The 1,153,433-nt window shown below is 37.5% G+C and overlaps 4 protein-coding genes, 3 long non-coding RNA genes and 1 pseudogene across 14 annotated transcripts; 3 read left to right on the top strand and 5 right to left on the bottom strand.

Annotated features, from left to right (window-relative positions):
• The first annotated feature begins 39,549 nt into the window (after positions 1-39,549).
• On the top strand, positions 39,550-676,264 carry CEP128 (centrosomal protein 128). Of its 7 annotated transcripts, none has more exons than XM_063644064.1 (27): positions 39,550-39,656; positions 47,178-47,307; positions 149,147-149,245; positions 256,220-256,381; positions 258,661-258,747; positions 266,546-266,672; positions 267,701-267,819; positions 272,681-272,772; positions 276,911-276,983; positions 305,800-305,916; positions 331,077-331,163; positions 333,414-333,488; positions 335,345-335,477; positions 340,385-340,536; positions 379,540-379,890; positions 387,127-387,777; positions 394,640-394,804; positions 413,037-413,213; positions 417,732-417,791; positions 431,855-432,047; positions 591,315-591,364; positions 602,758-602,847; positions 612,621-612,644; positions 641,746-641,823; positions 645,688-645,801; positions 667,457-667,565; positions 675,156-676,264. In XM_063644064.1, exons 3-27 carry the CDS (start codon positions 149,177-149,179, stop codon positions 675,257-675,259), a joined length of 3,459 nt encoding a protein of 1,152 aa, XP_063500134.1. In that variant the 5' UTR covers positions 39,550-39,656; positions 47,178-47,307; positions 149,147-149,176; the 3' UTR covers positions 675,260-676,264. The 7 variants fall into 7 exon arrangements, with proteins under 7 accessions (XP_063500134.1, XP_063500137.1, XP_055144530.1 ...); XM_055288555.2 differs by lacking the exons at positions 39,550-39,656; positions 47,178-47,307; positions 149,147-149,245 and adding exons at positions 231,038-231,169; positions 233,200-233,355; positions 252,855-253,001; XM_055288557.2 differs by lacking the exons at positions 39,550-39,656; positions 47,178-47,307; positions 149,147-149,245 and adding exons at positions 231,368-231,500; positions 233,200-233,355; positions 252,855-253,001.
• Positions 49,956-217,975, bottom strand: TSHR (thyroid stimulating hormone receptor). Its single transcript, XM_055288570.2, has 11 exons — positions 217,674-217,975; positions 217,036-217,363; positions 127,994-128,065; positions 121,919-121,993; positions 101,950-102,024; positions 98,840-98,914; positions 97,262-97,339; positions 93,132-93,200; positions 81,400-81,477; positions 56,414-56,602; positions 49,956-53,319 (listed from the first exon to the last, which is right to left on the bottom strand). Exons 2-11 carry the CDS (start codon positions 217,203-217,205, stop codon positions 51,906-51,908), a joined length of 2,295 nt encoding a protein of 764 aa, XP_055144545.1. The 5' UTR covers positions 217,206-217,363; positions 217,674-217,975; the 3' UTR covers positions 49,956-51,905.
• Positions 189,780-190,892, bottom strand: LOC129487306 (G protein-coupled receptor associated sorting protein 3-like; annotated as a pseudogene).
• LOC129487597 (non-histone chromosomal protein HMG-17-like) lies at positions 349,172-349,546 on the bottom strand. The gene has a single exon (XM_055288575.2). The coding sequence runs from the start codon at positions 349,537-349,539 to the stop codon at positions 349,267-349,269; it is 273 nt and encodes a 90-aa protein (XP_055144550.1). The 5' UTR covers positions 349,540-349,546; the 3' UTR covers positions 349,172-349,266.
• On the bottom strand, positions 512,582-571,643 carry LOC134737298 (uncharacterized). The gene is made up of 3 exons (XR_010122040.1): positions 571,542-571,643; positions 513,554-513,730; positions 512,582-512,653 (listed from the first exon to the last, which is right to left on the bottom strand). It is a non-coding gene; the product is annotated as an uncharacterized lncRNA (long non-coding RNA).
• A 262,212-nt stretch (positions 676,265-938,476) lies between the features above and the next one.
• LOC129487600 (uncharacterized) lies at positions 938,477-944,471 on the bottom strand. The gene is made up of 2 exons (XR_008659384.2): positions 944,325-944,471; positions 938,477-939,650 (listed from the first exon to the last, which is right to left on the bottom strand). It is a non-coding gene; the product is annotated as an uncharacterized lncRNA (long non-coding RNA).
• Positions 944,341-958,253, top strand: DIO2 (iodothyronine deiodinase 2). Of its 2 annotated transcripts, XM_055288583.2 has the most exons (3): positions 944,341-944,562; positions 949,470-949,577; positions 952,523-958,253. In XM_055288583.2, exons 1-3 carry the CDS (start codon positions 944,341-944,343, stop codon positions 953,120-953,122), a joined length of 930 nt encoding a protein of 309 aa, XP_055144558.1. In that variant the 3' UTR covers positions 953,123-958,253. The 2 variants fall into 2 exon arrangements, with proteins under 2 accessions (XP_055144558.1, XP_063500140.1); XM_063644070.1 differs by lacking the exon at positions 949,470-949,577.
• Positions 958,254-1,007,542: 49,289 nt separating this feature from the next.
• On the top strand, positions 1,007,543-1,009,885 carry LOC129488890 (uncharacterized). Its single transcript, XR_008659742.1, has 3 exons — positions 1,007,543-1,007,607; positions 1,009,586-1,009,626; positions 1,009,721-1,009,885. It is a non-coding gene; the product is annotated as an uncharacterized lncRNA (long non-coding RNA).
• Positions 1,009,886-1,153,433: the final 143,548 nt, after the last annotated feature.

The raw sequence follows: 1,153,433 nt of genomic DNA on the forward strand, positions 1-1,153,433 counted from the left end.
CATTGACTTCTCTGTGTTGACAGAACCTCCATGCTAATGATGCATAGGTTAGGGTGACATTGCTGAGTGGGGCAAATAGGGCCAGGAAAACTAAAGTTCACCCAGGTTAGTTGCAAGAGATGAAGAGAGTAAAGTTTTTTTTTTTTTTTTGAGACAAGAGTCTCGCTCTGTCGCCCAGGCTGGAGTGCAGTGGCGCCATCTCAGCTCATTGCAAGCTCCGCCTCCCGGGTTCACACTATTCTCTGGCCTCAGCCTCCCAAGTTAACTGGGACTACAGATGCCCGCCACCACGCCTTCCTAATTTTGTTTTTGTATTTTTAGTAGAGATGGGGTTTCATCGTGTTAACCAGGATGGTCTCGATCTCCTGACCTCGTGATCCGCCCGCGTTAAGAAGTCACCTGTCACTGGATCCAGAAACAGGGACCAAAATCTGAGAGGTGATCAGACTGAGGCTTACACTCAGGACTTTTGAGTCTTAAGAGCATGAAACAAAGTTGCAGGATCAGTCAGAGGTCCTATATATGTTCAGGTCTGGTGGTGTGATAGTGACTGGGGCAAGAGTGCTATTGGCAACCTCTTAAGCAGACTTTTGCTGCAAACTACTGTACCCTTCCAATCCCTTTTCTGCTTAAAATAAGTCTGTTTCTGTTGTTTGCAACCAAGAAAGAAAAGCATTATTCATGCAAAGTATGTCTTAAGAATCACCTTTCCCTTGTAGGAGTCTTTTGCCTTCACAATTAGCCCCTTCTTCCCATTAGACATTCAATATCCTATTCAGAAATCTTCAGTGAATTACCAAAATAGCAATACTTGTAATATCAGCATCACAATTGTGGTCGGCTGATTATCTTTGAACATAAAGGAGTTTGTCGCATTTAAGCCCATTATATTTTGTGTAATTCATGTATTCCGCAAATACTTGAATACCTCCTATGTGTACCGTGACAACCAGACCCATATTCAAACTCCCTACAGTCTTGATGAAGTGACTGATTGGTAGAATTGGCAGAGTCCCTTCAAGATTCTTCATCCCTTGCATAGCCTCTCTCTGGGGGCCAATTGGGGCCTCAGTGGATGAGGCCACTGGAGGTCCATTTGTAGGAGTTGAAAGAGCACAGATTCCAAAGTCCTTGACATCTTCATGAACTTGTTCTAGCACAAGTCTGCTTTGATCGACTTTCCAAGACTTCCTCTCCTTGGTGTGTGAAATTTATAAAGACCCTGTGCTCTATCTTGAGATGGCACTCAGTTTTTAAGTTCTACATTATAAAGAGGGTGTGTGATATATATACTTAGTGTTACTTTCATGTTCTTAAAGCCTCCTTTTTGACATGCTCCATGTGTTCTGGAGCCTTTCCATAGAATTCGTCTCCCACAACCAAGAGTTCCTGTTCTCAAGGAGGGTATTAAAGGTAGAAGAAGGACACTGAAAGATTTTACAGACACAGTTTTTGTGGAGCAGAGAGAAGTGTTTGGAAATACTGGTTTTGAAGTATGCAAGTATGCAGCAAGTATGAAGAAAAGGGGGATGGGGACTCGGAATAAATACTTGTTGAGTGCCAAATGCATTGCCTATTTTTTTCAGATACACACGGTAGCCTTGAGGGTGGTTATTTTTATCTTCATTTTACAGATGAGTTGATGGAGCTTTGTGGAGGCCAAGTAATTTGCCTAAGGCCACACAGCAAGACCATAGTTTGAAGCTAGGGCAGATTGGCAGAGTGAGGTCAAGATACTCCATCCCTAGCTTAGGATGGGATGGCTCTTTTCATCACCTCAGTTTCCAGGAACAAATGGTTTCCATCTTAGCTACACCTGTTAATAAGAGGCTGTGGGCTTGCAGCAACCTGGTCTCTTGTTTCTGTTCAGAGGAGATATTCTGGGGACAGTTCTTCACTCTCCACTGTCTGTACTCACCACTCCGAAAAGACAGAGAGACAAATGAAAACACTGGCTGGGACCATGACAGCAAAGTCCTTCTAAAGAGTCTTTCAGTGAAGACTTGGGGATTGGCAAAGTAGTCAGTTCTGTTTTTGCTGTCTCCTAGTTCAATGAGTTAAAGGAAAAGAACATTTTCACGGAAAAAAAAAAAATCAGTATGTTTGTTTGCCTGAAGGAGATCTGTCTAGCCTCACCTCATATCACTTCTCTTCTGGTGAATCTGATGGTGAAATAAGTTTCTTCCTAAGAGAGCTCCCTAATGCAATTAAGGTGGGCGTGGCTTCCGTGGGTTTTTAATGGCAGGATGCATCAGGAATATAGAAACTAATAAAATATTTGTTAGCTTGTTTTTTTACATTTCACATACATGAAATAAGCCAATCACAAAAAGATAAATACTACACAATTCCACTTAAATGAGGTTATCTACAGTGATCACATTCTTAGAAACAAAAAGTAGAATGGTGGTTACTCTGGACTGGAGGAAGCAGGAAATGAGAAATTTTTCAATGGATACAGAGATTGAGTTTTGCAAGATGAAAAAGTTCTAGAGATCTGTTGTACAACTATGTGAATGATCTTAACACTACTAAACTGTACAGTTAAAATTGGCTAAGATGGTAAATTTTATGTTGTGTGTGTGTGTTTTGTTTTTACTACAGTAGTAAAAAGAATAGCTTATTATTATTATTATTATTATCATTTTTTAAGACATCATCTTGCTCTTGCCCAGGCTGCAATGCAGTGGCATGATGATAGCTCACTGCAGCCTCAACCTTCTGGGCTCAAGTGATATTCCTTCCTCAGCCTCCAGAGTAGCTGGGACTACAAGAACATGCCACCATACCTGGCTAATTATTTTTTAGTAGAGATTGGGTCTTGCTATGTTGTCCAGGCTAGTCTCAAACTCCTGAGGTCAAGCAATCCTTCCACCTCGGCCTCCAAAGGTATTGGGATTACAGGCGTGAGCCACTGTGCCTGGCCTACATATATTTTAGTGAACATTGTGTTCAGTGTGGAAGTTAATTCAGACAACTCCTAGTTATATAATCAGACCCCAACATGAGGGCACAGCTGCATTAGTTTGTTTCTAGAGTAGATTCTTGTAGGTTTAGAATTGTTTCTACTCACTTAGGGCTCAGCTCATGCCTCCAACTTCTGTGGTAGTGTCTATTTCTGTGTTTAAGCAGTAGAATAAAAAGGAAGAGTTAGAGCACAACGGCTGTAAGGAAAGAAACAAAATGTAGTTCTTCAATTACATCCTTCTATGTGACCACTGGGAATTTTTATTTCTGCTTAATAATGAAACAATGAAACGTGTGGACTGTGAAGTGCAATCATTTTGTTTGGTAAATGCAAATTTTAGTCCATACATGAAATACATTCATTTCATTTTATGATTATTATTGAAAATAATTGTGTCATATAAGAGAGGAAGAACTTGTTAAGAAATGAAGTGTTCTGGATGTCAAATATGCTAAAAACCAGAAATCAGAGAATCAGAATCAGATCCTATTCTTCTTTTTTTTTTTTTTTTTTCAGACAGAGTCTCGCTCTGTTACCCAGGCTGCAGTGCAGTGGTGCCATCTAGACTCACTGAAACCTTTGCCTGAAACTTCCACCTCCTGAGTTCAAGTGATTCTCCTGGCTCAGCCGCCCTAGTAGTTGGGATTACAAGTGTCCACCACCACTCCTGGCTAACATTTGTATTTTCAGTAGAGACGGGTTTTCACCATGTTGGCCAGGCTAGTCTCTAATTCTTGACCTCAAGTGATCCACCCACCTCGGCCTCCCAAAGTTCTGGGATTACAGGTGTGAGCCACTGTGCCTGGCCAGATCGTATTCTTTAATTATTTGAAAACAAACATTTTATTAACTGCAGAAATAGTGGCATGCTGGAGAAAGCATGGGCTTCAGAATTGGGTAGACTTGAATTTGAATTCAGGCTCCACTCTCTCCTCGGCAGACCTTGGACTAAGCAATTAAGCCCTTTGTCTGTTAAAAAAGGATAACAGTACCTCCCTTGTAAGGATGTTTTTGTCATGAATAAGGAGTGCAGAGCACATAGCACAGGTTTAAGCACAGAGCAGGCATGATGTGGGCTAGTGCATTAGTTTCCTATGGTTGCCATAACAAATGACCACAAACTGAGTGGCTTAAAACAACAATAAATTTTGGCTCTTTGTCTTCTCTTCACTACTTGGTTCTGAGAACTGGTTAGACTTTAGAAGCTGCTCAATTTCAGTATTTTCTTGCCCCTAGGTCTTAGCAACAGAAATAAAGTATATCAACGGGAATGGCTTCACTGCGTATGAGGAGGTCTTTTTTTCTGATGAACCCTGGACGTAAGGGAACACATGACGAGAAGGTGAGAACTCTGGTGGGAGATGCTGTCCCTAAGCGAGGAAGTTTAAGGGAAAGGAATAGGTCCCTGACAGGTTATAAGCATATTCAAGAAAAGGATGAATTAGAGTGAGAAGTCAGGTGGCCCAGTCAAGTGCTAAGTGGAGAGATAAGGACTTCACCTCTCTTGTATGAATTTTGCTGAACATTTTCCTGCCTTTTGCTACGTTTTTCTTTTGAGCTTTAAAGTACTCATTATGAATTGTTCTGACTCTGGCCTTGGCAGAAAAGGTTTTGTTTTGCAACCAGCCAGGCACAACCAACCCTACTGATATCATTACTATCTCTTTTCCTAAAGGAGTAGAATAAGGAAGCCAGCCACAGCTCTGTGATTTGGCATAAGATTTCAATTTGCCTCTCATCTGGACCTGGACATTGGGAGGAGGAGTGGGGTTGGCGGAAAGGGAGGAAGGGTCATAGCCATTGCCAATGCTATTGATGATCTAATCTGGAACAAAGGATCTTTTTCAGAGTGGGTCTGGGGTGGGAGAAAGAAAAGTTACCCTCCATTGACCATCAACCTTTCTCCTTGTTGCTTAATGAGGAGTGAAAGAAAGGGAACCATGGCAGGACCTCTCAAACAGCATGCAGCTGCTCCGAAACAGGGAGTAGACTTGTAGCTGTCCTCTCTCAAGCTCAATTTTTGAACTGCACTCCAGGATGCCATGGCTGTTGCTTGGTGTTGCTATACTTTAGTCTTTCATTTGGCAGAGAGAAGGAGAAAACTTGGGAGTTACCTGTGTGAAGCACATACTCATAGTCAGGACTCTTAGTTGCGTGGTACAGGAACTCAACTCAATCTGGCTCGAGCAAAAATAGAAATGTAGTGACCCACTGAACTGTGATACCAGCTTCAAGCAAGACTAGAAACCAGGTTTAACTGAAGTTATCAAAGCGCTCTTTCTAGCTTCATCTCTTAGCCCAGCTTCACTTTAAGTTTTAATCTCACGTTTGTCTACCCTTGACAGACCCTTTATGTTTCAAAAGAAGATGGTGGCTACCCATGGCCCTACATACATATCCTTAAAGTTTGTGAGCCAAGATAATTTCTTATTTTAATTTTCTATTTTGAAACTTTTGTAGAAGTGCACCAATTGACCTGGTTAGGACCTGTGCACAATCCTTGGACTAATCACTGTATTCAAAAGAATGTAGGTTCATAATTGTATTAGTCCATTATCACACTGCTATAAAGAACTACCTGAGACTGAGTAATTTATAAAGAAAGGAGATTTAATTGACCCACAGTTCTGCATGGCTGGGGAGGCCTCAGGAAACTTACAATCGAGCAAGGCGCATCTTACTATGGCGGAGGAGAGCACGAGAGCAAACTGGGAAGTGCCACGCTTATTTTATTTTATTATTTATTTTTAAGTTCCTGGGTACATGTGCAGGATGTGCAGGTTTATTACATAGGTAAACGTGTGCTATGGTGGTTTGCTGCACCTATCAACCCATTGACTAGGTATTAAGCCCAGCATGCATTAGCTCTTTTCCCTAATGCTCACCCTCCTGCCTTCCCCCGGCAGGCCCCAGTATGTGTTGTTCCCTTTCCTATGTCTATGTGTTCTCATTTTTCAGCTCCCCCTTATAAGTGAGACTATGCGGTGTTTGGTTTTCTGTTCCCACATTAGTTTGCTGAGGATAATGGCTTCCAGCTTCATCCATGTCCCTGCAAAGGACATGATCTTGTTCCTTTTTATGGCTGCATAGTATTCTATGGTATATATATACCACATTTGCTTTATCCAGGCAATCATTGATGGGCATTTGGGTCGATTGTGCCATACTTTTAAACCATCAGATCTCGTGAGAACTCACTCACTGTCATGAGAACAGCAAGGGGGAAATCCACCCCCATGATCTAATCACCTCCCACCAGGCCTCTCTCCTGACACATGGGGATTACAATTACATATGAGATTTGGGTGGGGACATAGAGCCAAACCATATCAAGAATTGTCCCAAGTTGGATTACATGCCTACCTCTACCCAAAGAAGGCAGGGTACACACCATTATTGTCAGCTTGACAAGGACCACATCAGGGAAAGAACATGTAAAGCAAAAGTAGTTGCAGTTTCTTTTATTCACTCATTGATTCATTTGCTAATTCAGTGTATCCAAATAACCAAGAGCCTACAATGTGACAGACACTATTCCAGGTGCTAGGGATATGATGGAGAGCATAACAGGCCAAGCCCCTGCTCTCACAGAGCTTACATTCTAGCTGGGAAAGACAAATGCTTAGTAAGTAGAAATTTAAAATTAAATAAGTAGATAAATACGTAAACAATAAGTGCAATTGAGACCAGAAAAGGACAATGAAATATACAGTGTCCAGGGGAGTGAGTGCTACTCCAGGAAATGTGGCTGAGGAAGTCTTTTCCGAGGAGAAAACATTTAAGCTGAAACTTAAATGATGAGGAGGAGGTCTCATATAGAATAAAGAGACAGAGGAGGGGCAAATTCTCTCTCTCATCTCGAGCTAAAATATCCATCTTCTGCCCCTGAACATCAAAGCTCCCGGTTCTTCAGCCTTCAGACTCTGGGAGTTATACCATTGGTTTATCCAGTTTTCAGGCTGCTGGACTCAGACTCAATTCCACCATTATCTTTCCTGGTTCTCCAGCTTGCAGACAACATATTGTGAGACTTCTCAGTCCCCATAATTGCATGAGCCAATTTTCATAATAAACCTATTATCTTTCTCTCCCTCTTTCTGTCCATATATATAATTGATCTAGTGGCTGGACCAATTTACATTTCTCCCAACAGTGTATAAGTATACCTTTTCTCCACAGCTTCGCCAACGTCTGTTATTTTTTTGACTTCCTAACAAAAGCCCATTCTGAGTGTTGTGAGGAGATATCTCATTGTGTTTTTTATTTGCATTTCTCTGCTGATTAGTGATGAGGAGCACTTTTCACATGTGCGTTGGCCTCTTGTTAATCTTTTGAGAAATGTCCATGTCCTTTGCCCACCTTTTAATGGGGTTGTCTTTTTGCTTGTTCAATTAAGTTCCATATGTATATTCTATTAGTTTTGTTTCTCTGAGAACCCTGACTAGCAAAGACCTGAAAACCTACATCTTTAACATTAACAACAACAACAAAAAACTCCTGGGTTAAGCAACAGATTGCTCATAACTGAAAAAATGAAAGTAGTCCTAAGGAAATTACCTGAAATACAGCACAAATAAGTAAAGATATAAAAAATAGGAGAGGTTGCTGCATGCTGATTATAGTGAAGAAGGCAATCACACATTAATTAGGAGTTCCCATAGAAAAAGATGAAAGAAAGGCAATATTTGAAGAGATATTAACCATGATTTTTCTTTTTACTTTTTCAACTTTTATTTTAGGATCATCAGGTTCATGCACAGGGTTGTTACAGAGGTATTATGCTGTGTGATGCTGAGATTTGTGGTATGAATGAAGCCATCACCCTGGTAATGAGGAGAGTATCCAATAGGTAGTTTTTCAACCCATGCCCCTGTCCTTCTCTCCCCATTCTAGTAATCCTCAGTGTCTGTTGTTCCCATTTTATGTTCATGTGTACCCAATGTTTAGCTCCCACTTATAAGTGAGAAAACGTGGTATTTGGTTTTCTGCTTCTGCATTAGTTCACAGGATTTCATTCTTTTTTTTTTTTTTTTTTTTTGAGACAGAGTCTTGCTCTCTTGCCCAGGCTGGAGTGCAGTGACGCCATCTCGGCTTACTGCAAACTCTGCCTCCTGGGTTCACGCCATTCTCCCGCCTCAGCCTCCCGAGTAGCTGGGACTACAGGCGCCCGCCACCATGCCTGGCTAATTTTTTTGTATTTTTAGTAGAGACGGGGTTAGCCAGGATGGTCTCAATCTCCTGACCTCATGATCTGCCTGCCTTGGCCTCTCAAAGTGCTGGGATTACAGGCGTGAGCCACCACACCCGGCCGGATTTCATTCTTTTTGATCACGGCATTGTATTCCATGGTGTGTACCTACCACATTTTCTTTATCCAGTCCACTGTTGGTGGGCACCTGGGTTGATTCCATGTTTTTTCTATTGTGTGTTGTGCTGCAGTGAACACACAGGTATCCTTTTGGTAGAACAATTTGTTTTTCTTTGCATATACACCAAGTAACGGGATTGCTAGGTTGACTGGTAGCTCAACTTTTAGTTCTTTGAGAAATCTCTAAACTGCTCTCCGCAGTGGCTGGGCCAATCTACGTTCCCTCCAACAGTGTATAAATGTCCCTTCCCTGGAGCCCCCAACAGCTTCGCCAACATCTGTTATTTTTTGACTTTTTAACAAAAGCCATTCTGACTGTTGTGAGATGGTATCTCATTGTGGTTTTGATTTGCATTTCTCTGATGATTAATGATGATCATTTTTTCATATATTTCTTGGCTGCTTGTAAGTCTTCTTTTGAGAAGTTTCTGTTCATGTCCTTGCCCACATTCTAATGAGGTTATTTGTTTTTTGTTTGTTCAATTGTTTAAATTCCTTATAGATTCCGGATATTTGACCTTGGTCAGATGCATAGTTTACAAATATTTTCTCCCATTTTGTAGGTTATCTGTTTATATTTTTGGTAGTTCCTCTTGTTGTGCAGAAGTTCTTTAGTTTAATTAAGTCTCACCAACATTTGTTTTTGTTGCAATTCCTTTTGGGGTCTTAGCCACACATTCTTTGCCAAGGCCGATGTCAACAAGGGTGTTTCCTAGGTTTTCTTGTAGGATGTTTTTATAGGATTTTGAGGTCTAACATTTAAATCTTTTTAATTTTTGTATATAGTGATAGGTAGGAGTCCAGTTTCATTCTTCTGCATATGGATAGCCAGTATCCCAGCATTTATATTATTAATATTATATTAATAATATAATATATAATTAATATAAGAATATAATATATTATTTATATAAGAATATAATATATATTATTTATATAAGAATATAATATATTTTATTAATAAAGAATATATATTATTAATATAAGAATATAATATTATTAATATAATAATATTATATATTATTAATATATAATATATTATATGTCATTAATATATGAATATATAATATAATATAAAATAATTATTAATTATATTAATTATAATAATGCAATAATTATATATTATTAATTATATTAATAATATATAATATATTAATTTCAATAAATAGTGGGATACTGGCTATTGTAATATAATATAATATAAATAATATTATATAATATATAATTATTATATATTATATAATATATATTATATAATTATATATAATTAATTATATATAACATAAATATAAATAATTATATATAATATATAATTAATTATATATAATTATATAATATATAATATAATATATAATAATTATATATTATATAATATTATTTATATTATATTATATTACAATAGCCAGTATCCCACTATTTATTGAAAGAGAGTCTTTTCCCCATTGCTTATTTTTTTGAGTTTGTCGAAGATCTGGTGGTTGTGTGTGGCTTTATTTCTGGGTTCTCTATTCTGTTCCGTTGGTCTATGTGTCTGTTTTTGTACTAATGTCATGCTGTCTTGGTTACTGTATCCTTGTAGTATAGTTTGAAGTCAAGCAGTGTGATGCCTCTGGTTTTGTTCTTTTTGCTTAGGATTGCTTTGGCTATTCAGGCTCTTTTCTCGTTCCATATAAATCTTAGGATAGTTTTTTCTAATTTTGTGAAAAATGATATTGGTAGTTTGATAGAAATAACATTGAATCTGTAAATTGCTTTGGGCAGTATGACCATTTTAATAATATTGATTGTTCCAACCCATGAACATGGAATGTTTTTCTCTTTATTTGTGTCATCGCTGATTTCTTTCAGCAGTATTTTGTAGTTCTCCTTGTAGAGATCTTTCAGCTCCTTGGGTAGATTTATTCCTAGGCATTTCTTTTTTGTGTGTGGCTATTGTAAATGAGATTGTGTTCTTGATTTGGTTCTCAGCTAGAATGTTATTGGTATATAAATGCTACTAATTTTTATGCATTGATTTTGTGTTCTGAAACTTTACTGAAGTTGTTTATCAGTTCCAGGGGCCTTTTGGCAGAGTCTTTAGGGTTTTCTAGGTATAGAATCATATCATTAGTGAAGAGAAATAGTTTCGCTTTTTCTTCTCCTATTTGGATGCCTTGTATTTTTTTTCTCTTGCCTGATTGCTCTGCTTAGGACTTCCAAAACTATGTTGAATAGGTGTTTGAGAGTGGGCATGCTTATCTTATGCTGGTTCTCAAGGGGAATTCCTTCAGCTTTTGCCTGTTCAGTATAATGTTGGCTGTGGATTATGTTCATTTGATGCTAAGTTTGTTGAGGAGGTTTTTTTTTTTTATCATGAAGGGATATTGAATTTTATCAGAAGCTTTGTTTCCATCTATTTAGGTGATCATACGGTTTTATGTGGTGAATCACATTTATTGATTTGCATATGTTGAAACAGCCTTGCATCTCAGAAATAAAGCCTACTTTGTGGTGGTGAATTAACTTTTGATGTGCTGGTGGATATGGTTTACTAGCATTTTGTTGAGAATTTTTGTTTCTGTGTTCATCAAGAATATTGGCCTGAGGTTACTTTTTTTGTTGTTGGATCTGTGCCAGATTTTGGCATTAGGATGATGCTGAATTTGTAGAATAAGTTAAGGAGGAGGCCTTTCTCGATTTTTTGGAATAGTTTCAATAGGATTGGTACCAGTTCTTTGTACAGCTGGTAGAATTCAGTTGTGAGTCCATCTAATCCAGGGCTTTTTGTTTGTTTTTGTTAGTAGGCACTTTTTTATTGCTGATTCAATTTTGGAACTTGTTATTGGTCTGTCCATGTTTTTTGCTTTCTTCCTGGTTCAATCTTGGGATGTTGTGTGTTTCCAGGAATTTTTACATTTCCTCTAGATTTTCTAATTTGTGTGCATAGAGGTGTTCATAATAGTCTGAGGATCTTTTATATTTCTGTGGAATTAGTTGTCATGTCATTTTTATCATTTTGGATTGTGTTTCTTTGGATCCTTTTTCTGTTGTTAATCTAGTTACAGTCTATCGATCTCATTTATTCTTTTGAAAAACCAACTTTTGCTTTCATTGATCTTTCGTATGCATTCTTGTGCCTCAATTTTGTTCAGTTGTTTTCTGATTTAGTTATTTTTTTTCTTCTGCTAGCTTTGGGGTTGGTTTGCTCTTTTTTGTTCTAGTTTCTCCAGGTACAATGTTAGATTGTTAATTTGAGATCTTTCTAACTTACTGATGTAGGCATTTGGGGCTATAAACTTTCCTCTTAACACTGCTTTAGTCATAGCCTAAAGATTTTGGTAAGTTTTAATTAGTTTCAAATATTTATTTTTTGATTTCTGCCTTAATTTTATTCTTCACCCAAGAGTCATTCAGAAAAAGTTGTTCATGTAATTTGTGTAGTTTTGAAAGATCTTCTTGGTATTGATTTCTATTTTTCTTGCACTATGGTTAGAGAGTATGGTTGGTATGATTTCAATTTTTTTTAAAATTTATTGAGACTTGCTTAATGGCTGAGCACATGGTTGATCTTAGAATATATTATATGTGGAGATGAGAATAATTTATGTTCTATAGTTGTATAGTAGAGCATTCTGTAGATGTCTATTAGGTCAAATTGTTCAAGTGTTGAGTTGAAGTCCAGAATTTCTTTGTTAGTTTTCTGCCTTAATAATCTGTCTAATGCTGTCAGCGAGGTGCTGAAGCCTCCCACTATCGTTGTGTGGCATCTAAGTCTTTTTGTAGGTCAGGAAGATCTTGTTTTATGAATCTGTGTGCTCCAGTGCTGGGTGCATATATCCTTAGGATAGTTAGGTCTTCTTGTTGAATTGAACCCTTCATAATTATGTAATGCTCTTCGCTGTTCTTCTTCTTGATTGCTGTTGTTTTAAAGTCTGTTTTATCTGATATAAAAATAGCAACTCCTGCCCTTTTTTGTTTTCCATTTGCATGATAGATCTTTTTCCATCTCTTTACTTTGAGCCTCTCAATGTCATCACATGGAAGATGAGTCTCTTGAAGACAACAGACATTTGAGTCTTGTCTTTTTTCCAACTTGCAAGTCTATGCCTTTTGGATGGGGCATTTACATTCAAGGTTGGCATTGATATGTTAGATTTTGATCCTGTCATTGTGTTCTTAGCTGGGTGTTTTGTAGACTTGATTGTGTAGTGGCTTTATAGTGTCTTTGGGTTATATGCTTAAGTGTGTTTTTGTGGTAGCAGGTGTTGTTCTTTCATTTCCATGTTTACCACTCCCTAGGACTTCTTGTAAGGCTGGTCTAGTGCTAATGCATTCCTTTAGCATTTGCTTATCTGGAAATAATTTTATTTCTCTTTTGCTCCTGAAGCTTACTTTCGCAGGATATGAAATTCATGGTTAGAATTTCTTTTGTTTATGGATGATAAAAATAGGTCCCCAGTTTTATCTGGCTTGTGATGTTTCTGCTGAGAGGTCCACTTCTAGCCTGTTGGGATTCCCTTTATAAGTGAGCTGACCCTTTTCTCTAGCTGCCTTTAAGATATTTTCTTTAATGCTGACCTTGGTGAATATGATAGCATGCCTTAGGGATGTTCATCTTGTATCTCACAGGGGTTCTCTGTATTTCTTGAATTTGCATCTCAACCTCTCTAGCGAGATTGAGAAACTTTCCATGGACTATGTCCTCAAATATGTTTTCCAAGCTGCTTACTCTCTCTCCTTCTCTCTTAGGAATGCCAATGAGTCATATATTATGCCATACTTCTCTGAAGATTTGTATATTTAAAATTTTTTTTTCTTTATTTTTATCTGATTGAGTTGATGTGAAGAATCAGTTTTTGAGCTCTGAGATTCCACAGCTTGATCCATTCCTCTGTTAATGCTTCCAACACTATTATGAAAATTTTGTAGTGAATTTTTTTTTTTTATTAATTTTTTTTGCATACAAAAACAATAAACATTTTCTAAAAATACATACAAACAAAAAGATGCGTATCAAACATATTAGGAAGGTTGCACATGGGAAGTCGGGGAATAGAAATGGGGGTGGGAGTTAAAATAAATGAGAGAGGGACTTTATATGGATCAGTGATAATAACTCAATCCTCTATTTGACAAAGAAGAGGGAGAAGGAAGAGGAAGAAAAAGAAAGTGGGATAAAGAATCAGAAAGGGAGGAAAATAGAAAAAATTAGAGTATGACTCCAGGGTAGACCTGTTTTGTTGTCATTGAGTTGGTTGGTTGGTTTGTCTGTTGTATACTTCATGTTTCGCCAAGTTGGCCAGACTGGTCTCGAACTCCTAGCCCGAAGTGATCAACCCGCCTCGCCCCCCAGAGTGCCGGGACCACAGGCGTGAGCCACCACGTCCAGTCCCCACATTGCTTCTGGCCTCCGTGGTAGACCTCCCTGACGGAGCGGCCAGGCAGAGGAGCTCCTCACTTCTACCCAGACACGGGGCAGCCGGGCAGAGGGGCTCCTCACTTCCCAGACCGGGCGGCCAGGCAGAGACGCTCCTCACTTCTTCCCAGACGATAGGTGGCCGGGCAGAGGCGCTCCTCACTTCCCAGACGATGGGTGGCCGGGCAGAGGCGCTCCTCACTTCCCAGACGGTGGTGGCCAGGCAGAGGCGCTCCTCACTTCCCAGACGGTGGGTGGCCGGGCAGAGGCGCTCCTCACTTCCCAGACGGTGGGTGGCCGGGCAGAGGCGCTCCTCACTTCCCAGACGGTGGGTGACCGGGCAGAGGCGCTCCTCACTTCCCAGACGGTGGGTGGCCGGGCAGAGGCGCTCCTCACTTCCCAGACGGTGGGTGGCCGGGCAGAGGCGCTCCTCACTTCTTCCCGGATGGGGCGGCCGGGCAGAGGCACTCCTCACTTCTTCCCGGATGGGGCGCCCGGGCAGAGGCGCTCCTCATTTCTTCCCGGACGGGGCGCCCGGGCAGAGGCGCTCCTCACTTCTTCCCAGATGGGGTGGCCGGGCAGAGGCACTCCTCACTTCCCAGACGGGGCGGCCGGGCAGAGGCGCTCCTCACTTCTTCCCGGACGGGGCGGCCGGGCAGAGGCGCTCCTCACTTCTTCCCGGACGGGGCGGCCGGGCAGAGGCGCTCCTCACTTCTTCCCGGACGGGGCGGCCGGGCAGAGGCGCTCCTCACTTCTTCCTGGACGGGGCGGCCGGGCAGAGGCGCTCCTCACTTCTTCCCGGACGGGGCAGCCGGGCAGAGGCGCTCCTCACTTCTTCCCGGACGGGGCGGCCGGGCAGAGGCGCTGCTCACTTCCCAGACGGGGCGGCCGGGCAGAGGGGCTCCTCACTTCCCAGACGGTGGGTGGCCGGGCAGAGGCGCTCCTCACTTCCCAGACGATGGGTGGCCGGGCAGAGGCGCTCCTCACTTCTTCCCGGATGGAGCGGCCGGGCAGAGGCGCTCCTCACTTCTTCCCGGATGGGGCGCCCGGGCAGAGGCGCTCCTCATTTCTTCCCGGACGGGGCGGCCGGGCAGAGGCGCTCCTCACTTCCCAGACGGGGCGGCCGGGTAGAGGCGCTCCTCACTTCTTCCCGGATGGGGGCGGCCGGGCAGAGGTGCTCCTCACTTCTTCCCGGAGGGGGCGGCCGGGCAGAGGCGCTCCTCACCTCTTCCCGGACAGGGCGGCCGGGCAGAGGCGCTCCTCACTTCTTCCCGGACGGGGCGGCCGGGCAGAGGCGCTTCTCACTTCCTCCCGGACGGGGCGGCCGGGCAGAGGCGCTCCTCACCTCCCAGACGATGGGAGGCCGGGCAGAGGCGCTCCTCACTTCCCAGACGATGGGTGGCCGGGCAGAGGCGCTCCTCACTTCCCAGACGGGGCGGCCGGGCAGAGGCGCTCCTCACTTCCCAGACAGGGTGGCCGGGCAGAGGCGCTCCTCACTTCCCAGACGGTGGGTGGCCGGGCAGAGGCGCTCCTCACTTCCCAGACGGTGGGTGGCCGGGCAGAGGCGCTCCTCACTTCCCAGACGGTGGGTGGCCGGGCAGAGGCGCTCCTCACTTCCCAGACGGGGCGGCCGGGCAGAGGTGCTCCTCACTTCCCAGACGGTGGGTGGCCGGGCAGAGGCGCTCCTCACTTCCCAGACGGTGGGTGGCCGGGCAGAGGCGCTCCTCACTTCCCAGACGGGGTGGCCGGGCAGAGGCGCTCCTCACTTCCCAGACGGGGTGGCCAGGCAGAGGTGCTCCTCACCTCCCAGACGGGGCGGCCGGGCAGAGGCGCTCCCCACCTTCCAGATGGGGCGGCGGCCGGGCAGGGGCTGCAATCCCAGCACCCTGGCAGGCCAAGGCAGGCGGCCGGGGGGTAGAGGCTGCCGCGAGGCCAGACCACGCCACCGCACTCCAGCCCGCGCAACACCGAGCACTGGGTGAGCGAGACTCCGTCTGTAGTCGCAGTACCTCGGGAGGCTAAGGCGGGCAGAGCACTCGGCGTCAGGAGCTGGCGACCAGCGTGGCCAAGATGGCGAACGCGTGCCTGCATCCAAAGGAGAAAAGGCAGGCAGCGGTGGCGCGCGCCGGCAGACCCAGGCAGTTTGCGGCGCGGGCAGCAGCAAGCCGAGTAGATTGTAGCCTGGGCCAGAGAGGGAAAGGAAGGAAGGAAGGAAGGAAGGAAGAAAGGAAGGAAGGAAGGAAGCTGTAGTGAATTTTTTAACTCCACTTCCGTTTGGTTCTTTTTTAAAATGGCTATTTTGTCTTTCAATTTTTGGGTCATTTTTACTGGATTCCTTGGATTGGGTTTCTACTTTCTCTTGAATCTTGATGAGCTTCTTTGGCATCCAGATTCTGAATTCTATGTCTGTCATTCCAGACATTTCAGTCCTTGCTGGGGGGTTAGTGTGCTTATTTGACGTTTTGAATCGCCAGAGTTCTTGTGCTGACTCTTTTGAGAGGGCTGGTGTTCCTTTGTCTTCTTGTTTTTATATTATTCATTTACCTTGAGGGCTTAACTGTGGTATATGTTGAGTATAGTCAATTGGCTTCATTTCTGGATACTTTCAGAGGGCCAAGGCTCTGTATGGGATCTTTATTTGTGGCTAGATTCTTGCTCTGGATTTTACAGGCGCTCTATACTGACACAATATTTTTGAAATTGTAATTTCGGCTGCAGACCAGTAGATGGCGCTTGAGAGTAATGGCCGGCAGGCTCTTACTCAGCGCTGGCTCTTTGGTATTTTGTATTCGCAGCCATGCTCCATAGTTCAGGTGAGAGAGATGATCCTTTTGCCAAGTCCTCTCCTGGCCCTTAGAGGAGCCCCCTCCAATCACTGGAGCTGCACTTACGTTTCCTTTGTTAGGTGTTCGGAGCTGTGGGGGCTCTTTCCGGCAGAGGCTAAGGCTTGCAGACAGGCCGCACCCTTCCCTGAAAGGCCCTCAGAAAGGCAAGTCTCATCCCGCGCTGGCCCACGAACTGCTTCTCACTCCTCTCAGTGTTCTGAGAGTGGAGGCTCCTCCCCCGCGCTTGCGCACCAGCCACAGATCTCAGCAGGGCACTCCTGAGCTCTGTGCTGCAACCTTGGGGCATTGGGCTCTGTCTTTCGGCCCCTCGGGGTCAGACACCTGCTGTGTTGGGGGATCCGAAGTGCTCCCAAGCTGCCTGGAAAGCATTCAGGCGGAGTCACTAGCAAGAACTCAGGCTGGGCAGCGGAGGCGGCACGGTGCACACACTCCTGCAGGAACAACCAGACAGGGGCTTTGGGCCGCGTGCAGGGGGTCCCGCAGAACATATGAGCCCCAGTCCCGCAGGAAGGACAGCCCTGCTCTCTCTTGGCCCACTGGTAAGTTGAGGTCAGATGGGGAGCCTTGGGGGATAGGCGCCTATAGCCACCTTCCTCTGGAGCTGCCATGCACACAAAACCCCCTGGGCTCCCTGCAACCTGGAGCTATGTCTCTGCCTACTCCCTGGGCAGATCCCCCTGCCAATTCAACTGTCTGTGGGGGTCATAGGATCTCTTATAGCTGGGATCCCAGAAATACGTGAGGAGAGTGGGCTGCCCCACTGTCACTTTACTCACCCCTTCCCTAGGAAACGTCCTGGGCCGGGAACTAGTCCTGGCACTCACCCCGCGCAGGGTTCCCAGCTTCCTTCCTCTTCAGCCTCGTGTCTGTGTGGCCGCTCTGTGGACTCAGTGTTTTCACTGCGAAGATCCGCTCAGAGTATGTTGGTTTACGGGATATTTTGGTGTCTCAGTGGGAGCAGCACTTATTGACTGCATCTGTTATTTTTCTGGGAAAAATCGTCTAATCAAGATGTTTCTGGGAGCAATGTAACACAACAATTCAAACGCAAGAAGGCATCTCATCTTGAGCAAATAAATAGGAATAATGCCAAATGCTTTTTATGTCTCAGACACTACACATGTATGAATCTTTAAATAACCGAAGGCACTATGCTTTAGACTTCTCCTCATTTTACAGATAGGAAAACTGAGTCACAGAAAGATTGTAGACTTTGCCCAAAGTCACACAGCAAGTGAGTGGCGGAGTCAAGTTGGACCCAGTCTGACTTCGGAGATGACTACTTACTCACTAAGAGCAGGTTCTTCATTAAAAACCTCTTTAATAGCCTTGAGGATAAAGGCCTTATTAGTGTATTCAGAGTACTAAGGGGAAATAATTCAATCTAGGAACCTAGACCCAGCTAAAAATATTATTTCAGTCAGGATGAAATAAAGATATTTTAAAATAAAAACTGAAAGTGTTTATTATTTACAAGTCCTAGCCAGGCAGAAAAACCTAGTAAACAATAAACTTTAGAAAAAAGATTATGGAAATTCAAAAGGGGACGAAAGAAGAAATGGAAAACAAAGAAATTGGTAAGCATGAATAGGTCAAAATATTGACTGTGAGAGAAAAATTAGAATGGTAAGTTTTAAAAGAAAGTGAAACAAATATAACGCATAACAACATTAAATTACTTCATGAATTGTAGACAATAAGGACTTCTGTGGAAAAAAACCACACTCAAACTCAAAGTGCTTTTTCTATTCTCTCTCTCAACAACAATCAACAGAGAAGATGTCTGTGACCAAACTGGGGTGGAGGTGTTCTTCCTGCCACTAAGCAAGCAACAAATTCTACGATTCTGTTGTGGCTTACCTGGAGATAGCATCAGATCCCACATGTTGAGGATTCATTCCCACAAGGCTGCCCCTACTTCACATGTCAGTTGCAACTCCAGGCCTCCAGAATTTCTGACCAATCAGCTTCAAGTTGGGGTTTTCATAACTCCATCTTTGGGTTCAATTAATTTGCTGGAGTGGGTCAAATAACCCAGGGAAACACTTATGTTTACTGGTTTGTTATAAAAGATGTTAGAAATGATACAGATGAAGAGAGGCAAAGGCAAGGTAGCGGAGAAGGGGCATGGAGCTTCCATGACCTCCCTGGATATGCCACCCTTTAGGAACCTCCATGTGTTCAGCTATCCAGAAACTCTTTGAACCTTGGTCTCTTGCTTGAGCCTTTCTTGGGAACATCATTGAATAGGCATGACTGACAACTGTAGAAATATGATCGGACAAAAAGGCTATGGCCTAATACTCATAGACTGAGAGGGGAAACCCATTAGGGCCTGTCTGTTCAGATTCCTTTTGGCCCCTCTGTGTAGGACTCCTTCTTTTAGGGCATGGGGCAAGATTGCTTCTGAAATGAGGGTCTTACGTCCCACTATCAGACAAGGTAGGTCAGAGAATTCCTTTATGGCCAGCGCCAATATAGAAAAACAAGTAAGATTCCTCACTTGGGGAGAAAAAGGAGCAGGTGCAAGGAGGGCAGGAGGGGAGCAGAGAGAGATTCTGCTTTCTCAGTCCTGCTTCTGAGCCCTAAAGTGCTCCAATATTGTACTAAGAGCTATTGGAGTTACGAGCCAGGAACATGGATGGAAACCTATATGTAAAACCACAAACACACAATAATAACAATATACCAGGATCCTTTAAAGAAACAAAGACATCTTTAAGCTTTTATTTCAGTTTAGTTGTCTGTCTTCAGAGGGATGGCCCAATAAAACTTCCTTACATATAAAGATAAAGCAAAAACTCAAAGAATAAAATAATGATGCCAAAAATACATTATGTTGATGCCACTATTATTACCCTCCTAACCGAAGTTGATTCTACTTGGAAAATGCACACTTTGCTTATTTCATTTTTGGTTTTTTACCTTGCACTCGTGGAAATCTAAGATGACAAAGACTGTGTTCCTATCTCTTTATCCATTTTCACTTGTATTCATTGATTTAGTCCAGGTAATTCTTTTTTTTTTTTTTTTTTCTTGAGACGGAGTCTCACTCTATCTTGCCCAGGCTGGAGTGAGTGCAGTGAGGCAACCTCGGCTCACGGCAACCTCCGCTTCCCAGGTCCAGGTGATTCTCCTGTTTCAGCCTCCTGAGTAGCTGGGACTACAGGCGTGTGCCACCACACCCTTCTAATTTTATATTTTTGTATTTTTAGTAGAGATGGGCTTTCACTCTGTTGGCTGGGCTGGTCTCCTGATCTCAGGTGATCCACCAGCTTCCGCCTCCCAAAGTGCTGGGATTATAGGCATGGGCCACTGTGCTCAACCTAGTCCAGGTAATTCTCATAATTTTATTAGTTAGATAGCATTAATACAGGTGTCAAAAATGTCAGAATTATTTCTTTTAAGAAAAATGTGTTTTGGAGGTTTCTTTATTTTCTTTTCTTATACGTTAGGCATTAACAGTGATTTCCTATGTAATTTGGGAATGTTTATTGACAGTAATGTGTATTACAGGAAGATAAATTCTATTTTTTCATGAAATGGCCGTCGTAGAATTATAATTATTATTATTTTGTTGTTGTTTTTTAATTTTATTATTATTATACTTTAAGTTTTAGGGTACATGTGCACAACGTGCAGGTTTGTTACATATGTATACATGTACCATGTTGGTGTGCTGCACCCATTAACTTATCATTTAGCATTAGGTATATCTCCTAATGCTATCCCTCCCCCCCACCCACCCCACAACAGTCCCCGGAGTGTGATGTTCCCCTTCCTTTGTCCATGTGTTCTCATTGTTCAGTTCCCACCTATGCGTGAGAACATGCGGTGTTTGGTTTTTTGTCCTTGTGATAGTTTGCTGAGAATGCTGGTTTCCAGTTTCATCCACGTCCCTACAAAGGACATGAACTCATCATTTTTTATGGCTGCATAGTATTCCATGGTGTATACGTGCCACGTTTTCTTAATCCAGTCTATCATTGTTGGACATTTAGGTTGGTTCCAAGTCTTCGAAATTGTGAATAGTGCTGCTATAAACATACATGTGCATGTGTCTTTATAGCAGCATGATTTATAATCCTTTGGGTATATAACCAGTAATGAGATGGCTGGGTCAAATGATATTTCTAGTTCTAGATCCCTGAGGAATCGCCACACTGACTTCCACAATGGTTGAACTAGTTTACAGTCCCACCAACAGTGTAAAAGTGTTCCTATTTCTCCACATCCTCTTCAGCACCTGTTGTTTCCTGACTTTTTAATGATCGCCATTCTAACTGGTGTGAGATGGTATCTCACTGTGGTTTTGATTTGCATTTCTCTGATGGCCAGTGATGATGAGCATTTTTTCATGTGTTTTTTGGCTGCATAAATGTCTTCTTTTGAGAAGTGTCTGTTCATATCCTTTGCCCAATTTTTGATGGGGTTGTTTGTTTTTTTCTTGTAAATTTGTTTGAGTTCATTGTAAATTCTGGATATTAGCCCTTTGTCAGATGAGTAAGTTGCAAAAATTTTCTCCCATTGTGTAGGTTGCCTGTTCACTCTGGTGATAGTTTCTTTTGCTGTGCAGAAGCTCTTTAGTTTAATTAGATCCCATTTGTCAATTTTGGCTTTTGTTGCCATTGCTTTTGGTGTTTTAGACATGAAGTCCTTGCCCATGCCTATGTCCTGAATGGTATTGCCTAGGTTTTCTTCTAGGGTTTTTATGGTTTTAGGTCTAACATTTAAGTCTTTAATCCGTCTTGAATTAATTTTTGTATAAAGTGTAAGAAAGGCATCCAGTTTCAGCTTTCTATATATGGCTAGCCAGTTTTCCCAGCACCATTTATTAAATAGGGAATCCTTTCCCCATTGCTTGTTTTTGTCAGGTTTGTCAAAGATCAGATAGTTGTAGATATGCGGCATTATTTCTGAAGGGCTCTGTTCTGTTCTATTGGTCTATATCTCTGTTTTGGTACCAGTACCACGCTGTTTTGGTTACGTAGCCTTGTAGTATAGTTTGAAGTCAGGTAGTGTGATGCCTCCAGCTTTGTTCTTTTGGCTTAGGATTGACTTGGCGATGTGGGCTCTTTTTTGGTTCCATATGAACTTTAAAGTAGTTTTTTCCAATTCTGTGAAGAAAGTCATTGGTAGCTTGATGGGGATGGCATTGAATCTATAAATTACCTTGGGCAGTATGGCCATTTTCATGATATTGATTCTTCCTACCCATGAGCATGGAATGTTCTTCCATTTGTTTGCATCCTCTTTTATTTTATTGAGCAGTGGTTTGTAGTTCTCCTTGAAGAGGTCCTTCACATCCCTTGTAAGTTGGATTCCTAGGTATTTTATTCTCTTTGAAGCAATTGTGAATGGGAGTTCACTCATGATTTGGCTCTCTGTTTGTCTGTTATTGGTGTATAAGAATGCTTGTGATTTTTGTACATTGATTTTGTATCCTGAGACTTTGCTGAAGTTGCTTATCAGTTCGAGGAGATTTTGGGCTGAGACGATGGGGTTTTCTAGATATACAATCATGTCATCTGCAAACAAGGTCAATTTGACTTCCTCTTTTCCTAATTGAATACCCTTTATTTCCTTCCCCTGCCTGATTGCCCTGGCCAGAACTTCCAACACTATGTTGAATAGGAGTGGTGAGAGAGGGCATCCCTGTCTTGTGCCCGTTTTCAAAGGGAATGCTTCCAGTTTTTGCCCATTGAGTATGATATTGGCTGTGGGTTTGTCATAGATAGCTCTTATTATTTTGAGATACATCCCATCAATACCTAATTTATTGAGAGTTTTTAGCATGAAGGGTTGTTGAATTTTCTCAGAGGCCTTTTCTGCATCTATTGAGATAATCATGTGGTTTTTGTCTTTGGTTCTGTTTATATGCTGGATTACATTTATTGATTTGCGCATGTTGAACCAGCCTTGCAACCCAGGGATGAAGCCCACTTGATCGTGGTGGGTAAGCTTTTTGATGTGCTGCTGGATTCAGTTTGCCAGTATTTTATTGAGGATTTTTGCATCAATGTTCATCAAGGATATTGGTCTAAAATTCTCTTTTTTGGTTGTGTCTCTGCCAGGCTTTGGTATCAGGATGATGCTGGCCTCATAAAATGTGTTAGGGAGGATTCCCTCTTTTCTATTGATTGGAATAGTTTCAGAAGGAATGGTACCAGCTCCTCTTTGTACCTCTGGTAGAATTCGACTGTGAATCCATCTGGTCCTGGACTTTTTTTGGTTGGTAAGCTATTGATTATTGCCTCAATTTCAGAGCCTGTTATTGGTCTATTCAGAGATTCAACTTCTTCCTGGTTTAGTCTTGGGAGGATGTATGTGTTGAGGAATTTATCCATTTCTTCTAGATTTTCTTGTTTATTTGCATAGAGCTGTTCATACTATTCTCTGATGGTAGTTTGTATTTCTGTGGAATCGGTGGTGATATCCCCTTTATCATTTTTTATTGTGTCTATTTGATTCTTCTCTCTTTTCTTCTTTATTTGTCTTGCTAGCGGTCTATGAATTTTGTTGATCTTTTCAAAAACCAGCTCCTGGATTCAGTAATTTTTTGAAGGATTTTTTGTGTCTCTATTTCCTTCACTTCTGCTCTAATCTTAGTTATTTCTTGCATTCTGGTAGCTTTTGAATGTGTTTGCTCTTGCTTTTCTAGTTCTTTTAGTTGTGATGTTAGGTTGTCAATTTTAGATCTTTCCTGCTTTCTCTTGTGGGCATTTAGTGCTATAAATTTCCCTCTACACACTGCTTCGAATGTGTCCCAGAGATTCTGGTATGTTGTGTCTTTGTTCTCGTTGGTTTCAAAGAACATCTTTATTTCTGCCTTCATTTCATTATTTACCCAGTAGTCATTCAGGAGCAGGTTGTTCAGTTCCCATGTAGTTGAGCGGTTTTGAGTGAGTTTCTTAATCCTGAGTTCTAGTTTGATTGCACTGTGGTCTGAGAAACAGTTTGTTATAATTTCTGTTCTTTTACATTTGCTGAGGAGTGCTTTACTTCCAACTATGTGGTCAGTTTTGGAGTAGGTGTGGTGTGGTGCTGAAAAGAATGCATATTCTGTTGATTTGGGTTGGAGAGTTCTGTAGACGCCTATTAGGTCCACTTGGTGCAGAGCTGAGTTCAATTCCTGGGTATCCTTGTTAACTTTCTGTCTCGATGATCTGTCTAATGTTGACAGTGGGGTGTTTAAGTCTCCCATTATTATTGTGTGGGAGTCTAAGTCTCTTTGTAGGTCACTCAGGACTTGCTTTATGAATCTGGGTGCTCCTGTATTGGGTGCATATATATTTAGGATAGTTAGCTCTTCTTGTTGAATTGATCCCTTTACCATTATGTAATGGCCTTCTTTGTCTCTTTTGATCTTTGTTGGTTTAAAGTCTGTTTTATCAGAGACTAGGATTGCAACCCCTGCCTTTTTTTGTTTTCCATTTGCTTGGTAGATCTTCCTCCATCTCTTTATTTTGAGTCTATGTGTGTCTCTGCACGTGAGATGGATTTCCTGAATACAGCACACTGATGGGTCTTGACTCTTTATCCAGTTTGCCAGTGTGTGTCTTTTAATTGGAGCATTTAGCCAATTTACATTTAAAGTTAATATTGTTATGTGTGAATTTGATCATTATGATGTTAACTGGTTATTTTGCTCGTTAGTTGATGCAGTTTCTTCCTAGCCTTGATGGTCTTTACAATTTGGCATGTTTTTGCAGTGGCTGGTACCGGTTGTTCCTTTCCATGTTTAGTGCTTCCTTCAGGAGCTCTTTTAGGGCAGGCCTGGTGGTGACAAAATCTCTCAGCATTTGCTTGTCTGTAAAGTATTTTATTTCTCCTTCACTTATGAAGCTTAGTTTGGCTGGATATGAGATTCTGGGTTGAAAATTCTTTTCTTTAAGAATGTTGAATATTGGTCCCCACTCTCTTCTGGCTTGTGGAGTTTCTGCCAAGAGATCAGCTGTTGGTCTGATGGGCTTCCCTTTGTGGGTAACCCAACCTTTCTCTCTGGCTGCTCTTAACATTTTTTCCTTCATTTCAACTTCAGTGAATCTGACAATTATGTGTCTTGGAGTTGCTCTTCTCGAGGAGTATCTTTGTGGCGTTCTCTGTATTTCCTGAATTTGAATGTTGGCCTGCCTTGCTAGATTGGGGAAGTTCTCCTCGATAATATCCTGCAGAGTGTTTTCCAACTTGGTGCCATTCTCCCCGTCACTTTCAGGTACACCAATCAGACGTAGATTTGGTCTTTTCACATAGTCCCATATTTCTTGGAGGCTTTGTTCGTTTCTTTTTATTCTTTTTTCTCTAAACTTCTCTTCTTGCTTCATTTTATTCATTTCGTCTTCCATCAGTGATACCCTTTCTTCCAGTTGATCGCATTGGCTACTGAGGCTTCTGCATTCGTCACGTAGCTCTCGTGCCCTGGTTTTCAGCTCCATCAGGTCCTTTAAGGACTTCTCTGCATTGGTTATTCTAGTTATCCATTTGTCTAATTTTTTTTCAAAGCTTTTAACTTCTTTGCCATTGGTTCGAATTTCCTCCTGTAGCTTGGAGTAGTTTGATCATCTGAAGCCTTCTTCTCTCAACTCATCAAAGTCATTCTCCGTCCAGCTTTGTTCCATTGCTGGCAAGGAGCTGCATTCCTTTGGAGGAGGAGAGGTGCTCTGATTTTTAGAGTTTCCAGTTTTTCTGCTCTGTTTTTTCCCCATCTTTGTGGTTTTATCTACCTTTCGACTTTGATGATAGTGACGTATAGATGGGTTTTTGGTGTGGATGTCGTTTCTGTTTGTTAGTTTTCCTTCTAACAGACAGGACGCTCAGCTGCAGGTCTGTTGGAGTTTGCTAGAGGTCCACTCCAGAGCCTGTTTGCCTGGGTATCTGCAGCGGTGGCTTCAGAACAGCAGATATTGGTGAACCGCAGATGCTGCTGCCTAATCATTCCTCTGGAAGTTTTGTCTCAGAGGAGTACCCGGCCATGTAAGGTGTCAATCCGCCCCTACTAGGGGGTGCCTCCCAGTTAGGCTACTCGGGGGTCAGGGACCCACTTGAGGAGGCAGTCTGCCCGACCTCAGATCTCCAGCTGTGTGCTGGGAGAACCACTACTCTCTTCAAATCTGTCAGAGAGGGACATTTAAGTCTGCAGCGGTTACTGCTGTCTTTTTGTTTGTCTGTGCCCTGCCCCCAGAGGCAGAGCCTACAGAGGCAGGCAGGCCTCCATGAGCTGTGGTGGGATCCACCCAGCTTGAGCTTCCCGGCCACTTTGTTTACCTAATCAAACAACTAACTCAGCAATGGTGGGCGCCCCTCCCCCAGCCTCGCTGCCTCCTTGCAGTTTGATCTCGGACTGCTGTGCTAGCAATGAGCGAGACTCCGTGCGCGTAGGACCCTCCGAGCCAGGTGCGGGATATAATCTCCTGGTGTACCCTTTTTTAAGCCCTTTGGAAAAGCGTAGTATTACAGTGGGAGTGACCCGATTTTCCAGGTGCCGTCTGTCACCACTTTCTTTGACTAGGAAAGGGAATTCCCTGACCCCTTGCACTTCCCAGGTGAGGCAATGCCTTGCCCTGCTTCAGCTCGCACATGGTGCGCTGCACCCACTGTCCTGCACCTACTCTCTGGCACTCCCCAGTGAGATGAACCTGGTACCTCAGTTGGAAATGCAGAAATCACCCGTCTTCTGCGTCGCTCATGCTGGGAGCTGTAGACCTGAGCTGTTCCTATTTGGCCATCTTGGCTCCTCCTCTGTTGTTGTTGTTTTGAGACAGAGTCTTGCTCTGTCATCCAGGCTGGAGTGCAGTGGCACAATCTCAACTCACTGTAATCTCTGCCTCCTGGGTTCAAACAATTCTCCCACCTCACCCTCCCTAATAGCTGGGATTACAGCCTCACATGACCACGCCCGGTTAATTTTTGCATCTTTAGTAGACATGGGGTTTTGGCAAGTTGGCCATGCTGATCTCTAACTCCTGGCCTCAAGTGATCCACCTGCCTTGGACTCCTAAAGTGCTGGGATTACAGGTGTGTGCCACTTCACCCGGCCATCAAGGAATTATTAAAAAGAAGGAATCTAAGACTATTTAAAAAATTTCTCTCAATGATTTAATATTTGGGTTTTATGTATTTTATTCCATTTTAGCACAGCAAGATAGCATGATTACCTAAAGGACTGTATTAAAGATGATTGCACAGTTCTGTCTTATTTGTCTGCTGTCAAGTTGTTTCGACACAGAAGAAAGTCAAGTAACATTGACAAAGAGGTAAAGTATGCTCTAACTATGGAAAAAATAAATATAATTTGTCCATAGTTGCCCAATTTCTGAAGTAAAAGGAAAGACTACAGTGTAAAACTGTGAATAACTTCAGGAAGGTAAACTTATGTAATGTTTATTTAACTTCAAGATTTCAGTGGCTTAACTCAACAAAGGTCTGCTTCTTCTGCATGTCACAGGACAATGCTGGTTGGTATGGGTGGCTCTTCTCCATGCAGTAATTCAGAGACACAGGCTTCTTCCATCTAGTGATTTATTTTTCCCTGCATCTTCAGATACTCTTTTTCCTTCTATCTTCAGATACTCTTTTTCCCTCTCTCTGGGATCCTTTGCATCTGTCTGGCAGATATGGAAGACAGAAAGCACAAGAGGATTGTGTGAGAAGTCTTAAGGGCCTGGATGTGACACTCCTTGAAAGGGAAGCTGGGGAATGAATATGTAGGTGTGTGCCCAGGATGTAGGGAAAATGGGTTTGGTGAGTTTATATGCTGGTGTTTGGTATAAGAGAGCTAATCATGACTTTGTTTTGCAAGTATGAAAAGTGTGAAAAAGATAACATGAATGATAAAATTAGGCATGGTCACATTTATAATTGATCATCGATGTTTTTTCCAAGTTAATTACTTCTGTGATTTCTTGATAGCTATCAGCATGAGTCCCATTGCGTAAACATGATCTCATTTATTTGTTTGAACAATTCATTTTTTTTTATGTTTGTAGAGATGGGATCACCATATGTTGTCCAGGCTGGTCTCGAACTCCTGGCCTCAAGTGATCCTTCCACCTTGGCCTCCCAAAGCACTAAGATGACAGGCCTCGGGCACATATATGTGTATTTTTAATATTCAGCTTGCTTCTTATTTATGTGATGAGAAGAGAATACATTTTACATTATTTTAGTTGAAGAAGTTTGTCAACATTTTGTCTTTTAAATTTAATTCACCTATAAGTTTTTATCATTTCAACCCTGTATTTAAACACATAACATTCTTTAATAGAGACCTAACAATTTACAAACACTTCATGCTCCTCCATGTGGCCTGGGGAGAGCACGATGATACTGGCCAGCACTACGTTCTTCCACCTATGAACTTTGAATTCTGCCTTTGAGCTTTCATAAATGAAGAGAGCTATCCAGCAAAGCAGATGTTGAGCAACTCTTCATGTCTGCCTACTCTCACAGGGGGTGACAGCACTTCCTGGAATAACGTTGCTTTGGATTTAACAACATTTGGGCAAAGGAGGTCAGTATACAGATACGGGACAAGAGTGGTAGTGTCAAAGGGAGGCTAAATCATTGGTTCTGGCTTCATCTAAGGAATTCTTATGAGAAATTGAGGGAGAGACTGTCCTGGGAAGTCTGATGAAACATGTAAGTTGATAGGCTGCAAGAATCATTTCTATCTGGTGTGTTTCTTTCCTTACATTTATTTCTGCTCCTTGACTGTTCACAGGTGACTTGAAATCAGATTGCCCCATCTTTTTTGAAAAGGGAAGCTTGTTTTCAATCCTCTGAGTAGTTTGTAATGATGTGAGGGCAGGGAGGTGGTACAATCTACCACTTTCCAACTTTTTACTTTTTTAATTTTTAAAATAAAAAAATTCTTTTTGAGACAGAATCTCACTCTTTCACCCAGGCTAGAGTTCAGTGGCACAATCTTGGGTCACTGCAACCTCTGCCTCCTGGGTTCAAGTGATCCTCCTGCCTCAGCCTTCCAAGTAGCTGGGACTACAGGCGTGCGCCACCATGCCCAGCTAATGTTTAAATTTTTAGTAGAGAAGAGGTTTCACCATGTTGGCCAGGCTGGTTTCAAAATCCTGACCTCAGGTGATCCACCCACCTTAGCCTCCCAAAGTGCTGGGATTACAGGTGTGAGCCACTGCACTTGGCCTACCACTTTCCAATTTAACGATCATCAAATGGAACAAGCAATATTGGAGAGTTTTAACTAAAACAAGAAGGTGCTGCTGGGTCACATAAAATGTGGAAAATTCCATTAGTTGGTGTTTTCTGGTTGTGCTGGGGCCATACTCACATGGATGGGTATGACATGTTACTTATGTTAGAGATCAGTGCAAAAAGGTAAAGAAGCATGACCAAGTTCCAGGCCCACACATTGCCTGGCAGTGGTCTGTGAATCAGCAGCAGAGCAATGAGTCATTATCACAATGTGCTGGCTGAGAGGTATAGGGACATGTCAGTTACAGAGGCACTGCTGTGGAGAGAGGCCTTCCTTGTGTTGCAGCTGTGCTGCCTGTAGAGGGAGACACTGCTCCTCAGGTAAGGATTTAGAGTGTGGCATCAGCCAACCGTGAATATGTCGAGTGGGCCCTAAGTCTCTGGCAAAAGGAAAAGGGGGAAAGATAGGTTTTCAAGCAGCTCTAGCAAGGAGTCTGTGCCACATGTCTCAGATCAAAACTACTTATCTTTCCTCCTCCTTCTTCTCCATTTGTTTTGTTCCATTGGTTGACAATGACCCTTCAGTTTGGCAGGTTCTTGGCCTCACTCACTGACCTAACAGACTTACTAAGTGTCTGTAATAAGCACCTAATGACGCAGGTGTATTTCATTAAGATTCTTTTTTTTTTTTTTTTTAAATTCTTCACAGGAAGGTCATTTCTATCTGGCAAAGAACAGAAGAGCTTTGTTTTTAGGTCATGTTAACCTTCATCATGTTTGAAAGAAAGGTTCGTCCCTTTGCCATGTTTTGACTTTGAGGATGAGTCTGCTCTGTCCATTTTGGGCCATTACTGCAGAGCTCAGCTGCCCAACAACTGGACTTATCTAGGTCACAGGGGAGAACATAGATGTATGTAAATAAAACACGTAACTGGTCAATATTCATGTTAATAGCTTCAATCCTAGTGTGAAGACATGTGTATTTGACTCATGGGAGAACCTCTTATGCTTACTTTACACACAGTAAAAACTAAAATGATCTGTTGATTTACTAATAAAATCAGGCCCAGATTCAGGTTGGCCAAGAAGCTAGACACTCCATAAAGAGAAGGGTGCCTAAACTTTAAAACTTGAACTTCTAGTCTTCTCTTTCTAGTCTTCTCTATTGCCAGCCTTTGAAGGCAAGGGATTGACATTGATAAGGTCACCAATACTATACATTATGCTTAGTGGGTTGTGCTGTTGGATTAATGGGATTAACATGGCTACTGGCTGATGGTGGCCCAGATGCAGAAGTAGGAGCAGAAATTTCAAGAGAGAAATCACAAAACTTGTCAAACTTCCATAAGATATTGGGTATCACCAAGACAGATGTTAAGTCTCCCAGTACAACATTGGAGGTTGGAAACATATCACAATAGGACAGGACAGTCACTTTCCCAGCTAAAGAGTCATGAGGACAGAGTGACTCACAGGAGAGCCAGAAAGGTTCCCAGCAAGATAAGGAGGCAGCCTTGATGTGGGCCCCAATGCCCCAAGCGTGACTAAGGGCATTTTGTAAGACCAAGTATTGAGTGGTGTCACTTCCTCTTTATTCTATAATCCCATGAGTTTTTGAATATTCTTAATCATGGCTGGTGGCTGTTGTACCCTGGTGCTTGGCAATGTCCATCCAGGGCAAGGGTACCTTCTTCTAATTTGTGCAAAGTTTCAATATGGGCTAGCTGTGACCCTACCTGTGACTTCAGAGAATCAGAGAGGAGTTATATGCCCATAATGGGGTCATATGGTTGTTAATTTTTTTTAAAGATATGGGGGTCTCCCTCTGTGGCCCAGGCTGGAGTGTAGCGGCACAATCATGGCTCACTGAAGCCTCAAACCCTTGGGCTTAGGTGATCCTCCTGCCTTAGCCTCCTGAATATTTGGGACTACAGGGGCATGCCACCACACCTGGCTAATTCTTAAATTAATTAATTTTTTTTAATAGAGATAGGGTGTTACTGTTTTGTTCAGGCTGGTCCTTGAACTCCTGGCCTCAAGTGGTCCTCCAATCTCAGCCTTCCAAAGCATTAGGATTACAGGCATAAGCCACCATGACGGCTTTGGGTCAAATGTTAAAAGGGGACCAGGGCTTGCCTGAGGTCATTGATAGTTCATGAGAGAGTCCCACGAGGATGAGACTCTTGTGCAGATGGAGTTGGAGCTCTAAGGCAGAACTTCACACCTTGAACTCTAAGTCTCAAGTGTGTTGCAAGTGTGCCTTGAGGAAGCTGGCCAAGGTCTGGGGAAGCCAGAGCCTCTGTACTGGTCACCTCTGGCTGGGAGTACCCTTGTTCATTTACCTAGTGTGTGTGCAATATGATTATATTCTCAGAATGCCACGATGTGAACAAATTTGGGGAGCACTGCTATAAGATATTACTTTACAAAGGACTTGGGTTTGATATCTTGAAGGAAATGTGTGGTCTTCCTTATACTTGGTTATCTGGTTTCCAGAACCAGCACACTAATATTAGAAAATGATAAAATGGGAAAATGTTTGCTGAAGAACTTTGAGCTACAACTGGCTTCTAAGCCAGAAGTCATGGAGGACCCTGCAGTGAATGGGCACTGGTTGCTGCAAAGAGTGGCTCTGGAACATAGGACAGAATATGATCTGTTTAACTCAGAGCTAAGTAGCTTTGATAGTCTCTAAAATGGACCAGACCACTACTCACATTTCAAATGTGCCATAGCCACACATAGCTCATGGCTATCACAGTGAATAGCACAAGTTTAGAGCAGGGACTGTCAAATATTTTCTGTAAAGGGCTAAAGAGTAAATATTTTGGCCTGGCGCGGTGGTTCACACCTCTAATCCCAGCACTTTGGGAGGCCTAGAGGGGGCGGATTGCCTGAGCTCAGGAGTTCGCCACCAGCCTGGGCAACATGGTGAAACCCCGTCTCTACTAAAAAATACAAACAAAATTAGCTGGGCATGGTGGCATGTGTCTGTAGTCCCAGCTACTAGGGAGGCTGAGGCAGGAGAATTGCTTGAACCCGGGAGGCAGAGGTTGCAGTGACCCTGTGCCACTGCACTCCAGCCTGTGTGACAGAGCGAGACTCCATCTCAAAAAAAAAAAAAGTAAATATTTTAGGCTTTGCAAGCCATAGATGTCCCTGCCCTAGAGGACTCCGCTTGAGGGGTCAAAGAAATCTTTAAGAAGGTCACCTCTAGGCTGGGATTTTAAAGATGAGTAGGATTTCAAATGTGTAAGTATAAGAGGATGCAAGAAAGAGCATTCCATACAGAGGCCTAAGCATGAACAAAATGACAGAGGTGTGAAGGCTGTGGTACTGCTCGGAGAAGGAATCAGCATACAGGATGAGAGGGCTGGAAGGAGGGAAGGCAATGTGCTAGTTACTCTCCCTGTAATTGACCCAATTACAGGCATTCTCCAACTTTTCTGCCCTGTAGGGACTGACCACTATAGACTGCATCGTGCATGCCCTTTTGTCCTCTGTGTTCCAATGAGTTTGGCCGCAGGGGCTCTGGCTTGAGATCAGAGTACAAGGGCAGAGATACTTGGGCATTTATCCCCGTTTCCTTCCCTGCTTCTTGACTGCTACGGCAGTGTTAGCTCCATAGTTATAGCTCCTGTCTTCTGTGACTCCAAGTTCCCTCTGGGGTTCAGTATCATCCCCTGTTTTTTCTGTCCTTTCAGCCTTAACAGTGGTAACCACTTTGCTGTGGCTAATTCCTAAGTGTTTCACCATCCCTGTTTGGTTCCTCTCGCTCCACCCACCTCTTTGTAAATAGTCTGTAAATTCTCCTCAGTTAAACTCTTTGAGGAGACCATTTGTTTTCTGCCAGCTTCTTCACTGACTCAGATAGACTGAAGCTGCATCATCCAGGATCTTACATGACAGGCTATCAAGTTTGACCTGTGTTCAGTAGACAGTACAGAGCATCAAGGCTCTTAGCACAGAGTTGTGTGGGTTGTGCACCGCACAACTATCTATAGCACGTATTTATTGAGCACATACTATGTGCCAGGGATTGTTCTAGGCTCTTGGGATGCACCAGTGAATATAACTGACAAAAATGTCTCACTTTGTGGAGCTTATGTCCCATTATGTGTATTATAACATGATAAATAAACCAGTATATTAGGAAGTGATAAGTACAGTAGAAAAAAAGAGGAAAATAGAGCAGGGTGAGAGGACCAGGAATACAGCATGGAACAAGTAACGAATTTAAGTTAGGGTGGTTAGGGCAGGCCTCACTAAAAGGTACCATTTGAATAAAGCCTTGATGGGGGTGAGGGATTTATCCATACAGCTATCCAGGAGAAAAGCATTCCAGACAGTGATGAGCCAATGTCATGGGTCTGGTTGGGGAGTTCGTAGGGATGACCAAGGAAGAGCAGGAAGGCAGAGTAGCAAGAAGAAGTCAGCAGGGAGGAGATGTGTAGGAGATTAAAAAAAGAGAGAGGCAACTTGGACCAGATCATATGGGTCTTGTTTAAAGACTTTGGCTTTTTTTTTTTGAGACAGAGTCTTGCTTTGTCACTCAGGCTGGAGTGCAGTCGCATGATCTTGGCTCACTGCAACCTTCACCTCCCGTGTTCAAGAGATTCCCCTGCCTCAGCCTCCTGAGTAGCTGGGACTACAGGTGCCCACCACTGTGCCCAGTTAATTTTTGTATTTTTAGCAGAGATGGGGTTTTGCCATGTTGGCCAGGCTGGTGTCGATCTCCTGACCTCAAGTGATCTGCCTGCCTTGACCTCCCAAAGTGCTGGGATAACAGGCGTGAGCCACCATGCCCGGCCAACTTTGAGTTTTGATATGAGAGAACTGGAGAGCAGAGGAATGACCTGATCTGACTTCAGTTTTAAGAGAACCACTGTCACTGATCTGTTGAGAATACACTAGAGGTTGACAAACTGTTCTGTAAAGGGCCAGAGCATTTAGGCTGTGTAGGCTATACAGTTTCTGTCAGAACTATTCAATGATTATAGCACAAAAGTAGCCATGCATAATATGTAAATTAACGAGTGTGGTTTTGTTCCATTAAAACTTTATTTATGAGCACTGAAATTTTATATAATTGTCATGTCCCTCAAAAGATTTTTTATTTTGATTTTTTTTCCAACTGGTTTAAAAATATAAAATCATTCTTAGCTTTTAGGATGTACAAAAGCAAGCAATGAACCCAATTTGGCCACTGGGGAGTAGTTTGTCAACCCCTTGAATAGATTGTAGGGGGACAGGAGAACAATGGAGACTATTTAGTAATCCAAAGAAAAGAGATGGTGGTAATCCAGATCAGGATAATGGTAGTGCTTGTGTAAGAAAGGGCCATATTCTAAATATATATTGAAGGTTAAGCCAAAAAGATACGTTGGTGGTTTGGATGTGGAGTGTAAGAGAAAGAGAAGAAACAAGGAAGACTTCAAGATTTTTGGTCCGAGCACTTTGAAGGATGTATTGCCATTGACCAAGATGGAGAAGGCAGTAGATGAAGTGGGTTTTGGAGTAGAAGATTAGGAGTTTGGTTTTGGACATGTTAACTTTGAGATTCCTATTAGACATTCAAGTGGAGCAGGTGAGGAGGCAGATGGATATACAAGCCTAGAGTTTAGAGAAGGATCTGGTCTGGAGATAAGACATTTGGGAAGCATTGCATGTAGATAGCATTCAAAGTCTTGTGATTGCATGAGATCACCTAGGGAATAAGTGTTGACAGAAAAGGCTACAGAGAGCCAAGGACTCAATCCCAGAGTATTTTAGGAGGTTGATGCAAAGAAAAGAAAGCTGCAAAGGCCATTGAGAAGGAGTGGTCAGTGAGGTAACTAGAAAGCCAGGATACTGTGGTGTCCTCAAAGCCAAGGGAAGAAAGGATGTCAATGAGGAGGGAGTGAACAATTGGATAAAGTATTGCTGATAAGTAAGATGAGGCCTGAAAACTGACCATTAGATTTAGCCATATGGATTCCCAGATGCCCTTAACAAGATCACTTTCCATGAGCTATGGGATTGAAAAACTAGTTAGAGTGGGTTTAACAGAGAACAGAAAGGAAGTACTTTGCAAAAGTGAATAAAGATAACTCCATTTTTTTTTCTAGTTTTGTTGCAAAGGTGCCAAAGAAATAATGGGGGAAGAGTGAAATCAAGCCAAGATTTTTTTTTTTCTAAACATGAGAAAAACGTATGCTGATTGGGGGTACCAATAAAAAAGGAGAATCCAAGTACAGTAACTTTATTATTTTATAATAACTCAAAGAGGAAAATCTATACTCCATTTACCCCAGGAAATGGGCATCAATGTCTACAATAATCACACCAGGTATATTATATACACATAACATAAAAATACTCCAGTCCAGTTAGACTAGCTATAAAAAGTTTTTAATGTTTAATTTACAGTTTTGCTTGCCACCTTAGAATTTACAAGACCTTTTTGGTGATGGATTATATTACCCATTTCTGTTAAAGAAGCTGACCTGATAACTTGATTTTCCTTTTCATTAAACTTCCCCCTAACAGAGGCATTCAGTATCATTTTACTGACCATAGAGCTATCATCATTAGTCTTATTTATCAATAATTTTATTAGCAACAAAGTTGACGATGATTCTTCCCTTAAAAAATATTTCTATATGTATCGCTAATACCAGTTTCTCCATTTCATCCTCCTTTTCCTTCTTAGTTTATTTAGAGCAAGCACAATCAGAGGAAATATAGGTTACTAGGAAAGAAATCAGTGGTGGTTTTTTTTTTTTTTTTTTAGAGACAAGGTCTTGCTTTGTTGCCCAGGCTGGAGTGCAGTGGCGCCATCTTGGCTCACTGCAATCTCTGCCTCCCCTTCTGCCTCAGCCTCCTTAGTAGTTGGGACTACAGGTGAGTGCCACTACACCTGGCTTTTTATTTTTATTTTTTTTTTTGTAGAAATGGGGGTGTGCCATGTCGCCTAGGCTGGCCTCGAATGCCTGGACTCAAGCATTCTGCCCGCTGCAGCCTTCTAAAGTGCTGGGATTACAGGTAGGAGCCACCACACCCAGTCAAATCAGTGGCTGGTAAGTCATTCAACTTACAAGTTTCAGTGTAACCTTTTGTTGACAGCTATCATAGGACTTTGTAATTGAAAAGACAGAATCACAGAAACGGTAATCAGGTTCTCAGCAGACTTTTCAAAAGAAGTTTGCAAACATCCCTGTGGAATTAAGACCAACATTAGACAATCTACTGATTTTTCAGCCTGCTGGTGTCTCTCTGTGCTCAGATTTTGAATAAATGAATGAATTGATTTTTGTTTTTCAATTAATTGTTATTTAATTTAAGACATCTTAAGAGATGTACGTAAAAGTACTTTGTATAAGACAAAGGTGATGATTGCCTTAGGCATATTTGAGAAGGTTTGTTCAATAAAAACTTAAGAAAATTAGTGAATTAGATGTTTCTGGACAGTTCTTTAAACCACTGATTTTGTTGTGGTTGTTGTTAACTTACCAAAAAGTTACAGAACCTTTTTCTAGAACTCGTGGATAATACCAAGCAATTGCTCTAAGAGTTAGCTATGTAAGTATGAAATTCTTAGCCCTTACGTTTCCTTTTCAGCTGACTGGGACAGATGAAAAGCAGCACCAGCCACAGGCTTCTTTCTCATTCTGTGTAATTACCATCTCTAATCCTGAATCACTCAAACTTTCCTACCACTATACTCTGCACCTATTCTCTGTTTCATATCCTAGCTGTGATGATGATTCTTGAAAAGCTTCTCAAAATATCCTAGATGCAGCATCAACCGCCACTGGCCCTTTTCGCCCTTTTGATGGTGGCAATGGGGGCATAGAAACTGTACTTTTTAGGAGTTGGACAGGGACAGAATGAAATAGGTTGGACAAAGTATATTGGGATTAGGATAAGATGGAGGGGTTGGTGTAGGTTGAGGGTCTTCCAGATGTAATACAGGGCGTGGCTGCAGGGTGAGTGGGTTTGAAGAGAATTTATGGGTACCAAAGAGGCTGGATGGGCAAATAGTTAAAAAAGCAGAAGAAAATACTTTAACTTTCTACGAGTATTGCTCCCATGAGTGGCTCAGCTGTACTAATTAAAATGAAATCAAGTAGCAACTTGGATGTCTGGGAAGACCTCTGAATGCCAAAGGTGTGTGCTCACTCTTTCCCTTTCACCAGAGTTGGCCTGCAGATGATGAAAACAGGTATGAGGTCAGGCATCTCTTCTTTCATCTGGACCATGGCATTGATTGCTCAGGGAATCTCATTTCTCCAACATTTGCTGAAGCTATTAATACTTCCCCTAGTTTCTTTCCTGTCAGAGTGCTTGAGGAACACTTTGAGAAATCAGAAAAATATTTGAGAGCAAATAGTGTGAAATGGTTCTCTTTGTTATTAATAACAAATCATAGGAGTCCCATATTCCCACAGATCTACAAATCATGTGTCAATATCTAGTTTGTAAGTGTCTCCATTTGTCCTCTATCATTCCAGAAGTCTTTTTCATATGATGTCAGGGGAACTGAAATGGAATGTAATAAAATTTAAACCTGGGATTTGCTAAAAAGAAACAGAGGTGGTATTAATCTTGTTTTTCTGAAACTTTTACCTCATTTCTTTAATATAGCTCTTGCTGAGCAACTTGAAAATTCTCCTATAGAATTGAGGCTTGGACTTTTTGCAGCTGCCCTTGAGGTCAATCTTTTAACTGCAGTGTCTATGGTGAAAGAGAAAATTGAGTCACAGGAAGGAGTAAGTTATGAAGAGATTTTTGTCAAAATATTTCCCTTCCAATAGGCAGATAGATAGTGCTGCTCTTGACAGCAAATTTCTTTTTATTTTTTATTATTTTTATTTTTATTCAGATGGAGTCTTACTCTGTCACTCAGGCTAGAGTGCAGTGGCATGATCTCGGCTCACTGGAACCTCTGCCTCCCAGGTTCAAGCTATTTTTGTGCCTCAGCCTTCTGTGTAGGTGGAATTATAGGCATGTGCTACCATGCTCAGCTAATTTTTTGTATTTTTAGTAGAGACGGGGGGTTTCACCATGTTGGCCAGGCTGGTCTTGAACTCCTGACCCCAAGTGATCTGCCTGCCTCAGCCTCCCAAAGTGCTGAGATTACAGGCATGAGCCACTGCGCCCAGCCTTGACAGCAAATTTCCTAATGACTAGAATTCTGTGTTTAAACCTCATTATTGTAAATAATGCTGCAATTAACATAGGAGTGCAGATACCCCTTTGACATGCTGATATCAAGTCCTTCCAATATATTCCAGAAATGGGATTACTGGATCATGTGGTAGTTTTGTTTTTAGTTTTTTGAGGAACCGCCATACTATTTTCCATAATGATTGTACTGATTTACATTCCTACCAACAGTGTACTAGGATTCCTTTTTCTCTGTATCCTCGCCAACACTTGCTATCTTTAATCTTTACACAATGAAATACTGTTCAGGCTTAAAAAAGAGCAAAGTCCTGTCATTTGAGACAACATGGAAAAATCTAGAAGACATTATGCTAAGTGAAATGAGCCAGGAACAGAAAGACAAACAGTACATGATCTCACTTATATGTGGAATCTGAAAAAAGTTGAATTGATACAGGTAGAGACTAGAATGATGGTTACCAGAGGCTAGGGGGAAAGGGGTGGAGGGAGCAGGAATGGGGAGTTACTAGTCAAAGGGTATAAAGTTTCAGCTAGGCAGGAGAAATAAGTTTTGCTATCTCTTGCACAGCAGGGTAACTATAGTCAATGATAAAGCATTGTATATCTCAAAATAAGTAAGAGAGTAAATTTCAAATGTATCAACACAAAAAATGTCAAGTGAAGTGATGAATATGTTAATTAGCTTGATTTAACCACTTCCCGTGTATACATACATCAAAACATCACATTGTACTGTGTAAATCTAATATGATTTTTCCAGTTAAAATAATATAAAATTTTAAAAATCCCATTACAGGCTGGGCAGGGTGGCTCATGCCTGTAATCCAGCATTTTGGTAGGCTGAGGCAGGCAGATCACTTGAACCCAGGGCAACATGGTGAAACCCTGTCCCTACAAAAATTAGCCAGGAGTGGTGGTGTGCACCTGTATTCCCAGATACTTGGGAGGCTGAGGTGAGAGGATCACTTGAGCCAGGAAAGTTGAGGCTGCAGTGAGCAGAGATGGCACCACTGCACTCCAACCTGGGCCACAGAGTGAGAGTCTGTCTCAAAAAATAAATAAATAAAATAGAGAATAAAAATCCCATTATGGTGAATTACTAATACATCATTACATGGTTTCCATACCATGGAGCTGTTTCTACAGTGCTTCATGACTTGAATCCCCCCAAAATTGGTTACAAAGAACCATGTTATTGTTTTTTAAGACTAACAGGCATAGGACTGATATATATATAGACTTTTAATTGTGTGTTGTTAAACAATGATGGCTATTACCTTCTTAAGCCCTCTCCATCTAAAATACTTCAACAAATGAAACAGAATACTCCAAAATATTTCTAAATTCCCAGGAGAAATTTCAAAATTATACTAAATGATTGAGGGTGACAGATTTGAAGTTGCTTATACAAAGAACTGTTTCTCTATTCTGTTGAAAGCTTTTTACTTACTAAATTCATATGAAGAACAACAATTGGTTGCTTAATTTTCCTTATGCAACTTATAGCTATGCATTTATGGGAAACAAATATTCTGACAAAATATGAGTATGCTGCCCAATGTAATAAATTATACAGGGGTTTCACCTTCATAGTGTTCAGCTCACCAGATGTTGCTACAAGATAAGCACTTTAAAACTCACTGGCTTGGGGGGTGGAGCCAAGATGGCTGAATAGGAACAGCTCCAGTCTCCAGCTCCCAGCCCGAGCGACACAGAAGACTGGTGATTTCTGCATTTCTGCTTGAGGTACCTGTTTCATCTCACTAGGGAGTGCCAAACAGTGGGTGCAGGACAGTCGGTGAAGCACACTGTGCGCGAGCCGAAGCAGGGCGAGGCACTGCCTCACTCGGGAAGCGCAAGGGGTCAGGGAGTTCCCTTTCCTAGTCAAAGAAAGGGGTAACAGACGGCACCTGGAAAATCGGGTCAGTCCCACCCTCATACTGCGCTTTCCCAACGGGCCTGGAAAACGGCACACTAGGAGATTGTGTCCCGCACCTGGCTCGGAGGGTCCTATGCCCACGGAATCTCGCTGATTGCTAGCACAGCAGTCTGAGATCAAGCTGCAAGGCGGCAGCGAGGCTGGGGGAGGGGCGCCCGCCATTGCCCAGGCTTGCTTAGGTAAACAAAGCAGCCAGGAAGCTCGAACTGGGTGGAGCCCACCACAGCTCAAGGAGGCCTGTCTGCCTCTGTAGGCTCCACCTCTGGGGGCAGGGCACAAACAAAAAGTCAGCAGGAATCTCCAGAGACTTAAATGTCCCTGTCTGACTGACAGCTTTGAAAAGAGTAGTGGTTCTCCCAGCACACAGCTGGAGATCTGAGAACGAACAGACTGCCTCCTAAAGTGGGTCCCTCACCCCTGAGCAGCCTAACTGGGAGGCACCCCCCCAGTAGGGAAAGACTGACACCTCACTGGGCCGGGTACTCCTCTGAGACAAAACTTCCAGAGGAACTATCAGACAGCTGAATTTGTGGTCTCACGAAAATCTGCTGTTCTGCAGCCACCACTGCTGACACCCAGCCAAACAGGGTCTGGAGTGGACCTCTAGTAAACTCCAACAGACCTGCAGCTAAGGTTCCTGTCTGGTAGAAGGAAAACTAACAAACAGAAAGGACATCCACACCAAAAACCCATCTGTACATCATCATCATCAAAGCCCAAAAGTAGATAAAACCACAAGATGGGGAAAAAACAGAGCAGAAAAACTGGAAACTCTAAAAAGCAGAGCACCTCTCCTCCTCCAAAGGAACTCAGTTCCTCACCAGCAATGGAACAAAGCTGGATGGAGGATGACTTTGACGAGTTGAGAGAAGAAGGCTTCAGACGATCAAACTACTCTGAGCTACGGGAGGAAATTCAAAACAATAGCAAAGAAGTTAAAAACTTTGAAAAAAAATTAGAAGAATGGATAACTAGAATAACCAATGGAGAGAAGGGCTTAAAGGAGATGATGGAGCTGAAAGCCAAGTTTCGAGAACTACGTGAAGATTGCAGAAGCCTCAGTAGCAGATGCGATTAACTGGAAGAAAGGGTATCGCTGATGGAAGATGAAATGAATGAAATGAAGCGAGAAGGGAAGTCTAGAGAAAAAAGAATAAAAAGAAATGAACAAAGCCTCCAAGAAATTTGGGACTACGTGAAATGACCAAACCTACGTCTGATTGGTGTACCTGAAAATGACGGGGAGAATGGAACCAAGTTGGAAAACACTCTGCAAGATATTATCCAGGAGAACTTCCCCAATCTAGCAAGGCAGGCCAACATTCAGATTCAGGAAATACAGAGAACGCCACAAAGATACTCCTCAAGAAGAGCAACTCCAAGACACATAATTGTCAGATTCATCAAAGTTGAAATGAAGGAAAAAATGTTAAGGGCAGCCAGAGAGAAAGGTTGGGTTACCCACAAAGGGAAGCCCATCAGACTAACAGCTGATCTCTCAGCAGAAACTCTACAAGCGAGAAGAGAGTGGGGGCCGATATTCAACATTCTTAAAGAAAAGAATTTTCAACCCAGAATCTCATATCCAGCCAAACTAAGCTTCATAAGTGAAGGAGAAATAAAATACTTTACAGACAAGCAAACGCTGAGTGATTTTGTCACCACCAGGCCTGCCCTAAAAGAGCTCCTGAAGGAAACACTAAACATGGAAAGGAACAACCGGTACCAGCCACTGCAAAAACATGCCAAATTGTAAAGACCATTGAGGCTAGGAAGAAACTGCATCAACTAATGAGCAAAATAACCAAGTAACATCATAATGACAGGATCAGATTCACACATAACAATATTAACGTTAAATGTAAATGGGCTAAATGCTCCAATTAAAAGACACAGACTGGCAAACTGGATAATGAGTCAGGACCCATCAGTGTGCTGTATTCAGGAAACCCATCTCACGTGCAGAGACGCACATAGACTCAAAATAAAGGGATGGAGGAAGATCTATCAAGCAAATGGAAAACAAAAAAAGGCAGGGGTTGCAATCCTAGTCTCTGATAAAATAGACTTTAAACCAACAAAGATCAAAAGAGACAAAGAAGGCCATTACATAATGGTAAAGGGATCAATTCAACAAGAAGAGCTAACTATCCTAAATATATATGCACCCAACACAGGAGCACCCAGATTCATAAAGCAAGTCCTGAGTGACCTACAAAGGGACTTAAACTCCCACACAATAATAATGGGAGATTTTAACACCCCACTGTCAACATTAGACAGATCATCGAGACAGAAAGTTAACAAGGATATCCAGGAATTGAACTCAACTCTAAACAAAGTGGACCTAATAGACATCTACAGAACTCTCCACCCCAAATCAATAGAATATACATTTTTTTCAGCACCACACCACACCTATTCCAAAATTGACCACATAGTTGGAAGTAAAGCTCTCCTCAGCAAATGTAAAAGAACAGAAATTATAACAAACTGTCTCTCAGAGCACAGTGCAATCAAACTAGAACTCAGGATTAAAAAACTCACTCAAAACCGCTCAACTACATGGAAACTGAACAACCTGCTCCTGAATGACTATTGGGTACATAATGAAATGAAGGCAGAAATAAAGATGTTCTTTGAAACCAACGAGAACAAAGACACAACATACCAGAATCTCTGGGACACATTCAAAGCAGTGTGTAGAGGGAAATTTATAGCACTAAATGCCCACAAGAGAAAGCAGGAAAGATCCAAAATTGACACCCTAACATCACAATTAAAAGAACTAGAAAAGCAAGAGCAAACACATTCAAAAGCTAGCAGAAGGCTAGAAATAACTAAAATCAGAGCAGAACTGAAGGAAATAGAGAGACAAAAAACCCTTCAAAAAATTAATGAATCCAGGAACTGGTTTTTTGAGAAGATCAACAAAATTGATAGACTGCTAGCAAGACTAATAAAGAAGAGAAGAGAGAAGAATCAAATAGATGCAATAAAAAATGAAAAAGGGGATATCACCACCGATCCCACAGAAATACAATCTACCATCAGAGAATACTACAAACACATCTATGCAAATAAACTAGAAAATCTAGAAGAAATGGATAAATTCCTCGACAAATACACCCTCCCAAGACTAAATCAGGAAGAAGTCGAATCTCTGAATAGACCAATAACAGGTTCTGAAATTGTGGCAATAATCATAGCTTACCAACCAAAAAGAGTCCAGGACCTGATGGATTCACAGCTGAATTCTACCAGAGGTACAAGAAGGAACTGGTACCATTCCTTCTGAAACTATTCCAATTGATAGAAAAAGAGGGAATCCTCCCTAACACATTTTATGAAGCCAGCATCGTCCTGATACCAAAGCCAGGCAGAGACACAACCAAAAAAGAGAATTTTAGACCAATATCCTTGATGAATATTGATGCAAAAATCCTCAATAAAATACTGGCAAACCGAATCCAGCAGCACATCAAAAAGCTTATACACCATGATCAAGTGGGCTTCATTCCTGGGATGCAAGGCTGGTTCAACATACGCAAATCAATAAATGTAATCCAGCATATAAACAGAACCAAAGACAAAAACCACTTGATTATCTCAATAGATGCAGAAAAGGCCTTTGACAAAATTCAACAACCCTACATGCTAAAAACTCTCAATTAATTAGGTATTGATGGGACGTATCTCAAAATAATAAGAGCTATCTACGACAAACCCACAGCCAATATCATACTGAATGGGCAAAAACTGGAAGCATTCCCTCTGAAAACTGGCACAAGACAGGGATGCCCTCTCTCACCACTCCTATTCAACATAGTGCTGGAAGTTCTGGCCAGAGCAATCAGGCAGGAGAAGGAAATAAAGGGTATTCAATTAGGAAAAGAGGAAGTCAAACTGTCCCTGTTTGCAGATGACATGATTGTATATCTAGAAAACCCCATTGTCTCAGCCCAAAATCTCCTTAAGCTGATTAGCAACTTCAGCAAAGTCTCAGGATACAAAATCAATATACAAAAATCACAAGCATTCTTGTACACCAATCACAGACAAACAGAGAGCCAAATCATGAGTGAACTTCCATTCACAATTGCTTCAAAGAGAATAAAATACCTAGGAATCCAACTTACAAGGGATGTGAAGGACCTCTTCAAGGAGAACTACAAACCACTGCTCAGTGAAATAAAAGAGGATACAAACAAATGGAAGAACATTCCATGCTCATGGGTTGGAAGAATCAATATCGTGAAAATGGCCATACTGCCCAAAGTAATTTATAGATTCAATGCCATCCCCATCAAGCTACCAATGACTTTCTTCACAGAATTGGAAAAAACTACTTTAAAGTTCATATGGAACCAAAAAAGAGCCCGCATCGCCAAGTCAATCCTAAGCCAAAAGAACAAAGCTGGAGGCATCACGCTGCCTGACTTCAAACTATACTACAAGGTTACAGTAACCAAAACAGCATGGTACTGGTACCACAACAGAGATATAGATCAATGGAACAGAACAGAGCCCTCAGAAATGATGCCGCATATCTACAACTATCTGATCTTTGACAAACCTGACAAAAACAAGAAATGGGGAAAGGATTCCCTATTTAATAAATGGTGCTGGGAAAACTGGCTAGCCATATGTAGAAAGCTGAAACTGGATCCCTTCCTTACACCTTATACAAAAATTAATTCAAGATGGATTAAAGACTTAAATGTTAGACCTAAAACCATTAAAATCCTACAAGAAAACCTAGGCAATACCATTCAGGCCATAGGCTTGGGCAAGGACTTCATGTCTAAAACACCAAAAGCAATTGCAACAAAAGCCAAAATTGACAAATGGGATCTCATTAAACTAAAGAGCTTCTGCACAGCAAAAGAAACTACCATCAGAGTGAACCGGCAACCTACAGAATGGGAGAAAATTTTTGCAACCTACTCATCTGACAAAGGGCTAATATCCAGAATCTACAATGAACTCAAACAAATTTACAAGAAAAAAACAAACAACCCCATCAAAAAGTGGGCAAAGGACATGAACAGACACTTCTCAAAAGAAGACATTTATGCAGCCAAAAAACACATGAAGAAATGCTCATCATCACTGGCCATTAGAGAAATGCAAATCAAAACCACAGTGAGATACCATCTCACACCAGTTAGAATGGCCATCATTAAAAAAGCAGGAAACAACAGGTGCTGGAGAGGATGTGGAGAAATAGGAACACTTTTACACTGTTGGTGGGACTGTAAACTAGTTCAACCATTGTGGAAGTCAGTGTGGCGATTCCTCAGGGATCTAGAACTAGAAATACCATTTAACCCAGCCATCCCATTACTGGGTATATACCCAAAGGTCTATAAATCATGCTGCTATAAAGACACATGCACACGTATGTTTATTGCGGCACTATTCACAATAGCAAAGAGTTGGAACCAACCCAAATGTCCAACAATGATAGACTGGATTAAGAAAATGTGGCACATATACACCATGGAATACTATGCAGCCATAAAAAATGATGAGTTCGTGTCCTTTGTAGGGGCATGGATGAAACTGGAAAACATCATTCTCAGTAAACTATCGCAAGGACAAAAAACCAAACACCGCATGTGTCTCACTCATAGGTGGGAATTGAACAATGAGAACTCACGGACACAGGAAGGGGAACATCACATTCTGGGGACTGTTTTGGGGTGGGGGAGGGGGGAGGGACAGCATTAGGAGATATACCTAATGCTAAATGATGAGTTAATGGGTGCAGGAAATCAACATGGCACATGGATACATATGTAACAAACCTGCACATTGTGCACATGTACCCTAAAACCTAAAGTATAATAAATAAAATAAAATAAAATAAAATAAAATAAAAAAATAAATAAAACTCACTGGCTTAAGCACAATTCAAATTTGCAAAATTGTGGAACCAAACCAAAAGCCCATCAATCAACGAGTGGATAAAGAAACTGTGGCACATGTATAAGATGGAATACTACACAGCCATAAAAAGGAATGAATTAACAGCACTTGCAGTAACCTGGATGAAACTGGAGACTATTATTCTAAATGATGTGACTCAGGAATGGAAAATCAAACATCATATGTTTGATATGTGGGAGCCGAGCTGTGACGACGCAGAGGCATAAGAGTGATACAATGGACTTTGGGGACTTGGAGGAGAAGAGTAGGAGGGGGGCGAGAGAAAAAAGACTACAGATATGGTGCAGTGTATACTGCTTGGGTGGTGGCTGCACCAAAATCTCACAAATCAGCACCAAAGAACTTATTCATGTAACCAGATACCACCATACTCCAATAACTTATGGGGAAAAAACCCCAACTCACTGGCTTAGATTTATCACATCCTAAAAAAATCTAAATTTCATAATAGCTAAATTATTGTTCACGTCACATCACTGTGATATCTGACTCCCCTAATACAGCTGTAAATACACAATAACTCAATTAGCCATTCTGCAAATTTCTTTAAATGCCACATCTTTTATTGTTAATTATTTAAAACATAATATTATGATAATTTCCAATCCAATATTTTTAAAAAGTATGTACTTATTTAAAAATCAGTAGTACAGAAGAGTACCAGTTGAAAAGTTTCTACTTATATTAGTCTGCTTGGGCTGCCATAACAAAATACCACAGATTGGGTGACTTAAACAACAGAAATTTATTTTCTTACAGTTCTGGAAGTTAGAAGTTCAAGATCAATGTCCTGTGAGGGTTGATTTCTGGGGAGACTTCTCTTCTTAACTTGTAGACATCTGCCTTCTTGCTGTGTGAATGGGAGTGGGGAGGAGGGACAGCTTTTTAAAAAAATTTTTATTTTCAATTATTGTGGGTACATAACAGATATATATATTTATGGGGTACATGCGATGTTTTGATACAGACATGCAATGTGTAATAATCACATCAGGGTAATTGGGGTATTCATCCTCTTAAGGACGATAGCGCTACTGGTTTAAAGTCCCGCCCTTGTGATACCATTTAACCTTAATTGCTTCCCTAAAGGCCCTACCTCCAAATATAGTCACATTGGGAGTTAGGGCTTCAGCATATAAATTTAGGGGAGACATAAGTCAGTCCTGATATCACTCAATCCCTAAGTCCAAATTCCAGAGAAAACCACTTCGAGCTATTTTCTGATTTTAGTCACTGTCATTGTGTTATATACTTATGTACTTGTTTTCTGAATGATAAATATTTAGACATATCTTTTGGCTGCATATAATGAAGATTAGGAAATTACAACTGACCTTTGAACAATACGGGTTTGAACTGTGTGGGTCTACTTACAGGCAGATTTTTTTCTACCTCTGCTACCCCTGAGACAGCAAGACCAACCCCTCCTCTTCCTCCTCCTCCTCAACCTGCTCAGTGTGAAGACGATGAAGACCTTTATGGTGATCCACTTCCACTTAATTAATAGTAAGTATATTTTCTGTCCTTATGATTTTCTCAGTAACATTTTCTTTTCTCTAACTCACTTTATTGTAAGAACATAGTATGTTATACATATACAAAATATGTGTTAATCAACTGTTTACGTTATTGGTAAGGCTTCTAGTGATCAGTAGGCTATTAGTGGCTAAGTTTCTGGGGGATGAAAGGTTATATTCAGATCTTCAACTCCAGTTGTTTTCTTTTTTTTATTCTGGAGGCATTGATGATGTTGCTCTGTTGTCTTCTAGTTTATACTGTTATTAACATATTTTCCAATGTCTACTTTTCTTTCTTGATTCTCCCTCAAGCATTTAAGGTTTGCCCTTTACTTTCGGTGTTCTGACATTTTATAAGCGCTGTTCTGCCCATGTGCCTTTTCATTCATCGCCTTTTGCACTAAGTGGACACTCTCAATCTTTACCAGCTTTGGAAAATTTTCTCCTTCTGTTTCCTTGATGATTTTGCCTTCTATGTTTTCCTTAGGACTCCTCTTGGACAGATGTTTGGCTTGGAGATGGATCCTCTGCATCTTTTAACTTTTGTCTTATATTTCACACTTTGTTTACTTGTTCAACATCCCAAGAAATTTCCTCACTTTAACTTCCACTCCTTCTGGTAAAGCTCTTGCTTTGGCAATCTCATTTAAAATTTTCCAAAACTCTTTCTAATTTTTGATTACTATTATTTTGATAGTAATTTTGATTGTTTTTGGGTCTGATATTCTCTCCAATTTCTCTGAAATTATTAAGTGAAATTAAACAACAATATTCTGTTTATGAATGATCTATTTTCTTTGGAGAAATGTTCTTTTGTTCATTCTGGCCTTGTGTGTGTGTGTGTGTGTGTGTGTGTGTGTGTCTATGTCTGTGTGCTATTGATGTGCAGTTTATTTCTCTCAAATATTTGGCAATTCTTGTGTCTCATTTATATTTTTGAGTGAAGAATGAGAGCAGCTAATGTCAGCAGATTGTATAGATCATTTTCCCCAAGATGTTTCTTCCTGACTTCAGGTGGGGGTAGTGGGGGGTGCTGATGGTAACACCTCAATGATCAGGCTTCACTTATGTGTGAGGGCAGGGAGGGCAGGAAGTGGGCCAGTGGGAGGAGTTCCCTGTTTACAGGAATCATGCACTTTCTTTGAGATATTAATTGCAGCAAACACTGCATATGTCAGTTATTCTAACTGAATGGAGTGATGGCAGATGGGAGGGTCCAAGTGACACAGACTTTCAATTAATTGCCCTAATTAACCCTCAGTCCTGTAACCTTCAGGCTTGGGAGGCTCACTGGGACTCTGCAGCTGCAGCCTTATCCTGTCAGTGTGTTCTAGGCTGTAACCTCCTGTACAGTTAGTTACCATAAACTCAAGGCCATAGACCTTCCATCTTTCAGAAAGCTATCAACATGTTTGCTTTGCTGGTGGTTCTCTTTCTCCTGTTCACCATGCAGTTTTGGCTTGGTCTCATTTTAAATTTCTTCCCTGTCATGTCAGTGGGATTTGAAAGAAAGTCAGTCTACCACTTGGAGCTGGAACTTTTATAGCTTTTAAAACAGAATGCATTGATGCCAACAAGTTTCTATGGCACACTTAAGGTACTCAGGATGAATGAGAATCACTCAATTACGTTATGAAACAGTTTTCTCCTAAAGTAGGAGCATTTGTTCTCAAACTTTTATTGTCTTTTTTTTTTTTTTTTGAGACGGAGTCTCGCTCTGTCACCCAGGCTGGAGTGCAGTGGCGTGATCTCGGCTCACTGCAAGCTCCGCCTCCCGGGTTCACGCCATTCTCCTGCCTCAGCCTCTCCGAGTAGCTGGGACTACAGGCGCCTGCCACCATGCCCGGCTAATTTTTTGTGTTTTTAGTAGAGACGGGGTTTCACCATGGTCTCGATCTCCTGACCTCGTGATCCACCCGCCTCGGCCTCCCAAAGTGCTGGGATTACAAGCGTGAGCCACCGTGCCCGGCCAAACTTTTATTGTTTTAAAAAAAGTATTGTGTTTATAGTTTTCTTCTTTTTGCCCCGACTTTTACTTTATTGCCACTCTTATGGTGCTGCCCTGTAAGACCCTCTCCTCATTGGCTGCTTCTTTGATGCAGTAGACTATCCTTAAAGCAAGAGTCAATAAACTTTGGGGGTGTTTTAAGAGACAGTCTTTCAAGAAACATGCATGAGCTTTAGAGAATGAATTGTGTGACCTCCACTGCGACTAGTTTGTGGCCATTTATCCTCACTGATTTGGGTTTATCTTCAGATAATTGAAAGGTGCTAGATAACATGAACTCTGAACAGGACTTAGAGGTTTATTGTCTTCATTAGCGCACTATTTAAATTTCTAGTGTCAATACCAATCATTTGCTTGATATATTTGGTTTTATTGTTTTTTCTCTTAGTGACCCGTCAATTAATCATAATTCAGTTCACCAGCAGTAAGTTTTTTCACATAAAGATCACTTATGATCAAGACACAATGTTATACTTACGTTATTAATTGACAGAAAACAATTTGTTTATTAATATGGATCCATTAGCAAATGTGCCAATTATTTTTCTTCAGTTTTAAAACATATAATAGTAACCCCCAAAGAAACTCACAGATTAACAAAAAAGAACCACACTCTAGGACTTGGCACAATTATTCCATAGGAAGAAAATTTATTTCATGTTGTGAGTGCAAATTTTAGTAACAATTCTGTTGAAGTCACTTTTCTAGGACTCTGTTTCCAAAGCATTAGTTCAGCTATTCAAGATGAAACACATTATTTATCAAGATGTGATATTTTGAAATGTGACAGGAAAGAAACACATGACAAAAGGCAACACATTTGTTTAATTTCATTAGTTACAAGTGAACTTCTAGGTGAGTCATGATTTTAGATGTTTATAATATTTCTATTAAGATGTGCAGGTCTCAATGATAGTGATGAATGGGTATGGCTGTGGAGAGATTCCAGGTGAGTCCAGCAGGGACCATCTGTGGGGACCTATTAACCACACTCCACAATCTTAAAACAACAAAGAGCTTTTATTTCATGGTGTGGTTTATGAGCATTCAGAAGTAATGTCATCTCTGCTTGGAGACTTTTCTAGCAGGACATTAGGGGGCTATCATCACAGATAACCTGGAGAGTACATCTGTAGATAAAGATCCTGACTATTTTAAGTAAAGAAGAATTATTGGGGAAAAGAAGTTTTATGTCCAGTGATCAACAGGGCTGGAAAGAGCTGGCAATTTCAGAAAAGAAGAAACCTCTCTTGACAGCTTTAGTATCATACCGTGGGCTGGAAATGGCAAAAATCATCCCTAAAGACAAGCGAAGTGTTTTGAAGTGACTCTTCATAGTGAAGTAGCAGCTCTAAATAACCAAAATTTGCAACCATCATTTACTCTTTTATATAAACACGAATCTGTTTTTGGCCTGATAATTATAGCTGGGTAGATCTAGTAATTAAATGAATGATTCAGATCCAGGCGAATATGTTTACTTAATTGAATTTTTGGTTCAGACATCATAATCAAAAGTGAAACAAAGGAAAAATTTCCTGGGTCATATGTCTAGGCTTCAAGGACTGGGAGTCAGCAGCCCTACAAAATAGGAAAAACAGAATCTACTTACTTAGTGTTCTTCTTTCTCTTTCTCTTAGAAATATATATTTGAGGGAAAGGGATGTACTAGAGTTTTAAAATTGGAAGAAGCTATTGGACTCCTTCATTTCTACAGATTTAAGTCCCATAGTTAATTAGTGTCCAGCCTGTTTTATTAATCAACAAGGGATTGAGAGTGCTCTGCCCATAATTCCCACTTATTGCTACTCAGAAAGACTTCCTAGAGTTCATATCTTTTATGCTATGAGGCTGGCCAAGAAGAGCAATTCTTAGTTTGCTAGGCCACATAAGCTGAAATCTTGCCAGTTTTTCCAGGCAACACATAATAGCTTGGTCACATCAGGTGGATTCTTGTGAAGAGATGATTAATAGGTTGAGTTAAGAAACAAAACAAAGCAAAACAAAACTTAAAGCTAATTCTTATCCTCCTTCATGTCTCATAATAGCTGTTTCTTGTACGACAGCTAGCTGTGTTTGGCTTTTCCATTTTAAGGAAATCAAGTTCTCTTTGTATCAGGGAACATCTAGTTGAACTGAGCCAACATGGGACTAATTTTATCTTGTGGTCACCAACCAAATTAATAGCATTTTCCATTTGCTGAATCTTTAGTATGAAATGTTATACAAAACTGAGAAGCTCTATATTGACATGGCTCAGTTAATATTTACTGAACATCCTACACAATGTCATCTCGGGACTTGGTATCAAGAAAGTCTCCTAGACCGTATAGATTATTTTGATACCTGGCATTCAAATATGCTGGTAGCCTAACTTCCTTCTTGGGGGCAATGATTAGGTTAATACTAATCACTCTCCAGAGATAAACTCTTGCCCCATGAAACATTGAAACATCGAAACATCGCCTGCACAAGAGTGAGCGCAGCTATGTGTTGGGGGTGTCATGGGATTAGAATGCATATTCAAGAAACTATTATTTTGTAAGTTCCCCTACCATTGTGAGTAGTGTAGTGTTAACTTACAAAACCGTTTGCATATACTCTTCTGAGATTTGGCCCTGCTTCTTTGGGGTTAGATGGGAGTTTTCGAGCAGTTCATAGACATCTTGCATGTTGTGGAGACCCTGCCTCATGTCATGGGTAACCTTTTGAACCTGAATATCAGTGCTGTTCTTTGGAGGAACCCTCTGCTCCCGGTATGCCTGAGCCTGGCGTTTACAGATGCCAAACTTGCTGAGTAGGATGAACACATCCCTCTGGAAGGCTTTGGTGAAAATAGCATAGAGGAATGGATTGGCACAGGAGTTAAGTGGGTAGAAGAGTACCAGCAAGATTTTGGAGTTGCTAACAGTGATGAGAGGCTTGTTCAGAATTGCTGACAGAGCATAGAACGAGATTGGGGCCATGCACATGAAGTCGGTGAAGATCAGCACAGCCATCCTCTTGGCAATTTTGCTATCTTTGTCCCCTGGGTTGTACTGCGGATTTCGGACTGTGATGTAGATCTTCACATAACAGCAGCAGACGATGACGAAGGCAACTATGTTGAGCGTCAGAACAAAAACAATATATGCCAGAGCAAGAGGGGTCTCGGTGTCCATGGGCAGGCAGATGCTGACTTTGGCATAGCTACTTATTCCCACCAAAGGGAGCAGGGCGAGAAGGAAGCAGCAAACCCAGCCCCCAACCATGATGGCACATGCGTGCCTGAGGCGGATCTTCCTGTCCAGGCGCATGGCGAAGGTGATGGCATACCAGCGCTCCAGGGTGATGACTGTCAGTGTATACACTGACAACTCGCTCGCAAAGACAGTGAAGAAACCAGCCGTGTTGCACCCAGGGCCTGTCTGCCAGTCGATGGCATGGTTGTAGTACTCAGAGTGAGTGTAGAGGTCTACAGAGGCGATGAGGAGCAGGTACATCCCCATGCAGAAATCCGCAAAGGCCAGGTTGCACATGAGAAAGCGGGGGACGTTCAGTTTGTAGTGGCTGGTGAGGAGAATAAGCAGGACAAAGACATTGCCCAGGAGAGCCAGCAGACTAACGAACCACACCACAATTCTCAGGAACTTGTAGCCCATTATGTCTTCACATGGGTTGAACTCATCGGACTTGGGGGTACACACCATGTCTTCATTGTCCCCACACACGGTGTAGTCATAATGGCTGTCAAAAGCTTGTAGAGTCTCTTCCTGGGGGTTTTTGAGCTCCTGGCCAAAACCGATGATCTCATCCTCTTGTTCTTCAAAGAAGACGTAATAATGAGCGTTGTTATGAGTATCCTGGAACTTGGACTTTTCCTTGTATCCAACAATGCTGTCACCCAGATTCTCTTCATATTCCTGGTGGAGGGGGCTATTCAAGGCATTCACAGATTTTCTCTGGCGCAAGCTCTGCATACTGCTCTCATTACACATCAAGGACTCAAGTATTCTGCAAGGCAACAGAAAAGAGTCAGTGCCAGGCTGGGCGCAGTGGCTCATGACTGTAATCCCAGCACTTTGGGAGGCCAAGGCAGGCGGATTGCTTAAGCCTAGGAGTTTGAGACCAGCCTGGGCAACATGGTGAAATCCCATCTCTATAATAAATGAAAACATTGGCTGGGCATGGTGGTTTGTGCCTATGGTCCTAGCTACTCGGGAGGCTGAGGTGGGAAAATCACCTGAGCCTGGGGAGATCAAAGCTGCAGTGAGGCGAGATCAGGAGGCCACTATACTCTAGCCTGGGTGACAGAGTGAGACCCCGTTTCAAAAAAAAAAAAAAAAAAAAAAGGGTGCTTGCTTAAAACCCACGAATGGTTCCCACATTTACAAAAATGTGCAAACTACTTACTATGATGTACATAATTCTATAAGGTTCTACAGGATCCGGGCAGGCCTGTTTCTGTGACATCATTTCTATGACTTCCCCTCCCCTACTGTGGTCCAGTGGCATTGGTCGTATTTCTCTTCTGCGACCACTTCAAGAATAGTGATTAAAAAAAAAAAAAAGTGGCCAGGTGTGCTGGCTCACGCCTGTACTTGGCCGGGCACAGTGACTCAATCCCAGCACTTTGGGAGGCCGAGACAGGCAGATCAAATTGAGGTCAGGAGCTCAAAACCAGCCTGGCCAACATGGTCAAACCCTATCTCTACTGAAAATACAAAAATTAGCCGGGTGTGGTGGCACGTGCCTGTAATCCCAGCTACTTGGGAGGCTGAGGCAGGAGAATTGCTTAAACCTGGGAGGTGGAGGTTGCAGTGAGTCAAGATTGCACCACTGCATTCCAGCCTGAGTGGCGACAGAGCAGAACTCTGTCAAAAAAAAAAAAAAAAAAAAAAAAAAAAAAGATGTGGATGCTGGAGCCAGTCGCCTTGGTGGGAACCTGGCTCTATTATTGACTAGCTTGGGTAGGCCCATGAAGTTTGGTTAACTTATTTGTTACATGGGGCAATGGGAGTGACTATTTCATATAGGGTTATTAAAGGATTCAATGAATTTATCTTTTTAAGGCTCTTACAATAGCCCCTGTAGCTTTGTGAGTACCATATGGTGGTTATTGTTATTATTATTTTTTTATTATTATTATTTTATTCCTATTCAAAGCTCCAAAACCCTATGTTCCCATTGCCTGAAAAACCCATGGCTGCCTCTACTCATCATTATTTAGTTTCAAACTGAATATTTTAAAAATAAAAAATTTTTGTATTTTTAGTAGATACAGGGTTTCACCATGTTGGCCAGGCTGGGCTCAAACTCCTGACCACCTTGGCCTCCCAAAGTGCTGGGATTACAGAAGTGAGCCACTGCCCCTGGCCAGCCTATTTTCTGACTTCCTCCACTAGACAGTAAGCAAAATACAAAAGGGAATTCTTGTCTGTTCTATTCACAACAGCCAGGCACATAGAAGGTGCTCAGTAGATATCTGTTTAACAAATGAATGAATGGACACTACCATACAGGCATGCTTGTGGAGATAAGATTTAGTTTTTTCCTTGCTCACCAGACAAAACGGATTCTTTAACTCAACTCAGCTGCTGAGCATATTTTGACTGAGCTCTTGGGTTCTGGTTAAAATGTCCAATGGACTTGCTCTTCTCAACTGTTTGGAGGCTAAGGAGAAATCTAGACCCTGACCCTGAGGTACACTTAAGCCTCCCACCCAGCCTTTGTCCAGTCCTCAATACTGCGTGGCATCAGTGTAGAATCCACTATCACCATCCTCTACCCCACTCTTGGCTGTTTGCAGTTATGATGCCCATATTGGCATTCTGCATGTGTGTGTGTGACGGAATCTCAGAATCTTGCGTTGTCGTCCAGGCTGGAGTGCACTGGCACAATCTCGGCTCACTGCAACCTCTGCCTATGGGGTTCAAGCAATTCTTCTGCCTCAGCCTCCCCAGTAGTTGGGATTACAGGCACCCACCACCACATCCAGCTAATTTTGTTTTTTGTATTTTTAGTAGAGATGGGGTTTCACCATGTTGGCCATGCTGGTCTCGAACTGATCTAAGGTGATCTGGCTACCTCAGCCTCCCAAAGTGCTGGGATTACAGGCATAAGCCGCCGTGCCAGGCTGCCATATTGGCCTCCTTTGTATGGCTGTTTTAGCTTCTGCCCTCACACCTAGATCTGATATTTTCCTGACTGCAGTTATGTGTGTAGTAAGTCAATCAGTAAATACATAGAAGCTGAGGAGGACTGAATAGAGACATTGAAGGTGGATTAGGAGAACATGAGATTGTACAAGACACAATGGGGGAAATAATGCAGAGTAAAAGGGAAAAAGTAAAAGAATCAGAGAAAGCCTGGAGAGAAAATGAAGGCAATTACTCCTTCGCAGGCTCATAAGCAGCCTGATGTGCACATACTATATATCATAGTTAATATTAATGAAGATCTTATAATATCCCAGGCCATTCCATTCCAGTGTTTTCCATTCAGTTTCTCATTTAATCTTCTCAAAACTGCTATGAATGATAGCATTACGATCTCCATTCCCAAAGACTCAGAGTGGTTAAGTAAGTAGGCTGGGATAACACAGCTTGAAAAATGGCAGAGCTGCGGTATAAACCCAGCTGACTCCAAAGTCTGCAGGCATGTAACCAGGGAGCTATGACATTTGCAAGGCCCAAACCGAGCAGGTAACCCAACTGTTTGTGTTGTTTATAAGTCTGTTCTCATGGTTGTGGTGTCTGGGGTCTAATATGTGTTGCAGTATCTAATTATGAATTGTACCTGGAAACCGGACATCATGTCTACATAACCTCTACAAGATTCTATGACATCTGGTTGTGTTTCTGTCTCCTGTGCCATCTGTCACCTCCTCTGCTCTACAGCTATCCAGCAACATTTGCCTTATTTCTCAGCTGCACCCACTTTGGGTCCGCAGGGTCACTGTGTCCCATGGATTTCCTGTTTCATATGGATGCTTCCAATTTCCTCTCCACCTGGTTTTCAAACCAGGAAGCATCTTCCCCAAAACCAAGAAATGAATTCCACTTCCACCAAGGTCTTTTGTCACTTATACTGGGTCCCTGCCACTTACCCTCTGATTTTCTTCTGATTCTTAAAAGCACAGCAGTGGCTTGGGTAAGAAAGGTCAGCCCGTGTGAGGTGAAGGAAACTCAAGGAAAGTGGAAGTTTCTTAAGAGTCCAGGTGTTTCTTGCTATCAGTTCCTTCAGGTGCTCCAGGCCTTTGGATGGAAGGGCAGTGACACTGGTTTGAGACACGTCCCTGGGAGGCAGAGAACAGAAAAATGCAGAGAGGCAGTGAGCAGCCAGGGCCTTCTCAGCCTTGGCCAGAAAGTCAAACAGGCCTGAGGTTAATTGGGAGATGACATGCTCCTTTCTTCTACTGAGTACATAAGCTGAGCTCCTGGTCTAAGGAGGGATGGATATGAGGCTTCTAAGTCTGTTACGGGAACTCCTTAGAATTCCAGTATCCAGCAGTACAAATGCTATTTCCACAGTCATTTTATTCTATCCATCACAATACACGCAAACTCATGGAATCAGAGAGAGATGTCAATTTTACTCTGCAACATGCCACCATGTGACTTTGAAAGGGTCTCAAGACGCAAGAGAATTAAAGTAGAACAGAGACAAAGGGGCCTACCTTGCTATCAGCCGCTGTGGGGACTAGAGTTTGGGGACTGATAAACTGCTCACTGATATGAATCAACATCAGTAACATGAAAATCTGATAATGATGCAGACCTCGGAGTCATAACCAGTTACATTGGGAATTCATGACTGACAACAATTCCCCCTCCCCCCACCCCCACCACTCCAGTGTCTTTAGAAGACTGTAAATCAGTTCTTGGAAAGAAAACTCAAGTGTTGATATTAACAATGTGAAATCAGATTCAAATCACTTCCAAGAACAATGGGATGAGGGGGGTGGTGGTCAGGCTGGGAACAGTGTAGACATCAGTGTTAGTTACTAAAGTAGAATGAATTCATGGCATTAGTGTGGCATTCTCTGCTCTTTTCTGAATCCCAGAGAGTCCAGGTTCCATGTCTTGCTCCATCATTTTTATTGGCACCATTAATAGCTTGAATAAGGCCACGAATATTTAACCTAATATCCCTCTTATTTTATATTTTGTCAATTAAAATATTCCTCATAGAAGATAATTCCATTTAAAATATTTAATATAATTAATAGTATCCAATTAGTGAGTGAATTCCATTATTTTCAATTTCTTACCCCACATCATTGTAATTGGACTTAGCTGGAATTTACATACTCAAGGTTCAAGGCTGTCAGAACATGAAGCTCATGTATTAACCCCATTCTCACCACAGGACTGTGACTCTTGTGAGGAAAGGGTTGGTGCGGTTGCTATTTTGTTTTGTATTTAACTAAAAAAATATAAATCTAGCATTTCCCAAACTTGCCTGGTGGTAAGAATTACCCTTGGCGCTGCCGGGTGTGGTAGCTCACGCCTGTAATCCCAGCTCTTTGGGAGGCCGAGGCAGGCGGATCACGAGGTCAGGAGTTCAAGACCAGCATGGCCAACATAGTGAAACCCCATCTCTACTAAAAATACAAAAATTAGCCCGGTATGGTGGCACTGCCTGTAGTCCTAGCTACTCAGGAGGCTGAGGCGGAAGAATCACTTCAACCCGGGAGGCGGATGTTGCACTGAGCTGAGACCACGCCATTGTACTCCAGCCTGGGTGACAAAGTGAGACTCTGTCTCAAAAAAAAAAAAAAAAATTACCTTTGGCGCTTGTTCCTGTATTATTCCCAGGTGATTTTTAACATTAGACATTTATAAACTGGCATAAATAAACATCTTTGTGGTTAGTGAGAGACTGGAGGGACTTTTGAGCCAGACTTCAGCACAGTTGTGAAGAAAATGAATCTGGGTTTGCTCTCCTGCCTCATCTGTCCTTTTTGAGGCATGTCTTTCTCTTTTAGCCATGCTGTCTTCAAGGTGTGGCCATCTTTCAATTCCAGCTTTCTGGAAGCATCTTACGTTGCTCTTCCCAGTGAGGCTTTCACGTCAGTGAAACGGGAGAGCATCTCATGGCTCATTTCCCTGCTTTGTTGTCTGCTAGATACACTGATTGTGTGTGTTCATCTGAAAGAGTTGATCCAAGTAATGTGCTTGCATTTTAATACATATTTCTTGAGAAAACATGTTAGTAATTATTTCAGTTACTGCGTGACAAAACGTCCCAAAACTAAGCGGCATAAATCAACAATCTTTTTATTATGAGCATAGGTTTTATGGATCATGAATTTGAACAGGGAATGGTGGGGATAGGTTGTCTCTGTTCTGTGATGTCTGGGGCATCAGCTGGGAAGATCTGGAGTCTGGGATGACTCAATGCCTGGGGGTTGGGCTTATCTGCAATTTCCTTCACTGGCATGTCTGGTGCCAGGGCTGAGGTGACTCAAAGACTGAGCTCAGCTGAGACTGTTGCTGTGGCTACTCCCTGTGGCTTGACCTTCCCACATTACGTCAGCCAGATTCTAAGAGAACTATCAAATTCAAGGGCAGAGGACATACAGTCCACCTCTTAATGGGAAGAGTGTTAAAGAATTTGGTGACTTCTTTTAAAACTGCCCTAATGTTCTAAGTGATAGAGACAGCATTGAGGCAGATAATTTGGGGAAAAACTGGCAGTTAATCACTCTGCAAATCAACATTTCTAGTCCAGGGATCACTCTGCACCAGCATCAGAATCACCTGTAATACAGATTGAGACACATCCCAGACCAAATGAATTATAATCTCTGTTTGTGGAGCCTGGGAATCTGCATTACTTAAGATGCTCTCCAGGTGATTCAGAAGCTGGTTTCAATTCTCAAAGCATTTTTATGAAGCAGGAAGATACTAAAATTCAGACAAAGAAAGAAAGGATGTTGTGTCCAAAATGATACAGTGAGCCAAGGGTGGAGTCATGACTATCATTTGGGTCTGGAGTTCTCAGCTTCAGTGTCCCAGGAGCTAGCATTCACTTTCGGGTCTTTGGAGTCTTTGAACACAGATCCAGGTGCAGTAACTCTCCACAGACCCATTAGGAATCTGGGAGGGAAGATTTGATTTCAGTTTGTCCGAGTATGTGTAATGACGTATCCCAGGTGGCCTCTAAGTTAGGTCCCACTCTGGCTGAACTGGGAGGGTGCTTGGGCAGGCAAGGAGAAAGTAGATGTTGGGAAATGTGGGTGCTTGGCATATGGTAGGTGCTCAATAATTGTTAATTTCCTCTTTGTCCCAATTTGAAGTTTATCTGAGCTCAAGCCAAAAGCAATGAAGTTTGGCAAATACAGCTCCAGTCCAGACTTCAACTTGTATATCCAACTGCTTATTTGATATCTCCAGCTAGATGCCTCACAGGCATCTCCAACTTAATACGGGCTTTCAAAACTTAGCTTTCCATCCCTTGCCCTTAGCTCAACCTGCTCCTCCTCTATTTCCCCCTAACATGGTAAATGACACTCTCATCCACTTGATTGCTCAAATTAGTAACTTTGGAATCACTACAACATGTTGGATTTCCTCAAGACCATTGTACCATCCACATTTAATCTTGCAAAACACCTATGATTCTGCACTCCAAAGGAATCTCAAATCCATGTATTTGAATCTCCAGTGTAAGCTTTCTAGTCCAAGCTAACATTATCTCTTACTGCAATATCTTTCCTGTCCACTTTTATTCTTTTTCACTCCATTCCTCACATAGTAGCCAGAGTAATCATAACATATGAATTGAGTAATGTCACTTTCCTGCCTAAAGGCCTACCTACAGTGACTTCTCAACGTACCATGAATAACATCAATGCTTCCTACCATGCCCTTTAAGGTCTTGCAGATCTAGCACTGGACTACCTCTGTAGTCTCATCTCAGAGCTCTAAGGCCACTTACAGACAAAATTAGAATCTATTATACTTGAAGACATCTTAATCCTCACTTGTCATCGTTGTAAGTATCCATTAGGCATGCTGCACCTTAAGTGCTCCTGTGCACTCCACCCACACTATCTCTGCACTTACAGGGTCAAGCAGGGGGAAAAACTGCCTTTTTTCTTTTTTGATTTAACCACCCTTGCATGATCTGCAGTTTTAATCATATAGTCTCGTTGTTATCAGACAGAAAGGTAGGAGCTCCTCTATACTTCTCTATGGATCTAGCACTGCCTCTTCACTCAAAATATCTCAAATAGAATGATTCTTGCCTCGAAGCCTACTGGAATTTCTTTATTTCTTGTTTTCCATCTACCATTTTCCAGGGCTTGAAGCTTCAATGACCTTGTGGAGTCTCTCTTGCCCTTGCCCTACATTCATGCCGTGAATATTTACAACAACATGAAATTGTGCTAAGAACCCCCCACCCGATCAGATGTCAGCCCAGCTGTTGCACATCTACAATTTCATGGTTCTCATTGCTACCGCCTTAGTTTAGGTCTGAACTACATTTCACCTGAGTTTTGCAAAAACTGCGTGACTGGTCTCAGAAATCTTCCACTATTCCAATCTTAGGAATTTAGGAAAGAATGTTTTTTCTAAAGGACATTAGGAAAGACTTAGGAAAGAATGTCCTTTCTAAAACACAGATCTTATCATATTTCTTTCCAGTTTGAAATCCATGCCTCCTCTAATATCTACAGAATGAAGTTCAAGCTTCTTAGGAGACTATTTCCCCTCTCCCCAGTGGGAGTCTCTTTCTGAATCTTGTGTCATCTTTTTTCTTGATTTTCTCTCCTAGGGCACATTTTCAAGTAATTTCTTAGGCCGTGTGAAGGAGATATTTTCTGAGTCTTTGCATGTCTGAAAATGACCTTATTTTTTTCTACCCTTATATTCAATTGGTACTTTAGCTGGCTATAAAATTTAAGGTTGCAAATCGCCTTTCTTCAGAATTTTAAATGCTTTATCCTATTCTAGCACCCTGTGATGCTTTTGGTAAGTATGACACCATTTAAATTCTTATTCTTTGGTCATTGACTTGTTATTACTTCTGGAAGCTTCTCAGACCTTCTCTTTATCCCTGGTGTGACATTTCATCAAGGTGTACCTTGATAGGAATCTTTTTCCATTTATTATAATGGGCACTGGGGGAAGAGAGGCCCCTTCAATCTGAAGACCTTTGTTCTTCACCGCTAGGAAATTTTCTTGTATTGTTTCTGGAATAACTTATTCTCATTTTATCTGTTTTGTCTCTGGAATTCTTAATAAGAGGAAAAGGCACCTCCTGGTCCCTCAGACGTATCTCCATTTTTTCTTAGAATTTTCTCCTATTACTTTTATTAAATTGCCTGGTGAAATTCCTTGAGTGCATCTTCCATCTCTTCTATTAAATTTTTAATTTTAGCTTCATGAGAGCTGGAATACTGCCTGTTCTGTTTATTGCCATATTTTTGGTACCTAGACTGGTGTTTAGCCAACAGAAGACTCTAAACACATACTTGTCAAATACCTGAATAGATTTTTTAAGAGCACTTTCTTGTGTTCTGTTCCTTTTAAAAACAGCGTATTTGGTTGGGTGCGGTGGCTCACATCTGTAATCCCAGCACTTTGGGAGGCCAAGGCAGGTGGGTCACCTGAGGTTGGGAGTTCGAGACCAGCCTGACCAACATGGAGAAACCGGTATCTACTAAAAATTCAAAATTAGCCAGGCATGGTGGCACATGCCTGTAATCCCAGCTACTCAGGAGGCTGAGACAGGAGAAAATCACTTGAACCTGGGAGGTGGAGGTCGCGGTGAGCCGAGATCGTGCCATTGCACTCTAGCCTGGGCAACAAGAGCAAAACTCTTTCTAAAAATAAATAAATAAAAAAGAATAAAAAATAAAATAAAATAAAACCAGCATATTTGAGGAAGCATACCCCTTTGTTTAGGAACATGGGTTTTAAATTCACACTATCTGGACTTAAATCCTGGCTTCTGCACTTACTATCAGTCACTTAAACTTTGTGTGCTGCAGTTTCCTTGTCTTGAGTTTGTTGAACAGTAGCCCTTAGTGTGTTCTCAACAAATATTAGCTATTATTTTTATTATTATTATCATGACTGTTATCGTAATAGGGATGAAATGTGTTCTCAGATTTATCTGAAATCCTTTATTATTGCTTTGTTAAAGGTTCCTTTCTCTTTTCTGTGATGTCTTTGATTTCTCCAGGCTCATTTCCCCTGCATTTGTGTATCTTGGTTTTGATCTTCCATATTAGGAGCATTCTTTGACTGGACATCTCTGGTTGCACACATTCATATTTAAGAGGGTGCTTTTCTGTTGACAGACTTTGCTTTAGGGTAATTGTGTAGGGAGCTGGTCATTATGTTGGTAGACCCTAAAGTGTCAGAATGTGAATGTCTTTTTTGTTTTAGGATTTCTCAACTTCTTCAGCTTAGTGGGGAGGTACTTGGCTATTGGAATTTTGCATAAATAGAGTACAGGATTAATGTTTCCAGATATAAACTTTCAGTTAACCCTTCTGTTTTCAGTCCCATGTCTTACTCTTATCACATGCCATACCTGTCACCTCTAAGTTCCATTCCTCCCAGAGATTTTACAGAGCAAGACAGCAGTCTGTGACTACACTCCCTCTGAGTACTGTGAGTTTTGCCTTCCTTCTTTTCTATTTTTCTTCATTCTGAATTCTGTAGCTCTTCAGACCATGGATAGTCTCCCAATTCTGGAGTTGTTGGAGAATAAATCTCAGTCTGAAGAGATCCTCAAACTCAACAAGTCAGGAATCATTTTAAATTATTTGAGGCTGTATTTTTTCCTACTCACCCAAAGTTTTATTTGGTTACTTCAAATCCAGGATTTTTAAATAGTTTGTACCTTCTTTCCTAAAATAAACCTGTCAACATGCAGTAATTTTTTTTTTTTCTGAGTAAGAAGAATATAAAGAGTTGTTATGGGTGATGAAGGGGTCTGAAATCACTTGTGGATGTAGCCATATGGATAGAAAGCTACAAGCTGGAGGGCTTCCCTCTGTTTTGTTGACTCTGGCACTCTCTTCAAAGAGCTCATCAAGCAATGGGCATTGAACTCCATGAGAGTTTGTCTCTAGCAAGTATTTTCTCACAAATTAGAATGCAGCTGAGCTGAGTCTGGCAGATGGTTTGAAGTCTAATTGCCTAGGTCGTGGGAATAATCTCGAGTTAAGTGTCTAATGAAAGTAACAGGACCTGAATTTGGAGAGAGTGAGTCCTGCAGCGTTATATACAGAGAAGAATATCATGAGATTTTAATGATGCCAGGAAAAAAAAGAGCTAACTACGTTTAATGTCATAGGAAGAGCAAATTGCACCTCAAAAGCAATTATACCTTCTAGTATCCCCAAACATTGGAACTATTTTTATTTTTTGAGAGATATTTTGTCATTGATTATTATTTACGATTAACATGATAAATTCAATTGCAAATTAAAGAAGCACTAATTGGCTTGCCAATGTTCCAAAAGCAATTGCAAGTGTCTTTTCTGTTTGCTTGTCATGAAAGTAGGTTTTCCCAAAGGTCAATATGTGGAAGCTGCTCCATTATAAATGTAAAGTTACATCTGTAAATTGGTAGATGAAATGCATCTAAGAGCAGAAAGATTAATTTACTGTTTAAAACACAATGTAATTAATTTATTAATATTGAATTGAAAAATAAGTTAAAGGTTTAAAAGGTATAAATTCAAGACAGTGAGCTTGTCTATTAAGTTTAAATAATCTAGAAATGCAATATGCATTTATTTAGCAAGTACAGAATGTATTGTATTGATTGCTGTATACGTCTCAAGTATAGTTCTAGAAGCTAGGGCTATAGTAGTAAACTAAACAGGCAGAAATTCCTGCTCTCCTCATGCTTACATTCTAGTGGAGAAAAAGGTAATTTTTTCTTAAAAAAGTGAAGACATACAGTATGTAAGAGATAATGATAAGTACTATGGGGAAAAGGAGAACAGGGAAGAGAAAAGGCAGAGACCAGGAGTGGGTCACAATGAGAGATGAGGGAACAGTGTCAGGGAAGGCCTCATTGAGGAGATAGTTGAGGAAATGTCTGAAGGAGGTTAGGGAGACAGCCAAGCTGATATCTGGAGCAAAAGCATTGCAGGCCAAGGGACCAGCAGTGTAAAGACTGTGAGGAGTGCACCTGGTATGTTTGAGGAAGCAAGGAGGCCAGTGTTGCTGGTGCTGAGACAGTGAGGGCATAGAACATGTGGGAGAAGTCAGCGGAGGTATTGGGAGCCAGATCATGTGTGGCCTTGTAGGCTGTCGAAAGAATATTGCATTTTCATGGAAGTGAGATCAAAAGGCTGCAGAGGAATGGTATAATCTGACTTATTTAAAAAGGATCATGCTGGCTGCTGCTTTGAAAGTAACCAAAGTGAGTAAGAGGTGGAAACAGGGAGACCAAAAATAGAGAGGATGGTGTTTGGACTAGGGTGGTAGCAGCGGAGATACTGAAAATGGTTGGAGTTTGTAGATATTTGAAAAGTAGAGCCATTGGGACTTTCTGATGGATTGGATATGGGGTATGTGAGAAAGAGAAGGGTTGAGAATGACTCCAAGATTTCTAGTCTACAGCTAGGAGAATGAAGTTGCCATTTCCTGAGATGGGGAAGGCTGCAGGTGAGGCAGGTTTGGAGGGAATGATCAGAAGTTCACTTTTGGGCATGTCAAGTTTGAGATGCCTATTGGACATCCAGATGGTGACGGCAGTCAAGCAGTGTTTTATGAGTGTGGAATTTGGGAGAATTGTCTGGACTGGAGATTTCTATTTGGGTATCATAGGCATTAGGTAAAGCCATACAAGTGGATAAGATCACCAAGGAAGTGAATGAAGATACAGATAAAAAGAATATCAAAGATGGATCCCTGGGGCACTCCAACATTAAGAGATCAGGAAGAAGAAGAAGAGCTAGAAAAACAGAGTAGGAAGGAACAATCAGAGGTATGGAGAAAAACCAAGAGAGAGTAGTGCCTTGGAAGCTAAAAGAAGAATACATTCCAAGGAGGATGGAGTCAGCAACTGAGTCAAATGCCTCTGAAATAAGTACTAATTGGCCATTTGATTTAGCAACTGTGGAAGTCACTGTTGACCTTGTAAAGGGAGTTTAGTGGCATGGTGGGAAGTGAAAACCTGATTGGAGTGAGCATAACAGAAATTGGGATAGTTGCTGCAAAAAGACACAGATAAATAGGGCAGTAGGTGGAAGTAGATACAAAGGAAGGGATATTTTAAAATTATAAATATTTCAATATTTTCTAAGAATTAAGGAATCTTTTAAAAATCAATAACATCTAAAACAATAACTCTTTAAGGCCATGTAATATTCAATCAGTTTTCCAAGAAAGGCAAGGTAGTTCTTACCTTGTTTAAGTCAGATCCAAATAGACCCAGACATGGCATTCAGTTGATGTCTCTTAGGTGTCTTTTAATCCATATTCCTGAAATATTGTTTTAAGATGGAAGAAACTACAGCATGTTTACACACTGATGGGGGATAATTTAGTAGGGAGGGAAATACAGATGATTAGGGAAGAAGGGAGAGGATTGCTGAAGCGATGCCCTTGAGTTTTTGAGAGGGGATGGGATCTAGGGCCCCGGTGAAGGGGCCAGCTTTAAAAAGTGACTTAAAATACAGAAGAGAGGAGAAAGAATATGGGCATAGACACAGGAAGATGGGTATATGTGGTAGTGGGACATGAGGAGTTCTTTTTGGATTGATTTTATGCTCAGTGAAATGGAAATCAAGGTGATCAAGTGGACATGAGAATGAGGGAGAGGACTAGAGAACTGAAGAGAGGGGAGGTCATAGGACATGGTCATCCAACAGAGTGGGAGAGGGAATGGGGAAGTGGGATGTGATTGCTGTGCAGCAGGTAGAGCCTGCTTGGGGTGAATGATTTAAAGGGAAACCACTTGCCATGTTCAGCTGCAAAAGCCCAGGCCTGTAGCAGGTGGGTGGTTAGACCTAACCAGGGTTGGGCTTGGCCAGAAGAGGCTGGTGAGACAGAGAGGCAAGGTAGTTAGTTGGCTGCGTATACAAGTCAGTGTTTATAATGACAGAACATGGCATTTAAGCTGCATAAGGAAAGAGTGAGGATATGAGAGAGGTGAGAGACAGTGAAATGTTAGTAACAGACTGTAGATCCTGGCAGAACCAAAACATTGAAGAATTAATGTATTCTAAGGAAAGAGATAGAAAGAGAGTAGGATGTTTAAGATTCAGGTTATGGAGGCTTTGTAGTCATTGGTCATGACAGGTCTAGTGAAGCCTGGAAGTACAATGGAGGGCAGGCTTATTGGGGGAGTGGAGCTCAGAGGTCAAGGTATAGGAAAAATAATCCATGTGGATATTGAAATAACTAAAGTTAGGACAGGAGCAGTGTTGGAGGAAAATATGGTGTATATAGGGTTAGGGACTATCCTCTGTTTCAGTCATCCCCTGCGGGTCTTGGAGCATATCCTCCATGGGTAAAGGGGGTACCACTGTAGGCAAATGTCTAGAATGTCAGATGGTAATAAGTATCATGGGGAAAAATAAAACAGGAAAGTGGGATGAAGAGTGGTGGGCAGCTTGCAAACTTAAATAGGGCATTCGGGGAAGATCTCAATGAGAAACTTACCCTTAAGCAAAGACTTGTATCAGACAAAGGAGCCAGCTATGGATATCTGGGGAGAGGGCTCTCTGGCAGAGAAAACAACTAGTGCCCAACCCCTAAGGTGGGAACATGCCATGTGTCCTATTCAGTGTGGCTGGGGTAGAACCATGAGGAGGGAAGAAATAGGAGGTAGGATGAGAGACTACGTGGCATGGGTGGGAGACAAACAGCATAGGTCTTTGAAGGCTATTTGTGAGGACTTTGTCTCTTTAAAAATGAAGATGATGAACCACCACTGGAGGCTTTTAAGCAGAAATTTAAGAAAATGATCAAGTAAAGTTGCAGAATTACAACAGGTGCAAGAATAATCTTACATGAAAGGGGTTGACCTGATGTACCAGGAAGAGATTGTGTTTTGGAGTTAGTTAATACTGAATTTCTATCCTAGTATTTCCCTTATGGCCAGGTGACCTCGGGGGACTTACTTGGTATCTCTGCACCTGTTTCCTTATTTGTTAAATAGGAATAAGAATACTTTCTATTGAATAGTTAGGCCCAAAGTGATAGACTATCTGTAAAGAACCCAGCACAAAGCTAATGCTCAAAAATGACTTATTATTAATAAGAAAATTCGTGTCTGACTATTCAGAAAATTGATCAGAAATTATGAATCTTTTCTTAAAGTCTATGTGTACAAATAAAATTGCTTTATAACTCAGATATCACTATGATCATTTCTTATAAGCCTATACTTTCCATGATCTATGAAATCTTTCAGTGTTTACTATTGCAACATAATGGACTCTGCAATGGAAAATTGCCATATCCTGTAAGTTGGTGAGTCAGCATTCTACCACACAGTGACAAAAGGAAACCAGGGCAATTTTTAGTCCATTTTCACACTGCTGATAAAGATATACCAGAGACTGGGTAATTTATAAAGTAAAAGAACTTTAATGGACTCACAGTTCCATGTGGCTGGGGAACACAGTTCCCCAATGTGGACTCACAGTTCCACGCTGCCTCCCGCCTCACAATCATGGCGGACGACAAAAGGCAAAAGGCACGTCTTACATGGCAGCAGGCAAGAGAGGGAATGAGAGCCAAGTGAAAGGGGGAACCCCTTATAAAACTGTCAGACTTTGTGAGACTTATCCACGAGAACAGTATAGGGGAACCGCCTCCATGATTCAATTATCTCCCACTGGGTCCCTCCCACAACATGTGGGAATTGTGGGAGCAACAATTCAAGATGAGATTTGAGTGGGGACACAGCCAAACCATATCAACTGCCAATGGTCAGAAGCTGAAACACAAGCATAGCCTCCTCCTCAATGTTGAATCCCCTCCCTTCTCAACCTCACAACTCCTACACACACACAAAATAATCATCATCATACTGGCAAAAGGGTCAGGCTCAATGCTACTTGTGGGAGATAAAAGGTCCACTTTTTTTTAAGTGTTTATTTCTTTTAGACTCAGAGGCAGAATGTAATTAACAAAATGGATTTCCATGTCCTGGCAGAGATAGTGTGTCAGATGACAATGCTTGATTATTTCCTCCCACCTGATCCAGGAGTAAACTCACAGAAGAGTGAAAACATTTAGCACCCATCCACATTTACTTGGGAAGAATTGTGTGCCTAATTCTACATGCTAAAAGCTGCTTTTTGTGTTTGTTTGTAGGTTATTTATTCAAAAATTTAATCCAAGATTGATTTATACCTTTCATTATTTAGCCTGTTGCCAGCATCTTCCAATTGATTGTAAAATCACAAGTAAAACCTGCTACAGAACATAGTATACATGGCTTTTGCCTTTACTATTTGGTCCTATGCAATCTTGTTTCTCTTCTTTCATTATACAGATAATTGAGACTTGAAATGGGCAAATCACCCAAAATTGAGAAGAGTGGTGTAGAGAAGTCAGAATCTTTTGGGGTTGGAAGGCTGAAATCAAATTTATGTAAAAATAGCACAGAGCCTAGCAGGCACTCACTAAAATGTAGAGTTATTTGTACATAAAATTGCAAAGAAGGAACAGTGAAGAAGTAATTATCGTCCTACTTGCTCAACATAGAACAAACTTCAGATTCTTTACTGTAACGAGCTCCTGGCTAAAGAGGGATAATTAGTTGATAAAATGGTTCAGAATTTATAAGGTTTAGAACATTTTGGCAGTGTTGTTTTCCTAGTATTCATTCTCAGCAAAAATTATTTTATGTTCTACCAGTTTTTGTCAAGGTAAAAAGCCCTTACTTAAATAAGTAACTTTAGCAAAACCATGCTAAAGAAATATTTTATGAATTTGCAAATTATTTTTAGAGAAGAAAAGCTCTTCTAGTTTACTTTTTGGCCTGGCATAGATAGGAAACATTTACTCAGACTGAATCCCCTAATATAAAATGCATGACCATTTGAGGCCATTGCTCTAGACAGTGGCTCCCGGTGTTTTGGAGAACTTTTATTTAAACTAAAAGTCTTTCGGGGATGATAGTAGTTGCACTGTTAGTCAGTTGAAGAAGTACAAAGGTTTGTATGATTTCGAGGATCTTTGCACTAACTGCTTTATCCCTCTCCCACCAGCAGGCAGCCCGCTAGTTGGGGACTGCTCTGCAAACAATTTCTCAATAGTTATGAAAGTAACCTTGCCAATATAGATTGCTGTGATTTAATGTATTAATTCTTTTTTCTCATAATAGTGGCTATGGTAGTAGGAGATGCTACCAATCAATAAATTAGGATTTTGGGGGAAACCAAGTATCCTGAGTTGTCAATGTGACTCTTCTGTTCTGAAAATTCCTAGGGCTGAAGCAGGCCATTCCTTGCTCTTGTCAAGAAGTCAGCATGCACACCATTCTGCAAAGATCATTGCCTACTCTCTCTCTCTTCAAATTCTTTCATGACCTTCCTCACAGTCCCTTTGCTGTGCCTCTGGAGATGTGGGCATGTGACTTAGGAGGGATGACCTACTTCAGTTGCTTCCCCAACAACTCGGCTCCTTTGGCATGGGTCTGGCTTGGTGCCCAAGCTAGGTGTGCAAGACGTCAGTTTGTCTTGTGTTTGCAACTCATTTCACAGTCGGTGAGCAGGGCAGCCTAGCATGCAAGCCTCCCCTGGTTTTGCATCTGCAGGAGGTTCCCTTCTCCAGGGGAGCTGCACCAAGAGCTTCACTTGGTAAGCACAGAAAGAAAGTCAAGGAGCTCCAGGCTGATGAGGTATTTGGGGCTCAATTTCCCTCCCCTCAGAGGGAGATCCAGTCGCTGTCAAATTGCCAGGAGGTGCAGATTAGCGGTCCCAGCTCAGTGGCTGTGACAGAGGTATCCAGGAATAATATAGTCAGGGCTGAGGTGAGTTGAGGGCCACAAACTTTAATCTGTTATGCAACTATTACTACTACTTCCACAGGGGCCATCCTTACCTGCTGAGTCAGATTAGGTTGTCCATAATATGATTTCAACACAACATTCCAACACTATCCTTTTGCCTGATTTATGCCATTTTTTTTCCTCTGAACACATCCCATGTTTTCCTATAGACGTGCCTTTGTTTTCTGTCATAACTCTATCACTGTCTGTTGCAATTCTGCCCCTCACATTAAGCCCATCTCAAATACTGTCTCCTTTAATAAAGCTTTTGCTGATCTCCCTAACTAGAAATGGCATGTTCAGTCTCTAAATATCTCCTATGGCTTTTTACATTAAACTTATGTTACAGTTACTTATTTACATTTCTCCTAAATTTGATTGTAACCTTTTTAAAGCAGAGGCTGTGTCTTATCTTTGTAACTACTGGAGCTCAGTAGGTGCTTAGTAAAATGCCTGTGGAATAAGTGAGTAAATGGACCATTTGCACTAGGGTTGGCAGAGAGCAGGTAGCCAGGATCAAAATTTTATTTAGGTCAAAAATTTTATCCTGGAACACAATTGAATAATAAAAAGACAAAAATCCAATAAAAATGGGCAAAAAATTTGAACAGAAACTGGGTAAAAGAAAATACACAAATAGCTGACAAGTGCATGAAAAGATGCTTAACATCATTAATAATCAGGGAAACACGAATTAAAACCGCAATGAGGGACCCACTAGAATGGCTAGAATAAAAAAAAAAATGACAATTAAAAGCATTGGCCAGTATAAAATGCTCAGACCTTGCTGGTGAGAATAGAAAATGAGACAACCCTTTTGGAAAACAGCATAGCAGTATTTCCTATAAAGTATACATAAAGACATATATATAGAGATATACATCTATCCTATTACCTGTCAATCTTACTACTAAATTTTTATATTAGAAAAATAGCTTGACTATGGGAGGTAGGGTGAGGCATGAGGGAACTTTCTGGATGATGAAAATGTTCCAAGTCTTAATCAGGCTAGAGTAACATAGTTTTGTCAAATCGCGTCAACCTGTACACTTAAAAAATTGTGCATGTTATTGTACGCAAATTATATTTAAAATATGTTTGCTTAGGATCATCCTAGAAAATCATGTATTCACCTGTGTTCTTCAGGCATGCCAGAAAGGACTCTGCCACAAATTTTCAGCCACCTAATAGTATTATCTTGTGAAGATCATGAAGAGTTTAAAAAAAAAAAGAAAGAAAAAGAAAAAAAAATGGAAAAAATATGACAGTGCCATGACCCTTGAATTAATTTGATCATCTAAAAACAAGAAAAGTGTATTTTTGAAGTTTATTTATGTTGATACCTGTAATGCAAACTCAAGGATATGATTACAGAGATTTCCTCTTCTTAGGAGGTAGTTACTCAACAATATGCTAAATGCTATGTTAAAGTTGGTTACATAATCTAGAATTTAGAGAACTCTGATTATTATGAAAGGCATTGCATTTCAGTGTGTTCTTTTCTCTGAGATTAAAAACACCAAGCGCTTCTCTTTCAAAATAAGATAAAAAGAAAACAAGGTAATCAAAAATGGAAAGTATAAAAATGGAAAATGAGATTGCATATCTTGATTAAAAATCAATCAATAAAAAACGTTATTATACTTCCAAACTAAATTTATAAGTCTTTTTGAAAAACAGTAAATATTGGATAATAGATCTTCTGACTCTAGATATTGCACCTGTTTTAATTAGATTATCTTTTGAGAAGTGACCTTGAAAAATGCTGATTAAGTGGGTAAGTTTTTTTTGTTGTTGACTATTAGACATGACTGTATTCTCCCTCAAAAACCTTTATAAGGCAGAAATATATATGGCATCTGATTCTCTTTTCTTTAGATGGAGTTTACGATTTTCCATGTTTGGCTTTGACAACAAATGACAATGAAATCATGGCTATTTGATATTTAGTTACAATTCATCCAATATTTATTGAGCACTTTCTGTCTTCTGTTTTGAGGCAGGAAGGTTATAAAAAGTATAAGACACCGCTTATTTCCTCTGGGATCTTAAAATCTAATTATGGAAAGAAGATATGTGGGAAAAAATAATGGAGATTTTGACAAAAGATCAAGACAAGAATTAAAGAGACATCACACATCCATGTATGATTAGTTAACAAATTCATTTTCAGACAACAACTATGCTTGGAAGCTCAGGAATGAGACTGGACTCTTCTTTGTTCATTTCTTACTTTTCTCCTATTGACCTCTCACATGCTGACATCTCCATTGTCTTCTCTTCCTATGCTTTTTGGCTTTGTTATTAAATTAAGTGTTAATTTTTTTTTTTTTCTTAGACGGAGTCTTGCTCTGTGCAATCTCGGCTCACTGCAACCTCCGCCTCCCGGGTTCAAGCGATTCTCGTGCCTCAGCCTCCCGAGTAGCTGGGATTACAGGCGCCTGCCACTGCGCCTAGCTAATTTTTGTATTTTTCAGTAGAGACGGGGTTTCACCATGTAGGCCAGGCTGGTCTTGAACTCCTGACTTCAAGTGATCCACCCCCCTCAGCCTCCCAAAGTGCTGGGATTACAGGCATGAGCCACCACGCCCATCCTAATTTTTATTAAAATAATGCATGGACCTATTTTTAAAAAGCAAATTATACTGGAAGCTTGATAATACAAGAGGCAGCCCTTCCCTGCAGTCTGGTGTCTGATGTCCCAGAAGCAACCCCTTTTAACTTCTGGTATTTCCCTCCATAAGTGTAAGTATTTCTTGATTTATTGTTTTTAGATTTTATCCACTGACTCTCTACTATAGAAGATGAGGATTTGGCTTTCTTTTATCATCCCTCACCCTTACACATTTCCTCTCCTGACACACTCCTCTACTCTCCTGAAATAGTTTTGTAACATATTTGGTTAAACCCATATTCAGTACTTTGGTTATTGCAACTTTGCATATTGCACTTTCATTTCCTTTGTCATGTAACTGTTTATTTTCTTTCATAAGATGTCCATCTGTTTCTCTCTTTTTATTTGGGTATCTTGGTTTGAACAAACCTCTTGCTAAGTTTTCTACATGCTCCAATGTTCTTTAAAACACCTGTCAAGGCCAGGAGCCGTGGCTTACACCTATAATCCCAGAACTTTGGGAGGCCTAGGCAGGTGGATCGCCTGAGGTTAGGAGCTCGAGACCAGCCTGGCCAACATGGTGAAACCCCATCTCTACTAAAAATACAAAAATTAGCCAGGTGTGGTGGTTGGCACCTGTAATCCCAGCTACTTGGAAGGCTGAGGCAGGAGAATTGCTTGAACCCGGGAGGTGGAGGTTGCAGTGAGCTGAGATAGCACCATTGCACTCCAGCCTGGGTGACAGAGCAAGACTTCATCTCAAAAAAAAAAAAGGAAAAGAAAACACATCTCAAACCAGTTTTTCACACAATGGATTCCATCAAATAATCTATCAGTCCTTTTATTTTTTTGAGACAGAGTCTTGCTCTGTCTCCCAGGCTGGAGTGCGTGGTGCGATCTCGGCTCACTTGCAGCCTCCAGCTCCTGGGTTCAAGCGATTCTCCTACCTCAGCCTCCCGAGTAGCTGGGACTACAATTATGCACCAAGATGCCTGGCTAATTTTTGTATTTTTAGTAGAGACGGAGTTTCACCATGTTGGCTCGGCTGATCTCAAACTTCCGACCTCAAGTGGTCCGCCTGCCTCTGCCTTCCAAAGTGCTGGGATTACAGGCATGAGCCACTGTGCCCAGCCAACTCTCTTTTATTTCTAGAAGACCTTCCTCTTGGAGTCTTCATTCTTCAGCTCTGATGTAGACGTCATGTTCTCAAGACTCCTCGGACCTCCCTCTGTGGTCATCCTGGGAATTCTATTTGCTTCTTTCCTGTGTTGATCACTGTTTTAACAAAGTCCTCATTTTTCTCTTTCCTGGTTTATTCTCCAAGAAAAGGTGAATAGGAAATCAAGGTTTTGAGACTTTGCATGTGAGAAAATGTCTTTATTTTATCAATCATACTTGATTGGTAGTTTGGAAAGGACTTTCCCTTCAGAATTCAAAAGGTGTATTCTATCTATGGTCTTCTTCAATGTCGCCATTGAGAAGGCTGATGGCATTCCGATTCTCCCGCCTGCACAGGCCACATGATTTCTCTGTCTAGATGCCTTTAATTTATTATTTTTATCCCATTGATTTCATGTTTTATGATGTACCTTCATGCCTCCCCACTTTTTTTTTGCCATATGGGTTCTCTGTGGGTCTTTTTATTCTGAAAATTCATTTTCCTTATTAATGGGAAATCTGCTACACTATTTTCTTTTTCAGTTTTTGTTTTCTCTTCCTAAAACTTTTGTTAGTTGGGTTGTGGACCTCGTGGCTTGAATTTCTAATTTTCATGTTTTTTCTTTCCTCTCATATTTTTTTTGCTCTCTCTACTGAGTACTGTTTTTCCCTTTATCTTTAACAACTTCTGCTTACTTTTTTGGTTTTGGCTTTCATGTTTTTAATTTTCAAAACTCTTTTATTGTTTTCTGAATATTCTTGTATAAGGAATTATTTTGCGCCTGTAAAACATTGTCTCTCTGAGGATATTTGTTATAACTTTCATGAAAGTTTTCTTCTGGTTCTTGCATTGTTTCTGTTCCTTCCAAGTTCCGTTTTCTGTTTATTCTAGTCTTTGTATTTCATGTCACCACATCTATTCAACATAGTACTGGAAGTCCTAGTTAGAACAATTAGGCAATACAAATAAAAGGCATCCAAATCCTAAAGAAAGAAGAGAACACATGGACACAGGAAGGGGAATATCACACTCCGGGGACTGTTGTGGGGTGGGGGGAGGGGGGAGGGACAGCATTAAGAGATATAGCTAATGCTAAATGACGAGTTAATGGGTGCAGCACACCAACATGGCACATGTATACATATGTAACAAACCTGCATATTGTGCACATGTACCCTAAAACCTAAAGTATAATAATAATAATAATAATAAAAAAGAAAGGGGAGAAACTGTTTCTGAGTGCAGATGACATTATCTTATACAGAAAACCCAAAAGCCTCCACCAAAAAACTGTTAGAACTAAGAAGTGAATTCAGTAAAGTTACAGGATACAAAGTCAACCTACGAAAATCAGTTGTGTTTCTATAAACAAACAATAAGGTATCAGAAAAAGAAACAAAGAAAACAATTCCATTTATAATGGCATCAAAACAAAACAAAAAATAGGAATAAATTTAAACCAAGGAGGTGAAAGATCTGTACACTGAAAACTCTTAAGACATTGACGTTTTTCATGTCAATGGATTTCCTCAAAGGTCTGCTGGTTCTTGGATGTCTGTTCTTGTTTGTAAGGGAGGCCTATGGAAAGCTCTGTGTGTGGAAGCTTATTGGCTGGTGGGCATTACTATGGTGACTTTGGGAGACTATCAGTGATTCTTTTTGTAGGTTTTTTTTTTTTTTTCTTTTCCTTGGGCCTGTCAGCTTCCTCAGTACTCTCATCTCTTACTTGGAGGGTATACATTTTGATGCCAATATTCTATGAGGTGAGTGAGTGGATAAGAGGATTGTTGTTCTTACATTTTAGAATGTAAATTTTCATATAATCCTGTTTTCAGAACAGTACCTGCCTTCTAACCCCAACTGTGCTTATTCTCCTTGAGTCTTGGTGATGACATTTTAACAGAAAGCAAATTCTAGTCTTTTTTTCTGGGATGAGTAAGAAGTAGTGCTTGACTGTGCAGAATGAGACCGACCAGCTTCAGTGTCACCTATATTCTCATTTGCAGAACACTTAAGATTTAATTGATAAAATATTTCCTAGATTTTGTGATTTGAATTAGCTTGCATTTTATTGATTTCACCCATGCAAGTACTTAGCGTGCAGCTCTCAATTGGTTTTTGAAGACACTCATCATTTACTCACATGATCACCTTTCCTACTCTTTGTCATTAAAAATACATGCTTTTTAATGTATTTATATTTTCTCAGAAGTACTGTCATTTTAATGTTGTTTAAAAAAGAATCAGGGAAATCACATTGGTGGGGAGAGTTCAGAAGTCTCAATTCTATTCATTTTTTGAGATTTCTTCTATACCCGTATCCCCTCATCACCAGCTACATTCCAAAGAGTCTCAAATATATCTCTAGCCCTGACCCCTACTGTAACTTTTGAACCCACATATATCACTGCCTGCTTGCATGCGTCATGGGACCTCAAACTAACTTTCCCTATCTCAGGAAATGGTGATCTCGTTCTCCTAACTGCTCAGTCAAAAATAATTACAGTTCTCCTTGATTCCTTCCTTTCTCTCATCTGCTATATCCGATCCATCAGCATGTCCTGTTGGCTTTACCTTAAAAAATATAGTCAGGATCAGATTATTTCTCATCATCTCCACTGCTACTGTCTTAGTGCAAACTACTTTCACCTCATGCCTATATTATTTTGACATATTCCTAAGTGGTCTTCTTGCTTCCATACTTGGCAGTTTATTTTCAACACAACAGCCGGCATGTTCCTGTGAAACTTTGAGTCAGATTGTGACACACCTATGCTCAAAATGCTCCTATGGCTTCCCCTCTATCTAAAGAGCAAATCAAAAGACCCGATGATGGCCTCTAAGACCATCTGCAAGTTGCTCCTCAACCCTATCATCTTTATGATCACAACTTTTACTCCCCCCACCGCCGCCCCCGTTTACTTCACTCTGTTTGAGCAGCAATGGCCTCCTTGCTATTCCTCAAACGCACCAGGTATATTCTCACCTGGGGGTCTTTGCAATTGTCTAAAATGCTCTTTCTTCAGATTGTCCCCAGGCTTGCCCCTTTGTTTCTTTCGGATATTTTCTGAATTTCCACCTTCTTGATGAGGCTTTTCACTCACTGTTCTTTAATGTAGTGACCCTCCCCTATTGGTAGCTCCCAGCGAAGAATCCCAAGCTTAGCAAGTCCTCATCAGAAAATGCTTATTGTACATTTTCAAAGGCTAGCTAGGGAGAGTTTAGCCAGATTGATGGGATTGGAGAGGAATGAGAAGGAGCAAGGAGAGAATTTCAGCTGGGTGAATGGCCAAATAAGAGCTAAGGTATGAGGCCCTAAACTTAGAAATCATTCAAATTCTCATGATACTTGTGAGCAGATGATTTAACCAAAGGAGAAGATATAGAGGAAAAAGAGCCAGGACCCAGGATGGAACCCCATTTTGAGGAATGATGCAGTGAGCTAAGGAGAGAAATGGGGAAGGAGTGATCAGAGAGGTTAGAACAGATCAGAATAATGAAGTGTCAAAGTTCAGGAAGAAGTGAAAATAATCATAATAATGTCTAACATTATTGAGGATATATTTAGTTCCTTTATTATCTTATTTAAACTCCATTATCTTACTTTACCCTGTTTTGACAGATGAGAAAACTGAGAGTTGGGTCTTACAGTTAGTAAGTGATGGGGCTGGGAGTCAACTCCAGGTATAACTCCTCATCTTTGTCACTTTCTACAACCTGGAATGCCACCAAGAGGCAGGGAAAGCATTTTCAGACAGTTGCACAAATCCTCTTAACTTGATGGGAGAGTCTTGTAGAAAATCTTGCCATAAATATAAAAAACAACATCTAGGCAGTACAAGCAGGTAGTTTAATTGACCACTTCCAAAGAAGTAGAAATGGACACATTGCCTTGAGGACAACAGACTAAAATATCTTTAAAATATGATTGCTCTTTAAATGCTATAGTGTTTACAGAAGAGTGCTTTAATTATTTGTTGGGTACCATATTAATTTCACAAATATTTATTAAGCTCATACTGTGTTTCAGGCATTATAATATGAACCAGAATTGTAGAAATACAATTCTGCCCTCTAGGGCAGAATTAAAATGCCAGCAGGTGCTCATCAGAAAGATAAGATTATAGCAGGGTTTTCCAGACAGTAGGAAGAGTAAGAGTTTAGCATAACAGTATAAGTAGGTTGGAGAATTAAGGGAGCTAAGAGGTTTGATATGGATGGACCACTGATCAGAGGCGTAAAGTAGTGTAAAAGACAAAGCTGAAGATTTTGGCAATGCCTTGCATGCCACACCAAGACCTCTATCCTGAGGGGAATGGGAGGCCAGTATTGGGTTTAACATTCTATTTGCATGTGAACCCAAAGAGGTTTGGGGAGGGTGGATTTGAGAGGAACCAAGACCAAATAAAGGCAGGAGCCAGATTTGGAGACGCTAATCATCTAGACTACTGCTACTCAAAGTATGGTGCCCATTGGCCAATAGCTTCTTACCAATCCAAGGATAAGAAGCGTATGCTGGATGTAAGCCAGCTACTTCAACTAAACACGCGGTTGAGTTTGGTTGACTTCATTTTCATGACAAGATTTTCTCCAAAAAAGAAGCTGTGCTTTGCTGTACATCCTGGACAGCAACTTACCTTGTAATGAACTCACTTTGAGTGGTTCTGGTCTACACTATTGGTCTTCAAATTCTTTCAATATTCTTCAAATTCTCACATATTAATAAGTAAAAATTATGAGTATGTACCACTAACATATGAATAGTCATGAACCCTATACATGTATTTTCATAATACTATATAATATATACCATAACACACTAAACATACATTTTAAAATAATGCAATGAGGATAAGTAATATATATTTTTTAAAGTTTCACAAAAGCAAAAGCAATGTTATCAAATATGCTTAATTAGTTTTGAAAATTATTTTTAACTCTTCTGGCTATGGCTGTTCAAAGTTTGCTTTTGGTTCAGTTTATTTTGATTTTGGTTTAAATGGCCGTCCTAGTTGAAAAAATTACCAAAGACGGGTATTTCACCAAGAATAGAGCAGGCTTAACTGCGTTTATTAAACTAAGATTCTCATTTTTCAATCTAATTCAGTAATTAAATACATGTTTTTAATGAAATTTTATATTTTCTGATGTCAATCAGTTGTTTTTGCAAAGTGATCTGGAGGTGTTTCATTTTCACATTTTATACACATGGATTTTAAACCTATTTCAACTCTGTATTACTTTGCTAGAGCTATGGTAACAAAGTAACACAGACTGGCTGGTTTAAACAACAGAAATGTATTTTCTTATAGTTCTGGAGGCTGCAAGTCCAAGATCAAAGTGTCAGCAAGTTTGGCTTCTCCTGAGGCCTCTCTCCCTGGCTTGCAGATGGCCACCTTCTTGCTTTTCCTCTGTGAGCACCCATCCCTGGTGTCTCTCTGTGTGTCCCAATCTCCTTGTCTTATGAGGACACCTGTCAGATTGGATTAAGGCTCACCTAACAGCCTCATTTTAATTTGATTACCTCTTTACAGACCCTATCTTCAAATACAGTCACATACTAAGATGCTAGAGGTTAAGGCTTCAGCATTTGAATTTAGGAAGACAGATACAATTTAGTTTTTAAAAACAGGTTAAAATTCTATCTCTGATTTGAACCAAACAGAATTTTTATGACATTGACAATTTTTAATCAGGAAAATCACATATGTGAATGTTCCCAAATACCTGTTTCTAAAGCCTTTCTCTAAAGCATACATTTCTTTCAAGAAGCAATGACTTTTCTTATTACTTGGTGAAACAGTACCTTAATCTCGAAGAAGCAGATATAAAAGTGTTATTGAAAAATATCTTCCAGGTTAAAAATTACTGACAGGGACTTTATCACAGAAAAGGTTAATACATTTTTTCCCCACTTGTCTTCTTGTAAAAAGAAGAATGCATAATAATTTTAAGTACTTTGCCATGAATTAACAGCGAACCCCCACGTGGCACAGCAGATTTTCGAGATCACTCTGACCTCTTATATGGATGGAGCCTGTGTGTTAAGAGAACAGGACCTTAAATGCACTGGGTGCATTCAATCTGAAATGGAAATAAAATTGTCAAAGGTGAAAGAGTGAAGGTATCCAGTGCTCAGGACTGTGGATCACTCACCCTTCTCTAGGGGGGATCCACCCCTACCTGACACCTGAGGGACAGTGGCTATCTATAAATAAAAGATTAATAAAACTTAATTTGTTCTTATTTAAAAATAAGTATAAATAGAACCTCTAATATTTCCTCTCGCCCCTAACAGATTATCTTGTGTATCTCTAGGGTGCTGTGTTCCACTTTGTTTTTTGTTTTGTTTTGTTTTTATTTTTATTTTTATTTTTTTTTTGAGACGGAGTCTCGCTCTGTCACCCAGGCTGGAGTGCAGTGGCGCGATCTGGGCTCACCGCAAGCTCCTCCTCCTGGGTTCATGCCATTCTCCTGCCTCAGCCTCCCAAGTAGATGGGACTACAGGCGGCCGCCACTACACCCAGCGAATTTTTTGTATTTTTAGTGGGGACAGGGTTTCACCATGTTAGCCAGGATGGTCTCGATCTCCTGACCTCGTGATCCGCCCGCCTCGGCCTCCCAAAGTGCTGGGATTACAGGCGTGAGCCACTGCGCCCGGCCTGTGATCCACTTTGGCAAGGACTAGAGTGGATGTTCAATGATGAGATTCTAAACTGTGGCAAAACCAAGGGAATGAGGAAGGTGGCGATGATACAGAGGCTTCAGGGAAGCAGAATCAATAGAACCTAATCACTGATTGGATGTGGGGGTGTAAATCAAAGGAAATGGACAAATAGGTATGTTTTCATGCTGTTTAAAAAATGTCTTTAGTCCATCTTTCCCCATGATTGTAAGTTCTTCCAGAGATGAGTCGAGCTATCATTTATATTCTTCCATCTTTGTGCCAGGCATTGTGCAATGTACATTCAGGTACATTTTCTCTGCAAAGACTAGAATGCCTTCCATCTAGTTGTGGACCTTGCATTTCAAAATTTTTCAAACAGTAGCTGCTCCATGAACAGAGCCTCTGTGATCATGTACACCAAGGTGGCTGCCTTAGCAGGCATCAGGATGGCATACTGGAGCTTGGGGCCTTCTGAGTCTCAAAGGACAAGGACTTTCTTCCAAGAGGTAGCCTATACAGCCAGGAAAAGAGGGACTTGCAGAAGCCTTTACCCGAGACAGCAACATTTTCTACCCTTGAATATAAGGTTCTCCCCTTAATATCTCCATCTGTTCCAAAAAAATTAAAAAAAAAAGACTAAAATATTTTTTTGTATGTCTTACTCACAGCAAGCTTGGTCCACTGTATACTCCTCCAAATGCATCTTTGTCAATAACTGTCAGGTATTTATTCTTGTTTAGGTAACTAGAGAGAGAGAGAGAGAGAGAGAGAGAAAGAATTAGGTGATTTTAAGAAATCATACCAAATTAGTACAGATATCAGAATAAAATGTGACCATAGTATGGACTGATTTCAAGAATTTAGAAGACACTTTATCTTCTTCTGGCTTAAGCACTTAAAACATTCTAGGTTTCAACTGTATAAAGTTTTACACATTAATTACGGCAGAAGTTTTTGAAAATGAGCATGTTTATGATCTAGTTTGCATACTTAAATTTCTTAAAAGTTGCTTTAATTCCCTATTTTTCAGGCCAGTGGCAACTGTATTTTTTAATTCTCTTTAATGCCAATCCTCTGTAATACCAAATTTTGTTTGTTAGTATTAATTAATATTCCAATTTAACTTTGAAGACTAGGCTTAAATTAGGAATGGAATGAAGATGGTGAGGGTGGCGAGTGATGCTGAGGACTGTCAGAGATTCAGATCTTTTCTTTGGATAAGGTTGTCAGATTTAGCAAACAAAAATACAAGATGCCAGTTAAATTTGAGTTTCAGATAAACAATGAATAATTTTTTGGTAAAAATATTCCCCATGCAATTTAAAAAATATTTATATTAAAAGTTATCTGTTGTTGATCTGAAATTCAAATTTTATTGGGTGGCCTGTGTTTGATCTGACCACCCGATGGTGTGTGTGAGGAGTGTTTAGGCAGATGAGATTACAGAGTAATCTCATCAACCTTCCATGGAAGAGGTTTGATGGGCACATTGGCCATTCCATTTTAAAAACACACTGGGCATTAGAGGGTAAAATGTTTTTGGAGCAATTTAAGTTACAAAGTGATTTTGAAATAAAATTCCCTCCAAATGGATAAAATCTTCCAAGGATTTTGAAACTGGCTGTTTCCCCATAACTTTATTACACAACAAAATTATCTAAAAAGAAGCATAGCACATATATATCCTTGTTACAAATGCTCCCAATTTACACATTTAGAATAACTCACAACATAACCTAGTCCACTTAAACATTAGTGAGTGGCCACCTGTTGATGCAAAAGAACATAGCAGAGACCCTTAGAAGGTCTGCTTAGATATGGCTAATGCTTCCATTATTCTACTTATGGGGTGTGCTCTTCGTGGTGGAACATTTTTAAGGATAATGGTTAATAATAATATTAAGCCTTCAGTCAGAAGGATTTCTTCTCCAGAGCCCTCACAGAGAAACTTCCCTCCTGGTTAACTGGACCCAGGCATGAGTCTTCATTGGAGCTGTGGGAGGAAGAAGAGTTTTACCAATCACCAGTGCTGAAGAAATCTCTCCTTTCTGGGCAGGATGAGGGAATCACTAAATGATGATTAAGTGCTGAGACTCCACAAAATAAATGACATGTCATAAATAGGTATATATTTTTGGGTTTTTCAATTTTCTTCTTCTTCTTTTTTTTTTTTTTTGAGATGGAGTCTCACTCTGTTGCCCGGTCTGGAATGCAGTGGCACGATCTCTGCTCACTGCAACCTCCTGGGTTCAAGCGATTCTCCTGCCTCAGCCTCCTGAGTAACTGGGACTATAGGCGATTGCCATCATGCCTGGCTACTTTTTGTATTTTTAGTAGAGACAGGGTTTCACCATGTTGGCAAGGCTGATTTCGAGCTCCTTACCTCAACTGATCTGCCCAACTCGGCCTCCCAAAGTGCTGGGATTACAGGCATGAGCCACCGTGCCAGCCCAGTTTTCTTCTTAAATAGAGATTGAGAACTAGCTAATCTAAAGTAGCCATTAGCATTTTGCCTCCATACACTCTTTATTTCTTTCACAGCATTATCACAATCCATAATTGTTACCTTGTTTATTTACTTGTTTACTTTATTGTTTGTCTCCCCAACCAGAATGAAAGTTCTATGTCTACCCAGTGCCAAGTTCACCATCTCTATAACTATTTGTTGGATGAATGTGTGAATGAGTAGAAAATAAATCAACATACTTTTTCATCAAGACACTGAAGTGGGCAGTGTTAAACTCTTAGGGTGACACAGACGATTGCTTTAAAGAAAAAATAATGAAGAGTGAAACAATAGGAGACTTGGCTTATGGTGTGGTGGCATTTGACCAACTGTTCTTGTTGAGGTAGTGATTTTTGAGGCATCTGGTTTACAAACACCTCAAGGGTATAGCCCAAACTTGGCCTCTTCTGGTAGTGGCTGAACACCCAGTATTCAGGGCATTGTTAAGTGTGACACAGGGGGAGTCAATAAATCTCAAATGCATTCAGAGACCTGGCTAAGATGCTAAAACAGCCAATCTGTGCCTTCCCAGTGGCTTCAATCACAGTCCCCACTTGATCATTGTTGGACTCTCCTTCAACCCACTATGTCCAGGGAATTCCTTTGGTCAGTGACACCTGGAGTGGGCAAAATCCACCTTGGAAAAAAATAACTGCAGAGAAGATATTGAACAGCATGATTTTGCAAAAAGACAACTAAGCTCAGTACAAGGGCTGACTGGCTTGCATCTCTTTTTGTATTCTCTGGACAATGCAGCTTACAGATCACATTCTGTTCCCAGGCTGTTGAAACTCAAGTAAGAGCCGGTGAACTCATCTCAGTTTTTCCTCTTCATCTCTAACTGCTGCAAGTGAAATTCAGCTTGTTCTTTCTAATCATTAGAAATTATTGTAAAACTAAATTATTGCTTGTCCAATTCTGCAGTGTTTTCATCTGATATTTAATATACTCCTGAGGATAAGGAGCCTAGTTGATAAGCATTGCAGTTTACCAGAAACTCTGCAGAAGACTTCAGACTGGAAAAGCCAGCCAGAGTCCAGGAGGCGAGGAGAAGGATGCAGAGGAGCCCTGGCCAAGCTGAACAGAGATGAACGGACACTTCAGGAGACTGTGTTCTCTAAAACCAGCACGGCTGTTTGGGTACTTTACCTCTTAGAGATAATTAGATGCTTAAAAGTGAAACCATCACTCTGCCTTCAGCAGATTTGAGGGCTGCCTCATTTAGCTTTTCAATCTTGCTTCAGCTTGCTGCTCTTGCCTTCCATCTGAAGTCAAGAGAGTGGGGAGGGAAAATACATATACAGAAGGCTTGATATCCAGGAAGAAAGTGCTTTCATCAACCTCATTTATCACATGACATTTCCCGGGATTATCAGTCTGGTTAAACTGATTCCTTGACCATAACTTAACTTGATTCTTCTGAAATCCACATTTGAAACCAGTCACAAATCTTGGTAGGCTATCTGGTTAACCTAGTCTAGAAAATGATTATTTTAGATAGGAGTGATAAAAACTATCCCTTGCAAGGAGAAGATGAACATAAAGTAGCTTAAAAGAGACTCAAAAGGCTTGTAGTAAGAGATGAAAGGAAATACTTTTTGAAAGTCAGGTTTTCTAAATATCTATACTGGAAAGGGCTTATGAGAAAAGAACTGGTATTTCCTTTAAAAATAAGATAGACATGGCTACATCTCTATGTGTTCGACAGCTTTTCACTGCTTGGGGTCTTATTCCTCTCTGAGAACCTGTTGGAAGAAATGAAGTTCTTCTGAGAAAAGAGATGTTAGCTTTTCCATACATGGAGTTAAGAAGCCCTGCCCTGATTTAAGATTGTGAATAGTTCACAGTTAGGGAAGACCAATGCAGTCAGGAAAATGAAGGTGGTGAGAAATGAGCTGAGGAAAATATTCAGTTGACAAACTCAGTATTATGTGTACAGTATGTGTGTGTATGTACGCCCTTTTCTGTTGGACTCACTCTTGGCACATAGCGGCCATTCAATAAAGACTTGCTGGAGGAAGGAATGAAAGCCCGCATGTTGGGTGACTCCTAGAAAGAGGCACCCTCTACACCAAGTTTAGAAAGACATGATCTATGCCAGAGAGAGGAGTGTGATGTCGTGGCAAGAGAATTTGCTATTGCTGCTGAACTTGGCTCTCTGGGGAGTTTTAGGATATGTTGCAGCTCCAAGATGGAATTTCAGCCTGTGCTCTCACAGTCCCTTTAGGGGGAACTTGGGCTGGCCCCTGATTATGTTGTGAGACTCTCATGGGAACACTTCCGTGGGGAACCATGTTTTCCTCCCACAGCATTGGTAATTCAGAAAATTAAAGAGACCCCCTGCCTACTTCTCATGTTAGTTTAAAGAGAAGCTGGATTGCTCTATGGAAATCCTTTTGTAGCAGAAATCAGGACAGCTGTTTTTAAGTAGTAACCCGTGAGAAAATACTCAAGCTTTCAATAGGCAGAGGGAAAAGTGAGCCTTGGAGTATATCCTACAAGCTGTTCAAATACTTACCCCATGATAAATAATAGCCTTCTTAATCCTATACTCTTCTCTATCATTGTCTTTTCCCAGTGTGCCAAGATGTGGTGTTTTACTTTGAATCAGCTAATGCATGATGCTAATTAGCGCATTAATTGTGTTGACTCTGTTTATAATAATTAGTGTATTGGTGGGCTCTTAGCATATCAAAATGGTATTTTTATTTCTGCCTCAATGTTTACTGTCAGATAGTAGCTAGTTACTAGAGTTTGACAACAGGAAATGTGATTCAGAGAATCAGATGTTCTGTGAGAAGCAACATATCCCCACGCAGATTGCATGGAAAGAGGATGGAAAAGAGATTCCAAACAATGAATGTGTGACTTAACTTTTGACCAAGTACAGTTCAACTTCTGTTGAGCAAGGGATGCTTGTATTATTATTAATTTCACCTCTGAGTGATGACAACGTTCTTGGCGCCATAGGAAGTCATAGGACAACGTGCTTTTATACATCTGCCATCATTTTCATAAAATCCTAACTAATTACTTGACTGCTGCTGAGGCATCAGCACTTGCACTTGAGGTGGAATTTGTCCAACTTGGCTGTAATTGTATTATTCAGTTACATTTTAAAAAATGAGTGTAAATGAGGTCGATCTGCTAATTTCAGTAAATTGTCATGAAGTGGAATGATGGGGGATGATTGTTCTTTTGGATAACACATTGTTTAAATGAGAACCTAATGATATCTGGATAAACTTCTGGAGAAATTACCAAATTGCTAACATGCCATGTGCAATCCTTGAACACTATTAAGATAATTACAGGAGATTGATGTGTTTGCCTTAGTTTAAAATCATAATTAGCATTGAGACCAAAAGCAACATCCCTATGTTAAAAACACAATGTGAATACTATTTTATTATTACCATGGAACCTTGACCTTTCTTTCCTTCACCTATAGCTCAATCCTTGTCTTCCTCCAGTCCCAGGGCTCCTTATCACAACCATCATTTTGATTTTACACTGGATTTACATGATACCTTTTATTGAAGTGCTTAAATTTAGGAAAGAATAAATTTCTATTGACTAGGAATCAGAAACTTAGGGTAGAATGATGGAGCATTGTTTTATAACAGGAGCAGTTTCCAGCTTGGATTCAAAATACTGATTAAAAAAATTGTTTTCTATTATGATTGGATCTGTACTTTCTAACGCCAAATATTTTAATCCAGATGCTTTTTATCTTGATCCCACGCTTGCCCTTTAACCTTTACCAGAAATTCAGAGAAACAGAGTACATATTTCGCCACACAATGGTCATCCTCACTGAATACTTTTATCCAGAGGTCTACAAACTATGACCCTCCAGTCAAATCCTGCCTTGCCCTTGTTTTTGTAAATAAAGTTTTATTGGAACTTAACCATGCTCATTTGTTTATATATTGTCTATGGCTGCTTTCACACTACAAAGGCCGACTTAAGTAGTACAACTAAGACCATATGTCCCATAAAGCCCCAAATATTTGCTATCTGGGCTCTTCCCAGAAAAAGTTTGCTGACCCCTGATCTAGACTTTTAGAAACCAAGACACAAAGATTCTTAACAAAGAAATAGTTTCCACATTTGTTAAACTCTTCCAAATAACTTTAATAGTTAACATAAAAATGTCAAGAAAGTATTGTGAAATAGTACACTGATTTCTTTCCTATGTTTCAAGGGATAGTTAGACAGTAAGTCATGACACCAGCGAATTGAAAATCCATTGTCTCTGACAGAATATCTCTGCCGTCAGCTAAGCCTCCCACAGAATCCATGATATGGTCTGAGGAGAAAGCTGGTGTGAAGGTACAGAGAGTCTCTATATATACAGCAGATCCTCTAATAATATTGTCTCATTCACTATTGTTTATTTTATTTTATTTTTTTCTGAGATGGAGTCTCTCTCGGTCGCCCAGGCTGGAGTGCAGTGGCACTATCTCGGCGCTCACTGCAAGCTTGCCTCCCGGGTTCACTCCATTCTCCTGCCTCAGCCTCCCGAGTAGCTGAGACTACAGGCGCCCGCCACCACACCCGGCTAATTTTTTTGTATTTTTAGTAGAGACGGGGTTTCACCGTGTTAGCCAGAATGGTCCCAATCTCCTGACTTCGTGATCTGCCTGCCTCGGCCTCCCAAAGTGCTGGGATTACAGGCGTGAGCCACTGCGCCCGGCCTGCTTGGTTTTAATAAGAAAAAAATCCTTTCCAGGCCGGGGCTACTGTTTGTATGAAGTGTGCACACCCTCTCCATGTCTGTGTGGGTTTTCTCCAGGTATTCCAATTTCATCCCACACCCCAAAGATGTGCATGTCAGGTTCCTTGGTGTGTTTAGATGGTGCCAGTCCGAGTGAGTGTGGCGGTGTGTGTGATTGTGTCCCATGTTGGGGTGATGTCCTGTTCAGGGTTGGCTCCCACCTTGTGCCCTGAGCTGCTGGAATAGGCTGTGGCCACCTGTAACCTTGAACTGGAATAATTGGGCAAATAATTCTCTTATTTGTTTTTTATTAACCTACCTTAAATGTATGTATAGCTCATATTTGTTTCCATATTTAACATTAGAAGCATTTTGGTCCTTATGAAAAGTTTGGTTGTTTTTGTGACCAGAAATATGCTATAGAAACTCAACTCCTATTTATGTCAACTAGCCTATGGTAAAATCGGTTCCATTATACATTGTTTGTACTTAAAGTTGTAGTTTTCAAGACCCTATCTGGGATGCTAAGTGAGGACTTAGTGTACTCTTTCCATAGGGTTAATTTCAGAAGGCCATCTGATCATTTGAAATCTTTACTAGTTCTTAGAATCTCCACAGGCTGTCTCTAGAATAAACCTTCTTGAATTTACCTGCCTCCCAAGCAGATGGTATATCAAAAGATTCTTCTTCAGTAGTGTAATATTGTGGAATATGTATTTGGTCTTATCTGTTTCCTGGCACACAGCTCCTAAAACTCTTGGAATTTCCAGAGTGACAAGTGTCTTTTGTATGCTGATGAGATGACTGTTGACTGTTAATCCCTAGATAGCTTCAGGATGAGGGCTGGTCACCAGAAAGATCAATAAATAATTAGAGGGTTGGACTTTCAGCTCCACCTTCTCACCTTCAGGTAGGAGACAGCGGCTGAAAAGATTGAGATGATCATCAATGGCCAGTGGCGTAATCAATCATGCCTATGTAATGAAACCTCCATACAAAGCCCTAGAGGAGACAGTTTGGATGAGCTTCCAGGTAGCTGGAAGGTGGTCAAGGCACATGTGGAGCTGATGGGAGGGTGTGTGCCCAGAGAGGGCATGGAAGCTCTGCACTCCTTCCTACCTCTCACCCTATGCATCTCTTCCACACAGCTGCTCCTTTGTAATATCCTTTAAAATGTTTCCCTGAGTTCTGTGAGCTGCTCTAGCAAATTAACTGAACTGAGGAGGGGACTGCGGGAACCCTCATTTATAACTGGTCAGTCAGAAGCATAGGACACAACCTGGGAGATGTGACTGGCGTCTGAAGTAGCAGGCAGTCTTGTGGGACGGAGCCTTTAACCTGGGGATCCGATGCTATCTCCAGGTAGAGTATCAGAACTGAGTTAAATTGTCAGACATCCAGCTGGTGTGCATGGATAATTGATTACTTGCTGTGTGGGGGAAAAAAACCTCCAAACATTTGGTGTCAAAAGTGTTGTACTGAGTGTGTGACGGTAGAAAAACACCTTGATTTTTTTCCTACCTCTCAGAGGCGGTATTGCCCTCAAAAGTCTGTAAAACACCAGACCAGAGAGATGCTCCTGTAACTGAGAACTGCTTGAGAAGCTCTGCAAACTAAGGCCCCCTCTTTGATATGAATAATTCAGATGATTTTATTAGAAGATCTGAAAAGTCCACTTATATTAACTTTATAATATCATAAATTTCTTTTAAAAAGTAATACCCATTAATTTACTATGGAAAGAGAGTTGAAGAAATATAGTTTAAAGGAATATAGCTCCCCCTCTCCCATCCCTTCTCTTATCACAAAGGCTGAGGAGAAGCTCAAAGAGAAATTATTGTTCACTTGTTTGTTTTTCCATCCTTTCAATAGAAAATGTCTCTAAACTCCTTTGATATTCTGTGGCTAATTTTATGGCTGGTCATAAGATAATAAGCTGCTAGACCTACACTGAGATCCACTTAGCACACTAACACTTCCCGATTGAAGAAGACCTCTTTTGAAAATCTCTTGAAGTCTTTGCAGAGTTCTCTAAACATGACCAGGAGGCCGATCATGAGGAGGAGTGAGATGTTTTGCAGGAAAATAGTCAATATACGTAAACTAAGTTCAATACCAATTCTTTGACTTGAATAACATTTTATCATCCCAGCCTTTTTGTCAGGTTATCGCCGACCTGACTTCATCTGGAAGCTCATGAATGGCCTTGCAGCATTGGTAAAGTCAGGTTCTCATGGACTAATGGCACTGTTTCTTGATGTGGTTGTCCTCTGAAACTTCTCCTGATTATGCCTTGAGTTTTGAGTTGCCTTCTTTCTCTCACATGATCTCATTCTTTTCAGGATCAAGATACTTTAACTTCTGTATTTAGTGCCTTTAATAGATTGAGCTAAGAAGCCTAAGCAATCTTCAGGGCTAAGAAACAAGCTGCACTTGCCAGAGTTGGGTGTCCATACCTTGGTGATGGCTGGTAAGTCAGCCATGATGAATCCCAGCAGAGGGCAGGGAAAGAGTCCTGAACCAGGGGACCCAGATCTCAGCTTTGACTGGCCACTAGGCAGCTTTATCAAATTAAAACAGCCACGTTAAAAAAAAAAAAAAAAAAAAAAGCCATGTGTTCTTGTTGGGCTTCATTCCCTTCATATGTAAAATGTGACAATTGTACAAGAAGACTGATAATGTATTTTACAGCAGTAGTTCTTGACTTTTGCTCTGTATTGGACTCACTTGGAGAGAGTTTTAAATCCCCATGATCCTGCTACATCCAGAATGTCTGATGGCAAAACCTAGGCATTAGTGCTTTGAAAACTCCCTAATGTTGAGAACTATTGCTCTGTAGACCTTAAGGTCTGAATTTTTACTCTATATTGAATAAATGATAACTGATAGTGTTTGAGGGTCATATCTTCCAATGACTAAATATGGCAGGAAAAACAGGCAGATAATTTGAAGCATAGATTCTTATCTTGGGCTCCAAAATCTTTTGCTTGTGGAAAAATGAATGTTTAAGAAATCAATTACCCAATATCCCAGGTTTCAGATTCTTTCTCTAATCCACCATTCTGGAAAGGCAGTTTTAGTTCAGGCAAGAGTCAGTTGAACACGCTGAATTCAGGATCCATATTAACAGCTCTGGTTTCCCTGGTTGAAGATTTCCTTACTATCTCCTATCCCTGCCCTTGCTAATGTGAGTCTTTGTTGCCTTAATGCTAACTAAACTTTTGGTGTACTCTATGTCTAGAACTGTGTGACAGTCATCTGAAATCTTTATACCCTAAGTACCTACAAACTATCTTCATTATTTTAAGAACTCTCCATACTCCATTCATAGAAAATTTGAGTTTGAAGTTCATTACCCTAAGAGTCATAGCTTTCTAGGAATAGTTGAATCAAAGAGGAAAATATTTGGTGAAATTCATACAATATTAAAATCAAATGCCACCTTTCCAGAATGCTGGATTAGAAAAAGAACTTGAAACCTGGAATATAGGGTAATTCATTTCTAAAACATTAATTTTAATAATGATTTTAAAAACAATGGGATAAATCTAGAAAAAAATCTAGCTTGTATCTCCAAAGAAGGAAAGCAATGTTATTCGATATTTAGGCTTCAGTTATTTTCTATCTGAGATGCATATTTTGGATTGGGTACACTTCTCCCTAATGTACTTTGCCCTTTGATATTGCTGCCCTTGAGCTGACCCCCACCAGAATGTACGCTCAGTGTGGGCAGGGAGCACATGGCTCCTGTTCCTCTTTGTTTTCCCAGTGAATGGCACAGGGCCTGGTACATTGCAAGTGCCTAATAAATATGCTGAAAAGTAGATGAAAGATTGTAAGAAGTTAGTATCATAAAGTTAAGATGGAAGGAGGGTCTCTCCAATTCTGTAAATAAATTTGAGGAGTAAGTATCACCTTACTCAACAGAGTCTTTTTAGACTTTGCCTATAATTATGTATTTAAAAAATAATGGAAATGAACCGTTATGACTCCACAACCAGACAATCGAGAGAATGGTGCTGTAACTCTTCATTTCATAAAGACTGGTATGAAGCACAAAAGCCAGCAAAGAGTGAGACTTCACTTCAAACAGAACTCAGAGAGCCTTGCCTCAGTATAATGAGTTCAAACACCTTTTTACCATTTACCATTTAAAAATGGAATTGTTCCAGAACCTACCACCTAATCCCTAAACCAGAACATCAACTAAAATCACATAATCTACATGTGTATTCTTCTCCATCCAGAGCCACTGCATAGGGTTAGACAGCTTATTGACCTCACCCTTGCTACTTAAAGTGTGGTCTATGAACAGCAGTGTCAGCATCACCTGGGAGTTTGTTAGAAATACAGAATCCCGAGGCCAAATCCAGAGCTATGGAATCAGACTATGTATTTTGATAAAACCCCTCAGAGGGTCTGATGCCCAGGAAAGTTTGAGAAGCCCCGTACGCAACAGATTTTGAGTCACAAGGCCTTCAGAGTTTGCAGGGATCATTTCTAGAACATAAAATTACTATGTATGAAATGTTTAAAGTGAAAAAAAATAATAGAATTGCAAAAATGAATATATAACAAGACACTACCAAAAATGAGCAGGTAAATTTGAAAAAAAAAAACAACAAATAGAAAAAGATGAAATAGAAAAAATATATCATCTGTAAAGAAATACTCAAAAAGTGTTACAAAACACATCAAACACAAAGTCTATTGTTTGCTGTTTCAGCTGTTCCCAGCACTATTTATTTTTTGAAAAGGCAAAAGATGGATATGATTTTTTAGCTATTTCTGAGTGAATCAAACATAAACTGACATCTTTCCCAAAAACATGTCAGAAAGGACTAAAAGAGAAACCACCTTATTTTCTGAACAGCTTTCGGCTTCATTAAAGATATCCGTTTACTTCATGTACATAATAGATGAACATTTACACACACACTCATACACACACATCAGGGAGAAAACCCTTGGAACTTACCATTGGAGCTAATGTAAGTGTCCACTAAAGTGGGCCCCTGCCAAGTTCCTTGACCTCATTTCCGTGTTGGTCACACTAACTCTGGGGTGGAAGATGCTCTGGTAGAACCTGTCTCTCAACAGAATTCTGCCCCATTGGATGGTTCTTCTTAGGGTAAGGGGAAGTGACAGTTTTCATGGCTACCCTTGACTTACACAGCATCCAGCTTTGTCCCATTGAAAGCATATGCTTGGATTGAAGTAAAGCCATTGTTGTACAGCTTCCTACAACCAACAGAGAGAAGAGAAATCAGTGACTGGTGAGAAGTGGTGCTGGCCTGTTTCTGGAGAGTTGCACTATATTTCTTCAGTGTCATAAATGTGCATAAAGGTTTTTCAGGTCCCACATATGTATCCCACAAGGAAACTTTCCAGTACAAGTTTTTGGAAACAAGATAATATTTCTCAGTTTGAATGCCCGTTCTCCCGGCTTAGCTCCTAGTAAATTTAAGCTGTTTCTCAGAATCATATTTACTTTGAGTAACAAATTTGTTACCATTAAAGATTTTAAAAGAATATTCCACATACATTCAGAAAAAGGGATTTGAGGTAATAGTTAACCCAATATTAATAGCGGAGGAGCAACTGCAGTCTCTTAAGATAAACATTTTGAAAGACATCCATCTAAATGCATATGTTTTTATTTTTCTATTAATATTTAAATGTTATTTCACCTTTGTATTTTATCCATCTTTTTATCCTCAGAGCTTATCATAGATTAAATGTTTAAGGGTTATAGGCTGAATTAAATTAAACCTCACAGACGAATCTAAGAAAGTAGATAGACCATGTCCTCTTACGGAATTTTTTTTTTTTTTTTTGAGACAGGGTCTTTCACTCTGTCACCTAGGTTGGAGTACAGTGGCTCAATCACGGCTCACTGCAGCCTTGAATCCCTGGGCTTAAGCGATCCTCCCACCTCAGCCTCTCAAATAGCTAAGACTACAGGCATGTGCCACCATGCCTGGCTAATTTTTGTATTTGTTGTAGAGATGAGGTTTCACCATGTTGCCCAGGATAGTCTGGGCTCAAGTGATCCGCCTGCCTCAGCTTCCCAAAGCACTGGGGATTACAGGTGTGAGCCACTGGGCTGGAAATGTTAATGTTTTAACTTGTTGCTATGTTTCTATGACTAATTAATTCGTTTAATGATTCAGGGAGCCAGTCTGAAATGTTATTACTTCTATTTCCTATTGAAGTTACTGAGACATGAGGGTGACTTGCCAAAAACACATTGGTCTAGGACTGTTGAGACTTAGGATCCCTGACTTCAAATATCATTTTTTTTTGACACAGAGTCTGGCACTGTTGCCCAGGCTGAAGTGCAGTGGCATGATCTCCGCTCACTGCAACCTCTGCTCCTGGGTTCAAGCAATTCTCCTTCCTCAGCCTCCTGAGTAGCTGGGATTACAGGCGCCTGCCACCAGGTCCGGCTAATTTTTGTATTTTTCAGTAGAGATGGGGTTTCACCACGTTGGCCAGGCTGGTCTCAAACTCTTGACTTCAGGTTATCTGCCTGCCTCGGCCTCCCAAAGTGCTGGGATTACAGGCTTGAGCCCCTGCGCCTGGCCAACCTCAAATATAATTATTTTCATCTACCAAAAGCAGCCCCCCTTTCTGCAGGAGAAGGAGCCCCAGCCTTGGGAGCTCTGAGCTATATGGGAATGTCAGAGGTTATTGGTGGTTATTGGCATGAAGATAAGAGAAGACAGCTATAACCACATTCAGGCACTGCTAGTGGGAACTCCTAGTGGCAGTTGTAAGGGAACTTTGAAAACTACAGTAATCTACCACATGTGAACTTTGGGAACACATTAAGAAGCACACAGGAAAGTTCAAATTTGGAATTAGACCTGGCTCTGCCACTTAATAGCTGGATGATCCTGAGAATTTCTCAACCGGTCTTATCCTCAGTTTATCTCTAAAAATGTGATAAATAAGTACATAAATGTAATACCCAATCAAAAGGTTGCAGAGAGGATCAAATAACTATATATTTAACCAAGTGAAGAACACTTATTAGGTGACCATGTTAAAAGGAGTTATTCGGGAGGCTGAGGCAGGAGAATTGCTTGAACCTGGGAGGCAGAGGTTGCAGTGAGCCAAGATTGCACCATTGCACTCCAGCTCTGGGTGACAGAGTGAGACTCTGTCTCACAAAAAAAAAAAAAAAAAAAAAAAAAAAAATTAAAAAAATAAATAAATAAAAGGAGTATCCTAAAACTTGGATTTATCCTATATAGTTGTGGGAAACTGAGCAAGATTCTCATGGCTTTGTTGTCGATGTTGATGTGTTTGTTTTTGTTTCATCTTAAATAATTACATAGCGAGTTTAATTCCAGCTACTAACATGTCCTGGGTGAGAATTGCAATATCCCAGGAATATAAGCACAATGGCTGAGAAAACTCTGTGGATAAGTAAATTTTTCCTAAACTGTATGAACTGTTTTATGAAGAACTCTTTTATGAAGATGTGAGAATTGTGCATATGGCATTTTAATTTTCCTAAATTTGTTGAGAGTCCTGGACATTAAAAATACTTGTTTGAATTGCATTTCAGATATTAAATAGAAATCTTAATGAAAAAATCAGCCTCAAAAAGGGAACATGGTGAAGAAAGACAAAAGAATTACAAACTTTGATTGAAACTTTCTCCTACCAGGAATATGGGTACAAAGTCAGCTGTTGGAACATGTATCCTTTCATGTTGATAGTTTTTTGAGCCTGAGCTTTGAAGAGGCAAGGACTTTTGCCAAAATGTAGAAATAATCATCTGAAAAGATCATGAATAATCCATACCATCCTCTCCTCTACATTTTAGGAAATATGGGCTTCCCTCACTCAGATGTTTCTAGAAACACATGCTGGGCTCCATGCTGGGTGTGGGACAATGAGCTTTCACTTGAGGGGGGTGCTTGAGATATGGGGGTTTTAGAAAAATGGTGTCAAGGGATAGAGGTAATATTCTATAAGGAAGTTTAGCATGTAGGAGTTTCCTTATGATGAGCACTATATGGCGCAATGGAAAGCTTTACTGAGGAAGTAAATGGCTTTGAAGTTTGGAGCTGAGCAGGCTAAGAGCCTGGGCCTTTTCTGCATGGTAAGAAGAAATTATGACTGAGAAGGAGCCTCCTTTGTCTTTTCAAGAGACCGCTCACCAGGTTGTGATGAGAAGGATCATCTGAAATGCTCCACTGCTCTCAGAAGTTGACGTAACTTCATTGGGCCCAAACTGATAAACTAGGAATGGCTCAGAAAATAGCCCCCTAGAAGAACTGCATGAAGCTTGGATCCATTTTTCTGGGTAGTAATTTCATCAGGTTTGTATCTGATAAAGACCCCCACCCCAACTTTAGTGTGAGCAGAGAAATGAAACTGGGGTGACAATCCAGACAAAAACTTCACCAGGCTTGAACTTGGGCAGTGGTCCTGAAAATAGAGAGGAGACCCTGCAGAGGTAGCTGCAACTCTACTTTGTGACTTATACAATGAGAGAGGAACTTTCTACCAGCTTGGAGAATTAACTTATCCTTTATACCTCTATTAGATCTTCTCCTTTAGAACATTTTGTGAATATCCCTAATTAAGCATCTACTTTTGACCATCTAAAGGGCTTTGCCCCGATTCAAGCTCTGGAAAAATGCTGACCTATAGCAGCACTATGCTTTCTATGTAATATCCCCTTATAGGAGCTTAATAACAGTTTGTGATTACTGAGTAAAAGTGTGAGTGCAGAATTTATAAAGTTCTTAGTGGCGCCACTTTTTTTTAACTCAGTGATCTTGGGTAAGTCACTTCAATTTGCTTGAACCCTAGTTCTTCTTCTGTAGAATGGGAACACTTGGATACAGATGATTATTCCATAAGGCCTGCAGGCCAAATCTAGTCCACTGCCTGTTTCTATAAATACAGTTTTATTGGAGAACACAGACATACTCATTAGTGTATGTACTGAGTACGGCTGTTTTTGCCACAGAATGCCAGAGTTGACCATTTCCTACAGAGGTTGCATGGTCTGTAACGCCTAACTGGTCCTTCACGTGAAAAATGTACCAATCACTCAATCACTGCCGTAATGGAATCCTCTTACCTTGTTACCTAAACTCTTTTGTAGTCTACAGAGTACCATCCCATGAGACAATACTCTTATTTAATTATGTAAAACACTTTGTACTCTGTAGAATATATATGATAAGGCAGTATGGCTCTTCGATGGCCTGTAAACATATGAAAATGGCTCAAAATAGAATTTAGTTGGTGGGGGGAGTAGAACTGGTAATACTCACAGTGTCAAGGTTTCATTGCATAGTCCCTGAAAAGCATTCGCAGGGATTGATGTCATGTAAGGGTTGTCTGTAATTTCACTGCAAGAGAGAGGGACAAAAACACTTAATGAAACAATGCTTTCCTCCTGGAGCAGGGGTCTTGCTGCACATATGCACTTAAATAAATAACAGGACACAATATAGCTCAATCTTATTTCTTTTTTATTTCTTTTTATTATTATACTTTAGGTTTTAGGGTACATGTGCACAATGTGCAGGTTTGTTACATATGTATCCATGTGCCATGTGCAAGAAATCTTATTTCTTTTTAAGTTTCACTGACCCTTCTTAACCACTAGTGGCTCAGAGGTCTGGTGAGGTGGTGAGAGCTGTCCTAGATGACATGCACCTGGAGCCCAAGTGTGGGGTAAGCGAGGGAGCTTTAGGTGTGAGTGGAGGTCCCTGACTTAACCCTCATCGAGGGAGGCAGATGGATTTCAGAGGCTTCTCTGAATCTGCAACACTTTTTCCACAACAACTAGAGTTTTCTACACGCATGGAGGTTTAAGAAGGTCAGAATAAAAGGATTAAAGGATTTCACTTAATGAGTATTTCTAAAATGTCCTGCACTTGCCAAACTTCGCCAAGCTCCTGGAGAACCTTCCTACGCCATTCTAGTTTCTGGAAGATTGCTTACATTTTGAACTAAGCTCTTTTGCAACAAAGAAGTATGATCAATTTTTTTTTTTCTAGCAAAACCCCAAGAGTTTGAAGCTTATCATTCTACCTTTTGCTGACTCTTTAATGCAACTCAACTTGTGATTCTCTCTGCCCTATGTCCTTTCATTCCTATACAATTAGTAAGACAACTGACCCATGTCACCAGCTTTGAAAAAGGGCACATGGCTGCCAATCAAAGGTCTCAGGCAGTAATTTGAGTACCACTCATGACTGTTCCTTGAGACACTGCTCAGATAAAATCACTTGAGGTTTCTATTCCTCAGTTCCCTCATTCATAAATGGAAAAGCAATAACTTTGCTTTACACCTTATAAGGTGGCTGAGAGGAGCAAATGTCATGTGTGGGAAAGTATTTAGAAAACTATTAAAACTCTATGAAAAATAAGGTTATCACAGTTATCATCAAATATTCCTTCTATTCAACCATTCCCATTGGCAAAGAAACATTGCATAATTTCTTCCATTTAAGAACAAAAACACACAAACAAAATCTTTTCTCCTGACTCAGTATCTTCCAATTACTGAGCTATTTTCTGCTCCTTTTAATAGTAAAACTTCTCAAAAGAGTTAATTATGGTAACTCTTTTCTAATTCTCTCTACCCAAATCTCTCTTGAGCCCACTCCAACCAGCACTCCACTGGAACTCTTCTTGGCAGAGTCGCCAACAACCCACATTGCTAAAGCCAGTGGTTATTTCTCAGTCCTTGCCTTGCTTCATGCCAGTGTAGTCACAGCTGATCACTGCTTACTTCTTGAAACAATTGCTTTACTTAGCTTCAACCAACTCCCATGACTGTATTCTAGTTCTTGTCAGTGACAAACAAAATATTGTCAAACATGGCGTGTGTGCATACTTACAGTATAAAGAATATATCAGTGGAATAAACTTTGGTCAGGTCAGGGAACATTTTAAGTCCAGTGTTGAAAATGCCACTAAATTAATGAAAAAAAGAGTAAAAAAAAGCATATAATTTAGGTAAAAAAAAATCAACACATAGGAAGGAAAATAATGTAATAGCTGAAAGCATGAGTTCTGAAGACAGCTTGCGGTCAAACTCCCAACACCTTCACTAAATATCTGAGTAACTATGGGCAAGTAGCTGATGGTTGGAAGAGATGATATTCCCTCAAGGCACAATAATTTAATCCAGTCCACCGGTGTCAATACATCTGCTCAGTTTCGAATACTCTGGAGATTGTTTTAACCAAGTGGAATTACTAGAAATATAAATTCAGTTTTCGTGTGTGTGTGTGTGTATGTTGTGATTTTCTTGTGTAATTGGAAAAAATTATGTGTGTGTTAGTGAAGGGCTAAGAAGAGGATGGGACAGGAAGATATGATGACTTTAAGCCAGCTGCCTCTTTCAAGCTCTACATTATATTGTGCTGTTATTTTGCCAAAACTAGCTTTCCTACAGCAGTGACCTGAGAGTACCATTATAACAGTACCATTTAACAAAATATGTCCAGAGAGCCGGGCACGGTGGCTCATGCCTATAATCCCAACACTTTGGGAGGCTGAGGTGGGTGGATCACTTGAATTCAGGAATTCAAGACTAGCCTGACCAACATGGCGAAACCCTGTCTCTACTAAAAATACAAAAATTAGCTGCCTGTGTTGGCGTGTGCCTGTAATCCCAGCTACTTGGGAGGCTGAGGCATGAGAATCACTTGAACCTGGGAGGTGGAGTTTGCAGTGAGCGGAGATCACGCCACTGCACTCCAGCCTGGGTGACAGAGCGAGACTCTGTCTCAGGAAAAGAAAGTGTCCAGAAAAGGAAGGAAACCAATCAAAGACAATGTCTTTACCTTCTGAAGTTTATATCATCTACAGAAAAATGTTAAGATTAAAAGACATGCAGAAAACACCATGAATACAAGAATTCTCAGGCTCCTGATGCCTCCCAGATTTAGTTGTTTTAACATTTGTTGCAGCTACTTGAATGTAATTAGAATTTTTTTTTGAGAATTTGGCATGGCATAGAGTGAGATCTAGACACGACTCAGTAAAGCTTTAGAGAAAGTCTTCTGGTAGAAAAACTATATCCGTTGATACACCTTCTGAGGCAAATTCAGACTTGACTCCTTCTAGAGAAGAAGGCATAGGATTTGAAGAGGCAGCAGGAGCCAGAAGTCTCAAAATGAGCAAATGGGAGGGACATTCCAGATAACAGAGGAGAGAGGTGAGATTCCATAAGGTATATTTGAAATACAGTAAACAAACTAGTTCAATTGCAGTAGGTGCTCATGAAGAATAGTAGGAGGGAAAAAGGTCCAAGAGTCAAGTGGGGTCCATATACTTAGATCAAGATCTTTCTATTCTTCAAAAATCTCAAACAAGTCCCTTAAAACCATCCTGTGGGTCTTCTTTCTGATGTCTTCTCTAATTACCTGAACCCCCAAACACTGTATATGTCTCTCCTTTGTCACTTTCCATTATTCTTCTGTAGGAGAGGCACTTTTCAATTTCATACACATCTCCTCAACTAGATTGCAGGCAAGGACAATGTCTTAGAAACCTGTATGTTCCCCACAGAGCATATAGTGGGGGATCATCACATCAAAGGGTTATTATATTATTTGAAACTCAGAGTCCATAAGAAGAGCGATTGTCTGGTCCCATACGTTTTCATGGCTTTCCAGACATCCTTTCATCTTCATATCCCATCAGTGTCTTCTATTCCCCTGGCATCTCTCACACCCACCTCTTCAATATACAACTATTGGCTGGGCACGGTGGCTCATGCCTGCAGTCCCAGCACTTTGGGAGGCTGAGGCGGGTGGATCATCTGAGGTTGGGAGTTCGAGACCAGCCTGGCCAACATGGTGAAACCCCATCTCTACTAAAAATACAAAAATTAGCTGGGCGTGCTGGTGCACACCTGTAATCCCAGCTACTCGGGAGGCTGAGGCAGGAGAATCGCTTGAATGCAGGAAGTGGCAGTGGCAGTGAGCCAAGATCGCACCACTGCACTCCAGCCTGGGCAATAGAGCAAGACTCCATCTCAAAAAAAAAAAAAAAAAAGCAACTATTTTTAGTTCCCCAAAGAAGCTGTGTGGTTCCCTACCTTTGTGTCTTTATCATGCTATTCCATCTAATCTCTCCCCATTCTTGTTCAAGATACCCTCTATTCATCCTTAAGGGCTTATCTCATAAAATATCTATGATTACATAAGTTTGTTTTGAAGGTCTGGATGAAGATGAACTGAAATGTTAATAGTGCTTATTTTGGGGTATTAGGATTAAGTTTTTTTAAAAAATTCTTCTTCATACTCTTTGTTTTCTAATTTTTATAATGCATGCAAGTAGGAAAAAGGACTCTTCCACCTGGTATCCAGGGGGCCTGAGGTCATACAGACGCATCCACCGAACACATTTTTACTGAGCACCTACTCTTTACTAGGCAGTAAAGATTCAACAGAGAAAAAAAATGCTGTGGTCCCTGGATTCATGGAGCTTATGGTCAGTTCATAAGGTGTTTTCAAAGCAAAGCAGTGAGTGCTGGACACTTGAGTACTGGAGTGGGAGGTTGAAACTGTTGTCCCTTCTGTTTTCCCTCCACTCCCCACAAAAATGTGTTTTACTCTTTGTGGGTTTTTTTCCTGTGTAACAGCCACTCTAATAATATTGTTGTGATACCCATTTTCAAACAAAATTGACCAACTGGCTCTCAGAATTTTGTTTTGTTTTGTTCTGAAATACTACATTTAAGGACCACATATACATGATAGCATTTTCTCTCTCCTGTTTCTTGGAGCAGGTCTCTGGTCCCAGCACTATGTGCTGACTTTTGAATAGGTTTTTAAAAATATGGACCATTTCACCCAATACCTTGCCCTGACCCAGGCTATACACCATTAAAATGAACCTGGACCGCATCATCCTAGGGAGATTCCTGGGAGACAACAGCATTAAATCTGACCCCCTCCCCCCAGAAAAGTAGGATGGGAGAGGATTTAATACTTACAGGAACTTTAGGAGGGGGAGCTCTTTGAGGGCATCAGGGTCTATGTAAGTTAAGTTCCTGGTATTCCGAATTTCTCTGTATAAGTTACAAGGAACACAGTCACTATAATACATCCGTATCTGTTCTTATCAAAGACAAAACAACATAAATCAGTTTTAACAAATGTTCATGAGAAAAATATGCATTTATGCCACAGGGTACCACAGGGACTGTAGCTGCCAGGGGTCCCATCAACAACAAACTACTCCTGTCTCCTCACGGGGACCCAATGGCTGGTCAGCTCTTTTGCGTCGTTGGCTTGGTTTCCGTCCATTTTAATTTATGGGCTACATTTTTCTTAATTGTAGTATCAGAATTTTTTTTTCTTTTAGATTTAGAGAAAAAAGAAAAATCCCTCCAATGATTTGGTGAGGAGTTGAAGGCAAATATCTTTATTATTTATAAGTATTCTGGCCAAGACAATGAGTGTTGGAGTGGGAGGTTGAGGGAATTTTATGATGAACGACAGCACAGCAAGATGGACAGTAAGGCTCTGTCATTGCCATACCAGATGTACAGAAGTGGTAAGTCTTCACAGTTTACTTGGGTTTATTTTGTCATGTCAGCAATTGAAGACTCTTCTGCATGTATAGTGCAATATCGTGTGTCAGTAACTTATATACTTAGGCTTATATAAATGCTGATCAAGAATGCACAGTTAGCATTAGAGAAATAAGTAACTGCTAGAAATGAACTCTCACTGGTTAAATTAAACATATTCAACATAGTTTGATTGGCTAAAAGAGTTTAAGGCATTCCTTATGCTTACATGAAAAGTATATAAGAACCCAGTAAACCTTTAGCATTTCTCCTTAGGAGTGGCACCTAAAAGAACCAGCATCTAGTCATCGGTGGTACCAATCAGAAAGCTTAGAATGCGACCTCTGTAATTTTTAAAGTTTTATTGAAAAAGAATTTACATTCCATAAACTTCAAACATTGTATGTAGGCATACAGTTCAATGATTTTTAGTAACATTACATAATTTTGAAACCATCATCACAGGTTAGAACATTTCTATCAATGATAAAAGTAACCATAGGCCCATTTGCAGTTTGTCTCCACTTGCTCCTTTATGCCTAGAAACCACTGATTAGTTTTCTATCTTTATAAATTTGCCTTATCTGGACATTTCATATAAATGGAATCATATAACAGGTAGTATTTTGTGTCTGCCTTCTTTCATTTAGCATAATGTCTGTGAGGTTTATCTAGTTGTAACATGAATTGGTAGTTCACTCCTTTTTATTTCCGAATAGCCAGATGGACTTGAGATAGAGTCTTGGCTCTGCCACTTCTGATTATATGACCTTGGACAAGTTTCTTGGCCTCTTTGAGCCATAGTTTTCCTGTCTGTAAAATAGGAACAATTAACAATACCTCTTTTGTGGGGCTCTTGTGAAGATTAAATAATATTCATGAGGGATTTTATGTTTGGCCTTCACATATTTAGGGCTCTATAAATAATGCTTTTATCATTGTTAATTTCATAAGTACAATGAAAGCTAGAAGAGACATCAGGGACTTGGGACTGGAGATGTTGCGACATTCTTGCAAAATTAGAAAAAACTCTCTGGTTTTTTCAACTAGGTATTTCAACTAAGGACACTGAATATGAAACAGATCTTGGAAAAGAGGATGCAGTTAACTCTGAGAACAGAAATCACCTACCCCTCTCCTCCCTAAACACACAGCTTACTGTCTATAATAATATACCCTTACTGGTCCATTGTCCTCATTAACATAACTACTATTCCAGGAGACTCTTGCCCACGCAAATTGCTTTATTGTTCATTACAGAGAGTTTTTGAAACACAGAACCATCAATGCTTCAACAGAAAGCATCAACAGTTTATACCCCAAGATCTTAGAACTCCTCACTTCCAAATCCTCACTATGTTAATCCTAAACTATTATGCCATGATTTTTACCTAAACAAGACCCTGCATGGAAAGACCCTCCTTATACAATCTTTCATTTTTTATCCTGGCTTTAAAATGCAAAGCCCATATCCTTGAATTCCCTGTCTTGGGAAAAGTGTGACACTTGGCCACCCTACTCCAAAATCTCATAATTTTCCCACCTTGCCCCTCTAGAGACAATCAATCTCTGTTGAGGTCATTCTCTCTTTCCAGGGTGAGCAATAAACTCCTTGCCAGAGCTTTCCATTGGGGGAGGAGGGTTTGAACTTCTGCCAGAGACAAACAGATGTAAACTAGATGCAGGAGTTTGGAAATTAAGCGGAGTTTGCAGTCTGGAAAATTGCTCCACAAGAGACCGTCTTTGAACAAGTAGTCTTGAGTGAGTGGTCTAAGAGAACGTCACAGTGAAAGAAAATGCAGCCCACCTGGGTCAGCTGAAAAGGTAGAGAATAAAAGGGAAATGAAATGCAGCTGCTAGTAACTGTTGATTAAATGAGGCTGGCAACTTACATGGAGGCTGGAAGAGGAGAAATGTGGGAGAGGCAGCAAGGAGAGAGAAGGAAACATGAAAGAGGAGAAGATTTCTGGAAGAGAATGTAAGAGCTACAAAGGAGAAAGATGAATGAGAGACCCCACAAGAAAACAGCAGGGAAAAGAAGCTGCTTTCTGAGGTAAGGCAACAGCTCACCACTTGCTCACAAGTGACTTTTGAAAAGTATCTCCTGAAGCAGAGAGGGGGTGGAGTGGTCGTAGACTGCCGGTAGTTTAGCTAAATGGAGAAAGATAACAGCTGAGTGCGGTGGCGCATGACTGTAAGCACTTTGGGAGGCCGAGGCAGGTGGAGTTGAGTTTAGGAGTTCAAGACCAGCTGGGCAACATGGCGAAACCCTGTTTCTACTAAAAATGCAAAAATTAGCCGGGCATGGTGGCTTATGTCTGTAATTCCAGCTATTTGGGAGACCAAGACACGAGAATCGCTTGAACGCAGGAGGCAGAGGTTGCAGTGAGCTGAGATTTTGCCCCTGCACTCCATCCTGGGTGAAAAAGCAAGACTCTGTCTCAATCAATCAATCAATCAATCATTAAATAGAGAGGTAACATAAGAAGCAAATGCAGCTAGTAAAACCTTTTCAAAGATAGGAAGAAAGGAAGGGCAAAAGTGAGTACAAAAGAACATCTAATCAGAGAAGGGTGAAAGAGGCATTCAAATTTGAATGTCTTCAAGCATGCCTGTGAGGGTGAATTTGAATCACACCATTTTGAGTTAAGCGATTATGGCCTGAGTGTGCAGGAGGCTAGCTATGCTGCCAGAAAGCTGGAGACATTGGAAGAAAGAAAAGCTGTTTGTAATACAGCACACTAGGAATGGAGATGCCCTCCAGAGCTGAAGATGGCTGTGCCTCCAGCAACCTGAGGCCCTGAGTGACTGCCTGAAGGTGGCTGCTCTGCGCTCCCACTCATCCGTCCAGTACTGTCCCATGAGCAAGCAGTAAACCTCACTCATTAGGGCTGTTAAATGTCTGTGCCTCCAGCAACCTGAGGCCCTGAGTGACTGCCTGAAGGTGGCTGCTCTGCGCTCCCACTCATCGATCCAGTACTGTCCCATGAGCAAGCAGTAAACCTCACTCATTAGGGCTGTTACATGTCTGTATTTTTGTCTATTTCTTATAGTAATTCATCTACCCAAACTAATAAGCATAAATAAAATTCCAAAAATATAGAGTACTCTGTTCACAGTGGTCACGTCTAGTAGATAGGTTTTAAAAGAAGGAATGTGGAATTTTCACTTTTTATTTTATCTCAGTCAAAAAAAAGTAATAAAGAGGATGCAAAAAATCTCAAACTTTAAAAACAAAAAAGTAAAGCTTTATATATTCTCTATAAAAAATAACTTTAAAATATGTGCCAGATACGCTGCTTAAGTATGCTGTTTTATGGAACGAGGCTCTTTTTCTTTGTTGGGGAAATATACAAGGCTCTTAAAGCGTATTGATTAGAAAAATTCAGCTTTGGAAGATGATATGGTCTGGCTCTGTGTCCCCACCCAAATCTCATCTTGAATTGTAATCCAGGTTGTAATCCCTATGTGTTGGGAGAGGGACCTAAATCTCATCTTGAATTGTAATCCAAATTGTAATCCCCACGTGTTGGGGGAGGGACCTCGTGGAAGGTGATTACATCACAGGGTGCTTCCCCCATGCTGTTCTCGTGATAGTGAGTGAGTTCTCATGAGATCTGCTGGTTTTATAAGGGGCTCTACCCCACTTTGCTCTGCATGTCTCTTCCCTGTTGCCATGTGAGAAAGAACCTGTTTGCTTCCCCTTCTGTCATTATTGTAAGTTTCCTGAGGCCTCCCCAGCCATGCAGAACCGTGAGTCAATTAAACCTCTTTCCTTTATAAATTACCCAGTCTCAGGTATTTCTTCATAACAGCATGAATACAAACTAATACAGAAGATTAAAGGGTGAAAAGAAACAGTCTACTTTTTTTTTCACCTGAGGGAGGGTGTGAATTTCCTCCTAGTGAGGGAACAACATAACTGACTCATGTGATGCAGGTAAGGATCATCCTCATTTTGCAGACAAAACTATGGAGACATGTTTTGAAAGGGCAAGTGAATAATCTCCTGTTACACACTTAGAGGCAACACTGGGCCTTTATCTAGGACTTACGACTTCAAATACAGCCTCTTTTTTTTTTTTTTTAAATGAGGTTTCAAGGAGATCATCCGGCAAAACTAAAAATATATGTAAATATTCATTATCTAATTCTCCTTCATTAGATTTCAAATAAAATAAACATTTAGATGAAAAGTGTAACATTGCTGTCCAATGGCAGTTTTCACAAATCAACAGATCAATAATTCGGCATGCAGTTAGGTTCACTTAATCACATGTCTACATTCTGGGTTTTTTTTCTTCCTCTAAGAAACATTTATTAATTCTCAATAAAAGCCTAGCACAGGACAATTGGCTTTCCCGTTACAACTAGCATTGCAGCAGGCACTCAGTCCCTGAGTCCACACCTCAAAGAGTATATCGGAAATCAGCAGGATGAGAGAAGAGAGTTCTCAGGCAAGGGAATGGGGAACAGAAGAAGGGGAAAAGAAGACTTGAAGTCTTCTGTTAAGGAAGACTTTTTTTTTTCCAACCACTAATTTCCTTCCATTTTCCTAGTGTCCCCCTTCCTACCTCAATTATTCAACAGGCATTGGATTGTGGCATTTCACTGTGCTCCTCACCCTTGGAGATATTTCCCCACACCCTAAACTGCCCCAGTTAATGAGTAAGAAGCACGCCAAGCCCGGAAACAATTTGAGGGCAATCAAAAAGCTGACTTTGCATTTCATCTGCAAAATTAGATGGGGCCAAGGGAGATGGGAACACTTCAGACCAGCATAAACCAAGGAGACTCAGTTAGACTCAGATGTCAGAAGAGAAGCTGCCACAGCCAATTTATTGTTACCCAAAACAATAAACTGAACAAGAATATTAGCCAAAAGCCTAACTCTCCACCAGTCCCCTTCTTTTTAACTCTTGTTTCAATTTGATTTTCAATTTTTTTTCCGTTTACTTTTAAGTGCCTATGTTGTGGGATCAGGAGGACCAGAGAGAGAGCTTGGGGTATATACAAGAGGATATCTTTATTATTGACTGCACTCGGATTTAGCAGACTCAACGTCCAAAGACTGGGCCTAGAACAAAGACAGCACTTGACTTTTATACACATTTCACAAAAGTGGGTGGGCTAGCTTGAAGCAAGCTTACAGTGGTGTGAAAGCAGGGATACAGAGGCAGGACAAACTCAGGATTGCACATGACCATTGCCAAGCAACTTAGACGTTCATTATTTAGGTTTTGCACTAAAGAGCCTTGCACTGGTTTATCTTATAACCTTCACTATGGTGCCCAGGCAGCTGTAGTTCAGGCCTACTCAGGCTTCTTATGACTTTTGTTGTACTTCTTAGATAAAACAGAATACTTGAAGTCACTAGTGACAGAAAACAGGAATCTATAAACTTATTCCATAAAACAAAGGAAAATTTGTTTTTCTTCTCCCTATGTTGAGGAAGTGCTGGGAGGGTCTCCAGAGCACATTAGATAGTATTATCAAGACTTTTCCTGGGTCTGGGCTGTGCCTATTGCTGCCTCTGGGACAAGTCAGCCTAATATAGGAAAGCTTATTTCTCTTTCTTTTTAATTTTATTTTTCTTTAATTTCCCGCCTCACCTATAGTTCAAAAAAATGGAAGGCAGTCACTTTGATTTTGACTAGGTTTGCTCACTCAAGTGGGTAGAGTGGGAAGAGATTAATTAGAATATAAGTGAATAATTACTGGACATCTATTAGGTGCACTTTACTGCATACTCTGGGTGGTATAAGGAAATAGATACTATTTATTTTAAAAATAAGATGTGTATATATTGCCCAGGCCATCATTTTGTTACTATAAATTTTTTAAGTGCTATACAATCCCTAGGTGAAAACTGAGACTAATAAATAGGTAAATTAATTTTAAGGTAACATTTAGGACAGGGTTCTATCACATAATACATTACTGATGTATCTTGACATCAAGTATTAATTTCAAGTTTAATGCATATTGATCTTTTTTTTTTTTTTGAGACGGAGTCTCGCTCTGTCGTCCAGGCTGGAGTGAAGTGGTGTGATCTTGGCTCACTGCAAGCTCTGCCTCCTGGGTTCACCCCATTCTCCTGCCTCAGCCTCCCGAATAGCTGGGACTACAGGCGCCTGCCACCACACCCAGCTAACTTTTTTGAATTTTTAGTAGAGACAGGGTTTCACCGTATTAGCCAGGATGGTCTCGATCTCCTGACCTCATGATCTGCCCGCCTAGGCCTCCCAAAGTGTTGGGATTACAGGCGTGAGCCACCGTGCCCGACCTGCATATTGATCTTTAAAAAGTTAATTTCATCTGACTACAGAGGTAATACATATTTATTGTAAAAAACTTTGAAACACATTCATACAAAAAGGAAATGAACTTTCGGACAGCTGACCATCCTCCTGGAGGGTGGTGTGCCAAGGGAGGGGGTAGAAGCTCTGCGCCCCTCCCCCATACTTCACCCTATGCAATCTTCATCTCTATCTTTTGTAATATTCTTTATAATAAGCTGGTAAATGTAAAAAAAACTCCCACCATTTGATAATACAGAGAAAAACTATTTTTTTCTGTTAAGTATATATATATATATATATATATATATATACATATATATATATATATATATATACATATATATATATATATATATATACATATATATATATACACACACACATATATTTTAAATAACATAATGACAAAAGCTTTTCTTATGTGATTAAATTGTCTATAGCAACAGATTTTCTCTTTACAAGTCGGGGTCATGCTGTGCTGCCAAGGCTGGCGTGCAGTGGCTATTCACAGGCAGGGTCACAGTGCACTACAGCCTCAAATCCCTGACCTCAACCAATCCTCCCACCTCAGTCTCCGAGTAGCTGGGACTAAAGGTTTGTGCCTCTGTGCCTGGCTTAGTATTTCATATTTGACCATTCTCTTAGCTAAGCATGTAAGTCCTTTCCAAATTCTCTCTAATATAAATAATTAACTCCGAAACAAATGGCTTTTTACATTAACTTTTTTTCACTACTCTATTTTCTTAGGGAAAATTTATAGAAATGGAATTACTGGGTCAAAAGTTAAAAGTCTGTCAAAGCTCTTGCTATAGATTAGACCTTAGTTTCTAAAGCCCTGATTGTTAGACTAGCACCTACTTTTCATATTAATCTATAATATGAAAGTTCACAGAATAAATTATTTCCTACATTATCGAGGATTTTCAATGAGAGAAGTCTTAATCTTTGATAATTATTAATGAATTATTATTAACATTCCATATGTAACTGGAGGAAAGAAATAATCTATAACCAAAAGGCAATATTCATGATTTGATGTATCTTTTAATTTGTTGAGAAATTAAAAAATAAGAGATATCAAGGAGATTTTATAAGTATTCAGATTTTTAAAGCAGATTGAGGAAACTTTAAATTTATCAGCATATTTTTCCACTAAAAATAGAACATTATAGAAGTGATTCTCTAAATTGCCTGGCAGGTGCATACAGCTACTTTCACGATTATTTAAGGATTGGTGCTAAAGCTGGTGATTTTGAAACCTCTGATGAATCCACTTGATTCAACTTAGTGGCTCAGCAAAATAAAGTCTTATTATACTATAAGGCATAAATCACACATTTCATCTATCCCAGTTGTAAACTTTTTAACTAATTTTTGGTTTAAAAAGCTCACATAGGCCAGGCTCAGTGGCTCACACCTGTAATCCCAGAACTTTGGGAGGCCTAGGCGGGAGGATCATGAGGTCAGGAGATTGAGACCATCCTGGCTAACATGGTGAAACGCCATCTCTACTAAAAATACAAAAAATTAGCCGGGCATTGTGACACAAGACTGTAGTCCTAGCTACTTGGGAGGCTGAGGCAGGAGAATCCCTTGAACCACCAGGAGGCAGAGGTTGCAGTGAGCTGAGATCGCACCACTGCACTCCAGCCTGGGCGACAGAGCAAGACTCTGTCTCAAAAACAAACAAACAAACCCACAGACTCACATAAAAGTAAACACATTCTTCTGAGGGCAACATTTCTTTTTCTTTGCTTTTTTTTTTTTTTTCTTTTGAGATAGGGGTCTCATTCTGTTGCCCAGGCTGGAGTGTAGTAAAATGATCATGGCTCACTACAGCCTCGACCTTGTAGGCTCAAGTGATCCTCCTGCCTCAACTTCCTGAGCAGCTGGGACTATAGGCAAGTGCCATTGTGCCCAGCTAATTTTTAAAAATATTTTACATAGAGATGATGTCTCACTCTGCTGCCCAGGCTGGTCTCAAACTCCTGGGCTCAAGCCATCTTTCCACCTCAGTCTCCCAAAATGCTGGGATTATAGGTGTGGGCCACCAAGCCTGGCCAGCATTTTCTTTAATTATTGCAGATATTTTAATTAAAGAGATTTTATGGCATTGCAGTAGTTTTGGAGGAAGACACTTTTGGGTTCAAATTCTCACTTTGAAATGTCTTAGCTAAGAAAACTTTGGCAAGAGCTCTGCAAGGTATGTATTACCATCTTCATTTGACATAGCAGAAACTAAGGCTTGGTAAAAACTAGTGAGATAGTGTGTGTGAAGTACTTTTAGTGGAGTGCTGGCCCACAAAAGGCATTCAGAACTTGGTCACTATTCTTACTAGGAGTAACAACAGCAGCAATCTATATTTCTTATAGAGAAAGTACAATAGAAAATGGAAGTGTCTAGTGTTTCATCATTTTGCAGATATAAAGCTTTATTACATGCATACTTTTCGGTCCAAACAGTATCCTAGCTGAAGTTACAACCCAGGAGAAATGATTTGTATCCACTTAGGATCCTGAATAACTCAGGGAGAACCTACCATTCTTGTATTTTTTTCTTACAAATCCTCAATGCCTTTACCCATTGTTAACTGATACATAATTGCTACTTCCTCTGGCTACCTATTGTTGCATAACAAATTACCCTAGATTAAGTGGTTAAAATAACATTTTATCCTAGCTCACAATTTTGTGGATCAGGATGCCAGGCAGTGCTAAGCTGGGTGATTCTTCTGCTCTATGTAGCCTCCACCAGGATCACTGGGTGTTATTCAGCTGGTGTCTGGAACAATTTGGAGGGTCCAAAAGGGTGTGCTTACATGCCTGGCTTTTTGATGGGAATTGCTAGAAGGTTGGGCTCAGCTAGGCTCTTCTCCATCCCAGGATCTCAGGATCTTCCCACATGGTCTCTCCATCAGTGCAGTTGGACATCTTACATGGTTGTTCAGGGTTCCAAGAATATAAATTGAAAGCTGCCAGTTCTTTTAAAGACTGGGACTAGAACTGGCATTGTATCACTTCTAACATACTCTATTGAAATAGTAGACAAAAATGTCCAAATTTAAACAAAACCAGCAACCCATAAATCCACAAAGTTCAGCAAACCTTAAGCAGATTAAATATAAAAAAACTCACCTAGGCATATTATGGCTAAACAGTTGAAAAGTAAAGACATAGAAAAAGTTTTACAAGTAACCAGAGGGGACAAAACACATTACCTACAGGAGAATAATAACATGAATATGACCACTCATCAGCAAAAAAGAAGGCCAGAAGACATTGAAGGATATTTTCAAAAGGATAAAACAAAAATGGCTTTGCTACAATTCTATACTCAGCAAAAGTGTTTTTCAAATATTAAGGTAAAATATATTTTCAGTAAATGAAACCTCAGAAAGTTTGCTGCCAGTAGAACCACACTGAAATACTAAAAGTTTTTTGGGCTAAAGGGAAATAATTGGACCTACAGAAGGGCATGGACACTGGAAATATTAAATATGTTGAGTGTACATAAATGACTATTTTTTTCTTTACTCAAATTATGTAAAAGTTAATTGAATCTTTAAAGTTAACATAATAATGTATTATGAGGTTTATAATATATATAGGAATAAAATATATGACAACGATAGCATGAAAGATAGAAGAAGGTAAATGGAATTTTAATTTCAAAAGGTTCTTACATGATATGTGGTGTAATATAATATTATTTCTAAGTAGACTGTGATAAGTTAAGGATGCATGTCATAATTTCTTGAGTAATCACAAAAAATTTGCAAAGGACTGAAAAGCCAATGGAATACAATACTAATAAACAAAAGCAAAAACAACTAGATTAATCCAAAAGAAGACAAAGGAGAAATACAGGAGGAAAGAACAGAGAAGACAAAGCAAATAGGAAAATGGTAGACTGAAATCCAACCATATCAATAATTACAATAAATGTCATGGATTAAACACTCCAATTAAAAGGCTGAGATTTTCAGGCTGGATATAAAAACAAGATCCAATTCTGTGATGTTTACATGAAATGCATTTTAAATATAAAGATGTAGTTATTGAATCTCAGTTGTTTTGGCTGTAAAATGATAGTAACTACTTTAGAGAATTGTTGTGAGGATTAAATGAGTACATATGTGTTGAGCAATTAGTGTAGTGCTTGGGATATGGTAAATGCTCAATTAAGGTTGGCTAAACATATATGTGTGCATAAGTGTGTGTACACACATATACTAAACATTCTGTCAATCAGATTTTTCATTAATTCAGACTAGCCTACTCTTCCAATTCATTATTTTTAAAAGGCATGTTCAGAATACATTGTTTCATTTTTTGTTTTAGTTTGATTTCCTCACAGCTTGGTGTAGGTGAATGGCACACAAAGCATCCTGCCTTATGAAGACTTATTATTATCAAACATCTGCATTGTTATAATAAATTTTAGTAAGTTCTAAACCAAAAAACATCCGAGGATAGATTCAAATGGGGATCTAACTTAGATGCAAAAGTGGGCTGAAGGGTATGTGTCTCTGTGTAGGTCATAATTAGGCTGAAAAAATAATCAGTAGAGTTAACTAGGCAAAGAGAGAGAGAGAGAGAGAGAGAAATAAATTTCTAGGCAGAGGCAAAAGCATGTGAATACCCTGAGGTGAGAAAGATCTTGGACTGTTCAAAAAAACCAAAGAACACAGGTGTGCAGGAGTGAAGCATGATGAGAATACAGAGGTGGGCAGGAACCCAGCTGAACTTGTGGGCCTGGCTGTTTATGTTAAGATATTTGGATTTTATTCAAGAAAAATCATTCTGGCTGCTGTGAAGATACTGAATTAGAGGAAATCAATTGGAAATACCAGTTAAGATATAAAATTATTATAGTTCAAACAAGAGATGATGGTGGCTTAAATAAGGGTGGTGGCAGTGGAGAGAAAGAGGATACATTTTCTGTGTATTAGGGTAGCAGAATCAACAGGACATGGTGAAGGAGTAGAAGTGGGTGATGAGGAAAGAAGGTATAGTGATACCTCTCAGGTATCTGGGATTTGCATCAGGGTGAAGGAAGTTGCCATTTATTGGCTCAACATACACAGGAGTAGTAGATTTCAGGAGGACAATCAAGATTTCAGTTTTGGATATAAAATGTGAGATATGTGTAATACGTCTTGGAAGACAGGTCAAGTAGACCAATAGGTATATACCAACACGAAGAAGGAGGGCCTGAACTAGATATATAAATTTGGGAATTGTTAGACAAGATCACATAGCAGGAGAAGGTAGAGTGAAAAGAGAAGACGACACAGGATTGGGCCATGTGAAAGCCCAATAATTATAAGTGGGGAAGGGGAAGCAGCCAGCAAAAGATCATAGGAAAGACTGACCAGCATGGTAGGAGTCCAGCCAGGATTGTGGTATCACAGAGGCCAAGGGAAGAGGGTACGAATAAGAACAGAATGATCTACTATTTTGAATCTTGCATATAGCCTTTTAAGATGCAGTGGTCACAGGTTTAACTGTGTTAAACATACTGTATTTATTGAACGAATAGCTTTTTGATTTTGGAATGACAGTTCTAGGTCACAGACCCAATGTCAGTACCGTTAAGATGAAAATGTTAGATAAATTTAACAGTTTAATTGAGCAAAGAATAATTCATGAATTGGGCAGCCCCCTAACCAGAATAGGTTCAGAGAGACTCTGGTGCTGCTGTGTGATAGAGAATTTCTGGAGCTGGGGGGGATGGAAAGAAGGTGATATACAGAAAACAGAAGTAAGGTATAGAAGCAGCTGGATTGATTATAGCTCAGCATTTGCCTTATTTGAACACTGTTTGAACAATTGGTCACCTGTGACTGGCTGAAACTCGGTGATTGGTAAAAAAGTTAAGTTATGGTCTGTGGTCTGTTCACATATCCAGTTAGGTTATAGTTCACTGCATACAGAGAGGCCTTTAGGCCAAATTTACAAGGAGGAAGCTTTAGGCTAAAGAGTGCTTATGTTCTAATACTCTAATTCATATCACAGAACAAAATCTAAACATGAATTGGGAAGCCATCTCAGAGGATGTATATAGAGCTCTGTAAGACTGGACAGGTACTAGCAGGAATAATTAAAAGTGGCAATGGTAAACTAACTGCTCAGCTTTCTATTTACCAAATCACATGACCAAAAAAAGTCAGTTTTGAAGGGCAGCTTAGAAAGAAAACACACTTATGAAATGGAATAACATTGTTATTTTACTGCTGATGTAGTCCTCATTGGAGCTTTCCAATAAATGCTGGCAATATGCATTGGCATTTGAAATGTGTATTCATAAGTTTAGTATCTACATATCTATCCTGCAGCAAATCCAACACAATAAAGAGCTCTCTTTCCTAAACAAATCAGAGGGCTTTAATTCTATACTGAGGAATCCCAGGAAAGTTTGGTTGATGGTACTTATGTGGTGTATAAATTAAAGAAATCATTCTATATTGATACTCAGTTTCATGCCTTATACCCACAAAACCATTCTCAATTCCTCAAGCAAAGATGAGTGATCTTTCAGCTCTATTTTTCTCATGCAAGTTATAATGCTTTGTATATAGTCGCTGCTTAATAAATGATTATAAAACAAATATATTAAACATTTGGGTGGCATGCATGCAAAAATCTTCACTAATCTTTTCTGCTGACCAAAACCATTTGCAGACAATAATGTCCGATACATATTAGAAACATTTGAAAAATATAAGGTGCATTATCCTTTAAATTTTTAAGATATTAGACTCTTAGTATCTGAAGTATATAAGCAAATTGTCTTTTAATAATTTATTTTTAAACTCATTCTCTTTTTAATTACTGTATTTAATAATTTCCTTTGGTTTAGGAAGTTAACACTTTTGCTCAGAGTAGAGAACTGAATATTAGTTAAAAAAACTTATAAATAACAACCGGAATCTTTGTGAGAAAAAAGATCATAATACAAACAAAACGACTGCTTTTAAGATCAATAGGGTTTATATAGGACTTCACTAAAAATTAATTGCTTTTATTTTTGGTGAGGGGGCAAAGAAACAAAATGGTTTGATAAATGGATATCACATTTGGAGTCAGAAGATTTGGTTTTCAATTTTGAAGACTGTTGTTGTCTTTACTGTACTGGATTCTCAGCCTTCCTGGGCCTCAGTGTTATTTTACTTTCTTTGGTTTTAATGTACTGCTCTATTATATAAACTTCTTATGAAGGATACATAAATGATTTATTTTTAGCCTTCTTTTCTAATATATGTTGTCTTAAGGCTATATGTTTTCTTCTAAGCATGACTGACTACATCCCACAGGTTTTGATATGTCATATTTTTAGTATCATTTAGTTAAAATTATTTTCTAATGTTTATTATGATTTCTTCCTTAATCCTATGGTTAATTAGAAGTCAGAGTTATTTAGAAGTTAGGTTATTTACTAGTTAGAGAACATGCTGATTTTAATTTTTTTTGTAATCTATTGAGCCTTGCTTTTATGTCCCCACATGTGGTCAATTTTAGTAAATGTTCCATGTGTCCTTGAAAAGAATATATACTCTGCAGTTGTTGGATACAATATTTTTTATAAGTCAATATGACCAAGTTTGTAAATTATGTTCAAATCTTTTAATTAACTTTTTATCAGTATATTTACTATTTTGGTATGCTTGTTCTATCAATTATTGATAAAACTATATTACAATAAGCTCTCACTATGATTGCCAATTATTGTTTATCTTTTCAGTTCTACCAACTTCTGCTTTATATGGTTTGAAGCTATGCTCTTATAGACATTAAAATTAGAATCACTATATCTTATATAGTAATTCCTTTAATCATTATGAAGTGTCCCTTGGAGTAAGACTTTATGCTTTATATGTATGTATATTTACATCAGTTTTCTTTTAGTTACTGTGTGCATTTTATATATTTTTATCTTTTCACTTTCAGCCTTTCTATATAATGTTTAAAATGTCTCTTGTAAGCAGCATACAAGGAGTATTAAAAATTCACCAATCAATCTTTATATTTTACTTAGAGTATTTAGTCCTTTTACATTTAATGCAGTTAATGTAAATGCTGATTATTTGGAGTTAAATCTACTATTTATTCCAGAAACTCTCTATTTCTTCCAATTTCTTGCTTTTTTGTATTAATCAATTAATTTATTCCATTCCCCACTACTATTAGCCTGTTAGTTATCCAGTCTTCTACAAGCATTTTAGTAGCTGCCCTGTAGTTAAAACATTTATTTATGATTTATAAAAGTTTAATTTCAGATTTATAAAAGTTTAATTTCAGTTAGTACTTTTACCACTTCTCAGATAATTCAAAGACCTTTAGAACATTTTAACATTGTTTATAATGTCCTATACTTTTTTTAAAAAGCTACTGCATATTTTAATTCTATGCATACAAGCAGTTCTACTTTGCATGGCTCCAATACACATGAAGTTCAGTTACCATGATTTAATCAAATGTAAATAATAACTGTCCTCAACACATCCCTCAAGATTCAGTTACCATAGTATGTTAACTATTAATCGTTGAATAAAGTACAAACTTTGTTGCTAGCTCTTCAGTCCACAAATCACTATGTAAATAACAGATGCACATTATAATAGGTGACCAACTACGTCGCTCCTTTCAAAGTCATTGATGGTTGCTCACTGGGCATCTCTTGCTCAGTTCATTCACAAACAATAAAGCATGTCATTGTGTTTTCTATGTGTTTCCCAGCAATCACCTCATATGACATTTCCTAAAAATGGCTAATTGAAAGAGTGAATTTACCAATAAAGATGAAAATGAAGCCAAGAAATGAAATGTAATGTTACCGAAAGGAAAATTCAAACAAAATGTAAATGGAGATATAGAATAAATCACTGGCATGAAAATGTTGATACCACCATCATCTGAGACTTTATTTATTTATTTATTTTAGAGACCAGGTCTTGCTCTGTCATCCAAGCTGGAGTGCAGTGGTGTGATCATAGCTCACTGCAGCCTTGAATGCCTGGGCTCAATTAATCCTCTCACCTCAGCCTCCCATGTAGCTGGGACCACAGGTTTACACTACCATGCTCAGCTAATTTTTTTTTTTTTGGTAGAGACAGGATCTCATTATGTTGTCCAGGCTGGCTGAGAAACTCTAGATATTAACCAGAGAAACTTAGTGGTGGGAGAAAAATGGATGCAAAGGATGAAGATGTCCCAAAAGAAACAATGATGGTAAAAAAATTTTACATTAAAGAAACACTTGAAAATATTTTATAATATTTAAAAAGCAAAGGATAAAATGATGAAAGCTAATCTAGACTTAGAAAGAAGTGTGACAATTTGCCAGGGTATTGAAACGATATTCTCTTGTAACTTATATAATAAAGATAAAAGGTCAAGCACTGTCTAAGCTACTCTTGATAAGCTTTTACAAAGCAATAAAGCATTTTACTTCAAAGTGTTTCTAATGTTGACACTTACAGTATGTGAAATATTAGTTTTATTTTTTCCTTTCCATTTATAACTGACAGAAATTTTAATGTTTTCATAAAAGCTTTTAGAAGTCACAACACAATTTTTCTTATTATTAAGACTGCTTAATACAGTTTCAGTCTGCACAATTTTATGATCCCACACTATCATGCAGAGCAAAGAACAGTATTTTAAATCCCCTAAGACATTATTTCATTTTGTGCAGTCAGGGTTCATTTATATTTACCCATATATTGACCTTTTCTGTTGCTTTTCATTTCTTCCTGCCCAGGAATGTGTTAGCATGTGGAATCGCTTTCCTTTTGTCTTAGTAATTCCCATTAGTAGCTCCTTTAATATGAACCTAATGGTAATAAATTCTCTCAATTTTTGTTTGCTTGAAGTATCTATCTTTTTCTAATTTTAAATAATCTTTTGGTTGGGTTGGCAGATATTTGCTGTTTTACTGTTCTCAAATATCTTTCCATTGTTTAATAAGTTCCATGATTTCTGTTGGAAAGTCAGCTGTCAGTCTTGTTACATCCTTGAAAGTATTATTTATTATTTTCTTGCTGCTTTTTTTTTTTTTTTTTGAGACGGAATCTCACTCTATTGCCCAGGCTGGAGTGTAGTGGCACGATCTCAGCTCACTGCAACCTCTGCCTCCTGGGTTCAAGCGATTCTCCTGCCTCAGCCTCCCAAGTAGCTGGGATTACAGGGACACACCAACATGCCCAGCAAATTTTTGTATTTTTAGTAGAGACGAGGTTTCACCATGTTGGCCAGGATGGTCTCAATCTCCTGACCTCGTGATCCACCCGCCTCAGCCTCCCAAAATGCTGGGATTACAGGCATGAGCCACCGTGCCCAGCCTTGCTGGCTTTTATAATTTTCTTTTTGTCTTTGGTTTTTAGCAATTTTACTATGATGTGCCTTGATGTAGCTTTCTTCATATTTATCCTTTTGGGGTTTGCAGTACTTCTAACATAAGTGACTTGATGTCTCTTAAGAGTTTTGGAAAGTTTCTTTCAAATATTTCTTTTCTCATTCTTTCTCTCTTTTCTTGGGATCTAATCATAGGTATGCTAAACTTTTTATTGTGCTATATATTTCTTATTTTCTCTTTCTCTCCATGCTTCAGACTGATTATAGTCTTCTGATTTATCTTCCAGATTACTAATCCTCCTTTGAGCTATGTCCAATCTCTTGTTAAACTCATGTATTTAGATTTTTTATTGACTTTTTAGATTCTAGAGTTTACAACTGATCCTTCTTATCATTTTCAGTTTTATTTTGAAATTCTCTCTTGTCATTTACATTTTTGAACATGCTAGTTATTTTAAAGTCTGTGTCTGATAACCAATATTTGAATTTCCTATGGATCATTTTCTGTTGTCTATTTTCTTCTCTTGATTTTTTTGCCCCACAAACTTTTGAGTTATTTTTTATTGATTCAAAGCTAGGCTTTAGTCTTTGCAAGGGCTGATCTATTCACAGTTTTCCTATACTTCTAGGATGAAGCTCTTTAGTGATCTCAAACAAATTCCTGGATTGTTTACTAGGAACAATCCTTCTTAGCAAGCCCTGAACTCAAATTTTTATTTTCCTAGCCCTAATAGATGCCTAAACCTCTGTTCAGCTTCTTAGCCCTTAAGCTTTTGCCTACAATTCAGGAAATACCTCAAGGGGAAAATAACCAAATGATGTTTTTGGGATTTGCTTATTGCCCATTGAGTTCTTACTGTCTTCATAACACTCTGATACTTTCAAACATTTTTAAAAAAATTCAGCTCCTTAAGTTATTCTCAGACTAATCGTTGATCTGATGTAAGGTAGCCTACCATACTTGGAAGCAGTATCTTGGACCTCAGTATTCTTGAAAGCATCTTAATGTAGTGGATAGGGAAGAATTTTTAAGTCATACATTTATGGTATAAAGATCGTGGCCCTATCCCATAGTAACTGTGTGACCAAGGAAAACATATTTAGCCTCTCTGCATTTACGTTTTTCTTACATAAATAATGGAAATAATTGTATCTACTTCACAGGGTTGTTTTAAGAGTTAAATAATAACCAAACAAATAATATTCATACAATGTTTAATGTCATGTTAGGATATACTAAGTATTTATAGATAAGTATTTTTGTTTCTTCATCAAGAAAATAGAGTTAATGGACACAGGAAGGGGAACATCACACTCCGGGGACTGTTGTGGGGTGGGGGGAGTGGGGAGGGACAGCATTAGGAGATACATCTAATGCTAAATGACGAGTTAAAGGGTGCAGCACACCAACATGGCACATGGACACATATGTAACAAACCTGCATATTGTGCACATGTACTCTAAAACTTAAAGTGTAACAATAATAATAAAAAAAACAAAAAAGATATTAAACAAGAGTTTTCAATATAAACTTGGATTGATATTTATTATTTTATTCAACAAATATTGTAAATGTATAATAATTTTCTAAATTACATTTATGTTCTGAGTACTAGTCCTCCAAGAAGTGCAAATTTTTGAGAAAAATGTAAACAGATATATTTATACAAGGAAAAAGACATATTTCTTGATAAGATAAGAAACAAATTGTCTTTTCTGTTAGTAAAAACATTGGTATGTGAGAATAACTTTAATTTGTAAAACAAAGTGAAATACTAAAAAGCAGATAAATCATTCTGTTGCTTTCACAAATATAAACTATAATTACTGTTAATGGGCCCTGTGGCCCTGAATAAAGTAGATGGAATGAAACATATTAAGGATTATTTTGAGCTCTGGAAAATTACTATACATGTGAGATAGCTTCAGAGTTTTACTTTCACTGTAATGAAATTTTGCAATTTGAATAATAAAACTATCAATTAGTATTAAAAAAAGAAAATAGAGTTAATGATTAGTAATACATAGCTGCTTAAAATAATGCAGCATGATTATTTATGTAACACTTTTTATAGATTGTAATCTACTAGAGAAATAGAAAAATTATTCTATTTTTGACTGGTATATTGACTGATTTTCATTTGCTAGATATTATATAATTCAATATTTATGATAAACATGAAGTTGCAGCTCTTATTACACTTATTTTGCAAATGAGACTAGGAAAGATTATGTGACTTGTCCAAGGGTAGATAATGAGTAGGCAGAGATGCCGGTGTTCAAATCCAACTCTGACCAACTCTAGAACTAGGGTTATTAAATTCCCTACTGTTCTAATCTCACTAAGCAACTCTTCTCTTTCCGAATTAAGGAAAATGTGTGAGCTTTGTAGAATCTTGCACAGACCATAGAATCAAGTAGTTACTCAGTAAATACTTACTGTCTCACTGACATTCACATCAATAAAATATGCTGACACAGTAGTAATAGAACAGATAGTGGTTCAAGAACAGAACTTCTAATGTTGTCTTTAACTTCCAACCATGGAATTGAGGTGTAATGAAGATGAATTAACATAAACTGAGAATGAGAACAGGTTAATAATTTAATCATAAACAGAAGTTTTGACTCACAATCTAGAAACCGGCTCTCATTGCCATCTGGAGCCCCAAGATTATCAGTCAAGAGTGGTTGTGGCTTAGGTCTATGCTGCACTTTTCCTTGTACTTACATGTGAGTCACTTTACTCAAATTGTGGAAGGAGTGTGATTCCAGCTGCTGCAGAGTCACATCTATAGATATGTAGCTGAATGTCAGAAAAATATAAGACAAAATAGAAAGTTAGTAGGGTTGTAAACTTCAAACATACTATTTTTGACATAACTTTTTGTTATGCGCTTCCCAGATCATGCAACACGTACAACCCTCATGGATTCTGCCAAATTATGTTAAAATTACTACTTCTTTTTTCAGATCTTGTGATACCTGAATTCCTCCTGTATATTAACTCCTATTTATCTGAAGTTATCATTTAACTGTCACTTCCTTCAGAAACTTTCCCCAAACTCCCTGATTAAAATTTCCCATATGTATATTTAGGGATATATATGGTGTCACCCTGTGGAATGTTCCACTGGAAAATCACAGTTTTCTCTTCATCTTCTTTGAAACTATGTGTCTAATTCCGTGTTACTAGACATTCCGTTAAAAATGCTTCTTATTTTCACTCTGGTATTCTTTTCTGATGCTTGCTTTTTCTTTTTTTAGCTATTTTGAGGAACTCTTCCATTTTAAAGGAACTCTTCTATTTCCTTTAAAATACACAGATGTCTAAGACCTGGTCTAGGATAATTAAATCAGAGTTTATGAAGGATGAGTCAAGTACTTTTATTTTTCAAAAGCTTCTTAGCTGATTCTAATGTGTAGGCAATGTTGAGAACCACTGAACTATAGTTTGAATTGAATCTGCCATACATATGTATATATGGTGTATATATAGGGATTATATATAGCGATATATCACTATCTATATATATATATATAAAACTATAAACTCCTTTCACTAATTATCACAGTGCAAATTTCCAGTTCTTTGGGTGATATTTATGTTGTCTCACTAGACTGTAAGTTCTCTGAAATGCAGAACTGTGTCTGTTTTTGGCCACTGAATCTTGAGTGCCTTTCAGAGTGCTTGGCATGTTGTTGACTCTTATTAAACAACTGAATGAATAGAAGAGTTTCTCAAAATAGCAAAAAAAAATGAGCATCAGGAAAGAACACTAGAGTCAATAAGAAACATTTTTAATGGAATGTCTAATAACATGGAATTAGACATGTAGTTTCAAAGATGAAGAGAAAACCGCAATTCTCTAGTGGAACATTCCACAGGGTGACTACATACTCCCTTAAGACTTCTCTTCATGATTTTAAATGAAGCTGAAAATTCAGGTTCCGTCTTAAACTTTGTAAGCAAAAAGTAATTCAAATAAAAGCTTCAAGTACTGAAAAAGGAAAACAGAGAAATTCCTAAATACAACTTGTGAAGAACATATAAGGAATATTTCAAATAGTTTCCTCAAATTCCATCTTGTAATGAGAATGACTAATGCGGCCAAATTCAGTGACCACTTTCTATTGAGAGGTATTTCTATGACATTTGGGAAAATGAACAATTGACAGATGGTTTCCAGCCATAGCCATGGCAGAGATTCTCAACCCTGGACATGCAATTAAACCACCTGAAGGGCTTTAAAATACGCAGATGTCCAAGATCCGGTCTAGGATAATTAAATCAGAGTTTATGAGGGTTGAGTCAAGTACTTTTATTTTTCAAAAGCTTCTTGGCTGATTCTAATGTGTAGGCAATGTTGAGAACCACTGACCTATAGTTTGAATTGAATCTGCCAGTAAAATATCCTCATCGATGCAATGTTTACAAGAGGAGTGCTGATTGTTCCATTCTGAGTTTTTATCTTGGTTATTACGAGTATTCTAATGGCTCTGTGCTTTCTATTTTGAATTACCCATTCTCTAAATAATTATCCTTTGATTTACCCAGTCTCTTAACCCTTTGCCTCTTGCAGATAATAACATTACATAAATTTTCTTGACACAAATATATTTCTAACATAAAGGAAACAATGGAACAGATTGAAAGGAACTAATTTACCGTGTAGAGACTGTGGGGATTTATCATGGATGAAGCTGAGCCAGCTAGCAGAGCAAGATTCATTTTTCAAGGCTGCCAACTTGCTTCCCTAAGCATCTTTTCCATTGCTCCAAATCTTCTACTGAATTTCTTAGTTAAGAAGTATGAGTCTTTCTCAAGGTTCCAGAAGGATAGTCACTCGGCCCATATTATCAAATGGAAGTTCCAGTTTCTCCAACCTAATGACACCTTTTTGGAGGGCTGTGATAGCTTGGTTGTGAAGACAACTGGCAGGAATCATTTATTCAGGGGGATAAAAATTGTGATTCCCTGCTTACTTATCCCATTTTTATAACTAGGAAAAATCAGATCCTACTTCCTCTTTGCATTTAAACATCGTATAATCATTACAGTCACCATATGACTTATCATTCAAACTGGGATAGTTTTGTGAGTTAAAGCAAGGTGCCATTAACAATTATGCCAGAATACCAAGGGGGAATTTGAACCATCTCAGACAAACCTAGCATCATCCTATTGATCTATTTCTTCTCCCCAAGATATATCAAATCTTTAATTATTATTCAGGTATGTGTATATGCTTTTATTCCACAAATATGTATTGAACATTCATTGTATGACAGATATCCTTCTGGACAATGACAAAACAGCCCTGTTCCCTACCTTCAAGGAATTCACAGTACTCAGAGATACAGATTAATGTACAAGGTAAATGGGATTAACACAAGGTGTTAACACAATGGGATTAACACAAGGTTCAGGGAACCCTCTCACTTAACCCAGACTGGAGAATCCAGCAGTCTCCCTGGGGGAAGCCTCAGTGGAGCCTTCCGATCTACCTGGGTGTCTCCTATATCTCAGTCAACCAACCCTCTTCTTATTGCTCACCACTTTTATTTCAAATCTTCTCATCAAATTTCTAACTCTGTCACCCCCATCTTCCATCTTCTTAGATGTCCTTTAATAATTTGATAAGTCATAGAAATGTTTGAAACTTTAACACGAGAATGCCTTGAATTCCACACCAATAAGCCTACTAGTTTACCTGCATCTGTCCCATCTTTTCCTACAACTGAGACAGCTAAGTAAAAAAGGGCTCCCTAGCAGAACCTTCAATTGCCTGTGCCCTGGGAGAAGTGTGTACTGGGGTGGAGCTTCAGGAATTTCATTTATAGCTGGGAGGAGCCTGGCCTCTCCTGTTCTGGAGTGGTACCTGGGATTCAATCTGTGAGGCGGGAAACGGGCTGGGAGGACTCTCGCTTTGCTGAGAGTCCCTGTTTCCCTCTTTTCCTCTTTCACCCAATAAATTCTATTTTTATCACCCTTCAAAGTGTCTGTGAGCTAATCTTTTATGGCCATGTGACAAGAACCTGGCTTTTAGCTGAACTAAGGAGAAAGTCCTACAACGTGACTTCCTCGTTATGATGTAAAAAGTGACGATCTTCCTCTAGAAGGCCAATCCCTCTATTTGGGTCTCATCCCCTCCTGCCTCTTCAGGGACCACATGCTCTTAAAATTGTTCTTTCTTCACTCTCTTTAGCTTCTCCTTCTCTGCGGATGCCTCCTCCTGGTCCCAGTTACACTCACTTGTTTGTGACTCTCAATCTCTACCTGAATCTCTCCCCTGAGTGTCCCCATATACCTAGAACTCCCAATCCTCTTTACTCTAATTTACTTTTTTTCCCCATATACTTATCTCCTTCTAAATTAGTATCTAATTTACTTATTTATTGTGTTTTTTGGTTCATTGTCTATTTCCTCCCATTCAAATGGAAACTCCATGGGGACATGGATCTTTGTCTGCTTGTTCCCTGATGTATCCCCAGCTCTCAGAGCAGTGATTGGCACATAGTAGAGGCTGAACAAATATTTATCAAATGAATGAAAAAATTCTATGTCCTGATGTGTACTCAATATAACTGCACCTCAAATGCCATATGCCCCAAAATGAATTCCTAACACACCCCCTGACCCTCCACAGCAAATACACAAAACGCTTCTCTGCCTAAATGAATGTGCCGATCAACCACACAGATGTCCTAATCAGAAACTTAATCAGCCCTCCCTTATTTATGTCTCAAATCTCTGTCCTTTTTCATTATTCCCACTCAATGATCATCCTTCAATTTGCCGTCCCCTGTACTTTGGGCACTGCATCAGCCTCTTCACTAGCTTCCTGCCTACAGCCTTGCTCCTTCCACCCCTCACCCCACTGCAAAGCCAAGGGAATGTTTCTCAAATGAAAATCTGACCATTTCACTTGCCTGCTTAAAACCATTGAATGGCTCAGCCCTTAGGGAAGATTTTAAACTCATTCACATGATTTACAAGACCCTGTACTAACTTAGACCTAAGTGTTTTTTCTACTGCCCACCTCCCTGCCTAAGCTCTACCTCCAAGAAACTTATTATATTTCAATTCTTCAGAAAGCCCAGGCTTTTCCCTTCTGCTTTTTGCTATATAATGCAGATCACAGGTCAGGTGCTATTTTTTCTTTTCAGGAAGTCTTCCCCAACCCTTCTCCCTGCTCCTGTTTAGGTAATAGACCTCTTATGTGAGTTTCCATATCACCCAATAACTGACCCCATCATGACTCTCATCACTCGCTTAGGAATAAAACTGAACCGCTGTGAGTTTTGTCTACTGTTGTATACGGAACACCTAGCAAAGTGCCAGGCACAAAGTAGGGCTCAAATATCTGTTGAATGAATGAAGTAATGGCCAAGCTGTTGGGACATGCAAGTAGAGACACCAAATAGGCAGTTGTATAAGGTAGATAAGGCAAAAGGAAGAGCTAAAGGAGAATTCAAGGTTTTTAGCTTACAGGATGCTAAAGTGGTGCTGTTAAAAGAGAAGGAACAGCTTGGGAGGAAAATGATGTATTTATTTTGGATATGCTGGTTTTGAAGAGCCTGTGGGACATCAAAGTGGTAATATTTGGAAATTAGCTGTATTAGGAAATAGTGCAGCCAAAGGAATGGGAGTGTTTACTCAAGGAGAGTGGGGTATAGAGGAATTAGAACAAAATATACAAAGAAAGAGCTGGTGATTAAGTAGCTGGCAAAAATAAAACAGGAAGTCAGAAAAGGAGACTGAGGAAGAGTAGCCAGGTGAGACAAGAAGAAGAATGAGAGAGGAATATCAAGGAAAACAAAGAGGCAAGAATTTGAAAGAGGAAGGACTTGTTAGCAACATAAAAAACTGCAGAGATGTTCAGTAGGATGGTCTCTCAACCTCAGCACTGCTGACATTTTGGACTAGATAATTCTGTTGTGGGGACTGTCCTATGAACTGTGGAATGTTCAGCAGCAACCTTCACTTTTACCCACTAGGTGCCAGTAGCAGCCCCCTCTCTAGTGGGCATTTAGCAACCAAAAATGTTAAATGCTTCTAGGGGTAGAGTCGACTGTGGTTGAGAACTACTGAAATGACAGAAACACTAAGAAAATGGCCACGGATTGAGTACATTTGGCCAAAAACTGTACAGGTTGCTCCTGGTTATATTATTTCACATGCCTGAACTATCTGGATTGCCTGTCAAAATCAATTAAATGAAATAAAGACCTGCTTCATTTCATTCACTCTTTCTCAACCCAGTATGGAAAATCCCTTTTCTCCTTACTCTAAGTGGATAGCAATTCAATTTTTAAGGTTTAGAATTATTTTTAATTCTCTTTTAACGTGAGAGAGATCTGAAACCACTGGCTACATTTATAACAAAATGTAAATATTTGTATTAGTAGTGAAAGGTGATTCAAGACTTGGTGACTAGGACAGATGGATGTGTGTCTATCTGTCTATATGTTTATCTTATAAACTATGAGATGTTTATAGGAGAGATTTACAGCTAAGGTTTTGCCATATCCCAACATATATTAACATACATCGAGAATTATGAACTTCTCAAAATCAAATGAATTTAAATTTGATTTAGGTTTTAAAAAATCATGTAGGAATTAGGGAGTGGAGATATAGCAAAATGAAATAAAATTCATGTACATAAAATTGTCATATACATTGAAAATGTAACCGCCATTGATTTATGCAAGTATAATACCAAGTATTTTTCTTGATAGAACACGTTTAGAGAATAACATATCACAAATGCAAACTATTCTTTATATTAAAAAAACTTACATTCTGGAAATATTGGGCAGATTAGAAAATGCATGACTTGGAATAGTTCTCAGGTGAGTCTCAACAAGCTTCCTGTGAAAATAACAGTTACATAATTAGAGTTTTAATCATTGGGCTTTTCTAATAATTCACCTTAATTATAAAAACACATTATTAAAAAGCATGAGTTTTCACAATATGTTTCCTTACACATAATCAACAAAAATAATACTCAACAAACATACCAAAGAACCATATGTACACATTTTTTTCTCCCAATAAGAATTGTTAGATTCAGATGCAGAAAGTAAATCATCAGACTTCATCTATGAATTAGCAGTAAACTAATATGTCTTGCCCCGCATCACACTTTATTTGTTAACTGAAGGGCAACATTTTTTTGGGGGTCTTTTTATTAAATTGAAAAAACATGATTATTTTACCTTTTAATTTAGGTTTGGGGGTACATGTGCAGATTTGTTATATAGGTAAACTGGTGTCAGGGTTTTTTTTGTACTGATTATTTCATCACCCAGGTACTAAGCCTAGTACCCAATAGTTATTTTTTTCTGCTCCTTTCCCTCCTTCCACCCTCCACCTTCAAGTAGGCCCCAGTGTCTGTTTGTTCTGTTTGTGTCCATGAGTTCTCATCATTTAGCTCTCACTTATAAGTGAGAACATGTGGTATTTGGTTTTCTGTTCCTCTATTAGTTTGCTGAGGATAATGGCCTCCAGCTCCATCCAAGTCCCGGAAAAGGACATAATCTTGTTCTTTTTTATGACTGCATAATATTCCATGGTATATATGTACCACATTTTCTTTATTCGATCTGTCACTGATGGACATTTAGGTTGATTCCATGTTTTTGCTGTTGTGAAAAGTGCTACAATGAACATTCGTGCAAACAACATAATATATTCATCAGTATATTAAGACTACTGAATTTATAGCATGTACTTGTCAATGGAAATGTCTTGGAATGCTATTAGAATATACATTAAGTACATATTTAAAAGAATTAAATGCATGTTTTAAATCTTAAGGATTAAAAATAGTAGCATGGTTACTACCTTCTTGCACAAGTAAAAGTCTCTTCAATCATATCTTGATCTTATCATCTACGTGCTGCAGTCTGGAAATAACTGACTGGCAAGGAGCAAATTCTTCCTCAGAATCTTGAGACATCTTTGTTGGATTTGCACCTTAAAGGTGTGACTTTTCCTCTAGTTTGCTTCTTTGGAGACTCTTCAGAAGGTGGAGACTGTTCTCATTATACACAATGAAACACCTTCATGCATTTCAGTATGTCTCTCCACCTAGGCACTCCATTTTTTGAGTTATGCTCTTTTTTTTTTTTTTTTTTTTTTTTTTGAGACAGAGTCTTGCTCTCTCCCCCAGGCTGGAGTGCAGTGGCGCAATCTCGGCTCACTGCAAGCTCTGCCTCCCGGGTTCACGCCATTCTCCTGCCTCAGCCTCCCAAGTAGCTGGGACTACAGGCACCTGCCACCGCACCCGGCTAATTTTTTGTATTTTTTTTAGTAGAGACGGGGTTTCACCGTGTTAGCCAGGATGGTCTCGATCTCCTGACCTTGTGATCCACCCGCCTCGGCCTCCCAAAGTGCTGGGATTACAGGCTTGAGCCACCGCGCCCGGCCGAGTTATGCTCTTTACTATAGTTACTACTTGAGAATCTTGTGTGGAAAACAGTGTGTGTAGTGTATTAACTTGGGAAAAAGACAATGCCTCAGCACACTACTCAGCTTCTCCATGTGTCTGTTTTTGCCATTTAATCACACTGGTAACCACACATCATCCAGTTAGTACCTCATTTATAGATATTAGAATAACATTGTGTATTTTTTCTTCTCTAAGCTGAGGGGTTACTTCTCAACAATCTATTTCCTTGGTCTATGCTTTCTTCGAACTATTCATTTTTGCAACGATTAAAATATATCTGTAACTTGCCTAATCAAAGCATCAGCAAGACCAAATTAGTTGGTAAAAGGACCTATTAAAATGGAGGGAGGGAGGTGATGTGAATGACAAAAGAGTAAGTCTTCAGCTCTTTCCAACCTCTGGAGTTTTGCCATGAAGCCCAATGTTGCCTTAATATTATTTCAGAAATTCAGGTCCCATAAATTACTTGTTCTCCTTTGAAGGTCTCCCACTTATATTTCCTTAATTGAGTTATCTGGATTCTGAAGCTAAAAAGATAAGAACAAGTCATTCTACCAAAATCTCTGTGTAAAATTGGGCCATGCCAAAGGAAAACAAAACATACACACCTGTTGAGTATCACCCAAGGCAATTGAGTTTAAGCTCAAAGATAGTCTTACTCACAGAGCTGTCGTAAGGCAAACATTTTGTGGGCGTACTTATGGTGAGATTGTAGGCAATACGGGTCTAAACTGTAACTTTCACTGGCTAAAATTTTTTGAGTTTAGCTCGTGTTCAAAAGTAAATTAATGTATATAAAATTAAATAGGAAACTAGAATAAGATTACAATGGTTTCTAAGAAATTGACTTGGAACAGAAATAGCATCTAAGTGCAATTTAATAGCCTTTGGGCTAAAGGTTCAAATAATGTTTCTATTCTTTCCCAAAGTATGAGTTTCTGAAATATATAATACCTGTTTCTTGAATTCTGTCTCTCTTTTACACATGTACAGTTCTGAACAAAGATCTTTTTCTCACTATTGAGTTAGTTGTCCCACAAGGTGTTTTAAAAGACAAAAAGATTTGAAATGTTAATGTTTTGCTTAATTCCACAAACAAGATATTTTTCCCAGCCAGATTTTTTTTTTTTTACCAAAGAAAGCTCACCAATATTTATAGACCAATAAGGATTATGTGTCTCAGAACATCTGTCTTAGTAATAATACAATATGCACAGTAAATCAAACAAAATTGAAGTTGAGGGTGCTAGCAATCAGCCGGAGATAAAAATAATGTCTCCTTGTTGAATAAATTCAGTTAATATCATGATTATAACACACGCTGGGACAAAATACTGATTTCAATAATGTTAAATGAATTATTAGAATGACAACTAGTTGTATAGATTGCCAAATTCAATTGCAATTTAACAGTTCATACATTTTGCCTGGATATTTTCATAGTAATGTGCACATAATCTAAAAAAAGACATAATTGAGTTTGTGTAAATTTTCTTGACTTTTGGCATAAATTGTCTTGGTTGCCTCTCTAAAATTCATCATATTAGCTTAAGCTCTCCTTTAATTTCTTTCCTAGCTTTTAACATGTGATTAGTCTGATTGAGCTTATGAAAACATTCAAGAGGAGTTTTCTTCTAAGGTATCTATTTCCCTTCAAATAAAGAAGAAAAATAATTAGTGAGGGCATGGCATCTAGGAAATTAAATAAAGACATCCTATTTATTTAGAGAGCATCTGCTCCATTTTTCCCTAATAGTTCAACCTTACAATAAGGATTGTGGGGAAAATTTATTGTAATATTGTGAATGCCTCACGACCCCCAGACACATGTGCTCCAGCACGCACATAACCTTTGTGGAGGTTTTGTGGTTGTTTTGATTTGCAATAGCTTTGTAGCTAGAGTTAATTTATAGAATGTTTGTCATCTATCTGCTTTTATCCCTCCATCTAGGGGCAAGGGGCTGGATGTTCTTTCTATTATCTACCTTTTCAAGAGAAGGCCTTTTATTCAAAGAATCTTGTGATATTGTGATTACTGCTTTAAATGCAAATGAAAGAAAAAACACAAAGTGAATGTGTTTATTTTATCAAAATATTTTATTTTAATTTCAGAATACATTTTGAATATTTATGGAAAAGGCAAAGTATACATCTAAGTGTGTATTCTTTTGACAAAAATATTAGAAAATCTTCAAAATGCTTCACTTTTGTCCAAATAATTTGCATCACAATAGTATTTGTTTCTAATGAACATATGCTAGGTACTGAAGAGGCTGTTTTTTATTTGCCTTTGATAATTCACAATAAGAAGAAAATGATGATTCTTTCTAAAACATGACAAAAAACCTCACCTCATACAAATAGTACATCTATTTACTATTAACGATTAAGGCATCATATGTAACTCATTGGGAAAATAGTTCACAGCTATAGTCTTGTATCCTATGTAGAGAATGTACATTAAATAGTTAAAGAAGTTGGCTTCAAGATATAGAAATTATGTGAGAGAAAAGATATAAGCTGAGTTTGCAATTTCAATTTGTTTTTCTGTGATTTCTTTAATCAAGAATGACCATTGGAGATATGACAAATGTTTCCTTTGGGCCTTGCTGAGGCAAGATTTATATCTGTCAAATGTCTGCCTTAGGAAAATATAGTGTAGAAATTGACATGCATGTGAACCATGACTGATTACCTTGCAGATTTTGCAGGTACAACCCAGTTTTAAGTACTCTCTTTTTGGTTCTTGTAGTAGCAATGGGGGAGAGAAATATGGTTAATGTAAAGAGAGCTGACAGTTCTTTGTTCCAAACAAGAGCAGTTGGTGCAATTAGACTTTTCACAGTAATCTTGCATGATACTAGGCTTAGTTCACTGAAATCTCATCAACATGTAAATCCAATCAACATTCCAACATCTTCTTTCTTACACAGTTTCTGGAATCTTAAACACATAGCTTGTGTTGCATATGTGCATATGTAGGTGTGGGTTCTAACACATTTCTCACTATAGCCCCTACCTCATGACCATGTCGGAGTTGTACTGAGTTGAGGAGGCTGGCTGATCTTCTTTGCCATGGCAGAGACTGTGTGGTCCAGAAACACCAAACTTCCCACTTGTGTGTCCTATTTGCCTCCTGGCAAACAGGCTGAGATCATTTTGTGATTCTGCGTGTTTGTTTAATATTAATGTCATCTTCATCTTAAGGGCCTCTTGTTGTATTAACCACCTATGTCAATCAATCAGCCAGTATTTCACTGAGGTGTGCCAAGTATATTTCACTGAACTATTCTATGTGAGTATAGAAAGTATTCATAGTAGAAAAAGAGGGAATTGGTAAAAATAATCCAGATTTTTTATATTGTGAAGTTGTGGATTACAAATTAGGCAATATTAATACAATTTAATGTGGACATTTATCATTTGCCTGGTGTTCTTATTTTGGCAAGAATAAATTTTTTTTTCTTTTCTTTTTTCTTTTTGAGATGGAGTTTCACTCTTGTCACCCAGGCTGGAGCACAATGGTGCAATCTTGGCTCAGTGCAACCTCTGCCTGTGGGGTTCAAGCGATTCTCCTGCCTCAGGCTCTTGAGTAGCTGGTATTACAGGTGCCCGCCACCACACCCAGCTAATTTTTGTTTTTTCAGTAGAGACAGGGTTTCACCATGTTGACCAGGCTGGTCTCAAACTCCTGACCTCAAGTAATCCACCTGTCTTGGCCTCCAAAAGTGCTAGGATTACAGGTGTGAGCCACTGCACCCAGCCAAGAATAAATTTTCATTGGTGAATTCATTTTACTGTTGTGCATTAAAAAAATACTCTGTGGCAAACTGTGAAAGAATACAGCAAGCATAGGATTTAAAATCAGGGATGTAGACCTACAAAGATCATGCAGTTAAACACTTGAGACTATTTGCATATAGACTATTTTTTAAAATAAAATAACTTTAACTCGTCATTCTCTTGTGTTTTCTATTTTGGGTGGTATAGTAAATTTTAGTCAGTGTTGCTGCTAAATTATTTACAAATAATACAAAAATTCAGGTGATATGATGTCTACAATGCAAGCTGTGACACTGCTGCTGAAATAGAATGGCATACTGCCCTGAATCCAGGTGGACTTGTGAGTTATTATGTAGGGTCAAACAAGAGTTTCGATTTGGGCTTTTTTGTGTGTGGTCTGAACCCCAGAAACTCAAGCAATAGCTTGACAAGTTTGACTTATGGAAATTGCTCAGTTTAGGTCATCTGGGAGAGAGTTGTCTATTCACAAGTATTGGTTTAGGTCTCCAAATTGTTGAAAATTTAAATTTGGTTTCATTTCATTATTTGGCATAATTTTTTGTATTGAAAGTATTTTTTCACAGTTCTTTATTAAGGCATATTTTATACCCAGTGAGATGCACAAATCTACAATGCATATTTATATACTTCAGTGTATGTAAGTATACTTATACTTTACATATATGTATGCATATATGTACACATAAACCCATGAGACCAGTGCCTGGATCAAAATATAAAATATCTCCATCACCCCGAAAGTTTCCTGTGTAGTTTTCCAATCAGTAATTGTATTAGTTCATTTTCACGCTATTGACAAAGACATACTCGAGACTGGGAAGAAAAAGAGGTTTAATGGACTTACAGTACCATGTGGCTAGGGAAGCCTCATAATCACGGCAGAAGTCAAGAAGGAGCAAGTCATGTCTTACATGGATGGCAGCAGGTAATGAGAGAGAGCTTGTGCAGGGAAACTCCCATCTTTAAAACCATCAGATTTCATGAGGCTTATTCACTATCATGAGAACAGCACAGGAAAGACCTGCTCCCATGATTCAATTCCCTCCCACTGAGTCCCTCCCACAACATGTGGGAACTCGAGATTTGGGTGGGGACACAGCCAAACCATATCATTCCACCCCTGGCCCCTCCCAAATCTCATGTCCTTATGTTTCAAAACCAATCATGCCTCCCCAACAGTCTCCCAAAGTCTTAACTCATTTCAGCATTAACTCAAAAGTCCACAGTCCAAAGTCTTATCTGAGACAAGGCAAGTCCCTTCAACCTATGAGCCTGTAAAATCAAAAGCAAGCTAGTTACTTCCTAGATACAATGCAGATACAAATATTGGGTAGATACAGCCATTCCAAATGGGAGAAATTGGCCAAAACAAAGGGGCTACAAGTCTAAAAAGTCAGCAAGTCTGAAATACAGCAGGACAGTCAAATCTTAAAGCTCCAAAATGATCTCCTTTGACTCCATGTCTCACATCCAGGTCACACTGATGCAAGGGTTGGGTTCCCATGGTGTTGGGCAGCTCTACCCCTATGGCTTTACAGGGTACAGCCTCCCTCTCAGCTGCTTTCATGGGCTAGTGTTGAGTGTCTGTAGATTCTCCAGGCACATAGTGCAAGCTGTCAGTGGATCTACCATTCTGGGTTCTGGAGGATGGTGGCCCTCTTCTCACAGTTCCACTAGGCAGCACCTCAATGAGGACTCTGTGTGGGGGTGCCCACCCCAAATTTCCCTTCTGCACTGCCTTAGCAGAGATTATTCATGAGTGCCTCACCCCTGCAGAAAACTTCTGCCTGGACATCCAGGCGTTTCCACATATCCTCTGAAATTTAGAAGGAGGTTCCCAAACCTCAATTCTTGACTTCTGTGCACCCACAGGCTCTATACCATGTGGAAGCTGCCAAGGCTTGGGGCGTTCATTCTCTGAAGCCATGATCTGAGCTGTACCTTGACCCTTTTAGTCAAGATTACTATAGCTACAACAAGTTGTTAAAATATGTACAGGATATGAAAAAATACAAAGTAAGCAACAAAGTTATAAATTTGGTGGAGGAGGCCAGGCACAGCAGCTCACGCCTATAATCCCAACACTTGAAGAACTTCCTTTAATGTGTTTTGTTTTTAGTACAGGTCTGGTGGAAATGACTTCACTCAACTTTTGCTTATCTGAGAAAGTATTTTTACTTTTAATATGGGAAGATACTTTTACTGGATATACCATTCTATGTAGACAGGTCTTTTCCAATACTTTAATGATGTTATTCTGTTGTATTCCAGCCTGTGAAGTTTCTGACAATAAGCCTGTTTCCCTTTTAACCTTCATTCCTTTGTAGGTAATGTGTATTTTTTAAATCTGGCTACTTTTAAGATACTCTCTTTATCACTCATTTTCAGCAATTTGATTATGATATGTCCTGGTATCATTTTCTTTATATTTATTCTTCCTGAGATTCATTGAGAGGTTCTCAGATTTATGGGGTTAGAGTTTATATCAAATTTGGAAAATATATGATTATTGTTGCATTAAAATTTTTCTTTATGTTTTTTTCTCTCTCATTTCCTTCTGGAACTCCACTTATGTGTAAGATAGATTACAAGATAGATCACTTAATGTAATCATATGGGTAATTGATGCACTCAATTTTTTTTTAATTTTTTTTCCTCTCTGGGCTTAATTTTGGATAGTTTCTATTGCTAAGTCTTTAAGTTCTAATTTTTTCCTCTTCCGTAGTATTCAATTATGTTAATCTCATCCAGTTAATTTTTCATTTTTTATATTTTTAACTTTAGAAGTTCCTTTTAGGTCTTCTTTATGTCTTCCATTTTTCTCATTATTAATATGCATTCTTTTATTTTTTTGAGGTTGTTTAGAAGACTTAGATGTTTTAATGTCATTTCTTGTTAATTCCATCACCTCTGTCATTCTGGGTCTGCTGCTACTAACTCATTTTTCTCTTTGTTCTGGATCATATTTCCTGCCCTTCTCCCTGACCATGGAAGTAAAAACATGGCCACCAATTTCCCTCTTTGGGAATCTGGGCTGGCTTTGATCATTTGCTTGATTATAGAATGTGGCAGAAGTGTGTTCTGAAATTTTGAGGTTACATTAGAGGAAGCCTTGCAGCAAAGTTCCACGTGAGACTAGCATTCACCCATCCTTATCAAGGCAGCAGACAAGTGAATAATGCCATCTTGGACTCTCCAGAAAAGCCCATTTGTCATGTGAATACCAGTGAGTAAACTCTGATGATGCCATGAGAATGACTTAGCTATCTCTTACCCCAATTCCTGATATGCACTATCAGAAATGTTAAATTGGTAGTTGTTTTAAACTTTTATATTTTACAGTAGATACTTACGTAGCCATAGGTAACCAAAATACCCAGTATATATCTGATATTATTTAGGTAGGTATTTTGTATTTGTGTAATTACCCTGTGGGTTTCTAGCTTCCAAAATTATTCAGTAAATGTGAAATTGGTTTGAATTTATGTTTTCATTGAAACAGCAGTGATGATGAAAAAAAACGAAGTGGGAGCTGAATGATGAGAACACATGGACACATGAGAGAGAACGATGTACACTGGGGCCTGTTGGGGGCCATGGGAGGGAGAGCATGAGGAAGAATAGCTAATTGATGCTGGGCTTAATACCTAGCTGACAGGTTGATAGGTGCAGCAAACCACCATGGCCCCCATTTACCTGTGCAACAAACATGCACATTCTACACGTGTATCACAGAACTTAAAATAAATAATAATTCTTTCATTGAAGAAAACCCCAGGATCAGATGGGCTCCCTGTGGAATTCTACCAAATGTATAAAGAACTAATACCAATCTTCCCAAAGTGTTTCTAAAAATTGAAGAGGTGGCAATTATCCCTAATGCATTGTACAAGGCCAACATTACTCTGTTACCAAAACCAGACATGGACATCAGCCCAGCTCTTTTTTCATCTTTCAGCTCCCACTTATAAGTGAGAACATGTGGTGTTTTTGTCATGAAATCTTTGCCTGTGCATATGTCCTGAATGGTATTGCCTAGATTTTCTTCTAGGATTTTTATAGTTTTGGATTTTACATTTAAGTCTTTAATCCATCTCGAGTTAATTTCTGTACATGGTGTAAGGAAGCGGTCCAGTTTCAATTTTCTGCATATGGCTAGCCAGGACTCTCAGCACTATTTATTAAATAGGGAATCATTTCCCCATTGCTTGTTTTTGTCAAGTTTGTTGAAGATCAGATGGTTGTAAATGTGTGGACTTATTTCCCAGTTCTTTTTTCTGTTCCATTGGTCTACATGTCTGTTCTTGTCCCAGTACCATGCTGTTTTCATTACTGTAGCCTTGTAGTGTAGTTTGAAGTTAGGTAGTGTGATGCCTCTAGCTTTGTTCTTTTTGCTTAGGATTGTCTTGGCTATTTGGGCTCTGTTTGGTTTCATATTAATTTTAAAATAGTTTTTTTCTAATTCTGTGTAGCATGTCAATGGTAGTTTAATGGGAATAGCATTGAATCTATAAATTACTTTGGGCATTATGACCATTTTCACAATGTTGATTCTTTCTATCCATGGGCATGGAATGTTTTTCCATTTGTTTATGTCCTCTATGATTTCTTTGAGCAGTGGTTTGTAGTTCTCCTTGTAGAGACTTTACACCTCCCTGGTTAGCTGTATTCTTTGGTGTTTTATTCTTTTATAGCAGTTGTGAATGGGAGTTCATTCGTGATTTGGCTCTCTGCTTGCCTGTTGTTTGTGTACAGGAATGCTAGTGATTTTTGAACATTGATTATATCCTGAGAATTTGCTGAAGTTGCCTATCAGCTTAAGAAGCTTTTGGGCTGAAACTATGGGGTTTTCTAGATATAGGATCATGTTATCTACAAACAAAGATAATTTGACTTCCTCTCTTTGAATCTGAATACTCTTTATTTCTTTCTCTTGCCTGAGTGCCCTAGAACTTCCAATACTATGTTGAATAGGAGTGGTGAGAGAGGGCATCCTTGTCTTTTGCCAGTTTTCAAGGGGAATACTTCCAGCTTTTGCCCATTCACTATGATATTGGCTGTGGGTTATATATGGCTCTTATGTTTGTTTTGTTTTTTACTGACACATTATAATTGTACATATTTATCAGGTACAGGGTGAAGTTTCAGTACATGTATACTTGTGTAATGACCAAATCAGGGTATTTAACATATCAATCATCTTATACATTTATCATTTCTTTGTTGTGAGGACATTGAAATGCTCTATCCTAGCTTTGTTGAAATATACAATGCAATATTGTTAACTATAGTCACCCTACTGTACAATAGAGCACAGAACATATTTCTCCTATCTAACTGTAACTTTGTACCCATTGACTAATCTCTCCCCATCCTCCTCTTACCCCTACACTCTTCTGCCTGTGGTCACCACTTCCCTACACTCTACTTCTATGATGTCAACTTTTTTAGATTTCACATATGAGTAAGATCATACAGTATTTGTTTTTCTCTTCCTATCTTATTTCACATAATATAACATCCTCTAGATTAATCCATATTACCCCAAATGACAAGATTTCCTTCTTTTTCATGGCTAAATATCATTCCATTGTGTGTATTTGTGACATTTTCTTAATTCATCTCTTGATGAACACTTAGGCTGATTCCGTATCTTGGCTATTGTGAATAGTGCTGCAATAAACATGAGAGTGCAGATATCTTTTTGACATACTGATTTCATTTCCTTTGAACATACACACAATAGTAAGCTTGCTGGATCACATGATAGTTCTAGTTTTAATTTTTTGAGGAAACTTCATACTGTTTTCCATAATGGCTGTCCTAATTTATCACCAAAAGTGTATGAGAGTTCTCTTTTCTCCACATCTATACTAGCATTTGTCATTTTTTGGTATTTTGAGAATACCCATTCTAACTGGGGCAAGGTGATATCTCATTGTGACTTTTATTTGTATTCCTCTGATGATTGGTGATGTTAAGCATATTTTCATATACCTGTTGGTCATTTCAGAAATGTCTATTTAGGTCTTTTGCCCATTTTAAAATCAGGTTACAGTCATGCATCACTTAAGGGTTGGAATACATTCTGAAAAATGCGTTGTAACGCAATGTTGTTATTGTGTGAACATCACAGAATGTACTTACACAGACCTAGATTGTATAGCTTATTGTTCCTAGGCTAGAAACCTGTATAGTATGTTACTGTACTGAATACTGTAGACAATTGTAACATGATGGTAAATATCTGTGTATCTAAGCATATCTAACCATAGAAAAGGCAAAAAAATACAATATTGTGATCTTATTGAATCACTTTTATATATGCTATCATTGACCAAAATTTTTCTTTAACTTTTAAGTTCAGGGGTACAAGTGCAGGTTTATTCCATAGGTAAACTTGTGTCCTGGGGGTTTGTTGTACAGATTATTTCATCACTCAGTTATTAGGCCTAATATCCATTAGTTGTTTTTCCTGATCCTCTTCCTCCTCCCACCTTCCACCCTTCAATAGGCCCCAGTGTGTTTTTTTCCCCCTGTGTGCCCATGTGTTCTCTTAGTTACCACTTATAACTGAAGACATGCTGTATTTGATTTTCTGTTCCTGCATTTGTTTGCTAAGGGTAATTGCCCCTAGCTCCATCCATGTCCCTGCAAAGGACACAATTTCATTCTTTTTTATGGCTGCATAGTATTCCATAGTGTATATATACCACGTTTTCTTTATCCATTCTATCATTGATGAACATTTAGGTTGATTCCATGTCTTTGCTATTGTGAATAGTGCTGCAATGAACATATATGTGCCATGTCTTTATAAGATAATAATTTATATTACTTTGGGTATATACCCAGTAATGGGATTGCTGGGTTGAATGGTATTTCTGTCTTTAGGTTTTTGAGAAATCGCCACACCTTCTTCCACAATGGCTGAACTAATTTACACTCCCACCAACAGTGTGAAAGCATTCCTTTTTCTCTACAACCTCACCAGCATCTGTTAAGTTTTTACTTTTTAATAATAGCTATTCTGACTGGTCTGAGATGGTATCTCATTGCGGTTTTAATTTCTATTTCTTTAATGATCAGTGATGTCCAGCCTTTTTTCATATGATCATTGGCTGGATGTATCTTATTTTGAGAAGTGTTTGTCCATGTCCTTTGCCCACTTTTTAATGAGGTTGTTTGTTGTTTTCTTGTAAATTTGTTCAAGTTCCTTTTAGATGCTGGATATTAGACCTTTGTCAGATATATTATTTGCAAAAATTTTCTCCCATTCTGTAGGTTGTCTGTTTACTCTGTTGATAGTTACTTTTGCTGTGCCAAAGCTCTTTAGTTTACTTAGATCCCATTTATCATTGACCAAAATATTATGTGGAACATGACTGTATTTGTTTTTTTGCTATTGTTTGGGTTTCTTTTGTATTCTGTATATTAACCTTTTATCAGATGTATGCTTTGCAAATACTTTCTCCCATTCTGTATGTCATCTCTTCACTTTGTTAATTGTTGGCTTTGCTGTGCAGAAGTTTTTAGTTTGATGTAATCCCATTTATCAATTTTTGCTTTTGTTGCCTATGCTTTTCAGATATTATCAAAAAAATCTTTGCCTAGGCCAGTGTCATGAAGGGATTTCCCTATGTTTTATTCTAGTAATTTTATCGTTTGTGTTGATTTAAGCTTCTAGTCAATATTGATTTGATTTTTTGTATATGATGAAAGACGGGGTCTAATTTCATTCTTCTGCATGTGGATATCCAGTTTTCCCAGAACCATTTTTTGAAGAGACTCTTCTTTCCCCAATGTGTATTCATGGCATGTTTGTTGAAAATCAATTGGCTTTAAGTACCTGGATTTATTTCTGTGATCTCTCTTCTGTTCCATTGGTCTATGTGTCTATTTTAATGCCAGTACCATGCTGTTTTGGTTACTATAGCTTTGTAGTTTATCTTGAAGTCAGCTAGTATGATGCCGTCAGCTTTGTTCTTTTTACTCAAAATAGCTTTGGATATTCAAGATGTTTTGTGGTTTCATGTGAATTTAGGATTTTTTTCTATTTCTTTGAAAAACTGTCACTGGAATTTTGATAAGGATTTCATTGAATCTGTAGATGTTTTAGGAGTAGTATGGACATTTTAATAGTAATTCTTCTAATCAATGAACTCAAGATATCTTTATCCATTTACTTGTGTCCTTTTCAATTTCATCATCAATGTTTTATAATTTCCATTGTAGAAATTTTTCACCTTCTTGGTTAAAGTTATTCCTAAGTATCTTTTTTCTTGTAACTGTTGTAAATGGGATTGTTTTTTTGGTTTATTTTTCAGATAGTTTGTTATTGGCACATAGAAGTGCTACTGATTTTTGTATGTTGGTTTTGTATCCTGCAACTTTACTAAATTTGTTTATTAGTTCTAATAGTTTTATGGTGGAGTCTTTTTTTTTACTTTGTCATCATGCCATCACCAAGTGTGTCTTTATTATACTATTATAAATCCAGTGTAAATAAAATACCTTATTCATAGAGCATATAATAATTCTTATTTCTTTTTTTATTGTATTTTATTTTATTATGATTATACTTTAAGTTTTAGGGTACATGTGCACAATGTGCAAGTTTGTTACATATGTATACATGTGCCATGTTGGTGTGCTGCACCCATTAACTCATCATTTAGCATTAGGTATATCTCCTAAAGCTATCCCTCCCCCCTCCCCCCACCCCACAACAGTCCCCAGAGTGTGATGTTCCCCTTCATGTGTCCATGTGTTCTCATTGTTCAATTCCAATATGGCGGTGTCTTTAGGGATTTTTTTATATATAAAATTATATTATATGAAAACAGGGACAGTTTGAGTTCCTCCTTTTCCATTTGGATACCCTTTATTTCTTTCTCTTGCCTAATTGCTCTGGGTAGATGAAAGTGTTGAAAGTGGGCATATTGTCTTGTTCCAGATCTTAGAGGAGAAGCTTTGAATTTTTCCATGTTCACTATGATGTTAGCTGTGGAATTATCATATTTGGCTTTTATCATGTTAAGGTATGTTCCTTCTATACCTAATTTGTTGAGAGATTTTATCCTGAAGGAATTTTAAATTTTATCAAATGCTTTTTTTGCATCAGTTTTATCATTGAGTTTGTTAATGTGATGTACGATGCTTATTGATTTGCATATGATGAATCATCCTTCCATCTCCCAGTTGATCATGGTGAACTCTCCTTTTAATTTGCTGTTGAATTCGGTTTGCTTGTATTTTGTTGAGGATTTTTGCCTGTAGTTTTCTTTATTTGTTGTTTCCTTGTCTTATTTTTGTATTAGGGTAATACTGGCCTCATAGAATGAATTTAGATGAATTAACTCCTCTTCAGTTTTTTGGAATAGTTTCAAAAGAATTAGTATTAATTATTCTTTAAATATTCAGTAGAATTCAGCAATGAAGCCATCAGGTGCCATGTTTTTCTGTGATCAGAAATTTTTATTACTGATTGAATCTTGTTACTCATTATTGGTCTGTTCATATTTTCTATTATCAATTTTGGTAGGTTATATGTGTCCAGGAATTTATCCATGTCTTCTAGATTTTGTTTTTTTATTCTTTCTATTTCTTTCTTTTTATTTATTTATTTATTTTTAAATATATATATATTTTATTATACTTTAAGTTCTAGGGTACATGCGCACAATGTAATTGTCTCTTATGATTCTCTGTATTTCTGTGGTATCAGGTGTAATGGCTTCTTTTTAATCTCTGATTCTATTTATCTGTGTCTTATCTCTTTTTTCTTTGTCTAGCTAAAGGTTTGTCAATTTAGTTTATCTTTTAAAAAAATAATTCTTTGTTTCATTGATGTTTTGTATTTTTTAGTCTCTATTTCACTTATTTCTGCTCTTATCTTTATTATTTCCTTCATTCTTAATTTTAAATTTAGCTTGTTCTTGTTTTTTCTTTTTTCAGTTCCTTGAGGTACAATGTTAGGTTGTTTATTTGATACCTTTCTATTTTTTTGATGTAAGCATTTATTGCTATAAACTTCCCTCTTAGAACTGCTGTTGCTATATCCCATAGATTGAGGTGTACTGTGTTTCCATTTTCATTCATTTCAAGAAATTTTAAATTTTCATTTTAAATGTTTTGATTGGCCCATTGGTTGTTCCAAGAGTATGTTGTTTAATTTCCATGTATTTGCACAATTTCCAAAATTCTTCCTGTTATCATTTTCTAATTTTATTCCATTGTGATCAGAAAAATACTTAATATGCTTTTGATTTTTAAAAATTTGTTGAGACTTGTTTTGTGGCCTAACATATAATCTATCCCAGAGAAAATTCAATGTACTTTTGAGAAAAATGTGTATTCTGTAGGTTGCTGGTGGGCGAAATGTTCTGCAAATGTCTGTGAGGTCCATTTGGTCTAGAGTGCAGTATAAATCCAGTGTTTTTTTTTTTTTTTTTTTTTTTTTTTTTGCTTATTTTCTGTTTGGATGATCTATCTATTGCTGAAAGTAGGGTGTTGAAGTCTCCTACTATTATTGTATTGCAGTCTGCATCACTCTTTAGATGTTATAATATTTGCTTTATATATGCTTCAGTGTTGGGTGCATATCTATTTAGAATTGTTATAATTGGTTGCTAATCGACCCCTTTATTATAGATTTACCTTCTTTGTCTCCCCTTTCAATTTTTGACTTATCTAAGTATAGCTACTCTTGTAGTATTTTGGCTTCCATTTGCATTGAGTATCATTTTTCATCCCTTCGCTTGCAGTCTATATGTGTCCTTATAGGTAAAGTAAATCTCTTGTAGGTAGCATATAGTTGGGTTTTGTTTTCTACCCATTCAGCCACTCTGTATCTTTTAATTGGAAAATTTAATTCATTTATATTCAAGGTTATTATTGATAAGTAAGAACTTACTCTTGACATTTTGTTAAATCATTTTCTGTTTTTTTTGTATTTCCTTTTTCCTTTTTCCCTTTTTTATAGTTTATCTGTGTGGTTTGGTGATTTTTTTTGTAGTGATAAACTTTGATTTTTTTTTTCTTTTTCATTGTGTATCCGCTGTAATTTTTTTCTTTGTGGTTACCATGGGGCTTACATTTTAAAAACTGTGTAGTTATAATAGACAATTTAAGTTGATAATAACTTAACTTTGGCTACATACAAGTATTCTAGACTTACCTTCTACCTCCCAAATTTGTTTATTTTTTATTAAAAACATTTTTTTTGAGACAGATTCTTGCTTTATTGCCCAGGCTACTGTGCAATGGTGCAATCTTGGCTCACTGCAACCTCGGTCTCCTGGATTCAAGCAATTCTCCTGCCTCAGCCTCCTGAGTACCTGGGACTGCAGGCGCACACCACCACACCCAGCTAATTTTTGTATTTTTAGTAGAGATGGGGTTTCACCATTTTGGCCAGGCTGGTCTCAAACTCCTGACCTCAGGTGATCCCCCCACCTCGGCTCCCAAAGTGTTGAGATTATAGGCATGAGCTGCTGCGCCTGGCCTCCCCCATCAAATTTATAACTTTGTTGCTTACTTTGTATTTTTTCATATCCTGTACATATTTTAACAACTTGTTGTAGCTATAGTAATCATTGACCATTTTGACTTTTAATCTTCGAACTAGACAACTGAAAGTTTATATACCACCATTACAGTAATGGAGTATTCTAAATTTGATAATAAATTTACTCCTACCAATGAGATTATGCTTTCATTTTTTTCATGCTAGTAATTATTTTCCTAATACATCCAGTTGAAGCACTCTTTCTAGCATTTCTTACATGGCTGGTCTAGCAGTGATGGATTCCCTCAGCTTTCTCTTGCCTAGAAACACTATTTCTCCTTCATTTCTGAAGTATCAATTTTCTGGGCATAGTGTTCTAGGTAGACAGTTCTCCTGCACCCCCACCTCACCTCTTTAAGCACTTTGAATTTATTATCTGGTTCTCTCTTGGCCTGCATGGTTTCTGTTGAGAAATCTGCTGATAGTCTAGCGGGGATTCCCTTATATGTAACTTGATTCTCTTCTCTCGCTGCTTTTGGAATTCTGTCTTTAACTTTTGATGATTTGATTATAATGTGCTTTGGAGAGAATCTCTTTGGGTTGAATCTGTTTGGGATCCTTTGTGCTTCGTGGAGCTGGATGTACATATCTCTCCAAAGACTTGGGAAGTTTTTAACTGTTTTTTTTTTTTTTAAGTAACCTTTCTGTGTCTCTCTTCATCTTTTGTCCTGTGGAAATCCCATAATGCAAATATTTGTTGCTTAGTTGGTGTCCCAGAAGTCCAGCTGGCTTTGGCTGTTCTTTTTATTCTTTTTTCTTTTTGATCTCTGACTAGGTTATTTGAAAAGGCCTGTCTTTAAGTTCACAAATTTTTGTCTTCTGCTTAATTTAGTCTGCTATTGAAGCTCTGAATTGTATTTCTTCATTTTATTAGTTAAATTTTTCAGCCCAAAAATTTCTGTTTGGTTCTTTTTATTTTTATTATTTTTATTTTTTTGACACTACCACAAAGCCTCTCCATTCATCTGAAGGAAGATGCCAATAAATGACTTTTATTGCAGGTTTGTTTGCTGCATTCAAATTATGCAATGTAAGGGGTAAAGTGTACAACACATAAAACCCTCAGCATCAAACAAACAAGCAAAACAAAACACAAGCATTACACATTTCCTCTAAATTCACAGTACAACAGCCAATTATGGAAATGATGTGGTAGGGAATAAACAATGGCATATTTTCTTCACATCAGTCATTAATATTTATTCCCCTATGAAGTTCATTGTTCTAATTTCCATTATTCAAAGGGGAAGTTCTATCCTTGAGGACACCCAAAAGTATGCTATTACATGGCAGCATCAGCAGCAACCTCAGCATTGGAAGAAAAAGCCAAGCAGCTCGTTCTCTGCACAAAGTTGTTGCTCCATAAATAATATAACAATAGAATCATTTCACCATTATCAGGTCTCCTGCAAGGGTTACCACATGCCTTGTCCAGTGAGGTCCTGAGGTCAGTAGAGTCACAGCTGAGCAGGGCATGGGCACTTCTAAGTAGGAAGGCATGACAGTATGAGAGAATTTTCTAGCATTGGAACCTTTCTGCAGTTTACACAACACTTCAGATAAACTATGTATTGTTTACCAGAAGAAATCAAAGTTCAATTCTTATAGCTTCTTCTTGCTCAATCATTACTTTTCAGGGCTGCTTCAACTCTTAAACTCCAAGAAGCTAAGGAGGAGAAAAATAACTCTTATCTGTAGGATTTGAGATTCCAAACTTTCATTCACTTGGCAGATGGATCCTGAAAGCTGCTAGGTGTCAGGCTTTTCACCCTCCCTGTTTTTGAGAATTGGCCCAAAGCCTTTAGTAAGAGTAAGTTGGGAGCTGAAGCACATATATTTACTTAACTTTATTTAACATTTTTATTTTTTAAACTGTAGATTCAGATCTGACTATACAATTGCACATATCTAAGTATTTTTTTCTTCTGGAGTTACAAACCCTTCATCTGGGGTGGTGTAGGAATGAAATAGAAATTGCAAAAAGGCAAATTATTATATTTTCACTAGAAATTTAACTTTAGTCCTGTTTCTATCATAGGACAATTTTCACAAACCCCAAAACGATTCTATAAGAAGCTATTTCTGGTCTTTCTGGTTTAGCAATTGGTAAAACTTCCACAAGATTTTAATCAGGGGAAAACCATGTAACAAGCATGTATCTTTAACATGAAGCTGTGACTAATTATTCAAGAATACTTTTGGTTAAACTTCATACAAAAGGACAAGAAGAAAAAAATATGAGAAAACAGACCCTTTTTCTGCTTAAATTCACAAATGGCAGATTCACAGTTGGCTGGAACAGAAACAGCAGGGCCCTTCAGAAACTTCAGAGTTTTTAAAAATGAGTTCTCACTATTTTGCCCAGGCTGGTGTCAAACCCCTGGGCTCAAGCAATCCTTCTGCTCCAGCCTCTCAAGTAGATGGGACTACAGAGCATGTGCCACTGCACCCCACTTAGATCTTCTGATTAAGCTATCAATAAAGGCTAAGAGCATTCAGACATAAAATCCTTGAATAGACTTCTCATTCTCTGAGATTCTCTCAATTCAAGGTAGCATGATGTCAACTCTGAAGTTGTTCCTGAAGATAAAGAGAGGGTGGATGACCAAGGCTAGAGCATGACCTATAACAAGGAAAAGTGACTGTGTATAAAGTATAAGGCAGCAGCTCTCTGCCTCTGGTGGGCATCAGAAAACTTGCATACCTTTCTAAACATGTGACGGCTTGGACTTCACTCCCTACTTCTAAAGATGAAGCTCCAGGCAGATAGGTCTTGCCAAACTTTAGTCAGCAATTGTGATGTGTGCCACACAGAACTAACTATTGGTACGATGTTTCTGCCAGGCATATGCACAACCTTTATTTTGCATAACTGAGGATGATTTATCAATGTTGCATTTTAGAAGATCACCACTGTAAGAATTCCTTCCTTTGTCTACCCTAGCTGCAGATTTCCCACAACAGGCATGCATAAAATGTCAATTCTCTTCATAACCTAAGTTAGAATTTTAAATGAACTTTTGCTTTTCACACTTTGCTTCTTTTATGTGGTAGAGTTAGGCTGTACTTTTTGACTTCTTATTTGTAGCTAGTTTCATTGAAAATTCTTCTGGTTTTTGTGTGCTGCTAATCTCTTGTTTTAAAGATACAGAGAATTGTACTTTTTTTTTTTTTTTAGAGAAAGGCCATATGGAAAACATTCATCTTAGCAACTTCTGATAAAAATAAAAAAAAAACCCTGATTTTAACTTACCACTGATTTTTACTAAACTTTTAATCTTTATGCAACAGGACCACAATTTCTTTTCCCAGCTGTTAACACCCAGATGGTTTCAAACATTAAAAGGAAAGTGCAAAACATCATGCTGTAGAATTTCTATGCCTTAGCTTCTGCAGTGTGTATCTGTAAAGTGGCCAGGATGACCCCAACATTCCTGTCTTCACTCTTGGAGCTGTACAAATTATGCTTTTGATGTATTCTTGGACAAGATCTAGTACCAAGTAGTGGATGCTCTGGCCCCTTCTGAGGGCTCTCTGGATTTTTGTGGATGAGATATCATTAGTAATCCATTCATTCACCACATGAATGTTGCTCCAGTGTTTCCATAGCACATCAGATTCATAGATGAATTTCTGAGCAGCATTTCCAGCTTAAGTAATGCATATGAGCCCATAGTCTGCCATGATTTGGGTGATGTCTTCACTCTTCCAGAAATTGGAAACACCAAAGGACTCCAGTAAATCTGCCCCACACAACAGCGTGACCTTTGGTGCACCTTTTGTTTTTGGCTCTAGGGATTTCTTTTGACTAGAATCTTGTCTTTGTTCAGCTCATGGAATTCCTCTTCCATCCAGCCTTTCTAGTGTAGGTGAGTTCTGCTGGTGATCACAGTCACCAGCCTCTAGTTTATCTTGATAGTGTCTTAGCATCTTAACAGTCTCTATCCACTCCTTCTGAAAATTTTTCCGTGTATCAGCTTCCACCAATTTGGAATTCTTGGTGGCAAGTTCTGCCATGATGACCTGGTGATGGTCAGGAATGAGTCCCTTCTTCTTGTATGCATCACCAACAGGAGAGATTATGTCTTTGACAACTCTCTATCTTCCTGTTCAATTCATGCAGCCTTCGGCCAGTTCAAACAACCTGAGGTGCATGTTGGTGACAGGATTGAAGGAGCCACAAGCAAGGAGAACCACTACAGTCTTCTCTGAATTTTCCATGGTAAGAACTTGAATTTGTTGATCTAAATGGAAAAGTGTGACACCTCCCTTGTTTTTACAAAGGAAATTCTTTGAACCTGAAGTGTCTTGCAAGGTAGGTGATTGGAACCATTTTGACTAGTGTGTCAACAGTCTTCTCTAAGGTGGGCTAGAAAAATGGTTTCATATCCAAATTGTAACTCTTTTCCATACTCCTGCATTTGACACCTTCCTTCAAGGCATGTCTGGACACAGTTTTCCTCAAAGACCCTCTTGGCCTCCCTAGGAAAAACCTCAGAAAGGCTGTGGTAGGAGCAGTTGAGGGAGAAAATGCCCCCACTCATGGATGTCTCGGGCTGCTCAAGTGGAAGTTTGTTTGGTTCTTTTTAATGATATCTATCTCTTCGTTCAATTTCTCATACAGATCATAAATTATTTTCCTAATGTATTTGAAATGTCAATCTGTGTTCTCTTGTATCTGAGTTTCCTTAAGATTCATAAATTTCTATTTCTTTGTGTTAAGTAATTGGAGAATCACTGTGCTTATTTGGCAGTATCATGTTTCTTGTGTCCCTCTGTTGATATCTGTGCATCTGGTGGAAGAATTGCCTCTTCCAATTTTATACAGTAGCTTCCAGAGGGGAAGACTTTCACCTGAAGATGTGTCCTAGGGAGTCAGTTGGGTAGAGTGCATTGGCTTTGGCTCTGGGTGAAGACAGTAGTGTAGTCTCTCTGAAGTTTTTGTAGTCAATGTCAGTGATAACTATAAGTGCCTCTGTGACCTAGGCTGCTAGAGTTTGTATGGATAGTTTGCTGGATCTGGTGCTGCTTCCCTGTGGGCAAAGTGCCAGGCTGGTTCATGCAAGGGAGCATGGGATAGATCCACTGGCTCTGTGGTTGCTCTCCTGGGGTCAGGTTGCTAAGCTAGTTTGCACACAAAGGATCACAGGGATAATACCTACTTTTAAAATTTGAAACAAGACATCCTAATAGTGTTCTAGAGTACCAAAGTATAATTAAATAAGAAACAACAGAGATTTACCCTGAAAATCTATTTATTTCTTCAAGTTAAAGCCTTATTTTTTTCTAAATATTAAATAATAATTCCTAGACAATATATATTTTTACCATGCCTCAAATTACTGTTCAATTAAAAATAAGTTTTTCCATAAACTTCTTTATCAAAATATAAACAAAGATACCCAGTCAGAGCCTAGGGTCACGCTATCTCCTATGTGTGTAGTTCCTTCAAATGTATGGCTGTAGGATCACAAACTATGATTTCATGCCAAGAGTAGGATGGTAGCATGGAAGAAACCCATACTTTTCTAAGCATAATGCTGTGTATGTCACCAACAGGCCAGCTTTCCATCTCCCCTTCCCCTGGTGCAAGAGGGTGAACAGACTTATAAGAACTAATGTTTATGCAGGTCATCAAGGGATACTCAAATCTGTGGAAGGAAACCCTCGAGATTTCCTGATTGTTTTATTAATTGAGGCAACCAGTCAGAGCATGCTAGTTCCCATTATACCTCAGCTTTTACAGAGAGGTCTAAAGTCTTATCTTGTTGTGATTTTATATGTAAAAGGCATTAAAACATGGTATATGCCCTGGCAAACTGCCAATATAATGAAAAAATGTCATGACCAAAAAGGAACATTTACTCCCTGTGTGCTATATTCAGAATGCATTTCCTACTGACAATCTTGTTGGTTAAAATAAAAATAAAGCCACATACATATTTTCTCCTGACAATCCTCTCAATTAAAAAAAAAATGAAACCGCATGATTTTCCAGTTTGAATGAAAAAGACTAAGTGGATGAGAAGTCCAAATGCATCTGTATCTGGGAGGTCATACTCAATTCCATTCAGCATTATCAAAAACACTCGTCAGTAAAGTCTATCAAATTTAGAAAAGTTTGTTTCACAAAATGAAAAACTACTGGTAAGAGAATTTAATTAGCATTTATTTCCCTGCCTGATTTTTAAAAGGTGCTTGTATTTGTCTTAATTCATTGAAAGAGAGAGAAAAGGATTAATACTCAAATATTTCATCCCATGTAATAATTCAAGTAGAATTTACTTTAAAATTCAAGACCAAACTTCAGATTTTTAAAGAAAATATATTTTGATGTGATAACCTTAGGCTTAATCCTTGAAGTAAAAAATGGATTTCACCAAAAGCAATACAATTTTTGCTTGAAATTAAGTGAAGGATCAGTTTTCTGTGGTCTTTTAGCCAAGAGACAAGAAAAAAAAATGAACTTGGTTCATTTTTAAAATTCTGTTTTAGTATCAGAGAGCAGGCAATTGAAAGTTCTTTGTGAAAATGACTTCTTTGTTTTCCCTAAGGGCTCTTGAATGTTCATACTGGAACATTAGTGACCTTGTTTATACCAATGTTGTATCAGCCACCATCAACTCCCTTCTGTGCTGCAATAAATATGCTCCAGTAATTGTAGGTCCTAAGTTTCTAGGGCCTATCAACACAATTTCTTAAACATCAAGAGCCTGGTAGTTATGGCAAAAGAGGCTTTGTGCAGAACTCTCACTGAACCCAGCATAATTCCTAGCATATCCATCCCATACTGTAGTCCAAAGCGCAGTGTTAAGTAATTACACAATATAAATTATTTTGACGCTGTTCTAGTGAATTATTTTTATAGCGCTGAGGCTTGGAAATTCCAGACAATGTTGGGCAGTCTCAACAAACTATGTAGTAGACAACTGGCAAGGATGCAGAATCCATGGGTATATTTTTTTAAGAAAGGCCAAGTTATTATTTCACCCTCTTTTCTTTAGAGAAAATGTCAAAGGCTTTGATTAACTGATAGGTCACCAGGTAGTCTGAAGAACAGTTTCCCAGAATGGCCCACACTCATTTCTACCACATAGTACAGAAAATTTTTATTTCCATAAAGTAAGCATAAAGAATTAGGTTGATTTGGGTTTTTTTCTCATTAACACATTTTCAAACTAAAAATCAAGTCACATATATTTTTACTTATTTTCTCTCCATCATAAATAAACTGCTGAGGGTGCAGATACGGAACTGTAACAATCCAAATCAGGACAGCTCTCTTTTCACTCCCCTTCCATGTCTCCCTCTTTTCTCCCTTTCTCCCTTCACTATCATGCTATATGATCTAAACTCCTAGGGTATGAAATATATGAGAAACTAATATATATAATCCTCAAAAGTAAATCATAGAACGGTTTTATAACACTGAGTTAAATAAGATGAGGAAGGGAAAATATGTCCTCATAATTAAAAAAAAAAAACCTGAAGATTCCTATTGCTGAAATAAGGAATGCCTTCTCAAAGATTTGGAAGTAAATTTTACATGGGAAAAGGGAGTTAAATAACTCTGGGGAAATCACGATGGACTTTGTTATGGTTTTTAATTCCTTTAAAGGTTACAGAATGATTCATATTTTCTATTTCTTCATGTGTCAGTTTTGGTAAATTGTTTTTTATAGAAATTTATCCATTTTATTAAAAATTTCAAATTTAGAGACATAAAATTAATATATTTAAATAATATAATTAAAAAATATCTATAGGCTCTGTGATAATAGACTCCTTTTTTATTTCTGATTCTTTATTTCCTCAATCAACCTTACCAAAGGTTTATCAATTTTATTAGTCTTTTCAAAGAATCCATTTTGGGTTTAAAAAAATTTTCTCTATTAAAAAGTGTAAAATGTCTGATTATTCATATTCTGAATCTCTTGTGCATTCATTTCTGTTGCTGGTGTTTCTCTCAATTTTTTATTACATCATCTTCTCTTCTCATTTGTCTGGTTACGTTTTGTTGTGTGCAAGATGTTGTATACAAAAAGTGTTGAAATCATTTGAAGCCTAAAATTGTATTTCCTGGTAGGATTTCCATTTGCTCATGGCAGTTGGTTAGGGGGACTAGCAATCTTATATTACTGTAATCCAATTAGAGGAACTAAGATGGTTGGAAACTGGACTTCTGTCCCAAGTTTTTTTTCCAGCTACCCCTTACTACTAGATGGAGCCCTCCGGGATCTCAACTCAATGTAGGGGGTTTATCAGAGATCCCTTCTTGATAGATTTTTTTTTCTTACTGTCTATAGTGCTGCCAAACCTCTGCTCAACTATTCCTTGAATCACATTCCTAGGATTTACCTCTCTGATTTCCCTTTTTCTCCTCTTTGTTTCGTAATTCTTTACTATTTTGTGATTAAATTTTTTTAATCCTGCTTTGCTAATTTTTCTTACCAGGAGTGGTTTATGTGATGTAAACCAGCATTCCTGGAAGGATAAGTTTATTACACTTTGTTTCTAATATTTTACCATTGGTCTGTGATTTCTAAGGTCAATTTTTCATAATATGAAAGGCTTATGATCTACTTGAGTTCCTCTAGTAATTTGTTACTTTGTAAGATATAACTTTATGTAATATCATAAAGTGTCTCTTCCTTTAAACAATACCTATTAATTTCTCACTCTGAATGATGCTTTTAGAATATCTCCAGTTACTTCCATCTTCTTACTTTTCTTTTCTTCTACACTCATTTTGGTTAGTTATGTGCTTAATCTTAGATCAGCCTTAGTCTCAGATCAGCCTTAAACAATATATTTAAAAATGAGAAGATTGGTTCTTAAATTATCTCCCGTTTTCATTTCCCTCTTGCTCCTGATTTTTGTTAGTAATATTATTTTTATAAAGGGATAACTTATTACATTTCTATTCTGTTCTGTACACCCCAATTTCTTGAAGTCATTTTAACCTTAGTTTTAAATTTAAAATGACTTAATGCTCATAGCTCATCATTTATATCTTGGTTGACCTAGTTGTCTAAGAGCTTTTTTAAAGCTCATGTAGGTTTTTTTCCCCTACATTTTACACATTTGAAAAAGGTATTGCACAGATGGACAGAATAAACAAGGCTGGTGTGTCTGGGTATATAATTTAGGGGTCATACTTTGTTACCCTGAGAACTTGATGATTTCATTATTCCTAGCACGGAATGGAGAGAAATTTGAGGCTAGCTTAATCCTTTTGCTTTTCAGATAAGATATTTATGCCCTCACCTTTTTTAGATACTCTTGGGTTCTTTATTTTTATTTGAAGTTCCTTAACTTTACTAGATTATGCATGGAAATTAATAGATATTTATGTTTGCTAGAATATTGTGTGTCCTTTAATTCTACAGATTCAAATCTCTTATTTCAGAAGGGTTTTTGATATAACTTTGGATATTTTTGTTCTTTATTTTTTTCTGATTTTGTCTTTAAAAACAAGAATGTTGAATGTTTTACATATAATTTCTAATAAAAATCCAATGTGTTGTACCTGTCCAATTTCCCCTGTGTTCTCGATCTACAATGTTTTCCTACTCTCGTCTTTATTCTTTTCTATTTCATTTTGCTCCACTTTCTCAAGATATCATGAATGTCTTCACTTATATTTTCAACATGGGTAACATTGCTGTTCCCATTAAAGCCTTTCTTTTTTTTTTTTTTTTTTTTGAGATGGAGTTTCACTCTTGTTGCCCAGGCTGGAGTGCAGTGGCGTGATCTCGGCTCACTGCAACCTCCACCTCTCAGGTTCAAGTGATTCCCCTGCCTCAGCCTCCCAAATAGCTGGGATTATAGGTGCCCACCACCACACCCAGCTAATTTTTGTATTTTTAGTAGAGATGGGGTTTCACTGTGTTGGCCAGGCTGGTCTCAGACTCCCGACCTCAGGTGATCTGCCTGCCTCTACCTTCCAAAATGCTGGGATTATAGGTGTGAGTCACTGTGCCCAGTCCAAAGCTTTTATTTCTTTGATGCTTTTATTTTGCTCTTTTACTTCTATCCCAAGATCTACCAAATAATTTTTTTAACATTTTTTATTGCCTTACCTTTTTTTGAAATTTGAGACTTCTTATCTTCACTCTGGAGTCCTAATATAGAAAGGTCACCTTATTCATTAAGTTTTATGAACTCACAGATAACTTTGGTCACAAGTTTTACCTGCTCTAGGGCAATAAAAATATTTTTGGTGGTTACCCTTTTTATGATTTTTGTTTTGTTGCCTTTATTCTTTATGTAAATAGGGTTATTTTTGCATAAATCCTATGTTAATTCTTTTTCAATAATGAGGGGATTTTTCTCTAGAGGTGATAGAGTAATGTTTGCATGTTTGCATGTGTGTGCACACACACACACACACAAGTATGTTGATTGTGTGGTTTAGCTGTAATCTTTCTTTACTCATCCATCCATCATACAAATATTTATTGTGCACCTACTTTGTGCCAGGTACTGCTCTAGGTTTGGAGAATATAGCAATAGATAAATCAGAAAAAAAGTTTCTGCCTCCATGGAGTTTACATTCAATGGCGGATAAAGATTGACAGCCTCAAGCTGCTTATCATTCAGTTTCTCATCTGGTCTTCCAAACAGATAGTTTCTTGCAGAGTTAGCTTGTCTGCATGTGTCTTCATTTGTCATCACATCCCCTGCATTGGAGGGGTTTCTTGTGGGGTTTCAGGAGCTCCTTGAGGCCAACCATCTTGTTCTATTGTGTCTTACCCCTTGATGTGTATCACCTACTTCAAAGAACTCTGCACTGTCATCCTTTGAGCTCCAGTAACCATCTTCTTTCAGTTTCTTGCCTCTCTCTGGTCCAAATTCACTATACTTGCCAATCTTTCTTCATATATATTATGGTTGAAGTTAATGAAGATTTTCTAATAATGACAGATGGGAGTGTGTATTGCTAAATTTCCTTGTTGCTTTTGGCTTTTTTCCAGAAAGCAGTTTAGGGATCAAGATGTCTTTAGTATCCTGAAACTAAATATTTCATCCTTTCACTTTCAAAGTGAGGGAACTCAAGCCTAGAAGGTTCAGTGATTTGTTGAATGTCTCACGTTCAAACCAAAGTTTCTGGGCTCCCAGTTTAATATATTGTCTATTATATTTTATTTTTTTGTGAAAGATACATAAATATCAAGGAAACAAATCAATATTATAGAATATCATAGAAACAGCTTCAGATTTGTCCAAAACCAACTTCCCATCTCTTCTCATGTTAAAAAAAATAACTACATATTTATACTGATTTATCCATTGGAATAATTAGGGTTCAAGTCTACCTTTGAATTGCTAGTTTAATTATACACAATTTTAAAAAATAAACATATTGAATCCTTTTTTGGAGATTTGCAACAATTTTTAAAAACTTGCAGTTGAACCATATGGCCTGAAAATATAAAAAAAAAAAAATTAAGAAAAAAGCTAGGTAGATACTCATCTATTTTATCATTTATTATGATAAAATACATACAAATCTATCATAAAAAGTTAAAATTTATCAAAACTTTCAAACCCAAATACAGACTGCACATGCACCATTCACAGTCAAAAGAAATGTGAGCAAACATAAAGTATTAAATCATTACTGCATACAATTAACTGTACATACTGTACTACTGCAAAACTTTCATGGCCAGCTCCTGTTGCTATTGTGCTAAGCTCAGGTGTTGCAAGTATCTGCTTAAAATTTCATGTCACTAATTATCTCTGTATAAGCAGTTTGTGTCTCCAGTAAATTCCATATGACAGTAAAAAGTGACCTCTCACTGTTCTCACATATTTCTCATGGTATTTAGTGCAACACTGTAAACCTTGAATAACACCATGGGATCTATACAAAGTGCCATTAGTGTTGCTGAAAGTGCTCCCAAGAAGCAGGGAAAAATCATGACAAGAAAAAGTTGAACTGCTTGATATTTACCATAGGCTGAGGTCTGCAGCTGCGATTGCCTGCCGTTTCAAGATACATGAATCTAGTGTAAGGCCCATTATTAAAAAAGAAAGAAAAAATTCATGAGGCTAATTCCCCACAGTCTTTTAGAACATTTTGGCTATTTCTAGCACCTGACACATAGTAGCTGCTCATTCAGTCATTTATCCATTCAACAATGTTTGTTAAATATCTTTTATGTGCCTAAGTGTAACACACACAGATAGAAACACATGTTTAATAAATACATGTTATTTTTTTACACTGTTGGTGGGTGTGTAAATTAGTTCAACCATTGTGGAAGACAGTGTGGCAATTCCTCAAGGATCTAGAACTAGAAATACCATTTGACCCACCAATCCCATTACTAGGTGTATACCCAGAGAATTATAAGTCATTCTACTATAAAGACACATGCACATGTATGTTTACTGCGGCACTGTTCGCAACAGTGAAGACTTGGAACCAACCCAAATGCCCATCAATGATAGACTGAATAAAGAAAATGTGGCACACATACACCATAGAATACTATTCAGCCATAAAAAAGGATGAGTTCATGTCCTTTGCGGGGACATGGATGAAGTTGGAAACCATCATTCTCAGCAAACTAACACCAGAACAGAAAATCAAACACTGCATGTTCTCACTCATAAGTGGGAGTTGAACAATGAGAACACATGGACACAGGGAGGGGAACATCACACACCGGGGCCTGTCGGGGGGTGGGGGGCTAGCAGAGGGATAGCATTAGGAGAAATACCTAATGTAGATGATGGGTTGATGGGTGCAGCAAGCAGCCATGGCACATGTATACCTATGTAACAAACCTCCACATTCTGCACATGTACCTCAGAACTTAAAATACAAAAAAAAAAAAAAAAAAAGAATTGATGATTTGCTTTCACTAACATATCCACATTTTCTTGCCTGTTCAATCTTGCTTATATCTTGGCAAAACTGGAGTCACCATCACTATATATTGCTCATGCAACCATTTTTTTTTTTTTTTGAGATATAAAGTCTTGCTCTGTCACCCAGACTGAAGTGCAGTGACATGATCTTGGCTCACTGCAACCTCTGCTTCCTGGGTTCAAGCGATTCTCCTGTCTCTGCCTCCTGAGTAGTTGGGACTACAGGTGCCCACCACCAAGCCCAGCTGATTTTTGTATTTTTAGTAGAGATGGGTTTTGCCATGTTGCATGCCACCAATTTGAAGGGGGCCTATTCATGTTATATGATTTATCATATGTCTGGGGTTCAGGAAATTTGGTCATTCTGTTACAATTGCTTAAAAATGTTCATGTGCCTTTTTCTTTTTGTTTCTTCTGCCTTTCAATCCACATCAAGTTTCCTTCTCATAAAATATTTCTTGTTATGTCTCTAGGGTCCTGACTTTTGTCTTCACGAGTAACATCTGCTTTCACTAAGTTGATCTACAAGACAAATCTAATCTTGGCTTTGCTCAATTTCTGAGTTGGTTGGATTCCAAAAGTTTTGAAATGTTTTCTGGGATTTTGCATGCATTTTTTCATAGGGTGATCAACTTCTCAGACTAGTTTCTCAAAGCCTATTTCACTTACTCATGTAGTGGGATTAGGATGACCTTGAGCGCTATGTTCAGGAACTATGAGGAGGTCACAGCCATCGAAGGAGGAGGGGTGTTTTCTCCCACCATGACCCCGAGTGCAGGTTCATTTCTAGGTAAAATTTTTAGATAAGTAGGTTACATCTTCCTTTTCTTCCCTGTCCCCTGTACTCCCTTTCATGACTCCCTGGGGCTTTCCCTCCAACTCTTTGGTGCTCAGTGTCCCCCACACAGCACTTACCCATTTATTGTATGCCTGCATCCAGAAACAATTTAACTCTAAAAACTGTGTTTCAAAATTACTTCCATCACTGCTTCCTCATTCTCTGTGTGTAGTTGCTCTACAATCTTTGGGAAAGCAAAAGTGGAATTAATTGACTCTACTGGATAACTGACTGATTTTATTATTTAAACTAAAATTCTCAGATATACCAAATGAAATAATAGGCAAAATGAAGTGAAAGTATTCAGGCAGGTTAAGGAGTATATTTTGGAACAGCAAGACATGAAGTCGTTTATTAATTTAAAGAACATTTATTGGGCGGCTTTCATGAACTAAGCTCTTTGTTATGCAGAGGAGATGAATGACACTGGCTTCCATGGGCTAAAGAGAAAGAAAAGCCAGCAATTCAGAAGAGTGTGTTAAGTACTATTGTAATTCCTGCACTTTGGGAGGCCGAGGTAGGTGGATCACTTGAGGTCAGGAGTTCAAGATCAGCCTGGCCAACATGGTGAAACCTCATCTCTACTAACAATACAAAAAATTAGCCAGGCATGGTGGTAGGCACCTGTCATCCCAGCTACTCAGGAGGCTGAGGCGGGAGAATCACTTGAACCCAGGAGACGGAGCTTGCAATGGGCCGAGATCATGCCATTGCACTCCAGCCTGGCAGACAGAGTGACACTCGGGCTCAAAAAAAAAAAAAAAAAAAAAAAGATTATGCAATGTGGCATTTGGGGTGATCAGGCTTCCCGGGGAAGTGACAGCACAAATGAGATGTGGAGGCCTGAGCAGTGGCTATTTTTGTGTATGGTGCTTATAAATTCCTTTCTAACTTATACTTTCCACTCTTTGGTGCAGAGGTTGAATCACGAGAGTACCTAAGAATTGCCTAGGCTATTTGTTTGAAATGCATCTTCTTAGACCCCATTCCCAGTGTTCTGATTCCACTGGTTTAGAGTGTCTTCTGGGAACTTAAATTTTTAACAGACCCACAGGGCATTTGGGTACAAGCTGTTCTGGGGCCACGTTTTGAGAAATAAGACTCTGAAGTGCCAGGCGGATTGACATTAGCTTAAATTATGAAGTGGGTCAAATTTTTCTTTGTGCACTCTCTCCACTCCTTACATAGTCCTGGTGCCCTTGAGGTACTGGGCGCTCTACCGAGGTCCCTGTGGCCATTATCCTGGTGCCCAATCTAATCTTCCACCACGCAAACTTACCATCTTGTAATCACAGAATGTTAGAAGAACATCAGAATTAGTTGAAATTTTTAAAATGGGCAAAAGCAAGGCATTGGCCATATTTAATCCCTTTCTAAGCTTTCATCTGTGACCCCAAGTGCCCTTAAGCCCATTTATGCCTAGTGTTCCATTATTGGAACGCTAAGCATGGGAATTATTATATCCTACTGCTCAAGGTCATTGCCAAGGTCTGCTTGCAAAAATGCAAAAAATTGCAACCTCTGGCATAAATGTGTTAATATATCATAGATTGTTAAATCCTATGTTCTGTTTATTTCCTCATCCCCTTGCTGTTCGCATCCCTTCTGTTGTTAAAATTTGTTGAGGTGACATTCACATGCTGGTTTCCAACACACATCTAACATTGTAAATGTGTTTGGATAAGACAAATCAAAACTTTTCTTTAATAAATTGATAGTCTTTTCAATAAGTGGTGTTAGGAAAAGTGTATATCCACATAGCAAAAAAATGAAACTAGACCCCTATACTAGACACAAAAATCAACTCAAAATGGATTAAAAATCCAAACGTAAGATCTCAAACCAGAAGAAAACAGAAAGGAAAACTACTTTGACATTGATCTTGAAGAAGACAAAGGGGAAAAGCTGCTTGATAATAATATTTTTAGATATGACCCCCAAAGCACAGGCAATAAAAGAAAGCAAACAAAAGGTGGAATTACGTCAAATTGAAAAGCTTCTGCATAGCAAGGGAAAAAACAAAATGAAAAGGCAGCTCATGGACAAGGAGAAAATATTTGTGAACTATATATCCAGTGAGGGGCTAATATCCAGTATATATAAGAAACTCAAACAACTCAATAGCAAGAAAACAAATAACCCATTAAAAATGGGCAAAGGACCTGGAAACACTCCTCAAAAGAAGACATACAGAAATACAAATAACCAACAGAAACATTTAAAAATGCTCAACATCATTAATCAACAGGGAAACACAAATCAAAACCATAGTGAGAGATCACCTCACATCTGTTAGGATGGTTATCAACACAAAGACAAGAGATAAATGTTGGTAAAGGTGTGGAGAAAATGGAATACTTGTGGACTGTTGGTAGGATTGCAAATTGGTACAGCCACTATGGAAAACAGCATGGAAGCCCCTGAAAAACTTAAAAATAGAACCACCATATGATTCAGCAATCCCTCTTATGGGCATATATTCAAAGAAATGACATCAGTATGTCAAAGAGATACCTGCATTCCCATGTTCATTGCAGCATTATTCACAATAGTCAAGATTTGGAATCAGCCAAAGTGTCCATCTACACATGAATGGATTTTTTTTCAAGTGGCACATATACACAATGGAATACTACTCAGCCTTAAAAAAGAAAGAAATCCTGTCATTTGAAACAACATAGATGAAACTAGAGGATGTTATGTTAAGTGAAATTGGCCAGGTACACAAAGACAAATACCGCATGATCTCACTTATATGCAGAATCTAAAAAAATTGAACTACAGAAGCAGAGAGTAGAACGATGGTTACTGGTGGGGAGTGGGGAGATGAGGGGTTGGGGAAATGTTGGTGAAAGGGTACAAAATTTCAGTTAGACAGGAGGAATAAGTTTAAGATATCTATTGTACAACATGGTAACTGTAGTTAATAACATTGTGTACTTGTAAATTTCTAAGACAGCAGATTTTAAGTGCTCTCACCACAAAAAATGGTAAGTATGTAAGGTAATGCATATGTAAATTAGCATCATTTAGCTATTCTACGATATATACATATTTCAAAGCAACATGTTATACACCATAAATACATATATTTATTTGTCAATTTAAAAAATTAAAAAACTTTTAAAGGAGTGATATTCACATGCTGGATTTAGAACACATATCTAATATTGTAACTATATTTGGTTAAAACAAACCAAAACTCTTGCCCATCTTGAAAATTATGAATTAGAAATTTAATATAAAATGTTAAGTGGACAGCAATTACTTTTCCCCCTCCTTTTGTTCCCCCTTGCCACAAAACATAATTATCATTTTCCCTTCAACTAGCCAACTTCTTTGTCAGCCTTAGGTTTACAGAGGAATTTTTCAAAGAAACTTTCTAGATACAGTGTAAAACTTCATGGCAAGAAAACTCAATGCTTATTTAGAGTTTCTCAAACAAAAGGATTTAGGTTGTTTGCAAAGTCCAATTTCTATGTTTCAAAAAATAACACGTGGCTTAGTGAGGTTTTGAGTTTATATCAAAACTCTGATCATGATCCTAATACTCAGAATCAGACCATTTCTGTATTCATACCACATAAACAGATTCTAAGAACTCTATCCCTGACACTCAAAGCACCAGCCCATGGAATTGAAATGAAAATAAGAATCAGGTGAAGGTTTATTTTTAAGGAACATTCAATCCAAAACAAAGTTAAACTTAAAGCATAAATTCTGTTCTTCTGGACACTCTTGAGTTTCTCACTGCCATTACAGTTGGCCAAAACTATCTGCATGAAGAACCAAGGCTTTGGAAGGCATTTAGGAAATAACTTTCTGAGACTGTGTTCTGCTAACACACCATGACTAATAGCTGCAGGAACTATAGTCAGGTCTCTAAGTTATTTTATGCTTCCTACTTGGTGTGGGAATTCTAGGACAAAGTCTGTTAGCCTTGGTTTGGTTGCCATTCTGCTCCCATTCAATGAAATTGTGGCAAACAAGGCATGTTAAAGAGTCTGGTAGCATTGACCATACAGTGCCATTGTTCAATCAAACTCTCAGGGTTTGTACTGACAGGTCCAGGGGAAAGCCAAACCTGAGATGGAGAAGGGGTGAAATTGGAGAATGAATCTACTGAAGGCTATTACTACATTTCAGGCACTCTACTCATCTGTTTGCATATATTATCTCATTCATTTTCTTTTATATCCCCTAGATACAAATTTCCCACCATTCTGGATTCTGACACCCAACAGAAAGACTGTTATTTGGCATCATGTAAATTAGCCAGGAGACCTCTAATTTCCAGCCATTTCCTCTGGTCTGACCCCTAAACTCAGCTCATCTGGTTTCTCATTTCTGAAGGGACAAACACTTCCTAAAAGGCAGACCCTCTAGGGTTCTGAGGAGACCATCCCTGACATTGTTTTTACTTCAAGACTACAAGCGAATGAAAAACAGCTCCCTCTCACAAGAGGGCTGGAGCCCTTGTTGCAGAACAGATCTCCAACTGGCTTTTGGACTAAAATAACTGAACCAACAAGATATTTTAGAGGTGATTATTTGTTGCATTTCTCAAATTATGATGAATTTTATAGACCCATATCTCATAGGTATATCTGTCTTAATCCTATATTAGGGATTAGTACACTTTTTTTTTTCACAAATCATTTTAAGGGTGGAAATAATCCCATAAATCCCATCACCCCATAAGGTTAACTCATCAAAATCCTTTCGTCGAGGACTAGGATTATATTCTATCCCAAGTCAAGCCAAGTAAATATAGATGATGCCAGACCACTAAACAGTATTTTCTAGAACTCTAAAAGTGCAGAGTAAATATTCCTCCTTGGGCCACATGTGTGGTCTGGTATGAAGAAAGAGCTTTGGAGGACGGAATATAAGCACTAATGCTCACTGGCTGTGGGGTCCAGGTGAGTCACTTATACTCCCAGGAAGTCAGTGGCCAATGTCATGAGAACTTACTAAAGCCCATGGCTCGTAACAGAGTATGGTGGACAATAGAGAGTAGCTGTAAATTTTTATTGGCTGGAAAACTCTTAGAGAACAGAGCATGTGTATTTATCTTTGTAGTTTATCATAATGGCATGTACAAATCCTTTATAAACATCTGTTTATTGGGGAAAAAACCTACTTATATGTCTCAAAAATTGTGTACATCTGTTAAGATTTTCCTTGTAAAAACTAGATAGGAAAAAGCTTGCTTTTATTTATTTATTTATTTATATTTATTTATTTATTTATTTATTTTGAGGCAGAGTCTCATTCTGTCGCCAGTCTGGAGAGCAGTGGCGCGATCTCGGCTCACTGCAATCTCCTCAGGAGAAAACACTTAATTCATATTTTCCAGGGGACTTTTTAATGTAATTAAAACAGAAAAATAAACTTTTTCCTAGTAGTTACTACATATGACTAAAAATGATAATTACTATTCCTTTTAGGCCATAAATATTGCAGCATAATTTTTAAAACCTGATGAACTAGTATAAAAACTGGTTTGAAAAAACTAATAAAAATAGATAAACACCTAGCAAAATTGATCAAGCAAAAGAAAAGAGAAAGCATGATACATAATTGTACTGGGAATGAAAAAGAAGCGACAACTATAAATACTGTACAAATTGGAAAAAATAAAAGAATACTGTGAATAGCTTTATCTTCAAAGCTTTTAAAAATTAAAAGAAACTGATGTATCCAGAAAATATAAATGACCAAAATAGAAATAGCAAAGCCTGAACAGACAACTAATAATTGAATAAATTATTTATTTTTGTCTATCTTTTTTCCCTGTCCCTAAAAAAGCACCAGCCGGAATGGTTTTACAATTTACCAAACTTTCAAAAAACTGATACATTTTTCTTAATCAATTTCAGAAAAAAAAGAAGAAAAGAAGGGAAGAAAGGAAGGAAGGGAAGGAAAAAGAAAAGTGCTTCAATTCATTTTATGAAGCTAGTACAATCTTGACACCAAAACTGGGCCTGGATAATACAAGAAAGGAAAAACCCAACTCGATCATGTTAGTTCCTAGCACCAGCTAATTGAGTGCTGTCATCTAGGCCTTTGACTCTCAAGAGAGCGACAGCAAGATATAAGAACAGTGGAGAAGTTTTTCTGGTAGCTATGGAAGTGAGAACATGATGGAATTAGTGCTGAGTACCAAGAAGCAGTGATGTCCATAATGGAGTTCTCAGCAGCGACCTAAAGCATCAGATTTACCCAACTTCCATTTAAGATAGTTGGGGTGAGTTTCTGTTACCTCCAAATCTAAATATTGACTGATACATCTTACATGTACATCTTTTGGCCATATACCAAAAAATATAGCAAATTTCATATTTAATAGGGAAACTCTAGAAGTATTGTCTTTAAGGTTAAGAAGACAGAATGTTGCTATTCAGCATTGTACTGGAGTTTCTAATGAATGCAATAAGACAAAAAATAGGAATTAATTTTGAAAGGGAGAAAAAAATTGTTATTTTTCTATATTTTCCTTTAGAGAAAAAGCAAGAGAGTTAAGCAATGTTGCTGCATATAAAGATTAATGTACAACCATCCATAGTGCTCATATATACCAGCAAAAAATCATTTAGAAAATGTAAATTTAAAAAGGTCATTAAAAAATAAAAACAAAAACTATAATATAGTTAAAAATAAATGAAACTCATACAAGATCTCAGTTGAGAAAATTATTAGAGCTGACTGAAAGACAAAATGAAAAGAAACTAGACATATATATGGCTGTTCCAAAATTTAAATTAGACATATATATGGCTGTTCCAAAATTTAAATTATCTATAGAATAAAAAATTACATAAATTTAAATGACTAGTATATAACTTCTTAGTCAACACATATTTAAAAAATTAAATTAAAAGGCAAGTGATAAACTGGGAAGAGATATTTACTAGTTGCATACCAAAGCATTAATACCCAAGATATATAAAGAACTCTTATGAAGAAATAAAAAGATAAGGCAATAAATAATTTACAGAAAAAGAAGGTAAAGTGAAACAAGAAAAAGCATGAAAAATGCTCAATCTCAGTAGTCATCAGGAAAATGAGAGCAAGAAGAATACTTATCAGATTGGTAAATATTTAAAATGTCTGAGGATATGGTGAGGATATTTGGAAACAGAAATTTTCATTTACTTGGGAGTGAATTCTGCTACAATCACTCCAAAGAATAATTTGGAACTATCTGGTAAAATTGAAGTTAACTATGTCTTCCAACCCAACAAGTCCTCATCTAGGTATATTCTCCCCCCAAAACTGGCACAGTTGATGTATACAAGAATACACAAGGATGTTCAGTCTAGCAACCTTTGCAAGACTCAACTTTGTGGAACAACTTAAAGCTCATCATAGGGGAAATGGATAAACAAATTCTGATTTATTTACACGCCAAAATACTAGATAGCCAAAAATATAAACTAGACTACATGCATCAACATTAAGTTCTCTTGAATTCACATATGGAGTCAAGAAAGTAAGCTGTAGAATGATACACAAAATATGATACAGTTTAAATAAAATGTTGAAAGACAAAACACAGTCCTATGGCATTTGTGGTTGTGGGCAGATATGAGAAAACGAAGAGTAAAATGCACATCAGCTGCAGCACACCGATAACTCCTGAGGAGCAAAGAGAATGAAGATGAAACAGAGGAACTCCAGTATGATGTTTTATTTTTTAAAAGCACAATTATTACTTTTCTTGGAGGTGGGCACATAGGCATAATTATTATAGTACACTGTGTATCTTTGTGCATTTTAAATATTCCATAATAAAGAAACTGCAATTAATATGCAGTGTAGCCAGTATATGAATCAATGTGGTCTACAAACCAAATGATGATACTGACAAACGTTTCGCCAACTTGGAAACCCTAGAAAATTCATTTTAAAAGATCTTCTTATACATAGGACAAATCATTTGTTTCCTTTTCCACAAATGAAGAGGACATAAAAGCATGATTACATTGACATGATTTTAAAAATCTGAGACTATTGAAGCTATTATTAGCTGAAGAGTAAAGAATCACTGTCTCTGAATTAACACTGTAGGCCTCTCCTTTAAAAATATGGGTGTTTTGACAATGTAATCAAGTTTAATGTGGGTTTAAATTTTATTTAAATTAGCCAGTAAGCAAGAAAATTGTGTGTCTTGCTTGAAGACTGTTTATGGGTAAAATACAATTTCATATTGTATGGGTACATTGCTATATGTCATGGACAGATAAGCTTTTATAATCATTAAAAAGGAAATCCTGTTAAAGAACAACAAATTAATGTTCTGGTTATTTAAAGAGAAAAATTTCCATTATTCATACAGTAATTGGAAACTTTTAAGAATTTCTTAAGGACAGTATGTTTCAAACTGGTGCAGGAAATAAGTTGGATATAAAACAGCTAGCAATTCTTCACATTTTAAGGATAATTCACATAGATAAAGCTTAAAGACCTTAATTTCCTTTTGAAATTCATTTATTTTGCCTTATTTTACATATTTATATTGGTAGAATCTCAATGCATGCACTATATGCTAGAATAAGAAATGTAAACTACCTAGAGTCCGCGTCCAAGATAAAATTTCTAGTAAATTTTACCTGTTGGTTCTAGAAAATGGTCTACAAAGCCGGGCGCAGTGGCTCACGCCTGTAATCCCAGCACTTTGGGAGGCCAAGGTGGGCAGATCACGAAGTCAGGAGATGGAGACCATCCTGGCTAACAAGGTGAAACCCTGTCTCTACTAAAAATACAAAAAATTAGCTGGGTATGGTGGGGGGCGCCTGTAGTCCCAGCTACTTGGGAGGCTGAGGCAGGAGAATGGCGTGAACCTGGGAAGCGGAGCTTGCAGTGAGCTGAGATCGCGCCACTGCACTCCTGCCTGGGCGACAGAGCGAGACTCCGTCTCAAAAAAAAAAAAAAGAAAAGAAAGAAAATGGTCTACGAGTTTGTGTTTGAAGTAACTTATCAGCAATCAACAAAATTATTGAGGATTGCTTTATGACCAACACTGTCATCATCATCAGTGTTGTTAGGTGAAGAATAGACGTACCCCTCCTCTCCAACCCTCCACGAGTTTTCAGAATTGAGTCTGGACACAGTGATCTGTCCAAGGCTGATCAATACATAATATGAGTGCCAACTTGCAAAAAAGTAGATCATTAAATTGATACATTCACAATGGTTTTTTGTAGTCCCTCTGTTCAGAAAGAGCGCTAAGACGGTTAAAACTAAGGGTTTGAACCTAAGTGATCCTGCTCTCTCACCCTGTTCTGTGAATACAGATTTCCTTTTCAATCAGGACAGTACTTCTCATTGATTATAAGGAACAAACTAGAGATGACTTAGAAATGGACTAATCCAGTCCTGCTGTTTTACAAATAACATATATGAAGTCCTATAACTTCCCATTCTGTAAGTGAGAATACAGTATGGAAAGGAGGAGAAAAGAGTAACGTTATGGGAGAAAGTGGAGAAACCTGATAAACAGCATCTCAGCCAGGTGATCAATGTCAACCACATCAGTGATAGGACATGTGGATAGTGTAAACCCATGGTACGAAGTGATGAGAATGACATTTCACCTTGCTGGTCTTCCTCCCCCAAACTCATAACCGCAGTCTATTAATGAGAAAAAAAGAGACAAATCCCAGTTGAGGGATGTTCTACAAAATATCTAGCCAGTACTCCTCAAAACTCTCAGGGTCATCAAAAACAAGAAAACTGTAAGACTGTCAGAGTCAAGAGTTGCTCAGGCAGACCTGATGACTATCTTAGTCTGCTGGTACAGCAAAATGCCACAGACTGAATGGCTTAAGCAGCAGACGTTTCTTTCTTACAGTTTTGCAGGCTGGAAAGTCTGAGATCAAGGTGTCAGTATAAATCAAGCTCTGCTTTCTCTTCCTCTTCTTATAGGACACTAATCCTCATGACCTCATATAAATCTAATTCCCTCCAAGGACCCCATCTCCAGATAGCATCACATTAGGGTTAGAACTTCAACATGAATTTTGAGAGGACGCAAACATTTAAATACATAACAATGACAAAATGTAATGTGGTATCCTGGATAGCATCTGGAACTGAAAATGTTTGTTAGGTAAAAATGAAGGAAATCTAAATAAGATGTGGACCTCAGTTAATAACAATGTATCAATATTTGTTTATTGATTGTGACAAACATAGCATACTAATGTAAAGCATCAATAATAACGTGTTAGGGGCTAACTTGTGTCCCCATCCTAATTTATATATTGGAGTCCTAACCCCAGTACCTCAGAAAGTGACTATATTTGGGGCCAGGAACATTAACTCACGCCTGTAATCCCAGCACCTTGGGAGACCGAGGCGGGCAGATCACGAGGTCAGGAGATGGAGACCATCCTGGCCAACATGGTGAAACCCCATCTCTACTAAAAAAATACAAAAATTAGCTGGGCGTGGTGGTGCGTGCCTGTAATCCCAGCTACTTGGGAGGCTGAGGCAGGAGAATTGCTTGAACCAGGGAGTCAGAGGTTGCAGTGAGCCAAGATTGCATCACTGCACTCTAGCCTGGTGACAGAGCAAGACTCAGATTAAAAAAAAAAAATTGACTATATACGGAAATAGGGCCCTTAAAGAGACAATTTAGTTAAAATGAAGTCATTAGGGTGGGCCCTAATCCAATATAACTGGTGTCCTTGATAAGAAGAGGAGATCAGGACAGGGATGAAACACAGACATGAGACAACCATGTGAGAACACAGCAAGAAGAAGGCTATGGGCAAGACAAGGAGAGAGGCCCCAGAAAAGCCTCTTGATCTTGGTCTACATCTTGATCTTGGACTTGTAGCATCCTGAACTGAGAGAAAATAAACTGTTGTTGTTTAAGCCACCCAGTCTGTGTGGCTTTGTGACAGCAGCCCTAGCAAGCGAATATATAGGGGAAAATGCATGTAAAGCATATGGAAACTACCTGGACCATCTTCACAACTTTTTTTAAAACCTAAAATTGTTCTAAAACAGAAAGTTTATTTTAAAGGCATGAAGCCCAAAGAGGTTAAGCAAGGTAAGATAATACATGAGTCAAAAATACCATTGTGAAGCCCAGTTATGCCTCTTACTGTGTGGGTAGGTCATTTACTCTCTTTAAGATTTTGCTCATTTATGATATAAAATTAAGGGCTAGTACCAGCCATGCTTACTTCATAGGGTTTGTATCATATCAGTGGAATTAATATTAAATACATGCAAAAGCAATTTAATCAAAGGACCCGTTATTATTAAATATTTTGTTCAAGGCCCATCGCTATTTTAGGCAGAGGTCAAATTATTTAGAACTTTTATCTGCTGTTAATCCAGTCCTCCTTTCATCACTCCTTACTGACATCATACCCGAAAACTTCGGTAGCTCCGTGGTTCCAAGAACACATTAGTCAGATTATAACCTGTGGTGGCAGTCCACTTTCCTAATTAGAATTAGCCATCTCAAAACTGCAAATGCTTGTCTTGAATGGCGTCCTGGGGGATATGACATTCAGACAACACCACAGCTTGAGAAGCAACCCTGTGAACAATATTGATTGTGGATCAGTATTTTTCCTGTATATGAAAGAAAATATATTTTTCTACTAAGTATGATACTTTATGGCAGGTCTCCAAAATACAGTATCCAAGGTAATACACTGGGAGGTGCAGAAAAAATACTAGAACTTTTTCTTATGATTTTAAAAATTCATGCTTTTTGAATTTATGGTTGTGTGTGTTTGTTTTATAATTTATATGGTATATTATACAGTAATATGTGCCTATAAAACATGCATAAATATACATATATTTCAGAGTGCCAATATATTTTAGAGTGCTGATTGAGAGTACACACACAGAGATACATGTGTGCACGTGCGCGCGCGCACACACACACACACACACATACAAAGGCTTCAGTCCCCTTCATGAGAAGGCAGGAGAAACAGGACCAGTGCATAGACAAGTACAAATTGGATTTGTAGTCTTTTTCCCTTAAATATTATAGGAGAGAAAAGGAGCATATTTTCATCTCTAGAGATGTTTTCAAACTATAGGCTCTGCTACATATTGGTTAAGTGCCTTGCAATAATCACTCAATCTCTTTATGCCCCGGTTCCCTCACCCTTAAGGTGGGGATCCCAACAGTGCATCCTCATATTATATTTCCCAGGTAGGAGAGAAGTGAGGAGAAAACCATGAGTATCCAAGGATGGAAACTTTCTTAATCAGAAGGCCATGTGGTTGTAACACCTGTGGGGCATCCCGCTCAGACATATCTTTTTCCTTGTTTAAATAAACCATGGATGTGAGTTCCAGTATTTCTGAGTCAGCAAGTCAAAGAGTGAGGGGCAGGCTATTGTGACAGACTTTGTGGAGTGAGCTGGCAGCAATGACCATGGCGGTTGCTGGGACCATTGTGACCAGGAAACAGAGTAACTGGAGAGGCACATAAACTGGGCCCAGTACCACTACTACCCCACTGCCACTTAACTGTCTTTGGTAAAGAAATAGATTTTTATATACATTGCTACAAGTGGGCATTTGCCTGATGAAAGGGAGTATGGAGGGCACTCTGGACAAGGGGAATAGTATGTGCAGTGTCAATGGAGGTGTGAAAATACATGGAGCGTTAAGGGCTTTTGAGGATTCCAAGTTCAGGTAAATGTGAGTGCCAAATCAGTGAGCCATGCTTATTTGAGCCACAGTTGTGTGCTTTATGTATAGTACATATCTAAGAAATATTCAGTGTTGTCTTGATAACTGAGTAGAACATATAGGAGATATCAGAATCATCTTCTTGGGAGCATTTTCTTTGGCAGATTACAATCCCCGCCTTTAAGCGTTTTGGTACACAACCTCTGAAGTGTTATCTATTGACCCACCATTACAGACATAGCGGGGTTGGGAGTGGGGAGATGAGTAAAGTGCTATTATTTGAGGTCAGGGTGTTTTAAACTGCAAATTGTAACCCATTGGTAGATTGTAAAATCAATTTAGGGTATCATAACCATAATTTTAGAAAATTGAAATGAAATAAAATAGAGCACAGATGTACATAAACATGTCTATATCCCAGGGCACAATGTAAAATATATTTTACACCATGGGTTATGGGCAAAAAGGTCAAGCCACTGGTCTACATGATAGTTAGTACATGCCCTTAGTAAATCAGTAGGCAGGTTCTGGCGATGTTACTAAAAACAAATTGGCGGGATTTAGTGACTGATTGAATGTGGAAGTTAAAGACGAATGAGGATTCAACATTTCTGGCCTAAGCTAGTAGGTGAAGCATGCAATGCCATTAAAACTGAGATTAAAAATGAAAAAATTTACACGTTGTGAGATTATTTTGGGGGCTGGAATGGGGGTTAGGGGCAGGATGTCAGGGAGAAGATCATACATTTTGTTGGGATATGTTACATTTGAGATTCCTGCAGGTCATCCAAGTGGAGATGGATCTGTGAAAATGGTTTGCTATTCACTCGACCCAGAAAACCCCTCAAAATCAGGCAAATCAAGAGTTTCAAATACTTGTGTTTCCCTTAAGAACACTTGTGAAACTGCCCAGGCCATCAAGGGTATGCCGACACGAAAAGCCACTAAGTATCCGAAAGATATCACTTCACAGAAACAGCGTGCATCATTCCGACATTACAATGGGGGAGTTGGTAGTGCCCAGGTCAAGCGGTGGGGCTGAACACAGGAGGCAAACGGGAAATGTAGTCTGAAGCACAAGGAAGAGGTCAGGGCTAATGATAAAATGTGGCAGTCATTATTATCCAGGTGATAGCTGACACTTCATATTGGATGAGACTTTTCTAAGGAGCATGTGTACTGTACAAAAAGGACAAAGGATGAAATACGTGGGGAGGTCAACCTTTAATGAGTGAGTCACCGGAGCAGTAGAATGAAAATTCTACTAGTAGAGGGAGAACTGAGTCTATTTGTCACAGAATATTATATGTTGCAGAAATATCAGCACAAAAGAAACTAAAGAGCAGTCTTTTAAATTGGCAGTTAAGAGGCATTAGGGACCTTAATGAGAGAAATTACCATAGAGTTGAGAAATAGGAGAGCAAACCAGATTTCAGCCAGTTGAAGAGTAGTCAATGGTAACTAATGACAAATGTTTTTGTGTTTATGGCATGAGTGGAAAAAAATGGATAGAGGGTTAACTATGGAGGGAATAGGGCGAAGAGCAGGGATTTTATAATTGGGACGTTAGGTAATATTTTTGGGTAGAGTGAAGGATTAAGGTTGATGATAATAGCAAACCTATAGTGCTTACTATGTGCTAGAGATTACTCTAAGCACTCTCCATAGATTAACTCAATTAAATCTTCACAACAACACTGAGATAGGTAATACTATTATCCCTATTTTACAAATGGGGAAACTGAAGCACAGACGGGTTAAGTAAACAGAGCAAAATCACACACAACTGATATTAGAGATAGGATTTGAATTCAGCTCGGGTTACCAAAGTCTATGCTCTTTTACACTTAGCTAGAAAGAGAAAGATGTAGGAAAACAGGAAATAAAGGGCTATAATCCCTTACCCAGAAAATTTGGGGCCAGATGTATTTCAGAATTCAAAGTTTTTCAGATTTTAGAAAGGTAATATACATATGTCTGATTATACTCAAGCAGGATCTGGGGCTGTACTTTGAAACAATCACATTGATAATTGATGTTTTTGTAGTAAATATGTGAGTAAATAAAGATGATATCACCTCATGTCAGTTTGGGCCAAATTCTGCTGCAATGTAGGTTGTCAAAAAATTTCAATGTTCAGAGCTGTTTGAATTTTGGACTTGTGTTTAAGGAACTGTGTTTCTGCAATAGCCAAGTGTGTCTTAGAAGGGGAGGAAGAGAAACGAATGATGGTGAAAGATTGGCCTTGGGAAGGGTTGAGAACATCTGTTCCTTTGTGAAAAGAGAAGGCAGGCAAAAGCAAGATCAAGAAAGTTAGTCCTACTCTTCCCCTAAGTGGCCTGAGGTGATCTGTGAAAATGGTTTGCTATTCACTCGACCCAGAAAACCCCTCAAAATCAGGCAAATCAAGAGTTTCAAATAGTTGTGTTTCCTTTAAGAACACTCGTGAAACTGCCCAGGCCAACAAGGGAGTGCCTATACGAAAAGCCACCAAGTATCTGAAAGATGCCACTTCACAGAAACAGCGTGTACCATTCCGACGTTACAATGGGCGAGTTTGTGGTGCCCAGGCCAAGCAGTGGGGCTGGACACAGGGTTGGTGGCCCAAAATGAGTGCTGAATTTTTGCTGCACATGTTTATAAATGCTGAGAGAAATGCTGAACTTAAGGGTGTAGATGTAGGTTCTCTGGTCATTGAGCATATCCAGGTGAATAAAGCACCTAAGATTTGCTACTGGCCTTATAGAGCTCATGGTCGGATTAACCCATGCGTGCACTCTCCCTGCCACAGCAAGATGATCCTTACTGAAAAGGAACAAATCGTTCCTAAACCTGAAGAGGAGCAACCTGGAACAATTTGTTCCTTTTCCATAAGGATTCAGTAAGTTTCTTTTGTGCTGATATCTCTGCAACATATGATGTTTCTGTTGTACAGAAGGAAAAAAGATATCTCAGAAGAAACTGAGGAAACACAAACTTATGGCATGGGAATAAATTCAGCATAAAATGAATGCAATTAAGAGTTAAAAAAAAATAAAAGTTAGTTCCCAACTTCTTACTCCCAACTCCCACGGAGAAGTCCTGTTCTGTGTTCTCATCAAAGGTCAGATGTCAGACCTACCTCACCATCTTTCCCTTAAGGCCTAGAATAGCCTGTCCTTGCTTTTCCTTGAAAAGTTGGTGCATTTTACTCAGCCCACAAGTAGCACCTGCAGGTGATTCTGCCTCTCCCTGCCAGCTGTAAGTGAGACAGAATTGGAGAGATTGAGAGACAGAGGCTGCCACTGGAGAGATCCTTTATAGACCCCACTTCCCTTTTGCAACTAGCAATATTCCCTTCTTAATTAATTCATTAGCTACCCAGCAGGAGAAAAACAAACCTTAGAAAACTGTTAAAGCATTGGAGGGTGCTTAAGGGATAAGTGAAACAAAACTGGAAGATTTTGTCATGACCCCCGAGGAAGAGAGAAGAGGAGGAGAGAGCGAGAGAATGAGTGTGAAGAGGCCATGAATCAGGCTGACGTGGAGGGAAAGAGAGAATGGGAGTCCGACTGGGACCCATGAAGACTGAGGAGTGTACCCCAACGGCAGGCAGGCTTTCTTCCAGAAGCTCCGTAGCATCTATCACTGCGTCTTACCTTCCCAGCCACCACCAGATTCAGGCCACAAGGATCCCAGTTTTCTTTATTCAGCAGATGTGGGGCCAGGGATCCTTAACTCAATTGGGTAGGAGAATAAAAGCATGAAAATATTCCTGGTGTTCCCAGCAGTGATCCTGGTCATCCGAATCCAGAAAAACATTGTTAAACATTGTGCTAGATGTCAAAATATTTCTAGTGGTGCTTATGGTACATGTTCAGTTAAAGAACCTGAAATGACATTCTGGTTTGCAACTGATTTCTGGGGTGGTATTACAATGTCAGTTGTCTTAGGAGTTAAAGATTTTGGCCGGGTGCATTGGCTCATGCCTGTAATCCCAGCACTTTGAGAGGCCGAGGCAGGCGGATTACCTGAGCTCAGGAGTTCGAGACCAGCCTGGGCAACATGGTGAAACCCTGTCTCTACTAAAATACAAAAAATTAGCCAGGTGTGATGGCATACACCTGTAGTCCCAGCTACTCAGGAGTCTGAGGCTGGAGAATTGCTTGAATCCGGGAGGCGGAAGTTGCAGTGAGCTGAGATCATACCACTGCACTCCAGCCTGGGTGACAGGGCGAGACTCTGTCTCAAAAAAAAAAAAAAAAAAAATTTGGTAGTCTTCCCCCAAAATTTAATACTCATGTGAAATACATTCCAAACAACTGACTTCTGCAGTGTATCCCTGTAAGTTGGAGATTGCTTGTTTTTATATTCCTTTTGCCAAAGTTACTAAAATTACTGGTCTAACAGAAATCAAAAATAATATATTCTTTTGACTCAACAGCATGGCAGCATCTTCAAATCCAGAGCTTGATTTTAGAGTCAATATGACTTCATTGGGCATTTTCCAGACCCAAAGAGAATGAGTTGGCAAGTCATCCTATCTGGCAATGTTAATGGAAAAAAATCCACTTTTAGCTTTATAATTAAAGTAGCCCTGTATACTTTAATTATCAATGTGAATTGCAGCACAGGTGAAATACTGATCAAACCTGCTAATGTTACAAAACTGAGAGAAAGAGCAAATATGTTAGATAACACACACTAACATTTTGATCTTCCACTTCCTCAAGCTCCATCATCCAAAATGGGAGCAATTTGGAGGATCATGTTGTATACAGAATGGAGGAAACACCTGGAATGTTTAGCCTAGGAGAGAAAAGACTTGTTAGTGGTGAAGAGGAAGAAAGTCTTTAAGTACAAATGATTACTTCTGATTTGGTCCATGAGGGCTCTGGTGAACATATCTAAGACTAATGGTGGTAGATTTTCTCCAATATAAAAAAGAATAACAGAATTCTTCAAAAATGAGAAGTGAGCTCTTTTTACCGTATGTATTCAAAAGATGAATATCATGAATCAGGTACAGGAGATTCTTATACTGGATGTGAGGTTAAAGTACATGATATCCAAGTCTCTAAAACTCTGTAAGTCCATGAAAATTACAGTAACTACGGCCTCTTTCTTCTCCAAGCAATATGATATCCTCAAAATTGGATGCCAATGAGAAAATGCAAGTTGATGCTAAGACCCCAGTTGGTTTTACAATTGTGCAATCAAGTTTTAAGTGTTCTTGATGGAACCAGCCAACCTGAGACAGCCCATTTCCTTAGTCATGGAGATGTACTTTTGGAAGGAAAAATCTGTAGCAGGCATAAATCAGTCCAAGCCAGTGGCTTTCCAAGAGGGTATGATTACAAAAGAGACAAAAAATATTATAGCCCAGAAGGGGAAAAGAAAGCAGAACTCATTATTCTTATAAAATATGTCCTTTGATTCTTCCTTCTACTCTATTTCACACACTGTTTCTTAGGCTATCTAGTTGTCAGTGAGGTCAAGATAATGTTGTGTATCACTCATTTTCTTTATATTGGCTTTAGAGAGACAGCCAAGATTAGCCATTCCAATTTCTTTTTATAATAACTACTACTTAAGAAATTCAAGTTTCTCGATGTTGGAAATCATTTAAAGTTCTCTAGTGTGCAGCAGTAGCTTCTGCTTGATTTTTATAAGTAATAACTTCAAGATATTGCATTGTGATTACGTAAGGGGTCATAATGGAAGTCTGTTTTTCTCCTTTGTAACACCCACCAAACGTGTAATTATTTGATCATTGTTGGCTGTCTTTCTAAAATACAAATTCCATGAAAGTGTGGGCAACTTATCTGTTCTGTTCAGCATTGCATTTCCAGCACCTAGCACAGTGTTAGCACTCAAACAATATTGATTTGAACAAAGAAATCTAGCATATGAATGATTGCCTGCCCCAATACTCTTCTTATTTCCCACATAACAACACACACTGTGACTTTTTTCAGGCGGTGTCTTAAAAGAATAGAAGCAACCAATATTTTTTTCCCTCAAATTTCAGAAAGAAATTTTTTTTGTCCCTTTGTCTTGGATCAGGGCAAGGATTCTATTTCTTCCTTTTAAATTACTTCATTAATCCTTGTTATTAACTATATCAGATGGGCACTGGGATGGTTCATAATGATGTAATAACAGCTCTCACTGTTGTACAATGAGAATGCTTCCAAGTCCCAAATGGGAGAATGAGCTTCCCAAGTAGGTAAATACCACCTCATGGGACGGTGCAGACAACAGCCTCATCCAAAAAATCAAGTAAATATGAACAATCTCCTGTCTCTTAAGTATCTTCTGATGCCTTTTCAGGCAACAGCTACCTGGGGATTGGGAGGTAGGCAGATTAAACACTAACCTGGCCTGTCCTGTAATTTTGCCAGAAGTCAGACATAACCTAGTTTCTAACCCAGGATAATCTTACAATAGAATTATATTTGTCTGTATATTATTTGCTTATTTTATAACTATATACATGTTTCATTTGATCTTTGTGAATACCATGAGGTTGTTAACATAAGTATTAATTAGTATTGTTATTCTCATCTATTTTGTATAGCAAGAACTCCAGGGTTTAAATGATCATTTTAGGGTAAAAGAGCTAGTTGGAGGCAAAGCTGGGTCTCTTCCTCTCTATGTGGCAAAGCAGCATGATGTGGCAACTACAGGAATAAACCATTTAATCCCAAATCCATTTTTCATCTATGTGACCTTAGAAAAATCCCTTACATGTTGTAAGCTTTAGTTTCCTTAATTACTTTTTTTAAAAAATGGGAGCTAAAGAGGTAAAGAGAGATAGGGAGGGGTGAATGTTACTATTGGTCTGTGTTTAGCTCACAGAATTATCCTGAGGTGGGGATGATAAAGGTTAAACTGCTTTGTAATGTATAATATAACTGTGATATGGTATTATTCTTTTTATTACCAACACAGATGAAAAGCATGGAGCTTTGGAATCAGAGACATTTTGTTCAAGTATCCTTTCTAGTTGCTTGACATTGGTTGAGTTCTTCAATCTCTTTAAGCCTCCAGTTCCTCATCTGTAAAATGGGAGCAATAAAATCTACCTCTTAGGGCTGATATGCTGAATAAGGGAGATTAAGTAGAGAAAACAGAAGTCACTAAATGGATAGTAATGGTGGTAATGGTGGTGGTGGTAGTAGTAGTAGTAACAATAATAACAGCAATAATTGTCTTCTTTACGGTTGAAGAAACTGACATTCAGTAGCTTAATGATTTCATATTAGGTTTCCTAGAGAATAGAGCAGCAAGAGACTTCATACACCACTGCTAAGTCTTGTATTTTCTCTGGGAGAAACAGATTTGGAGTGGAAGCTAGATGAGAAGAAATTTTTGTTTCCTCTGCATCCCACCTTCCGCACCCACCTCAGTCCACGGGCTCAATTTCTTTAAAATTTAAGGAGGAACTAGTACAATAGAGAGTCCCCCCTCCCCCACTGCTATAGGAATTCCAAGTAATCTTGGAAGAGAATAAATTCGTAGTGGTGCCACTGCTTAAAGCCCAGATTTTCCTGATTGCTCGAACAGTGCTTCTTGCCGTTGAGGACCAGATCTGAATGTGCGGGAGTTCTTCGTCCACTTAGTAACTAGACTCCCTGTACACTGAGATGAAACCAGTGCGTCTCTTTGTGCTCCCTCTGCTGGTTAGCTGAAAGTTTAATATGACAGAGCAAAGTGATTCAGAAAATTTTGCAATAAACCAGTCATCGTCACTTACTAGATCATAGACGAAAGTTTAAAAAAAACGAATACTAATCATGGAAACTGTGGCATCATATCAGATAATGCTCATTTAAAGGTAATCCAAATCTCTGAGGAAAGAGGGAGAATCTAGAAGCAAAGGGCATCTAGATATTCCAACAAGCTGCTAGGTTTGTGTTGGGACTCTGGAATGTAATTGAAAGCTTGACAGGAATAAGAATGATTGATCCGGTTACTGCTCATGCATTCATTTAAGATGATCACTTCAACAAAACACTCTGCAGTTGCGATTTTGTAAAATGTATTATAAGGGAACAACATCTGTTTTGGAAACACAAGGTAGAAAAATTCTATCACAATCATGCAGGGTCAACAAAAAACTGACATTTAAAAATATTTTCATAAAAAGACTTACAAAAACACATACAGTTCACCCTTGACAATGCAGGGGTTTAGGAGTGTCGACAATTGCATAATCAAAAATTTGCACATAACTTTTGACTCCCCCAAAACTTAACTACGAATAGCCTACTGTTTTATTTTTTTCTTTTGTAGCAAGAAGGTGTGTTTGCTACCCTTTCTTCCTCTTTTTTTTTAACTTTTATTTAAAGTTCAGGGATACAAGTGCAGGTTTGCTGCACAGGTAAACTTGTGTCATGGGAGTTTGTTGTACAGATTATTTCATTACCCGGGTATTAAGCCTGGTACCCATTAGTTGTTTTTCCTAATCCTCTCCCTCCTCCCATCCTCCAGCCTCTGAAAGGCCCCAGTGTGTACTGTTCCCCTCTATGCATCCATGTGTTCTCATCATTTAACTCCCACTTATAAGTGAGAATATGTGGGATTTGGTTTTCTGTTCCTGTGTAAGTTTGCTGAGGATAATGACCTCCAGCTCCATCCATGTCCCTGCAAAGAACATGATTTCATTCTTTTTTATGGCTGCATAGTATTCCATAGTGTATATGTACCACATTTTCCTAATCCAGTCTATCATTGATGGACATTTAGGTTGACTCCATATCTCTGCTATTCTGAATAGTGCTGAAATAAACATATGCATGCATTGTCTTTATAACAGAATGATTTATATTCCCACGAGTATATATCCGGTAATGGGATTGCTGGGTTGAATGGTATTTCTGTCTTTAGGTCTTTGAGGAATCACCGCATTGTCTTCCACAATGGCTGAATTAATTTACACTTCTAACAGGGTAAAATCATTTCTTTTAACTTTTAATAGCCATTCTGATTGGCATGAGATGGTACCTCATTGTGGTTTTGATTTGCATTTCTCCAATAATCAGTGACGTTGTGCTTTTTTTCATATGATTTTTGGCCACATGTATGTCTTCATGTCCTTTGCCCACCTTTTAATGGGGTTATTTATTTTTTCTTTGTAAATTTAAGTCTGTTATAGATGCTGGTTATTAGACCTTTGTCAGATGCATAGTTTGTGAATTTTTTCTCCCATTCTGTAGGTTGCCTGTTTACTCTGTTGATAGTGTTTTTTTTTATACTCTCAACAAAGTAAATTGAAGCACTTTAGTTTAATTAGATTCTATTTGTCAATTTTTGCTTTTGTTGCAATTGCTTTTGGCATCTTTGTCATGAAATCTTTGCCCGTGCCTATGTCCTGAGTGGTACTGGCTGGGTTGTCTTCCAAGGTTTTTATAGTTTTGGGTTTTACATTTAAGTCTTTAATCCATCTTGAGTTAATTTTTGTATATGGTGTAAGGAGAGGGTTCAGTTTCAATCTTCCGCATATGGCTAGCCCGATATCTCAGCACCATTTATTGGACAGGGAATCCTTTCCTCATTGCTTGCTTTTGCTTGGTTTGTCAAAGATCAAATAGTTGTATGTGTGTGGTCTTCTAGGTTCTTTATTCTGTTCCATTGGTCTATGTGTTGGTTCTTTTACCAGTATCAGGCTGTTTTGGTTACTCTAGCCCTGTAGTATAGTTTGAAGTTGGGTAGCGTGATGCTTCCAGCTTTATTCTTTTTGCTTAGGATTGCTTTGGCTATTTGGTCTCTTCTATGGTTTCATATAAATTTTTAAATAGATTATTTTACTAATTCTGTGAAGAATGTCAAAGGTAGTTTAATGGGAATAGCATTGAATCTATAAGTGGCTTTTTAAAACGATTACTAATAGCCTACTGCTGACTAGAGCCCTTACTGATAACATAAACAGTCAGTGAAGACTTTTTTTGCATATGTATTGCAAACTGTACTTTTACAATAAAGTAAGCTAGAAAAAAAACGTTATTAAGAAAATCATAAGGAAGAGAAACTGTATTTACTATTCATTAAGTGGAAGCGACTCATCATAAAGGTCCCCATCCTTGTCATCTTCATGTTGAGTAGGCTAAGGAGGAAAAGGAAGAGGAGGGTTGGTCTTGCTGTCTCACTGTGTCAGAGATGGAAGAGATGGAGGATGTGCAAGGCGATGCAGAAGAGGCAGCATACTCAGTGTTACTTTTATTGAAAAAAAATCCTCATATAAGTGGACCTGTGAAGTTCAAACTTGTGTTGCTCAAGGATCAACTGTATAGAAATGGTAGAACATCACTTAACTTTTTTTTAATTCTGTTTTTGTCTACATGGGAAAAGAGAAGTGAAAAAATTAAGATAGATATGTAGATCATTCAGACTCAGAAGGGCCTAAAATATCCAGGTATTTGAGACAGATATTAAATCCCTTAATTATAGACCAGTGCTCTGCAAAGTGGGATGGCCATGATGATCCATTGGTGTGCAGAAAGAAAACACATTAACATTTATTTTTCTTTATCTCATATTTTTGCCTTTATATTATTTGTGTTTTATAAACGTGTATTCGGTGTGACAATTAATAGAGTAGTATAGTATAGAATTTGTAAATAAATGTATATATTAGGAGTACCTTTTCAAAAACTTTACTGATAGGAGTATACAATGAATTAAATCTGGAGATCACTAATCTAGATCTCTAGTTCAATACTAAACATTACTGGGCAGAGTAGGCATATACTCATAGTTAAATATTATTATTTTCCCTAGCATCAATCTGTGAAAAATATTTAGTGACTATGGATTGTGTATCCAGAGCTATGCTAAGTACTGACAGGATTACAAGAAATGTCTAAGCCCCAGGTATTGTGTGACACAATCTCTCTACCGTCCAGAGGAGTCCATTCCATTGTTGAACAGCTGTGATCTTTAGAACAGTTCTTCTTACTGAATCCAAATCTGATATGTGATAATCAAATTTGGGAGTACAATTTTTTTTGATCTAAGTTTTGCCTACTAGGACAACACTGGATCTCCTTTAAATAACTGAAGACAGCTCAAATCTATGTTTTATTTTTCTCTTCCCCAGAGCCCTACTTGAGCTCTTTCAACTCGTTTTGGTATAGCATGGGGTACTGTCTATCCTATTAGATGGAGTCACCTGAATTTACTCTAGTTTATCAATTCCTCTTAAAATGTGATTTGACCCACAAGCAACGCAGTGAGACTATCATTTCTCTTGGTTCCAATCATTTCCCATGATTCTATGCTAGTATTAATAAGTTAATATTAATATTTTTAGAAACTGCATCTGTCTCTTGTCTCTTTTTATAGTTAACTGCAGCTCTCAGATGTTTTTACCATGACCTCTGGACTAGGACTTTACAATCCAATAATTGTGCAATTTATTATTTAGAGTCAAATGTAGGGTTTATATTTATCTTAGTTAGGTATCATCTTGCAATTCTGTTTTGCAGCACAGTCTGCTGAGATTATTTTTTTAATCTTGCTGCATTCAGCAAGTATTTGTTAAGCACTCATTAAATGCTAATCCTTGTTTTGGGTTTGGGGGGGTCATATGAAAAATAAGTTGATGTCTGTCCTCTTGAGTATTTCACATTCCAGTTGGGAAACTGGACATAAACCTCTCCACCATGCAACACAGTAAGATCTACAACAGTAGCATGTGTAAAGTGCAATGAAAATGCAAAGAAGAAAGAGACTTAAATAGTCACTCAATATCTTTTTTTTGATATAGAGTCTCTCTGTCGCCAGGCTGGAGTGCAGTGGCATGATCTCGGCTCACTGCAACCTCTGCCTCCTGGGTTCAAGGGATTCTCCTGACTCAGCCTCCCAAGTAGCTGGGACTACTGGCATGTGCCACCACGCCCAGCTAATTTTTGTATTTTTAGTAGAGACAGGGTTTCACCATGTTGGCCAAGATAGTTTTGATCTCTTGACCTCGTGATCTGCCTGCCTCGGCCTCCCAAAGTGCTGGGATTACAGGCGTGAGCCACCACGCCCAGCCCATTTTTATATTGATTTAGAATTTATGATTAGCTTGCATATCTTTTTTTAAAATTATCAAAACAATTCTGGTAGATAAATGGGGCTAGTAAATAGTCCCCAGTTTATAGGAGAACCAGAGGCTTAGAGCATTTAAGTGATCCAGCAAATGAAAAGCACCTTTTATCCTTTCAAAGTAAACCAGAACAAAGTGGTCCTATCTTTCTGGTCCGACACTTATTTTCCAAGATTCTCCAGAAATTTCACCTAGTGCCCTCAGATATGTATGACTGAATCACTTTAGCATCAAGAGACGTAATCCCTCCAGGCTTGCCGGTGTGAATTCATTTAAGGCAACTTTGCCACTGCTAGGTCAGCAGGTCTTGGTCTGCAGGACACCTTTCCAAGTTTGAAGTCTATGAACAGAACGTCCCTAGGCCCTTCTATTATCCCTTGTTGTTATCTGGTAACTTTACAATGTCTTTTGGCAGTCAGCTTAGCCATCACTCTTCCTTTCCTCTTGACTAGGATTTAAAATGTCTCCTTTATGTTGAATTTTATCTCTAATTCCCAGACTTTTTTCCTCTCTCTTCTCCAATATCTGACGATAAAATTTGGAAAGAATGGTTGCGTTCATAATAAAATGAAGCAAAATTCTTGGACATGTCACCATTAATTGCTTTCAAATTTTGCCCTTTCTTTACAAAAATTTGTTTCTTTATTTCCTCTTTTAAAACAAACCTGAGTTATTGAACATCTGGGCTGGAATTTCTGCTGAATAAAAATATTCAGAGGCTCTTGAAGGGTGTCCAAGTTTTCAAGGCTTTTTTTAAGTAGGTAAAACCACTTGTCTGAAAGAAAGAATTCTTCCCCCCACTTAGGTGTTTTTTGTCATGTGCACTGGTGAACAACTTGCATTTCGGGTGTGAGTTATATTTGAGGACAAAGAGTCATGGATTCTTTTGCCCTATCTTGAGTAATTTAATTAGAAGAGTTTATAGTTCTTTTAATGTAGAATCATAACATCATATGAGAAAACATTGAAATCTGATGATTTTTAAAAGTCATATATGGATTTGCACATTATTCTTAAGAGAGAAAAATCAGAACTTATTCAAGCTGTACTTTAATCATTCTCTTCATGAATATCACTGTTAACTTGCACAAAACATTTAAAAATTATCTGTTTTGGCCAGGCACAGTGGCTCATGCCTGTAATCTCAGCACTTTGGGAGGCCGAGGTGGGTGGATCACCTGAGGTCAGGAGTTCGAGACCAGCTTGGCCAACATGGTGAAACCCCGTCTCTACTAACAATACAAAAATTAGCCAGGAGTGGTGGTGGGTGCCTGTAATCCCAGCTACTGGGAAGGCTAAGGCAGCAGGTGGAGGTTGAGACTGTGCCATTGCGCTCCAGCCTGGACAACAAGAGCGAAACTCCGTCTAAAAAAAGAAAAAAATTTCTGTTTCAGCCTGTCTCTTAAAGAAAGCCACCACCAGTTTTGTGTTTCCAGCATCAATGGATTTCAAAAACCAACATAGTAACAATCTCAAGTAACAGGGTTAAGTAACAGGTGTAGGTTCAAAGCTTTTTTTATCGGACATATCTTACTTGCATCCTCTTCCACTCTGGACTCAACCAAGGAACCTTCCCACAGGGCATGGAATCTGGCTTTCCAAAGAGCCATCAAAGGGGCCAGATGACAGAACTGGAAGTGCAGGGGAGTAACTTTGATGGGTGGGAAAAAGGATATGAGAAGATATGGGGACAGTAAATTGCTTATTATGAACTGCCCCAAGGCATGGGTCCATATAGCCTGTCCACAGATACCTTGCCTGGATGTACAGACCACTTGCCACATTCTCTGCTGGGTTTCCAGGTTCGCTGGGAAGCAGTAGTCACTGTATTGTCCCTTAGCCCTTCCTGCCTTTTGTTTCTCCTTACTCTCACATCAGCAAGTAATCTCTGCCTCACACTGTTTTCCAGGGAACTCTGGCTAAAAATATCTATTCACCAGTACATTAAATGTTCATTTCAATCCAGTATAGCTTTTGTGAACCTACTATATGAAAGGCGCTACATTGGATATTATAAGGGAATTAAAGCTGAGTAAAATTTAATCCTTGACTTTTGGCACTAATGGTCTGGAAGAGAAGCTAAAACAATTGCATAGGCGGCATAGCTCTGGAAAACAATTCAGGAGATTTGGGTTCTAGGTCTGGCTCCATTGGCCACTGGCTGATATTTAATCTTGAGCAAGACATTTACTCTTTCTGGGTCTCAGTTCCCTTAGCTGTAAAATATAGGGTTGTCTTAGGTAACCTCTAAAGTGTCTTCCACAACTAAAATCCAATGATTTTATAAATTTAGTCGAACAGAAGTGAGACTAAAGTGCAATCCACATGCTGTGGGAACCTAGGACTTAAGGATTTGGGAAGCCTTTGGGAAGAATAAGGCATTTGATCTGAGACTTGAAGGATTTGTATGATTTTGATAGGCAGGGAGCAGATGAGCATTTCAAGCAGAAAGAAAAGCATAAACAAAGAAGTATAAAAGGAAGATTGCAATGTGCATGCAGGAGAGCTGTGAATTGTCCAGTTTGGTTGTGGCAAGGTGTAAATTAAGTTATCTAAATTAAAGAGGTAAATCAGAAATGGAAGATGTCGACTGCCATGTTAAAAATTTGAGCTTTAACAGATATTCATTGACCCAACATATCTATGGAATACCTACTATGAGAGAGTGAGTGAGGTGCCGAGAACATAGAAATAAAGAAAATATAGTTGCTGCCCTCAAGAATCCTCAAGGGGCTTATGAGCGGTGGGCAGGGAAGTGGTAACCACAAGTGAAGCTAGTGTAAAAAATACTGTAACAAATGAAACTGAAGTGGAGGGAAGGGAAGTGTGGGGCATTTCAAGGTGCAATTAACATAAAAGAGGCAGAGGAGGAGTCAATGATAACAGAAGGAAGGACAAAGGGAAAAAGAGAAGCATAAGTAGTTTTGTTAACAGAAAGGTGAGTTCATTTTGGATGCTGAATTTGAGATGCTCCCAGACAACTAGACAGAAATGTCTAACTGGTAGAAAAAATACTGGTGTGTGGCTAGCTTGAGATGTTGGCGCAAGTGATCTGAGTATATTCTGTGAGTGACTCATAGGTCTGGAGAGATGTGTCAGGAAAGAAAATATAGACAGAAAAGAAGATCAAGGGGAGTAGTTTGGGGGAATGCCCACATTAAACAGTCAGAAAAAGTAGGAGGCGTGGACCAAGAAGACAGATTCGAACTATCAGAGATGTTCGACAGTCAGCACAAAGGATGTCGAAAGATGAAAGAATTTCAAGGAAGATGAGAGGGGTGAATTAAATCAGAGGCTCCTCAAGCTTAGCAGACCAAATGTATCCAAATCAGTTGAGACATGTATTTAGAATATGGAATTTGTGCCTACATGGATCCTTAAGAAACTGTTAACAAGGATTGCCTTAGGAGAGGAAATGTAAGGAAACTAAGGGGAAGTGATATGGTTTGGATCTGTGTCCCTGTCCAAATCTCAGGTCAAATTGTAATCCTCAATGTTGGAGGTGGGGCCGGGTGGGAGGTGATTAGATCATGGTGGGTAGATATCCCCTGTTGTGCTGTTCTCATGATAGTGAGTGAGCTCTCATGAGATCTGGTCATTTAAAAGTGTGTGGCACTTCCCCACCCCCTTCCTCCATGCCTACTTCCCCTTCACCTTCTGCCATAACTGTAAGTTTCCTGAGGCTTCCCCAGAAGCCAAGTAGATGCCAGCATCATGCTTCCTGTACAGGTTGCATAACTCTGTGCCAAATAAACCTCTTTTCTTTATCAATTACCCAGTCTCAGGTATTGCTCTATAGCTTGTAAGAACACTTATACAGGAAGGGTGGATTTAAGTATTGTTTAAATTTTTACCCAATGCATGATTTACCTAACTGAATAAATACATTTAAATTAAAGTTCAAATGGGAGTTTGGATTTTAATGCTGACAATAGGTCAAAAGAGACCTCTACCTCAGACCTAAAAGGTGAGCATTTTCAGGAAGGGGGCCCAGGAAACGGTATTTTTAAGTTGTTCTGGCAATTTTAATCTGTTGTCAAATTTGAAGACTCCTAGAGTAGATAATTTCTAATAGAACTTCAAGTTCTTAGAATAAAGTGTTGTGGCTAAGTAGGAAAGGGAAGGGCAATATTTTCTTATACAGAGATCATCCAGAAGACTTGAAAGGCCCTTGTATCAATGGGATGGCAAGTTTTGGTAGAAGGCTGGAGGCAGCAGAAGTCAGTCTGAAAGGAATGAGGAAAAAATAGATGATGAAGAAACAGCGGCAGTGAAGAATATAAGAAAGAAAGGAAGATACTAGTATCTGAGGCATAGCAACATCAAGCAACAAGGTTAACATTGACGATGTAAGCTAATTGAGGAACTAGTCTGCCAGCTACCAGAAGGGGGCAATAGAGAGCTTTCAGAGCTGCGTGACCCGATGGAGAAATCCCAGGGGTGAATTGAGCTGTCAATTAAAAGCATGGGATGCAATAAAACGGTTTTGTTTTTTATTTTTTTAAAAAGTGTGGGATGCAGAATAAGACTTGAATCAAGCCTAAAACATAATTAATGTTTAAAACATAATTAGTGTAAGAAAATCGAAATAGGGTTGAAGTATAGAAACAAGCAAGGGATTCAGGGAGTCACTGGGAAATAATCAAATCAGCCATGAGTCATAAGTGCAGACATCAGGAAAGAGCCAGAGTGCTTTAGCAAATTGCCTCATGGGGGACCAATATTCCTATGGAACTGGCATCTGGGAAGCACCAGGATTGCTTTGGCTGGCTTTTAAAAGAGCTTATAAATGCAGGAATGGTAAACTGTGTAATATTTGACAGAAGGAGTTATAGAATACAATCCTTAGATCCAGGAAACTAGGGAAGGTATTACTGTTTCCTTTTTTTCCTTGTTTTTAAGGATACAGGAGGCTTGAGATAATTTACATACAGAGGAGAACAAACTTGAGAAAAAGGAAAGGTGGATAGTGCATGAATGTTGGGAAAAACAGGCTGATAATTGAATTTTCTTAAAAGATACTGACAACTCTCAAGTACTTTCTGAAGCAACTGTGTTCAGCAATAATAATCTTGTTTCTGCAATGTGGTGGACTTTGTGCAAGACACTGTGGAATAACTAATCAGAAGGACATGCTTTACCATTTTCTCATAACTTACAATCTTGAAGATGATACAGACAAATTAACATATAATTAAAATAGTGTGATAGAATGATAGAATGAGGCCGGGAGTGGTGGCTCACGCCTGCAATCTCAGCACTTTGGGAGGCCAAGGTGGGCGGATCACCTGAGGTCAAGTGTTTGAGACCAGGCTGGCCAACACACTGAAACCCCATCTCTACTAAAAATACAAAAATTAGCAGGGAGTGGTGGTGGGAGCCTGTAATCCCAGTTACTTGGAAGGCTGAGGCAGGAGAATTGCCTGAACCCAGGAGGGAGAGGTTACAGTGAGCCGAGACTGTGCCATTATACTCCAGCCTGGGCAACAAGAGCGAAACTCTGTCTCAAAAAAAAAAAAAAAAAAAAAAAGAATGATAGAATGAGGAAATATACAATGAGTTAGCTACGTGTAATAGCTAATTTTGAGATTTGAGAAAAGTTAGAGAAAGCCTGGAGAAACCAATGTCTACTTTTATCGTAAAGTTAACAGTGTAGGATCTATTTCTATCTCTCTCTCTCTCTATCTATATTTTTTACCAACTCTCTTCAATACCCAATATAGTCCCCAAGACAATAAATATCTGGACAATGAATAATCTAGGAACTGAAAGATGAAGTCTGCATAATCCCCAAACCTTCCCACTTTGACCACCAATAAATGTTAGATAAAACATAACAATTATTTCAAACGAATAGCTGAACTCTCTAGAACTCCAAGAACTCCCCAGATATTATGAAAGAACTGAAAACAGTAACAAGCTCTGTGAGTGCTCAAGAGGTAGAAAGATGATCATGGAGAAGGAATCGCCAGCCGCAGGATCCTGGGTGTTTGGATTTTAATGCAGACACTAGGTAAGAAGAGATGTCAGCACATGTGACAGGCAGAGTTGGAATTAAGATATTGCTACAAAATTAGGAATGTCAAAGTGCTATACACTTAATGAAAATGTGAGTCAGCAAAAATCTTCCTACTGACCAAAGTTTGTATATCCCTTGTATATATTCTATTTTGTTGTTGTTGTTGTTGTAGAGGCATATTTATTGACATGCAAAGATGTTTACAATACACAACTGGGGGGAAGCAAGTTACATACATATTTACAGTATGATCTTGTTTTAGTTTCTTAACTGTCAGAAAACCTCAAAGATGTTTCATTAATAAACTCTTGGGCAAATGGGTGAACGTTATGGATACCCATTGCAATCTGTGCTCTCTTATGAACAAGAGGATCAGTAGTTGACTTAAGTAAGCTAACAAGTTGTTCAAATTCCTCAGAGTCCACATAGCGTTCCATTTTGCAAGGGCAAGCAAATGGCTTAATCCCATTTACCTCTCTAATCCTGATTTGGCTCTAATCTCATCTGTGGTCTGGATGCAAGGGTTGGAACCAAAAGGACACTCAGGGATGGGCTGTGAGCATGAGTGAGTGTTCCTAGAAGGGCAGGCTGTTGCCACAGGCAAAGAATAGGCATTTTCTTCAGCTGAGGCCAAAACAGTATATGAAGGAGGGCTTGCCTCAGGTGCCTGGGATCTAATCCGAACACTGCTGGAGTTACAGCAGGGGCTTTGGGCCAGATAGTTACCTCAGGCCAGTCCTTGGGCCTATTTTTTTTTTTTCATTAATTTCATCCACAGGCTGAGATCTAACTATCCTACTCACAGATTTAGGATTAGGGTCAAAACTAGCATCATCTCCTTCCCAAAACCAGTTCCCAATGACATTCTCTTCCTCCTCTTCCTCAGCCCCAGACCTAGGTTTGCAACTGGCCCCAGCCACAGGCTCCAACTCCTCAGCACAGACCTGGGCACCAATTTCAGGTTTGTCATTCTTAGCACCGGAGTGATTACCAGCCTCTTCTCCATTTCCAAACCAGGAATTGATAGTGGCCTCTTCCTCAGCCCAGACCCAGGTGTCAATACCAGCCCCATTTTTACATGTGGAGCTGGTGGACTCATTCCCAGCCTTGGGACTGAAATCTCCAGTGGCTTTGCCCAGAGCCTTAGGCTCTGACAGGGGCTCCTTCCTTCATCTCGGCACCGACCTTGTTCTTAGACACTGCCTTCATCTCTGCCACTGCATCTGTCGGAGACCCTGGCTTGTCTTTTGCTTTGGCCCAGGTATTGGCTACAGGCCTAACCACACCTGTAGCCTCCCTATCTTCTCCAGCTTTAGCTTGTATAGCAGCCTCTTTTCCGTTTTGGCCTGGGCTCTTGTCTTATTCTTAGTCCCAGTCATGGTCGAAGCCCAGTTACTTGGCCCTGTCCATCTTGGCCTTGGTTCTCAACGTGTGCTAGGTTGATGTCTTAATACTCTTTCACTGGGTCAGGGAAAAGCTTGGTAGTGAGAGTTAGAGTCAACTTTCAGTTCAGCAGTCACTATGTTCTCTTGCCAAGCATGCAGCCTCTGTCAATGATACAGAGGGCAGAGGCACGCTTGGGCTAGGGAAGAATGATTGTTCGCTAGTGCAGACCTGCTGAAGCTGATGGTGTTCCGACAATCCAAAGCCACCACAGCCACCAGCAGTGATGGGCCTTGGATCCAAGTGAATAGTTTTTGTTCTCTTTCTTAGTTAACTTCCTAGTGAACAGCTACCTACAGATCTCTACAGGAACCTAGAAAGGAACAGACCTCATCACCACGTATGTCAGCCTGCTCACCATAGCAGGGGTCCTCAGAAGATGCTATCCTTCCCATAGAAGAAGAGTCCTCTAGCTAGAGAAGAGTCCCAGCCTTCACAGGCCCAGGGCCCAGGTCGTCAGCCTCCCATCCTCTCCTCTGTTGTCCTCTGGCTGCTCCTCACTTGGATTCCCACTGCTTTCCCCATGATCTAAATGGCAAAGAGGAGTCCCTCCCCCGACGCCACTGCATCAAACTCAATATTCTATTTTTAAAAAAGCCTTCTTGAGAATCTGGAACCATGCACTTGCCCATAAACTTGTGTGTTTTGGTTGGCATTTAAACTACTGGATGGCTGAGACACCTCCCAAGCTGAGATAGTATCATAAAATATATCCCTGAGCAGTGAAATCCCTGATGTTGCTATTGGAAACAAATGTGGAACTCCCCTTGAGCCATTTTCTCAACGATAAATGAGTTTATAATCCTAAATTATAAAATAAAAAGGTAACAATTCACCATGAAAGAGCCATTAAGATCTCACAATTTTCAAACTGACACCCCAAAGAATTACAGAGAATAGAATGATTTCAAAGTGATTACAAAATAAGTTTTTTTAAAGTAATTCAAGACATAAAAGACATGATCAAAACCACAAAAATGAACAGATATATGAAACAGAACAGACAACTGAAATATAACATAAATGGATTAGACAGAAGAGTAGTTAGCTGAAGAATAGTGGCCTGGAAATGTATGTAAAGCTAAGAAACTAGATAAAATGTAGCACAGAGAGATATCACATTAGAAAACACAAAAAGGAAGTTAAAAGGCAAGAATGAAAGATGGATGATCCAACTTACATCTAATAGGACTCACATGAGAAAAGAATAGAGAAAATGAGGACAGACAATATTAAAGAGATAATGGCTAAGAACTTCTCATTCAAACTAGAACAATGAATTCAAAGCAGGGTAAATAAAAATTCATCAATATCTACACATATTACAGGAAAACTGTTAAACATTAAAGACAAAGAGACCTTAAAAGCAAATAAAAGTCAAAGATGAAAGCATCAAGAGAAAGATAACTGAGCTGGTGGCAGATTTCTTAACAGCAAGAGAGGGTACAAAAACAATAAAATTGTATCTTAATCCCTGCGTGGGGAGAGAAGGAAAAAGTGGGTAGTGGCAGAGCTTTAGCTGTTGCTGTAACATTTTATTTATTTAAAAAATAAAAGGGAAAGCTAAGTTAAAGCCAATTGTTAACTTCTGGTTAATTTTGATGATAGCACATAGTTATCTGTATTGCTATTTTTGTGCTTTCATATGCATTAAAGATGGAAAAGGGTTAATTATAGAAAAAAAACAAGAGTGGAAATAAAGAATGTTCCCATAAAAAGGAATAGCTTGTGCAAGCAATAAGAGCAGCAGAGTGAATGACACATTCTAGGATGTAAAAATAGTTCGAAGTGGCTGAAATAAAATTCTAGAATATAAAAATAGTTCAAAGTGGCTGAAATAATAGAAGTGACTGAAGTGGAGGGAAACTAGTAAAAGATCTGCCTGCAAAGAGGAGCAAGTAGGGCCAGATCACGGGGCCTTCATAAACCATGTGAAGAGTCTGAAATTTTCTGAAGAGCAATGGAAGCCAATAGCGTAATTTACTCAAGAGACCGAGACCCCATCCGCAGTACAGGCTGATCACCCTGACTGCTATGTTTAGCAAGAACAAAAGAAACTCCATTTCCATTCAGGTGGAAAAAAATGTTAGTGGTGAGAACTCAGATGAAAACAAATGAAATGGAGAGAGATTCAAGATATATTTAGACTAGAAATAATTAATAATGGATTTGATATTAGGGATGAGTGAGAAGAAAGTATCAAGAATAATCCTATGTGTCTGTTTTTCTTTGTCTTTAAATACTGATTTTATGTTTTTAGTTTTCTCTTATTTTTAATTAGCACATATTTTTGGAACATGGTATGCTGTTTTGATACATGTATACATTGTGTAATGATCAAATCAGAGTAATTCGCAAATCCATCACCTCAAACATTTATCATTTCTTTGTGGTGAGAACATTCAACATCATCTCTTCTAGCTATTTGGAAATATACAATACATTATTGTTAACATAGTCACCCTACTGTGCAATAGAACATCAGAATTTATTCCTCCTACCTAACTGTAACTTTGTACCTGTTGACCAACCTCTCCTCATTTCTTCCTCCCCTTACCCTCTGCACAGCCTTTGGTAACCACTATTCTACTCTCTGCTTCTATGAGATCAATGTTGTTAGACTCCACATATGCATGATGTTAGACTCCACGTATGCATGATGCTTCTATGAGATCAATGTTGTTAGACTCCACATATGCATGAGATCATGCAGCATTTGTCTGTCTGTGTCTGGCCAATTTCACTTAACATGATGTCCTCCAGGTTAATCCATGTTGTTGCAGATGACTATGCTGCTTTGAGCATCTGGGTAACTGATGGATCCATTCACTGAGATGGGTATACAGATAGCTTTGGCCAAGAAGATAATAATGTCACCTTTGGAAATGTTAAATATAAGGACACTGTATGATATTTTAGTGAGCAATTGGATGAAATAAGTTTAGTGCTCAGAAAAGAGACCTGGCTTAGAGATCTGAAATTCAAATTCATTAGAATCTCATTAGATGTATGAATGGGAGTAGGTGAGGCTGGAGAAGTGTGGCATGAGATAAGAACCTCAAACCATCCAGCATCATTCAAATGATAGGTAGAGGAAGAAAGAGAAGCTGGTACAGAAAGGAAGATGTGCAAACAGAGAAGATGAAAAAGAAAATGGGTATGGCAGCCACAGACATGCACCACTCAGATCTCCCTCCAGGAAACAGCTTTCTGTGTAACTGTCAGGAGGCAGTTAGCTGCCAGCCTCCATCTGCAGCACCTGCAGGAACTGTCACAGTGTTTTAACCAAGGCTCTACTCTTCCTGGGAAGCCCACAGCCCAGGGCTGAGCATGGCAGCGGCTCTAGAGACTGGCCTCTATGCCCAATGTGGGTTCCTCTAACAGGCAGTCTTTGCTCTAGAGCTCCGCATTGGTTTGGCCAAGACTTTGTCAGATCTGTAGCACAGTCTGGGGCTCTCCCCCTTTATCTTTCACAGATGTTATCTTTCAATGAACCACTTGCCCTCCTAACTCTGTCTGAGCATCTGCTTCCCAGAATAACTGAACTGACACAGTTGGTACTGGAATTGGTCTGAGAAAGCAGGGAGGTAAAATGGGGTTTTGGGAGCAGATCACTTCCTGAAAGCTGGTAATGAGGATCCTGTTCTGGGTGGCACAGGGGGCACAGATAGTCTGTGGCACAAGGTGGCAGCCCAATTACTAAAAACTTTAATCAATGATGGCGTGGAAGAAAGTTCTGTGAGAGAACTTTCCTGGCCTGTGCAATGTTCATGCTTTAGAAAAGTGTATGTGTGTGTGTGTGTGTGTGTGTGTGTGTGTGTGTGTGTTGGAGGGATGTTGTTGAGGGGGAGGCAAGGAAGATGAAGGAAAGCAATGAATACAAGGATGAAGAAATTAGCTGGGTTTTTGTGAAGTCTGAAGCTACTACAGACAGCTAATGCTGAGATAAAGTTGACAGCAACTGACAAACAAGTGAACACTGTATGAGAAGGCCTATATCTGGTCCAAGGGGATATTAGAAAGAGCTGAAGACTAAACTCAGAACTTACAGTTAAGAGTTGTTATACTTTTGTTTATATCTAAGAAAATGGACAAATAAGCTGTGATTTATTCATTGAATCGAATACTGTAGAAAGATTGCTTCGCCCATGTATCAGTTAACATGGAAGTCTGTCAACTTGGAATAGGGCCTGAGCAGGACTTTGCAGCACCAGGCTGTGGTACAAGCAGCCCTGCCTCTTGGGCCATATGATCTCATAGACTCTATTGTGTTGGAAGAGTGAAAAGTGAAAAAAGAGGTAGTGTGGTGTGGAGTTTATGGCAAGCCTTCATAGAAGAATCAAAATACAGTACTCTGGAGTTCTAGAGTGAGGCCACACCATCTGCAGTGCAGAAAAACATCTCTTGGGGTGCTACTGAGCCCTATTTGAGACTGAATATTTGACCCTGGAAGCCAGTAACTATGCATTCTAAACTGCCCCTTGTGAGCTGAGCTCTGCAGAACACATTAAGTCAGCATGTCAGGCAGACTCAGCAGCAATTTGTCTAGTGGAAAGTGGTATACCAGGGATCAAACCTGAGCAGTACAACAGGGATCACATGGCCACTTTATGACACCTTGAGCCATTTCTTCCTGGAAGGGCCTGTGAATTATTGTCATGGTAGTAAACATTTATTCTCGATAACTGTTTGCCTTTCTTACCTACAAAGTCCCAGGCAGCACTACTAGCTGGAGGATTTGAAAGTGATCCACAGACATAGAATTCCATATAACACAGCATCCGACCATGAGAGACACACTTCACAGAGGAGGAGACGAGTGAGCCTGTGACCATGGGATCCTCTGGTTTTATCACATACCACATAATCCAGAGGCAGGTAGCTCTACAGAGCAACGCAAGAGCCTACCAAAGGCACAACTGGAATGCCAATTTGTAGGCAATTGCCTACATCATGGCATCTGCTATGGTGGGGTATCATCACGTAGGCTAGACACTGAGTCACAAACCTCTATATGGATGTTATCCCAATTAGGAAGAATATATGGGTCTGGGAACCATTGGGCAGAAGCAGGAGAGAGTCCACTTATCACATTCGATGATTCGCTGAAAGAGTCTGTGTTTCCTCTTCCTATAATACTAGGCTCTGTGGAGAACTCAGGCTATGACTGCATTCAGGGCTTCTTGTATACAGAGACCAGCAGGCTGAAGGAGAAGTCAGTATCTTGTTAGGAGTAACTGACCCTGATCAGGAGCAAGAAGCAGGGCTGCTATTACACAATGAGAGCAGGGAGAAATATATTTGGAACTCAGATGATCCAGTTGGACATACTTGCTCAATTGTGACTATAGACAAACAAGTCCAATAACCCCAGCCTAAGAAAAGTGTGGTTACTATGGGTTCAGGCCCTCAAAAATAAAAGCTTTGATCATATCAGCAGATAAGTCATCAAGACCAGCAGAGGTGAAAGCTGAGGGGGAATTTAAAATGAACAGTGGGAGAGAGATGATAAGTACCAACTGTGATCCCAGACAGACCAACTACAGCAACAGGGGTCCGACTACTCCCTAAGTTACCTCTTTCAAGTTTCTCCTCAGGAAGACAGGCCCACTGGAATCCTGGATAATCTGTTCCCCAAAGGTATGTGGAGAAGCAGATCTATATCTTGCAAGGGGTGGGCTGTGGCTGTTGTGGAAGTGAGGGCTTCGTTTAAGAATGTACTTGCTCACGCCTATAATCCCAGCACTTTGGGAGGCCGAGGCGGGCAGATCACGAGGTCAGGAGATTGAGACCATCCTGGCTAACATGGTGAAGCCCCGTCTCTACTAAAAATACAAAAAATTAGCTGGGTGTGGTGGCGGGTGCCTGTAGTCCCAGCTACTCGGGAGGCTGAGGCAGGAGAATGGCGTGAACCCGGGAGGCGGAGCTTTCAGTGAGCCGAGATTGTGCCATTGCACTACAGCCTGGGCAACAGAGTGAAACCCTGTCTCAAAAAAAAAAAAAAAATGCACTTGCTGTTAAGCTGCAAGGAGTGCAGTTGGCACACCTAACCAGCTCAGTATCCACCCCATTATGCAACGGCAGCCCTGCCTCCTGTGCTGCTCAGAAGACCCAAACTAAGGCACCAGGCAATCGAGCAGTGTGATGTGGAGAAAACCAAGGGAAGCAGTCAGCAGTGACAAAAGCTACTGAGCATTTGACTTAGGAAAGGATCTAAAATGTCCTTTGGATTTTCAACAAAGGTTGTTAACATGACTTTGGCAAGAACTTTTTCAATTGAGTAATAGGGGCAAAAGCCAGATTGCACCAAGCTAAATGGTGAATGGGGAGTAAAAAAATCAGAAGAGCAACATGAGGAAGCTCCTTATGAACATTTAGCTGTGAAGGGAAGGATAGAGGCAGGGAAGGAGTGGTAGGTGGACGCAAATGTGAGAACTATGGAGTGAAATTTTTTTTAGAGGGAAGATACTTGAGTGTGTTTAGATAGCTGTGAAAAGCATCTGAGCGAGTAGGAGAGGGAGGAGAAAGTCAAAATAGGGTGAGGAAACCAAAAGAATATGGATGTAGGTGGAGGGACTCATCTTGTATTGCTACAAAAGTGTAGAAGAAAAGGATGGGTGTAGATTCTTTTAAACGAAATACTTCATTTGTGTTGCTTTGTTTTATAGTCAAGTTCTTTCAGAATCCCTGTACAATACATTTGTGTTCTTCAAAATATGTGACAAACAATAACCTCCCATAGTCTTACTCTGCTGAATGGGGAAGATTATCCCTGAATAGGAAGAACTTCAGGAACATTTGAACAATGATGTCCTTGCTCTTCCTAACAGTTCTCTGAAATAGGACAGGACCATCTTACAGTTTTCCTTTAATAGATACAAAAGGTAAGACACAGAATGATTAAGTGCCTTGCTAAGATACTTAGGACTTATGGAAGGTCTCCTGAATTCCACTGTCCATTTCTACTTACCACTCTTACTGTGAAGTGGTCTTTTCACATAGTCACGCAATAATTTCCCTGAATTCAGTGGAAAACTGTCCTCTGCTCTTCACCACGACTTTTAGCTGACATAGCTTTATACCAGAAATTTTTCCTCTCTATTTTGCTGCTGTTGATACTGAAGATATTGGATACAATACAAAAAGAAAGCACAATCCCTCCAAGCCACCCTATTTTTTTGGTCGTGAAATACATACTTTCTGTAAAGTGCCAAGTTTCTTACTAGTAAAAGGAATCCTTCATAAGTACATTAGACCTTCTATCATCACACAGAACTGAATCAGACAGAGCCTTGAAAGATTCTTTCATGCTTCGTAAAGCACATTTCAGAGCTTCTGGCTTTGTTGTTTTAGATTCCAGGGATTGAGGGTGGTTGGGAAATGGCAATTTGGTTATGCTACCTAAGGCCAACCAAGCATTAAATATGGGCATCTGGAGGGTTTGGCAATACTAACAGGATTTTCAGCCAAACTCTGACACAGAACAGATAAATCCTTCTTACAGATTTATGGGCTGTATTGGCACAGAGACCCCCCTAGTTAGAATTTCAGTCCCTTTACCCTACTGGGAATGAATATATCTGGAAGAAGATGAGAACTCTTGGAAGTCTTTAAAATGTCCCCTTTGAAAAGTAGACAAGTGTTGCTCTTCCTAATAAAGCTGTGCCACCCTGATGCCAAACAGCTGCTGGATGGTCCCTGCATGGAAGCTTGCCCTCCACAAATTGATATAATGCTCACACCGAGGGTTAAATCAGGCCACATCTGACAGGCTCTCAGACCTACTACTGCATTCATAATAATAGCTAACCTGCGATCAAGGTGTATTCTGTTACATCATGCTACCAGCATTAGCTCATGAGCTCCGTACAATCACTCAATGTGGGGAGAGCAGATTTTACAGATCTTACTAATTTGTTCATCCTGTGAATTGTGTAAATAGAATCTCCCACACAGGGCGACAGTGGGAGATAAGAATTATACCACACCTCTTCTGCCTCCACATCTAAAGCAGGTTGGGGAAAAATAACTGAGAAGCAAGCTCTGGTAAACATAAGGTGAAGAATAATTTATGTCTCTCATTTAAACGTTTTCTAATTCACAGCAAATTTTCTTTCTTGGCACATTGGTTAAATTTGTTAATGGAGATAGAAAAAAGGTATAGAAGCCAATATTATTATAAGAAACATCGATAGAAATAGGATATTGTTTGAATTGTTCTTCAGCTTCCTTATAACAGAGAAAAGCCCTTTGCATGAATATCGACTCATAAGAATGTTATGAATAATGGCTTCATGCATTGCTATTAAGTCACCACTTTCTAGAAATGTTGCCTAAGATTGCCATGAGATCCAGAAGGGATAAATGCATAGTGCTCCTCTGCCAACTGGCTAGAAACAGCCTCCTTCACAAGATGGGAACTCTTAAAACCTTTCGACGCGGGAAAGTATGTTTTGTAGCTTTAAGCCTCTGAGAATAAGCACACAGTTTTTTTTTTGTTTTTTTTTTGAAGCAGAGTCTTGCTGTTGCCCAGGCTGGAGTGCAGTGGCAGGATCTCGGCTCACTGCAAGCTCTGCCTCCCGGGTTCACACCATTCTCCTGCCTCAGCCTCCCGAGTAGCTGGGACTACAGGTGCCCGCCACCTCGCCTGGCTAATTTTTTGTATTTTTAGTAGAGACGGGGTTTCACTGTGTTAGCCAGGATGGTCTTGATCTCCTGACCTCGTGATCTGCCCGCCTCGGCCTCCCAAAGTGCTGGGATTACAGGCGTGAGCCACCGCATCTGGCCAAGTACATAGACTTTTTGATGTTCAGATTTTTGTATCTAAGGTATAAGGTATTAGAGCATGGAATGGGGCTGCTATCTACATTGATGTGTTAGAAATGAATCTGTCCAAAAATTGCTGCAAGCTTTAGCCAGGCCTGTTTACATCTGTTTTCCCTTTGGGTCACTTGTCTGATTGCCCATATTCTTTGTCAGCCTACAATGTAGATGAAACTTGAAAGCATTATGCTAAGTGAAAGAAGTCATATACAAAGGTCACATATGGTAGGATTCCATTTACATAAAATATCCAGAATAGGTAGACCCATGTGTACGGAGAGCAGATTCCTGGTTTCCAGGGGCTGGGAGGAGTGGGGAATGGGGAATGACTGCTTAATCGGCATGAACTCCCCTTTGAGATGATGAAAATAGTTTGGAACTAGATACAGGTGCTGGCTGTACACTATTGTGAATGTACTCAATGCCACTGAATGGTAGGTATACTTGAAAATGGTTAATTTTATGTTGTGTGAATTTCACATCACCTGAGAGAGGAGGAGGGGAGGGAGAGGGAGAGAAAATCGACCAGATTTAGCAAGATAGCCATGGAATAGTAGAAGGAGGTTTGGATTTATAGTTAGGAGACATGAATTTGAATTCTTACTCTTTCACTTACTGGCTGTGACATAAAAGTCAAAAAAGATGACATTTCTGGGTCTCAGTTTTGCATCTAAATGAGAGTCAAACACCTCCCAAGGAAGACCACTGTGAGCACTGAGATATTATATGTGAAGACATATAGTATGGGTCTGGGCATAAAGCTGATACAAACACATAACTGAGCAAAAAAACCCCACAGAACAATGATAGGTTATTTTAAGGTAGTACAAAAAGCAAAAACGAAAACCCATGGAATTTGTGTTATAGCTAAAACTGTTAAAATGTAATAAAAGTAACTTGGATTAATAACTCACAATAGATAACAATCATGGCAATTTTCATAAATCCAAACACTGAAGAACTAAGTGTTTTGTAATTATAGCTTGTACTTCATTTATCTGGCTTCAAGGCATGATTTAAATCTAAACATTTGTGTTATGGAAAATTCTTCCCTCTAGTACTGTGTATAGTAACCACATCAAGTTACTATATTTCATCATCTTAAGAGGCACATATTTTAAAACTTTAATGTCTCAGGAACCAGGAATCCATTGATTAAAAGTGTTGCTGGATTCCCCTAAGGAAGTGTAGGGAAAGTGTATTGGTTAATGTCCCCGAGTCGTTCCTAAAAGGGACCTGTGGCCAGTTGCCAAAGTAACTGTCAACTGGTGAACAGAAATCCAAGACTTCTTGAAGATCATTGGATACAAGGTTTGAGCTTATACTGATAGGACTATGTCCCAGGATAAATTGCAGATATTAGCGTCAACTTGAAAGACTTAAAGGATGCAGAATGGTGGCCGCTTCACATCCTTTCAATTCACCTATCTACCCTCTGTAAGAAACAGAACCAACAAAAACCCCAAACAAATAGATTAAGGTGAATGACAATGCACTTTAACAAACTTAACCAATAGGTAGGTTCTATCATAGCTGCTGTGCCAGATGTCTTCACTGGAACACATCAGCACAGCCTCTAGCACTTTATATGTGATTATCGATCTGGTGAATGTGTTCTCTTCTTGATTCCTATCAATAGAGAGAATCAAAAGTAGTAAACCTTCATCTAGGAACAATAGCAATACCAATTCACTGCTTTGCCCCAGGGGCTCCATTTCATAAGAGTTTGCAGGGATGGATAGTCAGGACATCACACACATCATCATACTGGTTTGCTACCTGATGATATGCTAATTAGAGTTGGTGGGCAAAAAGCAGAAAGAAGCCTAGATATTATAGTAAGAAATCTGAAGGTCAGAAGGCAGGAGATAAATCCCACAAAGATTCAGGGACCTCTTCCATTAGCAACGTGCTTAGTCTGGGGCATTCTAAAAAATCCCTTCTGGCCAGGTGTGGCGGCTCATGATTGTAATTCCAGCACTTTGGGAGGCCAAGGCGGGTGGGTCATTTGAGGTCAGGAGTTCAAGACCAACCTGGCCACCCATCTCTACTAAAAATACAAAAATTAGCCGGGCGGTAGTGGCACGTGCCTGTAATCCCAGCTACTCGGGAGGCTGAGGCAGGATAATTGCTTGGGCCTTGGAGGCAGAGGTTGCCATGAGCCAAGCTAATGCCAGCCAAAAAAATGAACTACTGCTGCACTGCAGTCTGGGTGACAGAGTGAGGCCCTGTCTCAAAAAAAAAAAAAATCCCTTCTAAGGTATAGGACACATAGTTGTATCTTGCCCTTTCTACCTTTTACAAAGAAGTACATCACTTGCTGGGCGTCTTGGCTTTTGGCAGCAGTGTAACCCGTTTTCCCATTTATCAGATAACTCAGAAGGCTGCAGGTTTCAGGTAGGACATACAGGAGTCTATAACAGATTCAGGCTGAAATGCCAGCTTCCCTGCCATGTGGGCCACAGAGCCCAGCCCAGCAGGTCTTACAACACTACAGATAGATATTCTGTGGATTCGCCAGCAGGTCCAATGAAAGCTCAGGCTCTTAAAATTTTGGAGCAAGGATCTCCCTTCTGAAGGACAGAAATACTCTTTATGAGAAAAATCATTCCTGACATTCTATTCTGCCCTAGTAGAGACTGAGATCTCTTCAGTGGGACACTAAGTGACTCTGTGACTACAGCTGCCCATTGCGAATTGGGTATTGCCGGTTCTACTGAGTCATAAAATAAGGTGAGCACAGCAGCAACTGATTTTATGATAGAAATTTTACATTCTGGATCAAGAAAATCTAGAAAGGGAAGGTAAATTCATGGATAGGTGGCCTAGACTCCCACTTCACTTATCTCTGCTGCACTCTCACTGAAATTGGCTTCGTGGAGAGCTCCATATGACCACTTGATGGAGTTCATAGGTTGGTGTCTGCTTTACAGATTGGCACAAGCTAATGCCAGCCAAAAAAAATGAACTACTGCTGCATTACGGCCCCACTCAAGGGTGGCCCTAAAGGATAGTGGTGAAAGGAAATCTTCACAGTCAGTTGATCTGTGAGCATTAGAGCAATCATTCTCTTTGTATGAAGGGAGAAAGAACCGTGGCAAGGGTATACATGGAATACCAAGAAATAGCAAGTAACTTACCTGGTTGACCACTCGCCTAGAAAGAATACTATTGGAAAACAGAGAACAAGAAAGTCTAGGAAACAAATATGGATATATCTATGGGAGTGGGAACAAATTCTGTGGACCTTTGTGTCTCACTTTAATGCTCATCAGAGAGTATCCACTGATTACTCTGGTTTGCGGTGAATCTCGACACCCAGGTAGACTAGATGACTCATTTTATAAATGCCATCCAGTTTTGGGGAAATGAACATGAATGAAGTGGCCATGGTGATAGGAATGGAAGCCAAGCATGGACCCAATGGCTTGGGCTCCTTTTCATCAAGTCTAATCAAGATACTTCTCCTGTAAATGACCAACCTTTCAGCAGTATAATCCATTGCTGCACCCTTGATAAGGCACATTTCTTTAAAGAGAACAGCCAGACATTTGGTGGCAGTTTGATTATACCCTTTCCACCCTGTAAGAACTAGTAATTCATTTAAAACCTCATGGTTACTTTGGATTTGGCCTTCTCTGACTTCAATGTCTCCACCGGCACCACCATTTAAAGGTTTATAAAATACCTGATGTACCATTATGAAAATGTGTATAGCATTGCCTCAACCAAGGGATGCATTTCACGGCAGAGAAGGTGCAACAAAGGGCATATGAACACTATATCCACTAGTCTCACTATGTGCCCTGTCATGAAGAACCAGACTGCCTACGAGAATGGTGGAATGAATTAAAGACTCAGCTAAGGTGCTATCTTGGGGACAAAGCCCTGCAGGATTGGGGATCTGACCTAAGAAAGGATATGAGCTGAATCAATAGCCAACATATGCTATTGTGTTCTATGTAGCTAGGATACACATGTCTGAAAACCCGGGGGCAATGATAGAATTGGCTCATCTCACCATCACCCTAGTAACCTAACATCAAATTTTGACCTTCCTGTCTGTATTCCTGCCCAATTAACGGTACTAGTTCCTGAGGAGAAAGATTACTTCTTCCAAGTAAAAAATACAGGGAGGTTGATACTATAATGACCACCTGGTCATTTGGGCTTCTCATGCTAGTGGACAAATAGGTAAATAAAGGAGTTTCTCTATTGAGAAATATTAGGCCCTCTTTACCATGAGAAGCTAGGGCAGCTGCTACACATTAGGAAGAGTGAGGAGTGTGTCTAGAATGCAGGGAATTCACTGGGGGCATCTCTTGGTTCTTTTGAGCCCACAGATAATGGTGAAGGAGAAAATACAGCAGCTACATATGACAAGAAAAAGGCAACTAAGCTTTCATAACCCTTGGAGCTGAAGTCTGGGTCTTTCCATCAGGCAATCAACTCAACCAGTCAGAGTGCTGGGCAAGGGTGAGACAAATCTAGGATTGGAGTCAAAGAGAGATGAGGACTATCAACGGCATCCTTAAGATCAGCTGCAGCAGGGCAGACTAGTTTATTTCACAAACCCTCTTGCATTATGTCTTTGCAAGGACTGCATCTTGAAGGAATCTCTGTGGAAGACGGGGCTTGTATCCCCCTTTCTTGTAAAAATAAATAAAAAAAGTAAGGACATCTCATTTTTACAAAATCGGAGGCCCTATATTTTATTAGGGGAGCTAGACATAATGAAAAGCTTGGGCAGGTCTGAGTTGTGCAAAGGCTAACCAACCCTGGGTACCTGTTTTACATCATTTTAGATTCTCTCAGCATGCCTCTTATATTAGCTCTGCTGCAGCTACCAGTTCTGTATGAGCTCTGACTAGCTTCAGGCAGGTACAACTCGACAGGACTGCATCTCAGCCCTGCACCACACACCTCTCATCTCCCACCCAGGGACTTTTTTGTTAATATCAGGAAATTCTCTCATCAACCAGGCACAAGAAACCTGGAAGGTCAGTAGAATTAAATCCCTGACTTATGGGAGCCAAGAACTGATGGATAGATGTTTTACCTTTCCTCCTTCCTAAAGCAATGGTCCTGAGATGCAAGTCATCTGAATTCTCAGGTGGTCTCAGGGGTTTCAGCAACCATTTGTTTCTAGCAGCAGCAAACTCTCCCTCTCTCTCTGCTTCACTTCCCCATCCTACCTTCTGCTCCTGGGATCATACTCCCCAACAAGAATTCTCACGTGGGCTCTACTTTCTGGAGAATTCAGGCTAAGATATCACTGACTCCTCTCTTTTACTCGAAGTCCACATAATCTATTAGAAAATCCTGTTGGGTTAACCTCCAAAATAAGCCCAGGAAATTCCTTACCACATTCCTGCGATTAAGCTGGTTCAAGCCAGTATCATCTCTCACCTGATTAAGAAACATAGTAGCCAGGGTGATCCTACTAAAATGTAAGTCAGGTCAGGGCCGGGCAGGGTGGCTTACACTTGTAATTCCAGCATTTTGGGAGCTGAGGCGGCCGGATCCCCTGAGGTCAGAAATTCGAAACCAGCCTGACCAACATGGTGAAAACCCATCTATACTAAAAATACAAAAATTATCCAGGTATGGTGGCACATGCCTGTAATCCCAGCTTCTAGGGAGGCTGAGGCAGGAGAATTGCTTGAACGCGGAGGTGCAGGTTGCAGAGAGTCGAGATGGTGCCACTGCACTCCAGCCTGGGCAACAGAGCAAGACTCCATCTCAAAAACAAAACAAAACAAACAAAAAAAAAGCGAGTCAGGTCTTGCTTTTGTGTGTGTGTGGCTCAAAATCCTTGATAGCTTCTTATCTCATTCCAAAAATAAGCATATATATATATATATATATATATATATTTTTTTTTTTTTTCCTCCAAATATTAGCCTGGATTCCTTTTTTAGCTCCTTCAGGGCCTTATTCAAATGTCATTTTCTCAGTGAGGCCTTCTGTTACGGACTGAATGCTTGTGTGTTCTCCAAATTCATACGCTGAAATCCTAACCCCTGATGTGATAGTATTAGAAGATGGGGCTTTTGGGAGGATATTCATTTATGAATATGGAACCCTTACGATGAAATTAGTGCTCTTATAATAAAAAACACAAGAGAGATGAGCTTGGCTTTTTGCTATGTGAGGATACAATGAGAAGACGGTCAAGTGCAAACCAGGAAGCAGCCCTCACAAGAAAACACATCTGCCAGCACCCTGATCTTGGACTTCCAGTCTCCAGAATTGTGAGAAGTAAACGGTTGTTGTGTAAGCCACTCAGTCTGTGGTATTCTGTTAGAGGAGCCCAAACTAAGACACCTTACTGACTATTTGAAATGCAACTTCCAGTACTCCTTCTCCCTCTTCCTTCATTTATATTTCTCCATTATACTTTTCACCATCTGACATTCTCTGTTTTACTTTTTAAAATTTTTTAATTTTTATTTTTTTTTGCTATTTTCTCCTGTTAGGATGTAAGATCAATGGGGTCATTTATTATATATCAATGCCTTGAATAGTACTAGTGTATGATAGGTGATCAATAAATATTTATTTAAAATATAAAAAAGGAAAGAAGGAAGAACATTTTACAATAAAATGCCACCTGTCTAGAGGTAGTATTTCTGATCATCTCAAATCTTTGGACCATGTCCACAAACCCACAAATAACTGCAAAGGGTGTTCAGACGGAAATACTGCCATCTTAAAGCCCGCTAAAGACTTTCTCATGGAAGAGTGTCTCATTTATGCCCGTCCTTACATCCTCTTTATTCTCATGCACAGAGCCCTTTCCTAAAAGTAGCCTTCTAGTTTCTTGGCTTAAAAAAAGATTGAAATAACAAAATATAAAGTGACAATACCTGGCAATAAGAGGAGACAATTTCAGTCTCTTCTCTGGAGTTGCATAATTATGAGAACACACAGGCATGGGTAAGATTAAGTTAATGCCTACAAAATATAAGCCAAAAGCTTCATGTGTCATATAAATACAGAGATCATGTTTTCTTAAAGAAAAATTTGTACATAAGGAAGCTCTTTCTAGGTGCACAAGTGATGTGGGAAGTTTAGATTAAAATGATGAAATATTTGAATTTATGGAACATTCTAATGGCAGTCTTTTCAATGGGACTGTGCCATAAAAATCCAGAGCACATATACCTGTCACCACATATAATAGAACAATATTTATAAGATGTCTCAAAAATCACAAGTGCCAGCTTTGTAGTTAAAAAATTATTTTGAAAATTTCTGGAATACCCTAAATGTTCTTAAAGGTTCATACAGAAATGAAGCCAAGTAAGTAGGGTCTGATATTTAAATGCAACACTTTAAAACTCAATCTATAATTTTGAACAAATGGGACATTTTGCTCATTCTTAAAATTTTCAAATGCTATTTTTTAATTAATGTAATGAAAGAGGGTAATAAAGTATGTTGACCAGCTTCAGTAAAAATGGAAACAGAGTCAGTATGAAGAATTTAACATCATGTAGGAGGCATTAGAAACTTGAAAAAATCTGTCAACTATTGACTTGAAAAAGTGGCAACATTCAGTGAACTTCCGTGTGAAGAGCCTATCAAGGGACAGGCTAAATGTGAGCCATAAAGAAAGTAATCACCACAATAACATATTCAGAAGGAAAATCATCACATTCAAAGGTGTTGCAGGCTGAAAGAGTGAGGGTCGTGATCAACTCACTATACCACTGGAGGCTCTATGAGTAAACAGCAAACTGTTCTCATAAATGTAGAATGTTGGCAAACTGACAAAGTGCGTCTGCCACCCAGAAGGAATGCTGAGGGCAGTCACACCCCAAGTGCAGTGTTTCTTGTAATTAGGTACATCTGAAGCCTGTTAGTAACAATATGAACCCGTGATCAATTAAGCAGCTGACCAATCGTTACCTCCTCCTCCCTGCCCTTGCTACCCAATAAATACAAAGGGCTGTGGACGCTCAGGGGCTGCCTTTGCTCACTAGAAGCAGGGAGCTCTCTCCTTCTTCCCCTGGACACTTTCTTTAAAACAGTTTCTTTTGTCTTACTTTTTCATTTCTATGTTCATTCCTTTGTTCAGTCTCATAATGACGGTCTCAAGTAGTAACAGTAGTAACTGTCCTAGTGACGGTCACAAGTAGTAACAGTAGTAACTGTTGAAATGACAGTCTCAAGTAGTAACCAACTGTGGCAGCTCACCACACAAAGGCCAGGCAGTTTTCATTTATTGTTAAAATATATCTGTTAGGGTTGTTTGTAATATAATAAAAAGATTGAGTCATAGTGAGTACACTTACAAAATGCCAAATTATTCCAAAGCAGAATTTCTTAACTTGTGAGGGGTCAAGGACACCTTTGAAGATCTAAGGAAAGTTATAGAGTCTCAGAAATGCACTGAAGGGCACAAATTTTCACATAACCACAGATTCCTAAGAGCACAACCATGAACTTCTGGAGGCCCATGAACTTTTGTCTAATAAACCTTAGTCTGAAGGGTAACAAACACACTTTGTATAACCAGGAAACACTGAAATAATCAAATAGATCAATTCAACTTAATTTCTCAGCTCTGGACAAAAAACAACTACTCTAGTAAATTGACTGATAAATTCAGACAAAACTAATTCATTTAACAATATGTTTTATGCATTACGAATTAGTTTTCTATGCTTACTACTTCATCAGAGGTTATCTAAGAAAACAGACTTAGGCCCCAGGATAGCTAGTTTGTTTACACAGACGAAAATAACTGGACATTCTGGATCTAGGCCTCTGATATCATGTCTGAATGGGCTTGGCCTCACCAAAACTGATCTGATTGTTGAGGTTGGACTTTTAAACACAGGGTTTCACCGTGTTAGCCAGGATGGTCTTGATCTCCTGACCTCGTGATCTGCCCCCCCTCTGCCTCTCAAAGTGCTGAGATTACAGGCATGAGCCACCCCACCTGGCTGAGACCAACCTTCTTTTAAGTGATAGACTCCCACCTACGGCAATGAAACACAAGGCTGAGCATGTCCCACGGGCCTCTGGACTTCATGGTCTAATAGGAAGATCTATTAATATTAGTAATTTCTCCCCCAAATTGGGACACCTTTGAGAATGAAAGGAATGCTATTAACTACACTTGAATGACAGATGTAATGGGGTTCAAGACATTCTATCCCCAAATGTGACACCTTGGCATTTGAGAAAACAACAGAAGCAGAAGGTCTCTCTGACTTTTTCCTGCCCTTCTCCCCTGAATCAGGTCATAAGACAATTCTCTGGTCTTCCTCTAAAGTAGGTCTTAAGACCCTCATTTCAGAGGGGCTCTCCCTACACCAGGAGAAAAGGAATGAAGACACAGAGACACCAAGATGAATTTGAACAAATAAGACTTGCTAAGATCTGCCCCACAGACCACAGTTTATTACCATTCGATCATATCCTTTTGTCCTCCAATCTGTATGACTGTCCATAAAAAGATATGGTTTTCTCTGTTCGTTTGGGTCTTTATTACTGAAGACTCCTGTGTCATGTAAAACTTATATTTAACAGTTGTTTAATGTTTTTTTCTTGTCAATCTGTTTTTTGTTGTTGTAGAGTCTCAGCCATGCCCCATGTGATGGGTAAAGAAAAGATATTTTCTGCCTTACAGATGTAAGAGGAGGGTCTGCTTGGATAGGGCAACCTTAACTATATGGAACCTGGAAACCAGTGGATGGTTCCATAAAGAACCTGGAGTTCATTAGGGGATGAAGATCAATTTTTAAAGTTAATAAACATTTTTTAGCTTGGGAAAATTTAGAGTTAACAGTAGAAATGAGAATCTAAATCAGACCCATAGTATTAATATGTTTGTGTTGAGTTTAAGAATAATCAATATATATTTGGTATTTTGAGTATTTGTATTAACAGAAGTTGTTGACCTAGTTGGAATACCTAATAGATTGGTCTTGCTATTGCAATTTAAAATGTATAATTGAGTAATTTATTTTTACTTGTGATTTAAGTTGAAAAGGAAATTAGAGGTTTTAATAAGTTTACCTGTATAGTGCTCACTGGGAAGTGGTAACTTTTCTATAATTTTGCATGTATTACTGGGGAAAAATGTGTTTCAATGAAAAGCTGTGTATTGACTAGAGCACACCCTTCCAAGTTTCTCAGTCTGATTCTATGGGAATTATTTTACAGCTTTCTAGATTGCAGATAATTGTAGCAATGCAAAACAATTTTGTCTACGGATTGTAAATTCTGTCCCGTATGGAAAAGCTTCTGTGAACTTCCCTCCCCGACTGGGGAAGAAGCTAGTTTGGCCTCCATCTGTATAGTCACTCTGATATTCCTAATCTATAAACATGCCTAGTTTGTGGGCTATCCTTTAAGCCAGTTGTAATATCTTACCAGGTTCTTCATTATGGTGGGTTAAAGCAAGCCCCCAAAATTCATATCTGCCTGGAACCATAGAATGTGATTTTACTTGGAAATATGATCTTTGTAGATGTAATGAGTTAAGTTGAGGCCATAGTGAATGAGGATGAGCCTAAACCAATAATTGGAGTGATGCAGGGAATGCCATGGATTGCCAGCAGCAACCAGCCCCTAGGAAGAACCAGAAAGGATTTGTCCCAAGAGTCTTCAGAGGAAGCATGGCCCTGCCAATACCTTGATTTCCAACTTTTAGCTTCCAGAACTGTGAGAGAGTAAATTTCTGTTGTTTTAAGCCACTCAGTTTGTGGTACTTTGTTATGGCAATCTTAGGCAATTCATATACACTCATCAATGAGTTAATTAAAATCTTTAACATGTGTTCAATTTATAGGTGTATGAGAGTTACAATTTTACCTTTCTGTGAAAATTATCTGTTGGCAGTATTAACTCATTCATACCACCCAGGAATCTGATGAGTCAGGGACTATTATTACCCTTTTTTTTTATAGATGGAGCAACTGAGGCCCAGAGGAACTAAGCAATGTTCCCAAAAGCATATTTAGGAAATAGCAGACCAAGGCATTCAACCCAGAGGATCTCACTCCAGAGTTTGACTGTCTAAAAACATAGGATTCCTGGTACTTATAAAGTTTAATATAATAGATGCTTTTGAATTTTCTAAGGATTGGGAGAGTTTCATCAAGCATTCAAGTACTTCAAAATAAAATACATTAAATTTGTTTTCATTTAAATTATTCATTATTTTATGAAACTATATGGGAAATCAGTTATTAAAATATTATTAAATGATAAAATACTCCTCAAAGTAATTGTCACGATTAGATTTCCAAACAAAATAATAAATACATAGAAAACTCAATAAGGAACTAGGTTTTACATTTATTTCTTTAACAAACCAAATATTAATTTATGAAGCCAGCTACCCCCATTAACTGTTTTTTTTGTGTGTGCGTAGAAACTGCTCCAAAGGACATCAGAATTCACCTCGACCTGTACTGAGTTATGAAGGGAGTAGTAACAAATTTTATTGTCCATTAATATGTTCATCCCAAGTGAATAAATCAAACCCCTTCAGCTTTCAGGTCAGAATTCTTCAAAGCTCTTGGAACACCACGTCTCCACCTTCTACCTGCTCCCCTGAAACTTCTTACACTCAACTCCTACTGGTTCTTCAGGAGGTAGCTCAAAGCCTTCCCTGAACCACAGTTTAAGTAAGTATCCCTCACCCCTACTAAAAGCACACTCAAGCACACTTACACAATTATAACTCTGTATTTATGTAATTATTTGATTAATATGCAGCTCCCACACTAGACTGTAAGATCCCTGCAGACAGGGACATGTTGGTGGTGTTCTCCATTAAATCCAGAGTGTGACACAGTGTCTGGGATATAGTTAGTCCTTAGTAAAGATTTGCAGAATGAAGGAAGTGATGAGAAATGTAGAGGGCATATGGCCCCTCTTCAGTGGGAATTCCCTGTTGTGTGGAATATTAGAAGGACCCAGTTCTGCGTCTCCTATTTCAGACACCAAAAGTGGGCAGGTGACCCCCTTCCTCTTCCTACCTCCAGCAGCTATGGCTTGCCAGCCAATCAAATGCTCCCATACAGGATACCACTCTCAGGTAGGATATTTAAAGAGACAGGGACAGTTGGGAAATTATTGATGGCAGCACGTAGACAGTCTGGCAGCTACAAGACCGCGGATGTCCAGTGGCTGTGGTTTCTATATTGCCCATGGAATTGTCCTAAACAGATGATTCACTGTGGCTCCAGCTCCTTGCCCACAGTAGGCCTTGGCCTATTTTCAAACCTGGTCCTACAGTAATTCTGTAAATTACATGTTCTTTCAAAATATTTTTTTCTTCTTTAACCTAAACAGAGTTGGTTTTCTGTTACCTATCATCAGAAAACTTGACTGATTTCAATACACACATATATATCTGTCTAAATGTATATACATATAGGTGTATAGATATATTCCCTCTCTATATATATTCTCTCTCATATATATATATATATATATATATATGATGGACACATTTTATTGTTCATTATTATTTTCATTCCAAGTGAATAAATCAAATCCCTTTAACTTTCAGGTCAGAATTCTTCACTCCTCTTAAAACACTGTTTCATATGTATGGGAGAGAAGAGAGAATGGAAAAGAATAATTCACAGAGCCTGGATATATGAAATGAAGTCACCTTTATGTGTGTGGGGCTGTGTTTGGGGAGCACATGGGTGTTGAAGCAGAGGGCTTTTCTTTAGGTTGGAAACAATTGTTATTCAGATTACAACCACTGATTGTGACTAAAACCATTGTGAAATATACAAAACATCCACATTTCTTTAAGTGTGGAACAAAGATGACTTGGAGGTACATGAGATTATTTTAGGTGGAGTGGCCACCTGGCATTAAATAACAGTGAATCACACCGTGAGAAAGTAATTCCTTTTTCTATTGTCTTTCCATCCTTTTGATACTACCAAGGACACCGTGCCAGATTGTTATCTCTTTAATACTTATTAACATTTACTTCGCTTCCTTTTTAACAAAGAGAAGGCAGCTGTAGGCTCAGTGTATTCACAGACAATAGTCTATAGCTAGAATTTAATTATATTTTTGTTTTCGCTGTCTTTAGTTTTCTGGCTACCTCTTATTTGTACCAAGTCATGCTAATTTTCCACTTGTAACCTTTCTAAATAAATTTCAGTTAGAGAAGTGAGTCAACTTAAAAATACTGAGTAAATAACAGCACAGATGGAACACAGGGTACAAATGCCAAAGATGATGAATGATTGTCTTCCGTTTAGTAAACAGTAGGAGAGTCCATCAATTAGAGCCACAGATGCAGAATGCAAATGAGTAAAAACAGAACCTGAAAACAACAGCTCCTTCCGAAACATATCTGAAGGCACACAGGTGTCCAAACCACTTACTTCGTCGAAACCCAAGACCACAGATGGCAGTGGGGTTGGAGAAGGCAGAGGTGGCAGTTACTGTCATAATGAAACTGAAAGCAGGTAGGTTAAAACAACATAGTAAGGTGTGTCAGCACTTTCTGGAGGAAGAATCCATACAAATACATAGAATGGTGCAGAATGGTTGTCAAATCCTTTCTACCTCCTTATTCAGAGAAGGAAGGATCTTCTCATGCACAGAGGAAACAAATGGCAACTTTCTGAGTAAGAGAGGGTGATGGGTCAATCTTGTTATCCTTGGTTTTGAGATAATATGATCTATAACTATATGTCAAATTTAAATTTTTAATTTTATTCTCTTGCTTAAGTTTCCTTAAATCAGTAATTTTCAGTTGAAAAGAGTGATTTTTTTCAAACTACCTATACATCAAAGATTCTAGAATGTTCCACTGGCAGTGGGGGAAGTAGGCATCCCAGCTCTCCCTCACCTTCCACTCAGGTAAAGCATCATACCCTTCTGGAGGGGAGGAGTGAGGAAAAGATACAGCATCACTTCTTCAGTGAGGGCCACAGTCCGTAACTGTCTCCCTTCCATCCATAAGACCACGGGGCTGGGATATGGGTAGTAGGGCAAGAGAGCTGTTTACTTTTCTGAACAATAATCTTTGAGTAGAAGATAAAGTTTAGAAAGAGTTGTTCTTGGCACCATCATAATTTGTAAAATGTCTAAGAAGTGGTTATACAGCATCTTGATGAAGGTTGCAGAAGTAATGCAAATAACTCTACAAGAACAAAATACCTTACATTTTAAACCGGTGTAAGCTCTTCAAAAACTTTAAAAAGAGGTACACTCTGAATAATATAAAACTTGTGAGAGAACATGCCTCAGTGGTAGATCCTGTATAATTTAAGTAGATTCCAAAAAGAGGTCACCACCCAAAATGGCTTTTTAATGACGAAAACTTAGTTTATTTCAGCAAGGAATACCTTCCATAACTTAGATATTTCTTGTCTAGAAAGATCTAAACAAAGATCTAGATCTTTCTTGTCAAGAAAGACTAACTTAGTCTTTCTTGTCAAGAAAGACTAACTTAGTCTTTCTTGTCAAGAAAGACTAACTTAGTCTTTCTTGTCCTCCTTGCCTCTCTTCCACTCTCTCTTTCTTCCTTCCTTCCTTCTTTCCTTTCCCTGCTAACCTCCTGCTTTCTGAGTTCTTACATCTGATGAATAGCCCCCGAGGTTATCAGTCGGTTTATTGAATGTGACTTGTTTTCAGACTTTTTTTCTCCAAAGCCTATGACCATCAGGGGAACGCTGGTATGGTGAGACACACTTTTCATCTGAGAGTGGTGGCTTAAGGGTGCAGGCTCCATAGTTGTTGATATGATATTTCAAATCCTGACTTTACCACTTACAAGCTGTGCAACATTGAGCAAATTACTTCATTTTATTTTTGTGCCTCAATGTCCTCATCTATAAAATGAGGATAATAACATCACCTACTTAATTGGATTTGGTGAGGATTCACTGGGTGAGTTCATGCAAAGTGCTGAGAACAGAACCCCCCCCCCCGTTAGTAAACACAATATAATTGTTAGCTTTACATGTTTTACTTCTCTCATATGCTTTCCTTCATCAGAAGAGTTCTACCAACCCCAAAAGATTTAAAAATCATTTTTCTACTGTTGCAGATGTTTGTAGCCATTGTTCAAAGGAGACTACCATTTGGTTTTACCCACGCTTTTCATCAGGTTTCTCTTCTCCATCTCAGAATAACTTTATTCTTCAGGACATACTACTTCCCTCTCCATTATTCTCAAGGTCAGATCCTCCTTGCCACTGTCTTTATGTCTTTTTCTTGTGATTCAGTGCCTTCCCTCAGACTATTCTCATCAGCATCATGTCATCACCTAGAAAGCACCTAGTTGAACCTTCTCTTTTACCCAGAAGGAAATTTGGCTCCTTCCAAATCAGTCATCTTACACAATTTCATGGTTAGTAAAGAAGGGCTGAAGAGAATGCTGGCTTCCTGACTCCTGTTCCAGTGCTCATTCTCCATTACCCTTTGTTTCTCAACTTTTGGTGGAATTTTAAACAGGATGTCTACGAGTTCTTTTCACTGTCAGAGCCACATCTCTCTTCAATGACTTGAATTTCTGCCACCGTTAAGTCTCTGAAGAAGTGATATCTTTGGATTTCTTTCTCCCCAACATACAGTGGACATTCAGAGACCTGGCATATTCATTTGTTCATTTATTCACTTAAGCTTTTTTTTTTTTTTTTTGAGTGTCTAAGTAGTTCCAGGGTTTCAGGAATTCAGGGTTGAATGGCAGCGTCCCTATGTTAGAGAAGCTTGTGTCCTGCTTGGGTGGGCAGGCAAATAAATAACAAGTTACAAGAAAATAAACAATGTCTAAGGGCTAGGGTTAGGTTCATGCACAGAACGCTGTTGGGAAGGAGGGTATAGCTTACCCAGCCTAAAGGTCATGGGTCAGGAGAAGCTTCCTGCAGGGTTGATCCAGGATCTGGATCTGGGAGTAGGCATTAGCGGGGTGAAGAAATGGGGGAAATGTGCTTTAGGCAGAGGGGCCAGAAAGTGGGAAGAAAGGCAAGGGCAGCTGTAACAGCAGGGACCTTTGGGGAAGGGCCAGAAGTTCTTCTCAGCAGGAGGGGGAAGTTAGAGAAATTAGGAGCAATGAGGTTGGAAAGACTTGACGAGGTCTGGAAAGATCTGGTAGGCTGCACAAAATAATTTTATTCTAGAGGTGACAAGCAACCCATGTAGAGGAGTAATCAAGAGGCCATTACACCTTTTACACATTTTATTCTGTGGCGACATGGAGAATGACTACCACACTGTTTGGAGGCTATTGAACTAATTAATTCAGGTGTGCTAAGAAACTAGGATATCTCTGAGCACAGAAATATATCTCTGTGCTGAAATATTCATCTACTGTTAAATAGTCTTCATGAGCTAAATTCTTGAGAAAATCTAGAGGTGTAACTTTCCCATTTCTTTTCATCTATCGACATTTTCTTTAATAACCTGCACTTTCTTATCTTAACTGGATTTAACCAGCCTAGGTTGTTTCACTATCTTTCTGTTCTATTTTTAACCAATCAAGAGAGACCTTTATTCCCTTGGTTTTGTCTACAATTTCAATGATCACTGATTTAAATTGCTGTTAAGAAACAGGTTGTGTGTGTATAATCTTATTTAACATTAGGTTTCTAATTTGGTAACATTTAACATGCAGATAAATGTACTATACTTTCATGAAATTTCATTTCTTTATACCTCTATCATGCCTATCACAAAGCAGGGTTCTGGATGTACTATTTCACTGGCAGTTCACATTTGAGTAAGTAACTTACAGACACTGTACAGACAGTTCATTTTAAAAAGGGCTCCTGATTAAACCTTTGTCAACAATTTGGTGAATCAGCAGAACTGCTAAGATAACCTGCCATCTAGAGAAACAAAAAGGAGAAATACATATTTTTGCAATTTTTTATTATCCAAGATAAGATCAAAAAGGTCAGTTCCTGAGATGCCATTATCCTTATTAATTCAAATGAAACAGATTCAACCAGGGTTAGGCAAAGTGCTGAATAGCAGCTTGTTGGAAAGAACAGCTCTCACGGTCATTGTACACCAAAGTTTTGTAACCTTTTCCTGTGTTGGGAATGAGGATGTCAACAATGATACCTTCCCAAGTGTGGGCGATTAAGCTTTTAGCACACACACACTTCTACACACACACACATCCACACACACACACACACACACACACACTACTTCGGGCTGTTATTGAGCTGCTTCTGTGCACTTCGGGCCACCTCTGCAGATGCCCTTGGTCTCTGGGTCCTACCCTGATCTCTCCCGGGTACTCACAGAGTCTGCGTACTGGGCGGTAAGCTGGGGATGCGTTGAATATCCTTGCAGGTGACTCTGAAGTCCTCCTCCTGATGGCACTCGCAGGGTGGAGACGAACACCCCTTTCCGCCCAGGTCCCTGGGCAGGGCGAGCAGCAGCACCAGCTGCAGCAAGTCCGCCGGCCTCATTTTCCACGGGACTCGGGGCTATTTCTCCATCCTCCGAAATCGCCTCATTCTCAGCTCTCTGCACCTCGGGTTACCCCAGGCCAGAGGAGACCCGGGAGCGGGAGGGGTGGGAAGAGGGAGGGCTCCAACGGGCTGTGACCTCACCACTGTAGAGGAGGCTGAAGAAGGGGAAAAAGAGGCACTTAAGTGCTCCGCTTCCCTAGGCAACCTTCACCCAAACAAGCCTGCTTGCTTCACTTTCCTTGGCTGGACCCACGCAGTCCGCTCCGTCTGTTCCCTGACACCCAACACCAGTCCTGGCTGTCCCCTCTGTTTTCCAGCCCGCCCCACCCCGCGCCGCTCCCATTAGTTCTCTCCAAAGCCTAGTTTAGATGCCCTCTCCTTTCCTCGTCTTTAAATCCAAGGAGCCACCTTCCCTTGCTTGTAGCCTTCTAGACACCTGACTGCCTGGGAGCCACTCGCACGCACTCCTTATCCAGAGAAAGTCCCCGCGGAGTGGATTGTCCCCGGGCGGACCAATGTCCTGCAGAACTTCAACTCCTCCTGGCCAGAGACACCTCTGCTGGGAGTCAGAGGTGGGCACGCAGCCCTGGCCAGCCTGCGGTGCGGCCGAAGCCGTCGCCCTGCACCCCTGGAGGATTCTCGTTGCTACCCAACTGCAGGGGCAACTCTGGTGCTAGAGTCGACTGGCAGCGGCCGCCTCACAGTGCAGCCCGCGGCTCCGCGAGGCAATTCAGGAAGTGAACTTCAGGGCCATCTGCTGGGAATAATCGGGAATGGCAGAAATAGTTCCAGGTTCCCTGACTGGGTCCAGTATGGAAATTCTGGTCGACCCAGGAATTTTATGGAGCCATATTCCCCCTGGAAGATGGGAAGAAAAATAATACTTAAGTGGCATACTCACCATTCTTCGCACAGTAGCCAAAAAGATCATTACAAACATAAATCAGATTGTGCCTATTTCCTTCTTAAAAGTCTTCAATCACTTATTCCTCTTGGGATAAAGGAATGTCAATTCCTTCTATACTGCATAATTCCTTTTATATGAACTTGGCTGGGACAGAAAGGAAAAAGCTGTGGTGATGGAAATCAGAATAAAGGTTAAGAAAGATTGACTAGAAAAAGACAGGAGGGAACACCCAGGGTTTCCATATCTTAATTAGGCTGGAGGTTAAGTGGATGTGTACATTTATCAAAATTCATTAAACTGTACATTTAAAATATGTGTATTCCAAATTTTACAGAAGCTTTATTCATAACCACTAAACGAACCAAGTGTCTCGCGACTAGATAATGGATAAACAAACTCTGATACCTACACATTGGAATACTATTCTGCAATAAAAATGAATGAACTGCTGATACACCATGCACAAATTTTTTTTCTTTTGAGATGGAGTCTTGCTCTGTCGCCCAGGCTGGAGTGCAATGGCGTGATCTTGGCTCACTGCAACCTCTGCCTCCCGGGTTCAAGCAATTCTCCTGCCTCAGCCTCCCGAGTAGCTGGGACTACAGGTGCACGCCACCACGCCTGGCTATTTTTTTCGTAATTTTGGTAGAGACGGGGTTTCACTGTGTTAGCCAGGCTGATCGGCTGGTCTTGATCTCCTGACCTCGTGATCCGCCTGCCTCGGCCTCCCAAAGTGCTGGGATTACAGGCTTGAGCCACCGCACCCGGCCTTTTGTTATTTTTTAAAAATCACCATGGTATTGTTATGGAACAAATCTTGAATGCATAATGTTAAGTGAAAAAAGCCAAACTCAAAATATTATGTATTTATATGTAATCGTTCATATTAATGATTCATTCATATAACTTTCTCAAAAAGGCAAAACTATAGGGACAGGAAAAAGATCAGTGGTTGCAAAGGCCTGGGGTAGGGCTGACTACAAATGAACACCAGAGAATTTTGTGGGTAATAAAACTGTTTTAAATCTTGTTTGTGTTGATGGTTCCATGGTAGTTTATTAATGTTGGTGAATCATAGTGATCGATTTTCGAATGTTAAACCCACCGTGAATTACAGGGATAAATCTCACTTGATCATGATGTATTTATCTTTTTTTTTTTTTTTTTTTTTTTGAGACGAAGTCTCGCCCTGTCGCCCAGGCTGGAGTGCAATGGCACTATCTTGGCTCACTGCAACCTCCGCCTCCTGGGCTCAAGCGATTCTCCTGCCTCAGCCTCCCGAGTAGCTGGGATTACGGGCGCCCGCCACCACGCCCGGTTAATTTTTTGTATCTTTAGTGGAGACGGGGTTTCACCATGTTGGCCAGGCTGGTCTGGAACTCCTAATCTTGTGATCTGCCCACCTCAGCCTGCCAAAGTGCTGGGATTACAGGCATGCGCCACCATGCCCGGCCGTATTTATCATCTTTTTAATATACTCCTTCATTGGATTTGCTAAAATTCTGTTTAAAAGTTTTACATAGACGTTCACAAGGGATAGTAGTCTGTTATTTTCTTTTCTGTAACTTCTTTGTCAAATTTTGGTATGAGGGCAATTAATTCTTCCATCACAGAATAAGCTGGGAAATATTCCTTCCTCTTTAAATTTCTACAGGAGTTTGTGTAGAACTGATATCATTCCTTTCTTACTTATTTGGTAGAATTCACCAGTGAAGCTGTTGGAACCTGGCATTTTCCTTATTGGAAGGTTTTTAACTATAAATCCAATTTTTAAACATATATATATTCAAGTCATATAATTCTTCTTGAGGTAGCCTGGGCAGTTTGTGTCATATAATGAATTTGTCTATTTCATCTAAATTGTTGAATTTATTGGCATGAGTTTGTTCATATTCTCTTATCCTCTTATATTTATATAATCTATTCTAATGTCAACTGTGTCATACCTGATATTGATAATTTGTATCTTCTTTTTCTCTCCTAAGTACTTTATCCAGAGGTTTATCAATTTTATTCATATTCTCAAAGAAGCAAATTTTTGTTTCTTAGATTATTATTTTTTCATGTTCTATTTCATTGATATATGCTCTGATCTTTATTATTTTATTACTCAGCCTACTTGGGGTTTAATTTGCTCTTCTTTTCTTTACTTCTTAAGGTGAGGTTTCTTAAGACTGAGGTAACTGATTTGAGGCCATTTTTCTTTTATAATATTGTATATGTGTACTGCTGCAGACTTTCCCTATACTACTTTAGAGACATCCCACAGGTTTCGATATCTTGTAATTTCATTTTTATTCAGTTTAAAATACTTTTTAGCTTTTCTTTTAGATTTCTTCCTTGATTCTTTAGAAGCATGTTATTTAGTTTCCAAATATTTGAGGAATTCTCAGATATTCTGTTATTAATTTCTAATTCTGTCATACACAGGGAAAATAGTTTGTATAACTTGAACACTTTTAAATTTAGTGAGACTCATTTTATGATTCAGAATATGGTCAATCTTGGTAAAATGTTCAGTGTGTACTTGAAAAAAAAATAAGTGATCAGCTTTTGTGGAGTTGTGTATTCTACAAATGTCATTAGGTCAAGTTGTTGATAGTATTGTTTAAGTCTTTTGTATTTTTGCTAATTTTAAAGTCTACTTGTCATATCAATTGTTGAGATATGGGTACTGAAATTTTTTACTACAATTGGGGATTTGTTTTTTTTTCCCCCTCATTGCATTTCTATCAGGTTTTTCTTCATGCAATTTGAAGTTCATGTATTTTGAAGTTCTATTATTAGGTAAATACGTGTTTGGGACTATTATTTTCTTGTTCCCTTTATTGATATTAATTGGCCTTCTTTATACCTTGTGATATCCTTTGCTCTTCAATCTACTTTTCTGTTATTGGTAGAGCCAATCCAACTTTCTTTTGATCAGCGTTATCATGGTATGCTTTTTTCGTACTTTAACCTCTTTGAGTTTTTATATTTAATGTGCAGTTCTTACAAATAACATAGAGTTGGGTCTTGCTTTCAGTCTCACCATCTCCACCTTTTGTTTGGGTTGTATAGATCATTTACATTTAATGTCATTATTCACATTAGGTTTAAGTGGATAATCTTTCTATTAGTTTTCTATTTTCTCCATTGTTATTTGATCCAATTCTCCTTTTATTTTAAACATGTTTGGACTCATTAAGGAACTTTTATGATTCCGTTTTATCTTCTTTGCTGAATCTTAGCTATAACTGGTTATTATACTCATTGCGTTAAGGTTTATAGCATGTACGTTTAAGTTATCATAGTCTACATTCAGTTGATACTGTATCAATTTATATGTGGTTTAAAAGAACCCTTCAACACTATACTTGTTGAATGCTTGTTTATACTCCATTTCTCCTCTCCTGCCTAACCTTTATGCTTCTGTCGCCATACATTTTACTCATGCATAGGTTATAAATCCCATAATACAGTTTTATTATCTTTTAAAGGGATTCAAATAATAAGACAGTTACCCCTTCTGGTCTTTCTCATTCCTTAGTATTGATCCATATTTTTCACTGCTGTCACTTTCCTTTTGCTTGAATGACATTCATTAATTTTTTTGTCAGACATATCTGCTGGTTATAAATTATTCCAGCTTTTCTGTGTCTGAAAAAGTATTAATTTTGTCTTCTTTTTAAAAAAGGATATCATCGCTACGTGTAAATCATAGATTGACATTATTTTTAACTTTCATTACTTAAAAAACATTGCTTCATTTTCTTGTTGCTTGCATTGTTTACAAGGACAAATCTTATGTCAAAGTTTTCTTTGCTCCTTTATAATCTGCCCTTTTTTTTTTTTTTTTTTTTCTTACTCAGGCAACTTTTCAGATTTTGTCACTGGTTGAGAGCAATTTGACTGTAATGTGCCTTGATGTAATTTTCTTCAAGTTTCCTGTGCTTGGGGTATTTTGAGATTCTTGATTTGTGTGTTTATGGTTTTCATCAGACTTGGAAAATTTTTAGCCATTGTTTCTCCATTTCCGCATATATGTTTTTCCCCCCTTATCACTTTCCTCTCCTTTGAGCATTCCAATTATTGCACTTATTAGGCTAATTGAAATTGTCTCACGAAGAGAATATTGATGCTTTTCTCAGTAAAAAATTATTTTTCTTTTTGTCTTTGATTTCTTTTGCTATGTCTTCAAGTTCAGTATTCTTTTTTGTCCTCTCGTAATATTTAATTGGCCACTAATCCCATCCAACGTCTTTTTTATCTCATAAATTGGATTTCCATCTCCAGAAGTTCAATTTGGGGCTTTTTTCATATTTTCCATGTCTCTTTGTATAATACTTTTTGAACATCTAAAATACAATAATTGCCTTGATATTTATCTTAGTTTCCTAGGGCTGCTGTAACAAAGTACCACAAACTTGATGGCTTTAAACAAGATAAATAAATTTGTTCACAGTTCTGGAGGCTAGAAGTCTAAAGTTAAGGTGTTGGTGGGGCCTACTTCCTCTGAGAGTTCTGTGGGTGGATGTTTCCTTGACAGTTCCTAGCTTCTAGTGGTCGCTGGGAATCCTTGACATCCTTTGGGTTATATCACTGCAACCTCTCCTCTGTCATCATCAGGTGTTCTCTTTGTGTGTCTCTGTGTCCAAATTTCCCTCTTCCTACAAGGACATCAGTCATTGTATTTGGGTCCGTGCTAATTCATTATAACTTCAACTTAACTTAAATATCATTAAAGATGCTATTCCCAAATAAGGTCACATTCACAGATACTGGGCATCAGAATTTCAAGATATCTTTTTGGGGAACAAAACTCAACATACAACAGTGTCCTCATTTGATAATTCGAATATATATATATTTTTGTCAATTCTGGGTCAGTTTAGATTGGTTGATTTTTCTCCTGAAAATGGGTTGCATTTTCTGTTTCTTTGTATGCCTGATAATTTTTGTTTGGATGGCAGATATTGTAAATATTACCCTTTTTGGCACTGGAATTATTGCATTCATGTAAATATTCTTGAGATTTGTTGTCAGATGTAAATTACTTTGAAACAATTTGGGATTTGTGGATCTTGGTTTTAAGCTTTATTAGGTGGGACTAGCACAGCATATAATCTAGGGCTAATTATTCCTCATTCCTGAGGCAAGACCCTTCTGATTACTCTACCCAGTGTTCCAAGAATTATGAGATATTTCAAATCTGACTGGTGGGAAGAGTCACTCTTCCTGGTCCCCTGTGAGCAACAGACAATTTTACCTCCAATCTTGCTAGTTGCTTTTTTTTCCAGCCTCATTTTTTTCACGTGTGTGTAATGATTAGTACTCTGCTGAATCTTCCATGGAGACCATTTATATTTCTCTGAAGTTTTCTCTACATAGCTCTCTACCTCCTGTAGTTTGTCCTGCAAACTCCACCTACCTGCATCTTCCCAAACTCTCAGCTTTGTCTCCCCAATTAAAGAATCCACTGGACTCTGCCTGGGTTCCCTCTCCTTGCACCATGACCTGGAAACTCTCTCAAGGCAGTAAGTTGTGGCAATCATAAGGCTTGCTTTATTTGTTTCCTGTCTTTTGGGGATCATGGTCTTTCTTGGTACGATAACCACTGCCTTGAAAAGCATTGCTTCTTATATCTTGCCTGTTTTTTGGTATAATTCTGGTGGGAGGGTAAATCTGGTCTCTGTTACTCCACCTTTGCTGGGAACAAAAGTGGTATGCTGAAATCTATAACATTTTATATCAAGATTTAGACAGCATGAAATTGGCTTAGTGGCAATTATAATGTAGGCAAAAACTCTCATGCTTACAGTTTCAGTTCAGCAAATTGGAACATGGCTTAGGGCTAACAATGTTCTAATAGTCTGCTCAACAAATTGCTCAACAAATTGCAATGACAATTAATAAGACAGTTTTCTTTCCTTAGCATAACTTTTAAAATGGGGCAAATAAACACATGAGATAAGACAATGACCAATCTTTGTGATCAGGTTAAATAAAGAGAAAAGCGCACTCAGGTCCCTTAAACACATGCACAAAATCCTTTTAAATGTAACAAATGGCTATAAAACACTACTTTTATAGTGTTATAGAATAGCTATAGAACACTACTTTTTCCTTCTTGTAGAAGAATTATTAGCATGGTTCAAATATTAGAAAGTGGTGCTTGGCAATTTATGCCTCTGTGTGTTTTATCTTTTTTCAAAAAGTACCCATTAAAGGGGAGCGTTCCACTAGCCCCATTCCATAACCTCTTTATTGATTAGTTATATCGCCTAACTACAGAAATGTTTTGCAATTTTGGTTTAGTACATTAATAGTGGCTCACTTTGACCTAAATGCATATGAATTACTGTGTTTTATATCTGTGATGCTCTTGGCAGTGATAATTACCTATAATTAGTAAGTGTGTGGCTGAAAAGAACTTCATGGGATCAACAGGACTTCAGCACAAAGAATGGCTAAAGATGATTCCTTGAGTAGTAGGCAATATTATCCTTGCAATATCTTGTTTTTTCATCTTGACTCTTCTTAAACTTGAAGGTAACTTGCAAACTTGATGTAGAAAAAGTCAACAACCATTTATGATTGTTTTCTGCCGATGTAAAGAGAGTGAATTTCACCACTGACTTGACTGAGAGAGAATTTTGAGTAGTCCTATGTAGTCCCACCTAATCAAGATTTGGGGGATTTCCCTTTTACTTACCTATAACATCATACTTGGTGTCTTCTGTCTTACGACTTGTAACTGTGCAGTGATACTATAAGGGAGCTTGACCATCTCTGTTGGCTAGAGGGAACGAAGCAAAATCCAGTGATATAGATGGTCATCACTTGTGCTGGACAGTCACCAAGAACAATGCAGGCTGCTTTTGAAGTAACATAATACTCTGATGCCTATGGGCAGCACAGGTAGGTTCAAGCTATGAATAGTGGTTGCTTGAGTGGACGCTAGGCACTCTGTCAACATAGACTTTCTCCCTACGCCCGCCGGTCTGCCTCCCCAACCTCCTATTCCTCCATTTCCAGGACCCTCTTCTTCTCTGTTATCACATTCCTAGTCAGGAACCTCTTTTTTCTTGGGGGGAATCTCTTTTCTTTTTGTTCATGGTATTTCCTTCCAAATCATTTGTTTATAGCATGACTCTTTTGTGACAGCAGGCTTGGCTTCATGGGTTTGTGACCTGTGCAATCACTCAGGGCCCTGTATTCAGAAAGGCCCAGTGCTTAGTTTAATGCTGTGTTGTTGCCATTTTGACATCTTAATCAGTTTTGCAAAAGGGCTTAACATATTCGTTTTTCACAGGGCCCTACAACAAATTATATAGCCTGTCCTATCTGAGAATGTTTGTGTTTAATATTCAAAATCCAGGAAGAAAATGCTTCATTTTCTTCTTCTTTTTCTTTCTCAACTCCCCTCCCTTTCTGCTTTCTGTGGTCACATCCCATCTCTAAGGCCACGAGTGCAGAACAGTGTAGCTGACAGAAATGGAGATAAGGAGAGAGCTAAGGTGAAAAAAAAACATTTGAGGAAAATTTTGGTATTTCAAATACATTTTTGTGTCACATGGACATAGTTAGTGTGCTGTTGTATTAGTCCATTCTCACACTGCTGTAAAGAAGCACCCGAGACTGTGTAATTTGTGAAGAAAAGAGGTTTAATTGACTCATAGTTCCATAGGCTGTACAGGAAGCATGGTGAGGGAGGCCTCAGGAAACCTACAATCATGGTGCTTTGAAGGGTGAGGAGGAAGCAAGCACCTTTTTCACATGGCAGAGTGGGAGAAAGGGAGAGTGAAGGGGGAAGTGCTACACACTTTTAAACAACAGTTCTTGTGATAACTCACTCACTATTATGAGAACAGCAAGGGGGAAATCCACAGCTGTGATCCAATCACCTCCCACCACGTCCCACCCCCAACATTAGGGATTGCAATTCCATGTGACATTTGGGTGGGGACACAGAACCAAGCCATATCAGCTGTTGTTGTTTCATAGTTGTATAAATTTCGAAGTTATTGGTGAAATAAAACTTCTGTCCCTTCTCCTTGAAACAGCACTACCTCTGTCTGCCACCCACAGCTTCTTACATAATAGCTGTCTTCTCTTCTCTACATCTATTCATTCTAGATGAGCTGGGTTAGGATGGTCATGTCAATGCTTTTAGACTAGCCCCATTCCAGAACCTTTTTATTGATTAGTTCATCTAGGTATTTAATGTTTCGTATGGTTCAAAAGTGTTTCTGATGAAACTGCTCAAGAAACTAGATCTAGAATTAGCATCTTGGATCTTACAGGCTGGTGATCTCTTTAGTATAACCTTAGTCAAGGCTCTTTAGATTTCAATCAGCAGAACTAATCTTAGGCTTCAAAAGGGAAATCATCATGAGGCAACAAGGTATTAATAAATTCTTTGTTCTCAGTGTCTAGAACAAAATAATAGAGTACCAATATTCATGGAACTAACATTTTTAGGATGTCATAGTATTTGTCAGCTTACATATAATGTCAGCTTACATTCAATAATGCTTACCATGAATTAGACACTAGGCTTAGTGCTTTACACACATTAATTTATTTTATCCCCCAAACACCTCTACACATGAAGTGCTATTTTTATTGTCCACATTTAGAAGAGGAAGAAATGAAGGCACAGAATGATTAAGTAACTTGTTTGAAGTAACATTGCTGATAGGTATTATAACGGACTTGAATCCAAAGTGGTTTGGGTCCAGAATCTGTGCATTTAACCACCTCCAGTTGCCACTAGTGTATTGTGGAAAACAAGTACAGGAAATACAAGTGGGAATAACAAGGCTTGGATCCAGGAACTTGGAAGTTGTCAGGAACCGGGGCTGCATTCTCTTGGGCTTATTTCCTCGTGGTTGTGTAGTTTATTTCCTTTCACTGCTTTACTCACTTCTCTCTGTCTCTGCAGGTTAGCATTATCAGCTGCTTCTTGAACACAGGTGAAGATGGTCACCTCTCTGTGGCGGCCTCAGCTCTTACCTGTACATCAAGACTATTCTAGCAACCAATTGGGAACTTGAGTCCCCATTTTAAATTCTCAAAGGATAAAGAGGCTGATTGGCCCAAATTGTCTCAGGTGTCTGTCTACTCCTTGTCTAATCAGCCGCGGTGAGGCAGGTAGGGGCTTTGTATAACATAAACAAGGCTATAGGGGCCCAACACTGTGGGTAGAATCATTCCCAGCTAAGCGGTGATGTGGGTGAGGCATATCAAAAATATCTCCCACATCTACCTCAATCAAGGTATTACGTAATGAGAAGATCATTGATGACACTAATCCTGAATAGGTACAATTTTGGGGAAAACATGTTGAAACCTTAACCCTCCATGTTTCTGTTTTTGAAAATGGGACCCTTAAGGAGGTAGTTAAGTTTAAATTAGGCTATAGTATAAAGTTCTAATTCAATACAATGGGTGTCGTTACAAGAAGAGAGAGGAACCATGTATGTGCTCATACAGGGAAAAGCCTATCTGAGGATACAGAGAAAAGATGGATCTCTGCAAGCCAAAGGCAGAGACCGTAGCAGAACCTAAACTTGCTGACACCTTGATCTCAGACTTGGAGCCTTCAGAACTGTGGGAAATAAATTTTTGTTGTTTAAGTCACCCATTCTGTGGTATTTAATCAAATCCCTAGTAAACTAATATATCATGTAACCTCTGTGTGCCCCTATCTATAATACATGGTTTGCAAAAGAAGGGTGCTGCAAATGATACTTGTATTAGTTTGTTTTCACCCTGCTATGAAAAACTACCTGTGACTGGGTGATTTATAAAGGAAAGTGGTTTTTTTGTTTTGTTTTGTTTTTGAGACAGACTCTTGACTCTGCCGCCCAGGCTGGAGTGCAGTGACGCGATCTCGGCTCACTGCAAGCTCTGCCTTCAGGGTTCACGCCTTTCTCCTGCCTCAGCCTCCCGAGTAGCTGGGACTATAGGCAGCCACCACCACGCCTGGCTAATTTTTTGTATTTTTAGTAGAGATGGGGTTTCACCGTGTTAGCCAGGATGGTCTCGATCTCCTGACCTTGTGATCCGCTTGCCTCGGCCTCCCAAAGTGCTGGGATTACAGGCTTGAGCCACTGCACCCGGCAAAGGAAAGTGGTTTAATTGACTTACAGTTCTGCATGGCTGGGGACGCCTCAGGAAACTTACAATCATGGCAGAAGGGGTAGCAAACACATCCTTCTTCACATGGTGGCAGGAGAGAGAAGTGGGCAAAAGCCTCTTATAAAACCATCAGATCTCCTGAGAACTCACTCACTATCATGAGAACAGCATGGGGGAACTGCCCCATGACCTAATCACCCCTCACAAGGTTCCTCCCCCAACATGTGGGGATTAAAATTCAAGATGAGATTTGGGTGAGGACACAGAGCCAGACCATATCAATACTCTTTGTGGGTTTTTCCAAATCTAAGCTCAGATGATTCTGCTTGAGTATGGTATTGTGTTTGTATAATGTGTGTTGGCCATACTGATTAAAAGTAATACATATCCTTGGGAGTTATGAGTCAATTTCATGTAAAATCTATTTTGTTGGCTTTAACTCATTTTGTCTATTTTGTTAAGACATAAAAAATGAAGATTCGGTGATGTGACTTCACTACTTTTTTTTTTTTTTTTTTGAGATGGAGTCTTACTCTGTCACCAAGGCTGGAGTGCGGTGGCACCATCTCAGCTCACTGCAACCTCTGCCTCCCGGGTTCAAATGATTCTCCTGCTTCAGCCTCCTGAATAGCTGGGATTACAGGTGCCCACCACCACACCTGGTTAATTTTTGTATTTTTAGTAGAGACGGAGTTTCACCATGTTGGCCAGGCTGGTCTCGAACTCCTGACCTCATGTGATCCACCCACCTCGGCCTCCCAAAGTGCTGGGATTACAGGCGTGAGTCAGCACTCCCGGCCTGACTTCACTACATTTTTTTGGGATGCCACATCTGTTGACTGAGAGCACACCACAGCTGACAAACAGCTGCTATGAATTTAATAACATATTTAAGCATTTCTTGATCAAAATGAACTAAAGTATCTGATTTTTAATCCTTTGGTCCCAGTTGTGTCCTGTAATGTTTGATTTATTTGGTTAATATCACTTTGAAAAATAAGGCCTCTAGAATAGAATTCAATCCTCTAAATATGGTTGAACCAGGGAGGAAAAGCTGTGGACAATCAGTTTTTATTAGTGTAGATCGTGATTACATTAGCTCTTTTCGTAGACATTTCTCCTGCAGTTGGTCTGCTTATCACTTCTTCAGAAAGTTTCTCTTTTATGTCTTTCCACAGAAACCTATGCAATATTCTATTACACAGAGATTTGTAATCATTTATTTTCTTTTTCTCTCACATGGCTCTGAGCAATTTGAAAGCAAGGTCTATGTTATTTATTTTCACTGCACGTTCAGTGTCTAAAACAATGTCTGGATCCTAGAAATATCCAGCATACATTTGCTGAATTACATGAATGAATAGAATTGTTTTGAAAGTTAAAATGTTTACAAATAAACAGTTATTATTATGCTTCTGCATGCATATGGGGCAATTTTATGGTTGTTCTGAATTATCTTAAAGTCTGTCTGGTGGAGTGTATTCTTGAGGAACAATTTCAAGTAAGCAGCTTGAAGATAGTTGCAAATGCATAGGAGGTCTTTAGAAGAATTATTTTATATTCAAACCAATATGAGATAGTTTTATGTCTCACTGTTGGCCAGAAAAAAATATTTGAATAATTCGACTATATCAAATTTATGTGCTAATTATTTATGACTCTGCCTGTTGGGAGGGAGGGGTAAGGAGGGATGGAAGGAAAGGGGGAGAGAGAGAAAGAAAGAGAGAGAGGGATATGAACGGAGAAGGGCAAGTGAGGAAAGGGTGAGAAGAAAGATAAAAATTTAAAAAAAAGGTTCGGTCCCTTTGAAGGGCTAATAGAGGGCACCAACTGGGAAATGGATTATAGAGCACAGAATTATTAAATTAAGGAACCCTTGTTATTAAACATGATCTAGCTCTTCTTCACGTAGCCAGGAAAGCTTTCACAGATCAGGTAATATTTGAGTTTAGCCTCAAAGAAGGAAGGGGAAGTGGTCTTTTTGGCAGAGAAGAAGGGCAATTCACATGACTAATTTAATTGTTACTTCTTAGCTTTCCAAAGCTCAGTTTTTTATTGAAGTTTTCATTCTCTTCGTGACTGAAACCAACTCCCCTGAGTGGAAAACATTTCTTTTATGTTCTAGAGTGAGGAGATGACACCCAGACTGAAGTAGCAGCAGTAATGAGTTGACAGCCTCACATCTACTTTTGGCGTGCCGTGAATAAGCCATATGATCTTAGGCAAGTCCCTTACTCTTTCCAGGCCAAACAGGTTGGACTACATAATCTTCTCTGTTCCCGTCCGCTTCTAAGAATTTGTGAGTCGTTGGAAAAATATACTGGACCCTGGTATTAAGGGGATTTTTACATTTCAGTGCTAGAAATTGTCTTTCCCTGTCCTCCTACCGCTCCCTTGCCCTTTTTCTACTACTTCCCCATCTTACCGTAGTCCTGGGGGACTCCTTTTGTTCCCCAAGGAGTAAAATTACAGTCAAGGCTAACGAAGCATTTTTATTCACTTTCTATCTGCAGTTTGTCTCCTACAAAGGAGACTGGTCCTTTAAAAAAAAAAAAAAAATAGATCAGGGCAAGAGGGCGCGGCCGAGGGATCAGGCTTTTTTCCGGGAAAGTTACCCGAAGGCCTGCTATATGGCATCCTGGGATTTGCAGTTCCTTTTCAGGACGCTCTCCCTTAGTAACTCCTTGATCGTGAGGCCGAGATGGACTACAACTCCCAGAGGGCCAAGCGGCGGCAGCGGGGTCCTGCACTCTCGCTGTGGCTGGGCGGCTAGTTTAAGTTGCCATAGCTGCGAGTCTGGGGAGAGCAGAGTCGGTTGAGCAGCTGCGTTTGGTCAGTTGCACCTTCTGGGTCACTGGTAGCCGCGGGAGCCGGGTGGAGCCTAGGCGATGATCCGGCATTAAGGAGCTGGGGTCATCCTCCGTCTCAGGTACCTGCCCCCACCTCCCCCTTGCCCTTTTTCGACCACTTCCCCGTCTTACTGTAGACGTTTTAGTCCCACTTCCCCTAGTCCCTGGGGTGGGGACCTCAGAGCGGCGCGGGATCTGGGGTGGGGCAGTGGATGGGTGGAGTATGTGCAGAGGTGAGGGGAGACGGCGCGCTTGTCATCCCGAGGCCTCCCTCCCTCGGCAGGGGTGTCCGCGGTCAGGTCCTGGCCAGGTTACCCAGCGAATCTGGACTACATTGTCCTTCCTTTGGGAGCAGCTTACTCTTCCGCTAGCATCTTGAAGCTTTAAGGGACAGGAGATTGGACTCATTCGGTAGGTCCTCCAGAGAACCGTCTGACATTTGCTTGCCTGTCCTGCTATAGAACTTGATTTTTTTTTTTAATACCTGTTTTGTAGTCACAGAAAGCTTGCTACTCTAGGGAACGCTGTATTAGTGACCTCTCTTTCCCGTGCCATCTTGGGAGTTGCCCCAGCCTTAGCTGTTAGCAGTCCCTTAATTGAATTATTTCGTAAAAATACCTGACATTTAATCCCAGCTGCATCTTTTATTGGTTTGATGGAGCCAATCTGTTATGTAGGCGTCTGGTAAAACCTTACCATTAATTGCAGCATTGATTTGAGTATTATGTAAAGTATCTAACACAGTGCCTGCACCCTGAAAGTGCTCAGCATTTGTTGTTTATTTTTATTAATTATACAGATTAGTGTTGTCTAATACAAATAGAGTGTGAGCCATTCAGGTGAATTTAAATTTTGTAGTACCCACATTAAAAAAGTAAAAAGAAACTGGTGAAATTAATTTTAATAGTTTATTTAGCACAATATAGAAAAATGTTTTCAATGGAGTAAATATAAAACTTACTGAGATTTTTACTTTTTTTTTGAGAAGGAGTCTGGCTCTTTTGCCCAGGCTGGACTGCAGTGGCGCTGTCTGGGCTCACCGCAACCTCCACCTCCTGGGTTCAAGTGATTCTCCTGTCTCAGCCCCCGGAGTAGCTGGGATTACAGGCACTTGCCACCATGCCTGGCTATGCATTAAAAAAATATATTTTAAGTCATCAAAATCTGGTGTGTATTTTACATGTATAGTACATGTCTGTTTGACCTGGCAAGAGCTAGAGCTCAGTAGCCATGTGTCTAGTGACTGCTGTACTGGACAGCACAGAGATAAGGTTAAAACTTGGCAGTTTCACATTGGCACACATAAATTTGGTTGTGCCTGTGACTCATGGGTGATGGTGGCTGTTTTGTTAGAAGAGTGAAGTGTTCACTGTGCCTATGTTCTCTCACTGTATCTTGTCTGCCATTGCATAACCTAGGTCTCATTGAACTGTTTCTTGACAGTTTATTTTGATTAACTTTTTCAGAATACCATTTTTTTTTCTTGAAATGGTTTATAGATGTATTCCCAGATCTACCTTTTATGTAGACAACTCCCAGTTCTCTGGATCACTTCCTGTGGGTTCCTACAGATTGCTTTGAAAGTAGTCACAATTAATTGAAAATATTTCTGTCCACAGCTCTTTTCTACAACCAAAGACATTTTATTCTTATTTATTTAATTGTAGCGCTGAGTATGGGAAGAACTGGGCAGCTTATAAAATATTTCCTTTAGGAGTGTTAGACTGGCTTGGAAGTACAATTGGGTCACCACATTCAGCAGTAACATGTTAACTGTATTACCTGAGTTAGTTACCAACTTTTAGACATGCTCATGTGTAGTACTTTTGGCTAGACTTGGGCTGCGGTTCACACTGGAGCATGCACTCTCTGGCAAGCCCCAGGGATGACCAGGCATGGATGGAAGTCACCAGTGACAATATGTTGGCTGGGCACTTGGATGTGAGGAATTGTAGTGAGGTCACTTGGGCTTTTGAATGATTCTAGGAGCATTTTCTTTATTCTGTGTTATGCCACAGTCTGTACATAGGGACCTAATTTTCATATTTCATTATTTAAAAATGTTTAAAGTTGTAGGTATGTCTTACCCCCTTGTTTCGTTTATTTGTAGGTGGTTTGGGGAAAGTGTAGGGGCAGCCAAAGATCATCTGCTTGACTAGGCCCTTTGCCCTGAACCTCATGAAGAAATGATAGGAGGCAGACATATGTGCCTAAAAAGAGCGTCGAGCTCAGAGAAGAGCAACTCGGAGTTTTGGGAGTGTGCTTTGTAAGTATGCTTTCTCCCTGAGTTTCTGAGATAACACATTTTTTGCATATTTATGGTAGAAAAGACTATGCCAAGAAATAGAGTTTTGGGAGCAAGAAGCCCCTTCTAATATAGAGTTTAAAAATACACTATCGAATGGTTGTGTGTGCAATGTTACAAAAATTAAGGTGAACAAAGTAGATAATTTGAGATATCCTTTATAACCTTAACAAAAGCAACAGTGATGTACCTGTTTCTGTTAAACAAGGAATTGAGAACCTATTTTGTCTCAGTACTCTGTCAGACACCTTTTACAGGCATTATATAATTCCTTTACCATGCTTATCTTTTACAAAGGAGGCAGTTGAGTCTCAGGTTATTTGATTTGCTTGGGATTCTGGAGCCAAAAGAGTGATCATTGTTCCCAGGTCCTCTGACTCCAAATTTCAGTCCCACCCACTGCCAAGGGGCTTCATTGCTGTTTATAAGTGCCCTCTAATAGAATTTGATTCACACTCAACATTTTTGGATTAAGTGGACCATATATGGCACAGCGTGCACTTATTCATCTCTTTCAATGTTCAGAAAGTTCTATTATCTTTCTTAGTTTTTTTTTTTTTTTAAATATAGTGGTCCTTATATTACTACTGAGGTAAGAGATCATTATAATTTGTGATTTCCATAAATAAATTCAACATGAATTATCATTGATAATTAAGGGTGTCATGTTAAAAGTTTAAATTTGCAACATAGATATAAAAATTCTGGACCTTTTTTTGGAGGTCATATTGTGCTTCGATAGATAAAAGGCCCTGAAACATAGAGGGGAGACACACTGTGGCCTTGCAGTACTAATACTGTGTGGCTGGGCGCAGTGGCTCACGCCTGTAATCCCAGTACTTTAGGAGGCCGTGGCAGGTGGATCATGAGGTCAAGAGATCGAGACCATCCTGGCCAACATGGTGAAACCCTGTCTGTACTAAAAAATACAAAAAAATTAGCCAGGCGTGGTGGCAGGTGCCTATAGTCCCAGCTACTTGGGAGGCTGAGGCAGGAGAATGGCATGAACCCAGGAGGCGGAGCTTGCAATGAGCGGAGATCACACCACTGCACTCCAGCCTGGGCGACAGAGTGAGACTCTGTCTCAAAATAAAAAAAAATACTGTGTATAAGATCAGTGGTGTACAAAATTTATAGGATTAGGCCAGGTGCATTGACTCATGCCTGTAATCCCACACTTTGGGAGGCGAAGGCAGGAGGATCGCTTGAGCCCAGGAGTTTGAGAACACCTTGGGCAACATAGCAAGACCCCTTCTCTACAAAAAAATAAAAAAATTAGCCAGGCATGGTGGCATGTGCCTTTGGTCCCTGCTACTTGGGAGGCTGAGGTGGAATGATCACTTGAGCCCAGAAGGTCGAGGCTGCAGTGAGCTGTGATCACACTACTATACTCCAGCCTGGGTGACAGAAGATGCTGTCTCAAAAAAAAAAAAAAAAAAAAAATTCTTAGGATTAAAGAATTTTAGGACTGGATGGGGGACCTATTGGGGTAATCTGGTCCAGAAATTTTGGAAATAATATAAAAATAATCTAGATTTACTAGGTTATTAAAAACTATATTAGCATGTATATTATAGAATACACTATCCATGTAATATCTCTGGGTTGATTCTGATGTCGTTTCAATACATTCATACTATTGTATAGTATGTTTTTCTTTTTTTGTAAAATGTGTCGTTACAGGTCAGCACTTACCATTCAACCTTGTCTCTTTTAACAGATACATAGTATCCCAGAGATTAGATAATTTATCGTATTCTTGTCTAGTGGATTTATATTTTTTTCTTATTCTTTTACAACTGTAAAAAAATTCATTCACTCTGTTGCCCAGGCTGGAGTGAATGAATGTGCTCATGGATGAATGGATGAATGAATTAAAATTTCTGAAGAATTTCTACAGTGAAATTCTTATGCATATGTCTATACATAAAATGTATCTATATATCTGTATAAATATATTCTTTTATCTTCCTAGGTTAATAGTCACAGAAATAGATTTTCTGGGTCAATGTCTATGTATATTACAGATTGATTGATTGAGACAGGGTCTCACTCTGTCACCCAGGCTGAAGTGTAGTGGTGAGATCTTGGCTCACTGCAGCCTCTACCTCCTAGGCTTGAGAAATCATCTCACATCAGCCTCCCGAGTAGTTAGGACTACAGGTGTGCACTACCACACCTGGCTAATTTTGTTTTATTTTTTTGTAGAGACAAGGTCTCACTATGTTGCCCAGGCTCATCTGGCTCAAGCAATCCTCCTACCTTGGCCTCCCAAAATACTGTGATTACAGGCATGGGCCACTGCGCCCGGCCCATATTATTTATTTTTACTTGTATTGCCAGGTTGTTCTCCAGAAAAGCTAATGTGTTTTTTTTTTTAATTTTTAATTTTTGTGGGTATGTAGTAGATATACATGCTAATGTAGTTTTTATAGTTAATACTCTTACAACAAGGTATAACCTTGCTAACCCTGCGAGTGAGAGGTTTTTTCATCTGTATAAAACAGATAGACAAGAATATCATTTTATTATTTTAATTTGTAATTATTTAGTGAAATAACAAATAACATTTGTTAGGGTCATTTGATTTCTGTGAATTGTTTGTTTATATATCTTTTGAGTCTTTTACAACTGGACTGTTCTTTTTCTTGTGTTTTTGAAAGAGCTGATTAACCCTTTGGTTCCCATATAATGCAAATATTTTTGTGAGTTTTTCTTTTAGTTTTTAAAGCTTGTTTCTAGTATCTTGTTATCACTAATTGTGAATGACTCAGACTTATCAGGCCTTTATCAGATATGCACACCTCTGAAATTTCTATAATGCTGGTGCTTGGAGTATTTGGGAGATGGGATTATTTGTGGTTACATGAATCCATTTAATTCATTCTGATAAACATTTTCCCATCCCTCCCTCTCTCCCTCCCTCTCTCCCTCCCTCCCTCCCTTCCTCCCTTCCTTCCTTCCTCTCTTTCTCTCTTTCTTTGGAGATGAAGTCTTGTTCTGTAACTCATGCTGGAGTGCAGTGGTGTGATCTTGGCTCACTGTAGCCTCGACCTCCCAGGTTCAAGTGATCCTCCCACTTTGGCCTGTCAAAGTGCTGTGATTGCAGGCATGAGCCACTGTGCCTGGCCTGATAAACATTTAGAATCTACTCTGCATACAGGGTTTGCTATGAAACAGCTGCTCGTGAATGGATGAATAAGTGCTTGTGAACGAATGTGCTCATGGATGAATGGATGAGCTTTAATTCTCTGCTTCCCAGGCACTGGTCCATTTGATTCTGCCTCCTGCTCTGAGGTGCTGGACCAGGGTGCACTCCTGATGAAATTAGAGCAAAAATACAGCCTGGAACTGAGCCTGCTAGGTTTTGGTTGTGGAATAGAGATGTCTGTGTGTAAGAAAGCTTTCTACTTTTTTGAGTCTGGGCAAGTTAACTTTTGGAAGTTGTTTCCTTACCTGTAATATTGGTTATAGCTATGTTTACTCTAGGGCTATTGTTGGGGTTACATTAGTTAATACAAGTAAAGTGCCTAGAACAGAGCCTGGCACAGAAAAGGGCCATTTAATTGTTGAGTTATTAGTATTAATTGCTTATTTTGGCTTCTACCATGATGACTACCACCACCACTACCATCATTACTGTATTCTTTAAAAACGATTAATTTCTGTTTCACTTAAGCTAGCTCATGTGTGTTCTGTTTTTTTTTTTTTTTGGCGGTAGGACTCACAGCCTTAAATACAACAATAAGTACTTTATTCTTTTTTTTTTTTTTTTTTGAGACAGAGTCTTACTGTGTCTTACTCCAGAAGGCTGGAGTGCAGTGGTGTAATCTCGGCTCACTGCAACCTCTGCCTTCTGGGTTCAAACAATTCTCCTGCCTCAGCCTCTCAAATAGCAGGGATTACAGGCGCTCAGCACCACATCCAGCTCATAATTGTAGTTTTAGTAGAGACGGGGTTTCACCATACTGGCCAGGCTGGTCTTGAACTCCTGATCTCAAGTGATCCACCCACCTTGGCCTCCCAAAGTGCTGGGATTATAGGCATGAGCCACTGTGCCCAGCCAAGCACTTTATTCTTATCAGCTTATTTTGCTTTTAGGGAAGAGTACCTTTACTTACTGGTACACCTGTTTTTTTTTTGTTTGTTTTTGTTTTTTGCCTTCTTGCCACTGCCATTTACATGTAACAAGTGTATTGATTAAAAAGTTGGGTTTCAGAAATAGTCTTCTTGCCTGGATTTGAATCCTGGCTCTGCCACTTAAGTTACTTTGCTTCTTTAAGCCTTAGTTCTGTTTTCTATAAAATGGGGATGATAATAATAATGTTATGAGGATCAAATGAGAGAGCATACATAAAGCACTTAGTACAGAAATTAGTCCATAGAAAACTGTAAATCAATAGCTATTATTATTTCAATAAAGTTGAACATTATTATGCCTTTGTATAAATGTGAGCAAGTAATATACCAGTTACAGTCTCATAATTTTACAGAAAAGCAAATTAAAACAAATGTTCTTTTTTGTCTTGGTTTATGTATGTTTCCAGTTGTGGGGTCTCCTGTTTATTTAGAAGGTTGCTTTAAGATTATGTTTTGAATCCAGGCTTTTCTAGCTGCTTAACTACTGGGAGCCTCAGTAGTTCTTCATTTGCGAAAAAAGGGACTACTTTGTTCATTTAAGAAGTAAATATTGAATGTGCCAGACACTCAGACACTATTCTGGGGCCTGGGAATAGATGAACAAGAGCTAGTATCTGCCCTCAGGGAGGTTAGAAATCCTGCCTTGTAAGATTGGCCTGAGGTTAAGCCAAGCTTTGCAGAGATACTTTACTGTATGCAAAGTATCTGTCATACCTAGGTGCTCATTAAATGGTGGTTCTCGCGTTTGTACCTCTGATGTTCTGATTTCCAGCTATGTGCTCCAATCGTTAAATCCAGTATGTTTCTACTTTATCGATGTTTTAAAAAACATTTCCTATCGACCTTTAGTTTTAAGGTCTGCTCAATAAACTTTTGCCAAACGATGGTCTTTGAGTTCTTAGACAAGAAATCATTATCTTCTTCCTGACCCTTAAAATTGGCTGTGCCATAGTTTGCTGAACCATCTGGTACTGCAAAGCACTTTTAGGATGAAGGCCATTATTTGTGTAACTTATTAAGACAGGAGGCTTGAAAGCTGGGAATTAACTGCAGAGAGTGGGGGAAGTGTGTCACAGTGTTTGCAGGAAAGATGTGTAGCACATCCTCAGCCGGTGGTGGCATAGGACTCTCCGCAATAAGTGACTTGCTTGCATGGATCCTAATGGTAGGTAGGGCTTGTCTGAAGTCTGCCATCTTATTTCTTGTATATTGGACCTGCCTGGCATCAGAATCTCAAATCTTTTGCAATGTGAGGCTTATTTCCCACACATAAATATTCCTTTCTAGCTACTAATCTCTTTCTTTCTTCACATATCCAGACTTCCTAAAAGAATGATTTATACACAATGCTTCTGCTTTTTCACCTCCTATTTACTCCACAACCTGGCATCATCCTCACCTAAGCTGTTTTACTGAGACTGCTTTTGATACAGTCACTAGCACTTCCAAAGGATACTTTCTGTTCCTTTTCCTAGTTGACGTATTTGTTGCATTTGTCTCTCAGAGTTCACTCAGCATTTACCCCTAAACAGGTGAGAGAGATGTCCCACAGTAATTTTAACAGGGAAAGTTTAACACACTGCAGCAGTTGATAAGCCATATCCCACGGGCTAAATTTAGCCTACCACAGGTCAAATCAAGCTACCCCATTCGTTTATAATTGTCTGTGCTTTTGTGCCACAGCTGGCAGAGGCTCATAGTTGTGGCAGAGAAAAAAAATTTGCTGACTCCTGATATAATTAACTGTAAGGGGATTATCTGTAAAAGGACAGAGATGACTCTAAAGAATCCTCTGGGCTGAGAGACAGTGCCCAAAGGAGATATAAACTTGGAGGGGGCTCTCTGCAAGGCTGAGATTCAGACCTTGTTGGAGAAGGTGTGTCTATAGCCCCCTGAATGGTGGAGAGACTTGCTGAGTTACTGGGGCCATAGCTGATCCGCAATTGCTGGGCAAGGAGGGAACACTTCCTAATTAAAGGCAGAATGATGCTGGAAGGCAGGGAACCACACCATGGATGATGGGCAGGAAACACCTCTCCAGGATGCTGGTAGGGTGAAACTGGGGGATTGACTGTGAGGGTGTCTGTCAGATTCAGTAAGAATCTGAGTAGGGGGTGGGGCTACTGAAACTTGATGGGAAGCTGCCCAATGTGGGTACTGCTGAAACTTGATGGAGTTGAGTACCACTGGATATCCCTCACACAGGATGCTGAAATGAAAATACAACAAATGGAAAACATGGAACCAGAAAGAGAAGCCCCTTTCTCCTGCAGTGTTCTCTTAAAAAAATCATTATTATTGTTATTATTTTTTGATTTCAATAGCTGTAGGGCAGGGGTCCCCAAACTTTTTGGCACCAGAGGCACTTTTCATGGAGGACAATTTTTTCACAGACTGGGAGGCAGAGAGAAGGATGGTTTTGGGATGATTCAAGTGCATTACATTTATTGTGTACTTTGTTTCTGTTATTATTACACTGTAATATATAAAGAAATAATTATGCAACTCAACATAGAGTCAGTGGGAGCCCTGAGCTTTTTTTCCTGCAACTAGACAGTCCCATCTTGGGGTGATGGGAGACAGTGACACCCAAAGTGTGTTGCTTATGTCCATTCTACTCTGTAGCCTCATTTTTGTTGCTGTCACTGCAGAAAACCCTGCTTCACAAAGATAAGATGTTGGAAATGGAAGCAGGCTTTTTGGTGCACAAGGCAATCTCAGGATATTTTGCCTTGACTTAAATCCAGAACATACAGAGGTTTGAAGTTGTCTCAGACATACTTTTAAGGCCGGAGTCATTTGCAATCTCAAGAAGTTGATCCTCTTCTAGCATGGACAAAGTTGATTCACCTGGTTTATTTACAAGTGTGTCGCAGAACCGTTTCTTCCCAATTTGGGGATCTTTGGTGGTTGAGAAGTATGTTGGTCCATTCTCATGCTGCTATGAAGAAATATCCGAGACTGGGTAATTTATAAAGGAAAGAGGTTTAATTGACCCATAGTTCTGCATGGCTGCGGAGGCCTCAGGAAACCTACAATCGTGGTGGAAGGGAAGCAAACACATCCTTCTTCACATGGCATCAGGAGAGAGAAGTGCCAGGCAAAGGAGGAAAAGCCTCTTATAAAACCATCAGATCTTGTGAGAACTCACTACTGTCACGAGAACAGCATGGGGGTAACTGCCCCCATGAGTCAATTACCTCCCACCAGTCTCTCCCACGACACATGGGGATTATGAGAACTACAATTCAAGATGAGATTTGGGTGGGGACAAAGCCAGACCATATTAGGAAGTAATACTCAAACTCCTTTGAAAGCTGAGATAGATGATCATACACCAGCTGGGAGAAAGAAGGCCCTGGCTCAGTCTCTTTCAAAATCTCTGCTAATATTTGAAACATGTCAAAAATCCCAGTGTTCACTGGTTGCCCCCATAATTCTAGTTTGGCTTTGAATGCATCCACTTTATCTGCTGACTTGAACACAGTTGTCGTTTTCCCATGAAGTGACAGATTGAGTTTGTGGAGCAGGTTGAATTTGAATATGTCACACAAGTAAACAAGTTTTACAGTCCATTCCATGTCACTGAAATGTGCTGCCAGTAGTGACTGTATTTCTAAAAGAACTCTCTGGAGCGGCTGTTGTAACTCAAAGTCTCTGGCCAGTGATCTACCTTTAGAAACCCATCTCACTTCTGTGTATAAGAGATGACATGTGTACTCTGCATCTCCTCACAGAGCTGCAAGAACAGACATGAGTTAAGGGCATGTACTTAAATGTGGCTGATAATTTTAATCACATCCTGCAAAACGTTGTTAAGTTCAGGTGACATTGTTCAGCTACCCAGCATTTCTCCATGGATAACACAGTGCATAGACTCATTCAGAAGCACCCTCTTTGACTTGAGTAGTGAAACCAGCAAGCCATTCAATCATGGCAGCAGCTTCGTCTGCGCACATACTGACACAAAATGACCAATGTGGTTTTCCTGATAGGTAATCATTCAAAGACTTTAATAGATCTGCAGTTGTGGTGTTGGTTGGCAACAAAAGTATGCATATCATATCCTCATGCACATCTTCCTGAAAAATATATCGCGTAAAAACAAGCATTCTTGCCTTACTGTCAACATTGATAGGCTCATCAACCTGGATTGCATACCACGATGACTCATTAATCCTCTTTAACAATTGTACCTCACTATCTTCTGTTATTTCATCAATTCATCTAGTTATAGTGCTAGCCAAAAGAGGAACAGGTGCCACCTTTTGAATGGCAACCTCTCCTAAAAGTTCATGACAAATGTCCTTAGCAGCAAGCAGGTCAACTCTTCACCAATAGTAAAGGACTTCTGAGCTTTAGCAATGTGGTTTGCCACTAAGAATGATGCTCGCAGTGCAGATGCATTTGATGAAGTGGTGGCCTTCAATAATTCCTTCTGTTCTTTGTGTTCATGTTCTTTTCTTTTGAAAAACTCCAAAGGCTTGTCTTTTAATGCAGTGTGCATGGTCTCCATGTGGTGATGCAGTTTTGAAGGTTTCATGGCTTTATCGCATAGCTGGTCATCACATATACAAAGCAGGCTTGGAGAAGGTGAATCACTTGTTGCAATGAACTCTTAATTTAAGTAGGACTCTTGGTAATTTTTTTAAATGTAGTTTTCTTTTTGTTGGCACTTTTAGCATCTTCTGCTGTCCCATCATTGGATCTTTCCCCCTTTTCAAAGAAGCTCTCCAGTGACATTTGTTTTTTACTCATTTTGGCTAGGGTTAGCTTGCGGGCTTACCAAAACAGTGACTGAGACAAGTGTATAGTGCAGGAAAGAGGCATGGACAGAAGTGGTAAATAAAATAATGAGCGGGCCATGTACAGACTAAAGTATCGGATTCTGACTTAAAGCCTGCCGCCAGGTGCAGCTTGTCACTTGCCACTCACTGATAGGGTTTTGATATGAGTCTGCAAGCAATAGATTTACTATGGTCTCTGGGCAGTCAAACCTCTCTGCTAATGTTAATTTGTATTTGTAGCCACTGCCTAGCACTAGAATCACCACCTCAGCTCCACCTCAGGTCATCAGACATTAGATTCTCATAACGAACACACAACCTAGATCCCTCGCATGTACAGTTCACAGTAGAGCTTGTGCTCCTAGGACAATCTGATGCCACCGCTGATCTGACAGCAAGTGGAGCTCAGGTGGTAATGCAAGTGAAGGGGGTTGGCTGTAAATACAGATGAAGCTTTGCTCACCCGCCCACTGCTCACCTGCTGCTGTGCATCCCGGTTCCTAACAGGCCATGGACTGATAGTGGTCCTTGGCTCATGGCTGGAGACCCCTGCTTTAGGGTGTAAGTGGTTTTCGGTTACGTGGATGAATCGTATAGTGGTGAAGTCTGGGATTTTAGGCACCTGTCACCTGAGAAGTGTACATTGTACCCAATAGGTAGTTTTTCATCCCTCAACCCCCTCTCACACTGCCCCCTTCCAAGTCTCCAGTGTCCACTCTACCACTCTGTATGTCTTTGTGTACTCATAGCTTAGCTTAGCTCCCACTTATAAGTGAGAACATGAAATATTTGGCTTTTGATTTCTGAGTTACTTAGAATAATAGCCTCCAGTTCTAACCAAGTTGCTGCAAAATACATTATTTTGTTCTTCTTTATGGCTGAGTAGTATTCCATGGTGTACATATATACCACATTTTCCTTATGCACTTATCAGTTGATGGGCACTTAGGTTGATTCCATATCGTTGCAATTGTGAATTGTGCTGTGATAAACATAGATGTGCGGATGACTTTTTGACATAGTGGCTTATTTTCCTTTGGGTAGATACCCTCTAGTGGGATTCCTGATTCAAATGATAGATCTACTTTTAGTTCTTTGAGAAATCTCCATACTATTTTCCATAGAGGTTGTACTGATTTACATTTCCATCGGTAGTGTATAAGCATTCTCATTTCATTACATCCATACCAATATCTATTGTTGTTTGACATTTTAATAATGGCCATTCTGCTGGGATACGGTAGTATCTTATTGTGGTTTTCATTTTGATTTCTCTGATTAGTGATGTTGATCATTTTTTTCATGTTTGTTGGCCATTTGTATATCTTCTTTTGAGAAATGTCTATTTATGTCATTTGCCCACTTTTTAATAGGATTACTTTTTTCTGAAATATTTGAGTTCCTTGTAGACTCTGGATATTAGCCCTTTGTTGGATACATAATTTGCAAATATTTTCTCCCATCCTGTAGGTTGTTTGCTTTGATGATTATTTCTTTTGCTGTGCAGAAACTTTTTAGTTTAATTAGGTCCCATTTATTTTTGTTTTTTTTTTTTTTGCATTTGCATTTGTCTTAGTCATAAATTTGTCGCCTAGGCCAATGTCCAGAAGAGTTTTTCCTAGATTTTCTTCTTAAATTTTTTATAGGTTTAGGTCTTAGATTTAAGTCTTTAATCCATCGAGTTAATTATGTATATGGAGAGTGACAGGGATCTACCTTCTTTCTCAGGAACACCTGTGATTCTTAGGTTTGGCCATTTTACATAATTCCATATTTCTTGGAGATTTTCTTCATATATATTCATTCTTTATTTTTGTCCGATTGGGTTACTTAGAAAGCCTTGTTTTTGAGCTCTGAAATTCTCTTTTCTTCTTGGTCTAGTCTACTATTAAGATTTTTCGCTGCATTTTGTAGTTCCCTAAATGTGTCTTTCACTTCCAAAAGTTCTGGTTTGTTTTACTTTACCATGTCTGTCTCTTTAGAACATTTTTCATTCATGTCCTGAATTGTTTCATTAATTTCTTTATGTTGGTTTTCACCTTTCCTTTTTATCTCCTTGAATAATTTAATAATCAACCTTTTGAATTTTTTATCTGGTATTTCAAAAATTTCATCTTGGTTTGGATTCATTGCTGGAGAGTTAGTGTGATCTTTTGGGAGTGTTATAGAACTCTGTTTTTTCATATTGCCAGAATTAGTTTTCTGGTTTCCTTCTTATTTGGGTAGACTGTTTCTTCTAATTATTTTTGAATTTGTTTTTGATTGGACAGGGATTTTTAAAAACTTTCTTCTCCCCGCTGCCCCATCTTGAGGATGTGACTTTAATGTTTATAGTTGATTGTCACCTAGTTTTGGCTTTGGGTACTTTCAGTGGCAAAGACTCTGTGTGAGTTTCCTGGTTATAGAAAATCTTTGTGTGATGGCTTTCTCTGATGCTGGTTGTAGTAGCGATGTGCTGGGTGTGTGAGCAGGTTTACTCTCTGCTGTGGGGCTAGAATGGTAGAAATCTTATGAAGCTTATCTCATTCCTCAGTGGTATGCACTTAAAATTTTATTTTCCTATTGTTTTATTTACTGGGTTGAACAGTTCGGGCTTCAGGCCAGTAGGGGGTGCCCGTGGTGAAAAACAGTTACAACTAAAGCCTTCGGGTAAATGCAGTATCCCAGTGGTGGGCAGAGGTCACAGCCTTGACAGAGATGGCTGGGGAAGCTCTCAGTGAAATGCGCTGAGGTCTTTTTGTGGGCAAGGGAGGGAGCCACCACAGCCTCCCTTCTGGGCCACCGGGAAAGCGATCCACCTCCCAGTCACACTCTGCTCGAAGTGCTCTGGCTATTCAGATCAGACAGGCACCTCTTTTCACGCATGTAGAGGGGGATTGTGACTCTAGCTCTCTTGCAAGCCTGAACCTAGGGAACGTTCCTCTTGTGGGGATTCAGCCACCCTGAAGTGTTATGGAAAGGCTGTCTACAGATGCACCCATGCCATGCTCCTGTGGGAGGAGCCCCAGCTGTGTCTGCAGTGCCGAGTGAGGGGGAGAAAAAGTCCCCTTTTCCAAGATCCTTCATGATGAGCACCAGGGCTGCCTGACAATTAGGGTAGAGCCACATACTTTTCCTACTGAGCCCAGCACTGCCCCTGTGCCTCTGCTGAAAGAAACTTCCCACAAGTGGAAGGTTCAGGGACTCAGAGCCTGCAGTCTGGTTTCTTTTGTCCGATGGGGTGTCTGCCCTCTTAATGTGGTACACTCCCCCTTACCCTAGGAGCAGCAGTTTCTGAGGGCCAGACCACTGTGAATCTTGCTGCTGCTCTGGGTCTAGCCACCTAGTGGGGCTGCCAAACTCTAGGCTGGTGCTGGAGAATGTCTAAAAGGGATCCACTGCTGTGAACTGTCCTCCAGTTTCCCAACAGTGAGTACTAGCATGGCTCTAGTGGGGGTGAGAGAAGAGTGACATAGACTCTGTGAGATTTCCTTGGTTATAAATAGCCTTAGTATGTTGACTTTCTCAAATGCCAGCTGTAGTAGTAATGTCCTGGGCCTGTGGACAGACTCAAGGCCTCCTGGTTAACCAGGGTGATGCAGGCAATGGTGGTAGCTGAGGTCATGCAGAAAGTTTTCACCTTCCTGAGCACTATGATGTGCCTGCAGATATCGTAATGGGCTGTGCTGGTTTGCTTCCAGCCTGGAGGTGGTGCTTGCAAGAGAGCACCAGTTGCAGTATAAGGTGGTGGGATTTGTGCTTGCCTTATGTTACCCAGGGGAGGTACTCTAGTGTCTCAGGCAATGGGTGGGGCCATGGAGCATGCAAAAGTCTCTGTCTGTTGTGTTAGGCTACCAGAGTAGGTGGATGGGCAAAGCTAGTTGGGGCTGGGTCAGGCAAGTCCACACTCTGGCTCCCCACATTCGAGTGCAAACAGTGGCTCCAATGGGGATTAGAGGGCAGTTCCCTGGTCGCAGGGGTAATGTTCCAGGGAGGAGCACAACTACGTCTGCTGCACAGAAGAATCCACAAGGGGAAGGGTGTGGTAGCAGGTGGCAGTAAGCCCCACTCAGCTCCCATGAACTTGGCAAGGCAGGTCTCATACCCACAGTGTTGTGCTAGCAGTAGCTAGCTGGGTTCCAGGCAGCCCTCAAAACTGTCCTAAGCCATAAGTGTTCCCAACTGACACAGAAACCAGCTTTTAGGTCGTGCCCCTCCTGGTCAGCCCGTGAAGTAGAGGCACCCAGGTCCTGTGCCTATGGCTATAGCACACTTTCTGCCCACCCCTCGGTTCTGACCAAGGGCATTTGTCCCCACTAAAGATTATATCACAGGTCTCAGTTGGGAGCTTCTCTCAACCTTTATATCACAGGTCTCAGTTGGGAGCTTCTCTCAACCTGTGACCACTGCCTCAGTTAACCAGCAGACTTCAGGTGAGGTCCCCTGTGAGGTAGGATCAGGAATGGCTTCCCTCTGTCCCTGCTTGGGTCTGGGAGTAAACACGGTTCGATGCTGCTCCTTTTCATAAAACCTCACTGCTCACTAAGTCAGCACCAGCGCTAGGTAGGGTTAAGGTGTTCCCCTGTGGCCTGGATTGCTTGGCTCCCCAGTGGGAGAGTGTATCATGGAGGCAGTCTCTCCTCCCCACTCATGCTCTGGCAACTCCCAGTTTTCCTCCTGGTTTATCATGTAGACTACTGCCCACTGCTTCTTTCAAAGGGTTTGTGGTTTCTTTCAGTGTTTTTAAGTTCTTGTGTTGCTTCTTGGAAGAAAGTTCATAGCATGACTTTCTACACACTATTTTGTTTATCCCAGTGGGAGAGACATGCCGATAATGCTACATTCCACCATCTTGGAGAAAAAAAAAAAAAAAACCCTTCCAACACTTTCTATGACAAAGATTAACATCATGCTAGCTACAAAGGAGAAATATTTAAAGGCCTCAGCTCTGTTTGCAAAGAGCAGACAATGAAGGATGGATTTGGAGTTGAAAGAATTCATTGATTACTGGGAAATTGTAACAGTTTTTTTCTCACTTTTTTGAAACACTTCTTTTCATAACTTCTGTTGTACAATTTCCCCTAGTTTTCCACGTACTTCTCATGTTTCTTCTCGATCTCACTGGCCACCTCCTCTGTCTGCCTTTTGTATGGTGGAGTTCTTGTGGGGTTTTCTTTGGTTCTACTTCTTTTCTCACTGTGCATTTTTTCTTGGTGGTCTTATCCACCCCTATACTGATGATTATCAAATATTTCCTTAGACTCACATATCCAGTTGCATATTAGACATGTTTAGTTTGATATTTCCTCCCATGAAGCACAAATTGATCCTCTCTTTCTAATTGAAGCTTAGACAAGTTCAGTTTAGAACATATGTTCTCCTAAAAGCTCTTTCTTTTCATCGATTTCTTTGCTCAGTTTAATAGTTCAGGATCCATCCAGCTACCAATACCAGAAACTTGTGATTCATCTTTTACTCTTTTACCTTGCCCTCAGAGTTAATTCATCCCTGCTACACTTCATCTCCACTGCCATTGTCTTAGGTGCTCACCATTCATTACCTAATAGATTGCAACAGCCTCCCAGCTGTTCTACTGTTGATGTGCTTATTACCATGTCACTCCCCACTCAGGATTCTTCAGTTTTTTTCCTTTAGTTATAGTAGTGGCTTTCAAATGTTTTTATTTTTTCAAAATAGTAGAATCATTAAAAAAACCCCATGAAACCATAGAATGAAAATCAGATGAGGGCAGAACTTCCCTGGTAGAAGGATGCAAGAGCTCAGCTTATTTGGATCCTGTCTACTTTTCTCTAGACAGGTTTTAACTGGATCCTATTTCCTTGTCTCATCCACCTGTCAAACTTATGTGCATCCTTCAAGATGAGTGGGAAAATCCTAACCTGACTCCCCAAGGATTTTGTTGTATTACTTAGCTCACCATTTATAATACACTTAAACGTCCTTCTCTCCCATCAAGACTATGACTTATTTATTTACTTTCATCTTTCATTTCTAATATAGTGACAACTCATTAAATGATGAAAAATCAATTTAAGTATCTGATTCTGTTTCCTAATGTATTATGTTCACTAACATAACATAACATAACATAACATAACTAACATAACAGACTGACTGGTGGACTGGACGGTTGATTTTGATCTTTTATAAATTTACCAAAAGACTTTGAGGAGATGAAGTTACAGAAGAGCACTGATGTAAAGAAGACAGGTACAATTGTTAATTGTTTCTACATGGTAATGTCTCCTGGCTTATTAACTTTTTCACTTGAAGGATGAGGCAAAGCTCTCAAGTCCTACAGCTACTGAAACTCTTTTAGTCTATTTTCACACTGCTATAAAGATATGACATGAGATTGGGTAATTTATAAACAAAGAGGTTTAATTGACTCACAGTTCCGCATGACTGGGGAGACCTCAGGAAACTTAAAATCATGGTGGAAAGTGAAGGGGAAGCAAGCTTGGACCTTCTCATATGGTGGCAGGAGAGAGAAGAGTGAGGAGCAAAGAGGGAAGGGCCCCTTATAAAACCATCAGATCTTGTGAGAACTCACTATCATGATAACAGCATGGAGGAAACTGCCTCCATGAGCCTGTCACCTCCCATCAGGTCTCTCACTAAATGCATGGGGATTATGGGGATTACAATTTAAGATGAGATTTGTGTGGGGACACAAAGCCTAACCATATCAGAAACAGTGAGAAATACATAAAATTTGAATTTTGTTAATGACTAAGTGTAAAATACACTCCCAGTTTTCCCTTACCCCCCTAAATATCAACACAATTACCTTGAGCATCTTCTTTGAGGATGATTACCTTGGACAGGGACAGCTGAGGCACTTGGAGGCCACAGAAGCAATCACCTACTTAACATGCACTAGTCAGTCTTTGTGAAATATCACCCCTGATGCTGGGTGCTTATCTTTTATGGAACAGCTTGCAAATCCTAATTGTTTTAAACTGGCTCAGAGGAAAGGAGGTTTGAGAATCAATAAATTACAGCTCTCATACATACTAATGTGCATCATTATAACGAAGACAATGTGATGGCTCTTTAGGTCAAATAACAAAAGAGGTGGACTTGAGTTTGTAAAGGCTCATTGCCAATCCTCTTATTACAAAGGTTGAATTCGGTTTCACTATCTCTAGTTGCAGTATTCAAGTTTGCATATGGGCATTTGTTTTAGATGGATAGATCCTCAGTGGGAGTGAATTGATGAGGATTCGTTATTTGCTCTGGTGGCTGTATTTCTTCTTTATAAGGTTCATTAAGACAGAAACAACAATATTTATGCCTTTAAATACTGATTTGTTGGGAGCAGCTAAATAAGCTATTCTAAGAATTGTAATATCAGACCCAGAGCTTGCTCTAAGATTCCAGAGACTTTCCCTCAAGGTCACCCATCTTAGTCTTCTCTAGAGATTTGGAAAAAGCTCACGTCTGAAAAGCAGACAGCACAAATATTGTTGCTTTCTTGTTAATAAGAAATTTTGTTGCACCAGCAGGTGGTAGTAAGCTGCAGAAGAGTGTTTACTGCTTTTTCTCCAATTGAAAGAAATAGCTTTCTCAGCTTTAACCAGAATTTAGATATTTCTGTTTCTTTAAATTGTTATTGAAGAGTTTGGTCATTCTTCAAATTTAGCAGTTCTTCCTTTTCTTTCATCAATGTGTCATGCTAAAATTTCTTATGATAACGAGGGTAAATTTCTTATCTAATTGAACTTTTTTCTTTTAAATCTTTAAAGACAGTAATGAAGATTTTCCTTGAGCATACATAAATGTTTTTCTTCTGCTACTCTTAATAATTCTTCTTTGCGCTTCAAATTATAATAGTGATTAAATATAACTTGTGAACCATTTTTAATTTGTTCTCCAAAGTAGAATTTGATGCATAACTGATGTTGGTACACATTAATATATTTTTATATCCTCCGATTTTTACGTTCATTCTAGTAGTTTAGAATGTTTCTTTGAGTCATCTTTGAATCTAGTAACTGCACTTCAGTAAAACTACAAAGCGAAAATAATATATGATTAAAATAAATTTTCTTTTAGTTCATAAACCATGATAAATGTTTCCTTTGGTCAGTGAATGTTCTTCAGTATGAAATAGTAGAGATTGGCACTGTGATCGCATTTCTTCAGCTCATCAGTTGGTGAGAACTAGTGGCATGGCCCTACCTAGGTAGATGTCAGGGGACTAGGAAATAAGGTCAAGAAGTTGCCAGGGAGGAAAAGGACACAGTTATCAAGAAAATGGAAGTTCTGAATATAGAGCTTTTATTTAATAAAATTTTCCAGGTCGACAGCTTGTTAATCTGCTGTCAGCCTATTAATCGGCTATCTCTGAAGAGGTCTTTAAATTTGTTTTTGTTTCTTTTGAGCACACATTATAGTTTTCTTTCTGATTATACTTCATTTGCATTAATGTATATTAATGCAAATCATTGTAGAAAATTCATGAAATGTAGGATTTTTTTTTTTTTTTTTTGAGACGGAGTCTCGCTTTGTCGCCCCAGCTGGAGTGCAGTGGCATGAACTCGGCTCACTGCAACCTCCACCTCCCGGGTTCAAGTGATTCTCCTGTCTCAGCCTCCTGAGTGGCTGGGATTACAGGCGCACACTGCCATACCCAGCTAATTTTTGTATTTTAGTAGGGATGGGATTTTACCACGTTGTCCAGGCTGATCTTGAACTCCGGACCTCAGGCAGTCCGCCTGCCTTGGCCTCCCAAAGTGCTAAGATAACAGGCATGAGCCACCGCGCCCGGCCGGACTGTTTTTGAAAAAACAAATCAGCTATAAACTCTGGATAGTAGATATATTTTTGTTCTGTTTCTCCCCACTCCCCCTTTGTCTCTGCCTGTTGCCACACCTCTAAATTTATATATTGGTTGTCTTAGCTCATTTTCTGTTGTTTATAAGAGAATACCTGAAACTGGGTAATTTATAAAGAAAAGGATTTTATTTCTTTCAGTTACGGAGGCTGAGAAGTCCAAGGTTGAGGGATTGTATCTAGTGAGAACCTTCTTACTGGTGAGGACTGTCTGCAGAGTCCTGAGGCAGCACAGGGTATCACCTGATGAGGGGGCCAAGCATACTTATTTGGTCTCTCTTCTTATAAAACCACCAGTGCCCACTAATCCATTACTCTGTGAATAGATTAATCCATTCATAAGGGAGGAGCCTTCATGACCCAATCACCTTTTAAAGGTCCCACCTCTCAATACTGCCTCACTGGGGATTAAATTTCAACGTGAATTTTGGAGGGGACATTCAAACTATAGAACTGGTAATTTATATACACATACAGATAACATTTATTATGAAATTGGAATTCATGCTTTTATCCCGTGCTTTGTCATTAAATGTTCTTCAGAAACAAATTTTTTAATGTTTGTGTTCATTGTATAGATGTACCATAGTTTAACCATTCTTGTATTTTGAAATTTGAATTGTTTTTATTTTCCCTCTATTACAGTAAATATTCTTGTATATAAATTTTTGTATGTATTCTAAATGATGTTATTAGGAGAAATTTTTGGAAGTGTAATTACCAGGGCAAAGGTATAAGCTCTTCTTGATACTTATTACCTGCTGACATCTAGACAAGTTATTCAAATTTACATGTTCCCATTAGGAAAGTGTAGGAGTGCTCCTTCCCCTACAACCTCGCTAACCATAGACATTACCATTTAAAAGAAAACAATTACATAGTCTAGAAAAGCATCTTATTGTTTAAGTTATATTTCTTAGATTATTAGGTTAAATGTTTTTTCATGGCCCTGAATATTTGTTTCCTTATGTGACCACTCTCAATATGTTTTTATTAACATGGAATGAAATAATGGGTAAACTTTGAGGAAAATATTTTCAGAGGCCTGGTCAGTTTTCGTTAATGCCAGTGATATTACTATTTACCATTCTTTTATAAAATTAATTTTTAATTATACTATAAAATAATCCATTGTTGATGACAAAAGAAGAGTGTATAATTGACGCTTATTGCTTTGTACTTTTCTTTTTGAGTCAGTTTTATTAAGGGGCTCTCAGAATTTTCATGGCCCTTCATGCATTCTACTGTAGGTTCTGATTATGTGGTGTGAGCCTCTTGCCAACTTCAGTGGCCACTCCATTCTCATCTGTTTCTCCCTCCATCAGTCCTGTGTCTGGGGTGTGGTGGTGTTGGCTGATGATAGATTGGAGATTCTTGGTAAGGATGGATTTCTGCCACTATAGCTGCCTTCTGTGTTGTGGCACAAAGAGTTAGTTAGGTGCTCTGTTAGTTAGCTATGGGAATCATGTTTGACCTTGTGTTGTCAGTAATGGTGGAAGAAAATGCCAGATTTTTATCAACAATGAAAATAATCTAACTTCTATTTTTTATTATAATGAGATTTTAAAATTTTACTTAGTTTAGGAAACTTATGTAATTAAAGTCCTTAGATAGTTGCTGAATGTTTCATATGCTTAAAAAAAAGCATGCAAATTTCTCAGATATATCTCATCTTAAATCTTGATGTCTCTGCAGGAGTTCCATCAAATGCAGGAGTTTGGACATCTTTTATTGCTCACAGTAACTTAACTTTATAGCTGAAGACTTTGTGTGTGTGTACTAGTGAAACTCATGCCAGAACGTGTGATTCTGTCTTAGTAAAAGTATGTAATCCTAGTGGGGGTAAGTGAGAGATAATTGTTTTTTCTTGTATTATATGACGATTGGAGATAGTTTATGTTGTTCTTAATTTTATTTAATACCAGTAAGATTTTCTGCTTTAGAGTTAAATTCAGATGCCCCCATATCTTTACTTGTTAATATTTATCAATTCAGTGCAGTGTGTGTTTTATAAAAAAAGATTGTGAGGTACCCATGCCTGTGGGAATAGTATAAAAACATAGCCTGAAAAGTTATATATGAAATCATGCTAGTGATTATCCCTGGAAAAATGGGGCAGGAGTAGTACCGGGTGAAGGAGGGGTGGTTGGACAGTACTAAGACTTTATTTACAGTGTTCTAAATATTTTACTAAAAACTCTCAAAGGTACATATGTCAGAATGATAATATTTATTAGTTCTTGGTGGTAGATACATGCATGTTTATTTTATTAGTCTGTACTATTTTATATCTTAAATATTATCCCCAAATTTCAGTTATAATTATTTTTAGTCATGTTGAAACTCAAATTGTCTACATATTAGAAGTGTCTGACATGCCATTTTTATCTGGTGAAGTTGTCTTCAGATAACTGATTATTATTAAAATTCTGATACTCTTAGAAATATCAAGTTATCTCAAAGACAGTTATTTTGTTCCTTGTTCTCATTAACAACTATTATAGTAAGCACATTGTCTTTTTCAATTCTTAACTTTTTATTCTGCCTGATTTCTTAACTTCAGTGATTTCTTAACTTCAATCAAGTTTCCAGAATTATGACTTGCTAAAATGAAAATCATTATGCTTTAAGCTATAGAATTTTGGTATGAAAGAGACAGACACCAGGCATAATTATTATTTTCTCTTATATAAGAGATAAAAGGAATAAGGAAACAAAAACCCCTTAATCTGGGACCAGTGGATTGATTTGTTTTAGGGCTTTTTATTAAATGCATTAGTATAGATATGTCACTTAGTTTTTTTCCTGGTGCTTAGTTAAGATTTTATATTATTACTTGATATTTCCCTTTTTTCTTGATATTTTTATGCTGACATGAAATGAGAGGGAGTTGAGGAGATTATACACACATGTAGGCTCTGGCCTGCACCTGCTGTCTTTAGCATTCTTTGTTAATTGTTAAGATTGTTAACTCTTAGGATAAACGGACAGCAGAACACAGTGGGAAGAGCATAGTGTTGAGGACAGAGAAAGCCAGCTGAATCTTGGGTTTGCATTCTACTTATAATTACTGTATGGAGTTGGATATTATTTAATACTTTTTAGCAGTAGCATCCTCTATGAATTAGGGGTTAATAGTGTTCACTTTATTAAGTTGTTATGAGAATTAAATTGGGTTGTCTTATGTAAGCATCTGCATAGTACTTGGCAGAATAGCAGGCTCTTAGAAAATGTTGATTTTTCCTGCTTTCACTAATGGAAAACGCTTGATGGGAAGTACTGTAACTTAGAGTAAACGATATTATGTTACGTGGCATAGATTTATGAGATGCATACAAGTGATTTCCTAAGTTTAAAAGGTGAACGTTTTATGTAAGATGTTATATGTAAGATGTCTTGTCTTCTAAAGAAAATACTTTTTTCCTTTGGACTTAAGCAATTGTGAGCCAGGAAAAGCAAAGCCAAACAATTGCTTCAGTCTTAGTTTCTTGTTCATGTTTCCTTATGGTGGGAGGAGTGACATCATGGGTACTATACCTTTGGACTTATACATGGGAGAAGACAGGCAAGAACCAGAGAAGATAGGTGCAGAAGGAAGTTAAGAGCCCTGGGCAGAGGAGAAGCATGGGTGTTCAACAGGATGTTCTCTAACCCTGTCTTAGCTAGTGTGAAGAAGTTGGCTATTTCATTGATTCTTTTTTTGATAGCAGTAACAGACTGTATTTCATTTTAAAAAACCTAACCTTATGGCAAGAGTTCTTGCTTCTTTATTTATTTGTTTAGTTATGTTTCATCCAATATTTTAAAAACTTGCTTTCATTAAATGCTGTAGGACATGTATACATCTAGCACATTCTCTTTATTGTCTTCTTAAATGTATGATCAGTGTACTTCTAGATACATTCAGAATAAAGATCTCCTGGAAGTCTAAGATACTCTGTCATTCAAGAAATGTTTTCTTGGGAGGCTGAGGCAGGACAATTGCTTGAACCTGGGAGGCGGAGGTTGCAGTGAGCCAAGCCGAGATTGTGCCACTGCACTCCAGCCTGGGTGACAGAGTGAGACTCTGTCTCAAAAAACAAAAGAAAACAAAACAAAAAAGAAATGTTTTTATCACACTATATTTAATCAGCCAGCAAAATGGCCATATAAATTTTAGGGAGATTCTAGCAATTAATGTTAAAATAACGTTAACCCACCATTAAGTAGAAAATGAAATTATTGGGATACTCAATACACTTTCACTTTTTATCAGTTGAGTTTCTCTGATGCTTCTTTGTTCTGAACTTACTTAGTTTCTTCAACTTCTATTAAAAGGTTTCCTGAAACTTTTGAGATTCCTTTGCATGAAATAATTTTTTTAATGCATTAAATAGAAAACTGAGGTAAGGATGGAAGAAAAGCATGTTTAGAGAATTATCTACTGATGCATATACTCAGGATGTCCGGCTTTCTATTTTGGTGGAGATGTTGAAGATGTCACCTTCTCATGTATCTGTTATTGTAGAATTTGTACCTGTATTACAGCATTTGTTTAATTCTACTCTATTTTAAATCAAGGTACATGAGAGTTGTCAATGTACACTGAATGAGACTTTCTTATTGTAGGTCATGCTATGTGTCTTTACCTGTGTTCTTATAGTAGAATGGACATCAGACGAATATTAAGATACTTGCTGGTCCTAACTTTAGAGAATATCTGTGTTTTTCTCATCTACCTTATGATGTTGTTGGTACGATTAAGTGAGGTACTAAATGTGACAATACTTTTAAAATTTGGAAGCATTGCATGAATCTAAGGGATTATTATCACTGGAGTTGTAAACATGACCAAAATCGTATCTGAGGAATCGCTCCCTTAAAGCAGAGAAAACAAAGGAGGGAGAATTACATGGGGAAGTGACTTCTTGTGTTTTTAAGCTATGTATGTAGAAATTACAGTGTGCAAAATTACTAATGTATTAAACATAGAAAAGAGATCAAAAGCAAACAGTTCTATTAGTCTTTTATTTCCATGCTTTTTACTGTTTCATTAACTTTGACCTATATTTATTTAAAAGGATTTGTGTATATCAATGGCAGAATCATCCAGCGAATCAGATCACTTCCGCTGTCGTGACCGATTGAGTCCATGGGCTGCCAGATCAACTCACAGGGGAGCTCGAAGTCTTCCTACAGTAGAAGTTACCGAGAAGGTCAACACTATAACAAGTACTTTACAGGTTAGTTTAACAATGGTTGCATTTAAGAGAATTTAAATAGTTTGAGTTGCTTAATAGTTTCAGTCAGTGGATTAGTTTTCTTGCTGCTGTAACAAATTACTGCAAAGCTAATGTCTTAAAACAACACAAATTTATTATCTTAAAGTTTTGTATGTCAGAAGTCAACACTGGTCTTACTGGGTCTCAAAGTGTTGGTAGGGATGTGTTCCTCTCTGCAGGCTCTAAGGGAAAAATCTATTGCCTTGCCTTCTCTGGTTTCTAGAGGCTGCCCACGTTTCTTGTCTTGTGGCTGCCTTCCCTCATCTTCAAAGCCAGCAGGGAAGGGTCAAGCCCTTCTTACATCTTATGATTCTACTTCTCCTGCCTCCCTTTTCCTCTTTTACAGATGTTTATGATTTCATTGGGTCCACCCAATAATCCAGGAGAATCTCTCCATCTTAAAGTCTTCAGTGTAATCACATTTGCCAAATCCCTTTTGCCATGTAAGGTATACATACACAGGTTGCAGGGATTAGGACTTGGATATCTTTGAGGGCCATTATTCTGCCTATGACAGTCAGTAAAGATATTTGAAATATGTGATAGGTGGTGGAGAGTGTTTTAGGATAAAGCAGTATTTCCAAATTAAATATTGTGAGAGTGAAACCAGTAGAAATGATTGTAGTTTAGCTTCTCATGGGCATGTGCCTTTAGAGAAATTGCTCATGTTTTGGTGAGGTAGATTATTTGTGGATGAAAATAAAGAGATGCCATTTTGATTTAAAGGCTAATTTTTGCCAGTATTTGGAGGTTTGAGTTGAGGCATTTTGCTTCCTTTCCTTAGAAAAGGCTTTAGAAAAGAGGTGGGGGAAGGGTAACACAGCTATAGGGGAAAAAAGAAAACTCAGAAATAGAATGTATTTCCTACCCATCAATCCCTTAGCTTTGCCTTAGCCTGGCTAAGAATGGATTTTGGCTTTTAATTGCTTTGGATTAGTATGCTTAGATAAGAAGAGGGTAATTTCTGGTGGCGAAGCCATGTGTTGATTTGAAAACCAGAAGACCTACCTTTTTTTTTTTTTTTTTTTTGTTTTTGAGACAGAGTCTCGCGCTCTCACCCAGGCTGGAGTGCAGTGGCGCGATCTCGGCTCACTGCAAGCTCCGCCTCCCGGGTTCACGCCATTCTCCTGCCTCAGCCTCTCCGAGTAGCTGGGACTACAGGTGCCCGCCACCATGCCCAGCTAATTTTTTGTATTTTTAGTAGAGACGGGGTTTCACCATGGTCTCGATCTCCTGACCTCGTGATCCGCCTGCCTTGGCCTCCCAAAGTGCTGGGATTACAAGCGTGAGCCACCGCGCCTGGCCAAGACCTACCTTTTTAAACTTATTTAAAGTAACATAATGGGCTGGGCATGGTGGCTCATGCCTGTAATCCTAGCACTTTGGGAGGCTGAGGTGGGAGGATCACTTGAGCCGGGAGTTTGAGACCAGCCTAGGCAACATACTTAGACTCTGTCTATACACAAATTAGGAAAAAAAAAAATTAGCTGGGCATAGTGGTGTAGAATTCCTTAAGCCCAGGAAGCTGAGGCTGCAGTGAGCCATGATCATGCTACTTCATTCCAGCCTGAGTGGCAGAGCAAGACTCTCATCAATAAGTAAGTAAGTAAAGTAAGTAAAATGTAAGTAAAGTCAGATAACAATGGAATTTTGTAGTATGAATTCTTGCACTCTCCCAACAATGAGACACGTTAATAAGTACATATTTTTGAAAGAAATACGTTGATTAATCTCCCAGGTCAAATCTAGAATATTTAGATGAGAACCATTTCTTCTGTGATTAAAATTAAATTTGTTGTTTTTCTTCTCGTCAAGTTCTGAGGTAAAAAAATAGTCGAAATAATATTGATCTTAATGATTTTCTTCTCTTGTACATAGTCTATTAGATTTGCTCTTTCAGAATTCCTTTTCTATAAAGAGGGTGTGAATTGGTTGACAGGCACAAATTGAAAATTATGATTCTGAGAATTTATGGTTTTGTTGCCAACTTACTAGGGAATCTTGAATACGGATTTACATTATGTGCTGCAGATTTTACACAAGTAAATTGCAGTTGGATTTGAGTTTCTCAGTGGTGTTAAGATTTACTTAATATGTATGAAGTACATTGATATTCAACTTAGCCATGATAAAAGTTGTACATTTTACAAACTGTTGACTTAGTTGATTGACATACTACTAAGATTGATTAGGAAAAAAAGTATGTGGAATAATTAACTCAGTCCATTTTCTTTCTCAAGGATACCAGTCGGAACCTGCGACAAGTGGACCAGATGCTTGGACGATACCGAGAATACAGTAATGGACAGGCGGGTGCGATAGAACATGTGAGAAACTACATTTGTTTGCATTTTCTCCTACCCACCTTTTTGGGAATGAAGTGTTTTGGGGAATAGGGATGTGAACTAAAGGAAATAACCATTGTGAAGCGCTTTAGATTTTAAACTAATTTATTATTTTATTGTTTAAATTTAGGTTAGCTTGTCAGATGGATTGCTAACTAGCTTATATAAATTAGATTCTATTGAATTTGAAGGCTTTACATCAGAGAGAGAAGAATTCAAGACATGAATTTAATGGAGACTTGGTAAACTTGGGCCATGGAGAGACCCCTCATGTAGAGTTAAGACTTTTAAGGATGGTTTATTTTAAAGTAATACGTGTTCATTGTTAAAACAAAAAATGAAAAACTCCTCTCTCAAAGCCCCTTTTTAATTTTTTAAAATTTCAATTGCTGTAGTGGAACAAGTGGTTTTTTGGTTTCATGGATGAATTGTTTGGTGATGAAGTCTGGGATTTTAGTGCACCTGTCATCCAAATAGTGTACAATGTACCCAATAGATAGTTTTTCATCTTTTACCCCACTCCCAACCTCCTCCCTTCTGAGTCTCCAATGTCCATTATACCGCTCTGTATACCTTTGTGTCCCTTCTGAGTCTCCAATGTCCATTACACCACTCTGTACACCTTTGCGTACTCATAGCTTAGCTCTCATTTATAAGTGAGAACAAGTGGTATTTGGTTTTTCATTCCTTAATTACTTCACTTAGGATAATGGCCTCCAATTCTATCCAACCTCCCTTTGAGCCCCACTCAAAAGAGGTAACAATTTTGAGAGTTTCTTGTTTCCAAACATTTTCTATGTATTTACAAGCATATGTGCAATTTGCTTTAAGAATGGAATCATATTAAATATAATGTTATGCAACATTTTAAAATTTAATAATGTATATCACTTTCCATATAACTTTGTGTAGCATTACTTCATTGTTTTGAACAGTTATACCCTATTCCGTAGTATGAATGTATCTAGTTTTTCTTTTTGTTATAAACATAGCAGTGACCATTATTGTACACACACATATACATGTTTTTGTAATCCTGTAGGATTGCTGGAAGTAGAATTGCAGGGTTAAAGGATATGTGCACTTAAAAATTTGCTGGATATTTCAAAATTGCCCTTTCAAGGATGTTCCAGTTTATATTTACCTTACATGGGGATGTAAGAAAGAAATGTACTCCAGAGTTCTGGAATAAAGTTAATAATGTATTTTTAATTAATGTGTTGCCAATTATATCTTCTACTTTTCTTTCCTTTGGAATTGCTTACTCCTATCCTGTAAACTCTTGGAAAACCAATTAAATTTATTCCTTCATGTTTCCAATGAGGGGTATATATACAGTGTGATGAAAACACTAAAATCACATTGTATGTGTACCTATCATTGGAAACATGAAGGAATAATGACTGTTTTATACATATCTGTGTTGTATTGAATTGTCATGTAACTCCCAAGTTGTAATTGACGGCTTGTTATTATTATTATTTTTTTTTTTACAAAGTAAAGGTGTAGTTGTCATTAATCACTTGTAATTGCAAGCTAATGGGTGCAGGGAAACATATCTTCTTTCGTAAGGGTTTCTACTACTATTTTTATTTAGAAAATGAGTTTGGACATCCTTGTATTTACAGGATTTTTGATTTATGATGTACTTGACTGATGGAGCTCTATAGACTTTGTTATATTTTGGTAGCTCATGAAATGTTTCAGATTCATTACCTTACTAATAATGGGAATTGAGTCTTTGCTTTTTAATTTATTAGTGAAAAATTGAAAACATTATTGTTAACCATTAGCTGAGTATAGTCCTACTTTGTAAAGTTGAATATTAGATCCCTACTTAGGGTAGCAAATTTCCTTTGAATTGGGCGGTTGGGAAATTAAATTATGTATACCCAATTTTAGGTATGATATGTTCCATAGCAGTATATATTGTAATGTTAAGAAAGCAATTTTCAATGAGGGACCCATTGTCATCAAGTCTCTGTGGTAGGCCTAGAGTTAAATAATGCTGAATTTTCTGAGGGAGTAGGTTGTTTTTTTTTTTTTTTTTGAGATGGAGTCTCGCTCTGTCGCCAGATTGGAATGCAGTGGCGCGATCTCAGCTCACTGCAACCTCCGCCTCCCAGGTTTAAGTGATTCTCCTGCCTCAGCCTCCCGAGTAGCTGGGACTACAGGTGCATGCCACTACACCCAGTTAATTTTTCTATTTTTAGTAGAGATGGGGTTTCACCATGTTGGTCAGGATGGTCCCTATCTCCTGACCTTGTGATCTGCCTGCCTTGGCCTCCCAAAGTGCTGGGATTATAGGCATGAGCCACCGCGCCCTGCCCGGGAGTGGTTTTATAAATGGGAAGTAAATAAACTCAACAGATATTTCCATCTGAGTTGTAAATACATTTTTAGGGAATGACAAACTCTTTTAAATAGCTTCTCCAGATTAAAGCATTCTATTTCATCATTCTGTTTATTTCTTACTTTTATTGTCATTGCCTTTAATCATAATGATAAAAAGTATCATTTACTGAACAACCAAATCTGCCTCAGGCATTGTTCTAATTATTTTACATAGATTATCTTATTTCATCCACAAAATAAAACATGTAAGAAAGTTATCTGATGGGGTGTGAAAGATGCAGACAGGAGCGGGGGCAGAAGTGAAAGTAGTACAGCTGAGGAAAGCAAATGAAGCTTTTCTTTGGTCCTTCTGAATCATGATATTTCTATTTTTAAAATTTTATTTATTTACTTATTTTGAGACAGAGTCTCACTGTGTTATCCAGGCTAGAGTGCAGTGGTACAATCACAGCTCGCTGTAGCCTTGAACTACTGGGCTTAAGCAGTCCTCCCACCTCAGCCTCCTGAGTAGCTGGGACTACAGTTGTGTACCACCACACCTGGCTACTTTTTTTTACTTTTTTAGTAGGGATGGGATCTTATCATGTTGGCCAGGCTGGTCTTGAACTCCTGGGCCCAAGTGATCCTTCTGCCTTGGCCTCCCAAAGTGCTGGGATTACAGGCGTGAGCTGCCATACCCGGCCTGAATCATAATGTTTTTAATGATCACTTCTGTTATTTGGAGTACCCATTGTTGCCCAGATGATCTCCTTTCATAGATTTAGGTTGCGGTGTAGTCAATCCTTTTGCGTTTTATATGCATTCTTTTTCAGTTCATTAACCTTGAGTTAAATTTTGTCTCTAATCAGAGTTTTTCCAAATAGAGACATCAAAAGGCTTTCAGAGATCTCTGTGAGAATTTTAAAATTTTTAAATTTTATTTTCATGGTAATCTAAACTCATCTACAGTTATTTTTCAGTTCATTTATATATCAGTTTCCATAATAATTGGTTTCCTACATCTTCTTGTGGTGACCAATGACTTTTTTACCCCTTGAGTATCATTATTAACTGACAATTATATGTATATTTAAAGTGTTTTAGTCCATTGCAGTTAATATTTTTATTTATGCTCAAATTGTTTTATCTTTGGGTAGAGGGAGCCTACTACATGCTTACATCTGAAAAAGCATGTCTTGATGATTTGGATAAACTACCTTTGTTAGTCCATTCTTGCATTGCTGTAAGAACTACCTGAGACTGGGTAATTTATAAAGAAAAGAGGTTTAATTGGCTCATGGTTCCGCAGGCTGTATAGGAAGCATGATGTTGGTATCTGCTCAGCTTCTCGGAGGACTCAGGAAACATACAGTCATGGCGGAAGGCAAAGGGGAAGCACACATGTCACGTGGCCGGAGTAGGAGCATGGGAAGGAGTGGGGAGGTGCTACACACTTTTAAACAACCAGATCTCATGATAACTCACTATACAGTACCAAGCGGGGATGGTGCTAGACCATTCATAAGAACTCTGCCCCCATGATCCAGTCACCTCTGACCAGGCTCCACTTCCAACACTGGGAATTATAATTGAACATGAGAATTAGGTGAGGACACAGATCCAAATCATAGCCATTCAATTCCAGTGCCCAAATTTTATTTGCATTTATACTGGTACACAGTAGTTTCCATTGTTTCAGTCTAATATCAAAAGAACAGAGGTAAAAGAATAGATCTTTTTTTTTCTTTTTTTTTTATTATTGTTATACTTTAAGTTTTAGGGTACATGTGCACAATGTGCAGGTTTGTTACATATGTATCCATGTGCCATGTTGGTGTGCTGCACCCATTAACTTGTCATTTAGCATTAGGTATATCTCCTAATGCTGTCCCTCCCCGCTCCTCCCACCCCTCAATAGTCCCCAGAGTGTGATGTTCCCCTTCCTGTATCCATGTGTTCTCATTGTTCAGTTCCCACCTATGAGTGAGAACATGCGGTGTTTGGTTTTTTGTCCTTGTGATAGTTTACTGAGAATGATGGTTTCCAGTTTCATCCATGTCCCTACAAAGGACATGAACTCATCATTTTTTATGGCTGCATAGTATTCCATGGTGTATATGTGCCACATTTTCTTAATCCAGTCTATCGTTGTTGGACATTTGGGTTGGTTCCAACTCTTTGCTATTGTGAATAGTGCCGCTATAAGCATACGTGTGCATGTGTCTTTATAGCAGCATGATTTATAGTCCTTTGGGTATATACCCAGTAATGGGATGGCTGGGTCAAATGGTATTTCTAGTTCTAGATCCCTGAGGAATCACCACACTGACTTCCACAATGGTTGAACTAGTTTACAGTCCCACCAACAGTGTAAAAGTGCTCCTATTTCTCCACATCCTCTCCAGCACCTGTTGTTTCCTGACTTTTTAATGATGGCCATTCTAACTGGTGTGAGATGGTATCTCATTGTGGTTTTGATTTGCATTTCTCTGATGGCCAGTGATGATGAGCATTTTTTCATGTGTTTTTTGGCTGCATAAATGTCTTCTTTTGAGAAGTGTCTGTTCATGTCCTTTGCCCACTTTTTGATGGGGTTGTTTGTTTTTTTCTTGTAAATTTGTTTGAGTTCATTGTAGATTCTGGATATTAGCCCTTTGTCAGATGAGTAGGTTGCATAAATTTTCTCCCATTCTGTAGGTTGCCTGTTCACTCTGATGGTAGTTTCTTTTGCTGTGCAGAAGAAAGATGCCATCCTCTAGAACTTTAAATTATCTCTACAGCTTCTCATATAAAATGTCTATCACATGATAAAGAATACACAGGCATAAGAGAATATAAAAGGTGTCTGAAAACCAAGGGAAGAAGCAGACAATAGAAACATATATGGGACTATAAGGTAACCATGAATAACATGTTTAAGAAATTAAAAGAATAGATTAAGAGTTTTGGAAAATAATTGAAAACTAAAAGGAACCAAATGAAAATTTCAGAAGCTGAAAAATAAGATAAATAACCAACTGACCTTTAATGAATAGAGTGAACAACAGCTTGTGTATAGTTGAAAGAGAATTCATGAATTGAAAGATAAACCAGCATAAGATATACAAAAAGAATGGAAGAATGAAAGATTGAAAAAATATAGAAGAGAAAAGAAGACATACAGCATTTCATAAAAAGGTATAACTTAAATGCAGTTGCATTTCCAGAAGTAGAGGGGAGAGAGAATGAGGCAAAAACAATGTTTGAAAAGATAATGCCTGAGAATTTACAACATATGAAATTTATTAAGCTATGGATTTTGTGATCTCTATGGGTTAAAAATGGGATAAATACAATAAAACTGTACATAGTGATACATAATAAAATCACTGACAAAAGTAAAGGGAAAAATCTTAAAAATAGCCAGAGCTAAAAAGGCAGATTACCTTCAGAAAGAAGCAGTAGTAGGGAATGATAGCTGACTCTGCTTTCAAAAGGATACTGAAATTGAGTTTAGCTTGAAAGATGGAAATAATAAACACAGCAAAAGTTAAGAGAGCTGATTTTACATTTTATTTCTGACGCTAATTTGTATGATCTAAAGTCACTTTAGTGACTTTTCTAGTCTGTTTCTCATGATATAGTTTGAATTTGAGCTTTTTAGCTTTAACATTGTTTAGTTTTATTCTGGTAATTTTGTCGTAGATTACTGATATACTACTTTGTGATCGCTACATAAGACTTCTGGTCTACTTATATGTTATTTTACTTATATGTAAATTACTCTCAAGGTAAACCTTGGTTTTCCTGGGCCTCATAGTATGTTTTGTGGATTGATGCTGAGGTTTTTTTTTTTTTTTTTTTTTTTTTTTTGGAAGACAGTCTTGCTCTGCCACCCAGGCTGGAGTGCAGTGGTATGATCTCAGCTGGCTGCAACCTCTGCCTCCCAGGTTCAAGCAGTTAAGCAGTTCTCCTGCCTCAGCCTCCCGAGTAGTTGGGATTACAGGCACCTGCTATCACACCCGGCTAATTTTTTGTATTTTAGGAGAGATGCGGTTTCACCATGTTTGCCAGGCCGGTCTCGAACTCCTGACCTAGTGATTCAGCTGCCTCAGCCTCCCAAACTGCAGGGATTACAGGCGCAAGCAACCGCGCCTGGCCAATGCTGCGTCTTATAGCTGGCTGGTGAATACTCAAGGCAGGATGGTCTTATACATATCCCAGTTTAGGTAAGGAGGAGACAGAGGGATGTGGAAATCCCTCTTTTTTTTTCTTTCAGAAATGAGAGGGACAAAAGAAGCAGATTCCTGAAATTCTAACTCTACTTCTTTTAATACAGGTTGTTTCAATTAGAGCAGGCAAATCCAAATAGCCAGACTGAAAAAGAGTTTGCTTCATTTGTGACTCATATTCTGTTTCATGTGTTCTTTTCCTTCAGTTGAGGCTCCTTTCTTTCTGCTCATTTCCCCAAATAAAGCAACTTGTTCTCCCCATAAAAGGTGTTCTACCTTTTAATGCTGGCTGAATTTAGGAAACCATGTCTTCTGAATTAATCGTTTTGTTTTGACATTCTACTTAAAGAGTTATAGATGACTTGTTCCATGGATCGATGCATTATGTTTAAAATTATTACTTTCTATTCATCCTTGAATAAGATATCTAGACCCAAAGTTTCCCAGCAATTCAGGGTGTATGGATTTTCTTCAGCTTTAATTTTTTTCCCCTTGGGTCTTAGTTAAATCCTCTTCTCAGGTCTGTAGTTGTGTACGGCTCTGGATATTATTCTCGGTATTTAGCATGTTTTTATTTAATGTAGCTCTTTAAGTCTAAATATATGTTTTTATATGTCCCCTGTTGGCTGACTCCTTAATAAACTGAATAAATCATTTGGACAACTGTAGTTCTTAGTGTGTACTGGCAGTCTAATATCTGACCTAATCATTTTCTGGGATTTGAAGTCTTTGAATGACTGAAAGAGGTATTCTGATAATGGAGTTGGACAGTGCACATTGTTTCAGTAGCAGCTGTCACTGTGACAGCTGTTTAGTTTCCTATTTGTTGTAGACCTGGAGTTTCCGAAGGAATGTTTAGAAGGGAGGAAAGCTTTCTCTCTTCTTTCAGTTGTGTTGACCTTGTTATGTTTCTTCGCATGAGTGGTGCACCAATTAGACATTTGAATATGGTTTTGTAAGCCCTTACACAGTAGACATCTCTTCCACATCTGGCAATAAAAAATGGAATAGGTAGTGACAGATGCCTTTTAAAACCAGATTTTAGCACTGGTTCTTAAAATATTTGTATTTACTATTTTTATATTTTAAACGTAACTTAGTTTAAAATTTTCTGATACATTTTTTTGGGGGGAACCCAGATATTTCAGAAATAGCTTTGAAAATCTGTGGTCTATTTGTATTTGGAAGTTGTTTAAGAAGAATAACACTTTATTCATTAAATTCTTTAAAATTAGTTAAAAGAAAGCTTGGAACAGTCAATCGACCAACTCCGGAGTCAACGTTTATTGAGAAACTCAGGAGGGAGAAGTATTTCTGTTACAAGTTTGAGTGCAAGTGACCTTGATGGTGGCACTGGGCCAGGTAAACACTTCAAATGTTCTGAAAAACATTAAAAATATTTTTGAAGTAGATATTGAATACATTTAATTTTTGGAGAAATATGACCCACACATAACTTCATGCAGATTGGATGATAGGACATGTAGTTGCCGAGGATTTTATAGTACATACTTTGAAATATATTGAAGGGTCTTTGTTGTTATATTGTTTTTTTTTTTTTTTCTCAGACTCTGTAGACCACATTAGAACTTTACCTGACAAAAACTTGAATTTAGTTGTCTGCTGCCAAAAAATCAAAACAAATACATAAATAAAATTCGCTATGTGATACACTTTTTAGGTTAGGTATCTTGTCCTAGCATAATAGATTTTCACATGTTTTATGAAATACCCTGAGATGCTTGTTAAGACCAGGTGAATTTTAGTCTTGGCATGCAGGTAGATATGAATGGCTAGCTTAAAGCTTATGACAGTTTGTCTTAATTAATCTTACTTACACTTTTGTATAGCACTGAGATTCATGTTTGAATTGAAAAGCCTGCAGTGAAGGGAGGTGATTTAGATAATTGAACATTGGTACCTTACATTGTTAATATTACTGTTGATTATGATAACAATGATTAAAAATTGGGCACTATTGTTTTATGTAGTTTTTGTTTTTATATGCTGTTCAGATTGTAGACTACGTAGTTTGAAAAATTGTGTTTTTTAGTATTAAGTTATATTAAGGGGTCATATGAGTTTTTTATTTAGCAATTTATTATTTTTATATGAGAAAATATGTTGCTTCTTTGGAAAGTATAACAAATTGAAACTTTTGAGTGTTCTATTTCCAGGTTATTTCTGTTGTTCATTTTATCTGCTTTAAGAGCACGATTAATGCTAATTTGGTGGAACTTTATGGCCATAGCAAGATACTTGGGAAACAGTCTGGGTTAGGGACATGAATATATGTATATCCATGTCTGCCATGTTTGTACTGAGTAAAATTTTAGATTGTCTCTTCTCATGCAGTGTTTTAATACCTTCCCTTACTTTCACTTGTGAAGAGATCCATCGTTTTCCACCTACCTCACCTCTCAAGGACTATGGGGATCCACAGGGTATTAAACGAATGAGATCAAGAACTGGCGTCCGGTTTGTTCAAGAGACTGGTGATATGACTCAGGTACTTTGTACCATTCTGTAATTTGTGTGCAGTATTTCCTTATGCTTCTATTGTATATAAATGACTAACACTTGAACTTTAAGGCTATATTTTAACCAAGAATTAGATCATTAGACTGATCCTCTTTTTTTGGAACCAAGTAAATGACTTTTACTTTTTATTATTTTTTTCTTGCTGAAAAATCATAGTTGTATACATTTATGGGGTATAATATGATGTTTTAATATATGTATACAATGTGGCATGATCAAATCAAGTTAATTAACATCTATCACCTTGCTTATCTATCATTTTTTATGGTAAGACATTTGAAATTTATTCTCTCAGTTATTCTGATATATATAATACATTATTAGTGACACTGATGTACAATACATCTCAAACCTATTCCTCCCGTCTGTCTGAAACTCTGGACTGTTTGATCAACAACTCCCCTTTCTCTCCCTCTTCACCCCCTCTCCCCGCCACCCTCTGGTAACTATTATTCTACTCTATATTTCTATGAGTTCAACTTTATTAGAGTTCATACACAAGTGGGATCATATAGCATTTGTCTTTCTGTGCCTGGCCTTTTTTACTTAACATAATGTCTTCAGATTCATCCATGTTTTTGCACATGACAGGATTTCTCCCTTTTTAAAGGCTGAATAGTATTGCATTGTGTATATATACTACATTTTCTGTATCCATTCATTCACTGATAGATGCTTAGGTTGTTTGCCGATCTTGGCTATTGTGAATAGTGCTGCAATGAACGTGAGAGTGCAGATATCCCTTTGACATACTTATTTCAGTAGCTTTGGGTATATATCCAGAAATGGGATTAATGGGTCATATAGTAGTCTTATTTTTAGTTTTTGAAGACCCTCCATACAGTTTTCCATAATGGCTGTACTAATTTACATTCCCACCAACAGGGTACAAGGGGTCCCTTTCCTCTATGTCCTGTCCAACACTTATCTTTCATCTTTTTGATAAAAGCCATTTTAACAGGTGTGAGGTGATATCTCATTGTTGTTTTAACTTGGATTTTCCTAAAGTTTACTGATGCTGAATATTTTAAAAAATGTACCTATTGACCATTGTATGTCTTCTTTTGAGAAATGTCTGTTCAGGTCCTTTGCCCATTTTTAATTTTTTTTTTTTTTTTTTTGCTATTGAGTTGTTTGGGTTCTTTATATATTTTGGATATTAACGCCTTGTCAGACATATGGTTTGCAGATATTTCTCCCATCCTGTGGATTGTCTCTTCACTTTATTAATTGTTTCTTTTGCTATGCAGAAGCTTTATAGTTTCATGTGATCCCATTTGCCTATTTTTTGCTTTTGTTGCTTGTGCTTTTGGGGTCATATCCAAGAAATCATTGCCTAAACCAAAGTCATAGAGCTTTTCTCCTATGTTTTCTTCTAGTGGTTTTACAGTTTCAGGTCTTATATTTAAGTGTTTCATCCATTTTGAGTTGACTTTTTGTGTGTTATAAGGGCCTAATTTCATTATTCAGCATGTATATGCAGTTTTGTCAACACAATTTATTGAAGAGACTATCTTTTCTCCATTGTGTGTTCTTGGCACCTTCATAAAAAATCAGTTGACCACAAATGTGTGGGTTTATTTCTGGATTTTTTTCTCTGTTCGTAGGTTGATGCATCTGTTTTTTTCCAGTACCATGCTATTTTGATTAAAATCGCTTTATAATGTTTTGAAATTAGGGAGTATGCTGCCTCCAGCTTTGTTCTTTTTAGCTCAGCATTGTTTTGGCTATATGGGGTCTTTTGTCATTCTATATGAGTATCAGATTGTTAACATGGGATTTTTCAGATAAACTAGTTTATTTTCAATGTACAAATTATCTTCCCTTTGTTTTGAGTTTTGTTATGGAGGATTATATCTTGCAGAACATTTAAAAGTGAGCTTATCATTTTTTTTTTTATGATAAGCTCATGATGAGTTCGTGTCCTTTGTAGGGACATGGATGAAACTGGAAAACATCATTCTCAGTAAACTATCGCAAGGACAAAAAACCAAACACCGCATGTTCTCACTCATAGGTGGGAATTGAACAATGAGAACTCATGGACACAGGAAGGGGAACATCACGCTCCGGGGACTGTTGTGGGGTGGGGGGAGGGGGGAGGGACAGCATTAGGAGATACACCTAATGCTAAATGACGAGTTAATGGGTGCAGGAAATCAACATGGCACATGGATACATATGTAACAAACCTGCACATTATGCACATGTACCCTAAAACCCTAAAGTATAATAAAAAAAAAAAAAAAAAGTGAGCTTAATTGGACGTGTTTTGTTTCCTTGTTCAGCACATTTTTCTGTAAGCCCTGCTAAGTCAGCTACTTTCTATTTTACTAAGTTTGGTTTAGTATGAACAAGTTAATCTTTGTGTGATTGATCTACTGATTTTTCTACCATTAGTGTTTTTTCTGATTGTTGAATCATTGATAGAGCCATTTTCTATTAAGTAAGAAATTCCATACTTTATTCACTAAAGATTTCTGAAGTATTAGTTGTGTGGAAATATTTTTCTGCTTCTTTAAAGTTCTCTGCAGAGCTGTAATTTTTCCTTTTGTTGTCTTAAGTAGCTAAATTAAATAGAAAAGGGCTGGGGGAGTTCTGCACTTTGACCTCTTTGTTTTGGTAGTTTTAGGATTAGGTACTCAAAGTGTATCTTAAGATACTCATCTGTAGCTGTCATTTGTTACTGCATAATGAGACAACAAAATCAAATGCATTAGGAAACACCCTGTGGAAACTTTTCCTTGACTATGTTATTTTTTTGATAGTTGCACCTTGCTAGCATGGACTATATGATGAAGCCCAGAACAGAGAACAGTATCTTAACATTATTCATTTACTCTTTCCTTCTGTTTATTTAATGTCTCTGTCATTGGGATAATGCTTACACTTGAAACAGTGATGAGCAGAAACCTTGTCTTTTAATAAGTTTTATATTCTAGAGGAGGAGCTAGATATTAATCAAATAAATACATAAATACAACCTTGTTTATGAACTGAGATGCATGCAAGTGCAAAGATGCATAGGGCTACAGAATTGTATGGTAGAGGACATGCCCCGGTCAAGGAGGGCTTCCTGAAGAAAGGGGGACTGAGCTGAGATCTGAAAATTGAGTAAGAGTCATTCCAGGTAGAACAAATAGCTTGGCAGGAGGGAAGATAGCCCCTGTGAGCAATTTAAAGAAGGCCCACGAGGCTAAAGAAGTATGAAGGGCTGAGATTATGTAGAGCCATGTAACAGGGCTGACAAAATTATTTTGAAAAGATCACTCTGGCTGTAGTGTGGAAAATGGATTCAATGTGGGTGAACCAATTAGAAGGATATTACTGTGTTCTGGATGTGAATTGATGGTCACTTGGATTAGGATAGATGGAGTTGGAGAGAAGGAGGTAGAATTAAAAGCATTTTAGTGGATAAAATGGAAAGGTCTTGAAAATTAGCCATGTGGGGAAGGTAAGAATGAGTGAAAAGAAGGTGTCAAGGATGCATCCCTGGATTCTGGTTTGCTAAATTGGAAAATCATGATGGCAAAACTTAAGTTTTTCATTCACTATAGTACTTCACTCCTTTTTATGGTTCTTCCTCATTAAGTTCATTCTCAAGGTTACCCTTAGCTCCACTTGACTGTGTACTTTCTTAATGCCCCCGTAAAGAATTTGTGGTTTGTTTACATATCTGGCTCTTGTATCAGATTGTGAGCCACTTCTCAGTAGCTGGCACTGATAAATTGCTTAATGTGCATTTTGTTGAAATGAATCAATTTGTTGTTTCTGCAAGTCTGTTTAACGTTGTTTTATTATAAATCATACTATTTATATTCAGCATATATATTTACAGTTGAAGTTACAATAATGAGAATGAACACCATATAACCCCCACGGAGGCCACTAAATAAAGCATTATCATACTCCCAAGCCTCCTTTATACTCCATCTTTTCACAAAGGGTATCCACTGTCCTGACTTCATACATATCCTGACACTGTTCCTGCTTTAAAAAACAACTTTTTTACTTTTTTTATTTTTACTACCTACATCTTATTTAGTGTTGCTTGCCTTTAAACTTTATGTAAATGGGATACTACTGTAATCTTTTGTAACTTGCTTATTTTACTTGGTGTTATGTTTTTGACATTCAACTTTCCTAATGCATAGGTATCTATGATTGTTTCATTTTCACTGCTATATCATACTCCAGTGGAGGAATATACCACAATTTATTTATCTTGGTGTACATTTGGTTTCTCATGTTCTCATTATGAATAATGCTGCACCATACTTTCTTGTACATGATTCCAAGTGTACATGAGGAAGAGTTTCTCTACAGCAGGAGTTGGCAAACTAAGGCATTATGGGCTGATATAATAAAATTTTACTGTAATTCAGCCATGCTTATTTGTTTACAGTTACTTTTGCACTACAGTGGCAAGATTAACTGTGACAGAGACCATGTAGCTTGTAATCCTGGAATAGTCGCTATTGGGCCCTTTACAGAAAAATTGGCAGACCGGTTTTCTCCTTTCTCTCTCTGTCTTTTTTCTTTTTCTTTTATTCTGATTAAGGAAGAAGCAGACCCCTGCTAGAGGGGTAGAATTCTGGAGGAGTAGAATTGTACTGTAGAAAATGTGTTGGTAAATGTTATATACAGCTTTTAAAAATTTGTTTTTCTTGGGAAATTTTTTTCTTTCAGAATAGGTGTTTTCTTTCATAATAATATTACAGAATCTGGTTATTATTGCAAAGAACAAGATCTTCTTCTTACCTTTGGTGAATCTTCATGGAAGAATTCAACAGAATTCTAAATGGATAACTGTGTTTTGCCTTTACTAGCTTCATGGTTTTCATCAGTCTCTTCGAGACCTCAGCAGTGAACAAATTCGCCTTGGAGATGATTTCAACAGGGAGCTTTCCAGGAGGAGCCGGTAAAAGCAGCCTATGGTTTTTATGAGAGGGATAAATTATGAGGAGAATAAATTAGCTTCTGTAATTGACATATTTATCTAGATTTTTAAAAAGTGTTGTGTTTTTATACAGTATCTTAAAATTCATTATTAACAGTTTACAGCCCTTTGAATTTAGAATATATCATGACTCAATGTTAGACAAATTAATTTCCTTTTTCTAAAAACACTTTAACTTAATACAATGGAATGCTGATATTATGGAGGGATACATTGTGAGACTTTTGCAAAGAGGTAGATTTGCAAATACGTTGGAGAGAGAGACACAAAGACTGACTTGCTAGCTGACTGACTTTTGGCATTGCACACACAAAGAAGAAGTGTAACATGGAGTTTGTCGGTGGACATAAGCCATTGTAGAATCCAATACTTTAGCTTTTAGTTGAAATCTTTGAGGGTCAGTGGTTAACATCTGCCCCATCTTCGCAATTTTGTCAATTCTGGATAGTCCCCAAGAGCTGTTATTTAATTTAAAACTTCTTTACTGTCTTTTCATTTTTATCATCACCAGTGGCAGGTGGCTTTCTTTTGGAGGCCATGTTTTGCTGAAAAACAAAGATTTTTATGCCTTCTTAAGAATTAGAATCCATATACAGCAAAGATTAGGAACAATAAAGCTGAATTGAAATTTGTTTACCATATTTGCTTGCTAACTCCAGCTATCTAAATCATACCACGCACCAGTTCTGTGTTGCTGCAACAAAAATAGTCAAAACTATAAATGTTAAATCTATGACTATCAAGTATAGGCTGTAATGAGAATGAAAGATTCTACCATTATTACTAGTTCTATTAGCTAATATTATTGAGCCCTTATTTCATGATTTAACTTTAATTCTAGTAACTACCCTTTGAGGTAATCATTGTTTTTTTCTCTATTTTATGGATGAGGAAATGGGCACAGAGAGATGAAATAACTCAGCCCTCTAGAGATCAAACAGGAGGGTTGTAGTGGAGTCAGAATTAAAATCTAGGCAGTAAGATCCCAAAGTCTCTGTTCTTTATCGCTTACAGTATATGGTGGTTCAAAATCATTTTCACATGTGGCTGATATGAATAAAGCATTTAAATTCCTGGATTGTGAGATATATTATTGAGCTATATTGCTAACCTTTTAAACTGGTAAGACTTAGTTAATTTAATATTTAGGTTGTTTTTTTTTTTTTACAAGTTGATAAAATTAACAAAATGACATTAACACTTTAATGTATTGTAGGAATGGTTTTATTACATAACCATTACCCATTTCAAGGAAGGGTATACATTAAGCACTGGGAACATGAGTTATAGGGAATAGTTATCTTGTAAGAAGATACAGGGGAAGTTGCAGGGATGATTTAGTTGATTAGTTTAAATGGTCACTTGAGTAACCAATATTGGACTGGGCTGTTAGTATCTGGTAATAGTTTTTGTGATCTCTAGGCTGGTAAGATCTGGTAATAGTCTTTGTCACCTAGAGGCATGTTTGAGGCAGAAAACTTTGTTTAACCCAAAATAGGAGTTAGGTTTCTTGGGAAATGAGGTGGCTTACCTTTGTGAATGTGTAAAGTTTCTGGATGCCGCTCTGCTTTACTTGTACTACAAATTCTTACTTCATGTTTATAAAAATAATGGACAGGAAGTTAAAAAGTTTAACTTTCTATTTGATGTTGAAAGGTTGGTATTCTCATTTAATTACTGATTTTTCACTTTTGACATTTATTACAAAACATACATTGAATAATAAAAGTACACTGGGAAGCAAGCTTTTGGAAAGGATTAAGTAAAGTTTAATTCAGAAATCACCTACTTTGGATGCCATATGAAGAATTGATTTGGGCCGGGCACAGTGGCTCAGACCCATAATCCTAACACTTTGGGAGGCCTAGGCAGGTGGATCATTTGGGCTCAGGAGTTTGAGACCAGTCTGGGCAACATGGTGAAATCTTGTCTACTAAAAATACAAAAAAATTAACCTGGCATGGTGGCACATGCCTGTGGTCCCAGCTACTTGGGAGGCTAAGGTGGGAGGATTGCTTGAGCCCAGGAGGTTGAAGCTGCATTGAGCTGAGATGAGTCACTGCACTCCTGCCTGGGTATCAGAATGAAACCTGTCACAAAGGAAAAAAAAATTGATTTGAGGAGGGCGAGGTAGAAGTCTGTTGCACTAGTATATGAGAGTTGATGATGGCCTGACCCAGGATTATGGCAGGAGAGAGATGGTCAGGGGTGTGTTTGAAGATACTGTTTTTGGAAATCAAAGAGACAGGATTTGGTAATGGTGGGTGAGGGAGAATAAACTAAGGATGACTCTAAGATTTTCAATTTGAATAACTAGGTAGATGGTAATTCCACTTCCTGAGATATGGAAGACTGGTTTGGGTAGGTGAGGTGTAGAGAGTTTGGCCTTGGATATATTATGTTTAAGATGCCTGTGAGACATTCAAATGGAAAGTAAAATATTCAGCTGGATATTTACTATGGAGCTCAAAGGAAAAGTCTCTGTTGAGGTAAAGTTTAAGAGTGGTCAGCATGGAGAAGTGTCATTTGGAACCATGGGAATGCATAATACCAAGAGAGAAACTATAGGGAGGATATCAAGGACAGGACTGAGTTGTAAGGAGCTATAATATTTAGGAATCTTACGATAGAAGGAGGAGCTGACCTGAGATGGAATAGCTAGTGACATGGTGAAATTCTAGACAGCATAGAACCACAAAAGCCAAGAAAGGGGCTGTAATATTTATGGGTGTTTTGTCAGGTTTTTGCAGTTTGCTGATTTTTATTATTCTTTGGTATTCCACTGTGTGGATATACAGCAATATATTTTAACATTCTATACATACATACAGAAATACATTTTCAGAGGTTTAAGGTCTTCGAAAATTTATCTTTCTAAGGTAACTTCTTTTTGAGGAAATTACCTAAGGATATACAAGTTAAATAAGATTGTAACCAAGAAATAGAAAGATAAGGATATTAAGAAACAGTAAAATTAACCTAGGGATTCAATGAAAGTAACCCTGGAATGACAATCATGGAGCAGGCCCAGGAAGTATTTACTCTAAATTATAGCAGAAAAATAAGTGTCCTTTGAGAAGAAGGTCATCAAAAAGAGTGAAATAGATGGTTTGTTGACCATTCAGCAAGAAGTGGGAGGAAAATATCAATGATGTGATAAGTAAGGCCCATGTAAAGCCAAAAGATAATGAGAAAGCTTGGAAAAAACAAGAACACAAAGTTATGATCCAAGTGTGAAGCTGACTAAAATGTGAGCCTGACAGAATGTGAGCAGAAAGCATCAATTCAATTTCATAGGATGGAATAATTCATAAAATTCATAAGATGTATAAATATATTACATAAAACTCTACAGGTAACCAATAGAACTAAAAATGGTAATAACATAATCTGAAATTAGAGAATGAGCTAAATATTTCAAAACAGTCAATCGAAAATGCCTCGAGTTGAACATGATGAAGGCAACCAACAAAATAATTAATAATGGAAATGGTTGTGCATGATTCACAGAGGGAAGTGCAGCCAGAAGTAAGATAGTGCAAGACAGAAGGGCTTTTTCTTTTCTTTGTACATCTTTCTATACGATTTGTTTGTTTATCATGTATGTTATTAATTTGATGAGAAACAAGGTAATGGGAGGTCGGTTAGTGAGGATAGAGTTTGTACAGCACATTTTTCTTTATGAATTGCTAGAAAGAGGGTGTAAGATCAAGAGTTTTTGTTTTCTTTTGTCCCTTTCTCTCTTTTTTCTTAATTTAAAATGGGAGATATTGCAACATGTGTGTTTATTGAGAGTGATGTTCCAGTGTAGCAGCGATTCTCAAAGTTTGGTCTCCAGACCTGCAGACCTCTGTTCCTGCATCACTTAGGAATTTTAGAAAGGCACATTTTTGGGCCTCATCTCAGATTTGCTGATTTGAAATCTGGGGGGCGGGATCCAGCAGTCTGTGTTTTAACAAGCGTTCCATGTGTTTCAGATGTTTATAACAGTTATAAAGTAGAATATTTTGTAATAACATAATTATCATGTTATACATTTCACTAGTTCTGTGTATTTTCTAAATATCCAAGTTTAAATTTTTTATTTTTTTTTTCCTAGGTTGGATGCAGAAACAAAAAGGGCTTTGGAAGAATTGACTGAAAAACTTAATGAAGCCCAGAGACAAGAAGTGGTGAGACCTTTTTTTTAATAAAAAGTTTTATTTCATGTATAGAGGCTGGGTGGGCTGGTCATAATCACAGTGAGGTTTAGTAGAGTTTAACCTTTTGGGTGGTATGTCCCATTTTGTCTAAAAGTGTGTTCTTGTAGCTCTTATAAAATGTTCATGAATTTTGGGTATTTATATTTGGTATATTTATATTTAGGTCTATTTATTTGGTATTTATATTTAGGGATTTACATTACAGTATTAGCATATTAGAGTCAACATTTGTTTTAACTAGGTTAGAGTTTATGATGACTATTTGAAAGATAATTTAAGTTTTACTGGCTCTGATTTTTCTGTAGTTTTTATGAAATGGTATTTGAGAAGTGCAGAATTCTTTCACAGTGGTTTTGTAGCACTTCCCATTTTCAGGTCATCTCACATGTGTATAATTACAATTGCTACAAGACCTCTTTGCTGTCTGTTTTTGTCTGATATGGTTCCACTTGAAAATACTCCTAATTCCCAAGCTTTATTATCTCAAAGTCATATTGTTGACACCCACTGTTCAGTGATTTATTTTTATCAAATCACTATCCTTGGTGGAATTAAGGTAAAAAAATACAGTCTATATAGTGTTTGTTTCTTTATATTATCAGTTTTTCTTTTTAGGAGGAAACCGTTAATGGTCACTAAACTGTTGCAAATTTGTCACCTTCAGGAGTGTGTTTATTCATTTATTTATTTCTCATAATACCTTTTTTCAAAGAAAGTTAGCAAGATTTTTTCTTAATATATTTTATTCAAATTGAAAGTTTCCTAGTAAAATAGATAATTTTTCTCCAGTTGTTAATTTGTTTACAGTTCCTTACATAAATATGTTGAGTTCATTTTGGAGTTTGAATTTATTGGCTGAATGTGCTAGGAGATAAAAAGATCAACTAAGTTGATCTTTTTGAAAATAGGGTATTTGAAAATTTCTCTTGTAGTGAAATTTGCTTATTTTAAAAATGAATAAACACTTGGCTACATAAAAATACTTTTGTGTTTTTGGTATTAAGTTTTTTGTGAAGAGCCTTGGAAAGGTGAAGATACAATGCCTGTCTTCTGCTGAAGTAGACAACATCTTTCCAATTAATGTGTGGCAATGTGGTATCTAATGTGTAATATCAAGATATATATTTCTTTTGCATAAAGTTCTAGATTTTTTCAGATGTACCAAGGGCACCTTCAATTTAAATTGTACCAGTCTAAAATATCTAAAACATCACATACTTCAAAAAAAGGACTTTTCTGAAATTAACAGATTGGTGCTTTTCTTAGTTAATTGCAATAGTTCACACAGTATGAAATCTGTGCTATTGCCTGATTTACATACTAAACAAGAACTGAAGTACACATTTAAGAATGTTGCTCTAAGGTCCTCTGTAACTTACTAAGTAATATGCTGTCTCTTGTCATAAATTCTAGAATGGAACCTGTTACTTGACAAAGGAAACTGCTGAAGCTCTATCTTCTTTTTTTCTTGTTTCTTTTCATTTTTATAATGTTCTTAATGGGACTGTCTATTGAATTTGAATCCAGTTTAATTTTCCATCTTTTCTTTTGTGGTTAGTACTTTTTTGACCTGTCTAAGAAGTCATTCCCTATACTTAGATCACGAAGATGTTCTCTTATGTAATCATTTAGAAGCTTATGGTTTTACCTTTCACATTTAGATGTGATATTTACTTGAAATTGGCATTTGTGGTATGAATTAGGAGGAATACATTTTATATGAATGTTTAATTGATTAACTTCCATTTATTAAAAGGACTACTCTTTCCCCACTACTTTACAGTCGTATCTTTGTCATATATCAAATGTTCATATGCAGAAGCATCTGTTTCTGGACTCTTTGATCCCCTAGTTTATTTGTCTATCCAAGTGCCAATATTCCACTATCTTGATTACTGTTGCTTTATATTTAGTCGTGATAGGGATAGAGTAACTCCAAGATAAGGACACACCCATCATCCCCAAAATTTCTTACCCACCCTGCCCTGATTTGCCCTTTCCCTGCCCCTAAAACTCTGAAACTCAAGTTTAAATGTAACTATACTTTTTTTTTTGTAAATTTTATTTTGTGCATTTAAGCTATGCAACGTGATGTTATGGGATATATGTAGATAGTATAAAGATTATTACATTGAAGTAAATTAACATATCTGTCATTTCACAGTTACCCATTTTTTTTGTTTGTTTGTTTTGGTTTGTGGCAAGAACAGCTAAAATGTACTTATTAGCATGAATCCCATATATAGTACAGTTTTATTATCTATAGTTCTCATGTTCTACTTTAGATCTCTAGACTTGTTCATCCTACATATCAGCTACTTCGTATCCTCTGACCTGAATCTTTCCATTTCATCCCCTCTACCGCCTCTGTCCCTGGTAACCACTGTTTTGTTTTCTATCTCTGTATATTTGATTTCTTTTTGTAGATTCCGTATTTAATTAGTGAGATCATGCAATATTTTTCTTTTTGTGTCTGGCTTATTTCACTTAGCATAATGTCCTCCAGACCCAGCCATGTTGTGGTAAATGAAAAAATCTCATTCTTTTTTAAGGCTGAGTAATATTTCATTGTATATATGTACCACAGTTTCTTTATTCATTTGCCTATCAACAGACACTTAGGTTGTTTCCATGTCTTGGCTATTGTGAGTAATGATGCAATGAACATAGGAATGCAGAATCTTTACAAGGTGATGATTTTATTTCCTTTGGGTATATGCTCAGCAGAGGGATCACTGGGTCATATGGTAGTTCTATTTTTAATTACTCTTTCTGTATACTCTTGTCAACATTTGTTATTTTTTGACTTTTTAAAATAATAGCCACCATTACAGCTGTGATGTGATATCTAGTAGTGGCTTTGATTTGCAGTTCCCTGATGATTAATGATGTTAAATACCTTTTGATATAGCTGTTGGTGATTTTTGTCTTCTATGGAGAAATGTCTATTTAGATTCTTTGCCTGTTTAAAAAAATTGGATTATTTGTTTTTCTGCTATTGAGTTGTATGAGTTCGTTGTAAATTTTGGGTATTAACCTCATCAAATATATTGTTTGCCAATATTTTTCTCAATTCGTAGGCTGCTATTTCATTTTGTTCATTATATATTTTGCTGTATAGAGCCTTTTTAGTTTGAAGTAGTGCCATTTATTTATTTTTGCTTTTGTGGCCTAAGCTTTTGGTTTGATGATACCCAAAAATCATTGCCAACGTCAGTGTCCAGGAGATTTTCCCCTATATTCTCTTATAGGAGTTTTATAGTTCCTAGTCTTACATTTAGGTCTTTTATCCATTTTGAACTTATTTTTATGTATGGTATAAGGTTCAGATTCTTTTGTGTGTGAAATTCCAGTTTTCTTAGCACCATTTATTGAAGAGACTTTTCTTTCCTCATTGTGTCCTGTTGGTGCCCCTGTCAAAAATTAGTTGACCATATCTGTTTGGGTTTGTTTCTAGGTTTTCTGTTCTGTTCTATTGGTGTATGTGTCTGTTTTTATGCCGGTACCACACTGTTTTGATTACTATAGCTTTGTTATATAATTTTAAATCAGGAAGTATAATTCCTCCAACTTTGTTTTTCATTCTTGGAATTGTTTTAGGGTCTTTATGTTTCCATACAAATTTTAGGATTTTTTTTTTTCCTGTGAGGAATGCCATTAGGATTTTGATACGGATTATGTCAAACCTATATATTGCTTTGGGTAGTATGGATAATTTAAGAATATTAATTCTTCTGATTCATGAGGATGGAATATCTTTTCATTTATTTTTTCATTATTTTGTCTTCAGTTTCTTTCATCAGTGTCTTACAGTTTTCCGTGTACAGGATTTTCACCTTTGTTAAATTTATTCTTCAGCTGTTTTTTAATTTTTAAAACATGAAATATACATATTTCATGAAATATTTTTATTCAGGCATGCAATGTATAATAATCACATCAGGGTAAATGGGGGTGTCTATCACCTCAAGCATTTATTCTTTGTTACAAACAATTATACTTTCAGTTATTTTAAAATGTACAATTAAATTCTTATTGACTATGGTAGTGCTGTCAAATACTATGTTTTATTCATTCTTTCCAGCTATTTTTTTTTTTTTTTTTTTGCACCTAGTAACCATTCCATCTCCTCCTCACCCTTCAACTATCCTTCTCAGCCTTTGGTAATCAATTCTTGTACTGTCTGTGAATTTGACTGTCTTAATTTTTAGCTCCTACATGTGTTGTTTTCCTTTCTGTGCCTGGCTTATTTCACTTAACATAATGGCCTCAAGTTCTATTCATGTTTTTGCAAATCACAGGACCTCATCTTTTTTTTTGGCTGAATAGTACTCCATTGTGTATAAACACCACATTTTCTTTATTTATTCTTCTGTCGATGGACACTTAGATTGTTTCCAAATCTTGGCTATTGTGGATAGTGCTGCAATAAATGTGGGGGTGCCCATATATTTTTAATATGCTGACTTCCTTTGTTTTGGGTATATACCTAGCAGTGGGATTGCTGGATCATGTGGTAGCTCTGTTTTTAGTTTTTTGAGGACCCTCCCTACTGTTCTCAAAATAGTGCTTATACTAATTTACATTCCCATCAACAGTGTGAGAGGGTTCTCTTTTTTCCACACCCTTGCCAACATTTGTTACTTATTGCCTGTCTTTTGGATAAAAGGTATTTTAACTGGGGTGAGGTGATGTCTCATTGTAGTTTTGATTTGCATTTCTCTGATGCTCATTGATCTTGAGCACCTTTTTGTATACCTGTTTGCCATTTGTATGTCTCCTTTTGAGAAATGGCTGTTTCTTTTGCCGATTTAAAAATAAGATTATTAGATCTTTTCCTATAGAGTTGTTTGAGCTCCTTATGAATAATGGTTATTTTGTCTTTATTTTTATTTTTAATTAAACTTTAAGATCTGTGATACATGTGCAGAACCTGCAGGTTTGTTACATAGGTATACATGCGCCATGGTGGTTTGCTGCACCCATCAACCCATCATCTAGGTTTTAAGCCCCGCATGCATTAGGTATTTGTCCTAATGCTTTCCTTCCGCTTGCCCCTCACCCTGCAACAGGCCCCAGTGTATGATGTTCTCCTCTCTGTGTCCATGTGTTCTCATTGTTCACCTCCCACTTATGAGTGAGAACATATGGTGGTTGGTTTTCTGTTCCTGTGTTAGTTTGCCCAGAATGATGGTTTCCAGCTTCATCCATGTCCCTGCAAAGGACAAGAACTCATTTTTTTTTATGACTGGATAGTATTCCGTGGTGTATATGTGCCACATTTTCTTTATCCAGTCTATCATTGATGAGCATTTGGGTTGGTTCCAAGTCTTTGCTATTGTAAATAGTGCTGCAATAAACATACATGTGCATGTGTCTTTATAGTAGAATGATTTATAATTCTTTGGGTATACACCCAGTAATGGGATTGCTGGGTCAAATGTTATTTCTGGTTCAAGATCCTTGAGGAATCGCCACACTGTCTTCCACAATGGTTGAACTAATTTACACTCCCACCAACAGTGTAAAAGTGTTCCTATTTCTCCACATCCTTGCCAGCATCTGTTATTTCCTGACCTTTTAATGATCACCATTCTAACTGGCATGAGATGGTATCTCACTGTGGTTTTGCTTTGCATTCTCTAATGACCAGTGATGGTGAGCTTTTTTTCACATGATTCTTGGCCGCATAAATGCCTTCTTTTGAGAAGTGTCTGTGCATATCCTTTGCCCAGTTTTTGATGGGGTTGTTTTTTTCTTGTAAATTCGTTTAAGTTCCTTGTAGATTCTGGACATTAGCCCTTTGTCAGATGGATAGATTGCAAAAATTTTCTCCCATTCTGTAGGTTGCCTGTTCACTCTGATGATAACTTCTTTTACTGTGCAGAAGTTCTTTAGTTTAATTAGATCCTATTTGTCTATTTTGGCTTTTGTTGCCATTGCTTTTGGTGTTTTAGTCATGAAGTCTTTGCCCATGCCTAAGTCCTGAAAGGTATTGGCTATGTTTTCTCCCAGGGTTTTTTGGTTTTAGGATTTATGTTTAAGTCTTTAATCCATCTTGAGTTAATTTTTGTAGAAGGTGTAAGGAAGGGGTTCAGTTTTAGTTTTCCACGTATGGTAGCCAGTTTTCCCAGAACCATTTATTAAATAGGGAATCCTTTCTCCATTGCTTGTTTTTGTCAGATTTGTTAAAGATCAGATGGTTGTAGATGTGTGGTGTTATTCGTGCAGCCTCTGTTCTGTTCCATTGGTCTGTATATCTGTTTTGGTACCAGTACCATGCTGTTTTGGTTACTGTAGCCTTATAGTATAGTTTGAAGTCAGGTAGAGTGATGCCTCCAGCTTTGTTCTTTTTGCTTAGGATTGTTTGGCTATGCAGGCTCTTTTTTGGTTCCATATGAAATTTAAAGTAGTTTTTCTAATTCTGTGAAGAAAGTCAATGGTAGCTTGATGGGAATAGCATTGAATCTATAAATTACTTTGGACAGTGTTGCCATTTTCACGATATTGATTCTTCCTGTCCATGAGGATGGAATGTTTATCCATTTGTTTGTGTCCTCTCTTATTTCCTTGAGCAGTGGGTGTAGTTCTCCTTGAAGAGGTTCTTCATGTCCCTTATAAGTTGTATTCCTAGGTATTTTATTTTCTTTGTAGCACAGTTGAATGGGAATTCACTCATGATTTGGCTCCCTGTTTGTCTATTATTGGTGTATAGGAATGCTTGTGATTTTTGCCCATTGATTTTGTATCCTGAGACTTTTCTGAAGTTGCTTACCAGCTTAAGGAATTTTGGGGCTGAGACAATGGGGTTTTCTAAATATACAATCATGTCCTCTGCAAACGGAGACAATTTGACTTCCTCTCTTCCTATTTGAATGCCCTTTATTTATTTCTCTTGCCTGATTGCCCTGGCCAGAACTTCCAATACTATGTTGAATAGGAGTGGAGAGAGAGGGCATCCTTATCTTGTGCTGGTTTTCAAAGGGAATGCTACCAGCTTTTGCCAATTCAGTATGATATTGGGTATGGGTTTGTCATAAATAGGTCTTATTATTTTGAGATACGTTCCCTCAATACCTAGTTTCTTGAGTGTTTTTAGCATGAAGTGCTGTTGAATTTTGTCAAAGGCCTTTTCTGCATCTATTGAGATAATCATGTGGTTTTTGTCATTGGTTTTGTTTATGGGATGGATTATGTTTATTGATTTGCATATGTTGAACCAGCCTTGCATTCCAGGGATGAAGCCAACTTGATCATGGTGGATAAGCATTTTGATGTGATGCTGGGTTTGGTTTGCCAGTATTTTACTGAGGATTTTCGCATCAACGTTCATCAGGAATATTGGCCTGAAATTTTCTTTTTTTGCTGTATTTCTGCCAGGTTTTGGTATCAGGATGATGCTGGCCTCATAAAATGAGTTAGGAAGGAGTCCCCCTTTTTTCTATTGTTTAGAATAGTTTCAGAAGGAATGATACCAGCTCCTCTTTGTACCTCTGGTAGAATTCAGCTGTAAATCGGTCTGGTCCTGGGCTTTTTTTGGTTGGTAGGCTATTAATTACTGCTTCAGTTTCTGAACTTGTTATTGGTCTATTCAGGGATTCAACTTCTTTCTGGTTTAGTCTTGGGAGGGTGTTTGTGTCTAGGAATTTATCCATTTCTTCTAGATTTTCTAGTATATTTACATAGAGGTATTTATAGTATTCTCTGATGGTAGTGTGTATTTCTGTGGGATCAGTGGTGATACCCCTTTTATCATTTCTTATTGTGTCTATTTGATTCATCTCTCTTTTCTTCTTTATTAGTCTGGCTAGCAGTCTATCTGTTTTGCTAATTTTTTCAAAAAACCAGCTCTTGAATTCCTTGATTTTTCGAAGGTTTTTTTTTGTGTCTCTATCTCCTTCAGTTCTGCTCTGATCTTAGTTATTTCTTGTCTTCTGCTAGCTTTTGAATTCTTTTGCCCTTACTTCTCCAGTTCTTTTAATTATGATGTTCGGGTATCGATTTTAGGTCTTTCGCCTTTCTGATGTGGGCATTTAGTGCTATAAATTTGCCTCTAAACATTGCTTTAGCTGTACCCCAGACATTCTGCTATGTTGTGCCTTTGTTCTCATTGGTTTCAAAGAACTTCTTGACTTCTGCCTTAATTTTGTTGTTTACCCAGTAGTCGTTCAGGAGTAGATTGTTCAGTTTCCATGTAGTTGTGCAGTTTTGAGTGAATTTCTTAATCCTGAGTTCTAATGTGATTGCACTGTGGTCCGAGAGACTGTTTGTTATGATTTCCATTCTTTTGCATTTGCTGAGGAGTGTTTCACTTCCTATGATGTGGTCAATTTTATAATAAGTGCTATGCAGCACTAAGAATGTATATTCTGTTGATTTAGGGTGGAGAGTTCTGTAGATATCTATTAGGTCTACTTGGTGCAGAGTGGAGTTCAAGTCCTGAATATCTTTGTTAATTTTCTGTTTCATTGATCTGTCTAATGTTGACAGTGGGATGTTAAAGTCTCCCACTATCATTGTGTGGGAATCCAAGTCTCTTTGTAGATCTCTAAGTACTTGCTTTATGAATCTGGATGCTCCTATATTGGGTACATATATATTTAGGATAGTTAGCTCTTCTTGTTGCATTGATTCCTTTACCTTTATGTAATGCCCTTTGTCTTTTGTGATCTTTTTGTTTTAAAGTCTGTTTTATCAGAGACTAGGATTGCAACCCTTGCTTTATTTTTTGCTTTCCATTTGCTTCGTAAATATTCCTCCATCCCTTTATTTTGAGCCTATGTGTGTCTTTGCATGTGAGATGGGTCTCCTGAATACAGTACACCAATGCGTCTTGACTCTTTTTCCAATTTTCCAGTCTGTGTCTTTTAACTGGGGCATTTAGCCCATTTACATTTAAGGTTAATATTGTTATGTGTGAGTTTGATCCTGTCATTATGATGCTAGCTGGTTATTTTGCCCATTAGTTAATGCGGTTTCTTCCTATTGTCAATGGTCTTTACAATTTGGTATGTTTTTGCAGTGGCTGGTACTGGTTTTTCCTTTCCATATTTAGTGCTTCCTTCAGGAGCTCTTGTAAGGCAGACCTGTTGGTGACAAAATCCCTCAGCATTTGCTTGTTTGTAAAGGATTTTATTTCTCCTTAGCTTATGAAGCTTAGTTTGGCTGGATATGAAATTCTGGATTGAAAATTCTTTAAGAATGTTGAATATTGGCCCCCACTCTCTTTTGGCTTGTAGGGTTTCTGCTGAGAGATCTGCTGTAGTGTGATGGGCTTCCCTTTGTAGGTAACTTGGCCTTTCTCTCTGGCTGCTCTTAACATTTTTTCTTTCATTTCAGTCTTGGAGAATCTGACAATTTTGTGTCTTGGGGATGCTCTTCTCAAGGAGTATCTTAGTGGTGTTCTCTGTATTTTCTGAATCTGAATGTTGGCCTGTCTTGCTAGGTTGGGGAAGTTCTCCTGGATAATATCCTGAAGAGTGTTTCCCAACTTGGTTCCGTTCTCCGCATCACTTTCAGGTACATCAATGAATCATAGGTTTGGTCTTTTCATATAGTCCCATATTCCTTGGAGGCTTTGTTTGTTCCTTTTCATTCTTTTTTCTCTAATCTTGTCTTCATGCTTTATTTTATTTAGTTGATCTTTGATCTCTGATATCCTTTCTTCCGCTTGATTGATTTGGCTATTGATAACTTGTCTATGCTTCATGAAGTTCTCATGCTGTGTTCTTCAGCTCCATCAGGTCATTTATGTTCTTCTCTAAACTGGTTATTCTAGTAAGCAGTTTCTATAACCTTTTATCAAGGTTCTTAGCTTGCTTGCATTGGGTTAGAACATTCTCCTTTAGCTTAGAGGAATTTGTTGTTACCTGCCTTCTGAAGCCTACTTCCATCAATTTGTCAAACTCGTTCTCTGTCCAGTTTTGTGCCATTGCTGGAGAGGAGTTGCGATCATTTGGAGGACAAGAGTCATTCTGGTTTTTGGAATTTTCAGTATTTTTGCACTGGTGTTTCCTCATCTTCATGGATTTATCTACCTTTGATCTTTGATGCTGATGGCCTTTGGATGGGACTTTTCTGTGGGCATCCTTTTTGTTATATTGATGTTACTGCTTTCTGTTTGTTAGTTTTCCTTCTCACAGTCAGACCCCTCTTCTGCAGGTCTGCGGGAGTTTGCTGGAGGTCCACTCTAGACCCTATTTGCCTGGGTATCACCAGCGGAGGCTGCAGAACAGCAAATATTGCTGCCTGCTCCTTCCTCTGGAAACTTCATCCCAGAGGGACACCTGCCTGATGCCAGACGGAGCTCTCCTGTACGAGGTGTCCATTGACCCCTGCTGAGAGGTGACTCCCAGTCAGGAGGCACGGGGGTCAGGCATCCACTTGAGGAGGCAGTCTGTCCCTTAACAGAGCTTGAGTGCTGTTCTAGGAGATATGCTGCTCTCTTCAGAGCCAGCAGGCAGGAACGTTTAAGTCTGCTGAAGCTGTGCCCACAGCCACCCCTTTCCCCAGGTGCTGTGTCTCAGGGAGATGGGAGTTTTATCTATAAGCCCCTGACTGGGGCTGCTGCCTTTCTTTCAGAGATGTCCTGCCCAGTGAGGAGGAATCTAGAGAGGCAGTCTGGCCCCAGGTACTTTGCTGTGCTGTGGTGTTACTCACGGTCAGTGTTAACACTATGAGGGGAAAACTGCCTACTCTAGCCTCAGTAATGGCGATGCCCCTCCCACCACCAAGTTTGACTTTAGACTGCTATGCTGGCAGCAAGAATTTCAAGCCAGTGGTTCTTAGCTTGCTGGGCTTTGTAGGAGTGGGACCCACTGGGTGAGACCACTTGGCTCCCTGGCTTCAGCCCCTTTTTAGGGGAGTGAACAATTCTGTCTCGCTGGGGTTCCAGGCACCACTGGGCTACAAAAGAAAAACTCCAGCAGCTAGCTTGGTGTCTGCCCAAACAGCCACCCAGTTTTGTGCTTGAAACCCAGGGCCCTGGTGGTGGAGGCACACAAGAAAATCTCCTGGTCTGTGGGCTGCAAAAACCATGGGAAAAGCATAGTGTCTGGGCTGGATAGCACAGTCCTTCACAGCACAATCCCTCACAGCACAGTCCCTCACGACTTCTCTTGGCTAGGTGAGGGAGTTCGCCAGTTCCTTGCACTTCCCTGGTAAGGCAATGCCCCACCCTGCTTCTGCTCATCCACTGTGGGCTGCACCCACTGTCTAGCCAGTCCCAATGAGATGAACTCGATACCTCAGTTGGAAATGAAGAAATCTCCCACCTTCTGTGTTGGTCTCTCTGGGAGTTGCTGACTGGAGCTATTCTTATTCAGCCATCTTGACAGCTCTCTGTTTAATGGTTATTAATCCCTTGTCAGGTTGATAGTCTGCAAAATTTTCTGTCATTTTCCGGGTTGTCTCTTCATTTTGTTGATTGCTAACTTTGCTGTATGCAAACTTTTTAACTTGATGTGATCCCATTTGTCCATTTCTGCTTTGGCTACCTGTGCTTTTTGGATTGTTACTCAAGAAATCTTTGCTCACTCCAATGTCCTGGGGAGTTTGGTCCCCAGTATTTCGTTGTAATAGTTTCATAGTGTGAGGTCTTAGATTTAAGTCTTTTTTTTTTTTTTTTTTTTTTTTTTTGAGACGGAGTCTCGCTCTGTCGCCCAGGCTGGAGTGCAGTGGCACGATCTCGGCTCACTGCAAGCTCCGCCTCCTGGGTTCACGCCATTCTCCTGCCTCAGCCTCTCTGAGTAGCTGGGACTACAGGTGCCCGCCACCACGCCTGGCTAATTTTTTTGTATTTTTAGTAGAGACGGGGTTTCACCGTGGTCTCGATCTCCTGACCTCGTGATCCGCCCGCCTCGGCCTCCCAAAGTGCTGGGATTACAAGCCTGAGCCACCGCGCCCGGCCCTCAGTTTTTTTTTAATGCTATTATAAATGGAACTATTTTCCTGATGTCTTTTTCAGTTAGATAATTGTGTATAAAAATGTAGTAATTTTTATGTGTTGATTTTGTATCCTTTACTGAACTTATTATTATTATTATTATTATTTTTTGAGACGGAGTCTCTCTCTGTCACCCAGGCTGGAGTGCAGTGGTGTGATCTTGGCTAACTGCAATCTCCACCTCCCAGGTTCACGCCATTCTCCTGCCTCAGTCTCCTGAGTAGCTGGGACTACAGGCACCTGCCACCACACCTGGCTAATTTTTTGTGTTTATTTTTAGTAGAGATGGGGTTTCACCACGTTAGCCAGGATGGTCTTGATCTCCTGACCTCGTGATCCGCCCACCTCGGCCTCCCAGTGAACTTATTATTTTTAATAGTTTTTTTGTGTGTGGAATCTTTGGAGTTTTTGATGTGTAGGACCATTTTCTCTGCAAATAGAGATAACTTTACTTCTTTTCCAATTGGATGCATTTTATTTCTTTTTCTTGTCTGATTGTTCTTGCTGGTACTTTTAGTACTATGTTGAATAGAAGGAGAGGGGGCATCCTTGCCTTGTTCTGGATCTTAATGGAAAAGCTTTCAGTTTTTCTTCATTTTTATAATGTCCACTGTGGGCTTTTCATAAATGGCTTTTATTATGTTGAGGAACTTTCCTTATATGCCTAAATTGTTGACAGTTTTTATCAAGAAAGTATGTTGGACTTCGTTAAATGCTTTTTTTTTCTCATCAGTTGAGATTATAATGTGGTTTTTATCTTTTGTCCTGTTAATATGATGTATGACATCAATTTGCATATGTTTAATCAGCTTTTCATGCCAGGAATAAATACTATCTGGTCATGGTGTATAATTTTTTTGATGTGTTGTTGGCTTTGGTTTGCAAATATTTTATTGAAGATTTCCATAAGTGTTCTTCAGAAAGATGGTCATAGCTTTCTTTTCTTGTGATGTCTTTATCTGGCTTAGGTTTCAAAGTGATGCTCCTTTATAAAGTGTGTTTTGATGTATTTCTTCTAGCTCCATTTTTTGGAAGAGTGTAAGAAATTTTGATATTCTTGCTACTCTTAAAAATTGTCTTTGATTTTTGACGGTGTGATTATAGTATGACTTGAAGAGGATCTCTTTGAGTTGAATCTGTTTGGGAACATTTGAGCTTCATAGATCTGGGTATCTGTATCTTTTCCAAGACTTGGGAGGTTTTCAGCAATTATTTCATTAAGTAAACATTGCTTTCTCTGTCCTTTCTCTATGAAATTCCCATAATGTGAACATTTGTTTGCTTGATGGTTTTTTGTAAGTCTTTACTCTTTTTCAATCTTTTTTTCCCTCTGGTTGAGTCATTTCAAAATACTCATCTTCAAATTCACAAACTCTCTCTTCTGTTTGATCTAGTCTGCTGTTGCAGCTCTCAATTTTTTTCTTATCTCATTGATTGAATTCTTCAGCTCCAAGATTTATGTTTGGTTCTTTTTTTAATGACATGTATCTCTTTGCTGAATTTCTCATTCAGATCATGAATTGTTTTCCTGTTTTTATTGAATTGTCTATTTGTATTTTCTTGCATCTCACTGGAGTTTTTAGAGTATTATTTTGAAATTCCTTTGGGGCAATTTTAAATTTTTGTTTCTTTGGGATCAATTACTGTATAATTATTGTGGTCCTTTGGTGGTGTCATATTTCCTTGGTTTATCATTTTTTTGTGTGTCCGTGTGTTAATTTCTGCCTATCTGGTGGTACGGTCACTCCTTCCAAACTTTAGAGTGGCTTTTGTAAGGGAAAACATTTAGCTGCAGATGGGCCTGAGGGTCCTGGCGTGGCAGAGTGTGGTGGCTCTGCTTCTGTGTTAGTGCAGTGTTGTAGTCTCTGTGAAGTTTTTTCAGTTGTGATCAATGTTAGTGATACCTGCAGAGCCTCAGTGGTCTAGGCTGAAGGAATTTGTGGTAGTGACAGTGACTGTGTAGGTTATTAGAGCAAGGGTTTTAGGGATTCTCCTGTTTTTGTCTTCCTTAGAGTGGGGATTCTCAACTGAGAGGATCTCTCTTGAAGCTGGATCTGATATGGTTCACAGGCAGCTACAGTGGCACTGGGATCCACAGCACAGATGCTCAGAGTGGTCGTGAGGTCAGGCTCTTGCACACATTGTCTTCTGAAACTTGTAGCAGCTGGGACTTGAGGCACAGAATCACTCTCCAAGGCATGAGTGGATGCAGTTCTTCCAGTAAGCTAAGGTTTGTTGCTCTAAGGGACAACCTGGTAGCTCAGGCCCAGGGGGTTGGGAAGCAGCTGTGGTTCTTACCCATGGGAGCAGGGCACCACACTTGTATGACTCCAACGAGGAAGAGGTGCTCCAGAAGCTCAGGCCCTGGGGTTGGGCACAACTGCAATTTGGGAGCTAGAACCAACAGGGCACAGTAGAAGGCTGGACTCCAGGATATGAGGAACCATGCACTGGTGACTCTGTACTCTAAGATGGTGGGGTGCCTGAGTAGCTTAGACAGTAGAGGGCTAATCTAGTTCCAGGTAGATGGGGTGTGTTCTGGTTCTTGGGCATGGAGGGTGGAGTGGCACAGCTCAGCCATGGCTCTTATTCCCTGGGATGTGAGGCACTGCTAAAAGTACAGCTACATTAGTCAGTAGAGCCTCTGGATTCCTGGGTATGTGGTGTCATGTCACCTGTGTGCTTGGGGGGCACAATTGCTCTAATATGCTGGAGGACCAGAGTCCCTGCTGGGGGAGGGGCTGCTGCCTCACCAATGGCATAGTGTTGAAGGAGACTTCTCTGGTGTGTAGGAGGCCAGAGGTCCCTGTGTGACAGAGCACTACCTCGGCTGTGCAATGCGGGTTGCCACTTCTCTGGTATGTAGGAGGTCTGAGCAGATGGTAGGGTGCCACATCTGCTCTGGCTCCAGAGGCATAAATTCTCCAGTGTGCCAGAGGCCTGAGGTACCTGTGGTGGGGGGTGGGTATTGCCTTGTCTGTGGCAACTGTTGTGAGACTGTTCCCGCACTTTAAGGCTCTGGGTCCCTGGGAGTGGGGCATCCCTTCAGCTTGGTCTTAAGGGGAGGATATAGCAGTGACTGAGATGGGGATATGCAGTGACTGAAGTAGCTTGCCCCTAGGTGGGTAGAGCTGATCCCAACTGGGGGATGAGGTGGTGGAGGCAAGGTGATTCCTTTCCTTCCCTGTGCAGCCATTCTGGCTTTTTGTGCCCTATAGAACTTCTGTTGCTACTTTGCTGTTCTCATTGCTCTCCTGTAGTTATTTTGGTTCAGAATGTGGTTTTTGTGTGTGTGCGTTTTCTTGTGGTAGAGAAAAGTGCTAGGAGCTTTTAGTTGGCCAGCTTGCTGACGTCACTCTAAGACGTTTTATATCTTAGACATTTTTTTTACAATGTATTTCTTGAATTTGATATCTTTCATGCTATTTTATAGGGTATCATTAAATATTTTTTTTAAAGGTCAGTGTAATAATGTTTCGATTTGGAGGATTTGCTGTATTACATTTAATGTAAATGTTGATTTCATTTGTTTAAATCTACCATCTTACTATTTGCTTTCTCTTGGACCCACTTACTATATTTCCATTTTTTTGTGTTTTTTTTTTGGTTTTATTAGTTTTCATTTTTCTGTATTCCATATCTATTAGCTTTCTAATTATATCTTGTTATTCCTTTGTTAACCTAGGGATTGCAACATGTGTCTTTGAAATATCAAAACTAATATATATTAATTCTTGTAGCTCTTTTCAGAAAATGCAAAGATCTTATAGCACCTCAACTCCATAAACCCCGCCTTTCACTTTTATGCTATTTTGTTATTTAGTTTTGTATTTAATTGAGCCTTAGAAGACATTACTATTATTTTATGCAATAATGGTTTATTTAGGTTTACCTTTAGATTTACTGTTTTTTGTTCTTCAGTCCTTTCTGCATTTTTCAGATTGCACATCTACCATAAGAACATATTTTAACATTCCCTTTAGGGTGAGTGTGCATATACCTGAAAGTATCCCATCTAGAATTTCCTTTAGAAAGGAAATTTTTATTTCTTTTTATTTAGTAACTTAATCTCTCTTCAACTGAGGCAAGCCTATTAAACCTACTCACTGATTTTCATTTTAAGTCATTGCAAGTTTCAGTACTAGAATTTTCATTTGACTGTTTTTAACTTTGTAATTGTTTTCCAAAATCATCAGTCTGTTTATCTGTGTCTCATAGCTTCATTATCTAAATCTTCAATATGTCTGTTTCGATTGTCTGTTATCCTTTGCTTTTCTTGGACTTTGATCACATTGTTTTGTCCTACTGTTTATTTTTGATTCTCTAGTTATTTTTGTTTGATGACAGAAAACCTATTTTATTTTCTGCCAACAAAATTTGAATAGATAATTTGAGGCCTAGGACATTATTACATATGAGAATATAGGCATTTACTTTTTGTTATAGGCTAGGGTCAGTAGCAATCTTGGATTATCTTATTATTTGTTGTTGAGATACTTAATAAACTTTGGTACTGGGTCTTAAGTATTTCTGGTTCACCCTTACTGCTTGTGTATAGCCCTTCAGGATTCCAGTCCAAAGGCTAAGAGAGTGATTAATCAGGGACCCATTACTTGCAAGTCTCTCAACTCAACTCTTTTTCTCATTTAAGAATCTGGTAAAAACTCTGTTCAGCTTCTCAGTGTCTCAGCTGCCTTTTCTGAAATGAGCTGATATTTCAGGGGAAAAAGTTGTTCTAAAGGATAGACCATTCTCTCCGGGTTTCTTTCTTCTGCATGTTATTCTTATATTTCCTTACTACTTTTTAACTTCCGAGTGTTTTAAAAAACAATTATATTTGGCTGGGCGCGGTGGCTCACACCTGTAATCCCAGCACTTTGGGAGGCCGAGGCAGGTGGATCACGAGGTCAGGAGATCGAGACCATCCTGGCTAACACAGTGCAACCCCGTCTCTACTGAAAATACAAAAAAATTAGCTGGGTGTGGCGGTGGGCGCCTGTAGTCCCAGCTACTCAGGAGGCTGAGGCAGGAGAATGGCTTGAACCTGGGAGGTGGAGCTTGCAGTGAGCCGAGATGGCACCACTGCACTCCAGCCTGGGCAACAGAGCAAGACTCCGTCTCAAAAAAAAAAAACCAAAAAATATTATATTTAAGATATTCTTTCTAGCTTTCTAGTTACTTTCATCTAAATTATCTAGTCTGTTATTTCTGGAATTGAAACTCCTTTAATCTTTTTTATATATCCGATATCATTACTATGTCTGCTATTTCCTTTCTTTCTTTTTTTTTTTTTTTTTTTTTTTTGGAGACAGAGACAGAGTCTCACTCTGTCACCCAGGCTGGGATGCAGTGGTGTGATCTCAGCTCGCTGCAACCTCCACCTCCTGGATTCAAGTGATTCTCCTGCCTCAGCCTCCTGAGTAACTGGGATTACAGGTGTGTGCCATGACACTTGGCTAATTTTTGTATTTTTAATAGAGACAGAGTTTCGTGATGTTGGCCAGGCTGGTCTCGAACTCCTGACCTCAGATGGTCAGCCTGCCTCAGCCTCCCAAAGTGTGGGGATTACAGGTGTGAGCCACCCCACTGCACCCAGGCTATGTTTTCTAATGCACAAGATTTGACTAAGTTTTTCAACTGTTGCCTGAGGCTTCTTTCACTTGCTGTATAGATATACATCTTGTGAACATGCTTGTTGTATTAGTTTGTTTTTATGCTGCTGATAAAGACATACGAACGGGGCAGTTTACAAAAGAAAGAGGTTTAATGGACCTACAGTTCCACATGGCTGGGGAGGCCTCACAATCATGACGGAAGGCAAGGAGGAGCAAGTCACGTCTTACATGGATGACAGCAGGCAAAAAGAGAGAGCTTGTGCAGGGAAACTCCCATTTCTAAAGCAATTTTATTTAAAATATTCTTATTTTATTTAAAACATTTTATTTAAAATATTCGTGATATTAAAAATATCACGAGAATAGTGCAGGAAAGACCCGACCCCATAATTCAATCACCTGCCACTCGGTTTCTCCCATGACATGTGGGAATTGTGGGAGTTACAATTCAAGATGAGATCTGGGTGGGGACACCGCCAAATTATATTACTTCTAAACGGGCTTTGATCTAAATTCAGATATCCTTAATATTCTACTGAGGTCCCTGTAAACCTGAGTGAGCCATGGTCATATCAAGTTGTACTGTCATGCTGCTTTTTGAAACTGTTAGATAGTTAGGATGGTTTCAATTTGGGGTTTAATAGTACTAATTTGCATAGTGCACATTACATTTATTGTTTCACCTTTCACCATGTGACAAGAGAACCCATAATAAACAGTTATCATTTTATTTGGATTTCTTTCACATAGCAAATAAAACTAGTAAGTATTATCTATATATAGTCTACAGTTTTACTTTGTGTTTAAAGTGTAGCCACTGAGTAAAAAGTTAGCAGTTAGCTGCATTCAGAGAGAGCCCAAACTCTCTCACATAATTATTGCCATGCATCAAGAATGACTCCATATCACATAAAGTGCAACTGGATGTCACACCTCACTAGTGCCCAGCTCATTGGTGTAATTGCTGTATAAAACTTGCTAGTTTACCCAACTATCCACTCTGCCCAGCTCATGAGGACACAGCCTTTTATATTGTCTAAACCCAGAAAATTGTGCCCACATAATTGTACACTCAGTTGAATTGTTCATGTGCCAGTTCCTTACATCAAGTTGTGATGTTACACCTTGTTTTGTGCTTTCTGTAATTTGCTGTCAATGTAAGATTGTCTCATAATTGCACGAAGGGCATCTCAAATTTCTTGTGAGTGTGTATAGTCCTGATTAAGAAAAAAATGTCCAAAGCAAAACTTAATAATAACGTTGTTGGAATTAAGAAGGTCTTCTGAAGGCCATATGATGAATGTTTCCAGGGCTTAATATAGACTTTGTGACTCACTTATTTCAATTGAAGTCAACATTTATGTTTTATAACTGGTTGACGTATTGTGTTGTATTTGTGAATTCATAACCTGCTGTCAGAGAAGCTGGTTTCATTATTTGAGTGTTAAGCTTCTCAGAGAGTGCAGCTGTTTCCCTCGCTTCAGATTTAAGTTTAAAATAAAATTACCAAAATGATGCACATTCACTGTGGCAAACTTAAATATTGTACATATATATAAAGTGAAAACAAATGGCTGCCCCTATTTCTTGCCGATTTCACTTTCTACTGGTAAGCACTGTTAATCACATTTATTGTGTATTATTCTGAGGCTACAGTTGTTTATCATGCATTTTCTCAGTGACTAAAATATATCTTGAAAGCTTATGGAACACATTTTTCTTTGAGAGACAAAAGGTTTTGGTTGCTGTCATATATGTCAGTATTAGATGTGTTAATCTTTTGTGAATCATAAATATTTTTTGCTAATGTCAAGTTGTCCATTGGAAGGGAAGAGTTATTGTTTATAGTATGATGTCATGGAAAATATTTTCTATTAACACTTAATTGTGGTGATACGCCATCAATATTGCATAGGCCTTATACCATAGGGGAAACTTCAGTTTATTAGTTGTCTAGATTTTATTGAGTTGAGTGTGATATGACTGCATGTTGTTTGATTATTTTTGGAGGAAAAAGTCATTTCTGTTTTAGTTTTCTATAGGAGGATCACTATTAAAAATAAAAATGTAAACATGGATCCAGCTGTTTCTGGAAGGGTTGAGCATTAATAGAGTTTATAAAAATTCTGTCAATACTGCATTTAGAATAACATGATTATTGCATAGATTACAGCAGCAGGATATATAACATATTTATTTAAGCGGACTTTGAAGCACCAGGTATTGTTAAAGCTCTGAGGAATCAACATATTGAAAAGCGAGAATACCATCTTTTAAACAGAATGCATTTTCTTTTGTTTGACCTTTCATTAAATACTAATCTTAAAAGCCATTCTCATTTTTATTCTTGTTATTTTGCTATTTTTATAACCAAATATGGAGATTTAGGAATTTTTGGTATTCTAGTATTAAACTTAGTTGATAATGGCATCCTGATAAATATTAATTTTTTAGTATTGGATTACATTTCTAATATTTTCCCTTAGGTCTCAGAGAAAGAAAAAATAAAGAAGTTCTAAAATATACTTTCTTTAAAATAATTCTTATTATTAGGAATTATGTCATCACTCAAAAGCTATAAATATATGTCTTTAGGTTAAGGTCCACAACCTTCATTTAGGGCTGTTTTTACTTACTTTGGTCTTCACTGTCTCAGGAAATGGCATCATATTCCATCCAGCATGTTAAGCTGGTCACCAAGGATTCATCTAGATCCATTTCTTTACACCATACTTCCAATCCATTTCAAAGTCTTGTCCCTTTAATTTCTGAAATCTTCCTCAATTCCATCGAGTTCTAATACTACTTTTCAAGCTACCAACTCTTCTCAGTGGGTTTACTGCAGTGGCATCCATTGAAGTTGGTCCGTCTGCTCCCATACCTGCCTTTATCTGTGCTTCTCACTGCAGGCAAATTATTTTTTTAATTATGTTTACTTATTCCTCCAGGTTTAAAAATCCTACCTGGGTTTCTTTTGTTCCAAATCTTTTACCATGGTCTATAGTGCCTACATTATGTGGCTTTCTCTGTATATCTTGATTTTTTTTTCCACTGGCTGTTTTCTTTTACCAAGATTTTACATTGCTGACTTCCTCTTTCTTTAATATTTTATTATTTTCAGAGTACAAATCTTTCATCTCCTTAGGTAAATTTATTTCTTCGTATTTTTTGGGTGCTATAGTGAACAGGACTCTTTTTTGAGTTGTTATGTAGAGAAATGCTGCTGATTCTTGTATGTTGAATTTTGATTTCTGCAACTTTACTGAATTTGTTTATTCTAACAGTTTTTTTTAGGGGCCTCTTTAGGGCTTTCTCTATATAAGATCATGTGATCTGAAAACAGGGACAATTTTAACTTCTTCCTTCCTCATCTAGATGCCTTTTATTTCGTTTTCTTGCATACTTGCTTTGGCCAGGACCTTCAGTACTACGTTGAATGGAAGTGTTCATACTGGGCATCCTTGGCTTTTTCTGATCTTAGGAAAAAGCTTTTAGATTTTTACTGTTGAGTACTATATTAGCTGTTGGCTTTTTGTATATGGCCTTTATTATGCTAAAGTAAATTCATTCTATGTCTAATTTGTTGGAAGCTTCTCTTTTTATCATGAAAGGATGTTGAATTATATTAAATGCTTTTTCTGCACCTATTGAGAAGACCATATGATTTTTATTCTTTATTCTGTTAATGTGGTATATTACACTTATTGATTTGCAGCTTTGTATTCTGGGGATAAATACTAAGTGATCATGGTGTAATAATTGGTGTAATGATTCTTTTAATGTGCTACTGAATTTAGTTTGCTAGTATTTTGCAGAGGATTTTTACATCTGTGTTCATCGGGGATATTGGCTTGTAATTTTCTTTTTTAGTAGTGTCTTTGGTCTCAGGGTACTGCTGGCCTCATAGGATGAGGTTGGACATATTCTCTTATCTTCAGTTTTTTGGAAGAGCTTGAGAAGGATTGGCATTAGCTCTTCTTTACATGTTTGGTATATTTTACCAGTGAAGTAATCAGGTTCTGGGCTTTTCTTTGTTGGGAGGTCTTTGATTACTGATTCAATCACCTTACTCATTATTAGTCTGTTTGGATTTTCTGTTTCTTTGTGACTCAGTCTTGGTAAGTTGTAGGTTTTTAGGAATTTACCCATTTCTCCTAGGTTATCCAATTTGTTGGCATAAAATTGTTCATAGTATTTTCTTATAAGACTTTGTATTTTTGTAGTATCATTTGTAATGTCTCCTCTTTTACTTTTGATTTTATTTACTTGAGTCATTACTCTTTTTTTTCCTTATTCAGTCTAGCTAGCATTTTGTCAGTTTTCTTTATCTTTTCAAAAAACTAAGCAGAGAAAAATAACTCCTGAGTATTAGGCTTACTACCTGGGTGAAGAAATAATCTGTACAACAAACCTCTGTGACACAAATTTACCTATGTAACAAACCTGCACATGTACCCCTGAACCTAAAATAAAAGTTTACCCAAAAAACTGTTAGTTTCATGGATCTTTTCTATTGTTTTTCTAGTCTATTTCATTTATTTTTGCTGCAATCTTTGTGATTTCATTTCTTCTACTGACAGTGGCTTAGTTTAGTTTAATTTTGTTTTTTAGTTTCTTGAGATATAGTTAGATTATTTATTTGAGATCTTTTTCTAAATGTAGGCATTTATTGCCATAAAACTCCCTGTTAGAACTGCTTTTTTGCATCCCATAAGTTTTAGTGTATTGTATTTCTGTTTATATTTGTTTCAAGGAATTTTTTAATTTTCTTTTAAATTTTTTATTTGACCCATTGATTGTTCAGAATTGTGTAGTTTAATTTCCACATATTAGTGAATTTTCCTGTTCATTTATATCTAGTTTTATACCACTATGATCTAAAGAGATACTCATTTTCTTAAATATGTTAAGACTTGTTTTGTGGCCTAACATGATCTATCCTGGAGAATGTTCTGTGCATGCTTGAGAAGCATGTGTATTCTGCTGCTGTTTGATGGAATGTTGTGTATATGTTTGTTAGGTCCATTTGTTCTAAAGTGTAGATCAAGTCTAATGTTTCTCTATAGACTTTCCATCTGGATGATATGTCCATTGTCCATAAAACTACTATCGTATTTCTGTTTAATCTTTTTCTTCAGATCTATTAAGATTTGCTTTATATATTTAGGTGCTCTGATTAGGTGCATATACATTTACAATTATTATATCCTCTTGATGAATTGACTCCTTTATAATTATTTAATGAGCTTGTTTCTTTTTACATTTTTTGACTTATAGTGTATTTTCTCTGATGTAAGTATAGCTACTTCTGTTTTCTTCTAGTTTCCATTTGTGTAGAATACCTTTTTCCATCCGTTCATTTTTCAGCCTATTTGTGTCTCTAAAGTCTATTTATGAGTCTTTTTAGGCAGCATACAGTTGGGTCATTAGAAAAAGTATATGTAGCTACTTTATGTCTTTTGATTGGAGAATTTAATTTGTTTACATTTAAAACATTTATAGGTAAGAACTTGCTACTGCCGTTTTCTTAATTGTTTTCTGAATGTTTTATAGTTTCTTCATTCATTTTTTTTCTCTCTGTCTTCCTTTGTGATTTGATAATTTTCTGCAGTGGTATGCTTTGACTGCTTTCTCTGTCTTTTAAATATGCACAAGTTTTTTTCTTTGTGGTTACCATGGTATTTACATAAAATATCTTGTAACAATCTATTTTAAGCTGATAACAACTTAACTTTGACTGCATAGAGTCTACACTTTAACTTCCCCTCCCATTTTACATTATTGATGTTACAGTTTACCCCTTTAAATATTGTGTATCCATTAAAATTATAGTAGCTATAGTTATTTTTAATACTTTTGTCTTTTAAACTGGAGTTAAAAGTAACTTAAACACTACCATTGTAAGTATTAGAGTATTATAATTTGAGTATATTCATACTTTTACAGTGAATTTTATACTTTCATATGCTTTTATGTTATTAGCATTCATTCATTTCGTCTTGAAGAACTCCCTTTTATATTTCTTGTAAGGCAAGTTAATGGTGATTATATTCTTGGTTGGCAGCACCCGCCTCCCCCCACCCCCTGCCAGGACTTTGAATTTATCATCTTGTTCTCTCCTGGTTTCTGCTGAGAAATTCACTGATAGTCTCATAAGGTTTCCATTGTATGTGATGAGTTGTTTTTCTCATGCTGCTTTCAGCATTTTCTCTTTGTTTTTTCCTTTAGAGAATTTGATTATTATGTGTTTCAGTAAGATCTCTTTATATTTAATCTATTTGTGGTTATTTGATCTTTGAGGATCTGGATGTTCTTTTTCCAGATACAGGAAATTTTCTGCTATTATTTCTTTAAGTAAACTCCTCTCATTTCCTTTTCTTTCTTTGCCCCTTCTGGGACTTCCATAATGAGTAAATTTCTTTACTTGATGGTATCTCATAAATTCCATAGTCTCTCTTAATTCTTTTTCTTTCTTCTTTTTTTGTTTCTCTGAGTGGGCAATTTCAAATGACTCGTCTTTGAGCTGATGATCTAGTTTGCTTCAAGATTGCTCTGGAATTATTCAATTCAGTCATTGTGTTATTTAGATGAAGAATTTCTGTTTTGTTCTTTTTCATGGTTTCTATCTCTGCTGAATTTCTAATTTTGTTCATGCAACAATTTTCTGATTTTGTTGTCTGTACGGAAGCTTGTTGTTTCCCACAGTTTTGCTCTCTATGGTTTCAGCTTCCCGTGGTCAATTGCAATATAAAAATAGTAAATGAAAAATTCCATTAATAAACAATTCATAAGATTTAAATTGCATGCCATTCTGAGTAGAGCAGTGAAATCTTCAGTGGTCTCACTTCATCCCTCCTGGCACATGAATCATCCCTTTATTCATTATATCCATGCTGTAGACACAACCCGCCCATTAGTTGCTTAGCAGTTATGTCAGTTATCAGGTTCACTGTCTCAGTAACATGATAGTGTTTTTGTTCAAGTAACCCTTATTTTACTAAATAATGGCTTCAAAGTACAGAGTAGTAAGGTTGACAGTTTGGCAATGCCAAAGATAAGCCATAAAGTGTTTCTTCTAAGTGAAAATGTGAAAGTCTCAATAAGGAAAGAAAAAAATGTATACTGAGATTTTTAATTTCTGTGATATGAACAAATTTGCTGTCTGTGAAATTATGAAGGGAAAAATTGTTCATGGTATATATAGGGTTTGATACTATCCTCGGTTTCAGGCATCCGCTGGGGATTGTGCAGTGTATCCTGCATGAGTAAAATGGGACTACTGTATTCTCTTGTAGCTCACTGAACTTATTTAAGATGATTATTTTGTATGCTTTGTTAGGTGTTTGAAGATCTCCATTTCTTTGGGATTGCTTGCTGGTGCTTTATTTTATTCTCTTGGTGATACCATGTTTCCCTGATCATTTATGATCCTTATGGCCTTAGTTTCTGTGCATTTGAAGAAGCAGGCACTTCTTCCAGACTTTATAGACTGGCTTTGGCAGGGGATTCCCTTTACTTAATGAGTCTGTGCAGAGATTTTTGGTAGGCTCTCTAGCAGGGTTCATTAATGAGCTTTGCTGCTGGTATCTTTTTGGGAGCTGGCCTTGTGACTGGGTCAGCAGATGGCCTGAGCTGGTTTCTGGGTCCCAGAGGCTAGCCTGTTGTCTGGGCTTATGAGTTTGAGCCTGGAGCCTGTATTCACTGGGGCAGATGTTGACTTTGGGTCTTCTGTGGGGGGGCCTGGATCCTGGCTCCTCTGGGGCTGGCCTGGTACCAGGGTCTACTGGTGTGGGCCAAGTTGATTGGGTCTGCAGGGGTGTCCCTAGTGCCTGGGTTCTTAGGGGTAGGCTTGGAGCTTATGCCCATAGGAGCCGGTCTGGCACTGTGGTGAGACTAGAGCCTCAGTCTGTTGGGGTCTGCCTGGTGCTGGGATGGGCCTGGTACCTGAGTCCACGGGGGAAGGCCCAGAGCCTGTGCTTACAGGGGCCAGTCTAGTACTAGTACTGAGGTGCCCCTGGAACCTGAGTTCCTGGAGGTGGGCCTGGTGCCTGCATCTGTGGGGGCTGGCCTGTATACTGGGTCCATAGGGGATGGTCGTGGTGTCTGGGTAGGTACAGTTAGCATTTAATGTTAACATATTTCCCCTAACTTGCTGGCTTAAAACAGCACTTCATTTGGCAGTTTCAGTGGGTTGAGAGACAGGTGTGGCTTTGCTGGGTCCTTTGGCTCTGGGTCACTTGCAGGCTGCATTTTTCTCAAGGCTTGACTGAAATGACAAGCCATTGTCAGGATTCAGTTCCCTGTAGGTTACTGGATTTGAGACTTCAGTTTGTCATGACTTGTTAAAAGGCTTCTTTTATTTCTTTGACATGTGGCCTCTCCGTAGACCATCTCATAACATGGCAGCGTGCTTTATTAGAACAAGCAGACAAGAAGATGACTGGCAAGAGAGAAGATGCTAGCAAATTGGAAGTCAGTTTTTTGCAACCTAATAATAGAAGTGACATCCCATCACTTCTGCAGTGTCCTCTTTATTAGAAGAAAGTCCTTAGGGCTAGCCTACACTCAAGGGTAGAGGATTACACAAGTGCATGAATACCAAGAAGCATGGATCATTGGGACCTATTTCAGAAGTTGTGTAAGAGAAACAATATCAAAATTAAGAATAAAACTACCAAATGATCCAGCAGTCCCACTTCTGGATACATATCCAAAGGAAATCAGTGTCTTGAAGAGACATCTGTACATCCCATGTTCATTACAGCATTATTCACAATAGTCAAGATATGGAAACAATTTAAGTATCTATTGACCAAAAAACAGATAAAGAAATACACATACAGACGTACATACACCCAATGGAATATTGTTCAATTTTTAAAAAGAAGGAAATCCTGTCATTTGCAATAACAAATGGATGAACCTGAAAGACATTATGCTAAATGAAATAAGGCAGATACAAAAATATAAATACTGCATTATCTTACTTAAATGTGGACTCCAAAAAGTCTAGTTCATAGAAGCAGAGAGTGGAATGGTGGTTGCTAGGGGCAGGGCAGGGTTGGGAGGGGTCAGGAAAATGGGGATATGTAGTACAAAGTTTCCCTTATGTAGGATGAGTAAGTTCTAGAGAGCTAATGTACAAAATGATGACTATAGTATTGGCAAAAATAATGTTAGCTAAGTAAAGTGATAGATATGTTAATTAGCTTGACTATAGTTATTTCACAATGTATGTGTATATTAATACATGAAATTATGTTTCAATAAAACTTTTACTTAGGAGGAATCAAAGGCTGGGCACGGTGGCTCACGCCTGTAATCCCAGCACTTTGAGAGGCCAAGGCGGGTCGATCACTTGAGGTCAGGAATTCAAGACCATCCTGGCCAACATGGTGAAACAACATCTCTCCTAAAAATAAAAAAATTAGCCAGGCGTGGTGGCAGGTGCCTGTAATCCCTGGTACTAGGGAGACTGAGGCAGGAGAATCGCTTGAACTCGGGAGGCGGAGGTTGCAGTGAGCTGAGATCACACCACTGCACTCCAGCCTGGGTGACAGAGTGAGACTGTCTCAAAAAAAAAAAAAAAAAGTGAGAAACAATCTTCCAAGTATAGTAACTCTGTATCATCACATGTATTAGCTATGGTGGCAAAGTTGCTGATGTCTAAATAATTTTGGATATTGATTTCAGTATGTGGTTACCTGGATTGCTTTAATTTTGATAGGATTCTAATAAAAACAGCCTTTTCTGAAATATAGAAGTCATTCAACTCATTGAATTTAATCAGAGAAATTTTAACTACTCATTCATTGTCAGTCTTCAATAGATAGCAAGCTAATTGAAGGCAGAGTCTGGGGATACAGTATAAATTTGGACTCCCCCAGAACTTAACTACTAATAGCCTACTGTTGACAGGAAGCCTTGACAATAACATAGTCAATTAACACATATTTTGTATATGTATTGTATATTGTATTCTTACAATAAAGTAAGCTAAAGGAAAGAGTTATTAAGAAAATTATAAGGAAGAGAAAATATATTTACCATTCATTAAGTGGAAGTTGATCATCATAAAGGTCTTCTGCCTTCAAGTTGAGTAGGCTGAGGAGGAATTGGTCTTGCTATCTCAGCAGTGGTAGTGGCAGAAGAAAATCCCCTCATAAGTAGACCTGTGCAGTTAAAATCCCTGTTGTTCAAGAGTAAACTAAACTTTTGCTCTGCCTAAGTAAACTTATGTTTATTTTTTAAAAACTTGGTTGAGCTATAATGCACCATAAAATTAATGCTTTAAGTGTACAATTCAATAACTTTTTTTCCCATACATTTACTGAGTTATCCAGCTACCTCCCTAATTCAGTCTAGAACATTTACACGACCCCAATAAGGTTCCTTGTCAGGACTTTTCTTGATTCTTTGTCATATAAATAATTGGTGACAAAAGATTTCTTATAACAGAGCTGTGTTTATTGCTTCTCATATGAATACAAATGTCTTCTGTGTCCTTCTGTACCAAATATAGACATTGTCAATAGTGTAAATTTTATTTAGTGGGCTGTATAATGAAATACATGAGATGTGTTTGAATTTATGCAACTTTTAGTGAGGAAAATTTTGTGTCAGAGAGAAAAATTCTTTCATGTTTAGAGTCCCAGTTAAACATTTTCAGTTTGACTTTAGTTTTTGATCTTTTATAGCTTGTTTTATTTTTAGCAGATTGCAGTAGAAAAGATTGATAAGCTAATGTAAAGCCCTCTTAATTATTTACTACAAATAAACATCAATACCTTCATAGGCAGGTCATGCTCATGGATAATAAAAATAGAAAAGAACTAATTAGGTCGAACAATTTATCATTAATTGGCTAACAAATGCAATTTTTAGCAAAATTGGTATTTTCATTCTAACTCACCAGAGGGCACTCTTTTCTAGTGTATTACTTTTAACTCTGATCTACTGAATTATTATATCATACCTCAAAAAATTTGAGGCATTTATTGGGATCCAGGTGTAGATTATTTGGAGATCAGTGATGACTTTCTTTTGTAACTTTCAGTAAGTTTTTTGGCCAGCTATTTCATGTTAGCGTCATTAGAAAGGGCTTTGCAAACAAAACAATCTTAAATGCTTTAAGCAGTAGTGTATCTGCTATAAAACTATCTTCTCAATTTAGTCAGTTTTGCTTGCTAGCTCTATAATGCTGCTGTTTCTCTGAATTCTTATTAAGGTTTCAGATCGGGTGGAGCGGCGGCTTCAGGAACTAGAGAGAGAGATGCGCACAGAAAGGGAGCTGGTGGAAAGACGCCAGGATCAACTGGGACTCATGTCCCTGCAGCTACAGGAGGTTTGTGAAAAACACTTTCATGGAATGTAAATCTTGAATTTGGATGTTTATTTAGCCATGTTAAAATGGTTATTGCCTGTGACAGTATAATTCAACCCATCTGAGAAGTATTAATATCACATATTGGTTATAGTTCAGTGTATAGAATCAGACCTCCCTGGTTTCATACTTGGCTGTCCATGTGACGTTAGTTGGGCAAGTTTCTTAACTTCCCTAGGCGCTAGTTTTGTCTGTGGAAAATGGAAATAATAATAGTATTGACCTAATTAGATTAGTGCAAGGATAAATGAATTAATGCCAATAAAGCTCTCAACATACTGTTTGTCATATGCTCGGAAAATGTTAACTGAAAGTATAATTATTCTGATTAATTTTTCTGGGCATAGACTAGACCAGGGGTCATCAAACTATGGCTCACAGGTCAAAGCTGGCCCATTGTCTATTTTTGTAAGTAGTTTTATTGGAGCACAACCACTCCTATTCATTGATATATTGTCTGTGGGTGCTTTTGTGACACAATGGCAGAGTTGAGTAGTTGTAGTCCGCAAGTATATATATGGCCCACGGAGTTTAACGTATTGGCAGTTTAGCCCTTTACAGAAAAAGTCTGACAACTCCTGAATTAGGTTATTATCAAACCAATTTAAAATGGAGAATAGTTACCCTTAAGGTACTCTTTTTAATTTGAAATTTCAGATATAGGTAAAGTTGAAAATTTAGAATAAAGAATTTCTGTATAACATTTACCTAGATTCCTTTATTATTCATATTTTACCAGACTTCCTTCATCATTTATTCTAGATACATCCACATATATGTAATTTTTTGTGAAACATTTTTAATTTGCAGACATGATATACATACTTATCTGTGAATCTTAAAGTCAACTGATTAAAAAATAAATCATTTTTCATCTAAATGATATGTATGTTTTCTTTTATAGTTACAGTATAACAATCAAAATTAGGAAATTAAAATCAGTAAAATACTATGGCTTAATCTATACGTTTTATTCAAATTTTGCTACTACAGTAATGTCCTTTCCTGATCCAGGATAAAATATAGGTTCACACATAGCATTTAGTTGTCACGTCTCTTTAGTTTCCTTTAATCTGGAACAGTTTTTCAGTCATCATGAGTGATGACTTCTCAGGGTGTAAACAATTTATTTTGTAGAATGGCTTTCATTTTGGGTTTCTTGATGTTTGTTCATGACTAGATTCAGGTTATGGACTTTTGGCTTGAAACTCAGATAATTGGAGTTATGTCCTTCCCATAGTATCATATGAGGAGTCATATAATGTTGATTTGTTACATTACTGGTGAAAGCTGAACACTTGATTATTGTGTTGCCTACTGGGTGGGTTTATCTGCTGTAAAGTTATAATTATTCTCTTAAAATTATTTAAATAATTTTAAGTTATTTAAATTTAAGTTATCCTATAAAATAATTTTATTTTATAAATAAAATATTTTTATATTTAAAATAAATAAGAAAATTTTTATATTTAAAATAAAAAATTATTTATTTTATACGATAACTCTTTGGGACTTGAACATATCCTATTGTACTTTTCTATTGTACTTTTCTATTAGACTTTCTTTTGTAAGTTTCTATTGTACTTTTGCTCACTCTAATTTTAGCATCTATTATTGACTCATATGAAACAATTACTACTATAAGTAGTGCCAGATAGTGATTTAAAAATTTTTTATGATTCCTTCTACATTTATAGAATCCTACTGTAAGAAAGAACTTTTTGTTATGTGCACTCATGGATTCTTATTTTATTATATTGGTTATATTTTGTTACTATCATTTTAGAATATTAATTTGTTGAAATTCCCTTTAAGTGTTTCTTTGGTCTATACATAAAATATAAAAAGTAGAAACAACAAGAAACCCAAAAGATTCAAAACAAATGGGAATTCTTTTCATTTATGAAATGATTTTTCTAAGAGTTCTAAAAATACACTTATGTGTGCTTGTAGATCATTAATCTTTATGAATCGACATATTTTTTTAAAGTTTTTTTTCGCTGTTAATTGAAGATTAGGAACAAAAATTGCAACACTGAAATTTAATGTAAGCTGATAGAAAAATCTGCTTTTATTTTCTGAAATTCCATTTCCTTCCATTTCACAAAAGAAGGCATACCCTTGTAAGTTGGTAATTACTTTGAAGAGGATATGTTGTTGAATAATTAGATACAGCATGTGGGTAGGCTTTTTTTTTTTAACCTTGATTTTTATACATTTGTTCTCAAAGCAAATTACATCTGGTGAGCATAAGAATAGTACTAAAGAGACAATTGTTCTTTTCTGCAAGAGAAAATTAGAGAAATTTTCTGTACTTATTTTCTTCTCTCTTTGCAGAATGCACAAAATTACAAAGAAAGAGGGAGAAAAAGATTGCTTCCCACCCCTTTTCTTAAGATACCAGAGCCTGGGTATTTGCATTGAAATTGTCAATTTGACTAAAAGCTTCAGCTGTGATTTGGAATTCCATCTCTGACAATACAATAGGAGATCACTATTTATAAGAACTATTTAATTTCATATTTTGTCACTTTAATATAAGCAGTGACCTATACGTTTTTAAAAAGTGGTTTTAGATTATAAACAGAGTAGTGGAAGCTAGGAAAGATTAAGCTGATGTATTTTCCTGCTCCCATGTTAAATGGCTTAGACTGTTCCAGAAAGGTCATGTTTAAGGAGAGGAAACACTTTCCCTTCTTTTTGATTATTAAAAATACTTATGGAAATTCCTATACCATATGATAATAGTAATTGATGCATTTTTTTCCTGTTTATGGTGAGAAATTAAATCCATAGTTGAGCAGGTGGGCCTGAACTTCTAGCCACTGTGCTCTTTTGCCTTCTTAAAATGTATCTTTCAATGTTAATAAAAAATATGACATTTAAAACTTAAGACATTAAGAGTTTTCATTTGAAATTACAGGATGCAGAGATTTGAAGGTATAATATATTACAGGGAGGCATTCTGTGGTTTTGGCTAAAATCTGCTGCTGTTTAGTTATCTCACGGGTCCTTAGGTCCTCAGAGCTTTACCTATTCCCATTTAATGAAAGGGCACAGTGTTAATCTTTGGAAATTGGTCAAGGGAAAGCCATTTTCCTTTTCTGTAGGGTTTTTAAAGAATTGTTCACTCATTTCTGTTTCTTGTCCTGATTTGAACAAAAGGGCCATGCACGCCCAGGAATCCACTTCCTTTTTTGAGCCTCAGCTACTCATGTGCTATTGAAGTCACATGAATGCCAGATTTTCTTTATTTGGTAAGGACCTTCATATATTGTATTTTAAACAACCTGGTTTGGTATCTCATGGAAGTCTCTTCTTTAAGAGAGATGAGTATTTTATATGGGTTGTATGACAATATTCTTTTAATATTATCTTTTTTAAATTGTAGATGATACTTTGAACTTTACTAATTCAATTCAAGTGTTTTTTTTTTTTTTTTTTGCGACGGGGTCACTCTGTTGCCCAGGAGTGCAGCAGCATGATCTCGGCTCACTACAGCCTCGAATTCCTGGGTTCAAGAGATTCTGCCATCTCCACCTCCCTTGTAGCTGGGACTACAGGCAGGCGTCACCATGCCCAGCTGATTTTTTGTTGTTGTTGTATTTGGGTAGAGATGGGGTTTTACCATATTGCCCAGGCTGGTCTCAAACTCCTGACCTCAAGTGATTTGCCCGCCTTGGCCTCCCAAAGTGCTGGGATTACAGGAGGGAGCCACCATGCCCGACCTAAATTCAAGTGTTGTTAAGCCTATACCCATCAGCCTTTTCTGTGTACACAGTCAAGTATATAACATTGAGGTAAATTATCATACTATAAACTCCTTTTGATGAGGTGCTTGATAGTATCATAACTTTGATTGGTTAGTTTAGTGGAGTGGGGGTAGGCTTAGTAGGTTGTAGTGTTGGTAAAGAGGTATGTAGACTGTAAACACAAAACAAAAAAAAACTGTAAAAAAAAAAAAAAGCCAAAACCACTTTTTTGCAGGTCCAATATTTACATAAAATCCTAGATAAAAATTTAAACTTCTGGTTTGCATCCTGGAAACTCCTGACTCATTTTTTACTGGCTGTTTCATATACATTGAATATTATTTCTTCATCTTCAGCTGAATTACTTAAAATGAAAAACATGGCCGGTCATGGTGATTCACCCCTGTAATTCCAGCACTTTGGGAGGCTGAGGTCGGCAGGTCACTCGAGGTCAGGAGTTTGAGACCAGCCTGGCCAACATGGTGAAACCCCGTCTCTACTAAAAATACAAAAAACAAACAACAGCAACAAAAAAATTAGTGTGGTGGTGCACACCTGTAATCCCAACCACCTGGGGGTCTGAGGCACGAGAATAGCATTAACTCGGAAGGCAGAGGTTGTAGGGAGCTGGAATTGTACCACTGTACTCCAGCCTGGGTGACAGATTGAGACCCTGTCTCAAAAAAAAAAAAAAAAAAGAAAAACATGAGATAAATGCTAGACACACACACACACACACGCGCACACACACATGCAGGCACACTCCAGAGCATTTTTTTGAGGCAGGGTCACACTCGCCCATGCTGGAGTGCAGTGGTGTGATCATGGCCCACTCAGTCTCAACCTCCCAGGCTCAAGCGATCCTTCTACCTCAACTTCCCAAGCAGCTGGAACTACAGGGGCACACCATTACACCCAGCTAATTTTTGTATTTTTTGTAAAGACAGGTTTCGTCATGTTGCCCAGCGTGGTCTCAGACTCTGGACTCAAGTGATCTGCCTGTCAGCCTCCCAACTTGCTGGGATTACAGGTGTGAGCCACCATGCCTGGCCCTCTTCAGAGCATTTTATAGCATATTAAGTCACTAGTTTCTCCCTTATCTGCATCAACAATATTCTATGCTTACATGTGATCTAGATGCCTTAAAATTAAAAGATGTTTCATGGGGAAGTCTGTGGGATAGGCAAGGGCATGGAATCTTAATAGACGATGGTGAAGTTTAAGTGAGAAATTAAGTGTTTAAGATAGGAGCTCAGCTCAGTTGCTTTTAGTCTGTTCTGAGGGACAACCAGGTATGTGAAGCTCATCAATAAACTAAGGCCATATGAACAAAAATTTAAGTAATCGATACTTTTTTCCCACATTTTTCCTCATTTTTTTGGAAAAACCTAATGAAGAAGTAGCTATTCATTTTTGTCCGGAAATGTAATTATGGCCCCAGAGATGCTGAGTAATACAGATACCACATAAGAAAAGCCTCGGGTACTCTTTATTAATGTATTTAGTTTGGACTCATTAAGGGAGAAGCTTCCATGAAACCTGGGATGTTTTTCTAATGTGTTCTTAATAGCTTTTGCGTGTGCCTTGAGGCTTCTGTGATATTTCGAGTATCACATAGCAGGGGAGAACCTAGTCAGGCAAATATTCCAACCTGGCTTCATTAACCCCTTTTCCTGCACTTCCTTTCCAGACTCCCCTACTTTCTTTGGAGTTGTGGAGGCCTTTCCAAAGCTGGCAGATCTTGCACTCACCTTTACTTATCTTTTCAAGGTTCAATTGTAAAACTTTTGTTTGATCACTCACTTTGCCTCCCTCTTGTTTCCATAACCAATGCCCCCCTTTTTTGAGGTCGTCTCGTACATTTTTGCATGCAGTTATTCATATTCATATTTTGCATACAGTTATTCATAAGTTTTCCTTTCCCTATGATATTGTTAGATGTTATAAATGCCCATTAAAATCACCCTCACATTGATCATCCCAGCAGCCTCTCTAATCTTTGAGAAGGACCAATAGAGTTTACAAGTAAATGAGAGTTTAAAAGTCAAACACAATCCTGTGGAAAGCAGGAGGAAAACTCAGAGGATATACTTTATTTTTCTTATTCTTCGGACATAAGCCCTAGAATTGAGTCCTTGGGCAGGACTGTGTGAGCCCCATGGGGCTTGGTAAGCAAAGAGTAACACAGGCAGGGTGTCAGAGCCCTCAAACCACCAAGAGGCTGAAAGCAGTATCACAACAGGACAACCACACATGTACTACTTTGTTGGAAAATGTGTGTAGCAAGTGAAAATCCTAAAACTCCTACTCCAGTGTTTATTCTTCAGGGGGTAAAGTTGTGTGTGTAGTATAAATCGGGGCTTATTTTGAGCCACACTTTTTATCTTTTAGCCAGCTTTAATCCTGTTGACTATTTTTCTTCTTTTGTAAAGATGGCATTTTTTTTTCTTTCACTGTCCAGTTTCTGGTAATACATATTATTTGAGAGCTTTGTCCCCGATTATTTATGTTACTGATTCTTGATATGTTGTCTCTTTTAATTTTACCTATTTTGAACACTTTGCATTTCTAGTATTTGAAGATAATACTTACTAAATATTTGTTTAATATGTTAAGTAGTGACCACATTAATACACTGTTTTGGTCCTGTGTTTAACTAGGTTTATTTCTCACATAATTCTTTTAACATTTCATTATTAAATATCTAGTATAAAAAGTATTTTTAATATAACTAAATGTGGTCATATGAAATATTCAAACATTCTCTTACAATACAGGCTTATTTATTTATTTACATGGCTAATTTTTTCCCTACATCTCTTCCAACTCTGTTCTTTCATCATGAACCACTTCTCTTACCCTTAAAAAAAGGAACTAATGTTGACGGCCTGGAAGGTATCCCTTTAATTTTTTCTGTTTGCTTTTAATTACCTGGACTGATGTATATAGACTGTATACACCTTTGCATATATGGGGACTTTTTGATCATGTATTCGTTTTTAGAAAATGAGATCACATTTTGTATACATTTCTGCTTCTTGTTTTTTCCTTTTTTTCACCAGTGCTTTCTGGAAATTCATCCAGCTAGCTGACGTCGTTCCAATGTAATCTTTTATTGCCATTGGTAGATCTTACTTTTCCAGAGGTTCTGAAACTGCACATTGTTCTGCCAGCAATGGTTGAGTGTAGCTCTTTCCCCCACATTCTTACCAGAAGTAGTGGTTATAATTCTTTAAGTTTTTGCCACCTGATGAGTATAAAGTGTTAACTCATTTTTATGTTTATTCACATTTCTCTAATAGTGAATTTGAGCATCTATTCACACATCTCTTGGCAGTTTGCATTTGTGCTTACATAGAGTGCCTATGTATGACTTTTGCTCATTTAAAAATATTGGATTATTTGGGATTTCTCTCTTTCCCCTGGGGATTTTTTTTTTAATAGGAGAGAGGAAGGAATCTAATTCGCTTTTTATATGACTCATCAGTTGCTTCAGCATCATGTTTGAATAAAAATTGGTTCTTTCTACTCTAATTTAAATGCCACATCTGTTGTATATCTAGTTTCCTACAATATATATCTGACCTCTGTATGCTTTGCATTGATTTGCTTGTCTATCCCTATACTAATATCATTCTTTCTTAATTATTATAGGCTTTATTATCTTTTGGTAAATGATAATGAAAATCTCTTGTCCTATTCCATGAAAAATCATGCTGGCATTTTTATTACAATTGTATTAAGTATAGACTAATTTAAAGAGAAGATCTTTTCTAATGTTTTCCAGTAATGTTTTATAATCGTCTGTATAAATATCTTAGACCTCTTTTGTTAGACTTATTTTTAGGTACCTTATGGTTTTTCTATTTGGAATGGGATTTTTTTTTCCATGAAAATGTCCTATAATTGGTAACATAGGTATAATTGCATCTCTAATTGGTTATTTGTAGTATACAGGGGTACAACTGGCTTTACATATGGTTCTTGTATCCAACAGTTTTGCTCAATGCCCTTATTAGTCCTTATAATTTCTTAATAGCTTTACTGACATACTGTCTTAGTGTATAGATAATCATATCATTTGAAATTAAAGGCAATTTAGTCTCTTTCTTTATAATTCTTTTCTTTTTTTTTTTAATCTTATTGCACTGGTTAGAACCTGAAGTCTAATATTAAATAGAAGCAAAGATAGCAAGAATTCTTGTGTTACTTCTATATTTGTGAGATTCTTAAGTGTTAAACGTTGTTGTATGGTGTTTGCCCCTACTTTTTAGTGCTAACCTTTGTAGCATTAAGAACATTGCCTTCTATTTCTAGGTTGCCAAGATATGTTTGTTATTGTTTATTTATTTATTTTAAAAATCATGAATGGGTTGTGAAATTTATCAAATATTCTTGCTGTGCACTTAACTTTGGATATTTAAATATGTTGATTTAAATATGATTGATTCCATGAATAGATATTGAGCCCTCCTTGCATTCCTGAGAACTTTATTTGATTATAATGGTTTTTTTAAATACATTGCTGAATTAACTTGCTATTTTTTTCTTAGGATTTTTATATTTGTGTTTATGATTGAGATTAGTTTTCCTTGCACTGACGTTTTTGGTTTTAGAAGCATGGTTACATTAGTGTCATAAAATGAATTAGGTGGATTCCTTCTTTTCCTATTTCGTGGTTTAGTTTTGTGTAAGAGAGGGATTGTCTATTTCTTGGATGTTTGTTGAAACTTACCCATAAAACAATTTGTGCCTAATATCTTTTTGGTGCTGCAAATTACTAATTTTTTTGATGTTTATTGGCTTGTATAGCCTATTTATTAAGTCAATTTGGTAATTCATGTTTAAAGTCTTGCTAGAAATAGTATTATTTTATTAGTTTTCTTTTTGACCAGCTTTGTTTATTGCTTCATTAACTTCTCTTAACTCTGTTACTCTCTCTTTCTCTTCATTTAAAGGATTATTCTGTTTTATTTTTTAGGCTTGAAAATTGAATGCTTGATTGATTTTTCTGTTTTTTTTTAAATGAATAATGAAAATTTAACCAAATTACCATATGCTTTGTTATACTTTTATGGTAATTTTTTTCAAAATCTTTTATAATTTGTTACAATTTTCTCTATAACTCAAGACTTATTTAGGAATGTCTTTTGGTATTTTTCAGAGATGTATTTATGCTTATTTTTACACTCTTTTTATTGTTTTTAATTTAACTCCTTTGAAAGTTGTTGAAACTTCCATTTTGACCTCATTCTATGACCAATTTTTTGTAAGTACTCCAGAGTAAGAAACAAATATTTTTCTGTGTTTTGGATGGAGAATTTTATGTGCTTGTGCATGTCATACATGCATACATACACACATATAAGTTTAATAGGTCATTTGTGAATTTTGTTCTGTTCTTCTGTTTTCTTAGTAAATATATAAGTCTAAAGCTTCTCGTTATTATAAAGATTATCAGTTTCTCCGTGTGATTTGTGTCAGTTTTCTTTTATCTGTTTTGTGCGTGTGGTATCTTATGTATAATTAAATTATTTCTTGGTCAAGTATTTAAAAAATATTACCTAGTGTGCCTCTTGATTTTAACATTCTTAAGATTACTTTATTCATGGCATATCATTTTCCCTCTTTAATCTTTCTATTTTTCCATGTTTCTTACAAAACACCTTATAGCTTAAGTTAAAAATAACTTTATCTTATAAATTAATGGTTGCATTAGTCATTTTATACTTACTGTGATTATTGGAATATTTTAAAGTGTTTTTATCATTTTATTTGTTTTTTTTTAACTTCTCTTTTTGTTTCTTTTTCCCATTTCTATTTGGAGTGGAGTATATTATATATTCATTTTTATACTTTCTGTTTGCTTTGGAGCTGTAGATTATATTTCTGTTCTTTTGATAGCTGTTCTAAAATTTTAAACATACAGTACTTATTAGTCTAAGATATCTATGTTCCAGCTACACCGGATTCTTCTCACTGTCTTACTGGAACATTTTTCTTCTGACTCAGTATAACTTCTCCCTTCTCATTCCTCAGGCTCAATTGTCACCTCTTTAGGGAAAACTTTCCCGTTCCTCCTCCCCTTCTAAAATCGTCCCTTCAGCTCCATTGCTCACTATCATGTATCGTATTACTCTATTTTTGTTGTTGTTGTTGTTGTTTTTTTTGATATGGAGTCTCGCTCTGCCGCCCAGGCTGGAGTGCAGTGGCGCAATCTCGGCTCACTGTAAGCTCCGCCTCCCGGGTTCACGCCATTCTCCTGCCTCAGCCTCTCCCAGTAGCTGGGACTACAGGCGCCCGCCACCACGCCCGCCTAATTTTTTGAATTTTTTTAGTAGAGACGGAGTTTCACCGTGGTCTCGATCTCCTGACCTCGTGATTCGCCCGCCTCGGCCTCCCAAAGTGCTGGGATTACAAGCGTGAGCCACCGCGCCCAGCCATATTACTCTATTTTTAAAAATAGCATTTAACACAAATTATAATTATTGTTTATTTACTTTTGCTATTATATGCCTTTTGCCAAAGAATGTAGACTCCATTGGAGGGGCTTTGTGCATCCATTTACCCTTGTTTCTGGGACATGTAGTACAGTGTTTATCACACAGAGCTCACTGAACAGGTGCTAAAGAAATTGATGTTTCCAGATGTAAATGATTGTTCAGCCACATATAACGTTCTTGGTAAATTTCACTCCAAGATTTTTATACTGTGTGTTACTCTACTGCTCTCATTCCTGAAGACAGAAAGTAAAAGTTAAACAATTTTAACTTATTTGGAGTTTAATTATATAGTAATTACAATGATATATTCAAAATTCCATAATCATTCTTCAAGAATTCAATAGTAGTTAAATTAAACATAATTCAACTCTATAAAAATAACATTTTCGTATAGTGGGTTACTGGTTTTCAAACTATACTGACAACTTAATAAAGACAGCTGGATTTTTGATATCTTTGTGTTTAACAAAGTTTGAAAAAGAAATTTAGAACGGAGATGCCCAGTACATGCATTAAATGTAGGCCTCTTTGAAATACTAATTATGGATTTATGAAGAATGTTAACATAGCTGTGTGAGCGTGAATAAAGTGACGCTTCATGGAACTGTTTCCTTTGTGAGTTGACAGTAAATGCTGATTGACTTTTGAGATACTGCAAATAATGGACAGAAAGAATTTTTAAAGAGACTTTGTAGATACAATTCCTTTTGTGTTTTTCTGAATGTTTGTAAGGGCAAGATCTTTTTAATTTAGATTTTCACATAATTTGCATTAAATGTTTTAAATAAATTGATAAAGGTCATAAAATACTTGATAGGGAATTACTACATGTTTTGACCACTAGTCGTCAGTATTGAACCATTAATTGTGAAGTAGTAGACACTGTTTATTAAAGTTGGCCAAGTTTATTGAAAAACAATTCTTTATAGTGTGTATACTCTCAACTCTTAGGGCTTTCTGAAAGTGTACTTGGCACTAGCCTCACAAATGAAAAAATCTAATTAACTATCTTATTAAAAATTTAAATTTGAAACGGTGTTACTCTCCACTGTTAAAAAATATGACACATTGTGTATTTTATATGAAGACACCTGCTGTATTTATCATGAAAACTGTCATTTCTGTGCCTTTGTATTATAGTTTCATGCTTCCTCTTCAGGATTACAGGTTTTTCCCCTCTTCCTTCCTCCTTCCCTCCCTCCCTCTATGGAAGAAACTATTTATATCTAGTAAAACAGATTATAATTTGATATGAGCATTTCTTTCGCGGGAATCATATGTTCCCATTCCCTTTTCCACTTTTAATATTTCGAAGCTGTGCATGCAGAATTTTCCCAAAGATACTTTCTCTAAATATTCATCTTATATAGACCCAAACCTCTTTCTCCTAATTATTATTTTCTTGTTTTTGGTGGTGATTTCCTTTTGTACACTGTTGTCCATCTACCCAGTTATATTTATTTTCTATTGGTGTTCTGTTGGATAGTTTATCCAACAATAGATTATCCTTTGCCTATTTTTTCTTTAGTTGTTAGAAAAGCATTTTTTATAACTCTCATGACTCATTGCATTTCTAGCTAATTTGTATTTCTATTAAGAACCCAAATCCCTTTTTAAAAAATATTAAAGTTGTGGTATTAATTATTTATTGCTCAAAAAATGAGAAACTGTTAAGGTTATTTCTAATATATCTTTGTCCATACTGTGGTCAAGTATTAGGATAGTATTTAGAACTATAACCTCATTATCTCATCATTTAATGGATCTTGTATGGTTGTGAGAAAAAAGTTACAGTTTTATGTTTATTATCCGAGAATGAGATCCTGAAGTATTCCTCGCCAGTGTTAGTCTTGGATGGGGAATCAAGTTACAGTGATGCTGTGATTCAAAGCCACAAAGTGTGGGCAAACTTGGGCCTCTGGAGGTCCCAGTTTCCAGTTCTTTCTCCTCCTGACCTGTGAACTTGTTTGGAAGGTGCAAAATCTTATTCTTTTTGTGTGGTTCATTGAAATAAGTAGCTCATATGTTTCTTCTTAAACAGATGGATAACCATCTTGATAAAATAATTTGTTTTGTATTTTAAAACCTTTATATGTTTCCTTTATGTCCTTGCCTCTCCTTTTCTCCTGTTCTTTATACCAAGTCTGTCATTAAATTTTGTCAGCTCTATTTAAAAAATATTTTTTTAAATTGGAAACTGTTCATTTCGTACCACTACATCTCCTCTCTTGCTGGGGCTAATGCTGTAGCTTCCTTGCTTCCATTCTTACCTCCTTGTGGTCTTTTACAGAATCAGATAATGTCACATCTTTCTTCAAGACCCTTCAATGGTTTCTTTTCTTTTTTTTGAGACAGTCTCATTCTGTTACCCAGGCCAGAGTACAGTGGCATGATCTTGGTTCACTGCAGCCACCACCTCCCGGGTTCAAGTGATTCTTATGCCTCAGCCTCCCGAGTATCTGGGATTACAGGCATGTCCCACCATGTCCGGCTAATCAATGGTTTATTTATAGACACGAGAGCCCCTCTGATCTGGTTTCTGAATTCCTCTCACCCTAATTTTCTTTCTTTCTTCTTCTTCTTCTTTTTTTTTTTTTTTTTTTTTTTTTTGAGATGTAGTCTCACTCTGTCTCCCAGGCTGGAGTGCAGTGGCACGGTCTTGGCTCACTGCAGCCTCTGACTCACAGGTTCAAGCGATTCTCTGCCTCAGCCTCCTGAATAGTTGGAATTACAGGCATGCGCCATGACACCCAGCTAATTTTTTGTATGTTAAGTAGAGATGGAGTTTCATCATGTTGACCAGGCTGGTCTCAAACTCCTGGCCTCAAGTGATTCTCCTGCCTTGGCCTCCCGAAGTGCTGGGATTAAAGGTGTGAGCCACCATGCCCAGCCCTTAATTTTCTATTGTTGTTCTTCTTGCCAACTCTAGGCCAACCATCCTGGCCGTCTTGCTTTTCCATGGATATACCAGGTACCTCCTGTTCCTGGACACTTGTATTTTCTGTTCCCACAGCTAGGAATTTTTAGCTGTGAAACAATTGTACGGTTTGTGCCCTCATGTTCAGAACTCTACTTCAGAAAGCTCTTATTGACTATCATAGATAAAACACTTCTTCATTCCTGAGCCCCTTGCACTGTTGTATGTTTTCTTAACACTTTCATTATCTGTCAACCATCTGTCCCCTTGAGCAGAATGCAGGCTTTATGAAGGCAGGGACTTACCTGCTTTGCTTGTTGCTGCATCCCCAGTACCAAGACCAGTACTTGGCACAGAGTAGGGGCCCGGTAAGTGTTTCTTGAAGGAATGAATGAATAAATATTGCATACTATATAGTAACTGTTCATTCAGTAAAATATTCATTTGGCCAATACTGTTATGTACCTAATATAATTCAGGTACTGTGCTGAGGACTAGGGATTTAAAGATACCTAAAATACTATCTCACCTTTTAGGGACCCCTAATTTAGTTGAGGAAATAGAGATGTTAACTATCTTTGCAATGCAGTAAGGGCATTATTCCACATTTGTGTAGTCTACAGAATATCTCAGAGAGGAAATAATTACCTCTTTATGGCCCCTTGGGGAAGTTTGGGTCAGAGAGGTGGCATTTTTGCTAAGACTGTATTTTCACATTATTTTAGGAAATTGTTCATAAATGTGATTCTGCCCCATTGCATGTTGTTACATGTCAAGCACTTTACCAGTCAATGGCTGAAACACTTACATAAAGTTTGACTTACTATCATTTTTATTCATACCATTGCTCTTTGTCCTATTATCATACACCATGCTAATTATTTTCTTATGTTTGTTACTTGTGGTAACAAATAACAAATTTTTTCTTTGCAAGGATGAAATAAACATTGTTCTCTATAAGACTGTGAGAGAACCATTAATGTCAACATGCTGATAAAAAGAAAATGGATGGTGAAGAATGATTGACTATTATAGGATTTAGTTTTCAAAGGCGTTTGAACACTGTTTGGCACAGCTCGAAACATGCAGGTCCGAGATACATCATGCTCTTCAGTCGCCTTCCTTAGTCTTTTTCTTGATTTCCCTCCTTGCCCTGTTATTCAGCCTCTTACAGATGACACTAAAACACTTTTAGTATTTTTTTCAGTGAAAGATATTTTTTCCCCCAAAGCTTCTATAGAAGAGAATTCTGAAGAGACCTTGGAGAGTGTCTCTTTCAACCTTGTACTTGATAATTGAATTTCCATTTACAGAGCAAGCTAGCTACTTAGATATTGTAGACAGTCTCTACAAGCTATATTATCTTTCTGGTACTGGGAAATAGTTGGCTGGATTAAAGAATATTCCAGTTTCATAATGTATTTCAGTAGCCTAGTATTGAATAATGATAAAACAAAAGTTGAAAGTTTAGAAATGTATTCTACATCACAGAAGTAGTAGCATGCCAGCTGTTAGCTTTTGGATTCATTGAAGGGTGCAGTTTTACGAGATGATGTATAAATGTGAGTTGTCATGAAATTCTTATAATCTGATTTCTATATAATTAACATTTATGTCATGTCTTCTGAAGCTTTTTACTTTATTAAGAAAATAATACTAAAGGCTATTAATTATTAAATGTTTGCAATGTACTTTCTGCTCCATTCAGTTCCTCATTTTAACTGTCTTTCTCCAAAATTCTACCATATATGTTATCTTACACTTTCTTATTTAAGTATTTTTGTAAAATGTATGTTTTTCGGGATGTCTTCCTGGGTTGATCAATTTGCTTATAGCTTCCTTGATCCTACTGTCCCACTAACCGTGAGCTAGTGCCCATATGCCTTTTTTGTTCTTCTTTTTTTTTTTTTTTTTTTTTTTATTATACTTTAGGGTTTTAGGGTACATGTGCACAATGTGCAGGTTTGTTACATATGTATCCATGTGCCATGTTGATTTCCTGCACCCATTAACTCGTCATTTAGCATTAGGTGTATCTCCTAATGCTGTCCCTCCCCCCTCCCCCCACCCCACAACAGTCCCCGGAGCGTGATGTTCCCCTTCCTGTGTCCATGAGTTCTCATTGTTCAATTCCCACCTATGAGTGAGAACATGCGGTGTTTGGTTTTTTGTCCTTGCGATAGTTTACTGAGAATGATGTTTTCCAGTTTCATCCATGTCCCTACAAAGGACACGAATTCATCATTTTTTATGGCTGCATAGTATTCCATGGTGTATATGTGCCACATTTTCTTAATCCAGTCTATCGTTGTTGGACATTTGGGTTGGTTCCAACTCTTTGCTATTGTGAATAGTGCCGCAATAAACATACGTGTGCATGTGTCTTTATAGCAGCATGATTTATAGTCCTTTGGGTATATACCCAGTAATGGGATGGCTGGGTCAAATGGTATTTCTAGTTCGAGATCCCTGAGGAATCGCCACACTGACTTCCACAATGGTTGAACTAGTTTACAGTCCCACCAACAGTGTAAAAGTGTTCCTATTTCTCCACATCCTCTCCAGCACCTGTTGTTTCCTGATTTTTTAATGATGGCCATTCTAACTGGTGTGAGATGGTATCTCACTGTGGTTTTGATTTGCATTTCTCTGATGGCCAGTGATGAGGAGCATTTCTTCATGTGTTTTTTGGCTGCATAAATGTCTTCTTTTGAGAAGTGTCTGTTCATGTCCTCTGCCCACTTTTTGATGGGGTTGTTTGTTTTTTTCTTGTAAATTTGTTTGAGTTCATTGTAGATTCTGGATATTAGCCCTTTGTCAGATGAGTAGGTTGCAAAAATTTTCTCCCATTGTGTAGGTTGCCTGTTCACTCTGATGATAGTTTCTTTTGCTGTGCAGAAGCTCTTTAGTTTAATGAGATTCCATTTGTTGATTTTGGCTTTTGTTGCCATTGCTTTTGGTGTTTTAGACATGAAGTCCTTGCCCACGCCTATGTCCTGAATGGTATTGCCTAGGTTTTCTTGTAGGATTTTAATGGTTTTAGGTCTAACATATAAGTCTTTAATCCATCTTGAATTAATTTTCGTATAAGGTGTAAGGAAGGGATCCAGTTGCAGCTTTCTACATATGGCTAGCCAGTTTTCCCAGCATCATTTATTAAATAGGGAATCCTTTCCCCATTTCTTGTTTTTGTCAGGTTTGTCAAAGATCAGATAGTTGTAGCTATGCGGCATCATTTCTGAGGGCTCTGTTCTGTTCCATTGATCTATGTCTCTGTTGTGGTACCAGTACCATGCTGTTTTGGTTACTGTAACCTTGTAGTATAGTTTGAAGTCAGGTAGCGTGATGCCTCCAGCTTTGTTCTTTTGGCTTAGGATTGACTTGGCGATGCGGGCTCTTTTTTGGTTCCATATGAACTTTAAAGTAGTTTTTTCCAATTCTGTGAAGAAAGTCATTGGTAGCTTGATGGGGATGGCATTGAATCTATAAATTACCTTGGGCAGTATGGCCATTTTCACGATATTGATTCTTCCAACCCATGAGCATGGAATGTTCTTCCATTTGTTTGTATCCTCTTTTATTTCATTGAGCAGTGGTTTGTAGTTCTCCTTGAAGAGGTCCTTCACATCCCTTGTAAGTTGGATTCCTAGGTATTTTATTCTCTTTGAAGCAATTGTGAATGGGAGTTCACTCATGATTTGGCTCTCTGTTTGTCTGTTATTGGTGTACAAGAATGCTTGTGATTTTTGTACATTAATTTTGTATCTTGAGACTTTGCTGAAGTTGCTAATCAGCTTAAGGAGATTTTGGGCTGAGACAATGGGGTTTTCTAGATATACAATCATGTCATCTGCAAACAGGGACAATTTGACTTCCTCTTTTCCTAATTGAATACCCTTTATTTCCTTCTCCTGCCTGATTGCTCTGGCCAGAACTTCCAGCACTATGTTGAATAGGAGTGGTGAGAGAGGGCATCCCTGTCTTGTGCCAGTTTTCAGAGGGAATGCTTCCAGTTTTTGCCCATTCAGTATGATATTGGCTGTGGGTTTGTTGTAGATAGCTCTTATTATTTTGAGATACGTCCTATCAATACCTAATTTATTGAGAGTTTTTAGCATGAAGGGTTGTTGAATTTTGTCAAAGCCCTTTTCTGCATCTATTGAGATAATCATGTGGTTTTTGTCTTTGGTTCTGTTTATATGCTGGATTACATTTATTGATTTGCGTATGTTGAACCAGACTTGCATCCCAGGGATGAAGCCCACTTGATCATGGTGGATAAGCTTTTTGATGTGCTGCTGGATTCGGTTTGCCAGTATTTTATTGAGGATTTTTGCATCAATGTTCATCAAGGATATTGGTCTGAAATTCTCTTTTTTGGTTATGTCTCTGCCAGGTTTTGGTATCAGGACGATGCTGGCTTCGTAAAATGTGTTAGGGAGGATTCCCTCTTTTTCTATCGATTGGAATAGTTTCAGAAGGAATGGTACCAGTTCCTCCTTGTACCTCTGGTAGAATTCAGCTGTGAATCCATCAGGTCCTGGACTCTTTTTGGTTGGTAAGCTATTGATTATTGCCACAATTTCAGAACCTGTTATTGGTCTATTCAGAGATTCAACTTCTTCCTGGTTTAGTCTTGGGAGGATGTATTTGTCGAGGAATTTATCCATTTCTTCTAGATTTTCTAGTTTATTTGCATAGAGGTGTTTGTAGTATTCTCTGATGGTGGATTGTATTTCTGTGGGATCGGTGGTGATATCCCCTTTTTCGTTTTTTATTGCATCTATTTGATTCTTCTCTCTTTTCTTCTTTATTAGTCTTGCTAGCGGTCTTCTTTTATCTCTTCTTACCCCACTGGTAACTATTGAGATTATATTCACCTTCTAGGTTCTTGAAGAGTCATTACTTATTCTATTATGGACTCTGACTTCTTTCTTTCTTCTACTTAATCTTTCAGCATATGTGTAAGTGTTCTTGTAAAGCACCTGTAATTCTATTGGGAAATAGTAGAAGTTTATATGTTAAATAAATACTCTTATTGCTACTGTGAGTTGTGTTTAAGCCTGACACGTATTTTATGTTCACATCAACTATTACTAGATCTCAAATTATGTTTAACCACTTTTACTTTGCTATGTGTACTTATATGTTCTTGCCAATATTGTCATTGTAAATTATAACAAATAAGGCTAGCATAAATCTGTGTGAGTCACTTTGTGCAGCACCATATGCAAATAGACATTTAATGCTGTTAATGCTATGATGATGATGAAAAATGTCTGCTGACTCTGTTGACTGAACAGCTGCCTAACAATAGACTGAGATTTTCTGTGTGCAGGACTTGTTCAATTTCTATGTTATGTTTTTCTTGAAGAGTGGAATGTTTCTATCTATGTTTTCAGTGAATTTATGCTAGGCCATCTGTTTATAAAGCCCATTTCCATCATTATCAATTAATATTTATTGGGCAACTACTGAGTGCATAGTAATATTGTACAAACAAAAACCATTTTGCTACAGATGGACTTATTCATTGGCTTAGTACTGTTTTATTTTTATTAGAAAATAGTGAAAAACAAAAAAAACCCTTCTAAACCCAAAGGCATAAAATAACATCCTTTAACTCTGGACACTGAAAGATGTTGTATATTTACAGAGCTTTCTGTTCAAAGATATACTACTTGAGAAATTCTAAATTAAATTTCCATAATTATCTATGATCTTCTGTTTGTCAACAATCCTAACTCAGTGGTCCTGCATTTAGAAAGTCAAATGAAGTATTATATTACTCTGGATTTCTAATAAAACTATGCGTCTCTTTTTGAGAGGAAACTACTCGGATAAAAACAGACCTTCTACTAGGAGCATTTGTTTTTTGATTTTGAAGGAAATCCTGGAAAGTGCACTTGTTGGGCTCACATTTAACTTTACTTGCAAGATTTTATTAAGTAAAAGATTGCATAAAAATATAATCTGTTCCAGTAAAAGCAATGGCATGTTAGGGAATAATACTCATTACCATTGTTGCTTTTGAATTAAAGAAGTTAAAAGATTTGTATGTCTTTTTAGCATACTGGCTTTTTTATGAAGTAATTAAGGTTTCGTTTTGCAGATTGGCAAATTTATAATGTTTGAAGAATGAAATCCTGACACTAGTCAACAGGGGTTTTACCTTTATTTTTGCAGTCATGGTATTGAATTTTTGCTGATTCATTCATCGTCTCTGGTCTAGTTAGCCTTCTATGAGGCCGTTGGCTAGGTTTAGGGTAAAGATTGTGTCCACAAAACAGAGCAAAGGGAATTGGTGATTAAACTCATGACCTCGTTTTGGTTCATTGGCACTGGATGCCCTAAACAGTGGTAGATTCCATAGGTATGGGCATAGTGGAACCAAGAAGTTTGTTTCTTCATTGGAGAAAGTAGGTCAGTAAAAAGCATCCATCTCTTCCACCAAGATGATTTGTATAAGAGCCCTTGTGGATTCTTGGGATTCTTGAAATAATAAACATCTTATAAGAAGAGAAAAATGAAAAAAAAAAAACACATCTAGGACATTCTTAAAATAAAACCTTGAGCTTTATGTTTAAATACCATAGGTATCTTTAAGGAATGTTATTAAGGATTACTATTACTATTAGAAATAGTATTTAACATATGATCAATCCTACTTTACTACATGATATTGGATATTACCTTTTGAAAAAGAGGAATTGTTGTATTTTGTGACTTAACTGCTTACCATTTCCATCGGGAAAATACACACATTTCAATTTGTACCAAGTTTTTTGAATTTCTCCCTTACTTTGATATCCCTCAAGTATGTATGGTATCATAATAGTATCAATATTGAGTTCCTTTTGGACTTTTATCAAGCATTTCTACTTTTCACCTACCAAAGTGTGTGGTGTGTGTGGTTTGTTTTATTTTTTATGTTTTAAGCTGTAGTTGTTGGTATAGAATTTCCTTTCCTTGGTCATGGCTGAAAAATAAATTTCTTTGAACAATTTAAGTAATATCCACCTAGCTATTTTTAAATTAGATATTGGTTCAGGGATTTAGAGTATGAATGCGTTGTTTTGTTTTTTTGCCTTGAAAAGAAACTTAATTTTTTTCGTTTTGGTTTTTGTTGGCACAGATAATCCCCAACTGGATGAACTTAAAGGCTAAAATTTTCCATTACTTTAGCTAGTTCTCATGGGGGAGGAATCTCTAATTTGATTTGAGAAAAAGCATAACTTAGAAATTCAAAGAACATGACAAAAAAAGTATGTGTTAATATAAATGAGTAGTACATGTTCTGAGCAATAAAATCCTGCTGTATTATGCATATAGAGTCCTTTTAAAAATATGTATTATTTTATTGATGTTTGATGGCTTTGGAGCTGTGTTTCAGCGTCCAAAAAGAATTTTAGAGATAGACATCAGATTTCCATCTTAAAAAAATTTTAATTAAATAAAGTTTCCATGATAGTGTTTTATACATACTCAGTACTTGAGTTTTTGTTTGATTGAAAATGTCCCTAAAGCTACCTCAAAATTTTAATATACATAAATATAAACAACTTGTAACTTCAATTTATAGCTCATGTGGTCTAATTTGGATTGGAATCACATTATATTCTGTTAAGCTTAAAATATTTTTTCACTGGCTTTTGTTTTCTACCCATGTGAAGAATTTAATTACAAAATATAGTAAGAACAATGATTTTCTAGTTTTCAGTGATATAACTTTTTCATTCTTTATTACTGGAAAAAAAATCTGATTTGATAGTTTGTACCTTCAAGTAAATGATACTGACTGTTTAATATGAGCACAGACTTGTTTTTCTATAGTGTTGTTAGTTTATCAGTGAATAATCTACATGTTCTTGCCCTTGTGACCAAAGGTGTGCAATTGTAGCACTGCTGAGTGATTAGGAGAACTTGGGATAGGTTATGTTTATAATTTTTCTCCGGAAATTTCATTGGCCTGTGTGGGAATTAACAAGTGATTTTTATTTCATTCCCATGCCATCATTCTTAACCAAGCTTGCTGGTCCATTTAAAGCAGACAAAGGGCCTTTAATTCCCTATTTGTTCTACATCTTGGAGTGTGTTATCTGTTAGAGCCTCTTGATAAACATGCTTGTTGTCAATGTTGTAGAGATTTTTATGGTTAAGTGAGAGGTCTACAAACATTTTTCTTTTCCCCTTTTTACTACTCTCTAAAAGGAAAAGCTACCTTTCTTTTTTTTATTATATACAACTATGAGAGTTTAGAATCACCTACCTCTAAGGAAAGGCAGTACAATACACGATATGACACACTTAAGGGAAAGAAGAAAAATTGTTGTTATTAAAGATTTAAATGTGCCCTGGGGACCCTCTATTAAGGCTCATTGTTGTTGCTGTGATCTTAAACGTGTAAAAGACGATCTAAATCCTGGAGCAAGGCACATGATAGTTTTTAGCTAAGCTGCTCTTAGGAGACAAACAAGCTTTAACGGACAAAATAACATAGTTATTGAAATTCATTGGCATGTGATTTTTTTTTTTCTTCTTTTATAACTGCTTTTACTGGGTCAGTTTTAATATAATTCTAAGTTACTTGATTTAAGTCAAATGGAAAAGAAATCCAGTGCAGGCTTACACCCTTAAAAAAAGGTAGTAAATTAGTTAACATTTATTATTAAGGTTTAAAGAAATGGCTTGTAATTTTGATTTGGTTGATTTAAAAATGTCTCTCTTTGAGTATTATCTGTGTTTTTTTTTTTTATTATACTTCAGGTTTTAGGGTACATGTGCACAATGTGCAGGTTTGTTACATATGTATCCATGTGCCATGTTGTTTTGCTGCACCCATTAACTCGTCATTTAGCATTAGGTATATCTCCTAATGCTGTCCCTCCCCCCTCCCCCCACCCCACAACAGTCCCCGGAGTGTGATGTTCCCCTTCCTGTGTCCATGAGTTCTCATTGTTCAATTCCCACCTATGAGTGAGAACATGTGGTGTTTGGTTTTTTGTCCTTGTGATAGTTTACTGAGAATGATGTTTTCCAGTTTCATCCATGTCCCTCCCTACAAAGGACATGAACGCATCATTTTTTATGGCTGCATAGTATTCCATGGTGTATATGTGCCACATTTTCTTAATCCAGTCTACTGTTGGACATTTGGGTTGGTTCCAAGTCTTTGCTATTGTGAATAGTGCCGCAATAAACATACGTGTGCATGTGTCTTTATAGCAGCATGATTTATAGTCCTTTGGGTATATACCCAGTAATGGGATGGCTGGGTCAAATGGTATTTCTAGTTCTAGATCCCTGAAGAATCACCACACTGACTTCCACAATGGTTGAACTAGTTTACAGTCCCACCAACAGTGTAAAAGTGTTCCTATTTCTCCACATCCTCTCCAGCACCTGTTGTTTCCTGACTTTTTAATGATGGCCATTCTAACTGGTGTGAGATGGTATCTCACTGTGGTTTTGATTTGCATTTCTCTGATGGCCAGTGATGATGAGCATTTTTTCATGTGTTTTTTGGCTGCATAAATGTCTTCTTTTGAGAAGTGTCTGTTCTATACTACAAGGCTACAGTAACCAAAACAGCATGGTACTGGTACCACAACAGAGACATAGATCAATGGAACAGAACAGAGCCCTCAGAAATGATGCCGCATAGCTACAACTATCTGATCTTTGACAAACCTGACAAAAACAAGAAATGGGGAAAGGATTCCCTATTTAATAAATGGTGCTGAGAAAACTGGCTAGCCACATGTAGAAAGCTGAAACTGCATCCCTTCCTTACACCTTATACAAAAATTAATTCAAGATGGATTAAAGACTTATATGTTAGACCTAAAACCATTAAAATCCTACAAGAAAACCTAGGCAATACCATTCAGGACATAGGCGTGGGCAAGGACTTCATGTCTAAAACACCAAAAGCAATGGCAACAAAAGCCAAAATTGACAAATGGGATCTAATTAAACTAAAGAGCTTCTGCACAGCAAAAGAAACTACCATCAGAGTGAACAGGCAACCTACAGAATGGGAGAAAATTTTTGCAACCTACTCATCTGACAAAGGGCTAATATCCAGAATCTACAGTGAACTCAAACAAATTTACAAGAAAAAAACAACACCTTCAAAAAGTGGGCAAAGGACATGAGTATTATCTGTGTTTTCAGTGTTTACAGGTACATCAATATATATTTAATGGCTCTTAAGTGCTAGATTTTCCTTCTTTGTCTTTCATTTTAAACTAGATAATGTAGAAAAACTGGTTCAATATTCTATGCTAGGATATTGCATTTGTGTTTACTTGTTGACTGACTCATGGTATATAGAAAGCAGAGCTAGTGTTCAAACTTATTGGCATTTCTAGATGACACAGTGGAAATGTAGTAATTTGCTTTGGATTGTTCCTTAGTATCTCACTTTTGCTTCTTATTGAAAACAATAGAATTTAAGTTTTCACTGACAAAAATTTTTTAAGACTTACATATACTTAGAGTAAAAGGAGAAATTGAAAAAAGGAGACTTAAATAAAGTTTTAGGCAGCAAGTAGAGCTATAATAGAAAAGTACATTATTTTAGAAAATCAATATTATAAACAATATTATCAGATGTTCTAAGGGGAAAGTAAGGAAGAAAGGAGTAGCCCAATACTATTTTAGCAAATTTCTAAGTATCCAAGAGAATTAGAGTTTCTTTTATTCAACCAACTTAAACATAGAAATTTGGATTTTTTTAATTTAATTTTTGTGAGGGTCTCACTCTGTTACCCAGGCTGTTATTATTACCAATAATAATAGTTGCATTTTATTGCACATTTGCTAGGAGCCAGATATTGCTTTATGTGCTCTACAGATATCAAACCATTTAGTTTTCACCACTACCCTATAAGTTTGGTATTATTATTTCAATATGAAGAAGCAGTGCACTCAGTTGTTAAGAGGCAGGCAGCCAGAATCTGTATCCTGTCTCTGTCACTAAGTAGGTGAGTGACGTTAGGCAAATGATTCAACTACTTGTGCTCCAATTTCCCCTTTAATAAAATGGGCTTGGAATAATCATCATGGAGTCATCATGAGGAGTAAATGTATATTTTGAATATATGTAATATATTTATTTATTATAGGTAAGAAGAAGAAGAATGCCTGGACATACTAAACACTATAAAAGTGTGATAATGTTATTCGCAAATCAAAATTATTTTTCATTTTGTTGATGCTTCTCCACCTCTTTACTCAATTTCTATTTGAGAGTAGGAATTATGGCAGAGGGAGCTGAAATTGACTGAGTATACTTGCATCAAAGCAGTTTTTAACATATTTTGCTGTTTGCCTAAAAATTGTTTTTCTGTTGCTCTTGTTGGAAAAAGCTTCTGGCAGCTTGGCTTTTCACAAGCTGTATGGACTTTACACATACACCTTGCTAAGTCTAAACACTAAAATTTTTAAAAATATTTTTTAAACAAATGGAATGCATTTCAGATATTACGAAAGACAGTTCCAAGTATAATTTTCCCCTTTAAGTTTAATTTTGTTCTAACATAGAAACAAACCAAAGCAAACACTTTTATAGTTAACTTTTGAAATGTGTATTTTCTTAACTTTCTTTTTCCTCATTTTATTAAAGAGGGGAAACTGTAGAAAAGAATATTTGTTTCCAAGAAAACTGTTAGCTATCTAGGCCCTCTAAATAATGTAATAAAATTCCCAAAGATGGGGAAAAAAGGGAAACGAAGTGAATATTAATTCGGATGATCAGGATTTGTTCATATTTTATCCCCACTGAAGTGTTTTTGGGGTTACAGTGAATGAGCAGGTTGTAATTTATAGATTTTGTGTAACTCATATCCATGTCTTCCTCAGCCCTAATACATAATAAAGTCTAGGAGTGACTTTCAGTTTTGTACATATTTTGGAATAATTTTTTTTCCATCTCTTTCATTCCAGGCACTAAAGAAGCAAGAAGCTAGAGCAGATGAGCATGAGGGGACGATAAAAAATAAGCTAAGACAAACTGAAACTGAGAAGAATCAAGTAAGATTTTAAAAGTTATCTTTCAAAGAATAAAGTGGTTTGGGGCCAATGGTATTTGTTGAGTGCCTGGAAAAGTGTCCCAGGATCCTTTAGAACACTGTGAGTTCTTTATCTTTTTATGTGGAGTCAGTTGATTCAACAGCTCTTCTACTTGCTGGGACTTGCTCTTGGAGACAGATAAGCAAGTTGTTTGCTCCCTTGTCATCTGTGACCACTCTCCTTTGTGAGAGGTGAATTAAACTTTACTTTTTCTTGTTGGAAACATTTAAAGAACTTGACTTCGTTGCAGGGTTACAAGAGACCTGTCGTTTGGAGACTGAATATTTTGGTTATATTCATTTTCTTTATAGTGGACAGATATAGTAAGCAGCCAGTTCTGAAAACATTCTCTATTTCTATTAAATGTCAATGACCTTTGACATATGTTCATGTTTGTGAACTGTGTGTTCATGTCTATGAACACGTAGAGCTTAGCACTTTAGAGTTAGAAAGGAATTCAGAGGCCAAACAACTCTTCCTTAACTTGGGAATAAGTAGATTTAAGGATGAGCTCAAAATAATGAATGATGAAGTGAAAATTTGCCCTGTTCTTTACTCTGTATTGCTTTTTTCTACCTACCATTGCCTCTATTTTATTTCACCAACTTATGTAAAGGCAGCTTCCCTGCTGCTTTTAGGGTGAGCGAAGTATGTTAGGTCATCAAATTTGCTCTTTGGGAGTTGCAATGTTGAAATTACACAGAGATTATGATCAATATGGGCTTTGGTTGATTTCAAAGTCATTTTGCTTCAAGTATGATTTCTTCACTCTATTTCTCCATAGAGACTGAAGAACAGGACAGTATTTTATGTGGATTCTGTAATCCCCACATATGCTTTACTTTTTTTTTTAGTATGACATTTGTTTTATGAGCCACATGTATAATTTTTAAAAAATTGTATTTTGGGATTTAAAGATATATTTTGAAATAATTATAGATTTATAGCATATTGTAAAACAAGATGCACAGAGCAGTCCCATGCACCCAGTTTCCCTCAATGGTAACATTTTGCATAATTGCCATTCAATATCAAAACCAGGAAGTTGGTGTTGGTACAATCTACTTAGTTTATACAGATTTCACCAGCTTTATATATATATAGCTAATTTGTATTTGTGTGTGTGTGTGTGTGAGTGTGTGAAGTTCAATCCATTTTTATCTTGTATAGATTCGTTACCACTACCACCATCAGGATACAGAACTGTTCAATCACCACAAGGCTCCCTCATGTTCTTTCATAGGCACACCTACCACATGTACAATTATTAAAGGATTAATATACAGATAGCAGTTGTTCAATTGAAATGATAATTTAGGATAAGTATTACAAATCTAAGCACCTACGGGTGTCTTAATATAAATGTATGATTTTTATAAAACTATCTTACTGTTACAAAATGCAAACAAGTCTAGCACATATAAGCTCTGAATTGTTAAGAAACTTGTGTTCTATCCTATTACATATTTCAACTTGAAATCATCTAGGCATGTTAGGAGTTTGTAGAATATTTAGTCACTTAACTGGTCACATTTTTTTGAGATGGAGTCTCGCTCTGTCACCCAGGCTGGAGTGCAGTGGCGTGATCTCTGCTCACTGCAAGCTCCGCCTCCCAGGTTCACGCCATTCTCCTGCCTCAGCCTCCCGAGTAGCTGGGATTACGGGTGTCCGCCACCACACCTGGTTAATTTTTTGTATTTTTAGTAGAATGAATATTAGAAATATTAGGAAGGTAGGAAATCACCAATTAGATGAAACTTTTGAGTTATTGGGTCCGTGCAGTTTTTATTCTAATTTAGTTAATTTGACACTATATATTCTAATTTAAAGAAAAAAATTGCCTTAGAATTTAGATTAAAGAGATTTAGAACTGGAAGGGATCTTAGAGACTGTTCAATATAAATTTCTTATTTTAGAGATGACAGAATGGAGGCCAAAGGAGAAGAGACTTGGTCTGGCTCACAGTTGAGATGAAACTTAGTAGATCCCAGACTTCCTGAGGCCTGGTCTAGTTCACTTTATGTTATACAATTAACATTATTTTAATGGAAGTATCGATATATGTTCATAGTGAGACATTTATTCTTTTATATTAGCTGTAAATGTCTTCTGAAAACTTTTCCACTTTTCTCCTTTTAAACTGTGCCCATAATAATTTAGTTACCTTCTGCTCCATTGGACATTTTTCTTTATCCTTTGTTGAAACTCTAGCTTGAACAGGAATTGGAGCTATCTCGAAGGTTATTGAATCAATCAGAAGGCAGCCGAGAAACACTTTTGCATCAGGTAAGTCTATGCAAGTTATTAAATATACTTTTACATTAAATCAGGATTGAGTAGCTCTATTTAAATGTCTTCGTGAAAGGAAAAAAAAAAAAAACTAGGTCTAGAAAAAATGTTTTCCTAAGGAATGTATATTAGCACACCTAAGCAAAAGACGAAATTCTTTCAGGGAAATTCAGAGAAAGCTAGTACAAACACCAGCCAAAGTCCCTACTGTGACAGTGTGTCTTGCTAATTGCTGCTACAACTTACTACTTATCTCTCTTAGCATGAGCAGTGTAAAAGTAAGACTGAATGTATAAGATAAGATTTTCCCAGGAGCTTAATTTTATTCCAGGAGGCATTGGGAAGTAAAGGAAGAAGTAAACTACATAAAACAGACCTTTGCATGTTTATGTTACTTTGAATAACATCATTGTCTTTAATTCATGTTTTCAAGGTACTACTTGACCCTTTTAAACCAAAGATAAGGCTTATTTTATTTTATTTTTTTTGAGACACAATCTTGCTCTGTTGCCAGGCTGGAGTGCAGTGGCGCAATCTTGGCTCACCACAACCTCCGCCTCCCGGGTTCAAGTGATTCTCCTGCCTCAGCCTCCCAGTAGCTGGGATTACAGGCACGTGCCACCACACCTGGCTAATGTTTTGTTTTTTTAGTAGAGACGGGGTTTCACCATGTTGGCCAGGTTGTTCTCGATCTCCTGACCTCATGATTCCCCACCTCGGCCTCTCAAAGTGCTGGGATTATAGGTGTGAGCCACCACGCCTGGCCGGTAAGTCTTAATTTTAAAGTATAACGTTTTGCATTCCATCAGCCCATAATGGGAGTTTGGCGCTTCTAATGTTTAAAGTTCAGTAACTTTAAATAACCATCTTACATGCATTGGGTAAGGGCATATGGGTTTCTAACTGCCTCTCTGTGTTTGATACAAACTGCAATTATACTTTCTTCTGTTTTGAAGTGTATGTTATATAACACACCTTCAGAATATGCTAAGGGTAGGCAAAGATGTCAAGCATTATAGATGTTCAGAAGGAGTATTACATTCTGACAATTGGTGCTGAAAATACAAGATAGCACCTGTTTTACAAAACCTTTGAAAATATTCGCTGACTTTGTTCTGTAGCCAGTGGTCACATGAAATTAATTTTGGCAGAGTTCAAACTTTCCTTTTTGGAAGTTTATATTTGTATTTAATTCCATTCTGATTTGTTTGGAACTCTGACTTATAATCTCCAGTTTCAGTTATGGAAGCAAGATATTTCTTTGTTTAGATTGTCATTGTGATTTTAGCTGAATCTTTTTGCCACTGTTAACTTGTTTAATATTCATTTGGAAGTACCTGCTATGTGCTAGGTAATTTGGCAGTCTAAGGATAGAAAGATAAATCAGTTTCTGACTTCAAGGAGTTTAGAGTTTATTCAACAGCTCTATTACATACTTATTTTGAGCATGATTTTAATATCAAAATATGCTCAATCATGATCATTTATCTTGAATTTAACAACCAATAGACCATGTTCACATGAAAGCAAATGGGTGAAAATAGAAAAATATAAAAAGTATAATACTTAATTGAAGTTGATTTGGGTTAATAGTAATGGAGTAGACGGAGGACAAAATAAGTGATTAAAAAAAATCTGGTCACATTCTTTGCCTCAATGGACACAGAGAAGCAAAAACCATTCATTTATTCTTGTGGAAGAAGTGAGAGGAATGAGGAAATGGAGCAGGAAACCGTTCCACTATGGTTGGAAGGAGATTAACCCGGATTCAACTTGTGTTTACAATAGCCCATTTGAAGTAGGTCTTTCTCTGATTGTGAAAACCGATGTTTGATTTTTGACCATGTGTTTAGGTAGAAGAACTGCGTACACAACTTACGAAAGCAGAGGGTGATCGAAAGGGTTTACAGCATCAAGTATCTCAGATTTCCAAGCAACAGTCAAACTATCAGGATGAACAAGGGGAGGACTGGAGGTTTAGGAGAGGTAAAAGTAGATTTGTACCTAATAATGTGATAATTTGTGTGGGGGCGTTTTGGTTTTTCTTAGAAAATACTTTTCATCCTCAGAATTGCATTCCTTTGTGATGCTCATGTCATACTATTTCTTGATCTATTAAAAATTTTCTGATAAGTTGATAACAATTTAGCATCATCCCATTTTAATATCTTCCCTGCTTGGTTCAAACCCATTTGGGTTATTACACCTACTTAACCATGGGGCTTTCTCTTAGAAAGAGCCTGCAAAAGCAGTAGTTTTTCCAGCCTCCTATTCCCATGCCCAAATGTATGTGCATATGTGTAAGTGTGTACCAGTCTTGGTACTTAAATTGTAAATGTCGCTCTGTCTTTCATATTCTCTTATCTCAATTTTCAATATAAGAGAAATTAAAGTCAATACCCTATCTTTTTTGTTATCTGGAGTTGGTGACAAAAATTAATCACAACTCAGAAGTGGTCATGAGCTGTATCACTGGCTTTTTATGTGGATTAGGAATACTTTGTGTTTGAAAAATATTAGGATACCTTCTCCGTGGAGGTGTTAATTTAAATTATGGAATTTAATGACTGGATGTATGTTCAGGTTTAATAATGATAATATTGAGATTATATAATTGTTTCTATTAGGTGAGTTCACATTGCTCAGCTTCTGTATTATTCCAATAATGAGGCTTCCTACTCAAATGCTCAAAGTATTGGTGAAATTTTTATAAGTGTTTGATGTACTGTTAAATTTTGATGTACTGTTAAATTCAGGGAAGGTAAACATTGCTCCAGGCTTTCCAAATACACCTCCATATGTTGCCTAAGCTAGAATTTCCACATTGCCAGAAAATCTTCAATGGATGACAAATTTTGACAAAGCTATTCTAATATATTTTCTTAGTCTGTTCTGTGTTACACTAAAGGAATACCTGAGGCTGGATAATTTACAAAGAAAAAAGCTTTATTTAGATCGCAGTTCTGTAGGCTGTACCAGAAGCATGGCTCTAGCATCTGCTGGAATTCTGGGGAGGAGTTTTGTGCTCCATCCAAACAATGCAAAAGAGGTCAAATGGGGAGTGGGGATGTGTAAAGGGGGACCAAATTCAAGGGATGTCCTGGCGTTCTGGCAACCCACTCTAGTCTGAACTAATCAGTTCCCTTGAAAACCAATCCAGGAGAGCAAGAACTCACTCCTACTACAAGAAGGACACCAAGCCGTTCATGAGGGACCTGTCTCTGTGACCCAAACACCTCCCAGTAGGCCCCATCTCCTAACAGCCATAGTGGGGATAAAATGTCACCATGAGATTTGGTGAGGACAAATAAACTATATCCAAACCTTAGCATATTTTTATTTGTATGCCATTAAGTTTCATTAAGTTTCATGTGATATAATTTAAGTATCATTTGACCCAGAATATCGCTTATTTTTAAACAATTCTAAGCTGTTAGCTTCTTCATCAAATTTCATAAAGATACACATAGGAATTGTTGGAAAAAAGACCAACACATTTGTTATGTTTTGATACCTCATAAAATGTAATTATTTCTGTTTTAAGTCTTTGAGGACTAAAAATATTGAGCTTTTCTTAGCTACTTATCAGGTACGAAAAAAATTTTGGAAGTTTTTTTATATATGTGATAATGGACTTCTTCACCTTTTAACAATTGTGGAGTTTTTCATCTTTACAGAATACTTACATTATTTAAAGACAGTTCTACATTAGAAATCATACTTATCACATTTTCAGCTGGTATTTCTTCCTCTGCCCACTGCAAAATGGGTTCCACCTCTATTTGTAAAATTGACTTTGCATGATTTGCTAGAAATCTCCTCTGTCAATTCCAAGGATGTCGTTGCATTACTTATTTTACTGTTACCTGCTTATTTCTTCTTCCTTCTTGAAACTCTTCCTCTGACTTCTATGCCCCTTGCCCTTCCTAATTCTTCTGCCTTAGTTATTTACATTCTTTGTATTTGAATCTTTTCGCTGTGTTCACAGTTTGTCTTTTAAATGTTGGTTTTGCCTACTATCCTATTCATGGCTTTTGTTACATAGTATTTCTGCCTGGGAATTGATTAAAAATTATCACCTAAAGGTGATAATTCCTAAATCTAGCTCTATTTGCTCTCCTAACCATTGGCCCTCCAGATGGAGTTGCTCATTGGATATCTCCATATGCTGTTCCTCAGAATGCATGTTGATACACAGCTGAATTCATCGTCTCAAAACATGTTTTTCTTTCCTGTCTCAGTGTGGCATCATCCTCCATCCAGACATCCAAGCCTAAAATGCAAAGAACATAGAAATTATTTATTCTCTCCTCCATATAATTAGTTTCTACCTCATGCCTATTTATACATCCTGATATCTCCTGAATTTGCAACATTCTCTTTCTTATTCCCACTGCCCCAGCTTCAGCATGCTTGGGTCAGTATAGGACACGTAGTACTCTCTTGTCTTACCTATTCTGGCTTCTCTGTAATCTATTTCCTTTTCTACTACTAAAGGGCACTATTCTTATTTCTTATTTCTATATTAATGATTATAAAAAGGACCCAAGAATAAAGAGGTTGAGTTACTTGCCCAAGATCACACATGAGGGAAGTAGCAGACTCCAATTTTTTTTTTCCCCAAACTTGAGATCTTAACTGCTATCCTATACTGACCAAGCATTCTGCAAAATGGAGTGTTTGTAATGCTGTTTATATTTTATACTTTTTGTTTTAAATATTTTAACTTTTTTGGGAAATGTTTCATTACATATATTTCATGTGTATGTATGTATAGATGTGTGTGTATATTTATCTTCACTAGTATATATATATATGTAAACATACCAAAATATATCTCCATATCAAATATATATGTTTCATAAAGTATACATGTATGTATACATACATGCCTTCATATTTTATATAATATATATTCATTCTAATGTTACATCCATGTGTATATATCAAGAAACGTATCAATACATATTATTGAGACATGTTATATGCACACAAATATACACATATATATAAAATAAAATACATATATTTATAAAATAAACAAATACATTTACAAATAGATAAATATGTACATTTGCAGGTTGGATACCTATCAGAAGTAGGGAAAGTAGGGCTCATGGGCCAAATCCAGACTGCCACCTGTTTTTGTAAATAAACTTTATTGGAACACAGCTACTGCCATTCATTTATGCAATGTCTAGCTACTTTTGCAATACAGTGGTTGAATTGAGTAGTTGTGACAGAAATCATATAGCTAAGATATTTATTATCTGATCCTTTATAGAAAATGTTTGCTGATGCTTGGTTTGTAGGATAAATTCTTCTAAGTTTCCTAGCAACACATAAACTCTGTTGACACTCCCTCCTCCCACCCTCATAACATATGAGATGTATTAGCTACTTGAAACTACTGTATGTGCAATTACCTGAATGTTAAATTCAGTTTTGTACCTGTATGCTTTATGGTATGTGCTTTCCCTAAAAACACCCCAACTCCTTCTCCTTTGCTTGGTAAAATTTTGTATTCATTCTTTAAGCCTGACTTAATTCTCTGTTCTTCCTACTTTAGTTCCTTACTGAGACAGAGCTAATCCCTTTTACTGTTTGTACTGTTTCTGTATTATCCACATGTATCTATCAGTGCTCTTATCATCCTATTGAAATGCCCATATGTCTTCCATTCTAATATGTACAGTTTTGAACACTAATATTCTGAAGTTGGAATGTATTTTATGAATGATGTATAAATTTAACATATTAGTGTTTTCTTCTTTCATTCCCTCCTTTTTTTTTTTTTTTTTCTGGAAAGGAAACCACTAGAAAGATAGTAGTTTTAAAATGACAGACAGTATATATTCCAATTGTTGACATTTTAGACTCCATAAAGTACTTTATATTTTGTCTCTGTTCTTGGGATATGTATTAGTCTGTTCTCACACTGCTAATAAAGACATACTTGAGACTAGGTAATTTATAAAGGAAAGAGGTTTAATGGACTCACAGTTCCACATGGCTGGGGAGGCCTCACAATCATGATGGAAGGCAAAGGAAAAGCAAAGGCATGTCTTACATGGTGGCAGGGAATAGAGCTTGTGTAGGGGAACTCTCCTTTATAAAACCATCAGATCTCATGGGATTTATTCACTATCATGAGAACAGCATGGAAAGAGCTGCCCCCATGATTCAGTTACCTCCCACTTGGTCCCTCCCACAACATGTGGGAATTATGGGAGCTACAATTCAAGATGAGATTTGGGTGGGGCAGAGCCAAACCACATCAGGATGTAAGCTCATTGAGGATGAAGTTTTGTTATTTGTCCTTATATTAGAAGAAGGTATTATAGTCCCCTGTGTAGCACAGGTCAAGTATTTCATGTTGATTTAAATACTAAATCAACTTATATTGTTAATGATTTATTAATTTCAGGTAATAATCTCCAGATGAGTAAGGATTAGTAAATTGGTTGGTCATAGACAATCAGAGATTTAATAGCATCATTTGTTGTTTATGTTGCAAAAAAAAATATTTTGTAGATGAAGTAGCTTAGTTGAAAACTCTTTTTGCATTTTTGTTTTACTGTTTGGAGATAATGTAGAGATGTGAGGAAAATTTAAAAATGTGTATGATTTTCTTGAAATAAATTGCAGTAGAAATCAGGTAACATTTTAAGTTTTAGTATCAAACTGGAATAATTTTTGATGACATAGCAATGTATATGTTTTTGAAAGCTATAAAACTTGGAACAACAGGCTGGCAAAGTCTGTTGAGTAACAGTGTCAATAAATGGATTATGATAGCTAGAATATTGAAACATCAGGGCTCAGTACTATTTGAAAGTACATTCTTCTGTGAATAAAGAACAACCCTTGAGCCTTACATTTTGTCTTTTAAGGGGCTGAGCAGGAAAAACAGGACCTGGAGAAGCAAATGTCAGATTTGAGAGTGCAGCTGAACTTCAGTGCAATGGCATCTGAGTTAGAGGAAGTGAAACGGTGCATGGAGAGAAAAGACAAGGAGAAAGCACATTTGGCATCACAAGTAGAGGTGACTTTGCTCTTTTTAAATCATATTTGAAATATTTTAATTTTATCTTTTTTTAAAAATTTTTTTATTTTTAAAATTTTTTTATTATACTTTAGGTTTTAGGGTACATGTGCACAATGTGCAGGTTTGTTACATATGTATCCATGTGCCACGTTGATTTCCTGCACCCATTAACTCGTCATTTAGCATTAGGTATATCTCCTAATGCTGTCCCTCCACCCTCACCCAACCCCACAACAGTCCCCGGAGTGTGATGTTCCCCTTCCTGTGTCCATGAGTTCTCATTGTTCAATTCCCACCTATGAGTGAGAACATGCGGTGTTTGGTTTTTTGTCCTTGCGATAGTTTACTGAGAATGATGTTTTCCAGTTTCATCCATGTCCCTACAAAGGATATGAACTCATCCTTTTTTATGGCTGCATAGTATTCCATGGTATATATGTGCCACATTTTCTTAATTTTATCTCGTGGAATTGCTTCATGAAATTTTAATATAAAGATGTGTTATTTTATGAACTCTAGTGTGAGCATTGATAATATAAAGTTATATTACTGACTAATTTATTTATATGTAGAAATTCCTATGGATTCATTTCTCTTTCATTCAGGACCCCAAAGCCAGGAACCTGGATGATTTTCCTTTATTATTTTACAGAGAAATCCTTTACTATTTTTAAATTTGAAAATATTTTTGTTCTAATAGCAATTGAACCCTTTCTACAGACAGAGGGACCTTTTTTGTTTGAGAGAACAGTGAGTTATTATTTATTTTGCGGGTGAAACTGGCAGAATGCATAGTGAAAAGGTGTTACTGATAATTCTTCTTTGGAACCATAAGGGTTTTCAGACCTTTAGTTGTTCTACATGAGGTGGAATTGCAATGCCTCCATTAATTTAGAGTTGTGTAGCAATCATGGATGATGTGGTAACTGTGAATGAAGTATAACTAGGCAGCTACCATTTCCTGCTTTTATCTAGCATAGATGAGGTAATTATCAGTATATATTAAAAATCAAAGGAAAGGACCTCATAAAAAGAAATGGTTTAGTTGAAATTACAATTATGCAAATTAGATTAAACATGGATGACACATTTGGAAATAGATATGTATCAATCCTCCCTGTATCTGTTTTTATAAGTGAAGTTGTGTTCTAATTTCAAGTATTTCCAAAATTAAAATGAAAGGTAGAAAATTAGTGTTAAAAGCACCTAATTTTATATAACCCAAAGGAAATATTTAATGTTACTCGTCTGCGTTTCTCTTTCATCTTGTCAGCACATCAATAGAAAATGTCTTTTAAATTTGGTTCAAGATTCAGATTGTAAAGATAATGAAATATTGACATACTCTTTACAAAGCCCTCTACATGTTTAATAAAGACTTACTTGAAATTGTCTCAGAGCAATGGTAATTATACAACTTTTAAAGTTTGCTTCATGGGTATTATTTTAGCCCTTGATCCTGCTGATGAAAATGCTAAAATATGATTATTTTGCTGAAGTCACATATTTAAAAAACTATGCTGGATAGATCTAAAAGGTAGAAAAATCCCTTTGCTCTATGTTCATAACCACACGTTGGTCCTCCCTCCCTTCTTTCCTTCCTTCACATTGTTTCTTTTCACTTGCCATCATGGTATACGTTGGAAAAAAATCTCATATATGTGAGCACTAAAAAAATTATTTGTAATAGCCTAATAATGCTCTTACTCAAGATTCCTGGCTTTCCCCTTGTCCTAACTTAATAGTTCTTTTACAATTTCATATGGGTTAGGTTGAGTCCTCTTGGGTTAGTTTGGTTTGGTTGTATAGAGTTTGGGTGTGAAAAACAATTGGAGGAAAGGTTTTTACAACACAGCAAATATTATTGACTGCCTGTTACATGCCAGACACTGTTCTAGGTGCTGGCAACATAGCAAAGAACACAAATGCAGCCGATTCCTTGTTTCTCACAGTGGATCTAAAATTGATGCAGGCTGGGAGCAGTGGCTTGTGCCTGTAGTCTCGGCTACTCAAGAGGATGAGGTGAGAGGACTGCTTGAGCCAGGAGTTCAAGGCTGCAGCGAGCTGTGATTGTGCCACTGCACTCCAGCCTAGGCGACATAGTAAGACTCTGTCTTTAAAAAATAAGTAAATAAAAATAAAATTGGTGCAGAAAGTTCTTTGAGTTTGTCTTGCTTCTGAGAATAAATTTCTTTTTGAGAATGAAATTTTTTTTCCAGTTGCCATTGCAAAGGACATCACAAAGACAGTGTTTATCCCTGTAAGACATTAGCATTAACTAGTTTTATTTTTTCTGATTTTCTTATTTTGAACAATAAAATAGTCAATTAAATTTGCAGCTGTTTCTGATTTAGTGACACTTCCGATTTTCCTTTATTTTTCATTGTAAAAGAACTATTAAGTTAGAACAAGTTTATTGTCTGTATCACTAATGTTCTTATGGCACCTTTTGGAGGCCATTTGAATATCTTTGTTCCCAAGCTATTCTCAAAGTGATGTCTCGTGCAGACTTTGTGAGATATTAGGTCATAGATTACTCGATTGTAACCTCTAACAATTGAGAATTTTCTTGAAATTTAGTCTCTGCTTTATTTTTGGAAAATATTGGGTAGTATGAAGCTGTTGCCTTATACATTCTATTAAAAAAGAGAGATTAATCTTCTTTAGTTGCTTTTCAGAGACCAAATATGAATAAAAATGATGCACAAAATGAGATCATTGGTCAGGCCCAAGAACATATATATAGTAACAGTTCTTATGATTTATTCAATCATTAATGTCTTTCTTTTTAACCTTCACTTTCTGACACCTCTCCTACAGAACCTCATATGTGGTCTTGTCAAATAATTCCTTTTTTCTTAAACTTCCCTACTCAGCTCCATCATTTTTTCCTTTGTGCCAGTCGTTCACTGTTTCTGTGAACAACTTTGAATGTCTTTTCTTTCTTTTTGTGGAAATCCTAAACTTTTTCCACCATGAAGCCTTTTTGGATTATATCAGCTGTAAGTGATTGTTCTTCTTTCTGAATAATCCTTTTGTCCATATCACTAATATTCTTATGGTACCTTTCCCACACTCTCTTGAAGTAATCTGGGTACGTTTTGTTAAAAATTTCAAAGTGGGGCCAGGCACAGTGGCTCATGCCTGTAATCCCAGCACTTTGGGAGGCCAAGGCAAGCAGATCACTTGAGGTCAGGAATTCAAGACCAGCCTGGCCAACATGGTGAAACCACATCTCTACTAAAGATACAAAAATTAGCCAGGTGTGGTGGCAGGTGCCTGTAATCCTAGCTACTTGGGAGGCTGAGGCAGGAGAATTGCTTGAACCTGGGGGCAGAGGTTGCAGTGAGCCGAGATTGCACCACTGCACTCCAGAATGGGCGACAGAGTGAGACTCCATCTCAAAAAAAAAAAAAAAAAAGCAAAGTAGGCCAAAATAAAGTAGAAAAAGAGACTCAGGAAAGAGCCAGCTGCCCTGTCACCAAGACAGAGTGAACTTTGGTGCTCTTATGTTGGTGGAGACATCATGTTTCAAGGTCTTGTCCTCACATCTGGAAACTTGAGTTTTCTGTGTGTGACCCAGGAGACTGGCTCATATTAACAATGAAACTCAGAAGAGAGAAGCATAGGTCAATGCAAAAGTAATTGCAAAAACTGAGATTACTTTTGCACCAACCTAATATACAAAAGATTACCACTTCACTGATTTACCCTGTGGGAGCCCTATACAGAACGAAAACATTATTCTCTTATGCAGGGCACCAATCTCCTCATTTTCTGGCTTTAGAATTAGTAACCAAAAAATTGCTTAATGAACACAGAATCAGAGAATAATGATGTCTTAAGGGTTGTTTTTCATAATTATAGTAGAACTTCTCAACCTCCCACCTCCCTTTTTACCGAGTCCTTACAACCAGAGATACTGTATACTTCAGCTAGATTCTATGTCTTGATTCCTGGGGTGTGTTGAACTGACATCTCTTCTCATTCCAGCAGTCTTCAATGCTTTCGCTCTGATGCTCAGTCTTATGTTTAATTTTTCTTTTGATATGTTGCTGTGCACAGATTTTGCCCTGGGCCACTTACTAGTATGCACTGATGTTATAATTCAGAGTTGTGGCATTCTGGGAGCCACTTATGAATTTAAAGCTTCTATTCCTGTTGAGATTATAAATGGGTTAAGTGCCAAGTTTTATCTCTGTGTCCCTATGTGTTCCCACACAGTCTTACCTATACTAGGTGCTTAATTAGTATTTGTTGAATGAAGTAATAGGTTGTAAAAAATTTATTTTTTTTAAGCTAATATTTGCTATCTAGTCATTTCTTAAAAGCACATCCATTTCTGGAAGATTTGTCAGTATTTAAGGGGACCTTTGCTATATCTTACTAATTGCATTAGTTTTTGTTGATCCAGAATATATATTTCAAGCAGTTGTTTTACATTAGAGAAAAACAGTAAAAATGGCTCTTGAAAAAACAATGGAAGGAAGCTACATTTGAGTTTGCATAATTTACCTTTTAAATTGTACCTAAGATCTTAAATCTGTATATGCATAGAAAATACTAAGTACACTTTTCCCTTCTTCTAAACTCAAGTTGAACCTCATTAACCTTGATAGCCTATTGGTATTCATAAGAATTCCAAGCATCCTTGATCAGTTATTTCCCCTGATTTAATCTTTGCCTCCATCTTCCGTCAACTTACTCTTCTTGAAAAAAAATTTGACTTTTAAATTCAAGGAAGAACTTCAAAGAAAGAAAAAAACAAGGTACTGAACATAATTTAGATTAAATGTTGAAAGTGATAATTGAGTGACGACTGACATGATAATTCATTAGCAGAAACTTGGGACTATAATGGCAGATTTCATTTCTTTTAAAAAAGAGGATGGTAGAAAAAAGAAAGTATAATCAATAATAGCTTATTTTTATGATTAGTACACTACAAATAGAAGGAAGGTTGTTTCTTTTACCATAAACTCTTGATTCATGCATGTCTTTCATAAAGCTGACCATTTTACTGTATGCTCGCTTTAATATTACTTTTAATAATGAGATTAAACCCTTTTTGGAGACCAAAGGTCTTAGAGACCTTAATTATGCTGGTTGTAATTTCATGTTCTACTTCATTTTTAAAATCTTAATTTCTTCCTTATCTAAGTGCATATTGTAAAATATGCTATTACCTGAATAGCAAGTAATTTTTAATACCTAGATTAGATTATAAAGAAAACAAACATTGGCCACAACTTTGTAGACAGAAGCTATTAAGAAGTTATTGTATCTAGTGGAAAGGAGGTCTGCTTCTATTATTAACCAAATTTACTCTGATTTGTGGGCTGATTACTAAATGCTCTATACTTCTGTATTTTTCACAAAGATGACTATTGGCAGAGCTGCTTTTTTTTTTTTTTTTTTTTTTTTTGAGACAGAATCTCACTCTGTCACCCAGGCTGGAGTGCAGTGGTGTGATCTCGGCTCACTGCAACCTCCGCCTCCTGGGTTCAAGCGATTCTCCTGCTTCAGCCTCCTGAGTAGCTGGGATTACAGGTGTGTGCCACCAGGCCTGGCTAATTTTTGTATTTTTAGTAGAGATGTGGTTTCACCATGTTGGCCAGGCTGGTCTCGAACTCCTGACCTCGTGATCCGCCCGTCTTGACCTTCCAAAGTGCTGGGATTACAGGTGTGAGCCACCATGCCCGGCTGAGATGTTCTGCAAGTAAAAACCCTATAACTAAATAAGCCTTTATACCTATTAGAAGACTTGGTTTAATTCTCAGATCTTTCATCTGTATGAAAAAATGAATTTTGGGAGTTATGAGAAAAGGTAGTTTTTCTGTTTTCTTTAACTCTTTGAGTTGCAGAAAGCAGAAGTGGACTGAATATTTTGATTTTTTTTTGAATGTATTACTAATACATTAGCTTGTATTTATTACTAATTACTAATTAGTTTGTATTTATTACTAATTACTAATACTTTGTATTTATTACTAATACATTAGTTTGTCATTTGAGTGTGGTCAGTAAAACAGTTTAGAAATAAAATATCTATTTTCAAGTTTCTTTGTTTTCTGAAACCATAATAATTTCTGCCTTATGTTTTTTACATATAAATTAAATTGGGCTGGGAATGATGGCTCATGCCTGTAATCCCAGCACTTTGGGAAGCTAAGGCTGGAGGATTGCCTGAGCTTAGAAGTTCAAGACCAGCCTGGGCAGCATAGTGAAACCCCATATCTACAAAAAAGTACAAAAAATAGCTAGGCATGGTAGCATGTGCCTCTAATACCAATTACTTGGGGGGTGATATGGTTTGGCTGTGTTCCCACCCAAATCTCATCTTGAATCCCCACTGTTGTGGGAGGGACCCGGTGGGAGGTAATTGAATCATGGGGGCAGGTCTTTCCTGTACTGTTCTTATGACAGTGAATAAGTCTCACGAGATCTGATGGTTTTATAAAGCAGTTTCCCTGCACAAGCTCTCTTCTCTTGTCTGCTACCATGTAAGACATGCCTTTCACCTTCCACGATGACTCTGAAGCCAGCCCCCCCAGCCACAGGGACCTGTAAGTCCATTAAAACTCTTTCTTTTGTAAATTGCCCAGTCTCAGGTGTGTCTTTATCAGCAACATGAAAACAGAATAATACAGCAAATTGGTACCAGGAGTGGAGAGCTGCTATAGATACACAAAAATGTTGAAGCGACTTTGGAACTGGGTAACAGGCAGGGGTTGGAACAGTTTGGAAGACTCAAAAGAATACAGGAAAATGTGGGAAAGTTTGGAACTTTCTATAGACTTGTTGAATGGCTTTGCCCAAAATGCTGATAGCGTTATGGACAATAAAGTCCAGGGTGAGGTGGTCCCAGATGGAAATGAGCAACTTGTTGGAAACTGGAGCAAAGGTGACTCTTGTTAAGTTTTAGCAAAGAGACAGGTGGCATATTGCTCCTCCACTTGAGATTTATGGAACTTTGAACTTGAGAGAGATGTTTTAGGATATCTGTCAGAAGAAATTTTTAAGCAGCAAAGCATTCAAGAGGTGACTTGGGTGCTGTTAAAGGCATTCAGTTTTATAAGGGAAGTAGAGCATAAAAGTTTGGAGAATTTGCAGCCTGACAATGCAATAGGAAAGAAAATCCCATTTTCTGAGGAGAAATTCAAGCTGGCTGCAGAAATTTGCATAAGTAATGAGGAGCCAAATGTTAACCCCCAAAACAATGGGGAAAATGTCTCCAGGGCATATCAGAGACTTTTGCAGTAGCCCCTCCCATCACAAGCCCAGTGGCCTAGGAGGAAAAAGTGGTTTCATGGGCCGGGCCCAGGGACCCCATGTGGTGTGCGGCCTAGGGACTTGGTGCCCTGCATCCCAGCTTCTCCAGCTGTGGCTGAAAGGGGCCAATGTAGAGCTCAGGCTGTGGCTTCAGAGGGTGCAAGCCCCAAGCCTTGGCAGCATCCATGTGGTGTTGAGTGTACGGGTGCACAGATGTCAAGAATTGAGGTTTGGGAACCTCCACCTAGATTTCAGAGGATGTATGCAAATGCCTGAATGCCTAGGCAGAAGCTTGCTGCAGAGGCAGGGCCATCATGGAGAACCTCTGCTAGGGCAATGTGGAAAGGAAATGTGGGGTCGGAACCCCTGCACATTGTCCCTACTGGGGCACTGCCTAGTGGAGCTATGAGAAGAGGGCCACTGTCCTCCAGACCCCAGCATGGTAGATCCATGAACAGCTTGCACTGTGTACCTGGTAAAGCCTCAGACACTCAATGCCAGTCCATGAAAGCAGCCATGAGGGGAGCTCTAGCCTACAAATCCACAGGGGTGGAAGCTGCGCAAGGCCATGGGAGCCCGCCTTTTGCATCAGCGTGACCTGGATGTGAGACATGGAATCAAAGGAGATCATTTTGGATTTTTTTTTTCCCAAGCCGAACTGTATCCAGCTTTATTAAAGATACTTTCCATAAACAATCATGGTATTTCAGGCAGGACATGGGCAGACAATCGTTAACAGTATACGACAACTTTCAAACGCCCTTCTTCAGTGGACTGCCAAAAATCAGAAAGCCACTATAAAACCCAATGAAGTCTTCATCTGATGCTCTGAACAGGGAAAGTTTAGAGTGAGGGTTGACATTTCAGATTTAGCATGTTGTTTAACAACTTTTCACAAGCCGACCCTGACTTTCAGGAAGTGAAATGAAAGTGGCAGAATTTATCTGAAGATCTGCAGTCTCAAAATGGAACCACTGCTCTTTTGACAGGTGCCATCTCAGTGGCATCACTGGAAAGTCCAGATTGCCTGATACGCTGGTAACCAATGACTAGGGGTCAGGTCCCAGTAGTGGTCTGGGTTTAAGGGAGTTAAGTCTTTGCTGAAAGATGGAAAGGGAGAAGAGGACATAGAAATGAATTTTTTTTCCGTAGCACAAGGCTTTTGTGCCAAGGTGACCATGTGTGTCAAAGTCAGGGAATCCCTCCTCCTGGGAGCCAAGAGGAAGTCTCTCAAAACTAGAAGGGAAAAGTGTTTTCCCCACATCAGTCCAGCTTTGGAGACACTCTGTTAGTGACATATGCCCCTTCCCCCAAAAACAACAATGAAGTGTTCTGTGTGCTAACAACATAGCTTAAAAAAAAGTAAAATTATGCAGTTTTATAAAACTTGATAAAAAATAGTATTTCAAACTGTGCAGTCACCAGAAGTACACAGTTATCAAAAATGCACACACTTCACTTGGCATCTCCAGCACCTTCAGTTTTATGTGCCTGGTATGTTTTGGCATCTCCATTTTCTACAGGGCTATTCCCCTCCTCGCCAGCATCAGCTTTTCCCTTTTTCCCTTTGGGTACTTTCTCTCCCTTCTTTGCAGGGGCCTTTTTAGGCTTGGGTTCTGGCTTTGGAGGAGCAGGTTTAGCGGACGACCTCGTGGATCTTCTGTGTGATTCGTCCTTCACCTTGGCATTATCTCCTTTAGCATCCCCTTCAGCCTTTCTCTTGGGCATGGTGGCGGCAGCATGTTGGCACTGGACGTGGGATGCAGTGGCACATGGGCTTTGGTTGGTCAGGGGTTCGTTCTCACCTCTTCTTCACACTGCTCCCATTTTGAAGTGTTAAGATTTGACTTCCCTGTTGGATTTTGGACTTGCATGGGCCAATAGCCCCTTTGTTTTGGCCAATTTCTTTCATTTGGAATGGCTGTATTTACTCAATGCCTGTACTCCCATTGTATCTAGGAAGTAACTAACTTGCTTTTGCTTTTACAAGCTCATGGGCGGAAGAGACTTGCCTTGTCTCAGATGAGACTTTGGAGTATGGACTTTTGAGTTAAGACTTTGGGGGACTTTTTGGAAGGCATGATTGGTTTTGAAATGTGAGGACATGAGATTTGGAGGCGCCAGGGGTGGAATGATATGGTTTGGCTTTGTCCCCACCCAGATCTCATCTTGGATCCCCATGTGTTGTGGAAGGGACCTGGTGGAAGGTATTTGAATCATGGGGGCAGTTCTTTCCTGTGCTGGTCTCATGATTATGAATAAGTTTCAAGAGATCTGATGGTTTTGTAAAGCAGAGTTTCCCTGCACAAGCTCCTTTCTCTTGTCTGCCACCATGTCAGACGTGCCTTTCACCTTCCACCATGATTGTGAGGCTTCCCCAGCCATGTGGAACTGTAAGTCCTTTAAACCTCTTTCTTTTGTAAATTGCCCAGTCTCGGTTATGTCTTTATCTGCAGTGTGAGAATGGAGTAATACAGGGGGCTGAGACAGGCGAATCACCGGAGTCTGGGAGGCCGAGGCTGCAGTGAGCCATGTTCACACCACTTCACTCCAGTCTGGGTGGAAGAGCAAGCTTCATCTCTTAAAAAAAAAAAAATTAAATGGGGCCTTGTGATTCTTAGCTTTGTGTGCGTGTGTGTGTGTGTGTGTGTGTGTATGTGTGTATGTGTGTGACATATAACTTCAGTTCCTCAGAAAATATGAAGTATTGATAACTTTTTATTATCTTTGGATCTATTGAAAATTTAAAGCAATTTGAAAGATAAAATACAGTTTTGGGAATAATTATTTGAGGACTTGCTATGGAAAAAATGGGTGGCACTAAACAAATGAGGTAACATTCCTTGAGTATCTAAGTAATTAACAGTTATTCAATGCTTGTCTACCTCAAATACCATTGAAAGAGGGTTAGTATTCTTTATAATGAGCCAATTTTAACTGTTCATACATTATTCCTGTAGTCTTTATAGTTTCCTTATCTTTAGAGTGATTTTAACTTGATAGCATATCATTTTAAGTAGCAAATTAAATTGTTTTTTAGATGTTTGCTTTCAGGTAGTTCTCTCTAAGGGCATAAGGAAATGAGATTGTACTCAGCCTTAAACGGTAACAAAATTCAACAGGTCTATTATGCTCTTCAAAACGTTCAAATAGTACAAATTATCTTTGTAAAAAGTAAAGCTAACTTATTCATATGCACTGAGAAAACATTCTTTTAGTTCCTAATACATAACGTATGACTAATATAAACAGTGGTCAACATTAGGAAGATTTTTTTCAAATGCATTAAATGTGTTTAATTTCTAGTGCTTTACTTGGGTGAAGAATGTGTTTGTTTCATAGAATATCTTATTTTGGGGGAACCTATAATGATAAAATGTTAGATTATAGTTTGCTCTTCCTTAGAGAAGATTAATAAATTTGGCAAACTTGTGGCAAGTCTCATTAAAGGAAGAGAAACAGTTTCTGCTTTTGTGAGTGATGGACTAGTGTTTTGTAGAGTAAACCTTATACTGGTACAATTTAGAAAAGCTGGCTAGGACATATTTTTAAAAATATGTTTGAAGGTTTCAGAGAGTTATCTCTAGGCAGCAAGGACAGGAGGGTTCAAGTATTTTGTTGGGGAGGCAAGTTCAGAGTGACAATTCTGACATTTGCCACTACTGTTCTCCTGAAATGTTTTCTGATTCATAAGCAGAGCTTATAGGCCCACTGAAGAGGAAGAGCTCTGGTAAAGATTTCACAATTGGGATACTCAGAGGACTAAGCCCCTAGGAGTCTAAATGAACTCAAAATACACTTTCTCTACTCACAAAGACTGTAGCATTGTAACATAGCTTTGGGTCTGCCCCTGTCCTAACTTCCCATCAAGACAAAAGTAAATGTTTTATGGAGGAAGATATGATCATCCAGAGGTTTGTATGATTTCTATAATTTGTCATATACAGTGTCTAGCATTCAATCAAACTTAACTGGCATATCAGGAAACAAATCCATTCTACCAGAAGGTGCGAGAAAAAAACAAGAAATGTCAATAGGCATATGGACTCTTCAGATATTGGAGTTATCAAAAACAACTTTAAAATAATGATTGTTAATATATTATGAAATTAGATCATATATTTAATTGTTACAGAGGTCAGGAAGTTATAAAAAGAATCAACTACAAATCCTACATCCAAAATATGATTGAAATTAAGAGCTGGATAGTTATGTAGGTAGAGTTTAAGAGAATAGTAGACACACTTTTAAAGTTATTACTCAAGTATTTTATGAGGTCTCCATCTATGTGTATGATTAGATTATATAATTTAATATGTGGTTTGGTTTCAGGTTTTATGTTCTTTTTTTCCTATCTTCTACTTGGCAATGAAAACAATTATTCAGTATTTTACTGAATACATTTTGATTAAAGGCCTGTTAGGAATTGAGTCTGGTGCTAGGTTCCAGGAGTACACAAATCCACACAATCCTTGCTGTCAATAAAGTGACAATCATTGAACTCACACTCAGCACTAAAGTGTTGGTTTTCCTACAACAACCAGGCCCTTTCAGCATGGATGGACAGTATTATAGACTGAATATTGTGTACTGCCAAAATTCTTAGTTTCAAATCTAATCCCCAAAGTAATGACATTTAGAGATAGGGACTTGGGGAGGTAATAAGGTCATGAGGCTGTCTTCATGACTGAAATTAGTGTCCTTATAAGAAGAGGCCAGAGAGGCCGGGCGCAATGGCTCACACCTGTAATCCCAGCACTGTGGGAGGCCGAGGTGGGCGGATCATGACATCAGGAGATCGAAACCATCCTGGCTAACACAGTGAAACCCCGTCTCTACTAAAATTACAAAAAATTAGCCGGGTGTGGTGGCAAGTGCCTGTAGTCCCAGCTACTCGGGAGGCTGAGGCAGGAGAATGGTGTGAACCCAGGAGGCGGAGCTTGCAGTGAGCCGAGATCATGCCACTGCACTCCAGCCTGGGCGACAGAGCGAGACTGCATCTGAAAAAAAAAAAAAGAAGAGGCCAGAGAGCTAGCTTGCTGCCTTTCCTCCATATGGGGATATAAAGAAAGTTGTCAGTCTGCAACTCAAAGAAGGTCCTCACCAGAATCTGACCATGCAAGGTAGTATTCAGATCTTTGATTTCCAGCTTCCAGGACTGTGAGAAATACATTTTTGTTGTTTATAAGTCACCCAGTCTGTGGTGCTTTGTTAAAGCAGCTTGAACTACAGGCATAATCATAGTGAGACTTGAAATTAGGATTAGGACAGTGGGAACTCTAAATCTTAAGAAACAGGCCTGGGGCTCTTCCATTCCTATTGCAAAAGGATAGCTCCTGTCCTTCAAGGACAGAATCAGGTATTTAAAAGCAAAGACTCAGAAGACAAAGTAGCTGAAATATCTTTAAATAGAAATTGATATTTTCTGGTTGAAAATCTGAAAGAGTGGTTTTGTAGTTTCACATGTTTATTCTATTATTATATAACATTCTTCAGGTATATTTGTTTGTTCTTTTTAGGTTGCAAGTAACGGAGACACTCAGATGGGTGTTTAATTTAAGGGAAGCAAGAAACTATCTTGGAAGATTCCCTGCTGGGCTTCAGGGAGATAGCAAATTTCATTTTACTACACATGACCTGTGTCATCATTAACACTGTTAATTGCAAAGACTGAAAACTTGAGCTACCTCTAGATGGCTGTCTTTGGTTCAGTTATTAATCCACTAGTCTAACCATCTGTGGTCAGGGATTGGAGTCACAGGGCTGGGTTGAAATATGATTGGGTAGCAATTGCTTTTTGCCTGAAGAACTTCTTTTAGTATTCCTTGTAAGGCTAATCTACTAGCAACAGATTCTCTGAGTTTTTGTTTATCTGGGCATGTCTTTATTTCAGCTTTATTTTTAAAGGATAGTTTTGCTAGATATAAGAATTTAGTAGACTGGGCATGGTGGCTTGTGCCTGTAATCCTAGCACTTTGGGAGGTGGAGGTGGGAGGATCGCTTGAGTCCAGGAATTCAAGACCAACCTGGGAAACATAGTAAGACCCTGTCTCTACATAAAAGCAAAATTTAGCCAGACATAGTGGTACATGCCTGTAGTCCCAGCTACTCAGGAGGCTGAGGGGAGAGGATCACTTGAGCCCAGGAGGATGAGGCCGCAGTGGGCTGTGATCACACCATTGCACTTAGCCTGGGCGACAGAGCCACACCCTGTCTCACAAAAAAAAAAAAGACTTTAGTTGCCTTTCTTTTGTCCTCAGAATATGCCATACCAAATGCCTCCTGGTCTTCATTGTTTCTCATAAGAAGTCAGATATTAATCTTACTGGATTTCCTCAAACATAATGAGACACTTTTGCTGCTTTAAAGATTTTCTTGTTATCTTTGTCTTTTTTAACCTTTTGATTATGATACATTTGGGTGTGGTTCTCTTTGTATTTATACTGCCTAAAGTTCATTGACCTTCTTGAATATGTAGACTAATTTTTTTTTCAAATTTAGAAGTTTTTAGCTATTATTTATTTCAATATTTTTCTCTTCTTTCTCTCCTTTTTCTTCTGTTCTTACCTTTACATGTCTGAGTCATTTCTCTGAGGCAGTGTTTACCTTTATTCTTTTATCTCTCTCTTCATCAGATTGTATCATATCTATTGATTATCTCTGAGTTTGTGGGTTCTTCCTTCTGCCAACTCAAATTTCACTTTTGGGGCTTTCAAGTGAGTTTTTCTTTTTCTTTTTTTTTTTTTTTTCTCTGTCACCAGGCTGGAGTGCAGTGGTGTGATCTCCGCTCACTGCAACCTCCGCCTCCCAGGTTCAAGTGATTCCCCTGCCTCAGCCTCCCGAGTAGCTGGGACTACAGGCACGTACCACCACACCCGGCTAATTTTTTGTATTTTAGTACACATGGGGTTTCACCATATTGGCCAGGATGGCCTTGATCTCCTGACCTCGTGATCCATCCGCCTCAGCCTCCCAAAGTGCTGGGATTACAGGCATGAGCCACTGCGCCTGGCCTCAAGTAAGCTTTTTATTATAGTTATTATACTTTTCAATTCCAGAATTTTTGTTTTTCAAGAATAATTTCCATCTCTTTACTGATACTGCTATTAGATGAGATATTATCTTACTTACGTTTTTAAAAAATGTTTTTCTTTAGTTTTTTGAACATATTTATACTAACTGATTTGAAATCTTTGTCTCCCACGTTTGGCACGTAGGCCCATTCAAAGGCTGTTTTCTGTTGTATCCTCTTTTTCATTTGTATAAGTCACACTTTCCTATTTCCTTGCATGTCTTGTAACTTTTTTTGAGACTGGACATTTTAGATAATTTTTGTATTAACTTTGAATACTGATTCATTCTCTACCTTTTGGGTTTTTCTGTCTTGGGTTTTTTTTAGTAGTTCAGCGAATTGGCTGGAATAATTCAGTGAAACCTATTTTCCTTGCAGCATGTAGCCACTGATGTCACTTCTTCATCATGTGTGTAGTCTCTATTGCTGTCTGGGATAACTATAGCTTTAACTGGGTTCTCTTTGATTGTCTAGTTCCCTGATCTCATTAAGCTTTGGTTGGTCTAATTCTGTTGATATCTCACTCAATTTTTAGCCTCTGCTAATTCACTGATTGCTACCTAGTTGTTCCTTTTTTTTTTTTTAAACAATAATGTAGCACATATATTGTGCCATAGTCTAACTTAATTAAAGTTGGACCTCTTGGCAGGATTAGGGTTTTGCCAATCTTTGGGGCATTCTCAGACTCCCAAGAGGGCTTTTAGCCGTCTCTTTGTTTGATTTTTTTGCTAGCTGATCCACTATTTTACTTGTTGCTACCAGTCTTACAAAATTACCATTCTCTTAGCTGATCACTCTCCAGATCTCCATTGTTTTTGACAACGTCCTTAGCCATCAATTTCCTCATGCCTTATTCCAGTTAAAGTCAGTCTCCTTAGGTAGAGCTTTTGAACTCTCTGTTCATAAGGCCTCTCCCTCTCAGCCCAATCTTGCACAACTGTAATGGAGCTTGTGGTAGAGACTATAGTTTGCTTCCTGCCAGAATGATACCCCTACTTTGCAAGTAGGGTGCTGGCTGGGCATGGTAGCCCCTGATCATCTCAGCTTGCCTTTTCTGTTGTAGAACATTCACTGTTTGAGCGAATTGGCGTATGGGTAATTGGGTGTCCTGTTCTTGGCCTGCCACACCTTCTGCTCTACAAGTTGGGGCTGATTGGGGGAAGGGAGCCCCAGTGTTTTAGCTCTGTCTTCCTGGAATAGAGCCTCTGCAATACCAAGCTAGGGGCCTGCCCCTCTGTGTGTGAATCTGTAGCCCTATACTGAAAGCAAGGGTGAGAGGAAACTGTGTCTTTTTGACTATGCCTGTCTAGAATGGAGATTCAGACAACTGAGTTGGAAGGGGACAGGATGGGAATAGCTTGTAACTCAGATGCCAAGATTTTTAATAGATTGTCTTAAATAAGTATTTCTTTAAAAAATGTGTACAAATTTAAGGGGTATAAGTGTAGTTTTCTTACATGGATATATTACATAATGGTGAAGTCTGGGTTTTTTTGTGTCACCATCATGGGAATAATACATATTGTACCCATTAAGAAACCTCTCATCTCAAACTTCCCTCCCACCCTCTGGGTCTCCAGTATCTATTATTCCACATGGGTCTCCAGCATCTATTATTCCACACTCTATGTCCATGTGTACTCATTATTTACCTTCCACGTATAAATGAGAACACGCAGTATTTGACTTTCTGTTTCTGAGCTGTTTCACTTAATCATAATGGACCCCAGTCCCATCCATGTTGTTGCAAAAGACATGATTTCCCTCTTTTTTATGGCTGAATAGTATTCCATTGTGGGTGTGCGTGTGGGTGTGTGTGTGTGTGTGTATACACACACATCACATTTTCAAAAATCCATTCATCCATTGATGGGCACGTACACTGATTCCTTATCTTTGCCATTGTGAATAGTGCTGCAGTAAACATACAAATGCAGGTATCTTTTTAATATAATGATTTCTTTCTTTCATGTAGATTCTCAGTAGTGTGATTGGTGGCTTGAACAGTAATTCTATTTTTTAGTTATTTTTGAAATCTCCATACTGCAATCCATAAAGGTTGTACTAATTTACATTTCCATCAACAGTGTACAAGCATCGCCTTTTCCTCCACAACCTCATCAACATCTGTTATTTTTTGATGTTTTAATAATAACCATTTTGACTGGTGTAAGGTGATATCTCGTGGTTTTAATTTGCATTTCTCTGATGATTAGTGATGTTGGGCTTTTTTTCATATGCTTCTTGGCCATGTATGTCTTCTTTTGAAAAATGATTGTTCTTGTTCTTTGTCCACTTTTTAATGAACTTATTATTGTTATTTCATTGAGATGTTAGAGTTCCTTGTAAATTCTGTTTATCAGTCAGATGTATAGTTTACAAATATTTTCTCCTATTTGGCAGGTTGTCTGTTCACTCTGTTGATTTTTTTCTTTTGCTGTGCAGAAGCTTTTTTGTTTGTTTGTTTCTTTTTGCCTTTTTGAGGCAGAGTCTCACTCTGTCGCCAAGGCTGGAGTGCAGTAGTGCGATCTCGGCTCACTACAATCTCTGCCTCCCGGGTTCAAGCAATTCTCCTGCCTCAGCCTCCTGAGTAGCAGGGATTACAGGTGTGCGCCACCACTTCTGGCTAATTTTTGTATTTTTAGTAGAGACGGGGTTTCACCATGTTGGTCAGGCTGGTCTCAAACTCCTGACCTTGTGATTTGCCTGCCTCAGCCTCCCAAAGTACTGGGATTACAGGCATGAGCCACCGCACCTGGCCCAGAAGCTTTTGAATTTAATTAAGTCCCATTTGTCTGTTTTGTTTTGTTGCTTGTACTTTTGAGATCTTAATTATAATTTCTTTGCTTAGACCAACGCCCAGAAGAATTTTTCCTAGGTTTTCTTCTAGTATTTTTATAACTTTAGGTCTCACATTTAAGTCTTACCTTGAGTTGATTTTTGTATATGGTGAGAGGTAATGGAATAAATACATTTTTATTTGCCCTGGGCCCTTAGGACAGTTTCCAGATAAAATAAATTTTTTTTTCTTTTTTTTACCAATAATTTTTTTTTTTTTTTTTTTTTTTTTACCAAACTGAGTAATGGTGGGTTGTGCTAGGAAGAGGATCTGGTGAGCTCTTTAAACTATCTTTCTGAAAGTCCTTCTCTTTGAGAGAAATAGTGTAACAGAAGAAAATATTTACTCTGAATAGTAAGAGAACAAAATGATAGAAAATGCAGAAAAGTTCATAAGAGATATATGGGGCATAGTAAATAGGTCTGAAATTCTAATATAGATATAGATAATTGGAGTCCTAAAGACACAGAGAGAGAGACTAGGGCAGAAGCAATATTTAAGAGAAAATACATGAATTCACATATTTTAGAAGCTCTAAGAACCCCAAGTAAAATGAATGCAATGAAAATCACAACTAGACATGTTTCTGTGAAATTAGTAAAACCAACTTGAATGTGCAGAATCTCAAATGCAGCAAGGGGCAAGGGAGACGTGTTACCTTAAAAGATCAAATTGGAAACAAGAAGAATAGAAACATATTTCAAAGTGCTGCAAGAAAATAATTGCCAACCTAGGTTCATATCCAGTGAAGTTATCTTTAAAAAGCAGAAGGTAATTTCTGCACAACAAAAACTGATTAATTGAATTTCAGCAGTACAGCACTAAGAAAAGTATATAAAAATTTTTTCTCAAGGAGAAACAAAGAACAAAGATGTAGCAGTTAATGAAGTTCAATATATGGGATAAAAGTTTGGGAAAAGTCTGGATGAATATAGACCTAAAAAACAGTAATGCTGTCTCTTATTTAGATTATTTATAAAACTAGAATTGCATCAGTAATACTGCTTAATTTTGGAAGGTGTGTATTGTGTTAATATGGTTTAAAGTTCTCAATTCTAAAGTGAAGAAAGTTGTAAAATTACAAATTTATATGTTAACAAATAAAGGATGTATATAGTAATTTTTAGTGTATCACTAAAATAAGAATAATGAATATATACTTTCCAAGCTCATACACAGGAGAAAATAAAACAATTTTAAAAAGTAATTGTTTCTACATGAAAACAAAGAAAATGTTTACAACATTTGGATGAACAGTGATTTCTTAGGACACTAAAAACATGAGTCATAATTGGAAAAAAATTATAAACTAGACTTTAACAAATTTCAAATATACAAAAATCAACTCAAGATGGATTAAGGACTTAAATGTAAAATGTAAAACTGTAAAAACCCTGGAAGAAAACCTAGGAAATGCAATCATGTACGTAAGCTCTGGCAAAGACTTCATGACAAAGACTCCAAAAGCAATTGCAACAAAAACAAAAATTGGCAAGTGACATCTAACTAAAGAGCTTCTGCACAGCAAAAGAAACTATCAACAGAGTAAACAGACAACCTACAGAATGGGAGAAAATATTTGCAAATTATGCATCTGACAAAGTCTAATATCCAGATTGTGTAAGAAACTTAATGAGCAAAAACAAACAACCCCATTAAAAAATGGGCAAAGGACATGAAAAGACACTTCTTAAAAGAAGACATGCACATGGCCAAGAAGCATATGAAAAGATGCTCAACATTACTAGTCATTAGAGGAATGCAAATCAAACACACAAGGAGATACCACCTCACACCAGTCAGAATGGCCGTTAATGAAAAGTTAAACAAAAAAACAAAAAACAAAAAACAAACGAAAAAACAGACTGGGCGTGGTGGCTCATGCTTGTAATCCCAGCACTTTGGGAGGCTGAGGTTGGCGGATCACGAGGTCAGGAGTTCCAGACCAGCCTGACCAACATGGTGAAACCCCGTCTCTACTAAAAATACAAAAATTAGCTGAGCTTGGTGACACGTGCCTGTAATCCCGGTTACTCAGGAAGCTGAGGTAGGAGGATCGCTTGAACCCAGGAGATGGAGGTTGCAGTGAGCTGAGATCGTGCCATTGTACTCCAGACTGGGCGACAGAGCAAGATTCTGTCTCAAAAACAAAAAACAAACAACAATAACAACCACCACCACCACCACCACCACCACAACAACAACAACCAGAGGCAAGGTTATGGAAAAAGGGAACACTTATCCATTGCTGATTGCAGTGTAGATTAGTTTACCCACTGTGGAAAGCAGTTTCTAGATTTCTCAAAGAGCTTAGAACAGAGCTACCATTATACCCAGAAATCCCATTACTGGGTATATACTCAAAGGAGTATGAGGCTTTCTACCATAAAGACACATGTGTGTCTATGTTCATTGCAACACTATTCACAATAGCAAAGAGATGGAATCAACCTACATCCCCATCACCAGTGGACTGGATAAATAAAGTGTAGTACATATACACCATGGAATACTACACAGCCATAAAACTAATGAAATCATGTCCTTTGCAGCAACATAATTGGAGCTACTGGAGGCCATTATCCTGGGCCAATTAACTCAGGAAGAGAAAACCAAATACTGCATGTTCTGTCTTACAAGTGGGAGCTAAACACTGAGTACACATGGGCACAAAGAAAGGAACAATAGACACTGTGACCTATTGGACGGTAGAGGGTGATAGTAGAGTGAGGACTGAAAAACTATATATTGGGTACTATGTAAATCTCCATGACATGCAGTTTACCCATGTAACAAACCTGCACATGTGCCCCTGAACCTAAAATAAAGATTGGAAAAAATTTAAAAACATAAATCTTGTGGAAAATCAAAAAGATAAAGGTTTTGCTTTATGCAAGGTATCAAAGGACTGTTATCGTCTATCTATCTATCTATCTATCTATCTATCTATCTATCTATCTAGATATTACACGCACATGTGCACACACACACACACACACACACCGGCAGAAGAGAGATAATAACCAAAGGACTGTTGTTATCTGTCCATTTGGATAATACATACATACAAACACACCCACACTCACTCACTCTCTCACACACACACACATATATATGTCTATACACACGCACACACACACATACACACACACAAACTAGGGCTTCTGCCCTAGTCTCTCTGCCTATATATATATGTGCCATTTTCTGAATGATTTTAAAATAACTTTTTAAAATAAAGCAACAGGTACCATAATAAAGCACTTGTGAAAATTCAACATCCATTAGTTAGAGAAACTCTTAATAAAAAGAACGAGATGGAGACTTAATCTCAAAACAAACAAAAATCAAAAACCAAGAGATGCTGGCGAGGCTGTGGAGACATAGGAACACTTTTACACTGTTGGTGGGAATGTAAATTAGTTCAGCCATTATGGAAGACAGAGTGGCAATTCCTCAAAGACCTAGAACCAGAAATACCACTTGACCCAGCAATCACATTACAGGGTATATACCCAAAAGAATAAAAATCATTCTATTATAAAGATACATGCACATGTATGTTTATTGCAGCACAATAGCAAAGACATGGAATCAACCCAAATGCCCATCAGTGATAGGCTGGATAAAGAAAATGTGGTACATATATACCATGGAATATGATGCAGCCATAAAAAGGAATGAGATCATGTCCTTTGTAGGGTCGTGGATGGAGCTGGAAGCCATTAACCTCAGCAAACTAACACGGGAACAAAAAACCAAACACCGCACGTTCTCACTTAAAATTGGGAACTAAACAAGGAGAACACATGGACACAGGGAAGGGAACAACACACACTGGGGTCTGTCGGGGGCATTAGGGGAGGGAGAGCATCAGGAAAAATAGCTAATGCATGCTAAACTTCATACCTAGGTGAAGGGTTGATAGGTGCAGCAAACCACCATGGCACCCATTTATCTATGTAACATACCTGCACATCCTACACATGTATCTCAGAACTTAAAATAAAATTCATTCATCAAAGAAAAGCCCAGGATCAGATGGGTTCACTGTAGAATTCTACCAGGTGTATAGAGAACTAATACCAATCTTCCCAAAGTATTTTTAAAAACTGAAGAGGTGGCAATTATCACTAATGCATTGTACAAGGCCAATATTACTCTGTTACCAAAACCAGACATGGACATAACATAAAAAGAAAACTACAGGCCAACATTCCTGATGAACATAGATGGGAAAGAAAAAATCCTCAACGAAATAGAAGGAAATCAAATCCATTTCTTGTGGGAAGCACATAGGTCACATTTTAAAAAATCCGTTCAATCTATATCTTTTAATTTGAGAATTTATTTACATTCAGGTATATTATTGATATGTGAGTTTTTTTTTCTTGTCAAACTGTTCATTGTTTTCTGGTTGTTTTGTATATTCTTTTTTTTTTTTTTTTTTTTGAGACAGCGTCTTGCTCTGTTGCCCAGGCTGGAGTGCAGTGGCATGATCTTAGCTCACTGCAAGCTCTGCCTCCCAGGTTCAGGCCATTCTCCTGCCTCAGCCTCCCAAGTAGCTGGGACTACAGGTGCCTACAACCACGCCTGGCTAATTTTTTGTATTTTTAGTAGAGACGGGGTTTCACTGTGTTAGCCAGGACAGTCTCGATCTCCTGACCTCGTGATCCACCTGCCTTGGCCTCCCAAAGTGCTGGCATTACAGGCGTGAGCCACTGCACCCGGCCTGTTTTGTAAATTCTTTATTCCTTTCTTTTTCTCTTATTGTCCTTGTTGTTGTCCTTGTGGTTTGCTGATTTTCTGTTGTGGTAGCAATTTGAGTCTTTTTTTTCATTTTTATGTTTGCTTTTTCAGTGAGTTTTATATTTTCATGTGTTTTCATCGTGGTAACTGCTGTCCTTTCACTTCCAGGTTTAAGACTTCCTTGAGCATTTCTTGCAATAATGGTGTAGTGGTTTTGAATTCCCTAGGTTTGGCTTGTCTGTGAGAGAATTTTTTTTTTTATCTATGAAAAATAATATTACTGGTTATGCTTTTTTTTCCCCCTTTTTGTACCTCAAATATATCTTCCCATTCTCTCTTGGTATATAAACTTTCTGTTAAGAAGTTCACTGTTAGTCTGATGTGGGCTCATTTATAAGTGATTAGATGCTTTCCTCTTGCTGGTTTTAGAATTTCCTCTTTGTGATTCACTTTAGACAGTTTGACTATAATGTGCCATGGAGAATATCTTATTGGGGATCCTGGGCCATCTGTATCTTGTTGTCTAAATATTTTTCAAGACTTGAGAAGTTTTTATCTATTATTTTGTTAAGTAGATTTTTGAATCACTTTCTTTCCTCCTCACCTTAGGCGTACTGGTAATTCATATATTTGGTCACTTTTTAGTGTCTCATATATCATGTATGCTCTGTTCTTTTTTTTAAAATTCTGATTGAATCATTTTAAATAAGGACTGGTCTTCGATTTCTGAGATTCTCTCCTCTGCTTGGTCTAGTCTGTTATTGACGGCTTCAAGTGTGTTTTGTATTTCATTCAAGGAATTCTTCAGTTCCAGAATTCTTGTCTGGTTCTTTTTTATGATATCTGTATCATTCATACATTTCTCATTTATATCCCAAATTGTTCTTCTGACTTCCTTCTATTATTTGTTTGTAATTTTTTTGTCTTTCACAGAGCTTCTTTAGTTTCACAATTTTGAATTGTGTTTTCAGGATTTTGTGAATTTCCTTTTGATTGAGATATTTTGCTAGGGAATTACTGTTTTCCTTTGAAGGTGTTGTATTTCCTTGCTTTTTCATGCTTCCTATGTTCTTACATTGATATCTGTATATCTGTCATAATAGTTTGTTTTTTTCCAACTTTTTGAATTTGCTTTCATAGGGGAGGAATGTTTCTAGAATACGCATTAGTGGTGTTGGTTGGGAAGGGCCCTTTGGCTTTTATTCTGGGTGCATGTGGTAGCATAGTCTCTGTATGATTTCTTCAGCTGTAAACAGTGTCAGTGGTATCCGTTGTTTTCTTGGTGGTTTAGGGTACAGTTATTAGTGGAGGCTGTGGTGAATTTTTCCTAGTGATAGAGATGTCAGGTGGGTAAGTCTTTGGGTCTTCATAGTGGCAGTGGTGGGCCGAGCATGCCTGATCTTGGGCTCCAGGGCAGATTTTGGGCCTTCATATGGCTTGCTTGCATGCAGGTAGTGGTAGCGGTGGTCCAGGTTGGTGATTGTGTTCTCAGATCCCTAAGCAGGTGTTGCGGTATGAGTGATGGCAGTAGCAGTGGTGAGATGACCCTCTGGGTTCCAACAGGTGTATGCTGGTGTTGTCGGTAGGTACAGTACAGGGTTCCCACACACAGCCCAGACATGCAGCTCTCAGGCTCTCCTGCTTTCTATGGCAACAGCACTGCAGAGTCATGCAGAGGTGGGGAGGGATCCTGACCTTACACAAGCCTGGGCACAGAGGTTATGCTGCCAGTGGGGCATAGTTGCCATGCACAGCCCCATACAGGCAGACATCTGGCTATTGTATTGGCCGTGCCTGCAGCAGTTTTCAGAAGGGCAAAAGGTGTCTCACTTTTCTATTTGTGAGTCTGAGCACAGAGACCACTGCCAGTGGGAGGGGATCTCACTCTGCTTGTGAGGCCAAGCATAGAGTTTGTGCCACTACTGGTGGTGGGGTCACTTCTCCTGGTCCCAGACAATGAGTTCTTAGGCTCTGGAAGGTGCTTGCCTTGGTATCCTTTGTTTCAGGGGCTGCTTTTTTGATGTGCTCTATCCTTCTTTCCCTGGGACATACTTCCTGTGTGCTGGAGTACTAGGGACCCGGCACTACCTTTGGGTTCAGCCAGTTCTGTGCTGTAGTAGCCTTCTGGGGGACACAGGGAGATGTCTGTGGGCACCCAGGATGTGTAGATGTTGGGACTGTCATTCCCGGGGCAGGATGTAGACCTATGATGGCTGTGCTCTCGCAGTGGCACCCAGCTGTAGCTGCTTAGGTCTCTGTGTTGGGGTGAGTAACCCAGAACAAGTTCTTGTCTGGTGCAGGGCCCTTATGGGATGTTCAGATCTCTGTCCTTGCTAGTGTTAGGGGTCATGTGGATAAAGGAGCTCTCCAGTGTTTCAGATTGCAGCAGTTTGTGGTGGGAATGTGAACAGCTGAAGTTCTCTCACTTACTCTTTTTCTGTAATACCTATACCCGCTGGGTCTTCAGCTCATCCCAGTTGAGCTGGTCTCTTGGTTCTTGTACCTTGTTTGCCCCTGGTGTTTCCTGAGACTTCTCTGTTAAACTCTAGTGTTCTCTCCTCGATGTTCTATTTGAGGTATGAGAATCTATTTGTAATTTTGGTTCTTGCTTCTGTAGAGAGCAGATGTCTGTGGCTCTAGTTAGCCATCTTGAATTCAAATTGACCTAAATTTTTAACTTTAATAGTTAATTTTACTTAATTTAAACATAAGTAGAAATTAATAGGTAGCAATGTGATTGGATGGTGTGAAATTGGGTTAGGAGCCATGTCTTGAATTCTTAGTGGCATAGAAAGTACCCTGATTTTACTTTAATTATTTGAATATTGGGTGGCTTTATCGGGGAGGTGTTGATGCATTTTATTGAGGGCCTGATTAAAGAAAAATTGCCCAAAGCTACCCCTTTCTATGTCTACTCGAATCAAAAAAAGATTATTATATTTATTTGAAACAATATTTATTTTTGAAAAACAAAGTCTCTCATCTATATAGCTTTCGTTAGTTTCTGTTTCCTCCTCATGTTTAAAATAGAAAAATTGCTTTCTTCCAAGTGCACAAAGTTACTGTATTATGTAAGATAATGTGTCTATTCTCTTTCAAATAAATCATAATGCTCTATAATGATGTAAGGCAATAATATTAGGTGTTATGTTACATTTAGTTTCTCTCCCTCAATGTTTGTTTTATATTTCAGAATAACTTTTTTTTTTAAATTGATCTGTGTAATTTCTCTTAGTCCTCTCTGCTGCCACATTAATATTGGTGAGATATAGGTGTATGTCTTTTGTTGATACTTGCTTTGGCCTATTGCATTTCATAGCAAATGTATAACCAAGTTGTTCTACCTCAGTCAAAAGCAGTCTCAAATAGCAATCTACTTTAAGCAGAAGAGTTTTATCCTATTTTTATTAAAATTTTCTTCTCCCACAGTGCCTACTTTAAACATCAGAGTTGCAGTATTAAAATTATCAGTCTAATACGGTGTGAGATAAATTAAGAAAACAGAAATGTACTTTGAGATATGTGTTCCAGGGTCAGAATTTCCCTCATGCATTACTGAGGCCTAGATGTTAATTGCATGTCCCTTGTGTTTTAAGTTAAACACTCTGAAGAAATGTGTATTTAAAATCTTCCATGTAGTGAACATCTAGTGAAAGAGAAGTTAATATTTTATTTCTTCCCAAAGAGATGAGTGTATTTAATTAATAGAACATGATTTTCTGTAGTTTGCTTAAGTTTAGTATCATGTTTTATTAAAAAGTACAAAGAGGTTGTATGAAGCCTCTCGTAGGATTTGTTTAGAAATAACTATTTTTAATCACTAAGACTGAAGAACCTATTATTTGGGATTGATATTGTTTGTGTGTTTCTGCTCCATTTGGCAGAAAGAAAATGATCGTGGTATATGTGGTCAAAATTAGAATGATAGAGAAGACAATAGACTATATTTTAAAGGAATAATATTTGGGATATGATTATTACCATGGCTTCTGATGTTTTATTTGTCTGTTAATTCACTCATTAAGAATTTGAATCAAGTTTTAAAGATTGTTAGTAGTTTTTCTTGAGTTGAAAAGAATTGACTAAAATTTAAATATAGTATTCTGCTTTCAACCAATCACTACTTTAAAAAACACCATTTGAAATGGTATGGTCTCAATGAATGATAGCCTAATTTAGCTTCATGTAGGTATAGTTCAGGGCTCCCAGACTTCCTTTGATTGATTTGAGTTCTTTTATTCAAAGAGACTTGCCTTAGTTCTGATTGTGGAAGATTGATTACTTGTCCTCTCAGTATCAGTTCATGAAACACTCAAATTAAACTGAAATGAATAAATTCAGTTCATCAAGACATGCAAGCGTATGTCAAACTAATTTCCCAATAGAGATGTGTAGGGGATGGCTTAATTGAGAATCTGAAAATTTCAGGTAAAATTCCATTAAATTTGTTAATTCTTTAGTTTATTCAATAAAAGCAAAACTTTATAATGTCAGTGAGGGGTTAGTACTGGAAATAGAACTGCTCTAGTGTTCTATTAGTAAGTGTTTGTAATATCATTGGCAGACTTGGTCCTGCTTAGGCTTCCAGGGATTGGGAAGCTGCTGCTGCAAAGGCCTCTTAGCTAGGACAAAGGGCGAGATCCACCACAGAACAAAATAAATAATGTCTGTATGACTAGTAGCATACAGTATGACCATACTGTATGACTAGTATGCCCAAATTAGCAAGAATATGGTCCCTGCCTCATTTCCACATTCCAGGTCTCTAAACATTGCATCTAATTGACAGATCCTAATTTTTATCCCAAAACCTAGCTCAAGAGAGTGCTGAGTATCCAGTGTTGGGATTTCCATATGATAGGAGAATATGTTAGAGGGAGGTGGCAATGGGGGCTGATTGCTATTGGGTCATACACGACAGTACCAGTAATCAGGTTTTCTTTTAGTTGAAAAACAGGAACTTGCGTTGTATTTTTCATTGCCCTTGAGCAGCCTTGTGTCCATAGTTGGCACCCAAGTGAATGTCGGTTGAATTCATGTTAATGTTAATATCACATTTATAAATACATATACACACATCGATAATGTTATATGCAATATACAATTTCTTTGAAGATTTTTTTAAAGCATCTACTCCATTTTAGCTTAGTTAAAACTAAATCATCTCTAAATGCAATTAACTGGTCACAAGGAAACTGTAAAATGTCCCAACAAGCTAGAAGTCAGTTGAATTTCAATAAATACAAAATAGGAATACTTTTTGCCCTTGCGTCAGCTATTTTTCTCACTGTGGTATTTGTATCCCATTTAGATGCAGCATTTATATTCATTCAATATTTTCATTTTGTCCCTATTTTAAAGAAGTCATATTTTGGGCAGGGATTAGTTTAATTTTTGTTCATAGGGTCAGTATTATAGATAATTAATTGAATTATATTTCAAGTGGCATTCTATCATTGGCTTGTCTACCACTTATTAGCTTTAATGTTACTGCATTTCCCTTGGAAAGGATGGAACTTTATATGCCTGTGTTTGAAATATAATTACCATTGCAGTATATGATGTTGATACATTTAGGCAATTGCTACTTTTCACTGTACTGTGCTTCTGGAAACTGTCTTAGGAAACACATCATTGCAGTTTGGTTTGTGTGTTTTTATATAAGAAATATTGTAATTAATTGTGTGCATACCAAGGTTTTGTAAACAAAACACTTATATTAAAATGAATTTTTCATTAATTCAGTTATAAAAACTTGTAATTATTTAAAAATGATTAAAATTTTAAAATTATTCTTTATGTTCTGTAAAATGAGTAAAATGTAAACATCCACATAATTTTGCAGTACATGTGTTTATTCTAGTATACTAAAAAGTGTGTTTTATATATATATGTAAATATATAAAAATGTAACGATAAATCTACAACTATTGTATCATGTATATGGTATACCAATAACTGACAGTTTAGCTAGTATAAACATTAGAATAATAATTTATGGTTAATTTTTTTGTCCTAAAATTTAGAAGAGGTTTTTTCAGATACCATAAAACTGGGAAAATGGAATAAATTGAACAAGTGGCTTTTTTTCTTCACTAATGTTTCAGGATGAAATAGAGGCTTTACAAATAATTGATTTTCCATTTGTCCTGTCCCTTATCTTGGGATCTTTCTTTTTAAATGTTGTAGAGTCAAATTAATTTGCAGTCTTACAAAAAGCTTTACATGTGAATATTTGGGAGCAGTGTCTTGTTGATCAGATTCACATGTTGATCTTTTTCCTCTTCCCTATTTTCCTCTCCTTTACTGACACTGGTGTTAAGGGAACTTTGATCCTGAAAGAAGATAGTACTAGGCATACTTTGGCATGAATGGTGTTGGGAGCTGCGTGACTTCCGGGATTGGCTGGCATGGGAATTCATTTTATTTCCTCCACCTCTGTTTCTGTCTCTTTTTTCCCCATTGCCCGCTCTTTTTAATACTTTTAGTAGTAACTGTTAAATTAACTTCTTTTGTTTCCTTAGCCACTACCTACTTTTTTTTTTTTTTTAACATAGGGCTGTTGTTTTGAAGAAAGTATCATTTCTTTCTTCACCATAAAATCAGATAAAGGCACTCCTGAAGTGTTAGCATATACTAGGCAGCATAAATTTGGAAGAGAGGCAGGATTTGAAATAGAGCACAAAGAATGGCTCATATGTATCACATTTTTTAAAAATAACTGTTAGATGTCTGTCTTGCCTACTAGGCCCTATGGTTCTCTGGAGCAATAGAATACAGAAATATGCTATCTTATTCATCTTCATGAATAAGATGTCTCAGCAACTAGGATATTGCTGAGTGCAGTAAATATCTATTGAATTGAATGAAAACGTGTATTGTCTTCAGAAAAACTGACAAATGCGTTCTTTTCTTTTTCAGTCTTTCAAATGCCACAGTTTGTTCTTATGTATGATAAGCCAGCTCCATTGAATTTGGCTGCTGAAATTCAATTCAGATGAGAAAAGAATTGGTTCTAAAAGTCCATTCCTGTTTAAAAGAATTATGTTCAATTATTTTTAATGTTGCCATAATATTTAATATCCTAGTGTTAGCGTAAAGTCTTTTGGTGATTAATCTTTCTCAAGCACATACCTAATCATGTTATTCTCCTGCTAGAAAACCTTTGAAAGCTTAAACTGGATTTCAGTATCCAAGTCAATTTCTGACCTTACTTTTCTTTTTTTAATTTATTTCTTCTAAAAAATAAAAAAAAACGGGATACATGTGCAGAACATGGAGGTTTGTTACATAGGTTATATGTGTGCCATGGTGGTTTGCTGTACCTATTGACTCATCCTCTAAGTTCCCTCCCCTCACCCCCTACTCCCAAACCGGCCCCCCTGGTGTGTGTTGTTCCCCTTTCTGTGTCCATGTGTTCTCAATGTTCAACTCCCACTTATGAGTGAGAGCATGTGGTGTTTGGTTTTCTGTTCCTGTGTTAGTTTGCTGAGGAGGATGGCTTCTAGCTTCATCCAGATCCCTGCAGAGGACATGATCTCATTCCTTTTTATGGCTGCATAGTATTCCATGATGTATATATACCATATTTTCTTTCTCCAGTCTATCATTGATGGGAATTTGGGTTGATTCCATGTCTTTGCTATTGTAAATAGTGCTGCAATAAACATACGTGTGCATATATCTTTATAACAGAATGATTTATATTCCTTTGAGCATATACCCAGTAATGGGATTGCTGGATGAAATGGTATTTCTGGTTCTAGATTCTTGAGGAATCAACCTACTGTCTTCCACAATGGTTGAACTAATTTACATTCCTACCAACAGTGTAAAAGTGTTCCTGTGTCTCCACAGCCTCACCAGCATCTATTGTTTCCTGACTTTTTAATAATTGCCATTCTGACTAGTGTGAGATGGTATCTCATTGTGGTTTTGATTTGCATTTCTCTCATGATCAGTGATGTTGAGCTTTTTTTTTTTTTTTTTTTTCGTGGAGACAGAGTCTTACACTGTCACCCGGGCTGGAGTGCGGTGGCACGATCTTGGCTCACTGCAACCTCCGCCTCCTGGGTTCAAGCAATTCTCCTGCCTCAGCCTCCCAAGTAGCTGGGACTACAGGCACCCGCCACTGTGCCCAGCTAATTTTTTGTATTTTTAGTAGAGACGGGGTTTCACTGTGTTGGCTAGGCTGGTCTCAAACTCCTGACCTTGTGATCTGCCTGCCTCAGCCTCCCAAAGTCCTGGGATTACAGGTATGAGCCAGCGCATCTGACCAATATTGAGTTTTTTTTTCTTATGTTTGTTTGCCACATAAATGTCTTCTTTTGAGAAGTGTCTGTTCATATCCTTTGTCCACTTTTTGATGTGGTTGTTTGTTTTTTTTTCTTCTAAATATGTTTAAGTTCCTTCTCAATAAATGCATAAAAGGCCTTTGGTAAAACTCAACATCCCTTCATGTTAAAAACTCTCAATAAACTAGATATTGGTGGGACGTATCTCAAAATAGTAAGGGATATTTATGACAGACCCACAGCCAATATCATATTGAATGGGCAAAAGCTGGAAGCATTCCCTTTGAAAACCAGTATGACAAGGATGCCCTCTCTCACCACTCCTATTCAATATAGTATTGGAAGTTCTGGCCAAGGCAATCAGGCAAGAGAAACAAATAAAGGTATTCAAATAGGAAGAGAGGAAGTCAGATTTTCTCTGTTTGCAGATGAAATTATTTTGTATTTAGAAAACCCCATCATCTCAGCCAAAAAAGTCCTTGAACTCATAAGCAACCTGATCTTATTTTTTAATCTCTCTTTAGCCCTCTCAAGCTATTACTTGTCATAATCAGCCACCAGTGGTGAAATCTGTTGCCCATGTGTTTTTTGGTAGTGAATGTTCATTTCCTTTCCATAAGTGACCCAATCTTTTCTCTTCTTCACATTTTAGTTTCCTTCTTTCTCATGTTTCATTTCTCTTCTTTCTGAGGTCTTGCTGAACAGAGTAGTTTGTCTTGAAACCTACTAACTTAAATCTGGTTTCTACTAGTTAACAGCAATGTCTGTTCTCTCCTGCTCATTCATATTCACCCCCATCAGTACTTATACTGAAGTACTTCCTCAGTGCCTAACCTAGTGTCTTTAATGTAGAAAGGAATAAGTAAGTAGTCTATGCCTGGTTTAGTTTTAACACAAGTCAACCTTATCCTGTGATTTTTTTTCTCAGTTCACAAACATGTAGGAAACACCTCTGCATCAAGATCGTATGATTCCTATCCAGGAGTTCCTCTTGTCTGGAAGGAACATGGCAACTTAGTTATTAAAGGGTTCATTTGAATAGTATCCAAGTCATTATCATAGTGAAGTGGAATCAATATCGGATTGAATATTAGGGACCTGTGTTTAGTCCTTTCTCTGCCAAAAACTATCTGCCTTATCTTGGATTGATCACTCTTCCTGTCCCTCAATTTCCTGATCTGTAAAATATAGACATTGGATTATGTCACTAATTCTAACATTGTTGCTAGCAAGATATAAAAAGTTATCTTTATTGAGTTCCTAAAATGTGTCAGTTACTCTTTTGGGTGCTTTATCTTCATGTAGGTTATCATTCCTCTGGAAGCCGGTGTTATTGAGTCCATTTTATAAGTGACATTGTATCGGGGAAACCCGTCCCCAATATGTCAACGTAGGTTCTTTCTATTTTCCATAAGAAATAAAGAGAAAGAGTACAAAGAGAGGAATTTTACAGCTGGGCCATTGGGGGTGACATCACATATCATTAGGACTATGATGCCCACCTGAGCCTCAAACTAGCAAGTTTTTTATTAAGGGTTTCAAAAGGGGAGGGGGTGTAAAACAGGGAGTAGGTACAAAGATCATATGCTTCAAAAGGCAAAAAGCAGAGCTTCTCATAAGGGTCTAACAAAGATCACATGCTTCTGAGAGAACAGGACAAAGGGAAAAAGCAGAACCACTGATAAGGGTCCAACAAAGATCACAGGGCAAAGGGTAAAAGCAGAACTACTGATAAGGGTCTATGTTCAGTGGTGCACGTATTGTCTTGATACACATCTTAAATAACGGAAAACAGAGTTTGAGAGCAGAGAACTGGTCTGACCACAAATTTACCAGGGCGGAGGTTTTCCCCACCCTAGTAAGCCTGAGGGTACTGCAGGAGACCAGGGCGTATCTCAGTCCTCATCTCAACTGCACAAGACAGACATTCCCAGAGCGGCTGTTTATAGACCTCCCCCCAGGAATGCATTCCTTCTCCAGGGTATTAATATTAATATTCCTTGCTAGGAAAAGAATTTAGCGATATCTTCCCTACTTGCATGTCCGTTTATAGGCTCTCTGCAAGAAGAAAAATATGGCTCTTTTTGCCCAACCCTGCAGGCAGTCAGACCTTATGGTTGTCTTCCTTTGTTCCCTAAAAATCGCTGTTACTCTGTTCTTTTCCAAGGTGCACTGATTTCATATTGTTCAAACACATGTTTTTTTTTTTTTGAGACGGAGTCTCGCTGTGTTGCCCAGGCTGGAGTGCGGTGGCGCGATCTTGGCTTACTGCAAGCTCCGCCTCCCGGGTTCACGCCATTCTCCTGCCTCAGCCTCTGGAGTAGCTGGGACTACAGGTGCCTGCCACCGCGCCCGGCTAATTTTTTGTATTTTTTAGTAGAGACGGGGTTTCACCATGGTCTCGATCTCCTGACCTCGTGATCCACCCGCCTCGGCCTCCCAAAGTGCTGGGATTACAGGCGTGAGCCACCATGCCTGGCCAAAAACACACGTTTTACAATCAATTTTTATACTTAACACAATTATCACAGTGGTCCTGAGGTGACATACATCCTCAGCTTATGAAGATAACAGGATTAAGAGATTAAAGTAAAGACAGGCATAAGAAATTATAAAAGTATTATTTGGGAACAGATAAATGTCCATGAAATCTTCACAATTTATGTTCCCCTGCCACAGCTTCAGCCAGTCCCTCCGTTTGGGGTCCCTGACTTCCTGCAACAATGTTGCTTTGGTTCACGAAGGGTAAGCACCCTTCTAAGGTCACAGGATAGCAGAGCTGGGATTTGAACGCAAGCCTGAGTGACTCATTCTGTTTCCATGATATGTCACTGTCTTCCTAGAGATGTGACTTTTGAGTCATTACAGTCTGGCAGCTTTCTCACTTACCCTTACAAGTTTCTATACAAAGTATGTAAATACTATAAATGAAAATGATTATTTAAAATATGCATTGTTTATCCTGGTTTATTTGGGGGTAGATTTTCCATTTTCGATATATGTTTTTAAATGTTCACCAAGGTGCCCAATCTCTTGTGTGTGTTCACTGTCAAGTGTGAGTAGAGGAAAAATTGCATTATATTATATTGTACTTTCATTTCATCAGTGAACAAATTAGTAGTTATTGTTGCCGCCTATATGGTAGTCTACTTTATGTCTCTTAAACCCTCATGGAAAATGTTTTAAATGCAGGCTTAGCAGTTCTTTTCTGGCATTTGAGAACTTGGAATGATAAGTAGTTTTCTATGCTGAAATAAAGTTTTACTTAATAATAAGGAGAATTTACTGTGTCTAGAGTACAAAAAATATAGTTTATTTTGACCGCCTGGTTTCTGAGAGTCTAAAATTTTGCTCCATACAGGTAGATGGTGCCCAAGTGACCATCCCCTAATTAAAATGTTGGACACAGTGAGCTTTCCTGATAGATTACACTTTATATGTGTTGTCAGAATTCACTGCTGGAGAAATTGAACATGTCTTGTGTAATTTCACTGGGAGTGGACTCTTAGTTTCCACTGGACTTCACTTCATGTGCCTTTTTCTCCTTGCTAATTTTGCTTTCTATCTTTCCTCTTTAATAAATCTTAACATAATTATGACTGTAATATGCTGAGTCCTATAAATCCTTCCAACTACCAGCAAACCTGAGACCTTCAACACAACTACTCATCAACATTTTTTCCCACTTGAAGAAAGAAAGAGAAAAGAAGGGGAATTGAAAGGTATAAAGTTTTAGATTTAGATGGAGCTTTTATAAGCCTGTTGGCAATGTATGGGCAAGAATTTATGTTAATATGGATATTTCTGTTTTTGAGTTGTTCCTGTTTTTGACACTGCTTATATAGTGAGAAATAAACATGGACTTAATTAAGTGATATGAAATTTAACCATTCTGCTTTAGTGGCTGAGATAATTTCACACAATCTAAATATAAAAAGTTCTTCAGTGTAGAAGATGCCTTCAGGAATATATAATAGTAATAATAGAACTGAAAATCATTATAATGGAATAAATAAGAAAAATGCTTTTCATTTAGCATTTCATGTAGTGCATCAGGAAAATAATATTTACTACTTGTGCCTTAATATTTACTATAAATACCCTGAAAGCATTTATGCATGGATTTATTATGTGTTTGTACACTTATGTGCTCTATGTATATGTTCATATGTATGTGAGTGAGAGTGTATGTGTGTTGGGAATTGATATGAGGGTTCTGTAGTATAGTCCTTTGATTGATGTGGGATAAATATTTATTACAGTTAGATTTTTCTGATTGGTTGAGGAAGATGGATTAAAGAAATGCCGAAACAATGGCTGAATAGGATCCTTAGGAGAATATAGGAAGGACCTCTCTGATGAATTTTACCTGGAACATAACACAGGCTGATAGCAAAGCAGTAGCTACTGATAGTTTCTAGACTCAGGGCAGTTAGAAGAGGTGTTCATCCAGGACAAATTCAAACCTGCTTTCTCTTGAGTAGTGAAAACCACAATTATTTACAAGAAGATCCATATCTTTTTCTGTTCATTTACGCTCACATACCCAATCAATGACATGATCTTTTCAAATATTATTCAAAGTGAATTATTGCACTTTGCATGTTAATATAAGAGTCCGCAGTTTTTAAATGTGAGAACAAAAGAGTTTGCCTGCATAAGCTCTGGGCTTGAATGTGTTAATCCTGTGCTCCCTGTTGTTGCTCTGTAATTACAGAAGAATAAATAACCCTGAACTTACTTTGCTTCTGGGTTCAAGTGAGTTGCTGGAGAAATCCAAAGAATTTGGTATACTCTTGGGCCCATTATAAATTTGAGACTATCTAACTAGAACCTTATTTCTGTTTGTTATCTTTTAAACATCTATCAGTTGTTCATTTCCTCTTTTCCTACAGTGATTATTTTAGATCTTCTCACTATTAAAATACGCAATTCAGCTCATTTCCATCCTCCCTCATCAGAGAGCCACTTTCCTGCCATTTTAGTAGGACCACCTATTTGTTAGGAGTTGGTCCTCAGATAAGTTTACTTCTTGACTTGCTAAATTTAAGAGGCCTGTGAGATTTCTAAGTGTAGAAAGTTATGAAGCCATTAGATATTTGAAAGTATGGAGATGAGGGGTTAGTATGGCTTCTGAATGTAGGACTCACTAATACCTACTAATATCTGTCTACCTAAATACTCATCTACCCAAGGGTATTGTGTAGGTGGGATGATGCATAATACTGGAATTTTATAGAGTTATTTAGATTTAAGAGGCTAAATGGTAGAAGAGACTCAGGAAAGGAGATTATGAAAGAAGAATAAGAAGATAGAGAACTAGTGAGAAGTGGTATTATGAAAGTTAAGGAAGCGGAGAGTTAGAATGAGCAAGGGGTTATTAACAGCGTCACATGCTACAAGGAAACTAGGTGAAGGAAATTTTTTTTTTTTTGGACTGCATCTCACTGTGTGGCCTAGGCTGTAGTGCAGTGGCGGAAGCTCAGCTCACTACAAACTCCACCTCCTGGGTTCAAGCTGTTCTTATGCCTCAGCCTCCTGAGTGGCTGGGATTACAGGCGTGTGCCACCATACCCAGCTAATTTTTGTGTTTTTAGTAGAGACGGGGGTTTCGCTATGTTGCCCAGGCTGGGCTCGAACTCCTGGGCTCAAGTGATCCACCCACCTCTGCCTCCCAAAGTAAGATTTTTAAAGAGTTATTGTATTTGGCTGTAGGTGATCTTTGGGGATCTTGATGAGAGCTGTTTTCATAGTATGATGGAAACCAGATGTAGTGAACCAAGTGAACTGAAATAAGGTTGTGGGGGCATCAAGTATGGACCACTCTTTCCAGGATCTTGGCTTAAGAGGAAGATGAGTACATGGTACTGAGTAGAAGATAATCTAGGGTTAAGGAAAGTGCTTTTGTTGGTGTTGTTTTTCTTTTCTTTATTTTTTAAAATCTTTACTGTTAGTTTTTGAGATGAGAGAAGCAAAGCAGAATAGTCAAGTAGGAAAATCGCAGAGATAGGCTATTTGTCTAAGGAAGAATCCCCTTTCCTTGGGGGCTGGAAAAGAGAAGAAATTGACCATTGGTAAATTTTAAAATACTACAAGTAGGACGTATTTGGGGTATCCTGCACTAAATGCCTGCCCAATTTTACTTCTGAAGGAGGAGCTATAGTACGTATTAAAACCAAGGGTAAAAATGGTAGGGTCGGAGATAAGACTTTTTGTTATAATGGCCCTTGTGTGAGCTGGGTTGAGGCATGTGGAAGACTTTCTGGGTGCCAATGAGTTGACTGTCTGTGTGGTCACATCAACTGATAGTCCTGTGTGATTTTTCTCACAGAACTCAACCTGATGTAGGAATTAGGAATTTTTTAAGTTCACCTAGAGTTGGTGTTTTGTTGTTTATGTTCAGTGAATGAACAGTTTAAAGAGAGAGTCTAGATGTAAGCAAGAGATTGGCTAAAGTGAAAAAATACAGTGTTTGGGTTAGAGAGCCAGGATTTAAAGCTAGCAAAAGAAATCTCAAGGGAATGGTCATCTCCTTGACAATGAAGCACAGATAACACAGAAGGAAGAGGGTGTAATAGCTGATTAGATTGGTAATTAAATCCAGAGTTATGGGAAGAGGGTGGAGTGAGGAACCTCTTGCTTTAAAGGTGGCAGTTCTGATAAAAAACACCAAGATAAAACCATGGCAGTGGGTGACTGAAGAGGCATGGAGTTGGGGTCATCTGAGAATCTGGAAGTTTAGCAATAGGTTGATAACATGGGCTCTAGAAGCAGACTATCTAGGTCCAAATCCCTATGCCCTCACTTATTAGCTGTGTGATCTTGAGCAAGTTATTAACTGCAGCAAATGTTGGTTGCTTTTTACTGAAATGGGGATAATAGTGTCTCATTTTAGATTTGTGTTGGAATTGAATGAGGTAATTCATATACAGCATTCAATCTCTGGTATAACTCGAGTACTCAATGCATTTCAGTCACAGTCATAGTTATTTGATTATTATTGCTAGCTCCTTTTCTTTTAAATCTCAGCTTATACATCACCTCCTATGGGAGACTCTCTGCAGCCACATTGTAGTCTATAGACCCCTTTAGGTAACTCTCCATCATGTGTTAGCACCTGGGACTATCTAGTATAATTTAGTGGTTAGTGAGAATACCTCCCTAATTAGAGTTAGTTTCTCTGGTATTAAAACTATGTCCTATTAATATTTCTATAAACCATATGCTTGATGAACAGGAAGTATAATCACTTTCTTTCCAAGTATTTGTTGAAAAGAAAAATCAGTTCCATTTCTCTTTTGATCAGGAATCAGTTGATTGCTGCTTGTTAATCAAGTTGATTTCTGGCATATTGGTAAAACTTTTAGAATAAGAGCAAAAGGTAAACCACAATTACAAGGGTTTTCTCATCTTATTTTAGAATTTTCTACACACAGAAGTACACAGTTCTCAATTTACCATTTGGGTGGATGAAGCATCTTCCAGGCTGCATTGAATTTAGCAAACTGGACAAATGCAAACCTGTTGCCCAGAAAATGAAGCTTGTTTTTGAGGCATTTAAAAAAATGTTTGCCATAATGTCAAACCATGATTTTAATCATGAGGAAAATTATATGTAACCTTATTTGAGCCATAAATCATGGAATCTGGACCTGGAAACTCTGCTGTTGGGGCCAAAGGAGCTTGGTAAATGTTTCTAGTTTCATTTTCTGGACCTTAGTACAGTGGAGATGTTATTTATTGTTTATCCAACTCACAGCCTCATTCCAACCCCTTGAACCCATTCTTATTTGGACACATGACCTTTTTATGTTACTTTTGTTGCCACTAAGTATTTGGAAACTAAGGCTCAGGAGGGGCAGCTTATGTGACTCATTGTAAGTGCTTTATTTCTGAATTTATCACTTTCTTACAAAGCTTTACAAAAGTGGCTTAATGTTAATGATTCTTTAATTGCTTAATGTTAATGATTATTTGTATAAACTTGCATGAAACAATATCTTCTCATTTTTAAACTTAAAATAGATATTTACTTATTCTTAAAATATGTATTAATCATGATGATTTAGTGTAATTTCCAAATATATAATCACCATCCTGGCTTTAGGGAAGCTAGGCTGAAGGTTTTTTTCTTGATTAAAGAAATATTCAAAATAAAGTTAAATTAAGTGTATTTATAAATCTGTACCATAGTGATTCATATCAGCTTGAGATAAGTGCTTCAATGTATAATATTATGTTGGTTTATCTGGAAATAATGTATAAACACTTTATTGGGAACCTAATGTTATCTATGCTGATGTGTCTGTCACTTTATTGTTACTTATTTTTATTTTTTTATTATAATTTTGTTTTGCTGCCAGAAGGCAAAATATTATATATGATTGCTACTAATAGTTCTCTGATAACCTGACAAATTTTAAAACATCGATATTTCTTCAGCTGGACAAAACACTAGGTTGTTACTAAAATAATGCACATTGTTTGCTTCAAAAGTGCCTTCTATTTTAGTGACAGCCAATTGGAAACACATATTTTCCCTTTTTGGATAATAAAATAGTCCAAGAAAGAGGGAATATTTGTATAAAAAATTTTTCCCAACTAATGTGGTTATAAAATACAAAGAAAAGGACTCATATTTTCTAAATTGATTGCTAATGAATTTTAATACAGATGATTTCCATTTCAGTGACATTAGAGATTCTTGTTTGATGATATGCTACACACCCAATTTTGACAACGATTTGTTCCTAATGTTTCGCATGCCTTATTCCTAGAATTTAACACGTGAACTGGAGAATGGGGAAAAACAGCAACTGCAGATGTTGGATCGACTTAAGGAGATCCAGAATCACTTTGACACATGTGAGGCCGAGCGTAAGCATGCTGACCTTCAGATCTCAGAGCTGACTCGCCATGCGGAGGATGCAACCAAGCAGGCTGAGCAGTACCTCAGTGAGCTCCAGCAGTCAGAGGCTCTGAAAGAGGAGGCGGAGAAGAGGAGGGAAGACCTGAAACTGAAAGCTCAAGAATCCATTAGGCAGTGGAAGCTTAAACATAAGAAGTTAGAGCGAGCGTTGGAGAAACAATCTGAAACTGTTGATGAACTGACAGGCAAGAATAATCAGGTATAAAAGCCACATTCCTAAGGAAGGGTTTTCAATGTGACCCAACAATTCATTCATCTATCCTTTGAAAAAATACTTGAGTGCCATTCTGTGCATATAATCAATATGTCCTTGATAGAAGAATCTTTATTTCTTGGCTGTTTCAAAGTACAAAAGTTAATTTTTAAGTATTTTTTACTTAAGCCTTTTCATAGTTTAATATTATGTGGCTTTTCAGAGTTGGCCCATAAATAGATATACCCCTTGCCCCAGTTTAGGTGTAAGTTTCCTAAATTGAATTATTGTTTAATCTTCTAATATTCCAATGGAAAAAAAATTACTAAATCTTTGTTATTTTCACACAACTTTCCTCCCAATGCATTTATTTTAAAATCTCATTTATTTATATATTTTCAACTAGGTATTGGTTAGAAAGAAGCATTTAAAAAATGCAGTAGTTGCTAGGGCCATTTACTGGCAGCAACTGTGATGGGCTTACTTAAATGCGTGACACTGAGGATCTCACTGACTGAGCAGTGTTATGGGATCACAACCCTCTTCAAGACTTTGCTTTTATGCCCTTTTGATAGCAACAAAACGCATTTCACTGATCTGTGTATGCATTTCACATTATCTTTTCTCTTGTATAATCAGTTACTTTAAATGGATTTTATGCTCCTATGTTGATTCTCATCTGATATATCTTTGGGTTGAATTAAACCCAGATGTTTATAAGATAATAAGCAGGAAAGTCGTGATTGATTTTTATCCATGTTTATTCTTGGTTTATCATTTGTGCTTTGTCATTTGTCACTTGTCGAGAACTCTGTACATTCCAAAAGAATAATCATTTGGATAAGTTGACTTTCTTTTAAAAGAAAACAAAATGTAGGGCATTATATTTATAAAATCAATTTTCAGCATTTAAGAGTGACTGATGATTATTTCAGATGAGCTGTCATGGAAAAGATGCTTTATCTTTTACATATGAATTTCTCGGACCTATAGAAGATGCAAGAAATGATCATTTTGCACTCACTGTGGATTGCTTTTCATTTTAACCCATCTGACACATACTGGGTGGCTGGTTGCCCTGAAGTAAAGCAGTTCTAAAGCTTTCAGACTTGTGTCTGAACTGATCTGATCCCAGGAAATTGCTCTATCTTGATTATTCTGTTGTCAGCCTGATCTGGCAACTGGCTCAATGAGCCTGACTGTAAGGTAGGTAGGTAGCTAGCTAGAGGAGTGGTTGAGGGAATTGATTGATTGAAAATCTCATTTAGAGATTTTACTTAATTAGAAGAGATTTAGAAGGGTCCATGTTATCATACAGTAATTCCAGTCCATGGTGCTGAGACTTTTCTGGGTTGAGTTTTCAGAATATTAAAAATTGTTTAACAATCATTTCCCAGAATACTTCCAATTATTTTTATCACTTAGCATTACTAATGATAAGCAAAGAAGCAGTTTTGAAGTGATTGCCACAGTTAGGGTCGTAACACAATGATCACAGCAGGCATTGTAATTTCTCCTTTAAAAGCCTTAAAAATTAATGCAGCATGTTGCAGTTAGAGCAATGGTTTTTCAAGGAAAAAGAATAAGAAATGTGCTCAGTAAATCTGTGATGTGGAAATACATGGTAAATAATTTTGGAAAAAAAGTTTAAAAATGTATTACTGAATATTATTTCAAAGGGATATTTAATTCTTAATAAAATCACAAAGCCACCTTAACACATTTGTAATACAGCTACTTTCTTTTTGATTTTTAGGGCTAATTATTTTCAAAAAGTAACTCCAAGGTATTTTGGAAGGGTGTATTAAAATAAAAATTATACTGATTTACAAATATGACATATTGTAGCTTAAAGAATAAATTACTTAATAAGTAGCCTTACTGAGTCATTTTATATGCTCATATGATGCTCTCCTCATATTTTCGGTATGGTTCTGTGTCTACCGCCGGTTCTCTTTTTCTAGCATAATTTATTTTCTGCTTTAAGATTTGTTACTTAAAAAACATACAAAACGGCAAAAGGCTTTTTTTTCTCTTAAAAATTTCTCTGATTTATTTCTTTTTTCCTGCTTTTTACATTTCTGGAATCTTAGTAAGATTATCAGATATATATCATATTACAAAACTACTTCATTACTGAAGGATGTGTAATATCAAATCATATATTGCTGCAGGGGAAAAAAAAAGAACAAACCCAGACAGATCAAATTGTATACTTTCCTCAAAGACAATGAAATGGATATTTACATCAGGGAATTGTGGTGTACTTCAGGGATATGTAGGTAACACATATTAGGAGACTGAAAACTTTATAGGTACAATTAATCTAGTCGTAAGTTGTGGTATTTTTGCGTCTTTTTTTCTTTTAAGGTACTGTTTGAAATTATTGGTTTGTACAGGTGCTTTGAAAACAATAATGGAAAAGATTGGACTCCAATCATAGTATATGCTTTTCTGAATGTTTCCAATTTTTTTCATATTCTTTTTTAATATGGATAATGGGAATACTTTCTAGGTTTTTTTTGTTGTTGTTTTGTTTTGTTTTCGTTTTGTTTTGTTTCCCCTGCTGAATTGGCAGAATAATTGGCTTGCTTATGTATTGAGCTTTTTGCTTGATAGTATTTCACTTCAAGAATCTTAAATTACCATCTATTCCTTCTGTGTATTTCCTTCCTGCTGACAGAAAAAAAGAGTTATATGTAATATATGCTATCTTGTAAAATCTGAATTTTTGAATGGTTGAAAGTAAGAAGGATCAGTGCCAAAGTGTATGATTTTTTGAATGCATATGCAGTCCTATCACATACAGTTCAAGAAATGCTAGAGTATGTATTAGTATAATTCAGCCATCTGCCTGCATTTTCCCTCACATGCAGGTAAAAAAACAAAACAAAACCACAACAACAACAACAAAATTGAGCAATCCCCTCATCTACCTTTTAGTTAATTAAAAAAAAAAAAACAAACTATATATATAATACTTTGTGTTCAGGTCTTTGAGGAGTTGGCTTCTGTTTCTATAATTGCCATGGTTTTAGATAGTATCATTCTTTTGGCTTCACACAGCTATTTTCAGGCCTTCTTTCAGTAATCTTTGCTTTTACCCCTTCTTTGGAAGCTTGGTTTGCCTGGTTAGAACATTCTTTCCCCATTTTTGCTCTTGACTGCTGGCTATTTTTCATTTATGCCCCTACATTTCTCAAGGATTTTAGCACTTGGCTTTGCATCAGCCTGTTTTGTGACATTAATTCTTGCCATCATCCTTGGTAACTTCAAAGTTCAAGTCTGCAATCTACTGAAGTCTGTATCCTTATAATTCACTAATGTCTTATTTTATAGTGACCGTCACTGAAATAATTCTACTTCAGCATCTAATTTCTGTGTTTAAATTTTATCTTCATCTGTAGTTGTTTCATGTCCAAGCCTTCAGTTCCAAAGCTCAGTCTCTGATCTTTCATAATTCTTCTATTCCCTACGCCCTAGCTTTTTTAACTATTCATACCCAATTTTGATCTTTCTACATTCCTCTGGTTTACTAGCCAGTTTCTGGATTCAGTTTTTTTCCTGTCACATTGGACTTCATTGACAGTTACTTTGATGTTGTTCTCATCACATCTTCAATTTCTTTCTTCTCCCTCATACCTTTTACCGATTTCTAATCTGGAGTCAACCCGACTTTCCACTTTTTCCATTCCTTCTGCTTAACAGTAACAGCAAAACTTCCATAGAAATATCAGTTGGCTTCTATAGTATTCATGGTTACCTCCTCCCTCCCCCTATCCATTCCATTCAATAATGAATGTAAGACCATCACTAGGTACAAAATTGCAGAGAGCTGGAGCCAGAGCTTTGACATAGTGTGTCTGGAGCAGTTCTGCCTGGAATGATTTTCTTGTCGTGGTTTAAGCCATTTCGGATTGGGATTTTCTCTTACCCTCAGCAGAAAAAATTCAAGTTTGTGTAAACTTTGAGTTCTAGAAATAAGGAGCTATAAGTAAAATAAACTAAATTGTAGAATTTACTGAGAGGAGAAGTAGGGTAAGGGGCAAGAGAGGATCATATTGTTCTAAAGGGAAAGTTGGTAAACCTTGCTATGTGGTTGGAAGCAATTGGTTTAAACAGAAATCATTTAGGGGCATTGATGCTGTGAATAAGAGGATAGTATTAAGTGACTGGTAGGAAAACTTTAGGATGTTGGAGTATGTTGTGTACGTATTTCAGCCTTCAGTAAGGTCTTACAAGAGAAAAACAAGTTTAGGTTGAAACTGGTCTGTCTAAAAGCAGAGAGTTTTGTTCGTTTCTGTTTGGTTGTTTAAGGTGGGGAGCCTGAAGTCTGCAACCTATAATACAAATTGCCTATGAGTCTGATAGTTTGGAACCCCTTAGGTTTGGAAAAGCCAAATTATTTATCCAAACTGAAATTAGTGCAAGCACAAGAGGGAGTCAGGAAACAAACAAACAAAAAGAGATCCTGGCCAGACAAAGGGGACCCAATTCCACTGTTTTGATTTGCCTCAAGATAAAGGCTATTCAATTGAGGGCCCTGGGTATGTCCAGGGTATTGAGATGGCAGTAAAGACATTGACATTTTCAGACTCAGAGAAAGTGCCTAGACAAAATCTTAAGCTGTGGCTACTAGGCAAGCAATTAACCAGAATCAGATCGACAGAGCTTACTTTTTAGTATCTGTATTGCCAAAGAAATTCCAAACTCGACCCACATGGTCTGTGACTGTCTGCCCTGTGGCTGTCACCCTTGTCAGGAATTGATGTGAAGCTTGGAACACTGCAAAGACAGCAAAAGATGGAGAGTTATAGAGTAGCAGAGCCTGAGCTTTGAGGGATTCTTCTTGAACCATCCTATCTCTGGACTTCCTGTTATGTGAGAAAAAGAAATATCTTTGCTTTTTAATCCAACTTCAGGAAGTTATAATATTTCATAATTAAAGACACTTTACATGGTATGACTTCATTATGAAAATGCGATTTTAATCCTCAGCACCGCCTATAAGTCTCTCAACTCATGCCAAAGGGGCTAAGTTATCTGCTTCAAACATATATCACTATATTGAAGGCCCCTACCCTTGCTCAGTCCGTCCCATGCTATCTTTACAGCCCAAATTTTATTCTATCAGTTTTTGTGTTCTCTAGTTTGGTAAGTAGAATGACCCTCCCCAAAGAAGTCATCCTAATTTCTGGAACCCATGAATATGATAAGACATTACTCCTGTGATCACATTATCTGGATGGGCCTAATCTTATCACATGAGCCTTCAATAGAAGTTTTTTTTTTTTCTGGCTATTGAGAGAAGGGGATGTCAGAGAGAGTTGGAGCTTAGGAAGGATTCATCAAGCTGTTCAAGCTTTGTAGATGGCAGAGTCCATGAGCCAAGGAACAAGGTTGGCTTCTAGAAGTTCAGAATAATCGCTGACCAAAAGCTAGCAAGGAAATGGGGACCCAAAGTCCCACAACTGTATGGAAACAAGTTGTATCAGAAACCTGAATGAGCTTGGACATGGATTCTCCTGGGAACCTCCAGACAAAAGCCCTGGCCAGCAGATACCTTGATTTTAGTCTTAGGAGGCCTTAAGCTGAATACCTTGCTTGGCCTTTCAACCTATTGGAAGCAGTGAGACAAAAAATGTGTATTGTTTTAAGCTACTAAGTCTGTTGGAAATTGTTATGAAGCAATAGAAAAATAATACATCTACCCTTAGGCTCATCCATATTTCTCCTACCTTACATTGTTTTGAAAGTGAACTCCTTCATCTGTGTTCCAGAGTTCCTTCGCTTCAGTTATCGTGTCTTTTCACAGTAGAGACGGGGTCTTGCTATGTTGCCCAGACTGGTCTCAAACTCCTGAGCCAAAGCCATCTTCCCGCCTGAGCCTTCCAAATAGCTGGGATTATGGGTGTGTGCCACTGGGCCTGGCTCTTTTTACAGTTTTGATCACTACCTTGCATAAACACCTCCCTGAGACCCTAGTACCTCCTCGAACTTAAATTCTACTCCAACTTTTTGTTTCTCCTTTCTCACTAATCTTCATCACAGTCTTATGAAATAGCTATTATTATTTTCTCTAGTAAGAGAAATGATTTCCCTGAGGCCATAGAATTGACCATGATTGAACTGAGAATCAAATTCTCTTCTTTCTGGTCAGAGCTCAACTGCTTATTCACCTCCTTTTATTAGTTCTCATGTTATCTTTGTCCTCTTTCTTTCAGTTAAAACTGAGCGGGATAGGGGAAACTTTTTTTTGGAGTGATTGACTCATTAAATTTTTGTCAGAAATTGTTTTACACTGAAGTATAAAATGTGAAGTGTAGAAATGTCTTGCAAATATTTGCATTTAACTCATTATTTGTAATTCTGAAATGAGTCTTAATTGGTTCCTTTTTTTCCCACCTGTTTCAAGACATGGTGTGGGCATCAGTAAGTAGGCACGGAGATTATCTTTGGTGCCAGTGTTGTATAGAAAACAATCTTGGTTCCCTTGGCTGCCCACTATTTTATTTGCAATGATTAGATGGTGAGATTAGAGGCCAGAAGAGTTAACCCTTGACCTCTGTCCTTCAATGTAAATCGTAGAGAGGCTGGCATAGAATGATGGACTTCTAGGCCTTTGACTTTTCACTTGAGCCCTTTCCCAACCTTTCCTGACTTAATCTCATTTCTGTCTTTGTGGACTTCAAGGCTCCTAGTTGCATATTGGTGACTTTTTGTCACCATTGATATTTTAAAAATAATGGCTGAATGTACTGTAAACTTTCTTACATTGGATCTGCATGCTTCCCTATATTATTTTCCATCTCTGTTTTGGGGTTTCTCCTTTTTAAAAGTGTGTCATTGGAATGTACATCATTATTATTTTAGGTAATATGGTATTATTTCAACCTCTAGTAAGTTTTCTTTATAATGGGAGTCTCTGATTTCCCCATTTGTTTGCTCAATTTTATCTTATATTTAAATAATTATTTGTGACCATGGATTGAAATAAGTTTTGGTGAGGAAAATTCAAAATACATATTTCAGTGTGTTGCTATTTCAGGACAATTATATATCCCCCCCACCCTTTCTGGCCTGAAAGGATTTTTATTACAAAATGGAAAAAATACAAAAATTATTTGATGAATTTTTTTTCTCCTCGTGGGTTAAACGTTATTTTGCTGACTGGCAGAGTCTGTGGTGAATTTTACAGTAACTTTTATTTTTTTCTTTTGCTTCATGTTCTTAACCTGATAGATTTTAAAAGAAAAGGATGAATTGAAAACCCAGCTGTACGCAGCATTACAACAAATAGAGAATCTTCGAAAGGAATTGAATGATGTCCTAACAAAGCGTGCCCTTCAGGAGGAGGAGCTTCACTCCAAGGAGGAGAAATTATGTGATATTAAGTCTCAGCAAGCTGACCTTGAATTGGAAGTTAAGAATTCCCTGGATACCATCCACAGACTGGAAAGCGAATTGAAAAAGCAGAGTAAGATCCAAAGCCAGATGAAAGTTGAGAAAGCTCACTTGGAGGAAGAAATTGCAGAGCTCAAGAAGAGCGAGGCCCAGGACAAAGCTAAACTTCTTGAGATGCAAGAGTCCATCAAGGACCTGAGTGCCATCCGAGCAGATCTTGCTAATAAATTGGCCGAGGAAGAGAGAGCCAAGAAAGCAGTGCTTAAGGACCTTTCTGACCTCACTGCACAGGCAAAATCCAGGGATGAAGAAACAGCTACAATCATCACACAGTTAAAGCTGGAACGAGATGTGCACCAGAGGGAGCTGAAAGATCTCACATCATCATTGCAGAGTGTGAAAACAAAACATGAACAGAATATCCAAGAGCTTATGAAGCACTTTAAGAAAGAAAAGAATGAGGCTGAGAATCATATCAGGACTCTGAAGGTAACTCTGCTGAATTATCCTGATGATACTGAAGGAATTTTTCTGGTGGCTCATGAAGTTAATAAAGCGTAAACTTTTAGAGATCATTCTGTATTCCCAAGCACTGAAGGGAAGATAAAACCAACAATAAAGAGGCTTATTCATGCCTGTTTGGCCAGGTTGAAATGAGTTATAACAGCCACCTGGGAGCACCTATTTCAGAGCATTGAAGCCCTTTATAAAGAACGTTTAGCTGTTTGGGGAGTTCAGGAAAGGCAGAGGTGGCAGTAAGTTGTGGACCTGAAACGTGCCCTCATTCAACATTTATGACCTCCTAAAATATAAAAGGCAAAGACTTATCAAGGCCAGAGAAGCTATAACCACAGTCCTTATTAGTATGGTAACTAAAGTGGATCAGCTTATGGGCTGTGTAAACCCAAGGCTTTCGAGATTTACTCCTTCTTTTCCAAATCAAAGCTGCCTGGGTAAATGCCTAATTGGGATCTTGCATTTGAGGAAATGTTTCTAAGGTCTAATGTTATTAGCATTATCACCATGCAGGGCAATCATATTATAACATGATTGTCAGGAGTGTGATAAATCTGTTCCTCTTCCCGTCTTTTTTTTTTTTTCCATAACACTTATCATATGATATAGATTCCATGTTATTTATTTTTTAATCTTCCTTTATTGAAATGAAGACTCTCTGAGGATAGGGATTTTGGTCTGTTCTGCTTCTAGCTATATCCCCAGTGTCTACAACAGTTTTTTAGAACATTGTAAATATGTATTGAATAGGTGAATGAATGAATGGATAAATCTTCGAAGGTTAATTATTATAATGTTTTTCAAAAGTCTTTGAAATGCAACTACTGCTTTCAAAATGCTTATGATGCAGGATGAAATGATATTGAAATAGCTGACATCTGTAAAATGATATAGCTGATCTATGAGTTCTTCCCCAGTCCTAGATAGCCTTCTGGCATTAGTGGATTTGAGGTCTTCAGTTGGGGTTGGCGGGTGAGAATGGAGGCTAAAATAGGTAAAAGACCCTTACTGTATTTCACTGAACCTAAGACACCTTATAAGATGCATCATTGCTGTTATTACTACATGCATATGCTCCTAAGAAATAAAAATTCTGCCTCTTGCCTATGAAACCATGATATGCTATCAAGTGTAAGAACTCCCAGGTCAGAGATGGTCAAATGCGGAAGATACACATTTTAATGTTGATGAACTATGGAATAGTAATCTTTTAGAGTTGATGAATATATAAACAATAGTAGTATCAGGGATATGGAGAAGAAGAGCTGATCTTATAGAAAATAAAATATATATTACAAGTTGATTGATTGGCTGTGACAATAACAATACTACCAGCAAACAGTTTTTCAACATTTTGTGCTGGTCACTGCTCTAAGAACTTTACAAGTGTTAATCATTTAATACTCACCTCACCCTGCAGATTGTGTGGTATTATTTTCTCCCTGATGAGGAAATTGGGATACAGAAGGTTAAGTAATTTGCCCACGGTCTTACAGCAGGAGAGTGGTAGGGAAAGGATTTGAACTCAGGTAATTAACTGTGTTCTTAACTGCTTTGCTAGTCTGGAAAAAAGTTTAGACTCAAGGACAGGTAGGTAATGACTTTGGGGGATTAGGTGGATAATGATGCTATTGCCAACATAGAGAATACAGACAGAATAGAAGATTTGAAGAGAACAGTGGTAAATCTAGTTTGTTTTTGTTTTTGTTGTTGTTGTTTTGTAGCATATTGTGTTAGGAGGAGGGACTTTAAGCTTAACCAAGAAAGTCTAGGTGGAACAGATTAGTATATAATTAGTACATAATAATTAATAGGGTCAAGAGTTGAGGGAGAAATTGAGATAAGAGTGAAATATTTCGGAGCCAGTTAACTCTTGGGTGGTAGTTGATATCATGGGACTTGGATGAGATTGTGCAGGGAATAAAAAGCGGATGAGACTCTCAAACACTAATGTTTTAAGGAAGGAATTTACTAAAAGGGCCTAGCAAATAAAAATAAAAGGCCATATGACAGATAGGAGGAGAATCAGAAGAGAATGATGTCTTGGAAACCCAGGTAAGACATTTTAAGAAAGTTATAATCAAGAGTGATAAATGTGACAGGCAAGCTGAAAGAAGAAGTATAAAAAGCCTTCATTCCATTCAACAGATGTTGATGGAGAAAGTACATGAGAAGATGTGAGGGGATTTGATAAAAAATAAGAGTATATAGCATTTAACAGGAGACAAGACATCCTTCCTCTGAAGGATTAGGAGGAAACCAGTAAGACTGGGGAAGTTGGTAGGGATGATCTGGGGAAACTGATGTGAATCTTGACTGATAGCCTTTCTTCTCTCTGAAGTAGAATAGGACAGTAGTGCAGCAAGAAATTAGGAGCAGTGAAGATGAAAACTGGTATGAAGACTGGTACAAACTGAACGAGACTAGTCTAGGAGCATGTAAAGTACTTCCACGTGGCTAACATTGAAGAACAAAGATTGTGGGCAAAGGAATGAGAAAGCTGAATGATAAAAATCTGCAGTCAGAGGTTGCTGATTTCGTCAGGAAGTGCAATATAAGAATTTTCGGAGTTAAGGTCTAAGGTGTGGTCATGCAGTGGTTGCTATTGTGTGATGTTGGTGAAGGTAGTTGGGAAAGAACAGCTCAAATAACTTTGAAGTTATCTTGTGGGATGGACACTTGGCTATTTAAGATATTATTGTGAAGGCATTAATTGGTCACATGCCAAAAACCACAGTGAAGAGGGTGACTGGTCAGTCAGATGTTGCCAGCAAGGTAGAGGGGGTTGATGAGAAATAGTGTGATGTGAAAGGAAGGCAGGGTTTCTACCTGAGGACAAGCATGTAATGATTTGTTAGGAGAAACTGGCATGGCATAGAGAAATGGTTTAAGAAGCTTGCAGTTTTCTTGAGAGTGTTGTTGAAACTAGAACCTTCCTTCTCACTAGTACTTATGTCTTATCACCATTATTTAGGTTGTATAATAATCAACACAATGGTCAGGAGTTAGTAATAATTTTTTCAGTTAGAGCACATTCAAGATCATCTCTGTAAGGCCATAATTCTCACATTCAGATATGCATTCTTCAGTGAGAAATAGTAATTGCATTTGCTCTTGGATACATTGGCATATGGACAATATATCATATGTCATACTAGAAAACAGAATGCAGACTGCTAACTCGCAACCTAGCCATACTTCTAAGTAACTTCCCTACTTCCCTCTAGTTCCTTTCTCTACCTGCAACACCTCCCGTTAGCCCCCCAGATACTCTCTGATTTCCTTTCCCAAAATATGTATCTGAGTGTGTTACTTTCTACTGAAAAACCTTCGTTATTTACTGTCTCTGTAATAAAATCTCTACTCCAGCCCAGCCCCTTTGAAATGATTCTACCTTACTCATGTATATTCATTACCTTTTTTTTTTGTTTGTTTTTGAGATGGAGTCTTGCTCTGTCACCAGGCTGGAGTGCAGTGGCACAGTCTCAGCTCACTGCAGCTTCCACTGCCCAGGTTCAAGCGATTCTCCTACCTCAGCCTCCTGAGTAGCTGGGACTACAGGTGTGCACCACCACGCCCAGCTGATTTTTGTATTTTTAGTAGAGATGGGGTTTCACAATGTTGGCCAGGATGGTTTCGATCTCTTGACTTCACGATCTCCCCGCCTCGGCCTCCCAAAGTGCTGGGATTACAGGCATGAGCCACTGTGCCTGGCCCATTCATTACCTTTTATGCTCTCCAGCGTTCCTCATACAGATATAGATTACTGTGCATACTTTTGACTGCTCATTCTCTATCTGAATTGGCCTCCTAGTCTGCAGGAAGAAGAATTCTGCCAAATCCTTTAAGGCCCAGTTTTTTACTTCTTTTATGGATCCACTGAAGTTGGAATAAATCTCACCTGAGGTGGGGCTAATCTCTTGGTCTTCTGTGTTTCCATAGGTCTTTATTGGTGCCCCAGGTACAGCACATTTAGGCTGCCTTGTATTTTGGTTTGTTGCATGTTCGTAAGTCTCTAGAGGGACAGGCATTAGATCTAAGCCGTTTTGTATCCTCTTATGATGTCTAGCATAATGTTCCAGACATACAGAAGATACTCAGTGGATATAAGTTGAAATGTTGAAAAAGCTAGGAATCAGAGCATTTGCTCCTGACTTGCTCTATGATCTGCTTGGTTTGGATTTCTCCATGTAATGTGGGAAAATTGATTTCCTCATTTTTTTTGAGGAAGTGCTTTGAGTTCATTTGTTGTGAGATGATAACAAAGCTTTAGTAAATTCCCTATGTGTAAAGAATTTAGAGTTTATAAATATTCTGTGGATCTTCTGAAACCTTTGGCCTTTTTTTTTAATTTGAAAGATTGAGATCTGGGAGGCGTGTTGAAGCTATTCCCTCATGTGGTATTGAACTTACTCTAGAGTTGGAAGAATGGCCAGAGATTGTGTGAGCCCAGCAGTTTCCTTTGAAACCAAACAATTTACCCTTAAGGAACAATCCACCACTTCATGCTATTTTATTAATATATCCATACTTTTTACTTATTTATATTAATTAAAATGAGTTGATAGCAAAGGCCATCACAGGAGATGTAATATACTGAATTATGCACACAATGGAGTTTTAGACAAGTAGCTCTATAAATGTTGTATTTCTGTGTCTTTCAGCTTCATTTTAACTTACTACATTTTTGAGTCTAATAAGCTCTGATAAGCCATCCATATTTTTTCTTTGTACAAATTAGTTCTATTTTTTTCTCCATCTAGAATCACCCCTCTCATACCTATTTTTAAATTTAAATTTAAAATGTCTTAATGACGTGCTGTATCTGCTATTAATATTTTCAGGATATTGGTCTATTACCTCATTGCAATTTCAACAAAATTATTTTGTAGATCCTTTTTTTGGATTCAGAAGATGCAGGATTGGAGTTCTGTGTTTTTGCCATTTGCTGACCATTTGATCTTGTCAAGTTATTTCACCTTTTTATGCCTCACTGTTAAAACAGGAATAATGTCCTTCTGTATCACTGGGTTGTTGTGCACAAACATCACTTTGCAAATTCTGAAATGAAATATAAATGTAATAAAAACCACAACAATAAGTAAGTTGTTAGTCAAGCTTCAGCATTGGTGTGCTGATAAATATGCGAAAACAAGCTTCCGGTGGGTGGAAAACCCTTGATTTATAGCATTTGCCAAGTTTGGTGGTTCTGAATACCTCTTTCTTGGCTGATTTCAAGCTACCAAATGAGACATCATTGGAGAGGGGTGAAGTTGGGAAGAGAAGAGCCCAGTTGGCTTTTGACAGTTTCTATGAGCTGGCTGTGGCATACTGCAGACCTTAGGGGGAATTCTTTATATTTACCTATGCTTTTGTTAGGACATAAAGAAAAGTAAAAGCATTCTACTGAAACTTAAAATTATAATTGAACAATTTTCCTGATGAGCGATTTTATTTTGTAAATTTATTTTGGGCTGTGAATATAGGATTGCTCATAAAAAATCAATTTCTTTGTTAATTTAATGTGGCATCAGCTCTTAGGTAAATTTTTTGGGGTAAATAAATAAAGATTTTGTCTAAAACTCACAAAACTTATTTCTTTCAGGAAACTGTTTCCATTGATTGTGTTCCTATATACCTAATTAAACTCATATAGTAAACTTATAAAAGTAAAAGAAACATATATTTTAGGCATTAAAACATATATTTTAAACAGATTAGATGTGATTGCTTACAGACTGTCAGCAACTGGTAGGTGTGTTTTGTTAGCATTTCTAGTTGCACCCAATTGGTTTTTAAAACTTAATGATATTGTACCTTTTTGGGAGGCAGTGTGGTGTAGTTGAAAGCAGGGACATTAGAAAGAATTCCTGGGTTCAAATCCTGACTGCATTTACTCACTGTGTATCTTTGGGCAAGTGATTAGCTTGCTTTTCTTTCTCATTATTATTGGAATAAGGACAATAATAATACCTTATTTCATTCTCACAGGTTGTTGTGAGGATGAAATGAGGAAAAACTGTACACAGAAAGGTCTTAGAGCAGTGTCCAGCAGGTAGTATTTACATTATTGTTATTTTAAAATTCTTTAAGTTCACATACCTGACAAATCTTTACTGAATTTCCTATACAGAATAGACTATTCCCAAAGTTTAGTTTTTGAAAGCTGATTCTGGTTATACCCTAAATAAAGATCAATAAATAGATATTGTACTACACTACTGATGTTGAAAAAATAACTGGTCAACTTTTTCATATTAAGTTTGTAGTTTCTTGGTTGTTATGCTTCATAATTTTTTTTAGCCCTGTAAGAGTAGTATTGATAATGACTTACATAAAAGGTACACAATTATTTCATGGAAACCAGGAGTGAAGTTGAACAGGAATGTTAAGCCCCATCTATAGACGAGGGAACTTATCAGTAACATCTCATAGTATTTGCCTTTTGAGACACTTCTCTAATAATTCCTTCCCCTCTTAGCAGAGCTGGTGTCTCTTTTTTGGATTTCCAAAATATCCAGCTTACACCTTTAATAAGCACTTCTCATTCAGTGTTGTCAAATAGATTGTTGCATCTGACTCTCTTACTATTCACATCTGTTATCTTTAGCATCTAGTCCAGTATCTACCACTTTGTAAATGCTTGGTAAATACTGATGAGCGATTGAATAAATGCAAAGAACATTTCCTTTATGTTTATTTTAATATTTGTATATGAATGCTTTGAACGAGCTGAAATCTTGCAGTGTTTTTCCACTGATAAAATGTGTAATGTGTTTGGTGTATTTTGGCTATGGCTAGTGGACTTTCTCTTTTTTCCTTCTCTTTTTCTCAGGCTGAAAGTTTAGAAGAGAAGAATATGGCTAAAGTTCATCGTGGTCAGCTGGAGAAGTTGAAATCACAGTGTGACAGGCTGACAGAGGAATTAACCCAGAATGAAAACGAGAACAAAAAACTGAAGCTAAAATATCAATATTTGAAGGATCAACTAGAAGAAAGGGTAAAAATATGAGTGAATTCTAATTTCAAATTCTAATTTCAATTTTAATTTCCTCTAGAACATATTTCATATATTAATAAATGATAATTGTAGTCTTTCACAGGAAAGTTGTATTGGTGCCCCCCAAAAAAGACAGTTTTTTAGAATGCTGTGATTTTTATTCTTTCAACCACCCATTCAGCTTCTAATACATTTGAAGTGTAAAAATTTGATTTTAAATTTTTTCTGTGTCTTAAAATAGAAATTTAGAAATGAAGTAGAAAAAAAAGGAATGATGGTTTATTGAGGATTTACTATAAGTCAGATATTTATGCCAACTGATTTACCTATGTCTACCCATCATTTAATTCTTACAACTCTTTGGGTTAGTGTCTTAGTCTGTTTGAGCTGCTGTAACAGAATGCTATAGACTGGATAGAATAAAAACAACAGAAATTTATTTCTCATGGTTCTGGAGGCTGGGAAGTCCAAGATCAAGGTGCTGGCAGAATCAGTGTCTGGTGAGGGCATGCTTTCTGGTTCACAGATGCTTCTTCTTGCTGTGTCTTCACATAACAGAAGTGGAGAGAGAGCCCTCTGGGGTCTGTTTTATAAGGGCATTAATCCTATTCATAAGGGTTCTACCCTTATGACCTGATCACCTCCCAAATCACCTCCCACCCTCAAATATCATCACATTGGAGATTCGGTTTCAACTATGAATTTTGGGGTACACACATTCAGTCTGTAGCAATGAGGTTTTATTGCTCCCTTTTGGTCTGTGACAAAACTGAGGTTCAAATTATCTAATGGTTAAGTGTTCACTTATGTGGTAGGCACTGTAACTATTAATTCTCATAGTAAGAAGGTTGTAACTTTGGTACATCCCCGCCAGGCTCACTGTTTTCCTTTGAGTAGATGTGTAAAATTATTGAGTGACTTCATATATCATGTGTTGGATAGAATAATAAATATTTTTAGAAGTCACTACTTTTGAGGTTCTCTTGTGGCAAAAAGTCAGCTAAGAATAGACAACAGAATATTTAAATTTGTTTTCTCTTTCACCCATTTCCTAAAAGGGTTTGAAATTGAAGATAACAGAAGTCAAATGTAAAAAATGACCATCAAAGTATGGTTAATAGGATGAGACAGTATATACATGGGCCTAATAAATGCACATATGTGCATGATTAGGGTTACTAAAATCTATGATGAAAGGAATTAGCACTGGGTGGGTTGTCATAAAACTACTCATAAACTTCTAGGAAGAAACTTTCTTAGTGCTTTGCTTACATTTCCGCTTTTTGTTGTGTATAAAATGTTGCTACTATTTATATATAATTAATATATATTAATATGTAGAGTAGTAAAAAATTACATATAAATATAAAATTAAATATATATATCAATTCTCTAGTAATTGGTAAAGTCAAGGAAATAAAATGTAAGTTAGGAGTTTATGATTAAATGTGCTTGTGTTGCTAAATTTAGGTCTACAGTCTTGAAAACAGCTGTCATTTAGTTCTGTGTCGTGCTTTGTTTTGGGTCTAATGTTCACATGTATTTAATGTATCTATTGGCAGGTTGTAGTTCTAGTGATAATGCTAAATTTTTCAACTTTTTCGTAATAAAATTCTAATTTATGAAATTATGAAGTTAGCCAGAAGATTGCATTAATGTGTTTTACATTTCCATAGCTGCATTTAAGAAATAGTGGTTAAAAATTTGACATGTTGAAAATGTCAGCTGGGCATGGTAGCCCATGCCTTTAATCCCAGCACTTTGAGAGGCTGAGGTGGGCGGATCACTTGAGGTTAGAAGTACGAGACCAGCCTGGCCAACGTGGTGAAGCCCTGTCTCTGCTAAAAATACAAAAATTAGCCAGGTGCGGTGGCGAGCACCTGTAATCCCAGCTATTCAGGTGGCTGAGGCAGGAGAATCACTTGAACCCCGGGGGGCGGAGGTTGCAGTGAGCCGAGATCGCGCCACTGCACTCCAGCCTGGGCAACAGAGTGAGACTCCATCTCAAAAAAAATAAGAAAATAAAAAAATAAATGCATGCTGCTTCACAGATTCTGTTTATGATATTTCAGATGCATGTGTTATTACACATTCATATAAGTGGAGCATTCACTTTAGAACAGAGCTTGAAGAATTAATGATTTTATTTTAATATTGCTATGTATTGAGCATCTGCTATCTGGCAGGCATTGTGCTGGATGTTGAGGATAGGACAGAGATAAGATACAGGTTTGTTGTTGGCTAACACATAGTGGGATTTTTAAAAACAAAATCTCTTTCAGTTTTTAAAACTATGTAGTCAAGTCCTGATAATGGGTGCTAATGCAGAGAAAAGATGGTCTCTGTATCCTAAAATGGCATGTAATCTTAAAGATACACACACAAACATGCTTACATATATGTAGTTTATATGCTTTCTAATCTTTTTTTTTTTTTTTTTTTGAGACGGAGTCTCGCTCTGTCGCCCAGGCTGGAGTGCAGTGGCGCAATCTCGGCTCACTGCAAGCTCCGCCTCCCGGGTTCACGCCATTCTCCTGCCTCAGCCTCTCTGAGTAGCTGGGACTACAGGCGCCCGCCACCACGCCCGGCTAATTTTTTGTATTTTTAGTAGAGACGGGGTTTCACCGTGGTCTCGATCTCCTGACCTCGTGATCCACCCGCCTCGGCCTCCCAAAGTGCTGGGATTACAAGCGTGAGCCACCGCGCCCAGCCTCTAATCTTTAATATTTAGTTTTCATATACATGATTGCTATGTACTTTAGGTTAATTTAGCTGTTCGTGTTGATCCATTTATAGTTAGCTATGAATCAAAATTTTGTTGGATTGAGCCAACTACAGATACGGACTTTCTCTTTGAGAGATAGTATAGCAATAATGATTATGGGTAAAACTTTGAATTCTTTTCTATGTGGCTTTAGGCAAGTTATTTAAAACTCAAAGCCTCAGTTTTATCATCCTTTAAATGGGCATAGTAATACCTTTATTAGGATTAGGTGTGAAAATGTATGTAAAGTGCTTGGCATGATATCTGGTATCTAATAAGATATCATTTAATGGTAGCTGCCATTATTTTGTTATTGTTATGTTTCCAAATATATGCTGACTACTGGTTCAACCAAGCAGTCAACCAGTTGGCCTATATGAAATGACTGCCTGTAGGGTCAGCCTAATGATGTATTAGTAATAAAAATAATGTGCCTATGATTTACCTAATTGTAAAGCCACATAACTTAGCTGATTAGAAGTTTAGAACCAGACTACATTGAATCATTTGAAACAGAGGAGGCACACATGTGAAAAGAGCTGGCCGGTTCATCAGCAAGTGATATTGAAGGCACATGTGTTAAGCAAACCAAACAGGTGGCACTTTTATAATTATGCTTGAAATTTGAGGAGACGAACTACACCTTGGTCATATTTCCATCTCCAAGACCAGACACAGAGCCTGACACATAGTAGGTAATTTATAAGTAAATTATGGACAAAGAGGTAAGTGTTTACACACACACACACACACACACACACACACACACACATATGTATATATGTAAAGAAATATGAATACACATACACACATGTATAAGGTGGCCAGTCTGGGGCAGATAAAAGCAAGAAAATGAAATAAAAATATGTTTTCAATGAAGGAAAACCCAGTGACTAGTAGCCTGAAGATTACAATGTAAGCAATGCAATGAATTTGATAAATGAGGCCTTTGGGTTGAAGGGACAGCTCTACTACAATCAAAAGGGGTGGGCGCTTTCTAATTTGCTTAACAAAGTGGTATTTTTGCATGCCCATCCTCAACGTCAATGTGTGATGTTACTGAGGCTACCAATACACACAGCCTTTTTTTTAAAGTCTTGCTTTTATTTTGACTGTGTGGTTTTAGATTGTGTTTCTTGTCATGTTATTATTACGTGGTAAGCTAAGAAGTATTAAAACTGCTTCAAAATTCATGTAAATCATTAGCACCAGTGGTAGCATTAATCAGTGGTAGAACACTGCCGTTGCCAAATATCCACAGAATAACTGACTTTAGCATGTTTTCCTCATGTATTCAGTGGTGATATGTGGTATTAAAATGCATTTTTTCCAACATCTGATTTTGCTTTATCAAATGTTATTTTTCAGTTTTACATGACAAAGAGAACAAGTGTTATGCAACGCACAGATTTTTACGTATTCATTTGGTACTTTTATTACTAGCTTCTAACCAAGGCAAAAAAGCTACCCTGAAATATTATGGAAAGAATTTTCTCCCATCCCTAGTATCATTAAAATTTATTGTTCCTTTTGCTTACATTTTACGGTGAAATATTCGATTCTTCTTTTGTTTCAGAAGAATCTTATTGATATTAATCTTTTCATTTTCATGACATTTACCTGTTTATTCTACCAGAAATATATTTTTATTAGTTTCACTGGAATCTGTTAATCAACAAGTGTTAGTGCATAATTCAATCATTTTTGCTCAGCCAGTCAGCATTAAAGTTTACGTAATGAAGGTTTTAAATGCCTGATCTATATGGATCTGCACCTGATGTAATTAAAAAAAATTCATTTGCAAATAGTTATGAGTTTATAAATGACATCAGCTATCTTTGTAAAGTCAGGTAGTTTGATAGTAGATATATTTTAAAAAATTGATTTTAATTTTGAGCATGTTTGTATATTTTTAAAATAGCTGATACTGAAAATCAACATTATTTTGTAAATTATTAGAAAATATAAAATAATTTTATTTTATATTTTATATAAATTAAATGATTTTATATTTTAAATTAAATTATTTTATATAAATTTATCTTTTATATAAATTTATAAAATTATAAATTATAAATTATTCTTTTTATACTACATATGTTTTCTTCATCCTTATGTTTTATAAATGTGGCTGTTTTATCAAAGAATATATACAATATTTTGTGCAGATGTATTTATATACAATGAGAAAAATTTGTAAAGAAAATGATAGCAATATTATGAGATTGTTTTCCTAAGTCTAACACAAACATCATAAAGACATTTGTTTTCCAGTATTAGTGAAGGAATAATTTAATTTTACTGATGATTTTCATTTTATATATACAAGAATCTGAGAAATTATAGGTATATAGAATATCTTGTTCTTGGATATTCTAGGCAGAATTATGAGAACACGCTTCTTGTTACTAGGTACCCAAACCAGGAGGAATTCAGAGATTCCTGCCACCTTCATTTTACTTTTCCCCTTTAATCCACCCATAGTCACCTCCGTACATGGAGTTTCCTCTGTTACAAAAGATGCCGTCTTATGCCTTTAGTTAGCTAGCCTTGACAATGTTGCAAGATTCTTCAGGAGTTTTTCAGTTTTTCTGCCCCTGAAAAATCTACGTATTAGCTTTTGTTTAACAAGCATTGTCTCAGAGTTTATACGGTAGCACTGGACTACTGAGACAAAGCTGGTAATGAGACAAGAGAGTTCCCTGACCCCCCTCGCAGGACGTGCGACAGGGGTGTGGCTTGTCTGTTGGCTGCCATGTGCGCTGAAACCTCTTATGGGAGGGGGAGCACACAGATGGGCAGGTGCAGGAGTTGGGGCAAGTACCTCTGGGATCCAGCCCCACAGTAGCATCCAGACGTAGGTGTCTGTGACTCCTGAGGCCCTAGTAGGCATGTGTCACAGTGCGCTCTTTTAGCCTTGTCATCTGCAGATGGCTTAAGTGTTAAACAACTCAGTGCTTGCTTGGTACCCAGGTCCTGTCAGGCATCCAGGAAGAATCTATTCACGCATGGACTTGAAGGATGAATGGAGGGTTTTATTGAGTGATGGAGGTGACTGTCAGCAGGATGGATGGGGAGCTGGAGGGGGGATGGAGTGGGAAAATGATCTTCCCCTGGAGTTTGGCCATCCAGCAGCCAATCTCCTCTCCAACTGTCCCCATTGTAACTCCTCTTGATGTTCAGACTCTCCGCTCTTTTGTCTATCACCCCATTCTGCTATTCTTCTGCCCTTCTGTTCATCTTCTTTTCTGCTCATGGAGCCAGGGGTTTGGGGTTTATACGGGTACCGGATAGAGGGATGGGTGGGCCAAAAGGCACCTTTTGGGCACAAAAACAGGAATTTTTGTTCTCATTTAGGGCCATGGGTTTCCAGCCTTGAGGGTGCAGCCTTTGCTGGGTAGCTGCCCTCTTCTACCCTGTATTTCCATGTGTACTGTCCATATCAGTAATTCCAAAGAAACATTTGGTATCAGTGTTAAAGTTTATAAGAATTTTAAACAGAAGGTCAGCTTAAACATAATCTTAAACACAAGGTCAGCTCCCAATACTTTGTTTTATAGATGAGGTTCTGGCCCAAAGAGTTAACTAACTTACCTAAGAGCTCCCAGCTATCCTTGGGTAGAAATGGAAATAGGACTCAGGGTTACCAGTCCTATTCTTTCCATTGATCAAAATCCGTAAGAACCATTTCTGGCCAGTGTTAATTGGAGACACTCAGCTATCTCATTTAATACTTCCTTATTTCAATAGCTATGCTAGTTCTCTTTAGAGGACCTTATTTTCTGCTATTAATTCTTTCAGAAGATGAGAAAAACTTCAATGAAATAATTAAGAGATGCTTTAAGATCACAAATTATGAGACATCTAAGGCTATAGCAATTGATAGGAACTTGTGTTGAATAGATCAGGATGCATAGAAATGCATTTTTGTTCCTTCCCATGAAAAGATTTAAGTCATCTATAAATTGACACCTAGTAACATTTTAAAGCTGTCATTATGTTGGATAAAAACACTTGAAATCGTTTTCTTATACAACATATGGATCTTTAAAAAATGGTAATTATAATTCACATTTGCAAGTGTATTTATGGTGCCCATTTCTACAGATGGTAGAAACTGAAGTTGAGAGAATATAGTGACTTGCTCAACATTGCATAGAAACATGGTAGAAACAGGATATGAGCATACAGTCCTTGTATTCTTCTCCTTTATTTATTGCCAGCAAAATGACTCTCTTTTCATTGAACTCTTAGCATTGAATTTAAATTTAGGGTTATAGCATTCAACAAATTACCATATACTCTTTTATTTTTTAGTCTCACAAATTTTGGAATGTGAGTCATCAATGATTTTGTTAGAAAAATCTAATTAAAACCTGATCTTTCCACATAAAAGATATCTGTGAGAGGAAAAAGTGAATCAGTGTTTTTAAACTTTGTGTTTCAGTTCTAATTTAACCATCTGTTTAGGATTGCTATTTTTTGATGATTGGGAAAAATATATATGATTTTCAGATGTCTGTTTTATGAAGTATTCATTACTTTGCAAAGTCACATTGTCACATTTTTGACTAAGAGGTATTTGATGGTAGCAGGCAGAATTTTCTGACTTCAGATTTTTGTAGAGAAATCAGAAAAATAGAAGCAAATGAGCCATTGACTTCTAGCATTTACTTTAATGTTTACACTTTAGGCCATTTTTAGGCAGCTTATGGTCTTTTTTTTGGTGCTACAGATATTTTAAGTTGTGTGAGTAGAATAAAGTAGTCACCACACATTAATTTAGAAGCAAATTTAAACCAGATACTCTAAGTAAACACTAACTAGGATGTTATGAGTAATTTCCTGCTAGATTCTCATCTTCTTAATAAAAACAATAATAAAAATAATAAAATGTTTGAAGGCAAATGATCCATTTTTAGGAGTTTTCATTTAAGTATGTTTAATTGAATCACATGTAGCCATTAAGCCCAGAGTACTCCTTGACTTTTACAGAGAATAGGCTGAAATAACAGAGTGCTTCCCATTTATGAAATGTAATGCCAGATGTTAAGAAAACAGTTTAGAGTGCAAAAATGAAGTGAATATACAATGGGAAGGGAGAGGATGCATTTATATGTGTAGCTGTGGCAAAGAGAAGGGAAAAAAATAAAGGTAGATAGAAGTACTTCTGGTTTCTACTTTCTGAATTAGAACACAGCTATGATGAAGCCATTTTGAAATTACTCAATTGGCAATGACTTTCCTACCAACTATTTACAATCAAAGAGGTTGATTTTAAGTGAATTACAGGAGTAAAGTCAAAGTTTACCAGTTGTACCCACTCCTGACTTGGACTTGATTGAGAGGCCTGCTATTAAATCCTTAACTCACTGAGGGGTTGATAACTGCAAGGGTCTAGAGGAGAAAGCAAACATGTTCTGCACTTTCCATTAAAATCCTTTACTATTAGCTTGATTTCATTTACTTCCACAGTCGTGAGTGATACCCGTAGTGTGGGTATCAGGCTAAATAATGGTGTATACCATTGGTTGAGGTGAAAAAAGCCAATGGAATAGGCAACATGAAAGTTCTGTATCACATCTGTTTCAGTTAAGCAGTCTTAGCTGGCTTTGGTTGACCCTAAAAGGGAACATAGAGTGAATGTCTGGGTTTGTTTTTGTTGAGTTTTTCTTTCATCAGCATTTAAATTGTTTATTGACTCAATTCATTTTGTTGTTTAATGTTGAACAAGCGATAATCAATAAATTTTAGGAAAAACACCTACAAGGTGCTTGTTATATACAGGTTATTTTGTATGGACATTCATTTTTAGGTTTAAAAAATATTCTTTCATAAGAATAAAACTCAGTATTAGTGATAGACTGGATTAAGAAAATGTGGCACATATACACCATGGAATACCATGCAGCCATAAAAAAGGATGAGTTCACGTCCTTTTGTAGGGACATGGATGAAGCTGGAAACCATCATTCTCAGCAAACTATTGCAAGAACAAAAAACCAAACACCGCTTGTTCTTACTCATAGGTGGGAATTGAACAATGGGAACGTCACACACCGGGGCCTGTCGTGGGGTGGGGGGAATAGGGAGGGACAGCATTAGGAGATATACCTAATGTAAATGACGAGTTAATGGGTACAGCACACCAACATGGCACATGTATGCATAGGTAACAAACCTGCACATTGTGCACATGTGCCCTAGAACTTAAAGTATAATTTAAAAAACTCAGAATAAAATTCAGTATCCTTTAAGAAAAAAAAGGAGAGGAAGAAATCTTGATGGTTATTGAAGACACTGTAACCTTATAAACATTTCTCTCAAGATGAATGATAATTTTTTCTTTTGAAAATTAAACAATGTTCGTTCCAAATGCATAATTTGAAACTCTAGTTGTTTGTTCCCTTGTCCATATTTCATTTCAGAAATAGAAATGCATCAAAATTGGCTGATTTTTAAATTATGGATGTTATTTCTATTTCCAGGCGTTTGTCTTGAGAGAAATATGTAATAAGAATAAAACTTAATGAATGCATAAAGTATCATTTAGATGGTATTTGTTATTTCAACTTTGAATATTAATTTCTAGGAACGTATCCAATACATATCCTAACACGTTTTGATTATGCTGTTAATCGTCTTTGTATTGCTCAATACTTTCCTAGAAAAAGACAATGAAAAGCCTGAGGCAGAATAATTTCTTTAAATGTGGTTAAAAGTTTGAATTAGAATTTCCATTTTTTTGATTCTCGTTTATGGAAACAAACTTTTGTAAGCCTGCCTAAGACCAGGTTATAGATTGGAAAGTCTTTCACACCCAAGTTTTAACCTGCATCAAAGCTTAAAACCAGTGTTTCGATATGCCATCCCGTTTTTCTATTAGCTCCATTGTTTTACTAAGGCTCTTCCATACTCTTAACACGCTATTAATCATAACTTCTTCCCCTCTTTTGGAGGAAATAGTAAGACGCAATCCTCTGCTTATCAGAGGAGAAGGAAGAGAGTGTATCTAACCCACAAAATGGTAGCATTTTTGTTTTAGAAACCAACCTTAGAGTAGAAATCACAGTGTTCCTTTGCTTGTTAAATACATGTAAAGAATCAGCTCATTCTCTCACACATGGACACGTATTTAGTTCATCAGCTGATCTTATTGACTCTACTTTAAAATTGATTCTGCATCTGAATACTTCTTACCACTTCCAGGGCTCTCACTATTGTGATACCGTCTTGTCTTGATAGTTACAATAGCCAGCTACTGACAAGATGATTGTCCTCAATGAATTGGATAATTAACTGTGGCAACAAAAGAGAACTAACTTACTGTAGCACAAGAAGTTATTTGAGTTCAGAGATTAAAATTTTTTCTTGTTTATGATTTTTAAAACGTTGTATTGTTGGTTGTATGCTTGACATATTTAATATGCTAAAAAAATGCTTGTCAATGAGTAGAACATAAAAGCTTATTTATGTTTCAGCAAGATTTATCAAATGACTGCTATGTGAGACAGTCTAGTAGGGGCTGGGATATGTAAATAAAGAAGAATAAGATCTTCACATTAGAGGTACTCACAGTCTGATGAGGAGACAGACTTAGAAGACACACAGAGTAGTGAGTGGCAGAGCAGAAATTTTTTAAAGAGGTTATAGATTGCAAAGCCTTTCATACCTGTTTTGACCTGCATCAAATCATATGGCCAGTGTTTCCATTTGCCATTCCTTTTTTCTATTAACTCTATTGTTTTACTAAGGCTCTCACATGCTCTTAATGAACTATTAATCATAACTTCTTATGGTAGCACAGAGAAGGGGCACCTAATATTCCTGTGCAAGAACTCAGGTAATCTTTCATTGTTCTAACAACCATGTGGGTGAGGAAGGAGGGGTGTGTTACTGGACTTTTATAATGAGTTAGTAATTCACCTTCCTTTTCCTGTATATTCCTGAGAAGAGTTGGTTTCCCAGAGGGCAAATGATATATGTAGGGTAAATCCATGGAGATTTTTCAAACTTATCTGAACCCTTGATTTTAGAGTTATTTTTGCTTTGTCTTGTTTATTTTTTGATATCAGTCTAGATATTTCATATATAGACAAGTTTTGAGTTTAAGGAGCTCTCCATTATGTAAAAATCTAGTTTTAAGAAGTAAGCTTGAAAAAAGTGGTTATGATGTGACCAGCACTCGATGTGTTATTTTTTCTTTTTTGGCCATTTTGTAAGACAGTTGAAACTGCTGTGTGATAATTTTCCAGCTTAAATTATTTCCAAGTTTCCTATAGTATCCATCGCAGATATCTTCTCTTTTAGTTGCCCTTGTAGTTTCTGCCCTGGTTGACATTTTATGTTGTATGCTAACTTCTTTGCAGCTGAGTCAACTGTTGGTATAAGAATGTGAGCCTTCTTTAGAGAGTCAGATAAATGGCTTCCAGACAGATCCAATTTTTGTTCAGGATAGTTTCATAATTTGCCTTGTAATGCTAGTGTCCTGGATTTAAAGCTTAGGCGTAACAGTTATCTTGAGTTATGAAAATATTCTTCCTCAAAACTTTTTAGGGGATTTGTGCATGTCGATAGTTTCAACAAGCGGTATTTCCAGTAACTTTGCTTAAATTGCATTAGTTTTTATTTCAGCCTTTAATATTATTTGATTTCTCTCTTTCTCTACCTTTTATCCTATCTCCCCCTACCCTTTGTTGACGTATGTAAAGATGGCCTTGGGACTGAAATATTGTCACATTTGCTGACTCAAGTTAGTTTTCAGTGAAGGAAAACCATTACCTTTGTAAATGAATGATTTATTTAGTTATGTCAGTGTACTTTATTTAACATTATATTTCTGTTTAAGGTGTTTGATGAACTGTTTTTACTTCATGTAATAGCCGTATTCTAAATAAAGTGACATTTCGGGAACTCTTAAGACATTGAAGGAATCTCATAACCTTTTACCAAAGAGATACTATTTTGGACATGCTCTTGTGTTATTGAAGCTTTTATATTTCTGATAAGATCTGTCTCCTTATAATCTTTAGAGCCTCTGGGAAAGTGAATGCTCTGAGTTGTAAAGAGCATGCTGAAACATAAATCTATAATTACAACAGCATTTCTTATCTTTTGAATTATAGGACAGTTCATCAAACCAGTCAACAGAGTGTGTGTGTGTGTGTGTGTGTTTATCATGAGATTGTCCAGCAGTTTTATTTTACGTTTTCTTTATACTTAAGTGTCAACAATATGATCCTTTCTTGTCCTAAAATAGAAGCTTCATAAAACCTTTCCTGTCTTGATGATGGAACTATACCTTGTTCAGTGTGTGATTAGCACACTTTTGAAAATTGGACTAAAGCAGATTTTATGTGTACACAGGTACTTCTTCAGCGCAGATGGATAGCCCCTTTAAAAGTTTGGGATATTATGCATGTTCAGTGTGCTTTTGATTTTGTGGTCTATTCTGAATATGTCAATATGTCATATATTTTCATTTATAATAAGGCTCATTCAGAATTTAATTTTTGATTTCTCCTTTCTACTTTAGGACATTAGTCCTCACATAACTTGCTGAAAACTTTTCTGAATTTTTCTTTTTTTTATTATTTTTTATTATTATTATACTTTAAGTTTTAGGGTACATGTGCACAATGTGCAGGTTTGTTACATATGTATCCATGTGCCATGTTGGTGTGCTGCACCCATTAACTCGTCATTTAGCATTAGCTATATCTCCTAATGCTGTCCCTCCCCCCTCCCCCTACCCCACAACAGTCCCCGGAGTGTGATGTTCCCTTTCCTGTGTCCATGTGTTCTCATTGTTCAATTCCCACCTATGAGTGAGAACATGCAGTGTTTGGTTTTTTGTCCTTGCGATAGTTCACTGAGAATGATGGTTTCCAGTTTCATCCATGTCCCTACAAAGGACATGAACTCATCATTTTTATGGCTGCATAGTATTCCATGGTGTATATGTGCCACATTTTCTTAATCCAGTCTATCACTGTTGGACGTTTGGGTTGGTTCCAACTCTTTGCTACTGTGAATAGTGCCGCAATAAACATACGTGTGCATGTGTCTTTATAGCAGCATGATTTATTGTCCTTTGGATATATACCCGGTAATGGGATGGCTGGGTCAAATGGTATTTCTAGTTCTAGATCCCTGAGGAATCGCCACACTGACTTCCACAATGTTTGAACTAGTTTACAGTCCCACCAACAGTGTAAAAGTGTTCCTATTTCTCCACATCCTCTCCAGCACCTGTTGTTTCCTGATTTTTTAATGATGGCCATTCTAACTGGTGTGAGATGGTATCTCACTGTGGGTTTTGATTTGCATTTCTCTGATGGCCAGTGATGATGAGCATTTTTTCATGTTTTTTGGCTGCATAAATGTCTTCTTTTGAGAAGTGTCTGTTCATGTCCTTTGCCCACTTTTTGATGGGGTTGTTTGTTTTTTTCTTGTAAATTCCTGCTCCTGAATGACTACTGGGTATATAACGAAATGAAGGCAGAAATAAAGATGTTCTTTGAAACCACCGAGAACAAAGACACAACATACCAGAATCTCTGGGACACATTCAAAGCAGTGTGTAGAGGGAGATTTATAGCACCAAATGCCCATAAGAGAAAGCAGGAAAGATCCAAAATTGACACCCTAACATCACAATTAAAAGAACTAGAAAAGCAAGAGCAAACACATTCAAAAGCTAGCAGAAGGCAAGAAATAACTAAAATCAGAGCAGAACTGAAGGAAATAGAGACACAAAAAACCCTTCAAAAAATTAATGAATCCAGGAGCTGGTTTTTTGAAAAGATCAACAAAATTGATAGACTGCTAGCAAGACTAATAAAGAAGAAAAGAGAGAAGAATCAAATAGATGCAATAAAAAATGAAAAAGGGGATATCACCACCTATCCCACAGAAATACAATCTACCATCAGAGAATACTACAAACACCTCTATGCAAATAAACTAGAAAATCTAGAAGAAATGGATAAATTCCTCGACAAATACACCCTCCCAAGACTAAACTAGGAAGAAGTTGAATCTCTGAATAGACCAATAACAGGCTCTGAAATTGTGGTAATAATTAATAGCTTACCAACCAAAAAGAGTCCAGGACCTGATGGATTCACAGCTGAATTCTACTAGAGGTACAAGGAGGAACTGTTGCCATTCCTTCTGAAACTATTCCAATCGATAGAAAAAGAGGGAATCCTCCCTAACACATTTTATGAGGCCAGCATCATCCTGATACCAAAGCCCGGCAGAGACACAACCAAAAAAGAGAATTTTAGACCAATATCCTTGATGAACATTGATGCAAAAATCCTCAATAAAATACTGGCAAACCGAATCCAGCAGCACATCAAAAAGCTTATCCACCATGATCAAGTGGGCTTCATCCCTGGGATGCAAGGCTGGTTCAACATATGCCAATCAATAAATGTAATCCAGCATATAAACAGAACCAAAGACAAAAACCACATGATTATCTCAATAGATGCAGAAAAGGCCTTTGACAAAATTCAACAACGCTTCATGCTAAAAACTCTCAGTAAATTAGGTATTGATGGGACGTATCTCAAAATAATAAGAGCTATCTATGACAAACCCACAGCCAATATCGTACTGAATGGGCAAAAACTGGAAGCATTCCCTTTGAAAACTGGCACAAGACAGGGATGCCCTCTCTCACCACTCCTATTCAACATAGTGCTGGAAGTTCTGGCCAGGGCAATCAGGCAGGAGAAGGAAATAAAGGGTATTCAATTAGGAAAAGAGGAAGTCAAATTGTCCCTGTTTGCAGATGATATGATTTTCTGAATTTTTCACATTGTTTTTCTAAATTCTAATGTTAAGGCCTCGGCCTTTCTAGCATTTTAAGAGAGAATACTAGTCAGGGGATCAGGTTATGGTGTTGTATTTAATAGGTTCTTTCACTTTAGTCAAGTTATGTAGTCTGTCTGAGCTTTGGTTACCTAAAATGTAAAATAAAGGGTTGGTTTATTCTCTGAGGTTCTTTCTCAAACTCAGCCATTATCTAGGATATCTTTCTTCTTGGATCTCATAGACTGCTGTAGTCAGCTTCATCTGCCTTCCTCCCTACCCTCCAGAAGAAGTTACCTACATTCCCTAGCTCCAGGCATCTGTGTCCTTTCACCCTGAAACATTGAAGTTAGATTGTGTCTTCCATATTTCTAATCATTCTCTAAAATGCCACATTTTGCCTCTGGTTCTCTAGAAATTTGGTAGCTTTTCGTTAATCTTGTAGAATCAGGGGATATTGCCCCCTCTAAATTGACTGAAAGACCAGGGAATAGCCTTAATAGTGCCTAAATATTATCATCTACCCTTACTTATTTGAATGCCTTACTCCATCTGTAGTGGACATGAGAATGTCTTGTCTAGAATAGGACTTAGGTAAATATTTGTTGGATGAGGGGATGAATGAATGAATGACAGAATGAAATTATAACTGCTGAAGTATGGTATGGAAGAGCTTACTTAACTGTTAGATTTAGGGTCTTGGAGTACATGCAGACGATGGAGACCACTATGTGTCTGAAACCTAATCAAATAAAAAACAGGGGAATGGAACAGAAATCTTTACCTGGAAATTTGGAAGCCTTAGTGGGAGTGAAGGATTTCTTTGTTTAGTTTAATTGTTGCATATAGCTTGGACACTGATGGAGAGAGTTTACGGCTTTGTCAGGTACTCTGTTCCTTCACACTTGTGTTCATTTAGTGGTTGGATGACTCAGCTATCAAAAATGCCAAATAAGGGAATCCTGAAGGAGCAAGTAGTTGAATTTACTGATCTTTAAGATCCATGAGAGCCCATAGTCCTACAGCTTTTACTTCAAAGAGAGCTTGGACATAGCATACAACTGTCCCACAGAGGATAGTGAAGTGGATAATGAAATTTTCTATGTTTCCTAAAGAGACCGAACTTATAGAGGTTTTTCTGACAATATCAACATTCTCCAGAGTATCAAAAGATTGAAGTAGTTTTGTCTTCTTATTAATAAGAGACAAGTAATGGAGACCACAGAGAGGTAGTAGTGGATGAAAGAGAGTTGCCTTTGAGGGAAGTGAGAGAAGAAAGATCAATTATAACATTATTTTGAATTGCTTGATGTAAAATATGGGCAGTCTTCTAATACATCAGTATTTATTTTCTTTATTACTATCAGACCATGAAAATACTGCACCATCAGGAGGCCTTATGTATGTGTGGGGAGAAACCTCCTAGCACACCTCAGTAGCCTCCAAGGTTATAAGCTCTGCATGGTAATTGATGAAATCATCTTTAACATATTGAATTTGAGTCTTCAAAAAATGTTTAAATCATTTATTCAGCAAAGTGGAGGAGTTTAAAGATGATTACAAACATGTTTTGTGGACTCCTGAAATTAGCAGTTTATTTGGGGAGATAGGTGCACAAGCAAATAATGATATTACAATTTGAAAAAAATTAAAAAATTATGATATACCTAATATGCTATGGGAATGATTTGCTTCAGGAGTTCAGGAAGAAAGGATGCAGCATCTTAAAGGATAAACTTTGAAGGATAAGAAGGTATAGATGGTAGATACACAGGAAGAGTAGGGAGGCGAATATCACCTAGAGACTTAGTAATAATGTTGCTTTCTAATGTGTAAGTGATACAATTATCAAATACTGTTCAGAGCTGGGATGTTAATTTTTCAGAAAACTCCTAGATGTGAGCAAGACTTGGGAAAATATTAATAAATCTAAAGAAATGATGTATTAATTGGTAGGGAGAGTTTGGACAGAAACTCAATGTGGAAAAACAAGAAAGTTAGGGAGATACACCTCAGCACCCTCCATGCAAACACTGCCTAGAAGAATGGAGCTCCTGTTATTGTGGTTTGTAAATTCCTGATGTGTGGTGAACATGCTGGACTTTCATTAGCCGGATGCCATTTAAACATCGTTTCATAAAACAAACTCCCATTGCTCTAATTTCCTGTTCATTAACCTATAGTCTGATTATAGTTTGCCTTCCCATCTAGATCTGCTTATAGGGAGAAAATGTACTGGTTATGCTGACATGGACATTCTGATTCATATGGTAGTTATGGTTCTCATCGTAAATGAATCTAGTTAATCGAGTGGCTTTCTAGTTCATACACATTAATCTCTTGTGAGCTTAATGTTACTCTGCTGCTGAAAGTACCTCTCTGAGTACCAAAAAGAAATTCCAGTTCCTAGGTTTACAAAGCTGAGATCCAGACCGGATGATGGACTAAGATGAACTCCTCGAGATAAATGTCTCTTGGCTACCGGCCCCATTTTGAAGTAGCACAACTTCAAGCAGAGTTGTACAAGTCAGATGTGGTCTGGGGAGACATATGTAGGCGGATTTAAGATGCTGTAAGTAATCAAATTCCGATAGAGTGGAAAGGAGGAAGATGAGGCAAGAGAGAAGTGCAGAAGATAGATTATGAAAGGGCCTGTCTTTTCTGGCAGAGGATGTTTCATTTGTTTTTAAAGTAAGTTGAATTGAAAGGAAATATCATTTATGTTTCTTTTAGTAAAGTATCATTCTAGCTTTCATGATTAATTCTTAATAAGTGGATCTCCATGTTATTTTTTTTCAATTCAGGTTGGGTTTGTTGCTCACATAGTTTTCCTGGTTTTGTTGTATTTAGCAGGCCAGTTGAAGATGATTAGGTTATAGTGTGATGACGAAGGTGTCATAGCTAGCCATCATGGATTTGGTCCACCATTTAGACATACAATTCTAGTGATTTTGTTATTTTATTACAAGCCCTATGCATTTGGCATTTCTCTAGTAATGTAACTGTGTGATCATAATGATTTAGAATTGTTTTTGCCTAGAGTGGGTCCCCAAGTCCTTGTAATCTCTTAAGGGGGCTCCCTTTTCGTTAAGTATATAATGACAAGATGAAAAGTACCTTCATCTTTCTTTTATCAAATTTTCATGACTCAAAAGCATTTATGTGGTAAATGAAATTGCATTTGAAACTTAGAATTTTTCTAAAGCTATGTTTTGATGAGATAAAAGTGGTAACACTTATTTTTTTCCTCAGATGAAGAAACTAGCATCATATTTAGCAGTTTATATTTTCTGGTGTTTTACTAATGTTCAGTGAAAGCTTGAAGTCAGTGTCTGACATCAGTTTTTACTCTCATTCATTACTGAGAATATGTTATTAAAATGGGAAAAGGTTCTTTTTTCTACTTCTTTTTTTCTTTTGGTTAGGGAATTATTATAATTTTGTTTGCCAAATATCTGCTCACCAGCTCCCAAACTGCCCTACGGTGGAACTCTATAATTTTACCTCAGTTAATGAGTAGATAAGGGGACTGATGGAATCAGATTTCTTTTCTAATCCACTTCTGGTTGGTTGAACAGATATTACAAGTATTTCTTGCCTCCACTTAATAGTAATCACCTTGTTTAATTTCTTTCAATGCCTTAGGAAAAACATATAAGCATTGAAGAGGAGCACTTAAGGAGGATCGAAGAGGCCAGATTGCAGCTCAAGGATCAACTTCTTTGCTTGGAGACTGAACAGGAATCCATTCTTGGTGTGATAGGAAAGGAAATTGATGCAGCTTGTAAAACATTCTCCAAGGACTCGATGGAGAAATTAAAAGTAATTATGAATTCTCATTGAGCCTTATATTTTCAGTTAGTTTCCTAATATATAGTTATAATAGGATTTTAATGTATGGTAGTCAGATTATTATTATGGAAAATTTTATAAAACAAAATAACATTTTGCATTTTTTAGAACAAGGTACTGGATCTATTGCACAGTTGTGGTGAGAGAACGAATGATGTTATTTCATTGAATTGACTGTGTCTCACTCTGTAAAAAAAAAAAAAAAAGTCTCATAAGAGAAGTAGCCCTTGGAGTCAAGAGGCCTGGAATTTGAGTTTTCACTATCACAGGCTATTTTTGTTGTTGTTGGTATATTACCGGCTAACATCTGTTGAGTACTATAGTATAGGTACTGTAGTATGCATGGTGCTTTAGTCTGTCCATTATCCTCTGAAACAACCCTATCTTTTAGTTACTCTGATTAAACCCACTTAAGAGAAAGGGAGGTTTGGACGGTTTAAGTAACTTGCCCTTTGCTCTACATCTGATTAAATGCTAAACTAGGACTTCAAACCTATGGAGTCTTAACTCTGGAACCTAAATTAATAACCACTATGTTATCCACCTTCCCTATTTGAACCAACTGTATTTAATTTAGCTTTTCTGTTTTAACAAATGGAATACTGCTACCCAATTTAGAGTCATAGTAAAATGATCAATAAAAACAGAAGTGATCATGGATGCTCTGAATTCCTTGCAGGTAAGCACTTCTATCAGCTCTAGGTTTTGCTGCTATTTTACATACAGAGAACATTACATTGCTTTGATATGTGTAACCATAATACATTACAGTTTAGCATCATTTACCCCTCTATTTACTACATTTGGTGATATGATGGCACTCACATTGTGCTATTATGCTGAAATGCTTTTTATTTTTCAGGAGTTTCTGCTATTGATTTTGACATTTGTTTGTCTTTTTCCTCTTCTAGAATGACCTTCCTTTCTCATACTACTATGTTGCCTTCTTTTTTCTTGCGCTTTCTCTCTGCCTTTTTTTCTATCTTAAATTGCGTTTAAAAGAAAATATAACTAATTCTCTTGCAGTCAAGGCATTTTTAGAATTTGTCTTTAATGGAAATATTTTAACTAATAGAATTTGGTAGAGTTGATGGAATTTTTACAATATCTATTCTCATTTACAGTTTTTTTTTTTAAGTTCAAGTGTTACTTTGAAAAGACTATGAGTCTAATATGAGAAATAATTGGCTTTAGGGGGAAAACTAACTCTTTTAGAACAATTGTAGGGCCTATGATAATTCTGACTTATTTTTTTTCCTAATGCTGCTTTTTAAATTTAAGACTTGTCATATTTGCGTTTATTTAATGAATGTGGAGCCTTGAAAATCCTAATTTTTATCTAGAAGAAGTATATATTAGCAATGCAATATTATTCTATATTTAAATATTTGTAACAGGATGGTTTATTTTCAATCATGTGGGAGGTAAAATGGAAATATTTGGATCATGTTGTAAGATATATATATATATATATATATATACACACACACACATATATGCACTCACATAGGTGCATATGTATACACACTTTGTTATGGGCAACTGCAGGCAAATACATGGTGTGCAGATAGCAGATTGCTTAAATATTTTATTTCTTTATGAGTCACAAATTATCCTTCCAAAATATTCCAAGAAGCATCCAGTTTTTTATAGGCTTTCAGACATGGAGTGACTGTGGTAATGGGTTTTACACTTCTTCCCCTAGAGAAAGACTAATTCAATCCAAGTCTTGGGTGGAAAATAAATCTAAAAGAAAGGAAATTCTATTAATTTTTTAAGAGTCTACATTTTTTTCATTGTGGGCCTCTTTTCATTAGTAACTTCTGTTGTTTTATTGCTGTAAACCTGGGAAAAAAATGGAATGCTCAAGAACATAGCACTCAAGAAACATACTCAAGAAACCAGCCAGGGGTGTGGTAAAGATAAAATTTATTCTTTGCTTTATAGTTTATAGTTCTGAGAGAGTGTGGAAGAATCATGTAAAATGTTTTTAAAAAAGGAATAATTCCACTTATTTATTGATTCTTGAAATATTGCTGATGAGATTTTCAGCCATTGTATGTAAAGAGTAACAGTGCTATGGAATAGATTAGAAAATAGATATGTAATAAATGAGTTTGAGGAAAGTCCTGGGAATGTTGATGTTATTTTTAGTTACATTTTTCTTTTTCAAGTCACTGTATTTGTTACTTATTCCACTTTAGTTAATGTATGTGTTTGACAATGAAGGACAGACATACACTACAATCGTAAAACAATTAGGAAAGTGTCTGAATTAAGATGTATCATTCTCACAGGCCAGTTTTTGATAATTCAAGAGCTCAAGTAAATAGATTAGTTCTGCACTGCACTTATTTTAGTCTCTCTTTCCATAACACTTGGTCTGAGTATTCATTCAGTTTTAGAGCCTGAAGACGATGGGCTTTGGATCAGGACAGGTATAGGTTCACATTGGAAGTCATTGCAATTTCTAATATATGGCCTTGGATAAGTTATGTAAGCTCTTTCTTCTCTAAGAGTTCATGTCCCCAGTTATAAGTTGGCTCATTGAGAAGATAAAGTGAGATAAAATATAGAAGGTGCATATTATAGGGTCAAATATCTTGCAGTTAGTGGATACTCAAGTAATGTTACCTATCATTATTTTGTATTGCCTTTTTTAGTAATATGTTCACAAATACATATGGCTTCTCTATCTTTATATTTTTAATGACAAATGCCTGTTATTGTGCTTTTTTCATAATAAGCCTTGAAGCCTATTTATTGATAGTGACATCTTGATATGCAGTAACAGTGGTTTATTGTGTTCTCTGTGCCAGACACTGTGCTGACACCATTTGTTAAATGGTTAAGGCTATCTTCTTCTTCTTTTTTTTCTTTTTTTGTTGAGACAAAGTCTCGCTCTTGTCCCTCAGACTGGAGTGCAATGGCGCGATCTCTGCTCACTGCAACCTCCGCGTCCTGGGTTCAAGCAATTCTCCTGCCTCAGCCTCCCAAGTAGCTGGGATTACAGGCATGTGCCACCACGCCCGGCTAATTTTTGTATTTTTAGTAGAGACGGGGTTTCACCATGTTGGCCAGGCTGGTCTTGAACTCCTGACCTCAGATGATCCACCAGCCTTGGCCTCCCAAAGTGCTGGAATTACAGGCGTGAGCCACCACGCCTGGCCGGTTAAGGCTATCTTCTTAAACATGAAGCTATAGATAAATCTGTAAGGCAAATAATGAAATGTGAACATTACTTGTACTTATTATGTCCAATTATCTTTTACTTTGATATTAAACATTAATATCTTTTTTAGGCCACAGAAGATTTAATTGACAGGTATGACATTCATGAATGAAATAGAAAGTAATAAAAGTATATTCTAATCAATGACAAATGGATGTTTGCAAATATTCAGCAACGTAGTAGAGAATTGGAAGAGGAAGAAAATACTGTGAATTCGGGTGATTAGGGAAAATTTCCTTGAAAAGGCAGGGAGGATATGAGAATAGGGTGAGATTTAGATAGAAAGGTGGATGAGAGAAAATTGGATATAAGAATACAATATTCATGTATGTGGTATGTGGTGGGCACTCAGTATGCTTTCAGCATTTGTCTAAATGAGTTAACTAATGATATTCCTGACAAAGAAGCAATTTGCGCACAGCTCAGGAGGTATGGAGGTATTTGAGAATAGGAATAGCCTTCTCCTTGTAGAGAGAGAGGATATTTTTAACAGGCAAATTTGAGAAAGAGGTCTTCAAAAATATTATTTGTAGCACAGAGTTGAACAAAAGTACAAATTAAGAAAAAACTTTTGTATTTACAATTATAAAGTCATTGCCAACTTTGAATACAATTTTACTTTAGTAATATGACAAAACCAGATGCAAGGGATTTTATAAATGAGTTGGCATGAAGGAAGTCAAAGCAGCTAGCGTAGATGAACTATTATTGTAGAATTTTGTTATTATGTTGAAATACAAAGCAATGTTTGCATGAAATCATGTCGATGAGTTTGTGTCTATTGACAATCATTGATAAGACAAAATAGCCCTTTTACTATTAAATTAAAGAAGGATAAATGAGAGAAAGAATTGTTTCCAGGTAATTACATATAACTCTCTTTGAAATACATTATGTAGAACAAGACTGAGGAAAGGAAACAAACAGAAATGAAGTAAACTGTCTTTAATTGAAGCTGTTTACCATATGGAACTCCATAGAATCAGCCTCCACATATCCTAGCAATGATAGCACTTGATAGTTGATTTTTCCATCAAAATATTTATTGCCAATACATAAATAAATGAATACATACATAAAGAGGCATATAAATGAATGCTGGTTTGGAACTGGCTGAGTATTTGGGGCAAACATTTTTCTTTTTAAATCCTTACATTGGGGAACTAAACTTTTGGATGCTATGGTGAAGAATTTCATTTATATATGTTTATGTCAGAGAAAAATATATTTCTAATCGACTGTTTTCTCTTTTGTAGGTTTTTTCATCTGATCCTGATATACATTATGACCCACATCGCTGGTTAGCAGAAAGCAAGGTAATTAATCTTTGAATCCTAAAGTTATTGTAATATTTATGATCTTTAAGCCATCCTATTTGGTTTAGCTATTTATTTTGTCATGTAACTGAACATATGAAGCTATAATGCTTAATTGCAGGGGAAGATATCACTGCAGTCCACTTAGGGAATCTCCATGTTTCTTATTTTAACATTTTAAAGTTAAATATGTAGGCCTAGAATGAGAGAATAAAGGAAAGTAAAATTGTTGAAATATTAAGAACCAGATTATAGATATATGTGAACATTGACAAAGGAACACAGAAGAAAGAAGAGCTAATTCTGTTGTTTGTGCTGGGAGAAAGGGAGGGTATGATGCTACCAGCATGTTATAGACAGCTTCTGGAAAAAAGCAATATTTAAACTTGGCCTTACAAAAATATGTAGTTCTCCAGTTAGTTAGTTATGGGTAGAACAATGACATGAAGATGAGAATATTTGAGTAACCACAGATAATGCCCTGAGATTGGTGAGTAAGACATGGGTGGGAGGTGACGGAAAGAAAAGGTTTACCTTTGAAGGCCAACTATACATTAGAGAAGCCTCCTAAAGCAAAGCGTTCTTAACAAGAAAATAAAAGTATAGTGATTCAGCATTAGACTTTAGCAACAGTGAACCTGTGCATTTCTAGCCATTTTTGATAGAAACAAATACAAATTTGTATTTATGCCACCTGAATAGGGAATTTAGAATACACATGTTTTGCTGTCTCAGAATGTTTTGGCCAGAAACTTCTGTTGTGCATTAATATTGCATTTCTCATTTTTCTTTTCCTCAGCTTCACAATTCTGACAACAAGAGCAATGTACCTAGAATTTTCTTTCAAGTTAAAATCTTTATCATTTCTGAACAGAAAGCTTTCACTGCTGTAGTTCAGTTAAATTATGAGAGCCAGAGATGATTCTTAATCATAGGTCTTTAATTTGGGAGCTCGTGAGCAGTTTTCCCTTATCATTTAATGGGATTGAACTTCTGATCAGACCCGTTCTAATACTGCATGAGACAACTGTTCCTTCTACAGTGTAACGGGTTGTGATAAAAAATACCACAGTGACCAACTGACTAAGGGGGAATTGGATCTATTTGCTAGAAAGATGGGTTAGGTTATTGATGGGCTACAATACTGTAATTCCCATGAACTATGACTGGACAGCTCTATAAGTATTGAAGATAAGATCTGAAATCAGAGGACAAAAAACTATGTGGAAAGTAGAATTGCTCTTCAGATAGTCCATTCTGACGTCTTGCAGTATTAGAAGGACCTCTGAGGGCATTCAGTAATTGTTTTCATAAATCTACCAAATGAATTTGTTCTGTTACTGTTAATTCTAGAAAACAAGGATTGGGTGGGGATTGCACACAGTTGCTTTGTTGGCACTGGTGGCGTAATAAAAATATGAAGTCCACTTGAGAGTTGGACTATACTTACAGGTAAAATAGCTAATGAATGGTAATAATAAGAAATTACAGGAAGGAAGAGGGTTGAGATGGTTTGTATTAGTCAGGGTTCTCCAGTGGGGCAGAACTAATGGAATAGATCTATTTTTAAAGGGGAGTTTACAAGTATTTACTCACATGATCACAAGGTTCCACAATAGGCCATATGTAGGCTGAGGAGCAAGGAGAGCCAGTCCAAGTTACAAAACTGAAAAACTTGGAGTCCAATATTCAAGGGCAGGAAGCATCCAGCATGGGAGAAAAATGTAGGCTGGGAGACTCGACCAGTCTGTCTTTTCATATTTTTCTGCCTGCTTATATTTTAGCCACACTGGCAGCTGATTAGATTGTGCCCACCCAGATTAAGGGTGGGTCTGCCTTTCCTAGCCCACTGACTCAAATGTTAATCTCCTTTGGAAACACCCTCACAGACACACCCAGGCTCAATACTTTGTATCCTTCAGTCTAATCAATTTGGCATCAGTATTAACCATCACATGGTCATTAAGGAATGCCAGGTAAGCAGTTTCCATAGATTAGGGGTATGTTTTTGTAATAAGTTCTAACAAGGTACGGTAAGGCCATGTTTTCTTCAGCTTAATGGAATTTGCCAAGAAACTACTATGTCTCAGATGCTGTTACATGCTGTGGGTATAAAAAATGAACAAGACGGCCAGGCACAGTGGCTCACGCCTGTAATCCCGGCACTTTGGAGGCTGAGGTGGGGGGAATCACGAGGTCAGGAGATTGAGACCATCCTAGCTAACACGGTGAACCCCTGTCTCTACTAAAAATACAAAAAATTAGCCAGTCATGGTGGCATGCGCCTGCAGTCCCAGCTACTCGGGAGGCTGAGGCAGGCAAATTGCTTGAACCCAGGAGGCGGAGGTTGCAGTGAGCTAAGATTGCGCCACTGCACTCCAGCCTGGGCGACAGAGCGAGACTCCATCTCAAAAAAAAAAAAAAAAAAAAAAAAGACCAGGACGTTGTCCTGGTCTTTAGGAAGACAGACAATATGCAGATAATTTCAGTCTTATAAGTACGAGCTGTAATAGAAGTATGCAGAAGCTGCCACGGAGGCTGATGTCCCAGATGAATATTGAAACCATCCAGGTAAAGAGCAAAGAGCAAACATGCAAAGAACAAAGTTCTAGGAAAGGCACAGCACAGAAGCAATTTGATGAATGTAAAGAACACTCAAATGATTTAGCAATAGTAAAATATGAACATATGACTCACAGAATGGCAGGGGATGCGGCTCCAGAGGGATTAAGTTCATCCAGTAGAGCATTATTTGCTATTTTGAGGATCCTGGATTCAGATCTACATTGCATGGAGAATCACAAAGGAGTTTTGAACAGGAGAGTGGCATGCTTATATTTATATTTTGGTAGTGAGTTGAAAGGTAGATTAGAATTGGTAAGATTTGAGGTAGCGAGACCCGTTAAGAAGCTTTTCCCATACAGTGAGATAGAGTGGAGAGTCTGAATTAAGAAAATTGTTCATTCAGAGGAAAGGACAGACTGGAGTAATTTTGTTGACAGCATACACGTGATGAGAGATGTTATATTCTAGAGTGATGGAGAAAGAGATTTCCAGGATTTTCTAGCCAAAGTAGAAGACTCCAGTCAGGGATTGGTATCTGAATAAATGATCATGTAGTGTCCCAGATAGGCAAATTCGTGGCAGTATTGAAAGAGTTTCCACCAGAGAGACTGATAGTCAGAAACTTCTATTTGGACAGGAAGGCCCCAAGAGAAGCAAGGGCAAAGACACAGATCACAGTGTTTGTTCACATCATGGCAAGAAGTGAGAAGTACCAAAGATATTCACATTGAGATGGAAGGGACAACATGTCAAATCTAGTGCAGGCCAGCACTCTCAGGATGGACTCACATACTAGAGATAATCACTGTTGAGCCCACATGTTACATTATTGTTTTGTGACAGAGAATAAAGAAAAGCTGGTGTTAGCTGTGCTTCCACATCAGGCAGGATCCTGAGTGCACTGTTGTTCATAGGAGAACACATTTAATTCCTGGATCCAGTATTTATTTCCTTAAGAGACAGAAAGGTGAATTTGTATACTTTTTTGACGGTATAAAGCTATACTTTTTCTTCTTGGCCTTTGCCCCATTGTATTGAAATTCCCCGTTTGCTTCTGTGTCTTTAGTCTGTAAACGTTACTAGGGAAGATCTGTGCTTATCCTGTTCCTTATTACATCTTTAGCACTTATCACAATGCCTGGCTAAATGTTCAATAAATATTTTTTAAAAGAGTAATTATATTGGGCATGCTGCATTTTCCCAGTCAAGGCACTTCCTCAACTTAAATATTATAGAAAAATAAGCAACAAGCAGATGAGATTTCAGTGAATATATTAATTCCCAAGTACTGGTTGCATTTGATCATAGCTATAAACTTGGAGATTAGATGGGTAAGAAATACACTACCAAATTCAGGGAGATTTGTTTATATTGTGTTGTTTGATATCACCCCAAAGAGTTACACTTTTTATAGTATAGTGTATTCTAGGCATTGACAAGCATTTGCTTTTCCACACTGTTTAACTGATGTAGCTTTAGAGATCACATAGTTTGACTGCCTCATTTTGTAGATTGAAGAAACTGAGGCACAAGACGTTTTTAGTTTTACCTAAGGACATAAAGCTAATTAGTTACTGCAAAGGGCTTAGACCTCAGGTCTCAGAACTCTGTTCCATCATTTCTCTCCCTTGGTTGTGTAATCCACACTTGAATATAAACCTTACATTTACGAATATTGTCTTTTTATTGATGTGGATTTTTTAAAACATTGTGTGAGAAGTATTAGGCCCATTAATTAATATTAATTCTTATTGATAGATGTGGATAAATATCTAATAGTTTATCCTTCTGATATAGAGTGGAAAATGCTATACTCAGTATCTTGACTGATTTGTTGGAAATACACTTTAGATTATTTACATGGAATATATTCAGTTAATTGAGCAAAAGTATATGTACTGCTGTGGAGATTATTTTGCTTCTTTCTTGATTATATTTATAACTTAGTGAAAAGGTGGAGAAAGTATTACTGAAAAAATTACATATTTTTAGGTTGACTTGTATTTGACTTTTGCATTTCTAATTTAATTCTTGTTTAGATGGCTGACCACATTCTAAAAAATTGCCATCCTCTTTATCTCTGGTTCTTATACAAACGTTTTCTTTCAAAATTGTTTCTAGAGGTTTGGGAAAAGAAGCAGTAATTAAAGGAGCAAAATTCTGGGTCCTAATATTATTGCTACGTTTATAAGCTATAATCTTTTTATTTAAATTTTCTGTGGTCCTTGATTTTTAGCTTTGAGTCATTTCTTAGTGGCTTTGGTATATCATTACCCTAGGACTCAGTAGAGGATTCTCACAGATTAAAAAGATCATCTTGGTAGTTTTACTAGATACTTATGAATATTCCCACCTAATTGGAAGCTATCAACTACTCAACTACGAAGGTTAAAAAAATGCCATTACCGGGGTGCGGTGGCTCACACCTGTAATCCCCGCACTTTGAGAGGCCGAGGTGGATAGTTCATATGAGGTTGGGAGTTCGAGACCAGCCTGACCAACATGGGGAAACCACCATCTCTACTGAAAATACAAAAATTAGCCAGGCGCGGTAGCAGTAGCCTGTAATCCCAGCTACTTGGGATGCTGAGGCAGGAGAATCGCCTGAACCCAGGAGACAAAGGTTGTAGTGAGCCTAGATTGTGCCTTTGCACACCAGCCTGGGCGGCAGAGCGAGACTCCATCTCAAAAAAAAAAAAAAGACATATTTACAAATTTATTCTCTATCTTGGTTTATTTAGCAATACTTGTTGATGTAGTTAAATAAATGATCCTATTATGTAATCTGTAAAATACTCCTGTGAGTGGTTAATAGAATGGTTTTTGCTCTGTGATTAATAGCCTTGTCAGCTAATTATTATTGGGAATTGTTAAAGTTACTTCTATATTGTGTTCCAAGCTGCTTCCTCAAGACACTTAATGAACATATTGGGTATTTATCCAACAAACACAAATTCTCATAATTGATTATTGATTGATCAAATTTCCATATGTTGATATTTTATTTTGTAGGATTAATAATATATTCTGCATACAGATTCAATTCATAAAAAAAACTAACTATAGTTAATTTTTAATTTGTTTGACAGTGGAATAAAGGCTTCATAAGAATAGACTGAAGCCGTAGGTCATATTATATTAATCTGTTCAGGCTGCCATAACGAAATACCACACAATGAATGACTTAAACGGTAATTTATTTTCTCACAGTTCTGGAGGCTCTAAGTTCAATATCAAGGTGCCAGGTTTGGTTTCTGGCAAGACCTCTTTTCCTGGCTCATGGATGGCCACCTTCTCTTTGTGTGCTTATGTGACCTTTCTTCTGTGAGGCTGGAAGAGAAAGAGAGTTCTGATATCTCTTCTTCTTGTAAGGACAGGATTCCTATCAGATAGCGTCCACTCTTATGACCTCATTTAACCTTAATTATCTTCCTAAAGGCCCCGTCTCCAAATACAGTCATACTTGGGGTGAGAACTTCAACATATGAAGTCTGAGGGGACAGAATTCAATCCATAACACATATCAAACCGGACTAATACTTTGTGACGGATTTTTTGTTGTTGCTGTTATTGTTTTGTTTTTTCCCCAGAACCGTTAGTATTATTGTTAGGACAAAACAGGTTTATTGTTTCTCCATTACCATCTCTTAGCAGGAGCAGTGACCACAGGTAGTAATTACACAAAGGTGAAAGACTGGGATGGAGTAGGTGGAAAAGCATTGGAGAAAAGGAAACGTGAAGTAATTTTTAAAATTCGCAGTTAAATCACTGGGTTAGAAGAGATTACTGGAGGATCGTGCTGGGACCCAGTTTACTTGGACCACATGGGTTATTAAAAATTGAATTGGGGCCGGGCGCGGTGGCTCACGCTTGTAATCCCAGCACTTTGGGAGGCCGAGGCGGGCGGATCACGAGGTCAGGAGATCGAGACCACGGTGAAACCCCGTCTCTACTAAAAATACAAAAAAAAAAATTAGCCGGGCGTGATGGCGGGCGCCTGTAGTCCCAGCTACTCGAAGAGGCTGAGGCAGGAGAATGGCGTGAACCCGGGAGGCGGAGCTTGCAGTGAGCCGAGATTGCGCCACTGCACTCCAGCCTGGGCAACAGAGCGAGACTCCGTCTCAAAAAAAAAAAAAAAAAAAAAAAAAAAAAAAAAAAAAAAAATTGAATTGGTAGCAAACATTTGAAAAATCAGACAATTGCATAAAGACAATACCAAAGTTTTATGTGGGAAACATCAGAAGATCTGATAAAAAAGTAGAGTTTCATTCTCATATGGCAGAAAAGTTGGAGATGAGAAAAACCATGGGCCTGACCACATTAGCGGGGACAACTACACTATGGTTTGACACAGTCCCCTCCATTCTTTATTCATTTCCAACATGGGGGAAAAGTGTTGCATTTTATCATTATGCTTGCACTGTTAATTTTCTTAGAGTAGATTTAAGAGAAACAGATACATTTCCATATTTTCTATCCACTTCTTTTATTGATGTTTTCTACCTTGCGCTTGTAACTACTCACGTTTGCCATCAATGATGCATACCAACCAGATTAAATCCTACTGTGTTGTCTATTAGTGACTTGTTCCTAGAACAGGTTGTCTTTCTATTTACAGGAGGTTGAAAAACTATCTTCTTTTTCACTCCTGCAGAGTCTGGTCAACTGTAAATGTCCTATCTTTTATCAATCTATGTACATTTTGCTATTTTTTTAAATGTATTCCTTCAGATTTATCTCTTTTAAATTTTATCCTCTGCTTATGTATTTCTTTTGTTTGCCAAAGTTGTTTAATTTGTAATCTGCTGAAAGTTGATATTTTGATATAGGCATGCAATGTGTAATGATCACACCATTATAAAAGGGATATCTATCACTTTAAGCACTTGTTTCTTATGTGTTTCAAATATTCCAATTATATTCTTTTAATTATTTAAAAATGCATCATAAATTGTTGTTCATTGTAATCACCCTGTTGTGCTATCAAATACTAGATATTACTCATTCTATATATACCCATTAACCATATGCACTGCCTCCCTCTCCCACTACCCTTCCCAGTCTCTAGTAACCATCATTCTACTTTCTGTCTCAATGAGTTCAATTGTTTTAATCTTTAGTTCCCAGAAATGAGTGAGACATGTGAAGTTTGTCTTTCTTTGCCTGGCTCATTTCACTTCACATAATGTCTCAAGTTCCATAAATGTTGTTGCAGATGACAGGATTTCACTCTTTGGTGTGGCTGAATAGTACTCCATTGTGTATATGCACACTTTCTTTATCCATTTGTCTGTTGATGGACAGTTAGGTTGCATCCAAATCTTGGCCACTGTGATTAGTGCCACAACAAATATGGGAGCGCAGACATCGCTCTCTTGATTTCCTTTCTTTTGGGTATATACCTAGCAATGGGATTGCTGGATTGTATGGTAGCTCTATTTTTAGTTTTTTGAGGAACCTCCATATGTTCTCAGAAGTGCTTGGGTTACCAGGCAGAGTCTTTTTTTCTCTTCCCTACTTTCCCTCAAAACAAACGCAGTGTTTCTGTCAGTGCTGAACTGCCTGGAGCTGGAGGAGGTTTGAAACAAGCACCTCTGTGTCCACAACCACTGGGACTATGCTGGGGCAGACCTGAAGCCAGCACAGGACTGAGTCTCTCCCAAGGCTTATGGTGACTAATGCCTGACAACCCCTGATGTTTATTCAAGATCCAGGGGCTCTCTAGTCAGCAGATGGTGAAGCCAGCCAGGCTTGTGTGTTTCTCTTCTGGGCGACACATTTCTTTCTGGCCTAGGGTGAGTTTAGAAATGCTCCCTGGGAGCTAGGGCCTGAAGTCAGGAACTTTAGGAGTCTACTTGGTACTTTATTTTACTGTGGCTTGAGTTGGTGCCCATGTTGCAAGACAAAGTTTCTTTCACTCTTCCCTCTCCTTTCATCAAGGAGAAAAATGTATGTCTTTGTGCCCACCTCAGCTGAGAGTACACAGGGTTACACCTAAAGCCTGTCTCACAGTTTTGTAAGTTAGAAACTTGGCTATTATGTGTTATATGTCTTGACCATTACTGATTCCTCCCTCTACTTTAACCGTAACACGTGAGGAACGATCATATCTCAAAAATGTACACTTTGGTTCTTCCTTTTGTATTTTCACTTGCTTGGAGTATTATAACAACCTCTTGATTTCCAGCCTTCAGCATGTGTTTCGTACTCTATGTAGAAAACACTTTCTAAAGAACAGCCCAATTTGCCGCCTTGACTGTCACAGGAGGATGGTGGTATACCATCTCATGTTTTTCTTGTATTCTTCGTTAGTGCTTCAGTAGAAAATTATAATAGAAAGTACTTATTTTATCTGGCAAGGAGTTGACCCTGTTTCCTGGTTTTCTGTCCTATGGAAGCTTTTTATTGTTCTGTATTCGCATGGAAGTTTCAAAGGGAGTATTGAGAAGTGAAGTAGGCTTTGTTAAATTTCTGCAATCATAATTGGAAGTGCACAGCCCAATTTAATTTGCAGATTTCCTACATTTAGCCAATGACATCCAGACAAGACAGAGGCCTATAAATTGCATAGCATGTACTAAAGCCAGGTCTCATTTATTCATAGAGGTGCAATTTTAGCTTTGTTTTTCTGTCTTGACTTACTCTCTACTGTTTAACTAACAGCTTAATTGAGATATAATTCATATATCATACAGTTGGTCAATTTAGAATACACCATTTAATGCTTTTTAGTGTATTTTCAGAATTGTGCAGTCATCACCACATTTAATTTGAGAACATTTTCATCACCTCCAGTAGAAAATCAGGACCCCTTAGCCATCACCTATAAATCCAACCACCAGTTCTAGTCTGCCACTAATCTTTCTGTCTCTGTAGATTTGTCTATTCAGGACATTTTATATATGTATATATATATATACACACAAATATATATATATATTTATTATTTTTTGTGTGTGTGAGATGGAGTCTTGCTCTGTTGCCTAGGCTGGAGCGCAATGGTGCGATTTTGGCTGACTGCAACGTCCGCCTCCTGGGTTCAAGCAATTCTCCTGCCTCAGCCTCCTGAGTAGCTGGAATTATAGGCATGTTCCACCATGCCCAGCTAATTTTTGTGTTTTTAGTAGAGACGGGGTTTCACTATGTTGGTCAGGCTGCTCTCAAACTCCTGACCTCGTAATCCGCCCACCTCGACCTCCCAAAGTGCTGGGATTACAGGGGTGAGCCGTTACCCTTGGCCATAAATATAATCATATAATATGTGGTCTTTTGTGATTGACTTCTTTCATTTAGCAGAATGTTTTCAAGTTTCATCCATATTATGATACATCCATTTTAGCATGTATCATGACCTCACTTTTGTATTGCCAAATAATATTTCATCGTTTGGATATACTCCACTTTTTAAATCTGTTTATCATTTGACGGAAATTTGGATTGTTTCAATTTTCTGGCTGTTATTATAATGCTGCTATGAGTAATTTCTATCTGAGTTTTTGCATGGATGTTTGTTTTCCACTTCTCTTAGATACTTACCTGGGAGTAGAACTGCTGGGTTATATGGTACCTCTATGTTTAACCCATAGAGTAACTGTCAGATTATTTTCTAAAGCAATTGCACTGCTGTGCATTCCCACCAGCAGGATGTCAGAGTTCCAGTTTCTCCACATCTACACAAACAATTGTTATTATCTGTCTTTTTGATTTTAGCTACCCTGCTGGGTGTGAAGTAGAGTCTCACTGTGGTTTTGATTTACATATTCCTGATGGCTAATGATGTTCAGCATCTTTTCATGTGCTTATTGGCTATTTGTATATCTTCGTTGGAGAAATATCTATTTACATCCTTTGTACATTTAAAAAATGGCATCATTTGTCTTTTTATTACTGACTTCTTTATGAATCCGACATATAATTCCCTTATTAGACATTGAGTTGGAAATATTTTCTGCCACTTAGGAGGTTATCTCTTCTCTTTGTTGGTAGTGGCCTTTAAAGCACAGAATTTTAATTTCAAAGAAGTTCAGTTTATCAGCTTTTTTCTTTGATGGCTTCTGCTTTTGGTGTTATACCTAGGAAGTTGTTGCCAAGCCAAGGTCACAATGATTTATGCCTATGTTTTCTTTTAATAATCTTATAGTTTCAACTCTTTAACATTTAGGTTTGTGATCCTTTTAGAGTTAGTTTTTGTATATGGTGTGAAGTAGGGGGGATAAATCAATTCTTTTGTATTTGTATATTTAGTTGTCCTGCACCATTTGTTGGTAAGACTATTCTTTTCTCTGTTTAATTGTTTTGGATCTTTTGTTGAAAGTCAATTGACATTTATGTATGGGTTTATTTCTAGACTTTCACTTCTGTTCCACTGGTCTGTATATCTGTCCTTATGCCAATACGACACCATCTTGACTACTGTAGCTTTGTAGTAAGCTTTGGAATGGATAAGTATGAATCCTCCAACTATATTATTCTTTTCCAATATCTTTTTTTTGGCTATTTTTGAAATTTGCCTTGAATTCCCATTTGAAACATAGGATCAACTCATCAATTTCTTTAAAGAAGCCAGATGGGATTCTGAAAGGGATCCTGTTGAATCTGTAGATTAGGTGGGATGTATTGCTATTTTAATAATATTCTCTTTCAATCCATTTACATAGGATATCTTTCCACTTAGTCTTCAGTTTTTTAAAAAGCATTTTGTAGCTTTTAGATATAAGTTTTGCAGTTTTATGTTTATCACTAATACTTCATTTTTTGATGCTACTGTAAATATGATTATCTTAATGTTATTTTTGGATCGCTCATTGCAAATATTAATATATAGAAATATAATTAATTTTTGTATTGATTTTATATATTACAATATGCTGGACTCTTCTGTTAGTTCTAATAGATTTTTTTAATGGAATTACTAGGATTTTCCTACACATAAGCCTGTTACCTGCAAATAGAGACATGTTCACTTCTTCCTTTTCAATCTGCATATTTTTTATTTCTTTTTATTTTTTGTATAATTGCCTTTTCATAACCCTCTAATACAATGTTAGATAGAAGTGGTGAGAGCTGTTATCCTTTTCTTCTTTCTGGTCTTAGTGAGAAAGCATTCAGACTTTTACTATTAAGTATGATAATAGTTGTGGGTTTTCCATAGATATTTTAAAAATCATATTAAGGAGTTTCTCTTCTATTTGTAGTTTTTTGAGTGTCCTTATTATGAAGGAATGTTTAACTTTATTATATGCTTTTTCTGTATCTTTTGATATAATCATATGGCGTTTGTCCCTAATTCTATTAATATGGTATATTACATTAATGATTTTCCTATCTTAAACCTTGCATTCTTGGGATAACTTCCACTTGATCATTGTATTAGTTTGTTCTCACACTGCTATAAAGAACTACCTGAGACTGGGTAATTTATAAAGAAAAGAGGTTTAATTGACTCACAGTTCTATAGGCTGTGCAGGAGGCTTGGTTTTGGGGAGGCCTCAGGAAACTTACCATCATGGTGGAAGGGTGAAAGGGAAGCAAGCATGTCTTGTCTTCACATGGCAGCAAGAGAGAGAGAGCAAAGGATGAAGTGCTACACACCTTTAAACGACCAGATCTCCTGAGAACTCACTGACTATCATGAGGACAGCAAGGGGGAAACTGCCTGCATGATCCAGTCACCTCCCACCGGGTCCCTGCCCCAACATTGGAAATTATAATTCAACATGAGATTTGGGTGGAGACAGAGCCAAACCGTAGTAATCATGATGTTCATTTTAGAGGTTGCTGGATTCTGTTAGCTAGTTTTTTCTCGAGGATTTCAAGAAAATCTGTATTCATCAGGCATATTCATAAGTACAGCTTTATTATAAGTGACCTGGGGAAATGGCAGTTGGGACCCCAGTATTTTCAGCTGGCTGTGCTTGGGGTAGGGTAACCATCCTATCAGTGGGACATTGGGGGAGCAAGGGATTCTCAACATCTTGCTGCACTTGGCCAGGATTTTAGCCTATGCAAATCAGAGCTGCAAGGCTGAAAAATCCTGGTGATCTGCCCATCCAGTATGCTGTCATGTACCTTCACTGTGAATTGGAGAAAGAGAAAAACCCTGTTTTCTTGGCAGTGTTTTTCTAGAATGAGGAGTGGAGCTTTTGTCACACTGAGGGTAGAAGGAAGGAGTCAGTTATGCCTCAAGTGCCACTTTAATGAGGTTAAATAGAGTTTCTTGAATAAATGTTTCTTAATTTGCTGTATGGCTACAGGACAATATTTAGAAACATTGATTTTTAAAAAAATATTTTTAGCACTTACGGTTATTTCACTGGGGACCATTTCTACAGAACTCTATGTATCATCATTCCAGAAGAACTGTTATGATGGCCCCCTTTTGTTTTTGATGAGATTTTATATTAACAATTATGATACAGGTTTTATCTTCAAAAGCATGATTTTCCTACGGACAATACATTTCACATATAACTAGGAATTGGAGGGTAGCCTGACTTAGGAAGGTCCTAAGACTTGACTGAAATCCTGCTGTATTGAAGGTGAAATAAATATTTCTTTTCCTATTCTTGTTTTAAATATCTAAATATTAAAAGATAGGTGAGGGCTGGGTGTGGTCACTCATGCCAGTAATTCCAGCACTTCGGGAGGCTGAGACAGGTGGATTTCTTGAGCTCAGGAGTTTGAGACCAGCCTGGGCAACATGGCGAAACCCCAGCTCGACAAAAAATACAAAAAACAGCCAGACGTGGTGTGCACCTGTAGTCCCAGCTACTGAGGAGGCTGAGCAGGAGGATTGCTCGAGCCCAGGAGGTCAAGGCTACAGTGAGCCAAGATCGTGCCACTGCACTCTATCCTGGGCGACAGAGTGAGATTGTGTCTCAAACAAACAACAAAGACAGAGTGAGGGAAAGAAAGAAAAAAAGATAGGTGAGGTTAGAGTCTGTGAAGTAGAGTTGCCAGAATTCACTTTCATTGTGTCTTAGAAGCATAAACATTAACTCTATATCTTCTAGTCAGTAAAGAATCTCTCCTCATGCCTAATTAGCTAGATCAGTGGGAATATACATTTTTAGAAGTCATGCTAGGAATTTTATCTTTTAAAAAATTCTCTGAAGGAATACTTCTTTTATAAAAAGTCTGTAGTTCTATTCTGGGATGTATTTGTTTTTTAAATTCCTATACTAGACTGCCCTATATATCAAATCAGAGGATTACCTATAATATTATTGGAAGTTTAATAGGCCAAACTTTGTCTTTCTAAAGATGACACCAAATATTTTTTAAAAAATCTACGAATATCATGGCTTAATTTCTGAACCAACTTGTAATTGCTGTAGACCATTATGCAAATTAAACATGGATATTTTAAAATTTTGCAAAAAGTTGGTAATCATCTATATTTGTTCAAATTGTGATGTTACTTATTTTTTTCCTCATGTTTTGTAATGCTACTCTTTTCTGAGTTTCTTTAACCATTAGATATAAATGTTATTTTTTAGACTAAACTTCAGTGGCTCTGTGAGGAACTGAAAGAGAGAGAAAACAGAGAGAAAAATCTGCGACACCAGCTGATGCTCTGCAGACAACAACTCAGGAATTTGACTGAAAACAAGGAATCTGAGCTGCAGTGTCTCTTCCAACAGATAGAAAGGCAGGAGCAGCTTCTGGATGAAATACATCGTGAGAAGAGAGGTGTGTTAGTTGTTCTTTCATTTTTCTTTGTTTATATTTATGGAATCCTAATCCTAGGATTGGAAAAAAACCTACTTCTATTGCATCCAGTCTGGACTATTTCTAAGCCCATCTCCTTTTCTTGTCTTTGTCTTTTTATCTTTCTTCATTTCTGGGATGAGAAGAGAAAATTCTTCAGCCACAGCATTCCTCCTGTGTATATGATACCTGCATTTACTGGCTGTGTGCAGGAATTAATTGATAAGACATACTGCTTTTGTCTTAGTAAAATGCTGAAGTTTACATTTACTTCAGTAAAATACTCCTTAGTTCATTCAATACATATTTTGTGCCCATTTTCAAGTACGCACTATTCTAGGTACAGAGGATGTATCAGTGAATAAAGCAGGAAAAAAAAACCCTACCCTTATTTAGCTTATGTTTTATTGGGTGGAGACATTCATATTACAAATAGGTACATTATATAATATATTAGAAGGTTGTAATCACAGTGGTGGAAACAGTAGAGTAAGGGAAGGAGAGTTTGGCTTCACATATTTTGGAACTCTGTTATTAAATTCTTAGCATTGATTATGGCAATGTGTCCAGTGATATGTTCTCTATCTAAAAGGAAAAGAGGGACTAAAGAAGGACCTTGGTAGTGGAATTGGAAAACAGGCAACAAATGCAAAAGACGTTGTGGAGGACCAGCCCAAGGTGAGGAAGAGAGAGGACTCACAGGAGATTCGAAGGTCTCAGTGGTTTTGCCATTGTGAGAAAGAGGAAAGTCAGGAAGTAGTTGATCTGGTGGGAGAAAAAGAGGGTATGCATTTTTACCTAGTTCTTAAAATCAAAAATGTAAGAAAAAAAGTATTATGAAGCCCCAAACTTCTGTCAGAAGAGATATTTTAATCTTTTGTCTGGTGTGTGAAAAATATCGTAATAGTACTGCTTGGTGGATTTGGACGTAATGAACACTTTAATCCGCTACCAAGCAAATGCTGTTAAAGTTGAGGACTTATAAATAATTACTAGAAATATAAGCAACATGCTCTTGGTAAAAAGAGTTTTGATTACTTCTGCTGAGGTCCCTGTGGGGACATTTTTGCAAGGCATGTCACTTTATTTGGATCTTAAAAACAAAGCAAGATTTCCATAAGGAAAAGATTTGGAAGAGAGATTTTCTGCAGAATTTATCTGCCTAGTGATTTAAACATTTTTGTTTTACAATGGTACACACACAGAAGGTGAAAGGCAGCAGGAAAACTAGTGATAGTGACTATTTCTGACACATCAAAGTTAATTGTTAATACAAATTTGTATGTGATTCTCTACCATCTTAGAAACTTATCTATTAAGTAGAACAAAGTTAATCTGTCTATAAGTGAAATATGACAGATAAACTTTCTATTTACTAGAATTAATGCCGTCTCAGAGTTAATATATTTTAGTGTGATTTAATGTCACACTAAAGTAAGTGACATCTGCCAGGTTACCTGAGGCCCTGGGACAAGGAGTTTCCACCACTGAGTGCTGCTATATTCATAGATCCGAGTTCTCATATACTTTTGGGGTGTTCTGGGCCTATAAGTCTAGAAATTTGGAATTTGGAAATTCCTGTAGGAGAGGAAAATTTATTAAGGGGTTAATGTCAGGAACCTCTTGGAAGTTTAGTAATTATTCACTGAGAAATTCTTCAGTTATAAGGGGTAACAAAGACAAGAGTAAAGAGCTGTAAACTTCAGCTGGGAGGATTTAGGTATAATATAAGAATACATTGAAACTATCAGGTTTACTAAAACCTAAAATTTATGTGGAAATTGCCAGGAATTTTTCAAATGTTTTCAGAAGGAGAGACATTTCTACAGTGTAGTTGTATTCTTGCTCTACAAAATGCTAGCGAATATGAACAAATATAGAAGGCAATTTTCTTATTTTTTCCTGAAACTGAAATAGTGACTCTTTTTTTAAACAAGTGACTGATCTTGCTTTCCAGGAACTGGGTGGTTGTGGTTTTGGCTATTATGTGTACATGGCTTTCCTTCTGGAATAATTAGAAATTGACATGGCCTGAAATTCCTTTACCTTAAAGATGAAATTTGATTTACTTAGTATTTCCAGTTTGGGGCAGGTGCTATACTCTTTTGGCTTTGTTTTATTAGGTGGGATCTTCACCAATTCCTCACTGCCCCCATGCTGTAAGTACAACGTATAGAAAATAGTCATTCCCAGCGGCGTGTACTGTACCAAGGCTTCCTGAATCTGTCCCTTGCTGTCATGTGTCATTTGTTAGAATGCACATCTAAGGGTGAAATAAGCCATTGTCAAAGTCTCTTTGTTAGGGAGTTATCTTTTCTGAGTAGTTATAAAAGGGAAAGTACTACAGGTAAGAGGATGTAGAAAAAAGAAAATGGTCTTCCACCTCTTCAGAAAATAATGTCTTTGCAGCAGAGAACGAATGCCTATATTATTTTTGGTTAACACCTGTGTCTTAGCCAAAAAGTAGGCAATGAAAGAAATATGCATCATTTCTGTCTGTCTGTCTGTCTGTCTATCTATCTATCTATCTATCTATCTATCTATCTATCTATCTATCCAGATATAGATATGAATCTCTGTGTGTGTGTGTGTGTGTGTGTATGTGTATATATATTTTACTAGTTTTAAGTTTCACCCTAGTAATGGCTGTGGGTGTGGCCTGTCCTGGCCCAAATATACTTTATTTCTTGCCTTAATGAATTTTTGACAGGCACACAATTGAGAAATGTGTTTTGTTGTATGTATCACCTAGCATAGAGTTTCTATGAAGGCAGTGATTTTTTAATGTTTTGCTGAATGCCGTATCTCCAGTGCCTAGAAAGAGCCTGGTGCACAGTAGACATGTGAAATATTTGTTGCACAACTGAATGAATGAGGGAAGTAATGAAAGAACACTAAAGGAGCACAGTTAATAGGGGAGCCATAAGATTAATATTTAGTGAAAAAAAATCACTGTTCCAAAAGAAAGCGTAGTTTTTCCCCAAAGTTTAGATTTAGAAAGACAGAGATGATATCTTGCCATTGGCCCAAATTTATTTATTTTTCCCTGTTTTGAAATTTATTGGATACTTATTAAACTCTGTATAACCAAAATAAAAATCAGCAAATATTTGGCAGAAGTTGATTAAGTAATTTAATTAGAGTGGTTTACATATTGTTTATGACACTCTGGAATTAGGTAACAGTATTTGTCTTTTCTAGTATTTCAGTTATGTGTTACATTTTATGGTAGCAATATTTAAATAGTTTATATTTTATTCATTTTGTGACAGTATCCTCTAAGAGCTTCCTGATTCATTTAGGGACATGATAACATTGTTAGTATTAATTCTAGCCCCATTGTATACTATGATTTAACTCTCTAGTATAACGTGAAAAAAATTCAAAATACCTAAATATCAAAAAAAGAATATTAAAACTTTGTGTGTGTCTAAAATAGTCTCAGTCTTTAAGAGTAGAATGACTATAACTTTTAGAGTATGATTCTGTATGTACTACTAGTCATAGAAAAGCTTGAGCCTGATTATATATGTTGAGTGGAAGGGGCTGTTGATGGGAGAGGTTGAACAGGTGGAAGTTTAGCTGGTATAGCAGGATCCCGGAAGATATGAGTGGATGAGGTCAAAAGTAAACGTAGAGAAGTGAGTCTTGGAAAGAACAAGGGCAAAAGAGTTAGGGATTTCTTCTTTTAAGATATTTTTAGTGTTTTGAATATGCTAGTATATTTGGCAGATTCACTTATCACAATAATTTTTGTAGTGGTTTTCTTATTTTGACGGTTAGCTTCTTAGAATCTGTAATTGGGTCTAATCTTTGCCTTATATAAGCTCAAAGAAAGGATGAACATATACATAGTCTAGAAGTATGCAGTAGAGGAAAGATACATTATCTCCCTATCCCTTGTATATGCTCAAAGAAAGGATGAGTATTTGGAGAAAAGGAGAGAAGGGATGAGAAGTAGCCACTGAATTTGCAATGTAAAACTTTGGCATGACCTGCGTTGGTAGAAGTCTTAGGAGTGACTTAAGCCAGATTGCCAAATCTATATTTTTGGCAACTTGCTTCCAAAGCATAAAGCTTATCATATGATGGATATCCAAAGCATTAGAGCCACCTTAGTGGCGAATCTGGCACACTGTACACTGATTATTCTGGCCCTATACATGGCTGTGAGCATAAAGAGATGCAGTAGGCTCCCCTTATGTGTGGGGACTTAGGCACCCTAGTGGATGCCTGAAGCTTCAGGTAGTACCAATCCCTATATGCACTGTTTTTTCCTATACATACATACCTATGATAAAGCTTAATTTATAAATTAGAAACAATAAAACATTAATAATAATTAATAAAATAGAACAATTATAACAATATAGTATGATAAAACTTACTTGAATGTGATCTCTTTCGCTAGGTGTCTTATTATACTGTACTTACCTTTTTTCGGACTGCAGTTGACAGGCAGTGATTGAAACCAAATTGAAACTGTATGACTTAGATTTTTTCTATCTAAAAGTTGGGGGGAGACTACTGTATGACTTAGATTTTTTTCTATCTAAAAATCTGATTTTAATCTAATGTGATAGATTTTGGATCTGTCAATAGTGTTCTCAACTTTTTAATGGTTTATTCCTTTGGTTTCATCATTCCCAGTGTTCTGAGAAACTTTTCAGCTGATTTTTCTGCTTTTCTCTGCTCATCCTTCGAATTTCTATGCTACTTCTACAGTTGGTGGTCAATTGCTGTTAAGAGAGGATAATTTCTTATAATTTATTTGTGGGACAGAAATAATGGAGGGACTCTCGAACTGTAGATACCTTTTCTAACATGTAGTTTAGACTTAAGATTTCATACTTTATGTTGTGCTTATACATTATTTATATATTGGTTTATTTTTCTAGTCACCCAGTCACTCATTCTTCTATCACTTATTCTGCAAATCATTTCACACAGTTTTTCAGATTTGTCTTATCGAAGAAAGAATTTAGAATCATGATACTCATAGAAGTGTCCTTTAGTCCCAAAACAGGAAGAAGCAAATTTTTTCTATTCCATATTGGAGTGTAATATTTAAACATTCTGAAGTAACTTAGGGGATGATTTCTAAATGTAATACCATTTATTTATTTGGACTCTGGTTAATTTTTTAAAATTGAATTTATCATTGGATTGATTGATTGAGATGGGGTCTCGCTCTGTCACCCAGGCTGGAGTGCAGTGGCGCCATCTTGGCTCACTGCGGCCTTGACCTTTCAGGCTCAAGCAGTCCTCCCACCTCAGACTCCTGAGTAGCTGGGATTACAGGTGCATGCCACCATGCCTGGCTAATGTTTTTATTTTTTAATTTTTATATAGAGATGAGGTCTTGCTGTGTTACCCAGGCTGGTCTCAAACTCCTGGCCTTAAATAATCCTAGACCTTGTTTTCCTGAGTTACTGGGATGACAGGCGTGAATCAGTGCACCTGGCCGTAGCATCTTATTTTTAAATTGTGACTAGCTTGTTCAGAAGTTCAATGGTGTAGATCATTAGAGATAATTAAAATAACAATTATTTTAATTGATAAATTGAGAACATTATTAAAACTCATCCATTATTTAACATAAAGTTACCCCTTCTTTATTTTCTTGTTGCTTTCTTTATAATTTTTTTTCTTTTTTCTTCTTTTTTTCGGACAGAGTCTTGCTCTGTCGCCCAGGCTGGAGTGTGGTGGCATGATCTTGGCTCACTGCAACCTCCGCCTCCTGGGTTCAAGCAATTCTCCTGCCTCAGCCTCCCGAGTAGCTGGGACTACAGGTGTATACCACCACGCCTGGCTAATTTTTGTATTATTAGAAGAGAAGGAGTTTCACCATACTGGCCAGGCTGGTCTCGAATGCCTGACCTCGTGATCCACCCACCTCGGCCTCCCAAAGCACTGGGATTTACAGGCATGAGCCACTGCACCCAGCCTGTAATTGTTTTTAACAACCAATTGAGAAAGAATAGTTTTTAGAAAATTATGCCTGCTATTAGAGTCAAATCATAATTTTTTAAGAAATATGTTTTATTCTTAGTTTCTTTTGCTTATAGATGTTTCATTACAGTAATTTTGTTTCTCATATGTTTTCTGTTATGAATTGAAATCCAGCCTAGGTCAACAGGGATTGAAATTAAACTACATTGGCTAAATATTCCTAGGACCAGAATTAAATTAACGATATGCCTAGGGATGCTGATACACAGATCTGTGCAGATGTCAACTGTGATTGAATGAGAAATCAACATTCATGTCTTTAGTCAGTAAATGGGCAGTGGAAACTTACGATTCATTATTCTTTAGTTAACTGTAAATATCTCTGAGCCCTCCCTTTTTCACCTCTTGTGTAAGGGGCCTAAAATTTATAACGCTTCTATTGGATGAACTTAATTTTAGAGATAAAGATTTTCAATATTTCCAGTAATGTATTCAGTTGGCAACAGACCATTATTGATTGAGTGGGGAGTTTAAATATTTAAAGTTTATATTTTTCCTCTTCCAAAATATTGAGGGGAGAGACAGTGTGTGTGTGTGTGTGTGTGTGTGTGTGTGTATTCTGAAATATATTCTGGAAAATTCAGAAATGTTAAATATATTATGTGAATTCTTAGATTTTCTTGTTTCTTCATCTTATAGATTATTTGTGTAGCAAAGCTGTTCTTCCTTAAACTTGAATCATGAGCACATTTAGGGAGATGAGTAAGGCAAAGCTCCTTGTGCTAAAATAGATTTGATTTGAGCTTTCAAGTTACTAAGTAGCTTTCATTAAATTCAAAGCGTATCTCTGCTGTATGTTTTTTTTTAAACCGTATATTAGAGCTTGCTTAAAACAAATGCAGATGGAAACTCTGTACATTTTGACTATTTGTTGTTACAAATATGGATTTCTGCGGGGGGCATTTCTGCTTTGATGGTGTGTTGTAATGAGTACTATCTGTCTTTTCTATAATGTTGCATACAAAATTATAGTAATGCCTGCCTACTCCCTCCCTCCTCTGCCAAAAGATGTCCACAACCTAACAGGGTTGGATACAGGGTTGAATCTGTGAATATGTTAACTTATATGGCAAAAGGGATTTTATAGCTGGAAAAAATTAAGGTTCTAGAGACGAGATTATCCTGTATTATCTGGGGCACAATATAATCACATGGTCCTTAAAAGTGAAAGAGGGAAGCAGAGTAGGATTCAATATGAGAAAGACTCAACTGAAGATTGCTTATTGAAGATGGAAGAGGGGGACCATGAACCAAGGGATATGAGCAGCCTCTAGATCCTGGAAGAGACAAGGAAATAGATTCTTCCACAGAGCCTCCAGAAAGGAAGGTAGCCTTGCTAACACTTGATTTAGCCCAGTAAGACGTATTGAACTTCTAACGTACAGAACTGTAACATAATAAATTTGCATCATTTTAAGGCACTAAGTTTGTGGGAATTTGTTACAGCATCTGTGAAAAACTAATATACCAATAAAATAGTGAAATTAGAGATCTGCAGTAGGTTCTCTGCTACTGGATTTCCTGTATATCAAGAAATTTTCCAGCCTGCTTGACCCTCTTTGGAAATGTGCACCTATTTTTGGACATTTATCAGAAAATTAGGAATATTCATAAATTACTTTTACTGTATTAACCTTGAAATATATTGAGATAGTTCTTGAAATGTGTGAAATGTGGTATTTTCAAAATGAGTATGATTTCCTTATGCCTATGTATATGTATTTGATATTCTTTCTTCAAATATACTATGAAAATTCAAAGAAGTTACATGGATTATGAGTGAACCCGAAATGGAGACAATCATTATTGGCTTAGGCTGTTGTAAGGCCCTTGATATTATGTAGTCATATTTTCAAATTTTATCCTTTTATTTTGACTTGTACTATAGTGTTAAAATCTGTACTATAGTGTTAAAATGGACATAGACGGAAATCTGAAAATAAAATCACAGGAAAAAAAATAAGAAACAGAGAAATAGTGTCCTAGGCACCAAGAAGAAGTTGTTTTGGTTTATCACTTTATTTAGCTCTTAGTTTTCTGACATCTGGGAGGGATACCTGTTAGGTCACATCGTTCTTATTATCTTAAATGGAGCACAGAAACTGCTTGGGAGAAGCAAACTTATTTTGAAAACTAAATTCAAGTGGAATGTATTCTGTAAGCAATGTAATGAATAGTATTTTTAGTTACTGTTTTTCTTCTTTTTTTTTTCAAGATGGGGTCTTGCTGTGTCACCAGGCTGGAGTGCAGTGGTGCGATCTCAGCTCACTGCAACTTCTGCCTCCTGGGTTCAAGCGATTCTCTTGCCTCAGCCTCCCAAGTAGTTGGGATTACAGGTGTGCACCACCACGCCCAGTTAAGTTTTGTATTTTTAGTAGAGATGGGGTTTTACCATGTTGGCCAGGATGGTCTTGATCTCTTGACCTCATGATCTGCCCGCCTCGGCCTCCCAAAGTGCTGGGATTACAGGCATGAGCCACCGTGCCTAGCCCTCAGTTATTATTTTAAACAGTAATAACATCTAACATTTATTGCTATGTGCCAGACACTGTTTAAGTGCTTTAAGTAATTTATAATTTTATTTAATTCCTAGGTAGGTACTATCATCCAATTTTTTAAAAAAAAGTCAGGGTGTCATTTCTTAGCAATAATGCAAAGTAACTAGGGACATATTATGGCTTTTGTGGACCCTAAAGACTTTCGCTTTTGTGGGCCCCTTCCTCCCTTAAAAAATTAAACTTTTGATTATGTTAGTATGAAGACACAAATAACGCAGGCTAGTTTTACTATTCTGTATTCATTATTGTATTCTTTTTTCCTGTTTTAAAATACATTAAAACGTTTTCATGTTGGCCATCGACACTGTGTCTACTAGAGTAGTTGGACTTTGTAACAGTGTAGCTTGTGCTCTAAGAGTATATGGAGGATCTAACTTCACAGATTATGAGTGAAGGAGATGTTGAAGTCAGGGTTTCCTTAGAAGTGATGCCTGACCTTAGCCATGTAAGGGGTGATAAGCATAGTCATTCCAGCAGAGGGAACAGCATTTATGAAGTGTTGAAGTGAGAAAGAACTTGGCTGAAACATGAAATAAGGGAACTAAAGTGCAAACAAAAAGGTTGTTACTGCACTTAGTACATTTAATAAAATTATCTATGTCCCCTAACAGACTGAATTTTCAGATGCCTAGTGTACCTTTAGTAAGTTCTAAACTTCAATTTATGATTGAATTTTAAGTATTTGAAGTTTTATTATTCTTTGTTATTGATTACACTGGAGTCCAGAATAGTTTACGTACTAGATGTAGTTGCTGAAAATAAACATATGCATGTCATGAAATATAAAATGGAAATATTTAAAAATACAAGACATCAACATATTCTATGTAAAACTTATATATGCCTTATAGCCATGAAATTTCCATTTGAATCTTCGGGGAATTTTTAAAACATTAATTAATTTGAAAGTTTTCCTGTAAGCATTTAAAATCTCTCTTATATTTATGATTTGAAAAAAAAGATTACATTCTCCCATTTCCTTGTCCACTACAACTGGTGACTTTACAAAGTTTTTCTTAGCTGTTTGTCATATATTCATTCCTCTCTTTCTATTTAGACCACCTGTATTAGTCTGGGTTCTCCAGAAACAGTAGCAATAGGGTGTGTTTCTATGTGTGTACACAGACACACAAATATATATATATATATTTACACAAACACACACACATATGACCCATGTGGTTATGAAGACTGAGAAGTCCCAAGATCTGTGGTCAGCAAGCCAGAGACCCAAGAGCACCTATGGTATAGTTCCAGTCTTAGTCCGGTGCTATAAGAACCAAGACAGGTGATGGTGTAAGTTCCAGTCTGAGTTCAAGCTTAAGGCAAGAGAGAATTGATATCCTAATTTGAAGATGTTCATGCAGAGGGAGAGTGATTTTTGCTCAGTGCTTTTGCTCTATTGGGACCTTCAGTGGATTAGATGAGGCCCACTCATATTGTGGAGGCAATATGCTTTTTTTCGGTCCACTGATTCAAATGTTAATCTCATTTAGAAACACCCTCACAGACGTACTCCAAATAATATTTAACCAAATATCTGGGCACCCTGTGGCCCAGTCAAGTTGACATATAAAATTAACCTTTATACCACCTTTGTCTTATTTAGCTCTTTATTGCTTCATACTTACAAGGATTACAGAAGCATCTTACTTGCACGATCTTCTGAACCTGTAGTCTTTGTCTTCTGCTGGACTTGTCCTCACCTATATGCCTGCTAAAGTCCAACACAGATTATTTTTCCAAGCAGGAACACTCTGGTGGGTGTTTCAAGGTCACACTGTGCCCTGGGCTCCAGCTATTTGTTTCTGCATTCATTAATCTGCTGTTTAATAAAGCATTTGGTAAGAGTGACATCTTACAGAAATAACCTCAAATACTTGCAAATTAATACAAAAAAGTAAATCACCGATTTTGGTTTTGTGTTTTTTGTAATAAATTACTTACAACACACCCACAGTTGACCTCTACCTAACAGGTTTTATTGGAGAAACCACACACACACACACACACACACACATACACACACACACCTGCTTAATCAGTTCTGCCAGATGAATCTTCATTAAACACAGCTTTGATCCCATGACTCTCCAGCTTAGAAACCTCAGTGGTTTTCCCACTACTAAACAAATAAAGTTCAATTTTGTTACAAAAGTCCTACCATTTTTTTCCTTTTCTCTTTCTATGTAAACTCTAGCCCTTTTTATCATGTTTGCTAGTGCAATTTTTTTGTTTTACCACTCCATTGGAGTTAAAACTTTCAGGTAGGATTCCGTGACATTTGCCACTTATTGCTGTTTCCTCTGGTTATCTGCATATATAGTATTTAATACTAGGTTTTAATTTCTTGTTTCCTCATTGCATCTGGTACCATGTTTTGTATTTAACAGAAAGTAAACATAGGTAATGGGTGTTTGTGTGTGGGGGCAGGTGGATAGATGGGTGGATGGATTAATGGATGGCACAGATTTCCCTCCTACCTCTTTTTTTCCATTTATTATGGTATCTTCAACAGAAGCTACACTCCCCTATAATTTCTAACTAGACACTTAGTTCTGTTCTATCAACGAAAAAGAAAACATATCCTTATTGGTTTATTCTTATTTCTGCTTCCTCAAAACACAAGAGCAAATATGAAGAATTGAGTAACTGCAAATTATCACCAGACTAGTCTGATAATTTTTTTTTATTAACTTAGCTGTCTTCAGTGTATTTTTTGAAACTAATATATTTGGCAACAAAAGAATCTTTTCCCTTTTTATCTGTCCAGTGTAAAGCCCTTGAAGTTCTCCCTCATAGTATTTACAGAGATTTTGATGTGCATGCTCTCCTTCCTAGATCAGATAAACAGTTCCGTCACATCAACCATGAGAAATTATAGATTTGCTTTTTTTCCCTATTGAGACTATTGACCCTGTTGTCCCTATATTTAAAGTAATTTTTTAGTTACGTCACATTTTGACAAGGTCGCTACCCACAGTCCTATACAAGTGACGTTAGATCTTAATGTTCAACTACTTACTCTCATTCCTTGAGATGACCATTAGGGAAATGAAGGAACCTAGTATTTCTTGACGGTTTGGTAATGTGCAGGTTTTAAATGTATCATCTTATGTAACTCTTGAACTTGTGAGATTATTAATCCCATTTAACAGTTGAGGCAGCTTAGGCTGGGAGGGAAGTGGGGGCAGGTTATTTCTCCAGGATTGACAGGCAGTTACAGATGGGAGCAGACTTTATGAAACTCGATTTTGTGTTTGCACTACTATATAGCATATCAAAATAAACCAGCAATACTCTGTCAACCTCAATGAGCCTTCTAAATTGAAACCAACCTGGCTTTCCTCACTTTGTTGGGACCACTTCCCTGAACTTTTAAAGAGATCAAATTTTTTTGTTAAGAATGAAAGAAAATGGAATTGTCAAAATTTCAAAGTCTTTAGGCTGTCTTAATGACTATACCATTAGAAATGCTTATCTAGAAACAATAGTTTTACTGTTAAACGTTAACTCCTTTGTTGCGATAGCTGTAATATTTCTAAAATTTTCTTTCACATCATTTTAGTATGTGATAACCTATAATTTTTTGAATAGCTCACAGGAACATCAAGCCTCAAGGCCCAATTAATGAATTTAATTCTAATATTATTGTATACAACCTTTCTGTCCCATAAAGAGGAAACTAAGATCAAACCTTTCCTTTCTTGTGCCTCCACCATGAAAGTGATAACTACTTTCTGATCAGTCACTCAAGACCACACCTTTCTATTGTTTTTGAAATTCACAGTGATTAATGGACACTATAGTTTTCAAAAGCACAAATTAGTTTTTGTAGAGTCATCTACATAAATTCCACAAAACCACTGTTTCCAAGTACTGTTCCATCTGACTCACTTACACTTTTGTGGTCATGAAATATTTGTCTCTCTACAAAGCTTTCAAAGTTCACTGGGGCCAGAAGAGGTATACATATAATTTATGATCCACAGTTTCTTCCTCCTTTTCCCTGTTAAAACAGTCATGTCTCCAGCTAGAAGTTTAGCTGGGTCTGTCAATGGTACAGGAGTTGCCCTTATGTTAAACATATCTCTTTACCCTCTTCCATTCTGAGTATAGAGTGACCCACTATAACTTAACTAAGAAGCACTTTCAGTCTTGAGAAAAGAGATATAAATTACAGTTGGGAAGATGTAGCTAAGGTGTAAGAATGCATGCTTTGAAACTATGAGGTTAATAGACACTAAAATGTTTATGGCAGTTGGAAGGATTCCTTTCTTAAAAGATATTTAGAAGGGGAGACCTCTATATAGTATGATTTCGTTGCAATGAAATGCCAATGATTATGAACCAATACAGAAATTAATTTTCTTATTTTTTCTTAAGGTGCAATTGTAAGCTCATATTGAAATAAGAGACTGCTCTTATTTTCCAAGCCTGCTGTGACTATGGCTATTCAATGTGTACACTCCAAAGAGGTATATATCTAAGTAATACCATCTCTTATTGTTCCACATCAGTGAGGCCTCTGTTGGGTACTCGTTAATATTTCTATCTTTGTTCATGCTGAGTTTAGCTTGACAGTTCAAGGAAGAGAAAATGGCTGCAGTATGTACTATGTCTTCTGAGATATTCCCTAAACACACCAATCCTCATAAATATTTCACCAAATGTGTTTATCATAATGGTGTTTGTTAAGGGAGGAAAGGAGAAGTAAATGTAATTTCAATTAAATACCTATCTTCAAGCAAATATTCTTCATGCAAAATTTGGTGATACCTTCTCCTGCAAGAATGGCCATAATTAAAAAATCAAAAAGAAAATAGATGTTGGCACAGATGTGATGAAAAGAGAACACTTTTATACTGCTGGTGGGAATGTAAACTAGTACAACCACAATAAAAAACAATACAGATATTCCCTAAAGAACCAGAAGTAGATCTACCATTTGATCTAGCAGTCTCACTACGGGGCATCTACCCAGAGGGAATTTATGAAAATTATGAAATTATATGAAAAAGACTCTTGCACATGCATGTTTATAGCAGCACAATTTGCAATTGCAAAAATGTAGAACCAGCCCAAGTACCCACCAATCAACGAGTGGATAAGGCAAATGTGGTATATATATATGTATACCATAGAATACTACTTAGCCATAAAAAGCAATGAAATAGTGGCATTCACAGCAACCCCGGATGGTGTTGGAGACCATTATTCTAAGTGAAGTAACTCAGGAATGGAAAAGCAAACATCGTATGTTCTCACTTATAAGTGGATGCCAAACTGTGAGGACACAAAGGCGTAAGAATAATACAGTGGACTTTGGGGACTTGGGGGAAAGCATGGGAGGGGGGTGAGGGATAAAAGACTAAACACTGGGTGTACACACACACACACACACACACGCCAGCCCAGCCTGTGACTAGGGCAGAACTTGCTGTTCCCAGTGAAAGGGCAGCAAAAGGAGATTCTGATTGCCTCAGTGATGCGTTTAACCAAAAGGGCTCAGTGTGAACCTACAGATTCTGTGACTCCGCGTTGGCAGCATGGAAGTGACAAAAAAAGCTGTTAAAAGAGGAAAAATATAGCTATTTAATATGTGGTTACATCTAGTTAGAAAATGCAACTTTGATCTAGTATATTTATAATGTTCTACAATATTGATATCTGCATATATAGTTAATTACTTCTACAAATGATCACTTTTTTGGTCCTTCTCTTAATCCAGACAGAGACATAATCTATTAAGAGAGAATAAAAAAGTTTTGGCTGAAATACATTAACAATAAGAATCAATAAATAAGAATTTGGAATATCTTTCAACCTCTCAGGTTCAAATTCAATAAAAATGCTTTTTACACAGAGCCCATAGCAATGTATACTCTTTTCCTCCTCCTTTTGGAATTTTGTGGAGCAAACATTTAAAATGTACTTTTTTTTTTCTTTTTCAAATTTTAGGTTCAGGGGTTACATGTGCAGATTTGTTATATGACTAAATAGCATGTCGCTGGGGTTTAGTATACAAATGATTTCCTTACCACGGTAGTGAACATGGTATCCAATAGGTAGTTTTTCCATCCTCACCCCTCTCCCATCCTCCACCCTCAGGTAGGCCCCAGTGTCTACTGTTACCCATCTTTGTGTCCATGTGTACTCATGTTCAGGTCTCACTAATAAGTGGGAACATGTGATACTTGGTTTTGTGTTCCTGCATTAATTATCTTAGGATAATTTAGGATTACAGCCTCTAGCTGCATACATGTTGCTGCAAAGGACATGATTTCATTCCTTTTTATGGCTGCATAGTATTCCATGGTGTATACATATCACATTTTTTTTATCCAGTCCACCACTGATGTGTATCTAGGTTGGTTGATTCCATGTCTACTATTGTAAATAGTGCTGCAGTGAACATACGTATGCATGTGTCTTTTCGCAGAATAATTTATATTCCTTTGGGTATGTACCCAGTAATGGGATTGCTGTGTTGAATGGTAGTTTTATTTTAAGTTTTTTTAGAAATTGCCTGCTTACCACAGTGGCTAAACTAATTGACATTGCCACCAGCAGTGTATAAGCATTCTCTTTTCTCTGCAACCATGCCAACATCTGTTATTTTTTGATTTTTTAATAGACATTCTGACTGGTGTGTGATGGTATCTAATTGTGGTTTGATTTGCATTTCTTTAATGATTGGTGATGTTGAACATTTTTTCATATGCTTGTTGGCTGCGTGTCTTCTTTTGAAAAGTATCTGTTCATGTCCTTTGCCCATTTTTAATGGGGTTGTTTATTTTTGCTTGTTGATTTAAGTTCCTTACAGATTGTGGATATTGGACCTTTGTTGGATGCATAATTTACAAATATTTTCTCTTATTCTGTAGGTTGTCTGTTTGTTGATAGTTTCTTTTGCTGTGCACAAGCTCTTTAGTTTAATTAGGTCCAACTTGTCAATTTTTGTTTTCATTGCAATTGCTTTTGGAGACTTCCTCATGCAATCTCTGCCTTGGTTATTCGGGCTCTTTTTTGATTTCATATTTTCTGGCAAAATATTGCATTAAGATTTGGCCTCTCTACTTCTGTAACTCTCTCTGACTTCTAGAGTGAGGTGACATGGATATCTATGCTTCCCCTGAGACTTCTAAATGCAAAATTTTAAAATTTATTATTTTTTTTTACTTTATTGTAAATTGATCTTTATTTCATGTTAAAGTAAGATACTCTACTACTTCTTTATGATTCCCTTCTCTGCTAGGTAGAATTGTTACCTTATTTTTGTTTAAGTCCTGGTATAAGGTCGATGTTAGACAAGGGGTAACTGTTGTTTGGCCTCAGGAACATGTCTCTGTGTAAAGCAATCAGAACTCTTTCACAATGGTGTTGTACTTGTCTTTCAGTTTCCATGCCTCCATAACCATGTCCAGGTGACTAATCATCTTATTTCTTTTCCACAGCTCTAATTCCACCCAAATATCTAGTTTATTTTTCATTAGCAATTTTTATGCAATCTTTTTTCAGATCAGTTTTCTACCAGGAGCACTTAGAAATGTCTGTTGTTGCCGCCACCTTTTAAAATTTCCAGTTCTCAAATATTTTGTTCACCTTCCAGCAACTCACTTCCAAAGTTTGTTTTGTAAAATATTAATAATTATGTACTTATTAAACTATATTCTCTGTCTTTTAAAATTCTTTTTCCTTGAAATATCCACTTACTTGTATTATTAGCTAGGCAGAAGTATTAAATGAGATCCATGACTATATAATGCACATTTGGCTTGATGGCTTACATTTTTCTCCTTAAGTTCAGTTGATGCTGATTCAAGCACTTGTCTTGCACAGGCAACCCATAGGCAAGCCAAAAGCAACTTATTTTCAAACACTACCTGTTAGTGTCTTTGGGGTGTGTGATGCCATTGAACTCCATATATGAAAGAGGACACTCTTTGCTTTTAGGGAATTTAAAATGTTAATTCAGATAAAAGACAATTTACACAAAAATTTACATATAAAGCTATGAAAAGGAGTGTATAGGGGTGGGTGCATGTTTTTGAAAAGGGAGGGGTTGTTGAAGGAGTAGCTCTAGTTGGTTCTACAGTTCTTTTCTTATGTAGGTTTGGTGCTTTCAAAGAAGCAACCACTTAAGGGATCTTGCCTTCTGTCTTTTCATGACTATGAAATGCTATAAATACTCTGAGGGAATGTAAATTACAGGTTACGGGATCACTCATCAAGAAAAGATTTTCTTCGTGCTTTTTGTTGATAGGAATTTTCCCTATTAATACAAGGTTGTGAACTCCTGAAGCCTTGGCTAAATCAGACACATCATGGCTGTCATGGTCATCAGAGATAGGAGATGTCTGTTGGTTTCTAAACCACAAGGGAAGGTAGCAAGTTCCTCTGTTTTGGGGGATTTGGATATTGGGAAGGAAAGTGTGAGACATATTCTGGTTGCCTACAAAAAGCATCTTATAGAGGTTACTTATTTGTTTTTATAGATAGTACCTTATACTACTTGTTCCTTTTCTTATTCAAGGTAAAGGAATGTAATAATTGAATGGTTAGAACATTTACTGGGGAAGATGTGGTTTTGGGATACAAAAGCATTTTCAGATCTCATTTGCTCAATTTGTGATTTCTGAAAGATCTACCAATGTAGCTGAAAAATACCAAAGTCTGATTATTCCATATAAATTAATTAATTAGAGTTAATGTTATTTAAGAGTTTGAGACCTTTTCTACTGCATAGTTTCTCCGGAGGGAGATTTTTCTTTCAGGATTTTAACTTTGTGAATTACAATCTTCTCTAATCAGCATGAACTTCCTCTTGTACCAAAATTCTAGCATATTATAATTCTTGGAGTCAGATGACTGTTCCTGCTTGGATCTTAAATTTTCATCAGTTGTGGGTCATTCTTGTGGATAATGTGAAATAGAGGGAACTTGTGTTCTAGAATAGTTAATAGAGGTAAAGGTGGAGTAAATTATCTGCATGAAAAATCATTGGGGTCCTGGGCAGTGCCTCACCTCTGTAATCCCAGCACTGTGGGAGGCTGAGGCGGCCAGATCACTTGAGGTCAGGAGTTCGAGTCCAGCCTGGCCAACATGGTGAAACCCTGTCTGTACTAAAACTACAAAAATTATCCAGGCGTCGTGGTGGGCACTTGTAATCCCAGCTACTTGGGAGGCTGAGGCACGAGAATCACTTCAACCTGGGAGGTGAAGATTGCAGTGAGCTGAGATTGTGCCACTGCACTCCAGCCTGGGTGACAATAGTGAAACTCTGTCTCAAAAAAAAAAAAAAAAAAAAAAAATTGAGGAAACAAGAATGACAAAGAGTAAACCTAAACTCGAGAATTGAATTCCAGTTGCCAATAGAGGAAAAAAACTGAGAAATAAAACACCCTTGGTGTGTAATAGGGGCAGATGGAGGTTTTCCTTGTTCTTTTCAAACACTGACATATATATATATATATATGTATGGTATATATGTATGGTGTATATGTATGATATATGTATGATATATATATATATAGTAGGTGCCCAATAAATAGTTGTTTAGTTAAGTAATGAGTGAATGAACAAAGGAGCAAACAACAAGGGAAGGAGGCTAGAGTATACAGTCAGAAGTAGCATAGGAACTATCTTGAAAAAGAAAAAAACATTAAGCCTCTCATATATTTTTGTAATAGCAAGGTAAAACACATTTATAAACATCTTATTGAAATTTCAAGAAGAGTCTCTGAGCTTTCAGTTGAACACTAGACAGTGTTTAGAAATCAGCAGTAAGTCCTACTGTCAACCCCAAATGTGTAAATTATTATTGGATATCTTTTTCTAGTATGTGTCTTTATTGTTAAGATAAACATAGAATAATCTAAGAGCTTTTCAGAGGTTAATTCCAGATTTTTACCTTTTCTTTTTCTATAGAGTCTTGAATTTCACAAATAAAATTTGGTCTTCTCTGTTTTGTTTGTTTTGGGAACCTGTCACCAGTGGTTAGGAGTGATGAAAAAGGAAGTAATTTACTTAAAACAATTCCAGATTGGCTGTTCTTATAATGTATCTATTTGGATAAATTATTAATTATTATTGTATTGTTAAGTATTGAACTGATTGAGGGCTGAGCTGATTTTATTCAATGTCTTCAGTGTCTTTTATTCCATAACACACCACAAATGTTGGGTGGATAAGCAGATGGATGAATGAATTATTCTTCAGCATTCCAAATTTTAAAGTAGACTTTGGGTCCAGTAATACCAAATGAACAAAAGTGTTAGTAAATAGCAGCCCTCTTTAATTGTGAGCACATGGTTCCTGAGACTTAAAGGTCATGAGGAAGCCAAATATTTGAAAGCAATAGCATACCACAGAACCAATCACAGTACCCAATCTCCATAAGGCATGTCTGGTTTGTTATGGTACTCAATTATTAAATGAGGATAACAGTTTTAATCTTTTAACTGTTCTGTTTCTACAAGCTAACTTCAACCCCTCTGGATTCTGTTTTATGATGACGGATGATCGTGTTCCATTCTGCGTAAGTTACTATTTGCTAAAACTTCCCAGAACACTGTGTAAGGTTTCAGCAATAGCTTCCAGTTAGCTCTTCATCTGTTCTCAAGTGACCTGGCAATCTTGCCCTTCTCTGTGAAGTGGGCTTTGTATGGTCTCCCATTGCCTCAGCCAATTAAGACCTTAAAATTAGGCTTTGAGGAACCCTGCTCATGCTTCCAGGAACATAATAGCACCACTTTTCATTGAAGGAGATGAGAAGTGTTTAAGTTTGGCCAATGAACAAAGCAAGGATAAAAACAAGTGCTAAAATCATAATTAGCCCTGAATATTTTAATGCAAAAAGGGTATCACTTTTTGGACACTATTCTACCATTATGCTAGTTTTCCCTCTATAATTTATGGTTCAAAGTTTTCACTTCTTATAGAGCCAATTAAGTTTATGTAGTAAGACATTTTGAAAAGGGTACTACACTGTTATTTTTGAAGCAAATAACTTCACTACCCTAGATTTATGCATTGATTAAAACATTTTTGTTGTCTCCAGCCTGAATACGATTCTAGAATGTGAGTTCTTTAAAGGATCTTTCTCTGATTTGGGTGAAAGCGATGAGCAGGTTTGACAGTGAAGTATGACACGTTTATAGGTTTCATACATACTTAAAAGTTGTTGTTATCAAATAGTGATTACCTTAATGTCTATTGGTAGTAGTTTGACTCATTTCACCTTTAAGGATTCTGGCATTTTTATATTAGGTGGGGACTGTCTTTTGCTCACTCTGCCATTCTAGGTTGGCAATACTCTTAGTAATGTTTAAGAGATAAAGAGGGCCGGGTGCGGTGGCTCACGCCTGTAATCCCAGCACTTTGGGAGGCCGAGGTGGGCGGATCACCAGGTCAGGAGATCAAGACCATCCTGGCTAACACGGTGAAATCCCGTCTCTGCTAAAAATACAAAAAATTAGCTGGTCGTGGTGGCGGGCGCCTGTAGTCCCAGCTACTCGGGAGGCTGAGGCAGGAGAATGGTGTGAACCCAGGAGGCGGAGCTTGCAGTGAGCCGAGATCGCGCCACTGCACTCCAGCCTGGGCGACAGAGCGAGACTCCGTCTCAAAAAAAAAAAAAAAAAAAGATAAAGAGTAAACTCTGCTGCCAGATGACAGAATGCTGTCCTCCTCCTTCTCCTGTTTGTTTTCTTCATCTCTGTTTGCTTAATTGTCAATTGGGTATCAGATGAGAGTGGCAAGATTGGTATTCCTGTTTCAGTGACAAAATTATTTGTAAAGGAAAACATTTAAAGAGAAGCTTATATATGAACATTCTGTTTTATAGCTGTTAAATGCTTCAGTAAACTTATTTTTTCTTTTCTCAGCTTGAAAATGGCAAAATATATTGATACATGCTACATTTATATATATTTTATATATACTTATATAAGTGTGTCTGTAATATATAAATATGTATACGTATGTCATGTATACATATGTTAGTGTATATGTGTATGGATTTTACACACCAAAGAACAGAGATGATTTTGTGTAATCTTATGTTGATTGCATTCTTAGAATGGGGTCTCACAGTATTTAGCCAGTCTCAGGAGTCACCTCAGTGTTCAGGAACCAGCATCAGAAAATACTTATGATATTTGTGTTGTGTTCTACAGTGGTGATCCTGTTCACAGCATGGCATGACGCTGGGTGTTTCTCAGCAGTGACACTATGAATAATTTGAACTGAACATTCTTGATGGTTCAGGCCACCCCCACACCCTGAAGGACATTTGGCTATCCTCATCTTCAAAGGATAAAATGGATATTAGTGTCTATGCTCTGAAACAAGAAGAATGCCCTCTTACATTTCTTTTAGAGAACTACTAAATGCCTTTCTCACAGCACCAAAAACATTTTAATGCATTTATTTGTTTTATTGTTTATATCCTTCCATAAAACTGTAAACTACATGACAGCAGTAGCCTTGTCTTAAATATATAGGTGTTCCATGACTAGCACAGTATGTCACCCATAATCATTTAATTTAATTCATGTTTATTCATTAGACAAAATGTAATACTAACTTAAACACTTGCCTAATTGTTTATGCTTATCGCTTTCCTCAAACAATTATTAAGCAACGTTTTGAAATCATTTAACCAGAGATATCATATCATGAACTTCATCCACTTATTCATGAATACACCTATTTATTTATTTATATCTTGACTTGTTCAATAACAGATTTATGCAGAGTTGATTTAATTTAAAATGTAAATCATTATGGAGCTGTGCTGTATAAAAGAAATAAGACAAACGTGAGCTACATACATAGTTTTAAATTTTCTGATAATAAAATATTATTAAAAAGGTAAAAAGAAAGTGAAATTAATTTTAATCATGTATTTATGTAACCCGTTATATCTGAAATATGATCACTTCAACATATAATCAATAAGAAATATTATTGACATTTTGCATTTTGTTTTTCAACTGAGATGCCAAAATCTGGCATGTGTTTTACCCTTAGAGCACACCTGAATTCCAACCAGCCACATTTCAAATGTTTAATAGTCATATGTGGCTCATGGCTAACATATTGAACAGAATAGCCCTAGAGGATCATTTATACTGGCCATTTTTTGGTCTTATTCTTTTTGTAAGAGAATCATCTGTAGTATGATTGCCAGGGTTGTTGAGATCTCTTTGGGAAGTTCAAGATGATGAATGTAACCCGAAGCTCATATACTCTAATATTAATCCTATTTGTGCAAAAATCTTTTATATGTAAAAATTATTTAAGGGATCTTACAATATAGACAATTTATAGCCATAATGCCAATATGTAAGAAGGGAAATTAAAGGTGTATAGAAATTATTTTCATAGATTCTTTGAATTCTTAAATTTTCTACATACTTTTTTTTTTTTTTTTTTTTTTTTTTTTTTGAGACAGAGTCTCGCTGTTGCCCAGGCAGGAGTGCAATGGCGCGATCTCGGCTCACTGCAGGCTCCGCCCCCTGGGGTTCATGCCATTCTCCTGCCTCAGCCTCCTGAGTAGCTAGGACTACAGGCGCCCGCCACCTTGCCCAGCTAATTTTTTGTATTTTTAGTAGAGATGGGGTTTCACTGTGTTAGCCAGGATGGTCTCCATCTTCTGACCTCGTGATCCGCCCACCTTGGCCTCCCAAAGTGCTGGGATTACAGGCGTGAGCCAAAGGTAGGGAATAACACGATTATGCACCTGGGTAACGATAAAGATAACGAGCAAATCAGAAAGATGAATAATTCAGGGACATTTATTTACCTTCATACTTAGGTTTTCTCTGTGTCGTATAGATTATGGTAGAGAATTTGGATGGTTGTTGAATTTAGAGTTTATTCTTAAATTCATAGTTCAGGTTTTTGGTTTAGAATATAGAGGCTAGTAAATATTCTGATCAAGTCAAGGTTATTTTCCATTGAGACTAGGTTGTCTGCATTGCTTAGATACTTTGTTTCCACTGCCTAGACCAAGTTGTCTGGGTCTAGTTTTTTATTTTTCAAAACTTAGCACCTGCTGATGAATTTGGAAGAGCTTTTATTAGCTACATAGGAAGTAAATGAGAAGAGACCTAATATTTTCTGAGTACCTACCATATACCAAGCCTTGTATTACATAATTTCTCAGATAATCTTCCATTTGATGTAGATATTTTTATTCCTGCTTCATTAAGGGGGAAGTTTAACACTTACGGAGTTAAAATAACAAGCCTTGGATCCACAGATAATGAAGAGATTCCTTTGTAGAATGTGGCTTGGCTGGGAATGCAGGGAATGACACAATATCTCCTTATCCACATTTAATCATGGCCCTTTCCTGTCATTCACCTCTCAGCAGCTTGCAGTATTCATTTTGTGACATTGAACTACTCTCCTTCAACCTTTCAATGGACCATGCACTTAGGGAAACATCCCAGTTTTTTACCATGATTTGTAATATCCCTTCTGCCCATTATCCAGCTTCACTCATTCTCCCCCTTCAACTTGAGTATTATGTTCTGACACATTTTATGCTGGCCTTATTTTTGTTTCTCTTATATGCTGAGGCGATTTCTGCCTCACAGGTGTCACACTAGTTTTTTTTGCCCCCATCTCATTTACCCTGTAGCCCCCACCTCCCTATGCACATGGCTTTGGCCTCCTCCTTTAGGTCTCAGTTGAAATGTCACCTCCTCAGAGGGACCTTGCTCCATTACCCAATCTAAGTAGGTCCTTTTCTGTGTTTCTATCTTTGCAACCTATTAATTTACTTCACAGCACTATAATTGTATTTGCATATATACGCTCATGTATTTATTTATATATTTTCCATCTTTCCCATTAGACTCTAAATTCTCTAAGGCCAGGGACCATATCTGTTACCCTTGCTGTGGTGGTGCAATTACTATGTGTTGAAAACAAATACTTGTCTTTTAGTTCCTGGATTGCCATAATTTCATTCCAAATTGTTCTTCCTAGCTTCATTGTCTCACTTCTCTGTTTCATATGCTAATATTGGCAAATTGTAATAAATACTCACTGGGGTGACTTTTTAGTCCTATGTCCCCTCTTTCTTCTAATGAATTCTGTTTCCTTACCCACATGGATAGCTATAATCAGGCTTCATCTGGCCCAGTACTCATTTTACCACAGGGATTGTTTCAAGAGATGTGATCTAGTCTGGGCCTTTCCTAGTCCCTCCTTGATAAAAAATTTCAAACTCAAAATAGGAAAGATAATCTTTTTAAAGCTTTGGTCATGGCACTGAAACTAATACAGCAGAGGTGAGCCCTAAAATTGGGGCTTAGCCCAAGAGGGTTCTTAGCATCCCCTGGGAAATAATTCTAGGACTAGCTGAGCTGGAGGTGTTAGCAGTCTTTTATTAAATGGTACTGCTTGGGGTACAGGGCTGAGTTATAGGCATTGCACCCTGAGTCCAAAGAATGAGCTCTTGGCAACTGTATTTATACTCACTTAAAGGCACTTTCAATTACATGCAAATTAAGGGGCAGGTTATTTAGAACTTCCAAGGAAAGGGGCAGTAACTTCCGCATTGTTGCCACGGAAAGGGGTGGTAACTTCTGGGTCATTGCTATGGCATTTGTAAACTTTGTCATTGCACTAGTGGGAGTGTCTTATGCCAATGAGCAATGAGGGCACCTAGGAATCACTTTCATTGCCATCTGCCGGTTCCTGCTGATTGCCTCACTTTACCAAATCCTGATAGAGTAACAAGTCCAGAAAACAAGTCCTGCCCATCTCCTTCATCAAAAGGTTATAAAACTTTTCTGTCAGAAACCATATTTCATGTGAAGAAGAGAAAACTGTCAGTGATAGCAGAGAACTAAGCCAACACTCAGAAAAAAACAAAGACATGAAGCAAATGAGAGGTTTGCTGGTGTTAAACCTGTGTACCCATTTAGCCTGCTTTATGCCAGTGCCCTTCTTGATCAGATACAGCTTTTCATGCCCTCTTGTTTTGGTTTAAACTGTTAGACTTTGCTGCCTCTCCTCACAAACACAGTCCTGACAGATTAATGTTCTCAATCACATCCTTAACTTCACACAGAGGAGACTGTCAGAATCCTTTTGTTTTCTTGTGATAAATTAAAAAATACTCCGTATTACTACAAGATCACGTGAAACTAAGTTTGTGTAGTTTGGAAATGGTGGCTCCACTTCTGCAGCTACGACGTATTCTGTATTCCGAATTCTCACTATCCTTTCGGTTTCTGAAAACCTAGAGAGGTAAAATATCTATATGTGATATGTGTATAATACAAAATGGTTGTAAACTTGTAGACTATATGATTTAATTGCGAAAACTGTTGTCTTTTTATGCCATATATATTTGAGGTCTGTCATTGAAACTAGTTGTTTAAATTTTTCTCTGAGTCACCATTTTGAAAGTAGTATTTTAGAAGCAAATGTTATGCAACTTTACTTTTGCTGAAAAGATGAAATGTGATGTATATACCTATAATGTGAAATCATCTCTATATTAGAGTTAATGAATTGACATTGATAATTTATACAGACTTTCATTACTACTGAATCATGTAAGACTTGTTGGTGATATTGTTCACACCTCATGTCATTCACACCTTCAACTACATGAAAAAGTAAGTCTCACCATTTTGTCTTTGTTGAGTTATATGAAAATGAGGATCGCCAGCCTTGGCAACATGGAAAAACTTCATCTCTTCAAAAAACCCAAAACAAACAAAGAAAACGTATACACACACACACATACACATACACACACACACACAAGTTAGCTGAGTGTGATGGTGCGTGCCTATAGTCACAGCTACTAGGGAAGCTGAAGTGGGAGAATCCATTGAGCCTGAGAGGTTGAGGCTGCAGTGAGCTATGATTGTGCCGCTGCACTCCAGCCTGGGCAATAAAGTGAGACCTTGTCTCAAAAAAAAGGAAAAAAAAAAAAGAGGATTAGTAGATAGAGGCTCTGGGTACGTGTGAAATGACATACTGAGGTAGATCAATGATCTATTTGGTCTAATATTCTGATTCTGAAAGTGGCACCAAGTAAATATTTTGGCAGAAGCACAGTCTTTGCATTTTATTTGATCATTTTCTGATATTAAGTGTGTACTCTAAATATCTCTTAATTTTTTTAACCTTTGCACCTTAACAATCTTCTTTAATTGCTTTTATATTTTCAAAATATATAAACCTTCTTTGGGATGGTGCTCTATCACAAATGCCCCCATTTACCCCTTCTGATGCTCATGGAAGATGTTATTATACTTAGTTTCTTCTGAGTCAGCTACAGCTTCATTATCACTCTGAAAACACTGTTCTAGGTAGTCTCTGCCAACTGATTTGAATTGATCTATGAAGTGAAATTCGTTTGTTAATCTCTACAGGAAATTAGTTTTAAATGTTATAGCCTTCTATTAGAACTGAAGAACTTCTTTTTTTGAGAGTATTCCAGTATTTTCATATGTTCTTTAAAATATTTTATCTCAATTCTGCTAGGTGCTGTGAAAGGGACAACTGTATTATTTAAAGTAAATTATAGCAGAGTCTCTGCCTTTAAGAGCTAACAACTTGTGTGCACTACCATACCTATTAGATTGGACCATTATTTCTTTCTAAATTAACCTTGCCTTTGCTTAAGGTGCTTTACTTTGCCCCTGTAACTCAATAATGAAATGACAAACAACCCAATTAAAAAATGGATAAAGGTCTGAATAGACAGTTCTCCATAGTAGATGTAAAATGGCTAATGAGCACATGAAAATGAACACATTAGCCATCAGCGAAATGGAAAGCAAAGCCTCAAAGAGATACTACTTTATACTCACCAGGACAGCTATAATAAAAAAGATAGTAACAACTGCTGGAGAAGATATAGAGAAATTGGAACCTGTATACACTTCTGGCGAGAACATGAAATGGTGCAGCCACTTTGGAAAACAGTCTGTCAGTTACTTAAAAAGTTTGACATAGAGTTACATATAACCTAGAAATATGCCCAAGATAAATGAAAACATTTGCCAAGCAAAAACCTACACACACATGTACATAGCAGCCAAACGTTTACAATAGCCTTAAGGATAAACAACCCAAATGTCCATCAGCTGACGAACGGATAAATAAAATATGGTATAGTCATACAATGGACTATTATTTAGCAATAAGAAATGCAGGATTAATAAATTTTACTACATGGATACACCTTGAAAACTATGCATATGAAAAGTCAATCATAAGGGAACACATATTATATGGTTCTGTTTATATGAAATGTCCTGAACAGTTAAATCTTTAGATACTGATGGTTGTACTATCTATATCATCATTAAGAAATAGTGATTCTGTCTGGTAGATGAAATAAATAACTGCATGACTACAAGAGTCAACGTGATGGGTGATACGGGATTTCTTTTTGGTGTAACAACATGTTTTAAAATTGACTGTGGCGATGGTTGTACACCTCTGTGAATATACCAAAAGCCATTAGGTTGTACATTTTACATGGATAAATTATATGGTGTGTGAATTTTATATCAATTAAGTTGTTAAAAACTAGGAGTCTCATTTAATTTATTTGATTCACTCTGCATATTTAATTCATTGAATAGTCCTATCAACTTAATAAAATATGTTTTGAATCTGTCCCATTCTGGAATCTTGGTTTAAAATCATCATTTGCCCAGACAGTAATGCAGTGGCCTGGTAGCTGCTGGTCTCCCTGTCTCCACTCTTATATTCATCCAATTATTTATTTCATCTGCCAGCAAGTGATTATTTTTTACTGGTGATGCTACAGAAGATATTCATGCTAATGAAAAAGTGGTTAACACTCATTTCACAATTTATTGTGCCAAGCATTGTTCTAAGTGCTAACATGCTAACTTATTCAGTCCTTACCACAACTCTGTGAGGTAGGTGCTATTACTATCCCCATTTTATAGATGAAGAAACTCAGGTACAGTGAGATTAGTGATTCATCCAAGATCACTTAACATGTAAGTGGCTGTTACATAAAGCAGATCAAGGCACCCTTTTGCTTGAAGATCTCTAATGACTTTTACTCCTTTTCCCTCCTTTTTACTAATTTCCATTCAATCTGGCTCATGTTTTGCCATGGGTCTTTTGCACTTGCTCCTTCTGTTTGAAATGCTTTTTTTCCTTCTCATCTTTCTTGGCTTCCGTGTCACTTCCACAGGGAGGCCATCTTCAATAACTTGAACTTGCTCTCAGATTTTCATTCTTCTTCATTACATTATTAGTGTTTGAAATTATCTTAAAAATTTTAATTGCATATGCGTTCACCCACGGCCTAATAGAACAATGCCTAGCAAATAGCAGGGGCTCAAGAAACACTACTACCTGACTGACTTGTGGGAGAATAGGATTTTATATATTTTTCAAATTATGGTTGAGGTCTATTTTCAGAGTAGGAAGACTATTTGCATGTCTTGACTAAAGATTCATTGTAAACACAATTTCATGTTTTTCAGATTTTATTATAATTCCTTTTTTTTTTTTTCTGAGACAGGATCTTGTTCTGTCACCCAGACTCAAGGGAAGTGGTATGGTCACAGCTCACTGCAGCCTTGACCTGACAGGCTCAGGTGATCCTCCCATCTCAGCCTTCCGAGTAGCTTGGACCATGGGTGCACACCACCACTCCCAGCTAATTTTTGTATTTTTTGCAGATGTGGAGTTTCACCATGTTGCCCAGGCCGGTCCCAGACTGCTGGGCTCAAGTGATCTGCCCACCATGGCCTCCCAAAGTGCTGGGATTACAGACATGCCTGGCCTATAATTACTTTTATAAAAATAAAATAATTCCATGTAATTGATGTCTTTCTAAGTGTTGTGGTGCCCTTCAGTTGGTTTAGAGTGGAAATTGCTTTTTTGATAAGATGATATTTGAGTGATTGGACAATACTGTTATTCTTAAATTTTTTTCTTTTTTTTTTAAGTCTTGATCTGCTGCTTTTTGGATGTGGTTTTATTATTGTCGGGTATGGGATGTGGGTAGAGAGTATGATGGATGGGGAGAGTAGTTCTTGGTTGTCGGTTTCATGGGGGCTTTGAAATGATATAGCTGCCGTTAGCGTGGAGACAATGTGGGAAGTTTGAGGTTTGCTTGTTAGAGAGCTCGGGTAATTTTCTAGATCCGTTCTTGTCTGATATTAGGTGATTTTTGGTTGGCAGTGAGAACTTTTGCAGTGTCAGTCGTGCCTTCTTTTCATTAGTTGGACAAACACATGCATGCACTCATGTGTATATTCACATATACACAAAAACACACCTTTCTGCTCTATGTACATAATGGCCTTTTAGCCACAGCCTCCCTTCTGTTACTTTTCTTCTGCCTTTCCCAGCTCAGAATGGTGGTGTTTATACCCCAAATGAGAAAAGTAGCCTTAAGTGTGTGTGTGTGTGTGTATATGTGTGTGTGTGTGTGTGTGTGTTTTGCCTTGAATGGGTGATGCAACCTATATGGACTCATGAGGAAATTTTAAAATTCCAAGTGTATGCACAATTGGAATTTTAATCCAAGCTCTAATGAAAACATGGCCTTGTTTAGTGAGCGGTATATCATACAATTAAATGTCTGAAATTTACATTTTGATAACTGCTCACCTCTGCTATAGTGAAAAAGAATACAATATTCAGTATATTCTTCCAAGTAGATTTATCTTCTCCACATATTAAAATTGGATCTCCTGTGCATCAATAATATTTAAAGAATTGGATTATCCTAACTTTTCACTACTCAGCAGAGTGGGAGAGAGAAACACTAGATACTGAAAAATAAAATAGGAAACTGCAGCATTGGATGGCTAGGCTCCAGTTGCTTTCACACAGTTTGCAATAACCAAGATTTTTCATGCTGCTGACTCTTGATTCTGTGTGCAAATAGGCTAGTTGCAGAATGATAAATACAATCTATATAAAATTAAAAATAAAATCACTATCATTGTTTCCAACCTTCTCTTTTACTCAGTACTTGTAAGTAATGCTAAACAGAAGTTATTCTATTTTTAAAAAGTTATGCTTTAAATGGATACACAACAATCAATCTACTATGTGCAAAACAGGAGAGATTAAAGAACAATAAGACCTTGTCCCTCTCTTAGAATATGCTACGGTCCGCTAGTGTAGATACTCTACTTTAATACAGCTTTGTATGTGTTGCTGTAGATATTGATGAATTGCTATATATACAGATAATGGAGCCACCATCTCTGCTTGGATGGGCCAGGGAACTAAGAGATAATATTTAAGTTGGACTCTGAGGGTTAAATAGGAGTTTGCCAGGTGAAGAAGTAGACAAACAAACAGCCTACACACAGTCATAGAGCTTTGAAAAGGCCATGCTTGACAAGGAGATAGGGAGAAATTCAGGGAGGCAAGAATAAAACATTGTTTCCAAAGACAGAAGTCGTAGTATATTTCAACAAATTAGAAGCAGGAGAGGAAGAATGAGAAAAGATCACCGTGGAAAATGTGGTCTGGTGTTAGATGATAAAGAGTCTTTTATATTAACTACCAGATGTTTTCCAGTGAGTAAGTGTGGTGTTTCATTGTATTTGTAGGATAATGCTAGGAGCAATGGGGAGGCTGCTTTTTACCTGCAATGCCTCCCGCTTAAAGTGCCCTTGTTGATAACTATTTTATTGTTATTGGTAACAAGGAGCTATTTAACTTGGTAGTCTGCCTGTGTCTGCCTTGATTGTCTATGATATGATTAGATTCAACTTTTTTTTTTTTTTTTTTTCCAGATCAGTCAGGGTATTATCTAAGGATGGGGTTGATTCAGCCTAGTATTTTACAGATTAAAGTTAGTTGGCTTATGGCATTTGGAAGAGGCTTCTTCTGGTCCAGCCTAAGCTGGATATAATGGGGAAATGCAAGCCTCAGGAAAAGTGCATCCACAGCTACTGACTTGGTTATTTCTCGTTTCACTATATTAACAGTAAAATAGCTGATGTGTTTCTGAAAGAGATAGGCTTATTGGCAGAACTTCAAGATGATTACTGTCATCTCCAGCTGCCTTTGATGAGGCTGCCAGAGTGCTTGCCTTGGATCTCCCACTTCAGAGAACCCTTCTACAAATGCAATAAATAGCTGGGTCTACAGATACATGGCTACCAACTGATAGCCACAGTCTCTCTTTTCTAAACCATGCTCTGGGTACCCAGGACCCCAGAATACCCCGACCTAGCTGCCAGAGCCCATGTGCAGGAAATATTTGTGGCCCTTCCGTAGGTCAGTCCTTCCAGGGACAGTGTGAACACCTCTCTGGGCCCAAGTGGTAGCTGAAGCGTAGTTGTCTGAGGGAGTAATAGGGATTGGATGTGTACAGCATTTCTGGACTCAATGCTTGAGCCACACAGGGTGCTGGATGGAGCCTGGGGTGAGATGAGAAGGCCACAGGTTGTGGGGACGTCATTTCTACCCTGACAATATTAAGGACAGCCTGCCTGGATGTAATACTGTTGTTTGAGAGTGCACAAATTGAAATGATTAAGAAGCTCCAGTACAGAACTCTTTAGAGAATGAATGTATTCCTTTTTCTTACAGTTTACCGTCTCAAACTCCTTATTGTGTTACAGGCAGATCTGAACATTAGTGTGCATATTGTCAAATCATCCTACCCTATTATATTAATTTCTTAAAATTTCAAATTAAAAATTTATTTCTAAAGATAATTATTAAATTATGATATTAAGTACTAATTCCCTAGGATAGCCACATGTAGTCATTGAACAAATTAAGTTCATGTACTTATGTTTGTAGCAGAAAAAGATAATGAAGAGTGAATTGGCATGCAAATAGTTGAATAAACACCATTGAAATTATTTTCACTCAAATTTTTTATTTTTTACATTCTTTTTAATTTAAAAAAAATTTTAGGTACATAGTAGGTGTATGTATTTATGGGGTACATGAGATACTTTGATACAAGCATATAATAAACAATAATCACATTATGGTAAATGGGGTATCCATTTCCTCAAGCATTTATCCTTTGTGTTATAGATAATTCAATTATAATCTTTTAGTTATTTTTAAATGTATACTTAAATTATTGATTATAGTCACCCTGTTGTGCTATTAAATACTAGGTCTTATTCTTTCTAAATAAATATTTTTGTACCTATTAGCTATTCCCACTTTCCCTGCAACCCCCACACTACTCTTTCTAGCCTCTGGTAACCATCCTTGTGCTCTCTATCTACATGAGTTCTCACTGCTATTTACTACTGCAAATAATAAAGATGTTATGACTGTAATTTTACATATATTATCTCTTATAAGCTAGCCTCTTATGTATGTTTGAAGGTGAAGTGATTGTTATGATGTTAATTCGTGCTATGTAAGTATCATATTAGTGTGGTTACATACACACACAGACACACACACACACACACACACAACATAGTCTTATATGTCAGTCTTTAGACCATACTCTAAAGGGAGTGGTTTTTTTCTTCATTGAGAAGAAAAAGGGCAAGTAATACAGGATTGTTTTAGAGCAGTTGCTGGAAAGGTCTCCTAAGTGGATTCATTGTGTTATATTGCCTCAGTCCAACATTTAACTCAATCTATAGAAACAATGAAAACCATTTCTTGAGAACAGAAAAACAAACAAAATTAGATAGCTTCTCATGTAAGCCAAAAAGCTGCTTTGTTTTTAGCTGCTATACTGTTTCTCTGAAGAGGATGGATGTTCATTTTGTTTGATAAGTTATCAAGATTTACTTTAACATTCCAGAGTGTGCAAGTTAATGATTTCAGACGATAATTTTTGTATCACTTTAGAGGAAACTATTGGGCAATTTGAATATCAGATGGCTTATTTCCAAAATCATATTACGGTCTTGAAATTGTTTTGGTTTAATGTTTTTCTGGAGTTTGCACATTGTCAGTTCTTGTTATTCTAAATCACGTTTGATTTTTTATTTTGTTCAAGAAAATATCCAATTAAAGTCAATAGAATGCACATACTATAAAATTCCTGACCAGTTAGTAGACCATTTGGACAGGTTGATGTAGGAACAAACAACAAGGGGTTAATTTGATTGTCATTTTTTAGGAGAACTTTAAATTATAAGTCACTTGCTTTATTTTATATTCAGTTGTATAGTACTTAATGAAAGTATTTAAATAAAGTAAATCTATTTCTTTAATACTTAAAAATATCCAGAGTAACTTGTGAAGAATTTAAGAAATTATGTTTTATGAATTTAATAAGTTACTGTTATGTTTTCCCAATATGTTTTAATTATTATCATTTTGATAGGTGGTGAGATGTGTATGAATTCAGTTGACACCAAAGTAGATGCAAATAAATATATTGTTTCTTTTTCAAGAGTTTAATCTGAATTTCTTAACTTTTCTTCTCTCCTGTACTCAATATATCATACTGTAATTGTGATATTTCTCGAGAAAACAGTCAATAAGATCTCTTATCTAGTAACATATATCTAGTGAGGGAGATGTGAACAACAGATAACTGGCCTCTGTTCTAAATCCTTTGGTAATGGGAATTATGTTTGCACCAATTTATGGCATGATTTCATTATTAGATTGTTAATACATGTCCTTAACAAATAGCAGTATTTTGCAAATAGTTGTAGGTATAGAATATCTGTTTCTATCCTCATATCCTCAAAAGGCCCAGGGTACAAAAACAGTTATTAGTTCAAACAAATTGTTGTGCTGGCTTTTTATATTTTTTTAAGACTATTCCTTTTTTGGCTACTCTCTTGTTCTTAATTTTTCTCCTAGTTTTTAGATTTGTTACATTAATACAACAATTTACTCATTTGCCATTTCATAAGCAAACTATCAAAATTGTTAATAATGAAAACTGAACCAATCAGAAAAAAACCTACTGATAATATGCAAAAGAAGACCCCATTCATTTATTCATAAAGAAAATAAACTACCTAGGTGTAATTAGCCTTAACAGGAAATGTCAAAACCCATATGAGGAAAACTGAAATACACATGTGAAGGATATAGAAGTATGCTGGAAGAAATGAAAGGCATATTATTTCCTTGAATAGAAAGACTCAAACATCATAAAATATCATTTATTTCTAAGTTAATTTATATATTTAATGCAGTCTTAATGCACATACAGTCAGATTTTTTTGTATTAAATGTATCTTAAAAAGCTGATTATAAAATTCATTTGGAAGAATGAAAAGGCAAGAATATCCAGCAAAATACTGAAAAAGAAGAGCAAGTAAAAAGGTTAATGCTACCAGATATTAAAACGTAATATAAAACTGGCTGGGTGCAATGGCTCATGCCTGTAATCCCAGCACTTTGGGAGCCTGAGGCAGGTGGATCACCTGAGGTCAGGAGTTCGAGACCAGCCTGGCCAACATGGTGAAACCGCATCTCTACTAAAAATACAAAATTAGCTGGGCATGGTGGTGGGCACCTGTAATCCCAGCTACTCGGGAGGCTGAGACAGGAGAATCACTTGAACCTGGGAGGCAGAGGTTGCAGTGGCTGAGGTCATGCCATTGCACTTCAGCCTGGGTGACAAGAGTGAAACTCTGTCTCAAAAAAAAAAAAAAAAAACCTAAAAATAATAGTAAAAATATAAAACTTAGAGTCTTTATTTTATTTTATTAACTTTTTTTTTGAGACAGAGTTTCACTCTTGTTGCCCAGGCTGGAGTGCAGTGATCTCAGTTCACTTCAACCTCCGCCTCCCAGGTTCAAGCTATTCTCCTGCCTCAGCCTCCCAATTAACTAGGATTACAGGCATGTGCCACCATGCCTGGCAAATTTTGTATTTTTAGTAGAGACTGGGTTTCACCATGTTAGCCAGGTTGGTCTCGATCACCTGACCCCAGATGATCCACCCGCCTCGGCCTTCCAAAGTGCTGATATTGCAGGCGTGAGCCACCATGCCCAGCCTAAAACTTCAAATTAAAAAAAAATTTGACTAGAAGGACCACTAGAACAGAATAAAAATCTCCCCAAATAGGCCCAAATACTTAAGGAAATTTAGTTTACAATAAAGCTAGAATTTGAAATCAGTGGAGATGGATATACCTTTTAATAAATGTGCTGTAACAACTGGATATTTATATGGAAAAATATAAAAATTAGATCTATTCTGACATCATTTATCAGTATAATTTTAAATGGGCCAGAAGTTTAATGTAAAAAATGTAATTATTCAAATACTATAAGAAGCAAATGCTTTTATAATGTGGCTACAGATAAAATTTACATGACTACTAGCTAAAATTCAGAGGCAATCAGGGAGTAAGGATTGACTAATTTGATTGCATAGCAATTTTTTAAAATGGCAAAAAATTTTCACCATAAGCAAAATAAAAACAAATTACAAAATGGAAAATGTATTTGCAAGTCTTATCATAGACAAGAGGTGATATTCCCATATCCCTAATATATAAACAACTTATTAAAAAATCCAAATGCATGACAATGTCTGTGAGGGTGGGGACTGTGAGGAAATAGACCCTTTCAAACATTGCTTGTAGGAATGCAAAAATGGTACAATCCTCTGAAAGTGACTCAGAATCTAGTTAATTTTCATAAGCATTTTTTTGACTCTTCAATTCCCCTTTTAGGAGTGTATATCAAAAGATACAGTGGAAACAGTACAAAATTCCAGTAGATAACACTTCTTATTGCAGCAGTATCTTCAATAGCAAATGCTGGAAATAACCCAAATGTCCATCATTAGGGGATGTGAAGAAAAAAAGTGGTACATCCAGAATATGTGGTAGTATGCAGCAATGAAAAGGAATGCAAATGTTTCTACATCAAACGGCACATTAATCTACAGGATATACCATAATATGAGATAAATGACTTATATTCTACTATTTAAGAAATGAGGGGACTATACCTATTTTTGACTTTAGAACAATGTAAATATTTTATGTAATTTTCAAACAAAGTTAATGTTGAACAGAAGAAATTTCAAGATAGCTATATATCCTTAGTGGGTTATACCTTAATGACAAAAAGGATTGCAAAAAAATCCGATTTTTTAAAAAACATATTTTCTTGTGGTATTGGTGGTATTTTAGACAATTATGTTTGTCTTGAGGAATAAATCAAATGATTAATTATATAGGTATTATTGAAAACTGAGATTTATGGATAGATTACTAAGGTTAAGTAAAAATCACGTAGTAGTAAATTTGAATTGTATCAGTAGGACCTCATGTTGGATTTTATCTTAAACAAATTTTGGGTTTGATGTGTACAGCTTCACAGAGACCAGTGCAGTTATCAATGAATGTATCTTTAGTACCAAGATTATATTTAAATACCATTTGCCATGAAAAAAATCCCCAAAACTCCTTGGAGAATTGGTTGGTTCTGATCAGGTATAAATATTTACGTGGTAAACTTGGAAAGTCTTAGTATTTCAGAAGCTAAGGAAGCTATCAAAAACTAGGCCCATCCTTCTCAGGCAGCTCTAGCATGGGCCAGTGGGATATCCAGCAGATAAACCAAGCTGAACAAAACAATACTACAAGGGCTTTGAAAATTAAACTATCATTAGAACCATAGCCTACAAAAGTAGGTGAAGACCCACATGATAAACCTAACCAGAGTGATTGCCTGCTTAAATAAAACATTTAAATAGAACCCACAGTCTCATAACATAACAGACAATGTCTAAAATATGATTTTAAAAATCACTTGCCATACCAAGAATCACAAGAATGAATAAAACAATCCTCTGTCACCAACACTGAAATAAATCAGGTACTGGAAATATCAACAAGGATTTAAAGAAGGAATCATAAAAATTCCTGAGCAATCTCTTTCACAAATGGATAATCTCAACAAAGAAATAAAAGTTATTCAAAAGTACCAAGTGGATGTTATGGAAATGAGAAATACAACAACAGAAAGAAAAATATCACTGATGGGCTGAGTAGTAGAATGAGATAACATAAGATAGAATCAACAAACTGGAGGAAAGAACTCACCTCATTTCAACAATAGGGAGAAAATAAATTGAAAAAGAAGAAGAAAAAGACCAGAGCCACAGGGACAATAACAAAAGACTCAATGTTTATATCATCAGATTCACAGAAGGAGAGGAGAAGATTGCGCTGAAAGAATATTTGAAGATATAGTGATTGAAAGCTCCAACTTTGGTAAAAGACACAAAACTAGAGATCATAGAAGCTGAGTGAACCTCAAGCTGAATGAACCCTAAAAGACTCATATCATAATTAAACTTTTGAATACTGGAGATACAGAAAAAAATATTGACAGCAGAGATAAATGACAGCTTACTAATAGGGCAACAGCAATTTGAATGACAGGAGATTTCTCATCTGAAATCATGGAGGCCTAGGCTTCACAGGTGATACACTGTATAGAACTTAACACACACACACACACATACATAAACACACACACACATACACGAGTACAAGTAAAACTGAGGAATACTCAATAAGATCAGTGAATCATATCAATGTTGATATCCTGATTGTGATATTGTAAATATATCTGCAAAATATTGCCATTGTGGAAAACTGGGCAAAGTGTACAGGGATCTCTTTGTAAGATTTCATTCTTCATTCTTGAAAGATGCTATGGAACCAGCTTATTTTTTTGAAAACTAGTAGATTAAGATTAAAAATCATTTGTCTTCCTTTTTCTATATGATTTTTTTTTTATAGTAACCAAAGAGTTGATGAGGGAAAGTTTCTTCTTCTAGAAGTTCCAACTAATAAGTAAGTGAACAATTTATGATAGAAATGGAATATCATTATTTTGCAACTCCTTATTTATTAATTTACTAATGGTCACCAGTGGCTGCTAATGCAAAAATAGAAGCATGTGGATGTTACATACCTGCTTGTGGTACGACACAACATCCCTGTACCTGTCATTATTGTTACCAAAAATTATCATAGAACTTAAGGACTTAACCATTTTATTACTATAAATTTGGAAGATTTGAAGGCTGGGGCTGACTCTACACCTGAAAAATTGATTCATCTGAGAATTTATTGACTTAACCATCTGGAATTTATCTAGGGATGACTAGAAGACTAGGATTGCCTACAAGAGAATCCACATATAGCTCCCTATAAGGTACCACTTCCTCACAGATGGCTGCCCTAGGGCTTCAAGCACAAGTGTCCCAGGTAACAGTACAAAATCTGCATTGCTTTTTCTAACCTAGCCTGGGAAATCACATAACATCCCTTCCTTGCATTCTGTTGGTTACAAAATAGTCACAAGCCTACCGATGTTCAAGGGGGAAGGACTGGTCTCAAATCCCCCACTCCCAGCCCCACTTTTCTTCAACCTCTTGATGGAGGAAGTGTTGAAAATTTTCAAATGTTTGTAAAGCCACCACATTCTTTATGAATTAGTCTGACTACTTCTCTCTCACCCATACACACAAAACTGAACCTGTATATGATCAAAGCTCTGGGTTTCACGAATACATAGGAATCATTTTAATCACTATTTAGACTGGAAAAGTTTGCATGACAAAGGTCTGTTTTCAACTAAAAAAAAAAAACACAAGTGGAATAAAAGGAGCTAGAGGGAGAATCTAGATTAAAAGGGATTTAAGAGGCCTATCAAGCAATTCAGTGCCTGAAATTGCATTGCATGATTCCAATCCAAACAGACAAACTTTAAAAAATTTTGGGAAATAGGAATACTGATTATTTCTTTCATGATATGCTGTTAAGGATTTTTTTTTTTTGGTGGGATAAAGGCATTATAGTTATGTTTACAAGATAAGAATAATTTTATTTTAGAAATATATACTGAAATATTTACAGATGGGATGATATGGTTTGATATTTGCTTTAGAATTATTGGAATGGGGTGGTTAAGTGGCTTTGGATACAGGTGAAAAAGATTGGTAATGCACTGATGATGATTGGAGTAATGTATATATCAGCTCATTGTACTGATCTACTTTGTTTTTGAATAGGCTTGAATATTTCTATAATAAAAGAGTTTAAAAAAGAAAGGAAAAAAACGAGGCAAGAGGGAGAAAGGTAGAAAGAAGAAGGCAATGAGGAAGAAGGGAAGGAGGAAAGGGCTGAATGAAGGAGAGACAGAATCAGTTTAGGCTAAATTTTGACATCAATATGGTTGCCGTCCTAATTTTATAAAAAAATTAGAGTCAACACACCTCTTCATGTTTCAAGCATAAAAATGTAGGCCTAAAGTAGTTCTGTGGTTTTTTTCAATTGTGACAAACAGTACTGATAGTCTCCGTTAAAATACATTCTTTTGCGTTTGTTAACATACAGATGTGGTGGAAGAAACATAAAAACTTGCATTAGAGCCTTAAAATTCTAGTGTGTATATATTCTACACACATATAATGTTTACATATAGAAAATATGAAAACGTGTATATGTCTTCCTCTTTGACATTTCATTTTACACTCAAACTTTTTTAAAAAAATAACTAAATCCTCCATTTTATATACAGTATGTTGCATCTTTTCTTCTTTTAGAAAATTTAGTTTGAATATTCTTTTGGCTAGAATTAACTCTTTGGCTAGAATGTATACTCTATGGTTTTTGTTGCTCTCCAAATGAATACTGGCTGCTTAAGTCCCAATTTAATCTTAGTAAAATCTTCTAATGATCTAGGACTACATAATTGAAATTATTTCCCAGAGATGCTTTCATTCTAAATTTAATTGTGTGGTAAGGAACAGATAATGATGTTATTTCTAGTGTGTTTTTCTCATTACATAAGTATCTTTCTTGTTAATCTAAATAGTTTCTTAATTCTAGTGGTTTAAAGTTTTATCAATAACCATTTTGTGGGTTGAATCTAAATTAAGATGCTATTGCCCAGATAATTTTCTTTGCTTCTCTTTTATTTTAAAGAAAAACAGGGAGGAAGGGAGGTAACTGTGGCTATAAATTAGTGGTATGAGGGATCTTTGTGATGAAACTGTTGTTTTGACTGTGTTGGAGTTCACAGTACATATGTGATAAAATGATAGAATTGCATGAAACTAAATACACACACATACACATATACACAAACACAAGTGTGGATAAAAACTGGTGAAATTCAAATAATGCCAGTGGATTGTATTAATATCAATTTTCTAGTCGTGATATCCAATGGCAGTTAAACAAAATGGCACCATTGGGAGAAAGTGAGCAAAAGATAGAAGTGATCTCTGTTATTTCTTATTATCTCACAGTAATAAGCTTAAACAGTGACATTGGTTTCAATATTTTTGAATTGGAAATTACTATTATAAGAAAATCAGATAGCAAACATAGTTAAAATAGTAAACACATTTTTTTTCTAATTTCTCCAAAAGCTAAAAGCTTTTGGATTTTTAAAATTTTAAATTAGAGTAGAACTTGAATGAGTTCTTAAAAACATATTGTTTTGCAGCGAGTCCTTTAAATGTGCCATGAAAACATAAATTTTGCTCAGTCTTAAATAACTGAAGGCTTGTTAACTGGATGGAATATTAAAGAGAATGCAGTCTGCTGGAAGATGCTATAGAATTTATGGACAATACTTAATTTGGACTTAGAGACGTAGTTTTTAGGGCTGAGAAGGGTCCTTTTATAACTTATTTGTTCTTAACAACCTCATTACAAATGAAGGATTGGACCCAGAAAGGTTAAGTGATTTTTCCAAGGTACTGTTTTTTAACACAACAGTGATTGATTTTGCCTACCTTTTATCTCTGGCCTTCTTTTTCCTACCTCTTCTGCCAATCTGTGTACTTTTACTTTCTATCTCTAGAAGTTGTTATTTTTCATTAGTTCCATTCTCTCCAAATTTACCATAAAAATAGTTTAAATACATATGTACATACATACATACATAATCTCTTTACAGCATTCATTGTTAGTTGGTGCCATTTATGTGATTTTAAAAACCCTACTATGCTTAGGTATTTTGTTTAGTGTTTTGCTATATATATTTGTGTTTCTTACGTCTTGAAGAAATTTTTTTTTTCCTGATTATGAAATAGCTCTTAATATAGCAGAGTTCACAAAATAAGCAGGCAGTTGCTGCAAGGTATCAAAGCAACTATTGGAAACACACAAACCTCAGGGTGAAGTTAAAAACATGCACTTTAAAGTCACATTGCTTAGATTTGAGTCCTAGTTCTACCATAATACCAACTTGGGTAGCTTTCTCAACCTCTCTGTGCCTTATTTGCCTCATTTATTCTTGCAGGTTGATAATATTACCCGGTAAGTGATTGTATCAAATGAACTGATATATGTAAAGTGATTGAATAGTATCTAGGAAGTATTCAGTAAATGTTAATTGTTATTTTTATACAAATGTCATCATTTTGGTTTTACTGTCATTAGACATCACTCAGTCCAGGGCCTGAACTGGGTAACTGGGAAGGGTGACAATAAGAATATGGTCAGGAATGCACACACAAAGAATCAATAAATCCTCTTTGAGCAGCTATAATGTCAAGGGCAAATGGATGTATAGGGAAAATGTAATTTCTTTAATTTGGTCTATAGCAAATCTGATTTTCCTCCTAAATCTTGAACCTTTGATTAATCTTTCCTTCAAGAAATATTTGTTTAGTGCCTGCTACAATGTCAGGCTCTATTTTCGAAACTAGAAATATAACCGTGAATAAAATACACAAAAATCTCTGTAGCTGTGTTGCTTGCATTCTATTGGCAGGAGACAGACAATAAACAAAAACAAATACGTAAATTATAGAGTATGTTAGAAGGTAATAATTGCCATGTTGAGAAAACAAGGAAGGAGCTTTTGGGGGCTGAGCTGCCAGTGAAAGCAAAGTGTAATTTTAAATAAGATCAGAGTAGGTTCCATTGAGGAAGTGCCATGGAAGCCAAGAATGAAAGAATGTGAACACCAGAATGTATTCATGTGCACATCTTGGAGAAGAGCATCCCATCCAGAGAGAGGCACCCCTGCAAAGGCATCGTGGCTGCAATGTATCTAGCACGTTTGCTGAACCACAAGGAAGCCAGTGTGGCTGAAGCAGAGTGAGCCAAGAGGAGTGTAGTTTTGGGGTCTGAGAGAAAGAAAAGAGTCAAAGATGACGGCAAAGCTTCTGCCTGAACAATTGAAACATAGAAATCCCATGTTTAAGATGGGAAGACTGATAGAGTAGGAAAGAAAATAGTAGGAAAAAGTGAACTAAACGTTGGGATTAGTTTAAAATTTCAAGCAGTCCCTTTTAGTCTGTCTTGGGCCAAGAGAGCTTAGTTTCTTAAATAACCTCCTTGATGCCCAGGAAGAGGACCGCTTATACATCTTTGAGGCAGGAGAGAAGATGTGGATCCCCTGGCTCCTCTGCCACTGAGTGAGGTCCCTCCATTTAGTTGTTGGTTGTTCTGTTGGCATTTGTCTGGTTGTAGTCTGCAGCCACTATAAAGTGACATCTGCTGCCTTTCATCTTGGGCAGCGCTTCCCTGTAGCACTGGCCAGCTTGATCTTCACTCCTCTGAGACCTGGGTATGTGTCCAGTGTGATTCCTCAGGAGAGTCTGTTCCATACCCTCACAGCAGAGTTATGGCAGCCTCTCTGGTAGGTGCCCCAGCTACACTCTCAGCTGCCTCTACTTCCCTTGCAGACTACACAGGAACCAAAGACTCATCCACAGATTAAATCTTGAGTCTTCTTCCTTCCTGCCAAGGTGATAGGGCTTTGTCATCAGGAGCAGCCTGAGAGTCAATCTCTTTTCTGAGTCTAGAACAAGGGCCAAGAAGCTAGACCCCTGCTCTGCCTTCAGTTTTACCCTGGCTAATCTGATGAGCTTCTTCCTCTCCACACAGAGCACAGAGAAGGGAAAATCAATTCACATGCCAAACAATCTTGTTCTGCTCCCTCTTCCCTGCCCTCCTTTGAGACTGAAGGGAGCAGACTCTCCTATATGTAGTATCCTATTCCTGTATCCCTTATATTAAATCTATACGGTCAGTTAAACAAGCTTATCTCTTGATTTGCTAAAATGGGATATAAAGAAACAATATTATTTTCTAAAGTTGATAGTCTGGTTTACAAGCCTGTTGTGCTTGATAAATCCTATTTTGCATGCCAGAAGCTGAATATTACACTGCTCTTTCTCTTTGAATTCCTTATGTCACAAAATCCTATATTGCTAACCCAAAACACAACTCTTAGTTACTAATCACGTAATTCCCATTCAGATAGGTAGTTGGAATGACTAGGACTAAGCCCATTTACTCAGAAAGACAAAAGGAAAAGTTATTGATTTAAAAATATTCAAGCATAACATATGATCTCTGAAATATGGCTTTATCTGGGGGGGGTCAATGAATAACATGATAGATGTGTATCATTCTTTGGTTTATTTTCTACCATCCCCCTTTTCCTATTTGCAGTTCAGTCTTGTTTTTTGGATAATTACCTATTAATGACACCCATCTTCCCTGCCACCCTGTACTATGAGAGTTGCAGAAACCATGAGTCTTTCCTGCAAGATAAGTGACCAGCCCAGCTAATCATCAGCTTAGTCCAAAAACCTTGCATCTGAGTGAGTAAATATGGAGATATGGGATTCATTACAGAGTAGGGGTGGCTCATGAAATATACTTTTCCTTCAGCATTATTTTGGCAGTGGTCCCAAAGACTAAACTCAGAAAGTCTGGCCCTGTGCCTGCTGAAGTATATCATTATTCAGGTTCACAACTTGACACTTTCCCTTTCACTAGCATTATAGTATTGAATGATAAAGCCACGTATACCCAAGAATTGGAAGAATCTGTGGGAGGACTTAGGTTTGAGTGTCACTTCCATCCTTACCCACTTAAAGCCCTCCGTGTTCTTAGAAGCACCTACCTGTCCCTGTAGTACTACTGGTCCCTGTAGTAGAGGTTGTTAGCTCTTTGCTTGAAGATATACTACTTCCTTGCCTAAGGGAGACACGCTGCAGGCAAAAGTTAGCACCCTGCTTGGAACTACCCCCATTCTTTTAGGCCTTCAAGCAGAATTAGATTTTAACATTTCCTGGGAGAAAATTTGAAAGTCCAGTCTTGTAGAAGAAGGCTTACCTTCCTGATAAATCACAGAATTTCTCTTCACCTAAGATAGCAATCTGGGAAGTTGTAGATTTCTAGACATCTTAACTAAGGAGGTAGAAATAAACGTTTGTTCAGGTTTAATCTCTCTATGTATTAATGATGTAGCATGCTCACCTAAGGTGCTAGGTGTGGTTCTAATAATCTGATTAATACAAACCTATGTTAAATGGTGGCATATACTAAATGAAGTTACAATGTCAATAATTGTGTTCATAATTTAGGGAAAAGAGTTGAAATACTTTAGTAGAAATGAATATATCTGTCTCCCCTTGCAGTACTTGTGTCCTTGGGAGAGTCAAAAAGAAACTCCCTGGTTTAAAGTAAGGACATGAAACAACGGTTTAAAGGTAAAGCTTTACACACCGTCTTGGAAAATGCTTTCATGGCCACGGCCTGTAGTGCATGGGCGGTAATGGGAGACACTATTTTTTATTCGAATAGAGATAGGAGGTGTTGGAGATGGGCCTAGGGAACCCACTTCTTCATGCTCTGCATGTCTTGGCAGCATGGCTGACAAGGAATGGCGAGATTCTTAGATACTTAATAGATTAAATTGTGGCAGAGGCTGACGTATCCCTAAGGCATTGTACTGAATGTGTACTCTGACAGGAATGTTACTCTGACAGAAAGTAATTTCCGTTTGAGTATCAGGTCTGTCGGATTTTATGTTCACAAGTAGAGCTTGGACATTATTTCTCTCCCTCACATTCTCTTCCCAAGATTCCATATCCAATATTAAAAGCCTTTTATGGCAATTATCACCTTGCTTTGAGAGTAATTTAGGCATTCCTTTGAGGCTATTCAGGTCTACTGCTACTCTAGTAATCCAGAATGGGAATGAAGTGACATTAGGATTTCAACTTATTGTTTGAATAAAATTTTATTTTTACAAAATAGGAAATGAAAAAATTATATAATGCTTAACTTAAATGTCATTGATACTTTAATATTTACTTTTTTTCAGAATGGGGTTGGGTAATATAGATAGATTAAATTTATCTCTATTAATCTTAGAAATTACCTTTATTATAAATTTCCATATGCTCCACAGAAAACAGACATGCATTAGGAAGACTAGGCGGCATTCAAGTGACTCTCAGTTTTTGAAAAGTGCTGAATGAAGAAGTCAGTGATTAATATCTATGCATTTGTCATAGTCTTTTGAGTTCAGTAGTTGAGGCTGATAATTGGTTCTGCTGCATACTATAGGGTAAGTTAACTTCTTTAAGTTTGTTTCTTAAACATTTCTAAAATGGACATAGTACCTACCTCTGAGGGTTATTGTGATCAGTATTAATTTAAAGAATTTCATATGCTCTTCATAGAGCTTGGCAAATGGTAGGCATCTTCCCTATTTGGGAACATACAGTGTACTTTTTGATATTATTTGTTTAGGGATTCTACTTGGTAATATTTAGATAGTTAGGTAAATAGTTTCTTAAATATGGATCTGTCTAATTCCTACTGGGAGTAGTATACTGTGTTCAATGTTTAAAAGATGAAAGAAGAAACTACTCTCACTAACCCTCAGAGGTAGGTACTGTGTCCAGTCCAACAATGTAAAATAAAATAACTGAAATAAAGTATTTTTAAAATAGCGAAAAATAATGATTCATAAAACATTTTTAAGAGTTTAATAGAAATTTGATGATAAATTTAATATAATACAAAGTCAGAGTTCCAGAGATGGGGTATCATTAACTTTAAGGTCCATATTTTATATTTATATTGCCAAGCTGGAATAAAAGAGTCAAAGAAAACTTTCTAAAAGAATTTTTAGGGCCCAGATTTCTTATAAGCTAGTTTATATAGGTATCTATATATGTGTGTGCATATACACACGTAACATATATTTATGCTCAGTGCCATAATGATAGCTCCCAAAATGTTGAAGTGTATCTGGTTTTCAGCATTTGGCTTATCAACCCATTGTTCAGTGAATTTTCTTGTAATCTTTCCTAAACTTCTGGTTTAATAAAATAAAGTAAAAGACATACAAAATCTGATTTAACATATCTTCACATTTTGAGGTAAGCAGATGGAACAGTTGTTACAGTGTAACATCTTCTATTTTTCTATTTAAAATTGTTAGCCTGTTTTCTATTCAGCATTTTTAAAATTAGCCTGAGTTATTAAAAACAAAATGTACATACAGCCAATAAAGAAATTGCTATGCCTTCTTTTTTTAAGAATAAAATCAATTGTGAGGTTTCTCAAAATGTGATTTCAATAATAACGATTTTAAATAATAAAAAGCAGGCAACAGTATTTTATTAAGAATTCCCAATTTCAGATATTTCTAAAGATATGTTTGAGGTGTTCAATTGAATGACTGTTAGATACATTTTGGGATACATAATCATGGCATGAAAATAGAAAATCCATTACCTGCCCTTTAGAACCTGTAAATTCTTTTTATTGTGTAAGGAGAACAACCATTATAGTTTTAATTCATGGATAAGATGTTTTCTATTAAAGCTAAAATCAGAGAAGGAAATTTTATATCTCTGAGAGGCCAAATTGATTTATAAAGTCTTTAGTTTTAATGTTTAGGAAACTTGTTTTTAATTTCTTAAATTTCAGTTGCTAACATTTAATAGTTTGATATGACTTAAGTTCCAAGAAACTGCTAATATCAAGGAGTAAGGCTGTAGGTTGAATCCAGATGATGTACACCGTCTACTAACAGGATTTCACTTGAAGGCTGATCTTTAATCTTTGCTGTTAAGCATTACCTCTTAACCTCCTCTGGAAACTTGTTCCTTTACGCTTATGTTCTTAACACTTCTGTTTTCTTCAGCATATTAATACGCTCAAGTCTGTTCTGTCACAACACAGACAAGCAAATACAAACAAACAACCTTCTGTGAATTTTATATTCCATCTAGGTTCTACTTTATTTTATTCCTATTTAAAGGTCTCTGAAGAACCATCTTGCTCACCATTTTTTGTTTGTTTGTTTAAACTCTCCCGTTCTTTCTTCAACCTACTGAAATCTGATGTGTCATTTTACTGCTTTTATGAAACTACTCTCACTGAGATCAGTGATGACATCCTAATTGTCAAATACAAAGGTCACTTTTCAGTCTACTTGCTGTTTTATTTCTCTGTAACACTTGATAGCCATGGCTGCTTTCTTCTCATTGAACTCTCTTGACAACACTCTTTTCTACTTACTAAGTGCATTTCTAAACATTTTCCAACCTCCTTTATCAGTTCTTTTTACTCTATTCCTTAAATTTTGGTATTTCCTAAATAGAGATTTCAGACCCCTTTATCTTTTCATATCTCATGTTCTCCCTGGGAGACTTAATCTACCCTGATGTTTTCAGTATCATCCAAATGCTCATGACCTCTGAAACCTCTTCCTCAGAATTCAGATTTGGAGATCTTACTGTCTCTCAAATATGTTTGTTTGGATGTCCTATAAGTCACTCAAATGTATGGCGTTTTAGCCTACTATTTATTTTACATACTACCTGTCTTATGTTATTCCTTGTTTACACACTCAACCAATCTAGACACTTCTAGGTCTTTCCAGTCTCCTTCCAACAGCCCTCTCATCCCAGTAGTCACTAATTGGTCCTAATTTACCTTCTTCATAGCTTGAAAATCTTGAAAATGCACCTCCTCTACTGCTTTTTAGTTTCTTTTCCATTACTACTGGATGGAGGTTCAGACTTTCTGCATTCCATGAAGGGCACATTTCTTGTTTCCAGTCTTACTATCACCCAGTCTGTTCTCTATGATGCCAGAGTGTGTGTTTGAGTTTAATTCATAAAGAAATTGGAAGGTGTTTACCCCTGCTTAAAATATTTCCATAAAATTATTTCAAAAAAATTTTTTTTGATGCATAAGAGGTAATGTTATATGTACCTTTAAGTCTTTTATGTACCATTTGAAAGTCTATTAATACTGCTACTTTCCTAGGCACTTTGACCACCAGCAATACCAAACTACTTGATATTACCTGAACACACCCTGCAATTTTTTTTTTTTTTTTTTTTTTTGAGACGGAGTCTCTTGTTGCCCAGGCTGGAGTGCAATGGTTCGTTCTCGGCTCAATGCAACCTCCGCCTCCCGGTTTCAAGCAATTCTCCTGCCTCAGCCTCTCGAGTAGCTGGGATTACAGGTGTGCACCACCATGCCCGGCTAATTTTTTATATCTTTAGTAGAGATCGGGTTTCACCATGTTGGCCAGGCTAGGGTCAAACTCCTGACCTCAAGTGATCCACCTGCCTTGGCCTCCCAAAGTGCTGGGATTACAGGCGTGAGCCACCACGCCTGGCCACACCCTGCAATTTCATATCTTGACTCTGTGGAAGTGCTTTTCCTCTGCTTCACATTCCATCTTCAACTGATGGCGAACGAATTATTTCTCAAAGCTCAACGTATACCTGCTTTCTGAAATGTTGCTTGGTTTCCAACTACTCTCTCTAGACCAATGGAGAAATTTCTGAGCAGATGTTTCCCAAAACATATCTTCTCCTTTATGGGACAAAGTTTTTTTTTTTTTTTTCTATTCCTTTCGTTCCACATTTTCCCATGATGGGCAACTTCTTTTTCATAGGCACAAATGGAATCCCTGCAAAAAATTTATTCTTTCTTTTCTATTCCAGGTTTTTCCCTTGGAAATGTCTCCACTGTAGTTTCTTTTCTTTCCTTCTCATTCATAAGCTATTACTAATGAGATCACCTTAATAATTTAAGCAACAAACTATTCTTATTTATGGTTAATGTGCAGAAATCATGGAACCTGAATCTCTTGTTTTAAGGAAAACAATTAAGTTTTTTTTTTTAATTTTACTTTGAGTTCTGGGATACATGTGCAGAATGTGCAGGTTTGTTACATAGGTATAAATGTGCCATGATGGTTTGCTGTAGCTATCAACCCATCATTTAGGTTTTAAGCCCCACATGCATTAGGTATTTATGCTAATGCTCTCCTTCCCCTTGCCCCCTACCCCCTGACAGGCCCCAGTGTGTGATGTTCCCCTCCCTGAGTCCATGTGTTCTCATTGTTCAACTTCTACTTATGAGTGAGAACATGCAGTGTTTAGTTTTTTGTTCCTGTGTTAGTTTGCTGAGAATGATGGCTTCCAGCTCCATCCATGTCCCTGCAAAGGACATGAACTCATTCTTTTTTATGGCTGCATAGTATTCCATGGTGTATATGTGCCACATTTTATTTATCCAGTCTATCATTGATGGGCATTTGGGTCGGTTCCAGGTCTTTGCTATTGTAAATAGTGCTGCAGTAAACGTATGTGTGCATGTGTCTTTATAGTAGAATGATTTATAATCCTTTGGGTATATACCCAGTAATGGGATTGGTGGGTCAAATCGTATTCCTGGTTCTAGATCCTTGAGGAGTTGCCACACTGTCCTCTGCAAAGGTTGAACTAATTTACACTCCCACCAACAGCGTAAAAATTTCTCCACATCCTCTCCAGCAGCATCTGTTGTTTCCTGAATTTTTAGTAATCGCCCTTCTAACTGAAGGGAAATGGTATCTCACTGTGGTTTTGATTTGCATTTCTCTAATGGCCAGTGTTGATGAGCTTTTTTTCATATGTTTGTTGGCCACATAAATGTCTTCTTTTGAGAAGTGTCTGTTCATATCCTTCACCCATTTTTTGAGGGGTTTGTTTTTTTCTTGTAAATTTGGATGAAGTTTTAAACTGATGTCATGTATCAGGAAGAACCTAAAACACTTTTGACGGAAAACATGGAAATTTCTGCTCTATCCCCACTCATCCTCATTGTAAACATCCTTTTTGAAGGATTAACATGCAAGATAAATTGAAAATGGTTTCTTATTCAATTGCTGTATTTTTCTTTTAAATTATTGGTGAGTTTTTCAGATGTATATCTGTTTCGACAAGGCAAACATAAGTTTCAACCAAATTATAAGTTTGATTATTCATGGTGATCTAGCTAAGAGATGATGTCATTATTAACTGGGAAATTATGTTCTGAATTTCAAACATCTGACTTATAGATACACTTAAACATATTCATATATGGGGAACTGCCTCTTTTTTTTTTTTTTTTTGAGACAGAGTCTCGCTCTGTCACCCAGGCTGGAGTTCAGTGGCGCAATCTTGGCTCACTGCAAGTTCCGCCTCCCGGGTTCACGCCATTCTCCTGCCTCAGCCTCTCCGAGTAGCTGGGACTACAGGCACCCGCCACCACGACCGGCTAATTTTTTTATATTTTTTAGTAGAGACGGGGTTTCACCGTGGTCTCGATCTCCTGACCTCGTGATTCGTCCGCCTTGGCCTCCCAAAGTGCTGGGATTACAAGCGTGAGCCACCGCGCCCGGCCGGAACTGCCTCTTTATGATACTTTTTTTATTTTTAGATAACTTAGTATTGGAAGCTTCTTTGTTCTCTTTTTTAAAATGAAGTATGGCCTCTAATTCTTGCTTCATAAAATATCTTTAAGATATTTGATGACTTATTTTTTCAAGCAAATAGTTATGGCAGTTTATTTTTAATTTTCAAAAAAAGTTTAATATAGGAAAAATTAGATTTTGAGATTTGAAAGATCACTCTATGTCTCATTAAAGAATAAAGTCAATTTTTTGTGAATCCCAAATACAATACTATCACTTCTGAAATAGAACATACCTGTTTACAACCTTTGTTCTCTCAGAACTACTGTACAAATAACATGTAGATGTCGTTTTCTTTCCAGGAGATATCATGAAATTATGGCCATAAATTGAAATACTAGCAGCAGTAGAAAGGAAATTATACCTTTTTACAGGGGACTTGAAAACAGGTTGAAACTGGTAAATATCCTCTAGATATTGTCTATAATGAGAGTCAAGGTATTGGTCTGTAGGCTTTAGGAAAGCTTGTGTAGACTGATGCTGCTTTTTTCAAAGCCATTGATACTTCCAGCTTATCTTTGACCTTTGCTACTCAAAAGTGTGGTCCATGGGCCAGTAGCATTTGCATCACTTGAGAGCTTTTTAGAAATGTAGACTCTCAGGTCTCATCTCAGATTTCCTGAATGAGAATCTACATTTTAACAAGATTTCTAAGTGGATTTAAATGCACATTAAAGTATGAGAAGCACTGACTTAGACTGGGGGATGTAATGTTCCCTAACTGGAGAAAGATGCAAAACCTTTGTGTAAAACAGATTCAGGGGAATTCCACAGCACCACATGAACAAACTTTCTCTGTCTAAAGGAAAACCAGTGCAGAGTGAGCTGTTCTGGAGAAAACTGGAGTTTTGCTGTGCAGAATCATGTTGTAAATGTAGAAGGATTCTTAGAGATGATCTAATCCAACTCTATCTGTTTATAATTAGAAACCTAAGGCCCCCAACAGTAAAATTAAATACTTATTGAATAAAATTTGTTGTTGGCTGAGATTGCAATCTGCTTAATATAGTCTAGAATAATTAATGCCATTGACTAAGGAGATATGATGGAGGACATCCCATGCTATGTTTTTAATTTTACCTGTTCCCCACATTCAATATTTACCACACCATTTGGCACTTCTTCTAAATCTGCTGTTACTTCCAGTTTTCATGCTAATTATATCTGCTTGTATTTTTAACATTCACAGTATACATCCTTCCTTTGATGTCATCTAACATGATAGCCATTCCATTCAATAATTGAACTCAGCATATTAATTTAATTTTTAGGTAAGCTAATAAAGAGATGACCAATGGAAGTTGATTTCTGGATATGATTTAGAGCCATGATCTTTATATAACTCTTGCAAAATGTTTTACCTAACTAAACTTCTGCATTTACTGCTTTGCTCACTCCACCAACTCTTATAAATATTTTATTATTCTTTTCAGTTTAGCAATATGCTGATCCATCTTTCTGGCTGGATTTTGGATGCTGACCTTTCCTGACAACTAGTCACAATTTTTCTGTTTCAGCAAACTGTCAAATCCTCAAACTCAATTTCTACCTTCTGTCCCAAAACCCATCTAACTGGGTAATCAGGTGTAACAATTTTTGGGAGTGCCCCTTGCATCCAGCCTGTCCGTGTCCAAGAGGGGAGTGTCCTACTTACTTGATTTGTGTTGCATATTTTCTTTGCTTTTTATCCTATCAAAATATCTTTGTAATTTTGGATGATATTCCCTGATTCAAGATGGTTACAAAATTTTATTAAATATTTATAGGTGTGGAGCACTTTACAATTTTAATATATCTCAGTAATAAATACAAGATATTTAAAAACTCATTTAGTTTTAATTATCATCTTCTAATTTTTAAGCTTCTTGTAACTTAGGTTGAATTGTTTGATCTCCAAAATCTGCAATTTCATTTGGTTCAACTCTAGAGGTGTGCAGTTAGTCCATTGGCCCTTTATTCATGAAAATTTAGTAAATAAGTTACTTTTCATTCTTCTTTACTTGGATATTTTTAAAGTTGAAATTTTGTAAATCTAGGAAAGTCTAGATTGTTTGTGAGAGAAGAAGCCAGTTTGCTTTTCTTTCTTTCTCTCCCTGCCTAACAGTCAGCCGCAATCAACTGTTGACTAGTTGCTGAGAGCTGCTGGTAAGGTGATAGTCCTAGGTCTCTCTGTCACTTCAGAGACTAATCCTCCCCTGCAAGTCTAACCCCAATAGCGGGGGGAAGATTGTGGTGTAGCTGAAATTTGGGATTACCCATTCTCTTCTTTCCAGATACCACCCCCCCATCACCACATCATTATTCTCGCTAAAAAGATAATTGACTTCTGATTAATATCATTTGTTTTTGTCAGTTTATAGTAATTTTAAAGTAAATTTTGCTACATTTAGAAAAAGAAAATAAAGTTATTTGTAACGTATCGGAAAGGCCAGGAACATAAGAATTATTTATAACTATATTTATTGGTTTGTGGATTTTAGCATAAAATTAACATACTGGTTTCAAAATGTGATTCTCTTTCAAGTATTTATAGGTTACAATGCATGCTCTAATTGACTATACAAAAATTTATAAGATTATTTAATACCTTTTAGGACAGATTTGTGTTGTGATGGAGAAATAGGAAAAGCATTACAATATTGTCATTTTATCAGAGATATTATTAAGAGTATGTTTGTGTTTTTTGGTGTGTTTTTAACTTACGTGGCAAACATTTAAACTAAATTTATATTCCTATCATTGGGTATTTATTTTTAATGAAGAAAAAAACCTTTCTAAGCTATTCAATCATCTTATTTAGGATTTTTCATTTAATAAGACAGTATTTCAGGATACTATATAATGAAATGATTTTGAGTTCCAAAGTTGATTCTTGCTGAAGGGATGTCAATTCAGTAAAGGGAGTGGGGAAGCCACTAAGTAGTAGTTGTTTAATGAGGTATTAAATATGAAATAGATAGTTGGATTCTTTGTTAGCAAATTTGAAGTGAGTCTTTATACACCGTTTTGGAATTTCATACATATGAAAAGAAATATATTTTCTTGTCACACAGGTGCATGACGTGAAGTAGATTTTTGTTTTTTTGTTGTATTTTTCTTTAAATATCCTGGATAAGTGCATTCATGACAGTTTATCTACGCCACCACCTATCATTGTGAGAACTCTAAGTATTAAGCTTAACATCAAATTCTTAGCTAGTTAGTATCAAACTGTCTTTTTTTGTTGTGTTTTTTGAGATGGAGTTTTGCTCTTGTTGCCCAGGCTGGAGTGCAGTGGTGCGATCACAGCTCATTGTAGCCTCTGCCTTCCTGGTTCAAGCAATTCTCCTGCCTCTGCCTCTTGAGTAGCTGGGATTACAGGCATGTGCCACCACGCCCAGATAATTTTTTTTTTTTTTCCAGTAGAGACAGGCTTTCTCCATGTTGGTCAGGCTGGTCTGGAACTCCTGACCTCAGGTGATCCGCCCACCTCAGCCTCCCAAAATGCTGGGATTACAGGTGTGAGCCACATGCCCAGCCCAAACTGTCTTCTTGAGTAACTAAGCTTGGAACAACTTAGTAACAAGACCACATTCCTAAGGCAATAGCAAGTGGAAGGGGTTAGAACAGGATGGATGGTTGATATTTTCAAGATTGCCATGCCTTATATCCAGTATTGCAGGGAATCAAGCACAGATCTACTTAGTTACTTTGGTACTTTTCCCTCTGTTGTCCTTTCCTCAAGTTATTATATTGTTTCCATAAGAGATATTAGTTTCTTGGCTGGGCGTGGTGGCTCACACCTGTAATCCCAGCACTCTGGGAGGCCGAGGCGGGTGGATCACGAGGTCAGGAGGTTGAGACCATCCTGGCTAACACAGTGAAACCCCGTCTCTACTAAAAAGTACAAAAAGTTAGCCAGGCGTTGTGGCAGGAGCCTGCAGTCCCAGCTACTTGGGAGGCTGAGGCAGGAGAATGGCGTGAACCCGGGAGGCGCAGCTTGCAAGCTTGCAGTGAGCTGAGATTGCATTGCACCACTGCACTCCAGGACTCCAGCCTGGGCAACAGAGCGAGACTCTGTCTCAAAAAAAAAAAAAAAAGGGATATTAGTTTGTGAATTACTAAAATTAATCGATCATGTATTGACTGTATAATTACATAAATTTTAATTCATGGATGTATAAATTAATGCATTTTATTTTGAAATATTTTAATGTAATATGCATAAAAAAAGAACTTCCCTGGCTTCTAATATAATAAGCCTGTTATACACAAATTTTATACATAAACATGTGTGTCTATGTATATATGTATACACACACACACAGAGTACACCAGTATTGTTTAAACTCTTCAAAGCCTAATGTCTTTTTAATGTGTATATTTTGAGTCTAACATATATTCAGCATATTTTCAAGCAATTTTATTATTTAAATACAGTTGTATCTTCTGTATTGCTGAGTGGAATTTAATTTGAAAATATTAATACTAGTAGTTCTGGTAACCTAGAATTCCTGCCACTGTTATTGCTCTCTTTGTCTCCAGCTTCTTTTGTTTCCCCTTTATGGTCCCTTTAGGTTCACGTTCTCAATTCCTTCTAACAATTCCTTCCAACTTTAGCTTGATGTAGCTTGATCTCCTCCTACTTAGACTATGAGCTCCTTGAGGATAAAGATGCATTTCTTTTTTTTTTTTTTTTTTGAGACAGAGTCTCGTTTTGTCATGCAGACTGCAGTGCAGTGGGTCAGTCTCAGCTCCCTGCAATCTCTGCCTCCCGGCTAATTTTTTTGGTACTTTTAGTAGATACAGGGTTTTACCATGTTGGCCAGGCTGGTTGTGAATTCCTGATCTCAAGTGATCTGCCCACCTTGGCCTCCCAAAGTGCTGGGAGCCACCGCACATAGCCATAAAGATGCATTTCTTACCCATCATTATATCTCTAGTGCGTATTATATTGTGAGGTAATATAAGAGTTTCCTGATGAAAATTTGGGATAATTAGCTTTGCTTAGAAAAACTTAACCATTTGATTCCCTTATCTTTATGTCTTGGTTTCTTTTCTTGTACCCAATTAATGTCTGCCTCCAAAAGGATTTGGTGTAATTCAAACTTGATGGTAAGGGAATGTATAGGTGAAATTATAACAAAGTAACACTTTTCAGATAGTTCTAATAAATTTACTAATGTTCTCTGATTTATTTATTCAAATGCAGTATGAGGCAGCAAGGATTCCTTTCACTTATTTTTCTATAAATAGAGACAGAATGGTAACATTGTTATTAATTTTTTTTTTTTTTTTTTTTTGAGATGGAGTCTCACTCTGTCGCCCAGGCTGGAGTGCAGTGGTGCAATCTCGGCTCACTGCAAGCTCCGCCTCCCGGGTTCACGCAATTCTCCTGCCTCAGCCTCTCCGAGTAGCTGGGACTACAGGCACCCGCCACCACGCCCGGCTAATTTTTTTGTATTTTTAGTAGAGACGGGGTTTCACCGTGGTCTCGATCTCCTGACCTCGTGATCCGCCCGCCTCGGCCTCCCAAAGTGCTGGGATTACAAGCGTGAGCCACCGCGCCCGGCCAACATTGTTATTAATTCTAAATTAACCTTGACCCATGTTTTGAAATAGCTGGCATCAACTCACAGCAAAGTGAATGTGGGTTTCCAGGAGATTTTTAGGTGATGCTTTAATCTGCTATAACAATTAGGGAAAAATATGCAACAAACATGAAAATTTGTTTTAGTATAACATTAGTTATCTAGGTTTGGGAACTATTGCAATGAGCTTCTTGCTAAACTTGATGCTGTTTAATAAGTCAGAATAAAGAATGTTCATTTCATGTATTTTTGTTTGTTACGTGGATACAGAATAGGCTAGTGAACAGCTGAATTTATACATTCTTGATACTTGGTGGCAAGGCTGTTTCCAAAATGAAGACAATGCAGCAGGGAGCAGAGCGTTAAGGTTGGTATGGATTCTGGACCAGACTACAGAAACTAGTCAGCATAATTGTTGGAAGAAATTATTGAGACCTGACGAAGGAGTTACTATCATCTGGGAACATTTTTTGTTGCTATTTTAAGTAAAATTAATAAAATATTTAATTTTTTTCTATCCTACGTAGAGTTTAGAGACTCAGGCAGTTTGGTAGAGGATGAATATTGAATGATGATATTAAATTGGGACCGTAGCAAGGATGTATCTTCTAAAAGAACTAAGGAAGATTTAGACTTAGGTAATCAGATAGAAACTTGTTCTATTAAAAGTCAAACCAGATTAACATGAAGCAACTATCAGAAAAAAGGAGAAGTAAATAAATGACTTCATGCTTTTAATGGAGGGATAAAAATTGTTATTAATTCCCAGACTATATATTTTATTTTTGGCACCTGGAAAAAATCTAATATGTATTTATGTTTTTAAAGAGTAAGATGTTTTATCAGCTAAGATTAGGCGTTCAGTAGTCAGTTGTTTATTTTCATGCATGAGTGCAATCTCATTTTGAGGGAGAGTTCAGTATTACCTTTTCGACTTCTGACTGGTTATTTTTTCTTTTAAATTTTATTTTAGATTCAGGGTTACATATGCTCTTTTATTACATGGCTCATTGCATGATGCTGATGTTTTGGATATGGTAGATCTTGTAACCAAAGTAGTGAGCATACTACCCAAAAGTAACATTTTCAACCCTTCTCCCCTTCCTTTCCTTTCTCCTCGAGTAGTCCCTAGTGTCTGTTGCTACCATCTTTATGTCCATGAGTAACAATTGTTTAGCTCCCACTTACAAGTGGGAATATGCGGTATTTGGTTTTCTATTACTGCACTAATATGCTTAGGATAATGGCCTTTACCTGCTTCCATGTTGCTTCAAAGGGCATGATTTCATTATTTGTTTTTTATGGCTGCATGGTATTCCATGGGATGTATGTACCTCGATTTCTTTATCCAGTCCACTATTGATAGGCTCCTAGGTTGATTCAATGTCATTGCTATTGTGAATAGTCCTGTAGTGAACATATAAGTATATAAATCTTCTTGGTAGAACCATTTGTTGATTGTGCTGTGGTCTGAGACAGTGTTTGTTATGATTTCAGTTCTTTTGCATTTGCTGAGGAGTGCTTTACTTCCAATTATGTGATTGATTTTAAAGTAAGTACCATGTCGTACTGAGAAGAACTTTTATTCTGTTGTTTTTGGGTGGAGAATCAGGTCCCTTTGATCCATAGCTGGGTTCAACTCCTGAATATCTTTGTTAATTCTGTCTTGATCATCTGTCTAATATTGACAGTGGGGTGTTAAAATCTCCCACTATTGTTGTGTTGGAGTTTAAGTTTCGTTGGAGGTCTCTAAGCACTTGTTTTATGAATCTGGGTGCTCCTGCATTGGGTGCAGATATATTTAGGTTAGTTATATCTTTTTGTTGAATTGAACCCTTTACCGTTATATAATATCCTTCTTTGTCTTTTTAAATCTTTGTTGGTTTAAACAAGAATCTTTGTTGGTTGTTTTGTCAGAAACTAGGATTGCAACATTTGCTTTTTTCTGTTTTCCATTTGCTTGGTATATTTTCCTTTGTTTTAAAATTTTGGGCATAGGTGTGTCTTTGCACATGAGATGGGTCTCTTGAATAGAGCACACCAATGGGTCTTAACTCTTTATCCAGCTTGCAATTCTGTGTCTTTTAATTGGAGCATTTAGCCCATTTACGTTTAAGGTTAATATTGTTATGTGTGAATTTGATTCTATCATCATGATGCTAGCTGGTTATTTTACAGACTTGTTGATGTAGTTGCTTCATAGTGTCATTGGTCTGTGTACTTCAGTATGTTTTTGTAGTGGTTTTTCATTTCCATATTTAGTGCTTCCTTCAGGAGCTCTTGCAAGGCAGGCCAGTGGTGACAAATTCCCCCAGCATTTGCTTGTCTAAAAATGATTTTATTTCTCCTTCTCTTATGAAGCTTAGTTTGGCTGGATATGAAATTCTGGATTGGAAATTATTTTCTTTAAGAATGTTGAATATTGGCCCCCAGTCTCTTTTTGCTTGTGGGGTTTCTGCTGAGGGGTCTGCTGTTTGAATATTATACTTTTGTTGGATGCATAGGTTGCAAATATCTTCTCCCATTCTATAGATTGTCTGTTTAATCTGTTGATAGCTTTTTGCTGCACAAAAGTTAATTCATTTAGTCCCCAATCAATTTCTTTTGAGGGCTTCTAATAAATTCCTTCCCAAGGTTGATGTTCAGAATGGTGTTTCCTAGGTTTTCTTCTAGGATTCTCATAGTTTAAGGTCTTATGCTTTAATCTTCAATACATCTTGAGGTAATTTTTGTATATAATGTTATGTAGGGGTCCAAGTTAATTATTCTGCATATGGCCTAGCTAGCTGTTCCAGCATCATCTATTGAATAGGGGTTCTTCCCCATTAATAATTTTTGTTGACTTTGTTGAAGATTAGATAGTGCTAGGAGTGCGGTTTTATTTTTGGGTTTTCTATTCTGTTCTATTGTTCCATGTGTCTGGTTTTGTACCAGTGTCATGCTATTTTGGTTACTGCAGCCTTATAGTATAGTTTGACATAGGGTAATGTGCTATCTCCAGCTTTGTTCTTTTTGCTTAGGATTATTTTTGCTATTTGGGCTTCCCTTTTGTTCCATATGCATTTTAGAATTTTTTTTATATATTTTTTTTAGTTATGTGAACAAGTGACACTGGTAGCTTGATAGAAGAATAATATTGAATCTGTAGATTGCTTTGGGCAGTATGGCCATTTTAATGATATTGATTCTTTCAATTCATGAGCATGGAATGTTTTTCCATTGGTTTGTGTCATCTGTAATTTATTTCAGCAGTGTTTTGTGGTTCTCTTTGTGGAAATATTTTACTTCTTTGGTTAGATTTATTTCAAGGTATTTTTTTTTTTCATGGCTGTTGTAAATGGGATTAGGTTCTTGACTTGGCTCTCAGCTTGAATGTTGTTGGATTATAGAAATGCCACTTATTTTTGCACATTGGTTTTGTATCCCAAAACTTTAATGAAGTGGCTTATCAGTCCCAGTAGCCTTTTGACAAGTCTTTAGAATTTTCTAGGGTTAGAATCAAATCCTCAGTAAGAGACATAGTTTGACTTTCTTTTTTGGTAATTGGATGGTTTTTCTTTCCTTCTCTTGCCTGACTGCTTTGGCTAGAACTTCTGTTACTATGTTGAATAGGAGTGGTGAGAGTGGGCATCCTTGTCTTGTTCCAGTTCTCAAAGGGAATGCTGCCAATTTTTGCCCATTCTGCACAATGTTGACTGTGAGTTTGGCATAAATGGTTCTTACTATTTTGAGTTATGTTCCTTTGATGCCTAGTTTCTTGAGGGTTTTTTATCATGAAGCGATATTGGATTACATCGAAAGTATTTTCCACATTTATTGAGATGACCGTATTTTTTTTAATTCTGTTTATGTGGTGAATAACATTTACTGATTTACACATGTTGAATGAACCTTGTATCCTAGGAATGAAGCTTTCTTTTTCTTGGTGAGTTAACTTTTTGGTGTGCTCCTGGATTCAGTTTGCTTTTATTTTTTTCAGGATTTTTGCCTGTGTGTTTCTCAGGGATACTGACTTGTAGTTATTTTTTTTGTTGTGTCTTTGCCAGGTTTTGGTATTAGAATGATGCTATGCTGGCTTTGTAGAATGCATTAGGAAGGAGTTAATCCTCCTTGATTTTTCAGAATAGTTTTAATAGAATTGGTACCAGCTCTTCCTTGTACATCTGGTAGAATTTGCCTTTGACTCCATCTGGTCCAGGGCTATTTTGGTTGGTAGACTTTTCATTACTGATTCAGTTTTGGAACTCGATATGGTTCTATTCAGGGTTGCAATTTATTCCTGATTAAATCTTGGGAGATTTTATATTTTCAAGAATTTATTCATTTGCTTCTAGATTTTCTGGTTTGTGTGCATAGAGGTGTTTGTAATACTCTCTGAAGATGTGTATTTCTGTGAGAATGGCTGTAATGTCACCTTTGTCCTTTCCAATTGTGCTTATTTGCATCTTCTATTTTTTCTCCCTTTGTTAATCTAGTTAGTGGTCTACCAATCTTGTGTATCCTTTCAAAAAACCAACTTTTCATTTCGTTGGTTCTTTGTATGGATTTTTGGATCTCAATTTCATTCAGTTCCGTTCTGATTTCAGTTATTTCTTTTTCTCTGCTGGCTTTGGATTTAGTTCTTGTTTTTCCAGCTCCTCTAGGTGTGACGTGAGATTGTTAATTTGAGATCTTTCTAACTTTTTGAGGTAGGTGTTTAGTGCTATCAAGTTTCCTCTTAATGCTACTTTTGCTACATTTCAGAGGTCTTGGTATGTTATGTCTCTGTTTTTATTTATTTCAAAGAATTTATTTATTTCTACCTTAATTTTGTTTTTTACCCAAAAGTCATTCAGGAGCAAATTTTTTCATTTTCATATAATTGTGTGGTTTTGAGAGATTTTCTTTATATTGATTTCTATTTTTATTCCACTATGGTCAGAGAGTATGGTTGATACAATTTTAATCTTTTTGAATTTATTGAGACTTTCTTTAGGGCTGACTGTATGGTCAGTGTTGGAGTGTGTTTCATATGCAGAAGAGAGGAATGTATATTCTGTGTTTATAGGTGTATTATTCTGTAGATATCTGTTAAGTCTAATCGGTAGTGTTGAATTTAAGTCTAGAATTTGTTACTTTTTGCTTTGATGATCTGTCTAATGCTGTCAGCATGTTGTGGAAGTCCACCACTATTATTGTGTGGCTATCTTAGTCTTTTCTTAGGTCTAGAAATATTTTTTATTAATCTTGATACTTCAATGTTGGATGGTGTGTATATATTTAGGATAGGTAAGTCTTCTTGTTGGATGGAGCCCTTTGTCTTTATGTACCATCCTTCTTTGTCATTTTAACATTGTTGGTTTAAAGTCTGTTTCATCTATTATAAGAATTGTGATCCCTGCTCTCTTTTGTTTTCCATTTGCAAAATAATATTATTTCTCCAGTCCTTTATTTTGTGCTCAGGGGTGTTGTTACTTGTGAGATGGGTCTCTTGAAAAGAGCAGATGGATGGTCCTGTCCAGCTTGCCACTCTGTGCCTTTAAAGTTGGACATTTAGATCACTTATACTCAAGGTTAATATTGATATTTGAGGTTTTGATCCTGTTGTGAAGTTGTTAGCTGGATGCTTTGTAGTTTCTATTGTATGGTTGCTTTATAGGGTCTGTGAGCTATGTACTTAAGTGAGTGTGTTTGTGTGTGTATGTGTGTGTTTGGTGGGGGTGGTGGGGAACTAGCTATCATTCTTTCGTTTCCATGTTTAGAACTCCCTCAAGGTTTTCTTGAAAGGCTGGTCTAGTGGTAACAAATTCCCTTAGCACTTGATTGTCTGGAAAAGATATTATTTCTCCTTTGCTTATGAAACTTAGTTTGGCAGAAAATGAAATTCTTTTTTGGAATTTATTTTTCTCTGCGAGTGCTGAACATAGGCCCCAATCTCTCCTGGCTTGTAAGGCTTCTGCTGAGATGTCCTCTGTTAGCCTGATTGAGTTCCCTTTGTACGCGATCTGCCCTTTTGCTCTAGCTGCCTTTAAGACTTTTTCTTTAGCATTAATCTTGGACATCCTGCTGACTATATTCCTTGATGATATTCATTTTGTATAATATCTTGCAAGTGTTCTCTAGGTTTTCTGTATGTGAATATTTCTGTAGCAAGAATAGGGAGAGTTTCTTGAATTATTCCCTCAAATACGTTTCTCAGGTTATTTACTTTTTCTCCTTCACTCTCAGGAATGCCAATAATTCCTAGGTTTGGTCACTTTATGTAATTCCATATTTCTCAAAGAATTCATGTTTTAAAATTCATTTTTCCTTATGTTTGTCTGACTGGGTTAGTTCAAAACACCAATTTTCAAGTTGTGATTTTTTTTTCTTCTACTTCAGCTGATTTATTGATAAAGCTTTCATTCTGAAATTCTTTGAGTTTTTCAATTCCAGAAGTTCTGATTGTTTTTTAAGATGCTTATCTTTTTCTTCACTTACTGGATTGCTTTAGAAGTTTCTGGGTTTGGTTTTCAAACTTTTCTTGGATCTCCTTGAGCTTCCTTGCAATCCATGCTTTGAATTATTTTTCTTGTTTTCTTTTTTATTTTTTTGTGGGGGGAAAGTGTCTTACTCTGTCAACCAGGCTGCAGTGCAGTGGCATGATCATAGCTAACTGCGTGTTTGATCTCCTAGATTCAAGTGATCCTTCTGTCTCAGCCTCCTGAGTAGCTAGGACTACTGGTGTGCACCACCCTGCCTGGCTTATTTTTGTTTAATTTTTTCATAGAGACAAGGCCTTGCTATGTTGCCCAGACTGGTCTCAAAATCCTGCCCTGAAGCAATCCTTCCACTTTGGCCTCCTAGTGTGCTGGGATTATAGAGATGACTCACTGCATTAGACTGTTCTCTTGTTGCTATAAAGAACTGCCTGAGACTGTGTACTTTATAAAGAAAAGAGATTTAATTGACTCACAGTTCAGCATGGCTGGGTAGGCCTCAGGAAACTTACAATCACAGCAGAAGGCAAAGGTGAAACCTTCTTCATAAGGCGGCAGGGAGAAGAGAATGAATGCCAGCAGAGGAAATGCCAATGCCTATAAAACCATCACCTCATGAGAACTCACTCACTATCATGAGAACAACATGGGGGAAACCCTCATGATTCAATTACCTGCTACCTGCCCCCTCCCACAACATGTGGGGATTATGGGAACTACAATTCAATTTGAGATTTGGGTGGGACACAGCCAAACCATATCACTCACCATGCCTGGCCTTTGAATTTCCTTATCTGTTATTTCTGAGTTTCCGTTTTGGCTAGGTACCATTGCTGGAGAGCTAATGTGATCTATTGGTGGTGTCACTACATTCAGATTTTTCATGGTGCCAGTATTCCTTCACTGGTTCTTTCTCATCTGGTGCTGACATTTCTACTTTTCGTAATTATTTTTGTGCAGGTAGGATTTTTTTCTGTTTTTTCCTTGCCCTATAATATTTTTTTTCTTTCTTTTTACCTTTTCCCTTCCTCACTAGGGAGTGTGAATGTAGAGGATCATGGGTAGGGTCTCTTGGCTTTGCTTTTATAGTGCTATGTACTTCTTCTGGCAGATTTTATATTGGGCTGTGCAGTTTGACCTACAAGGTAGTATTTGGCATTTATGAGCAAGAGCTGACTATAGCCAGCATGGTATATAGCCAGCATGGTATATACGTATAGTATATACTTGTTTATTGGGAGGGGATCTCTGTTGTCTCAGGCAATGGGCTGATGCGTGGGGTGCACAGTGGTCTGAGCTCCCTGCTCAGCACTGGTGGGGGTCGGTGGGCATGATTGGCAGAGCCACACTGGGTAGGCCTGCATACAGGTCCCCCAATGGTAAACACAAGCACCAGTGCTAGGAGAGAATCCAGTGTGTGGTCACCAAGCAACTAGAAGTGTGCCTAGTGTTAAAGCTGGGAAACCTCAGCCCCAATTTCTCTGCATGGTGATGGGGTGTTCATGGGTGGCCTACACTTCTAATCTAGGAGAGTACATCCTTCAGATTCTTGGAGATACGTGTGGGTATGGACTGCAGAGGGTCCTACTGTACCACAATTTCTGCACAGTGTGGGTAGGACAGTTCAAGCTGCTAATCCTGGTGAATGGGTGCTCGAAATGCCTGGATATTTGTCTGTGTGTGGAGCAGAGAGGGTCTTCATATACTAAGATATATGTCCAGGAAGGATGGGGCTGCACCCGTTGCTGAACCAGGTGAGCGAGTACTCTGAATACTTGGAGATCCTCCTGGGCATGGAGCGCAGAGGGCCGTGCTTACCAGGATCTATATCCATGAAGGGTGGGATGCTGGTTTAGGCAAGTGGGTGCTCCAAATACCTGGCTTTCTGCTTAAGGGTGGATCACGTTACCATGATCTGAGGGGAGCATACTTGGGCACCTAGCAATGGCACATGCAGATTAGTTCCAGGTCCCCAAGCTGGCTCTGCCTGCAAGTCTTGTCACCTAGGAGAAACCACAGCTGTAGCAGCTCTCATCCCACTCCTAAGCCTGCTGCAAGGGAGAGCAGAATTCCAGCGCTTGCTACTGAGGCACTTTCCACACTTCTGTTCTCCCTGTGAAGGTTTGTACCTAGCTCCAGAGCAGGCACTCCAATCTCTGGCTCAAGACTAAAATGCATGTGCAACTACGCTCCACACAGACCGGCTGACTTTGTATGGATCTATTGGGGGAACCTACCCCCAATATTTCAACGTAGGTTCTTTCTATTTTCCCTAAGTGTTGGCTAGCTGAGAAATAAAGAGAAAGAGTACAAAGAGAGGAATTTTACAGCTGGGCCTCCGGGGGTGACATCACTTATTGGTAGGACTGTGATGCCCACCTGAGGTGCAAAACCAGCAGGTTTTTATTAAGGACTTAAAAAGGGGAGGGGGTGTAAACAGGGAGTAGGTCACAAAGATCACCTGCTTCAAAGGGCAAAAAGGAGAACAAAGATCACATGCTTCTGAGGCCAATAAAGTCACAAGGCAAAGGGCAAAGCAAGTATCACAAGGCAAAGTGCAAAGCAAAGATCATAAGGCAAAAGGCAAAATCAAAAACTCCTGATAAGGGTCTATATTTAGCTGTGCACATATTGCCTTGATAAGCATCTTAACAGAAAACAGGGTTTGAGAGTAGAGAACCAGTCTGACTTCAAATTCACCAGGGTGTGATTTTTCCCCACCGTAGTAAGCCTGAGGGTACTGCAGGAGACCAGGGCATATTTCAGTGCTTATCTCAGCTGCATAAGACAGTCACTCCCAGAGCGGTCGTTTATAGGCCTCCCCCTAGGAATGCATTCCTTCCCCAGGGTATTAAATATTAATATTCCTTGCTGGGAAAAGAATTTAGCAATATCTTCCCTACTTGCACGTCTGTTTATAGGCTCTTGCAAGAAGAAAAATGTGGCTCTATTCTGCATGACCCCACAGGCAGTCAGACCTTATGGTTGTCTTCCCTTGTTCCCTAAAAATTGCTGTTATTCTGTTCATTTTCAAGGTGCACTGATTTCATATTGTTCAAACACACATGTTCTACAATCAATTTGTACAGTTAGATACAATTATCACAGTGGTCCTGAGGTGACATATATCCTCAGCTTACGAAGATAACAGGATTAAGAGATTAAAATAAGACAGGTGTAAGAAATTATAAGAGTATTATTTGGAAAGTGATAAATGTCCTTATTAAAATGAAATCTTCACAATTTATGTTCAGAGATGGCAGTAAAGACAGGCATAAGAAATTATAAAAGTATTAATTTTGGGAACTGATATATGTCCATATTAAAATGAAATCTTCACAAGTTATGTTCCTCTGCCACGGTTCCAGCCGGTCCCTCCGTTCGGGGTCCCTGACTTCCCGCAACATGGACCCAAATTAAAAATTGCGTTGTGCTCTTGGTCCTGAGTCTTGGAAAATGCCTGCAGCTTTTCCAGGTGTCTTTCCCTCTCAGTGTCTTTAAGCCTCTCACCATGTTAACTCCAGGGCTTGGGAGAAACAAAGTGCTCTCCATTGACCCCAGTGGAAAGATGAGTCACAGAGGGAAGCTCTTCATGTATTGGCACTTCATTCACTGTTACCAGCTGTTTGAGTCACAGGGGCTGTTTGTCTGCATTCTTCTCCCCTGGATCTGGGGTATCCTTTAGGATTCCAGTGGATTCCCATTTTCTTTCTGGAATTAAAGCTCACAGAGTTGATCTTTATGCACTATCTTGCTGTTTCCAAGTGGCCAAGGCATGCTGAAAGCCTCTAATCTGCCATTTTGGGTGGGGGCGGGGGAGCCAAACAAGTAATTGATTATTCTCATACAGATTTAGGGTCTTTTTTTTTTTTTTTTTGGAATGGAGTGAGAACATTTTAGATTAAGCAATGTCAAGCTGTGTTTGATATTTTTGATAGATATTTTATATTAAGGTAACTTTTGAATTTCTTTTTCAGTGAGATTTGGACTATCCCCAATGGCTACATGTAAGAAAAAAGTAATAGAAAGTTTGGATCTACTGTATACATGTGGTTCCATTTCATTTTAATTGAAATGAGGGCTCTCAGCTTACCTTCAGGAATTCATGCATAACAGATGGGCAGTTCTTCCTAACTTCAGCTACTGTGTCATGTTTCCTTGAGCATATATATATATATATATATATTTTACAGAGCAACTGTCCGTGTTGAAAGTAAAGGGTGGTTAGGAATTGATAAATAATCTTTTCTTAAGCCAAGAAAGTCTGAAAAGTATAAATTAGTTTATTGCAGTTTTCTATACTCAGGACTATAATTCTAAAACGTGAAAGATGTCTCTTAAACATGTTTTTGAACATTCAAACTTTTTTTGTGCACACAGTCCTAAATGTCTTGTTTTAATGCCAATCTAATGCTCCAATTACAATTAAGGTTTTTTGGCTTTATTGTAAGATAAATAATATTGCTGTTTTTCTTTTAATTTATTTCTAGATCAGTCCCTTTTCACTAGGCTGAAACACACTTCCGTAAGGTATACATTTCACGAACTCTAGGTGATGACTTTTTAACTCACAACTTCCTTAAGTGACTCTTTTTTTTTTTTTTTTTTTTTTAACTAAGTAGCATTACTTGTTTTTCACTCTTTATTGAATATTTTCCACTAAACTTTACTATATTCTATTAAAACCACCTGGGTGGGAGAAGAGTTTTCTAGTTGGCTTTTTTTTTTTTTTTTTTTAGACGGAGTCTCACTCTGTCGCCCAGGCTGGAGTGCAGTGGCACCATCTGGGCTCACTGCCACCTCCACCTACTGGGTTCAAGTGATTCTCCTGCCTCAGCCTCTTGAGTAGGTTGGCACCACAGGCACTCGCCACCACACCTGGCTAATTTTTTTAGTAGATACGGTGTTTCACCATGTTGGCCAGGCTGGTCTTGAACTCCTGATGACCTCGGGTGATCTGCCCACCTTGGCCTCTCAAAGTACTGGGATTACAGGTGTCAGCCACCACGCCTAGCCTTTCTACCTGTAATATATCTGTAGATAAGACACAGGTTATGAAGACAAGAAGCAGATGGAAACATGCATGTACTCCCCTCCTTACACATACACTCCAAGTTTGAAGAAATATTGAAGTAAACTTTTTATACATCATGGGATGATAGATCTACTGCATTTATTTAAAAGCCTTCCATTAGATGTAATGCTTTTTCAGTTTTGCTCCCCATAGTCTAAAATGTGAGGCCAATATAATTCTGATACCAAAATCAGAAAAGGAGTACAAGAAGTGAGCATTTTAGGCTCATTTCATTCAGAATCATAAATGTAAATATCTAATATTGTATAAAAATCATATAAAATGGTCAGGTTGGCTTTGTCCCAGATCTGCAAATATATTTTAATATCAGAAAATTGATGTTATTTACCACATTAATTAATTAAGTGAGAAACATCACATGATTATGGTAATAGTTGCATAAAACATCTGATTAATTCCAACACAAATTTGTGTTACAAAAAATCTTAATAAATTAAGGGAATTTTAAAATGTGATATATCTGTGGAAAAAAATCTTTGAAACATCCTTTTAAATAGGAGGATACTAGCATTTAAAAAATTAGGTAAAAAGAACTGAGGAACTGTACTCATTATCACCACTTTTATTCAACCATACACTAGTCTTAGCTGCCAGCTAGTGCAATAAACTAAGATGAAGATATTTATGGTATAAACGTTGGGATGGAGGAAATAAAACTGCCTGCTTTGGAGATGATCTGATTATTTGTTTTTTAAAAAAAGAATTTACAAATTAATAGAAATAATGGAAGTCAGCAAGTTTCTGAATGTAAAACTCAATATATGAAATCAATAAAATATGTTCACTAGCAGTAGACAATTAGGAAATGTAAGTTTAAAGATTCCATCTTCAGAAAGGAAAACATGATAAAGTACCGTGGAAGCTATTTACCAAAAGATGTGTAATGTGTACCTACACAAAACTTTACTGAAATATTTAAAATACTTTAAATAAAAAGTAAATAAAAGGTGATCTGTCTTGTGTTTATGAATAGAAGGACTGTATATCATAGGGATGTTCAGTTCTTTGAAAATGAGCCTATAGATGCAGTGATACAAATTTCTAATAAAAATACCAGCAACACTTATTATAGAACTTGACAAACTCATTCTAAAATATTTAGGAATATGTAGATTAACAAGTAGCCTAGAGAAATTCTGAAGTGAACAAAGATAGCATTTCATGCCAATAAATGTCATGGCTGTTTGTGAAGTTATCAAGACTAGTGTGGCATTGGTTCATGGATGAACAATTCAGTAACAATCCTGGCAACACAGGAATAGATGCAAAAGCCTGAAATATAACAGTTCCCATTGAACATTGAGGGGGGAATAGAAGGGCTATTCAGTAAGTGGGTAGGGAAAAATTTTATCCATATGGGAAAATATTTAAAAGTATGCCTCACTCATGGATAGATTTGACTATCTTAAAATTAAATATTTCTGTTCATCAAAATGTGTTTCAAAAACAAAAAAGGAAAGAGACCAATTACAGATATTAATTCTAAAATGTAACCTACTTATGATTATTATCAAGAACAAATGAATTCCTAGAAATCAATAAGATGAAAATTCAATCAAAAATGAGCTAAAGACATTTCAGAAAAGACACATAGACCCAATAATCCTAGGAAGAAATGTGACATAATCTTAAGTTGGTAATTCAATAAAATCCCATTTTTACACCAAGTTAGTATAGATTTAAATCTTACAGCATCAAGTGTTCGAAGCGTTATGGATCACCAGGGTTTCATGAATTGGCCTAGTGTAAATTTTTGTGACTTCTCTTAAAAAACATCTTATAAAGTTGAATACTCACATACTGTATGTTCCAGTAATACTGCTTTTAGGTATTTACCCAAGAAAATCTGTTGCATGTGTCTAACAGTGTATGTACAAGAATATTTTTAGAATCAACATTCATAATAACAAAAATCAGAAAAGAACTCAAATGTACATCAACACACTTCGAATAGCAAGGCCTTATATTGTCTACTTTTGTATATGTTTGACATTTTCTATAAATGAGAAATCAAGAATGAATGATTGAAATTAAAAGGTTCACGTATGGGAATAGGAGAGGTTAAAAAGGACAAGGTGATTGTGCAATTAAAGCAAAATGGCTGTGCTTAATAGTTTATTTACATAGGAATAGAATTTCCATTAGACCCTTGAAACAGGTCCTTACTTTATACAAGATGCAAGTAATGCGCTATAGAGAGTAGGATCCTTATAAGTTTATCCAGGTGGTTTTAATGGAATGTGTCTGTATGCTGCATTTATGCATTGGAGCAAGATGTATGGGTTACTTTATAGGGAAAAGTATGAATTAAGATCTCTAGTGGTTAAGCCATTTGTAACTGTTTTACCTTAATGTCTTCTCTTTAATAGAGTTAGTTCAGTTGCAGTATATATGGTGTAAATAAAATAAAAACAAGTTAGATGGGCTGAAATGTCTTTTTTCTATGTCATTAACACATATACTGTTATACATACATATATACATATGCATATATATGTGTATATAAACATATTTTTGAGACACATTTTTCTTCATTTAAGACTGTAGAGAGGTTTTCTAAAACTCAATAAAGAAATGTTCTTATAAGGAGAAGAAAATTAATCCCTTACACATTTTCTCTTACCTGTTTTAGGATATGTTTTGCATTTGACCTTGAATATGTTCAGAACCTCGTAATACATTTTGCAGAAATCACAGGATATGTCACAGAGTTTGAACACTGAAGGATCACTTGTTAGTAAGCAGAAATGGAAAAGCATTATAATGATGTGATCTCTAAAATCTCTATAATAAGAATGATGATGATAGTGAATACTTGCAGGAATATTTATTATATTAACATTATTCATGGACTGCTTATTGTACTCTAAGCATAGTGTCCATTGCTATTAGTAATCCTTTAAATTGTCCTTTATTTTGATGTTATCTCCTTGGGTTCAGAGATCACACAATTGGTGTTTGTCAAAGCCAACATTGGAACCCGGGTATTCAGATGAAAACTTTGCTCATTACCAGTTCTCTGTACCAAAAATATGTGCATTTTCCCAAATGAAAAAAAAAACAACAACTGTGAATTAGTATGCAAGAAACTCTGAAAAATTCTTTTGTCTAAGAAAAGAAAGGTAATTGGCCTTTTTCTCAGAAGCCTATTTCTTTTTGTTTATTTTCTCTGCTGAGCTGCTTCAAAATTTGCCAGTCAGAGGTACAATTTCCTGTAAAGGACCAATGATTCAAAATCCATTATTTATTATTTTTGCAGTGAAGATAGCATATTCTTGAATTAATTAATTGTTGGGACTTTATGAAAGCTTATCTTTGTAGCATTCTGATGCTAAAAGAAAGAGAGAGAGAGAGAAGGAGAAAAGAAAAGGCATTCATATCTCCTTCAAGAAAACCAAAGGTAGACCAGGATTATAGGTTGTAAGCGGTTTTACGTTTCTGAGTGTGATATCCCTTTGCTTTAGTGCATTTTAAAAATGCTCATCAACTCTAATGAAACAATAGTTTTACTGAGGCAAGAAATGATAATATATTTCTTTTAATAAATACTCTGGCTTGCTTTAATAGTGCAAACAAATACCACAGACGTATTTTATGATTTCAGAATGGAATTGTTTTAAAATGCTTTCTAATTATGTAAATCTTCTCATTTTTGCTAAGACTACAAATTTTACTGTTATTGTTACTAATGGTCCTAAAATACATTTCAGGGAAGAAAACTCTCTAAATATGAGAAAGTACTGTTATATAGGTCTTACTATACATAAATGTTTACTTGTCTTTTCTAAGGTGATTTCTAACCATCACATACTTTTTTTAATGTTGAAAATCTTAGAGACAAAAGTTTTAAACCTTAAGTTTGAGAATAAATTATTTTTAGAAAAAGATTGGAATTAAATTTTCGTTGACAATTTTTACTTAATTCAGTTTCACAAATTTTAATGGGGTGATTATGCTTAAAACTATTATCTTTTGATTTTGCTTATTTTTTATATAAATATATTATTATCCCCAGATGCTATAGTAGTTTTAAATTAGAAAATAAATATTTGTTATTTAGAAAGCACAGGCTGTTCTGATGAAACAAACCTAACCAACTCATTTAGAAGTCAAAGAAATTTTCAAAGAAATGGGACAATAAACCATATGTATATGTGTCTTTATTTAATAGGCATGAATATATGTCTGTAGTTGACAATGAAAAACAAGGGACCTGGAAAAATGTTAAAAACATCAAAGCTTTAAGATATATTTGGGTCAAAATTATTATGGCTTCCATTCCTACACACACATGCACACATGCACATTGTAACTGAATATTCTACCTAAACAGACTTAGCTATGTTGCTTTTGTTTGTTGATTGGTTAACTTTTTGGCTGCATTTTATAGAAATTAGATTTCAACTAGTATTTTAATATACTGAGTATAGCATCAGCAATTCTATGATTTTTTTAAAAAAAGACATTTTTCTGTTCACTTTCAGTTCACCTTTTTTTTGGCTTATTAAGTATCTCAAAATTTGTTTAATGATAATGTAAATTTCAGAGAGAAACAAGAGAAGACTTCTGTGCTTCTTGTGAAGACTGTTTTTAAAAATATTTTTGCCCAGCTTGCTTGAATTTATTTGTTTGTAATGAATTGTATAGATTTGTTTATTTTACATCCAATAGCTAGCTTTTATGTCCTATTGATATTGCAAGAAAAATAGGCCTAGAAACCTGTAATTTATAATTGGCAGGCCCCAGACTTCAAGGTCAGAATTTATATGTGTCGTCTCTTTGGTGTAAATCTCTGTTTTTGCTTTTACCAAATTGGAGTTGTGAAAGGTGCTTTTAAACTTCATAGGCCTGTCAGTTTTGATATGTGAGGATAATTTTGAAGATATAAAATTCTCCCCCACCTGTCCCCTCTACGTTCCCTACCACCCCCCACCGCCCCCACACAGAAAAAACCCAAGAAGGAGAAAACAGATTACTATATATAGACAATACAATAAGGAGATCAGTGATTTGTGAACAGTAAACCATAAAGCAACATCCTCTGTAATCAATCAGTCTTTCTCCATGGCTCATTAAAGGAAAGCATCCAATTTACCCAGCTTGCAAAAAGAGTGGTGAATTTCAGTTTGAATTGTATACATATCTAAAGTTTTTGTGTCTGTTATTAGTAGATTGCCTGTTTATTTCTGTTCATTCCCCATGGCTTGTCCTTGACAGAGAAAAGAGATTTTAACTTTTATTTATAAAGAATAGAAGAGTCTATGAGTTTATGTTATGTGATGGTTTGATATGAGACAAGGTTTGAGAATGACTGAATTGATCTTAGCCTGATATTCTTCCCTAGATGTCTGTCTTGTGATATTTTTGTTAATGACACATGTATAACTGATGAGGAAGTCTGTCAGAGAACATAAATTGTCTGACACTGCTAGTATCTTACCTACAATCCAAGGCCATTTAACTATAAAGGGGTAACCTGTCAGCCTTATTCCCTATCTTTAATTCAAAAAGAATCAATTTAATAGACTACCTTTAATAAATCTATTTGCTTTTATTTATTTCATGGAAATGTTTAGCTTTCTAGCTTTTAATGTGTTATATTTGATAACTTACCATCTGACAAAATGCTGGAGGTCCTTATCTATAGCATATCCCTGCATTCTTTCTGGATCTCTGTTTGATCTACTTATCTACAACATCCTAGAGAATCACCAAATGATTGTACTCATTGCCCTGATGACCGTTTGATTTAAGTAAGGATTCTCTGGTTTAGCAGAAGTTAAAAGTAAGAAAGAAAAACAACTGAATGTGATGCTTTTCTTACAGATCAAGGTAACTATTAGTACCATTGAATCAAATTTATATAAAGAATACAAAGTATGTGTAAAATCTCTCTCACTGATAAAAAAATCCTCCATTTCTTACATCCCATGACTTATTTCATTTTTCCTTTTTTGTGTACTAAAATAGATTGTTTAACATTTATTTTTATTTCTTTTTAAAATTTATGTAAATTTAAGGGGTTATTAGTACAGTTTTGTTACATGGCTATATGTAGTGCAGGAGTCCGGGCCTTTAGTGTTACCGTCACCCAAATAATACACAATTGTATCCGTTAAGTAATTTCTCATCTCTCACGCCCCTCACACTCTTTCTAATCTCCAGTATCTATTATTCCACACTCTATGTCCATGTGTACACATTATTTAGCTCCCACTTATAAGTGAGAACATATAGTATTTGACTTTTTGTTTCTGAGTTATTTCACTTAAGATAATGGCCTCCCATTCCATCCACGTTTCTGCAAAAGACATGATTTCATTTTTCTTTATGGCAGAGTAGTATTCCTGTGTGTGTGTATATAAATAGGTAGGTAGGTAGATAGGCAAGTAGGTAGACGGACAGACAGATCACTGTGTCTTTATTTAATCATCCCTTGATGGATACAGGTTGAATCCACGTCTTTGCTATTGTGAATAGTACAGCAATTAAACACATGAGTAAAGGTATCTTTTTTATATAATGATTCTTTTGGATAGTGATATAGTTTGGATATTTGCCCTGCTTAAATCTCATGTTGAAATGTAATCCCCAATGTTTGAGGCAAGTCCTGGTGGGAGGTGATTGTATCATGGGGGTGGATTTCTCATGAATGGTTTAGTGCCATCTTGTTGATACCATCCTCATGATAGTCAGTGAGTTCTTACCAGATCTGATGGTTTCAAGTATGTGGCATCTCCCCTCCTCTTGCTCCTGCTTTTAGCATGTAATGTGCCAGCTCCCCCTTCACCTTATGTCATGATTAGAAGCTTCCTGAGGCCTCTCCAGAAGCAGATGCTTGTACAGCCTACAGAACTGTGAGCTTCCTGAGGCCTCCCCAGAAGCAGATGCCTGTACAGCCTGCAGAACTATGCTTCCTGTACAGCCTGCAGAACTGTGAGCCATTTAAACCTCTTTTCTTATGAAATATCCAGTCTCAGGTATTTCTTTATAGCCGTTCGAGAATGGCGTACAAATAGATGCCTACTCATGGAATTGCTGGATCAAATGGTATACTTATTTTTAGTTCTTTGAGAAATCTCCATACCATTTTTCATAGAGATTGTACTACATTACATTCCTACCAAAAGCTCCTTTTTCTCCACATCCTTGCAGGGACTTTTTAGTAATAGCCGTACTGACTACTGTAAGATGGTATGTTATTGTGGTTTTAATTTGCATTCTCCGATTATTAGTGCTGTTGAACATTTTCTCATATACTTGTTGGCCATTTGTATGTCTTCTTTTAAAAACTGTATTCATGTCCATTGCCCCCTTTTTAATGAGGTTATTTCTGTTTTTTTTTTTTTTTCTGTTGAGTTGTTTGACTTTCACGTAAATCTGGCAATCAATCAGTCCCTTGTCAGATGCATAGTTTACAGGTATTTTTTCCCATTCTGCAGGTTGTCTACTTACTATTTTGATTTTTCTTATGCTGTAAAGAAGCTTATAAATTAAGTCCCATTTGTCTATTTTTGTTTTTGTTGTTTATACTTTTGAGGTTTTAGTCATGAATTCTTTGCCTAGACCCATTGTCCAGAAGAGTTTTCCTTAGATTTTCTTCTAGTATTTTTGTTTTCAGGTCTTACATTTAAGTCTTTGATCCATCTTGAATTAATTTTTGTATGTGGTGAGACATGTGAGTCCAGTTTCACTCATTTGCATATGGATATCCAGTTTTCCCAGGGTATTGGTCTGTTCTCATGCTGCTAATAAAGACATACCCTAGACCAGGTAATTTATAAAGAAAAGAGGTTTAATTGACTCACAGTTCTTCATGGCTGGGGAGGCCTCACAATCATGTAGAAGAGGAAGGATGAAGGCATGTCTTACATGGTGGCAAGCAAGAGAGCTTGTGCAGGGGAACTTCCTTTTATAAAACCATCATCTTGTGAGACTTATTCATTATCATGAGAACAGCACAGGAAAGGCTCACCCCTGTGATTCAATTACCTCCTACTGGGTCCCTCCCATGACATGTGGGAATTATGGGAGCTAAAATTCAAGATGAGTTTTGGGTGGGGACTCAGCCAAACCATATCACCCACCTTCTATTTCAGGCCAGCTTGGGATCTGAGAACTCAAAATTTTCTGTAATTTTTAAAATTCTCACCCATTATTTCATCCTGTATTGTGTCAAGCATTTCCTTTATTCTCTTCCTTGGGGACTCCTAATGTACAATTATTGGGACCTCTCAATCTATTCTTCATGTGACATAATTGATGTTTCATGTTATTTTTAACAATCTCTCTTCTCTATACTATATTCAAAATGAATCCCCCAACCTTGTCATTTTCTAATTCTGTAATTTACTGTTCAGCCAAGAATTTGTTACACGTATTTTATTTTTATTTCAATAGTTTTCTATTTCATTTTCTAATATTTCTCTTTTATCCAAAAAATTTTTGTTTTATATATGCCTCTGTGTTTTACAATTTCTTATTCTTTCAAAGTGTTTAGCAAATTTTCTTTCTTCTTTCAGAGAGATAAATTTACAGGCTCTGGTGGAATCCTGCTTAGGTTTGAATTCCAGCTCTTCACATAGCAGCTGTGTTTCTTTAGCCTATTATTTAACTTGACCGTGCCTTTTTTTCCTCAGTGTTAGAATCAGACTAATTTAAACATTTACCTTACAGACTGTTGTGGGGATTGTGCAAGGAATAAGTGTGCTACTTTATGTAAAATGCTTAAAATAATGTTGGGCACATAGTAAATTTTTAAATACTGTTTACTATTATCAGGAATGACACCATTATCACCATCACTGTTGTTTTCATCATCAGCGTCATCATCATTATCAGTACTTTGGGCAGGATATTATTTTTGAAAGTCTTTGTCTTAGCACCTCATAAAATTCATTTTAATTTGAAGGAAATTCATTTCTGAGTATTGATTTGTTGGCTGGCTTTTTAGCATTTTTTAAATTTTATTTTAGAATTTGGGTTCAAAAACTCATTGTTATTGTTTACTTATTGCTATTGGGTTTTCACCATCTTACCCTGGATTCCCCATTCCCTAACAGTTTTATAGTTACTTCTATCCCACATTTCTAAATCTCTTTTTTTATAGTTGACTCTGGCTTCCTTTGGCGAATTTATTTGCTGGATTCACATCCAATTATTAAGCCCCTCGGCCACACTGTTGTTCCCATTTTTAAAATGTGTAGCTGCCTTTCAGCTTCAGTCAGCCTCATGGTCTCAGGCAGCATTTTTCATCAGCTGCCTTCTAATGTCTGTACCCTTACCTGAAGCTCCTGGCTTTAACCAAAGATCCTGTGCCCCTTTCTCTACTGGAATGAGCATTTTGGGTCTCCATATCTTGTGGGAGCTGAAAGCCCTGTCCACTGCATCACAATCTGGAACCAAGCAGATCCAGCCATGCTCATCTTTGGCGGTCTGTGAGGGTTTGTGTTTATGCAGATGTTTGCTTTGTTTGGGGTCCTGGAAACGGTTTTCTGACTTCTTGTTTTTATATAGTACTTATTCTTGGTGTGTTTTTGAAGCAAAGATGGACAGTCAAAGCCTGAACTTACTATGCCATTCTGATTGGAAGCTTATTAGTGCTTACTTTTTTCTATTTTATTTCTCCTGTCTTTTGTGAAGTTAATTTTGTTCTTCGTCATTTGTTACTTGCTATCCCTCTTACCCTGCTTTAGTTTTCTCCTGGGACTGATGGTTTATTGATTTTATGTGTTTGTTTTTTGTTTGTTTGTTTGTGTCTCTCTTTTCCTACTTGAATATCTGCTTTGTGAGGACAGTACTTTGTTCATTGCAATGTCCGTAACATCTTAAAGTTTCCATTATTTATGCAATAGGCTCTCAACAGACATTTGTAGAATCAGTGAATGAGTGATGGCGTTTTTGTCCCAAGTTGACTCATCGTTGTTGGATTTTTGTTTGATGTGTATTTCAGAATATGATATGATAATTCTTCAAGAACTAGTGGTTCTGACTGGGGAAGGGGCCCATGACCAGAGGCCTGTGAATGTTGCTGATTTCCTGGGAATCAAGTGCTTTCCTACTTCTTAAAGGACAGACATTAGGAAGGCCTGCCTTATTTTGTTTCATAAAAAGTGTGTTTCTCTGGTGTTAGAACTCCAGTTCACACAAGGCAGCTTCAGGCTTTGTCCTGGCACATAGGCTAGAGTCAGGCACTCCCTACCTTTGTTTCTTCTTCCAGTGTCAGCAGAATTTGGGTATCTAATCTATGCTTGTCCTTCTTTATTCTTTTCATACTATTGTTTTATTTAAAAGGATTCCTTAGGGGTTTATCCTGGGGCCACATAACATCCCTCTGCAGCTCATTTTAACTAAACTTCATTGAACCAGCTTAATAGAGTTGTAAAATTAACTACCCTGGTGGTTGTCCTCTCCTGATTTTTTAAGTAACTGTTTGACTTTGCAATTGGAAAAGCGCTGGAATTACTCATACCTTAAAGGTAATTTTCTCTTCTCTCTTTTGGATAATGTTTGCTCCTCCCTTCTTTCTCCGTAATTCCAATTCCATCTGCTTTGAAAGTTATAATAATCTTTCACACTTTGGTCATTCTATGGCATCCTTTCTGGTTTCTAGTGCTGGTAAGCTGTATTTTTTTTTAACTTATTTCACAACTGTCATTTTTTGAGTTTAGACCTGAAGCAGAGAAATGTGCATTTTCTTTGTCAGTCATCTTGATTCAATTCTCCCACTTAATTAAAATGATTTTTTTTTTTTCAGAAAAGGATCTTTCTATATCTGCCTGTCTCTATAAATTTCTCCCCAAGAGAGATTAGGGAATAAAGAGCAATTGTTTAGACAGTCATTCAGGTCATTTGGAAGATGGCTTTACTACCATGTTTTCATCATGCTTAACCTGTGAATTATCCCCTTTTTCTTTTTATGTAGTTTGAAACTTTTGCTGCTTGCCACATAAAGCTAAAAATGTGTGTGTGGTAGCGTGAGTTTGATTATAACCCTATCACAGGCCAAAGTGCCTGACAATAAAGAGGTTAGAGCTGAAGCCGGGATAGTCAATTAAATCCAGCATTCCTCTTTTCCCTTTCAGTCTCTGCCTTATGCCTTTTCTCCCAAGTTAATTAACTTCCATATCTCTTAGCCATCACCAATTAATTAGATTTTGTTTTGCTTTAGCCTAGGGGGTCTCATGTTGGTAGTTTTGACTATTGGTGCTATCTGGAAATTCTTGTGTATCTGTTCTAAATTATGGTTTCACATACCCCACTGGCTCCTAGTCATGTAAAGCAGCACTGCTCCCAATCTACTTGGACAATGTAGATGTATGCTATATGACACGTTAAAATGCGGACAAATTTCTTCAAGCACTTGACACCCAAATAATTCGTAGAATCAGCATTCTGGATCAGAAATTCAAATTTTCTTTATTTCCACATAGAATGTTTAATAATTAAAATTGAAAGGAGTCAACTCAAGCATTTGTAAAGATCAGTAGGATATCCTGTTGTGGCAGGATATGATCTAAAGTGACCTAAAATCTACTTTGAGTTGACTTTTTGTAAAGTTTGCGCTATTAGAGCAAATCCATTTTAGGATTGTAGATTTTCACTGTGTTCTCAGGTTTTAGACCTTTGCTTTTGGCAGAAGCGTTTGCTCATTGGTTTCCAGTTGTTAAAGTAAACCTCCTTTAAGGTTTGGGTGAGACACCGATAACGTCAAGATATACTGAGATATCCTGCAGTCACACTGTAGTCAAGTGATGGAGTATAGTCAAGCATTCATTCCTGAAGTTGGATAGACCTAGCTTTGATTGAATCCTTTCTCTACCACTTTGTGACCAGGACAATGAATTTATCCTCCCATGGCCACAGTTTCCTCATTTGTAAAATGGAGATAAATAGTGTCCACCTCTTAGAGCTATTGTAAGTAGTTGTTCAGCACAGGGTCCTATGTGGTCAATAATTAATACGGTATTTTTTTTTGCCCTCATATTCTATCTCTGCGTTGTGACCTCTTTTTTAGCCAAAATATCAGCTTGCTGGCTATGTCCCTCTGATAGCTCTTTCTCAGCTTGCTCACTGTTAAAATAGCTAATTTGTTAAACTCTCTGATGCACTGGTTTCCTTAGAATCTGTGAGTTTGGTTGTTTGCAAGCCCTGCAAAGGGTTGAGTTTGACCTGAACTCTGTCTATTGCTTCTGATATCTGCTGCCAGAAGGCCTTGAGGCCTTCTTTTTTTTTCTTGAGGCCCTCACCATCTTTTTTAGGACATCTAGACCAGAGGGCATTTCCTATTTCTGATTTTTAGGTATTACCTAGATTATTGTCCATAATTAACGTCAACCCATATTCTAGGCTGAACCGCAATGTGAGGTGGCAAATGAGCCCTAGAAGTGCACATTTTCCAAGAAAGGTGGTGAGAAAATTGATTTAGTATCTTCCTGCCAGGAGCAGATATGGGTGATATTTATATTGGGGGCTGCTAAGAATTTTGGAAGTGTAGAGATGTAGGGGGTGGTCAGTTTAGGGTAAGAGTTAGCAGATAAATTTGACACTGGAGCTGCCTTTAAATACTGGTATAACAATTAAGAGCAACCCTGATGCCAGGCATTGGGGTACCAGTGCTGTATTGTGGGACAAGAACAAGACTTGAGGCCAATCCTATGTGAACCATCTGTGATTATAATTGGGCTCTGCAGTTTCCTAGCTCTCTGGCTGCAGGCCTGAGCCTCAGCTTCCTCTCTTGTAAGGGGGTAAGGGAAACGATGCCAACCTCATGGAGTTGTTGTGAGAATTCAGTGCAGTCATCTATGTATAGCATCTTTGGTAGTGCCTCGCACAGAGAAGAGGCTCAGTTAGTGCTGGTGCTTATTGCTCCTCTTCTGATTTCTGTTACTGCTGTTTTTATTGTGATTGATATCATTGTGGTTATTATTATTATTGGAAGGTGGCTGGAAAATAGCGAATTATCAGCTCTAGGGTCATTTTATATCCTATCTGGCAAACAGTTTGAAGCAAAGCATATGTTCATTGACTGAAATCAAAATTTTATTCTTATGGTAGATTGTACTGTTTTGAAAACTTTTGCTACTTCTCCCTGGAGGAGGATCATATTGCCTGGTCCCTTTGACATCAGTTTGGCTATGTGACATTAGCCTCCATCCTATTGAAATCAAGAGAGGTCATGCTAGTTTTAACCAATAAAATATGTGTGGAAGTGACATGAATTACCTTTAAACAGAAAAGTTTCAAGCCAGTTGCAGCCTGCAGTTTCTCTTTTCTTTGCCTCTGACATGAGGCTGACTATCCTAGAGAGGCTGCTCTCTCAGCCTGGGGCCTGTAGTGAAGACTGCAAGGATCATGGTGAAAAATAATTTCTGATTACACATTGGGGTTGTTTATTACTGTAACAAAAGATAATACAGTGATAGAATTATTCAAGAGTGTCATTGTCAAGGATGGTACAAAAAGAAGTTTAGAACTGCATTTCCAGTATACAAGCAACTAGCCACATGTGACTATTTGTTAAATAAAATGAAAATTTCAGTGCCTCAGTTGCACTGGCCACATTTCAGGTACTTGGTAGCCACATTTGTTTAATGGTTCTTATATTTGCAGCTCAGATATAGGACATTTCTATCATTGCAGACAGTTCTATTGTAAAGTGCTGGTACTAATATTAGTGTGGTCCCTAAGACCTACATGAGATTACTTTTACCTTAAGGAGCATGTCTAATGTGTTATTTTTCCTCTCTCAGTTTTACAAAAGATATGTTATCCCATTGTCTGCCATCTAATTATTATGTATGGAAAAATAATCATTATATGCCAAGCTACAGAATATAGTTACATAGACAACTCTTTATTTTCCATTTTTCTTGATTTGCAGTGTTGCAAATCCTCTATTTAACTGCACACTGTCAAATTAAAGGCTGGATACATGGCTTATATTGTTGAGTGAACAAGGTAGAGATTGGTTTTGATAGTCTGTCTTCACTCTTGCAAAGACTAAGGTCACAATGAGTAATAATTCTTCAAACAGTTGATTTAAAAAAAATGTAGTTAGCCAATAATTAAGAAGGATAGTAAATTACTGTCTCTAGAGACTGCAGTGTTATTTCTTAGGCATAAACTCAATTTTAGACTTTAAAGTTAAAGGTTTAAAAGTGTGCTTGATATTTTCTGTTTTAAACAGAAACAAGCAGATTTGCCACTATAAAACATGTAAATCATCACTTTTCATGGCATAAACTAATTATACTAACTTTCCTAAATATTTTAGTGCTCACAAATGATGTACATACCCATTTTTCATCAGTGTTTCAACAAATGTACTCTGATACAGGGTCATTTGAAATTTTCTCAGTGCTATGTTTCCCACGCATTCAGTTGAGATCACGTTTCTCGTATCTGAAAATCGTGTAGTCCTCCCAGATCTGGAAAAAATGTGTCTCCAAGCAGCCAGGAAGCTTCTATCTCTGCTGATGGAAGATTTAATAGAAACTGAGTGATATTGTTTCAGCTCAATGTATTCTGTATAATTAAGCAATTGATGTTTTTTAGTCCATTAAGCAATTTTATTCACCCTCCACAACACTACTTTGCATTCATATTTTGTCGGTTATTCTGATCATTTTTTAAATCTCATTAATTGAAGTTGAGAGGCAACATTAATGAAAATTTTGAATTATAAAGCATAAAGCACTCTAGGAAAAAGTACTTATATTGCTTAATACATATATTTATTTGAAGTCCAACTGCCTAGCAAAAACCTTCTTTAATGAAAAGATAAGAATTATAATTTCAGAATATTTGTATAAAGGGCAGTGCTAACCTGTACTCACAGTTTATTTATATTGTATCTAGGTAAAATGTGCATCTGAAGTTCTTACAAATAATTTGACATCTCAACTATACAAATAATCTCATTGAAAACGATTTCTACTATTTTTGTTTTTTTATTCTTAAGAGGGAGACTTCAGTTTAGGCTCTATTGCAACCAGAACTATGTCTCCAGTTAAAAAGATTCATTACCTAAGAGCAACTGCCTGCGTCCACTGTGGTTGCTAGGACCTCCTGTATCTTTCAGGTACTCTTGAAGTATATTGATGATGGCTTTAAGATCTAGGGATGATCCAGCAATGAAATTAATAGCAAAACAAACCAGTAGATTTTTTTAGTTTTAAACATTCGAATAATGCCATGGCATTGTTGAAAATGGAGCAGAAGAGGAAAGACAGATGCTGTTGATTTTTCTGTGGGGGGAGCATGTTTTATTTTAAACTATTCCTTTCAGAAAGCTTACTAGTTCCATTGGTTAATCCCATATTTCTATTTCATTGAGTAGCCACACCCAACTTCAAGCAAATGAACTTTTATTCAGCAATGACGTCTTCAGTGACGCTTTACTATGTAGCACTGTATTGGCTTTTATGGGATTCCTCTGGTACATGTGTTGAAGGGTCTGTGGAAAGACCTGTGTAAGGCAGTAGATAAGAATATGAATTTTGTTTTTATGAGCAAAGCAGTGACTTGGCTAATGCTATTGAGTAGAATTTTTTTAGAGTAAAATTGGTAGTGTAGATAAAATATTGCTGAATGTCTCAGGGTGTATGTATAAGAAGAATGTGCTGAAGAGACAAGATAGCCAAATGGCTAAGATAGCCGAATCAGTGTAGCACTTGCTATGTGACTTTGAGAATGTTACATATTAGTAACATTTCTAACCTTCAGTTTCCTCTCATGCATGAAACATGGAAAATAACATTCAATACCTTATAAGACTGTTGTGAGAATTGGCTGTGCTTAGCATAGTACCTGAAAATCATATTTAATCAATGTTGTCATTGAAGCTTTTCAGTCAACAAGGTAATGATCTGGTAGTTCTTTTGAGTTGCTGTTTAGCATGTGTCTGTCTATACCTAAATATGATGTAGGCTGTATTTATATTAGTTATAAACTCTTCCAGATTTATCACTGCAGTTGTAAGATCTGATCAGAGATCTAACTTTATATTTTTTATCATTGGCAAGTGTCTCATGTAGAAAATGGCACATGACTTGCTCAAGATGAACAATTATTATATTGATATCACCTATGGCATTTATATCTCAGAACTCACAATAAGCAAAAAATATTTTAACATATACACTGACCTGTTAATTCAAGTAATATGTACAAGCCGAAGGCTTTAAATTTTACAGAGACAAAATACAGTGACGTGTTTGAAGTGCAGTGAGCTCTGTACTGTTATTTAAATCTTTTCATGTCTCAAAGTCAGGTTCTGTTCTGTCTTTGAGAGATTTAGAGTATATGGGTAAAGAAAGGAAGAGGGGATAAAATAAACCTATGATGGTATAACCTAGCTAATTCATACTGTTAATACTTTTGCGTACACAGAAGACCTGCCTATCCATTTGTGAGCATTTACCACATGCCATCAGATCTGCACTCCCTGGTCAACACAGCCTTTACCACATACTGTTCAGTTCTGAGAACATTTCAGTTAAATGAACTTGGATTCCAGGAAAGTCTAGGGTTGTACTTCAGTAAAAGACCTCCCAAACCCCCTGATAAGGGGGCGTGGGTAGACAAAATCCGTCAGAATAATTGAGAAATTGTAAGTATGGATGGTATGTCACATAGTTGCACATCTGACTTGGAAATTGGGTGTCATTATTATTTAGAATTGTTTTACAGAAATTCTTAAAAAGCAAATGCTGCTAATAGTACACACCTGAGTCACTAGTTTCCAGTGTAACCGATTGGTACTGGCCTCTGCTATTGGTTAAAATATAAATGTCATTGTTATGGTTTTATAGTAATACCATAATTGTTTGGATTAGTAAGTGCTTTTCATTTTAGTTGGTGTAATAACTTCAAACTTTTAAAGTGGGCGAACTCTCAACTGAGTAGACCACGGAGTTATAGATGTCAGGAAGGCATGTTAAGTGAAGGAAAGCCATAAATGATGGCATTAGTGCTGTGATTTTCTACTTGCATACCAATGCATGCATATCTTTATTCATTTAACAAATATATATGGTGCCCTTGTTATGTGCCAAGCTCCATGTACTCAGGAAACATACACTTCAATTGGAAACCTTTAAGCAGGTAATAAGGATGAATTTTAATGCATGGTAAGATAAATTATTTTGAGACAGAGAGGGCCATTTTAGAAACTGTGTTTTTTTTTTGACCCCTTTCCTGCTGTAGGAAAAAATTATTACCAAATCTTGCCACTTTTCTCTCTAGAATGTTCTCCTGCAACTGAACTATGACCTGTTTGTACCTTACAATTTTATCTTAATTAGCAAATTTTATTTTCTGGTAAAAGATTTGCCACTTCCTTGATGGGAAGTTAGATTTTTCAATAACTTTGTCCTTTGAAAACATTTTACCACTTGTCACAATACTCTTTCTACTGTCTTTCTAAACATGTGTCTAAATTTGTTTCCTCTAGTATTCACAGGCCATGTTTATTATACTTTCTGCTCATGTGGGTCAGTTAACATTGAAACAAAAGTTGCATTGTGCAGTCTGGTTGCTCCCTGTCCCCTGTCAGCAGTCTCATTATGTAACTTTAAGCATTGCTGTGAGAGCTAAATGTTCATCTAAGGTGGTAGAAAAGCTTCATAGCTAATATGATTTTGTCCATGGTGTTCCCTTCTCAAAATAGCACTGATGGACCTCATGAGACAGGTTCTGCTAGTTGCTTGTGCCTGTTTCAAATTCTTGATCAACCAGACTTCTTCTCATAAAGGTACCATATTTATTGTACCTGTTATAAACTTTTAGGAAGGAATCTGCATCATTCTTATTTTAAGATGTTAACTGATTGCATTACTTGTTTCTTTGAGCCTTGGCATCTCAACATTGATTACCCTACTTTTGTAGTATTGTTGTTGGAATATAGTAATAGTTAACTCAAAAATAAATAAGTATGTAAGCTGCCGGGGTCCAAGTGATATACTGAGTCTCTTAAAAGAAAGAAGCTGGCAACTCTTCTAGAAATCAGATCATGTCCCCAGGCTAAGAATTGGCTTTGATATATTTATTCATTGAGGAGTGTGGATGAACAGCTGCCTTTTGAATGTAGCCAAGGGAAATTTGCTGACAAGCATAAATGTGAATAGGGCAGTAAAGCCTGCAAACAACAACAATAAAAGAATGTTGATGTACAATCTAAGGAGACTCAAAACCAATTTCCTCTCCCTATCATTTTCTATATCCCCTACCATAATTCTTCCATAGTTGCCATGCCCATAAGCGATGTCAGATCAGAAATGACAAATTACCTTTTTAAAACTTGTTCTAGGTGAATTAAAAACCAATTAACTCTTAATTTTTTTCATGTTTCTGGAAGATCTAAATTATCAATCTGAAGTACTTTACTGTGGTGATAGTGTTAAAAAAAAAAAACAAACTATAAACAGTAACACAGGTCTCCTGTTACTATTTATACTTTTTTTAACGCTGTCACTGAAGTAGGGTAGATATTCAATGGGGCTTTGAATTTAAACTTGGTGTACATAAGAGTTCTTGCCTTCAAAAAAGGTTTTTAAAGGTACATTTTTAGTGTCCTGCTAACATCAGTACATGTTACCTTGTTAGTCTTTTTGGTTACAAAGGATTTCTTTTTCTTGTTCAAAATTGATCTTTTGTTGCCTTAGTAAAAAGTTTCAAAAATTTTCTCCTCTCTTCCTTCTATAAAGCTTTTTACATGTTTGTTCTCTAGTATTAATGGGAATTACATGTAGAAATCACACACTAAATACAGCTACTTCTTTATGTTATCCCCCTGAGAGGTGGTTTCTGTTTTTGTTTTTGAGACAGAGTCTCACTCTGTCGCCCAGGCTGGAGTGCAGTGGTGTGATTTCTGCCTGCCATGACCTCTTACTCCTGGGTTCAAGCGATTTTCCTGACTCAGCCTCCCGAGTACCTGGGATCACAGGCTCACACCACCACTTCTGGCTAATTTTTATATTTTTAGTAGAGAAAGAGTTTCGCCATGTTGACCAGGATGTCTTGAACTCCTGACCTTAGGTGATCCGCCCACATTGGCCTCCCAAAGTGCTGGGATTACAGGAGTGAGCCACCGCGCTCAGCCCCCTGAGAGGTTTTAATCTCCATTTATTAGTGGCCACTAAATATGAGGCCAAAATAGATTTCTTCCTTTTAGGAAAAATGACAAGCCACCATTTTTTTTTTTAAATTTTTTTTTTTTGAGATAGAGTCTAGCTCTATCACCCAGGCTGGAGCGCAGTGGCGTGATCTCGGCTCACTGCAACCTTCGCCTCCCCGTTCAAGCAATTCCCTGCCTCAGCCTCCCAAGTAGCTGGGATTACAGGCACCCACCATCATGCATGGCTAATTTTTGTATTTTTAGTAGTGATGGGGTTTCACCATCTTGGCCAGGCCAGTCTTGAACACCTGACTTCGTGATCCACCCACCTTGGCCTCCCAAAATGCTGGGATTATAGGCATGAGTCACCGTGCCCGGCCACTATGCCACCATTTTTTAAAGTGCAATTTATCCTAAGAAAATGAATGGACTTCCAACTAGTCAAACCTGACTAGATATTCTGTTAGTATATCTGGTTCAGCTCTGTTTATATCATATTAGGGTTAGGCCAGGATAAGAAAGGTCTGTACAGGTGACTTAGTTGTACCCACAACCAACAAAAACTGTGATCCTGGATTTCAGGTGATGACCAGAGGAGAGAAATTTAGTAACTAATCAAAAATATTGATTCTGGTCTGTTTCTTGCTCATAAAATGGTAAATTTATATTTGGTCTTCTTTTGATTTTGTTTTAAGAATGCTTATTCACAAAACTTCTCATTAGATTTAGATAGACTAGAGCTAAATTTAATATTCTCCAGAGGCAACTTAGAACTTTCTACATTTAGTTTCCTAGTAACACCATAGTTAAGAGGGATATAAACTTTTCAGGTGGAGAAAACAAAACGGAGTTCAATCTTGTCAGTCCTAATTATTTTTACTCACGGCTCTCGTATTCTATCCTGGTGGCATGCCCTTGCTTTCAGTGAAGTTGGCCTAAAGCAACCCGTAACTCAAGCTATAGGAAGAAGAATGTTGAAAGCAAGGGGGCTGTTGGCTTGAATTAGTTGTTTTTTTATTGCTATATATATATATAGTTGTGTTTATTGAGAAATACTTGAGGATCCTTCACTTTCAATTGACCTTTTTTTCTTCTATGTAACTCATTAAATTTGATGGAGAACTTCCTTATAGAAAATTAACTTTGGACTTTGCCAAAGATGTACAGTTTCTCCCCTATTGTTTGATAGGCTTTCGATAGGACAGTTTTCATCTATCTCTGTGACCAGATCCAGAATACTGGGAGTGGAAGAGCAACAATATGCAACATGGAAGGAGGTTTAGTAAAGCTGACTAGAAGGTCAGCAAAGGCTTCCTAGAGTAGGTCTTATTAGTAGGTCACTTTTAGTTGCAATAAGAAGAAGATAAACTCAAACTAGCCTAAATGAAGCAAAACAAACAACAAAACAAAACAGAAAAAAAGGACTTCCTTTGGCTCGTGTAACTCAAAAGGCCAGCAAAGGTTTTTAAACAGGAATCTGGCTTTATCTCTTTTCCATTTTCTTTTGTGTTTCCTCAGATTCCTCCCAAGTAGTGGCAAAGATAACCACCACCAGCACCCATCTATCTTTCTACCAGCCAAACAATCCCAAAGGGTAGGTGCCTCCTTCCTGAATTTGTAACAAAAGTCACCCGGATACTTCTCCTTAACTCAGCTTCAATCAGCTATCTTCCTGGGAACCAATCACTCTGGCCAGAGGTGGTTGTTCTCTGAATGGCAAGGCCTGGGTCATATACTCACCCACTGGATCCCCTAAAGAGGATGCTGGCAGACAAAGAAAGGGGACAGAGAGGAAGAGAGTAGGAGAATTATACAGGAATACATATGCTTATAGAGAATGGCACATGGTGATTGGCTAGGCTATTAGTGGAGAAAAGTAACCAGATTCTGAATTCATGTAGCTAAGGATTCTGCACATTACCATAAAAGATATAATTAGTGGATGTACATAGGGTGTGACAATACTAAATTTATATTTTAGTAAGGTCACTCTCATAGTAACATGAAGAGATTGGATGGATAGATATAAATAGATAAGGTTGGAGATATAAATAAGGAAGTTTTAATATTTTATTCCTGAATTCCACTGTATAATGTCTTGTATCCTCCATTCCACTGCCTGGGTTTGACAGTCAGAGTCTAGATATGAAATATGAAACAATAAGGGCTTAAACAGGTGTAGAAACATTACATTACCTAAGGGATCGGATGTGAGCCAATGGGAACAAAGAATTAAAAGGAATTGCCATCTAACTAAGGAGGGTGAGAGAATAAAAGAGACATATAAACTGTGACTGAGAGTTACGATATTTGGAGAAAATATATGATGTTGGTGTCAGGTACATGATTGTTTATATCAGTTCCATTCTCAGAACAATTAGAACAGTGGCTACACTGTGACACTGAAGTCTGGAAGATCAGTTGTAACCTATAAATGGTGTGTTAAAGCCCATGAAGATTTAGATGAAGATTAGAGATTTGAGTTAATTCACACAGTAAGAATGAATGAAAGCAGGAAAAAAGAAGCCAACAAGTGGAGGAGGGGAGTAGAAAGAAAAAAAGGCAAAAAGGAGTTTGAAAAAGAAAAGAGAAAATGTTTTTGTAAAATACGTCAAGAACGTTAAAGATGAAGATTAAGAAAAAAGCAAGGACATTGCACTTGGCAGTTAGGTCACTAATGATATTGGAGAGACCATTTCAAGCCAAACTACGGGAATTGAATAAGTGAAGGAAGTAGGACCATCAAGCGCTACTTACTCTTTCAAGATTGACGAGAAAATTTCTTTTCCCTGCCAGAAATCCATTTTGGCTTTGTATCCTTGGTTCAGAAAACTAAATTGTTCTTGTCCTATATTATCTATGTAGCTAGTTCTTTACTTCCCATATCCCCCTCTCTGTTTAAATGTCCTGAATTTCAGCTAAAAGACAAAATAAAAACTGTATCTCCCAAGCCCTTCATCTTCCTATCTTGGTCTTCAGAGTCACTATAGATATATTCCATTTTTTCCTGACTGTATTCTTCATGGCCACATGAATCAGAAATAGTACCAGCCAGTGGATTTTATAAGCTATCAAGTCACATATAATATGACACTTTCTGGTTTGTCATGGCAAGCCTATATAACACCCAGCAGGGATTCACGGGTCACAAATGCCTATCTCTTCCTCCTGAGGTCAAAACTGAATTCCTCAAGCCTCCTACTGCCCATGAATGTTCATTCATGTTCTATAAAGCAGGGGCTTTTACATTTTTTTGACCGTGACCTTCTGTAAGAAATACGTTATATGTCATTATCTAGTACGTGTGAGTAGCAATGGATGCACACACACTGCACACATATTTATGACTGACACAAAAGTTTCATGAAACAAAAAGTTTCCTTAATGCTAGGATATAATCTTTTAATACTATATTCTGCTGTTCTGTTTCATTACAGAATGAAGAAACTTGCTGAACACACTAAATTGATATAATGATCCTAATGGGATCTCACAATTTGAAACACTCTTTAAATGAGATTTGGAATGTTGCTTTTGTTTGTTTGTTTTTCAATTTATAGACATGGGCAGAGGAGATTTAGCATAATTCTTAAGGGCCTTAGAATTTTTGTAATGGAAAATAAGCACTGGCTTCAACTTAAAGTCACCAACTGCATTAGCCCCTCTCAAGATAGCCTGTCCTTTAAAACTTTGAAGACAAGCCTCGACTTCTCCTTTCTAGCTATGAAAGTCCTAGATGGCATCTTCTTTCAACATAAGGCTATATGCCTGTATAGAAAATCTGTTTAGTGTAGCCACCGTTATCATTTATTTTAGCTAGATCTTCTGGATAACTTGCTGCAGATTCTTAATTGGTACTTGATCTTCACCTTGCATTTTGTATTATAGAGACCACTTCTTTTCTGAAATCTCATCAACTGACCTCTGCTAGCTTCCAACTCTTTTTTTTTTTATTATTAAACTTTAAGTTCTGGGGTACATGTGCAGAATGTGCAGGTTTGTTACATAGGTATAAATGTGCCATGGTGATTTGCTGCACCCATCAACCCGTCATCTACATTAGGTATTTCTCCTAATGCTGTCCCTCCCTTACCACCCACCTCCCGACAGGCCCTGGTGTGTGATGTTCCCCTTGTGTCCATGTGTTCTCATTGTTCAACTCCCACTTATGAGTGAGAACATGTGATGTTAGGTTTTCTGTTCTTGTGTTAGTTTGCTGAGAATGATGGTTTCCAGCTTCATCCATGTTTCTGCAAAGGACATGAACTCCTCTTTTTTATGGCTGCATAGTATTCCATGGTGTATATGTGCCACATTTTGTTAATCCAGTCTATCATTGATGAGCATTTGGGTTGGTTCCAAGTCTTTGATGTTATGAACAGTGCTGCAGTAAACATACATGTGCATGTGTCTTTATAGTAGAATGATTTATAATCCTTTGGGTTTATACCCAGTAATGGGATTGCTGGGTCAAATGGTATTTCTAATTCTAGATCCTTGAGGAATCACCACACTGTCTCCCACAATGGTTGAATAAATTTACACTCCCACTAACATTGTAAAAGCATTTCTATTTCTCCACATCCTCTCCAGGATCTGTTGTTTCCTGACTTTTTAATGATTGACATTCTACCTGGCGTGAGATGGTATCTCACTGTGGTATTGATTTACATTTCTGTAATGACCTGTGATTAGCTTTTTTTCATGTTTGTTGGCTGCATAAATGTCTTCTTTTGAGAAGTGTCTGTTCATATCCTTTGCCCACTTTTTGATGGGGTTGTTTGTTTTTTTCTTGAAATTTGTTTAAGTCGCTTGTAGATTCTGGGTATTAGCCCTTTGTCAGATGCATAGATTAAAAAAATTGTTCTCTTATTCTTAGGTTCCTGTTCACTCTGATGATAGTTTCTTTTGCTGTGCAGAAGCTCTTTAGTTAAATTAGATCCCATTTGTCAATTTTGGCTTTTGTTGCCTTTGCTTTTGGTATTTTAGTCATGAAGTCTTTGCCCATGCCTGTGTCCTGAATGGTATTGCCTAGGTTTTCTTCTAGAGTTTTTATGGTTTTAGGTCTTACATTTAAGTCTTTAATCCAGCCTGATTTAATTTTTTTATAGGGTATAAGGAAGGGGTCCATTTCAGTTTTCTGCATATAGCTAGCCAGTTCTCCCACCACCATTTATTAAACAGAGAATCCTTTCCCCGTTGCTTGTTTTTGTCAGCTTTGTCAAAGATCTGATGGTCAGGCTCCCACACAATAATAGTGGGAGACTTTCACACCCCACTGTCAATATTGGATCAACAAGACAGAAAATTAACAAGGATATTCAGGACTTGAACTCAGCTCTGGACCAAGCAGACCTAATAGATATCTACAGAACTCTCCACCCCAAATCAACAGAATATACATTCTTCTCAGCACCACATTGCACTTATTCTAAAATTGACCACATAATTGGAAGTAAGACACTCCTCAGCCAATGCAAAAGAATGGAAATCATAACAAACAGTGTCTCATACCACAGTGCAATCAAATTAGAACTCAGGATTAAGAAATTCACTCAAAACAACACTATATGGAAACTGAACAACCTGCTCCTGAATGACATAGTTTAGGCTATGATTTGTAATTGTAGATTAGTTGCAGCCACTAATGAAGCCTTTCTCAATATTCTACCAAAATATCTATCAAGCCACTTGATAGATATTCCATAAGGCAGGTGAAACTGAATTGAGGAAAATGAAATCAGGATTTACTTCATTAATCAGAGATCCCCAGAAAAGAGGTAGAAAGATACTTTTGCTTAAACTCCAACTGCTCTCCTGACTCAGAAACCCAAGTTCTGAAAAAAACATTACACTGGTAAGCTTTCATTCCACAAAGTTGCTGCTGATTTTTGAGATAGCCATATTTCTCTGTCAATGTATAAGCAATAATTTCTAGAAAATAATTCATCAGGACCAAAGGGGTGAACTGGTTGTGACAATATGCTTATTTAAACTATATTATCTATAGTAAAGTCTAGAAGAACCTTGGAATTAAGTTTGGAAAATAGGAAGTTGGGAAATATAATTTTCCATGTACTCTGCTTATTTATAGGGTCTAAGAACCAAGCAGTGTGGTCATGCATCATATCTCCCCCAGTAGAACTGCATTGTGTTAATGCAGGCAAAATGTTGTGAATTAGCTGTGAAGCAGTGAATATCAACTAACCTAGTCCTTTAACACAGTTTTTCAGCCTCAGCACCATTGATATTTTGAGCTGTATAATTCCTTGTTTTTGTGGGGCTAAACTGCACATTGTAGGATATTTAGCCACATGCCTGGTCACTATTCACCAGATGACCTCCCCTCCCCAGTCGTGACAATCAGAAATGTCTTCATACCTTGTCAAATCTCCCCTGTTGGAGACCACTGCAACAGTAGGTCTCAAAAGTTAGACGATTGAGTCTTGATAGCCATTGCCTTGTTTAAACATCAAGAAAGAAGAAAAAAAAGTCAATATAGAGTCTATTTTAAAAATATCAGAGTTCAGGGAAGGAAGCTGTTACCTGAAAACTCGGAGGAAAAGCACAGCTTTCAAAACCATGTATGTACGTAAGGTTCTGGAAAAAAAAATTATTAGACTATTTGAAGTACTCAACAGAATGCAAGGTCTCAGATGAGAGGGATTAGAGAATGGGATTAGAAAGTCTTATAGAGAAAACAGGCTGAGTGAACAAAACAGCAAAATGGAGTGAAAAGCTAGAAAAAAAGCAGATTGCAAGAAACTTGGGCACAGGAATTTTTTAAGGTGACAATATATTGTGTTTGTAAGAGGTGGTGACATAAGCATTCTGAAGCATTCCATATGGTGTTTCTAGAATGCAGTGTGTGTGTGTGTGTGTGTGTGTATTTATAAGGGTGTGTGTATATATATATATATATATATATATATACATGCACACATATATATACACACATCTATATATATATTTCTTATAAATAAAAGCACCTTTTGGCCTAGCATTCTACTTCTAAAAAATTGTTCTTTGAAAACCACATTTTTTTAAGTGTGAAAGATTTATATATGTGAATGTTCATTTCAGTTTTATGATAATAATCAAGTAAAATTAACGTAATTGGCCATAGTAGAGAATAAGAGTGCTGAATAATTTATGGTGCATCTAAAGCATCCCTGGACACAGTAGATACTCAGTAAGTTTATTGAATACATTCACGAATGTTCATGGAAATTTGTATGTATCCATTTTTAATGATAACATTGAGGATTAGTTAATGCTAAGAGTAGATACATTTTTTAGAAGTTATGTATTGTATGTAGTATTGAATGTATACTATGATCTCATTTTGTAAGTATGTATAATGTTTGTGGACATATACGTGTTGTATATACAGATTTAGGCAAATGATTTATCATACTATTCATTAAAGATAGATTCTATTATTGATTCAGAACTGTATGTTTTGCCCAATCTGACCTTCACTTGAATCCTTAATAGTTACGATCCTTTTCTAACACCATGCTTTTGTTTATAGCTTTGTATTTCCCTGGAATACATTTTCTCCCAAGTTCTTTCACTAAGCTTTGCTTTTTTTTAAAAAAAAAAAAATGACTTCATTTTTCAGAGCATTCATAATAAAATTAAGTGAAAGGTACAGAGAGTTCCCTTCACACAAGCACAGCCTCTCCCATTATCAGTATCCCCCACCAAAGTGGTATATTAGTTACAGTCGATTAACCTATTTTGACACATCATCCAAAGTTCATAGTTTACATTAGGGTTCATTCTTGGCATTTTACGTTCTGTAGGTTTTGACAGATACGTAATGAAGCATTTACCATTGTAATATTGTACAGAATAGTTTCACTGCCCTAAAAATCCTGTGAGCTCAACCTGTTTATCCCTCCTTCCCCACTAACTCCTGGCAACCACTGATCTTTTTACCGTCTGCATACTTTTGCCTTTTCCAAATATCATACAATGTACCTTTTTCACATTAGTTTATTTCATGTAGTAATATGCACTTTAGTTTTCTCTGTGTCTTTTCATGGCTTTATAGCTCATTCTTTTAGTGCTGAATCATATTTCATTGTCTGGATTTACCACAGTGTATTTATCCACTCACCTACTGAAAGACACCTTGGTTGCTTCCAAGTTTGGGCAATTATGAATAAAGCTGCTATAAACATTCATGTGCAGATTTTTGTGTAGACATAAATGTTCAGTGCATTTGGGTAAATATCAAGGAGTGTGATTGCTGGATTGTATGGTAAAAATATGTTTAATTTTGTAAGAAACTGACAAATTATCTTTCAAAATGGCTATATCACCTTGTATTTTTACCAGCAATCAGTGAGAGTTCCTTTTGCTCCACATCCTCACCAGCTTTTGGTGCTGTGACTTTTGCTTATTTTAATTCCTTTCCATTTTACATATCCTATTCAGATGCTGCATCTTATATAATATTGTCGTAACACATTAAGTAGTAATACTTCCATACTCCATACAATAATTATCTTCATTTTTACCATTCATTTAGACTTAATGTACGCTGCTAACTTTGAGTCTTATTTCTCTTATTAGAACATTAACCTTTTGATGAAAGGAGCCATTCTTCTACATGAGGTATAATACCTTAATACCTTTCCATCAAACATAAACAGTAACATTTATTGGATTGAAAACATGTGATTATGTTTTGAAATGAAAACCATTTTAAAAAGTAAAACCATTTGGTAATGTACCCTTAGTGTATTTCCATTTCTTCACTTTTACTGTATAGTGGGTAAAATAGTATTATATTTAGTTAGTTCACGTGGTTATGACTTGTTAGAGTCAAAAGGAACCTACTTGACCTTTCAACTTGTCGATGAAAAATCTGGGATGCAGAATGTTTTGATAATCTGGCCCAGGTCACATAGAATTAAGTATGTCTTATTTATCAACATTTGTAGTCTTTCCTCAAAACTGTGCTATTTTTCTCTCATTTTTATTGAATGAGATATGATTCATTTATTCCATGAGAGTGGATTCTTTTCCTAGAAAATGCAAATTAGTAATTTCAGAACATATTGTTGAATATGTTCTTTTTCATTAAAATAACGTGACCAATGTATACTATTGTGCCTTTTTTGTATCTTTATTATCTAACTAATCCACATTAAACATTAAGGCCAGTTGTCATGACTAAATTCTTTTACTTTCCAATGAACTTAATTTTATAGAAATATAGAGTAGTTAAATTATTACCTTAAAAGAAAGGTGTTATATTAATATGCATTTTATTGTTGCATTGAATTGAATATTAACAGAAAAGCCTAATATTAATGATGGTTATTACTAATCACTTTTTTGATATTTGAGTTTTGATTTCTCATTATTCTGTATCAGTGGAATTTCTGAGAAAATCAACACTATCTTCTTTTTGAAATAACAGAAACAAGTAAGCATTAGGAGATACACCTAATGCTAAATGACGAGTTAATGGGTGCAGGAAATCAACATGGCACATGGATACATATGTAACAAACCTGCACATTGTGCACATGTACCCTAAAACCCTAAAGTATAATTAAAAAAATAAATAAATAAATAAAATAAAATAACAGAAACAAGTATTAGAAGAAAAATGCAGACAAATCTCAGTGGAATATATTTCTCCTGATGGTATAACACCTATGTCTTACTGGCTTGTGTCCTTCCTTGCTTTTGCAGGCCCCACTTATTCAGCAATATTTTCTCCTGCCACTCCAAGTATTTTAGGGGAGTCCTGAATGTTTATCTCCAATGTGCATATGACAGGTGCCTAATTAGCGAAAAACGTGGTATGTCAGTTTCCCAGGGCTACCATAACAAAGCGCCACAAACGGAGTGGTTTAAAACAACAGAAATTTATTCTCTCACAGTTCTGGAGCCCAGAACTCAGAAATCATGGCAGGACCATGCTTGCTCTGCAGGCTGTAGGGAAGAGTGCTTCTTTGTCTCAGCTTTTGGTGGTGGCTGGCAATCTTTAGTGTTACTTGGCTTGCAGCTGCAGCACTCTATTCTCTTCCTTTGTCTTCACATGGTCTTCTTCTCGTATGTCTGTGTCTTTGAATCTAAATCTCTCTCTTTTCTCATGTGAGGACACCAGTCCTGGATTAGGACTCACCCTACATGTGGGCTGATTTCATCTTCAAATCCTTGACTCACGCTATCTCCAAATAAAGTCCTATTTTGAGATTCCAGATAGACATGAAATTTGGGAGTTCACTAGTCACTGTTTTTACTTAGTGTGAGCTGAACTATCTGATCATTGCTTGGAGTATGTTTATTTCTGTCACCAGGCTTTGCTGCCTCTGTTGGATACCAATGCCTTTTTGGCTGTATGTTGCTGTGTATTCCATGTACCACCACATTTTTTTTTTTTTTTTTTTTGAGATGGAGTCTTGCTCTGATGCCCAGGTTAGAGTGCAGTGGTGCGATCTCAGCTCGCTGTAACCTTCGCTTCCCAGGTTCAAGTGATTCTCCTGCCTGAGCCTCCCGAGTAGCTGGGATTACAGGCACTCGCCTAAATTTTGTGTTTTTAGTAGAGACGGGGTTTCACCCTGTTGGCCAGACTGGTCTTGATCTCCTGACCTCGTGATCCACCCATCTTGGCCTCCCAAAGTGTTAGGATTACAGGCATGAGCCACTGCACCTGGCCAGCCACCACAATTCTTAAGCCTCATTGCTTAGCTGTGCTGCACCCCACATTTGCAGAGGCCTCCCAGCTGTCCCTGCTGACCGCTGTGGTGCTGCTGGCCTCTGTTATTGATAGGCATGGCCACCATCTCCCACAGGGCTGTGTACTCTTCACTGGTGCCACTGCTGATGCATTAGAAAATTAAGGAACCACATGGCATTCTTTGGGTTTATCCAGTTAAATTAGGTTTTAAGGCACTGTTTTTTGCCACCCGATTTCCTCATGATTTAAAAAGATCGAGGATTGATTTGAACTCATGCTCTTCGATCTTTGGGAAAATAATAGGGGATAACAAGTTTAGATTTAGATGCTGTTTTTGAGGTACCCTTAATATATGTGAGTCGGCCGGGCACGGTGGTTCACACCTGTAATCCCAGCACTTTGGGAGGCCAAGGCGGGCAGATCACGAGGTCAGGAGATCCAGATCATCCTGGCTAACACGGTGAAACCCTGTTTCTACTAAAAATACAAAAAATTAGCCAGGCGTGGTGGCACATGCCTGTAGTCCCAGCTACTCGGGAGGCTGAGGCAGGAGAATCGCCTGAACCGGGAGGCTGAGGTTGTAGTGAGCCGAGATCGCGCCACTGCATTCCAGCCTGGGTGACAGGGCAAGACTCTGTCTCAAAAAAAAAAAATTAAAAAGTGGTCAAGTTTTCTAATAACTTTTTAATTCTTTTAATGAAATGTTTCTTTCAAGTTTATTTCAAATCTCTCTCTCTTTTTCTTTGTTTGTTTGTTTGTTTTAGAGATGGAGTCTCACCTGTTGCCCAGGCTTACTGCAACCTTGACTTTCTGGGCTCAAGCAGTCCCCTTGCCTCAGCCTCCCAAACCGTTGGGACCACAAGCATGCACCCCTATGCCTGGCTAGTCTTTTTATTTTTTATAGAAGCAGGGTCTCACTATGTTACCTAGGCTGGTCCTGAACTCCTAGCCTCAAGCAATCTTCCTGCATTGGCCTCTCAAAGTCTGGGGTTTCAGGTGAGATCCACAGCACCAGCCTTGTCTCTCTTGTTCTTAACTCACTGCTATGTCCCCTTTATCTCCAGACTGGCAATGAATCCTAGTTACACATCCCATGTTCTACTAAGAATTATTCATTTTCGTTAATGCTAAAGCTTTATTACTGGACAAAACTTGATCCCCTCTTTTCTTAGAATGAGGTGTTTCTAGGAGTCTCCTCCATCTTTCAGACAAACTGCTTCTTGTCGGTCCGCTCTGTAACTACAGCTCAAATGTCTGTAGGCTGATGGAATCACAGCAGTTTGTAGCTTAGGTTTAAGGTAGGGCTGTATCTCTCTCTCTTTTTTTTTTTTTTTTTTTGAGACGGAGTCTCGCTCTGTTGCCCAGGCTGGAGTGCAGTGGTGCTATCTCGGCTCACTGCAAGCTCTGCCTCCTGGGTTCATGCCATTCTCCTGCCTCAGCCTCCCGAGTAGCTGGGACTACAGGCGCCCGCCACCACGCCTGGCTAATTTTTTGTATTTTTTAGTAGATACGGGATTTCACCGTGTTAGCCAGGATGGTCTCGATCTCCTGACCTCATGATCCGCCCGCCTCGGCCTTCTCTCTCTCTTTGTATAATGTTTTGTCTGTCCCTAACATATATTGCTTAATTGAATTAAATTGTATTACTAAGCTGTTCTGGTATGGCTATTTTAATTACTTATAATACAGTTTTCTTTCACTGTTGGGATAATTAGTCTTGCGTAAGGAGAAAAAAATACTTTTTTGACCTTTTAATATTACATTCACATTAGGTCTCAGAAAGCACTCTTTCAGCAGCCATAAATACTTTAAAAATCAGTATTAAGCCGTAGAGACTTTTAATTCAACAAGCATTTGTTCTGTGCATACTTTCTACCAGGCATTGTATCCGATTCTAGGAAAAAGGCACAAAGACAGGTTCTGTTCCTTTGATAGGGCACAGGCCATACAACATCAGTAGTTGGTAACTGTAGCATATGGTACCGGGGAAACTGGTACTTGATAAAACTTGAAAAAGGCAGGTGGAGGCCAAGTAGAAAGGACACTTTGGCCCTATATTAAGAACATAAAACATTAGCCCTTGGACATCAAGAAGTCACAGTATTTTTTATTTCAGAGGAGTGGCTTAAAGATTCAGTTAGAAGCAGGGATATATATGGGCAGTTGCATTAGAGAATGAGGAGGAGTCCACCTAAAATGAGAGCAGTAGTTATACAGAAGGGGTAAATGCTGGAGATATGAAGACGGTTAATGGTTCAGATTGTGTTACTATTGGTTGTGGATGCAGAGAGAAGTAGAAATTTCCAGAATGACTGTAAGGTCCTCGGAGAGGGTCTACAAAAAAGAGAAAACTAAACTTGGGAACATGTTTGTGAAGGGCCATTATATAACCAAATTTAATTCTCATAATAATGGCCCTTCAAAGTAGCTAGGAAGCAATTCTCAAGGATTGTAAATGCATTAATTAAAGCTATATAACTAGGTGGTGACAGAGCTGGATATTTATCTGGCTTCAAAACTCATGCTCTTCAATCTCTGGGAAAATAGAAGGCAATAACAAGTTTAGATTTAGATGCTGTTTTTGAGGTACCCTTAAGATATGTGGGCCAAGTTTTCTAATAAACTATTGGAATTTTGATTGTAAAATCAGCAAAAGGGTGGTTTCTTTTGGGAGGGCCAATTTGGGAGTTCTTTTTATATGGGTACTTGTCAGAGCCATTTTCATATTTGTCATTGTTTAGAGGTTAAGTCTAGAATAAGAAGAGAGTTTTAGATAGAACCCTGGAGAGGATTCACATTGAAGGGGATGGTAAAAGAAGTAGAACCAGAAACGCATATAGAGAAATGAGGTATTGGAGAGGTAAAAGGAGAGGATGTTGCTGTGGAATAGAAAAATTGAGGATATGGTTCATAGTATTCTGTGTAGCAGACAGGTCAAGTTAGGAAGCAATTTAAAATGTCTATTGGACTCAACATTTGGCAGGGAAATGGTGCTTTTAAGAATAAATGAGAGCCCTTTTATAGTAGCTTGAAGAATTAATAGAAAATGAGATAGTCAAAACAATATTTGAATGAAGTAGTATTCACCCATTATTAATAGATCATGAACTTTTTATTTTGTTTGTTTTAGCAATAATGATGATGGATTAAAAAAGTTTTCCCTTCATCTCTGGTTTGGTCCTACCTATCACTAATGACATATTTTATGTGCTAGAAAAGAAAGATGAGAGTGTGTCCTATATACCTGATTCAGACTTATTTGCATTTTGATATAGCTACCTGAACTAACTAATCACAGAGAGATCTTCCACATTTACAATAAAGTTCCATTACTGAATATTCTTTCAAAGTAAAATAATAAGAATTTTTCCATATTCCAAAGGATGAAAGTTTGAGACAATGCTTTGTTATTCTGGTTACTATAAATTTCATTCAGTGAGTGCTTTCTTTGGTCTCAGTTCATGGAAAAGTCACTTTCTATAAGAAAGAATTTGATTATGTGTTATTTGCCTTTGTTTTTGGAGAGACTGAGTTTAACTTGGTTGTTTGATCTTCAAATTTGACAGCATGAAATAATTGCTAGTCAACCTTCTTACCTACTCCTTCATCAGAACAAACTGTTGCTCCATTTGAGATTATAATTCTGCTCAAAGGAGTGGGGAAGTTTGAATTATCTCCTCAATTTCTCTTTTTTACCCCACAAGGTAAAGACTAGTCATCACAGAAAGAGGGTAAGAATATGATTTTCAATAATGTGTTAATTTTAGACAAATTATATTAGAATAAAAGGATTTGGGTGGTCTACAGATTTCATTATAAGGGATCTAACAAATGTCAACAATAAACATATTTAAGAAGGGCATAGAATACTTTATTGTCTTTTAATTATAGTAAAGACAATGAGTTTACTTCAGGCACACATTGCTGGGGAGAATTCCGGTGGTCTTAAATTTTTATTTTACTCTTCTTCCACACCCCTCATTTGGATCGTATGTAAATACCCTCCTTGTTCTCAGTGGAATGTATTGGTGTTTCTTGTTTCAGCAATTCTCTTTTGGTAACTTATCCCATACGTTTGTTAGCCTTTGCATAAAATTGTTTCGTCTGAACTCAGCTTCTGAGCTACATCTTGTATGTATCTGCCAGAATGAGGATTATTTGAATTATTTTTGTACAGTAACTTCACAATCAAACATTTTAGTTATTTGAAAGTAAAATGAATTTGAATCTCATTTGTGGAAATAGAATAAGGAATATAATATTAATACAGATTTTTTTTGGTTAGATACCATTTTTTTTAAGTTAGTTCACTCCACTGTTGATTTGTTATTGCTTAACATTGTATTAAGCAATGTATGTCTGAAACAATAATACAAATATGAGACAGGGAGCTGCATTCCATAATTAATTCTTCTCGTCTCAACTTTCAGTACTTCTTTGTAACCAAATGAAAGAAAAAGAAAGACTTCTTTTTTTAACCTAAATGGTTTCGTAATGAGTCATTGACTTCTAAAACCTAATAAAGGGAATACTGGAGTTGAAATTCCGAGTCTTGATCAAATTCAGAGATAGTGTTTGAAATGTTAGGAGCTACCATTTTAATGACCTGTGTTCAGACTACTTAGTCAACTGATGGCAATAGAAAGATAAATATTAGGCATTTCCTTATATTCAGTGATTCACCCAATAAACATTTACTGAATTCCCACTATATGTTAGTCACTGCCCCTACCCTATTGGAATTCGCCATCTCATTGTAGAAGGGTAAAAGGCGTCGTATATAAAAAATAAATCAGGTGGTATGAAAAGTGTTCTAGAGTAGAATACAGTAGGGTAAGAAAGTAGAGGGATGAGGAGTCAACAAAGGCCTCTCTGATAAGTTGACAATGGAGCAAGCATCTGAAGGAAGTGAACTACAGAGCCCTACGCACATCTGGGGGAAGAGCATTCCAGGTCCTCTGTGCCCATAGATTGGGTTTCATGCACAGTTTGAGGGACTCCAGGAAAAAGTAAACACAGCATTGCTTCTTTGGGATAATAAGAAAAATATACCAGTGGGCTTACAAGTCCCAGATTGCAAAATTATATAACATTTATTATCTTTACACACAGATGAGAGAGTTTTACATGGCCTGAAGTATTCAGAGAATGCTTTATGAAAGAAATAGCACTTAAAGAAACTATAAGATTTGGCCATTCATTGTTCTTTATTTCGTAAACATTTATTGAAATATGAAGAGAAGGAAGAAGGGCATTCCAGAAAGGAAAGAGATGATTAGAAATCCAAAGGAGAGTGTATTCGCTTAGCTCCTGTGGCTGTTGTAACAAATTATCAAAAACATATTGGCTTAAAAGAACAGAAATGTATCCTGTCATAGGTTTTGGAGGCCAGAAGTCTGAAATCAGTTTTGCTGAGCCAAAACCAAAGTGTCAGCAGGACCTGACTCCCTCTGAAAACCCTAAGAGAGAACCCTTTTCTTGCCTCTTCCAGCATCTGGTGACTGCTGGCATTTCTTAACTTGTGGCCATGTCCACATACCCGCCTCTCTTGTTACACTGTGTTCTTTTCTGTGTCTCATCTCTCTCTCTCTGTTTTTCTTTTATAAGGACACTGGGATGACATTTGGTGCCCAACTGGATAATCCAGGATAACCTCATTTCAAGGACCTTAATTTAATCGCATCTACAAAGATGTTACCAGTAGGATAACATTCACAGGTTTCAGGGTTTAAGACCTGGTCTCTTTTTAGGGGCACTATTCAGTTTTTATAAAGAAGATAAGCATATTTAAGTAATACAGTGATTTATCTGATAAAAATATAAGAGTTCTTATCAGGAATAGTCTCTTTATGCATTTAGAAACTATTTACTGAGTGTCTGCAATGGATATATTGGTAGGCAAAAAAGCAAACGCAGCCCTTTATAGAATTTATAAATGAGAAGAAAGTTGAGAAAATGAGATGGATTGAATTCTTCTTTCAAGGTCTCATCTTTTTTCTGTCCTCACATCTCCTTCTCTGGCTCTTCTGCTTCTCTTTTCTACTTTTAAGGATTTTCCTGATTACATTAGGTCATCCTCGGTAGTCCAGGACAATTGCCATATCTGGAGGTCAACTGATTCACAACCTTAATATCCCCTCACATAACATGGCTCCAGGGATGTGAATATGTTTGGGGGCCAAAATTCTGCTTACCATGGGTAGAATGGACCATGTTAAAGATTTTAGTTTTATTCTAAGAGCTCTGATTGCAGGGTTTTAAGCAGGCTGGGAATACGTGGACAGATTTGTATTTTCTTTTTTATTTTTTTTTTAAAGACGGAGTTTCGCTGTTGATGTCCAGACTGGAGTGCAATGGCCCAATCTCGGCTCACCACAACCTCCGCCTCTTGGGTTCAAGCGATTCTCCTGCCTTAGCCTTGCTAGTAGCTGGGATTACAGGCATGTGTCACCACACCCGGCTAATTTTGTATTTTTAGTAGAGACGGGGTTTCTCCATGTTGGTCCGGCTGGTCTCAAACTCCCGACCTCAGGTGATCCGCCCGCGTCGGCCTCCCAAAGTGCTGGGATTACAGGCGTGAGCCACAGTGCCTGGCCAAATTTGTATTTTCAATGGAAAATTCAGTAAAGTGGAGAAGAGTTGGGGGGAAAAATGGAAATGGGGAGGCCATTTAGGAGACTAATTCCAGTCCCAGGAAGAACATAATATTAGCTGGGGACAGTGGTAATGGAAATGGTGAGAAACATCTTGATTTGAGAGTTTAAATCAGAGGAAACTTGTGATAGATTAGAGATAGGGGTTCATCTCTAATTCTCTGGTGCAAAACCAAAAGACTGTGTGGTGCCATTGCTGGCAGAGAGAAAACTAGAAGAGGAACAGATTTTAGGGGGAGAATAACATGTGTTTCTGCAAAGCCTGGAGGCAACAATAGTAGAAGAAAAAAAAGCAGGAAAATGAGAAACATTTTGGAGTAAGAGCTGCATAACTGACTGTATTTGAGAAACAGAGGAGAATCTTTAGGCTATCTAAATAGGTTGTATCTTTATGCTATAGAACAACTTGTCTTCCTGAAGAACTATGATGTTAAATGGGCGCAGGGAATGAATTTTAGGCTAGGAGGCAGCAGTCTCACTTATTTAAGTTTTACTAAGTCATTAGTTTTCTAACATTCCATGCAACTATTTAGCAAATAGTCACTGACTACCATGTATGCAAACAGCTCCCATTCTGTGGAGTAATATCAAAAAAGCATAAGATGCAGTCATAGCTATAGAATATTTCAGAAAACAAGTGAACAAATAAGTAGCAATAAGTACACTTGAGTATCCCTGAACCAAAATGCTTGGGACCAGAAGTGTTTCAGATTTGGGATTTTTTTAAATTAGATTTTGGAATGTTTGCATATACATAATGAGAAATCTCAGGGATGGGACTCAAGTCTAAACACAAAATTCATTTATGTTTCATATACACCTTATACACATAGCCTGAAGATAGCTGTATTTTTCCCTTGAGGACACTGAATAAACTGTGTTGTGCACCTGCATTTTGACTGCAGCCTATCATGAAGTCAGGTGTGGAATTTTCCACTGTGGCATCATGTTAGTGCTCAAAAAGGTTCAGATTTTAGGGCGTTTTGGATTTCAAATGTTCACAGTAGGGAAGCTCAACCTTTAGGAGGAAACTGACAAGTCACCAGAATTAAGTTCCTTTGCTAATAAATCTGCTTTACATAAGACAATACCTGACACATAATGTATAGTCCTTAACTGGATGGATTGATTAATTTATTGAAAACCTACTAATGTCAGTCATTGTTATTGTGTGGCACTGTATCCCCTACACAAGAAGAAACTGTTCTTGGAGTGTAAATTTTAGCCTCGAGGACTATATAACAAGTTAACAAATGCAATAACAGAGTCATGTTTCAGTTCTGGGATGACACTAGAAAGACCTAGTTTTTTGTTTATTTGGGTTTTTTTTTGTTGTTGTTGTTCTTTTTTTTTTTTTTTTTTACCCCCAGTGGAGTTGGCATTTGGATGCATTGGGACTGCATGATAGTGACGATGTTGATTCATCCTGTAATGTACTGTGCATTGAATTCTGTGTGTGGGGTCTATTCTAATTCAAAATCAAAGGGAAATTCACTTAGCAAGTGTCTCATCTATAATTGAGTATGGACTCCAAGGAGAACATTGCAATGAATTTTCACGGACAGATTGCAGAAGTCATCGGAGGTGTATGAGACAAAGCCAGAAACATTTCTATAAGGCTCTTTAGGAGCAGGCATTATAGGTAGCTAGAATGAGCAAGCCAAATAAAGGGATTGATCAGAGAGAACTGGCTTCTATGAAAAGAGGAGATATTTTAGAAGACACTGTACTAAGTTATAAATTTGGAGGCCTGTTCGTCTGGGAGCAAGGTCATATATCAGTGGCCCACCACAAACATTATGGTGAATGAATGCACACTGATAAACCAAGCAATGGGAAGCAACTGGTGGTTCTTATCTGAAAAAGAAAATGTGATGAAAATTATATGAGGGAAATTATCATGACATCTGTGTTGGGAATCTACCAGAGAGGAGAGAAAATGTAGAGAAGGAAACTGTTGGAAGGCTTTTGTTACGATTCAGGCATCGGGAGGTAAGCTAAAGTGGTACCTGTGGAAATGGAAAAAAAGACATGTGAGTGACAATTGTAGGAGAATAGGGAAAAGTGGGGGCAAAACACAGAGATAAAATTAACTAAACTTACGAGGTTGGCTTCTCCAAATTAGAAGTTGGGAAAAAATGATTACCAGGATAAAGGGAGAATAACATGTTAGTTACATTTTCTTATTTATACAACCTGGAAAAAATACCTACTAAGTGTAACTCACCAATTGTGAAATACAAAATATTGGAAAATATATTCAAAATATTACTTTGCTTTTCTTGTTTTCTACCTGTGTCTCCAATAAACATCTATATTGATATTATTTACCACTTTCAAAACTTTTTAAAATAGTCTTATGTCCTTGGAGAACATTTTTATTGCTTTAAAACTTTCCATCCAGTAATGCCCTTCGGGAATCTGGCATCAATCCAAAAAATGTTGTCAAGAGGAAAACATTAAAGACTCACTCATCTATTAGAATGTAGTGAGTGTAAAGTCAAAGTTGGCATTATGGCTTTCCAGCAAGAATCTTTGTTTCTCAACAGTTATTCCTCTGAAAGCAATCTAACAAGTACATCTTAAACACCAATTAATCATGACTTGCCTAAATTTAAATCTTATAGTAATTCTCATTTTCTATAGGATGTAATCTAAACTTAGTAACGCAGCAGGCGGGATCCCTAGTGACCCAAATTTCTAGCCTCATCTCCTTCATATATGGCTTTCCAGTCATGGGAAATTATTGATATTTCAAATATTAAGGAAGATATGCATGGCTTAGGCACTTCCTACCTACCTTAGGCATGAATACCCGGGAAAGACTCCGTGGTCCAAGAGGGCTCTGTACATAGCTCTTGATGAATTCATTGTGGTCCAGGGTTTGATACTTAGACATAGGGATTCACATTTTTTTAATACCAAGAATGGATGGGACACCTCCCATGGGCACACATTTATTTTAACTAGAAACAGGTAGTCATTTATTTAATTATTTATTGAGGTTTGAACCAGACAATGAGCTATGCAAAGAAGATACAGTGGTGAATGAGATAAGTCTGATCCCCACTTTTTAAAATCCATAGTCCAAACTGTGGATGGGAATACATAGTGGGAAGTCTTGCTTGTCCTAGGTGTGGGAATAGGGATGCAAGAGGCAGATGAACTGATTGTTAAGATTAGAAATCTTGTTGGAGAAATGAAAGAACTTCAGTTTGGCCCTGGCATATATGAGAGAGAAGGAGGAAAACAATAGAGAGAGACAGAGAGAGGTGGCAGAAGACACCAGAGAAGAAGGCAGGCTATAACAGAAACAGGAGAGCTTGTGAGCCCTACAAGGGGTATTAACTTGATCATGGGGCCACTGTGAGTGACAACTCTTATGCTTTAAGCAGGACAGAGATACGAAATATTTACAGTGAAAAGTATTACTATTGACATATCAGACCCCTGTGCCAATGTATATTCTCTCTCGAGGAAAGTTTCAAAAGAAGCTAGTTTGTTTTGTTTTGTTTTTGTTTGTTAGTTAGTTTGTTTGTTTCTAGGCAGGGTCTAACTCTGACACCCAGGCTGGAGTGCAATGGTGGCAATCACGGCCCAAGGCAACCTTGACCTTCTGGGCTCACGTGATCCTCCTGCCTCAGCCTCCAGAATAGCTGGGACTACAGACACACATCACCATACCCAGCTAATTTTTTATTTTTTCGTAGAAACGGAGTCCCACTATGTTGCCCAGGCTGCTCTTGCACTCCTGGGCTCAAGCGATCCTCCCACCCCAGCCTCCCAAAGTACTGGGATTACAGGTGTGAACCCCAACCCCCATCCTATTTTTAATTTTTAAATGCAAATGTAGTGAGCACTAAAACAATAGCCCTTTCACTCATTCTTTGTGCGTATTTATAAACTGGTGCATGGATATTGGAAAATAACTCACATCATTTTAAAAAATTGAATGTAGGCACTTGCCACTTGACTCAGCAATTCCATTCCCAGACATACACCCATGAGAAACTTACACACCCGAACTAGGAAATATGCACATAAGTAGTCACCATTTGTAATTGCCGAGTAATTGGAAATGACCCACATGCCCATTCATGGAAGAATAGAAAAACTAGGATATATTCACAGAACAGAATACTCAAAAACTGTTATAGTGAATGCACTGTAATATATATAGCATATGTTATATTATATAGATAATAGATTTTATATATTATATATAATATAATGGACTCCAAGGATAACATTGTAATTTCCATTATATATGTAATCTGTATAATACACTATAATATATAGTATATATCATATGTATAATATAGAATAATATACTGATATATATGTACCATATTATATAACATATATACTATATGCAGTATATACAGAGTATATTATATAATGTATATACTTAGTATATATAAACTCACTAACATGGTAAAGTCTCAATAGTATTATGTTGAGTGTAAATAGCAAGTCAACAAAGTACACATATAGTATAATTCTATGTATATAATACTAAAAGGAAGAAACAATGTATTATTTAGTGATGTGTGCATACATAGAAAACTAAAAAGAAAAATACTGAATGATAGTTGTCATAGTATTTAGCTATTTTGTGACTCTTCTGTGTTAATTATTATGGAATATGCTTGCTATTGCTTTTCAGGTGTATAATTTTATACATTATAGAAGCAGCAACTTTTTAATCAGGAGACTGGTAAGAATTCAGAGTACAGGAGAGCTGAATAACACATCGGCTAGTAATATGGATTTTAGAGTCAGATCAACCTTAGTTCAGATTCTTCCTCTCTCTTAGTAATTGTGTAATTGTTCTAGGTACTTTGGATATATCACTGAGGGGGGAAAAAGGTGTCTTCATGCAGTATACATTCTAACTATTGAAAATAAATTCTTAAGAATTGTCCTTAATATGGTGAGGTCCCTGGAATACAATATCTGTGTTTTATTCATCTTTTTAATATCTGACACCTAAGTCTGAACTGTATAGGCAAAAAAACTCCAGCTCCCTAATCCAACAACCAAATATTTCTGTTATGTTCACATGATTTGTTTTCAGGGCAGAACCTCTGCAAGTTTTTATAGTGTAAGGACTGACCAATGTAACGAGTATGTTTATGGAATTGAATTGATGAGAATGTTTATGAAATTGAATTGCATTACATGAATAAATGACTGGTACTTTGTACTTTGATAGAACGAGAGAAAATACGAATTGCTTCAGGCTTTGTCTGTCAGTTACAACGTCAAATCAAAGATTAGACTTCTAGCACTTCTTTACTCGTTGATCTTTGTAGATACTGAATCACATATAGAAACAAACAGTAGTAGTGTTATCTTTGAATATAAAGAATGGAAATGAATAAGCATTATTAATGGTATGTAAGACTCTTTGTAGCCTGTAATATTTGAATTTTATCTGCTATCTCGCTAAGTTCTTTAGACCAGACATTTTAATTTCAATAGCAAATGGACAGCATTTTTTTACTTCTCTGAAAACTGCATTCTCTTCCTTCCATCATTCTAAAAGTTATTCCTATATATCATGCAATTGCTGACTCTTGCAAAAGTTTTCAAAGTTAGATGGCAATGTAATTTTTATTTCATGTTTATATTGTGCCTATGTGTGTGTTATAGAAGTAAAGCATAGGTGAATATTTCTGGGCTATAGACTCTACTTAGTGTTCATGAGATTCTCAATGGAGATGGTGACTAATTTGTTGATGAGCTTTAAATTCTTTAAAAAATCATGTTATTATGAATAACAATAGAATGACAGTCTTTGCACATATATGATTTTATACATTTCTGATTACATTCATCCAAGTGGAATTATTGACTCGAAAAAGCATGAGTATTTTTTAGTTTCTTAATACAAAGATAAAAATTACCCTTTGAGAAAGTAGGCACTGCATGTTTTCTTTTACAGTTGCCCATGAGTAAAAAATAGAAGCCCAAATAAAACATGTTATGGACAATTATTTTACAGTGTTTGTAAGTTTACCTTCTGTTCATATTACACAAGGTAACATATTACAATGCGTGCTGATGGTGACTTTTTGTGATTCTGTATTACAACAGAGATATGGCTTTGTCTTTTTGCATCTAGATTGGATAACTAATTTTCATTACATTGGTCAGTTCTTACACTATAAAAACTTGCAGAGGTTCTGCCCTGAAAACAAATCACGTGAACGTAACAGAAATATTCGGTTGTTGGCTTAGGGAGCTGGAGTTTTTTTGCCTATACAATTCAGAAGGAATATGTATATTACTGTATCAAGTGAACTTTTATTGTAACTTGTGGTTTTTTCCATATGACTTAATTTCTTGCCAAGGCAGACTTTGGGGTATTTTTTCAGAGCTTCTTTTTCTGCTAATGTACACCATTACACTGACTACCCATAAATACTATTTTAATGAAATTACCTCACATCTAAGTGTAAACTCTAATGCCTATAAAATTTTAAATATTAAATATTATGCCACATCACCATACTACTTAAGTATTCAATTCTATTTACTTACAGAATTTTATGATTTCTTCAAAATAGTGGGTTAATTTACAATGAATTACTTTGAGTTTATAGACTCTAATTTTCATTCATTACTTTTCTAATGCCATGTAAGAAAAGTGTCCACCTTAGTTTGTAAAAGTATGTGAATATTTCAGTGATAGTTGATTTTTATCAACTTTTAAACCACTAATGTAACCGATATGTCTACACTGACCACTACTAGAACAAAATTGAACAAAGCAGAAGGGTAAATAACAGTTATATGATAATGTCATCTAGATCGGGTTTCAAGGGAAAAAGGAAAATTAAAATATCCTAAAATTTTATGTTAGGTGGCATGATTTTAGGAACTTACAAGCTAAATGAACTCATCATGGAGTTTATTGGATCAATGGATAGCCAACCACATGACTTATACACATTCAATTCTCTCTTAAATAGATTTTTCTACTTAAAACCAATTCAAAATGTTTTGTTACCAGGGTACCTAGTTCTCATGTTATTCCTAGGACTATAGTATCCCAGAAATATGTGACTCAAAAGTTACAGAAAATCAGATTGAGTAAGTCACTGATTCAAAAGAAAAGATGAAAACAAGGGCCAAAAACCTCAAACCAATTAAAATCAACAAACAATAAAAACCACATAGAAAAACTTCAGCGCAAACCCTAGGCCCATAGAGACTACACCTTATATTAATGTACATTTAAAAGGCTTTACTTTGTGAAAGAATTTTACTTAGATCCTGTATTAATGACCGATTTCTAAAGTTTTGTTTGTCAGTTTCCCAACAGAGGGTATTCCTACCTTAAAAAGAAAAAAAAAGTATTACTGGAGTGTTAAGGATTACTTTTAACTTTTGAATTTGAGAACTTCTTCTCAGAGGAACTTTTTGTCATTTTCATACCTGTGAAATATAAATAAATACATAAAAGCCCTCTACTTCTCCAAAAAGGAAAAGAAATGCAATTTATCAAGGGTTCACCTGCTAGATGTTTAACACATTGTTAATCTTCACTACAACTCTGCAAGATACAAATTCTTATGTGTATTTTACAGATAAACCAGTCTCAGAAGACTGAGTTTGTCAAAGACACACAACTCACATTGCTGAACTCTACTATCAGAATAAACCCCTCACTGAGAAGACACAGCTCAATTTTTTCAATTGTTGCTAAATAATAAAATGGCAAAGTCATTTGGAAAGAAAATAGTGAATTGTAGAAACTATTGTATTGGACTGGAATCTTGATTGAAGTGAGTTAAACCTTTTTTTTTTTTTTTAAACTGGCTTGAGTTTAAAAAGAGAGAGTAAGGGAGGTATTTATTCACTTAGGAACTAAAAATACAAATGTAGTCTAACTGTGGCAGAAGAAAACTCATTTGTAGCATCTAAAACGCTTAGCCCACCATCTGTCAGCCCTTTTATATTCAAAGCTTCCCTTGACTTAAACTTCATTTTCACCCATGCTGCCTGTAACAAGTGACTACATGGCCCCATACATATATATGTGAGCTTTAGGCTCACATCCTGCTATCTTAGCTAGCAAGAGCTTACTTATCAGTAGCTCCAGTGAAAGTCCAGGGCTGATGCTGCTTGACTTACCTAATCATGTATGTTACCCTTAAACCATTCCCTGTTGCCAAAAGGTTGTGTTACTCTCATTGACCAGGTTTCAGTCATTTGTCCAAAGCTAAAATAGACGTGTAGTTAGCCCTATAATAACTTCATAATGTGAGAGAGGGAGAAGGGTAGTTGTGCGGATGCTTTTTAGGAGAAAGGGGGAAATGGACAGGCAAAAACAGCAGATGTCCACTCTAGCTATATATTATGTTGGGAATTTAGCTTGTTAAAGTCATGTCAGTTCATAGTTTGAAATTAGTTTAAATATGATAAAAGACACTCTCATTTCCTTAGCTTTTACTGCATGTAACCAATTTTGCAAAGTCCATTTTCTAATTTGATACTTGACACTCTATCTAAAGACATGCCAGTCAAGCTAATAAAATGTACAGTAGTGTTTTAAAGAGTGAGGAAACTGATAAACAAATGGCTATATGGGATGTTTCTAAGCATAGGAAAGGAAAGACTTTTTGTCACATTTCACTATTTAGGATAACAGATGCATTAGTCTGTGTTTCTAAATAAAACTTCAAGCACATGTCTGAAATCATCTACTTACTATTCAAATGGAAATTTCCCTTTGGAGGTTAGTTTGATCTGTCAAACCACCATATGGGTCTGTAATAGTATAAAGTTCTCTGAATTTTCTGTTCTTGCAATTTAAGCTTTTTCACTAGTATGCTTACTCCTGAAGCTAGACTGCCTTCAAGAGAGCTGTGCTGAGGATATTTCAAACTGTTTTATACACACACACACAGCCTGAGTGAGATAAATGTGTTAGGTCACTTGAAAAACTTTTAAGGGAATTAGAATACAATCTCTGGTATGGGACTTTCATTTTATAGCCCAATGAGGTTATTACACTAGCTCTATTACATCTAACACCAAAAACCTTAGTGAGCAGACATGGTTTTTACTTCATTAAGTAGGCTTTTTAAAAATGGACTTTCTACCTTCTGAGCCAAAAAAATAAAAAGAAAATAATAATTAATTAAAAATAAAAATGGACTTTCTAAATTGCTTTTCTGAGTATTTTAATATCTCATTTTATTCTTCTTCCAAACCTGCCTGTGAATAGATAATTTCTAAATATTTCTCTTATGTACAATCTAAATAAACATATAACTTACTGACCTTATTAGCAGCATATCTACAACAAATGATATTCATTTATTGTATTATTCATTCATGAGGTTAGCCACCAAATATTAATTGAACATCTACAATGGGCCTTACAATGTCCTGCCAACAGCATTAGTAATGAGGTGCTATACGTAGGTGGACACTTCATGTGATGCGTGCTTACATCTTTGAGCATGGATATTTATTTTAATCACGTCTAAGAGTCTTTCAACAAGCTTCTTACATTTCTTTATTTTCACTTACATTCTTAAGCAGAATATGCTGAGCATTTATTTAATGACTTGGGACAGTTGTGCTCAATCTTGATGATTGTACTGTAATGCAATAATTGTCCTCAGCATTAACTGGAAATACAGCACTGTTTGCTCTTACACAATTGATTCTAAGCTATTATGCTCTAATATTATCTGTGTCTCTTCCCTTCCTTATTCTGAGATGTTGCTTGTTGTAGAAATCAGGGCATTTTCTGTTACCAGTTTCCCGGAATCTCCATGTCCCCATTTGTAACTTACTTTTCTAAATATGCTATGGATCTAATAAGTATCTTGTCAGGACTGTATGGAATATAAAAGAAAAGTCATTAATCTCTGAGAAAATCCTGAGGGTTTCAACTGTGGATAAAATGTATGCTTTATTTTGGGGGTAGTGAGTGGGGGACAAAGTCCTGCTCTGTTGCCCAGGCTGGAGTGCAATGGCACGCCATCTTGGCTCACTGCAACCTCCACCTCCTGGGTTCAAGCGATTCTCCTGCCTCAGCCGCCCGAGTAGCTGGGATTATAGATGCCCGCCACCACACCCAGCTAATTTTTGTATTTTTAGTAGAGACGGGGTTTCACCATCTTGGTCTAGATTTATTTTCTTGAAGTCAGGAATCTGAAATTGGCTTCACTGGCCTAAAGTTAAGGCATTGGCAGGACTGGTTGCTTCTGAAAGCTCTGAGGGGAAAATTCTTTCCCCTGCCCTTTTCAGCTTCTAGTGGTTGTCTGTGTTCCTTGGATTGTGGCCCCTTCCTCCATTCTCACTTCAATCTCTGCTTCTGTGACTACATTTCATTTTCCTCTATGTGGTCAAGTCTCCCCTGGCTCATTCTTAATAAGGACAATTGTGATTACATTTAGGGATCTCCTGAATAACCCACGATATTTTTTTCATCTTGAGATCCTTAAAATCTGCAAAGTCTCTTTTGCCTTGTAAAGTTACATATTCACATGTTCCAGGAATTAGAACCTGACTATCTTTGGGGCTGATTATTCAATATACCAGTGTTACTATTTAGTATTTTATGACTTTTTAAAGAGTAATACAGGCTCACTTGATATTGGCATGAATGAGAGAACTAATCTGATAGGGTAAAAATTTCTTCTGTACAAGAGTAACAAAGAGAAAGAAAGGAAAGAAAGGAAGAAAAAAAAGGAGGAAGGAAGGAAAAGAGGAAAGAGAGGGAAAGAAAGAGGAAGGAAGGAAGGAAGGAAAAGGTGAAGGGGAAGGGGGAAGGGGAGGAAGGAAGAAAGGAAGATTATAGGAATAAATTTAATCAAGGAGACAAAAGATCTCGATAACAAAACTACAAAACACTGATGAAAGAAATTGAAGAGGACACAAAAAACAGAATGACATCCCAAGCTCATGGATTGCAAGAATTGATATTTTTAAATTACCTTACCACCCAAAGCAATCTACAGATTCAGTGCAACACCTATTAAAATACCAATGATATTCTTCATAAAAATAGAAAAAAAAATCCTGAAATTCATATAGAAGCATGAACAAAAACCTCAAATAGCCAAAGCATTACTGAGCAAGAAGAACAAACCTCAAGGCATAACACTACTTGTCTTCAAAATATACCACAAAGCTACATTAACCAAAATAATGTGATATTGGTATAAAAACAAATACCCAGACCAATGGAACAGAATAGAGAACCGGAAATGAGTTCACACGTTTGCAACTAACTGATTTTGAACAAAGTTGCCAAGAACATACATTGGGGAAAAGTGTCTTGTTAATAAAGAGTTCTGGGAAACTGGGTATCCATATGCGAAAGAATAAAACCAGACCTCTGTCTCTAACCATATACAAAACATATTGACTCAAAATGGATTAAAGACTTTAACATAAGGCCTGAAACTATAAAATTACTACAGGGAAAGAAAACCTAGGGAATATACTTCAGGACTTTGGTCTAAGCAAAGATTTCGTGGGTAAGACTTCAAAACTGTAGACAACAAAAACAGAAATAGACAAAAGGGACTATATCAAACTGAAAATTTTCTGCATAGCAAAGGAAATAATCAACAGAGTGAAGACATAATCTGTGGAATGGCAGAAAATATTTGCAAACCGTTTATCTGACAAGGAGTAATATTCAGAATATGTAAAGAACTCAGACAACTCAACAGAAAACAAATAATCATTAAAAAAATGGGCAAAGGGTCTGAGTAGACATTTCTCTAAAGAAGACACACAAGAAGCCAATAAGTATATGAAAAAATGCTCAACATCACTAATTGTCAGAGAAATGCAAATCAAAACCACAGTGAAATGTCTCATCCCAGTTAGAATGTCTATCATCAAAGGCAGAAAATAACAAATGCTGGCAAGGATGTGGAGAAAAGGCAACTGTTATACACTCTTAGTGGGAATGTAAATTAATACCGCCATTATGGAAAACAGTATGGAAGTTCCACAAAAAAACTAAAAATTGAACTACCTTATAATCAAGCAATCCCACTACTGAGTATTTATCCAGAGGAGAAAAAATTAGTATATTGAAGAGGTACCTGCACCCCAAAGTTTATTTCAGCTCTACTCATAATAGCTAAGACATGGAATCAACCTAAATGTCCATCAACAGATGAATGGATAAAGAAAATGTGTTATATATGCACAATGGGATAAAAAAGAACCCATGAAAAAGAATGAAATCCTGCCAGTCCTGGCAACATGGATGAGCCTAGAGGACTTTATGTTAAATTAAGTAAGTCAAGCACAGAAAGATAAAGACTGCGTGTTCTCACTCATATGTGAGAACTAAAAAAAAAACTGAGTTTGTAGAAGTAGAGTGTAGAATAGTGGTTATTAGGTACTGAGAAGGTTGAGGGAGGGGATTATAGGGAGAGGTTTGTTAACAGACAAAGCTACAGCTAGGTGGGAAGAATAAATTGTAAAGTACTGTAGCAGTGTCAGGTGAATATGTTTAACAATAACTTACTGTATAGTTTCAAAAAAGCTAGAAGAGAGGATTTTGAATGCTCACCACAAAAAGAAAGGATAAATGTTGAAGATGATGGATATGCTAATTACCCTGATTTGCTCATTACATATTGTATACACATATCAAAATATCCCTCTGTATCCCATAAACATGTACAATTATTACATGTCAACTGAAAATAAAAGGAAAAATTTACTTCTGGAAGGAAATGACTTTTTTTACATTAAAAAATCCACTTTGTGCTAATTAGAGTATCAAGCTTTTAAGTTATTTGCTTCTTTTAATGATACTGCTTTTACATATTGAAGATTCAAAGGAATAGTAATTGGACCTATTTCCTTTTTTTTGCTCTATGACATTGGCAAATATATATTTTTATATAAAATATGACTATAAGTTATAACATTTATATTTCTGACCAGAGCTGATGAAACCTGAAACCATGCTTTAAATTTTGAATAAAGGAGGCTCGCGGGGGAGAGGACAGCTTAGAGGTTCATCTCAATGAAAAATAAAACTTTTGAAGATGCCATTTTTGTCTAAAAGTAAAAAAATAGAAAACAAAAACACTCCAGTACACATACCTATTTTTAGCCACATAAAGAATGCTAAAAACAGCTCCCCAAAGCCTATCCCACATCTGTGCATATATGTTTTTCTTTTACTTCATTATACCTGTCTGCTTCAATTCTTAAAGTTAGGGAGGCAATTCCATTTCTCTGACTCCTGCCCTTATGCTGCTGCTTTATAAGAAATGAGCAGATGTAAAGGGGATAGGTCACAGCCTGCATATACCTGCTTATAAACAAACCAAAAGCCAAAAGGTCTAATTTTAGCCTTCATTCTCTTGGGGCTATCATAACAGTCACTAACAGGAATTGTTTTGCAATTAATAAACAACATACTGTAAGATATGAGTCACTAAAAACAAGCATGATTTTCATCTGATGACTGGAAAAAGAAACAAGAAACCCCTTACAAACAGGAGTGGACTTGAGTTACCGGTAAAAAATGGTGAGGTTAGAGAGATCCTTTGAAGCCAAAGCCAAAAATATATCATAGCTGATTTGGAGCTTGACATTTGAGAAAAAGAAAGCTAATGATTTTCAAAGACTAATCTAGACCGTACCCCCTTTTTAGTCTTTCTAATTTTCTAATGTGTATATTTTAAGCTGGGTAGTATATTACTGTAGCCATTCAAATAATTTTACGATGTTTTCCCCTATTTGTAGAATTTGTGTCAAATCTAACTTAATATCATCTCTTATTCATTAGCCTCCATTTTTGAACCACTGACACAATTATCATTAGAATAAGAACACAATGTTTTGTTATATATAGCTTCTATCTTAAGTTCTTACACAATCAAAGAATCTTAGACAAACCAAATAGAACAGATTCAAGAGGAAAGACAATACATATTAGACATTTTTTAAACCTGGCTTTTATTGGGCCTGCTACCTGACTAATTTAGCCTGCTCTTGACTTCTTTTGGAAAATGAATTCATGGTAAATAATTTTCCAACTAACTGAGCTTTTCTTACATTGGCTTAGCTAAACTTATTTGCCTTCTTAACATAAAAAAAATTATGAGATATTTTAAACATATACAGAAATCAAATGATGGAAGGTCATATATGCGCCACTCAGATTTAGCACATGGTAACATTTTGCCTTATTTGCATGAAAATGTTGGTGTTGTGTATTTCTAGGATCCTAAGCACATTCCTTTCCTTTCCCTCAGACTTTAGATGTGACAATTATCCTGAATTTGGTATATATCATGCTATGTGTGTTTATACTTTTACTATTTGTGTATGTACCCATAACTTGTTTGAATTTTCTGCACACTTTTCATCTCTACGTGTTTGGAAGTACATACTATTTGTATGTACATTGCTACCTGTTCGAAAGTACATACTATTTGTATGATTTTAGTAGGCACTCTTAAAACTATAGCATATCTACCTGACTTAAAGTGTACAATGCCTCAATATTTCTACCCTCAAATATTAAGAGGATCTTAGGATCAGTTTCCTTTGAACTGAAAATCATTTCCTGGTTCTTTCAATGAGTGGTAAACTCTCTGTCTTGGAAATGTCTTTATTTTCCCTTCATTATTACATAATTGTTTACTGGGTGGAGAATCCTAAGACTACAGTTGCGTTTTATTAAGACTTGAAAGATATTTTATTATCTTAGAGTCTCTGTTGTTGCTGCTATCTTCTGTCAGCCAAATTCTAATTCCTTTACAAATAAATTGTCTTATCTTTTTTTTTTAATTCCCCTAAGATCTTTTTGCCCATGGTATTCTGCAGTCTTACTATTTTATGTATTTGGTATAGACTTATTTACTTATTCTGCTTGGTTCTCTTTGTGATTCTTTATTCCTAGGATTCCAGTTCTAGAAGACTTTTTAGCCATTATGTAGCATCTCAAATTGCTTCTCTCTATTATCTCCTTAGTCAACCACTAAAACTGTGGCTAACCTGTTGGAATTTCTCATCCTGTCCTTAATGTAACTTCATAGCTTTTTAGTACTTTTTATCTTTTCGTTCTCTGCACTGCATTCTCTGTGATTTCCCTAGTCTACTCTCCCAGTTTACTTGTTTTTTTGTTTTTTAAGACGGAGTTTTGCTCTTGTCACCCAGGCTGGAGTGCAATGGTGCGAACTCGGTTCACTGCAACCTCTGCCTCCCGAGTTCAAGTGATTCTCCTTCCTCAGCCTCCCGAATAGCTGGGGTTACAGGTGCCCACCACCATGCCCGACTAATTTTTGTATTTTTGGTAGAGATGGGGTTTCACCATGTTGGCTAGGCTGGTCTCGAACTCCTAACCTCAGGTGATCCACACGCCTCAACCTCCCGAAGTGCTGGGATTACAGGCGTGAGCCACCATACCTGGCCTACTCATTCTTTTCTTCCCCTGTGCCTCACCTAAAACCTGTCTATTGAAATTTTGTAGCAAAGGCTATTATTTTTTAAGACTATTATTTTTTATTTCGAGAAGTTATTTTTTATGTTTTCCATTTTCTTTTTTTTTTTTTTTTTTTTTATTTGAGACAGAGTTTTGCTCTTGTTGCCCAGGCTGGAGTGCAATGGTGCAATCTCAGCTCACTGCAACCTCTGCCTCCCAGGTTCAAGTGATTCTCCTGCCTCAGCCTCCTGAGTAGCTGGGACTATAGGCACCCACCACCACACCTGGCTAATTTTTTTGTATTTTTAGTAGAGATGAGGTTTCACCATGGTGGCCAGGCTGGTCTCGAACTCCTGACCTCAGGTGATCCACCCACCTCAGTCTCCCAAAATACTGAGATTACAGACATCAACCACCATGCCAGGCGTGTGTGTGTGTGTGTGTGTGTGTGTGTGTCTTTAAATAATTTAAAACATTTTATAAGTGCTTTCAATTGTTCTGTTATCTTAAGTTTTGGTTGTACCAGTCTTTCTATTATTTTTGTAGACTCTTGCTCATAAACATTTCCTTGAGTGTTTTTAAATTATTGGCTTTGAGTTATCTAAATGGAGATTTCACATAATTTGGGTTGTGAAAGTTTTCCTGCAGAACAGTCTTTTGTTTACATTTTCCATATGCCTCAGAGGAATCTCCAACCCAGGGCCAATTTTTCAGTTTTAATTGCTTAGGCTAGCACTCATATGCTATGCGGGCAGTGTTCATTTTTACACCTAACCAGTACCCAGTGGAGGACTCCTTGTCAGAAATATGTTTCTTATCATCTCCCTGGATCAGGGAAGATAATTTTTAGGACCCTTTTCACTAATGATGCAGCCTTTAGCTAGCACAACACTATTCACAGTTTGGTTTATCCACCAGTAGCATGAGCATTACCTGGGAATGTACTAGAGATACAAATACCTAGATCTGCTGGACCAGAATCTCTGGGGCTGGATTGAGGAACCTGGATTTTAACAGGCCCTCCAAGTGATTCTTATGGTTGCTAAAGTTTGGGTACTATGGCTTTAGAGAGGGTCCCAGCTTCATATAGGAATCTCGGTTCCAGTGTCCTGTCTCATTCAAAATGGATGCAAGCCCTTATTTTCTGTCACTTAGTGGATATTAAAATCTAAAACTCTAGCAGTTACGGCCTATCTTTACATCTCATGGATCTCTTCCCCAGTCCTGTTTCCATTCATAGTCTGCTGGAGCAATAACTTGTTTGTGCATTTTCATTTGACTGAGCATCCAGGAACCTCCTTTTTTCTTGTGAATTCAACTATGTATTTGTTTTATCCCACATTTCAAGACGTATACTGTAAGAAGGCTTCTAGCATAGCTAGAGCCATCTTGTTGCCAGAAGGCCTTAGCTAAATTGTTCATGTTGTGTGTTGATATTATCTTGAATGGTGAATGTACATTGAGATTTGTTTTAAATTTGAAAATAAGATTGATAACGATGTGTAGCTCTCTGTTTTCTTTATAATATATTGTTTGTTGTAACATCTACCATAATTGCTTGATGATCACACGTTTTATTTATTTATTTATTTATTTATTTATTTATTTATTTATTTATTATACTTTAGGTTTTAGGGTACATGTGCACAATGTGCAGGTTTGTTACATATGTATCCATGTGCCATGTTGATTTCCTGCACCCATTAACTCGTCATTTAGCATTAGGTATATCTCCTAATGCTGTCCCTCCCCCCTCCCCCCACCCCACAACAGTCCCCGGAATGTGATGTTCCCCTTCCTGTGTCCATGAGTTCTCATTGTTCAATTCCCACCTATGAGTGAGAACATGCGGTGTTTGGTTTTTTGTCCTTGCGATAGTTTACTGAGAATGATGTTTTCCAGTTTCATCCATGTCCCTACAAAGGACACGAACTCATCATTTACCTGGCAGGGGAGATACCATGATCACACGTTCTTTAAATCTTCAAAAAATGATATGGAATGAAATTGACGGAAAGGTAATTGAACTAAAAAAATTGAAGCAAAGATACTGTATCTTATACAGATATAAATGGGAATGTTGCATACTTATGTTTCTTGCATGTTACAGAATGGAATCAAGATAATTCTTCTCAAGAATGCTTACCATGTCTTAGGATGTAAGCTAAGTGTTTTACATGCATTATCTAATTAAATCCTTTAAAATAGTCCATCCCCATTTTATAGATGAAAAACTAGAGTGCAGAGAAGGTAAGTAATTCCCTAACTTACATGGTTATTAAGTGAAATGGGATTTGAACCCATGCAGCCCAATAGAGTTAATAGTTTAACCAAATACACTACATGCTTCCTTTTAGAAAAGGAAAACAAGCTTTTTTTTGTTTGTTTATTTTTTATTTTTGTGGAGACAGGGTCTCGCCATGTTGCCCAGGCGGGTCTTGCCATGTTGCCCAGGCTGGTCACCAACTCCTGGGCTCAAGAGATCCATCCGCCTCGGCCTCCTCAGGTGCTGGGTTACAGGCGTGAGCCAGTGCTCTCAGCCAAAAACAAGGATTTTGTGTCACGCTAGGCACTTTCACCTATTTTCCACTTAATGCTTACAACAATCTTGTGAGTAGTTATTACCAGTCCACCCCCCGCCTTATGTTCTTTAAAAGATGATATTCACGGCCGAGCACGGTGGCTCATGCCTGTAATCCCAGCACTTTGGGAGGCCAAGGCTGGTGGATCATGAGGTCAGGAGATCGAGACCATTCTGGCTAACATGGTGAAACCCTGTCTCTACTAAAAATTAAAAAAATAAAAAAATAAAAAATTAGCCGGGCGTGGCAGCGTCCGCCTGTAGTCCCAGCTGCTGGGGAGGCTGAGACAGGAGAATGGCGTGAACCCGGGAGGCGGAGCTTGCAGTGAGCCGAGATCACGCCACTGCACTCCAGCCTGGGTGACAGAGCGAGACTCCGTCTCAAAAAAAAAAAAAAAAAAAGATGATATTCCCATAGGTTAAGTGATTTGCCCCAATGGATCAGAGAGCAGAACTTGAACCCAAGTCTGCAAATTGCCAAATCATCCTTTGTATGGCAACGTGGCTGGTTTACTTAGTTCCAAATGTTTTCCTCTGTGTCCTCTGTGGTTATAATACAATTTATTGCTTGCAGAATTGCCAGCCCAACTATCAGAAGTTTTTTTCTTTAGAGGACTGAGTAATTTCCAGTGGGACCATATGATATAACGGAAGGAATCATTGGCTTATGGTCTACAGTCTTTGTTCTGTGATGGACTAGACAATGGGGACTTTTATTATATCATTTCTGTTCCCTGCATTTCAGCTTTCTCTTTTTTTGTTTTTAAACTACATAATCTCTAAATGTCCTTATAGCTCTGCTATTCTAATTCAAAACTGGTAGTCATAATGGTTTATTTTTTAAAACTACAATTACACCTTGATGATTCTAAATTTTCTGCTTTTCCTGGATTGAGACTCTGTATAGTACTTTCTGAAGTATGGCAAGGTAAATATGAAACATCACTACTGATGTTGGGAGAAGTAAAGTAAATTTGGACATACTCCATGACCCTTCTGCTATTTGCTTCTTAAGAATTTTGTTAACATCCTTCATCATGACTAGAAATGGGGACACTTGATTTAAAAAGATTCACATGTCAAAAAAAATAGTTGAATTTAGGTAATTTAGCATAACCAAGAAAAGTGCAGGTTCTGAAGTCAGACCTGAATTAGATGTCCAACTTTGCTATTTCCCAGTGGTAAAAACAGTCTCTCTCAGCTTGTCTCCTCCCCTGTAAAATGGAGAAAATAATCATCTCTATATAATGACATGAAGATTAAATGAGAAAATGCATGAACACCTTTAGCACAGTGACTGGAGGTACAGTAAGCACTCATACATTTTAGCTGTTATTATTGTCATTGTCACTATGATGATTCCTCTTAAGGATCTTTCCTTTGTGTTATAGCTCTCACTGAATGAACTATCAAGCAAGTAAAAATGTAATACTGAAATTGAATGCAAATTTTTAAGTTTTGTTAAATAATTATATGAGAGATGCAGCTGTCTATCAGCAAGAGTGAAATTGAACAGGCCACCTGCGACCTTTAGTCTTTTCTAAGTAAAGCACAGAGGTGGTTTTAGTTTCATTGGTTAGCAGCTGCTGCTGTTGCTTAGATAGTCTTTCTGTATTTGAGCTTCTGCTGTTCAGCCTCCCAGACCACAGACTGTGCTGATATAAATCGAGACGATCTATTTCTCAATCTTGTACACTGGTGCGCCTTTCTGCTGCTGTCACTTTTTTATTTATTTATTTATTTTTTGAGATGGAGTTTTACTCTTGTTGCCCAGACTGGAGTGCAATGGCGTGATCTTGGCTCAGTGCAACTCTGCCTCCCAGGTTCCAGTGATTCTCCTGTCTCAGCCTCCCGAGTATCTTGGATTACAGGCGCATGCCACCATGCCTGGCTAATTTTTGTATTTTTAGTAGAGACGGGGTTTCATCATATTGGTAGGCTGGTCTTGAACTCCGACCTCAGGTGATCCACCCACCTAGGCCTCCCAATGCCGTCACTTCTTAGCAATTTATTTTTGGAGTTGTGTTGTCTGTGGCCTTGTAGCCTGTTCCGTGCCCCTTCTGGATTACAGTCTTCCACAACCATTCACCATGAGTCAGATTTGTAGCTGTTCCATTTGCATCAATCCTTTTCGCATGTTCACTGCTAAGAAGCTGAGTTGCTTAGCTGCTGATAGACTGCCTGTCTCTGGGTTTCACTTTTGGAGATACTCTACGGCCATCTCATGTTAACTGGCTAGCCAAGAGGATCATCTGCTGGCAAAATTAGTATCACCTAGTGGACCCTTATCATTCTCTGGGTATTAATGCCAAGCTCTCTATATTTTTGGTTTCCTAGCAAGATTGTTATTTAATGTCATATTTTTTTATTGCAAATTTCATTTCTATACTGTTACTAGTTTGTGTGACTATAGAGTTTCCCCATTATAAGTGATATTTGATCTTGGTGTCTAAAATCTGGTTTTTGGGTCATAGCACTGAGCTGATTTCTTGCAATGATTAACATACTCCAAACCCAGTTAATACCATTTGTTATTCATCATGTATTTATTAAGTGTTTATTATATGTGAGTCACTGATGATACAAAGTCAAATAAGATGTAATCTTTCTGGGAATAGTTGCAGAGGTATATATTTGGTGATAATTCATTGAGCTGTACATTTGATAACCTTTGCTATATGCGTTTTGTAATTCTTAGGTAAAGTAGAAGATGTGGTCTGACCTGGAGTTATAGTCTAGTATGAAAGAAGACATGTAAATTAGTGATTTCAAAGCAAGATAAATGCTATTACATGAGCAGATTTCTGGAGAAGCACAGAGAAAAGTCGTCGTACACTAGGGATTTATTAAAAAGTATTTAGAGGAGATAACAGTATATTTGACTTTCAAAGGTTTAGTAGAAGGTATCTGGGCAAACAAAGACATTCAGAAAAGAAAGAGCAGCACTATGAAAATAGACTCTTATAAAGCGGGCTACCTGGGTGGGACAGGGTTTTGTATGGTTGGATGTAGGACATGAGAGCAGAAATTAGGCAAATTATATTCTGAAACCAGATCTACAGAGACCCTAGATGTTAAAATGAAAAGTTAAAGGACAGAACCCAAGATATATTAATAGTAATATTTGAGATTTAGCCGTAGAAGGGGAATTCTCAAAAGACACTGAGAAGGAATGATAAAAAAGAATAGAAGGGACTTCTAGAGAGTGTTGTCATATGAGCCAAAGGAAGGGGGTAAGCCTGGAGTATAGGAATGTAGTCAGCAGTGTCAAATGCTGCAGAGATCCCAAAGAAGACACACATAGAAGAGTGTCCACTGGCTTCAACAATATGGAAGTTAGGTAATGATAATGATGATATAATTCTGTGAAACAAAATGAGCTGTAATACTTCTAAGCCATTTTATCATTTGGAAGTTGGTGCCCTTTTTTTCATTCTTTTTTAACCACCTCAATTTTTTTCTTCCAATTTTATGTATATGTTGTGTATCTTGCTTGTTAATTTTTATATCTCATTCTCCTTGTCCTTGACTCTTTCCCCTCTGTTATTTAAAAATCTAGTCTTGTCAAATAAGAAAAAGATAATTTTATTATGCAAAATTTTGCATAAAATATTTTTGTAATCACTTATTCTTTATTAAATGGTATTATCTTTTTACATAAATCATTAAATGTCTTCCTTTACAATTTCCTTATTATGATGAGTAAATAGACATATTTATATTTCCATATAACCTGCCCATCATAAAGAACTCTGTTTCCCGAAAGCCCTATTTGCTGTCTTCTGCCCCTTGTTTCACTCTAGTCTTATCTCTTGGTAGCTTGCTATCTTAATTCATAATGAGTCTTCATCAAAATTAGAATCAAAGTTAGAATTTACATTTAGAAATATAAATAGCATATGTACATACAGGGAGATGGGGAAAAGGCCATCTCTTACAAAGCGTCATTTGGATAATAATTTTGGAAAAAATTTTACATTTTAAAAATGTTCTCCTGCCAGTCGCGGTGGGTCACGCCTGTAATCCTAGCACTTTGGGAGGCCAAGGCGGGTGGATCACAAGGTCATGAGATCGAGACCATCCTGGCTAACATGGTGAAACCACATCTCTACCATAAATACAAAAAAAAAAAAAATTAGCCAGCCATGGTGGCAGGTGCCTGTAGTCCCAACTACTCGAGAGGCTGAGGCGGGAGAATGGCATGAACCCAGGAGGTGGAGCTTGCACCGAGCCAAGATCGCGCCACTGCACTCCAGCCTGGGTGACAGAGCGAGACTCCATCTCACAAAACAAACAAACAAACAAAAAATGCTCTCCATTGTTTGAGTTTTGATGGCAGTTGTTGTATATTTGTCCTACACATAACTATGAGATCAAAACCATCATTACTTAACAAGTACGTTTATTTCTAAACTTTTGGAAGAGCAATGGGCCACGCGCGGTGGCTCATGCCTGTAATCCTAGCACTTTGGGAGGCCTAGGTGGGCGGATTGCCTGAGCTCAGGAGTTCAAGAGCAGCCTGGAAAACATGGTGAAACCCCATCTCTACTAAAATACAGAAAAAAAAAAATTAGCTGAGTGTGGCGGTGTGCACCTGTAGTCGCAGCTACTTGGGAGGCTGAGGCAGGAGAATTGCTTGAACCCGGGAGGTGGAGGTTGCAGTGAGCCGAGATAGTGCCACTGCACTCCAGCCTGGTGACAGAGCGAGATGAAAGAAAAAAACAAAAAACAAACAAAAACAAAAACAAAACAAAAAAACACTGTTTCTGGTTTCTGAGATCTTTAAGGATTTTAGAAATTACTTTAAAATGTAATTGGACCTATTGGAGGTTTAGCCTGGAGGATTCAGTTTAATTCAGTATTGTCAACTATAACTCAGAATGTGTTGTTATTTTAAATTTCACTAATATTATTGCTAACTCTATTTTCCCTCTTCAGTTTAGTTTTGATTACTAGCATTTTGATTCACCTGTTTTCTTTCAGTTACCAAGATGTGTAGTATTATTAAGTAATTCATGTACTCTCAAATAATGTGATTATCCTTTGATATTCTTGAATTGAAATTCTGGTTAACTTTGAATGGAAAATTCATGGTACTTTCAAGTGAATAAGAATTATAATCTTCTGATCTGGTAAGATCTAATGGAATAAACAAGGACTCTATATAAGAATATGTTGATCAGATTAACACGATCATTGTGTTTGTTCATACTATTCCTAATATTAGAATAGAATTAGAATCCTTCATTTTCATCCTTTCATTGTGTATCTATCTACATTCATTTCTCTTTCACCCCCTTTACCAAATCACTTTGAGATTTCTGAGATGATTTTAAAATAATTTCTTCAGAGACAATGAAAGAACTCTGAATCTATCAAGAATATTTGACAAAAAAAACCATGTTTCAGAATAATTAAAAGGCAAACTGCATTTTTGTGGCTCGTACTACATACATGCTTTACTATTACAGCATTACTATCCTATTAGCGGGTACTTGTATATCTAAGGTTTTTTTGTTTTGTTTTGTTTTGTTTTTTTTTGAGACAGAGTCTCACTCTGCTACCTAGGCTGGAGTGCAGTGGTGTGATCTTGGCTCACTGCAACTTCAGCCTCCTGGATTCAAGCAATTCTCCTGCCTCAGCCTCCTAAGTAGCTGGGATTACAGGAGCGGGCCACCACGCCTGGCTTATTTTTGTATTTTTAGTAGTGACAGGGTTTCACCATGTTGGCCAGGCTGATCTCGAACTCCTGACCTCATGATCTTCCCTCTTCAGCTTCCCAAACTACTGGGATTACAGGTGTAAGCCACCACACCCGGCCTATCTAAGTTTTTAAGAACAATATTTACTGGTTTTTCTTATGTTTAACATGTTTAATATTCTTTATCATTTAACTTTGGGAATACTTGGAGTGAAGCTATAATTTTTAATCTTACTGATTTAAATTTAAGAAGATCTCTGTAGCCTTTGACACTGCTATCCACATTCCTATACTGGAGGCTTACCCTTTTCTTTGGCTTGTGTGATGATACTGTCTAGAGTTCCCTCCTATCCTTTTTATCTCTTTTACTTTCAAATAGCCATAATCTAAGATTGGTGGTATTTACAATATTTTAACACATTTTTGTTAAATTGAATTATCTATGTAGTTCATTGATGTACCTTTTGCTAGATTTTACTGCTGATTTCAAGTTGGCCATAATCTATAGCACATGAATTGTTTTTTCTCATTCCAAACTCAAAATGACCTTAGATTTCTTTTTTTAATTGCCTTTTTTTGTTATTTGATGCTGGTATCTAGTTTGCTTTTTTTTTTCTTTAATAATTCATGGCAATGTAAGATTCTTAATATTTTCTCTTTAGTCTTTGAATGTTTAATAAAGCTTAATTGAATAATTTAGAACAAAAGTGAAAACTCCTCATCTTACAGGTTTTCAAACATAATAGGTCTCAATAAATATGTTTTACCCTTAATCCCAAGATTTAAAACTAAAATGATACATTAAAAGATTTACTGAAAAATACATAGAACTCTCAGTTCTATTCCTTTGCTGCACTGTTGCATGCTCCTATATTTATATGTATCCTTCTAGGAATAACTTATACATATATAAGTAAATAAGAATGCATTTTTTTCTATTCATTTTTACGTAGATGATGGCATACCACCCACTGTTCAATATCTTGCTTTTTACTTATTATTTCTTGGAGATTTCTCTATATTAATGTGTAATGAACTTCCTCGTTTTTTTTAATAACTATGTAGAAACTCCATTGTATGAATGTACTATATTTAACAAGTTTCCCTACTGATTTAAATTTAAGATGCCTTCAGTTTTTGCTGTTAACACTGCAGTGAATAATAACATACATAAGTCATTTTGCACTAGTGAAAGTATGGCTGTGGAATAAATTCCTAGAAGTAGAATTGGTAAGTCAAAGAGTACACAGATTGTTAATTTTGGTAGGGTTTGTGTAATGTTCTCCCATAAGGTACTGATTTATGCTCCTACTAAGAGTGAATGAAAATATGTTTTCCCATATAATACCAATATTGTGTTCATGCTTTTTACTTGATTGTTAAACCAAAGGTTTGATCCTCATATTATTTGTTAATATTTAAGGTTCAATATTGATGAAAATATCCCATGAATTATAGTTTTTACTATTTATGAAACAGTACCACACTTAGCAATCTATGTCACTTACTACATGATATGTTACTGTTTATACCTCTTCTAAGTTATGAAAACATAAAACAATCTTAAATTAGTGATAATAGTAAATAACCAGACAAACAGATGATAAAAACAGTAGCATTCCTGGATATATACTCAAACATATACAGAGCTTAGTTCCCAGTAAGATTTTATTTCAAATAAGTTTGGGAAAGATTGATAATTCTATAAATGGTTTTGACCAATAGACATTTATTTGGGAAAAAAAAGATAAAGTATGATTCATACTGTGCTGCTTTCAGCAGAATAAATTTCAGATGAAAGTTTTATATATTATTTTTAAAAACGGGTATATAACTTGCTACCATTTGTTAAAAGAAAGGGAGATGACTGCATGCATGCACACACACATAGCATAATCATAAACAAGTACACTGAGATGGAACTAAAATTTAGACAGTGGTAATAGAGGTTGACTCTTGAGGGTACCTGAGAGATGGGCAGTCAGTGTTGAGTACTGGAGAGTGAAGAGTGTTTTTCACGGTGGACATTTTTTTTTCCAACTGTTTGATTTTTTTTTTTTGACTCACATACATATATAATTTTTAAAGAAAGAAATCAATACTTGTATCTCCTTTTAGTCCAAAAAAAAATGAGTTCAGGTGTTTCCTTCTTATTGCATTCTTTCCAAACGGACTGATTTCTCCAAAAGATGGAGTGTTTTGCTATTTTTGCCTGCTGTTTACATTGAGGTTAACTCTGTTGGTTAGGGTGTACTGGTAATGACACCAATGACATGGGTTTTATTTCCATGTGGTTCAGTTAACTTTGGTTTTCCACTGCCACAGACTGCTCCAATAATTATGGCTAAAATGTGTTCTTGGCCCAAGGGAGACCTGATGAAGCAAAGTGCAAATCCATCACCATGTGAGAAAATGGACACCCAAATACCCAGTGGATGGGGTTGGTGGCCAGAGGGAACCATAATAATGGGATCCCTAAGTTCACATCTTAATATAAAATTCCTTATATATATGCAGTAAAGTTCAAGATATCTAACTTTATGTTTTGGTTTTAAAAGGTTCAAAGTCAGTCACAGACAAGAAGGCTCAGTTTATAGGCAAATCTTGAAATATTAACCAAGGTTACTTTTTTGGAAAAAAAAAAATGAGTCATGCCTAGCCCTTCCCAATTACATAATATTTACTTATCCAAATGCTTTTACTGAGTTTAAAATATCTCAGCTTTATATTTGAAATTACATATAACAAATATTTGATTATGTGGCTTACTGAAAATGAAAGCTCTACTGTAGAAATTTATAATCTTAGTCTTTGCAGTATCATTAGTATGTCTCTAATAGTCCAATTCATGGTTCAGAAATCTCTCAAATCTCAAAAAAATGTAATATACTTCAATCTTCAATATACATTTTTAATATGCATTCCTATAGTCAATATTTATTAAGTGTTTACTGGTTCCAGGTACTGTGCTGAATAAGTGCAAAGAGATGCCTGGTGCTTCCCAAAGAGCTCTCAATTAATAGGGGAGGGAGATCAGGTAAATAAGAAAACCATTATTATTTTTAGAAATAGTGTGACAGTGTTGTGTTAAAGCAAGGCACAGGGTACTGACTGTGAGAGCAGTTACTAACAGTATCTAACCCCACATGGGAAAGCTTTGCTGGATCCTGAAGGACAAGTAAGAGTTAGCCAGAGTAAACAGGGTAGGCAGGGCATTCCAGGCAGAAGAAACAGACGTAGACTTAGAGGTTCAAGAGAGCGTGATACATTTCAGAGCTGCAAATAGTTTAGTATGATCAGAATTTAGAATATGGAAAAGGATGGTGAAAGGTGAGACTGGAAAATTAAACAGAGTTTAATCCATGAAAAGCTTTTTGGGTCCTGCTGGGAATGTAGGTTATAGTCTAAAAGCAATGGGAAATGATTGATTTTAAGCAGGACTAGCTTGGTGTTAGAGGACAGTAAGGGTGTAAAATGAGATGTTGTCTGTGTTGTATAAAGTTCAATTTTACATTAGCAGGAAGAATAGAATTTGAGTCGTTTATTCAACATGTATTACTGAGCACTTCCTATGTGCCCAGCACTTTTCTTTTCTTTTTTTTTTTTTTTTTTTTTGAGGCGGAGTCTCGCTTTCTTGCCCAGGCTGGAGTGCAGTGGTACGATCTCCGCTCACTGCAAGCTCCGCCTCCTGGGTTCACGCCATTCTCCTGCCTCAGCCTCCCGAGTAGCTGCGACCACAGGCGCCTGCCACCACGCCTGGCTAATTTTTTGTATTTTTAGTAGAGATGGGGTTTCACTGTGTTAGCCAGGATGGTCTCGATCTCCTGACCTCGTGATCCGCCCGCCTCAGCCTCCCAAAGTGCTGGGATTACAGGCGTGAGCCACGGCGCCCGGCCAGTGCCCAGCACTTTTCTAGGTGCCTGAGATATTTAGTTCGTGGACAAGTATCTCAGCAACATTATGGTGCTTACATCCTAGTGGAGGTGAAAAGACAAAACAATTAAACAAATATATAGATAATGTTCTTCATGTCAAAAAGTACTATGAAGAAAATCAAAGCAGAGTAAGGTAGAAGGTACACGTGGGTGCTGGTGCTGACTTTGCATCGTTTTAGATCAAGGAAGTCCTTTCTGATAGATGGCCTTTGAGCAGATTACATAAATGAAGTGAAGGATTGAATGAAAAGTGTGTTCTAGGCAGAAGAACTAGTCGCAGCAAAGGCCCAGAGGCGATGTTAATGACAGGCTCTTTGAAGAGCAGAAAGCCAGCAGGACTGGAGCTGAGACTGCGCGGAGGAGAGTTGTAATAGGTGACAGCAGAGAGAGTACTACTGGTGGTGTGGAAACGTTGGTTGGATATCTGAGGGTAGGACTTAAAAGTGAAATCGACTTTAGGAGAGGTGGGGGAAGCTATTGTATAATCTATAAAAAGCAATGGTGTTGAAAGTCTATTAGTTAAAAAGTTAGTTGATGCTCCATAGCCTTTTCTAGCGGTAAATTTGAGAAGAAGCTAGGCCTGTGAATGAGTCTTCCTTTCTTTTCAAACTTGCCTGCTCCTGCCATACTAGACCTAAGTGTTCTTACTCTGAAGTTCCCGAAAGCTTTTTGGAACTATGTCCAACAATGTTAAGTTGCAGAACGCTTCTCTGGAAGATTAACAGTATCTTGATCCATGTAGAACTTGGTGAAGGAACTTGCAAGACTTTACATTTATTGGAACACACCTAGGGTAGATGGTCAGTCCAGCTTTGTGCATGTGAACACTTTAAAGTCTTCCCTTGAAAGATGAAGGGTTATAAATTGTGTCCAAAAGGGGTCTTTCTCTTGGAATTCAGCCTATATTTTCTTTTGAATTCTTCTTATTAATTTTACATTCGCTTTTGTTTCTCACTCCATCTCCTTCCTCTCTCTTTTTTTGTGTATTTTGGTTACCCACTAATTGGTCATATTTATTATGTAGCTTCAGTCTTTATCAATTTATACCTATTTAGAGTACATACTTATTTTGAAAATGAGTTACATGTATTTGTCTTTAGATATGCCTATATAGATATAGATTTATGTAAATATGTACATAACACATTTAACAACAATATCAAAGGCTTTCTCTAAAGATAAACACATGTAGCTCATTTTCATATATATATTTATATAACACATATATTCGATGCACACATATGTACATATATGTATATGTGTATCATATATGTGTTATATAAATATATGTATGAAAATATATGTACATGTATGTATATATATGTGTATATGTGTGTGTCAAAACAAGGCAAGAGTTTAGAGAGTAATAATGAAAGGGAAGAGTATGTGTCTTGTGTTAGATCATTTTAGATCAGGGAAGTCCTTTCGGATAGAGTGATATTTGAGCAGATATTATATATATTACCTATATATGATATAACATGGTTTTCAGGATCCAGGCTTTTCTGCTGTCTACACACACGCACACATATGAAAGTGTTGAGAAAAGAGGTCATTGTTTGAGAGAACCTTTGAGGTCTGTTCTAAACTTGTAGACCTTCCTAAACCTTAGGGATTAGACTGCAATTACAGTACATTCTGTTTCCTAAACAAAGATAACATTTTCTACTTTAGGGAATCTAAACAATGAGCACTTTCCTTTCCTTTCTCTGTTTCATAAGCCTAAACTCCCTCTAGCCTGTCAGTTATGATTATATGTACTGTTCCCAGCTAATGCAAATAAGAGAAGCTGTTGATGGAAATTTTACAGACTTCCAGAAGTATTGTGGCAACATGAAATTGAGTCAATCAATGTGCTGGTAGTGTTTACAGAGCCTGGCTTCTTTGATTCTATCTACAAGTCTCTCCACCATCTAATTTGGTATCTATATTTTTTGCATTTTCCAGATCTCTTTTTCAGTCAAAATCTGCATATCCAGATGCAAAAAAGGCAAAATGCCTTTGTTGCTGCTTAATGATCAGCTCTAATAGGAAAGGAAAAGTTAATTAAAATCTATGAAAATGAAACAAGTAGCCTTTAAAGATAGGCTGTACAATGTGGCCAGTGTTAATATGACAATTTGTTAATGGACTAGGCAGTTGTAATCAGTGTTAAAAATTACTTGAGGATTTTTTTATGTTTAGCAAAAGCTACTAATTAAAAGAAGCAATGACCCGTGAGATTATCCATGAAAACTATTTGCTATTGGAACATAACACCAAAGAAAACAGTAATTTAAAAATTTTCATAGTTTATAAAGGTAAAATTATAATAAAAAATAAAATAAAAAATATTTTTTTTAATTTTATACTATAATATTTTATTGGAAACTGTTTTGGTTTACTGTTATTTTTCTATTACCAGTTGGGTAGTTTTTGAATCCCTTCTGTTTAAATGAGACACACATTTTTACTTCTCATTAATAGAAAGGGACTAAAACCACTAAAATCCCAAACCTTCATATTCATGAACTGGATTTAGTATGCTTGCCTGCCCTTTGGAAGGTCTGTCTGATGTCTGGTTTGGGGAAAAACTGTCTTTTGGAAGACATTCTTGGCCTTTTTTTGCCTTGACACTGACAGGAAAGAAAATGATCTGACAAATGAAAATATTCATGTTATATAATCCATTTGTGAAAAAATCCACTTGGTTCTTTTTTCTACTTCCAGATGATAGAGTAATTTAATTTGTTCTTGGAATTTAAAAAGAGTCTGAATAAGAAGATATAGAAGAATTACTGTAATTGTGAGGACTTGAAGAACAAAAAGGGAAGATTTGCAATTATCTAAAGTGTATTTATCCTGGGTGTAAAAGAAAACAGATATTCGAGGTGAACCAGAATGAATTTGTCACATGTCTTTAGTATCTATAAACAGTCCTAACAATGAGAATAACTATTTAAACTAAGAATCTGTTTGGATTCCTAAAAAGTTTTAGGGAGATAATTGTTATACATATTAATTCTGAATAATTATTACTCATACACATTGAGCCATTCAACTAAGAGACAACAACTAACACTTAGAGACCATGCAGCAACCTACAAAAATACAGTGCCTAAAATTTCAGAGCTACGGAGATCTTTGCAATAATTTAGCAAATAATAGAACCTCACTTTTTATTGATATGATCGTTATGGCCAAGAAAGATTAAGTTTCCATCTTTGAAAATCTACTTAGCTAACTAATAGCAGAGAAAGAACGAGAACCCAGGTCTCCTGACTTCCATTCTGATAGTTTTTCACCATATTGCATACTTTGAATGGGCTTGGTAGAAACTTGTCCAGAAACTAGAGTATTACTGACTGGTTTGGGTAGCCATGAGTTTTGTCTTTTTTGTCTTAATTGTCAACTTAATCTGAATTTCAGATCTGTCTAGAGTCTTCTGACTTTTGCCAGAAGATAACTACTTTTGAAACAGAAGTCCTAACCTTTCAGAAAATGTATATACAATATTCTGAACTAGAATCTCCTGAACATGGTACTTACCAAAGAGTTTGAATATAGTGGTAGATCCAAATGCATAACAATGAACTATAATAGAATAAATACTATAATAAAAGTAGGGACAAAGCGATCTGGAAACATAGAAGCAGCAGCAGTATCTCCAGGAATATGAGTGGTGTTTGGGCACGGGATGGTTTGTAAAAGCTAACCGAGGGTACGTTTTAAGCTGAGATTCGAATAATGTTAGATAGTGTCTACGTAGTGAAGGCCAGGAAGGACTTTGCAGATAATGCTAGGAGATGTTGCAATGATAACAGAAGATAATACTCTTGGAAGTAAATTTGTTGACAGATCCTTTATAAAGCATATGCTAAGGAGTTTGACCTTTATCTCAGCATGGGAAATACTAGCCACATTTCTTTCTTCTCCTCTATTCCCGTATCCATCGAGGATATTAAAACTGAATTCAAGAACGTCTTTTCATTCAGCTCAGGCATATCCCTAGAATACTTGACCATATACACTTCAGCAAACCATGACCAGTCAATCACTTGTATCAACACAGGTGGAATCTATTTCTGTAAGCAGTTCAAAGTCAGAGAATGTCTTTGAACAAAGAGGGACGTGAGCATATCTGTTTTAGATTCATGACTCTGGGCACTGTAAGGGAAACATTGGTAGGAAACACCAACAGGATGCTGTTATAATAATTTGGGGGAGAATTTCAGGAGATGTTTTAGAAGTAGAATGTATAGAACTAGAAAATATTGCTGTTTTGAAAGTTTTAGTAATAACTTTTTGTTTTTACCTGTAACATTCATTTTGAGATGTAACAAAAGCTTCATCGTTTTACAACATTTCACTGAATTGATTCCTAAATACTCAAATTAGCAAGAAAGGACTTAATTTCCGCTTTACAAGGTATGGGGAGGGAGAAGCAATATTACTATAGAATCTCACTTTTTGGAACAGAATACAACACCTGAGAGAATATTGATGGTCTTTATCCTAGCAGTATGGGATTCTACTCAATTATTTTCTCTCTTGGCAAGCAGGGCTCTCTAATCACCAACATATAATTTATATTCATAATTGATAATAATTGCAGTATCTTTTTACAGGCATGATGAAATAATAATGATGAAAATTGTGATTAATTGAGAGATTGCTATTAATTGTGTCTATTTTAGAGTGGAAGAAGGAGGAGTAGATGGACAAGATTGTAGACCCATCTGACTGATCCCAGAGTCCATGCTCTGTATTCCATTTATAAAAGGAATAGTGGTCTTCCCATGTTTTCTAAATAAACTGAGATAGGATTTACATAAAATAAAATTCAGCTTTTTAAAGTGTACATTTTAGTGTATTCATTCACAAGGTCATGCAGCTATCACTATCTAATTCCAGAACATTTTTATCAGCCCTGAAAGAAACCTCATAACTATTAACAGTTACTCCCATATCCCTCCCTCCAGCCTCTGGCAACCACAAATCTACTTTTTGTCTCTATGGATTTGCCTGTTCTGACCGTTTCATATCATAAAATGATACAATATAGTATGGAAATACCACATTTTGTTTATCTATTCATCATTTGATGGACAGTTGGGTTGTTTCCATCTTTCAGCTATCATGAATAATGCTGCTGGCCAGAAAGGCCATTGTCTCATTTGCTGAGGCCACACTCCAGAGCCAGGACAAATGAAAGGCCTCATTCAGAAATGGCAGAATTGCTTCCTCCCATTAAGTTTAAAAGCCCGTTGGAAAGTGAAGTTTCTGGTCCTCCTTAATAAGCACACTGTATCCCATACATTTTAGTATGTCGTGTTTTTGTTTTCATTTTTCTCAAAGTATGATCTAATTTCACTTTTGATTTCTTCTTTGACCATAGGATTTTTAGGAGTATGTTTTTTAATTTCTATGCATTTGTGAATTCCCCAAATTTCCTTCTGTTACTACTTTCTAAAATCATTTTGTTGTGTTGAGGACATATTTTGTATAATTTCATTCCTTTTAATTTATTTTATTTTATTTTTATTTTTTGAGACAGAGTCTTGCTCTATCACCCAGGCTGGAATGCAGTGGCGCGATCTCGGCTTACTGCAACCTCTGCCTCCCAGTTCAAGCAATTCTCCTGCCTCAGCCTCCTGAGTAGCTGGGACTACAGGTGCATGCCACCACGCCTGGCTAATTTTTTTTGTATTTTTAGTAGAGACGGAGTTTCACGGTGTTAGCCAGGATGGTCTCAATCTCCTGACCTTGTGATCCACCTGCCTCAGCCTCCCAAAGTGCTGGGATTACAAGCATAAGCCACCACACCCAGCCTCCTTTTAATTTATTTAGACATTATTTATGGCCTATCATATGGTCTGTCTTGGAGAATGTATGCCTTTGGGGACAATGTGTATTCTGCTGTTGCTGAGTAAAGTGTTCGATAGATGACTATTAGGTCTGGTTGGTTTAGACTGTTGTTCAGGCCTTCTCATTCCTTGCTGATCGTTCTTCAAATGTTTATTTGTTCTATCCTATGTGAAAGTTGGGTATTATTGAAGGTGGGGTATTGTTACAGTCTCCAACTATTATTGTTGTATTCTTTACCCTCAATTCTGTCCATTTTTCTGTCATGTATTTTGAGACTGTTGTTATTTGCATATATACTTATAATTGTTATATAGTCTTGATTGATTGACCCTTTTATTATTTTATGTCCTTTGTCTCAGAACAAATTTTGTCTAAAAGTCTCTATTGTTTGATATTAGTATAACTGTTCTAGCTCTCTTTGGTTACTGCTTTCATCCTTTTTTAACCTACTTTTGTCTTTATATCTAAACTATTTCTCTTGTAGAGAGCATAAAGTTGAATTATATGCATTTATAAATCTGCCAATCTCCACTTTTTAATTGGAGAGTTTATATTTAATATAATTACAGTCATGTGCCACTTAAGAACATTTTGGTTAATGACGGACTGCATATATGACAGTGTTCCCATAAGGTAATAATAGAGTTGAAAAATTTCTATTGCCTAGTGATGTCATAGCCATCATAATGTCATAGCACAATGCATTATCTTGTCTATGTTTAGATATTTGTAAATATACAAATGCTTACCATTGTGTTACATTTGCTTATGGTATTCAATATAGTAACATGCTGTACAGTAACGTCCTGTACAAACATGTTCGTTGCCTAGAAACAATAGGCTATACTATATAGCCTAGTTGTACAGTAGGCTATACCATCTGGGTTTGTGTAAATATACTCTATGACAATCTTGTCCAACCTGTGGCCCAGGACGTCTTTGAATGTGGTCCCTCCAAAATTTGTAAAGTTTCTTAAAACATTATGAGATTTTTTTGTGATTTTTGTTTTGTTTCAGCTGTCATTAGTGTTAATTTTATGTGTGGCCCACGAAAATTCTTCTTCCAGTGTGGCCCAGGGAAGCCAAAAGATTGGACACCCCTGCTCTACGATGTTTGCAAAATGAGGAAATTGCCTAAAAATGCATTTCTCAGAACACCACATTTCTCAGAACACCACATTTCTCAGAACACCACACTTCTCCGAACACATCCCTATCATTAAGCAATGCACGACTTACATACTTACAAGGAAACACATCTGCCATTTTGCTAGTTGTTTGTATTTGTTTTATGTCTTTTTTCCCTCAATTTCTTTATAATTGCCTTCTCTTTTGTTAAATACATATTTAGATATTAAGTATGTAAATATTTAATAGAGATTTCCCAGCATACTATTGTCTTTTTTTTTATTTTTGAGTTTTTTCTTAATGATTGCCCTAGGATTGCCTTAATGATTTTTCTTCTTCATGTATAATCTTCTTCATGTATATTCTTCAGTTTTCTTCTTCATGTATAAAATTCTAGTTTGGATTAATATCAAGTTAATTTCAATAGCATACAGTTTTTTTGCTCTTCCGTAACTCTATTACCTTACATTTCCTTTGTATTGTTATTGTGATACAGATTATATCATATGCTGTATATTTATCAACTCAGACTTATAATTATTGCTTTAAATATTTGGCTTGTAAATCAGGTAGGGAAATAAAAGGAGTTACAAAGAAAAAAATACATTTTTGGCCATGTTTAGATATTTGTAAATATCTAAAATAAGTTTAGATATTTGTAAATATCTAAAATAAGTTTAGATATTTGTAAATATCTAAAATAAGTTTAGATATTTGTAAATATCTAAAATAAGCAAAGAAAAAATACATTTATACTGTTTTTAAAATATTTATCTACATAGTTACCTTTACTGGTACTATTTATTTATTTGTGTGGACTTATTGTCTACTGTACTTTCATTTCACCGTGAAAGACCCTGGGAATGTCTTAATATCTCTGTGATTTTGAATGACAGTTTTGCTGCATATAAAGTTCTTCACAGACAGTTTCTTTTCTCTCTCTTTTTTCTGTTTATCCCTTCGCATATGTAATCCACTGCCTTCTAGCCTTGATTTCTGATACAAAACCCTTCTATGTGATAAGTCACTTCTCTCTCACTGCTTTCAAGATTTTCTGTAGCTTTTGAGAATTTGATTATGATGTATCTAGGTGTGAATGTCTTTGAATTTATCCTATTTGCAGTTCATTGAACTTATCAGTTATGCAAATTAATGTTTTTAATCAAATTTGGGGATTTTTACCTTTCAAATAATTCCTTTGGGAATTATCTTTTCAAATATTTTTCCTCCCCACTTTCTTTTTCCTCTCCTTATGGGAGCGTCGTTTTGCGTTTGTTGGTATACTTCAAGGTGTCCCACTGCTCTCTAAGTCTCTGTTCATTTTTCTTCAGTCTCTTGTCTTCTGAGGATGACATGATAACAAAAAAGAATGAATCTGGGGTGCTGATGACATCATAGAGCCTCTGCTCTGCCCCTGTAGCTCCTACCTCTATATTTCATGGTATGTGAAAGAAAACACAAATATCTTCAGGCTTTTTCTTCTGCCTGCTCAAATCTGCTACTGAGCCCCTTTAATTATTTTTAAATTTCAGTTTCTCTACTTTTCAATCCATTATTTCTACTTGGTTACTTTTTAGATCTCTTTATTAAAATTCTCTATTTTGCAAGAAATCATTCTCATACTTTTCCGCAGCTTTTTGGGTATGATTTCCTTTAGGTACATATTTAAAATAAATAAGGCGTTTGAGTATTAATTCTAACATCAGGGCTTTCTAGTGTGAACAGGTTTTTTTTTTCTCTCTTTTTTAAAGTAGTACAGTAGTACAGTGTCTAACTATATACTTTGCTTTAGAAATAGGGATAACTGCAGTAGTCTAGAAAAAAGAATATGACTCAGCCGGGCAAGGTGGCTCATGCCTGTAATCCCAGCACTTTGGGAGGCCAAGGGGGGCAGATCACGAGGTCAGGAGATTGAGACCATCCTGGCTAACATGGTGAAACCCCGTCTCTACTAAAAAATACAAAAAAATTAGCCGGGGGTGGTGGTGGGCGCCTGTCATCCCAGCTACTCAGGGGGCTGAGGCAGGAGAATGGCTTGAACCCGGGAGGCGGAGCTTGCAGTGAGCAGAGATTGCACCACTGCACTCCAGCCTGGGCGACAGAGTGAGACTCGGTCTCAAAAAAAAAAGAAAAAAAAAGAATATGACTCTGTACCTGGGTAGTTGCAGTGAACTGCACAAGGAAGGGCAAGTGTTGAGGTGTTAACCTCAAAGAGTAATTAATTAACCAATTAAAATTTAAGACCCATTATCTGTCATTGTGCCTAAAATACTTCTGAATTTTTAAATTAAACTTGTGAGGTTATTGGTAGATTCACATGAAGTAAGAAATAATAAGAGAGATCATATAATACATAAAGATCCTTTTACCTATTCTCCTTCAGTGGAAATATCTTATAAAATCATAAAATAATTGTACATTATCACAACCAGGGTATTGATATTGTCAAGATAGAGAACATTTCCATCAACATGAAGGTCTACCATGTTTTTCTGTGTTTTATAGCCACATCCACTTCTCTTCCACCCTCATTCCATTCTTAAACCCTGGCAATCACTGATCTGTTCTCCATTTCTATAATTTGGGTTTTCTATTCCGTTCAATTACTTTTCTATTCCGTTCTATTGACCTAGGAGCATATCCCTCCACCAAAACCACAGTCTTGATACTCTGATGCCATAATAAGTCTAGAAATTGGGTATACTTATTTCTTCTAATTTATTCTTAATTTTTAAAAATTGTTTTACTTATTTGAGTTCCTTTTCCTTTCCATATAGATTTAAGAATAATCTTGTTGGCCGGGCACGGTGGCTCAAGCCTGTAATCCTAGCACTTTGGGAGGCCGAGGCGGGTGGATCACGAGGTCAGGAGATCAAGACCATCCTGGCTAACACGGTGAAACCTCGTCTCTACTAAATATACAAAAAATTAGCCGGGCGTTGTGGCGGGTGCCTGCAGTCCCAGATACTTGGGAGTCTGAGACAGGAGAATGGCGTGAACCCAGGGGGCGGAGCTTGAAGTGAGCGGAGATCCCCCCATTGCACTCCAGCCTGGGGGACAGAGCAAGACTCCGTCTCAAAAAAAAAAAAAAGAATAATCTTGTTGTTAGCTACAAAAAATTATTGCTGGTATTTTGATAGAAATTGTGTGGAACTTGCATATTAATTTGGAGAGAACTGACGTCTTTTCTATGTGAGTCTTCCAATCCATGAATACAGTGTCTTATAATTTGTTTATGTCTCCTTTAATTTCTTTCATGACAGTGTTTTGTTTTCTGCAAACAAATTCTTTACATGTTTTTTAAATTTATACTTAAATATTTCATTTTTGAGTCTTTTCAAATGGAGTGATTTTAAATGGTATAATAATTTTTAATTTTGATGTCTACACGTTCACTCCTAATATGTAGAAATATAATAGATTTTTGTATGTTTATCTTATATTTTGTGACCTTGCTGAACTCACTTACTGGTTGTTTGAGGTGGGGTTTTATTGTTGTTTTGTTTTGTAGATTCCTTGGGATTTTTTTTAATGATGACAACCATACTATCTGCAGATACAGACACTTTTTTTCTTTGCTTCCCATCTCTATGCCTTTATTTTCTTTTCTTCATTGTATTATAGAACTTCCCGGAACTACGATGAATAAGAATTGTGAGAGTAGATATTGTCTTATTTTTCATCTGAAGTGGAAAACATTTCAGTCTTTCACTATTTAGTATAATGCTAGCCATAGGATTTTTTTTTTTTTTTTTTTGTAGCTGAGGAATTCCCTTCTAATTCCTTTTTCTGATAATAAACTCTGATTTTTTTCTGAGTTTATTTTTATCATAAATGGTCAATGAATTTTGTCAAATACTTGTTATTCATTGATTGATATGATCCTGTGATTTTTTTTATCTTCAGCCTGTTAAGATGATGGATTACATTGATTTTCAAATACTGAACCAACTTTGTATCCCTAGAATAAATGCAATGTGGTCACGTTACATAGTTCTTGTTATAAGTTGCTAAATTCTGTTTGCTAATTATTTAAAAAAGATGTTTTTTTCTATGCTCAGGAGAAAGCTGCAGTTTTTTTCTTTCTTCCTTTTTTTTGAGGGACAATTGTCTGTTGTTTTTGGTATCATTGAAATAGGCTAAATAAAATAAATAGGAAATATTTCATTTTCTTCTGTTTTCTGAAAGAAATTGTATAAACTGGTACCAATTCTTCTTTAAACATTTGGTAAAAGTTGTTATTGAAACCATCAGACCTAGAGATTTTTGTTCTGCAAATTTTAAAATTACACATCTGTTGTTCTAAATAGTTACAAGGCTATTTAAATTAGGTATTTTACATTGGGTAAGTTATGGTACTTTGTGTTCCATATCTTCCAAATTATCAAATTTATGTTTGTAAAGTTGTTTGCAGTTTTCCCTTAAAATCCTTCTCATATCAGCAGGACCTATAGGAATATCTTCATTCCTAATGCTGGTCATTGTGTTTTCTCTTCACCCTCCCTTGTTCCCTGCCCCCTCTCTCCTTCTCTGTCAATCTTGGTAAAGGTTTGTCAATTTTATTGAACTATGTAAGGAACCAGCTCATTGTTTCATTGACTTTTCCCCCTTGTTCTCTATTGTTTCCTGTTCTCAATTTCATTGATTTTTGTTCTTATCTTTATTACTTCTGCTTGCTGGTTTTTTTTTTTAAGGTTCTTGAGGTGGGAGCATAGAGTATTCATTTGAGACTTTTCCTCTTTTCAGATGCATGCATTTAGTTTCATAAAGTTTCCCCTCTGAACTGCATCAGCTTTGTCCTACAAATTTTGATATGTGATATTTTTGTGATATTTTCTTTTTTTTTTTTTTTTTTTTGGTGACAGTGTCTCACTGTTACTCAGACTAGAGTGCAATGGCCCAACCAGCTCACTGAGGATCATAGCCACCAACTCCTGGGCTCAGGTGATCCTTCTGCCTGAGCCTCCCAAGTAGCTAGGACTATAGGTGCAAGCCACTACACCCAGCTAATCATTTTTACATATTTTTATAGAGAAGGGATCTCACTGTGTTGCCCAGGCTGGTCTCAACCTTCTGGGCTCAAGTCATCCTCTTGCCTCAGCCTCCCAAACCTCTGGGATCACAGGCATGAGCCACTGTACCTAGCTGTTTTCATTTGTATCCAATTCCTGGTGTTTCTAAATCTCCCTTGAGAACTTTTCTTTGACTCATGGATTATATAGAAGGATTTATTTAGTTTCTAACTATTTATAGGTTTTTTTTTTGTTATATTTATGCCTCTACATATTCTTGATGGTTTTATATTGTTTTTCTGTCAATTTTTGAGGGAGTAATATTGAGATTTCCAACTGTAATTTTGAATTTGATCTAATATTTGCATGATTTATTTTTACTTTCATGATATAATACCTATATCATTACACTTTAGGTGAGTTTTCTGTAGATAGCCTAACATCGGGGCATGTTCTTTAATTCACTCTAATGGTCTCTGTCTTTTAATTGGTATATTTAAACCATTTTTATATAATATAATTATTGGTGTGTTAGGATTTAAGTCTGCCTTTTTTTTCTCTCTCTATGTTCTGTATTTCCTCTCCCCTGCCTCTTTTTTTTTCCCTGCTGATATGGTTTGGCTCTGTCCCCACCCAAATCTCACGTTGAATTGTAGCTTCCATAATTTCCATTTGTCCTGAGAGGGACATGGTGAGAGATAATTAAATCATGGGGGCAGGTCTTTCCGATGCTGATCTGGTGATAGTGAATAAGTCTCATGAGATCTGATGGTTTTATAAGGGGAGTTCCCCTACACAAGCTCTCTTGCCTGCCGCCGTGTAAGACGTGACTTTGCTCCTCCTTGCCTTCTGCCATGAATGTGAGGCCTCCCCAGCCATGTGGAACTGTGAGTTCATTAAACCGCTTTCTTTATAAATTACCCTGTCTCAGGTATGTATTTATTAGCAGTGTGAGAACAGACTAATATACCTTCCTTCCTTTGGGTTATTTGAATAGTCTTTAGAATTACATTTTGATTTATCATGTGTTTTTGAGTAAAACTCTTTGTGTAAGCTTTCAGTAGTTCCTCTGGGTATTATATACACCTGGCTTATCACAGTCTATGTGATATCACAATATCATCAAATTGAAACATAGAAACTTTCTCTGTTTATATTTTTTTACCCTTCCTGTTTATTAATTTTTTTAAATTGTTCTTTAAATTCTGGGATACATGTGAAGAATATGCAGGATTGTTACGTAGGTATACAGGTGCCATGGTGGTTTGCTGCACCCATCAACCCGTCATCTACATTAGTTATTTCTCCTAATGCTATCCTTCCCCTAGTCTCCCCATCCCCTGACAGGCCCCAGTATGTGATGTTCCCCTCTTTGTGTCCGTGTGGTCTCATTGTTCAACTCCCACTTATGAGTGAGAACACACGGTGTTTGGTTTTCCATTCCTGTGTTAGTTTGCTGAGAATGATGGTTTCCCGCTTCATCCATGTCCCGGCAAAGACATGAACTCATCGTTTTTATGGCTGCATAGTATTCTATGTGTGTATGTGCCACATTTTCTTTATCTAGTCTATCATTGATGGGCATTTGGGTTGGTTCCAAGTCTTTGCTATTGTGAATAGTGCTGCAATAAACACATGTGTGCATGTGTTTTAACAGTAGAGTGATTTATAATCCTTTGAATTTATACCCAGTAATGGGATTGCTGGGTCAAATGATATTTCTGGTTCTAGATCCTTGAGGAATTGCCACACTGTCTTCCACAATGGTTGAACTAATTTACACTCCCACCAACAGTGTAAAAGTGTTCCTATTTCTCCACATCCTCTCCAGGATCTGTTGTTTCCTGACTTTTTAATGACTGCCATTCTAACTGGTGTGAGATGGTATCTAATCGTGGTTTTGATTTGCATTTCTCTAATGACCAGTGATGATGAGCTGTTTTTCACGTGTTTGTTGGCCGCATAGATGTCTTCCTTTGAGAAGTGTCTGTTCATATCCTTCGCCCACTTTTTGATGGGGTTGTTTGTTTTTTTTCTTGTAAATTTGTTTTAAGTTCCTTGTAGATTCTGGATACTAGCCCTTTGTCAGATGGAGAGATTGCAAAAATGTTCTCCCATTCTGTAGGTTGCCTGTTCACTCTGATGGTAGTTTCTTTTGCTATGCAGAAGCTCTTTAGTTTAATTAGATCCCATTTGTCAATTTTGGCTTTTGTTGCCATTGCTTTTGGTGTTTTAGTCATGAAGTCTTTGCCCATGCCTATGTCCTGAATGGTATTGCCTAGGTTTTCTTCTAGGGTTTTTATGGTTTTAGGTCTTATGTTTAAGTCTTTAATTCATCTTGAATTAATTTTTGTATAATGTGTAAGGAAGGGGTCCAGTTTCAGTTTTCTGCATATGGCTAGCCAGTTACCCCAACACCATTTATTAAATAGGGAATCCTTTCCCCATTGCCTGTTTTTGTCCAGTTTGTCAAAGGTCAGATGGTTGTAGATGTGTGGAGTTATTTCTGAGGCCTCTGTTCTGTTCCACTGGTCTATATATCTGTGTTGGTACCAGCACCATGTTGTTTTGGTTAATGTAGGCTTGTAGTATAGTTTGAAGTCAGGTAGCATGATGCCTCCCACTTTTTTCTTTTTGCTTAGGATTGTCTTGGCTATATGGGCTATATTTTGGTTCCATATGAAATTTAAAGTAGTTTTTTCTAATTCTGTGAAGAAAGTCAATGGTAGCATGATGGGGATAGCATTGAATCTATAAATTTCTTTGGGCAGTATGGCCATTTTCACAATATTGATTCTTCCTTTTCATGAGCATGGAATGTTTCTCCATTTGTTTGTGTCCTCTCTTATTTCCTTGAGCAGTGGTTTGTAGTTCTCCTTGAAGAGGTCCTTCACATCCCTTGTAAGTTGTATTCCTAGATATTTTATTCTCTTTGTAGCAATTGTGAATGAGAGTTCTCTCATGATTTGGCTCTCTGTTTGTCTGTTATTGGTGTATAGGAATGCTTGTGATTTTTGCACATTGATTTTGTATCCTGAGACTTTGCTGAAGTTACTTATCAACTTAAGGAGATTTGGGGCTGAGATGACGGGGTTTTCTTTTTTTTTTTTTGAGATGGAGTCTCGCTCTGTCACCCCGGCTGGAGTGCAAGTGCAGTGGTACGATCTGGGCTCACTGCAAGCTCCACCTCGTGGGTTCACGCCATTCTCCTGCCTCAGCCACCTGAGTAGCTGGGACTTCCTCTCTTCCTGTTTGAATACCATTTATTTCTGGTATTCTCTTGCCTGATTGCCCTGGCCAGAACTTCCAATACTATGTTGAATAGGAGTGGTGTGAGAGGGCATCCTTGTCTTGTGCTGGTTTTCAAAGGGAATGCTTCCAGTTTTTGCCCATTCAGTGTGATATTGGCTGTGGGTTTGTCATAAGTAGTTCTTATTATTTTCAGATACGTTCCCTCAATACCTAGTTTATTGAGAGTTTTTAGCATGAAGCGCTGTTGAATTTTATCGAAGGCCTTTTCTGCATCTATTGAGATAATCATGTAGCTTTTGTCGTTGGTTCTATTTACATGATGATTACATTTATTGATTTGTGTATGCTGAACCAGCCTTGCATCCCAAGGATGAAGATGACTTGATCATTATGGATAAGCTTATTGATGTGCTGCTGGATTCGGTTTGCCAGTATTTTATTTAGGATTTTTGCAATGTTCATCAGGGATATTGGCCTGAAATTTTCTTTTTTTGTTGTGTCTCCACCTGGTTTTCATATCAGGAGGGTGCTGGCCTCATAAAATAAGTTAGGGAGGATTCCTTCTTTTTCTATTGTTTGGAATAGTTCAGAAGGAATGGTACCAGCTCCTCTTTGTACCTCTGGTAGAATTCGGCTGTGAATCCATCTGGTCCTGGGCTTTTTTTGGTTGGTAGGCTATTACTGCCTCAATTTGAGAACTTGTTATTGGCCTATTCAGAGATTCGACTTTTTCCTAGTTTAGTCTTGGGAGGGTGTGTGTGTCCAGGAATTTATCCATTTCTTGTAGATTTTCTAGTTTATTTGTGTAGAGGTGTTTATAGTATTGTCTGATGGTAGTTTGTATTTCTGTGGGATCAGTGGTGATATCCCCTTCACCATTTTTTATTGTGTCTATTTGATTCTTCTCTCTTTTCTACCTTATTAATCTGGATAGTGGTCTATCTATTTTGTTAATATTTTCATAAAACCAGCTCCTTTATTCATTGATTTTTTTGAAGGGTTTTTCGTGTCTCTATCTGCTTCAGTTCTGCTCTGATCTTAGTTATTTCTTGTCTTCTGCTAGCTTTTGAATTTCTTTGCTCTGGCTTCTCAACTTCTTTTAATTGTGGTATTAGGGTGTCAATTTTAGATCTTTCCTGCTTTCCCCTGTGGGCATTTAGTGCTATAAATTTCCCTGTACACACTGCTTTGAATGTGACCCAGAGATTCTGGTATGTTGTGTCTTTGTTCTCATTGGTTTCAAAGAGCATCTTTATTTCTGCCTTAATTTCATTATTTATCCAGTAGTCATGCAGGAGCAAGTTGTTTAGTTTCCATGTAGTTGTATGGTTTTGAGTGAGTTTCTTAATCCTGAGTTGTAATTTGATGGCACTGTGGTTTGAGACACTGTTTGTTATGATTTCCATTATTTTGCATTTGCTGAGGAGTGTTTTACTTCCAATTATGTGGTCAGTTTTAGAATAAGTGAGATGTGGTACTAAGAAGAATGTACATTCTGTTGATTTGGGGTGGAGAGTTCTGTAGATGTCTGTAAGTTCTGCTTGGTCCGGAGCTGAGTTCAAGTTCTGAATATCCTTGTTAATTTTCTATCTGTTGATCTGTCTAATATTGATAGTGGGGTGTTAAAGTCTCCCACTATTGTTGTGTGGGAGTCTATGTCTCTTTGTAGGTCTCTAAGAATTTGCTTCATGGATCTGGGTGCTCCTATATTGGGTGCATATATAATTAGGATAGTTAGCCCTTGTTGCATTGATTCCCTTACCATTATGTAATGCCCTTCTTTGTCTTTTTTGATCTTTGTTGGTTTAAAGTCTGTTTTGTCAGATTGCAACCCCTGCTTTTTTTTTCTTTCCATTTGCTTGGTAAATATATCTCCATCCCTTTATTTTGAGCCTACGTGTGTCTTTGTACATGAGTTGGGTCTCTTGAATACAGCACACCAATGGGTCTTGACTCTTTATCCAATTTTCCAGTCTGTGTCTTTTAATTGGGACATTTAGGTTTACATTTACATTTAAGGTTAATATTGTTATGTGTGAATTTGATCCTGTCATTATGATGCTAGCTGGTTATTTTGCCTGTTAGTTGATGCAGTTTCTTCCTAGTGTCGATGGTCTTTACAATTTGGTATGTTTTTGCAGTGGCTGGTACTGGTTTTTCCTTTCTATATTTAGTGCTTCCTTCAGGAGCTCTTGCAAGACTGGCCTAGTGGTGACAAAATCTCTCAGCATTTGTCTGTAAAGGATTTTATTTCTCCTTCATTTATAAGCTTAGTTTGGCTGGATATGAAATTCTGGGTGGAAAATTATTTTCTTTAAGAATGTTGAATATTGGCCCCCACTTTCTTCTGGCTTGTAGGGTTTCTGCCAAGAGATCCGCTGTTAGTCTTAAATGTTCCCTCTAAGTACTTTTGGGAGCACGTAAGATATTGTTACAATTTTTGCTTCAACCATCAAACATAGTCTAGAAAATTCAAAAGATATCTATTGTATGTACCTGTATTTTTGTTTGTGTTCTTTCTTTTTTTTCTCCTCTTCTAAAATTCCTTCTCTTATCATGTCCCTTCTTTTTAGAGAATTTCTTTTAGTCGTTCTTTAGGATAGGTCTGCTGACAATAAATTATCTTAATTTTTCTTCCTAGGAATGTCTTGCCTTCACCTTTATTCCTAAATGGTATTTTCACTAGATACAGGATTCTGGGTTGTCAGTTTTGTTTTTTAGCATTTTTTAAAAATGTGACTTTTTTAATGGTCTCTGTGGTTTCTAATGAGAATTTCATTATTATTCTAATTGTTTCTCCCTATAAGTAAAATGTTGTTTCTGTCTGACTGTTTTCAAGACTTGTTCTTTGCCTTTGGTTTTTAGAACTCTATGAAGTATCTTCATGTGGATTTCCTTATAATTATCTTCTTTTGGATTCACATAGGTTCTTCAAGAGTTATGTCTCATCAAAATTTGGAAATTTTCAGGTGTGTAAACACATGCTTGCCATTTCAAAATGAATACCCAGTTCTGTGAGGATTCATATGCTTGTTTCAGTACAACACAGATTTACTCTAAGCCATGCTGCAGGTGATCATTCTTGTGTCTCATTACTGCCTACTCACTGGGTATCTTTCTGGACTTGCTCTTTATATGTGAAGCAAATTCCTGAATTCTCATTCTTTTCCACGGTGTGAAGGAGAATTGTAAAATGCTTGTTACCTGAATTTTCAAATTCAGTCCAGAAAGAAATTAAATAAGGTATAATATTAAACTAATTTATTGGCATCTACATTCTGGTAAATGACATCATATTGCATGTCAGACAGTTATTAACTAGTTTCTTATAGATGTTGTCATTATTTTAAAAATACTTAGAGAAATAGTATTTGCCAGGCACTGAGGATATAGTGGTAAACGATTCTTACCCTTGGGGGATTACATACAAAACTGTACCTTGAATGTTAGTATCAGCACATGCCTTTTATAAGGATGACTAAACTTTATAGCTTGGTCTACATAATTACACTCCAGCATAGGTGCAGAAGTGGGGATAATTTTAAGCAACTCACTAAGAAACTTTTGAGGAGCTAAACGCAGGTGTGCATGACTCTTTCACTGAGGAAACTAACAATTTTGGAGTCACAGCTTATGACATGTTACATTCAAGTTTTGCCATGAAAGACCTCCTCTTCACTGTTCCTACCTAATCACAGGTTTCTTCACAAGGCTTTCATTGAATGTGGCATGCCATATACCATGTATAGTACATTTTGATTACCAGATAGAATTGAGGGTAGATGTTATGAACCCTTAAATTTGCTTAGAGTTGAGTTTATTACTTAATGAAAGTTCTAAGGTGTGTTAGTTTTCTATTAATGCTATAAAGAATTACCACAAATTTAGTGGCTTAAAATAACATACCTCTGGAGGTCAGGAGTCAAAATGGTTCTCACTGTGCTAAAATCAAAATGTCAGCTGGGCTGCCTTATTCTCTGAAGGCTCTTGAAGAGTCTGTTTTCTTGCCTTTTCCAGCTTCTAGAGGTTTCCTTCATCCCTTGGCTCATGCCCCCCTTCCTCTATATTCAAAATCAGTAAGGACCACTTGAGTCTTTTTCACAGTGTCTTCTGATTACGTTGGACCCACATGGGTAATTAGGGTAATCTTTATTTTAAAGATATCTGATTAACTACCTTAATTCCCACTTTCTTTCTTATCCCATTTTCTTCCTCATGGCTACTTCATGAAGTGAGATAACACTCAATGTGTTTTGAAGCTTTGTGGATGAGGAGACTGAGACAAAGAGGATTTAAGCCATTTGCCCACCTGGAGTTATAGCAAAAATATTTCTAAAATTTAGTAAAAGTCCCATGCTTTTTTTAAAAGCTCACTGAATGAAAACATAATGTTTTTATGTAAAAATCTTAACATTAAGTTTTTAAGGAAATGATTTTTTAAGATGCAAACACTTTGGATAGAGCTGAGCTGTAATAATTCATCTTTAAAATGGCCTCAAAGTGGGGAGGGGATGGGGCAACAATTAAACACCATATGTCTGAACTTGGACTTCTTTTAGTAGTTTAAGATTTGTTGACCAATCAAGTTTAAAACTCAAGATTTAAATTTCAGAATTTTTCAAAATTTTCAGTTGTATCTCCTTTACTATCAAAAGTTTTGTATGTATATCATATATACCTTAAAACTATCTCTAATCATTTACTTCCCTGAGAGAATATATCAATATACTAGGCCAAATTTGGTAGGAAATACTGATATTTATGAGGAATAAGTTGAAATAAAATGTCTCTATTTAAGCCCAGGATATATTTACATTGTGATGTACCAGATATAAATACATGGGTACATACTGTCTGTGTGTGGATTGCCAGAGGAAACAGTTGGTATTTGACATTGAGCTGTACCCTGTAACTAAGTGCACATCACTGATATATGTCATACCATTATTCCACTTCTGAGGTCTGTTTTACTCTTAGAATGCAAGAATTGCAGAAACTAGAAAAAAAAATTCACTAAAAACTTCAAATTTCATTTTGATCTAGAGTAGACTCAGGAATCTACAAGGCCTGAGAAGTGTAGATCTGGTTCAGTAGTAGGTACCTCAAGAAACCAGCACAAACTTTTGTAGCTTCTGTAAAGAAGAGGTGATCAAAGAGTAAGTCAAATACCCAGCACTTCTCTGAGCCCCAAAATGTATACCCAGTTGACCTTATGAGTCTAGAACAAGAACAGAGCATAGGATGAGCTTTCTCCCAGCCCGAGTAATTTAAATGAAAGCAAACTTCCCATTAGGTGAATGTAATGCAGAGTACATTTGGGGAGAAAAATGATTTTATGCCTGGGTTTCAGCTATGAAACTTATTCTTGAAATAATGTTTACAATGGATCATAAACTTCTCTTGCTCATTTTGGCCAAGGCCACCCATAGGCCAATTTAGAACAGTGGTGTGTTTCCTACTGAATATGTTCTTACTTTCTCTGCTCATGTTACCAATAGAAATGACAAAAAACTTAATTGTTGACTGAGTCAGAACTTTCATTCTATATCAGGATGTTTGTCAGTGCCAGACTCAAGAATGAGGTGGAATGGGGTAGATTATTATGCTATTTTCTGTACTGTAACAGTTTTGTGGCAAGTGGTTTTAAATCTCTAAGGTTGTCGAAGTGGAAAGTTTCACCAGAAATGAATTAACATCAAAGAAAAACATGAGTACCTGTATTTGGATGTTTTACCACATACCCAAGACAGACAGTGGACTATAAACCTTTCATTTATTGGACCAACTGGGCTCCATCTGTAGACCAGCATGTTGTTTCAGTGTCTGAGATGAACCACAAGGGATAGCCATACTTTTTGAATGTTGTTGTTCATTTTAACCTGTGTGTTTTCTGTGGTAAGGCCGGATGAGAAAACTCTTAACTCATTGTGGTGTATCCAGATATGTACCAGTGGGTGGCAGTAGATATGGCAGAGTTCTAAATAATGTAGCTACTTATAATGGATGATGTCTAAAAGCAGTTTACTAATAGGCCTTTTTTGCTTGTTTGTTTTAAATTACAACTGTTTGTTTTACACATTTTCCTGATTTTAGCAGAGATATTTAAGGGTGATTAAAAAAAATAATACTGAGAGCTAATACATATATAATGCTTCTTATATACCAAGCACTATTTTAAATGTTTTACATATATTAACTGAAAGCCCAACACATTTGATTGTTGTTTAGGTATTTGAGCTAATATAGTCATATTGTTATACCTTTATTCTATTTTTCTTTACTAGTATAATAAAATAGGAAAAACGTTTGCTGGCAAATCTTGTATTAAGCTGAGAAACTATCATTCACTGAAACAGATTTTGTGTTGCTGTTTGATTTTGTGAAATCTTCTGGATGCTGTATATTGAATATATCTTGCTGAAACAACTGCCTTCTCAAGTGTCTAGGTATTTGTTTTCCATCATAGCCGTATTTTTGGATGTCATCTCCCAAAACTGAGGAATTTTAACATGGACAGTTGGTAACTGTAGGTCTTCCCACAGATTGTCGATGTTACACAAGTGCTTTAACAAAGTTTTCTTTTGTTCCTCTTTGGAGAGGTATTAGAAAATATATAGGCATTGGAATACTGTGTCATTTCAGTACAAATCTTGAAAGTCATAGCAGGGCAGTCACTTTTGTGTAAAGAAAAAAAAAATACTGGACCCTGGTCCAATTCAAAAGCCTTGGGCTCAGACTGATGCACCATTAGCCAGCTATGTGACATTGACAGAGGCATTTGATCTCAGAACTCAGTCCTCCACTGTGTAACCCCAGGACACTAGATTAGATCAGTAGCTTTCAGTGAGGATAATTTGGAGCTTTGTGGCTTCACCATGCCACCACAGGGGTCTACCCAAAGATAGGAAGGAGCTTGGTGGGCTGGCCCCCAGGCCCTCCACTTCTATTTCCTTAAAAGCAGCTCCTTCTCAGCTTTTTAAATTACCTATGTATAATTTACATTAGAAAGTATATATGATTTCCCTTATAAGACAGAATTGTACTTCTTTAGGAAAAAAATAAAGCAACCCTAGGATTAGATTATTTCTGTGTTCTCTTGTCCCTAAAATGTCAATGATTCCAATAACTAGGTAGCTAAGGAAGAAAAAGAGAAACTGACCCGTTATCTTTGGCATGTAGCTAATGTCTTGAGTATCCGGAATGGAATGGTAGAAGGCTAAGTCCATCATTTATAGGCTCGTAAGGGTGGTAATGTGCTGCTTTATCTGATGAATTTTGTTATATGAAATTATGAATCAAATATATGAATATATGAATATATTCAAATATATGAATCTATTCACAAATAGAAATATAAATTTACTTTTTAATAAAATATTGAATTATTTTGAGAATTTGCATTATCTATTGTGTTTGGTAAATGTCGAGACACATAGAGGAACACTGGACAGGAGCACTGAATTATAGTAAGTTACAAGAGCCAGAGCTAAATGCTTTTCTCTAAACTGCAATCAGTAACTCAACATATTCTGCTGCTGCCAATGTTACTCTGCCCAGTGCTGTTGTTATAAATGTTGCTGTGTCAGAAGCCTCTGTTTCTATAACTTTCTCTCCGTTATCAGCTGGGCTGAGTTGTAATATGGATGAGGCATTTTGTAGGAATGGTTGAAGAAAAAAATAGTCATTTCTCAGTTTGATCTTCAGTCTTCCTAGGAAGGTTCAAGTTACTAGATGGATGTAATTGCTCATACACACCTGGACATGACTCACCTTTTAAAAATAAACAAACAATCTATCTGCTTCTTGGCTACCAGAAACCAAAATCAACATTAAAAAGTGTCAAACCTCCTTAAACAGCCAGATCACTGGTTGCAAAGACTGCAGAGGAAGAGATATAAAACTATCTTAGTCAAAAACTTGGTCGTGATATATTAACCCTAAGTGTGCCAGAGAAATGTAAAGCAGAAACAAAACAAAACAGGACAGCTGGATCATCCAATTCTCATCCATGATGTTCTGCTTTTTTATATGGTTTTTTCTCCCTCTAATGACTTTATGTCACAATAAGTATCAGCTCATTTAAAAAATTGGAACCAATCCAAGGAAAATACACAGGGCTGCTGCCCTTTTTACCAAAGATCTTTCATTAACTAATGTTGATGGAAGCAAATTTCACCACAGCAATTTACATGGTAGTTGAGTTGCTATTTGTATGGAACAGCAAACCAGAGAATAATAAAAGAAAACACGAACATGTCAGTGGTGAGCAAGGGAGCAGAGCAGCCCTTCAGCTCTTTCCATGCTGATAAGAACAAACAACAAGATTGTTCATTATAATGAGAGATACTAATCACACTGTTATCACAGTATTAAGTCACTTCAACTCTCTAGGGGTCTCACCTATATTCTCTCGTGTTTTGTCCGTTTGCATAGAGTGGTGCTTCCCAGCGATGCCCAGTGGCCATATTTCATCAGCACAGGTTAATAACCCTGTTCATCATTCCAGATGCATGTGCTTGAACAATGCACCTGACGAGTGAGCAGTGGCATACAGCAATGGTGTAGGTGGATTGAGCAATTTTGGGGAATAAGTTAAATATCAAAGATAGAAAGGCAGTAGTTAAGGAGACTGTGGATGTAAAATATGGATGGACCAGAGGCAGTGACTCGCACCTGTAATCTCAGCACTTTTGGGGGCCGAGGCGGGTGGATCATTTGAGGCCAGGAGTTCAAGACCAGCCCATCTAACATGATAAAACCCCGTCTCTACTAAAAATATAAAAAGTAGCCAGGCGTGCTGGCTGGTGCCTGTAATCCCAGCTACTCAGGAGGCTGAGGCAGGAGAATCGCTTGAACCCAGGAGGTGGAGGTTGCAGTGAGCTGAGATCGCGCCACTGCACTCCAGTCTGGGCATCGGATGAGACACTGTCTAAAAAAAAAAAAAAAAAAAAGTCATGGACACCCTGATTGTTGACATCAGAGAACTTTTAAAGCAGGTCAGAAGAATACGACAAGTGTGTATTTTATTTTTAAATCAGTATGAAGAAGGGTGCAATTAAGTATTGAGAGGTACAAATGAGAGCATGATTAGACAGAGCAGGATGATAGGAGAGCAAAGCTCTAGAAGTGGCTTTGTACTAACTAGGTGATCTCAGCCAAACCATTTGCATTTCTTTGAGTCTCATGTCTTCATATATTTGTTGTAGGATGAAACATTTTAAGGTGGACTAGAAAGTTCTTCTCAACTCTTAAGTTCTCTAGGTTTCTGAATAGAGATAAGAAGGTTCAATACAACCACATCCCTAGAGACTTTAAAAAATGGCAGTAATCCAACAAAAGCTAATTTAAGAAAGAATAGAAGAAGAATTATGTATTGGAAGTCCAGGAGGTTTGTGGGCTTCAGTCAAGGGTGGATGTAGTCCTCAAGCAATTCTCTCTTTCTTGGCTCTCATTTCTTCTTTGCCAGCCTCATTGCTTAATAAGTTCTCTTCAACATAGTAGAAAATGCAGACTTCGAAACACCAGGCTAATATAAACTGTGGCTTCAGAAGGAGAAAATTTATCTCCTGGCATCCACATTAATCCTCTAAAAGGACACCTCTGGTGTTGCTTAGCTCATATGCTCAGGGGAATAAGATGCTCTGACTTGCTAGTCTGGGCCATGACCTGCTTTTGCAGCAGGAAAGGTTAGTTAGGCCTCTTGACCAAAAGTTTCACGGAAATCATGTGGAAAAGAGGAACAGGAGTTCTCAAAGGGAAGATATGTGGCACAAAGGAAAAAAAATAAAAACCAAACAGGTGTCTGCTTATACCCTTTATACAAGGTGGTCAGTCAGGGAGAATATTTATTTAAAATTTAAAATTCTAGGAATTCTTTGGTTATTCTTATTCAGCCATCCCAAGTCAAGCATTGTCATTGGCATCAGATTTGTTGGAAGAGTAGTATGACCCGTATGTATTTGGCGAAAACTGAGAACATAATTTTTAAGTTCCTATAATTTTATGAAGTTCTGTGAGTAGACTGGACTTCTTTCCATCTATATTTTATCAGACGAGTGAGTTGTGTTTGGCTGCATAAAAGATCTGACACTCATTATTGATCCAGTAAGTTTTATCTAAGGTGTTTGGAGTTGCCATACTAAGTTGACTCTGGAGGAACAAGAATAGTTTTCTTTTGTGGTTGATGAACACCACTATATAATCACTCCGGTTACACTGCACCATTAAACAATGTAATTGATTACAAAGGGCCCAGCTCTGAGAACCTCCTAATATCCAGAAGTAATGGAGCTAAGTAGCCACATCCTTATAGGAACACAGCAGTGATCTTATATCTCACAAATACTGAAGAGAATTGGAGTAAGGACACAGTTTACTGAAACCAGATGGTGTAGAAATCTTTTCTTTTGGCCTGTCTCATGTCCATCCTTCCTCCTCTAACCCTAATTTTGCATTTGGAAACTATTCTTTCTATTCTTAGTCCAATCCTTTTGGGATTATCAATGAAAGTACTCCATACTTTCCCCTAGCCAAGCAGTAGGCAAGAGATCTAAGCCAGGCTCAGTAGCTGTTCTCTTTATGAAGTTTCATCTTGAGTGGAATGACATATAGTTTAGAGGAACTCAGAAGAAAATGCTCATTAGCTCCTGCTACCTACATCTCGACCCATCCAGACCTGCTCTAGTTGTTATTCCCTTCAGATTTGGGATCCTCTTTTCCAGTGCATCTATTAGTTACCTCTATATCCTTCTAATAAGTTCTAAATACATGTTATTCAAATAGCATCTCGTTGCTATCAGTTGGCAAGTCCTGGCTACCAAACCACTCCAAAATTCCATTTATTTAGCTCCTGGTTCTGTGAACTGGAGTTGACAATGGACTCAGCTGGGTAGTTTGTCTGGTCTTAGTTGACATCAGTTGACTACAGTTGACATCTGTAGTCATCCTCAGATCAACTGGGCAACTCTGCTTCTGGGCATTTGCTGGCTGGCAGCTGGGGCAACCTGCAGGGTGACAGAGGTGGGAAGAGTCCTAGACCATGTGTCTGTTGTCATCTAGCAGGTTGGCCTGGGCCTATTCAGATGTCAGTGACAGGGTTCCAAGTGAAAAAGTGGAAATGTGTGAGGCCTCTTAAAGCCTCAGTCCAGACTGAAACAGAGTTACTTCAGCTATATTCTATTCACCAAATCAAGTCAGGAGGCCAGCCCAGATGCAAGAAGTGAAGCAGATGTGTATGGCCTCTTGATGGAAGTAGCTACAGTGCCACAATGCAAATGAGTGAGGATTCAGGAAGAGGAATGATTGAGGGCACTTAAACAATCTTCCATACACCAAGTTGGTTTCTGTATCTTATAGCTAAAGAACCTGATATGCCAATCAAAACCCCTTTAAAAATACACCCCAAAACACTCACCTGCTCTTTTTACTTTTTTCACGTATCTGATTAAGGGAGGTTTTGGGAGCCAAAGTCAGTTCCTCTACAGCATACAGAATAGAAACAATCTCTTATCCTTAATCCCAGCCTGTTGTGTCTTCAGGAGATTGCTTACCACTCATTTGTAACCCTCTTAGCTGTGCAGCCTCAAAGGGTCATCACCATCAGTTCTGTCATTGGCCGGGTCTCCTGAAATTTTGGTGTATTGCCTGCCCTGTTACAACACACCAAGCATGACTTTGTCACTCTACTATATGACTGTTTCCTGCTATATCTAATATAGCACTTGCTAAAACATTTGAGTTTGCCTTTCTGGGATACATATTAGACTTCTGTAACATATTTTCCTTTTATGTAACATAGTCTCTTGGTAAGCTATATCAATGAAAGAGTAAGGCAAATACTCATATTAATATACACTGCTATAGGGGTTTCTTGCCAGTTTTCATCCAAGTTCTGACTCAGCCTCCTCTTTAGGTTTGTGAGATATAATAAGATCATAGCACAGGGTGGTATAGCTGCAGGCAGAAAATATGTTTTCTTAATAGCAAGTTCATAAGTTAATGTAGGGCACTGAGACACCATGGCTGTATACATGCATTAAGACAGAGCTCTCTTCAGTTGAGGACCTTCCCTTCCAACCACTAATTTCTCTGGGATGGTGCCAAACTCTTAGTCAAATGTAGCTTCAATGCATCCCACCCTCTCTGTGTGAAATGATAATTAATAAGACTTTATGGATGAGGTGGTGTTCCACTTCCGTTAATAACACCTATTATTCCAGGGTGTTTTAATTTGGTTATAAAAATTGACTGTAGGGGCAGAACTTGGCTTGGGAGCTTATTTTAAGGGCAAGTGGTTTTTTTTTTAATTTTTCTTTCAAAAGAAAAAGGCTTTTCTTTTTTTCTAAAGGAAATTTTGTGTTGCATTGAGTTACATAAGCATGAGACCAAATTCCTAAAATATTGGTATGATTACAGATTTTTAATTGATTTGATATCATCTTTGGTATGTCAGGTAAAGCTGAGAGATGTCCCAGGCCTTCTCAGCTAGCTTAGAGTTGGCAGGCTCCAGTGCTCTGCCATGTCCTCAGTTGGGATCAGAGGGTGTTTCTTTTACATTGCTTCTCACACTTAAACATTAAATTCTCTTCTCAGGCAACAGTTTATACAAGCTACTGGCTGAATTGCATTTGATGATAAGAGGCAACTCATTTTTACATTGTATTTTGATGGGTGTTTTACTTTCTTATTACAGATCTACTCGAAGAGACCCAAAGAAAAGATGAAGAAATGGGATCTCTGCAGGTAAATTCTTAAATAGGGCAAGAATCCTTGGTATGAAAACATTTGCTTTTTGCTCTTTTATCCTTTATTATTGTCACGTTCACACTGGTATAGCTAGGGTAACAAGGACAATGTCAGAACTATGAAGTTGGAATTTGCTTCCTTTAGAAGTCTCTGAGAGCACAGATCTAAAGCAGGAAGCCAAATCAGCCTCTATGCTACTTTTGATAGGAAATTTTATTCCTTGGTATAACATGATAGGAACTGCAGCATTAGGAAATGAAGGCAGTATCCTTTCATAGTCACTTCCCTCAAAACAGGACTGATGAATGAGGATGAATTCATGGAATCTACATTTTCAAGTGAAAGTCAAAAGTATTCTGACCCCATGGGTGTCATCTACCAGTGACCAACCAATTAACACATAAATAGAGCTTAAGATTGCCTTGTACAGGCTCTCAATTCACAATAGGTTTATTCACATTTCTTGGGCTGGAAAATTGTGTTAGAAAGATTCCACTCGAATTTTAGTTGACACTTCCATGATATGAGCAATGGATGTGAAGTTGGCATCTGACAGAAGTTCTCTCTCCTTTTCACATTGGGCTGACTTACAAATGGGTAACTCAAGTGTCTGTCTTTATTAGGGGAAACATAATCAGTTATATTCCCATGACAGAACCAATTCACTTAATGTCACACTGGGGACTAAGAACAGTAAATACTTTGGACATTGAGAGTTCTTCATGGGCCTGGAGCTACAAGGCAAGAGTGGAGAGTGATGTCATGAGCTGATTAGAGTGCTTTCAGGGTAAAGATGTTTGCTTTTGGCAAATGAAAGATAGGCCACGTAAAGTCCAAAGAGCAAGGGAAGTGTGCTGTGATTGGGGATTCTTCTACCTGATGGTATATCCATTAAGAGAAAATTGTATAATTGATCTGAAAATGCAGAGGAAGCATAGTTTATACATCCAATAAAAGTGGTACATGTTAGCTGCAGTTTTGTACAGATTAGATATTTTAACATCTTGTACTATATTCAGGTATAAAAATAAAAAAGAGCATTGGTTAGTCCAGTCTGGGGCTAGGAAGAATCTCAAGTGTATACTTGACCTGCCTATCTCTGTGAAACTAATATCAGCAATGCTTGTTATAAAAAGCATAGCTCTTTGTACACTAAATGTGTATATTGAGAAAGTCTTTTTTAGGCATTGTGGTTATGTGTTTTGTTTACCCAGAATAACATATATAAACATACTTATTGAGTATATATCTGGCCTTTTGAAATGGCAGCACAAGTAGTTTTTTCTTTCACAGTACAAATGTTGGAACTAGTAATCTCATTAAATTTAATAGCCTATGTTGCTTCTCAAATGTTTATTAAATACTGGCAGCATTTTCTACTGAAATGTCCATCCAGTGCAATAGAATGCACCAGCCAACTAGCTACGGACATTTATAGTTGGAGAATGTGTAATATGATGTCCCAGAGCAGAAGAGTTAAATGTTGACACTTTGTAATGGTAACTAGTGCCTGATATTAACACTCTTATTATGAATAAAGAAGGAACTCTCGGAATGCACAAGAGTACAGAAGCATATCACAGAAAGCCTTTAATGTTAAAAGCTAGAGGAAAATCCTTGGAAAAGTGCCTATATTCCTGAGTTTCTATATTCACATATGATTATCAGAGGTGATAGTTTGAAGAATACTATTCAAGTATATAGGCTGAAATCCTACAATGACACAATAGTACCTGGCTGTGTTTCTGATTCCCTGGGTAACCTTGGATAACTCAATTAACTTTGCTGTGCCTATTTTCTCATCTGTAGTGGAAAATCATAAAACTGTCTTCCAGAAGTTTTTAGTGTGGATTAGATGATCTCAGAGGGAGAGCTAAATATTTAATTCCAATTTACAATGTTAGCACATCCTCATGTATCCAAATTGGAGTCAATTTTATTTACTCATTATCATCTTATAATTATGTATAACAGACATTCTGCATTTCATGTTATTCTCCTTAGGGGTAGGGGGTGTTTTATTTAGCTCTAAACCCTTTCCCATTTCCTGTAAATGAGGTACTCCATTTACTCATTGAACAAACACTTACCAAGCACCAATTCTGTGCACACCACTGTACTAGGTGCTAGGGATACAAAGGCAAGCTGTGTGTACTAGATGGCTTCTTGCCCTCTATATTATAGTTAGTGAAGACTATAAAAATCAGTGTTTATAATAAAATACTCAAAAACCATATTAAAGGAAAAGTATAAGTGACCGTGGGAACATATAAGAACATCTGTCCTTGTTTGTCATAGGTAAGGGTAGGTTGGCAGAACTGACAGGGAATTAAGTACAATTGAGGTAGGTTAAACTGGAGTGGGGTGGCAATCCAAGTAGGCTTCCCAGAGAAAGCCAATGTTGGAAGGATAACTAGGAGTTAGCTAGGCAAGTTTACAGTGAAGATAAAAGTTTTCGGCAGTGGAAAGGATAGGGGAAGGCCTAGGATAAAAGAGCACAGTTTCACGTTTAAGGAACTGAAAGTTCAGTATGTTGGAATGTAGCATCTGAGAGAGGGGCAGCAAAATGAGAATTTTTTAAGTAAACAGAGGTCTAAAGGACCTTGTGGAGGAGTTTGGACTTCACCTTCGGTATATGAGAAATTGGAAAAGAGTTTTAAATAAGAGAACAATATAGTAAATCTGCATTTTAAACAGATACCTGGCTGTAACGTGAAAAATAATTAGAGGCAGGCAAGATTGAAACCAGGGAGACCAATTAAGCAGACATTTGTGAGACTCTTGGCAAGAGATGATGGTGACCTGGATTGGGTGGCAGCAGAGAGCATGAAGAGGAGTGGGTGACTTCTTAATATGTTTTAGAATGTAAAGTCCATGGAACTTTGAGATTGGTTGTTAGGAAGTAAAAAGGAAGGAGTTAAGTAAGAATGATTCTTGGGTTTCTCGATTCGGCAACTTCACAGATAGTTGTGCTCTTCAGTGATATAGGAGAAAGTTGATCAGTTCAATTTTTGGTATTTTGAAATGTCCAGGTGGTAATGTTAAGGGAGGTTCATTTGAGTCTGGAGCTCAGAAGGTGTTTGATCTGAACATGCAGAATTTGATGCCATCATGTCTGTCGTCCATAACATAAAAATGATACTAAAAGTCATATAGCAAATGTGAATTCCCAGGGGAAGTATTTAGAATGAGGAGAAATGAAATCCTAGGCCAGAACCCTAGGAAACACCAACATTTAAACAACAGGCTAAGGATGAAAATCTTGCAAAGGAATCTAAGACATAAAGGAAATAATTTCAGGAACACATAGTGTTATGAAGTTTAGCAAAAGAATATTTCAAGGGGAAGATCATCAACAGAACTGAATAAGTATTTGTTAAATTCTTGGATCCATTTAGCTATGGGGTTTAGGTTTCACAACAAAAATTTACCTTTCAACGAACTGTAGTTTCCTGTCATACCTGTCAGTCAACTCTCATGTCTTTCACTTTTCCGGATGTCCACTACTTAGCACAGTGCCTCATCTTAGTGGGTACTCAGTAATTTTTTGTTTACTAAATAAACAAATGAATGCCACCCTACTGGTCTCTTATTTATATAGCCCCTATTCCTGGGTCTCCTCGAGATCCACCCATTAAAAAACAACACCAATCCCTGTCCTGTCCTAGAGTTCATTTTTTGGGGAGAGACATCCAAATTCTGCCATTCCTGTATAGACACAGACACACACACACACACACACACACACACACACACACACACACACACGCAGGAGTAATTTCACATGAGTGGTAGTAAGCAGTGGAAAAGGATAAAACGGCAGGGGGAGTGGAGCCGCAGGGAGGAGAGCGTTTTCAATCTTAAGAGGAATCACAAACAATGGAGACAAACATATTTGACAGTGATTTTTACAATACAGCTTGTAATTACCAAAATTCTTCATTGGAGCTTAACATTGTCTGGCTTATTTTTGTGTGTGTGTGTGACATTCATTTGCAGTTACATTGTGTGCTGCTCCTCTTAAAGTATTGTCTTTGACTATAAATGTGTAGTGCAGTATCAGAGTTTTATTTGCATATGAGTTTGAGATACATTGAAACAAGCAAATCCCTTTTTTATTCCTCTCAAGATCAGCCGAAGCTTTAAAATAGACACACAAGGTAATCCATTTTTCCTTCAATTTAGTTGAATTGTGTTCAGTGACTTGACACCTTGCTGTTGATGGCTAATAGTGGTAGGTGTTGCTGCTGTTTAGTGTTTTTAGTTTTTTAAATACCAGTCTACCTGGTTCGCCCTTCCCCATGTTGCTTTCTGAATCCTAAAATGCAGCACACACCAAGAGTTAGTATCATGCTTAGTTATGAAAGCTTCACAGTGTTACCTATGACAGTCACTGAACAGAGTATCTGCAAAACTCATGTGCCCTTACTCATGTGATAGCTTACTGGTCATCTCTCTTTTCATTTTATTTGAAATGAGTCATGTGATAACTTCCAGTCATCTCTCTTCATTTTATTTGAAATGAGTGAAAACTAGATGATTATGAACATAATTTTTACTATTCATTTTCCTTTCATACTAAGCCATTGGTAGGTTACTTTGTGTCAGCACAATATATAGATATTGTAAATTAAGGATAATAATAATACTGATTTCATAGGACTCTTGAGAGAATTAGCTACCATAAGAAATGTGAAAACTTTGGTGCCTGACAGGTCGCAATAAATATTAATTCTACACAGTGACTGTTTACACCTACTATGTGTCAGACATGATGCTGCATGCTTAGGGATAAAGCAATAAACAAGTCAGAGAAGGTCTCTGCCCCCACAGGGCTCCTCCTTCCCTCTTCCGCCACCTTCTACCCTTGCCCTTTCTCTTACCTTCCCCCCTGCCATGGTCAACTCTGAAATTTGAATTCGTATTTTCATCAGATTATGCTGAAGGAAGTAGTATTATGTCTTTGGCCAGCTGCTAAATATAATGAAAAATCGAAAAAAACGTCATGATGTGGCAATAATTAAATTGGTTATTGGGCTACATCTGAATATCAATCTCATTATTTTAGGAGGAGAAAGGAAACATTTTAGTTGTAGGACCTGTAATCTAAATGTTGTCACAAGTATTTTTGGATACATTATTTGGTATTATTAGAAATTTTATTGGAAATGAACTGACTCGTTTACTTAATTTCTAATGGTGGGTTTACAGATTTTGTATATATACATGTATATGAATGTTTCATATAATATATATTTTAATTACAGATTTATATATAATATTGTATTATATAAATCTATAATAAAATATATAAAAATATGTACAACCTTGAATATATATATTTAAGTGACTGATTTTTCTGAGACATTCCAGAAGCTCTGCCTGAAGGATATTAAATATCATTAGTGCCATGCTGTTTTTCAGAAGACCCATAATCATTTTTAATTTCTCTATCAGTTGGCTTTGAAAAATAGTCTGGAATCTCCCACTCGAAGGGTTCGATTTTCTTTTTAGTACTGTTTTAGGGGTGGCGGGACAGGTGTTAGATTTTGTTTTTGTCACCTCAATAGTGCTTAGGCAAAAATATTTGAAATGAGCAGTAAGGAGAAGATAATCTTTTCCCCAGCTATTATTTATTTCAGCTACTTATGGAGTAGCCTATGGCAACACAGTGTTTCGAGGAAAACAATAGAATATACCTTCTTGGTTCTTTTGGAACAAGCCTAATAAATATTAATATTAGGGTATTATAAAGAATGCCAGTGTAGAGTTGTCAGGCACAACAGTTGGAGATAAACTGGGCAGGAAAAGCCACCAAAGAATGCAACTGTCATTAGCAAATAAATTACCCTCCCAGAAGCTGGCAAGATAGTACATGAACCTCTCAGTACCCAGTAGATGGCTAATCCTCTTGGTAAGGAAACCATGTGAGAAACTGGGCTGTTGATCGACCAGCTGGATAATTTCTGTGGTTTTGCTGTCAGTCTTTTCTGCCAGACTGTAGAATGCCCATAACCAGTACTTTTAGAGATTGCAGGTGGAAATGCAGGGTGGGGCAGCTGCGAGTCCCTTTTAGAGTTCCCTCGGAATTGCTTTAGAAGGATGAGGGTGATAGGGAATGCTCTGCGCTCTCACTGTATCTCAGAAAGAACTGAAGCAATTCATTTCCCCAGAAATTTCCATTTTCTTGGGAGATACTAAAGTACATATTTAGAAATCTCAGTTTGAATAAATTGATAAATTAGGATTAACTGTTTAAGGTTTCATTAAACTAGAAAGTAATACAGTCCCTACTCATCCCTAAGATGACTCGTGAGAGTTATAACAGAACTTTTATTATTCTGGAAACCAAAATGTAATGCATACCCACGTATTCTTCTCAAGGTGCATTCCTCAAAGCTTAGGCAAATAACTACATACCTCTGTCTTCTTCTGAAATGTAATTTAAAAATAATTGTTCTAAGCAATGGCATAAACAAAACAAAATACAGTGTTGTGGGGGGATGGAAGGTTGGGCCACCCTTTGCCACTTTCAGGCAGAGGTGACTTAACAGCTCATTAAAATCTCTGTTTTCTCAAAAGGTGAACAGGCTTACCAACCTTAAATTTGGTACAAAGTTCCACCAGAAGGAACGCATTAGCAGTCTGCCTTGGGGTCAAACAGGGTCTCAGCCAATTAGGTTGGCTTCACCCTTCAATTTACTGCATCAAGAGACCTCATGAGAGCAGGGACCCACCCTCAGTAAAAAGGATTCCACTGAAATTTTAGTGATCATTAAACCTTGTCACTCTGTTTTACCTGTAATTTGCAACTTAATATTAATCCCAAATTTATGACAGTATAAAACTTGAAAATAGAATACCTTACGAAAGACGTATTCTTGTGTCTGAATATATCGAAGTTGATTGACTAGGTCATTTCCTTTGAGAATAAAAGAAATATAAAAACGTGCCTGGCTCTGTTTATCCAATGGGATGAAAAGCACAAGTCTTCAGGACTCAGCAGTCTCCTTGAATCAAGCTTCTAAAAAAGCTTCTTAAAAAACACACATCATTTGGAAACATTGTTAAAATGCAAAATCAAAGCATAGTCTTTGAGCTCAAAAGCCCAAATATTTCTCTGTGACAGAAAGTTTATTTAAAAAGCTAGTAGTAAAAAAGGCTGGCGAGGTGGCTCATGCCTGTAATCCCAGCACTTTGAGAGGCCTAGGTGGGTGGATCACCTGAGGTCAGTAGTTTGAGACCAGCCTGACCAACATGGTGAAACCCCGTCTCTACTAAAAAAAAAAGAAAAAATACAAAAAATTATTCGGGCCTGGTAGCCCACACCTGTAATCCCAGCTACTCAGGAGGCTGAGCCAGGAGAATCGCTTGAACCTAAGAGGCGGAGGTTGCAGTGAGCCAAGAACGCACTATTGCACTCCAGCCTGGCCAACAGAGCAAGACTCTGTCAAAAAAAAAAAAAAAAAAAAAAAGTGACCTGGGTGTGTTTTGCAGAATTGGTAAACTCCTCCCACCAGGGGGAAGATGATTTGACTCATCTTCATACACTATCCCCTTTACAGTTGACTTTGGGAAAAGCAACGCTTCCAGAAAACATACCTTGGTTCAACTGTTAAGAGTGAGCTCTGGGCTCCATGGACATTGGGGTTTAATGTAGATAGCAGTGTATGTTTTCTTGTGTTTTGTTTTTTTTTTTTGTTTGTTTTTTTCAAATCTCAACACATTATGATGTTTCAGTCTTAAGTTTATCTGGGAGTTTTTGCCAGTCTCGAGTCAGTGGGGACCCTGTAATTTGGGGCAATCTCATTTGTGTTGCAGAACATGAGTGATCACTTCAAGATCATTCCCCATAATGTTTTATAGTACATTGCTTATACCTCTCACAGCACATCCCTAGACAGACCTCACACTTTGGGCAAATATCCATGTTAATCCATGTTATTGTCTATCTCTGGATAACAATGACAATTGTGAAAAGCAATATTCTAAGTAATGACTATAGCGTGCAACAGATTTGGAAATAAATGCTCAGCAATAATACCTTTCTGGTTGAAACACATTTCCATTGACTCATGAAACAAATCTCTGAGATCCTAAGTACTAATACTACATGATTAAAAGAAACTGTAGTTCTCACTTCTAAGGCCATCTCCCCGCCCAATCTCTAGCTGATTTTCCAGAATATGCAGAAACACTGCAGAGGATTTCCCCAGTCTGGGATCTTGAAAACTCACTTATTTTATGCTTCCGTCCACTAACAAATACTTATTTAGCACTTGTTAACTCCCATCAGGATTGTGCTAAATCAGCCCAAAGGGTGATGGTCTGTGTGTCAAAGGAGAGGGAAAAAGTCACACATGAAACCAAGCAATTCTTTGTGTCATACACTATGGTAAAACTGCTAAATCTATGTAAATTATTACTCGCAACAATCCTCCAAGGTACATAACTACTATTCTAATTGTATGGATAATGTCGCTGAGACTCATACTTCCTCAGCCGGTGAGAGAACTAGTACTTGTTTTTGAACTTTCTTGGCTTCTATACTACTATACTTAACTCGAGAGCAATGAAAAACAGAATCTCTTCACCTTTCTTTTTTTTGTTCTGATTTGTTTAGGATCCTGGCCTCTTTTTCTTTCAATTTCTTCAATTTTTTTTCCTTCTTCATCAATTTCAGTTTTCAACTAAGTTCAAAATATTCTGGCAAAAAAATTAAAGGCAACATTAGAACATTTCCATAAATTTTAAATTGTGCTAACAGTCATAAAACTAAAATGAGCTGGAAAAATGACTAATAAGCATTTTCTCTTATACTTTTTACTTTTATTATAATCAGTTGATTATTTTACTTTTTAAAAATTGATTCTAAAGTGCATTCCTTTTCCAGAGTCTCTGTATTACATGTACTATTCTAGATTTAATTTGTTAGAAGTTTAATGTTTACTTTTAAATATGTGAAGGCTTTCTAGCATGTTAATAAATAACATGTAATGTCTGTTAGCAATATTTCTGTATTTGCCCATAAAGTAAAATAGAAAATAGTACCTACAAGAGATTCCATGCCTTTGCTACATTCTGGTTGTAATAGAAATCCCTAGTTCTTATTTCACTGTGAGAAAAGAACTAATAAATTGGTCACGACTGAAACAGGGATTGAAGCACAGAGGCCAGATATGGTCTCAGTGATGAATCTAACCCCTGCGGTCCAGATCCAAAACAACTAGGGGACCAGCACAATAGAGGTGTCATTTAGCTGCACAATATTACAGCAAATTAAGTTTAGATCTTTGCTTCCCTCAATCCTTTCTTGTGCTGTTCCCCAGTGGTATTGACTGCATGTGCTTCAGCTGCCCTGATGTCAGACCCAGAATAAGTAAGGAGTTGCAACTTACTTAGAAAAGGCATATGGCAACAATATAATGGCCCCTTTATTATATAGTGAAATAAATATAAAATGTATGCAAATAATGTTTTTTTATTTGGGCATTAAATTTTATTGATATAGTATGTTTTATTACACTGTTACCTAATGTCCGTTAAAAATGAGGTTCTGGAAGTCTGTTTTGGCATACTTTAAGGAAGAGGCTCCAGGGCAGTTACCCAGTGCATCCCCTAACCTCTACCATGAAAACCACAAAGTCGTCCTGATGCTAATAAAAAAAAGAATTTATTGTCTATTTGCTCATAAAACCTAAGAGTATGCATATGATACTTCCATTAGTTCCATTTTGCTGGGCTGTTAAGTAGAAAAAATACACACACACACACACACACACACACACACGATTTTTAATTTGTTTTTGAGGTTAGTATAGACTGTTTTGAGTCAGATGGAGCTGGATTACAGACCAGCCTCCCCCACCCCCCACATTTAATCACAACGTGGACTTCAACACATTTAATGTGTTTGAAGTCTATGTTCCTGACTTTAAATGAGTGAAATTAATGATACCCTCCTACTGGAAGTTTTTGTGAACATTAAAAATAAGAACATATGGGCTGGGCACGGTGACTCACGCCTGTAATCCCAGCACTTTGGGAGGCTGAGGCGGGTGGATCCCCAGGTCAGGAGATCAAGACCATCCTGGCCAACATGGTAAAACCTCATCTCTACTAAAACACAAAAAGTTAGCTGGGTGTGGTGACGTGCATCTGTAGTCCCAGCTACTCAGGAGGCTGAGGCAGGGGAATCACTTGAACCCAGGAGGCGGAGGTTGTAGTGAGCCAAGATTGTGCCACTGAATTCCAGCCTGGGCAACAGAGCAAGACTTAGTCTCGAATAAATAAATAAATAAATAAAAAGAACATATGTTAAAAGTACCCAATGCAGTTTTGGCAATTAAACTTACAATAAATAGTTTTGATTTTTATGGTACTGGTAATATAAAGGGATGTTTTCATTAATAGCCGTAACACATACCAGTGTCCCTTTTGTTCTTAAAATTAAGGGAACCCATTCCTATCCCAGGATCTCTGCATCTGCCTCTCTCAGTAATACTTTTCCTTTAGCTCTTTCAGTGGCTGGCTCATTTCCTTCTTTTAGGTTTCAGCTCAAATGTTACCTCTTCACAGGGATGTAAGCTGACCAACCTGTCTAGAGTATTTTTATGTTATGCAATATTATCCTTGCTTTGATTGTTTTCAACCAAATAAACATGTAAAGACCACTTTCAATTCATGGGCCTATAAAAACAGGTGCCTGCCTGGACTTTGCTTACCCCTGCTTAGAATGAACTAGTTTAACTGTTAACTGGCATAGGGAGAGTCTAATAAGAATAATTTTTGGGGTTTTTCCTCAAAGAATAAATTTCTGTTGGTAGAATTTGAAATAATTTGGTAAATGGAAAGAAAGTATAATTTTGAGTAATCAGACTTTTCTGAACTCCTACAACCACACTGTATCAGCATTCCATTATCCACAGGTAAGGTTGTGAGTGCTGAGAGTAGCTGTCATTACCGGCGAAAACTGCCCAGGTGAGGCTATTAACAAACTCTCATCCAATTTATTCCTTCATTTCATAGACTTTGGAATTTAGGATCACTTACTTCCAGGGATGATTTTGAAAGCAATACAGTTGAGGACGCTTTGAGCTAAATCACTACTCTTTATTTATAGTCCTGAAAAGTAAAATGTTTTAGATTTAAAGTAATAATGTCCCTAAAATTTGTGACTTTAATTTGGGTGAGGAATTATTTGGGGTACCATTTTAAAAGTACTACATCATATCATTTTCTCTAAATGCAGAAATTTAGAAATTTGTTTGAAATTATTATAGTCAAATTAGTGCTGTTTTTATAGCTATTACTATTTATAACATTTTCAATTACTTTAAGATAATAGAGCTTTCCAACTCTTTTTCATAACTCACATCTCTCTCAAACAGCCGAAGCTACCGTTTAAACTTCCACCTTGGGAAGATGCTAGTCAGACTGCAGTGAGAAATCAGAGTGAAGCTCAATTTGAAGAAAAAGCAGTTAAGTATTTCATAGGTAGGAATATTTAGGATATTTGGGACTGAATAGTTAACATACATCTGCTTTATTTTAATGCATATAGGATAAGTCAGCCTTCATGTATGCTTCCCAGAAGTGCAGCTAAAAACTTAGTTGTTGGTGTTTTTTTCCCTCGTTGTTCTTAGGAAGAGTGCACCAATGATAATCAGAGGGCAGATAATCTGGTTACTTCAAATTCTTTAGCTACATTTCCCTTCTTACTTGCACGTGTGTGTTGGGAAATGGAGATTAATAATAGTTTTAATCTCAGTCAAACTGAATTAAGAAGCAAGAAAAAGCTACCCCATCTCAGCCATTGTACTAGTTTAAGACTTTCTGCTTCGATGTTGATCATCCTCATCAGCAGCCCCTCTACTGTAGAATGCTGAGAGGTAACTGAACACAGAAGCACACAGAAAGAATATGGGAGTGACGGGCAAGAAAGAGTCTCCATTACAATGTTCCTTCTGCATTCGTTCCTGTAAATGACTCTGCATGTAAATTATGATGTGGATTACTGGAATTGCCCAAAGGTAAGTCATTAATTCCAAAGGTGGACTATTTACTTGTAGCATTTAATGACTCAGCTGTGTGACATGCATGATAGTCAACAATCCAGTGCTGTAATTTAAAGACTCAGGAGAACACGGCATGGGAGGAAGGATCCTGTGGTTATATGGGTTACTCTGTAAACTTTTTCACCTAGAAGCCTAGGAGATATGTGCCCTTCGGGGAAACAAAGGAGATGTCAGCCTCAGGGAGTCTCATTAGACCAGCTATATTCAGTGGCAGTCAGATACACAACCCTTTGTGTACCTGAAAATGAAAGCATACCCTCTTATTTTCCACAAGTTCTGCATGACACAAGCCTGCTCGTAAATTATGCCATAATCATTCTTGCAATATGATTTGCATAGGAATTCAGGGCATATTCCATTGATATATGACTAACCTCACAACTGGTGTCATGTACTTTTTTTTTAAATGTAAATCCTTGAAAAATATATGGTGTGCTGGTTTCTGAGTTGTTGACCTTCTCCTGGTACTCCTCAGTTCCTCTTTCTCCATCTCTTTGTGGGGACAGTCAGCATCTGAAATTGCACTGGTTGTCCTTTGCATTGCCCTTAGCCGCCATCATAGTCTTTATTTTATCTGCAAATAATCTTTAGTTGTTCTCCAGTCCAGATGTCACTCACCTTTGTTACCTGTTATGAGCAGTTTCACTGGAGAATTTGACAGTCCCTGGAGAAAGATAATTCTGTCTCTTGCCCTTCATTTTGTCTGTAGTGATATTCTGTAGCACACACCTATGTACCACGTTACGTTGTGCTTTAAAGGAAGAATCTTGAAATGATTATTTTAAAGGAAAATAAGGAAAAGAAAGCTTATAGCTTTGCTTTGTGATTTGAAATTTAAAGGGTAGTCTCAGAATTTTTGGCGTCAGTTTCATACAGCTACCTAGAAGTACGTATAGGGGTTTTAAATAAAACCCTACCTTGCCTCTCAGGTTGTATTTTCCAGTCTGAAATCTGTCCCAACAAACCAATAGACCCCCATTTCTGTATCTTTCTCTTCATCTTCTTTCTTTTCCCCACTTGTATTCTTCACCCCACAAACCCATACACATACCCCACTTCAATATAAATACAACCACAGCCTTTCCTGAACAATGTCAAAACTGAAGTATAATGGTCAGTAATCTCCTCATAATAAAACCACAAACTAAAACACCAACCAGAGAACACAGCAGAAGAAAGCTACAGAAGAACAACTGGCTGCCCTCAGGTCTCTGTCAAGGCAATGATAGTAAATGACAGAACATATTGGAAATGTGATCACCCACCTTGAGTCTGTTTTTAAATCCTGTGATTGTTTCTGCTTCTGGTTCTATCAGAGATTTGCCACACCCAGGTTGAAAATCAGGCAACAAGGACCATTACTGGGCTTCCCTGTAGGCTAGAACATGACATATCACTTTAAATTGGCTTTCCTTCCTAAGTCAGAATGTTGGGTTTTTTTTTTCTTGACAGCTTTTCAGACAAAATCTTTAAGCTTCGCTGTTTTTTTTTTCCTTCAATATGTGTGTTGTGTTATTTCAGACGCTGAAGTAGGTTGTTTGAAAAGGCACGTAAGCAGCCAGTGAAATGAATGAACAGAAATTGACTACAGGTATCTAATGATGGTTGCAGTAAACACAGGATGATTGGGAAACCAGTGCAAGCTGCTCCAATGCCACCCATCCTGGAGTATTTGATGTATAGACTAACTTCTTTCACTGACTTTTAATAGACAGCATACAATTTTATATATAAATCACAGATGCATTTGGTTTATTCAAAGCCAACTTATGCTATATTTTAAAGCTTTTTTTGATGTTGCTACATTGAGATAGCGATTTTTCTCTCGATTTTGTTTTAATTTGTTTTAAATCACTGTATGAAATGCTGACCTTTTGTGTGTGATGATTAATCAAAGCCTTTCCCTTTTCATTATCTTAAAGTTTGGCAAAGAATACTATTTTAAATGTATTCAAATAATTTCAAATAAAATGACTTCTAGCTCTTTTAATTATTTAAAATGACTGACAAATTTTTAAAATGTAATAGATTGTCATGGGGAAATGCTGAGGAGAAAATATATATATATTTGTATTTCATTCTATAGGGTTTATTTAGGAAGTAGCAGGTAAAGTGTGAGTATGGATTAAACAGAGTTGACATTGGAAGGAAGAACGCCATGCAGTGGTCTCTTTGGGTGAAGTTGAGTGGATTTTTCTTCCAGAAAACAGGCTTTGTGTTTTACAATAGTGACGGTAGGGAGTCCTCAATGTGGGTTTTTCTTTTTGAAAAGTATGTGTCCATCATGGTCCCTAAGTCCCAGAGAAGTTGCCAGAATTATTCTATACTCTTCAAGCTTCTAAGACGTGGAAAAGATAGAAGACTCTTGTTATGTTTTTATGCCAGTGTTATGCTTTTTCATATACTAATGATATATTTAAAGCATTCTTGGAAAATGCTGCATTATTATGACAAAATAAAGTCACTACACCTTTCAACTGTACTCACCAGAGGCAGAAGAATTCTATTATTTAGACCTATAAGCTTCTAATTCATCTCTGAGATGTGATGGATGAATCGATGTGGCTGATTAGCTCAGCTGAATCAAATAAACTTTTAATGATTAGATATTCTGATAACAAATGATCCATTTAATGCTCATTTCCTAACAGCCTACAAATATTTGCTCATCTCCAGTGATACTAATGAATTTGCCTTGGTCCATTCCTAAATTCTAAAGCACACTTCATTGTGGTAGCAAATGAATATATACGGCTTAAGGCTAGTTACAAACTGTATCCACCCAATGGGTTCACCTTGCCAACTGCTTAGATAGAGCCTATTTATCAAGACAGGAGAATTGCAATGACGAAAGAGTAATTCATGCAGAGCCAGCTGTGCAGGAGACTGGAGTTTTATTACTCAAATCAGTCTCCCCAAGCATGCGGGGACCAGAGTTTTTAAAGGTAATTTGGCAAGCAGGGGCTTGCCAAATTACCTTTAAAAACTTGAGAAGTGGGGAGTGCGGATTGGTCAGGTTGGAGATGGAATCATAGGGGGTTAAAGTTAGGTTATCTTAAAGTCTTCTGTTTTTGGGTGGGATGGCAGAACTGGTTGGGCCAGATTACTGGTGTGGGTGGTGTCAGCTGATCCATCCAGTACAGGGTCTGCAAACTATCTCAAGCACTGATCTCAGGTTTTGCAGTAATGATGTTATCCCCAGGAGCAATTTGGGGAGGTTCAGACTCTGGAAGCCAGAGGCTGCATGACCCCTAAATTGTCATTTCTTTTTTCTTTTCTTTTCTTTTCTTTTCTGTTCTGTTCTGTTCTGTTCTGTTCTGTTCTGTTCTGTTCTGTTCTGTTCTGTTCTTTTCTTTTCTTTTCTTTTTTGAGACGGAGTTTCGCTCCTGTTGCCCGGGTTGGAGTGCAATGGTGTGATCTCGGCTCACTGCGACCTCCACCTCCTGGGTTCAAGCGATTCTCCTCCCGCCTCAGCCTCCCTAGTAGCTGGGATTACAGGTGCCTGCCACGACACCTGACTAATTTGCGTATTTTTAGCAAGGACAGGGTTTCGCCATGTTAGCCAGGCTAGTCTCAGACTCCTGACCTCAGGTGATCCACCCACCTCAGCCTCCCAAAGTGCTGGAATTACAGGTGTGAGCCACTGCACCTACCCTAAATTTCTAATCTTGTAGCTAATTTGTTAGTCCTGCAAAGGCAGACTGGACCCCAGGCAAGAAGCAGGTCTTTTCGGGAAAGGGCGGTTATCAATTTTGTTTCAGAGTCAAACCATGAACTGAATTCCTTCCCAAAGTTAGTTCAGCCTACACCCAGGAATGAACAAGGGCAGCTTAAGGGTTAGAAAGAAGCAAGATAGAGTGGGTTGGGTTTAATTTCTGTCACTGTCGTAATTTCCTCAGTTATAATTTTGCAAAGGCGGTTTCAAAACCTCATTAACCTCAAAAGTTAAAATACATCTTTTTATAGTATACATGCTTTAGGCTTCCCCCAAAATAATTTTAGGCTTCCCCCAAAATAATTTGTATATTGAGGGAAGCCTATATCATATAGCTTCTCCTTACCTGATCTGTCAAACCCAGAACAAATTAAAACATGATGTCTAGTCACATTATTTTTACTTAGAAAGTGCAATATTCACTTATTGGTAAGAACAGCTATTAGCACCCCTCCATTGTAATTCAATGTCTATGCAGTGACTACATGTACAGTCATTAAGAGTAAACATTTTTAAAAATATTTATGTCAATTTAGGTGTTTCATAAACTTTCCCTTTCTTAGAATTAAAGAATAATAGAAAAGGGACTGTCCAATCACATATAAACAGTAGCAACAAAACAGGCTTTTTCCCAGAAAACTCTTCCAAGTATTTGAAGAAAATTTTTGCTTGTTTTTTTGTTTAACCCTTCACTCCCACTTAGAATTTTACATTTTTACTTCTGCCCTATGAGAGCCCTTAGTTATAGTCATGATTATTTATTTCTTTGTTACTGAGGTTATTTATCTAGACATGTTTCATAAAGAAGAAATAAATACATTTAGTGTAATACAAAAATTTATTTTTATGATATTCTTATGTCTTATTTTAGGTGTTTTTATTTGGAGTAAAAAGACTTAGGCTGGGTGCAGTGACTCACGCCTGTAATCCCAGCACTTTGGGAGGCTGAGGCGGGTGGATCACGAGGTCAGGAGATCAAGACCATCTTGGCTAACACAGTGAAACCCTGTCTCTACTAAAAATACAAAAAAATTAGCTGGGTGTGGTGGCACACGCCTGTAGTCCCAGCTACTCGGGAGCCTGAGACAGGAGAATCACCTAAATCCAGGAGGTGGAGGTTGCAGTGAGATTGTGCCACTGCACTCCAGCCTGGGTGACAGAGTGAGACTCCATCTCAAAAAAAAAAAAAAAAAAAAAAAAAAGACTTGGAGGCCCATGGGTAGACTTCAGAGAGTCTGCATTACCCCAAAAAGTATATATAAAATTACATATATGTGTTGCATATAATGTACATTTTCCTAGGGAGAATGTCAAGTTTTATTAGACTCTCAAAGTCTATTACTACAAAAATAAGAGCCACTGATTTATTAAAACCATCTGAAATAGCATGGAAGTATCTTCATTACTTCCTGGGGGTGGTCTTCCCTCTCTACTTCTCCTACCTCCTAACACCCTTTCATTGTTCTAGCAATGCTTTTCTTTTCAGGATTAAGCCTGGGGAGCGTGTTGAGAGTGGGGTTCAGGGATTGGTGGTTTGGAGGGGTGGGTGGAGTAATGAACTTGCAGGTTGAACTTAAATCTGTTTAAATGAAAATTATAGATTAAAGAAAAAGGGAAAAAAATTACAAAGGCAGCTCTGGGTAAAATGGGAGAGGTTATGGAGATATAATTTATTTTGCTGTAATTATATGTTCATTCTAGGACATATACTGGCTTTTTCTTTTTTAATCATGAAGCATATCAAAGCTACAATATTGGCCCATGTGTGGTGGTTCATGCCTGTAATCCCAGCATTTGGGGAGGCTGAGGCAGGAGGATTGCTTGAGCCCAGGAGTACAAGACCACCCTGGGTAACATAGTGAGATCCCATCTCTACAAAAAGTAAAAAAAAAATTAGCTGGGTGTGGTGGTGCACACCTATACTCGCAGCTACTTGGGAGGATGAGGTGGGAGGATCACTCGAGCGTGGAAGATATAGGCTGCAGTGAGCTCGGATTGTGACACTGCACTCTAGCCTGAATGACAGAGGGAGACCCTGTCTCCAAAAAAAAAAAAAAGAAAAGCTACACTCTTGTTGGCTTATTTTCTGTTGAGAATAATGATACACAGTAGCACAGTTTTTTATATAAAGATATATAACTAACTTTGTTTACCAAAAAGTGTCAACCATAACCACTTAAGTTTTCAAAATGCATTTCTTAAATTTTAAAATCAAATAAGAAGTTCGTAAAGACTAGCAATAATTTCTCTTTATTTACAGCCTACAATTGAGACTGAAAACTATAATTTAGACAAAATCAGTAATTGACTACAGTGGCTGGTATCTTATTAGCTGTTGTTGATTGGCATATTGAATTATTGAAAGTCAGGTTAATGAACTAAATTTTCTGTTTCTCTAATTTCCTCATGTTTTTTGACATAAATTTTTTTATTGAAAGCTATCTCAGTACCATTTTGAAATAGAGTAGGTTATAAGCAAACAAACATAACTAAAATGGATTCAAATATTTTTATTTATTGCACTTTGGGAGGCCGAGGCGGGCGGATCACGAGGTCAGGAGATCGAGACCATCCTGGCTAACATGGTGAAACCCTGTCTCTACTAAAAATAAAAAAACAGCTGGGCATGGTGGCGGGCACCTGTAGTCCCAGCTACTCAGGAGGCTGAGGCAGGAGAATGGCATGAACCCAGGAGGCGGAGCTTGCAGTGAGCCGAGATCCTGCCACTGCACTCCAGCCTGGGTGACAGATCAAGACTCCGTCTCAAAAACAAAAACAAAAAAAACAAAAACAAAATATATACATATATATAGACCTTCATATTTCAACAAAATGGAGTTGTCTTGACCATTTGAGTCCACATTCATGTAAACTAGGCACATATTTCCTTTAAAATAAAAGATTAAGTAAGATGAGGATACTCATGCCGCATACACAACTTATAATGCTATCAGTTTATCTTTGCTAAACACTAAGATATGAATTAGGACAGACACTTTAATTCTGTTCTGTTTTGACATTATATGAAATCACCTATTTCGAGTCCGTTCTAGGTATGCTTTTAAAATACGTTAATCTTAACCAATAGCAACCCACAAACCCATGGTATAGGGAAAACTTAAGGGGCTGTAAATATTTTCAGCCTTCCAAGATGGTTCATATAAATATGATACTGCCCAAAGGCTGTTTCTCTCTGTATAAGGCATCTAATGAGGTTCTGTTCAATCTGCAAAGGGTATTAAAGTATTGCTGGATGGTTTTTGTCCCAGATGCACAATGAATAGGATGCCTGGCAACAATAGATCAAAGCCCCCCTGAAGCATCATACGCATTTATTATGAAGTGCTCATATGTGACAATATACAAGTCACCAACAAAATAGCAGTTATTTTATGAAAATTATGAGGGTAAGGGTGAGGCCCTCTTAAGTATGCCAACAAAATGCAATTAAACAGATTATGTTGCTAGAAACAGTCTGCTTTGGGCTAATTTTGCATAATGTATTCATTTAACTCATGCCCACATAGCCAAATGTTTACAGGGTAGAAATGTGCAACTGTTTCCCAGTCTGATTGCTAGAAGTTGGTTTGCAGAAGTCTTTAGAAGTGAGCCCTCTATTTCATGTGATACTGAGAGAATGCCAGTAGGGGCCGAGTTCATTCTGTTTCTAAGTGTCATAGGTCTATGTGGGTCCCTGCAGGACCACAAGAGACCTGGGCTGAGTCATTCTGTGCACCATTTTTCTCTCTTTACTTCTTGTATTAGTCAGGGTTCTCTTAGAGGGACAGAATTAGTAGGATTGTATATATACATATATATATGTATGTATGTATATATAAATATATGTATGTATGTATATATATATATATGTATGTATGTATATATAAAGGGGAGTTATTAAGTATTAACTTACACGATCACAAAGTCCCACAATAGGCTGTCTGCAAGCTGAGGAGCAAGGAGAGCCAGTTCAAGCCCCAAAACTGAAGAACGTGGAGTCCAGTGTTCGACGGCAGGAAGCATCCAGCATGGGAGAAAGATGTAGGCTGGGAGGCTAGGCCAGTCTCCCCTTTCACATTTCTCTGCCTGCTTTATATTTACCGGCGGCTGATTAGATTGTGCCCACCAGATTAATGGTGGTCTGCCTTCCTCAGCCCACTGACTCAAATGCTAATCTCCTTTGGTAACACCCCACAGACACACCCCGGATCAACAACCTGCATCCTTGTATCCAGTCAAGTTGACACTCAGTATTTACCATTACACTGCTTTAGATGACTAATTAATTTTATTTTTAAAAATCCAGATTCCACATATTTCCTCTACTTCTTTTATTTTTATTTTTTTGAGATGTAGTCTTGCTCTGTTGCCCAGGCTGGAGTGCAGTGGCATGATCTCAGTTCACTGCAACCTCTGACTCCTGTGTTCAAGTGGTTATCTTGTCTCAGCCTCCTGAGTAGGTGGGATTACGGGCATGCGGCACCACACCTGGCTACTTTTTAATTTTTAGTAGAGACGGGGTTTCGCCAGGTTGGCCAGGCTGGTCTCGAACTCCTGGCTTCATGTGATCTGTCCACCTGAGCCTCCCAAAGTGCTGGGATTACAGGCATGAACCATTGCACCTGACTTCCTCCAGTTCTTAAAATAAGAGAAAACAAAGACAAATGTCCTCGGTTCTCCTTAAAAAGGATGGTTTTTCATTTTCTTAGATCTTCACACTCTACTTTCTCAGATTCAGTCTTTATTTGGAAAAGACTTCCTGTTTCTAGATGTCACCTCTGGAAAGAGAATACAACTATGGAGTTGAGAATACACACATTTTCTTAATCATTTAGCTTTTGATGCACCGTTATCAATGACCCCTTTTAAAGCCAGTCCTTCTATAAACGTTCTAAGATGCTATAGACAATGAAGGCCTATCTGGGCTCAGGATTGGCTGCATGTGCCATATCTTTCTGATTTATTTTCCTGCCTTGTTTTCAATAATGATGTACTCATTTATTTTAATTCATGAAGATATGTCTGAATTTCACCTTGTTGTGGAGACCACATTTTTTACTGTATACTAATTCAGAGCTAGAATATGTGCTTAATTCCTTGTCTGTATCACTACTGTTGTCTATTTGTGATTCATATAATCAAATCTAACATTTTATATCTTATAAACAATCTTACCACTGCAAAAGTGATAAGTTCTATTCCTTTCATTAACTGTACTAGAATTGTAGCATTTATTTGTAAACCCTATAGTCCTAACACTAAATGAGATCAAAAAAGATACAGTCATTCTTTGATGACTATTTTTCTGTTATAGAAATAATTCTGAGTAGTTCTCATTTTTTACATTTTTAAAATAAATTATTAATAATAGATGGTAAATAGAATACCTGTAAATTAAGTAAACTTGAAACGATTTTTAACAGCCTTCGTTTTATAATTATATATTATGCTTTCTTTGCAGGACCGTGTAATTGCATTAGAAACGGTAAGTTGGGGCATTTTCTTTCTTCTTGTATCAGAATTACTGCTATCTCCTGATGTGGATTTCACAGCACACCAAAGGAAGCAGTTTCAGAAATCATTTCTAAAACTACATCTAAGATGTCAAAGGGGAAAACAAGCTAAACTGTATCTAAAAGGTATGTGGATGTAGACTTTAAAATGAAAAAAAATTAAAAATGTGAGCATACTTAAGTAGTCACATCTCTCAGTACTTCTGATGTCAAGATGTACTAATTTATGAAAAATATATTAAATATAGTCAATACTTGGTGTATTTTTACTGTATTTCACAATCACTGAAAGGATTGGTTGATAAGCAACTGAGATCAGGTTGCTATTTATTCTTTCAAGTCTAAGATTTTAACATTCATGGTTTTTATACACATTATTTTCACCAGTGTCACAAAAAGAATAATAAAAGCATGCCAGCTTTTTCTGAATAATCTTACTTGTAGGAATGTACTATTAAGAAATAATTTTTCAAGCTCATAGATGTAAAGACTACATGCATACATATTCATTGAAAAATTACTTTTGGCCAGGCGTGGTGGCTCACGCCCGTAATCCCAGCACTTTGGGAGGCCGAGGCAGGCGGATCATTTGAGGTCAGGAGTTCGAGACCAGCCTGGCCAATGTGGTAAAACCCCGTCTCTACTAAAAATACAAAAATTGACCAGGCATGGTGGCTCACGCCTGTAATCCCGGCACTTTGGGAGGCAGAGGCTGGCAGATCACGAGGTCAGGAGATCGAGACCATCCTGGCTAACATGGTAAAACCCCGTCTCTACTAAAAATTAAAAAAATTAGCTGGGCGTGTTGGCGAGAGCCTGTAGTCTCAGCTACTCGGGAGGCTGAAGCAGGAGAAGTGCTTGAACGCAGGAGGCAGAGGTTGCTGTGAGCCGAGATCGTGCCACTGCACTCCAATGCAACAGTGCAAGACTCTGTCTCAAAAAAAAAAGTAAAGGAAAACCAACTTATTGTCAATAAAATTATGGTTTTGTAGAGCATGGAATTTTCACCCAACATGCTACAGTGGTTATGCAAAGGCTTATAATATTAAGTGGAAAAATTTCAAGATATAAAATGTTGTGTACGTTAATGATGACATATAGGCATATAAAAAAAGAACAGAAGAGAGTAAGCAAAACTCAACAGTGATCAGTTACATAAGAATTACAGATTTTAATTTTATTCCTTTCTGTTTTTCAAGTATTTGATGAAATACTATGCAGCCATAAACAGTCAGGTTTTCAAAAAAGTAAATATTGCCATGCTAATATATGAAAAAGTATTAAATTTAATAAAAAATATTAAATGTGCATATTTTACATTTAAAAAGACTAAGAAAATACATAAAATATTAGAAGTATCTTAGTCGTGGTGATTTTTTTTCTTTTTATATTTTTAACAAGCAGGAAAAAATTCTTTAGATAATAAGGTTAATAAAAAATGAAATGTTTATTTGTGAGTATGAAGAGTGGAAAGATGGTTACAGACCACATTTTAGTAATATGCGAGCAAGTGATTTTGATTGACGGTGTCCAGACCCTATAGATAAATAACTTGTTCCTGAGATTTAACTGGGCCATTTAGAAAGTACACTATTCTCAGTTTCAGTATGATGACATTGTTGGTGAATAAAATGTTTAGTGTTCTTCCAAATATATTTTACTTACCCTTAGAAAGTGTCTTGCCAACAGAATTTGGCCTGTGAATTAAATGCTTTTTTTAAAAATCTGGACAAAAACGTAATTTTTGAGTTTGAAGACCTGGATTTGGTGTACAAAATGCCGCTTATGCAACATTTAGCAAATGACTTCTTTCTTGTTTCCTTCATCTGTAAAATGGTTGTGATTAAAATTATTTTATCAGGTTGCTCTAAGAATTAAGAGAGAAAATACATGTGAAAATATTTAGGACCAAACAAATGTTATTGTTACCATGATTGCTTGTTACTTCTTATTTAATCATTTGAATTCTACCTATATACTATGCAAAACTGAAAATTATATCAGCAACAATGACTATTTGTATTTGTTAATTTTTTTAATATAATCTCTTCACTAACAAAGTACATAGGAATAGAATCATAAATGTCCTAACCTAAAGGTTCCCATAAAAATAAAGGTAAAAATAAAAAGTCATCCTGGGAAAAATAAAATTGATTAAATGGACTAGATTTTAAACAGCAGTAGTTTTTTGATAGTTTCAATTTGAAATGATTATAAATAAAACCATAAAAATTAAAATGTTCAGTAATAATGCTAATGATCAAATATTATGAACTCCTTTGATTTCATATGACATTTTAAGGGACAGATTTTAATGAACTTGGTAGACTATTCAACTGATAAAGTACTTTATAGTTCATAAAATCAAATATGCTGAAAGCTATCACAAGATCATTTATTATTCTCTCCCAAGTCCGTGCTTAAAACTTAGGAAAATGTTGTTGGTCCGTGTTTGGTTGAGTTGTTATTAACAGTGTAGAAGGTGTTGCATGTAGAGCATATATCATGGTGCTGTCAATCTGCAAATGTTTGAAATTTCACCATTCCATTAGGAGTATTTACAGTAGATTGATTTTAGCAGTTCAGTAGTTATAATACCTGAAAAGAAGATCACCTTTTCTTCATAATATGAAACTTGATTTAGCTTGCCACCAATTATCTATCTGCTAAGGTCACAGTCACATGCCCATTTTTCCCTGTCTTCCTCAACTTTTCCCTCTTTTTCTTTAATAGGTAAGCTCCTTGGATTAGAAACTGCATTTTATTTGCAAATGCGTTGCCAGGGTCTGTCAAAAATGTTTGGTAGACAATAAGCATTTGTAGAATGAAAGAATGACTGTCAAACTGCATGTATCTCAACCTCACATAAGACTGTGCTCAGGAATAAATAGCATTAGTCCAGTAGTTGTGAGAAATTCCCCAGAAGCACGGCAATGTATTCTTTATTTCCTAGAATTCCTGGTCAGTACTATATGCTATTTGGTGTTTCACAGAAGCTCTAACCATCTTCACTAAATGTTCATGTAAATTTTCCTGGGATGGAACCACCTTCAGCCAAAATAGAATGGGTTGATTCCCTAAATAAAGCTAAGTGATTACATGGGAAAAAAATCTTTGATTGAGAGACCCAGCTCATGGGCCAAGGATGGGACTCAGCAGTGGAAACTTACTGGGCTCAATATGAGGCATGGTGTTGACACCAAGGAAGAAAAAAGGCAAGTAAATTGTGATCAATGCCTTCAAGGAATTTGTACTCTAATTGAGTAAAGAAGACACATTCATTTAAATGAGTTAATGATGAAAGATAAAAAAAATACAGTCCATGAATGAAAAAGATAATGCATTTTCAGAAGCTATTTTGAAGAAAACCTAATTGTAAAGAGAATTGAGGCATCATTACATCATTGTGATCTGGGTTCAGTGTGAAAATGATAGATTTTGCAGTTTGAGGACATGATGAGGAGCGTACATTTATTTCAGAAATATGAAGAATTAGTAGTCAGGTAGAAAGAGCCAGAGAAGCCCTTTCATATTGGAGATGTAATCAAAGTCTAAGGCAGTAATGAACAAAAGGGTTTGTTAAAAGGATTTTTTTAAGGTAAAATCATGACTCCCATACACATATAAAATTGTGACAAATGTGTTTATTTAACTCATTAATTAATGAGGGAATGAACAAGAAGTTACAAATGACTTAAAGGAGCGTTTAAAGAACCACACATATATAGGCACTACAGAGTGCTGAAATGTATTTTAAATAAAGGCAAAATTGGCTTCTTCTACAATGAGGAAGGAAAATCAATGGAACCCTACCAGACAAAATTTATTGTCTGTGAATAAAAGTTATTTGCATTGTTATCAGTTATCTGCAACTCATAAAGTTATAAATAACTGAAAGACAATAAGAGCACAGAGATCCCACAGAATCAGAAAGCCCAGACAGATGTGCTAGGTAAAAACTAGGTCTTCACTTGAAGATACCTAGTAAGTTTTGTTCCATTTCAAAGCCTTTTCACAGTTTTTTCCTCTGTTGGTTCATAGGAGATAATGTATAGAGAGAGAGATAACAGTTTGAGAGAGTAAGAGGAGTTATTCTGGCATTCTGAAATACAAACCAAGCAGTTTAGACTTGATTTTTTTTATATCAGGGTTTTATATCTTTTACATCAGGGATTTTTTATATCAGGATCTAAACAGGTCCTTCCCAAATGTTAGTTCACACTGATCAGTACTAGTTACTGAAATATTCTGTTGGGAAGGATTTTTTTCTGGTTGCTCTTTCAGAAAGAGTGCTATGATCACCTTACATTTTCTGCCATCTGCATTACAAGGTTGGGAGGTAGAAAATGGGAGAACAGGTATTACGCCAATAGAGTGCCATTGGTGGCTTTTAATGAGGGATCGTGGTGCGGTGGATGGGGTCTATAAATGTAGTGACAATGTGCAGGATGGGGTGGAGTAGTAAGAGACTGCAAGCAGGAAGAGGGAAAGTGCACATCGGAAGGAATCCAACCTTAGAAATGTGCTTGGAAAATTAGGAGTAGGGGCAGTTTGGTGCCAGAAGGCAGAGTGCATGCCCTTGTTTAGAGAAGGGAACTAGCAAAGTTAGTAAGTGGAAGGTCATGGAAGAAAAGAAAATGTAGATACTACAGTAAGCGTCCTTTCAAGAAGTGAAAGGGATTGTAAGGCAATTCACTTTGGTGATACAAATTCAGTTTTTCATATCACCCTTTAAATCTATTTTCATTTCCATTAATACCGTGATAATGTCGATTCTCATACTTCTGTATTAGTTAAAGTTGGAGAAACACCCAAATAATAGTGGGTTAAGTAACGTAAAAATTAATTTATCTCATGTGCTAGTCCAAACATAAGCTATCCATTGGCAGGTAGTGTCCCCATGGTGTTAGAACTGTACGTTCCTTCTGTCTTTTTGTTCCTTCTGTCTTTTGCACCACGATCCTCAATATGTTGTTGCTCTGTCCTCATTATCCAATGCCTATGCCACCTCTTGCCCTTATATTTGCATACTAACTAGAAAAATGAAAGAACGGGAGGGCACGTAACTCCCCTGTAGTGGAAACTGAAAATAGTGGAAACTGGAAGTTGCACATACCATTTCTGTTCATATCCATGGACCAGAACTTAGTGACATAGTCATATCTAGCTCTAAGATTTCAAAAAATAACCATATAGACCATAGGCTTTTAGAAATTACAAAGCAAACTTCTAAACAATTCACAGGTCAAAAAATGTAGTGTAAATTTTAAAATACATAGAACTGAATGATTAAAATAATAATATGTTAAAATGTATGGAATATAGCAGTAGTGTTATTTATGATGAAATGTAAAGGCTTAAGTGCTATGTTAAAAAACAAGGGATAAAAATTAATGAGCTTATCACCCAACATAAGATATTAAAAGGAAATTAAAAGAGTAAAACCTAAAGAAAACAAAAGAAGGGAAAAAATAAAGACTGAAAAGTAATGAAATAGAAAAAAACATGCAATAGGGCTAACAAAGTAGAGTATGTTGTTTGACCAACGAATCATAAAAAAGACCATTGTCTATTATGATTGAAAAAAAAGGATGTGGCTACAGGTCTTGGAGAATTTAACCACATAGCAAAGTGTTCTGAGAAATTTTCTAATTATAAATTAGAAGAAATAAATTCCTAGAAAAATATAATTTTCAAAAACTAATAAGAAATAGCATGACTAAATTTTAAAGAAATAATTTTAATCAACTATTTTTAGTCAATTAAAATTTAATCAGAAAAGGGCTACCAAGCCCAAATAATTTTATACATAAGTTCTACCAGATGTTCTAGGGCAGATAATTTCAGTTTCACAAAACTCTTTCAGAGACTAGATAAAGAGGGAACATGCTCAGTTTATATCCCGAGTAAGCATAGCGTTTGTGCTAAAACCAAGCATAAGAATAAGTAAGGGAATTTAGACCCTTAGTCATTAACACGAATGCAAAAATATATACAAAAGATTAGCAAAATAAATTTAGGAATGTTTAAAAAGAATAATTCATCATGAACAAGTTGAGTTTGTTCCAGCAGTTCAGTTGAGTTAAACAAGTTGGTTTAACATTAGAAAATTAATCAATGTAATTTATAGCATAGTGACAGATTAGGGAGAAATAAAATTTGAAAAGGCCATCCCCATAAATGAATAAGAAGCATTGATTCCACCACCACCATCATTATCATCATAAACCTTCTATTAAACTAAGAACAGAGGGAAACTTTCTTAATCTGATAAAGGTCATATGGAAAAAAGTCTATGGGTAAATCACCTTAGCACTGAAATGCTGACATCCTCCTCTATGACCAGGAATAAAGGATGTGCTATTCCACAACTTCTGTTAGACACTGTGCAGAAGGTCCTAGCCAGTGCAGTAAAATTGATATTTGCAAATGCTGTTCTTGTTTATATAAAATGCCCAAGGAATTCATAGTAAATTATGAAAAAAAATAGAGTTTAGCAATTTCTTTGATAAAAAACAGTATATTTTACTTCTAACTCCAAGCAATGGTTACTGAGAAAATGTAATTAAAACTATACCAATGCAAAAATAACAAAAAATTCAAAGTACATGAGAGAAAAAACTTTAAAAAGAATTACAAGTGCTTTATAGAGAAGACACTCTAGCCAAGAAATTTCTGAAGAAGAACAAGGTAAGGGGAGTTTTCTTAAACATATATCAAAACGTATTAAAGCTATGGAAATTAAAATGATGTTGTCTTGGCAGAGGAATATATGAGCTGGTCAGTGTAATCAAATAGAGAACCCAGAAACGGAAATACGTACATATGGAAACTTGATGTTTGACACAAATGGCATCACATATCAGCGGAGTAAGGATGAACTTTTCCATAGATGGTATTAAAAATATTAAACTGAACCTCTACCTCATATCAGATGCAAAAATGTATTGTTCTCACTCATAAGTGGGAGTTGAACATGAGAACACATGGACACAGGGAGCGAACATCACACACCAGGGCATGTCAGTCGGTTGGGGGTAAGGGAGGGAGAGCATTAGGACAAATATCTAATGCATGCGGGGCTTAAAACCTAAATGACAGATTGATGGGTACAGCAAACCACCACAGCACATGTATACCTATGTAACAAACCTGCCCGTTCTGCACTTGTATCCCAGAACTTAAAGTATAATTTAAAAAAAAAAAAGAAAACCGAAATGAGAATGGCAAACCGTAAGATTTTTAGAACAAAAAAATTGTTGAATATTTTCATAATCCTGGAACAGAAGGAGATTTCTGAAGAGAAAAAAAAGGCAAACAAGGCATTGAAATAATGGATCATATAAAAGACGTGACTCAAGTTACCATGTTAAAATTAAGTACTTCTGTAAACCAAATAAAAATACAACATAAAAAGAGTGAAAAGAAAAGCCACACATAGGATATATTCGTAGCAGATATAACTGACTACCAATTTGTGTCCAAATCTTGTTGCCTAAAAAGCAATTCGAAAAAGATATCCAACCTTTTAAAAGGGACAAAAGAAGGGCAAAGGGCATAAGCAAGCATCTCTATTGAAAAAGAAACATGTGAGAAGACATTTTTCATTAGCAATCAGGGAGACACTAATTAAAACCAGATTGTCATTTTCTTTAAATTGTATGTATATATTTTACTTATAATTTTGTATCAATGACATATTTCACCAAAAAAATTAAAAAACTAAAGGGAATTGAAACATGTTAGTAGAACTTTTTTTACTGCAAAATGATTAATGCTGACCCCAACAGTAATGTTCAAAGAGAGCTGGTAAATTGTAGCATGTTCTAACTAGGGTAGCGTGCCTCTGGGAGTATACAAAGATCTTCCAAGAGGTTGTCAGGCACAAATAGTTTTAAGAGAATTGGTTTCTAGTTTTTTTGTTTTGTTTTTGTTTGTGTTTTTTTTGAGATGGAGTTTCACTTTGTCACCCAGGCTGGGGGTGCAGTGGCACCATCTCGGCTCACTGCAACCTCCATCTCCCACATTCAAGCAATTCTCCTGCCTCAGCCTCCCAAGTAGCTGGGATTACAGGTGCCCACCACCATGGCCAGCTAACTGAGAATTGGTTTTTATAGCTTCAGTTTCTAGATACGCTTTTTCCTAAAATGACTCTACTTTGAAAGGCCATCTTACCTTTCATAATTGACTTTCTCCCACTTTAAAAAACAAACAAACAAACAAACAACAACAACAAAAACAGGCCTACTTCTCACCCATCCTGAGTTCCATGAAGCAAAGTCTCCCAGGCACTTTAGGGTGCCAAGCAAAGGAGTAATTTAAGATTTTTGTGCCTGCTGGCCTTCTTTAATCAAGGCCCCGAGGTAAGGCTTCTTGTCCTTCTTAGTTGCACATATATTTTTGTTAAGAACAAAGAGCTGTATTTGATATATGGGATACTGGGGTTGAAGTGTTCTGAATTAGATATATACTGTTGATTGGGGAGGGAGGTGAAGACATTTTTATTTAATAACCTCACCTCTTCCACTACTCTACTATAATCAAAGAGTGCATAGCTCCAGAAATCAAAGCTAAGAGAGTGTTGATAAGAAATCATTAAAGGCAGCAGTATTTTATTTCATCCAGGTGACAAATTCTAGCAGAGCTCCATGCCTTACCTATTTATCTGTTTTAGAATTATGATTCAAAAGTGAGACAGTTTTCACGGGGACACACATTAACACCATTCCATTGAATTGAGAAATGAAGTCAGACTCTTTTTGTACCATAAAGCAAGCGTGATTTGTCTGATCGGTTTGACAGTGAGGACTGGCTTTGCCAATCTGTAGGTCTGGGGTTTATATGGAAACATATTTAATGCTAAGATAAAATAAATATATCAAAAATATTACACTAATAGAATAGTGTTAAAGTTAGCAAGATTTCTATTTGTCTCAACCCTTTCTGTATATGTTAAGTTAAACAAAAGAAAAACAGTTACATGATAAATCTTGACAAATAAAGCCTTTTTGGCATACCTTCCAGAAACAGGAAGTAAATGGTCTAAATAACTACATTATAGTCCTTTGGTAAGTCAGGTGGTTTCTCATTCTTTGCTTTCAGCAAAGTCAAAAGAGAACTTCGTAGGGCTGATAGATTATTAAAATTAATTTTGATGACAGATCACTATGTAATATTTACCATAAGAGTAGGAAAACATTCAAGAATTGAGTAACATTGTTATAAAAAAATGTTCATTCTCATGTACTTTTTATGTGAATAAGATTTGTGATTAAATCTATAGAAATAATAGGAATAGAAATGAAATGAAACCCTGTCTTCTTCAAACAAAAATTAGCATTTAGCTATGATTATGTGAACTAATTCAGTGTGGGAGAAGAGGAAGCTATATTCATTCCGTTAAGAGATATACTTTTTGGAAGCTTTGGATTTTTTTTTTTTTTACATTTCACATTTAATAATTTTTCTCAAAATTTGTAATATACCTAATATTAATTGTAATGCTAATCCAGTCTATAAAAATGTATAACACAGAGCTTTATGGTCACAGGGAATTTTAAAAACCAATTTTTCTCGATATTCATATGTATACATTATTATAGAGGAGGATGAAGTATGGCAAAATGATAAAAACACTTATGAACATAAATATATTTTATATTAGGATAAACTAAAGGGAAAAAAGGAACAAGAAAAAATCTGTCTTTTAACGAGGGTCATATTTATTTTATAAGTGGATAAATGGTGGCAACAAATTACTGAGTTATTTAAAGTTTACTGGATAAGTTTATATTATTTATATGAATGAGTTTTATTTGAAAATGTCATTCTTTACAATATTGCAAGAAAATGTCATCCTTTGCAACTACTTAAGCTTATGATTAAAAACATTTAGATAACTTAAAAACTGTGTGAGAGAGAGATGCATAGCTTTAAAACTTAATTTTGAAAACCATTGACTTAGAGCAAATGTGTAATTAGTAGTTGCAATTAGTCGGCATTTAATCAGCTTCCCAAATACTTAAAAAATCTTATCTCCCTTATTTTGAAAACATGCTTACAGAGCTAACACAACTTAAAATGGGGTAAATCCTAACCTAAAGCTGTATAGAGAAAAATATATACTAAAATGCCTATATTGAGAAATATTACAAAACACTGGAAAACTCTTAGAAATATAATTTTTCTTTTAAAAACACTGTGAAGTCTGAAGCATATCTCTGAAAGATTCATTGAACTATACACACTAGCTGAACTTCAAGATTTGGTGTCCAAGATTGTGAGAAGATGCTCATGTGTCTCTATGAAAATTACAGACTAAGTAATGTCATAGACACTCACTTCACCTGTCTGTGTTGGAGTAGACAATTGCTGCTGGGGTTTTTATTTTTAATTATTTTTCCTTTTTACCCTGGATCTAGCACTAATTGTGCTTCATCCTACTGCATGTGCAAGTCACTCTACAGGCACTGAAGTTGAAGAAGAGCCATCACTCTTTGTTAGGACACTAAATTGTGCTCTAGGGCACTTAAGAATATATAGACCCAAATGAGTTAGAGTACTTACTAAAGTGCCACTGTACAACTCAGGAAACAACTGACTTGATAATGTAAATCTGGCCAAATAACTGTTAATTATTTGCAATGCTTCTCCTAAGTATTTGTAAGAATCTTGAAGCTAAGGAAAACTTGCCTTTATCTCTTTACAAAGCCAGAACTTGCTGTTTTAAAACCAAAGATCAAGCTAGGTTCATTTTTGGTTTTGCCAAGGCTATGAGCCTCTCATTGAAGTTGTCTGAAAGGTTCAGTCCAATTGGCTTTACACCAAATAAAACGCAGTGTGCTCTGTTACAGTTTTGACCCAGAATCAGGTGAATCCCAGCAGTTTTGGCTGAGCTACATTGTAAAATTTTGGATTTGTTCAGACTTGACACTTCCTGGGAACCCATTCAAACTGAAACCGGAAAAAGGTTTTGCACAAACCCTGTCCTAGCCCATTCTGCCAAGTTTCCCACTGCTCTAATGTTAGTCTACCTTCTGTATATTCGCATCGAGGGCAAACGGAAATATCCTCATGAATCTCTCATGAGGGATCTTGGGTGAAACAATCTAGACATTCTCCTTTCTCCACCTTGTCCCAAAATACACAGCCTGTATTCTATGTTAGTCAGTATTAAGCTATGTACGTTTTCCAACAATGGGGATATCTTCAAAGGTTAAGCTTCTGAAACATGACTGTTTATGGTCAAATGTAGAAAATACTGCTAAAACAAGTGGGCTGTTTATGCAGAGGTACAACGTTGGGCAAAAGGTGATGACCAATTTAAAAAATGTGAGGCTTCTTTCAGCCTATAAAAATTGTTTTCTACAGCCCTGTCAAATTTTTCATAAACATGATAACATAGGAAAGGTATCACTGAGAAATTACATAACGAATGCAACTTCACCAGCAGATGAATTTAGTATTATTGAATTGCTCAGTGTTTGGAGGTCAGACTGACGGTGTCGTATTTGATGCCGATAAGTAGTCATACTGCCTTTCTAACTTCCTTGGTTGATAATGTGTTTTATAGGCCTGTTCTAAACAATATTAAGAACAGCACATTCTCTGGGTAAAAGCTCTTGCTTTATATTGTGAAGATAATATGAATGTATATTGTAAAGCACAGTGGCAGTATCTTTCTGTAAAATACAACACATACAAGAAATGCTTTCTGCTCTCTTTAAGAGAGCCTATCTGGGTGAAAGCTCAGAGTAATGATAGTATATTTGATATTTTTTTAAGATCCTAACTTAACATAAAACAAGATATTTGTATTACACTCACAATATATAGTGGGGGGAATAGTATATCTTATACACATTTTAAATAGTCTTTAATGAAAAACTGATATGGAGAATTTTCATTTTGTGCATCTAATTTTAACAAATTACCTTCAATCTTTAGCTGAAAATTATTATATGACTAGTTTTAAATGATGGAAAGTGATATGAGAAAAAATAGTATCTGATTAATAGTCAGAAAATCTAGATTCTGGTCATGTCTCCACCATAGCCAGGCACAGGACCCTGGCAAATTATTTAACCTCTCTGAATTTCAAGTATTATTATTTTTTTTTCGTGATTGGGCTGGACTAGATCATCTTTAAAAGTTCCTCTCCCAGCTGGGTGTGGTGGCTCACACCTGTAATCCCAGCACTTTGGGAGGCCGAGGAGGGTGGATCACCTGAGGTCAGGAGTTCGAGACTAGCCTGGCTAACATGGTGAAACCCCGTTTCTACTAAAAATACAAAAAATTAGCTGGGCGTGGTGGCGTGTGCCTGTAATCCCAGCTACTTGAGAGGCTGAGACAGGAGAATTGCTTGAACCCGAGAGGCAGAGGTTGCAGTGAGCTGAGATTGCAGCATTGCACTCTAGCTTGGGCAACAAGAGTGAAGCTCCGTCTCAAAAAAAAAAAAAAAAAAAAAAAATTCCTCTCCCTAGTAGGCTTTTGTCTAATATAGGAGGAATTAAAAATCTAGGGTCTTCACAAAATTTCTATGTTGCCAATAGTTACTATCAAACAACTTACCCTAGTTTAATCATATTACATTATGTATGAGATATTTATTACGTCCCTACCATGTCTCAACACTGTTGTAAAGCATACAGCAGACGAGGTTCCTGCTGCCATGGTTCTCATATTTTAGATAATGTTAGAACTCGATGCTAGAAATCCTTGTCAGAACCCCTCACCCTATTCAAGAGAAGTATAGAGGCCAAAGGGGTTTATGAATTTCTAAATGTGACAAAACTAGGGCTAAAATTCAGATGTCCTGATTAGCAACACAGCATTCTTTCTGTTCCACATCCTTCACTTGTGACTGACTGGTGAGAGTAATGAAGATATGTGTAAAGAACGCTTTGCAAGTATCTAGTAAGTGATAAAAAGTGAAGAGGAAGAAAATTTGCAATCAAATCTCATATTTACCTTGAGCAGGGTAAGAAGAAATAGGGTATGGACATTTTTGGACCATATTTAAGATTGTTATAATATGCCCTAAGCTTATTGGTAAATGAAGTTTCATACAACAACTTTGATATAGTTTTCCTCCTTTTCAATGTTGAAGAGTTGGCCTGCCCCTAGATTGCATTACTAGTTCTATCTTGAGCTTTGTCAGTGATATTAAACACCTCAGTTGACCTTTTTTTATGCATCTGCATAACAGCTGTAATACCACTTACACAAGATTTTATAAAATTTGTTTAGAGCTTTTATCAAACTTTGATCTCAGATGAAAGGCTGGAGAGAGTATAACTTGTTCTATTAGCACTATTAGTATAAATACCCAAAGTGGTCTCTTGTTAATTATTTAACACTAATATATGATTTCATCCTATCATATGCCCCAATTACATTATATTTGAACATCAAACAGTAAAAGGCCAAACTGTCAAAGTAGCCTGTCCCTTGTTATTCTCTTTAGGCTCACTTCTTAATTATTTTGCTAGCTGGTCTTCCATAAATGATTTTCTGGAGCTTTTGTAATGTTTTTCTCTCCTAGCATCTCACTGCTACCTATGCTTTCTATCCACAGCAAAGGCCTTGCCATGGTTGGTTGATTGCTATTAGGCATTAACTATATAGTGGCTTTAGAAAGCCACCGAAACATAGATAGACTCGCTGAGTTAAATATGTGGATTCTATGAAGTACACCGTTTACATCTTCTTTTCCAAGAACTTCTGATTTTCATTTTATCCCTTTCATTTCTAACTCAAACCACATTTTTCTGTGAAATACTTCAAAGCTCCTACTTCTACATTAGTTTTTGCTTGAAGAAGAGTACGTTTGTTCCAGAAGTGTAGGAATTAAGTGACAGGGTAAGGTAAAAGCCTGATACTCTCCAACTCTGTTGGATGGGAGTTAGAAGACCTGGTTGTGAATTCTGGCTTTTTCACATGGGTGACTCACTTACCCTCTCTAAGCCTGTTTTCTATCATCTAGGAAATGGGACTAATTCTTATCCTGCATGTGTCACAGTTTTGCTCAGAAGGTCAAATGAGATAATGGATGGGAAAGTCCTTTTCTAAATTTTAAAAACAATCATTCCCGATGTATGCATTACCTTTACCAGCCACAAGAGCAGCATGTGGACTGGAAAGGGTTGGCTCATTAATCAGGACATTTGCATTCTGTCCTAGTATTGCCACCCTGGTTATGTGCCTTGGCACTCTGTGTTATATTAATTTTACCTCCAAAATTCAGTTCAGTTGTTTTACATGTAGGCTCTAAGAAATTTAGATTTAGAGTTCTTATTTAATAACCCCGGTAATTTTAGTTCAACACACCCTCACCCCCAGATTCAGTTGACCCGGGGTAGGACCCAGTATTTTTTAAAGCTTGCCAGATGATTGTAATGTACAGCTATGGTTGAGAATCACTGATTCTATGCCATCTTCAACATGTCCTTCAAGAATGTGCCTTTAGTGTGTCCCCTAAAACCTAGTGTTACTCTGCTTTCCTGTCTATTGGATTTTGTCCTACTCATTTTCACAGATTTAATTTCATGTCTTTTCTACTGATAGCATCATGTCTTCTCTCCCTAGTATTTTTTCTTTTTAATCTATTGAAACAACAGTTGTAAGATTCTTTCTCACACAGTATTTTCCATAACTCTCCAAGGATCAAGGGAGCTTAATTTTAGCCTTTTGTTAACATTAAAATTTGTCAGATCTAACTTCAAGGACTAGTTTGCTCAGTCATGAACTTGCCAAATGACTAATTCTCTTATTTTAACAAATTACAACAAATTGACTGATTTACAAAACCATTATCTTTGGAAACTATATAAACAGTTAAAAACAAATTAGTGGTTATTGTTTATTTTTATGGTAAATCAGTGTAATTGCTGGTATATTGATTAAGATTATGTAAACTGGCTCTCTCATCTTCCTTTTCTAATTTTTCCTCTTACTACTCTTGGGTTAATCCTTTGTTGCATCACACTCATTGCCTTTCATTCACTTCTCCATTCAGCATGTGATAACCAACTACTCCATGCAATGGATTGAGTAGGAAGCATGGTTCCTTCTTATAGGCACTGCAGTGGAGGGTGGCATAGGACAAGTACTTCTTGTTTGAAGTCCCATCAGACTCCACAGAAGTGGTTTGGGTAGGCTCACAGGGAGGAGAAACTTGAGACTGAGAGGATGAAGAGGATTCTGAGAATGATGGTAAAAGGTTGAGAGCTTTTCAAGGGTAGTTTACTTCTCAGTCTACCATCAGGGTCAACTGAACCCAATCTTGGTTTTAAAATTTTTTTAAGTATTGATTTTTTTAAAAAAACTTTTATCCTTTTTAAAAAGATCTTCTATGAAGACACAAATAGAGATTTTCCTTATTTTTAAAATAGAGTAAGTCCCATTCTGTCTTGCAGATACATAATCTTGGTGATCTCATATTCTCGAAGTATTTTGCTATTTTATCATTCTGGAAATTATTTTGTCATTATTCATCAATTGTTTCTAACTGTGCTAGAAAGAACTAAAATAATATGAAAATAGAGGAATGATGGAATCACATAGAAGGATGTTAGAATCAAAGAACTAAATAATCACTATTACATAATACTTCATTTTTTTAAATTGTATTGCCCAAAGTATGTCCGTGAGGAGTCTGAGATTTTGCACAACTTGCAAGCTGGCAAGGTAGGCAGGCCCTTTGGCAGATTATTAGGTCATGAGGTCATGAGGTTGGAGCCTGCATGATGGAATTAGTGCCCATATAAGAAGCAAAAGATACTAGAGAGATGATCTCTCTCCTGGCTGTGTGAGGACACCTCAAAAAGGTGGCTGTCTACATAAGCTAGGAAGCAGGTCCTCACCAGACACAAGATCTGCTGGAGCCTTGGTCTTGGAGTTCCCAGCCTCCAGAATTGTGAGAACTAAATGTTTGTTGTTTAAGCCACCCACTTTATGGTATTTTTATTACTTATTTTATTACTTAGCAGCCAAACTAAGAGAGTCCCTGTGTTTAAGAGTTTTCAATTTAATGGGAAAAAAAGATGACTAATGAAAAATTATGATATAATGTACATGTTTGTCTCTATGGACCTATTTTCATTCAGAAACCCAAAGAATGTTCTTGAGCTGAACCTGGTCAGCTTTAGCAGAATAAAGTCTCGTACAGTGATGTTGTAGATTTGATTTGCACATAGTAGGTGCTAGTAAATGCTTGTTGAGTACAGGAAAGACTGGATGCTGTATCCAGTTCATTAATAAGCTTTTGTGAAATCCTCCTTAATTTTCAGAGTATTGCATGTTTTCATAGCACACTTGAAATGTCCAAAGTTGTGTGGTTTTGGCTACTTTTAGTTACTAATGTGTCTGGTGAAGGCTGCAGGACTTATTCATTTTAGTTGAATATGTAAAATGAAGTAGGGGAGGGGGCCTGAGTTCAAAACTTCAGATTGTTTTGGCAAGACCAGCTCTTTTTCCTATTTGCTACTAGCCACAAAGCTTCATTGTTGTCCAGTTGAATGAATGCATGGCTTTCATTTGGGCAGGGAGGGGAAGGACTTTCTAGCTATTGGAGTTTCAAGAAAACAATTGGTTGTGGCAAATCTTAGATGAATGTGTTCACCAAATAACATTGTCAGCTGTATTGTATCCACTGGTTTTCATGATCCATTTTTCTCTGCCAGTGGTTGAAGATTCAGCACCAGGCCAACTTCAAAAATATATACTTGTGCTCACATGTACTCCATATGTACCCTCTTAATACTTTTTGCTTAGCCATTTAGCCTAATAGAGCATCTCAAACATACTTAAATTTAACCTTTAACATTAGCTGTTTAGATAAATTGTTTGTCAAAATATATTGCTCTAACTTCAGATTATTGGTACTTTTAACTAAGTATGGCTTGGCAGTGAGGATTCTTTGAGACAGTGCAGCTAGATTTTTGCAGGTTTTAAAATATACCTGATAGGCTCTGCTTCTGTCTGCTTTGGCAGCAGTCGTCAGGGAAACACTTTGCTACAAGAGCCAGAAGAGTGTTTCTAAGTGTTCAAAAAAGGATTAATTATGAAAGTAAACTTTAAAAATATAGGCATAGTTGATCTCACTTATTTTTGAAATAAATCTCAATGCCACAATGATAAAAATAAAATACCTTGCCGGATTTCTATTTAGATCTGATCTGCCTGTCACAAGAAACTCATCCATATAGGGGGATTAGCTGTTCACATGGTCTTTCAACATCCAAGCACTGCATGTGGAGTAATGGAAAATGATTAATTTATTTTGTCATTCTCTTTGAGAACACAGGACATCTCTAAAAAAGAAAATAGCCCTTTATTTTGAGGACAGAGAAGATTAATTATGTTTACCTCGCCAAGGCGCTTTTAAGTAAATCAACCTAGACCCTACCTCAGCCAGAACAATGATCATTCCTAATCAGAGCTCTCTATCAGGACCCTCGCTCCAGGTTAAATATGGAAGAGACAAATGTGATTACCTACTTGAGGGTGTCTTGAGGACTTGGGGCCAAGGCTATGCAGGATTCAGGGAAATGATTAGCATTTCTCAGTATCTGCCCTGTGTTGGGTGTCCCCATCGTTGTCCAGCAGGACCAAGCTCCTGTCGACTCATCCATAGGAAACATGTTGCTCTTCAGAGCACTCACTCCTGTGCCACGTCATTGGGTCCACAGAAGACTTGGTTCTCATCTTCCTCTCTTTAACTCGGTCTATACTGTCTAGCTGAACTTTACTGTCCCCTCATTCTTCTTTCAGTTCTGTTTTTTGTTTTTATTGTTTCTTTAATTTTGAGTCTGTTGAGAAATATTCTCTGTCCCTCAAAGATAGTCGATTTTTAAATTCTACATTTAAAATATAATCTTGCAATATTTTTCTTGCAACAACATTTCTAAGTTCTAAATGTATCTTTGTGTATGTTTATGATAAGAAGGTTTTATTTAATAAAATTGAAATTTATTCGTGTGTGATACCAAGTACTCAGCACTGGAAATATATGTAAAAATATCATCCTGCCTTTAAGGAATTTGCAGTGTAATGAAGGAGACAAGTAAACACACATTACAAAATAATTACACACAGGATGGGAGGTACATATACACACAGGAAATACTAAGGATGGGCACTTAACCCAGAGTTTAGAGGAAAGACTCACAGAATAGTAACTAGTGTTATCATTGTAGTAACAGCCAACATTTATTGAGAGCTTACCGCATGCCAAGCCCTGCTCTAAGCACTTTACGTGTGTTAATGTATTTGATCCTTACAACAACTCTGCAAAATTAGGAAACTGAGTCCCAGTGTAGAGGGATCAGGAATTTTTCTATAGACACATAGCCCGTAGGTGACCAACCCAGGGTTTAAACTCAGGTAGAGTGCCTCAAGAGCCCAAGCTCTTAACTGTCATGTTAGAGGAGGTAGTGACCAAGCCCAATCTTGCAGGAGAATCAGTGAGCTCATTTAAGCAATGTATAGAGAACATTTCAGACAGATAGACCTTCATGTATAAAGTCACGATGGCATAGAAGCTTTCAGGAGAGAAGCAAAAGTGTGGAGTAATATTTGTGGCAATAAAACCAGAAGTTAATTAGCAGTATTTAGATAAGGGTAAAATTGTGAGATCTTTCTTTTTAAGTTAGGCCAGTTATAAGCTGAAAAAAATGAAAACCAAGTTCATTGCCTGCTTTTGGAAGCATCTTTTTTAAAAATACACCATGACAAATATTTGGAGTTGGTAATTTCATGGGGTAAACACCCAAGGAAACAAAAATGTCTTTTTTCCTGTTTTAACACAGTCATTAGCTTCACTTTCTGCCATAGAAGAGTGAAAGTTTTTCTACTCCATAGGTATTCTTGGGTAAATATTAACTCTAAGAACCCCATATCTACTTTTTTCCTTAGTTTGCTTTTTCTTTATAAAATCTTTTTTTCTCCATACTCTTTCCAGCCTTTTAAGCTTAAAAAGCAGATCCTAACCTGCTATAGGAAGAAGTTAATGCTACAGTGGACTACAGCTAGTGCCAAAAAGGTTATTAGAGATGTTCAGATACTGTTTTCCCATTTTCCTGACTTAGAAACTGAGAACCATGGGTTAAATTGTTTGCCTGAGTTCATACAACTGGTAATGTCAAAGCTGAGCTATAACCTTGTATCTCCTGATTTCTTCTTACCGATGATCTTTTTTACTATGTCTTGCTGCCTGTCCTTAATCAGAAGAATACCACAAATAAAAACATGATTAGAGAAAACATTTTGTGGACATATATGACATTTTCAGAAGTTTACAGCCAAAATGCATGCTCTTGGGGTGAGAGAGTGTTTGGGGTAAATCAGGAGCATTTGGTATGGCACCATTGGCCTTCTGGGGATTCTGCCTATTCTCCCTGTAAATTTTTCACAGAGCTCTATGCAAAGGACACCCTGAGGTGGGTCTCAGAGTTTCTGCTACTGTTCAGCAAGTCCCCAGCCTAGGAGTAAGATGCGCATCTTCCCCTCACACAGCACTCCCAAACTCCACAAGACCTTCTCCTGGTTAGGGGTGAGGGGCTAGCAGTCTGCTCTCCAAACAACATCCTCATATTTATTTCGAGAGTAAATGAGAGGATGTCACTCCTCTGCTCAAACCTCAAAAGACCTTCCATCTCATTAAGAATACAAAATTTTAACTGTGGCCAAAAAGGCTCTAAAAGCTCTTGCCCCAGACATCTTTGGCTTCACCTGGCTGCGAGCTCCTACCTGGCCACGCCAGGCTCTTCACTTTTCATTCCTGCAAAGTGCCAGACAGGTGCCCTCCTTAGGGCCTTGGCCCTGAGTTTATCCTTATTGGGGGAACCCATCCCCAATATTTCAAAGTAGGTTCTTTGTATTTTCCATAAGTGTCGGCTGGCTGAGATATAAAGAGAAACAGTACAAAGAGAGGAATTTTACAGCTGGGCCGTCAGGGGTGACATCACATATCGGTAAGACCGTGATGCCCGCTGAGTCTCGGACCAGCAAGTTTTTATTAAGGGTTTCAAAAGGGGAGGGGGTGTAAGAACAGGGTGTAGGTACAAATATCACATGCTTCAAAAGGCAAAAAGCAGAACTACTGATAAGGGTCTAACAAAGATCACATGCTTCTGAGGGAACAGGACAAAGGGAAAAAGCAGAACCACTGATAAGGGTCTATGTTCAGCGGTGCACGGTGCACGTATTGTCTTGATCAATATCTTAAACAACAGAAAACAGGGTTCAAGAGCAGACAACCGGTCTGACCACAAATGTACCAGGGTGGAGTTTTTCCCCACTCTAGTAAGCCTGAGGGTACTGCAGGAGACCAGGGCGTATCTCAGTCCTTATCTCAACCACATAAGATAGACATTCCCAGAGCAGCTGTTTATAGACCTCCCCCCAGGAATGCATTCCTTCCCCAAGGTTTTAATATTAATTTTCCTTGCTAGGGAAAGAGCTTGGTGATATCTGTCCTACTTGCACATCCATTTATAGGCTCTCTGCAAGAAGAAAAATATGGCTGTTTTTGCCCGACCCCACAGGCAGTCAGACCTTATGATTGTCTTCCCTTGTTCCCTGAAAGTTGCTGCTGTTCTGTTCTTTTTCAAGGTGCACTGATTTCATATTGTTCAAGCACACATGTTTTACAATCAATTTGTACAGTTAACACAATTATCACAGTGGTCCTGAGGTGATGTACATCCTCAGCTTATGAAGATAACAGGATTAAGAGATTAAAGACAGGCATAAGAAATTATAAAAGTATTATTTGGGAACTGATAAATGTCCATGAAATCTTTAAAAGTTATGTTCCTCTGCCGCGGCTGCAGCCGGTCCCTCTGTTCAAGGTCCCTGACTTCCCGCAACATATCCTCTCGCCATTGCTTTCCTCTGGCAATGCTCATGACTCAGTCTGCTCCAAAACCATTGCATCAGAGAGGCTGTCACAGACCCCTGTGTCTAAAATAGAAACCCTATCAGTCACTACCACTTTACCCTGCTTTACACATCTTCATAGTGTTTATGGCATCACATTTTATGAACATGTTAGTTTCTCTCCCATTTCTGTTCTTGAGGACAGAGAGTTTTTACCTTTTCACCTCTAGAACAGTGTCTGAGGCATTCAGTATATATTTGCAGACTGAATAAATGTGAAAACCTTTCCTTCATCAAATAGTATTCATTCATTTGTTTAGGTAGCATTTGCTGAATAGCTCTCCTGGGTCAGGCACTTTGGTGGAATGCTGGGGACATATATTCCCTACCCTCATGATGCTTATTGCCCACTGCTAATGCAAGCATTAATAGGTCACACAAATTAGTATAATAATATTGCCCCAATAAGTGTCGCCAAAGTGAGGCTCATGACACAATGGAGAGATTGTTTCACGGTATCAGAGAATGCCAGGGAGCCTTCCCTGAGGAAGTGATGACTAAGCTGACATACGAAAGAAAGTAAAAGTTAACCAGTTCACTTAGAATTTGTGCTTTTCATTACATGCAAATTCTACATTTAAAAAAATAATGAAGTGGAGTTGATCATATGCATGCTGAATTAGGTAAGGGAACGTGTATTAATGTACGCGATGTACTTTGAAATGCACCCCCAAAATAAGTTGGATCAAAGGATAGACAGAGTGATGGATAGATGGATGGATATATGATAAAGCAAATATAAAACATAATGTTAATAGTTGAATCTAGGTGGTGGGTATACGGGTGAGCTCTGTAAATTTCTTTCACATTTCCTGTATGCTTGAAGATGCTCATAGCATTGTAGGGAAAAGTGTTAACCAGATAAGGAAATTGGAAGGAACATTCTCCATGGAAGGCACCGTATGTACAAAAGTAACTTATGTGCTATTACACTTCTATTACTTTAACATCTTAGATGATGTCTGTAGAATAGTAAATGCATTTCTAAATATTAGATATAGTTTTAATTAAGTTTGGCTTGTTTCTGCTTTGTGCTCTGTTGACTAGTTTTTATTAGCTCTAATTTTAGATGGTCACTGACCTCTTCACCTTTTAGAAGTTACTAGTTGATGGTACCTCAGAGATTCAGCTTTAAAAAAAAAAATCTGCTGTTTCAAAAGTACTTGACACTTTTCAGTTCACATTCACATTCCCTCTCCTACTTGTGGCTATCACAAATAAGTACTTGATAGTCACGAGTAAGAGAATGAATGTGAATGTATTATTCTGTGGGCATAGAATAATAAAGACCATTAATATTGATCCCCATTTTGCAAATAAGATACAGAAGCTTAGAAGGGCAGGGCAAAGTCATTTGCCCAAAATCACAAAACACAAGTAAGTAACATTACTGGAACTATGAATATCCACAAGTTAGGGATGCTGATTTCCAATGCAGCATATATTCCACCTCTGTTCATCATTCAGCTGGTTACACGTGTTTGGGACCTGTGTATCTAGAAGCATAGTTTCTTTACCTGTCACCATAGCAAAAATTGCTAAACACAGTATCTTCCAGGAAACCTTGGCTTATACTGTTTGTTCATATTTTAACATGCAATCACTTAAAAAAATTGTTTTTTTGCAAATGCTCTGAAATTTCTTTCCCTTGTGAGTACATTTTATGTTCAGTTTTAAGAAATGAAGTGATTACAATTAAGTAGATTGTAGATCTCAAGACCCTCCTTGTAAAACAGTCATAAGTACCTAGTTTATTGTTCAGCACACAGAGAACATTAAACTAGTCCTCATTTGTCTTTGTGTGTTATTTTTTTCTTTATACCAGGGAGTGGCAAGAATGGTATTAAAGAAGACAATTTCAAGAATCCTCGGGGAAGGAGATGATTCTTTATTTCCTCTGTCTTCCCTTCTCCATCAAATCATTCTTGGTGTTTTCTTATTGAAAGGAAAAAAAAAACCCAAATCACTCATATGGAGAAAATACATTTTTTGGAGAAAATGTTAGCTTTTTAAGCTAATAGTAAGATAATGGGTTGACTGTAACATAATTCGGTTATATGTAGAAATAAGAAAGCAGTAATCTGAAATGGCAGATTCTGTATTTCATATAGTTCCTCTCTTAAAAAAAATACTGTGAATAAGAGTTGGAAAATACCTAGAAAGCGTTCTGTGTCTCAGTATTCAGTGAAGATATGTTACCTGTTCTCAAATTTTATCATTGCTTTTTAAAGGAGATCTTCTACCACTTTTGACTACAATAGCGTTATATGAAGACAAATAGAATTTGTTGTTGACAAAAACTCTTTTAGATGTTAGCCCAAATGTAGACACTGATGTCATAGTGCCATGTTAACTTAACAAGCATTTTTACTTAACAAGCCTTATGTACCCTCTTACCCCAGTACACATGTGAACACTTCTAAGTGGCCATCTGATTTTTTAGACCGCTCATAAAATACAATCTAGAAATAGAGGACTCCTCTGATATCCCAAGAAATACACACAACTTTGAACACTGGGGCTCATAAAGAATGTGCATCAACACCATGACTTTGGTGGCCTATTCTCTGCTACTGTTTGGTTTGGTTCCAGTGAGTGTCTTGTACAATTTGGAAAACAGGGCCCTATGAAGCCAATACAGCTGTGCTGGATCGAGTTACCACAAGTGAAAAGGCATACAGTCTATCCATTTTATGATCTCACCCTTCCTCTCCTAGAAACGTGTTTACTCAGGTCCTTTTACCACCTTTCAGCCATTTGTCAGGAAAGTTTTGCAGTGGATCTGTTTCCAAATGAAATAGAATTGCATTTTTGAACCCAAATAAACTGCTTCATAGCCTTATTTATTTAACATGTGTGCAGTGCCAAAAACTCACACATTTATTTTTAAAATAAAAATGTAGATATCATCTCCTTTAATTTATTCATCATCTAAATGTCAAAACACATAGGATTTCAATAACACTATAAGAAAATGGTAGTTGTTATATGTTAATAAGAAAATAAATGTGCTTTTTTTTTCAAACAGCAGTGTAAATACTAAAATATATTTATGGTTAAATCTGTTCTTTAAGTTTTCTCTACAGGAGACAGGAATCTAAGAATTGCAGTGCATTCCCCCCTTTTAATTCCTAATTGCTGCTACTTATGTTGTCATACTATATTACTCAGTTTCCCTGCAGTCAGAAATAAAGGAACTCCTAAGGAAAAATGTACTGTGGAACAGTACAGACAGCTGAACTTCATAGGAGTTTGGTGTTTGTTGAAGATTTCGGAGTGGCAAAACTGACAGCTTACTCTTTGCCCTTGTCAACAGATAGCCAAACACATCTGTAGGTGCAAAGGCCACAGGGCCTGTTAGACAAGATTTCTGAATTTCACTATTGCTTCCACCACTTGATCTTGCCCTTAGTCTAGAGGAAATAAATAAAACATCAAACTTGTGCTTCTGGGTTTTTAATAAAGAGGTCAAGATTCAGTGGGTTTATTAGAACATGGTAAGTCTACCTTTGTCTGCATGCAGCCAACATTTATTTGAAACACCTCTTAGTGGCCAGGTAGTATGCTTCACTAGTGTTAAATGTTATGAAAAAAAGAAAAGGCAGTGTTAGTATCATAAAACTCCTCTGACATTTAACATCCTTTAATCAACAGAAACAGTATCCAGACGCCGTGTGTGTGTGTGTGTGTGTGTGTGTGCGTGTGTGTGCACACAAGTGTGTTTAGACACGTGGTCCTGAGTACAGACTCTTTAACACCAGTGAGATGACATTCTTTATGGTTTCATCTTAAAACTTTTCTTCCAGGAATAAGCCTAGCAAGGACACATCTTCAAAATCTAGCTGCTAAGAGTTGATAGCTAGAGGGAAGTTAGGAATTTACATAAAGCGCTCGCTATTTCAGCTTCTAGTTGCAATGTACTCCGTTTTAGCTGGCAATTTGCCATGAAAATATTTTCCTAATAAGAACCTTGCCTTTTCTGCATTCGGACTGCTTGGATTTGCCTCCCAGCTTTGCCACCATCTGATTGCAAGGAGGTTATTTATACTCTCCGGTCCTCAATTGCCTTATCTGTATAATGATGATAACAATAATACATACCTGTCTCTTATGGTGGTGTGAAGGATTATGAAGTATATTCAAACTTGAATTATGTGTTCATGGTTCAGTCTTTCATTTCGCTACTAAACAGGGTTAAGATTAACTGATCATCTGCTTTGACCCTACTTCTAGGCCCCTGTAAGTCCAGCTCTTCTAGCCTCTGAGATAAACCAAATATACACAATGTACTGGCCTTTTATGAAGTGGAATCGTAATTGTGAACTTTTCTTTGTTTTCTAATTTTAAACCCCTTTGTAAGCATCTGATTTATTTACTCTCGAAAACAATTAAAATTAAAGACAAATTAAGCACGTGTCATATGCTGTTGACATTATTGAAATCAACTTTGCTCCCTTAATTTTTTAACAGTGGGGACTTGTCCATGCCCTTTAAGGCATGAGATAATTTAAGGTAGAAAAAAATTAACCAACTTAAAAAACAAAATGTTTCCCTGACTCTGCACAAAGTATTTCGCCCTGGGAATTAACATGACAGGTGCTCATGACATCTCTGAAATACAGCAAGTTTCTTATTTTAAACTATTCGTCTGCTAATGGATCTTGTCTCTCTGGCTATGAGCTTTGGGGTGAAAATAATTTTGAAATCTTAAGTAATGTGACAAGATTCTAATCACAGAATCCCAGCCAATCTTAAATTAAAAAAAAAAAAAGTTGCAATGTTATTCATGTTCTCGAGTCTGTATGCCAAAGTGGCAGTTTTAAGTACACTCACACACATGCAGAAAGAGAGAGAAGAGCCAGAAAATACAATTTTCTCCCAAAAAATATCAATCATGAAATTATGAGACCTGAGGTGCCTGTAGGATTGGACTTACTGCCTTCATTACTTCACATCTTGTTGTTGCAAAGTCCCTAGTTAGTTCAGCATTTATGCATGCAATTCCCTTAAAGTAAGTACAAATAACTTTTTTCTTTGTATAATTATTACATCTTTTGTTCCCCTGGGTAAGCTAAATGCTCCTGAAGAACAGGAGGTAAGCCATTTATGTTTGTGGATCTTCCTATGATATCCAAGACACATATCTGTTGTTAATTGACTGGAATGTAAGGATGAAAAGAAAGGTATGTGTACCAGAAAGTGTTTCTGATATTGAGGAAGATATTTATAAGCAATGCATAAATGGAATATAAAATAAGCCACAAGTGAAATAAATAGTGAGAAAGTATAAAGATTGGTTAAGGGAGATATGGGGGCAGCGGGGGATGGCAAGGGAGGGGAGAATAAAAATAACTGCACTGACAAAAGAAGGAGTCAGGAGTTTTTCAAAATTCACTCACAAAAACGTAGCCATTTGAATATACATCCAAAAACATAATATAATTGTCAAAAATAGTATGTAAACACGTGCAAGGAAAAGAATGGTTTCATGTAGTCACCTGGTTGATTGAAAATTTTAAGCAAAACTATTTACTTAACATGCTGCATTTTACAGTAAGGAAGAGATCATTTGCTTATTTTGAGCACAAAATGAGTTTTACGTACTTACTTAACCTTGGTTCAGAAGATCACTTCAAAATGAGAAAAATTATGGGACAAAAAAAGGAAATAAAGTTTTAATACTAGAGATATTATTGGAGTGTGTTTATGAAGAGGATTTTATGCAATGCATAAAATTTTGATTTAAAATCATCAGGGCATTGCTTTGTATTTTATTGTTCAAGAGTCAATATAATTCCTGAGAAAATCTATAATTTTATTATTTAAATAATATAGCATATACAGTGGCTAAAACTGCAAGCTCCTAAGCCTACATGTTGTGGCTTATAGTAAGAAACACATCATTTTGGTGAATCTTTTCTACACGTGAAAAAATTAAATAAAGTCATTTAAAATGCATGGCAGTGTAAGTGAGTACATGTGGCCTAAAGACTAACAATAATATAAATGTTAAGCAGAAGGAACAAAATACTGAATCCTTTAAACAGAACTTGAAAAAGAGAACTTTATGAACTTGAAGAAACAGCAAGTAGACTTCCTTTTCAGAATGGCAGAGTAAAGGTATTTCTGCCCTTCTCAAAAATCTCATTACAAAAATAAGGATATGAAGAAATAGAAAAACTGATTTACACTTGTCAAAACTAGAAGACATCTGTAACTCCAAGTCACAGAACACTGAAAAGTAGTAAAATGACTTGGAAAAGAAAAGGTGAAACTCAAGGATCTGCCAAGAGGATAGCCATGGAAAGCAATCAAATATCATTCACCCTGCAGAATTCTGGAAAGGCTTTTGCATTGGAGTAATTAGCACAGTTACTGTGGAAGGAGGGAGTGGATGGGTGCATTGAAAGTGTCTGTAAGGAAGGGTTAGACCCTCAGACCTCTGTCTCCATACGTGCCTGTACCCCTGAACCCCGTGAAAGACATAAAGTATATGCTGTGGGGGAAACTGCATCAGTGAGGCTCTGGATTGGATATGCCAGGCAGAGAACAGCATCTCTCTGTTCAGGAAGGTAGGAGATTTCAAATAGGAAAGTTAACCGAGAAAATAATGAACTCCTCCCGAGGAAAAAATATACAAAAATTAGCTGGGTGTGGTAGTGTGTGCCTGTAGTCCCAGGTCCTCAGAGGCTGAGGTCGGAGGATCCCTTGAGCCCAGGACGTTGAGACTGCAGTGAGCCGTGAATGTACCTTTGCACTCTAGCCTGGACAACAGAGCGAGACCCTGTCTCAGAAAAAAAAAAAAAAAAAAAAAAAAAAAAAAAAAACTTTACATACTCATAATTGAGAGACTCCCCATTCTACAAAATGAGCCACTTGACTACTTATGTAGCTTACAATTTCATTATTTAATTCTCAGGGTAGGTATTATTTGTGATAATTAATGCTATATGATGCATTGATAACTAACCCTGAAATCTTATGGCTTAACACAATAGAGGTTATTGTGTGACTCATGTGAAATCCAATATAGTGGGCAGCTCTCATCTTAATTTTGTAGTTATGCCTTCCGGAGCATGTGGCCATCAGGGTCCTCATGGTAGGGGCTGGGATAGAAGGGAGAATGCTCAGGTTCAACTGTCTCATTCCAGAAGTGACACTCTCAGAGTCCATTGTTCAGAACCTCTCACAGGGGAGAAGTAGGGAAGCACATGGAATATTGAGGGGCCACTAACTTCCCTGCAACTTTGTGCAAATTTATGTCCAGGTTTTTGCAGGACATTTCACTTTCTTCCCATGTGTCAGCCATAGGGTTTATTGTTTATTTCATTGAACAATTAAAATCCATTTTAAATTTAAGAGCACCTGTTACCTGCCTAATATGTCTGGCATTGTGACAGAGCTGAGAATACAGAGATGCCTGTAATATATATGCAGTCTCTAGTCTCAAGATTATTTTACCATTTAACTTTTTATTTTACGTTTGCTTTGAAATAATTTTCAAATCATTCTCTCTTAATGTTCACAGGTGGGTGTAACAGTGATCAGCTAATTAAAGACTATGTAGCATGTTACTGACTTATGATCAACAGGATCTTGTGTCCCTGAAGCAAATGTTTAATTTCAGATATTTCTCCCAAATCTTGAGAACCACTCCTCTTTCCCTTTTAACTGAAATAATTGCTGAGAATACTTTTCTTCTTTATAATGGCAACATTTGAGAATCTCTAATATGTTCCATAGATAAGTAACTGCAGATTCATCTATTTCTCAGTATTACCTCATGGTTTATTTCTGATGTTCACTGAAGCAGGTTTGTAAATTAATATTAATATGAAACAGTCTATAGAAAGTTTCATAGCATATCAGTTGAAAGCAATTATCCAGGAAGAATTTTTGTATCTGAGTCAGTCTTGCAAATGCATCTCATGTACTTTTTGAAAGGAAATAATTCTTCTGATTTCAAAAGATACATTTATCTTGAAAATACTATTATATATGTTCTTATTTGACTGTCTAAATCTACAGCTTGAAATGCTTCTTCCAGTGGTGCATCTGATTTTTAGTATGTGGATTCTGAGAGTATTAATCAATTTTTTATAATGTTTGGTTTCCTTATGTTTTCTATTTCAGAGTACCCGAGTGGCCTTGGACCATCTGGAGTCTGTGCCTGAGAAACTGAGCCTACTAGAAGATTTCAAAGACTTCAGAGTGAGAAAGAGTTGGCTTGTCTCTTTCAGTATTTTATCTGAGTGAGAACACTTGACATCTTCCTGATGTGCAAAGAAAAGTATAGGAAAGGAAGAAGGACCAAAAAACATTGGGAACTTTTAACATACCACCTTATCAGAGTTTATTGACATTTGTGAAGTTAGAATTGAAAACAATGCAACTGATGTATTAGCACAAGATAGGAAGATAGAGACTTTTACTGTACTACTAGAAGCTCAGTTGGGCCCCTAAAGCTTTAACAATAATTTAGAAAAGCCTAAGAATTAACGGGAGTTACACATTACACTGACAATAGATAACTTTTTTGGTTAGCAATTTTAATTTGTGAATTATTTGGGTACTGTTAGTTTTAGAGATACAGTAGTTCCCAAGTTATCTTTATACTATGACATATGAACTCAATCCCATGTAAATTTCACATTTCATATTTCATGGCCATTTATTGATAGACCTGTAACCACAAAACATTTCATTATCAAGCCAATTAGTTACATGTGTTAATTTACATTGTGTAATTTTTTTTAATTCCTCATAGAGGAGATATGCAAAACAAATATCTCTGCTGCCAGGTCCTGCCAGACAAGGTCTGGTCCCGAGAACATCGTATTATAGCCTTAGGACTGCAGATGCAATGTAAAATTTTAATGATTTATAATTTATTGACCTCATATAGCTGAAGCTAGCAATGGGAAGGATTTCTTTTTGGCAACCATGTAATCATATTTCACATTGACCTTAAAATATAACTTATGTTATATTTAGGTTCTGTTTAGATCTGACATATTATTTGAAGATACAGTGGATAGGAAAATGGCCAGATCATGCCATGTTGATTTATTGGAAGCAGTGATATAATGTGGTTCCCAAGGTCTACACTGTCTTAAAATTACCTTGCATTAAGCATCTTTTGGTAGTTCAGTAACTAACATTTTTGAGTGAGATCCAGTTTAGCTGATACATCTAGAAAGCTAGACTATCCCAAATTGAACAAAACCAAGTGTTTCAAAGATATTTTACTAAGTTTTGATTCTTTCTCATGATTTGATTATATGTTTGCAGTTTAAATATCTATCAAAGAATGATGAAACCAGTATCCAAAACAATGCAATTTCTGTTTACTCTTAAACAACCCAATGTGATAGGAGGCAATATGTTATGCCCATATTCTTTTCATTTTTTTCTCTGCAACTAACAGAAATTATCCAAGTAAATGAAGGGCAGAAAAGAGAAAATGTGGGAAACAGGTGGCACTTGTCACTGAGAAATAGATACCTGTCTTATACCAGCATAAAAATATAAAGTTTAACCACCAGTGACAGATCACTTTTTCCCCAGTTGTCTACAATGAACAGAATGTTCATAAGTACAATTTAAAAGTTGTATTCTCTACCATTACCGAAAGGCTCATTATTATTATTTTTAATCCTATGAACTAGTGATCATCTACAAGTCTAGCTCATATACATACAGACTCACATATGAAGATGCCTCAATAGTGAAATTTTTTGGGAGAGTCTTTTTCAGAGTTCAGCATTGTATTTTCCAATATATTAAAATTGAAACGTTTAGCTTGAAAAGGGAAAGAGTTAATTAGCAAGTGTTATGCACAAACTGCATGATACTTAGCAGGTGCTAAGTACTTTATGGTACATGTTTCCTAATCTTCAGAGATACCCTATAGATGGGTGTTATTTTCGCCCATTTTATAGATGAGGACACTGAAGCTTGGAGCCCATAAACTAGCTGGAGGTGGGATCTAATTCTGTGTAAAACAGCAGAGCCCATCTGCTTCGCCCTGCTGCTTTTAGCTTAAAATCCATTCTACATATACTCTAAAGCCCTCTATGTGATTAAAAGGAGCTGATTTTAATCAACTTAATAAAAATGAGTAGACATAGCCTTAAATGAAAATACATAAAGCCTTGAGATTATTAGATGTGGATTATATTTATTCAAACCCTTTAAACTTTCTAAAAATCAGTGTGGTGTGAACAAGAATACAAAGACCTAAGTTCTGGTCCAAAGTCATACACCAGACAAAAATCATTTAATGCCTCAGGAGATATGTCCACATTCATGTGATGAGGCACCTGAACAGTTTTATCTCTGGGTTTCTATGTACGTATTTCTTGATGGTACCATAGCCTATGACTTTAAGTGTGAGTACGGACCTCATCTTATTTAGATAGGCCTGACTTTATTCTTGTTTAAATGTTTATTTTGAAAGAATTGTTGGCCGGGCGCAGTGGCTCACGCCTGTAATTTTAGCACTTTGGGAGGCTGAGGTGGGCGGACCACCTGAGGTCAGGAGTTCAAGACCAGCCTGACCAGCATGGCAAAACCCCGTCTCTACTAAAAATACAAAATTAGCTGGGCGTGGTGGCACATGCCTGTAATCCCAGGTACTCAGGAGGCTGGGGCAGGAGAATTGCTTGAACCAGGGCGGCGGAGGTTGCAGTGCACTGAGATCGCGCCATTGCACTCCAGCCTGGGTGACAGAGTGAGACTCCGTCTCAAAAAACAAAAAAAAAAAACAAAAAGAATCGTTTCAGCTCTACAATTCCATATTTAAACATTACATTTTTGATTAGGTGGAAAGGGAATAGCATTGGGTTCCAAGTCCAGTCTGCCACAAATTGTCCAGCCCTGGGCAAATCATTCTTAACTTCCCTGGGCTCTAGTTTTTTAGAGGTTTTTGTTTTGTTTTGTTTTTGTACTAAGCATGAGAACTTTGGAATTATAATACCCCTTCTAGCTTGAACATTCAGTAAGTTTAAGGTTTCTTGGGACTTTGAGGGACACTAAATCCCTATGTGTTTTTTTTTACATACCAAAATCAGTTGTCCTCATTGTTTTTCTAATTTCTCCCTAAATAATAATAGAAATGTCTGAATAATTGTCTAGTGACTGTTTGCTGTGTTCCTTCTTCCCCCAAGAAATGAAGAGAAAAAAAAAGAAAAAAGGCAGGGCCTGGAAATTTTTGTTTTCTTAATTTTTTTTATTACCTGAATCTTTTTATGTTTTTAAAGGCAAAGGAACTATCCTTCAGTTTAAAAATCTATGTGACATAATAGTTAAAAGGTGGGATGTTGTTTATGGATAAGTGAAGTAAAAGGGCTCTAGTTTTACAGGTAGCAATTTTTTAAAACAAGAATATATTGATGCTAAGTACCAATCCATGTGATAGTACACAGCATCCAAATGTGGCATGTGTCATTAATGACATCTTTGGACAGTACATTGCTACTTGAACCTTGTTCTAAAGGGTGTCAGTCACTGTAGATGGGCATAGGGACTAGTTGTTAAGAGAATTCAGGTAACCACTGTAGGATGCATTGTATTTTTATGGTTTTATCCACAGTGACAATTTTCTTCTTTTTTTTTTTTTTTTTTTTTTTTTAAAGACAGAGCCTTGTTCTTTCACCCACGCTGGAGTGCAGTAGTACAATCTCACTGCAACCTCTGCCTCCTGGGCTCAGGCGATCCTCATTCTCCCACCTCAGCCTCCTGAGTAGCTGGGACTACAGCCGTGCACCACCACATCTGACTAGTGTTTGTATTTTTTTGTAGAGGTGAGATTTCACCATGTTGCCCAGGCTGGTCTCGAACTCCTGGACTAGAGCTATCCTCCCACCTTGGCCTCCTAAAGTGCTGAGATTACAGGTTTGAGCCACTGCGTGTAGCCTTCTTCTTTCTCTATGGTGGCCTGTGATTCTCCTATATATCTCTAAATTTTTGTAATTATTTTCATTTTTATCTACATATAGACTCTTTCTTACTCTAATTTCAAGCACTGATTTTCTTTCATCTACCAGTTCAGACCCTTCGCTTTTTTTTTTCCAGGATTCCTGCAGTTCATCTGACAGAACTGATGGAAGATATTCTAAATACAGGGTTCGCAGAAATTCTCTTCAGTATCACCAAGATGACACCAAGTACAGAACCAAAAGTTTCAAAGTAATGTTCTTTATATACTTTTTTAGTTTTTAAGTAGTATCCATGTTTAAAGCTACAACCTCTTAAGCAGCCTCTGCAGTGTTTGTGTAAGGGCGCTTGTGAAAGAAAATATTTTCCTTGATATATTAAATAGACTTCCAATTCTGTGGAAATAGAGAATAAAAATCCAGGGTTTGTGCCTATCACATTTTGTCTGGGAAGTAAGCCTTAAGTCTATGCCATCACTGCCTAATATGTTACTTGTTCATGGGAACTGGTGCTGCTTAAGAGCCAAGAAACCCCTGGTCACTTGGTTGGTCAAAATCTTAGTGTGCTGGTCACCTTCTTCTATGTATAAGTCTAGCGGCTCTCCACACTGAAGTCTGCAGTAGGTCAGATAATATATTGTATTTTGGAATTCTAGTCATTTTCTTCTAGAGGGGGTATGAACTCCATATGAATACTTCAGCTTTTGGTTTATTACCATGGAGCCAGCACAGGACACTGGGAAGACTTAACCGTATTAACAAAAAGCATACATTCTCTAGAGCCTACCCAGTATCCATCTGGGATCTGGGTGATTTTAAATCCATTTGACCTTGGGCAGCTCTCAGTTTAGAGCAGAGTTTCTCAGAATGCCAAGGCATTCTTGATATTTGGGGCCAGTTAATTCATTGTGGTAGAGGTAGTCTTATGCATTGCAGTATATTTAGTTGCATCCCTAAAATGTACGCACTAGATGCCAGTAACATCTCCCATCTCAAGTTGTAACATCGAAAAATGTCTCCTGACATTGTCAAATGTCCCCGGAGGACAAAGATGCCCCCTGTTGAGAATGCTGACCCAGAGAGAGTCCATCTATATTCAAATGTGCACTCCAAGTCAATTTAAAAAAAGCTAAAGGTTTTCTGGCTTTTTTATATTCTTACAAACTTGAATATGTATGAATATTCATTACACTGTATATATTCACTTATTACAGCGAAATATAATTATTTCTAAGAAGCGTCTTTCCTCCTCTGAATGTAATTGGATAGAATGCTCAGTGGATATAAAGACAGTGTTCATTTCCATAACTCCTTCCTAGCATGCTTAAAATGAGCATTATAGTTCCTCCCTTCCAAATAAAAATTAACACAATTAGGACAGGCTATTGATACCCTTACTGTGAAGAGAGCATCCTGTGACTTTTTTCCGTTTTACCTTTGTTTTTAATAGATCCGTGTATTCACTAAAGTAGTGACCTTGTCTTGTATGGCAATTTTTAAGTTCCCTAAATCATCTTCCAACGTTCCCAGTCAGGTCCTACAAACTCAAGCATTTCTGCACCGTTTAAAGGAGTGCCACTAACCTATACAGAAATACAAAGTTTAGGCTACGAGAGCTAATGATTATTGAGCATATTTTAGAACAAACCACAAGACATTTCTTTTTGTAGGTGTTGCATGCCTTATATACATTATCATATTTAATATTCACAGAAATCCTCTCAGATAGGCATGATTATTTTTCTTCTTATGCCATTGAAGAAAGCAAGGCTGTAGAGTAATAATTAAATGGTTGAATCGGGATTAAAACCTAAGTCTGCCTGGCTTTAGTAATTTACGTCATTGACCACTGTGCCATTACAGTATAAATTTAGACCTTATGTACCTAATTTTTTCTAGAAGTCACCAAATGCAGGAATATATTTTCAATATGTAAAAATTAGTGTTTTCCAAAAATACGTAAACATAGTACATGCCGCTTAGTTCAACAGAGGTCTAGATGCAAATGAAACATTTAAAACATTATTTCCCAATACACTTAGAGTTGGTATCAGGTGAATCAGTGCTATCTAGTGGCACCCAAATTGCTATAAATCAATGCAATTTCCTTAACAGCATATGGCAAAGCTATGAATGTTTAACATGTTCAGCAAGTAATCTCATTGGAGTTCTGTTTAAAATTACATTTGCAGCTGAAGAGGGAATCAGGCCTAGTTCATAAGAGGGGCCAGCACTTAGCAAAATGAAAAATAAATTTGAAAATTTTGCAAGTAGATAGTGCAAGTATAGGATAGAGCTGCAGAACACATTTTATGATGGTGTTGTTCCACATTTAAATATTTTAAAATAGATACATTTTAGCAATGCATTTATTGACTATCACCATATGTCACAGATTCCTGGCCTGAAATAATATAGTAATTTAACAGAAAACTCACAGGAATATAACGTTTTTGGTAGTCATTGGAGAGGAAAATATAGGAACACATTTTTGCCAGTTGTAGATACCAATGGTCGTTTTCTCATATTCCTTTCATGAAAATAAGTTTTTTACAAAAGACTGAGAGAGGAGGCAGCTTTAAAAGAAGAGTGAGCTTAAATGGGTAGTGAGAAAGTTGTGTTAGTCATTTCTTGTCTTCATGGATAATCGGAAGAGCCAGCTCTGATACATCATTGACATCCTGAAGAAAATGCTTCAGATAAGAGAAATAGGAACTCAAGAGAGAATGTGCCCCTTACTCCATCAGTTTCATAAGACATTATTTCAGTAGCTATTAACTTTCCCCACCTTTGCTAAGACAGAATTCAAAGAAAAGGCAAATTACAGGGACTTGAGTTCACTGGTTCTACTGAAAACTACAGTTCCAGGAAATCAGTGTAAGACTCAGTTTAATGCAACAAACATACTGTACAGCTACCATGTTGCAAAACACAGTACCTGTGGGTGTGGGGTTGGGGAACAAAAGTATAAAGATGCAGAAAGCATGGTATTAAAGGAGAATAGTTACCTAGTTACCTTACTTCTGACAGACACAGGTGCTCTAGAGCAGAGGTTGGCAAACTGCTTATGGGTCCAATCTTGCCTGCCAACTGTTTTTGTAAATAAAGTTTTATTGGAATACAACCACACTCATTTATTCACATATTGTCTTTGGCTGCTTTTGCACTGAACAGTAGAGTTGAATAGTTGCTACAGAAACCATATGGCCCACAAAGACTAAAGTATTTACCGTCTGGCCCTCTATAGAAAAAGTTTTCCAACCTCTGGTCTAGAGGAAGAAGAAATTGCTAATCTACTTCTTTCTTTACACATTATATGACATGTTTCCTTTTCTGTATTTGCCAATCAAATAGATACTCTCCAAGCTCTTTGGAAAGTCATAATACTTATTCATTCAACAAATATTTATTGAGTGTCAGCTGTGTGCCAGGAACTTTCTAGGTGCATGAGACTCACATCAGTGAACAAAATGAAACAAAAATATCTGCCTTTTTTGTTGTAGTTGGAGGATATTCATGTTTTTGTTGTTGTTTTTCTAAACACAGCATTAATCAAACATTTATTGGATTTCTAATGCAAACCAAGGCACTGTGCTAGGAGCTCAAGAGAATGGCATCATAAGAAAAAACATTACCAACCCTTAGGAATTTAAATCCTTCAAACAAATTACTGTGGTACAAAAATGAAAAGGGCTAAATGCTATAAAGGTGGCCCCAAAAATGTAGCCCCAGTAAACTGCACTGGGGGTTCAGAGGAAAGAAAGATGCTCAAGAGTCTTTTGAAAAGAGGTTTGTAAGGACAAGGCACAAGAAAACATTTATCCACATCTCAGTTTGGGAGAGGATCACTATTAGAATGTCAGTTGTAGATTCTGACTATATTACTGTTGACAGACAAATAACTGTTGGAATAGCAGACCATGTTGGCAGCTGGCTTCTCTTATGTCGTTGCTGTTGTAAGAAGGCACTGAAACATCCAACATGACCACACTGCTGGTGTAGGGAAGGGTTAGCAGGAAGTGGGCAAGTCAGGTTCTCTTTCAATCAGTCCAAGGCTAGAGCCATCTTCTCTGTTTATTCCTGTGGCAATCACCAGGACAAAAAGGATCAGCTTTCTAGAAGCCTGTCGAGATTTTGAGCAGGACCAACGTCCACAACTGTGAGAGCATAATGTAATATTGTCTTAAGTTGACCAAGCTAACTGGACAACGCCTGATCTAAAAGCTTATATTTAGAATTCATTTCAAAGCTGAATCTAACACAACATTTTCTCTGTCTTGGTAGACAAGAGAAGCATTTCATGGCCTTTCTTTCATCAAGCCTAATTGGGTTTCTGTAGGACATACAGGCTTCCTTCCTGTCTCAGCTGTTTCAAATAGAACAGAATGTTCAAAAGTCAGCCAGTAACACAGCATTGCTAATTTGAATTCACAGAGGAGCATGGTTTTGTCCAAGACATCCCCATTTATTACCTTTACCCATACTAAATATATGGTTTTAATTAACATTGGAATTTTTTAGTAAAATTGCAGAAGGCATGTTTATTCCCCATCCTTCTTCCCCTTGAAAGAAAAGTCATGATTTTTAACTTGTAGTTGAAGAGTTGGTATACAGTTTCTTTTTAAACAAGCAGATATTTTACGGGATAAGATGAGGTAGGTGAGGAAGCATTAATAATGGCTTTCAGCAGAGTCTACAGAAGTAGAGTTTGCCAAAGCCCTGTCATATTTGTTCAGTGTAAGCACATGTGTGATATAAGTACATGTTTTGTTCCTTGAACTCATTTCTCTCTCATTGAATCTTTGTGATTTGTTTATACCTTGCTCACAGCAATTAATGGCTGTTAGCAGTTTCTCAAGTCAGCTATTTCTGTACATATCTTAAATCTTCTACAACAGTAGCTTCTAAAGCATGCTATGTATAATTCCTGGTACAATTCAAGATTGTAGGTGATGCATAAACATTTTTATTTAATGACTATAAATATATGTCACTAATGGATTATTACGTTGATTTTTACAGATATTGCTTAGGAATAGTAGTGGCAACCATGGGAGGATTTGAGAGAGCTTTAACTCTACAATCCTCCAATTATCTCATTTATAACTATTCCATGCTTTGATAAGAAGTCATATGTAAACTAATATGCAAGTACAGCTCTGTGCTTCTGTCCATCTTTTAAGCCTCCCCTATACAGAGATTTAGAGTGCAAGGTTAACTTTTAAGTAAATGTAAGAGAAAACAGTAGTAAAACTATAAGTGAACATTGCTGTTTGGGAAATGCTCTTCTACTAGATTGTATGGGCTTTTGAAGGCAAGCACTGCCTTGACTCCAGAACACACAGTGAGTGTAAAATACATGTTAGACTGGTGATTTTAAAAGCTTTTTAAAAATCATTTTCTAGTTTCAGCCTTTCTAAAATTCTAACAAAAATTTAATTGCTATTTTCCCAGTAATGCTTACATGACACATTTAAAATCTTACAGGCAATCAAATCATGCTGAAATATGAAGATATGTTTATTCTCTTGAAGTGATCAAGACTAACCTGCTAGCCGTATTTAACTAGTCAATTTCATCCTGCTCTTCAAGAATTAAACAAAACATTGCCAGTTGAATTAGTATTTTTTTCTTTGTTATAAAATCTGAAAATTGTAATGGATCTAAAGTGCTTATTCAGAAATCAACCTGGGTACTTAGATGAGCATATTAATATTTTAACCTATTAGAGCCGTAGTTTATCAAACCCAATTCCCTCAGCAAGCCACGTGCTTTAACCTTCCAAATAATTTACTCAACAAGAATATTAAGAAAAGAAAGATTGTGAAGAAATTTAGCTATAGAAGCCATTTTTAATAATCTCTAATTCAAAATTCTAGGTACTAAAAGCAAAAGAAATACCAATTAAATTTATTAGTTTTTAACAAACATGATAATATATTCATCCAAACAATGATTGTTTCCTTTAAAATAGTCACTTTAAGGCCGGGTGTGGTGGCTCACGCCTGTAATCCCAGCACTTTGGGAGGCTGAGGTGGGCGGATCATGACGTCAGGAGATCGAGACCATCCTGGCTAACATGGTGAAACCCTTTGTACGAAAATTACAACAATAACAAAAAAAATTAGCTGGGCGTGGTGGTGGGCGCCTGTAGTCCTAGCTACTCAGGAGACTGAGGCAGGAGAATGGGGTGAACCTGGGAGGCAGAGCTTGCAGTGAGCCGAGATTGTGCCACTGCACTCCAGCCTAGGTGACAGAGTGAGACTCCATATCAAAAAATAAATAAATAAATAAAGTCACTTTAAGAGACTAAGCACTGATTCCTATGAACCATCATTAAAAACATCTTTGCATCCCTGCCTTTATTTCTTATGTCAATGGCAGATTTTTTTGAGTATGCTTGTTTATGGCAAATTTTTATCTACTATGAGTGGATTTGGTTTCTGAAAATGGATTAAAGTCATGTGAAGCCAAGTCTGAAGTAAGTAAAAAGAAAAAAAATTGAGTAAAATCTTTTCATTATTGACACACTAGGAATATATAATTTTATACAATAAAATATCAATTAGCTATTAGTCCTATTATGAAAACTAGTCAAAGAGATTCAAATGGATTTATCTAGAATAGTATTTTCATAAATCTGTTAATAGGGTAAATGAGTGTTGGGTTTTTTTGTTTTTGTTTGTTTGTTTGTTTTTTTAGATAGAATCTCTCTCTGTCACCCAGGCTGGAGTGCGGTGGCACGGTCTCAGCTCACTGCAACCTCTGCCTCCTGGGTTCAAGCAAGTCTCCTGCCTCAGCCTCCCAAGTAGCTGGGATCACAGGCATGCGCCACCACGCCTGGCTAATTTTTGTATTTTTAGTGGAGATGGGGTTTCACCATATTGGCCAGGCTGGTCTCCAACCCCTGACCTCAGGCGATCCACGAGCTTCCACCTCTCAAAGTGCTGGGATTACAGGTGTAAGCCACTGCGTCTGGCCTGTTTTGAGTTTTTAATATTGTTATATCAACTTGGATTCCCAATGATAAATTTGCATAGTTTGCATAGTTAGAAGTACCAGTTGTTCACTGTTTCTGTCTGGATAGATTAGAATCATAAAATGTTAGTGCTGAGAGGACTTAGAGATGATCTGGTGCAGCCCCATAATTTTTTTACATCAAGAAACTGAGAATGTGAGAACAGTCATCTCCTGTTTCCCAGCTTCCACCACAGCAAACTTTAATTTCTGCACTTTGGTCAAGAAATGATCATCATATGACCCTTTATTGAGTTCTTTAGTGTAGATGGCACAGTGCTAAATTGTGGAGTATTTGGATGGGTAGATGGAAAAATGAGTAGATGGAAAGATGGGTAGATGGAGACAATCATAGCCTCACCCTCTTAGAGGTTAAAATGTAAAATAGCAGCCACACAGATGAAGACATGGAGGGCAGACTTTAAGTAAAACATCTGCCCAGATTAAACTTTCAGATAGGAATAAAGTAGTTTACTGAGGAAGAGATTAAATTTTCTTGAGCACTGATAGAGAATTGGGAATTCAGAGTAGGGCAGAAATGGAGGGACAGTGCATTATTAGGCTAGAGACAAATTCAGGAAAATATTTTTGCCAGGGAATCTGAAATACATACGTGTTTGTTCCTTCTCTCCAGGGGAAGGGCTGGACAAATTAAAATTTTAAAAAATTAAATGTATCATTTGTCTCATACACTTTGAACTTATAATATTCCAGAGAGAAAAATACTTGGTGGGTATCATTAAATATTCATCATTAGAGATCAGTTTAGCAAAGACATTTAGTCAGGTTGGAACAGCTTTTTAAAAACCAATTACAATGTGGGTTATGAAAGAGAAGTGGAAGCAGCCCAGGAAAAATATTAGAAAATGCAAGTCCCTTCACCCAGTGGAACTTTTGCAGAGAATTCTGGCTAACTAGCTTGTTGAGACTTAGGACAGCAATGAAAATAGGTCCTTGTGCTAAGTATATAAGAATTGGTAAGAAGCAAAAGCTGGGATTATTAGAATTGCAAAGAATGATCCTTTTTTAACAAATATTTCCTTTTTAATACTTAAGCTTTTGGTGCAAAGATAGCTAGGAATTGCAAACATTCATTTTATGGTCACATTATAAAATTTACTTTTATAGAAGTTCCACAAATTAATTATCAGTATAGAATTAGAGGAGATGACAGTATTTTTTTCATATTCTGTCATGTTGATTGTTCAAAGCATTTTGAAATATTTTTATTTTAGGGTAGTCTTTTAGGGTTAACTTGGCTAGTTTTGTTTCAAGATAATATAAGAAATTCTGACAATATTTTGAAGACTTATATTAGAACTTAAGATACAACAGAGTTAAACCTCCTCATTTTCCAAAAGTGAAAGAAATAAATGTGAGTGGTTGAATCATGAATAAGTCAACAATTGTAAAGGGAAGGAATAACAGTCATAAATGTGTGTTCACCTATTAACAGTGTCAAAATATATGAAGAAAAAACTGATAGAATTGTAAGGAAAAATAGAAAATCCATAATTATAGTTGGAGATTTCAACATTCCTTTTTCAGCAATTCATAAAACAGTAGGCAGAAAGTCAGTAAAGATACAGAAGACTTGAACAATACTATTAACCAAGTAAATTTAATTGACGTTTATAGAATACTTCCCCCACAACAGCTAATTACACATATTTTTCATGTACACATTGAATATTTCCCAAGGTAGACTAGATTCTGAGTCATAATGAGAGATAGGACTAGCTGGATTTCCTGGGGCAACTAAGAATCCCTAAGCCTAGCTGGGAAGGTGACCGCATCCACCTTTAAATACGGGGCGTGCAACTTAGCTCACACCGGACCAATCAGTTAGTAAAGAGAGCTCACTAAAATGCTAATTAGGCTAAAATAGGAGGTAAAGAAATAGCCAATCATCTATCGCCTGAGAGCACGGGGGAGGGACAATGATCAGGATACAAACCCAGGCGTTCTAGCCGGCAATGGCAACCCCCTTTGGGTCCCCTCCCATTGTATGGGAGTTCTGTTTTCACTCTATTAAATCTTGCAACTGCACGCCCTTCTGGTCCGTGTTTGTTACGGCTCTAGCTGAGCTTTCGCTCGCCGTCCACCACTGCTGTTTGCTGCCATCGCAGACCCGCCACTGACTTCCACCCCTCTGGATCTGGCAGGGTGTCCACTGTGCTCCTGATCGAGCAAGGAGCCCATTGCCACTCCCAGTCAGGCTAAAGGCTTGCCATTGTTCCTGCACGGCTAAGTGCCCAGGTTCATCCTAATCAAGCTGAACACTAGTTGCTGGGTTCCCCAGTTCTCTTCCATGAACCATGGCTTCTAGTAGAGCTATAACACTCACTGCATGGCCCAAGATTCCATTCCTTGGAATCCGTGAGGCCAAGAACCCCAGGTCAGAGAACAAGAGGCTTGCTGCCATCTTGGGAGCTCTAAGAACAAGGACCCCCGGTAACAATAAAACGAATTTCAATAAAGTTAAAATGATTGAAATTATACAATATATGTTGTCTATCCACAACAGAATGAAATTAGAAATTAATAACAGAAAGATACCTAAAAATGTCCCAAATATTTAGAAGTTAAACATGATACTTCAAATAATCCATGGATATGTCAAGAAATAAAACAAAAGAAAAATTAGAAAATATTTTACCTATATAAAAATTAATACACAATTTTTCCAAATTTGTGAGATCATCAAAAAAGTGCTCAGAGGGAGATCTGTAACATGAAATGTGTATATTACAAAAGAAAAAATGTTTCAAATCAATAGTCTATGCTTCCATTATAGAAAACTAGAAGACCAAGAGCAAATTAAACCCAAAGTAAGTAAAAGCGAGGATATAGTAAATTTAAGATCAATGAAATTAAAAAAAAATAAATTACCTAAAAGCAGGTTCTTTGAAAAAATCAATAAGTATTAAAAACCTCTTGCCAGACTGATTAGGAAAAAAAAGAGAAGATACAAATGGCCAATATTAGGAATGAAAGAAGAACATTACTACAGCTCTTAATGATATTAAAAGAATAGGGGGAGGAGGCAGAGCAAGATGGTCAAATAGAACCTTCCAGCAATTGTCCCCCTATCTCTCTCTCAGGAAAACCAAATTGAACAACTAACTATCAAGACAAAAAAGCACTCCTATATGAATCAAAATTAAGGTGAGCAATCACAGTACCTGGTTCTAACAACATATCAAAGAAAAAGGCACTGAAGAGGGTAGGAAAGACTATCTTGAATTGCCTACATTTCCCCACTCCTCCCCCATCCTCTGGCAGCAGCCATGTGGTGGAAGAGAGAATCGGTGTGTTTTGGGGAGAGAGAGAACAGTGATTGTGGAACTTTGCATGGGAACTCAGTGCTACCCTATCACAGTGGAAAGCAACACAAGGCAGAATTTAGTCATGCCCATGGAGGGAGCATTTAGACAAGCACTAGCCAGAATGGAATCATCCATCCTGATAGTTGGAATCTGAGTTCTAGCTAGACCTATCACCATGGACTAAAGCACTCTGGGATCCTCAATAAACTTGAAAGGCAGTTTAGCCCACAAGAACAAGCCTGGTACTGTGCTGGGCTTGGAGACATTGGAGTGACCTAGTAAGACAACAGCCAGCGCTGTCAAGGGAGTGCTAGCATCACCTTTCCCCCAACTAAGGCAATACAGCTCGCAGCTCCAGGAGACACTCCTTCCTTCAGATTTAGTTGGGGAAAGGATAGTAAAGAGGACTTTGTTTTGCAACTTGGATACCAGCTTAGCCATAGTAGAATAGGGCACCAGGCAGAGTCCTGAAGCCCTCATTCCATGACCTAGCTCCCAGATAACATTTCTAGACAGATCCTGGGTCAGAAGGGAACCTGCTTTGTTGAAGGAAGGACCCAGTCATGACAAGATTTATCACCTGCTGACTAAAGAGCCCATAGGTCCTGCACACCTATAATCCCAGCACATTGGGAGGCTGAGGTATGCAGATCACCTGAGGTCAGGAATTCAAGACCAGCCTGGCTAACATGATGAAACCCTGTTTCTACTAAAAATACAAAAAATTTAACCAGGTGTAGTGGTATGCACCTGTAATCCCAGCTACTCAGGAGGCTGAGGCAGGAGAATTGCTTGAACCCGGAAGGTAGGGGTTGCAGTGAGCCGCGATCGCACCATTGCACTCCAGCTTGGGCAACAAAAGTGAAACTCCATCTCAAAAAGAAAAAACGTAAGTGGTACCCAGGCAGTAATCGCCACGGGCCTTAGGTAAGACCCAGGCCTGTGCTAGCTTCAGGTGTGACCCAGCACATTCTCAGCTGTCGTCGTCACAGGGAAAGACTTTTCCTGCTTGAGGAAAGGAAAGAGAAGAGTAAAGGGGACTTTGTCTTGCAGCTTAGGCAACAGCTCAGGCACAGTGGGGACCCTGATTCCAGATCTTAGCTTCTGGACAACATTTCTGGACCAGTCCTAGACCAGGTAGGAGCCTGTTGCCCTGAAGGGAGAGGCCCAGGCCTGGCAGCATTCACCACAAGCTGAATGAAGAGCCCTCAACATTATCTGGTTGACGGTTGAGTGAACATCGGTAGTAGTTAGGCAGTACTCATCATGGGCCTGGAGCTATGGTGGTCACAGAGAGACTCTTTCTGCATGAGGAAAGGAGAGTGAAAAGTAGGAAGGACTGTCTTGTGGCTTGTGTGTCAGCTCAGCCTCAGTAGAATAGAGCACCAAGTAGATTCCTAAAGTTTCCAACTCTAGGCCCTGGCTCCTGGATGGCATTTCTGATCTGCCCTGGGCTGGGGCAGAGCTCACCACTCTGAAGGAAAGGCCACAAGTATGGCTGGATTCACCACCTGCTAACTGAAGAAGCTACAAGCCCTGAGTGAACATGACCAGCAGCCAGGCGTTAGTCACCATGGACCCAGCAGAATCCTAGTGGTGATGATCACAGGGATGTTTCTGTCACCCCTCCCCCATCTCCAGGCAGCTTATCATGGAGAGAGAGATTTCATTCATTTGGCAAAAATTAGGGAAAGAGAACAAGAGACTCCACCTGGTAACCCAGGGAATTCTCATGGATCTTATTCAAGACCACCAGGCAATACCTCTATGAGTCTGCAAGAGTCACAACGGTACTGGGCTTCAGGTGCCCTTTAATGCAGACACAGCTGCAGGGACCAAAGACTTAGATCACAACACTCAATTCCCTTTGAGTACTTGGAAACCCTTCCCAGAAAGGACGGATCCAAACAAGCCCAGACTGCCAAGACTACAATAAATACCTAACTCTTCAGGGCTCAGACATCAACAAATATCCCCCAACATCAGAACCATCCATGAAAACATGCCTTCACCAAACAAACTAAATAACACACCAGGGACCAATCCTGGAGTGACAGAAATATGTGACCTTTCAGAGAATTCAAAATAGCTGTTTAAATAGCACCACAAAATTCAAGATAACACAGAGAAGGAATTTAGAATCCTATTAGGTAAACTTATCAAAGAGATTGAAATAATATTAAAAAATCAAGCAGAAATTCTGGAGCTAAAAAATTTAATTGACATACTGAAGAATGCATCAGAGTCACTCAAAAGCAGAATTGCTTAAGCAGAAGATACAGTTAGTGAGCTTAAAGACAGGCTATTTGAAAATATACAGTCAGAGGAGACAAAAAAAATAATGAAGCACACCTATAAGATCTAGAAAATAGCCTCTGTTGATGAAAAGAGTCAAACTTTGTAAAATATTTGAAGAGATTTATTCTGAGCCAAATATGAGTGACCGTGGCCCATGACACAGCCCTTAGGAGGGTCCTGTGAACATGTGCCCAAGGTGGTTGGGGTACACCTTGGTTTATATATTTTAGGGAGGCATGAGACAGCAATCAAATACATTGGTTTGGTTCAGAAAGGTGGGACAACTCAAAGCAGGGGCTTCCAGGCTATAGGTAAATTTAAACATTTTCTGGTTGACAATTGGTTGAGTTTATCTAAAGACCTGGGATCAATAGAAAGGAAATATTCAGGTAAAGATAAAAGATTGTGGAGACCAAGGTCTTTTTGAAGTCTTATAGTGGCTGCCCTTAGAGACAATAGATGACAAATATTTCCTATTTAGATTGTTGAAAGGTGCTAGGCTTTTAGTTAATCTCTTCAGGATTGGGAGGGCTTGGAAGAAAAAGATCTAGCTATGTTCATAGAGATTCTTTACAGATGCAGATTTTCCCACACAAAGGATGGCTTTGCAAGGCCATTTCAAGATATGGCAGAAAAACATGTTTTGGGGTAAAATATTTTGATTTTCTTCCTTGTATTGTAATGTTATGCCAGAGTCAGATTGGAAAGTAAGTCACGATATATAGAATTAAATAAAACCCATCTGATGAGAATTTATAGTTTGTAGGGCACAACTCTCCAGACCCCTTAGACAGGAATTTGGGCAAGATTAAAAAATAGAGCTTAGCCTTCACCTCAAAAGGACAGATACGAGAGTTTTTGGCCTTAAAGAGGAGCTGGAGAGAGAGAGATTGGAGTAGAAATTCTTTCAAAGAAATAATGACAGAGAATTCTCCAAAACTACAGAAAGATATAAATATTTAAGTACAAGAAGGTTATAGAACACCAAGTAAATTTAACCAAAATAAGACTACCACAAAACATATAACTCCCAAAGGTCAAGTATTAGGAAAAAAAATTAAAAGCAACAAGATTAAATAAACAAATAACATCCAAAGAGCTCATATACATCTGTCAGCAGACTTTTCAGTGGAAATCTTACAGGCCAGGAGAGACAGGCATGACATATTTAAATTGCTGAAGGAATACAACTTTTATGCTAGAATAGTATATCCAGGAAAAATATCCTTCAAATGTGAAGGGAAAATGAAGACTTTCCCAGATAAACAAAAGCTGAGGGTATTTATCAACACTAGACCTGTCCTATAACAAATGCTAATGGGAGTCCTTCAATCTGACATAAAAGAATATTAACAAGCAATACTATATCATTTGAAGGTACAAAACTCACTGGTAATTGTAAGTACACAGAAAAATCTGAATATTATAACACTATAATTACAGTATATAAAGTACTCATACCTTCAGTAGAAAGACTAAAAGATAAGCCAATCAAAAATAATAATAAATGCAACTTTTCAGGACATAAATGGCATAAGATAAAAATAAAGACAACAAAAATTTAAAAGTGGGAGGGGTGAAGTTAAAGTGTTTTTTGTTAGTTTTCTCTTTGCTTGTTTGTTAGTTTGTTCTTGAAGTGTTATCATTAGTTTAAAATAACATGTTATTTGCAAACCTCATGATAACCTTAAATCAAAAAACCTACAACAGATACACAAAAAATAAAAAACAAGAAATTAAAACATACTACCAGAGTTTTACAAAAAGGAAGACAGAAAGGAAGAAGAAGACCAGGAAACAAACATAAAATGAATAACAAAATGACAGGACTAAGTTCTTGCCTATCAATAATAACAGTGAATGTAAATAGACTAAATTTTTCAATCAGAAGACACAGAATGACTGAATGGATTGAAAAAGGGAACAAGACCCAATGGTCTGTTGCCTATAAGAAACACACTTCACCTATAAAGACATACATAGACTAAAAATAAAGGGATGGAAAAAGATACTTCATGCAAACAGAAACCCAAAACAGGAGGAGTAGCTATACTTAGATCAGAAAAAATAGATCTCAAAACAAAAATCTATAAAAAGAGACAAGGTTATCATATGATGATAAAGGGGTGCATTCAGCAAGAGGATATAACAATTGTAAAAATATATGCACCCAACACTGGAGTACCCAGATACATAAAGCCAGTATTATTGGAGCTAAAGAGAGAGATAGATACCAATACAATAATAGCTGAAGACTTCAACACCCCACTTTCAGCATTGGACAGATTATCCAGACAGAAAATCAACAAAGAAGCATAAGACTTAATCTGTAGCATAGACCAGATGAACCTAATAGATATGTACAGAACATTTCAACCAGTGGTTGCAGAAGCCATCCTTCTCCTCAGCACAGGGATCATTGACAAGGATAGACCATATGTTTGGGCACAAAACAGTTCTTTAGAAATTCAAAAAAATTGAAAAACCAAGTATCTTCTCTGACCACAAGGGAATAAAACTAGAAATCAATATGGAAACTATACCAACACTTGGAAATTAAACAGTATGCTCTTGAATGACCAGTGGGTCAATAAAGAAACTAAGAGAAATTTAAAAATTACTTGAAACAAATGAAAATGGAAGCATAACATATCAATACCTATGGGGTACAGCAAAAGCAGTACAAAGAGGAAAGTTTATAGCAATAAATGCCTACATCAAAAAAGCAGAAGAACTTCAAATAAAAAACTGAGTGATGCATCTTAAAGAACCACAAAGCAAGAGAAAACTAAACTCAAAATTAGTAGAAGAAAAGAAATAATGAAGATCATAGTAGATACAAATGAAAGTGAAATGAAAAAAGTACAAAATATTAACTAAACAAAAAGTTGTTTTTTTGAAAAGATAAAATTGACAAACCTTTAGCCAGAATAAGAAAAAAACAGAGAAAAGACCCAAATAAATAAAATCTGAGAGGAAAATGGAGGCATTACACCTGATACTGCAGAGAGGATCATCAGAGACTTCAATGAGTAATTATATGCCAATAAATAGGAAAGCTTAGATAAAATGGATAAATTCTAGACACATACAAGCTACTGAGATTGAACCATGAAAAAAATCCAAAACCTGCATAGGCCAATAACACGTAATGAAATTGAAGCCATAATAAAAAGGCTCCCAGCAAAGAAGAGCCTGGGACCTGATGGCTTCACTGCTGAATTCTATCAAACACTTAAAGAACTAATACCAATCTTACTCAACCTATTTCAAAGAATAGAGGAGGAGGGAATACTTCCGAACTCATTCTATGAGGCCAGTATTACCCTGATACCAAAACCAGAAGAAGACACATTTAAAAAAAAAAAAAAAGAAAAAAAAACCCCACAGGCCAATATCTCTGATGAACATTGATGAAAAAAATCTTCAACAAAATACCAGCAAACCAAATTCAATAATCTATTAAAAAGATTATTCGTAATAGCCCAGGGATGCAAAGATGGTTTAACATACACAAATCCACCAGTGTCATACATCATACCAATAGAATGAAGGACAAAATCCATATGATCATTTCAATTGATACTGAAAAAGCATTTGATAAAATTAAACATCCTTCATGATAAAAAAAGAACCCTCAAAAAACTCAGGTTTTAGAGGGATTTTAAAAGGAACATGTCTCAACACCATAAAAGTCATATATGACAGGCCCACAGCTAGTATCATACTGAATGAGGAACAACTGAAAACCCTTCCTCTAAGATCTATAACCAGACAAGTATGCCCACTTTCCCTAGCTATTAAACATAGCCTTGGAAGTCCTAGTTAGAACAATCAGAGAAGAGAAAGAAATAAGGGGCATCCAAATTGGAAAGGAAGAAGTCAATTATTCTTGTTTGCCGATGATATGGTCTTCTACTTGGAAAAACCTAGACTGTACTGAGAAGCTATTAGAACTGATAAACCAATTCAGTAAATTTGAAGGATACAAAATCTACATACAAAAATTAGTAGCATTTTTATATGCCAACAGTGGACAATGTGAAAAAGAAATCAGAAAAGTAATCCTATTTACAATACCCAGAAATAAGATACCTAGGAATAGACATAACGAAAGAAGTGAGAGATCTCTACAATGAAAACTATAAAACACTGAGAAATTGAAGAGGACACACACAAAAAAATGGAAAGATATTTTATGGTCATGGATTGTAAGAATATTGTTAAAATGTCCATACTACCCAAAGCAATCTACAAATTCGGTGCAATCCCTATGAAAAGATCAATGACATTCTTCATGGAAATAGAAAAAACTATCCAAAAATTTATATAGAACCACAAGACTCAGAATAGCCAAAGCCATCCTGAGCAAAAAGAACCAAGCTGGAGGAATCACATTACCTGACTTCAAATTATACTACAGAGCTATAGTAACCAAAACAGCATGTTGCTGGCATAAAAACAGACACATAGACCAATGGAACAGAATAGAGAGCCCAGAAAAAAAATCTGTACATTCACAGTGAACTTATTTTTGACAGTTTCCAAGAACATACATTGGGGAAAAGACAGTCTCTTTGATAAATATTACTGTAAAAACTGGATATTCATATGCAGAAAGATGAAACTAGAATGTATACCTCTTATCATATACAAAATTCAAATCAAAATGGATTAAAGACATAGATGACTTCAAATTATGAAACTACTATAAGAAAAAAGAAACTCTCCAGGATATTGGATTGTGCAAAGACTTTGAGGAACACCCCAGAAGTAGAGGCAACCAAAGCTGGAGAGCTGGGATCACATAAAGTTAAAAAGATTCTGCACATTAAACAATCAGCCACATGAAAAGACAACCCACAGAATGGGAGAAAATTTTGCAAACTATCCATCTAATAAGGGATTAATAACTGTAATATATAAGGAACTCAACTCCATAGGGAAAAAATCTAATAATTTGATTTAAAAACAGGCAAAAGATCTGGATAGTCATTTCTCAAAAGAAGATATACAAATGGCAAACAGGTGTAGGAAATGGGCTCAAGATCATTGAGAAATGTAAATCACAACTCTGAGATATCATCTCACCTCAGTTAAAGTGGCTTTTAACCCAAAAGACAGGCAATAACAAATGCTAGCAAGGATGTGGAGAAAGGGGTGGTTTTCCCCATGCTGTTCTTGTGATAGTGAGGGAGTTCTCACAAGATCTGATGGTTTTCAAAGTGGCAGTTTCCCATGCTTGCTCTTTCCTGGTGCCATGTGAAGGAGGTCCTTACCTCCCCTTCTCCTTCCACCATGATTGTAAGTTTTCTGAGACCTCCCCAGCCACCAGGAACTGTGAGTCAATTAAACCTTTTTTCTTCACAAACTACCCAGTCTCCAGTAGTTCTTTATTACAGTATGAAATCAGACTAATACAGGATTATTGCACTCTGTATGCCTGTATCAAAATACCTCATGTACTCCATAAATATATACACCTATTCTGTACCCATAAAAAGATTTTAAATATTTTTTAACAACGTATGTTTAGTAAATGTTATGAATAACTCTACCAATAAATTTTTCAACTGAAATGAAATGGATATTTTTAAAAGCCTTAAAATGTATCATTCAGTAATTTCAATTCTAGGAATTTATGTTAAATACATAAAAATATGGACAGAAGTTTTTGTACCAAGATGTTAATCAAATGCTTATTTATAACAGAGAATACTGGAATCAATTGTAAATTTTGAACAATAGGAAATGAGTAAAATAAAATACTATATAACCCTAATAATGATAATGATGATCATGATAGAGAAAATTCCCATGAAAAAATAGGAAACAATATTGTCAACAAAGTATCAGTAAAGTCAAAAATGTATCTGTTTACATATAAACAGATATTTATAAGTAAGACCTGGGAAAATGTATCCTTAAATTATGCTAATAAGTTTTTATTTTAAAATATTTGTTGAATAATTTTTCTCTTGAAATTTTCCCGTATTTTTTAAATTTGCTAGAATGAAATATGTCAGTGCCATATTTCGACTGTCATATGCCAGGTAGCTGGCTTTATCATTAAAAATTTAAATTAGGCCAGGCACGGTGGCTTACGCCTGTAATCCCAGCACTTTGGGGGGCCAAGGCAGGTGGATCACCTGAGGTCAGGAGTTCAAGACCAGCCTGGTCAACAGGGTGAAACCCTGTCTCTACTAAAAATACAAAAATTAGCCAGGCGTGGTGGTGCATGCCTGTAATCCCAGCTACTAGTGGGCGCTGAGGCAGGAGGATCACTTGAACCTGGGAGGCAGAGGTTGCAGTGAGCCAAGATTGTGCCACTGCACTCCAGCCTGGGCAACAGAGCAAGACTCCATTTCAAAAAAAAACAAAAACAAAAAAATGAAAAAAAATTATTATTTTTCTTTAAATAGAAAATATATAACTAATGCTTCGATGCCAGTTGACTTTGTTTTAGAAATTTAAAACCATGCCTTTTAGGAAGAATGAATAGTATTTAAATATCTTTGTTTAATTCATCCTTCCTCTGGGTAGGCACATTTTGAGGCCATCGTTACACCATCTGTTTCAACAAGATACTCAAACCTGTGTCTCTACTCCTGTCCTCTCACTGTCTTTCTCGATTGTGACAACAGTGAGTAAAATGTGTGTTTGCTTTCCCTTATTGACCTCTAATCATCAAAGCATCTTTTAGTGGGAAACCATTTATTATGCTTTTCTCTTTCAAAACCATGATTTATATCAAAACCATGATTCAGTGGAGATTTCTAGCATTGGTTGAGATCATAACCCTCTTCTCCATTTATACGTCTTCCAATTTCAGCCACATCTGTAGTATGTCACATCTGAACTGCAGTAGGTAGTTTACCTGCCTCTAGTTGCCCAGTGTCAGCTCATTCTAAAGTAGTTGTTGGAATACATTTGGGGCATAATGTATATCCTTTCCTTTCCAGAGATCCTGCAGTGAATGACTTCAACTTTCTTATGAAATGCCCATCATTAGTGAAAATTGAAAATCCCTTGGTTAAAAACTTCAGGGTCTTCGTCTTAAATCTAGCTAAACTCCTGTATTAGTCTGATCTTGTGTTGCTGTAAAGAAATACCTGAGCCTGGGTAATTTACAAAGAAATTGGCTCACGGTTCTGCAGGCTGTACAGGCATGGTACCGGCAGATGCTTGGCTTTGGGGAGGCCTCAGGGAACTTTTACTCATGGCAGAAGGTGAAGCAGGCACAGGAACTTCACATGGCAAAAGCAGCAGCAAGAGGTGAGGGGAGGTGCCACACACTTAAACAACCAGATCTCCCGGGTACTTACTGTTGCAAGGACGGCACCAAGCCATGAGGGATCCGCCCCCATGACCCAACCACCTCCCAGCAGGCCCCATCTCCAACACTGGGGAGTACACTTCAACATGAGATTGGGGCATATATATATCATCTCCCTTTGGAACATGAAGGCTAATGATCTTGAACCACCTGAGGATTATGTTCGTGCCTTTGGCTCAAAATATATGGACCTTTTGAAAATATTTTTAAAACGTTTGCCCTTTCTTTTGCACTTACGTACATTGTATGTGACACAGAAATAAAATATAAAGTTGGTACTTGGTATAGAGAAGGACAGCTAATTCATCAGATGGTCATGTTACACGAGGCCTTACTCCATGTTGGGACCATATTTTGAGGAATCTTTCTGGGCCACCTAACCCACAGATACGGAATTTTTGCCAACATTTCTTGATTCCTTCATCTCTCTAGAATCCTGCTGTTATCCTCAGTTATGGTCTTAGCTGATATTCATCCTTCAATCCTGTGCTGCTTCAATTCATTCTCCAAACAGAGGCCCAAGTAATCTTTGAAAAAAATAAATAAATAAAAGCTTGTCATCTTTCTCCTTTAAACTCCTGATTGCCTTCTGATTGTACTTAAAAAAAAAAAAAAAAAAAGTTTCAAATCCTGAGCATGGCCCTGGACCTCACTGTAATCGCTTCCCCCAGGCTCAGTGTACCTAAGCTGTGGGGTCTTCCTCCAGTTCTTCAGACACACCAAGCTCTTTCTCACCTCCACACTTAGTTAAGTCTGGAACATCATTCCCTGACTGCCGTCCCTGATCCTTCTCCTCACCTTCCGCTTTCTCATGCCCCACCAATACATTTTCACCTGGCTGATTTCGTGGACTCATATTCAACATTCAAATATTGCCTTAATTATCACCTCCCAGAGGGGTCTTATCTGAATCCTAAATCTAAACTTGGTTCTTCCTGCTGTTACCTGTTTTTATAACACTTATAGTTTTTATTATATCATTTATTTGTTTAATGCCTTTCTCTTCTGCAAGCCTGAAGGCTTTCTGACTGTAGACCCCAATGTCTTGCTTTCTCTTAGCCTAGCACATAGTAGGTGCCCAATAAATTATTGTGAATGAATGAATGAGTGAAAGAAGGAAAAAAAATATAAGTATGGTAAATAAGTAGGAAGCATTCATGGGAAGAAAATGCAGTTTTACTGTTTATCAAAGGAAAGTATATTAAACATGTATTTTAAATCTATTTTATTAGTTAAATTATTTAAAGTTATAGCTGAAATATGTGGAGAAGGACACATTCATATAATACATAAGGAGAAGGACCTTTTCTGGGTTCATTTTCATTTACTAAATACTTATTAAATGAGTGAGACGATGAATATAATCTAGAAAGCAGTCTAGCTAAATGTATTTTAAAACATCCAATTATTTTTATTGACCCAGTATTTTTTCATAAGAATTTGTCATAAGGAATCGTCCTAAATATGGAAAAGGTTATATGTTTAAAGATATTTCTCACAGTGTTATGTATATGAGTAAAACATTGGAAACCACCTAAATGCCAATAAAATACGGCTGAGTAAAACATAGTATATCCACTAGATAGTATAACAGTAACTCATAAGCTAAAGGTTAGGATAAATAATGACTTCAAAAATGTTTACAGCATAAGTTTAAGTTAAACACAAAGTTTTATAAATTCTATTCATGGGGGAAAAAGACTGGAAAGAAATATGTTATGTTGCTATAGCAATGGGTGATTTCTTCTTTTTTCCAAATTATGCTTAACATGCACATATTTTATTTTTACAGTGATTATAATTATATTAAATTGTGCATATACAACATAGCTTGTATATTAAGATTTAATTTCAGCTTCAGTACATTTAAATGAGTCTTGGTCCTTACCTTGTGTAATCATTGAAATGCTGTGCCTTTTTTTCCTTAGGGTGACAGAACCTTTCTGGAAGGTTCCCACACTCATGGGTTAGATCACTCATCATCTTGGCAGGATCACAGTCACTTCCTGTCTAGTCCAAGATTTTCATACATGAACTGTAAGTAATGAAGTCTCATACCCATTTTTAAATTAGATTTAAGAAAATGCAACACATGGGAAAATTAGTTTAAGGCCAGTACATGATAGTAATATTCATAAGTCTGAGAAAATCCTCATGAATCATGCAAAAAATGTTCAAGGATATTCATCATAGTACACAGTTTACTAAAAATATGTAGAATCCTTCCTTTTTAGACTTTATACTTCTCAGAATAACTTAACCACCCAAGGTGAAAATCTTAATTAGGCAAATTTATTGTTTGGAGATTGCCAGTAATTATGGATGAATGAGTAAAGAAAGTTATTTTATAATAAAATTCAAATTATCAAAAAATTGAAGGTCTTTGCATATAAATGTTGAGAAATATGTAATCTTGTACAAAGAGTAAGAATACTATTACTGCTAGATTTCACTCTGTGAATATTTCATAAATCTTGATAAATGTCATCATCAGTATCAACAAGGTATGTGTCCATTGGCCCAAAATGCCATCTGCCACCATCTATCCCTGCCGTCTCCCTTCCTTCCTATATGTGGTCTTCAAGTTTCAGCTTATATGTAATTTCCTTAAAGAAACTTCACAGTTTGAAGTGTAGTCTCTGTTATGAGCACCCACAGTGTGCTACAATTTTTCTTTATATCTTGAGGATAGGAGCAGTGCCTGTTTTGTTCACCACTGTTTCTTTGGCACTCTATATAATAGTTGGCAAATAGTAAATACTCAACTAATATTCAAATAATATTCAATTAATATACATATAAGTTATTTTTGCTAAGTCCACATTTATCTAAACTATTGGGATCCAAATGTTATTTAATGGATTTTTATTTAGGTAATAATTTCGCTCTTCAGTTTACCATAGGCCTGTAGGGTTATACATTAAATTTGATAATTCTGTCATTTAAAATAGCTATATTGCTCTAAAATAAAATACCAAAATAAGCCACTAGGAAGTAGGTCAAATCCAAAGGTGATAACTCTCATTTTTGCTGGTTTATATTCATGGATTCATTGAATAAATATTTATCAGTTTCTGATAAATGGTTTGGTTTTTCATTATTTCATGGTTATCTTATTCTAAATGCTGAGCATTTTTTCTTCCTGTCCTAATCATTTTCCCAAGTGATTTTGTGTCTACATAATCCAAGAACCACCCTTCAATGTGGACCTCAAGTTGGTTATGGCACCTCAGAATTTGATATACACATAGGCCAAATTTTTTTTCTTTCATATTTAGCAATGAAAAACTTTCTCCAAGTCCTTCTAATATAAACAAGCATGGAGGAGGAAGTAGGGACTTCGCACCATGAAACATCACAGTGTCCCAATTAGTAAGACATTCAAGAGCCTGGAGATAAACAGCACCATGATGTGAACACAGAGGTCTTTGTTATACTGCTGTTACTTTTGCCATTATGACCTTCGTAAGCCTTCCTAGAAAGGCACCTAGAGGGAAGTAGTTAGAAGACATTAAATGGAAAACATCAAGATTTTTGGAATTGTATTTACTACTATGATAGGCAGTGAAAGAACCTGTATTTAGGTTTCAACACTAGCATTTTATGACCAGTTGTGGTCATTTCTCTAATTAAGATATATTTCTCACAAGCAACTATAGGTTTCTATAGAAATACACTGGCTGAAAAGGAAATAAAGTTAAATAGGAAAAAATATCATCAAGAGCATAAACATTTATTAAAGTTTATATTGTGAAATCTAACTGAAAAATTTAACCTAAAAAGTAAAACTCTTCATCAGTTTAATTAGTAAATAAATAAATTAATTAATTGATTAATCCATAGTCTTATGTTTTACTATTCTTCTCGTGTACAAGTTTGTTTTATGATTTTCTTCCCAGACCTATCCCCATATTTTCAAAAATACTTTTAAAAATTTAATCATAGCTACCTTATCATTAATTACTTTCAAGTAATTGAATTATAATTATTTCTAGAAAACATTCTTATTTGCTTTTCTGATAAGCCTTAAGTTTTCTGTTTTTAATAATGGGGCACATTAGCAGTGAAAAACATTAGGATTACCCTGAATACTTCATTTTTTGTAGCAAAATTTCAGCTCAGTTATAGAAATTATCCTGTAATTTTTCTTTAATCTCCCTTTAAATTGAAAAATTAAAAAGAAGAGATGCCGGGACCAACAAAGAGGAAAACAGAACTTACAGCAAATGAGTAATACAGGGAACAGTGGATGTTTTAAAGAATATCATTAATACCCTTTGAGAGATAAGAGAAAATATTATGTCCACTAAATTTAACAAGAGCAAAATACTATGAAAAAGGAACACAGACTAAGTGGTGTCAGAATTTTAAAATATGATTGCCATAAAGAGAAAAGAAAACTAGAAAGGTGGAAAACAATGTGAAATAACCACAAAGAAAGGAGAAGAAAAAGAAAAAGAATGGGACAATAGCGAGAAAAGATAAAATTTTTAGAAAATCAATTCAGGAGGGACAATAGATGATTAATGTGAGTCTTGAGAGAACAGAGAAAACAGAACAAGAGGCCAGGAGTGGTCAGGCCCACCCAACAAACACCCACTGCACAGTGGCCGTCCTGAGATTGTCCTTCACTCTTTTCCTATATTGATGCCCGTGTGCCCAGATCCTATACCTTCCTCTTTCTTGTTTCATTCCTTTCTTTTATGAGAGTGATGCAGGAGAAGCAAGCCCCAAAATTGAGGCTTAGTCCTTGGCTTCACCCAGGGAAGACTTCAAGGGCAAGCCGGTGGTGTTAGCAGCAGCTTTTATTGAAGCGGCAGTGTACAGCAGCAGCAGAGGTCCTACTCCTTGCAAAACAGGCCTACCCCATAGGCAATGTGCCTAGAGCAGCAGCTCAGAAGCAGTTCTGCACTCATAGTTATAACCACTTTTAATTATATGCCAATTAAAGAGCAGCTTATGCAGAAATTTCTAGGATGAGGGTGGTAACTTCCAGGTTGTTGGGTTGTCGCCAGGAAAATGGCGACAGGTGTGTCGTGTTGCCGTGGCAATGATAAACTGACAGGCACACGTGTGGGCCTGTCTTCTGGGGAGGTGCTTCTGCTTGAGACCCGTTTTAGCTAGTCCTCAATTTGGGCAGGTGTCCAAGCCCTGCCTTTGGAGTCTAGTCCCACCGCCTACCTCAAGAGCACATCAAAGAAAAGGAGTTGGGAGGCCGAGGCGGGCGGATCGCGAGGTCTGGAGGTCGAGACCATCCTGGCTAACACGGTGAAACCCCATCTCTACTAAAAATACAAAAAATAAGCCGGTCGTGATGGTGGGTGCCTGTAGTCCCAGCTACCCGGGAGGCTGAGGCAGGAGAATCGCTTGAACCCGGGAGGCGGAGGTTGCAGTGAGCCAAGATCACGCCACTGCACTCCAGCCTGGGCGACAGAGCGAGACTCCATTACAAAAAAAAAAAGAAAAGAAAGGAGTTGGGAGGCCGAGGCGGGCGGATCGCGAGGTCTGGAGGTCGAGACCATCCTGGCTAACACGGTGAAACCCCATCTCTACTAAAAATACAAAAAATAAGCCGGTCGTGATGGTGGGTGCCTGTAGTCCCAGCTACCCGGGAGGCTGAGGCAGGAGAATCGCTTGAACCCGGGAGGCGGAGGTTGCAGTGAGCCAAGATCACGCCACTGCACTCCAGCCTGGGCGACAGAGCGAGACTCCATTACAAAAAAAAAAAGAAAAGAAAGAAAGAAAAAGAGGTAAATATTTTTAGTGTTTGTATTTCTAAAAATAGATTTATTCCATTATATAAAATTCTAGTGGAAAATGATTTTCTTTCTGAAGTCACTGAACGATTATCCTCCAAAATCCAATGTTGTTGTTGAAAAATCCTTCATTCATAGATAAAGACTGTCACTCCTTTGAAGTCATCTTCTGCACCCCCTTCCCACCCTACCACATCCTTTCTACTGCTCGCTCCAGGAACTTTTAGGATCTTCTCTTTCACCCCAGTGAGTCTGTGATGATGTGCCTCAGTGTGGGTCTTGTCTTATTTATTCTTCTAGCTACTTTTTATCTGGACACTCATGTTTTTCAGTTCTGCCATACTGAAGGAAGAAAGGAAAGATTCTATCCAGAAAATTTGCAAGAAACAAAAAACTGATAGATATCTGATACAATTGAACACTTAAAAAAAAAAAGACTACTAGTGGACATATGGCAGATCCAACTGAGCACTTAGAAGCAAGATGGTCACAGAGAAAGAGCAAATCAAAAGAAATAAAATTAAAACAAGAGTCAATTAATAAACCCAGGAGAAAAAAATGAACAAGAAATGTTGTCATAGTATACTTCCTGTGTTTTCATGAGCCATATTTAGTCATAATACTGTAAACAGTCATATAACTAAAAGCTCATATGTAACTATATTGGGAGAAGGGGGTGGGTGTGGATAATGTCTAAAAATGTAAATCAGAAAATAGCAATATAGGCTTCTCCATGTTTTACAAAAATGAAATAAATACAGAAAATAAAACTGGAAGAGGTGATCATAACTGACTCTGGGGAGTGGGATTGTGGAATTCAGAGAGGTAGGACAAGAAACTCCTGTTTTTCTATGTAACCCTTTGGTATTATTTGATATGTGTATATACACTTTGGCTAAAAATGATTCTTACAATGACAGGTGTTACTAAGAAAACTCCAGCTTTTATGTCTGACTAGTAAATGTCTAATTTTTTTGTTAAGTCTCAGGTGGAACATGAAAGCTGGGGTTTGGAGTTTGGAGCAGTTTAGATCTGCGTAGAGATAGAGGGAGTGGATAGTCATAGGTCCGTAAGCAGACATGAGTTTCTGGGCCCACAGAACAGTCAGCTCCTTACTCTAGTCAGAATTTGTACTGAGTGAGGCCCTTTCGTTTAAGCTGTAGATGCTAAGATATTCATTCTGCTGACTTAGATGCCCTGTCAAACTGTGACCAAATTAAAGCATAGAATCATTGACCATGGAAAAAACAAAGGAAATGGGAAAATACTGCATAATTTGTGGTCTCTGAAGTGATCCAGCATTAATGAAAGTTTGTTTTAAGAAGTAATTTATGTCAGCTTTGTGTAGTTCAGGTCAATTCAAGAAAAGGTAGATTTCTTCTGCCAGGAAGAAGGGAAGAAATGTATAAATTGTAAGTTTATATTGCCATTGGAAATAGGAACACAGAAATCCATTATTTAAAGCCATGATCACTACCAAATTTATCCTGGCTTGCTGGAAGTTATGGCCGTGAGTCAGGACACTCTTTTAGAAGACTTGGATTCCATTACCTTCGGCCTGTAGACAGTGGGGGCTTAGTAAGAGAGACTCATAATGTCAGCTTTTGAAACTGTCATTTTTGCTTTTCAAAAGTGGCAACTGACCACTAGTCACTATGTATAGCTCCTTTTAGACTAAAGGAACACAACTCCAGGATACAGCCATCACATCCCAGGACTGGGACCAGATCAGATTACACTGAGGTCCATAGGCATCTGACGACTTCTAGAAATCTCTAGTTTTTTAAGACTAAAATGTTTCATCTTTGTGGAGTTGGTGTCTCCAAACCAGATTTTAAAAATAAATGCAGATTGTAAATTTCCTGTAAATCTAAAACTGTTCCAAAACATAATGTTTGTTAAAATAAATAAACCCAAAAAGAAGGAATTGTTATTCTTCATGGGGAAAATGTGTTATCTAAGGATTAGTATAGGAGTTGGAAGTGAATCTTAAGATTATTTTAATTTGATATTCTTAGAAAAGCAAATTAATGAAAGATGCTTAAAAATACTATTTCACTTTCTTACCTCAGTTTACATTGCTATAAAAAGAAAAGTTAGTATTCTCACTTTGTGTTTTGAGGTGCCTCTAATGGTAATTTAAGTCCCTGGGGTGAAAAATAATTTATCCACAGCAAGAATAGCTCACTATTTTCACTTCTGTGTTACACTTCAAGGTCTACCTGGCTAACTGTGAAAAGATACTTCATATGTAACCTGTCCTCAGCCTTGTAGAATAAAATGCCAAAGATTAATGGCAATGAAAACACTAGGACACTGATAAAGGCAATAAAATTGTTTCTTGTCCATTAAAGGATTTAATTCTATGAAAGTGCAGTCTCTCTGTCTCTCTCATTTTACAGGTTTATTTTATGTGATTACAGGTTTATTTTATGTGACTGTGGTTCAGGTATTTTTTTACTGATTGGTTAAATGCCGGATATTTTTAAATGATTGAATTCTGATTTTTGCAAGTTGACAAGGCGCTCCAGAAACCAGCTAGAAAATCCCCAGTTGGCTGTCATTTTAAAATCCCTCAACTATATTCACTTGTTCAACCAGTATTTACTAGGAGGCTGTGTACCATGTCCAGTGTTCAGTAGTGGAGTATACAGTAGTGAACAGGACAGGCAAGGTCATGTCATGGAGAAACAAGTAGCGAGCACGTAAACAAGTCATTTAAAATGGTGATTGGTGCTATCAAGGTGAAATGATAGAAGGTACCTGGAACAGGAGCACTCCTTTAGATTGGTGATCAGGATCTGCCTCCCTGAGGAGGTTACAGCTGAAACCTGAATGACAAGAAGCAGTAGCTGAGTTGAAATTGGATGGGAAGCATCTTCCTGATAGTAGGGGCAAAAAGTACAAAAGCTCCGGAGAAGAAAGGGCCATGGTCTCCTAGAGATACGGGCTACTGAGCGAGTGAGTGAGAGGGTGCAGCCACAGTCAGATGTGTGGATTTTATTCTGAGTTCACTGGGCAACCATTAAGGGCAGGATGAGGGAGTCATGCAGGAGAATGACATAATTTGATTGACTTTTCAGAAAGGTAACTGTGGTTGTGTTGTGGAGAAAGGATCATAAGGGAGCAAGAAGAAAACAGAAAGGGAGAAAATGGTGACTTGGGGGCTGAGATGAGAACAATGGGGATGGTGTGAATCAAGACTCAGGTGAAATTGATAGGGATAGTCATTAGCGTTCACTCTTAAACTGAATAGATGGATCAGAGAGGACAAAGGAAGAGAGGAACTACAGTTTGAGAAATTGGGCAGATGGGTATATAATTTTTCAAGTTGGAGAAGAGTAAGGAATGAGCAGGCATCAGAGAGTAGAGATCAGGAGAGAAGATTTCACACAGACAGTTGGATGTAGGCATCTATAGCTCAGACGAGGGGTAGGAGATAGTAAAAGAATAGTAAACTCAGACTGCAGGTCTACTTTCAGTAGACTAGAAGTTGTAACAAAGAGGATTCCATAAAAAGGAGCCCTTAAGATTTCTGCCTCTAAAATTCTGTGCGAGTGTGCACGTGTGTGTGTGTGTGCGCGCGCATGCGTGTGTGGTTTATATCATTGTATCCTGACGAAGCACACACTTTTTACTCTCAGGTATTCTTCAAATAAAATAAAAATTTTAGTTCTCATGTGTTTTTTTTAAATGTCTTAAATTGAGTGTATTTATTCTTAGGTTGAAGGTCTGTTAGTCTATGTGAAGTTTAATTATAGAAAACTCGATCAAATACCATGATACATTAACTACCTTCTGCAAAATTAATTTTTTAGGCCAGTTTTATATTCACCTAGGTTTATTTTTCTTTTTCTTCTTACCTTGCCAGCATTTACCAAAAGAACTGTTGCTCCAGATTCAGCTTCAAACAAGGAAGATGCCACAATGAATGGAACAAGTTCACAACCCAAAAAAGAGGAATATGAGAGCTAAAAAAGCAAATGTAATTTGTTATTTTACATGAGTGTGTTACAAATAATAACATCTCTATTCTTACAGCAATTTGGTCCAGATTATCTAACAGACATACCTGCAGCTTTGGCTGTTTGGTATTTCCAAACATTGACAAAAGTGACAATACTGTTGATCCTTGTAAATGATAAACCAATCCAAATAATATCAGCTCATGAATGATGTGCAGCTAATTTATTTGCAACTTATACTAGCACAGAAAGAATGATATTTTTTCACTTTGTATTTTCCTTTTTCAAGTGTGGTCAGTCACATTTTCCCAACCAAAATTTGGATTTCTAATTGAGGCCTTTCAAAAATTACTGGCTAAAAAGAAGGAAAATGAGTTTCCCTTGAGGCAAAAGTTGCCAGCACTTTAGATTCAGGGAGCATTTATATACAACTGATTTTTTGAAAAATGCTTTCTCCCTAATAAATTATCATGTGTTATAACATGTCATGGAGATGTGCATATATAACATTAGACAGTCCACTTTATAAATGCTCAGGACTTTTATATCCATCATCTCAGCAGTCTGTAACTACATATAGTAGCTGAAAATTATTTCCAATCATCCATTTTTAATAGCAATAAAGAATTCATAAATGATATCTGAACTGTAGAGCACTGTAAAGAATTCATAGCACTATTTATTTATTTGTCTTTTTGTGGCCAAATATCCTACTGTGATCACTTCAGTCATATCCTGGACCGTCTTTGGTTTACTGTGACTAAAATCATAGCACCAAACTCCTTTGTCCATGAGATTTATATATAATCTTGTATAATTTGGTACTGTCTGCTTCTACCATCCCAACTTTTTTCATCAAAGTGTTTAAGAACGTATTCCCTTTACATGCTGATCTCCTAGTGGAGAAAGATTTATATTAAATGCTAAGTAACAGTAAAGTTTCAGGAACTGAATCCTATTGGGTCATGGATTCTGCATAGACAAGGGCAATAAAGCAATACCTTTGTAATATGCATTACATTTTGTGTTTGTTAAAGTACACTTGCTCATTAAGGGTTCTCACATTTCTTTTTTTTTTTTTTTTTTTTTTTGAGACGGAGTCTTGCTCTGTCACCCAGGCTGGAGTGCAGTGGCGCAATCTCGGCTCACTGCAAGCTCCGCTTCCCGGGTTCACGCCATTCTCCTGCCTCAGCCTCTCCGAGTAGCTGGGACTACAGGCACCCGCCACCACGCCCGGCTAATTTTTTGTCTTTTTAGTAGAGACGGGGTTTCACCGTGGTCTCGATCTCCTGACCTCGTGATCCGCCCGCCTCGGCCTCCCAAAGTGCTGGGATTACAAGCGGGGTTCTCACATTTCTTAAAGATGCTTCCACTCAAGATATGTTGTCCTAACTTACCATATTTGATGGTACTGAAGAAAAAAATGGCAGCCTCTTTCCATGAACTTGAATGCAACTCTTCCTTTAGAACATGAAGATATCTCATATCCAAAAATTGCGTAACACAAGCTATGTAACCTGAGAGTATAGCTATGCATTTTTATCATGTATGCATTTCAAAAATCTTTTATTGAGTGCTTACTATATGCTAGTCATTGTGCTAGGAGGAAAAAATGAGATACAAAAACAGGTATGCATGTTGCAAAGTTTGGCATTAGGAATTACATGAAAACAGGAGTGATTTGTTCAGGCTAGCTGGAGAAATTTGGGGTTAGACAACATTAAACAGATTTGGTTTTCTTCTGTCTAACTTCAGGAATTCTCAGAGCAATGTATTGTACTAATGAGCATTATGAGGATTTATTGGGAGTATCCTGTGTGGTGTGACTCACAGTCCTGGTGATCCATATAAACTGTATCACTCTATGGTAACATTTAAAGTATTGAGAATTTATTTCCATTGATGGTTTGACCAACATCAAAATATTTTATCTCCTTGGTCCTAAATAATCAGCAGAGAAGAAAATATGAGGGAAAATCAACAGGTTTTATTTAAATACTATGGATAAATGTTAGTTAAATAACTTTTTCTTTTATGTATTAGTAGGGCCTTCATGCCATCCATTCTCTTCAATAAGAACTGATCTAAACCATTATTAGTGCATCTATGGTCATTTAAAAAAAATTGCACCAAACCAATTAGACCTGAAAATGTAAAGTAACTCAAATTATTTACTTGAGAAATGCTTGAAAACATAGTAGCCAGTGATTTTATAACAGAATGGAGAGGAATCTTATGAAATAACTTTTTAAGTCTAAAAAAAAAGCCATTATGTCTTGTTATTGAATGCCCTGTTCTACTGTTGGATGAATGAAGGTATTTTCCATATTTGACTTAAATATGGAACACACTAGAACTTCAAAGACAAAGTCAACTTTTTGTGAACAACAAGTTTGTCAAAATTCCTTGGCCTCCTGTTTATATAGAATTAAATCCAGGGACCTGTCTCCTCTGAGGATTTTTCCTATCTCCTGCAGTTACCCTACCCTTGAGTTAGAAATCAAAAAGAATGCTAAGGAAGCATTAATAGCTTGATTTGTGCATTTTAAAGCCAACAACTTCTTTCCTTTACTCACCCCTTTGGCAGGATAGCCTCAATTACATGTGATATCAGCCCTGTTTGAATAGTAGCTGGTCCACCATATTGCTTGTAGCACTGGGACATTGGAAAGGATGAACTTTGTTCTGCAGTAAGCCTGGTCCAGTACTTCATTTGAAGGTTGACCTTTTTGGTTTAATAATTTTGATTCTTCTGGCCATCTTTCTCCCTAAACACACTAAACTTCCATTGAAGTTGCTGAAGGCTACAGGGGGAGAAACACAGCTGGGAGAAATCTGGCTTAATGTTTTTCCCATTGGCTAAGGTCATATTATTTCTTTGACTAGTGTCTGACTGGAAGGTTGAAAACCAGTTGGTTATATAACGTTTTATGCACCCAGTTTCCCAGAACCACTAACTTTTCTTATTGCTATAGTTTACCTACTTATTTTTACTAATAAAGGGCTAAAATCTATAGCTTAATAAAATAGTATGCATACAGCATTTAAAGTTTACATGTATAAAAAATGCCTATCTACTTAACTAAGAAAATGAACCTACTTTTCTTCATTTTTCTCCTTTCAAGTATGGTAAATGCATTTTTCATTTTGAATCTCAGTTCAGTGATATGCAAAGTACATTTAGAGCCATTGAGTAGTTGTCAACATTTTCTCTAATCTGTATTGAATTTTGTAGTTAGGTTACACATCGTGTTTAAAATGGGACCAAATTCTTACATATAAAGAGATGGCACATTTACTTAGCAAACTCTTTTTTTAGGAAGGGATAAATACCTCAAATTGTTTTACTCAGGATTTGTTCTTATTATAAATGCAACTACACATCCTATGGTAGCCAAGAATGTGAATGATCTTTGAGTAATTTTCCAAGAGTCTTACACCCCCTCCCCAGACAAACTGTTCCAGTGTTTTCTCTCAATTTAAAACAAAACAGAAAATTTGTGATTTTCATGGCCTTCAAATGAGGAAGCTGTTCTCACGAAAGCATCTGGTTTTCTTGGATCAAAACTAAATTATGAACCTTAGCTGGAAAGAAAATTTGGGAAAGTTTGTATATAAAGGCATTTCATGCACCAAAATTTGATATGAAAATAGTTCCATCTTTCAACTTTTAAGTTCTCAAATGTTTAGCAATAGAAACATATCAACTTATCCCTATTTGACAAAAGAAATTTAAACCACGAAAGATTCCATTTAGTTTCATTTCCTTACAAAACACGACACATCTAATTTAAGGCTGGAAGAAATGCTTACATGGAAAAGCAGAACTTTGGATTCCAAGCCCCCAAGCAAATTTCAGAAAAGTCACCGTAGCTTTTGATTAGTAACAAAGTAAACCAATCTGCTCTTTGGTGAAACCAGCCGCACCTTCTAGTTATAACCTCATCTGGCCCTCATCTGCCCCTATTGGCTTCTCCTGCTATAGCTATGCCTATGACCATATCCTACCTAAATTCAAGCCCAGCACAAGTCACCCTTAGTGTTTTACCAGGATAGCCCCTACTGTTGACCTCTGAAGTCTAGTAAGTGTTCGACCCACACTGTAAGGGCCGAGTCTAGGGTTTGTAGCCCCTGCATTTCTTTTCAGGAGCAGCCAATTAGGAAATGATTTATATTGCTATGTCTTTGGCCATTCTTATGGCTAAAACTCTAGGGATACTTCTGTGGTTGGGCATCTTTTCTTCTCTAACATAGCTGGATTCTGACGTGGGTGCAAAGCCCTGTGATAATTGTGGATGTGAACTTGACCTCCTTGCGCTCCACAGGAATATAGTGGATTTCTAAACATAGCTACATGTTAGCTTCCTTTCAGGAAGATGTTTGAAACAATATATCATCTGATGGCCTCCAGCTTTTACAATGTAGAACCTAATGTCTTTGAGCATATAAATGAGAATGTTGGGGGGTGGGAAATGCTACTGTAGTCAAAACAGAGCCTTGCAATATTTATCACCTGTACTTACAAGGATAACTTGCTATGTTTCAGGAAACTGAAGTTACACAATTGCCAATTGCCATTCTCTGGACGAATGCTCTCTTTTTCTCAAACGGGCAGATAGATGCTAGACTGTCCTGCACAGTCTATCTTCTGTTGCCCCATAGGACCCCACAACTTGTCGCCCTCTCATTTTTTATTATTTTAATGAAGCAGTTTGACTGGTATTATTTAAATAAAATTAAAGTTACAATTTATCCTTAGATGTTGGAGCTCTGTGTCTTCTTAGCTGTATACTTAATTGGAAATAAAGATCAGAATACTGGCTTGAAGCAATATATTATTTTTTTTAAAGAAAACTAGTGGATACTAAACTACCAACATTCAGATGTTACAATTTAAAAGTAAAAAAATATTCTGAGGGAAAGTAGGATAATATTATATGTTCCTTAGTCACTAGCTTACAATCTTCTTTACATAATGATTTAGTATTTTCTTAAAATCATACTTGCTTAAAAAAATGCCAAGTTTAATTTTGATAATATGAGGTTTTCCATTAAATTATACAGTTTACTTTTGTTTTTTTCTTACAAATTTTTAAATTGAGAGTCAGGTGTACTTGTGAATCATTTGAAGCCACCAAGCATTCAAATGGTTTTCAAAAGTGCAAGACACTTCGCCAATAATGTGAAAATTTGTACTTTGAAACAGTGCATCTCTTTGTCCTTGAGATACTGTATTTCTATTGGAAGTATTTCATCTCTCCCAGTCTCTCTCTTTCATATCCTTCTCCGGTATCCAGTCCTCTCCTCAGTGATCTTTAGAAGCGACTTTCTGTCCTTTATTAGGGCCAGCCTGTGGGCTACAGTCATGCTCACTTGTCCTGTGCATGTATTTTAAGATAACAGGGTAATCACAAGCATAAGGAGTTAGTGAGATTAATACATGAAACACTTTTGTTATTTTTCTTAAGATGTGAGCTGGTCTATTAACCAGGTGTGAAAGGCTTCTCTTGGTAAAATAAGATCATTATTCTTCATGCTTGTGTGATAATACACAGCTATTTTTAATATCGTATTTATATGTACTTCATATATCAGAGAATCTATTCATATCACCTTCATCACCTTATAGTCAAAAGAGCAATTCCCAAAATGTGTGTCCAGTTGCACATTTGATTGAAAATTTCAATTTCAAATATATCCCCTTTACAAGCTTTTCCCCCCCTTTTCTTCTTAGCTCTTGAAGCCAGCTATTATCAGATCATACTGCATAACTCTTATTCAGTGTTATCCCTAGGGTAGTGGTTATGCTAGTTTAGATTTTGTTTGTCCATTGTTGCTCAGCACTTAGCTGGATAAGGGAATGAAGGATGGCAGGAGTTCTGTAAAATGATATGAACACAGAGGAAGCTGGGTTGCCTTTAATAACACACATTTTAAACTGTTTACTGAAAGGAAAAAACTGTGGTAGCACTTCATCCTTTATGTGATGCAGGGTCCTGGAAAGAAGCATTGTGAGAAGTCCTGTTGAACTTGATGTGCACTATAAAGTCACATTTCTGATGAAAGTTGCACTAATCCTTCATGTTCTCTATAGACTGCTGGCTAGCAGTTTGGATCTGGGTGCAAAGTGATCGGCTTTCTGATGTTTTTCAGCCAGGGTGCCCTGTGCTTGTCTGTCATTTTGGATTTTCATTTTATTTATGCTGTCATTAATTCCACTGTGAGTCAAGATACAGGCTTGATTTATAGTACTTAGCACATCTGAAACTTCCCATCATAATGAACCCCAAGCTGTTGGTTACCAGAAGTAAAACAGTGATGGGTAGCAAAGCCATCTAACACGGTGGCTTTAGGAAGGTGGCATTAAAAGAGGTTTGGAGAAACCTAGGGATTTTTTCCTTCTTTCTTCCCCGCCTCCCCCCCCCACGCCCCGGACTGAGTAAAATAGATGCAACAGTTCTAACGAGGCACTTCCTGCCCAGAGTCACTGGCAGAGCAGCCTCCGCCCAACAGCTGCAGCTTGAGAGACCTCATGCTGCTGGCCAAGGTTCATTCTGTGCTTTGACCAAGACCACAGCCAATAAAGCCAGTGTGTACCGTGGAAAGAGTTTCCCATTTTTTTCCATTGGAGAAGTCTTTTGTGAGGTTAGTTTGACTGTTCCAAATTAACAGTGGTGGTCATTGCTCATTTCTTAATTTTAACTGTGTGTAAACTCACGGATTAGATTCCACTGAGGGTAAATCATAGTTTTGTGAGGAAGATACATATCCTTTTGTTCAACGATTCCTGAAAGCAATGGTTCACAAAGGGTGGTCTCAAAACCTGCAGCAGCAGTATCACCTGGGTGCTTGTTAGAATTACATATTCTCTAGCTATCCCCAGACCTATCGGTTCAGAAACTTTGGTGATGGTGCCAACGATCTGTGTTACAACAAGTCCTCCAGATGATTCTGATCAATGATCAAGTTCAAGAACCCTGCCTTGACATTCATTTTATTATAGCCTTCTCTGAGTTTTAGTGCCTATCCCAAAACAAAAATATGAAAGTGGCTATTTTCCAGGTGAAGTACAAGAGTATTTTTTTTTAACTTGGTTTCCAATATCATGTGTTCTCCCAGGTATCCGAGCTGTGACTCAGTCCTGAGGCTCACCCAAGTGAAGATCTTAAAGCCATTTCCAAAGATGCTTGATTAACTACTAAAGGTTACTTCCCACTTCCTCCTCCTAACAGGCTATGCCAAGACTCTGCCCATTCATCAGGATCATCATCAAGACATCCAATTAAATCAGGGCCTATAGTATAGTTCTGTTTGGTTTGAAGGAGAGAAGTAGTATTTGATTATAAAAGCTGCAAATGTCTTTAGAGTCAAGTTGTAATTCTGTTTTCTCTCACTCCCAGGAACTTCAGAGCAACCTGATTTGTGGCATTGATTCCACATTAACATTTCACATGCAATTTCATTTTTTCTTCTCTATACCAGTGGCTCATAGTCAACCACTGTGTTTCAGAGTAACATTTCCAGATTTTGACATTGTCATATGAAGGAAGACTTTGATTTGATGATTCCTTGACATTTAAATCTCTTCCAGCTTTACCTCAATGTCGACATCGAGATCAGGGATTTTTTCTACCTTTCCATCTTGTTGTCCCTGAAAGACTGATAACTGATAGCCATATATGATTCATCTTGGCCTTTTATCTTACAATGGTACCCCCATTAAATATAATTGATAATATGAAATATTTGTTTGAAATCAAGTTGATGCCCCTCCCCCTTATTGTTTCGGAACGGACTAAATGAAAACCTACCCAGGATTTTCCTATTCTAAAATGTCTAAATATTTTCAAGAACTCCTCTTGATTTCTGACCATCTAAATAATTTACTCCGTCATACTCAGAGAAAGTGTTTCTTTGAAAGAGTACTTATTTATTGAGTAACTGCAATGCAATAGGTCCCATTTAGAAGCTTTGCTAAGGATTCCCCACCCTTCCAGCCAATTGCAACAGTTAAAGTACTAAAATGTACAGGTCTTGCATAAATAACAAAACCAAGTAAATGGAGCAAACAGCATAGCTCCTTGAACTGTGTTTACAGTGTCTTCAGTGATTTTATGGTTTGGAATTTGTACCAAGTGGTAATGTAGATAATATCTTTTAAAAACAGCCTACATGAATATACACATGCATTTTATTACACATGCTGTTATCTACTTTGGAAAAACTTCCCATCATCAAACAGGCACATACGCCAACAATTACATACTCCAATTCCTACGTTTCCTCAGCACTAGTGGCCTTACACTCAAGAAAGCATTATTTCCCTTAATTCAATCATCTATCCCTTTATTCATTCATCACTAAATTCTTGTGAACCTATTGTGTGCCAAATCTTATTTAATTGGCTAAAAAAGTCTCTAGTATATATTACCAGTCTTAACCTTGTGATTTTTAAGAATTTCAGTATAATTTCTTTACTTGGTACGCTGATAAAGTTGGTTAGCTAGACCTATATGTTTCAGTATGCATATACTTCATAATTCCTCATTAGCAATGATAATAGTTATACACAATTTGAAGTTGGTATGACTAGACTTGACTATGCTAAACTTTCATTACTCATTCATATTTCACTAGTTATTGTTCTTCTCAGAAAAAGGAATGAAATTGGACTTTTGGAAAGGACGAGGGATCTAAAAGTTGTATATATTGAGATAATATCAAATAAGAGAGCCAAGACCCTCGCATTATCCTTGACCCCTTTTGAGATAAATACTAAAGGTGAAGCCATACAACCCCAAAATGATTCTTCTTGTTTTGTTTTTGGGCAACCTTTACTTTGTAGAAGCAGGGATCTTGTGTGTATGTAAGTGAAAATGTATCGTTTGTTGGGTATTAAATGAAGAGGAGATTCAGATTCTCAAAACTATTACTGGATATAGGCTGAACTTCTCATAGACAAATCTCATGTGAGAACAACGCAGTTCTGGAGCCACTGAGAGACAGCTGTCCACAATGGCTGCCGTCTTCTGCCTGATGCTACCTTGATTCCACTGCTTTTGAGCTGTAGATGATGTGTTATTTCTCACACTAATGCCCACAATTGAGGTCAGATTTCTCTACCCTTTCTCTTTTGGGACTGTATTTCTTAGAGGAATGTGCAGTTGTAGACACTGGTACCACAGAGCAGATATAGAAAAACTTTCCCGTGCAATATTCATGCCAATAGATGTTCAGGCTAAATGTTCAATACCTTTCCAGTGTCTATTGCTCTTCTTGGAGAGTCATTACAAGTGAACCGGAAACAAAGAAGGATTCTAAAGGAGAATAAGTTAAAATCTCCCTGTGGTCTGTAACCCTAGTGTTGAAAGCATGGATGTGAGAAGTATCTTCTTTTGTCCTTTCAAATGTGTATGAAATTACCCACTTTCCTAAGGTGATAACTGACGCCTATCAAAGTGGCAATCACCAGAGTGAGATCCATGTTCATTCTGATACTGATCTCAATACCATGACTTTACATAAATGTTTGATCAATTTAACAAAAGCAATACTGCCTTTCACCAACAGAATAATTACCGTCGGTTGATAGCATCATGGGAGCTAATTCCCAAGTTACCTATAATTTGTGTGAGGACCATGTGGTAACATTGATAACCCAAGTAGGCCTTGGTAAGGTCTGACCAAGGTAAATTATCACCACTTTGATATTTGCCATGCATTTTATAATTAGTAGCCAGAGGTCTAGCATATAGAAAAATTTGTTTAAATAAGAACCAAGACTGGCTGAGTGCAGTGGCTCACGCTTATAATTCCAGCATTTGGGGAGGCTGAGGCAGGCAGATTGCTTGAGCTTAGGAGTTTGAGACCAGCCCAGGCAACTTGTTAAAAACTCCATCTCTATAAAAAATACAAAAATTAGTTGGGCATGCTGGTGCATGCCTGTAGTCCCATCTGCTTGAGAAGCTGAGGTGAGAGGATTGCTTGAGCCCTGGAGGTCAAGGCTGCAGTGAGCTGTGATTGTGCCACTGCACTCTAGCCTAGGCAACAGAGTGGGACCCTGTCTCAGAGAAAAAAAAAGAAAAAAGAACCAAGATGAGGGGTTTAATCATTTTGATACCATCACCTGTTAAACATCTTAACTCTTTCAATCAATATTTTATCCAGAATCAGAAGCTTTAAAAGCTACATAGAAAATCGCTAGACATAACTAATGGTACCTAGAAAGCAGCTTATTTGTTAAATTATGTATAGCTGCTACAAACATGATTACTGTATTTCTAAATTATAAAATGTTTCACTAGACAGTAACCTCTTTGAAGAAAGGCATTGTCTTTTGCCTAGTACTGTGGCTGACATACAATAAGTGTTCAAAATACATTTACTAACTGTGCTAACTCCATCTATACTCTCAACCATCTTTCCTGACCACAGTGAGCAAAGCGTGTTTATTAACTGGTTTTGGTAGCCAAATTTGCAGTCTTTCAGCACTTCACAGAACCACTAGCTTGACTGTATTCATTTAAATTCACATCACCGTGTTGTTCTTGGAACTTCTGCCTGATAGTTTAAATCATGCCTTCAGTGCCATGAATGGCATGAAAACCACACCAATCAGATAACATCCCTATGTCACCACTATTAGTAACTAATTTACTGAGCATGAAATATGCTGATTTTGCCTTAAAAGATATTAGTAGAGTATCTGTGCTGTCATTGCATGCATTATTTCTTTTGTGTTTGTGCAAGTCTACAGCTGAAGGCCTGAGTGTGTGTTGGCTATCATACTTGTGGATTATGTCTGTCATCATCACATGCTTCCCCAGGACTATCCACTGGATGGTTAGTGTGGAACAAAATCCTTGAGATTGTAATGTTGCTCCCTTAAATTCTAAGTTGGCTTTGCAATGTGGGTTTTTAGAGAAAGTGGAGAGACTCATAATGATAAATAACATCAATTGTTCCCTGATTGTTGACTTTTCAATATGATCCTGAGTAAGTTGTGCTTCACCCCCCTATAGGATATGGCAGGTCAACCTTTGCTGAGCTTTCTCGACCTGCCAATATTTGGCTAATGTACAAGCCGATTGTGGTTTGGTTGCCTATTCATCCCACCAGTGATCCTTTATTTTAAGATATTTGGCTTGAGAAACTTGCTTAGCTCATGTGCCAATTTCTTGTCATTTAGCGATTTATTTGCTTACTTGGGCTAAGGGTCTGCTATAAAAATCACTTAGAATTGTGTACTTCTGTCCCTCTTTGTTTCTTTACCTTTACCATTTCCTCTCTCTCTCCACACTGCCGTTGCATTTCACAACCCTTTCTACTAAAGTGATGTTTGGCACATTTTGAAGTTTAGGTCATAAAGTTTGAGCTTCCCAAGGTTCGGCTTTTTCAGCTGATATGTCTGGTGATGCAGTGTTGCTGAAGCAGTGGATAATGTGCTTTTCATGTGTCTTGTCACTCATATTAACAAAGCTTCCTAGGCCCTATGCTATAGTTAGATGGTGCCAGTTTTTTAGTATAGATACCATAATGCAACTTGATGCCCGTCAGCCTGATAAGAGTGCTATTGATTCTAAGCTTCTGGTGCATGGACAATGAAAGAAACTGTATGCCTTTGGACTTCATGTTACTGATGACATTATAACTAAGAAAGTGCATACTACACTGCATGGTTCTGGACAACACAAGCATTGGCATAGTCAAGAACCATATGCTTCTTTGTCTCTATAGCAGTACCTCAGTAGTAGCTGATATAACGTCAGTGACTTTTGTTTTGAAGTTATCCGACATACTAAACATAGGAAAAGACACCACCAATCGGTGACTACTAAAAGCCCAACTCTATAATAGGTACTCGGAATTATGCAAAGGAAGTAGCATTTCTGCTGTTACAGTTGTTTGGGTAAATATAAATATTTAGTGAATGAATGCAATCTAACAGAAAAAAATAGGATTCTTTTAACTCCTCTCTCATAAAAAAAGGAGCGGCATTTTTTCTTTAAAAAACGATTCTCCCACCCAAACGATATTTAACTCTCTTTGTCCCTTGACAAGATACAGCTATACCAGAATTTTGGTCAGGTTTTAAAAATAGAAGCTCCTAGGTATTAAGTCTACCTACTTTTACTACTAGAGAATAATCTTATTTTGTCATCCCAGATAATATTAAGAATTAGTCTAATACTCTTTTTAGGTTTAGATACTAAAGTAGGAATTGGGCTATTTAAGGTGAACTGGGATCTACATACATCTAAATGGATGGATTTAAAACCACAGTGTCTGGTTGGCTATCCTGACTACTGTAAGGGGATTAGTATTAGGTCCAGAGAAATCCTGGCTGTGTCTGTCGCTGATTGCCATGTGACACTGAGCCTGCCATTTTACCTCTCATGGCTCTTTGCTGTTAACTGAGGAAGTGGAATAACTGGGTCACTTTCCATTTCTATAGTTTATGAATATACTGTTGAAGTATACAATAACATTCTGCACTGGATTAAAGTGGACAATATATAGTCTGAATCTCTACCGCAAAGCTAATGCTAAGAGAGACCAAAACATCTTTGAATTATAAGCCTTGTGATACGGTTTGGCTGTGTCCCCACTGAAATCTTAACTTGAATTGTATCTCTGAGAACTGCCACATGTTGTAGGAGGGACCCAGGGAGAGGTAATTCAATCTTGGGGACTGGTCTCTCCCATGCTGTTCTCCTGATAGTGAATAAGACTTACGAGAGCTAGTGGGTTTATCAGGGGTTTCTGCTTTTGCTTCTTTCTCATTTTTCTTTTGCCACTGCCATGTAAGAAGTGCCTTTTGCCTCCTGCCATGATTCTGAGGTCTCCCCAGCCATGCAGAACTGTAAGTCCAATTAAACCTCTTTTTCTTCCCAGTCTCGGGTATGTCTTTAGCAGCAGCATGAAAATGGACTAATAAAGTAAATTGTTACCAGTAGACTGGGGAGTTGCTGAAAACATACCCGAAAATGTGGAAGCGACTTTGGAACTGGGTAACAGGCAGAGGTTGGAACAGTTTGGAGGGCTCAGAAGGAAACAGGAAAATATGGGAAAGTTTAGAAATTCCTAGAGACTTGTTGAATGGCTTTGCCCAAAACGATGATAGCAATTTGAACAATAAAGGTTAGGCGGAGATGGTCTCAGGTGAAGATGAGGAACTTTTTGGGAACTGGAGTAAAGGTGACGTTTGTTATGTTTTAGCAAAGAGACTGGTGGCATTTTGCCCCTGTCCTAGAGATTTGTGGAACTTTGAACCTGAGAAAGATGATTTAGGATATCTGGCAGAAGAAATTTCTAAGCAGCAAAGCATTCAAGAGGTGACTTGGGTACTGTTAAAGTCATGCAGTTTTATAAGGGAAGCAGAGCATGAAGTTTGGAAAATTTGCAGCCTTACTATGCAATAGAAAAGAAAAACCTGTTTTCTGGGGAAAATGTCTCCAGGCCATGTCAGAGACCTTCTCAGCAGCCCTTCCCATCACAGGCCTGCAGGCCCAGGAGGAAACTATGGTTTCCTGGGCCAGGCCCAGGGTCCCCTTGTTGTGTGCAGCCTAGGGACTTGATGCCCTGGGTCTCAGCCACTCCAGCCATGGCTGAAAGGGGCCAGTGTACAGGTTGGGCTGTGGCTTCAGAGGGTGGAAGCCCCAAGCCTTGGCAGCTTCCACGTGGTGTTGAGCCTGCAGGTACATAGAAATCAGGAATTGAGGTTTGAGAACCTCTGCCTAGATTTTAGAAGATGTATGGAAACACCTGGATGCCCAGGCAAAAGTTTGCTGCAGGGGCAAGGTTCTCATGGAGAACCTCTGCTAGGGCAGTGCAGAAGAGAAATGTGGGGTCAGAGTCCCCACACAGAGTCCTTACTGGGGCATTGTCCAGTGGAGCTGTGAGAAGAGGGCCACCATCCTCCAGAATCCAGAATAATAGATTTCACCAACAGCTTGCACCGTGTGCCTGGAAAAGCCACAGACACTCAACACCAGCCCATGAAAGCAGCCGGGAGGGAAGCTGTACCCTGCAAAGCCATGGAGTGGAGCTGCCCAAGACCATGGCAACCCACCTTTTACATCAGCATGACCTGGATGTGAGACCTGGAGTCAAAGGAGATCATTTTGGAGCTTTAACATTTGACTGCCCCACTGGATTTAAGACTTGCAATGGCTATATTTACCCAATACCTGAACCCCTATTGTATCTAGGAAGTAACTAGCTTGCTTTTAATTTTACAGGCTCATACATGTAAGGGGCTTGCCTTATGTCAGATGAGACTTTGGACTGTGGGCTTTTGGGTTAATGGTGAAATGAGTTAAGACTTTCAGGGACTGTTGGGAAGGCATGATTGATTTTGAAATGTGAGGATATTAGGTTTTGAGGGGCCAGGGGCAGAATGATACGGTTTGGCTGTGTCCCCACCAAAATCTCAACTTGTATTCTACCTCCCAGAATTCCCACATGGTGTGGGAGGGACCCAGGGGGAGGTAATTCAATCATGGGGGCCTATCTTTCCCGTGATATTCTTATGATAGCAAATAAGTCTCATGAGATCTGAATGGGTTTATCAGGGGTTTCTGCTTTTGCTTCTTCCTTATTTTTCTCTTGCTGCTGCCGTGTAAGAAGTGCCTTTCACCTCCCGCCATGATTCTGAGGCCTCTCCAGCCATGTGGAACTACGAGTCCAATTAAACCTCTTTTTGTTCCCAGTTTCAGGTGTGTCTTCATCAGCAGTGTGAAAATACCCTTGTTTTTCAATGTTTTATTCAATAATGACCTGTCTGTAAAATCATTTTACTTGCATAATCCACTCTCCACCTCCTTTTTACATGTTATATTTTGCTTAAAAATAGTGTAAGATTAGAATCCTACCTCTTGCACAACTTACTAACTGTGCGATTTGGGGTAATTTACTTAACATTTCTGAGCTTCATTATTCTTATTTCTATAAAGGAACTAATTGCATCTATCTTAAAAGAGGGTGGGGGGAGGGGGGAAGGACAGCATTAGGAGATATACCTAATGCTAAATGAGGAGTTAATGGGTAGAGCAAAACAACATGGCACATGGATACATATGTAACAAACCTGCACATTGTGCTCATGTACCCTAAAACCTAAAGTATAATAAAAAAAAAATAGCTGTTGGGGACTTATATGTAATGGCTAATGAAAAGTGTCAACCTCAGAACCTGGCACACACAGGCTCATCATAAATGTTTCTTACTATCTAGGCCTGATCCACTTCATCCATAAACTCTGAGGTTCTATCTCTATTTATTAATCAGCAACAAATCACAGAAGCTGTAGAACGATGAGTGACAAAGCTAACTGGACTCTGGAATTAGCATATTTATTCTGTTAGATTGCATTAATTCATCAAATATTTACTGAATGCCAGTTCAGATAAATAGAAAGATATATTGTTATAAGCATGTCTTCAAATCTACCTATGTATCGGGGAAGGGGATGTTGATACTCTGTACCTAACATGTATCGTCTGCTATATGCAAATAGTATTCAGAAGACCTTTAAATATTTTAACTCAATCCTCACAACAACCCTTTGAGGTTAGTATTATTATCATTTTCATTCAAGAATGTATCTTATATGAGGAAATTGCGGGACAGTGAGATTGAGTAACTTACCCAAGATCACATACTGGTAAGCATGGAGCCCAAATTTGAATGCAGACAGTATGTGTTGCTTCAGAATCCATATGTTTTGTCACTCAGCTACGTATGCAAAGTGTCATTTAAAAATTATTTTAAAGAATCAATGACACCAATGAGTTTTTTTCTGTCTCTCATAGAGGGTGTTTTAAATAGCATTTCCAGGAAAGGAAGGCTGGAAGGCTGCTGTCAACCACACTACACTGCTTAAATCTCGTGGAGCCTTGATGGTGCATCAGGTTTTGCTATGCCTATCTTCTCTGTAACCCAAGAGAGGGAACAAAGAGCAGCCAGGTGGGGTTAGATGCTGGGGGCTTAAGCAATAACGGACTCCATTTTCTGTTTCTATACTCCAGCCAGTGCCAAGTGATTTTTTAAAAAATTTAAGTACTTTTCTGCCCTATCAAATACAGGGTTCACTCTACCAAAAGAATGCTCTGCTAGTAAAAAGTGTTCTCTGATTCAAGTAGAAAAAAGGGGGGAAAAAACCATGGGTGTCAGATGAAGCTGAAGGGAAGTGTCCAGGAAGAGAGGGAGGAATGGGGAGCTTTTCTTTTGAGTGTCCTATTAAAATCTGTGAGTGGAAGTTGGGGGTGGATTTCATGAGTAAATATGGAATTTTGCCACCAAATTCTTTCCTCCAGAGCTAATATTCTCATGGGATATTAATATTAATACAAGGAAAAAGGCCCTGGGTGAAGAAAAATTATTTTCCCCTTCAGGGGCAGAGTTCTCTCAGGACGACAGTGAGGTTAAAGAGTTCCAGAAAGTGCTAGTAGAACTTTAAGCACGCTATCATTAATAGACAGAAAAACAGACTACAACCTACTGGATTCATTTTGGAAAGTAGAAAAAAGGAACCTGATAAAATCAGCTAAAGCAAGGACCTTTCCCCCTACTTAGAACTCACTAAGCTTTCCATGGTGTGTGGGCCTTTTAGTTCTATTCATTATTCAGGCCTAATTCAGGTCATCAAAATAGAAATGCATGGGACAGGTGACTGACATGACTGCATCTTGGTTTAGATATATAGATAACACGGTGAGGTGCTTTACATTTTACGAATTTGATCATAATTCGTTTATTTATGGTTTCTCTGAATCATTCTTCTGGAACATTCTAAAAGAGCCAGAGGAAAAAAATGGAAGTTTTTCTCAAGCGACTTGACTTAGTGGATAGCTAAATGTCCAGTTTCAAAAGCTTATCCTTTTGAAATACTTTTATACTTATAAAAGTCCGAAGAAACCTTAATATGGACCACATGACTATAATGTAATTTTTCCAAGGTAGGAAAGGCAATAATACTGTACTATTAGAATATATGGAGTTTCATAAGAGCAGCTGTTGTTTCACTAAGGTTTACATTATTTTAGGTCCTAGTTTTCTGTTTGGAGGTGTGTGAATGAGTTCCTTGGTTAATTTATTCCCATTCTCTATATTTCTGATTCTTAATTGTGTGATGTGGTTTATATTCATTGTTTTGACGTGATAGGAATGCCAACAATGTGCCTTTGGTTTTCTTATGCTTAAAAAATAAAAAAAATAATAAACATTAAATGTAAAATCATGAAGGATTCTTACAAACAGTTGTATGTCCTTGACTACATTTTTTTTTTTTTTTTTTTTTTGTGACAGAGACTCACTCTGTCGCCCAGGCTGGAGTGCAGTGGCACCATCTGGGCTCACAGCAACCTCCACCTCCTGAGTTCAACCGATTCTCCCACCTCAGCCTCCCGAGTAGCTGGAATTACAGGTGCGTGCCACCACACCCGGCTAATTTTTGTATTTTTAGTAGAGATGGGGTTTCACCATGTTGGCCAGGCTGGTCTTGAACTCCTGACCTCAAGTAATCCGCCTGCCTTGGCCTCCCAAAGTGCTGGGATTCAGGCATGAGCCACCATGCCTGGCCTCTTGACTAAATTCTTTAGCCCTGTATGTACCTAATGTTTTGCATGTGTACTGTGTACTTACTGTGTACACAGTTATCTGAGTACTCACTGTGGGATAGTTTACAGAACTGAGCTTCAATTTCAGTTACACTGGATATAAATGAGCAATATAAAAAATATAAACAAGCCCACAAATGCAGACTTTCCTCTGGGCAATTTTAAGCCAGTAATGCATAATCAACTAAAAAATAAGCTTGTTTTATACGACGTTTATACTAAGACTTGCCACACAGTGGGAAATAAATAACAGAAAGTAGGTACCTTCAGGTATATTTATAGGCTAAACCTATGAATCTTTGGTTAATAAAGCAATTCTTCTGATGCTTTGAATACTTGGAACTTGAGGGTTGCAGTTAATTGCATTAAATTAGGATGATGAGAAATGCATTCTGACTTCAATTCTTCCAGTTGGAAATCTTCCTAAAATGTATGAGTAGATATTCTCAACTAGCAAGACAATGAATTTTATCAATCTATTTTTTCGGATTTAGACCTGGCATGCCTCAGGATATAATTCTCAATATCAATCACCATTGTACAATATGATACATAGGTAGAAGATAGATGATGAAACAGATGAGACCATCTGTATTATTGGCCTCAGAATAGTGGTTAGTCTGTCAGTCACCACAAGGATTCTATTATAGTCCTGCCCTGTGCAGACTGCTGGAGGAGATATAAAACTATCAAAACTATCTGCTTGTACCTTTTAAGATATTTAACAGCATCCTCGGGCTTTTTGTTGTTGTTGTTGTTGTTGGAAGAGCAGAAATAAAAGACATACTTCCTGTACGTGGAATACAAATTCAGAAAATGGAAAGAGCAGAGGTCAAAGAAGATTTTATAGAGGAAGCAGGTTATGAACAGGATCTTGAAGGATGTTTAGCGTTGCCAAATCAACCCTAAGTGCTTGACGACTAAGGGGTCACTGTTTTGACCGAAACTGTTAAATAAATCATTTAACAGTTTTAATGTAGCTTACTGAAATTTTTCTCATCACAGTTACCATTAAAACTGTTAAATGATTCATGAAGATTTTTGAAGACAAATTCCTCTTAGGACCTAGGCATACCCTCAATGTTCACCGTGTAGGTAGATGTGGAATTTAGGGGCCAAATTTCACTTTTCCCCAGTGTAATTTGTATACGACCTACCATTCAGTAAAGAGATTTCTCCTCCAGTTTATCCTGCTTCATCTTCTCTTTCTAGTCTACTTCTTTTTCTTGCCCTCTGTTTCTTCATTCTTCCTCCTCTTAAATTATTTTCTTCACATCCTTCTTTCCCTTTTCAGGTTAGGGTGATACAGGCCTGTGAGAAGAGAATCCACAGTCATAAACAGTGTACTGTATTAGTCATCCTGTGGCCTCTGAAACAAATTACAAACTGGATGAGTTAAAACACAGAAATGTATTCTGTCACAGTTCTGGAGGCCAGAAGTCCAAAATCAGTTTCACCAAACAGAAATGAAGATATTACCTCCACAGAAGAATCGATCTTGTGCCTCTTCCAAGTTCTGGTGGCTGTCAGCTTCAGTTTGTGACTGCATTACTCTAATCCCTGCCTCTGTGGTCACATGGCCTTCTACTCTTCTCTGTGTGTCAGATCCCCCTCTTACAAGGACATTTATGATGCTATTTAAGGTCCAGACAGATAATCCAAGATAATGCCCTAAATCTCAAGACCCTTAACTTAATCATACCTACAAAGATCCTTTTTTTCAAATAAGTTAACATTTACAGGTTCCAGGGATTAGAGAATTGATATGGTATGGCTCTGTGCCCCCACCCAAATTTCATCTCAAATTGTAATCCACACATGTCAAATGGGGGACCTGTAATTCCCATGTTTCAAGGAAGGGAAAGGGAAGTGATTGGATTATGGAAGCAACATCCCCCATGTTGTTCTCATGATAGTGAGTGAATTCTCGCAAGATGTGATGGTTTTATAAATGGCAGGTTTGGTTGTGCTCACACATGCACACTGTCTCCTGCTGCCTTGCGAAGAAGGTGTTTGCTTCTCCTTCTGCCATGATTGTAAGGTTCCTGAGGCCTGCCCAGCCATGCAAAACTGTGAGTCTATTAAACCTCTTTTCTTTATAAATTACCCAGTCTTGGGTAGTATCTTTATAGAAGTGTGAGAACAGACTAATACAGTAAGTAGGTACTACGAATGGGGCACTGCTGTAATGATACTTGAAAATGTGGAAGCGACTTTGGAATTGGGTAGCAGACAGAGGTTGGAACAGTTTGGAGGGCTCAGAAGAAGACAGGAAGATGTGGGAAAGTTTGGAACTTCCTGGAGACTTGTTGAATGGTTTTGACAAAATGCTGATAGTAATATGGACAATGAAGTCCAGGCTGAGGTGATCTCAGATGGAGATGAGGAACTTATTGGGAACTGGAGCAAGGGTGACCCTTGCTATGCTTTAGCAAAGAGATTGGCAGCATTTCGCCCCTGCCCTAGAGATCTGTGGAACTTTGAACTTGAGAGAGATGATCTGAAATTGGAACTTATGTTTAAAAGGGAAGCAGAGCATAACAGTTTGGAAAATTTGCAGCCTGACAATGAGATAGAAAAGAAAAACCCATTTTCTGGGGAGAAATTCAAGCCTGCTGTAGTAATTTGCATAAGTAACTAGGAGCCAAATGTTAATTGCCAAGACAATGGGGAAAAATGTCTCTAGGGCATGTCAGAGACCTTCACAGCAGCCCCTCCTATCACAGGCCTGGAGTCCTAGTGGGAAAAATGATTTCATGGGCTGGGCCCAGGACCTCGCTACTTTGTACAGTCTCAGGACTTGGTGCCCTGCATCCCAGCCATGGCTAGAAGGGGACAATGTACACCTCAGTCTGTTGCTTCAGAGAGTGCAACTCCCAAGCCTTGGTGGCTTCCACATGGTGTTGGGCCTACAAGTGCACAGAAGTCAAGAATTGAAGTTTTGGAACTTCTGCCTAGATTTCAGAGGATGTATGGAAACACCTGCTACAGAAGTCCAGGCAGAAGTTTGCTGCAGGGGTTGAGCCCTCATGGTGAACCTCTGCTAGGGCAGTGTGGAAAGGGAAACATGGGGTTGGAGCACCCACACAGTGTCCCCACTGGGGCACTGCTTAGTGGAGCTGTGAGAAGAGGGCCACACTCCCTCAGGCCCCAGAATGATAGATCCACTGACAGCTTGCACTGCACACCTGGATAAGCCACAGATACTCAATGCCAGCCCATCAAAGTAACTGGGAGGGGGGCTGTATATTCCACAGGGGCGGAGCTGCCCAAGACTGTGGGAGCCTACCACTTGCATCAGCATGACCTGGATGTGAGAAATGAAGTCAAAAGTGATTTTTTAGGAGCTTTAAGTTGTAATGACTGCCCCCTGCTGGATTTCAGACTTGCATGGGGCCTGTAGCTCCTTTGTTTTGGCTAATTTTTCCCATTTGGAATGGGAGCATTTTTCCAATGCCTGTATCTCCACTGTATCTTGGAAGTAACTAACTTGTATTTGATTTTACAGACTCATAGGTGAAAGGGACTTGCCTTGTCTCAGATGAGACTTTGAACTTGGACTTTTGAGTTAATGCTGAATGAGTTAATCTGGGGGTCTGTCCTGCAGACCCTGACCCAATGATGGATGAATAACGTACACTGACACAGATATTTTGCCTGTCAGTCCATCTGAGAGTCCGAGCCACCTACAAACACCAAGGAGGGTGCTGTAGAGTTGCAGCTGTGGCCCCAATCAGCCAGCAAAGCTCACATTTATTCAGTATAGATGAAACGACAAAGGTCTTGAGTAAACACCACTAGAGGGTAATTGACACTCCCCACCTCCCGAGTAGAGGCAATTATGCACCCGTGGTTGATCAACGGTTGGTTTTAGGACCACATGAGTAAAGAAGCTATTTAGATAAACTGCTCTACATTCCTTTGTATCTGTGCCCTAAACTATTAACTCAAGGTAAGGATTAGGCTGCCTTCAGCCTGATCTATTACTGGAGCTTACGCACACCAACCCCCAACCAGCCTTCCAAGAAGGTTTGCGTCTTTTTCTTTGAACAAGGCTACGAAACTGTGATTGATGCCATGATGGATGTGGACATCAGTAAGGCTGTCCTGCAAATGGCCATGAGGGTTCCAGTCTAAGATGTTATAATTGCCTAACTGGAGGCTACGGGCTTGTCCCCTGTGACAGACCTCCCAGCTAAAGTGGAATTCATTACTTTCCTGGTTTTGTTCTTTAGCACAGGAAAGCATGTTTGGGAAAGCAACATTGATTGAATTACCTGGTTTGAGGCTACCTGCAGCTAAGACTGTTAAGGCATTTCTTTTGCCATGATGTAGCCATAATTGTGTTTGAGCAGGTACACAGTAAGGGTTAGAACCTATAACTTAACACATAGTGGGAGGATATTGGAGTGATACTTAGTGTTATCTGGCATCTTAATCTTAGTCCAATGTGTGCCATTAATGAGGGACCCCACTAGGGGTAAATCTATCCCTCCTAGCCAAGCAGTCATGTTATTAAAGCCTGGGAAGGGGATGTCTGCCTAGGTGACAGGACTAAAGAAAGGCGGATCTAAGATATGAGCCCAATAGAGTGTAGCAGGTACAGGTTGCAGACAAAGCAAGGGCCTAAAAAGGAGCAATACCCTATGTGAATTGCAATGTACAACAGACAGCATAGCAAGGAACAAATTATCTGAAGTGAATGGTGTCTGTGTCTCTCTGGAGCGGGATTCATTTAGCCTCCTGAGTTGTCCTCTTCAGCATACCCCAGTTAATGTCCGGGGCTTTTGTCATCCACAGAAGCCACATCATCCATGGCTGTGGGTCCTGTAAGGTCAGTTCCTTCATTTCTGGTACCGGGTTAGATCCTAGCCATGCCATGGTATGGTTTGATGCATCATGCTAGAATCCAAAGAGGACCTGAGGGGGTGTGGACAGAAGCATACCCTCTTCCCCGAGTTAATAATTCATTTGGACCACACCATATATTACTGTTTACATCTTTCCATAAAACTGCAGGTTTTATATCTTGAGAGGTTTTAGCAAAGTGCTTTTCTACAGCTGATTGAAATTTGTCATCTAAATTTCAAAAATTAAGGGTAAATAAGGCTTGTGCTAGTAGTGTTGCAGGGTCTTTACCCATACTCCCCCTTTCCTGTTTTTTGAGCATATTTTTAAGGGTGGAGTGGGCACGTTCTACTATGGCTTGTCCTTGGGGGTCATATGGGATGCCTGTGGAATGTTGGATATTCCACATGTGACAAAATTGTTGAAATCGTGAGCTGGCATAAACTGGACCATTATCAGTTTTAATTTTTGTGGGCCATCTCGTAAATGCAGAAGTTAAAAGATGTTTAATGACATATCGGGTGGAATCTCCAGGCAAAGCATGGGCACTAATTGAGAATTGGTATCAATGGATACATGTACATATCTAAGTTTTCCAAATTCAGGGATGTGTGTAACATCTGTTTACCATAACTGATTAGGTTCTAGTCCTCTAGGGTTAACACCTGTTGAAGGTGGGGACGTGCCTGTGAGCTGGCAATCTGGGCATTGCAGGATAATTTGTTTAGCTAGTCTCTGGGTAAGTTGAAATTGTTTAGATAAGTTTCTCCAATTTTGGTGGAAAAATTGATGCAGTTGGGTGGCTTGGTCAAGCAGTGATGTCATAACCTGAAGGTCTGCTTGATCATTGCCATAAGCCAATAGGCCAGGCAGTAAACGCTGGGCTCAAAAATGCGTGATAAAGGCTGGGCGCGGTGGCTCACGCTTGTAATCCCAGCACTTTGGGAGGCCGAGGCGGGCGGATCACGAGGTCAGGAGATCGAGACCACGGTGAAACCCTGTCTCTACTAAAAATATAAAAAAATCAGCCGGGCATGGTGGCGGGCGCCTGTAGTCCCAGCTACTCGGAGAGGCTGAGGCAGGAGAATGGCGTGAACCCGGGAGGCGGAGCTTGCAGTGAGCCGAGATTGCGCCACTGCACTCCAGCCTGGGCGGCAGAGCGAGACTCCGTCTCAAAAAAAAAAAAAAAAAAAAAAAAGCGTGATAAAAATAGGATGTATACATCGATCTAGCAATTGCTGAAGTCGAAGAAAAAGAGCACACAGGGTGGGCTCCAGAGTGGACTTAATTAGGGCTGTTTCAAGGTTCTGCAATAAATAAACAGAGTAGGCAGAATCGCTAACAATATTGATGGGCTGAGTGGAAAAAGTTTCCAAGGCCAATATCGGGGCCCCAGTCTCAGCTCTTTGAGTGCTAATTAATCCAGATCAAGTGAGTGAATTATGTAGTTCCCACCAGACTGCTGCCTTTCCATGTTTACCAGATCCATCAGTAAACAGTGTTAAAGCATTAGGTATGGGGGAGTGAACTATTTGTGTAGGCAAGATCACAGGAGTACAAGATAAAAGATCCCTGTTGAACTCCGCTCCATACATTTATGGAGCACTTACTGAGTTCTGGCTACTGTACTAAGCACTTTACTTTTATTAATGAATTTGATTGAATCTCAGAAAATCTCACAAAGTAAGTGCCAGTACTTCCCCTAAGGATATTGACACACAGTAGTGTTGAGCCAATGGGCCAAGATCACAAAATTCGTAATGAGAAGAGCCAAGATCTGAACTAGCAGTTACAATTTAGAACTGATGCTCTTAACCAAGGTAGTACAGCTGTTGTCTAGCACTCATTTAGGTATATGTAGTTACAGACTTCAAAAGCCTCTTCCTTTGCAGCTATTTAAAGGTTGCAGGCTGGGAGCAGTGGCTAACACCTCAAATCCCAGTGCTTTGGGAGGCTGAAATAGGAGTATCTCTTGAGGCCGTGAGTTTGAGACCTGCCTGGGTGGCAAAATGAGACACCATGTCTACAAATGTGTTTTTTGGTTTTTGTTTTGCTTTGTTTTTGAGACAGAGTCTCTCTCTGTCGCTTAGGCTGGAGTGCAGTGATGTGATATTGGCTCACTGCAACCTCCGCCTCGTAGGTTTAAGCGATTCTCCTGCCTTTGCCTCCTGGGTAGCTGGGACTACAGGCACATGACACCACGCCCGGCTAATTTTTTGTATTTTTAATAGAGATGGAGTTTCACCGTGTTAGCCAGGATGGTCTCGATCTCCTGACCTTGTGATTCGCCCGCCTCCGCCTTCCAAAGTGCTGGGATTACAGGCGTGAGCCACTGTGCCCGGCCTACAATTTTTTTTTAATTAGCAGGGCATGGTGATGCATGCCTGTAGTCCCAGCTACTTGGGAGGCCAAGGCTAAGGCTTGAGCCCAGGAGTTTGAGGCTACAGTGTGCCATGATTATGCCACTGCACTCCAGCCTAAGTGACAGAGTGAGACCCTTTCTCAAAAAAATAAAATAAAATGTTGTAAATAAATTATAACAATGGATGAAAGGAGAGGTAAAGACCATTTATTGAGTTTACACTATAAACAGAACACTTATCCTGAGACTTTCATATAAGTTACATCATTTAATCCTCATAGTAGCCCTATGGAGCTGACATTATATTCTTTTACTCAGTGGGAGAACATGGATACAAAACTATGTATATTTACTCAAGGTACGAGGCAGTATAAGAGGCAGTAGCAGACTTTGACCCAGTGCTTTCTGACTTTAAGCCCCTGCTCTTTCTATTTTACTCTTTCACTTTTTTCAGATTTTTGGAAAGTGTTGAGAGGGGAATTTTTAGGTTCTCCAGATATATTTTCTGGTCCAAACTTCTTTTCCTATAAAAATCCCAAATTACTTGTAGCTGATACTTGGAAATTTTTAGCTCTCACTTATCCTTTCCTCAACACCTTCTGACAGGGTCTTTGTGCAGGAACGGGTGGGCAGGCATGGGCATTGACAGACCTGGCTCGGCCACTTCTCTGCCCTGTCACCCTGAGCAAGTCACATAATAACTGGGAGCTTCAGCTTCCTTGTTTGTGAACAACACCCACCTTGTAGGGTAAATATTAGAAAAAATATATGAAAGTACAATTATTAATTGGAATAATTTCAGTCATTAAATTTGCAAGTATTTTGCCTCTTTCATTGTGTCCCTTTCAAAGCACTGGCAATATTTCTACCTCAATTTCCCCACCCCCATCAAAGGTATCCCTAACCCCATCAAGGGTATCTGGAAACCTGCCATTTAGAAATGTATTAAGTTTCATTCTTGATTAAAATGAAGGTATCTTGGGGTAGACAAAACATTTGAAGCCTTTATTAGCTAAGCTCACTGCTGAAGACTGGTTTGGGCATCTGGAGATGGTAGGACAAGACAATGAGACAATGACTTCCTAAGATTTTTTTCAGACAGCCCACGTGAAAAATATTATTATGAAAGATTGGGCCGGGCATGGTGGCTCACGCCTGTAATGCCAGCACTTTGGGAGTCTGAGGTGGGCATATCACCTGAGGTTGGAAGATCGAGACCATCATGCCTAACATGGTGAAACCCCAACTCAAAATACAGAAAATTTGCTGAACGTAGTGACACATGCCTGTAATCCCAGCTACTTGGGAGGCCAAGGCAGGAGAATCACTTGAACCCTGGAGGCTGAGGCTGCAGTAAGCCGAGACAGCACCATTGCACTCCAGCCTGGGCAACAAGAGTGAAACTCCATCTCAAAAAAAAAAAAAAAAAAACAAAGAAAGATAGCACACCAAGATCTGTATCCACAGAGAGCAATGATGAATATCAAGATCTTGTATTTAAGTGAAGCATTTCTTCTATCAAAGCCTGAGTTGTGAGTGAGAGAGATAGATAGAAAATGTATTTTAACTATAAATGTATAAACACATACATATGTATAACTGGGGTACAGAGTAAGAAGAAAAAATACAAGAAATACTGATAAATGTAATTCTCTAGGACAATATTGTGAACTTTACAACTGAAATATATGGGGATATATTAATAAAGTTCTTGGTACTTCTAAATTGAGCAAAGAAAATATCCATCCAATTTACAGACATATGTATCACATGTACTCAACTCAGTGGATGGAGACCTTACAAAGTGACCAGATACTCAAGGGAGATGTCATTAAAAAAAAAAAAAGTTGATGGAGAACAAGGTGTTCATATATAGTTGCCTTGCTGAGAATGTGGGTCACAGTCTAGAGAGATTTCAAAGGTAATGTGATAATACTGCATATCTACCCAAGGGCAACCAGTGGAAATGTTCTGACTCAAAAATAACTCAGTGTTTGAGAATTCTGAGAGGACATTCACTACATCTCTATCCAGAGAAATTGGGAAGGAGGGGTGAGTTAGTCTGTTTCAAGATTTCAACAGATTAAACTTAGGATGTTATGAATTTATTGCTGAAAATGTTAAATCTCATCACTAATTGAATTTCACAAAAATGAAGAACTTCAGGGAAAGCTGATATTTATCTGTTAGGCAGAAATCTGTTAAGTTCAATTAAACATGATTTTAAGAAGATGTTCTTGCCGTCTCTGTGTATAGAACAAGGCTGTAAAACGCAATTACATGTTAAGTAATAATGCTATCACATTCTGATGATCAGAAATGGTCATGGTGACATTCAAAAATGGCATATTGGATATCTGCCACTTCAACAATCCTGTAACAGCAAACTGTTTGCATAGCTGAAGATTTCTTAACCTCCTCTCTTGCTTTTACCCAATAACGGATAAATAAAATTTCACACAAAGAAAGGAACTTGGAAACTCCCTTTGCCTTTTATGACAGAATCTGACCTAAGCATTCATTTGTGAACTCAAGAAGTGAAGCAGAAATGACAAAATTATTCTAGTTATTACTCCTTGGAAATCATATAAGCTCATTCTATAATATGAACCTATATGGTGTGGGAAATGAAGAATAAAAGAATTTTTTTTTTTTTTTTTTTTTTTTTTTTCAGAAAAACAACCCATACTGTGAACTGTGTTAAAGGAAACTATACAAGACACAAAAGAGAAAAGGAAAAAAAAATCAGATTCCGGAAGGAAAATATTGCTAATCAGGGTAGGAAGGTGACAAAGAGAAAAGGCAATAATATAAATCATATTTTTTTGGTAGTACTTCACTTAGAAGATGAGGTAGAGGTTCAAATATGGAACCTGAGATTTCTTTCTGGCAGTTAATATGCCAATCATGCAGACCACTCCTCTAAAACAGAACCAAACATTATGATTTATAAGTTGCAGGGAAAGAGAATAGATCACCTCTCTTAGCCTGTTAGAAGAGCCAAGACAAGCCACACAAGGGAGAAGCAAGTCTCCAGGAAAAGGAGTTGGAAGAAGCTATCTACCACAGACTGTCACTTTAGGCCATTGGAAATACACATACATGCCCAGGATGTGCATAGAAGCTCTGGGGAAGTTGGAGAGATTAACCCTAAGAGCTGCTGACCAGAGAAGATTTCAAAGGCAAGGAGCAGTGAGAGAGAACCAGAAGCCAATCAGAGTAAAAAGAGATGTCTGAACAGATGAAGAGGAGCATATAAAGACTAAGGGTTTGGGGCTTCTGTCTCCACAGTCTGTTCTAGCAGACTTCCATCAATCTGGGCAGGTATTTAGAACTTCAAGAGGACAAGAGGGGTCAGGTGAGTCTGGGGTCAATGAGATGGTTTTTACTTGCATGCAGTTTGTCCCGTTGCAGTTGCTCTGAGAAACAGATTAAATTCTTATCACAACGACCAGTGTTCCCAATGTATTCTGTTTCCATGTGCTTAAGGAGTCTGCTATTGACATGTGAGCTCACAAATGCACACTTAAGAAACTGGTGGAATGTGTGGCTTTCAGTGCAGGTCCACTGCTTCCTCTTGCTCTCTCTGCGTGGGGAGAGGCTGGGACTCATGACACCTAGGCCTCCATTTGTAAAACAGGGCTGGCATTCTTTGCAGCCTATTTGGCAACTATACTATCTAATACTAAATGAGAGACTGCTTTTGGAGGTTTCCCTTGGAAGAAAGGCACATTATGGTTCTAAGGTGGCAAACATTAAATACAGTCTTCTCTAGAAACCATTTTCTTGTAAAGTTTAGAAAACAGAAATGTTAGGCTGAAGAACACATTTCAGCTTCTGAAAGACCTATGTCTCTGTCGTGAGCATTTTCTAATGCCTGGAGATGCATGGGCTCCTGGAATGATGCTGCGGTTAAGTGTGAGGACAACCACAGCGTTAGAACAATGTATGGGAATGGTATTCAGTGATCAGCTCTTGTTCTTTATTTCCAAGCTATCTGTGCGGAGATTGTTAACACGTTCTATATTATCATTTTAGAAAGAGATAGGGAGAGGCAAATCTCTTAAATGCCATTCATTTCTAGTGCAAATGTAAATCTAGTGATTGCAAGTTTTAATTTGAAATAGAGAGTTATCTTAGTATTAATATGCTTTGTCAATCCTAAACTGTCCAGTAAAAATATAGTCTAATATATTTGGTGTTCAAGTTGAGAACTAAGGCCATAAAATGCAATGCTTTCCATTTGTTTGTTTGAAAATAAAGATCAAAGGAAATTGAGAGATGTTTTCAGAATAGAATGCTATTATCTGAGCTAATGAATCAAAGGTGTTTGTATTACTCTCCACCCCACCAAGAAGTTAATTCCTAGTTTACTTACATGTATTTTAAAAACGTAGCTTGCTTAAAATTATTTTAGGAGGGAAAATTATTGGGACCTCAGTAAAGGAAAGACAGATTATTCCTATTACTATCATCTTGTTCCTTAATCTCTTGATTAATGATCACTGAGAAAAAAAAAGTCAGTAAAATGTTGCTTGTAACAATCCTACTGACTTTAGGGTGCAAGCATAATGTGTGCCTTTTATTCCACTACGGGGACTCACCACCCCAGATTGTACTTCCTGAATACTCTAGTGGAACTGGACTATTAACTTTATTACCCAGGGAACAAGAGACCGAGGAATGGGATATGGGTGAAACCATAGGGTGAGATATAGGTCATTGTCATGATTCTAGTTTTTATTTGGGAAGGGGAAGGTGAGAGTTCACAGGTGACAAATATGTTATCAGTTAACTGTTATTTTATCCCTGTAGAAGTCCCTTTATGCTTGGCTTTTAGCCATCAAAAAAGAGCAGGAGGGCTCCACTAAAAAGGACTTACTCCTTAAATGTCATCTACATAGACTGTTTTGTTTTAGGGCTTCTCGTTGCACTTTTGCTTTGCATGTTAATCTGTAACTGCTGCCTCGAGTTGTTTTAGAAGCAGCCAGGGCATAAATCCTGAGGAGTAAAAGTTTTTAATTTAGGTAATGTGTTTTTACACATACACCCCCACAGATGTGGTCATGTATGTATATGTATATTTGTGTTCGTATGTATATATATCATATGTATTTATTTTCCTATATAAGCAAATATAAATTTATACTTGGCTTTGAATTTACAATATAAGTTATTTTGCACACACACACACACACGTATATTTGCATAAAACTTTTTAGTTCTTAAATACTTCCCATAGATTATCTTATCTTATTTTCCAAAATACTTCCCATAGATTATCTTATTCTGAAGTTCATAATCACTCTGCACAGAGGTTACATGACCTGTCCAAATTCATGCTTAGTAAGTGGTAAAGCCAAGACTAGCAATAAAGTTTCCTGAGTCATAGCCAGGAGTTCTTTCCACCACAACAGCTGTCAGTGGTTACTGGGAAAGCCAGAGGAAGAAACTGATTTGGCTTCTCTGAATTTGAGAATTGTAGTGACTAAAATATTAGCAATGTAGTTATTTTCCAGGCCAGTTGATCAAGGACAGTCCTATCTATGGTTCAGATAAGTTGTGTAAGTGGCTATGTGTGATAACTTTGAAATGTTCTGTCTGTACTATGTTATATTCCACCATCATCTGGTGTTCTCATTCTTTTATGTTACATGTCTTTTTATTGACTTTATTTTTGACATCTAAACAATCTCATAGCTCCTCATTACACCAACAATAAAAGTTCTGATGCAGGGTACCCTGTTACAAAAGGTATGTGGAACTAGAATCTTGAATCCTATTTTTTCCCAATTGCCAAGAGTCGCAAAACAATATAATAAAATTCTATTTCCAGTTCTGCCTGTTAGTCAAAACAAATTTTCAGATGGAAATTAGTAATTATGGTATACAAAATTGATCCTGTTATTTCAAAGTTAAAAACTGATGAACCATTTCTTATTTTTTTAGACATTCTCTTCTGAGACCCTCCATTTTTTGAAATCTAATTTATGGTCAAGTCCGATAACAGAGATAAGGCAACCTGAACAGTCTTTGTATTATTTGACAAGCATTCACTGGCAAGGTTAGTAAAAGAAATTGAAAAACTGCTACTTCATTACAAAAAACAATCATAACGAAAATCAGCCCAGTTGGCACATAAGAACTCGCCATTCAAAATCAAAATACCATTATCAAATAAAAGATGATAGAAAGGTCCTTGGTAATGGTGTGATCATGGGTGGTATTTGGGAAGTTCAGCCTGACACATCAGACTGTGTCATTTAAAAATCCATCTGTCCTAGAAGTCCTAAAAGCAAAGTTTACCATTGAAACGACTTGTTTTTCTGAAAAATAAAACAAAACCTTGCATTCCATGGATACAGGTTGAGATGCTGTTACAAAGAAACCCCCAAATGTACTGGCTTACACAGATAGAAGTGTATTTCTCACATTAGTCTGGCCGGTCCATGTGGTGAAGTGGATCTACTCCTCTAGGTCATTAAAGGGCACAGATTCCTTCCTTACTGCCACATTGCCATTTCCTGAATGTTGCACTCCTCAGCGCTGCTGGAGAAAGAGTTCAGGGCAGGTGTCTTCAAGGAAGTGACATATAAATTCCACTCCTCCTCCATCGCCCAGAATCTCATCACGTGAACATACTTAGCTTCAAGGGATGCTGGTAAATGTAGTCTGTAGCTGGGAGGCCATGTTCCTAAAAGTGGGGAGGTGGGGGAAATGATGGAGAGTGGATACAAATTGACTCAATTACTAAAAGAGAGTAGAGTAGACAGGAGTGTGGTGCAGCTAGCGGTATCTACAGTAGCCACAATGTACAAAATAAAATGCATTTATTCAAGCAGGAATAGTATCAGCAACAAATTAAAGACACACAATTAGACAATCAATGCTGGTAGCACTTGGGTTCTTTAAAAATCATGGTTCTCAAGTTTTTTTCAGTCTGTGTACCACTTCCTTGGGGTAAAAGTTATGCAGATCACCTATACTCTGCAGGAAGATTTCGTTGTGTACTTCACTTTGCTTTTCATGCAATACAATTAGATTAGCAAGCATGCCGGTTTTTTTTAACATTATTGAAGAATAACCTTTTCTAAGTAACTTGACTTTACAAATAATAGAAACTTACCACTCAAAGAGATTTAACATCCTCTTTTATGAGTAGGTGTATGCATGTGTATGTAATATTTACTAAAGGGGGTGTATATTTTTCTGCTTCTTTAAACAAGATTACTAAGCTTATTTGAATTAATTAATACTTTTATTCAATACAAATTGAGTGCCTACGATCTGTCAGTGTATATCAGGCTCTGCATATGGGTTCAGGTTTAATCTTCCCAACAACCCAATGAGGCAGCTCAAATTTTCACTATTTCACAAATGAAGAAACAGAATGTCAAGGAGTTTAGGTAACACACTCAGCGTTATACAACCAGCTAGATTTAAACCCCAGTCTCTGCTATTCATTCTATTTCTCTGTTTGCTTTATTCAAAATATATTATCAAACAGCTTCTATGGGCCAGGCAGTAAGCTAGACATTTTTATCTTCTATTTAACCTCAAAACAATCCCATGAAGTAGATATTATTTTTCCATTTTATAGATGATGTAACTGTGTTTCAGAAAGGTGAAGTATCTCACTCAGGATTGCAGAGCATTGGGTGGAACAGACAAGGCTCAAATTCAGAGCCCTGTCCTTTGCAGATGGAACCTGCCTTTTCTCCTATTTTAGGTCACCACTTCCAGTGGGCTCCCAACTTAGGCAAAGCACAGACTTGCTTTATCTTCATCCCCTCTACATTTTCCATCCACTGACTTAGCAGGTCCTATGCACTCTATTGCAAAAATGTCTTTCCAGTCCAGCCCTCATCATAGCCAGGCCCATCATAGCCAGGCCTTTATCATTTTGGACTTGAATCATTTCAACTGTTTCCTAAGTGATCTTTCTATAATCAAATTATTTTTCCTTATTCTAATCTCCTCACTGTCATGAGATGGTCACCCTCAAATAAAATATCCAATTACAATTCGCCCAGGCTTAAAAACTCCCACTCGTTTCTTGATCTCCTCAGAATATCTCAGTTCATCGGCTCTTCTAGGCTTCATACAAGGATCCTCTCAATTCAGCTGCAGCTTCATCTCTTATCACCCAACTCCTAACCAACCTAAATTCTATCCATACTTAATGCTTTGCTAATCTTCAAACCCAACTGCTGTTTCATGACTCTGTACTTTTGTACATGATGTTCTTGTGACCTAGAGTAGTCTTTCCCACTTTTTTCTGCCTGGAAAATTTCTATGTATTTTAAAGTTGCAATTATAATTATGAAGTTGTAAAGTTGCTTCCCCAAAAGAAGTTGTCCACCCTTCTTTGGTCCCATAGTATACTCTCGTGAATCTTAATATAGTGCAGTAAGTGCTATCATAATTACATGCTTGTCTTACCCAGACTATGCTCTGCTTGACAACCAGGAACACCTGGGCCTTGCGCAATGCTTGGCACACTATGCAAATGTTTATTGGGAACAATAGACTAAATACTCAGTTGCTAGACGTAGCACAAAGGCCATGCATTGGGTTGTGATGTCATTTAACAACAAAACAAGTCAACTCTTTATTGAACACTTACTCTAGACAAGTCATTGTGCTTGGTACTATGAAAGGATCAAAAAAGAGTGGGAGACTGGGAAGGGTAGTGGGGAGGAGTGTATGAAGAGAAGTTTATTAATGGTTACAAATACACAATTTGATAGAAGAAATAAGACCTAAATGTTAGATAGATCAGTAGGGTGACCATAGTTTTCAATAATCTATTATATATTTAAAAATAGCTAGAAGAGAATAATTTGAATGTTTTTAGCGTAAAGAAAAGACAAATATTTAATGTGATAGATATCCCAAGTACATTAATTTGATTTTTACAGATTATATGAATTATTAAATTATCACATGTCCTCTGAAATAATGTGCATCTATAATGCATAAATTAAAAAATAAATTTTTTAAAAAGAATAAAATAATACTTGCATATAACTCTTTACCTTAGCTTCAAATTTAATTAAGGAGCTAAGATTAATAATTTGGAAATTAGAGCATTTATTTTCCTTCTTAATTGTTCCTTGTTTATACCTATTAAACTCTAGAATCTTTGAGGATGGATTCTCTTTTCATTATTGTTTTTAAAGTTCCTGTTATTGCTTCTGGCACACAGTAGGTGTTCAAAAGTCTTTTTTAAGAGATGAGTGAATAGTAGGTTTTCAAAAAAAACATATAGAGGATCAATGTTGCAAGCACAAAATGAGTGACATAGCCTCTATATATATTAATGAAGATGAGATGAGGAAACAGGCACTGAAAGAAGATTTGGATCAATCTGAGACATAGGAAGGATTTGAGAAAATTAAGGAAGTGATAAAGTCATGTCATGCATATAGAAACAAATACGAGAAAATGCATTTTATTAGTTAGGTAATGTAACAAGCTCAGTGTCTTATAACAACAAACACTTATTTCACACTTGTAGATCTGCTGATTTAGGCTGGCTTAGCCAAGTGACTATTTCAGGCTGCAGGTCACCTGAGTTAGGGTTGACTCTGGGTTATGTGTGGGTTTAGATCTACTCCACATCTCTCCATCCTTATGGTTGATGTCTTGAGGAGAGGCTAAGTGTATTTTGGATGTGGGAAGTACAGGAACAATTATGATCAAGAGAATATGCTGTGGCATATTGATTCATTCATTGTTCACAATTATTCCTGTCCCCCTTTCATTCAAATTATATATTTGCAGCTTTTGCCATATGGTTTTATAATACGTTTCTCTAAAATAAATAGAGTATGTTTCCTAGCCCCACTGATGTTGGAATTGGCCATGTGATTTGATGTGACCACTGAAATATAGGTAGAAGTCACAGTGTTTCAGTTTCAGGCTAATACCTTGTATTAGTTTGTTCTCACATTGATATAAAGAACTACCTGAGACTGGGTAATTTATGAAGAAAAGAGGTTTAATTGACTCCCAGTTCCACAGGCTTAACAGGAAGCATGACAGGGAGGCCTCAGGAAACTTATAATCATGGCAGAAGGGGAGGCAAACACTTTCTTCCCATGGCAACAGGACAGAGAGAGAGAGAGAGAGCAAGTGAAGGAGGAAGTGCCACACACTTTTAAACCATTAGATTTCATGAGAACTCACTCACTATCATGAAAACACCAAGGGGAAAATCTTCCCCCATGATGCAATCACCTTCCACCAGGCCCCTCTTCCAACATTTGGAATTACAATTTGACATGAGATTTTGGGTGTGGACACAAATCCTAACCATATCATTCTACACCTGGCCCCTTACAAATCTTATATCCTTCTGACATTCCAAAATACAGTTATCCCTTATCAACAGTTCCCCAGTCTTAACTCATTTCAGCATTAATTCAGAAGTCCATAGTCCAAAGTCTCGTCTGAAACAAGGTAAGTTCCTTCCACCTATGAGAATGTAAAATCAAAAGTTAGTTACTTCCAAGATACAATGGGGCTACAGGCATTTGGGTAGATGCTTACATTCTAAATGGGAGAAATTGGCCAAAACGAAGGGCCCACAGGACCGATGCAAGTTCAAAACCCAGCAGGGCAGTTATTAAATCTTTTTTTTTTTTTTTTTTTTGAGACGGAGTCTTGCTCTGTCGCCCAGGCTGGAGTGCAGTGGTGCAGTCTCGGCTCACTGCAAGCTCCGCCTCCCAGGTTCACGCCATTCTCCTGCCTCAGCCTCTCTGAGTAGCTGGGACTACAGGCACCCGCCACCACGCCCAGCTAATTTTTTTTGTTTGTTTTTGTATTTTTAGTAGAGACGGGGTTTCACTGTGGTCTTGATCTCCTGACCTTGTGATCCGCCCGCCTCGGCCTCCCAAAGTGCTGAGATTACAAGCGTGAGCCACCGCGCCCAGCCTATTAAATCTTAAAGCTCCAAAATATTCTCTTTGACTCTATGTCTCACATCCAGGGCACACTGATGCCAGAGGTGAGCTCCCAAGGCCTTGGGCAGCTCCAGCCCTGTGGCTCTACAGCCCCTTTGGCTGCTTTCATGGGCTATCATTGAGTGCCTGTGGCTTTTCCAGGTCCACGGTGCAAGCTGTCAGATCTACCATTCTAGGATCTGAAGGACTGTGGCCCTTTTCTCACAGCTCCACTAGGCAGTGCCCCAGTGGGGACTCCATGTGGGGGCTCCAACACCACATTTCGCCTCCACACTGCCCTAGTAGGGGTTCTCCATGAGGACTCCACCACTGCAGCAAACTTCTGCCTTGACATCCAGGTGTTTCTGTACACCCTCCAAAATCTAGGCAGAGATTCCTAAACCTCAACTCTTGTTTTCTGTCCACCTGCAGGCCTAACACCATATGAGAGCTGCCAAGGCTTGGGGCTTGCACCCTCTGAAGCTGTACCTTGGCCCCTTTTAGCCATGGCTGGGGCTGGAGAGGTTAGGACACAGGGCACCATATCCCGAAGCTGCACAGAGGAGCTGTGCCCTGGGCCTGGCCCTCAAAACCGTTTTTTTTCATACTAAGCCCTGGGGCTGTGATGGAAAGGTCTGTTGTGAGGATCTCTGACATGCCCTGGAGACATTTTCCCCATTGTCTTGGGTATTAACATTCGGCCCCTCTTTGTTTATGCAAATTTCTGCGGCAGGTTTGAATTTCTCTTCCAAGGAAATGTGTTATTCTTTTCTACCTCTTGGCTGGGCTGCAAACTTTCCAAAATTTTATGCTCTGCTTCCCTTTAAATATAAGTTCCAGTTTCAGATCATCTCTTTGTTCACGCATATGGGTGTACAATTTTAGAAACAGCCAGGTTACTTCTTCAATGCTTCGCTGCTTAGAAATTTCTTCTGCTGGATATACTAAATCATCTCTCTCAAGTTCAAAGTTCCACAGATATCTAGGGCAGGGGCAAAATGTGACCAGTCTCTTTGCTAAAACATAGCAAGTGTCATCTTTACTCCAGTTCCCAGCAAGTTCCTCATCTGCATCTGAGACCACCATAGCCTGGACTTCATTGTCCATATCACTGTCAGCATTTTGGTCAAAACCATGCAATAGGTCTCTAGGAAGTTTCAAACTTTCCCACATTCTCCTATCTTCTTCTGAGCCCTCAAAACTGTTCCCCTCTGCTTCTTACCCAGTTCCAAAGTCACTTCCACATTTTCAGGTACATTTATAGCAATGCCCCACTCTTCTGGTACCAATTTTCTGTATCAGTTCATTCTCACAGTGCTGTAAAGAACTGCCTGAGACTGGGTAGTTTATGGAGAAAAGAGGTTTAATTGACTCACAGGCTTAACAGGAAGCTTGACTGGGAGGCCTCATTAAACTTACAATCATGGCAAAAGGTGAGGGGGAAGCAAGTGCCTTATTCAAATGGCAGCAGGAGAGAGAGTAAAGGCGGAAGTGCCACACACTTTTAAACCATCAAATCTCATGAGAACTCACTATCATGAGAACAGCAAGGGGGCAATCTGCCCCCAGGATTTAATTACCTCCCACCAGTCCCCTTCTGCAACAATGGGAATTACAATTCGAGATGATATTTGGGCAAGGATGCAAATCCAAATGATATCAGACCCCAAGAGACATTGTATTTTTCTGTCCACCCTCTTGTGCTCCTGTCTTTTGCTGGTACAAGGAGAATAAGAGACCTGTAATGTAAATTGCACTGTGATTCAAAGCCCGAAGCCCAGCCAACTACAAACTGAAGCAGATCCTTTCCTGGCTAACCCTCAAACTGGGGAGCAAGAAAATTATAGCTTTATTGTTGTAAAACTCTAGGTTTGCAGCAATAGTTGACTAATACAGATGTGGAAGTGGGCAGAGACATGGAGCATTCAGAAGTTATGTTGGAAAGTGGGCTAAGGACTCATTGAATGGAGGCATGAACAGAATATAAGAACGATCACATAAAGAGGCAGCAAGGGAGAAGGGAGTCAAAGCTGACCAAGTGGCGAAGCCCAGGTTGAATGCTGGCACTACTGGCTAAAATGACTATTTCAGTAACCGCGGAATGGTAAAGCTAAATGGGATCTTGAAATTGTTTTTGATATTGCAATCTCCAAGGCAGAATTAGCATGCAGAATTATTTTGTTTGGCCAACATAGATTTTTTTTTTTAATGTGAATTTGAATGCAGTGGACAGATCATACATCCTCCTGTTCCTTACGTTATCTACTTTTCCTTTTTCACCCTCCATACTTTCAAATGCACTTGCGATTATGCTCCCTGGCAATCTCATTACCACATATCCCCAGGCATATTAAAGATGACTGAGAGATATGCAAATTATATGACAATAGCTGTATGAACTGAACACTTATTATGTGTTCAGACATTGTTCCGTGTGATTTATATGTTTTATCTCAGGAATCTTCATTTCGAAGATATGGCAAAAGGAGTTTAAATGACTTGCCTAAGGTCAACAGTTGGAAGTGGAAGAGCCAAGATTTGAAAAGTCCAGTTTATTGAGCAGTTTCAAATTGGTCAGCTTAAACATAAATGAGATTATCGTTTGGTAAATGCTTTCTGCAGCTAACCTAATGCATCCTGCTTCCTTTCCTGAGAGCACATCTCTTTTTTTTTTTTTTTTTTGAGACAGAGTCTTGCTCTGTCGCCCAGGCTGGAGTGCAGTGGCACAATCTCCACTCACTACAATCTCCGCCTCCCGGGTTCACACCATTCTCCTGCTTCAGCCTCCCGAGTAGCTAGGACTACAGGCGCCCACCACCATGCCCAGCTAATTTTTTTGTATTTTTAGTAGAGATGGGGTTTCACTGTGTTAGCCAGGATGGTTTCGATCTCCTGACCTCGTGATCTGCCCGCCTCGGCCTCCCAAAGTGCTGGGATTACAGGCATGAGCCACCGCGCCCGGCCAAGAGCACATCTCTTAACTGCAATGAATGATTTCAGAGGACAGCTTTTTATTACACTCTGTTATACAGTCAAGGTAGAAAATCTACAGGTAAGCTGCTTTAAATAATTTTTTTTACTACTTAAAAAAATTAACTCTTCTGAGTTACTTTTCTTTAAATAGCTGAACTGAACAATTACTTTTTTTTTAACATACTGTTAGCAAAACTGGGGGAACAGGAGTGATGATTCATGGGTGTAGTATACACTTACATGAACTCTTACGCAGGCATTTAGTTAATATCTGTCAACATTTTAAATTCATACATCTGCTTTGACTCAGCAAATACACTTCTGGAAATTTGTTCCACAGAAATACTGCTTAGCTATGAACTAATGTTATTTACAAGGGTATTGTTTGAACAGCAAAAGTCTGGAAATAACCTAAATATCCACCAACTGGGGAGGGCTTAAAGACATATTTGTCCATATAGTGGGATATAATGCACCTGTAAAAATAAGATTGTTCTTCATGTAATGATGTGGAAAATTTATAAAAGTTCTTGTTAAAAAAGTAAGGTGCATAAAGGTATGTAGGGTGTACTCCTTTTAGTGTAAGGAAGGAGGAAACAGTTCAGGCATGGTGGCTCAGGCCTGTAATCCCAGCACTTTAGAAGGCCAAAGTGAGAGTAGCCAGGTGTAGTGACACACACCTGTGGTCCCGGCTACTCAAGAGGCTGAGGCAGGAGGATTGCTTGAGCCTGGGAGGTTGAGGCTGCTGTGAGCCATGTTTGCACCACTGCATCTAGCATGGGCAATAGAATGAGACCCTAACTTGGAAGAAAAAAAAAAGAAGGAAACATATATATTTGTATTTGCATAATAAAACCCTGGAATCATACACAAGTAATGAATAAATGTTGTTACCTTAGGATAGAAAGGGACAGGACAGGTGGGGCAGGTGTGGGAGAAAGATCTACACTGCATTTAAAAAATACATTTTTAAACTGCATGAATGTGTTAAAACATTGAAAAACAAAGTAACCACTGTTATATATATTTTTTTTAAATATTAGAAATAGAGTCTGCATTCAATTACTAGATAATTACTCATTTTTGTGGATTATCCATTACAAATGTTGATAGTTGGAGAAAAGCACTAGACTTAAGCATCAGGTGTTTTGAATCTGGGTCTATCAATTACTAATTGTGTGATCTCCAATCAGTCTCTTCTTTTTGGAATTGGTTTCTCATTAGGAAAATTTGTTAAGCCAGATGGTTTCTGTTCTAGTTCTGAGTCACTCTTTTCTCCCCCTTAGCAAATGACTAGGGAATGCAACATAATCTTGACATTTCCCTTCAAGAAACTTGACTGGAAAGACCACCACTTTTGCATTTTGGCATCAGGATTCTTTGTCTGGAAGCAAGTGAAAGTGACCCTGTTTAGCTTAGGCAGAAAGTAGCTCACAGAGTCAAGGAAGAGCTGGAAAACCAAAGAGAAAGTTTGTGTATTTCCTTCCGGGGCACTCAATTGGAGGACTTCTCTTAACTGCCTCGTGCGACTGCATGTTTCCGATAAAGATTCAAATTCCCAGAAGAAAAAAAAAAATAATGGACTCTGAAGTTAAGGGAGCAGGGTTCTGCCATTGAAGCCACTTCACAACCTCATGCCATTAGAGATAAATTATGCTGTAATGAAAGGATGTTGGGCAAACAGAAACAATACCTATCCAGGGAAGGATTCTTCTTGTTAGAGCTGCTCTTCAGCCATCTAGTTGATTGGAGCTGATAAACCCTATCTCATGTATCTTAGTCCCTTTGTGTTGCATAATGGAATACCTGAAGCTAGGTAATTTATAAAGAAAGAAAGTTTATTTGGTTCTTTGGACTGTACAAGAAGCACGGCACCAGCATCCACTTGTTGTGAGGGTTTCAGGCTGCATCCACTCATTGCAGAAGGAGAAGGGGAGCCACACTATGCAGAGATCACATGGCAAGAGAGAGCAGGCGGAGGTGCCAGGCTCTTTTCAACAACCAGCTCTCTGGAAAGGTAGGGGGAAACTCTTGCAGGAACTCCTGGAGTGACAGCTCACTCATTACAATGAGGATAACTCCAGGGTATTCATGAGGGATTCACCCCCATGACCCAAATACTTTCCTTCATGCCCCACCTCCAACAATAGGGATCAAATTTCAGCATGAGATTTGGAGGGACAAATATCCATACTATATAATGTGCACATGTAAACCTCAAGGCCAAAACAGTGATGTGTGTGAAAACAGTTAAAGCTTGGATAGATCTTGTTATTACTGTGAGATGAACTTGTGTCTCAAGCTGCTATATTATCATGGTAACCTAAGGCTAAGGGAAGACTATCCTAGGGCTTGGGGGATAATTCTTAAAACTGATAAACACGTAAAATTCACAGGTACTCAAAACTATGACTGTGATATTCATCATCTCAGTGATGGTTAATATTGAGTGTCAACTTGATTGGATTGAACGATGCAGAGTATTGTTCCTGGGTGTGTCTGTGAGAGTGTTGCCAAAGAAGATTAACATTTGAGTCAGTGGACTGGGCAAGGCAGACCCAACCTCAATCTGGGTGGGTACCATCTATTCCAGCTGCCAGTGTGGCTAGAATAAAGCAGGCAGGAGAAGTTGGAAAGAGAGACTTTCTGAGTCTTCCAGACTTCATCTTTCTCCCACACTGGATGCTTCCCGCCCTCAAACATCAAGACTACAAGTTCCTCAGCTTTTGGACTCTTGGACTTACACCAGTGGTTTGCCAGGGGATCTTGGGCCTTTGGCCACGGACTGAAGGCTGCACTGTTGGCTTCCCTACTTGTGAGGTTTTGGGACTCGGACTGGCTTCGTTGCTCTTCAGCTTGCAGATGGCCTACTGTGGAATTTCACCTTGTGATCATGTGAGTCAGTTCTCCTAATAAACTCCCCTTCATATGTACGTACATCCTATTAGTTCTATCCCTTTAGAGAGCCCTGACTAATACAATCTCATAATAGTTTTTGAACTGAATTTCTGAAATTCACCAAGTCACTTTTGCAAAAGACTACTATGTGGCACAGAAGTTTTTGTCCTGAAATTGTCTATCTTTGCAGCAATTTGACTTTTTCACTGAGATTTGCCCCTGCTGGTTATTTCATGGTCTTTCCTGCAATGGTTACTCTTCCAGTTCTTGCTGGAAGTCAATTCAGAGTTGTTTTCTGAATGGGAAGCAACATCTCTGATCAACTAATGTAATTCCTAGTTTATATAGATGAGAAAACTGAATTCCAGAGAGGTTATATAAATTGCTCCAGGTTACACAGCTAGTCATCCAGTCAGTCCAAGCGCACATAGACCATCAGGCAATGCTAATTTTAGTGCTCATTTTAGGTGGATCTAGCCTGTGGATAGAGAGGTAGGGGCCACTCTGACAAATTTCAGAATATATCTCATAGTCCTTGTACTGTTCTTTTTTTCTTTTTAAAAATTTTAACATTTAAAATTTTTATGGGTACATAATAGGTGTATATACTTATGGGGTACATGAGATATTTTAACGCTGGCATATAATGTGTAATAATCACATCAAGGTGGATGGTGTTTCAATCACCTTCAGCATTCATCATTTCTTTCTGGTTATGAACAATCCAATTGTACTCCTGCAGTTATTCTGAAAGTTACAAAAAATTATAGCTAACTGTAGTCACCCTGTTGTACTGTCAAGTTTCAGGTCTTTCTCATTCTGTCTAACTATAATTTTGTACCCATTAACCATCCCCATTTCACACCACTTCCTACTACCCTTCCCAATCTCTGGTAATCATGATTCTATTCTCTATCTCCCTGAGTTCAATTGTTTTAATTTTTATTTCCCACAAATAAGTAAAAACATGGCAAAGTTTGTCTTTTTGTGCCTGGCTTTTTTCAATTAACATAACATCCTCCAGGTTAACCCACGTTGTTGCAAATGACAAGATCTCATTCATTTTTATGGCTGAGTGCTCTATTGTATACATGTACCACATGTTCTTTATCCTTTCATCTGTTGATGGTCACTTAAGTTGCTTCCAAATCATAGCTATTGTGAATAGTGCTGCAATAAATGTGGAAGCACAGATATTGCTTTGATATACTGATTTCCTTTCTTTGGGGTATAGACCTAGCAGTGGGATTGCTGGATCATATAGATGTTTTATCTTTTTGAGAAACATCTATACTGTGCTTCACAGTGGCTGTACTACTTTACATTCCCTCCGGCAGTATACAAGAGTTCCCCTTTCTCCACATACTTTTCAGCATTTGTTATTGCCTATCTTTTGGATAAAAGCCATTTTAACTGGGGTGAGATGATATCTCATTGTAGTTTTGATTTGCATTTCTCTGATGATCAGTGATGTAGGGCACCTTTTCATATACATGTTTGCCATTCTGTGTCTTCTTTTGAGTAATGTCTATTCGTATCTTTTGCCCATTTTTTAATCAGATTATTAGATTTTGTTTCTATAGATTTGTTTGAGCACCTTATATATTCTGGTTATTAATCCCTTGTCAGGTGGATAGTTTGCAAAAATTTTCTTTCATTCTGTGGGTTGTCTCTTCACATTGTTGATTGTTTCTTTTGCTATGCAGAATCTTTTTGATTTGATATGATCCCATTTGTCCATTTTTGTTTTGTTTGCCTGTGCTTGTATTTCTCAAGAAGTCTTTGCCCAGATCAATGTCCTGGAGAGTTTCTTCACAGTTTTCATGTAATAGTTTCATAGTTTGAAGTCCTAGGTTTAAGTTTTTAATCCATTTTGATTTGATTTTTGTACATGGTACAGGGGTCTAGTTTCATTCTTCTGCATATGAATATTCAGTTTTCCCAGCATCATTTATTGAAGAGACTGTCTTTACTCCAATGTATGTTCTTGGTAACTTTGTTGAAAATAAGTTCAACAAAGTAGATATATGGATTTGTTTCTGGGTTCTCTATTCTGTCCCATTGGTCTGTGTGTCTGTTTTTATGTCAGTACCATGCTGTTTTGGTTACTGTAGCACTGTAGAATAATTTGAAGTCAGGTAATGTGATTTCTCCAGTTTAGTTCTTTTTGCTCTAGATGGCTTTGGCTATACTGGGTCTTTTGTGGGTCTATATAAATTTTTATATTTTTTTCCTATTTATGTGAAAAATGTTATTGGCATTTTTATAGGGATTGCATTGAATCTGTAGATTGCTTTGGGTAGTATGGACATTTTAGCAGCATTGGATTCTTACAATCCATGACTGCAAAATGCCTTTCCATTTTTTTTGTTGTTGTTGTCCTCTTCAATTTCTTGAATCAATGTTTTGTAGTTTTCATAGTAGAGATCTTTCACTTCTTTGATGAAGTTTATTCCTATGTATCTTATTTTATTTGAAGTTATTGTAAATGGGATTGCTTTTTTTATTTCTTTTTCACATTGTCCACTGTTGGCATATAGAAATGCTACTGATTTTTGTATGTTGAATTTGTATCCTGCAAATTTACTGAATTTGTTTATTAGTCTAACAGCTTTTTGGTGGAGTCTTTAGGTTTTTCCAAATAGAAGATCATATTATCTACAAACAAGAATAATTTGCCTTCTTCCTTTCCAATTGGGGTGCTTTTTATTTCTTTCTTTTTTCAGATGGCTGTAGATAGGACATCCACTACTATGTGTTGAATAACGGTGGTGAAAGTTGACATCCTTGTCATGTTCCAGATCTTAGAGGAAAGGTTTTCAGATTTTCCTCATTCAGTGTGATACTAGCTGTGGATTTCTTGTTTATGGCTTTTATGGTATTGAGGTATGTTCCTTCTAATCTTAGGGTTTTTTTTTTATCATGAAGGGATGTTGAATTTTATCAAATGATTTTTAGCATCAATTGAAACGATCATATGGTTTTATTCTTTATTCTGTTGATGTGGTCTATCACATTGATTGATCTGTGTATGTTAAACCATCCTTGTGTCCTGTGATTAATCTTACTTGGTCATGATGAATGACTTTTAAAAAATATGTTATTGAATTCAGTTTCCTAGTATTCTGTGGAAAATTTTTGCATCAATATTGATCAGAGATGTTGGCCTATAGTTTTCTTTTGTTATTTTGTGTTTATCTGGTTTTGGTATCAGGGTAACACTGGCCTCATAGAATGCATTTGGAAGTATTCCCTTCTCCTTTATTTTTAGGAGTAATTTGAGTAGGGTTGGTATTATTTCTTTAAATGTTTGGTAGAATTCAGAAGTGAAGCCATTGCATCACGGGCTTTTCTTTTTTTTCTCTTTCTTTCATTTTTTTATTTTTATTTTTATTTTTATTTTTTTTTTAGATCATCTCATTACCATTGCCTAGGCTAGAGTGCAGTGACATGATCTTAACTCACTGCAGCCGCAATTACCCAAGCTCAGGCGATCCTTCCACCTCAGCCTCCTAAGTAGCTGGGACTACTGGTGCATGTCACCACACCTGGCTGTTTTTGTATTTTTAGTAGAGACAGAGTTTTGACATGTTGCCCACACTGGTCTAGAATGCCTGGGCTCAAATGATCCATCCACCTTGGCCTCCCAAAGTACTAAGATTATAGGCATGATACACTATGCCCAGCCACATCTGGGGCTTTTCTTTCCTGGATTTTTATTATGGCTTTGATTTCTTTACTTGTTTTTGGTCTGATCAGGTTATGGAGTTCTTCATGGTTCAATCTTGGTAGGTTTGTGTGTGCCTAGGAATGTATTCATTCCTCTATATTTTCCAATTTATTGGCAGATAGTTTCTCATAGTAGCCACTAATGATCCTTTGAATTCCTGGGGCATCCATTATAATGTCTCGTTTTTCATCTCTGATTTTATTTATTTGAGTTATCTCTCTTTTTTTCTTAGTTAGTCTGGCTAAAGATTTATCAATTTTATTTACCTTTCAAATAAACATTTACATTGATTTTTTATTGTTTTCTTCATTTCAATTATATTTATTTGTGCTCTAATCTTAAATATTTCTTTTCTTCTACTATTTTGGGGTTTGGTTTGCTCTTCCTTTTGTAGTTGTTTTAGATGCATCATTAGGTTATTTATTTGAAGTTTTTCTTATTTTTAGATGTAGGCACTTATACCTATAAATTTCCCTTTTGGTACTGCTTTTGCTGTACCCCGTAAGTTTTGATATGTTGTGTTTAATATTTCATTTGTTTCAAGTAATTTTTGTATTTCCCTCTTAATTTCTTCCTTTACCTACTGGTCATTCAGGAGCATATTGCTTAAATTCCATGTGTTCGTATAGTTTTCAAAATTCCTCTTGTTATTGATTTGTAAATTTTATTGTGGTCAGAGAAGATGCTTGATATTATTTCAGTTGTTTTGAATGTTTTAAGACTTGTTTTGTGACCTGACATATGGTCTATCCTTGAGAATGATCCATGTGATTAGGGGAAGAATGTATTCTGCAACCATTGGATGAAATAGTCTGTAAATATCTATTAGGTTGATTTGTTCTACAGTGCAGATTAAGTCCAGTGTTTCTTTGTTGATTTCCTGTCTGGATAATCTATCCAATGCTGAAAGCAAGGTGTTGAAGCCTCCAGCTATTATTGTATTGATGGTCTATATGTATCATTGGATCTAATGATCCTCTTGTTGAATTCACTCCTTTATTACTACATGATGACCTACTTTGTCTCTTCTTACAGTTTTTGTCTCAAAGTCTATTTTGTTTGATATAATTATAGCTACTCCTGCTGTTTTATGGCTTCCATTGGAATGGAATATATTTTTTTCATCCTTTTATTTTTAGTCTATATGTGTCTGTGTATGTGAAGTGTGTTTCTTGTAGGCAACAGATCACTGGGTCTTGTTTCTTTATCTATTTAGCCACTCTATGTCTTTTGATGGGAGAATTCAGTCCATTTACATTCAGTGTTATTATTAATAAGTAAGGACTGACTCCTGTCATTTTGTTATTTGTTTTCTTGTTGTTCTGTGGTCTTTTCTTCCTTCTTTCCTTCCTTCCTGTCTTCCTTTTTGTAAAAGCTATTTCCTCTGGTGGTATGTTTTAATTTCTTGCTTTTAATTTTTTTCTATTACAGGCTTTTTGATTTGAGGTTACCATGAGGCTTGCAAATAACATCTTATAACCTATTATTTTATACTGATGACAACTTAACACTGATTGCCTAAACAAACAAACAAGGAAAAAGAAAACCAATAACAACTCTCACCTTTTCACCTGCTTTAAAGCTTTTTGTTGTTTCACCTTGTCTTTTTGTGTTGTCTGTACCTTGAAAAGTTATAGTTATTATTTTTTATTGGTTCTTTGTTTTGTCTTTCTATTTAAGATAAGAGTAATTTACACACTAGTATTACAGTGGTATAATATTCTGTGCTTTTCTGTGTGCTTGCTATTACAGTGAGTTTTGTACCTTCAGATGATTTATTATTGCTCATTAATGTGCTTTTCTTTCTGATGGAGGTACTCCCTCTTCAAGCAGCTCTGCTTGCCAACTCAAGTGTCCATGAGGGGTGAGGGGTTTCCTGTAGCTAGGATCCTGGAGGACTGTGACATAAGTGGGCCATTTCTTACCTGCTTAACTCACCCCTTCACCCAGGAGCTGTTGGGAACCAGGAATAAGTCTCAGTGCTTGGCAGCTGGGTGCAAGGTTTCCAGCTTCCTCCCCGCTTCAGTCTAGGGTCTGTGTCCCCTCACTGTCCACTCTCGATGCCTTCCCTCCAAAGATATGTTTAGAATATGTCAGTCTTCCCAATGTCCTGATCTCTCAGTGGGAGATACTCTTTCTGGCTGTGTCTAGTCAGCCATCTTGGCTCTGAATCTTTACTTAAAGTTATTTAACATGCATTGTTAAGTTGTTTATTTGAATTTTTATTGCTTTTTTGATGGAGGCACTTATTGCTACAAACTTTCCTCTTAGTATTGCTTTTACTGTATTCCATGACTTTTGGTATGCTGTGTTTCTATTTTTATTTGTTTCAAGTAATTTTTAAATTTCCCTCTTAATTTCTTCATTGACTCACTTGTCATTCTGGAGTATATTGTTTAATTTCCATGTGTTTATATTGTTTCCAAAATTCCTTTTGTTACTGTTTTCTACTTTTGTTCTTTTGTGGTCAGAAAATATACTTGATTATATTAGGCCGTTCTTGCATTCTATAAAGAAATACCCAAGACTGGGTAATTTATAAGAAAAGAGGTTTAATTGGCTCATGATTCTGGAGGCTATATAGGAAGCATGGCACCAGCATCTGCTCAGTTTCTGGTGGGGACCTTAGGATGCTTATAATCATGGCAGAAGGCAGAGGGGGAACAGGTCCATCATATGGCAAAAGCAGAAGCAAGAGAGAGAGAGAGTGGGTGGGAAAGTGCCACACATTTTTAAACAACCAGATCTCATGTGAGCTTAGAATAAGAGCTCACTTATCACCAAGGGGGTGGCCCAAGCCATTCATGAGGGATCTGCCCCCATGATCCAAACACCTCCCATCAGGCCCCACCTCCAACATTAGGAATTACAATTCAACGTGAGATTTGGGCAGTGACAAATATCTAAACTATGTTATTGATGTTTTCAATTTTTTAAAAATGTTATAAGACTTGTTTTGTGGCCTAACATATGCTCTATCCTTGATAATGATTCATGTGTTAAGTAGAAGAATCTGTGTTCTGCAGCCATTGGATGAAATGTTCTGTAAATATCTACTAGATCCATTTGGTCAATACTGCAGATTAGGTCCAATGTTTCTTTGTTGATCTTTCTGTCTGGATAACCTGTCCAATGCTGAAAGCAAGGTGTTGAAGTATCCACCTATTATTGTATTGAGGTCTACCTCTTTCTTTAGCTCTAATAATATTTGCTTTATACATCTGGGTGTTCTAGTGTTGGGATTGTTACATCCTCTTGCTGAATTCACCTCTTTACCATTAGATAATTACCTTCCTTGTCTCTTCTTACAGTTTCTGTCTTGAAGTCTATTTTGTTTGATATAAGTATAGCAACTCCTGCTCTTTTTGGCTTCCATTTGAATGGAATAATTTTTTTCATCCTTTTATTTTCAATATATATGTGTCTTTATATATGAAGTGTGTTTCTTGTAGGCAACAGTTCATTGGATCTTGTTTCTTTATCCCTTTAGTCACTCTATGTTTTTGCTTGGAGAGTTTAGATCATTTATAGTCTATGTTATTATTGGTAAGTAAGGACTGACTCCTATCATTTTGTTATTTGTTTTCTTGTTTTTCTGTGGTCTTTTCTTCCTTCTTCCTTCTTTCTGTCTTTTTTTTAATGAAAGCTGTTTCTTTTGGTGGTATGTTTTATTTTGGAGAAATTTGTTTTTGTTTTTGTTTTATTTTATTTTATTATTATTATACTTTAAGTTTTAGGGTACATGTGCACAATGTGCAGGTTTGTTACATATGTATACATGTGCCATGTTGGTGTGCTGCACCCATTAACTCGTCATTTAGCATTAGGTCTATCTCCTAATGCTATCCCTCCCCCCGCCCATCCCACAACAGTCCCCAGAGTGTGATGTTCCCCTTCCTGTGTCCATGTGTTCTCATTGTTCAATTCCCTCCTATGAGTGAGAACATGCGGTGTTTGGTTTTCTGTCCTTGCGATAGTTTACTGAGAATGATGATTTCCAGTTTCATCCATGTCCCTACAAAGGACATGAACTCATCCTTTTTATGGCTGCATAGTATTCCATGGTGTATATGTGCCACATTTTCTTAATCCAGTCTATCGTTGTTGGACATTTGGGTTGGTTCCAAGTCTTTGCTATTGTGAATAGTGCCGCAATAAACATACGTGCGCATGTGTCTTTATAGCAGCATGATTTATAGTCCTTTGGGTATATACCCAGTAATGGGATGGTTGGTGGTATGTTTTAATTTCTTGCTTTTTAATTTTTTTTTTGTTGCAGGCTTTTTGATTTGAGGTTACCATGAGACTTGCAAATAACATCTTATAACCCATTGTTTTAAATGGATGACAACTCTTAACTGCAAAACAAACAAACAAGCAAGCAAAAAAAAAAACTAATGAAAGCTCTACAGTTCAACTTCATCCTCCCCAGTTTTTAACTTTTTGTTGTTTCTGTTTATATCTTATTACACTGAATATGTCTTTATAACTTGTTGTAGCTATTGTTTTTTGATAGGTTTGTTTTTTAGACTTCCTATTCAAGATATGCGTAATTTATATATCACAATTAAAGTGTTACCATATTCTGTATTTGTCTGTGTACTTAGTATTACCAGTGAATTTTGTACTTTCAGATTATTTCTTAGTCCTCATTAATGTTCTTTGCTTTCAGATTGAATAGTTCACTTTAGCATTTCTTGTAGGTCAGATCCGGTGTTGACAAAATTCCCCAGCTTTTGTCTGGGAAAGCCTTTATTTTTCTTTCATGTTTGAAGTATATCTTCAATGGCTATATTATTCTATGATAAAAGTTTTTTTCCTGCAGCACTTTAAATACATCATGCACTTCTCTCATGGGCTGTAAGGTTTCCATTGAGAAATCTGCTGCCAGACATATTTGAGGTCCTTTATATGTTTTTTTTTTTTTAATTTTCTCCTGCTGCTTTTAGGATCCTTTCTTTATTCTTAACCTTTGGGAGTTTGATTATTAAGTGTCTTGAGGTGGTCTTATTTGTGTTAAATCTTCTTGGTATTCCATAACCTTGTTATATTTCAATATTGATATCTTTCTCTAGGTTTGAAAATTTCTCTATTATTATCTCTTTGTATAAACTTTCTACTCTGATCTCTCTCTCTCTACTGCCTCTTTAATGCAAGTAACTCATATTTGCCTCTGTGAAGCTATTTTTCTAGAGCCTGAAGGCATGCTTCATTATATTTTTTTCTTTTTCTGTTGGCTCCTCTGACTATATTTTTCAAATAGCCTGTCTTCAAACTCACTAATTCTTCCTTTTGCTTGATCATTTCTGCTGATGAGTGACTATAATGTATTCTTTAGTTTGTCAGTTGAATTTTTCAGCTTCTAAATTTATGCTTGATTCTTGTTAATTATTGCAATCTCTTTGTGAATTTTATCTGATAGGACAATATCTTCCCTGTGTTATCTTGGATTTCATTGAGCATCCTCAAAACAGCCATTCTGAATTCTCTGAAAGGTCACATATCTCTGTCACTTTGGGATTGGTCACAGTTGCCTTATTTAGTATGTTTGGTGATGTCATCTTTTCCTAGATAGTCATGATGCTTTTGGATGTTCATTGGTGTCTGGGCACTGAAGAGTTAGGTGTTTATTGTAGTCTTGAAAGTCTGGGGTTGTTTGTACCCATCCTTCTTGAGAAGACTTTCCAACTATTCAAAGGGAATTGCCATAAGTGCATTAGGGGGCACCCCAAGCCCAGTAACACTGTGACTCTTGGAGACTCATAGAGGTAGTGCCTTGGTTGTCTTAGGTAAGATCCATGAGAATTCCCTAGATTATGTGGCAGAGTCTCTTATTCTCTTCTCTTACTTTTTCACAAACGAATGGAGTCTTTCTCTCCATGCTGAGCTGCCTGCATCTGGGGGAGTTGTGAAACAAGTACCCTTGTGGCCACCAACACCAGGACTGTGCTGGGTCACACCTGAATCTAGCACAGTACTGAGTGTCACCCAAGGCCTGTGGTGACTATTTTCTGGCTACCACTGATATTTATTCAAGGCCCAAGGGCTCTTTAATCAACAGGTGATTAATTCAGCCAAAAGTTAGTGTTTTCCTTCAATGCAGCAGGTTTCCTTCTGGCCCAAAGTGAGTTTAGAAATGCCATTCAGGAGCTATGGCCAGTGATTGGGGGCTTTAGGAATCTGCTTAGTGCTTTATTTTGCTGGGGTGCAACTGGTATCCATGTCGCAAGAGTCCTCTTTACTTTTCCCTATCCTTTTCTCAAGCAGGAGTCTTTCTCCATGGCCACCACCACCCCAGTGGTGAGTGGTGAGTATTGCCTGGTTACCACTGATGTTTATTCAAGGCACAAGGGCTCTTTAGTCAGAAGGTGGTGAGTCTTACGTGACCTGGGTCTTTCCTACAAGGATAACACATTCCCTTCTGGCCCAAGGTGGGTCTAGAAATGCCCTCCAGGAGCCAAGGCCTAGAACTGGAAACTTTGGGTGTCTGCTCGGTGCTTTATTTTACTTTGGCTGAGCTGGTACCCCAACTGCAAGACAAAGTCTGTTTAATTCTTCCCTCTCCTTTCCCTAAGCAGAAGGGGTTACAACCACCACAGCTGGAAAAATGCTGGGTCATACCTGAAGCCAGCCAGGTTTTAGGTCTTGCCCAAGGCCCGTGGTGACTGTTGCCTGGCTACCACTGATGTTTATTCAAGACCCAAAGGCTGTTTAGTCAGCAGGTAGTGAATTCTTAGTCAGCAGGTGATGAACTCTGCCAGGACTGAGTCCTTCCCTTCAGGGCAGTTGGTTCTCTTCTGGCCCAGGGTTGGTCTAGAAATGTTATCCTGGAGCTATGGCTTAGAATGGGGTCTTCAGGACTCTACTTGGTGCTTTTGTTTTATTGTGGCTCAACTGGTATCCAAGTTGCAAGACAAAGTCTTCTTTACTCTTCCATCTCCTCCGGGAACTGCAAGCTGAGTTACCTGGAGTTGGTGCAGGGGTGATGCAAGCACTCCTGTGGCTGCCCCAGCTGGTGTGTCACCAGGTCACTTGCACCTCAAGTTCACCGGATCTAAGCTCAGCACAGCACCAGGACTTGCCCAGGAATTGCAGTCCTTTTTGCCTAGATTGTCTTTCTAGTTTATTTAGAACCCATGGTGGTGGGGCTGGTGGGAACTCAGGTTCTGACCTATGGGGTGCATAATTCCCCTCCAGCTAAGATTTCTCTAAATGCTCTCTCCATGGAAACTGGTGGAATTCTGCCCTTTGCTGCTTTCCGCTGGGACAGGGCAGTACTGAGTTGCAATGTAAAGTCTCACAATCTCTTCACTCCCTCCCCCAAGCACACAGATTCTCTCTCCATGTCATGCTGTGATGCCAGGGGATATGGGAGGAGTGGTGTAGGCAATTCAAGATCCTCTTCAGTGCCTTTTTTCTTGATATAATGTTAAAACCAGATACTGTAATTACTCACCTGATTTTTTATTTGTATGAGGGTGCTTTCTTGTGTGGATAGTTGTTAAGTTTGGTGTTCATGCAGTAAGGGACAATCTCTGGAGGATTCTATTCAACCATCTTGCTCTACCTCCTCCTCTCCTGTGCTCTTCTTAATACATACAATTTTTTTTTAATCATGGTCTTAACAACTGTCTTTTCAACATATTACCAAGTGTTCAGAGGTATGATCCTCCAGTCTCTACCTGGTTATACTTCTGTACCCTTTTTAGCACAGTTTGAAAGCCTATGTCACCCTGTTTATTCTTTTCCTGTATATCATTGGGAAGTAATGCTGCATTTCAGTTTTTCCAGCTCTTGCAGCAAAGAGTTGCTTCATTAGACGAAAGTCCTGATTGGAATGATCCTTTATTCCAGAACAGGCATACACAAAATAGGTTATATTTCTTGTTAATGTTTATACAAATTTCCAAAGAAGAGAAAAAGCATGCTTTAGTATGCTTAGCTTTATGTGAATTTTTGATACTTCCTTCAGAGCAGAATTGTATACCATGGAATATCCAGTAGTCAATGTAAATACAACACGGATCACGGATGTTTGTTAGTATTTCTTTTATTTTCCTTTAAAAAAAAATTATACTTACCTTGAAAAGACTATCGTTTGTATCTCCAGTTATAGAATTCCCATCTTTTCTAGTAGGCTGAATTATTTCTCTTGTCTGTCTAAGCTATGCCCCAGGTATATGCAACACATTCCCACATGACTGTCCTTGTGTGTTTTTACAGCCTGTCTGTCATGTTAGACATTATTACAGCCACTTGAGATTTCTGGTGCATTTTTATGCAATTATTCCTCTTGTCATTTTGTTGTTTTTCTGAAGGATCCTATTGAGACTAACATAATGTCATTATAAGAGTTAGATAAAATGCCTTATGTAATATCCTTAAGACAGTGTCTGGTAGACAGTATGCCCTCCAAAAATGTTAGCTATTATTATTATTTTGGTCAGAATAACTTCAAACGTCTTACTTGGAAGAAAGAGATTAGAATTTTCAGTACTGCACTACCTTTGGCAATGCCTTCCTTATCTTTTTTTCACAATCCATTCTCCAATCTTGTGGCTAACCAGGATAACCAGGATCTCTGCACCAAGTGATTGAGTTAAGGAACCTTCAGTCAGCATAGATGGCTTTATTATTTTCCCTCATCTTGAGTCTGCCAGGTAAATATCATTTTTCTAAGGTTTATTTGTTTGTTTTTAAAGATACTATTCTTAATACATTTCCCCCCTTGATCTGTTTATAATCATACTGCTGTCCTTGATTTAATGGTAAACTTTTATATAACTGTGGAGTCATAGATCATGAGCCCTGGTTGGGAGCACCAACTCTTCAGAAAGACTATTGAAAAATTCCTTAAAACCAACTTTAGTTTTTTCATATTGCTTGAAGTCCATGAGAATTTTACTTTTGTCTTTTTTCTTGCCAGCCACTCATTTGAATGGAATCTTGCAATGTTGTAAGCTTTTGAATTTACCTCTTCCTTGACACCTTTTTTGTACATATTTTTAATACGTGTTTCTAAGTTCTGGCATCTTGTTACTCCCTTCAAGCAAGTTTTAGCTACTTCCTGTCATAGCTAACACTTTTTTTTCACTGCCATACAACTAATTTCTAAGTTTTTGAAGACTCAATTTCAGCTATATTGTCATGTGAACGGAAAAGATTGCTTTTTACATTTCATGTGGCTCCATATCTCTTTCCTTGTATATCCTATTCATTTTTTGGATTTGCTGATTTTTTTCTATGTTTATTCCAAAGAACATATTATCCTAATAGTATGTAAAGAGGTACTTTTTAGAGGTTGTGCTTCTGCTATGTTTTGAAGCGTCTCTAAAATTTCAGCAGCTTACTAGAGGTGAAGTTAATATCACTTTCTTTTTTTTTTTTTTTTTTTTTTTGAGACGGAGTCTCGCTGTGTCACCCAGGCTGGAGTGCAGTGGCACGATCTCGGCTCACTGCAAGCTCCGCCTCCCGGGTTCACGCCATTCTCCTGCCTCAGCCTCTCCGAGTAGCTGGGACTACAGGCACCCGCCACCACACCCGGCTAATTTTTTTGTATTTTTAATAGAGACGGGGTTTCACTGTGGTCTCGATCTCCTGACCTCGTGATCCGCCTGCCTTGGCCTCTCAAAGTGCTGGGATTACAAGCATGAGCCACTGCGCCCGGCTGGAATATCACTTTCATATTTTTCTTCCAGAGAGAAGTGAGGGCATATGCAATTTCAAACATTTTATTTTTTATTATCTACAGTTAAATTCACATTTGTGGATCTTTCAAGTCTTCTTGACTTCCTGGGCCAGTGGAGCTTACTTCTTCACCGGACCAAGATGAAGACTAGCTTACTAGGTTTCACATGTTCCTCTTTATATTTGGATTTGTTGTTGTACCAAAGCAATATCCATTAGTTTTTCTTTTCTCAGGCCTAGGCCTCTGGTCATCGATATTAATAGCCATTTGTTTTGTATTGCATGTTTCTATTTGTACTTTTTCCGTTTTTAATTACGTCATCAAGGCTTCTTTTGAATATCTTATTTTTCTAATTACTTAATCAAGGCTTCTTTTTTTTTTTTCTTTTTTTGAGACGGAGTCTCGCTGTGTCACCCAGGCTGGAGTGCAGTGGCATGATCTCGGCTCACTGCATCCTCCGCCTCCCGGGTTCACACCATTCTCCTGCCTCAGCCTCCCGAGTAGCTAGGACTACAGACGCCCACCATGACGCCCAGCTAATTTTGTGTGTGTGTGTATTTTTAGTAGAGACGGGGTTTCATCATGTTAACCAGGATGGTCTCGATCTCCTGACCTCGTGATCCACCCGCCTCGGCCTCTCGAGGTACTGGGATTACAGGCGTGAGCCACCGCGCCCGGCCTAAGGCTTCTTTTGAATATCTTGTTTTTCTATCTGCTTTCCTTCTTCTTACAGCCTTTTTCTATTTATCTCAGGCTTTAAGGTACTCCTATTCCTACATTAGTTCTACCTTCCATTCATTAAACGAATACTGATTGAGTACTTACTACATGCCTGGTGGTACATTAGTCCATTTCACACTGCTATAAAGAACTACCTGAGACTGGGTAATTTTTAAAGAAAAGAGATTTAGTTCACTCAAAGTTCCACAGGCTTAACAGGAAGCATGGCTGGGAGGCCTCAGGAAACTTACAATCATGGTGGAAGGCGAAGGGGAGGCAAACACGTATTTACCATGGCAGAGCAGGAGAGAGAGAGCACGAAGAAGCCACACAGTTTTAAACCATCAGATTTTGTGAGAACTCACTCGCTACTATGAGAACAGCAAGAGGGAAATCCGTCCCCATGACCTAATTATCTCACACTAGGCCCCTTCCCTGACGCATGGGAAATACAATTTGAGATGAGATTTGGGTGGAGACACAGAGCCAAACTACATCACCAGGCACTGTACAAGGCCCTGGAGAGACAAGGGTGAACAAAGTAGACAGGGTCTCTGCTCTCATGGAGTTTTCATTTTAGTGTGGACAACAGATAAAATCAAGTAAACAAATACATATTAGTTTGGTGCAAGAGGAATTGCAGTTTTTGCCATTACTTTCAATTCAATTGCAGAAAGTAATATATGCTATGAAGTAAATAATGTAGCAAATGAAATAGAAAGCTGGGTTTAGGTGAGCGTGCATGCTATTTTGTTGATAGGATGATAAAGGCCTCTCTGAGAAGATAACTGAGCTGAGAATAGAATGAAATAAAACTAAGAGAAGCACATTTCAGGCAGAGAGAAGAATGGAGTCTTTGAGATGAGAAATGGCTGTTCAAGGAGGAGAAAGAAGGCCTTTGTGGACATTAGCTGAGCTAGAGAGGGTCAGACTGGAAAGAGGTGATGCTGGGGTAGTGAAAAGGGTCAGATCATATTGGATGCTGTAAGCCTTGATAATAATTTTGGATTATATTGCAAGGTTTATTGGTGGCCACTACATGGTTTTGAGTCAGGGGAAGATAAGAGCTTAAAGGATCTTTGGCTACTGTGCTGAAAATAGACTATGAGAAGCAAGAGTAGAAGTAAGGAGATAGTTTGGAAGCTACTATTTTTAGGTAGAATAGTGTTTTTGTTTCTGTCTGCTTGTTGTTGTTAAGTCCAAGTAATATAAAAATAACACCAGCTGACTTAAACAAGGACATTTATTATTTTATACCTAAGAAGGCCAGTAGTAGGGTGTACTCCAGGATTGGTTGTTTCAGCAATTAAATGATGTCATCAGGATGCGCCCTCTGCCATTCGTGAGTTTCATTTCATGCTTGTAGCAAAATAGTTGCTTTAGTGCCAACCCTTATGCCCCCAAATGACCAAGTCCAGAGGTAATGAGGAAAATTATTGTATCATGTGGCAATCTCTTAACAAGTGTCCTGTTGTCTAAATCTTCTCTATACCTCTTTAGCCAGAATTGGTTATTCCTGAACCCATTATAGACAGGATGTTTGGATTTATCATTATGTGCTTGGGCCAATTATTTGTGGGTAGAATAGATAATTGGGAGTCAGCCCCTATTGCTGTAGTCTAGAGAGAATTAAATACTCAATAGCTAGCCTAACGTGTGCTATATAGCAGAACCTCAAACCAAAACCAAAACCAAACAACATTTTCTGGACACCTCAGAAAAACTTGAGATTTTTCCCTCAGAGGCACCTAACTTCACCTAACTTCAATTTTGCTTATAGAGTGAATATTTGAGTATCTCTTACATGAACTGCAATATTCTGGGAAGTGTACATAGCAGAACTGCGTTAGACTTCACAACCATCCTATGGAGTGGATATTTCTAAATCCATTTTACGGAAAAAGCTGTTCCTAATTAAACTGATAATGAAGATCGCATAGCAATTTTTGTCATTCTCCAAAGGTCATATACATTCTTCTATAATTTTAAGAATAAAATGAAAATATATTTAGCCACAGTTGGACCTGCATATTTGAGCCTTTTAAAAAGATTCTGAAGGGCTCACATGCAGTATGCAAAGCGATAATCTTCAAATTGAACAAATAAAGAGCAGAAATGATAAATCACTTAGAAGCTGATTCCAGAAGCATACCTCTTTTATTTGACAAATCACCTGTAAAAAAGACAGTGCCTAATTATTTAAAAAATACTTTGGTGGGAGGAGGGTGTTGTTTTGTGGATATAAAAGTGCCCATCTTTTTTGAGATAGGTTTTATGAAAGACAATCAACAAAATTATAGACTTTTTCCACTTGAAGGCAAGTTATTTATTCCATTCAGTTTGGAGTTTTGTCTTTGTGTTTTTAACCTCTGCCTCAGTGTATACTCTTCACTGATGTTGACCAAACCAAAGCTGCTGAGATGTGAAATTAGGTGATTTAAAGATTCACTTCTGATTCCCAAGATGTGCTCCAGGGCATACTGTGATGTGCTTTAGGGCATAAAATGATCTCAAGCTGAGGCTAAGGGGGAAAGAAAATCTCCACAGTAACAATAAATATTGCATAGTGGCAAGGTGGTTAGAAAATAATGTTCTTAAAAATTTTCAAGCAACTATACTTTTTATAAAATCTAGTAAGGCAGGAAACTAAACTATATTAATTGTTGACTTACACAATGAAAACTCTAAGTTGCTCAATATGTTGTAAATTGTTCTCATCAGTTCAAAGGTTAAATTTATTTTTTTAAACTAGTTTGGGATCAATGTGTAGAGCTAAAAATAAATATAAAACCTCTGAGAGAATTCTTTTACATCCGGATTATAATTTGCCCATCGTAATGAGGAAAAAAGGAGATGGTTAGTCCTTGAATGTCCACTTCTAAAGAGTGGAGTATTGGTATAGAAAACAAGTTAATCTTACCAGAACTTTGATTGATCTCTAATTTGCATTATCAAGAGTAAGGGATAGTCTTGGAATATAGTCTTCCAAATAACTTTTATCTGTGTTACCAGAAAACAATGAAACATTGACTAAATACTTCCTGAACGTGTTCCTTTCTATCCTCTGGCAAAGCTTCTGTAAGTGACATGATCAGAAAGTACTGGGGGAAAATAGGCAGAAAGAGAAACAAGGAATCTGGGTTTATTTCCAAACTGAATAATCAGCTTCCTACTAAAAAAGAGAATTGGCAAGGCTGTATGGAAGCTTCCATGATTCCTTCATTCCCATTGTGACAGCCGTATATAAGCTGGCAAGAGAGACCTGCAAATACTATGGATAAACATAGTCATTTCTCAAAGGCTCCCATTTAACTCACTATAATTTAAGATTACACAGCCCTACTTGCCCTGCATACCTCTTCTTCTGTGTTGAGTCTACAAGTTTGCTTGAAAACCTAACAATCATTGCTCTGAATGGTGTTAACATGGAGTACTTTATAGTTGGTGATACACTTAGGAATTTACAAGTTTAGCCTGGGAAAGAAAATATCTGCCTTCCTTTTTTCAATCTTGGAAAAACTTGGCCCCAAGTCCAGTGGCCCATATCCCCTGATTCACTGGTCCTGCCTTCCTTCCTTTCATGATTAAAAAAAGTAATAATAAGTAAACCTACTCATTTGTATTGCTCCACGTTGGTACTGTGCTAAGACCTCATGCTCTTGGGTTCGTGTCCCAAATAGCTTACATACTTCCCAATGGAGCAGAGATTGTTTGAATTCTTTTAGGAAACCTATATATCTGCTATTACTATACTGATTTTACATATAAGAAAGTGGAACTCAGGGAGTTTATTTATTTATTTATTTATTTATTGAGCCAGAGTTTCACTCTTGTTGCTCAGGCTGGAATGCAATGGCGTGATCTCGGCGCACTGCAACCTCTGCCTCCCAGGTTCAAGCGATTCTCCTGCCTCAGCCTCCCAAATAGCTGAGATTACAGGCATGTGCCACCAAGCCTGGCTAATTTTGTAATTTTAGTAGAGACAGGGTTTCACCATGTTGGCCAGGTTGGTCTTGAACTGGTGATCTGCCCGCCTTGGCCTCCCGAAGTGCTGGGATTACAGGTGTGAGCCAAGCCACTGTGCTCAGGGTGTTTAAATAACTTACCCAAAGTCACACAGCAAGTAAGCGTCAGAGCCAGAATTTGAACCCAGGTTGGTGTGATGCTGATGGGCATGGCTTTTCCACTGCTATGTTCTACCTTTCTGATTTATATACTGGGAAATATGTAAGTACCAAGAGAGTCAAGAGGAGAAACTTGTCTTCAAGTAGAGTGATTCTTGGCATGTAGTAAGCATTCAACAATTATTACTTGGATGAAAAAATGAAGTAATCAACAATTGTTTCCTGGATAGTTTTTCTTCTTTATACTTGTTAAATATTTTCAAATTAGCATTTACTACTTTTACAATTACTAAGTAAAGAAAAAAAAGAAGGGAAAAAGAAAAGAAAGAAAAGTTACTCTTTTCTACAGAGTCAGAAAATAGTTTCAGGAAAAAGAAATCCTATAAAAAGTTTAGATGAGGAATGTTCTTCAAAGTTCAAAGCATCATTATTAGCACTGGGTCAGTTACTGTTGGTTTAGTAAATCCAGTTCTTAGAATGGTCAGTGTCACAAAGTGACCTTGTAATTCTTTTCCCCTTGGTCTCCCCATCTGTGAACAGGTTTAATCCCTGTCACCCATCCAGGAGAATGAGATGTTCTAATGAGTAAGGAGATGTAAAGTACACTCAGCTTTGGACAAAAGGCCCTGTAAGTAGAGAACGGTCTTATAAATAAAGTTGCAAGCCAGTACACATTCATCAGTTACTTGATTCATAGCCTAAAAGGCTTTAAACACATTGCAGAGAAGTAGAGAAAGAAATGATTGCAATGTGTATCCACAGGCCTTCGTATATAAAATTACATAATAAGAATTATGTTCTATGAAAAATCAGCCCTTGTCTTTTTAATGTGAGGCATGGAGCTGCATCTAATCTTTGGATCTCAAACCTAAGCAAGAGAGGTACACACAGATTTTTGAAATTTAGAAAATAAAATTTTGGAAGCCCAATCTCCTATCAATGATTTCTAAATTCAGAGATGTACTGTGATGTAAAATACTGGGTTTGGAAGTGAATTTGACCAATCACGCATATGACTTAAGGCAAAAATGCTCAACTCCTGCACTACAACATCAGTTGCGTGAAAGAGTTGTGCCAGTGTCTAGAGCAGCATTGCCCAATAGAAGTTTCTATGATGATGAAAATGTTGTATTCTATCCCATCTAAAATAGAAGCCACCAGTCACTTGTTCTATTGAACACCTGAAATGTGTCTGTTCTATCCGAAGAGTTAACATTTTAATCTTATATAATTGTAATTAATTTGAATAAATGTAAATAGCCACATGTGACTAGTGGCACCAGTCTAGACACAAGTTAATATACCAGAAGTTCCTATTTCATGGCCCTCGGCCTAAGCATGGTTCATTCGAATGGCCATACTGGCTTATCTAACACAGTAACATCAGGACAGCCTTCTCAGAAACCAGACAGCAATAGGAGAAGATTCTTTCTCTGTTATTCCATGACTCTAGAAATTGTTAAGCCAGGATATTCTCTCACAGTAAAGAACCCAAAGGCCCCTTCAAGTGATTGTTGGCTTCTTCATTGAGTGGCTACCTCTGCATAGATAACGGCAAGGGAGAGATGACACAGGACTTCTTAAGAACATTCCATATGAGTCCCTCTATATCCATGAGTAGTGACATATTCATTCACTCACTCAAAAAATATTAATTAAATGGGCTAGTTGCTGTTCTCTCAAAGATAATTTTCCTCTGTTAACATTTTTATATGTTGCCTTTCACCTTCTTCCCATATACATATGAGAGGCAGCATGGCATGGAGCAAGGAACTTTTGAGCAGACCACCCTGAAATAGCCCTATTTTCTAGGACAGGGGTCAGCAAAAAATTCCTTTTTCGTAAAAGGCCACATAGTAAATGCAGTAGTCACCACTTATCTGCAGTTAGGCTTTCTGCAGTTTCAGTGACCCACAGTCAACTAACATCCAAAAATATTACATCACAATTCTTGCACTTTGGGACCATTATTGAGTAAAATAAGGGTTACTTGAACACAAACACTGGGATGCCATGATGGTCAATCATCTGATAACCTAGAGGGATACTAAGTGACTAATGGCAATCCCAGCAGGACAGAGTGGGGTGGCGCAAGATTACATCACACTACTTAGAACAACATGCAAATTAAATCTTATGAATCATTTCTGGAAGCTTCCTCTTATATCAAATGCCTATGTCATTCACTCACTTCATCTCATCACATAGGCATTTTATCAACTCACATCATCACAAGAAGGGTAAGTGTAGTATGATAAAATATTTTGAGAGAGACCGCATTCACCTAACTTTTATTACAGTATATTGTTGTAACTGTTCTATTTTATTATTAGTTATTGTTGTTAATCTTTTACTGTGCCTGATTTATAACTTAAACTTTATTATAAGTGTGAATGTATGGAAAAAAATAGGGTATATAGGGTTTGGTACCATCCATGGTTTCAGGCATCCACTGGGGAACTTTGAACATATCCACTATGGGTAAGGATGGACAAGGAGAGAGTACTGTATTTTAGGCTCTGTGGGCCACAAAATTTCTGTCACAGCTATTTAACTGTGCAGTTGCAGCACCAAAGCAACTGTAGAAAATACGTAAAGAAATAAGCTTGGCTATGTTCTAATAAAACTTTATGGGCATTGGAATTTAAATTTTATATTTGAAATATGGAATATGAAATATGAAAAGACAGAATGAAGGATTCCCTATTTAATAAATGGTGCTGGGAAAACTGGCTAGCCGTATGTAGAAAGCTGCAACTGGATCCCTTCCTTACACCTTATACAAAAATTAATTCAAGATGGATTAAAGACTTATATGTTAGACCTAAAACCATTAAAATCCTACAAGAAAACCTAGGCAATACCATTCAGGACATAGGCGTGGGCAAGGACTTCATGTCTAAAACACCAAAAGCAATGGCAACAAAAGCCAAAATCGACAAATGGGATCTCATTAAACTAAAGAGCTTCTGCACAGCAAAAGAAACTATCATCAGAGTGAACAGGCAACCTACACAATGGGAGAAAATTTTTGCAACCTACTCATCTGACAAAGGGCTAATATCCAGAATCTACAATGAACTCAAACAAATTTACAAGAAAAAAACAAACAACCCCATCAAAAAGTGGGCAGAGGACATGAACAGACACTTCTCAAAAGAAGACATTTATGCAGGCAAAAAACACATGAAGAAATGCTCCTCATCACTGGCCATCAGAGAAATGCAAATCAAAACCACAGTGAGATACCATCTCACACCAGTTAGAATGGCCATCATTAAAAAATCAGGAAACAACAGGTGCTGGAGAGGATGTGGAGAAATAGGAACACTTTTACACTGTTGGTGGGACTGTAAACTAGTTCAACCATTGTGGAAGTCAGTGTGGCGATTCCTCAGGGATCTAGAACTAGAAATACCATTTGACCCAGCCATCCCATTACTGGGTATATACCCAAAGGACTATAAATCATGCTGCTATAAAGACACATGCACACGTATGTTTATTGCGGCACTATTCACAATAGCAAAGAGTTGGAACCAACCCAAATGTCCAACAACGATAGACTGGATTAGGAAAATGTGGCACATATACACCATGGAATACTATGCAGCCATAAAAAATGATGAATTCGTGTCCTTTGTAGGGACATGGATGAAACTGGAAAACATCATTCTCAGTAAACTATCGCAAGGACAAAAAACCAAACACCGCATGTTCTCACTCATAGGTGGGAATTGAACAATGAGAACTCATGGACACAGGAAGGGGAACATCACACTCCGGGGACTGTTGTGGGGTGGGGGGGGGGGGGCGGGGAGGGACAGCATTAGGAGATACACCTAATGCTAAATGACGAGTTAATGGGTGCAGGAAATCAACATGGCACATGGATACATATGTAACAAACCTGCACATTGTGCACATGTACCCTAAAACCCTAAAGTATAATAAAAAAATAAAAAATAAAAAAAATAAAAAATAAAAAAAAAAAAAGAAAATAGAAAAAAAAGAGAAAAAAAAAAAAAAAGAAAAGACAGAATGGTTTGGAAAGTGTAAATAATTAAGATTTTTACTGTGTTATTGCCAGCTTGTTTTCCAAAAAGTCATACAATTTATATTCCATGAGAGCACTGAGGAGCCTTTTTTTTGTTTGTTTGAGACAGAGTCTCACTCTGTTGCCCAGGCTGGAGTGCAGTGGTGCAATCTCAACCTCCTTCTCCCGGGTTCAAGCGATTCTCCTGCCTCAGCCTCCTGAGTAGCTGGGACTACAGGTGTGCGCCACCACGCCTGGCTAATTTTTGTATATTTAGTAGAGATGGGGTTTCACCATATTGCTCAGGCTGGTCTTGAACTCCTGACCTTGTGATCTGCCCGCCTCAGCCTCTCAAAGTGCTGGGATTACCGGCGTAAGCCACTGCACCAGGCCGTTTTTAAAAAAATGTCTTGAAATTCAGCCATTCTGTAGGTAGATTTACAGTTTTATTACATAGGATCTTAATACATGTTTTTAAAAGTCCTTCAAACCATTTTTTAAAGTTGGTCAGAATAAAATATCCTAGCTATAATTTTCCCAAACAACTGAAAAACTGATTATTATTTATTAAATAAAAAGAAAATCTTACTTTTCTACCATCAAAATCAATGAGCAGGCTGGGCACGGTGGCTAACACCTGTAATCCCAGCACTTTGGGAGGCCAAGGTAGGAGGATCACCTGAGGTCGGGAGTTCGAGACCAGCCTGACCAACATGGAGAAACTCCATCTCTACTAAAAATACAAAATTGGCCAGGCATGGTGGCACGTGGCTGTAATGCCAGCTACTCGGGAAGCTGAGGCAGGAGAATAGCTTGACCCTGGGAGGTGGAGGTTGCGGTGAGCCAAGATTGCTCCGTTGCACTCCAGCCTGGGCAACAAGAGCGAAACTCCCTCTGAGAAAAAAAAAAAAAAAATGAGCACCAGCTTACTTGAAAGGTTAAGCCTATGGATTTGCATGTGCCGTGAGGCACAGGAGAGTCTTCTCTTGGGACCTTAAAGAGCCCAGGCAGGCCGGGCGCGGTGGCTCACGCCTGTAATCCCAGCATTTTGGGAGGCTGAGGCGGGCGGATCACGAGGTCAGAAGTTCAAGACCATCCTGGCCAACACGGCGAAACCCTGTGTCTACTAAAAATACAAAAATTAGCTGGGTGTAGTGATATGCGCCTGTAGCTATGTGGGAGGCTGAGGCAGGAAAATCACTTGAACCCGGGAGGCGGAGGTTGCAGTGAGCCGAGATCGCGCCACTGCACTCCAGCCTGGGTGACAGAGTGAGACTCCGTCCCCCTCCCCCCCCCACCCCAAAAGAAGAGCCCAGGCAAGAACTGGTCCTCAGTGATTTAGTCACTCAATTTTCTGATATTAGGGCACAGGTTTCGATTCAAGTACTATTTATTAAATAGCTACTTTAATTGTGAGTCTCCAAGTGCAGCTCACAAACCAGTAATAGTCTGAGATCAGGTTTTCATACTTACCTGGAGAAATGCATAACATAAAGCTCAATGTATTCAATTTAAATGTAAAGATCTACTTCTTTGCTGTTAACCTGTCTTTTCTTTTTATAAAGTAATAGTGTTCTATGGATTTCCTCATAATATTTGACAAAGTAAGCAACATCGTATCCCTGTGTCTTACCTAAATCAATTTTGTTGTACTTGAATATATATTGAATATCTAAATCAATTACATGTGTACTTTGAATACATATTTGAATGTATATATTACCTAAATCAATTATATGTGTGCTTGAATATAATTAAAATTATGTGTTTAATGTAATATGCATTATCATTTATAAAAGTATTTCATGTAATTGACAAACCTAGAAATTACTGTGTTTAATATTCATCTGTGCTGATTGCATCACAAATATAATTTACTCTTACTCTTCACAAACATTGAGTTATTATTATCACTTTAAAACAAATAAAGAGATAGAGGAGAAAAGAGGTTTAACAATTTACCTAAGGCCACACAGCTAGCAGGTGGCATAGTCAGGAGTCAAAGTTTTGTTTTGTCTTTTGAGCCGGAGTTTCACTCTTGTTGCCCAGGTTGGAGGGCAATGGCATGATCTTGGCTCACTGCAGTCTCTGCGTCCTGGGTTCAAGTGATTCTCCTGCCACAGCCTCCCGAGTAGCTGGGATTACAGGTGTGTGCCACAATGCCAGCTAAGTTTTTGTATTATTAGTAGAGACGGGGTTTCACCATGTTAGCCATGCTGGTCTCAAACTTCTGACCTCAGGTGATCCACCTGCCTGGCCTCCCAAGTGCTGGAATTACAGGCATGAGCCACCGCACTGGGCCAGGAGTCAAATTGAAAGATTCTTTCATTGTCTATGCTGCTTATTTATAAATTATTTCCATATATATTACTTCCATATAAATCACTTTTAAAAATTAGCAATATCTTGAAGTCCCTTTCAACTCGGTGTTCCAATCATTAAAAATAAATGGATTGTTTCTTATTATATCACAAGATATATCATTAAAATGTTAACTTCTATGATATGGCTATTTTTCATAAGCTTATTTTTTATCCGTTTTTATACGTATGTGCATAGTCCTATTTTGTCCATTAATTCCACCACCGGACAACTGATACCAAATTGTGTTAGAACATGCAGTCATATGAACTGTGTCACTTTTCCCAGGGTGCATTTCTCCTTTAGTTATCACAGAGTTGTTCTGGTAGGAATAAGGCTGCCTGGAACAGTGGAGCCTCAGTTACTTTCTCTCATGCAATGGTAATGTTGTGGTAATGTACCAGTTGGGATTGGAAGTGATAAATAATATTAATTAATACTAACATTAAATAAAATAGTGATGAGTACCTCACAGGAAAAGGACAAGACACTAAAGAAAATGTACATAATGTTAACAGGTTTCTTGCTTTTAATTGGTGCTCTGAGAAACGAAGCTTAATCTGAGATTGTTGGGCTATGCTGGGATCATCCTGGTCAAGAGTGAGGGAAAAGGGTGACCAACTAGCAAAAAAAGCAGCACTTCAGCAGTCTGGGATGCAATGAACAACAGGAAGAATGTTTTAAATGGAGCATGACATGTGGCATTGTATGCAGGACATTTAAAACTTTCATCCCAACAGCGATAGGAAACAAAGTGAAGGTTTAATCAGGGGAGTGACATGATGTCACTTGCGTTTTAATAAGGCCACTCTGGCTGCATCTAAGAGAATGGACTAGAAGAAGAGACGAGAAAATATGCAGTGTAGCCATTTTAGTAATCTTATTGAGCCGTGATGCAGGCTTGGAGTGAGATAGTGACAGTAAAGATGGTTTTTACTATTGGCGTTCAGGAGAGGTGTCCAGAAGACAAAAGCAATGCTGTGAGCTTCTGTGGGCAGTAATTTATCTTCTTTCTCTAACCTTTGAGTTTGGAATCAATTGAAAAAAGTAGACCTATGAACAATATCCTTCCAGGGAAGCTTAAGTGTGTGGCCAATTTTTTCCTAATGCCTTTTGTCCAAGCCTAGGATGCAAAATGAACCTCTAAGGGAAGTTTTCAGTCTGTAGAGCCACTTTTTCAGGACTGTTGGAGAATGAACCGAGAAAGAGGGAGAACACATAATGGCCTGGCTCCTTCTAAACTCCCCAATGAAGTAATACCTTCCTTTTCCCCGTAAAAGAGGAGGATATGGAGAGGACCGATGGAATGAAAACTAGAAGTGTTATTTTAATATTATTTTCTCCTAGGGCTAGAAGTTCCTTTTGGACAACACAACCGGAGGGAAATAGGGATTCTTCCTGTTAGAGATAACCTAATGGCTGGTTAAATGTGGCAGTTAAGGGAGAAGAAAGTCTCAAGAATAATTCCCTAGTTTCTTGTATGAACAAACGGGTAGGTACTAGTGCTTTTAGATGCAGAACACTTGAAAGAGCCGCTTTTGGAGAATAGAGTGAGATTTCCCCATTGGTTTGGCAAGTTAGAGTCAAGATGCCTTTGGAATAAAGGTGAATAAAGATGAATGTGCAGTTGAAAGTATACTTGTGGGCCTCATAGAAGGCTGGCAGCAAAGTTAATTTGTATTTATTAGCATATTTCTGGTAAATGAAGTTGTGTAGAACAGTTGAAATCATCTAGGGAGAGTTTGACATGAAAAGAGAACCTAGGACTAGGTTTTGGAAAACTCATCATATACTGGTCAGATAGAGCAGAAAGAATTGGGAAAGTTGAGAAGAGGTGGAAATGTCTGGGGTAGGAGGAAATCAGACCAGTTTCCTGGAGTCAAGACTAGAGCATGTTTCAAGTAGGAAGGAATATGTTGAATACCATAGAGGAGCCAGGTAAGCAGAGCTAAGCCAATAATATTTGATAACATAGAAGTCATTGGTGACATTACAAGAGCTGTTTCATAGGATTTGTGGTGAGGCAAGGAGCTAATGAAAAAGAGAGAAAGACAACAATAGAAGTAGTACCAATGAATTAAAAATGTAGAAAGAGGTAGCTTATGGGAGAAAAAGAGTCGAAGGAGATTTTTTTCTTTTTAGAGGAAGGGAAACTTGAGAATGTTTAAATGTTGATGCCAAGGAGAAAAAAAAAAAAGGTTGAAGGCAAAAAGACAAAATAAAGAGATGCGGAAATTCATAAGGTTAGGTTCTTTAAAAAGCTGGACTTTTAGAGGATCCATAGTACAGGTGGAGGGATTATCTGTTCAAATAAAGAGACCATCTATTTCTCATCGTGGAAGGATACAATATACGTCAGTGCACAAACTTTGTAGGATTTCCATTGGGAAGGCTTCGATTTTCTCTGTGGAGTAGAAGGATAAGGTCATTAAGTGAAAAGGATTCAGTGCAAGGGGAGGGGCGGGCGAATGGGGAAACTAGAGATTTAAGGGGAGTACAGAGTTGAGCACACTTCTTATGATGAATGGAAAACAAAAGGGTCCTCACAGTATTGCTAGATGGTATTGGGGTCTTGGTGTTTGTGTGTGCAGGAGGGGGTATTACTGAAGGAGAGATAGGCAAATGATGCAATGGATCCTAAATGCAGATCACTGGGATGATGAACCTAATGCAAACTAGTGGTAAGTCTAGACTAAGGCCCCTTCCAACTCTTGCTTGTTTCCAAGAAGAGAACAAAATCAGTAAAATAATCTTCCATGTAGGTATTTCAGAAGGACTCGATGACTACAACTGTAACAGCCAAGCTCTTGTCTTTATTTTCCCTCAAGGCCAGACAGTATTTCCAGTTCTGTTCCGCTACAAAGAGCCAAGGACAGCTTTGCAGAGCCAGGATTGCTACCTTGGTTTTCTCCCCCAGCTGCCTGGTGATAACAGCCTGGAGTATTTTCTTACAGTCATATGACTGGTAACTACAATTCAGAATAAGACTCCAGATAGGAATTTGTGCCATCTAATTAGGAAAGGTCATTGCACTAATCCTGACTTGGCATGGGGATGGAAAGAGATGCATTGGCGAGGTGAATTTTGTCATGTGGCATGCGAGGGCATGTGGCAAGTCGGTGGTCCCCAACTTCTCTAAGATAAGAGTCTATAATTTTTGGTTGTGATAAGATATATGGGGAGGGACACACACTAAAAATCACAATGAGGTTAACTGCATATTCAAGAGCAAGCCCTCAAGCTTTCCCCAGCCATAAAGAATTCCAGAATGTCATAGGCAGCCTTGCTATATTACATTCCTTTTCATCTCTGCCTGGTGAGACTTTTTGTGTGCGTACCTTGGCAACCCCACAGCTACCCTGTGAAGCACGTTGCATTGGGAACATTTATCACATTATGTGCTGAGGAAAATAAAATAAATGGGAGTTGGCTGAACGAAGCAAAGTAAAGCAGGGATTGTTGACCAAGGAGTTTAATTGCTAACTCTCAGATAATATCCATGTGGCAAACACATTTGTCACTGGATTAAAATATTAGGTGTGTTTCTCTTTGGATGTGTTTTAAAGAAAATTAGGAATTGTCTTAATATGTTGTCAGGAAACACACTTAGCGATAGAGTACAAATCAACGCTGTTGGTAGAAAATCAGTGTGCATTTGAATTAATAGTAATTCCCGTGCTTTCAAAATGTCCAATATTTAGAAATGATGTAAGCTCATTTTTGATTAGTAGGTTTAAAAACAATTTACTTTTGAGTAATTGACTTGGGGTAATAATGGTTGAAGGCATTACTGCTTGGGCATTGTAATAATAATAATTATTATTACAGCTACTGTTTATTACTGACTTTGTGCTAAGTACTTTGCAATCATTATTATACCACTTGAGCCATACAACAACCATATGAGCTTGTACTGTTAGTTTATGAAATTTATTTTACAGAGATCTACATAACTGGAACAGAAACCGGGCACTACTAAGTGGCAGGGCTGGAATTCATACCCAGATATGTATGTCTTGGTCATTTTGTCTCTAGGCTTTGCTCTGTTATGACATTTATTCTCTGACTTTACTGTTTCCATGCCTCAGGTTTCTCTGTGTAAAATAAGAATAATTAATACCATCAATCTCATTGGGATTTAAAGATTAAATGAGACAATACACGTAAAGCTCATAATAATGCCAAGTACATAGACAATATTCAAGTGAATTTTAGTTACTATCATTACTGCTTCTGAGCACATTAAATTATATATATTAGATATTTTTACTACTTTTATTGTTTTCCTGAAAATCAGCCAACTTGCCCTTGAACTACATTTCTTGTAGTAGCTTGACCAAGAGCTGACCTACCCACAACCTCTTAATTGTCTTCAACATCTCATATCAGCCAGCTGGTGCACAGGGGTACAATCTATAAAAATAGAATAAAGCAAAGCCTAAATGTCCCATAGGGAAAATACATTCATGGCTACAGTTTTGTAACAATGTGCTCTTTTCAGCTAAATAATCAAAATCTGTGAAAAGGAAAGAAGGTTTTCAGCAACTGGTTCTTTGAGAAGAATATGGTTCATTAAAACCACAACTTTCCAAAGTAGGGCAGCAAAATCAGGACCAACATAGGAAAATTCATGAAGGTCCATTGGTATAAGAATTTCTGAGATGGGAGGTCATCCTCCTGATCTTTGCTTTCCCATATTTTCAGGAGGTTGCCATTTTAAATCTGATGTGGGAATACTACTCAACAACAAAAAGGAAAGAACTATTGATACCTGCTATGATGTGGATAGTTTTAAAATAATTATATCCACACTTGAAGCCAGGAGTTCAAGACCAGCCTGGGCAACATACTGAGACCCTGTCTCTGCAAAAAATTTAAAAATTAGCTAGGTGTGATGGTACACATCTGTAGTCCTAGCTACTTAGGAAGCTGAGGCAGGGGGATGGCTTAAGCCCAGGAGTTCAAGGCTGCAGTGACCTCTGATTATGCCATTGCACTCCAGCCTGGGCAACAGAGCAAGATTCCATTAAAAAATATATATATCCCCAGTGAAAAAAGCCAGACAGAAACACAACATTCATTTAAAATTCTAGAAAAATTAAAATAAATCTATAGTGACACAAAGCAGATCGAGTGAGTGCCTGGAAATGGGGTGAGGAAGCATTACTAAGGGGTACAAAAATATTTTTGGAAGGCAGTGGTTTCGCAAGTATAAACTTATGTCAAAATTTAACCAATTGTACACTTCAAATATGTATCATTTATTGTACTTCAGTTATACCTCAATAAAGTTGTTTTAAAAAATCTTGTGGAATACTTTAGAAGATTTTTTTTTTTTTTTGAGACAGAGTCTCACTCTGTCGCCCAGGCTGGAGTGCAGTGGCGCCATTCCTGCTCACTGCAAGCTCCGCCTCCCGGGTTCATGCCATTCTCCTGCCTCAGCCTCCTGAGTAGCTGGGACTACAGGCGCCCACCACCATGCCCGGGTAATTTTTTTTATTTTTAGTAGAGACGGGGTTTCACTGTGTTAGCCAGGATGGTCTCGATCTCCTGACCTCGTGATCCGCCTGCCTCGGCCTCCCAAAGTGCTGGGATTACAGGCGTGAGCCACTGCGCCCGGCCTAGAAGATTTTTTAAAGTTGTAACTTTGATTATCTTTTCCTTAATATCTATTGTCAATTATTGTTCTGTTCTTTAAGACTATTTGGGTATTATACCTTGCACTTCTACACTGATGTTTGAAATAGCTATCAGGTTTCAATTATATATACATGGCTGCACATTCGCCCTGCTCAAATATACATGCTAACCCATTGAGATTTTGATAAGTTGCACTGAAAGTGTACACTAATTTGGAAACAAAAGACATCTTTATGATATTGAGTCTCCTGAACCATGAATATAGTATATCTTTATTTATTTAAGTCTTTAGTGTCTTTCAAGTATGTTACAATTTTCTCCATACAGGTCTTGTACATTTCTAAGTATTTATAATTTTATTACTATTAGAATAATTTTTTTAAAAAAATTAATGTTTTTAACTGCTGATTGTAAAACTGAAATTGACTCTTGTATATTCATTTATAAATCCAGTAACCTCTTATTAATTATTTTATATTCTGTTTATTCTGTTTAGATTATCCATGTAGGCAATAATAGCTTCTCAGGGTATTGAAAGTATTTATGTGTACTTCCTTTCTGATTCTCATAACTTTTGTTTCTTTCTTTTGCCTTACTGCTTTGGCTAGGTTCACCAGTACAATGATAAATAGAAATGTGATAGTTTATTTTCTTACTCTCATTCCTAATCTGAAAGGAAATGGTTTAATTACTTCATCATTAAGTATGAGTGATTTAGTAGGAAAGATTTTAAAATGCAGATTCACTTTTAAAAAACAGTTATAGAACTATTAATGTTCTGTTTCTTTATTAGAAAATTTTGCTAAGTTACATTTTTCTATAATTTATTTTAAAATTTACTGGCAGAAAGTTGGTTGTGATATTCTTTTATTATCTTGGAAATCTCTGCAGCCTTTTAAAGAAATTATGTCCCCTATTTTATTCCTAATTTTGCTTATTATATAACTATTTTTCTTCAGTTGGTAAACTTTGCCAGTGTTTTATTAGTAAGTGTTTTCAAGGAACCAAACCTTTTGGAGGTGGGAATGGGAGGGGATGAGTTCTCTCTCTGTCACCCAGGCTGATCTTAAATCCCTGGGCTCAAGTGATCCTTCTGCCTTGGCCTCTGCAGTAGCTGGGATTACAAGCATGTACCACTGTGTCCAGTGGAACAAAAAATTTTGTTTGTAGATTTTTAAAATTTTATATATCCTAAATCTGTACTAATATTTTCTGTCATCTCTCCTATTTCTGTGGATAAACTCTGTGCTCCAAGCTAAGTCTAACCCTTTTATTTGTGCATTAAATTTTATTCCTTTCTCCTACTCAAAACTATTGTCAACCAGTACTCCTCTCTGCATTATCATGTTCCCCCCTTGTTTTTGGAACACTTCCCTTAGCATAAAAAAAGGTTATTATGTCTACCATATTACAACAATAACAACAAACAACCTTCTCTCAACCCTACTTCTTCTCCTGGCTGTTGCCTTATTTCTTTTTTCCTCTATAGCATAACTCTTTTAAAAAGTTGTCTGTACTTGCTGTTTTGAATGTATCCTCTCATTTCTTTGAACCTACTCTAATCAGGCTTCTACACTAGTCACTGTTCTGAAATGCCTTTACTCCTGGTCACCACTTTGCTAAAATCCAGTTGTCATTTCTTGGCCCTTTTTGGACTTGCCTGATCAGCAGCATGTGACACACAGCTGCTTATTCACCCTTTAGAAACACATTTCTTCCCATGGCTTCCCGGACATCGCCTTCACCTGTTATCCCTACTGTATTTCTGGCCACTGCCTCTCAATCTCTTTTTTATAGTTCCTTCTCATATCATCAATACCTAAAATTTGAAATGTCTCCTTGCTTAATGCTTGAACTTCTTTTCTGTATCTATACCACTTTTTGGTGAAGTCATCCAGTATCAGGGCTCTAAGTACCATCAGTATATAGATCAGTATATAGATAGTATTTACAGCCATTAGGATATGTATCCAAATTTATATCTCCAACTTACATCTTTCTGCAGCACACCACTTTTAACTCACCGATGACATGGCAGCCTTAAACCTCTAATATGACTGGTGGACCAACTGGTATTTAGGGTTCCTAGAAGTTAAGCTAGTGCCTAATTGTTCCTAAAAGATCTAGGCTTTTCTTTTTTCCCATAGCACAATCAAACTAATAAATGGCTACAGGTCCTATTGAAAAAGGCTTGAAGGAAAGTTTATAGCATATATATGTGGCAATGTATCAGTCTCTATCCTCAAATGAACCTAGCCTCTCCCCTTCAATCAAGGGGTTCCAGGCTTACATACGAAAACTAGGTGAGAGGCTATGACAATACATCATGTCAACTAACATTTGGTTTCTAGCAGACCTGAACTTTTTCTTACTATAGATCAAGTAACATTTTTAGTAAGCTGTCTGTGTATTTCATTCCCAGATACACTGTAATCAATTTACCACCTAAAGATATCTGCAGGTGATATAATATGGCAGTAAAATATACCGGTTACCAGTTTATTCCTTCTGCCCAGTATGGTCACAAAGACAATGTGAACACATTACCAGTTCATTCCTTCTACCATGATGGACAGAAGGAATAAGCTGGTGATATGTCCACACTGTCTTTGTCAGTTAAGTTCTGATATGTCACTTAGCATTTGCAAATCTGCAACTGCAGGATCCAACTGAAATCAGGAAGTCCCATCTTAATGACAGCATCTCCCACTTTCATAACTAGCTTATGCAGGACAGCAACCAGAGAGCTTTTCAAGATTTTGGTTTTGTCCTCACCGATATAAAGGGAGTGTCCTTTGAGCTCTTCAGTGAATGTAGCTGGGTGAAGAGTGTTGGGAGGAGGGAATGAAGGCCACACATGATAAATCGACTCCATCATTCTTACCTTCCTAAGCCTTTAGATCTGCTCTTCCACATTTTACTAGGGATGTTACAGCATCTTAATTTCATTAAATATAGATTGTCAAAGAGTCCAAGTGTCACTCAACCAAAGTAAACTGTTGGAACCATTTCCAGCTAACACATTAAATACGAAAACACTCATAAGTGCTTCATCAATACATTTGACCCTTTTCTGAATTATTTTGCAGCCTGCTTGGTCTAAGACCCTTAGAATCCATTCACAGTGTTCCTCATTTTCACTCTGTGAGTGTTCCAGTGTACTTAGAGAATCCTCTCCACACTGCAGTCTGTTGTCATCTTTATTACCATAGTGCTGAAGAGCAGCAGCTACTTGGTCTCCTCAGGACCTGCGTCAGTTGGCATTTCACCACAATCAACTCCAAATGATACTTGATTAATCATAAGCCAGTGCACGATTAATCCATTTCTCATTGGCAAGTAGCTCGACATTCAGGCAAACCGAAGAAATCACCAAATCAACCCTCAATTACTGTGTATGATGGTCATCTATCTCCTAATATGAAAATATTTATCAGTCAGAGTCCATCAAAAAAAAACCACATCAGTTTTTTTTTAAGAGAAATGATTTAACTTATGGAATTATTAACTATGTCTAAATATATTACTTGTGTAAAAGAAAGAGAAAAAAAAAGAACGTGAAGGTGTGTGGAGATAGCAGCTGCAGGAAGCAGCCACCATTGTTAGGACTGGGGGAATAAAGCATGGAAGTTGGAAATCGTAAAACCTAGAAGCTGGAAGGAGGGACCCGTAGTATTGAAACTAAGAATTCTGATGGAGGGCTCTGCTTAGCTGGTGATGATGGGTGATGAGGTTAGCTCTATAAGTATTGGAAAAACTGAAAACCGGATGCAACTTCTGTTACAGGAAGTAATTGCTATTACCAAGATAAACGCATTGCTAGGGGAATGCTCATAGGAACAGGAACAGGAACAGGTAGGAAGCAAACAATTTGCAATACTTTGGTGCTAATGCTTATTTTGCAATCAAACTATAGTTTGAAAAGTTATAGCATAGAAAACTATTGTTAGGGCAAAATAAAGATTGAATACTGAAAAACAAGTGAAAATAGCACATGCCCAATTTGTATAGACAAGAGTAGTAGAAGATGTTCCCTTTCCATCCCTCTCACTTTGTGTGCATATGCAAAAGCAAAACATTTGTATGTATGTGGACATATCCAAGCAAAACATTTGGAGTTCATACAAATTAGGGACATAATTTAAATTTATTTCCATTCCTTGACTAGAAATTGTCATGTCAAAGAAATTTGTGAGTGTATAATGTCAAAAATATCACTTTTTATTGTATATTTAGTTAATTTTGAGGGAAAAAATGTGATAAAAGGTTGTCTAAAATGTGATATAACTTCAAGAGTTGCTAAATGAAGTTACTATGTAAGTGTTCACGTGAGTTTTAGGTGTGGCTGTGAGAAGAAAGAAGTAAAGTTGTGTTTATTTTCAGATTACATGGTTGTTTATGTAGAAAACCTTAAGGAAAAATCTGATAATATTAGTGACTAATATGAATTTAGCAAAGTTGCAGGATAGATATCTGGTCTATACACAAAAATAAATTGTATTTCAATCTATAAGTAATAAGCAATTGGAAATTGAGACATACAAATAGTATGAAATATAATAGTATAAAAAATACTTTGGGATGAATTTATAAAATATACCAGTCCTACATGCTTTAAACTTAAAAATATTAAAGAATATCTAAGTAAAGGGAGAGATATCATATCTTGTGAATGAATTATTAGTCATTAGAGAAAGGTAAAATAAAACCACAACTAGATACTATACATGTACAGTATAATGACTAAAATAAAAGATACTGATAACACCAAGTGTTGGTGAGGATATGGAATAACTGAAATTCTCATATATTCCTGGTGAGAATCAAAATGGCACAGCAATTTTGGCTAGCAGTTTGGCAGTTTCTTATAAAGTTAAACATGTACCCACCATATGATCTAGCAATCCCAGTCCTATATGTCCAAATAAATAGAAACGTATGTCTGCAGAATAAATTGTACAGGAATATTCATAGAAACTTCCCCCATGATAGCCAAAACCTGAAGACAAACCAAATGTCCTCAAAAGCATTATGCTAGTAAAAGCCAAACAAAGAAGACTGTATGATTCTATTTATATGAAATTCTAGAAAAGGCAACAACATAGTGATAGAAAACAAATCTAGGGTTATGAGGTCTGGAGTTTGGGGGAAAGGTTTAACTGGGAAGGAGAAAGAAAGCTTTTTTATGTAGTGGAAATATTCTGTATCATGATTGTGTGATTTTTTTTTTTTTTTTTTTTGGGACAGGATCTTACTCTTGCCTAGGCTAGAGTACAGTGGCACAATCACAGCTCACTGTAACCTTGAACTTCTGGGATCCCGTGATCCTCCTGCCTCAGCCTCCTAGGCAGCTGGGACTACAGGCATGCACCACCACATCCAGCTAATTTTACTATTTTTCATAAGGATGGGGTCTATGTTGTCCAGGCTGGTCTCAAACTCCTGGCCTCAAATGCTCCTTCTGCCTTAGCCTCCCAAAATGCTGGGATTATAGGCATGAGCCACCATGCCTGGCCAGATTGTATGGCATTTATACAACCGTGGACATTCATCCAAACTTATCAAATTGCTCACTTAAAACTGGTGAATCTTATAGTATGAATCTTGTGGTATGTAAATTATACTTCAAAGAAGCTGATTGTTAAACATCTACAAAAGAAAACTCAATTGTCTTTCATAAAAGTGAGAGTAATTTATACCTTTACTAAAAGTGTAGCCTCAGGTCTCTGGTCCCTTTCTGAGGAGGCAAAGTAAGAAGGCAAAATAAAAGTGAATATGACTCAAAATTTTCCTTAGCTTGGGGGAAATATAAACACAAGGTATAATTTCTTGGGACCATTCACCAAGGGAGCAAGACTATCTTTAAGCATGATTTTTTGTTTTGTTTTTGAAACATGTCTCAGACTCTTTATTAAAACTCTTTATTAAAAATATCACGTTAGGTTTTGTTTCACTTGGTATTTTGTAATTCGGATGTCAAGGTTAACATCATGTGTTAGTGAATATGAAGATAATTCTGTGTGTTGTGTCACTGAGAAGAGTATATTCTCTAAAACAAAACATGCCCTGTGTTCTATTGCTTCAATATGCGCATCAGAAATGACAAAAGCTACCTTGTTTTATTTTGTTATTATTATAAAGTTTGGGGAAACCTTTAAGTCTACAATATAATCTTTAAGAGAAATGCCCGTTTATTTTTAAAAGATAACTGGCATGTGCTTAACTATATGTGCCATGCTAGGATTTTATATCTCATTCTAATTTAATTAAAATTAATTCTAGTCTTATCCAGAGTGTAGATATTATCTCTTCTTTTGTCTTTTTCTTTTCTTTTGTTGGATAAGCCACTGAGGCTAAGGAAGGCTGGGTGACTTGTTCAAGCTCACAAAGCCAGCAAGTGGTAGAGCTTGCAAGGGATATAAGCAGGATGTGGGAGTCTGGTTTCAAAGTCCATATTCTTTTTGTTCCAGCCATCCTTCCTTCAAAATAAAAAAGTGAAGGATAAGGGGCAGAGATGAACAGTAATATACTGCTCTGGGGGACAGTAAAATCTGTGAGTTTCAGAACACAGACCTGCTCCTTCCAATAAGAAAACCTAGGAGTTCTGAGACGTGGACCCAAGCATTCCAAGTACCAAGAAAAGCCAGTGTTTGTGCAGTGGAAATTAAATCGGGATCTCTGAGGATAGACCAAGGATTGCTATGTAGGTATTTATATGTAGATAAATGTATGTGTCTCTGTATATATGTACACACACACTGTGTTAGTCTGCTCAGACTGCTGTAACAAAATGCCATACACTAGGTGGCTTAAACAACATACATTATTTTTCACAATTCTGGAGGCTGGGAAGTCCAAGATCAAGGTGCCAGAAGATTCAGTTCCTGGTGAGGGGCCCCTTCCTGGCTTGTAGACAGCTCCCTTCTTTCTGTGTCCTCATATGACAAGCAAAGAGAGAGAGAGAGAGAGCTCTGGTCTCTCTCTTCTGATGACACTAATCCCATTATGAGGTCTCTACCCTTGAGACCTCATCTAAACCTAATAACCTTTCAGAGGCCACCTCCAAATACCATTGCATTGGGGGTTAATGCTTCAACATATTTATTTTGGGGGATACAGACATTTCACTCATAACACACACACATGCACAGATGTACACACCCCCTAGGTGATTCTCATGTGCAGCAAAGTTTTGAGAACCATTGCTTTAGAACAGTTTCTCCCAAGCTTTAGTGTGCCTCAGAGTCACTTGGAGATCTTCATAGACAGATTGATGGCCACCACCCCTAGAGTTTCTGACTCCCTAGGTGTGGGGTGGGGCTCCAGAATTTGAATTTCTAACAAATCCCCAGGTGATGCTTAAGCTGCTGGCTCACTTGGAAAATGACCATTTTAGAACTCGCTAACTTCTGACATATACATGCTAGGGAAGATTCCCATATGTAGTAGAAGTTATACAGGTTTGACATTAAAGAGATAGACTTAGCCTGGAGATAAAGATCTGAAAGTCAAGAGTACATTTATAGCTATGGTATCTACTGGGCATCCAACAGTTTTCTAAATTAAAAACAGAAAATAATTGGAGAAAATGCAAGCAAGAATAGCTTAAAAAGCAGTTTAAGAGGAAGAGGAGGAAGGAGGTCTCAGGAGGACACTGCAAAAAGCAATAGAAAATGCTGCCTTAGGAAGAATACATGGTACGCCAGAAATCTTAGGTAGAAAAAATAATGTTCACTGTTTTTGTGAAACTATAAGAGTAGATTCACCTTGTCTGTATTTCCTAAACCACAGAGGGAATAGTGTATAAAAGGAGAAATTTTTACCTTTAAAGTCACGATGACATTCCAGTGCAAGGTGAAGGAAACATCACACTTGAATTTCATGTTTCTTTTGATAAACTTTCTTTGAACACTGGGGCCCAGGCTAAATGTAGTTCCAGTGTATAATACTACCTCTGTAAGAAAAGCTGACTTATGCTAGATGTTTTTTTTTAAATGATAAGCATATCGTTATCATGGAAGACTATAGTGATCTACAATTAAACGAATAAATGAGAATAAAAAAAGGGAAGGGATAAGTATAATTGTTCTGGAATAAAGAGTTCCTGTTCTCTTGCTAGAATTAGGTTAAAAAAAGTTTTAAAAACTATTATAAGGGGTTTCAATTGTATTTTACAAAGCTAAGTGGGCAAGACACATTTTGCTTTATTTTCATTAAGTAAAATTAAATATGATTCTAAGTTCCAATACCACAGATATGGTGGCAAATTCCCTCTCAGTTATTATTGGGACTCCTTCCCTATTACAAATGTCATACAAGGAATCTTTAGCAAAGCAGGCTTTTCTGGGTTGTGGGCTTCATTCCGGTTACTGCCAAGAAGGCCATGATCCTTAAAAGTCCACAGGTGCTGTTGCACTTTCCCATGCAACTCTCAGGGCCTGGGAATCTTAACCGAGGTTAGATGCCTTTGAACCAAGTCTAGACTCAACTTGCCCATCATGAAGCCATCACCAGCCCTCCTTCCTCTCCACACCAAATTCAAACTTTTGCTTTAGGTTCTTCAATATAACCCACCTCAAGGTAATGGCCAAAGGAAGTGGATGGGCATGACCTCATGATAATAGACATGGGCCACCAGGTTCTTCCACTAGACAAAAAACTTATAGTGCATCTTAATCAGGGGCTATGCCAACATCCTAGGACATGATTATGATCAGACAAAAGGCTTTGTCCAACTATACAGAGGCTGTATTAAAAAGCACTATTGGCTGTGCGCAGTGGCTCACACCTGTAATCCCAGCACTTTGGGAGGCTGAGGCAGGTGGATTGTTTGAGTCCAGGAGTTCAAGACCATCCTGAGCAATATGGCAAAATCCGGTCTCTGCAAAAGATACAAAAATAAGCTGGGCATGGTGGTTTATACCTGTAGTCCCAGTTACTGGAGAGGCTGAGCTGGGAGCATCGCTTGAGCCCAGGAGATCGAGGTTACAGTGAGCCTTAATTGTGCCACTGTATTCCAGCCTAGGTAACAGAGCAAGATGCTGTCTCAAAAAAATTAAAGTAATAAAATAAAATAAAAAGCACTATTTGCAGTGTGTGGTGCGGACACACTTTCTACTCCCCACCCCCACACACATACTTTGAGAATCACTGTGGTAACAGCTTCTATTACCTATTGGAGTACAGCATTTTTCTAGTGTGGCAGAGAACCACAGCTCTAAGACACATGGTGGAATATGAAGACCCCTATCAGATAATTCTAAGTGAGAAGAGACCTTCTACCCAAAGATAGGCACAAAAATGTGCAGTAGCAGCCAAAGGTGAGGAAGAATTTCTGGCTTACAGTAGAGCCTCAGAAAATTTTTTAAAACCTCAGGTACTTTTTAAAGATGTCCCAATAAAACTTATATATAGAACTTCTGCTTCTGGGAAGATGCAGTAGCTATATTTTTCCCTATTCTTTCAACTCAGCACAACTAAAACCAAAAAATGGAATTCTAAAACCTGTTACAAAATATATAGGAAGATAAGACAAATGAAACAGAGAGAACAACAGAAAACAAAAAAAAATCAGAGTAGATGTCTAATTTATTTATTTTGTTATTATTGCTTGTGCTTTTGGTATCATATCTATCTATGGAATTATTGTCTAATCCAAGGTCATGAAGATTTACATCTATGATTTCCTCTAAGAGCTTTATCGTTTAGGCTCTTACATTTAAGTCTTTCTTGGATCCATTTTTAATTAATTTTTGTGTATGGTGTGAGGGAGGGATCCAACCCTTGGTATGTTTTTGGAAGATCAATTGGCCATAAATATAAGGACTTATTTCAGGATTTTAAATTCTATTCCACCTACGCTGGTAACACACTGTCTTAATTACCGTAGCTTTGTGAGTTTTGAAATTGGGAACTGTGAGTCCTCCAAATTTGTTTGAGAGTTTTGACTCTTCTGCAACCCTTGCCTTTCCATACGTGTTTTAGAATTAGCTTTCAATTTCTAAAAAAGGTCAGCTGGTATTTTTATATGAATTGCATTGAATCTGTAGATCAATTTTGGGATTATTGCCATTGTAACACTATTAAATGTTCTGAGCCATGAACATGAAATGTTTTTCTATTGGGTTGTGCCTTTAACTTGTTTCAGTAATGTTTTGTGGTTTTCAGAACATGAGTTTTACACTTCCTTTGATAAGGTTATTTGTATTTTATTCTTTTTGATGCAATTTTAAGTCAAATTATTTTCTTGATTTTATTTTTGACTTATTCATTACTACTATATAGAAATACAAATAATATTCATGGTATCTTGGAAATTTGCTGAACTAATTGACTAGTTTTAATAGTTTTTAGTGGATTCCTAGAGGATTTTCTATATACAAGATCACGTCATCTGAAAATAGAAATAGCTTTACTACTCCTTCCTTTTCAATGTGGATGCCTTTTATTTAATTTTGTTGCCTATTTTCCCTGGCTAGAATTGCTAATACAATGTTGAATAGAAATGACAAGAGCAGATATCCCTGTTTTGTTTCTGATATTCACTATTAAATATAATGCTGTGAGTTTAATATGTGAACTTTTGTATCTATTTTTTGACACCAAAAGGATCATACCAAGCTTACTAATTTTTAGCCTGATTTTCCCCCATTATGCCACAAACATTTCTCCATGCTATTAAACAGTATTTTCTACATCACTTTAATGGCTATATGCCAGTCTATTGTACGTGACCACCCTTTAAAATGAATTCTTTCATTGTTTTTCTAAGTTTAGTAATTCCAAAAATTATTCTATCAGCCCATGTTGTTATATCCATAGCTTTTTACTTAGGTTCATATCTGAGAAGTAGCATATCTGAGTCAAAAGGCATGCACCATGTGATAGATTTTCATATTCAATTTAATTTTTATTCTGCTTATTTTGTTTCTTTAACTGAATTGTCAGCTTCTTTAGAGTAGAACCTGAATTTTACTTTTGGGTATCTTCCATAGGACCTACACAGGGCCATTCACCTGAAGGTGCTTAGGGAAAATATTTAAAGGACAGGATTTTTTTTTTTGGCAACAAATTATTTATTCTTAAACATCCCTCATTATATCTAAGATATTCCAACTGTTCTTTTTTTGCGTTTTTGTGATATAAAATGACACATACACACACACATATACCTTTTGGTAAAATTAAACATTTTTGATATACTTTATCCAATTTTATTTTATAGTTATTATTTCTATAAATGTCTGATTATCAAAGGTATTTCAAGTCTTTCTTTTTCTTCTTTTTATTAGAGACAGAGAAGTATGTGTTTTTGGTGAATAAAGTTAGTAAAAATTTTAACTGCTTTTACATTAATAGCCAGACTGAGTTCATATCTTCAGCTTGTCTAAACAATCATCACAGGTAGTAACAATAAAATTTTGCAGCTAAATACACACAAATTGAGAAATTGCGTATGTTTAGTAGGCGGTTTGCAGAGGCAGCAGACATCAGGAACAAGACGAGTTAAAGAATGGCAGGGGAGGAGACACGTGAAATAATATGAAAGGACCCAAAAGAAAATTCACGGAGATCTGTGCCAGGTAAAACAAACAGGAAAAGATAATGGCTATTAAATGTGAAGAATCTGAGCGTTTGTCCTATGAGAGTTTACTATCTTATACATTGCTATTTGGGTATTACTGTGCTAAAGAACAAATGACATTTTGTTTAAAAAAAAGAGTGAAATCTTTCTCATACTGGACGCTGTTTGACTTTAAAGTTGTGTTTCAAGGAAATCTGTTAGAGCTGTTTCTAGATGGGCCATTTCAAAGCCAGGGACTTTATGTGTATATACAATTTATCTCTTAGCATATATTAACGAGATAACTTCTTTTATGAAATTTCACTCAACTGTTAGCAAAGTCCATGCCTTTTAAAGTTCAGAGATTTCAGAGTTTCTTATCAAGACGTCTACATGTGTATCTCCAGCTCCTTAGCAAGGAATATAAACATGCAAAAGATTAGCTCATTTGTTAATTTTTATTGAGATGCAAAATGTTAATATTGTGTTGGATGCAGTGCTTGGAGTCCTTGTCCTTGGAGATTTTAGATTTCAAGTAGTGAGATAAAAATATAATAAAACAAGGTTATAGTGATACAGTATAAATATCTAATATTCAGCCTTATATATCCAAACTGCTTAAGACCAAGACAAATCCAAAACATTGAATATCTATATAAATCTGTGGAGATGTTTTTGAGGAGCTACAGGCACAGTGACTAGAGGAGTCAGATAAAGTAAGAATATGTTCTGTTGTGCAAGTAGCCAAAGATTCTGAATGAGATGGGGGCTTGAGAAGAAAGCATGAAGTGGTCAGACATGATTTCAGATGTCCCCTTTTCCCCCATCAAATTATAAAACAGGAGTTATATTCATTTCCTCAGTTCAGGGGAAAGAGAGGAAGATTTTAGGAGATGCTAGGTCTGTATATATATTCTGGGTGGGGGAACAGTTTTGTATTATTTTGTGATATGGTAAGTTAGGTACAGCCAGAGGGAGATAGAGGACAAGCTCAGGGGGAATTATTTTTTATTATGCTCACAGGTCCTAGAGACAAGTAGTATGATATGCCACATAAAGCCACGTGGGAAAAACACCAGGGTGGTAAGGAGGCAGAAAACAGGCGCAGTGCTGGAGTCCTTGGGTCACAGTCTTAGGTTTCCAAGGGAAAGGGAGGGCAGGGCAGAGCCTACAGTTTACGATTGGCTCCTTTGAATAATTTCAGTGAGCTCTAAACTACAGGAGGGGTCCCTAGTTACCTAGCACCTGGCCCTAGCATGATTAAGACAGAGGAATGTTGTCTCCTAGAGTGTATGGGCCAGATAGAGAAGATGTGGCTCTGAACTGCTTAGTCTGTGAATCAAAGACACGCTCCCAGCTGGGTCCTTTGTTATATTCCTGAGTTGGCTGGCCCAGAAAAAAAGCAGCCTCTTCTCCACTCAGCATTTTTTTTAAGATATCAAAACATCGTCATATACAGAAAATTAAAAATTCTTACAGTATAGGAACATAATGAAAAAAACGCTAAAAGCTATGGCTCAGCAGGATCAGTGGAACACTCAAAAGAGTTCATCCTCCTCCTCTAGGGGCATGGTGCCATCTTTGTTTGGATCCTGACACCATCCACATATGAGGCTGGGAAGGGACATGCCAAATCTCGATGAACTAGAAGGGTATTACTGGTGGGTCTTTGTTCTTGGAGCTCGCAAGATGGTGGCAAGCCTTTTGTTCTCTGACCTGGGGTTCTTGGCCTCACAGATTCCAAGGAATGGAACCGCGGGCCATGCAGTCAGTGTTACAGCTCTATTAGAAGCTGTGGGTCACGGAAGAGAACCGTGGAACCCCGCGACTAGTGTTCAGCTTGATTAGGACAGAACCCGGGCACTTAGCCGTGCAGAAACAATAGCGAGCCTCTAGCCCAATTGGGAGCGGCAGTGCGCACCTTGCTGGATCAGAAGCGCAGTGGACACCCTGCCGGATCCAGAGGGATGGAAGGCAGTGGTGGGTCTGCGACAGCAGCGATCAGCAGTGTTGGACGGCGAGTGAAAGCTCAGCTGGAGCCAGAACAAACACGGACCAGAAAAGCGTGCAGTTGCAAGATTTGATAGAGTGAAAACAGAGCTCCCATACAATGGGAGGAGACCCAAAGGGGGTTGCCACTGCCGGCTTGAATGCCTGGGTTTATATATCTTGATCATTGTCCCTCCCTCTGTGCTCTCAGGTGATAGATGATTGACTATTTCTTTACCTCCTGCTTTTAGCCTAATTGGTATTTTAGTGAGCTCTCTTTACTACCTGATTGGTCAGGTGTGAGCTGAGTTACAAGCCCCATGTTTAAAGGTGGGTGCGGTCACCTTCCCCAGCTAGGCTTAGGAATTCTTAGTCGGCCTAGGAAATCCAGCTAGTCCTGTCTCTCAAGGGGATGCAGGATGCTGAGAAACATGTTATTAAAGTAATCAACTATAGGTGTGTCATTTCCATTGTGACCTCAATTGTTCAATTCACAAAGTCTCCCTCTTTATTTCTGTGGCTGCTATTCTAGTAGGATTATTATCTACTCATGCTTGGGCCACTACTCTAGACCCGTATGTGGTAACCCTTACAGGGCCTGCCCTCTTACCACTTGTGATTAATCTTTTTACATCAATGATCAATCTTGGCAAACCTCACTTTCGGCTTGGCTGACTCTGCCTCTTTGAAGTTCCACTTCAAGTTCATGCTTTACTAACATTGGGATTCAGCAAATGATATCCAAAGGTATGGTGCTTTGGCCTGCAGAACACTTTGAATTAAAAGAAATTGAAAGACCTTAGAAGCTGCCTCAGAACCATGGACTTCTGACCTCTTGGTCCTCTCCCTGCCTAATGCAGGGAGGGGCTCTCTCCCTGGAATTTCCTTATCTGACGGGGGAAATTTTATCCAAAAGAAATGCAGTTGTCTTAAATACCCTCCTTAAGAATCTCATTAAAAATCCAGGAAAGATTAACTAGTCATCACCATGCCCATACAGACTTTTCATCTATTCTTCTGAAGGCAGCTCTAAGAGATTAACCAAGAGACTTTATCTGTATGGTAGGACAATCTTTGTCCTGCAACAGCAATGCAGTTCTGTCCCTCCACATTCTGTAATTTGTAGGTTCCATTAAGGTTCCTAAGGGAATCATTTACAAACTATTGTCTTCTCTTGGGGCCCATTCATTTCCCCTGAAAATCATTAAATACTCCTCACAGTTGTCTACATCCCCCATTTCCCTCTCCACCATGAAGAGGGTATTCAAGACTCAACGATCTGTCGCTTCTTTGAGTCTCATTTTGTGTGGCTTCTGTGCTTATGCATATTAATAAATGTGTATGCCTTTTCTCCTATAAATCTGTCATTTGATTCATTTCAGCAGCCTGGAACCTTGAGAGGGGGAGGAAAAATTCTTTTTGCCCCTACATAAATAATTCTTCAATCTCTTTCATGAATTGTTATGAATATTATTTCATACAGTTCTGTTACAGTGGGTAGCTAATGAGGCATGAACAGGGCAGAAGAGGGCTCCCCACACCCCACCAGGGATGTCAGGCAACCATCAGGTGATGGTCAGGCAGTTGTCATGTGTCTCTCTAAAATAATAATTGGTAACAGCTGGTGCCAGGGAAAGGCAGTCTCCCAATAGAAACATCTGAAACTGGTGATCAGTAGCTTCCTGATAAGATCTCAGGAGGTGGGTGAGTGGGTCCAAGCATGCACATTCAGAGGAAACATGGTGGAGTTTAACTGGTATATGAACTTGCAGGGATATTCGACAGGGAAGGGAAGAATACCTCAAGTGAGACTGTGTGCAACTCCAGTAAACACACTGTGCATGCTCATCTCCCAAGTGCTGGCAGGCCACTGCAGATGCAGACAGCCCACCCCAGGGGAAGAATCAGGGAAGAAGGGATGCCAGACCCCAGAAGTATGCCAACATATGAAACCCCAAGTTAAAAGGTCAAACAGTCCACTTGACTCTCTCAAGTCACCTGCTTGGCCCTCTTCCAAGTGTATTTCACTTCCTTGCGTTCCTGCTCGAAAGCTTTTTAATAAACTTTCACTCCGTCTGTAAAAACTTGCCTCAGTCTCTCCTTCTGCCTCATGCCCCTCAGTCGAATTGTTTCTTCTAAGGAGGCAAGAATTGAAGTTGCCGCAGACCCACACAGATTCGTTGCTGGTAACATGCTTTAGTACCATGTCTCAGATATATTCCGCAGCTAACAGGTTTTTTATTTTTTTGTTTTTATTATTTGTTTATTTTATTTTTATTTATTTATTTATTTATTTTTGAGACAGAGTCTCACTCTGTCACCCAGGCTGGAGTGCATTGGCACAAGCTTGGCTCACTGCAACCTCTGCCTCCCGTGTTCAAGTGATTCTCCTGCCTCAGCCTCCCAAATATATGGGATTAAAAGCATGCACCACCATACCCAGCTAATTTTTATATTTTTAGTAGAGACGGGGTTTCTCCATGTTGTCCAGAATGGTCTCGATCTCCTGACCTCATGATCCGCCTGTCTCAGCCTCCCAAAGTGCTGGGATTATAGGCGTGAGCCACCGTGACCAGTTTAACAGTTCTTTCATCAAATCTTTAGACCTTGCCTCACCTAGGTCAGAATTTTTACTTTTGCTTCTGTGCTTTTGCTCAGCTGTTTTCTTAGCCCTACTTCCCTTGAATTAGATTCTACTTATTCTTCAAGGCCCAGACTAAATTCTATTTTTAAAAAATCAATTTTAAAAAATATTAAAAAATGATTCCGGTGACAGATTATACATTCTATTTTTAACTGGAAACCTGGGGCTACATACTTCAGCTTGTGACTGCTTATTTTTCTTTTTCTGTTTGTTAGTGTGGGGAAGACAAAAATAATTTTCTCTCTACCCTTCTGAGTTCTTAGTTGGAATGAGATCCTGTAACAAAGACAGATTAACAAGGAAAAAGCCCATAGAAGGTTGTTAGACTGTATACCTCATTCATACGTGGGTGATACCCATGGAAAATTAGTCAGTCTTAAAGAAGTGGCTTTGAGTTTGGGCTGAAATACCATCTTCAGCTGAAACAAAGAAAGGAGGATATTGGGGGATGCTGTAATGAGCAGATGATCAGGAAAAGCTTGGTGAGCAAGGGTAAGGTTTGTTACACAGATTCTTGTTGGTGCCTTCTCTGTTGACATTAGTTTCTAGTAATTTAAAGTCATCCTTCTCTTCTTGGTACAGCGAGAGAGATACCCGTACCCATGGAGATTTCCTTTATAGATATACATTTTCTTTACAAAAGGGAAACTTCCACTCTGTTTTCAGAGCTTCTCAAAATAAGTTTCTCAAAATAATCAGCACAAAATATTTTGAGAGCACTGTTTTGGAATAGCATATTTAGGTCACCAATAGTCATCTTTTGGAGTGATATATTCTAGTCTCTCATTCCAGGAATAAGTCTATTAAGTAGGATTCTGAGAAAGAATTGAACTTATTTAACATTCTGTTAAATCCAGTATTTCGTATATTTCCATTCTGCTTTCCTAACTGTATTGTAAACATTTTGACAATGGTAGCCACTGGGCACCAAGCAGTAACCCATAGTACATGCTTGTTGACAGAGGAAGCCATATTGAATAAGATAAAATGTCACAGCCATGCAATGTATAGGGAAATGATCAGGAATTGAATGGCACTTGTCAGACAGTTTCTAAACAAGGTAATATAGTTTTGCAAAGGTTTTTGTTTCTTTGTTTTTCAAAGGCTTAGAATGCCAGGAACAGGAGAGAAAAATTCCAGATATTATGTGGCCCACTGTGTTGCTTGGTACAAACATCCTAGGGAAACTGGAACTTGGAATATTTGATGAGCCCTCCAACTATGCATGTTAACCTGGAGTGTGCTGTATTTTCTTTTATTTCTCAGAATCCCTGTAATTATTAATAGTGGAGATCATCCAAGGGCAAAGAATGTGTGGTCCTTCTGACGAGGGACCAGTTTCCATAAATAAAAGAGCTTACTAATTATCATCTCTTCCATCTCAAGTCCATTTCTGCTACCCAAAGCAATGAAGCACTTCATTAAAAAACATTACTATTTTATTTAAAATGCCAAATTAATTTCGTATTCCTTTTAATTTCCCGGGAGACTTTGAAGAGATTATGGTACCATCTGTGTATGCCCAGAAGTGATAATAATAATACTAGGAGAACCTGCCTCAGCCTTGGTGGCCTTTTCTCTTTCAAAAGTGGCTCAAAAGGGACCATTGCTTTTACTGATTAGTTATAGTTACTTTCTTTTAAACTGGTAAGAAAGGAGACTATACTTTCAATACTCTTTTAGGACATAGGTGTGTCAAAAATGAACTATACTGAAGTGAACAGTTCATGAAGACTATTTAATGGGGTTATTCAGTAATCAGAGTTCATGAAAAAGTTGAGCAAGTTCATTCTTGGCTTGTTTTTATTCACTGAGTATCCTTTGGTAGCTTAGTGAAGCACCTGAACCACTTGTGTGCCTGTTATAAAGCTGTTGTTTCTCAGCTCCAAGCCAACCTTTCTAAACTCCATGTTGTGATGCTGGGGCTATGACTTTGTAAACTACATTTCAGCATGGCCAGCTGGCTCCTGCTAGGTTCTACCAAAAGGGGACACTACAGGAAGATGGCAAGGCTGGAAAAGGGAGAAGGAATTTTCTTCTTCCTGTTTGTTTTGCATGGTCTGCCCACTGTGCAATACTTCACATTTGCAGCAGCAATACCTTCCCATAACAACAGCTGAAGTCATTTGTTGTTTTTGTTTTTTCAACCCTTGCAGAGTTGGGTTATCCTGAAACTGCCTTTGCAAAAATTATAACTGAGTCAAGTATTACAGTGAAAGATACCTGACCTAACTGACTCCATCTTGCTTCTAACCTCCATGCTGTCTGTGTTCATTGATGGTGGGCCAAACTTATTTTGGGAGGAACTTCGTTTATAGTTTACCTTTGAAGCAAAGATAATAACAGCCCTTTCCCAAAACAAACCCCTTTCCTGCCTGGGGACTATATTGTCTTTACAGGACCAACAAATTTGCCATAAGGTTAGAAATTACAGTTTAGGAGTCATGTAGCCAGAGGCTGCGAGATTCTGAACCTCCCCAGATTGCTTCTAGGGATAACATCACTGTTGTAAAACTTAAGATCAGTGCTTGAGATATTTTTGCAGACCTTGTTCAGTACTTGACATCACACGACTGCAAAGCTGAAAATATTTACTATCAATAATATAGTAAAATATTTGCTAACAGTACTTTGTTTCAGAGTTTACTGAACAATAACTCAGTGTTCTATTCTTGCCCTGTTAGTTAACAAGTTTATACTGAACTAATTTTTTAAATATTAAATTCCTTCAGTTCAAATAACTGATATAGTTTCTGTCTCCTGCTTGGACCCTGACTGATATAGAAATTGATTCCACAAGTGATCTCAGGTAACAGACACTCCAGAATGGGATTTGAAAATTGGTTTCTTCATGTTCTTGGGTTTGAACACAATGCTGAAATTATATACTAGCCATCTGTGGCATATAGTAGCAACTCATTCAATTAAATTACCACTATTAGTGATTGTGATGAAGTGCCTGCTAAGACAACTGCCTAAGAAGCTGCTGAACTTGACCATTATGGCAGTAACAATGATTATAAGAACTTCGATGTGGAATGGATTTTCTGATAGCACTGAATCTTTTATAAAAAGAAAATGACTAACTCATAGACTCAGAGAGCTTCTACTGCTTCCCCAAAAGAATATTTTATTTCCACAGGGCTAATGTATTAGTTCATTTTCATGCTGCTAATAAAGACATACCCAAGACTGAATAATTTATAAAGGAAAGAGGTTTAATGAACTCACAGTTCCACATGGATGGGGAGGCCTCACAATCATGGCAGAAGGCAAAGGAGAAGCAAAGCACGTCTTACATGGTGGCAGACAAGAGAGCTTATGTAGGGGAACTCCCCTTTATAAAACCATCAGATCTCATGAGACTTATTCACTATCAAGAGAACACCATGGGGAAGACCTGCTCCCAGGATTCAATTACCTCCCACCAGGCCCCTCCCACAACATGTGGGAATCATGGGAGCTACAATTCAAGATGAAATTTGGGTGGGGACACCACCAAACCATATCAGCTAACAGTGCTAAAAATCAAACACAAAATTTAATTGGGCAGGTTAATTATAACAAAAGTAAATTTTTACCTTTCTCAAATCCCTCATGTCTGATCTGAGGGAAAAATGCATCCCTATCAGTCTGCTGAGATCTATCAATCCCTTCTCTGACTATTGCTTTAGGTGCATAAAATAAAATAAAATATATAGAAATAGAAAATAAAATATAAAACTAATTATATTGGAATACAGTAACCAAATGTTTAAAAAAGCATGTTATTTACATTAATAATTTAAAGAACAATATCTAGTGGTCTTATAAGGGAAATACATTTGAATATTTTTTGACATATCTGCACCAACTGTAATTTAATATGAAATATCTATGATTTCTATTGTTGACAAAGTCATGGGTAATGATAATACAAATGCTCCTTGACTTACAATGGGGTTATATCCCAATAAACCCATAATAATTTGAATATCTTAAGTTTAAGATGCATTTAATGCGACAGACTACAGAACATCATAGCTTAGTGTAGCCTACCTTAAACATGCTGTGAATACTTACATTAGCCTACAGTTGGGCAAAATCATCTGGGAACATAGCACACTGTAGAGTATCAGTTGGTTACCCTTATGATCATGTGGCCAACTGGAATCTGAGGCTCGCTATTGCTGTTCAAAATCATGACAGAGTATCATACTATGTATTGCTAGCCTGGGGGAAAAAATCAAAATTCAAAATTTGAAGTATAGTTTCTACTGAATGCAAATTGCTTTTGCACCATTGTAAAGTTGAAAAATCACAAGTCCGGTATAAGTAAAATCCTAAGTCTGGGACCCTGTAGTACAGATTGATTATTTGCCAATATTTTTATTATTGAAAAAAATCTTAAATTTCAGTTCAGTGTTAATAAAACAAGGATGTATTTTTTTTTTATTCTTTAAGTTTACTCATCTTCTGAATTACATTCATGTACTCCAATTTAAGAATCCCTGTTTTAGGCCGGGCGCGGTGGCTCACGCTTGTAATCCCAGCACTTTGGGAGGCCGAGGCGGGCGGATCACGAGGTCAGGAGATCGAGACCACGGTGAAACCCCATCTCTACTAAAAATACAAAAAATTAGCCGGGCGTGGTGGCGGGCGCCTGTAGTCCCAGCTACTCAGAGAGGCTGAGGCAGGAGAATGGCGTGAACCCGGGAGGCGGAGCTTGCAGTGAGCCGAGATCGCGCCACTGCACTCCAGCCTGGGCGACAGAGCGAGACTCCGTCTCAAAAAAAAAGAAAAAAAAAAAAAAAGAATCCCTGTTTTAGCAGTATAGGTATTCTTGAGAAGTTAGCTAAATTAGTCAAAGTTAATTAGAGAAGCACCAAGGTTTGAGGGTTCCTTTAGTCTCCTTTTAAGTCTTTCTACTTACAACTCACCCTTATGTCTTCGTTTCTTACCTCGGTGATCTCTTCATCTAGGAGACTGGGTAAAGTACATCTGTGTGCATCTATATTGTTCCCTAGGACTTTTGCTATCAAAGCACTTATGATACTCTACTATTAAAGTACTTTAGAGTACTGTACATTCCCCATCAAAGGGGATATGACACTGCCCGTTTGCCCTTATGTATTCTCTCCACTGGACTATAAGCTGACTCCTATTACAGATCATGTCTTGCTTGTCCTTGTTATGTCTAGTACAGGGCCTGCTCAATCTATATTTGTGAATAAACAAGTGAATGAACAGAGGAATTTAAGGTGGAAATAATTTTTTCTCTTATTCATGGCCAAAGGCCTTGACTAGGTATTTTATAAACATGTTGCCATGAGTGGAGATAGAAGAGAGACTGTGATCAATGTGTCAATACAAATCTGCCCACGCCTGGAACCTACTGACAGTGATGCAGTAGATGTACCACTTACTGGGGTGGGCACTGTTGGTGTCCTACCCAGCGTTTCTTCCATTTTTTTTTCTTACAAATACACTTATAATTTGTTTTTCAATATCTGTATGACATGCATGTACATCAGGGGAGACTGAATCCCTCCTTAGCCGTGGGAGTGGAGATGAGTCTTGATTAGCTCTCTAGTCACGGTAATTGCCATTGAAAGAACATGTTTGGTTTAGGCATGGGCATATGATACAACTACGGAGAATGAAGTGTGGTGGCAAGTGTGCTGAAGGGTTTCTAAGAAAGGATAAAAGGACATGCATGGGAGGCAACATTCCTGTTTTCCTCCCTTTCAAAATGGTTATGAAGAGACGATGCCTAGAACTGATGTAACCACAGTGTGATGATGAGAGGAGCAGCTGAGTGTCTGAGAATGGCATTGTGGAAAAATCGAAAGAAAGTAGGTCATTTGATGTCATTGAGATATTGTATTCACTGCTGTACTTGCTATGTGACAACCAGTGTCTTTGTTGTTTAAGCCAGTTTTTGATCGGCTTTTTTTTGTTACTCACATCTCAACGTGTCATATCTGCCTGAGTTTTATAAGTGAGGGGCAGCTTCTCTAATACCCATGCACAGATGTGATAGGGAATTCATTCTGCTGAGATTTTGATACTTCAGAGTAACAGAAGTCTGCCACAGTATGCAGGGATTCTTTTAGAGCTACAAAACTCTAGCAGACTAATTTGGAAGGTGGGTAGGGTGCCGGCAACTTCTGAAGCTCACCAAGTAAGAACATTTAAGTCTGGGTGATAAGCACATAAACATTTGTAGGTGAACTAACCCCAGACACCCTTTTCAAACCGAAATATGCAATGGAGAGGCATTCTTCTGCAGCATGTTATGTGTTACCATGTTATGAAACAGGCTTTGACATTTGGATGTCTACCACTTGGTGAGTGGTTAGTTATAAAATGCTATTGGTTCAACAGATTATACTTCTGGAATAAAGCCTGGACTTCTGGGATCTTTTTAGTGGCTGGTTTATTTGTATTTCCAAGGCCATTTTTCCAATAAGCCAACACAATCAAATTACATGCAGCTTTGAAGACATTCTACCTTACAGTTTGACATTTTAATTAGGACTTTAAAGAGATAATAATCACAGCCCACAACTTCCCTAATGTTACCTAGAAATGGGCCAGTTAATTAGGATCCCAGAAAAACCACTGCATACATTTCTTTTTAATTGTTTTTCCAAACTTCCATCATCACATCTCTTGGCTTCAACTCAGACCAAATCAAACAAACAGCAGGGAAATGTTTGATCTCTCTGGCCTTCAAAAAATCCAAGGGTGCAAATAATTCAGTTTGTGTCTACCATCTAAAAATGTATGTTTCACCCAACATAAGACATTTTTCTTTCATTTCAGGATTGCTTTTGAAGGGAAAACCATTCTAGTTCATTTCACCAGATTATTCTCTGTGAAAGTGTTTAAGATCCTGTACACCTGATAGCTTTGGTTCTTATATCTAGATTTCATTTTTCTTTATCTTTTCTAGGGTAGCATTATGAATGAGTGGTCCCACTAAAGAATGTTTTAATGCTCTCAGACTGCATTTAAATTCCTTCTAAGGGAATTTTTATAAGGTGGAAGGAAAAATGAGTCCATCTATTATTGAGAAACAAAAGGGCCCAGGGTGTCATAGCAATTCAAGAAATGAACTCTGTACTTTTGGGCGGGTTGTGCATAACAGGATGCTCTCTGCCTCACCAAGCCTTGTCCCTCCCCATCCCTTGGGTCAATATACAAGAATGAAAATGTGGTAAATGTCTGAGTTGTTTGTCTAAAGCTGTGATGTGTTTGGATACATTTAGGAGGGAGACGTGATTGCTGCTTCTCAGAAAGTGTATAAGGAGTATAATAATATGCCACTTTGTCATGCTGCCAGGCAAGTACCTTTAGAGTCACTTTTGAACCTGACCACATGTACCTCAGTCTCTGGTTGGATGATTGGTTATGGCATTTATCTCAGTTTCTGAGTCCAGATATTACAAAGTTCCTTTAGTTAAATATTTGGGCTACTGGTGGTTAATGTGAAGGACATCCTAAGCTTGCAACTTCATTGATGACTTCATTTTCATCATCATGCTAAATGGATTAACTTCAGTCTTGCTTGTTGTCAGAGGCAGATATACTGTGAAGTAAATGAAACTCAAGCTTTAAGACTCCTCACTTGCTTGGGCCCCTTCCACGTCTCAACAGGAGCTCTTGAGGTACATTGATGTGATCATATGTTCTTGTAAAATTAAAAAAAACATAAAATACTAGCAATCAGTTATAAACAGTGTGTATTTTCACAAGCACTTTTGCATCCACAATTTTTTACTCTTTTTCTTAGGGAGGGGACTCCCAAATTGCATAACTGTTAAGCCCAGCAAACCTGGATTTGTCTCTGCTTCTTATATAGGTAATATACTTTATTTAAAGTTGTAGATTCTTGGTTAGAAGAGTGTGATGTGTCCAGATACTTACAGGGTCACTTTTCAAGGTATCTGTCTAGGCAAAGGAATGTCCCTGAAGTAGGAAGAGTTTGTTTGGCATATTCTTATTTTCCTGTCTACTTGTTTCCCTGTTATTTCTCCAAATTTGGTATATTTCTCTGATCTTAAAGGCTTAAATGATTTAAGATATGTGTAGCATTTAGGACAGTGGATGCGCATGGTAAGTTTTCAGTGAATGCTAGCTATTATTATTATATTTGTTTTCTCCAAATCTTGTAGTCTTGTGTGTCTTTTTCTAGCTAATAACTTTATTTAGAGAACCAAGCTCAGTTATTAACACCTTGAGAAATGCCCCATTTCCCAGATGTATCACTTGGGTTTTTTTTCTACTATTAAAAATATTTCTGGCATTGTTTTCAAACATCTTGAAGAATAATCTAATAAAATTTTCTACAATGGACCACTGAAAGCTGATGATGGCTGAATAGAGCTACCCAAGATGCCATAGTGAAAGAGCATAGGGTTTAAATGCTGGCTCCACTGCATCCCATCTAGGTGACCACCCTCATTTCACTTCCTTTATCTTAGAAAAAAATGAGATAATACTTTATAAGGATGTTTTAGATACATACAGGGAATCACAATATCTATAACAGCCTAGACACTGAATGAATAGCTATCATTACTGTAATCAGGGCATTCTTGATGACTGTGCATCTGAACCCCAAGAAAGGCATCTTTAATAGAGAAATTCAGAAGACGATTTTCTGTCAGTTGGGGAGATATTCAGAGGCATGGTGATGTGTCTAGTGTTTCTTAAGTCTGATGTAGTTAAAATGTCTATGCCTATGAACAGCTTTGTGTTTTCTAAGACATAGGATGGAAAGCAATGATAATATAATATTCTAGCATACTTAGAAATACTGGTAACTCACAGGTCACTGTATAAGGTCTTACAGGAATTGGATTAGAAATTCTAAATCTAGCTAATGGACTTTGAAGCCTATTAGAATTCAATAAAAATATAATCAGAAATGAAATCTGAATTTATTTGCCTGATTGATCTAACTTTATATTACATTTCTGTACAAATTTAAGTAATGATTGGTAATGGTTAAAGATTTGTGACATAGCACTTCCAGACAAATACGGTTAAGAATTAGTGAGAAAGAACTTGCAGGAAAATATGTTTCTCCAATCTCATTTGGATTTCATTCCACCCATCTTCACTCACAATCAGGCACTTAAATTACTGATTTCTACCTTACCTGGAAAATGTGATAAAAATAGCTATAGTATTCCCTTGATGTGCTTGAATAAATTATTTTTTATTATTGATTTATTTGTTTTTATATGAAACAGTCTCTTAATCTCTTTGTCTAATAGGTCTAAAATTGATAAAGTGTTCTTTTGAACTTGAAGATATCTGTAGTTTCAAGGGTGTTAGACCTAGTTGGGCGTGTCTACACTAACACACATAAACAAAATGGAGAAATTGCTACATGAGAGTATATGGAGCTTTTAAAAACATAAATATGTATCAGATATAAAATATGTAAAATTATAGACTATGAACTTCTTAAGGGCAGCATCTAGCAAAATGCCTGGAACATACAAATGCTCAATATGTATTTGTTAACTAAGTCAACAAATCAATTGGTTTAAACAGAATTAAATGGAGTAGTTTGGACCTTATAGAAAAACTCATAAAATATATTGGAAAATGTGAATATTTGATCCTCTTAGAGGAGTATCAGAGATTTTAGGGGATCAGAGATTTTACGGTATAGTGAACAGAAAGGCCGACTGCCTCATTTTACACAAGGGAGTCAGTTGGCCAATTTGGTCTCATGCTCTTGACGCTATAGATACTTCAAGTTCAGAAGAATGTGTTATTAATTTGGGTCCCATTAGACAAAGAAATTAAGAGACAATCTATCCATTTCATGTAAAAACAAAACAAAACAAGAATAACAAGTAGTTTATCCAAGTAAAATAACTTGTTTAAATAAGGGATGGAACCAGGAGATGGTATAGAAAGCAAATTGAGATTCACATGGAAACATTCCCATACGTTGTTTCTCCACATAAATCAGTAAATGATAAGCACAACTTCTGGGATAATATTGAGAAAATAAGTGCTATGTCAATGACAAGACTTGGTTTCTTCTAAAATTATTTGTGCTTACTTATAGTTACCGATTTCTTTCAGATTCTCCCAAGGATTGTCCAGATAATTTTGTTAAAAGGAAAACTTATTGTATTGTATATTGCCTAAATAAAAAAAACTCATAATCGTAGTTAAGAGTTATGAAAATGTCTATCTTTCAAAGGTTTTCATTGTAATGAGGTTTGACATACATCATGCCTATAGTGAAAAGTGCAAATTTAGAAGAAGGTGAACAATGGAAAGTCAGTTTTATACAATTGACAGAACCTGACGGACAACCACCCACATGGCTCTCATCACTGTCAAAACCCATTTTGCTGAAAAGGAAAGAAAGAGAACAAAACAAAAGAGCACCATGCTTTTGAGGTGGAGACATACTGTGCTACAGGATTGCGGGGTTTCTAGACCGTATATGTCTGTGTTTGTGTGTGACATAGTCTTGACTCACTAGGTACCTGGGTCCTCCTCTGTTTGAGGAATTTGACTTTCTTAACCCTATGCAAAGCTACTTGCTGCAGATCACAACAAAGCTGGCTGTGTGCCAGCTCAAATAACAGGTCAACTTTTTAAGTCCCAAAGGAAATTTAGCTTCAGCCACATTCTTGAATTCCTTTGAGCAGCCCTCTGGGCTGATAATTCTTAGAGATCTTCTCATCAGTAGCAGTTATGAGGCTAGCAAGATCTGAACTAGTTTCCATACCATATTATATAGCTTTGAAGAGCATTGGGGAATGAACTACACTAGAACTTTGGTTGATGATCTGTAGAAATGACATGGCACCCCAGAGTAAAATTGCATTATCTTAAAACAAGTGATAAACAATTTTGTCTATTCTTGGTGGTGAGTAGAAGATGGTAGGGAAAGTTACAAAATTGAGGCTCATCTAAAGCATTATCTGTGTTTTGCCAGCATAAGAACAATACTAAAGGGGGATTATAGCTACAGGTTGAAAATATTAGGTTATTAATTTTGTATATTTCTTTTCAGTGCCCTCAAAAATTTTGACAGATATATGACCATAGGCTGCCATCCTTGGAAGGATGGTAAGAAGGAAGGAAAGAGGGAAGGAAGAAAGGAAGGAAGGAAGGAGAATGTACAGAGAAAATTGAATATGGACTCACAGATTCTTGGGCCTGGCTGAGCAAATGTTAGTTTTTCAGTGAAATAATTTCTATATGCTGGAACTAAATTGATCTGATGGCTCTGAAGCTAACATCTTTGGTTGTCTTTTTTTTTTTTTTTGACAGAGTCTCACTCTGTCGCCCAGGCTTGAGTGCAGTGGTGTGATCGCCGCTCACCGCAAGCTCCGCCACCCGGGTTCATGCCATTCTCCTGCCTCAGCCTCCCGAGTAGCTGGGACTACAGGCGCCCGCCACCACACCTGGCTAATTTTTTGTATTTTTAGTAGAGACGGGGTTTCACTGTGTTAGCCAGGATGGTCTCAATCTCCTGGCCTCGTTATCTGCCTGCCTCGGCCTCCCAAAGTGCTGGGATTACGGGTGTGAGCCACCACACCTGGCCTTGGTTGTCTTTTTTGAAGGATCTTTAGAAATGTCTATTTGTGAGAGAGATATGAGGTTCACAATAGTATTTGAAAACTGGTTAGGCATATCAAAAAAGAAATTTTATTAGAATATTCCCAGTCTCTTCAAAATGTAATCTTGTACCATCTTCCATAATAGGAAACACTGACTAAATAAAGTGTTTCTCAAGCATGGCTGGTATACCAACCTGGAGGGTTAGTTACGACTTTTTGCCAAAACATCCATTTACTTTCCTAGCCTGGGGGAACTGAACTAGCAAGTGGATGTTACTTTTATAAGCACACAGTGCCATTTTAATCTACGCTAAATGAAAGAGTTTAAAAGAAAAAGGAAACTTCCAGTCACATAAAACTCTTTCTTGTTAATATCCTAGAGTTGCTTGTAATATTTGGGGTGGTAAGGAGGATGAAGAAATCTCTCTGGCACTTAACTTTAGGTTGGACAAACCACATTCACTTTATACTCAAGCTTATTTTATTATAGTACATTTTTCCCTTCTTGAATTTTTAATGTCTTCAACATGCCCTTTGACCAGCGACCTCTGCTAGAAATTTCTCTGGATATGTACAATAATTAGAAAGACAACACAATGTAGAAGTGTCGTATGTTTCTTATCTGCATCTCATTTGCTTGTACTGACTTAGCCAGTCTATGATCAGAGGATATTATAATTTCCAACCACAAAGAATGTATTCTATTGACTCCTTTTCGAATTCTTCTCACTCAGTGAATGATTCAGAGGGAAAATGCTCAGATTCAGGTGAAGAGAGTCATACCAAATACTTGCCAGACCACAAAAACTTCAGCTGCCTGGGCTCAAGGCTGATTTCAGTCACTTAAGAATTTGGGGATGAAAACACTGTTTACAGTGAACTTGTAGAAATTCTGCAAATGTCACAAGGACAGGGATCATGTCTGTCACCCATTCAGCTGAAAAACAATTTAAGTTTACTTTAATGACTTTTCATCTCTTTATCAGAATTGTTTAGATTGTTAGACTCTAATAATTAACAGACTGCAGGATCAGGGTTTCTTTCCTTAGAGACATTGAAGTTCTGCCCTCGTAATCCTGCTCAGGGGAAGACGGTGCACTCTGTCTTGCTTTTCTGTCTCTTTTACTTGGGTCTTCATGTCCTAATTCAGATGCTCTCAAACATGAGTGTGCATCAGAATCGCTAGAAAGCTTGTTCAACTGTGGGTTGTTGAGCTCCCTCAAGAGAGTTTCTCATTTAGTAGGTCTGGGGTAAAACCTGAGAATTTGTTTTTCTAAATAGTTCCCAGGTGTGGCTGATGCTGCTGGTCCCGGGCCCAGGCTCTGAGAACCAGCCACCAACCTCCACACCCAGGACATTCCACTTTTCTTTTATTCACAGATAATTTGTTTCTGTTCAGATCATATTCCTTCTCCTCACTTTTACACGTGATGCTAAATGTGCTAAACATGCTTCAGCCTTCCATTTAACATAAAAGCATTAAAAGTATCTAGCTTTCATCTCAGATTTTTCACCTGGGCATTGTGGGGATGCATCTAGTTACCTAAGGATGGTTTGACATTAACTACCACATTTACGTTTTGAATCATGCAGGCTCAAGCAGACACAGCTGAATCAAGGTCCATAGAATTCTGTTTTGTGATGCAAGCTTATTTTTGTTTCGTGATGGAGCTCTCCACCCCACTGGTATAATTTTCTCATCCACATAGTCTCTAGCTATCAGTAAGGGTGTTCTCTGAATAGTTGTTTCAGAAAATAGAAGTGTTCATGTTTTCATACAGTGATGTATTTATTGTTTTAAAGGTATTTTTGAATCAGTTATGCCTAGGTTGTTTGGGTGACCTCAAAGTGGGTCATCCAAGTTGGTCATCACCAATAGGCAAAAAGTATAAATATAACCCATGCTAAGTGTAAAACTAAATGCCAAGGAAGCAGTTTATCTTGTTAAATTCTGCCAAGGGCAAGTGACACAGCAGCTGCAGACCAGTTTGTAGAGGCCTGGGGGGCCACGCTGGCACTGGGAACCCTGGCTCGATCCCACCTGTGGAAAAAGCTCACATGTGATCCGAGAGACAATCATAATATGACTTAACACAGTAGCTGAGAGAGGCAGCTTCTTTTGCAACGTTCAGGACTAATTCAAGACTAACCCTGCTCAGCGGCATTCGGCAGCTTCTCTGGTGACCAGCTACGTCATTTGGCAGCAGGCTAAAGTGCTTGCAATTGCATAGAGCAAAGAGCATGCTGAACAGTGATGTTCCAGTTTAAAAGGACAGAGCTGCAAACAAAGGTAGGCTTTTATTTTGGGCAAGAGCCTTTTAACTGCACAAAGTCTCATGCCTGACCACGTGCCCTTCACCACTGCCATGCCCACAGCACTTAGGAACATGTCCTCACTCCCTTGTTCTTGAATCCCGAGTGCAGAAACCTGATGTCAGCGTCTTCTCCTGAGTTTCCTATTTCTTTAACTGTCTTCATGTCCCACTTGCCTCTCTGCTTCTCTTCTTTACCCCTTTCAGCTCCTTCTTTATGGGCCCATGTTTTATTCATATGATTATTTTTGACAGGTAGTTTGGTGCCTGAATATAATATTCAGTGTTTTCTTTTGATGGGAGAAAACTCACAGTACTGCAACTTTACATGTAGAATACAGAGTGAGCCCAGCTGTGCCTGCCCACAGTTCCAAGGGGAAGTAACTGCCTGCAGAGTATGATGTTACTTCTTCATTGCACTTGTCACAGTTAATAGTTCTATGTATGTGAGTGATTGTTTCATCAATTTCTGTCTTCCTTCGTAAACATAAGCCATTGTGAAGACAATGGCCACCTGCTTTGCCCACTATTGGATCCCTAGTGCCTGTCTGTGTATTCACAGTAACACTTGCTGGGGGAAGGAAGGAATATGCATCTCAGGTATACCAGTTGAGTCATGGAAGTCCTGAGCTGGTCTTAACTAAACTTTGGAAATGATACATTGCTTTGGAAAGAATTGTGCAGAAAAACCCAGGATTTTATCAGGGAGTTTTTTTTTTTTTAGTTTATTTTGAGAGATTCGATTGTTGGTATTTGTTGTGTATAGATAAACAATGTGTCATCCAGTAAGGAGAAATATTCACTATTATGAATTATACAAACCTTCTTCTATTCTAATAATGTGTTCCTGGAATATACAGATAACTAGAGCTTTATGTTAAGTCTCTCTAAACTTTGGAAATATGGTCTGTATTCATTTTCCAGGGTTCCCATAACAAAGTACCACAGACTGGGTGGCTTAAACAACATGAATTTATTGTCTCACAGTCCTGGAGGCTGGAAGTGCAAGATCAAGGTGTCGGCAGGGCTCGTTCCTTTTGTGGGCTGTAAGGGAGAAATCGCTTCCATGCCTCTCTCCTAGCTTCTGGTGGTTCCTGGCACTCTTTGGCATTCCTTGGCCTGTAGAAGCATCACTTTGATCTCTGCCTTCCTCTTTGCAATGGTATTCTCCTTGTGTCTGTGTCTTCTTGTGAGAACACCAGTCATATTGTATTGGGGCTGATCCTACTCCAGTATGACCTCATCTGAACTAATTACATCTGCAACAACCCCATCCAAATTAGGTCACTTTCTGAGGTGCTGGGGGTTAGGATTTCAACATACAAATATTGGGCAAACACAATCCAATCCATAGCATGGACAAGTAAGCTATAAGTGTTGAACGAAAGACTTGTCTGCTGCCAGAATCATTGCACCAGAGCCACCTCCCTGTGTTTTCTGACACCTCTTTTCAGTGGCAGGGTTTTGACCTTTTTCTGATGGAAGCATCAGGGTCATGACAATCTGGACTTGACAATTAACTGATTTTACTAGTTGAACCTGTTTCAGAGAACTGCTGGCAGATGCCATCCCAAGTGGCAGTTAGGGACATGATGTGGATGAAGCAGCCACTGCCTGAGATAGTATAAGAAGACTTCCAATGGCTGCAGAAGGCACAAAACCCCACCTCTTCCTCGCTGACACTTGCAAAGAACTTCCCTCTGCCCCTCCAGTATGTGAAGAAGGCAAAAGAAGCTTCTAGGGTAGTATCTGGTATTGGCTGCTCAAATCATGACATTGGGTGATGAACGCCATTGATCTGTTCAGATTGAGGAGTTCCTATGTAAATGAAGAACTAAAGTGAGGAAATGCCCTGGAGACATCTGACACAAATATTTTACTTCACCATAGTCAACTGTGAAAGTAATATTTGACTTTTGGCTGAATGTTCATGAGAAAGACCAATATTTAATCTTGTCTCTGGCTTGTTATCGAGAGAACATGTTGCATCACTTGCCTGTGCTTTCCAGGTGCTTAAAAAAGTAACTGGCTGAGAGACAAGGGCTTCCCAAATTGTGAAATTCAGAGACAGTCAGTTGTCCCTGTTGATGTAGCCTGTGCTCTAGGGTACATCCATCAGCAGTGCAGGCATTGCCCTTGTTTGGGGATCAATGAGAGAGAGAGGCAGCTGAGCAAAGTTACAGCAAGGCAGCACCAGGGCAGTTGCTTTGTTCCACAGGGAGCTTGTGGCAGAGGTGGAACTTGAATGTAGATCTTTTGCCGAACGAGCCAGCATGCTCTTTAATGAAAGACTGCATTTGGTGAAGAGAATGAGGAAAGAGGGTCAGGGAGAAAACTAAATAGGAAACAAAAAATGCAAGAGGAGAAGAAGTAACAAGCATGAGAATGGATGATAAAATCAGGCCCCGATTACTAATGTTATCCTAAACAAGTTACTTCCACACGGTGGGCCTTATCTTTTTTTGTGTGGAAACAAGAGTAATGGGAAAACTCATTTCTAAGGAAGTTTTAGGATTAATATTTCCATAGTATTTTCATTTTAAGTCAGTCTTGTGTCTGGACTGTATACATCTTTATTTAGCTGGATCTGTCTTTATAGTCTTAAATTTTATGGATAAACTTTCATCTAATGTACTCTTGTCCTTTTATATATAATATTTAAAATGTTATTTTACTTCTATGGTTTTGGGTGTCAGTATCATAAAAAGCCCTAAAACTTTTATGCAAAAAGAAAGTGGCTAAAATTAAAAAAGAATAATTTTGCCATATTTCTGAAACTAAAGACCTTAACAAGATTAGCCTCAATGACATAAGACAAAATTGAACTCCCTCTTCCTAACAAAAACAACAACAAAATCAATGTGTTCTAAAGCAAGACCCCTTGTACTTTAAATAAGATCCTGCCTTCAGTTCTTCAAACTGTACCCCTGAGGATGATTAGCTGTAGCTAAATAAGCATATGAGGAGAGAAGAGGTGCCTATGAAAGATAGGCTTCAAGACATATGCTATGGATTCACATCCCTCAGATGGCATTTGGAGATGGCAGTGGACTGAATGTTTACGTCCTCCCAAGATTCATATGTTGAAATCCTGGCCCCTAAGGTGATAGCACTGGGAGGTGGTCCCTTTAGGAAGTAATTACATTATGAGGACTGAGATCTAAATGGAATTAGTGCCCTTATAAAAGAGACCCCAGAGAGCTAGTTCACCCTTCCACCATGTGAGGACATAGCAATAAGGCACCTTCTATGAGCCAGGAAACAGACACCAAATATGTCAGTGCCTTGACATTTGACTCCCTAGCCTCCAGATCTGTAAGAAATAAATGTTAGTTGGCTGGGTGCAGTGGCTCACGCCTGTAATCCCACCACTTTAGGAGGCTGAGGCGGGTGGATCACCTGGGTCGGGAGTTCGGGACTAGCCTGGCCAACATGGTGAAACTCCCATCTCTACTAAAAGTACAAAAAATTAGCCGGGCATGGTGGTGGGCGCCTGTAATCCCAGCTACTCAGGAGGCTGAGGCAGGAGAATAGCTTGAACCTGGGAGGCAGAAGTTGTGGTGAGCCTATGTCATGCCACTGCACTCCAGCCGGGGCAACAAGAGCAAAACTCTGTCTTAAAAAAACAGAAAGGAAAAAAGAAAGAAATGTGTTTTGTATATAAGGCACCCAGTTTATGACATCTTGTAATAACAGCCCAAAAGGACTAAGAGACCATGTTTTGCAATGCTGTGTTAATTGATCACATTGCGATGGTGGGAGGCCATGTTGGATAGTGGTTAAGAGGCTTGTTAGAGTCCAGTGGTTGTTTCTAAATACTGGTTTCACCACTCACAACTATGTTACTCTCAACAAGTTAATTAACCCTCCTAAGTTTCAGTTTCCTCATCTGTAACCTGGTGATGGTTCTCAGTACATATTTGGATTTTCTTTTGTGTATGGGGATTAAATGAAAGAAATGTAAAGTGCTGAGTAGAGTGGCACATAGTAAATGCTTCATAAATATTAGGTAATAATTATTGCTCTACTTGTTTTTTTTTTTTTTTTTTTTTTTTGAGACAGAGTCTTGCTCTGTTGCCCAGGCTGGAGTGCAGTGGCACAATCTCGGCTCACTGCAAGCTCCGCCTCCCGGGTTCACGCCATTCTCCTGCCTCAGCCTCTCCGAGTAGCTGGGACTACAGGCACCCGCCGTCACACCTGGCTAGTTTTTTGTATTTTTAGTAGAGATGGGGTTTCACCGTGGTCTCGATCTCCTGACCTCGTGATCCGCCTGCCTTGGCCTCCCAAAGTGCTGGGATTACAAGCGTGAGCCACCGCGCCTGGCCACTCTACTTGTTATGATGTCGTCCCTCATAAAGAAACTGACTCCATTGTAATAATGGATTTAGAATCTAATGACTTTTCATCAGTGTGGAGTATATTTCTTCTTAATTTATGATTGAACACAAGGTTCCAAGTATGCCAGAACCTCACATTGCCCTACAGATCCAGATCTGAAGAGCAGGAAAACAGCCCTGATGTGATGCTTGGGTGTGGCAGTTCTACTGTTATAGGAGCACCCAGTTCATTACAAGTCTGAACAACGTGTTCCTCACTCTGGGCAGAAAACACTAAGCAAGGAAATGTCTGTTTTGTAAGAAGACAATTCAGACTTGTTTTTCAGGGCCTTCCATAATCTCAAACTTCTCAGCTGTAGCGGCAATAGCAGCAGAAGGAATTATTGAACATATGGTGAGAGAATAAGAAGGGAAAAAGAAAACCCAGTAGTTTGCAACCTCAGGGAAGGAAATAGAAACCTGGTAGGAAAAGGGTGCAGAAAAGACATGAAAACCAATGCAAATGAATATAAAGCATGTATTCCTAGCTATGTGGAAATATGGAAATAACTTTAAAAGGGTATCTCATTTGAATAAATGCCTGGTGCCTCCTTGACCATCTCCCGTAGTTGGGCATTCCATGTCTTTTTAAGCATCTTACTCCATCTCTAGGGACTAGCTGGCAACAGGAGAAAAAATAGTTTCTTTAGTCTAATCCTGGTTGGGATCCTGGCTCCATTGCTTAACAGTTTTGTACTTTGGAGGTAAAATAAAAACAATGTATCAATGGACATCATAATAGTACCAACTTCATGGTGGTGTTGTAGGGATTAAATGAGATCATACATATAATTCTATAATACAATGCTTGGTGCATAACTAACACAAATTGAACTAATTAAGTATTCAATTGGCTTTATTATGATTATTGAGCAGGACTGTCTGCATTCCAACCCTGGCTCCAACATCCTAATCTGGAATAATTGACTTTATTTCTCTGTACTTCTATTGCCTACTCTATCAAATGGGGATTCTAGTAGGGTGTATCTCATGAGGTTGTTGAGAGAATTAGATAAGCTGATAAAGGTAAAGCTCGTAGAATAGAGCCTTGCATTTAGTGGGGGCCCATTCAATGTTAGTCATTGTCGATGAAAGGCTTCTTCCTGACCAATTGCTCCTTTTTTTACTCTTCTTGCTCAATGAGTGCTCCTCCCAAGCAGTGCCCCATGCCCTTTCTAGCTCTCTCTCTCTCTTTTGGAGGAATGTAATTGAGGCCAAGATAGTGGGTTTAATCTTCCAGGGGCCATGAAGGATCCCTTTGCTCATGTGAAGGTAGATGAGATTAAATCTATTTCCAGGGACAGCTAGAGGAACAAGCCACAGAGGTGGCCCAAGGGAAAGGTAGGTCAGTAGATTCAGTGTGGAATAGAAAGAACATGAAGTACTCTGAGAAGTGGAGGCCAGGGACAGGGATGAGACAATGTGGTTTGTTTGGGAGCCTGGCAACGTGGCAGGTAATGCAAATGGCTCTGACATCGGGAGCTTACTGTGCCAGGGGCCGCTTGCCTTTCATAAGTGTGAAATCCATTTAGGTAACCTTTGGTACATACCCTTCTGAATCCACAGCTTGTTCTTTACAAGTTTTTGGCAAAAAGTAGTGTTCACTGGTCACACCCATTCTATTCTATATTTATTCTCAGTGCACAAGACTAATGAGATAATCATGCCCCGGGGCTTAACTGGTTGAAATCTATAAATCTCCTAAAAGTGTAATTACCTATTCATAATCCTTCTTTCCAATATTGCATAAATCTCATTAGTACATTTTTTTTATTATTCATGTTATGGAAAAAATTGCTTTTTTGCCATTGAAAGAACAATTGGCAGAGAGAGAGAACCAGGTTGTTTTGTTTGAGCTGTTTGGTTTAATCTCAGTGATCAAATTAACCCATTTATGCTGGAGGTTGCAAATTTTTGTGTGTGTGTAAAAAATCAGACCTTGGCGATGACCTCGAGCAGTAGGATATAAGTAACTCCCACAAGCTTAGCGTTCCAATAATGGAACACTAGACATAAATGGGTTAAGGAGTCCACCACCCCCCAAGTGTAGGAGACTCCTTTAGTAGCCAGTCCTGTTCAGTGTTTTGTTTTTAGAGCAAGGACCCTGTCTCTAAAGGCCTGCAGGTACTGGTGTGAGATTATAATAACATTGCAGAGCAAGGACTTTGCTGATCTTAAAACTTATTTAGGAATGGTTCCTGGAAAGACATAGACTCGTGCACCATTATAGGAATGGGAACCCCACAGGGAACAAAATTAACTCTGATACAGCCTCTACAGAATATCTCGTGGCCCTTTGCCTGACATATTTGTCTTGAGTAGGCAAGTAATTGCATAAATTGTATACATTTTACACTAAGAATCGCAGATGATTGGGGATTATAGAAAACATGTTTTATTTCTAGAATGTACTTGATTGATTTTTTTCTAGGCAGAGATGACATGAGTGTTAATGAGACTTTCATGACATTCCCAGTTTATTTAATCAATTGTTTGATTCATGACACATGGTACCGATTTATAACATATGAAATGATTCTGTAATTTTCTTTGATGTTTCCAAATTACTTGTGTGTGTGGCGGGGGAGGACGGGGGGTGCTAATACCAAATAAAATTGTTTGCAACAGTGGCCCCTAACTACCATCTGGGATGGGGAAGGGCTATGTTTACCTATTCTGTGTGTGTGTGTGTGTTTGTGGCTACATGTGACCCCACGGCCCTTCCTACATACCTTCCATTTAAGGTAGTATAGTCAAAGAGTTCTGCTGGAGAAGCAGAAGATCAGAACTCTCCTGTCAGTCTCTGACCAGTATGCTAAGATATTTGGGCTACTTAACTTCTCTGGGTCTCAGAACAGAGGGGGATAGGCTACACAACCTCTGAATTATACCTTATCTACCTGTGGACTGCAGCAAACTGTGGCATCAGCCTGGAGAGGACTCCTGGGGCCATTGCCTGTTTGGCCAAGCAGTCGATGGGGTAGAGAAGCAAGACAGTGGGGAGGGGAATTTCCTAAAGGGTAAAGAAGAAGTAGAGCTTGGGTATGGAGCCAGGGTTTGGCCTTTGCTTCCTGAATATCCTCCCTTCTCCATTCTAAGAAGGGGAACTAAGAGTAGAGAAGATGCCTTAATCGCTCCCTCCTCTATCTCATCTCAGCAACTCCAAGAAAGAGGACCAAAACTTCTTCTTCTTCTTCTTTTTTTTTTGAGAAAAAATCTTGCTCTGTCACCCAGTCTGGAGTGCAGTGGCATGATCTTGGCTCACTGCAACCACTGCCTCCTGGGTTCAAGCGATTCTCCTGCCTCAGCCTCCCAAGTAGCTGGGATTACAGGCGCACTTCACTGCCACACCTAGCTAATTTTTGTATTTTTAGTAGAGACAGGGTTTCGCCGTGTTAGCCAGGCTGGTCTCAAACTCCTGACCTCAAATGATTCGCCTTCCTTTGCCTCCCAAAGTGCTGGGATTACAGGTGTGAGCCACCACGCCGGGCTGAGGACAAAAGGCTTCTATAATTCCCTGTAGGAATCACTCTTTAAGGGTGTCACTCTAAGGGTTTTTCATGGTAAAGAACCAAATCTGTTTAGATTAAGTCTGAGTCTGCATTTTTTTCTTCATGTCATCTCTTAATATTTTAGACATGTAGATAACAATTATAGTTTCCCAAACTTCCAAAATCTGCAAGTTTCCAAAATCCTGGAGTCTTGAAATCTAAATATCTGGATGACAACTTAAAATTGCACTCTTCATTCGACTTCTTGGATTTATAGACAGGACCTCTTTAGTCCCAGACTTTATTTAGCCACACATTAGTAGTGTTTAACAAGTCTTAGGTGATCTTAAAAAAACCTTTCCCTCATAACACTGTATATTTATGTATCTGAATGAGATTTAGACTTTCTACCTTAATGTACTATAACTACTGAATTAAGTGTGCTGATCTCCTTAAAATACCGGCAGAAGGCTTCTATATTTTCCATTCCTTTTAAACCCATTTTCTCTGTAGGTAGCCCTCTTGGGTAAATTGTCTGTTCAACAGCTCTACAACAGGTGTTTCCCATGTGCTATGGACCACATGTAAAATTCAGGAAACATGTATGTGTCCTCGTTTTTTTTTTTTTTTTTTTTTTTTTTTTTTTTTATCAGTGGAAGCACAATTTACTGTCTATACAGCTTTCAAATTGGACACTATGAGCAGCTTCATCCAGCTTCTTGCCTGGAGATTTTTTCAATTGTAGGTCTTGCATTTGACCCATATCCACCACAGACTCTAAAGAGATACAGACCAAGCTCCCCAAGTGGTTCTCTTAAAGCATCTTTCACTTGGCATGAAGTAAGGAGGGAGTAGCCCTCAACTTTTCCACTGCAAAGTAAGGGCAAGTGAAGAGTGAAATGCACAGAATTCTAGCAAATCCCTCCAAAGAAATTGTCTCTTTCCTTGCCTCCGTAACCTCTTTTACCCTTTTGAGGCTTGTGTTGGCTAAGATTGCAAAACCAGTTTTTGCCTATCTCCTTTGCAAGTGCTGTATAGCTGGTCTGACACCTGATTTGTGCATATACTTCATTAGCTTCCCTGAATGTCCACCATCTTCTTAAGAGTAGAGGCTTTGTTATGTACATTTGTACTTCTTATAATACCAAATGCAGTGTGCCATATAGTAGGTGCTCAATGTATATTGGGGAATGAATGAGTGAATGAAGGTTAAGCTTCCTGCCTGTGTGAAGGAGAATGGCTAGCTCCTGTTTAACTGTGCACACTTTCAAGTTGCCCTCTTGCATTCTGCTTCTCATGTAAGTACTGTTATTAAACTTCTAAATACTTAACAGAAGGCTTTTTTTTTTTCTTTTTGGCAGTGAACGAACTCCTTTTGTCTTCTGTCCCGTGAATATCCTAACCACTTTGTCACTTTGATCTAGGGGGCATTTCATCCTCAGAAATGCAAAGGAGTTGGCGACTGCACAAAATGTGTTCTATTTCCTATTGCCGTAAAAATCCATTGCTCTTGAGCCTCTGCCCGCCCCCTTTCATGGTAATGTGTAAGCCACTAAATTGCAGTTACTGGCTGTGGCCAGGGCCATCGAAAAATCGTGAATGCCATGTAGATTTGAGGCTTGCTCCACTAAAGAGTCCACAATGGCTTTACTGTAACTGGGTTAACTAGAACTTGGCAAACACCTATCCAAGGAGGGTGATACCAAGTCCCCTCCCCACTTCCAGGATGCTGGCCTGATCTTCTTGTATTTGTGCAACTGGCCCATCCAGAGACCCAGTGAAGCCGGGAGGAGGGCCCTGGTAAGGGCGACTCTCTCTGGGTCAAGTTGTCCTTTTGCAGCTCTCTTTTCACACAGCTTCTCTTCCTGAAATGTGAAGTAGGTTAGAGGATAGCTTGTTTTCTTTTGCTATTTGAAATACAGCATTTGGGGTCATGCTCTGAATAATTTGTGCTTGTTAGAAATGACTGTCGTCCTCTTGAAGCACTAACAAAGAACTACATTTAAATTAAATTCAGACAAGCAAGAGCCTCTCCACAAAATCAATGGAGCCAGGCATTTTTCAAAGAGATATTTTGATTTTTTTAATCTCTAATATTCCAGGGCGTAAATCAGCAAAGATATCCCAGAATCAAAAAGGAGCTGGGCCATTGTTCATAATACCTTAAAAGTATATAATAATATGTTTGGGGTGGGAGTGAAAAGGTAAGATAAAATATTACATGCAATCCTCTTTAATATCACTTATTTTTATGTTTGGCAAACTTTATTCTTCTCAATTTCCTTGTGTAAAATTTCCAGTATTGATTTTTTGAAAGAGAGCTTCATTCATTTATTAAATCTGTAAGACCTCAAGAGACTAAAGCCCTGTCAAATATAGTTTTCAAAATGTTAATTTGCATAAATGTATTCATACACACATACACTGCTGTAGTCTTCTTACCAAATGTAGCATAAAACAGTAGTGACCAGCAATGTGGTGGCCTCATGTTCCAGGTAGAATACTTGTTCCATCAATGCAAAATAACGTATCTATTTTTAAAATATTTTTTCTTCATAGTGTCCAAATTAAACCCTACTTCCGTACTCAAATAATCCCATCTTTATTTTAAAGCATCAAAGCAGTCATCCTTTCCAGTTCTTCAAGACAAAAACACTCTATTCTTTTCTCATACTAGACATATAAATATCTGGAGCTGCCAACTTCATCTTTTAAAGTCAAGAAGGAAAGTTTCATCAGTTATTTTAATAATTTGCCTTGCAGTTGCTCTGCTTCATTGCAGGACTAATTCTGCCTAATAAAGCTAATGAGCAGGTTAATTATTAATACACACTGAAAAATTAAACTCCTCAAATTCATTCACCTCGTCTATATGATGGGCATTATCACCGCTATAGATACATGGGGTTTCCTCGCTATAGTTTCTGCTTTCAAAACAAATAGATCCTTCATTTTAGTCAGTATGGTTATGCCAAGCAAAGACATTCTACCTGGTTTTTACCTCCCCTAGAGTAGAGAAAGTATCTTTTTTTCTGTGCTTGTTAATCATATGGCAGGAGTCTTTCTGTGTAGTTTTGTGCATTGGTGTCATGTAAGCCTGTCCTGCACCCCTTAGCTATTCATTTTATGGCCACAGAAGAACACATCTCATTTTTATCAGATTACCCTTCTTTCTCTTCCTTCTTTCTGTGCTCATCATGCCTCTTCCAACCTATGCTCCTCCAGTCACTCTAACCTTGGGAACAGAGAACCCTGAACTCAAAAAAACCCATCTCTGATAGATGAGGCCACTGCTATTGAGAACCCTGACCTCAGGGAAACCCATCTGCAATTGAGGAGGCAACTGCTATTGATTTATGACTCTGATATTTGCTCTTAGGTTCCTTAATTTAGGGAAAACTTTTCTATTGAATATTGCATAACTTGTTGAATAAAATACTATTTTTGTGGCAGGTACAAATGTAATTTAACTGTAGTCCTCAAGGTCAGAGTGACTCTAAGTCATGGCCCTAAGTCAAGGGCCATGTCTCTAGCAGCTTATACATTGCTCCTTCAGGCTCTGAAGCATGTGTGAGGAAAGGACCTTTTCCACAACAAAAGATGATATAAATTAGTATTTTTTCCTCTCAGTTCAAACACCAAATTCTTCCTGAATTCTGTTTTTATTATTATTATGTTTTTTTAGACGGAGTTTTGCTCTTGTTGCCCAGGCTGGAGTGCAATGGCATGATCTTGGCTCACCACAACCTCCATCTCCCAGGTTTAAGTGATTCTCTGGCCTCAGCTTCCCAAGTAGCTGGGATTACAGGCATGTGCCACCACACCCGGCTAATTTTGTATTTTTAGTAGAGATGGAGTTTCTCCACGTCGATCAGGCTGGTCTCGAACTCCTGACCTCAGGCGATCCGCCCTCCTTGGCCTCCCAAAGTGCTGGGATTACAGGTGTGAGCCACCATGCCCAGCCACCTGAATTCTTTTTCTGTGCCAAGGTTCGTCACTTTCTACCAACATCAGCTTCACCTCTGGGGCTGCCCTCTGTCTTTGCTAAAGTATCCACTATTAATAGTTCTCAAACTTTACTATTGTTAGAGTCAGTAAGGTTAACATCCTGAACCCTATCCTCCCCCAGATACAGCCTTCCTGGATCCATCTCCAGAAATTCTGATTGACTCATTTGGTCTCATATGACACGGGCACCACGTCACAAATGGGATTCTAAAGGGGTTCATCACACTTTGACGAACATTGGTCCTGCTAGTTTCTGTCTGCATTTCGGTGACCAATGCCATATTAGTGGCCTTAGTATGGATCAAGGACACTTTTTGCTTCAGCAAAAGTATGAATGGGGAAGGGAGGGTGGATGTGGGAGGGTAATTAGAAGACAATGCTTATGTTTTCTGAGAGACATTTGGATTCTGTGGAAGTCTCCCATCTTACCATGTTTCAGAAGAAGAGTAAGTTGTTCCCTTCTCCCCAAAAGACAAACTGCGATGAGGCTGATTAACTCGTTCTAGTATCATAATTACATATGTGTCCCATCCCCCACACTTTTAGTATTTTATCCAGGGTGACTGTAGCATGGTCAAGGAGGTTGTGATCTGTGGACCCATCTGAATACCATTTGCTGCCAAAATATCTCAACCTTGACCTCAAAGAACCCCCCTCTGATTGACAAGGCCACTGTTACTGAATTACTACTCTGATATTTGCTCTTAGGTTCCTAAATTTAGGGAACAATTCTCTTTTGAATACCGTAAAATTTATTGAATAAAAAACTATTTTGTGGCATGTTCAAATGTAATCCAACAAAATAATTAAAATATAGTCATTACTTCTATGTCATAATAGTAGAAAGTTCTAATAACCATTGACTCAGATAATGCTAAATTTATAGGGCAGACTGTTGTAAACTTTGGAAAAGGCAAGTGGATCAGTAACTCAATTTATATCAGGGATTCTTGAGTTTGGAGTGGTAATCTGTCTGGATTTCACCTGTGCCTGTAGGTGTGTGTTATGTTTGTGAGGGAAATTTTGAGCTCAGGGAGCAGTCTGACAGCCAGACCAGGAGGGTTAGGCACCAAGAAAAGGAGTCAGCTCAAAAGTCCAAACTCCTTGACCTGCTCACTCAGGTGCATAGACAGAGGGGTAAGGAGGTGGGTATTTTGGCACTACTCTGAACAGGTGAGAAAGATGTCCAGCCTCACAAGGGAACATGGTAGTTGTACAACATCATGACAATTCTACTGCCTGTCAGTGTCGCATTGGTCAGCACGTCAGGATCTTCACAATAGGTATGGGACACGAGCTGAATGATAGGGATTTATTTAGCATGACTCCAGCCTTTGAAAGGGTTAAAAAATTAAGGACGGATTCCATATTTAAAAATATCGCATGAAAGAAATGAGAGTGCCGGGTGTGGTGTGGCTCATGCCTGTAATCCCAGAACTTTAGGCCAAGATCTAGGCCAAGGCAGGCAGATCACCTGAGGTCAGGAGTTTGAGACCAGCCTGACCAACATGGAGAAACCCTGTCTCTGCTAAAAATACAAAATTAGCAGGGCGTGATGGCGCACGCCTATAATCCCAGCTACTCGGGAGGCTGAGGCAGGAGAATCACTTGAACCCGGGAGGCAGAGTTTGTGGTGAGCCGAGATCATGCCATTGCACTCCAACCTGGGCAACAAGAATGAAACTCTGTCTAAAAAAAATAAAAAGAAAGAAATGAGAGAGAGACTGTCATTCATGCAATATTTTTGGAAATATTGGAAAATATTCTTCATGGGATCCTTCCTCCCTGACCATGCCTGACAAGCTAGTTGTCAGGGTGCAAGATGTGAATTGGGTACAAGAGAAAAGCTTGTGAACCAAATATAGGATATAAATGTCACAGTAGGGCTAATCAGAAGGCTAAATTAGTGTTGATTTTTATGTCACTGCATTAAAACTCTTTGTATTCCATTAAATATAGGTTAGTTCAGCTAGGCATAAATGCTCATGCCTATAATCCCAGCACTCTGGGAGGGTGAGGTGGAGGATTGCTTGAGCCTGGGCTCACAGGAGTTCAAGACCAGCCTGGGCAACACAGTAAGATGCTGTCTCTATTTTTGAAAAGATAGATTGGTTCTCTTTTCTGACTTAAAACCTTCCATGACTTCCTATTGCAAACTTCTCGGTGATCTGGTCCTGACAACCATCTGACCTCAGCCCCTTCCACTTACTTCAGCTAAAATGGCTTTTTCCCTTTTCATTAAACACGCCGAGCTCCTCCCGGTTCCAAGGCCTTGCACTTGCAGATGGCTCTGCCTTTTCTAGACCTCCGATTGACTCTCTCCTTCTCGACACTCAAGTACTGGTTCAAATACCTTTTTCTCCAGGAGGCCTTCTTTGACGACCCATTATTAAGTTGTGTTTCTCTTCCAGTTAGTCTCCACGTTATCAGTCTTTTCTTATTTCCCATATATAGCATGTAACACTTCCCACACACTTCACAACATACACTTACATTCATCTTATTTCTTAATTTTCTCTCTTGGCCCCTTGACTGTAAACTCCATGAGTATAGATGAGTTTTTGTTTATTTATTGTTGTTATTGTTGTTCACTGCTGTGTTCATATAGCATAAACAATGCCTTGAACTTAGTAGGTATCCAGTATTATTTTCTGAACGACTGATTGGTTGAAAGTCTTCCAAACTCTAGTAGAGGAGAGCTGGCTGCAAAAGATGTGTGGGGGTAGAAAAAAAGAAAGGAAGTTACAAAAAAAAGAAGCTCATCAATGTATCAGTATTTCAGAATTCTAGGCTATAAAACGTATGTGTTACAAAGGATCTACTTTACAGGATTACACTGCATGATGATTCAAAAATAAGTACTTTGTAAATTCAAATTTTGTGAGTTAAGATTATGAGAACCTGATATTCCAAAAAGGTGATACAGGAGAGAATAATAATAAGAAGAAGAAAGGTCAGAGGACCACCCAGAAGATGTATAACAACTGATATTAAATGCTAACGATATAAAGAAATTTAGGATTAGCTCAAAGTTGTACTGATTTAATGCTCATTTCGTTCTTGAGTACAAAATGCTATATAGCAGATGTTCAATTTCGCTTTTATAGAATTTATGAGTCTGTTCACCTTGCTTAGAAAAAATCACTCAAATTTATTGAGTCAGTGGAGACACTAGCTTGCTTTGGCTAGAGATCATTAGGAGGTCAAAGAAAAGAAAAAATCTAATTTCTTTTTAAATTTTTGATTTGACAATTTTAATTTTTTTCCCCTTCCCTCAATACATTTGTAAGACCAACATTATCATACCATGGAGGTTTCTAACATGAACAATTCCAGCACATTGGATCTTATAAATGACCTCTACTGAGATCATTTATAGGCTTTATTTTCTGTCTATTATTAGAAAAAAACATTAGTTATTAGTCACTATTAATCGTTAAAAAGTCATTAAAGGACTTTATTTTTTGTCTATTACTACAATTTTTATTAATTTTCAATTAAAGACATATAATTAAAACTTACTACAATGCATCTAAGCCCATGTATAATTTCAAACTAAAAAATCTAACAAAGGCTCAAAAAAGGATATGACAATTTTTCTTCTTACTTTTCCCTTCTCTCATAGTTACTTTGACTTAGTCTGTAGTCATGGGTGCTTCATGAAAAATTTACTATTAACAAATTGTGAATAAAGGTGGAGCTTTACTTGGTGTCCTACAGCCCAACACCCTCTGGTTTATTGTAAGAAAGCCTGGCATCAACAAGATTCCACCTGAGAACACCTAGTTCCTCCCACCCTTGCTATTGTTCTTTATGTTTATCAAAATGTAGACTAAATCATATGCCTGAGCCTATGTGGTTCTAATGCCTCAGAGTTGTGACCTGATTCAGTGCTTCCCAAACATCAGGTTGGGGAACGGTACTGGTTCATGATCAAGTGAAAATTACAAGAACAAGGAAATAGGTTTTGCATAAAGCTAATTTTTTCCCAAATTAAGGAAATTTTCTTTATATAAAGATAATATTGCTCCTATTATTTGGTATAGATCAAACTTTTATGAAATGATAATGATAATAGATGGCAGTTTTTTAAAAAAAATGTTTTTACTTGGCAACCCAAAATGTTGGCAATAGTGAACAACAGTTTCTTCTATTGAAATTTTTTGGGAACTTATTTTAAAAAAACAGAGTAGGGTAATGAACCCATATATACTTTGCAGTTGGCCATTTATGGCCAATTCTATTTTGTCTAACTATACCACTACTCTCTCTCACCTAAATTTTTATTTAGCAAATTCATTATATCTTTTCATCTACAAAATTTTGGCATTTAACTTTAGGAAATAGGGATTCATTTGCTTAAATTTAGCCTCAAATTTTAGAGGTTGTAAAATCTCAGATAGAACTGAAACAGTCTCCACTGAGAATATTCAGCTCTTTCACATTACTGGGGAGAAAATGAAAATCAAAGAAGGGGAAGCATCTTACCACTGAGAACTGGTGGCACAGATATGTCAGCCCTGAAATTTTTATTCTAAGTTCGATTATTGTTCATGATGTCACATAAAGAAAACTAAACATACCATGGAGAGAAACCCCATGTAGAGAAGGCTCATTTACAAAATTTAATTCAAAATGGATCAGAGCCCTAAATGAAAGAGCTAGAACTATAAAAATTTTAGGAAAAAAACATAGATGTAAATCTGTATGACTTTGGATTAGGCAATAATTTCTTAAATATAATGCCAAAAGTACCAGAAATCAAAGAACAAATAGACAAATTCAACTTCATTGAAATTAAAAACTTCTGTGCACCAAAGGACACTATCTAGAAAGTCAAAAGAGGACTTACAGAGTATGAAAAAATATTCACAAATTATATATTTCATAAAGATCTAGTATCCAGAATATATAAAGAACTTTTATAATTCAACAATGAAAAGACAACCCAACTAAAAAATGGGCAAAGGATTTGAACAGACATTTCTTTAAAGAAGATGGAGAAATTGCCAATAAGCATATGAAAAGATGTTCATTATTTTTAGCCATCAGGGAAGTGCAAATCAAAACCACAATGAAATACCACTTAACACTCACTAGGATAGTTATAATAAAAAAGACAGATAAAAGAGTATCAGCAAGGATATGGAAAAATTGGAACCCTAAGGCATTGCTGGTGAGAACATTAATGGTATAGGCACTTTGAAAAACAGTTTGGCAGTTCCTCAAAAGCTTAAACATAAAGTTAACATATGATGTAGTAATCCTACTCCTAGGAATATACCCTAGAGAAGGGAAACATATGTTCACACAAAAACTTGTACAAGAATGTTCATTGCAACATTAAGTTCCAAAAGGTAGAAAACACCCAAATGCCCATCAACTGATGAATGGATAAACAAATTGTGGTATATCCATACAATAGAATATTACTAAGCCAAAAAAAAAGAAATGAAATACTGACTCTTGCTTCAAGATGGATGACTCTTAAAAATGCTATGCGAACTGAATGAAGTTGGACGCATAAGGCAGCATATTGTATGATTTCGTTGTTATGAAATGTTTAGAATAGGCAAATCCATAGTACAGGAAATAGATTAGTGATTGTGAGAGGCCGTGGGAAAGGGAATGGGTTTAACTGCTAATGGGCATGGTTTTTTGGTTTTTTTTGAGGGGGGGTGATAAAGATGTTCTGGAATTTTAGTGGTGATGGTTGCGCAACTTTGTGAATATATAAAAACCAGTGAATTGTATACTTTAAAAATGTTGATTTTATGCTATTTTATGGTGTATCATCTTATGATACACAATAAAGTATATCTGGTTTTTATCAATACATTTCATACTTTAAATGTATCAATTTTGTGGTATATGATCAGCTGGACCTACATCTATTTATCTATTTATAATAAAACATACAGAGAGGAGCATACTTCTATCCCCCAAGGTTGTGTCTTCATTTTAGTAATGTTCTTCCTTTTTCTACCTTTTCACTACCGTTTTCGTAAAGGGAGACTCTATAATGGTAAACTAAAGTCTTAGGAGAACAAAATTTTAAGCAGAAAAAATAACATTTAAGTTCTTAAAAAATTGTCTTTTTCATTTATAGTAATCTTAGGTTGACAGAAAGTTTGCAAAGGTAGTATAAAGAAATCCTGTATTTCCTTCACCCATTTTCCTCTAATGTCAGCATCTTATGTAACCATGGGACTGAAAATGAGAAATTAACATTGGTATATTATTATTAAATAAACTCCAACCTTTATTAAGAAGGTATCAATTTTTCCATGAGTGTCCTTTTTCTGTACCCAGAGTCAATCCAGGATACCACGTTGCATTTAGTTGTCACATTTTTATAGTATCCCCTGGTCTATGACAGTTTCTCATTCTTTTCTTGCTTTCTGTGACCTTAATAATTTTGAAGAGAAAAGTGCAGATATTTTATAGAATGTCTTTCAATATAGGTTTGTCTGTTGTTTTTCTCATGGTTATATTGGGGTTATGAGTATGAGGGACACATACCACAGAGGTAATACGCCTTTCTCAGCATGTCATATTAGTGTGTATGTGGCATCAAGATGAATGCTCATTGGTGATGTTAATCTTGATCACTCGCTTTAGCTAGTGTTTTCTGGGTTTCTCCAGTATAAGTTTATGTTTTTTGCCTTTTCATACTCGGTAAGCTAGTCACTAAATCCAGCTCTCACCCCTAAAGCAGGGGGTGGTTAATTCCACCTCCTGGAAAGGTATGTATGTAATATCTACATATATTATTTAGAATTTTTCCTCATGTAAGATTTGTCTTTTCTCCTCCATGTATTTATTCACTCATTTATTTATATCAGTATGGACTCATGTATATTTTATACTTTGTGCTATAATCTAATTTTATGTTTTATATTTTGTTGTTCAAAGCGTTCAGCTTTGGCCATTGTAGCTCTTTCAGGTTGGTTCCTTTTACATAAACTATCCTTTTAAAAAAATATTTTTATTTTTAAATATTTTTAGCACTTCCTTACTTTCTGACACTACAGAATGCTCCTAGGCTCATCTTGTATACCCCTTATTCCAGACATAGAATCAGCCCCAGTTTCATTGTTGGAGAATGGTATTAGAAACCAAGATCCAGGTGCTGGGTGTAAAAGCAGTGACGTTTGTATAGTGGGAATACGTCAGCTTGAAGGAGAGCAAGGCATCGGCTTTGTAGTGGAAGAAAGAGGAGAGAACTAAGGGAGTGGGTTAGGTGGTAACTGAAGATTGAATGAGGTGCCAAAGCTGGAGCTGAAACATGGGACTACTGGGTTGCCTGTGTGGAACCCTGTACTTAAATGTTCATGGCAGCACAACATGGACAGTTTACATTGAGGATGAGACACTGGGGTAAATGTATCACAAGCCAGCTTTGAAATTGAATACGATATGCAATTGAACTAGAAAAAGTCAAACCTGATCTTTCAGACCCGCTTTTATTTGGATTCTCACAACTGAGTATTGTTTGATCCTGCTATCTTTTCACCGAGTTTTCTTTCTGTGGATGAAGACATCTCAAATAGGCACTTAAAATATAAATGAAGGTAATAATGATAATGATAACTAGGGAGTGCTATTATAAGCGATTCTGAAGCTCCTATTTGTGTTTATTACGAGTTTTAAGTTTTGTCCAGGCAGAGAAAAATTGGATGCCAGGCATGGGAATAGCTGTGGTGGGGAGATTGGAAGGGGAGGATGGTGTTGAAGTCATGGTACAGCAGGCAGAGAAAGCAATGCAATTCTGTTTTCTCTAAACCTCAAGTGCAGAGGCTGCTTATGCGGGAGATTGTAAAAGGGTCTGCTTAATAGGAGAGCAACGAGGTGGACAATCTTTGCTATGCTTATATTAACATACGTGTACCTCACAAAATACATTTTGAAAGTGCTGGCAGACATTTTTTTTTTAGAATAAAATCTGGAGAGTGCAGTTTTTTAGCAGCTGAAGATTTTGAACTGTGCTATAGATTAGCTAGACATTACAAAAAGCCCTTCCTGAGTCAGCTAAACAGTGAAATGAAGTTTCTCAAAGTTGGTTTAGCACTGGTGAATAGCATAATAACTCAGGAATGGTGGATTCAGTCAATTTAGAGGATAGGACAAATGTTTTGATTCCACCTTCAAAGTTACCTAGGGAACCTAAGAACTTGCTATAATTAACAATACATTGTCGTACTTACAGAATCGCAGAAACCTTTTTCCTGGAGGAAAAAGATGGTATGGTTTGACTTAAAGAAAAGTAAGTGGGATATTCCATGTGATCCATTAAACTTTATTTTTCTGTTTACCTCTCTCAGGGACAGCATGGCTATGTCACCCTAGCCCAGGGCTGGGATGTATCCGGCCTCTACTATTAACTTGCTGTATGGATGTCTGCTTACTGTGCTTCTTATGAGCTAAATTGTGTGCCCCCAAAATCCCCCCAAATGTATATGTTGAAGTCCTAACCCCCAGTACCTAAGAATTTAACTGTATTTTGAGACAGCATCATTGAAGAGGTAATTTAATTAAAATGAGGTCATTAGGTAGGCCCTAATCCCATTTGACTCTTGTGCTTATAAGAAAAAGACTTTGGGACACAGGTACATACAGAGGGAAGATGATGTGAAAAGACATGGGGAGAAGACAGCCATTTACAAACCAAGGAGGCAGGCCTGGAATAGATCTTTCCCTCGTAGTCCTCAGAAAGAGGCAATCTTGCTGGCCCCTTGACCTCAGACTTCAAGCCTCCAGAACTGTGATAAGATAAATATCTGTTTTTTTTTTAAGTCACCCAGTCTCTTGTGCTTTGTTATGGCATACCAAGTGCTATGTGAAAAAATCGCAGGAATCCTTTGCGAGAAAGAGAAAACTAATATTTGTTGAGAGTCAACAAATAGAGAAACATAAATTTCTTTTATAACGTTAATCTTCACAAGTACCCATGAAATGGGCATTATCTTCGTTATATTGATGAAGAAACACACAATTGGAGAGATTGGGTAATTCGTGTAAAACCAAAGAGCTGGTGGTGAATAGATTTAAACTTGGGTCTCAACCTCTTCTAGCCCTTGCCATTTTTACTCTGTCACAAGAAAATAAAATACAACAATCAACCCAAGCTCAACCCTTGCACTCCTACAGTGACTTTAATAAGGATATTCTTGCTGATTTAGGAGTCAGATAAAGCCCAAAGAAACTTTGATCTGGAAATAGTTGAAACCTCTCAATGAGAGGAACCCCCTGGGTGACAAACCCTCTTAATAATCCATGAATTACTTTGGTCTCTCACTAGATGGTGCTAGTGCCTATTTCTATGTCATGAGACAGTATGGTGCTAGGATCTCAAACCAACACTTTTGGTGCTCTGTCCATTACCTAATTTGGCTTATAATTTTTTTCTTATGGTTGTTCATGTTTCTCTACCTCTAATTAAGAAGGTAGTCTTTAAAAGCATCAAGGTGAAAGTGTCATCCACCATATTGACATGGCAGGAAATACACACAATGATTACAGTGTGAATGATATTTTATCCAGTGAGCATTAGACCCTTTTTATTCATGGAGAGGTATGGAATATATTGATTTGTGGTTGAACTCTTAGAGAACAAAAGGAGTTAAAATTATTTTATCTTTAGTTCTTCTAGAGATTGATTCTCTCTGGGGAGAAGCATATAACTACTCTCTGCCCCAGTTTTCTCATTTGTAAAATAGAAATAAAATGTGGGACACTTTGCTTCAAGGAGCACTCAGAAGATGAATGGGGTAGTGTCTCTTAAAATACTCCGCAGTTGTTGGAGAAATAGAGTTATATCCTTTTTGTAAATAGCACAAGAATGATGAGGCCCACAACTTGACTTTGACCCATCAATGCTTATTTGAATCTTCAAACCCCACTTGATCACAGATTACCCTGAAGGACTTCACTGCTGTTTTTTTGCCCAGTAAAATAAAAGGTCATCTATATGATGGAAACTACCATTTGCAGGATGGATTAATGGGTGTGTTTCAGTTTTGCAGTGGAGAAATTTGTCCTGCCTTCCAGAAGTCATTTTATCTCTATTTTTCTCCAAGTTCAAGTGCTTTGGTATGGGTACCATTTGTGGCAAGGTTTCTAGGTAGTCTCTTTAGTCACAGTCAACAGAGAAGTTTTCCACTATACTTTCTTTTCAACCTTTTTTCTAGATATATTTAGAAAAGCACACTAGAAGGTACGTTGGGGATAAAAGGCCATGGATATTTCAGATTAAAATCAGAGTTTGGAGGTGTGAAATGCGCTATGGACTGAATTACGTCCTCCTCAAATCTTTACGTTAAAGTCCTAACCCCAAGTGTAACTGTATTTAGAGATTGGGCCGATAAGGAGGTAATTAAGGTTAAATGAGGTCATAGGATGAGGCCCTGATACAATAGGATTAGTGTCCTTATAAGAAGATACACCGAAGAGCTCTCTCCCACATCATGACAACATGGCCAGATGTTTCCCCACCCCTGCCTACAAGCTAGGAACAGAGGCCTCACTGCAAACCGACCATGCTGCCAACCTCATCTGAGACTTCTGAGAGCCTCTAGAGAAAATAAGTGTCTGTTGTCTAAGACAACTAGTCTATGGTATTTTATTACGGTAGCCAGAGCATAGTAATACAAAATACCTCCTAACTGGAAGAAAGGGGTTGGCACACTTTTGCTGTGAAGGGTCGTATATTAAATATTTTAGGATTTGTGGGTTGTACAGCCTCTATTACGTTTTCTCTGCTCTGAGATTCTGGCATGAAAGTAGCTGTAAAAATGAATGCAGTATGTAGAAAATGAATGTAGAAAAATGAATGAGGCCAGGTTCCAGTAAAACTTTGTTTATGAAAACAGACAGTGGGCCATATTTGGTCGCAAGCTATGTAGTTTGCTGGCTCTTATTCTAAGAAAACAGAAAAATAACTTAAAGTAGAAATATGCTGGTTTTTTTTTTTTCTCAAAGGAAGAGTTCTATTATTATTAAACAATAACCAAAAAATGACAATCAGTTGTCTTTTCCACTTTTAAAAAAGTTGTAATGTGTGATTCCCATTACTAATAATAATATAGCTGCTTTCAGGCTAGAGGTACATGGACTAATGGTTATTTCTAAAGCAAAGCCACATAAATTTTGAATCTCTTAATTTAAAATTTTTCCTAATCCAATGAAAATAATTTCTTTGGTGCTTTATTTTTTCCTGTATGAAATATGCAGACAGAAAATTACACACAAACACACAAGTAAGCTGTCTTTCTTTGTTATACATAGCAAGTTTGTTGCCAAGCCCTTTTGTGTCTCCTTATGTGCCAATTCCAACAGTCACCTTTCATCCCCCTTCTTCCCAGTGTGGCCAGGTTCTTAGCTAGGTTTCTCCTTTTCCTATTCATGGACTGTGATTATTTGAAAATGTTGCCTCATTGGCCTCCATGACTGTACAATGGCTGCCAAAATCTTCTACTGGACTGTTGTGCAACAACCACAACCATTGGTTACGGGGTGCCTATTATGTCCCAGGAATGAGGCCAACTATTTTCAAAATATAATCTCATTTAATTACTACAACATTTCTGTAAGATAGGTGTTATTATGTCCATTTTGTAGATGAAGACACTGAAGTACAGGGTAGTTAAATAAAGGGACCGTAATCGAATAATCGGCAAGTAAGTGGCGGAACTTGGTTTGGAACCTAAAGTGTCTGTATTCAGAACCTGTGTTTTGATTCATTTTTCTTTGGTCTGTCTGTAATGCATACTTTCAAAATGCTCTTTTTCTTTTCTTATATCCTCATAATCCAAAAATTATAAGACACATAGAACTCCCACTCCTCCAAAAAAGCTGTGAACACTAGAGATAGGATGTATTAAGTGTTATCTTAATAAAGAGAATCTGGGTAGTTTTTAAATACATTGCAGAAACTATTTTCTTGTAAAACATTGATTTTTTTTTTTTAGATCCTTGCATGTACCATCTTACTGCCTTGTTCTCCACTGAGTTAAATATGGGTTACTCAACTCTGTGTCATTGTGTTTTTGTCTATGTCTTTCATTAAGACCTTCAGCCTCGAGACAATAGGGATGGTTTAGCTTTCTCTTAACTATAAGGGAACATGCTACCATCCGGGAAAATGGAAAGAGTGTGGGCCTCTGTGTTAGGCAGAATTTGTGTTAACCTTTGATGTGCTTCACATGTTACTTGACCTCTTGGGACTTTGATGACTTTGTCTATTAAATGGGTCAATAATGTGTTCACATCAGGGTGATTGAGATGAGAACTAACGTTTATAAAGTACATAGCCTTGTGCCTGGCACATGATAGGTTCTTAATAAATGTTAAGCTGCCGGTGACACTGATCAGATGATGGGTATCTTCAGAATGAATATAAATCAGTCAAGTGAGAATAGGTTATTGTTCTATTTCATGAGAAGTGAGCTAGAGCCATATGTATGTATTTTTGAGATTGACTGTTTTTGTGTGTTTAGGAAAAATATAGTTTTCTTATTTGGAATACAAAATGACATTCTGAAAGTCCTTGATATGACAGTGAGTTCTTTCAGAGCAGTTTGCTATTAGAGGGAAGAGCTGAGACACATGGCTTAGATTTATCTTTGAAATACACAACTTAAATTTTAAATGAAGGGGAAAAATACTTGGGGCAAAATGTGTTTTTCATTTTTTTAAAGACTAAACACTATGCATTTCTCTCACTCTTCTGCATATGCACTCGGTATATCCTTGGGTTAATGGAAAGAGGGTTATGAGCTGTTTTGAGTATTGAATGGGACATATTTATACTAAATAAAAACTTATTGTTTATTGGAAATTCGAGTTTAACTGGTCATCCCACATTTTATCTGGCGACCCTGCCCTGAGAGTATGACAAAGACAGATGTCAGGGCAGAGTCAAGGCTCCAAGGCACATTGTGGTGACAGCAGAAGTAGACACAATTGTGGTGAGAGGGTCTTGAAAGTCAGAACTCTGCCGCAGTAAAGGAAAGCTGCTAGATATCCTGGCTAGAAACCCTAGGATCCTCACGTCTAAAACAGAGAGCTGTTGAACTGGAGCGCTAGTGCTTAAACTTATGGCCCGGATATCTAACATATGTCAATGAGACTTCCTTTCCTAACTATGTCTTCCATGTTTCCTCCTCAACTTCTTTTTCATTAGAACCCCAACCTCTTTTAGTATATTGAGTTACCTAAATAGCTAACTAACTCTATGTGTCTTTAACTTCATATATTCTCTTCCCACTATTGACTTGTCTCTTTCCCTCTTCTCAGAGCCAGACATCTTGAAAGAATAGTCCCCAGTGGTTGTATCTCTTTGTTCTCTCCACCTTTCAGTCTACTGTGGTCTGGTTAAGATTACCAACAGTATCTATCAGTCTACACTGTATGTCCACATGTTCACACTATTTAGCTCTCGTTTATAAGAGAGAACATGCAATATTTTTCTTTCTAAGTTGTTTCATTTAAGATAATGGCCTCCAGTTTCATCCATGTTGCTGCAAAAGACATGATTTCATTTTTATGGCTGAATAGTACTCCATGAGTGTGATCATGGCTCAGTGCAAGTCTCAACCTCCACGGCTCAGGTTATCTTTCCTTCTCAGCCTCCCGGGTAGCTGAGACTTCAGGCACATGGCACTATGCCCGGCTAATTTTTTTTTGTATTTTTTGTAGAGATGGGGTTTCGCCATGTTGCCTAGGCTGATCTTGAGCTCCAGGACTCAAACAATCCTTCCACCTCGGCTTCCCAAAGTGCTGGGATTATAGGCATGAGCCACTGTGTCTGGCCAACACACACACACACACACACACACACACACACACACACACATCATATATATATGAAATCTCACACACACATATATAAAAATCTTATATATATGAAATTCTCACACACATATACATATATAAAAATCGTATATATATATGAAATCACACACACACACACACACACACTCACACACCATGTTTTCTTTTTCCAGTAATTCGTTTCTGGACACTTAGGTTAATTCCGTATTTTTGCTATTGTGAATAATGCTGTGATAAACATATGAGTGCAGGTATGTTTTTGGTGTAACATATAGACATAGAGTGTGGACTAATATACACTGGAGACTTGGGAAAGTGAGCGCTGGGATTGGGGTAGATGATGAGAAATTACTTAATGAATATAATGTCCATTATCCAAGTGATGGATACATTAAAAGCCCAGACTTCACCACCACGCAATATATCCACATAACAAAATTGCACTTGTACCCCTTAAATGTAGACCAAAAATCAAAGAGTACTAATAACTCTTGACTGTTAAATCAAATGGATGTTTTAGGATTTCCCATACCTGACTGCTCTGTAGCATTTGGCACTGCTCATGCCCCATTCCCTCCTCCTCTATTCACTTCATACACTCATTTCCTTTGGCTTCTGTAACATCCCATCAACCTTTGCAGACTCCTCTTCCTCTGCAGTTTTTTTATCTTGCAAATTTAGGAGAGTTTTCTCCTAGCTTTCTGTTCCATCTGCACATTATCCTTTTACCGGTTTATACACTATCATGACTTTATTTGGCATCTGTATGGGAATGAATTACCATTGTATATCTATAGCCAGATCTTTCTTCTGAGCTACACACTGGTATTTCCAACTATATCATACTTATAGTTAACATTCCATGGGCACTTCAAATTCAATATGCCCTAAACAACTGTTCCTATATCAGCAGAGCATAAAAAGAATGCTATGCATTTATTTAATTTATGTTTTTGAGGTGAGGTCTTACTTTGCACCCAGGCTGGAGTGCTGGTGTGATCATGGCTCAGTGTAAGTCTTAACCTCCAGGTCTCAGGTGATCCTTCCTCCTCAGCCTCCCGGGTAGCTGAGATTTCAGGCACATGCCACTATGCCTGGCTAATGTTTTCGTATTTTTTGTAGAGATAGGGTTTCACCATGTTGTCCAGGCTGGTCTTGAACTCCTGGACTCAAGCAATTCTTCCATCTCGGCCTCCCAAAGTGCTAGGATTACAGGCCTGAGCCACTGCATCTGGCCACCATTTATTTTCTTCTGACAACCAAGAAGGTGGTAAAGGAAGCAAAATTTAATTCCTTTAAAAAGCTGTATTTCTCAGATCAATATTTTTAAAATGTAGACAGACATTAGTCTTTTGTAATTAGAATCAATTTTTGGAAAGGTATCTCTTGGGTTATGGCTGATGCTGTCTAGTATCCTTTCTTTCTGACCATATGCCTTTACAAAAGGTATTTCCACAATCTAAGGTTGTTTACTGATTGTCCCAGAGACAAATCCTGTTGATAATATTCTATGTGCTTTTTTTTGGTTGTACAGAATTTTTGATATACTTCTCTGTTTTATCACAACAAGTGTTTATGACAAAGTCATTGCTGTGGTTACAACGGTTAGCACAGTTTGTGCTCATGAGTGTTCCAGAAACCATGTGGTCATGGTGTATTCCTTCCTCACGCACCTTCTGCCAATTAAACAAGAGAGATTTGTCAGAGACCTCAGTTAAAGCTGCATACACCGGAATACTTACGTGCGTTGTGGAGGCACCCCGATTTACCGAGTGCTCTGCCACTCAAGGATTACCCTGAACACGTCTTGTAGAGATAACTACATTTCCCCAGTGATTTACACTGTAATTTCTGGGATGTTTGCCCTCATTAAAAATGTTAGCACTGAAGCAAATTAAAATCATTCTTTAATGTGAAAAACTCTGCAGTAGTATGTTTATTACAAAAGAAGAGCCTCTGAAAAATTATTTGTAAACTATCAAAAACAAGTGAAATATCTTGCTTGATCTTCCTTAATTTTATACACTTCCAAGATAAGAATTTACACTAGAAACAAATAAATGACAAAATGGTATTTATTTTAATTTCCACAATTTCAATTGTTTGGTTTTGAGAAAGAAAGAGTGGGGTGAAGTCCATTAAAAGAGATTGTTTTAGTCAGTTTTGGCTGCTGTAACAAAATACCATAGACTGGGTGTCTACAAACAGCAGATATTTATTTCTCACAGTTTGGAGACTGAAAGTCTGAGGTCGGGGTGCCAGTACTGCCAGGTGCTATCAGGTGAAGGCTGTCTTCCTGGCTTGCAGATGGCTGTCTTCTTGCTATATTCTCATCTGCTGGAGAGACAGCAACAGCTCTCTGGTCTCTTCTTGTAAGGGCACTAATCACATCATGAGGACTCTACCCTCCTGACCGCATCTAAGCCTATTTTCCTCCTAAAGGCCCCATGTCCTAATACCATTACAGTGGAGGTTAGAGCTTCATCATATAAATTTGGAGGGGACACAACATTCGTTCAATAACAGGGATAGTCTCCCTGCTATGAAACTATTTCCATATCTGTAAATTGATAGTAAAAGCCTTCAGTTTTGAGATGAAAAAGTATAGGGTAAGCTCCTTTGAGAACAAACATTTAAACTGGGAATCAACTCTGAATAGGGGATTTGTTGTTGTGTTTGTCTCAAGAAATCCATGGCATTGAATGAGTCAATGCCAGAGAAGTTTTTGTGTTCTTTGGACTGTTGCAAACTGGAATGAAAAAAGTATATAACCCTTGATAAATGCTGTCTTTTCTAGCATTTTGACCTGACCTTGTGTCATTTCTCTGTATATACTTAACCTGGACCCAGAATAAAGTTGAGAAAAGTCAGGTAAAGAATTCAGCAGATTGTAATAAATCAGGTCAGACTTTCCATTCTTTTAAAATCTTGCTGGTGTTGCTATTTTCTGTAGATTTTTACCATTCCAGTAGTGTTTAGAATTGTGACATTTAGGAAACGAACTAAGTTTCTGGGGTAAACTTTACTCTTATTTTTAGTGAAAAAGCCTCATAAAGACAAGACATATATATGAATGTCCATCGCAGCATTATTCATCAGAGCTGAAAACTATAAATGATCTAAATGACTATCAATTGGTAAATGGGTAAACACAAATACTGCCCAGCAACTTTATAAAGGAGTGAATTACTGGTGAGCTGTAACACAGTTTCTTTAGTGAAAGAATCCTAATGCATAAGACTCTGTATTACAGAATTACATGTATATAACATATCCAGAAAAGACAAAGGTATAGAGGCAGAAAGCAGATCAGTGGCCACTGGGGGCCAGGGTGGGAACAAGGATTAGCTGCAAATGAGGTGCACAAAGGGACTTTTGGGGGTAATGGAAATGTTCTAAAACTGTATTGTAGTAATGGGTACATAACTCTATAAATTTTCTAAAAATCATTCAATTGTACACTTGCAATGGGAGAATTTATGCTATATAAATTATACCTCAATAAAGCTATAAAAATGAACTTCTAATAAAGTTTCTTGTTCTTCATTAATGAAAGACTGATGAAAACCCGTATCTTAAGAAACTGTCTTTGTTCTGGTCCAGCCTAGATTTCTCTTCTTTGAAAGAATTATGCTGACCTTAACACTGTGATCTTTTCACAAATCCTTTGGTGTTCATTCGAAAGCATTCCTGTTTTGCAGTATATGTGCAGGATGTGCAGGTTTGTTACATAGACAAACGTGTGCCATGGTGATTTGCTCCACCTATCAACCCATCACCTAGGTATTAAGTCCAGCATGCATTAGCTCTTTTCCCGGCTGCTCTCCCCGCCACACCCTCCCGTGGATAGGCCCCTGTGAGTATTTTTCCCCTCCCTGTGTCCATGTGTTCTCATTGTTCAGCTTCCACTTATAAGTGAGAACAAGCGGTGTTTGTTTTTCTGTTTCTGTGTTAGTTTGCTGAGAGTAATGGCTTCCAGCTTCACCCATGGCCCTGCAAAGGACATGGTCTCATTCCTTTCAATAAAATAACTTTAAAAAGATTAAAAATAATGGGCAAATCTGAAAACAAAGCAAAACAAAAACAAAAAAAAAAGCATTCCTGGCTAACTGAACACCGATTTTCCTTGGAAAGATGGAGGGTGGCGGGGAGATGAGGCTACTCAGACCACAAAATTATCAGTGACTTTCAGGCACAAGCTGCTTAACGGAATGACATTAATTGCGAGGCACAGGATGAGGACCTATGTCTTTCCTGGCACTGTCAGTCAGACAAAACTGAAGTGCGGCCTTGCAAATCAGTCTAATAACCTCGCTTCATTCCCATTATGAGCCACAGGGGTACAGTTCCTGACATATCAGAATTCTTGAATAATGTCCATCAGCACTTTGCTATCGACATGCTGCAGATTGAGCGTGTTCTTGTTTGAAGAACACTCTGCTCATCCCTAAATCAGAATCTTTAGAGAAAATGCAATAAACAGTAATGGAGCAAGAATGGGCCATGTTAGTGCTGTTAGTCACAGTAAATGCATCTGATATTTTTTTCCTTAAGCTATAACTCTTGCCATCCCTCCTTTGTGCAGGGAGCAAGTGATGTTTATAAACTTGTCTGAATAGCCAGTCTTTAGCAAGGCTTTCCTCATACTAATTCAGTTAATAGAATCAAATGTCTAAGTGTAGTTCACAAAGAGAACGTAGAATCAAAATGCATTTCTTGCCAATTTTCCTGTAACCTGAAAGATGGAAAATAACGCCTAATTTTCTACAACTGACATAAAAGCCCTACTGATTAGGTCATCATGAATGATACATACGGAAGCACTGAGTTATATTATTTGATTTGAGACCTAATACAAACAGAAGAGATACTGCCAGGCAGGAGAGCCCATTAAAACACTGCTATCAGCAACACAAGTGTGCTCGTCATAAAAAGCTGAACATCTTATATAATACTTCACTTGTGTACAGCTTTTAGGAGATGTGATTAGGCTGTGGTACATCTTCACCTGTAAAAGCCCAAGCCATTCTGTAATGTAAACCTTTAGACAAATAAAATCACAACATTGGGAGCTGTAAGAGAAAGTAAGTTAAATATATATGTATATATACATATACATATACATATACATATACACATAAATACATATACATGTATGTGTATGTATGCGTGTGTTTGTGTGTGTGTGTATATATATATATATATATATATAAATATATGTAAAGGTCCTAACCTTAAGGAAATTGAATTTGGTTTCAGAGATAATATATTCTTTTTTAAAAAGCTACATCATTAAAACACGATGAATGCCAAGACAAACAAAATAGTTCATGCTTTCTGAGAGTTGAATATTAGTTGGAAGAGTTAAGGAAAAAATCCAGGAGGAGGTGAAACTACAGGTATATCTCACATTGAGTGAAACCTAGGCATCTATAAAAGATGGTGAGAGGCATTCTCGGTAGGTGCTGAATATCAAGGTGGAAATACTAAAATGTTTTGAGAACAGTGGTCTGGCTATAGGGCAAAGTACATGGTGATTCATGGAATATAAAATTGGAAGGTATCTTGAATGCTAAAATGACAAGTTTAGATTTTATGCCATAGATGGTGAACCATTGAAGGTTTTCTATGTTGGGTTTTGTACAGGGATGTGACATTATGCAGATGATATTCTAAAATTAATGTGCCAACTGTATGCAGAGTAGATTAGGAGGTAAAGACTGTGAATGCTGGGGGGTCAATTAGCAAATGATAGGAAAGAACAGATATGAAATAAAGAATAGATATGTGTGAATTAGAGACTGAAATGTCCTCTCTTCTAATTTTCCCCAATATTTGAGTTAACTACACAGTTATGCATCTGGATGAATGGGAGAGTGATTGTAGTGTTCACAAAAACTTTAATGAATAAACAGAGCTAATAGAAATGGAAAAGCATAAGTTTTAAACAATGAATGTTGCAACGTGTTGAGAGGGATGGAAGGAGATCACCTGGCACACAGTTCTGAAGGGACCCACACTGCTTTGTGCTGTCTTGTGTCTCTGGTGCCTGTGGTGGGAATTGTGTACACTAAGTGCCCTGAACACATTAGGTGAATGGCTTGAAGAAAGAAATATGTAATAATGAAGATTTGATTAAAGGTCAACAACATGGACCTTTGGAAGTCCTTTGCATGGAGATCAGTGTTAAGATTGTGAGAAATGATGAGTTTCCTAAGAGTGTCACAAAAAAGGAAGAAAATGACCAAGTATTGGAAAAATCTTTTTTTTTTTTGAGAGGGAGTCTCGCTCTGTTGCCCAGGCTGGAGTGCAGTGGCCCGATCTTGGCTAACTGCAAGCTCCGCCTCCTGGGTTCACGCCATTTTCCTGCCTCAGCCTCCCGGGTAGCTGGGACTACAGGCACCCGCCACTACGCCCAGCTAATTTTTTGTATTTTTAGTAGAGATGGGGTTTCACCATGTTAGCCAAGATGGTCTTGATCTCCTGACCTTGTGATCCACCCGCCTCGGCCTTCCAAAGTGCTGGGATTACAGTTATGAGCCACCTCGCCTGGCCGGAAAAATCTTTAATTAAGGAAGTGTAACAAGACAACCCACAAAAGAAATGATGTAGATCAGAGGGATAGTAGCTTTGATGCATAAAGTTTCTGAAGTTTTAAACGCAGGAACAGAAAACCAAACACTGCATGTTCTCACTTATAAGTGGGAACTGCACAATGTGAACACATGGGCACAGGGAAGGGAACACACACACTGAGGCCTGTCGGTGGGAGTTGGGGAAGGAGAGCATCAGGAAAAACAGCTAATGCATGCTGGGCTTAATACCTAGGTGATGGGCTGATAGGTGCGGCAAACCACCATGGCACACGTTTACCTATGTAACTAACCTGCACTTCCTGCACATGTACCCCAGAACTTAAAAAAAAAAAAGTTTGTGAAGTTTTAAAATGGCAGATAAAAACATTTTCAGTGGTAGTTTTAGAAGAAAAAATGTTTCTTAATAAAGAAATAATCATTTAAAATATTTGATGATGTGAGAATTGAGTATACTTGATGACTACAAACTTTTCTATGTTAGTTTATGTGGAAAATGAAGACCATGACAGCGTGCTTAAGTATAAAATCTATTGTACAGATATTTTCCTTGTTTGCTAAATGTGAAGAAAATGTGTGTCACATGTGTGTGTTGATGAACATTGAATAGTGACAAGAAAGCCTTTTTACTTCTCTGCAGTGATATTTTCCTCCACCATGACTATATAAAAATTAATTTTGGAAACATAATTTAACATAATTTTTTAAATAGCTGTTCAGAGCTAGTTGTGTATAGTTCAATGTTGGGAAATATTTCTTGAGTTTCCAAAAGGAATTTTTACCCAGAGCATCAAGAGAATACCATTTACATTTTTCTTACAGTAGGAGTAGATGACGTCCAATCTTTCTTCTTTAAAATCATTTTCAAGGCGTCCTTGAAGTCAAGTTGAGACAATAATTAGAGTTTTTGGCATTAAGATGCTGTATCCATATCTGGGTTTTGGCTAGAAATGCTTAAAATCTATTATAATGAGAAATGAAGTTGGAAATTTTCTCTTGAAATTTCAGATTCAGTATGCTCAATGCTTAAAGTATATCTGCCAAACAGCCAAGATCCACTGACAGTTATAATTTTTCAGGTTTGACACAGTTGGTCTTTTCTCTGGTGTTCCAAAAATAGGCTACTTGGTCTTTCAGCTCATAAATTTAGCCAAGCATATTTCCTTTTAAGAATCAAAGAACCTCAACTTGGAGCACAAGCATTTTTTGATCCATATATGTATCCTCACAAAACAAAGGGAAAAAACTGGTGTTTCATCAACTGTTTTTCTTATACTAGATTACCTTGGTAGTGAGACTGAAATCTACTCTTCAAGAACTTGGCAGCATTTGGAAAATCATTTTTGGAGGGCAAATGGCGTAGGGTCAGTATTTTGTTTTGTTTTGTTTTGTTTTGTTTTGCCAGCACTCCAGATTACCAATCCAGTATTTCCAGAATAGCAAAAGCATATTGTAATCCTCCCTATTCCCAATTCTGCTGCTTTGGTTAGAGTGACTTTGACAGAACTATGAAGGTACTTCATCTGTGTGGTAATTGTCAAAACCTGTGAAAAAGAGCATTTTTGTTTCATAGACCATTTAGCTAAATAGTGGGCATAAACTAATAATTGAGTAGAGTCCCCCATTAGTAGAATAATCACAGCTCATACCAAATAAAATAAAAGGTAATGATTGATCTTTTGCCAAATTTGAATTATCATAGCCTCTACTGAGTTGTCTGTTCAAAGATTGACACAGCAATTACACAAATGTTTATAACAGAAACAGTATAGTGTTTCTTTAATAAAAGTTTTGGAAACATTCAGAATGCAGACTTTAATGAGAGTCACCAAAGAAGTAAGGTTTTTGCTTTTTCCAGTTAAAGGGGATATTTCACATAAAATTATCACAGCCCTTGAGGTTTCTTGGTTATAGACTTTAATAATTGTCAACTACACGTGTGGGACAGAGAATAGTCTTTTTAAGAAAGATTTTTCTGATTTTTACATTTTTACTAAAATGTTATTCATGAGGGTTAGTTGGTGTTGCTACTCTGGATTTTTAAACTTAGACCATACTGAGAGATCTAGACCTCATCTTTTTACAGTGTTGGTGACCCTTTCCTTTATATCAGCCTTATCACATTTTGGAGTTTATTTTTGCCATCGTTGACAGCTATTCCACTCTTTTCCCAAAACTGAAATGCTCCATACCTCAAGAAACTTATAAAAACAGGAGGTACTAATCAGAATCTGGCATTACTTTTCCAGAGATCTAGAATTTAAACTGTTTGAGGAAAGGGACTTTCTTAGCCATTGCCCAATCTCCTGACCTCGTATACTCAACGAGTCAGTGCCCAGTAAGTATATGTTGAATACATTCCTTAAATGAATATTTGTTTATTGTCATCAGTGATGTCAATGGGGGAAAATGAGTAGTGGAGATGGCTATTTCAGATGTGCATAAGGTCCAATACACAATATTTTAGATAATTTTTCATATATGGCTACCCATTTAGACCTACTTAAAGGTTCCTGGTCCAGATCTATATGTTTTTATTTTTTAAATTTGTGTTCTAGCTTGCATAGTCAGAAGCAACTGTAGCTCATGAAACAGGAAAGGAAAGATGCATCAGAAATCTCATAGCCCCCTTTCGACATTATAATAGATTCAAATTTTGTTTATTTTTTAAAACATAACACATTTATTGTATTTTGATGACCAGTAAGTTTATCAATGTAATATGCATCACATACATAAACTACATTGAACATAATTAAGAAAGAATTGTGAATATTTGTTATATGTTGGGTTAAATGTTGTGCTTACTGTGAATGTGTTCTCATGCTGTTTCTTGCACACCCCCACAACTGGGGAGTACTTGTTTTGATATTAATTTTCTGCATTTCGTATTATGAAAGCTACTTGTATTTTTTTTTAACTTTCCAAGTTTGCAGCTTTATTATTAAATACATTTCTTTGAAGAGTAGTTTTTCTGATCTATCTATGAGATTCACATCTGAACATCTAAGGGAGACATTTTGCTCAATGCCTCCTCTGCCCCAGAATACTGTGAAATGGTAGAAAAAGGAAGAAAAAGTTTGGACTTGTTGGTTACGAGCATGCCAAATGCAGTTGAGGTCAAGTAGAGTGATGGGTACAAGTGAAGTCTTTGTGATTTGGCAAGAAAATGATTATTAGATGTCCACGGAAAGAACAGTTTTTATAGCTCAATGAGGATAGAAACCAGATTGGAAAGCAGTGATAAGACACACTTGAAACCTGTCAGACAATAAAAAATGGAAAAATCTGACAGTATCAATTGCTATGAGGCTGTGGGAAAGCCTCATACACTAAGAGTGGGAGCACACTGAGACAACTATTCTGTAGAGGCAATTGGCACTATATACAACACCTAGTGATGTTGAAAGTGCACATAGCCTGAGGCTCAGATATTCCACTTTTACCTATGTCCGCAAAGAAACATATACTGAAATGCCTATTTAATATTATATTTGGTAGGGAAAATTAGAAGCAGTGTAAATCTCCATGAATAGAAGAAAGAGAAGTAATTTGTGCTCTGTTCATATGATGAATAATACTCACCAGGTAAAATGAATGAATGAAAACAATATGCATCAGTATAGATAAATCTCAAATATATAACTAGTACATAAACCAAATTTAAACAAGTTTCAGAATGGAACATGTAGTGTGATATCATTATGTACTTTTAAAAGCACTCAAGCAAACAGTATATTTTTTGTTTTCTTTTGTCTTTGTTTTCTTGAGACAGAGTCTCACTCTGTCACCCAGGCTGGAGTGTAGCAACGTGATTTCACTGCAACCTCCATCTCCCAGGTTCAAACAATTCTGTGCCTCAGCCTCCCGCGTAGCTGGAATTACAGGCCTGTACCACAATGCCTGGCTAATTTTTTGTATTTTTAGTAGAGACAGGATTTTTCCATGTTGGCCAGGCTGGTCTCAATCTCCTGGCCTCAAGTGATCTGCCCACCTTGGCCTCCTGAAACACTGTATTTTTAAAGACATGCACATTTAGTAAAACCACATAGATCCATACATATGTAGTAAAAGTATGAAAAAACTGAATGCAAAGGATTCAAAATAATGGTTCCATGATGGGGTTAGGGTTGGCAAAGATTTTAGATAAATATGGGGCCAAGGAGAACTACAAAAAATACTTTAATGGCACTTGGAATGTTTTATTTTATTTTTTAAAGTCTGAACGGAATAAAATAAAATAACATTTGTTCCCTTAGGTGATGAGTGACTTGTTACTTGACTCCATATTTATAAATATTAGATATATTTTATTAAAGCTTGAAAATGAAAGTAAAACCCATTTTTTAATTTGGGGAAGCATAACTATATTTGAAGTTAGAAGGTGCTAAGGAAAAGGGAGAATTTTAAGTCTCTTGAGAGACTGGGGATTGATATGGTTTGGCTGTGTCCCCAACCAAATCTCATCTTGAATTGTAGTTCCCATAATTCCCACATGATGTAGGAGGCACCCAGTAGGAGGTAGTTGAATCATGGGGCCGGTTACTTCCCTGCTGTTCTCGTGATAGTGAGTGAGTTCTCACAAGATCTGATGGTTTTATAAGGGACTTTTCCCTGCCTTTTGCTCCACACTTCTCTCTCCTGCCGTGATATGAAGAAGGGTGTGTTTGCTTCCCCTTCCATCATGATTGTAAGTTTCCTGAGGCCTCCCCAGTCATGCTGAGCTGTGAGTCAATTGAACCTCTTTCATTTATAAATTACCCAGTCTCAGGTATGTCTTTATTACCAGTGTGCAAAAGGACTAATACAGGGATAGAGCATGGGCCTCTGGAAAATGCAGTATCATGGGATCCCAGGCATAGGGAAGGGAGTAGACTTTGAGCTCAATGCCACATCTTATTATATCTTTGTGCGTCTTATGTTACCATCTATCTCATACAACTGTGTCTTATTCATTCTTATCTTTCAGGTGGCAGTGAAAGGGCCTGGTACCTAATCAGTGTTTGTAGGAAGAAAGATTGGGAAATATGAAAGAAAGAAAGAAAGTCATAGCAAGACAGTATAGGACAATGAAGATGAGTTGGAGGGGAGAATAAATAAATCAGAGATGAATTAGAGAAAAGACAAAAGATGATAGCATTAGTTCTGTGTAGCCATGAAGAAAGTACATGTCATTGTTGAGAATGGAAGGGCTTGAAGAGCTAGGATTTATCTTAAAAAAACAAAACAAAACACTTGAACCATGTTCTTTTGGCTTTGGAGACTAACTAGGTCCCGAAAACTTACATCAATAATGTTGTAAGACAACAATGATAATTTGGGGAAAGTAATTGCCAGAGCCACTGACCAGTAAGTAAGAGAGAACTTGTAGTGATATATTAAGAGAAAGCAGACATGCAGGGAATTTTGTAAAGCTTTGGATAAATTATGGAGTTGGCAAACACTTGTTGATGAATGTATAGGATTGAACTGGGTTTGACGGCTCTGTAGTAATCACCTTAGTTTGCATTAGTATGATGAATATGCAGCCATACACATTGAACAGCTTACACACATACAGATATAGTGCTGTATCAAGAATGACTAGTATTGCCTTGAACCATGAATCATAGCGTGTGGATAAATGGCAAAACTACATTAAAATTCCCGCTGAACTATTCCCAGGGCCTGAAATTGGAATCAACCTTAACCAGATTCTTTGGACTTATTTATTTAATACTATCACTGATATCAGAGGACCAAGGGCAGAGCAGTTATTGACTATAGGTCACATATAATTGTGTTACTGTACATGACTAGATTACCAAATAACTCTGAGATAATTTCTCAGCCAAATAAATAACACCAGATAACTCTGAGATAATTTCTGTCTGGTGGAAAATAGAACCTCAGAATTTTATGAGAGTACACAGTATTTCAGTGTCAAACAATTGCAATAGATGGGTAGTCAAATTATATGGGTTTTTCAGGTTTTCTGCATTGTATTTTCTTCATGGACTGGAAGCTTTAAGAGCAGCAAGTAAATAAAATTACAGTATATTAGAAAAGGTGAACTTCGATTAATATTTGACAAAATTCAATACTGTGCATTTGGTATTTATTGTATATAACTTTAACCAACTTTTATTATGTTTGTATCAAGATTAGATCTAGAAATATGATCATGTGATATATTCTGGAAACATATAAAATAGTTTAAATCAGAGATGGGCAACTATGCCCTCCTGGCAATTTTAGCCCACTATCTGTTTTTGTATGAATGTGAGCTAAGAATGGCTCTTACATTTTTATGTGGTTTAAAGAGACCTAAATCAGAGTAATATTTTTTGACAAAAGAAAATTATAAGAAACTTAAATTTTTGTTCTAAGTTAGGTTTTATTGGGACACAGCCATGCTCATTCATGTAGGTATTGTCTGTAGCTACTTTCACGCTACAAGCAGAGTTGAATAGTTGCAACGAAGACTGTCTGGTTCACAAAGCCTAAACTATTTACTCTATGGCCCTTTACAGAAGAAGTTTGCTGACTCCTGATCTAAATATGTTATTTTGTAATTATGTAGTATGTTTCCTTCCAAAGATTGGCATAAACAACTCTTTGGGCCACTCTACAATCTTGGGGTTTGGCTGGTCATCAACTATCACATTAGTAGTCTTCCCAAGGCCACAAGACAGAGAATAGACAATCATACAACAGTCATCTATGTAGGAAATAATGGCAATAATCATTTAGAATTTCCCGAGCACAGAAAGAGGAGCTACTGAAAGCACACTTTGATTAGAGGTCTTTCAGCTCTGGCTGGAGAGGAGATCTCATTTAACCAACTTGGTGAGAATGCTTTACAAATAATATTACTGGTCACAGACAAAGAAAATAGAATCAGTATTTCTTCAGAACCCAGAACAGAAGTTACAAGATGAATAACTGCTTTCTTCTTATTTATTATTTGGATGCCAACTTGTATAATTAGTTGATCTTTGTCCTGTGTATTTATCTCTTGTTTTTTAGTGTTTAACAGCTCATTTTTTAAAAAACAAAGGCTCTTACATGAAACTAGCTGCAGAACTCTGTGCACAGAAGTTGTTCATATTTTTGTGCCTGCTGTTTAATTGCCTGGTCACTTTGGCTCTGCCATGCATGCTTTTTACCATAAATTCTACACTAAGTTGGTCTTTGTGTTTTTGTTTCAATAAACTGATGTCGGTCTGTGTCACTGGACGTTGAACATAGGGTGAAATGTCCCCACATCCTATAAAGGATCCATAAACTCATTAAGGACACAAGGGGAAAAAAATCTCCTTGGGATTTGACCCTGTCAGAGTAATTTCTCTGCCTTACTGAGTGAAACTCCAGAAATGGTGTTTTCCTAATAAAACTTATTTTCAATTACTGAATTTTATTGGAAATGTCTAACATTGCTATTGGCTTACTCAGCTCTTTCAAACAGATGTGATTTTGTGTTTTCATAATTATTGGATTCAGAAATACCTACATGAGGTAAAGAATTTTTTTTTTTTTTAATGTCATGGCAGTGGAGTTTTTGCTTCCTTTGATGGAATTAAAGGCTGTTTAGGCGGCCAGGGAACTAGTCAAGCTCAAAAAGGCTGAAAAAGCAAAACAGAAATGACAATTTCTCTATTTCTTCTGGAGAACATCAAGAGAAGTTTGATACCACTGTGCTTATCTCTGACACACAACCTTAGTCTAATCTTCAATACGGAATTTATATTCATCTAAAAAAGTTTTCCTTTGTAGTTTCCTTCTCTTCTCCTCTCCTTTTCCTTACTCCCCCTGTCTTTCTTCTTCCTTTCTTTTCCTTCCTTTTCCTTCCTTTTTTTCTCTACTCTTTTCCTCACATGTGCAAAAGGTACACATTGTTTCATTCTTTTTTATTAGATCATCCTTGGTAACATAAATCTAGATTTTAGTTTAATTGTACAATGTATCGTGAGGTTGATTGTCAAATCTAGTATCACCACTTCACCCAAACACACAGACACTAAAACAAACAAACAAACAAATACAAGCACATTTTGGCTGTGGCCAAGTAGAAATCTTTAAAAGAAAACTTTATATACCTTATCTCATTCTGTCTTTCTTTCCTCACCTGTTTCCTTTGATCTTTCTCTGTTCTACTCAGTTTTCACCTAGTCTGTTTCTCCATTCTGTTCTCATTTTTATTTCTTCCTGGTTTCACCATTCTTTTTGTCATCACAGGGTAATAGTGTATTAATTTGCTATCACTGCATAACATATTACCATAAGCTCACTGGCTTAAAACAACACCCGTTCTTTTCTCACAGTTCTGTAGGACAGAAATGTAGTTGGATTTGATTGGATTCTCTGCTTAGGTTTCAGAAGTCTGGGTGCTTACCTGGAGGCTCTGTAGAAGAATCCACTTCCAAACTCATTCAGGTTGTTGGTAGAACTGAGTGCCTTGCAGTTGTAGGACTGAGGTCCCTGTTTTCTTGCTAGCTGTTGGCTGGGTACATTTCTCAGTTCTTAGAGGCCATTCTTAAGTTCTTGCCTGAGTGGCCCAATCCATTCTAGCAATGTCTCCCTGAAAATAATCCCTCTCACACTTTGAATCTCTTTGATTTTCTTTTCAGCTACGAATTGAAGAAAATTCTCAGCTTTATGGGGCTTATGTGGTTAGGTTAGGCCCACTGGGAAAAGGTCTCTACAATACAGTCAACAGATTGATAACCTTAACTGCAACTGCCAAATTCCTGTTTGCCATGCAACATAATATAATCATAGGACTAACACCAGCAGTGGAGATGATGGGGCTAATTTTAGTATTCTGCCTACCATAAATAATAACACTTTTTTCTTTTCTTCTAGGACAGGTCAGGACATTAGTGATTATGAAAGTTGATCCTCTCTCTTTATATAAAGAAACTCACTGATATCCTTATTAATAGCCGAATTAGACATTTAGATACATGAAACTGGGACAGAGCTCTGTGAGTCTTACTAAAGTGTTTTCTTGGCTACACCATGGTGAAAGTTGTAGAATTTAGAACTCCAGTTTTTTTTTTTCCAACTTTCAACCCCAACACTTATCAAAGATAAGCAGTAATTAAGAGCTGAAAGGTGGGAGGTGTTTGAGAAGAGCTTTTTATTTATTCCCTTATTAAGAGTTGTTATGAGTTTAATTTTGCCTTCTCCAAAAGTTCATATGTTGAAGTCCTAACGTCAGTACCTCAGAATGTGACCTTCTTTGGAAATAGGGTTGTTGCGAATGTAGTTAGTTAAGATAAGGTCATACCAGAGTAGGATAAAACCCTAATCCAACATGACTGGTGTCTTTATAAAAAGAGGAAATGAAGACATAGACACACACACAGGGAGAACTCCATTTGAAGATGAAGGCAGGAATCAGTGTGTTGTTTCTATAAGCTGAGGAAGGCCAAAGATTGCAGACAAACTACCAGAAGCTGGGAAGAGGCAAGAAACAGATTCTTTCTCGTTGGGCTTAGAAGAAATCAACTTTGCTGACACCCTGATCTTGAACTTCTAGCTCCAGAACCGAGACAATAAATTTGTGCCCAGTTTGTGGCACTTTGTTAAAGCATCCCTAGAAAACTAATGTAGGAGTCTATCAAAGTGATGCAAATTTTAAAGCTGTGGCCTATTACCAACAAAAGTGACATACTGAATAGGTGGCATCTGATTTCTAATAGATGATTGCTAAGTAGCCCAGTAAAACATATTACAGGAATTATGACATTTGGATTTGATAAAAATATATTCTATTTTTGCATATTAGGCTCTCATTAAATGGTATGACATTAAATAATACAAATATAAAAGTCTGCTAACACCTTGATGTAAGCAAGTAGGATTCGTTCTTGCATCCCAGCCCTAGCACAATGCCAGGTTTATAGCAGATACTCAATAATTGGCTATAGAAGGAAAGAATGAAGGAGGAAAGTTGATTAATATAGAGTATCATAGTATCAATCCATACAAAGCGCTATAGAAACAAACAAATTAAACAAAAACCAAAATGTTTTTCATTTAAAAGTAAATGCCCTAAATGATGGGCCTATCTTAGAGCAATCCAAAATTCATCAAGTTACTCATTCAGGAAATATTTATTATGCATCCATGACCTGCTGGATACAGTACTAGGAACTGGAGGCAGAGTGCTGAATGAGAGGGACCCAGAACCTAGTCTTGTGGAGCTTACAGTTGAGTGGATAAGATCTGAAACAAATGCACCATGACAGATATGTATAATATAAATTTGCTTAAATGCTAGGAAGATAACATGGTCTTCCATTCTTATTCTTTGTCTTAGTCAGTTCAAGCTGCCATAACAAAATACTATAGACTGGTTGGTTTAAACAATAGAAGTGAATTTTCTTACAGTTCTGGGGGCTGGAAGCCCTAGATCAGGGTGTTAGCAATGGTTGTTCCTAGTGAGGGCTCTTTTCCTGGTTTGCAGAGGGCTGCCTTCTGGCTGTGTCTGTCCTTACATGGCCATTCCTCTGTGCATGTTGTTCAGGGAGAGAGACAGCTCCAATGTTGCTTCCTTGTCTCATGGGACCGCCAGTCCTTAAGATCAGGGCTTCAGCATTTTGACCTCATTTAACCTTCGTCACCTTCTTACAGGCTCTGTGAGATCACATTGTGGGTTAAAAGTTCAATATATGAATTTACACAAACATTCAGTCTATGACTCTTTCCTTCAAATTGTTTTCCCAAAGAACAACTGGAGTGATCCTTCTGTAATGCAAGGCAGATCACATGACCCTTAACACAAAAGCTTCCAAGGGTTTCCTGTTTCACTTAGAGTGAAAGCTGAAGGACCTACTATGGTGTCCAAGGCCCTACTCCATCTAACACTAATCTCACTTTTCCCGCCTCATCTCTTACAATTGTCCTCCAACTCAGTCCACTTTAGTCACTGTAGCTCTTTGCCTTCCTCAAACACTCCAGGCATTCTCTTGCCTCAGGACTTTGCACTAGATTCTCCCTCCACCTGGAATACTGTCTCCCTAGATAGTCATATGGCTGGCTTCTTTCCTCCTTGCCGTCTTTTCTCATATGCCACCCTCTCAGTGAGACTTTTCATGGCCACTCTAAACTAGAATTGTAAATGTTTTTGATACTCAATCTACTTATTTTGCTTATTGTCTACTTCTCTGACTAAAATGTTCACTCTTGCTCACTGTCGTATCCACGGTGCTTAAAATGGTTCTTAGAACATACTTAGTGCACAAAATAAATTTGTTGAATGAATGAACAAATAAATTTAACAGAGTGCTGCGATAGGGAAAAGTGGATGAGATTTAGATTTAAAAAGACATGTTTCGGCCGGGCGCGGTGGCTCACGCTTGTAATCCCAGCACTTTGGGAGGCCGAGGCGGGCGGATCACGAGGTCAGGAGATCGAGACCACGGTGAAACCCCGTCTCTACTAAAAATACAAAAAATTAGCCGGGCGTGGTGGCGGGCGCCTGTAGTCCCAGCTACTCGGAGAGGCTGAGGCAGGAGAATGGCGTGAACCCGGGAGGCAGCGCTTGCAGTGAGCCGAGATCGCGCCACTGCACTCCAGCCTGGGTGAAAAAGCGAGACTCCGTCTCAAAAAAAAAAAAAAAAAAAAAGACATGTTTCACGGGTGCACTAAAATAAAATCTCAGAATTCACCACTATAGAACTCATCCATGTAACCAAAAACCACCTGTACCCCAAAAACTATTCAAATAATAATAATAAAAAGACCTGTTCTAAGGAGGGGCAATAAAGACAATCCTGAAAATCAAGGCACCTTCCATGAGAAAAGTTGGGGTGGGTTGGGGGAGGGATGTGCCTTAGGAGAGGGAGAAGTATACATTCTGATCTGGGAAAGAATTGGGCATAATTCAGAAGGTTAAAGGAAGTGAGTATGATTGGAACATGTGAGGGAAGGGGAAAAAGACTGCAAACGAGGTGGAGAGGTAGATAAGGCTACTTCTTTAAAAAAATTTTTTTTTAATTATACTTCAAGTTCTGGGATACATGTGCAGAACATGCAGGTTTGTTACATAGATATACACGTGCCATGGTGGTTTGCTGCACCCATCAACCCATCATCTACATTAGGTATTTCTCCTAATGCTATTCCTCCCCCAGCACCACCCCCAACAGGCCCCAGTGTCTGATGTTCCCCTCCCCATGTCCATGTGTTCTCATTGTTCAACTCCCACTTATGAGTGAGAACATGTGGTGTTTGGTTTTCTCTTTTTGTGTTAGTTTGCTGAGAATGATGGTTTCCAGCTTCATCCACATCCCTGCAAAGGACATGAACTTATCCATTGTTATGGCTGCATAGTATTCCATGGTGTGTATGTGCCACATTTTCTTTATCCAGTCTATCATTGATGGGCATCTGGGTTGGTTCCAAGTCTTTGCTATTGTGAACAGTGCTGCAAGTAAACATACGTGTGCATGTGTCTTTATAGTAGCATGATTTATAATCCTTTGGGTATATACCCAGTAATGGGATTGCTGGGTCAAATGGTATTTCTGGTTCTAGATCCTTGAGGAATTGCCACACTGTCTTCCACCATGGTTGAACTAATTTACACTCCCACCAACAGTGTAAAAGCGTTCCTATTTCTCCACATCCTCTCCAGCTTCTGTTGTTTCCTGACTTTTTAATGATCGCCATTCTAACTGGGATGAGATGGTATCTCATTGTAGTTTTGATTTGCATTTCTCTAATGATCAGTGATGATGAGCTTTTTTCATATGTTTGTTGGCTGCATAAATGTCTTCTTTTGAGAAATGTCTGTTCATATCCTTCGGATAAGACTACTTCTAAAGCATCTTGTGTGCCATGCGAAAGAATTTGCATTTTCTTCCCTTATGTAATGGGAAGTCCATTGAAAATCTTTAAGCAGGGGAGGGATATGATCTGATAGAGTAGTCATAAAAACACCAATGGTCTATGAGGAAAGAAAGAATTGGGCGTGGACAAGAATGGCAGCTGAGAAACTACTACTAACATCCAGATAAGAGCAGACAGTAACTGGGATGAATGCTATCCTCTCTTGGGTGACTTTGTCTTTATTTACTTGGTCCAGTTTTCTATCTGGTTTTTGTCAAGGTTATACAACTGTAGAAGGGGCAACAGTCTATGGACATTCCTCTTGATCAGCCACCATTCTTTGGGTACAGCATGAGAATAAGAATAGTTGAAGATTAATGACAATTCCAGAGTTTTATGGTATGTATTTTACTGGAAGTTCTGTTCCCAGTATATTTGACAACCCTAATGAGATCTACCTTAACAGGTAGCCCAATGAGGGTGTGGAATGTTTTTGAACTGGCACTTTTCAATGATCAGATGGGTCCTACCGGTGCTGCATGTTTCTCTGGAATATGATGATGTAACTAAAGAAGAACCAGTAAGATGCCCATTTTCTTCATCTGCAATTGGAGATGTTCCTCGCTTTTAAGGGCCATGGTCTCATCTGATTTAGAAGTGGAGGAGAGGATGAATGAGTCAGCAGCGACAGCCTAGAGATGAAAGGTGCAATGCAAAATTACAGATATTCTAAAGACTACTAAATATCTTTTCACCTGTGAACCTTGAAGCATGTACAACTTCATAACTGGGCATGACTGTTCCAGCTGAGGAGAGAGGTAGCTTACAACAGTGAAGATTGTGGAGATAACAAAGTTGAGTCCTTGGCCTGTTTGCCAAATGTTAATACATATGTAGTAATTGAATCTGTCTATTCCAGGACAGAACTAACATTTTATCTGGAGGCAATACAGTGTAAGATTGCAACTGTTTTTATAATTTCAGTTAGATAAGAGTTACTGAATCTTGCTATTGTACAGGGTCAGAAAATGGATAATAGATATTGCTGCTGAATCTTAACATCTAGAAACAATCAATCCAATAGCAATGAACCAAATTTGGGAGCAGTACAAACCAGCTCATGCACAGATATAGAAATGTGTGTGAGTAAAATTCCTGAGGACAATAGGTGTTTGACAGCACTGAATCGACCTATGGGTACACAGGTACACAAGTCTGGTCTAGAACAAAAACTGAAAAGAAGATCTTATATTCCTCGTGTTGCTTACTATCCTCAATAATTGCTGCCTTTTCTTTCATTGACTATTAAGCTCAATTTCATTTTTAAGTAAAGTCTATCATGAGAAAGGAATTGCCAAAGATTTGCAAGTTTAGCTGGTGGCTTTAGGAAGCTCTGGCAGTGCCCCACAATTGCCCAGAAGCTATTTGTATGCCTTCCCCACTGGCAGAAAATTCAGAAAATGGGTTGAATAGGCTGTCCACAGCATTTTACTAGAAACAGAGATCGTGGCTGAGATCTTGAGAGGCCACGTTTCATTTGGGACTTTAAGCTTGAGAACATGGTCAATTTTTGCCCCACATTCTCAGCTTGGTTTGTTGGCATATTTGTGATTTAAGCAGAATTTGCTTGTAGGATACTGTCTCTGCCAGCAGATCTCACACTGTGTGTGTAGATCCTCCCAAGGTATACAGCCATATTTTCACCAATCTGTAAAGTGTTTTTAGCTACAATGTAATATACAAATACTGCTATGATAATGTCCATAATAGGCAGGTGGAGCTGGTGTATCTTGTGGTGCATATGACATAGTGGTTAAGAACTCTGGAGTCCACCTGTCTGGGTTCAAATATCTGATTCAGCTTTTACTATCTCTGTGACTTTAGCCAAGTTGTTTGAATCCGTGTGCCTCTGTTTCCTCATCTTCAGTTTCCTCATTATGATGGTAATGGTAGGTAGTACGTACATCATAGTGTTGTAAGGATGAAATAAATTGATTCATGTAAAAGTGCTTAGAAATGTGCTGAGTACATAGGAAGGTCTCAATAAATATTAGCTTTTATGATGTAGCATGGGGTACGACATGATCAGAATGAGGTCAGAGTCCCAGTGTAACATTATGTCAGCATGTAGGAAATGTTTGCTGGAATCAGGGCAACTCTGCTCTGTAGGAATTTAAGAGCGTATATACACAGTTTTGCTTCATCAGCAACAAGGGGCTGAAAGGTGACCAGTGCATGATGTTGGCATTGTGAAAAACAGCTCTTCTCGAGCAGTGATTGCTTTAGAAATTACTGCTGCTTTAGTGCTGTTTTGAGACTTCTGCTGTAATCAAATATCTCACCAAATGTAGTGATCAGTTGTTTAATGCCTTCTTTAAGCACTCCCTCCCTGACTCTTCATATGACCAAACACTCAGACTCTCCTGATGAACCCTTGCTAATTCCTAGTTGATTGACTGATTCATTTATTCCACAAAATTTTTGAGTGTATAATAATATTGAGTTTTTATAAAGTGCATACTGTGTACCAAGTACTGTGAAAGACACTTTAAAGCATATCTTAATCCTCAGAAGGAAATTTGCAGGAAGAAATTATTATGCCCATTTTACAGATTAGGCTTCATGAGGTATGATATCTCATCCAAAGCCACATAGCTTGTGAAGGGCAGAATTTGAACTCAAGCCAAGGACTTAAGCCAAAGCACTGTGTTATACTGCCTTCCATGTTAGCAGGCCCTATGCTAGCTCTGGCGAAAGAAAAGTAAATGAGACAAAGTGCCCAATTTTAAGGAGATCAGTTTAGGTCAAGGACTAGCTATGTATACAAAGAATGAGAACACAGTAGGGTAAGTATGTATGTACAGATTGGTAAAGGTATGGCAAACTCATAGTGACTAACTGCTTTTATTTGAGCTTTGATTCACATCTTTCCTTCCTCCTTTTTCCTCTCTCTTTATCAAAATTTGCCTGTTTCATGTTCCATTTGGTCAGGGCTCTGATTTCAGATAGGGAATTGATAAATAATTGGGTGTAGCTTACAGTGTCCTAGAGTCCCATATCCCAATAATCTTCAGAGTGCCTCAAGAGGTGTCATCTTATCTGAAGACTGACTTAAGTAGTTATCTCAGGTACAACAGAAGAGCTGTGAGGTTTATGATGGGATAGTCTTGAAGCATTCATTACATCAAACCACGTGGCCTGTTCCTTATGTGGCAACAATGCATATGCCCCTTTATTTATGCAAAAGACGAGCTGTTCTCAACTCCATCCCACAGCCCCAAGCAAAACTTTCCTACCTCTACTTCTCTGCTGCCTGAGTTCACCTTAGAAGAAAAGGAGGACAAAAAGCCTCAATATTTCACAAAAATGGACAATTTGCCTTTGGAGTCAAATCTGGCAATGTGACCAGGCAATCTTTTGAAAAAAAAAAAAAAAAGTTTTTGGTATTTCCTGCTTCTTTGCAGATAATGAATTCAGAAAAGGATGACCTCCCCCTACCAAGCTTTAAAAAAATGTTTACCTACCCTTCTGTTTTCCAATCCAAACTGGTATGAAAACATTCAGGAGGTCAACATTTGAAAATGGTTTTTGAAAAAGAAAACCACCCACACTCAAAAAACTGTTTTCCTTCCTAGTAAATGTAATTTTAAAATTTCAAAGGCAGGATTTAGGTCAGTGGTTTGGGTCATTTTTTATTTTACCCAAACTGGGCCACCCTTCCCTTATTGTGCAATCCAGAGGAATCAGAAAGATGTCAGGTAATAAAAATCCAGCAAGGAAAAAAAGTTGGAACACACTCTGTCCAAAGTTGCATGCCCTTAAGTTCTGCTGACTTCAGCAGGATTTGTACATTAATAGTGAAGGGCAGAATCTGGTCTACCGATTTTATTATCATTGAAGAAGAGGAGACTTTTCTGACTGTTAAACGGAAAAATATAATTTATGATTCAGACTTAGGCTGACGGGTTGAACAAGAGATGGAAGCTTACCAGCTTGTGGCTTTAAATATAATGATATGCAAGTGAGGAGAGACCAGGAGCACCCACACATGACTGAGAGGAATTCTGGTCCAGAATGACCTTTCAGTTCCTGGAGCATCCAAGGCATATGGATGTATTATCCTACAGGATCTGCAAGTGAAGTTTATTACAACATGGAAGAAAGATGAGGTTTGGTGGGCTGACTGATGAGTGACCTTTTCAGCCTGTCAATCTGTTATCGTCGTAAATCATTTCAGTGCAAGGCAAGAAGACTCCTTTTCACCTCATACATGAAGATTTAGCTTTTTAGTGCTGACACTTGACCTGGACTAATCACCTTTTTTTTTTCTTTTTGAGGTGGAATTGACCTAGACTAATCACTTTTTTTTTTTTTCTGGGATGGAGTTTCGCTCTGTTGCTCAGGCTGGAGTGCAATGATGTGATCTCGGCTCACTGCAACCTCTACCTTCTGGGTTCAAGTGATTCTCTTGCCTCAGCCTCCTGAGTAGCTGGGATTATAGGTGCCCACCACCACACCAGGCTAATATTTGTATTTTTAGTGGAGACGGGGTTTCACCGTATTGGCCAGGCTGGTCTCGAACTCCTGACCTCAGGCAATCCGCCCTCCTCGGCCTCCCAAAGTGCTGGGATTGCAGGCGTGAGCCACCATGCCTAGCCAACTAATCACCTTTAATCGATGATGAAAATATAGTTGGGGTGTGAAAATGATCTTCCTCTGAAAACCCTTTGTCATTTTCTTTCTTTACTACCCCCAACCTGCTGTACTCATAAATGAATTTAAACTCATAAACAACCCAAGAATAGACTTCAGTTTCAGGAGGAAAATAATTTAAGAGACTTATGAGACATGAATTTGAGGCACTTCCCACTGCCTACATTTACTTGATCTTTTGATTTCATATGAATCTATGCTCTGGTTCTTTGGCTGACAGACGATTACACTTTAGAGATGACCAAAGCAATTCCAATCAGTTGATCTGTGTATTTTTAGTGTTTATGTTGCTAGTAACATACATACTACCTAACAAGTTGAACTTTCAGGAATCTGTTTCTGTGAATCATGCCAACTTTATCTTTATGCAACTCCTTTTCTGTGGAGGAGCTCTGATATGGTTTGGCTGTGTCCCCACCCAAATCTCAACTTGAATTGTATATTCCAGAATTCCCACGTGTTGTGGGAGGGACCCAGGGGGAGGTAATTGAATCATGGGGCTGGTCTTTCCTGTGCTATTCTCCTGACAATGAATAAGTCTCACAAAATCTGATGGGTTTGTCAGGGGTTTATGTTTTTGCTTCTTTCTCATTTTCTTTTGCCACCGCCATTTGAGAAGTTCCTTTCTCCTCCCGCCATGATTTTAGGTCCTCCCCAGTGATGTGGAAATGTAAGTCCAATTAAACATCTTTTTGTTCCCAGTCTTGGGTATATCTTTATCAGCAGCATGAAAACAGATTAATACAGTAAATTGGTACCAGTAGAGTGGGGAGTTGCTGAAAAGATACCTGAAAATGTGGAAGCGACTTTGGAACTGGGTAACAGGCAGAGGTTGAAACAGTTTGGAGGGCTCAGAAGAAGGCAGGAGAATGTGGGGAAATTTGGAACTTCCTAGAGACTTGTTGAACGGCTTTGACAAAAATGCTGATAGTGATATGAACAATTAGGTCCAGGCTGAAGTGGTCTCAGATGGAGATGAGGAACTTGTTGGGAACTGGAGCAAAGGTGACTGTTGTTATGTTTTAGCAAAGAGACTTGTGACATTTTGCCCTTGCCCTAGAGATTTGTGGAGCTTTGAACTTGAGAGATGATTTAGGGTATCTAGCAGAATAAATTTCTAAGCAGGAAAGCATTCAAAAGGTGACTTGGGTACTGTTAAAAACATTCTATTTTAAAAGGGAAACAGAGCATAAAAGTTCAGAAAATTTGCAGCCTGACAATGCAGTAGAAAAGAAAAACCAATTTTTTTTTTAGGAGAAATTCAAGCAGATGCAGAAATTTGCATAAGTAGCAAGGAGCCTAATGTTAATCCCCAAGACCATGGGGAAAATGCCTCTAGGCCGTGTCAGAGACCTTCGTGGCAGCCCCTTTCACCACAGGCCCAGAAGCCCAGGAGGAAAAAGTGGTTTCGTGGGCCAAGCCCAGCGTCCCCATGCTGTGTTGCAGCCTAGGGACTTGGTGCCCTGTGTCCCAGCCACTCCAGCCATGGCTAAAAGGGGCCAACATACAGCTCAGGCTGTGGCTTCAGAGGGTGGAAACCCCTAGCCTTGGCAGCTTCCACGTGGTGTTTAGCCTGTGGGTGCACAGAAGTCAAGAATTGAGGTTTGGGGACCTCTGCCTAGATTTCAGAAGATGTATTGAAATGCCTGGATGCCCAGGCAAAAGTTTGTTGCAGAGGCAGAGCCCTCATGGAGAACCTCTGCTAGGGCAGTGTAGAAAGGAAATGTGGGGTCAGAGCCCCCACACAGAGTCCCTACTGGGGCAGTGTCTGGTGGATCTGTGAGAAGAGGGCCACCGTCCTCCAGATCCCAGAATGGTAGATCCATTGACAGCTTGCACTGTGCACCTGGAGAAGCCACAGATACTCAATGCCAGCCCGTGAAAGCAGCCAGGAAGGAGGCTGTACCCTGCAAAGCCACAGGGGTGGAGCTGCCCAAGACCATGGGAACCCACCCCTTGCATCAGCATGACCCAGATGTGAGACCTGGCGTCAAAGGAGATCATTTTGGAGCTTTAAGGTTTGACTGCCCTGATGGATTTCGGACTTGCATGTGGCTGGTAGCCCCTTTGTTTTGGCCAAATTTCCTCCAGGTGTAATGGCCATATTTACCCAATGCCTGTACTCCCGTTATATCTAGGAAGTAACTAACTTGATTTTGATTTTACAGGCTCATAGGAGGACAGGACTTGCCTTGTCCCAGATAAGACTTTGGACTGTGGACTTTTGAGTTAATGCTGAGATGAGTTAAGACTTTGGGAGACTTTTGGGAAGGCATGATTGGTTTTGAAATGTGAAGACCTGAGATTTGGAGGGGCCAGGGGTGGAATGATATTGTTTGGCTGTGTCCCCACCCAAATCTCAAATTGAATTGTATCTCCCAGGATTCCCATGAGTTGTGGGAGGGACCCAGGGGAAGGTAATTAAATCATAGGGGCTGGTCTTTCCTGTGCTATTCTCGTGATAGTGAATAAGTTTCACAAGATCTGATGGGTTTATCAGGGATTTCCACTTTTGCTTCTTTCTCATTTTCTTTTGCTGCTGCAATGTAAGAAGTGCCTTTTGCATCCCACCATGATTCTGAGTTGTCCCCAGTGACGTGGAACTGTAAGTCCAATTAAACCTCTTTTTCTTCCCAGTCTTGGGTATGTCTTTATCAGCAGTGTGAAAGCTCGTATGTTTATTCAACAAACATAACCCATAATAGACATTCAATTAATGTTTTCTGAATAGAAGAATGGCTTCTTATTTATAGAAGATGTTATTTTTGAGCTGGATTTTAAAGGATGAGTGATATAAAATAAATGTTTGAGGGGAGGGGAGAAAGAGCAAAGGCAGAGAGATAAGAAAGTATAAGGCATATGTGTAGCATGGGTCCCATGCCTGGTACTGGGAAGATAATCAACCAATACATGCTAAATGAATGAATAGTAGTGTTAAGTACTGAACAAAAAGAAAAATGGATAAGTTATAGCCCCTTCATGGAGCTTAAAGTCTAAAAAAGGAATTGGAGCTGTACACAACTAATGATAAATCAAATTTACTCATATTCAAGTATTTCCTGAGTGCCTACTGTACTAGTCAGGGTTGTCCAGAGAAAGATAACAAATGAGATTGTGGTCTCTCTCTCTTTGTATAGATCTCTTTATAGGATCTCTCTCCCTCTCTTTATGTATATATGGAGAGTGGGATTGTGGGGCTGGCAAGTTTGAAACCCACAGGGCAGGCTGACGACCGAAGGAAGAGTTGCTGGTGCAGCTAGGATCTAAGAGCAGTCTGAAGGCAGAATTCACTCTTCTTTAGGGGACCTTAGTCTTTTTCTCTTACAGCCTTCACCTGATTGAATGAGGCCCACCTACATTACGGAGGGTCATCTGCTTTACTAAAAATACATTGATTTAACAAACGTTAATCTCATCTAAAAATACCTTCATAGCAACATCTAGACTGATGTTTGACCAAATATCTGGTTACTATGGCCTAGCCTAGGTGACACATAAAATCAGCCAGCACATCTACTAAGTGGTGGGCCTTGCTCTGGATACTAGAGATAGAGCAATGAACAAGATAGATTAAAATCCCTGAGATTAAGAAGTTTATGAAAACTATATAACCTACATCATGTCATATGGCAAATATTGTGGAGAAAAATAAGATTAAAAAGGGAGGAAGGAAAGTATAATTTTTAAAACTGGTCAGGGAAGCCCTCATTGAGAAGTTCCCATTTGAGTCAGGACCTGAAAGTAATGAGAAAGTGAACAACGCAGATATCTGGGGAAGGAGTAATCCATGAGAGGGTAAAGCAAATGTAAGCTTTAGGCAGGAGAGTGCCTTCTGTATTTGAGAATCAGCTTTTGATAAGTGCTGTAAAATACATAAAACATAATATAAACAAAAATGTAACATAGGTAAAGCTCACTATTGGATTATTGTAGAGGAAAAGATTATTTCCAACTGGGACATTTTTGGAATAGACCTCAATGCCCATTACATAGTAGATATTTAATTGATATTTACTGAATAAATTAATGGCATGCTGTATTTGGGCTGGATTTGGACGGGTAGGTGGAATTAAGTGAATACAGAGGAAAAAGCGAGAAAATAAGTAAAGAGTATTTGGTATTTTTGTGTCATGGACACTGATCCAGAATGGCTGAGTCATGAAGGCTTTGGTGGAATAGAGATGAGGGGTATAAGGAAGATAAGGCTTAAGAAGGAAGTTGAAGCCAGACCATAAAAGTCTTTGCATCTAGACCATGGAGTTTGAATGTCACTTCATAGCCATTTTTGAACCATCAAACTTTTAAAGGAGAGGAAAAGTGAAGTCATGTTAATAATTTAGGAAAGTATTCACCAAAGGAAATTCCTTTAAACACTTATTCGGAGGGTATTGGTAGATATTTTATGGAAAAAACCAACTTAATTTCAAATAAATTTGGGACATGCTAGGTTAAACAGAGTTACACAGGACTTTTACTGCAGTAATCTAAATAGACTTTAATATGTCAATATGTATTGTTAGGCTGAAAAAGATGGATCTAATCTGCTATGTTTCCCAAATATTTTTGGCCACAGAAAAAAATTTTTGATAGTATATCTTCATTATACACAATTGATTGGAAACCCTGATTTGGGAGAATAATAATTGTTGAGCGAGTATATTGGATTGAAGGAGTGAATGAAAGAGGAAAGCTATTTGGAAAGCTGATAGAACAACCACTGTAGGAGATAAGATAAACTGGGAATGTAGCAGGATTGTGGACTAAAGAATTTCAGAGGGAGAATCACATGAATTAGTCAGTGTTTAGTGGATAGGATTGGGAGGTTATGAAACTAAAATAGTAGAAAAGTTTAATGCATTGGAAATGGGAAGATGGTGGTATCTTCTGAGATAGCAACCTCAAAACAGACTTAAGTTTGAGGAGGAAAAGAATGAATTTGAGAGACTTATAAGAAACCAATTTTATTTAATTTTTAAATATTTGGAGATTTTACAAATATCTCTCTGTTATTGATACGGTTCAATTTCAGATGGTTAAAAACTATATTTTGTATGATTTCAATTCTTTTAAATTTTTTGAGATTTGTTTTAAGGCCCAAAGTATAGTTTATCAAGGTGATTGATATTTTCATAGAAAATAATGTCTATTCTGTTTTTGGATGGAGGATCCCATAAATGTCAATTTGATCAAGTTGGTTGATAGTATCATTCAATCTTCTTATTTTTACTGATTTCTGTTTACTTGTTCTATCAGTAACTATAAGAAGAGCATAAAAATATCCAAGTAAAATTGTGTATTTTCCTTGTTCTTTTTGTACTTTCAGTTCTGTTTTATGTATTTTGAAACTCTGCTGTTGGGTGCAATCACTGTATAATTGTTATGTCATTACAAAATGTCCCTATATTTGCCTTAATATGCCTTGTGCTAAAGTATATTTTGCCTGATATTATTTATAGCCACTCCAACTTTCTTTTGATTAATGTCTTTATAGTATAATCTTTCCTAACCTTTTATTATTTATCTATCTATGTCTTTCCAGGTAAAGTGCAGTCTTATAGATAAAATATAACTTGACTTGCTGCTTAAAAAATTAACAATCTTTGCCTTTTAATTTAGGTTTAGATCACTTAATGTAATTACTGACATGTTTGCATTTAAGTCTACTATACTTCTAGTTATTTTCCAGTTGCCCCTCTAGTCCTTAGTTTCCCCTTTCTTCTTTTTCTGCCTTGTTTTTATTCAATATTATCTCCCCATCGGCCTTATTACTTATACTTCTTTCAATTCTTTTCAAGATTGCTCTGGAGTTTAAAATATAAACCTGATAAGAATAAACTTTAATTTATAATGGTTCACATAGAAATGATATTACAGTATTTCACACATAGTATAAAAATCTTTAAAGGATATACCTCATTTTCTCTCCCATAATTTATGACATTGTTTTCATACATTTTATTTCTGCATGTTATGAACCCTGTAAGGCATTATTCTTGCTTTAAACAGTTGATTTTTTAAATTTTTATCTTTTATTATACTTTAAGTTCTGGATACATGTGCAGAACGTGCAAGTTTGTTACATAGCTATACATGTGCCATGGTGGTTTGCTGCACTCATCAACCCATCATCTACATTAGGTATTTCTCCTAATGCTATCCCTCCCCCAGCCCCCCACCCCCCAATAGGCCCCAGTGTGTGATGTTCCCTTCCCTGTGTCCATGTGTTCTCATTGTTCAACTCCCACTTACGAGTGAGAACATGTGGTGTTTGCTTTTCAGTTCTTGTGTTAGTTTGCTTAGAATGATGGTTTCCAGCATCATACATGTCTTTGCAAAGGACATGAACTCATCCTTTATTATGGCTGCATAGTATTCCATGGTGTATATATATCACATTTTCTTTACCCAATCTATCATTGATGGGCATCTGGGTTGGTTCCAAGTCTTTGCTATTGTGTATAGTGCTGGAATAAACATAGATGTGCATGAGTCTTTATAGTAGAATGATTTATAATCCTTTGGGTATATACCCAGTAATGGGATTGGTGGGTCAAATGGTATTTCTGGTCCTAGATCCTTGAGGAATCGCCACACTGTCTTCCACAATGGTTGAACTAATTTACACTCCCATCAACAGTGTAAAAGTGTTCCTATTTCTCCACATCCTCTCCGGCATCTGTTATTTCCTGACTTTGTAATGATCGCCATTCTAACTGTCATGAGATGGTATCTCACTGTGGTTTTGATTTGCATTTCTCTAGTGACCAGTGTTGAAGAGCTTTTTTTCATATGTTTGTTGGCCACATATATGTCTTCTTTTGAGAAGTGTCTGTTCATATCCTTCGCCCAAAACAGTTGATTATTTTTAAGGACATTTAAAAATATTAGCACTTTAAGAGTTTCTGCTGCTTTTAATTTTTTGGTGTAGATTTATATTTCAAACTGGTATTGTACTCCTTTTGATAGAAATATTTTCCTTAAATATTTTTTAGCACACATCTGTTTACAATTATTTCAGCTTTGGTTTGTCTAAAAAAGCCTTTATTATTGAAAGCTATTTTCTCTGAGCATAAAACTCTGGGTCAAGATTTTTTGCTATCGTTGTTATTACTTTTGTATTTTTTAGTCCTTTAAAGCTATAACTCTAATAATTTTAAGCTTGCATAATTTCTAACAAAATATTTACTGTAATTCTTACCTTTGTTCTTTTGTATGTCTATATATTTTTGTCAGCGGCTGCATCAGGATTCTTTTTCCTTTGGTTTTCATCACTTTGACCATGATGTGTCTAAGTGTGTCTTTTCATATTGTTGTAGATCATGTTTAGATTATGTTACATATATATCCTGTGTAGAAGTCTCTGAGCTGTTGTTCTTTCAGCAATCTAATAAGCTGAGAGAATTCTACACAGGATGACTATAAAACATAATCTAAAGATAGATTTATTAGATCTATCTTTCATTGATTTTGGAACATTGTTAGCTATATGCATGCTTTTGAAGATTTTTAATACTGTATTCTCCCTTCTTTCCTTCTTTGACTTTAATAATACTTATGTTAGACTATTTGATATTGCTTTACAGATTTCCAGTGCTCTGTTTTTACCTCCTACTCTTTTTTGTCTTTGTGTAGACGTTTTAATGAAAATGATGCTGTTCTTTTCATATGATGACATGGTCTGAATCCATTTATTTAACTTATTCCCTGTTCACATTCCCATTTGACAAAGGGCCATAATGAGAAGGAAAAACCCTTGTCACAACTGAAAATTGGGGCCTTAAATGCCGTGAACGTCAAATAATTATTTTTCTTTTATTTTGGCAAAAGAGAGGCTGATTAAGCTAGTTAGTATTAGGAGATTTTTCAAGCAGGCATTTCATTGCTTATGGTGACTTATAAGGTGGTTGGCCCTTCACTCAGAGTGATATTGTCTCAGGACAGTTAAGCTATGGGGTAATCAGGAAGTATGAGGAGTGCTACATAGATCTCAGTTCCAGTAAAATCTCTGAGATGTATACCTTGAGCTACTGTTATGGCTCTTATACCTTGTGCTTGCTTGTGAAAGCCTACTGAATGAAGTGGGGGCCCATCCGAAACTGGAACGTTGTAGCAACAGTCACTTCAGTTAAGGAAACAAGATCACATTCCTAGTTCACTTCAAGTTGTCATAACAAACATGGAAAACAAATGTGAAAACACACAAACGAAACTCACTATTATGACTATCTGCTTATGTTTAATAAATCTGACAAAACTCATGAAAAAATTTAAATTGTCATTATAAGAGAAAATATTAAAAAAACTGGAGAATAACCCCAAGCAATTCAACCTAGGAATATCATAGAAACAGTAAAGATAAATAATTACAAAATGAGAAGAAAATTTTCTTCAGATGAGCACTAGACTTTTGAGCATACAAATATTTATCAAATAAAATTAGGCAAAGTAAACAAAAAGACACTATCCCAGACTTAACCTACAACATACTTTAATCTTCAGAAAAAAGGAAAAGTACCTGCAATCATTCAGGGAGAGGAAACAAGTTACTTAAGAATTATGTCTATTTCACAATATTAAATGCTAGGAGGCAGTCTTCAGATTTTGAAGGATAAGACGTGATTTAAGAATTCTATACTCAGTTAACCTATTGTTCACATAGATGGCAACAAAAACAAATTCTCACAAATACCAAGCTCAAAGTATTTTCAGTGCAATTAAAAAGAAAATCTCCAAATAAATAAATAAAACAAAACTTAGAATAAGATGAGTATCTTCCTAATTTGCTTTATTAACCTGATAAGAAACCTTGCAAATGTAGTGGATATTTGCATATACACATGCAAAACTGTGAATTAATCTCATTTATAAATATGAATGCAATTCTAATTAAAATATTAACACATAAAAACTATAACTATATTAAATAATTAATCAGTGAGTAAATGCTTCTCTTTTGGAAATACAGCAGTGGCTTAACATTATGAAATGGATTAATATTTAAAACCAAGAAGAAAAAAAATCCTTTTCATAGTAGATGCAGAAAATTATTTGATAAGATGTAACACTTCATCTTGATCTTAAAAGTCTTCATAACTTTCATAGTAGAAAACTTCCTTAACATAGTGAAATGATCAGTCTGATATTAGTAGAAAAGATGATACTTAATGGTAAAAGACTGGAATGATGTCCTTAAAGTCAGAAATAATGTAAGGCCATTAATTATTATTGATTACTTAGTGTTTGCTTCAAAGTTGTAGCACATGCAAGAAGACAGGAAAAAATCAGTGAGTCATAAATATTAGAGCGAAGGAGAAAAAATTGTCATTATTTGCAGATCATATAGCAAACTAAAGAGAATGGACTTAAAAGCTGTTAGAACTGCCAAGAGAATGAAACAAGGTAGCCTGTTAAAACTTAAGTGTATACAAATTAGTGGGTTTAATACATACTTGTATTATTAAAGTGTGAAAACATAATAGGAAACAATTGTTATTAATAATAAATTTTGAAAATACCTAGGAATAAAGTTATCAAGAAATGTATATCATCTACATAAAGAAATTTATAAACTTTACTAAGGAACCTAAAAGAAGACTAATGAAAAGCTATCTCATTTTTAAAGAAGAATGTAGTTCTATGGGAAATTGTTTATATTTACTTGAAATTGGCAAGACCCAGGCCTTTACAGTGTGACTTCAAATAAGGAAAAATAAACTGGAAAAAAATGAACAAAACAGTGATTATCTCTAAGTATCTCTTGAATGCTAGGCGATTTATTAGTTGCATAATTTTTTCTCCTCATAAATAAAAATTTCAAAAATTCAGAATAAAACAAAAATTATTTTTTTAAAGTAATAATATTCTTAGTTGTATGCATATGAACACTTCAGCACATAAATCAGTTTTTGTCAAGGTGCAATCTACAGCCACTTCAGTAGATTTCACCTGGAGTGTTTGTTTAACAATTCTGACTCCTGGATCTCACATCACACTCACGGAATCAGACTATCTTGATGACAGTCCAGAGACTTGTATTTTAAACAAACACTCCAGGTTATTCTTGTACACACTAAAATTCAAGAATAACTAGGCAAAAGGCCTTTCTGAGCTTCCACACGAAGAAGGCATGTTGTAGGGCAGAGAATAGAAAAAAGTTATAGGACCTCTGTTATTCTAGCCCATTAGGAATAGGGTCAGAGACAAAGCTGTAAGTCGCCAGGAGGGTGAAGTGAGTTGTTTTTTGTTTGTATGTATGTTTGTTTATTGAGACAGGATCTCCGTCTGTTTCCCAGGCTGGAGTGCGGTGGCACCATCTCAGCTCACTGCAGCCTCAGTCTCCTGGGCTCCAGCAATCCTGCTACCTCAGCCTCCTGCATAGCTGGGACTATGGGCACATGCCACCATGCTCCAGCTAATTTTTAAATTTTTTGTAGAGACGAGATCTTGCCATGTTGCCCAGGCTGTTCTCAAACTCTTGGGCTCAAGAGATCCACCTGCCTCAGCCTCCCAAAGTGTTGGCATTATAGGCGTAAGCCACTGTACTCAGCCCTGAAGTGAGTTTTAACAGTTGCTAAGTCACTGCTCTTCATTCTCAGCAGAGCAAAGGTCCCTACCAGGTGCTCATTAGCTGGAAAGTTCTCATGGTTCTGTAAACTCTCATTGCTCTGTTGGAACTCTGTAAATTCCAGCTCTTGCGACGGAAGCACTGTCTGTTATGTTCACCACTGTATCCCCAGCACAGTGTTCGGAACATTATAGACACACAATCAATCCTTGTATAAGAAAATAATAAATGATGAAGTGATCTGCCAGGTGTGAGTGAAACTCCAGTATCTAAGGAAATCATCTGGGAGCCAGGCTTAGGGTCACCCCCCTCTCATTCCACACCGCACCTGCTTTCCTTGTAACTTGGTGGTGAATCCAAGATTTCAGAGAAATCAGATATTACTAATTGTTAGAAAATTCTGAGAATCTTTTACCTTAAGGAAATATGGGAAATTACTGAAGCTTGAGGACTGAAGTTCAGTGGTTTTGGTTTCAGTACGTTAGAATACTCCTTGAGTTTATTTCCTGGAAAACAGAAGATGGATCAACTCTTTATGTTCTAATAGCATACATGATTTTTTATAAAGAGAAGGCAGTGCATTTCCTTTGGTAAAAATAAATGCTAAAAAAAATACCTTTTGCAAAGGTGGAGTTATATGCCCCGTGAAGTTGAATGAGTTGCCTGTTAACTGCAAAATACTCTGCATTAGTTTCCTATTGCTGCTGCAATAAATTACCACAAATTCAATGACCTAAAACAACACCACTTTATAATCTTACACCTTTGTAGGGGGAAGCCTGACACAAGTGTCACTGGGCTAAAATCAAGGTGTTGGCGGGGTTGCGGTTCTTGGCGGGGTTGCAGTTCTTTCCGGGGTCTCTAAGGAATTTGTTTCCTTTGTTTCTCTAGTTTCTAGAAAGTGATTTCACAGTTTTCTAGTTTCTAGAAAGAAACTAGACAAACAAAGGAAACAAATTCCTTAGAGACCCCGAAAACTACCCCTTCCTCCTATTTTAAAGCCAGCAACATTGCATATTTCAGACCAGTCTTCTGTGTTAGCATCTCCCTCTGACTAATCTCATTGCGTGAAAGATTTCCTATCTTAAATACCTGTGCGATTAATTGGGCCCACCTGAATAAGCCACGATAATCTCACTATCTGAAGGCCCTTAACCCTAATCATATCTGCAAAATTCCCTTTGCCATGTAAGGTAACATGGCCACAGGTTCCAGGGGTGAGGATGTGGACATTTTTGGGGAGTCATTATTCCACTTACCACAAATCCCATAAGACACCTATGTTTTAGGAGTGTTTTGGGATATGGGTGACTGCAGCAATGCTTCTTGTTCCATAACAGAGTGTCTCTGTCTTGCAACTAAATCAGACAAATGTTCATACTGCAAATGCCAGAGGTTGCAAAGAATTTACAGCTTAGAGAGAAAAGAGAATGAAAGCTTTATTTATAAATATGGTGCTTCATTTGACCTAAAAATATTGAGCCGAGATTCTGTTCTTACCATGAGGATTCGACAGAGAAATAACTGTTTTCATGTAAACAAGTGCACTCCTTATTTAAAAATCTGCCACTTTGTTCTCTACCAGGATTGCGGTATTTGAGTTGATGTTATTTGGAGTTTATGGTCATTTGGATGGTGAGGGATTGAAATGCTGAGATTTTGGAGTGAGGCATTGTCTCTCATAAGAAACAAATTACTTCTGACTGCATTTGTTTTAGAAAAAAGAAGGTAAAAAAAGATCTCTGACTGCAGTATTATTGATATATATATATAAATGATGATCATAAGATAAATCAAATACACAGGACTTTGAGCAAGATTGCTAGAATTTAATTAAGACACAGGAAGGGGTTCAGTTGGTATATTTACACACTGTGTATGTCAGTTATTTGCAGAGGAACATTAATAATCTGAGGAGTATGTGACCTGTAGTTGTCTGAGTATGTAAATAATAAGGTCCTTTTGCCAAAAGTTAAAACTGTTTATAGCCTGTGGAGAATTTCATAGTAACTATTTTTATCCTGTTATTTCTCTGTATCTTATGTAAACATCACTCAAAGAGGATTATCTGCAACAAGAATTAGTTAGCATTATAAATAAGATGTACTCATCAAGCTTTCAACAAGATACCACTTTCCACATTGACATGCTGTCAGAGGCCTTCAGGACTGCAAAGATATCACAGTGTGTAAAAGGGACCCATGCCTAAGCAATCCAAGTGTCCTTTCTTTCTACATAAATCTCTCTTGACAAGTGGAATGAATTCCCATGCACGCTTAAAGGACGTATGTGTGTGTGTGTTGGGTGTCTCTTTCTGCCAATGAACAGCCAATTTCACTATAAATCACTGAATAAAATTCCTTTATATTCCCAAATATTTTGGCAGTGGAACCAGCTGTTAATGTGGGTACCTGCTCACGATACTGGTCAAGAGAGAAACAGCAATTCAGTGCTAGGAATATAAACAACAAGAGTTGAAAGGTCCCAGAAGTTTTTGCTGCTGACTAAAGTCATGTGGTCCTAGGTCTCTGTTTCCTTAGTTTGGGGGTGAAAGACCATGCAGTGTAGTGGTCAGCAGTAAGGCATCAAATCAAAAAGCCTCGTGTTACATCCTGACTCTGTCACTTTTTAGTTGTGTGATTTGTGGAAACTCACATAACCTCTAAGGACCTTTGTTTCTTCATCTGTAAAGTGGGGATAAAAATGCTACTTATTTCATAGGACTGTTGAGAGAATTAAATCATTTGACATATGTAGAGTGCTTAGAACAATACCTGATGCAAACTGGGTACAACATGAGTTCCCATACTGTTATTGTTTGCGGTCATTTTGTAGGTAAGATGTTTTTAAAGAGTTGTGCAAATAATTTCTTAGTAAACTATTTCTAGAAATGCTCTTAGGAAAGCTAAGTCTTTGAAAGAAGGCATAAGAAATGATTTGAATAGGCCGGGCACGGTGGCTCACGCCTGTAATCCTAGCACTTTGGGAGGCCGAGGTGGGCAGATCATGAGGTCAGGAGATCGAGACCATCCTGGCTAACATGGTGAAACCTCGTCTCTACTAAAAAAATAAAAAAAAAATTAGCCGGGCATGGTGGTGGGCACCTGTAGTCTCAGCTTCTTGGGAGGCTGAGGCAGGAGAATGGTGTACACCTGGGAGGCGGAGCTTGCAGTGAGCCGAGATCATGCCACTGCACTCCAACCTGGGTGACAGAGCAAGACTCCATCTCAAAAAAAAAAAAAAAAAAAAGAAATGAGTTGAATAGTAAAAAAGTATCCTCATTGTCAGGATATTAATATCTCCCATTCGTTCAGAGGGTGGGACCACACCTGTTTCTCTCAATTTGATTAGCGAATTATGTAATCATAGAGATATGCCTGTTCCCCACCTATTTTTTAATTACACAAGTGATACAGGGCCAGAATGGGGTGAGGCAAGTGAGGTACTAGAGTCAAGGCTCTAAAAAAAAACCCCCAAATAAATAATATTTAAAAAATCAAATTAATAAAAAAGTCCATGATGAAAAAATAAAGACAAGATCAACATTACTGGTGTTTTCCTTTTGTCTCAACTTCCAACATGGCTTGGCAATAACACTGAATAATACGAAAATATCATCCATATTAAAATCCAAATTATTCAGAAATATGAGAATAACAATAATGGTTAACATGAATATGACTGTGCTAGGCACTATGCTAAGTGTTTTAAGTAAAGTAACTCAATTAATACAAATACCACTGTTTACTCATCATTAAACTGAAATTGAGTGACTTGTGCCAAGCAAGTGATTGGTAGAACTGAGTCCAATCCAGGCAGCCTGATCATAGACCTGTGGTCCTATTCTCCAAACTGCTCCACCAGTGTCCCCCATGTGATTCAACCTAATTGCCTGTAGGTACATGCTAAAGATGCAGACTTCTAGGTACAACCCAAGATCTACTGACTCAATCACTCATGCCGAGGTTTGGAAATCTGCATTTAACAAGCACTCGCTTTTTTTCCCCTTCTCTCCCCACAATCTCATTCTGCCTGAATTTCACCATGGTTAAGAGTTTGCTTACCCTCTAACCTTCATCTCTGTATGGCTATGTTTCTACTTGCACATCGTCCTAACTTCAGGAGAGAAGGTCTATAAATATAATGCCTCATGGTTATCTTTTCTTCAAAGGGAAATCAGTGTTAACAGCATGCCTTAATGCACTTTTATTTTATAATCATGTGATCATGTAGCCTTTATTATGGAAGCACTGATTGTTGGTCAGTGAAATGCTTCTTTCTTTCCCAAGGGCAGAACTATGACCACTCATAATGAGTATAATTATTGACGCAATTGGATTTAAATCTACCACCTTTCAATTTGATTTCTGTTGGAAACTAGAAAACAGTTTATATCTTTTCTATCTATTGTTTCTTCTTTTTCTACATTTTGGGGATTAAGTAAATATGTTTTATAATTCCATAATAACTCAACTATTGACTTATTAGCTACACTTAAAAAATTGTTTCTTAGGGCTTATAATGTACATCTTTAGTTTATCATAGTTGTCTTCAAATAATATAATACCATGAAGACCCTACTGTACTATACTCCCTTTCCTCTGCCTTTTACATTATTCTTATCATACATTTTATTTCCATGTACATTATAAAACCTATACTATATTGTTATTACTTTTATTCTAAACAGTCAATTATCATTCAAAGATATTTTTTAAATGTGAAAAAAATGTTTTTTATATTTACTAACATCTTTACCATTTCTGGTGCTCTTCCTTGTTTTTGTGGATTCAAATTTATATACATCATTTTCCTTCTGCATAAAGAACTTCTGATAATACATCATTTCAGCTTTTGGTTGTCTGAAAAAGTCTTTAATTCACCTTCACTTTTGATATATATTTTTGCTGGATATAGACTTATTTGTTGACAATACTTTTTTTTTTTTTTTTTCTGAGATGGAGTCTCACTCTGTTGCCCAGGCTGGAGTGCAGTGGCACAATCTCGGCTCACTGCAAGCTCCACCTCCCAGGTTCACGCCATTCCCCTGTCTCAGCCTCCTGAGTAGTTGGGACTATAGGTGCCCGCCACCATGCCCGGCTAATTTTTTTGTACTTTTAGTAGAGACGGGGTTTCACCATGTTAGCCAGGATGGTCTTGATCTCCTGACCTTGTGATCTGCCCACCTCAGCCTCCCAAAGTGCTGGGATTACAGGCGTGAGCCACCGCACCTGGCCAATGCTTTTGTTTTAATATGTTAAGGGTGCCATTTCATTGTCTTCTCACCTTCTGTAGTTTCCCAAAGGGAGTGTGCTGCCATTCTTCCCTTCAGTCTTCTATATGTAATTTTTTTTTTTTCTCATTGGATTTTTAAATGATTATTTTTATTACCGGTTTTCAGTAATTTGAATATGATGTGACTTGGACTGACTTTATAATTATTTTGCTTGGAGTGTGTTGTGCTTCATGAATTTGGGGGTTTGTAGTTTTCATTAAATGTGTGATAAAGTTTGGCTGTGTCCCCACTGAAATCTCATATTGAATTGCAGCTCGCATAATTCTCACATGTCGTGGGAGGAACCCAGTAGGACGTAATTGAATCATGGGGGTGGGTCTTTTCAGTGCTGTTCTTGTGATAGTGAATAAGTCTCAGAGACTGATGGTTTTATAAAGGGGAATTCCCTTACACATGCTCTTTTGCCTGCTGCCATCTAAGAAGTGACTTGTGCTCCTCATTCTCCTTCTGCCATGTTTGTGAGGCTTCCCCAGCCATGTGGAATTGGGAGTCAATTAAACCTCTTTCTTTTATAAATTAACCAGTCTTGGGTATGTCTTTATTAGCAGTGTGAAAACAGATTAGTACAATGTGGAATTTTTTTATCATTATTAAAAAATATTTTTCCTCCCCTTTCTTGCATGTTAGACCACTTAATTTTGTCCCACAATTCACTTATGCTCTATTACTGTTTTAGTCTTTTATCTCTGTGTGTTTTATTTTGAATATCTTCTGTTACTATGTCTTCAAATTCACTGATATTTTCTTCTGCAGTGTCAAATCTGTTTTTAATTTCATCCAGTTCATGTTTTATGTCAGAAATTGTTTGATTCAAGTCATTTTTGTATATTACCTTTTTCTTTTCATTGTGCTCATTTTTTCCCTCTACCTTCTTAAACATATTGAGGATATTTATAGTAGCTGTTACAATATTCTTGTCGACTAATTCTATCATCTTTCCATTTATGGGTCTATTTTTATTGATAGATTTTTTTTCCTTAAAAATGAGTCATAGTTTCTCACTTACTGGCATGCCTGGTAATTTTTGACTGGATGCCAACATTATGAATCTTACATATTTGGGTGCTAAATTTTGTTTTATCCTTTAAATCCTGTTTAGCTTTGTTCTAGGTTGCAATAAATTACTTGTCATTTGTTTGATGCTTTTGAGCGTTGCTTTTAAGTCTTTTAGGGCAGATCTAAAGGCAACCTTTAGTCTAAACTAATTTAGCTTCACTTCTAAGTCAATACAATACTGAGTACTCTACCCAATTCTCCATGTATTAGAAAGTCTTTCCACTCAGTTCAACTGGAACCGAACTTTCTTCAGCCCCATGCGAGCTTCTGAAATTGTTTGCCTTCTTTATTCCCTGGCCTTGGGTAGTTTTCTTTTACATATATGCACATCAGTTCTCAGCCAAAACTCACAGAAACTCCCTCTTCAGATCTCTGGAGGGCTTTCTTTGTGCAACTTTCTCCTCTCCTATATTTTTCTCCCACTAATTCTAGCTACTTTAGCTTCCCTGAATTCCAAACTCTGTTTCCTCCATTCAGAAAAACTTCTAGCTCTATTTTGGCTCTCTGCTTCTTCACTACATCCTGGAAACTCTCCAGGCAGTAAGCTGGGGGCAATAAGAGGGCCTACTTTATTTGTTTCACTTCTTTCAGAGATCACCTGGCCTGTGCTACCAGTTCCTAAACATTTGAATAACATAGTTTCACAAGTTTCCTCCTCATTTTCTACTTGCTTAAGGTAGGAAGATAAATCTAATCTACACTGTTTCATCATGACTAGAATTAGAAGTCCTCTTAAGAGTAGCATTAAACAATTTATATATAGATAGATAGATAGATATAGATATAACATAATCTTTATCACAAGCATTCCATTCCCATATATTAGAAAAATTGAGACTTAACAATTTGCAGTTGCAAAAATATGGAACCAGCACATATGCCCATCAATCAATGAGTGGATAACGAAATTGTGTTATACCATGGACTACTATTCAGCCATAAAAAGGAACTAAATAATGGCATTTGCAGCAACCTGGATGAAATTGGAGACCATTATTCTAAGTGAAGTAACTCAAGAATAAAATACGTGTTTTTTTGTTTGTTTGTTTGTTTTTTGAGATGGAGTCTTGCCCTTTCGCCCAGGCTGGAGTGCAATGGTGCGATCTCGGCTCACTGCAGCATCTGCCTCCCGTGTTCAAATGATTCTCCTGCCTCAGCCTCCTGAGTAGCTGGGATTACAGGCACCTACCACGCCCAGCTAATTTTTGTATTTTTAGTAGAGAGGGGGTTTCACCATCTTAGCCAGGCTGCTCTCGAACTCCTAACCTTGTGATCCACCCTCCTCAGCTTCCCAAAGTGCTGGGATTACAGGCGTGAGCCACCGTGCCCAGCCTAAAATATGTTTCTCACTCATAAGTGGGAGCTAAGCTCTGAGGATGCAAAGCACGAGTGATACAATAGACCGGGGACTGGAAGAGGAAGGGTGGGGGGTGAGGGATAAAAGACTACATATTGGGTACAGTGTACACTGCTCGGGTGATGGGTGCCTAAAAATCTCAGAAATCACCACTAAAAAACTTATTCATGTAACCAAACACGACCTGTTCCCCAAAAACCTATTGAAATAAAAAATAAAGAAAGACATGACAAGAAAAGGAAAATTAAGCCTTAGGTAGAGAAATTAAATAATGGTGAAGAATGGTGTAGCATAGTGGTTGAGTGCATGAGTCGAAAAACAAGCCATTATTCTGGATTCAAAGATTGGCTTTTTCACTGATTAGCCATATGACCTCTGTGTATTTTTGTTTTAACATCTATGATAATAATAATACTTAATTCCTAGAGCTATTATGTAGGTTACATGTTTTAATATATATCAGGTGCTTAGAACAGTGTCTGACAAATAGTATATTTTCAATAAATGTCAGTTTTTTAAATTTCCAAAGTCACATGACTTGTGGTAGAGTAGGGTCTCTCTAAAGTTCATGCACTTTCCCATATTTTATGCTGCCTCTGAATAGTGAGGCTCATGAACATTATTAAGACCTAGTTGGAATCTTTTCTTGTATGGACACTTAAAAAAAAAAAAAGAAGTCACTTGTGGTATCTGGTTTTAAAAAGTCTTAGTCTTTAATTAGCTAATGTACATTGAATATGTTGTTTTAGGTTCTGAAGTATCCAAACAATACAACTAGCTATTTATGATAGAAAGTTACCCCCCAGTAACACATGTTAATTTAGAAACAGTGACTTGGGTCTGGGAATACAAAAGCTGAAGCTGAAGGGTCCCAGATGTCTCTGCTTCTGCCTACAGAAGGCCAGTGCTTTGGTAACTTTGGCAAGAAAATAAGTGCAAATATCTTGGATACCTCATTTTTTTTTCTCCGTTTCCACTTCAGGCCACTCTTTTGCCTTACACCCACACTATACCAGTTCAACTCAAATTCAACTCACAGCCCACACAAATGTTTTAGATGGCATCCTTGCCTGAATCATGATGCCTGTGGGGGCTGGACTGTTTTCTGTAATTTCCTTTCAGGGTCAAAAATCTATGAAGGACTACTTCAATGAACGATTAATCTCTTTCAGGAGATCATATTTCTATTTAGTTGTCTTAAGAACATAGTAAAAAACACATTGGACCTTTCCTCTCTATTAAAAAAAAAGAGCAAGACAGAGACACAGAGAAACAGAGAGCAAAAGAGAGATTTCACCTTGTCGTTTTATTTGTTAACACTATCTGTCAAAGAAAACCTGTATAAAAGCCCCCAGTATACGAAAGAAGGTAAAACTTTAGAGAATTGCAGAGCCATCCTTCTTCTTTTTTTTTTTCACATGCTTCTCTACATTGTTAAGCTCTTAAAATGACTGTTGTTTTCTTACCAACGTGACCTTCTTTTCTCAGAATTCTTCTTAGTTGATGTGACTTTTCTATCAGAAGGATTTTTGTAAAGACCAATCTGTTTTTCTTACAATCTGGGGTTACTTCAGGCCTTCAAGGTTTTAGTGGGTTTAAATTTTTTTTAATTTCTTCATTTCTTTTGTGTCTTGTCATTTCCCTTTATGATTACATCTGAATGGAATTTCTTCACTTTAATTATAATTAACCAGTGTTCTTCACAACTTGCTCCCCAAGCAATGAGGAGCAGCTGGTTGTTCCAGGAGAGCCAGGGAGGCGCTGAGATGAGCTCTCTCTCTTATGCGGAGAAGTCCTGTTAGGAATCTGCCATGTTTAAATGTAAGTTCCTTTGTTTGTTTATCTGCAATTGCATGCCTGATCTTAGCTAAGTAAAACCTGATGAAAGAGAAGGGAGACTCACATCACCATCCACTCTTTTGTTTTCTTGGCCCACTAAGTACGTTTCTCCAAGTTTCTGGCATTTCATTTTAAAATTTATTTGGAGCAATTTTTTTGTTGCATATCTAAAAGCAAATGCATTATAAGCTCTTTTGTTTTTTCAAGTGCAGCTTTTCAAAATGTTTAACTTCATGATATAAGAACAAAAGATTTGTGTTTTATAACTGTTTTCTTTTTTGGAATGGTGGAAATGATGGGTATTTTAAATAATTAAGAGCTGTAGTCTTTAATGAAAATTGCATTCTAGAAGCATTCATGGACAATAAAGTGTCCTCTTTTGGGGTTTGATACATTATTAATCATTTAGCCTTGATTCACAAAGAAATTCTAATTCAATAGTTTTGATTCCCTAATGAACCATCTGAAGTGAAGTAACTCATTCTTCTTACACCAATCAATGCTTGCACAGATGGAGGCAGTCAAATAAATTGAAGCAAAATGTTAAATGACATGTTACCCTCATCACTCCTGGGGATATCACATGCTGTGGTCACTCCCATTCTTAGGGATGTGCTTCTCCGTACATTTGAAATGGAAGTCATTCGATTATAAATATCATATAGACCCATGAAGGATTGGTTGAAAACTGGAACAATTCTAGAGGAAGGGTTTATTGTGTCCGTGGTCTTCCTTATGAGACACATCTTGGTCTTATAGGTAGATATAACCACAGAAGAAGTTTGAGGAAATAGATGCAGAAAATGGAAGATCTTATAACTAGAGGTTTCAATATGATTTAGAAAGTTGCTATATTCATGCAAGTGGAGAAATGAGTGTTTCTTTCCTTAGTGATGTTTTATATTCCACCTTATGTAGTGTCTATAGCAACAGTTCTCTCTCGTTGGGGCGTCAGAATACATGTTGAACTCTCAATATAACGCAAATGTCTGAGTCCTATCTCAGACTTACTAAAAACAAATGTGTACAAGTGAGGCCTGGAAATTGAATTTCTTTTAAGGTCCACAAGGGATTTTGATAAGCGTCCAGGATTGAGAGTCTCACTGCATTCAAAATAATTTAATTTTATTTTTTGCCGCTTCACCTATTTACATTTTATAGAATTATCAGGATTAATAGTTAATTTAATAGTCAATTCATAGTCAATTTAAAAGATTCAGGAATATCCATGTAGATTTCCTTTAAATGAAGATTTAAAAATCTGTTTTGAGTATGAGATGTTATCAGTGAGAATGTCTCTTCTTTCCTTCTTTCTTCAATCTTTTTTACTCTTAAATAATCAATCACCACTACCCCCTCTCTTTATTAAGGTCCATTCTGTCACATACCATGCTGGCACCTTTCTTGCAGCAGCTTGGTTACTCTTCACACTTACCCTCGAGGTAAACAGAACCATATTCACTACACAGGTGAGACCATTTGGCTTTGGGCAATTAGATCAGTTATCCAAAAGCCAGAATTTACATGTATCCCCATCTGACTTCAAAACTTGCTCTTTTTTAATACCACTCACCCTCTCTGCTCATTCCTTTTCACCCTTCCTAAACTTTCTCTCTCAGCCCCTGTGCCACTTCATTCTTTTTTTGTTTTCTTTACCTTTCCTTGCCACAATATGCCTGTCTGAAAATTGAGAGAAAAGGGTGCACATGGCTCACAAAAGCTCTTGGTAACAATGATTGCCTCAGTCTTCTGGTAAATATTTCCACTTGGAGAAGTTCTCGCAGTCACTAAGTTGACAAACCTTGGTTTGGTATCCTTTGACTAATGGAAATATTTATATTTTTTGACTGCTTCATTTTAAAGAATGTCCTGGGGTTTGCTCAAGAGAATATAAAAACCTGCTGTCTCTGCTTTCATTTCCAGACCCAGACATGACCCCAGTACATTGAAGCATCTGCTTTTCATTTCACATCTTTTTTATCTTAAGGACCATCCTTCTGAACTAGGGTTTAAAGTAGCTCAATAAACAGCAACTGTGAGATGGAGATAATGAGGAGAGTGTCTTTGGCTAAGAAGTGGCAGAAATTACAAAACTATTTCCCTGGGATATTGAGGAGCTGTGTAACCTGGGCTTTTGTAAAGCCATCTATATTCATGGCCTGTCATCTACACTTGCCACTGGACCCAAGGGCATCTAGCTGATTATCCACCTGTGCTTCTGAAATACTGCCAAAGAATTACTCCTTTACTTACCCCTTTCTCCTCTGATTCATTTCTCTAGGTGGGGCATGGGGGAAAGGGAATATGGCTAATAAACACTATGCAAAGTAAGAAATGCATTTAAAAGTTGATACGGTATGGAGGAAAGGTGTGACCCTTTCTACAGACGTGAGGTGAGCATATACTTGAGAAGTAAGACTCCACATGGCATTTGATAGTATTTGGCTGGAAATGATGGAGAAGACTATTTCTAGATTCAGGGAACACAAAAATGAACAACTTCTCTTGAACATTGGCAAGGATTGAATATTCTTGTCTAGCAAAATATTTTGCACATAATTGAGGCTCAATAAATATTTGTTAAACAAATGCTGGATCACAGGACTATAAGGAGATCCTGGAGTTGATAACTAGAAGCTTTAGTGCAATGATATGGAGGCAGAAATGTCCATTTCTGGCCTTACGACCTTGTGTAACTTTGGGCAAGCAACATAGCATCCTGAGGTTCTGCTGCTATAAAATGAGGTTTATGACATCTTCCCCACAGGTGGTTGTGAGGATTAAATGAAATGCTGTAAGTGAAAGTAGTTTGTAAATTACAGACTGTGAATAAACGATCAAGGAAACAGCAGGAACCCCACATGGCCAATATGTAACATTATTTAAAGGTTTGGTTGAGAGTCACAAAAGAGAAATTAATAGGGGTAAGTTACATAGACTACACATTTTTGGACCTGAAAGCTATTGCTGATGTTGAAGACAAATAATTCCAATTTACAGTAGATAATTGCTTCAGGGCAAAGATCATGTTTTATTAATAAAGTTTGGGCCTACTGAATCTTGAAATCTGAAACCCAAAATGCTCCAGGCCGGGTGCAGTGGCTCACGCCTGTAATCCCAGCACTTTGGGAGGCTGAGGCGGGCGCATCACCTGAGGTCAGGAGTTTGAGACCAGCCTGGCCATCATGGCGAAACCCCGTCTCTACTAAAAAATACAAAGAAATTAGCAGGGTGTGGTGGCACTCACCTGTAGTCCCAGCTACTCGGGAGGCTGAGGCAGGAGAATCGCTTCAACCCAGGAGGCGGAGGTTGCAGTGAGCCAAGATTGCACCGCTGCACTCCAGCCTGGGCAACAGAGGGAGACTCCGTCTCAAAAACAAACACACAAACAAACAAACAAACTTTTGAGCACTGAAGTGATGCCACAAATGGAAAATTCCACACCCAGCCTCATGTAATATGTTGCAGTCAAAACACAGGGGCACAGCAAGCACACAGTGTATTTAACATCCATAAGGGTTAAAAAGACCCTCCCAGTTTCCTTCAGCTGCGCTGTATCTTTTCTGCGCATGCCCAGATTCCCCAGGCAAGCATGCCTACAAAGGGTAATAAAATGGCGCTTGTGCAGGCTGAATCGCCAATCAACAGCAGGTTTTCCACGACACCCTATATGCGTTACTCACTGTGTGTTTTTTTTCTGTTTGTTTTTTGTTTTTGCTTGTTCTCTGCTCTGTAATATAAAGATATTGTTGAAAATGCACATATTTCAAAATCAGAAAAATTCCGAAGTCTGAAACACTTCTGGTCCCAAGCCTTTTGGATAAGGGATACTCAACCGGTACTTATATTTACAGTTCCAGCAGGATCTGCCGTGGAGTAGATGTTCAGTGCATGTTTTAGAGGAGAGATAAAAGACAGATGGGTGTGTGGCTACATGGCTCTGGAGACATTTTTAGGTTCAGAAACGGAAAAGCAGTTTTTGATATCCTACTTAGCATAGCCAGTTTTAAAAGAAAACTCAAATCACAACTTTTGCTAAACATTTTGGTAAGACATGCAGCAGTTTATCTCATTTTTCAGAAAGATGATGACATGAAACATTGCAGAGAGAACAGGGCTTGTTTTGTGTGATTGGAAGCTACATTTTCTGAAATTAGTGTTATAGTCAGCTGATGAGATGGCACCAACGTTAAATGATTGTTAAAGTAGAAAAGAGGTATAAAGACTATGCCATCAGCCTATTTTTTCACATGCTATAGAGTAGGCACTGTGGTGCTTTCTGGCAATGGCAACCAATGTCCTTATCAGGCAATGAGGTGAGAAGGAGGGAGAGATCTTTGTTGGAGGGACAGCTTCATACATAATTAGGGGCAATTATTAATGAGACTTTAAATTCTAGGACTTATTTGAACCCATTAGAATTTCAAAAGCACCAATTTAGCATATCTCACAATTTTACATGTTCATTTTGGTAGGCTTGAGCTTTTGTCCATGTACATTTTACATGCAGAATTATGTGTTTGTAGATAGGCATACAAACTGTTAGCATATTGAACTGAGTAGCTCTTCGGTTGCACTAACTTGTTTTGATAGTCTGAAATCCCCTGTAAGGAAGCAGGATACAAAAATTTGACCCCTGGAGGCTAACAAGATAGACACGAAACCCTATGAAAACAATTCAGTTCCTGTTATTGCTCCCATGGGGAAACTTTCTTGGGCTATGTGAAGGCATGACTCAAAAGAAATAGAAGGAGCAGATGTAGAGACAAAGAGATACAGTTCCTGGGCCTATATTCATGGGACGACACACATCAACAAAGGGTGCGTCCTGGTGACTGGACAGCCAGTCTCCAGTGATAACATCATAATTATAATGCCTAATGTGTAAAAGACCTGGGATTATGGGCAGAAGATGACTGTGGACACATAGAACTAACCTCATATAATAGGTTGCAGTCAAAACACAGGCACACAGCACACAGTGTATTTAACATCCATAAGGGTTAAAAAGATCCTCCCAGTTTCCTGGAATGATCTTTGGAACCGTGGTTCTCATCAATTTGCCTGAGTTTGGTAGGTATGCCCCATCCCCTTAGCTTTTCTGATCTTTAAGACTTGAAAAAATCCCTGGTATTGGGAGCAAATAGGAGTTCCTATGGTATTATTAGATGAACTGTGGGTATAGAAAGCCTCTCCACTACTTGTCAACAAATGTTTATTGACCAGACACTGTGTGCCAAGTATTTTTCTAGGTGCTTGTGTTACAGTGATGAACACAACAAAATACCAGTCTGCACAAAGGTTACATTCTGGTGAAGACCAACAGCGATCAATTAACCAGACTAACATATATGATAATGTCAGATAGGGAAAATATGATGAAGAAATATAAAGTAGGCTAAGAAGATAAAGATGAGCTGTCAGAGATTGGGAGACTGTTTTAGAGGAAGCGCCAAGGAAGGCATCTCTGTGCAGATGATAGTGGAAGAGAGAGCTGGGTGAAACGAGGGAAGTGTCATATGAAGGTATGGGGGAGTGTTGCAAGAAGATGGAACAGCAGGTGCAGAATACTTGAGTCTTAATGAAACAGAAAGGAAATCAGTATGCAATAAGTGGAAGGGTCACAGGGAAGAGAGATAAATGAGATTGGAGAGGCAGGCAGCAAGAGAACCAGAGACCCCTGTGCAGGCCGTGGTCAGAATTTAGACATCCTTCTAAGTGTGATGAGCAGCTCTCAAAGAATTTTGAGCAGGAGAGCAATATCATCTGATCTGTATTTAAAAATCCATCTTTCTGCTAGCACATAGAGAAGAAACTTCTTGTGGGCAGTCACAGTATAGCAGCAAGGAGACCCATTATCCCCTCTCATGATTAGCCTACAAAGAATATGAGCTCCTCAACACCTCTGCATACAAATGTTCCTAGTGCTTTACGTTGATAGATATTGAATTTATTCTGGAAGGGTGGGTGAAAGAAATGTTTAATTTAGATTAGGGCAGAAATATCTCAGCCTCTCAGGGCTTAGGACTCTTCTTATAGACGAGTCTGTTCCCATGAAGGGTGAATTGGGTTCCTTCTGTTTTTCCGAGTTCCTTAAATGATTCTCTGGGATCACGGGAAAATACTCATAATAACGGCCATAGATTTTTTTGGTGGGATATAATGGAGGAACTGTGGCAGCACCACATGAGATGGAGATGAGGAGAAATTTGAGTCATACAGCAAGTTTAGCTTAAGGCTGGAGACCAAGACTGGATGGGAGAGCCATCAATTTGTTGCCACAACTTGAAAGGTGCTTTGCAGATTTAAACCATGGAAGCGTTACAATTTCCCTTCCCCCTTGTCAGTATAAAATGTATTTGATAAGGTCAGTGAGTGCTGGATAAGGAATAGGTCTTCTTTGATAGCCTCCTCCGGAGACTTGTCTTGACCCGTATCAATAAAATCAGCCTTTCCTAGTGAAATAAAAGAGACAATCAGTGCACGCTTCCTCATAATTTTGATTTGTGGGTGTCAGGTGAGTCGGTGAGCTCCCGCCTTTATTATAAACACTATCTCTAGAGGAGACAAATGTTCTCAACTTTTACAGTGATGATGCAGTCATGCTTTGAGATCATCTGAGAAGTGCTGCAGAAGCACAAAGCGTTATTACTATCGTTATGGCAGTAATGACTATGATTATAATGCAGTTAGGGGGAACTGAGGAGGAATGGCAGCTAAAGGTGAGTAAGCTTTACCCCCCATATGTCTGAGTAAGATTTGTAGTATCAAAAACATGCATGTGCGTGTGTGCAGTGGGTATAGAGAGGCAAGTGTGGGTGTTGAGATAGCATTGCTGGAAGATATGTACTCAAATCCGTTTTAGTAAAACTGTGTTCAGGAAGCAGTATTCCATTTTACTTAAAACCTGGATCATGATTTCTCTTTGTTTCAGTAATAATGTGTTGGTCTGAAACATGATTTCCCTGCATATCACTTTGGATGTGATGGTGACCTCAAAAGCTCTGGAGGCAGCAGGATGTTGTGATGTAAACTATTTCAGATATTACTCCAGCTGCTCTGGGGAACAAGAAGAGGGTATAACAGAAAGTCTATAGCTTGGCACCTATGTCATTTACTATGTTTACCCTGATTTCTTCCTTGGTTACCATTTTTGGGAATCTGTGACTCTGAAAAACTAGTAATCACTCATTCAACAAGCATCGAAGCATCATGCCTCCTGTTAGACTGTAGGATTAATGGGATGAGTATGATTTATTCTCTGCCTTAAACATTTTACAGGTTGTGAGGGAGTCAGACAAGAACATCAATGGGTTTGAGGTGTTAAATTCTTCAAGCTCTCCCATTGCCTGAGTATCATAGCCACATTTGTACCTTGGAAGTCTCCCTTTGGGATCAGCATGTAGGATGGATTTAAGCGGATTAGACTGGAGGGCCTGCAGCGATTGTAGAAGTACAGGTGAGAGATGCATACCTAATTGTTAATTCCTTTGAATAATCTTTTTTCCCTGAGACCCAAGTACTTGGCATTATTTATCATGTGATGAAGTGGAGGGAAAGAAAGATTTGTAAGATCTGGATAATTTGTGTGGCAGAATGTTCAGTTATTTGATCATATGGCTTGGCTGTGAGTAAAAGAGAATAGTGCTCTCTTGCAGGGGTGGAAAGTGCCTGGACATTCCCTCTGAGTTTGAGGAATTCTGTGCCATTAAGGAGTAGACTTACTCAGAAATATTTTGTGAAAAGTTCTTATAGAGGAATATTACAGTTACATGTAATATTTTAGACATGGTCCTAGATGTTGCCCGAGAGAGTGTGCACAGTAAGTACTCTTTTCTGCCAGAGTGAATTGCCAAGGAAAATTTTGGAGACCTTCTTTTGGAATTTGAGAATTATTCTAGAAGAGAGAGAGAAAGAGATAACATGTGCCTTGACTGGAGTAGATACAGTGTATTTTGGTAGAAGATTCCTGGTGGTTCATTTCAGTCACAGGGTTGAACAAGTAAACCATCTCATTGAGCTGTACAAGATGTACTCTGTAAATCCTTCCCTATCCTGGGAAAGCAATAAAGTCCATGGCTTTTAAGATGACATGGTAAAACAGCTTATTCCTTTGAAAGTATAATTTTGAAAGGCTGAAGTTTGTTTTTGCATCACTGGGAAGACAGCAATCACTATGAATTAATGATGTAGAGCATGTTTATGGGGAGTCATGTTTTATCCACATGGAGATCAAACAGTTTTTGGGTACTTCTGGAACGTTGCTTGAATGCCTTCACTTTTAAAGGGCAAAAACCGTAATTACTTTAGCAGCAATCTAATATTTGCTGGTAATTACAAAAGAGGCTTAATGGAGGTGGCCTAACTTCATGCCAGACCTGAGTTACAGAGTCTGAGTACTATAGCTACTTTTTTATGCTCTCTGTGAGTATGGCAAAGACGAATGACTTTAAATTGAACTAGGAAAGATAAAGCCAGTAAGCCTCTTTCTTAGTACAAGTGACATAACAAACAAATAAATAGCAGAAGACTAATACCAAATCATCAGGAAAAAAATCTTGATTGTCTCTGTAGTGAGAACCTGAAAAAGCCTATCTTGGCAATACCAGACTTTTCTTTTCCTAAGAAAGTCTGGTACCTTTTAGGGATCCTTTCAGGTGTGGCACAATGACTGAATAAGTCATTTAAGTCCTATATTAATACATTTTATCCATGTTATATTTAATTGGGAATTACCTTTGTAGAATTGGAAAAAGTATGGACCATTGTAGAATGTAAAGGTGATATTTATGGATTGCTTCTAGGCTTTTCAACTTCCATGTCACGAAATATCTCTAACAGAAGCAAAAATAATCTGAAGCTACATGGGGACACAGTTCAGGATGTGAACTGTAAGGAAATTATTATGCCTGGCAATTCAGGATGTAAAATCATTCCCTTCTATATCTAGCAGACAATATTCTTATACAACTTCAGAAGAAGCAGAAAATGATCCCCCATTGACATATAAGTTTGATTAGATTGCTATTTATCAATACCTTCTTATAATAGGCCCCATGCTAAATGTGTTCATATGCATGATCTCATTACATCATATTTTATTTAAATGAGGAAACAGGCATAAGAGATTAGTGATTTTTTTTTTCCCCCAGAGACACACAGCTGCAATGTGACAGAACTTGGCTTAAAGGCTTAAAGCTTTGGACATTGAGGCTGAAGGTTCTTTCCTGTGCCCTCTGTGGACTTCTGCTCTCACTGACATACTGCTGGTAACTCCCCAGCTGTCAGACAAACAGGCTGAGTCCTGGGTACCATCTCCACTTCCCTCACCAGCACCTTGATCCTCTCACCATCTAGAGACCATGTGGGTTCTGGCCTACTCATGGAATTCAAGACCTCTGTCTTTAATTCTTTCGCTGTTATCTCCATCTTGTCTCCAATGTTGAGACAAGAACTTCCAGGATTCTCTTTCATTTCCAGAAATTTTGGTTTTAGAGGTCTTTTGGAGTCTCACTGTGTTGCCCAGGCTGGAGTGCAGTGGCACGATTTTGGCTCACTGCCACCTCTGCCCCCCAGGTTCAAGCGATTCTCCGGTCTCAGCCTCCTGAGTAGCTGGGATTACAGGCACGTGCCATCACGCCCGGCTAATTTTTGTATTTTTAGTAGAGACAGGGTTTCACCATGTTGGTCAGGCTGGTCTTGAACTCCTGACCTCGTGGTCCGCCCACCTCAACCTCCCAAAGTGCTGGGATTACAGGCGTGAACCACGGTGCCTGGCCGGTTTTAGAGGTTTTCTTAATATACTGTTATAATGTCTTAACATTACAGAGGCGAGCTCGATTGAACTGCCACTTCTAATCTGAAATATATTTCAAATATATATGTCAAATTGCTTTCCTACCATGCTAGCCCAAGCCACCACCTTGAAGGAGAAGAGTCTGGACTCCTTTAGATGGATCCCCATGCTTTGCTATTCAGTGTGGTCCATGGACCAGAAGCGTCTGCATCACCTGAGAGCTTGTTACAAATGTGGAATCTTGTGCTCCACCTTGGACCTAGAGAATCAAATGCATTTTAATAAGATTCCCCTAGATGTTCATGTGCACTTTAAAATTAGAGAATTGCTCTTCTAACAGATCTCCCACACTCTCTTTGCCTCCTCCATTACATTCCCCCTCTTTGCATCCAGTGTGATATTTTAAAAATGTATAAACAATTGTATCATTTCTACACTTTAAGCCTTTTAAGGGCTTCCCTTCTCACTTATAAAAGACCCAAATTTTTATGATAACCTACAAAGTCCTCTAAGATCTGATTCTTGCCTACTTCCAGGCATACTGACTTCCTTTCAGTTCTTAAACGTGCCAAACTTGGTTCTACTCATAAAACTTACTCTCATTATTTTCTCTACCCAGAACAGTAATCAGCTCTTAGCATGATTTTAGTTTTCTTATCCTTTAGTCTCAGTTTAAGAGTCACTTCTTGGAGAAAATTCACCTGACCACTCTACAGTAGGTACATGCAGTTTTTCTCTATCACAACCGTGTTGGTTTCCTTCATATCATTTATCTCAATTTGCCATTATATTATCTATTTATTTCCCTACCAATTGGCCAAGACTGTATGAGAGGAAGACTCATGACTCTTTCCCCAGCACTTAACACAAGGAATGGCACAGAAAAGGAATTGGATAAATATCTGTTAAACAAAAGAGCAAACATACCATAGATATGCTTCTTGCTTATTGAATTTTTTTAGGAGTATAAGGAGTATATAATTCGAGATAACTTGTTAGTGTTTGTAATTCTTGCAATTGTTACCAGTTCTTTGTAGTTTTACCTGGAATATTTTCAGTTAACTATCCAGAATTCAGGGGGCTTTCTAATACCTACTTTCATAATGACCGGCATAGTAAGTTTTACTTGCAAGTATTTGCAAATATGAGCTAGTTCTCATTTTCCTACTGCCACCAACAAACACTGCCCATATAGCAAATGTCCGGCCATCTCCTTAATGGAAACCAGAAAAGGTTGTTAACAAGTATAATTGCTTTAGTACAGAGTTCTTCATAAGGGAGCATATTGGACAAATACTGCGTGTGTGTGTGTGTGTGTGTGTGTTATGAAAGAGTTTAGTAAAGGATGCTGCGGTAATGAGTTCAAGGGCTGGTATCTTGAAATACTAGGCTGCAACTGATGGCTAACCCAGGGTCAGAGAAAGAAAACTCCCTTGTTATATATCATTGCACAATTGCATAAAGCAGATGTGTAATAAAAGCTTGTATCTTTCCTTAAAACATCTGGCATTAGTCATTTTAAGAAGCAGGTGCCTAGGGTGGACAGACAACATGTCCATTCCGGGATGACACATTTCTGTTGTTTCTGGGTTGCATTTGAATTTTCTTTGGCTCCTGTTAGCCTAAGCACATTAATGATAAAAATGATAATGCAGAGAAAGATTGCCTAAGAAAGAGTGTAAACAATGTAGCTACATCTTCTGGCATGATGTTTGGATTTCAGAAAAATTAGTAAGCCACCTCGTGACCGACAGCCTGTGATGGTCCAGATGTAATTTGTGTGCACTTGTTGTGACAGGTTGAATCACAGCTTCCATGGATGAGGCTTTTCTAAGAATTGAGGATTTGCCTGCTAGCTAGCCAGTCTTTGTTGGGTCTCAGCCAACGATGGGTCAGGGTGTTATAAAAGTTTGCTGAATTGTACCTTCTCTCTTCATAGAAGCCATTGTATCTCACAAACCAAGCTTCGTGAAAGCCCTGCAATAAATTTTACAAACGTTTACAACTTCAGCCAGGGTATGTCATGTAAAAACTCACTAAAGAACATGGTGAAATCACCTGTCCCTGTTATGCCTTTTTCCCTTGCTTTACTCTAGCCTGGAGTTACATCATTGATTGTTAAGAGTTCCAGGATGAAAACCATGTGGTTATTCAGGTCCACACACACCGTGTGGATTGTGATCTTTTTGAATCCATGCAAGGCTTGTCTGAAGCTTGGTATGTTTGAGGTTCTAATAGTGGCAGTGTTTCTCAATATGTGATCTGCTGATCGTCTGTTTCATAACTACCTGGCATGTTTGTAAAAAGCATAGATTCCTGGGGCCATCCCTCTACATCTGTCGGATCAGATTCTCCAATGTAAAGTTCGAAAGTCTATGTTTTCAACAAACATTCAAGATGATCTTTATGAATTCTACTGTTTGAGAACTACTAGCTTCTGTTAAAGTGAAGGGTACCATTTTTCATTATTTTCTGATAGGGATTAAATAGAATTAGGGGTTAAAATAGTCAACTTTAAAAATAATAATTTCATGGGTCAGCAATAACCTTACAAACCATTTTTGGCTTGTTGGCTATGATGCTAATGAAAATGATCTTATAGTTAACATTTAGAAATGTCAGTGCATGAGTCTTGTTCAAAAGTGATTCTTTATGGGGCAAAGAATTGTGTTTGGGATGGTTAATATATCTTGAAATGCGAGTGTCTGGATGTGCATGTGTAGGAGAAAGGAGAGTTAACTAGGGGGCTGTTGTGTATGAGAACTTTACATCACTCCTTATCCCAGGTCAAATCCTTATGGAATACTAGGACTAAGAGAAATTTCTCTTCTTTTCTTCTTTGCAAAATGATTTAAAGGGCTTTCCTTCTGCAAAACAATATATATCCATTATACCTACACTCTTATGTCTCTTTTTTTTTTTTTTTTTTTTTAAATCTGTGCAGCAAATATGCAAAAACCCTCCATTTAAAAACCATTCAGGATGTTTTTAGTCTTCACTGTTATAAGTCATTTCTTGGAAATGTTTAGAAATTTAGAAAGCATTCCTTAGAAACATTAGAAAATACACAAACTCAACATACCATGTAACTAGTACCAACATGAAGAAACAGAATCTCTTTGGCATCCCAGAACTGTCTCTTGTTCCTAATTCTAATCACTAAACCTTTCTAAGCAAAACCATTTTCCTGATGGATAAAAGTCATTTTTATTTCTAATAAATATCTAATCACTTGACCTATATTTTCTGTAAATAGAAGACTTTTTTTTTTGCAGATATGGGACTCTTCAGCATCTTGAAGTTCAATATTCTTCATCATGAACTTTTCCTGACTAAATCCTGACTTACAAAAACCCCTTTCCTCTTGCTAATTTGTAATTCTACAATTTTTCTTCCATTGAGTGCAACTCTCTAGGTTCAACCTGATTCATTTCCATTTTTTCCATGGTCTTCTTTTAACCTGGGCTATAAAAACTACAATTTCTGTGTTGTGTTAGGTGTGTAGTCAATACAAATAATGGAATACAGGGCAATTATTTGAACTACATTAGTTTAAAACAAGTGGTTGAGAATTTTTTTTCTATTTCATCCAATGGAAAAAATAAAAAAACTTGGTTATCAAACCAATTGATTGAATATAATGAAGTTAGTGCAATAGTTTCCTGGGACTAGAGATAATACAATAGGAATTGATATTTGCTATATTAGAGAACCACAAATGAAAGTAAATGTGGAGCTGTTAGGGACTTCACATGATTGTCTATTTTAGTGATAAATCAGACTGGTATTCTCAGCAAGGAGAAAGTATATTGTCTGCAGGATTAAAAAGGAAATTATCATGGTAATGTGAAAAGAATACTGTACGTGGGGTCTGAAACTTTGCTGCATGACCAAAAGCAAATCATACAACTTCAATAAGAGTTTGTTTCTCGGTTGTGGTGGAGCCAAGATGGCCGAATAGGAACAGCTCTGGTCTACAGCTTCCAGCGTGAGCGACACAAAAGGCGGGTGATTTCTGCATTTCCATCTGAGGTACTGGGTTCATCTCACTAGGGAGTGCCAAACAGTGGGTGCAGGACAGTCGGTGCAGTGCACCGTGCGCGAGCCGAAGCAGGGTGAGGCATTGCCTCACTCAGGAAGCGCAAGGGGTCAGGGAGTTCCCTTTCCTAGTCAAAGAAAGGGGTGACAGATGGCACTTGGAAAATCGAGTCACTCCCACCCTAATACTGTGCTTTTCCAACGGGCTTGGAAAACGGCACACCAGGAGATTGTGTCCTGCACCTGGCACGGAGGGTCCTATGTGCCCACGGAGTCTCACTGATTGCTAGCACAGCAGTCTGAGATCAAACTGCAAGGCAGCAGTGAGGCTGGGGGAGGGGCACCCGCCATTGCCCAGGCTTGCTTAGGTAAACAAAGCAGCCAGGCAGCTCGAACTGGGTGGAGCCCACCACAGCTCAAGGAGGCCTGCCTGCCTCTGTAGGCTCCACCTCTGGGGGCAGGGCACAGACAAACAAAAAGTCAGCAGTAACCTCTGCAGACTTAAATGTCCCTGTCTGACAGCTTTGAAGAGAGTTGTGATTCTCCCAGCACGCAGCTGGAGATCTGAGAACCGGCAGACTGCCTCCTAAAGTGGGTCCCTGACCCCCGAGCAGCCTAACTGGGAGGCACCCCCTAGTAGGGACAGACTGACACCTCACTCGGCCCGGTACTCCTCTGAGACAAAAATTCCAGAGGAACGATCAGACAGCTGAATTTACGGCTCATGAAAATCCGCTGTTCTGCAGCCACTGCTGCTGACACCCAGCCAAACAGGGTCTGGAGTGGACCTGTAGCAAACTCCAACAGACCTGCAGCTGAGGGTCCTGTCTGTTAGAAGGAAAACTAACAAACAGAAAGGACACCCACACCAAAAACCCATCTGTACATCACCATCATCAAAGACCAAAAGTAGAAAAAACTACAAAGATGGGGAGAAAACAGAGCAGAAAAACTGGAAACTCTAAAAAGCAGAGCACCTCTCCTCCTCCAAAGGAATGCAGTTTCTCGCCAGCAATGGAACAAAGCTGGACGGAGAATGACTTTGACGAGTTGAGAGAGGAAGGCTTCAGACGATCAAACTACTCCAAGCTACAGGAGGAAATTCAAACCAATGGCAAAGACGTTAAAAACTTTGCAAAAAATAAGACGAAGGTATAACTAAAATAACTAATGCAGAGAAGTGCTTAAAGGAGCTGATGGAGCTGAAAGCCAAGTTTTGAGAACTACGTGAAGAATGCAGAAGCCTCAGTAGCTGATGCGACCAACTGGAAGAAAGGGTATCAGTGATGGAAGATGAAATGAATGAAGTGAAGTGAGAAGGGAAGTTTAGAGAAAAAAGAATAAAAAGAAATGAACAAAGCCTCCAAGAAATATGGGACTATGTGAAAAGACCAAACCTACGTCTGATTGGTGCACCTGAAAGTGACGGGGAGAATGGAACCAAGTTGGAAAACACTCTGCAAGATATTATCCAGGAGAACTTCCCCAATCTAGCAAGGCAGGCCAACATTCAGATTCAGGAAATACAGAGAATGCTACAAAGATACTCCTCGAGAAGAGCAGCTCCAAGACACATAATTGTCAGATTCACCAAAGTTGAAATGAAGGAAAAATGTTAAGGGCGGCCAGAGAGGAAGGTCGAGTTACTGACAAAGGGAAGCCCATCAGACTAACAGCTGATCTCTCGGCAGAAACTCTACAAGCCAGAAGAGAGTGGGGGCCAATATTCAACATTCTTTTTTTTTTTTTTTTTTTTTTTGAGACGGAGTCTTGCTCTGTCCCCCAGGCTGGAGTGCAGTGGCACAATCTCGGCTCACTGCAACCTCCGCCTCCTGGGTTCATGCCATTCTCCTGCCTCAGCCTCTCCGAGTAGCTGGGACTACAGGCGCCCGCCACCACGCCCGGCTAATTTTTTGTATTTTTAGTAGAGACAGGGTTTCACCGTGGTCTCGATCTCTTGACCTCGTGATCCGCCCGCCTCGGCCTCCCAAAGTGCTGGGATTACAAGCGTGAGCCACCGCGCCCGGCCAACATTCTTAAAGAAAAGAATTTTCAACCCAGAATTTCATATCCAGCCAAACTAAGCTTCATAAGTGAAAGAGAAATAAAATACTTTACAGACAAGCAAATGCTGAGTGATTTTGTCACCACCAGGCCTACCCTAAAAGAGCTCCTGAAGGAAGCACTAAACATAGAAAGGAACAACCAGTACCAGCCACTGCAAAAACATGCCAAATTGTAAAGACTGCATCGAGGCTAGGAAGAAACTGCATCAACTAACCAGCAAAATAACCAACTAACATCATAATGACAGGATCAAATCACACATAACAATATTAACTTTAAATGTAAATGGGCTTAATGCTCCAATTAAAAGACACAGACAGGCAAATTGGATAAAGAGTCAAGACCCATCAGTGTGCTGTATTCAGGAAATCCATCTCATGTGCGTAGACTCAAAATAAAGGGATGGAGGAAGATCTACCAAGCAAATGGAAAACAAAAAAAGGCAGGGGTTGCAATCCCAGTCTCTGGTAAAACAGACTTTAAACCAACAAAGATCAAAAGAGACAAAGAAGGCCATTACATAATGGTAAAGGGATCAATTCAACAAGAAGAGCTAACTATCCTAAATATATATGCACCAAATACAGGAGCACCCAGATTCATAAAGCAAGTCCTGAGTGACCTACAAAGAGACTTAGACTCCCACACAATAATAATGGGAGATTGTAACACCCCACTGTCAACATTAGATAGATCAACAAGACAGAAAGTTAACAAGGATACCCAGGAATTTAACTCAGCTCTGCACCAAGTGGACCTAATAGACATCTACAGAACTCTCCACCCCAAATCAACAGAATATACAATTTTTTCAGCACCACACCACACCTATTCCAAAACTGACCACATAGTTGGAAGTAAAGCACTCCTCAGCAAATGTAAAAGAACAGAAATTATAACAAACTGTCTCTCAGACCACAGTGCAATCAAACTAGAACTCAGGATTAAGAAACTCACTCAAAACGGCTCAACTACATGGAAACTGAACAACCTGCTCCTGAATGACTACTGGGTACATAACGAAATGAAGGCAGAAATAAAGATGTTCTTTGAAACCAATGAGAACAAAGACACAGCATACCAGAATCTCTGGGACATATTCAAAGCAGTGTGTAGAGGGAAATTTATAGCTCTGAATGCCCACGAGAGAAAGCAGGAAAGATCCAAAATTGACACCCTAACATCACAATTAAAAGAACTAGAAAAGCAAGAGCAAACACATTCAAAAGCTAGAAGAAGGCAAGAAATAACTAAAATCAGAGCAGAACTGAAGGAAATAGAGACACAAAAAAACCCTTCAAAAAATTAATGAATCCAGGAGCTGGTTTTTTGAAAAGATCAACAAAATTGATAGACCACTAGCAAGACTAATAAAGAGGAAAAGAGAGAATAATCAAATAGACGCAATAAAAAATGATAAAGGGGATATCACCACTGATCCCACAGAAATACAATCTACCATCAGAGAATACTACAAACACCTCTATGCAAATAAACTAGAAAATCTAGAAGAAATGGATAAATTTCTGGACACATACACACTCCCAAGACTAAACTAGGAAGAAGTTGAATCTCTGAATAGACCAATAACAGGCTCTGAAATTGTGGCAATAATCAATAGCTTACCAACCAAAAAGAGCCCAGGAGCTGATGGATTCACAGCCAAATTCTACCAGAGGTACAAGGAGGAACTGGTACCATTCCTTCTGAAACTATTCCAATCAATAGAAAAAGAGGGAATCCTTCCTAACACATTTTATGAGGCCAGCATCATCCTGATACCAAAGCCTGGCAGAGACACAACCAAAAAAGAGAATTTCAGACCAATATCCTTGATGAACATTGATGCAAAAATCCTCAATAAACTACTGGCAAACCGAATCCAGCAGCACATCAAAAAGCTTATCCACCATGATCAAGTGGGCTTCATCCCTGGGATGCAAGGCTGGTTCAACATATGCAAATCAATAAATGTAATCCAGCATATAAACAGAACCAAAGACAAAAACCACATGATTATCTCAATAGTTGCAGAAAAGGCCTTTGACAAAATTCAACAACCCTTCATGCTAAAAACTCTCAATAAATTAGGTATTGATGGGACGTATCTCAAAATAATAAGAGCTATCTATGACAAACCCACAGCCAATATCGTACTGAATGGGCAAAAACTGGAAGCATTCCCTTTGAAAACTGGCACAAGACAGGGATGCCCTCTCTCACCACTCCTATTCAACATAGTGTTGGAAGTTCTGGCCAGGGCAATCAGGCAGGAGAAGGAAATAAAGGGTATTCAATTAGGAAAAGAGGAAGTCAAATTGTCCCTGTTTGCAGATGACATGATTGTATATCTAGAAAACCCCAATTGTCTCAGCCCAAAATCTCCTCAAGCTGATAAGCAACTTCAGCAAAGTCTCCGGATACAAAATCAATGTACAAAAATCACAAGCATTCTTGTATGCCAATCTCAGACAAACAGAGAGCCAAATCATGAGTGAACTCCCATTCACAATTGCTTCAAAGAGAATCAAATACCTAGGAAACCAACTTACAAGGGATGTAAAGGACCTCTTCAAGGAGAACTACAAACCACTGCTCAATGAAATGAAAGAGGATACAAACAAATGGAAGAACATTCCATGCTCATGGGTTGGAAGAATCAATATCATGAAAATGGCCATACTGCCCAAGGTAATTTATAGATTCAATGCCATCCCCATCAAGCTACCAATGACTTTCTTCACAGAATTGGAAAAAACTACTTTAAAGTTCATATGGAACCAAAAAAGAGCCCCCATCGCCAAGTCAATCCTAAGCCAAAAGAACAAAGCTGGAGGCATCACGCTACAGTAACCAAAACAGCATGGTACTGGTACCAAAACAGAGACATAGATCAATGGAACAGAACAGAGCCCTCAGAAATAATGCCGCATATCTACAACTATCTGATCTTTGACAAACCTGACAAAAACAAGCAATGGGAAAAGGATTCCCTATGTAATAAATGGTGCTGGGAAAACTGGCTAGCCATACGTAGAAAGCTGAGACTGGATCCGTTCCTTACACCTTATACAAAAATTAATTCAAGATGGATTGAAGACTTACATGTTAGACCTAAAACCATAAAAACCCTAGAAGAAAACCTAGGCAATACCATTCAGGATATAGGCATGGGCAAGGACTTCATGTCTAAAACACCAAAAGCAATGGCAACAAAAGCCAAAATCGACAAATGGGATCTAATTAAACTCAAGAGCTTCTGCACAGCAAAAGAAACTACCATCAGAGTGAAGAGGCAACCTACAAACTGGGAGAAAATTTTCACAACCTACTCATCTGACAAAGGGCTAATATCCAGAATCTACAATGAACTCAAACAAATTTACAAGAAAAAAACAAACAACCCCATCAAAAAGTGGGCGAAGGACATGAACAGACACTTCTCAAAAGACATTTATGCAGCCAAAAAACACATGAAAAAATGCTCATCATCAATGGCCATCAGAGAAATGCAAATCAAAACCACAATGAGATATCATCTCACACCAGTTAGAATGGCGATCATTAAAAAGCCAGGAAACAACAGGTGCTGGAGAGGATGTGGAGAAATAGGAACACTTTTACACTGTTGGTGGGACTGTAAACTAGTTCAACCATTGTGGAAGTCAGTGTGGCGATTCCTCAGGGATCTAGAACTAGAAATACCATTTGACCCAACCATCCCATTACTGGGTATATACCCAAAAGACTATAAATCATGAGGCTATAAAGACACGTGCACATGTATGTTTATTGCGGCACTATTCACAATAGCAAAGAGTTGGAACCAACCCAAATGTCCAACAACGATAGACTGGATTAAGAAAATGTGGCACATATACACCATGGAATACTATGCAGCCATAAAAAATGATGAATTCTTGTCCTTTGTAGGGACATGGATGAAACTGGAAACCATCATTCTCAGTAAACTATCACAAGGACAAAACACCAAACACCGCATGTTCTCACTTATAGGCGGGAATTGCACAATGAGAACACATGGACACAGGAAGGGGAACATCACACTTCAGGGACTGTTGTGGGGTGGGGGGACGGGGGATGGACAGCATTAGGAGATATACCTAATGCTAAATGACGAGTTAATGGGTGCAGCACACCAACATGGCACATGGATACATATGTAACAAACCTGCACATTGTGCACATGTACCCTAAAACTTAAAGTATAATAATAATAATAAGAAAGTTCAGAAAAAAAAGTTTGTTTCTTGATATGTAAAATGAGGATAATAATATTTTCTTCCCAAGATTATGCTGAGAAGTAAATGAGGTTATGTTTTAAAACATCTACAAAATGCCCAGCACATGATAACTAATCAATATGAGCTCCCCCTCCTGTTCAACATGGCAGCATAGCATTTAACATGGGAGGCCTATTCTAAAGAAAATAATACAACATTATACTGTAGCCTTTTTTTCATAAATTTTGCTTTATTTATTTCTTATTCCAAAATGAGTACATGTTAATTACATAAAAATTTGGAAATAAGTATGTTCCTCCCAAATTCCCTTAGTCCCACACTCTCGGAGACATCAATAGTGAATATTGGTTTTTTTAAGCATCCCACTTACCACTATATTTTCTTAGTACCCCCTCAGAATGCCCTACACCCAGTAGGCTTACTCAACGTTTGTAGAATTACACAGTTTCCAAGAAGATATGAAAGTAGTCATAAGTCTTTAAGGAATTTTAATTTTTGGCTTAGAATGGAATCCAGAAGACTTTCTGACCTATCTATTCTTTTTTCAGGCCCCAGAGACAGGTCTTTGTCAAATAGCTCCAGGATCAGAGATTATAATATCTCTTTTTGTAATAGGCTAGGTCTACGATCAGATGTTAATGAACTGAATCATCTTAAAACCTAATTTTATTAGACTTTCACTGGATTTAAAAATTAAACTTAGATTTTTTTTTGTCTTCTCTTTTTCTTTTCTTTTTTCTTTTTTTTTTTTTTTTTTAAGGAGTGCTGCATGGTGAGAAAAACTGAATTAGGAATGCGTGAAACTGAGTTGTCTCTGCTCATTCACTCATTCATTTCTCTGGTTTAGGATCTAAGTAAGGAGTGTAATTTCTGTCACTCCTGTAAAAACAGGGGAAATAATGCTTGCTGTGCTTTCTTCTTATGTGATGATTGTGGAAATCACTGGGACAATGTGTGTGGTCAAGTTTTTTATGCAATAAAGTGTTATAAGCTTTTTGTACTGATATGGCAATAGTAGGAAAATTAGTGCATGTAACAGTAACAGAAATATTTCTGTTGGACTATATTTGAAAGCAACAGAATTGGCTTTATCCTATGATTATTTTATTTTACAAAGCATTTTGTATCTTGGTCCTAATTATTCTGTTGAGTATATGTAAACTGGGAGCTATAACTAGAACTAAAAAATTCTCCAACTGCCTAGAACTGTTGTGGATGTTCATGATAATCTCTTTATTAAATTCTAGTTTAGAAATTCAGGAAACCAAATTACAAAAAAATAGGATAATACATTTTCTAGCCCTCACCTTGCCCAGGAGTTGAAGGCCATTCATATTACCATCTTCCCTGAATGTCTATACTTAGATACAACATGATGATGATAATTATAACTGTTATCCAAGGCATTAAATGGGCTACTTAGCATTTGGAAAAAATAACATTAACCACTAAATGTAATCACGTTTCCCTTAGATATGTGGCAAGACTTCTGTGTCTCTGTGCAGAAAGAACATGAGTTTTGAAGTCAGAACAATCATCATTCTACTTTATCAGCTATGTGACTTTGGGGGTAAGTTATTATCCTCATTGAGTGTTGGCTTCCTGAGGACTAAGTAAAATGGCATGTACAATGTACTCAGAACAGTGCTTGGTACATTGTAGCATTGTAGGCATTCTGTAAGTATTAGTTTGCTTTTCCTTCTCATCATAATACCAAACTGGTTACTTCTCTTAGCAGATATAAACAACTGATAATTTATAATAACATGAAAATGTATTATTAATATTTGTTTTACCCAGGTATAGTATGAAAATCCATGCTTTTATCTACCTGGATTAAAAATATAAGAATTACATTAAAATATTTTATTGGAAATTTATTTACTTTGCATAATGTACAAATATATATGACAATTAGAATAATGACTTAAGTGTGAGAATAAAGCCACAGAGGAGATAGAAGAAAGTATAGGCAGATATTTTAACGATCTTGGGCTGGAAACAGGTTTTCTTCATATGATGGCAACCCAAGGGTCATAAAATAAAAGTTTGTTACATTTGATTATACTGAAATTGAAGACCTCCGTGTGGTTAAAATCAAGTATAAAATAAAGGGTAAACTCTGGAAATTTATTTACAATTCGTAAGCAAAGGCTAATATCCTTAATATTTAAGAGCTCTTACAAATTAGTAAGAAGGTATAAAAGAAGTTCCTAGGGTAAATAATGGTCTAGACATTTAGGTCGCTCCCTCTACCCAAAAAACTGACCTTGGTAGTCTTGAGTCCAGGTACTGAAGAGAGGGTATTCAGCCATCTTTATATGTGAATGGATAGGGAGTGGTCCTATATGGACCCAGTGACATTGTAATTAGCTCTGTTATGGATGACTGAGTTTTTGTTTTGTTTTACTGGCTGAGTGTTTATACCTGTAAGTTTCCTTTACAAATATTGTTTAAAATTTTTAGTTTTTTGGATGAGATTCTTTCTAAATATTCCTGTTTACTTTGTCTGAGCATTAGGGAATGTATACTTAAACTTTCTTGATGACTCAATTCATCTTTGAGAACACTGATTTTTGAACTCGGCTATAATGCAGTGCAATAAGATTAGGAAGGGCTGTTCATATCTGTGCTGACTAGGTTCATATTGTTATGCATTTAAAATTCTTTGGGAGATATTAATGCTAGCAATAAAAGACAATCTCATAAATTGGACTCACCCTTGAAAATTCCCTAGAAAGTTTCCACATTGGAGATCAATGTACAATCTCTTAATAATTCCAGCACAGCCAGTTTTTCTTTGGCATTGAAAAAGATTGCTGTTTCTCTGGTTGAGTCTCAGATAAGGTGGTTGGCTTGCAATGTGATATCAGTTTCTATCAAAAATATCCATATTTAAACTCTAGGGTACTTGTTTTATGTTTATACTTTACATAGATGTGCTGATTATATCCTCATACCTACCCTATGAAAATAAACCTATTTTATACCCATTTTACAGTTCATAAAACGGACACTTGGAAATATTAAATGTCTTGCCAATTAATATGTGGGAGCTAACATATGGAAAAACCTGTGATTTTGATTTAAATTAATCTTACGCTGTACCAAATTTTGTAGAATTCTATGTAAAATAACAGCAAAAAGTTCTGAGTAAGGGTCCAATAAACTTTTCACAGAATAAAATATGAAAGTTTTAGGCATGAGTTTTGGGCATGAATGTGCACTAGCTATTCAGAGGCATGATTATCTTCTGCCTGTCAGCAGCATTCTGCCTAGGTGAGGTATTATCCTCTGCATATCTGTAGAGGTGATAACTAAAGTATGAGGTGCCACAGCCCGTAAAGATGTGTTTTGGATCATGTGTGCAGCTTGCCACACGGTATTGTATAAGACACACTGTGATTCAGCAAGGAATTAAAATCATTTTATCTTGTCTCTGGTATTTTGCATTTCACACCTCTGTGCTGACACGGTCCTTATGAATTTTTCATTGAGCCTTAGAGTTGGGTAATAAAGTTGAGCCTATAGGGGATGGAAGCTTTCCTGAGAGGGATGCCTGTAATCAGCTGATGAAATGAATACAATTGGCTAGGCATCATGTAACTCCTACCACGTACACCACACAGAAAACCCTGAGTAAAGGAAAACAAATACACCACAGCATGTTTACCATTTATTCGTGATTGCACAGTTCTTGGCTTCAATACTCTGGAATCAAATACAGTGATGTGCATAGCAAGAGTTTTAGGTGAGGCTCTGAGAAACAGCGAACGTGATAGAAGCGTCTCTGTAAGTCTCTTGTAATGATTGTGATCAAATTGCTTAATGTTCCTCTGTTCTTTCTTTTTTTTTTTTTTTATGACTGTCATTACTTCTATTTGTCTTTTTTTTTTAATTTATACTTTAAGTTCTAGGGTACATGTGCACAACGTGCAGGTTGGCTACATAGGTATACATGTGCCATGTTGGTGTGCTGCACCCATTAACTCGTCATTTACATTAGGTATTTCTCCTAATGCTATCCCTCCCCCAGCCCCCAAACCCCAGACAGGCACCGGTGTGTGATGTTCCCTGCCCTGTGTCCATGTGTTCTCGTTGTTCAACCCCTACCTATGAGTGAGAACATGTGGTGTTTGGTTTTCTGTCCTTGTGATAATTTGCTTAGAATGATGGTTTTCAGCTTCATCCATGTCCCTGCAAAGGGCATGAACTCATCTTTTTTATGGCTATGTAGTATTCCATGGTGTATATGTGCCACATTTTCTTAATCCAGTCTATCATTGATGGACATTTGGGTTGGTTTCAAGTCTTTGCTATTGTGAATAGTGCTGCAATAAACATATGTGTGCATGTGTATTTATAGTAGCATGATTTATAATCCTTTGGGTATATATCCAGTAATGGGATCCCTGGGTCAAATGGTATTTCTAGTTCTAGGTCCTTGAGGAATCACCACGCTGTCTGCCACAATGATTAAACTAATTTACACTCCCACCAACAGTGTAAGAGCATTCCTATTTCTCCACATCCTCTCCAGCATCTGTTGTTTCCTGACTTTGTAATGATTGCCATTCTAAATGGCATGAGATGGTATCTCATTGTGGTTTTGATTTGCATTTCTCTGATGACCAGTGATGATGAGCATTTTTTCATATGTCTGTTGGCTGCATAAATGTCTTCTTTTGAGAAGTGTCTGTTCATATCTTTTGCCCACTTTTTGACAAAAAAATAGCCTGCATAGCCAAGACAATCTAAGCAAAAAGAATAAAGCTGGAGGTATCATGCTACCTGACTTCAAACTATACTACAAGGCTGCGGTAACCAAAACAGCCTGGTATTGGTACCAAAACAGATATATAGACCAATGGAACAGAACAGAGGCCTCAGAAATAACACCACACAACTACAACCATCCAATCTTTGATAAACCTGACAAAAGCAAGCAATGGGGAAAGGATTCCCTATTTAATAAATGGTGCTGGGAAAACTGGCTAGCCATATGTAGAAAGCTGAAACTGGATCTCTTCCTTATACCGTATATAAAAATTAACTCAAGATGCATTAAAGACTTAAATGTATGACCTAACACCATAAAAACCCTAGAAGAAAACCTAGGCAATACCACTCAGGACATAGGCATGGGCAAAGAGTTCATGACTAAAACACCAAAAGCAGTGGCAACAAAAGCCAAAACAGACAAATGGGATCTAATTAAACGAATTAAACTCATAATAAAGAGCTTCTGCACAGCAAAAGAAACTATCATCAGAGTGAACAGGCAACCTACAGAATGGGAGAAAATCTTTGCAATCTACCCATCTGACAAAGGGCTAATATCCAGAATCTACAAAGAACTTAAACAAATTTACAAGAAAAAAACAACCCCATCAAAAAGTTCCTCTGTTCTTTCTAAGAAGAAATTAGGTAGCAAATTCCAAACCTTACCTCAATAAATTAACTCAAATACTGTCCCGAATGTTCAAGATTTTTACGACATCTAAACTTTTTCCTGTTTTTCTCTCGTTGCTCACCATGACAATTCAATACTCCATCCTTAAGATGAGCCTCTTTTTCTTTTCTTCAGTCATTTTCTCCCCTGCCGACACCTCCCCTCCTCTCTCCTTCTGTTTCCATCCTCATCACATAATTTGCTCCATAAGAACCACTTGTTAAATTTGTTAAATTATACATTTTATCTGCTTCATAGAGTCAATAATTTTATTCTTTTTACTAAGCTGCTTCTGTTGCTACAGAACTGTCTTAATTTTTAACGTATGAGGTGCCATAAGTTACTCTATTTTTAGAGCTTTTTTTTTTTTTTTTTTTTTTTTGGAGACAGAGTTTTGCTCTTGTTGCCCAGGCTGGGGTGCAATGGTGTAATCTTGGCTCGCCGCAACCTCCGCCTCCCAGGTTCAAGAGATTCTCGTGCCTCAGCCTCCTGAGTAGGTGGGATTACAGGCATGCACCACCACGCCTGGCTAATTTTGCATCTTTAGTAGAAACGGGGTTTCTCAATGTTGGTCAGGCTGGTCTCGAACACCTGACCTTGGGTGATCCCCCGCCTAGGCCTCCGAAAGTGGTGGGATTACAGGTGTGAGCCACTGTGCCCGGCCTTTAAAGCTTTTTAGCTTGAAATTACACTAATGTATTTGCTTTGTAAAATCATCTGAATTGACAGCTTCATGTTTTATCTTTCTTCCACCCTCAATTTTCCCTTCTGTCTGAGAGAATGCCGTTACTGGTGGCCATACTTTGGAAATCCTGCCCAAACCACTTCCGAGCTAGGTGACTTTGGGCTATTCTTACAACCTCCCTAAGTCTTAGTTTCTCATCTCCAAAACGCAGATGATAATAATAATAACTTACGGAGAAATGTAAGGATTAAATAAGATGATGCATGTATAGTTCTTTGCATATTGTATGTGTTTTTAAAAAGTTAGCTATTGTTGTCATCACTCACATACTAAAAGTTCTTTTGTATCTTAAATATGATCTGTGCTTTGTAGTTCATATTTACTTTGTTCTATATCTACATCTCTAACTATATAATATATGCTGTGTTATCTTGGCGTAAATTTTCCAAACCATTCTGATTGTTCTTTACTTACGTTTTTTCCCTAACTACCTACCACCCTATTTTTCTTTTCTCATTGCCATATACCTTGGAGGTGTAGTCAATATTAATAGGTCTCTGTTAAAAATGTTAGAGTTCCTTATCTCTGAAAAGATTGTGGTACTCACACTCTCAATACTCACCCATATACAAATCAAAATAAAATTGTACTTTTTGAAATAACACAAAATCCAATAATAACTACTGCTAGCTTATGTCTAAAAATATGAGTTTTAATGATGAAGTTAAGTATATTTTTCATTTTGTGATTATAAATTTCTGACTCAATTCACTGTACCAGATTTTTTTACTTTTTGAAGGGGCAACTGTTATGCTACCATTAGTCTCTGTATCAAGTAAATCAGCCTCAGAAGCCAGTTGCCGTCATTTCTTTGGGACACACACAATTACACATGTATACACATGTGGTACTGTTTGCATATGCACCATATATATCGTCATGGTATCGTTCGAAGTGCGTGAAGTATGCATGGAGGAATTTAATAAAGATTTCGCTCTTGCATGTGACATTTGGAGCAGGTTTTTTGGTTAGTTTCTCCACATCTCCTTTCCTCGTTTGTAAAAATGGGGTCATAACAATATTTGCTTCTCAGACCGAGTTGCTATGAAGATCAGGAATAATTATGCAGGTAATACCATTGCAGAAGTTACTAGGCACTGCATAAACCTCAGCGAATTATATTTAAATACGGCGCATTGATACTTTCTTTGTCTCATTAAACTATTTAGATATGAGATCAAGGTCGGCCTTGGATAATTGTTACCTACATCTCTTCTGTTGTTCAGCAACATGTTCCTGGTTGCTTAGTGAGCACACTCTCTCTTTCCCACCAAAAGATATGAGGGCCAATATGAGTCTTAATTCAAGACAAGGAAAAAGCCAATTGACAGATGTAAAGATAGTATTCATTTCACAGACTTGTTTGGAGGTTTAAATGTGATTTTTTTAAAGTATTCACTGTACTGCTCAGTACATAAGAAATGTTACATAAATAGGGCTCTACTGATTGTTATTGAAAAACATTTTTGGAAGCAAAGTCTATTCTAAGTTTTGGTCAAGTTAGACTTGAGGTTTAGAATTTAAAAAGTGAGGGGGACAGACAGACTGAGGTGAAAGCAGCCAAAGTTAACATGGAGACAGGCATAGCATGTATAGGGAATAATGTTGGTTCACATCATGTTCATGACAGTGATTAGGAATAGTTAAGGTTATTCGCGGTGGCTCATGCCTATAATCCCAGCACTTTGGAAGGCCGAAGTGGGAGGATCACAAGGTCAGGAGACTGAGACCATCCTGGCTAACACGGTGAAACCCTGCCTCTACTAGAAATACAAAAAAAATTAGCTGGGTGTGGTGCACGCGCCTGTAGTCCCAGCTACTTGGGAGGCTGAGGCAGGAGAATCACTTGAACTCAGGAGGCAGAGGTTGCAGTGACCCGAGATTGCGCCACTGCCCTCCAGACTTGGTGACACAGTGAGACTACATCTCGAAAAAAAAATACTATAACCTCTCATTGCCTCTTATGGATGTTGGATAATATAAATTAAAAGATTTTTATTGTTGTGAGTATGATGAAGTTTGAGGTACAATTTAGGGGTGGTCCTTGAGGCAGAGCTGAAAGCTTCAGCAATTTAAAGGGGAGAGGTATATGAAGATTCTGGGAAAATTAGGGAGAGAAAATAAAAGAATTGACAAGGTTAAGTAGCATGTGGTAAAAGACAATGAGAAAAATCCTAATAGTGATTTGGAAAAGAAGACAAATAGTTAATGGGAGCATTTAAAGGTTTTGGTGCAATATACAATTTAAATCTCTTCCTCCATCTTCCCTACCAAATCTTCAGTAAAATCTGAACTGCTCATAAATGTGCATTGAGTGTTTGGTGCCATAGATTGTATTTTTGTGTCTCCCCCAAATTCATATGTTGAAGGCTAACTCCCAATATGATGGTGTCAGGAGGTGGGGTTTTTGGGAGGTGATTAGGTTATGTGAGCAGAACCTTCATGAATGGAATTAATGCCGTTATAAAAGAGACCTTAGAGAGTTCCTATGTTCCTTTTACCATGTGAGAACTCAGTGAGAAGGCACCATCTATGAACCAGGAAGCAGGCCCTCACCAGACACCAAATCTGCCAGTGCCTTGATCTTGCACTTTTCAGCCTGCAGAACTGTGAGAAATAAATTTCTGTTTTTATACAGCACCAAGACTAGGAATTTTTGATACAGCAGTCTGAATGAACTAAGACATAAGAAAAAAATTATGAGAAAAAAGTTGTGAGACACAGGGGTACCTTTGATACAAAGGGACCACAAAGCTGGTACATTTGAGAACATTTGGGTCACACCGTCTTTACCTGTTCATTTTACTTGGACTTATTCCTGTTTCTCAGAGGCTTTTATTACACAGAGCAGACATTCTCATCCATTGCTTTTTTATATACAGGTCTGAAGTCACTTTCAAGTTAGGGTCTGACCCCTAGTAGCCCCAGTTCTACTTAAAATTGCCCTAGAACATGCATGCTACATTGATGGGAGGCTTTAGATGTATAGCCCAAGAAATAAGGAGGCAAGATTGTAGTGATGGTGGCAGTGATAGTAGCCACTATCACTTTTGCTGCTGGCTGTAAAGAAAATTGTAGTGTAATGGTATAATAAAAAAATTCATGTAATTTTTAAGTTAGATCTATTTGAATTTGAATCAAGGATTTGTCATTGTTTGCAGTGTGACTTCGATTAACTTACATAACTTCTCTAAAACATAGGTGTTCTCATCTCATCCCTTTACTCATAGGGTTGTGAAAGACTCACAAAAACAGGTAACAATAGTGGGAGGGAAACAGGTTGAAAGATTACTGTAGAAATCATCACTGACTATTTAAGCTAAAGATATATTTTGTTGAATTTAATGAAGTAATACTCCTCTAATCTAAATATTTTGTAAAACAGCATTCATTCTACGATATACCAAAAGAATGATACAGGCTAATAAATGTTTATTTACTTTCTTTCATAAGAAAGTAATTTTTAATAGTCAATGAAGTTTTCTGGTATTTTTATTTTAGTTGTGAATTATCTGATACGTTTACATATGATTTGGATATTCATACTAGCATTATCGACTGCCTCATATATAAAACTCAATTTAAAAACATTATCATTACTAAGCCACTGAGAGGATAAACAACTTGCCAGTTTCTTTAGGCACAATCTTTTAGATACTGATAAGTTAACCATTTCTAAAACCAGTTATAAATTTTACAAAATAGCAGTAGGGGTATGCTATATTTGCAAATGTATTCTTATCTTAGAATTTTTGTTATTCAATTAGCACATCAACTTAAGGTATAGTTCAAGTACTAAGATGTTCAGGAACCACTGAACAATTTTCTGGACAAAGAACATGAAATTACTAATTTCCTCCAGTCAGCTTCATATTTCCAGTGCATCTGGAGCTAGGATAATCCAATCTGAAAATAAAGTAATCATAGTATCTCTGCCAATATTTTCTGTCTTAATGGAACTAAGGATCCTGTCTAACACTTTGCATTTAGCTGTTACAAGACAAAAATTTAAAAATTTATCTCCTATATCTGGCTAACATAATAAATATGATGATGCTTTAAAAATGTAGTGGATAATAATAGCTTATTTTTTTGAAAAGCCTTCATTGAAGAAAGTGGTCATTCCAGTCTTTAAACTTTATGAAATAACCAGGGGGGCTACAAAAAATTATTTTCAAGCATCTCCATGCACGATATTTGTTTAGCTGTGGGAATATCTGTAAAGTTACCGTTCATGTTAAAAAGGATAATCAAAGGCTAAAGATAATGAAAGATCCCCCGAGCAATCAATATATAATCATTTAGTAAGTAAATGAGAAATTAAAAGGCTTATACGATAAAGCATCTTCCTTCTAACTAAAATTTAAAAATTGCTTTAACACGGACTAAAGGATAATTAATAGAACCCATTACTAAGAGTGGATGGCCTGACCTAGTACTTTAACAAGCATATTTATTCATCTTGAAAGCCAAGAGAATATGCTTTTGAAACTAGGTCAAAGAGGGAAGTGGTTTTTCTTAGACTATTGTATAATCTAATATTACTTGACCTCTATATTGTTGAGTAACAGACCACAACAAAGGTATCACGTGACTTGTTTACATTTCAATGAAACACATACAAGGCTTTATTTCATTCTATAGAGTTGAGAATTTATGTGATTCCTTTACAGTTGATTCCAGACCAATTTTAAGAGCTTTAATGGCCATAGGTTTTTTGATTTTTGAAGGTCTTATCTCAAGCAATTTTTAATATATTAAAGTTAAAATGACCACAAACACTAAATGTAACCTTGTTGTAATGTTTTTGAAATTGCTGTGTTATTGCTGCCAACTACTTATAAAGTACAACCATATCTCTTTAACTTTTTATCAAATTCAAAATAATTAGCCATTTATCATAACCATGATAGTTTATATCTAATAAAAGATACAAAAGAGTTAGCCTCTTACAGATGCAACTCCATCCCTAACAAAATCCCATCTAGTTATTTGTTTTTTGGAGAAATTGGCAACCTGATCCTAAAATTCATATGGAAATTCAAGGGGATCAGACTAGCCAAGACAATCATAAAAAAGGTGTATGAACTTGGAGGACTTATACTTCCAATTTCAAAACCTGCTATGGTAAGATACAATAATCAAGCCAGTGTGGTACTGACACAGGATAAATATATAGATCAGTGGAATAAAATTAATAATCTAGAAATTAATCTAATATTTTGGGTTAATTGATTTTTGGCAAAGGGGTGAGTCAATTCAATGGGGGAAAGAATACTCTTCAAGAAATGGTGCTGGTACAACTGGTTATCCATTTGCAAAAAGATGAATTTGGGGTCCTACATAATGTCATACACAAAAATAAACTCATAGTAGTTACTGCAGACCTTAATGTAAGTCGTACAGCTAAAATAAAAGTAAATCTCTGTGTTAGGCAGTGATTTCTTAGGAATGAAATCAAAGCATGGGTGATAAAATAGAAAATTGGTAAATTGAACATCAAAATTAAGACTTTTATGCTTCAAAGAGCACCATCAAGAAAGTGAAAATACAACCCACACTATAAGAGAAAATATTTGCCCATCATGTATCTGATAAGGGACTTGAATCTAGAATATATGAATTCTTACAATAATAGAACAAGCAAACCAATTTAAAAATGGGCAAAGCATTTGAATAGGCAGTTCTCTAAAGAAATATAAAAATGATAAACACACAAAGTAATGCTCAAAATCATTAGTCATTACAGAAATGCAAGTCAGAACCCCAATGAGATACCACGTCACACCAACTGAATGGCTATAATAAAAACAGACACAATTGTTAGTGAAAATTTGAGAAACTGGATCTCTTGTACATTGTGACGGGATTATAAAAGTTGAAGCCATTTTAGAAAATGGTTTAGCAGTTCCTCAAAAGGTTAAGAATAGAGTTACCATATGACCCAGCAATTCTACTCCTAGATATCTACCCAAGAAAAATGGGAGCTTATGTTCACACAAAAAACTATATACAAACATAAATAGCAGCATTATTTGTAATAGCCAAAAAAGTGGTAACAACCAAAATGCTTATCACTTGATGAGTGGAAAAATAAAATGTGATGTAGCCATATAAGGGAATATTATTCCACAATACAAATGAATAGTATACTGTTTTTAGCCACAATATGAACGAACCTCAAAAACAGTGCACTAGGTAAAAGAAGTCAGTCACAAAAGACCAACTATTGCATGATTTCGTTTATAAGAAATTTTCAAAATAAGCTAATCTACAGAGACAGAAAGTAGATCAGTGTTGCCTAGGAATGAATGGAGGAGTAAGGGAGGAAACAGAGAGTGATTGCTAAAGGGCATGCAATTTCTTTATGGAGTGATGAAAATATTCTAAAATTAGCTAATGGTGATGATTGCACAACTCTATAAATATACTAAAATCCATTAAATTATATACTTTAAACAGGTGAACTATATGGTATGCAAATTATATATCAGTAAAGCTGTTAAAAATGAGGTAACCTCCAAAACACAATAAAATAAGTGACATGTGAATATTTTACGTGATAGCTACTTATAATAATTTTAGCAGCTGTTTTATATTTTCTTCAGAAATAGCCTGAATTTGTGATCTACACCTTTCTATTTTTCCTCTAGCTCTCCCTATCTCTGTCTTTATCTGTATCTCTCTTTCTATAAGTGAGTCCAGAAAATTAAAATACTATAAGTTATGTTTTAAAATCTGAGTAACATAGCTACATCTTCTCCTACTTCAATAAACATCAGTTTGGGTTATTTTAGCTTAATTTGCACTAAGCTCAGAAAATCAATTTTATGTTTATGTTTGATATTGGCAAGTCAATTTGACAATTATGAATCTGAGCTGATACTAAATAGTTTCAGATGAATTGTTGCTTTCTGACATTTCTTACTAAATGCTAAGAAAATTCTGGTTATTTTAGGAGATAGGATGAAAGAATTATTTCACCTGGGGAAAGAAAGCCCAATGAGAATCTTCTAGTATTTGAAGGATAGTGGCCAGTTAGTCTCTACCTACTCTGAAAATCATTCCTAGTCACCAGCAAGATGAATTTTTTTTTTAATGCCTGCACAAGAAATTACTAACAGCAAGAATCTGAAACACTGAAATGACTTACAAAACGTAAGCCTGGGTATTGTTTTCCTCTTGTTCATAGGAAAGAGTCCATCCATAGGAGGTGCTGTGGGCATAATGGCTAGAGGCAGAGGATTTCTTCAGATGAATCAATTAGGCACTTTTCCCATAATAGTTGTACAGTTACAAAAGGATTCAGTCGCTTTTTTTTTTTTCTGTAAGTATATATTTTTTTTGGTAGGGACAGTTCAATATGGATTAAATATTTAAATTAGATTTGATATGTTTTACATCAGCCATTTCACACCCGAGAACAATTTCCAGTGAAAGAGATCAGTTACACTGATAGCCTAGGCTAGTTTTGAACAAAATTAGGCAGTTAATAGAGTTAGTTGTTCTTTCATATTCCCTTTCTTTTCCTTCTTTCATGAATTATGTCTCTTCCTGGTAGGCAGCATGGTATAGTAGGAAAGCATTATTCCTGAAAACAAAACGCAGTTTCTCACATACAAGTTGTTCATCTGGTCTCAGTTGCTTAACCTTTCTCTGTTTCCTCATATTCAAGAGGAAAATAACCAGTCCTACTTTATTAACCTGGTTTGAAAATTAAATGACACAAAGTAGTAGAAACAGAAGAAATGTTTTCTTTCCCTTCCTCTTAAGGCCTCTTCTTGTAAAGGAAAGCAGTAAATGTAAACCACCTCAAGATGCTTTTTTAAAATAAGTTACTCTTTTTCAGAAATATTTGAGTTTAAAAATAGTCTGTGTAGAATAAATTACATGTTGGAAGTAAGGAAGGGAGACCCTTGAGGGCAAGGAACATTCTAAGTTATCTTAAATAATAGTATGAAAGTATACATTATTTACAGGATTTTGGCCAATTTGGTTGTGTTTTCTAATTTTTTTGTTTTGGTTTGGATTTTTGAGATGGAGTCTTGCTCTGTTGCCAAGGCTAGAGTGCAGTGGTGCAATCTTGGCTCACTGCAACCTCTGACTCCCTGGTTCAAGGGATTCTCCTGCCTCAGCCTCCTGAGTAGTTGGGATTACAGGCATGTGCCACCACTCCCAGCTAAGTTTTGTATTTTTAGTAGAGACGGGGTTTCACCATGTTGGCCAGGCTGGTCTTGATCTCCTGACCTCATGATCCGCCCGCCTCAGCCTTCCAAAGTGCTGGGATTACAGATGTGAGCCACCGCACCTGGCCTTTTAAAAATTTTTGTGGGTACATAATTAATGATTATGTAAATAATATAGGTGTATGTATTTATGGCATACATGAGATGTTTTGATTACAGGCATGCAATGAGATATAAGCACATCATGGAGAATGGGGTATCCATCCTCTCAAGCACTTATCCTTTGAGTTACAAACAATCCAATTACACTCTTTAAGTTATTTAAAATGTACAATTAAGTTATTATTGACTATAGTCACTCTGTTGTTCTATCAAATAGTAGATCTTTCTATTTTTTTTGTTCCCATTAACCATCCTGATCTCTCCCCTGACCCCCCACTATCCTTCCCAGCCTCAGGTAACCATCCTTCTCCTCTCTGTCCATGAGTTCAATTATGTTGATTTTTAGATCCCACAAGTAAATGAGAACATGCGATGTTTGTCTTTCGGTGCCTGGCTTATTTCACTTAACATAATGATCTCCAGTTTCATCCATGTTTTTGCAAATAATGGATTTCATTCTTTTTATGGCTGAATAGTACTCCATTGTGTATATGTATATGTACCACATTTTCTTCATCTGTACATCTGTTGGCGGATGTTGGGTTGCTTATGGTATTTTACAAGTTATCAGTTAATCAAGGATGTCTGACCTGATGGATTTGATGTAATGGCAATTTATATGACATTTAAAACTGGTGGCATACAATGAAACATTATTCAGCCTAAAAGAGGAATGATATTCTGACACTTGCTACAATATGGATAAACCTTCAAGACATTATGCTAAATAAAAAAGTCAGACACAATGAACAAATATGGTATGATTCCACTTATATGAGATAGGTAGAAGAGTCAAATTCATAGACACACAAGGTAGAATAGTGGTTCCAGGGGCCCAGGGGAGAAGGGTGAATGAGGAGTTATTGTTTAATGGGTATAGAGTTTCAGTTTTGGATGATGAAAACATTCTGGAGATGGTTAGTGGTGATGGTTGCATAACAATGGGGAAGTACTTAATGCCACCAAACTATACATTTAAAAATTGTTAAAATCACGCCAGTTAGAATGGCGATCATTACAAAGTCAGGAAATAACAGATGCTGGAGAGGATGTAGAGAAATAGAAACGCTTTTACACTGTTGGTGGGAGTGTAAATTAGTTCAACCATTGTGGAAGACAGTGTGGTGATTCCTCAGGGATCTAGAACTAGAAATACCATTTGACCCACCAATCCCATTACTGGGTATACACCCAAAAGATTATAAATCATTCTACTATAAACACACATGCACAGGTATGTTTATTGTGGCACTGTTCCCAATATCAAAGACTTGGAACCAACCCAAATGCCCATCAATGATAGACTGGATAAAGAAAATGTGGCACATATGCACCATGGAATACTATGCAGCCATAAAAATGGATGAGTTCATGTCATTTTCAGGGACATGGATGAAGCTGGAAACCATCATTCTCAGTAAACTAACACAAGAACAGAAAACCAAACACTGCATGTTCTCACTCATAAGTGGGAGTTGAACAATGAGAACACATGGACACATGGCAGGGAACATCACACACTGGGGCCTGTCAGGGAGTGGGGTGTTAGGGGAGGGATAGCATTAGGAGAAATACCTAATGTAGATGACAGGGTGATGGGTGCAGCAAACCACCGTGGCACGTGTATACCTATGTAACGAACCTGCACATTCTGCACATGCACCCCAGAACTTGAAGTATAATAACAAAAAATTTAAAAAATCGTTAAAATGGCAAATTTTATATTATGCATACTTACCACAATGAAAAAAGGGAAATAGCTAAATACAAAGTAAATGATGTAATGCAAACACTGAAAAGTACATAGATTCAAGGGAATGAGGAGACAAGCTACAGACTGAGAGAAAATATTTGTGAAAGACATAACCATAAGAGACAGTTAGCTGCAATGTACAAAGAACTCTTAAAACTCAACAATTAAATAACAACCCAATTTAAAAAATGGGCCAAAGACCTTAATGAATACTTCACCAATGAAGATATGAAGATGGAAAACAAGCATATGAAAAGATACTCCACATCATATGTCATCAAGGAAATGCATATTAAAATAGCAATGAGATATCACTATGAATCTATTGGAATGTCCAAAATTCAGAGCAATGACAACGCCAAATGCTGGTGATGGTGTGGAGCAACAGGAACTCTCATTCATTGCTGGTAGAAATACAAAATGGTACAGCCACTTTGGAAGACAGTTCAGTAATTTTCTATAAAAATAGACATATTCTTACCATATGACCCACCGACTACACTCATTGGTATTTACCAAAAGGAGATGAAAACTTATGACCACACAAAAACCTGCAAATGGATATTTATTCACATTCTCACTAGCCTACCCTTTTGGTATTTTTCTGTCTTTTCATTTTAGCTATTTTGGTTGGTGTGTAGCTGTCTTAGTCTTTTCAGGCTGCTATAACAGAATACCTGAAGCTAGGTACTTTATAATCAATGGAATTTATTGCCCATGATTCTGGAGTCTGGATAGTCCAAGATCAAGGTGCCAGCTGATTTGGTTGGTGTCTGGTGAGGGCCAGGTTCTTCATAGATGGCACCTCCATGTTGGAGCCTCGCTAGGCAAAAGGGGAACGGCCCACTCTGATGCCTCTTCTATAAGGGTATTAATCCCATTCACATGGGTGGAGCCCTCACGACCTAATCACATCCGAAAGGCCCCACCTTGTAATACCATCACCTTGGTGATTGGCTTTTTAACATGTGAACTGTGGGGGTACAAAAACATTCAGACCATAGACTTAGCCAGATTAATTGGTATCACTTTTGAAATGACTTCTCACTTGTCTATATCTCAAATATCTAGCGGTCTCTGCTTTTGATTAGGTTGATGTTCTGATATATTTTTTAAAACCCTGTCTTCTTCTTTTAACTTACAGGGAAACTCTTCTTTCACATTATTTATTCATAAATAAAACAGTGGATTTTCATTCTGGGTTTGACTTTTGTTTTTCTGGCAAATACTTCAAAAGGTAAATGGTAGCATTGAGATTTCAATATCTTAGTATGAATAAATTAACAGCTATCTCTGCAGAATCAAAAATCTAGCTTAATGCTTTTGAAATATTTTGACAACTACTTTTCTGATGTAAGGAATTTGGATAGTCTGTTTTTATAGAGAAGAAAAATCAAAATAGTTTGGTATCTCAAATGAGTAAAATTATTGAAGCTGACTAGTAAAAGTTAATTATTCATCCAATAGTATCCAGTGTGTGTGGAAAAATTAAACCCTGCCAACTAGCAGCTAAATAGAAACGACATCAAATCTTACTAATTCAGATTAATTAAGAATAGTCATGTAAGTGTTAAGTATGAATGCTATAAAAAATTAGTTTTATATCTTCCAAGTATATACTACATAGATGGTAGGTAAAGTGAAGTAAAGGTTATTTGGAATTTGCTATAGTAAATGTATAAGAATAATTCATAATGCATTCATTAAAGATTTATAAACATAAGCAATCAAGAAAATTTGTTTTTTCCAGTCAATTAAACATAAACTTTGCAGTACCGCGTATATTAGCATTTGCTTAATATGTCATTTCTCCTTTTGTTTAGCCTTTCTCTGATCTATTGAAAGTTCATGATGAACAGATTATAAATTAACTAATAAAGTGTTTTATAATGCTTTGATCTTCTTAGATTCCCAGGATTAAAATTAAATGCAATCAAACAAAATTGTGTATCAAATAATACATATACACACACATACATATATACATGTGTGTGCATAAATACACACACAATAACGTGTCTATAAATTTCTACAAATCAGTTACCATCATTATGCATTACAATAACTGCCAAATAGCATTATATTATTAATAATGCCATTTCTAGATACTCAACCATGTTACAAAATTCATTAACAGTTCTGTCAGTCTTGTAACTATCCTCAGCTGTCACTCAGTTTAAAGGTTGAAGATGAATTTTCATGTTTCACACTATAATTCAACCCCAGGGCCATACCACTCCAGGATGACTGAATCTCTCTGATTCTGAAATAAGAACCTTTATGAGTCTTCTTATTTAGCCATCCTTGAGGGGCATATAGGGACACTCTTGAGGTAATTCATTAGATGGATTCATCTCTATTTTAGGATTATTAGGGTTTGCTAAAGGGATATAATACATAGTTGATACTTTAAAAGGCTTATACGCCACTTGAAAATTTGTATAATTTTCAAATGTGCAAGTAGAATCCCACCTTCCCTACCATTCCATCCACCACAAACTTCCAGAAGTGTTCCTTACATGTTACTTTCATTTATTTTAGTAAGTTCATTCTCACCAGTCTTTACTGTGATTTTTGGAGACTCTGTTCTTATCCCTACCATGGTTTTGGGAGACCCCTTCATTATTTTATATTTCATTCTGTTAATTGTCTAACTTTCATGTATCATAGACTCAATTCCATTTATTTGGAGAATGCCATTTCCCTTTCTTGGGAGACATGGCATGCTAGAATGTAATCTCTATGGGGATAGCAATTAGGGTCTGTATGTTTCATTGCTGTATCTCCAGTGTCTAGAATAATGCCTTACACATGATATGTGCCCAGCAAAATTTGTTGAATGAAACAACAATTTAAGCTTTATTTGTAGCAATTAAAATTTTTTTAGAATTTAAATAGTAATTTAAATCCAGTTTTCTAGATGGCATTGATAAAGAAATGCATTCATTTTACCTAAAACTTCCATATAACCACAGAAGATGAACCTCACAAACTCCTCTCCTCAGCTTGGAATGTACATATTTGGCAACTCAAATTTTTCACCACTCTGGGCATGTCTGCAAATGACTGCAAAAGTCGCCATGAGTGTTCATTTTGGGGGTTACAAATAAATTTTAGTGAGTAAGCAAACTTACAGATATGGACCTTGCAAGTAATGAGAATTAGCTGTACTTCTGGGTCCTATCCCTTCATTTCCATTGTTTACTTCAGTTACTCATAATGGCCTCCTAGATTATTATAATTGTTGCCTGTTATCATTGCCTCAGGTCTCTTTCATTCCTCCTTCTACTGATTTTAGGACTCTTAATTGGTTTTATCACACTGCAGTGTAAAAACTTTCAGTGTTAACCCCATTGCTGAATAAATGTATTTAAATGTATCAACACAGCATATAGATTAGTCCCAGCCTACTTTTCCAGCCCACGCACACTATTTTCTTTTTGAACATTACTATTTAAAACTATAGTTTTAAAACAAAAACTGTATTGTTATTTTATAACTCTATACCTTAATTTTTTTTCATACTCTCAGTAATAGCCTCATCTTTCTTCACTAGTGGATAAAGATAAGCTTCAGATGTCATCACCCTTAAGTAGTCATCTGAATCTTCATCAGGCTGATAGTTGTCTTCTCACCTTACTTCCATAGATTATTATATTTGAACTGTATTATTTGCTTAGACCTCCCCACACACGGTACTCTATTTTAAGATAGGAGCCATAGTTTATTCATATAATTTCTCCTTCTCTACTCATATCCAATTAGTATGTTTGGTGAGTTCAGCTTCTAAAATATCTGCTTTAATAGTACCAAATTCAGCATCTGACCCTTGTTAGCCTAACAATAGATGTTTGTTAAATAATTAGATGAGTGCATAAATAAACAGTTGGCCTACGGTCAATTTATAAGAGATAATTTTGCCTGGTAACATATTTTTATTAACAGCTCCTAAGATAATAAAATGATAGTTTAGAACTCTTTATGTATTAAAATTAAGGCATATAAAATTATATATAAGCATTTACTGACATTTATCTCTAGTATGATTTCTCTCATGATTGCGTTGCATTTCCAGTAGAATGGAAACAAGATGGCAGCCATTTTGAAATTCACTCTGAGCTGGTGCCACTTGTGTTCAATTGGTGTAGATCAATTACCAATGATATTTTGTTTCTAACAGGATTGTTTAGGGGAACAATGAAAGAAGAAATGTGATTCTGAGGAATATTGAGTTATGTATATTATTTTATATTTAGTTTCTCTGGGGGAATATTATAAAACAGAATATGATAATATCAAGAACAGTTCAGTGGAATAGTCTGTAATGATAGTATGAAAAACTTAACTTTATTTATTTTCCTTGGTAAGTAATAACATTTGAAACTGTGGATGTCTTTTGCTGTGATCCATCTTCACATCCTAGAAAAGTCATTTATATGCTGATGACTTTAATACCTTTTGGCCTCATTTTTAGATGAACATCATTGGGTTACTTGGATGTTAGCAAAAAAAATTAAACTTCTGAAATGCTTCATTCAAGAAAAGAAATTGGGTATTTTATTATGTTTCTCTCTAATGGATGAAAAACTGGAAAGGATGCATTTTTATCTACAGGAATCTTGTCTTTTATGTCTAAAATGTGTTTTACTATTGCTTGGAAGCTATAATAAAGCTTTTATCTCTCCCTATGTTCAGAAACGCTTATGTGTATGTATTTGTAACAAGATAAACACCCCACAAGGCTTATGTATGGATGTGTATCTATTAATTTCTTTTTCCTTCTGGGACTGGGATTTAAAATCAAATACTTAGAAGGAGATGTGGAACTGTGCAGTATAATAGAAGGAACATTTGTTCTTGACCTTGGCTCTAGTCTTACCTCTACTTTTACCAATAAAAGCATGTTGCTTAGAGCCTTATTTTTCTCATTTGTATAAATGATGCAGTAGGAAAGTATAATTTCTAAGATTACTTTAATTTTAAGTTTTTTTGATGAAGGATGAGAATTTAATTTCTTCAGGGATGTTGAAAGAAAGATTTATTTAAAGCATACAGTAGTGATTCAACACATTGAGTGCATATTTGTTAAATGAAAGAACCCTCTGTGAAGGTCAATTTCATGGTCAGCCTGACTGGGCCATGGGGGCCCAGACATTTGTCAAACATTATTCTGGGTGTGTCTATGAGGGTGCATCTACATAAGATTAACATTTGAATTGATACTAAATAAAATAGATTGCCCTCTATAATGTAGATGGGCCTCATCTAATCATTTGAAGACCTGAATGGAATAAAAAGACCAAGTAAGAGGAAATGTCTTCTGCCTGACTGCTCCAGCTGGGACATTGCTCTTCTCTGGCCTTTGGACTTAACACTGAAACACTGGCTCTTCTTGGGTCTTGAGCCTGCTGGTTTTCAAACTGAAACTTACACCATCTGCTCCCCTGGTTCTCGGGACTTTTGACTTGGGCCAGAACTACACATCAGCTCTCCTGGGCCTCTAGCTTGCCAACTACAGACACTGTGACTTTTCAGCCATCACAATTGTGTAAGCCAATGTCTTATAATCTCTCTCTCTCTTATTAGTGCTTTTGTTTCTCTGGAAAACCATGACTAATACATCCTGTATACATTTTTAATTCCCCCTTCCCCATCTATATCCAATTAATCATTAAACTTTGTGAATTCAACTTCCAAAATATCAGGCATCTTTTCAAACCAGATTTTACTGAATTAAAGATATCATTAATTTTTAAAAACAATTCACAAAGTGTCTTATTTTGTTCAGTTGCTCACAAACCTGTGTAACAAGTGGGCCAACAATTGACTAAAAATATATTTTATTAAAAATGCTAGCTTTTTGTCAAGATGAATTTTTAAGATTTTTTCCTGGCATGCACTCCATGAAGTTAAGACATAGGACTACACTGTATATTATTTAACTTATGCTTACAAAGTATTATACAAGGTATTCATTTTGTATTTAAAATGAAAGGACATTGGGGAGGAAAAAGTGAATTATCCAAACTGTTGGTATCAGGGTACGTAAAATTACATAGTCCTTATCCTTAAGGAGTTATGTATAGTGGGAGAGAAACAGATATCCATCTTATTATTGGGAAAAAATCTAAGTCCTGTAACTGGAATTGGTTTCCTCTACGTTAAATGGGATAATAATAATAAATGCTTCATACAGTTATGAGATTTATATTATATGACATCGTATTAGTTTATGCCCATTATCTCAGTGGCTTATTAAAGCCAATTTGTGTTTCTTGCTCTTATCACACAAAGGTCAAAGATTATCTGCAGTTTTGTTCAACTTGATTAGGCTCTGCTGAGTTCCATGTGTCTGCTCATTCTGGAAGCCATGTTAAAGGAGCATGTTGGGGCATCCTATTCCCATGGTGAAGAGAGGATTAAGAGAGACAGAGACAGACTATATAAGGGTGTTTAAAGTTTCTGTCAGACAGAAGGTGCATCTGGTCTACTCAGATTTCACTGGGCAAATCAAGGCACACCGCCAAGCCCAAAAATCAATTGACAGGGAAGAATGCACATCTTCCTAGGAGCTTGGCACAGGTGAGAAAAGAATCAATATTTATGAACAAATAATACAATCTACCAGAAGACATCATTCATGTAAAGCACATAAAGCTTTAGCACAATGTCTGGCACAGAATGCATGTGCAATGTTCAGTTAATTGTGATAAGAGCAATAATAATGATAGTGGCTAAATTATACAGGAACACATATAATGCAGCAACTCATTCTTCCAGGGAAGTATACATTACAGAAGAAAAAATACTGGGCCAATAATGCAGTACAGAAAGAGAGAAAGGGTGTTCTAGATGGAAAGATCATAATGAACAAAGGCACAGTGACAAAGGGATTAAGTTAGAGCCTAAGTAGGTGTGAAGTCTCTGTCCCTTCCTGGAAATGAATATGATGTCTAGCCAGTTGTGATATTTATGATTACCTCAGCTACAAGTAGCATAATATTTAATTAAAAATAGCTTAAACAACAGAATGAAACAAACAAACAAGCATTATATCACTAAAGAAATCTTAAGGTGGGAAATTCCAAGATTCATTCAATATTATGAAGATGACTTCATCACCCTACAGTTTTGCTTTTTCATCCTACCATACTTGGCTTGATGACTTTTGTCCTCGGGTCTCTCTTGTGATTACAAGTTGGCTTTTGCAATTTGTTTTCCCTCAGCAGCATCCAAATGCAGAATGGGAGTTTCTCTTTTTATACCTTTTTTTTTTTTTTTTAATGAGAGCCAGGAAACATTTTTCAGAAGCGTGCTCCCAGAGCTTAATTCTTATGTCTCATTGGCTAGAACTAGCTCAGATGACCACTCCCAAATAATCACTGGCTAAAAGAACTGGAATGATCATGATTAATTTAGAACAATGATCAGTCTAGAGATGTTCTCGCCCTCTCTGGAAACATTTCTTCTCCTAGATAAGAATAAAACCAACGTTCTCTTAGCACAAAAGATGGTGATGGCTATTAGGTCACCAGTAGTGTCTGCTGTACACAGATATAAGATTGTGTTTTCTATTCAAGTTGAAATGTTTGAGATGGTGACCTTCTTAGTGAACATTATCTTGACTTTCATAATTTGTATAAATTGTCATCTTTGAATAACTTCTAGCACTAAATTATGGTTAATATTTGAAAAACAAACAATAGACATTCAAATATGAGACCAACAGATTTTATTGCAGGTCATCTCTGTGTGTGTTGGTAGCACAAAGTCACAATATTGGGCCCAGGGATATGGTGTGTCCTTTACTTTTACCTTTAAAACTCCCAAAAAATAAAAAATTAAAAAAAAAAACTCCCTTGAGGTTTGGCAAGTATATGATCTGATTTATATTATAGACTGAAAATGGACTTTATTGGGAAAAATGATATGTTAGCTGCTCCTGCTTTCTAATAATTATGCAGAATAAATCTCTTACCCTATTTTTTTCTTTATTGTTGTACTATGGTAAGTCATCAATATTGACAGCCTAATACATTTCTTTTACAACAGTCACTTTATGTAAAAACTAAAGGACAAATAACTCAGTATTAGCTCTTGAAATGCACTCGTGTTTGTACCATTGCAGTGGCCAAGTTGAACATTTGATCAGTTTGTAGCTTTCTTGAATGGGGTGCTGTTTCCCAAGGGTAACTTTGCGTGAGCATTAAATGCTGATAAGATGACATGAGTCAACACATACACTCATGCTTTGTATTAAGATTTAAAAAATGTTAAAGCTTAATTTATCCACAATGAACAAAATGATGTTTCTGGAGCAAAAAGTAGAAATGCAGCTATTTTCTTCTCTCCATCATATTCTAATATTCAGACAGCATGGTACTATGACTCACTAGGTTAATCCCCTCTGTTTATGGCATACTTCATTGCCCACACATTTTTAGTTCTCATGACTTTCTTTTGTTCGTATGTTTGAGTCAATTATGTTAGCTATTCATCAGCATATTAGAAAAGTCTCTACCACTTTATCCTTCAGTATATCTCATTATAAGCTTTTTGGCCCCCCACCCCTACTGCCTGACGGAATTTAGGTCACAAAATGGAGCAGAAGGCAAGAAATTAGGATGCATGGGCTTTATGGGAAAGATTAATCATCAGAGAAGATTTGAGAAAATATATAAAAACAATGAGGATAAAGAAACTAAAAATTACTGTTTTAGAGGGTGGATACTTTGAGGAGAATGTAATCTTGGTAATCACTTAGATTTAATGGAGGAAGAGGAACAAGGGTTTGGCCAACACAGTTGGTATTTGCTGAGGAGATCTTGCCTTTTCCCAGTTTGAACTGGTGATGTCAATTTTTAAAACATTGGTCAAATGAAGCTTTTTCCTAAATATTTTGGTCAGCATTTATGGCTCATCTTTCCTGCTGAAAGAAAACTAACAATAAAAGAATGGGCACAACAGGTTGTGAATTCATTTCAACAATTTGCCAGCATATTCCCATTGTATTTTTCAAAATAACAGAAATAGAACACGTTTAAGGTAGATGGAAGATTGTGAGGAGTGAAGACCTGCAAAGAATCAAGCATGGTGCTATGCAGCATTCATCCATCATCCCATGTAGGCTTTCCCAAAATTTTGAGAAGTGTGCTTTTATGAATGAGTTTAATGTGACAAAGTTTAAGTAATTCACCCACAGTTTCAAATTGGAGAACCGGGACTTGAACCCACTTCTCTCTCACTCCATGGCCCATTCTAGTTATCTATACCACTTAAAAAAATTTTTTTTTTGTTTGCTTGTTTTTATTTACTTATTTATTTATTTATTTATTTATTTTTTGAGACAGAATCTCACTCTGTCGCCAAGGCTGGAGCGCAGTGGCGTGATCTTGGCTCACTGCAACCCTCACCTCCTGGATTCAAGCGATTCTCCTGCCTGAGCCTCCTGAGTAGCTGGGATTACAGGCAGGGGCCACCATGCCTGGCTAATTTTTGTATTTTTAGTAGAGATGGGGTTTTACCATGTTGGCCAGGCTGGTCTCAAACTCCTGACCTCAAGTGATCTGCCTGCCTCAGCCTCCCAAAGTGCTGGGATTACAGGCATGAGCCACCATGCCTGGCCATTCTATATCACTTTTTAAAAAAGTTTAATGAGTATTAGAATGAAACCTATTGAACCTACGTATAAATATACCAATTTAGTATGCTGACTAATTTAAGAATATCTGTGCTTTCTTCATTTATTTATTACTACTTTATTCTTTTTGCTCTCTTCTTATTTGGTTATAGTCAGAGCAGAAATTGTTATGTAGCATTACCTAAGGGTTTACATTTTGTTTCTTAGTCAGCATGGGCTTATTGTATACTGTTAGCAGGAAGGCGAATTGGCTTGACCTTAATGGGCAAAGGTTAGCAATATATATTACATGTCTTAAAAATGTTTATATCCTTCGATCTAATAATTCTCCTTCTACATGCTCAGTCTAAAAAAATAATCTGGTACATTCTCAAAATTATGTCAAGGATGCTTATTGTAACATCACTATAATTGCAAACAATTTAAATGACCAACAATGAATTATTGATTTATGGTGCTATTAAAGTTCATGTTTTAGAAAAGTAATAATTTGGACAAGTGTTTAAGACAATAAAATGGAAGGTTAATTTACAGTTTATAATTTAGTATAATTCCAATTTTATTTAAGTTTATATAAATATATTTATGAAAAATGTAATGAGCACATGTCAAAAGGTTAGCTGTGATTATCTAGGTAGAAATATTATTGAAGATTTTATTTTTTTCCTTAATTTTTTCCCAAAGTTTATATAATAAGCATTGTTTTGTGGTCTAAATAAGTAATAAAAATACTAAGATTTTGATAGGTGAATTTAAAAAATGTTTTCTGTCTTAAACAAATGAATCATAAAAGGAATTGAATTTTTGGGCATTTTTCAGCTCATCTTCCCCAACTTGTTTCTAGTTTGGACTAGATATTACAATGTACATATTCCTAAGATTTTTTTAGCTCAATTGTTTTTTCCATAGCTTGTATCAGATTTTCAAATAAACCATGAAGGAAACACGTTCATCCCTTTGAAATGTTTGAAGGAAGCTGCCTAACATAAAGACAACAGGGGAAAATGAGCCAAAGGCATGCATCTCTAACAAAAAGCTAGTTTATAAAAACAAATTTTAAGAAAATATACAAATCCTAGGTATGTCTCTGGTCATTGTTATGCTGTTTGAGGCATTCCACAAACACTGAGCTTTTTGTTTGTATATCAGACTTTTTTCTGCTATGTTGCTATTCTTGGAATTGTGAAATGTAACTGATGGGTGCATTTTGTGTAATAGTGTTTCAGTCCCAGCAAAACCGTGTTCATTTAATTAGAAAATATTTTAAATATGTAAAAATATGTATCTATCAATAGACTACTTATATAACACCAGCTAGAATTTATGTGTCTATACAATCTCAAGATAGCTGCAACTCTGTCTTCCATGCCCACCTTCTAAATGGGAAGTTGGAGCTGGAGAGCTGTAGGTAAGATTTCCAAGGTACCAGCTAAATGTCGTACCTTGACTTCATATCCATTAGTCTCTAATCTCCCCTTGCTTCACATAGACAATGGAGGGCAGGTGGGAAAGGGAATTGACTCTTCCTTCTTTCTCAGCATCTTTCCCTCTCTGTTGCTCTTTAAGTCATTTTTCAACAGTAATCAATGAACATTGTGTGTTTCTGTTTAGCTCCTCATAATATTTTGTCCTGCCTTTCTGGTCACACCTCCTCCAATTAAGATTAGCTTGATTTTATCCACTTTTCTCCTATTCTATCCACTTTTCTCCTAGTTTTGAAAACATCTTCAAGGTGTCCTCTGCTTAGGTCAACTTGGACACCTGGGCTGGACCTCAACATGTGACAAAACATGGCAGCAATAAGCCAGAGGAGCTCATTCCATTTAAATAATCCATGGATTCGGAGCCTTTCATTTCTTCAATATAGAAGTAGAATCAGAGACATCCTTCCTCTACAATACAGCATGCACTCTTGCAGGATTCAGGTGTGGAAGCTAATTGTAATAATATTCAGCTAAAGTGTCTAGAATCTTATTCTCTGAGAAGTTGTCACTGTAAGGAAGTATTCAATCTGACTTCGTCTCCAGGGTTTGTTTCTCTTCCTTATTCATGGCTGTTGATTGGATAAGCCCTAGCAATAGTCCTAGAAGGATGTAAGTGGCTTTCAGATCCTGCCAGCCACTGTGTTTTAAGACGTAGCACTTTGAGGAGGATATACCTTCCACCAGAATACCAGATTCTGGATGGAAACACAGTCCACTTGCCTAGGTTTTCCTACCTCTCATGTGGGGACAGAAGCATAGAAATGATGATGAAACATTTGGCAAGCATGAGCATTGCATACTTCAGTAGGAATGTGAAAGAGCATGTCTGTTGGTCTCTTCGCCTAAAAGGTCAGTGTATTTATAAATAATGGTTACAGATGGATATATGCAATTTTTTCTAAGAAACACCCCAAATTATAAATGCCTTCATAATTATTAACAATAACAGATATCACTTATGCAGCATTTATTCTGTGTTAGGTACTGTTGCAAGTGCTTTATGTATATTAGCTCATTTCATCCTTACACAATCCTATGAGTTTTAAATGTATTAGCTCATTTCATCCTTACACAACCCTGTGAGTTAAGTATTATTCTTCCTATTATCCCCATCTTATAGATGAGGAAATAGGCTTAGAATGCCTAGCCCAGAGTTATACAGCTAATAAGTAGTGGAGCCAGTCTTGAAATCTAGGCAATCAGGCTCCCCACCTTCTGCTGTCTTTGTTTGCTAATGCATTTCTTGTAAGTTACAATAGCAAGGGACCTGATTTTAGCACCAGCTCCATCCCAAATATCATGTTGAACCACAATTATTCTATGAGATGATATTGAGTTGAAAGGTAGACAAGTTTAATTTTGCTAAAGGCTGATGTACAAGGCCCCCCATACTTGAAAGATAGCCTAGTATTCCAGAATTTTATATGGCAAAAAAGTTTATATTCTTCAAGAGATTTTCAAGTAGGTTTTGGAATTTGAACAAAGAGTACCAGAATCTGAGTTGAGACCACCCAAGCCTGCCAGAGGTGGCCATGTCTTTTAGATTATGCTAATAGGTCTGGATTGAGATGACATGATGAACTTTCTGCAAAGTTGGGGATCAGACCCAATGTTTAGTCTTTTGTTCTATAATATATGAAATGGATGATTTTAATTATTTTTTCTAATTTTTTAAAATGTTTTGTGCAACTCTGCTGCATAATATCCTTCAATGTCTTCTAATGATTTAATGAGTAAAATTTACGCTCTTGAACATGGCCTATAAAGACATGCAAAATCTTGTCTGCCTCCTTTTTCAGCTTCACAGAGCCCCTCTTTTCTGTTTTCTCACTCCTCTCTAGCATCACTGGCCTTTCATTATGTTTTCATACTTCATACAGGCTCCTTCCTTGGCCTGACACGTTATTCACCTGGCCACTTATCCTTGAGATCACCCCGTGAAATCCCTGCCTAAGAACGGAGGTTCCCTGCCTGAATTAGCTTCCCATCATTTCACATCATGGCTGCTACTTCAACTTGACATTATACATTTATTTACATAATTATATTTTCAATATTTGTCTCTCTCGTTGTTAATAGCTCTTTGTAGGTGCAAACTGGGGACTCTGGTTTACCATTGTTTAGCACCTAGAACAGTGACTGGTAAATAATAGGCATTTGATAAACATTTATTATGTAAATGAATAAGCTTCAGTATCTTCCTCTATAAATATGATCTTCTAGGGCTGCTGCAAGATTAAATGAGAGGTTTTCACAAACACAGACACACCCACGGCCAAACATAGTTCTAGAACATTAGTAGAACCTGGATAAATAGTGATATTCTCCCTCCTTTTCCCTTTGATGTTAGCGACTCCAGTTTGGGCTATTTTTATCTTCTCATAAGCCAGGGGTCATGATAATAAATGATGACTGGGAGTGAGGGATGGGGGAATACTAGGATGAGGGAATAGCATGAATAAAGGCAGAGATGTGGAATAGTAAATGCAAAATTGGAAGAAAGTCATTTTGACAGGCTAAAGCTCAGAGGCTGTGTAAGAGAGTTCCAGCAGAAACTTCTAGACAAAAGAGATTTGAGTCAGATTTTGGAGGATCGTATTAAAGAGTTTAGAAGAAAGGCTGAATGAGTGATACAGATTTTGGAGTTATTTGTAGGTCTGCTTGAGAGGGCAGAAGATTTTAGGAGGACTCTTCTTTAGTTGTAGCAAGAAGGAAAACAGGAACTTTGACGGCCATTGCAGGTGGGTTTATGGAACTGGTAATCATTTGTTTTCATTTGCTGAGTTTTCTGCTTTCTCTCACCACTTAAGTGCTGATAGTTCCTGGACTCTGGCTTAATATTATTTACTTCTTATTCTCTTCACTCTCCTGGAGTGACTCACCTCTTTTCCTTACACAATCATATGATTAGACTGTCTTTTTTATACTTATGAGTGTTAAATGTTTCCCATTCAGGACATAAGCTTCTGATTCTCCTAGCCAAAGTTTCCTAGAATTTCCTGAAAGATCCCAATTTCAACATGTTTAAAATCCAACCCACTGTTTCCCCATCAACAAATACCTCTTTCTACATTGCTTATCTGTAACATATGTCATCAGCATGATTCATTTAGAAGCCCAAATCCGAATCCTAGGAGTCATCTTGAATTCCATCCCCTCTGTCTCCTTTCCTCCCCTACAGAATCAGCACTAAATCCTATAGATTTTTTATCTCTTTAATCCTCACTCTTCTCTACCTCCTTCATTCACCTCTTTTCCATTCTCACGGATGCTGCATTATTTCAGGGCCACTCAACTCTCCTCAACATCAACAACAAGCATGTCCCAATAAGTCTCCTGTTCCCTAGATGATATCATTTTCTTCCATTTATTTCACTGCTTTCAATAATTGTTTTCTAAAATGCAAATCTGTTTCATTTCTTCACGTAAAATTTCTCAGCTTCCTTTTGTCCGTGGAATGAAGTCTAAAATGTTTATACTCTTTATTATGACCTGCCAAGACTCACCTCTTCCCAGGCGTGGTTATTCCAGACATCTCTTCAAGGAGAATCTGCTGCTCTCTCCTTTGTACACTGCTCTGTTTTCAGTTTGTACTGTTATCCTGGCATCTATAACATTGTTCTATTTTACCCCATTTAAAATATTTAAAATGTTTTCACTAGTCTGCGTACTTCTGCACAGCATAGTCATCTTTGTATGCCCAGTGCCCAGCATTGTGCCAAATATGTAGCAAGTTCTTAATATATGTTGAAATCAAGTGACATGAAGATTGGAAACAGGCTTGAAAATGGCTTTCACATGGGGAGTGGGAAAAGAAAGCAGATCCAGGAAAAGAATGAGAACAGGTGATAAAAACAAAAAGTAGTCATTGGAATCAGAGAAGGACAAGAGTGCAGAGTAATAAAATCAGTTTGCCTTTGGTTTCTAAAGAAAGAGGAAGTAGGCACATACGTGAAATATAGCAGAAAGATCAAAGGAGAGAAAGAGTGAGGGAGAATTATTTTAATTGGGTATTTAGGAAGTCACGGTGACTTTTTGGAGAAGAGTTTTAAAAATTAATGTGTGGGAAGTAGAAGCCACATGAGAAAGATTGAGAAATGTGTGGTGAGATGGTTGAGGCAAGAAGTACTCTTGAAAATTTTAATTATGAAAGGAAGAGCAATATTATGGGGTTCAGATTGGAAGGGTCAAAGAGAGGTGAGTGGTGTCCCTTTTTCTCCCCAAAGGATGCATATTAAAACTACTCCCACCACTGAATTTGGCAAAGTGAAGGGATGTGATATTGTTACATTTTACACATTCCTTTTCACACCAGCTACTTTGGACTCTTTGTTAGGGTAAGTTTTGAGTGTGGGAGAAAATGGGTTTTGTCTGGGAAAAGTGATACACACAAACACACACACCATACACATACATACACACAGGAGAGAGAGAGAGACAGAAACAGAGTGAGACCTTTGTATTTACTTACTTTTTCAATTCTTTCAAGGCATTTTGCACATTTAAAAAGTAATGCATAGTCATTATCATAATATAGTTGTATTAGTCCATTTTCATTCTGCTATGAAGAAATACCCGAGACTGGTACTTTATAAAGAAAAAGAGGTTTAATGGACTTAGAGTTCCACATGGCTGGGGAGGCCTCACAATCATGGTAGAAGGTGAAGGGGGAGCGAAGGCACGTGTTACGTGATGTCAGGCAAGAGAACATGTGTGCAGGGGAACTGCCCTTTATAAAACCATCAGATCTCGTGAGACTTATTTACTATCACTGTTTATGGGAAGAAGTTTAAAAAATTTTTACTCTTTATTATAACCTGCAAGACTCACCTCTCTTATTCACTCTCATGAGAACAGCACGGGAAAAATCCACCCCCATGATTTAATTACCTTCTACTGAGTTCCTCCCACGACATATGGGGATTATGGGAGCTACAATTCAAGAAGAGATTTGGGTGGGGACACAGTCAAACCATATCAACAGTCATATGAAAAAGAAAATAAAATCACATGTAATTACTCAGAGAAACTGTTAGCCTAACTTCAGTGTGTGTGTGTGTTTCTAAATATACCTATTATGTTATTTAATTTTAGCATTGTAACTCAAAGTTTTGAAGGTTGGATAGTAGTGTAGTGGGTTCATTTATGGTAGAGTTTGTTTGCTGTTAAATTAGTTGAAAGTTTTTGTAATTAGTTTTTTTCTCAGTGGAAGTTTCCAGTGTATTTTTACGTTTAATGATTATGGTGTTTGAATGTAGTCTACAACTCTGAAGAATTTATGACAAAGGTTTGTGAATAGTAAACTAAGGGCAGAGTTTCTGGGCTTAATGACCCAGAGGGAGATATCAATCAATATGCTGTAAAAATTCTGTAGAATAAATAATTTAGGCTTTTCTCTTCCACCAAAATAAATCCAGCATCTCAGCAGTTCTTGTTGGACCTTTCCTTCCCAGAAAGTTACCTTCCGTGAATGAGGTCATAGCTTCTTTGTACCTGGGCCAGTGATTTTTGGAGCCCTTTAGTCAGCAGGGATTATAAGCAGGAGTGTCCCCAAATCTCCAGGGAGAGGTTGTTCTTCCGGTTTTCTGAGCTGGCACAAGAAGTGGAGCTGCTACTTTAACAAAACCTCCTGCCATATCTTGCTAAAGTTGGGGGACCTAAGATTTGATTCTCTGTTAAGACTTACAGGGAAACTTGAACTCTGACCTTAAAGAGTCTCACCAAGTTTGAACAAGAGAGAAAGCAATGTTGTTACATCATGCTGGTCCCTTATGGAAATTATAGTTTCAAGGTACCACTTTTTAGTGTTGGTTTGAAGCCTGCCACATCATCTACGGGGAGGTAAAACTAGTGTGACTTTTAATGCCAGCCACACTCTGATATGGCTCATGTTCTCTGTCTTTTACAATATTCTTTACATGTCACGCCAGAAAAATAATAATTCTATGAACATTTTTACCCCTGATAAGTGCTCACACAATGAATTTAATTAAATTCCCCTTTATCTATTATGCTGAAAACAAGGAATTAACAATATCCATTAAAATGACTATTACATTCACATCAAATGAATTTCAACACCAGACGAAAATGATATGAAGGAAACCATAATCATGTGAGGCCCAATATGGTGTATAAATTTTAAACCTTTCGAAACCCTAAATTATTTTAATCTCCAAATGTAATTATCATAAATGTCAGTCAAACTTTCTCAAGGCTGCTTTTTGTTGAGCACAAAGAAACAAATGGGACTGTGAAGCTTTTAAGCTTTACAAACTCTTAATTAACTCCTCCATTACCAGTGAACTTTCAGACTCAGTAGAAAGAAGACATTTTTAATTGTGTCAGAAGGCCTGAAATATAGTTCGCAGAAAAGATAGCCAGAGGATTATGGTTAATAGGTTATAGCATTCTTTGAATTAGTGTTGGTTGGGTGATAATGCCAATAATTTTTTTAACAATAGCCATAAATTCAGCTTTGCTACAATTTTATAAAATAACTATGTAGTAATCACTATATGACAATACAGGTTGAGCAGACTTGATCCAAAAATCTGAAGCCTGAAATGCTCCAAAATCTGAAACTTGAGCACCGACATGATGTCACAAGTGGAAAATTCTACATCTGACCTTATGTAATGGGTTGCTGCCAAAACTCATTCAAAACTTTGTTTCACGCATAAAATTATTTAAAATATTGCATTCTTGCCACTAAGCTTAAGAAAAGAAATTTTTAAAAATATTGCATAAAATTACCTTCAGGATATGTACATAATGTGTATATAAAACATAAATAAATTTTATATTTAGATTTAGGTCCCATTCCCAAGATATCTCATTATGTATGTGCAAATATTCCAAAATTTTTAAAAAATCCCAAATTTGAAACAGTTCTGGTGCCAGGCATTTTGTATAAGGACTATTCAGCCTGTATTCAATTTTACATAGTGGTTGAAATTATTTCTCCCATTGGTACCTTCAAGAAGTAGCATTCCAGAACCTATTTCATGGTGAGACAAGAAATAAATAAAGATGGTGATCTTCTATTTTATGAAGTCAAAGATTATATTTATCAGAACAAAATGCTATTGCTCAGGTAAAATTTGTCTGAGAAAGGGAAAATAAACATATTATTTCTTGAGAAGAGAGAACCAAGTTTTGATTGAGGCACTGTATTAAAAGATGACGTCAACAGAAGAAACACAAACTTACTTTAATCCATGGTTTACTGCCATTTCCAATGACATATTTTACCTGAATTACAATTTATAACAAACTACTAGGACAAAATAGTTTAGGTTACTTTATCTTTGACTGGGGCACATAGACGTCTCCTTCTAGAGGATAAATGGCCAACGTTTTGCGTATTCCATCTCTCTTCTAACACCAATTATTACATAGTTCAAATTCCAAATTTCAATTAGAAGCAAAACAAATAACTCACAAACATCAGTCTAATTATGCCTGGGTTGTAAAGTTGTCTGAAAATTGTGCATTAACCTGTTAGATATTTAGAATTAAACTTATAGGCTAAAAAAGCAGCCTCCTTAAAACCCTCCTCACATCACTCGCACTTCTCGACATCAACCTGGGGCTCAATCTTTATTCTTTTTCCCTGATTATTTTATTGCCTTATTGGGTACTTGTCCTTTCCCTATTGTTGGTAAGGTCTGAAAGCCTGTCATATTGAGCCTGATGCTACTCTATTATTTGCTTTGAACAAACACTATTATGTTATCCTGATAACCACAGCTGTGTAAGCATCTATCAGTCTCTTTTATTGGGGTATAATTCCTGTGTATGAAAGTAATTTGCCCTCTGTGTCTGTTGACGATTTCCATTGTGTGTATTGACACATTGCTCAGCTCTCAATCCTTTGCTCTTGTCTGCCCTCTCTTTCTCTCCCTCCCATTGGAGCAATTTTAGCCTTTATCCTAAAACACTACTTAAAAATAAATGAAATTCAAGTGGCCTTAGCCCTTCAGTGATTAAAGGAACTTTGTAAAGGGACTGACTTGCCAAATCTTGAAAAATATCTTGGTTTGATGCCTCCTTTCTGAGACATCATTATCATCTCTGTTTGTGGATTGCCCTGTTGATAGTATTATTATCCTCAAGAATGCAAAGGTTTTAATGAAAACTCAAGAGTAGAAGCCATCTTGGGACCCTGTTTCAGGGATAGCAAGTGGTCCCAGTGATGCCACTGCTGGTAGGAATTGATCCAAACTAGAAGTCTTTAGAGCAGAGGCAGATTCTGACCTTAGACATGGCTGTGAGTGTTGCATATGTCATAGACATCCCAGTTGGTGGCTTTACTAGTGTTACTTTGATGCCATACTTTTTTGGACAAGACTGTGAATGACATCCTGAAGCACAGAGGCAGAATGAGAAAGATTATCTCTTGCATCTCTTCAAGTTTTTAACACTTCTGCATTTCACAGATGAGGAAACTAAGGTTCAGAGAGGTCAGTGACATTGCTCAACCAGTAAGCAGCAAAATCAAGATTCAAACTCCAAGCCTTTCTTCTTTGCATTATATCTCTGGAGTGGAGCTTGGGGCAGCTGAGCCTCTCTGAGTGGACAAAAAACCAGGGTTTTGTGATGGCAGAGGGGTAAAAGTAACTGCCCATGGCCACAATTATATTCAGGCTAAGACAGGGTAGTGCATTTGTGAAGGGAATGTTGGCAAACTATAGTTGTAGACTTGTGAACTAGGTAGAGGCAGCCAGAGGTGGCTCATATAGAGCAGTTATGAGGTAAATCCTAAGTCACAGATTGCCGTAGCATTTGTAATAATGCCTACTGCCCCAGATCAGATTAAACCAAGAGGTTCGTGTATGTTGTGTCATTAGCTATATCTGGATGTGGTAGGGGTGTGTGTGTGTGTGTGTGTGTGTGTGTGTTCATGCATGTGTGTGGTATGTGTGTGTTTATGCATATGTGCGTGTATGTTGTCAGTATTATGGTTAGTCATGGGATTCACCTGATTCTAATTTACTTTGTAACAAACTTAAAATATAACTTCACAAAAGTAAATGCCAAATCCTATCAGCTCTGCTTTCTAAATTTATCTGAAATCGAACTTCTTCCCACCACCTCAATTATTACATCTTAGCTAAAGTCAACATCTTGCCTGGTTTAGTATTTGAGCTCCCTGACAATTTTCCATGTCCCCTGCATTCAGTTTCTAACTAGCATCCAGAGTGCTCCTGCTGAAACATTCCTCAGACCACATTCTGTCCCTGATGAAAGCCTCAAATGGGCCATCTTCACACTTGCAAGCCATGCATTCCATGCAAAGTCCCTAGGAGCCTCCAAGCCTCTGGGTGATAAGAACTCTGCCCACCTTTAGACCCATCCCGTGCCTCTCTGCCCTTACTCTCCCCAGTCTAGTCCCACTGGCTCCTCGCTGTTCTCCATGCACATCGGATGTGCTGACATGGAATCCTTGCACTTGCTATTCCCCTCCCTGAATGCTCTTCTCTTCCTGGCTTGGTCTCATTCCCTCACCTCATTCTGGCCAGAAAGAGCCTGTCCCCCACCACCACCCAACTGTACTTTATACATTTTTTTCTACCTCTGGCTCTGACTGATTTTTTTACACAGCACTTAATACTATTTGACATCATATTATAGACTTACTTTTTGTTTGCTTGCTTTGTTTTATGTCTCCCCCACTATTATATAAGCTGTAAGAGGAAACGGCTTGTTCATCGCTCTATCTTCTGTGCCTACAGTGCCAGGCATGTAGCAGGTTCTCACTTTTCTTTTCTTTCAAGATGGAGTTTTGCTCTTGTCCCCAGGCTGGAGTGCAATGGTGCGATCTCGGCTCACCACAACCTCCGCCTCCCGGGTTCAAGCGATTCTCCTGCCTCAGCCTCCCGAGTAGCTGAAATTACAGGCATGCACCACCATGCCCGGCTAATTTTGTATTTTTAGTAGAGACAAGGTTTCTCCATGTTTGTCAGGCTGGTCTTGAACTCCATACCTCAGGTGATCCACCCTCCTCGGCCTCCCAAAGTGCTGGGATTACAGGTGTGAGCCACTGCGCCTGCCCTACATAATTTATCAAAAACTTTAAAAGAAAAGATCACATTTGTTTTGCACCTCTGTGAAGTGAGTGAGAAAGCAGTTCGTCAGAGCTTTATTATGCACTTAAAAGACATTTACTAAACTTAAACTAGGAGCTAGGATGCAAGTAAGGCAGTGTATATTTGAGGTGCTCTTGCTGGAGAGAAGTAAATACAAGTGAGTGTTATGACAGAAAAAGGTCAAAGTGACTGTGGGAGTCAGGAGCAGGTGCCCAGTTTGGTCAAAAGAGAAGAGACTAAAGTAGGAGAGAGACATTTAGGCTTTCTACAGCTCTCTAGAAGTGACAATTCAGCTAAGTGCTAAAGAATCTTTAGGATTTTGGCTAGGCATGGTAGCTCACACTTACAATTCCAGCACTTTGGGAGGCCAAGGCAGAAGATTGCTTGAGCCCAGGAGTTCATGACCAGCCTTGGCCACATAGTGAAACCTCATCTCTACTAAAATAAAATAAAATAAAACAAAATAAAATAAGCCAGGAGGGGTGGCATGTGCGCCTACAGTTCCAGCCACTCCGGAGGTTGAGGCAGGAAGATCTCTGGAGCCCAGGAGTTTGAGGCTGCACTGAGCTGTGATCACACCATTGCACTCTAGCCTAGGTGACAGAGTAAGACCCTGTGTCTAAAACAACAACAACAAAAAAACAAAAAAAAAAAAAAAAAAAAGAGAGAGAGAGAGAGAAAAAAGAAAGAAAAAGAACTTTTAGGATTTATTTTAAAAAGAGTGTAGGAAAGGATAACCTAAGCAAAGGGAGCAACACATAAAAACATATAGAAATTAAGAGAGATTTTAGAGAATTGCAATCAGTTCCATTTATGTCTCTTTCATTCTCTAATGAAAAAAGTTAAGAGTACTAAGAGGTGATGTTTCCAGATGAACATAGACAAGTAGCAGGTTACTTGGAGGAAACAAACAAAAGAAAAACTCATCTTCCTAAAAGCTTTAAAAAACTTTATGTGTACTGAAACTTTTGGAAGTGTCTCATGACTATATATGAAGTTTGGAGGCAAAACCTTGGCCATTGTAGATTCATCTTGTTCTATTGTTAGGAGACATTTTCAAAACACTTATTTATTTATGTATTTATACAATATATTTTGAGATTTTAAATAAAGAAATATCTCTTTTATTATTAATCTGAAATTACATATATATAGCCACTTTCTCAATGGCTCCAAAATTTCAGCCAAGTCCCAGAGACACTGGCTGAGAACACAAAGAAAACTTCTATTGCTACCAAAATTGACATGGGATCTTTAAAACTGAAGTTCTGTGTGCTCTGTATTAATATAAAAGTCTCATAACAGACAGCATTATTCTGCATGAATGTACCTTGAAGCCAGGGCTTACTAGGCCTTCTGGGGATTTGAATTTGTGATTTTAGAGCATCTAAATAGACTTACCGTTGATGTTCAGACATCTCAATGATTCCCCTGGGGCTTCGCTGTTCTACCAGTGGAAGGGCTCACACATAAATAATCTGTGGGCAAACACAGGCTCTTTTAGGTGGTGTTTTAGGATTCTGTTGGAACTTAGACATTTCCAGAGTTGAACTCAAGCCTGCTGAACTGGCCTAAAACATTAGGATTGACCCTTGCAAAGAGATCGTATTATGTAGCAAAATCTCAGACATTTATATTATATCCAGTTGGAAAAACAAAAACCAAAACCAAACTCAACTCACTGAAAAAAATATTCACTGGGTTGAGTACAGTTTTTTAAAGTTCTGGAGAGAGAGTTCCTAGAGCCTTTCCAGCTGCTTATTCCCTCAGAGTTCATCGTGACCGAATTCACAAAGCTGTTTTCTGGCATTACTGGTAATTACACAAGCAGATGTACCACATAATGCTTTGATCTTAATGGCTGTGGATTAAACAGGGTTGAGCCTTGTCAATACTTTAAGGGGAGATCCACAAGGAATTTCAAACCTCTGAAGCAATAAATCTTACTTATTTAATACAAGGATGCTCAAGAGCGCCTGGAATACAGTGGTTGTCCAAGAAGGCCCTCTGCGTTGATCAGAAGTTTGTTCATAAAGCCATTATCTTTGATATCAATTTTTAAAATATAGCAGTAATAAATTATAGCAATTTTTAATTTAAAATGTTTGGCAGATAATGATTCTTTGTGTTTATTAAGAAACACAGAGCCTGAAACAAATATTCCACTATGATTTCTATGCAAATGGTCCCCTTTCTCATAGGGCAAAATGACACAAAACCAACAACAAATAAAAAGATCCCTACATATTTCAATCTGTGCTTAGTCGTGTATTTCCTCTGCATACTAGAAATACCCGACTCACAGCATGGAGAGGAAACCCATTATTTTCTCTCCTTCGCTAGGCCATCTACTGGTTCCCCACTCTGTGGTTTCTAACCTAAAAAGTAATAAAGCTGTCAGGTTACTACAGACATAAATGAGGTAGTATCTTTGACTCCACTATGTCCTTCACCTCCAAAATCCATTAAGTCATTTTGGTGTGTCATTTCCTACATAAAATGACTCTTGAATCTGCCTTTTTCTTTTCATTCCCATGGCTTTGAGTCAAACTCTCATTACATTATACTGGGTTTGGAGGGAAAGGACCCTTTTAAACGGTCTCATTTTCTCTCTCTTGAATATGGCTGAAATTATAGGCTTCCTAAAATCTTACTTGGTCATGACATGCTGATCATAAAATTCAAACTCTGTGCCTGGGTTTAACTGCCCTGCATTGTTCTTCTGTAGCTATCCCTGTTGTCTTCATTGCTTCTTAACATATGTCATTCCTGTCTTTCTGGCTCTCTTCTGTATCACATCACACTTGTTCTGTAGGATGCAAACAAGAGAACTGGACTGGATGTCAGAAAGTCTGGGTCCTAGTTCAACTTCTGGGAATTATCTTTGTGAACTTGGGCCTATCATTCAACCTCCCTTGACTTCAAGTCAAATACTAACCAAGACAAAACTGCCATAGCAGTGCTAATACTTTGCAGAGTAAACTCAAAGGCAAAAAAGAATTGCTTGTAATTTTGAGAATCACTGAAAAGAATGAAAAGCTACATTCATCAAGAAATTAAAATATTCTCAATTGCTATGTACATACTTGCGTCACCTTAAAATTTTAAATAAAAAATTGACGGAATTGCAAAGAGAAAGATACATTAAACATCATCAAGGTTGACAATGTATCTCTTAGTCATTGATAGCACAAACCAATTAAGATACTTTTATGTCTACATGTATAGAAGATGTTAATAGCAAAATCAGTAAACTTGTTCTAATTTACCTATATGGGAAATTATTATACATCTAATAATTGGATAACAAACATTATTTTCAAGCATATAAAGAAATTTGTGGAAACTGACCATATGCTATACTTAGAATTAGCCACAACAAATTTCAAAGGATTGATAGAATAAATACCCGCATCATCTGAGGTGACAATGTCATTAAATTAGAGATCAATAACCTCCAAAAAAATGGAAAAAAGTGATTAAAATTAAAATATGTGTATTAAATATACTCATGGGTCAAAGAGTAAACCATAATACAATTTCAAAAATACTTAGAATGTAATGATAATGAAAATCCTATTGTTAAAATTGTTATACAGCTAAAGTTATATTACAGGAAATTATCAACCTTAAAGAAGAAACACTCAAAATTAATCAAACATCTTAAACATTCTGAAAAGTTAGAACAGCAAAATAATTGTTAAAAAGTAGAAGGAAGAAAATTATAACAGAAATTAATGACATAGAAAATGAAGAAGGATAATAAAATCACCAAAACCAGAGATTGGTTCTTTGAAAATAATAATAAATTAGATGAAGCTCTGACAAGATTAATCAAGAAAACTATGGTTCAAATTGCAAATAAACAATCTTATAAATGAAAAAGGAGACAAAAGTTATGAAAATTAAGAAGATATTATAAATAGCTTATGACAAAATATTTTAAAACCTAGGTGAAGTAAATAAATTCTTAGAAAAATACAGCTTCTAAAAGTGACCCAAGAAGAATACAAGCGATGAAAAATCATCATTAGGAAACTTGAACTAGAGATTAAAAATCTTTCCACAAAAGAAGCACTAATCTCAGATGGCTTTAATGGAAAGTTTTACTAAATTTTCAGTGAAAAGATAATTCTAAACATATGCTAACTCTTAAAGAAGACAAACAATATGATTCTGTAGCTCGTCTTGAGACTAATATTACCTTGATACTCAACACTAGACAAGTTTCATTAGTAAACATGAATACAAATGAAATTAGTGTTAGTAAACATAATATCAAGTGAAATTAAGTGATATATATGAAAGAGATCATCATGACCACAGTGGGTTTATTTCAATGGTAATCTAATAGCAATTAAATAAATTAAATTAATTTCTAATTTGAAATTAATTAAGGAGAAAATAAAATTAATGTCTAATTAATAAATAGGTTAAAAAGCATTTAGTGAAGTTCTTATCTATTTAAAACAAAAACTCATAACTAATGGGGAATAAATTATACTTTCCTTAATCTAATGTAGAGATCTATAAAAATCCTACAGTAAGCATTATATTTAAATGTGAAATATTGAATGTATTTCCTTTTATATAGCATGAAGTCAGGGATTGCTTACACAGAAAATTGTAATGATTCTAAACACATTTTATTATAATTAATATGAATTATCAATATTGCCATATACAAAAGTCAGTATATTAAAGTTTATCATTATGTATACTCATGTAACTATATCATAAAGTCTATGAGGATTAAAATTGATAATACCTAAAGCACTTATTCCTTGGAACTCAAATAGTGGAATTTTTGTTGATATGAAAGGGTCAATTGCACTCTATACATCAGCAACAACCAGAAAATATAATTTAAAAATACTGTCTTAGCTTGGGTTCCCTCAGAGGCAGAGCCTGAAACAAAGGCTTTACTGCAGTTAGGTAATTCAAGAATGTGATTATAGGTAATAATTGTGAGGAATAGGGGGATAAGCAGGAAAGAAAAGAAAGCCAAGATAAATCTGTATTATTGATCTGGCCACAAAGCCTTCTAAAAGCTATGGAAGGCCTCTCAGAAATGTCTTCCTGTGGTAGGAAAGGAGGACGCATCTATCCATATGCTCTTGTTGCTCAGTCCTCAGGGATGAGACCCCACATACTAACTCCCTTGCACTTCTAGGTTGCATAAAGATGAGTGTGGATGAGCTTCCATGAGTGTCTCTGACCGGGTGCCAAAGAGGCTCAGGGGCAGGCACTAAATGACATATTAGATTGGCGCAAAAGTAATTTCGGTTTTTGCCATTTAAAAGTAATACAATTAATAGTATATGAACACAGGCACCACGCTGTAAGGTTGCATGGAATAAAGCAGGACAAATTTGTTAGACAGGATCACAGCAGCAGAGCTGGAATAAGGGCTGCAGCCAAGAGTTTATGAAATGATACATAAGAGGTATTTGATACAAATGTCCTATTTAAAACAGCAACAGCAAAAGAAATGAAAGTGAAGAAATCAAACAAAGGGTGTTTTAAATTTCTGTGATAAAACACGTCAAGGCTTTTGAAAAGCAGTATATCAAATAAACCAAAGCACCTCAATAATGTTCTTGGATAGAAAGGAGAGTCTATGATGTAAAGCTGTCAGTTTTCCTCAAGCTGATCTACACATGACAAGGAATCTGCTACAAAATCTCCGTAAGGTATTTCTTGCATTGTATTGTTTTGCTTTGATGGAACTTGATAAATTGGTTCTAAAATGGATATGCCAGAGCAAATGCCCTAGGAACTAAATCCCACACTCCTAAAGAAAAAAGCTGGTGTGTGTGTATGTGTGTGTGTGTGTGAGAGAGAGAGTACATCTTCCTCAGCCACGTGTCAAGACCAAAAAAGACTCTAACAAGAAAATATAATATACACAGGATACCTCAGAAATACTGTGGATTCAGTTCTAGACCACCACAATAAAGCAAATATTGGAATAATGCAAGTCACACAATTTTTTTTAGATTCCCAGTGCATACAAAAGTTATATTTACACTGTACTGTAGTCTATTAAGTGTGCAATAGCATTGTATTATATCTAAAAAAAGCAATATACATAATTAAAAATACTTTGTTGCTAAAAAATGATAACGATCATTTTTGAGCCTTCAGCAAGTCCTAATCTTTTTGCTGGTGGAGGGTCTTGCCTGAGTGTTGATGGCTGCTGACTGATCAAGGTGGTGATTGCTGAAGGTTGAGGTAGCTGTGGCAATTTCTTAAAATAAGACATTAATGAAGGTTGCCACATTGACTGACACTTTCATGAAAGATTTCTCTATAGCATGCAATGCTGTTTGATAGCATTTTACCCACAGTAGAACTTCTTTCAAAATAGAAGTCAATCTCCTCAAACCCTCCTGCTGTTTTAGCAACTAAGTTTATGTAATATCCCAAATCTTTTGTTGACATTTCAACAGTGTTTATAGCATCTTCACCGGGAGTAGATTGCGTCTCACGAAGCCACTTTCTTTTCTTATCCATAGGAAACAACTTCTCATCCATTCGAGTTTTAGTATGAGATTGCAGCAACCCAGTCACATCTTCAGGCTCCACTTCTAACTCTAGTTCTCTTACTATTTCTGTCACATCCGCAGTGACTTCCTTCCTTGAAGTCTTGAACCCCTCAAAGTCTTCCATGAGGATTAGAATCAACGCCTTCCAAACTCCTATAAATGTTGACATTTTGACCTTCTCCCATGAATCACAAATGTTCTTAATCTAATCTAGAATGGTGAATCCTTTCTAGAAGATTTTCAATGTACTTTGTCCAGATCCATCTGAGGAATCAATACCAATGACAGTTACAGTTTTATGAAATGTATTTCTTAAGTAGCAAGACTTGAAAGTCAAAGTTACTCCTTGATTTATGGGTTTATAGAATGGATGCTGTGTTAACAGGCATGAAAACAACATTAATCTTTTTGTACATTTCCATCAGAGCTTTTGGGTGACCAGGTGTATTGTGAATGAGCAGTACTTTTTTGAAAGAAATCTTTTTTTCTGAACAGTAGGTCTCCACAGTGGTCTTAAAATATTTCAGTAAGTCATACTAGAAACAGGTACACTGCCATCCAGGTTTTGTTCTTCCATTTAGAGAGTATAGGCAGAGTAGATTTAGTGTAATTCTTAAGAGCCCTAAGATTTTGGAATGGTAAAATGGTAATTGAACATTGACTTCAATTTAAAGTCACTAAATACATTAGCCCCTGAAAGGAGAGTCAGCCTGTCCTTTGAAGTTTTAAAGCTAGGCATTGACTTATCCTCTCCAGTTATGAAAATTTAAGATAGCATTTTCTACTATAAGGCTTTTCATCTACATTGAAAATCTATTGTTTAGTGTATACCTTCATCAATGATCTTAGCTAGATCTTCTGGAAACTTGCTGCAGCTTCTACATCAGCACTTGTTGTTTCACCTTGCACTTTTATGTTATGGAAATGGCTTTTTTCCTTAAGCCCCATAAACCAACCTCTACTACCTTCCCACTTTTCTTCTATAGCTTCCTTACCTCTCTCAGCCTACATAATTATGGCTTTGCTCTGGGTTAGGCTTTGGCTAAAGGGAAGGTTGTGACTGCTTTGATGATCAATCCAAACCCTAAAACTTTCCCCATATCAGTAATCAGGCTGTTTCACTTTCTTTTCATTTGTGTGTCCACTGGAGCAGCAATTATAATTTTCTTTAAGAAATTTTCCTTTGCATTCACAACTAGCCATTTGGTGCAAGAGGCCTAGCTTTTGGCCTATCTCATCTTTCAACATGCCTTTCTCACTAAGCTTAATCATTTCCAGCTTTTGATATAAAATGAGAGATATGTGACTCTTCCTTTCACCCGAACACTTAGAGTCCATTTTAGGATTATTAATTGGCCTAATTTTAATATTCTTGTGTCTCAGGGAACAGAGAGGCCAGAGAAGGAGAAAGAAGGGGTGTGGGAAAGATGGTTGCTGTGTGGAGCAATCAGAACACACAGAACATTTATTAATTAAGTTTGCCATCTTATGGGGGTGTAGTTTATGGTGCCTCAAAACAAAGCAATTATAATAGAAACATCAAAGATCACTGATCACAAATGATCATAACAGTAATAATAATAATCTGAAAGGCTTAAAATATTGTTAGAATTACCAAAATGTGACACGGAGACTTGAAGTGAGCACATGCTGTTGAAAAAATCATGCTGATAGACTTGCTGGAAGCATGATTGCCACAAACCTTCAATTTGTAAAATGCACAGTGTCTCTGAACACAATAGGTGAAGCACAATAAAACAAGGTATAACTGTATGCAGGGATAGATTCACTGACAAACAGAAAAGAGAGTCCCCAAATAAACTCATGCGTGGATGGAAACAATTCATTCAATGGTGAACTTTTATGTCAGTGATTATTATATGAAAATGATACAATGAATTGAATCCCTATATTATACCTTATACCATAAATGTCAATTCTAGATGAAATAAAGATAAATGTCAATGCAAAACTAGAGAAAACTTTAGGAGACAATAAAGAAGAATATATTAGTAACTCAGAGTAGAAAAAGAATTCTTTAAAAAGTTACATAAAGTTAAACCATAAAGGAAAAAAGTTGATAAATGCTACTAAATTACCATTTAAGGAGGTTAAATTAACATTTAAAAATTTCATAAGGAATAAAAAAGACAAGACACATTCTAGAAGAAAATAATTACAAAACAAGCAACCAAAAAAGGATTAGTGTCTAGGTATCAATAAGAAAAAGATAGTAACTCATTAGAAAAATGGACAAAAAAAATAAAGAGATCTGACATAGAAAATGAAAGACAGATGGTTTTTAAACATATGAAAGCATTGTATAAAGGGATTAACAGATTAAAATCACAATTAGGTACATTTCACACATACCAGATAAACAACTTTAAAAGTCTGAAAATACCAAGGGATGTCAATAACTTCAAGTACTGGAAGCTGTCATCCAAAACTGATGGGAAGGTAAATTGGCACAACCAATTTGGAAGTGTTTGGTGTTACCTAGTGAAGTTGAACTTCCTCTACAACCCCAAGAAACCCTTCCCTGTGCACTGGTAAGCATACACAAGCATGTTTTTATTGGGGTTGTGCTTAACAGCAACTGCCAACAACTCAAATATGCATCAATGGATTGATACATTGTGAGATGCCCATACAAATAGAGTATTGTATAGTAGTGAAAATAAATAAGCCTATATTAGTCCATTCTCAGGCTGCTATGAAGAAATACCCGAGACTGGGTAACTTATAAAGGAAAGAGGTTTAATTGACTCACAGTTCCACAAGGGTAGTGAGGCATCAGGAAACTTACAATCATGGTGGAAGGGGAAGCAAACATGTCCTGCTTCACATGGCGGCAGGAGAGAGAAGTGCTGAGCAAAGTGGAGAAATCCCCTTAAAAAACCATCATATCTCATGAGAACTCAGTCACTATCATGAAAGCAGCATGGGAGGTAACCACTCACACGATTCATTTACCTCCAGCCAAGTCCCACCCACAGCACTTGGGAATTACGGGAACTACAGTTCAAGATGAGATTTGGATGGGGACAGAGCCAAACCATATCAGACCCATTCCTACATGCATCAACATGGATAAACACAAAACTTCACATTGAGAAAATAAACATAAGCCAGAATAACATATGCAGCATGATTAACTCATAAAGTTTAATACTAAACAATATATTATTTAGGGAAACCCGCTTAGGAGGTAAAACTATAAGAAAAAAATATGATTAATATGAATTCAAGATATTTCTGTCCCATAGGAGCTTCTAAAATACTGCTAATCCTTTATTTCTTAACTTTAATGCTAAGTGCATGAGACTTTATTAGTGTTGTTTAAACTATTGAGTTATGTTTGATCTACCAATTTATTAAATTTCAACATAACAATAAAAGAGTTTCAGCAACAGGAAGTTCTCATGCATCACCAGTTGTAACTTTGGGTGTGTCTACCTTATAATCTGTTTCTTCACATTAAGGTGAAATATTCAGCACTTCTTTGTTAGGACTATAAAGTTTCATAGAAAATCTAATCCCTTTTACACATGAGAGCCTTTTAAGTACTCAAAGACAGTTGTCTTGTCTCCCTTTAGGTTTCTTCATTTCCAAGAATCACCATCCTTAAATCATGGTTTCCAGACACCTCACCATTTTGGCAGCCTTCCCCTGGACCTGCAGCCAGAACCAAGCTCAACATTCCAGTTTGTTCTGGCCAGTGAAATGTCTGATGGGACTATTAACTTTCCTGTTCAAGACATTGCATTTATTGATATAGCCTAAAATTGACCTAAGTTTTTGCAGCCTTGTACACCACATTAATTTATATCGGGCTCCTCGTCATTTCAATCCTTTAAGTCTTTTTCACATAAATGTATATCTCATCATAGACTTGTGAGGCTAATTTTTCTACACTGTGTTTGGGACATTACATTTACTCCTAATGTTTTATCTTGGAGTTTGGTTATAAGGTTTTAGCCTGTTGAGATATTTTCAGTCCTGATTCTGACATCTGATGTATTGACTTTTCTTCCTAGATTTGTATCAGCAGCAAATTTACATTTATTTGACTAACCAAACATTTCAAAACTACCATGTAGAAAGGGGGTACATTAGGTAATGTGTGTTCACCTCAATAGTAAAAATATTAAAATGGAGAGATCCAAAAGTTAAGATTTTTTTCCAAATAGATAGTCAATGCACTCATAATCAAAGAAATTTGAAGTTTGATGTAAATTGGCACATACGTTTACATTCCATATTTCCTCAACATTTTCCTTTAAATTTTTCCCCACTTGGAGTAAACTGTGACATCTTTGGTAAGTTTGCAATAGCTAAATATATACCTTCAGCCTTGAGAGACTTTTCATTTCTGATTGATTCCTCTATTTTGCTACTTTTTTTAGCCACAAAGCTAAGCTATATGCAGGATTTTATTTTTGTCAAAATGTGCCCTTTACCCTTTATTGTTATCCACACTGATTCATGGCTTTAACATCATCTCAGACTTCCAGTCTTTATAAATTTGAAGTAGCTCTTCTTTAATTTAAAAAATCATATTGCTTCTTAGTATAGAGGAATGCAGACAACTGTTATTTTTTAAAAGAGAAAAAGTAAAAGTATAAAGATAAAAGCTAAAACAAAAATAAATAACCCCTAACCTCAACATCCGGAAGTGATTATTTTTTAAATTATTTATCCTTGCAGTCACTGTTCTGTGCCCTAGAGAAAGAAACCCAATTAGTATCTGCTTATCCGAATGAGCAAAAGTTTTTAACATTAATGTGAATGTGTAAAGCTAAAATAATAATCATAAAACCAAACATCTATGTAACCATCACCCTTGTCAAGAAATTGATTATTGCAAACACCCGGGTGACCCTGGTATATTCTCTCTATAACTATCTTCTCTCGCCTCTTGAGACACTTCTATCATGACTTAGGATGTTAAAGTTTTGTTTTGCTTATTTAAAAAATTAAATGAAATAATATAGTACATATTTTCCATATCTGGCAAATCATTTTACTTTGCATAATTTTTCTGAGGTATAACCATATTATATGTGGGACAGTAGTTTATTTTCATTATTGTGTAATAGTATATTGAGTTAATATTCTACAAATGATTTATCCATTCTACTGATGGCAAGAATTTGTGTTGTTTCCCAGTTTTATGGGAAACAATTTGTGTTGTTTCCCAGTTTTATGGTAAACAACACAAATTTATTGGATTGTTATGCATAGTGCTGCTGTGAACATTGTTGTGTATATGTGCATATGTTTCTTTTTGAACTATACCTAAAAATGGAATTGGTTAATAGGAAATGTGTATATTTAACTTTAGCATACAATGTAGTTCTTCCAAAGTGTATGTTCAACTTTAGCATATAATGTAGTTCTTCCAACTTACGGCCCACCAGCAGTGTATGATAATTTTAGGCATCCCACATTTTCATCAACATTTAATATTATCAGTCTTGCTATTTTAGCCACTCCAACTCTTATTGATATCTTTTTGTGATTTTGATTTACATTTTTCCTGATGTGTTATAATCCTTAGCATCTTTTCACCTGGAGATCTCCTTTTATGTAATATTTATTAAGTCTCTGAAAACATCTTCTCTCAGCCCATGGCTTCCCTTTTCACTCAAAATGTCTTTGATAATTTGACGTGTTTCTTTTTAATGTCTTCTCTTTTGCCACTAGTCTTTTATATATACTGGTTAAGAAATTTTTGCCTACCTCAAAGTTCTGAAAATATTCCTCTGTAGTTTCTTTTGGAAGCCTCATTGTTTTATTTTTAACATTTAGATCTATCATATACATATAATTAATTTTGCATATTATACGAGGTATCTTCTTTTACATTATTCCTATCTAGATGACCCATCTAGATGAGTTATTGGAATGACCATCCCTTCTCCACTGTTTTGCAGTGATATCTTTGTCATGAATCAAATGTTTGTACATGCAAAGATGTTACTGGATTGCCTCCTAGGTCCTATTTGTCTAGGCATATATTCTGTTGGCAATACCATGCTTTGTTAATTACTAGAGTGTTAAAATAACTCTTGACATCTGTTAAGTCTTTTAATTCTGTTTTTCTTCAGAGTTGTCTTGGCAAATTTTTGCCCATTTAATTTTTATTGCATTTTGGAATTAGCTTGTCAATATTTACCAAAACAAAAAACGAACAAAAAATAAAGAACCCCACAAACATCTAAATTTGACTGTGAAGGATTTGAATTTAAAAATCAATTTGGGGAGAATGGACATAGTTATTGTATATTTATGACATATTAATATATTTTATTTCTGTGATTATTTAGATCAGGGGTCAACAAACTACAGTCTATAGGATAAATATGTATCCTCTGCCTGTTTCTGAAAAAAAAGTTTTATGGGCACACAGTCACACCTATTGGTTTACACATTGTCTATTTCTGTGTTGGCATTATAATGCAGAATTGGGCAGTTATGATATAGACCAGCTAGCTACAAAGGCTAAAATATTTATTACTTGATCCTTACAGAAAAAGTTGGCTGAACCCTGATTTGGATGCTTATTTCTTTCCATAATGTTTTATATTGTTCTGAATAGAGATGCTTTACATGTTTTCTTAGATTAATTCCTAGAAATGTAATATATTTGGATACTATTGTAGATGATATCATTTAAAATTTCATTTTTGTTTGTTGATGTGTAAAAAAAACTACTGATTTTTGCATATTGACCTTGTATCCAGTCTGTAAGTTCTTTTTGATTTTCTATGTGTGAATTCTATCAGTCTGTATTTCTTCCTTGCTACTTCTCATACATTTTATTAAATTGTGACTGAGTCAAACTAAAGTAGCAACCAAACTGTCACCCAGCTCAATTAATAATTAGTTCAAAAATAGCCAGCCATTCACCCTGCCTGCTTAATAGAGGACAAGGGATGCTCTTTATGAAGGAACATAACATTTACTCCAGTCTCTATTGTTCTTTCTGGCATAAATAAAACAATGGTAAGACATATGAAAAAGGTGAAAAATGTGATCCATAATTAAAGATAAATATATAGACCAGTCCCCAGATGATCTAGATGCTGGAATTAGCAGCAAAGACTATAAAATGACTATAAAATTTGTTAAGGAAAGCAGAAAAATGACAATATTGATAAAAAGATGGCAATTTCAACAGATAAATACAACCTATAAAAAATTTCCAAGTGAATATTATGGATCTGAAAAGAAAAGCAATAACTAAATTAAGAACTCATTGGAATGGTTTAACATTAGATTGTACATACTAGATAACATTGAGGAACTCAAAGGCAAGTGAATATAAATTACTGAAACAGAAAAATATGAATGAATGAAGAATTCAATAGATTAGATATGTGTTGGCGGTCTGAGAAGATTACAATATAGCACTATCACTGTATCTTTTCTATGTTTAGATACAAAAATACCATTGTATTACAATGGCCTGCAGTACTCAGCACAGTAAAATGCTATACAAGTTTGTAGGCTAGGAGCAATAGGCTACACCATATAGCCTAAGTGTGCAATAGGCTATTGTACACTTTCCATTTAGGTTTGCAGAAATTTACTCTATGATGTTTACACAGTGATGAAATTACCTAATAATGAAATTTTCAAAACATATATTCCCTTTGTTAAATGATGCATGACAGTATATAAAAGTAAAGTCCCAGAAAGAAAGGAGAAAGAGAATGAGACTTAAGCAACAATTGAAGAGATAATGGGCAAGAGATGTGAGAGGTTCAGCAAACTCCACGCAAGATAAATTTAAAGAAAAATTATGAAAATCAGACATTAAGAAAATCCTAAATGAAACATAAGGGAAAAATAAAAAAAAAATTAAATCACATTCTGTTCCCTTCACTTAGTGAGACCATTAGGCTCTATTTTGGTTCCCCTTTCTGTGTTACAGTTTTGAAATTGCCTGTAAACACAAGCTGGTAAAAGCATAAGGTTTACCTTGTTTATTTGTTTTCTTGTTATCCAGGATTATAGCCCTACATTGCCTGTTACTCAAGGTCCGAAAATCAATTTTCATATATACATTTTTTGCTTTCCGTTTGTTTATGGTACAATGGTAAATCTGGTTCCTATTTCTGTATCTTGGGTAGAAACAGAAGTTGTTATTGTTTCCTCTTCATATATACTTCTTGAGCTCATAAGCTATGACATTTTCATCAGGTTTAGAGTGTTCTTAGCTGATTATTTGTCCCCTTATTCTAAGAGTCCAGGTGTGTCAGACCTTCTTAATGTGTCTTTTAAGTGTTTTGTTATTTTACTTTTTTGTATTTTTCGTGCTTTTAATATGTGCTTATCCTGAACACTCTCTCCCCATCTACTTGTCTTCCAAATCACTAATTCTCTCTTCAGCTGCTCTGAGATATAGGGGGAAAAAAAAGCATTGAGAAATAAAGAAAAAAGTATTTAGAGTACTTTTGTGGCCTCTGGTCATCAAAATGTGTGGGGATTTCTCCCTACCAGCAACCAACTGATTCTGTAGTAGATTCTTCAGCAGACAATAGCTGGTATCCTCTTATTCAACTCAATTCTTACACTATCTACCAGTAGATAGCATCAGATCCCACAGGTTGAGGACTCAGTCCCACAAGACATCCCTCAACAGGTGCTAGTTGCAAGTAGTAGATTGTAACCTGGGCATCTGATGACCAGCTCTAAATTGGGGGTTCCCATGACCTCCTTCTCTGGGAAACACTTTATTTACATTTACCAGTTTATTATAAAGGATATTACAAAGATGAACAGCCAGATGGAAGAGGTGCATAGGGCAAGGCATGTGAGAAGGGATGTGGAGTTTCTATACCCTCTCTGAGTACCCATCCCCCAGGAATTTCCATGTGATCCACTGTTTCAAAGCTCATCTGAAGCAAGTTACTTTAGGTTTCGATGAAGGCTTCATTACATATTGATGGTTGATTACATCACTGGGTATTAGTGATAAACTCAACCTTTAGCCCCTTTTTCCTCTCCAGAGGTTAGGGGGTGGGTCTGAATGTTCCAAGCTTTTAATCACATAGTGAGTTCCCCTGGCAACCAGCCCCTATCCTGAGGCTATCCAGAAGCCCACCAAGAATTGCTTCATTAGAAGAAAAGATTCTCCTGTCACCCAGGATATTCTAAGGGATTGGAAGGAGCTCTGTGTCGGGAACCAAGGGGCAAAGACCAAATGTTAGAAAAGAAGATTCTCCTAGCACCCTGGTCTACAAGGGTATCAGAAGCTATCTCTCAGGAACCAGAACAGAGACCAAACATTAGAAGAAATATTCTAGCACCCCTATTGCTCAGGACATTATAAGAGTTTTAGGAACTCTGTGCCAAGTACTTTGGACAGAGACCATTATGTATATTTTTTATTATTTCACAATTGTAACTTAATCTGAATATAGTATTTAGATTAATACAAATTTGTTCTTAAATTTATCCGTTGGATTCTTAATTTTGATTATTGTATTTTTGATTTTGGAATTTTGATCTGATTCACTTCTTTTGTGATTTCTGAGAGTTTTTTAGGAAAATATTTCCAATCTTGATTTATTTCCTTGAACATATTTGGCATAGTTTTCAATAAGTCCACTATCTAGTTAGCTGATTCAACATTTAGTTTTGATAACTTTATTATCTTGATATTTGATTGCTTTGTTTCTATTAACTAATTTCTCTCTCTCTTTCTCTCTCTCTTCTCCTCCCTTTCCCTCTCTCTCTCCTCTCTCTCTCTCTTCTGCTGTCTGTCTTGTCACAATTTTTGTCTCTGTTTTGTGTCTATTTATTTTTGGTTGAGCACAAGATGTTGTATATAAACAATTCTGGAAATAATAAACTAAGATAATGTTATTTTTCTTCAGTGAAGCTTTACTTTTGCATCTGACAAGTGGCTAGGAGCACAAACAATTGGAATAACCTTAATCTAATTTCAGGGCTTGAGATTATTGAACTTTCTTCATTTTTTTGAGGGTTGGTATATTACTGAGTTATCTTTGTTCTTAAGGTACAGCTTTTTGGGTTCCTAATATAAAGCACTGGAATCTTGGATTTCAAGTTTTGTCTTTCTACCCTACAAGTTGTTCAAAAGCTCTTCTTAGGTTCTGAGCCACTTAGCTACTCTTCCAGAATCTATGCACCCTCTTACATTTGAAGTTGCCCCAAATGCTAGATTTGTCTCTCTCTGCCCTTTTCTCCTAAATTTTTGGTTTATAATTTTTTTACAGCCTCCTTATTTCTCATAGCTTCAAGTTATCTTGTAAAAATTATTTTGTCTAACTTTTCTGTTTGTTTTCAGTGGGAAGATTTGCTTGAATACCTGTTTTACAAATATTACTAAGCAGATTTTAAAAATAACTATTATGTAAGGCTGGGCATGGTGGCTCATGCCTGTAATCCCAGCACTTTGTGAGGCTGAGGCAGGCGGATCACAAGGTCAGGAGATCGAGACCATCCTGGCTAACATGGTGAAACCCTGTCTCTACTAAAAATACAAAAATTAGCTGGGCATGGTGTCGGGCGCCTGTAGTCCCAGCTACTCGGGAGGCTGAGGCAGGAGAATGGCGTGAACCCAGGAGGCGGAGCTTGCAGTGAGCTGAGATCGCGCCACTGCACTCCTGCCTGGGAGGCAGAGGGAGACTCTGTCTCAAAAAAATAAATAAATAAATAAAAACTATTGTGTTAAATTGAAATTTGGATGCTTGTAACAGAAAACTGAAATCAGATAAGTAAGAGAGACTTGTATTTTTTTCACATTAAAGAAGTCTAGAAATAACCCGTTCAATGCATGCTTAGCATTTCTATGGTCATTATGGATCTAGGACATTTTTATATTTCTTCTCTATCAGGCTTAGCATGTGGTTTCCGTTCTCAAGTTGTCACAGAGTGTGAAATGGCTGTCAGAACTCTTTCCATATTTGAAGCACAAATAAAAGAATGAGAAAAAGAAAATCTACCAGTTTTCTGTCTTTTAGAGGGGTGTTCTCTGAAGTTCCACTCAATAAATTTTGCTTTTTTTTTTCTGTTAACCAAGATGTAGTCTCATGATCATCTAGCTGTTAAAGGAAGCGGGGAAATGTACTATTATCTGGGAAGTAGCTTCAAATAGAATTGGGGTTATGTTGTTAAGGGTAAGGTAGAATATATTAGACAAGCAACTTGTAATCCCTGGTGTAGCTTCCCAGTATGCAGTCATGTGATGTTATAGAATTTATTTATTGTTACACATTCATGGTTTTTTCTAACATTTTCATTAACATAAGCACACTGTGAGGAACTTGATTATGTAACATTGTCCATATATGTAAATGTTCTTATGTCCTACTTTAAAATATCTTTCTATTATAACTTAGGCATGGTTTTATGACACTGAACATTATTCAAAAAATCTATGACTGCAAATTATTTCTTTATATGTGTAGACTATAATTTACTGTATTATTCTTTATTGTTGGACATGTAGTTTGCATCCACTATTTGGCCACTACAAGTATAGTACCATAAACAACATTTCCCCTACACTTTTTTACATCTCTAATTATTTCTCAGGACAATTTTAAAAGTAGAAATATTTGTTCACAGATATTAACACTTTTGACCTGGCCATCTTTGGGGGCTGTTATTCAACCTACTGCAATATTTATACCAGTTGAAACTTCTACTAACAATATGGTGGAATTGCTCTTAACGTGCTTTCACCAGGACGAAACTCTGCCTTTAAAACAAACAATTTTTGTAATTTTGTAAGTGAAAAATAATCTCATTGATTGAATTCATATTTAAAAATTTGTGTTCATATGTTTTGGTAATATATTTCTTTGGTGAATTATCTATTCCTGTCTCTTGTCTACTTTTCTATTGGATTACTAGATAGTTTCCTTGCTAATTCAAATAACTCTATATAAAAATAATATTTACCCTCCATCTGCAGTAAATGTGTTAGAGATTTTCCCCAGCTCACTTTTTGATTTTCAGTGTAGTTGATAATAGTTTGTGTGTAGAGATGAGCTTAATCTTAATATACTTAAACCTATAGATTTTTCTTTGTGGTTTCTTGTGTTATATGCTGTAATTATCTTTCCTCCAAAACAGATCAGTTAAATATTCACCTGTCTTTTCTTGGAGGGTTTTTTTTCATGATTTCATGCATTTTTAAGTAAAAACATATTTCTTTCTCATGTGTGAATTTGAGTTAACACATTATCCTTAAGATGAGGACTCTACAGAGGGCAAAGTCCAGACTGCATATCTCTAACGCCAAGTATGATGTCATATGGTTTGGCTGTGTCCCCACCCAAATCTTATCTTGAATTGTAGCTCTCAAAATCCCATGTGTTGTGGGAGGGACCCAGTGGGAGATAATTGAATCATGCGGGGTGGGGGGGGGGTGATTTCCCTCACACTGTTTTAGTGGTAGTAAATAAGTCTCACAAGATCTGATGGTTTTATAAGGGGTTTCCCCTTTCACTTGGCTCTCATTCTCTCTTGCCTGCTGCCATGTAGGACATGCCTTTCACCTTCTGACATGATTGTGAGGCCTCCCCAACCACATGGAACTGTGAGTCCATTAAACCTTTTTTTTTTTTTTTTTTAAATAAATTACCCAGTCTTGAGTATGTCTATCAACAGCATGAAAACAAACTAATACAATAAGCTGGTACTGATAGAGTGGGGCACTGCTGTAAAGATACCTGAAAATGTGGTAGTGACATTGGAACTGGGTAACAGGCAGAGGTTGGAACAGTTTAGAGGGCTCAGAAGGAGAGAGGAAAATGTGGGAAACTTTGGAACTTCCTAGAGACTTGTTGACTGGCTTTGATTAAAATGCTGATCATAATATGGCCAATGAAATCCAGGCTAAGGGTGTCTCAGATGGAGATAAGGAATTTGTTGGGAACTGGAGTAAAAGTAGCTCTTGCTATGTTTTAACAAAGAGACTGGCCACATTTTGCTCCTGCCCCAGAGATTTGTGGAATTTTGAAGTTGAGGAAGATGATTTAGGCTATCTGGCAGAAGAAATTTCTAAGCAGCAAAGTATTCAAGAGGTGACTTGGGTGCTAATAAAAGCATTCAGTTTTAAAAGGGAAACAGAGCATAAAAGTTTGGAAGATTTGCAGCCTGATGATGTGATAGAAAAGAAAAACCCATTCTGAGGAGAAATTCAAGTCAGCTACAGAAAGTTGCATAAGTAACAAGGAGTCAAATGTTAATCACCACGAAAATGGGGAAAAATGTCTCCAGGGCATATCAGAGGTCTTCACAGTAGCCCCTCCCATCACAGGCCCAGAAGCCTAGGAGGAACAAATGGTTTCATGTGCTGGGCCCAGTGTTCCCATGCTGTGTGCTGCATAGGGACTTGGTGCCCTGCATCCCAGATACTCTAACCTCGACTCAAAGGGGCTAAAGTATAGCTTGGGCTGTGGCTTCAGAGGATGCAAGCCCCAAGCCTTGGCAGCTTTCATGTGGTGTTGAACCTGAGGTTACACAGAAGTCAAGAATTGAGGTTTGGGAAGGCCAGGCATGGTGGCTCATGCCTGTAATCCCAGCACTTTGGGAGGCTGAGGTAGGTGGATCACCTGAGGTCAGGAACTCGAGACCAGCCTGACCAACATGGAGAAACCCCATCTCTACTAAAAATACAAAAAATTAGCTGGGTGTGGTGACACATGCCTGTAATCCCAGCTACTTGGGAGGCTGAGGTAGGAGAATCACTTGAACCTGGGAGGTGGAGGTTGCAGTGAGCTGAGATCCCGTCATTGCACTCCAGCCTGAGCAACAAGAGCAAAACTCTGTCTCAAAAAAAAAAAAAAAAAGAATTGAGGTTTGGGAACCCCTGTCTAGATTTCAGAGGATGTATGTCCAGGCAGAAGTCTACTGCAGGGGCAGAGGCCTCAGGGAGAACCTGAGGGAAATGTGGGGTTGAAGCTCCCACACAGTGTCCCCAGTGGGGAACTGACTAGTGGAGCTGTGAGAAGAGGGCCATTATCCTCCAGACCCCAGAATGGTAGATCCACTGACAGCTTGCATGGTGCGCCTGGAAAAACTGCAGACATTCAACACCAGTCCATGAAAACAGCCAGGATAAAGGCTATACTCTGCAAAGCCACAGGGTGGAGCTGCTCAAGACCATGGGAACCCACCTCTGGCATCAGCATGACCTGGATGTGAGACATAGAGTCAAACGAGAACATTTTGGAGCTTTAATATTTGACTGCCCCACTGGATTTCAGACTTGCATGGGGCCTTTAACCCCTTCATTTTGGCCAATTTCTCCCATTTGGAATGGGTGTTTTTAACCAATGCCTGTACCCCCATTGTATCTAGGAAGTAACTAACTTGCTTTTGATTTTACAGACTGATAGGCAGAAGGGACTTGCCTTGTCTCAGATGAGATTTTGGAATGTGGACTTTTTAGGTTATGCTGAAATGAGTTAAGACTTTGGGGGACTGTTGGGAGGGCATGATTGGTTTTGAAATGTGAGGACATGAGCTTTGTGAGGGGCCAGGGGTGGAATGATATGGTTTGGCTGTATCCCCACCCAAATCTCATCTTAAATTGTGGCTCCCATAATCCCCATTTGTCATGGGAGGGAACTGGTGGGAGATAATTGAATCATGGGGGCAGTTTCCCCCATACTGTTCTCATGGTAGTGAATAAGTCTCATGAGATCTGATGGTTTTATAAGAGCGTATTAGTCTGTTTTCACACTCCTGATAAAGACATAATGAGACTAGGCAACTTACAAAAGAAAGAGGTTTATTGGACTTACAGTTCCACATGCCTGGAGAGGTCTCACAATTATGCTGAAAGTCAAGGAGGAGCAAGTCACATCTTACATGGATGGCAGTAGACAAAAAGAGAGAACTTGTGCAGGGGAACTCCTCTTTTTAAAATCATCAGATGTCATGAGATTTATTCATTATCATGAGAACAACATGGGAAAGACTTGTCCCGTGATGCAATTACCGCCGACCAGTTCCCTCCCACAACACATGGGAATTCAAGATGAGATTTGGGTGGGGACACAGCCAAACCTATCAAATGGGCTTACTGTTTCACTTGGCTCTCATTCTCTCTTGCGTCCCTCCATGTAAGATGTGCCTTTCTCCTTCCACCATGATTATGAGGCCTCCCCAGCCACGTGGAACTGTGAGTCCATGAAACCTCTTTTTCTTTATAAATTACCCAGTCTTGGGTATGTCTTTATCCGTAGCATGAAAAGGGACTAATACACAATGCTTGGTCTAACAAATACATAATATGTGTATTGACATGAATATATACAGAATTAAGCTGTCTTTGTGTATTTATTTCTCCAAATGCTCTGTATCTGTGTCATTGATTTTCCCAAGATCCTGTGTATTTGTTGAGTGTGTGCCTAAATCCTCATGGTGTCTTCCTTTGACAATTAATATAGTCATTCTAGTGTTAAAAATTTTCCTGGCAGAGTCTACGTAACTAACTTTCTTGCCGGTCACTTTGTGGTAAAACAAATTGGGAAGTTTGGGGAAAATCAGAGAGAGATGAGAGTGTTGAACAGGGTGCACAGCCTTTTCTGTTTTCCCTATGGCAGATTTATGCTGATGCTAATGAAGCTAATCTTCAAGCCCTTCACTTTCGATGTATTTACATAGTCATATATTTTTGTAAAATTTAGAAAAGTGAGGCATTTTAACCACAATTGATTGAAACAGCTGTCTTTTTACATCCTGACTTTTGCACTTTCATAGTTTTTGTGTTCGGTGGAGTTGAAGAGCAGCAATTTTAGTAGAAATACATTTAGTTTAGATTTAATGGTATATGTGTGATTTGCAGTCATAGCGAATATGTTGCTATCTGTCCGAGCATGGGGATACTTCCAGGTATACCGTCTTCTGTGAGAAATTGCCTGGTATTGTGACAGCAAGGTACAGAACACAAGGACTAAGAAATGTGGTTGTGGAGGAAAAATAAGGTTAAAAATGTATTAAAGCAGAAGCTCATTACTCGAAAATCCAGACTTACAGGTCTCATATGAAAGAAAATATAACACCCATAATAAAATTTTACATGGGTTGTAAAGTTGAAATAAAATCTTCTAAACAGCCAGTAAGAAGGAACATTATTCCTATTTGCAGATTTACAGAAAAGACTATTATCTTTTTGCTCTTTCTATAGAAGATTACATGACAATATTATTGTATTATGAAGAGGTGATCGAAGAAAATACAGTCACAGAATGTAAGAAATGTATAGGTAATTAATTTTAAAATATTGTGCAATTTTTTTCTGGGCTTTGTGATGTTTGTGGTACTTCTCAGGATTTTAAAATTTGTAATTTGTTGCAAGCTTTTTTCACATTCTGAATAACTATAGACTTTGTACCTAATTTTTGTATTTATAAATGTGTAATACCTTTTTACTTAAAGAGGGCCCCCAAATTATAGAAGCTTCAGGCCTCAAGAAACCTGGATTTTCCCCCCATGTTCTTCCATATCCTACCTTATTCACTAAGAATCATTGGTAGAGGAATCCCAATTTGTCAACCAAAGTCCTCAGATCTGTAAAGTCAACAAAACTTAGAGGACCTGAGATTTCTGTGCTCAGTAAGAGTAGTGCTCCTCACTTACTTTTGAGCAGGATGGGAAGAAGAGTGATACTAGCATTGCGGCAGGTGAAACTGCTTGCCTGAGCCTTACAATGACAAAGATTGCCTGCCTCTAAGTCTGGGACAGTCTCATCAATCAACCTGTGCTTGAACTATTAGCACTGTCAGCTTCCGCTTAAGAGATGATAATTCAAGGGTAGCTTTCCTCATCCATTGAAACTCCCTCCATCAAAAGAACAAAAGCCTTAATCAGAAGGAGGGGCAGGAGTGCCTATCTCTGGCAAAAAGAACTGGCCCCATCTACTTTCAGTCTACACTTCTTGAACTCAATTTTGCATGACTCTGAAAAAGATCCTCAGTAGAAGCACTTGACTTGCTGGTACAGGAGTTGAGGCAGGGTTCATGTCCTTTGCTTTGGAAGGGAGTGGTTGTGATGTCAGGAACAGGAAGGTTCCAATATTGCTGGTATGATGATGTCTGATTAAAAAGAATAATCATGAACACATGCCCGTATTTTTTTTGCACATGCATTATCTCTGTGGGATGGCCAGAAATGAATTGCTGGCTGAATGTACCAGAAATGAAAGCCAGCCATTAAGCTTTGGTAACAGGTGGAAAGACTGTAATGTGTTTCTGGGAGTTATGAGAATTATTTAGATCTGAAAGCAGGGTTGTAATTTTTTGACCCTAAAATAAGTGGAATATACATCTAGATAGTATCATGTAACCCCTGATATTATTAAAAATATCGAGCATTTACATGATTTGAAGAAAAATCACAGTGCAAGTGGACAATTCATAGAGTCCCAGCAACTAGAATGGTTGTCATTTCTACAAAGATTCACAGAAATTTATGCTACTGATAGATAATTTTTTTAAAATTTGGGTGCTTATATAGTTTTTAAAATTATTTTGAAAATAAAGTCCTGAAAATCTGTTTCCCAAGTTTCCATTTCTCTTGAAGGTTATTGTATCTTATTGCAATGGGGAGCCCCATGACCAATATCACTGAGTTTCATCGCTGTAGAAAAAACAGAGATTTCTCTTTTGGGGTGAAAACAGGGCAAAGGCATGTCAGTTGGCCTCTTTCTAAGTCCTTTTCTCCTTACTTCCACTCCTAGATCATCCAGGGAATTAAAACTCTGCCTGTTGGCCACTTAAATTAATGAAATTGCTCATGTCTAATACAGAAACATTGCCTCTGTGTGCTCTAGATGCATATATGGATAGAACTTCTGTGGATGCCTCCCTGTCCTGGGCATCACAGTAATCCATGTAAATCACAGATTGGCTTTAAAATTCTCATCACCAGAAACCCACAGTGAGAACGGTTGAAGAGATGTAAAAGATGAACAGGCTATCCTGTGGCCACAAAATTGGCTGATTGAAAATAGACTCCCAATTATTCTTTTAAAAAAGCCTGTCTTTCATGTGAAGGGGGGGGTCCTTGTTGGCCTGCTTTACAACTTTATTATTTTCTTAAAGCAAGACCAATGTAAAAGAAAGTTTAGTCCTCTGCTTTTTTTTTTCTTAACTTATCCCATTTCAGCCAATTTGTTGTACTGATTAGTATTAATATGTGTTCTAAATGACGGGGATAATTTTGTTTGCCAGGGGACATCTGACAATATTGAAGACATTTTTGATTGTCGTAACTGGGTCGGGGATGGGTGGTGCTACTGGCATCTAGTGAAGAGAGACCAGGGATGCTGCTAGACATTCTACAATGCATAAGATAGCCTCGAATTATCCAACCCAATATGTCAATAGTGCTTAGTTAGAGAAACCTAGCCAAAAATAGTGTACATAAAGTAGAAAGAATGAAATCTTTTTGATGATGATATGTTGAAAAAGTTTTACAGGCAATTGAAAATGCATCCTTTCTATCATGAGCTCCCAGGTCTCTTGCGTCATTGTTAGTTATGGCTACATCAACTGGCTTGAGTAAAACGGGTTCTGATTTTGGAATCTTATTTTTTATTTTTACTTAAGAAAGAGAAATGGGTTGGGATGGACAGCCTCACCTCTACTGGCTATCCTAGGATGGAGTAATGCAGTTGCTGTTTTACAGTGATCAGTCAGTTGGTATAAAATCTGCCAGAGCTTAGGGCATGTGAAAGTATCTGTAATTTTTATAACTTTTGTAAATAGACTAGAGACCATGGTGCCCCCTGCATTTATTCTTATGCAAAAGTCTTGTTTACTCTCACTTAGGAAACATTTGTTGTTTCAGTTTGTTACATAACCTTATAGATTAAATTCTAAATATAGAAGTCACAGATGATATTATTTAATAATTTCTTGAGAGTCTGGATGACTAAAGGCAACTTCATAGGCTTGCTAAGAATGCATATGGAATATATAACCACTCGTAATAGAAGGATTTTGATGAAATTAACCTAATTGTTTTTTAAGTTACAGTATTAATCTTAAATCACAGTATTAATCCAGTATTAATCTTAAATCACACAACACATCCATCTCATTCAACATATATCTTAGTCTCTCTGTTATACTCATGTCTTGAAAAAAATCAGTTAATTCAAATCTTGGGACCATTCCTCAGTTTCACAACTATAGTGGGATATTAGAGGAATACTAGAGACATGATTATAATGCCAGAAATTGGTCTTGTAAGAAAGAGACTAAATGAAGGAGCATAATTCAGCCTATGGAATGTAACAGTGATATGAAATCACTTAGAATATGGAGACCTATTGGAAAGGGCAAAAACAAAGCTAATATCTACTTCTGAAGGAGGCAGAGCAAAAGGACGTGGATGATTTATTAATTAGAAGGAACATTTCTCGAGAGTGAGGTGGTCAAATGTTGTAGTATGTGATGGTTAATACTGAGTGTCAACCTGATTGGATTGAAGGATACAAAGTATTGTTCCTGGGTGTGCCTGTGAGGGTGCTACCAAAAGAGATTGACATTTGAGTCAGTGGGCTGGGGAAGGCAGAACCATCCTTAATCTGGTGGGCACAATCTAATCAGCTGCCAGCGAATATAAAGCAGGCAGAAAAACATGAAAACTTGAGACTGGCCTAGCCTCCCAGATTGTATCTTTCTCCCGTGCTGCCTGCTTCCTGCCCTCAAACATTGGACTCCAAGTTCTTCAGTTTTGAGACTCAGACTGGCTCTCTTTGCTCCTCAAGCTTGCAGACAGCCTATTGTGGGACCTTGTGAACACGTAAGTTAATACTTAATAAACTCCCCTTTATATATATCTATCCTGTTAGTTCTGTCCCTGTAGGGAACCCTGAGTAATACATAGTATATTGCTGAAGGAAGAAATCTAAACTCTCCTCTTTAGTTTTTGCAAAACAGGAACACTTAGGTTGTGTTCAACAGTTTAAATAGTCTTCAAATTGCAGCCCGTATTAGTTTCCTGTGGCTGCTATTACAGATTATCAAAAATTGGTTGGCTTAAAAATCAATGAAAATGTATTCAATCACAGTTCTGGAGGCCAGAAGTCTGGAGTCAGTGTCAGTGGGCCAAAATTGCTTTTCAAGTCTCATTGTGTTCCATCTTCTCATTGTTGTCTTGTGTGTGCGTGTGTGCGTGTGTGTGCGTGTGTGTGTGTGTAATATCTCTCTACTTCCATTTTATGAAGACACATGAGATGGCATTTAAGGACCTTCACATAATCTAGGATAACTTTCCTATCTCAAGATCCTTAACATAATCACATCTGCAAAGAGTCTTTTTCCAAATAAGACAACATTTACAGGTTCCAGAGATTAGGATTTAGTATCTATTGGTTGGAGGCGGTGGAATTTTTTAGCCTATCATACAAATTGAGAAACAAACTAGTTGATTGCTTCATGGCACTTCCAGCATAAGAATTCTGTAATTCAAAGATTGTGACCTTTGGCAATTTGCTTCACCCTTCCCCGAGTATTGGTTTTCTCATTTACAAAATGAATCTAATAGTGGTAGTTATGCCATAAGATTGTTATGAAGATTGCATGACTTAATGCTACTAAAATATTTAGAAGAGGGGCAAGTATATAATAAGTTCTCAATGAGAGTCAGCAATCCTTACTTGTTGGTGCAGTTTGTGTTGATATTATCATTCTTATAAAAGGAGGATTATGTGAGAAGATAATTGGGTACTTGCTTGGTGGCCTGTGATATAATCCGTATTTCTTTACTGTTACTTTGTTTTGATACATTTAATCAAGGTGGGTCACAAAAGTGATTAAAGTACTGACTTGGTGTCTAAAGAATGTGTTTAATCTGCTTTGTGGATTTTATTTAACTTTGTCTACAACATGGGCAGACTAAGCCAACTCCCAAATTGAGTAGGCAACTTTGAAACCAAGTCTTACAAAAGATTCCCTTAAGAATGATAGCCTTAGGAGTAGCAGAGATATGCTGTTCCCTCAGAGAAGAAGTTACATTCTACTCTAAAAATGTATAATTCACTTTTTCAACTTTTTGTGAATATAAATAAAAGCTCAAACTTTTAGATTGTAACAGAAGTCCTTTCCTGCTGACTTGAATGCCATACCTAACATAACTTTAGTTGAGTCCATCCCTGGTTAAGATTGCCTTTCTACCTCTAAAACTTTAAATCACCCCTTTCCTCTCATTACTATTGTAGTATAATTCCTTCACATTTATTAATAGCAACACAACATATTGCCTACAAAACCTTTTCTAGCCCAAAGTTTTACTGAGTTTTAACATGCTATGTTCTAACATATATTTTAAGTGTAGTCATTTTAAAGAAGGCACTATTGTGCTTGACGTACTAATTGGCAAGGTATGTAACTTCACCCAGGGGCTATATGTTAAGCCAATAACACAGTCATTGATGGGTGAGACTGAAAATATTATTAATGGGTTTTTCACCATTAGTATGATACAATTAAAAAAATAAAATTTCAAATAGCAATGTCAAGCACGTACCAACAGAAACAATACTTCCAGGCTGGACATGATGGATTATGCCTATAATCCCGGCACCTTGGGAGGCAGAGGTGGGAGGATCTCTTGAGCCCAGGAGTTTGAGACCAGCAAGACCCCATCTCTACAAAAAATAAAATAATTAGCTAGGCATGGTGGTATGCTTCAGTAATCCCAGCTACTCAGGAGGCTGAGGCAGGAGGATTGCTTGAGTCCAGGAGTTTGAGGCTGCAATGAGCTATGATTGTGCCACTGCACTGCACTGAAGCCTGGGCAATGAAGCAAGACCCTGTCTCAAAAAAAAAAAAAATGGAAACAAAGAAATAATACTTCCATTTTTCCTCTGTATATTTCACCAGTAATAACCATATATAGTTCAAGTAGAATGGCAATCTGTAGACCTTTTGCTATTTAAAATTAGCAAATAGTTAAACAATATGAAATTGCTGTTTTTGTAGGTTAAGAAAAGGTTGAATGTGGTAGTTTCATATGGCACAAGGTAAACAAACAGTATCTCTGTGAAGAGGTTCAATTTTTCAGAGCTATTAAATGAAAATTGCTAAATAAAACATTCAAGAATGTAGGAAATTTTTTGCATTTTCCAGTTATTTATATTTCTCCCAATAAATATAAACTGAGTCTTGCTTCCTGTCCTTTAATGTCAATGATTATGGGAACCAACATTATTAAAAGAAGGAAAATAAGCAAAAGAAATTCATAGTGGGGAAGGCTAGGTAAATAGAAACCAACGAAAAATGCAGATTGTTACAAACTTTGTAATCATTTCTGTTTGACAGTGTTTATCTCTTTAAATGTTTATTTTCTTACTCATTTTTATTTCATTTTTATGTGTCTCATAAAGTTGGATATCACTCAATATTTAGCTCTTTGGTGTCTGATCGTAGAAAGCAGATTGCCCTGGCATTTTTATGTATTGTAGGAAAAGAAAGTCATTTTCATGTATTGAGATTTATTATTTGAATATGTTTTTCAATATAGCAAAGCACACCTACAAAATTTAATGTACATGCATATTCAAGTGTGCTATACTTGTAGAGCATCAGGCAAAATTTTATACCTCTGTTGGAGAGAATGCAGAGAATCAAATAGTTACACACACTTCTCCCCTCCCACCTTCCTCCTCTCTCAGTAATCGGTGATATGGGGAAGGGTATTACATTTTCCATAAAAACCTCCAAAACATCCATTCATCACTTTCTGGGCTTGGGGTTGTTCTGGAATGGTAAATAGTTGAGAAGATGACAGATCACTGATGAAAGAGATTATTACTTGTAGGACAAGGTCAATGACCCAGGAAGGGGAATGACTTTAGAGAGTAAGGTGCACAGACCTATTATGAGTTGCACTAAGAAGTTTATAGTCATACAGTATTTGTTTTTATGGTAAATTGCTTGTTTTTTGTATCAATGAAGTTTCATTATGAGAAACTTCTCATTAAGAAACACATTAGTTTGGTATTGATTACTTCTATGAATTCTTATCATTTGCTTCTATTTTATCACAGTTGTCAGATTCTTATGACCTGGATGGCAATTTCTTGTCATACCTTGTAGCACATTGCATTTTGGGATAGATGTAAATGAATAAACTGAGACCACCTCATAATTTAAAAAGCAATCTTACTCTGAGTCAGCATGCGTACTGCATACCATTAAAAATGAATGGGAAAAAAAGAAAATGACTGTGGTTCAATAATTTACGAAAATGTTATGGTTTTATTATCTGTCTCTAACTTTTTAAAAACACCTATCACTGTAGCATGTAGGTACTCAGACAAAACATTGGTTTCTAGCTCAGAAATGATGGAGAAAAATTTCTATTTCCCATATATTTCTTAGTAGCTTGACAGATGATTGTCAAAGAGTGAGCAAAAAGGTAGATATAAGAGAAAAAAAAATCAATTAGCTAGCTAATTTATATGATGCTTTCTGTAGACAATAATACCGTTGTGGATGTTCTGGGAAAACCAAAAACTTCACTGGAACATCCTTCAAATTACATAGGAAGCAAGAAGTGAGTAGGGGTTATAAAGATGGACACAAGATTGGTTAGGAGCTTATGCTGAGTAGTTCCTTATACACATCATTCCACTTTTGAACATGTTTGAAATTTTTCCATGATAAAAAGTTTTTTAAAATTCTCAGGATTTAACTGTTTCCCAGCAGGAATTTATACTCTGAATATGGAAATAAGAATGTTCGTTGTACACATATACGACAGACTCTGTATTTCATAAATACTTCCTATTTTCGTGAAATCTTGATGTCTACCTCTTTCTTGAGATGGCCTATACAATTTCACTACCAGTAAACATACTCAAAGTCTCTAGCCGTGCCTCCTATGCACTGTTCAGGTGACTTGTCATGAGAGGACAGAGGTAAGAAGCACCACCAATAAAGAAGCAAGAGTAATTTCCTGAGGTTTAGACTGAGGAGAACTGGAAGAATGGAAATGTAGATTAATGTCATTTTTAGTTATAAGCCCATTCCCCCCCACAAGCAGCATTAATATTAGTTATTATATTACCACTAATATGCATACTAAGATTAATTCCAAAGGCTCTAATATTATCTAGTCACTAATTTGGAATGTCAGCATGTTTTATGAAAATGTCTTGGTGAGGCACCTGGCCAACCCCAAAATGAGAGGAATGGGCTAAGCTTGCAGTGAGCCAAGATCGCACCACTGCACTCCAGCCTGGGCGACAGAGCGAGACTCCCTCTCAAAAGACAAAAACAAAACAACAACAACAAAACACACACACACACACAAACCAAAGATTGTAACGAACTTCTTTCATTTTGTTGATCTCTATCAACTTTATGCTTATCGAGAGAAGGTTATCCATTCCTAATTATGTTCTAAGGTCAAAAAAAAAACCACGTAAATTCCTCTCATAGTGATTTATAATAAAATGTTACAAACATGACATATACAAAACAATCGTTTTAAACTTGTTCCATTATCAAATACCACATGAATGAATTTCATTTTGCAATACTGTATTTAGCTGGGCCTGTGCATTTTCTTTGTTAACCCTTTATTGACTCTGGCTTCACACAGATTTGGGTAATTCTTTCTCCATACTCTACTGTACGATTCAGTTCTATTATAGCACGTATTGTAGCACAAAAAGAAGCATCGTGTTGCCTTCCTTAGTTTATATGTCTGTCTCCTCCTACTGGTCTCTAAATTTTTTTGAGACCCAGGATCATTTTTAATGCTCAGCACAATGACTAACTTTATAGCTTTCGACAAATGTTTGTTGTAAGTGAATGGATAACTCAAACAAACAAAAAAAATGACTTACAGTTGTCAGTCCTTTGAGTGATTTTGAGTAGATTTTCTAATGTAGGCCAGTGTCTCTTGGCTTTTTCCTATTCCTTTTCTCACATATCCCATGTCTTTACACTGGGGCTACAGATAGAAAAGGGAAATATTTTGCCTACTGACTTTCAATTTCATATTCTGTCATTGAACTAATTGCACTCTACTTTTCTAATATTTAGCATCTATTGCGATGAAGGCAATCAAATGCTATTTATTATTGCACTGTCCTCAAATTCCTTATGACATCCATTCATCTAAATCCAGCCCTACCTTCCACCTTTCTGCTTCGCCATTTGCCTTTTCCAACCACTGGTACCCTCTAACGCCTTCTAGAAGAGTGAGTCTGTTGTATAAAAAGACAATCTTTTGAGATCCATAATTTTCAGGTCCCAGGACAGTAGGGAAATATTTCTTTGTAGGATGACTTAAATGATCTCTTAAAGAGCATGCAAAATAGTACCCAAATTATTGGCAGACATTGCATTTTTTTCTTTTTTCCTTTTGAGATAGAGTCTCACTCTGTGGCCCAGGCTGGAGTGCAGTGGCCCAATCTCGGCTCACTGCAACCTCTGCCTCCTGGATTCAAGTGATTCTCATGCCTCAGCCCCCTGAGTAGTTGAGGTTACAGGCATGCACCACCACGCCATGCTAATTTTTGTATTATAAGTACAGATGGGGTTTCATCATGTTGGCCAGGCTGGTCTCGAACTCCTGGCCTCAAGCGATCCACCCACCTTGGCCTCCCAAAGTGCTGGGATTAGAGGCATGAGCCACCTCACCAGGCCCAAACATTGCATTTTAGAGGCTTTACTTTGATAAGCACATTGTCCATTAAAACGTCAGTGATTTTTCTCCTATGTTTTTAAAAGTTTTTCTACTCCTTTCTGGTCCAGGAAACTTAGAGAGCATTTGTTTTCCAGGGTCAGGAATATTTGGCCAGCTTTTATTTCTATTCTCCCTTGAATCTTGGAAAATAAATGGAATGTTATGTGGTAATTTAGAGGTAAGGAACATACCTCTCTCGAGGGCTCCGCATCAGGTTCAGTTTAGGGTTGAGTTTAAGATTCAGGTTGATAATTATTATTCTTTAGGCAAAGAACCTGCCCATTAAGTTCCTAGTTACAGATAATTTTTTCTATTTTCTACTACATCCAAAGTTTCCATCAAGTTAGGTAGAACGGGTTGGTAATTCAAACTAAAAATAATATGTGGCCTGCCTGCCAGGATCTGTTTTTTTTTTGTTTGTGTGTGTGTGTTTCTTTGTTTTTGTTTGTTTGTTTCTTTTTACAAAGAAGGTCTTATTAGAAGGAATCTATTAACTTAGGCAGGTCTGAAAAAACTTGTCAAGTTTTTTTATATTGAATATTTTTAGAATAAAGCTAAGTTTCTTATAAACTTGAATATATTACTCATCGACATGGCATAAATATGAAAAAACATTTTAACCTCCATTTTGCAGGTAGAAAAATAAAATCAGAGATTTGTTTCTGGTCATATGGGCCTGCATGGCCCCAGAAATAGATTCTGTGACTTATGATTGAAGTCCACCAGAACGTGACATCTCTTGATAAAAGGCAAATGCCAAACTGCTGAGTGAGTTGGTATTATTTAACATTTATCAGAAAGCAATAGAGATATTTGCTTTGAGGAGTTTGAGGTCCTAGATTTGTGTATCATTTAGCTCATTACTGATAAATCATAAAATGTCTTGGTTTTATTTTGGGAAGGCAGATATAGAATCTTTAAAACATGACAGAAAATTCCCCTGACATAGTAAAGCATGGCTATTTGGAAATTTGTTTATATCTCTGTTTTGAAAATAATCATTTAGCTAAGTGGTCACATCCTGATAAAAGACTCCCAGTGTCCATCTAATAAATGAGACTGGATGTAAAAATAGATTCGAATTTCATGCCTTATATTTTGTCCTTGGAAGACAAATGCTTTCCTGTCTACTACCTCTTAGAAAAGCATAAGGATTCACTTAATCTGACAAAAAATTTAGTCTTCAAAATTGAAGTGGAAACAGAACAATAATTTATAAATTATTGTGTTCCGCCAGTTGCTCAGTTGTGTTGTTTATGTAATGTTATGTAGTAACTTATTCTGAATCATTATTTTAAGAGTACCACAAGCTTAAAAAGGTTTTGAGAGATTATTTTACTAGCCTTCCTCCCTACCTTGTGAGTCCACTGATAACATTTTCATAACCTCCCTTGGTAACGCACTCATTATACAATCATCCTCATTGCAGGTATTTTATCCTCTTACCAAACAGAAATTTGTCATGCTACAGTTAATTCTATTAGCTTCCTCATTTCCACTGAGGTTAGAATAGAATATCTAGTTTATTTTCTTTGAGCCTTACTTAGTGTACTGATTCTTGAGAGAGGAGGTGTGGCATCCTTTGCTCTCAGTGGGAACAAACTACACCATTACCTCTGAAATGGCATGAGCCAGCATGTTTCTTAGTATATTTTGTCATGCTTGGTGTTCACATATTCAGCATATGAGGGAGGTGATGGATAAGTGACTTTTTTAAAAAGCTGCTGTAAAGCCTTTTATAAAGAATGACCTATTTTATTTTAAAACTTAATATCATCTGGTGGTTTCTTATGAGCTGACGAATGAAACGTAGTAAAGGAAATGTTGTTCCAGAGATGATGACTTTTTTTGACCATTTTCCTTTGTTTCTTTTGGTCTACTGCATTGGGTCAAGGATTTAGGGAGAAAGAAGAGATTGAGTCACAGTTTCAGAAAAAAAAGGGTGAGTTCAATTTCCTCATTTTGAGCTTTTTCTTTCTTTTTTTTTTTTTGATGCTGAATGAATTCACCATGTATAACTTTACAAAGTCTTCTTCTCGATTCCCCTACCACCCCTCTTCCCACACCATCCCAAACTCCAGGTGTCTCTAGAGGTTGATAAACTGTTCTTAAAACCAAATAACAGTCAAGGCACCTGGAGAGGTTTGGGCAGCAGGGAGAGAGGATTGGCTATCATTGTGGATCCAGACCAGGCCAATCATAAGTGAAGTCTATTGTTGTCTCCTAACAGCTGTTCTGTGGCCTCTGTGAAATGCGGTGGTGGCTTTCATCCAGATACCGGACAACTGTTGCCTCACAAAAAGCATCGCCACATTTGGCATTAATTGGCTGTCTGTTGGTGGCCTCCACTGGCAACTCATTGAATCTTTTCTTTCCCTGCCTTTCTCCTACCATCTTTACCTTCCTTTTTCTCTTCATTTTTGCTTTCCCTCTCCTTTTTATTTCCTTTGTCTTTTTTTCCCCCTCTGTCTTACCAGTAGGTAGCCTGGAAAAAAAAGAGAAGCAACAGTTACTGAGGGAAGAATGCATTAACACCTCGGGTGGGTGCTGTCTGCCAGCACTACAGAGGAACCTACGAAGAGGGCTGCTGGGAGAGAATGCTCATACCTCCCAAGGCGTCAGCCTGCCCTCCCGCCCTCAAGTTGCTTTGCTCAAGGTGTGTCAGAGTTTACTCTGGGATTGTGTATTTTATCCATTGAGCTTCTCCGTTCATCACAAGGCAGAGAACACGGCTGTGTTTGTGGAATGGATGGGCCCACAGGGAATTTTGAGTGATTCAGTAGTTGTGGTGTAAGCTGTTCGTCATAACTCCCTGTCAGGCACAGAGCCAATGGAAGCAGAAGGTTATACAGTTTGTGATTCCTTGCTCTGATAAGAGCGGCACTGTTTTAGGGGTTATGTATGGCAACCATATTCTCAAATCCAAAATCAGCATACCTGCTGTTTCCAGACATTTTTGGATTTATAATGTATTCATTTGACATGTTTTTAAGAAAGTAAAAATGAAATGCCATTTTTTTTTATTATGCACTTGACAAATCACTGGAATTAGAAAGAACAAAATTCCATGAAACAAAGGCAGCTTGAAAGTCCATGGTATGAGTTGTTAATATCACAGGACTATCTGGATGTTCTTCTGCTCTTTCAAATAAGAATAAGGAAATAGTAGTGGCAACTGTTGTACTTAAAATTTCCAAGTCTGCTTTCAGATTATCCAACTTTATTTTCTCAATCTCAATTTTAGAGTCAAGAAGAGGACTAAAGAAAGGCTTGTGACTCATATGCTTGTTATTTTCCAACCAGAAAGAGGCAACAGTGGGACATGATGCTCTTTTACTATGGGAATATAGAAAAGTTAAACAATTTTGCAAAGGTTTTTTCAAAAAAAAGCCCAAAGAATTTTGCCCTAGGCTGCTTCTCTTTGGAATTTAAAACCCGTGTAGAACATCGTATGGGGAAATGCAACTGACATGGCCCTCGTTGGTTTGCATTTAACTCATTACTTTTTGATTGCTAAGAGCACATACATGACCAAGAAGATAACCAAGCCCTTTGAAAGAACATATGAAATCTAAACAAGGAACTTGAGTCGGGACAGTCTTAAACAGATGTGAAGTCCTCACAGCCTTTGCCATTTTGAAGATTAAATTACTAGCAAACCACTTTCAACAAGGGTTTTGGTTATCAGAGTAATGACCAGGACCCATAACAGACATTAAAGAAAAAAAGTGAGGCTTATTTAGAGTTAGGGAAAATATCCCAACACCAGCTTGGACTCCCTAATTTTAGTAATCTGCTTTCTCTCATCTATATGATGGGAAAAGTCATACTCTGTCACCTTAGGATTATTCTGTTACTTAATCTTAATTGAAAATCAATGTAATAAATGTTCTTAATAACTGGAACAAGCAATTGTGCACCATAAATAAAAAAAGAAATAGCTTTGGAGAAATGTAATTTCTTGGATGGACAGATTGTCTATCTGCTAGAGGAATGGCCCTCAGTTTTGTGATTTGTTTATTCATTCATTTAGAAAAATGATAGAAGAAATCTGAGAAATGACATAACCAGATTGGCTGTGTATCTTTTTGTTCTCTTATTTAAAAAAAAAAAAAATCCCATCAAACGCTTCTAACCTCAATAAATAAATAAATAAACAGAAACAAAAGCCCCCAACAGAGTCCTAATTCTAATTTATAATCACTTAAAATCTGGATATGCTTTGAACTTCACATTTAAAAGAAAGGTTTTTCTGATTTTCTATCAATCCCTGTCCTTAGCTTGCCATTTACAAACATACTTTCCTCCTTCAGAGCAAAAGCAAGTGAGAGAGAATTGGTTTAAAGCTGCTGAAGTCTCCACTGCAGGGGAGCACTGGTTTAATTCCATCAAGGTAGAATGAAGGTCTGAGAAGGGGAGAGATTTTAAGGCCTGGGCAGTGAGTGGAAGCAGCATTTCCTGAGTCTACACCTCCTTCTGCCATTGTTGGTGGGAACTATGGCAATATAGCTTTCACATCTCCACCAGTTAAAATACCGTGTTGTCAACTCCCTGCCTTTGTTCTTTGTTTTTTCCCATAAGGACATTGAGTAGTTTGAGAAGATACATGCAGTAAATGTACATTGCATATATTAGTAATATTATTTTGCTAACATTGTATGCTAGTCATAGGGAAGATATAATTTTTCTATGTGGTTTATATTATTTTTCTAAACTTTGAAGTCTTTAACAATTTCGTCCATGAGATGCAAATTCAAAACTCATCAGGAGCCAAACTAACGAAAAAAATGAAAGAATTTGTAGGGAATGCTGAGGGTTGTGTCACAAGAGAGGGCATTGCACAAGGCCACCACGTTTTACAATTCCAGGGCACCCCCATTCACATCATATTGTATGTGAATGGTGCCCCCTAGTGTAGAGCAATGCAGAGGCCCTCTGCATGCCCTGTTCATTCATTCATTCAGAACATCCTCAATGAGCCGACTGTGCGCCAAGCATGGTTCTAGGTGTTGGGGAGGTAGCAGTGAACAAAGTGGACAAGAATCCCTGGTCTCACGGAAACTAAAGGCATTCTCTTTTGATTATTGTTTTTTTAAAGGCAAAAAAGCAACCTGCCAACCAAACAAAATGCATTAATGTGCAGAATTCAGCTCACGGGACGACAAATTACTGACTCTTGTCTAGGCTTTTAAATTATTTCTGTGATCATGAAGGTTTTAGCCACATGGAAAAAGTATGCAATACACTAACCGCAGGCTTGCACCTACTGCTTAGCTTATGCCTAATGAGAGCTCTGGCTACGTAGAAAACTCAGCTAATTAATTTTCAATTACAATTTTACACCCCATCCCAAAGTCTGTACTTGCCTTACCTTCTTCCAAGAAAACATAATTCCTAGAGGTGATCTATTAGATAACACAGGATGAAAAGGTAGAATAAAGTGGGGGTCATGCCATTCTGCCAAAGTATTGTCTGCCTAAATATCTGTCCTAAAAACTCACGGGAGAGGCAAGCCAATGAACAATGGTCAATGTGGCACCTTGAACCAATTCAGTCTGCTCTTAACTTCCTATATATTTAATTAAATTTTTTTCAAACAAAAAGGAATTAAAGTATCACGTCTCTTAGGGGTTATGCTAACAGAAGCAGGTGAAACACCAAATTTAAAGAGCTTTCATAAATAATTAATTTCTCAGCCTTATGGCTTCTTAATGCTATTCAATGGAAAGTTTTAATTTTATCTGCAAAATGAAGCTAAGAGAATGTCGCCTAGCTCCTTCCCTGTCTGGAGGAACTTGGATTTTTTTTTTTTTTTTCATTAGAAGCTTGGGTAAAACTAAAAAGAAACCTGTATTCAAGTTTCTGCAAGAAGCTTTAAAGAAATGCTGTGATGGTACTCAAATAGTTTACAAGTTTTCCACCTACAACTCACTTTGCATTTTCTTAAATAATGACTCAAAAAAATTTAAAGGACCTAGGTCACAGATCTTACGAAGAGTTGGAGTCATGGTATAAAGGTATAAAGATTGTATATAAATGTTCATATTTTCCAAGAAACAGAGCAAAACCACCTGTGATAACTCTTCCTTTTTTCTACCTGCCTTCCAGGATCCTTTCTTTCCAAAACCCCTCATAAATTAATGATAATGATAATCGGAAGAGAGAGTGTTGGCCATATCAATCTGCACATTATATTAAATTACTTTTCCCAAAGTTTGGAAGCATTTCCTGAAAGCTGTCAAGGGTATTAGTTTTTTTCTCTCTCTTTAAATCACAAAGCAAAATTCCACTGTCTCTCCCCCACCCCTTCTACAAAAAAAAAAAAAGTTGTTGAGTTTTGCTTTTCTATTCACTGCAGTCCTGGCCAAAGTAAAGCCCTCTTTCTCAATGACGTCAAGATCTTTACCAAGATTAGGCTTTCATTTCTCTATTGCAGCAATTAGCCAGGGAATGTATAAAAGGCATCAGGGAGACTCACTGGGCTGCAGAGAGAGGCACTTTGCACCACAGACAGATAGCAAGAAGGGAAAGACAGAGAGTGAGAAAAAAGAGGAGTCAGTCGCTCCTGGGGAAGGGAGAGAGTGAGACTGGGAGAAAGAGAAGCACAGAAAGTGTGTGTAAAACAGAGTAAAGAAAGAAAAAAAAACTACCCTTAAAGCACATTTAAAAAAAAAAAAAAAACTCTGGCAATTCAAGAAAGAAACAGGCTACGTTTAAAGAGCATAGAGACAATGAAAGGCTAAAGAAAATTTTAAAATCTCTGCCACAGTCTCATAGGTGCTTGAAATGAAAGTAGAACTGCCTGTCTTTAACGGACTCTGACAGGGGTAACTGGATTAGGGACGAGTACGCCAGTTTTTTTTTTTTTTTTTTTTTTTTTTTTTAACATCTTAAATCCTGAAAAAAAAAAAAAAAGCAGCAGCTCCGAATTGAATGAATTGATGGGCACACTCCAACTGCTGGGCTGGAGAGACTGGACTTAGTCTTGCCATTTCTGCTTCTTTGAAAGAGGAGACAACTTGAGCTTCCTTTAATTTAGTTTTTTTTCCCCTTCTCCCCCACCCCCCAACCTTCCCCCTTACCTCCCCCACCCCCTTTATCACCACCCCCCTTTTAAATAAGAGGGTGAAGGGGAACCAGAGCGCACAAGGGAACTGACTCAGGAGGCAGAGAAGATGGGCATCCTCAGCATAGACTTGCTGATCACACTGCAAATTCTGCCAGTTTTTTTCTCCAACTGCCTCTTCCTGGCTCTCTATGACTCGGTCATTCTACTCAAGCACGTGGTGCTGCTGTTGAGCCGGTCCAAGTCCACTCGCGGAGAGTGGCGGCGCATGCTGACCTCAGAGGGACTGCGCTGCGTCTGGAAGAGCTTCCTCCTCGATGCCTACAAACAGGTGAGCTGAGCTGAGAAGGGCTTCTCCCTAGGTCTACAGGGGCAGGGGCTCACATGCTGGGGACCAGAGACCACTGGGAGATTGGGGTGAGAGCTGTGAAGCCCTATTTGTGGGGCTGCCAAGTGAGCCTCTAAGTTTACTTTCCACACCTGCTGCACATGTTAGCTTGGTAGGGTGACGGCTATTAAGCCATAATGACGCTGTGTGACCTAATAAGGGGTCTTTCTACTAAGGGTTATTAATATCTTGCTGTGATTTGGGAGTAGAAGGCATTTGTGCTGGTACAATAACTTGGGAAAAGTCAGAAAATGATGGGGAAGAGGAGACTGCTGCATTTATTCTGCTCTTGCCATAAACTAGAATTTTGATTTTTTTGCTGGATGGGAGGCTGTGTGAGGTACACTGAGGAAGTATGTTCGAGGGGTGGGTACTGAAAAGCAAGAAATGAGAAATGCTACTCAAAACTCTCAGAGAGTTGACAAGATAAGAAAATGGTCATAGAAATTGTCATTGGGCATCACAGCTGCTTGGTTTCTGGTAGAGGTAAGAGTTAATGAAAGCCAGCAGCTGTGTGCCACCTCCTCTACATTGATTCAAATTTGAACCCTTTGGAAGCGATTTTCAGGCAGTGATCCTGAGGTACTAGATATCAACTTGCAAAAGAAAAGTCTGAAAACTAGCTGTTGGAAATCCAGCGTTTGTAAGGGAAGCCTCCTTTACTTTGTTTCTCAAAAATAAAATATGTTGCCCTAGAAAGAGATGATGGGTCTGTGGTTCATTAAATCTCAGAGCTGTTATGAGATTAGAGCAGTGGTCTCCCTTACCTGCTCAGGTAAGGGGCTGCTCTCTCAAAATCAGAGGCAGTGATCTTAGTTTCTAAATGAAAAATACTGTGTTCCAGGCTTTTTGCTGGTGAGAGATGTTAGTACAGCATTTTCAACTAAGATCTTCAGGGGCACAGAGGATGATTTTGGCCCTGGTCTTCTGTTAGTTTTCCCCCACCTGCTATGCCCATATGACTTCTAAAGGTCCCCTCCACCCCCTCAACCAGGCTTGAGGAGAATGAGCTATTTTGGCAAAAGTAGTTATCAAAATAGCCAATCTTGGTTTCCCTAAAAGTGTTGTGGGACCTTGCCCAAGATGCCAGAAAAAGCAACTGTACATCTGTATTTTAGAGGAATATGGAAGCCAGGTGTTCAGTGAAGTGTTGTGTTTTAGGCAGGCAGCACCTTAGAACCAGAGACCGGGAACTCGAAATAATAGAGGCGCAAGGGAATGCATCCTCCATAAATAAACACTAGAAAACTAAAACCATGCACCAAGAAAAGAAAAGAAGTAACTTGTAAAATTACAAAGAATTCAGGACAGGATTGTTCTTCTGAAAATCAGATGTTCAAGAAGAAAATATCTGTTGTGAACTAGGGAAATTTTACCACAATACATGTCTTTATTATTGGTAGTAACCTAAAGAGGGTTTGTGTTTATTGTTGTTAAAAATGTGAATAGCAAGAGCTCTTATTAGTAGATGGAAATTCTTTTATGAGAATATGAATTGGTGCTCAAAGTTCTAACAGTAAAAACTCATTTATATTGTGCATGTCAGCGAGGACGAGAGATCTAGAAAAGTAGACATTGAATTGATCATTTCATTTCCACAAAAGTATACATTGAATGGGAAGTTTTTAATGGTTTGTTTTAGTGGAAGGCAATTTGAAGGCAGGTGGAGGAGTACGCAAGTATATCAGACATACCATTAATTAGGAAGTTCCCTCTTCAACATCATATTTTATACGTGTTAGCAGATACCATGGAAATATCAGTGATTTGATCTCAGTATATTAAACTCTTACTTTTTGGAAGGACAGTTGCTTTTTGCCTATAAAGTAAAACAAAACAAAACAAAACAAAACACTTATTGGAAGAATTTTACTTATATACATGTATTTCTTATATAAATGTCATGTTTCATTAAGAAAAACATGAAAAAAGTCATCTCTGACATAAACAATGGGTGCTGTAATGTTACCCACACATATTAAGTGAGGTTGTTTCTCCCATTAAGCAATTTATTGAACATAAAATGGAAAAGCAAACAAATACCTCTTTAATAAAGTTTATTGTTTTTTTCACCAATGTATAGTGTTCCATTGTGTTGCAATATGTTGTTATTCCTATTCCAGGAAGTTGGGAAGGATGAGTGATTTGTTTTTTCTTTTTGCATATGGTTTGTATATTCCTCTTCTGTATTTCTTTGTCCCTGCCTACTGATTTGATTAGTGACCAAGTTCACGACTGATGTTATTATGTTAGCTTTTGATGATTTATGTAATAGCTACCATGTGCAGAAGCAACCCCAGGACCCACATATCCAGAGACAAGACTGGACTGGGTGTGTGATAAATGGAAACATTATGAACACAGCTGGAACTGAATGATGGTCTCTTTCTGTCTTCAAGTATGGCAAAGGTGGTGGTTTCTGTGGTGGCATTTGAGGGTCACTCAGAACCTCTCAACCAGGTTGAATCACTTCTCTGAATGCTCTTGTGATCTGTGCCACTGTCTTTGGGTGTAGTCATTTCTAGAGACATTGTAGGAGGTTCTGTTTGAGATGGCATCACACTATTTCATAATCCTGACTTGCATTATTTTGAGGCTGCCCATCCCCAGAAGTGAAGTTTTCCAGGATGAGAGGGGTGTGTGCCCATGTGATACAACTACACATGTGATTTGCCGTTATTAATTCTCCTTGTTGCTGCATGTCAGATGCCTGGAAAGACACGTAGAGAAAGTGGAGTAAAAGTATTATCCCTGTGTTTTGCCTCCACAAGGGGCAACACAGAAATAAAGACAGAACAAAATATTTTCTTTTTTTTTTTTTAAATAAACCCTTTCTTAAAAGGTTGAAAAGGATTTGAATTAATTTTATGGAGAAGCCTCTAAAGATAATGTGAGTTTAGTAAGAGATGGATTCTATGTACAATTTTCATTGAAAGGAAAGTCTATAGACACTGGTGAGAGACACTGAAGTGAATAAAAGGTGTTTGTTATTTAAGTTTCTTTAGTCAGTGTCATTGCATCTGAACAGTATATCCTTGTGTTGGTGCTCAGAGACTAAAAACATGCAACCAATAAGCAAACTGCTCTGTCTGGGAGCCTGGCTCTTACCTAAATGAAGTGTAAAAGTAAACACACAGTATAGATGCTGACAGTCAGTTTAGCTTCTGCACCGTTAATATTGCAGAGGTACAGAAAACATATTCATTTGAACATATAATTTTGGTTTTGAAAGGGTCTCTTTAACATTCTCCTCCTCCTCTTCATTCACCTCAAGTCTTTGACACTAGTTTCCACAATGGAAAATGGCCCTTTTAAGAGAGAAACAGTCCCAAAAGAACACAAAGCAGGCCACAGCCAGAGCTTGTCCATCACTTGGATAAAACATTGGGGAATGATAGAGTTTAGAGCTACATTTTCAAGGTACAAATTAAAAAGAGAATAGCTAAAAGGGAATTGAGCTCAGAGGAAGGAGTACGTAGCCTATTCTTCAACTCTGATTTATTTGGCCAATCTGAATATAAATGGTTAAATCTCTGCTTAATGATAGTTTGGCCATGTTTCTAAGGACATTGATGTAGCCTGGTCATTATGTCAAAGAATTTGAAACTTCCTGATAGTTAATAAAGCCATTTTCAGGGCTTTGGATAGCAAGAAGTATGTGTGAAAATTCTGCTATCACACACCCACCCTTCGTTTTTATAATTTGCTTTACTTTCTGTTATGAGATTATGTGATATATTGTCCACAAGCCTTTCTCAGGCAGTGGAAAAGAAAAAGAAATAAAATCCCAAAACAAAAAACAAGGTTAGTAGTATATGCTGTATTTTCTGCTTCTAGTTGATGAATGGTTCTTTTCTCCCCCTTGCCCTGCATTTCACAGTCCACATGCTAAAGCAGCACTTCCTTTTTCCCCACGCACTGAACACTGAACATCATCAAGGGAATCAAATTTTTATATATGCTGTATGTTTATGTTCATGTTCATATTTATAACATTTGAACTTGGCCCAGAGATGTCTTCTGTTGTAAAAATGCAAATCCTTTATTTACCTCCTTTGTTGGTGTTGTGTTGATATTGCTTGCAAAAACATAAGAAAGGACCACTGTAATAGTGCAGATGAGAGAGATAAAAGTCAGCGATGACAATATCACATTTTACGTATGTCCTTTCTGATCCTTGCAAAATAAAGGGACCCTTTGGGAACATCGGAACTTCAAGACCAATTAGTGGAAATGATGCTTCTTGTGTTTGGGCATTAAATACTGGGCAGGGTTCTCTTTAGAGCGGCTAATGCTGGCAGGGAAAGAGGTACCGACCTAATTACTCTTCCGCAAGAGTAAAAAATGCCTTTTGAATGCCTCTTTGGCAAATATGTCTCATTAAGGACAAAAACCAAACACAAACCCTCTAAGAAGGAGAAATTAAGATGATAGGTAACTTGTGGCCAGACTTTCTGTGCCACTGTGGGAAATTAAAACAAAGTTTGGGAGTACCAGGGGATAACTTGTTTTTGTTGAGCTTCTTTCCTGCAGCCTAAATGTTATTATGGGACCAACTTTATTTTCTTCATCATTTTGGCTCTGTGTCAAGGAATGCTTTGCTCCTGGGGAGAGCAAAGAATCTTCCATCATCGAAGACAATGGTGATTCTCCCAGCCTGTCTCAGCAGGGTGCATAACCCAGCAAACCAAGAAGTTCTCCATTTGAAACTCTGGTCTATTAGGAATTTAATTTTTATGGTGACCAAATGGGGAGATGAGAATGAACAGTAATATCCTTTTAGAATATTTTCTTTTAGGTTAAAGGAAACTTCCATATCTAAAAAAAGTTTTTTTTTTTCTTTATTTTAGCTAAATTGTCCTCCATCAGGTTTTAGCAAAGATGGACACATTTTATGACTAGTATATGAAGCTTATAAAAGCAGACTACTGGTCTACTCACATTTGGATTTATGGATGGTGGGTGTGTGTTTTTCCTTCTTAGTTTTATTAATAATATTAATTTTATCTATGCATTTTCTCTTGCCTAGGCACCTTTATGAATGAGAATATCCATTTATGACATTATAACATTCAGTAAGGGACCCTGGCTGCTCAACAAAATAAAAAGAATAGGCCACATTTGTTTTGTGCACTGACCAGATGAGAAAATCAAGGACAGATCAATAACACTGAGGGCTGATTATGGTAATACTCTATGAGAGGGCTCCAGGATTCATATTTCTAAATTTACCTGCCTCAGTGAGCTTATCCGTCACCCAAATATGATTATGTTCATTGCAGGTCAGGGTTATCATTAAGCGTAAAATTCTTCACTGACCTAGCTTTATAACAACTAGCATTCATTCAATAAAATAAATACTTTCCAGTCTAACCCTAATCCTAACAAAATGCTAAATCCCCCACATAAAGAGCATTATGAATTTGGTTAACTTTCCTAATTTTTTTATTTTAGAGTGACAGTGTTGTACTTACTCTAAATTTCCCAAGGCAAATTAGTCTGTGTTTTGGAAAGAATTCTGCAGCTGAAGTATACATTGTTTCTAAGAAGAAGAAGGTGCTTTAACTTTCCAAGAAAATTTACTGCAGGTAATAAGAGAAGCTCCTGTGACTAAAGCATCAGATTAGATTATTCAGTTGAATAATCAGACATAATGAAAGGATCAACAGGTCTGCTTGGATGAATCAGGGGGTTAGAGGCCCATTTGTCAAGGCCACCTAATTGTTCATAGGTTTCAAAAATGATTCCAAAATGCAGAAGAGTGTTTTTACCTATCAAGAACCTACAAGTGTACAGGTTGCTTACTTAACAGGAAGTCACTACAGCAGACTCATCTGAATGCATTTAGGTCTTCTTATCACAGTATGTTGAGGCACACAGTACACATGATATTGTTAAAACATCCCTTCTAGAATCATTACTATTATTTCAAATGGGAAAGATCTAAAGAGAAGAGACTGCTATCCACTACCTAGATCTATAAAAAAAGAAGTACAAAAAGAACGCATGGATTAAAAGGTTTATAATACCTTCAATGTGTATATCTTTAAATTTGACATATATTTTCATGCCTTAAACACTAGTGTAGTTCATACGAAAGAATCCAGCTAAATGTGCTTATTAGATTTCTCCATCTAGTGTCACTTGCAAATTAATCAAGAAAGTTAGTATAAGTAAAATAATTTTCTCTGTGGTGGTGACTAAAAAACAAATGTATTTACTTAAATCACACCAGCAGCTTCCTTTCTGAGAAGGAAGATTATTACAGTAAGATTTCTCTTAGAACACTAATAATGCTTATTTCAAACCTTCCCTGCTAGGATTTTTCAGAAGGGAGAGAAAGAACTTTAATTCTTTCTCTACAGTTAAAATGAGTTATGCATTAACATTAGATAGAAGCTTCTGAATAAAAGCCCATGAGTGTGTTATATCAGTTTGGATTGTTACATCTTTAACAACTCACTTCTAAGTGACTTCGATTAACAGTAGCATCATGTGTGGCTATATGTATATGAGGGAAATAAGTCGACCCAGTTGGAAGTATATTGTAATATTAAGGATAGTATATAAAAATCAATTGTACTGTCTCTAAGTTGTCCCTAATGTTATTGGCTTTGATTAAACCATTCTAAGGAAGATCCAACTGTATTAATTCAAACTGAAGTAATTGGCTCTTTTATTGTTGCCTGCTTTTATGATCAATTTACAGATTCAAAGGCTGAAAACTTTCCTTCATTCTGTTTTCAACTATTTAAACCATGTGCAAAGGGAGCACATGAAACAATTTTTATCTCTACCTCTTCTGCCCCAATATTTTATAATTCAGAGGAGCTTGTTAACAAATTGTGGGGTAGAAAAGTACTTTTTAATGTGACTTCCTAGATAAAAAGAGGGAAACAAGCACACATGGAAAATAAGAAATTGACTTAAAGTAGAACTCTGGAGTAACCATTTTTGTTTCTTTTTGTCTGTTTTTTATTTTTTTTTTTAATGGAAATTGTAAGGTTGGAGTGGTAAGAACCACCTTGTAAGCAGTGGCAGTAGAAGCCTCCAGGGAGGATGCCATATTGAGGAGAGTGCAAAGCTTTGCTCAGGGTATTTAAAAAAACAAAAACAAACACAGAATTGCCCAAGAATGATGATGTTCTTTTTCACATGGTGGGGTAGCATCTGATAAGGACAACACACACCCATACAGTTACAGTGCACAAAGAGTTCTTTTTCTCATGTTGTCCTCCAGTTGCCATATGTGGAAGACAGGCATTATTATTTCCATTTTACAGGTGGGAAAGCTGAATCACTAAAAAGGTTAAGTGGAAGTAACCCTTCTTATAAATGGTAGACCTCAGGTTTTCTAGATCTGGCCAAGAATAGAGCCCACTGGTATCATTGGCCATTGGTTGAGATTAAATGACTTAGTATCATGCAAGGAAATAAAGGTCCTGCCTGGTGTTTCAGAATTCAGAAAGAGGCACCATGTCCAAGACCCTGATAATTGGTCTTAAAGTAGACCATTTGCTTCTAACTTTTAAAATGAAGTCAATTAATCATTTGTTATAGAACGCATGTTAAGAATTGACAGCAAAATAAGGATAGTAAAGAATACCAGCCTTGGCTTAATTTTAAAAAGAGTTAACTCCAGTGCCTTCAATGATGAAAATAATTACCTTCAGTGACTATACGGAATGAAAAAGACTTTTATTATCTTTTGGGCCATTCTTTACATTACCTGCCATGATGCCTCTTTACTAAAATCAATAAATGTTTACCACATGCTCTGAAGGAAATAACACACTCTATTAGAGCCAATTGTAACTATTTAATGTGAATTCAAGTGGCAATGTGTTTAATGTGATACTCTTGCCTTCTTCTTCTTCTTCTTTTTTTTTTTTTTTACCATCAGGTGAAATTGGGTGAGGATGCCCCCAATTCCAGTGTGGTGCATGTCTCCAGTGCAGAAGGAAGTGACAACAGTGGCAATGGTACCCAGGAGAAGATAGCTGAGGGAGCCGCATGCCACCTTCTTGACTTTGCCAGCCCTGAGCGCCCACTAGTGGTCAACTTTGGCTCAGCCACTTGACCTCCTTTCACGAGCCAGCTGCCAGCCTTCCGCAGACTGGTGGAAGAGTTCTCCTCGGTGGCTGACTTCCTGCTGGTCTACATTGATGAGGCTCATCCATCAGATGGCTGGGCGATACCTGGGGACTCCTCTTTGTCTTTTGAGGTGAAGAAGCACCAGAACCAGGAAGATCGATGTGCAGCAGCCCAGCAGCTTCTGGAGCGTTTCTCCTTGCCGCCCCAGTGCCGAGTTGTGGCTGACCGCATGGACAATAACGCCAACATAGCTTACGGGGTAGCCTTTGAACGTGTGTGCATTGTGCAGAGACAGAAAATTGCTTATCTGGGAGGAAAGGGCCCCTTCTCCTACAACCTTCAAGAAGTCCGGCATTGGCTGGAGAAGAATTTCAGCAAGAGATGAAAGAAAACTAGATTAGCTGGTTAAAGGTATGATTATAAGAGAGCTTATTGTTTTAAAAAGTTATATAAAGGCAAAGAAATTAAGAACTGAATCCATATTTCAACAGAGCCCTATTGGCTGACTGAAAGACAGGAGTTTATCTATCGGAAGAACATGAATCTCTAACAGCTCCATACTTCTTTCACTACTCAAATGGCATTGGGCTGAGTAAGTAGCCGTATCAACTCTCTTCTTAGTAAAAAGCCTTATGTGAAAAGATCCCAAGATGGAGAGGAAGAAACCCTGATTCAGCATGTGTTCATTCTGCATTGAGAAGGAACTGATACATCTGATGCATGCTTTGAGACCAGAAGAAAAGACTTACCTGAATAATTACTACATTAGGGAAGCTACTGTCTACGTTAAGATAAAGGGTATTGCCTTGGCTCTATTTGGCATGGATGGAGCCCACTTGGAAAATTCCCAAATATTACAACAAGTCCTTGAACCCAGGCCATGTGGTTAGACGTTGGTGTTAAGGTTAGACCTTATGTTAGAGTCGTTTCTGATGTTCCAGCTTCTAGCCATGCAGTGCTCTCAGTCTTCATATCCCAGAAATTACTGGTATATTTCCAGATACCAAGAATGATCCCTCAATCTGGGAGGTTAGAATGATCATCTGTAATCTGCGGGTTAATTTCTAGGCAGGTGGAGAGAGTGCTAAAAAAGAAATGAAACTGACATGCTAGGAAAGAGGAGGCAGAAAGATTTGGAAAATTCACAGGGTTTCACCCTTAAGCTGTAGAGAGTGGGACTTATTTGTTAGCCACAGAAACATAGAAACATACACAAGGCCAGAAAAAGAAGAAGGAGCTCAACTAAAAGTGGCATAGAGAATACACATATAGAAACAATATATTTGTCATATGCTCCTAGAGAGGAGAAAGGGGGGATTGAAAGAAAAAAAAATACTTAAATATTTGTAATTGTGAGGGGTTTCTTTTGGAAATAGTTACTTTTGAACCATGTATGTGGTATGTATATTTTCAGTGGGTTAATTAGACCCCATGATACCTATTAAAGGAAAACCAGTGGGTCTGGTGGTGCTGGTCTTTTCCTCCCCATTCCTACAATTTCTATGTGGCCCAAGTCATTCCTAATCTCAGTCTCTATAGCAGTGTTCTCTCTGAATGCTGAGCTGAAGAAATTATACATACATACATACATACATACAAATATATGTATATATATTCTCAGCTGCTGTGGGAGGTAGGTACCATGGCCATTCAGCACAGCCTTGATTTCCTCCCAAAGTAGGTGAGCTATAATGAAGAATAGGTGCAAACAAACAAGCTTACTTCCATTGCAAAATAGAAGAAGAGGAAGTTAGAGATAATTCTGATCGATCATTTTGGAGGCTTTGTTATAAGGCAACCCCTGGTATCACGGAATTTCCATTGACATTTGAATTTGGACTTGGATCTTCCTTTTGTCCCATTAGCTGAGGTTTAGTAATCTAAAGTCCCTATAGTATATGATTATAATGCTATTTAAAAAAATATATATAAAAAATATTTTTTCCTTTTAAAATAGACACTATAGTTTTACCCATAAGTAATATTTAAAGATTATAGCCCCCAAAAGAATGGACCAACCAATTTCATATCATAATTTCTTTTTGGTAAATATGAGACTATTATGAAATCATTGTATATGATTGTATTTAAAGGTACAGTCAAAGGATCTTTTGTCCACTCCATTAATAACTGAATAAAAAATAAATAGAATGGATTAAAAAAACTAAAGTTGAAAATACATTCTTAAACTAGTTGCCTGAAATGAGAAAAGAATGAGAACTAGGTGTGCAAGAACCAAAAGTATTTTATTTTTTTTAAATGGGAGCAGCATATCAGTCATGTCACTAGCTGGTATATTGTGTAAATACTAAAGCTCCATTGAGACTGATTTTTCATGGCAACATCAGCTTTCTAATGTTTTAAATTCTGTAAAAACCACCCACAAAGAAACAAAGCAAATTGCATTATCTAATGAGTTGCTGGAAAATCATATTGAGAATAATTATTTCAGATTCCTCAGTTGTTAACCTGTACATTCAAGGCTTATCTCTGCCCCCATTGATTTTTAACCTCAAAATGGTGTTGAGATTTACGTGGGACCCTAAAGCAGTGAAATAAAAAACCTGGTTGCAGCACATTCACACTGTTGTCCTTAAACTTCCCCTTTGTTCTATATGTACGATAAAGTAACAGTATGTCAGATAAGCCGGTGGGGGGATGAGATTTGGCTGAGGCAGTGCTAGTCGACTGGGGAAAAGGATGATGGAAAAATCACCCAGTTGTGCTATATTTTTAAAGAAGGAGGTCGTTTATGTGTGCAGACAATTCTCCCTGAGGTTAGCCCAATGGAGAAATGAAGCAGAGGAAGGAAACAGAAAGACATAGGCTATCAGGGAGGAAGATGTTCAATAGAATATGCAAGAATTTCTGGCTGGAAGAAAGGCTGTGGAAGGGCCAATGGAGAAAATGGACAAAGCTCAGGAATCCTACACTATGTAGAATGTCTTGGTGTTATCAGGGTTAAGCCTGTAATTATGTAACGTATTTATCGCAACACGCATTTTTATGATTTCTTGTGATGTATTCTTTTATGAAATTAACAATAACTAATTATTTTGAGGTAGAGGAAAATCAATGCTTTAGCTGATATGCTGAGAAATTATTAGATTGCCAATACTCACGTACGTATCATATGTTTTATAAGGTATGTTCCTTTGAAGAATTGTAGTTCTTAGTCTCACAGGGAAAAGTGTATCTATTTATATATCAGTATAAATCTATGATATATGTATATCATATATAAAAGTCTGAGTTCTCTTAGTTCCTAATCATGTTTCTCCCATAGGCTGTGTTTACATGGAGCTATTAGTTTAGCCTTTTAAGCTTCATTAGCTTGTCTATTATTGAAATAGTTTCCAAGAAATTTTAGATATTATCATAGCATCTGGGTTTACTCAAACACTTATTGTTTGAAAGACTTACGTCTTGGAACTATCAAAAACTGACTTTATTTATTGCTTAGTTAAAATACTAGTGGGATCAACAATGATTTTCTTGAATGGGCATGAATGGAGATGCCTGCACAGTAATGTAGAAGTGTTTCATACAGCTATTAAAATGTAACTGACCTCCTTAGAGGCAGATTAGTAACTGTTCCTGTTTTGTATAGCTACGTGACAGCCACTTAACTTACATGACTTTCTTTTTTCACATTGGGTCTCTGGTCCTGTGTCTTCACCTCATTTATAGAACATCTCCTTGATTTTTGGTAATATCGACTTCCCAGTGATCTGTTTAGTTAAATTCTTCTCCCATTAACCAGGAGGTGCTTATTCTCTCATCACGGTGGGAAGAATAGCCTATTGTCTTTCATTTTGCCTAAGTGTATTTTACTATTTGGGCTCTGAAATAAAAATTATGAAATATGGTGAGGTCACATGTTGGTGCTGCCTTGCTGCATAAAATTCTAGAGGGCAGGTTAGAGACAATATGTATGCCTTTGGGAAAATTCAAAGGTGGATTACAAGGTGTCCTCAGCATGCCCTATGGGCTATGTGCAAAGCAAGAGGAATTGACTGATTTACAGGACTTCTCTTTATGTCAATCATAAGAGGATGGATGAATCTGGACATTTGTTCCACCTGACCTCTGACTGATGGTTTGGAAAATAACTTTAATTAGGATCATATGACCATTGAAAAAGGAAAAATGTAGACCCACTGACTTCTGTCCCACTGAAGGATTAATGAAAACCTTTACTAGCATTTAGAGCTTTTCAGAACATCCCCAATGTCATGTATCTCAGCAGTGGAGACTAAAAGTAAGGCTTTTAATTTTAGGAGGCTTTTTTTTCTCCTAAATGGTATTGCCAAAAATCAGAGTTAAAATATATATAGTCAGATTCCAACTTCCTCCTTCACTCTAAAAACATAATCCAAACCCACTCTTCATATACACTTCTGAAATGGGGCTTAAGTACCAATCTCCACTTTGCAATTGGCACACTCTTGGTCATGTCCTGAGGCTGTCTAAGAAAAGAGAGGATCTAGGGTGGGAGAGCTAGAAAGTTGCTAACTGGGAAGAACAAGGCCCTGAGGGCTTGGTCTACCAATCTGGGAAGATTTGAAAACAAACTTCTCACAACTGAAGGAAGGCTGAAGGCTGCTGCAAGTCATTGAGTGGCTTTAGGATGAGCAAAACATTGGGCCACTTCCTAATGCCCTATGTGTATAGTACCAGAAGCAAGGTCTCAGACTTAACAGACCCAGCTCTGTTCCAAGGTGAGTCTGAACCAATAGAAAGCAAACATGTGCAGGTATCCAAACAAGACTGCTCATGCAAGTCGGGGCTGGCTGCCCGTCTTAGGCAGCAACAGCAGAGCTCCAGGGAGCTTATTCAATATTTACTGAGACTTCGAAGACCCAGCAGATGTTTAATGAAGTCACTATTTTGGCTCAAACCCTCCATTTCTCCCCCTCCCCTCAAAAAACAAACAGGTAAACACATAAATGAAAGAAACCCACAGAAGGGGATGGGAAATAAAGAAAATTCTCTCAAGACTTCTCCAGGCCCATGTCACTGGTCAGTGTGGTTTTTACGTGTATTAGGATTGGGGGATGTGAAGAAATAAGTATCCAGTACTTTATAACCAAAGCAATTAAATGATATTGGGTAGGGAATGTTGGCCAGTTTTGTTTAGTTTTGCATCACATTGTCACCAGACTCACTAGCCCAAGTAATCGGGCGCCCGAAGAGGGAGACAGAGATGTGCAGAGTTGACCAGTGTGCGGATGATAACTACTGACGAAAGAGTCATCGACTCAGTTAGTGGTTGGATGTAGTCACATTAGTTTGCCTCTCCCCATCTTTGTCTCCCTGGCAAGGAGAATATTCGGAACATGATGCTAAGAGTCCTGGGTAGATGTGGTGAGAATGCATGCGTGCATATGCTACTCATATGTGTTTCTCAGTTGCAGAAAATGAACTGCTTTGGAGATTATCAGTAGAAAGAGTGTTATCATATTGGTGCTGAGTGCTATGTGTGCTTATACAATTTGTTCTTATATTTTAATGAACTTTGAATAAAAGAATAAAGCTACTCTTTGGTTCTCTTTGTTTATTTTAACATTTCTCCCTAGAACTTGCCCCAGGCTGGAACATATTCATGGTTGACAAGGGAAAGAGAATCCATCATTCTAATATTTATTCCTTGGTATTTGTGGGCAAAGTAGCCAGTAATGCCAGATTATTTTAATCTCATGCTGCGTGCCAGGGTCTTCAAGGAAATCAAGACAAGTAAAAAGAAAATCTTCAGATACTTTCCATATTTATGAACAAGTTACACACAGAATTCATAGAAAGGGGCCTGTTTAAGAGACTGTGGAGCCAACTTTTACTTTGTTAGATTTACATCTCAGGCTTTCTGAGTGCAATTAATGTACTTTCCAAGAAGTTGGTTAAAATGACACACACACATACACACATACACACATGTACTATATACACACACATCTATATTGTTATATGATTGGCAGTGTATTAATATGTGATAAATTTGAACACATTTATATCAAGCACTTTTCACTATGAGGAGGTATAAAGGGTATGTTCTACGGAGGCAATGGACGGTTAATGAAAAGGAATATGTTTGTGATATGGTTAAATATGCACATTTTTTGGAAAACAGGCAACTTAAAGTAGGAGTATCTCTTGAGACTCAACTTGCTCATGATTTCCTACACATAATAATTTTATTAATATTAGCATCTTACATACTATTCCAGAATTTCAAAAGGAAATTTAAAAAATCATTACTTTGACAACTACTTGTTGAGTTTCTATTCTTTGCAGGGCCCTGTGCTAAGTACAATGTAATGTGTAAAAATAATATAACCAAACTCGTGAAAACATGACTTCATGCCATGGTTTGAATGCCCCCTCTGAAACTCATGTTGAAATTTAATTGCTGATATAATAGTACTGGGAAGTGGGGCCTTTAAGAGGTGATTAGGTTATGAGGGCTCTCCCTTCTTGAATAGATTATTGCCATTATGGAGGGAGTGGGTTAGTTAATGGGAGAGTGGGCTTCTAATAAAAGGATGAGGTTCAGCCCCCGTTTCTCTGTTTCGTGCACTCTCGCCCTCTCTCACCATGTAATGCCTTCTGCCACGTTATGACACAGCAAGAGGCTTTCACCAGATGTGGCCCTGAGATCTTAGACTTCCCAGCTTCCAGAAATGTGAGCCAAACAAATTTCTATTGTTTAAAAATTACCCTGTCTGTGGTATTCTGTTATAGCAACAGAAAATAAACTAAGACACTCCCTTAAGGAGCCTGTTGTGGATTCATTAAGACCCTGCAAGTGACCAAGTCAATCTAAAAAAAAAAAAAAAACAAAAACAAAAGTGGAACTTATTGGCTGAAATAACCAAACTCTGCAAATGATTGGGATAAAACTTGCCTTAGTAACAACTGGATTCAGGAACATAGAAGCCTTCAGTGCTTGCCAGGTCTTTTGTCTTCATTCTTTTTTGGGTGCCAGCTTTTTCACCCAGACCAGCTTCTCTGTATGTTGGGTGATCTGGCTAGGGGAAGCCTCTGACTTACAATTTCATTATAAAGTGGTTCAGATGGAGTTTGACCTTATTCCCAGGGAAGAACTTGGATTGGACCAATTTGCATAACATGCCCACTTTGTTGAATGGGGGTAGGATCTGTTACTAGAAAAAGGAGAGCAAGAAGGGCTCGAATATATAGAGATATCAGATATTAACTCAGTGGCTTTTTTTTTTTTTTTTTAAGAAAGAGATTTTATTTTTTAAAAGTTTTAGGTTACCAGCAACTTTCAGAATAAGGTATGGAGATTTTCCATATACCTCCTGCTCCACACAGGATTAATCCTCCCCTATTATCAACATCTCTCACCAGAGTGATATATTTATTATAGTTGATGAGCCTATATTGACACATCATTATCACCCAAAGTCCATAGCTTACGTTAGGACTGTTTTATACTTTCTATGAGTTTGGACAAATGTATGATGACATGTTATCCATCATTATAAAATGAAACAAGGTATTTTTATTTTCATTGCCCTAAAAATCCTCTGTGCTCTGCCTATTCATCTCTTGCCACTCCCAACCCCTGGCAACCACTGATCTTTCTATTGTCTCCACAGTTTTATCTTTCCAGAATGTCATATAGGAATCGTACAGTACCTAGCCTTTCAGATTGACTTCTTTCACTTAGTAATATGCATTTGAGGATTCTCCGTGCCTTTTCATGGCTTGATAGCTCATTTCCTTTTAGTGCTGAATAATATGCCATTATCTGGATATACCAGATTTTATTTATCCATTTACCTACTGAAAGACATCTTGGTTGCTTCCAAGTTTTGGTCATTATGAATAAAACTGCTATTAACATCTGTGTGCAGGTTTCTGTATAGACATAGGTTTTCAACTCCTTTGGGTAAATATTGAAGAGCATGGTTACTTAATTGTATGGTAAGAGCATTTTAAGGTTTTGTAAGACATTGCCAAACTGTCTTCCAAAGTAGCTGTACCATTTTGCATTCCCACCAGCAATGGATCAGAATTCCTGATGTTCCACATCCTCACTAACACTTGGTGTTGTCAATGTTCTGGATTTTGGACACTCTGATAGGTATGAGGTGGTATCTTATTTTTTTAAAATTATTTCACAGTCCATTCCTTGTCTGTATTTGCTCTTATATTCGGTTTGGTTTAGTCTTCATGTCTGAAATGATTTTTACTTTTTTAAAAAAGATAAAATTTTTATTTTAGAACAATTTGAGACGTATAGAGAAATTAAGAAGATAGTACAGAGAGTTCTTATAAGCCCCATTCCAATTTTCCCCTATTATTAATGTATTATGTTAATTTATACACTTATTGTAGCTAATGGGCCAATAATGATATGGTATTATTATTAATTAAAGTCCATAATCTATGTTCTAATGTGCTTTTTCTGTTCCAGAATCCACTCCAGGATACCATATTACAATTAATTTGCATTTCCTTGATAACATATGATATGGAGCATCTTTTCATATGTTATTTTCCACTTATACATCTTCTCTGGTGAGGTGTCTGTTAAGATCTTTGGCTCATTTTTGAACCTGATTGTTTGTTATCTTATCTTCTGTTGAGTTTTAAAGAGTTTGTTGTATATTTTGGATAACAGTCCCTTATTATATGTGTCTTTTGAAAATATTTTCTCCCAATCTGTGGCTTGTCTTCTCATTTTTTTGACATTGTCTTTCACAGAATAGAAGTTTTTCATTTGAATGAAATCTAGCTTTTCAATTATTTCCTTCATGGATGAGGACTTTGGTAACATATCTGAAAAGTTATCAGTATACCTAAGATCATCTAGGTTTTCTCTTATGTTATCTTCCAAAAGCTTTATGGTTTTGTATTTCACATTTAGATCTATAATCTACATTGAGATAATTTTTATAAAGGCTGTAAGGTCTGTATTTGTTGACAAGATTGTATTGCCTTTGCTCCATTGTCAAGGGCTACTAGACTATATTTTTGTGGATCTATTTTTAGGCTCTCTATTCTGTTCCATTATCTTTTGTCTATTCCTTCATCAATATCACACTGTCTTGACTACTGTAGCTTTATGGTTAAGTCTTGAGGTTAGGTAGTGTCAATTCTCTCAGTCTGTACTTCTCCCTCAGTATTGTGTTGGCTGTTGTGTGTCTTTCGCCTTCTTATAACTTTAGAATGAGTTTGTTGATATCCACAAAATAACTTGCTGGGATTTTTATTTGCATTGCATTGAATCTATAGATCACATTGGGAAGAACTGATATCTTGACAATATTGAGTATTCCTATCCATAAACACAGAATATCTCCACTTATTTAGTTATTATTTGATATATTTTGTCAAAGTTTTATCATTTTCTACATATAGAACTTATATATATATTTTGTTACATTTATGTGTAAGTATTTCATTTTTGGGGGACCTAATTTGATGCGTTTTGTTTTCAATTTCAAATTCCCCTTGTTTATTTCTGGTATATGGGGAAATGATTGACTTTTGTATATGAACCTTCTTTCCTACACCCTTTCTATTAATATAATTGCTTGTTAGTCTCAGAAGGTTTTTTTTCGAAAAAAGTATTATTTTGTATTTTCTACAAAGACAAATCATGTAATATGCATCCAAAGACAGCTTTATTTTTTCCTTCCAAATCTGTATACCTTTTATATTCTTTTTTGTCTTACTGTATTAGCTAGGACTTCTAGTACACTGTTAAAAAGAAGTGGTGAGAGGGGACATTTTTGCCTTGTTTCTGATCATAGTAGGAAAGCTTTGAGTTTCTCATTAAGTATGACATTAGCTGTAGTATTTTTGTAGATGCTCTTTAACAGATTGACAGAGTTACCTTCAGTCCTAGTGTACTGAGTGTTTTTATCATGACGTAGTATTGGATTTTGTCAAATGCCTTTTCTGTATTTATTGATATGATCATGTGATTTTTTTAGCTTGTTGATGTGATTAATTATATGAATTAATTTTTGAATTTTGGACCAGATTTTAGCATTGCATACATGGAATAAACTCCACTCAGAATGGTGTATAATTCTGCTTATACACATGGAATTCAATTTGGTAATATTTTGTTGAGGATTTTTGCATCTGTGTTTATGAGAGATATGGGTCTGTAGTTTCTTTTTCTTCTGATGCCTTTAGTTTGGTAGGATAATGTTGGCCTCATAAAATAAGTTACGAAGTATTCCCTGTACTTCTATCTTCTACAAGAGATTATAGAAAATTGGTATAATTTCTTCTTTAAATATTTGGTAGAATTCACCAGCAAACCCATCTGAAACTGGTGCTGTCTTTTTTGGAAGATTATTTAATTGCTGATTCAATTTCTTTGATAGATGTAGGACCATTCACACAGTCTATTTTTCCTTGAGTTTTGGCAGATGGTATCTTTCAGGAAATTGGCCCATGTCATCTAGGTTGTCAAATTTGTGGGCATATAGTTATTTATACCATTCCTTTATTATCCTGTTAATGTTCATGTGATCTGTAGTGATGCCCCTATCTCATTTCTGATTATTTGTAATTTGTGTCCTCTCTGTTTTTTTCTTGGTTAGCCTGGCTAGAGGCTTATCAATTTTATAGATCTTTTTAAAAATCCAGCTTTTCATTTTATTGATTTTCTCTTGATTTCCTGTTTTCAATTTTATTGATTTCTTCTTCTTTTCCTCTCCTTACTCTGGATTTAATTTATTCTTTTTCTAGTTTTGTGAAGTGAAAATTTATTGATTTAAGATCTTTGTTCTTTTCTAATATATGTATTCAATGCTATAAGCACTTCTCTCTAAGCACCAGTTTCACATCCCACAAATTTTGATAAGATGTGTTTTCACTTTCATTTAGTTCAAAATATTTTAAAATTTCTACTGAGGTTTTTTATTTGACTCATGTTGTTTAGAAGTGAGTTTAATCGCCACATATTTTGACATTTTCTAGTCGTCTTTCTGTTATTTATTTCAACTTTGATTCCATTGTGGTCTGAGAGCAGACATTATATGATTTCTATTTTCTTTTTTAATGTTAAGGTGTATTGTCTGACCCCAGATGTGGTCTATTTGGTAAATATTTCCTGGAGCTTGAGACGAATGTATATTTTGCTGTTGTTTGATGGAGGAGTCTGTAGATGTCAATTATACCAGCTGAATGATGGTGTTCCTGAATTCACTTATGCCCCACAGATTTTCTGTCTGCGGAATCTGTCCACTTATGATAAAGGGGGTTTGAAGTGTTCAGCTATGATAGTGGAATCACCTATTTCTCCTTGTAGTTTTTTTGTTTTGTTTTTTGTTTGTTTGAAACGGAGTTTCACTGTTGTCACCCAGGCCGGAGTGCAATGGCACTATCTCGGCTCAGTGTAACCTCTACCTCCCAGGTTCAAGCGATTCTCCCGCCTCAGCCTCCCACGTATCTGGGATTACAGGTACCTGCAACCACACCCAGCTAATTTTTGTGTTTTTAGTAGAGACGGGGTTTCACCATGTTGGCCAGGCTGGTCTGGAATTCCTGACCTCAAATAATCCACCCACCTCGGCCTCCCAAACTGCTGGGATTACAGGTGTGAGCCACCGTGCCCGGCCTTCCTTGCAGTTCTATCAGTTTTTGCCTCATGCATTTTGGCACCATTGTTAGCCACATACACATTAAAGATTGTTATGTCTTCTTGGAGAACTGGCCCCTTTATCATTAACATAATATCCTTCTTTGTCTCTGATAACTTTCCTTCCTTTGAAGTCTGCTCTGTTTGAAATTAACTTAGCTAATTCTGCTTTCTTTTGATTAACGTTAGCATTGTATATATATTGTTCTTTATTTGTTTACTTTTTTCTAACAGTGTCTTAATATCTAAAGTAAATTTCTTGTATAATACATCCAGTTGGGTCTTGTTTTTGACCTACTCTGACAATGTCTTTCAGTTGGTATACTAAGATCACTGATTTTCAAAATGATGAAAGATATAGTTGGATTAATATCTACCATAATTATTACTGTTTTATATTTGTTGACCTTGCTGTTTGTTCCTATTTTTGTCTGTTACTCTCTTTTTTCCTTTTGTGGTTTTCTTTTTTCTTTTTTTCTTTTTTTTGAGACAGAGCCTCGCTCTGTCACCCAGACTGGAGTGCAGTGGCGCGATCTTGCTCACTGCAAGCTCTGCCTCCCGGGTTCACGCCATTCTCCTGCCTCAGCCTCCCGGGTAGCTGGGACTACAAGTGCCCGCCACCACGCCAGGCTAATTTTTTTTTGTACTTTTTTAATAGAGACGGGGTTTCACCATGTTAGCCAGGATGGTCTTGATCTCCTGACCTCGTGATCCGCCCACCTCGGCCTCCCAAAGTGCTGGGATTACAGGCGTGAGCCACCGCTCCCGGCCCGTTTTGTGGTTTTAAACTGTACATTTTATATTATTCCACTTTCTTCCCTTTCTTAGCATATCAAAAATACTTCTTTTTGTACTTTTTGAAGTTGTTGCTGTAGCGTTTGCAATATATAATCACAACTAATCTAAGGTTACTGTCAAATAATGCTATACTACTTCACATGTAGTGTGCGTACCTTATAATAACAAGATAATTCTTCTTTCTCCCTCTTATCCCTCCTAAGCCTATATATAATAAGATGTATGCATGAGCATACATAGTTAAATACATTGTTGCTATTATTATTTTGGACAAACTGTTATCTGTTAGATCTGTTAAGTACAGGAAAAATGAAAGTTTTTACTTTATCTCCACTTATTCTTTCCTCATGGTTCTTTCTTTATGCAGATCTCAGTTTCTGACCTATATTATGTTACTTCTTTCTAAATAACTTCTTTTAACATTTCTTACAAGGCAGTTCTACTGACAACAAATTTCCTCAATTTTTGTGTTTCTGAGAAAGTATTTATTCTTCACTTTTGAAGGATAATTTCACAGGCTACAGAATTCCGATTAGTGGCTCCTTTCTCTCAACACTTTAAGTATTTCACTTTATTCTCTTTTTGCTTTTAAGTTTTCTGAGAAGAAGGGTGTTATTCTATTGGTACTCTATAGAGATTTTTTTTCCTCCCTCTGATTTCTTTCAGGACTTTTTCTTTCTTTTTGATATTTTTATAATTTGGAAATAATATGTCCAGGTGTAGTTGATTTTTGTTTGTTGGTTGGCTAGTTGGGTTTCTTTCTTTATTTATTTTTTTATTTTTTTATTTTGACATTTATCCTGCTTGGTATTCTCTGAGCTACCTGAATTTTTGGCTTGGTTTCTGACATTAGTTTGGGGAAATTTTCAGTTATTAGTTTAAAATCCTTTTTCTTTCCTTTATCTTTTTCTTTTCCTTTTGGTATTTCTATTACACGTACGTTAGATTTTTTTTGTAGTTGTCCCACAGTCCTTAGATATTTGGTTTTGGTTTGGCTTTTTTCAGTCTTTATTTTTTTTTACTTTTCTGTGTTGGAGTTTTCTATTGGTATATCCTCAAGCTCGGAGATTCTTTTCTCAGCTGTGTTCGGTCTACTAATAAGCCTATTAAGGACATTCTTTACTTGTGTTATGGTGTTTTTGATCTCTAGAATTTCTTTTTAGTTCTTTCTTAAGATTTCTGTCTGTGTGCTTACATTATCCGTGTGTTTTTGCATGCTGTTTACTGTATCCATTAAGGCCTTTAAACTATTAACCATACTTGTTTTAAATCCTGGTCTGATAATTCCAAGATCCCTGGCATATTTGCTTCTGATGCTTGTTCTGTCTTTTCAAGTTGTGTTTTTTGCCTTTTAGTATGCTTGGTAATTTTTTTTTTTTTTTGATAGCTGGACATAACATACCAGATATATGGAATTGTTGTAACTAGACCTTTAGTAATGTGATGGTAAGGTGTAAGGGGAGGAAAAGTGTTCTATAGTCTTGAGAGTAGGTCTTTCAGTGACCTTAGGCCTCTGGCTTGTGAATTTCACAAGTGTTTCTCAATGTTTTTCTTCTTTCTTAGATGGGACAGGATGACTACAATAGGACAGTGTTGAATATTTCCCTTCTCCCACGTGGAAGGCTAGAGCTGGCTGGAGTTGGGTATTTCTCTTCTCTCAGGTCATTTAGGCTTTGATTGTATCCCAGCAGGTTTCATTCTGGTTAACTAGTTTCTCCTGAGGACAGGCCTTGTTAAAAGAACAGAGTGCTCTAGTATATTTCAATTTTTTTTTCTGCTCTCCCTGCAGGAAGCTGGATGGGATTTTCTCAAGTACTTACCCTAAGAAGAATCTGGTCAAGCTCCTAGAGGCGAAACTCAGAAAAATACGACGGCCTCCCACGACTAGGTCCTTCTGGAATTTTTAACTCTCAGACTTGCTCACACAGAGCCTCTAGCAATTTGTTAATTACAGTTCAGGTTTTTGTTTTTTTCAACTCAGGCTGTGGTTCCTGCAGTGACTTCCACTTGTAAGTTTCCTGGTAAGCTTGGCTCCCTGTATTTGCCTGTCTCTAATCTTAGGAACGGTGTTTTGTCCTATGTCTCAACCTTTCTTATCAATCTAAGAGGAGTTACTGAAATCCAGAAGTCTTAGTGGCCATTATTTTTAACTTCCTTAATAAGAATCATTAAATAAGAATATAAGAATACCTTGATTAGTATTAGTATATACATTCAGTAAGGACAGGCCCAGAGGAAGGAAGGGCCCTATGGATAGAGCTCTCAGAGGTGACGTTGTGGAGTTTGAAGGGACTTGGATTGACCTAGAAGGATGGGCAAACTTTAGACAGAGAAGATGGGTGGTTTTTCATTTAGAAAGTCAATTATTTACTAAGTATCCGTTGTTGTGACTAAAGAGGACAAATCAGTCAAAATACAAAGGCACTAAACTATGTCAGTCATCCTTACAAGGGAGAGTTCAATTCAGTAAAAGAACTGAGGATATGAGCTATGTTTTAATTGTTTCTTTATTTCTCCCTCTTGAATGAATAGACATTGAAATAACTAAAATACAACCAATGATGAATGTTTTGAGCACCTGTTAGTTCATAGATAAGCCACTAGTTATTGTTAAGGCACTAAATTATAATGTGTATACACAAATAATATAAAATATGGTTTCTTACAATGTAAGAGTTTAGTGTAGTTGATAAATAAGAAATCCAAACGTAAAGATATCTAATGTTCCTGACGTAACCTTCAAATGTACTGAGCCTTAAAATCTTGAAGGTTTGCTCTTTAACTCTATCTCCAAGGACCTTGAGAAAAATATTGGAGGAGAAACAGAAAAAAGGCGTTTATAAAATAAGGGAGTCTTCTAGCTAGCATTCAGCTCTTAAAATAAATATTTCAGGAAGTTATATAATAAAATTGCTTAGAGTAAGGCATTCTATTAGGACTTTCTCTAAAGGTATGCACAATTCTTTTCTGGATTTACATGCGTGAGGATTCACTGGGCTTAATCATCTTAATCAACTATAATGGCCTTGATTTGTGCAAGATCCAAAAGGAAAATAAGCTAGAGTCAGAGGCATAGAATAAATCCCCCCCACAGACTAGTCCAAAAAGTTGAAAACTTTCAACCGGGAAAATGCAGGCGATGATTGTAAGGTTAATGACATGTCCTGGGTGAGGCTGCACATCTAGACATTGGGTCAAGGGGGGTCTACCTGTAGAAGATAAATTAGATTCCTGCTGCAGGGCTCCACTTGGAGCACATGCTAACATTGGCATTTTGTAGTTCAAATATTCAGGAGGAACAATTCTGGGTCATGAAGCTGCCTAGGTCTTCCAGAGTAGTAGCAGAGATTCCAGGTACCTCTTGATAAATTGTGGTTACATTAACTGGTCCAAACCAGGGAGATTTGGCTGAGAGGATTCTGTGACAGCATGATCCCATCCTCTTCCATTCCTGCTTCAGAAAAGGGAATTTGACTTCTGTTTTCTCTCTTGGCTTCAACCTCCCCTACTACATATTTTTCCTTTCCCTTCAAAAAAGGCAACTTTTTTTTCAAGGAGCATAGAGATGGGATGGCATGGAGTGCACTGTATAGTTAATACAATTTATATAATCAGGTAAAAATGGTGATTTATCCACTTTAGAAACGTGTGAGGTGGCCGGGTGCGGTGGCTCACACCTGTAATCCCAGCACTTTGTGAGGCCGAGGCGGGCAGATCACCTGAGGTTGGGAGTTTGAGACGAGGCTGACCAACATGGAGGAACCCCGTCTCTACTAGAAATACAAAATTAGCCCAGCGTGGTGGCGCATGCCTATAATCCTAGCTACTCAGGAGGCTGAATTGCTTGAACCTGGGAGGCGGAGGTTGCAGTGAGCCGAGATCACGCCATTGCACTCCAGCCTGGGGGACAAGAGCAAAACTCCATCTCAAAGAAAAAAGAAAAGAAAAGAAAAGAAACGTGTTAGGCAATTTAGGCGATTTGTTCACATATGTGCAGACCCTGTGTCTACGTGTCCTCATAGGTGTCCATCTCATAGGTGTTCACTGCCATAAGAGGCAGCATCCTCACCTAATGTGGCAGGAAAGTTACTCATCAGGCATTTCTGCTTCAGCCACCAGGCAGGTGTTAGTGCCTTTTGTGTTTCTGTTTCTGTTTTAATACCTCGTAGGTTACCTTTGTTACCTTTACGGTTTGAGGTTTAAGTGCTGTACTCAATCTAAGGGAAGAAGGAATGCATTGTAAATGTTTGACATAGTAAAGTTTCTGTAAAGTGAAGTAAATTTAAGGGGAATTTAAAAAATTCCTGCCATCTAATGGCAATAGGGGAAGCTAGTCCTCTATTTCCAAGATCATCTTATGGAGACAAACCTCTCTCGCTTTTGTAATAGCTACACTCTTTATCAAATCCAACACTGATTTTTTTTGGTCAATGCTACTACTGAATCACTAAATCTACCAAATTAAGTATGCTTCTTTTTTAAATGTATTTTTAATTAATTTTTCTTTTTTTCTTTTTTTTTTTTTGAGATGAAGTTTCGTTCTTGTCACCCAGGCTGGAGTGCAGTGGTGCAATCTTGGCTCACCGCAACCTCCGCCTCCTGGGTTCAAGTGATTCTCCTGCCTCAGCCTCTGGAGTAGTTGGGATTATAGGTGCCTGCCACCACACCTGGCTAATTTTTGTATTTTTAGTAGACACAGGGTTTCACCACGTTGGCCAAGCTGGTCTTGATCTCTCGACCTCAGGTGATCCACACCTCTTGGCCTCCCAAAGTACTGGGATTATGGGCATGAGCCACCACGCCCAGCTAAGTATGCTTCTAATTATACTTTAAGAATATATGAATATAGGCTATTATATGTTGCAATGACTGAAATCCCCTAAATTCATTCTTTATCAGTACTTCTTAAGGAAAGTTTTCTTCTGGTTTATGTGTTCTCAGTTCATGCACACATTTTCAAAAGCAACTCCCTTGGATATGTCAAAGAATATGTACTCATAATTTGCAAAGTTCAAAGCTGTGGCCTGCATTCACTTCTGTTTCCCTTGTTCTGGTGCTCAGGGCCTCTGTACAGAGATTGGTTAATGAGATATGGCTGATATTCTTGTTATATCTTTAGGAGATTTGTCACTTTCCATTACACATAAACACTTATATATACATACATAAAGATATTGCCAATAATAGTCTTTACAGTTCATTCCTTGGTATGCAATGCTTACCTTCTAAAGCCTAGAGAAAAAAAAAAAAGGGATTCCTTCATATAGTTAAGGAGAAAGATAGATGAAACTCCAATTGAATTGGCAGTTGCCATTCTAGTGACCAGTTAGAGTAGACCAGGCATGCTCCTGTTAGGTGTGTGACATGATTATGGAAAAGACATCAAAAATTTATCGAGGGTAAGGGCTATTTCTGTGTTTTGATGATTCCGGTATACTTAGTTACACCTGTAGCTCAGAAACACTAAACGAGTCTGTCTCCTGGTTTTGTGTTGAGCTGGAAGGCCTCCAAATAATGTTTATGTGCCAATAATCCCATGAGTGCTGTGTTGGTTCATTGGCTTCCTGGTCACTATTTGGAAACAGCTCTCTAAAGTCACCAGTGACGTCTTTGCAATCCAGACAAATGCAGGAGTTATTATTTGTTTTTTCTTTTTTAGTCCTCACTCTTCACATTTCAATGGCATTTGGCATTTCTCTTACAGCTTTTTCTCTTTCATTGTTCTCTCTTCTCATCTAGTGTATTAAAAATGAATATTTCTATAAAATTACTTCTATGTATTCTGCTTTTCTCTCTTGCACTTATTTTGAAGTAAGGAGATTAGAAATCAGAACTTCAGGTTTTAAAAAAGGAAAATGAAATAAGGAGAGAAGAAATGTCATTGCAAATTGCAGTTAGCATTCGGTTTGACAGTGAGGAATAGATACCTAAAATAATAGTGACTTAAACAGGAAAAAACGCCAATTTTTTTTCTCTCATGTGAAAGTCTCAAGCCAGGCAATCTGGAGTGGTATGGGAGCTCTGCTCCATACAGTCTTCAGAGATCTAGGCTCTCTCAAGCTCTCTGCTCTCATCTTATGATGCCTTATTGCCCCTTATGTACTCATAGCCTAAGCAGAAAGGTACAGAAAGGAACAGAAAAAAAGGGCAAAGTGTGTGTACCATCTGTCTTTTAAGGAGGTCCTTGGGAGCTGATTTATGGATATGCACACTTATATCTCATTGGCCAGTACTTTGTCATCCAGTAATCCTGCTTACCTGCAAACAAGGTCAGGAAATGTAGTCTTTATTGTGGATAGCCATATGCCCATATGAAAATTTTATTACTGTAGGAGAGGAAAATAGATATTTGTAAAGACTTTCTCCTATATTTTCTTTCACCAGTTTTAATCTTTGCTTTTTATAAGTATGTGTTTTACCCATGTGCAGCTAGTTTTGTTTGTATTAGGTAATAAACCTAATTTGACTTTACTTTCCTATCAGGTAATTAATTATTGGAGTACCCTTTATTAATTTTCTTCCAATGACCTATAATGGCCTTTCTGACAATGTTTCCAAATTTGCATGGATCTGTCCCTATACACTCTATTCTGGATTATCCTCATCTATTGTCTTTCCTGTACCAATACCATATGACATCTTTATTGTGAGCTTAAATCATGAGAAATGTCCAATATTTGTTGCGGACCTGTAAAAAGTCAGTTTCATGTGATTCAAAATTAATGCTACGGTTTTATAATAAGCTTTGTTATAGCCAATTACTTCCCTAACTTTTCTCATTGACATTTTCTTTCTAAGGAGTATATTGATTATTATTGGCACCATACTTTTTTAGCTATACTTTAGTATTGGCTTTCTCTGTTCCAAAAAAAGAACACTTTTAGCATTTTAACTTGAATTTTGTTGAATTTATACATAATTTTGTGAGATAAGGGACATCTATTTGGTATTCCATCTTCCTATCTGTGAACATGGTATACATTTACATTTATTTAGATATTCTTTGATGTTTTTCAATTAAATTTTGTAATTTTCTCAATAAATATCTTCCACATCTTCTAACATATCTTGGCATGATATTTTAGTCCTATCTTATTCACATTACTATAATTATTTTACATCCTGTCATTATTTATATTCACCCACATATTTATCAATTTATTTGCTTATCATTTCTTCCCAAATATAAATCCTACTTCCTGAGCTGACCTTTTTTCTTCTTGAAAAACATTCTTCAAGTCTTCCTTTGGTGAGAAAGTGTTGCTACTAAAGTTTTCCTATTTTATTTTTTTGTCTACAAATATCTTTATTTTACTCTTGTTCCTGAATGAAAGTTTAGGCAAAGATATAATTATAGGTTGTATCTACATATAACTATTTAATATCTATATATATTATATCAATCTATGTTAGATTGACCATTATCTTCCCTGAACCTTTTGGAAATGTTACTCTACTGGTGTTTCCAGGATTGCTGTTGAGAATCTGCTGACAGTCTGTTACCCATTTGTGTGTGTGTCTATATATGTATATATGTTTTTCTCTCACACATATATTTCTCACCAGCTGCATTTTAGGTTTTCATTTTGTCACTGGCGTTTTGAAATTTCACTACCTACCATGTAATTAAAGTGTGGGGCCGAGTGTGTTGGCTCACACCTTTAATCCCAGCACTTTGGGAGGCCGAGGCGGGTGGATCACCTGAGGTCAGGAGTTCCAGACCAGCCTGGTCAACATGGTGAAACACCATCTCTACTAGTTTTTGGGCGAAACACACCCCAAAATCAGCTGGGCGTGGTGGCACGACCTGTAAATCCCAGCTACTTGGGAGGCTGAGGCAGGAGAATCACTTGAGCCTGGGAGGTGGAGGTTGCAGTGAGCTGAGATTGCTCCACTGCACTCCAGCCTGGGTGACAGGACAAGAATCTGTCTCAAAAAAATAAAAAAATAAAAATAAATAAAGGGTGGATTTTCTTTTACTTACTTTTATTGGTGTTTGTTGTGCTTTCTGAATTGAAGATATATGTCATAGAGACTGAAAAATTCAAAGCTATTATTTCTTTCTTTTTTTTAAGTTAGGGTGTCACTTTTTTTTTTTTTTTTTTTTTCTTTGAGACGGAGTCTTGCTCTGTCACCCAGGCTGGAGTGCAGTGGTGTGATCTCGGCTCACTGCAACCTCTGCCTCCTGGCTTCCAGCGATTCTCCTGCCTCAGCCTCCTGTGTAGCTGGGACTATAGGCATGGGCAACCATGCCTGGCTAATTTTGTATTTTTAGTAGAGACAGGGTTTCACCATGTTGGCCAGACTGGTCTTGAACTCCTGACCTCAGGTGATCTGCCTGCCTCAGCCTCCCAAAGTGCTGGGATTACAGGTATGAGCCACTGTGCCTGGCCATGGTTCTTTCACCCAGGCTGGAGTGCAGTGGTGCCGTCTCAGTTCACCAGAACCTCTGCCTTCCAGGCTCAATTATTGGAGTATGGGAGTAGGGGAGTATGCCTCACCCTACCTAGTAGCTGGGGCTACAGGCATGTGCCATTGTGCCTGGATAATTTTTTCTTTGTTTGTTTTTTATAGAGACAGGGTCTCACCATGGTGCCCAGACTAGTCTCATAAGCCTAGGCTCAAGTGATTTGCATGCCTCAGTTTAACAAAGTGCTGGGATTATAGGCATGAGCCACCACACCCAGCTTCAAAGCTATTATTTCTTTGAATGTCAACTCTTCTCCATTTCTCTGTTTTATTTTCCTTTGTAAACTCCAAATAGATGTATGTGTGTCCTGATCATTCTGTTCTCAAAGTCTCTTACACTTTTTTTAAATTTCAAAGATGTTGCGTTGTTTTTAGTTTCCTCAGATCTTTCTTACAAGTTCTTCAATTCTCGCTTCAGCTGTGTCTAACCCATTGTTTAACAAATCTGCTGAGTTTTGAAGTTCAAAATTTATATTGTTCATTTATACAAGTTATTATGAGTTCTTTTCCAAATGTGCCTGGTGAATTCTTGAAAGCACCTTGTTCTGTTGTTCTTATTTTGAATTATCTTTTCCCCCCAAAAAAATTTAAAGCATACTTTAAAATAATTTGTACCTGATTCTTCAATATCTGAAGACCACGGGTTATTTTTCTACTGACTCTTATTTTTAGTACATTATTTAATTGAGTTTTTGATAATTTTCTATTGTATGCTTTCCTTTGGCTGATATTAATTTATAGGGATCCTGAGGAACCTAGGTTAAGAAAACGTATCTCCACACAGGATCTGTGTTTCCTTTTGCCAGGCGTCCTGGGCCACTATCAGCCTGGAAACCCTTAAACATTAATTTTGCTGTGGTCTACTAGAATGCGAAGAAAATAAATGTTCAAATCTCCAACCCACGTGAGGGCAGGCTTATCATTATGTTTTTTTTTTTTTTTTTTGAGATGGAGTTTTGTTCTTTTTGCCCATCCTGGAGTGTAATGACATGATCTCGGCTCCCTGCAACCTCCGCTTCCCAGATTCAAGTGATTCTCCTGCCTCAGCCTACTGAGTAGCTGGGATTACAGGCGTGTGCCACCATGCCCGGCCTCATTATGAATTTTTAAGGGAGGCTCATTTTTCCTTTTTTTTTTGAGACGGAGTCTCGTTCTGTCGCCCAGGCTGGAGTGCAGTGGCGCGATCTCTGCTCACTGCAAGCTCCGCCTCCCGGGTTCACGCCATTCTCCTGCCTCAGCCTCTCCGAGTAGCTGGGTCTACAGGCGCTCGCCACCATGCCCGGCTAATTTTTTGTATTTTTTAGTAGAGACGAGGTTTCACCGTGGTCTGGATCTCCTGACCTCGTGATCCGCCCGCCTCGGCCTCCCAAAGTGCTGGGATTACAGGCGTGAGCCACCGCGCCCGGCCTTATTTTTCCTTTCTGCCAAGACCTAAGGCAAACTGATTCCTCCGTTCCTCTCTTTCCCAGCGGATGAAATCTTTTCTGGCTTACATTTTTTTATTGAGGGAATATCGCTTCAAGTAACTCAACTTTCTCCAGAAGGCTCAGATTTGACTTATTACCTTGAGCCAGACTGAAGGCTTTCTCACTTTCCCTGGTTGTAAACATTAAAAAACCCAAGCATCTAGATTCCTGCTCTCAGGAGATGCCCTTGGACAGTCTTGTGAGTTTAGCATTTGCTCACACTAAGTATTAATGCTCTTTTTAGCCTTTTTGAACCGTGAATTTCTTTCACTTTCTTTGTTGCTCATTAATACATTTTAAAGTCTATTTATTTTATTGTATCCAGAATTTCTTAGGGTTTATGGTAAGTTTTTCCTAGAATACGTAGCCAATCATATTGTCAAACGCTGGTTTTCCTTCCTTTGGAATAGTATCCATTCCTAATGATGAGCATCATCAATACTATGCTTATGACAGTGAATAATACTCCATACCTTCAGACTTCAACTCTCATCTACTTTCTACTTCCCAAGGCATTTGGAAATATGAACTAGCAACTTCAATATTTTATTAGCTGTTAAAGCTCTCAAGGTGTCCAAAATAAAATTTATCTTCTTCTACAAATTGATTCTCCCATTAAACATTGCTATTTCGTTATTATAACATGTCAATATTATTCCTAGTTTTTCATATGTAAACCTTGAAAATACTAGAAATGATTACTGAACTTTAATATATTTTATGCAATCTGTCACTGACTCTTCTTTGTCCCAATGCCTGTGTTATAAATGATGATTTCTAATTCCCACCCAGAATACGAGGTCCTAACTACCTCAATTAAGATTAATTCCATATAATTTTAATGCAAGTAGTAGATATCGATCATCTGCTTTGTGAAAGGTAATATGCAAGCTGCTACAGATTATACAAAAGACATACATTATTTGGTCATTTCCATAAGGTTCTTAGTTTCACAGGAATAACAAAAATATGATATTGCTGGGCGCAGTGGCTCACGCCTGTAATCTCGGCACTTTGGGAGGCCAAGGCAGGTGGATCACTTGAGGTCAGGAGTTGAGACCAGCCTGGCCAACATGGTGAAACCCCGTCTCTGCTAAAAATACAACGATTGGCCTGGCATGGTAGTGGGCACCTATAACCCCAGCGACTTGGGAGGCTGAGGCAGGAGAATTGCTTGAACCTGAGAGGCAGAGGTTGCAGTGAGCCGAGATAGTGCCATTGCACTCCAGCCTGGGCAACAGAGCAAGACTTCATCTCAAAACAAAAAATATCTATTAAATCTATCTATTATTATTATTTAATTAAGTATGGACTAAATATAATCAATTGCCTAAATATATGGGTCAGGTATGGATGGAGGAAAGAAAGGAGAGATTTTATTGTTGGCTGAATTTAGGGAATGAGATGAAAGACAACACAAAAAAAGCAGAGCTGGGAGCTGAGCGAGAGGGTTTTCTGATGACATGATCTCAGTACCTGAATCTAGCTAACCAAGCCACTGAATTCCCCTCTTCCTTTTCTTTATTTTTCTTTAGTTTCTTCTGGCTAACTTCATTTTTTACATTTTTAAAACAAATTGGTTATTTTATTCTAGCCATCTTTCTTTCCTCTTTGGGAGTATAATTGGGGTTTAATTTCGATAATAAAAAACTTATTTCTCTGTGTCTGGGGAGGTTTTCATCTTGCAGTGCTCTGAGATGTTCACCCCTTCCTCTGAGGTTACTACTGTTCCTCAATGCTCATTGCCCCCTTGAAGCCCACCTTGACTCCTGTCACTGTTTTCTTCTATTTTAAGGTATCTATTACATTTATTTTCTGGGTTTTTTTTTTTTTTTTAGAACAAAAATACAACATGTAGCTAAGCACTAACTATTTTCTATCTGTCTTAATTCCTGTCTTTAATGAACATTTAATTTGGAAAGTAAGTATTTTGTAGTCATCTTTTTGTTCTTCCAGTGATAAACACAGTGACTGATTAATAGTGCTTAATACATGTTCATTAGAGTAAATTTTGTGGAGAGAGGACTGTTCCCTGGGAAATAAATAAAACAAAAACAAAAAACACTTCATTCCTCCTACAGCTGCCACCAACTACAGTGAAGTCTGATTCATCATGCGTATTTAGAAGACAATTTATTCGAGACTTTATGGGTGGCCAAGAATGTTTTTTTCAAATATTAATATTCTTGCATCAGAAGTATATTTTAAAATTAACTTTCAAACAGAGAAACTAATTATTGGCTACAAATGTAGATTATTACAAGTATTTTAACTCAGTTCCAGAGAATTTGTTCCATCATTGGATTCATTAATTTACAGACTTTGAGTCTCTGATTCTAATTTGCCACTAGTAATATTGACTTTTTAAAAAATCATGAATTATGTGTGTTTTATTTGCTGTCCTCTATAAACTATAAAGAAATTCTGCTTCAGATCTGGAGAAACACATGTTTAGGTTACTCACTGTTGGCGATTCTACGACTATGGAGGCAGAGATCTTATTCGTCTTGTTCATTCTTTTTATCTTTAGTGAGTTTCCAATATAGTTCCCTGAACATGATAGGTTCTCAATAAATATTTGTTGAATAAGTGAACAAATTAATGTGTATATATATTAAGGACCAACACTTACGTTTATACAAGCTGGATCTTGTACAATATAGCATTTTCAGAATATATTCATATATGGTCACACAAGTAAATTGGCATTGCTATTGCAAAGGATTTATTTGTTGTTCAATAAGGTAATGTGCTAACGCAAATAGAGAAAAATGAGAGGCCAAAGAAACATGAGAACAGCAGGCAGATATTTTATAATACACTTCACATTTTTAAATTGCTAAATAATGTAATTTCATGAGAGGTCCTTGTTTCATTATGAAGTTTGCCAATAAACAGAATGATGACCTGAGTGGTTAGAATATCTAGTTTGTTGTAGCTCTGCTGTTTACCACCTATGTGACCCTGGGTTATATCGTATCACCTTTCCGGCCCAATTTCCTTATTTATAATAAAAAGGCCGAGTTAATTTTGCTAAGATCTCTTCCAGCTTTAATTCTCTGTATTTGGTATTTACTTCACATATGTTGTATGCTCCAAACTCACTGGCCCACAGTTGGAGGGACTAGCTATCCCTGCTGCTACTCAACTTAAATTGGGGAAATCAAATATAACCAGTAAATAGTTTTCATGCAGGAAGGCAAGTCCAGTGAGATCAGATCTTCATATTTTTTTAAAAAAGAAGCCAGAAATCTGATTTTTATGTGAATTTTAAACTTTTAAATATTGGCTATGAAGTCAAATAGCTTTAAAATACTGTTCAATCCAAACAAAACATAACAGCAAGTTGGGCTTGGCCCATGGGCTGTCAGTTTATGTTTTAAAAGGATTTTTCTGCCCTTATCATCTTCAATTCCTACTTTTCTGGTCAGTGAACAACAGTTGTTGTACAATATTTTTCTGCTGCCTTTATAAAAGGTAGATCAAGCCTAATAGAGTTGGGTCACAATATGTGCAGGTTTAGTGTTCTAGAATGACATTGTAATTGTGACATGAGGAAAACGATATTCTTGAGCAAATTTGACTTCAGATTTTCAAGGCATAATATGGCTAAATTATTTCATATAGCTTATAATCAGAAATTGTCAAATTATTTAGGAGAAGAAAAGAGATATCTAGGAAGGGTGTCAGAAGTAGTATACCAAGCAATTCAGTAGAAACCTTGGGGTCTATTTCCCATTTTTAATCAATGAGAGAACTTAAAAAGTGGACTCAGTGAGGGAGGAATCTTGTTTCATATCTAACCCAATTCTATTTCTTCTACAAATTTTCTGCCTGGTGAGGTCATTCCAACTTAATTAACATTTAATTGAATCAGAATGGTGTGGCAGAAAATCACATGGACCTTGGAATCAGACTTGGGTGTGAGTCCCGTTTCAGTCACTGACTGGATGACTTTAAAATTATTAATCTTGTCTGTGCCTCGGATACCTCTTTTACAAAAAGAAATAATACTTCAGTCTGAAGTATGATTTTTGTTTTATATTTGTATTATATTTGTTGAATGGACTAGAAGTACCGTATATACTGATATGGAGTGTATAACAGATGATAGCCAAACTTACCCTAAACTTACACTTCTTTTTGGAGCCCTTGCAATGTAAAAGTTTCTGTTTGCGCCTTATAGAGGAAATAAACATGAACAAAGCATTATTCCTATTCTCAAGGACTAAATTCTGTAATTGGGGAAATAAAATATAACTATATATGGCTATCAGTCATGGTAGACTTTAATATACACAAACCAACAGCATGAGAGCACACACGGAGAGAGTTCCGTATTACCTCATTCATGAACACCTTTGTTAACCCTCTAGTTGAAAATTGCTTGAGTTTTGGTTATTTCCATAGGAAGAACCTGGTTGAGAAGAAATACTAGGAATGATTTTCCCGGAGCAAAACACAGCCTGAGAAAATGCATATTTCCCAGAAAGCATAGGGCATATAGTAAAGATATTGATGGAAAATTATGGAAGAGATAAAAATTGGAAGGCAAGGTTTTAAAAGGATGGTGGCATTCACAGAGGTATACAACTTCCCAATCACCAGATTCCAATAGGTCAACGTCATGCAAAAATGTGGTAAAAGTATAAATTGTGAGATCTACCTTCTAAAAACATCAAGAAATTTCAGATAAAGTTCAAAAAAGGATAAATGAAATAAAGGATAGAAGAATGACCTAACATTTTGCCTCCTATGAAGAACAGGTACTCTGTCCTTGAAGAGGTAGAGATTAAAGGAGGACTTGGTAGAACATATTGATGGGACATAATTTAGAGGAAGGGCCAACTTAGGTGAGAAGTTACAGGAAGCGAAAATAATTAGAAGATCAAAGGTTTTTATCTTAGGGATATGGAGGAAGCCTTATCTCCTTTGGCTTCTACTGTTCTAGCAGAGGCCAAGTATGACTGACTTTCTTCAGCTATGAGGACATATAAATAGGAACATATCATCACACACATAAAAAATAATGCTGCAATTCAAAAGGGTGGTGCTATCTTTTCTTGGGTGGAAGAAAAAAATTACAAGTATTCTCATTCCTATTATTGACATGATTCAAGAAGTTGTCACAGGTATAAAAATTGAGCATCAGTTGTGAAAAATGAATATTCTGAAATCAAGGAAGATTTTATAAGTATTTTCAAAAATGAATACTTAAAAGGAGGCAGTGAAAAGTTGATTGAATGCTCTAAAAACTGTTTCAGATGTTTGAAACTGAACATTTCTCCAAGAACCAAGGAAATTAAAAAATTGGAATTTATGAGAGACAAAAAAGTAAAAATTAAATGCAAATTTAGAAAAAAAATCCACACGTGAGTGCAAATTTAAAACAAAAAATGCACACATAAAATGCAGAGTAGCGGAACAGAAAGAATAAGAAAGAAATAAAATTGTTCTGAACTGACAAGTCTTTGAGAGGATTCACCAATTATTCAGATAATTTTAATAGAAATATACCAACACCTATTTATAGCTTGCTGAATTTTTGTAAATCAAAGATGAAGTAAACTTAAAAGCACAGAAGCTAATTAGGTTGAAAAATATCTAAGATGAGACTGGCATTGCACTTCTCCAAAATACTAAAGATAAGAGGAGGGAGAAGGAGCAAAAGTGTTTTGAATTTTAAAGAATTGTTACACAAGACAATATATATTATTTTTTATATAAATGTACACATATTTGGGCAAGGAAAAGATATTTCAAATATTCAGGGGCTAGGACATATCTTATAAGTATATACTTCCTGAAAAAAATTACTTGCATATACATTCTGGGAAGGTAAGTAAAAATTAAGACAAAATCATGAACTCAAAAATAAGAGTGCTGGGAGGGAGGCCAAGGCAGGCAGATCACTTGAGCCCAGCAGTTTGAGACCAGCCTGGGCAACATAATGAGGCCCTCTCTCTACAAAAATACAAAAATTAGCCAAGTATGGTGTTGTGCACCTGTAGTCCCACCTACTTGGGAGGCTGAGGTGGGAGAATCACCTGAGCCCAGGAAGTCATGGTTGCAGCGAGCTGTGATCACACCTCTGCACCCCAGCCTGGGTATCTGAGTGAGACCTTGTCTCAAAAAAAAAAAAAAAAAAAAAAAAGGTATTGAGCTATAAAACTATTTAGCAATAACCTGGAGGTGATAAAACATTTTGCATATAAAATAATCTTTAAAATAGAAGTTACATTCTAAAAGTGATAGTAATTTGCTTTAAGAACTCAACTGAGATTATATCATAAAAACTGGGAAATTGATGAAGAAATGAAAGAGTAATAAGATAAAATCATGTCATGTAATACAGTGGGGGAATAAGTGGATACTTTTCATTCTTGATTCTAATAGAGAAACTAGTTTCTAATATCTTTTTTAAGATAGAAGTTAATTAGTTCATCATTGCTAGAAAGCAAACATTATGTAAACCTTCCAAATCACTAGAGAAAAAAAGAAAGAAAAGATAACCTCAGATAAATCCTATGACATAGTATTAAACAAAATTAGGAGTAACTTTATATACTAAAATGTCAACAATGGTGAATTCTATGTTATCCAAGTGTGAAATACATTGACTTGTTTACTTATGTAGTCTTGTTTGTATCTTACATTTTACAATAAATACAGATTAATTATATAATAAAAACAGATAATTTATTTTTAAGTCAGTGTAGCAAATGATATAGAACAAGCAAAACTTATTTTTAAATACAGAAAAATGTTACTGTGATATACTATCAAATGAAAGAAAGCAGGACGTTTCCACTTTTGTAAATAAGGACACATGTAAATAGAACAAAATATCTCTGAATGGAGAAAATAGGGATGAGATTTATATCATTTGTCATAATTTTCTGCACAAATTTCCTGCAATTACCTGGGGTTGTTTAAAAAATAACAATAACAATAAAAAAAACAGTCAAACAAAAAATGTCATGGAGAGGGTTTGGCTGGGGCTGCAGTGGTGAAGGACTTGAATACCAGGGTAAGGGTTTTGGGTGCATTCTTTAGTCAATGGGGAGCCACTGAAGCTTTTAAGATTAAGACAGAAGTATTGTTATTGTTTAGGTTGGGCTCAAGTGGAAAATTGACTGGAATTTATTGTAATTGTCTAGACAGGAAGTAATAAGGGCCAGAACTACATTTTGCAGAAGGGATAGGAAAGAGAAGAGACATTTGATCAGAGACAGGAACAATCAAAGGGACTTGGTGGCAGTATTCAATAACAGGGAGTATAGGAAAGAGAGAAGCCAAAGGCATATGGAATCAAAGTTATTGAGGTAAATTGGTACTCACAGCAGGGGTGGGTAGTGAAGGGAAGCAAGAAGAGGGGAAAGTTTAGAAAAAATGATGATGAATTTGATTTTAAATATATTTCTGATGCTGAAGAGACATCACCCATTTGGGATTTTTATGAGATAATGGGTGCAAATCATATCTTACGTTTTAACTAAACTGCACCTAGAAAGTCTGCTTTAGGACCTGTAATGATCTCATTGAATCATCCTTCCCTTCCTTGACAGCACATGGGCAAAAATAAAAATAAAAACAGAAAGTGCCCAGTCCTGTATGGCCAGTGACCCTGCCAAGAGATTGGAAGCATAGCTCCAATTCCAATGCCAAAGATCCCACCCAGGTCCAAGAGTCCCTAGGTAAATCACCTTACATTTCCAGCCAGAACTGCTTTTAGACCCTAGCAACTAAGGTCCCTGCTCTGGGCTTGGGACTTTAGAGGGTTGGCCTTTCCCATAGGGTGTAAGGAGTTTGCAGAGCTCCCCTCTCCTAGAACTACCCCACTTCTATACTGCTCTAGGAAGCTGAGATGCTGAAGTCACTTCTCAAGGCTTGCTCAGCTCTCTTCCCCAATTTGTCCTCCCAAGAGTGGGCTGTGCTGTTGCTGTGTTTCTCTTGACCCAAGTGATGGTTAAGAGGTGGTTGTTTTGGAGGAGAAATATGGGTTGAGATAGGTTTCAGTGTCCACTTCATTGGCCTAAGGCTCTTTGTGGTGAAAGATGACAGTGTGGGAAAAGAAGATGGGTGGACCACAATATGAAGTTTTCTTTATCCTCTGGCCATGAATCATGCAGTCCACAGGGGCCATTCAACCCTGTGTAGACAGCAAGCTGAGGCAACGAGCAGAGCAATGAAAGGTGAATTAAAATCGAGGAATATCTTAATATTTTGGTTACTGGTCCTAGTATGCTGAACATACTGGCGGGTAAGGGAAAAACTAGGCACAGATTTTTAAGAAGGCTTTCTCCCAAACCACAATTAGAGGCCCATTTGAGGAATCTTCCTATCCCTTTGTGACTCACAGTAGACTCTAATCACCATTTCTTTTAGTAGCCTGTGATGGGAAACACCAAGAAAAGGGAGGAGATGCATCACACTTTGGCATTCCCTGGTTTTCTGCTTTATTGGTGTGGTTCTTAAATGAAGAAGACCACCGTCCTCATGCTCCTCTTTAGCCATGCTTTTTTCCACATCCTCGGCACCACTCATAGGCCCAGAATGACTCTCAAAGGGTAGATTTAACCACTTAGGTGACTTTTGTACCTCTGCCTCTGCACAGAGCCCTTCTTCCTTCTTTTATCGTGTGACCTTGTATATAATGGCTATAGCTGATTGGATCAAAGGGGAGGTACATGAACCAATGTTTCCAGGCATTAGAGCAGGGGTGTCCAATCTTTTGGCTTCTGTGGGCCGTGTTGGAATAAAAAGAATTGTCTTGGGCCACACATAAAATATACTAACACTAACGATAGCAATGAGCCAAAAAAAAAATTGCCAAAAAAAAAAATCTTTCAAGAAAGTTTACGAATTTGTGTTGGCCTTCATTCAAAGCCGTCCTGGGCTGCATGCGGCTCACAGGCCATGGATTACATCAGCTTGTACTAGACAGTAGTGATGGTGCATTGTCTAAAATGCCATATGGGACCATATGTGACCAAAGGAGGCCAATCAAGATACGAAGGAGATAGGAGAGGCAAAGATGCACATGCCCATGGTGCCCAAGAGAAACAAAAAGGTTGCCCTACTCCTGGACTTTCCAGTTCCCATTTTTGTCCTTGTGTGGCTCTTCTCTTCTTTGTCTTCTCTCAGCTGTCAGTGAAATTTTCTTTGCTTTCTTATAGTGTAAATATTTTGCATAAGCTAGTTCAGTCTCTATTCCTTGTAACAACCACAAAGACACTCAGGTCAGATTACACTCGGGAGAACTTAATCTTTCATCTTTAAGATTCAATGTTTGACTTTACTAGATTTGCATAATGTTAACCTTTCATCTCTCACGAGAGTTTATACAGATTGCCAAGGCCACTCAGACCATATGTGGCAGATTTGGATGGGGAACTTTGGGTTGGTTTTCTTTCAGCAGCTATCCTCATACTATGCTCTGTTCGACAACTCAGTGCCTACCTCCTAAATACTGATAAATAAGATCAACAATAACATATCAAACATATCCACAAGCCCCTCAGTACAAGGTTCAAATTCAAATTTTCCCAGTTAACTGATTTTTTCTCTCCTTTCTTTTACAGTCAGTCCTCCTTCTAGCTCACTGTAGATGCTATGATGAATTCAGAGGATGGTGAACAAGATTCTATATGCATCCTTTTCACTCTTCTGATGACACATCACTCGAATAGCTTCAATGGGAAGGTAAGATAATAAAATTTACATTATACTCAACCCAGTTATTTGAAAAAGCTATTAAAACATTTAAACAGTGCATCACAGCTGTCCCACTGACCTCGGGTCTCGAAATTCAGTTGTTCTTTTCTGTGGAAATAGTCACAGGTGATGAGAGGCATGAAGCGTCTCTTTTATCCAGTGCTTGCACCGCTGTGGCTCTAGGGACCTCTAAGCTGGGCTACCTGAATTGCACAGGAGAAATTCTCTGCATATCAGCTGTGGATTACATGTAGTTCACTGTGGAATTGTACTTAGCACAGTACATGGTTGGCAGGCTGACTCCAATCTGCTTCCTGTATAATTTTGGCTCACGTGCCCAGAAGTTGCATTATATTAAATATTTAAGCCCTCATAGCATCTATGTAGGTAAAAGAGAAAGGGACTCAATCTGTTGCTTCATGTTTTGTGCCACATTTCAGTTTGCAAAATACTTTCACACCCATAACCTTACTTGCCCTCAGAACGCTCTATGAAGTTGACACAGTTATCTCCATTTTATAGTTGAACACACAAGAATCAGAAAGGTCAACAACTTTGATAAATGGCAGAGCTAGAACCTGATCTCCAAGTCAAGTATTTTTGCCACCATTCATTCTTTCATTCATTCACTCAATAAACATTTCTTGACTACCTATGTGGATAGGATATTATGCTGAAAACCAGGCACACAGAAGTGAACTTCTTTATCCATCTTGAGAGATCAGAGAATACTTCTCAGTAGGAGTGGTGTCCAAGCTGAGAAGGGAAGAAGTGATAGAGGTTATTCAAGCAAAGTGGGAGGTCTGGGAGTATTCCATGCAGACTAAATTTTTATCTTTAAACTATTCCAATGGATCTGAAAAATAGGAATGAGACAAGGAAGCTAAGGATTAAAGTTCCACAATTGTGCAATCTCATATTTAAAAGATGAGAATTGCATAAATTAAACTTCCATTTTTTCTTTAAAAACTATATGAATTTCTTGTTATTACCTTCTCAAGACCAAAGAAAGTCTGATACTTTTCAAGATGACTTTTTGTTTGTTTTCACTAACTTAGTGATGATTGTTTGGCAACCTGGTTTGTTTTTATAATCTCAGTGATAATTGAAGATGGAGTATTAACTATGTCCCTTTCACAAGAACACTGAGGCTGTCTCCTCTTTTGAGGCCCTTGCTTACAAAAGCTGGAGACTACTTTTTAAAAAGCCAAATGGTATAGGTTGTTCACACAGCACCCCTTAGAAAGGGGGATGCCGAAAGCTGGAGCAAGGGCTGTTCCTGATATCTCACAGGGTGTTGATGCAGAAGGCAAATGCCTCCAGCCATCTAAGCAAATCCTGACTTTTTCTACACACAGAACATCTCTCGACATGACAGAGACCAACAAAACTACAGGCAGAATCCAAAGGACACCCTGGTTTGGATGTGGTAGAAGGTTCACTTGACTTGTCAGCTTTTAGGTTGGCAGTTATTAGGAAACAGGAAAGGGCATATAATCCTTGTTAAATAATTAAGTCTTAGGAGCACAGTGTTATCATCTTCCTAATGAATCCCATATTCTATTGGCTTTGAGGAGAGTCAACACCCAAACAATGTAATAAACATTGCATTTCAAAGCAGGAAAGTATTCACAGGGGTGGGGTGAGGAGATACTTGACAATAGAATCCTGGGAACATCACTAGAAAGAAAGAAAGTGGGGGAACAATGCCAGAATGGGAGACAAAGCTGACCCGGATAGAAGTACAGGTAACACGTACAAGGAGAGGTAAACCCAGGGCACTTACACAGGCAGGAGAATGAAAGACATAGTTAAAACGTTGATATAGTTATTTCTAGATGAATACATTGGCAATAGATGGGTTGGCAGTTCATCAGGTGAAATCACACTCCAAGCTTCATCATTATGGACTATCTGAAGAATAAGAACGAGGGGTGTGTGGAGAGATTCCTGTGCTGATTAAGTGGATTAGAAAGCTTTATGTAAGGATGAATGTAGAAACTTATAAAGGCATAAAGGCATGAGAAGACATTTTCATATGATAATTACAGCATTATTATTATTAAAATTAGTAAGACTCAGTTCTTACTTTGGAGGAGTTCACCGCTTAGAAGGGGAGACATGTAAATTAAAGGAACCTGATGGTTTAATTTAGAGTGCTCTGGTAGAAATCTGTAGTGCCAAGACAGTACAAAAGGGAGTAACTATCTCTGCCTGGGGGAGTTAGGGAAAGCTTCCTGGCAGAGGAGACATATGATCTGGGTCTTGATGGATGAATAAGAGTTTGCCAGAATGAACAAGAAGGAAGCATATTCTAATAGTAAGGGAATTACCTGTTCTCTCGCATACCTCTTTCCAGTAACTCCTGTTAAAAACGAATATGTCATTTGAGAACGTTCACCCTTGTCATTGTCAAGGGTAAATTGATACATCAGAAATAAGAGCCCTGAGAACAGAGAACAGTGTAGTCCAATAGAAATATAATGTGAGCCCCAAAAGCAAGCCACAAATATAATTTTAAAATTTATAGTAACCACATTTTAAAAAAAGGAAAGAAAAAGAGTTGAAATTAATTTTAATAATATATTTTATTTAACCTAATATATCAAAAATATTTTCATTTCAACATGTAATCAGTATAAAAACATTTTGATGTGATATTTTACATTCTTTTCTTGTACCAAATCTTTGAAATCTGTTACATATTTTACATTTACAGCACATTCCACTTCAGGCTAGCAACATTTCAAGTGCTCAATAGGCACATGTGGCTAGTGGCTACCAAATTGGAAAGCTTAGAAAATCAGCTTGTTATTTTAGGGTAGTGGGAGTGGGGACAGGCTAGGATACCCTGTGGGAGGGAAAACCTAGAATTGGTGTACAGGGGAGGCCAGGGGCAGGACGGGGACTGATGGTGCTTACTAAGGGCCCAGATGATGAGTTTTGCTTATCCAAAGCTGGCCAGCAAGGTCAGTGCTGGTGTCTGCTGTTCCACCCACAGAAAGTATGTCCAAGTCAAGTTTTCCTGGGAAAATTCTTATTTTGCTTTTTAAAAATTATTTTATTTAAAAAGCCCACAGGCTACTTTCCTCAACACCCAATAATGTCTTTCCCAGCTCTCTTAGGAAACAAGGCCTTGAAATTTCCCTCACATACTAGCCCCAGTGGACCCTGTCTCTATTCCATAGAAATGTTGCCCAGAAATGAGCTCATAGACCTTCTCATCATGGCCTGAGGCAAGCAGTACTGTCTGGGACACCAGGAGCAGAGGTCAGAGGCGAGCTCAACTTTCCTGAAATAATGTGCTGATATTTCCACAGCGAAAGACCGGTCACAGACGGTGCCTAAAACTGACTCAGCTCTGGCCAGGGCGTAAGAGAGAATGGGTTCTTGAAACTCCTTGATCTCATCGTCCAGAATGGCCAAGGAAGTCAGTCACTGTGGACTTCCCTCTTGTGTCTCGGCCTCCTGTTCCTCACTGACTCTCTGGGTTCTACCCCGACTTCTGGGCCTCATGCTCCACCGATACTTAAAATAAAACAGTAGGCAGAATGTCATTGCACTTGACCTGGTCATTTTCTTTTAAGGAAAACTCCCATTCACAGTTTTACTCCCACAAGTTCAGAGGGATCTACCCAACACTTGGCTGTAGCTGCTGCATGTGTGACTGAGACGAGAGAGATCAAGCGAAATCACTTAGTAAAGGAGATGCTATTTGGTCTGAGGCCTGTGCTAGCCCTTACTGCTTTTGAACATTGCCTGTGTTGTGCATGGATACCAAAGGGTTATTTGAAGGAATAAGCCATTTACCTTCATCCTTTTTGGCAGTGCATAACTCAAGATCTCTGTGAAACTTACTGGAAATGATTAAAACACAGATACACTCTCTAGGAAGATGTCATGTACTTTTTGATGGAAAGCCAAGGCAGGTCAGAATGGATGCACCGAATAATTTCTGTTTGGATTTTTTCACCATCATCATCATCATTATCATTATCACTGGTATCATTATAATCTCCACTTTTTGCTTCTTTCTTGAGTTTTATATATTTTGATTATTTAATCAAGGAGAATGTCTTTACACTGTCTTAAAGGCTTTTACGCAGTCTAGTCCATCAGAAGACAATGTCTCTCTGTATGTGTGTGTGTGTGTGTGTGTGTGTGTGTGTGTGCATCTATGCAAATTTACTCTTTGAGAACAGGTAAATAAATAAGACGTGCCATTACTAAAATCATTATTGCCTGGGTCATTACCCATAATACCATCTGCTGGTATTTAATCAAGCCTCCTTCTATTAAAGGGCCATTAAATTACTTCTTGTAGAAGGCTTATAAATCAGCCCATATGACAGATAAATATCTCACCAAGTAACTTTGTTTTAATTGTCTCTGCCACCATCCAGTCTCACTCAATTTATTAATTGGTAGCACCTTAAGAGTCCCAAAACCTGATCTTTTCAACAGATTTAGGGAAAAAAGTAGGACTGCAACACTGGAATAAGGGCTAAATTCCGTATGGTTCTATTTCTACGGAGCACATCATAGCATGATTTAAAATGTGTACCTCCCTCTGGTGGAAAATGATTTGTCTATAAATTTGAAAAAGTAAACAGAAGTGGAGAGAATTTTGAATTTACATTTGCTTATGAGATTTTGCTTCCAGACTCTCACTTTAAATCCATGTAAACACATTTTTTTTTTTTCTCCAGGGTAAGGGACTTGTGTTGTTTTGGGCATGTATCAATGTATATTATATATTTGCGTTATTTGTGTTTTGGTCTTTTTTTTTTTTTTTGAGTTGGAGTCTTGCTCTGTCACCCAGGCTGGAGTGCAGTGGCGCAATCTTGGCTCACTGCAACCTCCGCCTTCTGGGTTCCGGCAATTCTCTGCCTCAGCCGTCCGAGTAGCTGGGATTACAGGAGCCCCCCACCACACCCAGCTAGTTTTTGTATTATTAGTTGAGATGGGGGTTTCGCCACCTTGGTCGGGCTGGTCTTGAACTCCTGACCTGGCAATCCACCTGCCTCAGCCTCCCAAAGTGCTGGGATTACAGGCGTGACCTACCGTGCCCAGCTGGTCCTCTTTTTTTCTTTTTTGTCCCAGTCTTCCCTTGTGCCCCGCCATTTCCCTTGTGCCCCGCCATTTGGTACGAGCCCTGTGCTAATTTTTACTGCTTGTGGGAGTTGCCTGTGTTGTGCATGGATGCCTTGCTGGTAGTTTGGGCTGCTCTAGCTAAGGGACCAGTCTAAGGGTTGAGTTCTGTTTTGCTGGAGCTAGATAGTTGTATGGGTGTTGTGATTCAAGACAACGAGAAGATGCTGAGGCCAGGGGAGCTGGCACAGTCAAAAATAAGAAGAATAGAGCCAAGGACCAAATTTCAAGTGAGAATGAAAATAAAAACTAAATCTGAAGGGCCAAAGGTGGAAACCAATATTGAGAGTATAGAGTTTACAATTTGGAACTAGGCAGATGATATCAAGCCACCCTACCAGTAAATGCAGGATTTGGAAAATAAACTTTTGTTTAATATGACTCCAAAGCTCTTTGTATAACACCATACTTCCTCCTCGTCTATTAATAACTACATCTTAGACTTTTTTTCAAGTCTTTGAACCTCCTGTTTCACAGGTGAAAACACAATCTCACAGGATGGTTATACTTGTGAAGTTCTGAAAGCATGGAGCAGATGTTAATCATTATCATCAGATAATTAGTCACTCCTCAGGAATATTCAGACCTGAACTGAAAAAAAAATAGGAAAAGAAAAAAAGCTGTTTCTCTGCATGGTCTACATAGCCGTATGAATAGATAAAAATCTGGGATATTAGTGAGTTACTTCATTTTCATATTACTAAATTTTGGTGGAATGTTTTTCATGGAATCAAATTGTTAATTGATTGAATCGACTAGTTGTTAATTAAATCAAAGCAGCTGAACCAACTCTGTATAGACACATCAGAAACATTCCTTTCTGATGATCCTGGTTCCTCCAGGGTTTTAGGACTAGCAGCAGGGAAAATATTGAAAATCAAGTTTGCTTTGGCTCTCTGTTGGTGAGCGATTGATGTGTCATGAAGTACACCAAAGAGACTGCGATGGGTCTACCCACTGGGCAGCTTCTGTGATTTGCTTATCTTCTGTGGTTGCAATAAAGAAAACATAAAAAAATCCGTTGGTGACGACAGGGTTCAATATTTAAATGCAGTTGATACATTTCTTCTACCGCTAGGTGCAGACTAAATTTTTCTTCCCATGAAAAATTAGTATAATTTCTTCTTAGAGATATTGAGAATTGTGTAATTCATTGAGTTTTTGTTTTTGCTTGAATTTCCAGGACACTCTGAGAAAAATTATGGCTAACATAAACTAATTATGTTATATATCCATGCTTACATGCTTATATATTTATATTCCTCTGTTTCCTTAATGTTTATTTTTATTTGTATTTTTTCTTGATTTAGTTTTTAAAAATATTATCTTATATTAAAAATTATTCACTAAAAGCTTACTCAAGCACTATGTGGTAAATAGACATTTAAACAAATTGTATAATAAAATTATAAAATTTTACAATAGTCAAACTGTACACATAAGACCTTGGTACATCTACACAAAAAATAGAATATTTCAGCCAGGTAGTGTTTTGTCAGCTGGATTTTGGAAACATCAAAATAAAAATAATTTTTTCCCGTTTCCTCTCTGGTTAACAGAATCCCACTGTCCTTCATGACCCAGCTCAAGTTCTGCTTTCTTCATGAAGTCTTCTTGGCTGTTCTAACCAAATGACTCTCTTTTTGGAATTTCCATAGCACTTTGAGCTCACAGTGCACAGTTTAGAATTTTGTTATGCTGCTCTGGATTTTTCCTTCATTGTTTCTGCTCTAGCTATGCTGGCCTGCTTCTTATCCCTTGTCTCTGCCTGCTGCTTTCCCAACTGTGACTGTTTTTGCTGCTTCCACATGTCTGAAGTGGTTTCTCCTATGCTTTTATCCGATTCTATCCACTTACCAGGGCAAGGTCAAATAATATTGCCCTATGAAGCCTGCACAGCTCAGTTCAGCCAGCGACATCCCTACATTCATAGTGCCTACCATCTATCTTATGGAAACAATTCTCATAGATATTTTGGACGTCTTCCATTGGGTTCTTATAAAGCAATGTTTTAATTATTTAAATTATAAGTTTAACTTGAGAAACTATGGGAAATATATGGTTATTGCTAAGAGAAGATTCACATTTATTCTTACATCCTATGACAGTGGTTCTCCAAATTAGCTGCATGTCAAAATCACCTCTGGCATTAAATAAATAGAGAGACACAGCCCTAACCTCAACTGATGAATGATTATCTTTAGGATTTTTGCCTGGGCATTCATGTTTTAAATAGGCTCCTTATTTTGATGCATGGACAAACATAATAACCACTGGTGTATGAAGAGAGTTGTGGAGAATAACTTGGAAGTTTATAAAACTCTTAGATTTTGATAGGAAGTAATAAAGAAATCCCATCACCCCATGAGACAGAATTGCATGTCAGTGGTTAGAGAAAAAGTTTAATCCTTAAAAAAAATGACACATCCTTAATATTACGCTGGATATTATGACCCTTTTCATTGTATCTTTACCATCTCTTATGTCTCTTACCTTATGTTCTGAGTCTCTGTTCTTATTTTCTCCAACAAAAAAGAGCAATGAAATCTATACTGCAATTACTTAAGTGTTCACCTGAGGAATTTAGTACTTGTCCTTGGTCAAATCTATATTATTATACCTAAGACATGTACTAGTCTGTACCCTTGGTTGCAAGTGATGATATACCAAATCAAATAAGTTCAAGCAAAAAATAAGAATCTTTGAAATGGGAGTTCATGAGCTGTGGTAAACACAGGTTGGCTGTTCACCAGACCATTGCTCCTTCTTTATGGGTACTCAACTGTGCTCTTTTCCCAGCCTTCCCGCAACTGGGCATGACAATATGACTGAATTCCACCAAGGGAATGTGGGCAGAAGTGATACATATGTACCACTGGCTGGCTCATGAATCCCTCCCATGTGCAATATCCCATTTTATTTTACCATTTGGCCCCTGAATAGAGAAGGCTCCAGACACCAAAATGAAATGGAGCTGCAGGCTGGAAGAAACCTGAGTCCCTGAGTGACTGCTCAAAGAAAAGCCACCTAAAAGAGTATGGACTGCATGAGTAGGATATACTATGTGATATACTTTAGTATATACAAATATACTATGTGAAGCCACAAATATTTTGGGACAATATTAAACATTGAATGCACTGGGATATCTCACATAACATAAAGAAAAAAACAACATCCAAACTCTGAGAAGGGTGGTTATGCAACTGGGCCTCTTCAGAAACAACTGGAACCACATTAAATGTCTTTACAAATCTGTACTTGTTTCTGGAGCTCTATTAAACCATTTTCTCCTAATCAGTAGAGAAAATGAGGGATCATTGCCATAATTTTTACTCAGGAGAGAGATTTACTGGGATTTAGATGTAAGTAGGAAAGAACAGAGACAAGAGTGACCCTAGAGGCACTGGATAAGACCTAAGGGGACCATGCTGAGATTTGAGATTGGGTGCATTATCTGTCGGCGCTTGAGTTAAGGAAGGTTTTTCTACCTTTTTTGAGGGGAAAAGGTAATAAGTCCCTGTTAATACTTTAACAGAGCTTAGGATCCTCTGCCTTGAGTCCACTAAAAATACAGATTGTTACCATGACTTTTAGCCATCCAAAACAAAGGACGTATATTTTGGGCTTATAAATTACTCATTTTTTTATTATGCTTACCTGGTCTGCCATATAGAATATTAGGTGCCTGTGATCTTTCTATGATACTTATTTTTGACTCTACTGTCTAATTTCAATAAATGCCTAATATGTTTTATCATTGATGGATTACTGATTGTCACTTTCTTCTCCCTCTAACCCAGTTTTATTTGGATGTATAAACTCAGCTTAAAATTTTTATTAAATTACTAAAAGAAGGCACATCATTGTTTTAGAACATGTCTAAATTAGAAATGCCTCTCTCTTCCAGACTAGGCTGTACTTTGCTTATTTGGATTGTATTAAGATAGGAATTTAAAAATACTGATAATCATATACTGATCAAAGAGGCCAAAATATCTCTCACTCTTTATGGAATACTTTACAATGCCAAGGAATACTGGAATATTACTGGCTCTGCTTTTAGCTCTTTGTTGAAGGTAGGACCCTTTGATAAGACAAAAGACTTCTCTTCACTAGAGCCTCAAAATGGAATAAAAACAATAGCAAATGAATTGTGCTGTATTACAAATGAACCACATTGCCACAATACAGGGTGGGGAAGAAAAGATCTAACCTACATGTCATCTTGGAAAACAATATTTCAACCATATCCTGAAAGATTAAAGATAAAAAAAGAACTATGCACAAATACTGTGCTTTAGTTAGTAAATTTGTTTTTCACAGATGTATGGATTAGCAATTCTGAAACTTTTTTATTTATATTCTGATACTGAATAAATAAGTAAATTTACTATAAATAATGAAAGCTTATTTTCTCATTGTTAGAGAAAGAGCTTACAAATAAGTAGTAGGGACTATTACTAAAGAGAGCCCCATGCCGTTAGGTGGAATCAGAGGTATCAGTATGAACTCATGGTTTTTAATAGATGTGGAAATAGATATAGATGTATATGTGTGCTTGGGTCAGTATACATACACATATTTTTTAGCTATGCTGCTAAGAGAGCTTGGAAATAATGATATCCCAGTTACAGAAGAACACCCAGCCTTGAGATCTTGGTTTCTAAATACCATTCACCAATTAAAGGACCTAGACTCCTCAGAGAAATGTGCGACTCCAAGAAGGGGTCAGGAAAGTATGAGATGAACCTACAACATTTAATGATGCCAGAAATTAAGGAAGTGCTCAAAAAATGATGGAAGCATGTCCAGAATCTAACTGGAGGAAGTTCCCAAATAACACATCTGAGCCTATCTGTGTAATAAAACAGATAATGATGGTAATGGCTTAAAACACAGAGAATAAATAAATATCCACGAGTCCATATAGATGTAAATAATTAAAGAAGTGATGGAAAAGAGATAGCTCTTTAAGTTGAATTCCAATTTATAAATGAGGAAGTAGTGGGGAAAACAGATGCCAGAGAAACTTTTACAGCTACGAGGAGCCTATGGAGACATGACAGCGAAATGTACTGTAGTATCCTGGGTGAGATTCTGGAATAGAAGAGGACCTTGAGTAGAACTAAGGAAATCTGAAACTATGAACTGTAGTTAATAATAATGTGTCAATACTGGTTCATTAATTGTAACAAATATATCATCAATATAAGATTTTGAAAATAGAAAGAACTAGTTGTGGGGTATATATGTATTTTAAAACTATTCTCAAAAATAGTCAATTACAAATTTTAAAAGTCACCATTTGGCAAATACCATAGTAATAATTGTTGCAGTCAGTTATTGTAAATGGATATTAAAATTAGGGGGCAAAAATACTTGTGTAGTTTAAAGTATCTCAGGGTAAAATTCTTATCAATTACAAAGGGGAAGTAAGTAACTACCATGGAGAAACCTAGCAGACATCACCTTAACCAAATGATCACCTTAACCATTTCAGCAGTAATGAAACATAGCACCATCCTGTGCCTCCCACTGCGATGCAATGTCCCCATAGGCAGTGATTCTCTGGTTTTAATATTTATATGAATCACCTAGGGATCTTGTTAAAAATGAAGATTCTGACTGAGGAGGGTTGGGGTCTGAGATTCTGAATTTCTAATAAGATCCCTGGGGATCGCACGCTGCTGTCAAGTGGACCACAATTTGTGAATCAAGGCCTGCAGGAAAACCTTGCAACTTTTCAGCAAAGAAGGAGGAGGCATGGCAGAAGATATTTACATCCCTTTTATGACCTTCCTCCTGTTTTTTCTTTACTTTACTTGGGATACTAAGGGATGCCTTTTTTTATTTTTCCTCCAGCGCATTTTTAGCATCGTAAATACCCAAAGCTCAAAGCAGATATATAGCCCATCTGTTTTGGAAGAGGCAAGAGATCTTTGCACACTTTACTTAGCAGCAATAGGTGATGGTCTCCGACTGTTGATATCATCTGATGTCCTTGATCAGGAAACATTGTTGGACTCTGGTGTGGTATGGGTAGGGCACACTGAGTACCATTTAAGGAATTATCCTGAAGCTCTATCACAATTATCATGAACGATCAAGCACACATTAGCACCAAAGCCAAAGAGACACTTTCCAGCAGAATGGAACAGCACATCAAGGAAGACACAGGTATCACTGCACATGGATTCAGATGGAATTCTATATCTTCCTGGAATTCTATATCTTCCTGGAATTCTGTACTCAATGCTTGTTTGGAGTTCTCAGTAATCAGATAGATTGTTTCTGTCCTGGCCAGTGTTCCCAGCCTTTCAATTTCAGGGATAGCAGCTGCCTAACATTGTAGAACTAAAGGATCCTCTTCAGGAGGACAATTTGAAAAAACACTTGAGCCATTTTGTTCTTAGCCTTAGTTGCTGGACTGAAAAGGTCCTCAGTTGCAAGAAGACACAAATGGCCTTGTTGCCTGGTGTGATTACGTTTTATATTTTAAGGTCATATAGGAATTTATGAGAGCTGAGCTAACTTCATCTAAGAAAATGAAATTGGGGCAGGAGAACGCCCAGGTGTCAAGACTTTGGTCAGCCCTAAGGTTCTCTCTAAGCCAGCTGCTGGCACCAAGTCGAAAGCCACCGGAGGTAGTTTATTTTATTTATTATTTTGTCCCAGGACATTTTTTCTGGCTCCACATAAAAGTCTCTACTTACAATCCTTTTGCTCTCTGCAGGCTTTCCCAGTTTCTATCCTGTTCTGTCATGGTTGAATCAACGATGATTTGGAAAATCTACCTCATTTTTCAAATTCATCTCCATCTTCTGAATTCCCTCCAATGTTGCCTTTCCAGTTGGCTTACCTGGATTTGTGTCTTGCATCCCTCAGACAAGCATTCATTCACCTTTTCACATAATCTAAGAGATTCTTTACATGCACTTCACTGGAACCTCTTAAGGCAGGGGATGCCTTCCAAATTCCATGTGATAGGCATCTCTAACCTATAATTCCATTTTAAGTCAAACTTCCCATTATGTATGAAAGTCAAATAAAAGTTTTTTAAAAAACATGCAAGTTTTTAAAGTTCCCGAAGTTCCCGAACAGTGAATATTATTTTTTTTTATAAAGGACGTATTGAAAAAGTGCTGAAGATGTGATGCAACACAGGAAGAAATAAACACAAAAATACAAATATCTGGGATCCAGGAAACATGGAAATCAACACAGGAGAGGACTGGAAAAAAATGGCAAAGATGATGCTGAGGGGGAATCTCAGGATGGCAGCTATGAAACAGACCCCAAGAGCAATGTTCCAGATAGAAATGAGAGGGTAGAGGGCCTGAGGAGTAATTGAGTTGAACTCTATTGGAGTTTAGAAGGAGGTAAAATACGTGTGGGGGAAAAGAAAGCATGTAAAAAGCTCAATCCTTATCTTCTGCTTAATACCATGGGAAAGGTTAAGAGAGATCACAGTGTACTGTTTACACATGCAGAAGCAAATAGTGGGAAGGAATACAGGAGCTGAAGTGTTTGCCTCTGAGGATGAAGTCAGGGGTGGAAAGGAACACAGAGATGGCTGCTTTTTTTGAAAACCTTGGAAAATGATCTGACATTTATCTGTATGTATATATATATATATATATATATACATGAAACGTATTACATATATAAAAATATATTTTCATGTATATAAAAATGTGAGTTTTCCATTATATATATGTGTTTATATATACACACACATATATAAACACACACACGTATATATAAACACGTATATGTGTGTGTGTATATATATAAACATGCATATATGTGTATATATATTAAAGATGTTCAGTGTTTTTATTTTCAAAAAGGTTGATGGGGCCGGGTGCAGTGGCTCATGCCTGTAATCCCAGCACTTTAGGAGGCTGAGGAGGGCAGATCACGAGGTCAAGAGTTGGAGACCAGTCTGGCCAGCATGGTGAAACCCTGTCTCTACTAAAAATACAAAAAATTAGCCAGGATTGGTGGCACATGCCTGTAGTCCCAGCTACTGAGGAGGCTGGGGCAGGAAAGTTGCTTGAACCTATAAGGCAAAGGTTGCAGTGAGCTGAGATTGCACCACTGCACTCCAGCCTGGGTGACAGTGAGAGACTCCATCTCAAAAAAAAAAAAAAAGGTTGATGGAGCAATTTACTTTAAGGGATGAGTAACCCTGATAATGGTCTTAGGAGTCAGGTGATTAAAGTAACTCAATTCAAAAACCACTTATTAAGTATGTGCTGTGTGTCAGATGCTATGGAGACAAAGGTAAATAACATCACATTTCTGCCCTCGGGGACCTCACAGTTTAGGCCAAGTTAGAATACGTGCAAATACTATGATATAGAATATGATAACAAATATTGGAAACAATACTCTGGGGAGAATGGAGGAAGGAGCAATGGCGTTAGAGTAGCTGGATTAGGGAGGGATGCAGGGAGAGTTAATGTCATTGCCGGATACCCAGTATGAGCTGGTTTGTTTTCTAGGTCTTATTCCTAATTTTTTTTTTGTTTGAGCAGAATGTAAATGACGAGGAACCTCTTTCTGACCTCTACAGGATTCTTTGGGTCAGGAGAGATTTGGAACTCTGGAAATAGAAAATGAGAATAACCTTGCAGATGAAGAAGGGACTATAAGACAGTTGCAGAGATAGGGTGGAAAGGTTGTCTGAGGAGAGTGCAAATCTCACATGTGAAGGCAGAGTTTATGAAGGAGATTTGACCTGTGCTGAATCGAGAGCAGTAAACGTTCAGAGAAACTTGATGTGTTCAACTAAAACAAATGAACAACATCCTGAAAGTAAACTGGTTCATAGAAGGTCCAGAGTAAGAGTTATGATGGTGTTTGCGCTTCCAGTGTCTGGCTAGGGTCTGGAATGGGGTGAGAGATCAGTTTAATAGCATGGAACCAGTTATCTGTCCTTTGAAGCAAATGCTTAAGGGCCCATTCCCTGAAGGATCCTCACTAATGATACTGCTACAAGTGACAATAAAGCAGGTGACTCATATTTATTGAAATATGAACGACTTTTGAAATGGAAAGAAACAAATCACAAGGAGGCAAAAGCCAAGTGTTGCTATAGGAATTTCATTTAAAAAAATACATTTCTCAACTGGGGAGCTGTCTTCTACCTTCTTTTTAGCTCTACTTCCCTTCCTTTCATCCCACAAAGCTTCCAACTGAAAACATTTGTTGAACACCCAGCAAGTACTAGTTTCCATGTAGGACACTACAGTTCAATGGCAGAGAGAGACCTAGCTACAAATAACCATAATGCAATTTAGTATGTGCTATAATAGAATACTGAGGAGCACAGAAAAGGACTTAATCAATAGAATAAATAGATCTAGGAAATTTAGTGATAATATCGTGGAAGACATTCAGGCTGAATCTTAAAGAAAAATCACAATTTTGTGAACTATTGAAAATAAAGGAGTAGGAGATTTACAGCCTAAGAAATTACTTAGCATGAGTTAAATGTATATGGTAAGCCATGTGGTTTGGTGAAGGGAAATGCTGTGTTGTCTGGTGTGAAGGCCTACAAATGCAGACTAGGATCTGCTTGTGAAGGGATTTTAATATCACTCCAAAAAGTTTGTATTATATGTGAGTCGATGGTCTGTGTACTGGTGGGGGATCATAGAAAAGGCAGGAGATTTATTACAGTTTCAGTGATGGGGAGTGGAGGGTGATCATATTTTTATGTACCTCGAGGAAACTCGAGTTTTTAAAAGCTTGAAGAATATCATAGTAGACAATGAAACAGCACCAGTGTTTTAAAATCAGAAAATCACACAAACGTGAGTTACTGTGAAGCTGATAAAACTTAAGCTTCTGAAACCTTCATTTTCAGGACCCTAAAGAGGCCCCTGCTGGGGCCTCCTTAGACCTGAAATGTTTGATTCTGCCTCTGCTGTCCATACCCAGTCTCACTAGGATATCTTGTATATCATGGACTCAAATAATGGTGCTTTGCTATTAAGAAAATTATTTCTGTAAGCTACCTTTCTCTACTTTCTCCTAAACACTTCCTATCTCTGTCTTCTCAGAGAGTAGGATAATCAGGAGCAGGCAGAATGTTCTATCTAGATCAACGGTGCTCACCAATATTGACTTTCTGGGGTTGAAGTTTTCTCCCTTATTCTTTATAAGAGAGTGGAGCTAGAATGAGTTGGCCTGGACAACACTTGGGCCACTGTCCCTTTCTTTCAGATTTTATCCAAGCAGGTATTTCATTAGTTCCTTAAATATTCTGTGCTGCTTATCTTCTAAGGTCCTTTGTGGCAGCTGTTTATATGTAAAATGATCTTTCTACTCTGCATGAGTCCAGCTCTTTCTTATCTGTAGCCTCAGTTTCAGTGTCACTATACTTCTTCAGAAAGGTGTGTCTTGATCTCATCATCTGCAGCCATGACCGAGAACTCCAAAATCTCAATGGCTTAAAACAGCCAAGGTTTATTCCCCATCACACTTCAAGTCCATCTCGGCTCAGCAGTTCTATTTATTGTAGTCATGCAGGGACCTGGGCTGTAGATGCTCCATGCTTGCAGGATGCCCCATTTCACTGTGTGTAGCTATGATTTTCATGACAGAATAGAACAGTGAAGGTAGAGAGTTACTCTGGTGCACTAGCTCTTAAATGCTTCCATGTGGAAGTCACACAGGTCATTTTGCTCATTGATGTTAAGGGGCTAAGGCATGCAATTGACTTGCATATTTGGAAGAAGAGAAGAACCAGGAACACCAGCAAGTAGCACTCATGTCTGCCACTTGCCTTATCTAGAATCAGTCTCTTCTCTCTTGTTTAGCTCAGTGTTAGGTTTGAGGAAACCCAATGAAGAGCAACTCTCTTTATCAGGTGGGTTAGGAACCACTTAAGAGATAAAACAAAGAATTGAAAGATAATCCTAGAGATGAAAAATTTAGCTTTATTACTCAACACTGAACTGGAAGAAATGGCTTAGATGTGTGGCAGCAGAGAACTTCCTAATATTTAATGATGTTTCCAGGCTGGTCCAGTATTAGTCAACGTTCTCCAGAAAGACAAAGCCAATAGGAGATCTATATCTCTTATTTTGCCAGGTATCACAATGGAACTAAAAATGACATAAAAGGCATTGTTTCTGGAATTAATCACATAAGTAAATAATAACAACATTATTTTATAATATTAATACTATAGAACTATGATACTATTTATCATAGCAATGATTTTATCTCATAAAATCAATATTGATAGGTATCACATATTTATATTATTGCGTCTGTAATATAATTTTAGATTCTAGTATATTACATATGCCAATATTTGTAGTATTTACATTAAATTTTGTTTTCTAATATTGTATTAGTATAAATTCATCATTATTGCTATTATTATTATTTAATATAAGGACTATATGACAGCCTGAAATAGCTTAAGTATATCTACAGATTCCTGAGCAGAAATTAGACTTTCCCTAAAACTGACCTTAGGCTGCATTAAATCCTTTTTTTGCTTTCTAATGAGTTAAATGAGTTAATATCTTCCTATCCTTTGTCTTAATTCCACTCTAATAATGAAATTCTGCCTTAAGTGAAAGTTCAGGAACAATTGGAGAGAAAAGGAAAAACAGACAGTAAGTTTTTTAAAAAGTAGGCAAGAAAATGATGCACAGACAATCAACTTCATAGAAAACCCAGAAATGTTATGCCATGGCAAAAATATTTAGCATATTTATAAATAGTGAGGGAATAGGGAAGAAGAAACCAGGAGATTTAGGCATAAAAGAATTCTAGATTCAGTAACAGCTAATATGCACATACACATGCACACACATACAAAATGTTGAAAAATACCAGTCAGAGACAAAATAGAACCCTAAAGACTCAAAGAATATCTTGTTTTGGTTACTAAGTGATAGAGAGAAGGTTGATAACGTAACTTCACTAGCTAGCCAAGATTTTTTCTTGAGTTTATAAAGATATTGAAATTATACTAGGGCTAATTTATCAGTAACCCAATTAATATCAATTAAGTGTAGGACAGTTAGCTCCATGAATGAGTGTAAGCATTTAATGAAGTCAGAGTCATGAGCTCAATATGGGCCAGTTATGTTTTATCTGTTGGAGAATACATATTATACTCTGAACCCTACTTACCCCAGCCATAAATATATTTGATCAAGAAAGGAATGAAGTGGAAGGAGCAGGGGATGGGGAGCAGATAGGGCAAAATTTATTTAAGAATATGCATGTTTATATAATACATTATTCTATTGGAAAAACAATTTGAAACTGCTGTGTTGTGAAGATGAGTTAGTAACATCATCTTTATTACAAAGTACAAGACATTATTTGGTAAACACCCATAGATGCCTCAAACTTATAGTCCCCATACATTCAAACACCAACATTTACCAATATGGAAGGAATTGGATGCTTTCCTATTCTTGGGTAATTTTCATATTTTTTAGCAAGAGAGGTTTTGGTACCATCCAGGTAAACAATACAGGGCTTGAAAGTGATCCTGTAACATAAATTAATGTATTTGAAAACTGATGGGTTAGAGATGGTTATAGGAAGGAAGGATAGCTCTTTCTAAAGTTTTAATAGATGGTATAGATTTAAATATAACACATTAAGTTTTTCAAACAGATAATGAATGAAGAATTCTTATTACTAGGCATTATGAAAGCTGTAGGAAAACAGAAAATGTTTTCTAATGGAAAAACATGGAAAATTTGAGTTTCAGTGAGAATATGCTGAGCCAATCCTAAGTCCAGAAAATAAATGGTTAATACGTCCTTAAATTTGTTCAAAGGAAGTCACAGACCAACAATATTCATATTGTACACATAAATGCACATATGAATGTACATATAACTATGTAAATATATGTGTGTTTGTGTACTTAGATCTGAGTGAATATCAATGTACAAGGTCAAAGTAAATATCTGTACTTGAGAACAGTATATATATTTTTACTTAATTTTTAATTAAATGAATAGTTGTTGAAGCTGATAATCAAAGGTTATACTAATGACCTCTGAAATTCTGCCCACCTCAGCAATTTTTGTAGAATTACCACCATCAAGAATTTACTATGAACATTTATTTTAAATTACTTAATTTTCCACAATAACTCTACAAACTCTTAACTGTTTTTATCCTTATCTTAGAAATGAAAAAACTGAAGCTGAAAGAGGATAACGAATGTGCTGAAGGCCTAATGATTAATAGAAGGGGAAAGCTGTGTCTGATTCCAAAACCCATCTTTTAATTCTATGTTATACCGCCTCCTTTTTCCTTTGTATCAGAACTGGTAGCATGTAAAAATATATCTATTGGTTTAGGCGGTAAAATTTCTGAAATTCAAAAGAACTTGTGAAATTTGAAACAAAAACATAGATAAAACTCTTAATTTTTATAGGTGATAATCAGGGCAGATGAACTTACTTAAGTAAGTTATTAGACTTGACAATAAAAGGCTAAGTAGAAATACAAGTGAGATTTTACTACTTAAATTAATATAAGTAAGACTAATAGCTGACTTTTTGTCTTAGCCAAAATATGAACTCAGTATTATGAATTATGCATTACTTGGGCTAAATCTGATTATGAAATCCTCTAAAGAATTTACTTGAGTCCTGTTTTTCCAGTTAGAGCTTTTATTTGCCTTAGGGAGAATTTGGTAGTGAGGAGAGGTTCATAGAAAAGCAGGCTTTTCTCTGAAAAGAAGGTTTCTCCAACCCACCTCACTAGGGAATATTTTTGGGAATTTATGAGCATACTACCATAAAGAAAAAAGACATGAGCAATAACAGCTGATGTTTCTTGAATGCTTACAACTGTTAGACTCTTTTGAAAAGCTTTACATATATTAACTTGCCTAGTCTTTACAAAACAAAGGCAAGAATAAACCTGGTAAGAAACCTCTGGCATTATGGCACTTTTTTTTTTTCTGTTAGGGATGGATTCTGATTAATTACAAAAGTGAATGCATCAATCACATACATGAACTGCCAATCATTTGCTATGTGGAAAGAATCATTCTAGAGTTACTTGAAATACCAAACTTTTCTAACACATTGGAAGTGATTGAATTTATAAAACATTGATTTAGAGAGAACCTTTAAAAATGTCATTTTTAAGTTTAAAAAATATAGGCTGTGTTCTTCTCACATTTATTTGTCTGTAGCCCTAAAATGCCTGGCTGAACCTTGGAAAGATAAGGTCGACTAAGTATAAAAATTCTTCTTTTGTTCTTTGGAGGTGTTATTAAAGTCATTTACTAGATCAGTACTAGATGGGTGACTCAGGGCTCTCCTCCTGCAAGATTCATTTTTACTTTCCTTGGTCCCACTTTATTTCTCTATGGCCATAGATCATGTCAGCACAAGGAATTGAAAAGTATAATATATAGTCTGCTTCTGGTTGTCTGGTCAAGGTTAGACTCATAGAATACTTAAGTTGGAAGAAAAACTCTATTTATCATACAGGGGTCTACCACTCATCCATCCCTATATACATGAAAAAAACAAAAACCAAAACCAGAAGGAGGTAAAAAGATGTAACTTTTGCTGAAAAACACTTTTTACTCATTCGTTTTTTTTATATTGACTGAATTGTCCCTCATGTTTTAATAGTATTTAATTTTGGCTATTGTATGAGAATTATGTAGATAACCAGTTAAGGTAGAGAGTGTTTTGGTAAACTAGATTCTTGGCTATATGTCAGTGAAATTTGTAATTTGATTTCTTTTCATCCCATTTCTTAATGTTAATGTGGCTATTATTTTTCAGAAATAGTAATTTGACAACTATATAGTGGATTCTCCATATCCTCAGGTTCCATATCTGTGGATCCAACCAACTGTGGATCAAAAATACCCCAAAAAATAAAAATACAGCAATAAAACATAATGGAAATAAAAAACAATACATTATAACAATTGTTTACATAGCATCTACATTGTATTAGGTATTATAAGTAATCTAGAGATGATTTAAAGTATATGGAAGGATGTATGTAGGTTACATGAAATGCTAAACCATTTTATATAAGGTACTTGAGCATCCATAAATGTTGGTATCCGCAGTGGTCCTGAAACCAATCCCTGTGGATGCTAAGGAAATTATTATAGTTCATACTCTGAATATTAGGGCTTATTAGCTGGCATCTATCTTTACATGTGTTTTTGACCTTTTTCCTTTTGCCCAATAATTAACTGAGTACTAAGTAATGAAGATATTGCAAATCACACCCTATAAGATTTAATGGCTTCATTATAGTCATGCTGCTTATATCTGTTTAATTAATCTCAAGAGTGACATTAGGGTCATCTCATCAAGACACCAGAGAGAGAAGGGTGCCTGACAATTTCTTGTCTAGGGATAAACAGGACAAATCATTACTTTTTACCCACCCTATGCTGAATACAATGCTGGGATATGTGGGAAACCCAAGAACATAAAGGATGTGCTCTCTACCTTTAAGGGGTTTCTGTGGTACTATGTATGAGTCAGAGTGAGGTGTAGGCATGGGTGAATCAGAAGAGGAATCTGAAGTAGATGGCAAGTGAAAGCTGCCCATGTGAGGTGAGGAAAAGCCAACTACATCCAGGTGAAAAATAACAGCTCTTTTGTGTTAGACACTACTCTAAGCACTTCATTTATATTAATTATAATAGTATATATTAATACATAATATATAATGATACATAAATCCAATTTAGAATAATCCAAAGAGGCAGACACTAGTATTATCCTCATGTTGCAGATGAGATGAGGAAAAATAGACAGAGATGTTAGTTTATTTATTTTAGGGCACTTACCTGTAGAGTGAAGGAAATATTTAAAATCTAGGCAATATGGCACTAGAAGCCACGTGCTGAATTGCAGGCTCCATGACCTTGGTCTTTGCAGAAATTTCTTGAATATGACCCCAAAGGCATAGGCAACAAAAGCAAAAATAGACTAACGGGACTGCATTAAACTAAAAAGCTTCTCTACAGCAAAGGAAACAATTAACAGATTGAAAAAACGATGTATAAATTGAAAGAAAATATTTGCAAATCATACATCTAATAAGGAGCTAATATCTAAAATATAAAGAACTTAACTAAATAGCAGGAAACAAAAAACCCAATCAAAAAATGGGCAAAAGGCCTAAATAGACACTTCTCAAAAGAAGACATACAAATGGCCAACAAGTATGTAAAAATATGCTCATCATTACTGATAATTTGGGAAATGCAAATTAAAACCGCAATGAGATACCACCTCACACATGTTAGAATGGCTATTATTAAAAAGATGAAAGATAAGTATTGGCAATGGTGTAGAGAAAAGGGAACACTTACACAGTGTTGGTGGGTATGTAAATTAATATAGCAATTATGAAAACAATATGGAGTTTCCTCAGTAAACTAAAAATAGAATTACTATATGATCCAGTGATTCTACTTCTGGGTATATATCCAAGTAAATTGAAATCTATATGCCAAAGTGATATCTGCACTCCCATGTTCATTGCAAGGTTATTCACAGAAGCTGAGATGTGGCAATCTAAGTGTTTATCATCAGATAAATGGATAAAGAAAATGGATATATACACAATAGAATACTATTCCACCTTATAAAAGGGGACAGTCCCATCATTTGTGACAACATGAATGGACTTGGAAGATATTATGCTTAGTGAAAGAAGGCAAGCACAGAAAGACATACACCACATGATCTCACTTTTATGTCTAATCTAAAAAAGTTGAACTCATAGAAGTAGAGAACAGAACATTGGTTACGAGAGGCTCAGAAAGGGAGGGGATTGGGGAAAGGAAAGATGTTGATCAAACGGTACAAAGTTTTAGTTAGATGAGAGAAATAAGCTTTAGTGACTTATTGCACAGAATAGTGACTATAATAAATAAAAACATTGCAAATTTCAAAACTGACAAAAAAGCAGATTTTATGTTTTCAACACAAAAAATAATAAGTATATGAGGTAACAGATTTGTTAATTAGACAAATTTAATCACTCTACATTGTAAAGGTATAGCAAAACATCACCTTGTACCCCATAAATATATACAATTATTATTTATAAATTAAAAATAACATATAAGTATACAAAACACCATACCACAGTTGTATGAAGACTGTGACTTGAATAGCTGATCTGCAACAAGCTGGTTATTTCATTGACCTCTGGACACTAATATCTTAAAGGAACCTCAGGAGGCCATATTGTTTCCTTAAATGTCAGTATGAATCACAATTATATTGCCATCTTATTTAGCTATTTAGATGCTTTTAAGAGCTGTATTTACCTTAGTGCAGGAAAATTTGGGAAATCATGTGTTTTAAAGAAGGGAATTAAATCCTGTTTATTAAAAATAATTTAAAATACCTTTTTAAAGTAGTTTTAATATTGTTTTAATAAGCTTTAAAAATATTTTAGTAAAAATATTTAATTAAAATATAACAAATTACAATAAATTTAATTAAATATTTTTCAAATATATTTTTTAGAAAGTCATTAAACAAAGAAATCAAAATAACTTTGCTCCCTCTTATCCTCTAGCCAAGGAGGTTACTTAGAGCATCACACTTCTATTTAGACTTTATGGAAAAGGTGAAATTTCCAGGGATCTAACGGCGAAGGGTGAGTATATATGGTAGATTTGGAGGAAAATAGTATATTAGGTGAAGGGGAGAAGGTAAAGTAGGTATAAGTAGTCATGCCAGGTTTTTATTTGCTACTCATTAAGACAATAGTAAGATTGGCATTCAATGTGCTCATTCATTCTCTTTTCTAATAGCTTTATGCTTGTGACGATTAAGAGAGGCATAAACTGATCTTTTAGATAGATAAGCAGTCTTCAAGTACTTCATTCTTTGAAGTACTTTTCAAATTTCAGGAAATTTGAAAGGATCCACTGTAATAAAATCTATTCATCTCTTCCAAAGCTCATAGTCACCGCAGTTGTACTTTAGGTCCAATGGTATCAAAGGCTGCTGATTGTTGAGATAATTATCCAAGATAAACAATTCCAGTTCAACTTATTCATAAGTTATCATTAATAAGGTTACCATGTTTGTGTTACAAAACCATGAGTTAGTGAATAGTTTCAGGGACATTAAGTAGACTCTCCATGGAGTTTGAAATGTTGTTTCTTCCAACTCTATCAGGATTCTTGGTCTGTAAGTGTATATTGCTTCATGCTTTGAGAGAGCTAAACAATTAGATCGTTAGTGGTAGTTCCAATACAATATGCAGAACTCTGCTCTTGATCATATCAATATATCCAAATCATGTAAATCAGGTATACTTTAATGACAATGCAACACTCAGCCCAAAATCAAAGGTGGGAATTGCTCAATAGTTACTAATAAATATTTCCTAATGCCTTTAGTCTGTTATTGTTAAAATGATTACCTTAATCTCACATGGGCATGGCAACACAATGTGCCCTCTATCATCGGGGAACTCCAGATGGGGTAATAAGTGGCTCAATTTGCCCTATAACTCTTCATCACCGTGCTACCAAAGCACTGACATCATCATCATTTAGTCACTAGAATCTTTCCAGGCGGGCTGATTGTGAGTTCACACTATTCTTTGACAAACAACTTTGCACATTGACATCATTCATCATACATGAGAAGATAAGTCTTGGAAGCTGAATTTACCTAAGGCTATAATAGGATTGACCATTTGGACTAAATTAGCCAGTCATTGAAACAACTGGTCAACCCATTAAAATCTTAAGTACATAAATAAACTAAGCCATGGTTTTAATTAATGGATTATGGTTCAGAAAAGGGTTGAGAAATACTTTGGCATCACAGGCCAACTGGTATAGGAGAAACCACATCGGATGCAACAAAGAGGAGCTTGATTCTGACAAGTCATGACAAATGGGCAAGTCACTTCATTGTGCTGAGTCCCAGTTTACTTGTCTATTAAATATTGTAATTGTTACTAGATGATTTGTCTGGTTAGAAAAGTCCATTGGAGGAATTTACTGTGGTGGTTAAAAGTTGCTCTTCAAAGCTGGTTTAAATCCTTTTTAATATTAGCTATGGTGGTCAAGAAGACCCAGTATTCACTCAGACTTCTTCTACCCTACACCCCTCCTCACAAAAACCAAATCTATAAGGATTTTTGGTTTGCAAGTATATGTCATGCCATGTTTTGAGAGTGCTGAACTTATAGAGATCATGAATGGTGGTTCTAACGCAACATGCAGGACCTATTAGCTGTATAGCAAGCTATTTGCAAGAAATGACCACCCTTTGGTTATCAGTCTAACTCCCATCGCTTTGTATAGTAAGTCATTATTCAATACAATTTAGACGACTAGAACAGTTCTTCATCCAGATTTGGAGATCAAAGAGCAAATATATTTGGGGGTCTTAGAACTGTCAATTAATTCAATTCCAAATCAAATCTCTTTAGATCTTATTAAAGCTATCCATCAATTCTGCTTAATTTATATAATTTTTCTATGGAAAGAACCTCTTCCTTACTACTGTTATGGGGAATCCTTTTGTTCTTCTAAGACTGTCTAATATCTCACCCACTAGAGCAGTTGTCAGAGTTCAGCTCAAGTTTAACAACTCTTCTCTGTCTCTGGCAGATGGGAGAACTGCCTGATCACTACAACGTTTCATTGCCAAGGTTAGTGTCATTTAGTGTTGTTGGAAAAACCTAGCTTTTCCTATGTAATCCTCTAAACTGGGACATTGCTAAGGGCTTTTATTTCTGCTTGCAGGAGCTCACTGGACTTTTGTCACAATTTAATGAGATTTTGTATCTAAATTTTCCCACACCATGCCTGACACCAGGTGGGTGTTAAATAAACATTAGGTGTCTTTTTACTACCATAAAATATGTATGAAACTAACATTTATTAAAAATGTTTTTCTGTCAGAAGTTATCCCCAAATTTTTCATTTGCTAGCTCTTTATGTATTGGGGAAACAGATCCAGTTTCTTGAAGGGATAAATCTATAATTTTGAATTTCTGTGGCTACTCAGTCTCTTTGACCCCCTTTGATTAATATTGGAAATGAAGAATTCCAAGACTTTAGCCAGATTCCAACCTGAATTTTATTTTGGACCGCTTTCTTCCTTCTTCATCAGCCTAACAGTTGAAATTCAATAGGCTATTTGTCATTGCCTAGTGTCATCACCAGGCCAGAATATTAGCCAGCTGTGAGATAGCTGCCGCATTCCACCCCAGAAATGGCTTCACATCAGCTATGAGTGAAGAACCTCAATACCAGGACCACTCAGCTACTTGTTGAGAATCCCAGTGTGTTGAGTTTGTGTTACTACCCAGGCTTTGCCTACATACACATACCAGCTTGGGAATGAAACAGAGATTGAATTCAGTTTATTCCTTTTAAGCAACTGAGTGAAACCTCTTTATTAGTTTTCCTTTCCCAATATGACCAATTTTATTTCCTCTTCAAATTATTGTGTCTAAATAGACAGGGCCTTGGAATGAGATCACCATGTCAACATTCCAGTATGAATCTCTTTTGACTGCAAGGGGTAGAAGTGGAGGACAGAGGGTGGGGTAGGCAGGAAGGAGGTAGGGAATTAAGTGTGAAAACATCCCAGACAAGAGCAAACACTGGTGCCCAATGTCAGGACACATTTCCACCTGCAGCTGCCTGGAACCAAGCACTCTCATATTTGATTTGGGGATATTTAGTAAGATCCACTTGACTTTTCCAGAATGGTTTGTCTTGTGTGCATTTCCACACCCAGACTGTCCCTGACTTCTTAAAAAGGCTTTCCAGATACATAGACTGAAAAACAGTTTTTACAGGTTTCTTTAGAGGAATTTGCATACTGGACTCATCTTTTACTGGTATTAATTTACTGAAAATGGATGGAAATTTCCCTTCTTCTTCTTTAGTTTTTTTTTTTTTTCCTGGTCAATCTTCAAGTTAAATTTAATGTTATTATGCAAAGAGAGGAAAAAAATTACTCAAAGAAGAACCAAACCAAAGATTCAGTTTTAAGCCTGTACTTAAAGGAAACTGTTCATTATTACTTATATTTCCAATTTTCTTTATGTTTTTACAAATATTCAGCTATATGTAGACCTATAGTAAATTACAAAATGACTACACATTTCAATTAATTGACAGAATGACATGTAATAAACATTCAATTAAATAGGCCTTTGCCTCACAATATAACCAGTACATTCTTCTAGAATATAGAAGAACCAGTAGAGAATTTGCACTAGAAGTTGCAATAGGCACAATTAGAAAAAGTATTATAGCCAATGGTCATACCACTGAACAGTATTACAAGCTTTTTGAATTAATAATGCAACCCAGAACTCAGATACAATGTACCAGCTGTTTAAGGAGAATTTAAGAAAAAATGTTTTATACATTTGTCATGGGAAATAATCACCTACTCCACTTTTTTTTCCCTGCAAGCAAGCTCTCTCCAAGTTAAATAGGGCAATGCCAGAGAAGTGTTCTATAGATTCTACAACTAGGTATTCTTTGTATCACAACTTCCACTGGTTGGTTCAAAAATAGTGTTTTATTTCTCATCTAACTGATTCTTTCTAACAATCAATTAATTGACAAAGAAGCTTAACTCCTTCAAAGTCTGGTTTTTGAGCATTCTGAACAATATTTTATCCAAAATATTACCAAAGTTTTAGTTATCCTTCTGTGGGATTAAAGAGATGTGGTAGAGAAAGTTTCCTGTTCCCAGAAGGGATCTAGTGTTCTGTCAGAGGAACTTTGTGAAGCATCTGGATTGCTGGGGCATTTTCCAAAGGACTCCTTTAAAGGTGCATCCTCATAAACCTCTAAAAAGCTCTCATTAGATATGTTTTGGTGGAGAACGTTGCAGTTACCTTTTTTTTCAACTTCAGTGCTACATTGGGATAATTATAGCAAAGAGGGGAGGAAAACTATACAAACTACTCTTCTCTTCCCATTTTTTTTCCATTTATAGGAAAGAACAGTAGAGAAATCATCCCCCCTTGAAAGACTAGTTGGTTTTCTTGGTATAAAACTAATTTTATAGAGTAATTACTCCTAGCATAAATGAAAAAAAGCTACATATATTCATAAGAATGAATATCATAAAGGAAATTACAGAGAAGATAGTAGGATAACATTTATATAACATGCTAACAATGACGTGTATTATTTAGGAGTATACATATGCAGTAAAAATATAAACACAGCTATGGAAATGATCAAATAACTTCTGGTAAGTAGTTAGCTGTACCACTGAGAGAAGGGAATGTAAGAAACTTAGGAGACATGGCTTTTATCTGTAATGTTTTATTTCTTATGTTTAGTGGTAAGTCGATGGATTTTTAAAATATTGTTTTCATACTTTTTGTATATGTATCTCCATATTAAAAGCTCCAAGGTGAGTGGTTAAAAATTGTGGCTTATTGAAAAACAGGGGTCTAACTTTAAGTCTTAGTTCTCCTTTGTAATAACTGTGTTTTTTTTGAGATAGTTACTTAACCAAAAATCAACTTCTTCATTCTTAAAATGGGAATATAATGGTATCTACCTTGGAGGGTTCTTTTATGGATTGAGTAAATTAATGCATTTATAATGTTTACACTACTCGACATCCTACATTTAATACATATTATGGATATGCTTACACATAATGTACAGGTCATCTCGTATGGTTGTATATAATATAATTACGCCTTTTAAAACTTACCAGCCATATGATCATGGGTAAGTCATTTAAGCCTTCTGAGAGTTCTACTCTTCATAGTTTAAAATGGAAAGAATTAGATGATCTATCCTGTCTATCACAGGACCTCTAGGAGTATTAAATGTGATCGTGTATAAAAAACAGTTAAAACGTTTGAAGTCATTATAAAAAAATTCAAGTGTCTTTTAAAAAAATTAAAATATTTTCTACTGAGATCACATTTATTAACTAACAATTTTTAACTCTCAATTTTATTGACAATCTACTACCATACTAGCTAAATTCTGTGATTACAGTAATGATTTTTAAAATGTGATTTCTACCGTCATGCCCTTATGCCTTCTTAGGTTACCCGATGTAGTGAAGGAGAACAACAAATGAAAAATAAAATGAAGTGAGAGAGGAAAATATATTCCAAAGCTTTGTAGTGAGAGGTGTAAGATGAATAATGAGGACTTAAAACCATCCTGCTGTGGAGAACTGGGAAGGGGATGCCATGGTGATAGGATGGGGAAGTAGGAATGGACAGATGATGAAGGACTTTGTAGTTCATGTTAAGGATTTTGGTCCAAGAAGTTACTGAAGGACTTTAAGCATAAGATTATATGACCAAATCTGTTTTACAACATTATTCTAACGGCTGTACAATTATTATATTAGAAATGGGCAAGAAGAGAAGCAGGGAAACCAGTCAGGAAGGGGTTTTGCTAGTACCAGAAGATATTCTAGTAGTTTGTAATAGGGTGGAGGTGGAGTGGCATTGGAGAAGAATTCACAGATTGGGGACGAAGAAGTCATGATGGATTTGATTTGGGCTGGAAGGAGATGAGGTGGGAAGAAAAGTTGCCTGCTTTGTTGAATGTTACTAAAGATCACAGCCTTTAGACACAAGAGCGAATTAAAGGCCTTTAATGCATTTGTAATGTTTAGCACACTGCTTCACATGCTACATTTAATACATATTGTGAATATGCTTATACATAATGTACAGGTTATCTTCTCTAGTCTTTTAAAGAGCAGCACCTTATTGAAAAAGAGAAATTAATCCATTCATTCAAAATATTTATTGATCTCTTACAAACAGCAGAGAACTGGCCATATAATGATGAGCACTAGTCACAGATGTAGTCCCTGCTCTTACATTGTTTGCAAACCAATAAGGGAAAACATAAGTAAACAAACACGTAGATAAAACAATCATCAATTATGAGAACCCTGAATCCATTTCTTGTGACTGCCATGATAAATGACCACAAACTTGGTGGCTTAAACAACAGAAATGTACTCTCTCACAGTTCTGAAGACCATACATTTAAGATCAGCATCACTGGGATGGAATCAAGATGTCAGCAAGGCTGCACACACAGGAGGCTTGAGGAGAGAGCTTGCCTCTTTCAGCCTTTGATGGCTGCTGGCATTCCTTGGTTTGTGGCTGCATCATTCCAATTCCTGTCTCTCTGGTCACATTGCCCCCTCTTCTCCTTTGGTGAAATTTCCCTCAGCCTTTCTGTTATAGGGACACGTGTGATTGTATTTAGGGCCCATCTGGATAATACAGACTCATTTCCCCATTTCAAATCCTTAATCATATTTGAAAATTCCTTTTTTACTATAGAAGGCAACATTCACAGGTTTCAGGGATTAGGACCTGGATATATTTTTCAGGTGCAATTTGCATGCCTCATGTAGGAAATGAACACAGAACTATGATGGAGAATGTTGATGATCATTTACTTGATGGACAGAAAGTAAGGACAAGAAAGAGATTTAGCTAAACTGAAGAGAAAAGTCTTCTCATTTAGAGCCTTGCAGGTGTCCAGATTATATTCTAAATGCTTTGGGAACTCATCCAAGATATTGAATCAGAAAGGCAATAGAATTTGATTTACATATTTAAAAAGATTATTTTAGCTAATATAAAGAAAATTGGTAGGAGATGAATGGCAATGAAAGCAAGGCAATGTGCCAAGCATCTACTGTGGTCATGAGGGCAGCATGGTCGGGGGAACAGGGAGGTGGCAATGGAGATGCTGTGTCATGGATAGAGCTGAGACTTGTTGGAGATAAAATAATCAGGATGCAAATGGATTGGATGTGAAGGATGAGGGGGACAAAGGCAAATACAGGATGGCACTTTGATTTTTACCCTTAGCAATTAAATAGCTGAGATGTTACTGACATGGGAAAGGGAGACACAGGAAGAAATGAGATCTGCCTCAAGGATACAAAGCCTGAGAAGACCATAAAGTTTCCAAGTGGAGCTGTCAAGTGGGCACTTGGATGAAGACTTCTGGAGCTCAGAGAGGATGTATGTACTAAAAAATATAAATAAGGGAGTGTATCATAGAGATAGTAATTAAAGGAATGAAAATAATCATCACTTAGTGTTGTATGAAGGAAGGTGAAGGGAGTACAAGGCAAACTCCCAAGGAGCACTAATATTTAAGTTTAGGTAATGAAGGAAAAACAAGCCAAAGACAGTTAGAAGAAGTAACCCATAACCAAAGGGGAAAATACCCAGAAGAGAATATAGTCACAGAAGTCAAGAGAGGAGACTGTTTCGTAAGAGAGTGAAGACATAAATCGTTCTTTGTATTTGGCAACATGGAGGTCACTGCTGATTTTGACATGAGCAGTTTCAATGGAATGATGGGACTAAAGCCAGGTTGGACTGAAGATTTAATGGGAAAAACAAAAGGTTGACTGTAACAGAAAATGGAGATAACACACAGGGAATTTTCTGGAATTTTTCCTGTGGTGGGGAGCAGAAAACAGAGATATAACTAGACAGAGATTTTCATTTTAAAGGAAGATACCACTAGAGTGTGTTTGTATATTTTCTGAGAAGAGAGAATACAATAGAGAGGAAGAGATTTGTTGATATAGGTAGGAGAGTACCTTAGTCATGGTAATTCTGCATCGTTGGTAAAAAATGTACCCTAATTTTTGGCAGCCCCATCAGCTTTCCTCTGCTATAATTTTTGCCTTTATTCTAACTCTCTCTTGGAAAGGAGATGGGAATCTTTAAACATTAACCAAGATGTCCGTGTCTGTTTGAGAAGCCATGCCCTACCTGGTGGCTTTCTCAGCAAAACCTTATTACTCTGCTCTTTCCTCTTGAAAAGTTCTGGAGTTCCTTTTATAAAGTAAGAGGAATATTCTTAATATCAGTGTTGGTTTTATTCCCATGCATTATATGTATTTCTAGCGGTGATTTGGCACAATCCTTTTCCTGAGGCAGTGTGTTTGGGAGGGTAGTATTAGTTATCAGATAGTCTTAAATGCTTTTAGAATAGGAGTGGTCCAAGACACCACACCTTTCCTCCCCACACTCCCAATAATACAACACTCCATGCTTTACTCTATATATAATTGGGCTATTATCCCAAAATATACAGACAGGGGTTTGGCTGGAGAAAAGGCTGCAGAGCACTGAAAACTTCATCCTCCAACTCCTAGCTTTCACCACTTTGCTCTCCTGCCTCAGAACAGAAACATCAGAGTTTGAATATCAGCCTAGCCACTTATTGCTCTCAGACACCTTGGTCTCTAGATTCCTTGCCTTCTTGGTAAAGATGAAATTAAATATGTGCCTAGAGTATTTTATATAGCTATTATGAGTAGAAAACATTGAGGAAAAAATGGACATTGTGGCTTTCCTTCTTGAAAAATGGGATACATGCTTTCAAACAGGGGCAGTGCTGTTGAGAAGTGAAAATTTGCTGAAGGGGGAAGGTTAACAGAGGACGGAGTTCCCTCTTCTCTGTTCCTCCCTTCTTAGGATTTGAATTTGCACAGCACTGTGATCAGAGGACAGGAGAGAATTTGTAAGTATCAACTCCTGCGTTCCTGGTGTTTATCGTGAACATTTATGTCAGAAAATCTAGTAGTCACCTCCCCATGAGTAGGAGGCCTTGTTTTCTAAGGGGGTCAGGAAGGGTGAAGGTCAGGGTAATATTTTACCGACATGATTGGGAAAAGAACCCTGAGGTTTATGCCGTGTTTCCAAATACCTCACCAAAAAAAAAAAAAAGAAAAGAAAAAGAAAAGAAAACTACAACAACAACAAAAAACCCTTACTTGATTCTGAAAGTTGAAACATGTAGTAGGGCAAAAGTTCATTGTTGCAGCCGCAGGGCAAAAATCAGGCTTGATAATGATGTTCATGAGGCTGTGACATGACAGTGCCCCAGAGGAGCCTGATTAAGAGTAGCTGTTAGGAGTTGACTGCCCCATAGGAAAAAATTTTGACACATGTGCACGCTGAGGTGGTTTGGAAACACTTCTAATCTTGGGTGAGCTTAACAACTCAGCCATCCCTAGTGATAAAAAAACAATAACCCCAAGGAGAGTACTAATGCCAAACTTAACTGCCTCTCTCCCCAAACCTGGTCACAAGTGAATCATCATTTATATTTTGGATATTTATATTTCAAAGTATAATTTTGTCTTAAGATGTTTCTTTATAACTTGTTCCTGCAATGAATGGCATAATCTTTTATCTCAACAGTAAAACATTAATATTGATCTAGAATATTCTGAGTTCTCCAAAGATGCTCTTAATTAGTTGTTGTCTTAGCTTCTGGGTGGCAAGAGAGGGTGAGCAATATTTAGAATCATAATAAATATGGGAGGCTGGGCTGAAGGGAAAGAATGACTTTCCTCGGTTGAAGAGTGCCCTGAAATGCAATGCTGACATTCTGTAGAAAGGGCTACAAACTCTGCTTGTAAGCAGAGACATAATGTAACTTTCCACCTACTAATTGGTAAAGCTGAAAGCCCATAGTCTTTCCAGAACACCTCAAGGGGAATTTGGGTCATCCGAGACAATACCAATTTTTAAACATAGCTCTGAAGCCACCTTCCATGTACTAAGAGCCCAGTAAACTGGGTTGCCTATTCTTCAAGTTTTCTAGTGTGACCTTCCTTGTGCTGCTCTTTGCTGCTCAGCAACTTCTTGGGAGGAAGGCAAGATGAGCAGAACAAAAGAGATGACATGGCAGGGAGAATCCATAACCGGGAACATTGCCCCTAATTGCTCTACTTCAAGAGATTGTTTGTTTGTTGTTGGCCTCTCTTTCATTACCAAAGAGAGTTCTTCAGAGCCTCATCAGATTCCAGTTTCCAACTGTGGTTTCCTGTAGAAAGTAATCTGTCAAAAGTCAGTGAAGTAAATGTAAGTGAGATGGAGCAGATACTGGAAACTGCCTGGAAAGCAGAGGCTGCACTTCATTACATGACCAGATTCTGACAAGGGGAAGCCAGGAGGCCAGGAATCTGAGCTGCCATGGTGACTTGGCAACTGGATTTTAGGCCATGCAACAGGACAACAGAGGTCAGGGCAGACTGCATTTCACTGGGGCCCCAGGCCAATTGAATCATATTGATATTTGTATAGAAAAGGTAAAATCAGATCAGCTGCTCCATTCACCAGCTGCTCCATTGACCAGAGAAAGATGGCAGTACTCCCTGAGACTTCTTCTCCTGTGTTGCTCTAGGCCAGGGAGCATCTAGAGGGCCTAAACAATTCCATAATTCATGGAGGGCATATACAGCCCACAAGATTGAAAGCATTTCTTGACATTCAGGAGCCAGTTCCCTGAGTCAGTTCACCTCCTGACCTCTATGTCCTTAAGTCATGGCTAATGGTTTGCTCTCCTTCTTTGGTATCTACACCTTTCAAATATTGACTCTTACTTCTTTATTTTCAGGCCCTCTCATGTCCCAGGTAAAGCTATTGATGAGTGAACAAATGTTTCCTAAATTGTTTAAGTTTCTGTTTTAAATACTGAGCAGGGAACACAGAAGTTAAAGGACATAGGCTTTCCCCACAAGGGCATTTACAGTGTGCTCTGGTCCATGTAGGTCACTGTGTAGACACCAGATGTTACAATATAAGACAGTTGAGAAAGAATATCAAAGAAGAGAATAGTGTGGCCATAGTTACAGAAGCTCAGATTATTGAACTGACAGAGTAAATCAATGTTTACTCTTTGAATTGCAATAGGGTTTTCTTTTAACCACTGAATTGACCATATTTCAGCTCAATATGCAAAGATGCAATTAATTTAATTCTTCCTTTTTCTTATAATGGAGTGAGAACTGGAAGAGAAAAATCACCTGTTAAATTGTGGTTTAGCTAACATAAATTCTAACAATCAACTAGTTTCTTGGGGGTGGGAGTTATGGGGGAGAGTGGACTAGGAGGCTGAATTAACTAAACAAACTTAAGAGGTCTTTGGCATATAAATTATGCTTTGCTTTATAACTGTTATCGAAGCCATCTTATTTGTGAGGTTTTAAGTTCCTTGTATCCTGGAGTAGTATATTCTCATCTTAATGCACAGCAATGCATCTAGTACATTGCTTACCTTGAAGAGGTCAATCTATAAATATTGGAAAAAAAAGGTCTCTGAGTCTTTGATCATAGTGTTACTGTTCCTTTTCTTGAAAACTTCTCCCTGCACCCCTGCTTTCTTATTTCTGACACTTTTGCTGGGGTAGCTTATAACTGTCTGTCAGGTTCTAGCCCAAACTGAGGTCCAAGGGGAATCAGTGGGCAGGTAGCAGGTAGCTGGAGAAACACTCAAAGAATCGCAGACAGTTTCAACATGGCTTTATGCTCTTTCTCGGCAAAAGCCTGTGTGCCAGCCTTGTGTATAGCATTAGCAGGGTAATTGTACCTTTTATAGACAATAGTGGCTCCAAGCAAGCACAAGCTCATGTGAGTGGTTACCTAATGCCCCTCATGTGGCATGATTACATAATGTGCAGGGTTGTGCACCTGCACTCCAAACCTGCTGAGTCACGATGTGCTGGAAGGCTGCCTCAGCCTACTCCTGACTAAAGTGCAGCCATTTCCCTTACACTGTCCTTCAGTTCCAGGTAGATAGCACCTTGCCTTAAAGCCTCACCTTCTTCTCAATGATTTGGTTTTTGGGCTCTCATAGCATCCTCTTATTTTCCTTGTTAAGACACTTACATCACTGAATTGTCTGTGTTGCCCTACTACGTCATAAACTTGAAGGCAAGAACTAGGTTTTGAGTTCACATGACGAACACAATGCCTGGCCCAGAGTGAAAATCCAACACAAATTTACTATTTTAACAAATGAATGACTAAAGAAGGGAATGAATCAAGGTGGGTGTTGTGGAGTCACAGATGAAACTGTTTTGGCTATGCTGTGAGCTTTTTTCCATCCCTCAAATTGGTTCCCTTCTTGTGGCTGTGAGGCTCCTCTCATCTACATCTACCTAGGAGGTCTCATTTGACTGATTTGCAAGAATGAGGTGTCATCCATCAGGGTGTTTATTGGACTATCTTCTCCCACTGTTCTGGCTGTTACTTCACTGAAGTGGAAGACTGGGCAGGTTATAACTCACCACAGTCTTCCCACTCTGACTCTCTTTCATTTCATGCCAATTGACAAATGTGTATTGACTTTTCTCAGTGCTCATTCACTGCTGCACTTGGCTTAACAAAAATCTTTACAACAACCCTCTGGTTGGATGTCTACTGTTTCCCCAACTTACATGTGAGGAACTGAGTTATATAACTTGCAGGAGGTCAGGCCAGGCTAGTGACATAGATCATTTTTGGACTAGATGGTTTACAGGCTCTGGCAGGCTTTTATTCCTCCAGCTGCCTTAGAGGTCTCAGTTCATTATCTCCAGTCAGTAAGGAATGAATGAGGGAAAACGTCTCCTAAGTTTGGGTTTCTATCACTTTCTTGGAAAATAAATACCAGTGCTTCATAATCCCTCACTTATTAGCCAAGTCAGCTTGCTGAGTGACTTAGAACACTTTTGGAAACAGCTGTGACATTAATAGTGGTCACGAACAGGAGAAAATAGGATTATTCACAATGTCAACTTTCATTTCCTTTTACCTTCTGTCAGCCACCACTCCCATGCCCATCTCCCCAAAGGCGTGGCAATCTCTTGAGGACTTTTAAGAAATTACAATGATCTTTTTTCTGAAATATCTTGAATTCAATTTTTCCTTCTGCTAGGCTTTACACTTGACCCAAATAGACACTTTGCCTAATAGAACTCCTTTTCCATCTTCTCTCCAAGGTTCCTGAAATTCCTCCAACCAGGGAAAAAGCCCTTCTTAGGCAATTAGTAATAAGTTTTGAACCACCAATTACCAGAGACAAGAAGCCAGTGGAATCAACTGGACTTTGCTATTGTCTAAATGTTTGTGTGCTCCCAGAATTCCTATGTTGAAACCTAATACCCATTGTGAGGGTATCTGGAGGTGGGATCTTTGTGGATGACTAGACAATGAGGGCTCCAACCTCATTAATGGGATTAGTGCCCTTCCATTAGTGAGAAGATGACCTCCTACGAGGAAGCAGACCATCATCAGACATCAAGTCTCCTGGTGCCTTGATGTTGGATTTCCCAGCCTCCAGAAATGTGAGAAATAAATTTCTTTTGTTAATAAGTCTCCCTGTTCATGGTCGTTTGTTATAGCAGATCAAATGGACTAAGAAAGATATATATTAAATCTTTCCCTGAGGCCAGGGTTTTATAGTGGACAAGGAACCTAGAAGCAGGCCCTGGTTATTCTTTAGGGTAGATATATAGAGAAAACAAAACTGTCTTTTCTCTTACACTTCTCTCAGAATACTGCTGGTCACCAAGATATATATGGAGTTTTTCACACACTGACCAATTATCCAATACAAGCTGGATATCCTAGAATTAAATTCAATTCTGACCCTATCTACCTGGAGTTAACATCAGATCCCTCAAGTTAAAGGATCAGTCCTGTAAGATGGCAACCTACTTCAGATGCCAATCACAAGTGCAGGCCTCTAGTACTTCTGACCAACCAACTGTAAATTAGAAGTTCCCATGACCTGTTCTTGAGGTTCATCATGGTTCACAGAACTTGGGGAATGCTTTACTTATGTTTACCTGTTTGTTTTGTTTTGATAAAATAATATAACTCAGGAACAGCCAGATGGAAGAAATGGACAGGACAAGGTATGGGGAAAGGGGTTCAGATCTTACATGTCCTTTCCTGCATGCTCCCTCCCAGCGTCTCCATGAATTCAGCAAGCTGGAAGCTTTCCAAACTCCATAATTTTGGGATTTTGATGGAGGCCTTATCACATAGGCATGCTTGCTTATTAACTCAATTTCCAGCCCCTGTCTCGTCCTTGAGGATGAGAGTAGGGCTGGAATTTCCAAGCTAATATTATGGCTTGATCTTTCTACTGAGCAGCCCCCATCAGTAGCCCACCAAAGTGTTGCCTCATTAGAACAAAAGATGCTTCTATTACCTATGAAATTCCAAGAGATTTAGGAGCTTTGTGTTCAAGGCTCCTATCACTCAGGAAATTAAAAAGGTCGTAGAAACTCTATGTTAGAAACTGGGGTCAAAGACAAAATAATAGAACAAAACATTGTCCTGACATTCCTATGTATAAGGGTTTTAGGAGCTCTGTCTCAGAAAACTGGGGCAGAGACCAAATACACATTTTTTTATTGTGTTATAACAGGCAGGAAGGGAATAAAACCAGAGGCTGGGCTACCCATAGAGGTTGTCAGCTTCAAGGTCTGCAAACAGACAGCTTTATCAAAATAGCATTTACCCCTGCATATCCTTTGTCTTTTGAACATACCCCATGAAGATGGAGGTTATGGGAATTTTCATATTTGTTTTGCAGGACCACATTGATACAGTGGGAAGAGTAGCACAAGTGGCTAGTCAACAGTGCATAGGCAACTATAGCCAAAGTCTTCTCACTTTGAGATTATATAACAAAAGAGGAAGCAAAAGGCAGAAAGCACTAATGGACTAATGGACTAATGGACCAGAGAAGTGTTTATTTGTTTGTTTGTGATACATAGTCTATTTTAGCTGCAGGAAGCATTCTTTAGCCAGCTGAAGAGGGCTTCTCCAGGGCAATGGTCTTTTCCTATTAATCTATGTCTCCCAGGACCTAATACTGGCCTGGTGTTTATTATATGCTTACTAAATATTTGCCCATTTGAGGTTCACATTTATTTAATGTAAATTAAATAAGAAATAGGCTTTTATTTAATTTAAATTTAACCTTTAAAATGTTCACATTGAATTAAGAAAATGCAATGCTTTTTTATGTCTCTTAGAATGATCTTGCCTTTTTATTTGGAACAGCTCTCTTATTTGTGAGAAGTTCTCTTTTCTTCAAGAAAATCAATTAAATAATCATGTGAAATGACTGGAATGCCTCCAAAGATAAATGCCATACTTAAGTTATTACCACTACCTTAGTCCATTTTGTGCTGCTATAACAGAATATATAAAGCTGGGCAAATTATAAAGAAAAGAGGTTTATTTGGCCCATGATTTTGTGGCTGGAAGGCTCAAGATTGGGAAGCTGCACCTGATAAAGGTCTCAGGCTGGTTCCACTCACGGTGGAAAGTGGAATGGGAGCTGGCATGACAACAAGATCACATGACCAGAGAAGAAGCAAGACAGAAAAACTGAGAAAACCAGACTCTTTAACAACCTATCTCATGAGAAGTAATTCATTCCTGAAAGAGCAAGAACTCACTCACGCCCAGGGAAGGCATTAGCCTATTCAGGAAGCATCTGCCCCCATGACCCAAACATCTCCCAGTAGGCCCCACCTTCCAACACTACCACATCGGGAGTCAAATTTCAGCATAAGTTTTGGTAGGGACAAACCACATCCAACCACAGCAATCACTATCATTATTCTTATTATTTTATAAAGAATGATAACAGAGTATTTTTCTTCATTGAATTGCAATTACATGTCTTGGTTTATCCAAGATGGTCCCACTTATGCCTGCTGTTCTGCAATAATTATTAATCACATTCACCTTTTACTCTCAGAAGTGCCCCAGGTTGGACAATAAATTATACAGTAACTCTAAATTTTACAGTGAGGAGACTAGTTGTAGTCCAGCCTGCCTGCCTGTGACCTCAGTCTAGCTATTTACCAATCCTATGGTCTAAGAGAGGTGAGAAACATCATCTTAGCTGAAGCAGACTCCTATTCTTTTACCCAAGCACATGTTATCATATTATCCCATTTCATCTTCCTTCCCTCAGTCACTTGCAATCATATCCCGATTTTATCATTTTCACATCTCTATCAGTACATGATATTTTATTTTCCTGTGTATTTACTGTTTTTTTTCCTCATTTCTTATCCCCCCTCACACATAAATATAAGTCATCAAGCAAAGAATTTCTCCTATTCACACTTATAGTCCTAACATTTAGAATGGCACCTAGTGCATAATAGACATGCAATAAAAAATGTGTTGATTGCCTAACTAAAGTCAAAATATACATTTTAATGCCAAATATGGTAGATAATAATAGATTATATACAAGTAAGTTTGGTATACACTTATATTGAAGTAGTATTATACTTCATTGTGGTCCATCTGTGTTAGAACAAATGAAGTGGTTGACATTTAGCTTGGCCAAGTTGTGGAAGAGAATTTTCCAGAAGTAAAGAATAAGAAACCAAAACTAGAATAATAATTACTTTATGTTCTATAGAAATAGTTAATCTTCCTTTCTCTCATGTGGATATGGGCTTGATTTCTTCTTGATATTTCCCCATAATGGGAAGTACTCTGTTTCAAGTAGACTATTTTTCCCTGAGGAGTGTCTTTGAATGTGGTAATACCATCAAATGTAGGTCAGTTTACTGTTCCATCTGAGCTGTTAATTAAGTAAGTTTGCTTTCTTTTCAGAGAGATCTGCCATTGTCACCAGTAACTGGCAGGAAAGATCAGTATTAAATTTTCTTTCATTCGTAAGAGTAGTTAAGGACAAAGAATAGATGATACACTTCCAAATCAAAGTCATTTTGAAGTATTTCCTCTTAGAAAGGTAGATTTTATAGTATTCACCAATACTGAACTAATGAAAAAAAAGCTAGAAGATATTTACTTTGAATCCCTGTGGTGAACATTGTTAACTATGATTTTTTTTTTTTAAATCACAGGTTAAATTTTTGTTTCCTCAAGTTGGCGAACATACACAATTTGGATAGTTTAAAATACTATGGGAACCACTAGTGGTGCGTTACTCAAATGTTATGTAAAGAAATTGGGTAAAACCTAAGGAAATAGTCTGGGCTTTAAAATACCACATATTTATTATTGTTGTTGTCTTCTCTATCATTTCTAAGTCCATATCTTGCCAGGCTTTAATTAGAAAATGAAGTCACATTTCCATTTATCACCAAATTATGATACCAGGCTCAAGTAAGAAATTAGCACTCCTTTGGATATTCTCTAGTTATTTCTCACAGCACCCAAGAGAATACTTCTCTTATATTTGTAAGACAATCTTTTAACTGCAGCAATATTTTGGTGGCTACTATGTTTATCCTTTCCTGAACCAGTAATTACTGCTTACCTGCAGTCTCTAAAAAGCACCTGGAAAAAAGCACATTATTTTTGTGAGAAATTCAATATTTAAGCCTATGGTAGATTTGATTTATTAGTGCCCCTCCCTCACAATTGAATCTCACTTCCTTGGGTATGTTCTTGCTTTATCCCCTTCCATGTTGATTCTGGGCTAGACCATGTGGCTTGCTTTGAGCAAAGGGATATCAGTAAACACGATTCAGGCAGAGGCTAATAAGTGCTTGTACGATGGGTCATATTCTATCAGAGTATTATTTTTTGGAAACCAGTTGTCATGAAAGAATTCTTACAACTTTGTGACTACCATGCTATAAGGAACATTGAGAAGCAGAGATGAGCCAGAATTTCTGACTGACAGAACTGTGAAGAAATAAAATGGTTGCTTTTTTAAGCCACTAAGTTTTGGGAAGTAGTTTGTTAGGCAGCTATAGTAGATAACCTCAGAGTTCCAGAATGGGGCTCAGCCTGTATAGAGGTGGGTAAAATGGCTTCTTTCTAAAAGTTACCCGAGCAGAGCTGCTTCCTTTTGTGCGATTCACTCAATCTTATAACACAATTTTGTCAGTTTCATTACTTTCCTAACTATGTAGAGTGTTAAAAGAGAGTGTGGGAATGGGGAAACAGACTGCGTTACCCTTTCTTTACCCAAATCACTTTAATATAGACCCTGACCTGCAATTAAACTTTATCTTCTCCAATTACCTGGCCAAAACATTAGACCATCCTCCCACCATTTTTTGCATATTAAAGGCAACAAAGAAATGATTGAGGTGGCAGGTAGGTCTGTGGATACTATTTGACTAAACTGACAGAATTAAAGCCTCAGCTCCCTGATAAAATGTTCTATTAAAATTGCAATCACATTTTTAGTTTTTAAGAAACCTCCATACTATTCTCCACAGTGGTTATACTAATTTACATTCACACCAACAGTGTATGAGAGTGCCCTATCTCCACATCCTTGCCAGCATTCATTATCGCCTATTTTTAAAATAAAAACCATTTTAACTAGGATGAGATTATATATCATTGTAGTTTTGATTTGCATTTCTCAAATCAAATTTGAGCATTTTTAGTGATGTTGAACATTTTTTCATATGCCTTTTGGCCATTTGTGTGTCTTCTTTTGAGAAATGTCTATTCAGACCCTTTTCCATTTTTAAAATCAGATTATTTTTCTCTATTGAGTTGTTTGAACTCCTTATATATTCTGGTTATTAATCTCTTGTCAAATGAGTAGTTTGCAGATATTTTCTCCCATTCTGTGGATCGTCTCTTCAATTCAGATTATTTCTTTGAGCAGAAGCTTTTTAGCTTAATGTGATCCAAATTGTCCATTTTTGCTTTAGTTGCCTGTGCTTTTAAGAACTTACTCAAGAAGTCTTTGTCCAGATCTATGTCCTGGATATGCTCAATGTTTTCTTGTAATAGTTTCATAGTTTCAGACCCCAAATTAAAGTCTTTAATAAATTTTAATTTTATTTTTGTGTATGGTAAGAGGCAAGGTCTAGTTTCATTCTTCTGTCTATGGGTATCTAGTTTCCCCAGCACCATTTATTGAAGAAACTATCCTTTCCCCAATGTGTATGTGTTTGGTACTTTTGTTGAAAATTAGTTAACTTTAAATGTGTGGAGTTATGTCTGGAGTTATTCTGTTCCATTGGTCTAAGTATCTGTTTTTATGTCAGTACCACAATGTTTCAGTTACCATAGCTTTGTAGTATAATTTGAAGTCAGGAAATGTGATTCCTCTAATTTTGTTCTTTCTGATCAGGATGGCTTTGGTTATTCTGGTCTTTTGTGGTTTTGTATATATTTTAGGATTACAATTTCACTGCTGGTTACATATTCAAAAGAAAGAAAGTCAGTATATTGAATAGATATCTGTACTCCTGTGTTAATTGCAGCACTATTTACAGTAGCCAAGATATAGAATCAACCTGACTGTCCATCAATGGATGAATGAATGAATGGATAATGAAAATGTGGTGTATATGCACAGTGGAATATTATTCAGCCATAAAAAGAACAAAACCTTGTCATTTGTAACAACATAGATGGAACTGGGAGACATTATGTTAAGTGAAATAAACCAGGCACAGGAAGACAGATATCACATATTCTCACTCATATGTGAGAGCTAAAAAAATATATATATTTTTGAACTCATGGAGATAGAGAGTAGAGTGATGGTTACTAGAGACTAGAAAAGATGGAGGGAGGGGGGCTGAAGTGGTAATAGTGGATACAAAAGTACAGTTAGATAAAATGAATATGATCTAGTATTTGGTAGCACAACTGGGTGATTATAGCTAACAAGAATTTATTGCTTATTTTAAAATAATGAAAAGAGCAAAATTGGACTGTTTCTAACACAAAGAAATGATAAATGCTTGAGGTGATGGATACTCCAATTACCAAGAGTGAAACTGGAATGTTTCCAACACAAAGAAATGATAAATTCTTGAGGTGATGTATACTCCAATTACCCTGATTTGATCATTACACATTGTATGCCTGTATGAAAACATCACATGTACCCAATAATATATACAACTATTATGTACCCATAATAATTAAAAATAAAAAGTCAATCACAATTACTGGTCGTTTTATAATGGTCCTATTGCTCATTTTATAATTGTCCTATTGCGAAGATAAAAGAGAATTTAATCTTAACAAATACATGCTGCATGTCTTACTAGGGCATAAACTCTCCCTCTATACTAATTCTCCAGATTAAGCTAGATCTGGGTAGAAGCAGAGGCTCACTTTTCCTGTTTGTTAATATTTCCACATGGAAAGGATTCTGCTTAGTACCATGCTCTGAATACCTTGAATCTGAGCGTGGAGACACCTTGAAGACTTAGAAACTGTATTAGACAGAAAACTTTCAGTTGCAGGGGCTTGAAATTTCACTGAAGCAAAAATGGAGAGATTCTTATCTCACATAATGGTAAAGCTCAGGAATAGATCTGACTTTAAGCAGAAGGTGATCTTGAAGCTCAAAAAAGGTCATCTGCATCAGGAATTTATTGCTTTTTCTCTCTCTGTCCACATGGTATCCCCCACACTTCCTCATCAGCTTTGAGCTTACATCCTGCCATATTAATGTCCCAGAGAATAAAGGGCATTCAGTTCCAATAATTTAAGCAAAAGTCCCAGGTATGACTTTCATTGACCTTAATTAGGTCACATGCTCATCGTTGAACCAGTCACTGCGGCCAAAGTGTTTGCACAGGCCAGGGCCTCATGTCCACTCCTGGAATCTCACCTGAATCACTGAGATGGGAATATTTTTACAATAAAGGGAAACAGAATTAATCAGCCAGAAAAGATAGATGCCTGCTATGGAAAAGAAAAAAAAAAAAAGGTCCCTGATGCCAAGTTCTAATTCATTGTTCAAATTTCCAATTATAGGACATCCTGAAGAAAAGTTATATTTTTCATTGTAACTTCATGATTCTTTGGCTGATGAAGAGGAGCCAGAGAAAGGCACTTTGGATTGTGATGCAATGCTGTTCAGTGGTGTTAGCCACCAGGAGTTCCACTGTATTCACTGCTGCATTTGAATTTCCAGGTGGCTTCTGCAGCCAAAAGGACCCCCTTCCATCTTTGCTGGCCAGGGTTCTGACTCCTTGCTTCTTAGACATTGATTTGGCCAAGATAACTGGTGTACCTCTCACAGATTCTTTCACGGGTTGACTTGCATTTTATGGATATGGGATTTGTATCCATGTAGAGTAAGATTTGACTCTTACTCTGCATGGAATACGGGAGTTCCCCGATGAGAAAGGCAAGGCCCTGGGCTTTGTATTATTCCATTGTTCTCTTGGTCTCAATCCCTGATTCCAAGCTGGCTTCACTCAAGGCTGTGACAATTTTCTTTGAGACCTAAATTAGAATGGGACATGGAATAATCAGCTGGCAGACTTCTCTGCCCCAGAATGGAGTCCACCTGGCTGCTGCACAGCAAATAATGCCACAATTTGGTTGAACCAAGAGGTCGAATTTACCCAGAAAGAAGCCCAAGCCTTCATAATGGTTCTTTCACAAGGTCTAGGATTCTTGTACACAACCTGAGATTATTAATGAAAAAAATATAGATTGATTATATAAATCTGTGTTTGACAGATTAGAAGAATGAGGTTGTGTGGTGGAAACCTTTTGTTAGTCCAGAATCCAGTACCTTTACTTTTGAGACTTATAGAATAATGACACGTAGGATTTCCTTTTAACCATTGCCTGTCTCTCACTTTTAGTCTATTTCCTATAAGATGTACCTATTCCCCACTTCAGGGATGAGCACCTTAACCACAACCAACCTTAGAAATATATTCTATTTTCTTAACATGCTAGTTGGTTCAGAGTTGGACATATGATCCAATTTGTATTAATGGGAGGACTTTTTCATAATTGTTAGAAGAGTCAATGCACTCTTACTGCTGCTTATGAAGCTAGGAAGATGCAACCCATGAGTTAATTTAAAAGAGCCACAATTTGGAGAAGATATGATGAATGGTGATGTCAATATGAAGGAGGGCAGAGTTTAAAAAATGGAAAGAGAGGGACCTCAATCTGTTTTTTGTTTTTGTTTTTGTATTGTTTTGTTTTGAGACAGGGTCTTGCTCTGTTGACCAGGATAGAGTGCAGCGGCATGGTCTTGGCTCACTGCAGCCTCCGCCTCCTGGGTTTAAGTGATTCTCCATGCCTTGGCCTCCTGAGTAGCTGGGATTACAGGTGTGTGCCACCACTCTTGGCTAATTTTTATATTTTCAGTAGAGGCGTGGTCTCACCGTTTTGGCCAGGCAGAAAGACCTTGTTCTTATGGCATTGTTTGAATCCCCAGATCAAGATATGCCTGAAGTCAGTTTCTACATACAAAGGCTGATAATTTATTCTTTTGACTTAAGGCAATCTGAAGGCTGAAGATGCATCACTGTGAAATTTAAGCAGCAACCGCTAACTTCCTTCCACCCTAGACTAGCCACTGTGACCCACAGACTGTGGAATCAGAGGCAGGGATAACTGAATAGGGGGTCCACAGTGGATTTTGATTTATTTTGACATAGAACATACAAATAAACACCTGTATTTTATCACAAGAGATTCTTAATTGGCTATTGCACCTCTGCTTTTCATTAATCAATTCTTCATGTTGTGGTTAGAAGTGAGCATTTCAACATGCAAATCTGATCATGCCACTAGCTCTTCAGAGAGTCCTCAAAGCTTGTAGGACAAGTCCAAACACCTTAATATGTGTACAAGACCCTTTGTGTTCTAATTTCTGTTTATTTCACCAGCTGCTACAGTTCCAGGTTCTCTCTCACCTGCTATCTGCCTGTCTTGTTTTCCTTTACCAACATACTACTTTCTCTTTGAGTCTAAGTCCTTTTTTTGTCTTTTTTTTTTTTTTTTTTTTTTAGACAGTCTCGCTATGTCACCCCAGCTAGAGTGCAGTGGCATGATCTCGGCTCACTGCAACCTCCACCTCCTGAGTTCAAGTGATTCTCCTTGCTCAGCCTCCCGAGTAGCTGGGACTACAAGTGCATGCCACCATGCCCAGCTAATTTTTTGTATTTCTTTTAGTAGAGTTGGGGTTTCACCATGTTAGCTAGGATGGTCTTAATTTCCTGACCTTGAGATCCACCTGCCTCAGTCTCCCAAAGTGTTGGGATTACAGGAGTGAGCCACTGCACCCAGTTGGGTCTAAGTCTTAGTGTCACTTCCTGAATAACTAGGTTACAAGATCCTTGGTCCTTGCTTCTATATCACAACACTTAGACAATGGAAGATGGTAATTATAATATAGTATGTTGTCCCACGAACTACCCTATACATTCTATTTGGTCAGAGATGATGACTACCTCATTACCCCTGTATTTACAGAATGTAGGTGGTGCTTAGTCCACATTGCTAAATAAATGACTAATGAGTGAATACATCTTTATATCAACTTGGAGCCAACTTTTCAAACATTATAGACTAACTTAAACTATTAGCTCATATTAGTGCATTTCTTTTTGAAGACCAGAATGAGGTGTTAGTGAGGAAACCCGTTGTCCTTTCATGAATTTCTGTGGAGGAGAGGACTGCTTCTTTTCTCCCCATAAGCTAAGGAGTGGTTTAGAATAAACACCTTGGCTCACCTTCTGTATCTTTCTTACTGTTCCCCTAGGATGAGAAGTCATGAATTTGAATAGTGAGAACTCCTCTTCCAGTGGGCCACAGTTTTCTAGGGAGAGCACTACTCACAATAGAAATGCCTTTCTGTCTTGACCTCTTGGACTGAATATGCTCAGATGCAGCAGGCATGCCTGCCCTCTAGTCCTCTCCTTTGCTTCTGATCCTCAAGCATTACATCCACTTCAGAGGAGGTGGTGTCTGCCAATCTCTGGCTTCTTAAATGTGCCTAGATAGATAAGTCAAACAGAGCCAGCTATCTTTAATACAGGAAATAGTGGCTTGAGTAGCGATCCTCAAAATGTATGTTCAGGTGCTAACCTCCAGAACCTGTGAAAGTGATCTTATTTGGAAAAGGAGTTATGTTAGGCTATTCTTGCATTGCTGTAAAGGAACACCTGAAGCTGGATAACATAAAGAAAAGAAGTTTAATTGGCTCATGATCCTGGCAGACTGAACAGCACACATGGCACTGGCATCTCCTCATGTTCTGATGAGACTTTAGGAAGCTCGCAGACATGGCAGAAGGCAAAGGGGGAGCAGGCACATCCCATAGTGAGAGCCAGAGCAAGAGAGTGAGGAAGAAGGTGTCACATACTTTTAAATAACTAAATATCCTGTGAACTGAGAGAGAGCTCACTTATCACCAAAGGGATGGCACTAAACCATTCATGAAAGGTCCACCCATATAATCTGATCACTTTATACCAGGCCACACCACCACCAATATTGAGAATCACATTTCAATATGAGATTTGGAGGGGACAAATATCCAAACCACATCATTCTGCCTCTGGACCCACAAATCTCATGTCCTTCTCACATTCCAAAATACAATCATGTCTTTCTAAAGTTCCTCAAAGTCTTTTTTTTTTTTTTTTTTTTTTGAGACAGAGTCTCGCTGTCCCCCAGGCTGGAGTGCAATGGCGCGATCTCGGCTCACTGCAGGCTCCGCCCCCTGGGGTTCACGCCATTCTCCTGCCTCAGCCTCCCGAGTAGCTGGGACTACAGGCGCCCGCCACCTTGCCCGGCTAATTTTTTGTATTTTTTTTTAGTAGAGACGGGGTTTCACTGTGTTAGCCAGGATAGTCTCGATCTCCTGACCTCGTGATCCACCCGCCTCGGCATCCCAAAGTGCTGGGATTACAGGCATGAGCCACCATGCCCGGCCAAGTTCCTTGAAGTCTTAACTCATTCCAGCATTAACTCAAAAGTACCAAGTCTCAAATCTCTTCTGAAGATGAGTTTCTCCCACCTGTGAGCCTCTGAGATAACAAATAAGTTATTTATTCCCAAGATACAATGGTGGCACAGGCATTGGGTATAAATTACTATTCCAAAAGGGAGAATTGGCCAAAAGAAAAAGGCTACAGGCCCCATATCAGTCTGAAACCCAGCAGAGCAGTCATTACGTCCTAAATCCCCAAAGAATCTCCTTTAATTCCATATTCTGCATCTATGGCACACTGGTGCAAAGGGTGGGCTCCCAAGGCCACACACAGCTCTGCAGGGTGCAGAGCTTTGCAGGGTGCAGCCCCCATGGCTTTGCAGAGTAGGTTTGCAGGGTGGCTTTGCAGGGTGCAGCCCCCATGGCTTTGCAGGGTAGGTTTGCAGGGTGGCTTTGCAGGGTGCAGCCCCCATGGCTTTGCAGGGTAGGTTTGCAGGGTGGCTTTGCAGGGTGCAGCCCCCATGGCTGCTCTCATGAGTTAGAGTTGGGTGCCTGCAGCTTTTCCAGGCTCAAGATGCAGGCTGCCATGAAACAACTATTCTCAGGTTTGGAGGGCAGTAGCCCTCTTCCCACAGCTCCATTAGGCAGTGCCCTGATGGAGACTCTGTGTGTGGGCTCCAACTCCACATTTGTCTTCAGCACTGCCCTAGTAGAGGTTCTCTGTGGAGGCTCCACTCCTGTAGCAGATTTCTGCCTGGGCACCTGGGCTTTTCCATGAATCTTCTGAAATCTAGGGGGAAGCTGCCAAGCCTCCTTTATGCCCACAGGCTTAACACCATGTGGAGACTGCCAAGGTTCATGGTGGCTTGCATTCCCCAAAGCAGCAGCCTAAGCTGTACCTAGGGCACTTTGAGCTGAGGCTGGAGCCAGAGCACCCTGGTTGTGGGGAGCAGTGTCCTGAGGCTGTGTAGGACAATGAGGCCCTGGGCCCGACCTACTAAACCATTTTTTCCTCTTAGGCCTCTGGGCCTATAATGGGAGGGGTGGTGTATTAGTCTTTCCTCTTAGGCCTCTGGGCCTATAATGGGATGGGTGGTATATTTGTCCATTCTCTGCTACAACAAATTGCCTGAGACTGGGTAGTTTATGAAGAAAAGAGGTTTAATTGACTCATGATTCCACATGCTTAACAGGAAGCATGACTGGGAGCCCTCAGGAAACTTACAAGCATGGCAGAAGGTGAAGGGGAAGCAAGGCATGTCTTACATGGCAGCAGGAAAAAGACAGAGAAGAGAAATGCTACACATTTTTTAAACTATCAGATCTCGAGAACTCACTATCACAAGAACAGCAAGGGGGATATCCTCCCCCATGATTCAATCACCTCCTACCAGGCCCCTCCTCCAATTTGACATGAGATTTGGGTGGTACCACAAAACCAAACCATATCAGGTGGCCTGAAAGATCTCTGAAATGCCTTTGAAGCCTTTTCCCCATTGTCTTGAATATTGGCAGTTGTCTCTCAGTCATGCTAATCTCTCTAGCAAGTGGTTGCACCACAGCTCTCTTGAATTCTTCCCATGAAAACAGGCTTTCTTTCTCTACCACATGGATAGGCTATGAATTTTCCAAATTTTTATGCACTACTTCCCTTTTACATATAAATTCCAAATTTAAGTCCTGCCTTTTCTTCCACATCTGATGTCAGCTGTTAGAAGCAGCTGTGTGACTTCTTGAATGCTTTGTTGCCTAGAAATTTCTTCCACCCAATACCCGAAGTCATCACTCTTAAGTTCAAACTTCCACAAAACTGTAGGACATGGACATAATGCAGCCAAGTCCTTTGCTAGGGAGTTCTCAATAAGTTTCTCATGTCCCTCTGAGGCCTCCTCAGCCTGACTATCACTTCCCATATTTCTATCAGCATTTAGGTCACAATCATTTAACAGTTTCTGAGAAGTTCCAAACTTTCCCTCATATTCCTATCTTTTTTTGAACCCTCCAAACTCTTGCAACCTCTGACATCACCCAGTTCCAAAGCTGCTTTTCAAGTATCAAGTAAAGATAGTATATAGATTTTCGAGTATCTTTATCATAAGTGCTCTTCTCTTTGGTACCAATTTTCTGTTAGGCCATTCTTGTGCTGCTGTAAAGAAATACCCAAGACTGAGTAATTTACAAAGAAATTTATAAATAGGTTTAAATTTGTAAAGATATTTAATTGGCTCACAGTGCTGCAGGATGTACAGGAAGCATGGTTCTGGCATCTGCTCAGCTTCTGGTGAGGCCTCAGGAAGCTTTCAATCATAGCAGAAGGCAAAGGAGGAGTGGCACATCACATGATGAGAGAGGGAGCAAGAGAGCAAAGAGAGAAGTGCCACACACTTTAAAACAACCAGATCTCAGATGAACTAACTGAACAAGAACTCATTTGTCACCAAGGGGATGATGATAAACCATTCATGAGGGATTTTCCCTCATGGTTCAATCACCTCCCACCAGGCCCCACCTCCAACACTGAGAATTACATTTCAACATGAGATTTGTAGGGGACAAACATCCAAACCATATCAGAAGTCTGTGCAGATATAATTAAACTAAGGATTCTGAGATGAAATCACTCTAGATTTAGCATGAGGCTGAAGTCCAATGATAGGGATCTTTAGAAAGGCAGAGGGAGATTTGAGACAGAGACACAGGAGAAAAAGCCATGTAAAGATGGAAGCAGAGATTAAAGTTATACATCCACACACAAAAGAGAGCCTGGAGCCACCAGAAGCTGAAAGAGGCAAGGATAGATTCTCATTAGAAACTTTAGAGGAAGTATGGCTGTCTCATCTTAATTTTGGACTTTTGGTCTTCAGAACTGAGAGAGAATACATTCATATTGTTTCACGCCACCAAGTTTGTGGTGATTTGTTATGGGAGTCCTAGGAAACCAATACACAGGTGAGGGTAAGAAAACCCTCTATCCTGCTTCAATATAGCAGTTAGGAAAGAGCCCTGTCCTGGCCCATTATGAAGCCGATACTTGAATCCTTATTTGGCAATTTCTTCTTTCTGTATATGTCCTACTAGCCAGAGCCCTGAAGCCAGAGGGGTGAGTGGTCAGAGTCGGGGCTCAATGCCCACTCTGAACCTCTAGAAGGAGACACCGGCAAGGGCCTGGGCCTTCTGATTCCTTTGTGGATCTCAGACCTAGCTGGTATATTGAAACAGTATGGAGAAGTTGGCTCCAGAAGGATCAGTGGCTCTCCACTTATCTAGGTTCTGCCAGTCCTTTGAGGTCGGCCAGGAAGTTAATTCCTATGTCTTCCACTAAAATGTCCCAGATTATTATAGCCTAAAGTAATGTTGATCCTCTTAAAAAAAAACTCTTTGGTGTTAATCAACTGTGTATCTCTTTGGTGCTTATAAAACTGTCATATATAACCCTTTTAATGTTTATGGTCTGGCTCTCGAAGTATATCGTGAGCCCATCGAGGGAAAAAAGTAACTAATTAATATACGTGTATAAAGTAATATTTTAGGAATTACAAATTTTATCTGTGTTGACAGTCCTTAGTCGAATGCCTAGGATGAAGGGGATACTCAGCAAATGATGACAGTAAAGAAATTGATTCTTAGCCTTTGAAATAGACTGAAATTGCATTTTTTCTCTGCCCAATTAGATTTCCCCTCTTGCTAATGGACTTTGTGCACCTTAATTATAATAGTTGGCATTTAATTGAAGCAGGAGAAGCCAGACTGTTTCCATGGATTGATACAAGGTCATTGGGAAAAGGGAAAGACTTTTCCTGTGCTAAGCTGAAGCTGATAGGAGCTATATTCACTGCCACATGAAGAAAGCTTCTCTATATTAGGAAATAATTGAACTGATATAGAAAGAGAAGCAGAGTCAGGTGGGGATGAGATGGATGGACAGTAAGAAAGACCTGACAGCAGTGTAATCCCAGGTTCCAGTTTCAGATTCTGAAGCACTCATTTATGCAGCATTTTCTCTCATTCCTTGTAGTATCTTGATTTACTCCCTGGCTATTGGTACAAATTCATTTCAAGTTCATTCAAGTATGAACTTGAGCTAGTTTTTAACTTGGGTTTGTATCACTTGTAACTAAAAGAACCTTTGTACAACTTGCGAGCCTCAAAAATAAGAACACTTTCATGGCCTCCCCGAGCTGTTTTAATGATCCATGAGAATGATCTATATCTCTACGTGATGCACACACATGCACATATATATACAATTTAGTTGCTTTCTTGTGGGTCCTGTCTCAATCCTGATGCTTAACAACTGAAGGTTGAATCTGAACAAAACAACATTGAGTTAAAAGATGAAAAACTCAAACATAAAAAATCTACGAGAATTGCTTTTCCAATTTTTTCAAAAAATCAGATTATTCAGTAGTTTAATTACATGGTAACAGGAAACCAAAATATTATTTATCATGTGGCCACTATCTACGCATGTCATGACATCACTTTAAAATGATGTGACACAGAATGCTGAGAATAATGCAAAAATAGTAAAGTTGGTGAATTATTGATTCAGATATTTACAAAACTTTATGTTCTGCATTGGTTGAATTCACTGCTTACCATTTACAGAAACTTAGGTATACCTCAAAATTTAATAGGCAGTGTCTCTTCTGTTTAGGCTTCTTTATTTCTTACCCGATTGCTAATAGTGCAGAATGATCAAATGATATAGAAAGCACATGGGAAATTCTGTGCAAAGGGCTATTATATGTTTTTTGTCTGCCCAGAATTCCTTCCTTTGTGATACTTGCTATGTAGTACTGTGCAGACTGATGGAGAACACCTAGTAATTAATCTTAAGCATACTAGACTATTCCACCAAATGGAATCAATGCAAATGCAAGATGTAGAAAGGTTTTCTTGATACCTAGCTCCATATTGTTATAGTTATTTATGATATATATTTTTATATATTACAATTATGTATATTTATATATATAAATATGTATATGTAAATACGTATATTGCCATTGAAAGTGTTTGGGTTGCTATGCTTCAATAAATTCATCAGAGTGCCTGCCATATTCCAGCAGGCACTCTTCTAGGAGGTGGGGCTACCATGGTGAATATGACAATTGTCGTCCCTGCCTAATGTAGTTTACACCTTAATGAGAAAGGCAGGCAATGCGCATGAAAAAGAACAAAAACAAAAACAAAACAAGCTCGAGAATGACTAGGGTTAGTGTGCCTCTTTAAATAATCAGAAAAGATCTCTCTGAGGAGACCATTTTAGGCTAAGAACCAGATAATAAGAACGAGCCAATCTGGTCCAGGAGGTTAGGAAAGGGAAGAGGAAGTATCCAAAGCAGAGGGAAGAGACAGAGGAATGCTCTTGGAGCAGAATGAACATAACATGTAAAAAATTTAGATTTGAGCTACAAAGGGAAGCCGCTGAGGATTTTAAGCAGATGAACAATATAATCTGTTATATTTTTTAAAGATTATGTAGATGAATGGCCAAAGTCTCTTGGAACCCAAGGGTCTGACTCATTTTTTGACGTAAACAGTTTTTCTGCTTTAGTATTTGCCATTAAAATTTTGGAATAGATGAATCCTCTTTTGGAACATTATTTTGAACAATTGACTTTATTGGTATAAAAGTCCTCTGCAAATAAAACAAAATCTAGGACACGTTTTCACTACTCTTCATAGACAAACAACCAATATGGTGAATTGTGCCTGAAAGCAATCTAAAGCGTTTCCTTCTGTTCTATCCAAGCTTCTGTGAGCCCAGATAGGTTGGACACACACTGATGAGGCTGGGAGGGAGTCCTGCGAATGGAGTACCCAGCTGTGATTTGAGTGGTCAGGGAAGCACCAGCTTGCTCTCAGCCTCTTCAGTTTGGAGAGCCAAATCACTTGGGGGCCAAGCAATTGTACTCCATGCATGGTTTACTACTAATTGTGCAACCAAAGAGGACTGGAACACCTGGTGCCTGTTTGCAATGCATGCTAGAGAATAGAAGATAAAAGACATTTCTAATAACATTGGTGATAGCATGTTTGGGACAGTATCAGTTCTTTAACCTCTGTGGAGCCTACCAGCCAGATGTTCTTATTTTAAATTCTCTTCTTATGATTTCATCAGGATTGATCCTGCACAAGAAACCTCCTAGACTAGAAGAATGCATTTTAGCCCACCAGCCTCAGGTAAGAACCCTGGATACTTCATTTCTTTTTCTCAGTTTTCACTCAATTAATAGAGAGAGGCAAAAATGGAGATACAAATACTGCTGAGATAAAATTAGGTGAAGAGTATTTGTGTTTTGGGTTTTAATGGCCCTCAAATTGCACCTCTCTTTCCATTTAGGTTTTGAACAATTTGAAATGAAACAAAGGAATAACAATTGGAGGAAAGCATATTATCTCATAAGCTGGGAAGCCTAGTGATATGGTTTGGCCGTGTCCCCACCCAAAACTCATCTTGAATTGTAGCTCCCATAATTCCCAAGTGTTGTGGGAGGGTCACAGTGGTAGGTAACTGAATCATGGTGGGTAGATCTTCCCCATGCTGTTCTCATGATAGTGAATAAGTCTCACAAGATCTGATGGTTTTATAAAGGAGAGTTCCCCTACACAAGCTTCTGGCCTGCCGCCATGTAAGACATGACTTTGCTCCTCATTCGCCTTCTGCCATGATTGTGAGGCATCCCCAGCCATGTGGAACTATGAGTCAATTAAACCTCTTTCCTTTATAAATTACCCAGTCTTGGGTATGTCTTTATTAGCAGCATGAGAATGAACTAATACACCTACCCTGAGAGCTCAGATTGCCAAAATATGGCAGGCTTAAGCTCTAGGCCTCCTTCAACAATGGACATGGGCAAGAGGGTAAGATCCTGCCCTAGAGGAGCAACTGAGGGAGACAGGGTAGTAGCACACTCTATGGAAGTGTGGAGCTGGGTTACCCTGGCCAGGTTTATTCTTCAGGTAAGGCCGTGATTCTGGGGCCAGTGAGTCAAGAGGTTAGGTGTTACACTAATTTGGATTCTTGCACAGAAAGGAATCATCAGGAATTAGAAATAAGTGTTCCCATTTAATATTTGATATTGACTGCTTTTAAGTTTCAGATCACTAAGTTAATGAACAGGAAGGACAGTGGAGATTAAAAGAGGTGCACAATAAAATGGGAAAATAAAGTAAAATTCATAAAAGAAAACAGCATACATAATATGAACATGGGGAGCAGTTAAGTGGTAGGATCAGGGAATTATGGAAATTTCTGCACAGCAGCTTCTGATGGTTAAGTAATTTGTTTCTCTTGGGCAATGCATTGAGCATATGGATGTAACATCCAGTTACTGCATTCCAGTAATTCACTAGAATCTAAACGCATTAAAAGAAATAAGGTGAGGATAGCTAACTAAGAGTTTCGTTGCCCTAACTTTTGATCTTTAACTTTTGGGATAAGTTTGTTTGAGGAATCAGATGTTGTTCCATTTTGGATAGTGGCCAATTATTATAATCGTGAACAGACAGAGAGCTTGACTGAAATTTTAATTCCTAAGTGACTTTTTAAATGTAGACTAGCAGGAACTACATTTTGCTGACTCTGTGAGTTTGTGAGGAATTTACCATATCTACATTTTATACTTATTTCTGGATCTATTGGAGGATTCTAAATGTTCTTCTCTTAGCTTTTCTGTCATTTTCAGACTTATTTTCTTCAGGATAAACAGTGCTAGAATTATACTGACTGCTTAGTCACTTGCAGTTTATTTTGATCAGGTTTTTTTGATGCCCAGCATTCATCCCATTAATTTTTTAAGGGAATTCCTTCTCTAAAGTAGAAATAGTCTGAATTGAATTGTAATTCCTGTTACCTACCTGCTGAGATCTTTTCCCACTGAGGCTCCATCTTCTAGCCATGCCTGTCACATGACCTAAATTCAGCCAAACAGAATTTTGACTGTTTAGTTGGTGATATGGTAATACAGTCGAATTTGAAGACCAGATTCATTTTGACACAGAAATGGGGGCTGTACTGACAGGGGTGGGAGAGACAGCAGTGTGAGTAGCAGCAGAAGAGGCATTGAGACCACTTTTCTTGCCCAGGGAATGATTGTGCTTCTTCTTTTCTGGTTTCAAACATTTGGAATTCTCTTATTTCCTACTATTTTCAAGTCTGATCTCTTAGCATCCTGTTGAGTTGCTGGTGAATGCCTATTGCCATCTACCCAAAAGCTCTTCGAGTACATCTATTCTGATTTCAAATAGCCAGAAAGAGGGTCAACTTTTGCTTACAGAGGAACTCCCACTGACGATTCTTGATCACCTTCAGAAGGCAATTCAAAAGTAATTGCCTTCATGAATCTTTCTGATAAAAAAATGAATTTTTTCATGGATGAGACTGTCAATCATTTAATATTTGTTGAGTGTCTATCATTATCTAGGCCCTTGGGCATGAAGATAAAAAGTACAGTGTATGATAGTCTATACTCTCTTGGAGCTTCGAGTGGGATTGGGAAGAAAGTCATTAAAAATTGGGTGAATATAAAACTACAACTATGATAAATGATGTGAAGGAAAAAAACCCATGATGCTCTAAGAAATTATGTTGGAAGGAATTAATCTAGTCAGGGAGATCAGAAAAGACTTCTTCCATAGTGATGGGGGTAGAATAAGTATTAACTAGATAAAGGAACAGAAGAGGCAAGGAAGGGGCCTCCCTGTGGATAAGGAACCCTAGAAAGAACAGATAGCTTTTGAGGTAAGGCATTACAAACACGTATTAAAATGCAAATTTTAAACATGGGTGGGGAAAAGGTATTAAGCCATTATTTTTCATTATTAATGTAGTGCAAACTAGTTAATCAGTTTGGCTGTATCTGTTAAGAATGCAGCGCCAATCAGCCACGTTTGACAGTGTATATTAGAGAATAGGAGAGCAGTGGGGGTACTACTTTCATGAGCAATAAAGGAGGAAGCCCCACAGTTACTATGTTAAGGTTTTCTTCCATCACCGGAGTTGATGAAGCATTAGATTTCCTAGAAAAAAAAGGGGGGGGAGAGCGTTGAGAAGACAGAGATGGTGTTGTTACAAGAAAAATGGGGTTACTAAAAATACTCTTGCATAATTTTGCCCAGAGTTGATCTAACAGAAAAAAAATCACAAGGAAAACTCAGAGCAAAAATCATTCTCAAAGGTATTTATTTTAAGCAATTTCACAAATGTCCAGTGCACTGAATCATTTGCGCAGCTTTTGGATTGTGTCAGATAGTAGCCAAGTGATAAACGAGAAGCATATAGCCCAGACAAAGCAAAGCATGAGCCACAGTTCACTTGGCAATAGCTGGAATAAGTGTAATAATTTATCCTATTTAAATAGTATCATGCAGTTTATAAAGTAATGGAACAACATTTTTTTCAATATCCCTCTGACAGTAAAGAAGACACTATATATGTATATATTTACTCTACTATATATAAGAGGAAATTGAGGCTCAAGGAGTTTTATAACTTGCCCATACTTCCAGCATTAGTAACTGGCAGTACAATATAGAAACTCAGTTCATCTGACTCATAGTCCAGGGCTTATTTCAAGGATTAGTCCACAGGTCCAATTCCACTTATTTTTTCCCAGGGTGCTTCATGCTTGAGAATTCAGCGAAAAAGATTTTATCAAACTAGATGGTATACATGAACCAGTGTGGTCTAAGCCCCCAACTAGTAAGGAATTTAAGATGTTTAGCCTAAGCATGGAAATACTGAGTTCATTTACCAAGGAAAGGGGAAAAAGGAAAGTTACAATTACAATTTACTAGCTCTCTTTGCATCATTTTTCAGAAGAGTATGCCAAATTTTACAAGTTAGCTTAATTACCAAATGTGATGAAAGGAGAGATAAAGAGCATGAGTTTCTTGATGTCCACACTCAACAATCCCCACCAGGTTGTGGGATGCTTAAAGGTGCCAAAGTTGAATATAAACATTAAGTTTATGTGAAGAAGCAGCTTGGCAAATACCTTGTTTCTGTAATCAAACCAACAACCTACACTAAAATGAATAACTGTTTAGAATTGTTCTCTAGTAGACACATTCTGATTGACATTGGAAGCAACTGAACACAAAAACTTAAACTGGTGGTGGAAAGGAGATCAAGAACATTATGGATTTATTCAAGGAAATACCTGCATCCATTATCAAAGTGGGTTAAGGAAATTGATGTCTTCATACTGCCCTTATTTTCCATTGTTAAAATATGGTGAGTTCAATAGAGTTACTGCTATTGGGTGGAGATTAAGCTACATTTTCAGAAGAAATTCACAAACTATGATGAGTTTGAATTGGGCTTTAAGTTTTTGCACTTGCCTTTGATAAGGGCAAACCTCTAGATGTGCATCATTCGTTGAGCAGTGTGTCATATTTGTGTAGCTAAGTTTGAAGGGAAAATGCTTTAAAAAGCTACAATAGGCTGGGCACAGTGGCTCAAGCCTGTAATCCCAGCACTTTGGGAGGCCGAGGTGGGCGGATCACGAGGTCAGGAGATCCAGACCATCCTGGCTAACACGGTGAAACCCCGCCTCTACTAAAAATACAAAAAATTAGCCGGGTGTGGTGCCGGGTGCTTGTAGTCCCAGCTACTCGGGTGGCTGAGGCAGGAGAATGGCATGAACTCGGGAGGTGCAGCTTGCAGTGAGCAGAGATTGAGCCACTGCACTCCTGCCTGGGCGATAGAGCAAGACTCCATCTCAAAAAAAAAAAAAAAAAAAAAAAAAAAGCTGCAATATTCTGAAATTTTACAGGACCAAATATAAAGCTCAGGACACCTGAAATTTCAGGTTCAAATTGAGGTGTTTCATCATTTAAAACAACCCCCTGAATTTTTGAAAATACAGTGTACCAAATACTAATATTCCTACTGACGAATAAAGTTTTATTCATAGGTAAAATGAGGCCATAACTTTATCAGTTGTTTGGATAAAATTGATAAAATCTGTTTTGAACTCTCTTAAGTTAAAAGCAAAGAGGCATAATTCATAAAAGATTAGGGGATCCCATAAATATGGATTTCTAATCATGTGATTCACAACAACCCCCTCAAATGAGGACACCCGTGTCTGATTATTAACAGTTTGTAAAATGATTGGTGAGATCATTTTAACTATCTTTTTATCTCTTTTAAGAATCAGAAATCAACAAGGGCCATGATGCCATATCTTATTGATTGCTTATTAATTCAGCAAATATTTAAGTATCTACATTCTCTATGCCAAGAAATGCTGAAGGTGCAGAGGAACACAGCAAAACAGATGCAACATCTGGCCTCCTGAAGTTTATGATAAACAACAGACCTAAGTAAAATTTCTAGTATATTAGATAGTTGATATGTGCTAAAGGAAGAAAATAAAACTGTAAAATGGTTTTGCAATTTTAAATATGTCTCCAGGAAAGACTTCACAAAAAGGCAAAGTGCGATTCTTCTGGATATCTGTGGGGGAAGAGAATTCTAGCCAGAGGGAATAGCAGTGCAAAGGCCCTGCAATGGGAGCATGCCTGGCACATTATAGGAACAACAAAGAGATTAATGTGCTTGGAGAGAAATGAACCAGGGTGGAGAGAGGAGGCCAGTAGAAGATGAAGATACATGGTACCCGGTGTGGTGGGAGGAGAGGAAAGAATCACAGGGTCACTGCACGGAATTCGACTTTTACTCTCCGTGAAATTAGATCTTTAGTAAAATATTTATAACAAAATGCAGACATGAATTGGTAATTTCAGAACTTGACCCTGATACAAAGCATTTTAAACTCTAGATTTCTGAATATATTTTATTGTGGGCATTTAGTTTTATACAAAAATTTTCTATTGGAATTTGGTTTTAATTTACAAACTTCAGTTTTTAAATGTCTTAAATGCTCCAGGGAAGGGCAATTTTTACAGAAAAGATTGCTAAGTTAAATTCCTTTATAAAGGCATTAACTTTTAGCTCACTGGCTTTAAAAGTTTGGATTTTCCACATCAATTTTTGCTAAAGCTAGACACATAATTTTTATTTTTATTAAGTTTTTAAGGTATGTGTAAAGAAACTTTAAAAGTAATTTAAATATACATTTTGGTAAATTTTCTTATTAGATTAATTTCCACTTATTGAAATGTTCTAGGCACAGGATTAAGTAATAAAAATCTTACGATCTCAAAATTCCATGTTCCTTTTATTGTCCTTATTGGGTTCTGGAAGTAGGAGTTGGACTGAACAATTTCAAAGGCTCTTCCAATTTTCCAACTTCTAGAATTCATATTAGAAATTCATAGAGGTTAAATCTTGTTACATCAAAAGCCACAGAGATGGACTAGGATCATCTTTATGGCTGAGGAATTAAAGACTGGAGAATTTAAATGACTTTCTCAAGTTAGTTGTTAGCTTTATCAGGATGAGAACGCAGATGCCTCAGTATGTAGATCGCTGTATTTCCAATGGGACCTCTGCTTTTCCTTAATTTCCTCACTGCCATAATTAGCATGGATGGGTAACCAAGGAGACCACTGCAATGCAACCGGGCTCTTCCTTGAGAAATGGTTCTCTTTTTGACTTATTCCTCCTGTTCTCACTTGGATGCCTATCACCATTCTAATCCTTTCTCTTCTGTGTCCAGCACAACTCTAATTCATTCTAGATAATTTTGGTTTCTATCCCATCACCCTGGAAGCCTTTTCCTACATTTTTCTCAGCTCTGTACATATTACTTCGATGAAGCCTGATTTTCTTCCCATGCACATAAGAAAAGGCTCATCTGCCTCATTTACACTTCTTTGCAATTTTATATCTCTGATTTTACAAGTCCCTAGATACTGTTTCCATGTGTCCTGCTCTCCAGCTGTCCATTTTTTGAATGATAGAGACGTTGGGCTTCGTGAGTCGAGTCTAATGGGGGTAACAGAAGATCACCCAGGTCAGAAGATCAGGAGGTCAGAGTTCATACCAGCACTGATTTTTTTTTTTTTTTAGTCTTCAGAGTTCTGGCTTCATGCAGCAGACAGAAGGTGGCTCTGGTCTGATTCCAGCTGTTGAAAGCCAGCAGATTTATTAGATGTGTGCAATCATTTTTATGCTATTAAAATTGGCAGGAAGGACTTTGCTATTACAAGCATTTTGAATATTAGATCTTGTCTTTTATATATTGCCACTTGCTAACAACATGTGGAATAAATCCTAGGTGGCCCAAGAGATTCTTGAAACTAGCAAGCTCCATTAATTTAAAAAGAGATAAGTGCTCCCTAAAATGACTTTCTATAAAGGTTTCCAATTGCACATTGTCTTGCAAAATGGCACCTTTTGAAACTCAGCTTCCCTTCTTGCTTCTCCTCTTGTTTTATTTTGTTTCTGAAAATGAAAGTTAAGTACCTAAAAATGCTTGAAAGTTTCCTTAAGAGTTTAGGGGCTGAACTTCAACTGATTATGAACCAGAACCCCTGTCACCTAACTGGGTAGACTCTTTTGTGTTAAAGCAACCATTTCCCACATATCCTAAGTTGGGACCAGTGGACATGTGGGACCAAGCTAACATTTTGAGTAGCTATACTGTGACTTCAGATCAACTATGAAGTGACCCTGATGTCCAAGTCATCACTTTTCCAATAAAATAGACCCTAATTTAGACTCTACTTAAAATTATGGACTTTACAGTTACAAATAAACTCATCTCATTGCCGGATCAAACACAAGGTCAGTGTACCCTTGTAAAGCATCTGCCACAGAAATACTCACTTTAGCCAGCTGCGACCCATCTTATTTCAGTCTGGTTTCCTCCACAGCTAGACATTTGCCATATCTAATAAATCAAACTTTGCAGTCTCTTGTCTCTGCTCCATCCTTTCAATTCTGTTGCTACTGATCTAGACCAGGCCTTTATTTCCTTCAGCTAGGCTATTAAAATAACTTTAATTGTCTTCCTTATTATCTCTCCCCTGTTTCTAGCCCATTTTACTAATTAATGTCAAATTGATCTTCCAAAACCCAAATCTACTCTTCTCTTCTCTTGCTCAATAACTTTCAACAGCTCCTGATTACTTAGGCTTTTATAAAAATTTCTTATGCAGGGAGAGAGTGAAGTGTACTAGAAATTCCCTGAGTATTGGCATCAAAGAGACTTGAGTTCAAATCCCAGCTAAACCTAGTTCTAGCTGGGTAATTTGGGAAAGTTATTTCACATCTCTGAGATCTAGTTTCTTCATCTATAATATGAAGTTGATGATAAATACTTTACAGGACTGTTGGGAGAATTAAATATGATACTAGATAGTGATTTATAGGTACTCAAAACACAGAAGATATCTGTATCCCTGAGCCTTCTATAGTATGGCTCTATAGACTTTTTCCCCATTACTATTTTAATAGGAATCCTGCATTCCACCAAAACTTTGATTCTAGTCTATGATGTGTGTTCATATTCACCATATTTGGTTACAGCCTTCTTAAAAATAGGGATGACATCTTTGTAGCACTCATAGTGCTTTGTACATATCAAGTGTTCAATAAATTTGAAATTCTCAAATTGGTTTCCCTATCAGAAAGGGCTAATTCTCTTTGATAAAATTTTAAATTGCTTTTCTGAGTCTAATTTATTGCATCAGGTCTGGGCAGAGTGAGTCTGTCCTGTCTGCATCAGATCCTCCATGGTTAAGCTGGTTTCAAGGTCTTAGACAGATAAGGAGTTTCAAGGTCTTAGATGGATATGCAGTCCAATCCCTGCTGGGTACTTTGCCCCAGCCTTTTGCAGCCTGTGTTGAATATAAAGATTGGGTTCCCTTTGATGTTGCTTGCAGTTTTCCTTTAATGGTCAGCAAGATAGAAAGGAGTGGAAAGGTTTTCTTCAGATTAATTTGATACTTGAGCAAAGGCCAACAATTCCTTGGATGTGTGAGCAGTGGGAGGGAGGAAAACTGAGCATGTGCTAGGAGGGAAGTCACTGGTAGATGTGTCTGTCAGGTTTTACTTGGTCAAATGTTTGTTATTTTTTGCAAAGAAAAAAAACTACCTTATGAAAAGTGCATGCAATATAGAGTAGAAGGCATACTCAAAATTCCACGTAGTAGTCCCTGGCATTTCCATTGCCCCTTGAATTAATATGACAATTTCACATGCATGATCACATTTCATCTTCCATAGAACTCTGTGAGGTAGGCAGGGCATATGTTATATATACCTTCTACCACTCTTATACTTCTCTTTCATTTGTCACTTTCTGCCAAAAAAGAAAAAAACCCTCTGGAGAAGTATAAGGGGTTTCCCCTAAGGTTTCACTGTAAGGAAGTGAGAAAAGAGGGCCAGACCCAGCATTTCTGGACCTGCAATACTTTCTAGCACAGTGGAGAATGGAAGGAACCTGAACTCTGACCATGATGTCACTGACTGTAGGTATCTGGTGACTGAGGCACAGTAAGAAGAGAGGTTAGAATGGACTTACTTGGGGATCTCCTGAGGATAACAATCTACCATCTTTCATTGTGCTTGTGCAAATGATGAGCTTTAGAATAATAAAAATAGCTGTAACTATTTATTTGGCATCATGTGTGTGTAACTATACATCTCTAACTATTTGTCCCTTATTCCTTCCTATAACCCTATAAGATAAGTATTGTTGAAAACTAAAGCTCAGAAAGGTAAAGTAACTTGACCAAGGTCACCCAGCTAGTAAAGACCTACATGTTAGGGTGGCAGACTGGGTTCAAATGCACGTCTATCTGAAGCCAGAGCCCGTGGGTTTGCCTCTACACTTCCCTTCAGCTTCCCCGTGGGTCCAGCTGACCCAGACTAGTTTTATGCCAGCCGGTCACAAAGCTCACCCTATCAATATGACTGGGCGTATATATCCATTTGATTCAGATGTTTTGAAGGAGTTTTCAACTGGAAGTTGCCAACATGGAAATATCTACAGTAAAGCTAAGCTTATTCTTTCAGGTGGATGACAAAATAGGAGGGCAATCCAATGCTGTCCCCATGATAATTTCCTCTGGAGTGACACAGAATAGAGCACATATTTTTTTTTTTTTTTTTTTTTTTTTTTGCTTGAGAAAAATATTTTTATTTTATTTTATTTTTTTTATTTTTATTTTTCTTTTTTTTTTTCTTTTTTTTTTTATTATACTTTAGGGTTTTAGGGTACATGTGCACAATGTGCAGTTTTGTTACATATGTATCCATGTGCCATGTTGATTTCCTGCACCCATTAACTCGTCATTTAGCATTAGGTGTATCTCCTAATGCTGTCCCTCCCCCCTCCCCCCACCCCACAACAGTCCCCGGAGTGTGATGTTCCCCTTCCTGTGTCCATGAGTTCTCATTGTTCAATTCCCACCTATGAGTGAGAACATGCGGTGTTTGGTTTTTTGTCCTTGCGATAGTTTACTGAGAATGATGTTTTCCAGTTTCATCCATGTCCCTACAAAGGACACGAACTCATCATTTTTTATGGCTGCATAGTATTCCATGGTGTATATGTGCCACATTTTCTTAATCCAGTCTATCGTTGTTGGACATTTGGGTTGGTTCCAACTCTTTGCTATTGTGAATAGTGCCGCAATAAACATACGTGTGCATGTGTCTTTATAGCAGCATGATTTATAGTCCTTTGGGTATATACCCAGTAATGTGATGGGAGAAAATTTTTGCAACCTACTCATCTGACAAAGGGCTAATATCCAGAATCTACAATGAACTCAAACAAATTTACAAGAAAAAAACAAACAACCCCATCAAAAAGTGGGCAGAGGACATGAACAGACACTTCTCAAAAGAAGACATTTATGCAGCCAAAAAACACATGAAGAAATGCTCCGCATCACTGGCCATCAGAGAAATGCAAATCAAAACCACAGTGAGATACCATCTCACACCAGTTAGAATGGCCATCATTAAAAAATCAGGAAACAACAGGTGCTGGAGAGGATGTGGAGAAATAGGAACACTGTTACACTGTTGGTGGGACTGTAAACTAGTTCAGCCATTGTGGAAGTCAGTGTGGCGATTCCTCAGGGATCTAGAACTAGAAATACCATTTGACCCAGCCATCCCAATAGAGCACATATTTAAGACACTGGGAGGCATTAGGTCTAAGGGCTAGAATAGCCAAGTATAAGAGCCTGGGAGTAAGAGATGGTAGACCTGACCCCTTATGTGTGACTTGAATTTCAGTCCCTTTATCTGTAAAGTGAGATAAAAGAATTCCACACACTTACCTTGAAGGGACATAGGAATTATCTTGGAAGCCCATTTAAGCAAACAACTTTCTAAACGGTAAGGCTTTTTGTAAAAATAGGGAGTTTTTGACCTCTCCGAGACTCCGTGGTTGGCATGGTGGATCTCATAGGGAGTGTGAAATTGAGAGAACATATGTAAGAATTCACTTCCATGTTCAGTGAAATCTAAAGTTATTTTGGTTGTTTGTATAAGCCTCCCCTACATCTTCAGGAACATAAAAGGAGGGTTTCTTTGAAACCGCTGTAAGGATGTGGTCCATTCCTCAGCCCTCCTAATGGCCTGTGGGAACCTGATTTATGCCCTCACATAAGTCAGTTGTCAGTCACTCCGGGAGGCAAGAGGATATTAAGTATCAAGAGGATACTTCCCTGTTGCTACTTTTAAATGGATTAAAAAAAAATTGGAGAAAAGATGATGGAGCCCAGGAGACGTCCTGCCATGTACATCTCAGACCTATTCTTGTTTCTGTAAACCATGCTATACTTCTCATTTATTTCACACATCCATGCAGTGACTATAATGTGTCCCGCATTATTCTAAGAAGTTCACAAATATTCATTCATTTATTCCTCACCTTCACCCTGTGGTGACAATATGATGCTTGTTTTACAGAAAAAGAAATTGAGATGCAGGGGTTAATGTTTAAGTTAATAAGTAGGGGAGCCCGGATTCCAAGTCACACTCCATGGCTTACACAGAAAAACTTATTGAGTTGATTCTAAATGGAAAACAGGAACAGGGCCTCCTTCCTTCTTGTGTCAGTTCTAAACACCTCTATCTGGGTTTCTGGTCCTGCGTTTTTAGAACCCATTCTACTTTATTTCCCACTTACTGTTGGATTTTTACTGTCATGCTCCCTTCTTTCTAATTCTAGTCTCTTTGTGTTCTGACGACTATTCCATACCTAGTCCCACGTCTTGCTTTTCATTAGATTATTTTTCCTAACTTGGAATGCTCTTCTAACTTCCCTTTTTCTAGTTAAAATGTACTCTGCTTAAGGTCCATTTCAAGCTTTATCCATGAAAATTTTACTCATAACTCCTGACCTTGCTGATTTCAGTCCGTTTTAAATTTCTTTAGTTATTCTTCCTACCTATGCAATGACTAACACATTTTAAAAAATTTTACATTTTAATGTTGCCTCTCTATCTAGGTTGACTTACACTATGATGTACACTTTATTTTTAATCTCATGCTTTTCCTAGGAAAGTGCTAAGAATATTCTAAATGTTCAGTAAATAACTAATTGAACTTTATAATTATCTAAATGTTCCTAGCAGAAGCGTTTGCTAACCTCATTCATTAAGCTCATCATCTCAATTTGGTTTGTTATTTATTTGATGGCAAAAGGATTTCATCTCCATGGCTACTCCAATGGATTGGTCATGGCTGCCTGGAGGGTTATGTTGAGAATGGTTCCAAAGCATTATATCTTGCACATCTCTAATCAATTAAATAATTCTTTCCTGCTGTCAGGGGTGTGGTATGGGAAAGTGGGGGTGAGCCAACCATGAATTTGCTGACCCTAATTTGGTAAGAGGTAGAGAAAATAATCTGCTTCTGCTGGAAGGGGGTTGGATTTCAGCCTAAGGACACTTAAATATACATTACTGATAAGTAGTACAAAGATGACAGCAACTCGAATTGTTGATGATCAATTATTTATTGGGCTGATACCAGAAAGAAGCATTCTGTTTTTCATTCATTTATTTGGTTTTACATTATATGTGTTACAAAATCTGTTTCTTACACAATGTTTATGAGGAATTACTTCTTATGGCTCAGTAACAACTCTAAAAGATATATTTTGGTACCTAATACTTTCATTTCTAGAATTTGCTCTCATATCATTGCAGAGCCATACTAAACACACATATGTTATACAAACAAAAATTGTGAACCTGTAGTTACCTTTTGTGTTGCCCTAAGTTTGAGGCCTATAAAAATCAGAGACATCCAGTTGCCAAAGAACACAAAAACTTAAAGGCACTTCCTATCTCAATTTTGTGTTGAGGCAAATGCTGTCCAAATTGTGTGTAACTAAGCTTTATTCCTGGAAAGGACATTTATCCACAAGTTAGAGCAGAATTTGGACTATTGTGCAACAATGGGAATATTTCATTTGAGAAAATTATGGATGGGTTAATATGTGGAAAATTATTTTATTATAAAAATCTGGTGTTTCTATCAGCCAAAATATATTTGTATTTTTGACGTTTCTTGCTTGCGTGTTTGCCTTTTCTGATTTGAGTTTAAAACTCAATAAAAACAAAAGACAAAACAAGGACATTTAGGAGTGGGCTTGGGAATGTCCAATATGCATTCCTCCTTTTCTTCTTCTGGCTTCCTGGTTTTTATAATGAGGTCACAAAAAATTTGTCCAGCCAGAGCAAAAGGAACTAATCAGCCTAATTATGTCTTGGGTGTTGGGTAATTCTGTATTCATACAGGCTAGGAAATCTGTTCATACCTCCAATGGAGTTCTCTCCTTAAACTGTGATATAAGAAGAAAATCACTATATCCTGGTTTCAAGTCTGTGTTGGACACCTGGCTTAACTCATGGGAATGGGTTTCCAGGATAGTAGCAACTCAAGGAGAGCAAAGAGGATTGCAAGGTAAAGCAAGTACTACCTGCCTTGGCATAACTATAGCGATGAATGTTTCCATCTGGATCTCAGATGAGAGCACAATTACCTGCCTTGTTTACTATCATAGCCCTTGAGTCTAAAACAGTACCTTGAACATGGTGTCTCTATAATGTCTGTGGAATGAATAAATAAGTAAATAAATATATCACTTATTATGTAAAACTAAATTAAGGTAGGCCTTGTCTGAGCATCAAAATCATGATCCATTGGTTAGTTAGGTTGACCTAAATTCAAGAGTTGCAGTTTTTACAATTCTTAAATATTAGGACTTTGGAAATAAATAATTTAGAGAAGTTAAGAAAATCTTATATGTACTGGATTTTAAAAATATGGCATTTGATGAAAAATTCTATGTACCTAATTGCAATTAGAATAGCAGAAGCATGGTGTTAATCACCAATGCTTCTTTATACTAAGGAACTATTGAACTTCTTAGAAACAGACTTTCAGTACTAATCTGGCTACCTTTGTTTCATGCTTACTATCTCCATATAGTTTCGGTCTTCTATTAGGGCCATATCTGTAGATATTGGTATAGAATACATTAGAGAAGACTAATTTGTGTTCAGTTTTATATACACAACTTTCTGTCTTGCTCATGATCACTTCTCTGGTGCCTCACGTTGGTTTCTGTCTCAGTGTACATACACATGCCAGGCATCACATTACTTTGCCAAAAGGGTATCACTTCTCTTTTTCTAGTAGGAAAACACTATGATATTTCGGTATATTTCTTGCTATCCTTTATTTCAGGGTGTGGAGCTCATCTATATTTCCCTAGCTCCTATAACAGGCGAACTTAAGCTCTCTTTAGCATTGCTTCTCAATGCTGCCCTTTCTCATTGGCTTTCTGCCCTTAAGGACAGGACTGAGGAGCCCAGTCCTCTAAAACAGTGGTTCTCAGTGTACTGCTGTTATTTATGAGGTATTAGCAAACTGTAATTGCTAATGGATAAAGTACCAAATTGTAAATAATCTACTTTTTAAAATATAAATGAGAAATATCTACAAGAGAATATAGAATTAGGTACAAAGAGAATTGCATTTCCTATCAGAGATGAAGAAAACTTTGTGGCTCACCAATACAATCCTTAATGGAATAATTTTAAAGTAGTGAAGAAAAATCTGAATTTCAATACAGGCTAAACTGGAGACAATGGTACATGTGATGTTTCGGAGGTTTGTGAAGAAGAAAACTCTAACAGTGTTTCAGTGCTTTTCTCTCTTCCTTTGATTTCAACAGTTACTAGCTCTTAGTGTTTAAAGACATTCTTTTCAGAAGTGATAAAGATAATATTCTTGACATTTTAATAGATATAAATTCTTAAAATGTTTTTTCCAAGTAAATTTTTACAGAACTGAATCTTAGTACATAACGGTAATTTTTGAAATATAATTGAATATTTATTTAAAAATGTAGAAAAATTTAGCAACTCTATCTTATTTTATATGTTATGAAGATAATTGTTCAAATAAACTTACGTGTAATAATGTAGTTTGCTTTATGTCTCTAAAAACTAATTTTGATTAAAATGTTAATTAAATAAAAATATTAAATTAGAAGAGATTCAAGGATATTTATGTAATAAAATCATTCTCACTCATTTTCTAGAATATTCTTCTGAGTGAGAGAGAAGTGGATTTATAGCTGAAATTTACATACCATGAATGTACCATGGAAGTATATTTATATTAATATAAAAAACAAAAGAAACAAAAGAAAAAACAAATAAAAGAAAAATCTATTGAGCACCTCTATTCTAAGGAGTCTGACGTTTGGTTGCAAAGCTCTAGGGCCAAGGACCTCCTGGTAGCATTTCCTTACTAAGCAACTCTGCTACAAAGTCTTCATTGAGCAATGTGTCTCCAGGACCCCTTCCTGGTGCTCATCACAGCCGATCTTTTCTCACCCTTGGCCTTCTGCAATTCTTCTTGCTTCTGTCTGGTGTCTCCTCTTGGCATTCTGGAAATGGCTCTATCTCTTGCTTTGCAAAGGAAGGGAGGCTTTTTCTGCAGACTGTTCCAGAAAGATCTTAGGTACTATAGACTCCCTTCTGCCTCCACAGTGCTACCAGTTTAGCTGATCAGAGATTCTTCCATCTCATAGAGCTGGGATAGATCACAGACCATCTCCTCCAGAGCCCATGGTACCAATTTTTTTTTATCTATATATCTACACATATATGTAGCTATATATATATAAAAATATATATGTAGCTATATATAAATATATATGTAGATATATAAATATAAAACACGCACACACACACGTATAGACTTGTGTATATATATGTGTATATATACACGCACAAAAAAGAGAGACTTATAGAATATATATTTATATATATATATATTCCACAAGTCTATATTATATATAATATATTATTACATAATATATAATTGTATATACAGACTTGTGTGTGTATATGTGTATATATATGTATATGTATATGTATGTGTATGTATGTATGCATGTATATATATATGTACAGAGAGAGAGAGAGAAACTTGTGGAATTAAATGAAAATCTAAATCACTGGCAAATTTGTAATTTATTTAAAAACTGCAGTTCTTCCAGAAGAAAAATAAAGACTGTTTTTGCACTTTCAATTCCCACCATTCTTTTTGTGTGCCATCACTCATGGTTAGGCAGGCCTCCTAAAGAGTTGCTCTGGAACTGCGTAGAAGGAGTTTCAATCCCCTGCCAGTAGCGCTAACTCACTTAAGATTTCTCTCCAGGTGTTTATGCAGAGCCTGGTCTCCAACAGTGTCTCAGAGAACAGTGCGTCAGGGAACAGTGCACTGAGAGATTAAAATTTTAACTTTGCAATTAAAAAATTAAACCTTGGAAATGCAAAAGTAAGGTGCAAAGTGAAGCATGAGGCTTCTAAATGAAATGAGCAACTCCCTAAACCTCTCCTTTCTCTCTGGCAGAAGACTTTGTGATGAATCCCATCCAGCCATGCTGGCTCCTCTATTATGTATTCTGGATATATTTTCTAAAATCAGTTTGAAATATGCTAATTTCCCATGTGTTTTTCTAAGTGCCCCCAAGTCAATTCCCATGTGTAGATTTTGTGTTTAGATGAAAATTCTTTGAGAATATGGACTTTGCAATGTCCTTCTCTTTCATTTCTCAGTGCACTTGGTCTATTGCATACTGAGTAGATGGCCAGAAACTGCTTGTTAACCAGCTTACTATAGGCCCCTGTTGTACATGGGGCAGGTACTTGATAAATATTCCTGATTACTTGCCTGATTTTTAAGGCTCATTATTTTTCTGCATCTCATGTTAAAACTTTACCCCATCCTGTGATGCTACAACCATGATGCAAAGTAACTTTAGGCAGTCCACCACATAAAGAAATAACTAACATGGAAAATCTTAAAAATATGAATGTATTTATGTGTGAAAATATGAAATAATTTACTTGAGGATAAGAGCCTCAAGTATATAGATGGAATAATATAATTGATATGAAATAATAACCAACAGTGTGAAGCACACAGTTGGTTTTCAACAATCCGATAGACTTTTGTTTGCTGAATTTAAAATTTCACTGTGCCTTCTCTCATATTTATATTTGTGTGAGTGTTTACAAATACCCAGGATAGTACCTTTTTTGTTGCCACCTTCTTGGGAAGTAGGACTGAGAACAAACAATTCAATTGTGAGCAGCTTAAATCAAAACTTTAAAAATTGTTTTGTGTATAATGGTGATTGGGCTAGATTAGTGACATTGTATGTGAGAATTTGCCTTTATTTTCTATTTTTTATTACTTTCATAATAAAAATAATCATGTGAATTATATTATTTCACCTAATAGTTTATGTCTTTTTGCTAATTTGATAGATCAATGATGTTATTATTGTGACACATAATCTGGGTCTATTTAGTAGGAATCCAACAGCCTTCAACCTAGTTAACACATACGATTAAAAACCTACATTTAAAAACATTTTTTTAAATATCTTCTAAAAAATCCTCTCTGCATAACTTAGGTGTTAAAATCAGCGTTATTTTTTATGTGGGTGCTGAGTTATGGTGGTTGGATTGCTTTTATAGGACACTTTCTCCCACACCCATAGACTGGAATCTCTGAGACTTTGGGACACTCTGCTGACTTGGCTGGGAGAAGTCCTTGCCTATTCAGTTTTTGCCACTGCCGTTGGCACCTACAAGCCTCCTTCCTCTTCCCCTCCTGGGTTTCTGTATAATAAGCGTGTCTGGGTTTCTGTTGCACGGAACGTCCCAGAGCAAGGGAGACTCTGGGGCAGTTAAACAAAGGCAGGATTTCATTCACCTGGCACGCTGACCCATTGGATCCTGGCTGGAAACTGGGCCCCAGGGCCCCAGGGCTGAGAGCAGTGCCTTACATAAGCCCCAGTCCTAGCTAGCAACTGCTGCCTGCCCGATCTGTGACAAGGGAGCTGTTCTCTCACAGTACCATACGGATTTCTCCTTGTTGGTCAACACGTTTCTCTATAATTAAAAAAAAAAAAATCCACTTTCTTCTGCAGATGCCATCCTCAATGCCCATGTACTGGTATCTTAGCTGAAATTGGAGAGAAGCATTTACATGTTAATAGATTAACATAATTAACTATTGGTGAAATTCCCTTAATCACTTTCATATACCTTTTCTCTTTCTGTATGGCACAGCTGTGGCATGGTTGTAAGAGCAAGAGAACAGGCTTCTTATGAGTGCCCTAGATCCCAAATCCTGTCCTGTGCACCCATACACAAAATTGATAGGTGACCCTGACTCCAGAACTGGAGCCATGTGAACCTGGGTGGGATTCACTGCTGAGCCTCTCTCCCTGTAGTTGAGAAAAAGAAAAAAAAAAGGTGATCAAATAATTTTTCTGATTACTTAGTCATTTGGATTGTGGAATCCCGTGGGGGATACAGCATCTTTTAATCCATCAGCCTCTGAGCCATTGTCTATGTAAGGTGTGTTGTCCCCAAGGCCTTCTAGAAGGATGGTGCTCGTCTCCACTCTTAGGAACAACTTTATGTCCCAAGGCACAAGCAAACTGGGGGCAAAAGGACTCTTTCTATCACTTGCAGAGGGAACAGGACCACAATCCATCAAATCCTCCCAGGAGCTTTTCACATGCTGAAGTCTGGTGCTCTTTTCTTCTTGTAACCTTGAAGACTATTTTCTTTAAAACTAATTTAGGATTATGAGTGTTTACCAGGGATAGTGATAAACCAACTTTTGTAGAGAGTTAGTACTTAAAAGCTGTAAAAGCAAAATAATAATAATAAAACAGTATGAAATGTTTTAAAATTCACAACAAAATGGTTTATATTCTTCAACTGATTGCTGCTCTTTATTTGGGCTGTGGCTTGTAGGCTACTGCTGTTTGTGTATGTAATTTTAACATGTTGAATCCTACTCTTCAGGTGAACAACTTGGTTATTTGGTTTTTCCTTCCTGCTGTGGAATAAACATTTCAGTCTGGTTAACCATGAAGCATACTTCTTCAGGCAGGTCAATAGGTTTAGACCTGTCAGTAGGCTGCTGAGTGAACTTGACCTTTGCCTTTAACTTTAGTTTGGCTTAAACTTCACATTGTATGCTCCTAATGTGGGAATAGACATTGAAATCAAGGGTGGATGATGTGGTGACTTATTTCCTAAACAGCAGTTTGCTCTTCCTTGGTGGGGAATTAAGGTTGAAAAACAAAGCAAAGCAAAAGGAAAACCTCCAAATGGGAAATCCACAGATCACGTGAGCTGAGCCTGCCATGCTGGTCGAGGGTGAAACAGGACTCTGTTGGAGATGTCCATTCACAGTTCACAGGCTTTCCATATACTAGTGAATTGGTAGGAAAGATAGCAATATCCTGTGTAGAAAACATGCATTGCTAATATTCCCTATTTTCACAAATGCAAAGATGGTTTTCGAAGAAAGTGGCTCAGTGACTATCCATCATCACTACTGGGGTGTGCAGATGTGGCAGGCGAGGACTAAAACTCTAAGTCAGAGGATGGCATCTTCTTGTATCTAGAGCACATGAAGACCTTGAAAAATAAAATCCACTCCCCCTTCTCTGGATAAGAAACAAAGTAGACTTTTTCAGGCCGCTGGAATGAGGAGGAGTTCAAGGTAAGAAGACTATAAAGGAAAATGCTCCAATTGGGCCAAGAATCATGAGCTCAAAGATTGATATTTGCAATCACCAAATGTTCTCTGGGGACTCTCACATTACCCATTTTAAGAGTGACCCACTGTTTTCACAGTTCCAGCCCTGGTAATTATTTTCACTGCCTGCATTGTGGCCATCGAAGTTCTTGACTGTTCACCCCAGGTTCCTGCTTTTTGCCTCCCTTATAGCAGTGGGTGTTAGCTAATATAAAAAATAATTATTACCCTTTGGGATGTGGGGAATGTGGGCAAAGGAGTCACTTCCTCAGGCAAACAGAGAAATATGGGAGGGAAAGAACTATGGAATTTGGTAGAGGAAAGAGAAAGAAAATAAGTTTATTCTAGCCCCCAGGGAGTTAAATTTGACAAACTTCTGACTTAATAAGGAAACCCAAGACTCCAAATACTCAGTATTATGTACATAAAAGAGAGTAGTGTATCAGAAAAGAGCCACCAAGGCCTTCATGAAAACTTTGAACGGTTGTCTGCTTAAAACAATTTGGCTGTTCCATGATTTAATGTTTCTTGTATTTCCTTTTGCAAGTGGATTCCTCATAAAGGGAAGAATTTTAAAAACTGAAAGAGCTTCTCTTTTTTTCCCCTATTCGTGTGAAGGCCATATAATTGTGACCTAAGACTCTAGAAATGACAGACACTACTGAAGTATGTGAACACTTTCATAAGAAATCCAAAATTATCTGAAAAAATATATAGAAAAGATAATTTAACCTGTTGCTTCCTCAAATAGCTTCTGGGTAATGAGATCAATCTTGTGCAAAGGGGAATTGCAAGACTCATCAGCCTAGGATACGTGAACAGATCTGTGATCTGCACAGAGCAGACTCACAGGGTGGGAGGGAAAGTTGCTAAAGGAAGATCCCATGCACCAGGAGCTGGGAATGCTTTCCTAGCTCTCTTCTGCAATTTACTCCCACAATTTTGGATTAAAAAAAAAAAAAAAAAAAACTTGGCCAGAATTCATGGGAAGTGTGAAACTTTTTTTTTGGCTGTGACCTCAAGGAAGGTGTTCACAAGTAAATCATTAATCTAGTTCGGGTATAAATGTATACATTGTCACAATCTGACCACTAATGTCCCTTAACCAGTGGAAGATGTTCATGCACCTCAGTGCTTGCTACAACGGCAATGATAATGACTTTGGTTAACACGATCTTATGATTTGTTGTGTGCTTTCTCATACAACACCCTAGTTAGAGCTGTACAGCCTTTTGAGATAGACACTGAATACTTTTATCAGCCTTATTTTGTTTGTTTGGTTTTCGGGATGGAGTTTCACTCTTGTTGCCCAGGCTGGAGTGCAATGGCACAATCTCGGCTCACTGCAACCTCCGCCTCCCAGGCTCAAGCGATTCTCCTGTGTCAGTCTCCCAAGTAGCTGGGATTACAGGCATGCACCACCACACCCTACTAATTTTGTATTTTTAGTAGAGACAGGGTTCCTGCATGTTGGTCACCCTGGTCTCGAACTCCTGACTTCAAGTGATCCGCCCACCTCAGCCTCCCAAAGTGCTGGGATTACAGGTATGAGCCACTGCACCTGGCCCAGCCTTATTTTTCAAGATGAGGAAATGAAAGTGTCTAGAAGTTAATTGACTTATGAAATGTCTTACAGATGGGAAGTAGCAGTCATGACCAGAATCCAGGTTTCTTGGTCACTAGTCCAATGGCTCCCAATAGGAGCTTAGGAAGAAGTTTTGTTTTGTTTTGTTTTTTTGTTTTTTAATTTTACTTTAAGTCCTGGGATACATGTGCAGAACGTGCAGGTTTGTTACATAGGTATGCATGTGCCGTGGTGGTTTGCTGCACCTATTAACCCGTCATCAAGGTTTTAAGCCCTGCATGAATTAGATATTTGTCCTGATGCTCTCCCTCCCCTTGCCCCCAACCCCTGACGGGCCCCAGTGTATGATGTTCCTCTCCCTGTGTCAATGTGTTCTCATCGTTCAACTCTAACTTATGAGCGAGAACATGCAGTGTTTGGTTTTCTGTTTCTGTATTAGTTTGCTGAGAATGATGGATTCTAGCTTTATCCATGTACCTGCAAAGGACATGAACTCATTCTTTTTTATGGCTGCATAGTATTCCATGATGTATATGTATCACATTTTCTTTATCCAGTCTATCATTGAGGGGCATTTGAGTTAGTTCCAAGTCTTTGCTCTTGTAAATAGTGCTGCAATAAACATACGTGTGCATGTGTCTTTATAGCAGCATGATTTAGAATCCTTTGGGTATAGATGCAGTAATAGGATTGGTGGGTCAAATGGTATTTCTGGTTCTAGATCCTTTAGGAATCGCCACACTGTCTTCCACATGGTTGAACTAATTTACACTCCCACCAACAGTGTAAAAGTGTTCCTATTTCTCCACAGCCTTGCCAGCATCAGTTGTTTCAGGAACAAGTTTAAGCAGGGCTGAGGGGAGTATGTGACTTCCCCAGGGCCTTCACCATCCAGAACCCAACCATGTTGGCACCCTGATCTCAGACTGCCAGCTTTCAGAACTGTGAGAAAATAAATATCTGTTGTTTAAGTCACTCAGTCTATAGTACTTTATTATGGCTTCAGAGATGACCAATATATGTACTATGGCTAGACCCTCCATTCCGCAATCACCTCATCCAGCTCTTCGCTAAATTGATAGTTAGAAAATCTTACAAGAATTTAATTTTACCGAGGCTACCAATGCCAGATTATCACTGTGGACACTACTACAGACAACTAAACAATTGTCCCCATTAAAGATAACAGTGGTTTAAGCAATTTCTGTTTAGCATTTCTGATTCTACTGATGTTCTCCAGGACTTAACGAGAAATCTGTTTCCTAGGTTTCCATACGTAACACCGTACTTCTATTATGTTCCAAGATCAACATCATAGATTTGCAGAAAAACTTCAAGGAATTACACTGCTTCAACACTCAAGTATCCAAGTAAAGCAAGGCAGGGAAAGATAACTGAGAAATTTCCACTGCTGTTTTCTTAGGTTATTGCGTGAATGCTGCTGGTATTTATCATATTCAGGATAAAATACGTGCATTCCGTGAGGCATCCCTTCCAAAAACAAAGCAATTTCTTCAAGCCTTTCCCGAGGCTACTCAATTTCTGCCATGCTGTACTTCCACAAAAGCCACCAATGCTGAACCTCTTTATCACCTAATAGAAAAAGACATTTGGTAGTGTTGACTCATGACTTTAAATCATTTGGACTCTCTCAGGAACGAAAAGCAGTGACTGAATTCTGAGTCTGGTCTAGTACTTAAAATGAACATAGACCATTATTTCTAACCACTGACTCATCTCTTGGAACATTTGAGATGTGTGTTGGTGCAAATACCACACAAGATCAAAGTCTCAGTGACTTAGTTCTCAATGACAATGCATACTGCAAAGAATAATGCATTAGCACAAATTCAGAATCCGTATTTTCTCGCATTAGTTTTTTTCTTTTTTTTTAAATTTTTTAAAAAGAGGATCTTGCTGTCACCCAGGCTGGAGTGCAGAGGCACACTCATAGCTCACTGTACCTTGAACTCCTGGGCTCAAACAATCTTCCCATCCCAGACTCCCAAGTAGCTTTGACTACAGGTGTGCGCCACCATGCCTGGCTAATTTTTCAATTTTTTTTTTTTTTTTTTTTTGTAGAGATGTAGTCTCACTATAAGTTTAAGACCAGACTGGTCTTAAACTCCTGGCCTCAAGTAATCCTCCTGCCTTGGCCTCCTAAACTACTGGGATCACAGGGTGAGCCACCACACCTGCGTGTGCTCATTTCTATGTTTCTGAAATATAATGTAGAGTAGTCCCTCTTATCTGTGGGGAATGCATCCCAAGACCCCCCAGTGAATGCCTGAAAATGTGAATAGTACTGAACTCTATATATACTGTATTTTTTTCCTATACATACATATCTATGATAAAGTTTAATTTATAAATTAGGCACAGTAAGAGGTGAACAGCAATAACTAATAGTAAAATAGAACAATTGGAACAATGTGCTGTAGTAAAAGTTATGTGGATGTCTCTTTCTCTCTCAAAATATCTTATCGTACTGTACTCACCTACTTTCTGACCATGGTTTACCATGGGTAACTGAAACAGTGAAAAGCAATACCATGGATAAGGGGAACCACTGTACTTTGAAATCTTTATTAATAAACTAGGAGCAGCTGCCGACCTGACCCCCCTTAAAAAAAAACTTCCAATTTTGATGTACTGTACAATTGCTGGCAAATTAGACTGAACAGAGGGCTGACATTAAGATAAAGAATCCTAATAGTTTGCACATAAAGCATTTAAATTGGCAGCCACTCCCTAGCCTCTGCATTCTCTCTTGGTAGTGGGATGACTGAGAAGAGCCATAGTTTTTCATAATGTCATTCACTGGCTGACATAATTCTAAAATTAATCAATTTAATGTTTTCCAAAATTAATAAATTGATTTCTAAAATTATTTCTTATATTGAAAAAAAAATCTATAAATATGTGTGGGAGAGGTCAGGGTGATAAGGACATACGCTTCTATTTAGAAGGGTCAATACAGAAAGACACACACACACACGCATACATACACAAACACATAACATGGTTAAGACCTCAGTTGATTTGGTGGAATCATTTCAGAGAAAGAACATCTTTATTATACTCGACTCCTTCCCAAAATGGCTCAGAGTGCCCAAAAGGCCACCTCAGGGTTCAGCTACAAGAATGATAGGCCTTTGATGGGACAGCGACCTGCTGGTTGCCACTTATTACTGTTCCTGAGAGTGATTTCATACTTAAACAAGGATGAAAGATTTATGCATAAGCTTCTTAAATGCCGCCATGCTTTCATTGTCCATCATATCACTGTCAAATAAGTGTTTACTTTGAAAGAAGGAACAGCAAACCAGGGATGACTTGAAGCAGGTTGTAGGAAAAAATGAACCAAACCGCCAGCCAAACTTCTCTTTAAACATGTTACACAGCAGTATTCAAATAGTATTTATTTAATTATTATGGGTTTACCATGTTTGTTTATAAATATCATAAAAGACTCAGAAAGAATGATGATGAGAGATTCACGATTAAGACTGGTGGAGATTTGGAGAATGAACTGTGTAGGTACAGAATTCATCTCAACTGCTCTGTTGCAATGCTGTGCTTATGTTATGGCCTGGAGCCATAGTTCTGACTCTTGACCAAGTCTGAATAAAAGGTACTAACTGGTGATTTATATAGACTTGTACTAACATCCGAGCAGGCGAAGGGCAACCTGTTTATAAGACGTGTTCAGTCTGATGGTTTGTACCTGGTTTCTATTATATTCTTTTGGTTTCTGCTGTTGAATCTGGTCATGTCACCTATTTTGGATGTGTGACCAGAGGGATAGAAAAGACCCCTCCTGGGGTAAGACTGTGGCTCACCTAATCCTCACAACAGAGTTGTGATATAGGTAAGATTGTCCTTATTTTATGGGCACTGGCCTGAAGTAACACCACACAGGCAGGATTTGCACCCAGGTCTTTTTCTAAGATGAAGATCTTTTATACTTTTATAATCTTCTGCCAAGTGAACTTGTCTTCTCAGATTTAGCTGAGAATTGAAAGCAAAACAAGAATACATTTCAAAAGCAATTCAATTTCCATCCATTAATCTTTGCTGAGATCAAAGATTGCCCCAAAAAAGGTTCACTAGTGAAGGCCACTTTCTCCCTTCTTGTTTGTGACCTCCTACAGATCACAGCCCTGCCACTCAGACATCGTCTTTAAAAAACAGAACCATGTGTCAAGAGAGAAATATTCCCTCTTGTTCCATATAATACAACCAATGATTTTATCCACATTTCCAAGGAACAATGTGTGAAAGCCCAAGATACCAAACTTTATAGAATTTCAATACTGAGTAGACAGAAGGAATTCTAGACAACATCAATGATCTATGGACACAAACTTTTATTAGTACACAGTAATAAACAGTCATTTAGTTCATGAGTCTTCAGGGTTTTGCTGATCTGTGGTAAGCTGATCATCTCAGTTGGCCTGGTTTATGCATCTACAGTCAGCTGCAAGTCTTCTAGGTGGCTCTGCTGATCTTAGTTGAGCTCATTCACACGTCTAAAAATCTGCTCTCAGATGGCTGATCTAAGCAGGCCTCATCTGGGACAACTGGTTTACCAGGCTGTGATCCATAAGTGTTCCATCTTTTTTTTTTTTTTTTTTTATTATACTTTAGGGTTTTAGGGTACATGTGCACAATGTGCAGGTTTGTTACATATGTATCCATGTGCCATGTTGATTTCCTGCACCCATTAATTCGTCATTTAGCATTAATGCTAAGTGTTCCATCTTTTAATGTGTTAATCGGGCATGTTCTTATGGCAGTGGCAGAGGTCAAGAGGGAAGAAAGCCCAATTATGCAAGTGTTTTAAAGCCTTGCTTCACATTAGGTTTGTGAACATCTCATTGGCCAAGGAAAGTCTCACGGCCAGATCCAGAGGCAGAACTGGAATACACTATAACGTGGCACAGCAAAAGGTGAGCACTCAGGAAGGGATGAGGAATTGGGGCTACTGATGCAATCAATCAATCCCAGAGGTTTTTCTTTTACAGCTCTCTGGTTCTTTACTTCATAAATGAAGTGACATTTTTAGTGGGCCTTGATGGATGATTAGATTATCATGAGGTTGGGGAGTGAGGCAGCATGTGCAAAGCTTAGAAGCATGAAAGTGCCTAATAGGCACAGAAAATGGGGAATAAACAAGTATAATTTAAAAAATCATATAAGTGGGTCATACATTATGTGGTTTTTTTGTCTGGCTTCTTTTACTCAACATTATGGAAGATTCAGTATTGTGAATATGTTCACTTTCCCTAAATTGATCAGTAAGTTAATGTAATTCTTTGATATAACAAAACATAAATGTTTGATCATTTTCCCTGATTGCTAGCACACAATTCTTAAGACTCTTGGATACTTTAGAGTAATAGGGGTGTCTTTTTATGCTAATGAAATGACTCGTGGCTGGCTATCTCTAGAGAGCTTCAGGATGCCAGCTGGTCACCAGAAAGACCAAGCCATGATTAGAGGGTTGGAACTTTCAGCCTCACCCACAAGGGTCAATTATTTGGTCAATCATGCTTACCAGATGAAACCTCCTTAAAAACTCCTAAATGATGGGGTTTATGGAGCTTCTGGATTGGTGCAAACATTGAGGTGGTAGGAGGTTGGGGCACATGGAGAGGGCAGGGAAGCTTTTGCCTCTCCTCCCCCATACCTTACTCTAGATACTCTTCTGTTGGACTGTTCTTCAGTTGTATTCTTTATAAGAAACCAGCAATAGGTCTGGCGCAGTGGCTCACGCCTGTAATCCCAGCACTTTGGGAGGCCAAGGCGGGTGGATCACGAGGTCAGGAGATCGAGACCATCCTGGTTAACACGGTGAAACCCCATCTCTACTAAAAACACAAACAAAAAATTAGCCCGGCGCAGTGGCGGGCGCCTGTAGTCCCAGCTACTCGGGGGGGCTGAGGCAGGAGAATGGTGTGAACCCGGCAGGCAGAGCTTGCCATGAGCCAAGATTGTGCCACTGCACTCCGGGCTGGGCGAAAGAGCGAGATCCCGTCTCAAAAAAAAAAAAAAAAAAAAAAAGAAACCAGCAATAGTAAATAAAACACTTTCCTGAGTTCTATGACTTGTTTTAGCAAATTATCAAACCCTAGGAGGTGGTTGTGAGAGCCCCTGAATTTATAGTTGTTCACCCAGAAGTATGGGTGACAAACTGAGACTTGTGGCTGGGACTGAAGCGAGGACAGTCTTGTAGGAATGACTTGTTGACTCCTGGGACCCAATGCTAACTTCAGGTAGATACTGTCAGATCTGAACTGTATTGTAGGATGCTCAATTGGTCTGTAGAGAGTTGCGATATTTGTTGGTGTGATGAAAAAAGCCCACATAGCTGATATATGAAATGGTGCTGGAAAGCACTATGGAAATTTCAATCAAACGATCAGCAGGATATTTTTAGAGATTAATTATCTAATTGTAATATTTATATAAAAGTCAAACGGCCAAGAATAGAAAAACAATCTCGAAGGACACAGTTGAATAAAGTACACTACTGGAAATCATCCAATTGAAGAACATGATATAGCCTTCCACTTATTTAAGTCTTCTTTCATTTCTCTCAAGAATATACAGTTTTTTTTTTTTTTTTTTTTAGTTTTCAATGTAAAGGTCTTAAATTAAAGATGATAGCTGTGTTTTACTTCTGTCTCCTCATTGTGCACACAACTGATAGATTGGTAAGAAGATGAAATCAGACAAGGGATTATTTTCTCCACCTTACTCATGTTCTTGTCCAACTGGGTGAAAGGATTATGATCTGAAGAAGAGAAAGAGAATTTGGAGACAATGAAACCATGGAGGAGCCTGGTACTTCATACCATTTGCTAGAATAAACTTGCCTATAAGATTGAGACCCAAGATTTGGGTATATTTGGAACCAGCTTTCTTTCTTTAAGTTTTTGAGGGTAGCAGCTCCACCGACGGACCCAATGCGTGAAGAGTAGATGACATGGTAACATGCATATCTATCTGGAAGATCTTTCCCTCAACTTCCTGTGGGTCCCCAAGTGACTTTGAGAAGATATTGTTGTCTTCTGAGGCCATGAGTAAAACCCATATATTATGTGGGAGGGAAAGCCAATACGACAATCAGAAGACCACAAGGCAGAGTAGGGGTTTGGATCACCCATACAGAGTGGAAAAGGATGTAACTGTATCCTTGTTAAAATTTAGATGCCAGAAATACATATAAGAGTCAATGGAAGAGTGACAGACGGACCAGTTGCCACCTCTCAACAAGCACTGGGCATCATCTCAGCTGAGAATCAGACAGGATGAGGATTTTAGCTACAGGTGCCAAGCATGGCCCCTGAAGCCAAAAGAATGTGCTGCTTACTCTACAGTCACATGGAGGGAATTGCTGAACCACCCAGAGATTTGGAATCAAAACCAAGAGGCGGGGAAACAGAGAACACTCTAAAGGGCCTGAATGAGGGGTAAAAAAATCCCAAGTTATATTAACCTTTAAACTAGGAGTGACAAAGGAACTACTGAACTAGGACAGGGAAAAAATCCAGAAGTGATCAAATTAACTTTAAAATTTCAAGATTTAGTACAGAGTGAAAATTGTGACTCAAGGCTAAGTTTGCTTCAAATCTAGAAAAATAAACCTAGCATTTTATACACCTGAGTTTTGTGTGCAATTGTGAAAATAAAGAGTATGCCGGTTAGAAAAGTAGACAAGGTCAGATTGTAAAGAGCCTTGACTCACAAGGACTTTGAATTTTGGAGTGACTTCTAGAGTAAATATTGTCAAGCAGAGGAGTAACATGATTACCTATATTTTATAAATATTCTCTAGTGGCAATATAGGACATGGATTCAGGGAGTGTGACTTTGACAGCACATTACATGGGGGGTTTTTTAGAAAATCAAGTGAGAGATGATGAAGGCTTGAATCAGGTCCTTGCAACAAGGATGCAACAGTGGGGTGTGAGATAATTTTGAGGAGTAGAGATGGTAAACATCAGTTTGGGCATAAGAAGAGTTGGAGACTCTTGTGTGGCACAGTAAGAAGAGGAGGAAAAAGGAGAAAGCCAAGTTTAGGAGCAGAAACGTTCTGTTCAGTTTTGTGCATGGATTTGAGGTGTCTATATAATACTAAGGTGAAGACCAATAGTGGAAAGTTATACATGTAAGTCGGAAGTTCAGAGGAGTTTGAAGGCTGGAGATGAAGATATAGTGGCTAATTATATGAATTATATTATGAAGATATAGTGGCTAATTATATGAATTATATTATGAAGACATAGTGGCTAATACTTTCTTTGCCCCAAGAACTCCCTTAAGGACAGTTTTTAAAGAAAAAGAATATAGAAAATCTAATAATCTCTGTCCTACTGCATTGTCTGAGTAGGTAGTAATTTATGGGGCCCTGGGCAAGTCCTTGCCCCCAATATGCCAACGTGATGCCGAAAGTCACACTGCTTTAGAGATGTATTTCTTTGTTTCAAAATTGCTTTATCGCATGGCCCATTTTTTAATGCAAATATTCTACAAGTGATGCACCACTGATATTCCTTATGTCTTGGTGAAAATAATCTGGGAATAAGGAAATTACTAGAGACAGATAAAGGAAACAAGGATGTGTGGATACGATTACACCTCTACTTCATATTTGGTAGAGCTTACTCTGTGAATAGAACTTGGGAACCCAGCCAGGGGCAGTGGCTTATGCCTGTAATCCTAGCACTTTGGGAGGCCGAGGCAGGCAGATCACGAGGTCAGGAGTTGGAGACTAGCCTGGTCAACATGGTGAAACCCTGTCTCTACTAAAAATATAAAAATTAGCTGAGGATGGGGTCGCATGCCTGTAATCCCACCTTCTTGGGAGGGTGAGGCAGGAGAATTGCTTGAACCTGGAAGACGGAGGTTGCAGTGAGCCAAGATCATGCCACTGCACTCCAGCCTGGGCAACAGAGCAAGACTGTGTCTTGGAAAAAAAAAAAAAAGAAACAAACAAAAAAAACAAAAGTTGGGAACCCTACCTCAGAGTTGAAGTTACCCTCATGACAATCTAAACTATCTGAGGTTTCAGTCATTATTTTAAACGTGTGTGTTTTCATCCTCCACGGTGGATCTTTTTCAGTGTAACCTCAACCACACCTCCAGCTTCTCTGCTTCTGAAACACTCTCTTGGAGGCATGTTCTTAGTGCATAGTACAAGTGCCACATTTTTGGTGGTAGAGTTAGATTAGGGTCACATTCCTCAAGAGGGTTATTGTTATACTGTTCCATAAAGCTAAAAGGCATTTGGTTATAAGATTAGGTGCAGCACAAGCCTTGCTCAGTTGATCTGAGGAGAATTGTACTTTGGGGCGGGGGGTGGCAAAGAGCTATAATCTCTAAATTATTTCGGGATTTTGTAACTAAGACAGAGACATTAGGTAATTTTCCCAGAGACCCAATAAACTATACTTAAAATTTCCAGCTTATCCTATTTGTCCCAGCTATGAGAACTTGTGTCTTTCTGTGCCTCAGTTTCTAAAGCTGTAAACTGAGGATAATAAAGCAAATTTTACAAAGTTGTTTCATGTATTAAATAGCATAAAACATCAGATTAGCAAAGTGCTTATCATTTTAAATGCAAGAGCTCATTGAGTGTTTGTATAATGTTCATAGTGACTAGTCTAGAATAATGAGTCTCTCAGACCTTCATTCCTGTGCTAAGTTCCCTGAAATCACCTCTTTTCAAATATCTTTATACACTGTGGTTTTGATTTGCATTTCTCTGATGGCCAGTGATGAGGAGCATTTCTTCATGTGTTTTTTGGCTGCATAAATGTCTTCTTTTGAGAAGTGTCTGTTCATGTCCTCTGCCCACTTTTTGATGGGGTTGTTTGTTTTTTTCTTGTAAATTTGTTTGAGTTCATTGTAGATTCTGGATATTAGCCCTTTGTCAGATGAGTAGGTTGCAAAAATTTTCTCCCATTGTGTAGGTTGCCTGTTCACTCTGATGATAGTTTCTTTTGCTGTGCATGCACACGTATGTTTATTGCGGCACTATTCACAATAGCAAAGAGTTGGAACCAACCCAAATGTCCAACAACGATAGACTGGATTAAGAAAATGTGGCACATATACACCATGGAATACTATGCAGCCATAAAAAATGATGAGTTCGTGTCCTTTGTAGGGACATGGATGAAACTGGAAAACATCATTCTCAGTAAACTATCGCAAGGACAAAAAACCAAACACCGCATGTTCTCACTCATAGGTGGGAATTGAACAATGAGAACTCATGGACACAGGAAGGGGAACATCACGCTCCGGGGACTGTTGTGGGGTGGGGGGAGGGGGGAGGGACAGCATTAGGAGATACACCTAATGCTAAATGACGAGTTAATGGGTACAGGAAATCAACATGGCACATGGATACATATGTAACAAACCTGCACATTGTGCACATGTACCCTAAAACCCTAAAGTATAATAATAAAAAAAAAATATCTTTATACAAAAGGGTGGGACTCAAGAGAAACTCATATAAAAAAGCAGAGGAAGTCACTTGAATTTGAAAGGTTGGATAGAAATTAAGATTGAACTGTGCACTAAAACCATTACTATACCCAGACTGAATAATTATGCATCTTTGTATCATTTCTTCTTACTGCTCAGCCAGTTGTACATATGAGAGAACCCCGCACTGAGAGGGAAAAATGACTCACCATGAATAGGTTTGCCTTGAAAATGGCCAGATTGCACACCATGTTCAGAGGGGTGACAAACTCAGGCAGTGGATAAAATTTCATGTGGAAAATGACTTACTCCACTCTCTCAGAGAGTTTTCTGATTTTCTTAGGCAGCATCTTCAGGAGAGTGTCATATGTGAAGCATACCATTGCATCCCATCAGTGAAATAACTTTCTCTGGTGGTGTTCTGGGAAGGACACTGTTAATCAAAATCTCAAAGAAAGGATGTTGTCACTTTTTCTTGACATTAAAGAAAAACATGGATATTTTGAGGTGCCCAGTTACATGCAAGTTCAGCATAGCTAAGGAAAAGATCAGTTTTCAAAGTACTACTGCATTGAGTAAATGAAGTATGATTACAAAGAAAGGAAATTGTATTTTCCAGTGTAGCTTGTTGAAGCGGGTTACATCCGGGGTGTGTGTGTAAGTCTATGCATGTGCATTTATGTGTGTATACCCTTTACAAGCATTTTTCCTACCACTTACAAAAAAGTTCATTGCCTTATAAAACAACTCCCACACATTAATACTAAGTTTTTAAACATTGTTCTGCTTGGTTTCAAGTTGTTTATAAAAGATCATCTAGAAAACAGAATATCTGATAACAGCAAATGAATACATTTGCATGTTTTGTAAAACTATTTGCCTATAGACATCAGAAGCTACACCTTTGCACTCTAATTTCTGGAATCTTACACCATCAACATTTCCTTTGAGGAATGACTTACTGAAGCTGTGTTCTTTATGAAAGTTTCATATTCATAAAGTGATGGCTCTCCCTTGGCAGGCCCTACCCCCACTCAGCTAAACTGGAAGTCATTTTTCTGAAGAGAGCCCCACTATTGGAACGAGCTGAACAAGAACTCACATCGCACATAAAAAGCTTTTGGAAGAGATCTGAAATTGGCTCTGGGGTGCATATAATTCAAATGCAAATGTATTTCATCAGTGGTTTGTCTTGGATGCCAAATTTTGGGGCAAAAGGAGAACCAACTACTGATTATTTGCTGTTTTCTATCAATGAACAGAATACCAACAATGGAACCAACATTTTTTTTCAAAACAATATCATAAGAGGGTTGAAGAAAACATTGGGATGCTCAATCCGTCATTACAGAGAGACGTTACCAATGATTCCACCTTTAGTATTTTACATTGACTCAGACTTTCAAAAATAAGAAAAAATATGTTGACTATATAGATATACTTTTAAGGAAATTAAAATATACAATATACAAAGGGGTACAATATCCATATTTTGTCCTGATTCTGAAAATAATATTATTGAAATTTTTGCCATTTTTCCTTTTAGTTTAGTTTGTTTACTGAGTATTATTTACGTAATTGTGATGTAGCAACTTACTTTTTTTCACTTAACATTAAAAAAAGAACCTCTTCTTAAACATACTATTGTTTGCCTAATATTTCATGACATAGCTATTCTATAATTAATTTTTCCTCAGGGAAATGTTAGACATTGATATGCTTAAAATTTTTTTTGTTTATTTTTTGTTTTTGTTTTTTACAATTATTTCCTTATAACAGATTACCTAGAAGTGGAATTAACATCTCAAAGGTTAGGAGCATTTGTTAAACCTTTTGATTAAGAGTGCAAAATGGCTTTACTCCTCACAGTAGTAGATACAAGGGCCTGTATCTATAAAATGTTACTACATTTCTCAGTTCCTTTTAATTCCCTACACCGGTGGTGCAATTGACTGTGCTTCCTCTCATCCCCTTGGTCACCACCACCTCAGTCCACCTCCCCACCCAGAGGATGCTTGTAAATGTCTGTAGACATTTTGATTTTCATGACTAGGGAGGTGCTACTGGCATTAGTGGGGAAGACATAGGGATGCTCGCTAAATATCTTAGAGTTTACAAGACAGCTCTCCACAACAAATTATTATTTGACCTAAAATTTCATGATTCCTTTCTTTATACTCCCAGTTGAAAATTACTTATGTCTTGGTTATTTTTCAATAGGAAAAGGTTAGTGGAAAAAAGATAATAGGACATATCTTCCAAGAAAAGAGACATGCATGAGAAAATGCCTATTTTCCAGAAAACACACGATATAAAAATAGACAACCAAGAATATTGGCAGACATTGTCAAATGCTCGCTAGCTAGCTCCCTAACTATTTGAAAATGCTAGTTAGGGAGAATTTGGGACAAGCTAGCCACAGTTGAGAACCACTAGTTTACACTGATCAAAATTCCTTTGTCGTATTTGCTGCTCAATAAACAATTGTTGATAAATATATGAATATCAATTATGGTTAATTATCAATTTATTGAGGCATTAATTCCTCTTTTCTTTCTCAAAATAGTAGGAAAAAATGAAATTTGCAATTTCAATTGCAAATTGAATGGAATTCATGCATTTAACTGAAAACTGAGCAATAAAAATATTTGAAAGAAAAGAAATTATTATGTTTCCTAAGTAGTGAAACCACCTAGTATTCCTGATAGAAGGAAAAGTAGCAATAGTAGTAGTAGTAGTTGTTGTTGTTGCTGTTGTTGTTTTTCTATAGAAAAAATGAAATTAAGGAATATGGGCTTATTCATCTGATGTCATATGTCAGTGTCCATCTGGCGCTAAATAATACCTTCTTCTCGTTGAAGACACAGAGTCGTTTTTACATTTGTCATTCCACTAGTATCTTTTTCCTCTAGCTCCATCCCCTGCTGTAAATAATTTCCATTGAGAGCAAGGACTGGGTCTAAGATCTGTTTGTATTTTCCATGGTACCAAGCACAGTGCTTTCTACAAAGTAAGTATTAGGACAGATGCAATTTAAGTGGATAATGTTTCCATTTACCCAGAATCTAATTTCCTTTATCTATCTAATCAGAATCCTTATCTTTCAGCTGCTTCAGATCTCAATTATCATTAACCAAAATGGAGACTAGCCAAGGCTCTAGATTTATGGTTCTGGGAGTCAACAAGGTGCAAGTCTGTTTGCACTCCAGCTGGTGTTTTGGATGGATGCTCCATGGAGTTGTTATTTAGAAGCCTGGCAGCATCCTTTGCAAAGTGGGGAGTCACAGTTGGCATTTCTCTTAGAATTTTGTTGCTTAATAGATGGTCTCAAAGTGATCATGTGCCACAGTCTGGGCAGCAATACTGAAGACCAATCTTGCCTCAACAGGCTTTGGTGAGAGTACTTGGCTGACTGACTGTTTTCTTGGATATTCAAGTCAACAAATATTTATTGAGGCTTTACTCTATGCAAGCCACTTGGCTAGGCACAGTAAGAGATAAAGCTATGATTTATGAGGTATCACTAAGGATTTAAAGGAGTTAAAACATGTGTAAGGGAAAGAAGTATATAAATTAACATAAATCAAGACCAAACTCTAATTAGAGCCGTGAGACTGGACTGACGTGGACTTGTGGAGACAGAGAAGAGAAGGATCAAGACCAATGAAGGAATCAGAAAAGGCTCTATAAAAGAGCTGGCATTTGGTCTGAGCACTGAAGGATAGATGAATTTTTGACAAGGAAGGGAGAAGTTCAAGAAGCAACATGAGCAAATCCACAGAGGTAAGGAGGCACAGGACATGTCCAGTGCACAATAATAATAATGTGATAGCTAATATGCATTAAAGTTTTACCACTTTCAAATGTATTCTACTAGTAGTTGAATTTTTTTGTTGTTAAAAATAAAACGAGAGTCAACTTACCCATTGGGCAGAGTGCTTAGGACCCACAAATCTTTTAGGAGCTATTGAAAATGTTTTAATTTCTTTTAAAACCAAAAAGAAAAATAATATAATCCAGAGTGGATTATATTCATCTTTATTCCAGTGCACTTGTGAAATACAGTTTTTAATGGTTGTTTTCATGGTGGAAGGATCCATGAAAGCAAAAGTGCAGAGGGCCCATAAAAGATACAACATGGCCCTGAATTAAACCATCTTGACTGTTATTCCTTTGTTTCTACCTACAAACTATATTCCAAATATCTTGCATTCATTCCATTTCCATTTTGTCAGACAAAAGGAAACCACCATAATTTCTTATATCTATTAAAGTGTGAACTCTTAACCAGTTCCCTACTTTTGCTTTTGTCCCGCACAATCCATTCTCTATACAATGGCCCAGTGAACTGTGATTATTCCTCTGCTTAAATAGTTCCAGTGGGTTCCTATTGCACTCTAAATAAAATCTCATCTTCTTAGGGAGGCCTGGCTCTTAATCTGAGTTCCACTTGTATTATTTTCACCGCTACCATGACAGCATGACCTAGCTATCTGGTCTTTTCTCTGTTCATTGAACCCATCTGCCATAAGGCATGCTAGCTTTAGGTTCCTTCCAGGAATACTTAGTAATGTTCCCACTTCCCCTAGTTTTGCATGATTTTTGTTTCCCAATATTTGGGTCTGAGTTCATGTGTGACTTCCTCAGAGTTCCTACATGACTACAAAATCAAATACCCCTATATGTTACCCCATTGTAATTTTTTAATATAACACTTTTCAATATATAATGTTCAAATGTGTATTTATTTGTGGATTTATTATCTATCTTCCTTTACCAAAAGGTGAGCTTCATGAGAATTCATGATATAGATCATGGTATCCTCAGGGTTTAGAAAAGAACCAGGCAGATAGTAGACACTCAATATATATATATATATATATTGAGTGTCTACTATGTACATGGCATTGAAGTTCAGTGTGGAGTAACATAAATTTGATTCCTGCCTTCATGGAGCTTACAATCTAGCAGAATTTACATTTGTTATCTCAATAAATCCTCACGAGGTATAAGGTAGGAACTGTTACTATCCCATTTTTCCAAAAGCTGATGCTAAAGCTAAATGGGTTAATTTTTATGCTCAGCTGGGATTTAAACCCAGGTAGCTTATCTTCAGAACTTGTCCCCTTAATAAGAACTTAAGTCCCTTTCAATATTAGCTATATTTGTCATGAGTTTAGGTAATGGCTGGAGATATAAAGCTAGACATTTAGAGATACCTTGAATGTCAAGACTGAGAAGATATTTATTAACTCAGAAGACTATGAAAAGTTATTAAAAGATTTTAGCAGAAATGTGCTTTAGAAAGAATGCCCTAGGACTGGTACAGATCAATGTCGGCAACGGAAACTGGAGGTAGAAGAAGAGTTAGAAGGCTATTGCTGTGGCCTGTCAACCACTCACCACATTTTAGGAACTCAGTAGCATTTTATAATCGTATGTTGTTTATACACATTTCTTTAATAACAGCTGCTGGATGAAGGAGCATTCATTTTATGAATTTATTGAGGACAATTCTCAAGCAAAAAAAAAACCCCTCCAATTCTATTACATAAATATTTATTTCAGATATATTCAAATGAAAACTACCAGTAGCCTCTGTACTCAAAAATGACTATAGCTATTATTTATAACAATTAAAAGTTTGTGGCTATGGATAATATTTATTTTTTTCCACACTGTCTTGAAATAGCTTTCCATTCCAGGTTGATTACAGCTGTTCAGCACTCATTCTTTGATTTTTTAACCCATTAATCACAGTCATTGAACACATGATGTGTTCAGGGATGCTAAGCTCCAGGTTAGTGAAGGAGATAGAGATATTCTCTGTAGAAGTCTCTTGGATCTATATTCACTGTATCCATAAGAGCACTTGTCCTCATCTCTACTACTACCACTCCGGACCATCTTTTCTCACCTGTTTTTTTCCAATTGGCTTTTAATTGATCTCTGTGCTTTTATATTCTCTCTTATTATCAACATAATGACTAGAGTGATTCTTTTCCAATGTAAGCAAGGTCAATTCTCAAAATCTGCAATGACTCCCTATCGTGCAAAGAAGTAGGCCCTTGCAGAGAACTACCAGGCCTCTCCTTGTTTAACTCTTGGACTTCACTTTCTTCTGTTCTTTCCTATCCACTCCTATCCCATTCAGTCTTCTCTAGCCACACTGTCCTCTTTTATTGCTCTTAGACAACCCATACATTCAGCAATCTTTGGCCATTTGCATGACTAATCTTTCCTAGCATCGACAAACTCCTAACATTCTATACAAGTTTATTTTAATAATATTAAAATTTAAACTTCTGCTTATCAAAAGACACTACCAAGAGAGTGAAAGGCATAACGAACAGTATAAAAAAAATCTGCCAGACATATATGTACTCAGAATATATGAAGAACTCCTTCCACTTGCTTCATTTTCACTTTCCTCTACAAGGTGGAATCTTCCTCTATTTTGTTCACTGATGATTTCCTATATACCCAGAACAGTATTGACACATAGCAGGTGCTCAAATATATTTTTTGAAAGAATAAGTGTGTATGCACATATTCAATGCAACATGATGATGTCAGTGAAGAGATATCTGAGTGGGTGGATCAAACAGCAAAGTCTCAACTGGAAAGAACGTGGGGAGGATTCTGAAAGAAATACTGCCTTTAAACCAAATATCCAATATTCGGATTCACTGATCCACATTTGAATGTAAGAGTGATCTTATTCTCTCATATTAAAGAGAGAAGCAGGCCACTAGACTAGACAAATTCCAAACACTGTCCACTCTTATTGTCCCCAATGGAATTGTCCACACCAATTTATTTATAGCTGACTCACCGCAGTGTTTCCATCTTATCTAAACAATGAAATATTAGTTTCTGGTGTTAATAAGCAGAAGCTTACTTCACTATACTGATACTTGTTTGTTCCTCATTCTCAATATTTGTTAATGCTGCCTTTGGTCTGGTTTGACATAATATGTAACCTGGAAGGTAATACACAGGGCCCAAGAAGTTTCCTCCTTAAGCTAAAATATTCTCCCTATCCACATTCCACAGAGCCTTAAAGTTTTATCAGTAAGATATACATTTCTTTAAGATTTTGTTGGATTCTGTCAAAATGTAAATACTTCTGATAAGAGTAGAATTAATCTGATAATTCTGTGGAGAGAATACTTTATTAAGTATTGTCAACCAAGAATTGAGAGGGAAGGTACTGATGGGGTAAGGAAAGTGAGATGGAAGAGAAGCAGAGTGAAGGGTGCTATTTGAAAAAAAAAATTGCCTTTCAAGAAGTATCAAAATAAAATGTATGTGTATATGTGTGTGTTTGGGACAGGAGCAATGTAAAGCTAGGTTAAAATACGTCAATGAGGCCAAATGAGGATTGTGAGAATACTGCAGACAATTCTTACCTACTACACAGTTTACCTTATATCTAGCATTGCTTAGGCCTGGAATGCACAGATGATCACAATGCAGTGAGCAGAGTACTAGACATCCAGACTTTGTCCACAGCTTCCCCTTTTTCTATTTTTGTCACCTTGGATTGTGGTTTCTTCATCTACGTAGCGAGATAATGATGTCTATCTTCCTTTCTCCAAGTGTTAGGAACAAATTCACTAACCAAAGAAAAAACCGTAAAAGCAATCTAGAACTTAAGGAGGTGCTTCTTAAGGAGAGAGTAAGGGAATATCAGAATAACTCAAGGGACATTTTCATATTATACTTGCTCCTTCTCCAAGCTCTCAGTTGTTTTTCCCTGATATTTCTAATTTTTAAAACCCCAACATTTTATTATGATATATTTTCAAACATTCATAAAGGTGAGTGGAATAGTATAATAACTTGCTATTATTCATTGCTCAGCTTCAGCAATTATCAGTATATTGCTAATCTTGTTTCATCTACACCTTCCCCCATTTACCTCTTGCTGTTTATTAGGTTTTATTGCTTTATTAAGGTAAAATTAATGTAACAATAATGCACAAATCTGAAGTATTAAAAGTACTTAAAGTATACAATTCAATGAGTTTTTGTAAATTAATAAAATTGTACAGTCATAACCATGATATAGTTTTAGAACATCTCCCTCACCCAAGTAAGTTCTTGTCTGTGTGCAGTCAATTCCTACTGCCTCCTAGCTCCTTTATCATATTTAGAAAGTTTATTTGTGCTACTTATTTATTGAGAGACTTTACCATAAATAGTGGTCAAATATTGTCAAATGTATTTTTCTGCATCTATTGAGATGATTGTCTTTTTCTTCATTCTACTAGCATGAATTTATTTTTGATAGCTAAAGCAATCTTTCATTACATAAATCAATCCTACTTGGTCATGGTGGAGAGTCCTTTTAATACGTTGCTAGATTTAGTTCACTAATTTTTTGAAGGATTTTTTCATTTCTGCTCATGAGGGTTACTGGTCTTTTTCTTGTGGGGCTTGTCAGGTATTTGTATCAAGGTAACACAGACCTCATAGAATTAGTTGGAAATTGTACCTTCCTCTTCTACTTTTGCAAAAAAATTGTGAGTGGTTGGTATTATTTCTTCTTAAAATATTTGCTAGAAATTACCAGTGAAGTCATCTGGGTGTGGACTTTTCTTTGTGGAGAGATTTTTAATTTCTAGTTCAATTTATTTTTGTGTTATATATGTGCCTATTCAGATTTTCTATCTTGTATTGAGTCAGTTGCAGTTACTTGTATATTTTGAGGAATTTGTCCATCTCATCTAAGTTAACTATTTGTATAAATTTTGCATAGTGTGCCCTTTTAATCTTTTTAATGTCTGTATGGTTGGTAGTGATGTCTCCTCTTTTCTTCTGTTTTCATTAATGTTTTTTTCTTTCTCAGTCTACCTAAAGGATTGCCAATTTGTTGGTCTTTTCAAACAACTAATGTATTAGAGTTCTCCAAAGAAACAAAACCCATTTGAGATAATATATATATATGTGTGTGTGTGTGTGTATAATATGTGTATATACCCACACAAACACACAAGGAAAAAGAGAGAGAGATAGAAAGAGAGAGAGAGAGAAACATATTGAAATTGGCACACACAATTATGAAGGCTGAGAAATCCCATGATGTGCTCTCTGCAAGCTGGAAAGGAGAACCAGGAAAACCAGTGGTGTAATTTAGTCTAATTTTAAAGGCCTGAGGACAAGGAGAGCTTGTGGTACAATTGCCAGTCTGAAGCCAAAGTCCTCAGAACTGGTGTGGGGGCTGCTGGTGTAAGTTCCGAAACCTAAAGGCCTGAAACCAGGACCTCTGATGTCTAAGAGCAGGAGAAGATGAATATCCCAGCTCCAGAAGAGAGAATTTGCACTTCTTCTGCCTTTTTGTACTATTTGGGCCTTTAATGAATTGGATGATGTTCTCCCACATTAGTGAGGGTGATCTTTACTAATTCTACTGATTCAAATGCTAATTTCTTCCAAAACACCTTCATAGACACACTTAGAAATAGTATTTTACTGGCTATTAGGCATCCCTTAGCCCAGTCAAATTGATGCATAAAACTAACCATCAAAACTAATCTTTGCTGGTTGTTATACATTACTTAACATAGAATTCTTAGTTGATAATTTTTTTAGTAATTTGAATATGTCATGTCATTGCCTTCTTGACTCCATCATTTCTGATGAAAATTCATTTAATTGTATTTTTGTCTCCTGTATGTGATGAGTTGTTTTTCATACTACTCAGGGAACGGATACAATAGATTATCTAGACTTTTGTCAAGTGGCACTGATGCTACCAGGTCCAATTTTCTCAGACCTGAGGAGCCAAGAAAGCCAGAAAGACTGGCTCTGAGTAAAAATGAATTGTGTTGCCAGCCCATGAAGGCAGCTGGGCCCACTTTGTGGAGAAAGAGGGGTGATGGCTAGATGTCCAAGATTTAATTGATCTCGCCCTGACACTTGGAGAAAAACAAGTATTCTCCACTCCCTAACCTTGCTTTGCCTTTCCTTGTGTCTTGTCACAAATAGATTCATTTCAAGACTCATCACTAATCTGAAGATGTCAAATAAAGAAGTACAGTTCCGTGTTGATAGATTGAAAAAAAAAAAAAATAGATGCCTTTAAGATGCATTTGTCTTTATTTTTTTTTGGCTTTCTTATTATGTGTTTAGGTGCAAAATTTCAGAGTTTATCTAATTTGGGGTTGTTGAAAATTTTACATCTTTAAATATTTTTATCAAATTTGGAAATATTTTAACATTATTTATTCAAATATATTTTTCTGCTTTTTTCTTTCCTCTTTTAGTACTTCTAGGACACATATATGCCTCGTGTTTTCTTACAAGTTTCTTAGATTCTGTTCATATTTCTTTATTTTATGTTTCTCTCTTAATTCATATTTGATAAATTCTAATAACATGTCTTCAAACTTACTCATTTTCTGTCATCTCACATTTACTCTTTAGCTCCTCTAGTAAGTTTTAAATTTCTGTTCTTCTACTTGTCACCCCCAAATTTCCATATTTTAAATAATTTCTATGAATTTATCACAATAACCTATTTGTTGAATTATTGTCATTATACTTTCTTTTAATTCTTTATACTAAATTTCTTTAGTCATTTTAACATACGTATGTAGCAACTCCTTTGAAGTATTTATCTACTAAGTCCAAAATGTGGGCCCCTTCAGAAACATTTTCTATCTATTACTATTTTTTTAATTAGACACACTTTGTTTCTTTCCATATCTCATTTCTTTGTGTGTTAAAAATTAGATATTTTAGATAACATATTGCAGCAAGTCTGTATTATAGTTTATCCCTAAAGTTGTTGCTTCTGCCTGTTTAGTAACTTGCCTGGACTATATCTCTGGAATTTGATTATGCTTTGTGGATTCTGGTATCTCTGCTTGGTATACAAGCATATACACACACACACACACACACACACACACTTGATTCTTGTTTTTTTATTATTATTATTTTAAGCTTGGTTACCTAAGAGTCACCTCTCTCTGCATAGCTTAGCAATCAGCCAATGACTGGTCAGAGATTGTATTCAAAGACCTCAAGCCAGTAAAGCTTCCACCCTATTTTAGTGGATATGTTTGTGTATTGGGGAATACATTCAAATTTCAGGCAGTTTTTAAATCAGCCCAGCTTTTAGGTTTTTTGGCCTCTCTTCTATGAAGATATACATATCAAGATCAACCAGGCGTGTATGGATAGATAGCTTAGACTCTCTCCAGTCTCTTTTGTGCAGGTGTGTGAAGAGTTTGTTAAAGAACCCTATGAATAACTTATTCGGAGTATCTCTTTGTAAAATTTCTGGCTAGATTCCTGGTCCATTGTTTGCCCCAGGCAGAAGTGCAACCTCAGGCTAACTTAGCACTGGTCTTCACAATGTATTTGCCACTAAGATCACAATGGTTCAGACAATGCCACTTGTGAGACCTTTCTGTGCTCTGACCCCAGTCAAGGCATCCCTCTCCTCATTGCCCTGCACTGGTAGAATAAGTGTGCAAATTGAGCTGAGGTGAGGGTTGGGAGTAGCCCATGGGAGAAATGCTGCACTCTCCCTGTTCTAATCCATAGCTTAGTTTTCTTTTTCTTTTCTTGAAAAACACTCACCTCTCAACTTGGTGTATTCTTTTAGTCAATTTCCATAATTCTATATTTTTCCAGATTTATAAATATTTTGTAGGGAGACAATTTGCTGAGCTTTTTATTCTTTTATTTCCAGCTTCTCTCTAGATGCTTATATGCTTTCCCCTCCCCTGTTTTGAATCATTGCCAGTATGAGCCACTTCTACTGACTAAAATGTGTCCTAGTCTTGAAATTTGTGCTTGAATGAACAAAATGTGTAATCATATATTGGAGTTAAAACTTCAGGAGAAATGTTTTTAAGAGGTAGATAGTTGCATGGAACCAACTAGCAAAGTACAACATATCAGTGTACTTTTCTACATGCACTCATGAGCACCTAGGTTTCACTAATTTCCCCTTAATTTTATTTTAATTTATATAGAATGATAAAAAATTGAGTGAACAAAAAGATTAAATAACATTTGCCTACTTGTCAATTTTTTTGTTGTTGTTGTTTTTGTTAGAGGGAGTCTCGCTCTGTCACCCAGGCTGGAGTGCAGTGGCATGATCTCGGCTCACTGCAACCTCTGCCTCCTCGGTTAAAGCATTCTCCCACCTCAGCCTCCCAAGTAGCTGGGACTACAGGCATGGGCTGCAAGCCTCGCTATTTTTTTTTTTTTTTTTTTTTTTTTTTAGTAGAGATGGGGTTTCGGCATGTTGGGCAGGCTGGTCTTGAACTCCTGACCTCAGGTGATCCATCTACCTCGGCCTTCCAAAGTGCTGGGATTACAGGTGTGAGCCACTGCTCCTGGCTCCTACTTGTCTATTATAATATTTTTTCAGTTTTATGTGACAACTATGCTGGATTACCCGGAAGTATTCCCTAGCACTAAGAATTCAACCTTCTGGAAAAGCTCTCAGTTCCAGGAAGATTGGGAATGGTTGATTGTTATGATTATCATTCCCTCTGTGGAACCCTATATTCCAGCTGCAGCAAATCTCTAAAATTACCTCTCTTTCAAAGCCAGGCCGGCAAACATGCTGCCCTCTTCTAGTAACAGCCTTCAATTCTCCACAAAACCCATTTTCGGGAAAAATTATAGATTATTTTAGAACTAATTCAGGTATCATTGTCTCCAGATAGCATACCAAAACCTCTGCTTTGTCTCTGTTTTTTAGCACCCAGAATGTCTTTTATAAAATCACTGACAACAATGTATTAGTGTTATTTGCTTATTTGTCACTTGTTTCAGTCAATTATTTGCTGACAAGCTGTTGCATAACAACCACAACATCTCAGTAGCATGCAAAAACAAGACTCGTTTCTCGATAAGCATTTGCTGGTTGACTGGGTTCAGTTGATTTAAGGTCAGGTCTGGGGCCAAGGAGCTACCTTTGCATGTGATGGAAAAAATGGACAGCTCAATTGTATAAGCTATTTCAGTCCTTTGCTTGTATTATGTTTGCAAATATTTCACTGGCCAAAGCAAGTCACGTGGCCATACCCAATATTTATGGATGGAGAAATATATCATGCCTTTAGCCTGAGGGTCAGGAAAGTTACATGGCAGAGGGCTATGTACAAAATTGGTGATGTATTGGAGTAATGTAGTGTAAACTTCCACTACTGTTTTCCCCAAGTTAGCCTCAGTACAGAGACTATGCTCTGTGCCTAGGTTTTAGAACTAGCTAAGGAATTTAGTAGAAATGTGACCTTGGACAAGTTTCTTTACATCTTTGTACTTGTATTTTCTCATCTGTAATGTGGGGATAAGATCAATATCTATTTCTTTGGATTGTTGAGAATATTAAATATGATTATTTAGGAGAAGTTCTTAACACTGGACCTGGCATAAAGCCTTATACCTCCTGGCATGCAACAGGAAGCAAGTAAATGTTTGTTGAAAGAGTAAAAGAATGTATGAAATGGAAAAGGGGGATCTTGGAAACATAAACATGAATATTTTAAATTGTTGGGAGAATATAAAAGATAGACTTGGAATTAGGAAGGTCGACTTGGAAAGTGAACTAAAGCTTAGTTGTGGTGAAAGAAAACACATTGAATGTGTCCTTGGATAGAATCAAGACATTTATTCAACATATAAAATGAAGAATGTGTTCTTTTAAAAAAGAAATCTCAGCAATACAACCAAGACAATGGTCATTGGAATGATCAATAAAAACAAGGATTTACTCTTCCTAAATATTCAATTGACCAGGAGTTTGAAAAATTACAGTATTCTGAGGGTTAAAGCTATAATTGGGTAAATGTAGTTATTTAAGGAAGGTGATAAAAATAAACTTAAGTGTCATTATCATAAGCCATTATTGCTATTGTTAATATTAAAAGAGATCACAGTATGTAATATAAAGCAGTCATTTACAAAAATGTAATTTGGTAAATGTACCTATATTTTAAAATAGTAAGCAGCAAATGGTAATAGCAAAATGTAACTATGTTTAGAAAATTTCATTGCATTTTTATTAATACACAAATAACTTTTATTTTTACCACTTCTCGAAAGGAATCTTGGTTCTTTCAAAAATCTTTTGGTTTAACAAATTAACAAGTACACTGTTTCTCAATGTTTTATCGTCAATCTTTGATTTCTGCAATTTATGTTGTAATCTAAAACATAATAGAGTTCCTGATCTTCTAATTGTCCAGTTTATTAATTACACACATTGATAAACTGAAACAGATGGGTAAGAAATGATTTGTTTAGTGCAGTTTAACTTAAACTAGATAGCCTTCCTGAATGCATCTTAAAGTTTCCAAACTTTTTGTTTTAGTAAAATGCTATTTTCATTGTTAATTGAACTTAATCAAATTATGGTTAAAGAATATAGTCTGTAATTGTTGGAATTTGTTAGACCTTAGTTGTTAGTAAATATTTCATGAATACCTGCAAATAATGTATATTTTATTTATTGGATGCATGTTCTATTAACATTTCTATTGGATTAATCTTGTTAATTGTATTATTTAAATTTACTGTACTTACTAATTTTTGTCATCTTCATAGACTGGTTTCTGAGGGAAGAGTGTTACAAGAAGAGTGTAGTCCCCTACTAATTGCAGATTTGCTAACTCCTCTTTGCAATTATGTCAATTTTTGCATTATATATTTTAATTTTAAATCAATAAGTGCATCTAAATTTGTGATAATCAAACCATCTTGGTGGATTTTTCCTCTATGACTATTACTGATTTTTGCCAAGACTTCTGATTTGTCTGCTATTAATACAGCTTTGCTTTGGTTAGTACTTTCTTGATGTGACTTGATAGCCATGTGATAATAACATGTCTGTGTGATTTTTTTCAAAAAGAATTGTTGAGATATATTTTTTAAAGTCCATTTGGATATTCTGTTTTCTACCCTGCAAATTAACATATATCATGATCACTAATACATTTGCAAATATTCCTACCATCTTAACTCAATCATACTACTTATAATTTTCTTTCCTTTTGTTTTTCTCTTTGCTTGTTTTCTCTTTGAAAGACAATTTTTAAAATATTTCCTCAATTTTTATCTGTGGAATTGGGAGATACAGTGTTATATTATTGTATGTATTATATATTATATTTTACTATTGTATTGTGGTTACCTTAATTTTTCATATGTATATTATGTTTTTATTTTCCAAGACATGAAAAGAAACTTTTTGCTCTTTAATGTTACATGGACATTCTTTACCATCTTGTTATTAATGTCTACAGTTTTTGTTTTTTACTATTACTCATTTCTGAAGTGAATCTAAGGAATAATATTCAATTCTGGAAAATTCTCTGGCAAAAGCTCTGATCCCTTTAAATATAGCTTCTCACTCGTTTCTTTGGAGATTCTTGAGCAAGCTCCTTCATCTCTTTTTTGTGAGTTTATAAATATATATTTATATATTTATCTGTGACTTTTTGACCTAAATTCTGAGTGAATTCTTTCAAGCTATATTCTAACTCAGTAATTTTCAGCGACTGCAAATCAGCAATTCTGCTAACCGACTGTAAATAATATTTCTATTACCACATGGCAAGGAAGGTAGGCACCTTTTCTATACAAGGTCAGAGTACAACTGTAATAATGGGTGGCAATGTTTTTTTTTTTTTTCTAAGTTATTGTTAGCCTGGTGCCATTGACAGCCTAGTGCTGCTTGGTTCCTCCCACCTTGTGAACAAAGAAATTCTGACATATCCAAATACTGAATCCCTACCTCCTGCTGCTTCTTAGCAGTCTCTAATTCAGAAGTCTTCCCCACTCTCCTAATCCTTTTTTAGAATAATCCAACTTATACCCAAACACACCCTCAAATCCCTTTCCTGAAATTCTCCTAAGGTTCTTCCAGGATGTATTCTCCCTTGTTGTATCAAATTGAATAAACCTGACTTTATTTGTGTGTTTCCTTAAAAAAATGTTTATTTGTTTTATTATTTTAAATTTACATTAAAATTATATCTATCCTATACAACACAGCATATATACCTTGCACAGTGGTTAAATACAGTTAATTAACAAATAAATATATTACCTCACATAGTTATCATTTTGTGGTGAGAATACATAATATCCACTCTCAGCATTTTTGAAGAATACAATTTATCATCATTAACTATAGTCACCATGCTGTGTAATAGATCTCTTGATCTTATTCCTCCTATCTAACTATAAATATACATACTTTGACCAGTGTCTTCCTATCCACCCCAGCCTCTGGTAACCACCATTCTACTCTCTACTTTTATGAGATCAACTTTTTTAGGTTCCACATATGAGTGAGATCACGTAGTATGTATCTAATTGTGTCTGGCTTGTTTTATTTAACACAATGTCCACTAGGTTCATCCATATTGTCACAAATGACAGGATTTCCTTCTTTTTTTGTGGCTAAATACTATCACATTTTGCATATATGCCACATTTTCTTTATCCATTCATCTAGTGATGGACACTTAGGTTGATTCCATTTCTTGGCTTTTGTGAATAGTGTTACAATAAACATAAATATATATAATCTCTTCAAAGACTAATTTAATTTTCTTTGGATATATACCCAGTAGTGGGATTGATGCATCATATGGTAGTTCTACCTTAAATTTTTATAATGGCTATACTAATCTGCATTTCCACCAACAGTGTGTAAGTGTTTCCTTTTTCTCTACATTCTTGCTAACACTTGTCATCTTTTGTTGTTTTAACAGTAACCATTTTAACAGGAGTAAGATGATATCTCTTGTGGTTTTGATTTGCATTTCACTGATCATTACTGATGTTGAACATTTTTTTCATATAACTATTGGCCATTTGTATGTCTTCTTTTGAGAAATGTCTATTTAGGTCTTTTGCCCATTTTAAAAATTGGATTATTTCTTGCTATTGAGCTTTTTAAGTTCTTTATATATATTTTGGATATAATCCCTTATCATATTTATAGTTTGCAAATATTTCCTCACATTCTGTAGGTTGTCTTTTCATTCTGTTGATTATTTCCTTTGCCATGCAGAAGCTTTTTAGTTTAATGTAATCCCAGTTGTCTATTTTTGCTGTTCTAACCTGTGCTTTTGTGGTCACATACAAAAAAATTGTGTCTAGATCAATGTCATGGAGTTTTCCCATATGTTTTTTTTCTAGAACTTCATAGTTTTGGTCTTACATTTAAGTCTTTAATATATTTAATATATTGTGAGTTGGTTTTTGCATATGGTGAGAAGTGTCTAAGTTTACTCTTCTGTATGTGGATATCCAGTTTGTTGAAAAGACTGTTCATTTCCCATTGTGTGTTCTTGGAATCTTTGTTCAGAATCAATTGGCTGTAAGTGCATGGATTTATTTCTAGGTTCTCTTTTCTGCTTCATGGTCGGTGTGTCTGTTGTTATGCTGTACCATGCTGTTTTGGTTACTATAGCTTTGTAGTATATTTTGAAGTTATAGTTTGATGCTTCCAGCTTTATTCTTTTTGATCAAATTGCATTGGCTATTTGGGTTTTGTGGTGGTTCCATATAAATTTTAGGTTTGTTTTTTCTGTTTCTGTGAAAAACGTTATGGTGTTTTGATAAGAGATTTCGTTGAATCTGTTGATCACTTTGATATCACAGACGTTTTAGCAATATGAATTCTTCCAATCTGTAAACATGGACTGTTTTTCCATTTATTCGTGTCTTCAACTCTTTTCATAAATGTTTTATAGTTTTCAGTATACAGATCTTTCACCTCTTTGGTTAAATTTATTCCTAGATATTTTATTTATTTGTTTGGCCTGATATGATTTGGCTGTGTCCTCACCCAAATCCCATCTTGAATTGTAGTGCCCATAATCTTCACATGTCATGGGAGGGACCTGGTAAGAGGTAACTTAATGATGGGGCAGTTATCTTCATGCTGTCCTCATGATAGTGAGTTCTCATGAGATCTGATGGTTTTATTAGGGGCTTTTCCCCCACTTTGCTCAGCACTTCTTGTTGCCACCATGTGAAGGACAGGTTTGCTTCTCCTTCTGCCATGATTGCAAGTTTCCTGAGGCCTCCCCAGCTATGCTGAATTGTGAGTCAATTAAACCTTTTTCCTGTATAAATTACCCAGTCTCGGGCAGTTCTTTATAGCAGTTTGGAAATGGACTAATAAATATACAGCAAAAATAAATGAATGCACACAAATCTCAAACCTTCATCATAACCTAGAAGACAAAGAAACATAGACTTCAAATTACAGAAGATAAACTTCTATAAATAAAAAAGAAAAAAACAGTAATTTTGGGGATAACTAATTCTTCATCTTCTACTATAAGGCTTTGTGGGGAACAAAAGGAAAGAGTAAAAGTACACAGAGGAGAGAAGATTAAGGGAAAACTAAACTAGAAAGACAAAGTTTTCCTAAGTACAAAAATACTGTGGAACAATCCTAGTAAACCAGAGCACTGATGTAAAATTTGTAGTGTCCTTGAACACAGTATTAGACAAGAGTTGTTTCTTGGGGAGAAAAGAAGAAAGAGGAAGGGGCAATTTTTTACTTCTGGCAATGATGACATAACAGGGAATAAACTTACACTTCCTCTGTAAACAACTAGAAAAATGAACAAAAGTATATGAACCAGTTGTTTTCAGATAGTGAACAACTGGCAGCGCAGGACAGGGACGCCTGAGAGTAGGAAAATAAAAGTGGACCCTAAGATTAGTCTGACTTCCTAACTGGAGGCACATTTTAGACTGTGGTGTGAAGATGAGAATCCTAAGCAGAATACTAGCCTCATTGAGTTAAGGTAAATCAGACACAGGTCACGGAGGCAGAGGTTTTAGGGCAGATGTCCAGAGAAGAGGGAGCTATTATTATTACTACTACTGCTACTGCTACTACTACATACATGCACACACACGCACACACACACACACACAGCTTCCAAAATCTACATAAATCTTGGGTATTTAGTGATGGTTAATCTCTACATGTGTAAAATAAAATTCCATGGGGCTGAAGAGAGAATCACTTTTATGGAGCAATAAATTGAAATATTCCTAGAGTGTACAGAGAGTGGGGGAAATGTTCAGGCTCTAACCATCTAGAATGAAGAGTTGTCACTGGTTAACTAAACAATGGATAGAGACCCTAGAAGGGTCAAATTTAGTAGTAGGGCTAAACGACTCTGAGAGGAAAGGCTACTTTAGACCTTCTGTAACAAATCTTAAAATCAAGCCACAGAAACATCCAGCTAATTCACGAGTAAAGTCCAGCAAACTTTAAAGGAAAACAATAAAATCCAGGCACTGAAAAACATACAAATCACAAGATCCAGCATCTAATAAAAACATTACTAGAATGTTTTTACTAGAACATCTCAAGAATTAGGAAAATATGACTCATAATCCGAAGAAAATAAATTAGTAGAAACGGACATAAAAATGAGATGATGGAATTAGCAGAAAAGGGACAGATATATATATTAAATCCTTGAGAATGTTATATATATATATATCAGATATATATATATATATTCTCAAGGATTTAAATAAAAATAAATAAATAAATTAAATATACATTCTCAAGGATTTAAATAAAAATATGAACATAATGAGAGAATTAAGAGATATAAAAACACCAAAAGAATCATTTATTTGTGAAATACATTATCTGAAATTTTAAAAATTCACTGGACAGTATTTACAGCAGAACTGACACTGCAGAAGTAAAGATTATTTGACTTAGCTATACAGCCATAGAAACTATCCTAACTAAATGGAGCATAGAGAAAAGATTTAAAAACATGAACAGAGACTCAGTATCCTGAGAAACTATCAAGTGACCTAGCATATATATATAATTGGAAAATAAGAACTACAGCAAGGAACATGGTAATTAAATTAGTAAAAACCATTAATAAAGTGATGAATCTTAAAAACAGCAAGAACCACCCCCCAACATTATTTAGTGAGACAAAAGATAAGAATTACTGCAGACTTTGTATTAAAAGCCATGGAAGCCAAATCACTTCTGTAGTATTCCTGACAAGAGGGCATAACACAAATCTAATTTTGAGGAAACATCAGACATCCATAAATTGAGGGACATCTGCAAAATTTTTATGTCATTAGAGACAAAAAAGAGACTGATTTAAGATATGAAAGTTACATGGCAACTAAATGAAATATGTGATCCTAAAGCATATTTATTCTTCTTTATTTGCTGTAAAGAATAATATTGGGACAATGAACAAAATTTGAGTAAGTTTTATAGATTATAGAATAGTGTTGTATCTTTATTATTTTCCTGATTTTTATTATCTCATTGTGGTTATAAAAATATAAGTATTTAAGGGTAAATAGATATAATTTCTGTAGCTTTCTTTTATATGATTCAGAAAAATATTAAGATATATTTACATATCTAGAGGAAGTTTTGTATCAAATATATACTTCTTCTAGATATGTAAATATATCTTATATATCTATAAGTATATATAGCTTCCTCTAGATAGTTGTATAACAACTTTCTCTGGACATGTAAATATATATCCTCTAGATATGTATAGGAGTTTATTAAAGAGTGTTAACTCACACAATCACAAGGTCCCACAATAGGCCATCTGCAAGCTGAGGAGCAAGGAAGCCAGTCCCAGTCCCAAAGCTGAAGAACTTAGAGTCCAATGTTCAAGGGCAGGAAGCATCTAGCACGGGAAAAAGATGTAGGCTGAGAGGCTAAGCCATTCTAACCTTTTCACATTTTTCTGCCTGTTTTATATTCTAGCCACACTGGCAGCTGATTATATGGTGCCCACCCAGATTAAGGGTGGGTCTGCCTTTCCCAGCCCACTGACTCAAAAGTTAATCTCCTTTGGCAACACCCTCACAGATACACCCAGGAGCAATACTTTGCATCCTTCAATCCAGTCAGGTAGACACTCAGTATTAACCATCACAGCAGCCACCCACCCACCCACCCCAAACTACACTTTTGCAGGTGAAGAGATCCACTTTTCCCTGGTTTTAAACAGTAAGTCTGCTCCCTCCCATCTCCTGACTCTTGTCAAACCCTTGTAGTCACTAGGTCTCTGCAAGAGCCAGCTCTCTGAGTGGTCTAGTCTGCTTTTGACTTCAGACCTCTGTAGCTTTGAGCTTCAGCATCGCTTGTGGGCTTGGACTTTGATCCACATAGTTATTTATTTTGTTTTCACCATAACTATGTCTCATTGCTTTTCTCTTTGTAGGTTTTAAATATCACTGCTAGAAGTGTATTGAAGCCTGAAATTATGGAACCCTTTTGACCAAAAGTTTTATTTGTTGGCTTTAACAAAAGCTATAATTGCTTTGGGCTATTAGTGATAAATATTTTTCCTATAAGTAATTCTATGCAGAATTTTGATCTTTTAATATGATTTCTATTTTTTTTTATTTCAATAGCTTTTGGGGTACAAGTGGTTTTTGGTTACATGGATGGATTCTATAGTGGTGAATTCTGAGATTTTCTGTCACCTGAGCAGTACACACCATACCCAATATGTAGTCTTTTATCCATCACCCTCTCTCCCAATCTCCACCCACACAGTGAGTCTCCAAAATCCATTATATCACTTTGTAATGTCTTTGTGACCTCATAGCTTTAGCTCCCACTTATTAGTGAGAACATATGGTATTTTGTTTTACATTCATGAGTTACTTCACTTAGAATAATGGTCTCTAGCACCATCCAAGTTGCTGCAGAAGACCATTATTTCATTCCTTTTTATGGCTGAGTAGTATTCCATGGTGTATATATACCACATTTTCATTATCTACTTTTTGATCGATGAGCACTTGAGTTTGTTCTGATTCTTTGCAATTGTTAATTGTGCTGCTATAAACATGCATGTGTATGTGTCTTTTTCACATAATGACTTCTTTTCCTTTGAATAGATATCCAGTAGTGGGATTGCTGGGTTGAACGGTAGATCTACTTTAAGTTCTTTAAGGAATCTCCATACTGTTTTCCATAGAGGTTGTACTGATTTACATTCCCAGCAGAAGTGTAAAAGTGTTCTCTTTTAACCACAGCCATGCCACTATCTATTGTTTTTTGACTTTTAAATTATGGTCATTCTCTTAGAAGAAAGGTGGAGTATCCCATTGTGGTTTTAATTTGCATTTTCTTGATAATTAGTGACGTTGAGCACATTTTTCACATGTTGGTTAGCTGCTTGTTCATCTTCTTTTAAGAACTATCTATTCATATCTTGCCCACTTATTGATGGGATTATTTGACTTTTTCTGGATGATTTGTTTGAGTTCCTTGTAGATTCCAGATATTAGTCCTTTGTCAGATGCATAGTTTGCAAATATTTTCTCCCACTCTGTGGGTTGTCTGTTTACTCTGCTGATTATTTCTTTCGAGGTGCAGGAGCTTTTTAGTTTAATTAGCTTCTATTTACTTATTTTTGTTCTTGTTGCATTTGCTTTTGGTGTCTTAGTCATGAATTATTTGCCTAGGCCAATAACCAGAAGGGTTTTTCCAATGTTATCTTCTAGAATTTTTAGGGTTTCAGGTCTTAAATTAGGTCTTTGATTCATCTTGAGTTTATTTTTGTTTAAAGTGAGAGATGGGGAACCAGTTTCATTTGGAAATCCAGATTCAGTAAGTTTATCTGTTCAGCAGGATAGTCCATTCACTCAGGATGTTATAGAATCTATGATTATTGCAATGACCATGAGATGACTAATGGGGAGGCAGAAAATAATTTATGTATACATAATGCTTGATTTGAAAAGCTGGTGCTAACCCATCTGAAACACATGGAATATTCACCCAACAAATATTTTGAGTGCTTACTCTATGTAAAGCAGGGTCTGGACATACAATAATGAATCATACTTACCATAGTTTCCAGGACCTTACAGTCTAAAAGGAAAGGTAAGCCATCAATAAATAAAAAATATAGATGCAAACAAAAATGCCTGTAAGAGTTCAAAAATCTCGCTGTAAGGGATTAAATAAGCCTTTTAGACAGAAGTACTTTTTTAGCTAGATCTTGAAAAATGAGATCTTTGTAACTATTTAAGGTAGGGGCTAGAGTTCAGACTTGGATCAGCTCTAATTAATGAAAGAACAGCAATAATAAAGAAATATCTCTATTGCAAACAGATGGCTTATAGTTTCCTAAAAAAGGACACATTTGACTACTTGATATATTCATAGTGGCTAGGTTCTTTTCCCATCTACAGCATCCTTTCCACTTAACATCCATTATTTTCTAACTCACTCATAACTCTTTTATCTGCTTAACCTCAGACTTTCTCATTTTTTCAAAATGCTAGTTGGTCTCTTGATTAGCCTTGGTTATGAAAAAGTCAGTGGTCATCTATGAGCAAGTCCCCAGCTGCAGGGGGAAAATTGTAGCAATGTATAGTTATCATTTTTTAATGTTTAGCAAGCACTTTTTAATAAAAAAGAAAACCCTGTTACAATGTTTATTGTCTCTCAAAGAGACAATGCAATGGTTTTGCTTTTATTTCAGCATCGCCTCCTCTGTAATTATACTTCTTTTTGCCTTTGCAATGTGGCATAGTGGGCATGTATTTTGGAATTCTGTTCATCTGAATATAAATCCTGGTTTTGCTGCTTACTGGCTGTATGGCTTTATTGCACATCCTCCATCTCATGTTCCCTTGATTGGCAAGAATGGAGCCAATCCTATAAACCTTACAGGTTTTTGGAGACAATGAAACAAGTTAAGGGAGTCAAGGTGTCCAACTAGTTTCATAAGGATTATCAATAAATGCTATTTTCCCTTCTTTCTTGCTGTCTTTAATCATGTTCTTCCCTCATCCTTGTATAATCTCCTTTTCTTCCTCATCGTCTTTCTTTATTAAAATCCAACTCATCATGCAAGTTCAATTCCATCTTCTGTGGATCCTTCTCTAAATGCCCTACAGTGATAATTACTTGAACTTTGTTTTGTGCTCCAACAACATGTGGACTGAATTTCCATTTAGCACATAGCGTGGAGTTAAATTGCTCAGGGCATCAGCTGAAAGAATCCAACTCAAGGTGCTCGGCAATGGTGCTATTGCATCATTTATATTAAACAGGCAATGAATGCAACCAAGCCTGAAAGAATCTCAGAAAATAAGTGTGAATTGATTTAAAAGTTCTTTTTCATGACTGAGATGTGATTCTCATTATTTAAGAGGTCAAGCAAGAAGCTGGTGATACCAATAATAGGGGTGACTTTGGTGCATTCATTTCAGCCATAAATTCATTACCCTTTAATGCTGGGTAATAAAGAGTTAAAAAAAAACTCATATATATATACACATAGAGAGAGAGAGAGAACTGGACTTTATGAGAAGCCCAGATCTGGGACTCTTGAGGGTAGTTTTGACAATATAGACCTTCTGTGTTATGTGTTATCTTTAGAATCTAATGTTATAAGACGTGTCTTCTTTGTATGTCATTCCTTCATATTTATCTCTTTTAAAAACCACATTGTAACCTCTTGAGGATCAGAATTATATTATACAGGGAACATAAAACATGTATAATGAATATTTAGCAAAATTAAAATTGAAATTGGATGTATAGAAATAAAGCAATAGAGGAAGAAGGCAGAAATAAGTCACAAAGTTCTCTCCCTGAACAATAATAGCAAATCTTTATTAAGTGCTTTACATACACTGTTCTTTTAATTCTTAAAACTATGCTGTTTGATGAAAACACTTAGGACCTCCAATTTACAGAGGAAGAAACTAAGATTTAGAGAGAACTTAAGTAACTTGCCTGAGGTTACACTTAAGCAAGTGGCAAAGACATGATTCAAATGTAAATCTAAGGTTGAATCCAGAGTGACTGTGAATCCAGCTACCTTTCCTTCCAGAAGTTCTTTTTCCCTTTCTTCACCTTCCAATCTGGTAGACTAGAGGATTCTTCCTGCACACTAATAGGCCAATCTGCAATAACTATTTTCTTTTACTGTTCATTAAAGTAAGTTAAATAATGTAGACATGGACCTACTGAAATTTGAAAGACAGCCTATATGAGACACAATTGTTCTCTTCATTAAGGTTGGAAAAAGCATGTTGTCTGAAGGAATAAAGCATATCTAAAGAAGTGCATAGGACCCTGCTTAGGTTTGTCTGCTGTTAGTCTCACTAAAGAGGGTTAGGGAAGAATCGACCAAGATCTGATTTTGTTTCCTTTATGGATTTGTGAAGATAACTCTTTTTTTAACTGCAAGATTGACTTTATTTTCAACATTTTATGATTCACATAGGTCAGCTTGATGCTATGTTTGTGCTGATGGGGTAAAAACATGAAGATTTTAAGAACAAACGTTTTTGACAATGGCTTCTCTGGCAGAATTAGCACAGTGTTCACTGTGCCCATAACATCTAAATAGATATGTAGAATATGCCTTTGTGAAGGAGACCGACAGGGTGCTCCGCCCTGAGAAAGATGAGAGAGGGAAAGAGAAGACCAAGAGAACCTGGCTCCTTTGAAAACAACTTCTTAGGAAGTTTTTGCCCAGGAAAATGTTGGCTTTGACTGCTCTCTAGTGGTGGGCAGTGTTCACTGTCAGCAATTCCTTCCACAGGAATCCCAAGCTGAAGGAAGAGACGGCAAAATTCAAGCTTTTGCTTGGATACCTAGAGCTGAGTTGCAAAGGAACACACACACACACACACACACACACACACACACACACACACACACACACCCAGACCCCCAGACCTGGAGGTGGAGGTAGAAAAGCAACTTTCACTGAGCAGGAAGATGATAATAGAGATACGACGATGAAGTCTTCTATGGAAGCTGGAGAAAGGTTTGAGAGGATGAAGAATTCCATATTCGGAGCCATAGACCTCTCATGGCTGTGCTCACTTTCTTCTTTCCATAATGGTAGTTTCCAAAATTGGAGTTGTGCTGGCTCCAGAGTTTTAGCTGGTGCCTGAGAGCTGACTTCTTGAACAACTCTGCAGAGGATGAAGAAGAGGAAGGAGACATACCTCTTGCTTTCAGGTGCCGTCCCCTTTTCTGAGGAATTATGTAGGTCTGTTTTATTTTTTTTTCTACCCTGCATTACTCAACAAAAGAGGGGAGAGTACCGCCTTGGGAGAGATGGAGAGAGCCTCTGTTGTCACTCGTCCCAGTTTTCCCTAAATCATGTTTTATAGATGACTCAACTGATATTGTGAGCTTTATATGCATTTAGGGAAAAGATAAGTAAAATCAGTTTTGGAGTTTTCATTTGTTTTTGGTCCACAGTTAATGTACATCCTATGTTTGGTCCTGCTTCTGCACTGATTTTCTGTGAAAGCGTATATAATTTACATTACCCCTTTAGGTCTCAGTGACTACATCCATATAATGGTGGAGTCAGTGGTCAGAGGTTGAGAGGTTGGTTGATGTTCTGGACTTCTTTTATCTCTGATATGCCCTGAATATTATGATTCACTGACTCATAGAAGAGAATCTAAGAAAACACCCTGGGTTAGGTAAGAAACCATTTGAGTCCTGGCCAGCTAAGCAGCAGTTCACACAGAGAGAAATACTCAAAATAGAAAGATACAAGGCAAGTGACATATTGGTGACCAGAAGGCACTTCCTTTCAGAAGAGAAGGCAATCAGATCATAGCCTTGCACAGAATAAGCATTCCACAAAATAATTCCCGTGGTTCCTCCATTTTTCTTGATCCACTTTCTTTGTGTCTCTATATGTAAGACAAAGTGGAGAATTAAAGCAATTATTTGGATAATTCAAGCAGAAAAAAACCTCACAACACCCACATATGCTGCAATTATCTAGACATTTCAGGCAGAAGTGAAGCTCGGAACCAAATTATCAGGATAGTGCTTCAATTCTTCTGAAAAACAGCAATGCTAATTGCATGACACATTCAATGTACTATCACAGAGGACAGATGAGAGAGGAAAATTCTCGCTTGACATGCCTAAAAAGAAGAGCATGGAGTAAAAATATTCCACATAAGTTAAAACTTGGTAGAGAAAAGACAGAGGTAGTGAAATGATTAGTGCTAAAATGGGTTTCAAAGTACAAAAGAAGGCTTTAATAAATACGCCCAGGGACATTGAACAACCAGGAGAAATCAAGGCTGCCAATCAGCAGGCATAGACATGAAATTGAGGATGATTCTAAAGTGGCTGAGAGACTGAACCCATTCTTCGAATCTGCTTTTAACAGGAAAAATGAAGCAACAAATTTGGACTATTAGGATATAAACGTTGCCAAATAGCTATTGGCAAAAATCCGGTGAGGGAATAGAGAACTTGGAAAATTTGCATAATTATAAATCAGCTAGACAGGCACCTGAGATTATTAAGGAAATTGGATGATATGAAGTACTTACTAAAGAGATCACACTTTCTTTTGGAAAAAAAATATCATATAGCTGAAAAGGTAGTAGATATCCTTTAAAAAAAAATCCTGCAAAGTCCTCTTCCTAAGATACATTATTTTTTGAAATAGCAGTCTTACAAATTTGAGGTTCAAGTAGTAAACAAAAGATGGATAAAATACTATTTATTTAAATGTAAGTCATGGCTACCTTTATAACAATCATGGAAAAATACAAATAATAATTATGATGATGATGATGGTGATGATGATGATAAGGAAAACAATAATAAGCAAAGCAAATTAAACAGAACATGAGTGACCAGAATGTATTATAATTAAACATTAAAATCCAGGAGGCCAATGACTTGCCAAACAATGCCAGAAGAAATTTACAACGTGATGTGATGGAAAGAACATATCGTTATTAGCTGTGTGACCCTGACCAATTTATTTAATCTCTCTATATCAAGCTTACCCAACCTGCAGCCCACAGGCTACATGCAGCTCAGGATGGCTTTGAATGAGGTGCAACACAAATTTATAAACTTTCTTAAAACATTATGAGAATTTTTAGTAACTTGTTTTTTTTTAGCTCATCAGCTACCTTTAGTGTTAGTGTATTTTATGTGTGGCCCAAGACAACTATTCTTCTTCTAATGTGGCAATGTGGCAATGTGGCCCAGGGAAGCCAAAAGATTGGACATCCATGAACCACTCTGAAGCACGTAAGACAGAGAAGAGAAGGGAAAGGTTATATGAAGTCCTGGAAATCCCAGGAATCACTTTTAGTTTTAAGATTATTGGTACACAGATAAAATCTATTTAGAATCATAAAATATGAAGGCTAAGAAGAACCTTAGAGATTATTTAACACACTGCCAGAAGTCCTTCCTCAATATTCTCTACCAGGGGTCATCAAACCCTGATTGATTATCCACCTGTGATAAAGCACATACTATTTGTCAAGTCACTCCATTCCATCTTTGGGCAACTCCACTTACACAAAGCTCTTCTTTTTGACTAGCAGAATCTTTCTGCTTAGCTAAATGCTTTAATATAACATTTCATCTTCAAATATTTCAGCAGGTTGGTCTAGTAAGTGATTAGTATTCTGTTTTTATTCATAATGAATTGCTACTTCACAAAATAAGCAGTCATTTCTCAATATCATCAAATATCCAATCAGTGTGTACATTTCCCCAAATATCTTAGAATCTTTTGGTTCAATTCATTGTTAAAATTAGAATCCTTAAAAAGCCTGGCCCATACATTTCAATTAATTAATAATCACTTTGTATGTGTGTGTGTGTGTGTGTATAGATAGATAGATAGATAGATGATACATAGATAGATAGATAGATAGATAGATGATATAGTTGCTGCTCTTTTTTGTAATTCAATGAATGAATGAATGAACTACTTAATTTTTGTTGTGGTGTGGAAGAAACCTAGCTGCTTCTTATAGTCTGAATTTTGCTGATTCTATCACTATGGTGCCTGTCCCCTCTATTTCCTATTGATTGGTAATAGATCTGGAAATTGAGGCTTTTTACTTTTCTGTAGTGTATAGTTATGATTTCATAGCCTACAGTTCCTTTTGATAGGACCCTAGAAGTCCTTGGTAGCTTCTTAGTCTCTTTGGGCTACTATATCAAATACCATAAACTGAATAGTTTAAATACAAACATTGATTTCTCACAATTCTGGAGACTGGGAAGTCCAAGCTCAAGGCAACAGCAAATTCAGTCTTTGTTGAGGGCCTGCTCTGTGGTTCATAGATGGCAACTTCTTGCTGGGTCCTTACATGGTGGAAGTGGGGAGGCAACTTCTTTTGGGACATATAAGGGCACTAATCTCATTCATAAGGATTGCGTCTTTATGACCTCATATAAGGCTAATTATCTCCCAAAGACCCAACATTTAATGCCATTACTTTTGGGGTTATAATTTCAACATGTATTTTGAGCAAACACAAACATTCAGACTATAGCAGCTTTCCTGCTGCCTGGTATGATAACATGTTCTATGCTCAACATTCAGTTTCTTCTCCAGACCTGAAACCTACTATTGTTCCCAAGGAGCCATGATTTCCTCTAGTGGTTGTTAGGGGTCCTCATCACAACTGAGTTTGTCATTGTTTTAGGCTGCTTCTGTGGAAAGAGATAATAAATAATTTTCCTGAATTTGTAGAGCTTTATTGATATATAATGAAAGAATAATGTAGATACCCAATTATTTTAAAAATACAATTTAATCAGTTTCGATACGTGCAAACACCTGCAAAATCATAATGAACAAAACAAATATTTATATCACTGCCAAAAGTTTCTTCATACTTCTTTGTAATCTGTCCTCCAACTACTCCTATCCCTAAACAACCATTGACTGGCTTACCATCACTATAAATTAGTTTACATTTTAGAATTTTGTATAAAATATCTCACGTTCTCTTTTTTTCATGCTTTCACTTAGCACCATGATTTCAAGATTTATCCATGTTGTGTATATCAATGGTTTCTTTTTATTGCTAAGGAGTATTCTTTCATATGGATATAGCACAAATTGTTTGTTAACCTGTTGATGGACATGTGGATATTTCCAATTTGGGACTATTAAAAATAAAGTTACTATAAACATTTGTGCACCAGTCTTGGGGTAGATTATAAGTTTTGTTTCCGTTATGTAAATACTTAGGAGTGGAATGCCTACATCATATGGTAGTGGATCAAATTAAAATTATGTTTAATTTTATAAGAAACTAACAAACTGTTTTCTAAAGTGGTTTTACCATTTTGCATTTTCTACAGAAGTGTTTAGGAGTTCTAGTTGCTCCACTACCTTGTCAACACTTGTTATATTCAGTCACTTCATTTTTAAGCAATCTAACAAGCACATAATTATATCCCATTGTGTTTTCAGTTTGTGTTCCTCTGACTACTGATGATGTTAAGTATCTTTCATGTGAAATTTTGCCATTTGATTATCTTATTTCATAAAGTATCTGTTCAAATCTTTTGCCTATATTTTTATCAGGTTGTATAATTAATTTTTGAATGGTAAAAATTCTTTATATGTTATTGATATGAGTCTTTTGTTTGATATTTGTGTTGCAAATATTTGCTCCCATTCTATGGCATACTATCTTAATGGTGCTTTTAGAAGAGCAAATGTTTTAAATGTTGATGAAGTAAGCTTAGTCTATTCTTTAAATTTTATGGTTTATGCTATTTTCTTCTGTCTAAGGAAACTTTACATACTGTAAAGTTGCAAAGATCTTTTTCAATGTTTTCTTCTAGAAGTTTTATAATTATAGATTTTAAAGTTAGAGCTATAATTGATTTTGTTAAAGCAAACTCATTGTGGCCTGAGAAGGACTCCGTACTTCTATATTTGAGTTCTTGTGGATGAACTGTAGCCTAGCTTAATAGTCAGACAAAATTGAAAACCTAACTTAATAGTATGTAACAATGGCTGAGTGTTGGCCAATCCCAGTGGCCATATTTCAACCACTCATAGACAGTTTAATGTTCAAATTGTGTTCAAATAAGGCAAACTCCAAGCTGTAACCAATCTCACTGTTTTTGTACCTCACTTCTGATTCCTGTACGTCACTTTACCTTTTTTGTCTACAAATTTGTTCTGACCACAAGGCACCCTTGGAGTCTCTGAATCTGCTGTGATTCTGGGGGGTGCCCAAGTCATGAATTGTTCATTGCTTAATTAAACTCTTTTAAATGTAATTTGGCTGAAGTTTTTCTTTTATCAATTTCGAAGTTAAATTTGTTCATGGTATAAGGTAAGGGTCAATATTCATTTTTATCATTTTAAATATTTAGTTGATTTACCATGGTTTGTTGAAAAGCAATTTCCTTTTCTTGTTTAATTATTTGAAGACTTTTGTTGAAACTCAATTGCTCATACTTATGGGGGCTCTATTTTTGATTCTCTATTCTATTTCATTTATCTAAAATTTTTTCTCTCTCTTTTGCCAATACTGAACTGTCTTGATTACCAATTACAGTTTTCCCTAAGTATCCATGGGAGATTGGTTCCAGTACCTTCCAAAGATACCAAAATCCTCAATGCTCAAGCTCTTGTTATAGAATGCTGTAGTATTTGCTTATAACCTATGCACATCCTCCCATATACTTCAAATCATCTCTAGGTTACTTATAATTCCTAACACAATGTAAATGCTATGTTAATAATTGTTGACTATATTGTTTAGGTAATAGTGATTAGAAAAAAAAGCTGTATCTGTTCAGTTTAGATGCAATCATCCAAATTTTTTCCCAATTTTTTTGACCCGTGGTTGGTTGAATCCACAGATGCTGAACCAACAGAAACAAAGGGCCGACTATATGTGTTAAGTCTTGCAATCAGAAAATGTAAATCCTTCAACTGTGCTCTTTTTAAAAACAACTTTAGTTATTCTAGGTTCTTTAAGTTTCCACATAATGATTAGAATAAGTTTGGCAGTTTCTATAAAATGCTTCTTGGAATTTTGCTAGGAATGCATTGAATCCATAGGTTATTTTGGGGAAAACTGATATCTTAACAATATTGAATCTTGTAGTTCATGAAGATGACATAATTCTCTATTTATTTAGGTCTTTAATTTTTCTCAGCAATGTGCGTGGTTTTCAGTGTAAACATCTTGAGTGCCTTTGTTTGACTTATTCCTAAATGTGATGTTTTATGGTACTATAAAAATATAATTTTAAAATATTTTCTATTCAATTTTTAAAAATATGTAGTTGAGTTTTGTATATTCAATTTGCATCCTGTGACATTGCTAGATTTACTTATGGGTTCTAGTAATTATTTTGGACATTTCTTGTGGCTTCCAATGTAAATAATAATATTATAAATAGAAATAACTTCTTTGTGATATTTATGACTTTCATTTTTTATTTTTTACCTTATTGTAATAGCTGGGCACTGCAGCATAATGTTGAAAAGAAATGATGAAAGTGGTCATCCTTGCATTGTTCCTAACATCAAGAGGAAAAAAAAATCAGTCTTATTCAGTTGCCTGTATTAGTCACAGTTTTCCAGAGAAATAGAACCAATAGGAGATATATAGATACAGTTAGCCCTTCATATTTGTAGGTTCCACATCCACAGATTAAACCAGCTGTGTATCAAAAATATTAAAAAATAGCAATCCAATAATAAAAAGAATATGAATTTAAAATGACATAGTTATAAGTAATCTGGAGATAATTTAAAATATATGAGAGGCTGTGTGTAGATCACACGCAAATACTATCCCAGTTTTATATAAGTAACTTGATTATTCACAAATCTTAGTATTTGTAGGGGGATTCTAGAACCAATCTCTCATGTATACTGAGGGAGAACTGTTTATATAAGAGGAAATTTATTACAGGAATTGACTCATTTGATTATGGAGGTCAAGAAGTCCCAGAATTTCCCAATTGCAAGCTAGAGAATCAGGAAAGCTGGTGGTGTAATGCAATTTGAGTCTAAAGGCTTGAGAATCAGGAGGTTGATGGTGTATGTCTCAGTGTGAGTTCAAAACCTCAAGAACCAGGAGTGCCAGTGTCTGAGAACAGAAGACGATGAATGTGTCAGCTCAAGCAAAGAGAACAAATTTACCCCTTTCTCCACCTTCTTGTTGTATTTGGGCCTCAACAAATTGAATGAAGCCTACCCACATTGGTGACAGTAATCTTCTTTAGTCAGTCTACCAATTCAAATGCTAATCTCTTACAGAAACACCCTCAGACACACCCAGAATAAGGTTTAACAGCTATATATGGGAATCCCGTAGCCCAGTCAAGTTGACACATAAATTTAGCCATCACATTGGTTATAGATTTTTTGTCTTCACAGCTTGAGAAAGTGCCCTAATATTTTTTGAGTACAGAAGTCCATTGCTATGGTTTCAGATTCTACATTGCAACTAACCTTTAAGAAAACACTACTTATGTAAGTGGCTTGTTCATCTGGTAACTCAGAAAATTATAAAAGTGCTTTTCCTTGCAGTCATCACCATCCTTCAGTAAGCAGTAGACATATTTTTATGTATCCCCTATGTTTCACCTAGAATAAGAAAAATATGTGTAAACGAGAGTTAAGATTTTAAAAAATTAATCACTTTTACAGCTTCAAGAATATTCAAAATTGAAATTTATTTTTTTAAATCACAAGTACATTGAGATGAAGAATACAATGACCAACTAATACATTATTATGCCACTTCCTTGATTCATACTAAATCATCAGTAGTTTTACCCACAATTGCTTTTGCACCTTTAGTATATATATCAATGTAAGAAAAAGGCAACAAATACCTTCTTATTATGAAAAGAATTCTGACAATATGGACCCTTTGAAATGATCTCAGGGACCCCCTAGGGTTCTACACGCCACACTTTGAGGGCCCGTGTCTAGTTTAAATCTACAAATAAAGCATGGTCATCATGGGATCTATACTAAATATTCTGCAACTTCATTAAGGTTTCTCTGTTTTAGCAGGTCAGACCTTGACTACCATGGTGTTCTATATGAACTTTGAGAGTTGTTTCACTTATGGTGATTCTTTAGGATCAGGATTCATGAAGTTTTATCTTATAAATGCTCGACTTCGTATTCAGCCAGACTTAAGCAGACTTCTATGCATCTAACAGGAGCTAGTCTTCATTTCTGGCCATTTGCCCACAAATTCCATCTGCTTCCACTTCCAATCTCTGTTCTTCACCTCAGCTTGGTTATACCCTTCCTGCCATAGTTTGAAAAATGCCTTAAGGTGGAAATTTTGGTAAGTCATGGGGCTTATCTCATTTATTTCACTTCTCCCACATGTCCTGGTTCTTTACTGCTTGTTGTTAAATATTTAAATATAGTAAAATTTTGTGTGTGTGTTTGTGTGTGTAACAGATATTTCAGTTTTCTAATTTTTCACCACTGAAGATCAAATTTGGCTCCATTTACTCCATTATGCCCAGATAGAGAAGTCAAACTGTCATATTTTTTTAGCTTAATATTCTCAGTGGATTGTTTTAAAGAATTTTTTCTTTTTGTTTCATAATGATTATATTTTTTCTTATCTCCTGAACTACTTTAAAATCTCGGTCCATCTTTTCTCTAGTACTTTTACCTGAAAAAGTATATGCAAAATTCAAGTCCTCGTGTGCCTTCTGAGGTGGTTGTGCCACTCTAACATCTGGTTAATATAGTCTCCGAGTTTATATTACTTGACGGCATCAGCTCCTCTGAATGGTAATGTGATTTGCAGAAAAATCTAGAAAAAAAAGAAGCTCTCATCTGTGTTAGAGCCTAGTGATTCTAATGGGAAGAGGTGAATCTGTGGACTGAGAAATTGCAGGTGCCAGAGATCCCTTTTTTACCACTACCATTTGCTGCCACTCTACCATGCAATTCTTCCGGTTATAATTTCATCTTCTAAACCTTGAAAAAGCCATCAGAGACAGTTTCCTCATAGTGTAACACCAACGTTGAAGGTTTTGATCTGAAGGCGTGGGCAGTAAAGGCCTGAGGAGAACAGGTTAACCATGTCTATTCTCATCAACTTCTTACCCTAGTGGAGTTTTGCAACTACCCTGCTATTAACCCCTCAGAAACCTGCACTGGTGTTCTGGTTCACTGCTGTAGGCCCCTCCTGTTAAAGCAGCAGCCAATAATTGTCTTAAGATACCACAGGCAAACAGTGTGAAATATCTACGTCTTCATTTTCTTATTTGTTCTTATCTGAAAACATCTGGGCTTCCTTTTCTTACTTTGGCTGAATTTGCCAGCCAAAAATAGCCCAGGGTTTTCTATAGATTTTTGATATTGCTTTTGTTACTGTCAGTTGCTGTGATCCACATTTTCTTTTTATTTCTAAGATTTCTCTAGGATTGAATAAAATAGCAGTGTGAGTGAGCCATCACTGCTATTTTGCTAGTCAGCTGACAGTGGAAATCTCTCTCAGCTTCCTCTTACGTGAAATGAAGGTAATATTAGTATCTACCTTACAGAGTTTTGAGAAGATCAAACGAGAAAGTACACATATCCTGGAATCTGGTACAGTGTAAACACTGTAATAGTAGCTGTTAACTAATTGTATTCATGTGATAATTAGTTATAAAACATTTAACAAAACAAAAAATGAGACCTTCTTCTATATATCAATGTATTATCACTCAAAGCATATACTTATCAAACAGATAACTAAGGCACCTGATGGTTGTTGTCCAAGTATATCTTTCCATCTAGTTCACAACCATTTTATGAAAGACACCTTGTCAAATGCAGTGATAAAATTCGGAAACATTATTTTCATACAGGGCTATCTACGAGGATAGAAATTATCCAAAAATAGGCCGGGCAAAGTGGCTCATGCCTCTAATCCCAGCACTTTGGGAGGCCGAGGAAGGTTGATCACAAGATCAGGCGTTCCAGACCAGCCTGGCCAACTTAGTGAAACCCTGTCTCAACTAAAAATACAAAAAATTAGCCCAGCGTGGGGGCAGGTGCCTGTAGTCCCAGCTACTTGGGAGGCTGAGGCAGGAGAATGGCGTGAACCCGGGAGGCGGAGCTTGCAGTGAGCCGAGATCGCACCACTGCACTCCAGCCTGGGTGACAGAGTGAGACTCCGTCTCAAAAAAAAAAAAAAAAAAAAAATTATCCAAAAATAAAACGAGGTAGATCTAGTAAGACTTCTGCATTGTAAACTCAAGCTTAAAAATGAAATAATAATCATTGTTATCAAAGTGCTCATAAACCCCTTATAAGTGAATAGATTGCACCAAATTGCCAGGAATCTAACCAGGCGATCATTCACAGGACCACATGGTCATATCCTATACTCTTGCACCTTCCTTTTAATAAAGGGTTTAGTACTCTCGTAAATAAGGACTCTTTGTAGTCAGGAAAATCACTTATTTTGGTTAGAAGATTTAAATTTAGTCAGTGAAACTAGTTCTTTCTCACATCTCTTATCCTAACAAGCCTTTTCACAGTGAGCATAAGGTAAAATATTATTCTAGGAAGTTCCGTTTATTATCCCTGACTTTTGTCAGACCATCATTGCTGGGACTATTCCTTCCTTGGTCTTTTCCTCCAACATGATTTGCAGCTATCTTTGGCCTTTTTAAAAATTAAGTAAAAATTATATATATTTATGGTGTACAACATAATGTTCGATATATGTATACATTGTGAAATGGCCAAATCAAGTTACTTAACATATGCATTACCTCAGATCATTACTTATCATTTTTTTTGAGGTGAGAACCCACAAAATCCATTGTCTTAGCAATGTTCAAGTATATGATTCATTGTTATTAACTATAGTCACTATAATGTATAATAGATCTCGTAAAGTTATTCCTCCTAACTAAAATTTTATGGCCTTTTACCAAAATTTCCCCAAGCTTTCTGCTCCCCAGCCTCTGATAAGCACCATTTCATACCGATATAAAATTTGATATAAAATTTTCATAAAATTTGGTTTGAAAATCAAACGTTCTGTAAGTTTGATTTTTTAAATCGTTTTCATATGAGATCATGTAGTATTTGTCTTTCTGTGCCCGGCTTATTTCACTTAACCATGTCCTCCAGATTCATCCATTTTGCTGCAAATGACAAGATTTTCCCCCTTTTTCTTTTTTTCACTAGAGGATTTTTTTTTATTATTATTATACTTTAAGTTCTAGGATACATGTGCACAATGTGTAGTTTTGTTGCATAAGTATACATATGCCATGTTGGTTTGCTGCACCCATCAACTCATCATTTACATTAGATATTTCTCCTAATGCTATCCCTCCCCCAAACCCCCACCCCCTGACAGGCCCCGGTGTGTGATGTTCCCTGCCCTATGTCCAAGTGTTCTCATTGTTCAATTCCCACCTATGAGTGAGAATATGCAGTGTGGTTTTCTGTCCTTGTGATAGTTTGCTGAGAATGATGGTTTCCAGCTTCATCTGTGTCTCTGCAAAGGACATGAATTCATCTTTTTTATGGCTGCATAGTATTTTGTGGCATATATTGCCACATTTTCTTAATCCAGTTTATCATTGATGGACATTTGGGTTGGTTCCAAGTCTTTGCTATTGGGAATAGTGCCACAATAAACATATGTGTGCATGTGTCTTTATAGTAACATGATTTATAATCCTCTCAGTATATACCCAGTAGTGGGATCACTGGGTAAAATGGTATTTCTAGTTCTAGATCCTTGAGGAATCACCACACTGTCTTCCACAATGGTTGAACTATTTTACACTCCCACCAACAGTGTAAAAGCATTCCTATTTCTCCACATCCTCTCCAGCATTTGTTGTTTCCTGACTTTTTAATTATCACCATTCTGACTGGCATGAGATGCTATCACATTGTGGTTTTGATTTGTATTTCTCTGATGATCAGTGATGATGAGCATTTTTTCGTGTGTCTGTTGGCTGCATAAATGTCTTCTTTTGAGAAGTGTCTGTTCATATACTTTTTCCAATTTTTGATGGGGTTGTTTGTTTTTTTCTTGTAAATTTGTTCTTTGTAGATTCTGGATATTAGCCCTTTGTCAGATGGGTAGATTGCAAAAATTTTCTCCCATTCTGTAGGTTGCCTGTTCACTCTGATGGTAGTTTCTTTTGCCATGCAGAAGGAGTTTCATTAGATTCATTAGATTATTTTGTTAGTTTCATTAGATCCCATTTGTCTATTTTGGCTTTTGTTGCCATTGCTTTTGATGTTTTAGTCATGAAGTCCTTGCCCATGCGTATGTCCTGAATGGTATTGCCTAGGTTTTCTTCTAGAGTTTTTATGGTTTTAGGCCTAATATTTAAATCTGTAATCCATCTTGAATTAATTTTTGTATAAAGTATAGGGAAGGTATACAGTTTCAGCTTTCTACATATGGCTAGCCTGTTTTTCCAGTATCATTTATTAAATAGGGAATCCTTTCCCCATTTCATGTTTTTGTCAGGTTTGCCAAAGATCAAATGATTGTAGATGTGTGGTGTTAACTTCTGAGGCCTCTATTCTGTTCTATTGGTCTATATATCTGCTTTGGTACCAGTACCATGCTGTTTTGGTTACTGTAGTCTTGTAGTATAGTTTGAAGTCAGGTAGCATGATGCTGCCAGCTTTGTTCTCTTGGCTTAGGATTGTCTTGGCAATGCGGGCTCTTTTTTGGTTCCATATGAACTTTAAAGTAGTTTTTTCCAATTCTGTGAAGAAAGTCATTGGTAGCTTGATGGGGATGGCATTGAATCTATAAATTACCTTGGGCAGTATGGCCGTTTTTACAATATTGATTCTTCCCATCCATGAGCATGGAATGTTCTTCCATTTGTTTGTGTCCTCTATAATTTTGTTGAGCTGTGGTTTGTAGTTCTCTTTGAAGAGGTCCTTCACATCCCTTGTAAGTTGGATTCCTAGGTATTTTATTCTCTTTGTAGCAATTGTGAATGGGAGTTCACTCATGATTTGGCTGTCTGTCTGTTAATTGGTGTATAGGAATGCTTGTGATTTTTGCACATTGATTTTGTATCCTGAGACTTTGTTGAAGTTGCTTATCAGCTTAAGGAGATTTTGGGCTGATATGATGGGGTTTTCTAAATATACAATCATGTCATCTGCAAACAGGGACAATTTGACTTCCTCTTTTCCTAACTGAATACTCTTTATTTCTTTCTCTTGCCTGATTGCCCTGACTAGAACTTCCAACACTATGTTGAATAGGAGTGGTGAGAGAGGGTATCCTTGTCTTGTGCCAGTTTTCAAAGGGAATACTTCCAGTTTTTGCCCATTCCATATGATATTGGCTATAAGTTTGTCATAAATAGCTCTTATTACTTTGAGATACGTTCCATCAGTACCTAGTTTATTGAGAGTTTTTAGCATGAAGCGCTGTTGGATTTTTGTCAAGGGAAGGCCTTTTCTGCATCTATTGAAATAATCATGTGGTTTTTGTCGTTGGTTCTGTTTATGTGATGGATTATGTTTATTGATTTGCATGTGTTGAACCAGCCTTGCATCCCAGGTTGAAGCCGACTTGATCGTGGTGGATAAGCTTTCTCATGTGCTGCTGGATTCAATTTGCCAGTATTTTATTGAGGATTTTTGCATTGATGTTCATCAGGAATATTGGTCTAAAATTATCTTTTTTTGTTGTGTCTCTGCCAGGCTTTGGTATCAGGATGATGCTGGCTTATAAAATGAGTTAGGGAGATTCCCTCTTTTTCTATTGATTGGAATAGTTTCAGAAGGAATGGTACCAGAAACTCTTTGTACATCTGGTAGAATTCGGCTGTGATTCCCGCTGGTCCTGGACTTTTTTGGGTTGGTAGGCTATTAATCGTTGCCTAAATTTCAGAGCCTGTTATTGGTCTATTCAGAGACTCATTTTCTTCCTGGTTTAGTCTTGGGAGAGTGTATGTGTCCAGAAATTTATCCATTTCTTCTAGATTTTATAGTTTATTTGTATAGAGGTGTTTATAGTATTATCTGATGGTAGTTTGTATTTATGTGGGATTGGTGGTGATATCTCCTTTATCATTTTTTTATTGTGTCTATTCGATTCTTCTCTCTTTTCTTCTTTATTAGTCTTGCTAGAGGGCTATCAATTTTGTTGATCTTTTCAAAAAACCAGCTCCTGGATTCATTGATTTTTTGAAGGGTTTTTTGTCTCTCTATGTCCTTCAGTTCTGCTCTGTTCTTAGTTATTTCTTGTCTTCTGCTAGCTTTTGAATTTGTTTGCCTTGCTTCTCTAGTTCTTTTAATTGTGATGTTAGGGTGTTGATTTTAGATCTTTCCTGCTTTCTCTTGTGGGCATTTAGTGCTATAAATTTCCCTCTACACACTGCTTTAAATGTGTCCCAGAGATTCTGGTACGTTGTGTCTTTGTTCTCATTGGTTTCAAAGAACATCTTTATTTTTGCCTGCACCCAGTAGTTATTCAGGAGCAGGTTGTTCAGTTTCCATGTAGTTGTACGGTTTTGAGTGACTTTCTTAATCCTGAGTTCTAATTTGATTGCACTGTGGTCTGAGAGGCAATTTGTTATGATTTCTGTTCTTTTACATTTTTTGAGGAGTGCTTTACTTCCAATTATTTGGTCAATTTTAGAATAAGAGTGATGTGTTGCTGAGAAGAACACATATTCTGTTGATTTGGGGTATAGAGTTCTATAGATGTCTATTAGGTCCGCTTAGTGCAGAGCTGAGTTCAAGTCCTGGATATCTTTGTTAATCTTCTGTCTCATTGATCTGTCTAATATTGACAGTGGGGTGTCAATATTAGACATTATTAGTGTCTCCTGTTATTGTGTGGGAGTCTAAGTCTCTTTGTAGGTCTCTAAGGACTCGCTTTATGAATGTGGGTGCTCCTGTATTGGGTGCATATATATTTAGGATAGTTAGCTCTTCTTATTGAATTGATCCCTTTACCATTATGTAATGGCTTTCTTTGTCTCTTTTGACGTTTGTTGGTTTAAAGTCTGTTTTATCAGATACTAGGATTGCAACTGCTGCTTTTTTTTTTGCTTTCCATTTGCTTGGTAGATCTTCCTCCATTCCTTTATTTTGAGCCTATTTGTGTCTTTGCACATGAGATGAGTCTCCTGAATACAGGACACTGATGGGTCTTGACTCTTTATCCAATTTGCCAGTCTGTGTCTTTTAATTGGGGCATTTAGCCCACTTACATTTAAGGTTAATATTGTTATGTGTGAATTTGATACTGTCATTATGATGTTAGCTGGTTATTTTGCCCGTTAATCAATGCAGTTTCTTCATAGCATCAAAGGGTTTTACAATTTGGCATGTTTTTGCAGGGGCTGGTACCGGTTTTTACTTTCCATGTTTAGTGCTTCCTTCAGGAGCTCTTGTAAGGCAGGCCTGGTGGTGACAAAATCTCTCAGCATTTGCTTGTCTGTAAAGGATTTTATTTCTCCTTCACTTATGAAGCTTAGTTTGGCTGGATATGAAATTCTGGGTTGAAAATTATTTTCTTTAAGAATGTTGAATATTGGCCCCCACTCTCTTCTGGCTTCTAAGGTTTCTGCTGAGAGATCCACTGTTAGTCTGATGGGCTTCCCTTTGTGGGTAACCTGACCTTTCTCTCTGGCTGCTCTTAACATTTTTTCCTTCATTTCAACCTTGGTGAATCTGACAATTATGTGTCTCGGAGTTGCTCTTCTCGAGGAGTATCTTTGTAGTGTTTTCTGTATTTTCTGAATTTGAATGTTGGCCTGCCTCGCTAGATTGGGGAAGTTCTCCTGGATAATATCCTGAAAAGTGTTTTCCACCTTGGTTCCATTCTCCCCATCAGACATAGATTTGGTCTTTTCACATAGTCCCATATTTCTTGGAGGATTTGTTTGTTTCTCTTTACTCTTTTTTCTCTAAACTTCTCCTCTTGCTTTATTTCATTAATTTGATCTTTAATCACTGATATCCTTTCTTCCACTTGATCAAATCTGCTATTGAAACTTGTGCATGCGTCACAAAGTTCTCATGCCATGGTTTTCAGCTCCATCAGGTCATTTAAGGTCTTCTCTACACTGTTTATTCTAGTTAGCCATTCATTTAACTGTTTTTCCAGGTTTTTAGCCTCCTTATGATGGCTTAGAACATGTTCCTTTGGCTCAGAGAAGTTTGTTATTACCGACCTTCTGAAGCCTACTTCTGTCAATTCATCAAAGTCCTTCTCTGTCCAGCTTTGTTCCATAGCTGGCGAGGAGCTGCCATCCTTTGGAGTAGAAGAGGCACTCTGGATTTTAGAATTTTCAGGTTTTCTGCTCTGGTTTCTCGCCACCTTTGTGGCTTTATCTACCTTTGGTCTTTGATGTTGGTGACCTCAGATGGGGTTTTGGTGTGAATGTCCTTTTTGTTGATATTGATGCTATTCCTTTCTGTTTGTTAGTTTTCCTTCTAACAGCCTGGCCCCTCAGCTCCAGGTCTGATGGAGTTTGCTGAAGGTCCACTCCAGACCCTGTTTGCCTGGGTATCACCAGTGTAGGCTGCAGAACAGCAAAAATTGCAAAACAGCAGATATTTCTGCCTGATTCTTCCTCTGGAAGCTTCATCCCAGAGGGGCACCTGCTTGTATGAGGAGTCCGTCAGCCCCTACTGGGAGGTGTCTCCCAGTTAGGCTACATAGGGCTCAGGGACCCACTTGAAGAGGCAGTCTGTCTGTTCTCAGAGCTCAAATGCCATGCTGGAGAACCACTGCTCTCTTCAGAGCTGTCAGACAGGGACGTTTAAGTCTGCAGAAGTTTCTGCTGGCTTTTGTTCAGCTATGCCCTGCCTACAGCGGTGGAGTCTATAGAGGCACTAGGCCTTGCTGAGCTGTGGTGGGCTCCACCCAGTTCAAGCTTCCCAGCTGCTTTGTTTACCTAATCAAGCCCCAGCAACGGTGGGCGACCCTCCCCCTGCAGGCTGCTGCCTCGCAGGTGGATCTCAGACTGCTGTGCTAGCAGTGAGCAAGGCTCCATGGGCATGGGAACTGCCAAGCCAGGAATGGGAGAGAATCTCCTGGTCTGCCAGTTTCTAAGACCATGGAAAAAGTGCAGTATTTCGGTGAGAGTGTCCTGTTTTTCCAGGTACAGTCTATGACAGCTTCCCTTGGCTAGGAAAGGGAAATCCCCTGACCCCTTGAGCTTCCCAGGTGAGGCGACACCCCACCCTGCTTCGGCTTGCCCTTCGTGGGCTGCACCCACTGTCCAACCAGTCCCAATGAGATGAACCAGGTACCTCAGTTGGAAATGCAGAAATCACCCATCTTCTGCATTGATCACGCTGGGAGCTGCAGACTGGAGCTCTTCCTGTTTGGCCATCTTGAAACCGACCCAATTTTCTCCTTTTTAAAAGGCAGGATGGTATTCCATTTGTGTATGTGTGTGTGTGTGTGTGTGTGTATATTTATATATCACATATTTTTAGTGCTTTGATCTGTTTCAGGATGCTTAAGTTAATTTCATATCTTGGCCATTGTGATTAATGCTGCAATGAACATGGGAGTGTAGATATCTCTTTGACATACTAATTTCATATTTTTTAGATACATACCCAGTAGTGAGATTGCTGAATCACACATTTTACTTTTAATTTTTTGAGAAACCTCCATACTATTTTCCATAATGGCTGTAGCAATTCATATTTCCACTAACAGTATACAGGGATTCTTTTTTCTCCACATCCTTATTAACATTTGTTATCTTTTGGCATTTTAGTAATACCCCTTCTAATGGGTATAAAGCAATATTGTGGTTTTAATTTGTATTTCGCTGATCATTAGTGATGTTCAACATTTTTCTTTTTTCTTTTTTTCTTTCTTTTTCTTTTTCTTTCTTTCTTTTTTTTTTTTTTTTTTTTTTTTGATATAGAATGTTGCTCTATCACCCAAGCTGGAGTGCAGTAGTGCAACCTTGGCTCACTGCAACCTCCACCTCCCAGGTTCAAGCAATTCTTTTGTCTCAGCCTCCTGAGTAGCTGGGACTACAGGCACCTGCCACCATGCCCGGCTAATTTTTGTATTTTTAGTAGAGATGGGGGTTCACCTTTTTGGTCAGGCTGGTCTTGAACTCCTGACCTCAGGTGATCCATTCACCTTGGCCTCCCAAAGTGCTGGGATTACAGGTATGAGCCACCATGCCTGGCTGAATATTTTTTTATTACCTGTTTTTATTTATATGTATTATTTTGAGAAACATCTATTCAAGTCCTTCACCCAGATTTTAATCAGATTGTTTTCTTACTACTGAGTTTGAGTTTCTTACATATTTTGAATATTAGCCCCTCATCAGATGTATGATTTTCAAATATAGTCTCTCAGTCTATAAGTCATCAGTCCTCAACCTTTCAGCACCAGGGACAACTTTCATGGAAGACAATTTTTCCATGGTCTGGGGGAGGGAAAATTGTTTCGGGATGAAACTGTTCCACTTCAGATCATCAGGCATTAGAGTCTCATTAGGAGCAACCTAGATTCTTCACATGTGCAGTTCACAATATGGTTTGTGCTCCTGTGAGGATCTAATGCTGTCACTGATCTGAGAAAAAGGGGAGCTCAGGTGGTAATGTTTACTGGCCTGCCACTGGCTTCCTGCTGTGTGGCCTCGTTCATAACAAGCCATGGACCAATAGCAGCCCATGGCCCAGAAGACCCCTGCATTAGGCTTTCTCTTCACTCTGTTCATTGTTTCCTTTGCTGGACCAAAGCTTTTTAGTTTGGTCCAGCAAACTAAACATTTCATATGTCTATATTTGGTTTTGTTGCCTGTGCTTTTGAGGTTGTTTTAAAAACATTTTTGCCCAGACCAAGGTCATGGAGCTTTTCGTGTTTTCTTTTACTACTTTTAGAGTTTCAGTTCTTACATTTAAATCTTTAATTCATTCTGAGTTGATTTTTGCATATGGTAAAAAATAAAGATCTAATTTCATTTTTATATATTTGGATATTTAGTTGTCCCAGTACCATTTCTTAAAGAAACTCTCCTTTCCAACTGTGCGTTCTTGGCACTTTTGTTGCAAATCATATGACTGTAAATGAAAGATTTATTTATGGGCTCTCTATTCTGCTCTATTGGTTTATGTGTCTGTTTTTATGTCAGTACCATACTGTTTTAATTACTATAGTTTTGTATTAGGTTTTCTCATGAGGTAGTGTAATGCCTCTGGCCTTGTTCTTTTTTCTCTGGATTACTTTTTGTATTTAGGGTCTTTTGCAGTTCCTTCAAAATTTTAATATTTTTTAAAAGAAATTTCTGTTATTGAAATGTGACTGAAACTCTGATAAAGATTGCATTTAATCTGTTGATTGCTTTGGTTTATATGGGCATTTAAAGATTTTTTTTTTTTCAATCTGTGAACATGGGATATCTTTCCATTTATTTGTGTCTTCTTCAATTTCTTTCATCAATGTAGTTTTCAGTACAGAGATCTTTTACCTCTTTGGTTAAATATATTTCTTAGTATTTTATTTATTTTTATATCTATTGTAAGTGGAATTGTTTTCTTGACTTTTTTTCAGATAGTTTGTTGTTAGTATATGGGAAGACTACTCATATTTGTGTGTTGACTTTGTATCCTGATATTTTACTGAATTTTTGTATTAGTTTTAACAGCTTTTTGGTAAAATAATTTGGGATTTTTATGTGTAGGCTTATATCATCTGCAGAGACAATTTAACTGTTTCCTTTCTGATTTAGATGCTTTTTATTTCTTTCTCTTGCCTAATTGCTCTGGCTGGGATTTCTAGTACTGTGTTGTAAGTGTGAGAGTGGGCATCCTTGACTTGCTTCTAATACTAGAGGAAATATTTAATTTTGCACCAGTGATTATAATGGTCTTTATTGTGTTGACGTACATTCCTTCTGTACCTAATTTCTTGAGAGTTTTTAAAAATAAAAGCATGTTGAATTTTGTAATACACCTTATCTGAACTTACTGAGGTAATCATATGGATTTTATGCTTCATTCTGTTAATGTGGTGTATCACATTTATTAATTTCCATATGTGGAATCATATTTGCATCCCTGGGATGCATCCCACTTGATCATGGTTAATGATCCTTTTAATGTGCTGTTGAATTTAATTTGCTAGTACTTTGTTGAGGATTTTTGCATCTATTTTTATCAGGAATATTGACCTGTAATTTTATTTCCTTGTAGTGTCCTTGTTTCACTTTGGCATCAGGGTAATGCTGGCCTTCTAAAATAAATTTGTAAGTATTCCCTTTTCTTTATTTTTCTGAAAGAGTTTGAAGATTAAAACTATTGATAAAATTCAGTGATGAAGTTATCAAGTCCTCAGCTTTTCTTTGATGGGAAATTTTATTATTAATTCAATTTTATTATTAGTTATTGATCTGTTCAAATTTTCTTTGTTCATAGTCTAAACATATCTAAACATAGATATGTGTGTCTAAACATATCTAAACATAGATATGTGTGTCTAAACATATCTAAACATAGAAAAGGTACAGCAAAAATATGACATAAAAGATAAAAAATGGTACACCTGTATAGGTCACTTTCCACAAATGGAGCTTGCAGGACTGGAAATTGCTCTGCATATGTCAATAAGTGAGTGCTCAGTGAATTTGAAGACCAAGGACATTACCGTATATTACTGTAGAGTTTATAACACTGTGTAATTAGACTACACCAGATTTATTAAAAGTATTTTTTCTTTTTTCAATAATAAATTAACTTACTTTAACATTTTTACTTTATAGAAATGTTTTAATTTTTAGCTCTTTGATTATTTTCTAATAACATAGCTTAAAATGCAATCTCATTGTATAGCTGTACAAGATATTTTCTTCTTTATACCCTTATTCTGTAAGTTTTTACTCTTTAGATTTTTTTGGCAAAAGCTAAGACACAAACACACACATTAACTAAGGCTTACAGAATCAGGATAATCAATATCACAATCTTCAACCTCCAAATCTTGTCCCACTGGAAGATCTTTGGGGCATTAACATGCCTGGAGCTGTCACCTCCTATTACAATAATGCTTTCTTTTGGAATACCTCCTAGAGGACATGCCTGAGTTAAAAAGTTAACTGTAAAACTAGAACTGTATAACTGTTTTACAGTTAACTTTTTTCATAAGTCAAATAATTTTATGTAAAATAATAGTAAAGTAGTATATTAAGTACATAAACCAGTAACATAGTTGTTTACTATTGTTATCAAGTATTATGTACTACACATAATTGTATGTGATATACTTTTATACAAGTGGCAGCACAGTCATTTTTTTTTTTACACCAATGTCACCACAGACATGTGAGTAATATATTACACTATGGTGTTACAATGACCATGACATCACTAGATAATTTCAGCTCTATTATAATCTTACAGGATCACCATCATTTTTGTGATTCATCATTAACAGAAATGTTATGTGGTACCTGACTCTATTTTCAATTTACCTGTGTTCAAGTTCGCAACTTTTTTTCTTTTGCTTGATCAATTCTACTGTCAATGCTCTTTATTGCATTTTTAAGTTTCATTCATTGTATTTTTCAGCTCCAAAATTTCTGTTTGATTTTTTATTTTTATAATTTCAATCTTTCTGTTAAATTCTCATTTTGTCATTTATAGTTTTTCTAATTTTATAGAATTGTTTCTTTATGTTTTCTTGAAATTTGTTGCCTATCTTAAAGCAATTATTTTGAATTTTTTGTCAGATAGTTTGTGTATCTGCCTTTCTTTTGGGTCAGCTACTAGAAGATTATTGTGTTCTTTTGGTGGTGTTATGTCTCCTTGGTTTTGTGTTTTTTGTTGGCTTGTGTTGATGTCTGCCATTTGGTAGAGCAGTTACATCTTGTGGGTTTTGCCAGCTAGTTTCACTCTGGAAAACCTGGAAAATATCTGGCACCAGTGAGTGTGCCAGATGTTTAGTATCTGTGTAGCTCTGCCAGGTAAGGTTGGCATTGATAAAGATTGCAGGGATCCTTTGTAGTCAATGCCATGGATGTCTGCAATGGCACTGTGGGTTTTTGGGATATTTGGTTAGATAGTTGCCAGGGTCCTCCCAATATCTTTTTCTTCCACCCCTGAGAAGTTGTGCCTGAGGGGATCCCTCTTGGCATAGGATCTGACTTGTGAGCTCACTTTCAATGGCTGTGGCCCTGGTGTCTGATGAGTGAAGCCCCAAAATGGCCATGGAGCTGAGGCCTGAAAAACAGACATGAGTGGAAACACTGCAGTTCTAGGATCCAGAGTGGCAGTGGCACTGGTGCTCATTGGGCAGCCACCTCTGACGTTGAATTGTTATCTTTGTGTGAGATGAGGATGCTTGTGAAACAGTAGGGGGATCCTAGAATGAAAACATACATACATGCAGCAATAAAGTAGCTTCAGGGTCAGGGAGGGGCCTAGCTCTCTAGCTAAGGCAGTGTCTATAGCATGGGCATTTGCAGTGAGGGCTTGTTGCTAGGGCCCAGAGTGCAAACTAGCTCTATATGGTGATGACTCCAAAGTCTGAGACATGGGCAGGCCCAGTGTAGCTACAGGGCCTGGATCTGTAATGTAGGCACTTACAGAGTAGCCATGGCTCCAGAAATGGGACATGCACAGGATTGGGAGAGAGAGTGGCTCCTTTCTCAAAATGACTCCATAGCAGCTGCTTCTTGGGTTAGGGAGGGGTATGCAGCCAGTTCTCCCTCTCTGGGGTTCCTCAATAAAAATAGCTGTTGGTTACCTCATTGGCAAGAGATGCTAGTGTCCTCTGCAGAGAAGGCTGCTGGGAACTATGATGGTTTCTGCTGTGTGGCTGATACCAATAACTTTCACCTTTATTCTTTGCTTCTAGACATCTCCTGGCATCTCATGTATGCCAATCTCACCAGTGGTCTTTTCTATGTAAATATTCTCTGTGTTTTTGCTCCACTGTGTTGCTTCAGATTTTTAATAGGCCATGTAACCCTCTCTGCGCCATTTTGGTTTGTGAATAGCTGTCTGTGTTGCTTTTCTGTGGGATCATGAAGGCTGGTATCTCCTATTCCATCATCTTAGGTGACATCACTCTAATAGCTCTTTGGTTATCTTTAATGCATTTCTGAAGGTTCACTCATTCTGGAGGTTAGCCAAGGGCTCTTTCATTTTATGCTCAGCCAAGGTTCTCCAAGTCACATTACCATCCTGTGGCAATTGTGAACAGGGAGGCTTTGTACTGGAAGCAGCCTTTCTCATGATCCTGCAGACCATTGTTTAGCTCAGCTCTTCAGCTGAGGATCACCCTCCCTTGATGAGTTTACCTAGTATTCTATCCTGCCTGTAGACATTCTTCAGGATCATGCCAGTTGACAATCTTCTTCTCCTACACATACATTTGTGACCCACCTTTTCTACCAGAAGGCCTTGGTCTATTTGTGCATATGTTCCCACTCTGCTCCAGAACCTTGCCTAGTGGAGGAGGACGAGGTGGGCCATTTTTATCAAACCACTGCACTGTTTCCTTCAGTGTTGTGTTCACCTGTGCAATTATAAGCACCTGGACACTTCATGGGGGCATCCTATCAGATGCCTTAATTCTTGGTTATGTGATACTCTTTCAATCCTTCAATTCTGAGCCCACCAGAAGGCTTGCTTCCCAGACACCTTGATCTCTTTGAATTTCTACATTTTTTCTCTCTCTTTAAGACCTCTGAAAAATTTAAATGGGTGGCTTTTACTTTTTTTTTATTGCTCTCTACCCCCTTTTTTCCATATTTCCTTTTGAAGTGTTTCTGTCTTCCTTCTAGACTTTAGAAAGTTATTTTGAAATTTATGCCACTCATTTGACTATGACCATATCCCTATAAATGTTTTTGACAGTCTCTCTTTGGGGCATCTATCATATCTTCTCCATTCAGTTTCTACTCTTTTGTTCAGAGTTAGACCCAGAAGAGTAATTTTTGCTTTTGTGCTTCTCTTTCTCTCTCAGTCTGTCTCTGTTTCTCTTTCTAAGACACACTCATAGATAATTCTAGAATCCATTTTTCTCTTTCTAAACGAGCATCCTTTTCCTTGGTCACTACTTAATTATTCATTTTTTTATCTCTCTTTGTCAGACCATTATTTACAATCCCTCTTTCTATCCCTAAACACATCCCAGGGCACAATGGGATTATTTATGCATTTTCTGAAAGGATAAAATTGTTTCCACATTGTTACTTAATTTTATTTTATTAACTTATTTTTGGGAGGGCAAGAATAATGGCTATATCAAAGGAGTAGCTCAAAAGTCCTTCCTTCAGAATGATTCTTTGACATGACTCATGACCATTAGTATAACCTCTACTAAAATAAAGTATGGCTATATATATATATATATATATATATACATATATATGTATATATTCATTTTACTCATTTTACATATGTATATATATTCACTTTACTTTTCACTCTGAGAGGGATTAACAGTTCAGAAATAATGAACAGCATTTCTAAAACATGGTCTACATAGACATTTAAGCCCAGGATAATGCATTGAGAAAACTGAGGTGAAATAAAGTTATCTCTCATTTATTTTGTTTATCAACCTGTCATGTGTGCATGTGTGTGTATACACATATGTGTCTGCACATGCACAGAGTATATTTTCTAAAGAAGTTGATTTAGGAAACATGCAATTTTCCTCCTGTAGAGTGGAGAAGTAAATACTAGCTACTTCCTGTGGCCAATGTACAATAAGATAACATCCCATTTCTTCAGAGATTAAACTTTGTGCAAACTCAGCCACCAGAAAATATAGTATTTTATTAAAGTGGGATTGTGGGAGAATTTAATTAATCAAATATAAATTGAGTTTCAATTTCAAGTCTGCAGGAAACAAAATGCTAATTCATGGTGTTTGTTCTCAAGATTTTCTTTGTTGGAAGAACAACTGTTTACCTAATTCTAAAACAAGACCCACCAATGTTAGTACTTCAATGGAGATATAACAGTAACAGGGTAGAGGGTTGTGATGGTCAGTATATATGTCAGTTTGGCTTGTCTATGGTCCCTGGGATTCAATCAAACTATAATTCAGGTGTTTGTATGAAGGCATTTTGTATACGTGATTAACATTTATGATCAATTTTTAGTAAATATGATCAATTTTAAGTAAAGGACATTATTCTAGATAGTCTGGGTGAGCCTGATTCAACCAGTTGAAAGGCCTTAAGAGAAAAGCTGGTATTTCCTAGAAGTAGAAATCCTACCTGTGGACAGCAGCCTCAGCTCATGATGGAGAATTGTGGTTTGACTTTCCTGATGGCCTATCCTACAAAATTTCTAACTTGTCCTATGAGCCCCAACTATCACCTAAGCCAATTCCTTGCAGTAAATCTCTTGACATATATCTCCTACTGGCTGAACTCTGACAGATACAGAGGTTCATTCTGAATTTTTGGTGGTGAAGATTTTGAGTTAAGCCGTGAAGGATCAGTAGGATTTAATAGGTAGGGTAAAGATTACTGGAAAGTGGGAAAATTATGAAAGTTTATGTATTTCTGAGTCTAATGTTATCTTTCCACTTCCTCAACTATTCCTCATGTCCCCACCTCCTCTTATACACCCCGTCATTTCTGCTTGCTGATTATAATAATGTGAGTATTTACTATTCACTGAGCACTTTCAATGTGCAGGACGGTATTTCTTAATTCCCACAACCGTAATAATCTTTACTTTTTGAATGACAAAATTGGGTCTCAGAAAGATTAAGTGCAGTTGCTATCTTTGTTTCATGTCTTTGTAGTTTTGCCAGCTCTATTTTCACTGCAGGTAGGCATCCTAGTGGTAGTAAGAGATGATGTCTTCAAGGCTGAAGGAAGTGGCAGAAAACCTCAAGAATGGTTACAGAACACTCCAGTGAAAATGAATGTTCAATATACTGCCTCTGAGTAGTAAAGAAAATGTTAAGATTAGCATTTTATGTTAAGGAAAGAAATTAAGAAATATCACATTTAAAAAGTTTTTATGTCAAAAGTAAACTTCAATTATTTAAAAATTTACAAAATGATAATCTTTGTAATCTGATAATATCAGATGAATTAGACATTAAAATGAAAAATGTTACAAAAGACAAAGAAAGACAGTATATATCAATATAAAATTCCACACAGCAAGAATAACATTTATTGATTTCTGTTTATGCAAATCAATAAATATGATTAATCATATAAACAGAACTAAAAATAAAAACTACATGATCATCCCAATAAATGCAGAAAAGTGTTCTGGTAAAATTCAACATCCTTTCATGTTAAACATTCTCAACAAACTAGGAATTCAAGGTAAATACCTCAAAATAGTAAGAGCCATGTATGACAAACCCATAGCCAACATCATACCGAACAGGCAAAAGCTGGAAGCATTCACCTTGAAAGCCAGAACAAGGCAAGAATAACCACTTTTACCACTCCAATTCAACATAGTCTTAGAAGTCCTAGCCAGAGCAACCAGGCAAAAGAGGGAAATAAAAGGCATCCAGATAGGAAGAGAGGAAGTCAAACTATTTCTTTTCACAGACAATATAATTCTATACCTAGAAAACCCTGTAATCTTTGCTCAAAGGCTCCTGGATCTGATAAAACTTCAGCGAAGTTTCAAGATACAAAATCAATGTATACAAATCAGTACCATTTCTATATATCAATAATTTCCAAGCCAAATCAAGAATTTTGAGAGCCCAATCAAGAATGCAATCCCATTCACAAGAGCCACAAAAAGAATAAAATACCTAGGAATATAACTAACCAGAAAGGTGAAAGATCTCAACAATGAGAGTTACAAAAGACTGCTGAAAGAAATCAGAGATAACACAAACCAATGGAAAAATATTTCACATTCATGGACATGAAGAATCAATATTGTTAAAATGGCCATACTGCCCAAAGCAATTTACAGACTCGACGATATTCCTATCAAACTACCGATGACATTTTGCACAGAATTAAAAAAAAATTCTAAAATTCATTTGAAACCAAACAGGAGTTTAAATAGCCAAAGCAATCCTGAGCAAAAAGAACAAAGCTAGAGGCATCACACTCCCTGACTTCAAACTGTACCTCAAGGCTACAGTAACTAAAACAACATGCTACTTTTACAAAAACAGACACACAGACTGATGGAACAGAATAGAGAGCCCAGAAATAAAGCTGTACACCTATGACTGTCTAATCTTTGACAAAGCCAATAATAACAAGCCATGGGGAAAGAACTCTCTATCAAATAAATGGTGCTGAAATAACTGGCTAGCCATATGCAGAAGATTGAAACTGGATCCCTAAGTTTCACCATATACCAAAATCAACTCAAGATGGATTAAAGACTTAAATGTAAAATCTAAAACTATAAAAACCCTAGAGAAAAACCTAGGAATTACCATTCTGGACATTGGTCCAGGCAAAAACTTCATAATGAAGACTCTAAAACCAATTGCAATAAAAGCAAAAATAGACAAGTGGTACCTAATTAAACTGAAGAGCTTCTGCACAGCAAAGGAAACTATCAACAGAGTAAACAAACAACCTACAGAATTGGAGAGAATATTTGCAAACTATGCATCCAACAAAGACATAATATCCAGAATCCATAAGGAATGTAAATTAGCAAGCAAAAAGCAAATAACTCCATGAAAAATATACAAAGGACATGAACAGATACTTTTCAAAAGAAGACACATATTTGACAAGCATATGAAAAAATGCTCAACATCATTAATCATTAGGAAAATGCAAAACAAAACCACAATGAGATACCATCTCACACTAGTCAGAATGGCTATTTTTTTTTTTTTTTTTTTTTTTTGAGACAGAGTCTCGCTCTGTCGCCCAGGCTGGAGTGCAGTGGTGCAATCTCGGCTCACTGCAAGCTCCGCCTCCCAGGTTTCCGCCATTCTCCTGCCTCAGCCTCTCCGAGTAGCTGGGACTACAGGCGCCCACCACGACACCTGGCTAATTTTTTTTTTTTTGTATTTTTAGTAGAGATGGGGTTTCACTGTGGTCTCGATCTCCTGACCTCGTGATCCGCCCGCCTCGGCCTCCCAAAGTGCTGGGATTACAAGCGTGAGCCACCGCGCCCGGCCCAGAATGGCTATTATTAAAAGCAAAAAGATAACAGGTGCTGTGAGGTTGCAGAGAAAAGGAAATTCTTATATGCTGCTGGTGGGAATGTAAATTAGTCCAGTTACTCTACAAAGCAGTCTGAAGATTTCCCAGTCTAGAGATATCTGGTTGCTGGATAGGACAACCAGACAGAAGATAGGTAAGAAAATAGATGACTTGAACAATATAAAAAAACCAACTAAATCTAATAGGCATATACAGAACACTCTACCCAACAACAGAACACACATTCTTCTCAAGTGCATAAGGGGCACTTTTCAAGATAAACAAATGTTTAACTTCCCAAAGAAGTTAAAATAGAACTACCATTTGACCCAGCAATTCCATCACTGGGTGTATACCAAAAGAAATATAAATGATCATACCAAAAGACACATAATGCATACATTCATCACAGCACTATTCACAATTATAAAGACATGGAATCAACCTAGATGCCCATCAATGTTGGAGTGGATAAAGAGAAGTGGCACATATACACCACAGAATACTACATAACCATAAAAAAGGAATGAAATCATGTCCTTTGTAGCAATATGGAGGCACCTGGAGGCCATTACCCTAAGCGAATTAATGCAGGAAAGGCAAGCCAAATGCCACATGTTCTCATAAGTGGGAGCTAAATTTTGAGTACACATGGACACAAAGAAGGGAAGGGAACAATAGACACTGGGGCCTACTTGAGAGTGAAGGTTAGGAGGAGGTTGAGAATTGAAAAACTACCTATCAGTTATTATGCTGATTACCTGGGTAACAAAAGTATCTGTACGCAAAACCCCTGTGGTATGCAATTTACCCATGTAACAAACCTGTACATCTACCTCTTATATGTAAAATAAAAGCTGGCTGGAAAGAAAAAAAATACAGCAAGAAGATAAAATAATTATAGACATTTACACACTAGCAGACTATCAAAATATGTAAAGCAAAAATGTACAGAGTTTTGCCTCTGAAGGGAGGAATAGAGAGATCTACAAGTAAGAGTTGGAAACTTCAACACCCTATTCTTAACAGTGGATAGAACAACCAGACAGAAAATAAATAAGAAAATAAAGGACTTGAACAATATAATAAACCAACTAAATCTAACAGACATGTACTGAACACTCTTCCAGCAATAGCACACACATTCTTCTCAAGTGCATAAGGGATATTTTTCAAGATAGAAAAACGTTAGGCTAAAATAAAATCTCAATGCATTTAATAAGATAGCTATCACACAAAGTATCCTCTCCCACTACCATAGGGCAAAGTTAGAAGTCAATTTAGAGCGAAAGCTAACAATTCACAAAATTATGGAAAGTAAACAATGCTTGAACTACTAATGAATCAAAGAAGAAATCACAAGAGAAATTAGAGAATACTCAGAGACAAATGAAAATGAAAACACAATATATTAAAATGTAAGGGATACAGCAAAAGCAGTACTTAGGGAGAAATTTATAGGTATAAACGCTTACATTAAAAAACAAGAAATATCTCAAATCAACCACTTAACTTTACAACTTACAGAACTAGACAAAGAACAAACTGAACCCGAAGCTAGAAGAAGAAAACATGCAATGAAGATTGTGGCATAGATAAATGAATCTGAGAATGGAAAAATTATTGAGTAAATCAACAAAACCAAAAGTTGGCTCTACAAAAAGATCAACAAAGTTAACAAATCTTTAGCTAGATGGACTCTCAGTCCATCTCAGAAAAATTATCCTTTACATAAGCATCTTCTTTAGTCCCTTCACTTTGAGCTACCTTCTCTGAAAGAGAGTGACTATGAGCTTTAAGTTTCATATTTGCATTGCGTAGTGGTCTGTGTGTGTTGCTAAAAGACAAGGTTGTTAAAGTGAATATAGTTGGAGAGGTGTTTCTTTTATTTTGCCATGAAATTTTTATGTACTCAAACATTAACTTAAATTTCTGAAAAATGTGGGAAAATAAAAAAGTTATTTGGGGCCGGGCGCGGTGGCTCACGCTTGTAATCCCAGCACTTTGGGAGGCCGAGGCGGGCGGATCACGAGGTCAGGAGATTGAGACCACAGTGAAACCCCGTCTCCACTAAAAAAAATACAAAAAATTAGCCGGGCGTGGTGGCGGGCGCCTGTGGTCCCAGCTACTCGGAGAGGCTGAGGCAGGAGAATGGCGTGAACCCGGGAGGCGGAGCTTGCAGTGAGCCGAGATTGCGCCACTGCACTCCAGCCTGGGCGACAGAGCAAGACTCCGTCTCAAAAAAAAAAAAGTTATTTGGGGGCATGCCTATATATAACTACCATTTGTTCACTCTCACTTTCAGACAATATGTTTCAGACAGAAACATAATGTTGTGGTTAAGTTTTGGACTCTGGAGTCACAAGACTTGGGTAAAAATCCTGCTGTTGCTACTGGGCCATAATGGAAGAGTGAAACTTTTGCTCTTTTGATTTCCTTAAATTTTATTTTATGTTAGATTCAGAGGGTACATGTGCATGTTTGTTACATGGGTATATTGCATACAGGTGGGGGTTGGGCTTACAGTGTATCCATTCTTTATCATTAAAATGGGATTGGTAATAATACTTTTCTCAAAGGACAGTTGTAAAGATGAAAGTGCCTGGCATTAGTAACATTTGCAAAATGTTAGCTATCCTTATCAAGCACCTAACAGATATCAGGCTCAGGGTTAGGGATTGGGATTAGAAAGATAAGGATCTATCCTCACCCTTTATCCTCCTTTCTCCACCTCATAGGGAGTCAAGAGACTGTGGGGGAGAGGCAGGATCTGACCATTAAGGGCCAGGACCAAAGAATGTACAATGTTGTTGTCTCTCTTTTTAGATGTGAGATCCATGACACTGAACTAATTCTTAGTAAAAACGTGTGGCTACCATGGCTGAGAATAGACCAGCTGTCCTCATCACTTCAACTACTATAAAATTTATCCTTGGATTGGCAACACAGTTGATGTTGAGATGCCTGGGGAAAAGGAATCTCTTATCTTTACTCCATAATTTTTTTCCTGTTTGATTTCTGTTACCTAAAATTCTTGGAACAAAAGACCTCTAAGTTACTTCTGATTCTAAAATTTTTATTCTATGATAGAGCATTTTCCTTGTGCTTATAGAACTATGTGGCTTAAAATATCAATTCCTGTAAATCTGGAAATGATCAGCTAACATTCACATGAAGGTTTGCAGGACGGAAAATAGATTCTTCTCATGGGCAGCCTGAGAGAAGGGCCTTTCAAGGAAGGTGAATAAAATTTCTTGAGGATATAGGATTCCAACATGGAAAAGGAAGATAGGCCAATAAAACGAAAGAGTGTGGGCTGAATATGATGATTGCCTATTTTGTGATTTTGCATACAGCATCACAGTTATGTAGGAAGATGAGCAGAGTGGAGCAAGGAACAGGGAGCTTGGGTTTTTTAGACTCAACAGACTTCCTAACTCAGTTATTTTCATCCAACTAGGCTAAAGTTAAGCAGAGTTGACCCTTGAACAACATAAGTTTCAACTGCATGGATCCACTTACACATGAATTTTTTCAATAAAAGTTACATCTAATGTGCTTGTCTCCCCTGCCTTCCCCTCCACCTCTGCCACTCCTGAGACAGAAAAGCCAACCTCTCCTCTTCCTCAGCCTGCTCTACAAGAAGATAACGAGGATGAAGACCTTATGATGATCCACTTCCACATAATGAATAGTAAATATATTTTCTCTTCTATATGATTTTCTTAATAATCTTTTTTCTCTAGCTTACGTTATTGTAAGAATACAGTATTTAATACTTAAACAAATTTACAAGAAAAAAAACAAACAACCCCATCAAAAAGTGGGCAAAGGATATGAACAGACACTTCTCAAAAGAAGACACTTATGCTGCCAAAAAAATATGAAAAAAAGCTCATCATCACTGGTCATTAGAGAAATGCGAATCAAAACCACAGTGAGATACCATCTCATGCCAGTTAGAATGGTGATCATTAAAAAGTCAGGAAACAACAGATGCTGGAGAGGATGTGGAGAAATAGGAACGCTTTTACATCGTTGGTGGGAGTGTAAATTAGTTCAACCATTGTGGAAGACAGTGTGGCAATTCCTCATGGATCGAGAACTAGAAATACCATTTGACCCAGCAATCCCATTACCGGGTATATACCCAAAGGATTATAAATCATTCTGCTATAAAGACACATGCACATGTGTGTTTATTGCAGCACTATTCACAATAGTAAAGACTTGGAACCAACCCAAATGCCCATCAATGATAGACTGGATGAAGAAAATGTGGCACATATACACCATGGAATACTATGCAGCCATGAAAAAGGATGAGTTCATGTCCTTCGAAGGGACACGGATGAAGCTGGAAATCATCATTCTCAGCAAACTAACACAAGAACAGAAAAACCAAACACTGCATGTTCTCACATGGACACAGGGAGGGGAACATCACACTCTGGGGCCTGTCTGAGGGTGGAGGGCTAGAGGAGGGATAGCATTAGGAGAAATACCTAATGTAAACGATGGTTGATGGGTGCAGCAAACCACCATGGCACATGTATACCTATGTAACAAACCTGCATATTCTGCACATGTAGCCCAGAACTTAAAGTATAATAAGAAGAAAAGAATATAGTATTTAATACATATATAAAATATATGTTAACTGCTTATGTTATTGGTAAGACTCCTATTTAACACTAGGCTATTAGTAGTTAAGTTTTGGGGCAGCCAAAAAAGTTATATATGGATTTTCATGGATTTTTGACTGTGTGTGTGTGTGTGTGTGGAGGTGGGGCAGGAGTTGCATTCCTAACACCTGCCCTAACCCCTGCATTATTCTGGGGTCACCTATAAATATTCGTTATCTTTTGGGCCTGGCTCTGCTAATACACATAGCACATATTTCTGTTTCCTGCACTGCTTTGTGTAGTTACAGTTGGCCTGAATTCTTTGCTCAAAGAAAGCAAGTTCACCTCTCCTAGCCATATACCAGACTGGCTTGTCAAACTGTCAGCTGTAGCAGTTTCCCAGATGCCTCTGGCACCATGTCAGCACTGGAGGCAGTGTCTGTGAATCCTGAGGCATAGCTCTGTCTTCTCTGCCTGCCATTGACCTGTCTTCACTCACAGTGCAGCTACCCTGCAATGCACTTCCGTCTAGCCTGCCACAAGGAATACACTGCCTTTCTGTTTGTCATTTCCTATTGTTCATCCCATCCAACTCCTCTGACTACACACAGAACCCCATATCAACTCATAAAGAATCATTCAGGAACTCCAGAGAAGAAAAGGCATGGACTAGAATGTGCCTCCTCTCCTCTCTCTCTCTCATGCTAGATTCAGGATACTCTTTTTTGTTTGCCAATTCAGAACACAGGAAGACCAAGCTCAGAGGTTTGTAGGTAAGGCCTGTGCATATTTTTTTATTTTATAATTCCCATATATTCAAATACTTTGGGAGGCTCATGGAGTTTGATAGACAGAGATTTCATGTGGAATAGAGTTAACCTGTTCCTATTCCTGCCAAAGGGAACAGGAAAATATTCTTCCCTTTGCTAGAGGCACAGGCAGGACACAGAGGTAAGACCTTGTGGGTGCTCGAGTTAGTGAGAACACCTGAAGTCATCTGGAAATGACTAGGTGAGTGATCTATAGCAAGTAATCTACACTGGCATTGGTTGGGATTAAAGTCTTCTTAGAAATAACAGTGGATAAAGACCTGTTACTGGGAATTTGATCTTTACTTCATAAAATATTGAGGATAAAAGGCCTGATATTTAAAAAGTGACATCCCAGAGCAAGCTGTTATGGGACAAGAACAAAATGGCCTGAGCTTAAGAGAATCAGCAGGACTCAGATATTGAAACATGAGGAATATGGACTGAATTAGAAAGGAGAGTCTTGGGAATATCTAGTCAAGATATTTCAAGGACATCTTCCGTAAAAGAAATGAAAATTTTCTGTTGGAACCCCAGTAGATACTATTTATATTTTTCTTAAACATAATTAAGTATAAAATAATAGATAACAAATATATGCTTTATTTACTTACAGTAAAGTTTGCTATCTTCATAAAGACTCAAGTTAAAGGACCTCACCAAGTTATTGTTCTAGATAAGACTTCTGTACAGGGAAGATCATATCTGTTATTACACTCAAGATACATTAACTGAACAAATATTTATTGAACAGGTCTATGTACTTGACACTCTACTTGGTACTTGATATACAACGGTAAGTAAAAGCGACCAAAAAAGTCTCTGCCCTCATGGCAAAGCCATGTCCCATACAGAAAAAAGAAGATTGAGAGGTCTATCTATCTATCTATCTATGTATCTATGCATCTATGTATCTATCTATCTATCTATCTATCTATCTATCTATCTATCTATCATCTATCTATCTATCTATCTATCTAGAAAGGTAATACATGAATGAAAAGGAAAGATGCCTTAGTCTTTCTCCTAAAATTTTGCTTGCATGTACTAGTTCAGTTTTCTAAAGCTACTCCAGTAATGCAATCAGGTATTAGATATTAAGTGTGGATAGAAAGATAGATACCTGGGAAGTCTCTTGATTTCAATAATTGTGGGGGGTTTAATCAGGGAACTGTAAGGCTCATTGGACACTATTGTGTATTCTGTCCAACATGAGTGTATTCTTCCACAGAGAAGTAGGAGAGTACAAAAAGGATTGGGCAGTAGAAGGGAGAAGGCAATGGGATAGTGGAGAGGAAGCCTGTTTGAGTAAACAAGAAAGAGACCAAGGGTTGAAAAGAAGCAAACTGCAAAGTATTTATTAGCGTCACACTTTTCATATTTTAGACCAGAATATGGTAATGATGTTTTGTTTTATATTTTTCTCCACAGTCCCCTTCAAGCCCTCAATTAGACTTTGAGAAAGAAGTCAGAGCACCTTTAAAACTTTCTGCTTAATCACCTATAACGAATGTTCATTTAACGATTGTCTTTTTGTACCAAACAAGAAGTAACAGTGCTTTTAGCAAAAGAAATGGAATGAGAAAGAAATTGCCTAATCAGCCCTGCTCATGCAGTGCTTTGTGAGAGAGATTATTGAATTTTCAGTCTCTGCAGAATTTTAATGAAGCTCCATCTTGCTGGAAAATCCAGCCCTTTGTCAATAGAGTTCAATAACTCGACCACCCATGTAATAAGATGTACCAGTTGAAATCTTTTACTCTCCAAATCCAGAAGTATGCCAGAAGCACCCTGGAAATAGGGAAGCACGTTTTGTGTGTCTGCCACTGTAGATAAAAATTTGGAGGTCATGGATAAAATGCTATGATATAAATAGTGGACTGATTATTTATGTTATAGGCCTAGTTAAATAATATTTGTAAAGATAAACAATATTAGCTATAATTATGTGCCAGACACTCTGCTAAGGACTAGACATACAATCACTCATCTTATCATCACAACTCTAGGAGAATAACTCTAGTTACTCTTATTATTTTTACTTTGGACATGAGAAAATGGAAGTTTAGTGTGGCAGACAGAATAATGGCTCCCCAAGGTGTAAGTTTCCTAATCCCTGAAAACCAGAGAATATGTTACCTTATATGGCAAAAGGGACTTTGCAAATGTAATTAAGTTAAAGATCTCGAGATGCAGAAATTATCCAGATTATCCAGGTGGGTTAGATGTATCACAAGGGTCCTTATATGGGGGAAATAAAACACACTAGAAGTCAAAACACAGTAGGAAATGTGATGATGGAAGCAGAGGATAAAACGATGCAGGAAGGAACCATGATGCAGGTGACCTCTAGAAGCTGGAAGAGGTAATGAAACAAATTCTCCCCTACACCCTGCAGAAAGAACCAGCCCTACCAATACCTTGATTTTAACCAAATGAACCTGATTTAATATTTCTAGCCTCCATAAATGTAAAAGAAAAAATTTGCATTGTTTTAAGCCACCAAGTTTGGGATTATTTGTTACAGCAGCAAGAGAAAAATAATGTATTTAGTAAGAGTAGTTAATTCCCACAAGGTTATTAATCTAGGGCAAGGGTTCTCAACCTTGACACTATTGACATTTTGAGCAGGACTTCACTGTTGTTGGTGCTGTCCTGTGCATTGTAAGATGTTTACCAGTATTCCTTGCCTATACCTACTAGATGCCAGTAGCACCCTGCTTCATTTTTAATAGCTCAAAATGCTTGCAAACATTGAAAAATGTCTCCTGAGGGGCAAAATTGTCCCTGATTGAGAATCATTAAGGGTAGTGGAATTAGGATTCAAGCTCACATTCTCCAGATCAAGAAAGACCCTCTAGATCAAGTAGATCCAGATCTGTCTACTGGGGGAACATATGTTCCAATATATTCTCAGAAATTCAGCTTCAAATCTTTGCAAATCCTTTGATAGTTATCTCAGGTTAGGGGTTAGATATAAGGTATTTATTATGAATCAACATCTGTGAAGGAAGAGGGAGAACGGTTATTGGACAGAGAGAAAAGTTGAACTGAAATGCATTCTGACAAATCCTTACCCAAAAAAATAGAGCACTCTAGAGAGAATCCATTAAAGTTGTTGAACATTGTGTCAAGATGGCCAAAATTTTATGCTGATGCCTCATTCAGTCACCAAATATGGGCTTCAAAGGAAGGTTGTAACTTTTGACAAGGAAGCTCTTTGCAGCTGAAGCAGACAATATGGGAGGTGACTACACTGCTCACAGTCTAGTGGCAATTCATTCTTTGAAGGGGAATCTAGGTAATATATCTCCATATCTGCTAATATTCATCCATTGCACTGCCTAGGTCCACTTCTTAATATGTTTTGGGAGTAGCTCTTCCAGGACTCTAGTAGCCTCTCCTCTTGAGAATAAACTTACAACAGGTAGGCTAGGAAGGCAGGCCTCCATCACTGCAACAGGTCTTGAGTCTAAAAATAATGCTTATCACTCTCCTCCTCCACTATCCATTCTATATTCTCTCACCTTTAGCTATTATTTCTGCTAAACTTGGTGGTATCCCTGGTGGCACTACCCAAATTCTTGACCCTGAGGGTCCTAAAACCCTTGTCACCATATCCTTCTGAGGCCTATACCTGACCAACTAAAGCAGTGATTGGGCAAGTAATTACCAAGATGCACTCAAGTGGACCACCTAGTTTCCACTGTGTAACAGCAGGATTACTCCTCCTGATGATCTGGGTCAATTGTCCTTGCCAAAATGGCTACTCTACTTCTTACCTGCTGGTTTCTGCATTCAAGGACACTAAAGAGCCCAGATGTTAGCAATACCTTTGATTCAATCGGACCTAGGAAAGCATACTCCGTTCAGTGACCAGAGGCCTTAAGACAAAGGGATGAAAAAAATAGTTTTTCAATGGGTCGTTTGAAGTAACTGTAAAAGGGACCACCATATATGCTACCACACATTGGCTCTTGGACCCATTTAGTTTATCTACTGGGTATATAGTACTATACAGAGATCTTGATATAATGCATAAATATTTTTCTAGAAGATAACACTCCATTGTCTCTGAAAATTACCTCTGATGGGTGCCCTGAGTGCATGTTCAGCAGCTTACTATATAAGCTGGGGTTTTCCAGATGCTGAAAACCCCAGGGCCGTGCCTTTCTCAGAGTAGCAGTGGAAACAGAGCAAGGTGGAGGAATAAACTTGGTGTTGGGATGCCTAACATAGTGCCAAGCTCTACAGCTCAAGTTTTGAGATAACTATTTGTTAAAAATCTTCCAGAAGCTTTACTTATTTTTACAAATATTTATTTTCATAGTTAGGTTTTGTCACAATTAATTTCACATAATGTTGCCTTTTTACAATGTGATTTCTTAAATGAATATAAATAGCATTTTTCAAGAAGGGGAAAAGCACGGAAAAGTCAAGATTCTATGCTGGGCTAATTCATTAGATTAGCAGCTATGGAGTTTTGCATTTACAAAAAAAGAAAATTATCTTGGGAGTTTGGTTCCATTACCACCAGTTTATTGTTCCTTGTAGATCAATATGTACCACATGGTGCCATTTTCTCCTAGAAATTCCGAGTTGGCTAACAAAAGTACTATAGGAGAAGAATGAAATCCATGGTAGACACTAGAAAAACAACCAGGTTCTAATGTTAGAAATGACTTTTGATTAGAATTATTGCAAATAATACAATTTTAATTGAAATTACTATTGAAAATACTTTGAGAATGATCCTTATTTTATATGCATCATTTTTTTCAGTAGTTAGGTAAGAACCATTGGTATTTTTCATTATGTTAATAGCATGATCAAATAATACTTTAGTAATATTAGCATTGTGAAAATGACACTATGGATTAAATAGTGGACAAGCAGGAGAATACTCCCAGGTAGGAGGCTGTTATAATGGTTCAGGCTGAAGTTAGTGTGACCAGAACCAGGATAGTAGCAGCAGAGGGGTTACTGTAAGACATTTATAAGACTAGGTGATTTGTTTTCCTTGAAGATGATGAATTAAGGGAAAGACTCCCAGGTTTCATGCATGGGTAACTGGAAGAGTGATGGTGGCATTCTTGGAAATTGAAGCATGAGAAAGAACATTAGGAGGAGTTGCTGGTTGAAACGTAAAGTCACTACTCTATGTTAATCTAGATGGGATGGATAGCTGTGGCTAAACATACTTGAATATTTTTCAAAAGTGACTATCTTCAAGATGGTCACACTGGCATATTTTTATTCCTTTAACAAATACTTGGTGAATGCTGACTCTGTACTTTGTTATCCTTGAGAGGACCTGTTATATCTGATTAAACGATGACAAGATCATTTAAATGGACCAGAATGCAATGCAACAAATCTCTTAACACAATGTTATTCCAGATGAGCACTGATTCAGGTTGGGTCAATTATTGATTTATAAATTCCAGCAATAGAAACTCCCTTGAGAATAAGGTTTTATGTTCATAAAAGCCTTTTATTACAAAAACAAATACCACCAGGGGAGTAAAATATTATTAGCCATTTATATGTTAAGGTAAATTGCTAATGAAAATGGAGGCGATTAGTAAGAGTTCAGAAAATACATCAACATCTTCAGCTTCTACACAGTTCAGCATTGACAAGTCTAAAGAGTTTTTCAGATGTGACAGCTAAGTGTGGGGGAAAAAAGACTACATTTGTGAAGTTTCATCTTCAATATGGAAAAAAAAGTACTGAAAATAATGTGGGCACAGACTGATAATGTGCTGGGGGTGTATAGTTACAAAGATATGCCAAGGTTTTTTTGGTGAAAGGGTATATTTATTCATATCTTGTTTTCCTGAAACCAATACCAACAGGTTTACTTAATAAGCTTCCATTTTGAAAGATCATCTTTCCCATTTGAAAAGGGCAGAGAATCATTTCTTCAGTGAATAGTGGGTTCAAAGTAGATTAGCGAAACATCTAGGATTGCTCTGGACTGAGCAGATTCTGGGATGTGAGTCTTACCTTTTAAAAACCAGGATAGTCCTGGACAAACTGAGAACAATTGGTTACCACAAAGCCTCAAAGTGAAAAGCAAGCTGAGTTCCAGGAGCCATATACGTATGTGGTCTTGGTTGTTGCAGAACATGAATATCTTCTTTCTGGAATAGTCCTTATGGTCCCTAGAGGTCTGGCTCTAGGGAGCCATTGAGACATGGGGTCTCAATCTCTGTATAGCAATGGTGATCTTGGACAATCCATACATGGGCAACAGAGTTTGTTTCTCTTAAGTCCCATTGTTAAGAACATGATTTCTGAGTCAAGTAATCTGGGACGTGTTTCCATAAGCCAGTTTAATTATACACGAAATCTTGGTGATTTGCTACTTGATTTTACATGGTTTTAACTCATTAGGAGTAATCAATGATGTATACATTAAGTGCAGACAAAAGGGCTCTTATATTTTCAGTAGTAACAATAAAACCAACTCTGGCTGGCTCAGAAAAAAAAAAAATTGTTTAGCAGGGTACTTCGCTAGAGTACTTCATTTACCAAAACAACAGGAAGGGCAGGAGTAGCCATACATCGAGAACAGCTAGAACTCAATGCTTTAATATCCTTCTTCAGTCTCTCACCTGTACTTCTCACTGCACGCTCCTTAATCTTCTTCTCTACAGACTAAACTTCATCATGTGAAGGAAATATAGATACCAAGAGCTCCTACATTTTATACCTTGAGACTCTTGCACCAGAAGAAGAAAGAGTTGCACTTTTCTGTCCTCCATTAGAAAAAAAATTCCCAGGGAAATCTCTTTATCAGCAGATATTCAGACAGGTGCATAGATTTGGGCAAGCCATCCATGATTGTGACCTGTAGAATCTGAACAGTACTGTGGGAGGTGCATGGTCGGAATTTCTGGAAGATATAACACAACAAGAGAAGGTGTGGTAAGAAGAAATTAAAAACTATGACAGATTTCAAAAATGTCAGCATGGCAAAAGAATGCCTCCATATAACTTGGAAAAGTGTCTCACAAAGTATGGCGACCAGACCAGCAGCATCAGTAACATGAGAACATGTAAGGCATACAAACCCTTGGCCTCACTCTAGAGTCCTGATCAGAAATTGCGGGGTGGGGCCTAAGAATCTGTTTTAACAAGCACTTCTGGTGATTCTGATGTGTGTCAAACTTTATAAAACCACTACCCTAAAAAGTAGAGCTACTTTTGGCCAGGCATGGTAGCTACTTTTGAGTAATTACAAATATCTGTGAGAGATTTTGGCATACCTAACATGGAAGATTAAAGAAACATCATTCATTCAACAAAACTTCTTCCCCACCCAGGCCTCTTGCCAGAAGGAAGTTTGTTTGGGATTAGTATCCCATTCTCTTAGTGCCCCATTGTCTTTTACTGAGTAACATGGCAAACCCTAAATTAAGTGAGATACACAAGAAGTAAATCATTCTATTTAATGGATTTTCTGGAGAAGAAAGGTATCAACAACAACAACAAAAAAGTTGCAGGGAGAGCCAAAACAAAATACAAATTAGACTTTCAATAGGGGTCAAACAAAAGGGACTGTATTTGCTCAGTCATATTAATGTCTCAGTAGAGAAAAGTGAACCTTAATGAACCTTTTCTGGATGAGCAGGTGCTGTTGGTCTTCTCATTGCATTATGCCAAGTATTACTAATTGTTTTATGGTAATAAAGAAACATTCCCTAGAAGGATTGTTTTAGCAGATTCCGGTCTTTTTTTGTTTTGCTCAGATCCAAGCACAAAAATAATAACACTTATCTGAATGTCCTACTTAAAATAAGCTGTTCTATCAAGCCATATTCTAAAGCCAAGTTGCTCAAGTGCCTTTGAACTTTATTATTATTATTGTTTTATTTAAGTAACTAGTTATTTTGACCATTTAAAAATAGATTGAAAATTAATGTCATTTTTTTTTACAAAGGACTTGAGAGTTTTGCTTAGTTTCTGTCATAGTATTTCATTTTTAAAAAATTCTAAGATATTTCGACATTTAACATTTCCACAATATCTATATTATAGACTGAGGGTCAGGCTGCTTGACTTTTATATTCTGATTCTGCCACTTTCTGACTGTGATACTAGGCAAGTTATTTACTTTTAAAACCTAGTTCTGCTCATCATTAACCTAAGGAGACTAAAACAACTTACTTTATAGGATTACTGTGACAATTAATAACTTGGACAGATAAGACCTAGAGATTACTTCATCTAGAGAACACACAGTCATTTCTTTAACATAGAGCCTGACACACAGTGAGGTCACCAATAAGTGCTAGTGATAATTAGCTATTCCTTTTGAGAGATGTTGCTTCACTTTGATCTTATATTGATAGCCCAGTCAAAGACTTGGCCATTTTTGTTTGCAGCTCATAAAAAAGAAAATAAATAGCTGCCTGCAAGAACAGGTGTTAAGAGTTTCTCCTATATTAGTTTACCGTGTTATCCAATAATGAATGACACTCAGTAAAAGTATATAAAACATTTCTAATTTTAGGATTAGGAATTAATAAATATATTCTCACCTACAAAGAAGAGGAAAAAAACTATGATGTATTAAGAACTACTTGTAATAGGCATCATAATTTCTCATGAGTTTAGGATTATTAGTAAAACAAAATAAAAATAAAAGACGTGCTTCATCCTAACTGTATAAATTGTTGATATTGTTGTTGTCATTGAAGAAACTAGAGAGTCTTTGTAGGACTTGCCACTGACTTTTCTTTTTGCTGACAATAATAATGAAAAATGAAAAGTGGTAATTTTAAACATGTCTATACCATGTAGCAACTTGGCTCTTTGTAATGCTGAGATTATATAGCCCCATAAATAAATTTTGTTAACATCAGAATTCCTGGGTCTTAGAGAAAGATGAAGTAATCTCTAGGTCTTATCTGTCCAAGTTATTACTGAAAGAGTTTTGTACAGAGCCACTTTAGTTGCCCAAATTGGGAGAAAGTAGAAATAAGTCAGATAGAGCAGCTGTTTTATTGCTGTACAATGATGCTGCATAATAGTTCAACTAAGCAGGAGACAGGCCTGATTCCAATTCTCACTGCAGTGGGAATTTCAGGTAGACTGAATGTAATTACTTTCTTTGGAGTTAGGCCAAGGTGTCTGGGTTATGAGTGTCTAGTTGTGGACAATTTGTGCTGTGGAATCATTAATGGCGCAACGTGATTAGTGCCCAAAATCTTCATGTTTCACAGCAGCCAAAAAGAAAGAAACTTGATGAGATTATCTTACACATGACTCCATTTTCAAATGGAGCAGGGCATATCTCAGAGTGCTTTCTGTAGGTGTTGATATGATCTGTGGAACTTTTGAGGCATTTGGATGATGAGTATTGGCAGATGTAGTTATTAATATTCACTATGCATCCTTCGCCTACGTCCAAAGGGATTTGTAGCAACTTACAGATTTAAACAGTGCAAAATATGACATGTGAGGATGAAAAATAATGGGAGGAATAGATGTTTTCAGGTATTGGATTTAAGTAGAACAAACCATTTTGGAAAGGCTGTTAAGATGAATATACACCAAAATGTATGACTTTCTCTTATTTTTCTTTTGTTAATCCTAGTACATAGTGGGTGCTCACAACATTGAGGGAAAAAAATGAGTGAACACATACACCAGCAGGGAGTTTTTTTCTGGCTATAGAAGTCAAACAGAAACTTATTGAGTGGTTCCTTGTATTAAGAACATGACAGATAATTTGGACAGTAATCTTAGGCATGTTTCTACACAAGAGGCTGAATTATTCAACTAACCAGCATGCCTTAGCTTTTGTTATGTTCTTTCCACAATTCCAAAATTCAGTTATATCTGGGAATGCCTTTAAAAGTCTAGGAAAGTCAACATTAATATTTAATTCAACAGAAATGTGAGAGATACAATTGTTCTAAAGGTGAGTAAAAACTAGTTCCTGCCTTGAAATAGAAACAACCCAGAAGGGAAACTTAGATAAGTACCTCATTTTCTAAAAGTAAAAAATAATAACAAAAGAAACCCCCAAATTTTAGGCACAGTATTAAAAGTGTCATAACAAGTATTAAATATTAAGTGCTTTGAGATGGTGGTGGAGTGGATTAAAGGAGAAAAAAGTTAAGCTGGTGACTGGGGAGATTAGGATAGATGAATCTCTAGGAATGAGTTGAATATCTATTGTAGGAAGTAGGAGGAAAGTTGTTATTCCAACAATGACAAAAGCAAAATGACCCAGCATGTTCATGTATTTATAAATGTAAAATTTGTTTCAATCAGTAGATATCTACATGTGGGAAAAAGTAACATTATATGAGTAATTGGGACTAAGATTTGGAGGATCTTAAACATCAGAAAAAGGCTATAAGGAGTTATGGAGGGTTGTGGGGGTATTTAATATACTTTCTGAAAATGACTATGGGAGCAAAGGGAAACAGTAAACTTGCAATTAAATGGATTTGAGTTATTCAAATGGTAAGAAATATGGATCCACATTTGGGTACTTTTAGTGGAAGTATTTTGAAAGCTTTCTGGTCAAGCTTGACTTTTCAGTTTTTTCTCATTCAGAGTGTCTCAAGAGTGTCTTTGTTTTCACCAGGTCTTTTAATGTATAAGTACATGATTGAATCTAGGGTTTGCAAATATCCTCAAAACAAATGAAACTATTCATCTGAAACTCCTTTCAAGCCCCTGGCAACATTCCATTTTAATCAGGGTGATGGCTTATAAGAATAATATTATTCCAACGTCAGTTTTCCAGCCTTGGCTGTTACACTGTAGTTTCCATGAAAATTGCAGAATTCCATTGTGGAGGTTCTGCCTTGCTATTTATGTATCTGTGGCATAAACAAATCAATATTCTTATGGACAAATGAAGGCGATTTTGCTTTTGCCTCCATCTTCCTCAATGGGGAGTGAGTTCATGGAATGTTTCAGTAGAAAGCAACTTCTTATGTTATCTGTTTTAACACTGTCATATGTCAGATATAGACAGCACACAGGCCAAATGCCTTCTGAAACATGTACTGAGGTAGAATCACTTAATGGAACAAAAATGTCACTTCTAAGACTATGAAGAAGTAAACCGATGGCTGGATATTCCTACTCACTTCTTAGAGCTTGTTTCTTCTTCCAGGCTACTCTTTTTCTTCCTACACTGAGTACTCAAGGCCTTCATACTATTCTTCTAACTACATGAGAATCCACGAAAGACTGTTTCCTCACCTCCTCTGGTCATCCCCTTGCTTTAAGACTATTTTCCCACACTCTGTCCTGTCAGCTTATCAGAAACTGCTGATGATATATTCCTTGTCAACTTAAATCTCAGCTACCTCTGTAGATACTACTCAGGTAAACACAATTATAGTAAGAACAGTAAAGCCAGTTCCCGGATGAAAGTCCCAGAAATTCTGTTAAAGTATTTGCATTTTAATAGAGGACCAATAAAGATCCTTAGCACAAATAGAACAAATTGTCATTGGTGAGAATTTCAAGAATAAGGATAAAGAATAAGGATATGGCTATAAAACTATAGCCATATGACATGTATCTTTGCATTTATACATAACTGATCATTAGATTATATATAGGTTATTTTGGGGATAGGGATTCAGTCATTCTGGATAAGTGCTTTCTAAGTTGAAAAAGAAGGTAAGGGTAGCTAAGGGTACTTAAACTAGGTAGATAACTGCAATTTCAATTTCAGATTCTATACATAAAGAAGATTGGGTGAGGTAAGCAGCTCCTGAGAATACTGCGTCAACAAACTCATTGCTGTCTGGGCGAGCTGGATGATACAGTGGGGACCCCAATGTAAAAAGAATACATCAAATAAAGTAAGGCCATGGCAGGTATCAGTGAATTTGAATTAATAGGAATATTGACCTCCATATGCATATTCTGAGGTCAGGTATAAGTGATACTAACTCTAGACTCTGGCTATGTCTTTTAGAAAGAAATTGCCATTTAAACCTTACCTCCCACATGCTGCAAGTGATCCTTTTAGTTAAATATTTTGCTTGAGTTTTATTTCAGAGAGGATACCGCTTTGCAGTATAAAGATGCGAAACTCATTCAAGATGTTTGTATCGCTTATGCTAAAACATTAATATTTGTACACATATTATGAAATCTGTCTCTCAGCTATTTATAACAGGGTGTTTGGTTTTCTTTTGTCCTTTAGAACTTAGCTTTCTTGTAAATACGAGCATCAGTGTCAGTTAGTAGAGAAGGAATGGTAGAGGAGTCAGCCCTGCTGCTTCTATGACAAGTTGATGAATCCTTTGCAAAAATGAAAAGAAAATCCTATAGTGGCTTATGCTATTTTCTTTAGCCAAAAATATGATTCAGTTCTAATGCCAGTGTCTGAATGAGAAGATCTTAAGCTTTAAGAAATGTTGCTAAGGAGAGTTCCACATAGCACCTTTTAGGACTGTATTATCTATGAATCAAGGGCTTTGTATGAAAACCAAGTTTGTATTTGAACAGGCCTCATGAGCTATGGAGAGAATATACAAGTCAACAAAATTGCAAATGCCTGTACATATCTATTTCTTAAGAGAAAAATTGAAAGACTAAATTTCTCTGGGGAATAGATATTGCTAGATAACAAATTTTCTTAATGTGACTGTTCAACTTGTTTCCCTTTTACATTAGAAAAAATACAGGCTTTTAGGAACTTATGAGAAATGAGTTTGCAATCTTGAACTCATTTTACTATATTGGAAGAATAGACTGCATATTAAGTTGCCTGCCTTGTGAGAAACAGTCACTGAGATCCTAAAATGTTGCACATGTTTATTGAGTGTTTACTCAACGATAGATGTTTATATTAGGTACTTGATGTACATCATCTCATTCGGGTTGATGTCGTCATTTTCACTTCTCAGAAGTGGGAATTGACTCAGAGACCTGACACTATTGGTTTAATAAATGGTAGGGCTGGGATGTAAATTCAGAATTGACTCCACGTCCCACATGTTTTTCATTAGATCACACCGCCTTCTTTGTTTCCCTCCCATTGCTATGCAAATACAAAGCATTCAATAAATATTTGGTGAGTGTACAAAAGACTATTGAACTAGATTCCCCAAATGTAAATAAAGGATTATCAGGTCAAGCAGTGCTAAGTAAAGATGTGTGTTATTCACATTTCTGGCATGTAGGAAAGATTGACTCTGGATAAGCCTGTGACATGAACCATTTGACTGTCACTCTTCCACACTGCTGTAAATACCCATCTAGAGGTTCCTAACATATCCTCTCCAAATCCCCGTCACCACCAAGATACACACTTCTCCCAGTTTTCCATCACACCTTTTTATTAGAGCTAGTAAGAGTCTAAGATTTTACAACTTGAAGGGAACTTAGAGAACATCTACAATCCACAGGGCTGGATCTAATAGCAAATTAAGGCAGAGTCAAGACTATAAAAACAGTCTAATTCCCATACAGTAGCCAGATAATAGTTCTAAATGCAAATCAGATCACATGTTCTGTTGCTTAAAACTTTCCTGCGACTTCCCTTCACTTCAAATAAACCAAAAGTCCATAGCGTAGTCGGGAATGCCCTTTATGCTGCGACCTCTGCCTACCCTTCAACTTCATCTTATGTTTTTCTCTGCTGTTTCCATCATTTTCCAGTCATGCAGCCCCCAGTAGGTCCTCAAACTCCATAATCTTGTCACTTCTCTGGGTCTTCTCATGTGATTTCCTCTCTGTCTGGTTCATCCACATCACTGACTCCTGATCATGCTTCGGGTTTTGAATTAAAAATCATCTCCTCAGAGGCCCCTTTTTTGACCAATCTAATGATAAAGTCTCCCCTCTAAAGTCTGTTCCTATCTCTACACCCTGCTCATTTGCCCCTGTGGCAGGCATAGCCATTTGTAATTATATATCTACCCGTTGGTTGGTCTTCCTCAACAGTGTATAAGCTCCCTTGGGGCTGAGGACATATCTGTCCTAGTCACCAGCATATACTCCCCATCATACACATTATTCATCACATACTAATTTGTGATTAAATTTTTTTTGTGTGAATGAATGAACTGGAGTATTCTGACTTCAAACTAGTCCTCTTTCAACTACACCTTACAACTTATATTTCCCCATCCCTAACCCCGTCACCTGCTTGTGGCCACTTCCCTATTAATTTCCACTAATTTAGTGCTTTCACGGGCACTAAATTATGAGATAAACAAATTTTTCTGGTTCACAATTTAAGAAATGGTTATGCCTATTTAATTGAGATGCAAACACTTATATTCTCAAGGAGGCCTTTGGAAAAGATATTAATGAAATTATAGGTTCCATAACAATCCATCGAGGGTGATTTTTCATCTCTCTTTTACACAGATGTTTATTCTGCCTACACCTAGGGCTGGGTTTCTTGCGGTACAAGTTTGTACAACCAGTTTTCCCCCTGTGAGCCCACAGTATGGCAGAATGACTATTTAGTCCAAGTAGGCTTAAAATACCCCCACGGTAAAATTTAAGTTTCAAAATCTATGAGCGGTGCATGTGGTAATCTCATCAAGAAAGTGTCATAAATTCCTGAAAGTCTGGATAGAGTTGTAGGAGCCAGCTCAAAGCTGCTTTTTTCTACAACTTCTTTCTCTCCAAACTCAAAGACATAGAGTACAGAGAAATAGAAGCTGTTTTTGAGTGATTGGCAGCCACAGCAGGAATGAAGCTGAGTTTGTTGAAGGGTAGATCTGCTTAGGTTTCATTATCATGGGGATCTGCAGTAGCTAGAAAGATCAGGGATGAAATCTTCATAAGCAGTTGAGGAAGAGACTACATCTGGTCTGCATGGAACTGATACCCACCCCTGTCCCCCGCCATGTATCAGAGGCTGTATATTAATATAAAGAAATTTAAGTCTTGTTGCTAAAATGTCTCCAAATTCAGACTAACAGAGAGTGTGGAGCCCTTAGGCAGGTGAGGATCATGCTAAATAGGAAGTGAAAAAAGGAGAATCCAAACTCTTCCATGAGGATATTTTCCTCCGTGAACCTGGCTCAAGTTTCACGAAGGCCTTACTGAGGAAGGTCTAGAAGCTAAAGTAAGAACCCAGTAACTGTGGTTTACAGTCTTGTATCTATTATCTATTTTATGCTTATTTAAGCCCATTATATGAGAAAAAATATACACTTATTCTATGATGAATCTTTTGTTATCCTTATTAAATTTTGAGTTTAAAGAACTCCTTTATAGATTCTGAGGATATGAGAATATTCATTTGGGTGAGTGGAGGTATTGCATTCCTGTCTAGCACTTTTAACAAATGTTTCCAGGTTAAATAATAATTTAATAGTAAATATAAAAGTGAAAATGAATTCTTAAAAATAATCTTGGGGTGGGGGAAGTCTTTCTTAACATGATGGGGAAGGTAGAAAGCATAAAAGAAAACACTTGAAAGATTACCTAAGAATTTTTGCAGAATAAAAGATTGAGGGCAAAAACTAGAAATGCAGATTATAAACTGGGAAAATTAGTTACAATACACAGAAAAGGTTTAATATTCTTCATAATGGTACTAATTATAACAATAATAGCTAACATATACAGTGATTACTACATGCTAGTAATTGGAATAAGTATAAATCTGGTTTGTTCAATGACTTTAACATATGTACTACTCTTAGACTCATTTTACAGATGAGGAAACTGAGGTAGTGAGAAATTTAAAAACTTATCCAAGGCATGCAGCTTGTGAGTGGTAAAAATGAGATATAAATGATTTTTTTTACAAATGAAAATGAAAAGCAAACAGCCCACTAGAAAAATGGGACACATCTTCTTTAAAAAGACAACAACAGAAATGAAGGAAAAGGTACAGTATTTTTATCTTTATCACAGAAGAGAATGCATTTCCTGTTTAGGAAACACTTTGATGGACCTTATAGTCTGAGAAGAAGTCCTCCAGTTTTAGCTTAATTGAAAAGTGAGGTACATGATCAAGATTGCCTGATATTTAAACTAACAGAAGTTTAGAGTTTATGGAGAGACCATGGAGTCTAGAATTTGGAGAAAAGTAGACACAGGGAAAAGAAAGTGCCCAAGAAGTGTGGAGAAGCTTAAGTAAGAACTAAGCAGGTACAGGGTAGCTGAAGAGAGTTGCCCATTGGTGGGCATGGCAAAAATCCATCCTGGGAACACTGAAGTCTAATACTGTTTATGATGCGTGGGCTATTCTATGTTGTAACCCTGTGTTGACTACAAATTTGCTTAAACATTTACAACTTAAACGGGCTTCTATTAACACTATGTTAGTCAAAAAGGAGTGGTGTCCCTCATGGGGTGAGGGCAAGTGGTTGAATAAGAACAGCAGACACAAGGGAAGAGCCAATGGGTGTAACCAACCCCACCATGTGCCAAATTCTCAGAAACGATGAGGAAAGGGTAATGATTCTCTAGGATGTGGGGAGAGGGCTTATCCGGTGGAAAGTGTGTTCAGAAGTATGGAGCTGGGAACATCCAGGTGGCACAGGTTGGGGTTACATGGACAAAGCACATGTAGAGCTAATTCTTAGAAAAACACAGACATCCATTGGCATAAAAAAAATGTTCAACATCACTAATTGTCACAGAAATATGAAATTAAAAAAGGAATTTTTGCTGATTAGAATGGAGATTTTTTTAAAATGTTGATAATAGACTTCAACACACTGTTGGTTAGAATAATGTTTCCTAAATGGAGGGTCAGAAATGGTCTGTAGGAATACTCATACTCTTAACCTTAGCTGTAACTGAAGCCCTTGGGCTGGTTTGCCTAGCTGAGAACAACTTCCTATGTTTATCTGCATGCCATTTGCTATGGTTTAAATGTTTGTGTCCCCACAACTTTTTATGTTGAGACTGAATCCTTGGTAGAACGGTATTAAGAGGTGGCATTATTAGGTGGTGATTAGGTCATGAGGGCTCTGTCCTCATGGATGGGATTAATATCCTTATTAAAGAGGCTGGAGGAAGCGTATCCCCCTTTCCCCATTTGAAGACACAGTTAAAAGGTGCCATCTATGAAGTGGAGTGTTGGCGCTCACCGAACACTGAATCTGCTGGTGCCTTGATCTTGAACTTCCCATCCTCCAGAACTGTGAGCAATACATTTCTGTTGTTTGTAAATCATCCAGTCTAAGGCATTTTTTTTTTTTTTTTTGAGACGGAGTCTCGCTCTGTCACCCAGGCTGGAGTGCAGTGGCGCGATCTCAGCTCACTGCAAGCTTTGCCTCCCAGGTTCACGCCATTCTCCTGCCTCGGCCTCCCGAGTAGCTGGGACTACAGGCGCCTGCCACCACGCCCGGCTAATTTTTTGTATTTTTAGTAGAGACGGGGTTTCACCGTCTCTTGCCAGTATGGTCTCGATCTCCTGATCCACCCGCCTCAGCCTCCCAAAGTGCTGGGATTACAGGCGTGAGCTACCACGCCCGACCCAGTCTAAGGCATTTTTATAGCAGCCAAAACGAACTAAGATATCATCCAAACACTTTCATTTCCTCTGTGCATCATGAGTTGAAAAAAAATGGGAAGTGCCATGTTAATGTCCAAAGCAGTACAACCATTCTAGAGTAGGCTGGCAATGCAAATCAACAGCTTAAATGCACATGTTGCTTAACCTGGCAATTCTGTTTATAGAAACCCAGAGAAATTTATTGAAAAATCCACAGAGATATATGTTCAAGTTGTTTAATATAATATTGATTGCAAAAGCACTAAAAAAGTAAAAACCATCTTAATCCATTTTCCATTGATATATATTTGTGTGGAGACTATACAATGTAATAGCATACATTCTTTTAAAAAGATTAAGGCAGTCTATGTGTGCTGAGATGATGCTCCATATACAGTGAAAAAAAGTAGTAGAAAAATATCAAGTAATATTTGTACCATGAGTTATTAAATATGAAAATACAAGCTATTTACCTGACACATTTGGAATTAAAGCAAACCAATAAAATTTCCATTTTGGAAATAAATCTTGCACTATCAAAAATATAGCTAAATATAAAAATATTTTAACCAAGTGAAATAACTACAGTAAAAGTTTGTTGCATATAGTAGGCAGACAAGGAAGAAAACTTTTCATATTAGTGCCTAGTCCAGCTTTTTCCTGTCTCAGTGTGATGCAAGTAACATTCACACACAAAAGATAGAAGAACACTTAATGTCACCCTCTAAAGATATTACATAGTTCAGCCAGGGATGTGAGTGTAGTATTGCTGGGAGAAATGGATCTCGCTACTTGCGATTTAATTAGAGAAATCTTCAGCTTCAAGAATTGTTAATCTAGCATCTTCTACGCATTCTTTTCATCTCCCAATTTTTTTTTTTGCCTTTCATAGGATTAAAGAATTAATTTAGAAAGATTGTTGAACCGATTTTTATCAAGTTTAGCCTGTAGATATGCCAATATTTGAGTGTATATGTTGTGCAAATGTAGCTAACAGGTTTTCCTTCTGTCTTCTTCTGCCAAAACCCAAAACATTGACAACAAAGACATACAATGTGATAAAAACAATGACATAAGTTATTTGGAGTCTGAAAAGGCAGCCAGTCTTCAATGGAAGAGCTAAACATGCCTCATGAAATCCTAAGCCATTAGCAAAACACTTCCTCTGCAAATATACTGAGCATCTACAGTATGCTATATTCAAAGCATTCTCATGAGCTTCTGGGAAATAAATACAGGGGGAGAGACTTAAAATTATACAGAAATAGACGTGATATATAAGTTTTTACACTTAATCATCAAAAACATAGAGTTCTTGGCTTTCTATAACTGTAATCATCTCCTACATGAAATTAATTCAATAATTGTCAGAGGCTGGGTATGTCTGTGGGAGTAGGATGTAAGGATACAAACTGGACAATTTTAGTTCCAGCAAACTCTTTTACTTTTGCATTGTTTCTGTCAGGTTGATCAGGCTCATCTGGGTAAATACTCAGGTGTTTTAAACTCCAATTTCCATCCAGGACTGGTTATCCTCTCAAGTTTTTCCTTCCACAAGTAGAATCTTGGTTCAAAGGGAGCTGATATAACCTTAGTGTTTTGGGGTTTGGCCTGTTTTTCATTTTGTCACCTTATTCCACTTCTCTCAGAGAATCAGCCTCTCTCAGTCCTGATTTTGATCGTGATGGAGGCTGTTCCACTGAGTTTGTGAAGACGTCAGTACCTGCCACTGACCTGGAATCAGGGCCAAATAGCCTATGTGGGACATTTGGACATTTGTCAGAATTGGAAAGAGATTTCCTCTGCAGGTAGACACCACTATCCACCAAAGCGAGTGATTCTGGATGCAGAATGTTGTATCCGCAAACTCTTTAAGTGGGGTCTTTGGCACAGGGCCCGACCTGCACAGCCATACATGGACCTCCTATCGTGAGCTTTGCTTCTCATAAAGCTTCCTGCCTTTGCTCTGTCTGCAGCTCAATGTCAGGCAACTGCTGGCCCACTGAGTCCTCAGTGACCTTCTCTTTTGCATGACACATTGCCCTTCTGAATCCCTTCCACATTAGAGGGTATGGGGAGCCAGTATTACCATCTCTAAGCTCAGGGTCATCTGTACATGTACTTGGGACAAGGTCATAGGATAGAGGCTGCTTCCTGATAGACACTGGCAACCATGAATTCACAGACTGCCTTGTTGCAAGAATGAGAGCTTAAGGTGTGATCAGGCACACCCCAATTTTACTATACAATGGTAGAACCAGCACCTTTGCATTTGCTGCTACCTGCAGTACAGTAAAAGTGCTCTTCAACTAAAGTGCTTAATTAATTTCATCAAAGCAAACAGCAAGTAAATTTTTGAAAAATTCACGCCCAGTAAATCTTGACTGAGGTATGTACCTTGCATGAAGCTAGCTCTGAGTAGACAAATGGAATGGGGACACTTATTCCATATCTTTCTGATTTATATCTTAATATATAACTTTATTAGATTATTTGAGAATGACGAAGAGTTGACTGCATTATGACAACTGTAAAGTGATTAAGACATGAGAAGTTACCAACTCTTTTATTAACTATCTTGTGTTAAGATACCCAAAGTGCTCTTCTTCTGCTATGAGTTTCTATTTTTTAATATACTCTGAACTCATGATTTTTAGGCAGTCATATCAATGTGATTATTTTAACATTATTATTTTGACAATATAATCTTGGGTATTAACATCACTCAAGTGTGATGCTAGTGACTTCTTCATAGTGTGTCTGTAATTGGGTTTTAGGGGAGTCTGCATACCCCTGAACCTGTATGCTTATTGCGGTGTGTTTCCTGGGAAAAGGTCCATGGCTTCCATTATGTTTCCTAAAGTTCCTATGACAAAAGGAGGTTAAAAAAAACCAAAACATACAAACGAAAAACTGCCACCTAGAACACAATTAGAACCAGCACTAAAGAATCTTTTGTCACACACCTGTGTGGGAAATACTTTTTCCCTATCTCCCCATCTTTCTTTTGTTAGGTAAGAAATGTCTACTTAAATTTAGTTAGAATATCTCTTGTCTTTACCTGATTTCCTTAAACCTAAACTAGATTAACTATCTTTGCTCTTTAGCGGTCACTAGAGCTTATAGGAAGAAAAGCCAGAAAATATGAACTTCCTCTCACTCCTTTAGATCTGCTGTACAAATTTAATATCTGTTAGAACCCCCGGGGGCTTCAGTGGAGCAATATATAAGAACAAAAATATAATACAGAAAAACACTGCCTCATATGCTATTGCAGTCACATATATACAGTCTTTTTTGTCTTCAAGAAGGGAAAACATACAACCATTTAAGTTGCACCTAATCTGCATAAAGAAATGAGAATTTTAAGATGTTTCCATGAAGAGCTGAAAATAGAGTTCGGGCTTCTTTCTCCATTACAGCTGGAGTCAAAATGACAAAGTAAATGAATTTTCTTTTTCAACATTGTTCCTGCCTTGGCAGCTGAAAAAAATATTTGTAGGAATATTTTTCAAAACACAATATAATTTAGATTATATTTTATTAAGGAATCTACAAATTTCTGATGTTTGGAACATCAGAACAATGGATTACAATGAATTCAAAATAACTATTTAATAGGAATATTTTTTCATCGCAACTAGCTTGTTTTCTTATTCCTGTTGCGAGACCCCACCTCGCATCTTAGTAGTGCCAGGTATTTGACAAACTGAACACTGCGGCATCTTTTCTTTTTCCTTGCCTTACTGTTACGAGCAAGGCTTCCATCTGCACTAACTCTCATCTATCCCATTGCCATAGTCTCCCTGTTGGCTTCCCTGACTCTGTGCTCTCTTTTTGCAATCATTTCTCCAGACTATAATCTGATTAACATTTGCAAAGTCCAGAAGGACTCATAGTCCTACCTTCCCCTAAACTATCTAATGGTTTCTTCATAAGAGAATATGAATTCATCCTTGGCTTGGCATTCAATGCTTTATCATGCACTCCTCCTCTCTGACTCAGATTTCAACCAGCCTTTTCAACTTTGTCTTTAGAATAGGTCTGCAGTGCCCTTGGGATTGTAAATTTTTCTCCATATTTAAAACCTACCAAAGTTGAAAAAAGTGTCTTTGATATGTCTTTGGTCCTCCCCAGCAGAAATCAATCTCTTCCACATCTTAACTCTCCTAGCAGAACTTCCATTAAAGATTATTGCTTCAGGTACTTTCTAGGACAAAGAACTTTTTGATCAGCCTTTGAGTTTGGACTTTATTAAGTCTATGATGAGATAAAAATTTTTATAGCCATACTATGTGCATAGAGAGCAGAGTTTTTCTAAACTCCAACGACTATTTTGGCATATGAAGAACCAAACAGAAAACACAAGTTACAAACAATAAATAAGTAGACTGAACTTCATCAAAATTAAAAAGCTTTTTTGCTTCAAAGAACACAACAAGAAAGTGAGAAACAACCCAGGAAATTGTAGAACATATCTGTAAACCATATATCTAATAAGGGAATTGTATCTAGAATATATAGAAAGCTTAAATCTCAACAATAAGAAAACAACCAAATTTAAAAATGATCGAAGTCTTTGAAAGGAATTTTTCCACAGAAGATATACATATGACAAATAACCACACCAAAAGATGTTCAACATCGTTAGCTAGCAGGGAAATGCAAATCAAAATCACAATGAGATAAAACTTTATACGCAGAAGGATAGCTATAAGGAAAAGGACATATAATAGTAACTGTTGGTAAGTATGTGGAGAATTGGAACTTTCATATACTGCTGGTTGGAATGTAAAATGGCTCAGCCTACTTGGAAGAGAGCCTGACAGTTTCTCAAAAGGTTAAACATAGGTTTACCATACAAACCAGGAACTGAAGCATACACCCAAGAGAATTGAAAATCAAGTCTACCCTAAAATCTACACATGAATCTTCATAGAAGTGTTACTCATAATAACCAGAAAGTAGGAATAACTCATATTTCCATTAATTGAATAATGGGTAAACAAAATGTGGTCTATGTATACAATGAGATATTATTCAGCAATAAAAAGTAATGCAGTACTGATGCATGCTACAACACGGATAGACCTTGAAAACATTATGCCTAGTAAAAGAAACTGGTCACAAAAAATCACATATCATATAAGTCTACTTATGTGAAATGTCCAGCACTGTTCAATTCACTAAAAAAGAAAGCAGATCCATGGTTGTCAAAGGCTGGAGGAAAGGAGGAAAGAGGAAAATGAGGAATTTTTGCTAACATGTATGGGGTTTCTCTTTGGGATGCTGACAGCGTTTTGAAGTTAGATTGTGGCAATAGTTGCACAACTCCTTGAATATATTTATAATCACTGAATTGTATAATTTAAAAGACTAAATTTTATGTTACATGAATTCTACTTCAATCAAGCTGTGATTTAAAAAATTCTACTTGGAACAAAGTGTGATTTAAAAAAAAATCAATCATGGTGGGCTTTGGACCATCCAGTTTTACTAAAATAGTCAGAGCAAATAAAAGAAATGATATCAGAGCAACTTTCCTACAATTTGGACAAAAAGTAAAGTTTTAAATAATAAGCAGGAAGCAGAGAAATAAAAAAGAGTAGGAGAAAGATGCAGTCTGGGTCTCTCAGGGACCCTGAAGCACTGTGTTCAGGTGAAATGATGGAAATTCTGATAGAAAATCCAGACAGCTTAAGGAAAAATCTGATCTCGTGCTCTGCTGCCATATCCTGTAAGGCAGTTCCTCTAATTCCAATGTCTTGACCTTTTGTTCCTTTCAGTGACTGACCTTAGAAACCTACATACTTAAGGTGTTTCCAACTTTTTGAATCTCTGTTATGAACCCCACTCTAACTTCGGAAATTCCTTTTTTTCTGAGCTGAGTCCTCAAACTATTTTCACCCTGCCACCACAAAGAAGTCAGGCACACAGAGCAGCACAAGAATGTGAAAAGGGAAGTTAAAGTACCCCAGAGGGCCTCTTGCCTGGGATGACAGTAGTTTATAAACTACCATGTTTGCATA

Source organism: Symphalangus syndactylus, chromosome 8 (assembly GCF_028878055.3).
Source record: "Symphalangus syndactylus isolate Jambi chromosome 8, NHGRI_mSymSyn1-v2.1_pri, whole genome shotgun sequence".
NCBI classification, from domain to species: domain Eukaryota; kingdom Metazoa; phylum Chordata; class Mammalia; order Primates; family Hylobatidae; genus Symphalangus; species Symphalangus syndactylus.

What these genes read in the sequence shown, in the direction of transcription:
- CEP128 (XM_063644064.1), top strand. Translation starts at nt 149,177, where the DNA reads ATGTTGGTGACAGGATTGAAGGAGCCACAAGCAAGGAGAACCACTACA. An exon ending in TGATGGTGGCACTGGGCCAG is followed by an intron (nt 266,673 to 267,700) that starts GTAAACACTTCA and finishes TCACTTGTGAAG; the next exon opens with AGATCCATCGTTTTCCACCT. An exon ending in TGACAGGCAAGAATAATCAG is followed by an intron (nt 379,891 to 387,126) that starts GTATAAAAGCCA and finishes TTAACCTGATAG; the next exon opens with ATTTTAAAAGAAAAGGATGA.
- TSHR (XM_055288570.2), bottom strand. Translation starts at nt 217,205, where the DNA reads ATGAGGCCGGCGGACTTGCTGCAGCTGGTGCTGCTGCTCGCCCTGCCC. An exon ending in CTCCCCCTCCTAAAGTTCCT is followed by an intron (nt 98,915 to 101,949) that starts GTAAGTATTAAA and finishes TCATTAATTTAG; the next exon opens with TGGCATTTTCAACACTGGAC. An exon ending in TGCAATGAAACCTTGACACT is followed by an intron (nt 93,201 to 97,261) that starts GTGAGTATTACC and finishes TGTTGGTTGTAG; the next exon opens with GAAGCTGTACAACAATGGCT.
- LOC129487597 (XM_055288575.2), bottom strand. Translation starts at nt 349,539, where the DNA reads ATGCCCAAGAGAAAGGCTGAAGGGGATGCTAAAGGAGATAATGCCAAG.